This window comes from Balaenoptera musculus, chromosome 18 (genome assembly GCF_009873245.2).
Source record: "Balaenoptera musculus isolate JJ_BM4_2016_0621 chromosome 18, mBalMus1.pri.v3, whole genome shotgun sequence".
Taxonomy (NCBI): Eukaryota; Metazoa; Chordata; class Mammalia; order Artiodactyla; family Balaenopteridae; genus Balaenoptera; species Balaenoptera musculus.
Window position 1 is genome coordinate 8,025,613 of NC_045802.1, and position 994,091 is coordinate 9,019,703.

A 994,091-nucleotide genomic window follows, 5' to 3' on the forward strand; every position below is an offset into this window, starting at 1 on the left:
GTGCACCGACTCTGGGGGTATGGGGCATGGTTAGCAGATGGTTAAATCATGGGTCTGATTATCACAAAGACCCAGTTTTAGACATTCTAGTCCTCTGTCAGACGCCAGGCCGGATTTTAGGTTTGGAAAATAACCCCCAAGGGCACTCATAGTTCATAAGGCCACTTTTCAGTGTGCAAAGAGAATGGCCTTCCTGACGCCGTGTAAGAGGGCCCTGAGAATGGAGAGTTGGACTCTGTCCCTTGGTCTTTGCTGATTCAGGACAGGATGCCCAGTCATGGGACGGGAGCCAGCTGGGCGGGGCTGGGCAAGAAGCCTGTGCCCTTATTGCCACTCCCCAACCCACCAGACAACTTTGAGTTTTGCTTTGTGCATGTGTGCCTCCGCCTGGGATGCCTTTCCTCTTTTTCTCAGCCTGGGAACCTCCTATTTCCCCTTTAAGACCCTGCCCTAAAGTCACTTCTGCTTTTCTGACCAAATCCCAAGGCGCTGATAGATTCTGTTTTCGCCTCTGTATGTTCCAAAGTGCTTCCACCTGTGCTATAGCATAACGTTGCAGCAGGAACATTACTTCTGAACGTTTCTATCTCCCTCACTGGACTGTTGAGTTCTTGTGCCCAGGGCCACGCGTTATGCTTCTCTGTATCTGCCCCAGAGCCTAGCAATGGGCGTGCCAGCTAGAAGGCGTTCAGCGTCAGCTGAATAAATGAATGTAGTCCAGTCTTTTGGGCCTATAGTTATTATGAGATCAGAAACCATCTGTTTGGAACATACTAGATTATTTGGCTATCTATGGTTTTCTGCATATATCTTTATGTTCTCCTTTAGTATTTAGAAAATTCTTTTAAAAATTACCGGTCTGGTTTTTTTTTTTTTTTTTGGCTGCGCTGCGAGGCATGTGGGATCTCAGTTCCCTGACCAGGCATCAAACCCGTGCCCCCCTCAAAATTACCAGTCTGTTTTAATCATGATGCAATAGGGCCCCCCCAAAAGAGGTGACACCCTGTTCTACCCCTGCACAGGGGAAGGGCATACTTTTGAGGGCCAGTGTGGGGACGGCATCTGGAATTCAGGTGAGTGAAACCCAGGAAGGCAGAGCTGTGACCTGCCCTTTTTTCATATCACAGTCTTACAGTGCGTGAGATTAATTGTTCTCTGTTGAAAGGCGTCCCCTTACAGTTGGTGTTTCAGGTGCTGAGGCAGGCCATGCATCACCAGGAATGTTAGTGTCCCCGCGAGCACGTCTGGTTCCAGGAAACTCTCAACCTGTAATCGGGAGGGCGCACTCCCAGCAAGTCCATTTATCACATGATTAGAGTAAGTGAAAGGTAATCCTTTCTAAAATGTGAGTTATGGAGCTTTGTGATGTGCCATTTATCTGTGTCTGCTGTGGGAAGGAAGAACACTGGGTCAAGTTTATGACTTAGACGGTGCTCTCGGCTGTATTTAGGGCTCTTTCCCACACCTTTACTCCACATGATGAATTTGGATGAAAATTTTGATTAAGCACCTAGAGTTGCTTGTTACCAAATATGGAGTAGGTGTGTGAACACGTACCCAGTAAGTAAGCTGCTTAATTTCTAGGCTTCTGTGTCTGTTTAAACACCTTGGTTTAATGTTTAATATCTAATATACGTGAAGAATATTTTCTTGGAAGAAAGCTAAACAGCTTTGGAAATTGGAAAACTTCTAGAACTCTAAACCAGGCAGGTGGGTTTTAAAGAAGGATAGAAGGGATCAATGCAGTCAACCATAAATTTGCAAACCTTCACTAAAAAAGGCACTAAAAAGGAAGGCACTTCACTAAAAAGGAAGCAGTCTTACATTTCTTTTCCCTCCCAGATAAATGGTGTTGACGTGGAGCCACAAACCTTGGCTGAATGGAACAAATGGCACTATTTGCATTCACATAAAATGGAAAACACACAAAATACTCAGTTCCCAGTTTTAAGATGGCAACATAAACCAGAGAGAGAAAACCCTTTGTCTCCAGACTTCCTTTTAAAAAACTTGTAGCAGCTGTTGTAAGGACAGATGACCATACTGGCCTCGTGTATTCAAGGTTAAACCTCCCAGTGAGCATTCATGTTTATTAATCTCAAGACAGCAAACATTCATTCAGCACCTGCTTCTCTATATTCCCCACATCTTACTGGTATCCCTAGGGCCTGGCACTGGTCTTCATGCAATGTTTAGCAAGTGGGTGAACGTTGCATGTTCATGTGGAAGATGCTGGTGTTCACGGGGTGCCTGGCACACTCCCGGCCACAGAGTGGGCATCCAAAAAATATGACAAAGTATGAATGAAAACATTGATGTGACCTTCAGGAGGTCACGGTCTAAACTCAGGTGAGCATGGCCACTTGGTCCTGCCTCCTTCCTGGGAGACAGAAGTGAGTCAAGGCTTGGGGGAGGCAGAGCGGGTGCAGGACCCTCAGAGGGGGCTGCAGTTCTTCCTCTGTAATTGCTTCCTTTTAGGCCACCATCTTCCCGGCTGGGGAGGGACAGTCACCTGGGGACAAGAGGGGCTTTCCAAAGGAGGTTTCTGTGGTCCCTCCACTCTTCTGCATTCTAATGTAATTTATTTTCTATCAGACTTTTGAATAAAAGTCCCTCCCTCTTCCATTATGGTGAACACTTAAAATTACATTTATACAGAATTACGTTTACACAAATTTCTATTAAAAGCCAAATTCCAGGCCTAAGCTATTGGCCAAATTCCATTAAAAAAAGAATATGAAGTAAATTAGTTGAGCTGATTAAAAGCACCTTCATCAAAGTTGAACATTGGTGCCAACGATGTTGAGTTGAATTATTGATTTTTTTTACAGAGCAGATGGTACATTAGCAGGGAAGAAAAGTGATTCTCCTTCCCCTCCTCTGCCGCCCATCCCTCCCCGCTTCACTCTGGGGATAAGAAGGGGCACCAGTGACTTACTGGCGACCAAGGAAAGGGAGGTGATGGAGTAAGAGGGGAGGGCACGAAGGCAAAGGATGGGGTCTAGGTGAGGGAGAGGAAGGAAAAGTAGGGGTGGAGACCGCAGGGAGCAGAGGTCAGATGCCTGGAAGGAGGGCGCTGTCCCCGCGGAGGAGCGGCCACCTCTACCCGCGCCCCGGCCGCGTACCCCATCCCCGGCCGCGAGCCAGGCGGGCGCGGGAAGGGCGCTCCCGATACCGGCCGCCAGAGGGCGCGTCCGGAGCCGGCGCGGAGCTGGGGGAGGGAAGAGGGGAGCCGGCGGAGGAGGGTCAGCCGCGGCGGCAGGGGCGGCGGCGGCAGCGGCGCAGCTCCGTTCCCTGCGCGTCTCCCGTCCCCGCGTCCGGACAGGGCGCGCAGCCCCGCCACCGGGATGCGGCCGCCTGCCCGCCGCGGCCGCCGCCTGGCGCTCCCGGCACTGCTCTCGCTGCTCACCTGCTCCCTGGGTAAGTAGCGGGCGGCCCGGGCGCGCACGGGAGAGGCGCGGGCTCCCCGGGAGCAGCCGCCCGCGCCCCGCGTCCGCGCCGAGGGAGACGCCGGGCGGCCCGGCCCTGCCCCGCGGGCGCCCGCGCCCCGCCGCGCCCGCGGCAGCGCCCTCTCGCGGCGCCCCGGCCGGACTCGGCTCCCCCGGACCCTGGGACCCCGGGGCGCGCCTTCCCGGCCCCTTTCGGCTCGCGGGGTCCCGCCGCCGCCGCGGCCCGACTCGCGTCTTCCCGCTTCCTTCCGCTGCGAGCCGGCGGCCGGCCGGCCCGCGAGGACGCGGCGCCCACCCCCACAGGAAGCGCGGAGTGAACGCAACTGCGAGAAACTTTGGATGGAGGGAAGCGGCGGCCGCGGGCCCGCCCCCTTGCCTTCCGCCCGCGCCCCGCCGGCCCCCCCGCGCCCCGCCGGCCCCCCGCGCGCCCGGCGCTGGCGGCAGAGGCTGGAGGCGGCGGGGCTCCGTGGCCCGGGCCCCCGCGCGCTCCGCTCCGCCCCGCCCGGCCCGCGAGGGCGACCGGCGGTGCCCCCGGGGCTTCCTGAGCGGTCTCGCGGACCTGCCCTGGCTCCCTAGGCTGGAATGCCCACCGGGCACCAGCCTCTTCTACGGATTCCTTGACCAGGAAGGGAGGACCGGTGTCCGGCTGGGCCTCCGTGTATCGGTCGTGCCTCTGGGGAGGCCGTGGGGAAGCCTTCCCGAATCTTGCGTCTTCATGGGGGAAAATTAGAGAACACTTCTGTAAACATCAGAAGTGCTTGTCTGCTGCTGCTGTAATGCCCCTTCCCTTTTTTCTTCCATGCTCCTCACAAGAGCGTGCTCCCCCCTTTATCATAAAATAATGTGATGAAAGTTTTTTAAAAAAATCATTGCAATTGACTTTCATGATGAGATGTGTTCAAGCTTGGAGGAAAAATTATTCCTTTTCAGTGTTCTCAGGGTTGTTGTCTTCTACCCCAGACTTTTGTGTTTCCAGCCTGTTAAGAGGCAGTAATTTCAGATTTTTAGAAATGGCAGACTGGTGCAATTTAGGAAAAGACATAGCGTCATCGTACACTGCTGTTTTGGTAGCCCACCGGACAGCCGTTTTGATTTGGACTTAAATTCTCTGAATAAGGACCTCAATCCGTGTACCCCTGGCATGTCTATAGGAGCTCAGTAAGTGTGGGAAAATCGAGTGAGATTAACTGGTAATTGTTCAGATGCGTGATTAAGTAAGTAACAACGTAATTAAAAATGTTTGGGCACCTTGGGCAGAGAAGGCTATAACTGACGGTGGGGAGCAACTGAACTTGGCGGGGATCTGCTTTAGTGGAAGGAAGAGTGCATTGCTTGGGAGGGGGGCGGGCAGCCCTGGGAGAAGGGGAGGCTGGAGGGGTGGGACCGGGGCTAGGGGACTCCTGGCTGCATCAGTTGGCCTGCTGCCTAGACGTTTTGCAACTCACCAAATGGGGTGGGTGGTAACTGAAATTGGCATTCTATTTATAGCCCTGCACTTTGTAAGATGTACTGGGGATATAATACATGTATATAATATATTCACTATACAGGCTGAAGTGCACACTTGGGTTGCTATGTGTATCTATTTTTCACTGCACGTAAGGGAATATCTGCACTGTCTACACTTGGTGTAAGGGAGTATCTGCACTGTCCACACTTGGTAATACATTAAAGGATGTAAAGAATGAACTAAAATGTCCACATATTTTTAGAGATGTCTATTAGCCTTGTGAAGTTGTCAGATAAGCACGCTAAGTAAAACATAAAACCCATTAAGAGTTCCCCAGGAGACATTTGGCTTTGTGAACTAGCTTTCATGGGTTGGTACAGAGAGGAAGCTGTATTCTTCCAGGTCTGAAGTAAATCTTGAGTTCCTTTTATTGAGCTCTGCTTTGATGTAGTGGAGGGGCACCAAGAAATAAAAAGCTGTGGTACCCAGTCTTTGTATATCTTGAAATCGGGGTTCTTGGACTCTTGCTGAAATAGAGAACATGATGGGAGTTCCAAAGCATGTGAACAATCCAGACAGAGTAAAGATACCTTAAATATTACCTTATAAGGGCGGGGTGGGGGCTGACTGTATATAATTTAGTTTTCCCACAAATTGTAGTATATTCATTTGAGCTTTTAGAGAAAAGTCAATATAGAACATTTATTTTAAACCCATATGGTTATACAGACAAAATCCACTGCAACTTCAGTTCTGAAGTCCAAAGCTAGTATTAGACTCAGATTTATTCATGCCTCTAGGTCAGCCACTGTGTGGCTTCTCGTTGCCTTGAGTCTCAGTTTTCTCATATAAAACAGGAGGCATAGACTAGATAAAGTACTAGAACTTTGCCATCTCTTGCAGTTTTAACTGATTCTGTTGTAGCAGAATCTGCTATCTGCTACTCCAAAACCCCTAGTTCCTTCTTTTCCTGGATGAAAAACCTCTTAGATAATCAGCACTGTTATGGACTGAGTTGTGTCTTTCAAATGCCTATGTTGAAGCCTTGATCCCCAATACGACTGTATTTGGAGAGGTGCCTTTAAGGAGGTAATTAAGGTTAAAAGAGGCCATAAGGGTAGGGCCCTAATCCAATAGGACTGGCGTCCTTATAAGAAGAGGAAGAGATGCCAGACAGGCTCAGAGAGAAAAGGCTGTATGAGGACACAGTGAGAAGACATCCATCTAAAAGCCAAGGAGAGAAGTCTCAGCAGAAACCAACCCTGCTGGCACCTTGATCTTGGACTTCTAGCCTCTAGAACTGTGAGAAATGAATTTCTGTTGTTTAAGCCCCCCAGTCTATGGTTTCTATTATGGCAGCCCTAGCAGACTAATAATACAGGGGTAAGGGGAAGGGTGTAGGAGTGGTAGTGGTGGTGGCAGTGTGTCTAGTGGACAACATTTTTCAGTGGCCCTTGCAAACAGCGGTAGCCAGTGAGCTATCTGTAGAGCTCTTTGGGTGCGTCTCTTGGTAAAGCTTATTAAAGGTGGCTGACCCAGCTGAGATGCAGGTCCTCTACCATTGTTTCCTCCTCCTTCCCATGGCCTATTATGTGACTCTAATGGCTGGAGCTACAGTGGCCATCTTGTGACCACGAGGTGACCTTGAAGACAGAAGCCAGTAGTAAGGATGGTAGAGCAGAAAGGATGGCACCACCTGGGTGCAAGGTGGATGTGGAGTTCTGTGCCAGGCCAGCATTGCCTATTTCCATACTTGTATTGCATGAAAGAAAAAAATCTGCCTTGTTTAAGCCTCAGTTGTTGGTGTGGGGGGGGGGCGTTTATTACATGCAGCCAAACCTAATTCTAATTGATAACATCTGTGAAGAAGCGTATTTGAACCAGTGGTAAAATAATAGATGTTAACGTTTGTCTTTCGAATCCCTGTGTCTACTCTGAGTCGGGATTATATTTCTTAGCGCCTGCCAAAATTAGGGGTGATTTTTCATTCTGAGACAGGTCTTGCTCAGATTCTTTTCATTGCAGTAAGTCAGACATTTTAGGACCCTAAGAGTCACACCTGGCTCCAGGTTGGTTTGTGTTTTTTTTATTTTGGATTTTTAAGCCTTCCGTTTATTTCCTCAGCAGTACTCAGATGTTACTGGCACAGATTTTAACCGTCTGGATGGATTCTCTGTTGTCCAGGTGGTCCAGGACCCCCAAGCTGGCATGGCCCCCTTGCTCATGGACTTGACCCAAGGGAGTTGGCCTGTGGCCAGTAGTCAGGCTGGGGGGTGGGGGGGGCGGGTGGTGGAAGGCGAGGGAGGAAGAGCAGCTGTTTCTCATGGGGGTGGGGGAGGGGAGGAGATGTCCAGACCCTCTTGTTAACTACCTCTGAGGAAAACACTGTGGGCCCAGTACTTGAGCAAGTGGTAATTACTGGTTTCATTTGGACCATTAAGGGCCAGGTGTTTTGCTTTCATTAGAAACATTATACAGCAAGCCTAATTTGCAAATGTTACACGTTTTGCTTCCTTGTAGCATTACAGGTAGTCCATCTTGGTGTTGAGCAGATTCTTGCTGAAGAACAATATACAGGAGTGCTAATTCCATCTTTCCAAATATAAAGGAAAAATGATGGTGGGTGTCAGGGGTTTATCAGACCTCTTAGTGATTGAGAGTCTCTCTTAATGTCACATTTCAACCGTCTGATCACTAAGCTCCTTCCAAAGAAAACAGATTCAGTGTAGGTGCTGATTTGAACTAGGAGAACGTGTTAATAACTTAAATAGTATTAAAAGGAAGAGCTGTACTCACAGTTTCTTCATCTATTCCGGAAGGGTCGAGTACTGTCTACTATGTGTCAAGCCCTGGGGTTGACAGGGCAGGAAGGAGACTGATCTAGTCTGTCCCTACCCTTGTGGAGCTTGCAGTCTTGAAGGGGACATTGAACACGAACTGCACCAGGAGCAGGATTGCAGCCTGCCCGGTGCTGTGGTGACGGCGTCCAGGGCTCTGTGCTAAGTGTTGCAGGGACGGTTGTGGCTTTTTACCTGGAGTCTGGAGCAGTGGTTCCCAGCAGGGGGCCATCTTGCCCCCCAGGGAGCGCTTGTAGATGGCTGTCACAGGGGCTGGTTTGGCAGGAGTGCTGCTGGGTGGTCTGCAGTGCACGGGACACCTCCCACCCCAAAAGAGTCGATCATCCGGTCAAAGCGTCAATAGTGCCGGGCTGAGAAACCCTGGAGTTTTTTTTTCCTTTTTTTTTTTGCCACATCGTGCGGCTTTTGGGAACTGAGATCCCAGACCAGGGATGGAACCCAGAGGGCCCAACATTGAAAGCCCGGACTCCTAACCACTAGGCCACCAGGGAACGCTGGAGTTTCTCAAGGAAGGACATCAGAGCTCAGACCCAAAGGGGAAGCAGAGATCAGGTACCTGGAGGGAGGGAGGGAGGAAGGAGGGAAGCACGCCCGCAGGGGCAGAGCTGTGCTGGAGGAAGCTGGTGGAGAAAGGACAGGGCTGGAGAGGGGAGGGGCTGGACGGTCAGTCAGGGCCGCTTATGCAGGGCTGTGAAGGCTGGGGGAGGAATTCTGGACTTTGTCCTTAGAGTGGTAGGGGGTATTGCAGGGTTGTCTTAGGAGAGTGACAGTGATTTGACTTCCATTTTAAGAAGCTCACGCTCGTTAGAACAGGGATGGGAGGGGCCCGTGTGGACGTGAGGGGCCAGTGAGGAGGCCACGTGAGAGCTGATTAAGAATCTGAGGCGCTGTGGTTGACTGGTCCTGTGGGCTGAGAGGAGGGTCAAGGATGTCATAGGTTCTTGCTCTGAGCTGTAGGTGGAGAGCGCCTCCGTTTACTGATACAGGCACTGATGGAGAGGGACCAGATTTAATAAAAAGAAAAAATTTTTTATTGTAGTTAAATATATACAACATAAAATGAATCATTTGAACCATTTTTAAGTGTACAGTTCTGTGGCATTAAGTACCCAGATGGTTTTCTAAAATTTACTTTTAATTTTAAGGGGAGGTGAGGATGATGAGTTCCATTTGGTCAAGTTGAGTTTGGGGGTGCACATGAGATGCTTAGGTACCATGTCTTGTGGGCAGTTAGATCTGCCGGTCCGGAACTCAGAGGAGAGGTCAGCTCAGGAGAGATTTGGGGGAAATTTGAGTTTTTTTTTTTTTAAAGAAGAGAGCCTTGATTGACAACATAAATTTATTTAAACGTTTACTCAAAATGTATGTGTACTGAAGATTTGGAAGAAGTTGGGGAAGCAAACAGTCTATCTGTAAAGCTGATACGATGTAAAGCTGTAGGTTTAGACAAAACAAATGAGTTAAAGTACCATCAAATAAGATTTGAATGCATCTCAAGTAGAGCAATGCTGGTCTCTCCGAGGGATACGACTTGCTTCCACTCATAAAGGAATATTTTATGATCTGAAAAGGTGATATGTTTTGGTTTACGTCATTGCTTCCCATAAGAAGCTTAAGGCTCTTTGCACATCACGCTGAATTTATCTTCTCCAGATCCTCGAGGGTGGATATGCAGGAGCTTGTTTTTCATTTATGGAATGAAGGAGGTAAAGGAAGATAAATGGCCAGAGCCTGTTTGGGGAAAAGCCTCGTTCCGTTCCCTTGAGTGCCAGTCTCCCTGACCATCCCAGGGCGTGTCAGACTTCAGCACATACGGAAACACCTCAGGGTCTTAAAGAGTCCCCTTGGTTAAGGTCCCCTTTGTTAAAATGCAGATTTCTGGGTCCGAGCCCGAGAATTTTCTGATTCAAGAGAGCCGAAATGAGGCCCCATGGATCTGCATCTTTAATAAGGGGCCAGGTGAGTCGTGTGTGCTGGCAGGTGCAGAGCCCTTCTCAGGCCCCCCTGGCCCAGGTGTAAACTGGGACTGTTACTGGGTGATTTTCCTGCACGTCTGTAGAATGTGAAGGTGATTGCTGGTTGCTTTGTCTTTGAGATGAAGTAAGGAGCTGTTCTGGAGAGAGCAAAGTGTGGAACTGAGGCCTGATATTCGGCAGTCAGGTGTTCTGTCTCTTTGGAAAGGGAACTAGAAACCCCAGAGCTCGAACTAAGAAGTCTTCCTCTGGTTCCGGCATCGTTCGGCAGATTTATAGACGCTACTGGGGGGGGCTGTAGTGCGTGGGGCATGAGTCTCAAAAACAGGAGCAGTACGTTGTTGGAGCAGAGATTTCTGGATAATAGACAGGTGAGTTCCCAGAGGCGCTAGAACACCTCAGGCTGTGGATGCCACGGATTCAGTGGCACCAACGGGGGTGCTTTTTGGGACCGACTTTTTATGTTATAAAATTAAGATACCAAAAGCCAGGCATAAATGAGCCTGACAGTTGACTGCTGAGTAGACTGTAGCTGTGTAAAGGAATTGTACGGAGCGCCCATTTCCTCGTGTTTGTATGTTTGCTCTCCCGGAGCCCTTCTGTGTGTTCTGGAGTGGGCTGTGTGGTCAGGATTCTTCGGCCCCTCACCCATGACTCAGCCTGTGGAACGTGCTTATGACTCTCTCCCCAAGCTCTGTTTGAGTTAGAATTTTCTTGTGTTCAGATCCTGAGTGGCATATGGGTTTTCGTATCATCTGTTTAAATGAGATACGAATCAAAGAAGCCAAAGATCTTTTCCTTCCTAAAATACATGGTTATTTCCTGTTTCTTCTTTTTCCTCCCATTTAGTGTCCTTCCTGCGCGTATGCTTACCCTCTGGCACGTAGAATATATTGGTCCTGGCAAACGTCGTTTCCAAGTGAGGGAAAATCTGTGTTCCAAACTCCACTTTCCCACTGACTTCTGTGAGGAAGCAGGGGACGTGTTTCAGATGGTACGAGAGCAAGTGTGGGCAGCCGTGGGCTCGGGCGAGGAGGAATGTCAGGTCTGTGTGCTCCCTGCCACAAGGGGCTGCGCCTCTCGTTGCTTCTCCCAACTGGCTGCATCCTTTGTAAGTGAACCCGTGGAACACCGCAAAGGGGTTCCCAACACGAAATGCCATCCAGCTCTCCACCTGCTGTGCTGGCAGAATTGCGCTGGCATTGTCCCCAGGGCGGCAGATCTCTTTCCCTGAGAGTTTGCTGTTGGTACCCGGCACCTGAGCAAACGGCTCAGCTGCGGCTCTTCCCGCAGGCCAGGCCCGGCCCTGGACGTGTACGAGCACTGCCTTAGTCCTCCCTGGTTTAAGTTCCCGCTGTACAGGGGGGGAGGCGGACGCGCCCAGAGGCCTCGTTACTGAGCTGCTCAGCGGCGGGTTGGATGGCACGTGGTGTGTGAGTTAGGCTCCACGTGTGACCCGGGGGCTGCGCTCGTCCGCGTGGTCACGGGGTCCCGCGATGCGGCGTCTTCCCGCGTTCTGTGGAGCTTTGAGGAGAGGGCTCCTCCAAAGGACACCTTGGAGGCGCCTTACACGCCTGCCTCCTCCTCTCTGCCTGGCCATGCCTTTTTGTCTCCTTTCCAGTTCTGTCCCTGAGGTATCGGGGCTCCCCTGCTCCCGTCTTCCCCGTCCAGCCTTGCGCCCTCAGTTCCCTTGCGCGTGGACACACTGAGCGCCTCTGCGCCGAGCGGCTCACCGGGGCCCAGGCTGCCGTGGGGTGTGTCCGCTTGAATGCCCGGCAGCACCTCGGGAGACTGGGAACCAGACTGAGTTTTCCCACAATCCGCTCACCGCTCGTTATACTCTAGCGTGTGACGGGCACCCCAGTCTACCCGCCCCTCGGGTCTGAAACCCGGAGTCACCTGCACTCGTCCTCTGCCCGCTCCTTCCCTGCGCTCATCCACCTGCAGCGTCCTTCTTAAGGCCTGGAGGCTCTGCCTCTTCAGTGTCTCCAGCTCCACTCTCGCTCCCCACGCCGCTCTGCCCAGGCGCCGCCTCGTCTTAAGTCAGCCCCTGACCTCCCATTGCCTGGCTCCGTTACCCTCCCAGCTGGCATGCGCGTGTGTCTTTCTTTGTCCCTCCACAGCCCACCCCACACGCTGCCTCTGGAAACTTGTCTAGGGCACACATTTCCACATGGCACTCCCCTCCTTAAAAGCCTCCCAAAGCTTTTAATGGCACTCAGAACAAAACCAGACTCCCTAGCACTAACCCCTTTCCCGTGTGGCCCTGTCATCCCCAGCCTCACCTCTGGCCCCAGCCACACCCTCCCCCCGGGGTGTCCACGCCCGGGTCGCTCCCCTCCCCCTGGCTGTCCACGCCCAGGTCGCTCCCCTCCCCCCGGCTGTCCATGGTCTGGGCACACTGGGCTGTTTAATGTGCTTTGTGTGCAGAAGCCTGTTTCCAGGCCTCCTCCTCTGTACTTGAAGTCTCTGCTGTCTGGAGTTTACTTGCTCAAGCCCCGCGTTGAGCTTGCTGCCCTGCTTGGTGCTTTGCCCTCCCTCTTCAGGGGCTCCCTTGGAGGTGCCACTAGAACAGCTGCCATCAGAGGGTGCCCATCTGCACTTGGTCGTTGGTGAAGGGACTCGTCTGTCACGTGAGACCATTAGCTCCTTGGGGAGCTGCTTATTCATCTTCACCCGGCTCCTGGCATGACGTGTGGCCCATAATACATGCAGCCACTCTTTGATTTTCTGTTGAACAAACAATAGCATAGATTAATAATGATAGTGACGGTAGCTGCTCACGCCCAGAGCCCTCAGCGTGTGCCAGGCCCTGTTCTGGGCCCGTTCCATGGGCTCCACCACTGGATCCCCAGTGGCTGGCTCTGCCTTCTGTCCTCAGCCCTGCGTAGTGACGGGCCCTCCATCCTGTGGTTGGGTGCCCCCTCCTCCCCCCCGACATGTCCACAACCCTGGAGACAGTGGATTTGTCAGAGGAGGATGAGGAAAGCAGGTCCTGCCCCAGTTCCTGGACCAAGCACGTTTGTTTCTGTTCCCTCTGCTGCCAGGGATTATCTTCAAAGCAGGTAGTTGGAACAAAGCAAATTGGCTGCAGGCCTTGCATCCTGGAGCTTCAGGCCCCTTCGGAGGAGCTGCGATTAAACCTGGAAGCCCTGGGGAGCCCGAGCCGCTGGGGCAAGGCTGTGCCACTGAAACCTGTTCAGTGAAGTAGGTCGCAGAGAAGAACGGACCAGGGGGAGCCCCGAGCCAGGGGGCTCCAGCCGCGGGCTCCCGGGGGTGCGGCGAGCTCCGACCTGTCCGGCCCGGCTCAGATCCCTCCCTCCGGGCTTGTGTGGAGGACCCACGACCACCCGGCCCCACGGCGGTCGATCGTTTGTTTCCTCTTCCAGCAGGGCTACCGCCAGCACCTCCTGAGCCTTTAGTCTGTGCTGAGCCCTCGCTGGACACTTTCCGCCTCGTCTCACTTCATCCCCGCAGCTCTCTTCTGAGGGGGTCATTGAACGTCTTACTGCTTTCGGTTTTTGGTGTTTAATTTGGTTTCTCTGATAAATGTTACCGGGAGAGCTTGGGAGGGTAAGTCCGGCACAGGAACGAAACAGTTAGGCGTTAGGAGGCGCAGTCGCCTTCCTGCCTGGGCTGGTCCTGCTGCCTCCCTCCCTCCCTCCCAGGAACAGAAGACAGTAGGTTAGTGTTGCTTAAATCACTGCAATTAATTCCTCTCCCGTTTTCTCGCACTCGAGGGCTAGGCTGGCCTATAAATCTTAGGCCCAGGTTAGCTGTACAATTTGATTTATCTCTCGGGATAGGTGTGCTAATGCACATTAGCTGGCTTGAATCATTTAAAGTTATCGCGAGAAAGGTCTTATTTCTCTTGCCTGCCCTGATTTGCACTTTAAATATAGTTCCCTGTAGCAACTCACAGGAATTCATGTTGAAAATAGAAAAGGGAAAATTACTTTTAAACAGCAGTTTGGCATAGAAGAGCATGATTTACTTTGGATTATTTCTCCAACTGCGCATTAAGGCCAAGCTTTCAAGAATATTTTTTTCCCCCACTGAACCTGGAAATTATGAAGCCAGACAGCAAACACTGAGCCTCAGGGGGCCCCCCCGGCCCCCACCCGCCCCCCCCCCTGCTATGTGAGATACCTACTCTGTGCTCTTGTTAGGGTTGTTGAAGGTGACAGGTCGTTTCTTACCTCACTTGCTAATTTTTCTCACTTTCCTCCTCTATCAGCACCATTTCTCCTTCATTTCCACGAACTGCAAAAGCTGGCATTTTGTTGGTAGGAATTCTGTAAATGATTCATTATTTTAAATTTGGATTTGTTAATGGTGTAGCATATTCTGTGCCTTCAAACTGCATTTGGTTCCTTGATGATTTGTTTTATTTAGATTATGGAAATGCAAAGATAAAACCAGCTAGTATTTTTTTGTAATATTCATCTAATGGGGATTATCTTGCCATATTATGATTTGCTCTTATGCCTGAAAGTAACGGCATTTCTTATGTTATCGCTTTAAATATTGTGTAATTTATTTCTATCGTGGGAAAAAGGAGTTCTTAGTTTCACAGCAGAGTGATAGGGAGAAATATGTTTTGTTTCCTTTTTTTTAGAAGGATATTTTACCATTAGGCCGATGTATTTTTGGGGAGAACTAAAATCTAGTTTACCCTTCCCTCAGTGCAGCCTTGTCTGAATAAAATTATGGTGTCTTTATTCCATAGAGACAGGGAGGATTTGTGGAATTCACTTGACTTACGGGGAACATCTTTCCTCTCTGTAATTCCTACTTTAAACTGTAACACTGTCAACTAATATTAGTTGCTTATTTATGAAAGGTGATGTGTTAGTAGTATTTAGAACCAACACCAACTAGACAGTTTTTCTTCAGTACAGAGTCTGTGTTCTGAAGGGCAGGGGCTTTTGTGTTGACATATTCTTCTTTATCACATAGCTACCTGGTCTGGCAAAAAAGTGAGGTAAGACTAACCCTGGTTATTAGCTGAGGGGTCACTAAACTTGTTAAATTGGGAAGGTTATTTTTCTTGATAAAAGAGGAAATTCTGGGGGCTTCCCTCGTGGCTCAGTGGTTGAGAGTCTGCCTGCCAATGCAGGGGACACAGGTTTGAGCCCTGGTCTGGGAAGATCCCACATGCCGCGGAGCAACTAGGCCAGTGAGCCACAACTACTGAGCCTGCGCGTCTGGAGCCTGTGCTCCGCAACAAGAGAGGCCGCGACAGTGAGAGGCCCGCGCACCGCGATGAAGAGTGGCCCCCGCTCGCCGCAACTGGAGAAAGCCCTCGCACAGAAACAAAGACCCGACACAGCCAAAAATAATTAAAAAAAAAAAAAAAAGCTGATGCAGCCACAGATAAAATAAAAATAAAAATAAATTTAAAAAAAAAAAAAAAAAGAGGAAATTCTTACCCAGAGAGCTTTGACTGTCCATGTTTGGAATAAGGCATCGAAGGGTTTGGGGAAGATGGATTTTTGAGTCTCAGGTCCTGCATTAGATTGACCTCAGTTTTTATATCCCGCAAGTTGCTACAGTGTTCTGTTTTCTGGAATTCTGTGATGCTGGGTGGTGTTGATGTGTTGCAACCTCCCTGTATGATGTTTATTAATAATTCTATTTTTGAGATCTTCTTGAGGGTTTTAAATGTGCATGCTAGTTTAGAGATAAACAAAACCAAAATATTAAATACCCAGAAGCAGAATTTAAATGGTGTTTGAGGTTAAATCTCTCCTCTCTTCTTAGAACTTAATGAATGATTTGGGCTCTGCATTTGCCTTGGCGTGTGTGTGTGCGTGTGTGCGTAAAAAGTGAGAAAGCAGATCATACCCTAGTGAACATAAATTAAATGGGGGCACTAAGCTCCTTTGTTCTGCTGGGTTGGCAATGTTCGTTGTAAGGAGGAGACGGCCCTTAAGTGACGGATTGGGAAGACTTGCATTCATTCGTTCAGTCACTCATGTGGATAAATATTTATTGACCTTCTGTGTGCTGGCTGTGTTCTAGATTTGGGGGCAAACAGTACATAAAACCACATTCCTAAAGAAAAACACCCCATATTCCTGCCTTCATGGAGCTTACATTAAACTAATATATAAGACAAGCAGTAAACAAATAAGTATATATTACGTCAGTGGTGGTAAGTGCTCTGGAGGAGAATAAAGCAGAGGGAAGGGCGGGGGCAGTGGTGGGCTTTACTCACGGGAGCCACATACAACACCTGTTGGCATCTCAGTTCCCCCAGAGAGGTTCATTTGGATTTCACCCTGCCTTCTGAAATGTCATCCTGGAAGTGGGAATGATTAAACCACGTTAGTCGTTTGCTTCTTAGCGTGAATACGTGTTAGATTATTTCCTTTGAGCAAATGTTGGTTGAGAGAGAATTTGAGGTAGCGGATGTCTGGGGATAGATAGGGTGGGAGGGGTCAGAGGTTCGGGATGGGTGGCGTTGTCTCCTGCTTCTGAGTGGGACCTCCTGCTGCCCAGGGACCACCCCCCAACCCCCATGGTCCTGGCACTGCATTACTGCTCCTTGGCATTGCCTGGCCAGCCCTTCAGTACCTTCTTGCTCCGTGGCATGGCTCGTTTTTTTTCCTGGGAATGCTAATTGGAGAAAGCAAACTCTACGAAATGCTTTCCTCTTAGCTTTTCAGGAGAAGTGCACTGTAAAATTAAGGCATTATTCTTTGTCTGGTTAACCTTCCTGACTGTTTGGTTTATCATTTTGCTTTCTATTTTCCACATGTTACTGTCAGGTTACTATTATTATTATTTTTAATGTGGAGCCTGGATGCGTCTCTAGGGATATCCTTGTCTGTTTACGCGCTCCGACTCACAACATTAAATCATTCTAAACGGGGAATGATGCTAATTCCTCTCGCTCCCCTGGCCCCGTGGCTTCAGCAGGGTTCTGGTAACTCTCCCCTGTGTGCAGCGCGCTGCTGACCCAAAACCGCCGAGGCGGAAAGCTTGCCCCAGATTTAGCTCTGCGGCCCGCCAGGCTCTGGCAGGGGTGTGAGAGTAGAAATGTGTACTTCTTCCTGCTCGATTCTCAGCAATTCCCCTTTGCTTCAGGAGGCACCAGAATCCAGGTTTCTAAGAAGTCGTATTCCGTATGCATCTATCTTGTGGTTTATAGCTACAGACACGAATGGTATACTCAGATCCTAACTCCTTTGATGTAGTATTTCCTTAGCTGGTAACCTAAGCATGTTGCCTTCACACCGATGGATAATCTTAAGTCTGGAGAAAGGCGGCCTGTGGTACCAGTTTGTAGCAATTGCAGGTGCTTTTAAAAATGAGCAAAATTGATCATGTTAAAGTATGATTTTTTTCCCCATTTCAAGTAAAACTGTTGAATATGAGAATGAATCCGTATTGCTGATTTTAATGTAAAAATGTTTCTCTTTTTTTCCAGCTTTTGCTTTGGTTTCTAAAGATGTGAAGAAGGAAGTCAAACAGTCTAAGGTACTAATTGTAAAGTCAAATCTATTCCTCCTATCTGAGATTTGTCTGTATTTTCTTTAATAGGAGCTGTAATGATTTCATCTTTCAATGAATTAATGAAATGTTGGTTAACATAGATTTTTGAACCCACAGCAGCAACTTACAGATAGGCTTGCTTGGAAAAAAAAAAATCCTTTATAGTTAAGGCAGATCCACTTGGTTTTAAATTTCATTTTAAGAAAAAAGGTGCTTGGTTATGAAGCTAGACATTTTAGAAGTCTTGCTTGGATACCGTAGTTTTCTCCAGTCTTACTGCGTCTTAACCTTGGCCTTAATTTTCCCAGCCTGTGAAAGGATTATGCTGTGTCAGGGTCACAAGAGCCTGAGTGTCCCTCACTTTGAAGGTGGCACCGTCTGAGAGGGCATCCTGGGGACTGGTCAAGAGACCCCAAAGGTGACTGCCAGGCTCCTTGCACAGTCAGAACCCGAAACCAAGACGTGGGGAACCCATGGAGAGGGGATAGCACTTTTCCAAATCTCAGAGCTGCTCCTTTTCCATCATTGGTCGCATTCAAGAACTGCATCTAAATTTTACCATTTGGGGTTGCGTTAGATCAGTTTAGCATATGAGAAAGAGAATATTTTAAAAATATGAGTTGTTTTTGTCACATTAATTAAGGCTCAGTTGACTATTTTTTTACCTCACAATTTAGTATAAAAGCATTTTAAATAGAATGTTTCTTTTACCAACAGAGTATGATTGTTCTAACTATACCATGGGATCCCTAAATGCAAATAATAATTCCTTACGGTTTTAAGATTCATTGTGATTAATAAAGCATTTTCAGACATTTCATTTAATTTGATTTTCTCAGTGATCATGTTATTGCTAAGCAAAGCAGACATTCCCATGGAGAGCAGAGAAAATTTACCCTTGGAGAAGTTAAGTGATTTGATCAAGGTCACATGGCTATTAAAAGGTGAAGTCAGAATCCAAATTTTCAGACTCCTTGAATTTTTCACACTGCAATTTTGTATTACATTGTCACGTGCATTGTCACGTGTGTGTTTGGCAATAATGAGGCTCGTTTATAATGAATTTAAGGGTTATTAATAGGGAATTAAAATTTTGTGTAATAAATTTAGAAATTATAGCCCATTCTTTCAAATGGAGGTTTTTGCTAATCTTTTCAAAAGAGGAAATATATATATATTTGGCCTTAAATGCATATATAAATAGAGATAGAGATAAGGTGAGTCCTATATCTTAGTGTCATCTTTCATGCAAAAGTATTAAAGCCCTTGACAAAAGGCCGTTAACCCCATCTGTGCTTAGGCTGCAGAGCTGAAAAGCCATTAATCCCATGAGGAGCGGCAGTGATAAAATGTCTACTGTAGGGGCTTCCCTGGTGGCGCAGTGGTTGAGAATCTGCCTGCCAATGCAGGGGACACGGGTTCGAGCCCTGGTCTGGGAGGATCCCACATGCCGTGGAGCAACTGGGCCCGTGAGCCACAACTACTGAGCCTGCGCGTCTGGAGCCTGTGCTCCGCAACAAGAGAGGGCGCGATAGTGAGAGGCCCGCGCACCGCAATGAAGAGTGGCCCCCGCTTGCCGCAACTAGAGAAAGCCCTCGCACAGAAACGAAGACCCAACACAGCCAAAAATAAAAATAATAAATAAATAATAAATAAAAAATTTTAAAAAAATTAAAAAAAAAATGTCTACTGTAGCCCATACCCAAGGCTGGGAGATGGAGGAGAATCAGTTTGTCCAAGGTCATCTGTCGATGAACCTGAGATAGGCGTTAAGGCTGTTACCAATAACCGCGTTAATCCGGGATTATCATTAGTCTGTCACTCTTAGCAGAACCGATCGGGATCTGACACCGCTGCCCAGAAGGCCGCCTTCCGTCCTGCTCACCGCACTGCTCGCTTTGGTCGAGGGCTCTGGTTCCCTAGAACTAGGCCAGCCCTGCTCAGGGCTGGGGTCCTTCCCCAGACTGCTCAGATTCGCTGGTTGGCAGCTGGCGGCTTCCTACCAGAATCCCGAGGCTGCGGGTGCCCTGTCATCCTGCCCGGGGCTTGACCTCTGGCCCAGGCTCCCGTCCTGGGCTCCTGGCCCCTGGCTCTGTCAGATTCTCACCCACCCCAGCTTTCCGCGGAGCCTGCCCTCGCAGGTTCGGGCTCAGGCTGCTACCTCAGCCAAGCCACCAAACTGTCTCCCAGTTGCAGTTTTGCCCGGCCTTACATTCTGTGCTGGCTTGTGATCCTGGACCCTGTGGGACGTAGGCTTAGAGCCGGGCTCTGGAGCCAGACTGCTGTGGTTCACGGCCCTTCTACAACCCTGAACCCCTGCGGGACTCACCAGACCTCACTGTGTCCATCCTCCTCGTCTGTAAGACGGGGTAACGGGACTGCCCTCAAAAAGCGGTTTTGAAGATGAAGTGGGTGTGTGTCCACCACCTAGAGCAGTGCCATTCCCTGTTTACATGCTGACCTGCTGTAACAGCAAGGAATGTCTTATGCAGCCTTTCAACAGGTACCCACACAGATTAAAGTAACAGAGGAACCACAGACCTTACTGCTTTTATCAGTTAAATTTCTTTTATGGCGGTTGTTGACTTCATATGAAGCGGATGATGAGGATGATAAAAAAGAGTAGGAGTTAATAATTATTGAGCATTTGCTTTGGGCAGACATTACGTCATCTGACGAAACCCTCACAACAACCCTGGCAAGTAGGTCTTGTAATTGGGATTCCTATTTCACTGAAACCGAGCCCTGAACTAGTGCATGGTAGAGGCAGAATTAGAGCACGGGCCCAGCTTACAGCTGAGTGTAATGATGACCACATCTGAATCAGATGAATGATTCATTCATGAAATGATTCACTTCATTCATCAAATGAATGATTCATTCATTTTATTCGAGATCTAGGGGGTGGTGATTGTTTGCAACCGTGTAGAAGATGCCAGTTTACGTCTCTTCTTAAAAGATTTCATAACAAATTCTTTGAGGTTGTTTTATTTTCTTTTAATGAAGGATTTATAAACTAAGCATCGCATATATGGATTGCAAGTGTTGAAATCTATTGTGCCTTAAAAATAAAACCTGCACGGAAGGGTGACTTGGATTTGTCTTTTCCTGGCTAGGGTAGGAGCTGTCTGTGGGTTAGATGCCCTGGTAGCAAATGTCGTTCCTGTCTGAGTAGCAATTCCGTTGACTTAGAAAACTTTGACAGTGAGCACATTTTGATGGATATTGATGTCAGTGTCAGAAACATGCGGCAGCAGAGATAATAAAACAAACCATGTGTTTCTTCTTAGGAAGAACTAAGCCTTTTCACGAGGGAAGCTGGAGACAGAATTTTAAATGTTCTGTCAATTCGTTCATTTAGTCTAATTTTCTTTCTCAAAGGGGAAATTACTGAAGACCATTCTGGTTCCGTTTCAGTTCACCTAATTCAAGTATTTCTTGGATATTTTATTTTTACAGTTTACAAATTGAGCCATTTGAAATGGCTAATCATGTCCTAGCTATTGTGTCAGGCAGTCAGAGCTGCAGGGCTTAATAACAAATAGAAAGCTGTGGAATTTTGGTTGATTTTCTTTGGTTTTACCAAGGCATCTGGTAGAAAGTCCAATTCCTGTTCCAGCTTGTTTAGTCTGGAATCACTGAGTTCAGGATATTTCTTGTGTTCTACTTCTGGATAAAGGTGACTTTTGTTGTAGGTATTACTCTTAGTGTACTCTCAAAATATATTTCCATCTAATGACACATATTTTCTGAAGAACGCCTCTGGAGGAGGACCGGACATGTGTTATCAGTGGGTGTAAGGAAGGAATGCTGGAAAGGAGAGAGAGACCTGGATTTTAATCCTGGCTCTGTGGCTGGAATGGCTGTTGGATGTTGGGCAAATCCTGTATCTTTCTGAGCCTCCCTTACTTGCAAAGGGGGAGTGTTGGATTGGATCATCTCCTGTGCTATTTTTAAAAAATTGTGGTAAAATACACATAACATAAAATTTACCATTTTAACCATTTTTAAGTGTACAGTTCAGTAGTGTTAAGTATATTCATACTGTTGCACAAGGAGTCTCCAGAACTCTTTTCATCCTGCAAAACTGAACCTCTGCACCCAGTAAGCCACAATTCTCCATCCCCCTCCCCCAGCCCCCCACCACCCTGCTTTCCATCTCTGTGAATTCAGTGGTCCTAGGTACCTCATGTAAGTGGAGTCATACAGTCTCTGTCTTTTTATAACCGTCCTATTTCACTTAGCATACCGTGCTCGAGGTTCATCCATATCGTAGCAGGTGTCAGAATTCCCTTCCTTTCTAAGGCCGTTGTATGGAGGGACTACATTTTCTTCATCCATTCCAGTGCTATTTTTAAATCTAAAATCTCCAATTTTCCATTATCCTCATCTGGCAGCCAAAGCCGTGGCCTGGCAAGGAGAAGGCAGCCTGGCCCAAGGGGAAGCCGAGGGTTCCCTCCCCGAGCGCAGGCCATGGTCCTGGCCAGAGGGGCAGTGAGTCCACACGCGCTAACCTAGGACGATAGCCTGGCTCTGCTTCAGCACATGTAGGGAAGTGGCTTGAGCTTTCCAGTCTTCTTTAGTGGCTCTTCTGAAAAGAGCTTTATCAGGATTAGGTAAAGTGTCACTTGATCCCGAGGTACAGCGAATCAGTACGTAACTCTGAGGTTCTTCTCGACTCGGTGGTATTTCTGTTCTTGAGACAAAGATAATTTCAGAATACGCTACCAGAGGTGGCTGCTCCCCTGTGTCCCTCTCCCTCTCCTCCATCGGCTGTCACGGTCCCTCCTGCATCCTGAGAGGACACATCTCTGTGGCAGCGTCTTGGCTTTTAAGCTGTTCCAGTTTTGTTGATAAAGGCTCACAACTGCATTTCTTGTTGCAGTCTGTGAAGAAAATGGAGGGGTATTTGCCACCGTCCATTTGTCATAATTATAGCATGTGGCAGTTGCAAATGGAAAGGAGCAGTTAGAAAATTCCTTCTGCCAGAGAAGACAATGAAAGTGGCAGATTTAGCTGCTGGCACTCTGTGCTTTGTCAGAGAAGCCTTTGAAGAGCTCCTCCCCTGATTTACCCATGATCAGGATCAGGTACTTCTGTGCTCATGTGCCCACGTCCAGATTTCTGCGTCTGCAGCTCTGCAGCTCTGAGACGTCCCTTCTGTGCTCATGAAATCTCATGAGCCCGAGGCTGACCCCCTCCACGGTCCTACTCAGGCCCTCAGGGCTGCTTCTCAGGTAGGAGAGAACACAGTGGTGTCATTCTTTTTTCTGTTTTTTTTAGATACACCACGCAAGCACAATATTTATTTATTTATTTTCTGGCTGCGCTGAATCTTCGTTGTGGCGCCTGGGGCTCTCTAGTTGTGGCGCACGGGCTCAGTAGTTGAGGTGTGCAGGCTTAGTTGCCCCGCGGCATGTGGGATCTTAGTTCCCCGACCAGGGATCGAACGCACGTCCCCTGCATTGGAAGGAGGATTCTTAACCACTGGACCACCAGGGAAGTCCTGGTGGTGTCATTCTTGAGGGCAGTACATCTGAGCCCCCAAAATGTTAAATATGATAATTAGTAGAGCTCATTTACCCGAGGAACACACAACTAGAATCGGTACTATCTCTGATATGTTTGTAACGCTTAGCATTTACAGGTTTTTAAAATTAAGCCTCCCAAGAGCATCATGAACCATCTTACTCTGGAAGAGCGAGCCTCACCTCAATTCAGTGACTTGCTCAGGATCACATAAGAGAGGAACGGCCCCATAGGAATCTTCTGCTGTGATGCAGAAGTATTGATACATTGTTGCTGCTTTCCCCACCCCCTTAATTTTGGTCTCTTTCTTTAGGGAAGCATTTCCAAGCTCTCATTTTCAATGTCTACCCCCAAATGTTAATATGTACCATACATATTTATTTGATGTATTGCTAGTTTTGTTATGTGACGAGATTTATCTTTTTCTCTTTTATTTAAAATACAGAATTTGGAGAAAAGTGGTATATCAGAGAAAAATGACATAGGTGAGTAATGATTTCTTTTTTAACTTAAGAGTATGTATCCAGCTGTATTTCTTGTAAATTATATTTCAGTGAAGTGAATTTTCCTTTCTGATTTTATTTATGGGATAAATATTGTTGTCCAAACAGTCCGTCTTTGGCTCAGCCTGGTGTTTACCCTCATGAAGACACAGGGAGAACACTTTTCAGATTGACATATTGGAAGTAACAGCTAATATGTTGGATTTAATTCCCTCGGCCACAGTTTACTGACTTGCCAATAAGGACAGATTCCCATGCCAGGGGGGCCACTGTGAGGGTGCAGAGGCGAACGAGACAGAGGCTGTTCTTCGGGTTGCACACTTCGCGGGATGAAGGGTCAGCCGTGGCCTTCGCTCACGTGCCCTCCGCTTGGAGCCGGTCGCCACTGCTGACCTTCAGGCAGCACGCCCGTCCCCTTCAGGTCAGCTTGGCAGCCGCGTCTTCTGTTGAACCGTGGGGCGAGGCCGCTCCTGGCTGCCTTGCAGACACACCGTACCCGCCTCACAGCCCATCAGCACCCGTGTCCGCACTCCCTTTTACACACATCTCTCTCCCCCCATATATTGTGAGCATCTTCAGGGGTGTGACCATGAGTTCCGATTCGGATTCCGTGGGCAGCGGGCCCCAGGGTGTTGATGGCAGGGCAGGGCCGCGCCTCTGTGTGTTGGGTCTCTTCCCAGAGGGTGTGAACTTGATCATTGTCAGTCATCCCAGGGTGGGCCGTGGAGACCTGGGAGGTGGGCCTTTGGACGGGGGAAAGGGACGCTTTCCTTCCTAGGCCCTCCTTGCCTGGGCCTGGGTTCTGAGGCGTCTAGAAGGCAGGAGAGGCACCCCCCTCCGGGTGGCAGGGTAGGATGGCCTGTGCTGGGCCCGGTGTGCGGGGACCACATGGGGTGGGCTGGGGTCTTCGGATCTGAGAGCAGCCGTGTTTAAGGAGCCACAGGGGTTCATTGCTCTGCCTTCCCTGCATTACAACACCCTGTGTGGCCGAGCCACTCCTCACGGGAGGAGACTTAAAATCCTCAGAGATTTTACCTCTGCGACCAACCCTTGTGCGTTTGGGCATTTGGCTATGTGTTTATTTTGTGGGAGCTGGTGGGCCTCTTCGTAGTAAGTGGTTCTTAAATGAACAATGGCCCTGGTCTGGAATGTGGTCTTGAACGTACCTGGGGAGCTGCCTGAGCAAATGAATCTACAGTCTCCAAGTTGCAAATGGCAGATCCAGTGATACTGAACTTGGTATCAGTTCATCTGAAAAACGACTCAGGGAGCTTACTTGCTCCAGTCTTAACGTCAGTCTACAGGACCGGGGTGGCGATGGGGCTACTAAAGCAGCCATCCCAGCAGAATCAGTGCCTGGATCCTGGTCTCACAGTGCTCAGGGCTGGGTGACCGACTCCAAGCGTGGGGCAGTCTTTTTTCCTCTTTTGACTCATTGCCTAATCAATACATTCACTGGTGACCATTGTTCTCACCAAGTATGACATCACTTGAGTGGCTCTTCCTGTGTGTGAGTGTGTGTGTGTGTGTGTGTGTCCATCCCCCAACCTGAAGTCCCAGGCACCTGTTATGCAGCTTTTGTCAGAAGACCATCACATTGATTTCTCATTGGAAAAACACCAGCGTGAGATAATTTTTGACCGGGAGAGATTAGTACTTAGTGGAATGGTTGGTGCGTGGTATATACTCAGAAACGGGAGAATTAGAGAACCTTTGATTGCTTTTTCTTTTTTTGAATTTTTGAATTGTATTTTATTTATTTTTTTGTACAGCAGGTTCTTATTAGTTATCCATTTTATACATATTAGTGTATATATGTCAATCCCAATCTACCAATTCATCCCACCCCCCCCCCCACTGCTTTCCCCCCTTGGTGTCCATACGTTTCTTCTCTACATCTGTGTCTCAATTTCTGCCCTGAAAACTGGTTTATCTGTACCATTTTTCTAGGTTCCACATATATGCGTTAATATACGATATTTGTTTTTCTCTTTCTGACTTACTTCACTCTGTGTGACAGTCTCTAGATCCATCCACATCTCTACAAATGACTCAATTTCATTCCTTTTTATGGCTGAGTAATATTCCATTGTATATATGTACCACATCTTCTTTATCCATTCATCTGTCGATGGGCATTTAGGTTGCTTCCATGGCCTGGCTATTGTAAATAGTGCTGCAGTGAACATTGGGGTGCATGTGTCTTTTTGAATTACGGTTTTCTCTGGGTATATGCCCAGTAGTGGGATTGCTGGGTTATATGGTACTTCTATTTTTAGTTTTCTAAGGAACTTCCCTACTGTTCTCCATAGTGGCTGTATCAATTTATATTCCCACCAACAGTGCAAGAGGGTTCCCTTTTCTCCACACCCTCTCCAGCATTTGTTGTTCGTAGATTTTCTGATGATGCCCATTCTAACTGGTGTGAGGTGATACCTCATTGTAGTTTTGATCTGCATTTCTCTAATGGTTAGTGATGTTGAGCAGCTTTTCATGTGCTTCTTGGCCATCTGTATGTCTTCTTTGGAGAAATGTCTATTTAAGTCTTCTGCCCATTTTTGGATTGGGTTATTAGTTTTTTTTAATATTGAGCTGCATGAGCTGTTTATATATTTTGGAGATTAATCCCTTGCCCGTTGGTTCGTTTGCAAATATTTTCTTCCATTCTGAGGGTTGTCTTTTCGTCTTGTTTGTAGTTTCCTTTGCTGTGCAAAAGCTTTGAAGTTTCATTAGGTCCCATTTGTTTATTTTTGTTTTTATTTCCATTACTCTAGGAGGTGGATCAAAAAAGATCTTGCTATGATTTATGTCAAAGAGTGTCTTCCTATGTTTTCCTCTAAGAGTTTTATAGTATCCGGTCTTACATTTAGGTCTCTAATCCATTTGGAGTTTATTTTTGTGTATGGTGTTAGGGAGTGTTCTAATTTCATTCTTTGACATGTAGCTGTCCAGTTTCCCCAGCATCACTTATTGAAGAGACTGTCTTTTCTCCATTGTATATCCTTGCCTCTTTTGTCATAGATTAGTTGAGCATAGGTGCGTGGGTTTATCTCTGGGCTTTCTATCCTGTGCCATTGATCTATATTTCTGTTTTTGTGCCAGTACCATACTGTCTTGATTACTGTAGCTTTGTAGTATAGTCTGAAGTCAGGGAGTCTAATTCCTCCACCTCCGTTTTTTTCCCTCAAGATTGCTTTGGCTCTTCAGGGTCTTTTGTGTCTCCATACAAATTTTAAGATTTTTTTTTCTAGTTCTGTAAAAAATGCCATTGGTAATTTGATAGGGATTGCATTGAACCTGGAGATTGCATTGGGTAGTATAGTCATTTTCACAATATTGATTCTTCCAATCCAAGAACATGGTATATCTCTCCGTCTGTTTGTATCATCTCTAATTTCTTTCATCAGTGTCTTATAGTTTTCTGAGTACAGGTCTTTTGTCTCCCTAGGTAGGTTTAGTCCTAGGTATTTTATTCTTTTTGTTGCAGTGGTAAATGGGAGCATTTCCTTAATTTCTCTTTCAGATTTTTCATCATTAGTGTATAGGAATGCAGGAGATTTCTGTGCATTAATGTTGTATCCTGCAACTTTACCAAATTCATTGATTAGCTCTAGTGGTTTTCTGGTGGCATCTTTAGAATTCTTTATGTATAGTATCATGTCATCTGCAAACACTGACAACTTTACTTCTTCTTTTCCGATTTGTATTCCTTTTATTTCCTTTTCTTCTCTGGTTGCCATGGCTAGGACTTCCATAACTGTGTTGAATAATAGTGATGAGAGTGGACATCCTTGTCTTTTTCCTGATCTTAGAGGAAATGCTTTCAGTTTTTCACCATTGAGAATGATGTTTGCTGTGGGTTTGTCATATATGGCCTGTATTATGTTGAGGTAGGTTCCCTCTATGCGCACCCTCTGGAGAGTTTTTATCATAAATGTGTGTTGAATTTTGTCAAAAGCTTTCTCTGCATCTATTGAGATGATCGTATGGTTTTTCTTCTTTAATTTGTTAATATGGTGTATCACATTGATTGATTTGCGTATATTGAAGAATCCTTGCATCCCTGGGATAAATCCCACTTGATCATGGTGTATGATCCCTTTAATGTGTTGTTGGATTCGGTTTGCTAGTATTTTGTTGAGGATTTTTGTATCTATATTCATCAGTGATATTGGTCTGTAATTTTCTTTTTTTGTAGTATCTTTGTCTGGTTTTGGTATCAGGGTGATGGTGGCCTCATAAAATGAGTTTCGGAGTGTTCCTTCCTCTGCAATTTTTTGGAAGAGTTTGAGAAGGATGGGTGTTAGCTCTTCTCTAAATGTTTGATAGAATTCACCTGTGAAGCCATCTGGTCCTGGACTTTTGTTTGTTGGAAGATTTTTAATCATAGTTTCAATTTCATTCCTTGTGATTGGTCTGTTCATATTTTCTGTTTCTTCCTGGTTCAGTCTTGGAAGCTTATACCTTTCTAAGAATTTGTCCATTTCTTCCAGGTTGTCCATTTTATTGGCATAGAGTTGCTTGTAGTAGTCTCTTAGGATGCTTTGTATTTCTGCAGTGTCCGTTGTAACTTCTCCTTTTTCATTTCTAATTTTATTGATTTGTGTTCTCTCCCTCTTTTTCTTGATGAGTCTGGTTAATGGTTTATCAATTTTGTTTATCTTCTCAAAGAACCAGCTTTTAGTTATTGATCTTTGCTATTGTTTTCTTTGTTTCTGTTTCATTTATTTCTGCTCTGATCTTTATGTTCTTTCCTTCTACTAACTTTGGGTTTTGTTTGTTCTTCTTTCTCTAGTTTCTCTAGGTGTAAGGTTAGATTGTTTATTTGAGATGTTTCTTGTTTCTTGAGGTAGGATTGTATTGCTATAAACTTCCCTCTTAGAACTGCTTTTGCTGCATCCTGTAGGTTTTGGATCATCGTGTTTTCATTGTCATTTGTCTCTAGGTATGTTTTGATTTCCTCTTTGATTTCTTCAGTGATCTCTTGGTTTTTTAGTAACGTATTGTTGAGCCCCCATGTGTTTGTCTTTTTTACATTTTTTTCCCTGTAATTGATTTCTGATCTCATAGCGTTGTGGTCAGAAAAGATGCTTGATATGATTTCAATTTTCTTAAATTTACTGAGGCTTGATTTGTGACCCAAGATATGATCTATCCTAGAGAATGTTCCGTGCGCCCTGAGAAGAAGGTGTTAATCTGCTGTTTTTGGGTGGAATGTCCTATAAATATCAATTAAATCTATCTGGTGTGTTGTGTCATTTAAAGCTTGTGTTTCCTTATTAATTTTCTGTTTGGATGATCTGTCCACTGGTGTAAGTGAGGTGTTAAAGTCGCCCACTATTATTGTGTTACTGTCGATTTCCTCTTTTATAGCTGTTAGCAGTTGCCTTATGTATTGAGGTGCTCCTATGTTGGGTGCATATATATTTATAATTGTTCCATCTTCTTCTTGGATTGATCCCTTGATCATTATGTAGTGTCCTTCCTTGTCTCTTGTAACATTCTTTACTTTAAAGTCTATTTTATCTGATATGAGTATTGCTACTCCAGCTTTTTTTTGATTTCCATTTGCATGGAATATCTTTTTCCATCCCCTCACTTTCCGTCTGTATGTGTCCCTAGGTCTGAAATGGGTCTCTTGTAGACAGCATATAGATGGATCTTGTTTTTGTATCCTTTCAGTGAGCCTGTATCTTTTGGTTGGAGCATTTAATCCATTCACGTCTAAGGTAGTTATCGATATGTATGTTCCTATTACCATTTTCTTAATTGTTTTGGGTTTGTTTTTGTAGGTCCTTTTCTTCTCTTGTGTTTCCCACTTAGAGAAGTTCCTTTAGCATTTGTTGTAGAGCTGGTTTGGTGGTGCTGAATTCTCTTAGCTTTTGCTCGTCTGTAAAGCTTTTGATTTCTCCATCGAATCTGAATGAGATCCTTGCTGGGTAGAGTTGGGTAGAGTAATCTTGGTTGTCGGTTCTTCCCTTTCATCACCTTAAGTATATCATGCCACTCCCTTCTGGCTTGTAGAGTTTCTGCTGAGAAATCAGCTGTTAACCTTATGGGAGTTCCCTTGTATGTTATTTGTTGTTTTTCCCTTGCTGCTTTCAATAATTTTTCTTTGTCTTTAATTTTTGCCAATTTGATTACTATGTGTCTCGGTGTGTTTCTACTTGGGTTTATCCTGCCTGGGACTCTCTTCACTTCCTGGACTTGGGTGGCTATTTCCTTTCCCATGTTAGGGAAGTTTTCGACTATAATCTCTTTAAATATTTTCTTGGGTCCTTTCTCTCTCTCTTCTCCTTCTGGGACCCCTATAATGCGAATGTTGTTGCGTTTAATGTTGTCCTAGAGGTCTCTTAGGCTGTCTTCATTTCTTTTAATTCTTTTTTCTTTATTCTGCTCCGCAGCAGTGAATTCCACCATTTTGTCTTCCAGGTCACTTACCTGTTCTTCTGCCTCAATTATTCTGCTGTTGATTCCTTCTAGTGTATTTTTCATTTCAGTTATTGTATTGTTCATCTCTGTTTGTTCATTCTTTAATTCTTCTAGGTCTTTGTTAAACATTTCTTGCATCTTCTCGATCTTTGCCTCCATTCTTTTCCTGAGGTCCTGGATCATCTTCACTATCATTATTCTGAATTCTTTTTCTGGAATGTTGCCTGTCTCCACTTCATTTAGTTGTTTTTCTGGGGTTTTATCTTGTTCCTTCATCTGGTACATAGCCCTCTGCCTTTTCATCTTGTCTATCTTTCTGTGAATGTGGTTTTTGTTCCACAGGCTGCAGGATTGTAGCTCTTCTTGCTTCTGCTGTCTGTCCTCTGGTGGATGAGGCTATCTAAGAGGCTTGTGCAAGTTTTCTGATGGGAGGGACTGGTGGTGGGTAGAGCTGACTGTTGCTCTGGTGGGCACAGCTCAGTAAAACTTTATCCGCTTGTCTGCTGATGGGTGGGGCTGGGTTTCCTCCCTGTTGGTTGTTTGGCCTGAGGCGACCCAACACTGGAACCCAGCCAGGCTCTTTGGTGGGGCTAATGGTGGACTCTGGGAGGGCTCACGCCAAGGAGTGCCTCCCAGAACTTCTGCTGCCAGTGTCCTTGTCCTCACAGTGAGACACAGCCACGCCACACCTCGGCAGGAGACCCTCCAGCACTAGCAGTATGTCTGATTCAGTCTCCTATGGGGTCACTGCTCCTTCTCATGAGTCCCGATGCGCACACTACTTTGTGTGTGCCCTCCAAGAGTGGAGTCTCTGTTTCCCCCAGTCCTGTCGAAATCCTGCAATCAAATTCCGCCAGCCTTCAAAGTCTGATTCTGTAGGAATTCCTCTTCCCATTGCCGGACCCCCAGGTTGGGAAGCCTGACGTGGGGCTCAGAACCTTCACTCCAGTGGGTGGACTTCTGTGGTGTAAGTGTTCTCCAGTTTGTGAGTCACCCACCCAGCAGTTACGGGATTTGATTTTATTGTGATTGTGCCCCTCCTACCATCTCATTGTGGCTTCTCCTTTGTCTTTGGATGTGGGGTATCTTTTTTGGTGAGTTCCAGTGTAATCCTGTCGATGATTGTTCAGCAGTTAGTTGTGATTCCAGTGCTCTCACAAGAAGGAGTGAGAGCACGTCCTTCTACTCTGCCATCTTGAACCAACGACTGGTGGCGCGGTGGTTAAGAATCTGCCTGCCAATGCAGGGCACATGGGTTCGAGCCCTGGCCCCAGAAGATCCCACATGCCGTGGAGCAACTAAGCCTGTGCGCCACAACTACTGAGCCCATGTGCCGCAACTACTGAAGCCTGTGTGCCCAGAGCCTGCGCTGCACAACAAAAGCCACCACAATGAGAAGCCCGCGCACAGCAATGAAGAGAAGCCCCTGCTTGCTGCAACCAGAGATAGCCTATGCACAGAAACGAAGACCCAACACAGCCAAAAATAAATAATTAATAAAAAAGAAAAAAAGAAAAAGAAAAGGATAGCTTTATTGCTTTGCCAGCAAAGGGAGACACACCGGGCTTCTGCCTCAAAGAACTGTGTGTCCCCACCTTTGATTGCTTTCCCCTTCACAGAAGAGTTAATCCTCCTACAGGGCTCCCTCTGTAGACATCTCCGGTCCTGTTTCCTGGAAGTTCTACAGCTACCGTAGGCTTTAGCACCGAGTGGGTCCTCGCTGTATCCTTGACTATCTTCCCTTCTCGCCCGTCACACTCATCATTATTGTCAGGCACTTAGTGCGTGACCCATTTATCACGCATTCCTGGAGGAGAAACAATGACAATCTGTCTTGAGTTGTGACAGTGTTTGCTAAAGGCAAATTGAAGTGGGTTTAGGGAAGTATCAGCAAAGGGATGGGGAAATAGCGGAATCGTCTAATTTGGTTCCACTGACCGGGCAGTGAGAGCTTAAGAGTCAGGTGGTTGAACGGCATGAGCAGAGAAGACAACCCGGATATCTAGACTCGGCCAGAATGCGATGCAGTCCAGGAGGGCTTAGGATGTATGTCAGGAAATATTTCTTGGTGCCGATATAAAGAACAGCAGGAATTTAAGAACCAAACTGTACTATGCTGGTTCTTTTCTGGAATGGGGGTAGGGCTGAATGTGATCGTCGTTCATTGTGTCAGGGTTGTAGGACCTGGGTACACCTTTCCGCTTTTGCCTCATACAGGTAACTCCAGCACGTGCATTCCATTCCTTACCTCACCGTACAGCCTCCCCTAACTGTAATACTTTCAGGGCCCAACACTCCGTTTGCTGTCCCAAACCTTCACTGCTCTCTCTGTTGGAAAAGTCGTCCCTGGGTGTCCCCAGGACTTGGTGTCCTCATCACATCCTCTGGGGAGGCCCTGCTCTCTGGGGTCCCGGAGCGCTCTGGGGCCCTTCCCCAGTTTGAAAGCTGTTCATCTATAGACCCGGCCTCTTTGCGTGGCATGTAAATCCTTCCTGACCTGATCTGGCTAACGTAGCCTTCCTCTCTAACTTGATCACTGACTGTTCCCTTCATCCTTTTCTCAGAAATGCCCAATAAACTCCCTGGTCACCTCTCAGGGCTGCTCCCAAGATAAGGTAGACTGTGGGCTCTGTGATAACTCTCTTCTTTCTGCCACTGACCTGCTACCTTCTGTGCCTGAGTCTGTAGGAAACTGTGTTTTATTTTTTTTTACTTTTTAAATGTTTATTTCATTTTTATTTTTTTATTTTAATTTTTAATTTTAATATTTTTTTGGCCGCACTGTGCGCATGTGGGATCTTAGTTCCCCGACTAGGGATTGAACCCGTGCCCCCTGCAGTGGAAGTGCGGAGTCTTAACCACTGGACCACCAGGGAAGTCCCACTGCTGCGTTTTAGAGGAAACTCAGGAAACACCCCTCCCCAGAAGCTCTCCCTGCACTGGCTCTCCTCCTCTGTGCCCCCAGGGTCCCCGCTTGGCTCTGCAGTGACACCCACGGCCTTGTGCTGTGATGGCATCTTCTGAGCTAGACTCCCGTGCTGGGGTCACGCTTACTCCTTTGTGTATCCTGGATCCTCGTGCTTAGGAGAGGCTTGGAGATGTTTGCTGAATGAGTGCACACAGCATGCGAGATCCAAGCATGTGATAAAGGAAGGGGATGATCTCTCAGGAGCAGAGGAAACAGCACAGGACCCAGATAGGAAAAGGGGAAGAATTCATGTTTTTTCTTCTCCCCAAGCCTCGTCCCCACACCAAAGAGCTGCTTCTGTGCCAACAGTGGGAACTTTGCTGACCTGGTAGAGGAGGTGGTAGGAGTTGATTCCTGCAGGGTTAACCTTTTGACAGATGGAGCTGCTCTTTTTTTTTTTTTTTAACTTAAAAAAAATTATTTATTTATTTATTTAATTTATTTTTTGGCTGCGTTGGGTCTTCATGGCTGCGTGCGGGCTTTCTCTAGTTGTGGCGAGGCGGGGCTACTCTTCGCTGCGGTGCACGGGCTCTAGGTGCACAGGCTTCAGTAGTTGTGGCACACAGGCTCAGTAGTTGTGGCTCGCGGGCTCAGTAGTTGCGGCGCACGGGCTTAGTTGCTCCGCGGCATGTGGGATCTTCCCGGACCAGGGCTCAAACCTGTGTCCCCTGCATTGGCAGGAGGATTCTTAACCACTGCGCCACCAGGGAAGTCGGAGCTGCTCTTTTAAAAAAATTTATTATGAATTATTTTGAACATACAGGAAGCTACAAAGAGTAACATTGTGTGTCTACCACTCAGATTAAGAAATAAAATATTCCTAACACAGCTGTAGCATTTAAACCATTATCTTGATTTGGTGTTCATCATTCTCCTGTGGTCTTTTATGCTTTCCCATCATATTTGATATGTATACATGCATATATATGGTACATATCCATTTTTTATATATTTGTGTTTATATTTTTGTAAACCATTGATTTATACTCTGTGGTTATTCCCTCGTGCCTTGCGTTTTCAGCGTTCTGTCTGTAGGGTTCATCTCCAGTGTCCATCTGGCTTGATCCATGCAGTGTCAGTTGATCTTTATTGCTGTGTAGTAGTCCAATTTGTGTATCCTGTTAGTGGGTATCTGGTTTGCTTCCAATTTTTTCTTTTTACGCAGTGCTGCTGTGAGCACTCTTGTTACATACCCTTGTACACGCATTGAGAGTTTGTCAAGGATGACTAATAAGGGTGGAGTTTCTGGGTCATTGCACATGTGCATCTTCATCTTTATTAAATTTTGCAAAAATTATTCTCTGAGGCTTAATGACTCCAGTCTTAAAAAAATAAATCTTTTTCATTTTGGTAAGTCAGTTACGTTAATGTTTCAGATGTAGTGGATCGAAGGTTACATTTCAGTTGAAGTAGAAGATACCCGTTTGAGCCTTATCCGTGTGTCTGATTTATAGAGCCAAGAAGCTGATTTAAAACAGAGATTAGGGGCTTCCCTGGTGGCGCAGTGGTTGAGAATCTGCCTGCCAATGCAGGGGACACGGGTTCGAGCCCTGGTCTGGGAAGATCCCACATGCCACGGAGCAACTGGGCCCGTGAGCCACAACTACTGAGCCTGCGCGTTTGGAGGCTGTGCTCCGCAACAAGAGAGGCCGCGACGGTGAGAGGCCCGCGCACCGCGATGAAGAGTGGTCCCCACTTGCCGCAACTAGAGAAAGCCCTCGCACAGAAACGAAGACCCAACACAGCCATAAATAAATAAATAAATAAATAAAAGAACGTGAATTTCTTTAAAAAAAAAAAAAAGATTAGTATGTGGAAGGTTCATATTTATATAAAGTCCTACAAAGAAAGAATGAGGTCATATTCAGCAGGTCATTCAGCATTTCCTTTTAAATTTTTTGTTGAGTTTTAACCAGAGAGCATTTTGGATTATTTTTAGGATCTGGACTGCTCACTGTGGAGCTATTTGTTGTATGAATATTTGAGTGAATAAACAAATGGAACTATAGAACTGAACATGAGAATGATAAAATATAATGGAATAAATTAAAACCAAGTTAGCATCCCTGAGTCGAGGGGTTAAAGTGAAAAGCTCCTGGTGGGGGGAGGGTCCTCACATTCATTTACTGTCAGCCTGCTGGATGCTACAGTTTTGAAATTTTAATTTTTTAAAAAAATTTTATTTTATATTGGAGTATAGTTGATTAACGGTGTTGTGTTAGTTTCAGGTGTACAGCAAAGTGACTTAGTTATATGTATACATATGTCTATTCTTTTTCAAATTCTTTTCCCGTTTACAGAGAAAATTCTTTTCTCTGTTTCCCAACAGAGTTCCCTGTGCCGTACAGTACTCCTTGTTGGGTATCCATTTTAAATATAGCAGCATGTACATGTCAACCCCAAACTCCTAGTCTATCCCTCCCCCCGACCCTCCCCCCCGGTAACCAGGGGTTCATTCTCTAAGTCTGCATCTATTTCCGTTTTGTAAATAAGTTCAGTTGTATTTTTTTTTATTAGATTCCACATATAAGTGATATCATATATTTGTCTTTCTCTGTCTGACTTGCTTCACTTAGGATGATCATCTCCAGGTCCATCCATGTTGCTTGGAGGCTAAAAGTTTATGTGACATCTGCCTTCGGCCAACACCCCTGTCTGGTGGCAGGGTCCTGACACAACGGCAGTTTCTTTTCTTTATCACGAGCTCAGAACCTGGGCAGGCCTGATGTGCTTCCCTGGTGCGGGGCCTGAGCAGCCCCCTCTGCGGCGAGACCTCTGTGGTCTCCCCTGGTCTGGACCCTGTCAGGACACCGGCTGCCCCGAAGCCAGTCTTAGCTGGCGGCAAATACGGCCAGTGTTGCTGACAGGCTTTTATGCAGCCCTTCCTGCCACAGCCCTGCTGTGTGGAATCGTGGCTGTTTTCCTGGAGATAACACTGCATCCTGGCCAGGTGCCTTGTGAGGTCATTGCTGAGTGTCACCTTGAAGGGCTGTCCACCCTCCAGAAGATGCTTGAGGTAGAGTGTTAGCTTGCTAGGGCTGCTGAAACAAAGTGCCACAAACCGTGTGGCTTCAACGGAAGTTTGTCTCCCGGTTCTGGAGGCTGGGGTGGTTTCCCCTGAGGCCCCCTTCCTTGGCTTGCAGGTGGCCGTCCTCTCCCTGTGTCTTTTTTTTTTTTTTTAAGATAGTAACATGATAGGTAGCATGATCTTTTTTTTTTTTAAATTATTATTTATTTATTTATTTATGGCTGTGTTGGGTCTTCGTTTCTGTGCGAGGGCTCTCTCCAGTTGCAGCAAGCGGGGGCCACTCTTCATCGCGGTGCGCGGGCCTCTCACTATCGCGGCCTCTCTTGTTGCGGAGCACAGGCTCCAGACGCGCAGGCTCAGTAGTTGTGGCTCACGGGCTTAGTCGCTCCGCGGCATGCGGGATCCTCCCAGACCAGGGCTCGAACCCGTGTCCCCTGCATTAGCAGACAGATTCTCAACCACTGCGCCACCAGGGAAGCCCCTCCCTGTGTCTTCACAGCATCTTCCCTCTGTGTGTCTCTTGCCCAGATTTCCTCTTTTTATAAAGATGCCAAGTATTGTCTATCGGATTAGGACCTATACTAATAACCTCGCTTTAACTTGATCACCTCTGTAAAGACCCAATTCCAAATAAGGTCACATTGTGAGGTACTGGGGGTGAGGACTTCAACACATGAAGTTTGGGGGACACAATGCAGCCCCTAACAGGTAGACACACTGTAGGATTATGTGTGAATTGTTAGAAGGCTTCTTGCAAACATTGGATTTTCAGTGACTAGGGAAGTGAGTGTTCTTTCCCACATTAACATTTGCTTACTTTCTGACAGATGCAGGAGCAAACACAGTTTGCTACCACAGACTTGGTCTAGTACAGCGAGCTTATTTACTTGCTAACTTCTAGGAAGGAAGTTGCAGAGATCAGTTTAAAAAGGGAGATTTTGTTATTAGAATTACATATAAATTGATTTTTTTCCCTAAGAGTTTATTGCCTGAAGGCTTGCCTTGTGGTTGTTTTTTTTTTTTTGACTTGTTTTCAAGTTTATTTCAGTTGTTGTTAAAAAAATACCTGAAAGCTTTTTGTTATTGTTGTTCTAGATTTAAAAGGAATTGCATTTGTCATCCAGAGTCAAAGTAATTCTTTTCATGCAAAGAAAGCAGAACAGTTAAAACAAAGCATCTTAAAGCAAGCTGCAGATCTTACACAGGTATGTGGAGATGACTTGGAGTGTCAGATAATTACTTATTTCTGGATTCATGTATGTTTTCCAAAGCTCTTGGTCCATAGATGATCAATTTTCTTGAGATAAAATACCTCTTTTTCATTTTGCTGGCTTAATATGGACTATACTGTTTAAAATGCTCTAGTTAATTTCTAATGCTCAAAGCATTGTATTCTAAATTATTATATATATATTTTAAGAGAATTATATAAATGTATAGGACTATCATGGTTTCATCATAAAGTATGATAGAAAAAAGTGGAAGAAATAACTTTTTAAAGGCAGAGCTTAAAATAGCAAAGATAATTAATGTTCAAAATTTTGGTAACAAGTTCTAAGGCAATTCTTATGTTGAAATAACACTTTCATTAACCTTAGTGCGGTGCTTCTTCTGTGAGTTTCTTAATCCGTTTTTTAATTGGATCTTATTAATTGAACTTTTGATTTGATTTATAATGTAATATCCAAGAAGGATTATGGAGAGAAGGATTGACACGTCCAGGTACACTTTAATGACGTTTAAAATAGGCGTGAACCGAGTTTAAATCTGTTCTGAATGATGCTGGAGGTTTGGGGCAAAGGAAGATCTACCTTCTTGTGCTGCCATATAGGAGCTTTCTTCTTTAGCCAAGCAAAGAAATCCCTCCCAGCCCGCTCCACTATATGGCTGTGGCCTTCAAGACAGAAGTGCTGTCTGGAGGTAAAAGCCATCAGGAGCTCTCTGACAAGAGACGTGTGTGTTTGACAGACAGCTTCTTTCTGTTGGTGGGAGCTGGGAAATAAAGGGTTGGAAATATCAGTGGAAAAATGAACAGCTGTAATGGTATCCAAGGTTAAGGCACTGCTGACAGAAAGGCTTACTGTGCTTAATCTTTAAATGCTTTACGTATGAAATTCATCCCCCCTCCCCACGTCCCCGCAAGGACAGACCCTTGGCTCCTCTACTTGGAGCATCATACCTTCTCAAGGGAGAGGAAAGTGTTGCAGCCTCTAGACAGGTGGTTGGTTTTTTTTTGTTTTTTTTTTTTTTTTTTTTTGGGTACTTGGGGATAGGAGCAGCTTGATGAGTTTAAAGTTCCCCTTTGTCTGGAAACCCAACTTTGGAGATTTTCTTCTACTAAACCTTTTCAGATTCCATCAGAGAGGAAGTCCTGCAGCAACCCTGACAGGCTGGGATTCCTCCGTGGGCTCTGGTAGAGGCCTCTGCTGGGGTCGGGGAGCAGGGGCCCACATAGTCCCTCAGTGGGGTCCAGGTGAGCATCCATGGAATTTAGCTCAGTTGGGCCTTGGCTGTTACCCAAAACTGTGAATCAGTGATGATGTCAGGACAGAGTTATGTATCGTTTGAATTCATATATGAATTAAGGGCACATATATCTCTGTACCTTGTTCCCAGAAATACCTTCCCTTTTGTAGAGGCAGATTCATGTGTGTTTTATTTATTTATTTTTAAAATAAATTTATTTATTTGTTGGTTGCGTTGGGTCTTTGTTGCTGTGCGCAGGCTTTCTCTAGTTGTGGCGAGCAGGGGCTACTCTTCGTTGCGGTGCGTGGGCTTCTCATTGCGGTGGCTTCTCTTGTTGCGGCGCACAGGCTCCAGGTGCATGGGCTTCAGTAGTTGTGGCACAAGGGCTCAGTAGTTGTGGCTCATGGGCTCTAGAGCGCAGGCTCAGTAGTTGTGGTGCATGGGCTTAGTTGCTCCGCGGCATGTGGGATCTTCCCGGACCAGGGCTCGAACCCGTGTCCCCTGCATTGGCAGGTGGATTCTCAACCACTGCGCCACCAGGGAAGCCCTCACATGTGTTTCAGATTATTTATCTTCCCCATTTAATTCATACTGACAGACCTTGCTGTTAATGTGGGTGACTACATACTTTGCCAGCCAAGGCCAGTTGATTGAGTATACCCCCAGTACTTCCTCTACTATTTGTCAGCTCCTTTTTTGTTGTTTTTTAATTGTGTGGTTTTTTTTTTTTTGGCCTTTTTTGTGCAAATGGGTGCACATCACTGGCTCCCTGCCTGCCTTTCCCCCTTCCCTCTTCTGGAAGAGTAGCTTCCAGGGAACCAGGGGCAGGACAGTGCTCCCAGGACTTGGTTCACAGTGGGGAAAAGGCATGGGGTACCTTTTGGTGGGAAGCAATATAGATTATAAAATGTTCCTCCTTCTTTTCTGCCCTGTAGGCGGAAGGTGCCGCTAGCGGCTGGGAATGCCCGCTTCTTCGGGAGGCCTGGGGCTCTTTAGAGGATCGGGCCTGGGATGCAGGACCACTGGGTACTTAAAACTGGCAGTAGACTCTGGGGAGGATGGTTACAGGGTCCCATCTAAGCTGCGCTTGGTCGTCATATTTAGTGGTGGAGGCCAGGTGGCTGCAGCTGATAGGGTGTGGATCCAGTGGAGCCATGGGAACCTCCTTAGCTTTTGCCAAGACGGTCTCACCAGAGCTTGTAAACTAGAGTCCCCGTCTCTGATCCCAGCTTCATTTCCCACCACTCATCCCCTTGCATTTTTTTGCTAATAGTTTCGAACTCCTCGTGGTTCCTGGGGTCATTTGAGATGCCAAGCCTCTGTTCCCTTGCACAGAATGACCTTCATTTTGACAAGCTCCTGGGTCCCAGTGAAGCCTTTCTGTGCAGCGTCTTGACCTGCAGGGACAAATCACTTCCTCCTTGGTTCCACTTTTATTGTATACTTTTCACTTTGTACTATTTTTATTTGTTACATCTCTGTCTCTTTTATAAATTTCGAGAGCAGAGAGTGTGTCTTACTAGTTTTTGATGCCTCAGAACCAAGCACAGAGCTTTCCATGTACTGAACCTGGTCCTCAGTGAATGTTCATTAAACTGAGTGCCTGAAATTCATTATCTAATTTTTCCTTACTCTCTTTTCTGTTGTAATAGAAGTTTCCTTTTATTTCTCTTATAGTATGGTCACTTTGTTTTTTTAATTGAAGTATAGTTAATTTACAATATTGTGTTAGTTTCAGGTGTACAGCAAAGTGATTCAGTTTTATATGTGTGTGTGTGTGTGTGTGTGTATATATATATATATATACTCTTTTTCAGATTCTTTTCCATTTTAGCTTATTATACAAAAGTAGGTCTTTGTTGTTTATCTATTTTATATATACTAGTGTGTATATGTTAATCCCAAACTCCTGATTTATCCCTCCCTTCTCCTTTCTGCTTTGGTAATCATAAGTTTGTTTTCTCTGTCTGTGAATCTGTTTCTGTTTTGTAAATAAGTTTGTGTGTATCATTTTTTTTACATTCCACATACAAGTGATAGCATATGATATTTGTCTTTCTCTGTTTGACTTCACTTAGTATGATAAATTCTAGGTCCATCCATGTCACTGCAAATGGCAATATTTCATTCTTTTGAGTAGTATTCCATTGTATATATGTACCACGTCTTCTAATCCATTCATCTGTTGATGGACACTTAGGTTGCATCCATATCTTGGCTATTGTAAATAGTGCTGCTATGAACACTTTTGTCTACACACACACAAACACACACATACCCTGTATGAAATCACAGGTTCTTTGAAGGCAGGTGCTGTGGCTTGTTCTGTTTTTGATCCCTCCATAGCACCTTCAGCATAGTGGGTATTCAACATAGGACAGTTGAAATGAATCCAGAATAAATTGAACACATGCAAACTAAACATTATTTTAAGTAAATTATTTTATCTATTAAAAATTTTTTTGTTAATTTTTAAATTGATAAGGGCCAACCCCTCTCATATTAAATGTAACTACTATTTTACTTCTCCCAGGGAAGCCACAGAGTTTAGGGAGAAGAGTAGACTAAAAGACTGAGCATGAGTTGATGCTTGGAAAGTACGATCTCATGATTAAGTGAATGACAGTATGGGAAAGCAGCAGAAAGCTCACTGACTGCTCTCACACAGACAGCATAGCAATGACTGAGGGGAAGCAGGGCAGGCTCTGTCTCCCATCACAGAAGCGAAAATGGCTCATACTCCTTTCTTGGCTTCCCCTGTATCCGGGGAGCAGAAAACCATCAGGCACGCTTGCCCCAGAGTCTGTACTGGGACTGGGAATGGTCCAGGAGGAATGCTCTCTGGGATGTGGCTGTGATAAATGCGGGTTCTCGGGCCTGAAATGACGGGGGTGCTAGTGGCCACGACAGGTGACCAGTGCTGGTGGGGTTGGTGGCAGAAGCCAAGCTGCACTGGCTGTGACAGAACTCCTATCACCCCCCCCACCCCCTCCCCCCCTCCCCCCTCCCCCCTCCCCCCTCCCCCCCTCCCCCCTCCCCCCCTCCCCCGCTGGCTTCTGCATTAGGACTGGGAGTGTTGATCCATTCACACAGTGTAAGTTTCTCCTCCAAATTCTAATTTTGAAACATTTCCAATTAGGAGGAAATTGAAAGAATACATCAAAAACCATGTATCTTTCTTCAGAGTCAACAGTGTTTCAACATTTTCCATCTTTGTGTGCACGAACCCTCTCTCCACACACATAAACAGATTTGTTGAACCATCTGAACCTAAGTTGCCCACATCATGACCCTTCACATCTAAATACTTCAGCACGTGTCCCCTAAGAGGAAGCACATTCTCTAAGTCCATGATTGCCTTGTCACTCTTAAGAAAATTAAAAACAATTCTTTAATATCATCTAATAGCTGCCCCTTATTGAAGAGTCTACAATTCCTAAAAATACTTTATGTCTTTCCGTTTCTTTAATATTACAAGAGTCACTCCCTTTTCCAGCCATTTTCTGTATGTGATGCATTTGAAAAATACTTTGTTTCAGATTCTTTTAAGAAGTTCCTTTTCTGCTCAAACCAGCCCCAGTCTCTTCCTGTTACACATCTGGTCTGGTCCACACAACTCTCCTTCCTGAAGGAGCACATCCACGTGCACAGGAAGGTGACTTTCCCACCTGCTCAGAAAAGAGTAGTGATTCCGAGAATGGGCTATGAAGTCAGAAGGTCTGGGTTGGAATTGAGCCCCATCACTAGCTGGGTCAGGGCAAATGACTTAACCACCGTGAGGGTCAGCTTCCCAAACTATTATTACTAATTTCTGCCCAAATTATTACGTGAAAACACGTAATATTAATAATAGTCTCTACTGAGTAGAGTTGTTGGGAGGATTAAGTGAGTTCATGAGTGTAAAGGGCTTAGAATCATTGTCCGGATACACTGGAAATGCCGTGCAAAGGCTCTCTTTAAAGATGCAGCCTCTTCCTGGTAAGTCCTCCCAATTCCTCCCTCTGTAGCTCATTAGTTTCCTAAGAAAATAGCCCCTGATGGAAGACATTAAAGACATACTTCATTTTATCGTGCTTCACAGATACTGCTTTTTTTTTTTTTTTTTTTTTTTTAACAAATTGAAGGTTTGCGGCAACCTTGCATGGAGCAAGTCTACCGGCATCAATTTTCCAACAGCATTTGTTCACTTCCTGTCTCTGTGTCACGTGTTGGTAATTCTTGAAATATTTCAACTTTTTTTTATTATTATTGTATTTCTTATGGTGATCTGTGATCAATGATTTTTTGATGTTACTATTGTAATTGATTTGGCATTTTTTTTTTAGCAATAAAGTATTTTTAAAATTAAAAAAACAAAGAAACAATGACTAAGGAAGGTGGTGATTGACTTCCCCCGCAAACAGTCCATCTTGGGGGAGGCAGGGGGAGGCAGCTCTGGCCTGGTTTCCTTCTGTCTCGTTACTTTGCCGTAAGCTGAGGAGCCTGGTCTTCATCTACGTTGTTGAAGTGGGCTCACCACCCTCACGGCTGCATGCTGCTGTGTGGAGGACAGGCAGCTTCCTTTTAAGGATATAGCCTTGAAGTTGTACACACGCAATATTAGCAACTGTGTTTTCATGGATGTATGATTCTCAACTCTCAAAACTTAGAAAACAGTTCTATTTCTCTAAAGCGTTGAACTTTTCTAGCAGTTTATTCTGTGCTTCTGTTTAGTTTCAGTATGCTTCTACTTAATTTGTATTGTCCTTTGCATTTACAGTTTGCCATTTAGACCATCTGTTTAGCTGGTGACTTAGATTGCCACTAGGTGGCAATATTGGTTTTACAATTAAAGACACCTAATTAAGCAGTATCATCAAGCAAACCCCTCTCCCACAGCATCTAATCTCCGTGATAATAAATGGAGTCTAGACTAAAGCAATTGGAAACCTCCCTTTAATTATCAGATAGTCTGTTTTTCTTATTCTGAAATTCTTTCCTAGCATGGAAGCCAGCTATGAGTACTGAAGTAGTTATGACAGAACTTCGTTTTAGCACTTGGATTTAATTTGCTCACAAGATCCAGGGTGTACTGTTACGACTTAGGTAATTTCGTATTTGGGTTAACAAGTCTTTTGGTAGTTGAAATGGCTGGAAAGATTTTACAGTCTGCAACTGTACATGATACTGGTTCCTTTTTTTCTCTTTGTAGAGTTCTTTATGTTACGTATGTGATTTAAAGTTGAATTTATTCCATGAATAGCATCTTGGAGATCCACAGATTGTCAAAAGCTCACACCGGGTCTGTAGACAATACCTGGGGCCATGATGAGCTACGCTGACCTAGAACTACATGAAAACAGAGAAAGAAGATTAACTGCAGAGAATTAAGTGCTGAGATGCACAAACTATAGGGCAGCAAAGTCACTTGGAGAGGAAGGTAATGGCTCCCTTGTTGCAAACGTGACTGGAACTTGTCTTAAGAAACTGACATATTCTTGAAAAAGAATTGACAGCCTCGTCATCGGCTGGGGAAGACGAGGACGGCCAAATCCGGGGCAGAGTTGTCAGGGCATCCCCAGCGCTGTGGCAGGAGCGGGCTGGCTCCTCTGAGGGGTCAGCCCCATGGTTTGCCGGGTACGCGCTGTGCCTCTAATGGGACAGGATGTCACCTGCGACCTGAATCATGAAGTCTTCAGGTTGCAGGTTTGGTTTTCTCCACCGATTTGCCCACCGCGAGCATTCACCACAGTTGCTTAGTGAGGGAGGAATCAGCCGTAAGTTTTATCATCTGAATATTTATCTGATAGTCCAAAATATCTCTTCCACACCACCAGATGTCTAGAACTGCTGTTTATTTATTCATTACTCCTGTCGGGTTGCACTTGACTACGAAATCTGCCAAAAATTAAGGTGCAAAAATTTAATGGTTTCTGCACTTAGGCATCTGCTTCTAGCTGTTCTCTTTTGCTTTGGCAAGTCATTGCCTACGCCTGTTTTGCCTCAAGGTGCTAAAATGTGGTCTTATTGAAAACACAAATGTTTTTCATTCTTCACGTGTGAGTATAGAAACAGGAGCCTAAGCGAACTTTCTATCTGAAACATAACACTGTACTCGGAGCTGTTACCAGAGTGGTGAAGCTGTTTCCCTTGTTTTCTGAAACCATCTGGGTCATTGTGAGTTGTCACTCCCATTTCCAGGTTTGATGCTTATAATGCAGTTCGTAATGGTTTTGAAGTCTATAATGATATAGTTCTTCTAGTCAGGAAGCTAGCAGACTTTACCAAGTGCTTCCTATGTACAGAGAACCATTCTGGATTGCTGTGGAGCAGAGTTAGAGAGGAATTAGAAAAGATACTCTAGTTCTTTGAATTACTTATAAGATAGATGATAGTGATCTCATAATAGAAATGACCGTATCGTTAAGTAGAAATTAGAAATCCAAAATAAGCCTATTAAAATGTCTATTCAACAAATATTAATTGCACATCTGTAGCTAATTAGGTACTTTTGAACGTAACAGGACATCTCTAGACAGTCCATGGGGCCCTTGAGAAAGACGATGGTCACGAAGCTGTTTAGGAAGTAGAGCGATGTGTAAACAGCACATGAAGGAAGACTTTTATCAGATCAGATAGGAGAGACAGGAAATTAGCTGGAGGGATGTTGGTTTGGAACAGGGAACCAGATCTGGAAGACGAAGACATGAATCATCAGGAAGGTTTGCTTTTGGGATGCTAGGGGACCTAGGATTTGTTCCGGGGGGATGAGGAAAGCATGTTTTAGCAGGAATAGTGATCTTTTAGATCAAAATGGATGGAAATTAGAGCTGGTAATATGGTTGACCAGTACAGGGTTCCTAAATGTACATCTACAGATAGAAGAATGCAGATTTGGAAGAAGTGCTACCTTTTTTCCGGAGTGTTTTCTCCCTGCATTACAGATGGAAGGGTAATGTGAACTTATAAAGATTGACTATTCAAAGAGATGCATGAACAAAAGCCCGGTGGAGGTAAGGCTAACAGAAACCCATAAGGAGAGTTTGCGTGACAATCTCTGAATTAATCAGGCACTTGAGCGTGTTTTGTTTTAAACACCTATTATGTGCATGGCATCTGTGTGTCAATTGCGATTTGACTTCTGCTTTTTGAACTTGAAAAAAATTCCTTCTTGGGTGAATGTCCGTGTGAAAATTCTTTTTTTTTTTTTTTTTGTTACATGAAATGGGCACAGACAGCTCAGTCTCTGGCGAAGACTCTGTTGGAGAAGCTTGAGTTTATGTTGTGATGGAGAGGCTGTCAAATGAGAGTTTTTTTCCCCTTCTGGGACCTGGGATCCGGTAACCAAGGCTGATCCTAGATTGACATAATTTTTACTGCACCTTCAGAAATGTATCAACACTTGCTTAAAATTATAGAAACCATTAATGTTCGCCAAAGGAATTTCAAAATAAGATTAAATTGGAGGCAATAAAGGAGAGAGGAGAAAGCATCATTGTGTTTTTCTAAAACTAGGTTCTAGTAAAATGAAGACTCATGCACATTTTGAAGACTCTGAAGTATGACCTTAGCACAAGGCACAGGTCATGTATGGTTGGGGAATCACTTTGAATGGGAGACAGGGAATAAGTCCCTGTAGGAGTGACTACTCAGAGAGAGGGGACAGGCTGAAGTTAGAATGAAGGCAGGACCTGAGGGAGGGGCAGAACCACGGATAAGTTATGGATCCTTTTTTTTTTTTTTTTTTAACATCTCTATTGGAGTATAATTGCTTTACAATGGTGTGTTAGTTTCTGTTGTATAACAAAGTGAATCAGCTATATGTATACATATATCCCCATATCCCCTCCCTCTTGTGTCTCCCTCCCACCCTCCCTATCCCACCCCTCTAGGTGGACACAAAGCACCGAGCTGATCTCCCTGTGCTATGCGGCTGCTTCCCACTAGCTATCTATTTTACATTTGGTAGTGTATATATGTCAGTGCTACTCTCTCACTTCGTCCCAGCTTACCCTTCCCCCTTCCCGTGTCCTCAAGTCCATTCTCTACGTCTACGTATGGACCCATTTTTAAGGCATTCTCCAAATACAGAAAAGAAAATTCAGAGGTGGGTTAGGCTTATAAGGTTTTCTTTTTTTGGGGGGGGGGTATGGTGCCCCTGTAAATTTCATTTTATGGCGATACTGGATTACATTTTCTGTTTTAGGCCAAAAGGGGCCAGACTAGCTGCCTAGAAACCTCCATACTCTGCTTTCCCACAGCTAAATAGCTTCTGAAGAGAACAGACACTTCCAATTTTGTTGCCTTCTTTTGTGGTATGAACTTTATTTAAAAGCTGGCAGAATCACAACCTTACAGATAAATGATTCTTTCTGCTTATTCACAGAAAGTTTTGGAAATCACTGTTTTCTCAAGAAGAGTTAGGTCTTGGCTCATTAGTTTAAAAAACCTCATTTCCATGCGATAAGCCAGGAAAGCTGGGAGCAAAGCCTTTCATAGATTAGCATGAAGAAGCTTGAGAAAATGGCCTTGTGTTTTCTAGTTTTAGACTTTTTTTTATTGTCAAGGAGACAACGTGAGGTGCTTCATTAAAACGTTAGCCGTGAGAGTCGAGTCGCTTTCACAAAACTTTCCTTTTTAGGGGAGAGCAATTGGATGCTTAATTACTTAGTGAAAGTTTGTTTTTTGTTGTAATCGGTAGGTGTTAAGTAATCACATTAAGTTGTTTATTAAAGTGGAGTTCTTACTACGTTGCTGTTGAGTAAGAATTTATGCATCCATTTACCAAATCTTTGTGGAATATTTGCTTAGGCAAGGGCCTGGGCAAGATGCTCCAGGAGAAAACAGAGCAGTGAGACCGAGTGCACTTCCTCAGCTGTAATGAATTCTTCACACCATGTGAACGTGGGTCTCTGTTTGGCGCCCAGCATTTGGACACCTTCCCTTACTGGAGATTTCTGCCTGGTGTGAATCTGGTGGGAGTGGGCTTGGCCCACTCAGGACATCAGAGGCCAGGCTCGGGGTCTCCCCAGCTCATGGGGGGTGGCCAGCTGGCTGTTGCCGTGCAGGACTCTGAGTCTGGAGCTAGGGGCCCATACAAGTGGTTTATTTATTTATTTACTTACTTAATTTATTTATTTATACTTGGTTGTACGGGGTCTTAGTTTGTGGCAGCTGGGCTCCTTAGCTGTGGCTTGCCAGCTCCTTAGTTGTGGCATGCAAACTCTTAGTTGCGGCATGCATGTGGGATCTTAGTTCCGTGACCAGGGATCGAACCCGGGCCCCCTGCATGGGGAGCACGGAGTCTTAACCACTGTGCCACCGGGGAAGTCCCAAGTGGTCGCTTTAGCTCTCACTCTCCTGGTGGTGACATCGGTGCCCAGGGGACCAAGTGAGGTGGCCGTGCATGCGTGCACGTGTTGGAGGAGGCCAGTGCTCTGGGGCGGGTGATGCCCTGCAGGGCGACCCTCTCCCGGTGAGTCACGGTGGAGGGGGGCCCTGCCTGTGCCACCCCCTGGGAGGCTCGTGCTGGGGGCGGGGCCCTGCACGTCACTTCCTGCAGCCGCACGAGCACCCACCGTGAGAACCCAGGCCAGGCCGCAGCCCGCCCGCCCTGCCGGGAAAGGTCGGCGGAGGCTTTGTCATGATATTTGAACTGAGCCTTGAAGAAACAGGAAGAGTTTGCCGGGGCGACTGTGAGGGCCCTCACTGATGGAGAGAGTAAATCTTGGGTCTCGCAGGACGTTGGCAAAGGGGTCAGCTACTCTGTGAGCTACTACCATGAGTTCACATTTGGGGAGGTGGGCTTGGAGGCACTAGTGACACACCTAATACGCGGCGCCAGGGTCTGCAGTAGAGACCCCGGAGGAGGGTCGGAAACCATAGCAGTGACCACAGCTGACGTTCACCGAGCGCTCACCGTCACCGGTACTTTACCTCGCGCTCATGTCAGTACGCTGTGCCGCCTTCAGCCGTCAGCTCATCTAAGTCTATGAAGTGGTTTCTGTAATTCTCCCCATTTGCAGAGAGGAAACGGGCTTAGAGGGATTGAGCGACTTGCCCAGGCTCACATCACTAACGAGCAGTGCGGCCAGGCCTGCGTCTCGGTTCTGATCTGCCTGCTGACACACAGGTGGGGCCTTAATCACGGGGCCAGGCGGCAGATCGCTGCGACTGCTGTGTGCACGTAATTCCACGCCAGTTCGTAAACAGTAGTCCGTGCCCTCTCTCACCTTACCCGACTTTTTTTTTTTTTAAATACCATTTATCCTTGGCATTATATTCTAGATATATTTGCTTATTGCCTGTATCCTTCATTAGAACTTGAGATCCAAGAGGTCAGATCCAAGACTCTACCCGGTCTCTTCACAGCTGTTTACTATGTTCCTAGAACAGCACCTGGCACATAGTAGTTGCTCAACAAATATTGTACAATCATAATAATATTAATAACCATCACGTGCAAGCTTGTGCCAAGTGCTTGGCGTGTATTAACTCACTTGATCCCCAGGACTGTTGTGACCCCCATGTTAGAGATAACAGACCACAGGCAGGTCTGGGAACTTGCTCGAGGCTGCAGGGCTCAGAAGAGCTGCAGCGAGCACTTTGGCTCCAGAAATCAGGTCCCTACGTGCTAAGCTTTATTGCCTTTCATGAACGAGTGAATGATGAGTTAAAACAGGGTTATGTGAGCTATAAAAATGTACATAGTAATGCATTTCAAAGTAAATATTTAATAAAAAGAAATTATATCAATGATGAGGTCATATTTTTCTCTTGTTAGGAAATGACAGGTTTCTGGGGAAAAAATATATTTTAACGTAGGCTCAGATTCCTGGAATGTTTGTTATTATGGCATCACTGTAATCTCCTGGTCCACATGTGAATCCTGGGTTTTTAAAGGCTAGTAAATGTGTCTGATACATGTTCCAAACAGGATATTATATCCTCATAAGATAGACCTACTTCTTACGGAAGAAATAACAATAAACAGATGTTAATTTTTGTCATGATTTATTTGTTGGTCTAAAAGCTCAGTTCAGTGCCTAAGAACTATGTAATAGTTGGAATTTGGAAATACAGTTGAACTGGAATCAGTCTTAAAAGCAGGATTCAGTCCTTTAGAACTTTTGCCTAATACTGAACAAATATCTTGGGTTTTGCTTTCTGATTTAGTACTTGGTCTGAATAATGAGACCGAATTAGACCATAAACTTATGTACTTAAGGTATGGACAAGTAACAAATATTGGGAAATAGTCTGTTGACAAGGGAAGAGGCCAGCATCATGGAGTTAAATTAGTTGAACTTTCTCCAGACAGAGGCAGAAAGACTAAAGTGGTTCAAAACCAAATTTGCCTAATAAAGTTATTTATGACATTTAAAATATTAATCTGCCTTGATCCATGTTCAAATGTTGGCTTTTTCATTCATACTATTTCTAGATATAAATTTTTAATGATTTCTGCCTCCATATCAAGAATAATGGGTTTTCTCCATTCTCAAAGCATTTTTAGAATGCTCAGCTATGAAATCAAAACCCTTTCCCAAATGAAGATGATGAATATGTATGAGAACCAGGTAATGAAGTAGAGTGTTGGTTTTGAATTTGTTGGTTCTCAATAATTATTAATGGCATTAAATATGAATATGCCTTGATAAAAAATGTTCAAAGGAAGTACTGCCTGAAGGTCCAGTAGGCTTTCTGACTTCAAAATGCTTATTAGGATAGCAGTAGATGCCAGTGATGGAAATAAAGGTAGATTTTGGTTCAACAAGACAAATAGTGTTAAGGTAAGATGTTTAAATTACTGTGATCAACTTTTTCTTTTTTTTTTTTCCTTTTCTGTCATTTACCCATATTTGATTATTTGTATTTTTAGTCCCTTTATGCTTGCCTCTGTTATGGTGTTATCTCATTTTTGATAGAATTTTACCTTCAACTTTTAGGTTTGAAATAGTTTCATGGTTTGGTGAATAGGCATCATTTAGATTGCTGACAGGCATGACTGCCTTTGTTATAGCTTTTAGCTTTTATTCCAAAGGGCTCTGTTGATAGAACATTTTCTTACTTTTTCCTTGAGTTTTCGTTTGAAAACTCTTCCTTATTCATCCCTGCAATTACATACTAAAAGACTGTCTTTTCATCTAAAAATGCTGTCAGGTGGTGATGTGGCATCTTTAAGGAGGTTTAAGTCTTGTGGATAGAACAGACAGTAGATATAAAGAACATAAATTATTACAATCCCGAGTGGTAAGAACTGATATAAGATCATTTGATGGAAAATTTTATTGTGACCTTTTAAATTATTTTATCTTAGAGGTGCCAATACATACGAGTATGTGTGTATCTAAGTCTGGGTCTGTGTGTGCAGTCACACACAGAATATATACACACAGACACACAAACATACATGCATATATATATATGCACACATATATATAAAACAAGAATAAAAGCTCTTGGTCCTTTTTGAGGATTAGCAGACAAAAGTTTATAAGTAGAATGGCTTTGGCTTAATCAAGAGTTAATCAAGACCAGGTTTCTGAGTATCAGGGGAGGACCTATTTTATATTTTTGAGACAAAGGTATTCACACATACTTGGAGATAGTTATCAACATAGCATACTAGTTTTTGAAATGTTTCTATTTGGAGATACAGGGGTACAGAAAACTTGATTGCCATTTTTGTGTTCACCAACTGAAGCAAATACAAAATCCAGGCATGTGATTTAGTAAACAGAAAGTAATGGAGATAGGAAAGATTGTAACCCACTAGTAATCCAGAGAGTTTATTTTAGTCTAGAATATAACTCCTCCTTTGCGCCGACTAAACCTTTGCCTGCTGCAAATTGTCGTGACAGAAGGTATTTGTAGGCCTGCCTCTGCGCCTCTGCCAGGAAAGTGCCCTCACAGCCTTTCTGCAGAGGTTACCTGTCTGGGTGTAATACTTGTTGACATCACTTGTATAGTTCCTAAAACTCGGAAGGGTGGTTCTTGATTGGTGACCACATTTTCGAATTTATTTTTGCTCAAAACAATTTTTTATTTAAAATATATTTTAAAGCATATATGTAATAATTTCATCCTTCTGACCCAAATATTTTCATTTTTCTGGCTCCTTTGCAGTCTCTATTCATCTGTGATTTTGTTTTACATGGTTGGAATTATGTGTTTTAACATTTGACAGAAAGACATTCCCATTGTCATAATGTCTTCATTATTATAACTTAAGTTGCTATATAATAGCTCATTTGCAACTTATTTTCTTGTAAGACTTCTTTTAGTGTTTGCTGTGTTTCTTTTCTAGCTAGTTCATATTAGCGTGCTCCCATAATTATTTGAAAGTTTTATGCAAATATTAATGTTACTAGTTTTCTTCACACATGATTTTTGCTCTTATATAATCCTCATGAATATGTATGTGTGTGATATATATGTATGTGTATATATGCCATATGTATGTACAAGCATATAGCTATATATGCATGTATATGTATAGACACGTATATATATATATGGCATATATATGTATGTGTATACAGCATATAGCTAATATATGTGTATATATATACACATATACATATAGCAGTTTTTGAAAAGACAATGAAAATTACTTCATTATTCAGAATCAACAGTAGGAAAGCCCAGATTACATTGGGGAGGTGCTAATTCAACCTTTAGGAGTTTGCTTTTTCTCTCTGACGTGCCATATTGTTAGTGTGATTTAACCTTTGATTACTGTTTTTACGTTTCATATTTGTACACGGCAGTTAAAAAAATACTGCATGTGATGAAGAAGTGAGGCTTATTTGATATTCCCGAAGATTTATATTGGAAACCATTCTTTTCTTCTTAAATAATAAACTTATGTGAACTTAAAGAATGGTATGGCATCTACTTTAGTGTGGTAATATTTCATATAGTTAAGCATGTATTCTTAAAGTCTTTTGTAACAATTACCGGGCTGTAGGCACTACAAAACACAGAATATCCTACAGTTTGTTGGGGGGTGTCCAAGCATATTAGGTGTCTGGGTTTTGACTTGTCTCAACTTGAAATAGATTAAATAGTGCTTAACTTCAAAGCTCACATTTATAGCTTTAAAGATATGACTCTCTCTCTCTCTATAGTAGAGCAGGTATGTATATGTAACCGTAGTTGTGTCTATTTCTGGATCTTAGTTCCTCCTAAGTTTATAAATTTTGATATTCCATCATTACGCTATTACTGTTGTTGCCTGAATACTTGAGGATTCTATTTCTAGTGTTTAGACCCAAAGCTCTTCATTATGATGGTGTTTTAGTGTTTTTAGGGCACTCTAAAATTTTTTCTTCGCTTGAGATAAATTGGCTATTATATCTTCTTGTTTAGCCCGAAGTGTTTTATTTTCCACGTGCTTCCTCTGTTGTGTACACAGAGAAAGCTGTCTTTATGCCTCTGAGTTTGCCCTGACTTCCGCTGGGCTCTTGCCTTCCAGTCCCCTTTGCACGTCTGCAAATTCCAGGTCTGCTCCGGGTGTCACTGGAGACCCTTCCTGGAGGGCCTCTGCGCCGTGCGGAGCCTGGGGGCTGAGGAGGTTGTGTGGCTTCAGCTAAAATCCTTCACTTCTAGTAGCTCCCAAAGGGAAGGAAAAAAAGACGAGTAGGAAGAGCAAAGCGTCAGATCTTTAAAAATACCTGGTTTTAAATTTGAGTCTTTTTAAGAAATTGTTGTGGTCATATTGTGTTTTTTATTTGTTTCTCTGCTTTGATGATTGTTTCTTCAGGAAGTCCCCAGAGTCCTCCTCCTTCACCAGCTGGCTCAGCAGGAAGGCGCGTGGACCATACTTCCGTTGTTACCGCAGTACGTTTCACGTGACACGTGCTCATTATTGGCATCTCTACCTGACGCTCGTAGGCTCCCTAGTTTTCTTACTCAGAGGGTGTTTTTTCCTCAGAGTCAGGAAGTAAAGTCAGTTTGGACTCTATGACCGCTACTGTAATCGGATTTCTTGGTGATTGATTCTTTTTTTTTTTTTTTTTTCCTGTTTCACTAGGCAGTGGGTTTTATTTGAATTAATCTACACTGACCGTAATTCCCCAGCTCCTTACTGTTTGTCTTGTATCTAAAACACTTCTTCCCAAGCTATACATCATAAGTACTACTTCAAACTAGTTAGGTATTTCTTGGATTTTTTTACAAAAATGATTCAGTTCTCTGAGTCTCCCGTTTTTATATCTAGTGTACCATGTGTCTTTAGAACTACTTTAACTTAATATTAGAGAAATTAGATATGTTTATAGTCAAACTGCATTATTCATAGTTTAAGCATTGATGATTGATTCTTAATCATGTATTGCTTTTATTTTTAAATATGTTTCTTTCCTAAAAGATATAATGTCAATATATTTGATATTTTATTTGAGAATTATGTCTCTTCTGAATTGGGGTTTGTCATAGAAAGAATTAACTTTAAGAAGTCTAGCTGTTTCATAAACCATTAGTATCTGGCTTTCCTATAAGCTTAAACTATACATGGAAGAAAAATATTATGGGAAAAAAATCCAGATTTCTTGCCATTTTGTATGTCCTTCATCCGTTTCCAGTTTATCAGTTTTAAACCTTATTATAAACTCACTTTATAAAGGTGATTACTATAACCTATTTGTTTTTGTCAGCTTTTCTGTAACATATAGCAGAAATTCATCATGGATTTTCTTCTGTGAAGAAGAGACAAGAATACAAATTCCACAACTCTTAGAAGCACTCAGAAGATATGACCCATCAAAGGTAAATACAATTTCAATACAAGTGTTTTTATTTTGGAGAAAATGCTTAAAAGAAGTTTAATTTTGATTAAGAGGTTTTTCAGTCTAATAAAAACACTTAATTTAAAATTAAGAAGAATGAAATAGGCTGCTCTTGCCTTGTGAAACGGAGCACATTCTGTCTATGCAATGTGTATCTCTCTCAAAAAAACCTACTTTCACTTAAAAAAAAAAGAAGAAGAATGAAACAACAGTTGAATATCTGGAAGCAATGTTAAATATTTCTCTTTGATGTTTGGAGCTTTCAGAAGGATGGAACTTAAAATGAGCCATTTTTAAATGAAAAAAATCTATTTATATGGGTTATCAATTGTAGAGAATTAAAAAACTATTGATATAACCTAGAGTTAAGAAATAAATTTAAATTGGTTATTTCTCTTTATCAACAATGACCACATTATTTTAGACAAATATTTTTTGAGTACCAACTGTGTATCAAGCACTATGATAGCAGAGGCTAGGACAGACAGACAAGGGTCCCGACTGCCTGGATGGTACAGAGTAGCAGAGAGAGGAGGGACCATATACCATATTCTTGGATTGGAAGAATTAACATTGTGAAAATGACTCTACTACCCAAAGCAATCTACAGATTCAATGCAATCTCTATCAAACTACCACTGGCATTTTTCACAGAACTAGAACAAAAAATTTCACAATTTGTATGGAAACACAAAAGACCCCAAATAGCCAAAGCAATTTTGAGAACGAAAAATGGAGCTGGAGGAATCAGGCTCCCTGACTTCAGACTATACTACAAAGCTACAGTAATCAAGACAGTCTGGTACTGGCACAAAAACAGAAATATAGATCAATGGAACAGGATAGAAAGCCCAGAGATAAACGCACGCACCTATGGCCACCTTATCTTTGATAAAGGAGGCAAGAATATACAGTGGAGAAAAGACAGCCTCTTCAATAAGTGGTGCTGGGAAAACTGGACAGGTACATGTAAAAGTATGAAATTAGAACACTCCCTAACACCATACACAAAAATAAACTCAAAATGGATTAAAGACCTAAATGTAAGGCCAGACACTATCAAACTCTTAGAGGAAAACATAGGCAGAACACTCTATGACGTAAATCACAGCAAGATCCTTTTTGACCCACCTGCTAGAGAAATGGAAATAAAAACAAAAATAAACAAATGGGACCTAATGAAACTTAAAAGCTTTTGCACAGCAAAGGAAACCATAAACAAGACCAAAAGACAACCCTCAGAATGGGAGAAAATATTTGCAAATGAAGCAACTGACAAAGGATTAATCTCCAAAATTTACAAGCAGCTCATGCAGCTCAATAACAAAAAAACAAACAACCCAATCCAAAAATGGGCAGAAGACCTAAATAGACATTTCTGCCAAGAAGATATACAGATTGCCAACAGACACATGAAAGAATGCTCAACATCATTAATCATTAGAGAAATGCAAATCAAAACTACAATGAGATATCATCTCACACCGGTCAGAATGGCCATCATCAAAAAATCTACAAACAATAAATGCTGGAGGGCTTCCCTGGTGGTGCAGTGGTTGGGGGTCTGCCTGCCGATGCGGGGGACACGGGTTCGAGCCCTGGTCTGGGAAGATCCCGCATGCCGTGGAGCGACTGGGCCCGTGGGCCACGGTTGCTGAGCCTGCGCGTCTGGAGCCCGTGCTCCGCAGCAAGAGAGGCAGCGATGGTGAGAGGCCCGTGCACCGCGATGAAGAGTGGCCCCCACTTGCTGCAACTGGAGAGAGCCCTCGCACAGAAACGAAGACCCAACACACCCATAAATAAATAAATAAATAAAAATTAAAATATATAACTTATTAAAAAAAAATGCTGGAGAGGGTGTAGAGAAAAGGGAACACTCTTGCACTGTTGGTGGGAATGTAAATTGATACAGCCACTATGGAGAACAGTATGGAGGTTCCTTAAAAAACTAAAAATAGAACTACCATACGACCCAGCAATCCCACTACTGGGCATGTAGCCTGAGAAAACCATAATTCAAAAAGAGTCATGTACCAAAATGTTCATTGCAGCTCTATTTAGAATAGCCAGGACATGGAAGCAACCTAAGTGTCCATCATCGGATGAATGGATAAAGAAGATGTGGCACATATATACAATGGAATATTACTCAGGCATAAAAAGAAACGAAATTGAGATATTTGTAGTGAGGTGGATGGACCTAGAGTCTGTCATACAGAGTGAAGTAAGTCAGAAAGAGAAAAACAAATACCATATGCTAACACATATATATGGAATCTAAGGGGAAAAAAAAGGTCATGAAGAACCTAGGGGTAAGACGGGAATAAAGACACAGACCTACTAGAGAATGGACTTGAGGATATGGGGAGGGGGAAGGGTAAGCTGTGACAAAGTGAGAGAGTGGCATAGACATATATATACACTACCAAACATAAAATAGATAGCTAGCGGGAAGCAGCCGCATAGCACAGGGAGATCAGCTGGGTGGTTTGTGACCACCTAGAGGGGTGGGATAGGGAGGGTGGGAGGGAGGGAGATGCAAGAGGGAAGAGATTTGGGAACATGTGTATGTATAACTGATTCACTTTGTTATAAAGCAGAAACTAACACACCATTGTAAAGCAATTATACTCCAATAAAGATGTTAAAAAAAAAAAGAAAAAAAAAAAAGAAGCAATTACCATCAAAAGGGAGACGTTTAAGGGAAACATCGGGCGCTGTTAGAAGCACACAGCAGGGTATCAGACCGAATCTGGGAAGGTCATGACAGGAAGTGACATCTAATCTGAGCCCGTGGGATGAGTAGGAGTTAATAGGAGAGAGTGCTCTAAGCCGAGGGAACAATATTTGAGAAGGTCTGGAGGTGAGACAGTGTGCATCTTGGGTGAGAAGTTCACCGCTACTTTCATATTTTAACATTTTTATCTTGCACAGATATGATGTTGCAGCTGGATCTTGTTTACCTCTAAGTTCCGTCTGAGCACTGAGCAGTGTTTAACACTTAGTAGGCGGTCAGTAAATATTTGCATACGACTGAATAACTCTGTAACGTCAGCTGTCCTGCTGGGCTTTGTTCAGTGTCTCTGGAGGTTTAGGGTTTAGAGGCAGCCCTGGAGTTACGTGGAGAGGAAATCAGGCTGTTCAGTTCTGTTGGAGCAGCCCAGCCTGCGCCCTGATCAACTTACGGAATTCTTTAAACGTGGAATAAGCAGAACTGGGTCCTTTCTGGGACCACTGGACACCTGGCCCACCCCTCTTCTGACGCCCACTCCAGAAGTGAGTCAGATTTAAGGAGGATGCGGAAAAGGAGCCGTGGCTTCTGGGTGCCCGCTTGGTTTGTTGATGTGGACACACAGAGTTCGGCAACAGCGATCATTAGGTTGATTTCTCAAACGCTGGAAAGTTTGTCACTATAATAAAACCACTGGTCTTGATGTTTTTTTAAATGCTGGAAGGACCCATTCTGATTTCTCTTCATGCATTTGATTTCTGGGAAAGTACAGATATAATTGAATGAGAAGGTTGTTAGGTTAAAAGAATAATTCCTTCAAAGGAGAAAAGAATTATGAACGTGTCTCATCTAGTCTTTTCAGATGATATTGAGCAGCAGCTGTGTACTCGGTGCCGTATTTTATGTAAAACATTTGTTAGGCTTTTACGTTTGCCTTTGACTTGAGAAAAACTCCCAGATCTTTTTTAGGATGTAGGAGTTTTCGTCTCCTCCTAGTGTTCGTTTCACCTGGAGATTATTTTTTCCATTATCCATAGCTCTAATTCTGTACAGAAGATGGTGACTCACTGTACTTTTTAATGAAAATTGGAATGATAAATAAGTTCAAAGCAAGTTCATGAAAAGCAAGTACAGAGCCAGAGGTAAAATGAGATGCTTTCTTCTTCTTTTGTGAGCAATACCACGTGAAAAAAACATCTAGGATGCTTTGTTTCTTTTGAAACTAGCATTAGGGAATAAAAATTACATAATGTTGAAGTTAGCTCAAACCAGTGTGTTTTCTTCCCCCTACCATATGAAATTTTAGGAAAAAAGTATATAAGACAAACCTGGCTTTGATATTGACAGAGATAAATGACATTAAATTCATAATTATGTGTTAGAGTATCAGTTATTTTGTTGGATTCGGATATTTTTTCCCTTCAGTATCATTTTGTCATTCTTACTAATGCAAATTTATGCTATTATACAATATTTTAAATGAAAAACTTTAATCTTTATTAAAGTAATTAATCTGTGTTAAATTGCCTTTCTAGGTGATTTCTATAAATTTCTGTATCTTATTGAAGTCTTTCTGTTTTTTCCCCACAGTATGCTTTTAATATGTGTGTATTTGCTGAAATGTCTTTAATTTTTAATTTTTAATAGAGGTGATAACAGGAGTGCTGGCAAAGAGTAATTCTAACATACTAATAGAATGTTGAGTTATTCTTTTACAGTCTGTCTTGATTGTAATTGTCTTTATTAAGAAGGCATTAAGAAAATTATTAAGAAAGATGGGGGAGTGTCTCTTCACAGAATCTGTATTAATTTCTCCCTTAGAGTAGTTTACAGTATAACCCCCCAAAAAATATTGAAAAACAATCTTATATACTAGATAATAGCTGAACACTGCTATTAGTTGTTGAAACATAAAAACATGTTCTGCATAAATTTATATCTGGAACAGGAGTTTATAATAGTGAAAGATTATTGAGAAAGGTGCTAAAATATACTGAAGTGTTTATTTTCTTTAAACAAGCTATATTTACATGGTGTGTTAAATGTGATGATTTTCATATTGGTTAATGTTTAGTTGTTTGATTTTTTAAAAAGATCGTGAATATTCTATCTCAAGCCAAGGCTATTTGCCTTATAATTACTTCTCTTGCTCAGTGGTGACTTAATATATCCATAAGGTGTCAGGAAGAAATCCTCGGGTGGAACTATGAACCTAGACACACAGTTGTGTTACTGGCTTTCACGTATGTTCATTTATGACTTGTTGCTGAATTGGCCCAAACTAAGACTCTGGGAGGTATTTGGAACACAGCCATGAGCAGAAGAGGGCCCTGAGGAGACAGCACTGTATCCCTCCTACTTTTATTTTCTGATAAGGGATAGGGAGTGAGGGGGTGATGGTTGGGTAAGAGAGAAAATATACAAAACTTTTAGAACTTAGGGTACTTGAGTTAAATTATCTGCTGACATTTCTTTCATAGTTGCCTTTGAAAGCTCTCCCGGGCTTGCTGCATCATTTAACACAAAACTAGGGGCACCTGGGACATTTAGGTATCCTGGGATACAGCAGTGAGCAAAATGGACAACATCCCTGGTCACAAGGAGAGGATAGTCTTTTGCAGGGGAGACAGGCAAACGTGAAACAATGTGTCAGATGGTAATAAGTGTTATGGAGAAAAACAAAGCAAAATAAGAGGGATGAAGGATAGATTGGGATGGGCTTACTTTTCTGTAGAGGGTGTTCAGGAAAAATCTCACAGATCAGGTCACATTTGAGCCAAGCGTGAAGGAACCGAGGGAGGGAGTTACGTGCTTCCTACTCCGATGTCCAGCCGCCTACTTGTCTACCAGGAGCCTCAAACTCAACTTGTTCAGAACTGAACTCTTCATGCCCCTTTTTTAACCTCTTCCATCTTCAGTCTCCTGCATCTCAGAAATGGCATCACTGTCTATTTAGTTGCTCATATGAAAAAACCTGGGGCTGGTGATTGATTCCTCTTCCCCCTCAAGCTCATGCTGGCACATTCAGTGGCGTCTCCCTCCAGGATACACCTCTCATCTATCTTCTCGCTGTGTTGAATACTATTACTCTGGTCCAGGCTACCGTCATCTCTTTCCTTGACCATGATTTAAGCATCCTAGCTGCTCTCCTGGTTTCCATTCTTGCCATCCCAATAATCCAGTATCTCTGTAATTCAGATCTTCTTGCTCACCTGCTCAGGAACTTCCTGTGGTTTCCCACTGCACCTAAGACAGTTTCATGAGGTGTCGCACTCCAGGTCAGCAGTAATTTTCTATCACTGTAAAGATGCTCCGTTCTTTCACTTCTCTTGTTTTTGTTGAAAAGTTAACTGTATGTCTTATTTTTGCTCCTTTGAAAGAAATGTGTACACCTCTCCCCCAAAATTACTTTCAAGATTTTCTCTATCTTTGGTTTTTCAACCAGCATTTGCCTATGTGGTTTTCTTTGTATGTCTCTTGATTAGAGTTTATAAGAGCTTCTTGAATCTATGGCTTGATGACTTCTGTCAGTTTTTTAGAAGATTCTAAGCCTGTGTTTCTTCAAATATTGATTGAGTTCCATTGTCTCTTCCTGTTCTGGGTTTTGAACATCATGTATTTTATTTATTTTTTTATTGAAGTATAGTTGATTTACAATGTTGTATCAATCTCTGCTGTACAGCAAAGTGACTCAGTTTTACACATACATACATTCTTTTTTTAAGTATTCTTTTCCATTATGGTATGCCAGGAGATTGGATATAGTTCCTGTGCTCTGCAGTAAGACCTTGTTGTTTATCCATTCTAAATGTAATAGTTTGCATCTACCAACCCCAAATTCCCAGTCCATCCCTCTCCCTCCCCCCCTCCGCCTTGGCAACCACACGTCTGTTCTCTATGTCTGTGAGTCTGTTTCTGTTTTGTAGATTTGTAGGTTCATTTGTGCCATACTTTAGATTCCACTTACAAGTGATATCATATGGTATTTGTCTTTCTCTTTCTGACTTACTTCGCTTAGTTTGAGCATCATGTATTTTAGACCTTTCACTGTGTCCCATGTTGCACTTAAGCTCTTTACTGTATGTTCCTCTTTGTTTTCTTTTTTGTGCATAAATGTGGATATTTTTTACTGACTTACCTTCCAGGTCACTATTCTCTCTTCTGTTATGTCTAATATTCTCTGGAATTCCTAACTTGAGTTATTGCATTATTCAGTTTTAGAATTTCCATTTGACTCTTGTTTATAGATTCTAGTTCTTTGGTAAAAATCATCATCTTTTCATCTATTTTCTTAAACATATTAATTATGTATTTTTTAAACTGCAAAACCTGGTTTATCTGTGAATCTCTATTTCTCATTTTTCTGTTATTGGTCTGGTCTTGTGCATTTAATATTCTTCTGGGTTGTAGACCTTGTCTGGGTAGGTCTATCTACAGACTGCCCTTACTTCTAGACCCTTTTCGCCCTTTTCTGTCTCCCCACTATTGTGTAAGTTCTGTTCCCACCTGGCGTGGGATAAATGTTAATTGATAACAAATGATAATAAATGTTAATTGAATGAATGAATACATGAACAAAACAGGCACTGATTCTGGAAGGAATTTTTCAAATTCTTCTTTGCAAACCTCAGTGGGACATAAAGGAACACTGTTTTCTTCACATTAATAGTATTTTGATATGGAATATTCTATAAAATACCACTTTTATGTGTTTATAGTATAATGGTGACTAACATTTTGTTCATCCTGATGATCTGATCTTAAATTACTTTCTTTATAGACCAAGATTATGCTATATTCATTATCATATGAGTAATAATTATATTTTTGTTAAAATTCTTTAGAAGTATATAATCTGTGCTTATTCTCTATCACCCAGGATATTTAACTAAAACTCATGATACCAATTTGTTTTTGGTCGTGCATGAAATGGCTTTTTCAAAAAATTTTATATCTTTATTTAACAGGAATGGTTTCTAGGAAAAGCATTACATGATGAAGAATCCACAATAATTCACCATTATGCCTTTTCCGAAAATCCTACAGTTTTTAAATATCCAGACTTTGCTGCTGGCTGGGCCCTTAGTATTCCACTGGTAAACAAGTAAGCATTTATTAGACTTTCTTTTCGTTTCGTTTTGTGTATGAATCAACTTTTATTTCGCCGAGTCTTGCGGTTGATGGATCTGAGTGGCCTTTTCAGCGGAGGCAGCGAGTGGTCGTGCAGGGAGACCCGCGGCGGGAGCTGGACACAGGCTCCATCACTCACTCAGCCCCTCACACTCATGCTCAGCCGCTCTGTCCCTCCTCTTACTCACCTGCAAAATGAGGCGAGTGATCAACCGTGAGGCTGAGGGAGGGCCCACGAGTGCTCAGGACTCTGCAGCCAGAGGTGTGACCGCTGTTGTGAGCTCCAGGCGTGGCTCTGATTGTCAGTAAGGAAGTGAATCAGCAGGACGCCTGGGCTTAGGGTGATGACTGGTTATGTGCGTGGATGTGTAGACGCGTTGAAACACGGGCTGGGCACGAGGCATACCTAGCTCTTGGTGTGATAATCACAGTAATGCTGTTTTCGATGTGAAAGGGGAAGATAAGTCGTAATTCAGGAGAAGCATGGCTGTTGACAGTCCTCTTAACCTAAGTAGTTCCGATTAATTGTGAGTTTTTGTTCTTCAGGGAATGGAAAGTTGATAGTGCAGTTGTGGTTTTTATATCTGCAAAGATGAAAATGTTTCTGTTATTTCTTACAGTAAGTGTCCTGTTTCTAGGGTTTGGAGTCCTGAAAAGCCTTTTAGCCCATTGTAGTAATATAAGGTAGTAGATACTTTGTCATTTGTGGTTGCTGAAACTTCTGGACTGCTCCCTTGACATTTGAAAGTTCCTTACAATGTAACGCGCTCCTTCCCAATGTAGATGCAAGTAGCAGAAAAGTATGCAGAGTGGATGAAGGGAATATTGTTGCTGGAATTGGAAGCGGAGGTGGGTGGTTGGTTGGTGCAGGAGTTCGACAATGTTATTGAGGAGAGGCTGGATCTCTCTGTCTCTCCGGCTTAGTGCACAGCATCATTTCATCCTAAATCTGGTTTGCTTTGTGCTTTCAAGGCAGTAAGGGCTATGAACTTCTTATTTATGTACAGCAGGAGAGAGCCTCTAACCATGGAATGAAAGTGCTTATCCCCAGTCTCTAGGTGGATCCTGTCCAATTAAAGTCAATTGGGACAACTTCAGGCCTATACCAGCCTCTGCACCATTAACAGCTGCCAGCGAACTTCAGTGCATCAGCTGGGATCAAACTAATTCTGACCCTGGAGCCCCTTTATTGGCCTGAATAATTAATCAAAATCAGAATTCTCTTAGAGGAAGGAAGGAGAGGCTCTGTATCATGTGGGTAACCAACAGTGCCCACTACGGGAGTGTTGATTCCCTGTGTCTCCTTTCCTTGACTTTATGGCTCACTTGGTAGGTAGGGCAACGATTTGTAGTTATTCAAGTAAATACTCAAGTATTTCTTCTGCTCAAGTCACCAGAAAAACTGGTTACTTAAAGACACTTTATGACACTCACTTTCTTAGACTTTCTCACCGAAAATATTTTTGCGGCTAGCAACCCTGCATCAGTGAGTGTTGAATAAACACTGCCCAGCATTTCCCAGTGCTCCAGCTATGTGATCTCCTAACAATAGCATGAGTTAAAAAAAAAAAAAAAAAAAAAAAAAGAAAACTTGCATCTTTGGAGAAACGCTCATTGATTTTCAGTAAGATGATTTCTTCGAATAGGTGTTACTACAGGACACTGTTACTGGTTTCCCCTGTTGTTTTTCCATCAGAAAACCTTATCTAGATTTCCTGCAATATCTTGCTCTGTTGACTGTCTCACAAGTGGGACTAGAAAAGTCAGGTAGGAAGTTTTCCTGGTATGGAGTTGAAGGAGCCCTATATTTGTTGCAAGTTTCCAGTCTAGCTGGTTGTGTCATTAGAACTGTGTTATTGGGACATGACTTAGTGCCTTCTAAAAATAGGAAAGCTGAATGTCAAATTCTTATTTGCCAGGAACTGAATATTTAGTGAAGAAATATTTTCGCAAAGTAGTTGGGATTTCTGGCCTTGTTTTTTTTGGCATTCTTGGTTCCTGAAATTAGCATTTGAAAAGCCCTTGGGTATGGCCCTTGCTTGGTGTATAGAAAAATGAAACCTAGTTCCCACCACTAGGACTGGCCTTTTAAGTAGGGTGAATGCCCCCCTGCACACTTTTAGAACTGGGACTTGTTTGCAAGGTGACTGGGTTAGGCCCCGGGTGTCCCATGAAGCTGACTCATCCATGCGAAGTTCGTAAGTAACCATCACTGGTTCTGGCAGATTCCACAGGCTGCTAAACGTAGCCACTTACAGATGTCAGTGTACATACTGATTTGTTTCCAATCAGTCAGTGTTCATCTTAAAGAGATTCTTTCCTCTTAAAGAGATTCTGTCAGTGGCTGTCACATTTTTCTCTGGTTTCCCTCAGAGAAAAATGTACAGGAATTGAATGAGAAAGAAACTTAAAAAGTCAGGAAGAGTAGAGAGCATGTTTAGGGTGACAGTTCAGAGGTGTGTATTGTCTGCTAAGAAGGGGTGAGGGCGGTGTAGCCATCTGACAGTGGGTGTCACATGCCATTGGATCCTGACCACAATTCTGTGTTCCTTGTCTGTGGCGATAAGCCCAGGTATGACTTCTCTTTTTCCTTTTTTTTTGTCTTTGGTGTCTGAATGTGGTCAGCTCAGATTTTGAAGGCACTTGGCATGAGTCCAAATCCCCCAGTTACCTTGAAAGAGTTTATTCATGAAAACTGGCTCCAACCGAGCAGAGTTCAAGGTGGACAAGATTCCACGCCAGGGCAGGTTTTTCTCTTAATATATGTCAGGAATGTTCTGAGAATGCAGTCTCTTTATGCAGTATCCTCACCCACCCCTGCTCATGGGCCGGTGGGCAGGTACTAAGCGGGAATGCGGCACAGGTTCCATTGGGGTTCTTTCAGAGCTGTGTGCCGTCAAGCCACATTCGTATCAACCGTGGGGCCGGTGCTTCATGACTACACGTAAATTATAACCTGTGTCCTGCTTTATCTTTCCTCCGATTAGAGATGAATTTTTAAAGAAATGTCTGTGGCTCAACCAGGCTAAAAACTCAGCGAGGACTTTTGAAACTGATTACTAGTTTTCCTTTTAAAATTACTATTATTTCTTTGTAGTTAAAATATTTATTAGGAGGTTCGTAATTGAAATGAGGGTCCCGTCTGTAGCCCTGTAATAAACGTAAACCCTGTGGCAGTTCAGTGGTCTTGGTAATAAGCACGTCGTTCTACCTCACTCAGCCTGGAATGGAGGAATGTATTGCGATTCGCCCCCATCCCTGCAGACCGCTCACCGAGTGCTCGTTTGGGCCCGGGTGGTGGGCGCTGTTTTGGGGGTTCAGAGCAGGAGGAGTGCGCAGGGGGCTCGCCGTGTGTGATGAACGGGGCTGTGCTTCCCACTCTGGGGGCAAACGAAGTTTCCATTTATTCTCGTGGGCAAGTCTGGACACCCTTGAATTTGGTCTTGGAGAAAAGGCTGCCAGGTAGAGGCTGGGTCGGGGCGAACTGGGCATCCTTGTGGCCAGGAGTGTGCTTCGGGGGCGGCCGGTGCGCGCTGAGGAGCCCGGGCCCAGGGGTCTGGGCCTTTCTTCTGTGTTGAAAAGAGCCGTTATGGCTTTTCTGAAGCAAGAAAATGACTTGAAACTCTTATTCTTTCCCGAAACCACATGATCTCTCCCCCAGGAAACTCCACAAACTGTAATTCATAGGGTCATTAAAAGTAGGAGACTGAAAAGTAGCAACTTCTGTTTCTCTATCAGGCAAGCTTTTTTCTTTTCTTTTTCTTTCTCTGTCATTATTTGGTCAAGGATTATCAGGAGACAGCACACTCCGTGGCTTTTTTTTTTTTTTTTTTTTTTTTTAAAGATTTTAAATTTTTATTTATTTATTTATGGCTGTGTTGGGTCTTCGTTTCTGTGCGAGGGCTTTCTCTAGTTGCGGCAAGTGGGGACCACTCTTCATCGCTGTGCGCGGGCCTCTCACTGTCGCGGCCTCTCTTGTTGCGGAGCACAGGCTCCAGACGCGCAGGCTCAGTAATTGTGGCTCACGGGCCTAGTTGCTCCGCGGCATGTGGGATCTTCCCAGACCAGGGCTCGAACCCGTGTCGCCTGCATTGGCAGGCAGATTCTCAACCACTGCGCCACCAGGGAAGCCCTCCGTGGCTTTTTAAAAGACATTTATTGTATCATATTGTGTTTTATGTTATTTTCCAGATGTTGAATAAAGAACACTACATTTGCAACAAGCCTTGCATTCGTATCCTGGTCCACAAATAATTGTGTTTTCATAGTCCTTTGCCTCAAGGAAATTAAACTCTTACTTTTATCTTAAAATTTATATTTTTATTTGTTTTCAAACATTAGAAAGTCTCAAGAATATGTTATTCTTGTTTGATGCTTTTTTCAAAAAACTCAAATTGTCTCTATTTTCTAGGCTTACCAAGAGATTAAAGAGCGAGTCCCTGAAATCCGACTTTACAATAGATTTAAAACATGAGGTAGGTCATGATTTGTTTGGTTAAAAGTCTTTGTAGTCAAGAATTCGTGTCTTTTGATACAAAAGGTGTCTTGTGTTTCCTGAAAGGTGCATCCCCTCCGCCACTCACATCCATGTTCTCCCAACAGGGAAACTGCACATGCTACAGTCTGTGAGGGCCTTCTTCTTTAAGCCCATTTTGGTCACGTAGGTGGAGAAGGAACAGTGGAGAAAACAGTTGTGTCTGTGATTCTTCATCCTTTGTTTTTAAGCTAGGTGGACGGGTCCAGAGATGGATTTTTAAAAACATGCAAAAATGTCAGTAAAATACCTCTGGTCTTATTTTGTGCTTTGGTTGCACATATGCCTTCGACACGTCTCTGTGCTGGACCCTGTGGACCAGGATTGGGCCAGCTGGTCCCCCAGCACCCTGGCATTTAGTGGATATCTGTGACCAGTCGTCCTGGAGGCAGGTGGCGGGTGTCCCGTCCTTAATCCATTAATCTCTCCTGAATCATCATCAAGAAGGTCTCTTTGTGCATTTCATTCATGGGTACATCTGACTGCCTGAAACAGACCTGCCTTTCCCTCTGTAGGAATCTGTATTTTAGGACATTGGGGCCAATCGTGACTCAGTCCAGCAGTACTGGCAGCCTGCCAGGAGCGAAAAGGGCACTCACAAGATTTTAATTTGGGGAGTATTTTTAAATGATGAAATAGGTTATTTGAGGAGAAATATTCATGTCAAAAATCATTCTTTTCCACAGAAGGGAAAGAATGACTGGTTGAAAGCCAGGGTCTGTCTAGATATTTTTAATGAAAAGTCAGCTCAGGTATAGATACCCAGATTTGGGAATCTATGAAACATTGAATAACATACAAAAAAAACCCTCTAACATACGTGAAAGGTATAAAGATCAGTCAGAATATCTATGCTTAAGAGATTGAACTTGATCAGTTGCTTGGAGGCTACCTGTAAGTATCTCCCCAGGGGGGGTCCCCCTTTGTTCTAACGAGAGTCAACAACTTTCTTGAATTCTCTCCCTCTCCCCCTTTTCTTCATGTTTTATAACATATGAATGTATCTCTGAATAATATGTAGTTTTGCATCCTTCTGGCCTTTATATAAACAGAACTGTACCCTGAATAATGTTCTAATTTGCAAGTCATCCGTGTTGATACGTGTGGCTTTAATGAACTATTGTCACTTTGTATAACTGTCTCTCCCAGGACCATACCACAGGGTATTTGCCCAGTCTGCTGGTAGTCGGCCTCTGGGTTGCTACTGGTTTTTGCTATTGCAGTCACCACTTCTATGAATATTTTTGACATGTGTCATGATGATCATCTACAAGAGTTTCTCTAGGGCAGAAGCTTTTAAACTGTTTTTTGACTGTGACCGACTTTAAAAAATACATTTTTCATTGTGACTCAGTGTATTTGTGGGTTGTTATTGTGTTTTGTTATTGATTTCTAACTTAGTATGATTGGTCTATATAACAGTCATTTGAAATATTTTTAGGCTTGCTTTATGGCCTAGTTCATGTTTACTTTTCATAAATGGAGAAAAGGATGTATGTGCTCTAATTTTGGGGGAGGTATAATATTCTCTTTATGTCTATTAAAGAAGACATAGATTAATCAGTTAATCTATTGTGCTTTTCACATATTTTATTTCCTCCCTCTCTCCCTTCTCCTACTTTCGTTTTGTCTGCTTGATCTGTCGTTTACTAAGGGAGGAATGTGAAAATCTTCCATGATAGTGGTGACAGTGTCTCTTTGTGGAACTGCCAACTCTTGCTATTTATACTCTGAGGCTATGTTAATTAGATGCATACAAGTTTAGAATTGTTACCTCCTCTCGGTAACTTTATCTCTAGTAATGCTCTTTGCCTTAGCATTTATTTTGTTGATAGGAACACTTCTATACTAGCTTTCTTTTGGTGTTTGCTTCATCATTGTTTTTCATTTTTTTCTTTCAATTCTTTTGTGTCCTCTTTTGATGCGTCTCTCTTAAAGAGGACGTGTTTGTTTTTTCTCCGTTTGACAATCTTTATCTTTAAACCATATAGCAAATTTACATTGACATTTTTCATGGTTACCAACACTTTATTTTATCCTTTGTCTCCCATTTTTTTCTTTTGAAAATTTCCTTGCTTTCTTTTAGATTTTTAAAATTTTTATTCCATTTTTTTCCCTCCTCTGTTATTTTTGAAGTTCATTCTCAATGTCTGTTTCTTAATGGTTATTTTAAATACAGTAAGTCCCCTACGTACGAACCTTCAAGTTGCGAACTTTCAAAGATGCGAACGTATTATAAACCTGTTACAGTACTGTATAGCCGATTGTGTTAGTTGAGTACCTAGGCTAACTTTGTTGGACTTACAAACAAATTGGACTTACGAACTCGCTCTTGGAACAGAACTTGTTCGTATGCAGGGGACTTACTGTACTTTAACATGTACAGTAAGTGGCTAATTAATCAATAGCCTAAAAATCTAAGGGCCTGAGCATAACTCTGATTATCCCTCTCCCAGTTTTTATGCTCTTTTGTCCAGTATTTTTGTTCTTTTTTTTCAACCCTGCAACTCAGGTATTGTCCTTACTTTATACAGTTAAATCATTTGTATTAGCTTAACCCTGTATTTGCCGTGTCTGTGCTCACTATTCTGTTTTGCTTCTTGGACCTGCCAACGGGGATCATTTTTATTCTTCCTGAAGTATATCCTTCAGAATTTCCTTTTTAGTGAGGTGGCAAATTCTCTGTTTTGTTTTTTTTTTTTCTTTAAAAATAATTTATTTCAACTTTGTTCTTGAGACATAGTTGCGTTGTGTGTACAGTTCTAGGTTGTGAGACATTTTCTCTCATCACAATACTGTTGTTCCCCTGTGCTCTGGCTTCTGTTACTGCTGTTGTGTTAGGAAATCAACCACCACTCTTACATGGTTCCTTTGTCAGTAATCTGCCGTTTCTCTGGCTGCTTTTAAGATTATTCTTTGTCTTTGATGTTCGGCAGTTCACTATGGTATATATATGTCTAGGTGCAGACTCTTTTTTTCTAATCCTGCTTAGCATTCATTGGGCCTTTCTATAATAGGATTGTTAAGCAATCCTATTTTTTTTAAATCACATTTAAAAAAAATTCTCAGCCATTGTCTTTTCAGCTATTTTCTCATCCCCTCTGTTATCTCCTCCTGGAACTTTAGATATATGCTACAGGTCTGAACTTCTTTTCTATATTCCCCATCTCTGTTTCTTGTTGGGCTACGTTTCAAATAACTTGGAGGACTTCATCTTTTAGTTCCCTAGTTTTTATTCAGCTGTGCCTAATATGCTGTTTATCCTCACCATTAAAATGTTCATTTTAAGCACTATATTTTTCACATCTACAAGTTCTAGATATTTCTTTTTCAAATTTGCTCCCTTGTACAATCTTTCAGAAATTTTGCTCATGTTTTAAAGTTTTTCTTTTCTTTATAAAAATATATGAAACAGTAATTTTCTATTCTGTGCTTGATCATTCCAATCCCTGAAGTCTTTTGGGCCTGAGCAAGCTGTGTCTGCTGGCTCTTGCCCATCATCTCATCTCTTTGTACTACTTTTTGTGATTTTTCTGAGTACTTTTTGCTCCTTGGGAACTGTGGCAGTCCCCCGAGTCGTATATTAAGGTTGTGGGCTCCTCAGGAAGGATTTGCATTCGTTTTTGCCTGCTGCTAGAGGCTCAGGCTGACTTAGGGCCACTTTAAATTACTCTGAGGTGCTTCTGGAACACGTAGGTGACAAATGAGGGAGGCCTGGCTTTTGGTTACAGAGTCTCAGGATATCTGGAGATGATTTTTCCCTCCATCTAGTGCCAGTTGTGGGGCTTTGCTGTTAGACATGCCCCACCTTGGGCGGGTCACGGGCTTTATTCTCTTAACATGCATCAGAACCTTGGCATCCTCAGAGCCCAGCTGATACCTACTGGGGAAAACTACCCTCAATGGCCTTTTTCCCCAGGTTCTCACTTTCCATTTTTGTCCTCATAAGCTCCACAGTTTTGTGCCAAGTTAGCAATACATTTAAAATAGTTTTAAAAATATTTTATCCCAATATTTTTAGGTATTTTCAGCCAGTCGGTTTTTCAGGGTATGTAATTACCATCCTGCAGGAAACCAGAGTCATGATATTTCCTTTTATCTTTCTCTGTGATGTTTTAGAATCCCTAAAATAGCTTCCCTAAAATTGCTTATGACAATTTGGAATTTTTTGGAGGTCAGAGTACTGATTCTTAATTAATTGTTTACAGTTAATAAAAGATTAGATTGCTCCACATGGAATTACTATTTTTGTAAGTAAAAAAAACCCAAAAAATCCTGTTGAATGATGACATATTGATGTGGTTCAATTTAATATTCTCTAGAGAAGGTAAGGTCTGCGTGCCCTTGAGATGTTTCATACCTTTGTGGACCTGTGGTGCTGGTTAAGAGCTTTCATTAATGCCAGTTTCCTGTGTGACAGATCGCTCTCTACATCTGGGACAGAGGTGATGGACCGCCCCTCACTCCTGTGCCTGAGTTTTGTACAGACGGTGTGGACTCTTCCTGTGCCACCACATTTCATTCTTTTCTACCGCTTTGTGTAAGTAATAGAAGGACAACTTCCTCGCGTGTCAAAGGAAAACATACATGCCGTGCACAGTGTTGTCCTAGCACTTTCCATCCTAAAAAACCCCAACATCTGCCATGTGCCAGGTGAGAACTATATATCATGTTTCTAGGGATATTGGCCCCATAAGGTAAGCACTGTAGTTACCCTGTTGTGCACAAGAGAAGAGAGCAGAGTGGCACTGAGAGCTGCGTAGGTGTAGCCCGGAGTCATTTCTTTTGTTGAAGATGTAGCATGTAGCTGTTGGAATTCCTATTCTATTTCCTAGAAAGGCAATCTCAGACATTTCCCGTTATTCTTAAGCCTTCTCCTCGAGCCCACCCCCTTTACTTTCTCAGCCAGTGACCTCGCTTTGATCTCACCTGAGACTGTCCAGAACTTTTAGAATGAACCTACTTGTTAGGGGAGACCCTTGGACCAGTCCCCAGGATGGGCCTGAAGACCCCGGGACTCAGCTGGGTGGTTAACAATCCTTCCTCATAATGAAAAATGTATTCACTACCTCAGCTGTTGTCTGTTATTTGCAAGTCATTGATAGAGAAGTCTGTGCGTTGCATTTTCAAAGAGGAATATATGTACACACACACTGCAACAGTGGGAGAGAACCTGTACTGTTGGCACAGTTCCTGAGGGGGAAAGGTCTTTTTAGACACTATGCTTGCTTGTTCTTTAATGTTCTCCTGGACAATCTGGAGGGGTTGACCTCCTAGTGCCTTGAGTGACATGACAAAACTGCAGTTACATGTCGCTATAAACCAGCCCCAAATGATGCAGAATTAGGATTGAGTATCACTACAGGCTTAAGATGGTGATAAAGGGGCCAGAACACACCGCCCCACCCAGCTCCCTCCGTGAAGCGCCCACGGCCTGGGTGTGGATTGTCCACAAGCCCCTCCGTGAGCCCCTTCATCTGAGTGATCGGCTTGGGTTGGAACCAGGGCAGGGCTCCAGGCTCCTCCAAAGTGTTTGAAGTTATCCTGCCTTTGGCAGAGGACAACATCGCTGTTGCCTAGATTTGGGTAGACGATAAAAGGCCATAAAAATACTTTAACATCAAAGTAAAGCTGGGCCCCCAGAAGGGAGTCATCTCTTATTTTACACTAAAACATCCCCCTACTTCTCTCTCCCTTTGTCAAAATCTTCACCAGCTGGAAAAAGGCAAGGGGAGGTAGCCCACGTTTACTGGGTACCTGTGATGCGCTTAATAAATAGTAGTAATAAAAGCAGCCGCACGGGTGGTCATCATCCCAGTTTCCTAAATGAGCAGACGAAGTTGAGAGAGCTGAGGACACTCGTCCAGGTGACACAGTGGAAATGCAGAGCCGGGATCCTGGTGCCGGTCTGCCTGAGCAAAGGCTTTGTGGTCAGCGGAGCTACAGTTCCTTTTTTCCCGTAAAACTTAATCCTGGAGACAAGTCTGATGTCCCTGACATTGGTGAATTTGAACTTGAGAGCATGTGAGAGCTAATGTGGATGTGCACATGTATGCATATATTTTTCTTTTTTTTCTTTTTTTAGGGAAATCCAGTGAAGAAGAAGGATATTTTTGTTGCAGTAAAGACATGCAAGAAATTTCATGGTGACAGAAGTATGTTTTGGGTTATTCATTTTTATTGAACTTTAAAAATCCAAACTGCCTTTAAAAAAAACAGTACAAACCAGATATAAACTCAACCCTCAAAATAAAAGGGACAATGACAAATATGTCATTGAAGTAGAAGCAGTTTGTTTAATCAGTATTCCTCATCATACCACCTCAATCACCAGATCAATTAGAAAAGACAATTTTGTATTGCAACGTGAGTGGTCACAGCCCGTCTAAGGACTGATCAGAGCAGTATTTTAAATTGGAAATGGAAAAGCTCAGCTGTGGCAATCTAGGAGACAGTAAGTGACTAACAATCCATCTTGCAAAACAATGTCCTGTTGTGTCCAAGTGCAGTCTCGGAGCTGTGTGAAGAGTATGAGAGGGGATTTCAGGGTAACAGAATGCCAAAAGAATGTTTTTCTAACACTGTTCCTTCTTTTTATATTTACTTCAAATGCACACATCAGAACTTTTAAGTAAGGATATGTATTTGCTCACATGTAGATATATAGAGAAAAGGAAAAATGTGCCTTACAAGCAATGGTTCCTTCTTAAGGAAATCCTGCGTGTATTGATAGATGAATGTTGTTTTTATTCAAATTGTTGGTGTCATTACAGAATTCTACTAAATTATTATGATACTATTTTTTTAAAAGCCTATCTTAAATATAAATACATAATTTATCTCTTTTTTCACCTTATTTCAAGCAGCACTTTTCTGATATTGAAGGTTAGACAGTCTTCTGCATTTTCTAATTTTAGCACATATTTTAATGTTTTTCCAGGAACAGACTCAATTTCACCAAGAGTGTGATATTTATAGAGGAGAGATTTCTAAACCAGCTGTCTTTTTTTGTGGGATTAGAGCTATGTGGGGAGTTCATTTATATAATTTATGTGATAATATATTTACAAATTATATTTTAAAGGAGAATATATTTTCCAAATAAAAGAATATTATAATTTGGTATTAAAGTGTTGTTTAAGACACTGACATAAATTCAAATCTTGTTATAGTCAACACTATCTTAAAAGTACATTTACTATAAACCTTCATGGTTACCTAAAATAGTCATGATAAATTCTAAGTCCTATTAAATCAGCATTACATAAACATATGCATTCATTATGAGTCCTAAAATACTATCAAAAATCAATATAGCACTTTAAAATTTCATTTACCATAAATTTAACCTAGATTTAATATTCTTTTGTTTTTTTCATAATCTGTAAGGGCTCTGTAGGATGATTTTTTTTTATAAAGTTTCTTTTATTTATTTATATATTTTTGGCTGCATTTTGGGTCTTCGTTGCTGTGCGTGGGCTTTCTCTAGTTGCTGTGAGGGGGGGCTACTCTTTGTTGCGGCGCGTGGGCTTCTCATTGCAGTGGCTTCTCTTGTGGAGCACGGGCTCTAGGCACGTGGACTTCAGTAGTTGCAGCATGCGGGCTCAGTAGATGCAGCACAGGGGCCCTAGAGTGTGCGGGCATCAGCAGTTGTGGCACGTGGGCTCAGTAGTTGCAGCGTGCAGGCTCATTAGTTGTGGCTCGTGGGCTCTAGAGCACAGGCTCAGTAATTGTGGTGCATGGCTTAGTTGCTCGACAGCGTGTGGGATCTTCCCAGACCAGGGATTGAACCCGTGTCCCCTGCATTGGCAGTGTAGGCTGATTTTTGACAAATACCTTTCATTAAAAAAGTGTGAAGGCACTGCAGAAATACAGAGGATCATGAGAGATTACTACAAGCAACTATATGCCAAAAATGGACAACCTGGAAGAAATGGACAAATTCTTAGAAAAGCACAACCTTCTGAGACTGAACCAGGAAGAAAAAGAAAATATAAACAGACCAATCACAAGCACTGAAATTGAAACTGTGATTAAAAATCTTCCAACAAACAAAAGCCCAGATGGCTTCACAGGCGAATTCTATCAAACATTTAGAGAAGAGCTAACACCTATCCTTCTCAAACTCTTCCAAAATATAGCAGAGGGAGGAACACTCCCAAACTCATTCTACGAGGCCACCATCACCCTGATAACAAAACCAGACAAAGATGTCACAAAAAAAGAAAACTACAGGCCAATATCACTGATGAACATAGATGCAAAAATCCTCAACAAAATACTAGCAAACAGAATCCAACAGCACATTAAAAGGATCACACACCACAATCAAGTGGGGTTTATCCCAGGAATGCAAGGATTCTTCAGTATATGCAAATCAATCAATGTGATACACCATATTAACAAACTGAAGGAGAAAAACCATATGATCATCTCAGTAGATGCAGAAAAAGCTTTTGACAAAATTCAACACCCATTTATGATAAAAACCCTGCAGAAAGTAGGCATAGAGGGAACTTACCTCAACATAATTAAGGCCATATATGACAAGCCCACAGCCAACATCATTCTCAATCGTGAAAAACTGAAACCGTTTCCACTAAGATCAGGAACAAGACAGGTTGCCCCCTCTCACCACTATTATTCAACATAGTTTTGGAAGTTTTAGCCACAGCAATTAGAGAAGAAAAAGAAGTTAAAGGAATCCAAATCAGAAAAGAAGAAGTAAAACTGTCACTGTTTGCAGATGACATGATACTATACGTAGAGAATCCTAAAGATGCTACCAGAAAACTACTAGAGCTAATCAATGAATTTGGTAAAGTAGCAGGATACAAAATTAATGCACAGAAATCTCTTGCATTCCTATACACTAATGATGAAAAATCTGAAAGAGAAATTAAGGAAACACTCCCATTTACCATTGCAACAAAAAGAATAAAATACCTAGGAATAAACCTACCTAGGGAGACAAAAGACCTGTATGCAGAAAACTGTAAGACACTGATGAAAGAAATTAAAGACGATACAGACAGATGGAGAGATATACCATGTTCTTGGATTGGAAGAATCAACATTGTGAAAATGACTATACTACCCAAAGCAATCTACAGATTTAGTGCAATCCCTATCAAACTACCAATGGCATTTTTCACAGAACTAGAACAAAAAATTTCACCAATTGTATGGAAACACAAAAGACCCTGCATAGCCAAAGCAATCTTGAGAAAGAAAAACGGAGCTGCAGGAATCAGGTTCCTGGACTTCAGACTATACTACAAAGCTACAGTAATCAAGACAGTATGGTACTGGCACAAAAACAGAAATATAGATCAATGGAACAGGATAGAAAGCCCAGAGATAAACCCATGCACATATGGTCACCTTATCTTTGATAAAGGAGACAAGCATATACAATGGAGAAAAGACAGCCTCTTCAGTAAGTGGTGTTGGGATAACTGGAGAGCAACATGTAAAAGAATGAAATTAGAACACTCCCTAACACCATACACAAAAATAAACTCAAAATGGATTAAAGACCTAAATGTAAGGCCAGACACTAGAAAACTCTTAAGAGAAAAACATAGGCAGAACACTCTATGACATCAATCACATCAAGATCCTTTTTGACCCACCTCCTAGAGAAATGGAAATAAAAACAAAAATAAACAATTGGGACCTAATGAAACTTTTAAAAGCTTTTTGCACAGCAAAGGAAACCATAAACGAGATGAAAAGACAACCCTCAGAATGGGAGAAAATATTTGCAAATGAAGCAGCTGACAAAGGATTAATCTCTACAGTTTACAAGCAGTTCATGCAGCTCAATACCAAAAAAACAACCCAATCCAAAAATGGGCAGAAGGCCTAAACAGACATTTCTCCAGAGAAGACACACAGATTGCCAACAAACACATGAAAGGATGTTCAACATCACTAATCATTAGAGAAATGCAAATCAAAACTACAATGAGGTATCACCTCAAACCAGTCAGAATGGGCATCATCAAAAAATCTACAAACAATAAATGCTGGAGAGGGTGTGGAGAAAAGGGAACCCTCTTGCACTGTTGGTGGGAATGTAAATTGATACAGCCACTATGGAGAACAGTATGGAGGTTCCTTAAAAAACTAAAAACAGAACTACCATATGACCCAGCAATCCCACTACTGGGAATATTCCCTGAGAAAACCATAATTTAATAAGAGTCATGTACCAAATGTTCATTGCAGCACTATTTACGATAGCCAGGACATGGATGCAACCTAAGTGTCCATCAACAGACGAATGGATAAAGAAGATGTGGCACATATATACAATGGAATATTACTCAGCCATAAAAAGAAACGAAATTGAGTTATTTGTAGTGAGGTGGATGGACCTAGAGACTGTCATACAGAGTGAAGTCAGAAAGAGAAAAACAAATACCGTATGCTAACACATACATATGGAACCTAAAAAAAAAAAAAAGGTTCTGAAGAACCTAGGGGCAGGACAGGAATAAAGACACAGATGTAGAGAATGGACTTGAGGACACGGGGAGGGGGAAGGTAAGCTGGGACGAAGTGAGAGAGTGGCACGGACATATATACACTACCAAATGTAAAATAGCTAGTGGGAAGCAGCTGCATAGCACAGGGAGATCAGCTCGGTGCTTTGTGTCCACCTAGACGGGTGGGATAGGGAGGGTGGGAGGGAGACGCAAGAGGGAGGGGATATGGGGATATATGTATAGGTATAGCTGATTCACTTTGTTATATAGCAGAAACTAACACACCATTGTAAAGCAATTATACTCCAATAAAGATGTTTTAAAAAAAAGGGTTAAGGGAAATGAACTAGCTGCTTTTTTTTTTTTTTTTTTAAAAACAGCAAACAGAAGTGCTCAGATTGATTTATTTGTTCTTGAAGCTGCATTTGGAGTACAATATCAATGTTAGGAATGGGGGTGGTAGTATTTTCTCTTTAGAAACACATTTTTCAAGTTGACAGTTAAGCAGTAAAATTAGGGACCGTCCCTGTTGTAGTTTTCGTGTTCTACAGAAATGAAAAAAAAGTTTGCTAATTTTAATGTAGTCATTTATAATAATCTAGTTTATTGCTTTCTTAACTTTGCATAAGGTTGTGATAATCCTTTCAGATATCTATCAAATGCTTTTATATTTGAATTTTGAGTCAAAGTTCTTTAAAAATGATAAAATCTTCGAAGCCTGTTAGGAGCATTAAAACCAAGCCTCCCAAAACCAGATGCACTGATTTTACTGCTCTTAATTTGGATCTGGGATCACTGCAGCCTGAAGACCTAAGAGGTATTTTGAGGATGTCACAGCCGAGTTGCTGTGACAAGCCATTTTTAAACTTGGACCTGTTTGTTTGAAAAGATAGTCTAGGCAGCAGGATTTTAGGGGCTCTGATGTCCATTTTGCTTGACGGAAGTGAAACCTGCCCAGGGCAGTGGGCTCTGCTCCTCGTTTAGGAAATCTAGTCCAGTCACCAGTTGGCCCAGAGAATTATCCAGTAATCGTTTTAGTTTCAGTGACAACGCCATAGTAGCTGCTTCTGACTGCTAATCTTTTTTTACATTTTCTGGTGTGTTTTTCACATGTATCCTATCATCTGATTTCATGTTGATAGTTCCTTGCGATGTGGTCATTATTTTTATTCGCTTGATATCATAGAGAAAGCTGCCTATGGGTTGAGACACAAATAGCCCGGCATCTTGTAGACTGAGCCAGGGGAGCTGGGGCTCAGGGTTTCTGGCTCCAAATCCCCAGTTCTTTCTGCCACAGAGAGCTGTGCTGCACTCTCTGTGGATGTATTGTAAATCTCATGCTTGATAAATAGTACTTCATAGCTGTGTTGATGCTCTGCTGCGCTCAGGGTCAGTTTTGACGTGGCCAGAAGCCGTGGCAGGAGGGGATCGCCAGGAATTCAAACCCTCAGATGATTTAAAATATACATTGAGCTGGGAATTCAGACTCCCATCTTGTCCTCGCATATTAACTGCTCTAGTCAAGCAGAATACACGAACTGGGGGGTTTTGTTTTCTTTTTCCTTTCTGTATGCGCTCTGGTAGAAACACTTGAAGTTACAAAAACCAAATGACAGTGAAGGAAAAAATGAACACAGACAAGACTGTATTTATCTGTGAGCAGTTGAGAGCCGGCTACACAGTCAGTGACTTCTCCGGAGGCAGGCTCTCACTGTGTGTGCGCTGCCCTGGGTTCCGAGCGTAGGTGGACCCTAGCCACGGCCCCTACTCCTGGCTCCTCCAGGGACGAGGGTGAGGGATGGAACATTCTGTTTAAGGCTGTAGTCAAGGCAAGGGAACATATACATTGAACTCATTTTTCATACTCTTTTGGAAAAATTGATAATAAAGCCAAGTTCCAAAATTAGAAAAAATGATTTTACATCTTGTAATTTTTTTTTTTTTTTGCCCAACAGTGAAACAAGTGTTTAGATAACTGCTTGTATCTTGATTCTGATTTAGATGAAATAAAGCAACTTAGGACACAGCAAAAATATACTCTATCTTTTGGCTTAAGAAAGAAGTACATATTGACAGCATTGGAACACCAGTGCTGGCTGACATGCAAGCAGTTGGTAGGGTTTTAAGGACACTTGGCAGGTATTACGTAAAGTGATGAACTGCCGCAGCATGTGCGGCTATGCTTAAGCAAGGAAAAGATCTCTGGAGTTGAACGTTCCGCCCGATCACTTCCTCTTGGGTTATGTGTTCTTCCGCGTGTGACGTGAGCTGTCAGTGAATGTTACGGATTTTCTCCGTGTCCTTCTGCCACGCGGTTCCCACGCGGGTCTCAAACACCTCGTGGCAGCCACTGTTTCTGTTCGCGGTGGGTCGTGAGGTGTCTCCCTCATTGAAGAGGTTAAATTGCCATTTGCTCAGCCTTTAGTTCCTTTTCACAGCTTCCTGAGCTCCTAAACATAAACACTTTTACTCCTTTCAGAATAAAAAAACCCTGCTTGCTCTCTTCACTGTAGTGATCTTCCCTCTAGGTCTGAACACACTTACTCTGAAGAGGGCGTGGTAGCCGTGTTCCCTCTGGTAGGTACCGTGGCGCAGTCTGCGCATTGAAAACACGAGGGTTTGAATGAAAATGCAGCCAGCCTGCAGGCCACACCCCGTGTTAGATGAAGTGAGTGCATGAATTATTAAGGGGACTTTGGTTCTCCCCTGGCTGCTGCGCAGATGAAGACGGGCCAGACTGCCCTGAACTGCTGTGTTAGGTCAGCCAGGAGGGGGGCTCTTCCGTCTTCCAGACGCCTCATCTCTAAACCCGGGAATCAGAGCACGCGCTGGGTGCTGTCGCTAAGTCTCTCCCTGAGAAGAGAAGAGAAGCCAGGGCTTTACTTTGTGGTCCTACTGAGACAAAAGGTCCGTTTGTTAATTGAAAACAGCAGACTCCTTAAATCAAAATGATCACGCACAATTGATTGTGTGGTAGATTTTGTACAGGGCTCAAGCGTCAGTTCATTTTCACTTGTAGTCACTTTTGCACGTCAGTTCACTGGGAGTAGAAGTGTGTTCTGGGCCTCGTAGGGAGATGCATCTCCTGCTTCCAGGCTTTAAAGCCACGTGGAAGACTTACGCCATCTGGGCAGAGGGTTTTTTTAAATAGTACAGTTTTTACTTTGCCCCAATTTTAAATTATCTTGTGGCAAACATTCTGGAAAGAGGCATTCACTATTGTTTTATTATGTGGGAGAAAGTATGCTTCTCTGTATTGAAAATGAGATAGTAGATCACATAACTATATTGAAGTATTTTCTCCAAGTTTAATATCTTTAGGAATCTAGTGCCTCGATACAATATGAAATATATTATAAATAATAGAATGAATTCAATTTAGGATTCAAACAGTGACAATAAAATAGACCAATATTTTTAAAGTTTTAAGTAATTGTGAATCAACTCTGGTTGCAAATAGTCTTCACCTGCTGTTGTAGGCGACTTAGCCTTACTCTACAAATGCACAGGTGTTACAGTGATAAGGGGACAGATGATACACTGCTGGATGCTTTTGGTGTTAGAGTCTCAGAACACGTTACTGTGTTGAAATGGTTTGTCTATTTTCAAATGATTGGTAATGGTGGTACCAGTCTTGTACCAAAGGATGAATCGTTGATAAGAATAAAACCTTCCTTTAAACTAGTTCCAAAAAGAGCCCTTGGCCTTTTGTTGGAATTCTGACAAAACCCAGTCCTCAGTCTGCTATTTATTGAGCACCTACTATGTCCCCGGCCCTGTGCGGGGTGTTGGGCACTGAGTCTAACAGTAATTCTTAACTTTAGTGACGTTTCTGTTTCATCTGTTTCAAATGAAAACTGGAAGCAAGTAGTTAGGTGTAGTGAAGAGCTAACTCACACTTGATTTTGATTTTAACTTCATTCAAATTAGAGAACTGAGAAGAAATGCCTGTGCTGTTTATTAAAGCTCTTAGAGCAAAGAGAATCTGAAGGCTAAAGGCTGAGGAAAGTGCAAGCAGAATTTGCAGGACCCCGTTGCTGGGACCCAGGGAAATTCTTGGCCTTTCCTCACAGCTTCTTCCTGTTACGCAGTGGAGGACATTTTACCCAAGAGTGCGACCGCTAGCGGCTGCAGGCTGCGGGGAGCCTTGTCTGGGTAAGTCCTGCTTATTATATGCAAAGCAAGCTGCCACTGCAGGGCCAAGGTTGATTTTTGTTGTGCTGGAATTTGGACAGGGTAAGGGTTTCTTTTCTTTTTTCTTTTTTTTCCCCTCAGCGACCTTATGTATTATTTACTGCATCTTTGTCCATTCTGGTATGGAGAAATCTTTATATCTGCCTTTTTATGATTGCAGAAAAATTGCATTTTAATGTATAAAAATAATACTTAGTGGCTTAAAATACGCAATTTGGAGATGACTATAGCAAATGTCCAGAACTCATCGGTCTTTTTCTTTTTTAAAAGCTGGTCAATAATGGTACTATAAAATGGTACACTTTTGTATTTTCTATGTAAGGGCTGTCTGAGTTTCTCTCCCAGTTTGCTGACTGACATAGCTAGACACTTAAATTTGGCATTGCATGGGCAGTTTTTGCATATCACTTATTTTTATTTAGATTGGGAAAAAGGGAAAGATAAATGATCTGATCAAGTCTCAAAATATTAACTGAAGATTTGGTTCATCAGAGTTGAGATTCTTAAATCAACAGAATATAAAATCTAGATATGATGATCTTTTCTATTAAAATAACAACGGAAACCCCTTCTTAAAATTTAGAGATGCAGATAGTAACTTAAAAAAAGTACAGAAGAAAATAATTACTGGGATAGTTGGTCAAGTGAATTAATATCAAACAGTGATCAAGCAGATTTCTGTATGTCAGGTGTGGAGACACGGCTACCTTTGAGCATCTCGCCCTAAAATGCAGAAAACCAGGAGAGTTTTCTGCTCTTCGTGTTCACTGTGTTAAAATAATTTATCTGTTCATGACAGAGTTTTAGAATCTGCAACGTTCTCCATCTTATTTTTCCACATTTTCCGAAAGTGCAGCTCAGTAACATCAGCCATCATATGCAGTGATTCTCAGGGGTAGGGTCATGCCCGTTATAGGGTTGGGTGGTCCTGTTAGAATCTTCGGGCAGAGATATGCGTAGTTTGAAAAGGTCCCCCCTCCACTGTGAGGGAGGCAAGTTTACATCTCAGCTACAACCACATACAATATTCCAATCCTTAGGAGTAATTATATTTCCCCCCCTCAGAAGCATTTAAAAAGTCCAGTTGTGAATTTTAAATGAAGCAGCCTATTGGGAAAAGAGAAAAATTAATTAAAATTAAAATTAATGTAAACACAACAGTATAATCAGATTAGAAAATTTATCCTTATATGGAGGCAGTGTATTTATCACCAGCAATGAGAAGTGCTCGGCTCTAGAGTATATGTGAAAATGCCTCAAGAAGAGGATTTTATTCCCGTGCTGTTGGCATTTCTCAGGGTAGAAAGCAAGCTTAGTCTTGAGACACCTGAAGAAGAACAAGTAATGCTTCCCTTCCTTTATAGGTGGTTATCCTGCCGCTTTGAGATTCCAGGCTTCCTAGATGTCTGTGCCAGTGACGGTCCCCTCTCTCATTTTTTCAGTCCCCATCGTAAAGCAGACTTGGGCGGGGCAGGCAGGTCACATCGAATACTACAGCGATTACGCAGACAGTTCCATTCCAACGGTGGATCTGGGAATTCCTAATACAGAGAGAGGTGAGTCCTTAGTTCTGACGACTCTTATTCAAAATGTCCATTCTGGGGGAATTCCCTGGCGGTCCAGCGGTTAGGACTCTGCGCTTTCACTGCCATGGCCCGGGTTCAATCCCTAGCTGGGGAACTAAGATCCGGCAAGCCGTGCAGCGACCCACCATCCCACCACCAAAAAAAAAAAAAAAAAGCAAAATGTCCACTCTGTAATTATAGTAAATTAGGATAAAAATGAAATATTTTATAAATAATTTTTGCCACGTGTAAGTTTCTTTCTTTCCTTCCCTCACATCTTTACCCATGGATGTGGACGGATTCTTGCAGTTTAAGTGCTGCTTTTAGTGCTAACAAAGGTTACAAGTTTTCAGTCGGTCATACTGATATGATTGACGCACGTGACAATTATGTATATGACAGTTATGATAGAGTTTAATAACAGATTTCTTTGTACCTTCATAGTTCACCTTCATAGTGGCCATAATGGGGTGTCCAGAGTTAATTTATCATCTTCCCATACAAAGCATCTCATTTAATTTTAGCTATTTATCCAGACAGGACTGTTACCCAACTGCTGCACGCCAGCCATTGGTAGATACTAAGGGAAGCAGGAATGAAGCTGACAGTTTCCATCCTCCTGAAGCTTATGGTCTGTTATGGTCTAGGACGCATTTTGCTTGTACTTCTGAGTAGCACTTAACCACATTCTACATGGGCTATATGTAGTATAAGCTCATATATGTATCCATATATATTAATATTTTAATTAGTAAATTGTTGGAAGTATGCCTGCTTTTCTCTTCAGATTGCAGGCTTTCTAATTCAAAACATTTTTTATTTCAAAAAAATGGAAGTAGAAATTCGGCCACCTCACCTGCAGATGCTCTTTGTTCATCTTAATTTTTATCCAGTGTTCCTGCCATGTTTTTTCTTTAGTTTTCTGGTTTCTCCAAACCCTTTTATGAAAAAAAAAAAAGAGTAAGTTGATTATCTTGTTCTATAGAGTAATTTATCTTGATTATTTTATGGTAGCGTTGCTCATAATGCCTTGATTGATAAAAGTACAGTGTAGATCAGATATGTCATTCCTGTAGTTATCGATTATTCTGACAAGGTTAGTAAACATATCACTAAGTCTGTTTTGGAAAAATGATTTTTGTTTGAATTTTCTTTTTCTTTTTTTGTTTCTGCTTATCTTGCTTTTTAGACTTTGACTATAATAATCATTTATTTGTTGATGCATTCCTTACTTGATTTCTTAATTTATTTCTAGTCTGACCTTATTATTGCTCATATTTATATTCTACTTTATCCAAAAGGAATTTGAGGTGGCTTTCAAAAATACATACTATAATGGTTAAAAATAAAGAGATCAAGAATAAGGAAAATAAAGGTTAAATAAAGTGGTTTGTTCTCTATTTTGTCACCAAATACTTTGTTGAAAAGAGGGGCTTATTCTTTTTTATCGTCTTGAGTTCTCTTCCCAAGCATTTCACTGCTACCCTGGCCCCAGCATTTTCCATTAAAGCTTCGATATCTGTTGGCATCTAAGGGACTGTGCCTCTGTCTTACTCAGTATTGTATCTTTAGTGCACATCCGAGAACTGGCCACCATGTCTGGCATATTAGAAACCTTATAGCAAATATTTACAAAATAAATAATTGAAGGTGTAATACTGTACTTTTGCACCATTGTTTCCCAAAGGTTGTGATGCTTGAGGTTCTAATATTTCCCTTCAGAATAAGTAGATCTGAGGAAAGATGCCAGGCTCCTGTAATTTCTTCGAGGCGTACAACTTTCTTGTATGTCTGGCATGAAGATACTAGTCCTACCTGTACTTGACCTTGTGTAATTCCCCTCACCTCTCTAGGTCTTCAGTCCCTTATGTGCGAAATGAATGACTTTGACTTCATGATCTCTAATGTTCTTCCTGGTTCACTATGTCTATGGAAATTCGAAAAGGATAATTTTTAAAATTTCAAATTCTTAAGGTGCATGTCAGTGTTTACACTTTTACTTACAACACTTTAAAACTAAAATAATGTTTCCAAATGAATTATATATATTTTAAGGAAAATAATGCATTGTAAGTTTTCTTCTCACCTTTCCTAGGTCATTGTGGAAAGACATTTGCCATCTTGGAAAGATTTCTGAATCACAGCTATGACAAAATAGCATGGTTAGTCATTGTGGATGATGACACATTAATAAGGTAAGGAGTCATTCCTGTCCTAGGGTGGCTTTAAATTCTACATATATTCATAGTCAGAAACTGTGATGGGTACTTCTGCTGCTGGCCAAGATGGAGTAACAGGGACTGGATTTACCCTCCCATCTGAAACAACCCCCCAAAAAGGACACAACATATGAAATAAGTGTTTTTAAGACACTGATATTAGGCAACAAACGACAGTCATCCATGAGACACATGAAGCAAATGAGGTGAGTCCTGTGACTGCCCCAGCTGACTGTCGTGGAGAGCTTCCACGTCGCTGCCCAGGGAGGGGAACCCAGGTGGAATCCAGCTGAGCCCCTGAGTTGAAGTGATGATGCTGAGAGTCTGGGGAGACCAAGGCCGTTAGAGTTTGCAGGACAGAGCACCGGAAAGGAGAGAGCTGCACAGGAAGAGAACACTGCACATCTGCGGAGGCGCCCCGTAAGTAGGCAGTAGAGTTTAGTCAGTGCATATGTACGAGGAAACTCCTGGAGGCTGGAGAAAGAACCAACCAGAGTGATTAGAGGGAGTGGTGCCCAACACTCTCAGAGGGCTGAGTATGGTACCTCTTCCCACCAGCCAGACTGGAAAACCCTTGATTCACAGGCATTGGGTAGAGTTTGTAGAAGGGTCTTGCTTTAATAGTGGGAAATAGCTAACCCTAGACTAAGCAGTGCTTTGGTCATGCCTAACAAATACTAAAGCAAGACCCCCAAAGACCAAACTGTTTCTAAGTAACTGGCCTGCATCCAAGAACAAAGCTCAAGAATATTTATAGAAACACAAAACATCTAGCACCCAACAAAGTAAAATTCACAATGTCTGTGTTTGAAATGGAGGAAGCAATGAAATCTAACACATGTACAATTGGAGTCTCTGATGGACGAAAATCAAAAGAACAGAAATAATATGTAAATTACCAGAAATAAAAGAAGACCTTAATTTATATCTTGAAAGGGCCTAGTAGGTCCCAGGGAAAACTGACCTGGGATCATCAGCTTCTTCACATATCCTAGTAAAACTGTTAGATTTTGATCATAAAGTCCTCTGAGTCTCTAGGCAAAATGATGAAATAATCTAAAGACCAAGAAGATTATAGACTGGTCTCAGACTTCTCAAAATAACATAAGAAATATGGTAACAGTGGAGAAACATTTTCAACAAAGAAATTGTGACTCACAGATTTTATACGCAGTTAAGATGTCCTTCGGTATTGAGGCTACAGAAAAGGTTCTCAGTGTACATAAACTCAGGGAATAGTGTACACACATGCCCTTCCTAAGGAATATATTGGTATTAGGGAAAGAAGTTCATGCAACTAAGATGAAATCTGGGTAAAACGACTGATGGTGAGCATTTCATGTATTTAACTGTGGAACTAAAATCACAGCAGGGGTGGGGACATGGGTAAATAACAGTGTGTAAATGTTATATGTTCTGACAAAGTAGAAAGTTTGCAACTTAAAAAAAAAAGGAAGGAAAAGGGACAATAGGATAAGATCATGGCCTATTGTACAGGTAATGGATGGAATTCAAAGGATACTGATGTAAAACTGACAGACCAAGTAAGAAAAAAAGCATGGTAAGACATGAAAAGTTAAATAGAAGATAAATACCAGGAAAGAAAACTTTCTAATATCCAGAATGTTAGTAGATAAAGAAACACAGTACATATAGTATAATATGTATAATAATTCAAACCTAAAATAATTTTGGTGTTGAAATCAAACATCAGTCATATCACAAAATGTGAGTGGGTTTAACTCCCCTAATAAAAGAACAAACTTTTCACATTGGCTCATAAAATAAACCCCAACTCTATGCTTTATATGAAAGATACATAATCATTCAAAAAGTCTAACAATAAAGGGATGGATAAGGTTTGCCAAGCCAATGGGAACAATAAAGATAAAAAATTCAATTCCCAACTCAACAAGTTAGGAAAAGAATCACAAAGTCAACCCCCCAAAAACAAGGAAGAAAATAATAATGAAGATAAATGCAGAAATAATGAGGTAGAGGTCAAAAAAAGCAGAGGATCAAACTAATGAACCAAAATTTTGGTTCCTTTAAAAAAAAAAAAAGAAATCAGATTGTATTGAGTGATTTCCAGAAGATAACCATTACATGGAAAAAGTCAAGTGCACAAGAATGTATTTAGTTTGCTACCCTGTACGGAAGAAAGAAGGGGAAATAAAACATACCCAGGTAGACGTACCTGTACAAAAGACAAATGGACAGATAAGCCAGAAAACCATGAAGTAGTTTCCAAACAGGGGTGGATGGGAGGATCGGGTAGTTGGAGTGGGGGGTGTGTGTGACCCTTTGCTGAGTTGATCTCTTAGTTTAGTTTTGACTTTGGGAAGCATGCTAATATTTTACCTATTGAAAAATAAAATAAATCTGTAAGGACGAGAAAAATCAACACGGATGAGGAGAAAGCTGAAACAAATGAACCCAACTGCATTTCAAATGAAAACATAATCACACTAAAGGGAAAGTATAACTAATGCAAATACTGTTGAAGACAGGATTTAGAGACACACCTTCAGTCAGGGGTGGGAGGAGGGGGGGATGTCAGACAACTCCTGAGTTTTCAGTCGCCGTGTGGGTGAAGCAGCTCTGAAGGTATTTTAGGTACACTGTAGGGCTGAGTAGGTGAGTAAGTGGTAACAGCGTTGGTTGGGAACCGTGGTGCTCACTGTGGGAGGAGATGGGACGGGCCAGGTCAAGGAAGAGGCCTAAGGTAGGGCTGGAAGATTGGGAGTGGAGAAATCTGCAAGAATTCATAATTTCTGTGAGACTCATGATTTCTAAAGTGTGTGTGTGTGTGTACGCACACACACATACATCTTCCTAGTTCTTCCCACCAAAGAAGACCAGAAGCAAAGATACCCCAGTAGCCCTGAGCAACTAATGATCAGAACTAATATTGCTACTTTTCTACTAAAAGGAACCAGTCTCAGAGAAATCACTGATTTTAAGGCTGAGGCAAGGAAGATACAAGAAGATATTTGGAACATTCATTCTTTTTTATACCAGAGAGTAAGGAAGTGCTTAGAAAAAAAAGTGCATGTCCAGAGGACACAGAAGTGAGCTTGGAAAGGTTCTCTTTGGCAGAATCTGGGACAAGAGCATCAGTGTGATTAAGGACGATAATGGATTATCAACCATTAAAATTAGGAATCAGGGAGTTCGTGCTTATAATAAAGAAAGAAATAGATAAGTAAGTAAATGAGGCAGATCAGGCACCATAACAAAATATCACAGACTGGGTGGCTTAAACAACACAAATTTATTTCTCACAGTTTTGGAGGCTGGAGAAGTCCAAGATCAAGGTGCTGGCATGGGAGGTTTCTGAGGCATCTTCTCCTGGTGTGTGCTCACGTGACCTCTTCTTTGTGTGCCATGGAGAGAGCGCTCTCTGGTGTATCTTCTTATAAAGACACTAAATCTGTCACAGCAGGGTCCCGTTATGACCTCATTTAACCTTAATTACCTCCTTATAGACCCCATCTCCAAATACAGTCAGATCCCAGATTAAGGCTTCAATATATGAATATTTTGGTTGGGGGCATAATTCAGTCCGTAACAGGCGGGCTCTAGCTAGCAGGATAACGAGGAGTTCTGACTGATAAATGTGGAGTGATGATGGAGCTGGAAAAGTCATCTCTTTGTAACCATCATAGTAAAGATGGATTCAGGCAAGAATCATTAACGGATGCTAAACCCGGGGTGAATTTTGATGAGGACCAGGATATTTGCTGGTTGTTAAAGTGTCTGCCTGGAGACTGAGAAATAGCAAAGGGAAAATTGTTAGCAAAGGGAAAATTGTAAGTGTCCAGGGGAGACACAGGCAGCGCCATGTGATCAAAATAGATGCTCCCATTGGAGGACAGGTGGACACCACATGCCAGACAACATCACTTATATAATACTGCACCTGGGAATGCGTAACCTTGCTTTATTATGAGGAAACATCAGACGAACCCAAGATGATCAATCTATTAAAAAGGGGGGTGTGTGGGCATTTATTATTTTAAAATACCAATGTCATGAAAGACAAAAAGCTGAGAACTGTTCCAGATTAAAGGACAATAAAGTGAATAATAAATAAATGCAGTACAGGATCCTGGGCTCCATCCTGTATTGGAGGGAAAAATTGCTATAAAGAATGTTATTGGGTCAGTCGATAAAATTGGAAAATGGGTGTTAGCTTAGATACAAGCGCTGTCACTGTTCATAGTTCTGGATTATACTTAAGGCTGCTGTGAACCTTTGTGTACATGTGTTTGTATAGTCATCTGCTTTCATTTATCTCGGCGAAATACTGAGGAGCAGAATGGTTGGGACATATAATAGGTGTGTGAACTTTTTAAGAAACTTGTGTCAGCAGTAGAGTTTCTGAGGTGGCTAACTTTCACTGTTCTGAGAATACCACATTGATGTGTTTGGGGGAAGGGTCATAATACAGATATGTGTGTGTGTGTGTATATAGAGAGAGAGAAATTGAGTGAGAATGATAAAACACTAAAATGTATTAATACAATTTTGATTGCACTTGAACATTTCCATACTGTTTCTATTCATTTCTGTGCCTCAGGTTGCCTGAAATGGTAACAGATTGTTAAATGAAGTTCTTTTCCTGGTTCGGTAGCCAATTCCCTTGGATTGAACTTGGAGATCTGCCTGCTTTAGCCACATTTCCAGTTTTTACCAAATATGAAGTTATGTAATAGTTGTCAGGCTCAGTTTATGCTTCTTCAGCTTTAGTATGATCTTGCAAATACGGAAACGGTTAATGTTACTAGGAAAAGAAACCCAGATGAGATGTTAAATCCTAGTTATTTTAACCTCAGAAATTGAGGGTTTATGGTTTAATTGATAATTTTACAATATGCAGGAAGAAGGGAAATACTTCTCATTTCTTCACGCATTTGCTAGAGGGGGCTTTGAGCTTTTAGGGAGCTTTTTACCAAGCAAAGGCTGCGATTTCCCTTAGAGATCTTTGTCTCTCCATGACCGAATGGTGATTTACTAGGTGTCCACACCCTTCCTTGCTTTCCCCTGCAGAGGTATTTATTAGATGACTTCCTGAATACTGATTCCAAACTAGGAGCCTAGAATGTTTAACTTCTGTGTCAAAAATAGGGTAGTTTTCAAACACTTTCTGGCCTCTTAGAAACTGTCACCATTATCAGAGCCCTTGACCTTTAGGCAGATACAAACCTGATCAGTCAACTTGTAGACTCTGAGCACCGCACTTGTAAGAGATTTTTTTTCATACATCAGATTTGTTTTCTCTTTCAGCGTCAGCTTTATTAGCTGGGTGTAAGATGCATAAGCACAGATGGAAAAGACGGCCCTTGCTATACCTCTCACAGACAGGAAAAATGAGACGCTACAGCAGCAGTGTCCTAGATGTGAATGTTGCTCTTGAGAAAAGAGTTCACGATTACTAATTGAGAGAGATGTTTGACAGAGCGAGCTCCTAGAGACGCATGATGCTCACGCGTCACGGGCGTGAGAAACACTGAAATTTACTTCGTGCATAAAAAATATTTAATCCAAAGTCGGCCACGGAAAAACTTTTTTCGAGGCACGCTGATTAATATCATTGAGGGAAGCTAGCATTTGGTGTGTATGACCTGAAAAGCTCTAAATTAGAAGAAACAGTAGAAGGACTTTACAAGGCATTTGTAAGTGACAGAAGTTCTTAAAACATGGGAAAACTAGCCTTTCTTAACATCAACCTTTGTCTCCACTTAAAAAAAAGTATTTATAGATTTTATTTTCCTATGAAATCTTTTTTTCTCATCCTTACAGCAGCCATAGTTGCTGGCATCCTTCTGAGCAGCTCATGGATATTCTCAAGGCCCTTTGCAAGACACACGACAAAGAAGCATAGGGGCCAGAGGTATAAACAAATAGACACAAAAGAGCGTAGATTAGGGAAGCCGCATTTGAGAGCGTAAGCACAGTGGTGCATCGTAACCTGAAGGTTTCCTGGAAAGCTCTGCTGCTCACACATTCTCCTCCCTACCTGCTGGCTGCCTGCCTGACATGGACCTCATCTGTACTTCAAAAGTTCCTTTTTTAGCCGTGAAGAATTTTTTAAAATACCAAGTCCACCTGAAAAGGTGTGTGATGATCAGTTCACGCTCAGTGGGGAGCAGGACCGGTAGAAGTGAGCTAGGACACCTGCCACCCTGCCCACCCGAACGAGGCAGCCACGCCCGCCAGGGGCTTTGCTAAAACCGGAGAGGGGGCCCTTGTTTCTCAGTTTCTCTCCTGCTTCCAGTAATGCACAGTGTCCAGTTTTTTTTTTCTTTTTTAAAAAAATCTTTCTTCTGTCAGTCTCTTGAATTTCATCTCTAAATGACTTCCATGTAGTATTGCATAATATGACCAGTGGGCTGTAAGAACCATGAAATATTTACTGTGAAAACACATTTGAATTAAGTGATTATCGCTTCTGTTCCCTTGGGAATCTTAGCATCTCCAGGCTCCAGCACCTACTGAGCTGTTACGATGCCAGTGAACCCGTGTTTCTGGGAGAGCGTTACGGCTACGGCCTGGGCACCGGCGGCTACAGCTACGTCACAGGAGGAGGAGGGTAACTATGGCTTTCTGCAGATACGCACAACGTTACACTTCCGTTTCCAGGATGCAGAGATGGGTCTGTGGCCGTGGGATCTACGCTGATACGCAGGTGTGCTCTGTCAGTGGGAGCTGCTACTATAATAGGAAAGTGAACCTTCACAAGAACCCGCAGTGAAGAATGTTTTACTCCTGGAAGAGACAGTGTACAAGTGTATGTCAGGACCCGGTAGAAATGTCCCTGTAGTCGTGAGGGCTTCTAGGCAGCCAGTGGTTTTGATAGTCTAAATGCAAAAAGTTTTGGATATAGATTTTAATTTCAGAAAGTAAGTCATTAGACTTTTTAATTACCCGGTGCTTATAAATCACATTTGGGAAAAGAGTGGTATAGAAGTTTAGACTTAAGCAATTAAGTGATATTTGTGTGGGATTTATAGGGTTTAAATAACAGTTAAAAATCAGTGCTTTTAAATAAGCATCTGCCTAATCTCTTATGGGGAAAGATTTTTGATTTGATTTATGTAAGTAAATCAATTGAGCAGTTAGTCTGTTCTATTATTTCTATATAGTCTTTGCTATTGGGGTATTTAGGGAGACTCTTGTTATCCACTATAGTAATTTAAATTTATTCAGCAGGTTTTTGTTGAATGTCCAGTATGTGCTGGGCACCATTCTAGGCACTGGATTATAGACTTCTGAAGGCTAGGACTTCATATTCTTACTCTGGGATCTCCTAGATGAGAACCATTCCTGCTGCAGGACTACTACTGCAGGGTCATATTCCAGGTGTCCTGGTTTGCTCTGGCCCATTCAGTGGTGACTGCAACGTGGTTATGGAGGTGGCCCTTTCCTAGTGAAGACCAGGCCTGGGCAGGAGTACTGGTCTTTGTTGATCCATTGCTAATGTTGACCCTCCATTAGCCATAGGAGACAGAAGTCCACAGAGGCCTTTGAGAAGACACTAAAGTGTAAAGCCAAGGCGTATTGAGCTCATCCTCATTAAAAAAAGGTTCCAGCTCTTTGCAGGCTTATGGTGATGCATTAGTTTCCTGGGTGAGGTGCTGGTGCCCATTAAGCCAGAGCGTCCCCCTTTTGTAAAGGGCCCTGTTCTTGGTAGCGGGGGTTATGTATCTTGTAGCAGGAAGGTGTTAATACTTCGAACCCGGAAGGAACCACCACAGCCTCCTGGTCTGCCTGCCCTTCGTCCTCCTCCGCTCCGTGCTGTCGTCCGCGCTGCAGTCACACAGACTCCCCGAAAGCACCTGGTCCTCTCGCTCCCCTGCTCGGGGACCTGCGCTGCCTTCCCATTGATTGTAGTGCGAACTCTTTCCTACTCTTGTCGTCTGACTAGGAGATAATCGTTCAGATTTCAACCAGAGTCGCGTTGATCTGGATCAGGCCTCAACTTTAACCACCTCTTGTTGGCCTAATTCCCAGCCTCCCGGGTGCTCCTGAGGCCGTGGAGCTAAAGCCTCTAGCGGGTCTCTCCTTCCGCCTTCCCGCCCCCAGACCCGCTTTGCCCGCTTGCCGCTCCCCCGGGAAGGGCTCCTCCCTGGAAGCACCCAGGCTTCACGTCACCCATCTCTTCAACAGTTCCATAGGTTAATGTGAGTTTTATTTTATTTGGATTTTTCTTTGCGTTACCAGGGGAGTGAAAGTCTTTCACATCCTTTTATAACCTCTCGTTGCCGTTAGAATGTAAGTCCAGATTCCTCACTGAGGCTTACCAGGCCTCTTGTGATCTTGGCAGATGCTGTTTTACCTTCTTAGCCTCATTTATCTGCACCCTCATCTTAAAAGAATTTGTGCTGAACCTGTTTCAGTTCCTCAGAGGCACTATTTTTTAACTCCTCCGCTCAGATACGGCGTCTGCTGGTCTGTACACAGCACTGCCCCTCCCCCCAGCCTTCTGCCTGTCACCTGGCCCGTCCTCCTCCTGCGTTTGGACTTGACAGCGCTATCAGCTACTTATTCCTGGAGCCTTCAGCCTAGTCCAGCCCCTGAAATCCGGGTTTGATGCCTTTCTAATATACTTTCATAGCATGTTATACAGACCATTATCATTTAATTGCCTATTTACTTTTCTGTTTTCCACCCAGATTATGAATTATTTGAAGGCAGCACCTGAGTCTCATTTCCCATTCCATTCCCCCTTCCTAGCATGGGGACTCATTTTTTACAGGATACAAAGGATAAATGAATAAATAGATGCATGAACACTGGTACTAATCTTTACATAACTATAACATTGACCAGTGTAATATTCTGTTCTTAGTAGCACTTTACAAAGATGCAGAAACATTCTTCATGTGATTGTCTTATATCTACCATTGATAAAAGCTGCAGACATAATAGTTTCTCTAATATTACAAGAGACTTTTCTGGTGATCTAGCTTAAGAATCAGCTTTTTTTTTTATCAGCAAGTCAGGATCAACTAATGGATGGTAAAACCAATTAACGCATCATACCATCATTTAAAAATAATGAAATACAGAATGGAATAGAATAACAGATATATCATGTACATCACATGTAGTAAGAGTATTATTGTTATGTGATATTTTTCCAGTTTTTATACACATACACATACACAAAACATAATTGGTTGCATATGAACTGTGTTTCTTGTTTTCTCACTGTGTTATAGTCAAATAAGTTTTTGAAAACCATTGCCTTCAATCACCCCTCTTAAGCCCCACTTATCAGAGCTAACCCAGGAGTGTGGACTCCAGGAATTTATGTGTAGGTACTCTGTATTGTTTGGAAAACGAGACCTTTGTACTATTTGAATCCAAGTGTCCGTTTTCCGCTTTGTTGCTTACTTCTTGAAAGTTTGGGTATTTGGAGGCAACTAGTTCAATAACTATTTTCTTTTTTGAAAATACTTCCTTACATGCATTTGGGTAGGAAGCTGTGGTCAGGATGAAGAGGCCCTGGCAGTGTTGCCCAAAAAGACAGCCGTGACCTGTGTTCATCTGCTAGGAGTCTGGGGGCAGGCCCGTTTCTGATGATGCAGTTTATCTTCTGTACATGGTGTGTGTGTGTGTGTGTGTGTTGCTACGCTGCATGGCTATTCTTGATTTGCAGGTGTTCCCTTGGGCAAATCCCTGCCTCTCATTTCAGTTTTTCTTATTTTTAAAATTAGTATATTGTATATTAAAGGAAGTCATATTATTAGTCTTACAGCCTTTCAACATCTGTTTTTTATTAACATTCTTTTAATTTAATTTTTTTTAAACATCTTTATTGGAGTATAATTGCTTTACAATGGTGTTTTAGTTTCTGCTTTATAACAAAGTGAATCAGTTATACATATACATATGTTCCCATATCTCTTTCCTCTTGTATCTCCCTCCCTCCCACCCTCCCTATCCCACCCCTCTAGGTGGTCACAAAGCACCGAGCTAATCTCCCTGTGCTATGCGGTTGCTTCCCACTAGCTATCTATTTTACATTTGGTAGTGTATATATGTGTCTATGCCACTCTCTCACCCTGTCACATCTTACCCCTCCCCCTCCCCATATCCTCAAGTCCATTCTCTAGGAGGTCTGTGTCTTTATTCCCGTCTTGCCACTAAGTTCTTCATGACCTTTATTTTCCCTTAGATTCCATATATATGTGTTAGCATACTATATTTGTTTTTCTCTTTCTGACTTACTTCACTCTGTATGACAGACTCTAATTTTATTTTTTAATTGATGTATAGTTGATTTACAGTGTTGTGCTAATTTCTGCTGTACAGCAAAGTGACTCAGCTATACACATATATACATTCTTGTTTTATATTCGTTTCCATTATGGTTTATCCCAGGAGACTGGATATAGTTCCTGTGCTATACAGCAGGACCTTGTTGTTTAGCCATTCTAAATGCAATAGTTTGCATCTGCTAATCCCAAACTCCCACTCCATCCCTCTCCCGCCCCCCGCCCCCTTGGCAAACACAAGTCTGTTCTCTATGTCTGTTTCTGTTCTGTAGATAGGTTCATTTGTTCCATATTTTAGATTCCACATATAAGTGATATCATACGGTATTTTTCTTTTTCTGACTTCACTTAGTATGATAACCTCTAGTTGCATTCATGTTGCTACAAATGGCATTATTTTGTTTTTTTTATGGCTGAGTAGTATTCCACTGTATATATGTACCACATCTTCTTTATCCATTCATCTGTCGATGGACATTTTAGTTGTTTCCATGTCTTGGCTATTGTGAATAGTGCTGCTATGAACATAGGGGTGCATGCATCTTTTTGAATTATAGTTTTGTCTGGGTATATGCCCAGGAGTGGGACTGCTGGGTCATATGGTAACTCTATTTTTAGGTTTCTGAGGAACCTCCATACTGTTTTCCATAGTGGCTACACCAACTTACATTCATACCAACATTGTAAGAGGGTTCCCTTTTCTCCACACCCTCTCCAGCATTTGTTATTTGTAGACTTTTTAATGATGGCCATTCTGAACGGTGTGAGGTGGTACCTCATTGTAATTTTTTTTTTTTTAATGAATCAACAGTTTAAATTTTACTTATTTATTTATTTTTGGCTGTGTTGGGTCTTCGTTTCTGTGCGAGGGCTTTCTCTAGTTGCAGCAAGTGGGGGCCACTCTTCATCGCGGTGCGCTGGCCTCTCACTGTTGCAGCCTCTCTTGTTGCAGAGCACGGGCTCCAGACGCGCAGGCTCAGTAGTTGTGGCTCACGGGCCCAGTTGCTCTGTGGCATGTGGGATCTTCCCAGACCAGGGCTCGAACCCGTGTCCCCTGCATTGGCAGGTGGATTCTCAACCACTGCGCCACCAGGGAAGCCCCTCATTGTAGTTTTGATTTGCATTTCTCTAATAATTAGTGATGTTGAGCATCTTCTCCTGTGCCTACTGGCCATCTGTATCTTCTTTGGAGAAATGTCTATTAAGGTCTTCTGCCCATTTTTCGATTGGGTTGTTTTTTTTGTTGTTGTGTGATCTGTTTGTATATTTTGGAGATTAAGCCCTTGTTGGTTACGTCATTTGCAAATATTTTCTCCCATTCCATAGGTTGTCTTTTCATTTTTTTTTATACTTTCCTTTGTTGTGCAAAAGCTTGTAAGTTTGATTAGGTCTCATTTGTTTATTTTTGCTTTTATTTCTATTGCCTTTGGAGACCGACCTAAGAAAACACTGGTGCGATTTATGTCAGAAAATATTTTGCCTATGTTTTCTTCTAGGAGTTTTATGGTGTCATGTCTTATGTTTTAAGTCTTTAAGCCATTTTGAGGTTTGTTTTTTTTTTGTGCATGGTGTGAGGGTGTGTTCTAATAACTTCATTGATTTACATGCAACTGTCCAACTTTCCCAGCACCACTTGCTGAAGAGACTGGGAAACACATTTTCATATGTTTTTCCCATTTTATATTCTTGTCTCCTTTGTTGAAGATTAATTGACTGTAGGTGTGTGGGTTTATTTCTGGGCTCTCTATTCTGTTCCATTGATCCGTATGTCTGTTTTTGTACCAATACCACACTGTTTTGATTACTGTAGCTTTGTAGTACTGTCTGAAGCCTGGGAGAGTTATACCTCCTGGTTTGTTTTTATTTTCCCCTCAGGATTGCTTTGGCAATTCTGGTTTTTTTCTTTTTCTTTCTTTTTTTTGGTTTTATGTAAATTTTTGGATTATTTGTTCTAGTTCTGTGAAAAATGTCATGGGTAATTTGATAGGGATTGCATTAAATCTGTTGATTGCTTTGGGTAGTATTGCCATTTTAACAATATTCTTCCAATCCAAGAGCATGGGATATCTTTCCATTTCTTTGAATCCTCTTTATTTATTTATTTTTTTTTTCACACACACACACACACACACACACACACTGTATTTTATTTTTACAAGAGATAAATAGACTGACACCAAGCATTGTACATGGATGACCACAACAAAAGCAACAATGATTGCAATTACCAAACATGAAACACACTCATACTATGTCATAATATTGACATTCAGTCCAGTAATCCTCCACTGTAACAGCTCCTTTACTTTGCAGTGAAAATTGATTTCTATATTCTTTGCCTCTGAGTCCTTGTGGGATTTTTTTTTTTTAATTCAGACAGAAAGTCACAAAAATTATACTCATCCTCATCAGTTCACTCAGTCCCATGTAATTAATTTTTTTTTCATCTTGATCTTTTGTTAGCACTTTTATGAGTTCATCAGTTTTTCATTAGAGTTCTGAAAATGCTTATTCATTCAGTTCAGCAGTACAGTCAGTACCAGAAACCTGTACTTGTCAGAGTCTTTTCCATGAATTTCTTGAAGATGAAAGCCTTTTATAGGAACATATTTGCAAAAGCATCAGAGTACACACAACACCCAGAACTGTCTGTAAATGGACAAAAGACTTAAAAATGACCACGGTTAAAGATTTGATGAAAGTTCATAATAATGCAGTTGACAAGAAAATTAGTTATTTTTGAGATATACATTTTAAAGTAATAACTAGGATTGTTACTTATACATTATACCAGAACATATAAGATTTTTAGAAATTTCATGTATGTCTGAAACATTTATATTAACATATTTCCATACAAATACAATATTAAGATTTTTAGAAATTTCATATAATGTCCTGAAACATTTATATTAACATATTTCCATACATATTTCCATACAAATACAAATATAAGATTTTTAGAAATTTCATGTAATGTCTGAAACATTTATATTAACATATTTCCATACAAATAACCCAATGAAAGTTTAGTATTAGTTGTTTGTTTTTTTATACTGCAGGTTCTTATTAGGCAATCAATTTTATACACATCAGTGTAATACATGTCAATCCCAATCGCCCAGTTCAGCACACCACCATCCCCACCCCACCGCAATTTTCCCCCCCTGGTGTCCATATGTCCATTCTCTACATCTGTATCTCAACTTCTGCCCTGCAAACCGGCTCATCTGTACCATATTTCTAGGTTCCACATACATGCATTAATATACGATATTTGTTTTTCTCTTTATGACTTACTTCACTCTGTATGACAGTCTCTAGATCCATCCACTTCTCAACAAATGACTCAATTTCGTTCCTCTTTATGGCTGAGTAATATTCCATTGTATATATGTACCACAACTTCTTTATCCATTCGTCTGTTGATGGGCATTTAGGTTGCTTCCATGACCTGGCTATTGTAAATACTACTGCAATGAACATTGGGGTGCATGTGTCTTTTTGAATTACGGTTTTCTCTGGGTATATGCCCAGTAGTGGGATTGCTGGGTCATATGGTAATTCTATTTTTAGTTTTTTAAGGAACCTCCATATTGTTCTCCATAGTGGCTGTATCAATTTACATTCCCCACCAACAGTGCAAGAGGGTTCCCTTTTCTCCCACACCCTCTCCAGCATTTGTTGTTTGTAGATTTTCTGATGATGGCCCATTCTAACAGGAGTGAGGTGATACCTCATTGTAGTTTTGATTTGCATTTCTCTAATAATTAGTGATGTTGAGCATCTTTTCATGTGCTTCGTGGCCGTCTGTATGTCTTATTTGGAGAAATGTCTATTTAGGTCTTCTGCCCATTTTTGGATTGGGGTGTTTGTTTCTTTAATATTGAGCTGAATGAGCTGTTTATATATTTTGGAGATTAATCCTTTGTCCGTTGATTCGTTTGCAAATATTTTCTCCCATTCTGAGGGTTGTCTTTTCGTCTTGTTTATGGTTTCCTTTGCTGTGCAAAAGCTTTGAAGTTTCATTAGGTCCCATTTGTTTATTTTTGTTTTTATTTCCATTACTCTAGGAGGTGGATCAAAAAAGATCTTGCTGTGATTTATGTCAAAGAGTGTTCTTCCTATGTTTTCCTCTAAGAGTTTTATACTGTCCAGTCTTATATTTAGGTCTCTAATCCATTTTGAGTTTATTTTTGTGTATGGTGTTAGGGAGTATTCTAATTTTATTCTTTTACATGTAGCTGTCCAGTTTTCCCAGCACCACTTATTGAAGAGACTGTCTTTTCTCCATTGTATATCTTTGCCTCCTTTGTCATAGATTAGTTGACCATAGGTGCATGGGTTAATCTCTGGGCTTTCTATCTTGTTCCATTGATCTATGTTTCTGTTTTTGTGCCAGTACCATATTGTCTTGATTACTGTAGCTTTGTAGTATAGTCTGAAGTCAGGGAGTCTGATTCCTCCAGCTCCACTTTTTTGCCTCAAGACTGCTTTGGCTATTCGGGGTCTTTTGTGTCTCCATACAAATTTTAAGATGATTTGTTCTAGCTCCGTAAAAAATGCCATTGGTAATTTGATAGGGATTGCATTGAATCTGTAGATTGCTTTGGGTAGTATACTCATTTTCACAATGTTGATTCTTCCAATCCAAGAACATGGTATATCTCTCCATCTGTTGGTATCATCTTTAATTTCTTTCATCAGTGTCTTATAGTTTTCTGCATACAGGTCTTTTGTCTCCCTAGGTAGGTTTATTCCTAGGTATTTTATTCTTTTTGTTGCAGTGGTAAGTGGGAGTGTTTCCATAATTTCTCTTTCAGATTTTTCATCATTAGTGTATAGGAATGCAAGAGATTTCTGTGCATTAATTTTGTATCCTGCAACGTTACCATATTCATTAATTAGCTCTAGCAGTTTTCTGGTGGCAGTTTTAGGATTCTCTATGTATAGTATCATGTCATCTGCAAACAGTGACAGTTTTACTTCTTCTTTTCCAATTTGTATTCCTTTTATTCTTTTTCTTCTCTGATTGCCGTGGCTAGGACTTCCAGAACTATGTTGAATAATAGTGGTGAGAGTGGACATCCTTGTCTCGTTCCTGATCTTAGAGGAAATGCTTTCAGTTTTTCACCATTGAGAATGATGTTTGCTGTGGGTTTGTCATATATGGCCTTTATTATGTTGAGGTAGGTTCCCTCTATGCCCACTTTCTGGAGAGTTTTTATCATAAATGGGTGTTGAATTTTGTCAAAAGCTTTTTCTGCATCTATTGAGATGATCATATGGTTTTTCTTCTTCAATTTGTTAATATGGTGTATCACATTGATTGATTTGCGTATATTGAAGAATCCTTGCATCCCTGGGATAAATCCCACTTGATCGTGGTGTATGATCCTTTTAATGTGTTGTTGGATTCTGGTTGCTAGTATTTTGTTGAGGATTTTTGCATCTATATTCATCAGTGATACTGGTCTGTAATTTTCTTTTTTTGTAGTGTCTTTGTCTGGTTTTGGTATCAGGGTGATGGTGGCCTCATAGAATGAGTTTGGGAGTGTTCCTCCCTCTGCTATATTTTGGAAGAGTTTGAGAAGGATAGGTGTTAGCTCTTCTCTAAATGTTTGATAGAATTCACCTGTGAAGCCATCTGGTCCTGGACTTTTGTTTGTTGGAAGATTTTTAATCACAGTTTCAATTTCATTACTTGTGATTGGTCTGTTCATATTTCCTATTTCTTCCTGGTTCAGTCTTGGAAGGTTATACCTTTCTAAGAATTTGTCCATTTCTTCCAGGTTGTCCATTTTATTGGCATAAAGTTGCTTGTAGTAGTCTCTTAGGATGCTTTGTATTTCTGCAGTGTCTGTTGTAACTTCTCCTTTTTCATTTCTGATTTTGTTGATTTGAGTCCTCTCCCTCTTTTTCTTGATGAGTCTGGCTAATGGCTTATCAATTTTGTTTATCTTCTCAAAGAACCAACTTTTAGTTTTATTGACCTTTGCTATTGTTTTCTTTGTTTCTATTTCATTTATTTCTGCTCTGATCTTTATGATTTCTTTCCTTCTGCTAACTTTGGGTTTTGTTTGTTCTTCTTTCTCTAGTTTCTTTAGGTGTAAGGTTAGATTGTTTACTTGAGATTTTTCTTGTTTCTTTAGGTAGGCTTGTATAGCTATAACCTTCTCTCTTAGAACTGCTTTCGCTGCATCCCATAAGTTTTGGGTCATCGTGTTTTCATTGTCATTTGTCTCTAGGTATTTTTTTATTTCCTCTTTGATTTCTTCAGTGATCTCTTGGTTATTTAGTAATGTATTGTTTAGCCTCCATGTGTTTGTCTTTTTTACGTTTTTTTCCCTGTAATTCATTTCTAATCTCATAGCGTTGTGGTCCGAAAAGATGCTTGATATGATTTCAATTTTCTTAAATTTACTGAGGCTTGATTTGTGACCCAAGATGTGATCTATCCTGGAGAATGTTCCGTGCGCACTTGAGAAGAACGTGTAATCTGCTGTTTTTGGATGGAATGTCCTATATATATCAATTAAATCTAACTGGTCTATTGTGTCATTTAAAGCTTCTGTTTCCTTATTCATTTTCATTTTGGATGATCTGTCCATTGGTGTAAGTGAGGTGTTAAAGTCCCCCACTATTATTGTGTTACAGTCGATCTCCTCTTTTATAGCTGTTAGCAGTTGCCTTATGTATTGAGGTGCTCCTATGTTGGGTGCATATATATTTATAATTGTTATATCTTCTTCTTGGATTGATCCCTTGATCATTATGTAGTGTCCTTCCTTGTCTCTTGTAACATTCTTTATTTTAAAGTCTATTTTATCTGATATGAGTATAGCTACTCCAGCTTTCTTTTGATTTCCATTTGCATGGAATATCTTTTTCCATCCCCTCACTTTCAGTCTGTATGTGTCCCTAGGTCTAAAGTGGGTCTCTTGTAGACAGCCTATATATGGGTCTTGTTTTTGTATCCATTCAGCAAGGCTGTGTCTTTTGGTTGGAGCATTTAATCCATTCACATTTAAGGTAATTATCGATATGTATGTTCCTATGACCATTTTCTTAATTGTTTTGGGTTTGTTTTTGTAGGTCCTTTTCTTCTCTTGTGTTTCCCACTTAGAGAAGTTCCTTTAGCATTTGTTGTAGAGCTGGTTTGGTGGTGCTGAATTCTCTTAGCTTTTGCTCGTCTGTAAAGCTTTTTATTTCTTCGTCGAATCTGAATGAGATCCTTGCTGGGTAGAGTTGGGTAGAGTAATCTTGGTTGTAGGTTCTTCCCTTTCATCACTTTAAGTATATCATGCCACTCCCTTCTGGCTTGTAGAGTTTCTGCTGAGAAATCAGCTGTTAACCTTATGGGAGTTCCCTTGTATGTTATTTGTCGTTTTTCCTTGCTGCTTTCAATAATTTTTCTTTGTCTTTAATTTTTGCCACTTAGATTACTATGTGTCTCGGCGTGTTTCTCCTTGGGTTTATCCTGTATGGGACTCTCTGCGCTTCCTGGACTTGGGTGGCTATTTCCTTTCCCATGTTAGGGAAGTTTCGACTATAATCTCTTCAAATATTTTCTCTGGTCCTTTCTCTCTCTCTTCACCTTCTGGGACCCCTATAATGCGAATGTTGTTGCGTTTAATGTTGTCCCAGAGGTCTCTTAGGCTGTCTTCATTTCTTTTCATTCTTTTTTCTTTAGTCTGTTCCGCAGCAGTGAATTCCACCATTCTGTCTTCCAGGTCACTTATCCGTTCTTCTGCCTCAGTTATTCTGCTATTGATTCCTTCTAGTGTAGTTTTCATTTCAGTTATTGTATTTGTTCATCTCTGTTTGTTTGTTCTTTAATTCTTCTAGGTGTTTGTTAATCATTTCTTGCATCTTCTCAATCTTTGCCTCCATTCTTATTCCGAGGTCCTGGATCATCTTCACTATCATTATTCTGAATTCTTTTTCTGGAAGGTTGCCTATCTCCACTTCATTTAGTTGTTTTTCTGGGGGTTTTTCTTGTTCCTTCATCTGGTACATAGCCCTCTGCCTTTTCATCTTGTCTATCTTTCTGTAACTGTGGTTTTTGGTCCACAGGCTGCAGGATTGTAGTTTTTCTTGCTTCTGCTGTCTGCCCTCTGGTGGTTGAGGCTATCTAAGAGGCTTGATGGGAGGCTCTGGTGGTGGGTAGAGCTCTGAATCCTCTTTAATTTCCTTTATTAATGTTTTATAATTCTCAGCATATAAGTCTTTCACCTTCTTGGTCAGGTTTATTCCCAGGTATTTTATTTTTTTGGTGTGATTTTAAAAGGTATTGTTTTTTTTTTTACATTCCCTTCCTGATATTTCATTGTTAGTGTAAAGAATGCAACCAATTTCTGTATATTAATTTTGTATCCTGCTTCATTGTTAAATTCATTTTTAGTTCTAATAGTTTTTGTGTGGAGACTTTAGGATTCTCTATATAAAGTATCATGTCATCTGCAAATAGTGACAATTTTACCTCTTCCCTTCCAATTTGGATACCTTTGTTTCTTTTCCTTGTCTCATAGTTGTGGCTTGGACTTCCAATACTATTTTGAATAGAAGTGGTGAGAGTGGACATCCTTGTCTTGTTCCAGATATATTAGCAGGAAGGCTTTCAGCTTTTCACTGTTGAGTATTATATTGGCTGTGAGTTTGTCATAAATGGCTTTTATTATGTTGAGATATGTTCCCTTTATACCCACTTTGGTAAGAGCTTTTATCATGAATGGATGTTGAATTTTGTCAAATGCTTTTTCTGCATCTAGTGAGATGATCATGTGGTTTTTTACTTTTCTTTTGTTTATGTGGTGTATTACATTGATTAATTTGCATATGTTGAACCATCCTTGTGAACTTGGGATGAATCCCACGTTGGTCGTGGTGTATGATCTTTTTTATGTGTTGTTGGATTCAGTTTGCTAACATTTGTTGAGAATTTTTGCATCTATATTCTCAAAGATACTGGCCTGTAATTTTCTTTTCTGGTGGTGGTCTGTCTGGTTTGGTATCAGGGTGATGGCTTCATAGAATGTCTTTGGGAGTGTTCTCACCTCTGCAGTCTTTTGGAAGAGTTGAGAGGGATCAGTATAAGTTATTTGCGTGTTTGGTAGAATTGCCTGTGACGCTATCTTGTCCTGGACTTTGTTTGTAGGAGTTTTTTAAATTTTTTATTTATTTATTTAATTTTTTTTTTGGTAGAGGAATTTCCTGAACACAGCTTTTTTTTTTAATTAATTAATTTATTTATTTTTGGCTGTGTTGGGTCTTCGTTTCTGTGCGAGGGCTTTCTCTAGTCGCGGCAAGCGGGGGCCACTCGTCATCGCGGTGCGCGGGCCTCTCACTATCGCGGCCTCTCTTGTTGCAGAGCACAGGCTCCAGACGCACAGGCTCAGTAGTTGTGGCTCACGGGCCCAGTTGCTCTGCGGCATGTGGGATCTTCCCAGACCAGGGCTCGAACCCATGTCCCCTGCATTAGCAGGCAGATTCTCAACCACTGTGCCACCAGGGAAGCCCTATTTTTTATTTTTTATTACAGATGCTATTTCACTTTTAGTGATCAGTCTGTTCGAATTATCTATTTCTTCTTGATTCAGTTTTGGTGGGCTGTATGTTTCTAGAAAGTTGTCCATTTTTTCTAGGTTGTCAAATTTGTTGGCATATAATTGTTCATAGTATTCCCTTACGGTTTTTTGTATTTCTGTGGTATCAGTTGAGATTTCTCCTTTTTCATTTCTTTTTATTTAGTTTCTGTCTCTTTTCTTCTTGGTGAGCCTGACCAGAGGTTTGTCAATTTTGTTTATCCTTTCAAAGAACCAGCTCTTGGTTTTATTGATCAACATCTTTTTAATATTTAAAAGTTGGCAGAACAGACATACTGTGCTGTAACTGGTAATTTTCCTTTTTGGCGGGGGTGGGGTAGAGCACGCCAAAATGAAAGGCTTTTCTTTTCTTTTTCATTCTACTGGATGCTGGCAGAAGAGAAGCATTTTTATTCAAATAGGGTTTAAGAGGACGAGATGCGTGCTGTGATTGGGACAATTAGTTACCTATGAAACGTTCCTTGACAGGACATCAGGCAGACACTTTAAGGGAAATGTCTGTTTATGGTGAACACGTGTCCCCTCACACAGGCTCTTTCCTGGGATTGGTCAGTAGAGCAGGAATTTGGCTCAGCACGTAGGTGTGAGGCCCTGAGTCACTGATGGACACTAGATTTTTAAGAGAGAGGCAGTTTACGGTGAGTTTTCAAACTTGCAGTTTTCCCTGTTGTATAGGTCATAAGCACTTTTTTCGTCTTGTACGGTCATATTTCCTCATACCACCTTAAATAAAGAGCTTCTTTTTCCTCCTGTTTGGTCATATTCCATCCAGTCTTCTGACATCTCAGCACGGGCAGGGAGTGTCTTCCGTGTCCCTGCATCACCAGCCGTGGTCACTGGTGTTAGTTACATGGCACTGAACTGAGCCCAGCTGAGCAGGAATCGACATGTTTGCATCAGGGATCGTGCTCAAGTGCTCTGCCCTCTTTCCTTCCCGACTAGACTGATTCATAGAACTCTCCCTCCCTGGGGAAGAGCTTTGCAAAGGCAGCTTTGTTCTCACTTGTTGGATTATTAGACTTTTACTAAGGGCATACTGTATGTGCGACCCTGTATTTGGCTATGGGAATATATGGATAAATTTTAGATAGTTTTGCCTTCAGGAAAGTTATTGCTTATTGGGAATGAACTTGTGAACCATATCAGCCCTATCAGCTATCGGGTTATTCATGATATGAGAAGATCCATTACTACTCTAGGACCAGAAGGGAAAGCAGAAACCAATCTATATTTTTTAAAAGAGGAGAATTTATTGCAGGAACTTGGTACAAATGTATTGGAAAGGGCCAGAGGAATAAGAGGGAGCAAGTGGCTTTACCCAGAGCTCAGTAACTATAGGAAGCGCTGTTGCCTCTGAAGCTGAAGGAGCAAAGGGTGCTGGTTTCTGGGGCCTATCGGTGTGGGTTGCTGTGGCCGCTGCTACTGTCGGGTTAACAGCACTGCATCTGGGGCAGACCTGGGATGGGCTCCAGGTCACTGCTGCTTTGGGACCATCACCGATGCTCTGCCATCCCATGCCGGCTGTGCTGGAGCCTGTGGCTACCCACCCCCCATCACCTGCCTCTGCCACAGAGACCACCAGAGCCAGAAGCAGATGGCCTCCCCCAGTATTGGGCCCCTTGTCGTCAGGACGAAGCCAGGACCCATCTGGCCAGAGAGTCTGGAAAATATTGTAGAGTTTCTAGCCTTCTACAGTGCTGAGGAGAGCACAGAAAGGTGGGGATGGCTGTGAGTTCCACCAGAAAGTACCCAACGTATCTGGTCAAGCAGCGTCTTAGCACTATTTGAGACAAATCAATCTCTTTCTCCCTCTGTCTCTCTTTTTTTCCCTCTTTCTCGAAATTACCTTAAGGAAGCTTCTGTGTTCTGGAATCACTTGGGCCATGCATGGTTTTTTTCAATTAGATTTGATCTCATTGTCAGTCATCACCTGTATAACTGAGGTACCTAGTATTTCTGGGCCCATCTACCTGCTGGGAATGTTGGCGGATTTTGTTACTGATCTCATCGAGAGTGTGTAAACTTAAGAACTATTCTAATTTTCCAGTGACATACTAGAAAAAGAACACTGCCAAGTGTTTAATTATAGATATTTTATATTAAATGCTTTTTTTTTTCATAGCACAGAAACATTTCCCTCAGAATAACAAATATAAAACACTGCTGATGTCAACATCTGTATCAGAAACGTGGCTCTGAACTCCGTTTCCTTATTCAGATTACCGGTTGTGAGGAGCTAACCGCCTTCTCTGTCTGCTCTGGCTTCCCCCAGGATGGTCTTCAGCAGAGAGGCAATCAGGAGACTTCTCGCCAGCAAGTGTCGCTGCTACAGCAATGACGCTCCTGATGATATGGTCCTGGGGATGTGCTTTAGTGGGTTAGGAATCCCTGTGACACACAGCCCTCTCTTCCATCAGGTGAGAAAAACGTTTTTATTCCTACCTCAGAGGGAGAGAGGGGGGTTTTCTTCTCACTTGAAGGTACTACTACTTTCCCTTCACCTGTTCTTCTGGAAACGGTCTTAAGAGCTGTGTGGACAGGCTCCAGGGGGAAATCCTTAACAGACGTCTTTGTCCAGAGGGTTGATGCTGTACCAGGTAACAGCATGAAGATGGAACGCAGAAACATCTAGAAAATGAAATGGTGTTTGACCAGCATCCTTGCATGTAGGCTCAGGTAAAAGCTGTTCTTTTTTTGTTCTTTGAGTTAAAAAAAAATTGGTGGTACTTAAAAATTATCAGATGCTATTTAAAAATATACAGGACTGACTTAATGTTGTTCCGCTAGCCACCAACTGTGTTTGCAGTTCTACACTGTCCTCAGTCCTTACACTGTCTATTGGGCTTTCTCCTCTTCGGTTGCTATTAAACTGACAGGCTAAACTTAATTAAGTTTCAGTATAACGTCTCAATAAGCTTATAGTCTGGGGGTTATAGAAGAGATGAGATGATGTTTACCAGGGGTGGCTGGTGCTAACAGTTTCACCATCCTGCAGTGTGGGGTAAGAAGGGAATCCTTTTGCGATCTTTTTAGTAGTTTCTTTTTTGAAGAATCAGGTTAGTGAATATTCTGATCAGTGACTATTCTGATATTGTAAGAATAATAGCAGATATATTTGCACTAAAAATAACCATAGCCCACATTCACTTAATGTTCTCCTTTAAGAAATCCAAAGCTTTTTGAAAATTGAATGCATAGGTATTTTAAGTGCCCTCCCTTACATCGAAAATATAGTCTTCATGCTTTATTTAGTAACCAGTAGCAAACGCTATTATAGCCATATAGAGAATTGGGCATGACAGAAATAACACTATAGGAGATCACTTGAACAAGGCAAAGAAAGTGCTTGCATTACACCAAGAAAGGCAGAATCCATTTCTGCGTTCTTGAGGACTGCAAGGAAAGATAAAGATAGACTTTCATAATAAGAAATGTATGAGAAACCTCCCTCCTGCTACTAATCAAAAGGTACTTTGCCATCTTTTAAAACCTTGAGCCTATGTGTGGTGTTATAGGACTTAAAAAAGCAAGTTATTCTCTCTTACCCTCTCTCTCACTATCATAATGTTTCACTCACAGAAAGGAAGGGTAATTAAAACTGTTGGTGTATAAGGGAAATAATTTATCACTGTTACTATCATAGTCTTATTTATTATTTATTTATCTATTTATTTCTGGCTGAGTTGGGTCTTCGCTGCTGCGCGTGGGCTTTCTCTAGTTGCGGTGAGCAGGGGCTACTCTTCGTCGCGGTGCGCGGGCTTCTTATCGCGGTGGCTTTTCTTGTTGAGGAGCACGGGCTCTGGGCCTGTGGGCTTCAGCAGTTGTGGTGCATGGGCTTAGTTGCTCCGCAGCATGTGGGGTCTTTCTGGGCCAGGGTTCGAACCCGTGTCCCCTGTGTTGGCAGGCGGATTCTTAACCACTGCACCACCAGGGAAGACCCGGTCTTAGGTTTTTATAGCAGCCTTTTTCACTTAGGGAAGAATACGTTACTAAATGAAATGATAAGGATTATTTTCCTTCTTTCTTTTCTCCTTATGTAAAAGTCCTTTGAAGATAATTTAAAAAATTTTTTTAAATTGTTGTTTCCCATACTTTAAAACTCTTGATTTCTCTAATTCACATAATAAATTTTAAACCTTTCCAAAGTCATAAAGTATGCTCAAAATGTATCCTCCCCAACAGACACTGCTTTATCTTCTAATTCTTAAGCCTCTTTTAAGAGAGTTTGCTCTGATTTGGACATTACTTTCCATTTGTAATGTTTGAATACTGGTCCAAACAGTGTATTTGTTCATATTGAGAAAGAGATAAAATCTAGGATTCCTGGTAAGTTAGAGCAGGCATTTGGAAACAAGCTCAGATACAAAGTTGCCTGGGCCACATTTCTTCTCCTTTTAGTCAGGGAAGGTTATTGTGAGATCACAGGTTCAGAAGGAAGCCTCAAGGAATGTCTAGTATATCCCTCTGTTAAAAACAAAGTATCTAGAGCATGTGTTTTTCTGCTCTTCCAAAATTATATGCTACTAATGGGTATGGCAGTGTGCAATGGTCAGTGAATCCTCTGCACAAAATTGTCAAAATAACTATTTCAGGAATCTGGAAGTCAACCAAAGAGCACTGAGAAGCATTAATTCCTGAAAAACTACTGTAGTTCTGGGTAAGAGCAACAGAGTCTGAGGCCTTTCTGCCTGAAAACCCCCCACCCTACCTGCCTTCCATCCCAGCTTGGTTGGAGAGAGCAGCAGTAGTTTCACCAGTATGGGCCTGGCTGGAAAAAAACAACAGGTTTGCTGTCAGAGGGGGTGGACTTGATTTGTGGGAGAGATGAAAACCCACAGGTATGTCAGCTAAAATTGTCAAATTTGGGTAGGAAACAAACAAGAAAAACCTGCATCTTCACTAGCCTGAGGTTGTAGTCTCAGTTACGGGGAAGGGATTATTGGTCAGAAGTTTAATACCTAATACCCTGGAAATAAGAGAGCACAGTAGGGCTAGAGAAGCTGGCCACAATTCTCTGGCCCACTGGGAAACTACATGCATGCACATGGGACAGTGGATGAAAGTAATTACAAGCCAAGGCATGTTTGAAAACCCACTGAAGCTTTGAATGTCCTTTCCAATCCACACACAGATTGAAGCTTTATGGGCTTGAGACGTTTGAGCACAATCTCTGCCTATATTACAAACTAACTACGAAGTTATTCAGGCACAGGAGTGACTTCTAGAAAGTCATCCTAAAGAATAAAAATAAGAACTAAAACTTGAGAAACTAGCAGCCACACACTCTAGGGAGAAAGATTCCACAGTGTAAGTTCAGGCAAATTAGTTTTTAAAAAAGAGTAGTAAACAAACAGATTTGTGAGTTGCTATAATACATTATTTAAAAATAACCAGTTTCCAGTCAATTACTGTGAAACATGCAAAGAAACACTGAACTCAGGGAAAAAATGTAGTCAACGGAAATGGACTCTGATCAACAGAAACAGAGGCTGAATGGGACCAGATGTTGGGTTTGACAGACAGAGAGTTCAAAGCAGCTAATAAAAAAAAAAACTATATTCACAGAATTAAAGGAAACTGTAGTCAAAGGAAAATGTGATTACGTTAACTCAACAAATGGCAAGTCTTAATAGAAAAATAATAGAAACTATGATAAGGAACCAAATGAAAATTCTATAGTTGTAAAACCCAATAAAAGAAATGAGAAATTATCTAAATGGACATAACAGTAGATTTGAGATGGCAAAAGAAACAATCAGTAAATTTGAAGGCCAATCAATAGAAATTACCTAATCCAAAGAACAGAAAAAAGACTGAAGAAAAATGAACACAGCCTCAAAGACAAGTGGTAAAACAAAGTATACCAACATACAGTTAATGGGGGTCCTTTTTAAAAAGAGAAGGGAAAAAGAATGGGACAAAAACAATTTTTTTTAAGAAATACATTTTCTCAAAAATGTAATGAGAAACAATCTGTTGATCTGAGAAACTCAACAAGGCCCAAGTAGGATAATCAGGAAAAGAATCACACATGAACATGTTAGAGTCAAATCACTGAAAAACAATGACAAAGGGAAAATCTTAAAAGCAACAAAAAACCTAATGAAAATGGAAATTAAAATGTTACTGGCTGATTTCTCATTAGAAATAAGAGGCCTGAAGGCATAAAGAAAAGAAGAAAGTTAACCAGAAGTTCTATATCCAGTAAAACTATCCTTCCAAAATGGAAGTGGAATAAAGACATTCCCAGATAAACAAAAAGTGAGAGAATTCTTTGCTAATGGACCTTCCCTTAAAAAAACTAAAGAAAATTCTTTGGGCTGAAAGAAAATGGCACCATGTGGTACCTGGAATATATAGGAAGGAATTAAGTACACTGGAAAGACTATGTATATACATGTTTGTGTGTATATATACACATATGTGTGTATATAAGAGAGGAAAAAATGTGTATGAACAAAATATATGGATGTGTATATACACATACAGATATTTTTCTCTTAATTTCTTTCACAAGATTGTTTAAAACAATATAACTCTATATTGCTGACTTTATAACATAGATAAATGCAATATATATGATGACAGTAAAACAAAGGCAGGGGAAAGAAGTGGAGCTTTATTGGGGCAAGGTTGATTTTGTTGGAGTTAAGTCAGTATTAACCCGCTAAGTTAAAGATACATGTTATCCCTAGAGAAACCTTTAAGAAAGTAACTTTTTTGATGTTTTAGCTATATTTTTAAAGAGACTTAAATGAACACTAAAAGATTTTAACAAAAAAGGGCAATAAAGGAGAAACAGATGGACAAAAAAAATGTATTAAAAAAATGGCATATACACTACGGGAAAACTGTAGAGGTTGCTCAAAAAATTAAATATAGGACCATATGCTGCAGCAATACCACATCCTGGTATATAGCAAAAGGAAATAAAAACAAGGTATCAAAGAAAAAAATGGCATATAAAATGGCTAATGAAAATACAGCTATATCAAGTATTACATTAAATATGAATGGACTAAATACCCCAGTCAAAGGGCAGAGATTGTCAGACTGGATAGAAAGTATGATTTGTCTATATGTTGTCTATAAGAATCAAGTATACTTTAGATTCATAGACACAAACAGGTTGAATATAAAAGGAAAAGATATACCATGCAAACAGTTGATCATAGAGAGGAATGTAAATTGGTGCAGCCACTATGGAGGACAATATGGAGGTTCCTTAAAAAACTAAAAATAGAGTTATCATATGATCCTGCAATCCCACTCCTGGGCATATATCCAGAGAAAACCATGATTTGAAAAGATACATGCACCCAAATGTTCACTGCACCTGAATGTTCACTGCAGCACTATTTACAATAGCCAAGACAGGGAAGCAACCTAAATGTCCATCAACAGAGGAATGGATAAAGAAGATGTGATATATATACACAATGGAATATTACTCAGCCACAGAAAAGAATGAAATAATGCCATTTGCAGTAACATGGATGGACCTAGAGGTTATCATATTAAGTAAAGTAAGTCCAATAAAGACAAAAATCATATGACACTACTTGTATGTGGAATCTAAAAAAATGATATAAATGAACTTATTTACAAAACAGAAATAGACTCAGACATAGTTATCAAAAGAGATAGTGGGGGTTGGGGGATAAATTAGGAGTTTGGTGTTTATTTTATATATAGTAGCATGTATATGTAAACAACAAGGACCTATTGTATGTAGCTCAGGGAACTATACTCAATATCTTGTAAAAATCTCTAATGGAAAGAATATATATATATATATATATATATATATATATATATATAATCTGAATCACTTTGCTGTACACCTGAAACTAACATAACATTGTAAATTATACTTCAATTTTAAAATAGTTCTAAAAATTTAAATAAAAAAGATATACCATGCAAACAGTTGATCACAGAGAGCTTGAGTGGCTATAGTAATATTAAAAACAATAGATTTTAAGAACAGAAATATTACTAGACAGAAAGTGGGCCATTTTATGACAAAGGTTAATACATCAAGAGAAGAAAACAATTATAAATGTATATATACAGCTAACAACAGATCTTCAAATTACATGAAACATAAATGGACAGAATTGAAAAGCGAAATAGACAAGTATTAACTACGTGACCTGTCACATATAAAGTATTCCACCGTCAACAACAGAATGAACATTCTTTTCAAATGTATATAGAACATTCTCCAGGATAGGCCATATGCTAAGTCATAAAACAAGACTCACCTCCCAGAACAATGGAATGAAATTAGAAATCAAGAAAAAAAATTGGGGAAATTCCCCCAATATTTGGAAATTAAACAACACACTTTGAAATAACCCATAGGTCAAAAAAGAAATCATAAGGAAAATTAGAAAATACCTTCAATGGAATGAAAATGAAAACACAACATATCAAAAACTTTGAGTGCAGCTATATAGTGGTTAGAAGGAAATTTACAGTTTTAAACATGTTAGAAAGGAATAAAGATATTAAATCAATAATCTAAGTTTCTACATTGAGAAGCAAAAGAATAATACCAAATCTGAACTGTGTGGAATAAAAGAAATACTAAAGATCAGAGCACAAATCAATGAAATAGAAAACAGAAAAATAGAGAAAATCAATTAAGCCAAAAATTAGCTCTAATTTGGTAAACCTTTAAGCTAGCTTGACCAAGAGAAAGAGAAGACAAAAATTGCCAAAATCAGAAATGAAGGAGGGGTATCTTTATATACCCTACCACAATTATGCCAACAAATTAGACAATTTAAATGAAATGGAGATAGACGTTTCTCCAAAATAGACATACAGATGGCCAACAAACACATGAAAAGAGGCTCAACATCACTAATCATTAGAGAAATGCAAATCAAAACCACAGTGAGGTATCACCTCACACCCATCAGAATGGCCATCATCAAAAAATTTACAAACAATAAATGCTGGAGAGGGTGTGGAGAAAAGGGAACACTCTTGCACTGTTGGTGGGAATGTAAATTGATACAGCCACTATGGAGAACAGTATGGAGGTTCCTTAAAAAACTGAAACTAGGGGCTTCCCTGGTGGCGCAGTGGTTGGGGGTCCGCCTGCCAATGCAGGGGACACGGGTTCGAGCCCTGGTCCGGGAGGATCCCACATGCCGCGGAGCGACTGGGCCCATGAGCCACAACTGCCGAGCCTGCGTGTCTGGAGCCTGTGCTCCGCAACGGGAGGGGCCGTGACAGTGAGAGGCCCGCGCACTGCGATGAAGAGTGGCCCCCACTCGCCGCAACTGGAGAGAGCCCTCGTGCAGAAGCAAAGACCCAACACAGCCAAAAATAAATAAATAAATTTAAAAAAAACAAAACAAAACTGAAACTAGAACTACCATATGACCCAGCAATACCACTACTGGGCATATACCCTGAGAAAACCATAATTCAAAAAGAGACATGTACCACAATGTTCATTACAGCACTATTTACAATAGCCAGGACATGGAAGCAACCTAAATGTCAATCAACAGACGAATGGATAAAGAAGATGTGGCACATATATACAATGGAATATTACTCAGCCATAAAAAGAAACGAAATTGAGTTACTTGCAGTGAGGTGGATGGACCTAGAGTCTGTCATACAGAGTGAAGTAAGTCAGAAAGAGAAAAATACCGTATGCTAATGCACATATATGGAATCTAAAAAAACGGTACTGATGAACCTAGCGGCAGGACAGGAATAAAGACGCAGATGTAGAGAACAGACTTGAGAACACAGGAGGGTAAGGGGAAGCTGGGACGAAGTGAGAGAGTAGCACTGACATATATACACTACCAAATGTAAAATAGATAGCTAGTAGGAAGCTGCTGCATAGCACAGGGAGATCAGCTCGGTGCTTTGTGACCACCTAGAGGGGTGGGATAAGGAGGGTGAGAGGGAGGCTCAAAAGGGAGGGGGTATGGGGATATATGTATACATATAGCTGATTCACTTTGTTATACAGCAGAAACTAACACAGCATTGTAAAGCAATTATACTCCAATAAAGATACTAAAAAAAACTTTTTAATAATGATGAATTGAAAAATTAAAAAAAATAAATGAAATGGAGAAATTTCTAGATTACACTTTTTAAGTAAGGCTATTTCTCAAGAAGAAATAGAAAATGTATTTAAACTTATATACATTGATGAAGTTGAATTAGAGAAGCAAGAATGCTTCCTAACTCAGTTTATGAGGCCAACATTAACCTAAAATGTGAGAGATGTACATTGTATCCCTAGAGCAAGCACTAAGAAAATCACTAAAAAAAAAAAAATAGCTAAAAAGTTAACAAAGGAATGAAAATGGTACATTACAGAAGTAAAGGACAGGCCAGTGTTACTCTTGAACATAGATGCAAAAATCCTTAATAAAATATTAGCAAACTGAGTCCAGTAATATATTAAAATTGTTGCTTGTTTTTCACACTTAAAAATGAACTGTTGGAGATAAAAACAGATGTAACACAGGAAAAAATAAATCCAAAATATTTTTGCCTTATTAATGCAGATTCCAGAAGTGATTAATTGCCTCTCAGGAGTCATCTCTGCAAGTGAAGAGCTGGATTATTAAGCATTAGAATGTGCTAATCATTTCTGATAAATGAGGTCATGAAAAGACAAGACAAAACTAGAAGAGTAAAATGCATCCAAAGAGGCATCTGTGATGCTGAGAAGTCTGTAATCAACCTCTGCGCCCAAAATGCCAAAAGGAAATCCCAGACAGGCAGGGTCAGTGTGAGCAAGGAGGACTTAGGAGCAGAGGCGGAGCAGGGTGGGAAGCTGTACACGCAGAAAGAGAGCTGGCTTAACCTGCATGAGAGGGACAGAAATTGGGCAAAATGTCAACCTTCTTATCTGTAAAGATTATAGCACACTGAACAGTGTAACAAATGGAGACTGATTGTATTTTAGACACACTTTTTTTTTTTTTACAGCTGTACTGAGGTATGATTTATATACCATACACAATTCACACACAGTAATGGTGTGAATGGTACCTTGAAAATTTTTAGCAAATTTCCAGAGCTAGGCAACCGCAAACCCGGTTTTAAAACACTAGGATCATGCCCCCCAAATTCCCTTGCGTGAATCTGCATTCATTCCCCACCGCCATTCGCAGACCCAGGACACCACTGATTTGCTTTGTCTCCGTAGTGTTTCCTTTTCTAGGCTTTCCCTACTCTGAAAGACATGCCTAATTCCAAGTTACAGCAGCGGACAGGCAGTGGGAATGCCCAAAATTCCTTGCCCCACCTTGCCACACAACCATGTATGGCCAAAGTTTCTTTAGTTTCTTTAGACCTGGGAAATAAGTTTTTCTGCCTCTTTGCAGAAGTCATAATAGTAACTTAAATGACTTACCAAGGAGAACTTTTCATAGTTATTACCACAGTTGAGGAATATCCCAGAGGCATGACTGTGGAACCTAGAAGCAAAAAGCGATGCATTTGGGATACGAAAGTAATTGGGGATGCAGAAGCAAAGAGCCTACACTTAGAGGGAAGATTTTAGTGGAAAAGATTTTCCTTCTTGCTTTTAGATTCCCATAACCAACATCAGATATTGAAGGAGAGCAATCGTTTCATGCATTTAAATGCTATTCTGAAGCAAAATTGTTTTCGATGAGTGAGAGAGCGGGATTCTCTGTTCTTCCTGCAGGCTCGGCCTGTGGATTACCCTAAGGACTACCTATCTCACCAAGTTCCCATATCGTTCCACAAGCACTGGAACATCGATCCCGTGAAGGTCTATTTCACATGGTTGGCACCCAGTGAGGAAGACAGAGCCAGGCAGGAGACACGAAAAGGCTTTAAAGAAGAGTTATAAAGCATGGCGGCCTGTGGGCACAGGTAGGACACAGAAGCAGAGACTGGCATTGTCCTGCTGTGTTGGATCACACTGCTTACGTGCGACATGCAGCATCGGAAGCTTGCTGACTTTAGGTGGACATTATTATATGGTAATTTTTGAGTTGAGGGTGGGGAAGGAGTCATAGGGAAAACAGATTTTGTTTCTGGAAAGATCACTTGCTTTAGCATTATGCAGTTATTGTAATACACAATGATTACTGTGTATTTTTCAAGCTGTGAAACAGCAGCTTTATTTCTGTCATAGAAAAATAAATGGTACCAGAATTTTCCTTCCTGTCCTGTCTCTTCATTATAATGAAAGTTTCAGTTGGGTATGAGTCTGGAGAGACGTGATTGTCTGTTATTATATACATAAAATAAAGAAGAGGGAAGGTCTCTTGATCTGGATATTACAATGGGGTGAACTTTTTAACCGTATTATTGATGATCGAAATTATTTCCTGGTAACTCAGCAGGAAGATTGCTGTATTAAGGATCATTCATAAAACATCATAAAAGTCTAGTGATGAAAAATCCCCTGTAGTCTATAATCCGGGTTGTTATGTTTTATCTATTTTTCTGTTCGTACCTCATAAAAAGAGAATAATAAGTCTTCTGCGAGAGCTTTCTCCTTTAGAGGTTCATCTGTGTTCTATTTCTCCCTGAAGCCCTATCTTTATGACCTACTTGTAACACAAAAGTGTAGTGGCTGTTGCCAGAAGATAATGTTCTCAGTATTTAAAAAAAAAACGTTGTCGTATTTTATTCAAGTCACTGAGCTCTGAGTCTCAGGAAGTGAATTAAATTAATTGTACCTGGTGTTTTACTCTTATTTTTATTTGTATGTTATGTAATGACTCTCTCCAGACTCAGAATAGACGCCCCCAGTGTAAGGGAGGACCGCATGGTGATTTGGCAACTTCCCAGGGTTCTTAAACAATGAAATTTGCAGAGTATTTTGAAACAGCTCTAATTTCCAAATCATATCTTTAATATATAGTAACTTAATACATTAATTTTAAAGCATATTCTGTATTTAACATTTTAACTATATAATTCAGTTTTCTAGAGGTATTTGCATAAAATTTGATTTCGATATGTCTTAAACTAGTTTTGGTATAGTAAAATACTTTCCTCTTTTTTTTTTTTCATAAAAATTGTTATTCATTAATTTTGCCTGTAATGTTTTTATAGCCAAGCACAGGGTTTTAAAGCCATGCCACCAGAAGTACCCATGCGTGTGTTTTTTAACAATACATTTTTCTTGTAGCTTATATGTAACTGATTTCCAAAATAATGCAATAGTATGTACCATTTTTTCCAAACTAGCAAATACCAGGACTGGTGTGTTTTCAGTGGTAACTGAATACACTGGATTCACTTCTGTGAGAGTGGATTTTGTGGTCTGTCCCAGGAATGGATCCGGGATGATCAGCTGGCTGTGAAGCACCCGAAGGATTTACAGATCCGGCCGAGCTGTTGCTGCTGACGTCAGTACTGCTGTCATAGCTGGGATCAGCGTCACTGTGACCATCACAGTCACCTCCATGTCATCTGTAATCGTGCCCCTGGAGGGCCTGGCTGCCTAACCCCGTGGAGAAGAGCCTCCGGTTCCTACTCTTGCCTAACACTGTCACACTCAGAAAAGAGTGTCCTCATTTGACGGGACTGTACTGGCATCCGTACAGGAGGATCCACATCACGCTTTCTCTGTGTGATGACGATCAGTGCCTTCTACTGATACCGGAGCACCTCCTCTGGTACTTTTAGGTGTTAGTTATGTTTACTTTTTGGAACGATGTAAGCCTAACCACAAGTAAAAGACCTTTGCCTAAATTTCTGATTTCTCAGATGTATTTATTAGTCCAAGTGGAGTGGGAGTTGGGAGGGCTGTGAGGAAAAGGAATGAATGAAATCAGAGACAAAAGTTGGCAGCTCAGTAAACACAGTTTTTAAAAAGAAAAATAAAAACCTATCCTTTTAAGAGAAAACCATCAGACATTGAAGATATATTTATACAAAGTCTATAAAACCATTATCTATTTTATTATATAATGAATTGGAGATATTTTGGAACTGGTTCTCATAGAATTCATAACTTAAGAACCAGTTTTGAATCTCTACTTTCCTGGACAGATACTTTCCTATTCATATTTTCTTTGCCTTTTAAATAGAAGTTTGCTTCAAATGGCTGTTTTTATACTGGGATTTCAACATCAAGGAGTTATAGGTGGAATCACTGGAATACCATTTTTGCTTTTAAGCCACTTCTGCTGATATAGCCAAAGCAATTTGTCTGACAATGTGGGATTTTTACATCTTTCAGCCAAATTGGAAATCCAGACACAAACACGGCCTTTATAGACTGTTTGGGAACACAGAACAATAAATAGCATGCTGGGCTGCAAGTGATGCTATGCATGGGTATTTAAATATCAGTGCTCCTGGGTTTCCTGATTTACTGAATACCTTTAGTGCTTCCACATCCATATCATTATAATTGTTTATGTATTTTCCTCAAAAATTAATAATAGAGTAGACATTTGTAAGAATGTTTCAGTTGTCTTCCATTCATAATCAGAGACAGAACTTGCGTGGACTAAAATGAATCAATGATTCATCCAGCAACTGTTTATTAAACCCCTACTATGTGTCAGACCTTCCAGGATGCCCCTTGTCTCTTCTACTCACCACTCTATCCCTGGCATCTCTGAATGCCTGGCACACAGTAGGTGCTACTGTTTTATGTTCCCAAGCTTTCTATAAACATGTCACCTGCAAAATGTGCTTTCCTCCTATCTATAGAAAGTGAAGGCTTTGCTTCTGGCATCAAGTCTTTGAGCACGTGTTTTCACTTTAAAGACACATATTTCTGGAGGGAGTTGGGGTAGGTACAAGGGAAAAGGACATAAACCGGTAACAAATGAACAAGATGATTTCTAATAATACCTAAAGACACTAAGAACAGGGAGACAGAACTGGATGGGGGCTGGGGACTAGTTTGGATAGAGTGGTCAGAGAGGGCTGCTAAGAAAGTGATGGTTGAGTGAAGACCCCACTGAATAGACAGAGTCAGGAATGCAGAGATAAATGTGCAGTAACAACAAACGTGAAGGCTCTAAGGCGGGGACGAATTTGGCATGTCTGAAAAAGCAAGCCTGTGACTCCTTAGCTGTCATCACTGTTATTAGTAAACATCCAGGTGATGTCAAACAGTTGCTACGGAAGTCTGGAGCTCAGTGGAGCAGTCAGGGCTGGAGTTATAATTCTGGAACTCATCAGCATATTTAAAGGTTTTGAAAGCCACAGGACTGGACAAGATCGTGCAGGGAGAGAAGGAAACAGAGTCAGCCTGAGCAGGACGGTCAGCGAGGTGGAAGGGACACCAGGATAGGCAGGGGGAGCTGTATAAGGGAAGCCAAGGAAGGAGTGTTCTGAGAAGCAAATGATCAAGTGTGTCATGTGTTGCCGAGAGGATGGAGAAGTGACAGTGTGACTGAGCAGCATGGAAGTGACCTTGACAAGACTGCTCCCAGTGAGTGGGGCAGGATGGGAGCTGAGATTGTGGAGAGCGATTATAAACATTTGGGCGGGGGGATCTATAGTTAATTCTTTTTATGATTTAAAGACAAGGGAACATGGGGTCTTGGGAGTTTATATTTTAAGATGGAAGATTCTAGGAAACGTCTGTATGAGATGCGAATGGCCTCGTAGAGAGGGAGGATGACGAGTGACTGCATCGACGGTCCTGGCAACATGGGATGGAACCCAGAGCCCAGTGGGGGAATCTGACAGGAGGGGCTACTGTCAAATGGGGGGACAGTGTAGGCACAGAAGACTTTTTAGATTTGCTGATGTGAAGATACACGGGTGTTTACATCTGATCATTTCTATTAAGTGTGAGACAGTGTTATTTGCTGGGAGTGTTTGACTTTTTACATGGGTTTGCTTTATGGGAACCACAACATTAATAATAATAACAACGACAACCACTTATACAATGCTTACTGTACTTGGCACAATTCCAAGTGTTTCACACATTGTTATTTAATCCTCACAGTAACCCTCAGAAGTGAGTACTAGTGCTTTCTCCAGTTCATATTGGAGGTAACTGAGGCGCAGATTAAGTCACCAGCTCAAGGTCACACAGCTAGTCAGTTCTGAACCCAGACATTCCGGCTCTAGAGTTTGTTCGTGTAGTCTCTGTGCTCCTTCACCTCTATCAAGAACAATGTAGCCTCTTCCCCGACTGAATGTATATCTAGTTCTGAAACACTATCATAGGTAAAGATCACTGAGAATCCAAGAGTTAATCATGAAGTAACCCTATATAAGAGAGAGAAAAGGCAAATATGATTATATATCAAATAAATTATAGCAGCAATATGTGCTGGGAGGTTAAAAAAGGAAGACACTGACTAATTGAAACTGAATTTTGAACTTTCGTACTAGAACTTTGGAAAACAATACCTCTGGTAAGGGTTAAGATCCTCATACACTGTGACCCAGAAGTTCTACTCTGAGGCATATACCCTAGTGAGACACTCACATGCTTGCACTAAGAAGCATAAACAAGAATGTTCACAGCAGCATACACAGTTCAGGAGAGCTGAAAGTGGGAAACAGTCTCCATGTCCATTGCTTGAAGGATTACTAAGTTCTGGAATATCTTTACAATATCACATTATGCTGCGGTTAGTACAAATGAAATAAAGCTACATGACACATCTCAATGTTAAGCAAATTTTAAAGTCACAGAACAAAACGTATAATAGGATCTCCTTTATATAATTTAAAACCATGCAAAATTAAAAAATAAACATGTAAAGATACACATCTAAAAAATTAAGAAAAGAGAAGGATAAACACAAAATTCAAGACAGTAGTTACCTCTGCAGGAAAGACAGGAATATGCTCTCCGAGGGAGACACAGGGGACTCAAAGGTAATGGTTATTTCTGTTTCGTAAACAGGTTGGTGGGTACATGGGTGTCTGTTTTATAGGTGTTCTTTATGCCTGATAAATACGTTTTGAATATTCCCTGTTCAACATTTAATTTTGATGTAATTAATGTTAATAATGACTTGCTTTAATTAAAGAGCAAAAATGTCTTGTTTAGCACTGGATGTGTGAGCATTAATTTCCTGTGAGTCTTAACTGTTGTTCCTGCAACAACTTATCACAAACTGGCTGGCTTTCAAAAAACAGAAATAATTATCCTGTGTCCTGCCTGTAGAATCTGGGCAGTCTATCAGCCTTCTTTCATCTTGTCCTGTTTTTGTCCCTTCTGATTCAATCTGGCAACATTTCTGCTTATATAACAAGCTCAAAAACCTTTTGAATCTCCCGTGTATGTTAAGGGGATTCAGGCTATTAGAGGCTCCTCCACAGATCTTTTCTGATGATGTCATCCCTATTCCCGGCTCCTGCTGAGATGATTGAGGGGCTCCACTGGTCACCAGGGAACCCTCTGTGTGATGGGAAACTCTAACCTTTCCATCCTTTCAAGGCACTAGCCAATGACTGTCCAGCTACACCTGTGGCTTTCTTTTCGGAATGTGCTTTTCTAATGGTGAATCTCCTAATTTTAGCATCTTTTACCATGTGGATTTGCTGAAATTTTCCCAGATCAAGTCCAGGTTCATTTTTCCTTAACAGTTACCTCAATTTATCTCTTTCCTCTCAAATTTTCCCATAAACTACAAGAAGAAACCAGGTTGCATATCCAATACGTTGCTTGGAAATCTCAGCAAAATATCCAAGTTCACTGCTTATATGTTCTGCTTTCCGTATAACTATAGGACATAATTCAGACTTCCTGCTAGAAGAATTACTTCCTAGACTTCCTGCTACTGCATAACAAAGGATCCCCTTTCCTCCAGTTTCCAAAAATATTTTCCTCATTTCTTTCTGGGCCCTCACTGGCAGGGCCTTTAAGGTTCAAACACCTACCAGCATTCTTTACGTGTGTTCGCTAAGAAAATACAGGCTTTCTCTCCTTGCTCCTTACCTCCTCCTGAGTCCTCACCAGAAGCACCTTAAACATCCACTTCTACCAAAAGTCTGTCTAAGGCAGTGTAGGCTTTTCCTATCATGCACGTCAAACATTCTACCAGCTTCTACCCACTACCCAGTTCCAAAGCCACTTCCACATTCCTAGGCATCTGTTACAGAAGCGTCTCACTTCCCAGGACCAAAATTTGTCCCTGTGGCTGATGTAACAAGTTACCACACACTTAGTGGCTTTAAACAACCAAAATTGATTATCTTACAGCATCACTGGGCCAAAGCCAGGGTGTTGGCAGGACAGCGTTCCCTCCAGGGGCCCTAGGGGAGAACCCATTCTTTGCCTCTTCCTGCTTCTAGTGGCTGCTGCACCCCTTGGCTGTGGTCACATAACTCCAATTTCCACCCCCGTGGTCACTCTGACTTCTCATCTCATGCCTGTGTGTCAAATACCCCTCTGCCAGCCTCTCATAAGGATACACGTGATTGCATTAGAGCCCACCTGGATAAGCCAGGATAACCTCCCTATCTCTAGACCCTTTAGTTAATCACATCTGCAGAATTCTTTTTTTTTTTTTCCCCATATAAAATGACATTGACAGGCTCCAGGGATTAGGACGTGGATATCTGGATATCTTTTTGGGAGGGAGCACTGTTCAGCCTTCCACGGTGTGAGTGATTTCTCCCATTGGCAGACAAGTGGGTGAATCAGGGGAGTCTGAGCAGGGCCCGCCTGCTCTGTCTTTCATTCACTCATTCATTCACTTGACATACATGTTTTGAGCAACCACCTTGTGCCAGGCATTGTGCTAAACACTGGGCACTCAGTGGTGCCACCTAGATCATCTCATCAGCAAACACACATACACACAAATATCAATTTCTTATTTTAAAAAGCTAGTCATTGTTTAGGCAGAGAAGAAATTAAGCTAAAGACCTGCCTGCTATTATTCTGGGCTTCTCTGCCTACCAGTCTACTGGATATTTTCAGACATTCCTAAATCTAGAATTTCTTTTCACTATTTTACCGTCCTGTTTTATCCCTCCTCCGAGTTTCTACTGATTCCACAACTGGAATTGGGAGTTATTCTGCTCTTTTATATCGAGGTGGGTGGGATGAGCACGGGGTTAAAAGGTCCTGAGCTGGCCTCACTATGCAACCTTGGGCAGGTCATGTCATGTCTCTGGGCTTCAGTTTTGTAATGAAATGCAGTTTGAACTTTAAAATGCTATGATTTTACTGTCTAAATATAGGACCTGCATCACTAAATATTCCTCGTGGGTGCTATTTCCACATCTATGCTCCATCCTGAAAAGACCTTAATCTCAAGACTTCAAGGTTCTCTCATTACAATGAATTATCTGCTCAATCAATCTGGAAAATTTTGTCATATTGAGTTTAATCAATTTGAAATAAATGTGACTTTCATTCATGGATTCAGAAACACAGGACATCTCTGTAATAAAGGTTTTAAGATTATATCATTTTATGGATACAGAAGTTAACTTTGGCTCATTCAGTAAATATTTATTAAGTTCTCTCTTATGTTTTAAGGTTCTGGAGATGCCATGGTGAGTGAAAGCACACCATTCATTGTTCTTGCAGAATTTATCATCTAGGGCACAGACAGTAATCGAAAACAAGTACTACTACTAATAAATCATATAATCATAAACTTAAATGCTGACAGAGAGTTGGGCTTTGATTTGAGATACAGAAATAAAAAACAGTTAACCAGGTAAAGGGGTCAGAAGGAGAGAATTTTAGGAAGAAGAAACAGCAGATGCAAAGGCTCTGTGGCAGAGGGATTACAGCTGCTTTGAGAAACTGAAAAAAGCTAGTGGAGACTGGAATGCTTTAGGACCGCATTTCATGCCCCTCTGTAACTGGCTTTCCTCACTTTATACATCACGGACATCTCACATGCTGTCAATATTCTACAACAAACCCCCCCACCCCCAGAGTATTCACTGTATGTTTATACCGTAATTCATCTAAGGATTTCTCTATTATTATTTTGATCATTTGCCATTTCCATGCTTTTAATTTTTGTAAGAGATTAAATTGAAGCAAGAGAAGTAGGATGACCTGGCTAAGATTAGACTTAAGGTGGTGATTTTGAGTTAGACTGGTTATGTTGGTCCTATCAGGTAGGTGGGTTGTAGAACTTTTAACTGTTTTTCTTATTAAAGGTGTTTGTTTGAAGAAAGTGAAAGGAAAATAATAAAAACCATGTCTACTGCAACTCCCAACTCTCTTCCTATCTCTCCCTCCCTTTTCCCTTCATTCTCCTTTCCCTCTCTCTCTCTCTCTCTCTGTATATATATATATATACACACACACACACACACACACATTTATACATATACATATATATATTGACAGGTTCCAGGGAGAACCTGTCAATATATTTTATATATATAAAATTTTATAAACAGTGCTGTAATGCACATCCTAATAGCTAAATCTTGGTACATGTTCAAGAGTTCAAGATTACTTCTTTAGGCTAAATTCCTACTTACATAAACGTTTGAAGGCATTTACTGCATGTTATCAAGGAGGAGCTCTCCCAATGTACCAAGCTAGACTTCCAGCAACCCATAGGGCTCTTCATATTTCATAATATTTTTGTTCTTTAGGGGAGCCTTCTTTTTTTGGTATGTTTCTTTTCATTTTGATTTAAATCTACTTATTCCTCTGTTACCCTGGAGGAGCCTCAGGTGAAGGACGTCGGCATACTTGTTCTTGTGTCCCTCGTGCTCAATAAATGCGTGTGGAAGAGCATTAACCTGCGGGTCAGTCAGCAATGGTTAATACAGGACTGACCATCCTGGACATTCTGCTCACATGAAACACATCCTTCTCCACCATCTTGAGCCCACATTTCTGAGTGTCTTTAAAGCACAAACGTCCTTAGTGGTCAGGAACCTACCACGCAGTTCTCCTACCTAGATTACAAATCTCTGGACATTTTCTTGGAGTTTGAGAATTCTCTGTGACAAGCTTTTAATTCTGAGCTTACTTTTAGATAACATGATAATCAATTTAAGCATTCTGACCACCAGTTATAGCTGTAATCCTTGTGTCTCTGTGTCGACACCAAGCAATCACCGATGTCAACATGACAACCAACAGCACATTCTCTTTATCAATTACAAAAGTAAACCTTTCCTTTTTCAGATAATCAATCAATGAAAGTCATTTTCACAAAGAGCTACTTAATAAAGGCCTTGACTTGATGTGAAAACAACAATTTGGGGTGAGTAATATGATACTTTGTCATTGTTTAGTTGGAAAAGAACAGGGGCAAACCCGGTTCACAAATGGTGAGTCTGTATACCGCAAAGGCCAAATGATGTCATGGCACCTATGAAAATAGACTTTGCATGTGTGGATATAATTTGCATCGAAGGCAAAGTGGAAGCAATAGCACCAAACCTTGATTTATTGTTGAAAATGGAGTGAATAAACCATTTCCCTTATTACTGGTTTAAGAGTTTGAATTTTTTTCATTATTCGCATGCAAATGAACTTTAGATAGTTTTCAGATCCCAAGTCCAGCAATAATTGGATTAAATATCCATTTAAATTAGATTTCAATAATGCCACAATACTAATCTTGTTTTCAAAAGACCAATTTGTTCTAAGAATGTTGCTATTATAACTATTAGCATTGCTTTTGTTACCTGTTTAATTATCATGAACCAGCAAACAAAGTGTCTGTGGACAGACAAATGAGACTGTCTGCAAAATGACCCCCGAGGCTCTCTCCAGGTGGCCGGGTGTGCTGGATATTTCGTTTGCCCCTTGGATCTATCTCCACCCTTCTTCATGCCCTGGGAGGCTCACTGGCCCTCTGGCTTCCAGTTTGGGTTAGCCAGTGGGAGACACCTGCAGGAGGCTGGGAGGCGGTGGAGAGAGACGCCTTTTCCCTCTGGCTCCCTCCATGCCGGGCACCGTGGGTTGGCGATGCCCTTCTGCTCCTGTTGGACAGCCTCTCCCACACAGCTCCTCTGCATGTGGTCCAGTAACAGCCCCCTCCCGTTGCCCCTTCGGGCTTCTCACAGTTGCTAGGGTTGAGGTACTGCAAGATTCCTGCCGGTGTCCCGCACACCGTGCCCACGCCTTTGCCAACAGTCCCTTTCTCAAACTCTTCTCAATTACCCAATTTGAGTGTGAGATCTGTTTCCTGCCAGGGCTCTGACACCCCTGGCAGGGTTGCCAGTGAGTCAGCTGGGACCAGGTGCTCCCTCCCCTCCGCAGGAGATGCTGCAAGTGTACTCAGGCCTTAACAAGATGCTCTGGGTGCTGTTCCCAGCGTGCAGCTCCCCTGAGCAGCAGGTGCCCCAGCCCAGGCCGCTCCCCGGCTTGTAAGGCAGCTCTCATGCCTGAAAGGGAGAGCGCCTGCTGGGAGGGGGGCAGGGGCAGGTTCCCTCTCCTGGAGCACAGCCTCGAGGCGTTGGTGCCCCCAGCTGTGTCCCGGTCAAGCCGAGGTCCCATGCACGGGTGTGTGCCAGAAGCCAGGGGAAGACTCACGGGTCTGCGACTCTGTGACTTCCAGCTACCATCAGTCATTGGTGTCTGGCTGAGCTCTTTTGATAAGTCTTGAGGTTATTAATAACACTTTGCACTATATGGTTATTGAAGTCAGAATGCAGGTAGCGTCAAAGCAGAACCAGACCCGAGGTTCCATTTTTCTGCTATTAAACATAATACCAGAAATTTACTTTTAGGGAAAAAGAATTCATCACACTAAATTAATGTGATTATGAAAAGATGTTCGTCATCACTAATTTTTAAGAAATGCAAATCAAAACTACAATGAGGTACCACCTCACACCGGTCAGAATGGCCATCATTAAAAAGTCTACAAATAATAAATGCTGGAGAGGGTGTGGAGAAAAGGGAACTCTCTTACGCTGCTGGTGGGAATGTAAACTGGTGCAGCCATTATGGAAAACAGTATGGTGGTTCCTCAAAAAACTAAAAATAGAGTTGCCATGCGACCCAGCAATCCCACTCCTGGACATATACCCAGACAAAACTATCAATATAATTTGAAAAGACAAATGCACCCCTATGTTCATAGCAGCACTATTTACAATAGCCAAGACATGGTAGCAACCTAAACATCCATCGACAGATGAATGGATAGAGATGTAGTATGTATACACAATGGACTATTACTCAGCCATAAAAAAATAATAAAATAATGCCATTTGCAGCAACATGGATGGACCTAGAGATTATCATACTAAGTGAAGTAAGTCAGAAAGACAAATACCATATGATATCACTTATATGTGGAATCTAAAGTACGACACAAATGAACTTATCTATAAAACAGAAACAGACTCACAGACATGGAGAAGAAACATGTTTCCAAGGGGAAGGGGGGTGGGGGAGGGAAGGATTGGAAGTTCGGGGTTAGCAGATGCAAACTAGTATATATAGGATGGATAAACAACAAGGTCCTACTGCATGAACTGTTCAATATCCTGTGATAAACCATAGTGGAAAAGAATATGAAAAAGAATATATATATGTATCACTGAGTCACTTTGCTGTACAGCAGAATTAATACAACATTGTAAATCTACTTAAAAAAATAATGTGATTAGTTTTATTGGTTTGGGAATGTTGTTTGTATTTACTTTATCAATTAGTTGTCCTTTCATAGTTGTATAAGAGCTATAACATAAGAAACTGTCATGGACTGAACCGTATCCCCACCAAATTCATAGGTTGAAGCCCTAACCCCTAATGTGACTGAATTTGGAGGAAGGGTTTTTAGGGAGGTAATGAAGGTCAAATGAGGCCCTAAGGCTGGGATCCTCTCTGATAGGACTGGTGTCTTATAGAGGTCTATAAGAACTAGAGATCTCTTTCACTCCCCACACACGGAAGAAAGGCCACGTGGGGACACGGTGAGAAGGTGGACGTTTACAGGCCAGGAAGAGAGGCCTCATCAGAAACACAATTGTCTGGCGCCTTAGTTATCAGCTTCTAGCCTCCAGACTGTGAGAAAATACATTTCTGTTGTTTAAGCCCCCCAGTCTGTGGTATTTTGTTATGGCAGCCTGGGTAGACAAATACAGAAATGTACAATCAATCATACACGTTTAAGTAACATTACAATGAAAATATTTCAAGCTGACTGCTAGATTCCTTGAGTAGTGTTACCTGGGAAAGGGCCTTATTACTATTTAAATTTGACAAACAGGGCTTTGTAGTTAAAATAGGAGAGTGCTGGGGTCATAATACTTGGATTTTAATCCTGGCTGTACAACTTACTATGTGATGCTGAACAAGTTAATTAACCTCTCTGCACCTCAGTGTTCTCTTTTGTAAAATGGATATGATAATAGTTCCTACCTTTTAGGGTTGCTGTGAGGAATAAATGAATTAAATGATATAAGGAATCAAAATACCTAGCATAGTATATAAAAATCTACATTAAAGCTATGTCTTGTGTTTAAAAATTATTCATGCCATTTTGCTCCTACTCTTCCTAATTCTGATAAATTTCCCTAGTCAAACAAAACATTATTGATAGAACCACATATCTAACTTATAATCCTTGTGTGCTATTTGTAAATAGCTCTTATAATTGAAAAAACTTTAGACAGAAATAAAGGATATAGGACATTCTAAAATTTACAAACAAAGGGGATTTAGTAAAGTGGCCAACAAGAAATCCTGGAAAAAAAAAAAAAAGAGCATGAGCTATCTCAGCAAGATTCAGCTTGGGCTGCTAGTTCTAACAGAGGTACAAATTATTTGCTTATAAAGCTGCATGCATCTTTGGTATAGCAGAGGTGTACTGGGCATCATTTAACATTGTTTTCCAAGGACCCAAAGGATTAGTTAAAAATTTAATTTTCTTTTCTCATTAGGCAGTAGAACTGTTAAAACTCTCTGAAAACATAACATGATAAAACACATACTCGGACTTTTGGGGCGCTTTGTAAAGTATATATCCAAAGTTTCAACTTCCAACTGGGAGGAATATGAGACGGAACGTGGGAACTTTTCACCTAGCCAGGGATTTGCCATCGTTTTAGATTCCTATTGCTGCTGTAACAAATTACCAGAACTGAGTGGCTTAACGTGACATAAATTTATTATCTTATAGTTCTGGAGGTCAAATCCCTGAAACAGATCTCACCAGGCTAATCAAGGTGTTGGCAGGGCTGCTTTCCTTCCGGAGCTTCTAGGGGAGAATCTACTTCCTTCCCTTTAAGCAAGGGATCTGTTTCCCTGCAGCTCCTGGAGGCCACCTGCATTCCTTGGCTCCTGGCTCTTTCTTCCATCTTCAAAGACGGCAGAATATCATCATCTTTAAACCTTTCTCAACCTCTGACCCTCCCACCTCCCTCTTATCAGAACCCTTGTGATTACACTGGACTAACCTGAATAACCCAGGATAATCTCCCCATCTCAAAATCTTTAACTTCAGCACATCTGCATACCTTTTGCCATGGAAGGTAACATATTCACAGGTTCTGAGGATTAGGATGTGGACATTTCTGGAGGCCACTGTTCTGCCCACCATACCTCCGAGGCTCTGCTGTACCTGGCTGGAAGTACCATTTACCTGGGTGTGCTTCTGTTAAGTGCTCCTTTGGGCTGCATGTATGATTACGCTAGATGTGTGACAAGTGCTGTCCCTGCGAAATCAACTCCACACACATTTTGTGCAACTTGAATGCAACTGACATTGTCCTAAAACTCTGCTTTTAGTTTGCAGCTGCACTCATTTCTCCGTCATCACACAGAACATTTGGAACCCACAGACTAGAGGCCCCCTGACATTTCTGTAACAGTTCATCATCGTGTCTGTTTACGTGATCACCACCTCTTGGTGTTCTCACACTTTACCATGGAAGATGGAGAAACTCAGAGAAATGGTGGTGACGTGATGTGAGAAGAGCTTGGTGATGGCTGGAAGCCAGCCTCTTTCATCAGGCTAGTGCTTCCTACTACTTCAAATGGTAAGATGCTCAGCATCTGCTAATTTAGAAAATGTCCACAGTGGCTCTTTAGGAACCAAAGGTAAGGGGAAATAACCATATGGATGAAATCATAGTTAAATTTAGATAGAATTCCAACAAACAGTTTTAGAAGCCTTTGCAAAAACTGAGTTCACTGCTGCTTTCAAGGGGGATTCTATGCCAAGAGATGAATCCAATTGCACTTCCCCCAGAGAGTGAAAAATGGATTATGATTTAAACAGGAATGTTCTGCAAAGCACAAATTAATAAAGTTCTGCTTTTATATTGTGTGCCATGAATGACACAAGCCCTCACTATAAGACTTATGAATATATTTTTCTGGGAGGAAAACCTGGGGGTTCAGAAGAAGAAGATAATGTAATTGTTTTCAAATTATCCCATTTAAGTTCTATTATTCACACTTTGAGGGACCAGAGAATCAAATACATCATTGAAGAAACTGACGCATCTGTGGGCAATATGGCATCTAACTCAGATCAAACAGGCCCACAGAGATGTAGGAAGGCCTGATTCATAACAACCAACAGTTAAGAGGGGGAGTACAGATCAGAAAAACACTGTAACAACTCAGAATGGTTCCCTAAAGGTACCACTTCTATACAAGACGGAGGAGCTGGAATCTCACAATGACTATGCAGAGAGACAGGAGTGGATCAGGGTGGCTAGAACACACAAAATCACCCCTGGATGAGAATTCCATAACAAGTAGGGAAATACTAAGAACAGGCCTGTGGCCTGGTATATCTAAGTACTGAGTGCTAAGGAATAAAAAAATATGCTGGTATTTTTACTGGGATCATGTTATGTATTTTCCACCTTTGGAAAGTGTCACCTCTTGGCCTCTGCCACCCTGGGACCCCATAATCCACACTGCATTTAGAGATCCCAGTTGTGTGGTAGTGGTTCCCACTGTAATTTCTGACCTACAGAGAAGAGCAAGCACAGACCCCGCAAGGATGCTGGGGGCCCCCTACCAAATCTGTCCACAGTCGTGGTAACACGTGTGTTCTCTGGTCCCGCCCAAGATGGGTGAGCAGGATTTCTATGATAAATCCACTTTTAACATTCCAACATCCCTACATCTTGGATACCTTCCTCTGCAGTACACCAAGCCAGTTCTGGCATTTGCCACCTTTAGTCCATATTTCAGACAATCGACTGAACGGAGCTCTTCCTCCTGCTCTGGCTAAAATCCTGAATCCAGAACTGTGCTTAGTGAGCCCATCTCAGCCTCATCCAACTTCATATTCCTCCGCCTTGATCCCCTGCCCTTGAGATCCATCCCCACAAAGATTCTCGTTTCCTACCTATACAGATAGGAAAGATCAGAGAGTTCTTTTGGTACATGTCACACGGCCTCACGTACTGGACCTCAGATAGGGGAAGACAGCCATAAAGGACTTGATTGGGATAAATGATGACATCTGTGGATTTGTGGGTTCGCTCCTAGAATTCTATCTATGTCAAATTTTCTGAGTTTGATCCTTGTGCTATTATTTATGTTCTTGTTCTTAGAAAATACATACAAACCTGGGCAAAAATAGCCTACTAATCCTCTAAATCATAGCTAAACGTGAACTGCATGCTTACACTTACAGCATTATTGTTCGTGTAGCCCTCAAAAGGATTGTGAAAAATTATGTTACTCTTCTTACCTTCTTGAAGTTAACATTTAAAGTGTTTCATCATAGATTTTACTGAGGAGAATTATCCAAAACTTGTAAACAAGATAAAAAGATGATTCTGTGAACTTCTAATGTTTTGCTAAGAGCATTTTCTAACAAGCCAGTTTTAAAACAATCTGTCTCTTTGAGGGAATGGAAGTTTGACTTAGTTTTATACTTGATTGGAGCCCAGTCATTTTATAATTTTACATTTCTGTAAAGTTAGAGGTTAGCTTGTAGAAAAGTAATGTGTGTTGATCTTTCTTCTTTTTGCTAGAGCAGATAACCTTAAGGATTATGATTTTATTGCCCTGTAGGAATTAGCCAGTTTTGTTTCTAATTTAGCAATCTTGTTTCAGCATTCCTTCTCTCACTAACTACATAAAACACCAGTTTCTCATATCCTTTTTAAAATGGCTTCGTCTCATGCTGGTCCCTTCTTTAGTGGGTTAACTAAAATGTTCATTCATCTATCTGTATGATAATTATGTTTTTAACATTTTGTGAGTTATGCTTTGACAGTTCAAATAGTCATAAAACATGTTAACTGTAGTACACTGTAAAAAATTTTAAACCGCTAAATCATCTTTTGATCTAGCCAGATGAATCCAAATACAATGGTGACTTAATACCTACTATCATTCTCTAAAAAATACAGGAATGAGCTCATCTTTAAAAAGCAGAAGCTTAAATCATTGTTTTTCCTCCTTACACTCGTGCCCACAATTCTCAAAAGCCATTTATTAATAATCCTATCATACTTCTTGGCAAAAGAGAGATATATATATATATGAATTATTGTTTTAAAAAATTTCCTCTGAGGATTTAAATGTTAAAAAATTCTCAGTTGATTTATCATAATTACTATGAAAACACAATTGATTAAAACAAGTTATATATTAGATTTTTTGATAGTTATTAAATATAAGAAAGTATTTTATTGGAAATGCAACTCAGTGAGATTAGTGGAGCTTTATATAATTTTTATATATTCATGGATGAATATTATTTATTGCTATTTTAATTTTTATTGATGTAAGCACATCAATAAGTAGATGGGAAATGGAAATATTATTATAGTATTGTCATTTAATTCTTTGAAATCCTGAGTTATATGCCAACAATTACAGTGCAATTTAGTCCTCCAAAACGATGTTTAGTGATCTACCAGCTAATAACTCCATTACATCATCCTTCAATTTTGTTGACAGCAAAGAACTGGAAACCACCTGATTTACATAAGGATTTTCACCTGGTCATTTCCCATCACTGATTCCAAGGTTTTGAATGGATCCTTTGTTTTGCACGTAGGGGTCTGTCTACCCAGAGCAATATATCATAGTGAGGTTAGGGGTGGAAGACCGGTAGGCCTTTCTTTTACAGAGTGAGAAGGAAGATTGTGAAAGGGGAGGTGGGGAAGGAGAACCCGTACCCGCAGTACACAGTACACAGAGCATGGATGCAAGCGTGGGTCTGGAAATGAATTCTGTTAAACATCCAAAACCACTTATAGTTTGAAGGCTGCTGCTCTAGAGAATTTAGCCCATGATTTTGTGATGTTGCAAAACAGGATTCCCTTGGCCACCAATGCTGACCTTTCAATGGATTTAAATGACTTTCCAGCACAGGTGCACTGAATCCCTCATACCAGCTGCGCAATTAGCCCAGACATACCTGCCAATATAATTCCAAAGAGAAACTCACAAAATGAAGAAAATACAACCTAGAAATTTATATCAGCATTTAACAACAATTTTTTGAGGTAAGCACTTTAAGAAAGATGAGAAATATCCTCTATCATCGGAAGCTAATGGTGATATTTTATTCTGACATATTAACACGTAAAGTCGTATTGACTCACTTACTTGGAACTAAGATGCAGACATATCATATCATGTCCCCAGTGATACGAAGAAAGGCAGTCCACCAAAGAAAGTTAGCAGAACACACCAATGTCTGAAGAGTCTAATCAGAGCTATCATCATTCGCTGGATAATCAGCTCAAACCACACAAAAGGGGAAAGATATGTAGTCCCCTCCATCTCTTCTCTTCCAGCAAACTCTCAAGGAACTTATACTTAAATTTCAATAAGTGATCTTCAAAATGTGAAAGAAACAGGCTTTTTATATTCTCTTGTTACAATCCACTTCCAAATCATTTCATTCGAGAACCTCACATGGAAGTCAGGGCTACTTTAATTGGGGAAAAAAGCAAACATACAAAATACATAACAAGCTCCCTAAACTCATCCTAAGGAATGCTCTGTTAACTTGTAAACTAGTCCTTGCTAATGAGGTGATATACATATTCCAATATTCCAGATGAGAATATTTATCTGCCCTCTGGCTTTATGAAGGTAATCCTAAGGCCAGAAGATTAAGATGTTTCCCCAGCATGGAACAGGGGTCACTGCCGGTGTCCGTCTGTGCGGGTGAGCGGTCAGCACACTCTCACTCATCTCCTCTCTCCCCATGACTCCCTCGCCATCACATCGGCCCAGCAGAGAGAGATGAGATGGCTATCCTGCTGCCTCTGGGACGGGGACCAGCCCGCAGGGGCCTCACGGTGGCCTCCTGTGCCCTGTGGCACAGGGGGAGGCGGAGCCGTCGCCCTGGCGGGGGGTCCCCAGCCAAACACCCTACTGGCCCTCACCGCTGACCCAAGGGGCAAGGAAAGGGGAGGGACACAAGTCTGTGTGACTGGGCCCGGGGGCAGGAGGCAGCTTGTTCCCCTAGTTCTTGGCTCCACCATTTCCAGATGGGACTATGAAGGGAAGTGATCCATTATATCCAGCTTTTCATCCTCCCAACTAAGCAAATGGCTTTTGGCCTGGGAAGAGGATGGAGGATAAAAAAAGAAAAAGCCACAACCGAACAGTTCACCCCAAACGTTTTCCCACACGCTTTGGAAATTCAAAATCAAAGTTTAACATGTTTCTAGTGAGGAAAGGGAAGGTTTCTCTTTTCCGCAAATTAATTTTTTTTTGTTTTGTCTCGTGCTCTGCATTACTCGACTGCAGAATCAAAGCACGCCTTCCTCTATTTAGTTAACAGGTTCATTTTTCATGCTTCTTCAATATAGAGCTTTAAGTCCCCAACTCTCAAGGATCATTAGGATTTCCTGAGCGGCTCTGAAACAGTGCAGGCGCTCAGTCTCCATCCCTGGAGACTCTAAGACAATAGGTGTGGCATGGGGGATTCTCTGTAGCACAGCCAGGACTGAACTCTAGAACCGCATTAAGTCCCTTTGGTACTTTTCCTCACATGACTTGGATGGTAGGTGGGGGTAGCTGCTGTCCACTCCTGGAAAGCTGGGCCCGTGGCCTGACATTATGTGGCCTGCCCAATTTGTTATGAGGACTTTTGTCAAACTTAAATGTAAGAACACCTCTCTCCTCTTCTGGAGTAGCTTCCAGTTGTGCTAGGAATAGCAAATTTGGCTCCTCAGTTTATAACTTAGGAAATACTTTGCTTTTTGTTTTATAAATAAGAAACATCTTGTATTTTTTTCTGATTAAAAGGCATATGTTCATTATTAAAAATTCACAGAATGCAGAATATATCAAGAAGAAAAAAATAACTGAAGAAGATAAAAATCACATGTAATACCTGTACCTGGAAAAACTACAATTCATATACATTGTGAAAGGCATTATTTTATGTCTAATCACAAAATTGGGATCATACAGTACGAATTGGTTTGTTACTTGATGCTTTCACCTAATAAAATGTCAGGAAGATGCTTAAGGTCAACAAATAAATACAAAAACACGTGTGTGTGCGTGTGTGTGTGTGTGTGTGTGTGGGTGTGTGGGTGTGTGTACATTTGCTCTAAAGACTGCATAATATTCCACCATAGAGAGACACTGTAATTTATTCAAAGAACCACCTTCCGATTTCACTGATTTTCTCTATTTTCTCTTTATTTTCTATTTCTAGCTTCCCCAGACATGATTTCATTTCCCTCTAGACAGTACCTAGACTAGGGGCAAAAATTGATCCAATCAGGATTTGAGATGATTCAAGGGGAATTTCAGGCTATCTGAGGGCTGGTTTTCCATTCTGTCCTTACATCTAGGGCTTGGCACTTCAGGGATCTCAGCTAAAAGCCTGAAGTTTTCACGAGGGTCCTTCTTCCTTGTCTCATCCTGATCTGCAGTTTTACTTCCTCAGCTCTGTGAGACTGTGTAAACTCTGTTTCATCAGGTAGCCACTTAGCAACTATTTTCTGCACCATTTCTTAGCCTCCTGACCCAGAGTAGTTTTACCATGCGGCAAATTCCTTGAGGACAAACGCAATACGGAATAATGCAGAACGTTGGGCTCACTTCTCTGTAGTTTCCTTTACTTTAGGATCTTGGTACCTCAAGCCCTGGCTGCCTTATTAACCCTGCATTCACTTCTGCCTCCCAACTGGAAAAATCTCCAGGCAGCTATTTTCTGCTCAGTCTCAACCTTTTGCACTGAAAATGAGCCATTTATTTCTTGAGGGAAAGGGGGATAAAGAAGGTTCAGCTCACCTCAGCATATTGCCCTTAACTTTGGGCTCTTAGCTCTTTGTATTAATTTTCTTTTGCTGTGTAACAAATTATCGTGAACTTAGAGGCTTAAAACAACACACATTTATTATTTCACAGGTTCTTAGGGTCGGGAATCCAGACCTGGCTTAGCTGGGTCCTCTGCTTCCAGATCTTTCATGAGGTTGCAGTCAAGGTGTCAGCTGGAGCTAGGATCTCATCTCAAGGTTAGACCAGGGAAGGACCCACTTCCCAGCTCACTCAGGGTTGCTGGAAGGATTCAAATCCTTGTGGGCTGCAGGGCTGAGAGCTCACTTCCCACCATCTTTTGGCTGTAGCCCCTCAGTTCCCTCCACATGGCCTACCCCAACATGGCTGCTGCTTCATCTACACAAATGTCTGCATGCTGAGAAGGCTACAGAGACAGTTTGCTAGCAAGGTGGACGTTACAGTCTCACGTAATGGAATCACAGAAGTGACAGCCCGTCACTTTTGTGATACGCTGGTTAGAGGCAAGTTAGAAGTCACACCTACACTCAAGAGGAAGGGATTACACAAAGGCATGGACACCATGAGGCAAGGATCACTAGGGACCATCTGGGAGTCCACCATCCCTCATGTCCTGCCTGCCTTGGCCAATCTTTGATGACCATCCTCAAACCCTTTTTTTTTTTTTTTTTTTTCCTAAATTTTACTCTGTTTTTAGAGGTCTTGGTGGAAAGTTTGGTCTAATACAAGCTACTCTATCAGTGCTACAAGCAGAAAAGTATACATGTACTTTTTTGTGGGAAAATACACGTAACATAAAATGTACCATTTTAACCATGTTAAAGTGTGCAATTTAGTGGCGTTTAGTTTACTCACAGTGTTGTGCAACCATCATCACGACCTAATTCTAGGATATTTTCATCACCTCACACAAAAACCCTACACCCATTCATCAGTCACTTCCACTCCTTTCTCCCCCAGGCCCTAGAAACCACAAGTCTGCTTCCTGTCTCTATAAATATGCCTATTCTGAATACTTCATATAAATTGAATCCCACAGTATGTGGCCTTTTGTGTCTGGCTTCTTTCATTCAGCATCACTGAAAACAAGGATCACCCATGTTGTAGCATGTGTCCATGCTTCTTTTCTATTTATGGCTGAAATATTTAATTGTATGGATTATGCTGTGGTCACTTTTAATTTACACAAATATAAATTCTGCTATAGATCTCATTATACATTTTACTCTGTTTTGACTCAGGAACTTTAAAAAAAAAAAGTTATTTTCTTTGAGGTATAATGTACCCCATGGTTAAGTGTTACAACTGGATGAGCTTTGATAAAAGTATGAATTTATGAAACTACCACCAAAATCATCATCATATAGAACATTTTCATCTCTCTAAATGTTCTCTCATGTCCCCTTGTAGACAATCCCATTTGCCCACCAGGGCCCTGGGGCAGCCACTGATCTGCTTTTTGTTATGACAGTTTTGTTTTTCCCAGAATTTCATATATATGAAACCATTCAGTACAATATCCAATGATTGGGGTTTCCATGGATAATATAGAAACTGGAGAGGAGAAATTATCACAGAAATAGTTTTCTAAAATTTCCCAGGGAGGTAGAGAGACTTCAATTTTCCAATTAAAAGGTCCTAGTCTATGTCTAGCACGATAAATAAAAAAAACATAAAGCAAAACGTAAGCACCTCTGATGCTTAGACAGCAATGTGAAATTTGACAGAACCACAGATAAAGGGACTATCTAAAATATCCATGAAGAAAACCACAGGACTCCTATAGAAGGGAGAATAAGATGGGCGTTAAGCAATACTATTAATAGATGCTGGAATCAAAAGGATCAATGCCTTTTAAGTGCTGAGAGTAAGTGATTTGGAACTCGGAATGCTATACAAGCCATACTGTCGATCAAGTGTGAAGAGCCAGTAAATACATTATTAAATATGCCAAGATGCAGAAATTTTATTTCTCATGCACTGTGCACTGCTTCTTAGGAAGTTGCTCATGTTCCAGCCAAATGAGACAGTAGACAAAGGAAGGGATCCAGAAAACAAAGGCTCCTCCTCAGTTGAACAGTAAGAGTCCAGAGTGACAGAATGCAGCAGGTCTAGAGAAAAATCTGTCCAGCTTGCAGCAGGAAGACACAACTCCAGGAGGGAGATCTCCTGGGGGAAAAGAGATCCATAAGGCCTTAAGAGTACTATTGAGATGCTGGATGAACTTAAGAATATGACAAAGGGAGGAAATGTTAGAAAGGCAGTTAGATATTTCAGAAAATAAAAGCTGTAAAGGAAAGACACATGATCATAACACACTAGGTCTGCGGTGAACGGTATTTACACAGATATAATAATGTCAGTACCTTATTGATATTTAAAACCTTAAAAATCCACCTACAAAGAACAGAAGAATTAATTATCGTTCCAAATAGCATATAAAGATTGTAAAAGTGCATGTGACAAAGGGGCAAGGAGTGGGGAAGAGTGGGGAGAGGAGGTGATGGAGGGGTAGGAAGGCTATATGCTCATATTATCGATACAATCTGAAGTGTTGAAAGATAATATCTAGAGTTGATGCTGTAAGAAATAGAAATTTAACTATATTATTTGAAGTTAAGAAAGGTAATTAGTAGAGAGATAAACAGGTGCTATAACTATATTGGGGGGAGGTGGAGAATGCAGGTAAGGGGGGTCCCCTAAATTTGCTAAATGAATAATGATAGTAAAAGTATATCATGTAGAAATACACTGGTAAACACTAGAAGAGTTAGAAACGAGTGATGAAAAGTGCCTGCCCTGGGGATCTGAACTGGGGAGGAAAGGACTAGAAAAAGAACTTGTGCTTTTCACTACCTTCCCTCTGTATTACTTGATTTTTAAGACTATGTATATGTATTATTTTTATAAAATGTGAAAAGACAAACACCTCAAAAGCAATGAAATTTAAAAGATGGTGTTGATTTGGGAACTAAGGTCCAGATTTATGAAGGACTTGGTGGACTGTAGAAAGGAGTAGATTTTGTCCTAGGTTAGGGTAAGATCTTGAAGAATTTTTATCAAGGGAAAGGCTTAGTACAATGTGTGTAGCACAGAAAGATTCTGAGGGATTGACTGATGTGGTTTAAGACTAGAGACAGGTCACAGGAAGGACGCTACTGCACTACCACAAGGAAGAGCAGCTGAGGGCCTGAGCCAGAGCAGCGGGCATCAGACGTCAGGAAGGGTGGCTTGGGCAGTGAGGGTGTGTGGAGCCCATCCTAGAGGTAAAGAATAAAGGGAGGCAGGCTGATCTAGCGGGGAAGACAACAGTTTACATGTGGTCACATTGCATTTGAAGTCCCTGACGTGGCCTCTGGAAGGTCCCGGGGCCAGCTGGAAACACGGGTGTATGGCTCTGGAGGGATGTTTGGGCGAAAGCGCACACACCTGCCTAGTGTCCACTGAGGCCATGACTGTGGGCTACGTCACTCAGAGAGAGACCACAGGAGCAGCCATGGGCCAGAAGAGCATCCCGGCGGAACGGCAGCGTCCTGGGGGCTGGATGCCTCAGAGGACACCTGGCCGCTGACTCGCACACACCTCTCTTTATTTCAGAACTCCTGGCACAGACACTGCTTGAAACTCACTTTATGTTCACATTCTCTATCACAATCGTCTAGTTACGTGGCATGAAATTAGCAATTCTTTAGTGGGAAATGGAATACATAGGCTGTGAAAAATAACCAGAAAAACCAAATGAATTTTTCATTTTTCACTTAATTGTTAGGTAGTCACAGGTAGAATTTTAGTTGGATAAGTTAGGGTAGCTGGCTCTCAGTCAGTACATTTACTGGTACTTATTTTCCGTGAAGTGCTGGGTCATACTGTCTTGGTTATCGATTTCAAACCAGGCAAGGTATCTTCTTACCTCTCACAGAGTAACTTTAGGGGCAACTAGACATTTGGAAAAAGTAACAACAGTGAACATGAAATCCACCCAGGGAAAAGATAATCTGAACGATTTATTGATACACTTAAAGGTGAAAACAAGTGGAATTAAAATGTTCAACATGCAAGGAGTGATACTATCTCCATGGTAACCAATTACTGCTTGACTTTCTTGTGACCACAAAGTCAGGGAGCACTGGGAACATAAAAACCAAAGGAAACTGTGAGTTGACAGATGGGTCATAAATATCAAGTGTGTTCTCTCGGTGGAGGCATGAAGTCTCCTGCAAGATAATCTACACCACAAACACTTGGGCACACGGCTTCCATATGTCGCAAACGTTCTGAGATGGCTTTACTCCCCTCCACGCCAGCCCAGCGTCCAGCCTCATTCCTGCAGACTAACAGTGTGATGAGTGATGTTGCCTTCATTATTTCATAGCACTTGATTTCTGTTTTCATCTTAAATGGGTCCACAGAGATAGTGGTTTAAATCATTTTGTTGACCTGAGCTTGAATGGTATGTCATTCGAGTCAACACACACACACACACAAACATAAACGGATAAGAAAACAATGGTAACCTGAAAATCCATAGCCAGCACTACCATCAACAAAGAACCCTGGGAGAAGTTCATTTGGCATTACGTAGGCCAAGTTTTCCTAGACAGGAACAACCATTTTTCAAATCAACATATACAGAAGGAAAGAAACATTCTGACTTTGTGGTTTTAAGTGGCCAAACCAGATGAGAAAGTCCACAGAGGAGGCAACGGGAGGTACAGTCCTGCTGTAGAGTACTGACCTTCTTTAGTGTTCATTCAGGAGTCCCTCTTGGGCTGGCTGGGTTGGCCGATGAATTTGGAAGAATACAGAATTAGGTAGCATGAGGATGCTGCAAGACTGAATTTAAACACTATAATTTTGCAGTTACGAGGTGCCACTGATCTGTGTCACGGCCTGGAATAATGAGTCACACAACTTTGTTTAGACAGTAGATCAACTAGAAATCAAAGAATTCATTTTAGAAACCCACAAATATTGAGTTTATTTCCTCATGAAGCCAGGAACAATTTCATACACATAAAATGATAGATATATATGGAAAAAATGCCATCAGATTTATCAGGACCATCCAACTAGGATTCCCTGTTCATATCTGCTGCTGTCGAGTCATTAGATTTGGCTGTCTTCTAACTTTTACTAACAGATAAGCAGCAGTAGCTTGCATGGGTGTGGGCACTACGGGGGGGGAGGGGGGGGGCGGAAATCTTAAAATCCAGAAAGCATTTCAATTCATCTAGTTTTCCCCAGGCAATCGGGAAAAAACTGTTGTTAAAATCTGAGCACTTGAGCACGATAACCCATCTCCCTGGGAAACTATTCTGTAGGAGTACCTTTCTGAGAATCACTGTTTTAGCCCAAATAGAAAGCAATGCCAAGGTATCAGAAGTGTGGGATTCACATTTGCTCTTCTTTACTGAAGTAAACATTTGCTTAGCTCACTTCAAAAAAGTTACTGAGTCTTCGATTTGCCATGTTGACTCAAAAGCCAGCAAATTCTTCTGTATTAAATGGCTGAATTAATAGAACAATACATTGCCTTAATCTCGAAATTCAAAACCTTTTGAACTACTGCTGCCAATTTAAAGTAAATTAGTAAAACTTGCTGTCACTCTCCCCATGCCTATTTACAATATCTATAATTCAGGTAAGAAAAGACATATTGAGGGACTTCCCTGGTGGCCCAGTGGTTAAGACTTTGCCTTCCAATGCAGGGGCTGTGGGTTCCATCCCTGGTTGGGGAGCTAAGATCCCACATGCCTCGTGGCCAAAAAAAAACCAAACATAAAACAGAAGCAGTATTATAACAAATTCAATAAAGACTTTAAAAATGGTCCACATCAAAAAAAAAAATCTTAAAAAGACATATTGAAAATGTCAACATATACAGGGTAATGAAGTGGATTTCAGGGGAAATCCCAAAGAGAGCTGGTAATGTGGACAGCAGAAGGTGTAAGAGGAGGGGAAGAATACTAAGAGGGCAGGAGGTATGAAAAATAACAGGAGATGCTGAGTTAATGGCAAGTTAGAAAAAATTTTTAAAAAATTTTTATTGAAGTATAGTTGACTTATATTAGTTTTATTTGTACATCATAGTGATTTGATATTTTTATACATTATGTACCACATGAAGTTATTATAACATTGACTATATTCCCTGGGCCATACATTATCACATCCCTGTGACTTACGTATTACATTATATAACTGGTAGCTTGTACCTCTTAAGCCCTTCACCTATTTTTCCCATTCCCCACCCCCTCCCCTCTGGCAACAACTAGTTTGTTCTCTGTATTTGAGTCTTTAGTTTAATAGCACACTAAACACATGAAAAGACACAATTAGTGAACTAAAAATTGGATCAATAGATATCATCCAAACCTAAGCACCCAGAGACAAAGGAATTTAAAATAAAAAATATAAAAAATGTGAAGAAAACTGTCAAATCATGTAACATATGTGGCTGAAACCCTAAAGGAGACAGAAAATGGGGCAAAAGCAGTATTTGAATTTTCTAAACCTGATGAAAGATCTCAATCCACAGACTAAGAATCTCAGTGCCTCCCAAGCAAAAAAAATACAAGAAGTCAAAATTTAGATACATCACAGGCCAAATTCTTAAAACTAATGATACAGGGGGAAAAAATCTTTAAAGCAGCCAGAGGAATTAAAAGACACATTAACTTCAAAGGAAAAACAGATTGATAAACTTTTCAATAGTAACTCTGGAATCCGGATGACAATGGAATATCTTTAAGGTGCTAAAGGACCTAGTATTCCTAATTCTGTGAAGTTATCAACTGGAAATGAAGGTAAAATAGATATCTGAAAACAAATAAAAATCTAGATAAATAATTTCCAGCGGACCTACGATTAAGAAGTACTAAAGAAAATTCTTCTAGCTGAAAGGAATAATCTGTGAAAGAAACAGAACTGCAGAAAGGAATGAAGAGCACTAGAAAGGCTAAATATGTGACTGAATATAAAAGAGTACTGACCATTTAAACGAACAATAATAACAACTAATGCGATTTAGATTCTACATAGAAATACAATATATGACAACCTAAGTACAAAGGGCAGAAGACAGTAAACAGAGTTGTGCTCTTGTTTACTGTACTACTCATGAAGAGGTAAAGTACAAATTTATGACAGATGCAGATAAATCAAGGATGTATACTGTAATTGCTAGTCACTAAAAATAAAATAAAAACTAAAAATCTAGTAGAGGAGATAAAATGGAATGTTAAAATACTTAATTAACCCAAAATAATTCAGAAAAAGGAAGAAAATATGAACAAAGAACAGATGTGACCAACAGAAACTAAGTAAAAACACTTAAATCCAACAATATCAGTGATTACCTTAAAAATATAAATTGGGGGCTTCCCTGGTGGCGCAGTGGTTGAGAATCTGCCTGCTAATGCAGGGGACACGGGTTCGAGCCCTGGTCTGGGAAGATCCCACATGCCACGGAGCAGCTGGGCCCGTGAGCCACAACTACTGAGCCTGCGCGTCTGGAGCCTGTGCCCCGCAACGGGAGGGGCCGCGATAGTGAAAGGCCCGCGCACCGCGATGAAGAGCGGTCCCCGCACCGCGATGAAGAGTGGCCCCCACTTGCCTCAACTAGAGAAAGCCCTCGCATGAACCGAAGACCCAACACAACCAAAAAAAATAAAATAAAATAAAATAAATTAAAAAAAAAATATAAATTGACTAAACACTTTCATTAAAAGACAAAGATTGTTTTACTGGGTTAAAAATTAACACTCAACTTTGTACTGTTTAAAAGAAACACACTTTAAATATAAAAAACCCTTATAACTTTAAAATAAAAGGATGGAAAAAATAGGCAAGGCACACACTGACCAAGAAAACAATGGGAATTACCTGGTGGCCCAGTGGTTAGGACGCTGCGCTTCCACTGCACGGGGCATGGATCCCTGGTCCGGGAGCTAAGATCCCACAAAGCTGTGTGGAGGCTAAAAGAAAACAAAAACAAAAACAAAACCTTGTTTGCTATGTTAATAGCAACAAAGTAAATTTTAAGGCAAAAATATTACTAGAGTAAAGGAAAACATTTCATAACCATAAAAGGGTAAATTTAACAGGAAGATATAACCATTTTTAATTTTTAGTGCATCTAATAATATAGCTTCAAAATATTTATATAAAGCAAAAACTGAATGACCTAAAAGGAGAAACAGACAAATCCATCCTCATGGCTGCAATGTTTTAATAAACGCTTAGTGTTTTATAGTACTAGCAGACAACAACAAAAAAAAATCAGTAAAAACTCTCAGAAAACTAGAAATAGAAGGCAAATTCCTCAGTATAATAAAGGGTATCTACAGAAAATCTACAGCTATCAGAATATTTGATGTCACCATATTGAATTATTTCCCCCCCTAAGTTTGGGGAAAAGACTAGAATTTTAACTATCACTACTTCCTATTCAACCTTGTTTAGGAGATCGTATACAGGGCAAGAAGACAAGGAAAACAGCACTGTATAAAGAAAGGAAATAGGGAAGTAAAATTATATTTGCAGATGAAATGACTGAATGCAGAGAAAATCCAAACAAATTTAATAAGTACCATATCTAATGACTTTACCAAGATCACCAGATATAAGTTTGATATAAAAATTAATTGTGGAGAGAAGATGGCGGAAGAGTAAGACGCGGAGATCACCTTCCTTCCCACAGATACAGTAGAAATACATCTACACGCGGAACTGCTCCTACAGAACACCCACTGAACGCTGGCAGAAAACGTCAGACCTCCCAAAAGGCAAGAAAATCCCCACGTACTTGGGTAGGGCAAAAGAAAAAAGAAACAACAGAGACAAAAGAATAGGGACGGGACCTGCACCAGTGGGAGGGAGCCGTGAAGGAGGAAAGGTTTCCACGCACTAGGAAGCCCCTTTGCGGGCGGAGACTGCGGGTGGCAGAGGCGGGAAGCTTCGGAGCCACGGAGGAGAGCGCAGCCACAGGGGTGCGGAGGGCAAAGCGGAGAGATTTCCGCACAGAGGCTCGGCGCCAAGCAGCACTCACCAGCCTGAGAGGCTTGTCTGCTCACCCGCCGGGGCGGGCGGGGCTGGGAGCTGAGGCTCGGGCTTCAGAGGTCGGATCGCAGGGGACAGGACTGGGGTTGGCAGTGTGAATACAGCCTGAAGGGGTTAGCGCACCACAGCTAGCCGGGAGGGAGTCCGGGAAAAAGTCTGCAGCTGCCGAAGAGGCAAGAGACTTTTTCTTGCCTCTTTGTTTCCTGGTGCGCAAGGAGAGGGGATTCAGAGCGCCACCTAAACGAGCTCCAGAGACGGGCGCGAGCCGCGGCTATCAGTGCGGACCCCAGAGGCGGGCGCGAGCCGCGGCTATCAGTGCAGATCCCACAGCAACAGGGGCGCAGAGGAAAAAACGGAGAGATTCCCGCACAGAGGCTCGGCGCCGAGCAGCACTCACCAGCCCGAGAGGCTTGTCTGCTCACCCGCCGGGGTGGGCGGGGCTGGGAGCTGAGGCTCGGGCTTCGGTCAGATCGCAGGGAGAGGACTGGGGTTGGCGGCATGAACACAGCCTGAAGGGGTTAGTGCACCACAGCTGGCTGAGAGGGAGAAGAGGAAAAAGTCTGCAGCTGCCGAAGAGGCAAGAGACTTTTTCTTGCCTCTTTGTTTCGTGGCGCGCAAGGAGAGGGGATTCAGAGCGCCGCCTAAACGAGCTCCAGAGACGGGCGCGAGCCGCGGCGATCATCGCGGACCACAGAGACGGGCATGAGACGCTGGGGCTGCTGCTGCCGCCTCCAAAAAGCCTGTGTGTGAGCACAGGTCACTCTCCACACCACCCCTCCTGGTAGCCTGTGCAGCCCGCCACTGCCAGGGTCCCGTGATCCGGGGACAACTTCCCCGGGAGAACGCACTGCGCGCCTCAAGCTGGTGCAACGTCACGCCGGCCTCTGACGCTGCAGGTTCGCCCCGCCTCCTCCGTACCCCTCCCTCCCCCCGCCTGAGTGAGCCAGAGCCCCCGAAGCAGCTGCTCCTTTAACCCCGTCCTGTCTGGGCGGGGAATAGACGCCCTCAGGTGACCTACACGCAGAGGCGGGTCCAAATCCAAAGCTGAACCCCAGGAGCTGTGCGAACAGGGAAGAGAAGGGGAAATCTCTCCCAGCAGCCTCAGAAGCAGCGGATTAAAACTCCACAAACAACTTGATGTGCCTGCATCTGTTGAATACCTGAATAGACGACGAATCATCCCAAATTCAGGAGGTGGACTTTGGGAGCAGGATATATTAATTTTTCCCCTTTTCTTTTTTTTTGTGAGTGTATATGTATATGCTTCTGGGTGAGATTTTGTCTGTATAGCTTTGCTTTACAATAGCTTTATTTTACTTCACTATATTATAGCCTCTTTTTTTCTTTCTTTCTATTTTTTCTCCCTTTTACTCTGAGCCGTGTGGACGAAAGGCTCTTGGTGCTCCAGCCAGGCATCAGGGCTGTACCTCTGAGGTGGGAGAGCCAACTTCAGGACACTGGTCCACAAGAGACCTCCCAGCTCCACGTAATACCAAACGGCAAAAATCTCTCAGAGATCTCCATCTCAACATCAAGACCCAGCTTCACTCAACGACCAGCAAGCTACAGTGCTGGACACCCTATGCCAAACAACTAGCAAGACAGGAACACAGCCCCATCCATTAGCAGAGAGGCTGCCTAAAATCATAATAAGGCCACAGACACCCCAAAATACACCACCAGACGTGGACGTGCCCACCAGAAAGACAAGATCCAGCCTCATCCACCAGAGCTCAGGCACTAGTTCCCTCCACCAGGAAGCCTACACAACCCACTGAACCAACCTTAGCCACTGGGGACAGATACCAAAAACAACGGGAACTACAAACCTGCAGCCTGTGAAAAGGAGACTCCAAACACAGTAAGATAAGCAAAATGAGACGACAGAAAAACACACAGCAGATGAAGGAGCAGGGTCAAAACACACCAGACTTAACAAATGAAGAGGAAATAGGTAGTCTACCTGAAAAAGAATTCAGAATAATGATAGTAAGGATGATCCAAAATCTTGGAAATAGAATAGACAAAATGCAAGAAACATTTAACAAGGATGTAGAAGAACTAAAGAGGAACCAAGCAATGATGAAAAACACAATAAATGAAATTAAAAATACTCTAGATGGGATCAATAGCAGAATAACTGAGGCAGAAGAAAGGATAAGTGACCTGGAAGATAAAATGGTGGAAATAACTACTACAGAGCAGAATAAAGAAAAAAGAATGAAAAGAACTGAGGACAGTCTCAGAGACCTCTGGGACAACATTAAACGCACCAACATTCGAATTATAGGGGTCCCAGAAGAAGAGAAAAAGAAAGAGACAGAAAATATTTGAAGAGATTATAGTTGAAAACTTCCCTAATATGGGAAAGGAAATAGTTAATCAAGTCCTGGAAGCACAGAGAGTCCCATACAGGATAAATCCAAGGAGAAACACGCCAAGACACATATTAATCAAACTGTCAAAAATTAAATATAAAGAAAACATATTAAAAGCAGCAAGGGAAAAACAACAAATAACACACAAGGGAATCCCCATAAGGTTAACATCTGATCTTTCAGCAGAAACTCTGCAAGCCAGAAGGGAGTGGCAGGATATACTTAAAGTGACGAAGGAGAAAAACCTACAGCCAAGATTACTCTACCCAGCAAGGATCTCATTCAGATGTGATGGACAAATTAAAACCTTTACAGACAAGCAAAAGCTGAGAGAGTTCAGCACCACCAAACCAGCTTTACAACAAATGCTAAAGGAACTTCTCTAGGCAAGAAACACAAGAGAAGGAAAACACCTACAATAACAAACCCAAAACATTTAAGAAAATGGGAATAGGAACATACATATCGATAATTACCTTGATTGTAAATGGATTAAATGCTCCCACCAAAAGACACAGACTGGCTGAATGGATACAAAAACAAGACCCATATATATGCTGTCTACAAGAGACCCACTTCAGACCTAGAGACACATACAGACTGAAAGTGAGGGGATGGAAAAAGATATTCCATGCAAATGGAAATCAAAAGAAAGCTGGAGTAGCAATTCTCATATCAGACAAAATAGACTTTAAAATAAAGACTATTACAATAGACAAAGAAGGACACTATATAATGATCAAAGGATCGATCCAAGAGGAATGTATAACAATTGTAAATATTTATGCACCCAACATAGGAGCACCTCAATACATAAGGCAAATACTAACAGCCATAAAAGGGGAAATCGACAGCAACACAATCATAGTAGTGGACTTTAACACCCCACTTTCACCAATGGACAGATCATCCAAAATGAAAATAAGTAAGGAAACACAAGCTTTAAATGATACATTAAACAAGATGGACTTAATTGATATTTATAGGACATTCCACCCAAAAACAACAGAATACACATTTTTCTCAAGTGCTCATGGAACATTCTCCAGGATAGATCATATCTTGGGTCACAAATCAAGCCTTGGTAAATTTAAGAAAATTGAAATCATATCAAGTATCTTTTCCGACCACAACGCTATGAGACTAGATATCAATTACAGGAAATGATCTGTAAAAACTACGAACACATGGAGGCTACACAATACACTACTTAATAACGAAGTGATCACTGAAGAAATCAAAGGGAAAATCAAAAAATACCTAGAAACAAATGACAATGGAGACACGACGACCCAAAACCTATGGGACGCAGCAAAAGCAGTGCTAACAGGGAAGTTTATAGCAATAAAAGCCTACCTCAAGAAACAGGAAACATCTCGAATAAACAACCTAACCTTGTACCTAAAGCAATTAGAGAAAGAAGAACAAAAAAACCCCAAAGCTAGCAGAAGGAAAGAAATCATAAAGATCAGGTCAGAAATAAATGAAAAAGAAATGAAGGAAACAATAGCAAAAATCAATGAAACTAAAAGCTGGTTCTTTGAGAAGATAAACAAAATTGATAAACCATTAGCCAGACTCATCAAGAGAAAAAGGGAGAAGACTCAAATCAATAGAATTAGAAATGAAAAAGGAGAAGTAACCACTGACACTGCAGAAATACAAAGGATCATGAGAGATTACTACAAGCAACTCTATGCCAATAAAATGGACAACCTGGAAGAAATGGACAGATTCTTAGAAATGCACAACCTGCTGAGACTGAACCAGGAAGAAATAGAAAATATGAACAGACCAATCACAAGCACTGAAATTGAAACTGTGATTAAAAACCTTCCAACAAACAAAAGCCCAGGACCAGATGGCTTCACAGGTGAATTCTATCAAACATTTAGAGAAGAGCTAACACCTATCCTTCTCAAACTCTTCCAAAATATTGCAGAGGGAGGAACACTCCCAAACTCATTCTACGAGGCCACCATCACCCTGATACCAAAACCAGACAAAGATGTCACAAAGAAAGAAAACTACAGGCCAATATCACTGATGAACATAGATGCAAAAATCCTCAACAAAATACTAGTATACAGAATCCAACAGCACATTAAAAGGATCATACACCATGATCAAGTGGGGTTTATCCCAGGAATGCAAGGATTCTTCAATATACGCAAATCGATCAACGTGATACACCATATTAACAAATTGAAGGAGAAAAACCATATGATCATCTCAATAGATGCAGAGAAAGCTTTCGACAAAATTCAACACCCATTTATGATAAAAGCCCTGCAGAAAGTAGGCATAGAGGGAACTTTCCTCAACATAATAAAGGCCATATATGACAAACCCAGAGCCAACACTGTCCTCAATGGTGAAAAACTGAAACCATTTCCACTAAGATCAGGAACAACACAAGGTTGCCCACTCTCACCACTATTATTCAACATAGTTTTGGAAGTGTTAGCCACAGCAATCAGAGAAGAAAAAGAAATAAAAGGAATACAAATCGGAAAAGAAGAAGTAAAGCTGTCACTGTTTGCAGATGACATGATACTATACATAGAGAATCCTAAAGATGCTACCAGAAAACTCCTAGAGCTAATCAATGAATTTGGTAAAGTAGCAGGATACAAAATTAATGCACAGAAATCTCTTGCATTTCTATACACTAATGATGAAAAATCTGAAAGTGAAATTAAGGAAACACTCCCGTTTACCATTGCAACAAAAAGAATAAAATATCTAGGAATAAATCTACCTGAGGAGACAAAAGACCTGTATGCAGAAAATTATAAGACACTGATGAAAGAAATTAAAGATGATACAAATAGATGGAGAGATATACCATGTTCCTGGATTGGAAGAACCAACATTGTGAAAATGACTCTACTACCCAAAGCAATCTACAGATTCAATGCAATCCCTATCAAACTACCACTGGCATTTTTCACAGAACTAGAACAAAAAATTTCACAATTTGTATGGAAACACAAAAGACCCCGAATAGCCAAAGCAATCTTGAGAACGAAAAATGGAGCTGGGGGAATCAGGCTCCCTGACTTCAGACTATATTACAAAGCTACAGTAATCAAGACAGTTTGGCACTGGCACAAAAACAGAAATATAGATCAATGGAACAGGATAGAAAGCCCAGAGATAAACCCACGCACATATGGTCACCTTATCTTTGATAAAGGAGGCAAGCATATACAGTGGAGAAAAGACAGCCTCTTCAATAAGTGGTGCTGGGAAAATTGGACAGATACATGTAAAAGTATGAAATTAGAACACTCCCTGACACCATGCACAAAAATAAACTCAAAATGGATTAAAGACCTAAGTGTAAGGCCAGACACTATCAAACTCTTAGAGGAAAACATAGGCAGAACACTCTATGACATACATCACAGCAAGATTCTTTTTGACCCAGCTCCTAGAGAAATGGAAATAAGAACACAAATAAACAAATGGGAACTAATGAAACTAAAAAGCTTTTGCAGAGCAAAGGAAACCATAAACAAGACCAAAAGACAACCATCAGAATGGGAGAAAATATTTGCAAATGAAGCAACTGACAAAGGATTAATCTCCAAGATTTACAAGCAGCTCATGCAGCTCAATAACAAAAAAACGAACAACCCAATCCAAAAATGGGCAGAAGACCTAAACAGACATTTCTCCAAAGAAGATATACAGATTGCCAACAGACACATGAAAGAATGCTCAACATCATTAATCATTAGAGAAATGCAAATCAAAACTACAATGAGATATCATCTCACACCAGTCAGAATGGCCATCATCAAAAAATCTAGAAACAATAAATGCTGGAGAGGGTGTGGAGGAAAGGGAACACTCTTGCACTGTTGGTGGGAATGTAAATTGATACAGCCACTATGGAGAACAGTATGGAGGTTCCTTAAAAAACTAAAAATAGAACTACCATACGACCCAGCAATCCCACTACTGGGCATATACCCTGAGAAAACCATAGTTCAAAAAGAGTCATGGAGAGCCTCCCATCAAGCCTCTTAGATAGCCTCAACCACCAGAGGGCAGACAGCAGAAGCAAGAAAAACTACAATCCTGTAGCCTGTGGACCAAAAACCACCGTTACAGAAAGACAGAGAAGATGAAAAGGCAGAGGGCTATGTACCAGATGAAGGAACAAGATAAAACCCCAGAAAAACAACTAAATGAAGTGGAGATAGGCAACCTTCCAGAAAAAGAATTCAGAATAATGATAGTGAAGATGATCCAGGACCTCGGAATAAGAATGGAGGCAAAGATTGAGAAGATGCAAGAAATGATTAACAAAGACCTAGAAGAATTAAAGAACAAACAAACAGAGATGACCAATACAATACCTGAAATGAAAACTACACTAGAAGGAATCAATAGCAGAATAACTGAGGCAGAAGAACGGATAAGTGACCTGGAAGACAGAATGGTGGAATTCACTGCTGCAGAACAGACTAAAGAAAAAAGAATGAAAAGAAATGAAGACAGCCTAAGAGACCTCTGGGACAACATTAAACGCAACAACATTCGCATTATAGGGGTCCCAGAAGGAGAAGAGAGAGAGAAAGGACCAGAGAAAATATTTGAAGAGATTATAGTCAAAAACTTCCCTAACATGGGAAAGGAAATAGCCACCCAAGTCCAGGAAGCGCAGAGAGTCCCATACAGAATAAACCCAAGGAGAAACATGCCGAGACACATAGTAATCAAAGTGGCAAAAATTAAAGACAAAGAAAAATTATTGAAAGCAGCAAGGGAAAAATGACAAATAACATACAAGGGAACTTCCATAAGGTTAACAGCTGATTTCTCAGCAGAAACTCTGCAAGCCAGAAGGGAGTGGCATGATATACTTAAAGTGATGGAAGGGAAGAACCTACAACCAAGATTACTCTACCCGGCAAGGATCTCATTTAGATTTGATGGAGAAATCAAAAGCTTTACAGACAAGCAAAAGCTAAGAGAATTCAGCACCACCAAACCAGCTCTACAACAAATGCTAAAGGAACTTCTCTAAGTGGGAAACACAAGAGAAGAAAAGGACCTACAAAAACAAACCCAAAACAATTAAGAAAATGGTCATAGGAACATACATATCGATAATTACCTTAAATGTGAATGGATTAAATGCCCCAACCAAAAGACATAGACTGGCTGAATGGATACAAAAACAAGACCCATATATATGCTGTCTACAAGAGACCCACTTTAGACCTAGGGACACATACAGACTGAAAGTGAGGGGATGGAAAAAGATATTCCATGCAAATGGAAATCAAAAGAAAGCTGGAGTAGCTATACTCATATCAGATAAAATAGACTTTAAAATAAAGAATGTTACAAGAGACAAGGAAGGACACTACATAATGATCCAGGGATCAATCCAAGAAGAAGATATAACAATTATAAATATATATGCACCCAACATAGGAGCACCTCAATACATAAGGCAACTGCTAACAGCTATAAAAGAGGAGATCGACAGTAACACAATAATAGTGGGGGACTTTAACACCTCACTTACACCAATGGACAGATCATCCAAAATGAAAATAAATAAGGAAACAGAAGCTTTAAATGACACAATAGACCAGATAGATTTAATTGATATATATAGGACATTCCATCCAAAACCAGCAGATTACACGTTCTTCTCAAGTGCGCACGGAACATTCTCCAGGATAGATCACATCTTGGGTCACAAATCAAGGCTCAGTAAATTTAAGAAAATTGAAATCATATCAAGCATCTTTTCGGACCACAACGCTATGAGATTAGAAATGAATTACAGGGATAAAAACGTAAAAAAGACAAACACATGGAGGCTAAACAATACATTACTAAATAACCAAGAGATCACTGAAGAAATCAAAGAGGAAATAAAAAAATACCTAGAGACAAATGACAATGAAAACACGACGACCCAAAATCTATGGGATGCAGCAAAAGCAGTTCTAAGAGGGAAGTTTATAGCTATACAAGCCTACCTAAAGAAACAAGAAAAATCTCAAGTAAACAATCTAACCTTACACCTAAAGAAACTAGAGAAAGAAGAACAAACAAAACCCAAAGTTAGCAGAAGGAAAGAAATCATAAAGATCAGAGCAGAAATAAATGAAATAGAAACAAAGAAAACAATAGCAAAGATCAATAAAACTAAAAGTTGGTTCTTTGAGAAGATAAACAAAATTGATAAGCCATTAACCAGACTCATCAAGAAAAAGAGGGAGAGGACTCAAATCAATAAAATCAGAAATGAAAAAGGAGAAGTTACAACAGACACCACAGAAATACAAAGCATCCTAAGAGACTACTACAAGCAACTTTATGCCAATAAAATGGACAACCTGGAAGAAATGGACAAATTCTTAGAAAGGTATAACCTTCCAAGACTGAACCAGGAAGAAACAGAAAATATAAACAGACCAATCACAAGTAATGAAATTGAAACTGTGATTAAAAATCTTCCAACAAACAAAAGTCCACGACCAGATGGCTTCACAGGTGAATTCTATCAAACATTTAGAGAAGAGCTAACACCCATCCTTCTCAAACTCTTCCAAAAAATTGCAGAGGAAGGAACACTCCCAAATGCATTCTATGAGGCCACCATCACCCTGATAACAAAACCAGACAAAGACACTACAAGAAAAGAAAATTACAGACCAATATCACTGATGAATATAGATGCAAAAATCCTCAACAAAATACTAGCAACCAGAATCCAACAACACATTAAAAGGATCATACACCACGATCAAGTGGGATTTATCCCAGGGATGCAAGGATTCTTCAATATACGCAAATCAATGTGATACCCCATATTAACAAATTGAAGAAGAAAAACCATATGATCATCTCAATAGATGCAGAAAAAGCTTTTGACAAAATTCAACACCCATTTATGATAAAAACTCTCCAGAAAGTGGGCATAGAGGGAACCTACCTCAACATAATAAAGGCCATATATGACAAACCCACAGCAAACATCATTCTCAATGGTGAAAAACTGAAAGCATTTCCTCTAAGATCAGGAACGAGACAAGGATGTCCACTCTCACCACTATTATTCAACATAGTTCTGGAAGTCCTAGCCACGGCAATCAGAGAAGAAAAAGAAATAAAAGGAATACAAATTGGAAAAGAAGAAGTAAAACTGTCACTGTTTGCGGATGACATGATACTATACATAGAGAATCCTAAAACTGCCACCAGAAAACTGCTAGAGCTAATTAATGAATATGGTAAAGTTGCAGGATACAAAATTAATGCACAAAAATCTCTTGCATTCCTATACACTAATGATGAAAAATCTGAAAGAGAAATTATGGAAACACTCCCATTTACCATTGCAACAAAAAGAATAAAATACCAAGAATAAACCTACCTAGGGAGACAAAAGACCTGTATGCAGAAAACTATAAGACACTGATGAAAGAAATTAAAGATGATACCAACAGATGGAGAGATATACCATGTTCTTGGATTGGAAGAATCAACACTGTGAAAATGAGTATACTACCCAAAGCAATCTACAGATTCAATGCAATCCTTATCAAATTACCAATGGCATTTTTTACGGAGCTAGAACAAATCATCTTAAAATTTGTATGGAGACACAAAAGACCCCGAACAGCCAAAGCAGTCTTGAGGGAAAAAAATGGAGCTGGAGGAATCAGACTCCCTGACTTCAGACTATACTACAAAGCTACAGTAATCAAGACAATATGGTACTGGCACAAAAACAGAAACATAGATCAATGGAACAAGATAGAAAGCCCAGAGATTAACCCACGCACCTATGGTCAACTAATCTATGACAAAGGAGGCAAAGATATACAATGGAGAAAAGACAGTCTCTTCAATAAGTGGTGCTGGGAAAACTGGACAGCTACATGTAAAAGAATAAAATTAGAATACTCCCTAACACCATACACAAAAATAAACTCAAAATGGATTAGAGACCTAAATATAAGACTGGACACTATAAACCTCTTAGAGGAAAACATAGGAAGAACACTCTTTGACATAAATCACAGCAAGATCTTTTTTGATCCACCTCCTAGAGTAATGGAAATAAAAACAAAAATAAACAAGTGGAACCTAATGAAACTTCAAAGCTTTTGCACAGCAAAGGAAACCATAAACAAGACGAAAAGACAACCCTCAGAATGGGAGAAAATATTTGCAAATGAATCAACGGACAAAGGATTAATCTCCAAAATATATAAACAGCTCATTCAGCTCAATATCAAAGAAACAAACACCCCAATCCAAAAATGGGCAGAAGACCTAAATAGACATTTCTCCAAAGAAGACATACAGACGGCCACGAAGCACATGAAAAGATGCCCAACATCACTAATTATTAGAGAAATGCAAATCAAAACTACAATGAGGTATCACCTCACTCCTGTTAGAATGGGCATCATCAGAAAATCTACAAAGAACAAATGCTGGAGAGGGTGTGGAGAAAAGGGAAACCTCTTGCACTGTTGGTGGGAATGTAAATTGATACAGCCAGTATGGAGAACAATATGGAGGTTCCTTAAAAAACTAAAAATAGAATTACCATATGACCCAGCAATCCCACTACTGGGCATATACCCAGAGAAAACCGTAATTCAAAAAGACACATGCACCTCAATGTTCATTGCAGCACTATTTACAATAGCCAGGTCATGGAAGCAACCTAAATGGCCATCAACAGACGAATGGATAAAGAAGTTGTGGTACATATATACAATGGAATATTACTCAGCCATAAAAAGGAACGAAACTGAGTCATTTGTTGAGACGTGGATGGATCTAGAGACTGTCATACAGAGTGAAGTAAGTCAGAAAGAGAAAAACAAATATCGTATATTAATGCATGTATGTGGAACCTAGAAAAATGGTACAGATGAGCCAGTTTGCAGGGCAGAAGTTGAGACACAGATGTAGAGAATGGACATATGGACACCAAGGGGGGAAAACTGCGGTGGGGTGGGGATGGTGGTGTGCTGAATTGGGCGATTGGGATTGACATGTATACACTGATGTGTATAAAATTGATGCCTAATAAGAACCTGCAGTATAAAAAAACAAACAAAACAACTAATACTAAACTTTCATTGGGTTATTTGTATGGAAATATGTTAATATAAATGTTTCAGACATTACATGAAATTTCTAAAAATCTTATATTTGTATTTGTATGGAAATATGTTAATATAAATGTTTCAGACATTACATGAAATTTCTAAAAATCTTATATGTTCTGGTATAATGTTATAAGTAATAATCCTAGTTATTACTTTAAAATGTATATCTCAGAAATAACTAATTTTCTTGTCAACTGCATTATTATGAACTTTCATCAAATCTTTAACCGTGGTCATTTTTAAGTCTTTTGTCATTTACAGACAGTTCTGGGTGTACTCTGATGATTTTGCAAATATGTTCCTATAAAAGGGTTTCATCTTCAAGAAATTCATGGAAAAGACTCTGACAAGTACAGGTTTCTGGTAACTGACTGTACTGCTGAACTGAATGAATAAGCATTTTCAGAACTCTAATGAAAAACTGATGAACTCATAAAAGTGCTAACAAAAGATCAAGATGAAAAAAAAAATTACATGTGACTGAGTGAATGATGAGGATGAGTATAATTTTTGTGACTTTCTGTCTGAATTAAAAAAAAAAAATCCCACAAGGACTCAGAGGCAAAGAATATACAAATCAATTTTCACTGCAAAGTAAAGGAGCTGTTACAGTGGAGGATTACTGGACTGAATGTCAATATTATGACATAGTATGAGTGTGTTTCATGTTTGGTAATTGCAATCATTGTTGCTTTTGTTGTGGTCATCCATGTACAATGCTTGGTGTCAGTCTATTTATCTCTTGTAAAAATAAAATACAGTGTGCGTGGAAAAAAAAAAAAAAAAAGGAAAAAGAGTCATGTACCAAAATGTTCATTGCAGCTCTACTTACAATAGCCAGGACATGGAAGCAACCTAAATGTCCATCGACAGATGAATGGATAAAGAAGATGTGGCACATATATACAATGGAATATTACTCAGCCATAAAAAGAAATGAAATGGAGGTATTTGTAGTGAGGTGGATGGAGTTAGAGTCTGTCATACAGAGTGAAGTAAGTCAGAAAGAGAAAAACAAGTACAGTATGCTAACACATACATATGGAATCTAAGGAAAAAAAAAAGGCCATGAAGAACCTAGTGGCAAGATAGGAATAAAGACACAGACCTACTAGAGAATGGACCTGAGGATATGGGGAGGGGGTGGGGTGAGATGTGACAGGGTGAGAGAGTGTCACGGACATATATACACTACCAAACGTAAAATAGATAGCTAGTGGGAAGCAGCCGCATAGCACAGGGAGATCAGCTCGGTGCTTTGTGACCACCTAGAGGGGTGGGATAGGGAGGGTGGGAGGGAGGGAGATGCAAGAGGGAAGAGATATGGGGACATATGTATATGTATAGCTGATTCACTTTGTTATACAGCAGAAACTAACACACCATTGTAAAGCAATTATACTCCAATAAAGATGTTAAAAAAATTAATTGTATTTCTACATACTAGCAACAATTAGAAAATAAAATTAGAAAAATAATGTTCTTTACAAGCATATCAAAAATATCAAATACCTAGACACAAATTTAATGAAACAGTTGCAAGACCTCCACCTTGAAAGCCATAAAATTTTGCTGAGAGATATTTAAAAGGAACTAAATAAATGAGAGATTTATCATTTCAGGTACTGAACTATTCAATATTGCTAGGATTACGGTGATCTCAAATTGATCTACAGATTCAGTTCCCATCAAAATCTCAGTAGATTTTTTTGTGTGTAAAAGTTGACGTGCTGATTCTAAATATATATGCAAATGCAACGAACCTAGCACAGCCAGACCAATCTTGATGACAAGGTTTGAAGGTTTACATTACCAGATTTCAAGACTTAGCAAAAAACTACTAAAAAGTGTTTTATGCCAGAAGGATATAAATTAGACACACTGAACAGAGTTCAAAAATAGATGCATACATATATGGGCACTTTAAGACAAAAGCAGTAAATGCAGTTCATGAGGGAAATTATGTAGAGAAATTAGATATCTCTATGGCACAATATAAAGCAGCCATATAAACTTTGATGGATAATAACATACTATTTAAAGCTTAAACTAAAAGCATATAGAACAGTGGTTCTCAGAGGGGGCTTTGTGGCTCCAGGAGACATTTGGCCAGGTTTCTGGTTGTCACAATGGGGAGGACGTGCTACAGAAATCTCGAGGCCAGGGATGCTGTGAAATATGTCACAAGGCACAGGAGAGTCCCCCACCACAAAGAATTATCCAGCCCCAAACGTCAGTACTGCCAAGGTTGACAACCCCTTGTCTAGAAGAAAAAACAGGAGAAGAGCTTCATGATCTTAGGTAGGCAATGAAGTGTTGAACAGACAATAAGAAACACTATCCATAAAATAAAAAATGGATACGTTTGATTTCGTTAGAAATAAAACCATTTTTTCTATCAAAGAAAAGGAAAAGGTAAGTTACAGACTTGAAGAAGGTACCTGTGACCCATATGTCTGACAAGGACTCTGGCAGGCAGACTCCAAAACGGCCCCTCTAACCCCTGACTCCTGGTCCTCACACCCTGGTGTAACCCTCTCCCCTGGAGTTGTAGGGGGACCTGCGGCTTATTTGTAACCAACAAAATATGGCAAAGGTGATGGGATGTGTGTGATTATGTTCCATAAGCCTGTGAGGAGACACTCTCCCTTGCCGGCTCTAGAAAACGAGCTGTCGTGCTGGGGAAGCCCACACGGCAAGGAAGTAAGGGCAGCCTCCAGGCAACAGCCAACAAGAAGCTGAGGCCCACGGACTGACAGCCCACAAGGAACTGGATGCTGTCGACACCCACGAGCCCGGAAGCAGATCACACCCCACTGGAGCCCAGGAGACCGCAGCCCTGGCCAACACCTTGACTGCAGCCTTGTGAGAGACTCTGAAGGGAAGGGCCCAGCTGAGCCACGCTCAGACTCTTCATCCACAGAAACTGTCAGGTGATGAATGTAGGTTGTTCTGTGTCACCGGGTTTGTGGTAATATTGCTGTGCTGCAATACATGAGGCAGACTCATAGGCAGAATATCTCCTACAAACCTGAGACAAACACAACCCAATCAAAAACGTCCAAAATACTTGAACAAACACTTCACAGAAATTCGAATGACTAATAAATATACATTTTAAGTGCTCAGCATCATTAATATCATGGAATCACAAATTAAAATCACAATGAGATATGCTACACAACTACAACATGGCTAAAACAAAAGAGACCGACAATTCTGAGTGTTGACGAGGATGTGAAACAACTACTGAATTCTTGTGAAGTACTGCTTAGAGTTTTAAAAGAGCAGCCACTTTGGAAAACCATTCAGCAGTTTCTACTAAAGCAAACCAAACATCTGCCTCAGGATTCAGCAAAATTTTGTTTCACAGGAATTATTTGCTCAGGGGTCATCTATGGCAGAGTTGACTAGCTATGACAGAATATATGGCTTGCAAAACCTGAAGTATTTATTATCTGTCCCTTTACAGAAAAAGTGTGCTGATCCCTGGTCTACACTATGTCTCAGCAATTCCTTTCCTAAGTGCATAGTTCTACAAAATGAAATGTTCAAGGGAGTTCATCAAAGTTTTACTTTAATAGCCCCAAACTGGAAAAAAACCTAAATTCCCACCAAAAAGAGAACGGATAAATTCCCATATATTCATACAGTGGAGTACTTTACAGCAATTAAAAGGAGCAAAGTATTGGTAGATATAACATGAATGATTCTCTCATAGGTATATTGAGCAAAAGACACCAGACACAAAAGAGAACGTACTGTGTGGCTCCATTTACATGAAATTCAAGAACTGGTAAAAATAGTTGATAGAAATGGAACAACGGAAAATTCTGGTGGGAGGGCTGGGTATGGGCAAGGAAACCACCTAAGGGAAACTTCTATGGTGTTGGAAAGTCAATGTCATGACCGTACGTACACGAGAAGTCAAGTCAGACAATAAAGTTTGTTCTTTATTATATCCCTCAATTAGAAAATGCAGGTCTACTGTAGAATATCTGAAAAGTACACCAAAATTTAACAAAACATTCAAAAAGCAGGCCTTCAGAGGGCAACTACTCTTAGCATTTTGCTTTATTTTCTTCCCGTCTTTTCTTTTTTTTTTTTTAAATGAATTTATTCATTTTATTTATTTATTTTTGGCTGCGTTGGGTCTTTGTTGCTGTGCGCAGGCTTTCTCTAGTTGTGGCGAGCGGGGGCTACTCTCCCTTGCGTGGGCTTCTCATTGCCGTGGCTTCTCTTGTTGCGGAGCATAGGCTCTAGGTGTGAAGGCTTCAGTAGTTGTGGCACACAGGTTCACTAGTTGTGGCACACCGGGCTTAGTTGCTCCGTGGCATGTGGGATCTTCCCGGACCAGGGCTCGAACCCGTGCTTCCTACATTGGCAGGCGGATTCTTAACCACTGCGCCACCAGGGAAATCCCCCGTCTTTTCTTTTTAATGGTTTCAAACCTACTGAAAAGTTGCAAGAACAAAACAAAGAACTCCCTCATCCCTTTCATCCAGGTCCCCCCTTACCACTAAGTATTCTGGGATGTACTTCCCCAGACAAGAACGTTCTCCTACGTGGCCACTGTGCAACCCTCTGAAAGTCAGGACATCGATGTTGGTACCACATTCCCATCCAGCCCACAGCCCCTGATCCAGTTCCATCACCTGTCCCACCACGGTCTTGTTTTCCTTTCTGGCGCAGCACCCCATCCAGGGACATGTGCTGTGTTTAGTGGGGACATCACAGTCACATCAGTTTCCTTCAGTCTTTTCCTGTCCTCATGTCCCTGCAAATCTTAAAGAATACAGGTGATCTGTAACGTGACTGCCGATCTAGTTTCACTTCAGGGGACACATGATGTTGTTCCACTAAGATGTTCATCGTGATCACCTGGGCAAGTTAGCAACTGCCGGCCTTCTTCTCCCCCTTTCTATTTGATCAGTGTTTTGTGGAGAGATGTTGTGAAATCATCCTATCCTCAAACCTCCATCCACCAAACCTCACATACACTGAAGACTCCTGCCTGTGTCAACTGCTGCTGTGATGGTAGCCAAGTGGTGATTATTTTTATCATGCCTTCGACACATGTTGCTTGGCATTCTCTTTTAAAGAAGAGCTTTCCCTTCTCCACTTTATAATATTTTTATTAATATGGACTCGTAGGTTATTATTTTACTCAATGGGCTATAATCCCACATTGTGTGCATATTTCAAAACAGGGAAGTAATTACGAACTCAACCTATTTGGATTATTTCAAAAGATGCAATAATTTTCTTCATTCAACGATGAAAGAAGTTAGAAAATAACTTCATAAACAGCAAACAAATTTCCCTGAAAGTCACAGTCACATACATGGTACATCCTAGAAAAGATGAGGGGCATGAAATTTTCATTCACTCTCACAAGTTTCATTAAATATTGGATCCAGTCAAGGGTGGAGAAAAAAAGGCAACTTTCAAAAAGGAGTATGTGGCTTATAGAAGACATTTACTCTTACTTCCTAATTGCACCCGATGGGGAATGTGTCTTCCCAGTAGATCGAGGAGTTGGAGCGAGCACTCAATCCATCCTCCTCTGCTGAAGTACTTTCCACAGTCCCCTGGTTAATTAATTAAAAAACAAGACCAAATAAAAACTCCTCCACACATCCCCTCAAAGGACAAAAAACTAACAAACAAAAAAGAAAAATACAGAAAGAAAGCCCACTAAGACATCCCAAGTTACTCTCCAGAGTGTCACCAGGAAGCAAGTCCAACAGTTTGAGCCAAGAATTTATCTATCACCGTCATCACAAGCATGCCTTCCTTTTAAACAAGCAAAACTTTTTGAAATAAACAGAACCAACAGCGGTACTGATCACTTTTCTTGCGATGCACAGTTACTCAACATGAACTGGTATTTAAACTGAGTTAGGAGGGGAAGGAGGCCACACCTCCAGGCCTCGTCTCACAAGGGTACACGTGGGTGGAGGCAGGGCATCTGTCATTACTGCGAAGCCAAATGTTAAGTTGAACCTTTGGTTCGATTTCAGCATTGCTCTTGGTAGCATGCCAGCACCACCGGTACAGACAGGGCTCTGGAGGCTGCTCACGGCGGCACACACCTGTGGCCCTTCTGTTCTGGAGGCTGTAGGGAGGCTAATAAACAGTGTTTTGTCAGACACACTCTTTAGGCCCTTCTGTGTGAGTACAAAATAACCCCCACACGCCACAGCCTTCAGGCTGCATCTGCTTTTCAGGGTGTCTCCAGGGTGACAGACTTTTGTTTGTCCTTAGCTAATGTCTCAGTATTAGGGAGACCATCTGAGGTCAATGTTGGTCCCCACAGGCAAGAAAGGAGTCTTTGGACAGTGGTGTTTCAAGTATCCACTTTTCTTTCCGATTTTCAAATGAAGACAGAGAGGGCACTGAAAAACAGACGAGAGATGCACCTATTTGTGGACTGCTGAGAGGTCGTAATGTGTTATAACCATCTTGCCCTGTGGTATCAAGAAGTCCAAGGGCAAATGGCTCTCTACCAACCCGAGCAGCGCCTGCACAGAGGTCAGGGAAGGCTGGGACACACCTGGGAAGGGGATTTGCTTGTTGGAGAGACTGTCAGGTGACCTTCCCGACCAATGGCTCTTTCACTGACAGCACAATTGTTTGTGTTGCTAAAGCACTTCTGTGCCCACTTTACACACTTCAAATTCGACGCTCGCCTCAAATTCTCCACCAGGGCGCTGGCAGCACTGTGTAGGGTCTCACGGCTGCTAGATAGTGGCTGCCCATTTTGTATTCAGATGCTCAAATATTTCTAGATTTGGCCAGTGGGGCAGCGGGGGGCCCTTCAAGCTGTCCCTTATTCTTTCTGTCCTTACAATTCTTTGAGCCTTTTTGTATTTTCTGGCAAAAAAAAAAAGTTGTACTCTTCCTAACCCAGTGATGAAATCAGCTATTTCTCTGAGGAGCTCTGGTTCCTTTTAGTGAAGGAGGACATTCAGAAACCACGTTTGACTTGGGCACTCAGCGTGCTCATTGCTCCTGGGCTGACATTGCTTCTAGGCCCCTTCAGCAGATGGAGATGAGAATACGTGTATGTATACAGATACAGACACAGATATTAACATCCATATATACACAACATCTGTAACTGTTTCTGTATCTATCTGTGCATATATGTATTAACAATTCCTGAGTTAATACCAATATGTCTAATTCCAATTCAATACTACAGTTATTTCTAGCCTTTTCCCTTTCCACGTTGGTAAATCCCTTCTCAGACCCGATCAGAAGATTTTATTTTTCAACTGAGGTTTAAGTTGGTGGGAGAAAAGTCAAAATTGCAAGCCTGGGTATCATAGATGCAATAAATACCACATGGGAATAGATCATTCCTGGCTTTCTGTAACTAGTTTATGCACAGGTCACCTCCTCTAAGTATAACACTTGCTGAGACCGTAAAGGCTCAGTCACACTGTTGCACAGAGTAAAGTGGGGTATGCTAGAACCCAGCTGTGGGCAGAGTTTGGCAACAGCATGCCAGGACCCAGGAGGTAATGAGAGGTAAAGGTTCCCCGCCCCGCCCAAGGAAGGGATTCTTCACACTCAACCTCCAGCCTAACCTTGGAAGGCTCTAGACTGCACTAACCTAGAAGGGGCATCCTGCTTATGGCACTTCTGGGGGCCTCATCCAGCATCTGGCAGCTTGTCTCAAGGTCAGATTTATCAGAGGTACCCTCTCTCCTTATGATGCTTGTTTTTCAGGCTGCACCAGAGCCTGGGGCTCCTCTGGTCTCTGTGAGGAACATCATGGTGAGGAGGCTGCAGCCCCCAGAGTCACATTACAGAATCTAAGCCAGAAACAGAAACGATTAGCCTGTTGTGAGAGTTTGGCCGCAGATATTTTGTTTGAGCCAATTTTTAAAAATTCTGAGTTTCCAAATAAAAATCAGATTTCTGACTTTTCTAGAAAAATGTGAAGATCTGGCCACAAGGGGCCCATATTCTTATGCACTGCTACTCAGCTCCAAGTTAAGCAGGGGCAAGTATTCTCCACGGGTCCCGCGTTCCCTGCCTGCCCTCCTCACCACCCTTCACCATGTGAGAGCCTTCCCCGAACTGTCAGCACAGGAAGCCTGGGCAGAGGGCATGGGACTTTCTGTTACTTTGTATTTGCTTTGATCCCATAATCATTTACTTCAGGGCCAGCTTGGGGCCACCAGCCTATTGGAAGCAGAAGTCCAGCACCGCAGGTAGAGGCCAACTCTGGGCCAGCTGGGGGAGATGAAGCAGGGAAGAATGCTGGCCTCCACCAAGACTGGACTTCAAGTTCATTTTTGAGACACAAGGGGAAAAGAAACCAGGATCTCTAAGCATCCGAACCTGTCCACTCTCCCATGTACCTAGTGAGCACAGGAAGAACAAAGAGTCACAGCAGAGGGGCTCAGAGAGAGAGGCTCATGTTGTGTTGCTTGCTTTTCTGGGCACACACCTGAACCCCATTTCCCAGACAGCCCTCTGGTCAGAGTCGGGTCATGTGAGAGCCAAACACATGTGGATGGCAGTGATGGACACCAGCTCCTAGCCTCGCCCTTACTCCTCCTCCCTCTCCCCATCTGCCACTCACAATCTCTCCCTTTGCCTAAGGAGTCACAGATTCAGTAGAAGATTCTGAGGTCTTAGGGTGGATGAGCCATCTGCTAGATGGAGCCTAGGTCCCTGCATGACCACATGGCGCAGAGTACTCCTCTTCTACCTCCTCACTGGACTCTAATGAGAGCAAGAAATAAACTTCTATGGTTTTAAGCCACTGAGAGTTTGGGGTTGTTAAAACAACTAGTGTGTCCTGACTAGTACACTGGCCTTGACTAGTACACAGATTAAGGGTTTATTAAGGTACTTCCTTTGAGGTCAAGTTTCTCAAATAAATATTACATATCCAAATACTTCTAATTTTTTTCAGTCTAATCACTGCCTTATTACCAATAATCTGGTTTGTGTTTCTGTGACTCAACTTGTAGTGGGCTTGCCAAAAATTTTAATTGCCAAATCCAAAATACTTCCCAGCTCTCATTTTACTTGTGTTCCTGTGGTACTTGACACTGTTAACCATACTCTTCTTCCCGAAGCTCTTCCTGCAATTCTCCATGCACCTGAGAGGTAGACTGTTTCATCTTCCAACTCCACCACCACTTACTAGCTGTGTGACCTTGGGCAATTCCTGGACTTCACCAGGCTCACTTAGGGGCTCCTGTGAGGATTCCGTAAGATAATGTGGAGCTCACTGAATGAATGCAATGAATAAATGTAAGAGCTCACTGAATGTTAGCTGCTGTTATTATTGTTAATAATACAGTGTCTTGATTTTCTTCTTTCTTCTCTGTCTCCTCCTCTGTAAAATGTTTTGGCTCTTCTTTCTCTCTCTGCTGACTGTTGGCTTTTCCAAAGGTTATTGTCTCAGATCTTTTCACATCTTATTTCTCCTCTGTGACTGATAGACTTCTACATCGGGTTCTTAATGTTCTATCAAGCTTTATTTCCAATTTGTGCCCTCTACACCTCTTCCCTCATGTGTCATCAAAGCAATCACAAGTACACAGAACAGGCTGACGGAGTGCTTTCCTCTGGGGTTCTGGGGCAGACCCAGAGACTGGATCAAAAAGGAAGGACTCCTCATGGACATGAATTGTGTCATGTGTCCTGTTCACTAGAGCTAAGTGACTCAGCCACAGCCCAGCCCAGTGAATTGGAGAGACTTCCTGAAGGGACTGCGACTGCTCACTAACTTCCAAGACCTTCATCCATTTCAGAGTCAGGAAGCACGGTCCATAACTCATGGTCCTTCCAGTCTTCTCTCCTAAACACAGCCCATTCGAGGATTATTTCAGTTGGCTTAGTTTTCTTTAGAATGGGTTTCCCAAGTTATGATCCATAAAATATTTGACTTAAAGATACTTCTCAAAAGGAGACTTCCAGAATTAAGTAATTAAAAAAAAAAAAAAAAACTGTTGGAAATTCCCAGAGCACATTAGTAAACCACAGGCCCTGCGAAGCCCTGCTGTGGAAAGACACGCGACTTGAGTCAGCTCAGTGTCTTTCAAGCTTACGTGGACACAGAACCCTTTTGGGTCGAGCCCAGTGTGCGGAGATCCTTCAGCTGCCACAGGAGCTCCCACAGGCACAGAGAGGGAAGAGCCCCAACTGCCTGGGAGCTCCCTAAGGGGCAACTGAGAACAATCAGGCCAGAGAGGGAGGGGCCGGCACCGTGAGATGCAAGGAGGCACGTGCAGTGTCCCAGGAGTCGAGGCGTCCGAGAGGTTTCGCAAGGATGGGATGGTCAAGTACATAAAGTGATAAAGTGTCAAAGAGGATTTGCTCATGCCTACAGCGAGTCATTCTAAGAGAGTTTTCTGGATTACTGGCACCTACCTAGGGGTTTGTGTTGGACACCTGGCCAACGTTAGTCAGTAGCAGTGAACAAGACAGACATGGTTCCAGCTCTTGTGCCCGAGGGGGCTGGAGGGACTGTAGGTTCCCACAGCAAACTGAGACCTAGGTGGTGCAGCCAGGACTGCCATGTGCCCCCAGACTGAGCTACGCTTGGAGCTCCGGGGACGGAGCAGTGCGGAGCACGAGCTAGCGGGAAATTAGACTGTTCAAGTCTCTTATGACGGCCCTCAGAACAGAAGAAGAATGCCCGAGAAACTGCTAAACAGGGAGCCCCAGGCACTTGAACTAATTAGAGAAACCTCAGAGTAATCCTGCCTCTCAATTACAGGTTCACGGGGGTCGGTGGCGGGGGGGGGGGGGCGGGCGGGGTCTGGGAAAGAGTCATGGAGGGTGCTGTTTCCTCTCAGATTCCACAGGAATAAATAAAGTTGGCACCTTTAAAGAAGTGCTTTCAAAATGTTTTGAAAAGAAATGCCAGAGAGGGAAAAAAAAAATCTCTGTGCCCACTGCAGCTCAGCAGGAGGAAGACTTGCACATGGGTTGGCGCCCTTGATGGGGCTCCAAGTGTCTTACAAGGATATTTCCCACATGGCCATGGGCAAAGGCCGTGGAGCAGAGATGGTACAGTGGATGCCCAAGATCCTGGAGCGACGAGCAGACGTACTTTGTTTAACCTACACAGTGTTTTGAAAAATTGAATAAGTTGCTAACATTTAAAAATAGGGAGATTTAGCATAAAATATGGATTTTTACCTTCTCTTTAGAAAATGGAGAGTCTGAGCAAATTGGCTGGATCTGAGGAGACGTTTGCCCCTTTACACGGGGCAGGCATTGTATTTCTACAGCAGGGTAGATTCATTCACTTACGGTACTTGCACGGCCCTCGCAGAGACCTGAGTTGGTGACCTTTGGCTCTGAAGCATTGTTGGAATTGATACTAAGATATTTTTAATCATGTTTTCAGATGTTATGAACTCTGGGTTTCTTAAATCCCAACAATATAAATGAACGGGCCAATCTAGCCACTTAAAATTCTCCCCAAATATACTCAGGATCCCTTTGGAGGTATGTCTCATGGTTGTATACACCAGCTGCGTTCACTTTTTCTCCCAGTTTTGTTTTGACTTGTAGGGTCCAGTGCCACAGAAGCTTCTAATACCCAATGAAATGGATATTATATAAAATAACTGAAGGTCCTCACCAGAAGTGGAGATTAAGATAGTATTCACTTCATTGAGGCATTAAGGCAGTTAAATGAGTGAATATTTGCAAAGTGCTTCAAACAGGGCCTTGTAAATAGTAAATACTTCATCTGTACTTACTAAATAAAAAAATTTAAATGCTGTTAACATGTAATGATGTTGCCAACTCGTATTAACTTTTTCCTATTTTTCTCTCTCTAGTCCAGGTTCAGGCTGAAAAACGGCCTATTCCTCAGGTCACTGTGTCTATTCTTGGTCCTAGTTAAAAAAGGACCCATCATCCTTGCATGTTTTATTCTCTGTATTCATAAGCTGTATAAGACTACACTCCTGAGTCCTCAAGGCCTTAGAGAGATTCTTAGTGAAAGGTATCTTTTAGTCTTTATTTGCTCTCAACTGTACCCTCCCTGTTTGCCCAGATGCAAGGACATGGTGTCTGGTCAGAAAAAATCTAAATCACAGAGACCAGGTGACATTCAAATTCACATCTCTCCTCCCAAGGTATTAAGCTTCATGCCCCACTTTTCTCTTTCTATAGGAAGGTTTCTATGGCTTTGCAGCTAGAACCTGCAGCCCAGGTCCCAGGGAACCTCAGAAAGCCCAGCTCCTCAGAATCCAGGGAGATGAGCAGAATTTAGGGTCCTGGGCTGGCTCTAGGCCACGGCACTCTTGGTTATCTTTCAAACCAGGAGTCACCTTCTACTGGCTTCTGTGCCCTGGTCATCTTCACAGCCAAAGCTGCACATATTCTTGATTTTCAGGTCAGTAATTCTCTCCAGGGTAGTGGCTAGCTCTACCTCTGAGCACCAGTAATCAGAGTTGGAAGAATCTTCAGCAAGGAAATTTAGTATAATCCCCATTTTCTGTCAAACTTCTCCTTGCCATCCCCACCCCTAAATCTCAACCAACTGATGACCAAATACAAAAATAAACTTTTGTCAGTACTCATCAATAGCTGTTTGAAGACGTGATACTACTGTTGAAAAGGCCATGCAAAATATTAATCACTCAGGTGGGTACACTACTTTCAAGCACTTTTTTTGGGGGGGGGGGGTCGAGAATAAGGAGATTTTCTTGTCTCTTTCCTTTCTCTTTTTCACATTCTTGGTAGAATTTCTTGAGAGATTATGCATTGCTTTCCTTGAAGTATATTTGATTATGACTTTTAGACATCAGCACACAGGATATATATGTACTATATACTAAAAGATTATTTCTGTATAACTTTCTATATAAAGCAATATGTATACATAATGTTTTTAAAGAAATGCAACCTGGTGCACAGGCACATGTGGTGCTCGTGTCCACACCAATCATCATAAACACAGCCACAATGACATGAGTGCTGCCAGGTACTTTATTTAACTGGGCTACTCCCACTGTGAGACAGATAACAATATTTCCCTTTTACAGACAAGAAACTGTTCTTCAGCAGACTTAGTAACTTGCTGAAAGTCCCACTGTTGGTCAACGGCAGAGTTCAGAGCCAATCTCTGGTCTGTCAGGCCCAAGTTCTTGGGCTTCCCAACAGTGTATGGCTAACTCTCTAGCTCTCAACCCTGAAGGGACAAAGGCTCTGAGGCACAAGACAGTGTTTACAAACACTCTTGGGTGGACTCTTCATAAGACCCAGAGGTTTTACAGGCAGTGTCTCTGCCTTACCTCCAGACAATTATGGGTAAACTACACTGTCAGATTATAAGAACTGTGTTGACAGTGATGTAATCCAGCAGTTGATACCAGAGGGAGAAAATAACTTACTAGTTCTTTTGATTTGAGAAATGGATTTTTATAGAATATGACATAGATTAAAGCATTTTCCAAAAGGAGCTGGAACCTGGGCCAGTGATATTCTTTAAAAAATGTAGTTCTAGTAGACTGTTTCAACACTTTGAGTGGTTTGGATGGATGCTCTCTAGTATGGTCAAGAACACAGTTATAGACCCTCTGGGACAGGATGCGCCAAGGGTCCCAGTCATTGATGGAAAGGTGGTAGGGTGGGTCCTGACCAGGGAGGAAACTTAGCCAAATTCAGGGCATTATGGAGACTGTTATGAATAGCTATTATTGTGGGAAAGGACATCGTGGTCTCCAAGACGTCCTAATAACGTGAGAACACACTGTTCTAATTCAAATATCAGAAATCCTCACGAATATGTTTCTGAACCAAAATGGCCCATGAACTTCTTGCTTACTTCAGTCAGTGGTATCTTTGGGCCATTTTGACTTTGGTTTTCTACATAGATCTTACACAGGGAAAAGCAAACTAAATAATGCCCTTGATGTTAGTGATGTACTCTTTCAATAAATATAGCAGTGGTGTTCATACTGTTGTTTCTTCTAATGATTGATAATAAGTCATAACATTAAATGAATTCTTAACAAAGACAGTTTTGGGAGGGAGCCAATGTAAAATGGTCTAAATATATAAATTTCTGGAGGCCTCAATATATAACATTTCAGCACATTCATCACATTACTTTAGATCTCCTTTAGATCAAAATAATTCTAACTTGGTCCTCCTTTCTAGCAGAAAAATTTTAACATTCGTAATTACTGGGCTTCCCCGCAGGATGGTGCAAGTGTTTTCTCACCCCCTTACACAGAATAGAATGTTCAGGGCGGGCCTCCGTCTCTGTCCACACTGGTCCCCTGCCATATCCACAGCCTCTTTTGTTGCTTCCTGCCAGGGCTTGGCTGCGTGCCCACCTGGCTGCGTTGAACTACAGTTCCCAGAATTCCCCTTTCTTCATGCTTCCTGTCGGCTAGCGCTCCGAGGAGATTCTCTCGACAGTTGGAGGCCGGAAGAAAGGGGGCAGCCGTTTTGTAGCACACACATTGTTTCCCATCTCCTGATTCATCTTAGTGGCCTAAAGCAGCAACATGGCCTGCAATGGCTCTCCCTTCCCCCTGGACCTTCTTCCAGTTTCTCTGACTCCTGGGTCAGCTGTGTGTGTGTTCGGGTCCTTGATGAAGGACTGTGGCCTCTGCAGGATACGCCTGTTACCAAGGTCAGAGGCAACCAGAACCGATGTGGGTCAGCCAGGCCTCGTGCCTGCGGGGTTCCAGCCTGCTCATGACCTTCCTTCCTGACCAGCAGCTTGTGAGCTCTGGACTCCAACAACAGATGTGGAGACGACTTTGCCAAGACTGCTTACCGAACCCTCAGAGAGCTTAAGCCATTCCCTGTGGTAAATCCGTATGTATTTATGTCTTACTGGTTCTGCTTCTCTGGGAGAACCCTGACTAATACACCTCCATGCTGCTCTCCCGGGGCACAAGCCTTTGTCAAGGCTGAATCCCAGGGTCTAGGACAGGGCCTGCCGACACATATACCTGTAGCCTCTCCTCGCTAAGGCCCTGTCACCACCCCCAGAGATGTGCCATGCCGTTCTGCACGGTTCTCTGCCATGGGAGGACCTGTGACTTCTGTCCCTTTCTGAGTCTGGGAGGAATCCCACTGCATGACTTGCTCCATCACCTTCACTCTGGAGTATCTGATGACACTTCCTCAGGTGAAATGGGTTGAGGCTTTCACAAAAAACAGGAAGAAGGCTTGACTTCAGGCCACTTCTGCTTTTAACCCCAGGAGAAACTCACAGTGAGGCGAGCCAGTACAACTCCTTACTTCCTTGGAGTTGAGAGGTCCGTGTGTGAGAAAAAAAAATAAAGGGAAACGGCATAAACACTTCAATAATTATCCTGCCATAGGAGGGCAGAGCTAGAGACGTGGATGGAGATGTGTTCCTTCGCCTGTGGTTCCAAAAGCCAGCTAAGTCATTCCCAAATTGTACGCCCACTAGGGTGGGGTACAGGGAATCTGTGTTTTTAATTAAAACTCTCTCAAGTGGTTCTTATGCATAAATGAATTAAAAGTAGCTGTCTTATGCCATCTTTTCTATGTTCAATGCCAATTCTTTGAGTGGAACATTTGATGGTAGTGGATAGCAAATAATAATAATTATCCTATACAAGGATAGGATCTGGTGTGTTGGCTACTCCGTATGGCCAAATATGCGTTTGGGCATTCTGGAAGCCCGAAGAGGCAATATCTTATCCAATATCCTTATGCGATTGGGAGACAACCCCATCTGAGGGAGAACACAGCAGTGGGGATTGTAATAAAATAAAAAGATAAAGTTTAGGGTCAGGACTAGATATCACTGGGTCTGCAGCTCATGCACTGGGTGGAGGCGGGCCAGAGTTGGGTGCAGCCTCCACATGTGCCCGAGTACCTCCTGAGGCACATGGGTTGAAGTGTTCTCGCAGCTGTGGGTCAGGCTGCCCGGAGCTGCCCTGGCAGGACTCTAGAGGCTGGGGGAGTCAGTTCACTGAAGAAAGACACAGCATTATGAAGTGATGATGATGAGGATGGAGTCTGTCCAGTAAGAAAGCAAAGCCTGACTGGAGCGCTGTTCTGAGCTGGGTCCCAGTGGTAGCATTCCTGATGGACACGCGAATGACAGGGCTACGTGCGGTGGTCAACTTTCTGTAGTTGGCGTGAGAGACCTTCTTTGTGAAGCAATAGATCAGGCGATTGAGAGTCGCCAAGAGGAGGTTGTAGGAGACTGAAGACAGAATAACTGATGAAGGTGAAGAAGGTGAAACTGACAGAAGTAAGAATACCCCCCGTTTTGTCCTAAAACAGATTTGAAGAGGGAGTCCAATGAAGTCTTTACAAAGGAAATGATTGAGTCCGTGAGCTGTTTTTCCATGGAGCTTGTATTCTGGGAACTTTTCCCCAAACTCTTTTTTTGATGAGCCAAAGCCATCAACTAGTGCTAAGAACTCCACAGGAGAAAGCCCAACAAAGGCACGGCTGCCGGGACCTCAGCAGAGAGGGATGCCTGCACAGTGGTCTGGAGAGAACTGCTCGCACAGAAGAGATGGAACTCAAGAAACTAGTTTCCAAACTACTGGTGTCCAATTTGAGGAGGCTTCTTGGCCAGAGCCTGCTAGCACGATAGAGGGACCAGAGAGCTTTGTGAAACGGTGTAAGAATAGCCCCGCCTGTGATTTGGGGTGGGGATCTCATTCTGGGTCGACAATTTATTGAATTCAACCTCTTGCCCAGGAAGGTTGTCTCAAAAGAAAAGCCATTTTCTAGGGGCTTATTAAAGGAATGTTACATGATAGCCTCCGTGACGGCAAGGGTAAGAAGCTGTATGTAAAAGACACCTTAAATCACCTGCCACACTGGCTAAACATTAAGACTCACTGACAATGTTCTCTTTAAGATGAAAGAGATGGTTGGAAAGAAGGCTGCTCCTGCTCTAATGGGACCTGGCAGCTGAGTCACTCCTAGTCAGGAGCTCTGTTGACAGAGGTGACTGTGAACATGGATGAGAAGGTGGAAGAAATCAAGAGCTTAATTCTAATGCTAAGAAATATAATGGAGGCCCCGGAGCTTATATACTACTTGTCGATTAATACAGCTCTGTTGATTATATAGCCAGGAGAATCATGGCTGACTTCTGCCTCTGAAAATACTGTGAAAACACACAAAGAAAATTTTCTCCCCCAAGGTTTATTTACCCTCTGCTAGTGCTGTCCCTTGGTTTCCCTTGCATAACTGAGAAGCCTGGCTGTTCAGGATGTTTACAAGTTAGTGACGAGAAGTCAGGACAAAGACTGGGAAGCAAATCAGATGCAGACTGGCTATGGGAGGACAGCCCAGCGGACCCTGCGGAGGCACGGGGCCAGCCAAACAACTTCTGTAGTTCACAACAGTTACACCTCGACGGGCAAGCTGAGTTTTGCTGAGGGCTAATTTTGAAAATGATTATGAATTCTTAACTGAGGATGTATTCTCAAGTGGCATTGAGATTTACTGAAGTAGTCAGCTTGCCCGGTGCTTAAAATATTGTGCAGTAATCCTCAACCTTAGTGGAGGCTAGTTTCCTGCTAGCAGGGAATCATCGTGGGTGCCCAAACCAGACTCTAAGGTTGTCCTCTGGGGGCACACAGGATTGAAGTTTTAACTTCTCAGGAAGAACTCTTCTGTGTGGAAAGAACTTGCAGTGAAAAGTGAAATGATAATTCCTTTACTGCTTCAGAGTCTCCACGACGACTGAAAAGTGTACATAGCTGGTCCTTGTATCACACAACAGAAGACCATCCAAATTTCTTATTCTATTTTTTCCCCTTAGTGAGAATTGAATATTTGTTCAGAAAAAAATGGTTTATGCCAGTAGAGATGAATTTTGAGACAGCAGCTCCCACGCCTTTTTGAAACCCAGGCTGAAATCTCTTCCCTTGCTGCACGTGGCACAGACGAGGCACAAGTCTGCCAATTCGACTTCGCGTCTTGCCTGACATCCCTGCTCTACTTCTGTCTGCAGCGTCAGGAAAACTTTTAATGTTTAATATTTGAATACAACAGTTAATGTCTATACAGTAAAAGTATTCAGACTTCAAACCAGTATTGAAACCAGGTGTAAACCAGCTAACGGTTTCTTAATCTCAGACTTGGAAATGAATGTAAACTGTATTTTTCTTAAGTGTGTTTTAAAACCTCCTGCCTCAAGTTCATTGTTTAATGGGATCAACTTCCAAAGAAATTTATTCTAGTATAAAAAAAAAAAATAGAGACTGTCTAGAGTTAGGGGAGAAGGTGTGACAGCGGCTTTCTAAAACATGACTAAGATTGTCTTCTGTGCTAGACTATATGATACTATTCCTATAGAATCTATAGGAATTGCTGGGCAGGTTTCTAAACAAAGGTGTATACAATGAAAGGCTCTCAAATTGTTGGTAAAGATAGGGGAGAATTAAGATTCTTTCAAGATTCAAACAGAACCTGTTTCAGGAGTCTTAACTGACATAATACTTATTTTCTGCAAAAAAAAAAATATGGATATTAAATGTCCCTTTTTAAAAATTTATTTATTTATTTATATTATTTTTGGCTGTGTTGGGTCTTCGTTTCTGTGCGAGGGCTTTCTCTAGTTGTGGCAAGCGGGGGCCGCTCTTCATCACGGTGCACAGGCCTCTCACTATCACGGCCTCTCTAGTTGCGGAGCACAGGCTCCAGACGCGCAGGCTCAGTAGTTGTGGCTCACGGGCCTAATTGTTCCGCGGCGTGTGGGATCTTCCCAGACCTGGGCTCGAACCCGTGTCCCCTGCATTGGCAGGCAGATTCTAAACCACTGCATCACCAGGGAAGCCCTAAATGTCCCTTTTTGAATTCTATCTTCTTGCATATATTTTTACAAAGATTGTTTCCTTCATCCTTGTGATGTTTTACTGTTTCATTTAGTATGACTTCTGCAGCATGGATTACTATGTTAATGTGTGAAAAGGAAAAAAATTATCTAGATCATGTGAACTTTAATGAACAAATGTATGTTTTCTGTAAGTTCTGGAGTATAATTTTGTTTGGTGTTTTTGGTTGTTGTTGTTCATAAAAAGGAAATTAGTCCAGTTCTCATAAATGTTAAAGAAAAAACTGATACTTGAAATGCTACAGATGCAAACTTTAGAAAAATAAGTGGGAGGGTGGCAGAAGCACAAGAATAATATTTACTAGTAAAGTATATTTGTTAACTGGAATCTGAAACAGATTTTCTTCTTTGATTTTTTTAATAGTGACAAGAATTGTGTAGGACAAGGGAAGTTCTGGAAGATGCTACCAATTTTACTTTAAAATCAGATGTGATGTTTCTGTATATTATCTATTTTGATGAAAGTTAAGTGATTTGGGGTGGGAGGGGGAAATGTCTAGTTTCAGTTCCTATCAGCTTTACCAATTGTTCCAGGTACAGGTGAGGGCTAGCTGGAGTCACGGTCCAAGGTTAAGTCAAGGTCAGAGTGTTCTGATTTGAGGCACAGCTGTGGATCAGACTGAGATCCCAGCCAGAGAAACTGCCTCAGCAGTATCTGAGCCACTCTTGAATTTTAAAGTGACCTAGAATATTTTATTTTTTGAGTATTATGAATGAGTATTGAATATTATAGATTTTTATATTCAGTGTGTTTTAATCAATCCCATTCTTTTTGATGCTCAAAGTGTCCCAATGTGATGACTGGGGGCCCTTAAATTGGCTACTGTTCTTCTGACATTACCCATTAGTATCTGGGTACTTCTGTGCTTTCCAGAAAGGCTCACCTTCTTCATTCCCCATCCCATACTTGGAATCAGTCAAGTTTTGTTTAGTAGCATGAGAGTACAACGGTATTTTGAAACCAAACTCTTGACATTGATGGGAAGCCAAACGAGTGACATGGCATCACCAACGACATATGCTCGTCAAAATGTTAAACTCGAATCTGGTTGCGGCTTTAGAATTTTCTTCTAGTTTACTGGCATTGCAGGGAGCAGAGGAAGGAGTTAAATAACATGGTGATGAAACCAGCAGACAAATGCAACCATGAGGCCTTCTACCAGACGCCTGACCTGGTTTCCTCAACAAGTCAGTGTCATAAAGAACGTGGGGAAGACTGTCGTAGATTTGAGGAGACTTAAAAGACATAACAAAAGAAGCATGGGCTTGTGACTTGAATCCTATTTTTTAAAAACTATAAAATCATTCTGGGAATTGTTAGGGAAATTTTAATATAGATTCACTATTAGATGATACTAGGTAATTATTAATTTTTTGAGGTATAACACTGGTATTTTGATTGTTTAGTTAAATATTTTTTGGTGATACAGGCTAAAGTGTTTAAGGGTAAATGTAATGAAGTCTGTAGTTTATTTATAATTATTTAACAAAAATAAAAATCAAGATAAAGTAGTATGTAACTATATAAATACATATTATGTATTTATGAAGAAGATGTGGTAAATTCAATAATTGTTGGGGAACTGTTGGATCTAGGAGATAGGTGTTTATTGTACTATTTCTTTTCCTTTTCTATATGTTTACTTTTTTTTTTTAATTTACTTTTAAAAACTGAAGTATAGCTGATTTTTTAAAATTAATTAATTAATTAATTTATTTTTGGCTGTGTTGGGTCTTCGTTTCTGTGCGAGGGCTTTCTCTAGTTGTGGCAAGCGGGGGCCACTCTTCATCGCGGTGCGCGGGCCTCTCACTGTCGCGGCCTCTCTTGTTGCGGAGCACAGGCTCCAGACGCGCAGGCTCAGTAGTTGTGGCTCACGGGCTTAGTTGCTCCGCGGCATGTGGGATCTTCCCAGACCAGGGCTCGAACCCGTGTCCCCTGCATTGGCAGGCAGATTCTCAACCACTGCGCCACCAGGGAAGCCCTACTTTTTTTTTTTAATTGTAAAAAAAAGTTTTTAAAAAGGGGATGGGAAACTCCCAGACTTTGGGACACAGGAGGCTTCTTGCTCCTGAGAACTTTAGGCCAATGTTTCTTCCTGCATTTCCTGCCTTTCCTGCCCAGGAGATGGTACCATCCTCCCAGCTTCCAAGTCAGAAGTCTGAGGGTCTTTCTCATCTCCTCTTTCTTCTTCAGCCTTTGCATTCAACAAGTACCACTTTTTTCCAGTTACATCTTCCAAATATGTCATGGCTCTGCCCCTGTCCGTGGCCACTATCCCGGGGGACCCAAGCAGCAGCCTTTGCACTGAAGTCCCTCCTTCACGACCATCTTCCTCACATCCATTCAGCCCCAGAGTAATCTTTCTAAAGTGCAGTTCTGATCACGCTGCCTCTCGGTGACTCCCCACTGCTTAGAGGATAAAGTCCAAGCCCCTGGCACGGTGTGCGATGCCACGCCACCCACCCCCGCTCCGGCGACACGGAGCTGTGCTTGTGTCGTCTCCCCTGTGATGCCCTCTGCGTGCTCTTCCCCTGGCTGACTCCTCGTGGGCATCCCGAAATCCCCAGACGCAGCAGCCCTCCCTCTCCAGGACAGTTCCTCGGCCACACTGCTACCTTACTGGGCTGCAAGTCCCCCGTAATAGCACGTGGACACCGCCGCTACTGCATCTGCTCACACCTCTGCAAGGCAGTGGGTTGTAGTGACTGGAGCCAAAATGCCTGAGTTTGGATCCAGCTCTGCTGCCCACTCACCCCTTGTGTGACCCTGGGCAAGTAACTTAACCCTTCCATGCCCGTCGCCTCGTCTATGGGGTCAGGATCATAATAATAGGACCTTACTTACAAAGTGCTGAGGATGAAGTGAACAGTGCCTGGTACATTATAAGCACTCAGTAAGTGTCAGCTATTAATATTATCTGAACTGCGTTCCTGTTTTCTCACTCAATGGTGAGCTCCTTGAAATGAGGGGCAGTACTTATAGCTATTACCATGTGCCAGACACAGTGTTAAGCGCCTGCGTTTCATTTAATCCTCACAAATGAGGTAAGTGCCAATCCTTCCCCGCTACCCCATCCTCCCTTTTGCTCATCCTTCCTTCCACACATATTTTGGTGCCAAGCATGTGCTATCTTCCCTGTTTTACAGATGAGGAAACTGAGGTACAGGAAGGATAAGTAGTTTCTCCATGTACATGTTAGCCAGTTCAATGCAGCCCCTGGGTTGGCGCTGCCGGCGCCTGACTCTGAAGTTGGTGCGTGCATCACTGGACCAAACATTCTTTGCATCCACAGCATGTAGCACCTTGACTGCTATTTAGTGCTCACTAAGTGTTTGTGAAATGAATGAATGGTAAGTAAACTAAGGTAAAATGAGGGAAAGAGGGACATATGGAACTCAGGTTTAGAGGTGGGCGTGCTATGCTCTGAAGAGCCAGGCGAGTGGCCTGTGTGGGAGATATCTGGGAAGTCCAGGCTCAGTGTCACGCCATGGACGTGCTCAGGAAGGGAACTGTGAGGACACGCATGCTCCGTCCTTCAAAAGTCAGTTTTGCATTTTTCTGAGAATTCACATTAAACTGAACCATCTGGGCCAGATCTTCATTGAGGTGAATAATCTCTTGTGGGGAATGATCATCATCTTATCCTCCATAATTCCTCAAAGATTACTCCAGGATTATGTCTAAAAAGTCCCTCACGATTTTAGCTTTTCTGAGCGAAGATTTAAAATAAGTAATTGCTAGGTGTTCTCTTATCACTTCCATAGTGGAAAGTCTTCTTTACTACTTTCTCTGGGATTTTCCAGTTTGAAATTCCTTCTCCTTGATGGTGCTGCCTTGGGAGGGTCAGTCTCCGCTGGGTGGTGGGCAGAAGGCCAAGTTCCCTTCATCAGAGAAGCCTTCCTTCAGTGTTCTTTCTGAATTAGTCCCCCAGTCTCCATCACTGTCATGTCATCCTACGTTACGGTCTTGATAGCATTTATTTTCTTTGAAATTATCTGAAGCCACAGACACTGTGTGTTTCCAGTCCCTCCCTATCGGCATATAAGCTCTATGAGGGCAGAGTCTGGTATACCCTGCTCACTACTGGTGTGTGGGTTGTAGGTGCCCAGTAAAAACTGTTGAACAAATGAAATGGGGACGCACGCGGCATGGAGAAAAGACGATGCAGAAAGGGGTGAAAGCAAACAGGGAAGAGCCCTGACGTGGCTCCAGCATGCCACACTTACTGCTACTGATGTACCTTCCTGCCGGTGCTTTATCTTCTATTTTAATTGAAAATAGAATACTTTTATACTCTATTATACTACTGTTTTCTACGCTATTCTGTCTCCATCACTGGCCTGTGGGCTCTGAGCGCCTGGCAGCGCTTGCTAACTCTCCTACTCCTGCCATTCATTCATTCATTCTCTGCATTCACTCATACAATGACTGTGACAGGGGACAAGAGTATGACTCCAGGCCAGGGGGTCTGGGAGCTGGAGGTCCCCATGCGGCTGACAAAGGAAGAGGGACCAGATGTTGCAAGACTCTTTTGACTTCGTAATTTTGCTTGCAGCTAAGCCTGCAGCATCAAAGAAACATTTGCCTTCTCTTGTCAGCCCGGAAGGCTCTATTTAGAAGCTGTTAGCGACAGGAGAGCAACCTGCTCCTGTAACCCAAGCGCAAGGCCACGGAGACCTTAATCAATCTGCTTAGGGTTTGACAGGATTAGGATTTTTTTAATTATTTAACCACTTGCAGAAAAAAATCTCACTGTCCAGGATTTTTTTTTTTTTTTTTAAATAAGGCTAGAAGTTTATATTCCTTTGTATTATAAGTGGAGTAATTTATGTGTTTCCAACTTGAAATATTATAGGTTAACAATTCAAATTCAAATATGACAAGATACCATTTTTCATGTTTGTTACTAACAAATATTTAAGTTATCTTTGTTTAAAATATTTGTTATTTTTTGGTATAAAAAGATCTGCCATGCTCAGACCATGTGAAATATGGGGAAAAATTTACTTCTTTTAAGAGAGCAACTGTTAGGATAAAATAATACTCTCACTTACTAGATCCACAAGTATCAGGCGCCTGCTTTAAAGGTGATATTCACACATGTTCACACAGAGAATTCTACGCCTGATGTGTCTAGGCAGGTTAGTCATGTAACTTACCAGGTTCTTTAAAAAAACTCCCCTTATACCTTGGCCGAATTACATTACAGCTTGCAGATCATTTCATGCATACAGAAGAGCCCCAGATCGTACAATTCTTTGTATTTCCTTCAATACCTACCACAAATACCTTGCACATGGCATGTCAGCATATGTCCAAGAAGCATCCTTTATAAGCTATGAACTTTTATCAGCTCAGCTACCCCTTTAGAGCAGGAGTCCCCAACCCCCAGGCTGCAGACCGGTACTGGTCGGCGGCCTGTTAGGAACCGGGTCGCACGGCAGGAGGTGAGTGGTGGGCGAGCGAGTGAAGCTTCATCTGCCGCTCCCCATCGCTCCCCATCACTCACATTACTGCCTAAACCCCCCCACCCCGTCCACGGAAAAATTGTCTTCCACGAAACCGGTCCCTGGTGCCAAAAAGTTGGGTACCGCTGCTTTAGAGCAGCTGCTTGAACTGTTTGCCCTTCTCCACAGGTCATCAACAATGCTGCCCAGCACAAAGGGATTTTACACCTGCTAAAGCTCAGTAGAACAGAGACACAACTTCATTTCACCTGCAAGTCCCACTGCCGCAGGGAAAAGCAAAAACAATGTGTGACCTCTAATGCTTTTCTGACATTCTCACCTCAAACTGTAACTGCTTTCCAGATGCCTGCTGGTTTTCACTCTTAAAACTGACAAACCAATTTCTCTTTTTTCTTTACTTCTAAAATTAAAATGTCTAATCTTTTTCCTCTGAGCTAGGTGGAGTTTCCATAAAATGAAAATGTATTTTCCAGAAAAACCCTGTCTTCCCCGTAATGCATCACGGTGAACACCTTCCAAAAATGTCGCCATTTCCCAAGTCGGTGCCTCCATGAGGGTTGCACTGTGTCTCCCCGCTTCCCAACTACCCCCCCTTCACTGTGCCGAAGTGTTTATCATGGGACCTAAGAACGTTCAGAGTCTGAGGCAAACTTCAAGGAAGACTAACCCGTAATTTTGGGCTGCAACCACAACTTTCCCCTCCCCTTTAGTCCCTCTTTTTCTTACTCTGGTCTGTATTTTAGTTGTTTACTCATCTTGGAAATTGCTGTGTGCTGGGTTGATAATTCACATGTGAGTTCATATCACTTTTCGTCTTAGAGTTCAGAAGGAACGTACGTTTTCCCCCAACCTTTGATATGTCTAATACATTCTCACGCAACTCGAAGAAAACAAAACAAGAACACCTCCCCTCATACCCACCGTCCCTTGCCTCCTCCCACTCCCCCTCCAGCCTCCTCCTCCTCATGGTGCTCCGGCCGCACCCCTCCCTCTCCCATCACTCCCCCCCCCCAACCGCGCACCTCTTTTCCCTCCCACCTCACCCCCTCCGCCTCAGCGGTCACCGTCAGGCACCCCAAGCCCTGCACTTTGCACTTCCTGCCGTGTGGGCATTTCCCCCGGCGGTGACTCAGTGCCACTCAGCCGTCCTGCCCTGTCCGGGAGCTTCCTCGCTTCGCTTCCTACTCTTTGTTGACGGTGTGTGTAACCTTCTAGCTCGCGCCACCCCACGACCTGGCGGTCATCACGAGGCGCACACACATGGGCCGGCTGAGGTAGCTGTCTTAGCTGGCAAAGCTTAGGCTGGTAAATTCCTTCCATGTCATTTGTTTTTATCTTTGCTCTATTCCAAAGGACTGTACTGTCACATCTGATTGCCTCATTAATATCTGAAAATGGTGTTCATTTCTGTAAAAAAAGGGAATCACTGGTTTCTTCCACTTGTTTCATCTATTTTGGATTTAAATAAAATTTTTGCAATTGCTTTTCCAAATAGCATTCCTGGACTTTTGAGAGCTAACTCTTTACCTTTGATTCCATGTGGTTTCAGCATGAGAGGAACGTCAGAAATGAGTGACTCTGGTAAGCCAAAGTTATCACAGGTAGCTGGAATGCTTCATTGCACCTTATTATTTTTGTCAAACTGAGAATTTCTGTTTCTTATTCTATAATATCCACAAGGGTTATCGCTTTGTTCTTAAAAACAATAGCAGTTGGAAACAACAACCCTTTTAAAAACTGGTCGTTAATATTTTCTAATATGAGATCGGAATGTGGACATGCCGTTTCTTTTCAAAAAATCACTGAGCTCAAGCTCAGAGTTTTCTGTATCATTTTCTCAGCTGAAGTGATCCTTCCTTCCACCTCACACAACAGGTTTATTTGGGAGACTAACCAAGTGTGCACGTCAACCTTCAGGGGACAGTCTCTCTGCTGCTCTGACAAGGGCGTGTTCTTTACAGCGGCCCTTACGAGCCGGCACCTCTAGGTGTCCAGCATGACCCTGGCCAGCGTCGGTTCAACACCCAGCTCTGCCATCTCCTCGTCCTTTTGTGGGGACATTTTTCATGAAAAAGGGGTATGGTATGGGTGGCTCAGGGAAAGGAGTTCCATTACCAAATGAGGGTTTCTTCAGACCACCACACACATCCTCACACCTTCTCACTAATGCACACAGCTGGATTCAAGTTGAATTGAGCTTTCTGAATATTCTTCTTGTCCTGGGTACCAGCCCTGCAGCAGTGTAAGATGGGGCTTAAAATTGAGTTAAAAACTGGACAATTTCAAAGTAAGGAATTAATGACCGTTAGATTGCCATAATGAGGATACGCAGAGGGCTTATCAAATGATGCACATAAATGTTTGCAAATGAAGGACCGTGACCATGAAGTGACTGGCAAACATAAATAGAACTCGTACCTTTTCCAACTAGGAGAACGAAACGTTATTTCAATTTCAAGTCTAGACATCCAAAAGCGAATCCCTTCTAAAGACGCAGGTAAATTTCTTTTTTTAAAAACGGTGTCAATGCCATAACAATCCAAACAGATGACTTCTTAGTCCTCCCTGAGAGCTCCTGCATGCCCGTGACCCTGGGTGACAGCCAGTCAGGGCCTTCCAAACGTCTTTTAGAACAAAACCTCATCCTGTTTTTCCACTAGCTAAAATCCTTCCCAAAGATCCTCACTGCCTACTGGATAAAGTCCAAGCTCCTTCTCCCAACAGGCCCCACCTTTCACCATCTGCCCCTCTCACTGCTCAGACTCTGTGACACGTTACAGGACCTAGAACTTGGGTTCTTCTGATGGATCACACTGACTTCCTCCACCAGCCTATTCCTTCTGGAATGCCATTCCCTGCCTCTTCTCCCCCTCCAACTTACTCATTCTTCACTATTCCACTTAAGACGTCCTCCAGGGAACTTCCAGGGCTGGGCTGGGCTGGGCTATGCACCTTTCCCACAGCACTGGAGCATTTGTCACAGCATCAATTTGTCTATTCTCTTGTCTGTCTACACCACAAGGCTGCATGTCCCATGGGGGCAAGGATGGTGTTTTAACTCACCATATCCCAGTATCTGGCATGAAAATATTTGTTGAATGGATAAACCATTAGATGCTATATAGGAATGGCATGCTGGGTTCAGTGCCTCTTGAGGGTCTCTTGAGAATAAAAAGGAATAGGCGATGAATAGGTAAGGCTATGGGACAAAGTGAGTACGAGTTTGCTTGATAACAGTTCCCATCCCACTGCGGCAAACTGTAGCACAATCAGGAAAATAAGAGTGACTAGTCACCATGCTAGGATTAAAGAAAGAGCTGGTGGACCAAGAATGCACTGGAGACACATCCAATACCACGCTTAGGGGGTGGCGTGATCAGGAGTGGCACGCAGCTGGGCTCAAGGCTTGGGGGTCTTCAGTCCCGCATCTGAGTGGGGCTGGAGGAGCCCAGCATTGAGGACGGAGGTCTTGGAGACCTCTCCAAAGACGTGTCCTCTGAGGAGAATAGCACTGCACAGAGGAGAGTCTGATTAACGTACTCTGTTTCCACTTGTAACTGAAAAAGGTGATTGAGCATAACTTCAAGTAGTCCACAAAGTGGGATAAAAAGGGGCCAGAAATTTATACAGGTCTAGAAACCAAAATAAGGTTAGTACTGAGTGCTATCCAACTCCAAGGAGATGAATGGCTGTGGGAAATGTTTGAAAACAATTCAAAGCATGGACCTATCCTGTTTGGGGGCCCTCTATAGCCCTGGCATAACTACTGGGGTACTCAGAAAGTGTACGTGTTGGCCACACTTCTCTAAAGTGTTCTAGAGACTCTTGGAGATTCCAGCAGCTGTGGTTCGGGGGAGGTGCTGAAAAGGTGAAAGTCTCCCAGAAGAGTGGGGCGGGGGTCTGTTCAGAGTATCAGAGTTGCCCCGCCAGAGTTCCTGCCATTCTACTGTCACTATCAGGCTAATTTATTTGTCCTTAGCTAAATCGGGGAGCGGTGGGAGAAAAACAAAATCCCATCTTGGTTGGCGATTCAGTAAGACAGTGTACAGCAACCCTGAGCTTATCTAGAATCATGCAACCATAGAAGAGAAATGCAGAAATGTTATAACTCAGAACCTTTGACTCCAAAGTTACCAGCTTACCAGGCTCCTCTGGAAATCTGACCCAACTACCCACTCACCCTTGAAACCCTCCACTCATTTCCCTGAACCTACTCTCTCTTGGTTCTCGTCCCAACTCTCTGGCGACTCTTCACCAGAGCTCATTATGGGTTCTTCTTACTCTGCCCAATGTCCCTCCTCCCTACATCTCTGCCCCTGGGCCCTTTTCCTCTTTTCACTCTACGCTTGGCCGCTGGGCAATCTCACACACAGCCTGACTTCAGCTTACCATCTGTATGTTGATGACTCCCAAATATTTGTTTCTTTCTATGTCTCTGTTCTAGATTCCTGGCTAACAGAACCATCTAGCTGAATGTTCCTCAGGCACCTCAAATTCAGCATTTCCTTTGTTTCCTCTTACCACCCAAACATATGCCCTCAGCCCTGCCTTTCCTGGGAAAAGCAGTGAATGAAGTCACCTGGAATCCTTCACCTTCCTTTGCCTTCTCAGTCTAGTATCAAACAGCAAGTTCTCTTGCTTTTGCTTCTGAAATCCATCACTCTCAGCCTTTCTACTCCTGGACCAGTAAAAGTCAGCTTCTTTTCTGGCTTCCTACCTCCATCATCACCCTCTTCTGCTCTATCTCTATTGCTACTTTTGTGAATTTTCTAATGTAACATTTGAGAAGTGGCTTTCTAGTTGAAGTGCAATGTTTCCCAGCTATCAGGCCCTCTCACAGGACCACATCTTCTTGCATATGGGCTCCCACGACTGTAACTTCCTGCTGCTTTCCCACTTTTTTTTTCCTACAACACTCCTGCCATACTACTTTTCTTGTACTTCCCTTGGCATGAACTGCAAGCCTACATCAGACCATCGTGAACTTGAAGGTGAGCAAATGTGACTTTTTTTTGAATACTGAACTCAACTTTGCTCTTGAGAACAGATAACTCAATCTTTCCCATTTTGACATATTCAATTTAATCCAGGGACTTTTTTCAGCTACACTCAAATGTTATTTTCTCAGTCACTGTCAAGTTCAAGGCTTATCATGAACTTAAATCTTCTGTTTCCCAGGGTTTCTTTTCTTTCTGCTTTCACCTGCCTTTCTTTTTGGAGGAGACATTAAGTGCCTGGGGGAGAAGAAGGCTAATGTACTGTCTGGCACCCGGAAAGGGGTTTCTTGCCCCCAGAAGCCACGGTTGCCTGTCCCTGCAGTGTCTGCTGAGCACGGCTCAGTGGCCTGGGCGTTAGGTGTCTGAGGCTGGGCTCCATCAGGTTATGGCCATAGTCTTTACCACTGTCCTCTGTACCTTCCTCGTCCTGACCTCGGACCCCCTCCGGGTCACTCGTCCTCGCAGAATTCCAAAGTCTCCTTGAAGGTCTGGGAATGCTAGCCGACCTTCTCCACGCCTGCGGGAAGCAGTGGGCCTGTGAGGCCCCTCGGCCTGGCCCCGAGCCGCGCTGCTTCCCCCTCCTCGACCACTACGAGCAGCGCCACACCAGACCTGCAGTGAGCCCGCAGAAGAACCAGCTCTCAACACGTGGTACTTATTTTCTATGACTTCACAAATCTTTCATTGGAAGAGATGTCTCCGGCAGTGATAATCCAGGCTCAATGGTTCCCACGCCGTGGTGTGTAATTTTAGGACGCATGTGTATCTGAATGGCCACACATCTCAGATATGGATCTTTCCGTTTCAATTTATTGTTGACGCTGTCAGTCTGATGGGAAAAGAATCCCAGTCAAATCTGGGATTCTCCCACTTTTGGCTCAGGGTCTTGGCTAAGTTCCAGGGGCTTTACCAAAGGGTCCAGAAGGCCAGCTGGTCCTCTGCGTCACCTGTCTGGAGAGTGTCCACCGTGATGTCCACTGCTGCACTGGGCCCACAGTTGTTGGACCACACGGGTCCAGGGATGTCCCCGGGTCCCATCTTCTGGTCCCCTTTTCAGTTCCATCGATATGCCATGCCTCAGACAGAAAGGAACCAGGTTTGGATTTTCAGCTAGTCTGGGCTGCGTGGAAGCTTTCGGAGGCTAAGGTGACATCGTTTTGGATACTCCTTTTATCCATCTATATTTTGGAGTCTGGCCACTTCCCGGAGATTCCGCAGGAGACAGGGCACAGGTTCCCTCTTCATATGGTCCCCACAGACCTCCCAGGGCTTGACCTGGACAGTGGGGTCTCTTCCGGAGACCCACAGACATTGGCCCTCACCCCCTCCTCTCTTCCACCCTGGAGAGGAGTCTCCTCGTATCACTGCAGGTGCGGAGGGCAGCAGAGAGTTCTTGCTCTTACCCGGCAGGCCTTCTCCCAAATCTTCCAAAGCCAAAGGTTTTTCTATTCCCTAGGCTTTTGCAACTCCAAAGGCAGAAAGATGCTCTCTTCCCCTCAGCCCTCCGTGGTCACTTCTCTTCGCCGAGCGTTCAGGGCACACCTACTCTCACTGCTGAGGCAGCCGCCTGGCTCCTGAGGTGAGGCCTGGGCCCTTCACTGCTTCCGGAGGGTTACACTACGCCCATGAGGACTGCGCCTGGAAAGGACAGGTAAGATCCTCTCTTGGGAGGGACGCACTGTCTACTCTAGACCTTCAATGTTTTGTTGCACTGTTGAGCCAGGGCTACGTAGCCTGTCCAGCATCTATGGAAACCATCTCAGGATCCAATAAAAGAGCTGGGCTCGTTCTCCATCTCTCTCTCTCTCTCCTTCTCCCTTTTACTATTTGGTATTAAAAGCCTCTGAGGTGAGGAGGGAACATAGAGAATATCATGGAAAATGAGGTCAGGTGGCATCCAGAGGCCAGGTTTTGCCCTCGCAGCTGGATATTTGCTCTGCTCACCCAAGAAAGATGAATATGAAATCATGTGCTTCTAAGAGGAGGAAAAAAGAGAAGTAGGTGTAACATCCCGTGGCCCAGGGGAGCTGCTAAGTATTTCTCTCAAGAAGTGCCTGCAATTGCTCGTGGATTTAAAAACATGAATGAAAATGCTCCAAACCACTGAAAGCAATCAGAGGACTGGTTAGAGAGGAGACCTCGCAGAGAAGCAGGCTGGGATCCCTGCAAAGGGTGCGGTATTTCCTCAAGGGCACTGCCCCTCCTCCTCCTCCCCCTGCTCCTATCCCTCTTGCTAGGCAGCGAGCTAACAACTACAGGGCGCTTGCTTCCTAACAGCCCCACACGAACTAACCCATTTAATCGTCACGACAGCTCTATGAGGTAGGGACTACTATGATCACCTTCATTTTCTCGGAGGAGGAAAATGAGATGCCGAGATGTCACTAGCCCGAGATGGCCCAGCAGGCGGCAGGGCTGGGACGTGAGCCCAGGCAGGAGCAGCCTGTGTCCTGGTCTGACCTCAACGACGCGCCACCGTGCCTTTCCTTCATGTGCGGCACTGTAGTCTGCAAAGAGCTTGCCCCGGTCCCTGCTCCTAAGAGGCAGCGGGCAGCTCGGACTCGGGGAATCAGCTCTTCAAGCTCTTGCACCGCAGTGTTGCTGAGGGCAGAGGAGAATGCATTTATATCACTCAATCATCCCTGCTGCCAACCACACTCTCCCAAACCTGACTCCAGGCCAGCCCAAAGCTGCCCCAAAGCACTGATTCTGTTTTGAAATCTTGTGTTTTTGTCTTAAAATTCAGGCAAGTTTGTAACTTATGACATAGTATGTCCACGTTTATCTTTGTACTCCCCCCAAATTGAAAAATGGCAACAACAGGTTCAGGTGGACAGACTGGGCACAGGCCTAGAAAACAAGATCTACGTCTCTGAAGGATGAAAAGTCTGGGCAAACAGGGTAGACAGCAGAGAGAGCAGCTCCATCCCCCAGTGACAGATGGAGGCCTGAGCTTCCAGGGTCCCAGTGTAGGCTCGACGCACAGCACCCAACACTCTGCCCCTCAAGCCTAGCCTTGGAGACTGGGAGCACGTGCCGGGCCTCCCCCGCCGGGCGCCACGCCAGTGCTCTCTGTGTCACACCAGACACACCGCGGGAGGCTGGCACAGCACACTTGGGCATGAACTTTCTCCTGACTTAATCACCCTCGGCCTCTGCAGGCCGATGCTGCCTGGAACCTTCCCTGCCCTTAGAGGTGTGAACCCAAGCAAGGCTCAGACACCCAGGGGTCCCTTAGCATCAGGCTACAGGAACAATTCTGCAATTCTATCAGTATTTAATTGACTACTTTAGGCAAATTTCCACATTTTATCTAGTGGCTTGTGTGCCCCCAACCTTCTGCCACTTAAATCCAGACGTAAGCACCCTGCTTTTTTGGGAAGCATGGGGATGGCATTATAGTACCGGGGTTACGAGCATAGGGGATCTGGGAAACCAGGTGGGATGCTGCGCAGTAGCAATTTCCACAGCACTGCGGACGTGGCTCAACACACAGTCACTGGCAGCCACCCACATCCCCAAAGCCCTGGACCTCAAGCCCCGCATAGCTGTCTCCCCCGCCGTCTGAGTGGCAAGAGCCAGCAGTTGGAGAAATGGTTCAACAGTTCTCAGTCCCCTTGTGCTGAGCCATGTGTCCAGGCTGGGAGGAGCTATGTTCCGCCAGCTCTCGCTCTCCTGGGTCACCAGACACCAGAGACCTTCCAAGTCACTGCTCCTTAGGGGCAGAGGGACTATAGTATGGGTACCTTGAGGGTTTGACTGGTGCATCACTTAGAGCCAGAGGCCAAACTAGGGACCACAGATGGAGTCAGTGGCATGCCCATATTTTGATATGCCCTTGAACAAAAACAGAAACCACTTGAGGTGCTTTAAACTCTTCCGGCCATAATGTATTTCAGGCCTTTTTTTTAATACGACCCAGCAGAAACATTACTTATGTCGAATCAAAACAGACGCTTACGACATAGTGTGTCGTAAAATCATGACAATTACTCGTATCTTGCTAGCACACTCCTTTAAAGTATGCTGTCGAGACACTACATCTTCGGATTACAATCTCATCTTTCTCTGTACTCTGTACTCATCCCCAGGGGTAGCATGACAGTGTAGCTCTGTCTGAGTAGCTGTGCTAGCAGCGAGCTGGCCTTGGAGGGCATGGTCCCGCATTACTGCAGGGTGGCAGGCTCTGCGTAGGTCAAACCTGGCCCTGCCTTCCAAAGGGTATGTAATTTTGGGCAGATTCCTTCACCTTGCTAAGGCAATTTCTTCATCTGTAGAATGGGCACAATAATATCTCACCTATAGGACTGCTGCATGATGCAAGTTTAGTACCAAGGACACAGCCAGCATTCAATAGCTTTGATTTGTATTTTTACTGCCCGAAGTCCTACAGTTACTAAGATGCAGGGAAGGGGGTTGCTCTTATGCTTTGTTATTTTTTAACTTTTTTTACGTTGTAAAATAAAACATACAGAAAAGTGCATAAATCCATGCAGTTTAACAAATATTTGTAAAACCAGTACTTGTGTACCCACTGCCGAGGTCAAGGAAAGGGTATCAGTGGCATCCACAGAGTAGCCTGTGGGTCCCAGCCCTCCCCTGCCTTCCATCCTGGGCCCTCCCCTGCCGGCCAGGAGCCCTTCCTCCCAGGAGTCGGCCTCCTTCCCATGGCTCCCGAGCAGAGCTGGTGCGGCTCTCTGGAAAGGAAACCTCCACCGGCACAGCACCCGGAGCTTCGGAGGATCCCCGAGGACCTGCTCTCCCATCCCCACACCTGACACAGATGGGGGTGGGTCAGCTCCCCACAGGCAGTGGCTCCTTTTCAACTACACAGAGTGACAAGCTTGCCTAGGAAGTCACCATCCAATTCTTATTTCTGTGTCTTCCGCCCATCTTTCCTGATCAGAGAGCAAGTCCTGTTGGTTCTTTTTCCTCCTAATGTCTCTAGGCTCCTTCCCGTGACCCCAGCACCATGCTTGCAGAGACGCAATGGTAACTTGTTTCTTGGCAGATTGCCTAGTTTTAAATATCATGTCCAGTAAGGATTTTATTTTCTATCAAATCTTAATGCTCTTGTTCGCTCTTGACCCTTAGAATATTAATTCTTAAGTTTCGTTTAATCTTGTTTTTGACTTTGTTCTCAAGAACAAAGTTTATCTCAGGATAAAGCTGTCCATTTTGAAAAGCTTCTCCTTCATTCTCTAATTCAGTATTACCGGAGCACCTCTGCGAACACCAGGGCAGTGGCAGGCACCAGGCCCAGGCCCTGACATTTGGATGTAGGATTTTCTGGGTGGGGCAGGGGCAGTGGATGATCTCTCAAGGCCACCCCAGCCCCTGGTCCAGTGCACAGCCCCCAGCAACCATTCTACTACAGGAGTTCTTGGGCTGCTGGAACTAGGATCCTGGGTAACATCCTACAGCTGGATAATAACCTTGATCATGCAAATCTCGACTTGGGGAATTCTTTAAGAAGTAATCCTGAGAACTCAATATCACAAATCCCTCATTCATGACCCATCTTGGTAGTATTTCTATAAATGCACTGTACTGCAGATGACATCAGCTATCTGGGCACAACTACGCAGCCCTGAGCGGTAAGCACCAGCATTACACCGAGCAGAGGAGGCTTCGGGAAAGCCCAGCCTTTGGAGAGCCTCATCACCCACGGAGTCTGAGAGTCAATATGAGAACATTCACTCCTCTATGTCCTGGGCACACCTAATAATCACTCAAGTAGGTCAATATAAATAAGGGCCTTTTCAAGGAGCAAATCCTTGAAATACAGCAACTGTTTAGTAAAAGCTTACTGAATTAAAGTTGAATTGTATAAGGCTATGCCTTCTTGGCATTAAAACTGATAATTGAAGAATGCAGATCATTAACAAGATATCCTGGCAATAACCAATAACCAGCAAAAATTTTGAATTCTTAGTATCTGATCCTGAATTTCAATAGTTGAAAGCAAAAACTTAGAGGTACAGAGAGGTATTGTGTCCAGATGCAAAACTATTTTCCTATGAAAGTATAAAAAGTACTATGATACTTTTTCTAAAAATCTATGGGAACAGTGAAATTTATTCAAAATTAGTCAGGTGAATTGTATTCATTATTCGCCTAGATTATCTTCCTGTTAATTTAGTAAATGAGAAAATTATCTTTTTGGTGAATTAAACATCTTGTTAAGGTTACTGTATGATCTTTTACATAGTTAAGACCAAGCCAAATCAAACACAGACAGATGGAGCAATCACATCTAATCTCATTAGTGTACAATTAAAGGTACCAAGAGAGATGGCCAGAGCACTCTACATATTAGAGCTGCTTTTTTTTTTTTAAATAATAAGCATAACTTTTTTTTTAATTTATTATTTATTTATGTATTTATTTATGGCTGTGTTGGATCTTCGTTTCTGCACAAGGGCTTTCTCTAGTTGTGGCAAGTGGGGGCCACTCTTCATCACGGTGTGCGGGCCTCTCACTATCGCGGCCTCTCCTGTTGTGGAGCACAGGCTCCAGACGCGCAGGCTCAGTAGTTGTGGCTCACGGGCCTAGTTGCTCCACGGCATGTGGGATCTTCCCAGACCAGGGCTCGAACCCACGTCCCCTGCATTGGCAGGCAGATTCTCAACCACTGCGCCACCAGGGAGGCCCTAGAGCTGCTTTTAACTGGAAACAGAACTTAGTTCATAATATGTCAAACCTTCACACTGACTTGCTGGGGTGGGTGTGTTAAAGAAGACAGAAATACAAGTGTTTAGAACTGTAAGTTACACGTTGGCCTGTAAAATCACTACAGAATTTGTAGTGCGTAGTAGTTGAGTTAAACCTTATTCTCCCTACCACCCAATGCATTCATTCTTATGTGTTCACACAAACGTGCATACGAAGTCAAGTCTAAATTAAAGGAGCAGTAGGATAAGCGCAGGAGTAGGAGGGAACAAAATGCTGGAGACATGGAAGCCAGGGCACAGAGGATTAAGGGGTTTCCGATACAGCCTGGAAAGCAGAGACGTGTGGTGACAGCAGGGGTGAGAGGTGGGAAAAATAAAAAATTGGAGAGAGAAGCCAGGGCCATCCAGCAGGGTCTGTAAGCCAAGATAAGGAATTTGGACTTCATCCTAAGAGCAATGGAGGACCTTTGGGACTTCATCCTAAGAGCAATGGAACACCTCTGAGGGATTTTAAATAGGGAAGTGACACAATCAGATCTGCATTTTAGAGAGAGACTGTGGCCTGCATTGTGGGGAAAGAGATTAGAGTGCCAGAGCCAGGGAGTTAGGGAGAGCAGTTAGGAGGGCATTACAGGTAAAAATGAGGATATATGCTATCCTTCCATGTCTATATTTCTGAAATCATATACTAATAAAGTGAAAAAGTCAGATGGAAATTATAAATTGGAAGTCCTCTTGATAATTTAAATTTTATCCAGTGGAACTTGACTGTAGGATTAAAACAACCTCTCTGTCTTGGGCAATTTCTGTAATGCTGTCCAGTATCTTTCCAGAACAGAAGAGATTTGGGATGTGATTATCATGTGCATGACTACCTCTCAAAGCATTTTTGAATCAGATAGGTTTTAATTATGTTAAGGATAATGGAACTGATGTCTTTTGATACTTTTTTTCTGGGAAATAAGTAACAGCCCCAAATCTAGGAATCTTCATAATCTCCAGATCTTGTTAAGTGGTTGAACTCATGGCTTATTTTTGCTCTGGAAAAATTTGTATTTCTTAGCAGGATGAACTTACCCTAACTAGGCAGTTTGGTTTTTTGTCCTATCCTGAAAGACTGAAGGATGCTGGGAAAGAATACAAGTAAAGGTCACCCCAGGATAGCGTTAATGATTTTGTAGAATTTTGTAGCTTGGGATTGAAGGTTTTTCTTCAGTCAAGAAAAGTACAGCATTCATTTCAAGTCTATTTTTTTTCAAACTTGAGGGCATACAGTGTTTGTGTTCTGATGCACACTATTACCTATGTTGTGTAAATATTTATAATATATGTTCTGGGAATAGTCAGTAAGAATGATTTCAAATGCTATCACTAGCTTCCTTAATACTTTAAAAATCTTTCTGCTTTCAATTTTTCAATTACCATAATAAATCTTTCTCATCTCTTATTCCTGAGGGAAATCACAGAGAGGAAACTCAGTCGGCTTTCTTTTGAAAAGGTAGATAAACCAAGACTTCTAAGACATAATCTGTCACTTAAAAGACATCCAGAAAAATAAAAGCTGTATTGAGTTATCTACTTTGTCAATTTTCTCAAAATCTCCATTTTAAACTTTGAATAAAACAGTTTGTCTACTTAAGATAAGATTAGATAGATTCTAACTAGATAAATTCTCTGCAGGCGTAGCTGCAGGCGACTCCTTTTTTCGTGTCTTAGTCTAATCTCAATATGCCAGACTCAGGGCATCCTGAAAGCCATGTCCGGAAGGTTTCTGCTCTCCTTGGTTACTGTCTGGAAGACTGGCTTCAGTTACCTCCTGCCTCTGGGCCAGACGCGCAATAGCACCATCAATGTTGATCCACCGACCTGAACCCTGAGGGCAGTGAGGACGGACATGGGGGTTTTAGAAAGAAAACTCAGGGCTGGAACACCTTCCAAGGGGTTGGTTTGTTTACTTTCTTTTCCTGTATTTTATTCCAACATTTACTGAACAGCTACATGTGTGTACTGCATCAGGCAACATGGGGAGCATAAAACAAATGTAAGAACCATCCCTACTGCCCGAAAAGTTTTAACAGTTGGCAAGACAAGACACATATGAAAGTTAAATAATAAGACAGTGTGCAAAAATGAGAAGAAGTGAAGGGACTTTTGGAGCATGGAGAGGGGAGGGCCGGTGCCTTTCAAGGAGGAAAGAGGCGGGAGGGGTAACAAGATGATGAAGGGGTTACAGAGGGATGCTTCCGAGGCAGAGGACAGAGAAGCAGCAGCAACCTGAGCAGAAACACAGAGGCCTGAGAGCAGTCGGCACGTTCCAGGCTCTCTGAAGGAGCCAGAGGGACCAGAGTGGGAGCTCGGGACGGGAGATGACACTGGGAAGGAAGGCTTGGGCCAGTTTGTGAAGAATTGTGAGTTCCCTGCCACGGAGCTTGATTTAACGTATTGGCAACAGGACATCATCTAAGGTTTTAAGTGAGGGAGTGCCACTCACCTCATAACATATATATTTTTTAATGAAAAATGATTTTTAAGTTAAAAATGAAAAGGGAAAAGCTGACAGAATGAGGCTGCTCTTGCCTCAGACTTTAATGTCTTTCTTACAGCTGGAAAGCTGTCTATTCAATGCTGTTCAACATGCTAGTAAGGGAAACAGATGGAGAAGTGCCCTGCGCTAGGTAAAGGGATCTCAGGATTCTTCCTGGTGTCCTGAGAGTCTTGGGAGCAAGCAGCTTAATGAGCGACGGAAGTCAGGAGACACAGGAAAACACCAGCATCAAGAGCTTTCACGGGCCACACAGATGTGGCAGGGGTCATAAAACAGCAGCTGAGCCATCTCAGCACCTCCTGAGGTTGCCCATCCCCACCTCTGGATCTCCACACCCACCAAGTTCCAAGGGATCACCCTCTCCAGCTTTTCCCCATCCTCCCTGAAATCTGGATGAAGAGCCAAGATTAGAAAGTCAGTGACCTGCTCAAATTCACTCAACCGGGCAGAGTAAGAACCAGAAGCTGCGTGCTTTCCTTAACAGCATGGGTCTTTGCCAAAGACGCCAACCCCGCACCCCGGGGACTGTATGGCTCCCGAAACCTGAATTTCCAAACTCCAGACGTGTCTACGTGAACCTACGGTGTCTACTTTTTTCCCTCTTCAACCGCCTTCTGGAGTTCAACGTCTCGACTACACCTTCCAGATCCTTCTTCCTGTGAAGCCAGACTTCTGGGTGCCCTCTAAAGGGGACAACAGGGAGGGGAAGCAAGAGTCTAGACCAGGCAGGTAACCTACAGATTAGGTTAGCAGTGTATGGGGTGGGAAGTTAAGAAAGAAGCAAAATAACCAGAGGTGGGCAGTTAAGCCTCAGGACCTGCTCTGTGGAGGTCTGCATTGATTATAGACACAAAATTGGCCAAATATACATGCCATCAGCTACTATGGCAAGGGGATGGGCTGCGAGGCTAGAGAGAGGCCCACGGCCTTTGGTTGCATAGGAAGGAATTGGTGTCCATGCTTTGGGCTAGTGGGGACACTTTTCAGCTCCTATTTCAAGCAGGAACCGACCTTTCATGTTAAAAATGTTAAACTCTACCCCCATTTTTTGTCCAATAGGGATTCTTTTGAACTGATATTCAGCTCCTCAGCTGGATCTGAATCGCCAGTCTGATTACTGTAGCATGTAGGAAGAAGCCAGGTCCCAAAGAGAATGCAATTGTCAAAGAAAACACAGAAACAGGCACAGCAGACTTGGGCTGGAGAGGGAGGCAGCCCCGGTGTCGCCACAGCAAACCTCGCAGGACCCAGTGCGTGTGGGGAAGCGGAGCCTGCCGTGAAATAAAGGGATCGGACGTTACACACAGAGGCTGCCCTGTGAGCAGCTGCCTAAGCCAAGTCCAGCTCTCAGAAATAAGGGCACAAAGCACGGAGGGGACAGCCGGTGAAGAGCTGATCAACGGAGACACGGGGAGGGGATACAGACTGGACCAGGATGACTGCCCCGCCCACCCGGCTAAGGGCTACCATCCATCCCTCGTGGGGAAGAATTCCAGGTTCAGACCCGCGCCCCTTATACATCCTGCTTAGTTTACAGCCAGTTTCACTTGCTGCCGAGGGCATCCACTCCCCATTCGTAGTGACCCTGCCATTCTCCCTGCTCTGGCCCCCGGCTTCTCTTCCCAGCAAAGATCCTATTTCTCCCCCTTCATGATCCTTCTTCCAAATTGTTCCACAGGACTTTAAAGTGTGTTTTCATCTGTATCTGAATATCCCTACTTCTAGGAAGGTAAGTTCACCTTTCTTCCAGAAGTACCTGGAAGGAGGCCTGGGGGCTTGCTTCAGAAAGGCCCGCAGGCTTTTAGAACCCCCTGCTTGGCCTCTATGCTCCCGTCTCCTCTCACACAGGCCACTCCCCACACTGCTGGCTGTCTCCGCTGGGTCACCACTGCATCGATCAACTAGAGTGCAAGGGACCCAGTTTGTTCCTTTGGACCACAGCCCTCTCCTCTCTGGAGTACACTCCCCCCTGGGGAGGGGGCAGGTGGGTAGAGAAGCTGGTCAGGGCACAGGGCATCTCTGCTCTCTGGCAGACGTGCATTGCCCTGCTCTGTCGTTATTCACAAGGATCTCCTCTCAGGACTCTTACGGTTTTTCCCTTCAATCTGATTTCTTTTGGGGACACTCAGTCCAGCAGAAATATATGACTATATATTGGTTTCAAACTCCTACAGAGTTCCTGCTCCGTCAGGTGCGTGAGGAGATGTGGCTGGACACTGCTCTCAGTGACAGTTAAGAACTTTCCCAACGTTCTACGGCGGTTAAGAGGTAAGTCTGCCTGGAGCATCTCAGCCGACCTCTGGGTCAGAAGTCATGAGTTCTAAGGTTCTTCAGCTCTGGCCTTGGATAAAAATGCCCTTTTACATGCATAAAACAAACTCTGTATAATTTTCATTTCCAAGTAGGTGTTCAGGCATATTCAGTATATCGTTTTGCTATTTTCACGTAAAATCCCAAGTTAAAGAATTCCAGGTATTTCTCTCTGCCACACTTGGATTGGGTAGACCTCAAGACTAGCTTCCCAGAGTTTCCATGCCCAAGGGGGCAGCACCCTTGTGCTAACGAGGCTCATTTCTGCAGGGGGTGAGATGCTGACACAGGGCCAGCAGGGAGAGGTCTTGAGCAAAGAGGAAGTTCTGGGCAGGGATCAGGAACTGAGGCAAAGACCATGAAGGAGTCAAAGTTCTGAGATACCTGGATATGGGCAAGAAAAGGATGTGATTTTATTTTTTTATGAGGGACACTGATCTATAGTTTTCTTTTTGTGTTATTTTTGTTTAGTTTGGTATCAGGTTAATACCTGCATCATAAAATGAGCTGGAAAATGTTCCCTTATCTTCTATTTTCTGGAAAAGATTGTGTAGAATTGGTGTTGATTCTTCACGCATTTGGTTGAATTCTGCCGTGAAATCATCAAGACCTGGAGATATCCTTTTTTAGTTTTTTAATATTATGAAGTCAACTTCTTTATTAGTTACAAGGCTATGCAAATTGTCCACTTCATATTGGGTGACACTTGACAGTTTGAGCTTGTATGTGTGTAGGTATGTGTAACTGACATATAACATTATATTAGTTTCAGGTGTGCAACATGATTTGATATTTGTGCACATTGAGGAATTATCACCACAATAAGTCTAGTTAACATCTGTCACTACACAGAGTTACGAATTTCTTTTCTTGTGATGAGAACTTTCAAGATCTACTCTCCTACCAAGTTTCAAGTACGCGATACAGTGTTGTTCACTAGAGTCACCGTGCTGCACATGACGTCCCCAGAACGTACTCATTTTATAACTGGAAATTTGTACCTTTTGACCTCCTTCACATATTTTGCCCACCCCTTGCCTTTGGCAACCACCAATCTGTTCTCTGTTTTTGGGGGGCTTTCTGTTGTTATTTTAGGCACTCCCCATATTTGTCTTTGTCTGATTTATTTCACTTAGCATAATGCCCTCAAGGTCCAGCAATATTGTCACAAATAGCAAGACTTCATTCTTCTTTATGGCTGAGTAATATTCCATTGTGTATATATACCATACTTTCCTTATTCATTCACCTACTAATGGAGACTTAGGTTGTTTCGATTTCTTGGCTATTGTAAATAATGGTGCAATGTACATGGGGTGCATATATCTTTTTGAGCTAGTATTTTTGTTTTCATCAGATAAATACCCGGAAGTGGAACTGCTGGATCATTCTATGTTTCATTTTGTAAGAAACCTCCAAACTGTTTTCCATAGTGGCCGCACCAATTTGCATTCCCACCAATCGTTCACAGGGTTTCCTCTTCTCCACATCCTCTCCAGCACTTGTTATTTCTTGTCCTTTTGAGGATGGCCATTCTAACAGATGTGAGGTGATACCTCATTGCATTTTTGGTTTGCATTTCCTGATGATTAGTGATGCTGAGCACCTTTTCATGTACCTATCAACCATTTGTATGTCTTCTTTGGGAAAATGTCTATTTAGTTCCTCTGCCCATTTTTTTGTTGGATTGTTTCTGTTGTTGTTATTATTGAGTTGTATGAGTTCTTTATGTATTTTGGATATTAACTCCTTATCAGATATATGATTTGCAAATACTTTCTTCCATTTGCTAGGTTATCTTTTCACTTTGTTGATGGCAAATGTAATGTTAAAAAATATTAAAAGTTGGGCTTCCCTGGTGGCACAGTGGTTAAGAATCCACCTGCCAGTGCAGGGGACATGGGTTCGAGCCCTGGTCTGGGAAGATCCCACATGCCGTGCAGCAACTAAGCCCGTGAGCCACAACTACTGAGCCCGTGTGCCACAACTACTGAAGCCTGCGTGCCTAGAGTCCGTGCTCCGCAACAAGAGAAGCCACCGCGATGAGAAGCCCGTGCACCGCAACAAAGAGTAGCCTCTGCTCGCCACAACTGGAGAAAGCCCGAGTGCAGCAACGAAGACCCAACACAGCCACAAATAAATAAATAAAATAAAAAATATTAAAAGTTAATTTGTCTGGCATCCCTCCATAAGAATAAGAACTGTTTCCTAAAACACACAAACTGTGACCAGTATTTTGATTAGTAGAGACTAGAATTTGACAGCATTTACTGATGGCCAGCCAGCTTTCATTGCTTGCTTTGTACTCATTGAGCACCTTCCAGAGAATCAGGCATTGCCTAGTTTTATGTTTTCTCAGTATGGAATTCAAGATTTCAAGGCTTTTGGTGTTAGTTTGTCAGGATTAGAATCCTTGTTCTACCAAGTACTAGAAAGATAACCTCTTTAAACCTCAGTTTTCTTATCTAGAGATAATGTTAGTATCTTTCTCATTGGGTTGTGTAAACTTAATGGATGATATTTGTCAAGTGCTTTAAAAATAATGCCAAACACACATTAGGTACCCACAAAGTATTAGTTTTTGTGATTATTATTATAGTATCAGGAGGCTGGTCAAAAGTTAGGAATGTAGGAAGTGCGGGCTGCCAGTTTTTGCTTCGGACAATAGGGATTCTAATCTGACCGGAGAGGAATGAGACCCTGCGCCAGGTCCCAGGCTATCTTTTGGGTCAGTCTGTGGAGGAGACACAGAAGGGGAAGAAGAGAGAGTCCCCGCAGCTGGATGGAGAGGCCAAGCTTTGCTAAGTCAAGAGTTAAGGTAGGGCAGGCTGAAGCGAGAGAACTAGCTGAATGGGACATTACACTCACTAAATCAAGGCAGCCCAGCAGCTAAAGAGAGGTGAGTGCGTTGGGGAGAGACAGATAAGGAGCGTGAGGCAGTGGATGCAATGAGGTGTGGGTAATGGATAAGGACTCACTGCCATCGATCTCACGGTCCCCAGCTCCGGGGGTGGGGGGAGGAATTTCCTTCCTCTCACGTGGGGTCTGGTACTGCTGCTGTGGGCCTGGAGGCAGATGGCTAAGGTGAAGGAGCTGGTCGGATGCCAGCAGCTACCTGTCCAAGATGTCAGGGGCAGCCTCGGCTTCAAACCCACCTTCTCTTCTACAGTGTAGCTTGGCAATACTTTCTAGGTTGTACCTCCCAACTTTTGTTATTGAAAACAATAGTGTTTTTAATATACCCCTCAGATAATTAGCAAAATTAATGTGAAGAGATTTTGTTTTTAAAGATTCATTTTTTAAAGCATTTTAAAAAATTTATTTTATTTTTGGCTGCGTTGGGTCTTCGGTGCTGCACGCGGTCTTTCTCCAGTTGCGGCGAGTGGGGGCTACTCTTCATTGCAGTACGCTGGCTTCTCATTGTGGTGGCTTCTCTTGTTGCGGAGCACGGGCTCTAGGTGTGCGGGTTTCAGTAGTTGTGGCACATGGGTGCAGTAGCTGTGGCTCGCGGGTTCTAGAGAGCAGGCTCAGTAGTTGTGGCACACGGGCTTAGCTGCTCCGCAGCATGTGGGATCTTCCCGGACCAGGGCTCGAACCCGTGTCCCCTGCATTGGCAGGCGGATTCTTAACCACTGCGCCACCAGGGAAGCCCATGTGAAGAGATTTTAAATCGCCTTCTAGCTAGTCAGGAAGGGTTTCATGGAGAAGTTAAGAGACGAAAAGAATATAAGTAAAGAAAAGGGAGACGGATTGGTTTGTGAAAGAGAACTCTGTTCCAGGTGTGAAGAAAGGCCTCAGAGAGGACTGGGGACGAGAACAGAAGGAAGGGATCAAGATAGAGCCAGGGGTGAAGAGCAGCCCAAAGTCTGTAAAGCTGGGATTAAGGACCACCAAGGAAATACAGGAAGGGGCTGGCATTCCAAAGGGGACATTAAGGACTGAAATGCTAGCGGCTGGATCTGTGGCGAGATGATGGTAGAGAGATCTATGGGCTAGTGCATGTGAGACTTTTAATAAATAGTATCTTTCTTCATCACACGAACAACTGAAGGCAGAGAGGACGGCTTTCCCAGAGGGGCCACCAGGAGTCTGGCTGAGGCCTGAGCCTCAGGATGCAGCCCGGGAGTCTCTCTGACTTGTCTGGCAGGAACAGTGCTCACCTTTCAGAGACACATGCTCAACAGAATGCAGATTTGTAGGGGGCCAAAGAGAATGCCTCTCCTTTATTCTTTTCCTTAACTTTGCATTCTACGATACTTGAAGCATACAAGACAACATAGGTAGGTTATGAAGAAAAATGCAGAAATGAATAATGGTACAGTGGTAACCGGAACACTACCAGCACCACCATTTAAGCTGCCTGGGCTCCTCTGGTTCCATTCCATCCATGCCTCTGGCTGGGGCACTGGCTCTGCTTCTCTCAACGTGGGTCTTCCATCACTGAGTCAAAGCAGCTGTCCCGTTGTTCTGTGTCCCAGCCACCGGGACAGGGGAAAGAGAATCTGGAATCTTTAAAGACATGGCTTGGATGTTGCGTAAATTGCTTCTCACATCCTGTTGCCGGAACTCAGTCTTCTAGCCACACCTATCTGCAGAGACTAGGGAGGCTACTCTCTAGCTGGGTGGCCATACGTTCAGCTAAAACTTGGGGGTGTTCTGTTAGTAAAGGAAGAACAGGCATGCTAACACTGGGGGACAGTTCACAGCCAGCTAGTGACATAAGTATTCAGGTGTTCAGCTTTCCAAGACAATGTCAAATTGTTTTTCAGGATGGTTAAATCAATTTACACCTACCAGCAGAACATAAATTTCCATTAATACACATTCTCAACAGTTGCTGTTGCCAGATGTCTTATATAATTATTTTTTAACCCATTTAACAGGTGTAAAATGGTGTTTCATTATGATCTTAAGTTGCAGTTCCCTGATTACTAATGAAGTTGAATGTGTTTTGATTAATATTTTCTCTTCAGAGTAGCACTGACATATATACACTACCAAATGTAAAATGGATAGCTAGTGGGAAGCAGCCGCATAGCACAGGGAGATCAGCTTGGTGCTTTGTGACCACCTAGAGGGGTGGGAGAGGGAGGGTGCGAGGGAGGGAGACGCAAGAGGGAGGAGATATGGGGATGTGTGTATATGTATAGCTGATTCACTTTGTTATAAAGCAGAAACTAACACACCATTGTAAAGCAATTATACTCCAATAAAGATGTGAAACAATAAATAAAATGGTGAATTTTGTGGCAAAAAAATATATTTTTTTTCTCTTCAGTGAAATAAATACCTTTTGCCAAATCCTTCCCACCTCACCCCACCCCCACTGTGTATGGGTTTTTTTAATTCATTTGTAGGAGGTTTTTAGATTTTTGTATAAAATTTTGAATACTGATCATTTGTCAATTATGTGTTATAAATACCTTCTTGCTCTTATGGCTTCTCCTTTCACTTTATGATGTCTTTTGTTTAACATAAGTCCTTAATTTTAACATCATAATTTTGAATATTTTACAGTTAGAACTTCATTGTCTTTTTGAAGATGAATTTCCCTACTTGAAGGTTGCAAAAATGCTCTTTCATTTCCCTCTAAAAGTTTTAAGTTTTACTTTACATAGTTAAGTTTTAAAAATACCTAGAATCAATTTATGTAGGGTATAAAATAGGGATCCAATTTGGCCTGCCTTTCCTATAGATGTGTAATGCCACTTCTATCACTTAAGTTTCTATGTAGGTGTGAGTCTTTTTATGAGTTCTACTTGGATCCACTGACAATATGTCTATCCTTACATCCAATTAAACAATGTTTTAATTACTACAGACAGAATAAGTTTTGAGATCTGGTAGGTCAAGTCCTCTCATCATCTTCTAGCTACTTTTTTTTTCTTTTGCTATTTTCTTTTCTACATGTATTTTGGAATGAATTGTCAAATTCTCTAACAGAATGCCAGTTTGGATTTTGGCAAGCACTGCAAATAGTGTATAAGTAAATTGGTGGAAATTGGTATCTTTACAAAATGTACAAATTTACAATCTTTACAATAGTACTGATATCTTTACAACATTGAATCTTTCTCCCCATTAAGTATATCTTTTCATTTATTTAAGTAATCTTTAATGTCTTTCAATAACATTTAAGAATATTCTCTGAGACTGTCCTGTATATGGTTTGTAAAATTTATTCCTAGGTACTCTTTTATTGTTGTTATTGTTGTCATTAAATTGGTTTCTCTTTTAAAACTACAATTTCTAACTTGTGTTACAGAAATTGTGTACAGAAATGAAACTGACTTTTCAATATTAATTTTAAACTTGGTTACCTCTATTATTATTATTATAATTTGTAGGTTGTTTTGGGATTTTTATGTACACAACCTGATGTGAATAATGACAGTTTTATTTTCTCCTTTCTAATCCTTATATTCTTTGTTTCTCTTTCTTGTTTTAACTCTCTGTTCAGAATCACCAGAACAATGTGGAATGGATATGGTGGTGGTGGCCACAATTTTCTTACTCTTGATTTTCAAGGGAACGCTTCTAATGTTTTACCATTATGATGTCAGATGTAGGTTGTGAGTAGATAACCTTAATCATACTAAGAGAATTCCGTTCTATTTCTTACCATGACTTTGCCAAGAGTTTTTTTTTTTAAATTGTGAACAGGTGTGGAATTTTATCAACTGTCCTTTGTGTCCCTATTGAAGTGTCTGTACTTTTTTCACCTGTGTTAATGTGATGAATTATGTTTAGAGACTTTTTTACTGGTAACCACTCCTGTATCTGCAGAATAATCCCAACTTGGTCAGAATGTAGTTTTTATTCTTTATATTACTGGATCTACTATGCTCTTATCATGTCTAGGATTTTTTTCATGTAGATTAGTGAGTGATATTGTTCCATAATTTTCCTTTATTATACAATACTTGTCTGACTTTGGTGTCAGAGATAAGTTGGGGAATGTCCTCCTATTTTTTGTTTTCTGGAACAGTTTATATTATATGAAATTGTTGTTCTTGTAAACAATAATGAAAATTCTGCAATTTCTGGAAAAAAGTTTTAGTCAACCCATATGCACCACTAGCATTAAAATTTTCTTATACTAACATATTAAATATTACATTCAATTTTTTAAAATTGGGTAGTTTTAGATAACATAAATTGTCCTAGCTCTCCATACTTCTTTACTGAGGGAGGTTTCTTTATTTGGAGTCCAAATGAGGAATGTGAAGGTAGTCCACTGGAGAAAGTTCCAGTGAGTCTGGTACATGCAAATGATGATGTTGGTAGTCATTTCACATGGGTTTAACAGACCACAATACTGTCAGCAAAAATCTTTTCTAGTTGCAGTGGTGCTTTCTATGCATATCATGTGCTTTAACAACATCCAGACCCTGTCCAGATAGCTTTTTATTGTCATACAATTTCTATTTTGCTTGTCACAGGCATTGATCCTCTCCAAAACAGTTCTCAACTTTTGATCACCTATCAATTACTGTGCCCATCTGTCCAATTTTTTCACCTTCTCTACTGTAGCCAAGTGTTGATATACTATCTTATTGGACACTCCTTAAGTTTGCAACAAATTCTGAACTACTGTTTGTGGGTTAGCTTTCAACTAATTGATTGTTATTTAAAACAAATTTAGATCTCTTTTGAGACTCAGTTTTGAAAATCAGATTCCCAGAATGAAATTTAAAAAAATTTTTTTTTATTGGAGTATAGTTGATTTACAATGTTGTGTTAGTTTCAGGTGTATAGCAAAGTGAATCAGTTATACATATACATATAACCCATTCTTTTTCAGATTCTTTTCCCAAATAGGTTATTACAGAATATTGAGTAGATTTCCCTGTACTATACAGTACGTCCTTATTAGGTATCTATTTCATATATGGTAGTGTATATATGTTAATCCCAATCTCCTAATTCATCACTTACCCCATGTTTCCCCTTTGGTAACCATAAGTTTGATTTTGAGGTCTGTGAGTCTGTTTCTGTTTTGTAAAGTTCATTTGTATCATTTTTTATTAGGTTCCACAGATAAGTGACATCATATGCTATTTGTCTTTCTCTGACTTACTTCACTTAGTATGATAATCTCTAGTTGCATCCATGTTGCTGCAAATGGCATTATTTCATTCTTTTTTATGGCTGAGTAATATTCCATCGTATGTATGTACCACATCTTCTTTATCTAGTCCTCTGTCGATGGACATTTAGGTTGCTTTCATGTCTTGGCTATTGTAAATAGCGCTGCAATGAACATTGGGATGCATGTTATCTTTTTGAATCATGGTTTTCTCTGGATATATGTCCAGGAGTGAGATTGCTGGATCATATGGTAGTTCTATATTTAGTTTTTTAAGGAACCTCCATACTGTTCTCCATAGTGGTTGTTACTAATTTACACTCGAACAATAGCATAGGAGAGTTCCCTTTTCACCACACCCTCTCCAGCATTTATTGTTTGTGGATTTTTTTGATGATGGCCATTCTGACTGGTGTGAGGTGATACCTCACTGTAGTTTTGATTTGCATTTCTCTAATGATTAGTGAGGTTGAGCAGCTTCTCAACTGCTTTTTTGGCCATCTGTATGTCTTCTTTGGAGAAATGTCTATTTAGGTCTTCCACCCATTTTTTGATTGGGTTTTTTTTTGATATTGAGCTGCGTGAGCTATTTGTGTATTTTGGAGATTAATTCCTTGTCAGTTACTTCATTTGCAAATATTTTCTCCCATTCTGTGGGTTGTCTTTTTGTTTTGTTTATGGTTTTCCTTGCTGTGCAAAAGCTTTTAAGTTTTATTAGGCCCCATTTGTTTATTTTTGTTTTTATTTTCATTTTTCTAAGAAGCGGATCAAAAAAGATACTGCTGCAATTTATGTCAGAGTGTTCTGCCTATGTTTTCCTCTAAGAGTTTTACAGTACCAGCCTTACATTTAGGTATTTAATCCTTATTGAGTTAATTTTTGTGCATGGTGTTAGGGAGTGTTCTAATTTCATTCTTTTACATGTAGCTGTCCAGTTTTCCCAGCACCACTTATTGAAGAGACTGTCTTTTCTCCATTGTATATTCTTGTCCCTTTTGGGATAGATTAGTTGACCATAGGTATGTGAGTTTATCTCTGGACCTTCTATCCTATTCCATTGATGTATATTTCTGTTTTTGTGCCAGTACCATACTGTTAAACCCACAGCTAACGTCATTCTCAATGATGAAAAACTGAAAGCACTCCCTTTAAGATCAAGAACAAGACAAGGATGTCCACTCTCACCACTATTATTCAATATAGTTTTGGAAGTCCTAGCCATGGCAATCAGAAGAAAAAGAAATAAAAAGAAATCCAAACTGGAAAAGAAGAAGTAAAACTGTCACTGTTTGCAGATGACATGATACTATACATAGAAAATCCTAAAGATGCTACCAGAAAACTACTAGAGCTCATCAGTGAATCTGATAAAGTTGCAGGATACAAAATTAATGCACAGAAATGTCTTGCATTCCTATACACTAACAATAAGAGATCGAAAGAGAAATTAAGGAAACAATCCCATCTACCATCACATCAAAAAGAATAAAATACCTAGGAATAAACCTACCTAAGGAGGCAAAAGACCTGTACTCAGAAAACTATAAGATGCTGATGAAAGAAATCAAAGATGACACAAACAGATGGAGAGATATACCATGTTCTTGGTTTGGAAGAATCAATATTGTCAAAATGACTATACTACCCAAAGCAATCTACAGATTCAGTGCAATTCCTATCAAATGACCAATGGCAGTTTTCACAGAACTAGAACAAAAATGTTTACAATTTATATGGAAACACAAAAGACCCTGAATTGCCAAAGCAATCCTGAGAAAGAAAAACACAACTGGAGGAATCAGGCTCCCTGACTTCAGACAATACTACAAAGCTACAGAATGAAAGTTTTGAACTATCATTGAATATCCTTTCACTAACAGAGGTTTTCCAGAGGCCAAATGATGCTTCTACCTGCTTCAGCTGTATATGATGTTTCAGTTTAAATAGATATAAAAAAGGATTCTGCATTTCTTTCAAAGACATTATGTTGTTTACTTCTGTGGAAAAATATAAAAATAAAGATAAACTTAAGAACCAAACAAAATAAAGACACACTACTGTTGTAAATTCTCAATAGTAAAAATGGAATTATATTTATATCAAATTTTTAACTCATAGTCAATTTACAACTGACCAAATGTTGACATTTCATGTGGGCTACTCTAATATATGACTGGAATAATCTGTTTCTCAAAAGTGTGGTAGAGCTTGCCCATAAAACCATATAAGTTACACACGCACATGCACACACAATGAGTTCATGTAAAAACTGGTGAAAACTGAATAAGGCCTGTAATCTAGTTAATGGTATAGTGCCAGTGTCAATTTAGTGGGTTTTATAACTACAGTTATAAAAGGTATCACCACTGGGGAAAGAGGGGTGAAGGGTTCACAGAATTCTATTCAATTCTATTTCTGCAACTTCTTGTAAGTGCAGTTATTTCAAAAAATAAAAAGTTAATAAGAAAACACATGGACCTGTTGTTTACTACTTTTATGTATTAAAAATGCTTTTTGGGGGTCAAACATATAGAAAGCATGTAGCATTTACTTGTCAATTCAACTCACTGTTGCTCACGTTAATCAATGCCGCCAGAGGTCTCTGACGTAGAAAGAATGAGTCTTTTAAAAGGCCTGTGTCAAAGAAGTAGTCTTTACATTTATCTTTCTCAAACTTTGCTGTATAGAATTTGATCTCTGGGAAAGCAAGAATCATAGGTATTAAAAAAAAAATCCCAGGGGTTTACCTACAGTTGTCTGTCATCCATCTTAACTCTACATTAGTATAAATAATCTAGGTTTGACTGTAATTAAAGAGGTAGCAATGAAAGGTGTTATCTACGCAAGGGTGTCCACAGAACTTCATAAAGATGATAGTTTAATCCATCAACAAGAAGTAATAATCGGAGAATTACTGTAGCAAATCCTCTAACAAGCTTTACATTCTTAGATTTCTAATACTAATTTAAAATCACTTTGATTCATCTGGCACCAATGTGTCACAATTCCATTTCTGATCCCTGGAGTTTCAAAGATTATTCTGTGCTTTAACTTGAAAGTCCTCCCTCTGGTCCCAGGTGTAGAGGTATCTTTACAACCGACTGGCGGAAACCTTTTTTGCCATCTCTCCCGTCAGTGTTGCACTAAGTGCAGTCAGCCCCGCCATGTGGCCCTTCGCTTGTCATTTTAATGGATGGCTGAGCAGCTGTTAATAAAGGGAGGCTCTACAGAAACACCATGATCAGAGATCACATTCAAAAGAAGCTCAAAAAGGGGTGACTAACGTGAGGCTTTTAGCTCTTATTGAACGTCATCCTTTTCAAAGTGGAGAGTCAAAGGCTTTGAAAAAAGTGACTTTGGGAAATGACAGTTCTATCCACTCTATTTTTTTTTTTTTTTTGAGAGATGAAGGGTCCAGTTTCATTTATGCATTTATTAAGAAAACTAATAGATATTTCAAGCCATTGGCTACTTTCAATTTTAAAAGTCTCTTTCTAACGTTCTAAAATTGAAACGGCAGAAACATTTTTACACACTTGGTAATTTCTTTTTCTGCCATGGGTTTTCATGGATATCTCAGGCTGGTCAACCATATTTATGTGCCTCAAATCTTTGCTCTGAAGAGACCTGCCACAATGATGGGAGAAGAAATCCAAGCACCAGTGGAGTATTCAACGCTGCCAGAGGTCTCTGAGGTAGAAAGAAGGGGCATACTTTCCCGCACCTTTGTGCAGTGGGAAAGTAGTAACAGTAAACATGATCTGGGGACAGTATTCCAAGATAATCCCCGTCTATCTGGCCTCAAGCCCTTCATGTACACAGCAGGGGTCGACTCAATCTTAATTTCTTCCATCTTCCACCAAGCTTTTGTGGATTTTTCCTTTTCTTCACACATGGACCATCTCCTTAGATTCCCAGGAAGCAGGTCATTTGGTGGAAGAAAATTGAGTAACTTCCTCTAAAGGAATTCAAATAAATCATTTTTTAGTGCTGTCATTTACTTCATTAAAAACTGACTCTAAGTTAATATTAGGAAAAAGAATTCTAATGATTTTCAAATATTCCCTCTCTTTATCCTATAAATACATCATCTTATTTCCAGTGACTCATCTTTGAGAAATGGGTTACATTTCATAGACAGATGCTCATAGAAGAGCAGAATCCTGATTTTAAACTGCCAAAGCACTAGTTCCCAGGTCTCACTGCCACACTTGATTTGACCTGCATCATCTCCAGCCTCTCAGCTTTGAGGGTAAAGTGATCACTAATGACCTCTATTCCTGAATCTCTTATTTGAGAGCCCAGTCACCTGAAGCTGACAAAATATAAGGAGTAGAATCCTGGCTGACTTTTAAGAATGATAAGCAAAAATCGACATTGATGGCTCTTATCTTTACTGGATTTCAGTTTAATAAAGTGAAGACATCTTTCTTACCATCTGAAGATCCTCTAACAATGGTGTTTGAATCCCTCATGATTATTACTGTACTTTGATGGTTAGATGCAGAGTAGTGAGTAAGGAGCTGGGCCATAGGGATGGAAATAAGTGTCACCCTGTGGCCATGCCTCCCCTGGTCCCCTGTAGATGACGCTCCATTAAGCCAGGAGCCACATCAGAACTCTTCTATCCATTGTTCCAAGGGAGACACAATTGTCCAGACTTGACCCTCCAGATACAACACACCTGCTGTTGACAACATCTATAACCTGGAGCAGACCCAGCTTTGATTTCAAAGAGCTTACTGAATAAACATGAGTTACAGATTCGTAAAGGCTGAAAGAGTACAATGATTTCAGAAGTATAGAAAATGGTATCTTTAATGAGATAAAGTTAGAGAAAATTTACTGACCTCTTGCAGAATGTCTGAGGGACAATGTAGTAAATGCACGAGGGAAAGGACATTTAGGAAGGGGAACTGCAGACAAAAATCCTCTCCATATTGCTCTAGCATATTAGATATTCACAAGCCAAATGTAAATGACTGGCTATTGCTTGCTCTCTGTGTTTTGTCAGTTTGGCTAACTGAGCATTAATTGTGTGACAAGTCAGCAATCAATATGTGTATCTGCATACTGTGTGCTACAAAATTTGGTAGAGAGTAAAAATCATTAAGCACAGGTATTATTTAATGTTGGATAATGCAAACCGTTGCTTCAGCACAACTGATTGTCCTTTTTAGTAAGGTACGTTACTTTCTTATCCTGTTAAAACTTTACATCTAATCCGAAATATAAGGCAGCATGTGTGTTGGTGAAGAACACAGACTGTGTGGCCAGAATGTGCTCTAGTTCGAACCCCAGCTCTGCCCTTTATGGCTCTGTGACACTGGGTAAGTTACTCCACCTTTAAAAATGAGAAAAATAATACCCGCATCATATTATCATTATTAAAATTAAATGAATTCATGTTTGTATACTGCTAAGAACAATGGCTGGCAAATAGTACCATCAGAGCTTATTAAATCAACAAAAAAATCTCTTCTTAAAGTGTGTTAACGTGGAATAACTGCAGATGTTATCAAGTCTGGTTGAATTGCAATAAATGTAATTATTTCTATCGTTCAGCTAAAGAAACTGAGTAAGATCCAGAAAATAAAATATCTTGCCTAAGGATCCAATACTTGGCAAAACTGATACTTAAATCAATTTACACAGAACACTGCCTAGGAGGAACACACAAGAATCCTTTCTCTTGCTTCCCTAATTTTAAAAAAAAGGGACTCATTAAAAGAACAAAAAAGACAGGGAAATAGGTTAAGATTCCATCATTCATGCCTTGACAATGTGGGTCAGCACCTACCTACAGAGTTGGATCAGAGTATGTGACAGCCCCTCCCTTCTGCTGACTCTCTCTGCCTTATTCATGGCAACTAGCGGTGAAACAGACAAAGGAGGGTTCCCACTATGACAATTAAATTAATACAAGAGCAAAACTGACATGACAGAGACGCTAGCAGGGAGAACTACTGTTTCCTTTGTCCTGGGTAATGGTGCTCAACATTGCCAGTAACTGGATTATTTCTCTGTGTTGTTTCATTCCACTGACTGAACTAGTTTTGTCTCTAGTCATTTTGCCTGCCTGATCACAATTATCACAATAAGAATAGCAAACATATTCACCACCTTGCTTTTGGAGTTCTAGCCTCCAGAACTGTGAGACAATAAATATCTGTTGTTTAAACCACCCATTTTGTTATGGCAGCTCTAAGAAACTAATACATAGGAATATACAAAATGTGTTTGCCCATTCACCTATAGATGGACATTTGGGTTGTTTCCAGTTTTCAGCTATCACAGAAAGTTTCTATGAACATTCACGGCAGCTCTGTATAGACACAGGCTTTCACTGCTCTTTGGTAAACAGCTAGGAGAGGAAGGATGAATCACATAACAAGTGTATGCTTAACTTTTCCAAAAAACCACCAAATTGTTTTCCAAAGTGTTTGTACCATTTAGAATTCTGAGCAGCAGCCTATGAAAGTTCTATTTCCTCCACATCCTTGCCAACGCTTGGTTTGATCAGTCTTTTCAATTTCAGACATTCTTATGGTAAGTAGTGGTACATCGCTGCAGTTTTTATTTGCATTTTTCTAATAACTAATGATACTGAGCATCTTTTCATATGCTTATCTGTATATCATCTTTGGAGAAGCATCTGCTCATTGTTTTTGCTTATTTCACTGGGTTGTATGTTTTCTATTATTGAATTTTGAATATTCTTTATATACTTTGGATACAAATCCTTTATTGATTTATAAATGTTTTTAAACTTTAAAAACCTTTTTGACTTTGATTTATACCTTGCACTATATAATAACTCAAAATGGATTATAGTCCTAAAAGCTAGAACTGTAAAACTTCTAGAAGAAAATACAGGAGGAAACATTTGTGACCTTGGGTTAGGCAAAGATTTCTTCAATGTGACACCAAAAGCATGAACTATAAATGAATAAACTGATAAAATAGATTTTATCAAAATTAAAAATGTCTGTTCTTTAAAGGATTGTTTAAAGAATAAAAAGACAAACAGAAACAGTAAACTGAATGAAAATATTTCCAAAACATACATCTGACACAGAATTTTTTCTATAATACTCTTGAAGTGTAATAATAAGGAAATCAACTCAATATTTAAAATGGGCAAAGTATTTTCTCCCATTCTGTAGCTTGTCTTTTTATATTTTATGTTTTATTCCAGAAGTTTAATACTTCTAGATTTTATATTTAAATGTATGATTCATTTTGAGTTAATTTTTATGTATGGTATGAAGTATGGATTGATGGATTGAAGTTCTCTCTTTTTTTACATATAGACATCCAATTTTTCCAGTACCATTTGCTGAAAAGAATTTTTTTTTCCATTGAACTGCCTTTGTACCTTTGTCAAAAATCAGTTGTCCATATGTGTTGGTCTGCCCATATTTTTTTTGTCAGTCTAAATTTTTTCTTTTTGGCCATATATTTTTTTGAGTCTTTCTTCTGTTCTGTTAATCTATTATCAATCTTTATGCCATTTCCACACTGTCTTGATTACTTTTGTTTTATAACAGCCTTGAAATCAGGCAGAGTTAATTCTCTAACTCTGTTCTTTATAAAGCTGTTTTGGCTAATTTAGATCTTTTGCATTTTAATATAAATTTAGAATTACCTTGTAAATTTCTACCCCCCCCCCCCCCCCGCCGAAAAAACCAACTGGGATTTTAATTAGGATTGAATATACAGGTCAATTTGGAAAGAACTGACATCTTAACTATTGAGTCTTCAGAGCCTTTAACATAGTATATCTCTCCATTTAGATCTTCTTTAATTTCTCTCATTAATGTTTTATAGTTTTCAGTGTACAGATCTTGCATATTTTTTGTCAGGTTTACCCCTAAGTATGTCATATTTTGAGGTGCTACTGTATTTTCTGTAAATTTTGATTTCTATTTGTTGTTAATATAATATATAGAAATACAATTAATTTTTGCATATTTTCCACATACTCAGCCATATCATCAGCAAATAAAGATATACTGGACAGTTGCTATTGCTCTGTCTTCAAGTTCATTCATCTTTATTTCTGCGATGTCTAATTTTCTATTAACCCCATCAGTGTATTTTTCATTTCAGACATTGTTTTCCTTCCTAGAAACTTGATTTGGATCATTTTTATATCTTCTCATGTCTCTACTTAAATTTTTAAAGATATATAATACTGTTATAATGACTTTTAATGTCCTTGACTGCTAATTCTAACATCTATGTCACTTCTGGTTTGGTTTCCATTGATTGAATTTTATTCTCATTATAGGTCATATTTTCCTGCCTATTTGTATGCGTGCCTGGTGATTTTAAATTTTGATTTCAGGTATTGTGAATTTTACCTTGTTAGGTGCTGGACGTTTTTGTGTTTTTGTAAACATTCTTGATTTTTTTTTCTGGGATACAATTAAGATACTTGAAAATAGTTTGATCTTTCTGTGTCTTGCTTTTAAGATTTATTTAGGCAAGATCAGAGCAGCATTTAGCCTAAGGCTGATTATTTCCCACTACTGAAATAAGATACTTCTGAGTACTCTATTAGATGCTTCACTGGTTATGAGGTTTTCCACTATGGCTGGTGGTTAACAGCCCCTATTCCTAGTACTGTGTGAACTCCAAAGAATGTTTCCTCTAATCTTTCAGGATGGCTATTTCCTAGCATCAGGTGGTTTCCTTAGAAACATGCACTGATCAGTCCTCTCCAGAATACTCAGAGAGGGTCATCTGCAGATCTCCAGAGTCCCCTCTTTGGGCAGTTCTCTCATCTCTGTTATTTGCACTATACATTCCAACTACCTTGATCTCTCTGGATGCTCAGCTTAATCTCAATTCAGGGAATCCACTGAGCTCTGCTTTGGCTCCCACTCTCTGCATCATGTCCTGATCACTCTCTCAAGGAATTAAAAGGGGCAACTGTAGGTCTCATCTCATTTGTTTTCTATTCCTCATGGACTGCTGTCCTTCACTGCCTCATATCCAGTGTCTTGCAAACCACTGTTGCATATATTTTATCTCATTGTTTGAAAGGGATGGTGAAACTGGTCTCTGTCACTAAAACTAGAGTGGAACTGCAAGTCCCTCTTCCCAGAGGATTTTAACAGGACCACAGTCTCATAATACTATATTCAAAATATCTAGGATACAATTCAAACTTACTTGATACACAAAGAATAGAGAAAACCTCAACAACTCATAAGGAAAACGATACTCAGCAGCTGCCTACCCTGTGTTGATCTGAGTCTCAGTAATATAAATCTAACAAAACTTTAAAGCAGCTATAATAACTGTGTTCCATGAAGTAAGGCTGCACACTCTTGAGACAAATGGAAAGACAGTAATCCTCAGTAAAGAAAGAGAAGCTGTAAAAATAACCAAATGGACATTTTAAAACTAAAAAATAAAGTAACTAATGATGACAGAGGAAAGAATCTATGAACTTGAATAGAGCAACAGAAATTATCTAATCTGAACAACAGAGAAAAAAAACTTTGGAGATGAAAAGTTAACAGTCTCAGGAACCTGTGGAATAGTATAAAAAGGTATAACATTCATGCCAGATGAGTTGTCGGAGAGGAGAATGTGAGTGTGATTGGTGCAGAATAAATATTTGAAGAAATGATGGCTGAAAACTTTCCAAATTTGATAAAAGACATACATTTACAAATTCAAGAAGCTAAGAGAATCCCTAACTGGATAAACTCAAAGGAAACCATGCCCAGATACATTTTAATCAAACTGCTGAAAACCAATGTTTAAAAAAAAATCTTGAAAGCTACAAGAGAAAAAAATGACACATTACATTTGGATGACTGGATTTCCCATGAGAAACAATGGAGGCCAAATGGAAGTGACACAGCATTTTAAAAGTAATGTAAGAAAAGAACTGTCAACCCAGCCTTCTCTATCTCGTAAAAATATCTTTCAAGAATGAGGGAATAATAACAACAGTCTCAGATGAAATACAATTAAGAGGATTAGTCAAAATCAGGCCTTCTCTAAAAGAAATGTTAAAGAAAGTACTGCAGGAAGAAAGGAAATTACCACAGGGAAACTGGGAAATCTAGGGCATAAAGGAATAGCATCAGAAATGGCAAATAATTAGGTTAATATGACAAATTACTTTCTCCTTTAAAGTTTTTGAAATATGTAAGAAGATAGAAAGTCAAAATTATAACATTGTCTGGTAGGCTTTTAAATGTATGTAGATGTAATGCAAATGACAACTACAAATATTAATACAACATAAAAGGGGGAGGATCAAGTTGCTACATTTTATTTGAAGAGGTAAAACATTAATTTTAATAGACTGTAAAAAGTGACATATATAATACCTAGAACAAGCACTAAAAGATAAAAGAGATAAATACAAAAAGCTGATAAATTTAAATGGGATACAAATATATATTCAAATATTTCAAAAGAATGCACAAAAGGAGAGAAGAAGAATACAAAATAGAGGGACAAAAAGGAAACAAATAAAATAATGGTAGACCAAAATACCACCTTATCAATAATTATATTAAATACAAATGGTCTAAGCATACCAAATAAAAGAGAGTGAACATTAAATTGAACAACAAAATAAACCTAAGACTCAAATATATGTGGTCAAGAAACTCACTTGAAATATCCTGATATAGACAGGTTAAAAGTAAAAGGATGGAAAAATATATACTAAGCAAACACTTATCTAAAGAAAACTAGGTTGTATCTGTTAGTATTAGACAAAGTGGACTTTTGAACAAGGAAAATTACCAGGAACAAAGAGGCATCATTATATAATGATAAGAAGGTCAATGCACTAAGAAGACATATAATCTTCAATATGTATGCACACACAGAAAAAACAAAACCAGAACCAAAAAACGTATTAAAATACAACTGGAAGAACTGCGAGGAGAAATAAATCTACAATTATAGTTGGAAGCTTTCAGTTTCCTCTTCGAGCAATAGAACAAGTAGACAAAAAATCAGCAAGACCACAGAAGAATCAAACAACACCACTCCACCAAAGAACAGTTGAATACACATTCTTTTCAAGTGCACAGGGCACACTTGTCAGGATAGACCATATACCAGGTCATAAAACAACCTTAACATATTTTAAAAAACTAAGTACTGAAATCATACAAAGTATATTCTCTGACCATAATGGAATTAATCTAGAAATCAATGACAAAAATATCTGGAAAATCCCCCAATTCTTAGAAATTAAATATTTCTAAATAATCCATGGGCTAAAGAGCAAGTCTCAAAGGAAATAAGAAAAAATTTTTAACTGAGTGACAATGAAAACACAACATGTCAAATTTGTGAGGTAAAGCTAAAGCAGTGCTTAGAAGAAAACATGTCATTAAATGCATATATTAGGAAAAAAGAGAGGCCTCAAATGAATACTGATTCCACCTTAGGGAACTAGAAAAAGAAGAGCAAAATAAACCAAATTTATCAGAAGAAAGTAAATAAAGAGCAGAAATCCATAAAATTGAAAACAGCAAAACAATAGCAAAATCAATAAAACCAGAAGCTGATTCTTAGAAAAGTTAAACCTCTTAACAGACTGGCCAAGAAAATGAGAGTAGAAACAAATTACTATATCAGAAGTGAGAGAATGATATCATTAGAGACCCAACACACATTAAAATATTATAAGGGGGCTTCCCTGGTGGCGCAGTGGTTGAGAATCTGCCTGCCAATGCAGGGGACACGGGTTCGAGCCCTGGTCTGGGAAGATCCCACATGCCGCGGAGCAACTGGGCCCGTGAGCCACACCTACTGAGCCTGCGCGTCTGGAGCCTGTGCTCCGCAACAAGAGAGGCCGTGATAGTGAGAGGCCCGCGCACTGCGATGAAGAGTGGCCCCCACTCGCTGCAACTAGAGAAAGCCCTCGCACAGAAACTAAGACCCAACACAGCCAAAAATAAATAAATAAATAAATAAATAAAATTTTTTTTAAAAAAAGGAAAAACAAATTGGTTAAAAAATACTGAGGGATTCAGAAATAAAAAATAAAATAAAATAAAATAAAATATTATAAGGGAATACTGTGAAGAACTCTAAGCACATACATTCTAAAGCTTAGATGAAATGGAGCAATTCCTTAGAAGACACAAACTACCAAACCTCATTGAAGAAGAACAGATACAGTTCTGTATCTGTTAAAAATTGAAGTCATGGTTAAATGGCACAAGTCAGTATGGACAGAGAAAAATAACTAAGACTAACTTGGGGAGGTAGAGCTCCTTATTTTCCCTCTAGTGAGGAACCGACTGGTTCCCAAACCTGAGATTTTTGTTGTTAATTTATTTAGTGAAAGGTGCTGAGTAGTAGGCTGAGAACTACAGACTTTGGGCAAATGTCTTGAAACAGGAGACTGATATGATAAATGGCTCTTAAGGTCTTATTCTCCTTAAGTTAAGGAGATTATTTTGCAAATGTGTTTTGGAATAGACAGCATCTAGAGACAAGAATACCAGAAGGATGTTAGCAAAATGTACTGGTAAAGATTTGAGCTAGGCAGGCAGTTTTCAAAAATGAATGTAAGGGATAAATGTAAGATTTGGTATAGTTTATACAAAACCAAATGTTTATTTTTATTTTTCTCCAAGTAAGGTATTTTCGACAAAAGATAATGCATAGCTATGTTTTGGGGTAAAATGCAATACATAGTAAATATTTCTAAAGCACCTGGAAAAAGCTGGCTAGTTTAATACCCCTCTCCCCCATCTGTTTTAGGCAGTTTAACATGCTTTGGACCAGTTGTATTTTCCAGAATTGTTTTCTTGGATATTAAAATGACTGAATTCTCTAAGCAGAAAATGAAAACCCTGAAATAGAGGCAGAATAACAAGTATTACTTCTGCTCAATCAAATATAGAATTTAAATACACAATTAAGCTGCTTCTGTTTATGTGCCTGAACATTAAAATCTTCTCACCCTATACAATAACTGAAATTACATGAAGGAAAATAACCAATTCGAGACTGAATAAAATGAGCCTGGTGGTCTCAGGGACAAGCACATTTAGTCAAAAAGTGTTGGTAAAATCCACTTTTATGTGTAATTTTGAGAGTAAGCCTTTAGGTCAGCACTGAGCTTGTGCTTGTGCCAAGAACTAAAAGAAATGCGACCAAGAGAACAGCTGTAGCATAATATTCTCAGTGTTTCTAACTTCAGCCCCATCTGTTCGAAACTTCTGCAGTGGTGCCCAGAACAGTTTGTTGGTAGCATTGAGGCATTTTCAAGGGGCAAATTTTTCTAAGGACCAAATCATCATTAAAATATTCAAAAGAGAAACAGAATGGTCTTCTAAGCTCTTGCTACTCGAAGCGTGGTTCACAGATCAGCACTGACATATCCTGGGAGTGTGCTAAAAATGCAGAATCTCAGGCCCCATCCCGAACTACTGAATCAGAATGTCACGTCATTTTATCAAGACCTCCAGGTGATTGATATTAAAATTCGAGACACTGTGGGTTAAGCTCTTTGAGCAGGTTTTTTTTAGAGGGTGCGTTGGGGGATGAGAGGGTGGTGGCTGTTTAAAGAGGTAAGTGTTGATTCTTTGCGGAGGGGGTTTGGCATCACACCGTGCGACTGAAGAGCATGCAGGGAAAATACAGAAAAGGAAAAGGTTTCTTTGAGAACAGCCTCTGCTGGCAACGATGCTCAGAGGACTAATCTCTGCTGTGGGACAGCAGAGTTCCTGGAGGCCTCTGGGATGCTTATGAAGTTCAAAGGCAGGAGTTTCAATATCAGGCAGGTGGTGTTAATGCTTTCTTCACATACACACAAATCCACTTGTTTTTATAAGTATGTACTTACGAATTAACAACTCTCTTCAAGGGGCCAGTCCTTCAGCACTTTTACCAGACCAAGATAAAATGATTAGATTTGTAAACGGTCTAACTTATTAATCACACAAAAAACAACTCTTTCCCACAGGAGGGACACAAAGTGAAAAGGTTCACTTCATAATCCACAATCTGGAGAGATGCTGAGTAGTGTAACAGGGTCCAAATTTGGTCCTTTTCCAATTTCCAAAGTGCAATTCTTAGTCCAAATCTCTGGACACACATAGAACTCTGCCAGTAACACTCTGTGCAGGACAAGGGACTCCTTCCCATTTCAGTCTCTGGCAGTCAGGACCCCTCTACTTTGTCTCAAGATGAATTTTCTAGTTCTATCATTGTACACTTTGTTCTCAAAGATCTTTAGGGAGAGGACAGACAAATCTAGATGATCTAGACGAGCTTAGCCCCGTGATTTCAAGCGTGATGGAGCTCTGAGCTGGGCTTGGAGAGGAGCCCTCGTTTCTCCTCCCTGTAGCAGCTACTCTCATGACCTTTAGCTGGTTCATCAATGTGATTCCATTTAGAAATGACTATATAAAGTGATATTTAAAAGTCAAATAATGGTGGTTTAACCATCTGCTTTTATTGATTGCTCACCAGTCGGTCATTTCAGGACTCTCTTATCATGCTCTGCTTGGATATTTAAAATGTTCTTCACTGAATCATCCTCAAAGTTCTGAGAACTCTGCCGATGAATTACCACGCGGAAACTACATAGAATCCCCAGGCCCCACTGTCCTCATACTAGAGACAGTGAGGAGCAGTGGGAGTCATGCTGACTCTGAAGCAAGATACAGTGGCGTGAGCATCTGAGCTCTGCCCTCCTAGCTGTGCCGTCTTGGGTAAGTTACTTAAGCCTCACTGAGCCTCAGTTCCTCTCTCTAATAGGGGAAAATGATATCTACCATACCGTTTTCTTTGAGGATCAAAAGAGAATAAAGGTAAATCATTTAGCAAAGCCACAGGCACTTAGTAGGGAATCAAGAGCACTGTGCTTCTGATGGTTAATCTTTCACCCTGGTTTCCTGAGAAAACTGAGCCTAAGTCAAAACTTAAGTGCTAAAGCTTAGTTGAGGGTGCAATCCAGGGTAGTAAATGTGAAGGAACCAGGTAAATGAGGTAGGAGAAGAGAGAAAGCAGGTACAAAGGCATGCATTCCAAGCTGTCCAGACTTTCCAGCAACCAGGAAACATCCTGGTTGCTCGGACACACAGGACATCCCCAGAGAGGGATATGGAAACACTGGGTCCCAGAACAGTCTCTGGGGGAGGAGTACAGGAGGAGAATCTATCTGTTGGCTCCTTCTGTTTCCTGTCACTTACTGGCCAGAGTCTCCCCCTCTCTCCACCGTTGGGTGTCAGTTCCCCATGTTTCTGGGAAATTTTGTCACCAGAGCAGTGGCATCAAACTCGTGAAAGGGCATGAGGCAGCATCATTTTATGCCTGTCTCTCTGCAGCCTGCAGCCCTGAAGACCCTCCTGAAAAGCCAGTGGGTGGGCTGGAGCGCTCAGTAATGCCCTGGCATTTGTAGGGCAGCAGTGACATGGAAAGCACAAGGGCAGGAGAGGAGGGCCCTGCAGTGTGAGGTCAGAGGTGTGAGAGGAGGCACCGTTTGGTCCTGCCTTCAGCAACATGCGAGATCAGGAGCAGCTGGTTGCTGCAGCAGGACCACCTGCTGGGCAGCCCAGGGCAATGACCAATCAGCCACCAACATGAAGGCAGGGAGACAGCTCAGTGAGCCCCTCCCAGTAAAGATGGACATCACCTCTCTGTTCCCACAAAAATGCCATTGGTTCCAAGTGATCTTCCTGGAGGGCCACCAGTAGCATCAAGCAAAAAAACATGCCCAAGCAAATCTGAGAAGTGCATAAACTGGGCCGGGTATTATGAGAACAGGATGTGTGCTTTCACCAGTTGATGAACGTGGAGGGATGCAAAATTGGCTCATGACAGACACAGTTATGATCTGGGTCAAGTTTACTTTTAGTGCCCCTCTGACTCATGCTCAGGAGAAAGGCTGGTTTCAGAGCCCGTGCTTTGTGAGTTAGCCCATCAACGGACTTCAAAGCCCAGGCTCACCCACAGCGCCGTACCTACTGCCTCAGCACAAAGATGTGCTGAAGCCATGAGACCAAATATCCTCGCGCATCATGAAGAGAGACAGGGCCCCAGCACCCAGTGTGCCTGCAATGCCAGAACAAGAGGCTGTGCAAGACACTGGGAGAAAAAAAAGGTTTTAGCAACAGAAAGAGAACCAAGAGAGAAATCGGTTAAGAAAGAAGAGATTTTCAGGTTGAAGGGAGGGACAACCGGTGTCAGATGTGCCGAGAAGCCAGCCTAGTAGAACGGGAATAAGAAACAAGATAATAGAGTTTTGTGCTTGCTGCCCTGACCAGAACAATTTCCGTGGTAAGACAGCAGCTGGAAATATTGCTAAGAATTCAGCAGTGCAATGGGAGTGAGGAAGTGGAGCGGGTATTTTTTTTCCAAAAATATTTTTACCTAAAATTATCATATAGGAAAAGAAAGAAAAGTTTTGGTAGCTTGAGGGGGAAGCAGAATTGAGGCAAGGTATATTTTTTCAAATTATCACAATTCATTTATTTGATCTGCCTTGATATCATTGGGTTATTTCCGATTTTTGACAATTATAAACAGTGGTGTTATAAGTATTCTTATAAATTTCTTTGGGTATATATGTGTGTCTCTTTTAGTTGAGCATATCTCTAGGAATAGTGATAGTGTATCTATATATTCAGTTAATAACCCAATTTATTAATATGTCAGTTAGATCACCTTGACCAAACCATCTGTAATCTTACTATTTTTGTGTGTGCATGTGTCCACTTGTTCTGTAAGTTACAGATGGAGGTGTATTAAAACCCACAGAACATTATTGATATACATTTCCTCTTTTACTTTTGTTAATTTTTGCTGTCTATATTTAGAAGAGTATATACATTTAGAATTGTATACTATAAACATACAGATGTAGAATTTTCTATAGCTTCCTGGTAGAATGAAATTTTTATCACTAAGAAATTTCTTTTGACCTCTAGTAATATTTCTTATTTCACAGTTTTCTTTACCTGATAGTTACTATCTTTTTCTCAGAGTTTGGAAGGAATTTTTTTTCTATCCTTTTATTTTCAATCTCTCTATATTTTTATATATAAAATGTGTTTCACAGAATCAAAATACAGATGGTCCCTGACTTAAGATGGTTCGACTTATAATTTTTCAACTTTACTGTGGTGTAAAGGTGATAGAAACCATAGTTTGAATTTTGAATTTTGATCTTTTCCCTCTCTAGTAAGATGCGGTATGGTTCTCTCTCACGATGCTGGGCAGTGGTAGTGAGCTGTATCCCGGGGTCAGCCACGGGATTACGAGGGTAAATAATCGATACACTTACAACCATGATGTTTTCACTTTCAGTACAGTATTCAGTAAATTACATGAGATATTCAACACTTTATTATAAAATAGGCTTTGCGTTAGATGATTTTTGCCTAACTATTGGCTAATACAAGTGTTCTGAGCACGTTTAAGGTAGGCAAGGCTAAGCTGTGATGTTTGGTAGGTTAGAGGTATTAAAAGCATTTTTGACTTAGGATATTTTCGACTTATGATGAGTTTATCAGAATGTAACCCCATCGTAAGTCAAGTAAGATCTATATAGTTTGTTTTTTTTTTAATTCCCATCTGCTCTGTAAATTTTCCCATTTATAAAGCATTTTAGTCCATTTATGTTTCTTGCGATTATCTAGAAGCAAGGTATTTTTTAAGACAGTGGAAGCATTTAGTATATTTGTAGGCAGAGGGGAAAGGAAAAACTAAAATGATTGAAAATATAATGAGGGAAAGGAAAGTGACGACTGATGGGGCAAGTTCTAGAGGTGACGGATGCCAACAATAACCAAAGTGCAGAGCACAAGACAAGGGAGACTCTTGCGGAGGAAGCTGCAGAAAACTGGAGCTCATCTACACTTGGCGGTGGTGTGAAGAGACATTTAGGAAGGTTGTCTCTGCTGGCTTGTATTTTTCTTCTAAGGTGGAAACAAAGTCTTCGGCTAAAGTATCTGCAAGCAGAGCTGAGAGCTTTAGGGACATGGAGAAGTTTCGTAAGTGCCACCATGGAGTACGGGATAGGGAGGGTGACAGTGGGAGACACTCATTTGTTTAGGAGGTGAGGGAAAGTTCTCTGGCAACTGTAAAATTCCACTCCAGCTGGCTGTCAATTTGCCTTTCCCTGCAGATCCCAAGTCCCACATTCTTCTATATTCACACTGTCACGGCTCCCAGAGGGCAACTTTCCCAGATACTGCTAATGCTGCTGTTCTGGTTGGAGTGGAACTTTGGAAGGAGTCTATTTGGAATGGTAAAAGAAGGAATTTTTTATTCTTCTCCCCGATGTCTGTCTTGATGTACAATCCAGTTTGATCTGATGTTTTTCACACAAGCTGGTACCTCCATACCTACTATGTTATAACCTTCCCTCTATTTACAGAGTGGTTCATTTAATAAGTACTCAGCTTATGTTTACTGCATGGTAGGATGGCTGTGAAGCCTATGACAATGGAGAGCTAGTGACTCTCTAACGCACAAGAGCTGGCTTTACCTCTTGCTGGCTTTTCCCTACTCAACTCCCACATCCTTAGCAGAAAATCCTTGCTACTTGGTGAGACAGAAGATCCCAGTGGTTAAATTCACTGGCTCTCAAGTCAAATTCCCTGGTTTCAAAGCATGGCTTCGTCCTTTGCAAACTGTGTGATCTTGAACAAGTTCTTGACCTTGAGCCTCCATCTCTTCATCTGTAAAATGGGGATACAATAGTACTATGCTCATAGATTTTTCATGAGGGAAAAATGGCATATATATTGTGACAGTTAGTTTTACCTGTCAACCTGGCTAGACCACAGTACCCATTTATTCGATTAAACCCTAATTTACGTGTTGCTCTGAGGGTATTTTGTAGCTGTGGTCTAACATCCACAATCAGTTGACTTTGAGTAAAGGAGATTATCCTCTATTATCTGAGTCGGCATCATCCATTCAGTTGAAAAGCCTGAAGAGCAAAACTGAGGTTTCCTGAGGAAGAAGAAATTCTGCTTCAACATGACAGCTCTGGCCTGAGACTTTCCAGCCTTCTGGCTGCCCTGCGGATTTTGAACCTGCCAGCCTCACCACCGTGTAAGCAATTCCTTGAAGTAAATCTCAATGTCTGTGTGTCCCACTGCTTCTGCTGCTCTGGAGAAGCCTGACGGATACACACATGCTAAGCAGTTAGCACAGTGCCTTGCCTGTTACAGCCCTCAGGAATTACTGACCTACCATTATGATTTTAGGCATATCGTTTTTTGGGGGTTTTTTTGGGTTTTTTTTGGGTTTTTTTTGTTTTTTTTTTTTTAGGCATATCGTTTTAATATAGAGAATGCTTCCTGAAACACAGGCTTCCCGAGGATGATTCCTATGAAGAGGCAATCCTGACGTCACTTGCTCTCGTTGTGCCTCTGTTTTATCTTATTTTTCCAGGGTAACGAGGATGCTTTGATGCTGTCATAATGTCGCAGGTCTTGCACTGCTCTCTGCTCGGTAGCTGATTTTCACCCTGTGCCTCTTTGACAGTCCCTTGGGAAGGCCACCTGCCACCTATGCACACTTTGTTGATTTTTGTGAGTCAAAACTGAACCTCAAGAACATACAATAATGGGAGAGAGACCACAGAGAGCTGAACCTCATCCTGACTGAGCAAAGGCCCTATGAGAAGGTGGTTCACTGGCTGAGAACTTACGATGGTACTTCCATCGACTGTACCCACTTTATGTAAGAAAACTGGTTTTTGTTGGTCAAACACGTTCAATGTTGGTAATTACATATGCTTCACCCTAATACTCTTCCTCACTATAAAAGATTTATAAATATTTTAAAATAAAAACATTTCTGTGATGAGAGTACTGTAACAAATCAGTGCTGCATAGAGCAGTGCTAAGTAACATATGTATATGATTGTTGTTGTTAATTTCACTAGCCTTCAGTTATAGCGAAAACTAATCCAAGGGCAACCAGAGATGAGCTTGGACTTAATAGGCCACGTCCCCGGTGCTGGTGTCTTGCGGATGGGGGGTGGGCTCCGCGTGGGGGCTCGGGGGGCTCTCTCATTGCTGATGTCACTACAGGCCGGCTGCAGCACAGACCTCCAGTCCAGAGAGCCGCCCCTGGGCAGCAGCAGTAGGTTTGCTCCAGCTGACCCAGGTATTACCCGGCGATAGACGAGACCTGCATGTCTTGTGATCGGCTCTTCTCTGCCAGTGAGCTATTTTCACTGTTTGAGGAATTTTCAGTACAGGTCGCACCAGAGGCTACATGGCGAACTGCTAAGTGTATATGTACACGGGCTTTTAGAAAGTAGAAAAATACTGAATTTACTATAACTTAGAAAAATCCCTATCTCATACTTCACATTATCTACGGAAACAAGCCAAGTGCCACGTCCTTAAAGATGCCCAATAAAAACAGAAGCTGCAGTGTGTGGTGTCATAGCGTAAAGGTCTCGACTTGCAAGCTGGGGTAACTGGCTTTGAATTCTAGTTCTGTCACTGAAGAGTTGTAGAACCTTGGGCAAGTTAACCTCTCTGTGACTCACCTACAAAATGGGGATGGAAACAATCCCCTATCTTAAAGGGTTATGGTGGGATATCATCTGTAAACTACAATGCCTGGTACAGAAAAAGCGTGGTATGTATTGACTATTACTACTAAATGAATGACTTTTAGTATACAGGAGAAGTTTTAAAGTTCAAACTGTGTTACAAAGCAGCAGGAAAATTCTGAAAAACAACAATCTACAAAATGCCCAAACTCCAGAAACACTATAATTTTGTTCTTGCATTAGAATGGCGTGCTAAACGCAGTGGTTGAGAATCTGCCTGCTAATGCAGGGGACATGGGTTCGAGCCCTGGTCTGGGAAGATCCCACATGCCGCGGAGCAACTAGGCCCGTGAGCCACACCTACTGAGCCTGCGCGTCTGGAGCCTGTGCTCCGCAACAAGAGAGGCCACGATAGTGAGAGGCCCTCGCACCGCGAAGAAGAGTGGCCCCCACTCGCCGCAACTAGAGAGAGCCCTCGCACAGAAACGAAGACCCAACACAGCCAAAAAAAAAAAAAAAAAAAAAAAAGAATGGCGTGCTATTGGTTTCTGTGTGCTGTTATGTAGGGCGTGGCCCAGCTTAGGTCTCTTGGTCTCACGAGGACTTTCGTTGTCACTGTTTCTGCTCTTTTCCATTTTTCCTTCTGGCATTTGATATACCTTTGCCAAATCCTTGAAATGGCTGATGCAGTCATTCCCCTCCCTAATAACTGATGGCCATGGCATCGGTGATGATCGTTAAGATCAGTCAACAAAATAACCTGACTGGTGCACCCACATCCACCTCCTTAGCCTCAGATTGGAGACTGCATCTATGCATTTTGTCCACAGTGAGTTAAAAATGAATATATCTTGCTCTTACATTGTTATGTGACATTTTAGAATTCAACAGCATGTAATTATAGAAAAGTGTTCCAAACTACCAGTTTCTCTGAATACCATACTTCACAATAATTCAGAGCCCTAAGCATCTTTACCAGTTACTTTCAAATGATTTCTTGAAGGAAGCTTGGTATCTCAACACTGCATGATTTTTCTCACTGCTCTGAAAGCTGCATTCAGATTCACTCCAAAGCTACTGAACTTGCATCAAAGAATTCGGCCTTAGAGCAAAGAAATGGCCTTTTCAATAAAGGTGATAAAAATAACTTAAATTTCCAGGGTGCCTTCTTCTGAAAAACTCATAAAAGGCTTTACATGATTTGGTGAAAGGATTTTTATCCAGAAGGGATGGCATTTGATTGATAAAGTTTCTCTAAGTTTAAATATATTTCTGAGTATCTTTCTCATCTTTTGCTGCTGTATTTTCAGATGCAACACATTTCAAGTTAACTTATCGTGACACATATTCCTTTTTCAAAAAAAAAAACAAAACAAAACAACAGTGTAAGAGCTGAGTCACTCACTTTTCTTAGTTCTCTATGGTTCAGTTTCTCTGGACAACATTTGGTTCCCAAGTCCTTTCTTGTTCAGCCACTCCTAACTTCATCCTTCCATTTCACTGGGGGTATCCCCAGCTGGGTCTGATGAACTGACACAGTGCTGAAACACCAGGGCTCCAGGCCCCAATTACCAGCCTTATTTTTTAATAGAGTGTCATATTCCACTGCTTAGCATTCAGACCTCTGGGCTTGGCTCTTCCAGGAAGCTGAATCTCTAGTTTCCTCCCATCGTGTGATGGTTAATATTCTTATCTGTACTCTTGTCCCTCTGTGTGCCTTGCACATATATTTATGATGTTTCAGGAATCAGCTTACATTCCTGTACCCCTGAGTTCTCAACTTCTTAATGTTTTTCAAGTTTTCTTTAATCTCATCCACATTATCCAAAATTTCCAACTCTGCTTTAATTGCATACTCTAAAAACAAGTATTTCTATTTTTCAGAATCTTAACTTTTTCCTATTATAAGAGCAATATATGTTCACTGCAAATAAAAGTTAAACATTCCATATATACTTCCATCTCAAGGAGATTAACAATGCCCATATTTTTTTTTTCAGTTTTGTTTTTGCCTTTTTAAAAAGATCAAAATTGGGATCATACCTAACTGGAATGAAGTTTAAGAAAAATCAGAACCGAAAGAACCAGTGCAATGGACATCACGCACCAAGTATTTACAGATTTTTTATTGATTTAGAAATTTTTATATAATTTTGTGAACATTTTCCCAGATGTTATTACTTTAAAAAAAAAATTCTCCAAAAACTGCATGAGTTCATTGTTTGAAAGCATCTGAGGGTTTAGGTTCTCCTAAGTGCTCATAAAACTTTAGCAGTTCAATGATGGCTTGTGTTGCCTGTGACTTCAAAAGAAGGAAAATAATAGCAGACCATGGTCCCTGGAAAGTGAAGGGATAGTTATAAATGTAGCATATATTTTTTTTTTCCTAAGAAATTGGCTGATATAATGGTGGGGGCTGGCACCTCTGCAGACCTGCAGGCTAGAAACTCCAGCAGGGTTTGTGTGTTACAGTCTTGAGGTGAGGGAAATGGAATTCTGTGCCTGAATTAGTCACGCAGCAATCTCTTAAATAATTTTTTTTTTTTTGTATAGTCTGCAACCAGGCAATTCAAGACCAAAGGCCAAGAAGATGCTGTCTTGACCAAAAGTAAACTCACCAAAACTTGTCTTGACCAAGAACTGAAGAACAATCCAGAACTCAGAGAAATGCTTAAAGGCAAGTATTCCTTCCTGGTTCTATTACTGAATCTGTGTTGATTTAAATAACTTCCATTTCTAAATGATTCTCATTTTCAAAGGCCAAAACTCCACATTAAAATCAACACTGATTATTACCACACTCTAAAGGAAAAGGTTAATGCTGTCCTGTTAAACTGTCCAACAGCATAAAAAGATGAGAACTTGCTGACTTATTGCACAGACCTGAAGCCACAGCTCTAGGCTTCAAGAAGTCCACGGCCATGCCAGTATCTTCACTGCTATCATGAGAGGTGGGAGACCCTCCACAAATGCTTAGTGCTTTGAACAATATATTACAGAAAGGGAATTTCAGAATAGTCTATTGATATATTATGAAGTGCATGAAAAAACTCTTGTATAAACACTAGCAAGTTGAGTTCAGGGTTTAGCTGCTCAGGCGCTGGCAGAGAGAAAGCAGAATTGGTACCACTCCAAGAGGAGATTTGTCTGGGCAAGTCATAAAAAACGGAAGATGGACAAGAGAGTTTAGGGTTTGGGCAAGAGTGGGATGGAGATGCTCTGCCATGAAATCTAAATCCCAGAGAAAGAGGGAAGTAAAAAGAAGCAGGGCTGGTAGATGAAGAGAAGACAAAACATCTATGAGCCAGGGGCCCTGCTGACAGTTCGGGTGGAGTCAAGGCTGATGTATGTTCCCTGGGCAGCGTGTACTCCACAGGGCAGGGGTCTTCACCAGAAGGTGAAAGAGAATGCTCTAGAAATGCTTTGGGGGAGTGAAGAGAACAGTGACCTCAGCACATGACCCCAGGAACAACTACAATGATAATCATAAAGATGGACTATTAATAGCTACTGTTTCTGGAGTCCTTATCAGATACCAAGCTGGGGGCTGAGTTTTTTATACAGCCTATCTCATTTAACAAGGGCGCGGGGAAATGAGCAGCTTCTGGGGACTGCAGGAGAACTGGTGCCTTCGGGGAGAGCTAGTGACAGTTTAGTTGGGGAAAGGGGGAGGAGCTTCCAAGAGAGGTCTGAGGACACAGGGAGCGTGTAGATATTGGGGAGTGCAAGGGGCTAGACTGTAAGGGTGTGGAAGGAAGGAAGGGCTGGGTGGGAGTGGAACAAAGCATTACAAGGATGCCGACAGTGGAGAGGAAAAGTAACCAGAGGGACGTATCACACATCCCAGGCCCTGATGGAGGGAACACAGACTTGCGGTGTGAGGGGTTTAGTCTTGATCACTGTTGGAGCCAGTGGATTTTAATGTGGAGCAAAACAAAAGACAGTGAAAGATCAAGTGCTAACTGCTGACCCAAATAAGAAGCCCAGGCGCAGAAAGTGGAAAGAGGGCAGAAGGCAGAGCAGGGGCCTCTTCCAGGTGTGGGTGTGGCCACAGGCCGAGCAAAGAGGAGGGGCTGGAGCCTGCAAATGACACCAGGCCTTGAGGAGAGCTGGATTTATTCTGTTTCTCCAGTGCGTTAGCATCACTGAATATATATATATATATATATATATATTTTAATCAACATTAGAATATATTTGATATTTATATAATAAAATATAGAAGACAATAAAAAGAAGTGAGCATTGCTACAAGCAACAACAGAAATAAAACTCATGAGCAATATTCAGCAAAACAAGGCAGACATAAAATGATATACATTGTATGGTTTCTTTTTAAAAAATTCAAAACTGGGCAAAACAAATTTATGGTGAAGATAGTGGTTACTTTGGGGGCAGAAAGCAGGGGTCATGACCAGGAAATGGTATAAGGAAGGCTTCCGAGGTGCTGGGAAAGTTCTGTTTCTTGATCTGAGTAGGGGTTATACTAGGGGGAGTTCAGATAACTCACATAGGTCATAAGTTTATAGTTAAACTTAAGACTTATGCACTCTTCTCCGTGTTATAACTTATTAAGAAAGCTAAGACAAAAGCCTTATTTAGTTCATTAAGATCAACAGTTGGCAAAGAACCACTGAATATTATTTTAGACACCTACAAAGTTCAAGGAACTGTCTTAGGTGATAAAAGTTTCCAAGTCCATTCCACTATCAAATTTTTTTTTTCCTATTAGTCATCCATTTTATACACATCAGTGTACACATGTCAATCCCAATCTCCCAATTCATCACACCACAACCCTCACCCCCCTCCACTTCCCCCCTTGGTGTCCGTATGTTTTTTCTCTACTTCTGTGTCTCAATTTCTGCTCGGCAAACTGGTTCACCTGTACCATTTTCTAGGTTCCACATATATGCGTTAATATACGATACTTGTTTTCCTCTTTCTGACTTACTTCACTCTGTATGACAGTCTCTAGATCCATCCACGTCTCTACAAATGAGCCAATTTCATTCCTTTTTATGGCTGAGTAATATTCCATCGTATATGTGTACCACAACTTCTTTATCCATTTGTCTGTCGATGGGCATTTAGGTTGCTTCCATGACCTGGCTATTGTAAATAGTGCTGCAATGAACATTGGGGTGCATGTGCCTTTTTGAATTATGGTTTTCTCTGGGTATATGCCCAGTAGTGGGATTGCTGGGTCATATGGTAATTCTATTTTTAGTTTTTTAAGGAACCTCCATACTGTTCTCCATAGTGGCTGTATCAATTTAAATTTCCAACAGTGCAAGAGGGTTCCCTTTTCTCCACACCCTCTCCAGCATTTGTTGTTTGTAGATTTTCTGATGATGCCCATTCTAACTGGTGTGAGGTGATACCTCATTGTAGTTTTGATTTACATTTCTCTAATAATTAGTGAGGTTGAGCAGCTTTTCATGTGCTTCTTGGCCATCTGTACGTCTTCTTTGGAGAAATGTCTATTTAGGTCTTCTGCCCATTTTTGGATTGGGTTGTTTTTTTAATATTGAGCTGCGTGAGGTGTTTATATATTTTGGAGAGTAATCCTTCGTCCGATAACTCATTTGCAAATATTTTCTCCCATTCTGAGGATTGTCTTTTCGTCTTGTTTATGGTTTCCTTTGCTGTGCAAAAGCATTTAAGTTTCATTAGATCCCGTTTATTTTTGTTTTTATTTCCATTACTCTAGGAGGTGGATCAAAAAAGATCTTGCTGTGATCTATGTCAAAGAGTGTTCTTCCTATGTTTTCCTCTAAGAGTTTTATAGTGCCCAGTCTTACATTTAGGTCTCTAATTCATTTTGAGTTTATTTTTGTGTATGGTGTTAGGGACTGTTCTAATTTCATTCTTTCACGTGTAGCTGTCCAGTTTTCCCAGCACCACTTATTGAAGAGACTGTCTTTTCTCAATGGTATATCCTTGCCTCCTTTGTCATAGATTAGTTGAGCATAGGTGCGTGGGTTTATCTCTGGGCTTTCTATCCTGTTCCATTGATCTATATTTCTGTTTTTGTGCCAGTACCATATTGTCTTGATTACTGTAGCTTTTTAGTAGAGTCTGAAGTCAGAGAGTCTGATTCCTCCAGCTCCGTTTCTTTCCCTCAAGACTGCTTTGGCTATTCGGGGTCTTTTGTGTTTCCATACAAATTTTAAGACATTTTGTTCTAGCTCTGTAAAAAATGCCATTGGTAATTTGACAGGGATTGCATTGAATCTGTAGATTGCTTTGGGTAGTATAGTCATTTTCACAATACTGACTCTTCCAATCCAAGAACATGGTATATCTCTCCATCTGTTGGTATCATCTTTAATTTCTTTCATCAGTGTCTTATAGTTTTCTGCATACAGGTCTTTTGTCTCCCTAGGTAAGTTTATTCCTAGGTATTTTATTCTTTTTGTTGCAGTGGTAAATGGGAGAGTTTCCTTAATTTCTCTTTCAGGTTTTTCATTAGTGTATAGGAATGCAAGAGATTTCTATGCATTAATTTTGTATCCTGCAACATTACCAAATTCATTGATTAGCTCTAGTAGTTTTCTGCTGGTATCTTTAGGGTTCTCTCTGTATACTATCATGTCATCTGCAAACAGTGACAGTTTTACTTCTTCTTTTCCAATTTGTATTCCTTTTATTTCTTTTTCTTCTCTGATTGCTGTGGCTAGGACTTCCAAAACTATGTTGAATGATAGTGGTGAGAGTGTACATCCTTGCCTCGTCCCTGATCTTAGAGGAAATGCTTTCATTTCAGTTTTTCACCACTGAGAATGATATTTGTTGTGGGTTTGTCATATATGGCCTTTATTATGTTGAAGTAGGTTCCCTCTATGCCCACTTTCTGGAGAGTTATTATAAATGGGTGTTGAATTTTGTCTAAAAGCTTTTTCTGCATCTATTGAGATGATCATATGGTTTTTATTCTTCAATTTGTTAATATGGTGTATCACATTGATTGATTTGCGTATATTGAAGAATCCCTGCATCTCTGGGATAAATCCCACTTGATCATGGTGTATGATCCCTTTAATGTGTTGTTGGATTCTGTTTGCTAGTATTTTGTTGAGGATTTTTGCATCTATATTCATGAGTGATATTGGTCTGTAATTTTCTTTTTTTGTAGTATCTTTGTCTGGTTTTGGTATCAGGGTGATGGTGGCCTCAAAGAATGAGTTTGGGAGTGTTCTTTCCTCTGCAATTTTTTGGAAGAGTTTGAGAAGGATAGGTGTTAGCTCTTCTCTACATGTTTGATAGAATTCATCTGTGAAGCCATCTGGTCCTGGATTTTTGTTTGTTGGAAGATTTTTAATCACAGTTTCAATTTCAGTGCTTGTGATTGGTCTGCTCATATTTTCTATTTCTTCCTGGTTCAGTCTTGGAAGGTTATACCTTTCTAAGAATTTGTCCATTTCTTCCAGGTTGTCCATTTTATTGGCATAGAGTTGCTTATAGTAGTCTCTTAGGATGCTTTGTATTTCTGTGGTGTCTGTTTTAACTTCTCCTTTCTCATTTCTAACTTTATCGACTTGCATCCTCTCCCTATTTTTCTTGATGAGTCTGGCTAATGGTTTATCAATTTTGTTTATCTTCTCAAAGAACCAGCTTTTACTTTTATTGATCTTTGCTATTGTTTTGTTTCTATTTCATTTATTTCTGCTCTGATCTTTATGATTTCCTTCCTTCTGCTAACTTTGGATTTTGTTTGTTCTTCTTTCTCTAGTTTCTTTAGGTGTAAGGTTAGATTGTTTATTTGAGATTTTTCTTGTTTCTTGAGGTAGGCTTATATAGCTATAAACTTCCCTCTTAGAACTGCTTTTGCTGCATCCCATACATTTTGGATCGTCGTGTTCTCATTGTCATTTGTCTCTAGGTATTTTTTGATTTCCTCTTTAATTTCTTCAGTGATCTCTTGGTTATTAAGTAGTGTATTGTTTAGCCTCCATGTGTTTGTGTATTTTACATTTTTTTCCCTGTAATTGATTTCTAATATCATAGCACTGTGGTCAGAAAAGATGCTTGATATGATTTCAATTTTCTTAAATTTACTGAGGCTTGATTTGTGACCCAAGATGTGATCTATCCTAGAGAATGTTCCATGCGCCCTGAGAAGAAGGTGTTATCTGCTGTTTTGGGATGGAATGGCCTATAAATATCAATTAAATCTGTCTGGTCTATTGTGTCATTTAAAGCTTGTGTTTCCTTATTAATTTTCTGTTTGGATGATGTGTCCACTGGTGTAAGTGAGGTGTTAAAGTCCCCCACTATTACTGTGTTACTGTCGATTTCCTCTTTTAGAGCTGTTAGCAGTTGCCTTATGTATTGAGGTGCTCCTATGTTGGGTGTATATATATTTATAATTGTTATATCTTCTTCTTGGATTGATCCCTTGATCATTATGTAGTGTCCTTCCTTGTCTATTGTAACATTCTTTATTTTAAAGTCTATTTTATCTGATATGAGTATTCCTACTCCATCTTTCTTTTGATTTCCATTTGCATGGAATATCTTTTTCCATCCCCTCACTTTCCGTCTGTATGTGTTCCTAGGTCTGAAGTGGGTCTCTTGTAGACAGCATATAGATGGGTCTTTTTTTTTGTATCCATTCAGCAAGCCTGTGTCTTTTGGTTGGAGCATTTAATCCATTCACGTTTAAGGTAATTATCGATATGTATGTTCCTATGACCATTTTCTTAATTGTTTTGGGTTTGTTTTTGTAGGTCCTTTTCTTCTCTTGTGTTTACCACTTAGAGAAGTTCCTTTAGCATTTGTTGTAGAGCTGGTTTGGTGGTGTTGAATTCTCTTAGCTTTTGCTTGTCTGTAAAGCTTTTGATTTCTCCATCGAATCTGAATGAGATCCTTGCTGGGTAATCTTGGTGGTCGGTTCTTCCCTTTCATCACTTTAAGTATATCATGCCACTCCCTTCTGGCTTGTAGAGTTTCTGCTGAGAAATCAGCTATTAACCTTACGGGAGTTCCCTTGTATGTTACTTGTCATTTTTCCCTTGCTGCTTTCAATAATTTTTCTTTGTCTTTAATTTTTGCCAATTAGATTACTATGTGTCTCAACGTGTTTCTCCTTGGGTTTATACTGTGTGGGACTCTCTGCGCTTCCTGGACTTGGGTGGCTATTTCCTTTCCCATGTTAGGGAAGTTTTCGACTATAATCTCTTCAAATATTTTCTCGGGTCCTTCCTCTCTCTCTTCTCCTTCTGGGACCCCTATAATGCGAATGTTGTTGCGTTTAATGTTATCCCAGAGGTCTCTTAGGCTGTCTTCATTTCTTTTCATTCTTTTTTCTTTATTCTGTTCCGCAGCAGTTAATTCCACCATTCTGTCTTCCAGGTCACTTATCCGTTCTTCTGCCTCAGTTATTCTGCTATTGATTCCTTCTCGTGTAGTTTTCATTTCAGTTATTGTATTGTTCATCTCTGTTTGTTTGTTCTTTAATTCTTCTAGGTCTTTGTTAAACATTTCTTGCATCTTCTCAATCTTTGCCTCCATTCTTTTTCTGAGGTCCTGGATCATCTTCACTTTCATTATTCTGAATTCTTTTTCTGGAAGGTTGCCTATCTCCACTTCATTTAGTTGTTTTTCCGGGGTTTTATCTTGTACCTTCATCTGGTACATAGCCCTTGCCTTTTCATCTTGTCTATCTTTCTGTGAATGTGGTTTTTGTTACACAGGCTGCAGGATTGTAGTTCTTCTTGCTTCTGCTGCCTGCGCTCTGGTGGATGAGTCTGTCTAAGAGGCTTGTGCAAGCTTCCTGATGGGAGGGACTGGTGGTGGGCAGAGCTGGCTGTTGCTCTGGTGGTCAGAGCTCAGTAAAACTTTAATCCGCTTGTCTGCTGATGGCTGAGGTTGGGTTCCCTCCCTGTTGGTTGTTTGGCCTGAGGCGACCCAACCCTGGAGCCTACGGCAGGCTCTTTGGTGGGGCTAATGGCAGACTCTGGGAGGGCTCACGTCAAGGAGTACTTCCCAGAACTTCTGCTGCCAGTGTCCTTGTCCGTTGGTGAGCCACAGCTGCCCACCGCCTCTGCAGGAGACCCTCCAACACTAGCAGGTAGGTCTGGTTCAGTCTCCTATGGGGTCACTACTCCTTCCCCTGGGTCCTGATGTGCACACTAGTACTTTGTGTGTGCCCTCCAAGAGTGGAGTCTCTGTTTCCCCCAGTCCTGCCAAAGTCCTGCAATTAAATCCCGCTAGCCTTCAAAGTCTGATTCTCTAGGAATTCCTCCTCCGGTGCCAGACGCTCAGGTTGGGGAGCCTGATGTGGGGCTCAGAACCTTCACTCCAGTGGGTGGACTTCCGTGGTATAAGTGTTCTCCAGTTTGTGAGTCACCCACCCAGCGGTTATGGGATTTGATTTTATTGTGATAGCACCCCTCCTACTGTCTCATTGTGGCTTCTCCTTTGTCTTTGCATGTGGGGTGTCTTTTTTGGTGAGTTCCAGTGTCTTCCTGTCGATGATTGTTCAGCAGTTAGTTGTGATTCCAGTGTTCTCGAAAGAGGGAGTGAGAGCATGTCCTTCTACTCCGCCATCTTGAAGCAATCTCTAGTTTTTTTTTTTTTTTTTTTGATCTCTTATGAGGATAAGGCTTCTGGACTCTTACATGTTATCAACAAATATGTATTGAGTCCCTACTGTGTGCTATGTTAGGTGGCCTGAGGGATACAAAGATGTAGAAAACAGGACCCGTGCCCTCAAGAAACTTAGGGACAAGTTGAGAATAAAGGTCATGACAAGTCAAATAGTAATATGAGAAGTTAATGATAAGACACAACAGAGTCATAATTAAGTACACGGCACTTGGGAAATAAACAGGATGAATAAAGAGTTGTCTGGATTCAGAGAAGAGAGGAGGACCCAACTGCCATGGGAAGGCTTTAGAGGGACATGGAGGCGCTTTCACAGGGAGTGCAATGATATGTGGACAAGCCAAGAGCAAAGTGCATTCCAGGCCTGGAGCAAGACACGGGCCAAGTCAGGGAGCAGCAGCAAGGGGCTCGTATTGGAGTGGTTGTGCAAAGGGACTAGAGGCAGCAGGGCTTGAGAGAGGAGGGCCTTCAACGCCGGGACAAAGAGCCAAAGAGGCAGGATGTGTCCTGGGGGCAGTGAGAAGCCAGGATGGCATTAAGTCTTCACTCTGTAAGCTGGTTTCTCTTTGGAGAAGGGTTCTTTAAAACAATTCCATGTGGTTAGCTTCAGGATGCTCACAATATCCAATAAATAAAAGTCACTGATTAGAACCAGACACGAGTCTTCTCAAGGCCAGAGTTTGGTAGTTGTTGGCAATTACTGTCTTGAGATTTGGAGCACGAGGACAAAAAAGCCTAACCAAAGGAACGCTTAACTTAGATGTGTCTGCCTTTATGTTAACTGAGGGGTTTTGGAATAGACTTAACATGAAAAAATGCAGTGTGCAAAGCCAGGAGCTTATGGATCCATGAGAAGAGACTGAACGGGGCATATGCTACAGCTGAATGGTTCAAACCAACCCGAGTAAATGGGTATGTTTCAGAGATCTGGTCTTTATGAGCTCTTGTGGCTTGAGGACAGCAGGCCTGGGGTGTCTGGCTTCAAGCTCATCATGAGACCACACAAATATGTTAACCCAAATGGGGAATGATGAAATCCCTCCTATTCTTGCATCCAATTTGCATTTATGGACCCATGGCCATAAAGATAGGGAAGTGTGTTAAAACACATACACTGGACAACGGCTAATGCTTGCCCTTACCTTGGACTACACAAATAAAGACAAACCACTTGAGGAGCAAAGGAATGTTTAGTGAAAATAGAATAAAATGCCCATTTAAGGCATGGACAATTTAGTTTGCAAAGTTAATTGCAGGAAAAAAAATGTATATAAGTCCTCATAGGATACTTCTTCAAATCCCTCCAGTCTTCATACTGTCACCATATTTCTATATCTATGTTTTGGTAATTATCTTCTTATTATTCTGATTTCTAAAGAATGGTGAAAATGATGCATCCAGAGCAAAAGTCTTAGAATCCCACCTTACTTCTACATACCATCAGAATGTTTAGAATCTCTCTTTGTTCTTCTATTACTTTTAGGACCAAAGTCAATGTATCTTTTAATTCATTCTGACATGCTCAGCTAATAATTAGATCAATTAGATGGGAGGAAAAATATATATATAAAATTGGGGAAAATAATTCATAGAGATGGTGGGGGGGGGGAACACACTAATCAAAGTTGCTTACTTAGTAACGTCTTTTTCCCCTCTGCAAATAAACATAAAAGTGCATCTCAGTTCTGTGCCCTCCCAAAGGATTCTGAATTTTAAATCAGAGATTTTTTGAAAATTAATTGATTTTTAATCGATAAAGTTTCCTGGCTATTTCAGACAACTTTATAACACATTTTATGGAAACGGACACACAGATAGGAGGGCCCTGTCTCTTCATCATTCTCACCCTTGCTCTGGGAACGCTGGATGTATCATCAACCTACAGAAAGCTATTTGTAACAGTTGACTGAGTTATCGTCATCCCCTGTGGAAGAGGCATCTAAGGAAGTAGCAAATTCTCATATCACCCAAACTCTTTTGTCACCTGACAAGGACCAGGGAATTAACAGCAAACCACCAATGAATGAATCTATCACTGGGCACCACACCTCAGATCACTCCTGAGCTATTTCTCAAAAGAGTCTGTGAACTGAGGTTTAGATTTCTATCAGCACGTTAGATTTTAACCACAAAAAGCATCTATCATGCACTTCATGGAGTACAAGGCTGGACCCTGGTGTTGCTCCTTGGTTTCCAGCCACACAGCGGCAGTGATTCACGCTATGTGGAAAACCACAGCACGCAGACCTCACCGTCTGAGACAGGCAGCCCCGTGGCAATGGACATGGGCATAACCAATTTTTAACAGCCACAGTTTAACACAAAGAATGAGCAAAATGTCTGATAGGGGGAGAATGAGAGGTCTGAAGGCTTTGGGAAGAGTAGGAGGTGAGCTCTGAAGGACAGCCTGGGATAATATATTTAGTCATTAAAGGTGAAATTACTACCTCTCTTTTAGGAAACGAGTCAAGATTTGCAAGAAGAGATGGAAGTTTTATAACGTGCTGGAGTAGAGGGAAAGAGCTTAATGAACTGTGGAGGGGGCCATGAAGAGGTGTTCCAAACGTTAATGAACTGAATCTCTCAGGACTAAGGAGCTCCACTTAGCACAAGCTTGCCCAGTGGAAATGTTATGATTTAAATATTGCTCAATACTTGATGTGTCAGAACATTTTGTACTCTTCGTCTGAGAAAATCAGTTTCATTTGTCTCCTTCCCGAATCTCAGGAAGCCATGTGGCTGACCCCTGAACCCCAACCCTTTCCAGGATCCCATCTCCCCATCCTCCAGCCACACTGGACCATTCCACAAACCTAGACGTACTTTCAGTGGTTTCTCTGCACGTGCTCCTGAGGGTGTCATTTCCTCTCTTGAAACACCCTTCTCTTTGGACCGTTTTAATGCTTATTAAATGCCAACTCTTTCCAAAGGTTCCCCTAATCCTTCTAATTTGATTGCAATCACTTCCTCCTCTGGACACCTATAGCATTTTCTACTTGTGATGAAATTCAACCCATTTCATCATATATTATTGTTATCTTGCCCTAATCTGTCCCCATTTCCAATAGATTATTAAACACTATGAATATATGGATTTTTATTTCAATTTTCTTTGCATGTACCTTGCACACAGAATGTTCATAATAAATACTTCTTGAATAACACTGAATCAGTATTTGTTGAATGATGCTGAATCAATGCTATGAAAATGGCTCCCTTTCCATGGGAACTCCTTTACTGAAAAGGGGGGCTAGGGTCCCACACAGCAGGGGATTCTGGGCACTGGATTATAAATGGGGCGGGGTGGATTCAGTGGTAGGGTTGCAGAATATGGTGCTAAGGGAATTCACAAGACAGTATCTCAGGGTAAAGCCAGAGTTGAGAATGAAAAAGAGAGTCCAAAAGGAGTATCACCTGAAGAGGCAGCAACCAACAGCTCACCAAGATGGAATAAGCTGGTTGGGCAGAGGAATGGCTAGGAGGGGTGGCTGAGGAATCTTCTCACAGTTACTGGAGTGAAAAGATTGGGATCTGGTTGAAGGATTGAGTGGAGCAAGCTCTTTAGGACACTCTCCTCCTTTACTGTTTCACCCTCTGAGATTTCAAACCAGTGGGTACCATTGTCTTAGTTCAGGTATCTTCAACATAGCTTGGAAGAAGTTCTTACCAGCTAGTCTGTGGTGGGTCATCTTAGTGACCTAGTTAGAGGCACTTTTTCTTAACCTTTCCTTTAATAGTAAGCCTTCAAAGTGTTCTTCCAATGCTCTGTGATCTCTAACTTGCTGCCACCCTGTAAACAGGGCGAGCAGCTTTCTCTAGCCCTTGTCAGACTGAGTGGGCTGGGTATACCGCAGAGGACTCTTCCTGTCAGGGACAGATGGCCTAAACTCACCCAGCCTCCTAGAATCTGTCAGCTTGTGTCTTTGGACTTTGATTTTCTGGGGGGTTCTAGATGTAGTGATTTTGATGAGATATGGTGAAAAGAGTTCTGAAAGTAAATACCTAGTACAAGTCCCACTTTTTTCACTGAAAACCTTTGTACAGTGGTTTAACATTAGTCTCTCTGGGCTTCAGAGACCTTGTTTTTTGGTTTGTTTGGTTTTTCTATTTCAACCTAGCTTTAATTAATGTCTTTTGAAAATTAAATACATCCAATCAAGAAAATATATACTAATTGTTCCATCATAGGCTTTAAAATCTGTGAGCATTTTAATAGCCAACAGATAGCAAACACTTGACCAGTGAAGATGGATAAAGCTGTAACTTAACAGCTGACTCAAAGGGGGAAAGTATTAAGATAATAGATACCTTGCTTTTAAAATGAGATAATAACGTCAAGTAGCCCTATTTGTAAAATCCTAAAAGTTGTGAACTTGATGTGATAGGTTCTTGAGTTTTTTTTCTTTAATTACTTCAGTTAATTAGTATTTCTTGAGCACCTGTTTGTGGGGGACCCTAACCTGAGGTGTCTACACTCCATGTCTTGCTGCTTAGCCCATCGGACCAATCTGTCCTGAGGCACCAGTGCTTTCTATGGTTCTAGCAAGTCTCTGCAATCTAGAAAAATATCGATAGTGAAATCATAGGTACTTGTCTCACTACTTCATAAGTGTTTCTGTAAAATTAAGATGACGAAAAGCGCTACTTGATGAGGCAATGCCCACGATGAAGTGAACCGTGATTCAGGAGGGATCTGTGAACTGTGAAGGGCTGTGGAGATGTAAATGGTAATTGTGACCATTTGTTCTGTAGACCCAGGAAGGCCTCTTCCTGTCCTGGTCTGAATGCGGCCAAGAGAGGACATGGGCAGAAGCTCCCATTAGGCGGGTGACTTTCCAGGCATGTCTGCCCTCTAGTGGCCACGACCCAGGGCTGCTTTCTGGAAGGGGTGCCCTAGGAGGCTGGTCTGGGTGGGTAAAGAAGTGCTCAGCAGGAAAATCAGTCTTGTCCTCGGCCTCCTCCTCTGTAGGAGACACTGCCCACACCCCTTTTCCCGTCTTCAGTCCCAGGTACAGTGGGGGGCACAAGGCTTTGGGGGTGAACAGCCTGACCCTGCCATTTACCACAGATCTGAGCCAATTTACCTAATCTCCCTTAGTCTCAGCACCCCCCAGCCCCGTTTGCATGATGGGAAGAACAGCACTACCTACTTTAAGCTGTTGTGAAGGTTAAATGAACTAATTTATGTAAAACAGTCTGCACAGTATCTGGCAGATATTAAGCACTTTTTAAAAGGCTTTAATTGCCTTCAAACTTGGCTTTGAATGATGCCTATAATTTAATCATCCAACTGGAGCTATTTATTGAGTCCGGTTATATTACAGCGGGACATTACCCTTTGGACATATAATGGTGAGCAAGTTAGACACGACCATTGCCCTCAGGGCACTTGCAGTCTAACAGGGTTACTGAGTAAGAAATTGCAATAAAGGGTAATAAATGCCATGAGAAGGAAAGTGCAGAGTCCTCTTCATCCATTCTTCCAGGGTTCCATCCTAGGTCTTTCCTTTCCTCATTTTACACGTGCTCCTGGATGACCTCATTCATTCTCATGGATTCAAGTAATGACTCTAAATAGAGATCTCCAGCGCAAATCTTTCTAAACAAATCCAAACAATGTCTACTGGATCTCTCCTCTTGAGAGAGGAGTTTGAACACCTTCAAAGTCAATGTGTCAAAAATAGAACCGAGCACCCCTCCCCTTCCCCAGTTCTGAGCCACCGTCACCTGCAGCATCATGGAGTCACCTGTGCGCTGAGACAGCTGAGCACCAGCCTAAGCTCCCTGGTCTACCCCACTTCACCTCAGCAGCCTGTCCCTGGTCCTACTCATTCCTTCTCCTAAATATCTCTTGAATCCCCTCAGTTATCTCAGTTCCTACTGAAATGGCCATTAAATAGCAACTGTTAACTTTTATTGGACCCTTATTATATACCAGGTTCTGTGCTATGCGCTTTAAATGTATTTCCTCATTTAATACTATTGAGCAAGCTCCACTGAGCCCGAGTGTTATTCCCATTTCTACAGCTAAGGGAAATGAAGTACAAAGGGGTGGAGCAGGCTGTAGACGGTCACATGGATGGAGGTGAAGAAGCCTTGTAGGATGAATCAGTGTCATTAACCACTGAACCCTCATTTGGGCAGGTTTATCATCTCTTCTCTGGATTTCTACAACGGCCTCCAGCCATGCCCTTTTCCAAGCTTCACTTCACACCAGAGTGAAATGATATTTCTACCTTAAGTTCTTTAGTTGCTTCCTGTTACCCTTAAAGTCCAAACTCGATAGTATGGGTTTTGACCTTATTCTCCATGATCTGACCTCTGATTATGTTTCAGGGCCTTCTCATTCCTTCCCTCTCCCATCTACCACACGGCCCTAAAGCACCTTCTTTAGTTCCACAAACAAGCTTTCTTTAACTCTGGGTCTTCTCACATTTCTTCTCTTTGGAGAATCTTCCTCTATGACTGATCTGACTCCTTCACTCATCACCCCCCCTCCGCCCCAGAAATATAATTTTTAAAATATTTATTTACTTATTTTTGGCTGCATTGGGTCCCCGTTGCCGCGCGCGGGCTCCCTCCAGTTTCGGCGAGCGGGGGCCACTCCTCGCCGCGGTGCACGGGCTTCTCACCTCGGTGGCTTCTCACGGCAGTGGCCTCTCCCGTTGCGGAGCACGGGCTCCAGGCACGCGGGCTTCAGTAGCTGTGGCACATGGGCTCAGTAGTTGTGGCTCGCGGGCCCAGTTGCTCCGCGGCATGTGGGATCTTCCCAGACCAGGGCTCGAACCCGTGTCCCCTGCATTGGCAGGCGGAATCCCAACCACTGTGCCACCAAGGAAGCCCCTATAATATTTTATCAGTTAAGTTTCAGTTTAGATGTCTCTTCTTCTAGGAACGCTCCCTGAGTCCCCAAGCCTGAGCTAAACGGTGCCATAGGCAGAATAATGGCTCCCCAATGGCGTCCATATCTTAACATCAAAATCTGTGAATATGTCACCTTACGTAGCAAAAGGGGCTTTGCAGATGTGATTACGTTACGGCTACTGAAGCGGGGAGATGTGATTACGTTACGGCTACTGAAGCAGGGAGATTATCTTGGATTATCGAGACGGATCCAATGTAATCACAAGGGTTCTTATAAGAGGGAGTCAGGAGAGTGAGAATCGGAGAAGGAAATGTGCCAACAGAAGCTGAGGTCAGAGTGAGGCAGCCAAGAGCCAGGGCACACAGGGAAAAGGCGAGAACGCAGATTCTTCCCTGGAGGCTCCGAATGAACACAGCTCTGTGGACACCAGGACTTTAGCCTCGTGAGACTCATTTAGACTAAAGTGCAGAGCTGTAAGATAATACATTTGTCTTGTTTTAAACCACTAGGTTTGTGGTAATTTGTTGTAGCAGCAACAGAAAACTAACACAGATGGCCTTCCATGTGCTACCAAGCCTCTCCTATTTCTTAAGACTCTTCAGATTCTACTTTAATAGCCTGATCACGTGTTTATCTGCCTAGCAGCCTAAAAAGATCTGTAAGATAATATAGTGAATCAATATTATTCAACTTACATCCTCAAGGACCAAGATGGCTCTTGGAACATAGCTGGTTGTAAATTAATATTTGTTAAAAGAACGCTGGTGGGAGGGAGATGCAAGAGGGAAGAGATATGGGGACGTAGGTATATATATAACTGATTCACTTTGTTATAAAGCAGAAACTAACAAACCACTGTAAAGCCATTATACACCAATAAAGATGTTAAAAAAAATAAAATAAAATAAAAGAACGCTGGTCAAAAGTATAGAAATTCTATAATTGATTTTCTGTGCTTCTCAGAGAATAAACTGTAATGAGAGAGTAAGCTTAGTGCTTCTTTGTAGGCTTGCCTCAATCATACCCGTATACAGAAGGAGCTACCGTTACTGCTTTTTCTCCATGGGATCATTCTTAGTCTGGGTTGGATTCGCTCGACTTTGCTCGCCTAGAAATCTGCCCTCTCATAAAGCGCCTTCCTGCCTTGGCACTCCTGCAGGCACCATGCCTCTTTTTATAAGAAGCTTAAAATAAAGAACTTTCTCATCCACCAACCTCTCCTCTTTGAATCCTAAAGTTAGTAAGCTCAAACTACCTATGGCTGGCAGGTGAATAAGAATCGCTTTCGGGAGCTCGTAAAACTAGACCTTCCCTGATCTTGGCCCGCACCTGCAGTATCAGGATCTCTGAGAGAGGGATCTGGTTCTCCAGGCGATTGTGATGCAGATCCAAGTTGGGAACTCCTGAGACTCAACCCTACAGCAAGATGAAGTGCAACGGTCACTTCTGCCGCCAAACGTCAGGCTTTTACTCTCCACTCTCTGCTTAAAGCACAGAAAATGCCTAGCTACGCCCCTCCCCCCTCCAGCTCCCACCTCAGGGGAAATTCAGTATGTTTTGGGCCAAGGGTTAGGATAGATGTTCTCATGTGCATTATCCCACTGAGCCTCACAACCACACTGCAAGTCAGGCATTATCCCCAAGTTACAGATGGAGAAACTGAGGCTCAGTGGGATAACCAGTAACTGGCTGAACTGGGATAACTCCAAAGCCCAAAGCCATGTTCTTTCCATTTAACCATGCTGCCTTAAATTGGTTGGTTTGGACAATTACTGTCTTGCATGTAGGAGAAGTTCAGTAAATACTTGTTTAACGCATTAACTAACAAACAGACAAAAAACAAAAAACTTAAGTCTAAGAGCAGATCCAGGTGAAATCTCTAGGTTTCTCTCAAAGCAGTTTTATTACAATAATTTATCTTTATTTTTATTTCTATTTTTATAGAAGGGCAAGGAAAAATAGAAAATGAGTTAAGTGTGGTACCTTTTCAATTTCCTGGTAGTCTTTGGAGATAAGCCAAAGTTTAACGTTGGACATGCAAAAAAAAAAAAAAATAATCCTATTCAGGATAACCAATATGGATACCTATAAAAGTGGGTTATTGTGCGGCTCAAAAGAACGAGGCCCATCTAGAGCTGTGGCTCTGTAATTCTGTCCTTCGGAGGCTTCCATTCCAGGAGGTGTGCTTGGTGAGTGTGTGTGTGTGTGTGTGTGTGTGTGTGTGTGTGTGTGTGTGTGGACAAGGGTCAGGGACAGATCAAAGGGACAGGATATCGAAGGCTTTCAGCCTCCATTTCAACAAGAACACCCACATTTTATTGACTTTATGTGTTGGTACTTCACATAAGATTCAGCTTTGAAACATGGTTCCTACCATCATTAGCAAGTGGAAACTGTTGACTGATAAGCAATTGTAATATTCTGTGTAGAATTCTCACCTGCATTAGCAACATATTAAATAAAATACTTTGCACTTATTAAGATTTTTCAGTTAAGGAAAAAATGTTTAAGGTTCTCAAGAAAAAAAAAAAAAAAAAAATAAGGCACCAAAACAATTACCTTGAAAATTCAAAAACTGTTTAAGAAGAAAGGTCCAGACAGAAGTATTCCCTTACCTATTCCATTATTTGTTTGTTTGTTTGTTTCTGTTAAAAGCAAACAGGACATATTAACACAAATGATGGATGGGACTAAAAATGAGACACCCTCCTTTTTAGCAACTCTGTTCTGAAACCACGGTCGTGACTATGTGACAGAGGACACGCTAGGATCTGTGAAATGCATGTACTGAGGGGAGTCACATGGTGGGCATGTAAGCTGCTTGCTGAGCATTCCCTCAACCTCTCTCCTCCCATCCTGCCCAGATTGTAAAGACCGTTAGGAAGGAGATATGCTGAAGACTGGGACCAGCAGAGTGAGCTTGCATGATTCGTACCATATTCCCCTCTCTGAGCTGCTTAGGATCAAAAAGGGGGGAAAATATTAGAAAAAATATCAATGTCGAGTATAAGTTTGGAAACACTTGGCTGGAATAAATTAGAACCATATTTCCATCATCAAGGTCCGATAACCAAAGGGAACGACCTTTCTCCTCTTTGGGAACTAGACTGTCTCTGGAGTTTGGGGAACATTCAGACCACAGGCTCTAGGCAAGGCTATGACTAGGTCCCACCAAGTTCCTGAAGGCCCTTCTGCCACTTATCTCCCCTTGAACTATACCCCATCTCATTCCTTCACAAGGTACCACGTCTTTTAGGGGTGGAAGGTGACAGCGGCACTTCCTGGCGATTTTGCAAAATCACCAAACCTCCCCTGGTAAGTTTGCAGTGACCTTCTCAGCCTTCAGGGCAAAGGGGCAGAATCAAGGCTCTTATGTTTTAGGGAATGGAGGCCATTGACCACATTGGTTTACAAAACTAAATCGTTCTGTTTAAAACAGTTATTTTGTTTTCCAGCTTCCTTATGTTCTCTAGCGTTTATATATTCCAAGTGTACACACTTGCTTGTTCTTGCATATTTGACTATTCTTTAAAAAAAAAAAAAGTCTTTCATTTCGTCTGACAGGAATGAAGACCTAGTTTCTGAGCTGCAGCATCACAGAGAAAAGGCACCTGACACATAATATCCGGTGGTCTCAGGGGTCTTTCCTGATTGCCCCTTCTGATACCACTGAAGTCACTCCCTTTCAAAACACCTTGTTTTATTTATTTAGTTTTTGGTAGCACTTTACCCTTGAGGTAATGAGATGTTATTCTCTCTCTCCCAATTAGAATGTACATTCCATGAGGGTGGGGACCTAGTATAGTGCCAACACATGACAGCTGCTCAATAAACGTTTGTTGAAAACTGGGGAAGAGGCTTATTTGGACAGTGAGGAGCTGGGATGGGGTGGCAGGCAGGTCTCACCCAGGACGTAGGAGTCCCAACGCAACAGGTTAACATGTGAGTGTGCCGGGAGCACCTGGTAACTGGGTCACCTCTTCCCCTCGTTTCTGTCCAGTGCCCAATCCAGGTCAGTCACTGAAAACACTCAGTTCGTTACAATTGTGGATTAATGAAAACTGCTATCAAACTTTTACGTAAGACTCTGTTAAATCTGTCTTTTTTCTTCCACTCCTTCCCTTTTCTAAGGATTTTGGGAAAAGAAAGAAAAATGTAAGTACATATAGTTAGGATGAAGAGGAGAGGCAAAGATTTGGATCATTTGAAAGTGAAGTGGATTAAAACACGAATGACTGATTTCCGGTTTAAAAGCACTGAGTGCAAGGACAATTAAGCATATAAAAGTCTCACTTTTTGAACTCAGGAAGTGGTAGCTCATGGACTGAATGGATTTTCAACTCAACCAATTGCCTTTTAAAAAACAACTAATGCTGTCTTTCTCATGACAAGTATTTTTTCCCACTTCAGTTTTTTCGTAAGTGCCAAAGTTTCTTTACATTTAGGCCAGCCCCTGTATACGGAGTTGGGTGTGAATGCAAGTTGTTCTTAAATTTCTTTCTATGTCCAAATTGCTACTCAGCATTACTTCCATAAGCATGCTTTAGGCTGGACCACTGATGTTTCTTTGTAACAGTCTCATGAAGCTAAAGCAACTTCACTGACTCTTTAAAACTTGCTTTACAGTAGTGGGAATACTGAAGGTCACCAAGTCACCCAAAGGACAAAGGGCCCAGAATGTGCTAGAAACAACTCTTGCCTAGTCACAATTTTGTCTACAGCTGGCCCGAACTGGCATTACATGTAAACTGCAGGGAGGCTATTACCAAAGTAGGTGTGTCTGTTGTGAGGTATGAAGTGGCTGTGTGAAAATTTCAGAAGGTCTTCTGGACTAAGCTTTACCCAGATATCCCTGGCATTTTCCCAGTAATGTTGTGTTCTTGCCGGGAGGTGGTGAGCCCCTGCGGCCACCAGGGGCACAAAAGGGAGCCTGGCGAAGTGGGGACAGAGCCCTGGAGGTCTGGTTGACTAGGCTGGTGTGCTGGCATCATGGCTTAGAGGACAGGGAGAAGAATAGCCTGTGCACATCTATACGATGGTTTGGATTTGAGGAAAACTCCACAGTAGACATCTGTATACACTTCAGAAAAAGAAATCCTACAGCATTTTGTCTACAGCACTGTTGGAAATGTTCCTGATCATAGCCACAAGGAGACTGAAGGAGAGGTTTAAATTCTGTACCTTGAAAATGATCAGAAGAACCTAGGGGCAAGACGGGAATAAAGATGCAGACCTACTAGAGAATGGACTTGAGGATACGGGGAGGGGGAAGGGTAAGCTGGGACAAACTTAGAGAGTGGCATGGACATAGATACACTACCAAACGTAAAATAGATAGCTAGTGGGAAGCAGCTGCATAGCACAGGGAGATCAGCTCCGTGCTTTGTGACCACCTAGAGGGGTGGGATAGGGAGGGTGGGAGGGAGGGAGATGCCAGAGGGAAGAGATATGGGGACACATGTATATGTATAACTGATTCACTTTGTTATAAAGCAGAAACTAACACACCATTGTAAAGCAATTACATTCCAATAAAGATGTTAAAAAAAAAATTCTGTACCTTGGCAATCTGAGTGTTCAGGAAGGGAAAGAGATTAGTTCTGAAGGCATGTATTTCTGCATTCCACATTCCATATCTGGATGTTAACCATATTACGGTTAAACAAACCATATCTGATTCTTACTAATGCTTTATGTTTATTTGGGGGGGCTTTCTCCTTGAGGAAGTATAATTATTATGTTTGAAATGTTCATGGATCCTCAGACTCTTTTGGAAAACAGACAAGCAGTATCCATCCAGCTCCCCTCCACCACCCACTTCACTCCTCTTTTCCCAAAGAAGCAAACTGAACTTCAACACATATCACCATCAATAAGAAAAGGAAGCAGGGGTGGGGGATTTCTATGCAGTGGGACAAGCACGGGACTGGAGCTCGGGGGGAATGACAAGACCAACTTTACTGCCGCCAGCCAGCAGTGTAATTTTGGAAAAAGTTAGTTCACATCTCGGGGTCCTAATTTCCGCAACCGTAAAATACAAAGAGTAGGCCAGGTGATTTGTAGGGTCTCTTCAAGGTCAGATTTTGGGATTAGAGTTCAGAAGGCAGCAGAAAGCCACAGCAAGAGTGTGGCACAGTGAGGACTCCCCTCTTTTTCTTCTCTGAGAGACCAGCTTCAGGCTGTGATTTGCAATAAAGAACATTCAACAGGTAGACATTTGCCTTCACTGTGACTACAGCTTCCAAAAGGAAAGGGAGAGAGAGAGAGGAGAGAGACTAAAACAAGAAGAAGAGTTTATGATTTAAAAAAAAAAGATAAGGGAAATTTATGCCGAGCTGAAAAACTACTTTTGTGCATCAAAAGAAACACTCATGGTGTGTGGATTAGGAGGTGAAGAGGTGAAAGAAGATAAATGATTTTTAAAAAGGAGTTTGATCCAAATCAACCTACACAGTATTGTATTTGAAGTAGTCCACAATCTAGAGTGCTTAGGAAATGAGAACTTCTGGATGGCCAAGTTTATTCAGCTATCTTTAAACCTTTTAAATTTTATAATTCTTTCTTAATGGGAAACTTTCTAAAATGTACATGTCCTTTTTCTATGAGACAGAGCACACTAACTGGAATACACGATAGAGACGATCCTTGGGCATATAAATATCAGTCATTACTCACTTTGTGCTCCATTTGTTCACTGTAGCTGTAGACTGAGACGTAGACATCGATTGTAGATTGTGGGTTGATGGAGTGCAGACACAATTATGGTCCTGAAATTTGTTTTTTGTTATTACTGCTTTGGAAACTCCCTGGTATCAATCTGCGTAATACTCACTGGCCTCCTTTTCATACAGGTGGCTGAGGCCATGACAGCTAAATGAATTCCTGAGGAGTTTAGCGCGCTTGCCTCTGGGAACAGTAATGATCGAATGAAGACAATCTTTCTGATCATTGCTATTAGTCCCTTTTCCTTGTAAGCACTGCTACACTCTGACCACAGGCTCCTTGTCAGCACAGGTCACCCTCTCTCTCCATGTCACTCGTGGCGCCTCTTTAGAGTCACTTCTGCCAGGACTTTTTGCTTTGGGGTACGAAACTGCACTACCATGACAGCCAATCAGGGTCCTCTTTTCCTTCTGGACAGCACATCAACCCAATGTACTGTGTTAGTATAATCTTTAGGTATTGGACTCAAAAACTGTGTTAACTGACAGCTGGGTGTTCAAGAGCTGGTGTCTTTTTGCTGAAGAGAAAATTAAAATGAGCAACACGACACATCAACATATCAGCCATCACTGCAGTTACCTAAATGCGCTGGATTGGTCGGCTATGACGCACGCACCTCAACCCCCTCCAAGTGTAACAAGTTTTCCCCACATGAGCTCTGATTCCAACAGTCAGGCCAGGCCCCTAAGGTCTGAGGATGGTCAACAACAGTGATATTGCTACTCTTCATGGTGCAACCTGACATCCAGTGGATGTGCTCGTTTGTTTCTCAAGCAAAAAATGACAATCCTGAAGCCACATAACTGATAAGAAGTTACTTCACTAAACTCTGAGTTACTTTACTAAACTTTAGATATAAATTTGTCTCAAAATAACCTGACTTAAAACCAAAAGAATCATTTTAATAATAAGTTCAGGGTAGGATCTATTAGAATTCCTAATGTTCTCCCTTGTTTCCTATTGTTTATTCACAGTCAGGAAGTGTTTAGTTTGTTGCATGCAAGGCATGATATTGGAATTCTTTCCTTCTGTGAAAGACACCCCCGCTTCAAAAGCGTTGCAGTTCAAACCTCTTTCTGGCGCATCTTAAGAACCGACACTCATAGAAATTCACACAACACACGCGTGTGTGCAGTGTTCCAGCCGCACAGGCCTCTCCTCACGTTTTATCGTCAGGGTTTCCACCACGATGTTCTCTTAACCAGACATCTCAGGGCAGGAATGATACGGCTGTAACTTTAACATTTTAACTCAATCCACGTGTGAAACACTATCCAACAAAGTGGAAGAGGATCTTATATCCAGGAAATTTTTGTCACACTTTGATTGGAGTTCTTAAGCAGCTGCAATCTGTGATGATGACTTTCACTTAGAGATTAAAAAAAAAATTCCCAGTTTAAACTTGTTTCCATTTAGCACATTTCGGTGTTTCTTTAAAACCATTTTAACTTCTGGTTCAAATTCAGGCACACACAGAAAGGGGAAAAGTGGTTTGCTTTTATGATGGTGTAACACAGGGCGGAAACATCTTATGTATTTACAACTTGAGATTTATACCACTGTCTAATTTCAAAACAGATCTGAGGTGGTACGTGGAAATGCTGACTTTGCTCTTATCTGGATGTCTTAAGATGTAATTTATGCTGGTTGTTTTATTCCATATATTTGCTGCTCCTTGGCATTTGGTGATTAATGCCTGTAAGTGGAACAAAACTTATACTGTGGGTATAAAACATCCTCTCGTCTGTGAGGTCTTGGCAAGCACTGAGACAACTGCAAGAGGAAATAATTTGAAACTGTACACTAGGTGCAAAAGAGCTGAATGGCCATTTTATTTTAAAGTGGAACTCAGACAGAAAGATAAAATCATTTTTTAAAGGGCATTTCCACCAGGAAACTGTCCACGCCTTCCTCTTTGCCCTCTTTGTGTATATAACACTCAATCCTTGGTGTCCCTTTAGGAGAAGGAAATGCAACCCAAGCCAAGAAGGCAGGGCTGTGCTCTCGCCTCATTCCTGGTAGATTTAGGAACTAGGTGACAACTTTACACATTTTTGTTTGCATGGTGTCATATCTAAGGACTCTTGGAAAATATAAATCAAACAAGTTTGACATCGTGTAAGCAATGGACCTTTTATATTAATCTCTCTTTCCAATGTGGCGTTTCACGTGACACGTAGGGAAGTAAAATACGGAAGAGGAGGAGGAGGAGAACGAGACTGAGGAAGGAAAGGCCACAGCAGACGTGCGTGCTGGGGTCGGCGGGTGAGCGGCTCCGCACCGTTTCACGCGTTGGCCGACGGCCGAATGCTCTTTCTCAACAGCGCTGACCGGATGCCTCGGCCCGGACGAAGCAGTGGCAGCTCTCGTCGCCACTCCTCCACTCCCTTTCTGTGCCACCTGCCCTGGTACCTCTGTGCATCCCCACTTCCTCCAGCTAGTCTTCTGGGACACAGCCCACCTCTTGCCGGGCCAGGGGAAGAGGCACGGACACAAGAGGAGAAGCGGCCTGTGGAGTGCGGAGGTGTCAGGTCCACAGGGCAGCAGCCTGCAGCGCCGGGTGGGGGACCAGCAGGCAGCGGACGCAGTGGGGCTGGCCCTCAGGCTCCTGGTTTGCAGCATCAGGAGGTGTGCCTGTCGAGGGGCTCAAAATCCGAATCACCTGCGCTTTTTACAAACTCACTTTCCTGGGCTCTGCCGTGGGCCACGTCAACCATGACCTCTGTGGGTGAGGCCCAGGAACCTGGATTTTTAATAATCTCCTAAAATGAGTAGGATGACCCTAGATCTGATACCCACCGGGCTCTCATCTAGATTGTCTCTTGCTGACCACTCGGCACTAACGCTTTATGATTCTAAGGCCACTCGAGTTTGACTTGCTTTATTCCCTCTGAAGGGAAGAAGCCCTGAGTCACAGACGTCCAGCAAGAACTCTCCGAGAGCCCCATCCATGCTCATCAGCCCTAACATCTGCGAGCGTCTTCCTCGGCACATCTTGGCAGTCGCGACGTGCAGGTGCAGGTGCAGGTGGGTCGTGTCTCGATGGCTGTGGAGCCGGGAGCAGAGCTCGTCCCAGTGCCGCCTAGCGACTGATCCCTACTCGTGGTCACGAGGCGGCACTCAGGATGGGCAATGAGGCAACCTGCCGCTGGACCCACACAGTGCACAGCAAGGAGATCAATATTAGATGGAGGCGGTGAGATGGAGAATCAGGTCAGGCTGGCGGGAGAACATTCTGGATGACATCAGGATTGTCAGGAAGCTGGGGAAGGAGCATGCGGGGTCAAAATAAGCCATGAGTCCAAAAGGGTCAGAGACAGAGCCAGCCTTCCTGAGGGAGAGATCCTTCCGGAACGCCCTGTCTGTTGGACTTCTGGTACATTCCAGGGGTGTAGAGAGCCTGCCACCCTGAGAAACCACTGACGTAAAGTCCTAGAAACATAGCCAGCTCTCTGAGAGACGCCAACTCCTCTGAGAGTCCTTTCTTCCCACAGCTCACTAAAAACAAAGGGTAACAATCTCTCTGGACCTCAGTTTTCTCATCTGTAAGATGTGAGTGCTCAACTAGAAAATCCCTACAAACCTTCCAGCTCTGTTTCTATGAAAATAAAACAAAATAAATAACTGAGACAGGAAAAAAATGAAAAGAAGTTTTTACACAAGACAGGAAGGGAAGTATAATAGAATTTTCTGCAGAGCTGAAAGTTGCTAAAGGGCGGAAGGAAAGCTTGGCTAAAGGAAATCAGTGCAGCAGACCAGATAATGGGCAAGGATGGGAGGGATGCGTCCAGAGTCCAAGGTCCACACTTTGGATCTGACACTGTATGGGGATGTGGGAAGAGGTGGGGCTCAGCTTGAGACCATCTAAGGTCAAGTTACAAACCAAACTGCTCAGTGCAACCACTGATAATAGCATCCTCCAAATAAAATGACTCAAACTCCTCAACCTACTTTCCAGATAACATTGTTATTTATGTAAAAGATCCCCATGCATTAAAGGCTCCAGGGAATATTCACTCCGCTCAAATCCTCAGCAATGGTGAGCATTAACCTTTCAAACAGTAAGTACACTGTCCATAGTATTTTTAAAAGTCTGAGTAAATTGAAAGAAAATGCAACATATTGAATACATGTTCTACTCTGCAGCCTCAAGTCGCACAGTGGCCCTCAGTTTCCCGGTGCGCTTCCAGTGTCCGGGCAGAGGGTTCCTTTCGGGGGAGCTACTGCCACCCTCAGCCACGAGCCCTCCCGGGCAGGAGGACAGTGGTTTCTTCAGCAGGGGCTACAGATCTAAGGTGTAGGACCGACGAGGTACCCCTTCTGATGCATCTTACCCCCCAGGGACCTACAGCCTCAGCCAGGAGTGAGGCCTCCTCACAGTCACAGACAGAACTCTTCGTTTGGAGCTTGATTCTGCCCCGGACTGGACTGTGCAAAACCTATCAGCACCATCTCTCTCTTCAGACAAGGTAACCAACACCTCTTTTAATCCCCAGCTCCCCCCTCTACAGCTCCTGGCAACAGCGAGAGATGTGCCTTCACTGAGGGGTTTGCCCCTGTCCGTCTCAGGGTCGATGGGACCGGGCTGGGCCCCTTGCACCATGGATTCCATCAAAGCACAGGAGTTTGCTCACTGACAGCAGCCCCCATCCTAGCTGCTCCGTCCCTGTCTCTGTCACAGAAATGGGCTTGAGGAGCGTGGAAGGAGCAAGTCACTTCTCACCGCTTTGGAATCCTTATTCCAGCAAAGTGGGGCTACACACGCTTTTACAGAACTGAATATCCTTAATGGACAGAAACAGGACGCATTTCCTCTTGGAGAGCTTTCCGAGATGGCTGCTGAACTAAGGCTGGTGGAGGTTAGGCAGGTGTGAGACTGCCTTCAGGAAGACAAGGGCGAGACCTAGCAGGTACTTTCTTCCCTGATGTAAACTGAAAGCAGCATTGTCTTCTCTGCTACCGTCCACATTAGTTGTCTTTCTTCAACTCTGCCCTAAGTGGAGTTTATCAGGTTTTTTGATTTTGATGTGACATTTTTCATTTCCAAGTTCACAGTTGGTTCTTTTTCATTGTTACTTGTACCTGTTTCATTTCTCCTTATTTTTACTTTATGGAGTTTTTTTCCTTGTTAAAAAGTTATGCTTTATCTTTTTGAACACATGTAGCATACTTATTTAAAGGTCTGGCCAAAAATATTCTACAAAGTTGAGTCCATAAAATATCCTATAAAAAATGTTTCAACTGCTGATTTTGGCTGTCTTTTGTAATGTTAGACTTCAGAGTGTGTTTGTCTCCCTCATAGTAGATTTGCCATTGCTTCTTCCTGCCCTCGGAGCCTCTGAAATCAGGAGGAGGAAGGGGAGTTCAGACGCCTGCCCTACTGTCAATATCAGCTGGAGAGAGCAGGGCCCCCGCAGAGCCAGCAGGAACTTGGTTTACTGCCTCACGTTCCCTAAACCCACATGCTGCTTTCTTAGATGCCCAGCTCTCTAAGCACCCTAGCTCCAGGAGGAAGCTGCACGTTGCTTTCCCTTTACTGGTGAGTGTCTTTTCATGATGAGGATGGGAAAGCCCCACCTCAGCCCTGCCTTCACACCATGAGCCTGGCTCCTTCCTTGTGTGCTATGGAGAACTTCAAGTCCCTTCACCCTGCAGAACCTGGGTGTCCAGACCCAGAGCCCAGCAGGCTTTTCTTTTCAGCCAGCTCACCCTTCTGCATCTCAATTCCATCTCTGGTCCAGGATGATAGTCCTCTTGTTTTAAATTCTGGCTAAGGTCCTTTGCTTTTATTTTTAAATATGTCCCCCATCATTGCTATATTTTACTTATTTCTGTATGCGTTCACTTTCCAAGAGTGAACACCTGACAATAACTCCAAAAGTGTGGTTATATTCCTGCATTAACCTATGCAAATCCTGCTGTGCCTTCATGCATTTCACGAACATTTGTTAGTTCCTAATATGTACACTGTTCTAAGCTCTATGTGAGTGTGGGTCGGGGTGGGGATGGGGGAGATGGGTGCAAAACGTTTTGACTTCCAGGTCCCTTTAATTTAATATGGGATTAACTCTTATACTCAAATAACTATAACGTGGACCGTGCACATCATCTTCTGAACCAAAATCAGGATGCACGGTCTAACTGTAAGCAAACAATGTAATCTTCCTAATACGTTTCCCTATCGACAAAACTTTAACAATAAAAACACCTACTACTTTGAGTCGTTTTCAGGATTAAATAATATAATCCAAGTAAAGCACTTAGCTCAGTATCCGGCACAAAGAAAGTACTCAGTGATATTAACTATCATCTTTTTTTTTTTTTAACATCTTTATTGGAGTATAATTGCTTTACAATGGTGTGTTAGTTTCTGCTTTATAACAAAGTGAATCAGCTATATGTGTACATATATCCCCATATCCCTTCCCTCTTGCGTCTCCCTCCCACCCTCCCTATCCCACCCCTCTAGGTGGTCACAAAGCACCGAGCTGATCTCCCTGTGCTATGCGGCTGTGTCCCACTAGCTATGTGTTTTATATTTGGTAGTGTATATATGTCAATGCTACTCTCTCACTTTGTCCCAGCTTACCTTTCCCCCTCTCCGTGTCCTCAAGCACATTCACTATGTCTGTGTCTTTATTCCTGTCCTGCCCCTAAGTTCATCAGAACCATTTTTTTTCTTTATTTAGATTCCATATATATGTGTTAGCATACAGTATTTGTTTTTCTCTTTCTGACTTACTTCACTCTGTATGACAGCCTCTAGGTCCATCCAGCTCACTACAAATAACTCAATTTCATTTTTTTTATGGCTGAGTAATATTCCATTGTATATATGTGCCACGTCTTCTTTATCCATTCATCTGTTGATGGACATTTAGGTTGGTTCCATGTCCTGACTATTGTAAATAGTGCTGCAATGAAAATTGGGGTGCATGTGTCTTTTTGAATTATGGTTTCCTCAGGGTATATGCCCAGTAGTGGGATTGCTGGGTCATATGGTAGTTCTACTTTTAGTTTTTTAAGGAACCTCCATATTGTTCTCCATAGTGGCTGTATCAATTTACATTACCACCAACAGTGCAAGAGAGTTCCCTTTTCTCCACACCCTCTCCAGCATTTATTGTTTGTAGATTTTTTTTGATGATGGCCATTCTGACTGGTGTGAGGTGATACCTCATTGTGGTTTTGATTTGCATTTCTCTAATGATTAGTGATGTTGAGCATCCTTTCATGTGTTTGTTGGCAGTCTGTATATCTTCTTTGGAGAAATGTCTATTTCTATTCTATTATAGACCTAAATGTCTATTTAGGTCTTCTGCCCATTTTTGGATTGGGTTGTTTGTTTTTTTGATATGGAGCTGCATGAGCTACTTGTAAATTTTGGAGATTAATCCTTTGCCAATTGCTTCATTGCAAATATTTTCTCCCGTTCTGAGGGTTGCCTTTTCATCGTGTTTATGGTTTCCTTTGCTGTGCAAAAGCTCTTAAGTTTCATTAGGTCCCATTTGTTTATTTTTATTTTTATTTCCATTTCTCTAGGAGGTGTGTCAAAAAGGATCTTGCTGTGATTTATGTCACAGAGTGTTCTTCCTATGTTTTCCTCTAAGAGTTTTATAGTGTCTGGCCTTACATTTAGGTCTTTATTCCATTTTGAGTTTATTTTTGTGTATGGCGTTAGGGAGTGTTCTAATTTCATTCTTTTGCATGTAGCTAAAAATATGGAACGCCTCACAAATTTACGTGTCATCCTTGCGCAGGGGCCATGCTAATCTTCTCTGTATCGTTCCGATTTTAGTATATGTGCTGCCGAAGTGAGCACTAGCTATCATTATCTTGATAGGCAGTATGCCAGCCTCAATCACCATGATTTAAAAAAAGAAAAAAATAATATATATATGGTAGTCTCCCAGGCAAACTATTGTCATTTAGCAAATTTTCTTCTCTAAGTCAGACAGGGAAGGACAAATATCATATGATATCACTTACATGTGGAATCTAAAAAAAATGGTACAAATGAACTTATTTACAGAACAGAAATAGAGTTAACAGATGTAGTAAACAATCTTATGGGTACGAGGAGGGAAAGGGGGGGAGGGATAAATTGGGAGACTTGGATTGACATATACACACTACTATATATAAAACAGATAACTAATAAAGGACCTACTGTATAGCACAGGGAACTCTACTCAATACTCTAATGACCTATATGGGAAAAGAATCTTAAAAAAAGTGGATATATGTATAACTGATTCACTTTGCTGTACAGGAGAAAGTAACACAACATTGTAAATCAACTATACTCCAATAAAAATTTAAAAACAAACAAAAATATAAAAAATTTTCTCGTCTCCCAATTCTTGCTATCCCTGTGTTGTGGAAATCACTTTTTTGTCCCCTTCACCATTTTATTCCTGTGCATCCTCACCTCTGCCCAGGAGGGATTTTTCCAGCACAATCACATATCTGTGTTACGCATGAAAGAGGTTGTTTGTTTTGAAAGGGCTCTGCTCTGAAGAAGGTGAGAACTCACCATTTCCTCTTTGGATGAAACCACGGATGGGTTTCCCGAGGCTCAGAAAAAGGGTCATGTGACAAAGAGGGTCCTGAGGGTGGGCAGAGGGTGGAAAAGGATGAAAACCAGGGAGAAGGGCCCCCTAGAAGGGCTTCACTCTGAGAAGTCCTCTGCATGGTCTGAAAAATGACCAAAGGGAACAGTGAAGAGATATTTTAGACCATCCTCCTGACTCAAAGAGTATTTGTGATTGGCAGGATTCTTGCCGGTAACAGGCTATCCGTGGACCCTGCAGAAACGGCAGAGTTATGCCAGTTCTTACAAAGACAGAACCTTGGTCCCAAGTTCGGTGCCCGGAGACAGCAGACCCTGGATCACTGCAGGCTAACAGGGAAGAAGGCAGTGCCTGTCCGATGGATTTCCGTAACTCATGTGGGATATTTGGGGCCATGAAGTGTCCTGGGAGTGGCCCCTTCACAAATATTTTAAATGGAGGCTCTTCTAGAAAATCTAAGATGAATGGACACCAGAGCGGGGTAGATGCCACGCAAACCACTGGACAGGAGAAAGGCACAAGGGCTGCTCCTCCCTGACCAGAAAGGCCTGTAGGTGTTGTGCGCATGAGGTCTTTCTGAGTGAATTTAGCAACGTAAAAGCAGAACGATGATGTGTCAGCACTAAGAGCGAACTTTTATTTATTTTTTTCCTGTCTTACAACCACAAAGAGAGCTGAAAAGAGAAACATAATGTTGGCTGATGGCCTGTTTTACTGATGAAAATGAGAAGGCTGTAAAGGAGGTAAAAGCCCTGCACACATGGCTAAGGGCCCCTGGGGTCACGCCTAACAAGTCAAGTTCATTTGGGCAAACACAGAAAAACATAGTAAAGCTTGAACTTAGTCCAAGATTTAGAATGGATTTAAAGAAACAAGTCAACCAGCCACACTCATTTTTCATAACCTTGGTGTCACAGCAAGAATATTTTTGAGGTACTGGAGCTTCCATAAATTAAAACAACCCTTTTGAGCAGCCACCTTATTTCAGCAGAAAGCAGGCAGTGTTAAGACTCATTTTTAAACATTCTCTTGGATTTGATGTGGGGTAGATGTAAGTCCCAAGACTTCCCTAGGTGTGCTGTGATTTCCTTGTCCCCAAATGCTAGATGCTGACATGGGACTTCATTAATATGTTCATCTCAGGAGCTGAAGAACATTTTTATTTCCTCCAAAATTTCTCTTCTCCCCAACACTACAAATCAGAAAATACAGAGGGAGTTTACTGCTTTCTAGGATTTTGCAGGAGTAATGCCTCCGTGCCTGGGAAGATCTGGAGCACGCCTTGGCTGCCAGGCTGGGCACAGGCCTGCAAGGCTCCTAGGGATCTGGGGAGCCCTGTGTATGTGGCTTCAATGTTTGGGTGCAATTTTATGTTTTTCTCCAGGAGATTTTCAAATAAGTTAAGACCCAATCAAAATGAAGCATGGCCGTTCCGGTCAGTCTCAAATGAATGAGGGAAAGTGGAGTATCATTACCATCAGTGTTCAGAGATGCAGGTCTGAGCCCACAAAATACCTGGCTCTGCCAAACCCAAAGCTGAAGCAGAGCAACATGGAGATGCTTTTGGCCAAACCCAGGCCCAGAACACCTGCTGGGATGTGTGTGGGATGGCTCAGAATTTATCTTAAAGTTGATCTGTTTCTGTACATTACCTCAAATACAATGTCAAAATAGAAGGAAGACCTTAAGTTGGATGAAGGCTTCCTATTGGAAAGAAGGACATTTTCCACTTAATAATTTTAACTGAATGGTCTTTCACAGCATTTGGTTCAGGTTACAGAATGCGTATGATCAGTATTTAAAAACAGGTTTATTTTTCATGTTGCTTTTTCTCATTTAAGTGTCACAATCCATTAAAAACTGCAATTTATTAATTTTTCTCATTTCTTCACTTTTCACTGCTCCATTTTACATTCACTGTTCTCAATCCTATCTTTTTCAGAGATGCCTTTATTTCTTACTGCTTGCCACTTTTTGAGTATTATGATGGCATTTTGATGATTTTGTTCTCATTGGTTTGATATATTTCTTTGTTCCTGTATCTTATCCCTGTGTTGAAGGCTCCACGTCCTTTCATAATATGTCATTTTGGAAAAATAGGCTTTGATATTTTCCAACTCTTTCTTTTTCTTTAACATTACTTGCTACCTCGTGTTTTTAGAATGATACTTTTGCCAGATCTCAAGTACTGACAAAAGGAATCAATTAACATTTTCTCTAGACTTTATCTTGGAAATAAAAAGATAATAAATAAACTTCCCCACGCTAAAAAATAGAACATAAGATTGTCCTTGTGTTCACCATGGTCAATTCAGATTTGGAATTTGAAAATAACATCTAAATACAAAGTAAATTTATAAACAAGAGAAGGCTATTAAGAAAAAATCCTCAAGAATTACTTTTTATAATTAGTTACAACCATTACTGTCTTGTCTGAAAGGATGAAAGCAGAATATTCTTGATTGCATTAAAACAAACATGAGCTTTTTATGCTTATATTTACATACCCCATGTCTGCTTTCAGATGTCAAAAGAAGTAATTATTAAAATATATATTGAAAGAATGGGGGTCCTGTTACATGAAATTCCCACATCCTCATCTGTGATAACATCTCCTTTGGTTTGGTAACCTTAGAAAAGCCTTTGTAAGGAATCCAGGTCTTAGAATAAATATTGAGGTGAAACCCAGCTAACTACAAAGTAACAACATTAATGAGACGTGGTCTGCTTATTTTTTCCTCTGGAGTGTCATCATTTTAATACCAGAGGTTTCAAGGCAGTTTCTTTTTCCATTATGAGTATCAAGAAGCTATAAAATCAGATATTAACAATGGGGAAGATTTCTTACCAAAGTTATGTACAGAGTTACCCATTCCAAGAGACCTGATAGAGTCAAATACTACAGTGATGCTCTTAGACAATTATCTTCGAAATTTTTTCTTTGTTTTGTATAAAATCAACACTATATCATGTACCCAAATATGTTATAGCCAGACAAAAATAGGCTTAGAAATATTTCCATCATTAATAACTACCTATATTTACTTGAAAGTCCTCAGTGTCTATGAGATCGCCCACTCCAGTCTTTTTATTTAAAAGATAATATTGTCTCCTTTTAAATTGTATTTTTCAAGAAATATAGGAATATATTCTCTCCGAAAACTTCAGACATGAGAATAAGCTAGTGTTCCTCAGCCCTCAATTTCCAATCCTGGTTCCCTTCCTAGAGGTCACCACAGTTATCAATTTACTGTATATAATTCCAGCCCTTTTATTTCTTCTATGCATTGTCATCTAGATCTACAGCCATATGGCCATTTGATCCCCTGGGCACCATAAGCATAATGACAAATGTCTCCCCACTTTTCAGGGGTATTTTGTTTCGCCTCTGAAGAAAACTAAACAATTGAAAAGTAATGTTTAAATCACTACCAAATTTAATGTTGTCAAACTTAGTATTCATTAACAAGTTATTACATTTGAAAAGATTGGATTCTCCTCACTTCACAATTGTTCCCAAATATAAATGACAATTATTGAAAAATCATAGCTAATTGCAAATTAATTATTTGTAACCAAATCTTTTCAAAAGCAAAATTAGAAAAATTCTTCCTATTTTTGCAACAAAAATTTACATTTAATTTGAGAAATACATCCCAAATTAGGTGGAGCAGCATCTTCAAAATTTAAGATTGATTAGGGCCTACAAATTTCTTAAAACAGCCATATACAAATATATAGTATTATTTAGTGTAAGTATTTTTTAACTTGCTTTATTCACTCAAATGGCTTCGAGATTTTCAATACGAGGAGATCTGTATCCACCTGCTTGTTTTGTAACTGACTAGTAATGTTTCAGGATGCCAGCTGGGAAGGGGAGGGTATGGTGGTGTGTAGTTAACAATGGAAATCAGTGGATAAGGGTGGTACTCAAAGACTTATCAAGCATAAGCAAACTAAGAACTGTGTGTGGTTACAAATAAAAGCCCTGAAAAAAGCAGGTATCATAGCACACAACAGGCAGCCTAGAGGGGGAAAAAGAACAGTATGGGATATTAACTCACTTGGTTGGTCACTCTATCGGTAAATGCTGTTGAGATCCTAGCATGTGCTCCTCGTTGTGCCAGACACTGGCTACAGTGCCAGCACACTATATATAGCACTATATATGTATACATATCACCACTATATAAAGTGGATCCCATCCTCATAGCGCTTACAGCCTCACAGGGAGGACAGACATTACACAATAACGCATAATGACGTATTACAGGGAAAGTAGAGGGTGTTCTAACCTATTTTAAGGGCTCAGCAAGGTCCCCTTGAGGAAGTAAAATTTAACCTGGAGCTGAGGGATGAGTAGGATTTTGCCCAGTCACATGCAGGTGTCAATCTGGATTGGGGGAAAAAATGGCATTACAGGCTAAGACTAGCATATGGGAAGGCCTAGAAGCAAGAGAGAAGATGGCTGCATGTATAAGATAGTAAACACGAAAGGAGGCAGGGGAGCTGGGCAGGTGTCAGAGGCTGGAGGGCTTTGGAAGCCTGGTAGGGAGCTGAGTCTTACACCTAACGGCAATGGATGGTCACTGAAGGGTTTTGGCAGGACTGTGGCCTGGTCAAACCTGTCTCCTAGCAAGAGAACCAGAGTGATTGTGTGATGGACGGATTGGAGAGGAGCACCCCTAGAGCAGGGAGACCAGTGTGGAGGTCGCTGCAATAATCCAGATGAGAGACGGAGAAGATGTGCACTAGGGTGATGGAGAGAAGTTCACTGATTCAAGGGGCAACAAGAGGCAGAAGCGCCAGGACTGGTGTTGGGAGGGAGCGGGGGGAGAAGCGGAGAGATGATGCCTAAGTTTCTGACTCCAGAGATGAGAACCAGAGCGGACCACAAATCATCTTTTAGCCCAACTGGTGAAGGTTACCACCCATTCCTTAGTGGGGGTAAACTAGAGAATTATATCAGAACCTGCTTCTTCATATGTATGTATGAATGGTAAAGACTACATCCTTTCATTCCAGAGCACAGTTGGTCATTTTCAAGAACATGTTTTTCGTTATTTTTATCATCTTAAAGAATGCCCTGCTCTATGTAGCTAGACTTCTTACAATTAACAGTTCAGATCTTGGAGTAAGCAAAACCAGGTAAGTACGATATGGAATCTGAGTTAAGGAGGTTTATTTCTATTTGGATACGTTCTCTATTTTGACTTCACATGTGTAAACACCTATGATTCTCATTACAGTCCTCTGAGCCTGAAGGACAGATGTTATCTGCTTTATTTTACAAAAGGGAAAGGTTAACTGACGTGCATGAAGTAACCTGGAACCAGGATATCTGACTGGGGTTTTGAGAATTCTTTCTAGTTTAATGCTGTCGTGTCCCCAGCTAACTCAAAGGCTGGGAAAGGACCGGCTGGGAGAGGAATGGCTGCTGTGGGTGCCCAAAGCAGGGAGGCTGGGAGGAGGGGCGGGAGCACCAGACAGGGTCTGGAGAGAGAAACCGACAGACTGAGTCAAAGTTCCCCGCGTCTGTGCTGAGACTGCACAGGTTTTGTTTGTCAAATGACACCCAAATGGGATCAGAGAAACATGGGTATGTTCGAAACAATGACATTTTCACCCTGAGGAGCAGGGTACCTTAGGCTCCTAATCTTGAAAACGGGTGTCTCTGAGTACCTGGGGGAAGGGCTGGGGGAAGGGCTGGGGTCAGCGAGGAGTCTGGGGGTCCCCTCCGAGCTCCACCTGCTGTATGGTGACATCAGCGAGCTGCACCACCAGCTGAACGTGAGGCTGATCCCAAGCCCCCCTCCAGGGGGCACTAATTCTGACACCAGCTCCCCCCATTTCACACTGGGCTGATCAGCAAACCTGTAACTGAATGAAGGCCCTTTTAAGGCCATGGACACATTGGCAAGGCAGTTTGACAAACTCCTGTTTTTAACAAAACAATTCTATTCACATAGCTCAGGGTGTGTGTGCGTGTGTGTGCACGCGCGCGTGTGCGCATGTGATGCTTGAGATTTTGGATTTTTGTTGTAGCTGTTTTGATTTTTTTTAAAATATGACTGCTCATACAAGAGATCTGACTAACTTTCGCTAGTGGAAAACTGTTTTGGCTAAAATGATTTAGTTTAGAACATGCAATATATCACTTATTTCTTATACCGCACTTATACGCAAGAAATAAGTGATATATTGCATGTTCCAAAGTAAATCATTTTTATGAAAAAGCCTTTTCTTGTGCACATGCTCTTCTGTATTACACACAAAAGATCTCACATTACACACTACTATTTTAAGAACTGTCTCAAATATGTAGGCAAAGTAGAATCTGTAAATTTAAGAAAAGCAGCTTCCCTCATCCTAGTCCTCCCTCTTCCGATTTTTTTGGGAAGACATTTCAGATAGGCTTGTGATAATTTTGCTTGGAGAGCATTCCACGGTCAATTTAGAGTGCATAAATCTTGTTGCCTTTTCTATTTTAAAAATGTCAATTACTGCCGCCTTCTGAAGCTGCAGAGGCTGCCAGCAGGGCACATTTGTGCCATCTCTTCTTGGCCCCTGTAGGTCCCGGAGCAGAATGAAGGGACTGGTCCATCTGGCTGTCATGGTGGCACAAGTCTGCAGGCACAGTGATGCTACATATACCATGGGATTCCCACACAGGAAAGACAGGAAGACGGGGTTCCATTATCTGTACAGAGGTGCTTGATGTGTTCCTTTGATTCTAGACTAGAAGTTTGGGAGCTGGCAGTCTCTGAGCTGCCCACAGTAAGGTCTGTTTTGTCCACACAGTGTTTTTCTTTTAAAATTAATTAATTACCAATATTTTTATATTGTGATATTTTTATATTAAAGTTTGGATTTCAGCCTCTCTAGAAAACTCAGAAGATCTAGTGACATGGGGTTTCCAGGCCTACATGCAGCAAGAAGCCTGTTTAGATGAGGCCTGTGCGCCTTCCTTCGCCACATTCCTCACAGTTATCAGTATCATTTCCTAATCACTGGGCTTGCGCTGTTGTATTTCTCATACCAGACTGGCTTTGCTATTTATGTTCCCTGCTTCCGTCTACAGGCATTTAAATTTGTGACTCCTGTTCTAGTACATTTTACTTTAAAACCCTGATTTGGCTTTAATTTACTTACTTTAAGCTAACAAGAACTAAGTCCCTGTCCTGTAGACTTTACATGTAAGCTGGAAAAAAGGTATAATCGTTCATTCATTCAACATTTCTTGAGTACTTGCTGTGTTCAAGGCATTGTGCTCTAGACCCTGGAATACAATACAAAATAATCCCTGTCCCTGCCTTCATGATTTTACAGTCCAATTACACTATCATTATTTTAATAATATGATAATTACAGTCCAATTCAATGATAAAAATGGTAAATATTTGCTATGAGAAAGTAAGTGGTTGCTATGGGAAAGGGGAAGACAAAACCTTAATACTACATAAAACAATCAAGGAAACTTTTCAAAATATGAGACATGCTCTCTGCTTTTGGAGTGAGTGGATGATGTGATGCTCTCAAGTATACCTGTGCTGCAGAACTGGAAGATGTCATACAAGAATCACCTGGAATACTTATTTTCTGAGATTAGGATTCAACTGTGAAGCTATAATGAACCATCATTTGATGACTGTGAAGTCATCTCATGATATCACTGGGCCTCAAGACTGTCTTCAGGAGTATCAGACTTCACCGTACTGTTTTGTGTCACTGGGAAAGTCCCTTAATCTCTCTGGGCCTCACCATCCCCTTCTGTAAAAGATCTCTAGGGTCTCTTGTAGCTCTCAGGTCCTATGATTTACGTATGAAAGGGCTAAAAACACATGACAAAGGATTTAGAGTATTAACAGGGTACCAAAGAATCTCTGAGGAATTGGTAAGTTTGGCAAGGTGAGCTTTTAAAGTCTGGGTCTTGAAGAAATTTGAGGATTTAGTTTAATAGAGAGAACTTAAGAGAGTATCCTATGTTGGAGATGAGAAACAAAGACAAAGACACAAAATGTGGGTCATGATAATTAAAGGAACAGGCAAACCACAGGGCACCAGCTGAAGAGAGGGTTGGCACCAGGGAAAAGCAAGATAGAAGCTCACAGTGAGGCCTGTAAATTGAAGGTATTGTATCCTAAGGTAGAGAATTTAGTCTCGATACAATAAGAAGGATTAAAGTGGTGTTTTAAAATGATTATTTGGACAATTATGTAGACCAGGCTACTGCTTTCCCGTCACCCCCCCAACATCACTGACTTTTTTCAAAGCCACTTAGCATCTGGGCAAAGCCTCCTGAGTTCTTATGCAACAAAGGCCTACAGCCTTCTGGTCTTAAAAAACTTAGTCAGCCTAAAGTCAATTGAGCAGAGAGAAATAAAACTGTGATTGAAATAAAATTATAATTATAAAGTAGAGCTAATACTTATCCTTCTCAAACTATTCCAGAAAATTGAAGAGGATGGAAACACTCCCAAATTCATTCTATGTGGCCACCATTACCCTGACACCAAACCCAGACAAAGACACTACAAAAAAAGAAAATTATAGGCCAATACGTTTGATGAATATTGATGCAAAAATTCTCAAGTAAATATTAGCAAACCGAATCCAACAATACATAAAAAGGATCATACACCATGATCAAGTGGGATTTATTCCAGGGATGCAAGGATGGTCCAATATTCACAAATCAGTCAATGTGATACACCACACTAACAAAAGGAAGGATATAAATCACATCATCTCAATGGACAGAAAAAGCATTTGATAAGATTCAACATCCATTAATGATAAAAATTCACTCTCATCAAAGTTGGTATAGAGGGAACATATCTCAACATAATAAAGACCATTTATGACAAACCCAAAGCAATGTCATACTCAATGGTGAAAAGATGAAAGCCTTACCTCTAAAATCAGCAACAAGACAAGGATGCCCACTCTTGCAACTTCTATTTAATATAGTACTGGAAGTCCTCGCTACAGCAATCAAACCAGAAAAATTAATAAAAGGCATCCAAATTGGAAGGAAAGAAGTAAAACTGTCACTACTTACAGATGACGTGATGCTACATATAGAAAACCCTAAAGTCTCCACCAAAAAACTATTAGAAGTAACAAATGAATTCAGTAAAGCTTCAGGATACAAGATTAACATACAGAAATCTGTTGCTTTTCTATACAATAATAATGAACTATCTGAGAGAGAAAGCAAGAAAACAATCCCATTTAAAATTGCATTGAAAAGAATAAAATACCTAGGAATAAGATTAACCAAGGAGATGAAAGACCTATACTCTGAAAACTATAAAACACTGATGAAGGTATTTAAAAATGACACAAAGAAATGGAATCAACTATACTCCAATAAAGAAATGGAAAGAGATCCCATGTTCTTGGATTGGAAAAATTAGTATTGTTAAAATGTCCACACTACCCAAAGCAATCTACAGATTTAATGAAATCCCTATCAAAATACCCATGATATTTTTTGCAGAACTAGAATAATCCTAAATTTATATATGGAATCACAAAAGACCTCAAAGTGCCAAAGCGATCTTCAGCAAAAAAAGAACAAAGCTGGAGGTTCATGTGCCCTGACTTCAGACTATGCTACAAAACTATAGTAATCAAAACAGCATGGTACTGGTACAAAAACAAGCACATAGGTCAATGGAACAGAATAGAAAGTCCAGAAATAAACTCACACACCTATGGTCAATTAGTCTATGACAAAGGAGGTGAGAATATACAATGAAGAAAAGACAGTCTCTTCAATAAGTGGTGCTGGGAAAACTACATATAAAAGAATGAGATTAGAACATTTCCCCACACCATATACAAAAATAAACTCAAAATGGATTAAAGGCCTAAATATAAGACCTAAAACCATAAAACTAGAAGAGAACATAGGCAGAACACTCTTTGAATAAATCATAGCAATATTTTGGATGTGTTTCCAAAGGCAAAAGAAAGAAAAGCAAAAAGAAACACATGGGACCTAATTAAACTTAAAAGCTTTTGCACAACAAAGGAAACCATCAACAGACCAAAAAGACAACCTACTGAATGGGAGAAAATATTCTCAAATGATGACCGATAAGGGGTTAATACCCCAAATATAGAAACAGCTCATACAACTCAATATCAAAAAAACAAACAACCCAATTTAAAACTGGGCAGAAAACCTGAATAGACATTTTCCCAAAGAAGATCTACAGATGGCTGACAGGCACATGAAAAGATGCTCAATATCTCTAATCATCAGAGAAATGCAAACCAAAACCACAATGAGATATCACCTCACACACGTCAGAATGGCTATCATCAAAAAGACCACAAACAACAAAGGTTGGTGAGGATACAGAGAAAAGGGAACCCTTCTATACTGTTGGTGGGAATGTAAATTGGTGCAGCCACTACGGAAAACAGTACTGAGGTTCCCCAAAAAACTACAAATTGAACTATCATATGATCCAGCAATTCCACTCCTGGGTATATATCTGAAGAAAACTAAAACACTAATTGGAAAAGATACATGAACTCCAATGTTCATAGGAGCATTATTTATAGTAGCCAAGATATGGAAATGACCTAACATCCATCAACAGATAAATGGATAAAGAAGATGTGAGATATATTTCTCAATATATGATAGAATATTTATATTCTATCAGCCATAAAAAGAATGAAATTCTGCCATTTGCAACAATGTGGATGGACCTAGAGAGCATTATGCATAGTGAAATAAATCAGAGAAAGACAAACACGTTATCACCTATATGTAGAGTCTAAAAAAACCATAAATGAATGTATAACAAAACAGAAACAGACTCACAGATATAGAGAACTAGTCATTGTCAGTGGGCAGAGGGAAGGGGGGGGCAAGATGGGGGTATGGGGTTAAGAGATATAAACTACTATGTATAAAAACATAAGCAACAAAGATATATTGTAAAGCACAGGGAAATATAGCTACTGTTTTGTAATAACTTTAAATGGAGTATAATCTATAAAAATATTGAATCACTATGTTGTACACCTGAAACTAATATAATATTGTAAATCAACTAAACTTCAATAAAAAAATAAATAAAATCATGAATACAAGCAGCCTTACAGATCGATATATATTTTTAAAAGCCAATGGCTGAAACATTTCCAGCAGCCTACAGTCTGTTTCAGTCATAGGTAACTTGCCATTGCCAGACACTCTTCCCCTCCTCCTAGGTTAAGAAAATACAAGAATCTGTCAATAACAGATAAGAGAAGAAAGAAGTAGAGTTTATTGATTTCCAGGCTCTCTGACTTAAAATACAATCTACCTGGTTGTTTGTAAGTGGCAGGTGGGGTGCCATTTTCCTGGATTCGAGAAGTTTGAGATTTGAGTTTTCTAAATTCCCTCACCTCTTTTAAAAGTGAGAAATGAAAAACAGAATAGTACTCTTCTATGCTGGCAGAGTAGAATTGGGGTCATAAAGCACCAAAAGATGATTTCCAAATTAAGATGATTTGAAACACAAAGGATAAAACAGGATCCCTGGCTGTATCAGCAAGCGTTCCAAAGCACAAACCTGAGCAATCATGACTTACTTTCTTCAGTCCTTCAAGGTATCTTCAGAAGCAATTTTGTTTAATTACTTTATGTCTTCTGATTTTGAAAATCATTAACTCAGCAGGATGCCAGCCATCAGAAGCAAACTCTAAACTAAATTTAGAAATTCCTTGGAAGAATACCCAGGGACTATCATACATATTGTTGCTCTCATTTTGAGAAACTTCCTTATAAGCTGTCCTTTGTGTATCTTAAGGGATGAAGTGAATCCCATCCCAGCTGTGTAGACAGCCCAGAAAATTCTTCACTCACAGCAACATCTCAAAGCAAAGGAAAAGGCAAGTCACCTTAAGGTTTCAAGGAACTTACACGATTTTGGTGGGAAAATGGAGGATAAATGACAGGGAATTTCCACATCTGAATTGTCTGGAGCACTGTTTTGATACTTTGAAAATATTTATGGTGTGGGTGGTACAAAACCAATCATTTTATCAGGTTTAAAGTTGGGACAGTTGCTCTAAGCAGAACTGCTTTGTGACACTGAGAAATGGAGCCACGTGGCATTAAAACACTGAGAACGCCTGGGCTTTCTTGGACTTCACCTTCCATATCAGAGGTATGTCTGCTTGCTCCAGAGGACGGGCTAAGGGCTTAGTCTATGCAAGCAGAACTTTGTAAATAAAATCATATTTTAAATGTATTGTAATAAGGGAGCTTCTATTTAAAGAATTCGACTTTTCAATCCATCTTGTATATCATCTCTAAAATGATCTTCTTCAAAAAGTTACAAATCAGAGCATGCCACTCCTGCTCTTGCTAAAAGTGTTCAGTGATTTCCTATTACCGACACCTAATCTCTCTCTAGAAACTTCAATTGCCCTGCTCCAATTATAATCACCACAACAATCTTTTTGTTCCTGTGGCATAAAGTGAGGATTACTCCTAATTTCACATGAGTCCCTCAGTTATGATATCTAAGTGGTCCTCTAGATTGGAACACCATGAATGCAGTGGAAACCATGGCAATACACTGATTTTTTTTTTTTTTCATACCTGCTTACTCTTCTATTTTGTCATCCTTCAGGAAAGCTGTCTCTTTTGGTCTGGTGAACCCACTCATTGCCTCTTGAAGCATCCCCCTCTTTTTGTAAACTTGCTCAGTATCTGCAGTAGTTAACTGTCTTGATCGCTGAATTCCTAGAGTGTCTGAGCCTTTACTATAACACTTGAGAGTGACTGTAATTAGGCCAGAACATCTTGGTTCCTCCAGCTACTCTGAGACCTGTGAGGGCAGCAGATCCTGTTTCATACAGCTTTGTGCCTTCAGTGCCTGAAATATAGTCTGCACTTAACAAATGTCTGTTAAAAAAAGGAATGAATAAAACAATGGTGAATTCTTTCATAAAATGAAGAGCTCTTTTTGTGATGCAAGTAACCACATTTGGTTTATGAGTTTGGATATCTGTCTGCTAGACTTCTGTTCATTGTGGTGCAACAATATGTCATGTAGCTTCAGAAAGCACAACAGGAAATATTTCTCAGCTATTCCTCTACCTGATACAGTGATTTATCCACTGGAATGTCACGATGACTAAGGAAAGTGGTGGAAAACAAAAGAAAGAAAATCCCAGGCTTCAATCTACTTTGTCACTGATTTTCAACCTCTTTTTTTTTTTTTTTTTTTTTTTTTACCAGACTGGGAAAGATGTAATAAAATTGTCTGGTTTGAGTTTCCTCCCTCATCCCTAGAAGGCCTAACAGTATCCAGAGGCTGGCGGGACCCTGGGGCAGGAGATCCTTGCTCAGCCGTCACATCCTCTCCTGTCCTCTTCAATGATTCAGGTTTAGCTGACACCTCCTGAAGAAACACCTCAAAACTGCCCCCCACTCCAGGAGGCCTCCTCTGATCAACCCCTCAGTTCCTAGGTTCCCAGTCTGAACACAACTGTATTATGTTTGTTGTTATTTTGCTTTGTAAACATCCTTAAGCATTTCACATGTCTGCGCAGGATTCCTATTTATAATGAAGTCTTCCTCAAGGACATGTGTACATGTTCTGTTTCTTTGCTATCCTCTTTCCACACCCAAAGGCAACCAGCACAGGAGTCCCCTAATGTAGACAAGTAAATATTTACATCTGTAGGAAATATTTACCATGTCCTCAACTTTCTCTTCACCTCGCTAACCTCCAGAAAAGTGATATTTGGAATATTTAATTCAGATGATTTCTTCCTTTTTCTCATTTAGAAAATGTTGTAGCATCTCTTAAAATTAATTAGAAGTCCCAAATTGCCAAAAATAAATAATCCTATGACACTGTGTCTCAAAATCAGGATAGAACAAATGTTGTGCTAAGTCAGGAAGCCTGAGTAATAACAGTACTCTGCCACTGTCATAGAGCTGGTGGAAAGATTACTTAGATAGGATGCAAACACACTTTGGAAAGAGCAAGCCAGTACCTCTGAAGCATCCTCATTTCCTTCCACGTGTTGTACAGGACACACGTACTCAGTGGTGTGCTAGTAAATTGGTTCTCTGGGGGAAAAAGACCCCAATTTGCAGCATTTACTGATTTCTGTGGTATAAATGCTCCCACCATGGTTGATTTCAAGCTATCAATGGATTAATGATCAGTTTGCAAAATTCTTGACTATTTAAACAACTGGTTCTTGATACAGGCCAGCTTCAGCCCACTACTGCATATATCTTGGCTCTGAGGTCGGATATTAGAATAGGTCATTGTAAAAAATAACACTAACCCCTAAATCAGCCATTTTCAGTGTGAGAAAGGGAAGATGACTCTTAACCCTAACCTAAGTCCTCCTATTGTTATATCTATTTGGTCTTCTAGGTCTGAACACCATGAATACAGGGGAAACGTGACAATAAAAATCAACACATTGATTTTTTAAAAAATACTTGCTCATCTTCCTATTTTGCAGCAGTTAACAAAATAAGATTTGCTGTGGCCACCCAGTTAGAACTCAGTGGCTGCAGCAATCTCTTCCCAGCTAATTATGTTACATCCTAAGTGAAATGCAGAAAAAGTAATACAATTATTATTATATCTAATGTTTAATGAATGCCCATGATGTGCCATGCACTTGATGTTTATTAACTCATCTATTCCTCACAACCATCTCGTGCAGACGTGTAATTATTATGCCCCATGTTACACAGCAGGAAATGGAAGCATACAGCAGGCAAATGGAGTGGGGTGCAATCCTAGGTAGCTTGGTGTCAGCCCAGGCTCTACCACTAAAGGTTAGTAGCTCCAGTCTGTTCAACATCTTCACACCTGTTCTCCCAATGGGAAGAGCTGGCTGCCATTTATCACGATGCAGTCATGTTCCATATCCACACTTGGCCCTACAGCAGGAAGCCGACTTGAAAACTTCTGCTGATTAAGAGAGGAAGCTAATTCGTTTCTATTAATGGCTCAGATATATTCACCTCATCACCTAACCTTGACTTTCACTATTTTTTTCCATATGGTAATTGCAGATTCCCCTGCACTAGATATGTAGCAGGGTAGAGTGTCTTTTTTTCCCCCCCCCAAAACCACTGAAATAAACAGAATAATACAACCCTATTGCATAAAATGAACTCTTCCTGCTTTTTACTCTCTATACGATGCCTCTGTCTCTGGCCCTAAACATAAGTTTTCTTACTTGAACTTTGATTTTCATATTATTTGAATTTCCTGCAAGTAGATTGTTTTTTTTTTTAATTACACCAAGACCATGAGAAGAATAAAGTAAACACTAAGCGCTCAGTAGATTGGGAAGGAGGGTCATGGTGGAGATTTGGGGGAGAAGTTTGATTTTTAACGAATGGTGGTTTACAGAGTAGGGGTTCAGAGGAGTGTGAGTTGGACTTAATTTTTACAGCAGAGCAAAAGTTATGAAAGGCTAAGCTGCAGTTCCATTCTCCCAAGGAAAGAGCTGAGAAAAACTGCTCAAACAGACTATGTAAGAGATACATTAACTTTTATTAACTGCTACTGGAGAAGAATTCTATTGTGCAAAACTGTTTACTGTCCTGGTATCTCATGCCCTGTTTAGAACTTCTCTATATAAAATGGAAGGAGTAGGGAAGGTTGGGGCTCAAGGAGGCCCATGGGAGGACCCAACCCGTCTTTTTCATTGTGGAAGGATTCCTTCCCCAAACTTCTTTTTCAATGCACACCAGTGAAAACGTTTTCCTGGCTATGTATATAAAGAGTGTTGCCCGGAACCGTTCTGCAAATAGTCATAGTTCAAAAAATTTGATTTGACCTGTGACCTAACAGAACTTGCATTGTTACAAGCAAGCCATAGCAGGGTTCTATTCTATTGGTATTTTAACAATTGTCTCTTCTAACATGAAAAGATGCTCAACATTGCTAATCATCAGGTAAATGCAAAGCAAAATCACAGTGAGATACTACCTCACAACTGTCAGAATGGCTACCATCAAAAGAACACAAATAACAAATGTTGGCGGGGATACAGAGAAAAGGGAACCCTCGTACACTGTTGATGGGGGTGTAAATTGGTACAGTCACTATGGAAAACAGTACAAAGGTTTCTGTAAAAACAGAACTACCATATGACCCAGCAATTCCACTCCTGGGTATATATCCAAAAAAACCAAAACCACTAATTTGAAAAGACATGTGCACCCCAATGTTCATAGCACGATTATTTACAATTGCCAAGATATGGAAGCAACCCAAGAATTCATCAACAGATGAATGGATAAAGAAGATGTGGTATGTGTGTGTGTGTATATATATATACATATATACACACACACACATATATATATACACACACACACACAATGGAGTATTATTCAGCCAACTAAAGAATGAAATTTTGCCATTTGTAACAGCATGGACAGACTTGGAAGGTATTATGCTAAGTGAAACAAGTCAGAGAAAGACAAATACTGGTATAGTATCACCTATATGTGGAATCTAAAAAATACAACAAACTAGTGAATATAACAAAAAAGAAGTAAACTCAGAGAACAAACTAGTGGTTCCCAATAGGGAGAGGGGCAAAGAGGGGTAGGGGACTAAGAGGTACAAGCTATTATGTACAAAATAAGCTACAAGGATATATGTACAACACAGGGAATATAGCTGATATTTTAATAATAACTATAAATGGAGTATAACCTTTAAAAACTGTGAATCACTATATTATACACTTGTAACTTATTAATACTGTACATCAATTATACTTCAATAAGAAAATTTAAAATTTTAAAAATTTTAAAAACCAAAATTGCCAGGTCTAGATAATGGTCTCTCTGCTTCCTCCCTCTTTCTTTTAAAAATCTCACTTTAGAGTTACAAAATTCCTAAAACTATTTTTGGAAGAAAATGATTGTATAAATAATCAATAAATAGCCAATTCAGTCTATACCATAAGACTTTTCTCTCTCTATTTAGCCTCTGAGTTTCACAAATACTTGATTAGTAGTTGCAAGTGCTAAAGGAACAATGAAAGAAAGTAGTGAGAAGTACAGGTAAAAATGAATGTTCTAATTCGAGTCTTTTTGGTTCAGTTAGGGACAAAGGCAATTCAAATAGTAATTCAGCTAGAACTACATAAACACGAATGTTTTAAAAACATTTCCAGTCATAGAAGAGGCTTTTATATGGTGAATGCTAAATTATATTTGTAATTTATTTCCATTTTTATTTTATTTAGCTTTTTCCAATTTTTAATGTTTCTTAATGCAATATATGCACAACGTTAAAATAAAACAATAAATGAGGTGTGGCACACAGTTGGTATTCAATAAGGTTCTGTTGAATGAATGCATGGATTAAAGAATTATAAACCCTTTCTTGGCTCTAGCGAGTTCCAGTTCCCAAAGACAAGCACTTTAAAAAAAAAAAACTGTTTTTTTAAGATTTCATTTTTCTTAGAGAAGTTTTAGGTTCACAGCAAAATTGAGATGGGACAAAGATTTCCTTCCCCCTTCCCCCCTGCCGCCACCTATGCACAGCCTCTTCACCAGAATGGTACATTTATTACAACTGATAAACCTACACTGACATATCATAATCACCCAAAAAACACAGTTCACATTATAGTTCACTTAGTATTGTACATTCTATGGGTTTGGACAAACATATAATGGCATGTGTCTATCATTACAGAATATTTTCACTGCCCAAAAAATCCTCTGTGCTCCACCTATTCATCTGTTTCCCTTTCCTCCTCCATCCCCTACCCGAGCAACCACTCATGTTTTTCTTTAATTTTTATTTAAAATTAAAAAAAATTTTTTTTTACGATTTTTAAAGGTTACTTCCCATTCAGTTATTACAAAACATTGGTTATACTCCCTGCGTTGTAAGACATCCCTGACCCTATCTTATACCCAGCAGTTTGTGCCTTCCCCTCCCCGACGTCTTTTTTGCCCCTCCCCCTTCCCTCTCCCCACTGGTAACCACTAGGTTGTTCTCTACATCTGTGAGTCTGCTTCTTTTTTGTTATATTCATTAGTTTGTTGTATTTTTTAGATTCCACATATAAGTGATGTCATACCAGTCTTTCTCTGTCTGACTTATTTAACTTAGCATAATGCCCTCCAAGTCCATCCATGTTGCTGCAAATGACAAAATTTTGTTCTTTTTTATATGCCTGTTGGCCATCTGCATTTCCTTTTTGGAAAAATGTCTATTCAGTTCTTCTGCCCATTTTTTAATTGGGTTGTTTGTTTTGATGTTGAGTTGTATGAGCTGTTTGTAAATGTTGGATATTAATCCCTTAGTGGTCATATCATTTGCAAATATTTTCTCTCATTCAGTAGGTTGTCTTTTCTTTGTGTCAAGGGTTTCCTTTGCTGTGCAAAAGCTTTTAAGTTTAATTAGGTCCCATTTGTTTATTTTTGCTTTAATTTCCATTTCTCTAGGAGATGGATCCAAAAAATATATTGCTGTGATTATGTCAAAGAGTGTTCTCCCTATGTTTTCCTCTAAGAGTTTTATAGTATCTAGTCTTACATTCAGGTCTTTAATCCATTTTGAGTTTATTTTTGTATATAGTGCTAGAGAATGTTCTAATTTCATTCTTTTATATGTAGCTGTCCAGTTTTCCCAGCACCTTTTTTTTTTAAATTAATTAATTAATATATTTATTTTTGGCTGCGTCGGGTCTTCATTGCTGCACACCGGCCTTCTCTAATTGCAGGGAGCGGGGGCCACTCTCTGTTGTGGTGCGCGGGCTTCTCATTGCAGTGGCCTCCCTTGTTGCGGAGCACGGGCTCCAGGCGCACGGGCCTCAGTAGCCGTGGCACACTGGCCCAGTAGCTGTGGTGCACGGGCGGGCCCAGGCGCTCCGTGGCATGTGAGTTCTTCCCGGACCAGGGCTCAAACCCGTGTCCCCTGCATTGGCAGGCGGATTCTTAACCACTGCGTCAAACAGGGAAGTCCCAGCACCACTTACTGAAGAGCCTGTCTTTTCTCCATTGTATATTCTTGCCTCCTTTCTTGTAGATTAATTGACCATAAGTGTGTGGATTTATTTCTGGACTCTCTATCCTGTTCCATTGATCTATGTGTCTGTTTTTGCAGCAGGCACTCATCTTTTTACTCTCTCCATAGTTTTGCCTTTTCCAGAATGTTATATAGTTAGAATCATACAGTTTGTAGCCTTTTCAGATTGGCTTCTTTAATTTAGTAATATGCATTTAAGATCCCTCCATGTCTTTTCATGGCTTGGTAGCTCATTTGTTTTTAGTGTTAGTATTTCATTGTTTGGACGTACCACAGTTTATTTATCAATTCACTTACTGAAGGACATCTTGATTGCTTCCACGTTTTGGCAATTATAATTAAAGCTGCTATAAACATCCATGTGCAGGTTTTTGTGTGGACATAAGTTTTCAACTCCTTTGGGTAAATTCCAAAGAACGTGATTGCAGGATTGTATGGTAAGAGTATTAGCTCTGGAAGGAATCATCAAACTGTCTTCCAAAGTGGCTATACCATTTTGCATTCCCACCAGTGATGAATGAGAGTTCCTCACCAGCATTTGATGGTGTCAATCAACGTTCTGGATTATGGCCATTCTAATAGGCATGTAGTATCTCATTGTTGTTTGAATCTGCATTTCCCTGATGACATATGATGTAGAGCATCTTTTCATATGCTTACCTGCCATATATACATATCTACTTTAGTGAGGTGTCTGTTAAGGCCTTTGGCCTACTTTTTAACTGGGTTGTTTGTTTTCTTACTGTTGAGCTTTAAGGGTTTTTGCATACTTCGGATAACAGTGTTTTATCAGATGTGTCTCCTGCAAATATTTTCTGCCAGCCTGTGGCTTGTATTCTCATTTTCTTGACGTTGTCCTTTGCAGTGCAGAAGTTTTAAATTTTAATGAAGTCCAGCTCATCAATTATTTCTTTCATGGATCATGCCTTTGGTGTTGTATCTAGGAAGTCAATGCCATCCTCAAAATCATATTGGTTTTCTCCTATATTATCTTCTAAGAGTTTTATAGTTTTGCAATTTGTATTTAGGTTTATGATCCACTTTGAGTTAATTTTTGCAAATAGTGTAAGTTCTGTCTAGATTTATATTTTTGCATGTGGGTGTCCAGTTGTTCCAGCACCATTTGTTGAGAAGACTGTGCTTGCTCCACTGTATTGCCCTTGCTTCTTTGTCAAAAATCAACTGAATATATTTCTGTGGGTTTATTTATTTCTGGGCTGTCTATTGTGTTCCATTGACCTACTTGTCTATTCTTTTGCCAAATACCACACTGTCTTGATACTGTAGCTTTATAGTAAGTCTTGATGTCGGGTAGTGTCAGTCTTCCAACTTTGTTCTTCTTAATATTGTGTTGACTCTCCTGGGTTTTTGCCTCTCCACGTGAACTTCAGAATCAGTTTGCTGATATCCACAAAACAACTTGCTGGGATTTTAATTGAGATTGCACCGAATCAAGAAAAACACTTTTAACAGTTTTTATTAAGATAGTTATCTCCTTTGAGTCTACATGATACGTTTATATCACTATTTCTTGATTTTACATTTAACACATAACTACTCACTATGAAAGACAAGGATGTACCTCTGTAACTTATTCAAGCTGTTATCTCCTTGTTCAAATTTCTGAGAGTTCTGTTGCTTGCCTTTGCAACTTTAAATGACACGTTTAAACTTCGATTTGTTTCACTAACTTTAGATATTATATCTCAACTTCCCACTCTGTTAGATGAGGATATTAGTACCTGCTTCCTTCCTCCTTTTCTGCACACTTTCCTTTTACACGGTCAAGGTTAATGGTGTTTATAATGCTTTGTAACCACATTTAAGATGAGGATTTTTTTCAATGAATTATCTCTTAAAGTTGAAAAACAATAAATAATATTTACCAAAGTATAACTATATGTAAAATAGAGCATTAGGATTATATTTCATTCTCCGTGGGTACAATGTCCTAACTGCTATATCACTTGAAGGAGACAATTCAAAGCATCCAAGCTAAGTGGATTTTCTTTCCATTTCCTTCTGTTGTTCAAAATCATGCCATAGTTTACTTTGCAATGTATCTGACATGCCTTTCTTGTACAGTTTTATAGCTTTCTTAGCTGTTTTAATTATTTTATCCTCCTCTTGTTGAGAGTAGAAACATATTTTTGTTCTTATTTTCACCATTTTTTACTAATATAAGAAAGCTCTGAAGTCCTTGCACATTGCTTAGAATCCATCCTATTCCCTTTCCTCCTTAGAGGCCAATGGCTTCCTATTTTAACTTGAACCAGTTGCTTACTAGGCATTCTGTATAACTGACAGGTCAGGAACCATTTTCATCGAGTTCCTAAGGTTCATTATTTATTATATCCCATGATTTCCTTTCTCTTTACCCCATCCTTCACAGAAAGGATGTATGTGAGATAATGTTCTGAGCCCTATAATAGCTAAAAATGCTTTTGTTTGTCTTAAACGTCACTGACAATATGGGTAGGAATAGTAATCAAGGCTTAAAACAATTTTCTCTCAGAATTTCAATGCTATTACTCCACTGTCTTATTGCATTTGGTGTTGTTGATGAGACAGCCAATGTCTGTCTGTCTCTTATTTTCTGTGTTTTGCACTGTGGAAATTTAAGGCCTTTTCCCATAGCACTATGAAATTTAATAGCACTATGTCTACAAAGTTGTTTGTTTTTCATTCTTTCTTCTTGGGTCCTACAGACTCTTAAAATATGAAGGACTCATGTTCCTTTTCAGCCCTGGGAAAACTTTTGCTCTTATTTATTTAAAAATTTCCCCTCTTATTTTTTCCCCCTCTCCTTCTGGAACACCTGTTGGTCAGATGTTATAATTCCTGGATTAGTTTCTTTTGTGATTTTTATGTCTCAATCTTTCAGTTCCATATTATAAGAGATTGCCTTGCCTTTAATTCCAAACTTCTATTATATTTTTAAGAAATTATTTTCAAAATCATGTTTACTTTCTAAGAGTTCTCTCTTGTTCTTATTGTTTCTATTTCATAGTATCTTGTTCTTGTTTAATGAATGTAATATGTTCTTTTTTAAAACAACTTTAGCGAGGTACAATTTACATACTGTAAAATTCACTCAATTTAAGTGTATAATTCAGTGATTTTTAGTAAGTTTATAGAGTTGTACAGCCACCACCATAATCCAGTTTTTGAACATTGCCATCACTCCAAAAAGATCCCCTGACCCCATTTTTAGTCAATCCCTGCTCCCATCCTCATTCCCAGACAAGTAATCTACTTTGCCTCTAAAGATTTGCATTTTATAGATATTTCATATAATTAATTCATACAATATGTAATTTTTGGCATTAGTTTTCTTTTATTAGCATGTTTTTGAAGTTTACTCATGTTGTGGCAAGTATTAGTAGTTGATTCCTTTTTATTGCTAAACAGTATTCCATTGTAGGCATAAATACTATATTTTATTTATTCATCATTGGTGGACATTTGAATTGTTTCCAGTTTTTGGCTGTTATGAATAACAATGCTGTATAAACATCTGTATTCAAGCTTTGAGTGGGCATGGTTTTCATTTGTCTTAAGTAGTAATTAGGGTCATTTGGAAAGTTTATGGTTAACATTTTAAGGAAACTGTTGAACTGTTTTCCCAAGTGACTTCCTGCCCTTCACATTCCCACTAGCAATGTATGAGGGCTCCTGATTCGCCACATTCTTGTCTTTGATTATCATCATCCTAGTGGGAGTAAAGCGCTGTTTCATTTTGATTTTAATTTGTATTTCCCTAATGATTCATGATGTTTAACATATTTTTATGTACTTATTAGCTATTCATGTAGCCTCTTTGGTGAAATGTCTATTCAAATCCTTTGTGCAGTATGGGAAACAGCGGGAGCTTCAGCATAGTTGTGCCAGTTTACCTTGTCCCTAAGTCCCATGGGTGACATGACGGGCCCAGACAGAAGCTCTGCCTGCAGTGTGTTGCACAAAAGCTGAGGAACCCAGGACTTAGGGTCTAGCACCTTTGTAACAAGCAGCAAACAAATCAGTCCCTGACCCTGGGGAGTTTGCCTCCACTTACTGGTTGCAAAAACTGTTGTATTCTATTCCTTCTTTCTACTTAATTTCTTTCTCTTCATACTTTCCTTTTTATTTTTCTATTTTTATTTTCATTTTCCCTTTTTTTCAAGTGTTAAGCTGAGAGGGCCTGCTTGCATTTAATGTCTCAATTATCTTTTAAATCACTTTTGGAAACTTTTTTCCATTTCAGAAACATTCCAGAGACAATAACATTTATGTTTTATTTAGATACTGTGTTACTGTGTTGGATTTCTCCCTCCATCACCAAAGATAAATGGGTAACTCCCATACCTCAGTGACAGCTGATAAAAAGATAGGTGCAAATTTCAGGAAGAGAAAAACAGGGGGAGGGAAAGAGAGAGAGGGAGAGGGAGGAGGGGGAAGAGAAGAGGAGGGAGGGGAAAAAGGAAGGAAGGAAGGAAGGAAGGGAGGGAGGGAGGGAGGGAGGGAGGAAGATATTTCTTTATAGTTTTAGGAATTAAGTTTCTTTATAGATCTTATTCTGGTACTGTATTCAAGAGATTTTAGGAAAACTTTTAGGAAAATTTCCTATGGTAAACAGAGGGAAACATGAGATTTTCCTGAAAGAAAAGATGTCCTGAAGGACAGAAAGGAAAGGGATTATCTCTTGCTAGAGTCCTACCCCTATGAGAGCCTCATAAACAGCAATGTAAGTCTCTCACTCTCCCTCTTGTTTAAGGCCAGCTGCTCTTGAATAATGGAAGGGTAGGTACATGGAATAATTTTGTAACAGCTTCTCAGTCCTGACACAAAAGAAGTTCTTTTTTAATGCACTGAACTGAATTCTAACTTAATAATTCAAATGCCTTTATCTCAACAAACATTTACCGACTGGTGACACAGTTGCATCTCAAGGAGAAGCACACCTTGACCAAGTGAATAGGTTCTGTAGTTTTTAAACATAGGAAAAGAAGCAGACTCACAGATACAGAGAACAAACCAGTGGTTACCAGTGGAGGCAGGGAAGCGGGGAGGGACAATATAGGAGTAGGGAAAAGGGTTATTATGGGAAATTATGGGATTTTATGAAATCATGTGTGTGAAACTTTTGAAAACTGTAGAACGCTACAGAATTTAAAGAATCTTCCGTTCAATAAAAAATCAAAACAGGAGTTTGTACTCTAAAATTCTTTTGTGCTATAATCAAGAGATGTGCCCTTGAATGGACTCTGTGTGCTTCAATAGAGTAGGCATGGATAAACAAAAAAACCGAAAGAAAAGGAATCTGGGTAAGACCGTAGATCCAAGTATCGTAGCCAAGGTGTTGGCAGCCGAAAGTAAATGTAAGTGAATGTAACAGACGGATGTCTGCCGTAGAGGCTATTCTCAGAGTCACCCTATCTTAAGTGACTCAGGCACAGAAGAAATGTAGGATAAATATTCCAACCCCAAGAGTACATGTGTTCTGGCCTCACAACCTTCAGGATCAGTGACACTAATCAGGACGCATGCTTCTTTGAGCCTCAGTTTCCATGTCTCTTAACAAAGTATGACTTGGTTATGAACATGAGCTTTGAGGGCAGACAGTTTAAGTCTGGCTCCATCATATACTAATGCTTTAAACATGGATACATTACTTAACTGAAGCCTTTTTCAATGTTTATTTTTGTTCTTAAGCTGTGAAATGAGAATTACAAAAATACATACTCCATAGTGTTGTGAGATTGAAATAATTTAATCTATTTAAAGCACTCAGCCTCAAATCCTGGACAAATTGCCCATAAATGTTGCTGTTATTATCATTATCTCAAGTTTTTAGTGTATTAGTGTCATAATATCTAAAGATTGGTTGTAATATTATTAATACAAAAAATAAACATTTATTAGAAGTGACCAATAGCAAGAGCCTGGATAATTATTGAGGCTATTTTTCCTTACCTGTTTATAAAATGTTGGAATCAAATGGTCTTAACCAAGCATCCTTGAGGCTACATATGCACTTAAAGAGAAGAGGCAATTTGCGGTGGGCCTTACTGGGGCTCACCAAAACCCAGTTCTTCCCTACTCCTTGGACTATATGTCTTCCTTATGAAGACTTTATTTCCAGCTACCTTGCAAGTTAGGTGGGTGCATGTGACTTGTTCTACTCAGTGACAAGCAGGTAGAAATGTAATGTCACGTGGTTAGAGGCAGATTCTCTGGGCCTCTCTCCCTCATGCTGAATGATGGAACCAGAGGATCTAAGCCACTTGGTGCTGTGAATCACTGCGTGGAGAGCAGCTGATCTGGAGAGTCAGCCACACCCAGGGTGGACTTGTAGGAGTGAAAAACTTTTACTGAGTAAAGCACTGAGATGACGGGGCTGTCTGTTACAGCTGCGTAACCTAGGCGATCCTCATTAATACATCACGAAGCCTGAAGTGACTCTGTATTTTTCATACCTTAAATTCAGAGCATTAAGTAGTTATGTAAGACAGAGATCACCCAAGTAGTGGCAAAGCTCAGACTAAGATCCTGTTTCCAGGTTTCCTTCTACTATATTGTTCTGTCTACTGATATTCTAGACCCCTAATCCTAATTTGTAGAACTACTGTAAAGAATACAGGCAAGGTAAGTAAAGTGCCTAGCACAAGACCTATCCCATGATGCATAATTTAAAAACTGGTAATTAATGTTTACATTCTCTATCTTTAAAAACCTATTTTAGACTGCTCCATGCTTCTGCCTGTGCCAAACATGCTGATTAATGACCTTTAATTCTGAACCACTATTAAACCAGGAGTTGATAATGTAACTCAATTTGGGAGCAATTACATTTTTATAGCTTAGATTGCTGGCACGGAATCTATACTTCACTCCATTTACATCTATCTAACAAGAGAAATACCTATCCATTTTTCAAACAATGACAGAAAATTCATTCACATTTTATGCATCTACAAACTTTGAGAATTTATAAAAGCAGAAGCCAAATTCCTGGGAATTATTTTATCATCATCCCTTCTTGGTTTTAATTCCTCTGTTCATGCATCTCCTCTAATCTTCCTTATCCTTACTGGTGCCTTTTTTGTTGTTCCTCTTGTATTTTGAAAGATGCATTATCACATCAGTGTAAATTCCTTTTGGCACATCTAAGATAACATCTGGCTCTGGCATAATTCAAGGACATCAGAACGCATTCAAACTGTTAATAGAAATATAGTGCCTTCAGTTTAGAAGGGGCCTTGTAGGTCATCCAATTCAGAGTCCTAAATTCTCATCCAAACAAATACCTCAAAATTGCCTGGGGCACTTCTAAAAAATGTCCATTCTTAACACTCCCCAACCCTAGTTTCAGTTCCTACTTGATCCTGCAATCACCTCTACAAACTCCTCTGGAAAATTTTTTCCTACTATTATACATATTGTTCTCAATTTGATACTATTACCCACTATATTAGCTGTCTGTTCCTTTATCTAGAACTTCATATCATCTATAGAGATGATAAATAGGAGTGTTTTTTTTTTTAATTCCTAAAATGTTGAACTGGGGAGAGATCCTAGCCCTGACAAAATCAAGGATAGAGATAGATATTATGCCATAGAGATCTCCCTTCAGATTTTCATTGATAATGAGTAAATAATACTTTTTATATAAATACATTTTCTACTTTTAATAATCACTAAATACTACTTTTAAAATTGATAGTAGCAGTGTTTTAAAATTAAGGTCAATGCTAAGGCATTTTGAAAACTTTTATTACAATTTGTTTTAAGACCGAAGGAATCCTCCAGAGTTGAATTATAGGCAGTTGTTACTCAGAAATTCAACAGAAGCAAGTAAGCTAAAGTGGAAATATTTATTGCAGCCTTATTCATAATGGCCCTAAACTGGTAACAAATCAAATGCCATCAATATGAGAATGAATAAACAAACTGTGGTTTATTCAAGCACTGGAATACTACTCAGCCAGAAAGAGGAACAAACTAATGACACATGCAGTGACATTATAAACCTCAAAAGCATTATGTTGAGTGACATAAGGCTGATTCCATCTGTATGACTTTTAAGAAGAGGTAAAACAATTTCTGGTGATATAAGTAAAAAAATTTTTGCCTTGGCATGAGGAAGATTACATGGAAGGAGGCACAAAGCAATTTTCTTGGATAATGGAAAAATTCTGTACCTTGATTTTGGATGGACTTACATGAGCATGAACATTTCTTAAAACTCATTGAACAGAACTCTAAAGATCTATGTGTTGAATGTAAATTACACCTCAACAACAACAGCAGCAACAAATACAGTGGAACAGACAAATTTGGAAAAGCCTGAATTAGAGATGAAAATCAGAGATATCATCACTGACATATCACAAACTTCATGGAATTTCTATCCTAATATATAATTTGGATAGGACAACATATAGGTTATAAAGACCTTATACACCATCCTCTTCTCCTAGAAAACAGCTTTGCACAGGGTGGGTGGGAGTACTGGTAAGCCTCCACTAGTGCTTGGTTACTACTAGAAATAACTGGTAAGAACAGACTGTGGATTTACCATTTACCTTGCAGCTCTAGGGACATCATAGTTCAATTCAAGTGTGGAAACCACATTGTGCAGATAATCAGGAAGACCGAGTCATGGGTAGGTAGGACAGGAATAAAATAAAATATCTCTACTATTGCTATTTATACCTCCTTTCTCACCACCCACAGGAACTGGTTAGGCCTCAAGTTTCTTCTATGAAGACCTGGATGGGTAACCCTATTAATTTCTTACTGAATTTAGCTCAATTACTACATCAATATGATCCAGTATTTAGCATGCTGATTATATTGATGGTCTCCAATATACATAAACTCTTGTTCTAAAACTGTAGTCCTTTCCCACTCTAATGTTGAACGTAGGCATGTGATTTGCTTTGATTAGTGAAACAGTAGGAAACTTGATACAAGTAGAGATTTGAAAAGGTACTATCCCGTTTCTACTTGCTCTCTTGGACCCCTTATCCTACCATAAGAACAAGCTCAGGCTAACTTGGTGGAAAAGATGGAGTCATTTGAGGATATCAGAAGTACCCTATCTAACAGTCAGTCAGCTTCCAGAATCAAAGCCACCAAGCTGACATGAAGTTGCCTGCAGATGCATGAGGGAGACTAACAGGAACGAGAAAAACTGTTCGAGTTCAGCCTAAATTGTTGTTCCACAGAATTATGAACTATGGCTATTGTTTTAAGTCAAGAGTTTGGTGAGGTTTGTCAGGCAGCTACAGCTAGCTGATACACAATACCAAACAAGCAATCACCTCTCCTTAAATAAAAGAATAGAAAAATCATGGTGTTAGTAAAGAGATGTTATAGTACAAAAGAATTACAAAGTCTATCTTTTTTTGAAATATATTTAACAAAAGGAAGGTGAAAAAATCTCAGAAAACATTTGAGTTATATTTATATTTTTCAACATGATTTGAGAGGATTTTCATCAATGAAGTTGAAACAGTCATAATTAAAGTATTGATATAGTCCACAGTTTGAAAGACCAAGGAAAACACAATTAACAAATTAAAAACTGATTTAGTACATGAATAATAGATTTAATGATGAAAATATTAAACTTCTGAAGGAGAAAGCATTCTCCCAGAAATAAAGTAAAAAATATAAAGAGACATAAAAGGAGGCTCAATTTCCGATATCTAAACTACAGATTAGAGGAATTTCAAAGAGAAGTACAAAACATACAAACATTGATCAAACAGAAACATGCTTTACAGATCTAAATAAATAAAATCTTAACCTAAAAATTGAGACTGTACATCTTTTTATGAGAAAAACAATGATAAAAAGACATTCTGGTAGAATGTTCAAAGATCACAGGAAGATCCTAGAAGCAGCCAGGAGAACATGTCCAGGTCATCCACAAAGAGAAACAAATCAAGTAGCTCTCAGAGCGCTCCTCAAAAACAACAAATGCTAGAAGGCAATGGAGCAACACCCAAAGCTCCCAACAGAACAAGACTGTGACTAAAGTTTACACTGAGGACCGCAGAACACTGTCATCAGATGTTCCATGGTAGAAAACACAAATTTAAAGAACAATTTAAAGATCTTGAGAATGAAAAATAGAAGTCATGGAAAAGTATCAATTTTAGCAGGGAAACCTGAACTTAGCTGAAGATATAGAAATAAGTAAGGCAATTGTTTTACTTAGTCATCCCCTGCAGCTTTATTGAGGTAATTAACAGATATCATTGTGTAAGTTTCTGGCATACAAAGTGGTGATCTGATATATGTATATATTGCAAAATTATCACCACAATAAGATTAGTTAAAACATCCACCATCTCACAAAGTTACCATTCTTTCATGTGTGGTGACAAGTTTTAATAGTTACTCTGATATAGTGTTGTGAACTATACTTGACTTGCTATACATCACATGCCCAGAACTTACAACTAGAAGTTTATAGCCTTTGATCCATTGCCCATGTCTCCCACCCCTACCCACCCGAGCAACCACCCATCTATTCTGTTTCTATGAGTTCAGTGTTTAGGTCCCCATTTAAGTGAAGTCATGCAGACTTTCTGTCCAGTTTATTTCACTTAACATAAAGTTTACCCATTTTGTAGCAAATGGCAGGATTTCCTTCTTTTCTGTGACTGAATAATATTCCATTGTGAGTGTGAGTATTATGTATGTGTATCATATTTTCTTTATGTATCCATCTGTCTACACTTAGGTGGTCTCCATATCTTGGCTATTGTAAATAATGCTTCATTGAAATCACTCTCTTAGAGACAGTGATTTCATTTCCTCTAGATACATACGCAGAGGTGGGATGGCTGGATATATGGTAGTCCTATTTTTAATTTTTTTGAGAAACTTCCATTCTGAATTCCATATTGGCTGCAACAATTTATATTCTCACCAACAGAGAACAGGGTTCCCTTTTCTCCACATCCTCACCAACACTTGTTATCTCTTGTCTTTTTGATAATAGTCATTCTAACAGGAGTGGAGTGATATCTCATTGTGTTTTTGATTTGCATTTCCCTAATGATTAGAAGACGTCAAACACCTTTTTATGTACCTGTTTGCCATTTATATGTCTTCTTTGGAAAAATGTCTATTCAGTTCCTCTGCTCATTTTAAAATAGATTGTGGGGTTTTTTTGTTTGTTTGTTTGTTTGCTATTAAGTTGTATCAGGTCCTTATATATTTTGGATATTAACCCCTTACCAGATATATGATTTGCGAACATTTTCCCCCATTCCAAAGGGTTACCTTTTCATTTTGTTGATGATTTCCTTTGCTGTGCAGAAGTCTTTTAGTTTGATGTAGTCCCACTTGTTTACTTTTGCTTTTGTTTCCTGTCATAGCCAAAAAAGCATTGCCAAGATGAATGTCAAAGCTGTTTACTTGTTTTCTTCTAGAAGTTTTACAGTTTCAGGTCTTACACATTTAAGCCTTTAAACCGCTTTGAGATGGGGAGGGTGGTGCTGCTGGCTGTGTTCCGCAGTCAGGTGGGGTCACCAGCTGGGCTCTGCAATCATCTCTGGTCAGGCAGGGTCACAGGCTGTGTTCCCTGGTAGGCTGGTGCCACTGGTTGGATTCCAAGATTGGACAGGGCTGTGGGCTCTGCTCCATAAGTGCTCCTGGTCGGTTGGGACCTCAGTATATTATGCTCTGCACCAGGTGGGGCTCCAAGCTGTGCCCCAAAGCAGGTGGGGCCACAGGCTGGGTGAGGCCACGTGGTAGGCAACTGGCTGCGCTCTGCTGTCAGGTGAAACTGTTGGTCATGTCTCTGGTTGGGGAGGGCCTCCAGCTATACCCCACAGTGTGGTGGAGCTGGAGAGTGTTCTCTGCTGTTGGGCAGAATCTCTGTTCAGCCTCTTTGGTCAGATGTGGCCACTGGCTATGCTCTGCGATTGGGTAAGGTCACTGGCTGTGCTCCTGCAGGCTCTGTTGAGCAATCTGGCAAGGCCACATGCTGGCCTCCACGGCCACGTGGGATTGTAGGCTGGACTCTGCAGCTAAGTGATATCATCGGTTGGGCTCTGAGGCTGCTCAGGGCCACTGTTCAGGCTCCCTGGGTATCAGGGCCAGGGGATGTGTTCGGCAGTTGGGCAAGGCTGCTGGCTTGGCTCCCTGCCCAGCAGGCCATAGCATGTGCTCCGTGGCTGCCGGATATGAATAATGCTCCAATAAACATGGACGTGCAGATATCTCTTCCAGATACTGATTTCAAGTTCTTAAAATATATACCCAGGAGTGGGACTGCTGGATCACATGGTAGTTCAATTTTTAATTTTTTGAGGAACCACCATACTGCTTTCCATGGTGGCTGTACACTCCCACCAACAGTGTCTAAGGGTACTCTTTTCTCCACATCCTCGCCAACATTTGTTACCTCTTGTCTTTTGATAACAGCGATTCTAACAGGTGTGAACTGATATCTCCTATCTCACTGTGGTTTTTGATTTGCATTTCCCAGATGATTAGTGATAGAGCATCTTTGCCTATACCTATTGGCCATTTGTATGTCTTTTTGTGAAAATATCTATTGAGGTCCTTAGCTCATTTTTAAATTGGATTATTTGCTTTTTTGCCATTGAGTTGTATGAGTTCTTCATATATTTTGGATACTAACCCCTTATCACATATATGGTTTGTGAATATTTTCTCCCATTTGGTAAGCTGCCTTTTCAGTTTATCAATTGTGTCCTTTGCTGTGCAGAAGCTCTTCAGTCTGATATAGTTTCATTTGTTTATTTTAGTTTTCTTGACTGTGCTTTTGGTGTCTTATCCAAGAAATCATTGTCAAGACCAATGTCAACGATCTTTTTCCCTATATTTTATTATAGTTTTTCAAGTCTTACATTTGAGTCTTTAATCCATTTTGAGTTAATTTTTGTGAGCAGTGAAAGATAGGGGTCCAGTCTCATTGTTTTGCAATGTGGATATCCAGTTTATCAACACCATTTATTGAAGAAACTATCCTTTCCCCACTGTGTGTTCTTGCCTCGGCACTGTGGTGAAAAATTAGTTGACTGTACACGTGTGGGTTTATGTTTGAATGCTACTCTGTTCCACTGGTCTATGTGCCTGTTTTTATGCCAGTACAATACTGTTTTATTACTACAGCTTTGTAACATAGTTTGAAATCAGGAGTGTGGCTTCCAGCTTTGTTCTTCCTTCTCATGATTACTTTGGCTATTTGGGGTTTTTTGCAGTTTTGTACAAATTTTAGGATAGTTTTTTTCTATTTCTGTGAAAAACACCATTGGAATTTTGATAGGGGTTGCACTGACTCTATAGACCCCTCGGGTATTATGGACATTTTCACAATATTAATTCTTCTAATTTAAGAACACATTTATTTGTATCTTTCTCAATCACTTTTATCAATGTCTTATAGTTTTCACCATACAGGTCTTTCACTACCTTCATTAAATTTATCCCTAAGTATTTTACTGTTTTTGATGTTATTGTAAATAGGACTGCTTTCTTAATTTCTCTTTTGGATAGTTCATTGTTAGTGTACAGAAACACAGTAGGAATTGACTCAAACAATTATGGAGGGTGAGAAGTCGGCACAAAGATGGTAAAGCAGAGAGAGCAAATTCTCTCTTATTCATCCTGTTTGTTCTATCCAGGCTTTCAATGGATTGGATGAGGCCCATCCAACTGGGGAAGGCAGTTTGCTTTACTCAGTCTGCTGATTCAAATGTTAATTTTATCCAGAAACACCCTCACAGACATATCCAGAATAATGTTTGAGCAATTCCTGGGTACCTCATAACCCAGTCAAGTTGGCACATGAAATTAACCAACACAATATTTTTCTCTTCAAGCTTGTATTCTGGTTCAATAACTTTCTTAATAAAATTTATGCTTAATGATAATAAACTTACAAGCAAGATGTCCATGTTCCAAATGTATGCCAAAAATAATGTTAAGCAAAACATTCTATACAGCAAATCTGGAAAAGATATGCAATATAAAATCTAGGAAAAAGTATTATATCTAATAAGGGTACAGTTGTACACCTGCAAACAAGATAGGTAACCTCAACTCAGTAGATAATCCATTAGCAACTAATTAGAAGCCACATGAAAAATTCCCGCAAAGCAACCCCAAAACACTAAATTTCTGAGACTAACTTAATGAGAACTGCATGGACCTTAATGTTACTGGAAGATATTTAAGAAGTTATAAAGATATACCATATTCTCAAGTGAGGAATTCTCATCACAAACCTAACAAAATCTGGTATCTGAATTCCAAAGTCCATTGCAAAGAATAAACAAAGAAAAGCTATGAAATTTTGAAGGAGTAAGGGGATGGTTTTCCTAAAAGATATCAAACAGTGTAAAGCTACATGTGACATATGCTATATGGTGGCTCACTCAACGCTGATTTCAATTCCTTTTGTCTTGTCTTCTAACTTAAAGAGGCTATAAAAACAAAACAAGCAAACAAAAATAAAAACCATAAAACCCTCTTATAGTTTCTTGGACTCTCTTGCAGTCAAGTGACCCTGTAGCATAGATATTGCCTCTTCCTGTCTTTCCTTCTTCATGCAAATGAGCGTGTAGTGGCTGGAGATGCAGAAGTCATTACGTTTGACGAAGCAAGGAGAGAGAAGAATTCTGAATTTCTGATAGTATCACGAGCAGCTGAATCCTCCCTGGGCTACCAATCCCTTGACTTCTTACTGAGTGAACAAAATAATGCCTTCCCTAGTAGGGATTTCTATTACAGTTGAATACCATTCAAACTGATACATTACAACATTAAAGTTGTCTACCTCTGATATAAGAAAAGACAGAGATCTACTGGGCAGAAGTTAAATCCAGAAAATCCAAAAACAAACCTTACTATATATAATAGGTTAAATAACTTAATGTAATAATAAGCCAAGTATCATATATCACCCAGAGGGGGATGAATTATATAAACGATTTCCTCTGGGGAAAAATATTCAAGCTTTATATAACATACATTAAGTTCCACCTGGATCAAACAGATACACATAAAATACTAAACTATAACAAAAATACAGTTAAAAAGTACAATATACATTAATTTTTTAATCTGATCTCAAACTGGAGAACTTCCCAAGTATAAAATCATTGAAAAAATCCAAACAAAAAACTTGATTTGACTTCTTAAACATATATAAATATGTTGTATGCACACGTAAACCTAAGTTTAAAAGTCAAACAAGATACTGGAAAAATATTTGCTTCAAATGTTATAAGCAAATGCTACTTAATATATACGGAAAAATGCACAGAGGACATTTCAAGGACAATTCATAGAAGGAGAAAAGCAAATGACCAATAAGCACAAAGCATGTTCAGTTTCACTAATAATCAAAGACATCTGAGATAAAGTAATGAGTTGCTTTGGGTTTAGGTTATCAAAGAATATGCAATAAAAAATAATCAGAAATAGGAATCAAAATTTATGCATCTTAGGAGGATGTGGAATTCGTGTCTTCTCACAACCAGGGCACCTACCAGGCACAGGTGGGGGACCACGGACACCTAAGGGGATGGGAGGAACCCCCAGTGACCAGGTAGGATGTGGGGCATGGGGGGAGCGAAGGGGGAGGAGAAGTGGAGGCGGGATGGGACTGGCGCCCCGAGGGGTGGCTGGGGGAGGGGAAGGGATCCCCCACCCGAAGGGGGAAATTGGGGAACCATTGGGAGGGCAGAGGATCAAAAGGGAGCGTGGCCAGGTTTCCCCTGCCCACATGGGCCCCCAGGAACCTGCTGAGATCCCGGGCCTGACCCTCTGCCCACCGAGGCCCCCTCCAGCCACGCGGGTCCTGACGGAGAGGGAGGGAGGGAGCAAAAGTAAAGGCCGGACCTCCGGAAACGGCATCCCTGGGGGCAGCTGGGGGAGGGGAGGAGTTCCTACACCCAGCGGGACCCACCCACGGTTAGGGGCCCAGCAGCAACATGTGAGACTCTGGGGGACACAGTGTGGGGGGGGTGGGGGGGCATGAAAGAACATAAGGGAACGGCCAGTGCTTTCCCTGTCCACTCAGGCACTGGGGAGCCTGCTGGGCTCCTGGGCCTAATCCTCTGCCCGCGGAGCCTCCCTCCTGCAGCGCAGAGCCCAAGCCTCACCCCTGCACCCCCAGCCAGGGCCCCATCTCTACACTCGGAGACCCCCTTTGAGACCCCCTCCAACGCACTGGGCCTAAACCCCCCCCCACCCCCACCTCAGGGCCCTACCTCCAAACTCTGGAACTCCACACTCCAGAGACCCTCCTTTACACCTGCTACCGCTCCCCTTCTGCAAAGGTCCTAAGCAGAGGCCCCGCCCCACACTTGAACTTCAACCCCCCCCAGGTCCCACCCCACCCAAAACCCCGCCCTTACCTAAGTTCCACACCCCCGCCTAAATCCCACCCACATAGCCAAGGTTTTTTTTTTTCTTTTTTCCTCTTTTAGATTGGGGTTCTGTTTTACCTTGTTGATTCACTGCTGTTGATTCTTTCATATTTTTACTTTTCCTAGTAAACCTTTTTTTTCTAATTTTATTTCATGCTTTATACTTTGTTATTGTTCTGTCCTTTAGGCTTGTTTCCCCCCTCCCCCTTTTCTTTCTTTTCTTTCTCTTTTTTCTGTTGTGGTTTTATCTTGCTGCAGTTGTTTCAATTATACTTTTATTTTTCCTAATATATTATTTATCTTTCTAATTTTATTCTGTTTTTTATTCTTTGATATTGTACTGCTCCTTTCTTTCTCTCTATCTTTCTTTATTTTTTTCCCGTGCCAAGAAGCCTGCAGGATCTTGGTTCCCAGGCTGGCGGTCAGGCCCGAGCTCCTGTGGTGGTAGCTCTGAGTCCAACTGACTAGTCCGCTGGACTAACAGAGAACCTCAGACCCTGGGGAATATTAATCGGAGTAAGGCCTCGCAGAGGTCCTCATCTCAGCATCAAGACCTGGCTCTATCCAACTGCCTGCAAACTCCAGTGCTGGACGTCTCAGGCCAAACAACCAGTAAGACAGGAATACAGCACCACCCATCAAAAAACAAAAAAAATGAAACGACAAAAAAATATGTTACAAAGGAGCAAGGTAAAAACCTACAAGACCAAATAAACGAAAACAAACTAGGCAACCTAACTGAAAAAGAATTCAGAGTAATGATAGTAAAGATGATCCAAAATCTTGGAAACACAATGGAGAAAATACAAGAAACATTTAACAAGGATCTAGAAGACCTAAAGAGCAAACAAATAGTGATGAACAACACAATAAATGAAATTAAAAGTACTCTAGAAGGAATCAATAGCAGAAAAACTGAGGCAGAAGAACGGATAAGTGACCTGGAAGATAAAACGGTGGAAATAACTGCTAGGGAGCAGAATAAGAAAAAAAGAAAGAAAAGAATTGAGAACAGTCTCAGAGACCTCTGGGACAACAGTAAATACACCAACATTCGAATTATAGGGGTCCCAGAAGAAGAAAGGGTCTGAAAAAATATTTGAAGAGATTTTAGTTGAAAACTTCCCAAATATGGGAAAGGAAACAGTCAATCAAGTCCAGGAAGCACAGAGAGTCCCATACAGGATAAATCCAAGGAGAAACACGCCAAGACACATATTAATCAAACTATCAAAAATTAAATACAAAGAACAAATATTAAAAGCAGCAAGGGAAAAGCAACAAATAACATACAAGGGAATCCCCATAAGGTTAACAGCTGATCTTTCAGCAGAAACTCTACAAGCCAGAAGGGAGTGGCAGGACATATTTAAAGTGATGAAAGAGAAAAATCTACAACCAAGATTACTCTACAAAGCAAGGATCTCATGGACATATATATACACTACCAAAAATAAAATAGATAGCTAGTGGGAAGCAGCCACATAGCACAGGGAGATCAGCTTGGTGCTTTGTGACCACCTAGAGGAGTGGGATAGGGAGGGTAGGAGGGAGGGAGACGCAAGAGGGAAGAGATATGGGAACATATGTATATGTACAACTGATTCACTTTGTTATAAAGCAGAAACTAACACACCATTGTAAAGCAATTATACTCCAAAAAAGATGTTTAAAAAAAAAAAAAAAAAACCTTTACAGACAAGCAAAAGTTAAGAGAATTCAGCACCACCAAACCAGCTTTACAGCAAATGCTAAAGGAACTTCTCTAGGCAGGAAACACAAGAGAAGGAAAAGACCTACAATAATAAACCCAAAACATTTAAGAAAATGGTAATAGGAACATACATATCAATAATTACCTTAAACGTAAATGGATTAAATGCTCAAACCAAAAGACATAGACTGGCTGAATGGATACAAAAACAAGACCCATACATATGCTGTCTACAAGAGACCCACTTCAGACGTAGGGACACACACAGACTGAAAGTGAGGGGATGGAAAAAGATATTCCATGCAAATGGAAATCAAAAGAAAGCTGGAGTAGCAATTCTCATATCAGACAAAACAGACGTTAAAATAAAGACTATTACAATAGACAAAGAAGTACACTACATAATGATCAAGGGATCGATCCAAGAAGAAGATATAACAATTGTAAATATTTATGCACCCAACATAGGAGCACCTCAATACATAAGGCAAATGCTAACAGCTATAAAAGGGGAAATCGACCGTAACAATAATAGTAGGGGACTTTAACACCACACTTTCACCAAAAGACAGATCATCCAAAATGAAAATAAATAAGGAAACACAAGCTTTAAATGACACATTAAACAAGATGGACTTAATTGATATTTATAGGACATTCCATCCAAAAACAACAGAATCCACTTTCTTCTCAAGTGCTCATGGAACATTCTCCAGGATAGATCATATCTTGCATCACAAATCAAGTCTTGGTAAATTTAAGTAAATTGAAATCGTATCAAGTATCTTTTCTAACCACAACACTATGAGACTAGATACCAACTACAGGAAAAAAAACTGTAAAAAAAATACAAATAGATGGAGGCTAAACAATACACTACTAAATAACCAAGAGATCACTGAAGAAATCATAGAGGAAATCAAAAAATACCTAGAAATAAATGACAAAGAAAACACGATGACCCCAAACCTATGGGATGCAGCAAAAGCAGTTCTAAGATGGAAGTTTACAGCAATACAATCCTACCTCAAGAAACAAGAAAAATCTCAAATAAACAACCTAACCTCACACCTAAAGCAATTAGAGAAAGAAGAACAAAAAAACCCCAAAGTTAGCAGAAGGAAAGCAATCATAAAGATCACATCAGAAATAAATGAAAAAGAAATGAAGGAAACAATCGCAATAAAACTAAAAGCTGGTTCTTTGAGAAGATAAACAAAATTGATAAACCATTAGCCAGACTCATCAAGAAAAAAGGGAGAACACTCAAATCAACAGAATTAGAAATGAAAAAGGAGAAGTACCAACTGACACTGCAGAAATACAAAGGATCATGAGAGATTACTACAAGCAACTGTATGCCAATAAAATGGACAACCTGGAAGAAATGGACAAATTCTTAGAAAAGCACAACCTTACGACACTGCACCAGGAAGAAATAGAAAATATAAACAGACCAATCACAAGCAATGAAATTGAAACTGTGATTTAAAAACTTCCAACAAACAAAAGCCCAGGACCAGATGGCTTCACAGGCGAATTCTATCAAACATTTAGAGAAGAGCTAACACCTATCCTTCTCAAACTCTTCCAAAATACAGCAGAGGGAGGAACACTCCCAAACTCATTCTACAAGGCCACCATAACCCTGATACTAAAACAAGACAAAGATGTCACAAAAAAAGAAAACTACAGGCCAATATCTCTGATGAACACAGATGGAAAATCCTCAACAAGATACTAGCAAACAGAATCCAACAGCACATTAAAAGGATCACACACCATGATCAAGTGGGGTTTACCCCAGGAATGCAAGGATTCTTCAATATATGCAAATCAATCAATGTGATACACCATATTAACAAATTGAAGGATAAAAACCATATGATCATCTCAACAGATGCAGAAAAAGCTTTTTACAAAGTTCAACACCCATTTATGATAAAAACTCTCCAGAAACTAGGCACAGAGGGAACCAACCTCAACATAATAAAGGCCATATATGACAAACCCACAGCCAACATCGTTCTCAATGGTGAAAAACTGAAACCATTTCCTCTAAGATCAGGAACAAGACAAGGTTGCCCACTCTCACCACTATTATTCAACATAGTTTTGGAAGTCTTAGCCACAGCAATCAGAGATGAAAAAGAAAAAAAAGGAATCCAAATCGGAAAAGAAGTAAAACGGTCACTGTTTGCAGATGACATGATACTATACATAAAGAATCCTAAAGATGCTACCCGAAAACTAGTAGAGCTAATCAATGCATTTGGTAAAGTAGAAGGATACAAAATTAATGCACAGAAATCTCTTGTATTCCTATACACTAATGATGAAAAATCTGAAAGAGAAATTAAGGAAACACTTCCATTTACCATTGCAACAAAAAGAATAAAATACCTAGGAATAAACCTGCCTAAGGAGACAAAAGACCTGTATGCAGAAAACTATAACACACTGATGAAAGAAATCAAAGGTGATACAAACAGATGGAAAGATATACCATGTTCTTGGATTGGAAGAATCAACATTGTGAAAATGACTATACTACCCAAAGCAATCTACAGATGCAATGCAATTCCTATCAAACTACCAATGGCATTTTTCACAGAACTAGAACAAAAAATTTCACAATTTGTATGGAAACACAAAAGACCCCGAATAGCCAAAGCGATCTTGAGAAAGAAAAACGGAGCTGGAGGAATCAGGCTCCTGGACTCCAGACTACACTACAAAGCTACAGTAATCAAGACAGTATGGTACTGGCACAAAAACAGAAATATAGATCAATGGAACAGGATAGAAAGCCCAGAGATAAAGCCATGCACATGTGGTCACCTTATTTTTGATAAAGGAGGCAAGAATATACAATGGAGAAAAGACAGCCTCTTCAATAAGTGGTGCTGGGATAACTGGATAGGTACATGTAAAAGAATGAAATTAGAACACTCCCTAACACCATACACAAAAATAAACTCAAAATGGATTAAAGACCTAAATGTAAGGCCAGACACTATAAAACCCTTAGAGGAAAACATAGGTAGGCAGAACACTCTATGACATAAATCACAGCAAGATCCTTTTTGACCCACCTCCTACAGAAATGGAAATAAAAACAAACAAATGGGACCTAATGTAACTTAAAAGCTTTTGCACAGCAAAGGAAACCATAAACAAGACAAAAAGACAACCCTCAGAATGGGAGAAAATATTTGCTAGTGAGTCAATGGAAAAAGGATTAATCTCCAAAGTTTAGAAGCAGCTCCTGCAGCTCAATATCAAAAAAATGAACAACCCAATCCAAAAATGGGCAGAAGACCTAGATAGACATTTCTCCAAAGAAGATATACAGACTGCCAACAAACACATGAAAGGACGCTCAACGTCACTAATCATTAGAGAAATGCAAATGAAAACTACAGTGAGGTATCGCTTCACACCAGTCAGAATGGCCATCATCAAAAATCTACAAACAATAAATGCTGGAGAGGGTGTGGAGAAAAGGGAACCCTCTTGCACTGTTGGTGGGAATGGAAATTGATACAGCCACTATGGAGAACAGTATGGAGGTTTCTTAAAAAACTAAAAATAGAACTACCATATGACCCAGCAATCCACTACTGGGCATATACCCTGAGAAAACCATAATTCATAAAGAGTCATATACCAGAATGTTCACTGCAGCTCTATTTCCAATAGCCAGGACATGGAAGCAACCTAAGTGTCCATCGACAGATGCATGGATAAAGATGTGGCACAATGGAATATTACTCAGGCATAAAAAGAAAGAAAATTGAGTTATTTGTAGTGAGCTGGATGGACCCACAATCTGTCATACAGAGTGAAGTAAGTCAGAAAAACAAACACCTTATGTTAACACATATACATGGAATCTAAAAAAAAAAAAAAAAAAAGGTTCTGATGAACCTATAGGCAGGAAAGGAGTAAAGACACAGACAGAGAGCATGGACTTGAGGACACGGGGAGGGGGAAGGGTAAGCTGGGACGAAGTGAAAGAGTAACATGGACGTATATATACACTACCAAATGTAAAATAGATAGCTAGTGGGAAGCAGCTGCATAGCACAGGGAGATCAGCTCGGTACTTTGCGACCACCTAGAGGGGTCGGATAAGGAGGGTGGGAGGGAGAAGCAAGAGGGAGGCTATATGGGGATATATGTATGCATATAGCTGATTCATTGTGTTGTACAGCAGAGACTAACACAACATTGTAAAGCAATTATACTCAATAAAGATGTTTAAAAAAAAAGTATGTACATCTGACTGCCACCTCTGTTGAATTATTTTTATTAGACTTGTACAGTAGTGTATTTTAACATAAATTTGAATTGCAAATTATTGCTTTTAATTCCTTAAAATTATTCTAGGTGCCTACTTCAAACAAAAATTATTTTGTATGCAGAAGATTGCCTGCCATGCACTTGGTTGGTCATGCACTAGGTGATGGCATTGATGTCTATAGAAATTGATCTTGGTCTTAAAATTTTCAAAGCTAGGAGAGATGGCATGACTAAGTGAGCATTGTGAAGGACTTTTACTCAGGCCGGAATATCTACATTTCAAGAAAAACTATGTAATTTAGTGAAGGAAAAACCTGGACTAACTTTAACCGAATAGGAAATGCAGAAAAATCCTGAAATTTAAAAAATATATCTCAGAATTATATTTTCAGTTCTATACAGGATGAAGTAATGATCACAGGCATGGATTATGAAAAGTAGCATGTCACTCTGCTGCCAGTGATAGCTGCTGACAGCAAGAGTAATTTATAACAATATTCAGATTAAATAAAATAGAAGGTTTAGAAGAATTATGCATTATTTATATATGTATATTTTTTAAATCTTTGTAAAAGAAAAATTTGTACACTTCCTTTTCCCAGTAAAAACGTTATTAAATTAATAATGTGTCTTAAAAACAAAAGCTTCCAAGATCAAGGAAATACGATACACACCCAGAGATAGGTTCCTAGGAGGACATACAATAAAATGTTAATTATAGTTATTTCTGCGTAATAGGATAATGACTACATTATGTTTTCTTTTTTTCTACTTTCTTCTCTTCCCCAATTTTTTATAATGAAATTTTTCCTTTTATAAAATCAGGGTAAAGAAAAATAGTTTTGAAGTGATTGAAATCATTTGTAAACTATTTAACTCGTATTCTGAGTAGAGAAAAATTCCCAGCTGACCTGTAGTGTAGTTTTTTTTTTTTTTTTTTTTTTTTTTTTACCATCTTTATATTTCAAGACTGAGTCTTTATTTCTGGTTTCTGTTTGTTGGTTTATAAATGGTAACTTCACAACTCAGATCAGTTGCTTTACATAATCTCTGTAAATACTCCTTTATTGTAATGTTCTTCTGTTGGCACTGATCTCCAGTGTGCTGTAAAGTATTATTTCTACTTTACCCAAACTTCTTTTTACCCTCTTTATCACAACTCAACTTGTCAGTTTCTCCAGCAGGATTTCCCTCATTAGTGTCATCCCTTCTTTAATTTACTTCTCCTTCTTCATTTATATAAATGGAGATAAATAAGATATATAAAGATACACATACGGTTATATATAGTGTCACCATGTACCACTGGTGTGGTATGTTGACCTGAAACAAATAGACTGCCAGAGATTTCTCTAGAAGAGATGGGTTTGCTTGAGATCAGCAGAGAATTGCAGTTTGGGGTCTACAGCCATGGCAAGGGAGCCACATGCATGTACAAGGGAAGGAGAATGCTTTTATCGGGAGGAAAAGGAAGCTGGGAGGGCTAAAGAATCCATGGTTTTTCATTGGCTGAGTCCTTGCCAGGAAAGAAGAGGTGTCTGTCTTCTTCCTGTTGGCTCTGCCAGTACTGCAGGGTGTGAGAGCTCCCCCTTCTGGTCTCCCAAGTCTATCTAATTAAGGATTCGGTTTATTTTTTATAGGTAGTACCGTCCCCATGCAATGTAGGTAATTCTTACCTAACTCAGTTGCACTGAGTTTAATTTAATTGGTTTGGGGTGGGGCCTGGGAACCAGTATTTTTTACATTCTACAGTATCCAGAATTGAGAACAATTGAACTGATTAACCTCTATCAAAGTAGCCTCCACAGTCTACAGCAATCCTTTTCACATTTTAGTGTACACAGAAATCACCAGTGATGCTGTTAAAATGCAGATTCTGATTCAGTCAAGTCAGGCCTGAGATTTCACCTTTCTAACAATCTTCCAGGTGATGGTAATGATACTGGTCCACAGACCACTCTTTGTAAGGATGTAGACCGTACTATAGAAATGTAAAGAAATTACATGAGACAGAGTGAAAAGGCATTTAAAAGGTTTTGACAATGTGGAAATTATTCCACAATATGGACATTATTTATTCATGTCAAATAGTATTGGATGATAGTTCATTTAGTCACTGGTTGAGTCATTCAAAACTACTGATTGAGAGCCTACCTTGCGATAGACACTGTGCCAACACATGTCTTATATAATTATTTGGAAGATCATCTAAGTGTTTACCATTGAGAGCATACTGATAATGTGCTCTAAGAGTCAAATCATGAATGATGACAGGCATAGATTTACCTTCTACAATACTATTTGTCTTTACTTAGGTTTATTTGGTTGGCAAGACAAAAGGCTCTTCACACTGGCTTCTAAGAGAGTTTAACGTAACAAGTGATAGTGGATATTTCATGTTAATCCACTACCAGAATGTTCTGTTTTGGTCTCAGCCTGTCAATAACCAATGTTCTGGCTGGACCTGCCCTTGCGACTCTTACTATGACTGCAAGATGCCCTCAGCAATAACCATCAGAAAACTCTGAGGAAAAAATTAAAAGGTTTATTACTTACAGGTCCTGAAAATTACACATGGCACCCCTAGGCCCTAATGGTTTTGGGCAGAGAGAGAGAGAGAGAGAGAGAGAGAGAGAGAGAGAGAGAGAGAGAGAGAGAGAGAGAGAGAGAGAGAGAGAGAGGAGAGAGAGAGAGAGAGAGAGAGAAAGAGCAAGCACAAGCAAATGCCTGGGGTTCTGCTTTTACTGGGGTTGAGGGTGGGGACCTAGGGTATCGTGGGCTCACTCCTCTTTACTGGTAAATTTAAAATGTAAGGGGAAAATTCTGAAGCGTGGAAAGAGAGAAAACAAAAGGCCCTCTGGCTGGCAATGTGTTTATTCAAGATAGCCATCTTTGAAGTGGATGCCTCAGCAGTCAAAGCTTAAGTCCAGCACCTGCATTACAAAAAAAAAGAGAAAACTCAACTGTCAGGACTTACACTACACAGAGGTTAATAGGTTTACAGCGCCCAGCGCTGTCATTGATGTATTTCAGCTCCACACTTAGGCTTTCCAATTAGAAACATCCCTCCTTGTCTTTTAGTTCAACTTTCTTAGAGAAAAATGTGGTTGATCCCACTATCTTTCTGGGCCAGGATGCATGTGCCCTAGGTGCTGGTCAGCCTATGGACAGGCTCACTTTGGATGAGATGTCTTCCTCTCCCAATAGCCAATCAGCCATGATCCAGAGAGTGGGGTCAATCTGCTCACTCAGTGGGTCCATGGGTGGGAGTAGAGAAGGGTGGTGAGGTAACCAAATTATTCACAAAACTTAAAAATACTGTATTTTCACAAGGATAAGTTGCTTTAACTTTCAGCTAGACAAAAAAAGCAGAAATAACAAGTTTTATTTATAACTATACTTTATATAAAAATGGGATTTCTCAAAAGGATTTCTCAAGAGACTTTTCAAAAACTCTGGAACTAAGTAAATGATTGCCCAAAGACTTTGGGAATTCCAAAGTTCCTATGATTAGTAGTATTTTAATTTAATTTATTTAATTTATTCCAAAGCTTAGAATGAACACTAAATAACATAATGAGATAATATACTTAATCAGAAAGTCTGTAACATACAAACCTGCTTAAATACAGAAAAGACTAGAAGTCTTATTCTTAATTAAGAAATTCTTCTACGTTCAATTTTAACACACGACACAACTGAGAAATGAACAACTTAAATACCTTCCTCTTAATAAAAAGACTTTAACCAAGACTTACGCTCTAAGCATTTCAAGAAGAAATCAATATAAGTTTAAATTCAATTCAGAAGCCCTTCTAACTTGGGAAGATTTACTTCTTAGCCAAGAGTACCATGTAACAAATTTTGGAGTAAAGAAACTGGAAAAAGTCAGGAAAATAAAGAGAGACTTACATGGAAAAGATGTGTGGTTATAATCACAGGATAATGAAATTTCAGTTTTGGAAGGGATCTCCTTTCTGGATTTTCTTTATGACATCTAAGCCAAATGGTTACACGGCTTTTTCTCAAGGACCTTGGGAGTATAGAAAGTCATTTTGGCAGCAGAGTATGGATTGAGTTGGAAAGTGGAAAGACCAGAAGCCTGGAGGCAAGTTAAGAGTTGAAAGAGGTGAAGGCAGTAGTTCAGGTATCAGGCCAGGGCAGGAGTTGGGCAGTGAGAAAGGAAAAGAAGGAAGAAGTGCACTGTGGCAGCCGTTAAAAAGTGAGAAACAACTGAGTTTGGCAACTGACTGCAGCTAGAGGTCCAGAGAAGAGCTGATTCTGAATTTACAATGTGAATGATTGAGAGAAATAGCCTTATTATGGCTGTTTCTAGTGGGAGAAACAATGAGGTATTTTTGAAACATGCATGAGTCTGAGTTGGTAAGGCGTCCATGGGATAATGTTTACTGGCTATTTTTCTATTTTCAATCTCAGGACCAGCGAGTTTCTTCTGTAATCACAGGTATGACTCACAGAAGTCCTTATTTTTAGAAATGGAGAACATTAAAGTGGTTACTTATAGGATTTAAAGATCTAACATTATATGTTCAGGAATGGTAGAAAAATCACCAAAAACATTGACAAGAGGAAGAATATATCAGAGTCAAAATCATTGTTTTAGCGTCCTTTAATTTTCTACTCAAGTGTCTAATCAGAATTGATTTGCAATTCTGAGTGCAATTTGCAACTGTGTATTTCAGTGGCTCAAAGCAGCTGTACCACTAGCAAACAGACAGAAGCACAAATCTTATTGATGGTGAGTTTACAGTCATCTCTATGGGTAAGAAAGAAAATGACGGTATAAGTAAATAAGTTCTTTTTGTGGCCAAACAGCCTGCAAAAATCAGTTATTTACATAAAGTTAAGGTAAAACTTTAAAAGAAAATAATCTTTAGAATTTAGGCTGAATATTCTTAATTCTTACAGGTATAATTATTAACAAATAATGGGTAACTTTTATGTCAAAGTGAATTATAGTTTACAAAGCAATTTAATATCTATATCTTAGGTGAACTGCACCTCAAGTCTGTGAAGAAGGCAGGGATGATTATATTCCTATGAGAGCTTCAGAGCTAGTTGAAATGTCTAAAGTTGACCAACAAATAAAATAGGATATTCTACTTAGAGTTTCTGGTTTCTGAGTTCAATATTCCTTTCAATATAACTTTCTGCATGGCAAAAACTTTTAAAAATACATATTTGTGGGAGATGACATAGCTTTCCTAACTGCTTTTAACCATTAAGATGAAAAGTCTGGTTTTTGAATGATTTAAATTTTTTGATTCACAATTTTAATGCTGCATCAATCAAAGTCCACTCAGGGAAACAGAAACTGTACAAGTTATTTTGACAAAGACAATTTAATATACAGAATTGAAGAACCAAAAAAGTAATGCAGAAACAGTAACTGCAGGAAGCAACTACCATCCCTGGGGAAGGAGGAATTAAATAAACGCTAGACTGGCATGCATGAAAATGGTAATGACTGCTGCTACGGACTGAATTCCAAGCACCCCCGCCCCCGCCCCGCCGATTTATATGTTGAAGCCCTCACCCCAATGTGATGGACCCTTCTGGAGATAATTAGGGTCAGATGAGGTCATGAGGGTGCGGTGCTCATGAGATTAGTGTCCTTAGGAGAGGCAACAGAGAGCTCTCTTTCTCTCTGCCATCTGAGGATGTGGCGAGAAGTCTGTCTGCAAGCCAGGAAGGGAGCTCTCGCAGAACCTGACCATACTGACACCCTGATCTCAAACTTCCAGCCCCCAAAACAGAGAGAAAATAAATTTATGTTGTTCAAGTTACCTAGTCTATGGTATTTTGCTACGGCAGCTGAGCAGAGTAAAACAATGGCCAAGGGGATATGGGCATGAGAGTGGCAACATCTGCTGGGGGTATTTGCAGAGAACAGTCTACTAGTTTCTTTTAGTTTGTTTTATCAAATACTACTAAAAGTTAACCTTATCCTTCCAGGGATTTGAGCTTTTCTGAAAACCAGTTGTGTAGAATCCAGTGATATTCAGATAAGTCAGTGGCATACAAAGGGTAGGTTACTGGGAGTGGGCTAACTGGCTGTAATGGAGATAATTAACTGTAGAGAATTTTGAAACACTATTAAAACTGATACGTTTGTCTGCTTCTAATTATCAAAATGCATTGGCAATTCTAAATATCGTCAGTTATAAAATATTCTTCCCTCATGGGCCAACCACTCTACTCCAACACCCCACCCTATTCCTTGTGTATGCTGCTAAAACAAGTTGTTAAGAGTTTCTAGAATATATTTAGCGTCAAATTGTTTCAGAAGTCACTTTTTTTTTTTAAAGGCTTTAGATTTTGAAAGTAGTCTGATGAATGAAGAAGAATGGCTGCAACTTAACACTTTTAATCATTCACACAAGTAGCCCTCATATCAGATACAGGAAGCAAACTACTATGGTTACACTCAGGTGATCATTCAGCACCTGGGAGGAGAGTTATAGGTGACCAAGTAAGAGAACACTTTCCACATCTTCTGTGATAGTCACCAGCCCTTGTGCAGGGTGAAGCTCCTTCATACTCTGCTGTATGTATATGGATATGCAAATATCAAACACTAGTATCCATCAAAGACCTTTGTTACTGGGGTGACTATGTTCCACACAGTCATTCAGACACAAAATTGCTGCTTTCATCTTACTGCACCACCATCCCCAAGGGTACTGATCTCATCAGTCTGGGGGAGTTTGGTTACTGCCTTGCTCCTGTCTCAGTCCCTGGGATGTGGAGGGCAAGTGATTTATTTTAAAGGAAGTGACATAGGAGAAGTATACATCATTTTCCCTCATATTCCACAATCTAAAATATTTTCTAGGGGGAACTGATCATAGTGTAATCTCACAACACTAGCTTAGAAGAGACTGCACACACGCTCTGGGATCTATCAAGTAAAAGGACACAGAAATGTCCACTAAGTCCTGCCCACTCTGTACTTCAAGGATGAGAAAACTGCCTACTTAAAGAATTCATCAGTGAGAAACCAGCCCCTGATAACTTATTCACTTGCTACATCCAACAATAAGAGAAGCTGAGAAATGTAGTCTCTAGGTAGGTGGCCATGGGCTCAGCTTAAGACGAGTTACTATGGGAAAAAGGGAGAACAAATCTGGGAAGACAGATAGCAGTCTGTCATAGACAGTATGTAGGCACAGATTTTTATAAAATGCCTTTTCTCTCAGCTAAAAAGACAAGAAAGACTTAGCCCATAGCTAAGATAGCAGGTTTAGTCCCAGCTTCTAGGGATGGTGAAATTGACAGACTAGTAAATATGTATTCACACAGACATAATGAGGTCAAAATGTTCTGATAACATCACAACTCGGTATTTGCATTTTATTTCAACACAACGTTTTTCTTGCCAGATAGGGGAAAGCCGATTTATTCTTCCAGGTGCAAGAACAATGCAAACAATTAACATACAGCAACTTGCTCAACACTTGGAAAAACCTACATTTAAACAACATGAACATAACTCATTTAAACACTTAGGTTTCGTTGGAGACTTTTAACCCAAGGTCTACATGAATCAAGAAAAACTTTTTTAGATGGAACAACGCTGTACAAAAATCAGGGGCAAGTCTTCCTGTCCTAATGCTATTCACTCAAATATACAGTGATTGACAGAATCACTGAGGGAAGCCAGAAGTTCACTCCTAGGCATGATATTCAATATACTGCAAGATGCAAGTTGTCAGAATTTTCTGCAGGATTATAATTTCCTGTCATTTTGGCATTTCCCTATTGTTTACCATATTACTACCCAGAAGTGAAGTTGGCATTACAGTAGTTTATATATGCTGGTTCAGAGAAGAATAAAGGGCCTATTTCTACCTAGTAAAAGTGATTAAGATGGTAAATTTTATGTTATGTGTATTTTACTACAATAAAAAAATTTTTTAAATGCTGTTTTAAGTTACTAAGTTTACTGTAATTTGTTACACAGCAACAGAAAACAAATACAATTACTACATTTTCTTAGATGAATAAACTGCTTAGAGAGTTTAAATAACTTATTCAAGTTTATATGGCTAATTAGTAACAGAGATGGGGTTTGGACCCAGGCAGTCAGAGGAAGAGTCCAAGATTTTAACCTCCAATGTGTATGCCTGTCTTTTAAAAAAATGTTACAAGGTGGAGAAGGTAGTTAATCTTCAAAGAATTAAAAAGGTTATTACTTCTCTAATAATCCATCCTCTTTAGGACATGATATTAAACAGATTTTCTTCTGCCTTCAGTACGTTTTGTATCTATTTATTCATGAGGATGGGCTTTTAGGTTTTATAACATTGAATTTTTTGTTTATTTCGTTTCCATAGGACATTATTCATAATAGGATCCAAGTAGACTAAAAAACTGCATTAAAAAAAAAAATACTGGTAGTGTAACGAAATAAAAGCTGGTCTCAAAGGTAAGTACCAGATGATATAGAACGAAGTATCTCTAATCACACAAGGAATAAAGTTACTATAGTGTTTACATATTTTTTTGAATTTTATTTCTTTTTTTTAATACAGCAGGTTCTTATTAGTTATTTATTTTATACATATTAGTGTATATATGTCAATACCAATCTCCCAATTCATCCCACCACCCCCTACCGCCCTGCTTTCCCCCCTTGGTGTCCATACGTTTGTTCTCTACATTTGTGTCTCTATTTCTGCCTTGAAAACTGGTTCATCTGTATCATTTTTCTAGATTCCACATATATGCGTTAATATACAATATTTGTTTTTCTCTTTCTGACTTACTTCACTCTGTATGACAGTCTCTAGGTCCATCCACGTCTCTACAAATGACCCAATTTCGTTCTTTTTTATGGCTGAGTAATATTCCATTGTATATATATACCACATCTTCTTTATCCATTCGCCTGTCAATGGGCATTTAGGTTGCTTCCATGACCTGGCTATTGTAAATAGTGCAATGAACATTGGGGTGCATGTGTCTTTCTCAATTATGGTTTTCTCTGGGTATATGTCCAGTAGTGGGATTGCTGGGTCACATGGTAATTCTATTTTTCATTTTTTAAGGAACCTCCATACTGTTCTCCATAGTGGCTGTATCAATTTACATTCCCACCAACAGTGCAAGACGGTTCCCTTAGTGCTTACATATTAAAGAAGCATATACTAAAAGCCTACAATGGATCCCTCTTGCACACAGAATAAAATATAACTCCCTAGTCAGCTGCAACTGCAGTTTCAGCTTTATTTTCAACTACTTGTCTTCATAAGCCCTCTATTCCTGACTACTAATGGTTCCAAAATGCCTGGTGCTTTTCTGTGTCTATACCTCCACTCATACTATATCCAAATGAAATTATCTTCTTCTTCACCATTGCCTCTATAACTTTAACTTATTCTTTAAAATTCTTTAAAGCAGAGCTCAAACTCTACCTTGTTGGTAAAACATTTCACCATAAAAACCCCTGCTTGAAATGGTTTCTCTCTCCCCCATCTCTGTTGATGTTTATTGTCTACACGAATTCATCATTTACTTTGTACAATTATTAGTATTCAATTCAATTTCTTAAATGTTTATGGGATTTCCAGGTACTGTGCCAAACTCTGGAGAAAACAGTGAGTAAGACACAGACCCTGGCTTTTGAAGAGTTATTCCTCAGTTGATTAATATCTATTTGAATGACAAACACCTAAGATTCCAAAGTAAAATTTAAAAACCTAAATTAGGCTTTAAAATAGGAAAAGCTTTCATAATTTAATGGGAATAATAAACATTTATTTTAAAAATAAACTTTGAATTTTAAACAAAAATAAACACACTTTCTTACACAACAGAGAAATTGACCCAAGGCTCTAAAGTGATGCTTGCAAAGTCAGTACTCTCCTCAGAGTGAACAAACATTGAAAAGCAAAATATTTGGTACTGGGACACAAAATTTGAACAGATTATGGTTGAGGCAGACAAATGTCAGATGAGGAAATAGATTATGTTAAGAAAACATATTTCTTCATTAAAGGTGCTAAAAAAAAAGTAAGAAGGAAGATTCATCATCAAAATATCTCAAGGCTCCCTAAATTGATGTATGCAAAGGCAGCAACAGGTGTTTTTCTAGAGTTAGTGAGGTTGATTCTAACGTTCATGTAGAAAAGAAATTAAGGAGGTTGTCTCTCTACCAGATGAAAAACATATCATAAACATTGTAATTATCCAATATTTAAAAGAATACTCCTTTAAAGAATAGAAAGCCCAGAAAGTATTCTCTTGATTCAGTGAGGAAAACACAGACTTCTCAAAAATGGATTTTGTATAACTAGATGGCCACCTGGAAAACAATTAAAGTTGAGTACCTATTAACTACTAACAAAGACAAACTCCAAAGGGTCAGTGATTTACGTGTAAAAAATGAGATTATAGCTTCTGCTTTGGGGAAGACAGAATAGATGTACTTTGCCCTATTCCTTCTGCTAAGTGTAACTAAAAACCTTCAACATTATATATAAAACCAAGTATAAGAAGACTCTGAGAGAGGAGACCAGCTAGGGACTTGGGGGCAAATGGAATAAAACAGGCAAATCCCATGAATTTTCTTTTTGCCTCATATATTCCAGACTTGGAGTTAATAAAGCCGGCAACCCAGAAACACCAATGAATTAAGACAAGAAAAATCCCAACAAAAGCCTGCTCTCTCTCACCAAGGAACAGGAAAGGGGCAGCCTAGCAAGACCAAAAACCGTCAGATAACACATGCTCTACTTCAGCCAAACACTACAGAAAATACTGTGGCCCCGCTCCCGCCCAGGCCAGCAAAGGCAGAGTGAGAAATTTAGATTTCCATCTTTGCCATGCTACGACGAAGTGCCCCAAGACTCACCGTGGGGTGCAGTCAGAGAAAACTAAATAGGAGCTGGGACTTCCATCCTCACCAGATGGTAATGAAGGCCCCACAGCCCCATGGTGTCAGTGGGAACCACTGTGGGGAGACTGGAATTCCAACTCTACCCAGAAGTAAGGAACCTCCCCTTCCCCGCCCCACCAGCCAGGGCTAGTGTCAGAGGAACCCTAGTAGAGAATGAGTAGTATGTTCACCAATGCCCATCCCCCTGTGATGCAAGTCGAGCCACGTGGGGAGCAGGAATGAGGCACTCCTACCCTAAGAGGGTCAATTTATCAAGATGATATAGTGATTATAAACATATACACACCAAGCAATAGAGCCCCAAAGCATATACAGCAAACACGGGCAAAGTTGAAGGGAGAGATAGACAGCTTTACAGTAACAGTGATGCATTACCACTTTCAATAATGTATAGAGCCTCTATATAAAAGATCAGTAAGGAAATGGAGGACTTAAAGAACACTACTGAACCAACTGTAACACCCAGTAACAGCAGGATACACATTCTTCTTAAGTTCACATGGGACATACTCCAGCAGAGACCATATGTTAAGTCATAAAACAAGTCTCAATAAACTTAAAAAGACTGAAATCATACACAGTATCTTCTCTAACCACAAAGGAACAAAGCTAGATATCAATAACAGAAAGAAAAACCAGAAAATTCACAAACATGTGGAAATTAAACAACATAATCTTAAACAACCAGCGGGCCAAAGAATAAATCACAAGGGACATTAGAAAATACTTTGAGACAAATATAAACAAAACACACCTTACCAGAATTTACTGGATACAGTGAAAGCAGTGCTCAGAGGGAAATTTGTGGTTGTAAACACCTGTGTTAAAAAAGAAAAAATATCTCAGATCAATAATCTAACTTTACCCCTACGGAACTAGAAGAACAGCAAACTAAATACATGACAGCAATAACATTTGTTGGGAGAGGTGTATCATTTCATACCACCACTCTGGGAAATTTTATCCTCTCTAATGACTACAATTACTGTCTAAACACTCACGTCACCAACATAAAGCCTGATACTCTTCTACCTTTGGTCTCTCATATAAAAATGCTACCTGGGTGTTGCAATCAATCACAATAGGGTAAGTTAGTGGCTGGCAAACTACAAGGAGGCCCACAGTCTGCTTTTGTATGGTCCTTGAGTTAAGACTAGTTTTTACTTTTTTTAATTAATTAATTTATTTATTTAGGCTGCGTTGGGTCTTCGTTGCTGCACATGGGCATTCTCGAGCTGCGGCGAGCAGGGGCTACTCTTCGTTGCGGTGCACGGGCTTCTCATTGTGGTGGCTTCTCTTGTTGAGGAGCATGGGCTCTAGGCACGCGGGCTTCAGTAGTTTTGGCACATGGGCTCCAGAGCACAGGCTCAGGAGTTGCAACACACGGGCTTAGTTACGCCGCGGCATGTGGGATCTTCCCGGACCAGGGATCCAACCTGTGTCCCCTGCATCGGCAGGCGGATTCTTAACTACTGCGCCACCAGGGAAGTCCCGGTTTTTACTTTTTTAAAGAGTTATTAACAACAAACAAACAAAAACAAAGAAGTACACGTGCCAGAGAGTGTATGTGGTCTGAGACACCTAAAATATTTACTATCTGGCCCTTTGCAGAACAAGTTTGCCACCCCCTCGGCTATGTTATGCCTTGATAACAACCTTTGAGTCTTGGTGGTTTATAAAAACAAAGACTTACTTTTCACTTAGGTTATATGTCAGTGATGGGAGAGCTGTGGTTCAGCTCTTCATTCTATGTGTCTTCTTCACTCTGGGACCCAGGGTGTAAGAGCAAAGCCTATCTGGCAAAGGGAATCAAGCAAAGGCTGAACCAAATGGTGGCTCTTACTGCTTCCATACTTAGATGTGGCACAAATTCCCTTCGTCAAAGCAGGTCACATAGCCAAGCCTTACACTTCTCCCCTCTAAGAAGTGTCATCAGGAGGAGGCTTTTACAAATGGGCCCAAGAGAGAGGGGCACTGAATAACTGAAAACTATACAGCCTATTGCAAAAGGTAAGTGGAGATAAAGTATTCTCAAATCATCATATTTTGTGGGAGAAGGGTAAATGCAGTAAGTAACTTGGACATCAGTAAGCTAAATATGCATGTTGTAATTTCTAGGGTAGCAACTAAACAAATAGAAATAGGCAAAACTTCTATACCATCAAATATTTTAATGACAAAAATAAAATAAAAAGCAGTTTAGAAAGAAAGGAAAAAAACAATAAATATGTAGAATGCACAAAGTAAGACAGAAACTTTAGCTCCAAAATCTCAGTGATCACTTTAAATGTAAATGTGCTAAATGTTCCAGTTAAAAGACAACCTCCACCAGTGCTATTCCTCCTTTGGGGTCTGAACAAAGCTACGGTTCAATGGACATTGTGTGGCTGTGAGCAATTTATATTCTTGGAAGTCTGCATTATTATTGTTCACTAGTGAAGATAACAGTTAATATTTATTAATCACTTATATCTGGCACTACAGTTGACATGAATTATCTCACAAAAACCCTATGCGGCTATCATCCTCATTTTATAAATGAAGAAAGTGATACTGATAAGTTTGAGTCCCTTGCCCAGATTCACTCACAGAACCTGAGATGGGTTTTAAGCCCAGGAGTCTGCTCAGGAGCTCACGTGATTGCCACCACGCTTTGCTGCTCACATATCTTCTAAGTTCATGGTTCTCAGAGGAGAGCACACATCAGGATCTCAGGGAAGGCTTTCCCAAACATCCCTACAGCTTCTGATTCAGTAGATTTGGAGCAGGGCCTGAGAATCTGCATTTCTCCCAAGTTTCCAGGGATGCTGATGCTGCTGGTACAGGGACCTCACTTTGAGAACAGCTGCTCAAAGGATACTTCTTTGGGGGAATGGGAGTGAGCTCTAGCTCAGATCAGTGGTTCGCCCTTCAACTCCTAACCCAGGTGTCTGTGTAATCATAACCATTCCAGAAAACCACTAGATGCAAACCTGGACAAAAAAAAAAACAAAACACATTCACTTTCAACGCATGACTGGATGCCATATGGTTCTTATTTTCTCTTCTCAAACATCTTTGATAATTAATGGTTAAATAATGACTTGTTAATATTCCTTAACCGTGTACAGCAGTGGAGCAACTCTTGTTTTCACCTCCTGCTCCCTTTCAGGTTCCTACAGCTCTACTCCCCACCCCATCTTATTACTGAGGCACCCCTAGAGCACAAGCATGTGATGGGTATCAGGTACAAAGAGAAGCTTTTCTGCTTTTCCACTATTCCTTTCCCATGGAGCCTAGCGCTTCTCTTCTTCCTCAGTGGCACGGAACCCTCACAAATATCTCAACAGGGGCCACTGTGTAACTTTCGAAATAATTTATTTCAGACAAGGCAGCAAAAGGCTTTTCTTGTCAGTATACTTTTGCTGACTCCACTGCTCACTCTGACACCCCGTCTTAGTTTTTCCTCTCTTTTCTGAGAAATAAATAAGAAATATCACAAAGATTTATTGACCTAAGCTCTGCTCCTAAGCACTGCTTCTGTTTACTGAATTCTTTGCTTGTATGATGAACAGACTGACTCCAAAGTGACTTCAACGCTCTGTACTTACACTTCTGTGTTGACAATGTCTGCTTTTAAGACTAATGGTGTCTGCGACATACTGCCTGATACAGCACACAAGTAATGTATGTAATGTATACTGAACATCTGCTCTGTGCCAGCATCTGCACTGAGTACTTCAAGCAGTTCACATATTTCATTCTTGTAATTACCTTATCAGGTAGGTACTAACATTATGTCTATTTTACAGATGAAGAAATCAAGGCTTAGAAAGATTAAGTAATAAAAGTCGCACACCTAAACAAACCCAGGGAAAACCTAAATACATTTTACTCCAGAACACTCAACTGCTTCCCATTCATTTGCTGGCCCAGTTAGCAGCAAAGGCACACGACCACTATCTACACACGGGCTCCAAATCCTGGAGTATCTTCAAACTGCCTTCTCTTTCCATTTCCATTTCACTGCCTTTTCCATTCCTATGTTTGGCGAAAGGACTTTCGCATCTACAGACAAAGATGTAGGTGGGGAAAAAAATGCCTCAACATATTATGGCTCTCCTAGGACCACGTAAAATTCTGTCCCCTCCTTATCCCTGATATCCTCTGAAGGCTTAACTTAGCCGGGACAACAGAACTGCTGCTTTCAGTTTCCTGCCTTCACATTTTCTTCTAGCCCCACAGGCCAGCGGCTGTTGATTTTCCACTCTCGGAGGTTTCTGTCTGACAAGCCTGTTTGCTGGTGCATCTCTACCTGGGGAAGACAGGAAATCTATCCTGACTTTCTAGAAGGATCTTTAATTAGTTTCAAATCCAAGTTGACATTATTAGTTTTTCCTTAGCAAAATTACACATTACTGGCAGGCAGGTTCAGGAGGAAGCTGCCGGGGCCTCTCATTGTGGTTGTTTGTTCTGTTTCCCAGAGACCCAGTTTCATGTTTTCAAAACTTAAACAGTAAAATCAGACTTACCAGGAAATACAACACCCTAAAAAGAACTAGGGGAAACCAGATAGCTTCCTTTGCAATGGGGTTTTACCAAGTTCCTTATTATGTTTGATTTCAACTTTTAAAAGCCACCATAGATTGCTGTGTTTATTTGCCATGTTTCCATTTCTAACATATGACCCTCATTTGGGTGAAAAATAAGATTTATTTCTTGTTCCTCTGAGCAAAACTCTTTCTGCTGCTACAAATGACAAGTAAGGAAAAATGGGCTATATTCATAATTGAAACTGAGAACATATATAAAATAATGCTATTTTGTATAAGCTTGTATTCTCCAATTTTTTAACCCTTTATTAAAGTATTACACACATAGAAAATGCACAAAATGTAAACCTACATTTTAATGAACTACCACAAATGGAAAACCTGTGTATTCACCAAGACCTAGAACACAGCCAATCATCCTTATGTTCTTCCCACCTGCCACCCCTCCCCTCCTTCCCAAACGTAATCACTATCCTGACCTCTGGTAATGTAATTTAGTTTTTTTTGTTTTTTGTTTTATTTTTCTTTTACATCTTTATTGGAGTATAATTGTTTTATAATGTTGTGTTAGTTTCTGCTGTATAACAAAGTGAGTCAGATATATGCATACATATATCCCCATATCCCCTCCCTCTTGCGTCTCCCTCCCACCCTCCCTATCCCACCCCTCTAGGTGGTCACAAAGCACCGAGCTGATCTCCCTGTGCTATGCAGCTGCTTCCCACTAGCTACCTGTTTTACATTTGGTAGTGTATATATGTCCATGCCACTCTCTCACTTCGTCCCAGCTTACTCTTCCCCCTCCCCGTGTCCTCAAGTCCATTCTCAACGTCTGCGTCTTTATTCCTGTCCTGCCCCTAGGTTCTTCAGAACCAATTTTTTTTATATTCCATATATGTGTGTTAGCACACGGTATTTGTTTCTCTCTTTCTGACTTACTTCACTCTGTATGACAGTCTCTAGGTCCATCCACGTCTCTGCAAATGACCCCATTTCGTTCTTTTAGATGGCTGAGAAATATTCCATTGTATATAAGTACCACGTCTTCTTTATCCATTCGTCCGTCGATACGCATTTAGGCTGCTTCCATGACCTGGCTACTGTAAATCGTGCCGCAATGAACACTGGGGTGCATGTGTCTTTTGTAAACACTAGAGGTAGTCAGCCTCAGGTTAAGTATCTTCCAGTTGATTTACCTGGAACCTCTGCCTTACACCTTGATGATCAGTTCCTTTGACTCGACTAGGCTTTCCTAGTTCTCCTGGCTGGTGGGCATTTTTCTTGTCAATACTGCCATTAAATTTGGGCAAGAGGGGCCCCAGTCCTGGGCCTGGTACTCCCGCTCTGAGCTTCCTCAGGCTGCGCTCCATCCCATAGGGCAGAGTGCTCAGAGTCAAGGAGACACGACCCCCTTCCACACCACACCCCAGGTACACGGCACCTTGGAATCTCCTGTCCAAACAGCCCCAAGCCCACTTTCAAAGAATGTGTGTGCTTCATCATTGGGTCTCTCATCCTGAGGCAGATATTACCTGTGTGTAGACCCACAGGCCCAGACAGTCGAGGGATGGCTAATTGCGAGGGGTGTGGATGGCGCTTGGAGATGAGAGGTGGGTTGACCCCCGGAATGTGTGCAAGTCCCTCCCCACTTCTGAACTGAGCTGGAGAGAGCGGGCAGCAGTGGGGACCTGGGAGCTGGACCAGCTCTCTGTGCTGCCACGTGGCAGAACTCTGAGCAGCCTGAGAATTTTAAATTCCAAGTCACTAGGAAGGTATGTTTGTCAAGGGAGGAGGAGAGAACATCCTTCATTTAGTAGTTTATTAGCTTGATCTGTTACTGCTTTGAAGTATTTGGACCTATGGAGAGGGCCTACATTTGTATCCCAGTTCTGGGCCCCCTAGATGTTAGTGAGGTCCTGCTTCTTGTTTCAACCTCTGTACCTTGGTTGCCTGCTCCAGCTGCATTCTGGCTTCCAGCTCTGGAATCTTCTTCTTAATATCTGGCTGACATTAATTCATTCCTGGCCGCTTTCCTAAGTCACTCTCCTATCTGATTCTGCTCCCAACTGTGCCTAAGAGTACATGGTGACTGAGACTGCCAGCCTGCACCCCAAGCTTCAAGGGTTCTACCTTGCCTCTTGATTAATACTGAAGAATATGTTTCCCTTCCTTTTCCTCCACCTAACCACCAAGGAAATTCTTATAGGCTTTCTAACTAGTCAAAGGAATATCTTAGATTACAAGATAAAGAACTATCCACTTCTTATTGACTTGGATGCACCAAAGAAAACAAACCCTGTTATCAAGAACCGTTTCCAGATAACATCTCACAATAAATATTTCAAAGTTAAGTTTTCATTACTCAGTGCATTTGAAAGTTGGAGAAAATCCTTGTGTTAACTTCCAGGAAGATTCAAGCTTAAGGGAAAATGCTGAACATTTATATTAATGAAATTTTGAGCCGACACAGTGAAGCAACCTAAATGTCCAACGACACGCAAATGGATAAAGATGTGGTAAATATATATAATGGAATAGTACTCAGCCATAACAAAGAAGAAAATAATGCCATCTGCAGCAACATGGATGCAACTAGAGATTATCATATTAAGTGAAATAAGTCAGAAAGAGAAAAACAAATAACATATGCTATCACTTACATGTGGAATCTAAAATATGGCACAAATGAACCTATCTACAGAACAGAAAGAGGCTCACAGACATAGAGAACAGACTTGTGGTTGCTAAGGGGGAGGAGGGGAGGGAAATGGATGGACTGGGAATTTGGGATTAGCAGATGCAAACTATTACATGTAGAATGGATAAACAACAAGGTCCTAATGTACAGCACAGGAACTATATCCTGGCTCCTGGGATAAACCATAATGGAAAAGAATAAAAGAATACGTGTATAAAACTGAGTCACGGGCTTCCCTGGTGGCGCAGTGGTTGAGAATCTGCCTGCCAATGCAGGGGACACGGGTTCGAGCCCTGGTCTGGGAAGATCCCACATGCCACGGAGCGACTGGGCCCGTGAGCCACAATTGCTGAGCCTGCGCGTCTGGAGCCTGTGCTCCGCAACAAGAGAGGCCACGATGGTGAGAGGCCCGCGCACCGCGATGAAGAGTGGTCCCCACTTGCCGCAACTGGAGAGAGCCCTCGCACAGAAACGAAGACCCAATACAGTCATAAATAGATAAATAAATAAATAAATAAAAGAACGTATAAAAAACAAAAAAAAAACAAAAAAAACTGAGTCACTCTGCTGTACAGCAGAGACTGGCACAGCACTGTATATCAACTACACTTCAATAAAAAAATGAAACTCTGGCTCAACAATCTAATCTAACCCTTCAAATATATAAGTAATTGCCCACTAGCTCCAGGCACCTAAAATAATACAAAATACAGAAGAAAGAATCAGTAAAATGATATAACATGTAGATGAATTTTCCCCTTTAAAATTATGAGGGATTATTTTGTTTTAAGATAAAACAATATTTTCATGCTGGTGGCAGGATTCCTTGTGATGGGAGAACAGTGTTAGCACCTTGATGACTTTCTCCACTGCGGCAGAGGAAAGTGGTCTGGAGACGTTAGGGGAAAAGTGGGGAGGGGAGTGTGGGATTTTAAAGTTCCAGGAGGAGAGGGCCAACACGCTGGTGGGGAGACAGAAGACTGAGCATGAAGGTCAGCCAGCAGGAAATCTTGAGGTGGGAATGGTGAGGACGCTGGGAACGGCTCAGCGGTGCATACGACTGACAGTCAGTCTCAGATTATCTCCTGTGCTTTGGAACGTTGTTCTACTGTCTTCTCTCTACAGACTTTTAAATAAAACATCTCTACACAAAACTCTCTTGTGTAAATAGTATTTGTGTGGGTAAGGGAGGGGAAACCATGCTTGTTTATATTAGTAAAAGAGGAAAAGCAAATATCAATCATAAGACGAAAAACACAAATAAATGGAAAATTCTATAGAAATAAGGTATGACTTCAGAGAAACACTGGTGGTGATGTTCTGTTTCCCACCATTTGTGGACAAGTGCCAAGCGATTTTAATATAAATGTTGAAGGGAAGGTGATTCTGTAAGGGCGTAGGATATGGGGACATCCACATAATTGGTACCTGTGCAATTCTTTACAAATTCAAGCTGTCTTTATTTTGCAGAAAGGTCTTTATAGAATACGGTACATATAGAATAGGTTAGAAACTAATTCTTTATAGAACATGAAGTTTCAAAACAGTCTCACTGACTAAAGGATGTGCTGTATTAGATATGGGCATTTGTCAACAGGCAGCTTGTATTTCCTCTATTCTCAACATCGTGGCTGTGCTGTGAGAGACACAAAAGACATGACAGAAACAGTTTCCGCTCTTCGGGAGACGAGGAATGACCAAGTCATATGAAGCACTAAGAGCACTGGGTGCTTAGGCTTGGGCTGGAAAGGCAACGGGAGTTCAGAGAAAGGAAAATCAGCTGAGATGCAAACATCCAGAGAGGCTGCGCTGCGTGCTGAGGGAGGGCTAGACCTGGACACAGGGCTAGAGGAACACATGGTCTCTTCCAGGTTGAGGGAATAGCACGCACAGTTGCAGGAATTCAATATGACAGGGAGGGGACTTCCCTGGTGGGGCAGGGGTTAAGAAACCGCCTGCCAATGTAGGGCACATGGGTTCGATCCCTGGCCTGGGAAGATCCCACATGCCACGGAGCAACTAAGCCCGTGTGCCACAACTACTGAGCCTGCGCTCTAGAGCCCACGAGCCACAACTACTGAGCCCACGTGCCACAACTACTGAAGCCCACACGCCTAGAGCCCGTGCTCCACAACAAGAGAAGCCACTGCAATGAGAAGCCCACACACCGCAATGAAGAGTAGTTCCCACTCACTGCAATTAGAGAAAGCACGCGAGCAGCAACGAAGACCCAACACAGCCAAAAATAAATAAATTAATTAATTAATTAAAAAAAAATAAGGCAGGGACCACTGTGTGCAGCACAAAATGAATGAGTTGACCTGAGAAGATGACTCTTCCCCAAGAGGGGGAAGTCCTGAGATGCTGCTTGTGGGGGCAGAGAAGATAATGGAGAACTCTAAAAGACCAGGCTGGGGACACTGGATGTTTTTGAGCCACATGAAGGAAATTTAATAAATGGCATTTTTAGGAAGACTGGCCTGACAGCAGGCTGTAGGATGGTCATGTAATGAGAAACTGGAGGCAGGAAGGAAGCAGGGGCCCAAATCAGGAATAAGCAACATGGGACCAGACCAAGCTTGTGGGATCACAGTGTAGTCGAAGGAGCTTAAGAGATTTTTCCACATTTTCAATCCAGATCTATTTAGCATTATACCTTTAAAAGCCTTCCCCAGGTAAAAATATACCATTTAATAGAGATCTGGCTACCACTACCATTCTATACTCAAAATGTATTTTAAACTTCCCTCAGTTTGAGAGACACCTTCACCCAACTTGATAATAGAAACCCCTTTAAAGAAATCTGCTTCCCATTTTTGGTAACCTTCATGTTCATGCATTCTTATAACATTGAGAAGCCAACCAATTTCCTACAGGACTCGGGCATTACAGACCTTCTACAGGGAAGGTGAAGATTAAAATCTGTTATTATTTTATCTTTGTGGTTTCCATAGTTCCAGAGTGAATGAGATAAGGACAACACGTGACATGACGTGCCCTGATGCAAACTGGCTCTGGGGTGACAGAACTGGTGGCAGCCATTGTGGGTTTGCAGGGATATTTAAAGTTTGAGGAATGAATACACAGCGCCTTACTGGCACTGTCTAAGTGATTGTGACATAATTTATGCTCCAACTGTGAAACTCCAATAAAGCCAATAAATCCAGGCCAATGGCAAGGAAACCCCAGATGTTGGGCCATTCTGCACACTAAGTAAACAGGCCTCAGTGAATTTATGATCTATCTCTGACTCCCTTCTCCCATTTTGGAGATTAATTCCTCTCTTTAATTCTATCTTGCAAAACGTGCAGGCTGACACTGCTTCACACCCTTATCCGCCATGAATCCTCAGATTAATTTCAGCATTTGAAAATGCTAAGATGCCAGAACTTAAAAAAAAATATGACCCTGCTGTCCGTTTTATTAATCACTAACATCCTTCTCTCCAGAGATAAGTGCAACATTAATCAGAAGTTCAGGGAAGCATTTTCCATGTTGACTTAAGTGGGTTGCTGGGGTCACTTATAAAAAAGCAGGGAGTACTGGAGACTACCGGGTTCTTTGGTGGGGCTAATGGGGGACTCTGGGAGGGCTCACGCCAAGAAGTAATTCCCAGAACTTCTGCTGCCAGTGTCCTTGTCCCCACGGTGAGCCACAGCCACCCCCACCTCTGCAGGAGACCATCCAACACTAGCAGCCATGTGGCTGACAAGGTCTTGGTGCTCCAGCCGGGTGTCAGGCCAGTGCCTCTGAGGTGGGAGAGCCGAGTTAAGGACACTGGACCATCAGAGACTTCCTGGCCCCACGTAACATCAATTGGCGAGAGCTCTCCCAGAGATCTCCATCTCAAGGCTAAGATCCAGCTCTACTCAATGATCAACAAGCTCCAGTGCTGGACACGCTATGCCAAACAACTAGCAAGACAGGAACACAACCCCACCCATTAGCAGAGAGGCTGCCTAAAATCATAATAAGTTCACAGACACCCCAAAACACACCACCGGATTTGGTGCTGCCCACCAGAAAGACAAGATCCAGCCTCATCCACCAGAGCACAGGCACCAGTCCCCTCCACCAGGAAGCCTACACAGCCCACTGAACCAACCTTAGCCACTGGGGGCAGACACCAAAAACAATGGGAACTATGAACCTGCAGCCTGCAAAATGGAGAACCCAAACACAGTAAGTTAAGCAAAATGAGAAGACAGAGAAATACACAGCAGATGAAGGAGCAAAGTAAAAACCCACCAGACCAAACAGATGAAGAGGAAATAGGCAGTCTACTTGAAAAAGAATTCAGAGTAATGATAGTAAAGATGATTCAAAACCTTGGAAACAGAATGGAGAAAATACAAGAAACGTTTACCAAGGACCTAGAAGAACTAAAGAGCAAACAAACACTGATGAACAACACAATAAATGAAATTAAAAATTCTCTAGATGCACTGTATTTCTGTAAGAAAAACCCTAAAATTTGCTCTTGGTAATTCTATTTGGACAAGTTGGAAATTGATTAAGCTTTTCAACTAACCAAACTTCTGAATTTGAGTTTTAACCATATTTAAATGTTACTATGATTTCAAACAGGCTATTATTGATTTTGAAGTAGTGGACTTTGATCGAGTTGACTTAAAAAACAAAAAACAACACTATTTGGATTTTAACTGTGATATAGACATTATAGTAATAGATCATTGGTGTTCTACTGAAAAAAAATTCTCTAGAAAGAATCAATAGCAGAATAACTGAGGCAGAAGAACGTATATGTGACGTGGAGAAGATAAAATAGTGGAAATAACTACCACAGAGCAGAATAAAGAAAAAAAGAATGAAAAGAATTGAGGACAATCTCAGAGACCTCTGGGACAACATTAAACACACCAACATTCGAATTATAGGGGTCCCAGAAGAAGAAGAGAAAAAGAAAGGGACTGAGAAAATATTTGAAGAGATTATAGTTGAAAACTTCCCTAATATGGGAAATGAAATAGTCAATCAAGTCCAGGAAGCGCAGAGTCCCATACAGGATAAATCAAGGTGAAACATGCTAAGACACATATTAATCAAATGATCAAAAATTAAATACAAAGAAAAAATATTAAGAGCAGCAAGGGAAAAGCAACAAATAACATACAAGGGAATTCCCATAAGGTTAACAGCTGCTCTTTCAGCAGAAACTCTGCAAACCAGAAGGCAGTGGCAGGACATATTTAAAGTGATGAAAGGGAAAAATCCAACCAAGATTACTCTATCTAGCAAGGATCTCATCCAGATTCAACAGAGAAAATAAAACCTTTACAGACAAGCAAAAGCTAAGAGAATTCAGCACCACCAAACCAGCTTTACAACAAATGCTAAAGGAACTTTTCTAGGCAGGAAACACAAGAGAAGGGAAAGAACTACAATAACAAACCCAAGACAACTAAGAAAATGGTAATAGGAACATACATATCGATAATTACCTTAAATGTAAATGGATTAAATGCTCCAACCAAAAGATACAGACTGGCTGAATGGATACAAAAACAAGACCCGTACATATGCTGTCTACAAGAGACCCACTTAAGACCTAGGGACACATACAGACTGAAAGTGAGGGGATGGCAAAAGATATTCCATGCAAATGGACATCAAAAGAAAGCTGGAGTAGCAATTCTCATATCAGACAAAATAGGTTTTAAAACAAAGACTATTACAAGCAACAAAGAAGGACACTACATAATGATCAAAGGATCAATCCAAGAAGAAGATATAACAATTGTAAATATTTATGCACCCAACATAGGAGCACCTCAATACATAAGGCAAATGCTAACAGCCATAAACGGGGAAACTGACAGTAACACAATCATAGGAGGGAACTTTAACACCTCACTTTCACCAATGGACAGATCATCCAAAATGAAAATAAATAAGGAAACACAAGCTTTAAATGACACATTAAACAAGATGAACTTAATTGATATTTATAGGACATTCTATCGAAAAACAACAGAATACACTTTCTTCTCAAGTGCTCATAGAACATTCTCCAGCACAGATCATACCTTGGGTCACAAATCAAGCCGTGGTAAATTTAAGAAAATTGAAATCATATCAAGTATCTTTTCCAACAACAACGCTATGAGACTAGATATCAATTACAGGAAAAAAACTGTAAAAAATACAAATACATGGAGGCTAAACAAGCCACTACTAAATAACCAAGAGATCACTGAAGAAATTAAAGAGGAAATCAAAAAATACCTAGAAACAAATGACAATAAAAACACGACGAGGGCTTCCCTGGTGGCGCAGTGGTTGAGAATCTGCCTGTCAATGCAGGGCACAGGGGTTCGAACCCTGGTCTGGGAAGATCCCACATGCCGCGGAGCGACTAGGCCCGTGAGCCACAATTACTGAGCCTGCGCGTCTGGAGCCTGTGCTCCGCAACAAGAGAGGCTGCGATAGTGAGAGGCCCGCGCACCGCGATGAAGAGTGGCCCCCACTTGCCGCAACTGGAGAAAGCCCTCGCACAGAAACGAAGACCCAACACAGCCATAAATAAATAAATAAATAAAATTAAAAAAAAAACAAACAAACAAACAAAAAAAAAACACGACGACCCAAAACTTACGGGATGCAGCAAAAGCAGTTCTAAGAAGGAAGTTTATAGCAATACAATCCTACCTCAAGAAACAAGAAAAATCTCAAATAAACAACCTAACCTTACACCTAAAGCAATTAGAGAAAGACAAATAAAAGAAACCCAAAGTTAGCAGAAGGAAAGCAATCATAAAGATCAGATTGGAAATAAATGAAAAAGAAATGCAGGAAACAATAGCAAAGATCAATAAAACTAAAAGCTGGTTCTTTGAGAAGATAAAATTGATGAACCATTAGCCAGACTCATCTAGCAAAAAACGGGAAACACTCAGATCAACAGAATTAGAAATGAAAAAGGAGAAGTAACAACTGACACTGCAGAAATACAAACGACCATGAGAGATTACTACAAGCAACTATATGCCAATAAAATGGACAACCTGGAAGAAATGGACAAATTCTTAGAAAAGCACAACCTTCTGAGACTGAAACAAGAAGAAATAGAAAATATAAACAGACCAATCACAAGCAATGAAATTGAAACTGTGATTAAAAACCTTCCAACAAACAAAAGCCCAGGACCAGATGGCTTCACAGGTGAATTCTATCAAACATTTAGAGAAGAGCTGACACCTATCCTTCTCAAACTCTTCCAAAATATAGCAGAGGGAGGAACACTCCCAAACTCATTCTACAAGGCCACCATAACCCTGATACCAAAACCAAAGATGTCACAAAAAAAGAAAACTACAGGCCAATATCTCTGATGAACACAGATGCAAAAATCCTCAACAAGATACTAGCAAACAGAATCCAACAGCACATTAAAAGGATCACACACCGTGCTCAAGTGGGGTTTATCCCAGGAATGCAAGGATTCTTCAATATATGCAAATCAATCAACGTGATACACGATATTAACAAACTGATGGATAAAAACCATATGTGAATCTCAATAGATGCAGAAAAAGCTTTTGACAAAATTCAACACCCATTTATGATATAAACTCTCCAGCAAGTAGGCATAGAGGGAACCAACCTCAACATAATAAAGGCCATATATGACAAACCCACAGCCAACGTCGTTCTCAATGGTGAAAAACTGAAACCATTTCCTCTAAGATCAGAAACAGGACAAAGTTGCCCACTCTCACCACTATTACTCAACATAGTTTTATAAGTTTTAGCCACAGCAATCAGAGAAGAAAAAGAAATAAAAGGAATCCAAATCGGAAAAGAAGAAGTGAAACTGTCACTGTTTGCAGATGACATGATACTACACATAGAGACTAAGATGCTACCAGTAAACTATTAGAGCTAATCAATGAATTTGGTAAAGTAGCAGGATACAAAATTAATGCACAGAAATCTCTTGCATTCCTATACACTAATGATGTAAAATCTGAAAGAGAAATTAAGGAAACACTCCCATTTACCACTGCAACAAAAAGAATAAAATACCTAGGAATAAACCTACCTAAGGAGACAAAAGTCCTGTATGCAGAAAACTATAAGACACTCATGAAAGAAATTAAAGATGATACAAATAGATAGAGAGATATACCACGTTCTTGGATTGGAAGAATCAACATTATGAAAATGACTATACTACCCAAAGCAATCTACAGATGCAATGCAATCCCTATCAAACTACCAATGGCATTTTTCACAGAACTAGAACAAAAAAATTTCACAATTTGTATGGAAACACAAAAGACCTCGAACAGCCAAAGCAATCTTGAGAAAGAAAAATGGAGCTGGAGGAATCAGGCTCCCTGACTTCAGACTATACTACAAAGCTACAGTAATCAAGACAGTATGATACTGGCACAAAAACAGAAATATAGATCAATGGAACAGGATAGAAAGCCCAGAGATAAACCCACGCACCTATGGTCACCTTATTTTTGATAAAGGAGGCAAGAATGTACAATGGAGAAAAGACAGCCCCCTTCAATAAGTGGTGCTGGAATAACTGGATAGCTACATGTAAAAGAATGAAATTAGAACACTCCCTAACACCATACACAAAAATAAACTCAAAATGGATTAAAGACCTAAATGTAAGGCCAGACACTATAAAACTCTTACAGGAAAACATAGGTAGGCAGAACACTCTATGATATAAATCACAGCAAGATCCTTTTTGACCCACCTCCTAGAGAAATGGAAATAAAAACAAAAATAAACAAATGGGACCTGATGAAACTTAAAAGCTTTTGCACAACAAAGGAATCCATAAACAAGACAAAAAGACAACTCTCAGAATGGGAGAAAATATTTGCAAGCAAGTCATCGGACAAAGGATTATCTCCAAAATATACAAGCAGCTCATACAGCTCAATATCGAAAAAACAAACAACCCAATCCAAAAATGGGGAGAAGACCTAAATAGACATTTCTCCAAAGAAGATATACAGATTGCCAACAAACACATGAAAGGATGCTCAATGTCACTAATCATTAGAGAAATGCAAATCAAAACTACAATGAGGTATCACCTCACACCAGTGAGAATGGCCATCATCTAAAAATCTACAAACAATAAATGCTGGAGAGGGTGTGGAAAAGAGGGAACCCTCTTGTACTGTTGCTGGGAATATAAATTGATGCAGTCACTATGGAGAACAGTATGGAGGTTCCTTAAAGAACTAAAAATAGAACTATCATATAACCCAGCAATCCCATTACTGGGCATATACCCTGAGAAAACCATAATTCATAAAGAGTCATATACCACAATGTTCATTGCAGCACTATTTACAATAGCCAGGACATGGAAGCAACCTAAGTGTCCATCGACAGATGAATGGATAAAGAAGATGTGGCACGTATATACAATGGAATATTACTCGGCCATAAAAAGAAATGAAATTGAGTTATTTGTAGTGAGGTGGATGGACGTAGAGTCTGTCATACAGAGTGAAGTAAGTCAGAAAGAGAAAAACAAATACCATATGCTAACACATACATATGGAAAAAAAAAAAAAAAAAAAAGTTTCTGAAGAACCTAGGGGCAGGACAGGAATAAAGATGCAGACGTTGAGAATGGACTTGAGGACACGGGGAGGGGGAAGAGTAAGCTGGGACGAAGTGAGAGAGTGGCATGGACATATATACACTACCAAATGTAAAATAGATAGCTAGTGGGAAGCAGCTGCATAGCACAGGGAGATCAGCTTGTTGCTTTGTGACCACCTAGAGGGGTGGGATAGGGAGGGTGGGAGGGAGATGCAAGAGGGAGGGGACATGGGGATATATGTATACGTACAGCTGATTCACTCTGTTATACAGCAGAAACTAACACACCATTGTAAAGCAATTATACTCCAATAAAGATGTTAAGAAAAAAAGTATGAAGCATTCACTCATTATCCTGCACACAGTAAGTTGCTAAAGGGTTATTTCTCATTTTATGATTTCTCATTTTATGATCTTATAATTCAAGCTATAGTTTTAGTCCTTAATTAAAGAATGATTAAGATACACAGCAGCTTCTCATTTATAGTAAAAATTGGCTTTACTTATATGAAATTGTTTTATAAATGCAAATAGTACTAGGGAAAAGGCAGAAAAAAGGAAAATTTGAAAATGTATTCTGCACACCAAAGTCTCATAAAACAAATATTTAATGAATGAATGAGTGAATGAAAGAAAAATCTCATGGAGATATTGGCTATAGACTTAAGTGTTTTACACTGAGCAAAGCTAAGCCTCAGGATGCCAGTTTTATCTCTTCAGCTATCAAACCTACAACTTGGATATCACTGTCTGATGAATTACCTAAATCAGTAGGGTATCCAGTAGGTATAGCTGCTGGAGTAAAGATAATTTAATAAACCTAACTGTACTAAAATAATTACGTGTAAGCAACTGTTACTAATTACTGGCAGGGTTTCTCATTTCTAATGAAGAGTTCAGAAAAAGGATTGCCGATCTTCAGGCATCAATTAAAAGTTAATGGGAATATATACACACTACTATATATATAAAACAGATAACTAATAAGAACCTACTGGGAACTCTAGTAGAGCACCGGGAACTCTACTCAATACTCTGTAATGGCCTACATGAGAAAAAAAATCTAAAAATAGAATGGATATATGTACATGTATAACTGATTCACTTTGCTGTACACCTGAAACTAACACAACATTGTAAGTCAACTATACTCCAATAAAAATTAAAAATTAAATTGTCTCTGACACATTAAAAACAAAAAGTTAATGAGAATAATTTTAGGTTCTGCCTAAAAGAAATAGGATGAACTATCTTGTTATGCAGTTTCAATTCCAGCACATCTTTCTCACGAGCCTTACTGAGCCCTTCACGAGGAGGGTGCCCTATCCCGTCTCACTGCCCATAAAACCAAGCAGCTCAGCGGACTGTCGTCAATCAGTGATGAGCAGCCCACCACGTGGTTTTCTGCAAGACACTGAGACCACGCTTCTGCAGACTTTGAACTGGTGCTTCAAATCAATCAGGATCTCAGAGCATCGCTGATCAGACATGTTGCCTACATACCTGTGTTCTTGGAGACGCCTAACAAGATGCTTAGCGCAGAGCTAGTGCTAATAACGTTTACAGCACTGAATAAATGTTTACGGGTGAAGAGGTCAATGCAGGTTTTTATGTCTACTTGGGTTTTGATCTTTGTTTTCTCTCTACACACAGGAGGAAGAGACTGTAAATATGTGGTTAGAATAATTTGATACTTAAAAAAAAAATCAATAGTTGAAACGATGGCACGTAAAATTATCTATTGTGTAAACCTTTGCCACCAAAGCCATCTCTGGCCACAGTGAAGGACTGTTAGTTGTGAGGGACTTTCAGCCTCTGCCAAAAGCCCAGGTGACTCACAATTAGATTCCTTCTCTATCTGTAATTTTACTCTTACCTGATTTGTCCACCTATGGGGAAAACAAAAACAAGCCACATTACAGTTTGTTCACAAGTCAGGAAAACTGACATGCTTTAACTCTATCTTCACTAGCGAAGCTATTTATTCTGCTGCATTTGTGCTTTGAAAAAGTTTCAAGAAAGACACAAAATATGGAGCAGGAGAGGTAGAATCAGACACCAGATAAGAGCCAGAAAACTTAGGCTCAAATATGGCTCTGCTGTGTGACCCTGGGTAAATTACTTCACTTCTCTATGGCCTGAGTTCCTCAGTTGAAGATGGGGGTGACAATAATATTAGTTAACTCACAGGATGCTGTGAGGATTGAATATATATAAAGTATAAAGCATATATAAAGTATAAAGTATATATAAAGTGTCTAGACGTGCCTGGTACATAATAAATTGTACAGAAGTACCCACCATTTTGGTACTGAGCTTTTAGAGTAAGTGTAAATGATGGGAAGAATAATTCACTTACCAAAAATTGTAACAATTTCATGAATATGAGCATATTATATACCAAAGAATAATAAAGGAGAGTGTATTCTAACAACATATGTAAAAGAAAAAATATTTTACAAATCTAAAAGTATGGAATTTACTATTCTAAAATCAGAGATATTGGTGGCATGTTGGAGGAAAAAAATTCCAGGGAGAGTTCCAATAGACAATGACTTCGAACGGTGATTTTCATCCTCGGGTCACGTTAGAATCTCTTGGGGGAAGCTGTTAGCCTCATACTGGGGGCCTAGGCCTCTGCAATTTTGTGAAAATCTCTAGGTGATTCTGATATAAAATGAAGATAGAGAGGAGAGTTAGAGAATGAGGGGGAGCCAAGATCCGGATTCTGGGGTGGAAATGGGATTTGGATAAGCTGCCCAGGCAGCTGGATCACAGCGAATTTCACTCAGCATTACTAAGCCATAAATTGGAATAATCCACTCAAGTCAGATCAACCCATCAACTTGTTACTGTTTCTGTTTTGGGTTCACATAAAAAAAGTTGTTTATTTTCAAATCTACTATGACCTTTTGCTCTGACACAGGGTGAGAGGAATTGGTTTCTATAAAGGAAGTTAAAGCCCTACACAGTAAGTCTTTCATCATAGCCAGTCTTACTTTCAACACTGGTAATGTGTCCCACTTTCTTCTGGTTAGATGATCTTTGTATTTGTATACATATTCTGAGTCTTTTGGCAGTAGATGATTCAAAATATTGCAAAAAGAAAGCCTGAAATGTAAAACCTCTCCAGCTCCTACCCTTCTCTCCTGTTAAACCACTTTGGAAGGATAAGGTAGAGACAAAACAAGGAAAAGGTTTAATTTGGTGGGTGAATAAATTCATACTTTGTAGAAGTTTGAAAGGCTGAACTAGGTTTCTGAATCTTTACAAGGGACACTGGTCAGATTAAAATAACTTGTCTCGCTTCCTGAAATCAGACCCTATCTGAAAGTAAAGTGAGTTTTCCTGAAAATTTGGTTAAAATTAAAGCTACCACATACGGAGAAGCTTTGGAAATAGTGGAGAAAACAAGACACCAGGTATATCCACTTTCTATTTATTTGAAAATATGGATCAGAATTTGGGAAGATTTGAAAGTGGAGATGTTGTCTCTTTAGACATTTGGTCTTATCAAACTCCCAGAATGGAGATATTTCATTCGCAGTACTGTGTTCCCTATTTCAGCTCATTTTTTTCCACATCTCTAACCAATTAACCCAGTATTATATTCTTTAAAGGCTTTCATTTCCTCTCCAATTTGTGATGTTATTTTGAATTCTTATATGTATATGTTAAGCTGCACTGAAGATTTAAATTATTATTTTAAATGCATATTTCAGGCTATTCCTGAACTATTTATTTTGTGACATTGATTTATCTCTATTTTTGCATCCATATCAAGCTTGATTTATTTTTTTAACATCTTTATTAAAGTACAATTGTTTTACAATGGTTAGTTTCTGCTTTATAACAAATTGAATGAGCTATACATATACATATATCCCCATATCTCCTCCCTCTTGCATCTCCCTCCCACCCTCCCTATCCCACCCCTCCAGATGGTCACAAAGCACCGAGCTGATCTCCCTGAGTTATGCGGCTGCTTCCCACTAGCTATCTATTTTACATTTGGTAGTGTATATATGTCCGTACCACTCTCACTTCGTCCCAGGTTACCCTTTCCCCATGTCCTCAAGTCCATTCTCAATGTCTGCATCTTTATTCCTGTCCTGCCACTACGTTCTTCATAACCAATGTTTTTTTTTAATTCTATATATGTGGTGTTAGCATATGGTATTTGTTTTTCTCTTTCTGACTTACTTCACTCTGTATGACAGACTCTAGGTCCATCCACCTCACTACAAATAACTCAATTTCGTTTCTTTCTATGGCTGAGTAATATTCCATTGTATGTATGTGCCACATCTTCTTTATCCATTCATCTGTCAATGAACACTTAGGTTGCTTCCATGTCCTGGCTATTGGAAATAGAGCTGCAATGAACATTGTGGTACATGACTCTTTTTGAATTATGGTTTTCTCAGGGTATATGCCCAGTAGTGGGATTGCTGGGTCATATGGTAGTTCTACTTTTAGTTTTTTAAGGAACCTCCATACAGTTCTCCATAGTGGCTGTATCAATTTACATTCCCACCAACAGTGCAAGAGGGTTCCCTTTTCTCCACACCCTCTCCAGCATTTGTTGTTTGTAGATTTTTTGATGATGGCCATTCTGACCGGTGTGAGGTGATACCTCATTGTGGTTTGATTTGCATTTCTCTAATGATTAGTGATGTTGAGCATCCTTTCATGTGTTTGTTGGCAATCTGTATATCTTCTTGGAGAAATGTCTATTTAGGTCTTCTGCCCATTTTTGGATTGGGTTGTTTGTTTTTTTGATATTGAGCTGCAGGAGTCGCTTGTAAATTTTGGAGATTAATCCTTTGTCAGTTGCTTCATTTGCAAATATTTTCTCCCATTCTGAGAGTTGTCTTTTTGTCTTGTTTACAGTTTCCTTTGCTGTGCAAAAGCTTTTAAGTTTCATTAGGTCCCATTTGTTTATTTTTGTTTTTATTTCCATTTCTCTAGGAGGTGGGTCAAAAAGGATCTTGCTGTGATTTATGTCATAGAGTGTTCTGCCTATGTTTTCCTCTAAGAGTTTGATAGTGTCTGGCCTTACATTTAGGTCTTTAATCCATTTTGAGTTTACTTTTATGTATGGCGTTAGGGAGTGTTCTAATTTCATTCTTTTACATGTAGCTGTCCAGTTATCCCAGCACCACTTATTGAAGAGGCTGTCTTTTCTCCATTGTATATTCAAGCTTGATTTCTATGATTTCTAAGATGTGTTTTAGTATCTGGGAAGATGACTTCCCTAGCCTTCCTCTTCCTTTTCAAAATCCACCTAGATATTTTACCTGTTTGTTAACCTAGCATTAAAACAATTTTAAAAAGCCTGTTCGGATACCTATTGAAACAATAAACTTTTAAATTATTTTGGAAACAATTAACGTTTTCATTATTACATCTGCCCATTAGAGAACACGGTGCACCTCTGCAGTTATCAGTTCCTCAGAACTCTCAGTGAAGTGTAGTTTTCTTATGTTTAGGAGATTTCTGGCTGCTTGGTGATTATTGGTGCTATGGTGAAAGGCATTTTCTAACTGGTTATTGTTGGCGTGAGTGAGTTTTCTATTTCCATATGGTTTGCAAATAATTGAAAATGTTCTCTTTCAATAAATTTACTTATTTGTTTTTTGTGTTGCATTAGCTGAAACTTCTATAATATTGACTAATATTACTGACTAGTAAGACTATACCAGGCATCTTGGTTTTATTCTGAGTTTTACTGCAACTTCCTCTAGGATTTCCACTTTGAGGTTGTCTGTGGCTTAAAACAGATGTAATTTATATTACCTTATGAGAAACTATATGGGCTAGCCAGCCTCCCAGGTGCCCCTGATGATTCCTGCCTTCTGGTAGTCACATCTTTGTACAGTCTCCTCCCATAATGAACATGGCTGATCCGTGTAACCAACAGGGATACTACGGTAATGATGTTTTGTGACATCTGGGCTAGCTCATAAAAGACAGTGAGACTTCTGCCTGGTGATTTTTTCCTGCTCACTCACCCTGAGGGAAGCCAGCTGCCATGCTGTGAGGACACTCAGTCAGCGCTACAGTGGTGAGGAATCAAGGCCCCCTGTCCCGCCAGTGTGCTGCCTCGCTGGGCATGTGAGTGAGCCTATGTATGCGTGGAAGCAGATACTCTGGCCCGGCTAGCCTTCGGAAGACTGCAGCCCTGGCCGGGATCTTAGGTGCAACCTCATGAAAGCCCCTGAGCCAGAATCATCCAACTCAGCTGCTCCTGAATTCTTCACCCATAAAAACCTTGTGAGGTAATAAATGCTTATTTTTTTAAATGGCTAATTTGAGGGTAATTTGTTATCCAGAAATAGATAGCTAACACACTTCCAAAATTAAATTTAAAATAATTTATCTAAATCAGTAATGGTAACAACTACACTGAATGCCTTTTCAATATGTATTGACATGGTTAATTTTTTTCCTCATATTTTATCAAAGTGATGTTTTATTTCATTAGCTTGCCTAATATTAATCCATTCTTCCTAGATAAAATCTTCTTGATTATGGCAGATTATTATTCTAATATACAGCACTAATTTTATTTTCTAGTCATTTATTTGGAATTTTATTTATGCATTTTAATAAATGAGATTGGCTATACCTTTCTTTTCATTAAAATAAAGATTATCTTGCTTTTATAAAATTAATTTTTTTTTTCCTATACTGAGTTATTAGTTAAAGGGAATCATCTGTCCTTTGAAAGCTTAAAGGAACTAGACCATGAAAACCTTTGAGCCCAGGGCCTCTGGTTGTACTTTCTTTGGTAACTTTCTCAAATCTCATCAAAGCCATTGGTCTATCCAGGTTCTCTACTTGAATCAATTTTTAAGGTTTATGTGTTACAGAAAATGTTAACTAAACCACTCAGATTATTGGCCTATATATTTGCTTTCAGTATTATTTGTCTTATTATGGTTTTTAAAAATCTGCCTGAAATAAGAAATGAATGTGAAGAAACAATCCATTAGCAGAATTAAACATCCAATCGGAGGGTGTGTCCTCTACAGTAGAAACTAGCCTTGGGGAATGAGTTAGCTATTTTGCCCAAGTGGAAATTCAACAAACAGATGAAAGATGCAGAAGGAACTTATCAGGGGAGTCCTCGGAAAGCTGGGAAGCTAAATTAAGGAAGCATGCTCATATATCTTGCTTGCCACTCACTCCCCCAAAGAAACAAGCTTTTGTAATTGACAGCTGAAGTAACTTATATGGACGCATTAGGCCACTGAGAGGAATTAACTGTACAGAAGGCAGCACACTTACCACTGTAAGGCACCAAATCAGGAGGAAAATGGAAAGTATTTTGGTTGCCTTCCCTTCCAGGATCAGTGATGTTTGCCCTCATTCCTGTCCCGCCAGCATTCTGCTCACGGCTCAGTCTTGGCCACGGCTTTCACCACGTTCATTATTCCCACTAGCATCTCAGTTGATGGGAAATAAAGGTTTCCCCTTGGCCTATGGGGTTTAGAGCTACTCGCTTCCTGAATGGTTTAAATCGACTGAACTCAGACACTTGCTCAGCACTTGCAGCTATACTGAGAAAAGTTTTTGACAGAGTCAGTAGAATTTTCCTCTCTTTTATAACCATCCCGAAAATTCCACCAAAGGAAAACCTCACTTCAAACATAAGTGTCTCTTCCCCCATCATAACTCATTGCATTTGGCAAAGCCATGCTTGGTTTCAAGTTATCATGTCAATGAACTGACACATGGAACACACACTCCAGAATCCTTCTAATCTTGTGGTGCCTTCTCTTTCCTTTTCTGCCATGACTCCTTCCACCAGCAAGAAAAAAAGACATCGCCTCCCACTTCAGCTTCAACAGACTGCCCGTGGATGCTGATGACTGATGTCTCTCTCTTCCCCAGCTCTGCCAGCATTTCCACATCTGGACTTTCCTTGAAGGCTGTCTTGTTTCACTAACTTATCAGTGACATATCCTCCTATGTTTTGGTCACAGCAGCAGTGGAAACGTCACATGGTTCCTCCCCTTGACCAACTATTTTCCCGAGGCCATGAGTGATAAGGTTCTCCTTTGCTCCTGAGGCCCCCATGTCTTAAAAAAGCTGTTGTTTCACCATTCAAGACCAATAAATGGTTTAAAAAATCGGCAATTTAGGGGTATTGTGGTCCACAATACATGTTAATTGGTTTCCTAAGCTCTCCACCACCCGGTAAGAACTTGAAATGCTGACACTTAGCATCAAATCATGGCCACGACTCTTAAGAATTTCCTTAAAGTTTCTGGGCCTAATTATTTCCTCACGGCCTCTTATCAGCAGTTTGATTAGCACTTTTCTGATGAACTATCCATTTTAAAGAGTCCGCCGCTGCAAACCATATCCAATAGTGTCTCTCTAGAAATGACTTTCCTCTTCCTGCAGGTCCAAATAATCTGCCTAGGTTATAGACTATTAACATTCTTTCCTCTTTAATGAACACGTTCTTGTGATGGAGATTGTTAAAGTGTTCCCCAAGTAGCAGTGAAGCCAGTCAGGAGGAATGTGGTATATTCCGACAGAGCCGAGAGCATGGACTTTGCCTCAAGTCCTGTCTCTACCACCACCAGGCAAGTGTCCTTGGGGAGTTTATGTCCTCTCTCTAATCTTGAGTTTCCATGACTGTAAAATGGGACGACGATAATAATACTTATCTCCCAGGGTGGTTGCTGTTGTTGTTGTTGTTTCAATATAAAATGGCATACTACAAAGTGTTTTAGAAAGCGTAAAACATCAGAGGATATTAGTAACTATTCCACAGCTTCTGTTCTTGCAGAGGAGTATGGAAACACAGCATGCCTTTGTTTATTTACCATGTTCACAGATTCTGTTCCTTGGAGAGAGTTCTAGACATGCCTTATGGCAGGCTACCAGCACCACTGGTCTAACAGATCAGCTTTTGCTTTTATTCTCCTTCTTTGATACGGACCTGCAGTCTTGCCCAAGGCACGGATAATTCAGCCACAGAATGTCTGCGTATTAATTCCTCATCTCTGGGGTAGTTATGTTCTCGCTCTCATCTCTAATTTTGTTTGCTTTGTGTTTGCATTTTGCTGTTTTTTTATTAAGTTTGCTAGAAATTTTATTTTAATAAGATTAAAAATAAGCAGCTTTTGGTTCTATGTATTTTACTAATTTCAGTTTTTCTAATTTTCCAGCTTTAAATTTTTTTCTTTGTTTTTAAAATTTGAGTTGAATGTTTAATTATTTTCCCCCCAAAGGCATATGGTCTTTCCTAAACTAATATATAATCTTAAAATCACAATTATACATAAGGATACTTATATTTGCAAATAATTGTTCTTTCCTATTATAATCATAAGACATTACACATATAATAATATCCCTGTTGTCTGATGGGGAATTTATAGGGTTTTAAAAAGTGAGTTCCACAATGATCTCTAGCAAGATCATTGCTTAAATTTGTTCTCTGTGCAGTGCTAAGTTTTTCTGGGGGGGGGGGAAAGGAAAATAAAAGAGTATCTTGATAAATTGCATCTCTCATCCCTTTCCTTTTTTCCTATGTCAAGGTCATTCTTTGCTGTTGAATTTACATTCTCCAGCCCATGAATGACACTTAGAATAGCAAATACAGTTGGCCCTCCATATCTGCAGGTTCTGCATCTGCGGATTCGACTGTGGACTGGAAGTTTTTTTTAATTCTAGAAAGTTCCAAAAGGCAAAACTTGAATTTGCCACACACCAGCAACCATTTACATAGCAGTTACATTGTATTAGGTATTATAAGTAATCAAGAGATGATTTAAAGCATACGGGAGGATGTGTGTAGGTTATATGCAAATACTACACCATGTTATATACGGGACTTGAACACCCATGGATTTTGGTGTCTGTGGAGTTCCTGGAACCAATCCCACATGGATACTGAGGGTCAACTGTGTAGTTCAAATACAAACTGCCATAAAAAAGGAAAAAGGTGCTAATTCTCATTATTAGTAGGAAAATGTGAAGGTAACCTGTTTTGGTTAGTGAATTTGGATTAACTTCCGCTGATTCTGTTACCACCAGATGAGCCAGATGAAAATGTTAATTCATTTGGGTGAATTTGTACCAATACCTCTTAGTTAAAAGGTGTGAGATATTCCTCCTTATATCATCTGTTCCATCATCAAAAAGCTCTGGTCCTCAAGGGGGCAAGAAGTTTAATTTCTGTGTGGTTGCTCTGCCCTCAGCGTGTAATGTACTGACATCACAACTACATGCCTTTTAGTTTCAGCACAAATGGAACGTGCCACATGTCTTACACTCCTGATTCCTTTTTCTAAGACAGCTTCTGGATGTTTAGCTACACACAAACACACACAAGAGATGGAACAGCATTCTGCCCTAGTTTACCCCACATCTGCCACACTAGATATGCTAGAATAATTCCATGCCCAGTGCGTTTTTGAAAATTTTTATGGAATCGGTGGGTTGCCTCCCTCTATTAGCTACTTGAGATCCTGAATCCACAAAGCATTAAGATGCAACATTAAAAGATGTCTGTCTTTTATAAAGGAGAGAAGCTGCAAAGCCGAGGACCTCTCCAATGAGTTCTTTCCATACTGTGGACACCACGACAGTCTCCGCATGCTCCAACAGCTGTTATTTTTAGAACCCAGTACTACTGCAAACACTGTCCCCCTCTGGGCAGCATTCTGCATTTGCATCAGGAGTAGCCAAGGTATCGCTGACTCTTCTCTGCCAAGGAGAACGTTCCGCAGCTGCTGCTTCCCAGGAACCCTACTTCCGGGGTCTTCTGAGGGGTAGAAACAGGCCCTCCCGGCCCAAAATGTTTCTCCCACTGACCTGCAAATACGCCTGGAGGCCTGAACTGAATGAAGACCTTAGGGTATCTGAAAGGAGTAACAAATTAGCTGGCTAGAACATTAGGTGGAATTAATGTATCCCTCCTTTCTCCTTGCAGAGGCAAGGAGACTCAGGTGGAAAGATTTCCAGGGCAGAAGAAGTCAACGAGGTCTGGAGGTCGGAGCAACCTGGGGTCAGGCCTGAAAGCTGTTTAACCATTCAGTTACTAATCAGATGTTGCCCATCTACTGTGTGCCAGGGCTGTGTCAGGTGACAGGGTTACAACATTAAGTGCCATCAGAGGCCACCTCAGTAGCTCTGGGTGACGGAGGCAGACGACAGGGCTAACCAGCCACTCTGAAAAGCACATGGGTCAAGGAGCGCATCCTGCATTTGTGTCTGAGGGCACCTGGCCAGGTTAGGGCAAGACAGGCTCAGAACAATCACCTCTTCCAATCAGCAAGTGATTTCTGGCTGTGGAACCCCCAGCACAATTCCCAGCAGTGCCTCTCTGTACTTTGCTCACTCACTTACCCTTAACCAGAAACATCTATTCTAGCATATCAGGGGTGTAGCTTTTCTTTCTTAGCTCTGGGTTATTCACAAGAATGTCAAATTGAAACAAATCTATGGGAAACACTTTCTACACAGCTCACCAGAGAATGGTGCTAATTCTCCCCTAACCTTCAGAAAGCGAAGCACTATGATATCACCTTAATTAAAAATAATTTCTAATGAAATACCTGATGCAAACGCAGAAGTAGCTATTGGTAAAATTCACTCCATGTTTTGAAATTAATTCCAAAGCCCACTGGCATTTATCTTTGATCTAAAAAGGGGAAAACTGCTTTACCTTTTTCTTCTTTAAAATTTATGTAACTATTACAGAGGGAAAATTAGAGTTCATGAAATCTAGAAATTGAATTATAATCCAGTGCAGCATATTTCCTTTCCCAGAAAGTCAAATGTCATTTGCCTTTGAGCTGATGAACTCCTTTGGGAACCTCAAAAAGACTTTTTTTTCCTTTCTTCCTCTTATATTCTTCGAATTAAAGTTTCACCATTTAAAGAACTCTAGTTGTTTTCCTTTTATGCAGGCTATGCTAAAATGTAATCAGGTTCTCTGAGAAATAAGTAGGTTACATGAACATACTGCAAAATAGGATTTGGTGCTTGCAAAAAAATGGATGGAAATTACTGGGGCAACAAAATTCAGGCATTTAATGATGGTGATGAAAACCCAGTATTGCCTCACGTGGAATATGAGCCATTGGGTTTAGAAATTAGGAGGCCACTGGTGACTTTTCTAAGTATAATAAAAGCATTTCTTTCTTTACAGGATCGTCTGAGCCTTAAGTGCACTTTACACCAATTTTAATTTTTTCTGATTGTAATTGGTATTTTAAAAAAATAAAGACCTAAGTGTAAGGCCAGACACTATCAAACTCTTAGAGGAAAATATAGGCAGAACACTCTATGACATACATCACAGCAAGATTCTTTTTGACCCAGCTCCCAGAGAAATGGAAATAAGAACACAAATAAACAAATGGGACCTAATGAAACTTAAAAGCTTTTGCACAGCAAAGGAAACCATAAACAAGACCAAAAGACAACCATCAGAATGGGAGAAAATATTTGCAAATGAAGCAACTGACAAAGGATTAATCTCCAAGATTTACAAGCAGCTCATGCAGCTCAATAACAAAAAAACCAACAACCCAATCCAAAAATGGGCAGAAGACCCAAATAGACATTTCTCCAAAGAAGATATACAGATGGCCTACAGACATATGAAAGAATGCTCAACATCATTAATCATTAGAGAAATGCAAATCAAAACTACAATGAGATATCATCTCACACCGGTCAGAATGGCCATCATCAAAAAATCTAGAAACAATAAATGCTGGAGAGGGTGTGGAGGAAAGGGAACACTCTTGCACTGTTGGTGGGAATGTAAATTGATACAGCCACTATGGAGAACAGTATGGAGGTTCCTTAAAAAACTACAAATAGAACTACCATACGACCCAGCAATCCCAATACTGGGCATATACCCTGAGAAAACCATAGGTCAAAAAGAGTCATGTACCAAAATGTTCATTGCAGCTCTATTTACAATAGCCAGGACATGGAAGCAACCTAAATGTCCATCGACAGATGAATGGATAAAGAAGATGTGGCACAATATGTATGGAAATATGTTAATATAAATGTTTCAGACATTACATGAAAAAAAAAAAAAAAAAAAAAAAAGAAGATGTGGCACATATATACAATGGAATATTACTCAGCCATAAAAAGAAATGAAATGGAGGTATTTGTAATGAGGTGGATGGAGTTAGAGTCTGTCATACAGAGTGAAGTAAGTCAGAAAGAGAAAAACAAATACAGTATGCTAACACATATATACGGAATCTAAGGGAAGAAAAAAAAAAAAAAAAGACCATGAAGAACCTAGTGGCAAGACGGGAATAAAGACACAGACCTACTAGAGAATGGACTTGAGGATATGGGGAGGGGGTGGGGTGAGATGTGACAGGGCAAGAGAGTGTCATGGACATATATACACTACCAAATGTAAAATAGATAACTAGTGGGAAGCAGCCGCATAGCACAGGGAGATCAGCTCGGTGCTTTGTGACCACCTAGAGGGGTGGGATGGGGAGGGTGGGAGGGAGGGAGATGCAAGAGGGAAGAGAAATGGGAACATATTGTATATGTATAACTGATTCACTTTGTTATAAAGCAGAAGCTAACACACCACTGTAAGGCAATTATACTTCAATAAAGATGTTTAAAAAAAAATACATACAAAAGGGCTTGGCTAACTACATTCTAGGGCTATGAGAGATAAGACTCAGTGAAGTTTGGTTCCTGTCCTCACATTGTTTTAAGTTTACTTTCTAGCTTGGCCTACAAAATTAGATAACAGATGATAACATATGTCTCGTAAGACAGAGTTTTTATTCACTATCAGCTAAGGTGTGTAAAGGAGAAACAGAGCAAGATGCTAGTTAAGGGTGACAGATTTTATTCAGTATTACTGCAACAGGGGAGAGAGACATCAATAAAGCTGAGCTTAACTCCAAATACAGCAAAAACGGCTGGGGATTTATAGCCAAGCAGCGTGAGAGGGGCAGTGAGTAGAAAATTACTAAGAGGGGATGTCAAGAGTAAGGAGATCCTTGCTAAACTGGTCTAACAGGATTCTTGCTGAAGGCAGGCCAAGGACTTAGACATCAATGGTGGGGGATGAGGAATTTAATCAGATATCAAACATGGGGAGACTCTAAGCCAACTTAGCAGGTTTTTTGCTAAAACTGGGCTTGGTAGGCCAAGAACAGAGCCCAAGGAGGAGGCCTAGTTAAAAAGAGAGCTCAGAGAAGCCTACCTAAAAGTTTGGTCAAGGAGAAAGTCTTTGTAGGGTGGCAAATAAGTATCATCCCACTTGCCCCCTGTAATCAACTGACAGTGGTTGCCTGGGAAAGCTTTAGAAGAATACTGGCTTTTTCTCTGGGCTTGGAGTCAATTAGAAGTGCCCAGCCCTCCCTGGTGCAGCAGGGAGGGTGCAGCTCACACACCCCCATGTGGGTGGACTTCTGCTTCAAAAGAATATGAAATCCCCTCATCCTGAAAGTAGCTCCTGCTCAAAGATTGGTTCCCCTAGTCCAGTGGTTCTCAGACCTGAGTGAGAATCAGAATCACCTGGAGGCTTGTTACAACAGAGAAGGCTGGGCCTGCCCCTAGAGTTTCTGCTCCAGGAGGTCGGGGGTGGCGCCCAAGATTCTGCATTTCTAGTAAGTTCCAGGCGATGGTGATGCTGTTACTTTAGGAGACCACTGCCCTGGGGACCTTTCTCCACCTCACCACTTCTCTTTGAAGGAGCTGCTGGAGGCATCCATAGCTCCCCAAATATAACCACCCCAACCCAGTAACTTCCAGATGAGAGAGAACAGGTGTGTGCAGGCACAGGTGTTGGGGAGGTGGTGACTGGCGAGAGTGTATCTTTGCTAACAAACTGCCCACTCCCTTTACTGGACAGGAAACGATCTGTGAAGCAGAAGTGGGTGGAAATCTCCATGGCGTGGAGCGGGCTGTGCGTCAACTCCTCTTCAAGTATTTTGGAGAAATGAGGTAGGTATGTTAACATTAGGAAATAGATAAAATATGTGCCACATCAAAACATGTGTTTTTGTCGCATGTTCTTTGTGCGGAGTCAGCTGGCCCTCCCGCTGTAGGACTGGATTGGTTCCCTCCAGAACATTAGTTCTCTTGAAGAGGAGGTGAGTTTAGAGCTGAGCTCTGTGACAGCTCCAGTGGGAATTCTCCTGACTTTCTCCCTCACATGTGCCCCCTGGGTCATTTATAATGTGGATCATCAGTTATTAGTCACAGAAGTAACATTGGGATAAGGTCAAGCTGTCTCAGTCAACCCCTCTGCCACGTCTGTGGATACTTTAAGCTCATTTTGCTAAGCTGCCTTTTCTATCTTAGGGTAGATATTGAACTTAACGGTCTTAGATTAAAATATTAGTATTGTTCCCATTACGTTTTACTATTAAATATTGTAATTATCCTACAGCAATTTCTACCACATTTATTTAATCACTAGATTTGAATACTGGATTTCACTTCATAACCTAAAAGTCCACTGATTCATCCAACAAGCCTTTCTTATGAGCCATTCTTCAAATATAGCCCCCTTCCCCCATTCTCTCCCTTCAAAACTCTTCCAAGACATAAATTAGAGCATGTGTCTTAATTTCACTTTTGTTTTATCCTCTGTGCTGCATTTTGGTTGACATTCTTATACTTCTCTACAAATTTACTAATTTTCACTTTCTGTACATCTATTTTTCTAATCTTTCAGCTTTTGAGTTCCAACGGCCATGTATTTAGTTTCAAGACTATCTTTTTGGTTCTGTCAAAGGTTTGCTCTTTTTTCATGCTGTCAGCATCTTATCCCATTTCTTTCTTTAAACATTTTAAACACGCTTGTTTTAAATTCTCTTTTATATGGTCTATCACCTTCCAGTCCTGGAAGGCACATCTTCCAGCAATATCTACTTTCCTGATTCTCTTTGTTTTGCTTTCTCATGTCACTTTACAATTTTTATTAGTATTATTTTTTACTGTGAGATTCCCTTCCTTGGGTTGTTTTCTGTGGGGATCCCCTGTGTGCTGGTTGCAACTTCATCCTTACACAGTGGTTTCGTGTTTCCTATGTTGGGAGCACAATGGGCTCACCTGTGCTGGATCTCTCTTGTGTTAAGTTCTTAACCTGGTGTCCCTCCCACGTGAATGCAGACTTCACACTTATGTGCAGTGCAGGACTAGGGTTCAGATTTCTCATGAGTGGTTTTTTTTTCTCCCAACCTCCTCAGGGGAAGGCAAACTCCCACTGACTTTCCCACCGGAGTTGCTCTTGTGCTCTGTCTCGGGGCACGCACACTGGGGTCAGAACTCACTCCCCACTCGGCCCTCAGTCCCCAAGTGTCAGGTCCCACAGATGGAATTAGTTCCCTGGCTTCAGCTTCCACTCACCATTCTGACCTGGAGTTTCCTGTTCATTTCTAGATTTTGAGCTGAGTAATGTATTAAAAACTTTTTTTGGATCATATTCAGCATTTTTATGTTCTAGAGGTTAAAAAGGTGTTTGGGTTTTTTTTTTGTTTTGTTTTGTTTTCATCCCCTGCATCAGTTCGATCCACTTTACTGACCTCAAAGACCTGAAGCACTGGATCATTATCAATGTCATCCCTAATGAGGTTTGCTTCACTTAATATGAGGTGTAAAAATCCTGCCACTGATTTTTCCTACTTTTTGATTCTCTCCTCCTCTTTCTCTCTTTTGTGTTCTGCCCACACCACCCCAACCGGAGGGCCTTTCCTGGTATATTTCTTTTGGTGGGGAGAATGATTTTCATTTTCAGTCTATGCTATAAAGGATTCCCCATTGGGCCAAATCCACTTTCTTCCCTATTTAATATGCACATCTTTCCTGGCGGCAGTAGTTCAGAGTTTTTAACCTTTAGTCCTTCCACATCCAATATTGGGTAGACGAGACTTCCACATACATTATCTCATTTGACCCTCTTAAAATCCAGCATAGCTACTATTATTTTAGTTTCATAGCTGGGAAAACTGGGCTCAGGGGATAATTAACTTATCCAAGGCTAGTAACTAACAAAGCTCCCCTTCCTCCACTGAGGAGGAACGCTGCTTAGAAACACGGCCCACACGGAGCTCACTGGCCCTGCTCCTTTCCTGCCATGGTGATGCGTGAAATCTATAGGGCTCCTCTCAGCCAGAGAACTTATATTTGTAAACCCACTCAGAGAATTCTCTGTATGATTTTGCCCTTTGTTTTTGCATATCTGAGAATTCCTTGGAGATGACTGTGATAAAAAAATGATTCTGAGAAATGCATTCATTTGCTCTCTAAAAAGAAAAAGCTGTGTGTTGCAGTTTTAAACTTCTTGGACTTATTATCTGAAATTCCTAGGCTTTATCTTTGGGCACTAACTGCTACAAAATTACGGAAAATGGCTTTGTAGACTCAATATATTTACATGAAGGTGTATTAGTTTGATAATTCTATATGATGGAATATTACATATTTTAATCCTCAGAAATTCAATTGGTATACTGATGTAAAATTCATAAAATTGAAATTGCTTTGGCTCTGATCTCCATAATGAAAGTTTTGTGATGCCTTTAAAAAACAGCATTAATGTCCTACTTTGAGACCCTCAGTTCTCCTTGTTATCTTTGTCGCTCTCACCCTGCAATAAGTGATCCCCTGAAATGACCCAATATTCTGTGCTTTCTATCTTGTTTGCCTTGTGGAATTAATAACAAAGGAGCTACAGGCAGCCTTGGGGGGCAACTCCCATTTCTTTCTGGTGTCCTCAAGGTGCCTCACGAGGGCACCCCTCTGTCTTCTCCTCCTTACCTTCTACACAGAAAACAGAATTCGAAGGTATTTTCACCCTCCCTGCATTTGTTTTGTGGCTTCAATAATATGAAAATTGATCAAAAGTAGAAACTGCAGTTTTTCGTAACATGTAGCAGTAGGGGTTTTTACTTTAAGGAGACAGAAGAAAAAGGAGCAGAAACACACAAATTGACAGACCCACAGGATCCAGAAACCTTCAAAGTTTTACTTTTAGGGTATTTTCAAAAGAGAAAAGGTGTTCTGAAGGTTTTCACATCTGGGTCTTAATGTACAAAGATGTTTTTGGCACTTCAGAAAGCTTTGATGTTTCATAGTTATGGGCAGATTTTTGCAAATTGTTCTGTTCTAATACTTTGCTCAATATCATTCTTCATTTCACCATTTTCAGTTACAGCTACACTTTAACATCTTTTAGATCTTGAGAACCCTCACTGTTATAGACTGAATGTTTGTGTCGGCACCCCCCCACCCCCGCCAAATTCACATGTTGAAACCTAATCCCTGATGTGATGGTATTTGGAGGTGGAACCTTTGAGAGGTGATTAGGTCATGAGGGTAGAACCCTCCCTAAAGGAATTAGTGCCCTTATAAAAGAAGCCACAGAGAGCTCCCTTGCCCCTTCTGCCATGTGAGAACACAGCAGAAAGACAGTGCCTACGAACCAGGAAGCAGACCCTCACCAGATTCTCAACAGACACCTAATCTGCTAGTACCTTGATTCTGCATTTCCCAGCCTTCAGAACTGTGAGAAATAAATTTCTTTTGTTTGTAAGCCACTCAGTCTATGGTATTTTGGGTACAGTAGCACAAATGGATTAAGACACTCACCCTGCTGCTCTAGGGAATTCTAATCTTACAAAAGCTAAAAATTTCACCTAAATACCACTGACTAGGTAAAGAAAAGAAATAGATGATGGTCTTTAATTATTGCCTTCAGACAGATGCTCAGCAACTTCTGCCCATTCACTGTCCTGTAAAATGTTCTTAGGGGAGAAGGATTATCTGAGAGCTATGCTTATTTTGGTTAGTAAGGATTGATTTATATGTATGTGTGCATGTATTTTGCTATGCTCCCTAACTCCTTCTGTAAGCTTCTATTTCATTTTCTCAGTTCCAGGATATGTGTTCTCAAGAAAGGAAATTTGGGACACCTGATTTTTGCTCTGCATTTATTTTCTTACTGTTAATCTTTGGTGCTTCTCCCTCTAAGTATTTACTGGTAACATCGGGTAAACACATTTGGAAGAAGAATGTCAAAATCTGTATAGTACTATTGAGAGAATAAAAAAGTCCTCCAGAGAAAACATCTGACACACACAAAAATATCTTAAGCCTCATTCACAAAAAAAAAATAACTCCTTGAAAAAAAGTGAGGAAAGCACTGAAAAAGAAATAGGATTTTGAACTCTGCCCAAGACAAACCGAATCAGAGAGATTAACTGTAAAGGCATTTTATGGTTTCTACATTAGAATGGAAGAAATGACCAGGTCAGAAGTGGTGCTTGTTTTTAGTAAATTATGCAGGACATACAGGGAGCAGTGGCTTGTTCTGATTTTCTAGTTGTCTTTCTAAGTACTTTTTTTAATGAATTCTAAATAATTTACATGACTTCTGGCCCTCCCATTCTGCTCACTGAATAGCATACAGGGCAGAATTCAAGCACAGTAAAGATAAATGTCTGGCATCAGGTCAGTAAATCAGTGGTAGGGCCAGGTCCTGAGCCTACAACCTTTAAATCATGCTCTGATTGATCTACAACCAGGGAGTTCAGCTTTGCCATTTCCAAATATAGACTATTGATTTTTTAACAAATACCTCAACAATTAATCAAGAAATAATTATTTATGGAGCACCTTTCATTTGTTTCTCACTACTTAGGCCTGAGTGGGAATAGCCTTTATCTGTTCTCACACGGCTGATGCTAATCTGACTAGAGAGATGCGCTGTTTAATATGTATTAGACATGAAGCAACAAGCAAACTGTGCAAACCGGTATTATCAATACAGTTAATGTTGTAGAGAGGAAACTTTCTTTTGGGTTCACAGACAGGGAAGATCTAGGAGAATAGAAACTATCTAGGAAGGCTTCAATCATGAAGGAGGTTAAATGAGCCAGGGGTGGGGGAAGGAAGATGCATTACTGGCCAGAAAAAAGTACAAATATGCTGCGGCAAGATTTGTGGAATGTGCTGGTAAAGTACAGCCTACTTAGGGAAAATAAGATTGGGAGAGACGTGTAGGGCCATCCTACACCTTTACTCTCACATACCTACACAAATCTCCACACATCTTAAGCTTCAGCCACTTTTGGCCACTTGCCATTATCTCTATTTATTTATTCCTCTTTTCAGTCAATCACGCAGGGAATACTTATGGAATGTTCATCTTATGCTAACAGTGTACCAGTCACTATGAGTGCAAGGGTGAGCAAGGGGTCATTACATCACCTTGGTTACAAACATGGGTTTTGTAGTCAAATAGACTTGATAAAGGTCTGGTTCTGCCAGTTACCACCTGCACAAATTATTTAATCTCTCAAAGCATCAATTTTGTCATCAGCAAGTAAGAATACCTTATGTGGTTTTTATAGTTAGCATGTTTTTGCCTAGCCTTCCTTTCTCCTTATCAAATTTCCTTTAGAACTCCAAGATGGTGATATAGGAGATTCCTGAATTTCCCTCATCCCACAGATACACTGAACATATGGCTAATAAGTTGTAACTCCCTTTGAGAGAAATTCAGAAACTACTTGAGTGACTCCTATACTTTGGACCCTGGCACAGCACCAGACCATCGACAGGGGATTCCCCAGCTTCCAGCTTCTCCCTGAGAAGCAAAGGGTTTGGACCACATATCTATCACTCCCACTTTTAAAGCTCCCACCAAAGGGACAGGACCCCAAAACACCTAGCTCTGAAAGCCAGTAGAGCTTGTGTTCAGGAGACCCACAGAACTGTAGCAATGAAGAAGCAGTTCCTAATGAGGGCATGAGCATTCACTGTGGCTATCCCCACCCGGGCTCAGTGCAGAGGGAGCTGGCAAAAAAGTCCATCTCTCAGTCTTCCCTGGCAGAGTTCGACTGCATGTATCACAAGCTGCTGCCCGAGGGTCCAGCTTCTAATTAGCACTCATCTAGCTGCTAGCTGAGATTCTCCCTGGATCCCAGAAGGGTTGGTGGGCATTTCCATTGTCTTCTCTCTCTGGTTTGGTCCAGCAATAAATCGGGTCACCAGCAACTCTCTGGAAGGAGCTTCCAGATATCCACATATCTGGCACCCCAGCTTTTGCAGCTGCAGCCCAAGGTACATGCCCCCAGAACATCTGACTCTGAAAGCCAATAGGGCTTGCATTCACTAGTCCTACAGAACTGTAACAAACAAAGAAATAGTTATTAACAAGCACACATGTAAGCACTTGCCTCAGCTCTTCCCCCAGGGCGCCGAGAGGAAGCAGGCAAAAACACCTATCTCCTAGTTTCTCCTGGGAAGGAGTTTAACAGCATACTTTCCCAGCTGCAGCCTTGAGTGTCCAGCTTCTAATCAGCCTTCATCTTGATGACCCTCCCCTTTGGGACACTGACAGGTCTTGGCACACCCTCAACCACCGGCAACCACTAGGAACAAAGACAGCAGCTTGGACAATCACAAAGGTTTGAGAAGCAACAAAGGTTGGGCTGGACTGATTTACAAGGTTCATCTTCTACTCAAGACCCGTCTGTGAAGACAAGAAGAAGTGGCTCTTTAATGCACAGAAACCAACACAGAATATCAGAAAAATGAACAAACAAGGAAATACGTTCCAGACAAAATAAGATAAACTCCAGAAACCAATGTTAATGAAATGGAGATAAGTGATTTAACTGATAGAGATTTCAAAATAATAGTCATAAAGAAGCTCACAGAGGTCGGGAGGGCAAGGCATGAGCAAAGTGAGAATTGCAACAAAGAGACAGAAAATATTAAAAAGTACCAAAAACACATCATAGAGCTGAACAATACAATAACTGAACTGAAAAATTCAATAGAGTGGCTCAACAGCTGACTAGACCAAGTGGAAAAAAAGTATCAGCAAACTTGAAGACAGGAGAGTAGAATTCATTCCGTAAAAGGAGCAAAAAGGAAAAAGAATGAAAAAGAGTGAAGATAGCTTAAGGGGCTTAGGGGACACCGTTAAGTGGATCAATATACATATTATAGTCCTTTGTCGCTGATCCTGAAGTTTCGTGTCTTGTACTGGCACCCATGAAACTGCAGCAGCCTAACTTACTGTGCTTCAAGTAGAGTAAAATCTCAGACCCTTCCCAGTTCTTGATTCTCCTCTAATCTGTCCACGTGAGTAGATTAGGGACAGCTGGGATGAGTTCTTCCCTCTGAATGGCTAACATGACTAGGCCAGTGTTGGTGAAACAACGGGTTCCTGTCCATGCATGGAAAAAATCAGGTCGGAACAGAGGGAGACATGAGCCAGACTGCAGAGGAACTGAATGCTCTGCAGAGATCTCTCTGGTAATTACCAGGGAGTCATGGAATGATGGGGGGGTGGGCGGTGAGGGTATATGGGATGATGAGTCAGAAAGATTAAAAAGCTGTATTATTATTTTTTTTAACTTTATTTATTTATCTTTTGTCCATACCACGTGGCATGCAAGATTTCAGTTCCCCAACCAGGGACTGAACCCGTGCCCCCTTCAGTGGAAGCACGGAGTCTCAACCACTGGACCACCAGGGAAATCCCCTGTATTATTTAAGATAGACTACACAGCAAAAAGTTCAAAATACAGGAAGAATGGTTAGGAGAGATTTGTCTAGGCATGAAGTGATGAGAAATTGAACCAGAAAGATGAAAAGGAATGAGGGCATATGAATGAATGTTTATTGAGTCCCTGAGTTCCCACTCTGACCAGGAATGTAAGATATGTGACTTGCTGCTTGACTGGAAGAGGGAGTTGCCCAGTTATAAGCAAGGTAGCAGGGACTGAGGCAGTGAGTCCTGGGGATAAGGCAAGAGATGCTGGCAGGAATGGGACACGGCACAGGCAGCACATAAGCTTCTGTCTGGCTACAGAGACCTTAACTGATTTAAGTCTCTCAATGTGAAGTCACAGACAGAAGCAAAGCCTATGTGACCAATATGGCAGACTGAGGCAATCCAAAGTAAAGAGACAGTGGGAAAGTCAATGACGGAGTACCTATCATGCATGCTATGAGGTAGTATCAGTGATGCAGTCCATTAGGTCTTACTGTTCTCATAGAATATCTTTTTGTTGTTGTTCTCACAGAATCTTATACCATATTTTACTCCATCTTTTATTTAGCTTAGGCCAGCATTTTATTATGGGCAGCTCTGACCCTTTCCAGGTAACTCTGTTGATGGGATAGCTCTTCTTTGACCTCAGTTGGGCCTGCCTAAAACAGTAGGTCCTAAGAAGAACTAGAAAAAGTCGTCTAGACTTTTTGTGAGACATTAAGCCATTCTGAAGCAATAAGCAGGACTGTCAGAAAAGTTCTATGTAGGAAGTTAAAAAACATCAGTTCCACAGATAACAACTGAAAGATCTAGATAAAATCCCTCACTTGATGATGCTTTCTTTTCAGCGTAACTCATCTCTCCCACTGGGAAACTTCATAAAATATATATAAAGCAAAAAGTACACTTCTTGGCAGTGAAATTTTGGCAACTGCTTCTAAACAATCTTGCTGAAGTGATGTGGGACCATTTAGGGCATTTTTCTGAGCCTCCAATATTTTGCCAATACATCAGCATGACACTGAGCTAGAAGTCGGGTCTAGAGAAGCTGCTATTTTCTTTGAAAGAAAAATGTTTAAATTCCAAACTGAAAACTTGGAAGATGATTTTTGGAAAGCAAATGTGTCAATATATGAGACTTTAAAATATTTAAACCTCTCAGCCAGAAATGATAAAAACAGACAAAGACAGGGAGACAAATATAGACAGATGCTCCTCTTAGCATTATTTATAGTAGCAAAAAGAGTAAACAGCCCCAACACGTAACATAAGGAGAAGGCTTCTATAATCATTATATTTGTTCCAGGTTATGTAATACAGCCATTAAAGCCATCTACAAAAATTAAAATAACAGGAAAATGTTCATAATGTCAAGCAGAAAAAAACAGGATCCAAAATCTATAATAAAGTGTCATCTTAGTTGTCAAAGTTTTCCTTCAGTATTGGACCATTTCTACCAGCAAACATACCTGTTCTATTATTGACCAACTTAAAAAAAAATCTCTTAACCCAAATATCTACCTCAAGCTCCTAAATCATTTCTCTGCTCCCCTTCACAGTAAATTTTCTTGAAAGAGCTGTCTATACTTGCTTTCTCTCCTAAACCTATTCCAATCAGGATATTGCTTTCACCATTACACCAAAATGCATGACCTCACTGTTGTCAAATACAGAGATCAATTCTCCTGCCTCATGGGAAACAACCCACCAGCAGTGTCTGATACAAGTGCTAACTCTCTCCTCCTCGACTTGCTTTTTCTTCTTGATTCTAGAACATGCTCTGTCTCAGTCCTCCTACTTTACTGGCTGACCCTTCTCACTCTCCTTTGTTGCATGCTTCCTCTTCACCTTCTTGCCATCTAAACACTGGAGTGCCCTAGGGCTCAGCCGTCAAACTTCTTTTCTAATACACTTACATGCTTTAAATCATCGGGTCTCATGACTTTAAATGTCATCTATGTGATGACTCCCCAATCTACCTGACATCTCTACTTATAGCTTCCACTTTCCTGACTAATCTGATTCTCCCCCAGTTTTCCCCATCTCAATAAATGGTTTCTAGTTGCTCAGGCCAACAAATTTGGATTCATTCTTGTCTTCTCTCTTTCTTATACCCCATACCCACACCATCAGCAGATATGTTTGACTTTACCTTCAGAAAAACTCCAATCTTCCCACTCTCCTCACCTGTACCACTACCTCCCAGGTCCAAGCCCATCCCCTTGCATCTCACCTACTATTTACAATATCCTCCAACTGGGCTGTCCCCCTCAGTTCCTGTCCTCATCCCCTCTTGCTCTCTCCTGTGGTCCTTTCCCAGAGGTGCCACAGTGATCTTTGGAAAGGTTAAGTGAAATCATGTCTTCGTTCCTCTGCTTAAACACTTAGAAATCTTCCCACCTGTGCTTGATACTGTGGATCAATACTCAGCATTAATTCTGAACCTCTCCAGTACGCAGAGCTTGAAACTACCTCGCGGTTGTGTTCTGGACACACATTAGGTTCTGCTGATTAAGATGAGGCTAGCTAGCAGCTGCCTTAACTGCTGCTGGTGGCAAGCACCGTCGTCAACAGTGTGGGTGTTTTTTGTTTTTGTTTTGTTTTCTGTAGCAGCAGCCCAGTGTCCAGGAACCAGTCTGCTAGATATAGTGAGGCAGGTGCAGAAGCAGCAGCTTCTCGATCCCTGATCCCACTGCCAGCCGTGTGCTCCAGAGAAGAGTGGATGCTATGAGAGCCTGATTCCCTTCCTTCCTGATACTGGTAGAAGAGCAGCTTCCATGGCACGCCCTTGTGGGGGAGTTGTTCTGAAAGGTACTCCCAGAGGTCCACTGAGAACCCATTCCTCCAACTTTTCCAAAGATTTTATAAGGACCAAATTCACTGAATTATATCCTTTTCTCCTTCAGTTAGCCAGAGGTTTCCATTCTCTGATACCAACGAATATGCCATCACACCCGAATCAATTCCCAAGTCCTTACTCTCACCCCTGAGACCCTATGTGCTCTGCTGCCCTGTCACCCCCTTGGTCTAAGACCTTCCACTGTCCTCCTTGCTCATTCTACTCCAGAAACACAGGCAGAAAAATAAGCATACTGTTAAAAGAAAATGGAAAAATTGAAGATACAGCTGCTGAGTTGCATTCTCAGTCACTAACAAATATATTCACATTGCCCAGAACAATAAGGTAAAATACTCAATATGACAGCATTCACATGCATTGCTAATCCTAAAGAAGATTTTGAAAGCTGGCCTCTTCTAAGTGATTCTCTGGATTTGTTCTAGCTTTAGAGTTCTTATTTATCTGCTCTAATAAACACGGAATCCAGGATTACCATCTCCCTGATAGGAATACTCTGTTTATAAGGTATCAGGTTTTTTTTTTTATTCCTCTGTGGGATATTCAGATTATTTTCAACAAAAAGTAAAAACAAAAAAAGTGTTTTTTCACATGAATTGCTGTTAAGGCTTGCATCCCTCAGTTTACATTTATGTTGTTGATATTTATATTTAGAGGAATTTTACATTTGAATTTGTACAATTTCAACATACTGGCTGATGCCCTCCAAAGGGCCAATCTATGTGGATTTTATGAATTCTGAATCTGTCATCCTGGGTATTAGCTGTGAAGTTTACCATAGCTCAGCCAATCCAATTATTTTAGCTGCCTACACGCTTAGAGCTGAATTCCACAGTCAAAAATCTGTAAATATGTCCAAACAACTAAAAATCAATAAGCTGAAATCTGACATGATGGGGAATTTAAAAAGCTACATTCATTTATTCTTTTAGCCTCCAAATTAACAGTGAACTCTAGTATCCTGAACTGCAAACTGCATGTACGTATGTATGTATTTTAAAATTTGTGTTTGACCTCCAAGAACAAAAACACATATTTATGCTTTAGTGACCTTTTTGATGATATCTGGATATTATCAAACCTACTGAAAAACACTTTCAAATTGCTCTGAATTAGCAGATGATTTTGATTCATCTTCTCCTCGTTCATATATAAATGGATGGCTTTGTTCATGAAGAAGTTCAGATTTAAGAGTTAGATTTGAAGTAAATGCTAGAAATCTCTCTACTACAGGTATTTGTGTTTTGAGACATGGGATTTCATGGTTAGTAAGAGGACTGAAATGAAAAGCTTGCTGAAAGGCCTCAAGTACCCAGTATCACTGAGCCCATGGATTCTTGGAAGCAGACTACTTCCCTGACGATTTCGGTATGTCTAGTTCGTAACGTGGGAGTGTCCTAGAAAGGGGAAGGTGGAGTAGACCACTTTTAGCTTTGGGGATTCTGCCATAGTGTTGGTGGAGGACCTCGAAAGCAAAACACTTTTTGCAGAAAGCTAAAAAATAAACTCAGTAAATGAATTTTTTTCAAATGATCTAGAAATAATTTCACTAGCCAAAAAGGGCCATATTTCAGCTTTTCAAAAACCTTCAAAATAAGTATAATTGACTATTTTACAATTTTTCCATTAATTTTGAGTTGGCAATATCCCTCACGAACATAGATGCACAAATTGTCAACAAAATATTGGCAAACCAAATTCAAGAATATATTAAAAGGATAACACATCATGACCAAGCACTGTTTATCCTAGGAATATAAGGTTGTATTTGAGGATAAAAATGATAAATCTGTATTGAGTTGCAAGGTTTACATGAGATGACAGACTTCAAGCAGTTAGTACAGTATCTCAGGTTAACAAAACCTCAATGGATGTCAGCTATGACGACTGATGGTCTTTTTTTTTTTTTTTTTTGCGGGGCGGGGGAAGCACTAGAAAATTAGATAATTTTCTGGGCATGAGGAGGTCAATACTTAAGAGAAATAATGAAGGTTTAGATCAGCCATGGAGGGGCATGGACAGAAGAGAAAACTGTGATGTAATGAGAGGATGGGTGGGCAGAGCCAAAGGCCCACCGGACACTTGAATTCAAGGACTGTCACGGCACCAGTATCCATAGTTTTGTCATAACATCCAGGAATGCTAGGCCATTCCTATCTGGAAGGGTAAAAGGCAGATTTCAGATCCAGGGTTAGATCTGGGCCAGTGAGTGCAGTGAAGGCCAGTGGTGGAGGGAGTTGAGGATGCTCAAGGGAAAGTAAACAGGACAGATGATGCAGCTGAGAGCCCTGGCTGGTAGGAGACAGAGGGGGGCACATGGGGCCAGTAGCCTAGAGGCAGATGGAGGGACCAGAACCGCAACCTGCGTGAAAGTGGAAAAGCAGCTGCAGAAGGAGTGACAGAACAAGAGGTGGGAAGACGGAGGCTGTGGTCTTCACGGGAGGCGGCAGGACTTCCTGCACCTTGGAACATCCACGCCCCACCCCCCCTTCAGTAAGCATTCCCTTTCTAGTCTGTAATATCATCGTCACAGACATGAAGTCTACATTTCTCAGACTCCAACTTGGGCTAAATCAGGCCAGCGAGGTATAAGCAGAGGGTTGTGCGGAGCTTCTGGAAAGGGATGAAGTGAACCCTTTCTCTCTTCCAACCTTTTACCTCCTTCCCCGCACAAGAGGCCATCCTGGCCCCTGAGGCAGCTCACTGAAGACGGGTGAGTAGCATGACAGAAGACCCTGCCTTGTCTCCCACCTCTGGAATTTTTGGTTTTGGTTTTGGTTTTGGTTTTGATGTGAGGAAGATATAAAGCCCTATGTGGTTTAAGTTACTGTTACTTTGGGATTTCTTATTTCTCCCAGCAGAACCTAAACCTAACACATACAATGGGACACTGAGCTTAAAGATTTCTGAAGTGAACCGTTGTCAGGATGTCCAGACTCCGGCTGTGAGAAGTACAAGAAGTGTTAAGTTTGTATCTGACTTCGGAAAATTTTCAATTAGATTAAACTCTATGCCCCAGTAGCTTTCATTAGTTTCCTTAATCTTTCCCTAATATGTCATGCCAAATAAAATCAGTTTTACTATTTTCCCTCACGACATCTGAAAGCAGCAGTTGGGGCTCCAAGTCATCTTCTTTATAGGCACATCCCCTGGTTTGTTGAGCTCTCTCAACAACGCAAAGCCCTGTGTTTCTGCACCATCATGCATACTTACCTCTGCACATGGTCTAGTGTGTACATTTCTTTCTTTAAGTGTGAGGTCTGGACCTCAACACAGGGCACAGGCGGGTCCGAGCAGGCTATTATCCTTCACTTCAGATGACATGCTTCTATTATTACTATATTACCTTTTCCAGCAGAGACACCACATTTTGCATTCATATGAAACCTTGTTTTGACTGAAATGTGTGTCTTTTCCACCCAGGTTGCTGGTAAAGACACATCTTCCCCAATCTCAACTTGTGTAGTTTTCATATTTTTCAAATGCAAGTGCACAGCCTTACAAAGCTAGTTCCATTAAATTTCACCTTGTAAGATCTGACTCACTGCTTCAGCCCATGGAGATTTCTGGAACTCTAATTCTGGCACCCACTCCCTCTTGTTAAGCCTTGTACTATTTGCACCTTTGATAAGCCTGTTCTCTGGTTCTTCATCTAAATCTCGAATCAAAAGATTGAACAAGGCACCTGGTTCCTGGACAAGGACCTTCCTCCCAGCTGCCATTCATCAACCAACTCATCAGAGTTTGGAGACTATATTTTGCAGCAAGTGATTGTTCTCCTGATTGTATTCAGGATTTCTTAGCACAAGAAAAGGAAAGCTTGGGGCTTCCCTGCTGGCACAGTGGTTGAGAATCCGCCTGCCAATGCAGGGGACACGGGTTCAAGCCCTGGTCTGGGAAGATCCCACATACTGCGGAGCTACTAAGCCTATGTGCCACAACTACTGAGCCCACGCTCTAAAGCCTGCGAGGCACAACTACTGAAGCCCGTACACCACAACGAAGAGTAGCCCCCGCTCACCGCAACTAGAGAAAGCCCGCACCAGCAATGAAGACCCAACGCAGCCATACGTACATACATACATACATAAAGAAAAGCTTAAGAAAGATTCCTACAGTAGATCATTTGGCCACTCAAGGTTGTTTGGAGTTGGTGGATGTCATGGACTAAATGTTTGAGTGTCCCCAAAATTCATATGTTGAAGCCCTAACCCCAATGTGATGGCATTTCGAGGCAGGGCCTTTAGAAGGTAATCAGGTTTAGATGAGGTCACAAGGGTGAAGACTCCATGATGGGATTAGTGCCCTTATAATAAGAGGAAGAGACACCAGAGCTTCCTTTCTCTGCCATGTGTGACTATAGCAAGAAGGCAACTGACTGTAAGCCAGGAAGAGGCCTCACCAAGAAATCAACTCTCCTGGCACCTTTATCAAGGACTACCAGTCTCCAGAACCGTGAGAAATGTCTGTTGTCTAAACCAGCCAGGCTGTCATAGCAGCCCAAGCTGACTAAGACAGTGGATTTCCAACCAGTGACCTTCTCAAGGTGCCTATAGTTCTCTATTGTCAAAGCTCTGATGTGTCTAGCTCAAGCTGGGTCACTCTTCCTTGTGGCAATGATGTGTGTGTTAAGACAGGGTACTGAATCACTAGCCTGAATCCTGCAAGAGGCCACTGGAAGTGTGCCCATGTGGAGGAGGTAGTCTTAAATGCTTCTCCTATTTTAAGGCCTTGCTTTGGAACTGTGCCAGTGATCACATGAAATTGCCCAGAATTTTTGACTCTTTAGTTTACATGCTGCAAGGATTTGGATTTCTGTTCCTACTTTGTATTTCTGCCAAGCCAGAGAAGCCAACTTAGGCATGTTTTGAAGGGTGTCGAATTTCAGTTTCATTAGGCTTGGTATGGGAAAAGTGTTTGAAATTTACACAAATCACCATAAGCTTTTATAAGACCTTGTCCTTTCTGGTTGGAGAGACCAGATGTTACTTTTTGTCCCCAGATGACATACTCATAAAGAAAAACAGTTGCCTTTTCAAAGACACTTATTCTACTCAAGCATTCTTGTCTTTTAAAATGCTAAAACTGTTAGACTTTCTTATTTTGACATTGGTATAGTAGGGAACAAATTTAGTTTCATACACAGAGAGTTTGAACCCAAGGAGATTCCAAGTTGGTGTATGTGATACTGATGGCAGGGTGATGATCTTAACCTTCTTCACTGGCTCTCAGGGGCATTCAGGCAAAAGAAGGATACGTGGAATGAAAACTAAGAGTCTGATAAGAACATATATTGGTTCTGTGCCCCCAAGAAACAGTTGGGGCCTTTGGGGACCCAGAAACTGATCCTCTGACTGTATCCCTATTCTGGGACCCTCAGAACAGGTGGAAAAGTGGCTCAGGAACAGAAAAGGTGGGCAGGAGATTCTCCAATCTGGGATTCCCTGTGGAGACCCAATCTGGTACCAACTATGATCCAAGCCCAAGGCTAGGCCAGGCGACACTATTAGTTCAGGGATTTCTTTCATGTAACTCTCTCACGTAATCTCACATCAAGAGCTTCTCTGCTCACATGTATCCTATGGTCTCCCAACAAAGACTGGGTATGGCTTACTTCACACTGTGATTCCCAAGCCAATCAGAGGCATGTTCACATTTTTATTTCTTGTTCAACTGCTGGTATGTGTCAGGCACATAGGTTTACATATATCACATTTAACAAAAGCCCTCTGAGGTAGCTATGATGCATTATTATTCACATGCTACAGATGCAGGATGTGAAGGTCATACTGGTTAATCAATCTTAAGGTTACACAACTAGAAGCAGATGAGCCAGGACTTGGACCCAGGTCTACCTGACCCCGATCCTAGTTTCTTTTACTACACATGCTGCTTCCACTTGCTCTGAGCAGCAGGATTCTTCCATTCCAATTCTGCTCATGGAATATGGGGGGTAAGAGCAACTCTGAGAAGCAGACAGACAACGTAAAATATCTGTCTGGTCCTGCTTAGCACTTCTTTCTGACTCACGTATGCTTGCTTCTGAATCTGCTCACATAACTCAACTACTTCAAGGTCTGTAATTTCTGAGCTTCAACTCTGACCTGACATGGGGACTGATCCTGCTAAGGGGGAGACAATTTGCTCCACCTCAAGGGAAATATTATCAAATTCTTTCTGGTTCATATACCATTTGTAGTTATATGTGGCCACTGGCTTGGTCACCAGTGTGCTGGTCACAGGTAAGTGGTCCCACACCCTCAGAGAACGCCAGGACCAAGGGAATCTGGGATCAACATGAACGTGGGTTGAAAGTTCAAATAGAGACATTATATTAATTTACATAGTTTTCATGGCATATCTGTATCTTGTTCTGAAGAACAAGAAATTCCTTCTGAGAACCATACAGACAGGCATTAATTACTGCAGTTGGGCTCTAGGAATAAAAACAGCAAAGCCAAATGTTGAAAGAGGTAGTAGCTCCAAGAGGCTCAGCTGAGCCAAAGGGCTCCACCCGCCAAGGAGACAGCCTCCCATTCAGTCTGAAAGCAGCCTTCCTGCCTTACAGTGATTCTGCTGCTCCTGTCAAATTTCCTTTGACCTAGAAGTGCATTTTTTTCACTGTCCAAACCTATATTAAATACTAACCAAAGAAATAGTGGATTCTCAAAAACCTCTATAATAGATGAATACCAGAAGCTTCATGGAAGGAGATGTTGTTACTGGTCACATTCAGATGGTTTCAAAATACAAAGAAATGTGAAAAGAAAATCTCATATGAGTTTTTAATTTGAAAACTACAAAGCAGATCTAGCACAATAAATCAGATATTACAACATAATTAGCCCACCTTTTCCATATCCTGATTGAAAATATGAATAAATCCAAATTTAGGAACTGTCTCCATTTGCTAGGGCTGCTATAACAAAGTACTACAAATTGAGTCACTTAAACAAACAGAAATGTATTGTCTCACATTTCTGGAGGCTAAAAGACTGAAATCAAAGTGTCAGCTGGGTTGGTTCCTTCAGAGGACTGTGAGGGAGGGGTTTTATTCACCACAGTATTGGAAGTCCTAGCCAGAGCAATCAGACAAGAAAAGAAACAAAAGGAATCAAAATTGGAAAGGAAGAAGTAAAACTGTCAGGGCTTGCAGATGACATGATACTATCAATACAACAGAAAATCCTAAAGATGCCACCAAAAAACGACTACAGCTCAATGAATTCAGTAAAGTTGCAGGATACAAAATTATATACATATATCTGTTGTGTTTCTATACACTTACAACAAACTATCAGAAAGAGAAATTAAGAAAACAATCCCATTCACAATCACATAAAAAAATTAAATACCTGGGAATAAATCTAACTAAGGAGGTAAAAGACCTGTACTTGGAAAACTACAAGACACTGATGAAAGAAAAAGATGACTCAAACAGATGGAAAGCTATATAACGATCATGGATCATAAGAATTAATAGTGTTAAAATGACCATACTACCCAAGGCAATCTACAGATTCAATGCAATCCCTATCAAAATACCAATGGCATTTTTCACAGAACTAGAACAAATAATTCTAAAATTTGTATGGAAACACAAAAGACCCCAAATAGCCACAAAAATCTTAAGAAAGAAGAGCAAAACAGGACGTATCATGCTCCCTAATTTCAAACTATACTATGAAGCTACGGTCACCAAAACAGTATGGTACTGGCACAAAAACAGACACATAGATTAGTGGAACAGAATTGAGAGCCCAAAAATAAACCCACACTTATATGGGCAATTAATCTGTGACAAAAGTGACAAGAATACACAAAGGGAAAGACAGCCTCTTCAATAAATGATGTTGGGAAAACTGGACAGCTACTTGCAAAAGAATTAGATTGGACTACTTTCTCACACCATATACAAAAATAAACTCAAAATGGATTAAAGACTTCAATGTGAGACCTGAACTATAAAAATTCCAGAAGAAAACATAGGCAGTACAGTCTTTGACATCAGTCTTAGCAATACATTTTTGGATATGTCTCCCCAGGCAAGGGAAGCAAAAGCAAAAATAAACAAACGGGACTACAACAAATTAAAACCCTTTTGCACAGCAAAGGAAACTATCAACAAAACAGGCCACATGCTGAATGGGAGAACATATTTGCAAAAAATATATCTAAACAAGGAGTTAATATCTAAAATGTACAAATAACTCATACAACTAATCATCAAGAAAACGAACTACCCAATCAAAAAATGGGCAGAGGACCTGAATAGATATTTTTCCAAGGAAGACAAACAGATGACCAACAGACACATGAGAAGATGCTCAGTATCACTAATCATAAGGGAAATGCAAATTAAAACCACAATGAGGTATCACCTCACACCTGTCAGAATGGCTATAAATAAAAAGACAACAAATAGTAAGTGTTGACAAGGATGTGGAGAAAAGGGCACCCTTGTACACTGCTGGCGGGAATGTAAACTGGCGCAGCCCCTATGTAAAACAGTACCATACTGCTCAAAATATTAAAAATAGAACTACCATACAATCCAGCAATTCCACTTCTGGGTATTTATATGAAGAAAATAAAAACACTAATTCAAAAGGATATATGCACACATATATGTTCACTGCAGCATTAGTTACAATAGCCAAGATATGAAAGCAATCTAAGTACCCATCTATAAATGAACGGATAAAGAATAAGTGGTTATATATATGTGTGTGTATACAGACACACGCACGCGCGCACAATGGAATATTACTCAGCCATAAAAAAGAAATGAGGGCTTCCCTGGTGGCGCAGTGGTTAAGAATCCGCCTGCCAATGCAGGGGACACGGGTTCGAGCCCTGGTCCGGGAAGATCCCACATGCCGTGGAGCAACTAAGCCCATGCGCCACAACTACTGAGCCTGCGCTCTAGAGCCCACGAGCCACAACTACTGAAGCCCATGTGCCACAACTACTGAAGCCCGCGTGCCTAGAGCCTGTGCTCTGCAACAAGAGAAGCCACCACAATGAGAAGCCTGAGCCCCGCAACAAAGAGTAGCCCCCGCTCACTGCAACTAGAGAAAGCCCGCGTGCAGCAGCGAAGACCCAATGCAGCCAAAAATTAAATAAATGAATAAATAAATAAATTTTAAAAAAAAAGAAATGAAATCTTGCTGTTTGCGACAACATGTAAATCAGACAGAGAAAAACATATATTGTATGATTTCACCTATATGTGGAATCTGAAAACAAAACAAATGAACACAACTAAACAGAAACAAAGTCATAGATACAGAGAAAAAACAGGTGGTTGCCAGAGGGGAGAGGGCTGGGGGAAGGAGAGAAATAGGTGAGGGAGATTATGAGGTACAAACTTTCAGTTATAAAATATTAATAAATGAGCCACAGGTAGGAAATGTTCAGTGTGTGAATATAGCAATAATTATGCAATACCTTTGTGTGGTGACAGACGACACCTAGACTTATCATGGTGATCATTCTGAAATGTATAGAAATATCGAATCACTAAGCTGTGTACTAGGAACTAACATAGTGTAGTTAGTTACACTACAATTACACTTCAAAAACAAACAGACTCATAGAAAAAGAGATCAGATTTGTGGCTACCAGAGGTGGGGGGTCCGGGGAGGGGCAATTGGATGAAGGTGATCAAAAGGTACAAACTTCCAGTTAAAAGATAAATAAGTACTAGTGATGTAACGTAATACAACATGTTAAGATAGTTAACACTGCTGTATGTTGCATATGAAAGTTGTTAAGACAGGCAATCCTAAGAGTTCCCGTCACAAGGAAAAAGTATGTATTTTTCTATTTCTTTAACGTGTCTATATGAGATGATGGATGTTCACTAAACCTTTGTGGTAAATATTTCACGATGTATGTAAGTCAAATCATTATGTTGTCCACCTTAAACTTATACAGTGCTGTATGTCAATTATACCTCAATAAAACTGCAAGGAAAAAAAATAAAGTGAAGGTGAAGCCGAAAAAGATTAGAGGGTATGAGGTGCTGGGTGTTGGGTGATGGGGAGTTGTTGTTTAGTGGGTACAGAGTTTCTTTTTGGGCTAATGAAAAAGTTTTGAAAATAGATAGTGGTGGGCTTCCCTGGTGGCACAGTGGTTAAGAATCCGCCTGCCAATGCAGGGGACACGGGTTCGAGCCCTGGTCTGGGAAGATCTCACGTGCCGCGGAGCAGCTGGGCCCGTGAGCCGCAATTACTGAGCCTGCGCGTCTGGAGCCCGTGCTCCTCAACAAGAGAGGCCGCGATAGTGAGGCCCACGCACCGCGATGAAGAGTGGCCCCCGCTTGCCGCAACTAGAGAAAGCCCTCGTACAGAAACAAAGACCCAACACAGCCAAAAATAAATAAATAAATTTAAAAAAAAAAGAATTTGCTTAGCTATGAGGGGAACACAGATTCTAAAAAAAAAAAAAAAAAAAAATAGATAGTGGTGATGGTGTCACAACACTGAATGCAATTAATGCCACTGAATTATACACTTAAAAATGGTTAATATGGCAAATTTTTTGTTATATATATAGTTTACCAAATTTTTTTTAAATTTAAAGATACCTGAAGACACAGTAACCACTGTCTTTGAGGGGTCAAAAAGGAAAGGGAGTGTAACCATTACGTATCTTTAGCTCTCAGTGGAAATAAGTAAGGATATTCAAGTAACAATATTTTATTACTATCATTACAATTACTACCCTCTTACCTGACTTCGGAGCTCATTACTCCTAACATTATGATGCTACACATACAATGGGCACTCCTGAATGTCATTGTGAGAGGCCTTAACCAGGTATGAATCATGGAAAGGAGGCAACAAATTACTGTGAATTCTTTGCACAGTGGAACAGGGGCATATATTAAGGCAGAAAATCTGAGGTTTTATGGTCTGCCTAGGGAGTTGATAATAATGATGAATAAGCAACCTACCTCTATTAACTAGGCCTGCAGCTCCCTGCTTTTCTACGCATGATTACCTCCATGAAATTCTCCTCACTTTTGTATTGATTCAGTCCCCTGCATTGTTGCTAACTCCTTTCTGTTACTTTCTCAAGGGGGAAAAGAAAATCAATTCAGAGTAGCTGGAAAACATTCAGCTTTATCTAAAAGTGATCGATGGCAATAAATTTCATCTTTGTTATTCTCTTGTTCCAAGAGGCTGAGCTTCAAAAAGCTTTGCAGAAAAGAAACAGATGGTGAAGAGAAACACAAGGTAATAGTTTCCTCAGGGGGAGGAGCTCAGGAGAGCTTTGTGGCTCATTCAAGGGCACTTTCGAATGCAAATGGAGAAAATAATACGAGTGTTAGCAAGGACAAAGATTAACAAAGAAGCCAAGGAAAATAGACTTTGACTATTGTTCATTTACTATGCATACTTAAAAACAGACTTAGTCATGAGTCTTCAATGAAAACAATCATGTTTGCTAAATGTTCGCTGGACAGCCTGGTAACTGCCTTGGAATCTGAGGAGATGGGTGCTCTGATTATCATCTTTACATTGCCAAAGGCAGAGAGTAGGATGTCTTGGGAAAGAAGAAAATCACTTTGCTGTACACCTGAAACTAACACAACACTGTGATCAAATATGTTTCAACTATACTTCAATAATTCTGTATCACATGATGAAACAGTGATGTATCTAGGTACTGAAATAAAATCCCTAATTTTCAATCCAAAGGGGGAAAAATAACAATCTTAGGCAAGTTAAACTGAGGATTTCATATTGGGAAATTAGGTCAGCTTTCATACGCCGGTCTCTCATGACACCTGCTTGATTTAAACGCTTCATTAGTGGCAAAGCTGGCACTCACTACCCTTGCTGGTAAGTCAGATATCAGAGAATGTTTGTCTATGCAATGTGGAGTCATTGCACCCTGTTGTGTATTCAGAAATGCACATTTCTCTCCTTGTGTGTGTTACTAATCAGGCCCTGAAACGGGACCAACTAAAATTGTTGGCGTTGAGTACAATTTACCTCTAGATAGAGAGGCTTTGCTACTTCCAAGTCCTGTGACCAGGCACAGATGCACGTGAACAAGGCATGGTTTGCTCTTAGGTGCCTCTGAGAGGTGGGAAACTTGCTTGAGGGGGATATTCTACGTAGCGTCTCCTGAGCGCTGTGTGTGAGCATCCGAGTGTGGTGATACCTTGTCCAACTGCTAGCCCTCCACAGGAGGTTCACAGGTTGTTAAACTAGGAGAACCTGGGTTAAGTAGGGATTAGTGGTGCTCATCAGCTCCACGTGCCATGGAGAACAGGAGTGCTTGCTCTCAGAGAAAGTGAAAAGATACTAAGAATGACTCTGCTAAGCTTGAGGAAGGCAATCCAGTCTCCTTGGACAGGAAGGAGTACCCAACAAGGAAAAGATGATGGAATAAATTTAGAGGGACTAAAGGGAACTCAAACGAAGGTGGAAGAATATGGTACCCAAAAGAAAGAGAAGGCTCTCACTGTCGCATTACACCTCCAGGGCTATGCATCAGGCAAAAGGCTCTGTCCTCCAAGGCGATTAAGACCTCCAAAAAGAAAGCTGTGGTTTAAATAAAACGGCATATTAAGAAGAGGAGGAAAGGAGGACTTCTGTCACAGACGACAGAGAGGAGGAACAGATGAGTCAGGGCTGCCGCTCACTCCAGAGAGATGGCTTAGCGGGTCAAGGGACCTGTGAGAACACTCGGCTCAATTTCCTCCTTTTATATGCGAGTAGCCAAGGGACTCCTGGAGTCACGTGAGCTGAGTGGGCTCAAACCCACAATCCCTGCTTTGGTTTAACCACTGGACTCATGGTGAGCTCTTTTTAAGGTGTATGTAACCGTGGGAAAGAATAACACCTCTATCTGCAAAATATTCCTAGAGCACATAAGAATCATAGGTCACACTGATTGAGCACTTTTGAGTGCCAGGCACTGTTTCAGGCACTTTTACATATGTTATTTCATCCTCACAACAAACCTATGAAAAGGTTACTATTATTATTCTCTTATGAGGAAACTGGAGACATACACCAGGAGCTAGGAATGAAAAGATTAATTTTGTGCCGCATCTTTGAGTATAAAGGGAGATTATTTTTAAAGTATTCTTGCAACATACAGAAATTAACATTTTCTCAAAGCATTCGATCACTCCAAGAAAATCACATATCCAAGTAATCATAAGGCCCAATTACCACAACCATAAAAGTCATTTCATCACAGTAAAGGAGCCATATTCAAACACATTTGGAAATTACACAGCTCCTTCTATAGCTACATTCTTTCCTGTTTTCCTTTTCCCAGCCTGACTTCACTTTCATATTTTAGATTACATACTAATTGTGCCTTGGGGATTTGAAGCCATGAAGTGGAATATCTATCAATTTTTAAGCAAGAGTATCCTTTAAAAAATGTTACTAATTGCTAAATGGTCGCATTTATTTCTTGTAAAATTACTCAATGATAAATTCAAGCCAAATACTTTGAAGAAAAAAGGGGATAGAGTTCTTCCACTTAAATAATATTTTAGTGGTGGCATGCAAGTCTTTCAGGCAGTATAAGCCCACTACCCCTTCCCCATCCACTTCCTGCTCCCATATGAGGAAAGAGGCAAATGCCAGCAGAGCAAATTCTGAGGACCAGACCGGCCCAGCAGCCATGGATCGGGTGGGCACTAGAAGAGGCACTTTCTACTTCTCTCCATCCCTGTGGTAGAAGGTTAATTTGGTGGCTCCCAATGAACCATGCCTCCTGGTATTCACGAACCCCATGTAGCCCCCAAATGGGCTTAACTATGTATCTAGTTTTAGCCAACAGGGCATTAGCAAGTGTGAAGAACATGGAGATGTGATAAGTTCTTGCACTTGGGGCTTATACTCTTGATACACTGCTTTTTGAAACCCAGCCACCATGCTGTAAGGAAAGAAGCTCAAGAAGACACACGGAGGCAAATACGTGGAAAACTGAGACCGCTGGTTGAAAGCCCAGCTGAGGTCCCAATTTGTGGCCCGCACCAACTGCCACTCACATGAGTGAGGTCATTTAGACCTTCCAGCCATTCCCAAGCCACAGTGGGCACTGCATCATGCAAAAGAACCAATCACTCAAACCACAGAATCACAAAAAAATAAACTGTTCTTTTTTGAAGCCAATGAGTTTTGGAGTAGATTTTTACACACCAATAGGCAACTTAAACAAGTCCTCTGCACCCTGTCGTCCAGACCATCATTAATTCCCTTCTGGATTACTGGCATAATTTGGGGAAAAAACTCCCTATACCCAAGCCACTCCAATGTACACTCCAAACTCTAACCAGAACGATCTTTCTAAAAACCATCAACGGCTCCCTAGGGTCTTTAATATAAAGTCTAGCTCATAACACAGAACATGATTATAATATGACCCTTACTTCTCTCTCCAGTTTAGCCTATTACTTCACTCCAGCCCACACTTCATGTTCCAGTAATAGTGGCTATGCTCTGCTCTACCAAGAGTCAGGTTCTCTAGAACCATCTGTCCCACTTTCACCTTACCATGCTGACTCCTCTTTGCTTTTTAGGACCTGGACCATGTGTATCTCCCCAGGATCCTTTAGCACTCTGCTTACATCCATCATAGCACTTACCTGCTGCACTGCAATTGTATCTTTCATTTCTCTCCTTCTTAAACTGTAGACTATTTGAGGACATGGAATAAATATTTCCTTTGGTCTGAATGTTTGCATCCCCCCAGTATTCATATGTTGAAATCTTAATGTTCAATGTGATGTATTAGGAGGTGGGGCCATTGGGAGGTTCTTAGGTCACGAGAATGGAGCCCTCATGAATAGGATTAATGCTTTTATAAAAGAGACCCCCGGAGAGTTCCCTAGCCCACCTCTACATATCAAGAAGGCATTGGCTATGAACCAGGAAGAGGGCTGACACCAGAATGTGACCATGCTGGTGCCCTGATCTTGGACTTTCCAGCCTCTGGAAGCGAGAAATAAATTTCTATCATTTATAAGCTGCCCAGTTTGTGGTATTGTGTTATAGTGGCCTGAAGAGACTAAGACAACATTCACTTCTGTTTCCACTACCAGCCACAGTGCTTCACACATTGTAGGTGTTCAGAATGTGTTTGCTCAATGAATAGTATTTACTCCACTCTGCCATCACTGCAAGATGACATTTGTTTTTCCAGGTTTATCCTTATTCCAAACCAGGGATGAATGGGGAAGCTACTGATTACAGAAGAATGATTTGATCAATGTCACATCTTATATTCTAGAATAATGTCAAACAGGTCCCAGAAATTCAAGCTAAGCCAAACTTCAAAGAGGAAAGCCAAGATGAAAGATGGGACATTGTTAGGGAGAAGGGCTTAGAGCTTGACCAACTCCTGCACATCCTCCAGGACTCATTTCATATCTGACTTCCTCTGAGACTCCATCCCTTAGTCACACAGGTTAGACTGGAATGCTTTTCTCCACATTCTCATGGGACTCTCTTTAGTCTTTGTTTAGCATTGATAGTAAGTGTCTATCTGCCCTTTTCCCGCATTAGACTTGGGTTTCTGAACGAAAAAGCTGTATCTTACTTATATCTCAAGGGTCTAGCACAACACTGACACAGAACATATGCTCAAGAAATATCTGTTGTGTGAATGAATGAATAAATGAATGAATAAGCCAGAGAATGAAACTTAGTGAAAGCAGGCTGAGATCAAATGGGGTTAGGGAGGGAGCAGAGTTACCTTGAACAAGGGCTGATACTTGTGGCTTCCTTTAATGGTTCACTGAGTATGAGCCTAGCTCAATGGCCAGAGGTGAGATGGGCAACTCAGCCCAGGTTTGGTACCTCCCTGGTTCTCCTAGTGGAATTTCCTGATGTGATCTTTTGATTTGCAAGTGTCCTTTAGCTCTAGAATTATTACAGTGAAGCTCAATACGTAAAATAGATGAGAGCAGAGTTCTGGTTGAAGTCGATGAAGCAACCCAGATTCCCACCCACTATTTCTTCCACCACCGCTCAGCGGCCCCCAAAGGTGCTTCACAGAAGCCTAGTTTGAAAACCACTGTTCTATAGCTTTCTTACGATGTGAGTTAAGTTGCCATTACTGCTTTTCTGGTCCACTTTTTCCCTAATGGCAGCAAAGTAACCACCCACACCACAGTTCAGACACATCTGACCTGCCTCCCACTATGCCCACCCAACTGGTGTCACACGCATTGGAGCCGACGGTGGGCATGCAGCACAGGTGGTCTAATGCCTTCCCTGACCAGCTAATATAAAATTGCCTCAAGTCATCCCTATTTTTGCCTCATTTTATATCCTGTCAACCAGGCTTTTTCTCCAGTCATCACTGGGGCCACTAGCTTCATGCACGTGTAGCCAGGCAGCCCCTGCCCAGCTGTGCTGCAGAACTCCTGCTTTCTGCCCCTGGGCTTCTCTCCTGACCCTGCCTGTGGGACACAAGCCCCACCCGGCCACCCCGGCACATGCTCAAACCTGGAACCAAATGGGGGAACCCTTGACCTATGGGAATAGGACCTATGGATAAATACAACCATCTTCTGTGATTTGGGCAGACAATTCTAATGCACGTTCAATGAAGTTCCTCCAAAGATCCCCATGGGGATTGAGTCCCAGTTGCCTGCATCAGTAACACACCCTAAGATGGGCTCTTCTTCCTTTACCATTTTACTCTTCTCAGTCAGTCCTGTACCTTGGGATCTACCAAAGATAAACTACCTACACTTAAGCCACTATCTAAAGCTGATCTGGAAGTCAACCAAGTTAAGATGGTTCCTTGGCTGTTTTATTTTTCTTCTTAGCACTTATCATCCCTGACGTATTTTATATTTATTTGTTTTTCCATTTGTCTCCCTCCTCTAAAATAAAAACTGCACAAGAGCTGGGACTTAGGTTTTCTCACTCGTTTATTACCAATATTTTGAATAATGCTTGCTCCATGGTAAGTACTCAGTAAATATTTTTAAAATTAATCTGTTGAGGGACTTCCCTGGTGATGCAGTGGTTAAGAATCTGCCTGCCAGTGCAGGGGACACGGGTTCAAGCCCTGGTCCGGGAAGATCCCACATGCTGCGGAGCAACTAAGACCGTGCACCACAACTACTGAGCCTGCGCTCTAGAGCCCGCAAGCCACAACTACTGAGCCTGTGTGCTGCAACTACTGAAGCCCGCATGCCTAGAGCCCGTGCTCTGCAACAGGAGAAGCCACCACAATGAGAAGCCCGTGCACCGCAACAAAGAGTAGCCCCTGCTCGCCATAACTAGAGAAAGCCCGCGGACAGCAACGAAGACCCAACTCAGCCCCCAAAAAAAAAATTAATCTGTTGAGTCTCCAGCTATATTTCTGATTCCCTGGTTGCCATGGTGGATGTGAGTTAAACAAGTTCATCAGTAGACACACACACCTTGGCAGGGGACTGGAATTCAGTGTGGATACAATATAGGGCTAGATGGGTTTCCACTCTACCACTGGAATATACAGTCTTCTGTAGACTGGGAAGCTCTCCTCACAGTAGGCAGCACTTGACAAAGTAACCATCCACACTGGAGTTCAGACACAGCTGCCCTGCCTCACATTACAGCCATTCAGATGGTGTCAAAAGAGACTGAACACTTGCAGTCAACTGCTCTGGATCAAATTTGAGCCACTGGGAAGGGATCTCGTGTAGCAGGACCAAGTTGGGCCTCCAGCCCAGGGCAGGGCTCACCATGGCTGGCTATACTGGGGTTGACTTCCACATGCACAAGGTAGAATCAGATTTCTCTCCTGACAATGGGTGATGCCAGGGACCCCAAGGTGATGGGTGATTCGAGGGGACCAGATTGTCTAGAATAATAAGAGATGTTAGGTCTAACTGTCAAGAAGAATAGGAATGGGCTCCAAAACTGGAAGTCCAAAGAGTTAAGAACTAAGATGATGAAACCAAGTGAAAACACATCAGAATCAAACAGGTAGAAATGGTGCATCTGAGCTTTTGCACCAAATTCTGGCTAATGTTGGCTTAGAACCTGGCTTCAAGGACAGGGGTACCAGGTCAGCGGCTACCAGACAGCCTAAATACACAATGAAGAAAATGATTGGGCTCATGATCTAAGAAGTAATAGATCTGGGGATAAACAGGGCAAATTTTTAGAACTGGAGACTCTTTGGTTACTATAATTGTATTAGGTCACTCTTGGTAAAATATTTCCCTAAATGCTGTGAAGGCTTATCTCTGCTAATTGCATCTTAAATGCTCTGTTTAGAGAGACTACTCAGGTTAGTTACAATGCTGACTCTTCAGGATTAGGGGCATTTAAAATGACTTAAAGGGGTGTGTCTCAAAAATTGCCTGGAAAGCTAATTAGGAATGCAAATTCCAGGACCTTATTCAATGAGCTTTGAGCTTCAGAGTGAGTAGGGAATCTTCATTTTAATCCAACACTCCAGGCAATGCTGGTACAGGCCATTCTTGAGAAATAGTGACTTAATACTTAACAGGATTTTCTGACACAGGAGTTTTTGAAATTCACTGGCATTTATGAAGGCATACACTGGTAAACAGTTCTATATTCCTGTATCCCCCAAATTCAATCCTCTTTACCATGCAGCTGGAGTACCATAGTTTTACATTATATTTTTTCTTGCTGAAAATCTCACTTTTGTTCTGTAATACATCATGGAAGAGGGAATTAATTTCATTTCCAGTTTTATCAACTGAGAACGGAACACGTGACACTCCAGCTGCCCCAAACCTTTCTAGAAAAGACATGGATAATACACACACACAGATTTAAAATACAAACATTAAAAGATCTTTCTAGAAGGTTGTTTTACACTTTTAACCCATGAAACTCCATAAAGACAAGGATTACTTCTGTGAGTCAACTCATGTCAACGCGGGCAACTAGATGCAGAGATGTCAGTAAAGAATGCAAAATTAAGGAACTCATGCAGAATCTTATACTTCGTGTGTGAAAGGAAAAGGAGAGGCAGATGCTGAAAGGAGGCAGAGAGGGCTACATCACTGTCACACCGAGAAAGACCTGAGGCCTATGAGCCTCAAGCAATCAGCATTTCAAGGCCAAGGACACAGGATGGTTGCTTGGCAACTGCTGTTCTGCCTTTATACCGCTTAAGTAGCACGTGTTCTTTAGTGAGCTCATTTCCCATCCTTTCTCCTGTCTACAGACCGACCATCTAGAAATCATGCTCTGAAACAACTCTAACAATAGTAGGGCAAAAACCACTTTTATATGATCCTTGAGTCAAGCAGAATAGAGTAGGAGTCTCTGTTCACTTATGTGAGGAATCTATGACAGAATCCATTTTGGAAATGTGTTGTGTTCAGTTCTGGTCACAATAGTTTATGCAAGAGGAATAGTGACAAACTGAAAGAGGAAGGTGAGGAGTTGTTAAAAATATTTTAAATATGAGAAATGTCTGAGAAAGTAGTGTGTGTGTTTGTTTATATATATATATATATATATATATATATACGTGTGTACATGGACACATTTAATCTTTAAAAATGTTATTATGAAATGCAATATGTCAAGAATTCTAAGATGCACATATCTTCACATTTTAACATCTGAGATCATTCAAAGAGCAGTGACTCAGATTAATAAGTAGAAAACCAGTATCACTGCAGCCTCTTGTGTAGCTCATCTGGGTTACATGCCACTCTGACCTCCTGAGATAGCCACTACCTTCATTTTTTTATTTACCATTCCATTTCTTTTTACCATAATCATATTTCATATGTAGGTATCTTTACCAATACAGTCTTTATGATTTATGCTTCTGAGACTTTGTAATTGGTATACTACAAAGTCTTCTGTAAATTGCACTTGACATTGTTTCTGACATTCGTCCATGTTGTTTATGGTTTAATCATTTGAACTATCATTCAGTAGTAATGTACCAAATTTATCCATTTTCTACTGAAGACATCTGGGTTGCTTCTAAATTTTTGGCTACTATAGACAATACTGCAGTAAACATTCTTGTACATGTTAAAACCTATTAATTTATAGATCTTTAATAGGTTCAGGACATAATTCCTTGTATTATGTGTACTACATAGATCTTCCAGTTTATGGGTGTCTTTTTTACTTTATTATACCATTTTTATTAATAGGAGTTTCTTGTTACCCAAATATATATCAATCTTTGTTTTATATTGTATGTATGTATATATTTTGTCTTAAAAAAAAGTTTTGCTACCCCCAAAATCAGAAAGACATTCTCTAATATTTTCTTTGACATTTTTACATACTTTTCAAATTTAAAATTTTAATCCAACTGAAATTACTTTTTGATTTGTGAGATATGGCTCCAATTTCACGTTTTGCCACATGAATAGCCAAGTGTCCGAGCACATCTGTAAACAGTCCATCTTTCCTTCACTGATCTGCCCTGCCACACTGGCAAGTGTCTTTTCCACATCTGCATGAACCTATTTCTGACCCCTCTAATCTCCTCCATTATTCTCTTCACTGATGTTACAATGCCATCATCACTAATGTTTTATAGTAAATCTTCACCTGGTAAGGCAATTTCCTTTAATTTATTATTTGAGAGAGTTTTGGACGTTCTTGGACTTTGCTTTTGCACACATATTTTAGAAATAGCTTGTACAAGTCCTCAAAAAAAACTTTGGTGGGATTTTTGTCGGAACCACTTTGAATTTATAAGTCTATTTAAATGAAAACTGTCACCTTTATGGTAGTGAATCTTCCGATACATGAACACAGTATATTTCTTAATTCAGATCTTTTTACTATCTCTCAGTAAAGTTGCACAAGTATCTGCACAATGGTCCTGCACATTTTTCATGGCATTTATTTTAGGATGACTAGTTTTGGCAGTAATAAATTATACCTTTTGTACAATGAGATTTTCTGTCTCTGCTGTATAAAATGTAATTTTTGCATAATGATATCTAGAAACCTTACTGAAACCTCATATTTTATTTGAAAGTCATTACGGATTTTCTATGTAGACAATTATAACTTCTATAAATGATGACATTGATTTCTTCCTTTCCAATTCTTATAACCTTAATTTCTTTTTCTCATCTTAATGCACTGGATGAGACCATGAATTCAATGTCGAAAAGAAAACAATGAACATCTTTGACCTTTTCCTAATAATGAATGAAAATGTTTCTAAAATCTCAGCAGTAACAATAATGCTAGTGCTATTTTGGGAGGATACATCCCAGATTTGAAAAGTTCTTTTCTATTGCTAGTTTGCTAAGACTTTATGAAGGGTGCTGAATTTTACTGAATGTTTTTATGCCTCTATCAAAATGACTGTATAATTCTTCTCTATTAAATCAATACGCCAAATTAATGAGAAGATTTTCTACTTACAAACCAACACTGCAATTCCTGGGATGAACCTAAAATGAATTGATTTGATTTGTCAATTTGTTTCAGGTTTGTTTTTTCAATCACCATTCATGAGTGAGATTTGTCTTCCATTTTCCTTGTTTGTAATGTATAAAAAACTTATTAGTAGCTTCATAAAATGTATTATGAGGAAGAATCGCATGCATCATATAAAAAGTAAAAGTCACCCCACTATTACGGTACTCTGCACATAGCACTCGTGTTTACCCAAATTCATTGATTAAATAAAGTGGGGTTAGGATCAGTTGCCAAGGATCTCAATGATGCTGAGTGGCATCATTGAAACCTGAGAATCTTAGGAATTGATTCGTTTTTAACAAGCTAGATAAAGTAACTCAGAGACTACTGTATAGGCCCTATGGTTCCCTGATTTGGGTTTTAGAGCTTTATAATTAAAACAAATATAGGGGGAGAGACTTCCAGTAGGAACATGGTTGAGTAAGTCAGTATCTTTTCTCTTCTCCTTCTACAAGTCATATGAAAGCCAACAAGGAGAAGGGGGCGGGGAACACAAACTTTGTTTTCAGTAAAACTAGAAAACAGTTATTACTCATACAATTCAAAATTTGTGTGAGGATACCAAAATGAGCTTAGACTGGACAAAACCAAGAAGAAATGTAGAGAAAAATCATAAGAACGGCTAAGTGTCTGAGAGCCAAGAAAAAATATACTTCCTGAAGATAAGAGGTCTCACTCTGATGTGCAAACCTATATAGATGTTTTTATTAACGGGAGTTAGAACTGGGGTTAGCAGGAATGCTTGAAGTCTCTCTGGACACAGTTTGGCCGAGAAGGAAAGGATAAAAGACCAAATAAAGAATAACATGGAAGAGCCACTCTAGCATAAAACAGTTTGTCTGTGTGGTAGAGAAGGAGAAAAGGTTCAGGATACGAAGTCTACACACACATGCTACCCCTACACAGATGCGCACACACACGTGCATGCACGTACCTACTCATACACACACATGCATATGTGCATGTACCTACACACCCATCAACCTTCAGCAAAATCCAGTCCCAGAAAAATGTATTTGGATGAGTTATAAGAAAAAGTCACTAGAAAAGCACTGAATCAAAGAGTATTTAAAAAGTATATGGGGAAAAACAGGAAACTTAGAACAAAGAATATTTCTCACTAAAAAATGTTGCTATGCAGCAAATAAAAATCATGTCCAAGTATTTCATATGAATTTAAAAGAACTTAATAAGGAGTACCTTCAATGAAGAAATACAGGAAGTCAAACAAGAGACAGTAAGGTAACAGAGGATGAAATTAAAGTAGCAGAACTCAGAAAACAAATAAGAAAAAATGAAAACTATCACAGAAATAAAAATGAAATTTGAATGAGTACATGGGAGAAGTGATACTTCTGAAGAAAGCACAAGTGACACAGATGATATCTGAAAAGTAAACAGTGTAAAGTGGAAATAGATAAGGAAGATTATACACACACACAATGATAGCTAAACAAGATAGACAAAGGTGACCCAATTTACACTTTGAGTCCTACAGAGAACTAAACAAATAAAGGTATATATCATATAAAGGTATACGGACACTTCAAACTATGTAAAGACCAGCTATTTTTATTAAAATATCAAAAGACTTCAAAAAACTAAAAGGTATAATTCTTGAAATAAACAGAAACTTGGTACATTATGTGTTGGAAAAATTGCCTCTCAACATTCAACTCTGAGACATGAAATAAAGCACAGAGACTCCACAGAGTAAAAAGCTCATAAAATAAACTATGAAAGAAAATATAATGTAAAATACATTGACAGAACTAACACAAAATAAAACTCTAATAACAAACAAAAAGGAGTTTACATGTATACAAGATATGGCTCAGAAAGGTTAAAAATAAAAAGGATGAATAAAGGAGAATTGGGCAATGAAAGCATATCAATCAAAAGGCAGAGATTACAATCTTAATAGCAAACAAAGTGGGATTTAGGTTTAAAAAAAGAAGACAAAGAAGAGAACTCTATAATGCTTATGAAGATATGAGATTACGAGTATTCATGTATCAAATAATAAAGCAATAATATTCATAACCAGAAAATCAAGAATAAAACCAATGACCCAATAGAAAAACGGGCAAAGTATATAAAGTGTTAACAGAAAAGGAAATACAAATGGCTCTTAAACATAGGAAAATCTGTACATCCTCATTCATAGTAATATAAATGCAATTTAAAACTGTACAGGGACTTCTCTGGTGGCACAGTGGTTAAGAATCCACCTGCGGGGACACAGGTTCAAGCCCCAGTCTGGGAAGATCCCACATGCTGCAGAGCAACTAAGGCCCTGTGCCACAACTACTGAGCCTGCGCTCTAGGGCCTGCGAGCCACAACTACTGAGCCCGCATGCCGCAACTACTGAAGCCCATGTGCCTAGAGCCCACGCTCAGCAACAGGAGAAGCTGCCTCAATGAGAGGACTGCACACCGCAACGAAGATTAGCCCCCGCTCACCACAACTAAAGAGGGCCCACGCGCAGCAACGGAGTCCCAATGCAGCCAAAAATAAATAAATAATTTTTTTAAAAAACTGTACAGATAAACCATTTTTCACCTATTAGGTTGGTAATAATCCAAAAGATTCACTGTGGAGCTGTCGGAAGATAGGTACTTTCATACATTGCTGGTGTGGGAGTGAAAATCGGTATAACCTTCCTACCTCACTGCTCTACAAAGGACAATCTGTCAACATCATCAAAACTACCTTCACATTTATCCTCAGACCCAGCAATTCAGCTTCAGGGAATTTGTCCTATAGATATAAACTTGCACAAGTGTTAAGTGACAAATACGCCTGGTTATTCACTGCAGCATTGTTTACAGTAGCAGAAGATGGGAAACAGTCCTATATCCATTAATACAAGACTGCTTACATAGTTTATTCCTACTTTGAATTCTATGCTACCATTAAGAAAGAATAGAAGATACTTCTATGTACCGATATAGACAAAAAAAAAAAAAAACCTCTAGTATAATATGTTTATGCGAAAGAGCAAGGGGCAGAGCAGTGAATATTTTGTCTAAAATAGGCTGGGAGAGAGGTAAAAAAATTATATATATACATACACACATATATACACACACACATATATGCATAAAGAATCACAAAAATAGTAAGAAATCATAACAGAAGTAGGTGGGGTTCAAGGGAACCATTTACTTTCTCCTTTTTATTTTTAATTGTTTAACCATGTGAATTTATTACCCATGTAAAAACTAACTTAAAATATGATAAATATGAAGGGGAGATGGTCACAGTCCTGCCAGGTTTATATATTTCCAAGAAATGACATTTAAAAAAACTCCCACCATCCATCATAACTATTACATCATAAAAGAAAAGAAAAGGCCTCTTGAAACAAACGAAAAGCAATAAAGAATATCATTTTTAAGGAAAGTCTTTTAAACTGAGCACATCGTCATCTTTTTCGCAGGTCACCGTAGACCCGTGAACACTTCATCGCTACCCAGCACTGGCCATACAGAAGGAGGCAGAAACCACTAGCAGAGGTGGTGGGAATGAGGGAGCCCATGATCCAGGAACAGATACAAGGCTTCCTCTGGAACCAGCTGGAAAAACTCTCTTGTGATAAGATTCCATGATTCTTATGCATACATATATATAACTATTTGTACCTTACCACCTCCTGAAAATTTTTAAATGATCAAAAAGACTAAAATCATCAAAACAAAAGTAAGAAACTAAGTATCAATAGCAATTACAGTCCAAAAGCTAACCCCGCAAGTGGAGACTGAGGTTCTGGGTGAGCAGGAAAACGGGCCCTCCCAGACCTTTCTCAACCAGGGTAAGCATTCGGGCTGCTGCCTGGCTATAGAGAACCCTGTTGGCCCCAGGCTGTAGAGCAGTGCGTGCGTTCTGGGTGATGACCAGTGAAGGACACTTTCTTAGATCTGTGAGCTGATGCTGGACTCTCCTATCCTATCCCTCGTCTCCATATCTGTTTCTCAGAATGATGGGCCAAAAGGTACGGATTCAGTTTCCCTATCACGTGCAGTTAGGTAGAAATGATTAAGGAGGGTATATTAACATGTAATTAGAGCACAGAATCCCACTCTTAGTTTTTGAAAGGAACACTTACACATGTTATTGTGCAACACCAATGGCTAATATGCCATAAAAGAATATGTAAACTGAGACAGAAATGCTGGATTGGTATCCAATAATAACAATGACAAACAACAATAATAGATAACATTTACAAAGCACTATGTGCCAATCATAGGTTGAGCTCTTTATATGCATTACTGAATCTGCGCATCTCAGTGACATAGGTAATACTACCATCCCCATTTACCTCTGAGAAAACTGAGGCACAGCAAGTTGAGGCCATTTGTTTTAGGTCACATAGCTCATAGAGAATTCATGAGAACAACGCCCGGAGATCATGGTGCAGTGGAAATAGCTCTGGATTGGAAGTCAAGAGACCCAAGTTCTATTTGTAATTCTAGCTCCTTGGTAAATACTTTTATTTCTCCAAGTCTGTTTATTCGTCTATAAAAAGAGAGAAACAGAATTTCTAACAGCTAAACTTTTCCAATTCTAAAATCTGATGGATCCAGTACAATTTTAGGTCATTTGGTGAATTCTACATGAATGTGAAAAACTATGTCTCAGTCCATAACCCAACCGATTTAATTCAAGGAACTATTTCTTCCACAGTACACGGCAATGTAACAGAATGTCCAGAGTTATTTTTCCTGTTGATTTAGTATTTTAGGTGGTGAGGCATCACCCAAGCTAGGGACAAAATCTCCCCTCCCTCTCTTCCGCATTCTAAGGGAGCTGCCGGCAGCTGGAGCCAGCCAACTCCCTGCAGGCCCTACTCAATCAGCCCTCCTATACTGGGTGGGGGGTGCCTACAAGTTGGTGCTTACTGAGCTGTGCTCCCCACGAGCGCACTCTGGTGCCTACAACAAAACACAGTGATGCGGGTTCCTGCAGGCCTAGGAGCGTGTGCCATGTGATGTTGTCAACACCCCTTCCCCAGTAAGGGAGAGACGAGGGCGATGCTTAGCGCACGTCCCCGGAGATGAGGGATGTACTTCAGCAAAGACTGGTATCTACTTCCGGTCCAAATATTTCTAAAGACAGTGGCCCAGTAGAGTACGTCATGACAGCAACACGTGAACAGACAGTGATATGATAAACCTGGAAAGAATGTGGGCTCTAGCTGCCCTGCCACGTTTCCCATGGCCCTCAGATGATGCAGAAATGGTCTCCAGGGGTGCCTGAGGCTCTGTGGAAGGGACACAGACATAAGAGGGATAGGCACTCTGGGGCCACCAGGTGGCTGCAGGGGAGCTGGGCAAGGTTGGCGAAACATGGCTGCTCCCTGATGGGTTGTGTCAGTGACTGAAGGAGTCAGGGTGAAAGCACCCACTAAAAGCACCCCATGAAAAGCACACACACGCCAGAGATCCCCACATTAGCAGAGCCACCAGCATCAGGCTAAACCAGAGTGAGACCCTAGATGCTTCCCTGCAGCCCACATGAGGGCAGTTATATAAGAGGATGTCTAAGAAAACATCTGCGACCCTCTTCCTCCTCTTGCTCTCAGAGCCACAGAAGTTTTAAAAAATATATACAACACTCAGCTGTTACAGCTGGAATGAGCCGGTTCTTATAATCAAATGTAACAAGAAAGTTAAGGAGACACAACATAATAATACAGTTGAAAGCAATGATGAGGAAAAAAAATCCATTTCACATTTACACCCCCAAGAAGTTGAAATCTCTCAGCTTGTACAAAACATCTATGATAAAATAATTAAAAACATGGATAACAGGATGCTGTCAACAGCTCCCAAAGTTGTTTTATCCCTTTCCCACCCTTTTGTCCTTCTTTCCTAAGAACAGCTACCATCAAGCCTTTCTATTTAAAAATAAATATGACAATACTTTTGTTGCAGGACTGCTTTAAGTGTTAAACAGAATAATATAAATGTTCAATAATGGCAGGTGTTATCAGTATTTATAAATATTCGATAATGGCAGGTGTTATCAGTATTATCATCATCTTTCCAGTGGAAGCATGATTTCTACATTGCTTTACCTTTTTCTTACATGCCTTCCATTTTAGGAAAATGCATGCACAATTTATATGTGGGCAATTAAAATCATATTTTTAAGTTCTCTAGGACAGTGGCTTTCAGAATTATTTTAGTCTTGGCATGATTTGCACAAAAGAAGTCTTGGGTGGAAATCCCATAATAAAACAGATGAAAAGCAAATCTGCTCCAGAAACAGAGGTGGCAGGTATCTTCACTATTTTAATTTAAATTTAAGGTGAATAAATCTGCTCTCAGAAAGGGAGCAAAAGTTGGGGGGAAAGGGAATCTACTAGAGATGATCAAAGAATTGTCTAACAAAATTTCTACTTTGTCTGCATTTATCTGACATTTTTTTTCTTTAGGTCCTTTTGAAAATAATAAGAACTTCAAATATACTCAAACAATACCTCAAATACATTTACAAAGTTTTTAAATTTTATAGCCCCCATGTACTATTTTATCTTGCCATCAAAACTGCCCCATGAACCAAACAGAAAAGGTGTTGTTGTTATTATTATTATTAATCCCATATTAAAGATTAGGCAATATAGCCACAATTGAGTTGGGATATTTTTAGAAATATCTGCAGATAATTATCCAAATAGTTGATTGCATTCATATTTGATCTCATAAAACTGTTTTAGGAATGACAATTCACAATAAATTACTGAATTTATTTAGGTTTATGCCAACTGAATAAAAGAGGGAAAAGTAGGCTATTACTTGGATTATAAAAGATTTTTATTACTGTTCCCTTTGCCCATCTCTGAGCTGATTTTGTTTTGCAAAATCACTTACTTGCCTAATATACCCTCAGGAGCTATTCAGTTCTCCTCTTCTGCAACAGGTACTTTATTTTACTTTAGACTCAGATAAAACCAAAATCACCCTTGGGGTTGGATTTACTCTTTGTTTATGCCCCACAGGAAGCCTAGCTAGCAGGAAGTTGAGTGTTGGTTAAGAAGTGTTGATTAAAAATAAGGAGCTAATTACTTCTATGCAAACCACTTAAGTATAGTGATTTGGATACATGCAAGGAGGATCAAGAGAAGCTGAGCCATCTGGAATCCAAGGAACTGAAGGATCTGGGGATCCAGTCCTGCTCTGCACATTCCAAAGGAGCCCATTTCTGGAGTGGCTACGTGATACGCTCTGCAGACCCACCCCCCAGCAAAACAGCCATAACTGGTAAAAAGCTGTGTAAAAAATAACTACTTAGGGTCCCTGAAAATTGTCCTAGTGTCATACAGCAAATGAGGAAACATTTATTCAAGAAGATCCATGATATCTTGCTAAGAAAGTGAGTGTGCAGCACTTGAATCATACCTGCTCCCTTTCTCCCCCGCCAGAGCTCTGTGTGATGGGAATTCCACTCTGGCGGGTGTGGCCAAGAAGACAAGTCGCCCTCTCCCCCAAGAGGAGCAGGCCATCAGCACATCCCATTATGCCCAGTTTCATGTTGCAGAGTCTAAATTCAGAAGCTCCCTTCCTCCACCTAGCCCCTACTCATAAGGTGGAGGTTCTACCTCAGGTGTGTTAGGTTGAGGATATAGGAGGTCCCAATGTCCCTTACCCCAGGCTGCTCACAGTGTGGAGGTTCCATGCCGGGTGAGGAAAGCCAAGACCAGAAGTTATGGCCCCTGCCCAGCATCCTTCTCACAAAGCAGGGTGACACTCAAAGGACAGGGCATTTGAGCCCAGCTCTGGAGATTCTGCCCAGGGGAGAGACACACCATGAGAACACAGAGCTCCAAAGCTCTCCATAATGGAACTGTCTTTATTTGGAAGAGGTGTGGGGAAGTGCAAGCCCAAGGCTGTTTTCAGACACAAGGAAGATTTGATGGATAAGCACTTAAGAGGAGGCTAGTACCTCTCTAAAAACTAGGAGCTAAACCCTAAGGGCTTGCTTGTTTCCCGGAGAGAATCACAGAAAGAGATGGCTAAGAAAATCCCTCCTGGGGTAAGAACAAACTTTAAAGATTGGACCCAAAAATTACCCCTGCAAAGAGGCACAAATTAAATTGGATGAGATGGTGGAACAATTTATGTTGTAGGGCACTGTTGCAGACACTAGAGCAGTCATCTGACAATTAGTGAAGCCTCACATCTGACTGTGATGCTAACAGAGGCAGGCAGCCTCTGGGAAAGGCTTAAAGAAAGTGTCAGTGAAAGAGCCCTGCTAAAGCCATGTTACCCCAGGGTGAGGGTACGTGCCCAAGACTGTGCCTCTGAGGAATGACATTAGCGGCTTTATAACCATCAGTGAATATCACTGAAATAGTCCAATTGAGTTGTTAAACGAATTAACAAGCAAAAAAGAAACCACTGGCAGGGACATCAGTACCCAGAGTTGCTACAATATATTATTTTAAATGCCTAGTTTTTAACCAAAAACAAGACTTGCAAAGAAAGAGACAAGTGTGACCCACGCACAAGAAAAAAAAAAACATAACAGTGAACAGAAACTATCTGTGAGAGAGCACAGATGTTAAATTTAACAAAGACTTCGAAGCAGCCATTATATACATACGTTAGGAGAACTAAAAGAAACTACACTTGAAGAAGAGAAAGGGGTGATGACAAAGTCTCACCAAACACAGAATATCAAAAGGAGACAGAACTTATTTAAAAAATGGAAATTCAAGAATTGAAAAGGACAATAATTGAAATGAAAAAATGTACTAAAGGGATTCAACAAAAGACTGGACTGGCAGGAGAAAGAATCAGCAAACTTGAAGACAGAGATTATGTAATCCAAAGAACAGAAAGAATAAAGAACAAAGAAAAGAAAAATGAACAGAACTTCAGAGAAATGTGCAACACTATTAAGGAAGCCAACACGTGCAATGAGAGTACCAAAAGGAGAGGAACTAGAGAAGGACCAGAAAACATATTCAAAGAACTAATGGCTAAAAACTTCCCAAATGTGATTTATAATACACACACACACACACATACACATACACACACACACACACCCCCCCCCAAGAAGCTCAACGAAAGATAAAGGCAAGGAGAAAATCTTGAAAACAGCAAAAGAAAAACAACTCATTTTGTACTAAGGAGCCCCAACAGATTAATAGCTGACTTATCAGATACAACAGAGGCCAGAAGGCAGCACAATGCCATATTCAAAGTGCTGAAAGGAAAAAAAAAAAAACTATTAAGCGAAAATCTTATTTCCAGAAAGAGTGTCTTTCAAAAATTAAGGTGAAATAAAGATATTCTCAGACAAACAGAAAAAGACAATCTGTTGCTATCAGGCCCTCCTTGCAAGAACATTAAATATCCAGGCTAAAAGTTATCTCAGACAGTAATTTGAATACACACACAAAGAAGTGAAGAGCATCAGTGAATGTAATTACGTAAGACAGTTTAAATTCATATTTCTTCCCCCTTCTTTTAACTGATTTAAATATATATGGTATACAACAATATGGATTGTATTGTTAAGCCTATACAAAGGCAGTATATTTGACAATAATAGCACAAAGAAGTTAGATGAAAACAAAGGTTTATCAGAATAAGAAAAATGACACCATATGGTAACTTGAATCCACAGGAACAAATGAAAAGACCAGCAATGATAAATAAGAAAATTATTATAACAAACTATAAATATATACTTGCTCCCCTAGCCTCTTTCAGCTTCTTTAAAAGACATGAAAATATAAAAAGTAACAATTATAACAATGTATTGTTAGGTTTGTAACATATATAGATGTAGTAGGTATAAAAGTTATAGCACTAGAGGAAAAAAGGGAACTTTACAGAACTATAAAGGAGTAACATTCCTATATCTCACTGGAATTTAGTATATATCTGAAATAGATTCTGATGAGTTAAGATGTATATTGAAAAAATTGGTGACGTAGGAGCCCCAGCCACTGCTTCCCCACAAAGATCAACAATCAGACATCTATCCACAAACAAAAACAGCTCTGGGAGAGCTCTGGAGTCCACTTAAGAAACTTCAGCAACACAGTGGAACAAAAATACCTAAAAATAACTGCAGAAGAGAAGGAAGACAGCTTCATTTTGCCTGCAGCATCCCATCCCCAAGCTGGCATTGCTCAGCACCAGGAGGGAACTCCCCAGCTAGAAAGAGTTCCCCTTGCCAGGAAGGAAGAGTGGAGTGAGTGACCAGTCTCCCTGGCATAATATACATTGTAAAAGTAATCTGATCAACAAATGGTCCTGGGACAAGTGGATATCCACATGCAAAAGAATGAATTTGGACCTCCACCTCACACTATATGCAAAAACTAATTCAAAATGGATTCACACATAAATAAAAGAGCTAAAGCATAAAAATCTTAGAAGAAAGCATAAGGGTAAATCTTCATGACCTAAAATTTCAATGGATTCTTCTATATGAAACCAAAAGATGATATAAAGTCTATCTTGTTTTAAATTAGTATAGGCACTCCCCTTTCTTTTGGTTACTATTTGCATGGAATATCTCTTTCCAACCTTTCATACTCAACCTATCTGTTTCTTGTATACAGCATATAGCTGGACCATGGTTTTTTATCCATTCTGCCAATCTCTGTCTTTTGACTGGAGAATTTAATCCATTTACACTTAAAATAATTACAGATAAGAAGGGACTTGATTCTGTTATTTTGTTATTTGTTTTCTCTATGTCTTATGGCTTTTTGCCCCTCACCTTTTGAATCACGGTCTCCTTTTATGTTTAGTTTTTGCAGTAAAACATTTTAATTCCTTTCTTATTTCCTTTTATGTATGTTCTATAGCTATTTTCTCTGTAGTTACCATGCTGATTACACTTAATATCAAAAAATTTTAACACTCTAATTTGAATTCATACCATCTTAACTTCAATAACGTACAAAACTCTGCTCCTATACAGCACCATCCCCATACTATTTCAATTACTGATGTCACAAAATTGCATCTCTATACATTGTGTGTCCAAGAACATAGACTAGTAACTGTTCTTCTTTATGCATTAGTCTCTTAGATTAAGTAGAAAACAAAATGTGGAGTTACAAACTAAAGTTTCAATAATACTAGCTTTTAGACTATTTTTTAATGTATTAGTCTCTTAAATCATGTAGAAAACAAAAAGTGGAGTTACAAACCATTGTTACAACATTAGCTTTTATAATTGCCTACGCATTTACCTTTACACGGATCTTTATTTCTTTATATAGCATGAGTTACCATCCAGGATCCTTCCATTTCAACCTTCAGGACTCCCTTCAGAATTTCTTCCAGGGAAGATCTAGTGTTAAGAAACTCCCTCAGATTTTTTTTTTTTTTTTTTTTAGATCTTATAAGAGTTGGGATTTTTTTAACACCTTCACTGGAGCACAATTGCTCCACAATGGTGTGCTAGCTTCCGCCCCACAACAAAGCGAATCAGCTACACATACACACACATCCCCACGTCTCCTCCCTCCCGCGCCCCGCCACCCTCCAGGCAGCCACAAAGCACCGAGCAGATCTTCCCGCGCCACGCGGCCGCCTCCCACCTGCCATCCACTTCACACCCGGCAGTATCCTTAAGTCCATGCCACTCTCCTACTTCGTCCCAGGCCACCCTTCCCCTCCCCACGTACCCAAGTCCACCCTCCACATCTGCGTCTCCACTCCTACCCTGCCCCTAGCTTCCTCAGAACCACTCCTTCTGTTTTTTTTTTTAGATTCCATACACACGCGTCAGCATAGGGCACCTGCCCCTCTCTCTCCGACCTACCTCACCCTGCACGACAGACTCTAGGTCCACCACCCCACCACAAACAACTCAACTTCGTTTCCCCTCATGGCTGAGCAATATTCCATTGCACACATGCGCCACATCTTCTTCATCCATTCATCTGTCGATGGACACCCAGGTTGCCTCCATGTCCTGGCCACTGCAAACAGAGCTGCAATGAACACTGTGGCACATGACTCCCCCCAAACCATGGTTCTCTCAGGCTACACGCCCAGCAGTGGGATTGCTGGGTCGCACCCTAGCCCTACTTCCAGTTTTTGAAGGAACCTCCGTCTTGTTCTCCACAGTGGCTGTATCAATTTACATTCCCACCAACAGTGCAAGAGGGTTCACTCTTCTCCACACCCTCTCCAGCATCCACTGCCTGCAGATCCTTTGATGATGGCCACTCTGATCCCTCAGCTTTTATTTATCTGGGAATATCTTAATTTCTTCCTCACTTCTGAAGGTCAGTTTTGCTGAATATGGGATCTTTGATCAATAGGGTTTTGGTTTTTTTGTTGGTTTTTTTTTTTTTTTTCCTTTCAGCACTTTGAATCTGGCAGCCTTCTGGCCTCCACACTTCTCGATGAAGAACCTGCTGATATTCTTATTGTGATTTTAGCTCCATTTGTTACTGTCCAATTTACTGTCTTCATGAAAAAGTTAATCACCAAATAGGTGACAGAAAGAGTAAGTGGTATTTGGCCAACTAGAAGTAAAGTGAGAACTCTGAGCTAAATTCTTATGCTAATTAGTGGTCAAGGAAAATGTTCTCACATAAGAAATAAACCCTGTTAACTGATCATTTACATCACATTTGGCACAGATCACAGCCCCTACAGATGATTATACCTCAGTCTGGGTTGTAAAGACCATGAAAATACACAGGCTGCAGCACTTGGCTCCCCTACATTGATTAGACAAGACCTGCAACTGACCTCCCATGCTCTGATGCCAGACAGGGTATTAAGTAGATGCTCCAAACTACATATGCCAACATCTATCCTAGAAACATCACTCTCCATAGGTCACCACATGTCTCACTCTAAGCCTGGTCCACAATCCTTCCAAGCACAGAATACAGTAACTGCTCAGAAGAACGGGTCTCTGGAGCACGTGGTACTCAGGATTATGAAACAACAGGTGGGCTGGCTGCTGTGAATGTGCCCACATATTTAGAGGAGCAAAGCCAATCAGTCGCAATCTCTGACGGTCACATTTGCCAAACCTCTGATGTGGCATGTACTGCTTCCAGCCAGCACTTGGGGAATAGCTGATATGATTAAAACTAATGGTAAGTACTACTCCCAGTATTTTCTAAATATACTATAAGGCTGGAAACATTGTTCTTTTATTTTTTTCTGTCATCAGCTTTCTTTGTTACCTAAAAGAAGGAGAGGTACCCAGCACAACTTTCAGCTGCTTGTTTCCGATTAGAAGGGAATCATCGCCACTCTCGTATCACAAGCTCCAAAAAGAGGGCCTCTGTGCTCCCCTTCTCTCCACACACAAGGACAGAGGACGTCGATGAGAGAATTAATGCAAATGAAATGGTCTACAGGTAAGGTAGCATCAACGGTCCTGGGGTGAAACTGTCTGACGTTTAGAGACCTGCTCTTCCTCCAAGACCTCTGCATCAGTGCAGTCAGCCCTCTGCAGCTGCACGTTCTGCATGCGTGGATTCAACCAAATGTGGCTCAAAACTATTCTAAAAACAATTCCAAGTATTCAAAGAAGCAAAACTTGAATTTGCCATGCAGGCAACTATTTACGTAGCATTTACATTGTATTAGGTATTATAAGTAATCTAGAGATGATTTAAAGTATACAGGAGGATGTATACTCATCTACTTTATTGCAGAGGCTCCAGACCACTGCCATAAAGTGAATATCGCAACAAAGCAAGTCACACACATTTTTTGGTTTCTCAGTTCTTATAAAAGTTACATGTACAGTATACTGTAGTCTACTAAGTGTGCAACAGCATTATGTCTAAAAACACGAAGTGCATACCTTAATTAAAATTACTACTAAAAAATGCCAATTACAATAGTAACATCAAAGATCACTGATCACAGACCACCATAACAAATACAGTAATAATGTAAGAGTTTGAAATATTTCAAGAATTATCAAAATGTGACACAGAGACATGAAGTGAGCAAATGCTGTTGGAAAAACGGTGCTGATGCAGGGTCGCCACAAACCTTTAACTTGTAAAGAACACAATGTCTGTGAAGCGCAATAAAGCAACAGCACAATAAAATGAGGTATGCCTAAATACGCAGATACTGTGCCGTTTTACACAAGGGACTTGAGCATCACAGGTTTCGGCACCTGTGGAGGGTCCTGGAGCCAATCTCCCACGGACATAGAGGGACAACAGCACAGAAGACTTTCCCCTCTGCACTCTGCAAAGGTAGTGAAGGACACCCTCTGCTAGGCAGGGCAACACTGCCGCTCCCAGCTGCCAGCAGACCTGAACCTTACCGGGCTACAAGGGCAGAATGGATTGAAGACCACTGACTTGACAGCAGCTATGAATACCTCAGGACTGTACTGAAATCAACCTGTAAAGCATCACTGTTATGTTTAAATTTGATACGGAAATAAAACTCTGATGAGGCAGCTCCGAGAAGTTCCCAGTGTCTGTGTTTTTCCCTCACTGAAGCCTTTGACCTGAGTCTTGCTTCAGAACCTGATCCAGATAGAGGGAGGATCTCCCCAGAGTAAGCTTCTTCCCCAGCCCCAGGAAAGATAAGAACTTCTTTCCCTTCTCCCAGAGTTCTTGCTTCATTATAAATTTCCAGGAGTCTTTAGTCACTCATTTTCATCAACACATCAAATAAAATAACTTCTGAGCCAATGGTGAGGACTATACAGCCATATTTGCAGGCAGAGATATTTTGACTGGAAAGAATCAAATTAAGCACCATTAAAATTTCACATATTTTTTAAATATTAAAAATACACCTAAAAGGGAAACACTATGATTCAAAGCACATTAGGCAAATACTATAAATAAAATCCTTAATACCACTGAAAATAGCCAGGCTGGGATGATAAAATGAATGAAGGATGAGGAGAGGTTCCCACGAAAGCCAAAGGTCACCACTGATTTGCAATGAACAACCTAAGATAGCTGAATCTTTTTGCGAATGAAGAAACTGAGATTTAGAAAGATAAAGTGACTGCCTGGTATCAGCTATATCACATAGCTATACAATTTCATCCTAGATAATAATCTAGACAGCCGATGCACGTACACATTTGCCTTCTTGCATATTTCTCTTCTCAAGAGAACCTACTATAGGACAGGTATTTACCAGGTTTTATATTATTCTCTAGTCCAAATCTATTAAGTAGCTACTGGTATTCCCATTACATAGATGATTGTGAGCAAAATTAGGTAATCTGCTTAAAGTAACAAACTTTAAATTTGTTACTTTAAGCAGATTACTTGTTAGTGGGGGAGCTGAGAGTCAGACCCAGGTCTGTCTAACCCAGAGTTTGTGACCTATTTCCTAAACCATATTTCCTTGCTAACCAGCAAGTTCGTGGTTAACTGCTTCATGTCCAAATTGATTAAGAACTCTGGGTTTGAATCAAACATTACCGAGCCATCTCACCTTCAGACAAGGAGGAGAAAACTCCTGACCAAGTGCACTCAAGCTTTCTCCCTGGTTCAATCCACAGGGCACCCCAGAAGCAGAATTTGCTAAGACCACAGACACAGAGCTGTCAATCCTGACTCCCTGAATTTGGAAGAGTATATGGTCTAGTCAATCATTCTACAACTACTTATGGGGGGGAAGTTGGTGCCACAAAAAAGTTCCCTAGGAGAGCCAGAGATGGATTTAGTATTCTAACACTACAGCTGAAAGCGATTGGAGGGATGATTCAGTCATTAGAGTTGTTCTCTGATGGGGCCATGAGGGAGTTTAGCCGCTTCATTCCAGCACACTCCCACTCTGAGATGTTTTTAGTATCTACTCCTAAAGTTAACACGCAGTCCCCAAAGTCATAGTCTTTTGTAAAAGGCACGCTCTTCAGAGAACATTCATTTCCTGGTATCTAAGAGAAATATTTACGTTCCCAACGAGGCACAAACAGATATAATCTCTAGAAGCATTTTCACAAGAATTTAAACACTAGAAACAATACAAATACTCACCAATAGAACTGTTACATGAATTATTAGACAGCCATACTATAGAACATTCTTTTTAAAGTGTCAGGTAAATTTGTATAGTTACCTGAAAATATTTCCAATGTTAAGTGAAAATGTAAGTTACAAAAAAAAATGTATATACCATATGATCCCCTCTACACAAACCACACAAAAATGCAGCCTGTATACTTGTGCACAGATAGCCCTCCATACATGGGTTCCACATCTGCAGATTCAACCAACCACAGATCAAAAGTAATAGGAAAGGGCTTCCCTGGTGGCGCAGTGGTTGAGAATCTGCCTGCCAATGCAGGAGACACGGGTTCGAGCCCTGGTCTGGGAAGATCCCACATGCCGCGGAGCAACTGAGCCCGTGAGCCACAACTACTGAGCCTGCGCATCTGGAGCCTGTGCTCAGCAACAGGAGAGGCCGCGACAGTGAGAGGCCCGTGCACCGCGATGAAGAGTGGCCCCACTCGTCGCAACTAGAGAAAGCCCTTGCACAGAAACGAAGACCCAACACAGCCAAAAATAAATATAAATAAATAAACAAATTTATAAAAAAAAAAAAAAAAAAAAGTAATAGGAAAAACAATTCCAGAAAGTAACAAAAAGCAAACCTTGAACTTGCTGTGCACTGGCAACCATTTACACAGCATTTACATTGTATTTACAACTATTTACAAGCATTTACATGTATAGGTATTATAAGTAATATAGAGATGATTTAAAGTATACAGGAGGCTATGTGTAGGTTATTTGCAAACACTACACCAAAGGGACTTGAGCATCCACAGATTTTGGTATCCATGGGGGGTCCTGGATTGGCAGATGCTCTGTCCTCTACCTTCTCTCTCACACAAAGTTGAGTCAGGCACCACGGGAAAGCCTATTTTTTTCTTGAATAGTTCAGGTAGAACAGGAGCCACAGATGTAACCAAGGCAAGCCTTACTCAATAAACAATCCCAAATCATCATTTAATTGGTCATAAATCTGTAGCTGCCTCAGAGCACACAGCTCATCCACCCTCCCCCCTCCAACTAGTTCTTTCAAGAATAAAATTATTTGTACTTTACATGGTCCTACTTAGGACATGAGGATAAGCTCATTTTTAGTGGTAGGGGAGATAGTTACATGACTGAAGCAGAAGTATGTCTTGCTTCCTTTCCCCCTCCACCCCACAGAAATCTCTGTATTATACTGGGCATCCAAAGAGAATTCTACATGGATATTTAGCACCCACCTTTTGGGGATGTCTAGCACCTGCACTCTCTTCCCACATTTGGGAAATGCCCAGAATTCTCCACTACCTGGAAGAAGGAGCCTGCTTCCTATCATAGAAGGTGGATGCTAAAGTACAATTAGTTAATAAACTTAGCTCCAAATCCTGGAACTCTGGATGATGTCCATTTTCCCACTAACTCTGTCATGTTACCATCTCAATCTTTTACAACCTACGGATTAAAATATGAAGTTGAAATCATCAACACACCCTTTATAAAACAGTAGGAGAAGGGGAGTGGAAATAAGAAGTAATTCAAATACACAAATATGTATGTGCTTCAGCGAGAAATAATTTATGTATATGTTGCAATCCTCATTTCTGCACTTGGTCACAAGGCCATATTGGTTTACTGACTCCTCTATTTTACCAATTCCATTCTCCCCTTGTGTTTAGCCAAACCTCCAGCTAGTTCAGATTCTTTATTATGTATGGTGACCTCTTTAGGTAAGGAATCTGAACCACGAGTATTTTACCTAGATTGGGTTGTTGTCAAAAATCCATTAATTCTTACTACTTGACTTGGTAGGATAGGAACTGGTAGATTACCTGGAGTTCTGTTCAAATTCCTCTCTTCCATTAAGAGTATCAGCCTTTTTTTCTCTTGACAATCAGAATCAGTCAACACCAAAATCCCCATCTCTTTTTTTGGTGCCCATGTGTTAAGTGGCAAGAGGAACCGGAAATGATCGGGGGCATCCTCAAGTTCCAACTCAAGGCAGCTACTGTTATGTTCCCTGGTGGAAATATCTTTATAATCAAAGAGAATAAGGCTATTCAGCTCATGTGAAGCCTCCATCCCTGCCGTCATGTGCTCTTTGTTCAGGATCCCATTAAGAGTATTAGAAAGATTAGGGAATGTACATTCACAAAGCCAGACATTTTGGCTCCCCGATTAGCACTAGAGTGCTTTTGGGAGAACATTCACATGGAACACAAATGCTTACACTCTGGCCCTTTTCAAAACCTTGACCTTCCTAACTCTCCCCCAAGCATCCTTGTCACTCGGCCTCCAATCTTGTTCCATATTCCTATCTCCCAGAACCATTAGTGATAATCAGTGATTGACTGTAGGTCCTTAATTTAAGTAATCTCTCCTTCCAGGCAAAATACTTTAACATACACTGGGAGGATTTTCACTTTTTCCTATGTTTCAGTGTCATCCCAATTGCGTCTGTAATTCTACGGAAGCCAGCTTTTAAGAGTTCACATATCATGCAGGGTCTTTTACAGGTAAGGTTAAATTTTCTTTTCTCTTCAGTCAACTGGTTACAGAGAAGAGTAAACTGCTGAATAACTATCTGTGATGTTATTACAGGGTTTTTTTCCTCAATGGTACCTTGTCTTCCCTTTACTCAAGATATTCTGGGCCTTTGAAATGACTTAGGTTTGGGAATTGCGTGAAGAGCTATAACTATCATGGTGGTTCAAGTCAGCTCTCTGTGCATCAGATCACATTTTGACGTGTGCAAATCCCATTTTTGGTTTGTGAGCTGCCTCATCGCATTGGTTCCAGAGACCTCCAGAGCACTGAAGTGCTGCTAAGACCAATCAACACGCTTGACCCGGCACACTGAATCAAATCAAAATTACATTCTGTTCTAAGTCTGACATCTGCAAATACATTTACAACATATTCCTCATGCTTTACCATATGGCGTATGGATATGTAAGTCTTCTCCTCCTGAGTTAGAGTTTGTCTAACTCTCCTGGCTATGCTACTGTACACCTCTAGTCATTGGTATGCTGGTAAGAGAGCATGCTATAAACTGACCCTGCCTTTCAGCGTAGCATGACTCTTCAAAAAATGTAGATACAGCTAATAGATGGGGAAACTGGATTCTTGGCTGAGAAGGATAAGCAGAGGTTGAGGTAATCCAAGTCTCATGATTCCTCCCTTATTTTCTGTTCCACGTCATGGGTCCTCAGTATTTCTCAATCAATACTTGAACTCCTATATAAATGACCTGGCAAAGCCGATAAATCAACAGCTTTTAATTTTGCAGTCTGGATAAACCCGTATAGGTTTTATTTATTTATTTAACCCCAATGGCCTTAAGAGTTGAGATTTTTTTTGTTGCTCCTGTTTTTTTTTTAAGCACAGTCATAGAAAGTCACTGTTTTTAAGTCAAAGATAGATGCACATTTAGATATAAGTCTACCATTCTCTTTCTGAAGCTGTTGAGAGACTGAATAGAATTCTGAAGCACAATCTGCCACAACCAGTCCAGGAAGTCAAACCATAATCTATGCAGCAACTGGCCCAAAGCAGCCAGCACTTGATTAATAACTGAGAACTTCTCTAATATTTGCCCCGGCCTTCAATTGACACTTTATTCCACATAAATACTGGTGATATTTTAACTAGTTTTTTGGCCACTGAGTGCCATAGCAGTCAGATTCCCATCCCCTAATACTGGCTGGATTTTCACTGCCTTCAGCCCCAAGCAGGTCAGATAATCTCAAATTGCCTGACTGTCCTTAAAGTCTATTTACTGCCTGCAACTATTTCTGTATCTGTCAAGTTTCTGTCTCTAGCTGAGAAGAGAAAAATGAAATGAAATTACAAAAAGAACACAGAACAGCTTTCAACCAACTAAAGAACCAGGCTTAGAAAACTGGTAGAAATGAAGGTTAGGAGCAATCAACATTACACTTCCTACTCCTCCCATTTTCCCTCAAGAAAAAACTGATCACTGAGGACACCACTCCTGCCCACCACTGTCACCACTGGCAATGGATACAGGATGCCACAGCTGTACCACCGCCTCCAGTGACTACAGAAACACACTGTTGTTGTGACTGCTGGTGTTTCCTACACCCAGAAAGGATTCTCTATGGCCCCTCCTTCTATGTACAGCCCTTGATTCAAGAACTAAGGCTGATGCTTCCCACTGGTAAATCAGTACTCTTTACACGCCCATGCTCAGACTACAAGGGAATAGAAAATCCACAGCTGGTCAATAACAAAAAAACAAACAACCCAATCCAAAAATGGGCAGAAGACCTAAATAGACATTTCTCCAAAGAAGATATACAGATGGCCAACAGACACATGAAAGAATGCTCAACATCATTAATCATTAGAGAAATGCAAGTCAAAACTACAATGAGGTATCATCTCACACCCGTCAGAATGGCCATCATCAAAAAATCTAGAAACAATAAATGCTGGAGAGGGTGTGGAGAAAAGGGAACACTCTTGCACTGTTGGTGGGAATGTAAATTGATACAGCCACTATGGAGAACAGTATGGAGGTTCCTTAAAAAACTAAAAATAGAACTACCATACGACCCAGCAATCCCACTACTGGGCATATACCCTGAGAAAACCATAATTCAAAGAGTCATGTACCAAAATGTTCATTGCAGCTCTATTTACAATAGCCAGGACATGGAAGCAACCTAAGTGTCCATCATCGGATGAATGGATAAAGAAGATGTGGCACATATATACAATGGAATATTACTCAGCCATAAAAAGAAATGAAATGGAGGTATTTGTAATGAGGTGGATGGAGTTAGAGTCTGTCATACAGAGTGAAGTAAGTCAGAAAGAGAAAAACAAATACAGTATGCTAACACATATATATGGAATCTAAGAAAAAAAAAAAAAGGTCATGAAGAACCTAGTGGCAAGATAGGAATAAAGACACAGACCTACTAAAGAATGGATGTGAGGATAGGGGGAGGGGGAGGGGCAAGATGTGACAGGGTGAGAGAGTGGCATGGACTTATATACACTACCAAATGTAAAACAGATAGCTAGTGGGAAGCAGCCACATAGCACAGGGAGATCAGCTCGGTGCTTTGTGACCGCCTGGGGGGGTGGGATGGGGAGGGTGGGAGGGAGGAGATATGGGAACGTGTGTATATGTGTAGCTGATTCACTTCGTTATAAAGCAGAAACCAACACACCATTGTGAAGCAATTATACTTCAATAAAGATGTTTAAAAAATTAAAAAAATTAAAAAAAAAAAAAAGAAAATCCACAGCTGGGATTTTCAGCTTTCATTGGGGTAGGCTCTATTTGCTTCCCATACAGACTTATAAGGAAAATTTCTAACTTAAGAGTTTAAATGCCAGATAAACAGAAAAAAATGACAAATGTCAATTACAAGGAATGGGGGAGAGGCAGTCACTTGATTTCTTGTGTTAGGGAAGTCAAGGATCACATGAACCAGAACTAGAACTGAATCCCATCAATATCCAGTAGCATGAGGCTCTGAACACCTGCTAACGTTATCCTCAGGGAAAGAAAGAAATAGATGTATAATTACCGTTATTTTTTAAACAGTATTTTTTTTACTGCACTGTGCTTATGGTTAAAGTTATATAATTAAGAGTTTGATGACATTTGATGACAAAAATAGGGACATTCTGGACTATTTTACTTGGTTTTTATTTCTCAGTCTGAAAGAGAGAAATGCATTTGATTGCAAGTGATTGATCTGGTAGTTCCCTTTTTGTGTCTTTTTGCTCTTTGTTCTTCTATATATTATGTCTGCAAGTAGGGCATATTTTTAAAACTTACTGTTCCCACATTTTTAAAAAACTTTATACCATTTCTTTTTTAGTCATGAGAGAAGTCGATCTTCTCCTAAGGAATTTTCAATTACTGTCGCAGCTGAGTCAGAGAACCTCCCTTTCATTTGTCTCCCTGACAAGCAATGCTCCTTATAAAGAAATCTTTCTCAGATCTTTTCTATTTCAGAACAAAGGGCATTTGGGGAGCAGCTTACTCAAAGTATAGTCTCCATTCACGGAAGAAAAATACACCGTCTTCCTAGTTTTACATCTCTGATATTTCTAGTTTTTCCTTTAGTGCTGTAAGCCTTGCTCTTGCAAATATCTGTGCACACCTCCAATTTCCTCATTATAATACCTTGTATTTATATAATGCTCCACATTACCGCAATTTTACAGACAAAGCAGCAGACATCCAACAGGATTAAATAACTTGCCCTAGCAAACAATAACCTTGCAAACAGCATGGGGCATAATCAGGATTCAAGGGCAGGTTCGCCTACCCCACGTCCCCGTGCTTGCCAGTCTGTTCAGGCCTGACATACATACACGCTCAGTAGATGTTTGTTGGATACAAGAGGAGCTTGATAATTAAATCAAATGCATCAAAATATATTTTATGTTCTCTGGATAATCTCTGGTTAGGTAAGTCTGGGATACTTAAATCCACTGATTAAAATTTGCTATTGATACTTACTAAGTGCTAGTGAAACATCCAGATTCCCTGGAAATTCAAATTCACTGGCAGCCCAGGTAATTTTCATCATTCAAAGTTTCAGAAACACTCTTTCAGCCAACCAGCTATCAGAAAAACAAGAAGCTTCAGTGCAAGGGGAATAGGATTAGATGTCATGAGAGACTCAGTGCATATCCTGAACCATTTCATCTGGGTCTCAATGAAAGGTGAAAACATCAGTCACCTGGCAAGACAGTCTTTTCCTGTTATTGCAATAGTCCCCACCTTTGCTGATTTTTAAACAAAACACCGGATGATTTCATTTCCCTTTTCATCTGTATATGTTGGTGTTCTAGAGACATGACCTCAAGTCATACAGAACTATTATGCTTCTAGCACTTCTAGTGCTTCTATCGCTGTACTATGTACCTCTTAGAGGCTGCAATAACATCCTAGGGCTACCAGAACCAAGTGCCATAAACTGGGTGGCCTATGAAAACAGCTCCTGGCGTTGCCAGCAATCCTGAGCCTTCTTGGCTTGTGGATGCAGCACTCCAGTTCTGCCTCTGTCTTCACCCGGCCTTCTCCCCTGTGTGTCCCAATATCCCTCTTCTTCTAAGGACACCTCATCTTAACTTGATTACATCTGCAAAGGCTCTATTTCCAATTAAGGTCACATTCACAGATTCTGGGGGGACATGAATTTGGGAGGTGGGAAACACTATGCAACCCAGTACAGGAGTTAAGAAATACTAATTGAGAAAAGGAAGAAAATGTCAAAGTCTTGTGCTGCGGTCTGTGCTGAGAAGGAAATGCAAGAATCTCTGTGTGGAATGATCCCTTCCTCTGTCTGAGTTACAAACTGACATCATTTCACTCCAATCAGAGAATATAAGCATCTCTCCCCGTGAATTTCTTTTTGTGTTTCTCCTTCACAGTGTTATCACATTTTCTAATCAACTATTTCTCTGACCAAGTTAACTAGATGCACACTTGCAGTTTTAACAATTTTCCCTACTCCACCCTTCATATTTCTGCATCCTCTTGGAAGGGATGCATTTTTCCAGATAGACAGGCTTTCTAGAAATCCAGTAAGACTTCTCAATTGCCAAGGATTCAGACTGAGTACTATTCCTGGGGAGCCCCTAACCAGGTCTATTGCTGTAAGGATTCAACTTACAGGATGAACTCCCTTCCATAACTTCCTCCCTCAGAGACATGACTTACATGAAATCTGTTTCAAATGAGCTCATAGGTATTGTCACAGGGAGGAAAAGACACAAAATTGTCTGAAGGAGGGTGGGGGGGTGTGTGTGTTTATGTGTGTATAAAACTAGTGTGAGGCCAGGTCATGTCCGCTCCTGAGATTCGGGCATCCTGAGGTTTGTCTAGGCTTACCTGGCAGGACAGGTGAGGAGGCCCCTGCAAATGCTGTTGTCAGAGTGACTGAGGATCCTCCTGAGAAAGGAAGCCAAGCCCAGACAGACTGGCTTTAGTTTTGGAGACAAAGATGATTCAGAGTGCAAGATCCACCCACTGCCACTGGGCTGGGCTCTTCTCTGAATCATGTGATGGAGGCGGAGGGTGGTAAGAGATTAGATATAAAAACATAAATGTTTCCCTAAAGCCCCTGCGTCATCCTTAAACAAGTGTTAACTAATGGGTGCAATTCAAAATATGGGCCGCAAACTAGCGCCAGCTTGTTAACTATCTGTTACAAGTCTGTGATAAAGTGAACACACAAACCAAGATGCTTTGCTTTAGATGCTTTGATTCCAAGTTGACAGTGCTTCAACATCAAAGCACAAGATCCATGGATCTGTCTCACTCAACAGGGGGAAGACTACAAGTCTTAATATCATTCACCACTCATATCATTAGAAGCACTGATATAAACCACGGGGCATAATTGGAGGCAGGTGGATCCAGTGTTCACTTTGTGGTCTAGAGCTCTTTCTAGCCTTCTCCTCTCCTACCTACATATTCTGACTTTGTGTCCTTCTGCTTACCTCCTTAGAGTCACAAAATGATTTCTGCAGCTTGAGACATCACATCCTTCTACCAAAATCCCCATGAAGGAAGGAAGGGACACACAAAGGCTTCTACTTTCTAAGGCCCTCTCTTCTTATTTAGGAAGAAAATCCTCCCTGGAAGCCCCCTGAAAAACTTTTCCTTGCGTTGCTCAGCTAAAGAGGAGACTGGGGTACCAGGTTTCTAGCAAAGAGTAATGGGATTATCATGACTGTCTTAGGCTGATTATAATATAGCCCCCGAAGCTGACACAGGGTCTGCCCTCCCAAGAGATCAGAGGATTTCCTCTTGCTACCCAAACTAATTACGATTCTGTTAGAGAGAAGGAGGAAATGGTAGACAGTAAACAATTCTGGGGACCCTCTGTTAAGATATGGGCTCCATGCGGGTAAACATGGCTAATCCTCACTGGTCAGCATATTCCTGGTATATACTGGGTTCTCATGACAATCAAATGCAATGACGAAACTAATGTATTCAGCCCATCATCTAAATGCTCAGTCTTCACGATATCAAGCATCCAGGTATTTAGGAGCATTCCCCACCCCATCGCCCTCTTTCTCCCATCTCCTTGTCCCAGGTCTTAGCTAATGTAGGCATCACATTCTGTTTCAGTCAAGGTTTTTGGATGCAATGATGTAGACTCTGAATCATGGCTCAGAAGGTGCTTCCACTTCACCTCATTAAAAAATAGAGACACAGATGTAGAGAACAAATGTATGGACACCAAGGTGGGAAAGGGGGTGGGGGCGGGTGGTGGTGGGATGAACTGGGAGATTGGATTGACATATATGCACTAATATGTATAAAATAGATAACTAATAAGAACCTACTGTGGGGGCTTCCCTGGTGGCGCAGTGGTTGAGAATCTGCCTGCCAATGCAGGGGACACGGGTTCGAACCCTGGTCTGGGAGGATCCCACATGCTGTGGAGCAACTAGGCCCGTGAGCCACAACTACTGAGCCTGCGCGTCTGGAGCCTGTGCTCCGCAACAAGAGAGGCCACGATAGTGAGAGGCCCGCGCACCGCGATGAAGACTGGCCCCCGCTTGCCGCAACTGGAGAAAAGCCCTCCCACAGAAACAAAGACCCAACATAGCCAAAAATAAATAAATAAATAATTTTTTAAAAATAAGAACCTACTGTGTTAAAAAAAAAAAAAAAAAACAAACAACAAAAACAGTTCTCCCCAAATTCTAAAACCCTAAAAATGACTTTGTTTCATTAACACTCACTAAAAATCATAGATCTCAACATTTGCAGTTTCAGCTTTGACATGTAAAGAGTTTGCAAGGTGTCACCCCAGTCCTTATAACAAGAAAAGGCTGGACAGAGTAAAAAACTAAAGTCTTTTCTTGGACCACAGGGCAAACGGCCACCCTAAAATCTGGAGACTCAGAGAAATCCAGACAGTCACAGCCAAGAACTGCTTACCCGGAGCAGAAGCTTCTGGCGTCACACTGGTGGGAACATGTAAATGAAAACTTGGATGAACTGCTGGAGGCTGAGTGTGCACCAGCTCGAGAGTGAGAATTTCCTTGGGACTGTGATGGGGGAGGGGCAGCGGCACACATTTTATTGGCTTTATCTCCATGAATCCCAATCCCACCAGCTTCACAGGATGATGAACAGCTGATATAGATACCCTCCCAGCTCTGGCATGGGAGATGAGGAGCAATGCTTGTGAAATTGGCCCAGACCTTTTCTATAACTACAGTCTTCTCTCCAGGGGGAAAGACTTTACCAGAGACTTGTCCTACAGCTGTGTTGGGGGGGTGATCATTCCTCTGATTCCTGCCCCCGTTTAGCCTTCTTGTCTTACCTAAGGAGCACGGGGAGGGCAACTATACAAGAAACACTTGTGGTCATAGGCTACAGACACAGGCCCAATGAAACAGACTTGGAAGATTCTAGAATGCACCTTCGCCCAAGTAGACCACCACACCAACAGAACCCCAGCATAATAAGAGTGAATTATAGCTGAAAGGGCTGCGGGAACATGGACTCCCTCCGAGAAGAACTTAGAGAATCCCAAAGTCAAGAAGGGACACATAATCAAGGATAATAAAAGAATTTGAAGCACCTGGCACCTACAGCAAACATCAGTCACTGCCCAGCCCCCAGCCAGATTAGCATAAAACCTCACACTCAAGGCCTACTGACCTCAGTTCCTAGTACCCCATTCATTGTGTCCAGATTTCAACAAAAAATCACTCCAAAAGGCAAGAAAAAAACAGTCTGAAGAGCCAAAGCAAATAACAGAACCAAACTCAGAAATGACACAGATATTAGAATTGTCCGGTCATTAAAAATAAGTCTAATATTTTAAGGTCTATAATGGAAAAGTCAAACAACATGCAAGGAGAGATGGGTCTCAGACAGAAACTCTAAGAAAGAACCAAAAGAAAATCCTAGAATCGAAAACACTGTAATATAAATGAAGATTACCTTGGACGAGCTCAACCGTAGACTGGTCACAGCTGAGTCAGTGAGCTTGAATACTGGTCAGAAGTTCCCAAACTGGAAATCAAAAATAAAATAAAATATTAATAATAAAAATAACAATGAACAGAACAAGTACAAAAGGCACAACTATGCATAATGTAATTACCAGATAAATAATAAAGAGAAACAAGAGCAAGAATAAATTTTCATAAATAAAAGCTATTTATTTTAAAAAAATAAAATTTAAAAATAAATTTTAAGAAATAAAAGTTCAAAATGTATGACAGCCACTAAACCCCAGATCCAGGAAGCTCAGAGTAACCACAAAACAAACAAATAAACAAACCCACCCCCCAAAAAAACCCCAAGCCCAGAAAAAGCCCATACCTAGATATACCATATTCAAACTGTAGAAAGCCACAGGCAAAGACAAAACCTTGAAAGAGTCCAGGAGGTGGCGGGAGGTGGGCGGCCTTACCTGCAGAGAAGCGACGGTAACAACTCTCCGACATCCAGCCTTCTCCCGGAAACCAGCAAAAGCATTTATTGATTCCTTTTCCGCGGGGTCGCGGGTAGGCCCCGGATGGGCCGTGGCCTGGGCGCGCGGAGCAGGACTTCCCAGGAGGGCAAACAGGGCACGGCTGGAGCTTTGGGGGGTGCTACGTGGCCTCGGGTGCGTGGGGGAGGCGCCGGGAGAGGATGGGCTGGGGTTCCGCAGGCACCGCAGGCAGCTCACGGAACCGTGAACTCACGCCCGAGGCTCTGACGCTGCAACCTCTCTTCCCGGAGGAAGCCTGATCTCGCGGGATCTCGCGGGATCTCAGGGTTCTACGATGCTCAGGTGGGGAGTCCTGGGATGAGAGACACCTGGGTGCTCTGGGTGCTGGAGGGCCCTGGCCCCGGACTTCATTCGCAAGGATTCCGCCCCACGCCACCCATCAAGCAGACCCCAGTCCTCGCCAACGCCTCATCCACCCCTCCCCACGGCCCTCACCTCAGGGGCCAGCCAGGTGCAAGCGAACACCTCTGGCCCAAAGCCTGTGCAGGGGCAGGACTGCCGTGGACCAGACAGAGAGGCGAACTGGGCATGTGCAGGCAGCAAATCCAGAGCCTTCCACAGGACCCTTTGGTGGGAAATCTAGTCCAACCCGCCAAGGTCCAAGGATGCAGCAACCCAAACGTGTGGACACTGAGGCCAGTTGTCCCTCCAGCACCTGCGAGGTGGCCTCGGTTCGTCCCGGGAGACCTGTATCCAGTGAATTATCCTTCAGAAGTGAAAGGGAAATGAAGGCTTTCTCACCTATACAAACACCGAAGGAATTCATTACCAGTAGAGCTTCCCTGAGAGGAATGTAACAGAATTGAAGGAAGAATTATAGATAGCTCTCTAGTAATACTTGGAGACTTTAATAACCAATCTAAATAATGGATAGGACAACCAGACAGAAGGTGAGGAAGGAAATAGAGGGCTTGGACAACACAATAAACCAACTAAAACTAACACACATATACACAACACTAATCAAAAACAGTACAATAACCATTCTTTTCAAGTGAAATGAAACTGGAACATTCACAAGTGTGTGGAATTAAACAACACACTCTTAACCAATGGATTAAAGAAGAAATCACAGGGAAATTAGAAAATACTTAGAGATAAATGAAAATGAGAACACAAGATACCAAAAGTTATAGGATGCAGCAAAAGCAATGCTAAAGGGGAAATCTGTAGTTACATGTGTTACATTTAAAAGGTTAAACAACCCCGGTCTTAAAAAGCTACATAATGTATGATTCTAATTAGATGACATTCTGGAAATGGCAAAACTATAGAGATGGTAATCAGGTCAGTGGTTGCCAGGAACTTGGAGGAGGGGTGGAAAGTTGACTAGGTGAAGCATAGGAAATTTCACAGGGAGTGAAACTATTCTGTATGATACTTTAATGGTGAATATAAGACATTAAGCATTTGTCAAAACCCAGAGAACTTTATAGCACAAAGAGTAAACCTTAATGTATGCAAATTTTTAAAAAGTCATTTGGGAGATAAGGGATCCCAGGATGGAATGCAGAATGTGACCAAAGAATCTAAATACATTATGAATGTATGAAACAATTTCACTGCAGAAAGTGAAGGAAGAAGATGCTGACCTAAATAACTTTGGAAAGAAATAGTTCTTTTAAGACTAAAGGCAAAAGGAATTACACATAAGCACTGTACTCTAGCTGATAAAGTTTTCCCCGTGGGGATATGGGTTAACAGTTCTAAAACCAGTATACTGGAATTGAACAATTAAGTAAATGGATGCGGAATAGTGAGAGCCAGGTTTCTCACTTTTGGAGTGGGAAGTGGCAGGTGAACAAGAGAAGGAGGCTAGAAGGACTGTGGTAATGGACTAGAGATGGAGACATCAGTATGAACTCATGTTTAACTTAATTCAGATACAGCTGATTATGTATAGAATAATTATAGATGTGTGTACATACACAGGTTGGTATGTACATATGTATCTCCATGCCCTGTCAGCTGAGAGGGCCTAGAAGTAATGGCAAACACTCCAGTGGCAACAAACGTACCTACCACCCAGATCTTGGTTTCGAATACAATTATCCAATAAAAGGAACCAGAGCTCCTTGTAGAAATGATTGATTCTGGGACTGGGCCAGAAGATATGCAAGATGAGCCTAGAGCATATTGTAGTTAGTGCCAAAAATTAAGAAAGTTTCAAAATTTTTTTAAAAATGCAATGATAGGAGCATATAAAAAGGACATAGAATCCAACCGAAAGAGCTTCCAATAACCAAAGCTGGAACAGTTTGAGCAACAAAATAAATATATTAGTGTAAAATAAATATACATGACTCTACAATAATAAAATTGCTTAAGTAGGGCTTCCCTGGTGGCGCAGTGGTTGAGAATCTGCCTGCCAATGCAGGGGACACGGGTTTGAGCCCTGGTCTGGGAAGATCCCACATGCTGTGGAGCAACTGGGCCCGTGAGCCACAATTACTGAGCCTGCGCGTCTGGAGCCTGTGCTCCGCAACAAGAGAGGCCGCGATAGTGAGAGGCCCGCGCATGAAGAGTGGCCCGCGCTTGCCACCACTAGAGAAAGCCCTCGCACAGAAACGAAGACCCAACGCAGCCAGATATAAATTTTAAAAATAAATTAATTAATTATTCAATGATATTTAAAAAAATTTTTTTTTAATTGCTTCAGTAAATAAATAAGGGAGAATAGACAAATCTTCCAAACAGAAGAATTCTAAATAATTCATGTGCATAGTCTGCCCTCAGGAAGATCGAACATAACTCACTACCCTTAAGCGTCGACTTCACATAGTGACTTTCTTCCAAAGAGTACAGTATGGAAAGGAAAAAATAATAATTAATTATAGTGGAGAAACCTGACAGACACTACCTCAGTCAGTTGATCAAGGTCAACATCAAGAATAGGTTATATTGATGATATGTACCCTTGACACAACTTGATGAGGATGGCACTTTACTTCTCTGGTTTTCTTCCCCAAAACTCATTTTCAGTCATGAGAAGAACATCAGAAGAATCCCAACTGAGGGACCATCTACAAAATACATGATTGGTAATTCTTAAAACTGTCAAGGTCAGCCAGAACAAGAAAGTACGAGAAACTGTCACAAGCAAGAGGAGCCTGAGGAGACATGATAAATAATCTAATGTGAAATCCTGAATGGGATCCTACAACAGAAAATGACATTAGGGAGAAACTGAGTAGATACTGAATAAACTATGGACTTTAGCTATAATAATGTTTTAATATCGGTTCATTAGTTGTGACAGATGTACCTCACTAATGTAAGATGTTAGTAATAAGGGAAACTGGGTGTGAGGTATATGGGAACTCTCTGTATTATGTTTGCAATCATTCTGTAAATCTAAAACTGGCTTCATTAAAAAAAATTCTTCCTGATATCCGAATGAGTTGCAAAGTAATGGATAACCAAAGATCACTTTAGTAATAAAGGTTACTTATATATGTATCACACATTAAGCATTTTTTAATGATTGACTTTTAGTATAGGTTTCACATGTGCTTTAAATAATATTTTATTTCATTAAAAAAAAGACCTGTATCAGATAACATTTAATTATATATCCATTGACTCACATTGAGCAAAATGAGTGATTGCATGAAACCAGAACTGTTCAAGAAGATTTAGAGCAACATAGAGATGACCACAAAGTCAACAGTTGCACGTGCCCTTCAGGAATGCCAGCAGACAGCCTGCCCAGTCTTCCAGTGATGTGGTTCTTCAGGGCTGTGCCATCCTGTAGCTGTGCCCCACATATCCCAAAAGGAAACTTCTCCGTGGGGACCACCATTAGAACATTCCGTAGCATGCCTGTCCTCCCCTCACAGAGTGTTTCTGGAGGCTTGAATATTGACTGAATTTAACTTTGTGATTCTTTAACTCTTAACTCCTTAAGAAACTTCTAGATTCTCTTAATGAATGATAAACAGTTTGGGTATTGGATGTTAGATATTTTTCTCCTTTTCCTTTTTAAAAAAACTTAGTCGGGAATTCCCTGGCAGTCCAGTGGTTAGGACTCCGTGCTTCCACTGCACGGGGCATAGGTTCAATCCCTGGTCGGGGAAATATTAGATCCTACCTGCCACAAGGCACGGCCAAAAACACAAAACAAAACAAAAAATAACAAATTTAGTCAATAAAGAACAATCTCTGATCTCTTACTTGCTAATAGCAAAATTACAATTTAACCAGCTTTCAGATACAAAGGTATTGCTATATATTTCTGCATTTCTTCCCTCTGCCTCCCATTTTCAGATATTTGGGACAAAAAGGATGCCTACTTAGAGAATGACAATAGAATGGAGTCACTTGAAAAGCACACATGTTAAATGATATATAAATTCTCATTCCAAATCTTCCCGATGAAAATGAAAATATTTGAACAACCTTCAAAACATCCAATTTAAACAAGTTTAGGCAACAAAAGTGGTTTCTGGCACATCACACCTATAGCCCTATCTACAAAGCATCAAGCGATGGGGACTTCTGGATTGTGTAAATCACTCAGAGATAATAGTCACTAGTTCTCAACGTAGAGATCACCATAAATGTAGTTTCATGCCATGGTTACATCTTCTTCTAAAATGACACCAACAAGTGGTCTACTTTGTTTATTCGATTATTGAAATTTCCCAGGTCTCCACTTTATATTCCCTGGCAGTGCCTGAGGTTGCAATATTTTTAATCCTTCCCAGATCAAAACCTTACACCTAGTTAGCCCTTTCAGAGATAATTTAACAAACCTATCTATGATCTTCAAACAAACATATCTATGACATTTTCATTTTAATGGCATTTTCATTTTAATGACAGCTCTTGGAAATTTTATTCCAGAGGTTATCTTCCTTTTTTTCAGAGATTTCATTGCCTTTAACTGAAGAAAGATGAAAATGTGAATTCTTGTGATTACAAAGCCAAGGACAAATGGTCTGGATCAACACTATCCAGTATAAATGTAATAGAAGCTATTATGAAGTTTCAAATTTTCTAGAAGTCACATCAAAAAACGTAAGAGGTAAAATTAATTTTAATAACATACTTTAACCCAACACATCTAAAATATTATTTCAATATATAATAAATACTTTAAAATTCTCATCAAGATATTTTAATTCTTTTTCATACTGTCTGAAATCTTACGTGTTTTACATCTTTATTTGGACTAGCCACATTTCAAGGGCTCAATAACCATGTATGCCTAGTGGCTACCATCTTGGATTGGGCACTTATAGACACAGTGGTAATTAAGAGGAGAGAGCTGAGCTTGGATGGTTTAAGAGTTGGAGACAACATGACATAATGGGGAAAATGCGGGGTTTAATTACCAGCATTCAGATTCCACCTTCCACAATTAATTAAGAACCTTCAGAAAAATTTCCTTAAATGTTTGCACATTTGTCAAGTACAGAGAGTGTTACTTCATGGGGTTATAGATAAGATTAAATGAGATAATGTGCATAAATCTTTGGTTACACTGTAGATATTCATTAAATCTTATCTTGAATCCTTAAGAGGGAATATATCCTGTGAATTTATTAATTCTGCAGCATATATTTATTGAGCAACTACTCAACTGTTACACATCAGTGAACAAAACAATTATACCTAGAAAGTAGAGGAAGACATACAATAAAGAAATAAAATATGTTGTAGTATGTTGGAAGGTAATAAGTGCTAAAGGAAAAACAAAACAAAGCAAAGTAAGGGGACTCAGGTATGAAGAAGATGTGGCATCGTTTTAAATAAAGTGGTCAGGCTTATTGAGGGGGAGACATTTGGGCAAAGACTAAAAGGAGGTGAAGGAGTTGACTATGTAGATTTCTGAAGGACAAGCATGCCAGGAGGGGCTCGGCTGGAGCAAAGACCCTGAGGTTTCCTGGTGTGTTTGAGGAACAACAGGGAGAGCGAAGGGTGGAGTGCAGGGAGTGAGGGGGAAAGAGGTAGGAAAGAAAGTCAGAAAGGTCCTGATCATCTGGGGCTTGGGAGCCATTGTAAGAATTCAGGCTTTCACTCCAAGTGAGATGGGAGCTACTGTAAGATGTTAAGCAGGGACTGACATGCTCTGACTTATAATTGAAATGCATCGCTCTTACAGCTGGGTTGAGAACGGGCTGTGGGTGGTGAGGGCAGGGGGCAAGCAGTGCTGAGAGTAAGGGAAGAAGCATAGAGATTGGGGAGGGGCTACGGCAATCATGGAGGAGAAACTATGGTGGCTTGGACCAGAATGGTAGCAGAGTGGTAATGGAAGGGCTGAGAAGTGGTGAGTCTCTAGATCTATACTGAAGGTACAACCAACAGTATTTCTCATTCATTGCGTTGTGGAGTATGGGAGAGAGAGAAGCATTAAGAACGACACCAGCATTTTTAAATGATACAAGTGAACTTATTTACAAAACAGAAATAGACTCATAGACATAGAAAACAAACTTATGGTTACCAAAGGGGAAAGGGTGAGGAGAGATAAATTAGGAGTTTGGGGATTAACAGATATATACTACTATATATAAAATAGGTAAATAACGAGAACTTACAATATAGCACAGGGAACTATATTCAATATCTTGTAATAAACTGTAACGGAAAAGAACCTGAAAAAGTATATATATATATACATATATATATAACTGATCACTTGCTGTACACCTGAAACATTGTAAATCAACTATATTTCAATAAAATAGATAAATCAATTTTTTAAAAATAGAATGACACCAGCATTTAGAATAAGAGACTATATATTTGTTACTGACAAATGAGAAGACTGAAGGAAGAGCAGTTTTGGGGGGGAAGAGCCAGAATTCAATTTAGGATGAACTAGGTCTGAGATGTGCCTCTAGTCCCCAGAACAACAGCCATGGGTGAGAGTTTAGAAGATTCCCTCTCTGGGGAAACCAATAAGCCATGGAGAGGAAGACACCTAGGGGTCCAAGAGTGGGAAATCTCTCATCAAAATATCCCATCAGATCACTTCACCAAGAAGCTCATCAGTAGATAGGCGTTTGTCAATTCTGAAGCTCATTTTTCCATTTTAAGAACTTTAACAACTTTTTTAGATGCATTTTAGAATAGTAAACATTGTACAATCATCCTTGGCCACGGGACAGTCATGAGGTGGACAGTGCGAAGCTGATTTTTATTCCTGATAACGAGACTAACTCAGCACCGGCAACCCTTCATTGAATATTGATGTAACTAAAAAATATGACCTAAGGATATATGTGGGACCTGAATCCTCTGTTCTATTAAAGTTGGAAGTCAATAGATAATGTTCTACACCAAAAGAATAAAAATAAAAAAGCAATAGAAGCTATTTTTCATTATAAACCATGTGGCATCACATTCTTGTACAGCATTGCTAAAAATAAAAAATAAATGATAACAAATAGGACAGGATATAATGATGCAACACTTTTATGCTTTGAGTCCTTTCAGATATCTGTCCTTCCGGAAGCCACCTTCCACACCACTACTAGAAGAATATTCTAAAACTTGCTTACATTTTGACTATTTCCAGAGATCCGTTTGGAGAATTCTGTCACAGAGTTTTCACATCTTTTAAACAAACAAGAAAAGCAGTGTTCAAAGCATGGGACTGTCATGGGGGCTGGAGCCTTGAAGGAAAAGAGAAACTCCAGGAATCCTGGAAACCCAACAGGAAGTGAATCAATTTGTCGCTAGATTCCCTCGGGGGGGTCAGCTCGGACAGATGCTCCTGTAATCGTTACTGACATGAAGAAAGGTACTCGAGTCTAGCAGCTGAAGGTTCCTTGCCAACTCCACAGCCCACTGACAGCTGGTGATAGACCCACATGTGGCCCACGTGGAATCCTCTGGGGCTGGTGGAGTGAAGCGTCAATCTTAAGTAACTGGAACTGTGTTCGTTGTTCACAGCTCAGCTGGAGCTTGGTCCTGGACAGGGGTTCACACTTTTTGTTGTTCTACTGATCTATAAATCAGAAACCTATAATTTATCAGTATGGCAAACCAAGCAATACAATCTTTTCTAAAGGAGAAATTGGAGGGAAAAAATAGCCTAGGAATGCCTCTGATGCTAAATAAAGGGAAGGATGTACATTTACAGTAAAAGTACAATTTGAGTTTCAATGATGAAAATAAGAAATTCAATCTGCTGAAGTTGTTGAGGCAAACTAAAAACAAACAAACAAAAAAGGAAACAAACAAAAACCAACAGCAAAAAAAGAGAAACGTATGTTTGTTTCATCAAGTATCCAGAAAGATGAGATAATCTGAAAAACAACCTTAAAAAGATGTAATCAGTTGTATGTCCCTCAAGGTAGAATGCACAGAAATGTCTGTTTCCAGCTACACAATGTCTTTTCCATAAGAATAACAATGCAACCACAAATCTTTAGAGTATGCATAAATGAATAAATAAAGTAGGTAAATACAGAACTATTCAAGAGAGCAGAACAAGAAGTTAGAAAAATGAGAAAAAGAGGAAAACCATTAAGTACATAGGGCGTGGATATAGTAATGGGAGAAAACACAAATCCCCTGCTATCAGAAGACTATATTTCAGAGGATCAGGAAAAAGCAAACCCCAGTGCAACAAACCCAAAGCCCAAAGCCCAAGGACAGTGTTAACAGCATAAACAATTCTTTTTTGGTGGCGGGGGGCAGGGGGGATGAGGATTATCACTGCTGGTATCACTCCAGTCAAGAAAACCTCCTAAACGAACATCCTTTTTTTTTTTTCCAACATCTTTATTGGAGTATAATTGCTTTACAATGGTGTGTTAGTTTCTGCTTTATAACAAAGTGAATCAGTTATACATATACGTATGTTCCCATATCTCTTCCCTCTTGCGTCTCCCTTCCTCCCACCCTCCTTACCTCACCCCTCTAGGTGGTCACAGACCACCAAACTGATCTCCTGGTGCTATGTGGCTGCTTCCCACAGAACCAACTAATTTGGAGGTAGCTATATTCTAAGAGTATGACAAAGAAATTCATCCATTAAATAGCAAACTTTTCTAGTGACTTTTCTTTTTTTGAACACAGCTGTTCCACCTAGTGGGAAATAACTGCATTGGGGGAAATGGTTGACAAGCAAGTGGCTTTTCTAAAACTTGGCAGGGGGGGATATAAAGCTGCATTCGTTTTCCAGCCTGAGAAAATACCTGAATGCAATGACTATGTTCCACAGTGTCACCTAGTGGTCTTGAGGGACAGGATCCAGAACTGAGGCAAATACTGGTAATGTACGGTTGGTTTCAGAAGCCTGTCATTTCACACAGCAGCCTTCTCCTTTGATTGGGGGCAGGAGTGGAACAGGATTAATAGCTGACCTCAGGGCTCTTCGGTGAGGCTAAAACTCTCAAGCCTCACCTACACTGTGTTTCACAGCACTGACCTCAATTGCTTTTATAAGCCTAACACCACAGCTTTGAAATTGGGTTTCCACTTATCTGATGTGAAACATCTCCATTGGGTGTTTTTGAGATTTCTATCTGAGAACCAGCTAGCAAAAATATCAGATAAATAGATGCATGATTTTATGCAAGCGTCATTTCTGAGTTGTGTGGAGATGATTTGTACACAAATAGCCTCATCTCAGGTTCCAGTCTCACTGTGTCTCCAGGCTGGTTTGTCATTTGATTACACGATCGTGGGCCTCACTGACACGGAAATGTTTAGTTCAGGACAGTCTCCTTTGTTTCCAGAATCATTGCAACTGACTTGCCTGCCTGCAGCCTGGGCCCTACAGAATTTATCACCGACAGCGTTGCCAGTCCCCTTTCTAAAACATAAACGTGATCGTTGTTCCCGGCCTTAAATCCTTTATGGCTTTCTCTTTGCCCTCCGCAGAAAGTTCAGATTCCTTAAGGGACACGCAAGGCCCCAGGCCTCACCCTGTTTACCTCCCAGGTAGAACCAGCCACTTCCATTCACTCTCCACGCCTGGCCAGACTGAGCCCTCCCGGTGCACACCTGGGACCTGGCCTCTGGTGCCCCCACTGCTACAACACTCTTCCCCATCCTCCTTTACCTGTGTTATTCCTGCTCATCCTTTGTCCTTCTCCAACCTCAAGCCTGGGTTACTGGCCTCCCCACAGTCCCCTAGAGAATTCCACATGTGATACATCCATCATGCGACATATAATACTCTGATAAGTACTCCTCCATCAAACTACTAACTGCTGCAGTGTCTTACAGCTCCATATCTCTAGTGCCTGGAAGAGTGCCAGGGACACAATCACTCTTGATAACTATTGGAATAAAAGAAGGCACAAATGATTGAGTCAATGCCCTGCTTCTCTGTCCCCTAGCATATCCAGCCAATCAACTTAGTTCCAAATATAAATGTGACCTGATGCTTAGTGGGACTAGTCTGTGACTATTAAACCACAGAGTCATAGACAAGAAGGTGTGACACATTCTAAAGAGAGCCCACAATAAGAAAAGCCAGATGTCCATCCCCAACCCCAGGCCCTACTACAACTAACCACCACCTACATTCAGCACCCCCCAAGTCTCCTCTGAGAAGAGGTCCCGGGAGAGGGAGGAAAGTGGCCATCATTAGCCTTATGGGGACTGTGGTATTCCTGTGGGATTTATCCCTCTGCCTCCAATATCAAGTGAAGGAGGAGAGTCCTAGGCACCCATGTGCATCCATGAGGAGTGCCAGCAAGAAAGGAAGCCCAGCTCTTGTTCCCCAACTCGGTGCTGGCTGAGCATGGTGAGAGAGTTCCTGGGAAAGTCTGGGGTGTCCTCAGGAATAAGGATGTAAAAATATGGAAACTGGGGTTTGCTTCTCAGGTGGATATTCCCAAAGGCAGGAGGCTTGATGGTGGAACCTATATCAAGTAAATAGTTTAGTAAGCAAAAAGGGGCTTTATTATAGTAGCCTAGTGTGCCTGGAAAGAACAGGACAGGAGTGGATGCCCTCACGCTAATTCCTCATGTCCTTTGGTCCCATGAAGGAGCTTGGAGTAGAGGACCAGACACAGGAGGTATGGAGTGGCCGAGATGGACACCAGGCCAGGAGGGAGTCCCCTCCTGGGCAGTGTCAGTAAATGTCCCTGCCTGAAGGGATCCTCAGCAACAGAGAGAGCCAGAGAGACACTCAACACCACGTGTCCATCTACAGCGACCACCGTGTCAGCAGAGGACACCCAGGAGCAGGTATAACCTGAATAAGGCCAGTGACACTCCCTGCCACCAGCATCAGCCAGTGGATCTAAGACATTCCTTATCTTCTCTGTGATTCCTTTCTTCCTCCTTCCAAGTTAGGAGGGACTAGTCCTAACTGAGAGAAGCCTTATTGCAGAGGCAGATCATGCACTCCACCACCTCCTTCAATTCCAAGCAGATGGGTTTACAGGTCAAGCCTATGCTGGGATGTAGGAGCCAGAATAGGCTAAGTGCAGAATAGGTTGCAGCATCTCAGAAAAGTCCCATGTCTCAAAAGCTTAACATAGCAGGTTACTTCTCATGCTATTTCCGAAGCACACTGGCAGGGGCCTGTACTCACAGTGGTCACTCACAGACCTGGGCTGAAGGAGCCTTTACCTGGACATGTACATCCTTCACCATCACAGGAAGGAAGAGGATGCAGCAAATCATGCACTAGCTCTTAAAACTTCTGCCCAGATGTGATACATGTCATTTCTGCTCATATTTCATTGGCCAAACCCAAGTCATATGGCCACCCTAAGTTCAAAGGCTGTGGGAGTTCTTTCCTGCCATGTCCTCAGAAGTAGAACTAGAAGATTCTTAAACAGTTCTAATGATGACCACGTTGGGGGTAGGGGAGAAGAGCTTCAGAATGAAATCCAAATCTAGTTTAAGCTTGAGATGTTGAACCAGAGTGGATTATAATATCTGAAAGTGAGCAGAAAGATCTAGAATCTGCTGAAGGGACATTAAGGGACCACGAAGCATGATGCCAAAGAGCACAGTTGGTGGTAATGCTTAGAGAAGAGAAAACTGCTCACGTGTAGACTTACTTACTCAGTAGATGTTTCTTTCAATTCTTCACACATAGTCCCGTCCTCTACAGCTATGGGAACCAAACTCCAAGGAGGCACTGAATAAATCCTCACTCCAAAGCACATCATTTGACAGCCTCTTTCCTCTGTCTAATGTCTATTCCGCTCATACCTAACCATGCTTGTTTGAGCTAAGGAATATGTGACCGTGTGTTGGGGGAGGGTATGTAATTCTTAAATTTCTTGAGAAGAAAAGTATTTTCCAGTAAAAATGTTACATTGGCTTGCAGAGGAATTACTTAAAAATTAACCCTAACTTCCTGGATCCATGCATGAAAATTCTCAAATATCTAAGGAATTATTTCACTTTAGAAAATTCCTGTTTGAATTATTTTCACTATATTGTAAACACAAAAGTCATTTTGATTCCTTTACGTTTACCTAAGTTGAGTAGAACCCTAATTCAAATATGAACTCCTTCTAAATTGCCTTTATGAAGAAATTGGTGGCTTAGATTTTTCACTTTGCCAAGTGGAAAATACCATCAGATGCTTAGAAAGGCTCCCAACAACTTGATAGTGATGATTTCCATTTGTTGAAATGTTTCCAATTTGTTGAAATTGGTTTTTCTTGATTTATTCCCTATCAAATAGTGGTACGAAAAGAATTTTTAGTGTCAAGGATGATCTAAGGAAATAACAATTTAATATATTTGGTGTTGAATAAATGAGAAAATTTTATATTCTTTTCACTTGTATCAAAGTAAAGGAGGAAAGCCATGTAATAAAATGTGATAGAAAGTTTTATTTCAGATCTTATAGAAAAATTTTGGAGGCAATAAATTTTTACATTATGTGTCAAGTATTTTTGTTGAACTAGTAACAACTCTATTAGCAGATGGAAATTTTCTCTCATTGGATGTATCAAGCCTGTCAATCTCCTCCCCAAAGAAATTTATACCGAGTAGTTTTTATACTTATATGAAACAGAGACTTAGTGGGCTTTGTAAATATCTTGAGTGGCCTCTGTAAATATCTTCATAGAAGATAAACTCTGGTTCATACAGGAATGGTCCTTTTGCCATTAATGTTGGAATTTCCTTTCTTGTCCCATTCTAAAACTATTTTATGATATCTGAAAAGGCCTCTCATACGTTGTGCAACTCTCAAGATAACTAACTTCAGAAAGATCTAGAGGGTGGAGTGAAAATATTCCTTCCATTATATCTGCTGAAATGTTGAGCACTAATTACTCACATATATTTGATTTATGAAAGTATATTCCTCATCCTCATATTTTTGTTGGAACCAAATTGAAGTATGGAATTGGGAGTCTTCTTGCTCTCTCTTGCTCACTAGCTGTGTGATTATGAATAGAATCTCTTTTTCTGGGCCTCAGGTTTCACATTTGTGAAATTAGTTGAACTAGATGATTTCCAAGATCTCTTAATTTTCATAGAGGCTGAAAGTGATTAAATGTATTAGCATGTAAAAATTGTACTTCACATCAATAGAATATTTTCTTCTCTTGAACAGCCAAATGATTTTACACTTTAATGATTCAGAATTTGCATGGAGTGCTCTCTGCAATGTTTTTGAGCCTGTGCAAACTCATAAAAATACCTTCATTGAATCTATTGGCAAGAAGTATTAATCATATTTTTCTTTGAGATTAGAACCTGAGGAACTGTCTGTTTGATTAGCACTTGATTATAGTTTCAGTTATACATCCTCTTGCCAACATTTCCCAAAATGTATTTCCAAATTGCCTTTATGAAGAAGTTGATGGCTTAGAAATTATTTCACTTTTCACAGTGAAAACCACCAGCTGATACTTAGAAAGGCTTCAGATGCCATGCTTGATTGATAATGGTAATTTCCATTTGTTGAAATTGGTTTCTTTTACTCTACTTCTAGCTCTACAGTGAGTTAACAGATATTCTGCTTTTTAAAAAGGAGTCTTGTTGGCAACTAATTTGGAGAAATGATGGGCTGACAGAGTTAAACCAGTCTCCTTACCATGTTCAGACTATTAAACTTGCTAATATGGTTTTCTTTCTCCTATACAGGAGTGGAGTGCACTTTAAAGGGAGGGGGCTGCTGCCAGATCAGTAGGTAACCCCCTGCACACCCCACTCCACCCCCCAACACAGCTCTCACAGTGAGTAAGAAGACAACGAGACTTTTGGTCGGAGCAAGTCTTTCTGCACCAGGTATATAGATACTAAGCCAAAGCAGCTTTGTTATGAGAAGTAGGGCAGATCTTGAACCAGTCCAAAAATGTTCGATTCATAGTTCAATTTAAGCCACTTACAGTTCTATCTAAAGAAGGACTCTTTACAAAGCAGAGCTAAGTAAAAATGGAAAGGACTCTTTCTGGAGGCAGTGGGTTTCGGTCCTGGGAAATGTCCACGCAGAGGCAATCTGGAATTACAGGAAACATGTACTCTGAGCATTTCCTGTGGGAAAGGTAGGATGCAATTTTTAGTTCAGGAACTGATTTTTGCTTCAGCTACCTTGTGAAGGGCAGGAGCTTACTCAGTGACAGGCTTCATGGCAGGGCCCTGACACCCAGTCATTTTGCTGGGGGTGTGGGTTGATACCCATGTGGTAGGGGACAGAGCTTATCTGTATGGCCTCTGGTCTAGGCTAAATATAGGCCAGGGAAAGGAGTAGCATCTTCCCTGAGGTCTAGTCCTAATTCAGCAGTGCCCACCTCTAGCACCATGGACACCTGGCCCAGCCTGGCCCCATGTACTGTCCACAGGACAAAGTTTAATAAGCAGGCAGCAGAATTTAGGGGCTAAGAGCATGGCCTCTAAAGTCAGACTCCCTGGGTTGGACCCTTGAACAGGTGTGTACTTTCTGTACCTTAGTTTCCCCATCATAAAATGGACATGACCTTAAGAGCTGCCCCAGAGTGTCGTTTTGAGAGACAAATGAGTTAGTCCATGTAAAACAATTCACAAATGTCATCATAATAAGTAATACTTAGCATTACTACAGAAGATTTAATTTTTGAAGTAGTATTTCCAAACCTATTATCTTACTTGAATCTCATATAACAACCATTTAAATTAGGTAGGGCAGATGTAGAGTATTATGCTTTTTTTCCCTAAGATATGGATATCGAGATACAAAGCAATTGAGTGACTTAGGTAGTTAAGAGCTTTAGAATCAGGGAGAACTCCTTTTGAATCTGAGTCTACCAAACCACTAGTTCTGTGACCTTTAGCAAGTAACATAACCTGTCTGTGCCTTTATTTCCTCATCTCTGAAATGGGCATAATAATAATATTTACCTCACAATGTTGTGGTGAGAAATCAAAGAGTTGTTAGTACATGTAAAAGCACTTATAACAATGTCTGGCAAGTAAGAACTAGTCATTTTAATTGTTGTGTTTACTATTTCTCCCCTGTGATTAGTTATATTATTTTCCTACTGCCCCAATTCTTGGTATACTACTTGATACATAAATGGTGATCAGTAATATTTTGTTGAATGAAAATGCTATAGGATTTCAGAAGAGATCATGAGACCTAGGGAAATTCTAGAAGGTTTTATGAAGGAGATGGGGCTTGGGTTGGTTTCATTTGTGATAGAAAACACTTCAGTATTTTTGAAGGTGACAAAAGAGAGATTATATTTTATACATATACTCCTGGGTTACATATTTTACACTTTCTCTTGGATTTAATGAATTCTACATTATTTAATTTCATCCATTTCTAGTTAATTAATGGCAAAACCTGTACAAACTGCATTATAAAACATAGCTTTATCTTACACATATCTTTTGTGTGTTTGTTGTAAATTCCAGTTAACATAATCAGAAATCAAACTGAATTTATCATTATAAGATATGAAAAAAAAATCACACCAAACAGCCTTAGGGATATTGTTCAGCTGCATTACAAAAAATGACCCACAATAATTTCACAGAGAAGTTTCATTTTATCTAAATTTTATTTTTGCTAGATGAGTCCAATTACAGCTCTGTTTCTCTTAGTAGCTTGGGATTTTTTTTTTTTTTTTTTAATAGTCTCCAGGCAAAACCTCTATGTTTAATCTGCCTGGAGTGAAACTCCTTCTTCCAACGTCAGAAACAGTTGAGTTATTAGTATGTTTTTCACCTACCATTTGCTACCAGCCCTAGAGCATCTTGATTTCTTTGTTCAAATGTCTGCCATTGCCAGTGGGGGTACATTAAGCATATTGTAATGTAATTAACACTGAGCTTTCTTCAGAAAGTAGAGGTTTTCTTCCTCTTTTTAACTCCGTATTTGTAGCCCTTCCCAAACTATGCCACAATATCCAAACAAAAATGAAAAAGCACAGGCAACCAGCTGAACATCTGACCTCTCTGATGTTGGTGTCCAGATCACATGATCATTTCTAACTCTCCAGATGATCAACACCTTGTCACCTGAAATCCACGCCGTCACACTTGACCTCTTGCTGCTCCTCTTTGCTGTTGTCTGTAAACCCCTCCCCACTCCCTCTCATCCTTTGATGATTTTACCAACTGTGCTCTTTCTCACTCCTGTCATCATTCTTAACAACTTCAACATCCACATAGACAACTGATTCAGTATCTCGGTCTCTCAAATCCTTGGGCTGTTTGTTTCCAGCGATGTGTTCATTCTTCCCACCTCAGCAGCCCTTCTGGAATCTTTAAAAAGCCCTCTGCCTGATAACCACATCTTTTCCTTCCAGGTTTCCCACCCTGAGTGTCCACTCCAGAAATTCTCAGACCTACCAAAGCATCGACCTGATCCTTTCCTACTACCACCCCCTTGGGCTTGTGCCCCTTCTTACTCAGCATAGCTTCCATAGATCATTATTAGAAACATAATCCCCTCACGCCTCCCTCCCTAACCTCACTGGCCTTGCAAAGCTGAAACCCTATTTAAGCCCCACTATGCATCTGCTTCCCACCTGCACCCAAGCAACTCAACAATGCTGCGTCAAATATACAATCAAGCAGCCTTGTTTCTCTTTAAGTATATAGTGACAACTCAGATGAGCACACTTTCTATTATGTGTGCTTGTTCACTCTCCAAAAAGATAATTTCCTGTCTTCTCCTTTCTGCTCAGTTCTACTCATCACACACACACACACACACACACACACACCTGTTCTCTCCTCTCTGCAATCTTTGCTTTCACCAGTGAGCTTGCTTCATGTGCTACTAAAAGAAATACACAATCAGATACGCACAGTATTGACTGACTTTACCTGGACAAACCTAGATTAAGCTTTGCTCTTAGGTACAATGACAAATCAAGATAGAGAACGTGTTTAATAAAAGTATAATTACATTGTTTTGTTTATCTGAGTTTGTGAATTGAGAACATTATATCTTCAGTAAAAGCGGGATATGTGACAGTATCTTTTAAACCTTCATTAAAGTATATTTTTTAAATATTGCTACGAGATAGTATAATTAGCTGTGTTCCTATCTGGTTGAATAAAAAGAAATCCAGCATTATCTGAAGGATCAGTGGCAACTAAAGATGATCGGTAGGGCCATAAAGCTATGTTCTTGGATCGATCTCTTTGATATCTTATGGGTAAAGGTACACAGATACTAAAAAGTTGGAGAAAAAACTAATATGCTGGATGAAAAAAAATGTTGAAAAGATTTGATGTGCTAAAAAAATAGGCTGAAACAAATAAGATAAAATTTAATAAGGATAAATATAAAATCCTTCATTTACCTTTAAAAACAAATTTGTGATATAGTGCAGGACGGACAACACTGAATTAACAGAAATAAATGCACAGAGTAGTCTTTCATTAACGAAGAAATAGGTTCATCGCCAAAAAAAAATTTATGTTCATCACAAAGAAAGCAATAGACCAACCATCCTATGCACAGGCCAGACCTCAGCTGAAGGAGGAGATTTAATTTTGGGGACTTTAATTCGAAAGAGTTGTAACATCTACAGCACATCAAATGAAGGGGAGACAGGGCAGTGAAGAATGGAGACCTTGTTATGAAACACAAGCCGAGAGGCTATGGGTAGATCCTGCAGTGACTGAAGGACAAATCCAAGGCTGTCTGGCATAACTGAGTCAGGCGTCCTTCATAAGAAAGTTCGAATCCCAGCTCTGCCAGTGATGCACTTTGTAAACTTGGGGAAGTTATTCCCGTCTACAAGCTTCAGTAGCTTCATTTACAAAAAAATTATGAGATAATCTTATTAACAACTGCCTCATGAGAAATAGTATGAAAACTGAATGAGATAATCTATTTGAAGTACTTTGCCCATTCCTAGAACATAATAAATGTTAAATAAAATTTGTTCTTGGGCAAGGGCAGAGCTGGTAGGAGAAGAACAGATTGTTACCAAAGAGCCCAAAGTTGGTACTTTCAAAGTTCAGTACTTTTTTATGTTCAGAAAATATTGTTCTATTTTATCAGTTAATTTGGGAGGGTTTTTTTGTTACTGCTGTTTTTCTAACCCAGATGATTTTAGTCCTGGTTAGGGAGAAAGTTGAAAAGAACGATATGTTTTTTCCACATATGAGCCTGAGGGCAGAGGGATAGAAGTGTCTGAACGCATCAGGTGTCATGGTGATGAGAACCACGAAGGGGTGACATACACAGGGGCACATTGTCAGGAACTGCTTGCTTTCTGTCCCCCAGAGTCTCTTCTTGAAACCTTTGCTTCTGTCTTGAGGATATGTTTTGTCTTTACGAGGGGGGGGGGGCGTTTCCTTACCTGCTGCATCAAGGGGACTGGATCCTGAGCTTAGGGACATAAAGTGACATCCTGTGGGAGAAAGTCAAAATGGCCATTTGACTTGAGCTCCCGCCACTGTGCAGCGCAGCGCAGCCCAGGCCGAGCTGGGAGCCTTCCTATCACCGCTCAGGAATTAGGCTTCGGTGCCTTACCTCTGCAACAAATACGGAGCTTTTGTCATCGACCCTTCCCAGTTGGGTCCTAACAAGGGTCCTCCTGCCCTGTGTCGCCGGCACCAATGAAACGAGTTCAGAATTTGGTTCAGAAGCAGAGGAACGCTTTCCTCTTTGCTCAGAGAACGGAGAGATGAGAGCTCCCACGCTAGAGCACAGATTCTCCGAACAAACAGTGGGTGGAGCTGCTTTATACGGAAATCGGAAATCGACTGCAGGGAGGGGCGGCGGAGGAGGAGTCTTTGCGAGTGGGCGCAGGCGCAGTTGTGCTGCTCTCGCTCCAGCTCCAGGGCCCGGCACCGCCTCTCTGCGCACCCCGCTGCCGCCATCTTGGATTGAGTCTCGTGGGCAGACGCTGAGCTGAGGTGTCAGTGCAGCCATTTGTTACCGGGAGCTCTGGTCTAAAGTGCCAGGTGTGACGCCTCGGAATGCAGCACCCTGTGAGCCAGTGAAACTAGACTAAGCACAAAGGAAAAGAAAACAAAAGGTTAGACTTTATTTTGTTACCCAGATTCTATTTCTATTTCCCCGGGAATTGTGAATGGGCTTTGCCGGTGACGCTTTGACCTACATCCCTCTCGTCGGTGTTAATCATGCTCTGCCTAGACTTGGCCCATCAGAGGAAGAGAAGTGCTAGGCGCTCCTCCTTCAGGAAGAGCACAGCTGCAGAACTTGCCGGACGCCTGTTTCTTGGTCCCCGGACCTCCTGTGATGGGCCCTGCAAGGCTGCTAAGCGTGTTTCCACTCTCCCCTGTATCTTCAGCTTCCCCGTCTGTCTTTTGAAAAAGTGCTTTTCCTGCCTTCTTCCCGCTCTGGCTTACATCGCTCACTTTATTCTGTCCTTTAGAATCAAACTTCTTGAAAAAGCGGTCCTCAGGGCCCGGTAGATGCAATAGCATTGGCTGTGCTCTGTTCTTCAGGCGGGTGGTGGTGTTCATTTCATCACTGTGTTCCATGACTTACATGCATGTCACATAATGTGCTTTTGAACATATCAAATAAGGCAAAAGAAAAAAAGAGCAGCCCCATGAGTTCCTGTTGCCTCGTTGCCTGGTCATTCCTGACCCCCCTGGACTCTGGAGCCCTCCCGCAGCACTCCACTGAAACTGCTCCGCTAATGTGACCCATGGCCTTATGTGTCTGTGCCCATTTCACAGGAATTCTCTGAGGTGTTTGATGGAATTAGGACTCCATGTCTCTTGGCACCCTTTCTTGTTTTCTGGACAACCCGTCTCCTTCCTAGTTGGTCTCTTAATCTTTTCCCCTAGAGTCTCTTTTTTCCTACTTAACCGCCTGTAGTTGACCTTACCAGCACCCGCTGCAAAGTGTGATCTGTAAATTCTGCTCTTCAGCACACGGCTTGTTGAAGAGGCAAAACGATGGGGACAGGCGAGCTGGGCTTGGGAAGGGGACTGCTGGAGCGGGGCTGGGAATTCTCCTTCTGGAGGCTGTGGCTCCCTCTGGGAGGGCAGGAAGGTGGAAGCAGGGAGTGGATGTACAGTTGACCTTTGAACAGTGCGGGGGTTAGGGGCACTGACCCCTCTGGACAATGGAAAACTCAAGTATAACTTTACAGTCATCCCTCTGTATCCACAGTTCTGCATCCATGGATTCCACCAGCCCTGATCATGTAGCACTGTGGTATTGGGTTGGCCAAAAAGTTCGTGTGGGTTTTTCCATGAGATGTTACGGAAAAACCTGAACGAGCTTTTTGGCCAACCCAATACATATTTGTTGGGGGAAAGAAAAACCTGTCTAAACTGACCATACTGCTGAACTGAGTGAATAAGCATTTTCAGAACTCTAATGGAAAACTGTTGAACTCATAAAAGTGCTAACAAAAGATCAAGATGAAAAAAAAAATTAATTATATGGGACTGAGTGAACTGATGAGGATGATTATAATTTTTGTGACTTTCTGTTTGAATTAAAAAAAAAAAATCCCACAAGGACTCAGAGGCAAAAAATATACAAATCAATTTTCACTGCAAAGTAAAGGAGCTGTTACAGTGGAGGATTACTGGACTGAATGTCAATATTATGACATAGTATGCGTATGTTTCGTGTTTGGTAATTGCAATCATTGTTGCTTTTGTTGTGGTCATCCATTTACAATGCTTGGTGTCAGTCTATTTATCTCTTGTAAAAATAAAATACAGTGTGTGTGTGTGAAAAACAAAACAAAAAAACCTGTCTATATGGGCCCTTGCAGTTCAAATCCATGTTGTTCAAGGGTCAGCTGTATACAGGATTCACAGTCTATGTGGCAGCATTCCCAGCAGAAGGACGTTTTACTCAACTGTGTGAGCGTCAACCTCCATTTGACTGTAGGTCTGAGGCAAGTGGGTGGTTTAGACCTGGCTTAGTCTTAAAAGTGTTTTCATGAGGCTTTTTGATAACTGGATAAAATCTGACACTTACAGATCTCAGAGGGTGTAGTCGGGAAGGCAGAGAAGGGGAAGAAGCTTTACAAATATAAATGTGTGAACCTGGCTTGAGGGAGGCCTCGGCCACACCAGGGTTCTTATCCCCCAAAGCAGGCCAGAATCAGCCTTCTCTGCTCCATGACAAAATGCTCATGTCTTAGTTTATTAAAACGTCAACTGGGTGCCTGTATAGGGGACCCTCACTATTCTCTCCAGGCAACCGACACAATGTAGAATGGAAGCAGAAGATTACCTTTCTCTTTCCTCCCGTTCCCACCTTAAGCTCAGAGCAAGCAATCAGTTTTCAATTTTTCTCTCCTGTCGGGTGCTACCCAACCCCTCAGATCTCCAGGTTGAAATCAGTGGGAGATCGTCCATGCCCCAGGTCAGTCAGCAGGGAGAGAAGCAGGGGGGAGAGAACACTTGGGAAAATGCTTCCTTTAACTTAAAATGTTGATCTAGTCTCTAGCTTTCCTACCAGAGGTCTCTACTCCCGTCTTGTGAGGTCTGAAAAGGACTGAAGATTGAGGGGCAGAGTAGGAGGATAAAGGAATCTAAGTTTGCATGTTTCCAGAAATCCATCCTGAAGGTCACTCAGTCAGTGGCCTATCTCCAGGGCCTGCTTCGCTCTCCCCTTTTCACCAGTCATCCTTCCCCTCTCCAGAGGCTGCCCCAGGCTGTGCTGTGCTGCTCTGCCCAAGTCCAGGGGACTCAGGCACACAGCTGAAGACCCAACTAACACTTGATGGTAGTTCACAGAAGATGTCGGGGAATAACATAACTGCAGATGGAAACAAGATGAATGTCTTAGCCTGCCCAGCTGCTCTAACAGAACACCACAGACCGAGTGGCTTAGAATTTCTCACAGTTCTGGAGGCTGGGAAGTCCAAAATCAGGGTCTCTGGTGAGAGCCCACTGCCTGGTTTGCAGATGGCCATTAGAGGCACACAAACATACATTCTGTAGCTAGGAACCTTTTCTCAGGGTCTGCATGCCCCAAACCCTCCAAATAAGCCCTCGTGGTTCCACCTTTTCTCTGACCCTGGTGTGATGCTAAATCTTGCCCCTCACATGGGCAGTGGGCCTCTCCTTGACAAATGTCCCTCCTGCATAAGGTCTAGTTGCCAATATGAAGAAAATGACAAACTCTCCCAATAGATGTAACAGTTGGATAAATGGAGAGATCCACTGTGTTCTCAGGTGGGAATACTGAATCTTTTAAAGATAATGACCCTATTATCTTAGAGGATTAATATAATTACAATTTAAAAGTCCCAGCAGAGTTCTGGAAATTTGCAAACTGATTGCAAATTACTGAAAAAATAATCAGGCAAACATTGCTTAAAAAAGATGAATTATGAAGTGAACTACTGGGTTTCAAAATCCATCTTAAAGAAAGCTAATGATAGTGATGATGATGATAAACTATCATTTCTTGAGCACTTCTGACGTGCTGGGCATTATGCTAACCACTTTCTGCACATTATCTTTTCTAATCTTCACAATAATGCTGTGAAATAGGCACTATTATTATCCATATTTTACAGAAGAAGTGACAGAATTAAAGTGGTTGTTCAAGATCACTAACTTCTTCAAGATCAAACAGCTAATCAGCTGTGAAGCCAGGGTCTGCCTAATTCCTGGGCTTATCTCTTCACCCCTCTACACTGACATGGAACCCACATGCTACTGATGAAAGAATAGGCAGATGGAGCAATAGAATAGAACAGAATGCTCAGGGTAATTTTCTTAGTTAAAAGTGATGAAATAAGACACCAGGAAAATGTCTGTGAAAGTAACTATGCAGAAATTCAAGCCTATATTGTTACAAACACATAACACCCAATACACATACAAATGAAGGCGAAAAAAACCAAAATGACAGCAAATATAACAAAGAGTTGGAATGGGGTTAAGGTCAGAATTGCAGTCTGCAGCTGGGAAAGGAAAACAAGTGCAAGCAGAAGGGAGTTGAGGATGAAAGAAAACCTGGAAACACTTGGAGTAAATTTCTAGCTCAGTATCAGCTGCCCTTTGGCTTATTTGGCTGAAAGTATCAAGGATAAAGCAGACAATGTGTCAGAAGCCATATTAAAACAATAAGCTACTCACTTTTACCCACCAAATTATCTCCCCTTCTAGGGATCCACAGCCCCAACCCAGGGCAAATGAGTGACCCAGATGGCAAACTGCCATCTTCATGCTGGGGCACAATTGTTACTGGATCAGGGGTGGGTGAGAGGCACCCCCCCCCAACCAGCTGCCCACTGAACATGCTGTGGAAGCGCCAGCAGGAGTGGCCAGGTGCCCAACCGTGACCTTCCTTATATTCGAGTCCAGGAAATGCCCCCACCGGGTTGACGCCCAGGTGGAGGGTAACGGTGGTTGCAGGGACAGAGAGGGCCTGGGGCTTCGTGGGGTGGGGAGCATATAGCAGAGAACCCATCGTAGGGAGGTGGGGGGGGCCACAGGAGCCAAGCTCCAAGCCCTCCGCATGTGCTCCATTGTCCCGATGGACTTCACTTACAAAACACAAATTCAAAGATGAAATTATTAAGAATGTGGAGGCTGCAATCACAGAGCATTAAACCCCAAGCACAGGGTTCTTCTGAGCATGGGCCCTTGTGTGACTGCGCTGGTCCCAGGCCTTGGGAAGAGTTGGCTAGTTAAGAGAGACCTTACAACCCCTAAAATAGCTGTAGAAATATTTTACAAAAACGTTCACAGACCCCTGGTCTAGAGGTTTCTAATAGGTTATTGGATTTGGGGGGGATCTGAGCTTTTCATTGGCTTGACAGTTTTGCAGCTGTATAGAGAGAGAAGTTAATTCTTAGAGGGCCAACAGTCGTGCTAACCACGCCTTTCACAAGGTGAAGACGTGATTGGCTGCTGCTCTGTGCAAGAGGCTAGTTTTGCATCTAATCACAAGTGCACCTCTGCATTCCTGACTGTTTATGTCTGTGTCTACTCTTTGGATTTGTCCTTGCCCCTCCCACCTTTTTTACATCTTACTGGAAAATGAACTAAATGTTCGTTCTATATTTGTAGGGCCAACATGATTCACTTTTTTGAAAAAAGTTATCCTTTAACAGAATATTGTTATTTATCCTTTAACAAAGTATTGTTATTCTTCCTTTGGCAGAATATTGTTATTTATCTGTTGATTTTCCTTTATTCAACTTGAGAAAATGTGTGTTTGTTCAGTATCAGGAGTTGAAGCAGCGTTTTTTTCTTTTGTTTTGTTTTGTTTTTGAGATTGCGTGTTAAACCTTTCAGCGGTTGCCAAATAATGAAAGAGGAAACTTTACATTTTCTAAAGTTTTCTTTTACCACAGTGTGGTCCCCATGGACTGTGAGGTGTGAGGGTAGAAATGATCAGAAGCCTAGCCTGCCGGCTGAACGATTGTTCTGGGCAGTGAGGTAGGCGCACAGGCACGGCTTGGGGGTGGAGACTTCCTGCGCTGCAGGGTCTTCCTCCTGGAGGACAGGTCTGACTTGACCTAATCTCCTGCTGGCGGTGGGGTGAGGCGTGGGGGGTGAGGCGTGGGGGAGAGAAGAGGCTGCCGTGGGCGGAACCATCCCTGCTGGGCGCCAGCGGTTGGATTTTGGTGCTGTTCCCTGTGTGGGTAATGCAGCACGACCACTGTCATCGCGAGCCCACTGCCGACCTGTGTCAGTGAAGACTGGGGCAAAAGTGGGGGAAACTGGTGCCGTTAAGCAGGTATCACCCCTGCAGCCCGTGGACTGATTGATGGCCAGCCTTCTCTTCTGGTGTCTGAGGTTTCCCAGGGCTCACTGGGGTCCCTTTGGGGGATCCTGTGCACTCATTTCCTAGGTGAGGTCTCTCCTGTGCTCATGTTGAAATGTGAGCAGTCTTCTCTGGTTGCTGCTATATAGTCTAAAAATGATTCATTTTTTTCCCCTTGTTTATAGTAATGTCCCTAATTTTTCAGAGCTGATACGGGATTTCCTCTAAAAAATTTCCTCTTAATTCTTTGCCAGTTTCAGTGGAATTAAGGAGATAAACGAGGCAAATCAGTGGACTCAAACAATTGTCAATCTACATCATTTCTACTTTTTAGCTTCTGTAAATAGCGACGATGTCATCTTCATATTTGGATGATTTTCTCAGGATCTAGTCTCACAGTGAGATTACTGATCTATGCATATTGACATATTTATGTCTCTTGATACATAATTACTAAATTGCTTTTCTAAAAGGTCAGTTCCTTTTCCAGTGACTTCAGTGATATATGAAGGTATGAAACGGCAAGACTCTAGCTCATCGTGAATATTTTCCCTCCCTATTTTGATAGCTAAAATAGTGCCTGGTGCTTATTTTAATTTGTCCATCTTTTATTCTTTTGAGGAAGACTCTGTTACCTTCACATAAGCTGCAGGGATGTTAGCAAGCTCTCGTGCTTGCTGGTTTCACCTTGTTCCATTATATTTATTTATTTATTTATTTATATTATTATTATTTTTTAATTTATTTTTGGCTGCATTGGGTCTTCTTTGCTGCACGCGGGCTTTCTCTAGTTGCAGCGAGCAGGGGCTACTCTTCGTTGCAGTGTGCGGGCTTCTTATTGTGGTGGCTTCTCTTGTTGTGGAGCACAGGCTCCAGGCACACGGGCTTCAGTAGTTGTGGCACGTGGGCTCAGCAGTTTGGGCTTGTGGGCTCTAGAGCGCAGGCTCAGTAGTTGTGACGCATGGGCTTAGTTGCTCCGTGGCATGTGGGATCTTCCCAGACCAGGGCTGGAACCCGTGTCCCCCTGCATTGGCAGGCGGATTCTTAACCACTGTCCCACCAGGGAAGCCCCTCCATTATATTTAAATTAAAATATTCAGTAGCTTCAGTTCCCTTGGGTGATGAAAACCTAGTGTCCACTGTGACAGGTCTGGAGACTTGATATTTTTCGTCTAGTCAATTCTTATTCCAATTTTTTGAATCAGTGGAACTCTCAGTCTCTCCCATTTCTTACCTCATGTGACTCTCATCACTCTGTCCCCTTTTCTTCATTCCCCTCAAACACTCTTCATACGAGGGGCTGCAAAAGGAGGGATGCAACTTGCAAGTAAACAAAACCTCTTCGCACGGCAAACAACCTAAAAGTTAAACATGAGACATTTCTATCATAAAAGGGCACAGCGGGGACCTCCCTGACGGTCCAGTTGTTAAGACTCCACGCTTCCACTGCAGGGGGAACAGGTTTGAGCCCTGGTTGTGGAACTAAGATCCCACATGCCACGTGGGCAAAAAAAAAAAATTTTTAATTAAAAAAACACTTATCTCATTTACTTTAATTTACTTATAAAAAATAAAAATAAAAGGGCCCAGCCATTCCTGCTCCTTGGAAATTCTCATTGATCCCTTTCCTTCTTGGATCCTGGTTCCCTGCATTTGGCTGGCCTGCCTCTTCCTGACCACACCTTGTCAAGCTCCCCTCTCTCCCCTGAGTCCTGCGCTCCTTGCCCTGTGCTTCTCAGAGGCCTGTAGTCCCCCTCTCATTTCCACTTGGCCATGTCCTAGGGCTGTCTTTTCACAATCTGAAATGGCCCATTTAGTGTTTTGCTAAACAAATGCAGTTTTCTCCCTGAGTAATTATGCCAATCACTTTTAACCATTATTTTTTCCTCCCTTTTTCTCCAGCCGTATTTCCTCTTTTGTCTGTTTTCTGCTCAGGCTCTTTGCTTGTTTATCTACTGATGTCTTAATGTTTCTCTTATTGGTTAATGCCCTCCTTTCGTTCACTTAAAGATTCCTGAATTAAGAAAAAAAATCATAATTAACAGATGTTCTCTTTACAATAAACAGAAGGTACTATTTCTTAGTTTCTGGAGAAAATTACTTTCTCCTGGAAGAATCAATAAATCTTTCAAAAGATTATTCCATATATGGCTTCAAGCTAAAAAGCAGAAACTCAGATCCCATTTTATATGTATATATATATATATATATATAATCAGAAGAAATTTCCCATAATTGTGTTTGTTTATCTCTGGTTTATCTTGGTAATCAGTATCACATTGTTACCCATAAAAAATACAATAAATAGTCAACATCTGAACTTTACTAGACAAAACAAACATCTTTGCTTTGAATATTAGACATGTGTTCTTTTATTTTGAACCTTATTCTTAATAGTTTGAAAATCATCTAGTTCTAGAAACTTATTCTATCAAACTCAAATCTTTGGCTGTGTCTTTGCAGAAGTTACCTTATCTTGCTGTTTATTATATCTCAGATGAAAAGCGGTAGATTTTTAGAAAATGCAATTCATAGTTGTGTACTTTATATTTTCTTTTAAAATCTGAGCAGCTACATGGCCAGTGCAAATTAATAAAAATACCCAGACCTTTGCCAGCATTTCTCAAGTCTTCCCCAGTATACGTGCAGTGACCCTTTGAGGAAAGGGGAAGTGCTCTTTACAAAAAAAAAAAAGAGTCAAGGATGATGTACAAAGGCAGACTATAAAGAATCAATGGGGAATCAAAATAAATAGAATATAAATGAAATAAATATAAATATTCAAATGTATTTTATAAATTAAAAAATCACATCAAAATAAAGGGGTTGCCAGGCTTTCCTGGTGGCGCAGTGGTTAAGAATCTGCCTGCCAGTGCAGGGGACACGGGTTCGAGCCCTGGTCCAGGAAGATCCCACATGCCACGGAGCAACTAAGCCCATGCGCCACAACTACTGAGCCTGGGCTCTAGAGCCCACGAGCCACAACTACTGAGCCAACGTGCCACACCTACTGAAGCCCGCGTGCCTAGAGCCCGTGCTCCGCAACAAGAGAAGCCACTGCAATGAGAAGCCACCGCAATGAGAAGCCCGCACACCGCAACGAAGAGTAGCCCCCACTCACCACAACTAGAGAAAGCCCGCGTGCAGCAACAAAGACACAGCACAGCCAAAAATAAAACCAAATAAATAAATTAATTTAAAAAAATATATTAATTAAAGGGGTTGCCATGTCAAGAGCTTGAAGGTAAAAGTAATTCTCTGCCACCAAATCTGTGTGACTAGCTTTGGGCTTCTGTCAGAGGGTTAATGTGCATCTCCTGAGCAATTAGCAGGCTGCAGAAAAGCAATGAGACTTCACATGCCTTAGATCGCAGGTGGAACCTCAACCCCATCTCTGAATGGTGGTTAATGAATTCCAGCCTTTTCTGGAGAGGTCCCTCACATCATCCTAGGCACAAGGTTCACCACCTGACTTTGTTCTTTATGAGCTGCTATCCAGCAGAGAGCCTGCCAAAATACAGTAAACCTCTTATCGACACTTCAGCTCCTTGCATCTGCCCATACATATGGGAATAATTCATAGAAACTGAAGAGACCTGCAAAATACCTCCAGTAACTTTCAGGTGCTGGGAAGGAAACTATAGGTCCTAAGAACACAGACAGTATTTTCAGGTTTTCTTTAACTTTGGAGGCCAGGTCGTTGAAAGTGAAGAGAAGATCGATAGGATGGAAGTGAAAACTTGCTTTCATGGATGCTGTCAGGGAATGGGATTTGCTAAACACGCTCTCTACTACTGAGCTACACCCCTGTTGTGTAGGGGTTTGCTTTTCTAGATTATGGCCCAAAGTTCCCAAACAATGGGTCTTTAATAAGGGACAGAATGATTATCCTGAAGTCCAGGGAAAAAAAAGTGTTTTTTCCCTTTCATTCCAATTTACAAAGGCTAATTATCTGAATAAGAATTCTCTTTAATCAATTTGGGTGTAAATTTTTAAACATGCTTCTGTAACCCTTGATATCTGAGGCCATACTAGCTTGTGGGAAGGTAAATAGAAGTGTGATTAGTATTCTTGTTGTCAATGAATATATTCTTTGGTTCTGAGCCTAAAACAAAGGATGCTGAGAGCCCAGCACCTGCTGCATCATCTCCCACATCCTAGCCTTTGCCAGGTAGATGGGTGGCTTTTCCTCTCTTGTTGCGTATGTGATGTTGGTGGGGGGTGTCGGATGTGGAGGTGTGCTGTGCAGAGAGAACAGAACAGGTTTGTCTCCTGCTGTCTGGAGCATCTAGCACAGTTCCTGGAGCATGCTTCCTACGGGTATGGTGAGGATGCGTGGAATAATAGGAAGAATTGTAGCTTTGTACAAAAAACCCTGTTTCAGGAGTCAGATGGTATGGTTTCAAATTCTTTCACTTCCTGACAGCATAACTTGGCAAATCACTTAACCTCTCTAAACCTCCAATTCTTCAGCTGAAAAATAAGGATAATAATAGTGTCTTGTTTTAAAATGTTGATTCCTTACCAAAAATAGGGTAAGTCCAAATTCCTTATCAGTACATATAAGCTTCATATTTTAGCTTTGAACTAACCGTTGCTGGCTCTTATCTCTACCTAATGTACCTTATTCTCCAATCCCACCAAGCATCTGACCTTTTCCTAGTAGGACAGTAGGACACAGAAGGATCCCGTAATAATTGGTGTCTGTTAGACAAGGTAACTATTCTTCTGCCTCGTAAACTCCTTCTCACTCTTAGTATTTCTCTCAAAAATCTCCTGCCCTTTCTGATTTCTCTAATTCGTGGGAAGGAGTTAGATCCTCTCTCTGAGTGCACAATGAACTCTGAGTTTTCTGCTCTCTACCAAATATCTGTTTTACACACTTTATGCTATAACTTCTGAGCATCTTGAGAGCAAAATGTGTTTAATTTATCTTTGTCTACCATCTCTAGCACAGTAATGGTACACAACAGACTATCAATTAGTGTTGAATGAATTAAGTTCTTCCTTATGTGTTTTTTAACATGGTTTTTTAAAAACTAAACTTAATTTGACAAACAGTCTTATATAAGAGTTTATACAATAGCTCAGTTTGATCAGTGAGTGAGGTAAATGAATCTTCTTACTATTGAACATATTCACTGATGTTCAGTTCTGTACCTTGAGGCTGGTTGATTCTAACTTAGCTCATAGAAGAAGAAAAACAAATAGCCAGTAAACATATGAAGAAAAAGGTTCAACTGAACTAATAAACAAAGAAATTAAAGCATAACAACAAGATATGAAAAACAAAACAAAACAAAAACAAACCCAAAGGAATAAGCAAAAAAAAAAAATTTAAAGATACACAATTCTGGTTAGGGTGCTGTGAAACAAACTCTAATACATTGCAGGTGGGAGTAGTGATCTAATACTTTTGTAAAGCAACTTGATAATATGTATAAAGAGTCTTAAAAATCTTCATATCTTTTTTGAGTAGTCAACTTCTAACAGTGTCTCACAAGGAAATAAACAGAAATGTAGACAGAGCTGTGTGCACATAGGTACTCTGCACACCATCATTTATGATAACAAAAATTGGAAACAATCCAACTAGGAAGAGTTAAACAAATTATAGTATATCCATGCAAGAAATATTATGTAGTCACTGAAAATTGTGAGTATCAAGAGTCAGTAATAGTGTTGAGAAACGTTGAGGTTTGAAAGGGCATCATCAACTTTAGCACAAAGATGATGGTACATAAGCAGTCCATAATGGCAACGGCACTTTCATTGGGTACCTTTTATTTATTTATTTTACTACATTTTTCCTGTCTATTTTCAGTTTTCCGTAATGAACATATATCTTATAAAAAATTAAAGCATTAATTTAAAATTAACACACTGAACTTATCAGAGAGCTACAATCGTGGCCTCAAGTGATTTCTTCCATAAATGGATCCTCTAGCCATCTTTCCTTTAAGAGCACTCCTCAGGCAAGGGCTCACTAATATTTAAGCTGAACTTTGAAGAATCAGAAGGGGTTTGTCAGGCAAGAAAGGGGAATAAATGGCCTTGGCGCAGGACATGGGATATCTTGACAATCAATCTTTAGGAATTGCAGAGTGGGATATGAGAGATGGGTCTGAAACAGACTACAGGTTCATGGAATGTAGGGCGCTGGGGTCTGTGCTATGGAGTTTGGACTTAAACCTGCTGCTTGTGAGGAGCCTGTGGCTGAGCAATTCTGCTCCTAGGTATTGATACGTACCCAACTAAGTACACACATGCGCTCACCAAAAGACACATCTGCAGATGTTCATGGAACCACTGTTTGCAGTGGCCACAGACTGGAGCAGTACAGAAGTTCATCTGTGAGGGGTGGTGGATGGATCTACATACAGTCTTTGGTGGAAAACAGTGAGAATGGATGGAGGTTTAGTTGCAAAATTTAGTTGAGTTTTGCAGCTGTGGTGTTGAGTGAGGAAGGCTACTCACGCAGCGGAATGTGTGCGTGATTCCACTCGTGTGGAGTAAAAGAACAGGCCAAAAAACGTATGCTTTTGGAAGTCACAGTGGTGGTTGCCCCGTGGCAGTGGGCAGTGATAGGAGGGAGACGTAGGAGGGGCGGTCTTTGGTGCAGTGCAGTTTCATAATCTGTGTCTGCAGATCACATGAGTGCATTCACTGTGTGAAGATATATTCAGCTGTATGGTTAAGATTTGCACACTTTTTTGCATGTTATACTTCAAAAATATTTACAAAAATAAAATATGTTAAACTAAAACCAACTCTGGAAAAACTTTTCTTTCCTGCTTCTACACTGCAACATACATAGTTGGAAGTCCCGGCTTCCTGACTACAAAGGTCTGGAGGAGTTGAACAGCTCTCTTCTGCCTTCCTAGCTCCCAATCCATCAGAGATCCCCAACCACTCAGGGCTCCAAATTATTGAATCTGGCTTTTACTTAATCAATAGAGTAGCAGGGGAGAAAAGCTCTAAAGGTTACCTTAGACCTGAGATAATGGCTGATCTAATCCAGGAAAATCTGCAGCTGCTTCTCTGTTTTTAGAACTCCTCCTTTGTAAACAGATTCGATTCTGCCCCTAAGGAGTGATAATGTGATGAATCATACCCCTCAGGCAATCCAGATTACAGTGCCTGGCTTTCATCATTAGGCTGGACTTCTATATTGCCAAGTAATCCAGATGTTTTTCCCTATTTTGGTTTAAAAGTTGTTACTATTTGCTACATACTTATAATGGATTTCATTTCAAGCAAAAATTATGGATGAGCCCCTGCAAGGTGGTTGGAGAATTTCTTACCCAGAAAGAAGCTACATTAAAGTCATAAAATCCCTTTGGAGCAGCAAAATCATCTCAGCTCTGTGTTCTGGACTTACTTCTACTTTCCAGAGTCCTTTCTTCAAATCTTTTCTTTAGATAAGGTGACTTTAGCAGACCCTGATGGTTCTTCCTCCAGGTAATATGTTCTCAACACAGAGGAGCCATGTGGTTTATTGAGAGCACATGTTCCCTACTGTCATCACTCAATGTGTTGGCCGCTCCATGCACCAAAGCCATGAGCAATGACAAAGCCGTTAAGCTAGAGAAATTGCTCCCAAATATCAGCATGCCAACTCTCCTCTCTTTACACTATACAGAGGTTTTCATTCGCTCGTGAACTCACTCACTCAGTCCCTCCACATATAATTTATTGAGCATCAGCTATAGCCAGGCATGTTGTAGGTACTTTGGATAGATAATGAAGAAAACAGTCCCAGACCTTGGCCTTGAGGAACTTACATTCTAAAGACAGGAGACTGACAACAAATACATAAATATATAAAATGATTGTGGGTGGAGAAAGGGCTAAGAGGGAAAGCAGAGTGGCGGGAGGTAGCAGGATGGAGTTGGATATTTTGGGTAACCTAGTCAGCGGGGCCTCTCTGAGCCTGGACCTGAGTGAAGTGAGAGCTCTAACTCCACCAAGATCTGGGGAAAGCGCATTCTGTGAAGAGGAACAGCCTGTGGAAAAGTCTGAGGGAAGAGCGAGTTCGGTGGGTTCAGGTTTGCAGATCAGTGTCCAGCAGGTCGGCCACCTCAATTGGTTCCAAGGTTTACTCTCTGAACTAATATCTAGTTAAATGCCCTTTAGCTTCTTCTTGGCAATTTGCTCCCCCAAATGGATTTTTCTTCTGACCATTTCCAGAACCGTGTCGTCCGGGGAGTATTGTCGGGAATGTCAGCCAAGATCCCTTCATCGGTGCCTTCTGGGCCTTCCTTTGATGGCAGGCTAGAACACTTAGCACGGGGGCTGTATAAATCCATCCTTTGAAGAGCCACCAATGATAACAAGCTCCTTCTGGACTGTAGCATTAGGTGCCTAATGGCTGTGCCCCAGTAGCCAGGAATGTGCTCAAGGATTGAACACAGACCCAGGGCTGACTTTGGATGCTGGCTCTGCCTACCTCAAGCAACTTGACCTCTCTGTGCTTCAGTTTCTTCATCTATAAAATGTGGGCAATAATAGTAACCACCTCATAAAGTTACTGTGGAAATCACTTTAAGTAATATAAATATTTAATATCATGCCTGGTACATAACAAGAGCTTCATAAATATTAGTTTCTGTTGGAACCATCATTGCCCTGTCCTAACCATCTTCCACACTGCTGACAGACATATCTTTCTTGAGAAACAGTTCTCTGATTATAAAAGTAATACATGCTAATTGTGAAAAAAATTGAAAAATACAGAAATGTATAATAGAAGAAAATAAAATAATTTATAATTCCATCACCCACTGAGATTATAATTTCAGTTTCCAGTTTTTCTCCTATGCATGTATAATTTTCATTAAAAAAAATTGGGATCATACTATCTAAATTATTTAACTTTCTTTTTCCATTCAGTTTGCTCTGTGAGCATTTTCCATATCCTTAAGTTTCTTTTTTTAACATGCTTTTTAATAGTTGTGTAATATTCTTTGCTACACGTCTGTAGTATTCACTTCATGAGATTGTTGTGAGGATTAATATAGTTAAAAAGTAGTAGTAAAAAGTAGTTTGAACATCATTTTTGTATAGAAAGAGCTTTAAAATATTAGCTAAAAATAATAATGATTGTGGTGTTGAAACCACATTTGGAACAGTTTAATTTATTTCCAGTTATAACCAGACATTTTCTGGCTGAGCAGGACAGACAACCTTCTTTGTTTTACATCCATTTGTGCACATGGTTTTCATTGTGTGACTGGAAAGGAGAGAGAGGTTTAGTGTAAGTAGGGGCTTGAGGGGAGGGTGGAGATGCAGCTCCCTCCCCTGATCTCCCCACCCCATGGTCTTCCTCACCCCATGGGTAGGGGTGGTGAGGTGTCTACTGCTACACGGCCCCATGAACCGAATTTGAACCTCTATAATTAGAAGAAAGAGAACCAGGGACCTTACATAACCATTTCCATGAGTCACGGCATGAGGTTCTCAGTGGTGTGAAATCACAGACTGGTTGTATTGTTTCTACTGTAAGAGTCTCTGAGCAGAGGCCTGGTTACTCTGAAAATAGGTGTCCACAAGTGGCACCTTTTTCTGGGGCGTTTTCTTCTCCTGGCCTCTCTGTGGAGCCCAGCGGTGCTCGGGCTCCCTGAGGCTCAACACCTTTCACAACCATGGAGGGCAGCCTCCCTAGCAAACCACTGGTGTCCTCACAACAGCTGCTTCAGCTGTGGATATGGTGAGATCACAAGTGACTACTCCGGTAATTGAAGTTAAAAACCATGGCAGCCAGAGAAAAAGAAAACAAGAATGTATTTCCTCTGGAGCCAACATGGGCCACTCTGGAGAGAAAGCCAGTCTGGGTCCATTTTAACTATTGCACCAGAAGACAGCCAGGAGGAGTGGCCCCCCGCAAAGTTCTCAGAAGCCAGTGGAGGAACCCCAAGTGACCAGCCAGGAGACTGTCCAGCAACCGTGGCCAAGTGTTGCCAGTCAGGACTTCTGAAAGCCACAGAGCTGCACCCCAAGAAAAAGAATCAGCTTTGCTCATTTGCCACCAAGCCCAGAGAATCAGATTTAAATATCTGCCAAAGAAAGAGCCAAAGCCTGGTTAGAGTGGTACAAACCAAGTAAGTCCTTTCCTGCTTCTCCTGTTTTTTCCGTGGCTTCCACTTAGACCCTGGAAGGGTCAGAGACCACACCAGGGACTAGGTAGCCATGCAAGGAAGAGAAGACATCACTCCTACAAAACACAGCATGGCAGTGTGTGCCTCCTCTCTTTGCTGCTCTTATGGGCTGAATTGCATGCCCCTCCTCCCCAAAATTCGTATATTGAGGTCTTAACCCCCAGTCCCTCAGAATGTGACAGTATTTGGAGATAGGACATTTAAAGAGGCAATTAAGATTAAATGAGGAGGGAGCTTCAAGATGGTGGAAGAGTAAGACGTGGAGATCACCTTCCTCCCCACAAATACATCAGAAATACATCTACATGTGGAACAGCTCCTACAGAGCACCTACTGAATGCTGGCAGAAGACCTCAGACCTCCCAAAAGGCAAGAAACCCCCCACATACCTGGGTAGGGCAAAAGAAAAAAGAAAAAACAGAGACAAAAGAATAGGGACGGGACCTGCACCTCTGGGAGGGAGCTGTGAAGGAGGAAAGGTTTCCACACACTAGGAAGCCCCTTCACTGGTAGAGATAGGGGGTGGGCAGAGGGGAAGCTTCGGAGCCATGGAGGAGAGTGCGGCCACAGGGGTGCAGAGGGCAAAGCAGAGAGATTCCCGCACAGAGGATCGGTGCCGAGGAGCACTCTCCAGCCCAAGAGGCTTGTCTGCTCACCCGCCGGGGCGGGTGGGGGCTGGGAGCTGAGGCTCGGGCTTCGGAGGTAGGATCCCAGGGAGAGGACTGGGGTTGGCTGCGTGGACACAGCCTGAAGGGGCCAGTGCGCCATGGCTAGCTGGGAGGGAGTCCGGGAAAAAGTCTGCAGCTGCCGAACAGGCAAGAGACTTTTTCTTGCCTCTTTGTTTCCTGGTGCGCGAGGAGAGGGGATTCAGAGCACCGCTTAAAGGAGCTCCAGAGACAGGCATGAGCCACGGTGATCAGCGCGGACCCCAGAGACGGGCATAAGACGCTAAGGCTGCTGCTGCCGCCACCAAGAAGCCTGCGTGTGAGCACAGGTCACTCTCCACACCGCCCCTCCCGGGAGCCAGTGCAGCCCGCCACGGCCAGGCTCCCGTGATCCAGGGACAACTTCCCCAGGAGAACGCACGGCGCCTCAGGCTGCTGCAACGTCACGCCGGTCTCTGCCGCCGCAGGCTCGCCCCGCCTCCTCCGTACCGCTCCCTCCCCGCGGCCTGGGTGAGCCAGAGCCCCCGAATCAGCTGCTCCTTTAACCCCGTTCTGTCTGGGCGGGAAACAGACGCCCTCAGGCGACCTACACACAGAGGCGGGGCCAAATCAAAAGCTGAACCCCGGGAGCTGTGTGAACAAAGAAGAGAAGGGGAAATCTCTCCCAACAGCCTCAGGAGCAGCGGATTAAATCTCCACAGTCAACTTGATGTACCCTGCATCTGTGGAACACCTGAATAGACAATGAATCCTTCCAAATTGAAGAGGTGGACTTTAGGAGCAACGTTATATATATATATTTTTCCCTTTTTCTCTTTGTGAGTGTGTATGTGTATTCTTCTGTGTGTGATTTTGTCTGTATAGCTTTGCTTTTAGCATTTGTCCTAGGGTTCTGTCTGTCCGTTTTTGTTTTTGTTTTGTTTTGTTTTGTTTAATATAGTTTTTAGCACTTGTTATCATTGGTGGATTTTTTTTTGGTTTGGTTGCTCTCTTCTTTCTTTCTTCCTTTTTTTTTATTCAAAAAAATTTTTTTTAAATAATTATTTTTTATTTAAAAACTTGATTTTACTTTATTTTATTTTACTTTATCTTCTTTCTTTCTTTCTTTTTTTCCTCCCTTTTATTCTGAGCCGTGTGGATGACAGGTTCTTGGTGCTCCAGCCAGGCGTCAGGGCTGTGCCTCTGAGGTGGGAGAGCCAAATTCAGGACACTGGTCCACAAGAGACCTCCCAGCTCCAGGTAATATCAAACGGCGAAAATCTCCCAGAGATCTCCATCTCAACGCCAAGACCCAGCTTCACTCAACGACCAGGAAGCTACAGTGCTGGACACCCTATGCCAAACAACTAGCAAGACAGGAACACAACCCCACCCATTAGCAGAGAGGCTGTCTAAAATCATAATAAAGCCACAGACCCCCCCGAAACACACCACCGGACGCGGACCTGCCCACCAGAAAGACAAGATCCAGCCTCATCCACCAGAACACAGGCACTAGTCCCCTCCACCAGGAAGCCTACACAACCCACTGAACCAACCTTAGCCACTGGGGACAGACAGCAAAAACAACGGGAACTACGAACCTGCAGCCTGTGAAAAGGAGACCCCAAACACAGTAAGTTAAGCAAAATGAGAAGACAGAGAAACAAACAGCAGATGAAGGAGCAAGGCAGTAACCCACCAGACCTAACAAATGAAGAGGAAATAGGCAGTCTACCTGAAAAAGAATTCAGAATAATGATAGTAAAGATGATCCAAAATCTTGGAAACAGAATGGAGAAAATACAAGAAACGTTTAACAAGGACCTAGAAGAACTAAAGAGCAAACAAACAGTGAGGAACAGCAAGATAAATGAAATTAAAAATTCTCTAGAAGGGATCAATAGCAGAATAACTGAGGCAGAAGAACGGAAAAGTGACCTAGAAGATAAAATAGTAGAAATAACTACTGCAGAGCAGAATAAAGAAAAAAGAATGAAAAGAAATGAGGACAGTCTCAGAGACCTCTGGGACAACATTAAATGCACCAACATTCGAATTATAGGGGTCCCAGAAGAAGAAGAGAAAAAGAAAGGGAGTGAGAAAATATTTGAAGAGATTATAGTTGAAAACTTCCCTAATACGGGAAAGGAAATAGTTAATCAAGTCCAGGAAGCACAGAGAGTCCCATACAGGATAAATCCAAGGAGAAACACGCCAAGACACATATTAATCAAACTATCAAAAATTAAATACAAAGAACAAATATTAAAAGCAGCAAGGGAAAGGCAACAAATAACATACAAGGGAATCCCCATAAGGTTAACAGCTGATCTTTCAGCAGAAACTCTGCAAGCCAGAAGGGAGTGGCAGGACGTATTTAAAGTGATGAAGGAGAAAAACCTACAACCAAGATAACTCTACCCAGCAAGGACCTCATTCAGATTTGACAGAGAAATTAAAACCTTTACAGACAAGCAAAAGGTAAGAAAATTCAGCACCACCAAACCAGCTTTACAACAAATGCTAAAGGAACTTCTCTAGGCAGGAAACACAAGAGAAGGGAAAGACCTACAATAACAAACCCAAACATTTAAGAAAATGGGAATAGGAACATACATATCGATAATTACCTTAAATGTAAATGGATTAAATGCTCCCACCAAAAGACACAGACTGGCTGAATGGATACAAAAACAAGACCCATATATATGCTGTCTACAAGAGACCCACTTCAGACCTAGGGACACATACAGACTGAAAGTGAGGGGTTGGAAAAAGATATTCCATGCAAATGGATATCAAAAGAAAGCTGGAGTAGCAATTCTCATATCAGACAAAATAGACTTTAAAACAAAGACTATTACAAGAGACAAAGAAGGACACTACATAATGATCAAGGGATCAATCCAAGAAGAAGATACAATAATTGTAAATATTTATGCACCCAACATAGGAGCATCTCAATACATCAGGCAAATGCTAACAGCCATAAAAGGGGAAATCGACAGTAACACAATCATAGTAGGGGACTTTAACACCCCACTTTCACCAATGGACAGATCATCCAAAATGAAAATAAATAAGGAAACACAAGCTTTAAATGACACATTAAACAAGATGGAATTAATTGATATTTATAGGACATTCCATCCAAAAACAACAGAATCCACCTTCTTCTCAAGTGCTCATGGAACATTCTCCATGATAGATCATATCTTGGGTCACAAATCAAGCCTTGGTAAATTCAAGAAAATTGAAATCCTTTCAAGTATCTTTTCCAACCACAACGCTATGAGACTAGATATCAATTACAGGAAAAAAATCTGTAAAATATACAAACACATGGAGGCTAAACAATACACTACTTAATAACCAAGAGATCACTGATGAAATCAGAGAGGAAATCAAAAAATACTTAGAAACAAATGACAATGAAAACACGACAACCCAAAACCTATGGGATGCAGCAAAAGCAGTTCTAAGAGGGAAGTTTATAGCAATACAATCCTGCCTTAAGAAACAAGAAACATCTCAAACAACCTAACCTTACACCAAAAGGAATTAGAGAACAAAAAAACCCCAAAGTTAGCAGAAGGAAAGAAATCATAGAGATCAGATCAGAAATAAATGAAAAAGAAATGAAGGAAGTGGTAGCAAAGATCAGTAAAACTAAAAGCTAGTTCTTTGAGAAGATAAACAAAATTGATAAACCATTAGCCAGACTCATCAAGAAAAAAAAAGAGAAGACTCAAATCAACAGAATTAGAAATGAAGAAGGAGATGTAACAACTGACACTGCAGAATTACAAAGGATCATGAGAGATTACTACAAGCAACTCCATGCCAATAAAATGGACAACCTGGAAGAAATGGACAAATTCTTAGAAATGCACAGCCTGCTGAGACTGAACCAGGAAGAAATAGAAAATATGAACAGACCAATCACAAGCACTGAAATTGAAACTGTGATTAAAAATCTTCCAACAAACAAAAGCCCAGGGCCAGATGGCTTCACAAGCGAATTCTATCAAACATTTAGAGAAGAGCTGTCACCTGTCCTTCTGAAACTCTTCCAAAACATAGCAAAGGGAGGAACACTCCCAAACTCATTCTACAAGGCCACCATCACCCTGATACCAAAACCAGACAAAGATGTCACAAAGAAAGAAAACTACAGGCCAATATCACTGATGAACATAGATGCAAAAATCCTCAACAAAATACTAGCAAACAGAATCCAACAACACATTAAAAGGATCATACACGATGATCAAGTGGGGTTTATCCCAGGAATGCAAGGATTCTTCAATATACGCAAATCAATCAATGTGATACACCATATTAACAATTTAAAGGAGAAAAACCATATGATCATCTCAATAGATGCAGAGAAAGCTTTCGACAAAATTCAACACCCATTTATGATAAAAGCCCTGCAGAAAGTAGGCATAGAGGGAACTTTCCTCAACATAATAAAGGCCATATATGACCAACCCACAGCCAACATTGTCCTCAATGGTGAAAAACTGAAACCATTTCCACTAAGATCAGGAACAACACAAGGTTGCCCACTCTCACCACTATTATTCAACATAGTTTTGGAAGTGTTAGCCACAGCAATCAGAGAAGAAAAAGAAATAAAAGGAATCCAAATCAGAAAAGAAGAAGTAAAGCTGTCACTGTTTGCAGATGACATGATACTATATATAGAGAATCCTAAAGATGCTACCAGAAAACTACTAGAGCTAATCAATGAATTTGGTAAAGTAGCAGGATACAACATTAATGCACAGAAATCTCTAGCATCCCTATACACTAATGATGAAAAATCTGAAAGTGAAATTAAGGAAACACTCCCATTTACCATTGCAACAAAAAGAATAAAATATCTAGGAATAAACCTACCTAAGGAGACAAAAGACCTGTATGCAGAAAATTATAAGACACTGATGAAAGAAATTAAAGATGATACAAATAGTTGGAGAGATATACCGTGTTCTTGGATTGGAAGAATCAACATTTGCATATTTGCAAGTATTTGCAAATCCTATATCTAATAAGGGGCTAATATCCAAAATATATAAAGAACTCCTTCAACTCAATAGGAAAAAAAATTCGATTAAGAAATGGGCAGATGGGGTTCCCTGGTGGCACAGTGGTTGAGAGTCTGCCTGCCAATGCAGGGGACACGGGTTCGAGCCCTGGTCTGGGAGGATCCCACGTGCCGCGGAGCAGCTGGGCCCGTGAGCCATAACTGCTGAGCCTGCACGTCTGGAGCCTGTGCTCCGCAACGGGAGAGGCCGCGATGGTGAGAGGCCCGCGCACCGCGATGAGGTGTGGCCCCCGCTTGCTGCAACTGGGGAAAGCCCTCGCACAGAAACGAAGACCCAACACAGCCAAAAATAAATAAATAAATAAAAATTAAAAAAAAAAAAAATGGGCAGAGGATCTGTATAGACATTTTTCCAAAGAGGACATTCAAATGACCAACACGTATGTAAAAAGATGCTCAACATCACTAATCTTCAAGGAAATGCAAATCAAAAACCACAATGAAATATCACCTCACACCTATTAAAATGACTACTATAAAAAAGACAAGAAATGACAAGTGTTAGGGAGAATGTGAAGAAAAAGGAACTTTTGTGCACTGTTGGTGGGAATGTAAATTGGTGCAACCACTATGGAAAACAGCATGGAGTTTCCTCAAAAAATTAAAAATAGAACTACCACGTAATCCAGCAATTCACATCGGGGCATTTATTCAAAGAAAACAATAATTCAAAAAGTTATTTGCACCCCCATGTCCACTGCAGTTTTACTTACAATAGCCAAGACATGGAAAGAACCTAAGTGACCACCAATGGATAAATGAATAAAGAAAATGTGGTATATATGTATATACAAAATGGAATATATTCATCCATAAAAAGAATGAAATCTTGCCAATTTTTACAACATGGATGGATCTTGAAGGTATTATGCTAAATGAAGTAAGTCAGACAGAGGCAAATACCGTATAATCTCACTAATATGTGAAGTTTAAAACAAAAACAAAGAAACCGAGCTCATAGATACAGAAAACAGATTGGTAGTTGCCAGAGACAGGGAGGGAGTAAGGGTTGAAATGGGTAAAGGTGTCAAAAGGTACAAATCTCCAGTTATAAAATAAATAAGTCATGGACATGTACACTGTGATGACTATGGTTAATAATACTGTGTTGTATATTTGCAAGCTGCTGAGACAGTAAACCTTTAAAGTTTTTATCACAGGAAAAAAAAATTTTGTAACTATACATGGTGAGGGATAACTAGACTTATTGTGGTGATAGTTTCACAATATATACAAATATCAAATTGTTATGTTGTACACCTGAAACTAATATTATGTTATACGTCAGTTATACCTCAATTTTAAAATATGTATGAAAAAGAAAGATACTCTCAATGGAGACCAATTACCTGTGAGAATATTTGGGCTAAAATATTTCTATTTTAATTTTTCAATATTAAGAATAAGCTAGAATCAAATATATCCTTAATTTAGCAAAATTTTCTCTGAGCTTGACACTTAGCATGTTTCCTGGGTCCTTGCCATCCCCATTCCTACCCCCAGGTGGTTTGTAAACAAGTCAGCCAATTTTAAAGCCTGAAGCCAAGCTTGCGATCTTGCTTCTAAATGAGCTGTTTGATTTCTGAGAAAGGGGCACAAAGGTGTCTATGAAAAGCACACAGTTTTCCTCAGTTCTCACGTTCATAATACACCAGGTGCGGGCCTTTGTTCCCACACCCACCGATTTTCCCATACCAGCTGGGTGTCCTACAATTCCATTCATTTCTAACACTAAACAGAGTTATCACAGGCCCCACAAGACTGCCCCCTCCTTCAGATGCCCATCACAAGGGTTGAGTCCTCAGGTTGCCCACCATTTATGTCCTTCTTGGCTAAAATTAGAGATTCCCATGACCCTCTCCTCGCGTTCAGTAATATGCTAAAGCAGCTCACAGAACTCAGGAAAACAGTTTACTTACTACTGCTGATTTATTACAAAGGATATTTCAGTGGCTACAAATGAACAGCGGGAGAGAAGTGTTACATAGGGCGAGGTCTGGAAGGGTCCTGAGCACAGGAGCTTCTGTCCCTATAGAGTTGTAGTACATCTTTCCCCAGCTTGTAGATGTGTTCACCAACCTGGAAGTTTCTCTGAACTCTGCACTCTTAGGGATTTTTTTATGAAGGTTTGATCATTTATTTACTCAATTGCCAGCCCCTCTCGCCTCTCCCGAGAATGGGAGGTGGGCCTGAAAGTTCCAAGCTTCTGATCATGGCTTGGTCTTTCTGGTGACCAGCCCCAATCCAGGAATCCATCAAAAGTCACCTCATTAGAACAAAAGACATTCCTATCACGAGGAAATTACAAGGGATCCAGGAGCTTTGTGTCAGGAACCAGCGTCGAGGAACAAACATTATCAGGAACCAGGGGCAGAAGCCAACAGATATTTATCTCCTATTATTTCACAAAAGGTTTGTCCTGATCTCAATTTCAGCAGTGCCTGCCTTACCCATTCATCCTCTTTTTCAAAGAACTCCTTTTTTGTTTCACAATTATTTTACAACTAGTCACAAGGGAAAGTGAAGGGTTTGGGGAAGAACAATAATTAATTACAAGAAAGTCCACAATACGCTTAAGGTTCCCTGCCCTTGTGTGTCCCTTCCCCAGAGCCCCACTGTTGGGTGGTCTTAAGGAAGGTCTGTAGGACTTCTCCCCTCAGGGAGCCTGCCAGCAACCCCATTTCCTGCTATAGAATGAGAAGGGGGATAATCATATCTGTTCTGCTTCACACTGAAGGATGATGGGGGGATCAACTGGGAATAGGTATTTTAAAGTGCTTTGGTAACTATAAAAATCTCTATTCAGATAGAATGGATTGGTATTTGGTTTCCAAAACAGGCTTCACTACTAGGAGAGAAAATGTGCTGATATTCCCTGTCAACATCCTGGCAATCATTTTCCTCATTAAAAATGGCTAAGTTGGCTTTCTGCTTCAACTTGAACTGCTATGGGTTTGGACAGCATCACCCTATTTCCCAGAGTTTTATTGCTCTAGGTTAACTCAGCCACAAAAGAAGCTTGAGATTTCAATTCTACCAAGCTGACAGAGCAAACGGAAGTCATGCGTCTTTTCTCACCACCATTGGGAAATAATCATAAACGTGAATCTTTAAAGTGGGGCAAGTGCATTAGACAAGGAGCTGAGATACATGGGCAGTGCTGAAGTGACCTTGAGGAAGCCATTTGAACTGTCAGCCTGAATTTGTCACCTGATAAAAAAATGGGGTGAAAAATATTAATCCTGCCTATTTCAGAGTTGTTAGGAAGATTAAACAAGGTCTGTAAAGACACTTTGCAAAGTATAAAGTGGCCTATGGAAGTGAAATATTATCAATTATTATATTTATTGTCACATAACTGAATTACTAATTAGAAAAGGGATGAAGTTAAAACCGAATTGAAAAGTCAGGCGTTTCTCATATCATAAAAGCCAGTATTTGAGGAGGTCATAAAATAACAAGGCTAATAAACCATGGTTGAAATGTATTATCTCATTTACTGCTCATAAGAACAAAGCTCCCAGGAGTAGGGGAAAGTCTCCCACTTTTATTCTTCAAACTTGAGATCAGACCTTTTATATTACAGTGAGCAGGTAATTACGGAGGAATTACTATAACCGAGTCACTTTGATGCACCATGGACATCAAGGTCTCTGCCATTGAAGAGCTTAGAACTTAGAAGAGGAATGAGAACATATACCCAAAAGAGCAAATAATGTCACCACACTATATAGGCAGCAATAAATTATATATTGTGAACAAAAACTGCCTCAGAATTTGAGAAGAGGGAGAAGTCTCTGTGAGCTGGGAAATTTGGAAGAGTTTTGATGAGAAGGCAGTGGGACTTTTATCAGGTCTTGAAGGACACATTATATGTATTTGGACAAACATAGACTCCTAGGCAACCACTACAGACAGGGAGAACAGTATGTGAGCAGAGGTTGTAGGTGAAAAATCATGGATGCATTTGAAAAGCATTAAGGTAGACTGAGTGGCTGGAGTCAAGGAAGCAGGAAGTGGCCAAAGGAAAACAGGGTTACAGGCTTTCCCAGCTCTGCTTTGTCTCCATCAGTAATTCAACTCCAGGGATCCTCCATTCCCAGCTTCAGCCCCAGCCCAGTCATCACTCCTACCCCATTTGCAGTGACCTCCCAAGGGAGTCCCAGTCCGCTGTGTGGCACACATGTACCATCTCAAGTTAGGAAATGACCTATAGGGAAGACACCTCAAAGGAGAAATATTCTAAGATAATACTTGTGTCAAAGCATTTTTTCTAATCGTAATTAAGTATCTTTTCATTAGGACATACCTGTTCTTGATTTATGTAACATGGTTAAGCTTAAAAACAATGATCCTGAGTGTTTAAAGTAAACCTTTTAGAGCCTAGTAACTTGGGAAAAGAAGCAAAGCAAAAGTTTTGCTTACTTCAATGCTGCTATCTTAAAATCGTTTTTGGTGCTTTTCTAATAATGATGTTTAGTTAGTTCATCAAGTAGTTAAGAGCAATAAAATAATTTTTTTCTCTCAATAACTTATAATGTCAAAGAGAGAAATCAACCAAGATTTAAAAATAATCTCTTTTTCTATTCTGAGAACTATGAAACAGTCAGTTTATCAATTTACTCATGGAGTACATAAATCCTAAAATTCTTTTCAGCAAATAAATTCTTTTATGGAACTAAAACCATTGGAATCTAAATGTATTTGAGCTCCACGTTGTATTAATTTAAATGAAGGAAACAGTGAAAAAGAAGGCGATGAGAGGTGGTGAGAAACACAGAGATTAAAGAGAAAGATTGAAGGAAATATCCCCCCTTTACACAATCAGCAAATGTTTACTGAGAGTCTCCTCTGCACCTGGACCAATGCTAAAAAGGAAGAGGGGGAGGAAGAAGGAAGGAATAAACAACAACAACAACAGCAGCAGCAAAGGAGAAGCCCTGTGGTTTCTGGACCAGAAGGAGTCCAGGGTGAACTGCTATTCTCTAAAGCTGTGCTGTCTAAGGTGCTGTTACCTGGAAGCTGAACCTTCTGTCCTTCAACATTTTGTTGAGTTAAAATCTGCAGTGCGTTGGTCTCCCAAAGCATCATTAAATCTTCACAGACCCTTCTCAGATTTGAATAATCCCAGCAATAAAATTGCCCTGAGGGCTGCAGAAGCTGCTGTGAGGCCCACACTCACACAGGGGATATTTGTCAAGATTCAGATGAACTAGAGTTGAGGCCAGATTTGGCCATGGGCTGGAGATTTGCCAAATCCAAAGTAATCCAACATGTTTCTCCAACAAATATTATACAATACGTGATCATGTTCTGAGTTCAGAGTTTCATGTAGTGAAAAATCCTAAGCAAAAGTTGATGTATTTATGGAATGTCAACCTGTTTATATTCCTAAAAGACACATTAAATGAAGTGTTCAGTTATTCAATATAATTGAATATATAATTATTCAAATACATAATTGGTGCCTGTTATAAAATCCAACAGATTCAATTTGCTAAAATTAGTACTTAGACAGTTTTTAAGCTACATAACTACTTCAACATATGCTAAAGACAGACTCCGCAGACTTATCAGAGTCTCAGTGTTTGTTTCAGCAAATGAGGTTTTCTGGTTTATTCAATGGCCAGACTTTCTGGATTGTTAACACTATTTTGCTCTTTCAGTTTTTTCAGACTCAGAGGATTTCTCTCTCTCCCCTCCCCCTCCCTTTCACTCTCCTCCTCCTCCTCCTTCTCCTTCTCGCGCTCTCTCTCTCTCTGTCTCTCTATCTCTCTGTCTCTCTCTCTCATACATACACACATACTACATACACATATCCTCCTCTATTTCTGTAGTGTTCTGTTAGCAGCGGCTTCTGAAAGGGACACAAAACATGTCTGAGAATGCAAACCAAGGAGATGAAATATATTCTGCTTTAAAATATTGGAGAAAGAGTTTTACAAAGCTGCAACTTTCTAATTTAGCAAAAGTGTAAACTTCATATTGTTTACCATTTAGAGCTTTAAGCAAAACAAGAAAAAGAATTGTGTATATTTAAAATATATATATTATTAGAGTTTATTTGCATTTATTTATTTTACTGGAACTGCAAAATCTTTCTTTATATAAATTAAAGGATATGCTGTATCATGAAACATGGTTTTCCTGATATTTTAGGGCCAAATGTTTTCTAGAGAAATATATTTTTGGTTTTATAATGAAAATCAATGGGTCTATTGACTCAATGGAAAGACATGTATTTTACAGATACTATTGTTGCGAATGCAACTATTGCAAGATCCTGTTATACATTAAGAATCTGAAGTTTTGGCAAGATTTTTTGACAAGACAGTTCCCATGGAAATTCTATAATGTGGGATCTCTGTAATAAAATAGAACCCAGCTAGTGGCCCCTGATTTGCCTCCTGCCAACCTGTCTTTAAAATAGTCATGAAAACAAGAACAAGGTATAAAACTGATGCACCAGTAGAAGCTAGAAACATGGGTCAACATTTATGGGAAGAATTCACCTATCCAAAGTGCAGATGGGGCCCTCAGGCAGAAGAGTGGGAGTGAGGGAGAACGATATGGCACCTCACATGTCTCTCTGTGAAGTCCCCACTTCACAGTTAATGGAGACTTTACTGGGCAAGCATGGACCGTCAGCCGTTTAGATCACAGAGTCTCTTCTTCAGGTAAATGAGCTCTTTAACAAATACAGTAAACCCTTCCCTCCTTAGAAAAGCTCTTTCTATTTAATTTAGGGACTATAATTTCCAATGATACGATAAAGCCATAGGTAGAAGTGGCAGGAGTTGTTCAAGCAATATAATTCAACATATTATACATATGTATATGACAAGGACTGTGTTAAGAACTCAGGATAAAATGATGATGAAGTAATAGTCTTTGCTATTGAATATAGTGGTAAAGTGAACAGACATGAATTACTATATAAAAAGCATCCTAACACTGTGGTAATCTAAATGGCAGGGAAGTCCAGAAGGGAGGGGATATCTGTATGTGTATGGCTGGTTCATTTTGTTGTGCAGTGGAGGCTAACACAACATTGTAAAGCAACCATACTCCAATAAAAATAAAAAAAATAAAAAAAAAAGCATCCTAAAAGAGGTTTCCTAAGACCTGCAAGCTAAGGAAGGGTGCTTTAGAGATTGCAAGTTGACCATTGCAACATCCCTCTCTCCTTCCTTCTTAGTAACTTAGCCCTGCTTTTTCATTTGCATGTTTCCACCTGGAATGAAAGACTACATCTCCTATTCTCGGTGTGGCATGAGTCCTTGTTGACATAGCGAATCTACCGAGCCAGCCTGGACAACCAACTTTCCAGAATTATTTTATGTGAGAAATGGTTAAATTTTTCTTTTACACCATTATGTAGGGGTCTAACAGGTGAACCCCTAAATATGATACAAGGACTAGTCAGAGGCGGAGAAAAGGAAGAAAGTGCTGCTTGGAAGAAAAAAGCAAGAGATGGAAGACCTCTGAGAGCAGAGCACTCTGCTGTTGTGGTTTTTCATACCCTACTTCTAGTAAAGGAAGACCTGAGATCACAGAGCAACTGCTCCTCATTCTAATAGAGCCACAGGAGATAAATGAAACCCTGGCCCAATAAATTTAACAGAAAGACTAGCACATCAACACATCACCCAGCATTTTAGTAGGAAATGAGCTAACAACAGTGAGGGTTCCCATGAGAAAGCACCAGTAGTAAGCATATACATATATTTTTTTTTCTTTTATCACCTTTGCATTTTGATTCATAGTTAGAAAGTCTTTCCTTACACCTTAAAGAAGAATCCATCCATGTTGTCTTCTAGTGCTTGTGTGCTTTCATCTTTTACCTTTTGAGCTCTAATCCATTTGGAGTTAATTCTTATGTTCAATGTGAGATACACATCTAATTTTATCTTTTTTCCAAATTGCTCTTCTATTTTCTGGTCTCTCCCTCTTAACTCTGTTCCTTCGTTCACACCACTGCTTGACCTGTCTCCCCAAAACATACCTTCCCACATATGCTTCTCCTGCTCAGTGGCCACAGACGACTTCCTGTCACCTGCTGCATCAAGCCCGAAGCCTTCATGCCAAAAAAATTAAAGCCCTCCATAATATTTACCATCCAACATATTCAGTCCATCTCCATAATCCTAGACTGTAACAATTTTCTGGTCTTTTAAACTTAAATGTAAGAGCTAAAATTTATATAAATACATACACAAAATTGGTATGTAGGCTATATTTTTAAAAATTTTTATTGTATATAATCTACAACTCAGTATAGTTTTTAAAATATATAAATATATACCTATTATTGTACACAACATTTTGGTTTACACTGAGTATAATAAAATAATGAGTTAAAAGTGATTTTCCCCTGGGAAGATAGTGTTTTACAAAGTGCTCTGTTCAGACCATGAGCTCATTTAGGATCCGGAGGTCTGTCCTGGGAAAGTCTTAGAAATCAAATATCTCCATTTTATAAGAAACACAGAGTTGCATATTCTGTTTTAATTTTTTAGGGATTTCCTGTATGTATCTGTTATATCCACTGGTGACTTCATTGCTACATTTGGCAATAGTTACAAAATTATAATTTGAGTTTCAGATTTTTTGTGAAAAACTTCAACAGCAAGAAACTGAAGGTAAAAATTGAACAGCATAAAGATAAGGGAATGACAAAAGAACTCTGCTATAAGAAAGTCAAAATTCCTTGGAAAATTTTATAGGAATTTTTTTGGGAAATTTTATAGGAGAGCTAAATATTTCTTGAGCACCAGTTCATGTAAATGTCATAGTAGTCTGTGATGATGTAAGCTTTGGCCTTCCTCAAAAATCAGCATCCAAGCCACTCATGGGAAAACTGCTGTTTATTGCTGAGCCTTGGATTGTTGTTCTATTAACAATTATCTGTATATGATCCTGCCTGGTATGGTTGTGTGACTTCCAGAATAACTGGTTATTAACTGTCTCGAATAGAAAAATAACACTACCAGATGTGAGATGAACAAAAACTGTAATTATTATTAACATATCTTTGGAAGCTTTTTCACTCTCTGAGCTTTCCGGAGCAGAAAAGAAAAAAATGTATATACCGTATACAATTCTGGATTTTCCCTTTTCTTCCATGGGCTTACTCTAAGTATGGCTATGACATTTGGAACCATCTCTTTATTTTAGCCTATTTTTCTTCATTGTTCTCCAGTGTACATGTTCACTTCATAAGTTCTTGTTATCAATTGTTCTACTACTTAGTTCCTTCCTCTTGGCCTATTTGCTTTTCAAATACTGTACTGTGATGAGACATCCCCTCTCTCTACCATCTTCCTACGTCATATGTGTGTCTGTGTGTGTATACACACACACATATATATATGTTAAATATGACTAAAAGAATGGGAGATGTCTTAAGCCTACAGAGGCATGAGGACAGGAAGAAAGTATTGACTCTAGGCAGCCTGCTATGCTGCGTGACTCACGTAAGAACTTTAGGCCACTGTTGGCACTAGCCAGTGAAATCACTTCTCTTTCTCTCTCTCACCTCAGCTCCTATCCAGGCTGCCTTCCAGAGTCTCTTTGAGCTCCCTTGGTTCTCATCGGAGCTCAGGGGACTCCTAAAATACCTAGAGAAGTCATCCTTACATGCATCTGCCTCAGGGACAGCTCTGTGATTTAATAGAGGATTTTAGCCTTTATCTAGCCCTGTGCTTGGCCCTACTTACTTGGATTCATCAACTTGATTCTGAAGTTAGCTGCTGTATCAGATCCCACAACATAAAACTTTTCGATATTTTCACAAAGTTTAGTGTTTACTCCTATTCATTTGTCAGCTTTATGTGCCTTAAGTATGCATTCTAAAATCCAGTACCATTGTATTGACAGGATCTAACGGATTTTCTGCATATGTGCTTGGAATATGCATGTGTACATATAATTACTTCACCTACTCTCTGTGATATTGTCATTTTTTTTTTTGTAGATCTTTTACTTTGGTTCACCCAAATGGAGATCAGCTATGCTGGTCCTATAATGAATGTTCATTAGATAGTAATCTGAAATTAGCTGTGTGTAGCTCTAGTGCCTTAGAATTTTAATGACTTTTAAGTAAAGCTTCTAATGAATATCTTCTTATATATATATATAGCAACTATATGATTAAAATTTTTTCATTGTAGTTTTTCAATCTCTTTATTTTGAAGTATTTTAGGTAATTATTCTATGAATGAAACTCCTTGTTTCCCACACCATACCTCTTTCCTGAATTCTAACTTCTGTTTCCAACTGTTGGCTAGACATTGCTATCTGGATGTGCCTCAGGCCCCTCAAGTTCAGCACATGGAAATATTCAGTCAACATTGTCTCTGATAAAACACTCCTCCTCCTGGGTCTATTACCCAGTGGCTCAGTTTAGAGATCTGAGAATCACCTGAGGCATCTTTCTCTCCCTTCCTTCCATTGCTCACCATATCCCTTCAATTTTACCTCCTAAGTATGTCTTAGATTTGTTTCCTCTTCTTTGTTCCTTCTGCTTTGGTCCGTGCCTTCCTGGGCTACTGCAGTGGATCTAATGGGTCCTCCTGCTTCCAGACTGTGTCCTCTCCAACATACCCTCCACACAGTGGCCAGCCCACTCCCCCTTCTATTTGATTAAAACTTCTCAACAATTCTCCCTTTCCTGCCACATAAAGTCTACATTTCTTCCCATGGCTTAAAAAGCACTTCCTAAGCTTGTCCCTGTTCCACGAGAGCATTGGGCATCCTCCCACCGCCCTGTTCAGTCCACCCTCTGTAAGACCACGCGCCGCCCACTCTTCAGCTCCAACGTAAGTAAACTCAATAAAGGTTTGTTGAATGAATAAGTCCACAAATGAAATGAAAATATCCATCATGAGTTAACAAAGAGTTGCACAAAGGTGAACAGCGTTAACTCTGCTATCCAGAAATTAACCGGTTTATTACTTATTTAGGGTCTTCCGCTCACTCTCCCATCTAAGGCCAACAATTTGGGCACTTTTCTGGATACTGCATCCAGCTGTCAGAATGTAAAATTATAGAATGAAGAAGCAGTGCACAGATCGGTGTTCATACTCAAGCAAAAGACGAAATAAGAGAACAGGATGAGAATAATGGCCGTCACGAGCATTCGGGCTGATTTGAGGGCATTGGTAGGCTGTGCCAGGTTTGTGTTTTTATGATCCTATAAAACGAAGGGCTGGCATAATGAATGCGAGAAGAATTTAGATAAAAATGATTTGTGGCTTTTCACTTCACATCAAAGATCATTACCCAGCAATATACATGATTGTGTTTTATAAATAAAGGTACGTTCATTCAGGGTAAACTCAATACACAGACCTGAAAATTCAAACATTCACCAAATAGTGTTCTAATTTATTTTATGTTACCTGAAGCTTTAAAATGAAGGCAATTAGAGACCACGGTACACATGCACTAGAAAATAGCACCTGTTTGTTTATTTAAGCTCAGTCATATTATACAGAATTTCAGGAAAACAAAAGAACTTAGTAACTTTATGAATGATTTTGTGAATAATGAAGGGAATGCCACCTCTGCAAGTAATACCTGAATAATTTACTCTAAGAAATTTGGAAATAATATATAATGCAAAAGACATTCCAAAAGAAGAAAATTTCTTCAAATAAAAATGGAATTTGTGCACTAATTTACTTAATATACGTAGCACATGCTGCTAACCCAATATCCTCAGTTTTTGTCCTGAAAAACTAAGATCAGGACCAATGACTTCCAGATCCATCTGTCTGAGTCAGGGTTTGTTGTGGCAACCAAAACAGCAGCAATAAAACAGAAATCTCAGTGGCTTACAACAATAAACATGTATGCCTTGCCCACGGGTCTGTGGGTCCTCTGTGGCTCTTCTGGGCTTGGCTGGACTCAGGTTCAAGCATGCTGCACGTGACTCTCGTTCTGGCTAGGGAGTGTGGGGGGGAACCAAGCCACACCACACAAGCACATTTAAAGCCTCTGCTGGAACGTGGCACATGCTACATCTAGTCACATTTAATTGGTCAAAATCAGTCTCACGACAAAGGCAAAAGTCGATGCAGCAGAGAAATATACACTACCTATAAGAGGTACTGCCAAGTCACATGGCAAAAAGTGGGAGTGCATAATCCTTTGGCAGCAAGTGGAATAATCAGCAATGCTAATCTAATGTACCATAATAGCTCTCATATGCTTTTTGAGTAACTACCCTCTTTTTGGTCTGGCCATGTTTGTGTGGGCAGTATTCTCTCAGTCTCACTCAGGTACAAGAATCTGCTTTACTTCCTTCTGCCATCAGCCTGACTTGAGAGTATCTTAATACCTCTGTGAGAATAGCTGACATGACTTCTTAATCTCTCAATCCGTTATGTTCAAGATATGCAGAGCACAGGTTTCATCTAATGGTCTTTGCATCTCAGATTGTTCCCTTCCCTGAAAGGCCATTTAACTTCTTATCTTTATCCTTCATTTGGGTTCTTACTTAACTTTTTAATATATCTTTTGCTCCCTTTAAAATATAGTTTTCCTAGGAACACAGTTTTTAGTTGCCAGTCATTTTCTCCCAGAATTTAAATGCTATTGCACCTATTCTGGCTTCCATCATTGTTGCTGAGAAATCTGCTAGTATTCTAGTTTTACCTTTGTAGCTCACCTGTTTTTTCTCTCTGCTTTCCTTTAAAGCCTTCTCTGTATATTTGATATTACCCAATTTCAACACCAAATGTCCAGATGTGGATTTATTTTTATTTGCACTGCCTACTAGAAATTGTTCTTCCTATATCTGTAAATATTATATTTTATCATTTCTAGAAAATTCTTAGTCATGATCTCCCCCAAATATTCTCTCTTCCTTACTCTCACAGTTCACTCCTTCTGGGACTCTAATTAGCTGTATGTTGAAACTTTTCACTCTTTCCTCCTAACTCTTCTTTAATTTTGTTCATTCCCTGTTTATCTGTACTACATTCTGGATAATTTCTTTACCTCTTTATTCCAATCTACAACTTTTTTTCTCAACTATGTCTTAATGACTACTTTTACCCATCCATTGAGTTCTTAAGTTCCACAAATATGTTGTTCGTGTCTAAAAATTCTCTTTGGTTCTTTTGAATGGTTTCTTATTTCTTACTCACTTTTGTGATTCCATGTGTTTCTTCCTGTAAACATTTTATATTCCATAACTGATAATTTCAATATTTGAAGTTCTTGGGGTTCTAAATCCATTGCTTTTATTTCTGCTAAGTGTCACCCAAGTGTGCTTGGTTGATCTTTGATAATGAGCCTATATTTGGTTGATGTTAATCTGGGTAGACCCTAAGGAACTAAATTAAGGATGTTTTCTACAGAGTTTATGTGTCTATTTCACGGTGCTACAGGGTGCCTCTTTGACATTGCTCAGCTTAATCCTCTGAGGAGGCTGAGGCTGAGCCCTGAGACCTTGCCACCGACACAAGCTTGGTCTGGAAGTTGGTCTAAAAGTTGATATCTGCATTTGTTTGCAGGCACGTCTTGCCTTTTATGTTTGTTTACTGTTTACTTGTTTCTGTTCTGCATTGCTGTTTCAGCATTTTGTTTTTGTTTTGTCTTGTGCTTTTCCTTTAGACTTAATTCTTCTCATTTTTAACACTCCAGAAATGCAGTGAAAATTGTTTTATGCAGGAGCTGTTATTTTCAAGCAAGAAGGCTTTTCAGAGTATCTAATCTACCATCCTGCCAGGAGTGGATGTCTCAGTGATATTTTTTACTCTGGGTTTGTAGCTATACTCCTAATCACTGAGCTTGCCAAGAGTTGAAATTCCCAGATAAATGGAGCATGACTTAAATTATTTTAAATGTAAAATATCAGAGTTAGAACACCTAACTGAGACTTCCCTTCTCAAAATGGACCCTATATCAGGACTGGTTTGCTTAATTGACTGACACTCTATGCTAATGAGATTATGTGATTCAGTTAGGTTTGCTCTGTCTACAGAGTGCAAATAAGTCTGCTACCATTGCTGAAAAAGTTACTCAAAATATCAGTCTTACTGAATGACAAGTTAATGATGTAATCTCATGAAGAAAGGCTAACATAATTATAATCACAAATACTTAGCTGGTATAGCTGAATATCTAATGTTTTACTATAACTTCGTATATGGAGGCTATTCAAGTGAACATTGCCATTGTTGGCCTAATATCATGAGCGTGGGATTCTTATATTTATTATTCTATAATTTATCTTTTTGGGGAAAAATCTTATCTATTAATATAATTCCTTCATTGACTATCCTATGTCCTTTCCCTCAAAACAGAAAGTGATACTAAACAGCTAATGAATAGGTTTTGTGAATGAAAGACTAGAGACTGTGGAAATAAGAGGCATTTAACAAGCCTATACAGTGTGAGTGTTTAGCAAATATCTTGATTGAAAATACTGATTTAGCAAGATAGTAAATTATAGCTTATATGAAAAACAATCACACACTTCTGAAAGTGAGTTAATATCAGGGTTTTCTGACCATATTTAAATTATGTTCTGGATTTCAGAACTTTATATGTAACAATGGCTTCTAAGATGTGAATAAAAGTTACAGTAGAGGCTAAGAAAATGCCCCTACCTCTCTGCCAACCCCACCCCCCAACTATTAAACTAGGTAATTAGTCCTGTCAGTAAATAAATTCCCTTGAATTAGCGAGAATTATATTGAATTATGCTATTTATTAAATACTATATTTATATGAGCTTTTATACTGTTATTGCCAAAAATATGAGTGCTACCCACAGGAGATTGGAATGAAGGAATAAACTGATTCAGGCAAGGATCAATAAAATACATTTGTGCAAATTTGAAGTTAATATCCAGGGATGAATCAGTTTGTACAAGTCTTCCTCTCAGCTCTGCATGAAAACACTCTCTGGAGCTTCCTTGCCAACTGTGTCTCCAAGGAAAGAGTAAATCCATTCACCCTTATTTAAATACATATATTATATCCTTGTGTACATTTCAACCATTTGGGTTTCAGTTCAAAATGCTGGATACTCATACTAAGTAAATCAAAGTTAAAACATATTAAATGAAACACGTTTCAGTACTTGCACTCTCTGTCTTTGGAAACCAATAATGAATGAGCCTAACATGTTCTTAACTATTATTTATAATTATGGAGTTCTGAATTTTTCATGTTAATATTTCAGAGATTAACTTTGAAAAGCTTAACACAAAGGGATGGTGATTCAGCTTTTTAACAATTTAAATCTGTTTCTAAGGCTTAATATTCACGAAGAAGTCGAAATTAAGTTCTTTGAAATCTTGACATTTCTTCTTTCTCCAAAAATTGTGTTTTCATGGAGTATATATTTAAACTTCAAATAGACTTGTGATGGGCAATTCATGGTATTTAATTGCACTTAAAAATTCATGCTCAAAGTTTCAGTACCAGAAACTAGCACCCATCATCTTGTTAGTAGAACACAAAATGTAAGAAAAACTGATCACTCTGAATTTTTTTTACATGAACTAAGGCAAATTTTATCTAAAAAGACCTCGAGGTTAATGAAGAAAAAAAAGTGCTTGAAATATAAGAAAAAACCTTGAAATACTTCTTTTCATTGTTTTTCCTTTATTTTCTTTGTTGCTCTCTCTTTTGGTTTGAAAAAATAAGATGAGAACACATCTAAATGTATCTGGAAAAAGTCTTAGGGAATTTAGCTCACTTCTTAAAAGAGAAAAGAACTAACTACATTATGTGATAAGTAAAGTATTTTCTATTTGAAATTCCCTTTGAATCTTTATCAAAGGCTGGAATGAAAGAAAGAGCAATGAAAACCCCATCTCTTATGATTTGTGATGACAATAGCCATTTGTCACAGGATAGTTTTTCAGTGTTGTTTCAGTGTTATTATGATTAATAACAACATATAAGAGAATCTGTATCATTCCCTTACAAAATCCTATGTCCAAATCAGAACTACAAAATGTTTCATATGTCTACATAGACATTTCTCAGAATTTCATAGACAACGAAATTCTACAATGTCCTTTTGTAGACTATCATTACACTAGGATCAACTGAATCCTACAACCAAAGTCCCTTTCTATACTTTAACTTGCACTAACTATGCTGTTTTAAAAGCTGCTTTCAGGATGTAAGAACTGAATTATAATTAATATTTTCTAATAGGTATGCAACATGGGATTGAAAGCAAGAATAAAATTATCCATTTTAAAAAAAGAATATGAGGGAGGGAGATGCAAGAGGGAAGAGAAATGGGAACATATTGTATATGTATAACTGATTCACTTTGTTATAAAGCAGAAGCTAACACACCATTGTAAGGCAATTATACTTCAATAAAGATGTTTAAAAAAAAAAAAAAGAATATGATTATAGAGGAGGTAAATGAACTTTAAAATATTGTGTGAATGTCTTACAGTAAGTGACTATTAAACACAGGGCTGTATATTTAATTATTACTTTCTGTATGTCATTTGAAAACATTTAAGTGCATTTGAATGGAAGTAGGAGTTCTTCATGTATTTGCCAGTGAGTAGTTTTTTTGTCACTTTTTTATTGCATGAAAAATATGCTTGAAAAGAGTTTCATCACCTTTTCAGTGTAAATCTATATCCCTTTCTATTTGAGAATTTCTGTATACGTTTGGATTTAAATTAAGAGCAAATTGTACTACATGCTCTAAGGGGAACATATTTTTAGAGTGATTTTTAAAAATGTTTCTTACCTAATAATACCAGAGTCTTATATATGTCTCTCTGTACGTACTATAATGAATTAATGACCAAGAATACAACTGTAGATTTAAAATAAAATGAAACCAAAAAAGAAAGAATGAAAAAGATAGGCTGCATAGTGACAAAGACCGTCTCCTCTCGTGCCAGTAAAGTTCTAGCTGTTGAGCATGCTCAGACACAGGGGAGGCACTGAAGTTACTATATCAGAACTCCTTCTGAGGTTAAGGAGCATACATCTAATAACTCAATTGCTGTGAACCCATTGTTATTTTTCTGGTATTAAGCGTCTCTTCAGCCGCAGATTGATTGCAATGTTCCTTCTACTTCATTTCATCGTTCTGATGGATGTCAAAGGTAAGGCTACTGCTTTCTTGCTTGAATGAGTGCAATTCCGAAAGAACAGAATACTTCTACTTGGTTCTATCATATTTATGATACACTCATTGCAGTGTTTGATAAACAGACATCCAGTTTGCATTGTCATTATCACTAGTTGCCTATAGTCCCATCCTAGCAATTTCTAGATGCAACAAATTTTTCATGGAAACTTGCCTTTAAATGTTGTTAAAATTGTAATAAGATAGCTTTAAAAAACAATGTTGAAGAAATCAATTATAATGGAGAAATTTTTTTTAGTATTTGAAAAAATGTATGACAATTAATAACTTAAAATTTTGCCTTATGAAATTTCAACCTGTTGAAATCTGTTCATAAATTTTATATAATTGTTAGTTGCTATGTTTCATTGTTAACATAGTTAAACTGGGAACTGCAAAGCCAAAGACAAATCTAAAAATCAGTATCTCTCCCTAAGAGCAAACCTATGTAAAATAAAATAATTAAAAATGGACAAAAGTTACCTATTCATATAATTCTATTTTCTGTTTTTTATTTTTAAACTTTTCATTTTAGCCAAACTGCTCATTTTCAAGTTGGCAGTATTTTTATTGTAAAGCTGAAAAATAAAATAAAATTTAATCTTCCCCTGGTTTTAAAGAAAAATATAGACTTGTTTTGTTATGAGCATGTACACTTGTAAATAATCTATTCATCATACCCAAGGCACATTGGGTTTATTATTATTATTTTAAAATGTATTTAAGTTCATAGTCTTTCTTAAAAACTTTTGATAAACCTCTGAGACTAAAGTTAGAATTCAAAATTATTTTTCTTTTCTGAGAAATTCGTTTTAGGTTTTTAAAATGTTTAATTTTATTAAATGAAGTCAACTGACTATTTTAAATATTGAAATAAAATGCAGTATTTATGAGCAGTTATTTAAGAACTTCTAACAGATAAAAGATTTTTTAATATTTAAATTTTAGTTTGAATTTGAAATACTAAAACTTTGTTTCAGATTATTTTAAAATATTTTAATACATGTAACATGATTTTTGTCTTATATTTTAATCTTTCTTACATGAAAAGTGTTATCTAAGGAGAAACGATATATGAACTCATTTTGCATGTAATACAGTTGTAGAAAGCAGTCTATTCTTTTTTTTTTAAATCTTTTATTTATTTATTTATTTATTTATTTTTGGCTGTGTTGGGTCTTTGTTTCTGTGCGAGGGCTTTCTCTAGTTGCGGCAAGTGGGGGCCACTCTTCATCGCGGTGCGCGGGCCTCTCACTATCGCGGCCTCACTTGTTGCGGAGCACAGGCTCCAGACGCGCAGGCTCAGTAATTGTGGCTCGCGTGCCCAGTTGCTCCGCGGCATGTGGGATCTTCCCAGACCAGGGCTCGAACCCGTGTGCCCTGCATTAGCAGGCAGATTCTCAACCACTGTGCCACCAGGGAAGCCCGAAAGCAGTCTACTCTTGATATAAGGTCTTCTTCCCTCAGAAGTTCATGCCCTATGCACATTTATAATATTCAATTTTTTTTGATTTTTAAGGACAGACAGTTACAAAATAGGTTCTTGGATTCAACACACTTCATAGAGGTTATCTATGCCCTTAAAAAATTCTTTAATGTACAAGACTGTAACTATAGTTAACCAGTTTTAACTGCTTTTGCTTATGGTAATGCATCTAATTGATTTGCCTTAGAAAAACAAAATCTTTATGAGAAGAAAAATATCTATTACTAAAATAATGTTTTAAGATTTACCACAATGTGTAATGGTGTTCTTTAAAAAAAGAAGGAAAGAAACTTTAAACATGATTTTTTTAATTTCTAAGTAAATGTCATATTTAAAATCCATAGTATCAATCTGATATTTAATTGTAATTCCCTGGAAATTTTTACTTTCTAATTTTATATTATTTTCAATTGATAATTTATATTTAAAATCATTTATTTTCAAAGTTAGATATGTTAACCAATGCTTTGATATCTTATTCCTACTTATAAAAATAATAATAATTTGCTATATATATTAACAAAACTTCTTTCTTTTTCACAATAAAATTAGAGTTAAATTAGTTAAAGCAGTTAAAATTACACAGTTAAAGCAGTAAGGCTCTTTATCATAAACAAAGAAAAGTCATTTAGAATTATGTAAGAGTAAAAATTGCTTCTTAAATTTAAATGAATATTTGTGATAGATTCTTAGACCAGATCTAAACAAAGGGAAAAGTTAACAATTATATGATTGTCTTTTCTCTTCTGGCCATGATCACCCTTGCATGCCTAATGAATAAATGATACAACCATCTTAAGCTACAGACATTAATTGATAAGTAAAGATAACATGTCTTATTATCACTTTTTTCATGTATTTTATCATCCATTTATTCACTGGGTGTCCTTGTCAACCAGCTTCAAACTCCCTCCAAAAAAAAGTTTTTTATGGACTAATTATGAACAATATTGCAAACCAAAAAACATGGGCTTATATGGGAAACTGAAAGCGTGAAGTGTTGAGAATGCTACTGGATAACTACCAGTTGCTACTTATTCAAATAATTTACTAACCTTGAAAAAGGTAGTCATCAAAAGCAGGGCTAGAGCAGCATTTGGACGTGAACAGTATTTGACTGCCCCCTAATGGACTAGTTCAAATCTCATCTTGGTCCTTTCTCAGTAACGTCAGTTCGACTTGGATGCTGTGACTTAAGAAAACGTTTCTGAACTAAATTTTAATTTCACACAATTATATCCATGCTGCCGATAGCTGTGAAAATCAATTATATTGCAAGACAGTCATACCGAGAGGCTAAAGCAGCACCACTAATGAAAAAGAAACTCACCTGCTTCAGGGCTGAATGGAGCCTGCTGTGAGGGAAGAGGAAAAATATCAGAAACCCAGAAGTTAAGGCCATTTGAGATAAGTTATCTTTAAAGGCACTAACTAAATACATCTCACAACAGATGTTTATTCATTTGTTCATCTTACTGTGAATGAATATGACCAGATGCAATAAAAGAGTTTTAAGGACTCTCACTTGAAGTGACAAAATTGGCTGTCACCTGAATTTTAAAGACGAAAATGGGGATGTTGCTTCAAATAAACTGATGTTGAAAAATGGCACATTCGTCCTAAGAAATTGTGGCTTGAATAAAATTCAATTAACTAAGAATAGTTTTTGTGTACATAGTTATATGATGATAAATGCACAGACTTTTTAGGAGTATATATATGTTTGAGAACCCAAAACAGCTTGGTTTCCTTGTTTGGTAAAAATGTAACTTACCATTCATCAGGCAAAATGAATGTGCTTGGTTTATATAAGAAGTCATAGTGGAGGGCTTCCCTGGTGGTGCAGTGGTTAAGAGTCCGCCTGCCAGCGCGGAGGACATGGGTTCGAGCCCTGGTCGGGGAAGAGCCCACATGCTGCAGAGCAACTAAGCCCGTGCGCCACAACTCCTGAGCCTGCGCTCTAGAGCCTGTGTGCCACAAGTACTGAGCCTGCGCGCCACAACTACTGAAGCCTGTGCACCTAGAGCCCATGCTCCGCAACGGGAGAAGCCACTGCAATAAGAAGCCCGCGCACTGCAACGAGGGGTGGCCCCTGCTCGCCACAACTAGAAAAAGCCCATTCACAGCAACGAAGATCCACCACAGCCAAAAATTAATTAATGAATTAAAAAGAAATCATAGTGGAATTAGAGGAAACATTTTAAAGTGCTTTGTTCACATGCATCAATTCTTCATCCCTATAATTCTAGATGTTGTGTATGTATAGAAAAAAACTAAGCTTGCAATAAATATTGTTCTCATCAGTGGTATATCACTTTCTTTTTTGTTTTTTGCCCAGGGAAGTTCTGTGTTAATAGAATATGTTTGATAAGGGGAAGATAATGTTATCTCCCAGTTCCCCAGGTATGAATTCTTTCTTTTTTGGAGGCCTGGACATTTTCATGAAGTTGGAGGGATTTTTCTCCTGCACATGTCTCCCTATGAGTGGTCTCAGAATTGCCTCAACAGAGTCCATTGGAGTGTTCAGTTCTGAGCCGTAGTTTATGAGTATCTCAGGGATTTTACCTTGTGGGTGATCCAGTTCCAAATCTCATGCTCAGTTTGCAGAGATACCACCACTGCTTTCCCTACTGGCCATGGGCAAGGGGCAATATTCAAATCACAACCTTAGGTGGTCAGCAGAGGCATTTCATCCCCCATGCATTGTTAGGGGCTCTGTCCCAGCAGGTAGCTTCATGTAGGTCCCAGCCTGTGCTGGTCAGGCTGCATTCAGCCACTTTCTCAAACAGGCATGGGAGCCAGATCTAACTGCTCATCCAATCTAGGCTCCTGTCAACCAAGTAGGCTTAGCTCCTCTCACAACAGCAGCTTTTTCTCTGTTCATGTTCTGTGGAGATTCTCTCTTCAATAAACTAAATATTTCAGTGAAAAAACATAGTAACAGTCTTCTCTATCTTTGGAAAACTAAATGTTGTGGGAAGCATATTCAGGATTTGCTCACAATAGATCATCTTTGACCCAAAGCTCAGAAAAGAAGGTAGTTTTTAATTCTTCAGATTTTGCTTAATCAGAGATTGGACATGAAAGGGCATACACACCAGAGATTTGAAATCATGAAGTACAGTGTTACACAGCGGAAGGGGTTAGGATAGGAGAGGTAGCAGAGTGGCAAGGATGCTAGATTTAGGGGTGAGCCGACCTGTGTTCAAGTCACAGCCCTGATCCTCTGAAGCCTTTGACCTTCAGCATACCAGAGAACCTCTCAGCCATAGCCAAACATCGGTGCAATTATTGAATTGCTAAGAATCACTTGTGATGATGGTAAAGAAATAGATTCTAGGACTCTAGCCCCCCCATAGATTTGATAAGTCTAGGGTGGGGTGTGGGACTCTGTACATTTAAGAAGCATTCTAGGTGGTCTGATGAATCTGCCCCATAGGTCACACCTCTGGAAACACTGGTATTGCAGTTAGCACATCAAAATATGAGTAGGCTTTTTTTTCTGTAAGGGAGGCTAATTCCTTGTTATACTCTTTGTGCATACCAGGATTGCTAATTGGATTCACTTGGATTATTTGACATGTTAATACTACCTGAAAAGTCTTCTTTTTTCAATTTTGGGGGTTATAAGGACAAATTAAGTATTCGGCAAGGGAATAGCTGATCTAATGATCAATATACTGACTCAATGGACAGTAAAATTCAAAAAAGTATAATTAATACATAAGTTTACCTATAAAGTAGTCTTGATGCTAATTACCACTCCCTCCTTAAGAAATAAGAAATTAGTAAACCAACGACACAATGGTTTTGCTGAGTACACAAGAAATTAAAGATGATACAAACAGAGGGAGAGATATACCATGTTCTTGGATTGGAAGAATCAACATTGTGAAAATGACTACTACCCAAAGCAATCTACAGATTCAATGCAATCTTTGTCAAACTACCACTGGCATTTTTCACAGAACTAGAACCAAAAATTTCACAATTTGTATGGAAACACAAAAGACCACGAATAGCCAAAGCAATCTTGAGAAAGAAAAACGGAGCTGGAGGAATCAGGCTCCCAGACTTCAGACTATATTACAAAACTACCATAATCAAGACAGTATGGTACTGGCACAAAAACAGAAATATAAATCAATGGAACAGGATAGAAAGCCCAGAGATAAACCCATGCACATATGGTCACCTTATTTTTGACAAAGGAGGCAAGAATATACAATGGAGAAAAGACAGCCTCTTCAGTAAGTGGTGCTGGGAAAACTGGACAGCTACATGTAAAAGAATGAAATTAGAACACTCCCTAGCACCATACACAAAAATAAACTCAAAATGGATTAAAGACCTAAATGTAAGGCCAGACACTATAAAACTCTTAGAGGAAAACATAGGCAGAACACTCTGTGACATATATCACAGCAAGATCCTTTTTGACCCACCTCCTAGAGAAATGGAAATAAAAACAAAAATAAACAAATGGGACCTAATGAAACTTAAAAGCTTTTGCACAGCAAAGGAAAACAACACGAAAAGACAATCCTCAGAATGGGAGAAAATATTTGCAAATGAAGCAACTGACAAAGGATTAATCTCCAAAATTTACAAGCAGCTCATGCAGCTCAATATCGAAAAAACAGCCCAGTCCAAAAATGGGCAGAAGACCTAAATAGACATTTCTCCAAGAAGATATACAGATTGCCAACAAACACATGAAAGGATGCTCAACATCACTAATCATTAGAGAAATGCAAATCAAAACTACAATGAGATATCACCTCACACCAGTCTGAATGGCCATCATCAAAAAATCTACAAACAGTAAATGCTAGAGAGGGTGTGGAGAAAAGGGAACCCTCTTGCACTGTTGGTGGGAATGTAAATTGATACAGCCACTATGGAGAAGAGGATGGAGGTTCCTTAAAAAACTAAAAATAGAACTACCATATGACCCAGCAATCCCACTACTGGGTATATACCCTGAGGAAACCATAATTCAAAAAGAGTCATGTACCACAATGTTCATTGCAGCTCTATTTCCAATAGCCAGGACGTGGAAGCAACCTAAGTGTCCATCATTGGATGAATGGATAAAGAAGATGTGGCACATATATACAATGGAATATTACTCAGCCATAAAAGAAACAAAATTGAGTCATATTTAGTGAGGTGGATGGACCTAGGGTCTGTCATATAGAGTGAAGTAAGTCAGAAAGAGAAAAACAAATACCGTATGCTAACACATATATATGGAATCTAAAAAAAAAAAATGTGGTTCTGATGAACCTAGGGACAGGACAGGAATAAAGACGCAGATGTAGAGAATGGACTTGAGGACACAGGGAGTGGGAAGGGTAAGGTGGTACGAAGTGAGAGAGTGGCATGGACATATATACACTACCAAATGTAAAATAGATAGCTAGTGGGAAGCAGCCACATAGCACGGGGAGATCAGCTCGGTGCTTTGTGACCACCTAGAGGGGTGGGATAGGGAGGGTGGGAGGGAGACGCAAGAGGGAGGAGATATGGGGATATATGTATATGTATAGCTGATTCACTTTGTTACAAAGCAGAAACTAACACACCATTGTAAAGCAATTATACTCCAATAAAGATGTTAAAAAAAAAAAAGTAAAGGAGAACTGCTCACTGGCTATGCTTGATCTGAAATCACTTTGAATGACTTTTCATTTTCAATACTATATAGTATACCATTGATAAATATACCACAATTTTTATCCACTTTATTTTTTTCAAGGACGTTTGTTTTGTTTCCAGTTTGGGGCTATTATAAATAATGCTTCTGTGAATATTGCCGTCTGTCTGAGTCTCTTGGTGCACATGTGCATGCATTTCTATGGGCATGTACCGAGAACTAAACCTGCTGACTCATAAGGTTCTCAATCGTCAAGTTTAGTAGATAATGACAAACTGTTTTCCAAAGCAGTTGTTCCAGTTAACACTTCTATCAGTGCAGGAGAGTTTGCATAGCTTGACATTCTCACCAGTGTATTATTGGTAGTTTTTTAAATCATACGTAACCATACTGGTCATTTGTTTTTGCATATGGTGATTTGCATTTCCCTGACTACTAATTAGATTTATTCCTTTTCAGATGTTTTTGGCCATTTGGATGTCCTCTTTTGTTTAGTGTCTGTTCAAGTCTCGCCCATTTTTCTATTTACTGTTTATCTTTTCCTTATTAATTTGTAGGACTGACCTCTCTCTCTCTTTCTCTCTCTCCTAATTACAAAACTTTTTGCAAACATCTTCTACTCTGAGGCTTGCCTCTACATATTCTTAATGGTGACTTTGTTTTATTTTTATTTTTGGGTTAACAGAAGTTCTGAATTTTAATATAGTCTAATTTAGCTATCTTTTATGATTAATGCTTTCATTTTTTGTTTTGTTTTGTTTTTTCCCTTAAAATCCTACCCTAAAGTGATAAGTCTTTTCTCCTATATTATCTTCCAGAAACTATTGTTTCACCTTTAATCTTTAGATCCATAATCTACTTAGAGGTGACTAACCCCCACTACTGCTCTGCAGTGCCACTTGGTCCTAAATCAAATGTCCGTGTGTATCTGTATTTTTCTGAACTTTCTGAATTATTGTATCATTATCATAAGTCCTGATATACAGGTAAACAGTTCTCTCACCTTGTGTTCCTTCTTCAAGACACAGCTAGTTCCTCCCGTCCTTTATCGTCACCATATGCCTTGGAGAAACAGCTTATCCGTTTCTACGCACACATACCTATACATGTACACTCCTGGATTCTTATTGGAATTGCTGTGAACCCATAGATCAATTTGAGAAAAGAATTAACTCCATTTATTTAGGTCTTTTTTTTTAAATGTCAGCTTTTCAATTATATATATATAAAGCTGTTTTTAAAACAATATTTATTTATTTTTATTTATTTATTTTCTTTATTTTTTTGGCCGTGTCGGGTCTTAGTTGCGGCACATGGGATCTTCGTTGTGGTGCTTGGGCTTCTCTCTAGTTGTGGCATGCAGATTTTCTCTCTAGTCGTGGCACGTGGGCTCCAGGGCACATAGGCTCTGTAGTTTGTGGCACACGGCTGTCTCATTGAGGCACGCGAGCTCAGTAGTTGTGGCACTCGGGCTTAGTTGCCCCGGTGGCATGTGGGATCTTAGTTCCCCGACCAGGGATCGAACCCGTGTCCCCTGCATTGGAAGGCGGATTCTTTACCATTGGACCCCCAGGGAATTCCCCAGTTTGAGAGCATTAACTCCATTTATTTAGGTCTTTAATGTCTATCAATAATTTTATATACTTTACATAAATGTCTTGCAGGCTTTTGTTCAATGTATTCCTAAATATGACACAGTTGATGCTATAGTAAAAATATTTTTTAAACATTTCACTTTCTAATTGTTTGTAGATGATATATAGAAATTAAATTGATTTTACAGAAACCTTGATAAACTCTATAGCACTAATAATTTATTATTTTGGATTTTTTATGTTCACCCTCATATCATTCATGAATGATGACAGTTTTATTTCTCACAACTTGTATATGATTGATTTGCTTGCCTTGCCTCACTACATTTGCTAAGTCCTCCGCGACAGCCTTGAAAAGATGAAGTAATGATGGACATCACTGCCCTGATCCCAACCTCAAACTAAACGTCTTCAAAAAGTTACCATTAAGTATATTATATGCTATGGGTTTTTATTATAGAATATTTAAATATTTTATATAGAATATTCTAAAAATAGAATGTTTTCTATTTTTAGTTTGCATAGTTATTTTAAAGTCAGGATCAGATCGTTTCCTCTCTGGAGCCTCTGTTGTAAGCAAAGTTAAAGACAAGTGACAAACTGGGAGAAAATATTTGTGAGTTATAGAACAGAGGGCTAACTGCCCTGAAGAATTCTGGTCAACTTTGCCAGATTTGGTTTTCTCACACATAGTTCCAAACACTGTGTTCCAGGCCACTGCTGTCAGGAATGAAAGTTTCAGCAGTCCGTGAGCAAAAATAAGTTAGTTTTTTTGTAAAGCTAAATGTATTCCTTTCAAAGGATTGTCTTTTCTTCTGTGCATATATTCTCTCAAATTTTTAGCAATAAAATACTGTTTTTTTTATAATCATTATTATAATAGTGGTAATTTAGGTTTTTTTAATGTTCTTGTTTGACAAACTAAAATACTAGTAACTCTTTGCAGGTCCCTCTAAATTCTCTAATTGATTTGATTCTGACCCAATGCATATCAGTGACATTCAGGATGTTGAACAGGGCCTTTAGAGAGCGTGGAGAAGAAGGAAGTAAACCAGGGCAGTGAGACATCACAAAGCCAAGGGAGAAAAGGTTTCAACCTGGTGACTGTGGTTGGCTGTGTCAAATGCTGCAGAGAACTAAGTAAAATGAAGACTATAAAATATGTCTGGTGTTAGTAACAAAGAGGACATGAGTGATTCCAGTGGGAAGAGTTTCAGTGGAGCAGCAAGGCCAAGACTGAATGCTGTGAACTGAAGAAAGAAAGGGTGGTGAGGAAGTGGAAACATTGGCTAGTATGATTTTTCTGAGAAATTTAACTTTGAAGAGAGAAGGGTGTCTCAGTTCCAGTGTGACTATAATAGGATTTGGGTTGGTTAGTTGATTGGTTGGTTGGTTGGTTGCTTGCTTGCTTGCTTGACTGGTTAGTTGGTTGATTGATTTGTTTATTTTGAAGATGGGAGATGATTGAATAAGATTAGTGTGAACAGAAAAACCAGTGGAGAGACAGGAATATTGGAAATACAGGAGAGAAAGGAGATAATGGAGAGAGATTCTGAGAAGAGGCGATGAAGTGGAATATAGAACACAGACGGGAGGCTTTCCCACGGGCAGGAAGGGAGCCCATCAACCTTTGTGCATCATAAAATAAGCATCCAGGGCCTCAGCCTTGTACTGTGTAGCCACAGCTCAGCACTAGCAGCTGTGTGAACAGTGCCCCATACTTGTGCGAGGTACATCCTGCCCAGTCGTATGCAGCAGCCTAGGATACAGGTAAATATGTAAGTTGATTTGACTAGAATTTGAGAGAATTACCACCAAGAAGAACAGCCAGTGAAAGTCCCTCGAGAGAGAGCAGTCAACCACTCAGAGAGGAATTGGAAGAGAGAGACGTGAAAGGAAAAAGCTATCATCTTCTCTCCTCTCCACATTTCCCATGCCAAGTTTCTGTCAGGTTTCACCCTGTCTGTTTCATAATCACCCTTTCCATGTTCTTCTTCCCTTCATCCACCACAGTGTTCATTCTCTGAGTTCATTGTACACAGGCAGATTTTAGGAAGAAGCCAGTCTTTCAAACTCATGGCAGAACAAGATAGGAATTTAAATACTAAAAGACAAGATATGAACCTAAAAGAATGCATCCCTTAAAATGAAGCTTAAGCAGTTTACTGGTCAGTAGAAGAGATGTTTTGGGAAGAGAAATCTTTCTTGTGCCTGCATATACCTTAGAACCCACCAAGAACCATGGTGTTCAGTTTGTGACCCACATAAAAGCACCCAGCCAAGGGGGACATAGGATGGAAATCCATCCCTGGTGAGGATGATGTTGGCAATTTAAAATTCTTTTTTTTTCCGATTTAAATCAACACGTATTGAACCTATACTGTGTCCCACATAGTTAAGCAGCATTTCCCCAAATCTGTCCAAACATTGGGCAGTAGTCTGAAGAGGGAGATGGGGTGATGGTTTCTGCAGAAAATCTGTGAGTAGGATCCTGAAGGGCATTCACCAGTCAGAGGTGGTGGGTTTGTCTCAGAAGAACACTGCAGAAAATAGGGGCTTAGAGAAACTCAGTTAAGGTAGGAATCTTTGAAATGGGAAGAAGTTGGGGTAAATGTGCATGCAACTGGATCTGAATTCTACACATACTGACTGATACGGCCACACAATATTGTCAAAGCTGGGAGGACTGAACAGTAGCATAAAGGGACAAGATTTCTAACTTCAAAAAACAACCACCAAGAGGGTAATTTCCCTCCACTCAACATAACCACTTTTTAAGGCAGACTTTACTAGTTTCCTTCAAACAAATAATAAATTGGGTGCCCTAGAAAGGTGAGGTTTTAGTGGCGCTCAGACTCTTCCCAGAAGGAGGGGGGCGTCCAGTAGGTGGACTCAGTGAATGACCTGGATTCACCTTTGCTTCACTGAGTAGCGCTGCTGCCCCTCTTGGAGATCCTGCCACCTGAGCTCCGGGTGGGAATGGACGTTGTCTGCCTTGTTGAGGTAGCACGTAGTACGCACTCAGCTAAAATTTCCTAGATGTTAAATGAATGTTTCTTCCTGTGCTGCAGTAACTGGCTCTTTAGAGTAAATGGCAGAGGCTCCCCTGCATCCGAACTGGATTGAACTCCACTAGGAGCACTGCACGCTGGGAAATGGCCTCACTGGCTAGGATCCTCTGGGCTCCCTGTGGGTGGTGGGACCTTCATCCCTGGCAGGGCTGTGGAGAGAGTCTCAGCCAGAAAACCAGGCTGAGACGATAAAGGCTTTCTTCAGCTTCATGCAGGACAAGCATTGGCAGAGAATCAGAGAAAGCGGAGAGGGTCTTGCTCACCTCCATAGATTCTCAAACTGAGCACCTGTAAGATCATCCTCACCAGTAGTTTCCCAACAAGGAAAGGGTTTGTGGGCAACAAAGTATGTTCTTAGGCAGCGGTCAGTTGGTTTCCAAAAGCTATCAAGGAGTCATTTTAGAATCCCTTTGCACAGATATGTCCAGAACATTGACCAGAAGAGAGACGAGAAAGACCATGATGGAGAAATTTTCTTTCATATGTTCAGACCTCCTCTCAGCCGTGTGTTTGACACAGGTCCCTTAGAAACTGCTGCAGAAACTACTGGCACAGCTTATATGTAGGCATCCTCCGTTTTTATAATCCCTGAGTTTCAGTAAAACTATCTCCACTTCCACAGATGGCAGGAAGAATAGACAGCATAATATGCTGTCTACAGATGGGTATTGATTCTTTTTCAGTATGCACCAAATACAGCAAGGATTCTTAATCATTTTCTAAATTGTATAATAACCGAATGATAAATGATAAATACCTTAAAGACTAAAAAATACTTTCTCATCAAAATAAAAACATTACCCTGCAACTATGGGAATTCTACATTTTTAAAGGGGCTATTCCTTCAACTCTTCTTTTATTCCTAAATGACCCATTAATTCATTTGTTCATTAAAAAAATTTTATTGAGTACCAAGTAAGTACGAGGCACTAGGTTAGACAACTGGGATTTAGGATACAGAAGGCAAGGGGTAGGTATGGAATAGATTTTATTTATTTATTTTCCTTCCACATAAAATTTATACCTTGAGTTGTTTTCAGGAATATTCCATTCTGGGGTGAAAATGGAGAATTTTGGGAAATACAGTTGGTAGGTGCTGTTTGTACATGGGCAGTCTTTCTCCTCCGCTTCCTTCACCCGTACTTGCTAGGTGAAACCCATTTTTTCCCCAGGGAAAAGGAAATAATCTTGATCCTTCTTGTCTGTGACACTTGACTGTTTGTCTCCCTCGCAATGAGTCTGCATCTGTGAGGATGCACATTTAGTAGAGTCCAGCCCTCAGAGAACTCAAGGTTATCTTCATGATAAGACCCTATAATGGAAGACAATATGCCACCTTCAAAGTATCTTACACAGCCTCAGTGTTCTGTTTCAAAATTGTCTTTAATCAAATGAGTAATCACCTCTTCTAGATCAATAAAAAATATTATTAGGAAGTTGTAAGGACATTTTTGTTGCTTAATCATTTACAACCCCTCTTCAGCTTTCAAAAGAGATTTGAGGCTGCTTAAAATAGAAACCATATATGTCACATGGCTTTTAATTTTTTTTTTTTTAACTTTTTTTGGGGGAGTTTATTTATTTAGTTATTTAGTTATTATTTATGGCTGTGTTGGGTCTTCGTTTCTGCGCGAGGGCTTTCTCCAGCTGCGGCAAGTGGGGGCCACTCCTCATCGCGGTGCACGGGCCTCTCACCATCGCGGCCTCTCCTGTTGCGGAGCACAGGCTCCAGACGCGCAGGCTCAGAAACTGTGGCTCACGGGCCCAGTTGCTCCGCGGCATGTGGGATCATCCCAGACCAGGGCTCGAACCCGTGTCCCCTGCATTGGCAGGCAGACTCTCAACCACTGCGCCACCAGGGAAGCCCCAACATGGCTTTTAAAATAGAATAACATGAAGAAGTTGGAGAAACTTTATTATAGTCCTATTATTTCTTTCATAGAAGTCATATAAAAAGATCATGCAATGCTAAGGCACAGCAACCTTCCATTAAAGTCCTATTTTTTCACTTTGCATTGAAATTGCCTGTATGCCAACATTAACCAAGGGTCTACCGTGGGCCAGGCACTCTTCAGCACTTCACAAGCACTAACTTGTCTGGTTCCTGGGATATTATCATTACCCCTATTTTAAATATGAGAAAACTAAAGTTTAAAGAGGTTAAGCAGCTTGCTCGAAGTCACACAGCTTGGGAGTGGCAGAGAGAGTTACAATCTGGGTCTGATGGTCTCCAGAGGACTTCATTACTAATGAATATTTTAAAATAGCGGGTCCCATGCCATTAGTGGCCCGTGAGATCAACTTAGTGACTTGTGATGACTTTTCAACTGAATAAGATAGAATAGCAATGATCAGAGTTCATCCGCTGTAGTAAAAGGTAAGTAATATTTCAAGAAATTTTGCTTTCTGTGTGTGTGTATGTGTGCGTGAGTTTGTATACCAGACTGTGATGTGATACCAAATTTACTTCTAACTGTGAGTTACTATTTTAAACAATTCTAAAGCTGCTACACTAAGAAATACTGACCCTTATTCATGTTCCAAACACAGGAGGACAGCTAGTTTTTGTAAATCTGCCCTCTGTAGAAATCTTTATAGGAAGTTAAGAGATTTTACAATCTGTGACTCAGCATGCCTCTCCCTGTGTGAATAGGCTTAACAAGCCAAACCCCAGAGCCACACAGCAGAGAGTTTTCCTAAAATAGTCAGACCTGACTGGTCTTACGCCCAATTGCTCATAGTAAATCATTCATCGACCACTGCAGCAGAAGCAGAGAAAATAGTTCTTGCTTTTGTAAAAACAAAAATCCAGTGGGTAGAAAAGAATCCGAGGGCCACACTGGCCGCTCAAGGAAGGCCTAGTGGATGCAGCAGCAGCTTCCATGGGAGAACGGACACTGCTTCATCTGGCTGTTCCCAGGAAAGGGCCAGATGCTGCGCTTTTATGTGTTTGCTGGATCTTGAGGGTCATCATGACTAAAGGACTAAAGCTCAAAAAATCAAATAACCTACTCATCCTCTCTAACAATATCACTAAAAGCTTGGCATGCACCGTAACTCAGACATAGCTTTAGTGCCTGTAGCAAACCCCTGCCCTTTTACAAACGGCATGATTCGTTACACAAGGAAGGCCACCAGCCTTCACCGACTTTAGGAGAGCCTGGTGATCCGTCTGGTGGGAGAACACCTCAGTGCAAGGCAGCATTTGCTTGGAGGGCCCAGACCTCGCCAGGGTGTTTTCCCAAGAACCAGAGTAGAAGTGCCTTCATATTCTCAGCCTTCATTCCTCATCTTTACGTGGGGATAATAACACCAACAACACAAAGTTGCTGTTAGGAGTAAGTGAAATAATTAGGAAACACCCAGCACGCAGTAGAAGATGCTCCTCGAAGGTTGATTCTCTGGTCCTCTGCAGTATTAAAAAGCCCCGTAACCCCCAACCCAAGAAAATTCCTGGCCATGATGCCACCTTCAGTGGTGCGGTTAGGAAAACTTTGCCAACAGCCCTCGTTCCCTTCTATTAGTCATGATGAGTCTATACTGAGTAGACTACTACACTACTCTCTGCCTGAGTCTACGCTCTCCTTAAATCTGTTTCTGTGAAGTTTCATCTTGCACTCCTTTTTCCCCCCCCACCACTCACATTTTATACCCTTGACTCATTTATTTTGCAGCTGGAAGTTTGTACCTCTTAATCTCCCTCACCTATTTCTGTCCAACCCATACTCCCTTTTTTTTAAAAAAATACATGACTTCCAAATTTTTACTAGAGTATTTACAAAAACACCCACATCTCTTTATTTTCTGGAAAGTACTCTCTCAAAATTAAAAGAGTGTCTCTTGCATCTAAAATTCTGGAATTTCTTTGGTCATCCTATCCACAGATACAGTAACTTTGTAAATGTTAATTCTCTTTCCTTTCTGTGCTTTCTCATTCAACCCAGCAGTTGCTCAACTCTCATTCATTTTCTCTTACTTTCCCAGCACAAGAAGACTATTTTTAATTCATCCTCATAGAGGACTTATGCTCCTTGAAATGCGGGTTCCTGATTCCCCTGAGCAAGATGGTTAAAAATGGGCCTCTGGGGTCAGAGGGATGATTCAAATCTACCTGTGTGATTTTGCATTCAACTTCCCTAACCCTGAAATAGGAAGGATACTATCACCCACACATAGACTTGTTGAAGGAATAACTGAGATTAACCACTGTGCAAACTACCTGGCACACAGTAAGCCCAATGAGTGTGAGATGTTATTACTCAGTATTATCTCTTCTTTTTCCAGTGCGGTTCTGGATTTCACTGTCATGCACACTTAAACTCTCCTTTTGCATGTGTATTTTCATTATGTCACCTCAAATCCTCCTTATAAACGATTAATAAGTAAATAAATCCACCTATTTGTCCTGTTAGCTCATGGTTTTACCTTTTTGTTTCCAGGAGTGAACAGGTCTTTAATTTCATACAAAAGTAGGACAATTGCTTTGGTTTTGTTTACCGTTGCCTTCCTGAAGCAAATTCAAAGTGAGCCTTGATTCCACTCTTGGTGTAACTGGTGTTTGGTATGATTGTGATTATTTTAAATGTTATGAACATTAAATATTATTTTAAATATTATGAACATTTTTCAGAGAAACTGTACACTAAGAATAATGCCAGACAAACTCAACTCATAGCATTTTGTGAAAATTAAATGGGATAACACAAAAAGAGTTTGGCCATATTAACAATTTCTTCCCATTACGTAAGACTTCTATCCCCTCTTTCACATAGATTTTGCACTGACCGAAGGAAGTACAATCACTCCTTTGTGCCCAAAAGGATATTTTCCCTGTGGGAACCTGACCCAGTGCTTACCCCGTGCATTTCACTGTGACGGCGTGGACGACTGCGGGAACGGAGCTGACGAGGAGAACTGTGGTGAGTCCTGGGCTCGGCTCCATACGGACACCACCCCTTGTGAACCTCCCAAAACTGGGGGTGGATCAAATGCTAATGGTGATGAAAAAGGGGAAAAGGGGATTTGGTATTCTATAGGGAATCCTGTTGTGACACAACTAATTGCTCCCCAATGGATTTGTGATAATTACCAGAATTCTCATATATAGAGGTTGCTTAAATCAGAAATACAGTATTAGAAAAAGTTGTATTTGATGAAAAAATAAAATTATTTAAAGTTCTACTTGGATACCCATGTTTTAATTTTAAATGGCTTACTGTGACCACTTCCCTATGGCTTGGTAATTTGGCTCAGCTGAAGGAATATCCTTAAAGTGCAAATGGGCCTGCCTAGAGAATTAAGTTATTCAGTAGACCCATATCCAGTGCCCATTGTGTGCTCTCCAAGTCACCAGGACGCAGCAGGCTCAAGGGAGACAAGCGTCTTGCCCTTATGTGGTTCACAGGGACCATGTGAAGAAGGAGGACGGTAAACTTGTACATAAACAAATTAAATAATTTCAGAGAGTGATAAGTGCCATGAAGTATATAGAACAGGATAATGGGATAGAAAGTGAGTTGGGGGAAAGGCTACTTTAAAGATATAGCCAGAAAAACCCTCTCTGAGATGATGACATTTGAATTGAGAATGAAATGAAAAGAAGAAAGAAACCATGAAATATTCTGGCAAAGTTCCAGGCAAAGGAAACAGCAAATGCAAAGGCCCTGAGGCTGAATGAAACAAGACAATGTGTTTGTGGGAAGGAAAAGTCTGATTGGCTTGGGCGGAGTGAGCAAGGATAAAGAGGGTAAAGAGGTAACGGGTCAGATCATGAAAGGTCTTATAGGCCATTTTAGGTCTGTATATCAGGACTGTACATGTCATCTAATCTAACCCGTGTATTTTTCTCTCGAAGAAACTGAAGCCAGGAGAGGTTGACATGTCTAGTTAGTCACAGAGTATACACTAGAACCCAGGTCTCCTGAATCTGAATGAATCCTGTGTGTTTTATACCACACAGAACTGCCACTCCTTGGCACTGCCCAGCTAGCAATCAGAGGCGACAGCAAAGTCCAGGAGTGCCAATGTGCATCTCTAGAATCTGCTCTCCTGCCCCTGGGAACTCATGCATGCTCCCAGCACCGCTGCCTTCACCACCTGTGAATCACTCCTACTTAGCCTGTAGGGTGCAGTTTAGGTGTCCCCTCCTCCCCTGAGAAGCTTGGCTTTCCCAGCCATGCCTCCCCACCCTGAAGCTCTACCCCAGGTCTAGGACAAGCACCCTTTCTCTCTGTTGCCATAGCACCCTGGGCATACCCGGGCGACCGTACTAAGGACTGCCTTGTCTTTACACTGTACTTCTCTCACTAGACATAAACTCCTTGAGGAGAGTTCTTATTTGTTTTGGTGTCACCAGATCCTAGAACAGTAGAGTACAATCAGTGCTCGTGATGGGGCAGCTCTCTGGATGCCAATGGCAAGTCACTCAAATTCTTGGCCTTTCCTCTTCAGTGGAAATCTTAGACCATGCATGTTATCTACCTCATGAGGGTGTTAGGAACGCAAATTAAATAATTCATGTAAAGGCATCAAATAGAATGATTTTAAAAACCACTGAGGTTATCAGCAAGAAATAAAAATAAACTAAAATTTTCAGAGATCAAAGGGACCTGCGGGCAGTTATTTAAATTTACTTTTCTATTTGTATGAACTTCAGTGTCATACATCATATTGTGTGTTTTGCCACTTTAATAGCTTATGCTAAAGTAATGATGCTTCAAAAATCAAGCCTTCTTTTTAAAAGAATACAATTTTATTTCAAAAAACGGAAAACTTGGCAAATAAGCAGATTGTATCATCTGACAAGTTGAGAAAATATTTTTCTCATCAGGACTAGACAGACTTTATTAAAAGGAACTTGGTTTTTTCCTTATTAAAAAGGTCAGGTGACATAAACTTTGTCAGAACTCATTACATATATCAAGTATGTATCTACATACACGTGTGCATATGACAAAATAAAATTCAGATTATATTTTCTTCTGAGGACCTCAAAATTAAGATCAAACATTTAAAATGTCAGCTTTAGAGACAGGTGATATTTTTCAAGATGGACACACGTATGGAAAATAATCATCTATTTTCATTATATATTTTATGATACACACATTTAAACTATTTGTAATTGCAGAAAAAGACAAGACTCCAGATGTTTGCCTACCTTTTTCTCCCTTGTTATCTTTCTATTACTTAAACAAATTTTAAAAATTGATTTCATGATCAAATTTTTATACTTTTGTTTTGTAATTTGATATTTTATTTCTAGAATAACTGACACATGTTCATCGCCGTGTGTTTCACAGGAGACACTAGTGGATGGGCGACTCTGTTTGGCACAGTCCATGGAGATGCTAATAATGTGGCATTAACACAGGAGTGCTGTAAGTAGTATTGGTCTGAAGACTCAGCCTCAGCTTTGCGAGCAACATTATTTATGGGGCATGGATTTATATGGGTAGTGTGATAAATTCCCTTAAGAATTTCAATTTCAGTTCAATGTATTTCAGTGGTCAACTGGTCTATTATCTGTTCTTGGGACTGAAAAGATGGAAAGAAGAAAACAACATGCTCCATTCATGCTCATTCTATGTATTAGCCTGTGAGTGCAAGAATACATAGGTACTGAATACTTGTGACAAATAATAAAGATCTTACTCCCTTTGGTTACTTTCTTTAATAAAGATATTAAGCACCAACTACTTTCCAGGACCTATGTTAGGCACTGAGAGTGCAAGGATGACTGAGGTCCTCAAATACCTCACACTGTTGCAGGAAAGACAGACCCTTATAGAAGCAGGAATGATACAATATTTGTGCGAAACTGAAGGAAGGACGCTTGCACAAGGGAATGTGGAAGCCCTTTGGGAGAAATGATGGCTGTGCCAGGGATGGGGAAAAATCCACAGACAAGGTGACATTGAGATGGACTTGGAAGTCCTTGGATGGAGGGAAGGGGAAGAGGTGACAGGATGAGCAGGGGAGTTTGATCAGCAAAACAGTGGGGTCAGTCAGAGCCTGCTTCACATTCGTTCTAGTACACGAGGTGGAGGAGCAGGAGCTGGACCCAGAAGGGTGGAGCCAGCGCACAGAGGGTTTTGGGTGCACTCTCTGGAGTTTGGCCTCTATCCCAGAGATAGAATTATATCTCTCTATATACACAGATTATATTATATGTTAATCTATTATTATATGACATATAATATGTATATACATAGATATAATTATGTACGTGTATATACAATTACAAGCATACATTAGTATGGATACATAATATATGTATATAAAGTCCATATATTAAATACTACCCTACAGTATATTATGCACTTTATAATACCAGGTTATAATTGCCACTTATTATATACTTTATTATACACAAATATATCATACATAAAATTAGAAATTGAAAAGAGTAAACTAAAAGGATTAAAAATAAATATAACTGAAAATTCTAACATTCTCTTCCGGAACCACAATGGGTCATCTTGTACACATGCCATGGTGGAGATCACTGCTGTATACAAGGGGCAACCACCAAAGTTGCGAGCTTATTTCCATTTAGTGAAGAGGAAGATGAAGTGATAAGAAGTGTATGTGAAAATGATTCTTCTACCAGAATTTTAAAGAATGGGTTAGAACGGTGTTCTCAGCCTGAGACCGTTCTGCCCCTGGAGAGCATTTGGCAATGTCGGGAGACATTCTGGGTTGTCACAGCTGGAGAGGGGTGGGTGACTGCTGGCATCCAGCGGGCGGAGGCCTAGGACACTGCTGAACCTTCTACAGTGCACAGGTCAGCTCCTCACGCCAGGGAATGGTCCTGGTCCGACCCCGATGTCAACTTTGCCGAGGTTGAGGAGAAAGCTTGGTGAAAGAGACACTGGACATTATGTTTCTTGCAATGCTCCAGGCTAATACTAACAACCTGAGCCCAGAAAATACCTCTGGGAAGAGTGAGGTAGGAGAGCTTCAAGAGGCACTTCAGAAGAAGAATCCAGAGGTTGGGGTTTAACTGACCTGCAGGTGAGGGAGTTCCACTCACATTTCTGGTTTAGTCAACTGGCTCAGCTTGGAGTACACGAAATTCTCTTATTGGTAAATAAGAGCTTCCAATCCTAGGCTTTCAATCTAATAATGTAACCGCTATTTTCAATGTCAATTAAACATTGAAGTAAACGATCTGGAGTTATCTTTAGGAAGTTGAGATGATTAGCATAAGCCTACGAACACCACAGAATATTTTCTAAACACTTATACACTAGAATGCATCTTTTGGATTAGGGAGGTACTCAATAAAAGTTTGTTGGATTTACTAAAATTTGGTGAAATTGATTTTAAAAATGAGGTTTGAATAAAAATGATCTAAAAGAAGCAGAGCAATTAGAAAGAACTTATAATCAGATTTAAATAAATAATAAATATAAACATTTGAAAATAACTCTCACTTTTTTTAGCTCCTTCAAAAAAAATACCCACAGGATCAGAGGCAACATCAAATGCTCCATTAATATCATCCCCCAACCCTCTCTCTCTCTCTCTCTCTCTCTCTCTCTCACTCGCTCTCTCACACACACACACACACACAGTCATTGTTCTGCGGACCAACTTGGCCTGGTTTCTCCATAGATTTCTCATATGCCATTATTTTAACAATTAACATAATTAATAACTACATAATATGTAAATAAAAGAATTATGTGATAATGTTTATATATTATTAATATATTATGATAAATCTTACTAATTATGGTAATATGCCATTGTATTAATAATTATGTGAGTTCCTTCAAAGTAAACCCTAAAGTGTTTTTCTTCCTTCGGAATGCTTCAGATAGATCGATCTTTGGTCTTTTTCTGCTTTACAGTTTCTCTACAACTTTTACCTACCATGTTAACTTCATAGTGATGAAAAGCTAAGAGCCGGAATGATAGGGTGTCTGGGTTGGTTGATTTCACTAAGGCACAGTGGTGGCCAGTGCCCAGCCTGCATCTCACTCTTGTCGAAGCTCTAAGAGAAGTTTGAAAGGGGGAAAATAATTGAGTTTAATTTTAACCAACAAGCATTTACTGAGCAACTTCTTTGTGCCATTCAATTAAATGGAACTGACTCAGTTATACCCATTAAAGATTTACTCAATCATACTCATGTTTTTCATTGAGAAGAACTTAATCTTGTTCACCATATGCTTTTATGCTATTTAAACATCTTTGTGGTTTCTTTCTAATCCCTTGTTAAATGCCTCTGAAATGACCACTGGAAGCTAGAACTGAGATGAATACCACATGAATCTATATTTGTTTTTGGTTTTGTTTTTCATACTTTATTTATTTATTTTTGGCTGCGTTGGGTCTTCACTGCTGTGCACAGGCTTTCTCTAGTTGTGGTGAGCGGGGGCTACTCTGTTGCGGTGCGCGGGCTTCTTATCGCGGTGGCTTCTCTTGTTGCGGAGCACAGGCTCTAGGCACGCGGGCTTCAGTAGGTGCAGCACGCAGGCTCACTAGTTGTGGCTCGTGGGCTCTAGAGAGCAGGCTCAGTAGTTGTGGCGCATGGGCTTAGTTGCTCCGCGGCATGTGGGATCTTCCCAGACCAGGGCTCGAACCTGTGTCCCCTGCATTGGCAGGCGGATTGTTAACCACTGCGCCACCAGGGAAGTCCCAAGTCTATATTTGACTGAGAGAAAATTCTTGTTTGCTTTTATTATGGGCCAGAATAAGTTCATTTAACAAGATGTGAATGTTATACATTCAATGGAAAAAGAACAATGCCAGTTACTAGAAATAAAGTCATAATTAAGAGGTTTTTTCTTCCTATTGAATCGTTAACACTTTTTGCCCCCTAGTTTTAAATTGGTACCCACAACGCTGTGACTGCAAAGAAACTGAGTTGGAATGTATAAATGCTGGCTTGAAGTCTGTGCCAACTGTTTCCAGCAATGTGACATTACTGTGAGTAAAATTCAAATCTTGATATTTGCTCCTAAAGTCACATGAAAACCATGTAGTCTAATCTAAACTCTCTTTGTTCTGTTTTATGCTACTTATATATTAGCAAAATCATAGAAAGTCCCTTTAAAACCACCAGCCATCAGAGAACTCTGCACGCTTCTTCTCCAGGGAAAAAATGTTTCAAAACACTGTATGTTAGATTAGCCAGGTTATCGTTTAGCTCACAAACGTCTGTGGCCTGGAGTTATTTTCAATTACTTTCCAATTCATGTATTATTACTAATATGCCAGTACTATACAAGTAAAAATAAAAATTTGAAAAAAAAGGAAAGGTACTCACTTACTCTATCTCATTTTAAGTAGTGGTAATTTGTCCAAGACTTTAAGGTGTAAAAGATCCACAAAGCTAGCTGTGACATAACTGTGCAAGTTTTTCTGAACTCAGCATAGAAGTTTTGAGAGCCTCAGGAATTTGCCTGCAGACATATCATAATTTGGGCATGCATGAGTTGGTTAGGATTTTTGTTGTGTTTTGTTAAATTATCTAGAGAAGAAAAAGTTAAATCACCATAGATGTTCCAGTCTATTATATTGTACTAACTGGCTAACCTTGTCAAATATTTGCAAACTGCTTTAATTTTGCTTTATGGACTTTTCGTTCTCACATGAAAGTTTTTATTTATTATGGGCATTTTCAAATGTGTGTGAAGTGGTATGGAGCATCTTCAAATATTCTCAGGCATGCAGCTTCTAGGGAAGAGTTTGGTTGGTCATAAAATCCATGATAACGTTTTCTTTGCATGTTATTTTAGGTCTCTTAAGAAAAACAGTATTCACAGTCTTTCAGATAAAGTTTTCATCAAATACACAGAACTTAAAAAGATGTAAGTAGCTATTAATAGTGTTTTTATGGGAAAATCTATGGGATGTTTTGTTTAAGATGTTTTTAATCTAAGAGTAAAATGAAATATAAGGTTGATTACCTTTATCATTAAAGTTATTTTTCTAAATGTAATTAAGATTAGACAATAAAGCATTGAAAAGTATGCTTTCTTTCCATTTCATAATTTAAAATAACAACTGGTTTTACTTAAACTTTCCGTAGAGAGTTAAACTGGATTAAGCATCTCAGTAAGAAAATACATAGTTCCACGGTTTTACTCCAGATCATTTGGAAAATGACATTGCAGATTCAGAGGCACTAGATGCACTTTTTAACCTGGAAGAGTGTTAACATAGACAAGAACCATCGTTTAAAACATATAATGATAGGATATGGGCTGTCTCCCAGGACAAAAAGAGCAAAAACACGATCTTGGTGAAATTGGTGATATTAGCATATCTGAGGAAAGAAAATAATAAATAGGACACGGTCAGCCATGAGAAACAAAGTGTCAGGATGCTTCTAGCATCATCAAAAAAAGAAAACCAGGATCTGAGAGTTACAATCCCTAGAGATAGTCTCTGTTGGGGGGCAGGGATGGATTGTGCATCTCCACCGTAACTCCCATGAACTTTATTGTGACACTGTTCATATCAAGATGGAGAATCTCTTTGCTTTGATTCCCTGCTCATCAATCAACCTTATGATGACTACATTAACTTCCTAAATTATTCATACTAAAGTACTTGGGAGGTTACCTTGGATGGGGAATAACATTCCAATTAGTGGAATGGAATACATCCTATTTAAATAAAGCGATTAGGGAATTCCCTGGCAGTCCAGTGGTTAGGGCTCCACACTTCCACTGCAGGAGGCATGGGTTCGATCCCTGGTCGGGGAACTGAAACCCCACGTGCTGCATGACGTGGCCAATAAATAAATAGATAGATAGGTAGAGAGATAGATAGATAGATAAATAAATAAATAAAGCAATTAAATATTCAACCTCTTGAGAGTTTGGTTACTATGTGTCAGTCCCTCTGAGCCTGAGTCACTCTGGGATAATGGAGAGGTCAAGTTTCTGTGCTTGTGAAGATGATCATTAGACTAGATTAGAAAATTAGCAAGACAATGTTGTAAGGTCCCTAGGTAGTACCATCATCTTACAATTTTGCCCTTTAACATTCAGAATAGAAGAGAAAGTTTCTAGAAATGTGATATATATTAAAAATCCAGGATAAAAAATAATCTGATCCTTTGCTGTACTGGACAAACACATTTGGTTTGAAATGCCATCAACAGTTCTGTGCTGCTCATGAATTTAGGTACAGACTCCCTTATACAAGAAAGGAAGTCCCTGAAGGAAGTCCAGTAGTGAGGAAGAATCTTGTGTGAACACAGAGAATCATGCCTGTGTTTGATTGTAGCCTCCGTGATTCAGTGAGCTCCTTCCGCTCCATCCTGGAGAATGTGCTCATGTTGCTGTTGTCCCCAGGAGTAGCTATGCATTGCCTCTGGGGTTCCAGATTCCTCTAGAGAAGAAATCTTAACTATACTGCTTCTGGCCTTACTGGAAATGCTTAGAATCACAGCCTGTTCACTTCTACGAATCAATATTGTCCTTGCACTCCCTGAATGATGCTGAGGGGAAGAAAACTAAAATAGCCTAGCATAAAGGAAGGAAAAATATTCATGTTTTAGAGTAGCTGTTTAAAACTATTATCTAGAGTCATAGAAGTCTTATGAATTCCTAATTAAGTCTTCTCATTATTTACAAGGTAACTAAAGTCTGCAACAGTTAAATGACTTACCTAAGGTCTACAACTAACTAGTAGAAGAGCTAGAATTACAGCCCATATCTTCTGATGCCCAGTGCAGTGTTTATTCTACAATAAACAGAAACCTAGAGATGGAAAGAAATTGCTCTAGCATCTAATTGAATCTTCTACCAACACATACTCTTCTGTCCCACACAGGACTCCCTGCTATATCTTTTGCCCCCGAATTTGGGGAAAGCTGACTTCTGGGAAGGCAGAGGTATCACTAGAAGGTTAAGCAAGGAGATTTAAAATTAGACTTCACAGGCCAAGTCCTTCCCTGGACTGCTGATTCATAGCTTTGTTCTGTGTCAGTACTTCTCTCTCGGTATCTGGTAGCCCACTGAAGGGAAGAATGTGGAAGCACTATTGATAATACAGGCCCCAATTTTCCCTAGTGAAAAAAAGTAGAGATTTTTTTCCCACCAGATTGCCCAGATCAGCTGGAAATTTCTCCAATTAAACATTTAATTTCTCCTAAGTCTGAGAAAACTTAGGTACCACATCATAACCTGAATATCACTCAGCAGGGGTTCTCTTAATGCAAACTGTTATTTGATGCTTTCGAGGCAATTTGATTCTCCCAGAGAATCAGAGAGAAAAAAATTATAAGACTCTTATCAATAAACATTCACCAAGTGTCTCTTACATGCAAGGCACATCAAGGGAGATTAAACACAATTTCTTACATTCATCTATCACTCTTTAAAGTTGACAAAGACTTCCAACATTTGGAATTCTCATCTGGACTTTGATCCTCAAAGTCTGTGAGGTAGGGCAGACAGCATCAGATTCCTTTCAGGAATGAGGAAGTCATCCTTGGAGAAGAAAGGTTGTTTGTCCAAAGTCAGCCAGCTGACAAGTGTTAGAACTTGGCTTCAAAGCCAAACCTCTGACTATAGTCCTCTGGAAGTCCACCCACATGGACCGATCTCAGAATATTGTTACCATCGATGAAAGCGTCCAGAAAACAAACTTTGGTTTCAAAATAACCGAAGTTCTTTATAAACATTATTCAAATATCCTAAAGCAGTTCATAAGCTCAGCAACTCTTCTTTAAATCTCCTTCCCCTCCCCCATCCCCTTTTCATACCACTCAGCTCCTCCTGCCACTCTCCAAAACTCGCAGAAAAATCTCCCCAGTCTCAGGCAAGCCCTTGTCCTGTCCTGTCCCTTTTCTTCCTGATCCTGCATTACAACAGTCCAAACAACCAACGTAGCAAAACACAAACCATCCCCAGGAAAGGGTGTCAGGGGAAGGAAGAAACTAGATGGACAACCCCAGAACTCTTGGTAGAGACAGCAGGAGGGTAAAAGCTGGCCAAGCCCACATGTTCGTTCATTCTTTCAACAAATATTTATTGATACCTATGAGGTGTCAAGGATATAGCGGTAAACGACACATATGAAAAGCCCTCTCCTCAAGGAGCTCAACTTCCAATGCAGAAAGATAAAAATGCGTAGTGTGTTAGATAGTGATTATGGGGAAAAAAAATAAACCAGGAAGGGAATTAGGAGGTGCTGAGGGAGAGGAATTTCAAACAATATGCTAATAAATTGTCCTGTCACATAACTCTACTACTGCCCCAAACATCTCTAAAGCTCCCCATGATTCTGAGCGTTACCCCATGAGACGGATGAGAACACACCCAATAAGTCTTCTGTGTAACTCCTCTGATATTCAAAGCTGGCCATTATCACCATGCCCCCCACCACAGGTTTCTCCCCACGCAGCCTCGAATCCTTAACTTCTTCCCCAAAGGGCCTGGTTTCAAATCTATTTGTCACTCTGTATATGGTCACTTACATATTCCTTACGTGTAGTATCTAGAATAAATGTAATATTATCACTTGTATGACACATACAAGGGCAGAACAGGGGGAAGCTAGCAACCCTTCCTTTCTAAACTCCTTACGCCCTGAGGTTACATTTGTTCTTTTTGTGGCTACTTCATACTCTTAACTCCTAGTGATTGTGTCTCTAAAATCCCTCATCCTGTACCATATGCATAACTGACAAGTGACAGCTTCTCCATCCTGTACTTGTGTGCTTAGCACCTGAGAGCTAGTTGTGGCACTTCAGATTTATCCCTATTCAGTTTCACCCTGTTAGATTCAGCTTTTCTTACCAGACTGGGAAGATCTTTTTGGCTCATCCAACAGATTCACTCTTCATCCCAGCACTCTGTTATCTGAAAATAAGATGAGCCATCTTCACCTAAGTCATGGAGCAGAATATTGAGCAGGACAGTGCCAGTATTCTTTATTTTGTCTGTAAAAGCATCATAAAACCACTTAATCAATGCCCGGGAGACATATAAGCAAAGTCGACCGCACATTTTTATCTGATCAGTCTTTAAATGAAGAAAATCAGGTTGGTCTGACGTGCCCTGTTTTTCGTGAACTTCCCTGTTCCTGTTCTCTTTGAGGTGCTCACAAAGCAGCATCACAATATCCTGTCCTACGATCTCGCCCAGAACCAACTTCAAGCTCATCCAACTATAGCTTGTGAAATCTACTTACCTTTTGGAAAATCAAAACGGCATTTGCCATCTTTAATTTTCCAGCTGCTCTTCCTTTTTCCAGATTCCATTGATCATGACTGAGTGTACGCATTTTCAGTGTTTCTCAGTTTCTAGGAGAAATTGTCCAAACCAGAGGCTTTAACTCATTTTGATTAACTTATTCTACCATTTTGGTCTTTCACTGCCACAACGCTGTATCCTATTTATTCACTTCAGTCCTGAGATCACCTTCATTGACCAAGAAGGCAAGAACAATGTAGGAATTGAGAATTTATATTTTTTTATTATTTCATGATAATATAAAACATGTCCCATACAGCAGGCTTGGGCTTTTCCTTAACATTTTCTTGTTTCCAAAATATAACTAGAAATTCATTTCTACTGCCCATTGTATTCTTCACTCTCTGAGCTTTGAACATGTCTTAGGTCATTCTTTCAATTATGATTCCATTTTGTGAACCCCTCACCTTCGTCCTTGGACTCTGAAGAAACCCCTCATGACCATCCTACCCTCTTCCTGAACTGGATGGTCCTCTGGCTCTCTCCTAGTACCATGTACCGCCACTGCCAGCACCCCTCATTGTCACATATGCTGAAACATATGTGAGGATCAGTGTGTATTTTGTTGAAGGAATGACGTGTAGGACTAACACACAGGGCTAAAGAGAAGGTGGGGAGCATCTTCAGCAAGGAGGACCAAAAAAGCATAAGCAGAAACACTCAAAGGATGTTAGAAAGAGAGTGACCAGGGAAATTTGTCTAAAGGAAACGAGTTCCCACAGGAATGATGGAGTGTATGCTGGAGAGGTCATTGAATCATGATTGTAGGGCCTTTGAATGCTAGGCTAGATCATCTGGGCTTTATTCTGTTTGACCAGGGAAAAGACATGCATGAATATGTGTTTTAGATTGTATTGAGCTTATAAAGTTGATATGCATCTTTAAGTTGTATTGGGATATATCCTAAGGGATCACCCAATTTAACGTCAAGTGCGTCTCCGGTCTTGCATGCTCTAAATATTCACAGTGAAATTAAGGTCATTTAGGCATCCAGAAAAAGAAATTCCTAAGTCAAAATAAAATGTTAATTGCTAGATGAACAAATGTTACTTATCTGATTGCTTTTACTAGCGATCAGTTTATTCTTTTTAATATTCTTTTAAACTTTCTAACATTAGGGGGTAAGAAGCAATTTAAGATGATCTTTGAGAGAAAGAAATAAAATACAATTTATGAGCTTGACCATAATACTTCATCACTGCTACCACGGAAACCAACAGCAGTTCCTCTCCTCACTGTGACATAAATTTTATATAAATTAGGAATTCCTTCTTAAACTGGGTTCTTGTTCAACACAATCATTGGCAACAAAATGTAATTCAAGGAGTCTGCCTGGCTCATGAATACAAAATGTTGCATTAAAAAAATAGTCTATAAACATGCATGCCATTAAAGCATTTATTTGCTTTAGTTTCAGGTACATAAATTCCTGGCGTTTCTGCTTGAAAAGTCCTGACAGCTGAAACAGCAGGAATTCATGAACCAGTAAGTTATTCTTAGAAAAACCATTCAGTGTAAAGTATATCAAACGGGCTCATATCTCAGCTGTGAAGAAAAAGAGGACACCACTTGCCAAATTGTCATGTTTCCAAATTTTCCCTCATATTCACCAAGCTACTATTCTGTAAAGAAGAAAGCAGATACTGAAGGATCAAGTTAAAAAATTCAGCAGCCTAAGTCTGAGACGAGAGACCTGGGACTCTAGTTCTCCATGGGGTGCCAGCAAACTGGCTAAATAGAAGACTAGAGCTTCTTTATTATTTAAGAAGTTGGAGTCTTAACTGGTGTCAGTGAAGGCAGATAGACTGAACATATCAGGTGAGTCGTGCAGATCAAAAGCACAAGGGCAAATTCACAATTTACGACTGCCCCCATCTCTTCAAGATTGACAACGTGTAGGTAAAATGTGCAGTGCACTTTTGACTTAATTATCTTAAATGAAATGTAAATAACACTAGTTAGGTAGTAAATTTTATATTTAAGAGGAACTTCAAATACGTAGATTATGGTGTTATATTCTTTTTCTATTTTCATTTGCTATTGTAATATAATTCACCATATTAACTTTCATTACATCACTCTAAGGGCTCTGAAAATGCTAAAACAGATATTGATCTGTATGGGTTCGTTCTATGCACAGCAGAACTTTAAAGCAAAAGCAGAATTTATGCTACAATGTGAAGCATCTCCTTACAGACATGTTGCAGCAGGGAGAGGGGGATGGAATGGCACAAGTTCTTACAGGGTTTCAAGTTTACTTTGTAGGATTGAAATTGTTGCTTTGTGTGTCACTACAATTGTAATGCATGTGCTCTGTAGTACGCAGCTTTTCCACATGGTGGTACACAGAGAAAATGACAATATTTGTTCAATATTTGGTATAAAAGATGGGTTTGTTAATAACTGGAAGCTAATCTTGGCTTTACTTTGCCACCTTGAGGGCTGAGGACATCAGTATCCCAGCACACCTATAACGCAGTCATGACTCAAAGGCTGGGAAGCTTCACTGGGAGTAAATGTGGTGTAACAAAATTCAGAGTACAGCCAGATGCCGGACAAGCAAAAGATCTACCGATAGTTTTGCAGTGAAGTATCATAACAATGAGAAAGTGTAAAATATTTTAGGAAGCAGGAATTCCCTGGCGGTCCAGTGGTTAGGACTCTGCACTTCCACTGCAGGGGGCATGGGTTCAGTCCCTGGTTGGGGAAACTGAGATCCCACAAGCCACGTGGCCAAAAACAAAACAAATCAAAACAAAACTTTAGGACCCAAATCAAATCAAAATAAGAGATAGGGAAGCCACTCAGAAGATTATGTAGACGTTAGTTACTATTAATAGCGTGAATATTTCCTGCCTAAAGTTCTTTAGAGAATATGAAATCAAGGCTAACCCCCCACTGTATTAATATAATGAGCATAGGAAATGGAAGCTGTTTACTTAGATACTCCTGAAAGTGCTATTATTGAATCCATACACTCTTGCTAGGTTGCTTCAGCGGTTAAGTAGCTCATGGCCCTGTGAGCTGAAGTTGGTACACTGGCCCCAGTTCAGCCACTGATGCCATTTGTGACCTTGAGCCCCTCTCTAACTAGCTGCATCCTCCTCACTCTGCATCTTGAAACAGAACGAGACTTGCCCTCACCTCGTTTCATGGGAATAGAATGAAGAGAAGTGAGGAGTTGAAGGTGGAACCCTGTACTGAAAGAGCAAGAAAGCTCAGCAGTGAGAGCCTGGCTAGTCTCACATGGTGGGCGACTCCTGCATGTCAGAGGAGGAAGGCCACCAGAATGCCAGTTTGCAGAAATACGACTAGTTCTGTCCCCACACACAGCATACTGGACCTCAGTGGTTCAAGTCAGAGATGTCGGGGTCTCATTGCACGGGCGCTATCAGGACAGCAGACACAGCTAGGCGCACAGCCTCCTCTCACTGGCAATGCTTCTACCTCCCAACGTGAGAATAAGACAGGATTTTATGAGCCAGGAGCACAAATTGTCTTTAGGTGAAGAAACAACCTAACAAATACATGAACCATAATCACATGACTCTTCTGTCTTATTCCTACCAGATTCCTTCAGCATAATTGTATTAGACATATATCCAGGAAAGCATTCTTTGGATTACATAATCTGCAAATACTGTGAGTAACTTCTTTATAATTATGAGTACAATTTTAAGTAACAATTAAAAGGGTAGAATGAATGGTACTTTTTTAAAGGCTCGACTTTGGATATAGAGAAATGGGAGAAATAAGTTTTCACAAAGTACAGTGTAATTAGTTATTACACTGAAAGAACTGCTAAAAAATTCCAAGTTTTACCAGAATACAGGTATAAAGGCTCTCTTTAATTTGGTCTCCTCAAGTTTGGGTCATTTCCACAAATAGAAAATATATAACTTACCTAAACACTTTCTTAAAATGTTAGTCTACTAAGGATGTGACCAAAAGGAGAAAAGCAAAAATCACCTCACATATTTATTCTTCTGTTACACTCTAACATAATATAATGTCCCAATACATTATTTTTGGCCACTTTCCTGGTCCTGGCCCTGGTGCTTGTTACACTGGCTTTTGGTTATCTGTATCTCCTGCCTGTTCTTTGATTTTCTGGCCCCTGCTCATCCAGTAGAGTGCTTTCAGAAACAGATGTCCAGTAATTATATGTGACTAAAGTGGAGTATTAAGTTTGCCTAATTTACTCACCCGTGCTATTTGTAGATATCTCAACCACAACTGCATTACAACTCTCAGACCTGGAGTATTCAAAGACTTACATCATCTAACTTGGCTGTAAGTATTCTAGCTTTTCCTTCCCTCGGATGGCAGTCCTAATGATACTCATCAAGGCTCATAGTTTCCATCTATGTATGTATCTTGTTTATTATACTTCTTTTTCTGCTTGTCACATAATCTGGAGCATGTTACCCAAGCACTTCAGATAATGGCATGCCAAATAGTGGTTGTGTGAAGAGAAATCAGTGCTATGTTTTTTCAGGTGGCCTCTGCGCCCAGAAGTCGGCTTGCTAAGTCATCCATCCACCTGGTGTTTACCAATAGCTGGGTGTCTCAGCCCAGCTCTACTGGCATTTTGGCCCAGATAATTCTTTGATTGTGGTGGGGGGGGGCGTGCATTTTAGGATGTTTAGTGCCATCTGTGGCCTCTACCCCACTAGATGCCAACAGTACTCGTTCCCAGAGTTGCGGCAATCAAAAATGTCTCCAGACAATCCCAAATATCCCTTGGGGGAAAGAGTGCCCTCTGTTGAAAACCACAGACCTAGAAAGTAAGCAAGATAAGGCCTTTTTCGATTTCCAGAGAATTCATAGAAAACACTGAAAATATGTGAGCTTGTTGTGTTTCATCACTTATCAAGCTGAGCCACCAGCTCCATCCTAAGGAGTCTCACATCAGAGGTCTTTGTTTTCATCAGGAAAAATGAACAAAGTGCAGTTAGAAGGCTGTGTCAGTTTTCCCATTTTCTGTAGGTCAGCCTGGTCTAGTGGAAAAAGCCAGGACTTCAGCTTCATCCAGATCCTTGTGTATGCCATGGCCCCATGCTTAATGTTCCAGACAATTTTCTTGATCTTCCTAGGCCTCTTTTTCCTCATCTTTAAACTATAATCATAATTCCTTTTTTCTAAGAGGGATGTTGTGAGAATTAAATCATATAACATATATAAAGTGTCACATGCAGAATGCCTGGCATGTAGTAGGTGCTCAGAAGCCCCCTTCTCCAAATCCTACCCTCAGGTACCTCTGAAAGTAAGAGGAAATGGTACCTGGCTTCAAAGGCAACAAGAGAAAAGAAGGCATATTTCCTCTTATCTATTTTTTTCTAGGAAAATACCATATAGAATTAAAAACAGTGATTTGAATTTGTAAATCTTTTCACTCTTTCACCCTCAAAGCTTCTAATAAGTTTATTTGCATAGGCCCCACTAATTACATCATTTAAACACTGTGAGACCAAGGAACCATTTGTGATTTCCTAAGAATTATTTTTCATTCATTTTTCATTCAGTCAATCAGTAAGTCAAAGCATTTATGGAGCCCATAATCAGCCAATAGCTAAGTGCAGCTTGTCTGGACCCAGGAACCCAGAGGTGAAGGTTCTTAAGTCCAAAGGGAGGTGGATACAGGGAGCAAAGACCATCGGGATGGACTTAATAAATCCTGGGATGGGGATTATGGGGGTTTGGAGGAAAGTACTGCTCCAGCCACGGGGTGAAGTAAAAGCTCTCTGGGAAGAGCCCTGAGCCAAGTGTGGACAGACAGGAAGGAGGAGAGCAGGTGTTGGGGGGAGACAGGATTGACACGGCCTTTTATTTCTTCCTGGTTTAATTTCACAAATGTATGTAACATTGGAAATGTTTGTGATACGTTTTGTCAGAATTCTAGATGACAATCCCATAACCAGAATTTCACAGCGGTTGTTTACTGGATTAAATTCCTTGTTTTTCCTGTAAGTATTCATCTACCTTTCAATCCATCTGTCTATAAATTGCAATGACGTCTAAAACTAGCTTACAAAAAGAGCTTTAGGAAAATCAAGCCCCCTACAATGTATATTAGTCAAAACCTTCCCTGTATTTCAAGCCACAGTTACTGTTGCTACTTCCTATCCATGGCTCATGGTATATTTGAAGCCGACTAGTTCAATTCCTTTTGATCTCCTTTAATTCCCTTTAGTCCTAAGGCATGTTCTGTTTTGGTTTTCTAAGGCATGTTTTTATTTGCAGTGGTTCACCAAAGATAGTATTCATTTTCATCTCCTTACTACATTTAAATTTGTTAGAGTCTTCCAGGAGTTCAGCTCCAACTGCATTTTTAACAAAGGAAAATGTGCCTTTGTCCAGCAAGAGTAACTGAAAATTCCAAAATCTTTGTCTTAGCAACTAAGCTTTTCTCATAATTACATTTGCAGTGTTTATTAATATACTGGGATGATTTATCAGCAGGGGATTATTATGTTCCTTTACAGTTGATCATATAGCATCATTAATTTTCCATTTGTGAAAAGGGACCACAATATCATAAATTAATCATGCAGCTTAACATGTTCATAAGTTGTTTTCTTCCCCAAATGCCCCCCACTATCACTTCTTAGATTTAATGCAGTTTCCAGTGTGGCCTTTTAATATTGTAAATGATTAACATTTCTCTTAAAATGAAACTTTGGATGTATGATGCTGGAAATGATTGCAAATTTGAAGTTTACAAGGAAAATTACCATGAACTTCAAAATTATTACCCGGTATATACTTTTGTTTCATCTCATAAAGTCAAACTGTTTCATATTTATTCCTAGGTTATGTATCACACTTATGCATTCATAGTTTCTCTGACATCTGCTCCCTTATCCATGCCACACACATATCTAGAGACCATTTTGAAGAGGTAGTTATGTTTATATTCTTCATCCTAATATATTGATTTTAGCATACAAGTTCCCAAACTGTGGAAATAGTAAAAATACTGTTCTTAAAGTGGCATATCATTTCGTTTCTAATTAATCTCTTCTTTGTGTAAAGGTCTATGGTGAATAACTACTTAGAAGCCCTTCCCAAGCAGATGTGTGCCCAAATGCCTCAACTCAACTGGATGTGAGTATGCACTTAGCAGCTAATTTGTTATTCGCCCAGATTCAGGAAACTAGCCCTGAAGTTAATTAACAATTACACAAAAAGCTCATCTCTGCTTTTCTTTCTAAAACCAAAATCTGGGTCATGTCACTTCCTGGTTTAAACATCTTTTGGGAATCCCCCCGGGTGTGAGGGTAACGTTCAAGCCTCCCAATTTAGCACCAGAGACCCGTTGTCCTCTATCCCTTACTGCACCTGGTCTCTTTGCCAGCCCCTTCTCCTCTTGTGCCTTCCTTTCAGATACACCAAATTACTGCTCCTTCAGTCAGTTCCCTGAACACATGTTGTTCCTTCAACTTGAAAGGTCTTGCTTCTTCATTCTCCGACATTTCCTTCAAAAGTCAATTTAAGTGTCACCTTCAGGAAGCCGTCTCTGACACACCCACCAGTTCAGTGGTTGCCTCTGTGCCCCGATTACGACAGGAGAGCCTCCACCACGCCTCCCCTCCTCCCACTGCACCGCTGTCTCAGGGCACTGTCATCATAGAACCATCTGTTTACTTGTTTATCCCCTACCGTTCAGTAAATTCTGTGATTTTATACCCAGCACAAGGATCAGCACATAATAGTGCTCAAAAAAAACTCTGCAAATGAACGTGCTAAACCATTTCCACTCCTTGGTAGCTTTCGACCAATACACATTTAAACCATTCATTTGGTTTCACCACCACTACCCACCATTCCACCATGTTCATATTCACGGTCTCCTGAGACAGGCAGGATTGGCACAGGAGTGACTTCCTGTCCTGGGAAAATGCCGGTTGTACTGTCCCCCCAGAACTCTCCCCATTGTCAAATCAGGGGACTCAATACCCATAATATGATAAAATTTTAGTACCTCAGCTTTGGATCCTCTCTGAACTCGCCTCACTTGTTACAACACTATTAGGTGACCTTGTGTTTATTTACTGACTTAAAAAAATTATTTACATACCTGTTATCAAAAGGCTTTTAAGGCAATGGGGGTCTCACGTAAGTGCGCTAAATGTTAAAAATGGGAGAGATGGGACTTCCCTGGCAGTCCAGTGGTGTAGACTCCATGCTTCCAATGCAGGGGGCACGGATTTGATCCCTGGTCAGGGAACTAAGATCCCACATGCCGTGCAGAGCTGCCTTAAAAAAACAAAGGGGGGGGGGGAATTGATGATCTGAAAAACATGAGAATAAAACTCATTAAGAATAGGTGGAAAATACTTAGAAACTAAGCAAGTACATCCACACAATGGGAAAGCAACATGAAGGAGTAACGTTAACAGAAAAATATCAGGCCTCCAGCCTGTACCCACCTGGTCCCCAAAATGGGCATCAGCAACAAGCAGGAGACCAGGAAGCAACATCCGAGCCCCGGGTTCTGGGGACACTCATTTTCACTCTAGGCTCCCACAGACACGAGGGAAAAAATAGACACTCAGTGAAAAGATGTCGTTAGCAAGATTGGCTGATCACAAATGAGAGCTGAGAGGCCAGACCCAAATCGCCCCAGTTCAAAGGCAGAAAAAACCCACCTTGGCCATGCCTCTCCTCCCTCACTTGCTATCAGCTAGGACTGTTGCTCACAACTGCAAAGTGTTATGAGATGTAAAAACATTTTCCCTATTCTACTGAACAATATTTGGACTTTCAAGGGACTACACTGTTTATTATTTGCAATTGCTGTATTTTAAGAGTGAAAAAAAAAGTTGAGTTCCTGCAAGACCTCCAAGATGGCTTTAAAATAGGATTTTAAAGGCAATGACAAAGGAACTGGTGATTTTAACGTGAATGTGAGAAAGGTTCAGAGGCAGCAAAACGGCTGTTGTCATGTACGGGAAGCCTGTAGGAAGCCAGCGGTGAACGGAATGAGGAGAGTTGGCAGCAGAGCCGACCCTCTCCTTCCTTGGCGCTGCTGGAAGCGGCCGTGTCGGAGGGTTCCCGGGGTTGTTCCCTGACGGTGCGGGTGCTGCTGTCATAAAAGGTTCACCTTGGCAGAACGTCATCTCTCCACCAGCGCTTCTCCAGCGTCAGCGTATAGCGCAAGCAGCGCGAAGACTCAGGACAGCCCGCTGGACCTCAGGCGTATAGCGCAAGCAGCGCGAAGACTCAGGACAGCCCGCTGGACCTCAGTCCTAGCGTTTCTGATTCAGTGGGTCTGGGGTGGAGCCTGGGAATCTGCATTTTAACAAGTCCCCCGGTGATGCTGGGACCCGGGACCCTCGGAGCAGCACTGCACTCAGCGTCAGCCCCATGGAGGGAGGTAGAAAGAGCAGGCACTTCCCCTCACACAGCTTGGGACTCGCCATCCTGACTCTGGCATCCAGTATTTGGTAGATAGTTCGGCCTAAGTTTCTCCTTCAGCAAAATAGAGACACAAATATCTACCTGACCCTGGGGGAGGGGAGGGGAGAATATAGCGATCTACGATGCCATGACTAAGTGTCTAGGCATTAGATTCAGATGGATAGGAGTTAGAAGGTCAGTTCTACCCCTCAGTAAGCTGTGTGACGAGAAGAAAAGTGAATTTCCAAGATCCTCAGATTCCTCATATGTTCAATGGGAGGTAATAATGCCAACTTTGTAGGAGTGTGTATTATGCACTCAGAACAGTACCTGACACTATAAAAGCCCAATAAATGGGAGTTACTGTTATTACTGTACAAATTTTATGCTAATTAATAGCATGGTGTCCGGCACAGAGACACATTCACTAAATGGCGGGCTGCCCTTTCGCTCAATTTTATTAAGTTCTAACGCTAATTAGAAGGGGAAAAAGATACAAAATATTAATTATACTGACCCTGCAATAAGTAGGAGGAAAGCCTAAAAATTGGAATGAAGTAAAAATAAAGTTCAGAACTGTTATATCACCAAAAACTGCCTTTAGACATATGATTTGTGCAAAAACATTAAAAATATTTTTCCTCCATGCCTTTTAGGGATTTGGAAGGCAATGGAATAAAATACCTTACGAATTCCACCTTTCTGTCGTGCAATTCACTCACAGTGCTGTAAGTATGCAGTGTAATTCAGTAAATGCGGGGAAACCCAGTAGCTTTGGAAATCGAAAGAAAATATTGGCAAGGAATTTTAAAGTATGTTTTGTTTACAGCCTTGGTCTGAAACTGCAGTACTAGAAAATGTACACATGGATCTATTGACTTGGATGGTAGGGCCAAGCCTTATGTTTAGCTGCCAACCATTTAAGCCTCCTTCTTTCTGAGGGCAATCATCATTTCTATGCACTCTCTCTGCTGAACTGGTACCTAACCCCACGGTCAACAAGGAAATGAGATAATGTATGTGAAAGTGGTTACTGCTAATGACACTTATCACTTGATGTCTCTCTCTTTAAAGAAAACAAAATTTTATTCCAAAGAGAAGAACCTCTAATGTATTCTGATTGGCCAAAGATTCTGACTGGTGATTCTGATTGCTGACTGTGTTTTTTATGGGGGCAGGAAGGCAGATGGATCGGTTAATTGGCACATTTGCACTGGTAAGCTTAAAAACACAAGAATGTGCTTTTGTTTTAATCATAGTTCTCCATATATAGTAAGTACTTAGTAATGTTTGTTGCTTGGATGGGTGGTTGGGAAAGAAAAATCAGAGCATATCCATTTGTAGTAATCTAACCACTTTTCTCCAACAGACTAAGAGATAAGGCTGTTGCCAGGTTGCAGATTTATCAATCAGATTGAAGATCAGCATATTTAGTAAGAAAAGAGGCTATCCCACATAGGAGATGCAAAGAGTTTATTCTTTGTCTCATAGATAATGAGAGAGAACACTGGAAGATAAACAAATATCATCCACGCCTCCTATTTTATAACACCATGTAGCTTTTGAATCACCTTCATACTCTTTATCTCATTTGTTTATACCCCTGTAAGGTAGTTAGCTGACGACCCCCTCTTTTTTGCCGCTTGTCCTGGAGGATTCCATTTCTAGACAGAGGAAATGTAAAATCACTGTTCCCCCACCAAATTTAAAATTTGTTTGTGGCCCAAATGGGGTTGGTTCAAGCTTTGCTCTTTTTCTGGACTACTTCTTATAAGGAATGTGCCTTACCCAAAGATCCTCTCAAAGCCTTCACAGAATTATTAACAGGGTCCAAATTTGACATTGCATGTGTGCATGTTGGGAAAGAAACACTTTCTAAAGTAATCAGAATCCAAACGAGGTGCAGCTCCGTAAACCACACCCAGCACCTTAAGTTCCTTACGGGAACATGTCCTGGAGAGAGCATATGGATACATTCTCTGTAAGAAGCTCCTGCCTGTGTTCCACACCAGAATGTGCCTTGCTTTGAGATTTCAATGGCGGCTTATTAAATTACACCCGGATCAATGGCATCTCCCAATGAGAACTGATTACTAGAGCAGACACAAATCAACAATGCTGACTCTTACCATGTCTTACAGATTTCTGCCTAGAAATCAAATTGATTTTGTTCCAGAGAAGACATTTTCGTCATTAAAAAATTTAGGAGAACTGTAAGTAGCATTGTCTACTAGGAAAATATGATTGCTTCTTCAGGATTACAAATCTAAATGACTAGTGAGACTGCTTTTCATTAGTAGCAATCAAAATCCTGTAGACCACTGGATATTCAAAATCAATTAAGAAAACCAACATTATCCTAAAAGCAAATTAAAAATCAGACAGTGGGCTTAATATGGATTTAGCCTACTCTAATTTCTCTGCCTATTTTCTTTGACTGATTTCATACATACGTGTGTTTGGGAGTAAATGAGTTTTCCATGGCTCCTTAAACTCAGGGATTCTCCTCTCTAATGTCTGGAGTACAATTAATTCTCAATACATGCTTGCTGAATGAATAAATGACTGAAATAATATTAATCAATTATAACTAAACAAAAGAATGAACATGCTTATTATCCCTTAAGATATTATAACTTCCAGAGCAGATGACGCAAATAGAAATGTCTAGAAAGAGGCTCATTGAAAAATATTCAGAGAGCTCATGCACATTTTTCTGTTCAAATATATGTTTTGTAGATCTAAACCTTTTGAAAATCATCTGTCTTGCTATTAATTCATCGCTACCCACAAAATGATGTATCATTGGCATTTAAAATTGTCTGTTACATTACACATAGTAGTGATAAGGGTAGAGATCTCCTTCTCCTGATCTGAAGTCTAAAAAATGGAAATTAATTTCTTAATCACCTTCTCCCCCATTCTTTATACCTTGCTTTGAAATCCAGAAAGGACTGTGAAAAGTAGTTCAATAAGAGTAATTTGAAACACAATTCACAGATAATTAAGATAATTTAATCTAATGAATGAGTATCATAAACCAAATCCACAAATATTTAAGTGCCTATAATGTGCAAAGCACCACATTAGAACTAAAATATTATCATTCTATGGCAAAAAATTAAAGACAGCTCACTGCTTTCTCACAGGGGCATTCCTGATCAGACCTTGGAGGATGGATACAGATTTGGGTTACGGGGGTGGAATGGAGGAGTAGAGTAGCCCAGGACAAACAGGAGTGTGTTTTTATACAAACTAAAGGAGACAGTGGTACGGAGTCCACATTCTGAACATTTTCCTAATCCTCGTCTTATACTACACTTAGGCAAAGCCAACCCCCTGCCCCTGCCAAAAACAAGAGCCTAAATAAGAGATGCTAGCTTTCTTCTTTTAGGACCACCAATAATTCATTCCAATCCAGATAGGACCAGTATGATAGAAGAAATTCAGAACTCAATAGAATTAACTCGAACAAGGCATTTACATTTCTTAAGTTTACAAAAATGTTAGATAATTTTACTGTGCCTTCTTGACCACAAACCCCTTCTGGAGAGGAATAAGCACACTTAGATGAGGCCACTCAGATCCTTTCCGCACAGAAGACTGTACTTTATTTTTCAAGGTAACACTTTGCAGGACGTTCTCCAGGTGTACGAGATCATTGTCATCTTGTTTTGCTGTCACTCTCCCTCTGATCTGTGCACACCTGTGGCTTTCTTCTGCGCCGTGACCCACCTGTGCTCCTTGCATCTGGAGCACCAGCTCAGAACACCAGCTGGCAGGCTGTCTACACTTGGATGTCATGACAGTCCCTCAAAGTCTATTTGTTTAAGTTAATTTACAGATGACCCTTACCCCACAGCCAGCTTCTTCCCCTAGGCTTGCCTATCTTAGTGGAACCTGCATTCTTCCTGGCAGCCTGGCTAGAAGACTGTTCCCTTTCCTTCTAACTCTCTTTACACTTGATGTCCTATCAGACCGCAAACCCTGCCAGTGCCTCCTTCTACCCGTATCAGCTCTCACCCGGTCCAGGGTCACAGCCTCCTGCCAGGTCTCCCTCCTCTGAATCTCTGGCATTTCATCCTATCTTTCATTATTCTAACAGAATTATCATCCCATAACCCAGAGCATATTTTCCCACTGTCCTGTTTAACATTCTCCTTCCTTGTTGCCTGCCATAAAGCAAAGTCCTTGACAGAGTTCTCAAATGTTAACGTTCAGAAGAATCACAAGGAATGCTGGCTTTAAATGCATGTTACCAGGCTCCCTTCCAGAGATTCGGGTGTGATAGTTCTGGAGTGGCACCAGGAAAGTGCTCTTTTTATAAGCATCTTCCTTGATTCTGATGCCTGAACTGTACTCTGGGAAATACTGCCTTGGAAGGTATTCATGGCCTTCCCATTTTGTCTCCAGGCTCTTTTCCAGGCTCTCCTCCTCTACATCTCCCCATCCTTTCTATCCTCCACCCACGTTGGACAACTTGCTGACTCCTGGAGATGTCACTGACTTCCAAGCATCTGTTTCTCTGGTCCTGCTTAATCCTCACCTGAAAATCTGCTCTTCTTTGACTCCACCTATAAAAATCATCAAACTTTGCTCAGACGCTTCCTAATTTCCCAGGCCAAGTTTGATGATTCCTTCCTCTGTTTTTCATCTGTACTTGTGTAATAACACTTGTTTCATTCTTTTGTTTCATAATCTAGTTGTTTACTCTAACTGTAAGCTTTTTTTTTTTTTTAATTTATTTTTGGCTGTGTTGGGTCTTCGTTTCTGTGCGAGGGCTTTCTCTAGTTGCGGCAAGCGGGGGCCACTCTTCATCGTGGTGCGCGGGCCTCTCACCATCGCGGCCTCTCTTGCTGCGGAGCACAGGCTCCAGACGCGCAGGCTCAGTAATTGTGGCTCACGGGCCCAGTTGCTCCGCGGCATGTGGGATCTTCCCAGACCAGGGCTCGAACCCGTGTCCCCTGCATTGGCAGGCAGACTCTCAACCACCGCGCCACCAGGGAAGCCCCTAACTGTAAGCTTTTTTAGAGAAAGAACTAAGTCATAGTTATTTGTCACTCCCATATATCCATCAGGAGCACCAAAAAATCAAAAATAGATAAGATCTTTTGTTTGACTCCTAGGCGATTTCACATCTGTTTCACTTTTAACATCTTCTCTGGCTCAGAGGATATTTTGGACCCTTCAAGATTCCTGATTCCTTCTTATCCTGACAAATCTCTTTTTCACATTCTGTAGGGACACTGCCCTGCAATTTTTTCTGGATTGGACAGCCCTATTATATTTAGATCTAAATTCTCAATTTCTTCTAAACAAAAAAAGTACCATATAAAAGTAGACTAAAAATATGTGAACTTATCCATTCAAGATCATCTGGGCAGCTATTATGTGGTCAAAACTCTCTTAGTTGGAATGCAAAATAAGTAGAGACATAGGTCTTGATCTCAGAAAGCTTCTAATGTAGTTGGATAAACAAGATATCACATACATGAACCAAATAGGAATCACAGAAACAATGAATGGTTGAAGGTACAAAGAGTACCTAAAACAGAGGGAATTAATCAAAGTAGACATTGAAGCCATGTTGGGAGTGTGTTGGAGAGGGGCTGAGAGGAAATTCCAGATATGGGAACTGGATGAGCAAAATGTCACCTGTCTGAAGGTGATGGAAAACATATCCATTTGGCTGACTCACATGACTTTGTTGGGTAACAAGCTATCAGGTTGGTTAAATTGGATTGTATTTTCTGTTACATCAAATGGGCTGATGACAGTTGTGAGGAGTAATAACTATGTCATTTATTTCCAATGTAATTGCTTTGGGTTTTCACTGTCACCAACAGGGACCTGTCTAGCAATATGATAATGGAGCTACCACCCCACATTTTCAAAGACCTGAAGCTTCTTCAAAAACTGTAAGTTCTTCTTCCCCCTGTCATCAGATTTAAATGGCAACATCTTGAGTTTCCAAAATAATAATATCCTCATGCTTCCTTCCTCCTCCCTTCTAATCGTACAAAAGGAACCTGTCGTCCAATCCTCTTTTGTATCTCCACAAGAACCAGTTTGAAAGTCTTAAACAACTTCAGTCTCTGTAAGTCAAATGTAACAGTATGTTGATTATAATTTTAGTGTGTGTGCTTTACTTAGGACCACATTTATTTTTAAACAGGTATTTGACACACAGGAGGGCTTTTAATTTGAGCATGCATCCTCAGACAGTTGTTAATATCATGATTACCATCAAGTATGTACTGAATGACAACAGAATCTCATTTTTTACCATTCAGTGTGTGTAAAGACCATTTCTGTGTTTGAAGCTATATATAGCTCCTTCCTGAAAACAGGATTCATATGGAAAAATCTCTTACAGTTTTCACAAAGAATTAAATTTGCAATAGTTGTGTTACTAAGCAGTCGGTAAAAAAAAATAGCAAATTATATAAGACTTCTCTACTTCTTCCCTTTCTTCTTTCCTACAACAGTCTACTTGATATCGATCCTCAGAGCATGCTTTTTACTTTTCAATCAGTAAAGAAAAAATTATCCCATAAATATGAACATTCAGACAATTAATATTGTTTAGTATTTTAAAATTTCAAACATACTAGATGTTAAATGGTACCAAGAACTCTGCCAGCTGTTCTGTGAGCCTCTTCAGTTCCTTTCCCATGAATAGCCATTGTTGGTTAAAGTCTGGGTTTTTTTTTCCCCCACAGAGTGCATATTACTTTACCTCATCCCAGCCCAAAGCCTTTCTTCATTTAATTCCAAAGACCAATCCTTAATATCACTTTTTATTCTTGCTAAATAGTTTTCTGTTGGAAATTAATACAAGATTTAGATTCTCAATAGATATTAGTGAACATCCAGTGATGAAAAAGACTTGGTTCCTGCTCTCAAGAAGCCAGAAGATATGGACAAAATGATCTTCCCTTCACTCACTATGTACTGAATTCCGAAAGGCAAAGTATCAAGTTACACATCACGCCTTTCTGAAAAGTCAAAGTAGTAACTATTTACCCCATACTTCCCTTTCTTCATTTCTTTTCTTTCTTTATTGTCTCATTTTCTTTTCTCTAAATATTCATTTACACATTTATTTTACAAACATTTATTAGCCACCAACTTAATCATAGCACTGTCTTGGGCACTCAGTATATAGTAGCCTCTGCTCTCTTGAAAACCACAGGCTATTCATCAAATAATCACATAATCCATGTAATGGTAAAACTGTGATAAGTTCAGCAGAAGCTAGAGAGCAGAAGAAAGAAGGGGGGGGGCAGAATCCTTTAAAAAGGACTCCAGAGTTTCCTGCAGGAGGGGCCCTGTGATGATTCAGTGGTAGAATTGTTTCGTAAGTCTCATTTCTGACCACCAAGGTCCTCTATAAAGGACTCAATATGCAAAGGAAAACTCAGAACCTTATCCAGAAATCCTTATTCAGATTTGCCCAAAAGAAGCTGAGTGAGAATCAAACATCTTTCAAAATAAGCCTTTAAAAAGCAAAAGGTTTCTGTCTTTTTAGACTATCCTCTTTCCATCTATGTTTCCTGAGAACATGGCAGACTCCCTTAATTCATGCCATCCTAAAGTGTCTTCTAATAATCCGTATTTGAAGAAGCTTCTGGATAAATGAGGAGTGTTAGAGGTTATCACTGGAGTCCTGTGTGGACATTTTATGGGGTTGGAGGAATTACAGGAATTATGCTTCCCACTGTTGTCTTAGAAAATGACTGTCCTGAATCGGAGCTCCTTTTATTATTGCTTCCATGGTTTTCTACCTTAAAGATACATAGGCCAGGAAGAAATGACTGTATTTAAATCCAGATTCTGACAAAACTCAGGTTGAAAATATCAAGTCCTGTCTGAAACCCTCTAACTCATATTTCGTGATTTATAAAATCAAACTACAGAGCCAGTTTCACAATCATATAAATCACAACTGTCATTTTTAAATCAAAGAAATGAATGAACGTGTTTTATTAGAAGGTTGTTCTGCATATGAAAGTGACAAATCAGCTCCAAGTTACAGGAGGCATAAATAGAAATGGCAGTTTTCTAAGACAGTTTATTGTAAAATTTTCATCCTAATTTGAATTTATAACAAGATTTTGAAGCATGGTTTTTAAGATTGACAAAGAATACAATGATTTAAAAGTTAAATCTTAAAAACATGAAACCTATTGTGCATATTTTCCAGAGACCTGGAAAGGATAGAGATTCCAAGTATAAACACACAAATGTTTCAGCCCATGAAGAATCTTTCTCACATGTATGTATGTATGAAAGAATGGGGAAAAAAGTATGGTGAAATGTTGCCGATGGGGAAGAAAGTATGGTGAAATGTTGCTGATATTCTCTTTTAAACTGTCTGATGTATCACTGCAATGTGTTTTATTTTTAGTTAATTAATTAATTTATTTATTTATTTTTGGCTGCGTTGGGTCTTCATCGCTGTGCGTGGGCTTTCTTTAGTCGCAGTGAGCGGGGGCTACTCATCGTTGCGGTGGCTTCTCTTGTTGCGGAGCACGGGCTCTAGGCGTGCAGGCTTCAGTAGTTATAGCACGCGGGCTCAGTAGTTGTGGCTCGCGGGCTCTAGAGCGCAGGCTCAGTAGTTGTGGCGCACGGGCTTAGTTGCTCTGTGGCATGTGGGATCTTCCCGGACCAGGGCTCGAACCTGTGTCCCCTGCCTGGGCAGGTGGATTCTTAACCACTGTGCCACCAGGGAAGCCCCTGCAATGTGTTTTTATGCAAGAAAAGTCTTTTTATTGAGAACTTTTTAATTTTGTCACCTTTGGTCCCTGTTCAAATAGAGCTCAATATTATGATGTGCTGACATGAATGACACTTCTCTCTCGAAACATGCTGTTTATCCAGTTGAGGCCCAATAAGAGATTAGGGTACCAGAATGCCACATATGACACAAGATGAAGTCACTGGCTAATGGTACTCAGGAGACCTGGAAACATTAATTCACCTCACATGAGTGAGCAGTCAGCTACTCTAAGATTTGAGCCCTTAAGAGGAAAGGTGCTATATAAATTCCAGGTGTTGTTTCTGTTACTGAGTGCACTGCAAAACAGAGGTAATTAATCTTTATAGTAGTTCTGATAAGTCACGTTAATATATTTGGCTAAAGTGCACTGTGTAAGTTGTCTTAATATAGGAGTTTATGACATGATCATTTCTTTATCAACTGTGTAATCTAATGTGTTCATGACTTCAAAAATCAACCATTGTTATCCACAACAATAGGGAGGATTCGATGTAAGATATCAAGTTGGGATCAGCAAGGGGCTGAAATGGTTGGTGTGAAGGTGACCTTTTGGGAGAATATTTTGTTTATGTCTGTGCAGTAGGTGTGATTACCCAAAGACAAGTATTTGATGTATATCCATATGGTTTTCATAAATTCTCTTTCTGTGGCTCTAGTAGATAAATATTTCATGAGGCTATCATTTCCTTGCTGCAGGCAGAATGTGAAGTCTCCTTAGAACAAAGAAATTCAACCTTTATAGAACTTGATGGAGAAGCTGCTGCTTTAAATATGAACCGCAGGTTGAGGTCAAGAAGGACCCAACAATTAACAGAAAACATGTGAACTTAGTTACTTCCCTACTAAGTGACCTAGTGGTTCTTCTTTCATCTTCCTTGCCCATCGTTTATTGAAACACGTCCACCTGCCAACCAGTGCCCTGGTCCCAGTGGGAGGAGAGGTTGGACCACCGTAAGCTACTTGAGGGCAGGGATAGCCTTCAATATCTCTATGTGACATACCCAGCACTAAACCATGCATCATTCATTTGCCATCTAACAAGTATTTGTTGAGTACTTCCCCCATGCCAGGGAGAACACAGGGATGAATGAGAGAGAGAAGTGTCTGCCTCACGAAGCTTCCATTTAGCTTTGGGAACCAGAAAGTAAACTAGTTAACAAATAAATCATTAAGAAATGCTGGGAAGAAAAGTATAGCAAGATAAAGGCAAGGAAGGAGGATGTAGGTAGTTCACCTAGAAGTCAGAGCTGTGACAGTCAAGCAGCCCTGAGTGGAAGGAGACAATTCTTCCTGGAAGATTCTTCCAGGAAGAGAGAAAAGCAAAAGCACTGCACTGAGAAGGGGGTGAGCCTGGCTTGTTCGAGGATTAGAAGGGAGCCGACGTGTCTGGGTGGAGTGAGCACGGACGGGAAGCGCTGAGGCAGATCAGGGTAGCCAGGGGTCCAATCATGGGAGGCCTGCAAGCCGGGGCAAAGTAAAGCTTTTTTTTTTTTTTTTCCCTGCCTCTCTTTTTTTCAAATTTTCTTCTACTTTTTTTTTTTTTTTTTTTTATAGGTACTTTATTTATTTATTTATTTATTTTTGGCTGTGTTGGGTCTTCGGTTCGTGCGAGGGCTTTCTCTAGTTGCGGCAAGTGGGGACCACTGTTCATCGCGGTGCGGGGACCGCTCTTCATCGCGGTGCGCGGGCCTTTCACTATCGCGGCCCCTCCCGTTGCGGGGCACAGGCTCCAGATGCGCATGCTCAGTAGTTGTGGCTCACGGGCCCAGCTGCTCTGTGGCATGTGGGATCTTCCCAGACCAGGGCTCGAACCCGTGTCCCCTGCATTAGCAGGCAGATTCTCAACCACTGCGCCACTAGGGAAGCCCGCTTCTACTTTATTTTTATTTTCTCTTTTTTACTGAGATATAATTGACATACAGCATTATAGTTTCCTGTGTACAACATAATGATGCAATATTTGTCTATATTGCAAAATGATCACCACGAGTCTAGGTAACATCCATCACCACACATTGTTGCAAATTTTTTTTTCTTGTGATGAGAACTTTTTAAAAAAATTAATTAATTAATTAATTAATTTTTGGCTGTGTTGGGTCTTCGTTTCTGTGTGAGGGCTTTCTGTAGTTGCGGCGAGCGGGGGCCACTCTTCATCGTGGTGCGCGGGCCTCTCACTATCGTGGCCTCTCTTGTTGCGGAGCACAGGCTCCAGATGCACAGGCTCAGTAGTTGTGGCTCACGGGCCCAGTTGCTCCGTGGCATGTGGGATCTTCCCCGACCAGGGCTTGAACCCGTGTACCCTGCATTGGCAGGCAGATTCTCAACCACTGCGCCACCAAGGAAGCCCGATGAGAACTTTTAAAATCTACTCTCTTAGCTACTTTCAAATATACAAGACAGTATTATTAACTATAATCACCATGCTGTACCTTATCTTTCAAATGTTTTTAAATTGTTGTATTATATTGAACGTCAGAAGCTTTTAAAAAGTGCAGAGGATATAGTACTCATATGTTGAGAACATTGGCTTTTTAAAATAAAACAGTTAATTGCTCTTTTAATTGTATCCAATGGAATTTTTTTTACCAAAGCAATTTTATCTACACATATAAATGTAAAAATATATAAACAAACTTTCTTTAACTTGCTAGTTTAGCAATTGAATGGGCAGATGACAAAAAAAGATTAGATGAAGAGAAAAGAACTAAAAGAGGTGGTGAACGAATATAAAAATAAAATGAGTTTTATGGGAGAAAATCCTAAACATAACAGGTTTGGAGAATGGCAGTAAACCAAATGATCTCCCCAATTCCAGCCCTTCAAGATTCCACACACTTAGACCATAAACCCATTGATCACAGACAGGCCTGTATTTTTCTCTAGAAATGGTTTAAGTCCTTCCAGGCCCTATTAAGGAATCTGTGTTTAAGGCAGCTGCTTCTCCTCCTCACTTCAATGAGACTGAATTTTCCTAGTCTCAGGGACCTTCCCTTCCTGCCTGTACCAGGGAAAAGAAGGCTAGTTTAAGTGAATATACTTAAAACTAAGTACAAGACAGGAATGTTTTTAGTGAGCTACTCCGTGGGTCCCTTATATCCCAAACCGAAGCCCCTGAATGTTTGCTAAAAGATCAATTTAACAATGACAATCTACTTTTTTGTAATACCCTAGAGAATCACCCAATGTGATGGGGAAAAGTAGAGTCCTGGAGATTTCCCATTCTCATGTCCTCCCCTGACTTACCTCAGACAAGCCACAGCAGATACCTATGTTCTTTAGGTTCTTCACCTTTAAAGAAAGAACACTGCCTAGAGTAATGTAATATTTAATGAAGAACTCTACAATTACGTAATCACTACTAAACAAAAATAACCAAGCCTAGTGAAGCCACACACCTAACACAGCTGCAGCCCCAATAGGACTGCAACTGTCGTTTCTGTGTCATTGCTGTAAAGTGACTCTTTTTTCCCTTTGACTTTAGTTATTTCAAAAACTTTCGATACTGCTCCTATGCTTCCCATGTCCGAATATGTATGCCCTTGACTGACGGCATTTCTTCATTTGAGGACCTCTTGGCTAACAGTATCCTCAGAATATTTGTCTGGGTTATAGCTTTCATAACCTGCTTTGGAAATCTTTTTGTCATTGGCATGAGATCTTTCATTAAAGCTGAAAACACGACCCATGCTACGTCCATCAAAATCCTTTGTTGTAAGTATGTTTCCTATATAAATGGATTAAGGATATCTTTGGAGAGCTGTGCTCTAGATTATATTGGCATTCAACAGATGGCGTTTAATATGAATTATATATGCTGGGCAATTTTTTTTAAAGTATGAAGGTACTATTGTTCTCTTTGGCTGCTCTTTTCTGGATTGCATGAATCTGCAGTGACTTATGTCTTCGAAATGGGGTAACAGGGAGCCGATGAGTTAAGGGATGGATTATAGAGGACAGGTTGTGGGTCACAGAACTATGTTTTGTTTAACCTTCAATCGCAATAGCATCCATGCTCCTCAAGCCCAGAAAATGATTCCTTTAATAACTATGTTAGTAATATTTTTTACTGTTTAAAACCTAGACCCCCCCCATACCCCCGCAAATTATCTCCCCACCACCATTTTTTTCAAAATTATAAAACAAAGATGCAGTGTAGTACTTTAGAAATAGTACACCTTTTGAAGTCCATTGGCTTCTAGGCACTATTGTAGGTTTTACGTTAGTTCACTTAATACAGGAAGAAGGAAGCAGACCTAAATCAGAAAACTAAGACGGAGATGCTGGAACTACCAACATACATTCTATGACTCTTCAATAGGTGCGGACTGCCTGATGGGTGTTTATTTGTTCTTCGTTGGCGTTTTTGATCTAAAATACCGCGGGCAGTATCAGAAGTACGCGTTGCTGTGGATGGAGAGCTTAGAGTGCCGCCTCCTGGGCTTCCTGGCCGTGCTGTCCACCGAGGTCTCCGTCCTCCTGCTGACATACTTGACTTTGGAGAAGTTCCTGGCCGTTGTCTTTCCCTTCAGTAACATCCGTCCTGGAAAATGGCAGACCTTGGTCATCCTCATTTGCATCTGGATTGTGGGATTTTTAATAGCTGTGATTCCATTTTGGAAGGAGGATTATTTTGGAAACTTTTATGGAAAAAATGGAGTATGCTTCCCACTTTACTATGACCAAACAGAAGATATTGGAAGCAAAGGGTATTCTCTTGGAATTTTCCTAGGTAAATTATATTTTTCATTTCTTGCACAAACGTTATTCTTGTAGCAATACCATAGATTTCAGTAAAGCCATATTTCTCCGTTTCAGAAAGTAAACAAATATAGTCAAGACTGTTTTCCTTTTTTAAAGAAAAGTCCTTGCTGTGTATATATAGGAGGTTTTATTAAATTTTTTATTATAGAGATTTAGTATGGAAAACAAAAACATACTGTCAGGATCTCTGAATGATCTTTTTATTATCTGTAAGACCCTTTGATTTCGTGTTCATACAAAGTGACAATGAGCTGGAGGAATTCTAGTTCACTGCCTTGTCCTGTGACGCTACCAAGTTATTTGAACTCATTTTTTTACAGTCTAGATATGAGCTAAATAAATAATAATAAAATTCTTGAAACTGACTAGCAGGAGATTATCTGAATGGAAATACCAGGAAGGTTTATTACCTTCTGTAAATGCAGTTCCAAAGTCCGCAATGGAAGGGTGCTTAATAAAACTCTTTGCTTTTTAGTTTTCTTAATTCTCCCTAATTAAAGAGGGAGAATTCAGGGTTTTAGAAAAGAAAACGCTACCTTCTCTATTACAAATGAATGAGAAGTTTAGCCCTTAAAGATTAAAAAGACTTTTAAAATTGTCTAGTAGGTAGCTCTCTTGCTTAAAACTAAGGCCATTCCCATGTCCCCTCTTTAACTAGGGCAGTATTATCATTTCGATTCCCCCTTCTCATCTTGTCCCCCTCATCTAAGAAGTCAATAAGCTCCATCATCCTTTCATTTTTTTTAATACTCGTTATCTTTTTTTTAAATTAATTAATTTATTTTTGGCTGCTTTGGGTCTTCATTGCTGCACGCGGGCTTTCTCTCGTTGTGGTGAGCAGGGGCTACTCTTTGTTGCGGTGCGCAGGCTTCTCATTGAGGTGGCTTCTCTTGTTGCAGAGCACGGGCTCAATAGTTGTGGCTCGCGGGCTCTGGCGCGCAGGCTCAGTAGTTGTGGTGCACGGGCTTAGTTGCTCTGTGGCATGTGGGATCTTCCCAGACCAGGGATTGAACCTATGTCCCCTGCATTGGCAGGCAGATTCTACACCATTGCGCCACCAAAGAAGTCCTCATCCTTTCTTTTTCATCAAATATTTTTCCCTCGAAATACACCTTTGTCTTCTCTTTCTTCCAGTCTCTACCTACTGCTGTCACCTTTGTTTAAAGCCTTATGACCTCTGCCCTGAATTATTACATTAGCCCTCACTGGTCTTTTGGCTTCTGGGGTCTTCTCTTTCCTGTTTATCTGTTCACTACCTGAGTACCGAAAGGACTGAGTATCCTCTGCTCAGAGACCTTCAGGAACTCCCTGCAACCAAGGTCAAGTTTAAATTAGTCACTTAAAGCCCATCACAAAATGGCCCTAACCGCCACTCCCAGCTATTCTCCATCTATTCCTTCTCTTCTTCCTCTGAAAAAGAAAACACTTTATATGTACCATTTTAATAATACTCCTCACATAAACCCTGTCTGATAGCCATTTTTTCATGGCTATGGCACTCCTACAATGTTGTAAGCCGTTCCCGGCATAGGTGCACTTCATGGAAGCCCTCTCTCCCTCACACACACATATACACACACACTACTGTACATTCATTGGTTCAAACAGGATTTATTAAGCACCTCCTATAGGCCAGGCACTATTTTGGGAACTGGAGATAAAACAGATTGGCCCCACGGATCTGCAGCCAGAAAGAAGGATGAAGACAAGGAAACACGTCCTCACGTCACAGGCTGACAGATGCCACGAAGGAGGAGTACAGGATGTTCCAGGAGCCCCAGATCTGAGGACCAGGGAAGACATCCCAGTAGAAATGAACCCAAACGGAGGCCCAGAGGATGAGGACACATTAGCCAAGTGAAGGCAGAGGTCGTGTTCCAGGAGCTGGAGACCCACAGCCAGGGAACAGGCCCAGATAAAGGGCAAAAGAACTATGGTGTGGAAAAAGAAAAAAAAAGAAGAACTATGGCATGGCTGGATCTTACAGTTAAGGTGTGGGTGTCACTACAAGGGTTTAGCACACACACATAAACATCATCTACATACACATAGCTTATCTGTGAGAGATGGAGTCCTAGAGCCCGTTCTTTTGCTTAAAAAATATAAGACTATATAGTTTTTAAATAATTTTTTAAATTTAGAATATATTTAGATATAGAGAAAATTCGCCAGGACAGTACAGTTTCCTTATACCCCTCACCCAGGTTCCCCGACTGTTAACATCTCACATTCCTATGGTGCTTTCAGAACATACACTTCTGAACCTTTCTATAAGTCTGTTTTCAGGATTTGTACCAGAGGAACATCTTTAACAGTCATTTTATTTTATTCTTTTTTTTTTAACAGCTTTATTGGAGTATAATTGCTTTACAGTGGTGTGTTAGTTTCTGCTTTATAACAAAGTGAATCAGCTATATGTATACATATGTTCCCATATCTCCTCCCTCTTGCATCTCCCTCCCTCCCACCCTCCCTATCCCACCCCTCTAGGTGGTCACAAAGCACCGAGCTGATCTCCCTGTGCTATGCGGCTGCTTCCCACTAGCTATCTGTTTTACGTTTGGTAGTGTATATATGTCCATGCCACTCTCTCACTTTGTCACAGCTTACCCTTCCCCCTACCCATGTCCTCAAGTCCATTCTCTAGTAGGTCTGTGTCTTTATTCCTGTCTTGCCCCTAGGTTCTTCATGACCTTTTTTTTTTTCTTAGATTCCATATATGTGTGTTAGCATACGGTATTTGTTTTTCTCTTTCTGACTTACTTCACTCTGTATGACAGACTCTAGGTCCATCCACCTCACTACAAATGACTCAATTTCGTTTCTTTTTATGGCTGAGTAATATTCCATCGTATATATGTGCCTCATCTTCTTTATCCATTCATCTGTTGATGGACACTTAGGTTGCTTCCATGTCCTGCCTATTGTAAATAGAGCTGCAATGAACATTTTGGTACATGACTCTTTTTGAATTATGGTTTTCTCAGGGTATATGCCCAGTAGTGGGATTGCTGGGTCGTATGGTAGTTCTGTTTTTAGTTTTTTAAGGAATCTCCATACTGTTGTCTGTAGTGGCTGTATCAATTTACGTTCCCACCAACAGTGCAAGAGGGTTCCCTTTTCTTCACACCCTCTCCAGCATTTATTCTTTGTAGATTTTTTGATGATGGCCATTCTGACCGGTGTGAGGTGATACCTCATTGTAGTTTTGATTTGCATTTCTCTAATGATAAATGATGTTGAGCATCCTTTCATGTGTTTGTTGGCGATCTGTATATCTTCTTTGGAGAAATGTCTGTTTAGGTCTTCTGCCCATTTTTGGATTGGGTTTTTTGTTTTTTTGATATTGAGCTGCAGGACCTGCTTGTAAATTTTGGAGATTAATCCTTTGTCAGTTGCTTCATTTGCAAATATTTTCTCCCATTCTGAGGGTTGTCTTTTCGTCTTGTTTATGGTTTCCTTTGCTATGCAAAAGCTTTTAAGTTTCATTAGGTCCCATTTGTTTATTTGTGTTTTTATTTCCATTTCTCTAGGAGGTGGGTCAAAAAGAATCTTGGTGTGATTTATGTCATAGAGTGTTCTGCCTATGTTTTCCTCTAAGAGTTTGATGATGTCTGGCCTTACATTTAGGTCTTTAATCCATTTTGAGTTTATTTTTGTGTATGGTTTTAGGAAGTGTTCTAATTTCATACTTTTACATGTAGCTGTCCAGTTTTCCCAACACCACTTATTGAAGAGGCTGTCTTTTCTCTACTGTGTATTCTTGCCTCCTTTATCAAAGATAAGGTGAACATATGTGCGTGGGTTTATCTCTGGGCTTTCTATCCTGTTCCATTGATTTATATTTCTGTTTTTGTGCCAGTACCATACTGTTTTGATTATGGTAGCTTTGTAATATAGTCTGAAGTCAGGGAGCCTGATTCCTCCAGCTCCGTTTTTCTTTCTCAAGATTGCTTTGGCTATTCACGGTCTTTTGTGTTTCCATACAAATTGTGAAATTTTTGGTTTTGGTTCTGTGAAAAATGCCATTGGTAGTTTGATAGGGATTGCATTGAATCTGTAGATTGCTTTGGGTAGTATAGTCATTTTCACAATGTTGATTCTTCCAATCCAAGAACATGGTATATCTCTCCATCTGTTTGTATCTTCTTTTTTTTTTTTTAATTAATTAATTAATTTATATTTATTTTTAGCTGTGTTGGGTCTTCGTTTCTGTGCGAGGGCTTTCTCTAGTTGCGGCAAGTGGAGGCCACTCTTCATCGCGGTGTGCGGGCCTCTCACTATCGTGGCCTCTCTTGTTGCGGGGCACAGGCTCCAGACGCGCAGGCTCAGTAGTTGTGGCTCACGGGCCCAGTTACTCCGCGGCATGTGGGATCTTCCCAGACCAGGGCTCAAACCCGTGTCCCCTGCATTGGCAGGCGGATTCTCAACCACTGCGCCACCAGGGAAGCCCTATTTGTATCATCTTTAATTTCTTTCATCAGTGTCTCATAATTTTCTGCATACAGGTCTTTTGTCTCCTTAGGTAGGTTTATTCCTAGATATTTTATTCTTTTTGTTGCAATGGTAAATGGGAGTGTTTCCTTAATTTCACTTTCAGATTTTCATCATTAGGGTATAGGAATGCTAGAGATTTCTGTGCATTAATGTTGTATCCTGCTACTTTACCAAATTCATTGATTAGCTCTAGTAGTTTTCTGGTAGCATCTTTAGGATTCTCTATGTATAGTATCATGTCATCTGCAAACAGTGACAGCTTTACTTCTTCTTTTCCGATTTGGATTCCTTTTATTTCTTTTTCTTCTCTGATTGCTGTGGCTAAAACTTCCAAAACTATGTTGAATAATAGTGGTGAGAATGGGCAACCTTGTCTTGTTCCTGATCTTAGTGGAAATGGTTTCAGTTTTTCACCATTGAGGACAATGTTGGCTGTGGGTTTGTCATATATGGCCTTTATTATGTTGAGGAAAGTTCCCTCTGTGCCTACTTTCTGGAGGGTTTTTATCATAAATGGTGTTGAATTTTGTCGAAAGCTTTTTCTGCATCTGTTGAAATGATCATATGGTTTTTCTTCTTCAATTTGTTAATATGGTGTGTCACATTGATTGATTTGTGTATACTGAAGAATCCTTGCATTCCTGGAATAAACCCCACTTGATCATGGTGTACAATCCGTTTAATGTGCTGTTGGATTCTGTTTGCTAGTATTTTGTTGAGGATTTTTGCATCTATGTTCATCAGTGATATTGGCCTGTAGTTTTCTTTCTTTGTGACATCTTTGTCTGGTTTCGGTATCAGGGTGATGGTGGCCTTGTAGAATGAGTTTGGGAATGTACCTCCCTCTGCTATATTTTGGAAGAGTTTGAGAAAGATAGGTGACAGCTCTTCTCTAAATGTTTGATAGAATTCACCTGTGAATCCATCCGGTCTGGGCTTTTGTTTGTTGGAAGATTTTTAATTACAGTTTCAATTTCAGTGCTTCTGATTGGACTGTTCATATTTTCTATTTCTTCCTCGTTCAGTCTCAGAACGTTGTGCATTTCTAAGAATTTGTCCATTTCGTCCATGTTTTCCATTTTATTGGCATAGAGTTGCTTGTAGTAGTCTCTCATGATCCTTTGTATTTCTGCAGTGTTGTTACTTCTCCTTTTTCATTTCTAATTCTGTTGATTTGAGTCTTCTCTTTTTTTTTTTTCTTGATGAGTCTGGCTAATGGTTTCTCAATTTTGTTTATCTTCTGAAAGAACCAGCTTTTAGTTTTACTGATCCTTGCTATCGTTTCCTTCATTTCTTTTTCATTTTTTTCTGATCTGATATTTATGATTTCTTTCCTTCTGCTAACTTTGGGGTTTTTTTGTTCTTCTTTCTCTAATTGCTTTAGGTGTAAGGTTAGGTTGTTTATTTGAGATGTTTCTTGTTTCTTAAGGTAGGATTGTATTGCTATAAACTTCCCTCTTAGAACTGCTTTTGCTGCATCCCAAAGGTTTTGGGTCGTCGTGTTTTCATTGTCATTTGTTTCTAGGTATTTTTTGATTTCCTCTTTGATTTCTTCAGTGATCTCTTGGTTATTAAGCAGTGTATTGTTTAGCCTCCATGTGTTTGTATTTTTTACAGATTTTTTTCCTGTAGTTGATATCTAGTCTCATAGCATTGTGGTCGGAAAAGATACTTGATGCGATTTCAATTTTCTTAAATTTACCAAGGCTTGATTTGTGACCCAAGATATGATCTATCCTGGAGAATGTTCCATGAGCACTTGAGAAGAAGGTGTATTCTGTAGTTTTTGGATGGAATGTCCTATAAATATCAATTAAGTCCGTCTTAAGCTTGTGTTTCCTTATTTATTTTCATTTTGGATGATCTGTCCATTGGTGAAAGTGGGGTGTTAAAGTTCCCTACTATGATTGTGTTACTGTCGATTTCCCCTTTTATGGCTGTTAGTATTTGCCTGATGTATTGAGGTGCCCCTATGTTGGGTGCATAAACATTTACAACTGTTATATCTTCTTCTTGGATCGATCCCTTGATCATTATGTAGTGTCCTTCTTTGTCTCTTGTAATAGTCTTTATTTTAAAGTCTATTTTTGTGTGATATGAGAATTGCTACTCCAGCTTTCTTCTGATTTCCATTTGCATGGAATATCTTTTTCCATCCCCTCACTTTCAGTCTGTATGTGTCCCTAGGTCTGAAGTGGGTCTCTTGTAGACAGCATATATACGGGTCTTGTTTTTGTATCCATTCAGCCAGTCTATGTCTTTTGGTTGGAGCATTTAATCCATTTACATTTAAGGTAATTATCGATATGTATGTTCCTATTACCATTTTCTTAATTGTTCTGGGTTTGTTATTGTAGTTCTTTTCCTTCTCTTGTGTTTCCTGCCTAGAGAAGTTCCTTTAGCATTTGTTCTAAAGGTGCTTTGGTGGTGCTGAATTCTCTTAGCTTTTGCTTGTCTATAAATATTTTAATTTCTCTGTCAAATCTGAATGAGATCCTTGCTGGGTAAAGTAATCTTGGTTGTACGTTTTTCTCCTTCATGACTTTAAATATGTCCTGCCACTCCCTTCTGGCTTGCAGAGTTTCTGCTGAGAAATCAGCTGTTAAGCTTATGGGGATTCCCTTGTGTGTTATTTGTTGTTTTTCCCTTGCTGCTTTTAATATTTTTTCTTTGTATTTAATTTTTGATAGTTTGATTAATATGTGTCTTGGCGTGTTTCTCCTTGGATTTATCCTGTATGGTACTCTCTGTGCTTCCTGGGCTTGATTAACTATTTCCTTTCCCATATTAGGGAAATTTTCAACTATAATCTCTTCAAATATTTTCTCAGTCCCTTTCTTTTTCTCTTCTTCTTCTGAGACCCCTATAATTCGAACGTTGGTGCATTTAATGTTGTCCCAGAGGTCTCTGAGACTGTCCTCAATTCTTTTCATTCTTTTTTCTTTATTCTACTCTGCAGTAGTTATTTCCACTATTTTATCTTCCAGGTCACTTATCCGTTCTTCTGCCTCAGTTATTATGCTATTGATCCCTTCTAGAGAATTTTTAATTTCATTTATTGTGTTGTTCATCACTGTTTATTTGCTCTCTAGTTCTTCTAGGTCCTTGTTAAACGTTTGTATTTTGTCTATTCTATTTCCAAGATTTTGGATCATCTTTACTATCATTATTCTGAATTCTTTTTCAGGTAGACTGCCTATTTCCTCTTCATTTGTTAGGTCTGGTGGGTTTTTGCCTTGCTCCTTCATCTGCTGTTTGTTTCTCTGTCTTCTCATTTTGCTTAACTTACTGTGTTTGGGGTCTCCTTTTCACAGGCTGCAGGTTCGTAGTTCCCATTGTTTTTGGTGTCTGTCCCCAGTGGCTAAGGTTGATTCAGTGGGTTGTGTGGGCTTCCTGGTGGAGGGGACTAGTGCCTGTGTTCTGGTGGATGAGGCTGGATCTTGTCTTTGCGGTGGGCAGGTACGTGTCTGATGATGTGTTTTGGGGTGTCTGTGGCCTTATTATGATTTTAGGCAGCCTCTCTGCTAATGGGTGGGTTTGTGTTCCTGTCTTGCTTGTTGTTTGACATCGGGTGTCCAGCCCTGTAGCTTGCTGGTCGTTGAGTGAAGCTGGGTCTTGGCATTGTGATGGAGATCTCTTGGAGATTTTCGCCGTTTGATATTACCTGGAGCTGGGAGGTCTCTTGTGGACCAGTGTCGTGAACTTGGCTCTCCCACCTCAGAGGCACAGCCCTGACGCCTGGCTGGAGCACCAAGAGCCTTTCATCTACACGGCTCAGAATAAAAGGGAGAAAAAATAGAAAGCAAGAGACAAAGAAGATATAATAAAATAAAATAAAGTAAAATAATATAAAATAAAGTTATTAGAATAAAAAAGAAAAAATAATTATTAAGAAAAAAATTTTTTAAAGTAATAAAAAAAAAAAACAGAAAAAACGGACAGACAGAACCCTAGGACAAATGGTAAAAGGAAAGCTATAAAGAGAAAATCACACAGAAGCATACACATACACACTCACCAAAAGAGAAAAAGGGAAAAATATATATATATCTTTGCTCCCAAAGTCCACCTTCTCAACTTGGGATGATTCGTTGTCTATTCAGGTATTCCGCAGACGCAGGGTACATCAAGTTGATTTTGGAGCTTTAATCCGCTGTTCCTGAGGCTGCTGGGAGAGATTTCCCTTTCTCTTCTTTGTTCACACAGCTCCCGGGGTTCAGCTTTGGATTTGGACCCGCTTCTTTGTGTAGGTCACCTGAGGGCATCTGTTCTTCACTCAGACAGGACGGGGTTAAAGGAGCAGCTGCTTCGGGGGCTCTGGCTCGCTCAGGCCGTGGGGAGGGAGCGGTACGGAGGAGGCGGGGCGAGCCTGCGGCGGCAGCAGCCAGCACAACTTTGCACCAGCCTGAGGCGCGCCGTGCGTTCTCCCGGGGAAGTTGTCCCTGGATCACGGGACCCTGGCAGTGGCGGGCTGCACAGACTCCCGGGAGGGGAGGTGTGGAGAGTGACCTGTGCTCGCACACAGGCTTCTTGGTGGCGGCAGCAGCAGCCTTAGCATCCCATGCCCATCTCTGGGGTCCGCGCTGATAGGCGCAGCTCGCGCCCGTCTCTGGAGCTCCTTTAAGCGGCGCTATTAATCCCCTCTCCTCGCACACCAGGAAACAAAGAGGCAAGAAAAAGTCTCTTGCCTCTTCGGCAGCTCCAGACTTTTTCCCGGACTCCCTCCCAGCTAGCCGTGGCACACTAGCCCCCTTCAGGCTGTGTTCACACCACCAACCCCAGTTCTCTCCCTGGGATCCGACCTCCGAAGCCGGAGCCTCAGCTCCCAGCCCCGCCCACCCGGGCGGGCGAGCAGACAAGCCTCTCGGGCTGGTGAGTGCTGGTCGGCACCGATCCTCTGTGCGGGGATCTCTCCGCTTTGTCCTCCGCACCCCTGTGGCTGCGCTCTCCTCCGTGGCTCCGAAGCTTCCTCTCCGCCACCCGCAGTCTCCGCCCGCGAAGGGGCTTCCTGTGTGTGGGAACCTTTCCTCCTTGACAGCTCCTTCCCACTGGTGCAGGTCCCATCCGTATTCTTTTGTCTCTGTTTTTTCTTTTTTCTTTTGCCGTACGTGGGGAGTTTCTTGCCTTTTGGGAGGTCTGATATCTTCTGCCAGTGTTCAGTAGGTGTTCTGTAGGAGTTGTCCCACATGTAGATGTATTTCTGATGTATTTGTGGAGAGGAAGATGATCTCCGCATCTTACTCTTCAGCCATCTTGACGCTCCTCCCTTATTTTATTCTTAAACTTTCTGACAATAGGCCTGAGATAAATTAATTTTATGAAATTCTATTTGTATGAATTTATAATGAGATTCCATGGAATATGAAATCTTTTGGATAAAAACAATGGAACACCTTGAATTTATAGAATTTTTCCCTAGACTTCACCAGTCTTACATACAGTCTAATCAGATGAACATTTTTTAAACAACTTTGAAATTATATGGAAATTTTATGTTCACTATAAGGAATAAGATAATCACTTTTAGGATTTTTATGATAGCAAGAATATAACAGAGTGACAAAGAAGTCAGCATTATACGATAATGATAAGTGAGAATCTTCTGAACATATTTGACCCTAAAAGAGTAATTTATATAGTTGAATTTTTAATTTTTCTCTTATTCCTTGTTTTCCTAAAACAAGTCTAAAAGGTTCGAATTTTAGTTTAGATTACTGTGAGCAATCTGAAGAAAAAATAAAAATGTATTTTAGTCCTATGTATTATTTTTTTAAGACCAAAAAACGTAAGAAATAATGTTTCTGAGGCTATTGTCTTCTTGATAGTCCAAGGATATCTTATTCATATTTATAAGTTAAAGGAATAGGGGCATATTGATTTCTTGAGCTGTACATGTGATTATAATCCCTTAAGGTTTGAATTTGCAGAGAACTAAAAATGAAATAGCTTTTTTCCTGCTTTAAAAAAGCTAAAATTTACCTCATGATATACATAGATCTGAATTTCAAAGTCTACAGTTCTTGGAAAAGTGTTTATGTATTTAAAATACATTTTTGATCTGGCAAACCCAATTTTTTAAACTTGTTCCAGTTTATAGCCTTGGATTCAGGGTTTTAGCTGATTTACCTCTGGGCTTATACCAAGAATGCTTCCTGGAAGTACAGGGAAGGGGGGGAGAGACACCATATTGAACATCTACGTAACACAATATTTCTACTGTTGATTTATACACCTGAGATGTTAAGAGGTGTGCTTTTCCCAACAGGTATGAATTTGCTGGCTTTTCTCATCATTGTGTTTTCCTATACTATTATGTTCTGTTCCATTCAAAAAACTGCCTTGCAGACTTCAGAAGTGAGGAATAACACCGGAAGAGAGGCGGCCGTCGCAAACCGTTTCTTTTTTATAGTGTTCTCTGATGCCATCTGCTGGATTCCTGTATTTGTAATTAAAATCCTTTCCCTCTTCCGGGTGGAAATACCAGGTCAGTCCCTTCTGTAATTCCCAAGTATGTTGTGCTTTCTTATGCCCTTTGTTTGACGAGGCGAGAATACAGTCCGTCACATATAGTAAGTTCTCCATAAATACCTACAACTTGAATACAAAGGTTTAGGATTTCCTAAGTGTTTTATAATCAGTATTCTAAGATAGGAACCGGGTAATGGTGCAACCCAGACAAGAATAACAAAAACACAGGAGACAAGAAAAACTAAGTCTTAGTGTCTTGCTTCCACTTGAGCTAGATAGTGGTGCTTCACCAAGAGTACCTAAAACAAAACAAAATATACATGCTCAGGTTTCACCCTGGGCCTTTGAATTTAGTCTATAGGGGCCAAGGCCTCTACATGGGTGTTTTGTGATTCTAAGGTGCACAACCCTGGTTAAGAACCACCAGTCTATTTCATGGCCCTAGCCATGTGGTTGTCACACTGTGCCCTGTGGAGGTCTAATGTTCCATGAAAGTGCCTATCTAAAAGGCCACACCCCTACTTCAGCCAGAGAAAATCACCTTTCATTAGTTAGGATTTTGCTTAAAGGCCTTTCTGGGACCTAGAAATTGTAGCCATCCTAGGGTCCACCCAGGGCTTTTGCCCAACCCTCAGGGAAACAAACTTTGGGATCATCTTCAACTCACTTTTTCAGCCTATTGCGAATCTATTTGGAGTGTTCCTCCAGGGCAGGAATTGTCTTATTCATCTTGGTAGAAGATGTTTTCAGGATTTGTACCAGAGGAACATCTTTAACAGTCATTTTATTTTATTCTTAACTAAACTTTCTGACAATAGGCCTAAGATAAATCAATTTTGTGGAATTCTATTTGTATGACTTTATAATGAGATTCCATGGAATATGAAATCTTTTGGATAAAAACAAAAGAAGTGTCAAGCATGGGGTTGACACATCAGAAGCCCTTATAAAAGAGTGATGAATGTACAAGTAACAAACACCTGCAACTATTTATGTCCCTCTGCCTTGCCAAATGCCTCACTGCAAAATGACATACAACATTTGCAGCATCCCCTTAACCTATGAGCTTAGTCTCACAACAAGGTTTTCTGATAGCAGGGGTAGTAATCATTATTCTTAGAGAGAGTCTAAGACATTGCAGATCATGATATGGAACTAGAACAGGAAAAAAAATCATGAAAATGTTATTGGGCCACACATTGGTCTTTCTCTACATTTTATAGTTCAGTCCTTTGAGGTTTGTCTTGAATACCTCGGTGCACATAGGAGAGAAGTCTTTACCACATTTGACTAAGCCCCTCCTCGCTTGCCCAACTTCCCATGGTGTTGTAGAAATTGCTACATTCATGGACCTAAATGCCCCCTGTCCCCACCCTCCAAGAACTCTGGGGTCTGCTCCATCATGGTAGGTCACTGAGAGTACATGGGGTCAGCCCCAAAGATAAGCTGGCTTCAGCCCTCCCGTCTCAGGACTTACCTGCTAACCTTACATCAGTGAGTCATCCTGAGACGAACAGGAAGTCTCATTCCTGATCACAACCTCCTTTGGGGACACAACAGACAAAAAACAACTGACTGTTTTTCTTCAGTCACAAACTGTTCATATCTAATTTTTTTTTAAATTAAGGACAGATAATCTAGTAATATAAAACTTCATTTAATAAATCTAAGGTATACTAAATAGAAACATATTTCTTTCGTATTCTTTCCAGTTAAAAAGAAATAAGGAAAAGAAAGAGAAGACGGGATGGAAAAGAGGAAAGGCAAACATAGAAAAAGGAGAAGGGGGAGATCAAAGGGAAGGAGGAAAGGGCAGATAAAGTCAGAGAAGAAATGGAAAAGTAAACTGGAGGAAGAACAGACAGGATGTAGGGAACAGAGCAGGGCTAAGAGAAGAACAAGTAACAGTGTCTGAAGGATAAGAAATTTACAGGATGGGTAGGGAAGGAGGGGGTCACAAAGGAGAGGGGGAGAGGAAGGATGCTAGGCTTATGTCCAGCTCTCACCTGAGCTGGCAGTTCTCAGACTTTTGAAGATGGGGGAGGAGACAGCGGAGTGTGGTGGGACTGGAGAACCCCAGGTTCTGAAAATGTGCTGAAAATGGTTGTCCGCAGAGCCGGCCCAGCTCACTGACTTCAGTCATGTAAGTTATCGTCAGCCCCTTTCACAGATAAGGCAGTTGAGGTCTGGCGAGCTTAGGGGATTTGCCCACAGTCACACAGCTAAGAAGTGTGTAACCCTGGGAGCAGGCTCTGTTTAAGGGAGAAAATAGATTTCATCCTAACCAAGCAACTGATGTACCATCGGCCCTCCGTAGCCCTGCATTCCAAATCCATGCATTCAACCAACTGCATATGGAAAATATTGGAAAAAAATTTCCAGAAAGTTCCAAAAAGCAAAACTTTAATTTGCCTTGTGCTGGCAAATATTTACATAGCATTTACATTGTATTTACAACTCTTTACATGGCTGTACCTTGTATTAGGTGAAGTAATCTAGAGATGATGTAAAGTATACGGGGGGATGTGCATAGGTTATATGCAAATACTATGCCATTTTATTTAACGGACTTGAGAACCTGTTGATTTCAGTGTCTGTGGAGCTCCTGGAACCACTTCCATGGTGGATACTTAGGGACAACTGAATTCAGAAATGACACTGCTATCCAAAGTTTCTTCTCACTTTTTCTGGCATATTTCCCTTAATATTCTATTAGCCTTTGTAAGCCTTCACACAGAAGGAATTCATTGAGTTTGGAGATATATTCTTTTTTGCTCTTCAAATCTTCTGACTGCACTCTGAATATAGCAGTGGGGATATGAGGGCAGGGCAGGAAGACCTTCAGGACTGAAATTCAGACTAAGGTCAGAGCTGACTCTGGACCAGAACCTTCTAGTTCTGGACACTGTCCTATTGATTATGAATTATTTCCTCATTTTCTTATTTTTCTATAAGGAAGGGCAATAAAAACAAGAAAAATACATTATATATCAATTTATAGTTTGTGAAGTGTTTTCACATATTTCCTCCCATGTTGTTTCGTAACAACCTGCAAAGTACTTTCTGAAACTCAGAAAAGTTGGTGGTAGGACCTTGAATTCGTGGCTCCTATGCTCTTGCAGCAAAGAGATTTTCCATGAGATGAGAGAGAACGTAAATGAACCAGGTAGCCGTCTCAAAAATAGCATTGACTATAAAGTGTTATGTGTCTTGTGTCTATGAAAACCTCAACTTTCTTTCACACTTCTTTTCCTTCTCAGAAACAGTCACTTCCTGGGTGGTCATTTTTTTCCTCCCAGTAAACAGTGCCTTGAACCCAATCCTCTACACTCTCACAACCAGCTTTTTCAAAGACAAGTTGAAACAGCTGCTGCACAAACATCAGAGGAAATCGATTTTCAAAACTAAAAAAAAAAGTTTGTCTACATCCATCGTGTGGGCCGATGACTCCTCGTCACTGAAACTTGGGGTTTTGAACAAAATAAACCTCGAGGAGAATATAGTGAAACCAGTTTCCTAGTAATGGTTTTGGAGCACTGGACTTTCAATGGACTACCTAAAAAAGCACAGCATTTGGAAGATGACATCTGCGGTGCTTTTCATCTTTACCAACGGCGAACCTTTCTGCACAGAGAGCACGGCAGGATGACGTCAGGCACTGCATTCCGATGGCAGCTGTACTGTTTACCAGCTGGGCTGAGAACTGTACCTGAGAGTTCTCCTCACCGACGTGCCTGAAGTGCACAAGTGAACCCATAAATAGCAGGCTGATAAGCAATTGTTCTCTAGCTCGCCAACGCGGCCAACCTACCAGCGGAGGCCCACACGTTGGCACTGCATGGTCTGTTTTTAAATTGAATTGTGCTGTCCGTAAAATAAAAAGAGTCACGACATCTAACTCTAGCGTGGCGGTAATAGCATAAGCCTAACATCTCTCTCCTTGCTTTTTCAACGTCAAATGAAATCATCAGCATCCTGCTGAACTGATAGCGAAGGATTTCCAAGATGTCTACCCACCTCAAGTCCTGCCCTATGGAGGGCCGTGGATTAGCGGCTTTGAAAGCAGAACTTCGTACAAGGTTCGAAGTCTAACATGTGACCAGAGAGGCACGCTGACCATTCGCCTAGTACCATGCACCTTTTCAGCTTGTATTTAATGTGAGAAGAACTGAGCTCTCAAAATATTTGTCTTAAGGTTGCCCATGCCATAAAGGAAAATTGGGCACTCCAACTGCCAAAAACTACATTTTAATATGTTTTAAAGTATAATTTCTTAAGAGCAGTATCCCTATTGCTGGCAAGTTCTGCCATCATAGAACACACAGATAAGAAGTGTTAAGGGGGATTTAAGAATACGGGACTCAGATAAATTCCTATTGTTTTTAACAAAAAGGCTGGTAAGTTTGGATTTGTTTTTTGAAAATGAAAAGTAGTTGTGAAGTCCTGGACATGTTTTTATATGGAAAGTTTATATGTGAAAAAAAAAAAAAAGAATCAGGTAAATAAAATTATATTTTGCATTTGTCTATACATTATTTTAAATTCAGTAAAGACCACAGATAGGGCTTATTGACTGTTACCCATGTTTTTCTTGGTAGAGAATATAACTAGCAAACAAACACAGCACCGCAGTTAACAAGACACCTCTTTACATTTTTCTTTCTCTTCTCCCCTTTTCCAAAGCATGGAGCAGTAACTTAATTTCTCTACTCTTCACTTCATTCTGAGTTCCTTTAATGAGATGAAATGTAAGCAGCTGACTCAGAACTCCACATCACCTCCTACTGCATATTAAATGAGATGCCCTTTTATCCAGTAGCATCCAGGAAAGAAAGAATCCCAGAGTTTATGCATCACAGCTGTGTCGGTAACTTACCTGTTGTTATCTAATATTGACTAAAACCTTCATGGGAGTTCCTTTATTTTGATCTAGTGAGATATTCCTTACATCAGTGAAATCTTTTCACTCTTATTCTAGAAATAATGTCCCTACCCATTGACTAGGCCACTCTTTTTCCTTATAGTTTCAAATTTTCTCTGTTCTATCTCCTCACTATGATTAGTTGCTTCCCAACTTGTCTATTTTTTTAAATGTCCTTTGCCAGTCCTTGAACATCACATGATTTATTTCTAATATATTTCCCAACATCAAAAGCATAAATAAGGAATAGACCCTGAGTGTAGGGCGTCTCAATCTTAGCACAGATGTGTCTCCCAGTTTCCCATTCTCGAGCCTCAGGCATGGGCCGGGAAGCAAGGATCTGGGAACTGTGTTTGTGAATGTCTACACTCTTACTGTTGAGCTTTGGACATGAGGAGAAGCACAAGGTCAGATGCACCAGGGAATTTGGCAGCATATTTCATGGAAAAATGGAAGCTCTATATTGGTCAGCAGCATGACAAATAGTATAAAATTGAATTCTAATAGCTTAGTGATTTACAATCTTACTCTGTACTGCTATATAAATAGAAAACCATCAGAAATATGTTTAATTTTAGCAAATGATAGTGTTTTATCTGGGCTGAGTGAAACCTTTTGTGTTGGGTCAAACTTGTTTTCTAAACCCAGTATTTCTATGTGGTTGTGAAAATACCACCTCTGTTCATGAGCCATTTTCCCTGACAAGATAAACATCAATTAAATGTCACTCCAGAATTAAAGAGGCCACAGACTGTGCCATCTCTGAGTAGGAGAGGGTGAGGGCAAATTACCTGATCCACATCCTATTATGCCTTTGTGTATAACGTATCTTGTCTTGAAAAGAAAAAGATATTCTAAAAAATCAATATGGAACCTCAGACATCAGTACAAAGAGAGGCTTTGTGGTTTATCTGTACTAGACATAGCCAAGCTTTTCTACATCACTTTGTTTTATTCTTAAGTTTCATATCTAATTAAAGTTAAACTAGTTTATGCCAATCACAGTTGCTGAAATAGCTTCTTGATGGTCAGGTGCTTTAAGTGAAATTAGGCATATCTGAGCTTTTGTATAAATAGTAGTATCACCTTCCCCCAATCCCATCTTACACCCCAATTCTGCGGCTTCATCTACCTGGTCTCTATAAAATCAAGGAGCCATAAAAGCAGACCCATCTCCCCAGTGTTTGCCTCCTAAGGATGACTCGGTTGCCAGATCAAATTAGCATTTGGTGATTTGCTACCTATCTACTCATGCCACATTTTCAAGATTTTATCTCACCCCAGGTGATTCTTCACTCTGCTTTACCATCCTCAAGTTCATAAGCAGTGCAGAAATCCAGAGAATGCACATGTTAGAGATGAGAAGTGGTAAAGACTTCACATCAATCATATCCACCCTATCGTTTGATAAATCCTCCAAGGGAGTCTGAAGGAAATGTATCTTCCAAAATTAACAAGGAATACATGTAAGACATATTTCTTTTTAGTTTTTGCAGTATAATGTAAATGGGCATATCGTTCTATTTAATACATAGACTTGGGCAACTTAAGAAACAAAACATTGAAGATAAGTATTTGTGTTTTATTTCCTTATTCTGGTAGATAAGAGAATGATTACAAAGATCTCTATGTATCTATTTATATATTTATCTGTTTATGTATGTTTCTGTTTATATGTCAGTTGTCTGACATCTTGTTTATGAAAGACAGAAGGTGTATATTTAATAATGTTTATTATCTCTGACCAGGAAAATGAAATGAAATTAGATGATTCTCCTTTTACATGGCTTTTCAGTGGGAGATCTCAAAGTCCTTGAGAAATACTTCCCAAAGCCCTGAAAGCTAGTTGAAACCTATTACTCCCTGTATTTCATTACACTAGTCTTCAGGAGATTTCTCCACATGACACATACGGAAGGAACAAATTACAAATGAAGAAATAGAGAACAAAAAGGCCAAGTGACAAAGTTGCAGATCGGGAGTGGGGATCGTCTGCTGTCTGAACAGCCTGGTCCGAGTCCATAGTGGCACCTCCTACCCCCAGGACCTGAAGAAACTCATAACAATTTTGGGTTATAAGCTCATAACCACTTTATACAGAAGAAATTATTTCTGGACTACCTGGGAGCTAGTAAAACGTTCACTTGTTTAGTGATTCTCTGACTTCATGGTGCGAGGGTGTCTGATTCATATAGGTTTTGTAATGAAAGCTGTCTAGTTTCTTGCTAAGACAACACACATTTAATACAAGGAAATACACTGTCAAAAGTAAGGGGGCTGGTGACATAGTTCAAGGTCAGCCATCAACTACTTCCAAGACCCCAGACAAATATCTTTAAATCTCTATCATTCTCTATAACTGACTTTCCTTAAGATTATATCACATAAACTGACGTCTTGGCCCATTTCTGGGAAGATCTATTATGTGGATTAAAACACTTGCTGAAGGTTGATATGGATTAAAAATCCAAAAGTTTACATAAAGTTCAAAGATCATTCAATTCTCAATTTCCCTTTTCTCAGGAAGAATGAATGCGCAGAGCCACCAATGTTCAGAAATCCACTCCTTTCAGTGGATTTCCTTCCAGGAAGCTTCTATTCTGGAAAAAATACTGAAGCAAAGCCTCAGACATTGAAGCTGTTCTAGGACACGGGCACTTACAACAATACAGCAGTAAGTACAACTTAAAAATTAGATGGTCTATTGCTAAGCAAAATCCAGGAATGCAGAGATCAGGATAATTAACAAGCAAACATCTTAACTACAAATCAGACTGATCTCTTCACATAAGTGTATAAATAGGTCTACTATCACCTGCATTATCCTCTTAAACAGACAGAGATGCACAGGGATGTCCAGCTCTTATGACTGGGTATACTCCTGGGAAAAATGTTGTTAGGATAAGGAGACAATGACATACCTGATTTCCCTGTGGAACCAGCATAGAACATGTGGTTCTTGACCCAGGGTTCAGCTCCACCTCCAACTTTGCACCATCATCTGTAAACTCCCTCCCCGTGTCACCAGCCTCTCCCTCCCTCTGCCAGCTCTTTCTCCTCAGCTCGCAATGCTCAGAATTCTCACCGCAAAGAAGACAATCCCACCATCCTGCACCCTCCTTTAGCATCTGTCTTATTCTCACCTTCTCTTTATAGCTAAACATTTTGAAAGAATAGTACATTCTTGGTCATCAGCATCTCACCTCCCATGACTTCTCAACCACTGACCTCCACCCTCACCACTCCACTGAGCTGCCCTCATGAAGATCGAATCACTATGTTGTACACATGAAACTAATGTAATGTTATGTCAATTACACTTCAATATAAATAAATAAATAAATTACTTTTTTTCATTGAAGTATAGTTGATTTACAGTGTTTCAGGTGTACAGGAGTCTCTGGCTCTTCCATCACTTCCTGTTCAGGAAGACGCATCAGGCCACAGGAGGGTGAGAGTGGAGGAGGGGTAGTAGAATCTGGCTCCTCCAGCAGCTACTGAAGAGGCCAGGGCATGTAATCTGAAAGTGCAGGGTGATTTACTCCCCTCTGAATGAACTTTGTCCATAGGAGAGGGAAGAGAAAAGGGGGCCAGCAGATCCATTTCCACTTGTCCTGCTCCAAGGAACTGTTCCTAGGAATACGTTCCCCTAAAGCCTATCCAGAGACACCTCATGTGACCTGCCCAGCTGCTCGTCTTGCCTTGTTCTGAAGCTGTGGCATTTGCACAAACCTTGCATTTGCTCCTTATCCTTCTCTGCCTCACATTCTGCTTCTCTCAGCCTCACTGCTCTAGGGTTGGCTTCCTAATAAAGCACTAGCTCTTAAACCTTGCCTCAGGCTCTGATTTTTCTAGGGGATCCAGGCTAAGACATCCCACAGACCAGCAATTCAACTTGCAGGTGTTCACCCTAGAGAAATCGAAGCACATGGGCACAAAGAGATGAATACAGAGATGTTCGGTGCTACAATGTTTGTTCAGTATTTGTATTAGCACAAAAGCAGAGGCAGTCTAACTGTCCTGCAGTAGGAGAATGGGTAAACTATGGCTTATTAATTAAAACAATCCATTATCATTCAACAGTTAAAGTGATCTCATGTATCAAAATAGAGAAATGTCAAGAACGTAATATTGACTGAAAACAGTTATAAAAGATGGAGTACACTATATCATTTACACAAAATTTTAAAACACAAAACAATATATCCCTTATATATCTTATACATGGGAATGATATTCTGCAATTTTAAGAAAGGATTTACCTCTGGAAAAGAGAGAAAAAAATTTTAATCTGTCTTTAACAATTGTTCTAAAAAAAAAAAAAAAAAGACCTAAAGCAAATATCACTAATGTGATTATCTGTTTAACTTTGCCAGTGTATATATTGTTATCAGTTATATTGGGTTGGCCAAAAAGTTTGTTCAGGTTTTCCATAGCATTTTACAGAAAACCCGAACGAACTTTTTGGCCACCCCAATATTAGTTCATAAACTTTTTTGTGGTTCCACCATCTTTTAGAATTAAAATTTAAATGACTCAAGCCCTCATCTTGCATATCATAACGTTAGAATGTCCAAAAGTCTCTTGAAGCGAGGTTTCTTTGAATTTTCAGGGGATTTACAATTGGCTAAATCGGTTCCTGTTCTGTGAGCACTTTCCTTCTCCCCTGATCCCCAGCTCTGGGCCTCCTCTAGCCTCAACTGTCTGGACCATGGGCCTCAGTCCTCCCTCGATATGGTGCCAACACACTCACAGAGCAGAGGGATACTGTAGGGAGGGCTGTGTTATCCCTCAACTCCGTGTACCATTAACAGACTTATAGTTGAGGGTAATGAAGACAGATTACAGTTCAGCTAAAAAAAAAAAAAAGAACACAAAACTTAAATGAAGTGTGTTCTAAAAGCTCATTCAGTCATTTCCCTCTCTACATTTAGGCCCACACTGTCTCCATCTTCTGGGGCTTTTCTGTTACACACACACACACACACACACACACACACACACACACACACACACACCCCTTCTCCCTACCCTGACTGCCAGCCGTTTTATCCCACAAATTCTCTTAATCCCTTCTTCAGAATAGTTTTGTTTTTCACCCCTGCCCCAAACTGACTTTCAAGCCTACCCTGGCTTATCCAAAATATGAATCCACATTGTTAAACAAAGGGCCTTCTATTTAGGATCTCTGCCCTTTGGCTACACGAAACAGAAGGAAAAGCTTTGAAATTACAGGCTTTCCTTTAGCATGAACAAATTTTATGAAAGATAGCTTCCCCCTACAAGTCTTTCTCAAAACAGAAGGAAAACAGTATGAAAATTCACTTTACGTCTGTCCAGAATAAATCTGCAAGGGTGGTGAATCTCCCCCAACGCCCCACCACAGTTTACCCAACTCAGCACCCCTACACATATATACAAGTGCTAAAAGCCCTGAAATCTAGGGCCATTTAGTATAGGGGCAAATAATTCCGTACACCTTAGTTGATACTGAAGAAATATATGCATTATGATCCAGTATTAGAATTACTGTCCATAAGGATGATGCCTTAGATGTGCATAGCCTTCCACAGTTTACAAGGAACTTTTATATAGAACACAATCTGTAAAGAAATACATAAGGAGACGCAAATAATTTTTAGCAGAACTGAAACTAAAATCCAATTCTCTCGACACAATAAAATTCTTTCCACTCTACCAAGCTGTATCTAAACTTATGTCACCTAGAAAATATTAGATTAGTATGAGTACTATAGAAAGGATAAGGTGAAAAGAAATCTAAAAGATTTCAGAAGAATTCATTTCAAAGTTTAAGCTTTGGTGGACAAATGGTTGTCTAGAACAGTGCCTAATACATAGTAGGTGCTCAAGAATTTGTTGAATGAATGAATGAAATGTGTATGTCCCTGGCTGCCTGAAATCACTGTTTAGTTATCCAGAATAACCCAAGGGTTTTAGATGGTTGAAATGGTGTTATCCAGGATGGAGGGAGATGTGTTTATATGTATGGAGATATATATATATCTCCAGAAATTCCCCATCTCTATTACTCTCTTCCTTGCCTACATCCTTTGTCTTCAAAGCCACATTAGAAAGTATAGATCATTAATATATAAGAAGACATACCCAGGGGTATAAAAACCATACCTAGAAGAGGACACTGAGATTCAGATAAGATTTTTTCACAACTTTATTACCTACTGAATAGAGTACCCTTTGTGTAATCTTTGGTGAAATCAGACTTTCTTAAAGGAGAGAGCATATGTGACTTCCTTCCTTCTTCCTGGTGCTGAGGGTGAATGTGGCCGTGCAGAGCACAGAGGTAATATAAACTGAAGTAAAACCCTTGACTTTGATTCACAAGAGGGGGAAAATTTGCTCAGAGAATGGGACGCATCAGAGAACAGACCTCGGTCCCACTCTCAGGAGAGACTGCCCAGTGGCTGAGCAAACAGCAGAGTTTTATTTGGCAGAATTTGCTTCAGAGAGTTGAGAGAAGAGAGAAGGGATTCAGAGAGGAAGAGTGAAGATCAGGGTTTAAACCCCTGTGCAAGTAGTGCAGTCAGGTTGAAGCACACTGGAGAATTTAGAACACTAGCCAAAACAGAATCAATATCTATCTAGCAAAAATGCCAGAATGTTATTAAGTCACCTGCAAAGCATATGGAGGAGAGAAAAGGGGTCTCTTCCTGCACCAAAAGACAGCAATCCCTGAATAGGTTCGTGGTCTATCACCATGAGGAGCTTAAAGAACACTGCCAAATAATGAACTTGTATGATTGTATTGAATAAAAAATTTGCTAAAGGATTCAAACATCTTGTGATAAGTGAACGTGAATCAAAAGAAACGAAACTCCATTAACTCAATGCAATTTTGAATCAGCAGATATTGAGGATTCAATTTAAGAGTTGAAAAGATTTGGGAAGAGCCTCTAGCCAAGGAGATAACGTCTTCCCTGAGGGTGGATTAAGGAAGTAAAATATAGCATTCCCCGACCTCCAGAGTGGCTGAATGGCTTCAAACGCCAGATCTCCTCCCCATCTCAACAAACCCCAACTCACTGCTGGGGCTCAACAGCCTCACTCCCAGGCCGACAGTGGTGCTGGAAAAGCCACAGACTGGTGATTTGTTTTCTCTTCTTTTTAACAATGTAATTAGTATTGCACAAACTAAACTATGGCAACACTGAAAGAAACAAATAAAAAAATGAAAATCACCCATAATCCCCTCACTTTAATATAATATGATTTTCATTTATTTATTTTCTATTATGTTAATAGATATGTTTTCCCTCATTGCAAACCCAGCATATATACAATTAACATGGTGCTGTTTTTCTTTTGCGAGAGTGTAAAATTTTTTCATGTTCCCCAGTTTTCATAGTTGTTATTTTTTCTATATTGAGATTCAGTGATTTTCCATTGAAGTATTAATCCTAATTGATGTAACCACTTCCCTGCTGTGAAGCATTTTGGTTCTTTCCAACTTTGTTCATTCATTCAGAAAGCATGAAGTGTCTTTTATGTGCCAAACACTATACTAAACATTAGAGACATAAATAGTCCCTGCTCTTGACAAATTCAGGGGAAAAGAGATGTGGTCACTGAAGGGGGGACCTGGAACCAGACTGCCTGGATCCAGAGCTCCCCGTGGCGTTGGTCTTGCATCCGAGCTCACTTCTACCTCTGCCTAGTCTTCTTCCTCCCTCTCCTTTCCACAGGGGTTGATCCCGTGAGTACACCCTAATAAACCCCCTGAACACTAGACTGTCTCAGAGTCTGCTTTCTGAATACACCAACCTGTGAAACACCATAAAAGAAAGGTGAGCTTTTCAAACCCTTGGGTAGAAATGGAACATAAATCTCACACCGGGGATCAAAAGACCTAGTTCAAGTCCCAGATCAGCCACAGAGAGGCAGTGTGATCTCGAACAAGCCTCTTACTGTCTTGAACCTCAAATGTTTCTAAGAGAAGAATAATTCCTCCCCATCTATCTTACAGGGTTATGGCATGAGGATTTAATGATAAGATGTGTCTTGGGAAAACACTACATAGTGTAAGTTGCTAGATAATTTGTTATTCAGTAGATTCTGGAGTTGTTCTTTTCTTTGTTAAGTTCATCCTTCTCAGCATTAAACCATTCAGATTGCTCTAGAAAAATATTTCCCTGGGTTATTTTCATAGGTGGCTGGAACTAACTCTCTAAGGCTCATAAAGAGATGTAAAAGATCAAGAACACTGAGAGAATATCAAAGGACTCTGCATATTTACAACAAACATTTCTACATAAAATATTTTATGACTATACATCCAGATCCCAGGCTACATGAAGCCCTGTAGTCTTGGGTATAAATGAACTAAGACATAAGAGAGTCTGAGGTAGACACAGGACCAGATATAAAGGAGATTATGTGGCCCCAGTCCTGTTAATGATAGGAAGTTATAGTATAATGATTTTATGGGGAGGGGGGTCTATTGCTAATATTTCAGCCCATCCTGGCTAGAGAACTTTGTAAGCACGCCTTGGTTCATTTTTCTTTCTGTTGTTGAAATTTCTTCATAATAATTAGGAGTCTTATCAGAGAGATGGTAGCTCAGCTGGAAATCAGAAGAATGATGGACATTTCGATTTGCAATGGAAGGAGAGACTGGTAATGCAGAGACTGGACATAGTGGGGACGGCAGCTCTTCAGTGCACAGCGTCACTGGGAGCCTCTCCCATTGAGAAGGTGTGACCACCGTGTCACAACTTCTCTTCCTCTAACCACCGTGTCCCATGCCAAGTCGGTAAGACATAGCATCCAGTGAACCGCAGCCACTGCAAACACTCTGTCTATCTATCTAGCTATCTATCTACCATCTATCTATCTATCTAATCTGTCAATTGTCTATCTATATCTTATTTATCTATCTATGTATCATCTATCTATCATCTCTATCTCCTTTTTTGAGAGAGAAAGTCTCAGATTAGTGTGACAATTCACTGACCTGTAAATTGTTATAAAAGAAAAATTAGGGGTTATAATGAGGGTCTTAGCCTCTCTCCACCTTCAGCAACCTTCAGAGATCTTTGATTTCCTCATCTCGATTCAATGAAAAACACAATATTAATTAAAAGTTAAAGCATTTTCCCTTTGCTAAGGGCAGCAATCTTTCTCTTAGCCCTTTTCCAGCACTGATGAGGAGAAAGCAGATCCCATTCAAAAAGCCCACTGTAGAAAGTGGAGCTGCTCTGTCAACACCAGCGAACAAGAGTGAACAAATTATCCTTAATTTCCCCCCAAAAATATTAGTAAATAATTAATAGAGAAAGTGGGAGTTCATTTGACAGTAAACAGAACAAGATCCAGGCTAAACAAAGAAAAACGAAAAAAGCGAAGTTGGTTTAAGTGTCTCTTCTCTTCCCCTCTCTGTTTATGTCACTTTTCTCTCTCCCTTAGGGTCTACCAACCTTTGTACAGGTTGTCTCCCCTTGCAATCCCTTGGCCTCCCAAATTCCTCACCCTAATTTGGCTGTCCATGACTCAGTATCTTTATTTACTTCCACTCCCCAACCCAAGGCATGCACTCCTTCCCCACTCATAACCCCATTAGTCAATGGGTCTTATGCCCTCAGGTTTTAAGGGCTAACTAGCTAGTCCGGAGGCTAACATAGATTACAGAAAGAGGCTGGGTAGGGAGGGGCTGCTCCCAGATAACATATAGCAAATACATGTTAATAAGAACTTCCTAAAGACAAGTGGTCCGTGGGAACCATTTTCTCCATTAGAGATTCCAGTGGTGGACATTTCAGACTTGACAGCTAAGGAGGGCCAGGCTCCGGCTGGCTGGGGGGAGCGAAGAGAACTGCAGCTGGAATGACCACTTTCACCCCTATCTGAGGAGGTTCCTCCCAGCCCTTATCTCTTGATGTAGAGGCTCTCTACCTGCTAGTTTCGTCCTTCAAAGTTTTGGGAACGTCGATACCATCTTGCCAAAAGCCTTTTTGATTCCCTTGATTCCCTTCAGTCTGGTAGTATACCTTGGCTTCAGAACAGAGAGCTGTCAATGATGATCTCCTCTGATCTGGCAATTCTGAAGCATAAACGTGCCAAAATGAGACAATTAGAGGAGCGGTGCCTTATGCGTGAGTACTATTATGTATTAACGTACTGAGTGCCACCCAAAAGAGAAGTAGTAGGTACCCAGACACACTCGCGGTATTTTAACCTACATGTTTTAAAAACTCGTGAAGCTTTAAAACTCCCCCAGCATATGCAACAGAATCATTCTGCGTTTCCTGAGGTAGAAGCTGGGTGAACAGAGTGATATTGCCAAGGGGGTTTGGGGAGGTTGATCAGCGGTGACATTAAACAGCAGTTCCCTGTGAGAAGCACAGCTGCCATTTAGACGAGGCGGGGAAGAGCGGAAGTCAAGCAAAGAGAACGCTAGGGAGGAGATGACGGGGGACAAGTGGAGAAGCTGTACGGTAAGCAGTAAAGCCCCGCAGAGGGATGAGGAGCCCAGCGAATGCCTCCTACTAACACGTACCCACTGCTCATCTCCTGAAGAGAGAAAACCAACATGGCAAACCTTTCCTTTTGTTCTCATGAATTGGCAAATATAAGGCCCACATCACTAATGTTGCCCCAAAGTCCTGACTATCCAGAATGACTAAAAACAAGTCATTCACTCATTCACTGAAATGAATGGAGTGGAAAAATGGGGGATAGGGACGGGGGGAGACAGATTTCACCAACTTCCACATATTCCAGAATTATTTTTATGTCTGCCTTCCAGACACTTGGATGTAACACATGTATGCAGTTGAAAGAGATATTTTTTCCTCTTAACATATAGGGTAGCTGTGCTTCACATGATTCATGTATAGGTTTAAGATTTAAATATGGTCAGTTTTGCTTATTTTTTTTTGTTTGTGGCTTTTTAGCAGCCTCTCTCTATTTTCCCCACCCTCCCCACCCCAAGGCAACCACTTTTCTACTCTTTGTTTCTATGAGTTTGACATTTTAAAAATTTATTTATTTATTTATTTATTTGTGTGTTTGTTTATTTACTTATTTATTTATTTCAGAGTCCACATATAAGTGATACCATACGGCATTTGTCTTTGTTTGGCTTATTTCACGTAGCATAATGCCCTCCAGGTTCACCCATGTTGTCACAAATGGCACCATTTCCTTTTTTGTTGTGTCTGAATAATATTTGATTGTATATACAGATCTTCCTTGACTTATGATAGGGTTATGCCCCATAAACCCATCATATGTTGAAAATATCATAAATTGAAAATGTATTTAATACCCATAACCTACTGAACAACGTAGCTTAGCCCAGCCTACCTTCAACATGCTCAGAACACAACATTAGCCTACCGTTGGGCAAAATCATCTAACACAAAGCCTATTTTATAGAATAGGCGACAATATAACAAAGTGTTGAATATCTCATGCCATGTATTGGATTCTGTATTGAAAGTGAAAAACAGAATGGTTGTTATGGGTACGGAATGGTTGTAGGTGTATCAGCTGCTCACCTTTGTGAGCCTCTGGTTGACTGGGAGCTGCAGCTCGCTGTCGCTGCCCAGAATCACACAAGAGAGTATCGTACCACCTATCACTAGCCCAGGAAAAGATCTAAATTCAAAATTCAAAGTACAGGGACTTCCCTGGTGGAACAGTGGTTAAGAATCTGCCTGCCAATGCAGGGGACATGGGTTTGATCCCTTGTCCAGGAAGATCCCACATGCTGCAGAGCAACTAAGCCCATGCACCACAACTACTGAGCCTGCGCTCTAGAGCCCACGAGCCACAACTATTGAGCCTGCGCCACAACTACTGAAGCCCGTGTGCCTAGAGGCCGTGCTCTGCAGCGAGAGAAGCCACCGCAATGAGAAGCCTGCGCATCGCAATGAAGAGTAGCTCCCACTCGCCGCAACTAGAGGAAGCCCGCGTGCAGCAATGAAGACCCAACACAGCCAAAAAAAAAAATTCAAAGTACAGTCTCTACAGAATGCATATCACTTTTGCACCATCATAAAGTCAAAAAATCATAAGTCAAACCATCGTAAGTTGGGGATCATCTGTACATATACCACACCTTCTTTATCCATTCATCTGTTGATGAACACTTAATGTTGTTTCCGTATCTTGGCTATTGTGAATAATGCTGCTATGAACATGAAAGTGCAGATATCTCTCTGATATTCTATTTTCATTTACTCTGGATATATATCCAGAAGTGGGATTGCTGCATCATATGGTAATTCTATTTTTAGTTTTTTGAGGAACCTCCAAACTGCTTTCCTTAGAGGCTAAACCAATTTCCACTCCCACCAACGGTGCACCAGGGTTCCCTTTTCTCCACATCCTCACCAACACTTGTTATCTCTTTTTGATAATAGCCATTCTAACAGGTGTGAGGTGATATCTCATCGTAGTTTTGATTTGTATTTCCCTGATGATTAAGGGTGTGAGTACCTTTCCATGTACCTATTGATCATTTATATGTCTTCTTTGGAAAAATGTGTATTCAGTTCCTCTGCCCATTTTTAAATTGAATTGTTTGATTTTTTGCTATTGAGTTGTGTGAGTTCTTTATATATTTTAGATATTAACCCCTTAGCAGATGTATGAGTTGCAAATATTTTCTTCCATTCTGTAGGTTGTATTTTCTTTCATTTTGTTGATGGTGTCTTTTGCTGTGTAGATGCTTTTTAGTTTGATGTAGTCCCACTTGTTTTTTTTTTGCTTTTGGTGCTTTTGCTTTTGGTGTCAAATCTAAAAAACATCATTGCCAAGACCAGTGTCAAGGAGCTTACTCCCTATGTTTTTTTGTAGGTCAATTCTGTCAACTTTGGACAATTTTGTTGTAATGAAACTTTATTCCTGAAGGATTTGTTCATTGAGTTGTCACTGTATAAGGAAAACCACATTAAAATGCAAGACTTAGAAAAACAAAAACTTAAGTCTTTGCAAGATCAGAGTGCTCCTCACTTTTGCTTAATATCAGATTGTCAAAATTAATAATCATCAGCTGCAAGAAAGAAATAATTTATTTTTTCATAGTCTTGACTAAAGATTTAGTTTTTATAAGGTGGAGAACAAATTGTATGATTTTGGGGGTGGGGATTGAAGAGTTTATTCAGTTTATGTTTCAAGGCAATTACATAACTGTTTATTTTGGTTAGCATAATATTTTGTTGCACAATTAGTGCTATTAATTTATACCATCAAATTGTATGATTTTTAGTAATTTTTTTCCCTTAGGATCTGAGTAATTTTTTTCCAATTAAGGAACAACATTTGAAAAAAAAGAACCTTTGAGAGAAAAATTCAACTGTGTCAGTGTACCTAATGGATACTATAAAATAAACCAGATTGTTGACTCGGTCTTTCTCTCCTAATAACTGACCCAGAAAAGAAGTTTAATTTCTTAGAATGTAAAGTAGGACTATTTCCTTTGATATTTCTATTAATCAAATATCTTAAATCCAAATTTATAATGGGCATATACATCTGGCATTAAATTGTTTTTAAAATGAAGTACATTATTTCTCTGACCCAACAGCTGTTACTGAATACTATAGAGATGTCTGAGATTGTGTTTGTAAGCACAACTATAATGGTTTCTGAAATATGATTTAAAAATCAATATCTAAAAGTATTTTAAATGCATACTTGGGCATTATTCATCCTAGAGGCATGCACATCTCATTTTCTAGAAAAATCAAAGGCATACTCTGTAAAAATAAAAACAACATTTTCAATACTGTCTGTAGGATTTGATTGTGCAGGGCCAATACTTATATTTAACCAACTTGGGGGGATGAACTAAATGATGAAAGAATATTAAACTTGAACAGCTTAGACATAGATTTTCTACAGCTAAAACTCTGTGTCTTAGTCATAGAGAGCTACCACAACCACTGATAAAGAAATGAATAAAGTAAAAATTAACTATAAGTTTCTTTTATCTTAATATTTCTTTTAAAATATAGGGAAAAGAGCAGTTATATTATTTGTGAGTTCAATATTATTATCCACTGATTATATAATGCTTAATTCATTTTCCTAAGGTATGTTTGGAGAAACAAGTAACAACAGTATTATAGGGATTACATCAATGAAGAGCAATCACTAAATAATAAAGCAACAACATTTATAACAAATATAATAGTTTTGTTAGGGTTTTAAAGTCCCTAGGAATTTTTGAATATTGAAAGAGCAAATAGATATAAATATATTTTGCTTTAGATGAGGTTTGCAATTTTTCTTTCCATGATTAATTTTAGGGAAATTAAGACACATTTTTATGGAAAAAAAATTTACTCTGTAATTACATATTACTTCAAGATTTTTAAATTCATGCTCTGATATATAAATAGACTATAATCAAACTAATTAATACTACATTAATCTGGTTCATAACAAATCAGGTTACAGTTGATTCAACACTCATTACAGTTCATCTTTATTTTCTAGTTGAATTTAAAAATGATTATTTTTCTGAGCAAAGAGAGGTATTAAGAATTTCATTTTTATTTATAATAATTAATTGTTCAACATTTCTAACTTTATCAAAATTATATATTTTGTTGATTCTTTGGCACTTCAAACTCTATAATTTGGGTAAATTTTCAGCACATGCCTGAAAATTACACATTTGCAATTTATTGTGGTTTTAGTCAGCAGTGGTTAGTGAACTCAAATTGGAATCTTTAACTATAAAATACTTAGAGCCTCTTACTTTAGACCATGGTAGGTACTGGTTTGAAAAGATAATTATAGAAATACATCTGTTAGAAACATATAGTCTTGGGGGAAAAATTAATGAAATACATAAATATTTCACAAGAAATTCACAAGGTTTGATATCTGTAGGCAAACCCAATGATGCCACCACCGAACCGTACCTGGCCCAAGGAGTGGCAGAGAATGGGCTGTGTGCAAGAGAGAGCCTGAGAACAATTCTGCAGATGGTGCTGAAAAAAACCTGGATGCACGTATGTACAATCTTTCAACCTCCACATCCCAGCTCAGGTGGGAATCTCCCTCCCCTTGTCCATGCACATCCCTCAAGCTGCAATTTACCCTTCTGTCTTCAAGGTGGCTGTGAGTTTAGTTTAACCTGATTTCACTTCAATAAATTGTTAAGGGAGACGAATGCTATTGGAGCTTTTCACACTCCGCACACGGGTAGAGGTGGAACTGCCCAGATTTTCACTTCTCCAGGCCCTTGCTGATGGCCAATTTCCATATAAGCCCCCCAGGCTTCCTAGTCCACAAGCATCCATCTGAATTTTGAATCATGCTGAGGGCTGTGGGTGCAGAGCACAAGGCCTCAGGAACCAACCTAAAGCTGAAAACATTGCAGTTGCTACTTGTAGAGAATATAATATATACATGGTTCTTCCAGTAGTCACGTGTCTTTTAACCTGATAAAAGCACAAAAGTGCTAGCTGGAAATGAGAACGGAATCTGCAAAACTAGCTTAGATCATTCAAATCTGCCTGACTCCAAACCAGTCCTGGGACAGCCCTGCATCTATTCCACCCACCACCAATGTTGGAGGTCCTCTAGTTTCATTTCATAACTAGAATGACATCCTTCAAAAGAAGTAAAGTAATTGTTATCATGTTAAGTGGTCAAGACAACCTGGCAATAGTAGTTTTTAAAAGTAATCAAAAAGAGAGAGTTAAGAAATAAAAAAGGATCATTTGAGTTCATTTTTGAGAGAAGTTTAGCTACATCAAAAAAATGCTTCAAGTCAATTATTTAAAAGATAGAAATGATTTCAGTGTCAATCTCCTTTAAACACATGCATCTGTTGGGTTTTGTTTTATTTTATTATCATTTGAAGGTAACTAGAACTGCAAACATCAGCTTCTCTGAATAATCACTATGACGTCTTCCAAAAGAAAGGCAAGGGCTATAACCCTAGTCTAAATTTTTGGATGTCTTCCCAGTTAAATGTCAAAACAGTAGCTTCCTTTGGGATAACTCTTCTTCTTTATTGTACTGAAGAGCCTTTTAAGTGGTTTACTCTGAATAATTGCATATCATGCTCGACTTTACTTTCACATACTATGAAAATTTTTATTTTCTCATTCTCTAGGAAACAGCCAAGTTACTTCAAGCCTGTTTCTTTTCTCTCTTAAATACAAAGCTATTTTTCTGGAAGTGGAGGTGGGGGACCTGTAATATGCAAAGGCAGAGAACGTATAATCAGTGTAGATAAACAGAAACATGTATCCCCTCCCCCCTTCATCCACATCAAGTCAGCTTGCTTTCTTCTGAAACCATAAACACATTCACACCCTGGGACTTTCCAGGTGCTGTTTACTCCTGCTCTTCCCTCCCCCTCATTCTCAGACTCCTGTTCCTCACTCATCTTTAATTGTCAGCTCAGAATCCATCTCCATCATGATGCCTTTTCCCCTGATCACCCAGACAGGATGATGTGTTCTTTTCTCAGCTAGGGAATGGGTCCCCACTGTTAACTTTTTAGAGTATACAATTTTAGCATTAGTTTTGATTTAAAAAAAAAAAATCACAATTTTCACATTTACACTACTTGCAAAATTGTTCTTTTTCATGGGGCTACCAACGTTTGCAGTCACTGTCTGCTGGTATCCTTCCTTTCCTGAAATTCTGTCATAAGGTACGTTGATTCTCCTAGAACGGCAAGGGACCCCAGGCTAGCTGGCTGGAAACACCAGGATCTGGCAGGTGGCTCAGCAGGGGAACGTTCTGGTTCTTCCTCTCTACCTTTGATTGTCTTTTCATCTATAGAAGCAGGTCCCGTAAATATCCCAAGGGGCAGTAGCGGATCACTGTCCCAATAGCTCTCTGCCAAGTGACCTGGAAAGGAGGAAGCCTGCTTGAGAAGGCTGTGGAGCCACGGCTGGGAGCAGTGGACGGCTGACAGGGGCTGAACCCCTCCAATGACGCCACTTTCCTCTTCCCGAGGACTGTTTCCCACACGCTGTTACGTGTGGTCCAATTAAGTTGGTCCTTTCGCACAAATCATTTTTTCCCACATATATTAGGAAAACTGTCATGTTCATCTGCTTTTACTTTGATCAGTAAAGAATACTTATTTAGGGATCGATCTGGCTGGGGCTGATGATATTTGATAACATTCACAGAGTAGCTTGCTTATTTTCATTATCTCATTTCTTCCAGTACATCATAATTCCTCGGGGAGGGACAACATCTGATCCTGCAAGAGGAATAGCTCCAGCCTTCTCATTGGTTCTCCTCTGCCTAAAGACTCCAGGGAGATCAGCACTCCCCCATTCTTCTGGATTCCCTAGATTTTTGCACAGAAATTTAGGGAAAAGAGCATTGTAATGCTGCGGTGTTAATTAGATATTACAATCTTGTGAAGGATAAAAATGAGACTAAAAGGGTGACCTGAAAAAGAAAAAGAAAAGAAGCAAGGAAGATTTAGAAAAGATTTCGAAGATCTTTAAAACTACTAGGAAATTATCTCCTCAGAGCGAAAAAAATTCTATAATAAGTATTAAAATTAGTCTGCTGTCAAGTACTTAGCTTATTTACTGTTAAAATATTAAAATTGTGCTTCCGTAGATTGAGACTAACTTTTAAATTTCAGGCATTTAGATTTAGGGTTCAACTCACAGCTTATTAAAGTGTGGGATGTGATTCTCTAATGTTCTTACAACTATGTCCCAAAACTCCAAAGTGTTCACACTATATGGGCCAATTAATTTCCAAGCTTCATAATGTATGTCAGCACTATAAACAATTAGTAACAACAACAAAAAGATGATACCCTTTTTGATGGTAAAATGATACTGAACATTTAACAGACATTCATTGAGGGCCTATTGGGTCCCAGGCACTCTCAGTGCCCGGATGGGGATGGGGAAGGGGGTGAGGAAGTGCACAGGGTAAGGATAGATGGGGGATGCAGGTGGGGGGGAGGGGAAATAAGGAAATTAACAAAGCACAGTACCCGCTTTCAAAGGTGTTCATGATCCCACGAGAGTTGAGAGAAAAGGTGGAGGAAAAGAAAAATGCTGTTGGGGACTTCCCTGGTGGCACAGTGGTTAAGAATCTACCTGCCAATTCAGGGGACACGGGTTCGAGCCCTGGTCCGGGAAGATCCCACATGCCACGTAGCAACTAAGCCCGTGCGCCACACTACTGAGCCTGCGTTCTAGAGCCCGCGAGCCACAGCTACTGAGCCCACGTGCCACAACTACTGAAGCCCGCACGCCTAGAGTCCGTGCTCTGCAACAAGAGAAGCCACCGCAATGAGAAGCCCGCGCACCGCAAGGAAGAGTAGCCCCTGCTCGCCGCAACTAAAGAAAGACCACGCGCAGCAACGAGGAACCAACGCAGCCAAAAATAAATAAATACATAAAATCAAAAAAAAAAAAAAGCTTTCTCAGAGCCAGGAAATGAGTTCTGTCTCAGCTCCATCACTTAGAAACCATACGGCCTTAAGTGCATCCCCTCACCTCTCCACTTTCAGGAGAGAATGCAAGAAAGCCCTTCGTGAACTAAAAAGGTAGAAACAAAGGCCAGCTAATGATACTACTATGCCCCTCAGAGACGACGGAACTGGGCTTAGATTAAGACCACCAAAATCACACACTACAGGAGGGATAAGAAAGACCCAGAGGAATTCAAATTTTCACTTCCTGATTAGGCTGCCCCTTTTGAACTGAGCTCTAATCCACGGCGATAGTTTGTCCTGTGAGGAACAGTCCAGCTTCACTTCCTGCCACACCTCCCACACAGGGCCACATCAGACATTGCTAAAAGACAGCACAACACCAGCCCCTCCACGCCTGTGCCAAGGTCCTGCCTTCGGTCTTAGTACCCTAAACCTGGCACTGTCTTACCTCCTTGGAGTAACACCTTATTGTATTATAACGACTGTCCCCTTAACAGTCTGGCAAGTCTTTGAAGACAGAGATCATGTATTATCAATCTTTGTACCCCTGTCAGAGTACCTGATAAAGATACATGGTTTATTGAATGAGTGGATGGGTGCGTGCATATAAACCATTTCTGCCCACAAAGAACAGAATTGTGACATACTCCAACTATGTGCTTATGTGTGTCTCCCTAAAGCACTATAACTCTCAATATGGTTTTATAACAGCTTTACTGAGATGTAATTCACATACAGGTAGCCTCGATTTTTTCAGAAGTTTGCCATATACCACTTTGCTTTTACGACAAACCTACATTAGTAACCATTTTCGCTAACTGAAGGAAATCCAAAGAGGGTTTTTGCTTTTATGTAAAAGGCCAAAAGCAAACATAGCGTTTGTCATTTGATTTGCAACAAGCCGTTATGGAGGCAGCGCCAACCTGGGCAAGGAGAGTGGCCCTGCCAAGGTCCTCCTCCGGGAACTACACTCAGCATCGCAGCAACAATCTGCCATAGTTTTGAACTGTGTCTGTGAGCATCTGTGCTTTATCTCCATTTATTTTGTGTATGCGTTAGCAAGACGTGCCCCAAGGTAATTGCTTCTGTGCTTTATGCCGTTTTGGCTTACGAAAGGCTTCATAGGAACACTCTACTTTGGGTAGCAGGGGAAACCTGTACCACAATTTCACTTAAAGTGTACAGCGCAGTGGTTTTTAGTATATTCAGAATTGTGCATCCATCGCCACTAACAAATTGAGGAACAGTCACATTACCCCCAAAGAAACCCCAACCTATTAGCAGTCACTCCCCATCCCCCCTTCCCAGCCCCCTAGCAACCGCTAGTCTACTTTCTGTCTCTATGGATTCTTAATTTCTTGTTACACTGTGTACCTAGCTCAGTTATTAGAACGCATTTCTGCATGACTGAGAAATAAAAACTGAAGCAGCTTCGATTTAATACAGAAGTACAAAATCAGTCTCCTTGCTCTGTGACCTTGGATAAGTTGTTGAACTGGATTTAGTTTCTACATAAAATGAAGAAGTTTGCACGGTGTGTGAGGGCACCTTCAGGTTAAAAACAAAAAAGCAAAAACAAAACAAAAAAACCCTCTGTCTATAATTCCGAGACTCCACCCTAGGTAGCCTTTTCTGGGCTTCCCTAATAAATAAATGTCTTTATATAATTAAGACTTCACACCAGAATTGCTGCAGCCCCTGCCTTCCCCGCGAAGGGCCCTAGAGAAAATGTTTTCTCTTTTCCTGTCCTTCTTGGTCGTCTATTTCTGCGCGGGCCAAGGAGAAACTGCAGAGCCCAGTAGCGGAGTCTTCGCGCGCGCTACACGCAGGAAGTCTCGCCCAGCCCGGGACCCCACCCTCCGCGGCGCCCCTGGAAAGAGCCGGCCGCCGCGCGCGCCCCCAGCGCGGGAGGGGCGCGGCGATGGGGGAGGAGCCAGCGACTCCGCAGCCAATCCGGGAGGCGGCGCGTCCCGGGGGCCGCGGCTCGCCCGGCGCACAGGGGGCGGGGCTCCGCTTGACAGTGGCGGTCGCCGGGCAGCTCAGCCAGGGCGCAGTGAGCGCGGCGCGGCGCAGGGAGCTCGAGCGGCGCAGGCGGCAGCGGCGGCGGCGGCGGCGGCGCCGGGTCCCCTCCCGCTCCGGCTCTTGGCGCAGCGGAGTAGCCTCCCGCGGCGGCGGCGGCGGCGGCGGCGTCCGGGCGATGCTGCGGGTCTCCTTGGCCGCCGGTGTCCTGACCTCTTCCTAAAGGTACTTGGCTGGGCTCGCCCCGTCGCCCCGGGCGTCGCAGCGCCGGGAAGTGGCTTTGCAAAGCCCTGGGCTGCAGCGGGCGGGCGGTGGGCTGGGGCGCGGGCTGGGCGCGGGCTGGGCGGGGCTGGGCGGGGCTGCGCTGTCTGGGCCGCTTTCCCTGCGAGGAAGAGGGTGGCGGCTGAGGGAAGCGGGCTGGGGGAGGAGGGCTGTCTCCGGGCAGCAGCTGGTGGCTTTGCCATCCTCTATCCTCCTGCCCCCATGTGGTTTGAAAGAGGTTTTGTTCTAGGAGAAAGTTTGATGCTGAGACGAGAGGAGCCGGACTCGGGGGTCCCTGAGGCGCAACCCCATTAGAGGGAGACAGGTCACCCTGGCCAGGGACGCCCGTGACCTGAATGTGGGCATGCGGGAACGCAGGCCACTTTCTGGCCCGAGCAGCATTCCTGACGCAGGCTCTTCCCTGAGGACATTCCTCTGCGGGAATCCCCCTGGGGGGAGGGGACTTTTCGGAGACAGGGCACTCAGAGCCCCCCCCGTACTGTGGCTTTTGCAGCAGGTAGTTAAGTCTCCCTTACCTTCTAATTAAAGGTCCCTAAACAATGTGTCCAAGGTGCCGATGATTCTTCTGTCAAATCTTGAATATTTTCTTAATGCTACATGTTTTCCCTGAGTGCTGGGGTGGAGCACGTGAAAGAGAGTAGAAGTTGTGGCCCAGCTCTTAGGGTGAGAGGTGGGAAGAAAGAATACAGAACCCACGTACCCACTTGAAGATGGGAGAAAGTTTCGACCTTCAGAAAAAGATGGATTAGGTGTGGATGATTTGCTTTACAAAACTTCCTCGAATGCAGAGAAATAAAGTTAGTGTTGAGTTTCACACGATTGTAGGAACACATCTGTCATAAAGTAGCTAAGAGTAGAGGTAGTCATGTGGATGTCCTATGGACTTGAAATGAGCAGATCTCAACAAGTGTATGTTGAATTCTGTTTAATTCTAATCAGTCTGATACCTTTCTGATCACATGTGTGGATTCTCACAGGTACTTTATTTTTTTTATATAAATTTATTTATTTTATTTATTTTTAGTTTTGGCCACGATGGGTCTTCGTTGCTGCGTGCGGGCTTTCTCTAGTTGCGGCGAGCGGGGGCTACTCTTCGTTGCGGTGCGCGGGCTTCTCATTGCGGTGGCTTCTCTTTTTGCGGAGCATGGGCTCTAGGCGTGCGGGCTTCAGTAGTTGTGGCTCGCGGGCTCTAGACCGCAGGCTCAGTAGTTGTGACACACGGGCTTAGTTGCTCCGCGGCATGTGGGATCTTCCCGGACCAGGGCTCGAACCCGTGTCCCCTGAATTGGCAGGCAGATTCTTAACCACTGCACCACCAGGGAAGCCCAAGTTACTTTATTTCTTATCAAAAATCTTCATACCATAAGACAACTTGATAATGCCAACTTTTGTACCCTGGGGACACCCTTAGCCAAGGATGTCAACCCCTTGCTCTGGTCCATATGATTTATCCCCACACCAGGTCCCACCACTTCTGTGAGAACATTTACATATTAAAGAGAAGGAAACCTCCTTGGTCAATGGTAACACAGTACGTTGAGCACATACTACGTGCCAGATATAGTACTAAGTATTTTATATATAACTTTTAATTCTCACAGTCACCCTGACGAGTTATTATTACTTCCCCTGTTTTAAGGTTTAAAGAGTTTTGCAATTTTCCCAAGATTACTTGTCAAATGATAGAGGTGGGATTTGACCCCGGATGTGTGTGACTCCCTGCCCATGCTCTTTTCCACTGTCTTATGCTGTCTCCCAGCCCCTCTTGAGAGAGAGTTGCCCATGTTATGATATAGCAGGAAATCCAGATATGGCAACCTGTACTGCATCTCCCAGCCTCCTAGATCAGACCCCTTTGTAGAGTATCTTCTCCCTCTGGGAACCCACCACTGTGTGCCTGTGCCCCGCAGGTGTTCCCTCCACCCAAGGGTGACATCAGGGACTCCGTAGAGCCCTCCCTCCCACACCCCCAATCCCCAGGATGTAAATCAGATGGAAATCTCCAGACATATAAACTCCTTGCCCTTCCAGATAACTTGGTTCCAGAAGACAGGTAACCAAGTGTTTCCCTCACTGGCACTTAAGGAGCAGTCTCTCCCCTCTCAGCCGTTCAAGTCTATTTTAAGTGTGCACGTGTAAGTGCCCCCCACCAGCTGGCAGCAGCATATCCCCTGCAGCGCTCCCACTGGCACAGTCATCCTCCTGTACCAACTGTCAGAGAATTCCTGACACAGCCCTGTCTACTTACAACGAAAGACTGAAACAAGGTCACTGGGGAAGGTGGTGTTATTCCAGGGAATCCCTGGATTCTCCTCTACTGACCAGAAAGGAAATTCGCTAAGGACCTTAGGAGCAGGAAGCAGGCCTTCTCTAGAGTGCAAAGTGCCATTTGTGTGGTGTAGCCTGTTGTCAACACTGCTGAAGATATGTATTCACCATATAGAAATGCTTTTACCGGTTATATTGGTGATGGATGTGGCCACACACCTATTTCTGATTTGATTACTCCCTTTTACACTGAGGCAGTTGTCACTTGGCTGAAGGGTATGGAAACCTTGTGTCACAGTTGTGACAGTAAGCTTGAAGCTGTGCCTAAAAAAAATTTATTATTACAATCTACAACCACTGTTTTATCATTTCTCTTCCCTAGGGGGGTGTGTATGTGTGTGTATTCTCTCCCTTTGTATAGTCTTCAACTCTCTCTGGTTCCAAAATGATGCAGTACTAAGGCTAAAAAGAAATAAATGCCTTTTTGAGCTGTGACCATATGCTGCCTGGAAGTTGGCATTTTACTCATGTTAATCTAGTGCTAAGCATCGCAAGGTCCCGTGTGCATGCTTTGGGATTTCAGATGGGCTCTCCTGTCTAATTATTTCACTCCATCCCCTGCAGCGTGGTGAGGTTTTAGTTTAGAAGACAGCCCTGGCACCTCCCCTCTGATATCTCTAAATGGCCAAGAACTGGAGCAGCACTAATTAAAGTTGGGAAAGTAGAACATGAGGTTTACTCATTGTCACTCTTGCGCCAGAATGGAAAATGTACCAAAAACATACAAAACGATACCAGATTATTGACATGGTACAGTTTGCCTGAAGTTGGGTGCATGCAAATGCCTCACTAACCTAAAAGTGTCCAGTATCAACAGACTTCCACTCTGCATTCTATTCTAGTTTTAAAACTTCTCATTAACTAGCAATCCATCTTTATTTCTGTATTTCATCAGATTGAAAATGTCAGCTGTAAGACATAGCATGATTTTTGTTATACAGGAAGAAAGAGAAAATACTGCCAATTATATTATGACATGCCACTTTAACAGTGGTCTTCCATGACACTGCATGAATCTGTCACACTAGCATCTCATTGCTTTCAAGATTCCTTCATCTCTTCCATGGCTTTTGGTACTTTTTCCTGCTGGTACCTTCAGTAGCATTGCTTATGGTGTGATAGGCAGTCGGTTTGGATGTCTCACTTACAAACTGTAACACAGATTCCTCTTTTGTGTTTTTCTTCAGTCTGGTAAAGCATTTGGATTTTGCTTTGCAAGGTAATGTGGAAACGCCAAACAAAGACAAATGTTTCCTCCAGTAATATAACATTCAGGCCCCACTGCTCTGTTTGTTTGCCTTGGTGCGTACACAGTAACATCTTTAAGTGCCAAATCGTAGTGTAATCTTTTTGAAAACCATTTAAATGGCAGTTTAACAGAACACGTGCAGTGCTAAGGATGCCCCTAACTTAGTGGAAGTGATGACAAAGTGAATAGCGATGACCAAGTTTATGCAAATGCAGGGAAATGACAATTGTGCTGTGACTGAGGCCAAGTTGTCAGCCGTTTTAAGACACCATCAGTATTAAGACACATCCTGATTTCAGAGATATTAAAGTGTGAGGAAAAAGCGAACCTTATCAATGAAATATGTTAATCTGTGCCCACTCAGTTTTCTGAACTCTAACCTGCCTACCACCTTGCATGTATTCATTCATTCATGGAGTCATGCATTTTGTTAAACTCCAAGCTCCAAGAGGGCAAAGACTTTTTCTGCCTTGTTCTCTGCCATATGCCAGCCACTTAGGATATTCCTGACACATAGTTAAGCTGCTCAATAAATATCCACAGAACGAGTGAATGAATATCCCCTTTGGAAGACATGGAGACACGTCAGGCAGCTCACTACTCTCCTGCTGGTTAGAAAACATACTCTTAAAATGAAGACATTGACAGGAATGCCAAACATAGAGAAAGAATACAGGCCAGCATTAAGTCCTTTTTTTCTATTTACAAAGCCCAATACAAAATATTTCATGCCATTGCAGAACTAGTTTCTGGTAGAAGAAATTCCAGTGTAGCTTTTATTGATCTTTGACCACTGAAGGAATTTATAACAACTTATATCTTGGTTCTTTTGTATGATCCAGAATCATTAATTGCTTGAATTTTATGCTTAGTTCATTTTCATGTACTTGTCTTGTTGTAGATGTAACACGTACCAGATGACAGGTAAATACCTTTTCCTTCAGTAGGCTCCTCTGAAACAGAAAATCAGTGCTGGTGACCTTGTCTGGATGTACATCCCCAAGAAAATATATGTCTACTTAAAGGCTGTGCCTTATGGTCTGCTTTTAACCCCCCAAAGAGGCCGTCTTTATATTTTGACATTTGGCAAAGAAAAACACAAAAGAAAAAAAAGAAAGGGAAAGAAAAGAGAGAGAGAGAAAGGAAGGAAGGAAGGAAGGAAAGAAAGAAAGAAAGGAAAGAAAGGAAGAAAGGAAGGAAGAGAGAGAAAGAAAGCGGGAGAGAGGGAGGAAGAAAGGAAAGAAGGAAGGGAGAAAGAAAAGAGATAAAGAGAAAGAGAGAAGCAAAGAAAGAGAGGGAGGGAGGAAGGAAGGAAGGAAAGAGAAAACCCTGATGGGCAAGGCAGACCTGCATCTGCCGGTGCCTCTGCTTCCTTATTGCTCCTGGTCAAGCAGAATGCACGTCTAGGCCAGGGCCAGGGAGCTGGATGAAGATGCCAGCAGAAGGAATGGCAGAGAAGTTGATGTAGCAGCAAGCTCTGGAGCTGTCCTGAGGATTGAAGTGAATTTGCACTGCCCAGATCACCCCAGGGTCTATGAACGTAATAGCTGGACCTGCAGAGACACACCCAGATTCCAGTCCAGGGAAATGTGGGACCTTTGAAACACATCTAACAAACCAAGGTCACCCCTGAGTTCCTAAGATTCATTTAGTCTGCTTGTTTGGGGAGAGGGTAAGCGCTGTGAGCGGAGGCTGGTTATCCCTTCCCCACAGGCAGGTGTGGCAATGTGGCGTGGCAGTGGAGGCTGTGAAGGGACTTGGCACATAGGCCAGAGCTGGCTCTTTCACACAGCAAAAAATAATAATTAATTAAATCTTTTTGGTTACATACTTAAAGAGCTTACATACAATTACTTTTATTAAGTATTGTTAACATGGGCCAGACAAATGACAAAAGACCAAAAAAAAAAAAAAGGCTTAACACTTGTTTTTACTGAGCAAAGAAGGTCGAATGAAACAAACAAACAAAACCAAAATAATCTTAGCTGCCAATTCTATGATTCTGTGATTCTGTGGGATGTTTTAGCGGGACCCAGGATTTGTTTTAATCAGGTGTGGTGAGACATGCAGACATGGAAATGACCGTCATAGTGGAAGAATTTTATTATACTCACAGTCTGCTGGAAGCAGGAGCCTTGCTATATCATGCAGTGGGGGCAGAGGGAGGAAGGGAGGAGGGAAAATGTGGACAAGAGTCTTTATTGTGGTTCCACTGGAAGGAACGGGAAAGGCAAGGGAAGCAGGTTTGGGATTAGCTCGTTTGAAGAATTTCAGAGGCTCTGCCACAGAGGGGCTGTTCCCAGTAGGCTGATGCCTGGCCCTGAGGAGACAAGGGCAGGTGGAGAGTGGCCCGAGGTGTGAGAGCCAATAACGAGGCGGTTAGGAGTGTGGACTCGGCTTGGTCGGTGTGCATATGGAAAGGCTTGCAGGAAGGCAAGTTGATTATCTCTAGGCATTGGCTCACCCTGGGAGGAGCAGTCCCTCCAGGGTTCTCAAGGCTCCAAGATGTCAAAAGATCAGGATACAGAAAATAAAAGGCATGATTAGTACAAGGGGATTTTTTTAAATAGTCAGTTAATGAATTAGGCCCAGGTGCAGCCACATGTGCAGAAGCGCCTTGCTCAGGATCTGACACTTGGTACTCATCCAGTAAACATTCATTAAATCTGAGTCCTGGTGCCAGATGGTCGGATCACGCTCACAGTCAGTCTTTGCTGGATACCGCGGTCAGGTGTGCACTGTTCATCTTCAGAAAAAGAAAAAAAATGAGAAGCTGTACACTGCGTAGAGGATCCCCAGAGGAAAGATGAACCACCCAGGGCGAAGAGGAGGAAAAACAGTGAAGTCTCTAAAAACATAAATGAACCCTTAAGCAAATACATCTTCAGCTTTAAGATCTTAAAATTTATCAGATAATTGAATGTTTGGGGTAATTCCTTATCCACTGTGGATGTGGAATATCAATAAAAGTCAGGAAGCATGAAAGTTACAGGCAATTTTGTAAAAGGTTGTTTCTCAGAGTAAAATCGGAGTTGGGAAGTGAATTGTGCGCTGCAAATGGTGTGCTCAGGGGTACGCTTCTAAAGGTGAGGTACTCAAAATAGCACGAAACATACTTTTCTTCTCAACCGCACGTCAGCGTTGATCAGACGAGCGGATGATTTACATACGCATGAAAGCACGGTACTGGAGAGGGTTACTCGAAGGCAATTAACAGGACGTGTGGGGAAACAAGTCTAGGCATAGAATGTTTAAAACCACCTGTTTAACAAGTGTCTGCTTTGAGGACACTGATGAAGGATGGCCACGTGTGGGCTGGGCCCGGGGTTAGACTCAAGGCATTACTCTTAATGATGGATGGCAGGGGTGCTTGAGGGTGGGCGTGTCTGGACTCCCAGTGAAGTAAAGTAATTGAGTTGTTCCTCTGTTCAGCCTCGGGACTTTTCTTCATGTGGTTGGTTAATGGTTATAACGTCTTCAAAGTCCTATGACTTTTCCTTCAAATCTTGACCATGCACGTTAAGAGACAATAATGAAAACATAGACAGGAGGGCAATCTAATCATCTAAGAAGGGTAATTCCTTCTCCGTGAAAACTCTGAGGGCGTGCGTACAATTCCTCCTAGTTTGTGACCTTGCACACATCTCTTTTGTGTTCGTGTAGGAGCTTATCTGTGTTGATGGAAATTGCAGAAATGTTTTCGCTGGAACACAGCTGCTCTCCCTTTGTGTTTCCACACTGATGTCATAACTCTTTAATTAAACTAGCAATGGTAGCCTAAACTGGCCAGTGAAAGCATTTCTGCCTGGCTTATGTTGCTGACCTAGATCTGATGTTGGTCAGGATGGTCTTTGAATTTATCCACACCAGTGACGCATTATCTCTTAACCTCACGTACATTTTATAATCCAGGCTTTTATGGCCTTTTCACCTCTGATTCCCTACATGAATTAGGCCCATGTAAAAATGGAGTATTCAGTCAAATGAGATAATACGCAGAAACATTTGAATTGTCCAAGAAATGTAACGAACAGTTACATCAACCTGTATCTTGCTTTCAGGTATTTCTCACTCATCAGTGAGTCCTTTGCTTCCTGGAGCTCTTTCTTTGTGTTGATACTTATAAGTGAAATCCCATATGGGAGGGTGAGGGGAGAGCGGACAGCCTTCCTGGAGCTGTTCTAGGTATTTGCGTTCTTATTTGACTTTAACCTTTATGAATTTGAATTGTTCTCTTTTGGGGGTGGAGTGGAAAGAGGCATACCGTTGCTTATCTCTTCAGCCCTGGAGCCTAGAAAACTGCCTGCAAATGGCAGGGGCTTAATAACTACTTGCTGAATTTAAAAATATCCTTTGACTGGTTGACACAGGAATTCCCATCCTTCTTTGGCTCAAAGATTTATGAATAAAAGCCTCACCAAATACCTTATAATTTGATAGTTAAATCATCTGGAATAAGGAATCAAGAACATCAAAACTGAAATTTTAACAAATAGAGGTCATGACGATCACCTTGTTTTAAATTTAAAAATCTATTACAAATGATCATTGTTAAAATTCTCTGATGTTGGATTGAAAGCTAGGCAGATTAAAAATGATAGTATAGAAATTACAGATTTTGATTTAGATTAGTGAACTTAATTTAACACACACAAATAAGCAATACAGCTTTTGAAGAAAGGATCAATTACTTAATCAAGCTTGCTAGAACAATAGAATAACAGTTGGAAGAGAAAACAGTAAGAAAAAGAATAACTTATATTTTGGTCATAACCAAATATTGCGATAAATTTCCTATAAGCCATAGTAGTACATGTTGGAAAAAAAAAAAAGAAATACCATAATGATGGATACATGTCACTATAAATTTGTCCGAACCCACAGAATGTACAACACTGTGAGGGAACCGTAATATAAACAATGGACTTTGGGTGATGATGATGTGTCAATGTAGGTTCATCAGTTGTAACAAATGTACCACCTGGTGGAGGATGTTGGTAATGACGGAGGCTGTGCATGTGTGGGGCTGGGGGTATATGGGACATTTCTGTACCTTCCCCTCAATTTTGCTGTGAACCTAAAATTGCTCTAAAAAATAAAGTCTTAATAAAAAAGAAAAAGAGGGGAAGGGATGGAGGGAGGGAGGGAAAGAAATCAGAGTAATGTTTTTAGCCTAAGTCTGAAGTCAGTGAAGATTTTTCTGAATAGTCTTGTCATCTTACAAAAGAAGATGCATTGGAATACAGAAAACTGATCATCATTTCAATAATGGAATATAATAAGACAATTCTAAAAGGCAGAATGGCAGAATGAGAAAGAACATAGCTAATGAAAACTTATCTAAAATACATAAGGGGTTGATATGAATATGGGATGTGTGGCATGATCTCATATTCCAGGGATTGAGGGAGAGGAGCAGACATTTTGGACATTGAGGTACAAATGTTAGATCATCACATGATAGGCCCAGAGCATGAAACACACACATTGATTACCACCATTTAAAGGTGTAGTCTGTGCTTTGACAAAGATCAAAAGTAATTTGGGAAGTTGGAATTCTATAGCCACTGACTGCTTGTTCACTTGTTGCACTAATAAAACAAAAATAACAGTAACCATCCTTGAAACACCACTGGAGAAGATAAAGCATAAGGGCTTTATTCAGAAACCACTTGAGACAGAATTACATATCAGAATTTTCTTCTCTTGTTTTTCCAGATGATAGAAACAAATTTGACAAAAGACTACAGTTTGGACACTTGGAGATACTAGTAGCGCATTAAACAGTGTCTCTCTCTTAGTTGCATCTCTTAAAAACACACTTATCTGAAACAGTAGTTCAGGTTTTGAAACCTGGTCTCGAGCCTCATAAAATGTTCACTTCAGCGTTGTTTTCCTTATTTCCCTGGGAAGTGGAGGTGGAAACTCTGTCTCTGTGAGTATTGCATGTGGCTGGAGAATGACCTTCTGGACCATGGAAAGGATCAAAATAGAGGTTGGGAGGCCCCTTGAGCTGTGGCTACATTATATCGGGTGTGTTTGGGGGATGGAAAGAGCTTTGACTCAGACTGGCCTGGGCTTGCCATCCCCCCGTCATGGAATGAGAAGTGCATCAGTGCCAGGTGAAGGTGGCTGCGTGGCTGGTACCGAGCTAAAGGCTCTCCGTCCTCTCCTTATGCCATTTGATCCCCATACAGCCCCCGGGCAGTCAACCCTGTTACTATCTCTGTTTTACAGATGAGGAAACTGAACAACAGAGAAGTTAGGTATTTTTCCCTGTGTCACCCTGATAGCAAGTGAAGAAGCTGAGAGAAGAACCCAGAGTGTCTGACCCCAGAATTATGCATTTAAGCACCGACATTATGCTCCCATGGGGTGTGCTGAACATCCCTCAGATTTAGCTTCCTCCTCTGTAAGATGGGGCCGTTCATTTCTACTGGGCAGGTTTGTTGTGGGTTTGCAAGAGAGTATGTATGTATAAAGTATCAGGCGCCCTAATCGCCCAACCCGAGCGGTTGCCTGTTGTTACTGCCGTCTTTGTTGCTGTGGAAAATGGCCGAATAACAGTCTCAGCAAAGTCCCAGGTATTTTTTTTCGTCTCTCAGATTTAGCCCAGTCACGCCCATTGCCATGGCAACCACTCTATCCTAGCCATTCACCATTGCACATCTACAGGAGCCTCTTTACTGACCTCGGTTAAGTCCAGTCTAGAAGCCTCTCTTCTCCACCGGGACCGATCTTGTCTTCCTTGCACAGAGTGACTGGATGAGTCGGAAGCAGAAGTGGAAGAGGAAGCGCTTTAAAAGGGAGGGGGCAGAGCGGCACTATTCCTTGTGGGAACCTCCACCTCCTCAGCAAGACGGTAGAATTAAATCCACCAAAAGTAAAACAGGAGGAAAGTTTTCGCTCAACACTCTGGTGCCCAGAACTGGGGAATTATCATCTTGATTTGCTATCCTTTGAACCCTGGATCAGTTATCTTCTCAAGTGAGAAGGAAACTTCTGCTGCTTCCCACACAACCAGTCACTCTGTGTAAGGAAGAAAAGATCGGTCCTGGGGGAGAAGAGAGTGTCCTAGACATGAGCAATGGGGTAGCCAAAATTTGGTTGCCACTAGCACCTCTAGTGTCCTCTTGAAGCCATAACTATATAGAAAGAGTACATTTAATTACCAGTTCCATAAGGTCCTAAGTAGTTAGCGACCTTAAACATTCTTGTAAATATATTGTAGCCAGTGAAACCTACATTGTATTCCTCCAGACCTTTCCTTAAGGAGACCCTGGGGCATCCACTTAGAAGTGTTTAGAAATCAGTTGTGAAATTACTTTTTTATTCTCACGGGTTCAATACCATGGGTACGTGATACCTCATTAATACATTTTTAATACATTTTAACGTGTTTAAAATACATTAAATACATTTTAATATTAATGTGTGTTAAAATATGTTTTATTAGGCAAGTAATATATGTTCAACGTTGAAGACTTTAAAGATTTAATTAAGCAAATAGAAGAAAATAAAAACCATCCATAATCCCACCTCCAAAATATAATCAGTTTGCATTTTTGCATGTTTCCTCCCAGATTTCTTTTTTTCATGTATAGATGTATTGTATACAAGATGGAATCATTTAATATACTGTTTTATAAGCTGCTTTTTCACATAGCACAATTTATCCCAAATATCTCTCCATGGCAGTAAACCATTACATAGATTTTTAGACAAAAAGTCATCAGACCTTGGTCCTTGTGTTTCGAGACACTAGAGAAGCCTCCACTTAGCCCCAAGGCTGAGGACTTTGTCCATCTCTATACAAAACACACTCTCTGCCTTGTGGAGTTTTTAAGTCCCCAAGCTGGGTTTCACTTGCAAAGCGGGAGGCGAGGTCTGCATCTGGACTCCTACCTCTGCCCGGTACTCTTGTCATCATGAGCCTCCTACTGTTTATCTACTGAGGGGTCTGTGTCATCCTGGTGGCTCTGACACAGAATTGCAAATGAGCTTTTTCTGCCTTGCATCTTCTGATGGATAAACGTCAGGAGACACACAACACTGCCAACTGGCCTCTTAAAACCAAGACCATCTGCCATTCAGAATGCTGACATCCTCCCCATCTTATAATTTCCATTTCTATAGCTGGCTCTCAATTACTGCTTCCCCTGGGAGCCAAGATCCAAAGATAATTAAAACCCACAGATAAGAACCAAACTTCATGATAGTTTAAATCTCCTTCTCGTCTATCTTTCAACTAGAGCTGCTCACAAATGGACTGATTTGAGTTTCTCTTCCTTCTATTTACCCTGATGAGCCCCTCCCTGATTCAGAGCCTAATGAGCAATGGCACAGCCAAAATTTGGTTGCCAGACAGACAAGCAACCAGCCTGTCTTTATGATCCTGCAGTTTGAGCGTATCAGTCTCTGAAACCTCCCGTGACTTCACTGTGAAGAGTACTAAGCAAGATGTTTCATACCAGTAGAATCAGACACTTACGATGCCTTCGTGGTTCTTTATCCAGACGGTTTACCCAGGAACGTATAAATTGCCTTTTGCTACCTAGATTTTCCAAAAGCCCATCAGAGCTCTTCAAATAAGTTCTAAGTAATTGATATTCCTTTTTTTAAACACTATCTTGATCTCCTCTTTCCTCAGTCTGCCATCTTACCTCCACCCTCCTGCAAAAAATATATATATATACACACACACACACACATCTGTGTGTATTTATATATGTATTTATATACAGACATAATACACACAAATGCACATTTAAAAAAATGAATCAGAGTCACCATTCTCTAGCCGCAAATATTTTTGTTCTTTTACCTTCTCCACCGAGGAACACGGAGCCTCGAAATCACTGGGCACCCAGTGCGCCCCCATGCATGCGGCGTCCTTTCCTCCCTGGCCAGTGTGGGCAGCTGCTTCAACTGTCTGGTCCTCTCTCCCCCGACTTCAAGCCTTCTTTCAGCACTGCCAGGTCTCTTCTCCCGCTTCTTTCCTTCTGGACAATGCCCTGACATTTTTGTCCTCTCAGGGAGGACGTATGATGTATCTGAAAGAACAAACTGAGACCACGGTATTTTCTGCAACCATCACAACTGTTAAGGTTTCCTGAAGCAGCACTACCTACTTAAAAGATTTTTGGTTTTTGGTCTTTGTTTTTTCTTAAAGGAAGCCATTCCATGCTTTGGCTTTCATGGCACTCTCGCGGCTAGTTGGTTGTAACTGGAAGAAAGGGTTACGGCCTTCTGGTTACGTCATAGGTGCTGAGAAGGGCGATTTTGATTGAGGCACGGCCCAGCACTTAGTTCTGAGATTTCTCCCCATCTTGTTGTATAAGTGGCTTATTCCTCAGCCATAGTAGTGGTTCAGGCCCTGTGGGACCACTCCAACCTATTTGAATAAGCTGTCAATAACATTAAAAGCCTTCCCAGACACTGACGTTTGCCAGCACCTACAGGCCAGTGCAAATGGGATGAGTGGCTTTTGGATGTTTTCAGTTTCTCCTCAGTGTTTGTTAAACAGTTAAGGTATTTATCAGACATGGCCATTGGACACAAACACATTCTAGTATGTGCTTTTAATTGTATTTTTGCTGAAACTGTTGGACTCGATTTCTTGTTGGATCATGTCCTTAGCCCCAGAAAGGAATCCTGGAAGTGTTGAAAAGACATTCTATGTGAATTACCCCTATTTAGTAGAAGACCAGTCAGAGCTGGCACAGCCTCCTAAGCTTTCAGCCAGAACTGAGTGTGAGGAATGCCAATTAGGAGGCGGGGAGAGGGGCCCAGATCTGTGCCCCCCTCCACACCTCTCCCCTCCTATCCCACCCGACACAGCGCCCCGGGCTCACCGACCAGCGAGGTGCCAAGCCAGCTGGACCCCAGACTAGAAAACAAGGAACACGATTCAAAGCTGTCAAGGGACCTGGGGAGATGGCCATGGCAGGATTGATTTCATTTGCATCCTGGATGAGATTCAGGACGTTGATTACTTCTCCCTTGAAATTTGTGTTTCACACAAATCGTGAATTATGTAGGTATTCTTTCCTTTCTTTCCTTTTATTATTATTATTATTATTATTATTATTATTATTATTATTTTGGAGTCTATAGCTTTGATCAAGTTCTTAGATCTTAGAGGAACCCATGGCTAGAAAGTGTTTAAGAACCATGGTTCTAATTTTCCCCTCCAGTTTAAAATAGCCTCTCCTTTGCTGACTCTAAGTTTTATTCAAGTTGTCCTAAAAGGGAAGAAGTTTGAGGTGTTCTAAACCTCCAAGTTCAAAGTTTGAGGTGTTCTAAAGCTCCAAGTTCAGCTACTGGGGTTATGGGGCCTTTTAAACCCAAACCCTCACCTTCCTGAGCACCCAGTTAGTCCAAGAAATCACAGAACCAGAGAGAGGCTGCTCAGAACAGAGGGAGGCTTAAGAGTGTGTGTGTGGGAGGTGATACTGTCCACTCCCAACACGGTCTGAGGGCTGTGGGAAGATGCTGGACTGTGTAGCAGAACTGGGCAAAGTGGCTGCCAATTTGGCTCTGTGAACGAACCTTTATTATTTTGGCTCAAGTGGGCATAAATTCCCACAACTTTGGCTATAGCCCCAAACGGCTGAAAGTCCAAATACACCTGCAGAATTCTAAATTCTAAAACACAACCTACTAACAGTAATTTAAAAGTATATGGGGGCTTCCCTGGTGGCACAGTGGTTAAGAATCCTCCTGCCAATGCAGGGGACACGGGTTCGATCCCTGGTCTGGGAAGATCCCAGGTGCCACGGAGCAACTAAGCCCGCGAGCCACAACTACTGAGCCTGCGCACCGCAACTACTGAAGCCCGCGCGCCTAGAGCCCGTGCTCCGCAACAAGAGAAGCCACCGCAATGAGAAGCCTGCGCACTGCAACGAAGAGTAGCCCCCGCTCACCGCAACTAGAGAAAGCCCGTGCACAGCAATGAAGACCCAATGCAGCCAAAAAAAAAAAAGTTTTCTATTAATGTCTTCATATCAACATTATTATCAGTATTGTAGACAAGGCTCAACCTTATTTTAAAGGGGAGAGTCTAAGTAACTTTTATTTTGTACTATCTGATTGGCTAAATTCCCTCCTGCTAATCTTTTTTTTTTTTTTTTAAGATTTAATTTTATTTTATTTTTGACTGCTTTGGGTCTTTGTTGCTGCGTGCGGGCTTTCTCTAGTTGTGGCGAGCAGATGCTACTCTTCGTTGCGGTGCAAGGGCTTCTCATTGCGGTGGCTTCTCTTGTAGCAGAGCATGGGCTCTAGGTGCACGGGCTTCAGTAGTTGTGGCACACAGGCTCAGTAGTTGTGGCTCGTGGGCTCTAGAGTGCAGGCTCAGTGTTTGTGGCACATGGGCATGTGGCATGTGGGATCTTCCTGGAGCAGGGATCGAACCTGTGTCCCCTGCATTGGCAGGCAGATTCTTAACCACTGTGCCATCAGGGAAGTACCTCTCCTGCTAATCTTTTGAATTATCGGGTCTGCTTATGAGTTTTATCTGTGAACTTAAGTGAAGTTTCTGGACTTTTGTGCATGGGTTTACTTATTTGCAAAACTTGGCAAGGTGGTCTCTATTTTACTTGAACACCCATTAAATAAGAGGATATGCTTGACTGAAAGGAGACCTTGAGGATTAACCAACCAAAGCAGAAGAAAGTGATGACTGCCTGAAGTTAATCTGATTATGCCATAGTTGATCCTAAACCATTACTGCCTAAGTGCCCAGTCTATCCCTCTGTTTACAGATAGGGCAGAGCTTAGTGTGCTGTTTGGAGGGCTTATGCAAAGTCGGCCACTTCAGATTTCACAAGCACAACAGGGAGATTGGGATTGACGTATATACACTAATATGTATGAAACAGATAACTAATAAGAACCTGCTGTATAAGAAAATAAGTAAAATAAAATTCAAAAATAAATTTAAAAAGAACAGGCAAAACTAAAACAAAAAAAAACCCCAAAAAAAACGATTTCACAAGCACAACAAAACCTCGTTCATCTGCCGTTACAGAGTAATGTGTTCCAAATATGTTGGTTTTTCAGATAACTTAAGCTCACTTTTTTGGGAATCTTTCTAAAAGGAAGATACTCTGTCTTCTGAAACAGTGCTGAAGTTAACTTTCCCTTTTCTGGATATCTTGGGCCTTCTGTGTGAACTTGGGAACATATGTACCTCCTGGGCCTGTAAAACTATAAATGTGGGATCATTTGTCCATTAAGCTCAGCTACCCCAGATGTCTGTGCTTTCTTACTTATTCACTCTGATTTTTGTGGACCTTTTCCCTCCACAGATCATTATGGTTACTTTCCATACCTGTTGGAGTATTTAATGTACACCTGTTTCCTACAGTTACCTGGATGGCTCCACACCTTTCTTATGCTACAAAGAGCACTTTAAAAGTTCTAGTCTTTTTTAAATGGTAAGAGAGTTAGGATTGACAACATTTATTTTGTTTTATTTTTTTAATTAATTAATTAAATTTATTTTTTGGCTGCATTGGGTCTTTGTTGCTGCGCGTGGGCTTTCTCTAGTTGCAGCGAGCAGGGTCTACTCTTCGTTGCGGTGCGCGGGCTTCTTATTGCAGTGGCTTCTCTTGTTGCGGAGCATGGGCTTTAGGCGCGCAGGCTTCGGTAGTTGCAGCACGCAGGCTCAGTAGTTGTGGCTCGAGGGCTCAGTAGTTGTGGCTCGTGTGCTCTAGAGCGCAGGCTCAGTAGTTGTGGTGCATGGGCTTAGTTGCTCTGCGGCATGTGGGTTCTTCCCGGACCAGGGCTCGAATCTGTGTCCCCTGCATTGGCAGGCAGATTCTCAACCACTGCGCCACCAGGGAAGTCCCAGGATTGACAACATTTAGTTCAGGGGAATGATGCTTATTGGTTTTAATTATTCTCAAAATGGATTTGGGTTAAAGAATAGCTTCTAGTTCATTATTATAACATTGGTAAAATTATAAAATATATCTTGCAATTTAAAACTTTTGAGCTCTTTAGAAACTGCAAGTGTAAAGCCCCTCATCCAGCTTCATCTGAAGTCAGTCTACCAACTGTACCTTGACTGAACGTTTTGGCTTAATTTATGTTGTACATGTTGTAGTGTAAATAACATGAATGATAAAATAATGCAAATAATAAGGACCTAAGGGAAAATAAAATGGGAGTTTTGAAGAGCTCACATCACTATGCGTGTCAGTGTAACTTTTTAGTAAGTACAGAGAGATTTAAATATATTTAGAGTTGTGTTTCTCCCATATTTAAGTTATTGGCCACACACTAAATGGCTTGATGAATTGGTTTCTGTGTATATATCCCTACAAAAAGAATCTTTTCTAGTACATGCTTAACAATCAAAAAGATTAATTTTTATTTATTTTCAATTCTTTCATGGAATGGAGACAGTATCTCCATATTTCATATACCTCTTCCAGTATATATTTATTTCACGATGCTTTTTTCAGCATTGCAAGTGGACACCTTTAGACCGTAGATGTACACATCTACAGGTTGCTTGCTTTAAACTTCTGTATAGTTGTTCTGGCAGGGGATGTAAATAGCATAATTAGATGCTGTGTAATTAGATGGAAACATATTTCAGTTAGATAGAAAAATCTGGTTACCACAGCAGCTTCTCCTTTTGTCCTAGAGCAACACTTAATTTTTTTTTTTCCCTTTTCAGTTCCCGACTAGAGTTGTTTACAGTTTTTTTTTCTTCACAAATGCCAGTCACCTGGAGATATGGCAGTTGATCAACAAAACTGATTACTGTGCAGATGTAAACCAGATAGTTTAGGTCCCCAAACCATCCTGGACCAGAAGAAGTATTTCATTTTCTCCACTAATGAACTTCACAGGATAGTTCTAAACCGTCCCTTTACATCTTAGGTTTGAAAATTAGAGCCTCATCATAATGCCATTTAGCTGGTCCAGGTGGGAGCCTGCGTAATCTAGGTAAGCTACTTAGATGAAGTGAAAACTCAGTAGGTCAGAGCAAGAACATGAGTTATGTGACTGCCCCAGCATCATCATTATTGATCAGGGAAAGGCACTTAGGCACCTGAGTTCGCTTTATCTGCTCTACTGATGGGGGATGATAATTTCATCGCATATGACTTTTGATGAGAATGCCTTAATGAGATCGGCAGCGAGGGGGAGATGAATCTCAGAGAACGATTTTGGAGTGTGTGTATGTATGTTTAAGTAGCATCTGAGTGATTCTGAAAATCACCTAAGGAAGATGTAATCAGCTAGACCATACTGGCTTATCAACATCGGGCCATGTTTCTGCATTTCTAATTTGATTACCTGGAAACTAGTATCATTAAACTAAAAGACATTGCATTGTATGTCTTGAGAGAGAGAGAAAAAAAAAGACAGATTAATGATACTTCAGGAAATGCTCTGACTCTACCCAGGAAATGATCTCTTCTCACTAATTTTGCATTCCAGCCTAAAACAGCCCTGTCCATGCTCTATAATTAGAAATATAATAAATAGTCAGATCGAGGCACTAGGAAAAATGTCAGATTTATTTTCTCCACTCCCACATGTACTATATTTGTTTGGTTTATTGTCTTCTTGGTCAAGGAAGAAATTTTATTTACATATTAGTGTCAGAAAATATAAAAGTTAAGTGATTCACCAGATTTACCATTTGGGGTATACTCTATTTTTATATAATACTAATTAACCATGTTTTGAAACATAAGGTGCAGGAAAGGCTTCCCTGTAGTATTTATATTGTAACTTTTCAGCCCACAGAAGTGTGTTGCATTCCGAACCCATATGACCAGTAAATACCTCTATCCTAAATGTCTGGAAGGAAGGTGCCCGGTGTGATTTTCTGTGCACGAAAATGTGTCTCAAGACACCAACATGAGGATTACAGGGCTTTAGAGTGCTGTAAAGTTAGTTTTCTGTTTAGACCTACATCATGTCGTAAGGTATTTAGAAATTAACTGGTGCAAAATAATATACCGTTTACTAGAAATAATTTTAAAGGCCCATAGCCTTATAACCCCTTCTAAATAATCTTTATTAGGCACATTCCCACAAGCATACTGTGGCCTGGTGTATGAATTTGACATTACAGTGTTGCAGACAACCGCTTTCTCAGATTTTACAATGGATCAAAGACAATGTTTATGCTGATAGGTAATTCTGGAAGAGTGTCGGTTTCCCTGGATCTCAAGGGCCCCACTCTAAGAACCTGCTCCCATCCTAGACTCCACTCACCTCCCCACTAGCACCCACCAGGTAGGCCCGGAAATCGTACGATTAGACCAGAGATGTAAGGTGGGTGCCGCTCGTTGCTTGAGGGAGGTGGAGATGATACAAGAAAACTGCAAGACCACGGAATAGAGGAGATGAACATAAGAGAAACAAGGAACCAACTAAACTATGGAAAATTGAGTACTCAGTTGTGTGAAGTTCAAAAAGTTGTTTTCTTAGAGAACCAATCAAGAGGAAATAGACTTAAGTAGGGTTGATTTGTTAGACATAAGGAAGGCCAAGCTTCCCTGGTGGGTTTGATATGACGTAGGACCAGAGCTTGGTACCTTTTAGTAATGACTCATGGTTTTAAGGGCTGCAGCGTATGGGTTGACATCCCTGAGCACCCGGATCATATACTTGACCCTGTGGCAATTTAGAAAAGGCTGTTTGGCATCAGTGGAGAAGCTGTACTTCATCCGAGGTGAAGATGAGTCACCTATATATAATGGGTGACCTCTTGACAAAAAACTACATGATAAGCAAAAAGTTTGGTCTGTAGTCTCCTAGGGGTGTTATGGGGAAGGGAGAGAGAGAGACTAGCTCATTTGCATGTCATCCTGCCCAGAAAAACTTTTGCTGATTGAAGCTCTATTTTTTTTTTTTTTTTAACTGTGGGTAGAGCACTTAACCTGAGAGCTACCCTTTTAATGAAAATTTAAGTGTACAGCCCAGTATTGTTAACTATAGGTACAGGGTTGTACAGAAGATCTCTAGAACTTATTTATCTTTCTTAACTGAACCTTTATGTCAGTTGACTAGTAACTTCCCATTTCTTCCACCTCCAGCTCCTGGTAACCACCATTCCACTCTTTGATTCTAGGAATTTGACTATTTTAGATATCTCATGTATGTGGAATCATGCAGTATTTATTCTTCTGTGATTGGCTTATTTCATTTAGCATGATTCAACAAGGTTCAACCATGTTGTCACATATTACAGAATTCCTTTCTTTTTTTAAAGGTTAATAGTATTCCATTGTCTGTATCTACCGCATTTTCTTTATTCATTCATCTGTCAAGGGACACTTAGGTTGTTTCCACATTTGGCTATTGTGAGTAGTGATGCAATGAACAAGGGAATGCTAATATCTCTTCAAGATTCTGATTTCAGTTATTTTGGATAAATACCCAGAAATGGGATTGCCGGATCATATGGTAGTTTTACGTTTAATTTTCTGAGAAAGCTCCATACTGTTCTCCATAGCAGTTGTACCATTTTGCATTCCTACCAACAGAATGCAAGGGTTCCAATTTCTCCACATTCTTGCCAACACTTGTTGTCTCTTGTTTTGTTTTGTTTTTAATATAATAACCATCCTGACAGGCGTGAAGTGATGTCTCATTGTGGTTTTGATCTGCATTTCCCTGATGATTAGTGACATTGAACATTTTTCATATATCTCTGGGCCATCAGTATTTCTTCTTTGGAAAAATGTCTGTTTAAGTCTTTAGCCCATTTTTAAAGAGTTGTAGGAGTTCCTAATATATTTTGAAGATTAACTCCTTGTCAGATGTATGGTTTGCAAATATTTTCTCCCATTCCATAAGTTGCCTTTTTATTCTGTTGATTGTTTCCTTTGCTGTGAAGAAGATTTTTGGTTTGATCTTAGGGGAAAAGCTTTCAGTTTTTCACCATTAAGTATAATGTTTCCTGTGGGCTTTTCATAATTAGTCTTTATTATGTTGAAGTACTTTCCTTCTATTTCTAGTTTGTTTAGAATTTTTATCATGAAAAGCTGTTAGATTTTGTCAGAGGCTTTTTCTGTATTTATTGAGATGATCTATGATTTTTATTCTTTATTCTGGTAATATGGTATATCACATTGATTGATTTTCATATACTGAAACATCCTTCCATCCTAAGGATAAATCTCACTTGGTTGTGGTGTACAATCCTTCCAACGTGCTGTTGCCTTCAGTTTGCGAGTATTTTGATGAGGAACTTTGCATCTATATTCATCAGAGATATTGGCTATAGTTTTCTTTTCTTGTGGTGTCTTTATCTGGTTTTGGTATCAGGTTAATGCTGGCCTCATGAAATGTTTGGAAGTGTTCACTCCTCTTCCATTTTTTGAAAGAGTTTGAGAAGGATTGGCACTAATTCTTCTTTAATTGTTTGGTGTGATTCACCATGAAGCCATGTGTTTTTCTGGTTTTCTTTTTTGGGAGATTTTGATTACTGATTCAATTCCTATACTAATTATAGGTCTGTTCAGACTTTCTATTTCTTCATGATTTAGTCTTGGTAGGCTGTATGTTTCTAGGAATTTATCCATTTCTTCTAGGTTATCCAGTTTGTTGGTGTATAATTGTTCATAGTGGTCTCTTACGATCCTTTTTATTTCTGTAGTGTCAGTTGTAATGACTCCTCTTTCATTTCTGATTTTATTTGAGTCTTCTTTTTTTCTTAGCCTAGGTGTTTGTCTGTTTTGCTTATCTTTGAAAAAACTAACTGGAAAATTCACAAGTATGTGGAAATTAAACAGCATGCTCTTGAACAACCATTAGGTCAAACAAGAAATCAAAAAGGACATTAGAAGATACCTCAAGGACTTCCCTGGTGGCGCAGTGGTTAAGAATCCATCTGCCAATGCAAGGTACACGGGTTCGAGCCCTGGTCCAGGAAGATCCCACATGCCGTGGAGCAACTAAGCCCGTGCACCACAACTACTGAGCCTGCACTCTAGAGCCCGCAAGCCACAACCACTGAGCCCACGTGCCCCAACTACTGAAGCCTGTGTGCTCTAGGGCCCGTGCTCCACAACAAGAGAAGCCACTGCAATGAGAAGCCCGCTCGCTGCAACTAGAGAAAGCCAATGCACAGCAATGAAGACCCAACACAGCCAAAAATTAATATATTACTTAATTTTTTTAAAAACAGATGTTACCTCAAGACAAATGAAAATGAAAACAAAAATTACCAAAACTTATGGGATGCAGCAAAAATAGAAGAGGGAAGTACACTGCAATAAATGTTTACATTAAAAAAAGGAGAAAGATCTCAAATAATCTAACTTTACACCTCAAGGAGCTAGAAAAAGAACAAACTAAGCCCAAATTTAGCAGAAGGAAGGAAATAAATATTAGAGCAGAAATAAATGAGATAGAAAACAGAAAAGCAATAGGAAAATGTCAAAACTAAGAGTTGGCTTTTTTTATTGTAACTTTTCTTAACTCTAAAATTAAGAAGGTAAGTGTGCCTGCAGTAGGCAGTTTAATTGAAGCAGCATCTATAGCCACATGATTTGGGGCAGAATGCTTTACCATGCCTCTTAGTTTAGGAATATAGAAAATGTTCACTGTGAAACCTCTCTAAGAGATATTTGAAGTTACTGCTGGGCTGTGCTGTCAGTGACTGCCAGGAGAAAGCAGTGCATCATCACATTGTATCAAACCTTTTGGACCATTTGCTATAGAATTATCTTGGTCAGCTCACGTCTGCAGCAGGCTCCAAGACTCACCTACAGTTATTTAGTGTTCACTCATTCTTTGCCAGGGTGCACCATGAAATGATGCTGGGAGTCTGGCTTCTTGCTTTGATTCACTCTTTTTCCTTGTCTAAAGCACTTCCCAGTGGGGACAATAAGCTAATACACAGAGCTCAGTGTAAACAGGAAATCTGGCAGCAATAACTGGACCAAGGGCTAACTTTGCAAAGCCAAGTGTTAATGAGTAATTTGCAAAATAATTAGTCAGGAGGCCACTGTCGCTAGAAAATGGGCTAAGTGCACCCCACACTGACTTGCTGCCTTTCCTGGCTTCCTGAGGTGACGGTCATAAGGAGAAGGTATTTTAAGGCCCATAAAAATACCTTAAAATACCTTCTCCTATGAAAAGTAAGCTTCTCTAAGTAACCTGCTGTTACCAGGATCGAAGGGAGAAGTTGTGAACTCCAGAATCCACTTCTTTAGTCTTAAAAAACTGCAGATCATGAGCTATTAATGACCCATTAATGGATGAGAAAATCGATTTAGTGATTCAAAACCAACTATCAAAAAAAAATTAAGTGAAATAAACTAGAAATATCAAAGTGTGTCATGTATTATAAGGTTAAATATTTTGTAAAACAAATTTTTTATACACATATAAATATGTGTACACTTATGTTGGTACTGAGTTATAATATAATATGTATCTCTTAATCTTGGTCAGAGAAGTTTGTCATTACTTTATTTAAAACTTTTTTGAAATATGGAAAATTTTTTTTCAATTACATTTTAGATATAATGATCAAGAGAGATAGTTTATTTCTTTATGCTTAGGAAAAATAACTTCTCTAGGAAAATAATGAATGCACTTAAAGTTGCTATAATTAGACAAAAGAAATGAATATGCTTATATGATCCTCCAAAAAATTTTGACATTAGATGTAAACTGATATCTCATGCTATTAATTTAAGTATCCTAAATATTTCAAAGCTATATTTATAACTATATTTTTGTAAATGCCATTGAAGTATGCAAATCAATGATGATAATGCAAATAATTTAAGTATTTAAACATTTTAAATAGCATTTCAAAATTTAGAGTCTTGACCCTAAAAATAAAACATAAAATCTAACTTAAAAAAGCACAAACAGCAAACCTATAGGTTTTTCCAAGGAGTAGAGTACACAAGTGGGCTATTTCAAGGCTGTCACCAATATATTTCTTTCATGTATTGTCATAAAAATTCTATAAAGCCCTATTACTTTTCGTATTTAAGTAGTTTTATTCATCATTCACAGTGGCACATTTCTTTTTTTGGGTGGGGGGATCATTTTGTTTTAAAGAATTATTATTTTTACTTAAAATACGTAAAACAGAGAAGCAACATAGGAACATACACTCCAGAGCCAGATTGCTTGGGTTATGTGACCGAGAGCTGGTTCTTTAACCTGTCTATGCTTCACTTTCTTCATCCATAAGATGGAAGAAAGAGCAGTGTCTGTATTAAGAAGGATTAAATGAGTTAATATTTATAAATCTGGCAAGTTAGGAAGTGCTAAGTGTCTGCTGTTATTATGGCACCTACTCAACCTTCATTAATTCAACAAGCACTCACATCACACCTAGAAGATCAAATGCTGAACTGTAGATAAAAGGGCAGCCTCCAGCATCTAAAGAGTACAACTGGGCAGGTCAAATTCCTGGAAGGCTAAATAGGAGACAGTGATGGAGGAAGCAAAGTGCCAATTTGGTGATGGGGGGAGGGTGAGCTGGGGCGAGCAGTGAGGGTGAAAACTCACTTTTCTTAAATAACTGCTAGTTGCTCACAGTCGAAACAAAGTCCAGATGTTGACACTTATTTTGGATTTTCCCCTTGGCCAAACAGCCTAGTTCCTGGCTTTTTCTTTTCTTACCATCTCGTGTAAGCTTCTCGTTGCCATTTCTCTAGTCTGGCTTTCTCTAAGCGTTCAGTCTCAATGAAGCTGTTGAAGGGCTGCAGTCGTGATGCAGGTGTAACTGATCACACAGGACTCCAGATGCAGGTGTGGTTCTCTCAGAGCTGATTCATATCCTGGAGTTGGTTGGCCCACCTATCATTGGTAGAAAAAGGAATTACTGCTTTAGTTTATAGACTTTCTTACCTCCCCTTCCCAAGCCAACTGCCATACTTGCAAAATGCTTCAAATATTCTCTAATCATACTAGGTATGTAGCACAAATCTTCTAAAGTACATTTCACCTGTGAACATGTAAGCCCTGGACGGTTCTGATTTCTCTAATAATTTGTCACGCTGTGTCTTTACTCATAAAGTCAGTATTACAAAATGAAAATTGTGCATCGAGGCCCAGTGTTGCGAGTCAAGGAGTTGTTTCAGGGGTGTAGAAGTCATATTTGTTAAGCACTTGTGAATCGCAACTATGAGGATCCAAATAGGAATCAGACGCTGAAGGAGCTTGGACCTGGATGGGGAAACAGATGCAGTTCCAAGTATTAGGAGCATGCTAGTAAATTACACACGTGTTTCCATGGTGGCTCAGAGGAGGAAGCGGTCAGTTATGCTCTGGGTGTGGAGGTGGTGTTAGGGACCTCACACTAGCATTCTGCCATGGAGAGCAGCAGCACATGTTAACTGAGGACCTTCTGCAGCTGGGACACAGTGCCCAGGAGCTGGGCTGCACACCAAGACGGGGCAGTGAGAAGGTAGACCAGGAAGCTGCCCATGTAGCCATATCTCACCCAGCCCTGTACACACACGGCTGCATCTGAGCTGAGGTCATGTCCTAGCCCCCTGCATACCTATATGCCCCCCATGCCTGTTACTACAGGGATGGCTTAGAAGCTATGTCTCTGTCTACGGAAGCTGAGAATATGTTTATCTTATATAAAATATGCAGGAGATGCTGAAGCAAGCAAGTGAAAGATAAACCTCTACCCAAATGGTCAACGTCATCAGCAAGACAGAAACTTGATCCAAATATAACTGCAGAAAGTTAACAATGGGAAGGAAAAGGAAGAGAAGCTTTGGGAAGGAGTCTGACTTTGAATTAAATAACAGATGATTCACAAGCGAAGAATAAAGGCTAAGCCTTGAAACTAAAAATGAGAAAGTCAATTTGATGCAAAAGGAGAAACATTATGATGAAGAATTCAAGTGACTGAATGAAATTAAATCTATTAGGTGATGGAGATACAGCTGGAAGCTCAGCATTCCATCTGGAGGAAGAAGGGAGGAAATTAACCTTCTATGTGACTCTCCTGGGCTCAATAATAATGTTGAAGGAGAAGGGAAGGGAGCCTTGGTGAGAAAAATAAGGAGGGTCAGTTATGCACAGAAGAGAAGTTTCCAGGTTGGGATCAAGAAACCAAGATGATTAAATCAACACAGAATATCATGTGTAATAACATAATGAAAGTGATGAGAAGACCATCTTCTCAAACTGTATCCTGAGCAAGGGAAATCCCGGGATGGGGACAGCAGGGATACATGCAGATGATAGAAAATGGTTTCAGGAGTCCAGGAACCAAGAAATAAAACAATAACAACAACAACAACAACAACAGCACCCCTAACCTGTAGAGCCTCAACATAAGCAAGACCTAAGATAAACTAAACGGCATCCCATTGCTCTTCCCGAGCCACACCAGGTATCTGTGTTTGCCCAGCCACCTGTCTCCTGAGTCAGGAAAATTGCCAGATCTAAAAAAACAAAACAAACAAGACTGAAAAAAAACCCTAAAGATTCAAAGACAAGGGCTTGATGGTTCAAATCTGAAATGGAAAGAGCAGAAATGTCGTAACTGAGAGAGGAAAAGGAGGTGGTTACCAGAACATGGACAGGTCTTGCAGAGGAGGCAGGTTCCCTGAATTCTGAGCTCACTGCTGAGCTCACTGCTTCTCCCACCTGGCTTTGTGCTTCTAGTGAGGGGGTTGCCCAGCGTGTTTCTTTTTCCTTGCTTATAAAACAAGAGGATTGGAATAAATGAATTCTAAGATCCTCACCACACTTAAAGATTTCCATAAGGATATAGAGAATATAAACTGAATTCAGTTCTCATGACAAGTTCAAAGTGAATTCACTACTCAGGATGTAAGAATGAGGTTTCTATCTATTGGTCATTTACTTATTTCCCTTCTTTTTTTAGATTGCCAACCTACTCCTGATCTGTCTAGGTTCACAAAAAAATCTGTTACATCTGGTTCCTCAAAACCTTTCTAGAATGTCATATTGTCGTCATAACTTCTCTCCCAATTTCAATAAGAATGGGCATATTTTGAATCATTAAAGGCCATAATGCCCAAAGTTTGTACATATTCTGCCTGTTTTGCTCCTGTCTAGCTGCATCTTGAGATGCCAGGGCCCTTGGTTTCCTTGACTCTGTGGGTGCTACCTTTTGGGAAATATAGTATCCAAGGGATTTAAACAGTGTCTGTTTAAAGTTGCATTGGGCAGGGTGGGGGAAATAGGTGAAGGTGGCTCAAAGGTACAAACTTCCAGTTATAAGAAAAACAAGTCCTCGGAATGTAATGTACAGCATGGGGACTATAGCTAACAACACTGTATTGTATATTTGCTAAGAGAGCTTGAAAGTTCTCATCACAAGGAAAAAAAAATGTGTTAACTATGTGTGGTGATGGATGGTAACTAAACCAACTGTGGTGATCATTTTGTAATATACTTAAATCATTCCACTATACACCCTAAACTTATACAGTGTTATATGTCAATTATATCTCGGTAAAACTGAGGGAAAATCAAGTTGCATTGTGCAATAGAATGTTGCTTGATAACTTCAGTTATAGTGATAAACATCAAATGAAAAGTGTGAGGCATACACTGCCTCGTGTCTACTACAGGGTCAAGTGCTTCTTCTCTTGTTCAGTGTAATTGGGCAGCAACACAGCTAATAAACCAAAGGATAGAAAAGTCATTTCAGCCTGCCAATTAAACGTGGTACTGCACTGACTTTGTATACCTAGGGTGCTAATGTGATCCTAAGGAATCAGAAAAGTGGGACCCCTCTTTTTTGTACAGGTTCCAAAAGAAAGACAAGTTATTTAAGAATATTGTCAAACCTTCCATGAAAATACACCCTTAAGAAGATTGAAGAAGAGGCTCTGCGTCCAGAAGGGGCAAATCAACGAGAGTGGAGTTAGAGAAAGATGCTAGAAGGCGAGAGTCAGATGACAAGACTGAGAAGCACAGGGGAAAGTCCTGCTAAGTTTTAGACAACAATCTTGGTCAAGTTACATTTGAATTGCTGCTGAGCTGCCACGTAGAAGATGCTGCAGAGATAACCGACAGTTAAGATTCCACAGGATGAAGAGATCTGGGGTGGGCAGTCGGATGGGGGACCTACAAACAGAGGGCAGATGATAGAATTTGCGTACAGGTGATCAATAAAAAACGTGGGCAGTAGACCACAGTAGAATCTATTTTTTAAAAAAATTAACACGAGCAAGAAAGCAAAGTCTTCAAGGCTATGTCTACACTAAACTCACAAGTGAGGTTGAACAGTCCAGAACATCTTTTAGTGTTCACCGCCATCCTGAAACCTGGAGCTCCCCAAGAAGTTTTTGAAACGGACGCTCCATCTGCATTCCAGGTAGGGTATTTTTGTGATGGGTCCTGTTTACTTTGTGTTTTGATTCTTTTCTAGTATATCCACTAGAGTGGGTCCTGGTACTCCATTTGATCTTTGGCTTCTGAAATATGAGCTTTCTAATAAGTTTAAGCTTGTACATGACCTGTCTTGAACTTGGAAAGATTGTGAGGAAACCCTGGGAAGGGCAGTGTCATTAAGAAAATTCCAGGAGAGAGACTCAAGGGCAAGGAGAGTCTCAGCTAGAAAAATCTACCCCTAGTTGGATGAGGATAAAGGGAGAATAGAGGCAGTTAGCATTATTCATAAGAAGCCAAACACAAACTTTAATTAAGACCAAAAAAAGACAAAGAAAAATCTTTAATTTAAAAATTCAGTGAAACACCAGGGAAGAAAATAATGATTATCACAGAGTATATCAGAGGTTTCTGTTAAAGGGGAGGGAAAAAAAGAGCGTATTAGGCAGGAGTAGCCATTTGGTTCAAAAGAGGCTTTTTTGAAAATTAGCTTGAGAAAGTGATATTCATAATTGATGACATGGAGGTAGTAAAACATTTCCTGCACTTTTTTTTTAATTTAATTACTTGTATCCTCTGAGATATGTCAGGGCATTGGTAACTTTGCAACAGTAGTTATCTGTCCAAGTCGAATATTATAGATGTACGTATGTGCCTTACATAAGAGGGCAAGACTGTGAGTCTGTAACTTCTAGTTCAGTTTTGAGATTCTTCACCTGGGTTGCTACTCATTAATAGAATTTAAGATATATTAAATGACAACCAACTGATTCTGTTCTAATCCTTGGCATTCAAATGAGGATATGTTTTCTTTTTTCCTCTTACTCCACAAATAAGTTGTTACATGAGTTTTCAAAATTTCTACTTCACTGGCATACTAGGAAAAATCAGAATGGGGACAGAATGAAAGCTCACTTGAAATTTTAACCCCGAGATAGACTCATTTTTCCCTTGCCAATAGCGGGAATCTACAGGGACCTTTTGCTTCGACAGATGGAAAATTCCTATTTTGGGAATCAACCCCAACTGTTTTTAAATAGTATTCAGCCATTACTTAATCTAAGGCATGGCTTTTGATCCACTGCTCAGAGGATTACAAAAAATTCTGGGTTTCAAGTTAAAGGTCAACACATGCTACATAGGCCTGTGTGGAGAAGGCAGAGTCACGTGGTTCGTTAGTGCTCACGCGTCTGAGATTCAGCCGTGTGGGACTAGCCATTTGTTTTAAGTTTCTTGGTAAAGTTTTTTAAAAATACGTTTTAACAGTTGTTTGATTTATTAAGATATTGTAAGGGAGACCCACATTCAGTTTGATAGCTTGTTTGCACTGAGGTCTCTATCTTTGCTAAGTGAAGGGTGGATAGGACTAAGACAGTTTTCAAAGTACACTGTGTCAATTCATGACCATGATTGGTGCCTGGACATACTTCCCAATAGACCTGTACCTTTAGCTTCAGTGTGGTCTAACTGACTGCAGATTAAGTAACAGAGGGAATTGAGACACAGTGGAAACGTGAAGCTAAGTCAGATAAAGAGCACTAGCATTACCCTCGGATGTGGATCAGAGTGGAAGGGGAATCTGGGATCCTGATGTTGTGATAGCTGCCCCTGAAATGTGATGCTGTCAGCCTGTGGAGAGACCTGTTCATGTGTATGAACAATACTTCGGTGTATATCTATTTAGAAAGGACCGTCTGTGATATATATATATATGTATATATGTAAATGTACATGTACACATATATATCATAGATCATAAATACGTTAGATAATCCTCTCAAATATAAATATATATATATAGAGAGAGAGACAGAGACAGAGACAGAGACAGGCAGAGCATGCACCCAAGTGTGTGTGTGAGTGTGTATGTGTGTGTGTGTGTGTATTCTGTGGAAAGATGTATGCATACACATGTATTTATGTACACTTATATTTAAAGATATATCCCAGATGGCTGGAAATCTTTCTCAGATTGTTTCCCTGCTTTTCAAGTACATTCCTGAACAAGAGGGAAGTTGTAAATAGTTGTAAATGCCCCTAGACTTATAAAGCATTATCTACCAATTTTGGGTAGATAATGTGTGAGCTTATTGATTAAAATATATTTCTGCTTTTTCTTTAACAGTTTTTCTGTTTTTTTAAAAAATAAAGGCAATGGGAAGCTTTTCCAGTGATTTGTGTGTGTGTGTGTGTGTGTGTGTGTGTGGAATTAATTGTTGACCTCAGACCCAAGAACCTTAGCGGGGAGACATCATCATAGAACCCCAGGAGCAAGCCACTGTCCTGATGTTAGGTCTAACTTTGAAATGTAATTTCCATAGGAGCCCATGGTTCAAATGTGAGGTGTTCTGAACTAAATCTGGAATTTTCAGATTACCATGGAACCAAAATTTATTTGATGAGAAAAACCCCTGTACCTAGTGGGAACATAAGCTCTGAGACACCAGTATTCACATGCATCCGAGTTTATCTTTAATATTGTAATGGCTATTTCTGATTCTGTACCTGTTCACCAGGAAAGCCTAGAGATTTGCTTCCAACTTAAAGGTATATATGGTATAATATCTATACTATGTAATTATAATATGATAGTAAAGAGACATAGTTTGGTGTAGTAAGTTATTTCTAAATATTGCCTTAAAACATGCTGTAAATATACTAGAAGAAAAAAATTAAGTGATTTAGATAATATAATTAGACTTTGGGTTATTACTATTATTAATGCACTGAAATCTCATTAATTCACACACAACTTGGAGTTGATTATTTAAGTGAAATCTTGGTATAAGTCTCCAGTTTCTGTACTTATAAGTAAAGAAAGTATTTATAATAGTCTCCAATTTCTATATTTATAAGAAAGTATAGTACGTAAAGTTTATAATAAAATAAATAAAAGAATTTATAATTCTGTATTGATAATAAAAAATAAGTAGTATGGACAAAATAGACCTGTGAGAGGAACAACGTGATGAGTGCCTCTAAGTGCTAAGCGCTACAGGTGTTACCTAACTGAATGTCACAAGTAGCCTCTGGGGTAGGTGATGTCATCTGTATTTTACCAGTGAGAAATCTGAGGTTTATGGCTTAGATGACTAACCAGAGTCACGTATCTAAGAAAGTGGAATGAGGGTTTGAACTCGAGTCCTATGCTTTTTTGAGTACCAAGCCTCTTTCTAAGTTCCTTAGGAATTTTCATTCTTTCATTCAACAGGTATTTTCTGAGCAACACCGTGGGCTTAACAGTATGCTAAGCATTATTCTTGCAAGCAATCTGCTTATTATCATATTTAGCAATCATTCTCATCCGGGCACTCCAGCAGTGCTGTAGGGCTTCAGTGTGCTGGGACTCTCCTGGACTGTCAGAGACTCCTCTGCATACATTCGAAATACTCGTATCCTAGTAATTTATATTCTTCTGGACCTCATGCCTATCCCCAACTAGTCTAGTGAGTACTGTATTGCTCCACTTAATTTTGTGTGTTCATGGAACTTCTTACTGCTCAAAGTCAGCATTCACTATAGGGCAGGACTCATAAAGCCCAACCTAAGTCAACAGTAGCCACTTCCTGATAGCATTGTGGACGAAGGCTCTTACTGAACCTACACTCTGAAAATGTTCTCACCTATCGTGCTGACGATAGCACAAATGAAAACTTTAAGATGGAAAACCTTAGAATCTATTCTGAGTGTCAGGTGGAAGGAGGCAGCTGTGAATATGTCTTATTTTTAAAACCAAGAGCAAAGGTACTCTTGTGTTTGTGCTGCCAGCTTCATGTTTCGAAAATAGTTGGCTCTTCTGATGGTTGAGTTCATAAAGAAATGGAATGCTTCCTTCTCAGCTTCAAATTCAGTTCGCTTTTAGGTTCTTAGAGGTGTCTACAGTATTTCTGTCTCCTGTTTAGCGAGACACAAACATTATTCTTACTGAAATGCAGAGGAAGACCCAGCATAGTTCCTGCCATGTGCAAGGCACTTGTCTTGCTATTTTCATCACTACTAATGTTAACATGATTTCTTTAAAGCCTTCCTTTAATCTCTGAGATACAGTGAATTCTAAGCGCTCCTGTGAAATGTCAGTGAATGGAATTACGCGGGCAGTTAAGCAGAGACAGAAGCTACATTGGCATAACTACATTTTAGCATATATATTTTAGGAAAAAAATACCTCAAGAGATGGAAAAGTTGAAGTATTTTTAAAGGTGTCAAGGGACTTGTTAGTCATGGATATCCTGACACACCATTTTTATTACATACTTTTATCTTAGAAGAGTCTGGAGTTTTATGACAACAGAGTTTTCCCCAGCTTGTGATAAACTAACGGGTTGTATTTTCTCTCTCATGACTGGCTGAGACTTCTGCTCACAGCCAGGCCTCACTGGCTCTGTGCCAGGATGTCATCTGTCCTCTTATCCACTTTATAAAGCATGTCCTTTCATGTCCCATGACCCAAATGGAAATAACTCCAGTGATTGCTTCACACATATTGGAAATGAAGCATTGGGTGAGCACATTGGGAGTCTGCTATTTTGTCATCTACTTCCTTGAGAGTCAGACCTGTACAGGGTGATCCTTCGGCAGAAATAATTTATGGAGAAAAAGGAGGGAGAGCAAAACAAAGAAGACAAAAAAGGATAAACTTCTATAGTGCTCCACGGAAGTGGCTAGGACCCCCAGGAATTTCTCTAGTAGTTACATTCATTGGTGAAGAAGAGTGGGAGGTTGTGCAGTTACCAGATGAATTATATCAGTGTATGTATGCAAACTGGAAAGTGCAGTCCAAAGTACAGTTTTGCTTCAGAATTGTGTTTTCCTTGTTCAGTTGTACCTGAATTGATCCATAATTTCTTCAACGTTCACTTTCCTCTGTGTGTCGAATGAGTGTCATCTGGAAGCATATGTTTCACCTTATATATCTATGTATTCTACACATCTAAAATCAGACTCTCACTTAATTTTTTTTTTAATTAATTAATTAATTTATTTTATTTATTTTTGGCTGTGTTGGGTCTTCGTTTCTGTGTGAGGGCTTTCTCTAGTTGCGGTGAGCAGGGGCCACTCTTCATCGCGGTGCGCGGGCCTCTCACTATCGCGGCCTCTCCCGTTGTGGCGCACAGGCTCCAGACGCGCAGGCTCAGAAGTTGTGGTTCTCGGGCCTAGTTGCTCCGCGGCATGTGGGATCTTCCCAGACCAGGGCTCGAACCCGTGTCCCCTGCACTGGCAGGCAGACTCTCAACCACTGCGCCACCAGGGAAGTCCCTCACTTAGTTTTAATACATCTTATTTGCTAAGAAAATAGTAATTTAAGTGGTATCTTTGCCAAAAAAAAAGACCAATTAGAATGATTCCCTTGGTCTTGGCTCATGGTCCTTTTGTCCCATACCTGCTGGAAATTAATTTTAAGTCCACTAATTTAATTAAATTAAAAGATTTTTAAAATGTAATTTATCCAATAAAGCCATAAACTAATGACCTTTATGAAATGCTAAGTATGCCAGCAGTCTTCAGCCTTTTGCAAAAAGAGCTGTGGAAAGGGTTTACATGAATGGATTAGATTTCATTTTAAAGTGAATTAAGTGACATAAACAAATATGAACAATTTACCTTGTAAGTTACTGTAAGTACCTTAGGTAAAGGAAAATAGGAGCCAAATATTGGAGTGGTTATAAAGTCTCAGAGCAATGGTTAGGTATGGAGAGGAATAAATGTGCTTTAAAATGGTAGAAGAGCCATGATTTCAGATTTTTAATGTGAACTGTACTTTATATAAACAATCAATTATTTCCACCTTGGGATTGTTTTCTTGCTAATAAATGGAATGTGCAGTTATGCATTATAAGAAGGAGTTAATATGACACAATTCAAATGGTAATTCCCCATGGGGGGGAAGAGTTGCAGAGATATTTTATACTGGAAAAGGCATATAATGTGAGCCATATATGTCATTTTAAATTTCCAGCGGACACATAAAAACAAGTAAAAAAAAAGCAGGTGAATTAATTTTAATAATACATTTTAACCCAATCCATCCAAAACATCATTCCAAAATGTAATCAATATAAAAAATATTAATGGGATGTGTTCCATTGTTTTCCTCCTGCCTTTTGAAAGCTGGTGTGTATTTCATACCTGCAGCACATCTCAAATTCAGACTAGCTTCATTTCCTGTGCTCATTAGCCACATGCAGCTTGTGGCTACCGCATTGGACAGCACAGCTTTAGACCCAAGACTTACAGGGGCTAAAATGTAAGAAAAATGGAGCAAGAGACCAATGGGGCCTGTGACAGGCTGTGACTTTTCTAGAACAGGCTGAGCTGCTCTCAACCCAGGGTGTCCCTGCCATAGCCCTAGGGCTGCCAGGTTTCCTGATTTTTCAGGGAAACCAGACATTCAGAGTCCTGTGGGAAACTTCTTGATTTTTAAGTGCTGGCAATGAATTCAAAACTTTTAAAACATCATGTGGGTCTGGCCCTTAGGTTGCCAGTTTGTGGCCTCTGTTCTCAGCATTTCATATATATATATATTTTTTTTTTTTTAAAAATTATTTATTTATTTATTTATTTATTTTTGGTTGTGTTGGGTCTTCGTTTCTGTGCGAGGGCTTTCTCTAGTTGTGGCAAGCGGGGGCCTCTTCATCGCGGTGCGCGGGCCTCTCACTATCGCGGCCTCTCTTGTTGCGGAGCACAGGCTCCAGACGCGCAGGCTCAGTAATTGTGGCTCACGGGCCCAGTTGCTCCGCGGCATGTGGGATCTTCCCAGACCAGGGCTCGAATCCGTGTCCCCTGCATTGGCGGGCAGATTCTCAACCACTGCGCCACCAGGGAAGCCCAGCATTTCATATTTTAAATCAGGTTCTCTGGCTCATCCAACATGCAGTATTAAGTTTGGTTAAGGATAATAAAGGATCCTTGGTTTTCACCAGTGCAAATGTGTGAGAACATATTTTTAAATGTGTGGACTCTATCCCACATTAAAATCTATTCAGTGATTTCCCAAGTAACTCAGGTGCCTTTAGGAAAGAAAATTTCATGTATTCACAGAACCTGGAGCTGGAAACACTCTGGGATAAGCCCCCCATTGCTCCAGCTGACTGCACTCCCCCTTTTTATAAAACATCCATCCCACCTGTAAGTGCTTGTTCAGCGTCCCTATACTGTGTCAGGTTGCAGGCTTCTCGAGGGCAGGCAGAATCTGTCTTGTTCCTCACTGTATCCCCAGCATCTGGTGTGTGGCAGGCTTTGTGCACGTGTTCACTGAATGAATGGGTAAATACATAAATAATTAAAAACCCAAGGAGGAGATGTTGGTGAGGGTGTGGAAAAATTGGAACTCTTGTGCACTGCTGGTGGGGATATAAAATGATGCATACTAGAAAGCAGTATCGCAGTTCCTCAAAAAATTAAAAATAAAATTTACTATATCATCCAACAATTCCATTTCTGGATATATACCCCCCAAAATTGAAAGCAGGGACACAGATATCTGTACACCCATGTTCATAGCAGCATTATTCATGCTAGCCAAAAGGTGGAAGCAACCCAACTGTCCATTGATATGAATAAACAAAATATCATACATACATACAGTGGCATATTATTCTGCCTTGAGAAAGAAAATCCTGTCACATGCTACAACATGGGTGAAACTTGAAGACATTATGCTGAGTGAAATAAGCCAATCACAAAAGAACAAATACTGTACAATTCCACTTGTATGAAGTATCTAGAGTGGTCAAAGACGAATGGATAAAGAAGATGTGGTACATATATACAATGGAATATTACTCAGCCATAAAAAGGAACGAAATTGGGTCATTTGTAGAGATGTGGATGGACCTAGAGACTGTCATACAGAGTGAAGTAAGTCAGAAAGAGAAGAACAAATATCGTATATTAACGCATATATGTGGAATCTAGAAAAATTGTACAGATGAACCGGTTTGCAAGGCAGAAATGGAGACACAGATGTAGAGAACAAATGAGTGGACACCAAGGGGGGAAAGCAGGGGGCGGGTGGTGGTGATGGGATGAATTGGGAGATTGGGATTGACATATATACACTAATATATATAAAATAGATAACTAATAAAAACCTGCTGCATAAAAAAAAAGGAGTGGTCAAACTCATAGAGACAGAAAGTTGGAATAGTGGTTACCAGGGGCTGGGAGGAGGAGACAGTTGGGGAGTTACTGTTTAATGGGTACAGAGTTTGCAAGATGAAAAGAGTTCTGTGGATGGGTGGTGGTGATGGTTGCTCAACAGTATGAATATACTTAATGCCACTGAATTGTGTGCTTAAAATTGGTTAAAATGGTAAATTTTATGTTATATATATTTTGCTACAATTAAAAACATAATTTTTTTAAAAATCAGGGAGGTCAAATGACTTATCCAAGGTCACAGTATTCTACTCTGGAGCTTTTAAAACTATCCCAGACTATTTGTAATATTTTTTTGAGGTAGCATATTAGTAAAAGAAAGGACTTAAAGGTGGGAACCAGGAGACTTAGATCTTGAGAAGTCATTTGATGTCTTGGTGCCTCTTTTCCCAGACCTGTGTAGTGCTCTGTCCCTCGAAACGACTTACCAGTGAGGTTAAGATGATGAAATAAGGGCTTCCCGGGTGGCGCTGTGGTTAAGAATCTGCCTGCCAATGCAGGGGACACGGGTACGAGCCCTGGTCTGGGAAGATCCCACATGCCACGGAGCAGCTAAGCCCGTGTGCCACAACAACTGAGCCTGTGCTCTAGAGCCTGCGAGCCACAACTACTGAGCCCACATACCACAACTGCTGAAGCCCGCGCCTGGGGCCCGTGCTCCGCAACAAGAGAAGCCGCCTCCATGAGAAGCCCGAGCTCTGCAACGAAGAGTAGCCCCTGCTCACTGCAACTAGAGAAAAGCCCGCATGCAGCAACTAAGACCCAACGCAGCCAAAAATTTAAAAAATAAATAAAATAAATTTAAAAAGAATGATGATGAAATAAAATATGTATGAGAAAAGTATATATGCTGGATTAATCTGGGCTGAATTCTTTATACTCTAGGGAATTAATGTATTATTGAGATAGAAACTTCCTGGTCAGGTAACAAATATGTAAGATCCTTGTTGAACTGATGCCCCAGCATGACCTTTCCCTAGTTATGTTAAATGGTTGACTGAATGTAAAAGTTTGCCTGTCTTTATGATGATGATAATTTTATTTCAAAGCAGTCTTCCGTGTGTGCTGAAATGCCCTTGGAATCAGATTCATCTTCTCTTGCTCTCAGAGTAAAGTGAGGTGGGAAGAGAATCTGATACCACAAGAGGGTATCTAGTCTCAAGATGCAGCGCCCCACCCTGAGGTGCAGCATCTCCAGGTGACCTTGACTGGCTCAGGAACTGTGTGAATATCTGTTGTTAAAGCAACCAGATTTCAGTGATTAGAGGGGAAAGCATGAGCATTTTAATATTTCCATTCTCTAGAGATTTGCTTTATTAGGAAAGCAAGCTCTCCCCTTTCTGTAACATGCTGTATCGAGTCTCATTGTTGAAGAGGACATTATCTTGAAGCTGAGAAAGTAAACAAGATTCTATACTAGTTCTGAATCGCAGATGGCCCTGTTTATCCACCCTTATATTTTGAAAATAAACACAGATAAATGCCTTGCATGTTGTTGGGAGAGCTTTCAGTCACATCATGCACTAAAATAAATTCAGGATTAATTAAAAGAGTTGAATGCAGAAAATGAAACCATGAAAATCAAGAAGAAAATATAGATGGAAAGTTAGGCTGTTGAGATATAAATGCAATGAAAAAAATTGCAAAAGAAAAATTGATAAATTTAACTGCAAATAATTTCTACACATCAAAAATATAAAAGTTAAGCAATATGTTAGGAAAATATTTGAAGCAAATATGATAGGCAAAGGGTAATATATAAATAAATCTCTAATCAATTATAAAAACCTTTACCATCCCAAGAAAGTGATGGACACAGGACATGATTAGGGACATGATTTTTCTTTATAAAAGAAGAAATGTAAGTGGCTAATTAGTGTGAAAAAGTCATTATCTCTAGATATTAAAGAGATGCAAGCAAGTAAGATGAGGACTATTTCTACTATTAAGTTGGCATTTTTTTTTTTTTTTTTACAAGATAGGCTTCAATACTGGCATTCATATACTGCTGGAAGAAGTGTAAGTTGAAGTTGATATAGCCTTTCTGGAAAGCTATTTAGCAACAGATACTAAGAGCTTTAAATGTGATCATACACATTGACTCAGAATCTTTTCTAAGGAAATAATTAGAAATACTGGTAAAGATGTTCACTGCAGCATTATTTGTAGCAGTGAAAAATTGAAGATAACCCAGATGAACAACAATAGGGAATCATTTATATAAATTATGGTTCATCGATGACGATGTTAAAAATCAAGAGTCCAAAGAATATTTTTTAAAGTGTTCAGTGTGAATTGTGCACAATTATATAATGTGTAATTGTGTGAATGTATACAATTGTATACCAAGATGTAACATGGCAAATATGTACGTATGGGTTGAAAAGGGATTACATGGGAATCAGCAGTATGTTAGAAACAGTTATCCCTGGATGGCCAGATTACAAATACTTTCAATTTTCTTTATACTTTTCTGACTGTTCCAGATTTTCTACAGTAAAAAATATATTATTTTTATAAATAGGAAAAAAAGTTTTTAAAAACTGAATTGAAGGGACTTCCCTGGCTGTCCAGTGGTTAAGAATTTGCCTTCCAATGCAGGGGGTGCGGGTTCAATCCCTGGTCCGGGAGCTAAGATCCCAAATGCCTTGGGGCCAAAAAACCAAAAACATTAAAACAGAAGTAATATTGTAACAAATTCAATAAAGACTTTAAAAATGGTCCACGTTAAAAAAAAAAAAAAATTCTTTAAAAATACAAACAAACTGAATTGCAACCAAAACAGATTTATTGTGAAAAAGACGCTACATCTTTTACATAAACTTTTTCCTGGCACCATCTCCATCGTTAATGACTCCACCTTGTTCCCCAAATCCATCAAATTACCAGGTCCTATAAAGTCTTCCACCTCAATGCTTCCTAGACCTGGCCTTTCATTTCCCCTTCTGTGGTCAGCCCTATAGTTTGGGTTAAGTTCTCATTACTTATGGCCTGGTCAAAACTTCCATTGTCTCTCCATTGCCCTGGGTTTTGAATCCTGATCCCAACATCCACCACTCTTGGTGACGTGCCTCTGACCTGGCGTTCACGTGTTAGTCCTCAAACTCCCCTATCCCATCATCCAGACTGTCCCTCGTGCAACTGTGCTTTCACATCTCTATGATGTTCCTTCCAGTAGCAATAAACTGTATATTTATTCATTTAGCAGACATTTACTTGAGCAAATGTCACGTGCCAGGCAATCCGGGGCACAAAAGTGAATTAAACACAAGTCTCTGCCTTACTGTAGCTCACAGTCAACTTGGTGAGCAAGTTATAAACAGCTAGTTGTATTTTGTAGGACAAGTGGTAGTTATGTTAAATATGTTCTCCAGTGGCAGAACCGGGATTTGAACTCAGGTCCACTTGCCCCTAAGGTCATTTTGCTTGAAGGTGAAGAAGACAAAAGCAATGGCGGTGTCTGATATGGCTGGTGCCTCAGTATGTGTTGGGGAGGAGCAGGAGCTAAGGCTGCAGAATGGCCCGTATGCCATGCTGAGGGGTTGAAACTTAAACATCTTTGTAGCTGGAATAACAGTAGTTAATAACTAACAGTCTATGCCACACTCTGTTCTAAATGCTTAGCATACTGACTCAGTTCATCCTCACAACCACTTGATGAGGGAGGTAAAACAACTGTACATTTTTAGAGATAAAGAAACTGAGACACAGGGACTTCCCTGGTGGCACAGTGTTTAAGAATCCGCTTGCCAATGCAGGGGACTTGGGTTCGATCCCTGGTCTGGGAAGATCCCACATGCCGCCGGGGCAACTAAGCCCGTGCGCCACAACTACTGAAGCCCACATGCTCTATAGCCCGCAGGCCACAACTACTGAGCCCACGTGCTGCAGCTACTGAAACCTGCACGCCTAGAGCCGGAGCTCCGCAACAAGAGAAGCCACCGAAGCCCGTGCACCGCAACGAAGAGTAGCCCCCGCTCGTTGCAACTAGGGAAAGCCCGCACGCAGCAACGAAGACCCAACGCAGCCAATAAAGAAAGAAAGAAACTGAGACAGAAAAGTCAAGTCATTTGCGCAATGTCACGTAGGAACTCTCTGGCTCTGGTCAGAGACTGTCGTAGGCACTGCCGCGTCCCTAGCCCAACTCTATGCGTTGACACCAGTAAACATGAATTGAATGGGATTGAGCAGAGAGCTCTTGTGAAATATTCCTACTGGTTTTGTTAATTATCCAGACCTGGGTTGTGGGGGAAAGTGGAGAAAAAGAAAGGGACTGTTGAACCCACCATCTTAATCCAACACTGTATGTCCTTCAGAAGCAGGTAACCCGTCTGCATGGGCTGAATTCACACTACGTGGTTCCTGCGTGGCAGAGTCAGGGTCTCTTTGAGTCAGAAGCAGTCGTGGCAGTGACCTTGCCGAACCTCCCACTGGTTTGAAACTGTAACTTGACTGAAAGTCTCTTAGAACACGATTCCGGAATGTGAGAGGCTCTTGCTTTTTTAAACTTACTCGTTCTAAGCCCATAGCTTTGTAGAGGAGAAAATTAGCCCTGCCGGGTCGGCTTCCAGCGTAATAGAGTCCTAATGTGTAAGCTTCTAGGGGATGCTATGCAAATGAACACTTGTTTCCTGCTTGAGGCCGCGGTAGCGCAGTGCGTGCATCGGGACCCTTCTGTTTCACATCCTGGGGACGAGTGACTGACCCGCGCGGCCACGATAGGAACGTCACCGGAGACTTGCAGCCCGTGTGCACAGAGGGTGGATCACGCTAATCCTTCCTCTCCCCAGCCCTCACCCTCACTCACACATGTGGGAGGAGCAAGCTGCCACGAGGTCGTGCAAGGACGCACAGCGCTTCTCGTTCCAACCATAGCACTGCGTTTGCTTTAAGAGAGCGGCAGGGCAGAGGGGAGAGACGGGGGGAGAGTGAGGACCTCTCACCCCACCCTCTCCTGCCACGGCTTTGTCACAGCTTCCCTGTCACGGCCCGACCTCCATGCCCACAGATCAAACTCGGCTTTAGCCTGTGAGGCCAGGCTCAGCCAAGGCCTCGTTAATAACAGTAAACGCAGCTAACACTGATTGAGCACGTCTAACAAGTGACAGACTCTGTGTCCTGTTGGGAGGTCAGTGCCTGTAACCCTGGCGGGCTTCATTCATTGTTCTTGTCTGCATTTACCAACTGCAGGAGCTGAGGCTCAGAGGAGTTTTGTGAATTTCCCGGGAGGGAGGAGCCAGGACCCAGATCTGAGCTATGTTACTCCAAAGCCCAGGCTTTGAGCCTTTGTGCCACACTTTCTTGGCCACAGAACTTCTGGCCTCCAAATGCTCCCTGCTTCCACCTCCAGCCAGAAGTCATCTATCCTCCTTACAAATTCTCAGAGTGCTTGATCTGCATTTCTTTCATGGGGCTTCCCAGTTTAACATCCTATTACCGTTATTTATATAAAGTGTTCACTTCTCCTGTTAAACTGGGGGCGTGGAGGCAGAGTCCATTTCTTATTCCATGGCATATTTTCCACGGCCCCCAGTGTAATGTGTAGGCCCCTCAGACAAGACTAGAGAAGGTTGTTTCTGATCAGATCTGCCCCTTCTGAGCACCTGTACCTTGATGGGAATTTGGGAATCTAGAAAACTATCTGTAGGAATTCTTCGGCTCAGATTTCCTAAAGAAAAGTGAAGATTTACCTGAGAATAGTTGAATCGTGGTTTTCCCAACAGAAGCAGGTGACTCATATACCGTAGTCCGCCTTACCGTGCCTTTCCTGTAACACCCCCATTCCTTGCTGCCCTAGCACCGCTCAGAGACCACTAGCATCCCAGTCTGCTCGGAACCTCTTCTTGTGCGTGGTTCAGATTGCTTATCCTTTCCTGTGCATCACATCTGTTTAGTGTCAGGGTTGAGGTTCCCTCAGATCCCCTGTGACAGGTTGCAGAGACACTTCTATCTCATGTTGCTTCAGTTCAGACCTTAAAGTATCTAGTTGTCGTTACCTGTACTTGGAGTTTCTACTATTGCCTAAGTTTACCCACATGGATTTCAGAACATTCTGGGAAATACATGCTCAACCGTTTTTTTACACCAGAATGCACACTCATCTCTCTTTGTGTTTCTCTGTCTCCCTTTCTGTCTCTCTCTGCAAGACTGCTTCTCTCTAATCTTGCTTCTTGGACTGTGACAAATGAGAAGGGTTTTAGGTTCATATCCTGATCCATTTTTTGGCAGAAGAGAGCTGTTTTAAGGATGAACCCAACTCTATAATACCTCCCATGTTCCACCCTTAAACATCTTTCTGGATGCATCGCTCAAGATTTTTTTTTTTTTAACATCTTTATTGGAGTATAATTGCTTTACAATGGTGTGTTAGTTTCTGCTTTATAACAAAGTGAATCAGTTATACATACACATATATCCCCATATCTCTTCCTTCTTGTGTCTCCCTCCCTCCCACCCTCCCTATCCCAGCCCTCTAGCTGGTCACAAAGCACCGAGCTGATCTCCCTGTGCTATGCGACTGCTTCCCACTAGCTATCTATTTTACATTTGGTAGTGTATATATGTCCATATATACACTACCACTCTCTCACTTTGTCTCAGCTTACCCTTCCCCCTCCCCGTGTCCTCAAGGGCATTCTCTAGTAGGTCTGCGTCTTTATTCCCGTCTTGCCCCTAGGTTCTTCATGTCCTTTTTTTTTTTTTTAGATTCCATATATATGTGTTAGCATACAGTATTTGTTTTTCTCTTTCTGACTTACTTCACTCTGTATGACAGACTCTAGGTCCATCCACCTCACTACAAATAACTCAATTTCGTTTCTTTTTATGGCTGAATAATATTCCATTGTATATATGTGCCACATCTTCTTTATCCATTCATCTGTCGATGGACACTTAGGTTGCTTCCATGTCCTGGCTATTGTAAATAGAGCTGCAATGAACATTGTGGTACATGACTCTTTTTGAATTATGGTTTTCTCAGGGTATATGCCCAGTAGTGGGATGGCTGGGTCGTATGGTAGTTCTATTTTTAGTCTTTTAAGGAACCTCCATACTGTTCTCCATAGTGGCTGTATCAATTTACATTCCCACCAACAGTGCAAGAGTGTTCCCTTTTCTCCACGCCCTCTCCAGCATTATGTTTTCCTCTTTAACCATTTCATAATCACTGATTTCTAAGCTATCCTAGCACAGTATTTTGTTCGTAATTATGCACAAATATTTGTCAGTGAATGAACCAGTCGGGGGGGAAGGGAAGAAAGGAAAGTGGTGTGTCCAGTTTCCTGAGTACAAGCAATGCCACCCCTTCTCCTCAAGTACAGCCCTAAACAGGACGTCCAGATGGGGCACCTCCTACCCCTCCACCCTTGCTGACTTCAGTACATCAGAAGGTGCTTATGTTTGCCCTGAGGTCAGTCTTGGCATCTGTGCTGCTGGGGAGTCCACAGCTGGCCCAGACGTTGCTGTATGTTTATATAAGTCTCTGTGTGTGCATGTGCCTGTGTGTGTACGCAGGTCACCCATTTACGTGTGTCCTGTGTGTCTTCCCTGTAAAAACCATGCACGTCTCATCGTGGGCTGTTGTCCAGCAGAGGTGGAAAGTCGCAGCTCAGGAGGCCCCCTTCCTGCTGAGACACCCCTTCCCTGCAGCCTCAGCCGCTGTGAATTCCACCACCCTTTCTGCAACCTACAAATGCTTTTTTCTTTCCTCAAAGCCAAATCACACTTTCCTGACTGGTTGGCCACATTTGAGCCCTTAGTTTTTAATTCTTGCAAGATGACCCAAGGGAAAACCAGGAATGGTGATAAGCAGGCAGTAGAGAAATGGCATTTCATCACTGCCACTTGAATAATTCCTGTTGCTATTTTTAAATGTTGCTCTGTTTAATGTAGCATTTCTGCTGTTTGGAATGCATGCTTATACCAGTGCATAACACATGCTTGCGCTTTGGTACCTGGTCCTGCCTGAGTAAGATTTGCAAGGCTGAATCTTTGGCAGGTATCCATCTGCCTACGTATTAATTGAGGCAAGTCAATAGGGAGAACCCTCTAAACTGCTCAGGAATGTTGCAGAATGGCTGAATTCCTCAGGTGCAGGCTCCGTGCGCTACAGCGGCAGTCCTGTGGCATCAGTGAACAAAGCATCAAGCAAACAATGACGCTCCTACTAAGCACCAGGCACTCAAGCATCAGACTCTGCTGCCAGCTGCTGCCTGCACACTCCCATAAAAGGCTACCGAGGCTGCCTCCTAGATGCCAACCCTCATTTCAGTGCCCGGAGCATTTGAAAAACATCACTAGCAGATACGGTAATTCATTTCCTTAAGACAGAACTTGGAGTTGAAAGGAGGTTAAATGAAAAGGAACACAACAGGGCCAGGTTTCCAGCCCTTTCTTTTGTGCATAAATATTAATAGATACTTGACGTAAGAGTTCTGCAGCTTTGTAATCTCTCATGATAGTGGCAGGACTTCAGGTTGGATGTGCATCGTTAATTCTCCATTCGCTTGTCTTTGGTAATCAGCGTACTTCTATGCCCCTGGATGAGGGTGTGACAAACCAGTGCAGTCCAACAGGTAGAAGCAGGTGAAGATGAATCTCCTTGTGACCTGGACTTCTTGTCACGTCTCCTGACCTGCTTAAACTATAAAAGGAAGACAGTACATATTTAATGACACTTTCCATACCTTTGCTCGTGGAATTGAACAGAACTCTGTTTAGCTGGGGGTGGAAGGAGGTGCTGACTTTATGTTTTTAATGCATCAAAAGTACCGTCTGTTTATCTGAAACTAAGGGTTGGCACGAAAACATCCCCAAAGCATATTAACAAGAGGGACTTACTTTCTAGAGGAAGATGAGTCCTTTGGGTCCTTTGCTCTGTCCCAGCCAGGCAGCCTCAGCCCAGGCACTCGCCCCTCTGAGACGCGATTTCTGCATGTGGTGTAAAGGATCCTCAAAGCAGCTGAGTATGCAGTGAGGTACATATATGAAGATGTTCTAAACCCAGAGCACCACTCTTTCTAGTGTCTTTTTTATTGTCCTTTTATTGCATAGCTAACAATATCATATAACCGGCATAATTTAACATAAAGCCATCTGCTTTTTCAGTCTCTGGAACATGCTTCTCTGTGGTGAAGAGCATAGAACCGAGCATATAGAATTGCACAGGATGCTGTCAGGCCCATCACTTGCTCATTTGAGACTTCCTAGTGCCTGTCACATGGGAACAGCCTGTAAAGCAGCTTTTCTAATCTTAGACACATATCAATTATTCACCAGCCTGGCTCCTCTTGTGCATTATCTTATAGAATTCACCGTGGCGACAGTGCACCTTGCTTCTAAATCTTAATCTGAAACTGATACATAAATATTAGGTTTCTTCTGCTTTAGGTTATTCTAAATGTCAGCTGATTCTGAAATGGCTTTAAAACTTTTTCTCTCCTTCCCTTACGTTACATGAAGGTTACTTATTTTATATGAAACTTGATACGAAGTTTAAGAAACTAAGAGCCGGCTATCCTTTTCTACTTTTTAGTATCAGTTATGAGATCATGCTCCTGGTATAACCGTCATTTAGCTTTTGAGAGAAAATATATAAGCAAGAATTTCTGCTTACATCGATTTTATGTACTGTGTTGCTTGCAGTGTTGAATGCAGGAGTATAAAATGCGTTTTCACTTTTCAAATAAGTGTAATTCAAAATTACACATACTACAGTTATTCCTTTTCACTACATATGGAGAAAACTGTGTACGATATCAGGTTTCTGATATTTTCATATGTAAAACATAATCTATAAATCCATGATAGAAAAATGCTATGGACATAAATAGTTCATTCTTTTTATAATGTTTTTATTTTCTTTTTTACTATGGGTACAAGCAAAACCATGTTGAGGGAGGGACCACATAATGTCATTAGTTGGCTCTCCTGACAGGATGGATAATTATCCTCTTGAGCGCCTCACATAAAAGAACTAATGGTTCCTGGAGAGAGTCTAGACAGCTCAGGAAAGAAACAGAGACTACAGTTATAATGTTAATAGTCTTAATGAGGATGTGCTCCTTACCTTTGGGGTGGAATAGTGCCCCTTGGTCCACATTCGGCCGACAGTCTGTGCTGAATGACTGACTTCCACTTTGTAGTCATGAAAATTAGATGGTGGATGATTTCTCATGAGAGAAGTCACATTCTTAAAGAGATGTCAGAACGACACGATTGGACACGCTCCACATGTATCCTTGTGTCCAAAGATGGGCCCAGGAGTGCTACCCGTCAGTAATATTGCTGCTACATCACAAAACAGGCACTTGGGAACTGATTCAGCCCAGGTCAGAGGATAGCAAGTGAGCGACAGGAGGGAGTTTTCACAGTCTGAAGAGTCAGGTGTTGAAATGAGTGGCATTTTAGGACACGAGTTAAGGTTTAAGTAAATCGAGGCTCCAGTGAAGGAAATTAACACCACAGTTAAACAGCAAAAATATTCTAAAGCATCTTCGGTGTCCTGGTACAATATCACAGAACATTTTCACTCCCCCCTTGGAGAGTTTAGATTATTGTATTAAGTAGAATATTCTGAAATATTTCTACGTATTTTTTAAATAAGAGTTTGTTTTTTTAGAGCAGTTTTAAGTTTACAGCAAAATTTGAGAAGGTAAAGAGATTTCCCATGTACTCCCCCTGCCCTCACACATGAACGGTCTGACCCATTATCAACACATCCACGTCTACTTATTTTCATGAATGACTGGGTATTATTTTTGACAATATTTATCTATCCAATTTTTGTGAAGTTCCCCCCACCCTCCCGTGGACTCTTATCTATTTATTTTTTTAAAATTTTTATTGGAGCATAGTTGATTTCCAATTTTGTTAGTTTCTGCTGTACAGCAAAGTGAATTAGTTATACATATACCCACTCTTTTTTAGATTCTTTTCCTATAGAGGTCATTACAGAGTTTTGAGAAGAGTTCCCTGTGCTCTACAGTAGGTCCTTATTAGGTCTGTTTTATATATAGTAGTGTGTATATGTCAATCCCAGTCTCCCAATTTATCCTTCTCCCCTCCCCCAGTAACCACAAGTTTGTTTTCTACATCTGTGATTCTATTTCTGTTTTGTAAATAAGTTCATTTGTACCATTTTTTTAGATTCCACATATAAGTGATATCATATATTTGTCTTTCTCTGTCTGACTTACTTCACTCAGTATGACAATCTCTAGGTCCATCCATGTTGCTGCAAATGACATTATTTTGTTCTTTTTTATGACTGAGTAACATTCCATTATATATATGTACCACATCTTCTTTATCCATTCTTCTGTCAATGGATATTTAAGTTGCTTCCATGTCCTGGCTATTGTAAATAGTGCTGCAATGAACATTAGGGTACATGTATCTTTTCAAAGTATGGTTTTCTCCAGATATATGCCCAGGAGTGGGGTTGCAGGATCATATGGTAGCTCTATTTTTATTTTTATTTTTTTAATTTTTTAAAAAACTTTGGGTTTATTTATTTATTTATTTATGGCTGTGTTGGGTCTTCGTTTCTGTGCGAGGGCTTTCTCTAGTTGCAGCAGGTGGGGGCCACTCTTCATCACGGTGTGCGGGCCTCTCACCATCGCGGCCTCTCTTGTTGCGGAGCACAGACTCCAGACGCGCAGGCTCAGTAGTTGTGGCTCACGGGCCTAGTTGCTCCGCGGCATGTGGGATCCTCCCAGACCAGGGCTCGAACCCGTGTCCCGTGCACTGGCAGGTGGACTCCCAACCACTGCGCCACCAGGGAAGCCCCCTCTATTTTTATTTTTGAAGGAACCGCCATACTGTTCTCCATAGTGGTTATACCAATCAATTTACATTCCCACCAACAGTGTCGGAGGGTTCCCTTTTCTCCACACCCTCTCTTATTGTCTGTATAGATTTTTTGATGATGGCCATTCTGACCAGTGTGAGGTGATATCTCATTGTCATTTCGATTTGCATGTCTCTAATAATTAGTGATGTTGAGCATCTTTTCATGTGCTTTTTGGCCATCTGTATGTCTTGTTAAGTTTTTTTATGTTAAAAAAATATCCATTTGTTCAGTAAACTTTTTTAGCCTCTATTGTAAGCTAAGCACTGTGTTAGGGCTGGGAATGTTGGTCTCAGAATTCAGCATAGTGCTCTTTACATAAAAGACTCAATATTTAGTGAATAATTGCGTAGAAGATGAATAAAATACATCCTTGAGAAATTGACAAACTCGTGGGTCAGGAGATGGAGGAAAAAGACATACGAAGTTAGTATCACAATGAAGTGGAGTTAATGGTTATAACAGACATAAAAAAGTCAGTGGTAAATGAAATCATCTCCAGAAGATATTAAAGTCAAGAGATACTACATTTTATTGGTATTTACATCTATAAAAGTTCACTTCCAGGGGCACTCAAAGTTACAGCAAATTATATTTGTAGGAAAAAAATGAAAATGAGGTGTGTTCAATATGATTTTCCCAGAAATAACAATAGAAAAAGAATTTTCATTTCTAAGCAAGGTCTTAATACCCAGTATTTTTAAAATAATGGACACAGCACCATGTTTAATCAACTATTTAGCCACTATAAATTATATACCTTTTTACTGTACATATTAAGCTTCCTACCATGTGAAATTACATTTACTATGACATGGTATTATGCATAGTTCTCACCTTTATCATTCTTGCTGTATTTTACTACAACTATTCAAAAGGTCAAATAATTTATGGGGTGGTAGAATTGAGATTTAAGTCCTGATATGCATCTTTAAGGGAGGGGTTGGAAATACTTAAGACTTCTTGATGGCTTTTTTGAGAAACTCATATAGAGTGCATTTTATTTTTTGCCATCATTCTCATTTTAATTGTTCTGAGGCAGGCATACAGATTAGAACCTCAGTATCAATCTTTCACTATTTGAAGACAAATCCTTTCTATGGAGGCATCTCATCTATACCCGTTGTTTTACCTTGAACTCCAACAAAATGAATAACCAACCAACATGAATTTTTATTATTTATGCTTGACAGTTTTACTATTTTTGCTTTATTTGCAACAGCATTACTTCCTAGTGTGTTGCTGTTTTTGGTACAAATATAGGTGTACCAACTGTACCTCAGTATCCTCGGGGTCTGTTTCCAGGACCCCCCCTGCCAAAATTCAGAGATACTCAAGTCCCTTATATTAAACAGAATAATATTTGCTTTTAACCTAAGCACATCCTCTCATATACTTTAAAGCATTTCTAGATTACTTATAATACCTAACACAAGGTAAGTGCTGTGTAAATAGTTGCCGGTTTAGCTTTTGGGGACTTTGTGGAATTTTTTTGTTCTAATATTTTTGATCAGTGGTTGGTTGAATCCCTGGATGTGGAACCCATGGATACAGAGGGCTGAGTGTGTCTAATATATTAATTGAGACAGGTCTGGGTTTGAGTTGCATCCCAGCTTACAGACTATGTAATTTTGCACAATTTACCTCTCAAAACTCCAGTATCCCATCTATAAAATGAAAATAATAATGTTTTGTGGAAAATAAAGGAATGGCTTGATCCTCGCGGTATGCATGGCACTGTGTTTTACACGTGGTGTGCACTTAGTAGGTGTTGGTGACAGGACTTCACAGAGCGAGTGCATGGCCTGCTCAGCTCTCTGTTGTTGGTTGTTATTGTTGATGTTATAGCTACGGGAAAAGCGTTCTGAGTTCAAAACACTAGACGTATCTATAGACTCAGATTGTGATTGGTTTAAGTTGGAACTTTCAGTTAATAGAAAATTAGAAAAACAAAACAAAACAAATTTAGAGATGTTCAGGGTGGGAGAGATCCGAGCTGGGGCAATCAGAAACATTCTCAAAGATTTGGTGCTTGAAGAATGGGCAGGAGGAGGGTGTGTGCAAGTTTGGAGAATGTTCGGTGCTTGCTCGCATAACGGTTTAAATGGGGTTCAGTGCCAAGCTTGAAGAAAAAGTTCCTTCATGTCATTTTGCCTGGAAGAAAATCAGAAGATAGCCAGCCTCTTAGAATTACGAGTTACAGGCAGGCCTGTTGTGAGGAGGGTGCGGGGATCCTCAGTTCTGAGAATCTATTTATTCAGAGGGCACACATCTGAAACGACACTGTCAACCAGAGGAGGCCTCCCTGCAGCCCCTAGTCCTTGACTGCAGCCCCCTGAGGGGCTGTGGAGGCTCGTTCTGTGACTGTGGCCTCGCAGGAAGAGGCAGGGCCTCCCGCTGGCTCACTGAATAGCCCTGAAAGGGCTGCTTTCCCACCCTCAGAACAGGACTCCACCCTCAGAATAAAGCAGGCTCCATCCACAGCTGCCTAACTAAGTAATCTCATGGGGCTTCTGGGGGCTGAAAACCACAGCATAGCTTCCTCCTGACTGGGCATGACTCTAAGACAAGAAAAAGATAATTTTAGACCATAAACTTTGACCTTGTGAATAGAAGGAGAATGGTATAAAGAAAGAAAAATAAAGTGTAAGAAACGAGCAGAAAAATGATAGGATTTAAACCACTGGGTCCTAAGATCAGACCCAATTTTTTAAATGCCCTAAAACCTCATACTGGAGAGTTTACATCTTAACCTAGCTATCATTTCTTTTGTTTATTTTAGGTGTAATGCAGATGATTAGGAGCTGCTTAATACTATATGCTCTTCGGACATCTATTGTTTATTTACACTTTGCTTTGTACAGATTGTACAGAACGCCCTGCATAACCTACTCTGAGGGTATTAGTTTCCTTTGGCTGCTGTAACAAGTTACCACAAATTTAGTGGCTTAGAGTGACACGGATCTATCCTCTTAGTTTCTGGAGATTGGAAGTCCGAAATGGGTCAACAGAGCTGCGTTCCTTCTGGAGACTCTAGGGGAATATCCTTTTCTTGCCTTTTCCTGCATTTCTTGGCTCCTGGTCCTGCCGACTCTGACCTCTGCTTCCGTAGTCATGGCTCCCTCTCTGGCTCTGATCCTACCCTCTCCGTCTTTTTTTTTTTTTTTTTAAATTTATTTATTTATTCATTTATTTAATTTTTGGTTGCATTGGGTCTTTGCTGCTGCACGTGGGCTTTCTCTACTTGCAGTGAGTGGGGGCTACTCTTTGTTGTGGGGCGCAGGCTTCTCATTGCGGTGGCTTCTCTTGCTGTGGAGCACGGGCTCTAGGCTCACGGGCTCAGTAGTTGTGGCTCGCGGGCTCTAGAGCGCAGGCTCAGTAGTTGTGGCGCACGGGCTTAGTTGCTCCGCGGCATGTGGGATCTTCCCAGACCAGGGCTCGAACCCGTGTCCCCTGCATTGGCAGGCGGATTCTTAACCACTGCGCCACCAGGGAAGCCCCCCCTCTCCGTCTTATAAGGACCCTTGTGATTGTACATAGGGCCCGCCCAAATGATTCAAGATAATCTCCCCATCTCGAGATCTTTAACTTCATCCCATCTGCAAAGCCCATTTTGCCACGCAAGGTAACATATTCACAGGTTCCTGGGAGTAGGTGGACCTCTGGGGGTCTGTTATTCAGCTACCACACTGAGGCTTCGAGTGTGTTAGACCATCAGCCTAGATGGAAATCCATCAGTGGAGAAAACAGCAAAATGTTGGAAGTGGAAGGTTGTGCAAGATCATTTTTTCCCTGTACAGAATTCTATAGGTTAATATATTTTATATGTGAAAAATGAAAATGTATTCAAGTACATTCAGAAAAAGGGAGTTTTTCCCTTAACATTCTGTAAATATTTTAATATGTGGTCCAGAGCATCTTCTCACTCATTCTGCTGCCTGGGTAACTGTGGGCCCACCAGCCGTGAGGTGCTGCCTTAAACTCCAGGCAAACTACACTCAAGGCAGCTCATTTCTTCTCAGTTACATTTTGTCTTCGCTTTATGTTTAGCGTATAAATTGGTTGCTAGCCCTGTCCCAGAGCAGGGCCCTGGATTTGCAGTCTAGCACAGCACATCCTCTAAAGTACAACAGTGTTTTTCTGGCTGCTTCTTGTGTTCTTGTGGCTCGGGGTGGCGAGAAGCAGCAGGAAGACAGTTCAGGGTAGATTGCCGCCCTGGAATGGGGGGCAGGGTTCGCAGGTGGCACCCTTGCAGTAGAGGAGGTGGTTGGGGTGTGTATGGGTGACAGTATTATGTGATGGCAGTGCCTGAGGAGCTGCCTGCAGAGGGGAGGTCAGAATTCAATTCCCAAGGCAGGCGGAAAAACTCACTGTAGAAGCTTCCATGCTGGGGTGTGAAGCTGAGGGCTTGGAGGGGGGGGCACCTGCTCAGTTTGGAAGCTGGAAGGTTGGGGATCGCTTAGTGATGCGCGGCACTGTCTCATGTGCGGCTCCTCGGAGGCTGCTGGGGGCTCACGTTCTCCTCCCGCTGGAAGAGCGAGCGCCAGGCCAAGGCCCCAGGACTGACCTCTGCGTCCCTACCTCTACACAACCACGTGAGCAGAGGAGAGAGCTGAGGTGCCTGTGGCCTCCTCTCTCAGTGGGCGGTAGAAAACCCCTCACGTGTTGTGTCATGTGCTGCCTAATGCATAAAGGGGATTTGTTGATGCCTAATTAAAATTCATATTTGTGAGTATTTACTAATGTGCCAGGCGCTGTTAGCTCTTTACATAAGTTATGCCATTTAATCCTCAGAACTATAGACTGAAGATGCTTTTACAGAAAATGAGCCCAGAGTGATTAAGTAACCTACCCAAGGCCACACAGCTAGGGAGAAGTGAAGTTGGCATTAAACGCAGGCAGCCGGACACAGAAGCCCGTGCTCTGTCCTCTGCTGCTTCCCAAGGAGACGAGATGCTGAATGCTCTGGAGTAAAGATCTTTAAGAAACTTGAGTGATAATGCAGACACTTAGGAGGGCTTTACATATAGTAATTCATTGAATCCTCTGAAAACCCCCGAGGTAGGTGGTGTTATCATCGTGTGGGAGGGGTTACGTAGTTTGTCCAGCTCACACAGATAGTAGGTCGCACAACCAGGATTTGCAGCCAGGTAGATTGCCTCTGTTCCTCTAAAAAGAAAATATGTTGTCATATACAATACGAGGATAACACCCAGTTTATAGATGATGGAACTAAATGATGTAATTGATACAGTACAGAAATGAATCCAAGAAAGATAAAGTCGCTTTCCTTTCCCCAAGGAGTTTGCAGCCCAAGGTAGATGACTTAGATGTAGCCAGTGATAAGCTCAATGCGTTTGGGGACAGAAGGTGCTGTGACAAGAGGAAAAGGAGGCTCGGGGTGCTGGCATGCCTCGTACAGGGACAGGACGATGCCACACCACACCTCACAACCTCACCTCTTCAGATTTCACTGAGTGTGTAATAGTGCCTCTGCTCAGTATGCTGGGTTACACCACTTCCTGCAGGAAACAGAAGTCTAAGGAAATGTTGAAGGTGAGGAGGGTACCGGCTGAAACTATGAATGAGACAAAGTAGTCGGCAGGAGCAGGGAAGTGCCCCAGCCACAGGGACCCGTGAATAACAATGCAGGGAGGCAGGCAGGAGGTGACAAACCTGATCAGAGGGGCTGGATCTGAAAAGCAGTGACGTGAAGGATGTGAAATAAATTTTGGATGGATAGAATAGTAAGTTCCTTAGAGGCCTTTAACAAAGGGAGTAAGAAATAATTACTAACTAGAGAAAGTTAATTTATTATAATAAAGATTCTCTACAACCCTGACCTTGGGGGTTTGTGTTTTTGTTTAGAAGAGGCTCATGTTTAATTCAACTCTATAATGAATAGATTATGGTGAGATTTGGTTGTATTTTTAATTTACGGTGACCAGACACAGGACTGTAAGCCAGAAAGGTATTCATCTCAGAGAGGAGAGATGTATTGGTTTCCTACTGGTGCTCTAACAAAGAACCACAAACTTAGTGGCTTAAAGCAATATAAGTTGGTTTTCTTACAGTTCTGTCCATCTGAAGTCCAACATGTGTCTCACTGAGCCAAGATCAAGGGTATAATTCCTTTCTGGAGACTGGAGATTCTGGAGAATCTCTTTTCTTGCCTCTTCCACCTTCTCGAGGCTGCCCACCTTCCTTGGCTCATGGCCCCTTCCACCATCTTCAAAGCCAAGCAGAATCCTTCTTATATTCCCATCTCACTGATTCTCTTTTTCATAATCACATCTTCCTCTTCCTTCCTCTTTTGATATCTGGATTCTGAACATCTTGGGATTATGCCGTTCTCTTCCAAAATTATGTTACCAGTGTTGTGGCTGCATTTCAGCTGGAGAGTTATGAGTGAGGAAATAGTGATAAAGGTGAAAAGAGAGAGAGTCGGAAAGTCTGTACCCAGGCGTCAGAAGCATAGGCAGATGTGAGCAATAGAGAAAGGAAAGAGGATGCGGCACCAAGAAGTGTGTCCTGGTGAGCCTGAGCTTTGTATGTCAGTAAAAATTGTGCTTGTCAAACAAAGGAAGTGTAAATGCTTCTAGAAAACATACATTGTTTTTGTTATTCAGAGGAGAAATTCATGATAAATTGTAAAGAAGTTGACGGATATTTATTCACCTAGATGGTGTTGATACCATAGTATTGCAAGGACTTTTCAGAAAAATAAGAATTCTGTTTGACTTGTAGAAATTATAATTCCCATATTTATTTCTCATCTATCAATTGCGTTCTACATCACAACTCTGGGAGAATATAAAAATTGACCTGTATCAAACAGAAACATGATTCTGGCAGCAAAACAGGCTTCCATAAAAATCAGGCAAAGTGGACAAAAAAAAGAGGTAGGCAGATTTTATTACATTTATTTTTGTCCATTTCCTCAGTTTTTCCTGATTTATTTTAAAACCCTGGTCACATGGGGCCAGAATCTATATTTATTGCTAAATAAACATATCAGTTAGACCTGAGCCATATAAGGAAAATATTGCTAATCTTGGTTCCAGTGGTATTTTAAAATCTTAATATTCTGTGTTGGTTTAGTAGCCTTAGGCTGTTTTTTTTTTTTTTTCAGGCTTTGCACTCAAATATAATTGCCAGCTCTTCTCCACTTTTCTCACTTCCTGTGTCCTATTAAAGCTTAAAAGGATACCATTCCTTTCATGACATTATTCTCATCCCTCCATTATTCTTTTTTATTTCTATTCTTGCCTTTCTGCCTTAGCTGTATGTTAATCTCATACTTCTTCTGATGAGTAACTCCTTTTGGCTCAATGGACAAGAGAAACCAAGCAAAACTTCACTCTTAAAGTAAATTATTAAACTAATTTTTACACGATTTCTTTTAAAATTCCATAATTGCTTTTTAATCAGACACATTCGTTAAATTCGAAATGTCAGCAAGCAGAATCAAAGGCCCATAGTTATACGCTTTGCAGAATAAAGTGCTGCTATTGCCTATAGTTTTGCACATTCTGATAAAAAGCATTAGTATTTCCTTTGTTTCTGCCTCAATCATCAAGTGGTATAATGGTAAAAAATCTCAGGATGATGACTGGGATTTGGTTAGTGGTTAAAGAAGGCAAGTCTTCCCAGAACCACAAAGACCTACAGACTGTGTTTGAACTGTACTTACTACAGACAGGTCCTGACTCAGGTGCCAATCTGACATGACAGAATTGCTGTGCGAAGAATTCTGGATCTGTGATCAATTAGTAATGTCTGCATGGGTGCAGAATGTGAGTATAAATATATATACCACATATTTACCATTCTTAAAATCTTGATGAAGGCTGCATAACAGCGTTTTTTTTTCTTTTAAAGGTACCATGACTTAATGGAAAGAACTTGGGTGGGTTCTGCAATCAGATCCATCTGGGTCCAAATCTCTCCTGTACTTCTATCTAATTGTTTGATCCTAGGAAAGCCAGTTGACACTTGTGCAATCTATGAGATGGGATTGATAATACCTGTATCACATGGTTGTTGGAATAATTAATCAGAATAATATATGTCAAGCCCCTGGGGCCTAGTAGAGTCTCCATCAGTGATAGCTGTAGTTATTTCCTGTGTTATATTCTCACATTGTTACCCACCGATCTTCCAAGACAGTCTTCACCAGACCATGTACCTCTAGCGGGAGGGAGGGATTTCTCAACAAAACCAGTCACATTATGCTCCTCCCAACTCAAATCAGACCAAAACGAGTTCTTCCTTGGGGAATTTGCAGACTTGAGCTGGCGAAGGAGAGATGTTTTCTCTCTGTTGACTTGTGCTCCCAGAGCCGAGGATTCTCATCCACATGACAAAGTCTGTCTATGATGGAGAGAATGGACTGATGGGGCAGTGTCTGAGTGTTTAGTTTCAGTGACTGGACCCCTGGAGCAGCCCCGGATCCTCTCCTCCCAAAGCCTGGGTGTTTGGTCATCTTTTCCTTTGATTCATTAATCTCCATCCCCCACTCCCACCCCAAACACATAGACTTCTAATCCCATTTAACTTTAAACTAGACCCAGACTCAAAACAGTTCTGACTGATAGGCTAATTATTATTATGCCTACCTTTTAAGAAGTTTGATTTCTACAGATTAGCACTTAATTCCATCATTGCTCCTCTCTTGACATTTTTTCATCTTTTCGTTGTACAAGGAAGCCTTAAAATCCAAACAAAGTGGCTTTCAAAGGTTTTGCTTATAAGCATGTCATATTAAGTAACTGAACTATGAACATTTACAGTTGATGACATATTGGGAAAATTTGTTTCTTGCAGTGGCATAAGTAGATAACATTTATATCCTAAAATGAGCACTACTGAGTGGTCTGTTAGAAGTTTGGTGCCACGTGGTGCAAATAAAGCCACAATCATTGTTCTAGAACGTGTTCAGGCAAGTTAGCTCTCTACAAAGAAAGTTTCACTCCACCTCACAGACTGTGTCTACTGGGCTCCGATTATGGAGGGATCTGGGAGGACCTCACGCAAACATGTCATCCTGGTGGAAACTGGGCACAGAAGGCATTTCATCTCTGTCACCCTCTCCCCCCGACTCCAGTGTCTGGCCATGGTTGGTCTTCCAGAAATGTTTGTTTGATTAGAACCACAAGCAGAGAGAAAACGTATGAAACTAGTGCATCTTTTCCCTAAATCTCACCCCAACAATTGTCCCACCCTATCTTCAGGCTTTTTCTGTCTAAAAGCACCTTCCGTTCTACACTCAAAAATCCCCTTCTCAGCTCTTTTAAGAAGACATTTCATTTTCAATGAAAATTCTAAATTCAGGAGAATGATTTTTCCATAAGGTATATAGAAAAATCAGATCCACTGCTTTCAACTTACTACTTACACACTTACAAATTACCCTTGCCCGTAAGAAATAGCTGGAAAAATCACAAATTCACAAACTCTCATAATCAGGAAAACTGAAAAAGAGGCAGCCATTTTCCCCATCACAGTGCTAAGCATGAATAGAGCAAACATTTGCTATTAATTTGCACTTCAACTAAAAGCCTATATAATCCTTACAGTCTGTTATACCAGTTTAGCTTTTTGTTGACTTTTAGTTGTTTCACCATGATTGGGCATTATAAACTCTTCATGAACCAAATTTGAATTATGTTTTTATAATTATCTCTTGGTTCCTAGATATACATCAAATACTTAGTTGATACTTGATAACTGAATAGGGAATAATAGAGAAAATAATGTCTTTCAGAAGCTGATAGTCTAGTGGGAAACACAGGATCAACATAAAGATGACTGTAATTTCCCAAAGAGCATTCAAATGAATAATTTAACAAGCTTTCACTTTAAAGCTGACCTAAGACGGCATTACTCAGTGGGACTGAAATTGCTGTGCCCAAAAACACATGGAGAGGGTGTAAGCTGGAGAGAGAAACAGCCATGTGGCTGACAGGGTCTTGGTGCTCTGGCCGGGTGTCAGGCCTGTGCCTCTGAGGTGGGAGAGCTGAGTTCAGGACATTGGTCCACCAGAGACCTCCCAGCTCCACGTAATATCAATCGGCGAGAGCTCTCCCAGAGATCTCCATCTCAATGCTAAGACACAGCTCTACTGAACGACCAGCAAGCTACAGTGCTGGACACCCTATGCCAAACAACTAGCAAGACAGGAACACAACCCCACGCATTAGCAGAGAGGCTGCCTAAAATCATAAGGTCTCAGACACCCCAAAACACACCACCGGACGTGGTCCTGCCCACCAGAAAGACAAGATCCAGCCTCATCCATCAGAATCCCCTCCACCAGGAAGCCTACACAACCCACTGAACCAACCTTAGCCACTGGGGGCAGACACCAAAAACAGTGGGAACTAGGAGCCTGCAGCCTGCGAAAAGGAGACCCCCAAACACAGTAAGTTAAGCAAAATGAGAAGACAGAGAAACACACAGCAGATAAAAACCCACCAGACCAAACAAATGAAGAGGAAATAGGCAGTCTACCTGAAAAAGAATTCAGAGTAATGATGTAAAAATGATCCAAAATCTTGGAAATAGAATGGAGAAAATACAAGAAATGTTTAACAAGGACCTAGAAGAACTAAATAGCAAACAAACAATGATGAACAACACAATAAATGAAATTAAAAATTCTCTAGAAGGAATCAATAGCAGAATAACTGAGGCAGAAGAACGGATACATGACCTGGAAGATAAAACAGTGGAGATAACTACCGCAGAGCAGAATAAAGAAAAAAGAATGAAAAGAATCGAGGACAGCCTCAGAGACCTCTGGGACAACATTAAACGCACCAACATTCAAATTATAGGGGTCCCAGAAGAAGAAGAGAAAAAGAAAGGGACTGAGAAACTATTTAAAGAGATTATAGTTGAAAACTTCTCTAATACGGGAAAGGAAATAGTCAATCAAGTCCAGGAAGCGCAGAGAGTCCCATACAGGATAAATCCAAGGAGAAACATGCCAAGACACATATTAATCAAACTATCAAAAATTAAATACAAAGAAAATATATTAAAAGCAGCAAGGGAAAAACAACAAATAACATACAAGGGAATCCCCATAAGGTTAACAGCTGATCTTTCAGCAGAAACTCTGCAAGCCAGAAGGGAGTGGCAGGACATATTTAAAGTGAGGAAAGGGAGAAACCTGAAAAAATTTTCAGATTTCAGAAAAATCTGAAAATCTCATTCAGATTCGACGGAGAAATTAAAACCTTTACAGACAAGCAAAAGCTAAGAGGATTCAGCACCACCAGACCAGCTTTACAACAAATGCTAAAGGAACTTCTCTAGGCAGGAAACACAAGGGAAGGAAAAGACCTACAATAACAAACCCAAAACAATTAAGAAAATGGTAATAGGAACGTACATAATGATAACTACCTTAAATGTAAATGGATTAAATGCTCCAGACAAAAGACATAGACTGGCTGAATGGAAACAAAAGTAAGGCCTGTATATATGCTGTCTACAAGAGACCCACTTCAGACCTAGGGACACATACAGACTGAAAGTGAGGGGATGGAAAAAGATATTCCATGCAAATGGAAATGAAAAGAAAGCTGGAGTAGCAATTCTCATATCAGACAAAATAGACTTTAAAATAAAGACTATTACAAGAGACAAAGAAGGACACTACATAATGATCAAGGGATCAATCCAAGGAGAAGATACAACGACTGTAAATATTTATGCACCCAACACAGGAGCACCTCAATACATAAGGCAAATACTAACAGCCATAAAAGGGGAAATCAACAGTAACACAATCATAGTAGGGGACTTTAACACCCCACTTTCACCAATGGAAAGATCATCCAAAATGAAAATAAATAAGGAAACACAAGCTTTAAATGACACATTAAAGAAGATGGACTTAATTGATATTTATAGGACATTCCATCCAAAAACAACAGAATCACTTTCTTCTCAAGTGCTCATGGAACATTCTCCAGAATAGATCATATCTTGGGTCACAAATCAAGCCTTATTGAAATCATAGCAAGTGTCTTTTCTGACCACAATGCTATGAGAGTAGATATCAATTACAGGAAAAAATCTGTAAAAAATGCAAACACATGGAGGCTAAACAATACACTACTAAATAACCAAGAGATCACTGAAGAAATCAAAGAAGAAATCAAAAAATACCTAGAAACAAATGACCATGAAAACACGACGACCCAAAACCTGTGGGTTGCAGCAAAAGCAGTTCTAAGAGGGAGGGAATTTTATAGTATAGCAATACAATCCTACCTCAAGAAACATCTCAAATAAACAACCTTACCTTACACCTAAAGCAATTAGAGAAAGAAGAACAAAAAAACCCCAAAGTTAGCAGAAGGAAAGAAATCACAAAGATCAGATCAGAAATAAATGAAAAAGAAATAAAGGAAATGATAGCAAAGATCAATAAAACTAAAAACTGGTCCTTTGAGAAGATAAACAAAATTGATAAACCATTAGCCAGACTCATCAAGAAAAAAACGGAGAAGACTCAAATCAATAGAATTAGAAATGGAAAAGGAGAAGTAACAACTGACACTGCAGAAATACAAAGGATCATGAGAGATTACTACAAGCAACTATACGCCAATAAAATGGACAACCTGGAAGAAATGGACAAATTCTTAGAAAAGCACAACCTTCTGAGACTGAACGAGGAAGAAATAGAAAATATAAATAGACCAATCACAAGCTTGGAGGAATCTAGGGGCAGGACAGGAATAAAGACGCAGACGTAGAGAATGGACTTGAGGACACGGGGAGTGGGAAGGGTAAGCTGGGACGAAGTGAGAGAGTGGCATGGACATATATACACTACCAAATGGAAAATAGATAGCTAGTGGGAAGCAGCCACGTAGCACCGGGAGATCAGCTCGTGCTTTGTGACCACCTAGAAGGGTGGGATAGGGAGGGTGGGAGGGGAGACGCAAGAGGGAGGAGATATGGGGATATATGTATATGTGTAGCTGATTCACCTTGTTATACATACAGCAGATGTATATATTACTGCTGTTATATATACAGCAGAAACTAACACAACAATGTAAAGCGATTATACTCCAATAAAGATGTTTTAAAAAAACACACATGGAGAAATATAATATGTAGTACAAGCCTGGTAGGCAAGTGGAATATTCTGGTCAGTCATATGTTCTGATTAATATAATTTCAGAGTTTGGGAAGTCATAAGGGTCTTTAATCCAAGTCCTACCTTTTGTAGAGAGGAATGGTCTCCCCAGGATCACACAGTTAACTAGCAGAGAGCTCTATCTCAAATCCTCATACCCCGATTGCTGCTTTTTCGAACAAATAGGATAAGATGAAATAAACCTATCATGAAACTTTTTGCACAGTTTATCTTCCTGTTGCAACAGAGCTAAGTAAGCCATGGTGGGAAAAAAAAACAGAGCCAGAAATTCTGGTGTTGAGTGCCAGCATTCTTTCCTAATGATGGTGCGACCCCAGGCATGTCATTCAGGCTCTCTGAGCCTCAGTTTTCTCACCTGTGGGATGAGAGTGACAGTATCTGATACTGGATTTCAGTATCTATTGAAACAGTGCGTGTGCAGATACTTTGTTAATTGTAAAGCTCCATGTAGATGTGAGGTATTATTGCTTATGTTGTTGGGATCCTGTATTACCTCAAGACACTTGTGATGAACATCATATATGGAATTTCTGGTACTAGAGAATGCCAGTTGGGGAAATGCAGGAAACACCTGGTTTTTTACTCTATGCTTATTTACCCCGTGATGTGACTTGAAAACATTAATAAAAGTAAAGGCTGCTTTTAGATGAAGCTTTCAAAAGAAGTGGGTTTTTTTGTTTGTTTTTTGGGTTGTTTTTTAGTGGTTCTCCACGTAGAGCAGTAGAGAAAAACATTGTTCTGATTAATGTCTTAGCCAGCTGTCACTTTTTTTTTTATTATTTCCTTTAAGAACAGGTCTATTAACTAACTTTTATTATTCCATCTCACACTGAATTTTCATCTCTTTATTATGTTCTTGCTCAAGTTGAGGAAGCTCTGCATGAATATCAATTAAAGTAAATGGAAATTTTGTTCTCCTCTCTCACCGCTGAAAAAATGGTGAATAGCTGTTTTAACTGCTGTTTGCAGAGTACTAGATTAGGCACTTGGGAGTGTAGCTGCGGTGGGGAAATCTAAATTGTCACCAACACAATGACAACAACTCCTGACTGGGCTATGTCAGAGGAAAGTGTGCTGGTTAGCCCTTGAGTTCAGAGGACAGAACGGGAGCTCCCACTAGCAACTCAATTCAGTGGCTCCACAAATGGACATTTCCCAGGCTTTGAATGTGGAGATTGTCCAACATATAAAGACAATTGTCTAAATAAAAATAGAAAGAATAAAAATCCTTGGGTGGAACACACAAGTCCCTTTTCCATCACTAAGATTCAGTTGCAAGTCTGCACAAAGTTGACCCTGTTATTCTGTAGTAAACTGGGGATAAAATATCAGTTGAATCATTGAAACCCGAAGAGGATCACCAAATGTTATTTTAGCCAATGGTTTCAATTTTCTTTTCAGAAAAAAAATGTTTTCTACGAAGGGCAGCCATTAATTGATTTTAATTTTACCTCTTTTCCTGTACTGAATACCCTTGATTTTGAATAAAGTAAGATAAAGTAGGAAAGAAATTGAAAGGTAACTAATATTGACAAAGCCTGTTTTCAGTGTATGTATTACAACGTGTATTTATAAGGTTAGAGATATTTAAATACATACTTCGGTGGTTTGGTTATAGAAATGAGAAAAGATATGAGCTGTACGAGGTGGAAAGATGCTTCGTATAACTTAGGGAAGAGATATGTTTATAAAGACTGTAGGATATTCACAATGTTTGACTATAATTTCAGTTGCTCTATTTTTGTGCAGACACCCTCTTGCATTCAATCTGGTGATGTTGCCAGATTCCCTGTTCATCCTTGTCTTCCTGTCTTACTAAGACCCCTGGTGGTAGCTAACATGTTGATCTACCCACGTTGCTCACTTGCTCTCTGGACCGCACACTCTGCTGACTTCCTCGTGCATCACTAGCTGCTCCTTTTCCATCTTCTTTGCTGGTCCTCCCCCTTTGCCCAGCAGAGTGCAGAGTGCAGAGTGTCCCAGGACACTGGGTCCCAAGCCTCGTCTTCATTATCTGCCCACTCTCTGAGGTCACCTCCTCCCATCCCATCTGCGGATAACACCCCAAATCTCTGGTCCTAGCATCTCCCCGAAGTATTCAACTCATATTCTAAATGCCTTCACTTGGAGGTCCTGGAGGCATTTCAGACTTAATGTGGTCAAAACCAAAGTTGATTTTCCATCACATACCTGTTCTTCCCCCAGTGTCCCCATTTCAGTACATAACACCATCATCCCAACATCAAGACAAAAAATCTAGGGCTCATCCTTGATTATTTTCTTACCTTCGCCCTCCACATTCAGCCCGTCCTATCAACCCTGCCTCCCAAACAGACCCAAATCCATCTACTCCTTTCCATTTCCGTTACCAACACCCCAGTCCAAATCACCATTGTTTCGGACCCTTGCCTGTTGCAGTAGCTGCCCAGTTGTCTCCCCGATTCCGTGCCTGTCTCCCTGCAGTCACTTCTCTACACAGCAGCCCCAGTGATCTTTTAGAAACATTAATATTTATCACACCTTCCTTCCCCCGTTTATAATTCTCCAGTGGCATCCCCTCTATCTGCTATAACATCCAGACTCTGCCCTGGTTTACACAGCCCCTGTATCATCGGGGCTCTGCCTAGGTCTCCAACATTGTTTTCTATCACTCTGCCTTTTTTCACACCCCAACTATACTGTTTACTTGTTCTCTAACACATCCAATACGCTCCTGCCATAGAGCTTTTGCATAAGCTGCCTCTGGTCTAGAAGCTCTTACTTCTCATCTCTGAGTGGCTGTATCCTTCTTAACTTTCAGATCTCAGTTTAATTCACCTCCTCGGAGATGCCTCCCATGACACCCCATCTAAAGCGGTCACCCCCTGTCCTGTCACTCTGCTTTAATTCTCTCCCATGTATTCATTACTATCTGATACTGTCTTGCTTATCTGTTTATTCATTTTTACTTTTTAGTCTGCGTGTGGGCATATGCCCTTGTACTGTAAGCTCTGAGAGCGGGGCCCTGAAGGTCTTATTTGCCATGATAACCTCCATGCTTGGAACAGTGCATGTAGAAGATGCTCAAAAAACATATTTTGAACAAATAAATGAATGCATTCAAGCAACAGGGAAATCTGTTAAGGGGGAAATTGATGACATTTTCTGTTTTATTTCATAGTGAGGTCTTGGCTAATCCAACTAAATTCCTAAGGACTAATCAAAAAAATAAAATCAAACTTCCTGTTATTTGGCCAGTTCAGTTCATTGAACCCTCTTTCTTCTGCATTTGTGATCAAGGCTGCCATAAAGGAGAAGCATGATGTATTGTACATTTCTAGTTAGATCCATGGAAGAAGAAGGCAGGATCCTTAGGACCTATGATATCTAGATTCTCATTTATTTGATGAGATTGTGGCCGTAAACTTCAAATAGTTTGGCAGAAACGGAAAATCTGTACTACTAAGAACTACTCTAGTAGATGCCCCAATTCTCTCCCCAGTCTTCCCTCCTTCTTTTTCTGCTACAAAATGAAATAAAAAGTATAGCAGGCATGGGCCTGGGATGTTCTCAGTCACAATTAACTGTATTTCAGGTTCTCACCTGTGGGGCTAAGGCGCCTGTGTGAACCTAAGTCTGTCTCTCAGCTAAAGTACACCCGTTCCCTAAGGAGATTTCTGAGGCCAAGCCCATTGACCCATTTAGAGATTCAGGGGTAAGGAACTCTCTATTTATTTCCGTTGAAGCACTATTTATGGCATTCTAGTCACATGGCACTCTTAAGACTATAATTATAGAGTTTTATATGAGAAGAGTACGGAACACTTCTTGTTGGATTTGTCCTTTGGGGATTTAGTATTGAAAGCATTGAAAATTGTTTTATTTAGTATTGAAAATCGTTTTATGTGGCCTCTAGCCAGTTCCGCATTCCTCCTTTCTCTTTTCACAATTGCAGAATGCTACTGGTGTGGTTTTCCTCTGTTTTGAGCCCCACCCTTCCTGTTGCGAAGCAGATGAACTGGATTGCATAAATTGTCAGTTACTCAGCTGTGACAATGAGAAAGGACAGCAATAGCCAGAAAGGAGGACAGCTACTTCTATTACTTGGATTTCAGGTTAGACGATGAAGAGAAGGTCAAAAGGCAATAGGTGAAGTTATCATAAGTAAAAGTTTTATTTATAGTTACCAACTGGGACAGTTTGGAAACAGGACAAAATACCCCGTCCCCTGGCACTAATTTTCTTTACATATATTCTCAGAAAGACCTGAGCAAGCTCATTCTCCTTTCAGAATATTTACTTATTGAAGTGAGTTTTTTCCCCCATTGTAAAAGTAATTTCCTATCACGACCAAAAGAAAAAAAAAGAAGAAGAAAGGATATTATAGAAGGAAAAAGATGAAACATAATTCTACTACTTTAGTACAAACCCTATTACCATTTGTGCCTATTTCCTTCAGAGATTTATATTCATTATATTAGAGTCAATTGATTAGATTTGTTTGGGTATTTATTTCTTTGTCTATGCCTAGTGATAATTTACATACTTTTAGCCTTAGTTTTAGAATATTTATTGAGTAGCAGTTATTCATCATTTTAATATTTCAGGTTAGGTTGACTCCCAATCTGGAGTCAGTTCTAAATCTGTATGTATTAAGGAGCATACTTGCATTTCTGACCCCCCCCCAAAAAAAGAAAGGAGCTAACATTGCTTTGGGTGATAAATCTTCACTCATCTCATTTACTCAACTTCTTTTTAATAAAGCGGGTTTAATGTGGTAGGTGTCTACCAAACATTTGGCTCTCATCAGGTCACCTGTGGCTTCCCATGGAAATTTTCTACAAAACAAGCATTGAATAGGATTATAAGATTTCTTTCTGGAGCCCTGTGTTTACTGATTCCACTCACCTGTAAGAGGCTAATAAGCACAATGCTGGCTCTAGCTCCCCATAGAGAGGTAAACAGTGTGTGTGGGCATAATTAGCATAGCCTCAGGTTGTAAGATCCAGGTATCTGGTTTTCTTTGATGAGATGTTCCCCTCCAGTGGCTCCCCAAAGAGCTGCTTCGCAAATAGCTCTACAAACTACAGCAAATAATGAACTCAAAAAGGCGTGCTGCAAATAACACCAGAGGGCGCTAGAGTAACATTGTGATGTGCCTCTGCTTTTCCCTTAGCTCTGCCATCAAAAAAATAAATAAAAGTTTTATTTATTTATTTTTATTGAAGTATAGTTGATTTACAATGTTGTTAATTTCTGTTGTACCGCAAAGTGATTCGGTAATACATATATATACATTCTTTTTTAATATTATTTTCCATTATGGTTTATCATAGGGTATTGAATATAGTTCTCTGTGCTATGCAGTAGAACCTTGTTGTTTATCCATTCTAAATATAATAGCTTACATCTGCTAACTCCATCCTCCCACTCCATCCCTCCCCCAACCCACTCCCCCTATTAAAAGCTTTTAAAATAATGCACTACCTTGTCTTGAACACATTTGCTGGAATTTACATAACATAGCTTTCTGATGTGAATCAAACATTTGTTGTTATCTAGCATTCTAATCAACATTTTCTCAAAAGCGGGTCTTTCTTCCTATGCTGAACCTAAGAAAAGAACCTTTAGTAATCTCTTCTTAGACAGTTTTTTTTTTTTAAGGAAAGCACGTTCTTATTCTTCCAAGATTGACTTTGTCCTCTCCCAAGAGATAGTCATATGTGTTAAAATGTTTAATAGTTCTAATCTGCAAGATATTAAAGAAGTGAATTATTTCCAAACATGCTTTTATAATCACAGAGTGTGGTCATTCGATCAGTATGTGCCTACTGTTGAATTTAAAATAAAGCATATGAATGCGTTAGGATAACTTAGCAGTGCTAAAAAATATATATGTATGGGTAGTTAGAAGATTATACTGGCATTTATTCCTAAACAACCAATTTAGTTTAACCAGAAGATTTTCTTTTTCAATGGTAAGCTATTTTAAAATTCTAAATAAAGTATTTTTGTTCAACATAACTTATTTTAAAAGTGGGAATTTAGTGCCTAGTGTTTATATGTCTATGTGCCTAGAATTGTCTTTTAAACCATTCCTGCCCTCAAGACCTGGCAGTCTACTTGAAGAAACAAGATACTTTCTCTTTAAGAAGTTGTCACATGACAACTTAAATAATGCAAGAGATAAATAATACCTACCAAACATATAAAATTTTGCAAATGTGTGTCACGTAAAATGCTGTGTGTTTAAAGGATGGAGATGCTGCAGGACTGGAGGGGTGGGGGAGACTTGTAGACTGGGCTTGAAGGCTGGGTAGGATTTGGTTGAGCAGAGAACAGGTGATTCAGAATAATAGCCTGGTGGGAAGGGAAAACCAGCAAGAATTCACATGCAGCAACATACCTGGCATCTCCTGGTCCCTCCACAGAGAGGTCCCAATCCAAAGTTATAACACATTTGTTTTTCTTTTTATTTTTATAAATTTATTTACTTATTTTTGGCTGCGTTGTGTCTTCGTTGCTGCGCGTGGGCTTTCTCTAGTTGCCGCGAGCGGGGGCTACTCTTCATTGCGATGCGCAGGCTTCTCATTGCAGTGGCTTCTCCCTAGCACGGCCTCTAGGCACATGGGCTCAGTAGCTGTGGCTCGTGAGCTCCAGAGTGCAGGCTCAGTAGTTGTGGTGCAGGGACTTAGTTACTCCGCGCATGTGGGATCTTCCCGGACCAGGGCTCAAACCCGTGTCCCCTGCATTGGCAGGCGGATTCTTAACCACTGCGCCACCAAGGAAGCCCATTTTGTCTTTCTTTTAATCTATCTATCTATCTATCTATCTATCTATCTATCTATCTATCTATCTATCTATCTATCTATGTTTATCTATGTATTTCAAAATGAGATTATATTGTAATACACAGTTTCATAACACACTATTTTATAGTCGGTTTTTTTCATTTAATAATCTCCACATTTCCACATAAATAAGTCTGATCTTCATATGATGATTCCTATCAACAAACTTGCTGCATAAAAGTCTTCCAGGACATATATACACTACCAAACGTAAAATAGATAGCTAGTGGGAAGCAGCCACATAGGACAGGGAGATCAGCTCAGTGCTTTGTGACCACCTAGAGGGGTGGGAGGGAGGGAGGCGCAAGAGGGAAGAGATATGGGAACATACGTATATGTATAACTGATTCACTTTGTTATAAAGCAGAAACTAACACACCATTGTAAAGCAATTATACTCCAATAAAGATGTTAAAAAAAAAAAAAGTCTTCCAGGAAAATACTTGTTAAATGCTTCAGAATCTCCAGGGTTATGGCTCTGGGATTTGTATTTTAGCAAGTGTCTAAACGCCCGAATCCTAGTCGCTGACCTACAGCATCGTTAGGGGGGCGGGGGGGTGTGGGATAGATTTCCACTGTATAAATACACTGCAATTTATTTAACCAAACCATATTAGCTTAATTTTTCCTCATCTTGAGCCAGGTGATAAACATCATTTAGTGTTGAGCATGACAAGTCGAGAGGGTAAACATTTTAAATCTCTGTGAATGTCAACATCGCTTGATCTATTAAGTGCTAGTAATAAAAAATTTTAAATCTGTGCTTAATATTGATAGAGGGGGATCTTTGGTGTGATCCCAAAGCCACAGGATGGATCACCATAAAATGGGCTGAACTAAAACTACTGCAGCGGCCTTTCCTTCTTTCTTCTTTCACTCATGGGCCACGGGGATATAAATCTGTGCGTCTGTGTGGGAAGCCAGATGACTCAGGTCCCCACGTCTAGTGCTCTCTCCACTGGGTTACGTGGACACATTGACCCATTTTGCCTCTGAATCCTTTTGCTGTCTGCTGACAGAGTCTTTCTTACTGCTTAACACCAGTGATTAAGTTATAATCAGACAACTCTCCCCAACCCATATTATTTCATCATAATATGTGTTGATAAAATTGGTCCAGTACTCCCAAGTTCTTGGCTGCCCTAGGGAAAGAGTCTGCCCAGGATTTTTTCTTATCTATTTTTTTTTCCTTTCAATTACATTCTGTAGTTCCCCTGGTTTCATGAAATAATGTCAGTAGAATTAAACTTGAGCAGCTTAGAATTAAGTAATTAATTGCATGGCGCTTCAATTATCATCACTAATTGATCCCCCCCTACCTGGGTGACACCTGGTGGCAGTGAGTTTCACAGTGCTGTGACGGACAGATGGTAAGGCTATGTTTGACCTGTAATGTATGAGATCCAGGTAATTAGGTTAAAAAATATTTTTCAGAGGTCTCAGACAGGCCACATTTGTTAAAATGCTGTGTAAGGACACCTGGACACCGTTAAGCTGATATTTTCTAATCTGTTAAGTATAAAATTACTGATTCTGTTTCAACACAATAGATAAGGCTTAGAAATCCATTTATTTGTTCACTAAATAGTTACTGAGCCCCTCCTGAGGGCAGGTACCATGCTAGGCACTGAGACCCAGTTGGTAAACAGATTGACATAGTTCCTGACCTCATGAAGTCTATAGTCTAAGGGATCAAAGACAAAAAAAACAGGCAATTCCTACAAACACAGTTGGAACAATTTAACCCAGACTCAGAGTGTTAGGAAGGGCTTCTGTAAGTTCTGTCTAAACAAATCAAATAGGAACTGATGAAAGAGGGCAGGAGATGTCTAAGGCAAAGGAACAGGATCTACAAAAGCCCGTGAGGCACCGTGCCACATTCAGGGAGCTGAATGCAGCCCACTATGGCTAGACCCTGAGCTGGACTGAAATGGGTAAACCAGGCCAGGTTACCCAGTGCCTTGGAAGCCCTGGCCAGGAGTTTGGGCTTATTATAAGAAGAGTAGGGAGCCACTGACGGTTTTTAAGAAGAGGGTTATAATCAGATTTATGTTTTAAAGAGAACACTCTTGCAGAAGTAGGCAGAATGGATGGAAAAGTAGCGAGACAAGAGGCCAGACAGTTCCCTCTTGCAGTCACCCCGCTAAGAGCTGCTGCTGACCCAGGAGAGAAAGGAGTCATTTATTTTATATTCATTTAGTATGACTATTTAGTTTATTATGTTACACTCAGCTGATAATGTTGCACTCGGCTTAGACTCTTCATACCAGAAGCCAGGCACTGTTCTAGTTAAACAGTCTGTGTTTTTTTGGAGGTTACATTCAGGTGAGGAGAAACAGACAATAAACACATTTTTAAAACTAATACGGCAGTTCCCTGGTGACCCAGTGTTATGACTCGGTGCTCTCACTGCCGGGCTCCAGGTTTGATCCCTGGTCAGGGAAGTAAAATCCGATAAACTGTGTGGCATGGCCAAAAAAATTTTAAAAATTTAAAAAATAAAAAATTAATAAATAGCAGCATTAGTCACAATGACCAAAAGGTGGAAACAACCTAAATGTCCATTGGTAGATGAATGGATAAACCAAATATGGTGTATACATATATACAATGGAATATCATCCTACCTTAAAAAGGGATGAAATTCAGATACATGCTAAAACATGGATGAACCTTGAAAACATTATGCTGAGTGAAATAAGCCAGACACGAAAGGACAAATATTGTCTGATTACACTTGTGTGAGGTACCTAGAGTGGTCAAATTCATAGGCATGGAAAGATTAAAGGTTACCAGGGACTGAGGTTAGGGGCATATGGGGAGTTACTATTTAATGGGTGCAGAATTTTTGTTTGAGAAGATGAAGAAGTTCTTGAAATGGATAGTGGTGGTGATTGCACAGCATCGTGATTATACTTAATGCCACAGAATGACACATGTAAGATGGTTAAAATGGTAAATTTTATGTTATGTATATTATACCACAATTAAAAAAAAAAACCCAAAACCTCATTCCCCCACAGCCAAACATTCTATGAGACTGTGGGGTAACGAAATGCAAGAAAGAGTGGCCAAAACTATGTTTCAGGTAGATTTTTTTTCTGGGCAGAAAAATTAATACATGGGACTTCTCTGGTGGTCCAGTGGTTAAGACTCTGCGTTCCCAGTGCAGTGGGCCCGGCTTTGATCCCTGGTCAGGGAACTGAGATCTCGCAAGCCACATGGTGCAGCCAATAATAATAATAATAATAATAATACAGATGGTGGTAAATTAAATGAAGCAATAAAGCAGGTGACGCTGGGGAGAGCAGCTTGGAGGAGCGGGTGGGGACTGGGCTGTTTCTTCAGGTGACGTGGTTACAGAAGGACTCGGAAGAGGTGACAGTTAAGCTGAAACCTGACAGACTCAGCCCTGCAGGGACCTGAGGGAGGAGCATTCTGGGCAGAGAGACGAGCAGGGACAAAGGCACTGGGGTCACGAAATGCTTGGCAGAGAGAATAAAGCGCAGTGGGGCTGGAGGGCGGTGAATAGAGCAGGACTGGTAGGAAATAGCCAGGGAAGAGGTAGGAATCAGATTCCAAAGGCCTCGCAGGTCATGGGAAGGAGGTGAGTTTTATTCTAGTTGCTGAGGGAGGCACTGGCGGATTTTAAACACAGCAGAGATATGATCAGGTTTATGTAACAAAAAGACTGCCCAGCTTTGAGGTGAGAGCCTGTGGAGGAGACGTGGGGAGGCTCTTGGCAGTAATCCGGGTGAAATGATGCCGGGACACAGAGCAGGGAGTGGATTTGGAAGCTGCTAGAAGGCAGAGTCCCGGCGCTCCGCGCTTGAACGACCGCGGACGGTGAAATCTGTGATGCCCTGTTTCCACCCTGTGTTTCTGGATGAACGTGGAGCCACCATGGGGTCAGGTTGTTAGAGGCCTGGGTCCACACTGTTGAGGCCTGTGTCCGGTTTCCTCCAGGGAGGCCGTATGTGGAAGGAGATGTACGGTAAAGAGTAAGAGCTTTGGCTTTGGGATCGGGAGGCTTGGGTTCGAGTGAGCACGACTTACCAACATTGGGAAAAATAAATTTCTTTAAGCCTCTGAAAATGAGGCTAAGGATAGGAAATCTGGGTGCAGTGGGACCCCTAAAAATCATTGATGCCCGTCCTTTCTGTGAGCCCCTCACCAGCCTCACTGGAGGAAGATCACAGGCTCCCAAGTCAGTAGTAATGCAAGGTCTGGTCTGAAAGATCAGTCAGTCAGAGCTCAGAAGACACCCCTAAAGTAGCTGAAAATGGACAAAAGTAAATATTAACCTGCTGCCTACGCCTAAGCCTCAGGGAAGCCGTGAACCCAGACAGCCAGACACAAGCAAGGTCAGCCTGCAAACATCTAAAGCCTTCTGGCACCAACAAAAAACACTGTTAAGTAATGGGGGGAGGGTTGGTTCTCATTCACAATAATAACAAAAGCTAAAAGGCAGGAATAAATCTAAAAGATATTCAAGTCCTTACGGATAGAATTACAAAGCATTACTGAAGAGTGTAAAATAAGATGCAAATCAAAGGAGAGATAGGCCACATTCCTAGATGGTGGGATTCAATATCAAAGCCAGTTTTTACCAAATTGATTTTAAAACTTAATAAAATTTCAACCAAACTCTTAGTAGGTTGTGTGTGGGTGAGTGGGAGTGGGGAATTTTACAAGCCAAATTCACATAGAAAGCACAAAAAACAAAAATATCTAGGATGAGTTAGATATTTTTGTCAGATATCAGATACCAAAATTTATTTGAAAGCCATACTGTTTAGTTAAAGGAGCATTGGTACAGGGGTAGAAACAGACCAAACGAAGTCGAGATCCCAGAGAAAAATTCATGCAAATAAAGAGACTTGATTTATGGCACTAGATATTGGCATTGCAGATCAAGTAGGGGTAATGATTGATATTTAAGTCATGACACATATGTACAGAAATAAATTCCAGGGGCTTCCCTGGTGGCGCAGTGGCTAAGCATCTGCCTGCCAATGCAGGGGACACGGGTTTGAACCCTTGTCCAGGAAGATCCCACATGCCACGGAACAACTAAGCCCGTGCGCCACAACTACTGAGCCTGCGCTCTAGAACCCGCAAGCCACACGACTGAGCCCTAGTGCCACAACTACTGAAGCCCGCGCGCCTAGAGCCCATGCTCTGCAACAGGAGAAGCCACCACAATGAGATGCCTGCGCACCACAACGAAGAGTAGCCCCTGCTCGCCGCAACTAGAGAAAGCCCTCGCAGCAACGAAGACCCAATGCAGCCAAAAATAAATAAATTAAATAAATAAATTTAAAAATAAATAAATAAATAAAACTTCACCTGAAAATATTAAAAAGAAAGAAAGAAATTCCAGATGGATTGAAGACCTCAATGTTAGCAACAAACACATAAGAAAAATATCTTCAAAAATCTCATATTACAGAAGGATTTCACAGACAGGATACAGAAAGCACAATCACATTTGATAAGTCTGCCTACATTAAAATTAAAGTCGTCTGTTCAGCAGAAAATACTATAAATGATAAGCTACATAATGGAAGAAAGATATTTGCATTGGCTGTGATTAAAAATTAGTATCCAAAATATTTTTAAACTATAAATCAATAAGATATAGAAACATGGTGTAATATAAAACTGGACAAAGAAAATGAACTTAAAATACACAGAAGAAATTTAATTGGTGTGAAACGACACCAAGCCTCCCTAGTTATGAGGATGTAATGTCGAGGCCTTACAGATACCCATGCAATTTCTCAGCCACCTGGGAACATTTGTGGCAGGTTGAAGGCTCACAATCCTTAGAAGTTCACAGGGTGACACTGTGGCTTTTGGAGCTAGATGCCAAGTTGATACCTAACTCTTTCAACTTTGCGAGAGCTTGGAAGGTCAACAGCCAGGGTGATGTGGAATTCAGGTCTTAAGCCAAACCATGCAGGATTTTTGGAGAAAGCAGAATTCAGATGAAGACTTGGTGAGATGGGGAATCCCAAAGCTATAGGGATGAACACCCCAGGGAGCTTCACAGCCAGTGGACAGCAAAAGTCACAGGAAGCCGGATCACGAGCTGAAATTTATGCTAAGTCAACCCCCATTTAGTGTGGGGCAAGTGAAGGCAGGTGCTCTAGGCATGGTGAACCCCACGTGGAAGACGGTGACTCTGAAAATGACGTGGCACAAACCTGTGGCCACCTGGTCGTCTATGTCCTTGTTGCACAGCTATCTCAGTCTTGACAAGTAAACAGTGACTCTTGAGCAAGACTAATCCCCCGAAGTCAGAATCAGTGTCCTCACCCATTAGCGGGGGTTTGTAGGTAATGCCATTCGCTCATCCAGTACGTGATAATCGAGTGCCTCACGGGCGCCAGACGATGTTCTAGGTGCTTAGGACACACCGATGAGCAAAATAAACAGACCGCTGTCCTCCTGGAATTTACATTTTAGAGGGAAGGGGGACATTATAAATAATCAAAATGAATAAGTAAATTATATACCTCAGACTCCACCCCAGCCCTACTAAAAAAAAAAGGAATCTGTATTTTAACCAGCTCCTCCAGTGATTTTTATGCATATAAAAGTTTGAGAAACACTGTGAGTCTAGGAATCACTGGCTTTTCCATTCACAATTCTGCATCCAATTAATCACGGTTGGATTGGCCTTCTGCCATATCAACACCCAGCCTGTTCTTGGTAACAGGCAGTTAGGACATCTCTTGGCAATGGGAAATAGTACTTGTGAGCAGATATTATAGGCAACACTTACCAAGTCATTTTGAATTTTGGACTCCTTCCTTGGCTATAAATGTGCCTATTTCTTATACTGAGCAACTACTGGCTATAATTAAGGCAACTTGAATGGCAGCAAGTGGTTTTGTTATTTTATGCCCCTTGCTATTCTGGACCAATTTATTTTAGTTCTGGTACATCTGGTTATACCAAGAAATATGAATTCCTTTGCTACATAAAGGCATTTTCACTCTTTTCTTCATTTTAGCACAAAGAGGTGGGCAGGTAGTAAGAGCCAAAGACAGTGGTCAGAATTGCCTGAAGTGCTGTCTCATCTGCACACATCCACCGTTGCCGCTTCCAGAAGGTTCTCTTCCTGTTCCTCTGCCAGAACAAAACCTTCATTTTGGTACCCAGTTCCTAGTTAGTCTATTCCATTAATATTTTCCTGCTCATCCCCAAATGAAGTCATTATTTTTAACTTTCAACTCATATAGCACCTACTGTTTCTGTCTCTGTGATTCATTTCGAAATGAATCATATACTGACTTATGCCAGCTCTTCCACACTTGCTTTGAACTGTCATTTATGTCTCGTGAACTGTCATTGAAGTCTCAGATTATTTTTTACATTCTCATACTTTTAAATTGTATTTTCCAGGATAGAGTTTAGATTCCTTACAGACAAGAACTCTGTCTCACATATCTTGATGCACTTCACGCATTGCCTTGTACACAGTAGTCATTGGATACATACTCGTTGATTTTAGTGTGTATTTGCTCTATGGGTAAAGGTTTTTCCTTTGAAAAGCCAAGAATCCAGTACATAAATTATAAAATTTGGGGCTGACATCACACAGACATTTCCATTTGCTATTGGGGTAAAGCTTTAAGTAATATTTTAAGGAACTGAATCATATTTAGCTTGGAATGACATTTCTCAGGCAGCTGGTTTGTTCCCAGCATGTGAGATGATAGAAACTGGATTCCTGTTTGAAGAGCAAGATAATTGGCCTCCACCGTTAGAAAACAAGCTCAAAGGGAATTTAGAATTCAAATTGAAAGCTATTAGTTTTTAGTATGGTGTTCTTTGTGCAATGTCTTCACCAGACATTTGACAGAAAGCTATGACTCAATTGTAAATAGAATTGTCATAAAAGCAGAAAGAATATGAAAAGCATAGAGAATTTTTTTCACATAACACTGTGGAAAAGCACAGTTCCCAAAGAAATGGTGTAGATCACTACACTACAATGTTTAATCCATTTATTCTTTTTTTTTTTTTTGGCTGCGTTGGGTTGTTGAGGCATGCAGGATCTTTCATTGCAGTCTCTTCGTTGTGGCGCTTGGGCTCTCCTCTAGTTGTGGTGTGTGGATTTTCTCTCTCTAGTTGTGGCGCACGGGCTTCAGGCGCATGGGCTCTGTAGTTTGCGGCACGTGGGCTCTCTCTTTGAGGTGCGCAAGCTCAGTAGTTGTGGCGCCTGGGCTTAGTTGCTCCGAGGCATGTGGGATCTTAGTTCCCCGACCAGGAATGGAACCTTCCTGCATTGGAAGGCAGATTCTTTTTTTTTTTTTTAAACATCTTTATTGAAGTATAATTGCTTTACAATGGTGTGTTAGTTTCTGCTTTATAACAAAGTGAATCAGTTATACATATACATATGTTCCCATATCTCTTTCCTCTTGTATCTCCCTCCCTCCCACCCTCCCTATCCCACCCCTCTAGGTGGTCACAAAGCACCGAGCTGATCTCCCTGTGCTATGCGGCTGCTTCCCACTAGCTATCTATTTTACATTTGGTAGTGTATATATGTCCATGACACTCTCTCACCCTGTCACATCTCACCCCTCCCCCTCCCCATATTCTTTACCACTGGACCACCAGGGAAGTCCCTAATCTGTTTATTCTTAACTATGCAGTTTACCCAATAAGAGGAGATTAGCAGGAACTCCGAAATTGAGAGATTATTCTAGAGCTAGGATAAAAGATTACTTTTCCCATGCAGTCTTTTTGTCTTCAAAAGATGCACATTCTTACTGTATCCTCTTTCCTCTTTCCAAAGACCTTCCCTTTATATTGATGAAAGGAAGAAATGGGCTATCCCATTCTTCAATTTATTTTTAATAGCTTAGCACGTCATTCTATGCTACATTGGGCCAACTGGGATCTTGCTAGAAACCAAACTGCCAGACTTCTAAGTGGGATGAGCTGAAGTTGCCTACAGAATTGAATCTTTGGAAGGTGGGGAAAACAAAATAATAATAATATTAAACATTATTTATTATTAATATTAATTAATAGTTAATTATATAATTATTAATGCTGATTATTATTATGCTAAACACTGAAAGCTTATTTTGGAAAACACACAGCCTCCTTCTATTTCATGACTTTTCCAGAACTTTTACATTAACTGTAAAATTTCATATTCTAAAAGTAAATCTGCTTATTTAACCCAGAGTAAACAGCAACCAGTGTTTTAGTTTGAACTGTAGCACCCATACTCAAATTTTCAAAAACCTGGTTGACTCTATTTCCCAGACTCAGATGTATCTAAAGATAGGGAATGGACTTGGAGGTCCCAGTGTCCAAGAAGGATCCTGTTGCACCAAAACCCATCTTTGTGGTTAAACATTTCCTTTTTAGAATGAATTTGGTCTTCCTTTCATTTACCTATTTGGTTCTTCAAACTGTAGATGTATTTGTCCACATATAAATACTGGGTAAAAGATGAAAAAGATGACTCTTGGTACTTTTTTGTGAGGTGTTTACTGTGACCTTAACATGAGTAGAAAAAGTAATGGCCATGTTAAAGATGGTTTCATACAGTCAGTGTAAATAAACTCTTACATAAACCAAATTTTTAAATGATCGAAATCATTGATTATTTGACTTAGGTAGCATCAGCTCTCTCTGAAATATCAAATCCGTGGCTCACATATTCTTTGAGGGAGTTTTGCAAAAATTGAACTAGATTTAGAGAAGATTGTCATTAAGCCACAAGGTATTTAAGCCACTTGTTATATGACAGAAGTTAAAAAAAAAGAAAGAAAGAAAGAGAAAAAAAGAAAGGAAAAAAAGCCTGCTTAGAAGAGAGAGGGGACTCATTAGAGACGGAAAGAAAGAATTTTAAATAACTTCAGGGTTAACATCTTCCCACATTAAATTATTTAAAAATATTTTCATTGTACTTTCATCTCCCTGGAATTTAAAGAATCAAACAATTTTACTTTCTTAACAATATGAGCCAACACTAACTTGGGTACTCTGAATCACAGCCATTTGGGTGGAAAAACATCTTTCCTCTGAACATAACTAAAGTAGTAAAGTAGGATGAAGAAAACAGGGTTAGGAGGCATTATTTGAAAGACCATTTCAAACAACAAGAATCAGTCATCTCTGCATACTCTCTATTATTAAATGAAGGGACCAAAGAAGGGAATTGATTTCAACCAGCTGACATGTTTTGGGTTCAGGTTCTGGCATTATTCCTAGCCAGCTCACGTGATTGTCTTCAGTTACTAAAGACTTACTGACCAAGCGATGTGCTGTCCTGCGATGGATAAGACAGACACAGTTCTTGCCTTTGTGCAGCTTACAGTTAGTGGAAAGTTCTTTTGGAGGCCCTCTTTGTTCAAAGGGCAGGGTCACCCCAATGCCCAGTGATTCTACATAGTATTTACTTTTTTGACTCTTTGAAATTCCCCACCTTAAGAAGCTCTTCTCCCTTGAATTCCAAAATATTATTGTCTTCATGTCTTCTCTAATTTTAGTTCTGATCTTTTTCTTTCTTTTTCATGTAAGCATTGTTGTTGTTACTGGCTTCACGCTGGCCTTGCTTACTATTCTAAAGTCTCTTTTGGGGGCAATCTTCTATTTCTTTGGATTCAATGATCACCCAGATACAGTACACCGATGACTGCTCCGTCAGCCCCAGCTCTGACTCTCCTGAGCTCCAAACGCCACGTCCATAGTCCCTGGATATTTCCACGGCCTGTCTCTCAGGTAACTCAAGCTGAACTCATCCTGTATTTTCCCAACCGCCTCCTGTCTTATGTATCTTAAGAGCATTATCCATCTCTCAAGCTAGGAATCTTGGGGTCATCTTTGACCCCTCCCTTTCTCACAGTGTGGGTTCTCCCAAGTCTGCCGTTTAGTCCTATATTGTAGGAATATTTGTAGGACTTGTAATATTCTAATTACAGAATCCCTTTCTATCTGTTTAGTTCTCCACATCTGTATTGTCTCTGTTCCCGTCTCAGGTTCACCTGCTCCACATTGCCTTGAACTGGTCTCCCTGCATCCAGACTTTCTCAGCTGCCTTCCCTGCTGCTCTGGGGTGGGACGGACACATCGACAGATCGTGGGTGTGCAAGCAGGGGGATCCGCCTTAGAATCCTGCAACAGGACTGTTGTAAGAATTCAATACACAGCACAGTGCCTGGCCCATAAGTAGTTCCTCCTCCTCCTAACACTTATTTCTCTATGTTTTCTTTTTCAATCCCCCCATCTTTATTTTGTACTCAAAAACGTTTACCTAAACTCTTCTAACAGTTTAACTACTCTAAGTTTTCTTAATATGTTATCTGAACCCATTCATTAGAATGTGAGCTCAACAAAGGCAGTGGTTTTTCTCTTTTCTTTACTAGCGATCCTCAGATCCTAGAAGTCTGGCACATAGCAGGCCTTATGTGTTTGAATGAATGAATCGATCAAGGAATGGCCAAAACTGTGGAGAGAATAGCTACTACGGAGCAGTTAGGAGGTAGTGGGGAAGAACCTGTAATCTCAAATGTAGGCAGTTTGCTTCAGAAGGAAAAGGGAGGCGGCTGGGGAGAGAGGGGCACAGACAGTTACAGACACAATTAAATTGTGATGAGTGAGTAGAAGGGTGAGTGCAAGATGCCAGGGGAAGGTCTGGAGAAGGGTATTTATATTGAGAACGAATGGATGACTGTGAGTTGGCCAAAGGAAAGGGGGACTCTGTGAGCATCTTTCCATAATAATAAATGTGTGTCTGTATCATTATAGCTGTGTAGTCTCCTATTGTATGTGTGTTCAACAAGGAAAATACCATTCTTTTTATTCTTTGGTAATTCGATCAGTGAAAAATCTTATTGTTGCTTGCATTTCTTTGATCATTACTAAGATTGAACACTTTTCCCATACATTTATTGGCTATTATTCACTCACCTCTGAGGAATTACTTGTTCATGACCTTAGCTTACTTTTCTGTGGGAGTTTTTACATAATTTTTAAAAATGTACATAGTCAAATCTACCAATCTTTTTCTTTATAATTCCTGTCCTCATAGCCATACTTTGAAAATCTCTCTGTACCCCAAGATTGACTTTGCTTAATAGTTTGAGATTTCAGCTTTATCCTATTCCGAATTCTTACTGATACTTGTATTTGCTGCTGGACTTTCTACTCTGTTTTGTTACTCTTTCTGATTACTTATGTTACCACGTTGTTTTAATTATTATGGTTTTAAAACATATTTTCATGCCTAGGAGTATAAGCCACTCATAATATATATTATACATAATGCATATTATACATGTATACATAACACACATATGTAGTTGTAACTTTTCATATTGATATGATTACAAACATACAAGGGTTGCAAGAATGTTACAAGGAACTCTCCTATACCCTTTACCCAGATTTACCAATTATTTACATTTTGCTCTACTTACTTTACCATTTATATTACCATTACCTCTTTCTTTCCCTCCCTCCCTCCCTCCGTCCCTATTTCCCTGTGTACACACACACACACACACACACACACACACACACACACACACACACATTTTTAGCTGTTTAAGAATCAGTTGCAGACACAACTGCAGTGCAGATACCCTAAATCCTTCAATGTATATTTTCTAAGATCAAGGATATTCTCTTATATTTCTACAGTACATTTATCTAATTAGGAAAAATTGGACAAAGTCCATATGCAAAATTTGTCAATTGCCCCAATAATGCCCTTTATAGATATTTATACCATGACCACCACCACCTTCCCCTCCTTCCCACCTCCCCACCCCCATGCCTCACCCCCCCCACCCCAAGTCCAGGATTCAATCCAGGATCACACATCACATTGAGTTGTTTTGTCTCTTCCGTCTCTTTTGTTTTGGACCAAGAGGTCCTCATTCTTTGTCTTTCTTGACCTTTTAAGACTACAGGTCAGTTGTAGAATGTTCCTCATTTGAGGTTTGTCTGACGCTTCTTCATGATTAAATTCAAGTTAGGCATGTTTTTGGCAGGGATATCATAGTAGCAATGCTGTGTCCTTCTTGTCATAGTATATCAGACATGCTGTCAGTTTGTGCCAGGACAGGGGTGTTAGCTCTGATCACTGGTTAAGCTAGAGTCATCCAGATTTCTCTGATTATTTTAGAATTATTTTGTCACATTCCCAGAAAAATATATTTTTAAATTGTAAATCCACCTGATTTATAGATTAATTTGGAAAGAATTCGATGTTTTCTCTATTTTTAACTCCACTTTTCTGTCTCTCATCAACATTTTGGATTATTTTTTCTTCTTATGAGTTCTACAAATTTCTTATTCAGTCTTAGGTTTTAAATATTTCTGACTGTAGTTGGAAACAGCATTTCTCTTTTCTTCATGTTTTCTTTCTTTGTGTGGCTGCTAGATAAAATTCAACGTATCTTTGTAGATTTGTATAACTACCCATCTCTGACAGTTTTTATAGTTTTTCATGATTCTCTTACATTTTTTAGGTAAATAATCTTATTACCTGCAAATAATGATATTTGTCTCCTGGGTTTGAATTCAGAGTCTACCATTTTTTAGTTTGAGTATTAACACTTTCTAGCCACAGTTTCTTCATCTGTAAAATGGGTATAGAAGTACTTTATATCACTGCTATGAAGAATAAATGCTAAAATGCATATAAAACTCTCAGGACAGTATTAGCAAGAGATCAAGCTCTCAATATATGTAAGCTAGTTTTAGAAATTATAGTAAACTAATCTCAGAATTCATGGCATAGATCCTGTACTTATCTTAAGTTTTTTTTTTTTTTTTTTAATGGACTGGATCTTTGTGGCAAATTTATATCCCAACCAATTATTGCTAATACATAGGAAAGCAATAAATTTTTCTATATTATTGTAATGAGCTTTTTTACTAAAATTACTAATTCTAATGCTTTTTACAGGTTTTACAGGTTTAAATTCATATAATCTGCAAATGATGCAACTAGTTCTTTCTCTTGTTTGATTACATTAGTCAGAATTCCTAGATCAAACTGTTCAATACTATCAGTTTCTGATTTTGCTGAGACTATCTAGAGTGTTTCACCATTTTAAGATATTGACTGGTTTGGGATTATAATTCTATTATATTAACAATTTATTCTTCTAATCCTAGCAAACTATAATTTTTTAATCAGGAAGTGAATTTTTTTTAAAATTTAATTTATTTATTTATGGCTGTTTTGGGTCTTTGCTGCTGCGCATGGGCTTTCTCTAGTTGCGGCGAGCGAAGGCTACTCTTTGTTGCGGTGTGCAGGCTTCTCATTGCGGGGGCTTCTCTTGTTGCGGAGCACGGGCTCCAGGTGCGTGGGCTTCAGTAGTTGCAGCACCCGGGCTCAGTAGTTGTGGCGCACGGGCTTAGTTGCTCTGCGGCATGTGGGATCTTCCCGGACCAGGGCTCGAACCCGTTTCCCCTGCATTGGCAGGTGGATTCTTAACCACTGCGCCACCAGGGAAGTCCAGGAAGTGAATTTTATTAAGTGCTTTTCAGCATCTACTGAAATGAGAATCTGTTTTCCACTTTTTTCTGAGATTAATTATAATAGATTGAAGTAATTAATTCTTAACAAATATTCTAACGTTGAACTGTCTTTGCATTGTGGAATATCTATTTTGTTATAATTTTTTTTACACTCGCTTGCTTTACTAACAGTTTATTAAGATTTCTGCATCTATATTCCTAAGAGATATCAGACTATAGATTTTTGTTTTGCTTGCTTTTTGTTTGGGGGCACTGTATTTTTCTGTTCTTTGCAGCAAGGATCTGTGAGTTTTATTAAATGAATTGGAAATCTTCCCATCTTTTTCTGTTCTCCAGAATGACTTGAATAACATAGAAGTTCTGTTCCTTAACATTTGCTTATAAAATAATTTGGTACTAGTGGCTTTTGGAAAACTGGGTTTTATTTTCTAATCATTGCTACAATTTCTTTCATAATTATCAGCATTTTGGGATGTCAAAATTGTTTCATGGGTCACTTTGGTAACAGCTTCCTCTGAGATCATCTATTTCTTACAGATTTTGGAATTTGCTAACATAGTGTGTATACTGTTCTTCATCGTATATTTTATGTTTTATTCCTAAAGTAGTGTATTTATACTTTCTCCCAGGTTCAATCTACCTTTGGCAGAAGCTTTGATCTTTTATTGTCATTTTAAAGAGCCAATTCTTAGGTTCATCAATTCTACAGTTTTCTAATTGATTACTTTCTGGTTTTATATGTTTCAGATCTTTCCCTTCCACATTCTTTAGATTTATGTACGTCTCTGTCATCTTAGGTACTATATTTAATTCACTTTGATTTGTTCCGATTTAATAACAGTAATCTTAGTTGCATTGTGTCCCATAGAGTCACAAGAGTTTTGGAACTGGAGAAAAGTGTCAAAACCATATCATTCAAACCCTTTGTTTTCCATATTAGGAAAGCAAACAGGTTAAAGACTTGTTCACAGCCAGCCACCTACAGAACCAAAGTATCAAACAATTTTCCTGATCCTCTTTTCCTACTCCACCACTCTTCCTGGATGCTTAACCAAGAAAAGACACGAGAATAAAGCAAAGAGGGATAGTTTCTGGTGGGAAAGTGACTTGTTTACAGCTTGGGAAACCCCTCAAAAGGCCAGGACTTAAAGTAGCCAGCTAAGGGCTTTCTGAGCACTGTTTTTTCTGTCTCTGGGACAGAGGTTAGTTTATGTTGACACAGGCTGACTAAATAAACCTGTTGATTCAGGAAGGGTGCAGGGCCTGTAGAGGGCGGCTTTGGAACTAGACTTCAGGCCAGTGGAGCCACACCTGTCGTAAAGGAGTTCACGTTGCTTCAGCTGCTCAGCTCTGAGCCAGACCTCCCAGGTGAGAGAACCTCCCTCTTCCCACTCGGAGCTCCAGTCTGACCACTCCTCCCACCCCTGCCCATTGTCCCTGCATCCTGACCTGATTGCGTTTCCACCCCAGAGCCACCTGGAAGGAGGATTGCCATCCGCTTGAATTATAGCTCCCAGGGCAGGGCCAGGAAGCTCAGCAGTGGGGGCGGGGAGAGGAGAAGAGCAAATGGAATAAGAGCAGCTCAAGTGATCAACAGGCTGGCCTGTGTGTAACTGTGCTCCCTCCGTTTTTCTCCTTTCTTGCCCTGACTTGTATTAGTGAAGGTGGTGGAGTGGGGCAGGAAACAAAGTGGTGTAGACACGGATTCCAAAATGAGTTTTTCTTCCTTTTTACTTACAAAAGCTTATGAAAGTTCATTACTTTCATTTAGCATTGGATATTGGTGACCTTTTGAGAATGAAGGTGTAAAAAGATGGATGTGTGTGTACAGACATGTATTTCTACCTACATATGTATATATACGCACACACATTTTACACACATAGAAGAGTCTGAAACCCAAGGGAGTCTTGTGATGGAACATCTTTATGTAAAGTGATGAATGTTTTTGCTTTGGGAATAATTTTACTCCTTCTTTAAGTGTCTGTTTTGTCTGGGTGTTTTACGTTTTATATAGAATAATGCTCAGTATATTTTTTTATTCCTATTTTTTGCCCTGCATGAAGATAAGAGATGTTTTACTGTTGTTACCTGGAATTACCTGTAAAAGTCAATGCAGCTCACAAAAATTCCGAGTCAACCGATGTTTAGTAAGCACTAACTCTGTGCCCAGGGGCTTTCACAAGAATTATCTTGTTTACTATCCCTTAGCCACTTCCTGCATAGTGAATGCTGTCATTCTTGCTTTACAGATGAAGATGCAGAAGCTCAGAGAGGTTAACTCACTTACCCTAGATCACACAGCTAATAAATGCCAGAATCTAAAATCAAACCCAGATCTTCTGATTTCAAGTTGGATATTCTGTCATCTGCCTGCCAGACCAAAGCCATTTCATACTACATGGTCAATTCCTCAAGGTCTAGGATAATGCCTCATTTATCTTCATACAGTGCATTGTCAGCTGTTTCCCAGGGGATTATATACTTTGTGGATTATTACCTTTTATTGATTTTTATTTTTTCAAGGTATTACATGAGCATTCTTTGAGAGGTCAGGTAACAAAGCTATAAGACCTTTCAAAACTAGCCATCTCCTGACCCACCACCCTACATAATAAGTTTTTTGTTCCAGAATTATTCCATGCAATTTGATTTAGAATTTGAAAGAGAAAGGAATAAGAAATTGCTGTTACTTAGCAAATACTATATCCCAGGCAGAATGAGTTACATTCCCCCAAAGGTATCTTATTTCATCCTCAGAAGGACTCTCACTTATCCTGGGACTCCAGCCCCTGTGCTATTTCCACCTCACTGGACTGCCCCCAGTGCCATGAGAAATGCATCTATTATCAAGTGTCAAGATCATCACCACGATGGTTAATATACCATGTGGAAGTTCAGCTGGTTTCGGAAGTTCTTCCCTCTAGTCAGAAATTGATTGGTTACTAATAAGTTAAAAACAAAGTTCAGGCAATCTGCACCAGAACTTATTTTAAATGAAATCCAAGTATTCATCCCTATTCTCTTCCTTCTGAAAACCGATGTACATCTTATAACTTTATTTGAATTTTTGTAGTTAGAAGCTACACAAATCAGAAGTAGTATGTAATTTTAAGTAAATGTTCTCCTAAAATATTGCATTTTACCCTGCCCGCAGAATGGCACATAGATAACCCTTTGAACTAGTGAACAGACAGCATGGTTTGCTGCATTTGTGAAGTTCGGCGCAAACACTGGACCATTTGTTGGCACAAATTAAGTTTACTATTTTTTGTGTGTGCTTATGTTCGTTTTTCTATTTCAATTGTTCATTCAATACCTATGATGAAAATTTCATCTCTCCTCCTCCCCCCGACCCCCCACTGCTTTTTATTATTCAAGGTTTACCCTGGCTCTTCTTTATAGTAGCCAGACAATTCATCTGGTCAGGTAGCGCTGTTCTCCTTGGTTCATTACATTGTAGATTCCTCCAGCTCAGGAATTGTTTTCTTCTTTTATTCCCACCTCCCTTCCCTGGACTTACATTGCTGATACATAAGAGAGCTCAGTAAATGTGTGGTGCATTGAATGGAATGGAACTGTAGCATCCGTCAGCCCTTGGTGGGTGTCCTGGTTGTACGTCCACCAGCCCTGTGGTGTGTTCAGAGACCAGTGTTTCCGGAAGCGGACTGAGGTCCCTTGGAATGGAGCTGCTGTCATTGCCCAAATCTATTATGTATCATTTAGAATCGAAACTAAATGTCAATTAAATGGATTAGCACTAGAATTCTCTTCCCTTCTTTCTCTTTACTTGGTATAACTTAAAAAAAAAAAAAAAGACTTTTTTTGTGATTATTTGCACTCCTTTTGAAACTCAACCAAAGCAGTTGTTTATAGTCATGTTTGAGCCATTTGTGAATCAAGAAAATCAGCCTTAGAAGGTTAGAGTCAAGTGTTCAGGCCTTATCTTGCCATATCAGCCTTTTACCTACATATTTCAGTGGGTATTGAACTCATTTTTCTTTTTCTAACTTCCTCTCTTCTGCTGATGTCCACTAGTTAGGTATTTGTGTTTAAGTGTATGAAAATATAACTCCTGCAGCCCCAAACTGCTTCTAGAAGCTGCAAGGACTCAGAAGACACGGTTCTCCTGGCATCCACCTCTGCTCCCCGATCTTAGCCCCGGGAGCCTGGCATGGGTGACCCCAATAAGTAAGGAGAGTGAACCTCCAGTTCCACAGCCGAGCAAGCAAAGGTGTGTAAGACATGAGTTACATGCCAGCAAGGGAGGCGGATGCGTGGGCAGATCAACTATACAACAGTGTAGGAAAGGCGATGGTAAACAGTTGAGCAAGGGAGTTAGGAGCTCAGAGGGGCAACTAAGGCAGCTGGGAAAAGCCAGAAACAGTTTCTTAATGGAGCCTGGGGAATTGGGGTTGGGGGAGGAGAGAGGGGTGGTGCAGGGAGCGAGCGAAGGGAATTAAGGTTGAGGAGAGGGTAAGAAAAGGACTCCAGGAGGAGGTGGCCACGTGAACTAGGGCAGTCACTGAGCGATGGCTGGGAGTGGGGAGTGTTCAGGGCACCAACCGCGTGCAGCTGAGCATTGCTGAACAGGCAAGTGCAAAGAAGGCAGTTGTAAGAGGTGAGAGTACGGAAGCGAACTGGCGCAGGTCATGGAGGAGAGGCTTGGTGGTGCCAAGGTGCAGAATGGAGCCATCATTGCCTTTCCACCTACAGACCCAGGGAGCCTTGAAGACAATTTAAGCAGAAGGACCTGCCATTTGTCTTTTCAGTGGAGCCATTTGGCACCAACAGTTAGGACACGTTTGAGGGGCAGAGGCAGACAGAAAGCCATCGCAGAGTCTAGGCAAGAGTTAATGGAGACCTGCCTTAGGACAAGGGTGACAGGAATAGAGGAAGCGATGAATTCAAGGTGGTAAAATTGGCAGCACTGGGTAAGCGGTATGTGTGGTGGCAGGGAGAGGACGGAATTTAGAATGATTCCCAAGTTAGAGACTCAAGTGGTCAAGAAAATTCAAGAGGGGTAGCAATTTAGAGCCCATGATGATTTCAGTTCTGGACCTGCCGAGCCTTGGGTGATCTTGAGTATCCAGATGGAAATATCCATCATGTAGTTGGATGTGAGCCCAACGATGACGTGGTAGCATAGATGTGAGGATTTTATGTATCTGAAGAACACACAGCCACTACTTGAGAATGCGAGCACAGGGTGATTAGATTTTATCCCTTGGTTAATAGTGCCTGTCTAAAAATTCCAGGCTGCTTAGACATACGGGATAAAGATATGGACATGTGTACACACACACACATATATATATATATATATATATGTTCCCCCTGCTCCCCTCCCCCACTGAGGATTAATAAAATAGTAAATATTCTGTGAAGCATTGCATCAGAAGAAGCGTTTGCAAGGAATGTAGACAAAACAACATAAACCAAAACCACATACCTCCTCCAAAAAAAGAGCAGTGCATGTAGAAAATTACAGCTTTGTATCCACGTCAAGGAAGAGTGTTTGACAGCTACAGGATGTGAGAAGATTCAAATGACCAGCTTGTTTGGTTTGGGGAAAAAGAATGTTCACATGAAGTCACAAGAGAACCCCTTATGTCCTCTGTATCGCATTAAAGTCACCATTAATACATCCCTGGCCCACTCACCCTAACAATGTGTTCACCCAGCCATTTTTCCCCCCACCCTGGCCCCCATAAGTATGAAACTGTACAAAATACTACTGATTTTTTAGATCTGGGCATTCACTAAAGTCATTTTGATATTTCAAAGTGGAACTTAAACTGTAGATGTTTTCTAGGGAAAAGAAGCTTCGTATGGATATCTGTATAGCACGATATATACAGCTGGCCCTCCATTATCTGCTGGTTCTGCATTCTCAGATTCAGCGAACTGCGGCATTTTACAAAGGGACTTGAGCATCTGTTGATTTTGGTATCAGCTTTTGGGGGTCCTGGAACCAGTGCCCCTTGGATACTGAGGACGATTGTGTTACCTTACTAAACAACAACTCAATACAGGGAACTCTTGTATTAAGTGATTTAAAGAATTTTATTTCTTATGGCTCCTCTCCTGGAATGGCAAAGAAATGAAACATTTGTAACAGTTGATGAATATTATATCATTTTTTCAAGTCTGAATTACACTGAGAATCCTATGCTAGTTTCTCCAAGACTCTAAAATTTTCCACAATTCTTAAACATTTCATTACTGTAAGAATTCTCTCTCAGTGTAGGAAAGGGGAATTAGAGAAACTACAGTTATAAATACCTGGCCTTTCAGGTCAACAGTAAATAAAAATAAAGGCCTGATAGATATAAAGACATACAAATGCTGGAGCTGAGGTAGTGGTTCATCGTTTGAGAATTTCAGAAGAATTACTGTGGGAAAATGGAAAACCACAAAACAGCATTTATTAAATTACTAGTCAAACTTCTACATCTCTGTAAAGACCAAAATGAAACCACAAGCGATCATAGATGGAAAAAAACTGACTTCCCTAATAGGGTAGCATTTCATCAAGGTGGTGTGATAGCTGATCTTGGTGGAGAAACTTGTTCAACAACAAGAAGAATACAGGTTTGTGTATAATAGAGTAACTGCTGATTGAGTGAGAACACTTGAGTTTCAGTTATTTTCTGTCTACTTTGAAGACAATCTGTAGAAAAATATAATTATATTTTGACTTCCCTTGCCCCCTTCCAACCGTTGGCATGTGTTGCAAGAGTAGAAACTCACTTCTTCAGTTGCCTGGATAACTTATAAAGACAGTTTCTGTGGCTTGTATTGGACTCCTGAGCCTGATATAAATTGTTTGAAGTTACTTTCTCTGGTCCATTTTCTTTAGCACAGGCAAAAGTAGTTGATTTTGTATTGATTGCATAGCACCGAGGTCTGTTCTCCTTGTAGGGGTGGGGGGACCTGGCAGACAATGTGCAGGGATTTAAAGCTTGTTCGTTTCTTCTACATGGGCAGTCAGGATGCCCAAGAGGCCATTAACAAATGGCTTTTTGTTTTGCAGAACATTAGGGTCAAAAGATACTAATAGTTGTTTGTTATGTAGAAAACAGGAGGAAAGAAAGTTCTCTATTCAGCCAAGTTTGGAAAATGCCAGTTAAACGGAGTTAAGTAGGATTGGTTCTTTGCTGCAAGATTCAAGAGTCTTCAACATGGACCCCTGCATGGTGACTCTCCAAAAGAGATTTGTTCGCAGAATTTCCTAGACGTTTCTCACCTGGGCACAGCTTTGTCACGAGGGCTTTCACAGACCCACCGTTTGAAAATGGTGGGTTAAGGCACGGACTCCAGAAGTTCTGTGAACATTTGACCGTGTGGCCTGGGGAAGGGGGTTAAACCAGAGGCCTCAACTGATACACAACTTTGGTTTCTTCGGCCTATACACTGTCTTTAAAAACATGAAGCCAACATTTACAAATCAGGATATTTCAATACAAAAATCAGGGTTGCAAGCTTCTCTTGAAAAATCAGAGGATGAGGCAAACTGGGCCTTCAGTCCTCCACAAGCACAGTCCACTGGACCTTGGGAAGCCACTGCCCTTCAGGGGAGAGATGTTCACCCCTTTCATCACTGTCTCCCCACCCCGTTTCCGTACACACGACAGCCTCACTCATTGATCTCCCTTGGGTGGCTCCAGACATACTGGCCCCTCCCAGCCACATGGTACCCTTCACACGGATGAGAGGGGGCTCTGAGGTTGAATCTGGGCGCGTGGTGGATGGCAGGACAAAGCCTGGAATCTGGAACCAAATATGCCAAAATGTTGACAGTGGTTGTCATGATTCATGAGGTTATAAAATGTTTTCTGCTTCCTTTTATTTACTTTTCTGTGCTTTCCAAATATTCTGCAACAAACATATTTCCTTTGTAATAAAAAATAGAATTAAAAAAAAAACAAACAGAAAGAATCTGAAATAGGGATTTTTTTTTTTTGAGATTTAGCTACTATGAAAATATCTCCCTTCCTTTAAATCCTGATTACTAATAGAACTTATAAAACCAGTAAGAGAAGCATGAATTTATGCAAGAAACCAAAAATAGGTCTGCTTCAAGAGTTGTCTTAAGATCCTGTCTCTTAGCTATTCATCATGAGTTAATGATATAAATTTGTAGTTATATTTTATGGAGGTGGGGTTGAAAGATGTTGGTTTGGCTTATATGAAGTTTGGTTTCTGATACTTGGACCTTTCCTAGCTTCTAGAATATGATAAAAAAATAAATCCCCTTTTATATGGAAAACGATAAAAATAAATAAGTAGAAGGATAGTTAGATCTTTCTGAGATGATAGAGGAAGCTGGGAGAATTGAAGTGGAAAATTAAGGCCCACCTTACTTACTGGTGAAGATAGTTCCAACTTTTGATAAAATTTCCTCCAAGCTGGCTAGGACTCAACAGTGAGTAAACAAACATGACACAATCTTAAATCTTGCGTGAAACAGACATTTGGAATCCTGAGTTGGAATTTAATTCCTGGACAAAGGAAATAAAAGGGTGGCTCCTTTCAGCACCTGAGGGAGAGATACTGGAAGGACACCATTTGAAATTTCTCGTTTGATTCAGTTGCTCTTTCCTGGTCATAAAAGAAGGCCCAGAAATCAGGGTGGGGCAAAGGAGATGCTTTGTGGATAAGGATAAGGAACCAGGGAGAGGGAAGACAAAATCAAAAGGGAAAAGCCTGGAGGTAGCTGGGAAACGAAGAATCAGAGGGGAAATGTATATGTTAGAGAGTTTGGTATTAAAGGAAGACTGGGCTTGGTTGTGATCAGTTACTGCTGCGGTTTCTTGGCCTCTCTTAACGAGTTTCCTCCTCTATCAAGTAGAGAAAATGGTAGTACTGCATGAGAAATATCAATACTTAGCATAGTACGTGACTAGAGGGAATACACAATAAATACTATTACCAGCATTGGATTAAAAGAAAATGTTTGTTGCTATGTTTTATATTGACTCCCAGTTTTGGGGTAGTGATAAGAGAATGTCTCATAGGGTATGACAACAAAAAACAAATTGGTATTTTGAGATTTGTTTCATGGCCTTGTACATGGTCCATCATTTTTTTAGATGTCCTACATAAATTTAAGACATTGTTTTTGGGTACAGAGTTCTCGGCCCACTGGATCAGGCTTTTTAATTGTGATATTTAAATCTGTATTCTTACAGTTGCTTTTTTTTTTTGGCTGCTTAATATCAGTTTCTGAAAAACTTTACTTTTGTTTGCATAAGAAGCAATACGATGTTTGTAAAAATGCTAACCATATAAAGCTAAACTGGGGTTTAAATGGCCGTGAGTTATAAAGTTTTTCTATTGCTCACACCTGAATTTGCACAGAATAGCGCTAGCTCAATGACTAGGACATTTCACATTTTTTCATTAAATGGGTGGTGTCACCTGAATAATCAGTGCAGTGTTTGATCCAGCTCCAAAGCTATTGAAGGCATTCATGCTGCCAGTTACCTCTGGAAAGTTCAAATCCTAGAATCTAAAGAACATCAGCAGTGTCGGAAATTGTGGGAAGAATCTTCAGACTAGCTCATTTCATCCAGTGCTTGGGTGTTTAGCAAGGCTGCACCTAAGTCACCTAAGATGACCGACGTTTATCCTGATCTTGAAGTTCTTTGCCCTAAAAGATTGCACACTTTTTCTTGGTAGCTTGTGAGGAAACTTCCTGTTAAGAAGTGCCTTCTTTTTTTTTTTCATTGTAGTTTTTTACTCTTTTACTTCTCCGTTCATTCTGTAATATTTATTGAGCACCTTCTCTAGGCAACTCACTGTAACAGTGAATGTGTTACCTGGGAGTATCATGTAGACATCTTTCAGGCATTCTTGGAGTTCTACAGTGTGTAAATTAAACACTAAAGGCATAGTTCAGGATAAGAAAATTCTTAAGTGAAAATGACTCACATAACACTTGAGTCCATGTATATTTTTCTCTCACTCTTGATGTAGATGATGGAATCAGAAGATTGTTTTCACTTTTATTTATTAATTTTATTAGCTGAAACCCGGAACATGTCTGAATCCTGGCCGAATGCACTGGGGGAAGGTATAACGTTGCCTTTTTAAAAAAAGTTTTATTGAGGTATAATTGACATATAATAAATTGCTTATTTTTGAAGTATAGAAGTTGATTAGTTTTGACATATGTGTACACCTATGAATCCATCACCCCCCAACATTTTAAATCTAGAACACTACGGAGAAGTCTGGGTTGGGGCTTTGGACTTCACGTCATCGGCACCCAGATGAAAGTTGCAGTCGTGGTTGAGAACGTCCGCTGAGCGCCACTAATACTGCTGCCATCTGAGTGACAGCAGTCACTTGCCAACCTGGTTTTAGCTACCGCATTTCTGAGGTTACACCATCTAGTATTTGGACAAAATATTTTAAAAGCTTTGATTCTCTTATGAATGCAAATTTCAGTTTAGTTCCTTTAGCTGAAGAATAACTATCCATCCTTCCTCTCAGAGACCATGTGGGTGTGTCAGGGACGTAGTACAGGGAGGGAGATTTGTTTATGCTGTACCTTCTCACCAGAGAACTCCACAACAAGCCCAGAAAAATGTGTCCTTAAGCCCTGCCTTAATTTGAGAAAAGGCCCGGCAGTTATGCTGGCATTTTGCTGAGACTTGCAAAATTGAACAAAGAGGAATGCAAGTGCAAATGAAGTAGGATTTCAAGCCAGTAAGACCTGGTTCTAAAGATTTTTTTAAAAGGTACAGTCTGCATGACATTAAAAACTTGCATAAGAGTCTGCTTCAGCAAATCTCTGTATCATAGATTCTGGAATAAATAAAGATGATTCAGGAGAAGGGTTATTTACTGGAGCCAGATTTTTTTTAATGTCTTTTTACATTTTGTTAGGAATTACCAAATTGTTTGCACAGGTTGGAACCAGGTTTTTAATACTGATTTTTTTAAAGGAGGTGTCTTCTGTATGTCTCATTTGTGGTGGTGTTTGAACAAATATGTAATAATGCCAACTTATGGTTTTAACTTCTGTTCCCTATTTGCTAGGATTGCTCAATCTCACTTTTTCAATGTCTGTAGTTTTGCATGATATAATGCCCCAGGGTAGGTACAGGATTGCTGTGCTTGCCATTTTGTGGGCATTTGGTGTGATGTCACGTCTTAGTGCCTTTGCACTGGTTCCCTTCATCTGCCTTGTGAACTCTCCTCTTCTCCCCTGAAAACGCTTCACTTCCCATTCCCCTCCCCATCAGGAAGAGCTGACCAAGTAGCTTTTTTTATGTCACCTCTGCACAGAGTGATCTCTGTGTTCCAGTAACTCGTTTGTTATAGGTCGTCTCCCTTCCTAGATGAAGAGGTTCTTGAGAGCAGAGACCTTGGACTTTGCATGGTGTCAGACACATAGTAGATGTGTCCACTCAGAGGGCTTGCCAAAGAGAAGGAACGAGGGAAGGAGAGAAGAAAATACCCTTCTAAGGAGCCCCTGAAGAATCTGAGCAGAAGGGACCTGAGACATAGGAGGAAAACAAGAGATAATAGTGTCATGGACACCAAGGGAGCAGAGAATTTGAAGAGGGAAAGGCTGGTCATTAGTGCTAATTGCCAGGGAGAACCAATGAGATAAGTACTGAAAATCTCCATTGTATTGTTAGGAACTGAGAAAAGATTTCCTCAGCCATGGTCACACCCTAGGTAATACTGCAGGTGTGTTAACAACACCAAGCAAAGACATGTTGGCAGTAAGAGGTGGCAGGTGACCTCTCGGAGGGATGCATCAGTGGAGTTGCTTGGCTTGGTGATATCCTTCATTCTGACATTCTACACGATGATTTTTTTTTTTTCCTGGTGGCAAACCCACTGAATAATTGGTCCTCTCAGTTTACAAACTGAATAAAGAGTTCAAAAATCAGAAATATTTGCAGGATATACAGTACAGCAGAGTCAGACTGAGATTTGGAAGCTAATCGGTTGAATCTTAACAGGCCTAAAATCTTGGTGGATCATTTCTCAAAAGGTGATAATGAGCAAGGTGGTTACAGTTGTAAAATTGTACAGTTCTCAACTTGCAGCCTTCTCAAAAAATCCAAATAATTTAGTAGTGCTATTTAAAAGCTATCAAAATTCACAAGGAAATTATAGCTGCAAATGAGGAAATAAATGTCTTTCTATGGAATATTTGAACATTCTAAGAGAAAGAAGACAGTGTCTTATTAGCAGGAGGAATAAAATGTTCATGAGATGGTAACAGCATTTAATAAAAAATACACAAGTTCTTAACAGAATAGAGTCACAGATGTAGAAAATAAACTTATGGTTACCAAGGGGGAAAACAGGGGAGGGATAAATTGGGAGACTGGGATTGACACATACACACTACTGTATGTAAAATAGATAACTAATTAGGACCTACTGTACTCAATACTCAGTAATGACCTATATGGGAAAAGAATCTAAAAAAGAGTGGATATATGTTTATGTATAACTGATTCACTTTGCTGTAGAGCAGAAACTAACACAACATTGTAAGTCAACTATACTCCAATAAAAATTAATTAAAAAAACAAAGAAAGCTCTAAGGCTTTTGGTACCACACAGATTAAATTTAATCCATTTTGGTAAAAAAAAACAAAACAAAACACAAGTTCTTGAAGAATAAATTAAAATAATTCAAAAGAGATTAATATATTGGATTTTTAGGAGAATGGAAACTTTTAAAACGTAATGGTTATTAAAGGTATAGGAATAGAAAATGTCCGGTTATATATTTTAAATTACTTAACTATGCTATAAGTTTCAAGATTTCTTTCAGCTCAGAGCCTAGTATATCATCATTCCTTTGACTACCTGAAAAAAAATGAAATTCCACTTTTGGCTGGTAGTATGAAGAGGGAGGAATGGACTTAACATTACAGTTTGTGAATATTCTCGTTTAGCCCAAACCAAGCTAAATTATTTGTGGCTGATTATCACTCATGTTGTCAGCCAATGTAAATATTTTGAAAAGAAAGTTTACTTTTTTTTATGTTCACAAATTTAATACTATTTTAAAATAAATAAAAATTGTCCTTTTTTTCATTACCCTAAAATTTGAATAATAGCAAATTCAAGCTGTTCTCACTTTTCTCTTTGAGAAAATATATTAAATGAGCTAGATTCATATCTGTTTATATTCCCAATGAGTGGAGAATAGTTGGGCAGGAGAGGAATTAAATTGCGCATATCAGGAACCCTGAGCCCTCTCTTACATCGTTTTATTTTTAGAGGATCAGGAGATTAGGGGCACCTTCACAAGTAGGGTAGGATTTTTTTCCCTAATTATGATTTAAATCTCAGGAAAATGGAATACGTTTATCTAAAATGCATTTTAATATGCAAAGTCTCAACATGAATACTTTATTATTAAAGCATAAATCGGAATTCTCCTTCTGTTTTTTCGTACTTTCATTCCATGAATCTTAAAGATGTCCTGACAGCTGGGTTACACGGGGGAGGCCCAGTTAGGTCAGCCAGACCATTCCTCCCTCACTCAGTGATGCAATGGAAATCTGCCTAAAACCAAGAATTGTGTTAGGAAAATAGAGAAAGACTTCAGAGTTCTTTCAGATTTCATGTATACATTTAATAATGCAACATGGTGTTCTTTTGTTTTGTTTTGAGTATGGTGTAGTTTTTTGTTTTTGTTTTTTTTTTCAGTGTGGTGTAGTTCAAAGCATGGCCTTGGGCATAATCGTTGGAGTCAGGTCAAAGCTGTGTTCAGATCTCTCCCCCAGTTCCCCGGGCATTTGGCAGTCTCAGTGTGCTCATCTGTAGAACAGGGGGATTAGGAAGAATCAATGAGATGATGCATGTCCAAAGCTTAGCACAGAACCTGGCTGGTATTAAGCGTGCAATAAACCACAGCTATTGTTACAATGCCTTCCAGATGCATACACTCTTAACCCTGTGTTTGCAGCCAGCCTCTCCAAGGTGCAGCCGTACCTGTTCCACACTCTGTGTGATAATAACACCTTTCCTCTAAGACTCCATTTCATCTCATACACACTCTTATTTAGCCCCGTGGGGATACCGTGAATTGGGAAAGAAAGTCACTAAATAGCTCGACTTTCAGCTTGTCTTTTGCTAGATTTCTCGCTGTTAGCATCCAGTATTTTGTACCCTAGGGCTCTACCCTGTTAGGTATTCAAAACTTAAACAACATTCTTGAGATTTACATTATGGAAATGCATTCTTTCTCCTATTAAATCGTTATCTCAAACTTTAAGTAATGCTTTACTTTTTATTTCTTTACTAGAAAAAAAAATGTATCTTCATTAAGCTAAGGGAGATTCAAGAAGTCTCATGGGCTTTTCAGAATAGTTTTGTACAAGCCACTCATTGTTTTGAAGTTCGTGATACGTTCCAACTTGACAAAATAGTTTTAAGTCCTGCAAGGGAAATGGTGTAGATGTTTCTCAGAATTAGTAAAATAATTTAATAATCTAATATGCAAATAGCTTGCTGGATTATAATTATAATTTATGGGTTATAATGCAACCCTAATCTGGACACACTTGTTAAAAAAATACTTTTCTCTTCAGAAAATCTGTTGTAGTTTGAAGACCTATTTGCTAAAAGGAGAAACGAGAATGAAACTTATACTTGTGTTGAAGTGTATCCTCAGTTAGGTGAAAAGACCCAGCTCCTAAATTCTACCAAGTAATACAACCTACTTGGCAGCCAGGAAACCTAAGCAAACAGTGATTTCTGAAACAACCCCTAAATCCTTTATAATGCTATGTATCTACTGATTCCAGGCGCTGGGAAGAGAAAAGGCAGATTTTATCTTCTTTATCTTCTGACTCACACTGCAACCAGACAGAACATAAGAGGGGTGTGTGTGTGTGTGTGTGTGTGTGTGAGACCGAGACAGAGGAGGGGGTTGGGGAGAGGAGACCCAGCCCTGGGACATGAGGGAATAAATGATCGAGTTATGATTTCTGCACAGTCAATTAAAGAAAAAAGGGCAGAACATTTCCACATAAATAGAGCAAGGGGGAAGGGAACAAAGGACACAAAATGCAAACTCCGGAAGAGAAAGAAAGAAAGTATGGGACGGGTCAAGCAGGAATCTAGTAAATGCTGCTTTTTCTCGGACCACCAAACCAGTTGACCACGTTAGTTGAGAGCAAGGCAGAATCCCCGCAAAGATCACAGAGTTTCCTTTCCCTTTGCTGAGTGGAGGCTGCCATCACTTATAGGTCACAGCTCATTTGCTAGACCTCTGACTTCGCCGCCAGACAGCTGACCTTTTCAAGAAGCCGTCTGCCAGGTAGAGCGCAGGATGGAAGGGGTGGGTGGGGAGCTGCGCTGGGTTCCCGGCACTGCTGCTAGGTACACGCCCACTGCGGGTTCCTTCCTCATCTCCCCAACCATCTCTCATCTCCTTCGTCCAGCCAACTTCCAGTCGGCTGCCTGCCAGATAAGGAATTTAATAAAGACAGATGTTTGTTCTGCGTGTGTAGTTTGAAACAAAAAGGTAGGAGGAAATGTAAAATGTTTCCCAAAAGCTTGTAAAAAATCTTGAATAGTTTGGAAAGTAATAATAATTAGGCTTGCGATTTGCATAGGTATTCATTCTTAAAGAATAAGTTGTGTTTGCTTTATGACATCGCACTAATAAATAATACAGGTAATTTAGGGTAATGAATAAAACAGAAATTTCACACAGTAACCATCACTTTTATTACCCGTGTGCCACATCTGTTCAAATTCTTCAGTCTTCTGAACCTAATGATATTTTGGATCTCTCCTCCCTTGTGCTATTAGCTGTGGATAGGAGGGGCTCCTTCGTAATTCTACACCTGTTCAAGTACACGCCTATCAACTTGCTAAGCTTCCCAAACAAGTGCGGCGTAAAGCATGAGAACATCTGAATCTGGGGTGGAGACGCAGATGGCTGAGGCTGGGTTTGGCTTTTCAGATTTTGTTGAGAAAATCTAATGTATTTCCTACCATGGCAGTTGATGACGGCAATTTATATTCCAGGACGAAGAACAAACTAAATTCATCTCAAAATGATTGTAAATCATCAAGACGGAGTAGCCTGCCACCTGAACTACTCATAGGAAATGACATTAAAGGAAGACTTCAAAGAAACATTAAAAACTTGGAACCCATTCACCTGAGGCGCCCGAAAAAGAGACCATCCATATTTCCAGGTAGGATTTGTTTCAGTTGATGCCTGCCAGTTAAAAAAACAAACCAAAAGCAACAAGGACTGTATTTTGTTTGTAATGATCAGATGTGTTACATTTAAAATTAACTTGGGACATGTTTGAGAGCTTGAAGCAGCCAACTAAACATGTTTGAGTATAAAATATAGAATGATTCTTTCATCTGAAAACACCCCCATCTTTTTTCTTTCTTTATTTTCATATCTTTAAGGGTCTAAATAGGCGGCCGTTTTATTATCAGGCAGCAGGATCAGGGAACTGCTTTGCTTGCAGTCCTGGAGAATTCCATGCTGCATTTCATTCTCTGGTGTATTTTCTTTATTTTGCAAGATTATTGGATTGTTGAGTGAAGCTGATATTTGTGTGCCCCAGAAATTAACACCATTAAATACTCCAATGCATGCTTCAAATTCCTGTCTTGCATCAGAGCCTAAAACATTTGTAGTAAAGGGCTCAATTAAACAATGTGGATGGTGAAATGTATTGGAGCACAGAAGACTCAGGGATTTCAATCTCGATAAAGAGACTCTGATGGCAGCTTTAGATGTCCATGCCTGGTATTAGAGGTGTGTAGCTTGTATAAGACACCTGTGATTGTGAACTCTCACTGAGGTGTCACTGGTGGGTGCGTGGTCACTGGAGAGGATGAATTATGTAGTCAACTTATTTCAATACTGTTTGCATTGGAATTTCCTAGAGAAACTGAAAGTGGCCTCTTTGTTGTGATTGATTGATTGGAGTCTTTAAGGAGGATAGATTAGACCCAACTGCTGAGGGCTAACTCTGTGAGGATAGAAAATAAACAAGAATAATTCATTCAAGCTTTACTTCATCATGAAAATGAAATGAACCCCCCTAACAGTTGAGTCTTTTTAAAAAATATTTATTTATTTATTTATTTGGTTGTGCCAGGTCTTAGTTGTGGCATGCGAACTCTTAGTTGCGGCATGCACGTGGGATCTAGTTCCCTGACCAGGGATCGAACCTGGGCCCCCTGCATTGGGAGCGCAGAGTCTTATCCACTGCACCACCAGGGAAGTCCCACAGCTGAGTCTTTATATTGAGGTGGGAGCTCAATGGATTCTCGTCTAGACTGTGTCCCTAAATGGTCTCCAAGCCACCTCACCGACCCCTGTGGCCTTCAGGTACATTATTTTTTCTGCCTATTTCTGCTGCCATTCCCCTCCTTGGGGACAGCAACAGGAGATGAACTCTTAACATCCTCCCTATCTGCTAGGGTCTCCAGTTGACAAGGTAGAGAGTTGCCTGCCCAAAGTTTGAACAATAGTGGCTACTTTTTTTTCTAAATTCCCTTTCACATGAACCACAACTTCATTGTCATGTAGGTCTCACTAACTTCTTTTTACAGTGGTTGACTTAGAAATGCCACCAGGCTGCAAATCCCACCACAGCTCCTAAACATCAGCTGAAAACAGAAACGTACGTAGGTTGTGATAACCATTCCTGTTATATGCTGTGTGGTTACACATAAAGAGCGGATATAATGTGGGACCTGAGCGTCAGAGAAATTAAGACGCAACTCAAAATTAATAACTGGCAAAACTACGGGTCAAACATGGGTCTTTTAACTCCAGTGTTGAAGCTGTTTCCCTCTATTACCCTGCGCTGCGTTGTCAACTGTTGTTCTCATTTGTCTGATGAGATGCAAGATTGAAGACATGTCAGCGTTCCGATGTGCATTCACTCTGACCCTTATGTACACACAGACAACTTTATCCTCTCTCTCAAGTCTCCTGTTTTCAGTCCTGCACTGAATGATTGACTGATGGGTTGATCAGCTCATTCATTCACTCATGAAATATTCATTTAGTTCTTGAGCTGGTCTAGGGTGGACCTTGAAGAACCGAGCTACATGTTACTCTTGTGTTCTTATCTCCTGTTTCTCCTCTAAGGGCCGTCTCACACTGCAGATAGTTATCTACCCAAAATGCAAATATGTTTGGTTCATTCCCTTACAATTCTTCAGTGGCTACCCTCGCTCTTCGGATAAAGTCCAGACTCTTTAAAGTGAAGTACACGAGACTGCCTACCTGGCCACTGCTTCCGTCCCCGGCGCATCTCTTTGCTGTCGTCCCCTTGCAGTCCTGCAAACTCAGCCAACTTCAGATCCCTGTGGTCCATCATGCTTGCTCTTCTAGGGTAGGTGCTATACAAGCTACCTGCGTAGTTTCACTCAACTAATTCCTACCTTGGCTTCAGGTGTCAGCTTGACAGCCTTTGTAGGGAATGTCTAGGAAGTTTTCCTGACCCTCCCATCTGGGTGGGGTCCATTCTCCGTCCTTCTCATAACACCTGGACTTTGCCCTATCACAGCACTTATCACGTTGTATTGTAATTATCTGTTTACTTGTCTGTATCTTCCACTAGCCAGTGAGCCAGGGACCATATCAGTCTTGTTAACCATTGTGTCCTTTGTACCTATCACAATGCTTGGCACATAGCATGAACTAATAAATATTTATTCAGTTGACTCAAATCGTGCTGGACAGAATGAACTCTTGGCATGCCTTGTATGCTCTGCTTTCTTCCACTTTCGCATCCTCCCTCACCTCCCAACACACCCACAGGTGCACACACACACACGCCTGTGTTCCTGTTATGCCCTTTCTTCCATTCTCCACCTGGGCTCCGAGGCCTAATTCAAGACTTCTGCCTTCTGTAATCACCCAGTCTTCTGATCTCTTTGAGTTCTCCTTTAATGCCTACCACCCACCTCCTTGGCCTCAATACTGCATAAAGAGCCCTTCCCTTTCTTCCTGGGATGGTGTTCAATTGTCTTAGTTTGTGAATGGGTTCAGTGGTCACTTTGTCACTTTGTGGCAACTAAGTTTCTATGTGTATAGAAACTCTTTGAAAACAGGGGCAATATCTTATATGGCCCAATTGTATCGGAGAGGGAATTGCACATAGTAGGTGGTCAGTTAACATCTGGTGGTGAATTAACTAATTTGCTGTGAGGCTGTGTCCATCCTGTGGGGCCTATCTGATTCTAGCTCCAGGAAAGAACTAGTTGGCAGTAGAGACTATCAAAGGGGAAGGTCTTTATACTGATTTTCATCACCATAGGAACTCCTGGTGGGGGAAATGCAGGTACCCCTTGTCTCAGTGTGTAATTCATTTGTTAAAGCATGTGTTAGGATTCTGCTATATGCCAGGATCTATTCTAGACCTTGGGAAGAGAGCAGAAAATAAGACAGTTTCTTATGTAGCTGATGGGAAAGAATTTTCCTAGCAGGATGCCTTGCATATTGTGCAACCCAATAAATACCTCTTGAGAAAAGGAGTGAAGGGGGTACCATACTCACAGCAGTGAATCTTAAAAAACAAAACCAATACATTTAAAAATCATATTTTTATGATTTTTACAAAAACATCAAAAACTAACCGTTTTTCTTCCCTTGAAGAAGCCTCAACCGTAGAACTAGCTTGAGTTGTTCAGTTGAAGTTCTTCCATCTCGGCTTCACCAGACCAGGCATTAAGAGTGTAGGTAGGTCTCTAGCGGGCGGCTAGCCTTGCTTCCTCGTCCTCCTGAAAGAACTCCAGCAGCTCCAGAGCAGAGGGCTCAGCTCTGTGAAAGAAAGCAAAGGAGGAGAGAGATGTGGTCCTTACACATACCCCATCCATAGGCGCGTCAGATTGAAATGAGCATCTCATCCTGCACCTAGGAGAAAGCGGGGCTCAGGTGCCAGGTGTCATGGGTTGTTCACTCAGCACTCGTAAGCAGGCAAGTTGGTGTGTTTGATCAGCTCATTCTTAAAATAGCCTACTGATTTTACGATCATCTGTTTGAAAAGCAGGGAACCATCTGCTTGGAGGAAACAGGCAGTTCCATGTACTTCCTTGTTGCTTAGTCAGAGGATGAGTGTGGGACCTCGAGGAGGAGGGCCCTCTGGTCAGGACTCACACGGCAGATAGGCCAGCACGTAAGCTAACCTCCATTCTCATTTTTCAGTCAGTTCTGTTCCAAAGGGATTTTTTTAAAAAAATCCTAAACACTCTAAAAAAAGTTATTTAAAATCATTTTAATAAAAAAAACAGATTTTGAACATTTTCTAAAGTAGAACTGCTTTTTTTTTTTTTTCTTGCTGTATGTAGGAGTTTATTGGAAACACAGGGAAGTAGTAAGAACACTGGCAGCTAGATGGTTCTCGCCTCTCTGAGGGTGGCCAGAAGGAGACAGCGCAGCTGGGCAGTTGGGTTCGGGCTCCCTCCTGGGCGCCTGCTTATCCCAGGCACAGGGAAAGACACTCTGTAATTAAACCCGCCTCCTCCAGTTTTGTGCTCGATGTTAGGATTCTGTCACTCTGGGGACTTTCCTGGCTTCGCCTTCCAATGCAGGGGGGGTCGGTTCGATCCCCGGTTGGGGAACTAAGATCCCACATGCCTCGTGGCCAAAAACCAAAACATAAAACAGAAGCAATATTGTAACAAATTCAATAAAGACTTTAAAAATGGTCCACATCCCCCCAAAAAAAAAATCTTTAAAGAATAAAAAAAAAAAAGAATTCTGTCACTCAGGATCCCTGCTGAGTAGTGATTTGATGACGTTTGAGCAGGGCCTTCCAGGGACAAGGAGGACGGGGGAGGACCTCCTTAAAGTCGCACTGTAAACAGTGCTTCCCGGGATTGTGTGCAGTTGGATTCGGAGGCTCCTCCTGGTGATGACAGGACCCATGTTTCGTACACCTGGGTGTCTTTGATGTGGGAGGTGCCCTGGAGGTGGTGAGGTGTGCAGGCAGGGTGGAGGCGCGTGAGAAGGACCATGTCACGACCTCTCCGGAGCTGCACCCCCGTCCATCTGGTGGTGTGACTTCTTACCACGGCTGCTTCCAGAGGTGGCTGTGCTCAGGGCCTAAGACAAGGGAGCCTCAAAGGCACGAGTCTGAACTTGTGCTCTCATGAAAGGATTTCAGACAAAGGATTTCACCAAGGAAGTATCTACCTCACAACTGGGTTCACGTTCTGATCCCCCATCTTACTAAACGTGTATTGGACGAGTCACTTGATCCCTGTGAACCTGTTTATTTCTTCATCTGTGAAATGGGAGTGAAAACACCAGTGTCACAGGGTTACATGAAATGCACATGAGATAGTACCTGAGGATGAAATGATACACAGCTGGAATTGACTGTGTTCGCTTATTCTTTGTTGATATCAAAGGTTTCGTTTCACATAATTTGTACTTTACACGGGTGGGTGGTAAGTGTAATTGGAACACTTTTGCAAATCTTCATGGATGGAAAGTTATCCTAAGTCATCAATCAAACCCTCTGCTAAGGTAAATTCTATATGAGACACCACTAAAAGACCTATTAATTTTCCATGAAAAGAGGGTAACATGGAAGCTCTTCTTAATAATAAAAATATCCGTATATTTTCTCAACATGAACCCATTAAACTTGAGAGTGTTGTCATGTCAGGCCTCTGAAAATTGTTCTGTATTAGAAACAACACTATCTGTGATTTCAAAACTTACTTGTGGCCTTGTGTTTAATGATTTTGCCTAACTTTGTCTAACACCTTGCTTTTGGAAATTCAGCTTAGGCTTTTTTTTTTTTTTTTTTTTTTTCGGTTGCACCACGTGGCATGTGGGATCTTAGTTCCCCGACCAGCGATCTAACCTGTGCTCCCTGCAATGGAAGCACGGAGCCCTAATGACTGGACCACCAGGGAAGTCCCAGCTTAGGCTTTTCTTTGAACTAAAAGTTGGAATAGGATGGTAGTTCATTCACAATTACATATAATATATAATAGCTTATATATAAGATTATAAATGAATTCACCACTTGAAATTAATCTTTTTAAATATTAGGAGTATTTAGACTTCCAAAAGTTTTGCAAGTCAATGTTTGACATTTTGATTTAAAATATTTAAAATATTTATAGCATTTCTTACTCAAAAATACTAATGCAACAAAAACTGAGGTATCCTGTTTCCTTAAATAATCGTATTTGTTTTTTGGACAGGTTTATTCAGGGAGGTGAAATTTCTGTTCTTGTTTTGCTTTGTTTTTTTTTCTAAAAAGAAACAAAACCAAAAACTTTTAATGAGGATATTAGTGGTAACCCAGTTACTTTTAAGGAAAACAAAAATGCTAATACTAGTCACATGTGTGATAAACAAAGGGAAATATGTTTTACCTTTATGCAGGGACACAGAATAAGCAGAAAGCATTAGATTTACGGCTTGACTTCAGGCTTTTTCTCCTTGTCATAAAAAAATAAATAAATACAAATATGCGGTTCTGAATACAGGACTTACAATATAAGTATATTGAGAAGTGGCTTAAATGCTCCTGTTCTGAAAGCAGTTCATTTCCATTTGCTGATCTACAGCAAATGTATAACTTTTCAGATTTGAGAGCTCCCACACACTTTAAATCTAACACTCTAAGGTCTAGTAGTCACATCTAGACTATGAAAAGATTGTGTTTTTACATCCACATAACTTTATATTTACTCAAGATACTTCAGTGATAATTTTAAGCATTTTAATTGTTTTCATAAATAATGTACTTTTAACAAATATTTAGCAGGGTGTATGGCCATCCAGTTACTCAGTTATGCAGAGAAATGACCATACCCCAACATTCTTTTGCTTCAAATACTTTGGGACTCTGTACAGAATGTTTACCTTCAAATTTTAATTAGAATATCTCTAGCATTTCTTTAAAATCTGGGAACTTAAACAGGTAGTCATTTTTGGATGACATGCATGTAAAAACTCTCATTACAAGATGGTCAGAGTGTTTTAGGTCATGATTTCCAAACCTTTCCATCCTAAGTGGGGCATGAGTTAATTTTTTTGTGCCAAACAACAGATTATCAGATTTACCTTTGAACATCCTGGGAGTTCAGAGCACAGAGATGGAGGAACCACAAAGGTGGTGTGTACTTTTGTCAGTAGATCAGATTTCTCCATGGTGCTCCCTCAGCTGTCAAATCATGCTCTTCTCTCCTACCCTGATACTTAAGAAAGACTAAGTCATCTCGATGGATAATCAATACTGGATGGCGTTTTGGAGTAATTATGGGCCAGAGAGATTCAATTCAAAGAAACATTCTTTAATTTTAAGTATCAAAATAGTGCCCAAGGATAAATGGAAGATATGCACACGAGAAAGACTGCAACATCTATTCAACAAAAATCTAAGCTATCTTGCTGAATGACTACTAGATGCAAAATGCTGCGAAGGACGGGTTGATGGGTAAGACATTGATACACAGCAATTTTTTCTCCTTTCTAATTTTTTACTAGGAGAGCAGGGTGCACTAATTTGGGTGTTCATGCTTCTCTGGCACAAGTGTTTAAGCTCTGTGTTGCACCAGCTAATGGCAATACTGATACCGTGTCATCCGGCACAGAAGCCCTAATTGGCAGTGAAGCATCGCCCTACAGGAAAGTCCCAGGGGATCTTAATTGTCCTCTGCATCAGGGTTTCTTTGCTGGGAGATTGTTTACCTTTTGTAAATTGTGACTCTTCTGCACCCTCTAAAACACTTCTGGCCTGATCAGTCGCCTGGACTTGAGTTTTTTCAGCTCAGGAACCTGAGGACAATGAGGAAAGAATACCAGGGCCTGAGTTCAGATCCAACTCTGGGAAGGACAGGTGGAAGAAAGCCACACCCCTCCCTAAGCTCTGGGCCTCTGGGCAGGGCAGGCAGATCCTGGGGCACTGCTGGCATCTCTGTGCTCCCCTTCAGGCCACACTCCGCTGATCTCCCTCATCCGGGCTGGAAACAAAATAAAGATCAAGCCTCCTGGATGCCAAAAAAAAAAACAAAAACAAAACTCAGTGGGAAAGAGTTATAAGTTGAGTGTTCCTCCCCAGGGCCCAGCTCAGGAAGGGTTTCCAGTCTTCTGAGATTTTCAAATGCTTGTACAACTAAGGGAATATTAACTGAGCAACTTAGGGCATTCATTTTCAATTAACTGCGCAAATGCAAATTACTGGAGAAGGTTTTTCAGAATCCACAGGCACCAGCCCTGGAGATTTGATTGAGGAAGTCTAGGCTGGGGCTGGGCTTCTAACTGCTTTGTGAAAATTATCCACAGGTACATGGGACGTTTGTCCCATTCCCCTAGTTGAGAACTGCAGACTTAAAGGAAGTGGAAAAGATCCTCAAAGATCAAAGTCATTCTTAAACTGTCCCCTGCTTCACATGTAGGAAACAGTAGGCATCTATTCATGGCAGGCCCCCGGCCCTGCCCCTTGTCATTCAGTCCCCTCTCCCACACAGCCAGCCATCACCACCCTCAAAGGTCAGTGTGTTCTTGGGCAGGAAGAGAACCTGTATTTTCTCTCCTAATAGTACCTGGATTTGAGTTCCATTATATACAGGCTTCCTCCTGGTTCCCCCTCATAATCTTACACACTACCCATCTAGGTCTTTGTTCTAACCTCTGCTCACATCAGAGGGTAAAACACTAGGACTGTTTCTGCCACCTCTTGATCAATTTTTAGAATGTTAACGATGTGCTGAATGTTTGTGTACCCCCCCAGAATCCATATGTTGAATAATCCCCAATGGGATGGCATTTGGAGATGGGGCCTTTGGGAGGCTGTTAGATCATGTGGGTGGAGCCCTCATTAATGAGACTAGTACCCTTGTGAAAAAAGACAGGAGAGAGATGATCTCTCTCGATTTCTCTCTCTCTGTCTGCCATATGAGGACACAGCGAGAAGTCAGGAAGAGGGTTCTCACTAGACACCAAATCAGCCAGCACCTTGATCGTGGACTTCCCAGCCTCCAGAACTGTGAGATGTAAATGTTTGTTGTCAAAGCCACCCGGTCTATGGTAATTGGCTATAGCAGCCTGAACTGACTAAGCCAATTGGATGAATGAGAAATAATTGAGTCCGTAAGAGAAGAAAAACTCTTAATACAACAAACAAGTAATATAATAAAATATAGAAATGTTCAATGAATGAAAGTTGATGAATATCATGCACGATACTTAGTGCTGCACAGAAGTTGCATTATTCAGAAATAAACTATAGCGACTTATTTTCTTTTGTTATTGAATCACATCCATCCAAAATAAATAGCAGTTGGGCAACTTCTCAAAAGAAATATTGCCAAAATGTAATTACTTTTAATAAAGATGCCACAAATTACTACATAATTATTTCAACAAAAGGCAATGCAGTTTTGGAAGACTGTAAACATCCCGATGTTGTGACCTTGTACTTTGTCTTAATTTCTGCTGAATTAGAAAGGACTTTGCTGTTTGAAATATACCCATGCTATTGTTCAGTCCTTCAGCAAAAAAGTAGGTGACTAAAGTCTGTGTGCGTAACCATGCTTGACGAATATTTATAATGATAGAAGCCATTTTACTGGTGGTAAATCAGCTTCTGATTTCCACACCAAACACTCCCACAAGCACAAACATGGTTGGGCAGGAGGCAGGGAAGTGGTCTAGAATCATATCCTTCATGGACAACCTGAAATGAAACTGCAAAATCTCCATCAATGGGGTGATAGTTGGGGGTAAGGGGGTACAGAGTGAAGCCCAGAAGGAATTTATCTAACATGCTCAGCGGAGGAAACTTAAGAAGAAAAAAAGCAAGCAAAAAGAAAATAATGTTACACTTACATCTGTCCCCCACAGCAGGGAATTTGCGGGGTGGTTTTTATTTTGAAAATTTTACTGCTATGGATGGGGCAAAATGACTTGCAGAAATGAAAATGTGTTTGGTGCTTGCCTCTGCGGAGTGGGGAAGCTCCCTGAATGTCACCGAGATGGTGAAGAGGGAGGGTGGTGGCAGGAGTGTAATCCTTGTTTATTTGATAAGTAATGGTTCTCTCTTTAAAAGGCTCTTTTAAAGTTTCCCGACCTTGAAAATAACGATGAGTGGACACAAGACTGGATAGAGTGAGATAGAAAGAGTGGAAAGTTTCTGTTCTATCCTCTCCCCCAGACAACAAAGATTCTATATCTCTATCCAACCGCTGCCTCGGGGGATTGACTTATAGGAAACTGAAGCCGTGGGAGGGAGACAGAGCAGCCGGGAAGAGTCCACTGGCTTCTCCTCATTGTCACACTGCTCCTTGAAAGGCTCCCCAGCTCAGCCTGCACATTATTGCTTTAAAACAATGTTAGGATCTAGCTCAGTCGTATTTGCGCAGCAGAGATAGAAATGACCAACGTATGAGCTGCTGATGTTTAGACAGCAGCCCAGCATTGCACGTTGCTTTCATCAAGTTGGAAAATACCATGCGTAGACGTTGATGAAAAATTTACTCAAAAATCCACCACACTCTTTCAGGGGCTACAGTACAGGGGTACATATATGGTTCTGCTTCTTTAAAGTGTGGACATTTGAGATTAACACTGTAAAATAGATTAATATGTAATTGTTGTACACAAAATACAGGTTAATCAGCCAACTGGAATTCTGTCCCTGCTCTGGGCCAGAGTGTTTACAAGCCTGGGATCTTGCTTACTGTCCAGTACAGTTATCATATTAACATCCCACATTGCTGTATGCGACTCATTGCTACATGGAATGGCTCATAACATCTGTTTAAAAGCAGCATAAGAAACTATTGCATAGTTTAGGATGTTAAGTTTTAAAAGTTATAAAATGTTGTGAATTTCATCCCAAGTGGCAATATTTCTCCAATCAATTTTTTTAAAACCATACTTCAACATTAGTAATAAAGAGATTATTTTTGAATTTTATTTTTTTTTATACAGCAGGTTCTTATTATTTATTTATTTTTTTAAAGAGCTCCTGACTTATTTATTTATTTATTTTATTTTTTTGGCTGTGTTGGGTCTTCGTTTCTATGCGAGGGCTTTCTCTAGTTGTGGCAAGCGGGGGGCCACTCTTCATCGCGGTGCGCGAGCCTTTCACTGTCACGGCCTCTCTCGTTGCGGGGCACAGGCTCCAACCGCGCAGGCTCAGTAGTTGTGGCTCACGGGCCCAGTTGCTCCGCGGCATGAGGGATCCTCCCATACCAGGGCTCGAACCCGTGTCCCCTGCGTTGGCAGGCAGATTCTCAACCACTGCGCCACCAGGGAAGCCCTCCAATCAGTTTTTAAGGAATATGATTAGATGAGAAGTATACCTCACTTTCAAAATATTTTAATTTCATCATTGGGAAAATTGGAAGGACACCCATTTTAAAGTCGTGGGAATTCTTCAAGCTTCGATCGTGCCAATTCTGGGCATTAATGAGCTAATTCAGCTTTTTGGTCATCATTGCTATTGTTTTATTCAATGAGAGGGCATCTTAGAAGACTTATGGTGTTTCTCCAAAAGTTGAATTCTTAATTCCTTGCTAATTATTCATCTTATAGATATGTCTTTGAGTCCTGGGATTTACTGTTTTTTCAGAGCTCAAACTGCAAAAAGTGCTTGGTGGTTGTGTTGTTGAAGAACTTAGACAAGCATATAACTCACTTGACAGGGAGCACAGTGGAAAATCAGAGCATCGTTGAATTATGGATCTGAAAGAAATCTTAGAGAGCATCTAATTCAATGCACTCATTTTACAGATGAAGAAATGCAGACCTACACAAACAGCTTACATTGAGGGTCTCCTGCTTCCCAGCATAATCTTTATGAGATCATCACCAAAACCTAGTTTTAAGAACCTCTGGGGTCATTTTTTGTGAACAAGAAAGTGAGGAGAAAATGATGCCCACAGCTTTCCTTGTGGGTCCCAGAGGCAAGCAATCCACGCACCAGCCTGTGTTTATCCAGCCTCCACACACCCACCCTTCTGCACAGGACACTGCAGTGGAGAGGCAGGGCAGGGGGAGGTTGAAGCTTTAAAAGGTACATGTCAGTCACAGGTGGTGACACACCCAGCTGAAGGGCGAGCCCGGTCCCGTGCACGGCATCAAGATCTCAGCTGGCTTTATTTTTCATTCTGTCCTTAAGAGATGAAAAGTCTGTTTCTTTGATGAAAGGAATCAAGCGAGAGAGGGGGAATTTTAGTTTTGGGAAACTTTTGTTCAAGGAAATGCACAGGAAACATGATTGCCCTCAGCGATGTGATCCAGAGGAAAACCTAGACCCTATATAAACATTTCTTTTGTGGGGGGAAAGCTGTAGGAATATCTTCCTCTTGAACGGTGAAAAGGTCTGCTAAATTGTCATTGTCCTCACAGACTAAGATCACCATTCCCGTGTCACAGTGGGGAAGCTAAAGCATATGGAAATACTCTGTTCAATGTTAGGAGAGCAAATTTGAGACCAGATAAGATTTCACAACTTTTCAGTTTCAAGTTCTCCTTCACCAAATATTCTCTGAGGTTTATTCCATTCTCATGTTCAAAAAGTTATAACCCAAAGCAGCTTTAAAACCCTGTGTCTTAGTGATTGAACAAAAAATGTATATATCTCTTTTTTCCACACAGGGTATAACCAAATCCCTAATTAAAAATCAGTTAATAAGACCCCTGATTAAAGGGGCATCGAAGGTGAACAGGAGACTTAGCCTGACTGAGCTTGTGGAGCAGCTGTGCGCCTGCATCTATCATTGAGAAGTAAATACTTTGCTCAGTTGAGGGAAATGTATTACTTTTTAAGGTTGTCAGGGCTCAATTTAACCTTTGAGAAATAGGTCACCCTGTTGTTTTGTGTGGTCCTCAGTTTAAAAAATTATCTAACAGCAGGTTCTATACCTCTGAAGGAGTATGTAATAAATAATCATTACTTTGGGAAAAGGATTCTAGAAGAGCTCAAAATAAAGCAAAAAAAGGTTTTTTTTTTTAAAGCTAATTTCTTCTAAGCACTAGGGTTTGAAAATACAGAAGATTTTTTTTTTTTTTTCTGTTTTAAAGTTTTAAAGTAATAGAAGGAGAAGATCATATAACCTCACATAACCTAAAAGTCAGCTGGGAGCAATCTGCTCTTAAAATTTAAGTAAAGATTGATCAAGCTTCCATGCCAATACCTACAGAAAGTCCCAGGCCCAGCCCCCAGATCTCTGTAACTTCAGAGACACTGTCCTTCTGCTTAAGTTCCTGCTTCTGCTAACGTTTTGTTTGTTTGTTCTTTTTTGCCATTTATGGATTTTCCCATTATCTTCTTATGCTGTGTGGATTCAGAAGGGAAGTTCAGCGTCTTTCCTTGATTTCCACAAACAAAAACTCAACCATAAAAGCCTGTGTGTATAGCAGATTCTGTGGATGTCCAGAGAGACAAAGAGGATGTAGGTTTTAGATATTCATTCAGCACAGACAATGCTGATTTAATATTAGATGTCCCTGTTCTTGAAAAGCCCTTTCAGCCACCCTGACATTTGAGATTTCTCAGTGCCTACTCTACCAGTATTCTTAACCCCTGGACATCTTGGTGACTTCTTTCTTCTTTTCTTTTCCCATCGATTCTTTCAAATTCCTTTCTACCACACCATCCCCAGAATTTCATGTTCTTCTCCCTCTGTCATATAGAGCAACTCTGATCTTACCAGCTCCTACCCCCAGCTCTTCCTTTGGCCTATCACAGCACATCCAAAACCAATCTAGGTGCTCATGAAAATCAAAGGGCCATCTGAGATTACTTCCTTTAAGCCCATGGTCATCATAAGGCTACATAAGAACCATCTCAAATTTTGTTAAAATTAAATTCAGATGCTGGCTCATCTGGTTTGGGGTTGGCCTGGGAGTACTTACTATTAATAGTCATGATTTGATTCTGATTGAGGGATCTTCCACTCATTCTTTGAGAAACTCTGTAGTCTAATAAGAGTCATCCTCTATAGGAGGCAGCTGGATTCTAGATAACAGGGTTTTTCCTCCTTTACATATAGAGTGTACCTACAAAATCCTGCAAAGACCCCACTGTGGTTGGGGTTAAACATCTCCCTATCATCCTATTGCTCGACCATCCTATGGTGTAAGATGTAAGCCCAAGATCACTCTGCTTAGAAGCTCTGTCAGTTAAAACTTTGTTAGACTCATTAGTAGAGGATAAGACTCATATTTCCTGTCTTAATAGGATTTATCTTGTCAAACATGTTTGTATTCACTTGAACAGGGCCAGTGACCCATGTAGCTAAGTTACATAGAGGACACAGCTTGCTCTGGGACAACCCAGGGAACTTTGCTTTCCATCTTCCAATGATGTAGAACAGAAGACAGTCTTAAGGGATCAGGAATTAAGACCATTTTGGGTTAGCAGGTGTTCACGTTATTTTATATTTTTAATACCCACACTAGTTGTGGTAATTTCACATTGATTTGGGCAGCATTATTCAATGAGATTAGCTTTGTTTTCCACTCAGTTTACAGGATAGCTATGTCCCTTTTAAAAGATAATTTAATTACAAACCAGAAACTGATCAGAGGGTTATTATAAAGTGTATAAATTATCCATACTATGAATTAATAAATTCTCTTACCTAATATAATGCATTTTAAATAATTTGTTTTACAAAAATGTGGTGCACTTTTCAGGAAGCTGTCAACTGTGTTGTGTAAAGAAATACGTACATATCTATCCTATCCTTCCTAATACATTTACTGTCTTTTGTCTAGTTTCTGTCATCCTTCTACCTCAATTCTTAGCTCTTTGATTAAAAGAGCTAAATTTTCTATTTTTTTAATGTCCCTGAAACACTTATCTAATGATTTCTGCCCTCAATGGATGTTCAGGAAAATGCTTACGCCCCACCCAGAGCTGTGTCATACTCTTCCCTCTTCCAGTAACAGTGTGTGGACCTAGATACGTAATTTAACCACCCTGTACACCCTAGAATATTCCCTGAAAAGTGGGATAAAAATAGTATCTAATCTCTAAAATCTCTACTATTTTAAGGACCCCTCTGGAGTCTAGAACTGCATCCCTGAAGTAGTTCTCTCATCCACTGGTAGCTTTAATTCCCTTAAACGCTGAGATATTCTGTAACACCCCGCACCTTCTTTCTGATAGTGCCTCTATTGTGTTTTAGCCCCTTTACTTTCAGGATCAAGCCTACGCTCTTGAGCATGGCTTTGAAGACCCAGGAGCCCTCCCAGGCTGACCCCGTGCTCAGATGGAAGGCTTCGTCCCTGCCCCTGACCTTCCTGCACACATTCCAGCCACATGGAACCACTGATGCCCTCTGGCCCTGCTCCCCTCTCATTGGGGCGGGTCTTCACACAGGCTTACTTGTAAATCTGCCCACCTTGCTTTTCTCTGTCATATTCTTTTTCAAGGCTGAGCTCAAATGTCACCTTATCTCTCAAACTGTCCCTTAACACTCCCAACCTCAGATGGTTTTGTTGTATCTTACCTTTTGTTTCAAACGTCTTCACACACTGTTATGGTGTTTAATGCTGTTTGTATCGTTAGTACCACCCGCTCTGTTCCAAGCCTTTTTTTAAAAAATAAATTTATTTATTTATTTATTTATTTTTGGCTGTGTTGAGTCTTCGTTGCTGCGCGCAGGCTTTCTCTAGTTGCAGCTAGCAGGGGCTACTCTTTGTTGCGGTGTGTGGGCTTCTCATTGCGGTGGCTTCTCTTGTTGCAGAGCACGGGCTCTAGGCGCATGAGCTTCAGTAGTTGTGGCACACGGGCTCAGTAGTTGTGGCACACGGGCTTAGTTGCTCCACGGCATGTGGGATCTTCCCAGACCAGGCCTCGAACCCATGTCCCCTGCATTGGCAGGTGGATTCTCAACCACTGCACCTGAAGGCAGATACTGTGTATCCCGTGCATGAATGAATGAGTGAGTAAATGAATGAATGGATGCTTTTCCTATCTGTCTATGTATTAACTGCCTGGTCTGTCTTAGTGATCAGTAACATGCACAAAGCTAAACTATTTCCCAAGAATTGATAGTCATCCTTAGTATTAGTTTTCCAGTGAAAGTGGTTTATTTTCCTCTCTCCAAATCCCTCATCACCTGGACTCCTGTTATTTTACTCTTACCTTAATATATCCCATTTCGAGAAGATTTTTTGCTTATAGTATTAGTTACTTCAAATCCTTTGCAGATTTAAGTAAGTGAGAAGTATAATGCAGCATCTTCTGAGCCTCATGTGAGCTGCATAAAATCTTTTTCCATCAAAGGCTGCATCATTTTTTCCACTTCCCTTCCCCACTTACTGTATCCTGGTTAAAACCGATGTCAGCTCTGTATGTGTCCATCAAGTTGCCTGATGTTTTGAGTCAGTACCCTTTATTAACTTATTTTGCTCCTGCATCCATGATTGGCTAGAATTATTTGACAATTTCTTTTTGGCTAACATAGATTTACAAAACAAAACTTTCTAATGTACTTCGCTTTTGCTGGTACCATTATGCATGCTGCAATAGCAGAGAATATAATTGTGTTTTGTGCAACAGTGTGGAAGAGTTAAGTAGAAAGAAGGAAAAGAGACTCAATGAAAAGAGATAAATGTAAGCTTGTCAGAGAATCAAAGTGAATTTCCTAAAATTATTAATATGGTGACAAGTATCTGCAACTTCTGTATTAAATCATCGGATATAAAGTCTTATTCCTAAGATACCTCATCAGAATGATGGTTCTTTGATGTATGGAATGGATTGTTTACCTGATGAAGCAACACAACAGATATGTCAGGAATAACCAGCTTTACAGCTGACAGCAAAAGCCTTCGGGCAAGGACTTTATACGTTTGGCACAATTATACTTATTGTGTATCAGTGCTGTATAAATATTTAATAACAGTTCCTCCCACACCTATTCCTGGCAGGTCAAGCCTTCCTGACTTGTCATGACCGTAATCAAATATATTTTTCCACATTAATCTTTTGAGGTGTGGTGCCACTCTTAGGCTGGTTTCTCTGGGACCACCCATCTTCTCTAGGCTTGGGGTGTGCTCTGGATGACTGGAATATAGATAAATAGCTGTGAAAAAAATCTCTTCATTTTTAGAGTTCAGTGACTTACAGAGTGAGCTATATTTTCTCCTAAAGCTGAAACAATCACCTTTGTTGAGGTTACACCAATACCTGGGCTTCTCCATCCAGGCTCTGTAACTCACAGCTAGACTCTGGGGAGCTCACTTTACCTCTCCTGAGGTCAGTTTGCTCAGCTGAAAAAGATCTAATCGCAAATATTGATTCTGGCCCCAAAGTTTTAGCGTACTGCCTATTTCCAGATATACTGTTGGTGCTTCTTTACTCAGAAGACATAAATTAGCTCATTCTTAAGTCTGTCTTTCTAGTGAATGTGAGAAATGTGCTACTACTTAAATATTTCATCTGTTGTCAGACTTTTTTCTTTAAGAGGAATTTACCTAATATTCACTATATAGAAGAAGAGAATCATTATGGGAACAGATTGGAATTCCAAAGGACATACATATAGAATACCATAGCTATTTAATTATGTGAATTTTAAAAGAATAACACCTTTAAAGTGATCGGAAAGAACAAAATCTACTGGCTCTGGGAGACAAAAGTCTGCTAATCGTGTGAACTCTGTCCCTTGGTTTCTTCATCAGTAAAATGAGATAAAGACGTAAAGGGGGACTTCCCTGGTGGTACAGTGCGTAAGACTCCACGCTCCCAGTGCAGTGGGCCCAGGTTCAGTCCCTGGTCGGGGAATTAGATCCCTCATGCATGCCGCAACTAAAGATCCTGTGCACCACAACTAAGACCCAGCACAGCCTAAATAAATAAATAAATAAATATTTAAAAAAAAAAAAAAGACGTAAAGGGCCATTATGGGCAGTTATAGGAGTTTCAACTGGAAACTTTCTTGTAAAAAGATACTTCCAAGGCTGGTGTTTCGAGTTTTCTGACGGTGCTAGTGTCTTCATCTTCGTCCCTCACACTTTCTGTCCCGATCCCTCTCATGACTTTTGCCACAATTCCTTTATGTCTGGCTCCCTTTGGAGCTACCATCTTTGCTCATGCAAAGCGATATTTGTTATTGGTGGTGCAGCAACACTAATCAGCCCACAGAAGGATTTAATCTGTCTTTTGGTTCCATCAACAACTTCCTCCAAAGCCCCAAGTTTATTTGCCAAAAGTGAAGTAGTTAAGGCCCCATAAAAAAGCTGTGCAAATCCTTTTGGTTTTATTCACCTTGTCTTCCTCTCCTATCTGGGAACTCCCAGTCTGCAGAAGTTTAGTTTGTGCACACTGAGGTTTCCAAGGGTGACTCGGGTAAACCTGAAAAGTTCTTTGGTCCAGGCCAACATCAGGATTATTTCTACCTGTAGTCACTTTCACTTTCACAGAGTTAAACAATCATTCAGGAAAGTGAACCCCAGGTAGGTTTTCCTGCAGGAACACAGAGAGCTCTGTCTATTGCACTGAATCTTCACAGTCAGGTGACCAACACCTAACAGTAACTATTGTGCTTCCCATTACAATGATTTACACCTATGTTACTCTCAAGTTTAAATTATTAATATAATCTATTAATAGTTAATACATGGATATATTATCATATAAGCCACTGACACTGTTTCTAAGTGTGTTATGTCTTATTTATTCCTCTGTATGCCTTTAAAAATGTATACTTCTAAAAAAAAAAAAGTATACTTCTTCCAAGTCCCCAAATACTGATTTTTGACCTCTCCATCACACTAGGATCACCTTGCTTAATCCGATCTTCATTTCTATATTAGTAAATCTTGTAATTTGTATTGTTACGATAATTTTTCCACATTGATTCCCCTACCAATAGCTGTGATTCATAGAAGAATCACGTACCAGTTCATCCATTCATTCATTCTGTAAATTCTTTTTGAGTACCTACTACATGCCAGGCAGTGCACTAGAACTTGTTCATAAGTATTAAAGTGTCCTATACAGGTATACCTCATTTTATCATGCTTCGATTTATTGTGCTTCACGGATACTGCAGTTTTTACAAATTGAAGGTTTGTAGCAATCCTGCATTGTCAGACAAAGCTTAGCATTTTTAGCAATAAAGTATTTTTTAATGAAGATAAGCATGTAAACATAATGCTGTTGCACATGACAGACTACAGTATAGTGTAAACATAACTTTTATATGCACTGGGAAACCAAAAAATTTGTGGGACTTGCTTTATTGCGATATTCGCTTTACTGTGGTGGTCTGGAACTGAACCTGCAATATCTGAGGTACGCATACCTCAGCTGAGCCTTCAGTGACCCATATTAGTGACATCAAAGATCACTGATCACAGATCACCATAACAAATATAATAATAATAAAAAGTTTTAAATATTGCAAGAATTTCCAAAATGTGACACAGAGACACAAAGTGAGCAAATGCTGTTGGGAAAATGGTATTAATAGACTTGCTTGAGCAGGGTTGCCACAGACCTTCAGTTTGTAAAGTAGCCAATATCTACAAAGTGCAATAAAGTCAAGTGCAATAAAGCAAGGTATGCCTGTATTTCTCCCTTCCATTCTGTCAATTTGCTTCATATTTTGGGGAGCTCTGACGTTTGGTGCATACATAATTGTTATATCTTCTTGGTAAATTGACCTTTTTATCATTATATAAAGTTCTTTGTCTCTTGTAACAGTTTTTGGCTTAAAGTTTATTTCTTGTTATTACTATGCCACCCCCACTCTCTTTTGATTATATTAGGATGGATTCTCTTTCTCCATACTTTCACTTTCAACTATTTGTGTCCTTCAATCCTTAGATCTAAAGTAAGTCTCTTGTAGAAAGCATATAGGTGGATCCTGTTTTGTTTTGTTTAATCTATTAAGCCAATCTACATCTTTTGATTTGGGGAGTTTAATCCATTTACATTTAAAGCAATTACTTATAGAGAAGGACTTACTATTGCCATTTTGTTATTTGTTTTCTGTAAGTTTTATAGCTTTTTGTCTCTCATTTCCTTCCTTGCCTTCCTTTGTGTTTAGTTGATTTTTTTGCAGTGACATGTTTTGATTTCCTTCTCATTTCCTTTTGTGTATATTCTATAGATATTTTCTTTGTGGTTACCATGAGATTACAAAACATCCTAGGGTTATAACAATCTATTTTAAACTGATAACAACTTAACTTCAATTGCATACAAAAACTCTACTCATTTACATCTCTGCCCCACCCCTAGTTTACATTATTGATGTCACAAATTACATCTTTATATATTGTGTACCTGTTAACATAGATTTATAATCATTGTTTATGCTTTTGTCTTTTAAATCCTATTTTAAAATGAATGGTGGAGTTACAAACCAAAATTACAAGAATTCAAGTTTTTATATTTGTCTATATATTGACTTTTACCAGAGGACTTTTACAGTCATATGGTTTCAAGTTACTGTCTATTAATCAAATCCTTTTGTCTCAACTTTAAGGACTCCCTTTAGCATTTCTTGTAGGGCAGGTCTAGTGTTAACTCCCTCAGCTTTTGTTTACCTGGGAATGTCTCAATTTCTCTCTCCTTTTTGAACAACAGTTTTGCCTGATATAGCATTCTCAGTTGATGGGTTTTTCTTTCAGTACTTTAAATATATCACCCCATTCCTTTCTAGCCTGCAAGATTTCTGCTGAGAAATCCACTGATGATATTATTGAAGATTCCTTGTATATGACAAGCCACTTTTCTCTTGCTGCTTTCAAGATTCTCTCTTTGTCTTTGACTTTCTACAGTTTGATAATAATATGTCTCAGTGTGGGTCTCTTTGGGTTTATCCTACTTAGAGTTTATTAAGATTTTTGTATGTGTATATCCATGTCCTTCCTCAAATTTGGGAGATTTTCACCATTTTTTCTTCAAATAAATTCTCTGCCCCTTTCTCTCTCTCTTCTCCTTCTGGCACTCCCATAATGCCTATATTAATCTGCTTAGTGGTATCTCGTAAGTCCTGTAGGCTCTCTTCACTTTTCTTCATTCTTTTTTCTTTTTGTTCCTCAGATTCAATAATTTCAAATGACCCATCTTCAAGTTTTCTGATTCTTTTTTTCTGCTTGTTTGAATTCATTGTTGAACCCCTCTAGTGAATTTTTCAATCAAGCTATTTTCTTTTCATCTCCGTAATTTCTGTTTGGTTCTTTTTTAATAATTTTGATCTCTTTGTTGATAGTCTCATTTTGTTCATGAATTTTTTTCCTAAATTTGTTTAATTGTCTTTCTGTGTTCTCCTTTATCTCATTGAGCACACTTAAGAAAATTGTTTTAAAATCTTCGTTAAGCAAGTCCGAGACTTGTGTTTCTTTAGGGCTGGTTTCTGCAGATTTATTTTGTTCCTTTGAATGGACCTCTTTCTCTGTATGTTTTCCTCTTTCTCTGTATGTCTTGTGATCTTCTGTTGAAAATTGGGCATTTGAAAAACCATTTTCTCAGTCAGTCTTTGTGGACTGGCTCTGCACAGAGGAGGATCTTCACTAATCAGCCTGGAATGAAGGCTTAAGTTTCTCTCAGACTTTTTCTGGGGATATGTCTTCCCTGCTTTTTTCCCCCTCCAATTCTCTTATACATGGCTGTTTTTAAATCTCTTAATTTTTTCTGAGTCTTATCGCTGCTCATTCTCAGGACCTTAGATGTTCTGTTGTATTCCTCTGCCTGTAATCTCTTGCCCCCAGGTGCCCATGGGTCTGCAGTTACCTGAAGTTGTCACAGGCCACTTCACCCACCACTGCTTTCAGCAGCCTCCAACCTGATATACAGAATATGTCACCATTCCCATCAATGCTCTGAGTCAGGCCAGAAAGAAACCAGTTCCCCAGACAAACCAGAATGTTGCAAGCAAGTTCTACTCTTTCCTTCTGTCTTGAAGGAGGGACCAGAAATTGGATGGCATCCTCCTGACCACATCATGCTACACTGGGAAGGGGGTGGGGTAAAAGTGAGCAAAAAAGTCACAAATGTCCTGTTGTTTTGAGTGTGGCTTTTTCTTGGTTAGGCATTCACTTGGTTGCCGTGGATGCTTAACTTGTTCTAGAGTTCCCACAAAGCTACTTTGGTCCATATGTTGTTGTTCATTTGGTATTTCCATGGGAGAACAAGGGCCTGGAGCTTCCTATTCTGTTATCTTGCTGATGTCACCCTTATTAATAAGTAACTCATGATCCAGGGAGAAAGAGAGACATACAATAAGAATGACATAAACAGATTTGTGTTCTTGAAAAAAATAACTCTTAAGATTACACATACTTGTACAAGAGAAAATAAACTTCAGAGCCAGAGAAACCATTGGAAACCTGTGTATTAGACTAGGTGAGAAATGATAAGAGCCTGAACTAAGACAGAGGCATGCGTTCAAGAGATATTGAGGAGGTACAGTTCTAAGGCTCAGTGGCCTATTGGAAGCATGCTCCAGGGATGTGAAGACAGAGGAAATATGGAATCAAGAAACAGACAAGTAGATCCCAGTAATTCTGATTTTAAGCATGTTTCTTAGGCATTCTAAGCTCATTTTCTCATGTATTAAGTAGGATGGTTGTGAAGATTAGAAGAGATAACACATGTAAGTGTAGTATATTGTAGGCAACTAATAAGAGTTAGTTTCTTTTTTTCCCGTCCCCCTACCTCTAACCAACATTACTAGATTTTGCAGTTTTGTGGATGGTGGCGCTGCTAACTAAAATGTAGAATAGGAAAAGTGCAAGCCAATCTTTTAAATCTCTGGGTTTGTTGGGGTTTTTTTAAACTCCTACTCTTCAGCAGTAATACACATTAGACAGATTCTGTATAAGGACATGTTTGCATTAATGTTTATCTTTCTCAAATAAGCTGTCCTAAGTGTCCTAAAATTATTTTCTGATTCCCAGAATATTCCCGTAAAATCAGGCAGGAAGCAAGGTCACTTTTAGCACACTTGTTGGTTCCAGGTATTTCAGTAAGTTTGGAGCAAAGTGATAAAAATAACTTCTGTCTCCTGGCTCTTGAGCCAATACTTTGTTATCAACTCTGAGGCTTTTAAAAAATTCTGTGAGAATCTCTCCAAATGGCTCTAGTTTGACAGATTTACAGCCATGTAAATAGATGTGTGCATTCATGATGACAGTTTAAATGTTATGTTTAGAGATTATGAAAGGAAAATAGAAAAAGGAATTTCAACTAGCCCTTTTTTTCCCCCTCAGGGTACTGACCTTTTTATAAATTATGTTTCTATAGGCCAAGATTCAAAGTTCTATCACTACTAGAGAATGTTGGTTTTCATGCAACTATTATTTTGTATGGACTATGTCTAGCTTAACAAATCATAATGTAGTAGCTTATAAAAGATAAAAAAAGGACAATTTAAAAACCTCCTTTTGAAATATTGTAGAATAATCAAAATAGTGTGTTTAACCCTTGGGAAATAATGCTGTAGTTAAGATCTATGTGTCAAATTTTAAAAGATGATCACTATATATCCAGATATCCCATTCTGATAGGAGAAAAATCTATTGGCTTGTAAAATACGAAATCTGAGAAATTGGGATGATCCAGGCTTCTAGCTGGGGAATGATGTAAGCAGTTATTGCAACTGTACCCCTGGGTTCTTTCCTCTAAGTCATACTCCCCTTTCCCACACCACCAAGAAATGGAATTTTCCAGAATCCTGCATTTTATTAATCATATGTTTTGAAGTATTTTCAAGAAAAATAAAAGCTATAAAAATATCAAGTAGCAGCAGCTAATTCGTTTCTGCTCATCCAATAGCTGTGGTACATTTCCTGCATCTCATTTCTTATCTAGTGAAATAGCCAAATATGTCATCAAATGTCACTTCCCATAGAGAAAATAATGACCACATTTTTTGGGTGCTGAAACTGATGAAACACTGATGGAATTCTTATCATAACTCATTGTTATGCACTTAGAGATATTTTTCTTTAGCAAAGTCCTGATGGCTGGAAAGTCACGATTGTTCAGTGAGTGATGTCTTTATCTATTTTCACATGTGATTGTTATTCAGAGATTTGACTCCAGCAGATCATAGGGCTGCATTTCTCAGAGATGATACATGGACACTCACAGACACAGAGAATAGTTTTGCCTCTTAAAGCCTTATCTCTTGAAAGGCCTGGCTCAGGTGATAAGGTTGCCTCACAAAGGCCTGATGTCATGAGGCAGGTGCCCATCTGGATAACTGCCAACTTTCCAGACTCACCTCTGCACTCCAGGCACACTGAACCCAAAGCAGTTACACCATTTTCCTCACCATGTGCACCTCCGACCCAGCATTCATGCACCATCCCTCACCCTCACGCTGTCCCTCCCCACTGGCTGAAATAGACTCCACCAATGCCCTCCTTGCCCTATAATTTCCAGGCTCCTTCAGAACTCTGCTTGGGCATGAGCCCTTCTGGGAAGCTTAATATCCATGCTAGGTTGGGTCCCTTTCTAAGCACTCCCAAGAGCCCTCTGCAAACCTTGGTTTTAACATTCTAGTCACTTGCTTCTCTTCCCCATTTGATAGTGAGCTTCTTGAAGATAAAAACTATGAACCTTGTCTTTTTATTAAGAATACCTAGAATACTGCCTGGCATCTGGGGGGACTCAACAAACATGTGTTGAATGAATAAGTGGACAAATGAATGATTGATTTCATCCTGGTCTGTAAATGAAATATTGACAAGAATTATAAATAACTCTTACCAAGTTTCTTCTATGTGCCCAGCATGGTGTTGGGCTTTTTAGAGGCATTCTCTCATCTAATCCTTTTAACAACTCTATGAGTCACATATCTTATTGTCCCCATTCTATGAATGAGAAAATCGAGACACAGGAGAGTTAAATGACCAAGATCCCACCTGCAGACAGATTTCAACTTTAGATTTGTTGAGCCCTTTACACTCAGTCTGCCCTGGTGGGGAAGTGCCCCGGATCCAACAACTCAGAGTACAGTCTGTGGAAGAACCCAGAGTCTGTGCCATATTATTGATACAATACAGAATAAAATCTGGTGAAAACTGGCATCCATCATGGCTGCAAATGAAGGTCGGGGGAAATTGTCAAAAAGGGGCCATGTACACATGAGATGTCTGTGTGGAAGAGAGGGGTAGCCCAGACTGCAAAATATGCCTGCATCTTTTTGGTGGTCCCTGGGGACTTTATGCTGAAAATCTCAGAAATTTAAAACAAAAAACAAATCCCTGCCAGCTAGTGTCACTGATGTCGGCCTCCTGGCCCAGGTGGCTCCAGAGCCACTGTAGAGCTAGATTTCTTGAAACATTTCAGAGAGAAGAGTGTTGTCTGTATGAAGATAGGGGTCATTTCTGTTTTTGTAGTTTGTGTGCAACACCGTATATCAAGCATTTAGCACAATACTTGGCACGGAAGAGGTGCTAATTAAATATTTGTTTAAATGAAGCCATGGGTGGGGTAGAGAGCAAATGCTTTAGAATCAGAAAGAGTGGGGTTTGAGACTTGTATCTATCACTGATGAACTAACCGGCCTTGGACAAGTGACTTAACCTCTCAGAGCTTCCATTTCCTCATGTAAAATGAGGACAATGTGATTTACCTGGCCTGGTGATTTACATGGCTGCGTGGGTGTGTAATGATTATAGTAAGCAGGAGGTAACCACAGGGAGAGGGGGAGATCCAAAGATTGCCTATAGCAGAACAGTGTCTCAAGTAAGAGGTAAATAGGTGGGAGAGAAGTATGCAGGAAACATAACTTCACCTAAAAGTAAGAAAGCTGCAGAAAAATAGGTATAATGTGTGGCAGGAACTCGCCAGAAATGTAATAGAAAGGGAAAGAACCAGCGTTTCCATTTATATATTTATTTAGGCCTCGCCGCACAGCATACAGGATCTCAGTTTCCCAACCAGGGATCGCACCTGTGCCCCCTACTGTGGAAGCAGGGAGTCTTAACCACCGGACCTCCAGGGAAGTCCCAGAATCAGCATTTCTGATCCTTACAAAACTGATTAGTTATTTCCCACTTGTTGACATTTTAGCCCCTTCTATGGGTAATCTCATTATTTTCATACTGGTTTCTTTTTTACCCCAAGTATGTTATAATTATAACTCACATAAATAGGAAACAGATTTTATAATATAGGGATTTTGAAGGATTGTCTTTAAGTAGATCTTGCCATTTTTTAGAACACATGAAGTTTATTTTGAAACTCTTATTTGGCCTCCAGCGTGCTTCCTAGAAATCTTTTTAGAAGACTAATTTGGCATAAAATAGAAATTACAATTTGGTAAGAAGCCCAGAATCCTCATTTGTCCCTTTTTTTTAGGTATAGTGTACTCCATTTAGGTGTGTGTGTGTGTGTGTGCACGTGCACGCGCACACTTCAGTAATATAGTGTTACATATTGCAGATGCTGGTTGAGGACTCTTAAAAACAAAAAAAAACTAAGTAAACAACAGTAACAACAACACTGTCTGCAATTCCTGTGCTGATCTGCTCAAAGACTCCTCCTTATTCTCCTGTCCTTTCATACTCATGGATTGCTGTCTGCACCGACCCCGCCAAGCATTTCTTTCTGATTTTCCAAGCACTCCTCCATCATTTAAAGAGCACCTCCAACCTTATAAAGTCTGAAGGTTGATTATGAAAATACCTGCCGACTGGCAAGTGGACCCCTAAGCTCTTCATCATCAGATCAGGACACCAGCTTCCTTGACTCTCCCAAGAATGGATGTGCTTTTCCTTTAACTCATAACATATCTTTCCTTTATTTTATTTGTGGTTTATATAGCTTTAGAGCTTTTTCTTTAAATTGAAAAAATAATTATGAAGTGCTTCAAAAAAAAAGAATAAAAAAATACAATGTCAAATACCTATGCACCCACCCTCAAAATAAAACAGATGCTGATAATGTAAGAAATTAAACTTTGCAGATACAGCTAAATCTCCATCTCTGTCTCTTCCCCATTTCTCCCTCCAAAGAAATAACCATTGTTTCCTGACATTGGTAAACTTCATTTCTATGAAATGTCTTAGTAGTGCTACTATATATTTATATATCTGCTCAAAATTATGTCTTGCCATGAGCCCCAACTCTGATTTCCTGACTCCACACTGACCAAGCTCCTAGGTTCCCAAGACCAGCCACTGCTCCCTGCTACTGTGTCCCAGGGTCACCGTCATGTCACCTCATGTCTCACTGGTTGTCAGTTCCTGGGGCATTTTAGGAACCCTGAAATTGCCCCTTCTCTCTTACAGACTTAGCCACGCGTGTTAACAGTTGCATATTGTACTTTAGCAAGCACATCTGAATGATTTTAACAGGAGTGTTTTCTGGTGATGTTCTCCACAACACTGCAGAAAGCAGAAGTTCTAACTTCATTTTCATGGCCCAGTCATTCTGTAATAATTCTTTCATGTCTCGTGTTAATATTTTGACGAGACTATGAATAATTATGTACCATGTTTTGCATCAGTGTGTATTAGGACCCTTATCTAGAACCCTCATCTAGAAGAGCGAGTCTCCCAGGCCTGTTTCCTCAGTTACCTTCTAACTGTAAGATTCTGTGATTGTTATGAACTGTATGTAACATGAGATGATAAGAATTTAGGACTTGACAGAAGTTGTTTTTCAATAAGATGAACTAATAAATGTCAGCATAATACGGCATAAAATATTTTATAGCAATTTTATTGTAAAAACAAATTTCATTTCCATTGTTAAGAGTACCTTCTAGAAGTGACCATAGATATTTTCTTAAAGAGACATGTATGGTCATGAAGTGAAATGATTTGTTTAATAAATGAATATGTTGGTTTGAGCAAATTACCTCAAAAGTTTGCATTCTTTTCCTTAACAATGGGTATTTTATAATCTTTTCCTTTAACAAAGCTTCTTTTGCCCTTATCCACTCCTTAGTCAAGACCACCGCCAAGTTTTTAATTATAAAGTAGCTTACTTCATAGGTTGAAGGAGATGAATCCTGGCTGATTCCTGGAAGGATAAAACTAGAAATCCCAGTTAAGTAAAGTTTCACCCGAAACATTCTGTTCCGACAGAGTCATTTTTCCTTTGAGAAAACCTGGCATAGGACTCCCTCCCCTAGGCCGAGTTAACACCTATGTTTTCCAAGGTCTCTAATGCTTTCTACAATCTCCATTTGTTCTCTTAAAGGCCAGTAAACTTAAGGTACACAGTGGGTTCTCAGGCAAGCTGAGAACTAACACTGAGTAATTTAATATCCTTCCTGATTAAATGTGTCCTTGTGAGATGGGTGGAGATAACGCATTCCTTGGGCTTCACTGCCCGGAACCACGCACCGAGGCCCAGTCCCAGGCTGTCAGCATCAGCTCCATACCACCCCATCCCACCCAGCACGGGAGTTGCATAGGGTACCATTTACATGTATGGAGCTTCAGGACCACCGGCCACACCTCAGCCAGCTCCCTGTTCCCAGCACAAGATGTGCACTCAGTGTCAAACCATGACTGGAAGCCTTTTTAATGCTGTAACAGGATAGTTATAGTACCCCGTTATAAAATGGTTTGAAATACATATTATATCACTTGGAGGGATGAACATAAGCTTAGGAAACCTGATTATGATGGAAAACGAAGGGCCTGTTAAAGGGGCAGTGTGGTGGGAGAACCCTGGCAAATGATTCTGGGAGTTTTAAAGAAATCTTGAGGTAGAAGTCTTATCAGTTCTGAGAGCCTGGGGGGAAGGTGAGCTCTTTAAGGTCCCTTGTCACGCGGGAGTTGTAAATGGGGTTCTCTTTTGGAGTATGGGGAAAAGAATTGAAGTGACATCCAGACCGAGGGACAGGAAATCTGGATTCCAATCCCAGTTCTGCCTCAAAGTGCCATCTTAGGATACAGGGCAAGACACAGACCCCGTGGTCCACGGTTGCCTCTGTCTGGAGTTCTGCTGAGGTCGGAGTGATGACCTTGGGAGTTCTTTTCCATCTCCAAGGAGCATGTACACAGCAGATCCTTTCCAAATATAGCTGATTTTAACTGTTTCCTTTAGTACCAGTGAGCCAGCTGTGGAAGTCTGGCACACATCTGCTGCCTTGATTTCATAGACGCACTCTCTTCACCTCGTTGACTTACACAGGATTGAGTGGCCTGCCTCACTGTTCCCTGGAAACCATTCTGTTCCCTTGAGATTCATTCCTCCAGGTCTTTGCATTTGTTCAGTGCTGACATTAACTTTTTCACTCCTCTAGTCTAGTTTAACTACCAGGGCATCTATTGCTGATATTTCAACCTTCCCACCATGCTACTGCCCTGCATCTAGGTCCATTTATTCATCCATGTATTCATTCAACAAACATTAAGCATCTCCAATGTTCCAAGCCCTACAAAGGCTCAGACTGAGGTTGCAAAGTGGACGGAGAATGCATTCCTTAGTAATGATCACAGTATTGTGAACACTTCTCCAGTAAAGGTCAACACGGTGTCATGAGATCCACACAGGAGGCAGCTCTTTGCTCTGTTATGTTCCTCAAACACTATCAGCCAGTAAATGATATTCCAATCATAACTCTTTACTTGTTTCCATATTATTGAACAATTTCTTCTACTTTGTACTCTAGTTATTCACTGAAGTATATCTAGTCACTTACTTCTCTATCCCCCATCCAGTTTCTTCATAAAATGGTACTTACATTTATTTCTCTTTTCTCAAATGGACATTGTATGGAAAATATTGAGAAGTAAGCTACATTTGGAAACCGCTCCACAAAGAAAAGTTCTCTCTAAGACATTGTACTTACTAGAAAAGACATAACAAAAATTAGAGATAAAAATGTAACAGTCAACCAATTATATTTACAGTTGGTTTATTCAAATGTTTATTTATATTCTTAATGGCTTACTCTAGAGGTATTTGAATGCCTAATTTTGAGGCATACTCTGGAGATGTGAGATTTGTTTAGAGTGTAGCTAGAAATCAAGGATGTGAGTTTGTGAAGAGAAAAAGCAGAAAAAGAAATCTGGATGAAGGTGTGATGAAAGATGGCAATTAAATACCATTTTTTTCTGAAAAGAAGACAACCACTTTACCTATGTAGTTTAACTGGAAAAAGGGGGAGCACTTACATTTAAGAAAACCAGTATCTACTGATGAAAGGAAGTAATGGTTAACATGTTTATTGATAGTTCCACAGTATAGAAGTAGTTAGATTCAAACAGCTTAACCAAAGTAAAAGTGGGAAAGAATTTTAAGATAGAAAACACGGTGCCTATAATGAAAATTATACAGAAATGTGAGGTATATAAACTGAAGATAATAATAGAATCATGCATTAGAAGGAAGCTGGGCGGAGGCCTCAGCTGTTTTTTCTTCCAACCCGAGAATACCCCATGTAATACCCCCGATATTTAACAACCTGTTGGATTGTTAAATGGTTCTTTGACGTCTTCTGGAAATTTTCAGTTACAAGGATTTTCATACTTTTAAAAAATCAGTCTATTGCATTAATGAACAACTCTAATTGCTAGAATCTGGTCCTCATGACATAACCAAATTCACCCTCCTGTACCGTCTACCTGGTTCTGGGCTCTGAAGACACATGAAGTAAATCCAGTCTTTCTTCGTTGTGACAGCTCCTTTGTAAATACTTGAAGAAACTGGTCATGTTTCTTTTGAGTTTCTCTTCTCAACCTAAATATCTCCCAGTTTTCAAGTAATTCTTTTTTCTTTGGCTGCATTGGGTCTTCGTTGCTGCGTGCGGGCTTTCTCTAGTTGCAGCAAGCGGGGGCTACTCTTCATTGCGGTGTGCGGGCCTCTCATTGCGGCGGCTTCTCTTGTTGCAGAGCACAGGCTCCAGGCGCACGGGCTTCAGTAGTTGTGGCTCGTGGGCTCCAGAGCACAGGCTCAGCAGTTGTGGCGCATGGGCTTAGTTGCTCCGTAGCATGTGGGATCCTCCCGGACCAAGGCTCGAACCCGTGTCCCCTGCACTGGCAGGCAGACTCTTAACCACTGCGCCACCAGGGAAGTCCCTCAAGTCATTCTTCATAGGAGCTTGTTTTGATACTTTTCAATATTGTGAGCCTCAGTTTATCAAGTTTCCTTTTAAAATATGGTGCCGACACCTCTGATGTGGTCTGAGCGCTGCTGGAATGACAGATGGGCTCCTTATTCATCCAGCTCAAGATTATATTTCCTTTTGAAGGGTAGTCCTATCATGTTATTGTTTATAAAGAGAGTTTAGTACTTTCATTCCCAACCTTTCTGAGCTTTGGGTATGTCTATTCGAGGTTTTTTCTTTGTTTTGTTTACAAACACTAATTATGTTTGCTAATTATGCTATTTCAGGCATAATTCTGGGCCCTGCGGACAAAAGATGAATAAGATTCTGGCTGGAGGATTTTATGATGTGCTAGTGGGAGTGACAGACACATAAAAAATAATTACAATATGACGTGTGACATATCTGTGAACTCAGTGCTCTAAGAACATAGGAAAGGGAATGAACTGCCTTGGGGAGGGGCAACTAGTAAAGACTAATCATTCATACATTCATTCAATAAGTCAGTGTTTACCGAGAATCTTCTATGTGTGAGGCGCATAAAAAGACACTCATTTGTATGATTATGAATCCCCTAAGTACGGTATCAGGCCTATATTTTTCTGGATTATCTATGAAAGTTTAATGAAAGATTTTGCAAACTTCCTTGCTACATTTCTGTGATCTTTTAATCTACCAATATGAGAAGAGGTTAATTTCATGAACAACTATTAGTTCGTAATGATTACTGATTTTTTTTCAAAGTACTGAAAAACTACTTGTGTTATAATTTGCTCTTGGATTTGAACATAAAATCCATGTTATAGCTTTGCAGTTTCTGGACTATGCTTCTCCCCTTTCTTTGGAATTTACCACTTCTTCCTTTTGTTGTAATTTTTCCAAGACTAATAACAGCAGTTTCATGATCACATCTACAGTTTTTTCAGGATGCTCATTTATGATTTATTTGGGTTTGAGGGCTGGAACTCAGAGTGGCTGGGCCCTCTCTTACTATCTCTTACTTATACTAGGCTTTTATTCCCTCTAACTCATGTAATTTAAAAATAAGGCTGACTGATTAAGAAGATAGACACAAAATACTTGAGTAATTCAGTACTCTGACCCCAGTCCTGAATCCACCCCTCCTTCATTCAGTGCATATTCATAAGTTGCGACCCAGACGCTGGCTTTGGATATATCTGAAAACAGACATCTTTAGCTCAACACATTGTTCCTTTATACCCTTAACTTTCATTCATTCTGGGCTTCTAGCCTTCCTACCATAGAATGCACAGATTTGAGCTGCTTCTGTATATCTGCTTCTGAAATTCTTGCTCCCCAAAGAGGTCACTTTGCAATTACATGAGTATCTTTATCTGTCTCTGTTTTTATTTTTCATTAGTATCATTTGGGATGTGGGTTCAGAATATTTTTTAAGCTGTATTCCTTTTAAACTTCTTGGCCAAAAAAAAAAAAAAGAAATTATCTTTTCTTTGAAATAGTAATAAATGATAAGAAAATAATATAGGGAATTCCCTGGCAGTTTAGTGGTTAGGACTTGGCGCTTTCACTGCCGAGGGCCCGTGTTCAGTCCCTGGTTAGGGAACTAAGATCCCACAAGCCACGTGGTGCGGCAAAAAAAAGAAAAGACTATAGAACACCTTTACGCAAATTTAGGGAGTGGGGGGAACGTTACAAGGTTAATGTGCAAAAGAATAAACAGGGCTTCCCTGGTGGCGCAGTGGTTGAGAATCTGCCTGCCAATGCAGGGGACACGGGTTCGAGCCCTGGTCTAGGAAGATCCCACATGCCGCGGAGCAACTGGGCCCGTGAGCCACAATTACTGAGCCTGCGCATCTGGAGCCTGTGCTCCGCAACAAGAGAGGCCGCGATAGTGAGAGGCCCGCGCACCGCGATGAAGAGTGGCCCCCACTTGCCGCAACTGGAGAAAGTCCTCGCACAGAAATAAAAGACCCAACACAGCCATAAATAAATAAATAAATAAATAAATAAATAAAAAAAAAAAAAAAAAAAAAAAAAGAATAAACAATGGTCTACGCACAGCGTTAGGTTGAAGCTAGCCTATGTATGACCAAGAGTTGTGAGGGTAGCTCCCTATCTTAAATATGCTTGATTTTTTTCTTTTAGTGCTTAAGTTATTTTTTGAGTATATAGTTTTTAATATAATAGATATTCACATGATATAAAACATAAGAAGTGTAAAAACTATACAGTGAAAGCCTTCCTCCTTTCCCTATACCCTATCCATCCAGTTTCCCATCCTCCCCTACCCCCTCAAGTTACCACAATTATTGTTTTCTTTATCCATATGTAAATAAATATGAATATAGATTACCTCTCTTTTACGCAAAAGGTAGCATATGATAAAAATGGTTTTGCAACTCGCTTTTTTACACTTAATATATCTTAGAGATTTTTCCATGTCAGTAATAGAGAAGGTCTTTGCTCTTTCTTAAAGATACATGTATTCCCTTGATACATGTACTATTTTTAAAAATTTATTAATTTATTTATTTTTGGCTGCATTGGATCTTCGTTGCTGCGTGCGGGTAGCGAGCGGGGCTACTCTTCGTTGCGGTGCGCAGGCTTTTCATTGCAGTGGCTTCTCTTGTTGCGGAGCATGGGCTCTAGGCCTGTGGGCTTCAGTAGTTGTGGCTTAGTTCCTCCGCGGCATGGCATGTGGGATCTTCCCAGACCAGGGACTGAACCCATGTCCTCTGCACTGGCAGGGGGATTCTTAACCACTGCGCCACCAGGGAAGTCCCTATACATGTTCTATTGTTTACTTACCTACTACCCTATGATGGACATGTATGTTGTTTCCAACATTTTGTTATGACAGACAGTGCTGCAGTGAATAACCTGGTATATATATTATTCCAAATATAAGCCAGTATATCTGCAGAACCAATTTCCAAAAGTGGAATTACATGTATTTGTAATTTGGATTGAAGTTGTCAGTAGCATGGATCCGCCAATAACATGAGAGTACCTATTTTCCCATAATCTCACCAGCAGATGTATTGTCCAGCTTAATTTATTATTAAAGCTTATTATAAACTCATTTATAACCAACAAAAATTTTAAATTTCCCTGATTCCTATAGCTATGACATTTCTTCACGCCCTTTGTGGGGAGCACACCTTTGCTTACCTAATTTTCCCTAATTTCAGAGCATAAGGTGCCCCTTGTCATGTTCTGGGTTTCAACCTTGTTCCCCTACATCTGTCAGGACTCAGCTTCTCATCATCCTCTTGCTCTTCTGAATCTCCTGATGTCGCTTTCTGTTTCTTCCCAGCACCCATGAGTGTGCTCCCACTCCCCTTATTTAAAATAAGTAAATGAGAAAACCCTCCCTCGGCCCCCTGTTTCCCTGAAGCATCCGTTTTCAAGGTATGGTCTATTGATAGACCTTAAGAGGTCTTCTGTTGTGAAGAGATCCGATCCAGAGGCTCTGTAGAGAATTGTGTTGTGATGTAACATAATGTATGTGAATTCTTACTCTTCTCTTGTAAATAATAAGCAAGTCACATCTGCTCCTGTCCTATTCTATGTCACAGATGAATCCCCAAAGGAGAGCCCAGCACAGCCGTCTTTACAATCCCAATACTGTTTATCTGATTGCCTGCGAGGCACAGATTCCCGGAGTCTTATCATCTCAAAGGCAACAAGCTCAAAATTGAACCCAGCTTCCCATCTACACCGGTTTATCTCCTGGCACCCTCTCTCAGTTGGTGACCTCACTCTTCACCTGATCGCCCAAACTAGAACTCAGGGAGTAGTCCTTAGTCATCTCTCTCCCTCACCCCAAATCTAATCAGTGGCTTTCTGTTACCTCGTAACTATTCATCGACTCTGCACCCCGACTACTACTGGCCTGGTTCAAGTCCTCAGCATTCCTTACCTGATCTTTTGCAACAGTCTTTTAACTCATCTCCCGGTCTACCTTCTTGTCCCCGTTACTCCATCATTCACGAGCTGTGTTCCCTGATGTGAAAATCTTACCATCTTTAAACCCTTCACATATATCTACCACCTACAGAATGAAACCTAAACTCCCTAACTCTTGGTGAAGAGCCACTTATGGTCTGGGTCCTCCACCTCTCCAGTCTCCTTTTGCCACGTCTTGCCCCCTCATTTTTATTCCAGTGACTCCAGTTGATTTCAGTTCCCTTCATTCTCCATGTCACATCTCCTGTCCGTGTCTGTAAAAGCTTTCATTGATTGAAAACCTATTACACGCCAAGTCCTGAGCCATGGAAATCATATGCACTGCCCTAACTGAATGGCCTTCTTTGTCCTCATTCCCTTCACACAGTTAGCTCCTAGTCATCCCTCCAGACTTAGCTCACGTGTAACCCCCTCTAGCGGGTGTTTATTAAGCAACACACCACCCACCGCATCCCTGCCCCACACAGGCTGAGATGGGAACTCCTCCCTCTCCTCCCACGTGGCTCCCAGTGGCTGCCTCTATGCCTGCACTTACCACATTATCCAAATCACATATACAATTTTCAGCTTTCTAATAGTCATAATAAAAAAGGAAAAGGAAGAGGGCAAATTGATTTTAATAACATTTTCTATTTAACCCAGTATGTCCAGTATGTTACCATGGGAACATGTGGTCAATATAAAAATTACTCTTGAGATATTTTACATTCTTTTTTTCTCCTAAGTCTTTGATATCTGATGTGTGTTTTACACAGCACATCTCAAGTGCTCAGTAGCCACGTGGGACTATTGGGTGCCATATTGGATAATACAGGTCTAGTCTGTAACTCAGTGAGGACACAAACCAGGTCTTGTGTCCCTGGCACAAAGCCCAGGACCTGGCATGTAGTAGATACTCAATAAATGTGGAAGTAGAAGAGCGGAAGGGAGCAATCTGCAAATCACCTGCATGTGTAACAAGTATTTATTCAGGTGTTTTTGTCTTTTACATTTCCTTATGTTCAAAACTGCCCTATTGTGCAAGGGATGTGCTTAGAGAGGGTTGCAGCAGAAATACGAAGTGAAAGAAGGAATTGTTATTTAGCTTTCTGACATCCAAAGCCAAGTTTATTTATTAGTTTAAGAAAGAAAAACGATTTTTAATATTTTTTAGCTCTCATTGACATATCAAAATTTAGATCTTACAGACTATCAGATATACTAAAATCTGCTTATAATTCAACACGTCCAAGAAATACCTACCTGTCCTCAGTGATAATAAAAGGAATTTTGTATGTAGTATACAGAACTATGTGTTAATATATTTAGGCTATAATAAGAAATTAACAAAAGAAATATCACTATGCAAGGTGGCCAAACGATTTTAATGAAACTGAGACCTGGTTATGGAGTGTTTAGATAAAAGATATTGTACTGCAGGGTAAGGAACAAAGGTCCTAATTTAAAAATTAAGAATGATAAAATTCACGAATCATTTTCCAGGTTTTTGGCCATCTACACAAGAGGTTCTTTAACATGTGGATTCTTGCTCCACCTTTGACCCATTCAAAATGTTCTAACACTCTGAAAAAATGTTGTAAGATAATAAACGTAGGAGAATGCTAGGGAGGAAGGATAGGGAGAGTGAAGACAAAGGGCTGATCTGTTGCTCTTTGAGTTACTAGAAAAGATCATTAAGGCCAGGTAGGATACACACGGTAAAAGAGGGCACCTGAACAAACAGGTATTGAATTTAGAGAATGCCTACGAGACTATTCTGGGCTACGTTCCCAGAGCAGACTCAGAAGTTACCTGCCCTGCCAGGTACCTACTAATCTATCCCCCTCAGAAGGGAACATTTTCTCCATGACTGTATGAGGTGCCTCTTGAAAGCTCCAAGTCTGATTTTTTTTTTTCCAATTACATGCTTAATTGGTAAAGTGCTAAGTTTTAAATAATTATATCAAGTAATTTTTGATGGTGGAATGAATCCAGTATTCCCTGAAACTGCCCTAATGATCCCACTTGAAGGAAAGACTTCACAGACATTTCAGTGTACCTACAACTGAGAAATTGATGTCAGCCTCTAGATTGAGGCTGATGGTTCCCCGGGGAGCATGCTAATTCAAGGTGAACTAGAAGACAATGTGAGATGCCATCTGTGAAATAAGAAACTGAACACTTTATTTAAATTCTTGGTTTTCTCTTAGCTTTCTAATCAGAAATGTAAAAAAGAGGTGCTTGGTATAACCTCCTGGAATAAACCACTGAGGTTTCTTTTGCCTTTCCATGTGATCTTATTATTTCGTATTTATGGAATGTATAAAATACACTGAGGGCTACATCCTCCATTTTTTACCTCAGGCGTTCAACAGCTTTCGATGTACATGGACCCGCCAGTTGCACACACTCGGTACCTACCAAGTGGCTAGTTGGGGTCACCATCTTCCCCACTGTGTACCCTTCTCTAATGAAGCTTTCATTATCCCACACAAATACCCGTGTTCTCCATATCCTATCCCTACCAAAATGCCCTCAAGAAATGATCTGAAACTTTTACAGGAAACTGATAGAACAAAGCCTCATCAGAGGCTTGAACAATGGAGGCTCCTGTGTATGTCTGTGTGTCTGTTTCTAATATGACAAGGAGTCTTGCTGTCTGCTCTTTTCATGGGTTGAGGACGATGAATTAATTCACAAGGAAGGTTAAGATTTATCAAGAGCAATTGGCTGCTCTTTCTCAGAACTAAAGATGGGGTGTTTTTTGAGGGGTGGGGGTCCTAAAGGCTGGGCCTTCTTCCTGATAAGCTGTCAAAAAGGGATGGAATTAATTTTTTGGTTTGGGTGGAAGGTGGGATGGGACTCAGTGGAAAGTGGCTCTGTTGATCCCCTTGGGCAGGAAGGGGACAGAGTTGCAGGTTCTGGGAGAGGTGGATGCCCGTGTGCTTGGATCCATCCTGTGAGGTAGAACCTCAGAGGGAGTGGGGTTTGGGTCCATGGAGCTTTGACCTTGGGAGACTGAGCGGGGGGAATCTGAGGTGAGCTTCAGGCAAAGGGAATGGAGTTCCTGTGGGGCACTTCACTTCAAAATTCAACCCCATTTGGGGCAGAAAGGGGAGCGGATGAGGCTTGACCTCCACATGGAGGAGCAGCTTCAGGCAGCAAAGAGGCTCTGAGTGCAAAAGCAGCATGTGGGACGGGGATGGGGTCAGAGGACTTAATGCGACTTGTTCACTTTCAAACGGTTGATTTTATACATGTGAATTTCACTTCACTTAAGAAAAATAAGGCTTAGTGGTGAGGACTTAACCCTGCTCAGCTCAAGAACTAGAAGTCTGGCAGACCTTGTTGGAGCTGTCAAAGCCACCAGGAGTTCTCGAATGAGCTGGTACCAGCTCTGATTTATTGGAGAAAATTAAAAAGTGTGGTATTACTTGACCGTCACGTGTTGTGGAGCAATGCCTAATATCCTATAAAAAAATATCGATGGTTTTTCATTGCCCACAGAAATAAAAAAAATCTATAACTGTTTTTCTGGCATTGCAGGCTCTCTTTGTGAAGCTCCAAATCTTGGAGTTTCATTTCCTGCCATCTTCCAGACACCCTGGTTCCATTGCCGTTCCCTGATGTGATTTTTGCTTGGCTATCTCTCTGCCTTTACTCTGTGGTGACAATGGGCAGATGCCAGTTTGGGATTTTTAATGGGTTCCATGTGTGGGGACCCATTAAAGAACCTAAAGAGCCTTTGACTCTTTGAGTTCCAGCAGACCTGCTGTCCATCCCTCTCCTTCCTAGCTCCCTATTTCTCCTCCACTTGCTGCCTCTTGAGCCAGTATCTTCCTGAACCACATAAATATCTGATATCTCAGTAAAAAGAAATTCCAGGGGCTTCCCTGGTGGCGCAGTGGTTGAGAATCCGCCTGCCAATGCAGGGGACATGGGTTCAAGCCCTGGTCTGGGAAGATCCCACATGCCGCGGAGCAGCTAGGCCCGTGAGCCACAATTACTGAGCCTGCGCGTCTGGAGCCTGTGCCCCGCAACAAGAGAGGCTGCGACAGTGAGAGGCCCGCGCACCGCGATGAAGAGTGACCCCCGCTTGCCACAACTAGAGAAAGCCCTCGCACAGAAACGAAGACCCAACACAGCCAAAAAAATAAAATAAATAAATAAATAAATAAATAAATAAATAAGTCAGGAGCTCTTTTAAAACAAAACAAAACAAAACAAAACAAACTGCTGCTCCTCTATTTAAAAAAGAAAAAAGAAAAAAGAAATTCCGTTTTGCATCTAATCAAACAATTAAATACCTTGTCATTTCTTGATCTGATATATTCATTTGTTCACCCAACAAATACTCACCAAACATGCCAAGTATGATGTTCGGTCCTAGGAATCCAAAGATGAATAGGTCATGGATCCAAAAAAGGCCTGTAATTCTGAAAGAAACTAAGAGAACTAGTTTTCCAAGAAGAAAGGCTCATCTTCAGTTGTGAAAGTTATTTGATTTTATGGATGCTTCTTTACATCTGTTTGGAAGGATTCCAGAGTACAAGTGATTGAAAGATGTTTTGAAGACTTTTTTGTGTTTGCCTCATTGACACGATCTTTGTTTGCTTAAAATATGAAACAATTAATAACAATCCCTTATCATCCATTGTGGTACCTCACACCTTTTTTAGTAAAAACAATTGCTAAAAGGCCACATACTCTGATGCAGGATCTCTCAAAGCCCCTTTTTCCAGTCCATTGCATCTTTGAGTATGAAGCATGAAAAGCTTGAAACGGCATGTCATGGGAGAGCTAATTTAGCCAAAATAGGGCATTAAACAGCATATGGGTCATAGCTTAAGAAAACCTAGATGTAGGCATGTGAACATGACGTTTTTTCTCTTCCAACATAGGTGCCAAAGGAGGGAAGAACAATACACTGGACTGTATCCAGTTAGAACAAAAACTATATAAGAAAAACAAAGGCCAGAATTTTCATTTTCCCAAGAGATTAAATCTGGATGGGCAAAGATGATGTTGTCCCAAAGGACAGAAACATCTCTGGGGAGATGCTGAATGCGTCTCAAGTTAATATCTCCAGTCGTACATGAGTACTCTTCTCTTGGCTGGAGTATTTTAATAGATATTTATTTTGAAAAAGAGAGGCATAACAAAATGTATCAATTTAAATTCTATGATTTCTGTGACATGACTTCAACTAATTTCCCACAGGTTTTACTCTCTTCTATAATGATGTTTCATAAACTTGTCACAAGAAGGAAATACTTTCTTTTAAGTACATTACTTGGACAATGGTGAATAGATGATGTGGAAACTTACCTGAAATAATGAAGTACATTCTGGAATGTAAATTACCCTCTCTCCATCCATAACATTCTGTTTGTGGCTTAACTATTGCCTGTTCATACTGATTTTTCCAGCCCCTAGAGTTTATGGGGAAGAATGTTTAGCTCTGACAAAAAAAAAAAAGTGTTCCACATATTATATTGTTTAGCTAAAAGTTTTTGCCTTGAATTTTCTGTGTCTGTTTTATACATGAATGGTTCAGCTGTTACTTTTGGAATATTTGGAATATGATTGGTTATATTAAATGGATCTACCACTGGAACATGCCCAAGTTATAGAAGATCATAGTGAGGAATAACATCTTCTATTTATAGAGCATATTATGTATTCGTATGTAGCCTGATATTTAATTATCAAGCTAATCATAGGAATCAAATAATACTATTATTCCCAATTTGCAAATGAAAAAACTGAGACTCTGAGTGTTATGTAACTTACTAAGAAACACACCTATAAATGGCAGAGCTGAGTTCAAATCAAATTGTTTTGACTCCAAATCCAGCATTGATTCTATTTTTTCCTTAAAAATTATTACTTTTTAATGTTTCTCTGAAGCAGTATGGCTCTGGAATCAGGAGGCCTGAATTTAAATCCCAGTCCCACCAATAACTAAACATGTGGCCTGGACAAGGTACTTGACCTCTCAAAGCCTCACACCCTAAGACCATAACATCCAAATGATGATTGACCTACCTCTTGGGATTGTGAAGATTCAATCAGATCATACTTGTAAAGTTCAAGCATGCAGTAATCCACTCAATAAATGTTAGCTATTTTAATTTTTTTTCTCAGAACAATTCTTAAGGAAATGTTTTGAGTTGACATGAGATTTCAACTCTTTTAACCCTCAAGTTCTGAATGTCTGTCTGGTCTTTCTTCTCGTTTTTCCCACCACTAACTCTCTTTGGCAAAGATATCTAACCATGCATGAGCCCCCCATACTCAATATTTCTGTTTGGTACTCTCTTACCGCACCTAGCAATAATCTTGGAATCCCATTTTTACCACACTGAGAGTCAGTCTCCTTCTTCCATTTCTTTCATAGTATGAATTTCCCCTGCTTATAATTCAATTTAATTGACACAGTTGGGGAATTCTCAAGTAATAAGTCAAAAAATGTCAATCCTGTTCTTCAGGAACTGTAATTAGATGTATATTAGAATTTCTCATTCTATTCTACTGGTGTCTTAAGCTCTTTCATATTTCCTGTCTGTTCCTCTGTCTGTGCTGTATTCTAGATAATGTCTTCAGATACATTCACAATTCTTTCTTCTAGCTGTGTTGAATTTGTTGTTAAATCTGTCCATTTCTAACTTCAATTATTATATTTTTATTTCTAGAAGTTTGTTTTCTTGCCTAAACCATTTGGATATCCTTTAATATTTCTGGTTCCCTGAACATATCTTCAATCTTGTCTTGTACGTATTTAAACATAGTAAATATGGTTATTTATCTGAAATCCTTGGGGGTCTATTTTTGCTGTCTGTTGTTTCTGCTAATTGTTTCTAATGGTGCCTTATTTCCTTGTGTATTTAGCTAGTTAGCTAGTTAATTTTTTTTACTGTGAACTACTTATTTTCCTTGGAATTTTATGTGTGACAATTCTTTGAATCCAAGGCAGAGATGCATTCCTTCAGAGGGGTTTGGAATCTGTTTCTACCAGGACACTACCTGAGGGCACTACCCATCAAGGATCACTCAAAATCAGATTTTTGGCCTGAAATACTTTGGACTACCTAAGTAGTGTGAATTTGACCGCCAAAGTAACATAAGGACTGGTTTGTGAGCCCAAATTTTCAGCAATGATTATTCTCAGCTTATTGCCTAAATTTGAAAATATACTATTTATTTGGCATTCCCCTGGGTGTGGCGGAGTGGGTGTCATTTTCCATTCACTTACACTAAGGGTGTAACCTTTTGCAGTCTCAACTTTATGTTGGAGAGGAACTCAAACTACCACCCCCCACCCCAATCTAGGAGCAATCCCTAGACTTTTTACCCACACCCTATGTGGTCCTAAAGATCAAAGTTAAAGTTCATGCACTTTAGCAAGTGCCCTCAGAGAGAGAAAGTCAGCTGCAGTGCTGCACTTAACTCTGAGTTCCTTCACTTAGGTTTTAGGTCCAAGAAATTTAAATATTTTATGCAGAATATTTAAGCTGTTTCCAGAAGGAGGGTCAGTCCATGTACCTATTCTCCATATTGCTCAAAGCAGAAGTCCCTACCCATATTTTTACCAATTCCATCTTTGTTTCAAATTTGGTACAAATTTGGTAAAATTGGCAACCAGTAGGGAAAAAAAACTGATTCAATAACATCAGAAAAATATGGTTAAGCAATCAACTCATTTATTCCTTTTAGAAGATTATAGTGTTTATGCACCTGAGCTAACTCTACAATCACTACATGATAACTGTCCAACAGGGGTGGCAATCACACCGGTCCTCGCCCAGAGGGCAACCTCAGACTGATCCATCCAGGCTCACATTGTTCAAGCCACCGTCACTCCGTAAGATATATAGGGCCCTCAGCCTCTGGCTTGTAGGGTCCAGAACTGCTGAGTATCAGAGTGAGAGTTGTCCACACTAGAAGGGCAGGCAGACAGTGGGCAGGGGTGGGAGTGTTAAGTAGACTCTTCGGGATACAGTGGAGCATATCCAAGAAGTTCAAAGAGCAAAGGGCTAATAGACCAGCAGGTGTTTTCCCCAGAAAACAACAAGAAAGTTAGATCTGGGTTAACTAAGCTTCTCAGCAGCTCTCTAGGCTCTTGACAGAAGATCCTTTCACCTTGACCCTACTGCCCCCAACCACAACTTCCACCCCCTTGGGCGGCAGCTTTCTCCCTCAGCCCTCTGCTATTCTTAGGCTGATGTCATTTATTAAGCAGATAAATATCTATATAAGTAGGCATCGAAATCTTTCTCTATGGAGCAATTTTCATAGCCTTTTGAGCAAGACAAAGACATGTTTGGAGCTGTGAGTTAAGGCAATAGTTTTAAGGTTTCTTAAAAAAAAAATTTCCTGAACCAGTTAAATACTTAGAAAATTAAAAGTGCTGGGCTTCCCTGGTGGTCCAGTGGTTAAGAATCCGCCTGCCAGTGCAGGGGACACAGGTTCGGGCCCTGGTCCAGGAAGATCCCACGTGCTGCGGAGGAACTAAGTCCATGTGCCACAACTACTGAGCCTGCACTCTAGAGCCCACGAGCCACAACTGCTGAGCCCGCGTGCTACAACTACTGAAGCCCGAGCACCTAGAGCCCGTGCTCCGCAACAAGAGAAGCCACGGTAATGAGAAGCCCGTGCACCGCAACGAAGAGTAGCCCCCGCTCGCGGCAACTGGTGAAAGCCCGTGTGCAGTAATGAAGACCCAACACAGCCAAAAATAAATTAATTAAAGAAATAAATTTTTTTAAAAGACCCTAAAAAAAAAAGTGCTTACAAAGAGTATTCACTATTTTGTTTTCTAAGTATGAATGTATATTTTTAAACAACTGCAGCCTAGTTTCTGCTGTTTTATCAATTTGCTGCATAAGAAACCACCCCAAATGCAGCGGCTTAAAACAGCGACATTTATTCTCATCGTGCCTCGGAGGCTTTTCTTGTCTGGACCTGCTGGCCTGGGGCTGAGCAGTCCAAGATGCCCTCATCCATATGTTTGGGCCCTCAGGGTGGGCAGCTTGGATGGATGGACAGGGCCTTTCTTCACTTGGCCTGTAATCCCAGGAGGCCAGCCCAGGCTTGTTCCCATGGGGTCACAGGGTCTCAGCAGCAAGAGAGGAAGTCCCACTGCCCAAAACAACGCACATGGCGAGCTCAGATTCGAGGGCTAGAGAGATGCAGTCCTCCTCTTTCTGGAAGGAGCTGCCGGTCACACTGCAAAGGGATGAACAAACAGGTGAGAATTGTGACCATTTCTGCCGCGGTCTACTACAATTATAATTATCATTTCATACAAAAAAAGCATCTTACCAAAAAAAGTTAGAATAAAAGTTCCTCAAATGTAAAATATTTAGCTTTATGAAAAAAAAACTCACCACATTGTCCTTTATTATTCCTCTACCTATTATTATTACTGATACCATGGACTGTTGAAAACTTCATTCCTGTCCCCGTTATTCTAGAGAACAGTGTTGGGAACTATGATGTTATGAAACTGAATCAGGCACCATTACCTCGGATTAGAGAAAAGGGTGGGAAGACTAGGTGGAGGGAAGCCAGGTAAGAATCCAGATAAAAGATAATGAGAGAACATGAAGTGACTACTGAAATAGTGAGGGAGCAGGGAAATATGATAACTAACTCAGAGTAGCATTTTAGTACCAGGATAGGATAGGCTGTGTGTGTGTATGTGTGTGTGTAAGTGTAGGGAAAGGATGGAGTCCTAATTCTGAGGCTTCTGCTTTGGTATTATCCAAAAATTTGATAATCATCTGTATTAGTTTTCTATTATTGAGTGGCAAGTTGCCACTAACTTAGCAATTTAAAACAACACCCACTTGTTATCTCACAGTTTCCTTGGGTGAGGAGTCAGGCATGGGTCAAACCTTGATCTCTGCTCGAGGCTCCGTAGGCCAGAATCAAGGTTTTGACTGAGCTGGGCTCTGACCTGGAGGCTCGAGGGATGAATCCCTCTTCAGGCTTATTCAGGCTGTTGGTGGAACCCAGGTCCTTGTTACTGTAGAACTGAAGACCTGTTTCCTTGTTGGCTGTGAGCTGGGGTGCTTTGCATCTTCAAGCCAGCAGTGGCATGTTGAAACCCCCGTTTGCTTCCAATCTTCTGCTCTCTTCTTCTGCCACCAGCCCGAGAAAGCTCTCTGCTTTGAAGGGCTCCTGTGATCAGATCAGGCCCACTTGGATAATCTCCCTGTTTTAAGGTCATTTCTGCTGTGTGACATACCATTACATAACATGATCCTGGAAGTGATATCCCATCAAATTCATGGGTTCTGGAGATTAGAGCAGGGAAGCTTTGCGGGACTATTATAGAAATTTTGCCTGCTACGTCATCTCTTGGAAAAAACAGTGATATAATTAAGGAGACTTTTTTTCATGAAGGTATAATTTTATTGTGAAATCACCATCACCTCCCAGGATTATTGCTAGACACTCATGGTATTCAGAATAAGGAAATGTGTTGTAAATATAAAGAGCTGGAATGAGCACAGATTCACCCATTTGGACATTGAAATCCACTGCCACTGCTCACAAGCCGGATCATCTTAGGCAGGTCAGTGACATCCAACAAACATCTCTCCTCCTGAGGGTTTTATTACTTGCTGCCACTAGGTGTCACTTACACAGCTTGGGAGAAGATCAGTTCCTGGTGGCTGTTTCCTCTGTCTCGCGGCTGATTTGGACGGATATCTGTGCTACCCCCCCTGTTGTGGAGTCCAGAATTCGAGCTCCTGGTCCCTGGGGATTCGGAAGCTTGGAGGGACCTTGAGGAGTCCAGCTCTCCCAAAGGTGCGAGCCACACATTTGCTCTGGGAAGGGGCTTCTCATCAGTGCAGTAGGGGGTGGGGGGTGCTGAGGAGAGGGGGTGGGATGCATTTGTCATGCCTTTGGCCTCCTTCACCAAGATCCGGTGGCCCGGCTGGTTTTGGCCGGGAGGTGAAGTCTCCTTTTGCTCTGCCAGCCTCAGCACGTGGCTTGGCACCATCGAGACAGGAGTGGATGGTATGGGCCAAAACGAAAACCAAAGTGCCGACGTTCAGGGTCCCAGGTAGAGTGGTGGAATTCTTTGTTACAAAGGCCCCTGTGAAACTTGGCTCTCGGGGCCAGACAAGGTTCACTGTTGTTCTTTACTGGGTCAAACAAATGAACTTTAGCTACACCTCGGAGCCCCCAGGTTTCTAGGTCAGGAAGCTGGCGTGAGGGGGCAGAGCCGCTGTGGACTTGAGCCCAGGACTATTGCAGGTGCCTGATAGAACATAACTGCCTTGCAAAAGAGAACTTTTGCCATGAAGAGCTTCTCCTGCAGGATGTAGGGTGCAGGCTTAAAAAGAGACAACAGCTCTAAATCGATGCTGATTGTCTGTTGTTATCTGTTGTGGTGAACGAGCTGTGATGTTCATATATGCTTTTTTATCACTAGACCCTTATCATCAAACTCCTCTAGCAGTAACTGCCCGTGTCTTTACAAACCAATGCCACCGAGGAAAATACAGACTTCACAGGTTAAACAGTGTATTTTATTAATTCATATCATCTCTGTACAGAGATCACTGATGTTTCAACAGCTTAGTGGTATACGGAAGGCTTCAGTATTTAAAAAAACACACAGAAAAATGTAGAAAGTGAATTATAAGTGAAGTGCTTTTTTTTCTTACCATGTATTATGAGAAAATCAGTCTTGAGAATTATCCCCAGAAGCTGAAGTCTGCAACCTTTTATGACTTTCTCAAAAGGGCATTAGAATATGAAGAAATTACAGGAAAACAAATTAGTTGTGTTTTTTACAAAAAAACATTTACCCAAGCAGATAATGCAATACAAAAATTAAGTAGTGAAGGAATGCAGAAGATGTAAAGGTAATGCAGGCTTGTCCCCGTAATCTAAGGGGAGACCGGGATCTGGGAACACCCCATGGGCCCCAGGCCCTTCCCTCGGCTGGCAGGGACCTGTTGCTTAGTCAAAGACCTGTTTCCTTGCTAGTGAGTCTTGGCTTATGTCTAGAGCATAAATTCATGTAGTAGAGAAAACCCTGTGATCTGTGCAGATGCCCATAACTTTTTTGAACATCATTTATAATCAGATCCTGTTTCCTGTTTCACCTCTGCCATGACAGTTCTGAGTAGGTTTATTTTTTTATATTAGAAGTGTATTTGGTGATGAGAGAGCTCTCCAGTATTTGCAAAAGGAATAATAGTGATGAGTGGCATTTTCGAGTTTTCACTGTGTACTAATATAATCCTCATAATGACCCTTAGAGATAGAGATTATTATTATTAGTATCTCATTCTATGGAACAGTGAGGCACGGGAGGGTTTAGGAATTTTCCCAGTGACATGGCTACGGTGTGACGGAGGAGGACTGTCAGTGGGGCCGGAGGACCCCAGACTCTCATCTAGGGCATCTCACCACCGTGCTTCTCAGGAAGCATATGCTCGCCTGAGTCTGTGCCTGGAGCCCGTCATGTCCCCAGAGACAGTGTGGCGGGAGCGTGTCACAGGCTAGCAGTCCTAAAGGGAGGTCCCTGACCCTGTAAATACATGAAGTGGGCTTTCACCTTTGAGTCTTCTTTCTACCACCCATTTCAAAGGAGGAATTGGTTTTTCAGAGCCCCAGTCTCCTAATTTGTAAAACGGGTTTAATTTCTTTCTCTACTTAAAATCTATACGGTATAAGAATCTCCATAATGTATAGTCCTGTGCTCATGAAACTATAATGCATTATCTCATACCAGATGTTATTGTAATTATCTCTTATAATTCAGCTTTAATAAATAGATAAGGCCTGAATTATATTTTTACTTGAAATTACCACGCCACTTTCTGATAATTACTTTTATATTCTTTCAAAAATATCTAGATTGTATTTTGCTTCCTGACAGATATTTTGTGAGTTTTGTGTTTCCTCTGGAAAGAAAGGGGTGGGGGGAGTACACCATTGAAAAGCAAGTTTCGAGCGCTTCCTTGCTTGTCTCTAAGATCGCATTTAATTGAGCATCTCTCCTCCCAAGGCTGTGCTGATATCCTCATTCAGCCTAGTGTAAGAGAGCATTTTGAGATGAATTCTTAATCATGTAGAATTCTTTTAAGAGCAGAGGCCAAGGGGAAGTATGCTTCCAGGCCTTAATGATTACCTTATTTGTCCATGACAAAAGCTGTCTCCTGGAGGTCACTTTTTCTCCCAGAATATTCTAGAATGTGAGTTACATGGCTGAGTCAGAAGAACATAGTAAATCAGATCTCATCTCCTGCACATTAGTGAGTGTCGCAGCAGGGCCAGGACAGAGTCGCCTCCTTACATAGATTAAGCAGCTGAGAGACTCCACCCAGCAGCCACGGGAGGAATCAAGTGTCACCTCAGAAATGGACAGCAGGCCAGGATGCTCTCGATCTTAGAAGCAGCAAATTTGTGCAATAAAAAGATTAAAAATGACAACCAATTAGGATGGATCACCTTTCTTAAACTCAGTCAAACCTTTATTAAAAAAAAAAAAAAAAAAGGAGAAATTGTTTCAGTCTCTCAAAAAATGAGACATCATCTTCTACTCCAAAAACAGTCAGGGTTAGATTTGTGTTTAGCTGGTGACATATTAAAGAACCATTTTGTGAATTAGCATTTTCCTTTTCTTCCCAATAATTTTTTGAGCTGTAACTTTTTGTTCAAATTATTGTGTTGTAACCTAAGCAATGTGATTTTGTTTAGCCTTATACAAGTGCCATGACTGTCAATGTGGCTCAATTCCTGTTTTAACTTTCCTACGCTACCATCATCTATTAATCCAAAATTCCGAAATCATGTACCTCAAAATAATCAACATGCAGATCCTTTATTTAAAACAGAGTTTCCTCTTCCGAATGCTTAAAAGATCATATTTATGCTTATGGTAAAATTGCTTAAAAAACAGACTTGTGTAACTGCCCCAAATGAATCTCTATTATAGTTATTTACTGAATATATATAAATATGACTTTAATTTTGACATTGATATAAGATCAGTCAGTTCAGTTGTAGCCTTCTCGTGAATATTCCCCGTCTTGCCTTTCCCTCTCGGTGAGACAGTCCCTTGGCTGTTTACGGTCCTTTTCTCCCTCCATCCCCAAGTTTTAGCCTACGTCACTTCTCTCATCGAGCCATCTTCCTGGTAGCCCACCAGCAGGTGCACCCGTGGGAACTAGGTGAAATATGCATCCCTTCTCTATTGAATTCAAGGTACTTAGTGTCAGGGTCCTCCTAGTGTGAAGGAAACTGCACATAGTATTGCATGTTGAGCTATGTTGCAAGCATATGAGGGCAGGGATTTATTTTACACTTCTCTGGATTCCCATTTTTAATAAATAGGTCTTAATGGTTTAAATTATTATATCTTCTTACTTTCTGACTCCTCTTTTGTTTTTTTTATAAATTTATTTATTTATTTATTTATTTTTGGCTGTGTTGGGTCTTCGTTTCTGTGCGTGGGCTTCCTCTAGTTGCGGCGAGCGGGGGCCACTCTTCATCGCGGTGCGCGGGCCTCTCACTATCACGGCCTCTCTTGTTGCGGAGCACAGGCTCCAGACGCGCAGGCTCAGTAGTTGTGGCTCACGGGCCCAGTTGCTCCGCGGCATGTGGGATCTTCCCAGACCAGGGCTTGAACCCGTGTCCCCTGCATTGGCAGGCGGATTCTCAACCACTGCGCCACCAGGGAAGCCCCCTGACTCCTCTTTTGAATGAATTTTTTCATTCCTCTTAGGTGGATGGCAATGGCTTGTTCAATGCAGCAGCTGATGGTAAAAATTTTCTCTTTATATATGTCTGCCTTTCTTCTCTTTTCCCAAATCCACACCAATGCCACTCACTGCAGGAAGAACACAGAGATCAAATGGGGCCTGCTAAAAATACCCATGATGCAGAAACATAGAAGACTGTAGGAAGCCCTGTCATGGCATGCAAAGATAAAAGAGGAAAAACTAAAAAAAAAGGAATTTGACCTCAGTGTTAGGAACTTTGTCTTTACATTTCTTTAGGAGCCTAGAACTAGTGATTCTCAACCTATTAGGTCCACTCCCCGTTTTATCACAAATATTTTGTCACATCTCCTTTACTATCCTGAAATGAAATTGAAAGGTAATACAACCCACCTATCCATATAATTTCTTTTAAAAAATCTGTATTTAAATATATGTATCTGTATCTCATATCCGTAATATAAAAAGAGAAAGGTAAGGAAAGTAATTCATGATAAACTACCCTGACCGTCAACACATTCCGTCTTCTGACACTGTCACATGGAGAGATATGCTGAAACAGTCAGATGCACACACCTGTCCCAGAGCCGCCGTGGATGCACAGCCCTCCACGCACACTGACCCAGGCATGGCATTGCCTTGGGCGTTATGATTTTCCAGATTGATGACCAATTCTCGTTAAAGCTCCAACACAATAAAGTACAGTCTCTCCTCCACTTACGTTAAGTAGTTGCATTCCTTGAAAATTTAGAAGATATTTAACTTGTGCGAAAACACTTTGTTCACATGTACAACAGCTTCCAGACTTAGATCATTATAAGTGAGTTTTTCATGTACAAGGATGTCAAGGGGAGCGTTTGAATGTCAGTGGGATGGGAGAAAATTCTTTGTGGGCAGGAAAGCTCCAGGCATTGCAGAACATTGAGCAGTTCTGCCCCCGCCCATGTAATGTCAGCAACCCCTCCCCCATCACTGGTACGACCAAAAGCATCTCCACACATTTTGAAAAACCCCCCTAAAGAGTGGTTTCACATCCTTTAAGAACCACTGCTATCGAACATTAAGGATGCCTGGTAATAAATTTGATTCTATTTTATTAAAGAGTATAATTATTATAGAAACTTACATTATAGCCACCATTGTATTGAATGATCACCATTTGTCTTGCTACTAGACTGTAAGCCTATGGAGGGTTAAGACCATATCTTACTGTATGCAGAGTGTCCAGCAGGGTCTCAGGCAAGTAACTGGTGCTCAGTAGCTACCCGTTCAAAAAATAAAGACATGAACATCTACCCTATTTTCAAAGGAACTTTCCTAAGTAATACATGCCGCATTTATCAAACTGCATTGTTAAGATATTACTATTAAGCTATTAAATGCTAGACTGTGCAAACCTAGAAAATAGTCACTGATCTGTGCCTAGCTGGAGAAGGTTATCTTTCTTTCTTTGTTGAATTTTTTAAACATAACATGTAAGAAAAAAGATGCTAGCAGCCACAGACCCTGCAGTGTTTTCCCTTAAGAAAATACTATCCCATTGTTATAAAACAATTAAGAGCTTTTTGAATACAATAGGGCAGAGAAAAACAACAAAGATAGTCTATCTGCAAGGACATTATTATCCATTTGGAGAGATGGGCTACACATCTAGAAGCATTAAAGCTAATAAGCAAGTGCCATGAGGAATAGGGATGTCATTAAATACAGTGAGAGACTAGGAAGAGATGATCATTCCTCCCTGGAATGGGAGGGCTTGAACACCAACAAAAGTGATGGAGAGAATTTGGACTGGTAAACAGGACCACATCCTAGGCAAAGGGAGGTGAGTGTAACAAAGGTTTGGAGGTGGCAACGAACATGATAGGTTGGAAGAGAGGCATCAGGGGAGTGGTCCAGGTGACAGTGGGGAGAAGATCGTGGTGGTGGTAATGGTTAGTAGAAGGAGAAGTTTGCCTGATGGGAAAAATGTAGAGAAAGTTGTTTGGCAGAGTGGGGACCAGACTGATTATATACTTTTGACCAGAATTACTTTAAAAGACCTGATGTTAACTGTAAGTTCCATTTAAAAAAAATATTCTTAGAGATTTGTTTTTTCATCTTACTTCTTTGTGTCATTGAAAAAACAATGTTCATGGTCTGATTTTGGATTGAATGCTTAGTAATCACGTTAAGCAAGTTAAAAACAAGAATTAGAAAAGAGAAAATGTTATCTTTTGTTTTTATTTTATTTTATTATTATTTTAGATTATTATTTTTTTATTACCTTCATTCAGATAACTAATATTAGAATAGCTGAGCACACAAAGTTAAAGGAAGGCTGTGTTCCGAGCTATGCTTGGGTTTGGGATCAGAAATCACTTGAAGCTGTGCCACCTTAGGCAATAACTTAACACTGATGAACCTCAGTTTTCCCATCTTTAAAATGGGGGTAATACTTGATTCATAAACACACACAGGTCTTTGGATTAAGTGCAATAACCTGTCAAATAGCCCATTATGTGGCACATAGAAGACACTTAATAAATATTAGGTCTCTTATCAGATTAAAATAAGATATTTAACCCCTTTAAGGTTAGGTGAAATTTGTGTTCAGTCATGGAACAAGCAAAGCTTATAAAAATTACATCTCATCAGCTAAGCAAGTGTTTATTATCTGAGTGACCTTGGATTCTCCGAACTTCAGTTTTCTCATCTTTAAGATAGGGATAATATACCAAGCTCAGAGAGTTATTCTGAGAATTAAGTGAGGTGATGCATGAAAAATGCTTAGCATAGTCATGGGCACAAAGCAATCTCTTAATAAATGTTATCATTGGTGCCATTATGTTACTAGTATCACAATGATGCCTACTATATGCTATGTACATGTCCTATCTCTATCTTTATTACAGTCCTAAGTGGTGTGTGTTTTTTAAATTTCATCTTTACTGAGGTGTAACTGACATATAAAATTGTAAGGTATTTAAATTTCACATTATGGTGATTTGACATACATACACACTGTGAAAATATTCCACTCATCTGGTTAATTAACACATCCCATGGTATGTATTATTAATGTTCCTAATTTTATATGGGCAGGAGCTGAAGAATGGGGAAATTAAATGGCCTGCTCAGGGTCACCAATTGGTTAACTGGCGAAGTTGGACTTGAACACAGATCTTCCAATTCCAAGTCTGGAGTGTTTTCCATCATGCCTGTGCTGCCTCGAGCCATTGTAATGTGCCAGGATAACCCTTTCCTTCAAAGCCCACTGAGAAAAATGATTCATAGGACAGGTTGGAAACCACTGGACAGAATAACAAATGTTTCTTGAGACCCCAGAGCCTCAAGTGACATTTTATATATAGTACCAGTCCTGCCTAGTACAAGCCCTGCTTTTCCAATGATGAAGATAAAGATGGAACAGATAACCCTATTCTTGGCAACTCCTCTTTGTCGTCAGTGCACGTCTCCCAATGCCTTCATGCTGGCGTCATGGGCTCTGGGAGTTGGGTGGGAAATTTGACTGCTGGGAATAATTCAACACAGTTTACCTTGCAGTACTGAGCACTGCTACCTGGGGTTGTAAACACGTTTGACTCATCGCCATCTATGTCATAGCAGAGTTTTTTAAGCTGGTTGCCAGTCAGTGTTGATCATTTCTTTGGTTCCATCTAGAGTGGTGATATTCCTTATGAAAATAAATATTTTGGAGGTACAGCTAGAATATAAAGAAACTTGCAAGTGGAGGCACTACAGACCTCGACATACGTTGGGTTGCAGAAGTTGCCATCTTGGCTGCATACGTGGTGCTGCTCTGGGCACATGGCAGAATTTCAGCAAATTGGAAATTAAGTTTCTGGGAGCCAACCAGTGTTAAACATCTGCCAAAGTGAATTATGAAACAAAAATTTTCTTTATTGAAAATGTTGGTGATTTTCAATTACCTGAACATTGTAATGCTCAGTATTTCTGAGCTATGCGAAGGGCCTGAAATCGTGACATTGGGACTCAGCATCTTCCATGGGATGGAAGAAGGAGGGTGGCCCGTCCCCCTTACTCTTTTGTATTCAAGGACAGACCTACTTTTCAAAATCTCTGTAAGGTCATCTGGTGATTATTTTTTAACTGAATGGCCGTGATTGAAAGTATATAGGCTCATCTGCTAGAGCAGAGTCTGTGCCAGAAGAATCTTTGGAACAACAGCAACAAAATTCATGAGATTCTTGTGAGTTTCACTATGTTCTATGAATGCTGGCTTCTTGAAAGATCTATGGGCAGCCACAGGCACAGCAAGAATTAGGCACAGCCAGAATTCACCATCTGCCACTACGCTTGGGAGTATAAGAAGAAGATGATGATTGTTAATATTATTAATTATTCATCATGAGACATTTATTAAGATACCACAGTCTTCTACTGTTGGAGCTCGTGCATTAAATTAAACAGACATAAGAAACAGAAATGTCTATCTTCCTCAAAAAAAAAAAAAAAAAACCTGAAAAGAGCTGACTTTAAGCAAACAATATATAGTAAACTATACTTAAAATTTTTTTTTCTCTGTGTTAGGAGATAATACATTCAGGCTGAAGAAATGCAAAATATAAGTGTGTGGGCCTGAAACTTTCACTAAAATCCACACATGAAGACAGCAGTTTAAATGTGGACCTTTACCTGTATTTCATTCATCAGTAGTAGAATCAGATTAATAAAATTTCAACTTTGAAAAAGGACCCTGAAGTAGCCTAACCCTGTGCCCTCTGACAGAAGCTTCTCAATAATATTCTCATAGACAGCATGTTTGGCTTCTGTTCACATACCTCCAGTGACAGGAAACTCATTATCTCCAGAGGAAATGCATTCACTCAGCATATTTACTGAGCACTTACTAAGTAACTGTCTTTGTGGAGCTTATCTCTAGCCAGAGGAGTCAGCCATAGATGATAAATCAGTACTTAAGTAAATTATATGTTAGGGTGTTCATTCATTCCATTTTCAGATGTCTCTTTTTGCTGGAAAGTTTTCCCTTATAGTTCCTTTCCTATAATGATGTTTAGGTATTTGAAGAAAGTGCTCATTGCCCTCTTAATTCACCTCATTTTCAAATTATACACTCTTAGTTGGTTAAGCAGCTACTTAATACCTACCAGTTTGCTACAGCAGTCATAACAAAGGACCACAGACTAGGTGGGGTAAACAACAGAAGCTGGCTCAGAGTTCTGGAGGCTGGAAGTCCAAGATCAAGGTGTTGGCAGGGTTGGTTTCTTTAAGGCCTGTCTTCTTGGCTTGCAGATGGCCATCTTCTCCCTGTGTCTTCACGTGATCTTTTCTCTGTGTATGTCTGTGTCCTAATCTCTTCTTATCAGGACACCAGTCAGATTGGATTAGGACACTAGTGACCTCATTTTAACCTAATTACCTCTTTAAAGACCCTACTCCAACTACAGTCACATTCTGTAGTCCTGGGGGTTAGGACTTCAACATATGAATTTAATGGGGGACACAATTCAGCTCATAACATATATTCTTAAACTGGAACACCCACAAGCAGGCAGAGTACTCCACAGAGAGAATCAGGCAGGATGGTCACATCCCATGTGCTAGACATCTAGATTACCTTTGAAAGCCCCAGCCTATTGACTGACATTGAACTTGCAGTCAACAAGAAGTGCCAAGTCTTTAAATCAGGGGTCCCCAACCCACGGTACTGGTCCGTGGCATGTTAGGAACCGGGCCACACAGCAGGAGGTGAGCGGTGGGCAAGCTAACGAAGGTTCATCTGTATTTACAGCTGCTGCCCATCGCTTGCATTCAACATTAGATTCTCACAGGAGTGCGAACCCTACTGTGAACTGTTCATGAGAGAGATCTAGGTTGTGCGCTCCTTCTGAGAATCTAGTGCCTGATGACCTGAGGTGGAGCTGAGGCAGGGATGCTAGCGCTGGGGAGCGGCTGCTGATACAGATTATCATTAGCAGAGAGGTGTGACTGCGCAGAGACCATCATAAACAATTGCTTGCAGACTCATATCAAAACCCTATCAGTGAGCGGCAAGTGAAAACAAGCTCAGGGCTCCCACTCATTCTGCATTATGGTGAGTTGTATAATTATTTCATTATATGTTACAATGTAATAATAATAAAGTGCACAATAAATGTAATGTGCTCGAATCATCTTGAAACCGTCCCCCTCCTTCCCCCCACCCCCGTCTGTGGAAAAATTGTCTCCCGCGAAACCGGTCCCTGGTGCCAACAATGTTGGGGGTCTTCCCTGGTGGCGCAGTGGTTAAGAATCCAGCTGCCAATACAGGGGACACGGGTTTGAGCCCTGGGCCGGGAAGATCCCACACGCCGCAGAGCAACTAAGCCCGTGCACCACAACTACTGAGCCTGTGCTCTAGAGCCTGCGAGCCACAACTACTGAACCCGTGTGCCTAGAGCCCGTGCTCCACAACAAGAGAGGCCACCGGAATGAGAAGTCTGCGCACCGCAACGAAGAGTAGCTCCCGCTCAGCACAACTAGGGAAAGCCCGCACGCATTGGGAAGACCCAATGCAGCCAAAAATAAATAAATAAATTTATTTTAAAAAAATAGGTTGGGAACCGCTGCTTTAAATGACTTGGTTTTTTTTTTTTTTACATCTTTATTAGAGTATAATTGCTTTACAATGTTGTGTTAGTTTCTGCTGTATAACAAAGTGAATCAGCTATATGTGTACATATATCCCCATATCCCACCCCTCTAGGTGGTCACAAAGCACTGAGCTGATCTCCCTGTCCTATGCAGCAGCTTCCCAATAGCTATCTATTTTACATTTGGTAGTGTGTAATTAAATGACTTGGTTTTAAGTCACATCTTCTTCCATCCTTTGCACAGATTATTCATTCGTTCAGTTATTCATTCAGTGAATCTGTCCTGAGCACCTGCTACTTTGGAGGTACTGCACACACTGTGTATGCAGCAGGGAAACAGGCAATGTCCCTGCCTTCTTTGGAGCTTAAATTATGTCCGTGAAGCCTTTCAGTAAACAAGTGAACACACAAATATGTATTATAAGTTGATACGTGCTACGAAGCAAATGAACATATAAGAGAGGCAGCCTACTTCTGATAGTTTTTTGGGGGCGTGGCCAAAGTACAGAGTTTGAAATAAAATATTATATTTTAGGTTTGGCCCATATTCCGTCCTGTCCCAGTCGTTTACAGGAGAGATCCTGGCTGTCATTTATTGTGTACAGTGCCTCCCCGTCTCCCAGATCAGAACAATACCACTGGAAAATGTCATAGAACTAACAGTAATATCCATGAGCTATACGTAACTAAAGGTCTAGCCATCATATATAAAGTGGGACTCTAATTAGAAATATTAACAAGAATCAAGCTGCCCACTGCTAGCTTTTCTGTATCACTAGCCTGAGCCTTAAATGTTCCTCTGGTTGTGTCACATTTATCCCAGAAGGCCTTTGAAGTTGTCTGTTTGATGATTCTTAAAAGGTCAAGTCCATTTAAAGTGTTTCACTCATAATGTGGGGAAATGAAAGTTGTTTTCAATTTAAACAGAAAGAACACCATTTGCAAAACAGAATGCCCATGTTTATGGTATCAAGGCTCAAAGGTGATGTCCATCAACTTCTTTCAAATGGACCTGACCTGCCCATGTGGGGCTACTCCAGAAATCTGGGTCCAAGGCAGTGTGGGTCCAAGGCCAGCCCTCACCCAGACCAGCTCCATGGTGCCCTCTCTCTTCTTACCTTGGGCATCCTTGGCATTTTTTAAAAAATTTATTTACTTATTTTATTTATTTTTGGCTGCGTTGGGTCTTCATTGCTGTGCGTGGACATTCTCTAGTTGTGGCGAGCGGGGGCTACTCTTCGTTGTGGTGCACGGGCTTCTCATTGCAGTGGCTTCTCTTGTTGCGGAGCACGGGCTCTAGGTGCGCGGGCTTCAGTAGTTGTGGCTCACGGGCTCTAGAGCGCAGGCTCAGTAGTTGTGGCGCACGGGCTTCGTTGCTCCGCGGCATGTGGGAACTTCCCGGCCCAGGGCTTGAACCCGTGTCCCCTGCATTGGCAGGCGGATTCTTAACCACTGAGCCACCAGGGAAGCCCATCCTTGGCATTTTAACAACCAGTTCTGCACGTGCTGCTCTGGTTCATCCTGGTTTCCCCCACAGACACAGCCTCTGTCTTTGTCCTCAGGCAGCACACCCAACATTGGGGTAAAAGGTACCCCAGATTGCTCGGCTGCCACTCCCCTGGACTGACTGACTCTCTTTCTGGTTGGGGTAGGGAGAGTGCAATCAAATTCAGAGAACTGGGGACTGAGCAGTTCATCCAACAGGTGCGTCAACCTAGACCATCACCGGGCTACCGACCCCAAGGTGATGTTGCCTTCACATCTGTGGTAGCATACTGAGAGCAGTAGAGAAAAATGAAATGTTTTCATACACAGTCAAACCTCACCTTTAATTTAGCATGGACTACGGCTTGTCAAGCTTCCTGAGCAGAGAGGTACTGTGGTAATAAGCATTTGTTCACGTAGGTATTATTTGACATTAGTTTGCTTATTGAATCGGCACATTATAATCCACGATATACACAGAGTAAGTTAAATTGCAACAAAATTCATTCATTCATTTATTCATTCTTTCAGTATTCCTTGAGCACCTATCTTGTCCCTGTATTCTTCTGGGTTACTAGGATTACAGCCAGGAATAAAACAGGCATAACCCCTGCCCTCACAGATCTTATATTCTAGTGAGGATGGGAGACAGACTATGAATGTGGACATATGTATTCTTTAGAAAGTGAAACATGCTTTGAATAAAATAAATGAAGGAAAGGAGGATACAGTGACAGGGGGAATGAAATCTTACCTTATAGATGGTGGTGGTCAGGGCAGATTTTGCTGATAGGCAGAGACTTGAAGAAAGAGAAGCAGTAAGACATGTGGACATCTGGATAGAGAGAGTTCAGGTAGAGGAAAGAGCAAGTGCAAAGGCCCTGGGCTTGACCTGTTTGAGGAGCAGCAAGGAGGCCACTGTGGCCGGAGTGGACCTAGTGCTTCTTCATTGCTGGTGTTTCAGAAAGTGTAACAGAAAATTAGATCAATTCTTCACTAGACTTGCTCTGTTTTGTTACTGCTGTTGTTCTTGTTGCTAACTAAAAGTATGTGAGAAAAGGGTGTTTTAGTTCTACTAAGTCTATGTTATTAACTGGCTGAGTAGGTAATCCCAGGTGGGTGTGTGTGTGTGTGTGTGTGTACAGACATGTATGTCTGTATATCTACATATATACAAGTTTAATGAAATTAGGAGAGCAGTTGAGACATACATTTTTATGTTTAAATGTGAGAGTGAGGCTCATCTACCTGATTTTTAAAAAAGCCCTTTGTGGCCTGTGATGCAGTCTGCCCTTAGCAATCACTCCTGCCGGTGCTATCCTTTTCATCCTCCAAATAAGGCACAGGAGTTGGGTAAGAGCCAAAGTAGTTAGAAATGTAAATAAGAGCTCTGATTCTTGGCAGGATTCCGCACACCTGTGTTAAACTACCAGAGGCGCAATCCCATTGGTGCAGACAATTTTATAAGCAAAACCTGAGGGCGGGGGGAGGTTACTTCCTGAGGCCAGTCTTCTTTTCACGCACAGTCAACCTTCCCTGACCTCCTGCTGGCCCGCTTCTGGGTACTATGCATCCTGAGAAATGTTGGGAATGGTTTTTTTCAGTTACAAAGATAACAGTTCTCAAGCTTCCAAGTGTTTCCATGTGTCAGATTCTGAGGGGTGACCTGTGTTGGGAGCAGAGCGCATGCAGGTGATACTGTGCTGGTGAGCCTAGCTCAGCTCGTCTAGCGGGAGTGGTTCTGACAGCCCAACGGGGCCATGGCTGTGACCTCAGAGGACGCCAGAACACGTGAGGTACCAGAAGAGCAAATGAATAAAACTTTACCTGCTTCAAAATTAGACTCTGAAATGCACCAATGTAGCTTCAATTGGTCCTGAGAGCAAAGTTTGCAAATTTAAGAACAGTGTTTGGACTCATTCTTTGGCCATAACCAATATTTAAATATTTAATATTTTATTAAATATTTTAATGCTTCAGTCTCTCCATTGGTGAAATTCAGTGATGTGGTGGACCTTCACGTGATGTGAAGGTACGCTAATTAATTGGTATCTTCTCAGGAAAAAAAAACGTCACAGTGAGCCGTGGTGGTCCTTCTTGGTTGGAGCTGCTTCTCTGTGAATGACCGGCTGGGTAAGTGTGTCCCAGTAAAATTAAGTCTTGTCCTTGACAAGTGTTTTCAGAGCATTATAAGATTTCATGGATCACATCCTGTATCAGCCTGGTTGTTTCTAAGGGCTGAACAAATGCACTTAAAGAAATTTTGTGGTAATGGCAGAATATATCAGAATTAATCTCTAGAATTACATCTCTCTGCTTGGATATTTTAGTAAAAACAGGCATGTGATTTTTAGTCTTTGGTTTGTATGAAACAATTAGTTGTTCTCCGTTTTATTGTGTCTGTGGATTTTTACAGAAAACCACTTGACAGATGCACAACCGAAGAGTACATTTTGTATATTTAATGTATTGAGAGGGATGTTATAGCCGTTGCTTGTGGGCTCACCCACACAAATAAACTTCAGCAAGCGTTTTATAGAATCTGTGATGTTCCAGGCACCATGCTAGAGGCTGGTAATTCAGAGATGAGGGGCACGATCTTCCACTTCTTTGAAGGAGCTCTCAGTTTAGTGGGAGGCAGACAAATAAACTAATAATCTCAAGACTGTGTAACAAGTGCAACTGGAGCCCAATGAGGAGCATGGGGGAGGGTTAGAGTTGAGAAAGAGGGAAAGAGGAGAATATACAGTGCAGAGCATAGCCGTATGGTGAAGTGATGTTTGGAGGAGCTGTGGACAGTTCCCTTTGGCTGAAGCACAGGGTTGCATGAAGTTAGAGAAGTAGGAAAGGGTCTAGGATGACAACCAAAGGTTGAGCTTTATCCCCAAAGTGATAGAGGACCATTGAACAATCTGCAGCTGTAGGCAGGACTACAAGACCAATGAGAAGACTGTTGGCATTGAGCCCGGCAAGGAATCATCAGGACCTGAGTTAAGACAATGGTGGTGGTAATGAAGATGGGAAGACAGATACAAGAGATATTTAAGAGGGAGAATTGACAGGGCTTGCTGAGTCTTTGGATGTGAGGGATGAGAAAGAATGGAGTTCTTGGCTTTCTAACTTGAGTGACTTAGTAAATGGCGGTGCCATTCAGGCAGTAAAGGAGACAGTGGGAACTGGGGAAGGGAAGTGGTGAGTTCAGATTTAAAGCTGTTGAATTTCAGGCACTTGCATGGTATCTAGGTGGAGACAGACAACAAAATGTAAAAAGGTACACATGGATGGAGACCTCAGCGGAAGATCAGAAGCGTAGAAATAATTCAGGAAATGTAAATTGGAGAGCGAGAGGGATTAGGAAGGGTATTCAGAAAGGGTGTGTGTGTTTAAGAAACTCGGCTGTAAGGAGGAGAGGGTGGTGCGTTGTTTCATCAGGTGCTGCTGAATCCATAAAATTGACTTTTCCCAGCCTAACTGGCCACGCGTCAGGGCATTCTCTATCATCATCAAATCAACAGGTTTCTCGCAGCACTGTTTGAGAGGATAAGGGTTGAAGTTGTTACATTAAAAGTCAATCAAGGTCAGACAACTGTCTGGGACTTTCTAACACCTCCTGCTATTCCTGAGTAGAAAAAGAGTTTCAAAATCTCATTAGAGATGTTCTGGTCTTGATGCTTTGAATAGGATGGGTGTGGGACAGCTCCACAGAGAAATCTCTCCTTATCATGTCAGAAGGAACACCTGGCCTCCTACCTTAACAGGCACTTGGTGGTTTGTAAAAGAGCACTGGATTTCAGTTCTTCCACCACTGGAGACCTGGGGTGAGTCCCTTCCAGCTTAGGCTTGGGTTTTCCCTCCATATAATAAGTGGATTTGACTATATGACTTACAAGACCCACTCCTCCAGGTTCACCAGACTTTGATTCTGTCGTCAGAGTTTCTGTTTGTTTTCCCTTCCCCATCCCTCCCATGCTTTGCTTCTTCTACATGATGGTTTCTGCAGTTTTCGGTTTACAATACACTGCTAGGAAAGAGCCCCATCTACAACTGACACGGTTGGAAATTGTGGCAGGGAAATGAGAAATCAAACACCAAGAAAATTGAGACTACTTTCTTCCAGCTTACTTTCTCCTTGGCTTTTCGCCTCTTTGGGCTGCCACCTTACTCCTCCTCTTGGCCAAAATGGGAGTTTGTTCAAACAGATATCTGGGAGCCTGAAAAATTATGGACAGCTTCTCCATGGGGGAGATTCAAGGCCTAGAGCCGCCAGGATAAAGTCACTAATGTGCTTTGACCCCCTGCCATTGGTTAATTCTAATCATTCATTTACCCCAGTAGCTGTTCATTCAGTGATTACTTACCGAGGGCCTCCTGTGTGCTGTTTATTGGGCTCACCTGGGGTCCCAGGGTGCCGGCCTGAAAAGGTGAACACAATGAACATGGAATCTACCCTAGTGGAGTTAATAGTCCAAAGAGGGAGGAAAGAATATTGGAAAAAGTTACACAATAAAAGCATAACTACAAATTGTGACAAGGGCTATTAAAAAAAAAAAAGTAAAAGTAGCAATGAGGAATTTTAAAAGTAGGTCTGGATTTAGACCAGTATGTCAAGGGAAGGCTTCTCTGAAGAAATGATGCTTAGACAGAAAGACAAACAGGATTTAGCCAAACAAAGAGAACAGAGAAAGCATGTAGGCAGCGGAGCAGCGCTGCTTAGACCCTGAGGTGGCCAGAGAGTCGGGGGTGGGAGAGAAGGGGCGACGGGAGACACAGGTGTGGCCAACCGGGCAGGAGCTGCAAAACCAGGAAAGTTTGAGAAGAAGAGTGGAGGTCAGGGCAGCAAATGCTGCTGAGATGCCACTTCAGTTAAAGACTGAGCAATGTCTGCTGGCTCACTGGAGGCTACTGGTTACCTTAGCGGGAGTGTGGCCACAGGAGACTGAAGAGGAAATGGGGGGACAGGTGTAAAAGCAGCCGCGCTAAGACACTAAGCTATGATGGGGAAGTCGGGAAGAGAAGGTAGAAATTGGAAGGAAATGTGGAATAAAAGGAAGGGTTTTGTATTGTCTGTTGCTGGCTTTTCAGATGAGAGGTTTATTCAGCGTTTTCATAAAGACAGGAGAGATCTCATAGAAAGAGGAAGGTTAAGATACAAGAGACTGAAGGAGTGAGGTCCCAGCAAGGCGGCAGAGACGGGTCAGAAGCTGCGTTTCCTCCATCCTAACAGGAGACGCGGGACGGTGCTTTTGGGGATTTGGTGGCAGAAAAATGGGGGCCTTCACATCCGATGCCACCTGTGAGGCAAAGTCGTCCCTGCGAATGGGATGGCAGGAGGGGAAAATGCAAGACATGACAGCCGCAGAGGAGGGGGCCCTGCTTACCCCACGACCCCTGGCGGGGCAGCCTGGTCCCCTGTACCTGCTGGCAGGGCTCTTTTCTCCTCACCATCTGTCCCACTGATCCTGTCAGCGTTCTTAGAAGTGTATGAGGAAGGTGTTTTGAGTTTGTTTCCTGTGGTTTTCCAATGCCAAATTACACCACTTTATGTAATTTCCTTATGAATCCAGAATATTCTCCCATGGGAGCAGTGCATTTTGCTCTGGTAATTTTTCTTCCCTGTTTTATTTCTAATTAATTTCATGATCCTCCCCCCTCCATGTTCTTGCTTTTACCCTTTAAGTTGCTTATACCCTTTGGCCTTGTAATCTGAAAAGCACATGATTTTGTGTCTGTCTTTTCTGGTTGTTTTTTGTAACTACATCTCACAGTTCAGTCTGCCTTCCATCCCATTTTTATAGAACACGTTATGAAGTTGGAATCTTTCATGCAAGCCCACTTGCAAAAATATTCAAATACTTTGCCTTGTGTATTTTTTGGCCTTTCTCTCCCCCGACACCCCCTCTCTCTTATGATGAGGAACTTTCAGGCAACATTTATGGCAATAACTAGAATGTCTGCTAGATCTTTCCTTTCCTTCCCTCTTCCCATTTCTGTTAGCCACCTGGCACTCACCAGGCCCTGCTGCTTTCACCTCTGGGCTTTGTATTTGTTGTTTCCACTCTGTGTCCTGTGCTTGCACTCTCCAGATCCCTGTCTCTTTGCTCCAAGCACCCAGAGTCTCTGTTTTTCTTCTGGATGACAGTCTGAAGCAGGGGAGCCCCCTTGGAGGTATGAGTGCTCTTGTTTGGGGTTCACAAGTCCATACCAAGTAGCTTTAGAAATAATGACGGATGAGGAAGGGAACTAACACTTGGTGAGCATTTACCTGCTAGGTGCATTCCTTATGCTGTATGAACCCTTATGGTAATCCTGCTGTAGGGAATGTGGGCCCCAGTTTATAGACAGATAAACAAATCCCAGAGACATTCCTGACTTCTTGAGAAATATTTCAGGGCCAGGACTGGAAACTGTCCTTCTTCCCTGCCTGAAGCTCAAGGGGACCGGAGGTTATCACTGTACATCCTCTGGACACTTATGAAGGAGAGGCCCGGGTAAGGACCTTGACTTGCTTCAGACACTGCACTCCCTCTGATGTGAGGGTGGCTTGCCTGGCAATCAGGAGTCTTCAGCCCTCGAGTCCAGACAGGAATCTCCTTCACCACTAGGTGGAGATGTAGCAGCACCGCAAGTGGTCCCCAGGCAAATGGAAAAGTAGACCTGGGGACAAGCCTTCTAGGGCTAGGGCATTCGAACTTTTTTTTTCCTCTTTAAATAATTTCCTGACATAAAACTAACCATTTTGAAGTGACAGTTCAGTGGCATTTAGTACATTCACAATGGTGTGCAACCACTGCCTCTATCTATGGCTCCAAAGCAAAACCCCTTAACCATTAAGCAGATTCTCCCCAATTCCCCCATCTCTGCTCCCTTGGCAACAGCCAATCTGCATTCTGTCTTTATGGATTTACCTATTCTGGGTGTTTTTAATAAATAGAATCATACGATATGTGACCTTTTGTGTCTGGCCTCGTTCTCTTAGCATAATGTTCTCAAGGCTTATCCACGTAGCATGTGTCAGTACTTCGTTCCTTTTTATGGCTGAATAATATTCCATTATATGGATATACGACAATTTGTTTATTCATTCATCCATTGATGGACATTTGGGCTGTTTCCCCCTTTTGGCAATTGTGAATAGTGTTTCTATGAACATGGGTGTACTATTTGTTTGGGTCCCTGTTTTCAATTCTTTGAGATATATACCAAGAATGGAATTGTGGGGTCATTTGGTAATTCTACGTTTAACTTTCTGAGGAACTCCTAAACTTTTCCACAGCAGCTGAACCATTTTGCATTCTCGCCAGCAGTGTATAAAATTTTTTAAACTTTTTTGACTAAGACGCACGATGAGAAATATATTTTACATTGCAACCCAGCATTCACATGTGTGTATGTATTTATATAACATATGTATATATCATACATATTTATATGTCATACATATATATATAAAAACAGAAGTTTTATGAAATAGGGCTCACCCTTATTACTACATGATGCACTCTGATGTGTCCTTCCTATTCTATTTTAATAGAAAAATAGGCTGGTTTTGATCCACCAAATTAGTTCCACAACTCAAAGCAAAATGAAATCTTAGCTGTTAAGATAAGAGTACTATTCTAAATGTAAGTAATAACATATCTCCTTTCCATTTGGATAGTCAAAGAATTTAGGCTATCATTCATCAGTTTAGCAATGCACAGATTTGGGGGGGAGCTTATTTACCTTATGAAAATGACATTTTAATATAGTATATTCTCAAACATGGACAATTTAGATCATATACAAATATAAGTTGTACTGCATGTACTTGACAATGTGAGGATTGTAATTAGATGTTATTCTATAGTCAAGCAATGAATTTTTGGGTGGGTATTGTACCTATGGTTTCTAGGGAAAGTCCTGTGGTACATGTTATTTTCATTTATTGAATGGTTCAGTTCTTTATATATCACTTGAATATTTCATAGTAGAGTAAGATACTGCAGCGTGCCATGGGATGACAAAGAGCAAGTGGTAAAAGAAGAGAAAGAAATAGAATCAAGAGAATTGGAAGAGGGACTTCCCTGGCAGTCCAGTGGTTAAGACTCTGTGCTTCCAATGCAAGGGGCATGGGTTCCATCCCTGGTGGGGGAACTAAGATCCCACATGCTGTGTGGTGTGACCAAAAAAGTATTAGAAAAAAAAAAAAGAATTGGGAGAAAAGCATTAGAAGCTTCTCAAATCTGCAGTGATAATTTATGACCATCTTCGAGAACCTGAAACTGTGAGCTTTCCTGGAAGGCGAGGTGTTTGGGAGCAGTAGAGACTAGGGGTTAGAGGAAATTCTTTTAGAAAGAATGAAGGACTGATACAAACAGGTCCACTCCTTGGGCAGATGGGGAAAAAATTACATTTTACTTCTCATTAACCTCTAACTGAAATTTTGTATTTTCTTCATTTATGAATATAGGCAAAAAACCTAGTATTAGCAATACCTACGACTTCACTACTAATTGAAATCAGAGATAAGTTTCATCCCATTACAGTTACTTTAGGTAGATTTCAATATTGTTTATGTTCATTATTTCATTTAAAAATTATAACTCTTAGGCTTGTCTCTAGATTATGTTTAGTGCATTGTTAAAGAAATGCATACATACAATACCATAATTTAAAATAATTAGATTTTTTTAATCTGATTTTTAAAATAATTTGATAACTGTATTTCAGAATAACTGGTTCCCCCTCCTCATACACTGCTGGTGGGAATGTAAATTGATACAGCCACTGTGGAAAACAGTATGGAAGTTCCTTAAAAAATTAAAAATAGAGCTACCATATGATCAATCAATTCCACTCCTGGGTATATATTTAGAAAAAATGGAAACACTAATTCAAAATAACTGGTTCCCTTATAATCCCACGTCTTTGGTCTCAGTCATGTAAACACATTCTGAGAAGGAGCCATTGGCTTTGCCAAAGGGGTTCATGCCCTGAAATAGTTAAGAAGCCCCTAGAGCTGTCCTCCCAGTAAGAGCCAGTGGCCGCATGCAGCTCCTGAGCGCGTGGACTGTCGTGGCTGGTCCAAACTGAGACGCACTGTAAAATACACAACACGTCTCAAATATTTAGTGCAAAAAAAATTCCACTAATTTATACTTATTGCATGTTGAAATGGTAATATTGGGGGTATATTGGGTTAAATAAAAGATATTAAATTGAATCTAACCTGTTTATTTTTAGTTATTATAAATGTAGGTACTAGAAAATTTTAAATTGCATATGTGGACATCACTGGCCTAGTGTCAGACCTGAGCTCCAATCCTGGGTTGACCACATAACCAGCAATTATCTTCATTGTTGTTATTATCATTATTCCACCATGTCCTAGCTGTCAGATCCCCATCAATTGCCGTTTCCTCATCTCTAAGGGTAGATAGAGAGCGGAGGAAGAGTATTGCTATGTTCATTCCAGACTGAGCCTTCTTCCTAATACATTTCTTACTCTCAGAAATGCCCTGCCACCGTATCTTACCCAGAAGTCCAGCAGAAGCCCCACAACCATATCCCTTTTCCTTATTCTTCTGCTACTTGTTGTCTTAATGAACAAAAAAATTTAATTATATACGTGAGAGTGATATACAAAGGTGAGGATATAAGAATTCATAGACAAAGTGAACTTTTTTTAATTTAAAGAATAAGAGAAAAAGAAATTCCAAGGGATAGTCCCTTGGAGAGTGAAGAAGATGGAAATAAGTTTTGAGGTCGGGTGGAGTCCTAGGCAGACTACAGATGCCACTCACTCATGCTGTATTTATCCAGAGAGACTCAAGTGGCATTTGGATAAGACCCAAGCAAACCACCAGCAGATGCCTGGAGTTTGGAAATGGCCGCTCAAATAGCGGGACAACCCTGGTGTGTTCCTAAACTAAAAGTCCAGCAGGCTACGTTCAATAGCTGGGAAGGTGACAGTGTGTTTCTTTAAGAGGAAAGGGCTGAGGAGGGACATCCCACCCTTTTGTTTGTCTGATCCTTAAACTGATGGAGCCCTGAGCATCTTAACACTAGTGCCCTGGGAATCCAAAGCCCTTTCATCTACAGAATCTCCTCTGAGATCATGAAATAACTTTCTGTAGACAGCAGATAGTAGCGTATCGCGTGCATCTTATGGATGAGAAGGGAATAGCTCAAGCACAGATGTGGATCACTGTGGCAGTACCTGGTGGGAGAGGGGCTGACTGAGCTTGGGTTTCTCCATAGGTAACACCACGAGGGTCAGAAGCATGACCTTCCACCTCTGTTTCCCTAGGCTTCTCAGAGTGACCTCACCCACCCCAACCGTCTGCAGAGATCATTGTTCTCCCTTCTGGCTCCTAAGCATTGGAGCTGCTCTCCCCACCAGCCTGTTAAGCTGCTCCCTTCCATCATTCAGCCGGTTTCTAACAGCCGCACCCTCCTACACAAAGCACTGCCTGTCTGGTCGAAGCAGGGTGGTGATTTCCCCACCCTTTCTGAAAACATGCCTTGCAAAAGATTTTCTCTATCCTCTAAAATATACTTGCCCCTTCACAGTTACATTTTCTACTACATTTGAACTGTGTCTGTTGGAAGAAGCATACGATGTAGGTGTTTCTCTGATTCACTGTTGCTGGGCTCAGACCACAGTCTTCTAAAGGTAGGAATCAGAGGGTCCGAACCACACGACCCCAAGAACAGATGGTCACTTTGAAGATTTTGAAGGTTTAGTCAGTGATGCCCAGTGAGGCAGACACTTGTTTTTAAAGCATTATTTCCGAACAAAGGGATATTCAATATGGCTTTAATTCCTTAGCTCAACTTATTCTTAATCTCAGTGGTGATGATCTGGCTTCAGCTATGGTTTATCCCTGGTTTACAGGATGCGTCCAGTTGTATAGTTCCTATACAATTGTATAGTTGTACAGTTCCTAGTTGTCCTCTAACCTTAGTAAAGCACTTTGACGTTGGCTCATTAATTTCCCAGTAGACAACTCCCATTATTTTCATATCAATTTATCTCTTTCTAATTCCCAATTATCTTTTGGTCCTGTGTCAACTTCTCCTACTAGTCAGCCAGTGTGTGCTTTATATTGGATATCTTCGATACTAGCTTTATCAAAACATAATTGAGAAGGTGACTCTGTTGCCAAAAAATTCAAATAATAAATGCCAAAGACTTACATAAAATAATTTATTGCCCAGTGTTCTGCTTTCATCATTCCATGGTTCCTCCCAATAGTATGAAGAATCCAAGGCTGGCCTGCCCAAGAGATGAGGCAGTTTGGTGATAAGAAGCAGCATCCTTCGTTCAGTAGAAAAGTAACTTGTCCAGGGTCATAGTATCAAGGTCAAAATTAGGAGCACAATAGTTTCCTGATTCCCAGTCCTTCAACTTTTGTTCGTAGGTAACTATAAACATGTGATCATACCTAGAAGAAGGAAAAAAATTTTAGTGTATGTAAAATTTAACTAGTAAGTATATAAAAAACGAATCAAAACTTCTAATTTTGTCCAGTTTCATTGATTTTATAGATTTCAATAACTATACACATTAAATGGTACCTTTGAGCAAAAGTTGATCTGACCCTTATGACTTAAACTCTCATGTTTATTTTTATGCATGAAATTAGGACCATTAGTGGGAATATTAGCGCTAGCCCTAAAAAGTACTTAATTTTTATCACTCAATAATGGAAATAGCCTACCACATCTCAAAAATTTTAATGTAACTATGAAAACGCTCCTTTTGGGCTTGTTAAATTATCATTCCTATGGAGAAGAACCAACATTTTCTTAGTTCTCATTTAGATGGCAAATAGTGTTTGGGGAAGAGTGATGATTAAGATAAATAGAATTGTTTTTTACTTTAAGTATTATCTGTGCATTTTTGGTAAATAATATGCGAAGCAAATGCCATTTTTTACTTCTTCAGAAAGGACTTAATATTTTATAATCATATATTAATTGTTAGCTGTTGTAGCTAGTTATATTGGAGCTGTTTGTATGTCAGTGTAAACAATTTTTCAGGTTGCTGGTGGTATATGAAAATAGGGTAGGAAAGTAGTACCTTTGTGATAAAGGTAAGTGGAAGAAACCTTTCCACATTTTCTCTTTACATGCACGTCTGTCAGAACAGTATTAAATACTACGTGTGCCTTGCATTTACTCTGCAGAAATTGAGGTCAAATCTTTATATTTATACGTGCAAAATATATATGAGCCACAGCATCTCCTGGGTTGGGCTCTAGGTTAATAATATCCAAACATGCAGGCCCTGCCTTGAGAGGTTAATGGGAAGAATAAATTAGGTAAATATTGAGCTGATACTAAGCCAACCAGAACCCTGCTAACTTTACCCTGGGCACCAGAAGTTAGAAGCACTAAAATATTAAATAATACTTTTTTTTTTTGTACGTGCACGTTTAGGTTTTTATCTTTGCAAACTTCAGCCTTCCCCTGGTAGCCAGCTGGGGTGGGTGGCTGGACCGGGAGGACCCTCTGTGATGAGCAGGGTTCCTCTCTCCCCCTTTCCCTAATCTGGCCCTGGAGTGAAGGGAGCATTTTGCGCTGGGTATTCTGGGTTCATTGCTAGCTGTATATCTGCTACTGAACAGTTGTCTTCTTCCTGTGCGTTCATTTAATTCTTATAAAAGAACCTGTGAGATAAGCGCTATTTTTCAGACAAGGAAACTGAGACCACGAGGTGTTCAAGACTCTGGTCTCCTATATTGCTTCCCTTCTAATTAACATCCCTTGAATATTTGCTCTCAAAGTCTCCATTCATTTGTCTGGAACAGTGTTGAGGGAGAAGCCCAGTTTTCAGTTCGCCAGTTAGGAAGGTGCTGGGGTGGAGACCTGAGTTAAGGGACACTTTAGTCCCAATTCCTTGTCCTGGTGTCTCAGTGCCCGTTGCAGAAAGGCACCCCACAGGTGACCAGCAGACCTACCCCTTTGTTCAGCTTTGTCCGTACAGGTCCTCTAGTTACAGCGCATTTACATCGAGGGCTCAGTAAGTGTCCATCCTTCTACTTGACTCTGAACTTGTCAAACACCCTGGGTGACACGAGCTCATGAGGGAAGGAGGCCTTCCCTGTGAGAGCGGCAAGGGGACGGACTTCAGGCTTGTCCTCTCCTCTTCTCCTGCTTAAATCTTTTAGGGCTTCCCATTGCCCTAGACCAACGTTCAGTTCCTTTGTCATGGCCAGGAGAGATGAGTGGGGAAGAAAAATGGGTTCTGCTGCTGTTTTTTAATGAAAACAATTTTAGGAGACATGATTTTCCTTGTTTATGTCTGAATCTGTGCAGCAACAAGCTGTGCTTTAATGAAGTTCTGTCACATTCAAAAAATTTAAATGTCTTTCAATTCATTTCAAAGAATTATTTGTACTGGATAGTAATGGAGTAAATGTTTTCAAAACTTGCGGAATCTATTTTTGTGAAGATTTGTATACGTGGGTTGGATTTTTTTAAGGGAATGATGATTGCATTCCGTGTTTATGAAATGAACGTTGTGTGCCGTCACTTCCTATTTTTTTCTCTAATTTCTTAGCATAGGATAGATCAGCCCAAATTATGCATAGACCAAAATAGCAGCTTGTAATTTATGTCAATCATTTGTTCTTTAGGTTATCTCTAAAAGGCCTCTTATTCTACTGCTTAAAGAAAAACAAAACCCTTTCTCCACAATTGTCTCCATTGATCTCAACTGCTGTCTTTCTAACTCAATCCAGGCGATACTTAATTTGACTTGGAACTGTTCTTATTAAGAAACAATATATACTAGTAGGGATATAATATATTTAGTGCTGTTTTGGAATTTGAAAGTTCAGATCAAAAATTGATACAGGAATTTTTTTCTTACATTAAGCAATTTTCCTTTGTTTCCTCAGGATGCTGGTAAAACATTTCTCCTCTGCCTCATACATTCTGTGCATGAATGTACATGTCACTCTGTGACAATAATTACATGTGTGTAGCCACGTGCAGCCATCCACAGGGAAAGGGGGCGGATTCCAGTCCTAACCCAATCAACTCACTCAGATGCTTTAAAATCATTAGATAATGGCTCTCCATGTTGGCAAGCAACCAGATAGTTTGCCTCGCTTTGTTTTCACATTTGTTTTTAATACCACACATTACGGTCTCCAAAAAAATTGTCAAAAATGCTAAGAAAGGGAAAATTGAATATGAATTAGAGCACAAACTGATTGCACTTCTGTTGCACGTTTTTGTCACAGGCAACAGCCAGCACTAGGCACGCATGACAAGTCAGTTCATTCACTCACTCACTCAGTGTGTGTATTTTGCATGAGGTCTTACCATGTGCTAAGAGGTGGGGGGAGATACACAACAGAGTGACACACAGCTCTTCTGGGGGGACATGGGACAGATGGTTATAATAGGAATCCAGGTAGGATGTGGGTAAATGCCATGGATTGTAAGATACAATCCATGAGCCCTTTACCACCCTCATCCCACTGCCATTCAGCAACCTGGGACCTGGGTGACCACTTGGCCTCTGCCTTCCTGAAACACTCTTGTTTTCTTAGTTCCTGCTGCACCACCCAGGCTATCCCCAGCCCATTAGGTATCTTGATCACAAATAGGCACCCCTTCCTGTGGGTTGAGTATTGGGTAGATGCAGTCCCACACCAGGGTGGACACAGCCCATCACCACCCGTTGACAGCTTGGAGAGTGGAGTTCGGACTAGATGTCCACCCTTAATCGCCCCACTCCCACCCCAGGTCAGGCGTCCCTTATACAGAACACAACCTGTGGGATGAATCAAATTAATGTGAAAAATCATGGCATTCTTCTCTGGGTTCCTTTTAGGTAGGGCTACAGCCCCTCAGGGGACAATTCCTCCTCCAGACTAAAGCCAGACAGGAAGGCAGTGAGTAGTCCTGGAGAGCCAGTGGGGCCTGCAGCACTCCTTTTAGTGATAACAAGGGTTTTAGCACCTCTTCCTGGACTTTCGCTAAAGAGGTTGGTAAGCATGATTCTGGCCTTGCTTGTGGTTAAAGTAAATAAATAAAATTTAGAATAAATGACTCAGGCTCTAAAATCTGCTGGACCTCAATTTTACCAGCCATATGACTTTGACCTTTGGTCTTACTTTATGCCTCTTTAAACCTCCATTTTCTCATCTGTAAAATGGGGCTATTAATAGTACTTCATAGGGTTGGGGTAAGAATGGGCACCTTTAAATGTGATAAAGTAGGGATTTTCAGGACGATATTACTTTTCAACAAATGTAGATGGTGTCATTAATTGTTATCACTGTCTCAGGTCACTTTCCAACTCCCGCCCACCCCTACCTTGATACCATTTCCTGAGGCCTCCCACTTTTTCTGTATTACTGCTACTTTTCTCTCAGCCTCCAACATCTCTGCCTAATCCCTTGCCTAAAGATTCATGTTCTCCTAAGATTCTTAAGGAAGGGTCCCTCTTTTTTACAGATATGAAAGCTGAAATAGTTTTAGTTCATCTTAAATGACAACTGAAGTCTCATAACAAGCCAGGGACGAATTCAGATTTTATTTTGTATTTTAAATACCTCCGTCCAGGTGCCCATTCTGACTACATTTTTCATAAGCCTCCCACACCCACCTAGAGAGAGAGGAAACCAAAGGGTAAATATGTCTTATCCCAGCTTGCAGCAGGTGTCATGCTATTTGGTTTGCAGGGCTTTCAACAAAACAAAAGGCCTTTTCTGTCCTTTTACAATATATGCTCTCTTTAAAGGTACTCGAATGAGAAGAGAAAAAAAAAAAAGCCTACACTGGACAAGATTTCGGCTTCTAACAGACAGAAACTGGGCTTAGTTGCTGATTCACTCTTCACAGGGAAAACTAGATGCCATTAAACACGTTCTTTTCTAAATAGCATTTAAAATTTTATGAGAGCGTCCTCTTGAAATAACATATATGAGTGACATTCTCAGCAAATTAATATGTTTATAGTAGGATTGAAAACTTTTAAAAGCCAGTTAAGATCTCTTTTATAAAATCAACAGAGAAAATTCTGTCTGCTTGAGTAACAGTATACAATAGCATTTGGTTATTGAGCTGTTTTAAATGTCTCCACCTTGTAGTCCCCATAGTTACCACTGGTGTTCAAAGGTGATAGAGCTTAAATGGTACAAAAATGTATTTAACCTAAATTTAAAAGTTCTAGAGTCCCTAAGGGTTCATAATAAATATCAAGATAGCTAAAATTTAATTAAGCATTTACTGTACGCAAGACAGTATGCTGAACACTTTCATTCAGAATGTCATTTAAACTTTCCAACAACTCAATGAGGTCAGTACCACTATGGATCCCCATTTTACAGATGAGCAAACTAAGGCTTAGCAAGGTTAATAGCTTGCCCTAGGTCTCAAAGCTAGGAAATTCTAATGAGTTTTGAGAGGCTTTGTGCTCATTAACTCCAAGGCACCCTGCAGCCTCCCTGTTCATTCATTGCCAACCACAGTGAGGGAGGCACCAGAAAGGTGGGCGTGGATATTTTTGTTTTCAGATGTAACAGCCATTTTGGTAAATCCTTTGGGTCCTGTTTCACCTGGAATCCATATATTCAAAGTACAGGTGATAGAACTAAATTAGCTCGTGAAACAGAAGTCAATCTGAGGAGACTTCATGAGAAGCAAGTGCTGTGAGTGGAGTTGGAAATCTTGGTGGTGGAGTGCTTACCTTTTCTATAAGGAGTCTGAAAAGCTCATTGTATTGATAGGGTCTTAGGGCATTTCAGGACATAGTCCTAAAAGTTCTCTTTAGTGTTGAATTTTTAAAAATTCTTAGTCTTAGAAAAAGTGTACTCTTTCCCTACTATTTCTCAAATGAACTGTTAGTCTGGAAAGTCCTATTTGTGTGTTGATTTTGAGTGGGGGAGGGGTGCTCACTTTTTTGGTGAAATAATTATTAATATAGTTTATTAACGCCTTTGGAAAATGTTAGTCGTAAATGTACTGGGGAGGGGGAAGGACTCATGGTTGATGAGATGCTTAGCCAAATCCCACCTACTCAAACGTAGCCTGTCAAGATTGAAGTTCTAGTTTAATCTTCTAGTCCAGCTAAATAATAACATGAAACAAAGCTAACTGAAATCAGGACACCTGATATCAAGATTTCATGGAGTAAAAAGCCATTGTGCCGCAAGGAATATAACGCTTTGCTTCTTATCTTTTGATAACAAATAAAAATAAGCTTTCCTGGGCTCGGTGGCTCGTAGAAAAGACAGGCTTGAAGGTCCATTGTGGAGCCTGGCATTCGGTAAACAAGCCTGAGCGGTTCGTACCGTCCCCTTCGGACGCACACGTGGGGGCGGGGGAGCGGGTGCCCCTCAAAATGACAGCATTTCTGGGAGCGAGCAGCACAAAGTGCAGCTTCCACTGCGCCCGTGAAAGGAGGGGAGGAAAAAGCCCAGGCCGATATCCTGTTATCAAGCTTTCCTGCTGCAGCGGGGCGGGCGGAGGGGGCTTTTCAGAAAACGTCGCTGCAAACCAGATCCAGGGGTGCCGCTCGGCTTCCTGCGGCGACGCGGGTGTGTGGATTTCGGGGGGCGGACGCCGGGGGAGCCGCGGCGATGCAGCCGCGGGCGGCTCACCGGCGGCCGTTCTGAAGCCGGGAGGTCCCTCCCGCAGCCGAGCCGGGGCTGAGGAGTGGCTCAGGTTGAGCCCGGGGGGCGGAGGCTGCCCTCCCAGCCCATCCCTCAGCCCTGCGGCGGCCCGGAGGAGCCGTGGGAGCCGGAGCCTGTCTGCGCCGCGTCCGGCAGGCCGGCCGAGAGACCCTCCCTCCCGGGGCAGGTGGGGGACTTCCTCGGTGGGTCCCGTACCTGCCGGGCCGAACCTGTGGGCGGCAGGCAGCGGGCGTGGCTGGTTATAGCAGCTCAGAAATGAAAGCAGTGGCCGCCGCCGCCGCCTCTCAGGGCTCGGGATCAGCCCCCAGCAAATAAGGAGCCAGTTCTGGACCCGAAGGAGGAGGAGCGGCCGAGCATCTCTTTCTCCCCGGCTGCTCCGTGTCCTTTAAATGAGGACTCGCTGCCGGCGCTGGAGGTAGATCTGCAGAGCCTCCCTCCCGGCTGCTGACCCCGCTTACATCACTAACCTGTGACAAGCGCATCTCCACGCCCGGTACCTGCTCCCCCGGCGGCTCCGGTCCAGTCCGAGGAGCAGCCTCTTTGTACGCCGCCGACATGGCCAGCCAGCAGGATTCCGGCTTCTTTGAGATCAGTATCAAATATTTACTGAAATCCTGGAGTAATAGTGAGTAATAGAAAATAACCTTTTGTTTGTTTGTTTGTTTGTTTGCTGGATGTTGCCTAAGGTCCGAGAAATGAAATCTCAACTGGACGCATAGGCTTGTGAGCCGAGGAAGTTATTTTTTTTGTTTTTTTGGGGTTTTTTTTGCTTCCATCTGCTATGAAAATCAAAATGTCAGAGACTGAACTAGCTTTCCTGAAGTGCAAAGGCTGCGGTGGAATGACAGTAGCTTTGGTTTGATTAAATTTTCAAGTGAGATGGCCCTTCAGACTCTGGCCAGCGCAGGATGGGGCATTCCAGGCTGCATCTCCTGCCTTGGTGTTTGTTTAATGTGTTCAGGTTTTATCGAAATATTTTGTGAAGTGTGGTTTAATCAAAGGGGTGTGGCAGGGTTTCAGAGTACTTCATAATTGTTTTATTAGGGTATTGTCTAAAGAAAAAAAAGTACTTAATAGTCCAAAACCTGACTCATCTTTTTTTTTGACTGTAGAGGCATTTGCAGATTTATTTGATCTCTCCCTGTCCATGTGGATGTTGTTCAGAATGCTATTACAGTATTTGACTTTTTGAAAAATCCTGACGTTTGTGATCGTCCCAATAATGTGCTTTTCTGAAACATAAACAAGTGAGGTGCTGACCATAGAATCATTTATTAGGATATCAGAATGTTATGGCTTCTGAAGTTCCATTTCTGACCTACTTAAAGGTTTTTGCAGTCAGATATTTCCAAAAGACAACCTCTAAGGCATCATGGATCTGGAATCAAATTAAAATGAGGCCTTCAGGTGATCAGTGATGCCTTGTATTTTCTGAACAGTTTAAAAACAAAGTCTTCTTTATTTCACCAACCAGCCTTTGTACTTGTTTTGGATAAAAGACCGGCTGGTGTTACAGATCCCTAATTGTTTGAAATTTTTAAAAATTTTCCAAGAAAAAAATTTATGTTGTATTCTGTGCATACTAATGAACCTACCTGAGCTCAAAGAGCTGGTGATTAATTATCTCCTACACAAATGACCTGTGGCCAAGATTGTTCTTATGTAAACAACCCGGGCAGGAGAACCTGTGCCATAATTGCTTTGAGAAAAGAGCCAAAGTACCTTCAGCCTGAAGGTATTCAGGGATATTCATCTCTAAATGCTATCCATAGAAACCTTCTTTTCCAGATCATTTTGCACCACTGTATACACTATGGGGCTTGTCTGAAGCTGTTTTTCTACAAGTGGGAAGCCATTTGGGAGTAATACTGTCACCCTAACACAGCATTCCTTTGTTATAGTCATAATTCATTTATCTTGGATTCATTACTTGTGTAATACTTCACACTCAGAGGGTGAATATTCCTTTGTCTGTTTATCCTTTGATTAATGAAAAGAATTTGACATACAAGGTTCTTTATGGAGCAGTTTTCCGATATCTGGAGAGACTTAACTGTTGGACATCAGTGTGTGGTTTTGAATTATTATTTTGAGTACTTTAAGGCCAGATTATTTTCTTCCATCCATTTCTGTCATTGCCTCATTAGATAGAAAATTATGTTGTGACAATCCTGAGGCCAATGGGATTTCTTTTAAAATCTTTCTCCCCTTTTGTCTATTTTCAAATTACTCTAGACAAAGTCTATATTCTCTCCACCCTTCCTAAACTCTCCATGCCCCCCCCCCAAAGCCCCCTTCACATCAGGAGATGGTTCAAAATGACTGTTCATTTCTACTTTGAGAGTGTCTGGGACACAATTTTGAATTCTTTCAATTCATTCAGCAAATATTTATTCCACACCTACTACATGCCAGGCTGTGGAGCTACAAAGGTGACTAAGACACAGCACCTGCCCTCTATCTTAATTTCTTTATCGCAGAAGAGTGAACTTGGTGATTCTCTAGCATGCCTTTGGGGGTCAGAATGTTTTTCAGTCCTTTCTTAAAAGAGGAAGAGGAAATACACCTTATGCTTAGGCTTCCTTAAGCTTGTTGCAACACTAGCATAGCTCTCAGTTTTACATATTTTCAGTGGCAAAAAAGAGAAAGGAATTTGTCTGTGTGGAAGACAAAGTAAAAAACAGGAGCCTTAGGACGCTCAGCCTACGCAGGGCACCAGGGCTGAGAGGATGCACCATGGGGTCGGCAGCTTGTGGGCCCAGCATCACAAGTTTGACAGGTGAGGAAGCCCCCCTCTGCCACATACCCGAATGGAGAATCAGGCCTCTGATTATGTAGTGGTGCTTATTTATAAAAGTACAACAATTAAAAAGCAATAAAACAAACTCTATAACCATGGCTGACTGCTTTGCAAGGTGGTAGTAAGAGGAAAGATGATTCTGTGAGTATTTCCAGGTTAAGATTTCTATCTTTTTTTTTTAAATGGCACATTGTAATTTTGTATATATTTGTCTCCTCTGAAGAATTAACAGGTCAATTATATCAGTTATTGCCTGGTGAGATGTATTAGCTTTTCGCTCACTGTTCATTTTGACACTCCCTTCTTCCCTGGCCTGCCCTCTCTGTCAGGCTGCCCTTTCATTTTAATGGAGTTGGGAATTCAAATGGCCTTGATGTCTGGAAATAAAATGTCCTTTGTAGACTTCACTGCTTTCCTTATCCGCTTGGACACCTGTCCTGTTGCTTCTTCCCCACTCTTATCCAGGCCTTCCCCAGCTGGTCAGTGATTCTCACAGCTGCACCCCCTTGATGTTCATGGCCATGGCCACCATGGGCCCTCTTCAATTTAACCTGGAATATTGCAGTGGTCTCCTCATGGTTCACCTGACATAGAGCAGCCTGGAGAGGCTTCTGCCAGCTTTTCAAAGACTGTATCACAGCCTCCTCTGCCCCCAAGTGTCGGGGACCACCATACAGGACCCTCTTTGAATTCCTTGTTCGTATTCTCTCATGTTTCTCTGTTCCAGCCATAGTTAATCTGCTTCCCCCTCTGCATTTCACTAACTTGCTCTCCAGTCTGTGCCTGTACACATGTCAGCCCCCTAACCTGGCACGCCCTCACCTAGAACACACAAGCTGCAGAACCAAATAGGCCTGGTTCAGATCTCTGATTCCTGCATTTGTGAGGCCTTGGAAAATCAATTAACTACTCTCTGCCTCAATTTTCTCATCTGTAAAATGGAGGCAACAATAATGAATACCTCACAGGAGTAAATGAGGCATTAAGATGTCAAGTACTTAGCACAATATCTGGCACATGGTGAATCTCAATAAATTTTAAAATAATATTAATGTATTCCAGTGCTTCCCTTTCTTCTAAACCCACTTAAAACCAAACTTCGACCATTTTTCACCTTAGCATTGACAGCCTCTCTGGAGTATTCCATGAATAGTCAGCATTCACTACAGCCCCTGCTTTGGGCCATTCTTTTTTCTAGATTTACTTTTTATCTTTACCCCTTTTTCCACCTCAGCTTCTAGTGGACTATGCCTACCTTCCCTAAGTACATACCTTCCAGCAGTGTGGGAGATGGCCTGGGAGTATTCTTGGTGGCAGAAAGTCACCTTGGCCTTTCAGGTTTACTACAGAAAATGTTTAGAGCAGATAGTTCCAAGCTATTTCATGGGAGAGGAGGGCTTGCTTTGTATTGATGCACAGAGCTGCTGGGTAGGCTCTCCTGCTGATCTGAAACTTCTAACCGGCGTTCCTTGGGTTTCTATCCACCCCATAATGACCAGTGAACACGGGGCCCAGTGGATGAAGGGGCATTCGGGGTCCATTCAACATCTCCATCTTTCCAGGGCAGGATAGTTTGTATCTTTCCTACGATGCTGACAAACCTTGCTACCCCATAGAGAGAAATCTTTGAATGCCTGTTAACGCTTCCAGGGAATGAGAATTCCATTGACAAACTGCTCTGGGGAACTGAACAAGCCCCTGGCCTGTTTTGGAAGGGACTGCTGTACATTATAAAATGACTCATGGTGCTGTAGAAAAACTTGCTTTAGTGGAAGAATTGAGTGTGGCATTTTTCAGATACGCTGTAGTGAGGTAAGTCATGGTGGTAAGGACAGTAATTCTGTCCAACATAGAAATGCTGGTTAGTATATGGTAAGCTCTGGGGACGAAGAGAAACCACGTTCAAGTAAGGATTGAAAACATGTCCGATTCACTGCAGAACACTACTCATTGATCCCTATTTATGTCACCAGGATACTGCAAAGATGCTATGAGAAAGCCTTAAGAAAAATCTCAAGATGTTAGCTCAGTTAGTTTTGTAGAGTTGGTTTAAAGAAGTAGAAAACTAAAGAGGTTAACCAAGTTGCCTAAGTCCAGCAGAGCAGTACAGCTCAAGTGCAAGCACACGCACCTCATTCTTCTAACAGTGGGGAGCACCCAGCACTGTCCCAGGCACTTAGAGGAGAGTTACTCCCGTGTTCCTGTAGCCATGGTCACCTCTGCTGAAGTTGTGAGAAACGGAACCCCAGATCAATACCCGCTCTCTCTAAGTAGAAAAAGTTGATGTATCCTGGGTTTATGATGGAGGAAAATATGAGGTTTTTATTTGCTTTTGTTTTTTGGGGTTTTTTTGGGGTTTTGTTTTGGCTTTTTTTTTTTGGTTGAAATGCATGAACAATCCTAGAATCTAGAAGAGCAGTAGCTGCCACAGTGCCTGAGGGCCCACCCTGTGTCAAATGTTATGCTTGGTAAATTATATGTAGGGCAAACCACATCACTATTTGTCCAAACTGAGACACCTTTAAGAGTGAAAGTTAATAATTATGCTGGGACACTAGGCATAAACGGGGACTGCCCTGGGCAAAGGAGGCCATATGACCACTCTGTTTATTATCTTTACTCTTTCCAGTAACCCTGCAAGGTTACGTATTATCTACATCTTACAGATGAAAATGAGAAAAATGAAAAAATGAGAGTTGAATAAGTGGTTTGCTCAAAGCCAGGATGGTAGTAAGTGCCATAAACCCCTCCCCCAATCCAGTTGATAATCTCATTTTTTAAAAATTACCCATAGAATGAGCAAAGGGTCAAGAACACTTTGGGGACTTTAGTGCTTTACAGGTACTTTCATTCTTGTTGGCTGATGACACTCCCAATTCTTTGCCTCCTCCTTCCCTGTCTACCTCTGAAACCGCCCCCTGCCCCGCCATCTCTCTCAAGACGCAGTGCTGGAGAATACCATCCCCTTAGCACAGACCTGTCTGAAAGCCCTAAGTATTAACAGCTCTTTACTCTCATTATTAAATATAATACGCAGCCAGTTCTGTGCCCTATGGTCATTTGATTTCACACACACACACACACACACACACAAAGGATTATAGTAAAAAGGTACATTTCTTCTGGTAGAATATTTTATGTTGATTACCCCCATTTTTAAAAGTACATGTAAATACTTAATTAAATAGCTCAAATAAATAAGAATATATTAATGGTCTTCTTTTAGAATTGTCCTTTGCTTATCTTGTTGGGGTTTCTCTGCTCTGTTGTGTTCTTTTTGGGAAGCAGTAGCAAACCCCTAATTATCTTCAGCAGTGAGAACAGGGAGACTATTTCCAGGGATGCTGGAAATCTGTCTATAATTCGGGTATCTCATTTTACCTGATAGCTCTGGTTTCCACCACCATAAAACCCCCCACGAGACTGGCCACACAAAATGATTCAGTTTCAACTTCTTTGCCTACTTTTGCATGCTGCTTGCAGAAGTTGCCAACAAGAACCGAAGTAGTCAGAAAGGCAAACAGCAGTAGGCAAGAAGGAGAAATGACCTGGATATTTTTACAATGCGGGAACAGCCCAGGATATTTGAGAAAGTTGCCAGTATTTAGATGTTTCAACTGATATAACATGCAAATATGCCCTTTATTTAAAAGACATCTGTTTCAAAACAGTTTAGTACCCATGACTCATTAGTTCACTTTTGGGTACAGTTCAAGGAATTGAATAGATTCCATGTGTCCTGATCATCTTATTAGTTACATCTATATTTTTGAGCCCGGTGAGATATTCAGAATGTGCCGGGCTCAGAAGTAAGTTTGGGCTGATGAGAAATGACATTTTCCTTGTGTTGGAGGTGTTCTATAGATTGACAGCCCTGAATATAAGCCTTTTGTGCAGGTTCTTTGTTAGTACTAAACCTTAAATGTATTTAGTGCCTTGTAGTTTGCTCAGCGCCTTCAGACACCACATTACCTCATTTGATGAATGAGATGCATTGATTCTGAATAAACTAGCTTCTTCTTAAATGTTCCTGGTTTGGGATGAAAAGGCTTAATTCTCCCAAAGTTCAGCTTCTGTGGTATGAGATACCCATACAGCATCACATAGGTATATTTTGTGAGGTTTCAGATCAAATGAACAAATAATGATGTTAGTCCATGGTCTTGACCTTTGAATGGGACTTTTTAAGTGCAGTATACCTTGGCATTTATCTCATAAGATATACAGAGGTGAGTCTGTCCAAAAAACATATGTATTAAAAATTCCCAAATTTATTTGTACCCTAGCATTTCTTAGTCCTCTTTTTTTTAAACACTTAAACATTTCTACTTTTTCGCAACATGGTGCCTTTTGGGAATCACCCACTATTTGCAGATGACCCCAGTGCGGAAGGTTTAGCAGGCACCGACTTCCTGGAGAGTGGCATTTATGGAAAAGATAGTACACAGCTTTATCTCTTTTTTTTTTCTTACTAATCTCTCTCATTTGATAGATCCCATTCATCATATTCATTTCAGTATTGTTCCATTGTAGAACTGTTGGCTATATGAATAAAAGAATCCTCTTTCTTTGAGCTGAAATGTATCTCCCAGTTTTGGAGGAGCAGTGGGAATAGCCTTTTCCATTAGAACATCTTTACTTACTTTTCAATGCTGCCTTATACTCAAAAACTTACTATCTTAGCATCAGCTTTTCTTGGTTATTACTCCAAAATGTCTTGCTGCTTGACAGTGTCAAAGACGCAACACAAATGCTATGCATTACTTCTTTCTTGAGCATCTTCTGTGCACTAGACACTCTGCTTTGAGAGCTTCGTAGCTGAATCAGACCTGGATCCCACCATCAAGGGTCTCAGAGCTTCCCTTCTTCCTTCCTTATTAGAGTCAGAATTCAGGACTATTAGTGCAGAAGTTCCCAGGACTAGGAGAGGATCCAGTGATATTTCAGAGACACTGTATGCCCCGGAGAATTTTATTTGGGAGGATGTGTTTGATAGATTCTGTTGACTTTAACTTTCTGGATTTGTACTTTCACTGCATCAGAGAACTATTGGAAGCCTGGTGTTTGCAGGCAGAGTCCTGTGAGGACATTTTCCAATATTCCTCCTAGCAGGATGGCTGAAGGAGAAAAGGAAATGTAAATTATTTACTCAGGAACGCTTGACCAGATGTCAGTATTTGGGAGAGCAAGGGTTTCAGATAGGCATTCTTTACCTTAGAAAAATGTGAAGAAGAGTTACGATGTTTATCAGAATTTTGGCGTGGGACTAATTTAAAGCCATTATACTTCATTTGGAGTGGTCCTCTCACTCTTCAGCATATTTGGGGGATTAGAGAGAAGGACTGTGTATGTATGTGTATATGTGAATTATATATTTCTATACGTTGTTTAATGATCATATATCTCACCTATGTTCTTACAAACACTTCTTTTTACAGAACATACAAGCACAAGCATTTAAATGTTAGTCATCCAAAACTCCAGATGCTAAGTAGTGAAAGTTTATATTCTGCCAGCATATCAGGCTCTGTAATGAGTCTGATTTTGGTTTAATTCCTTTCTACTGTTTAGTCATTTGATGAGCTGCAGATGGAAATTTAAGCCAAAGCCATAATATTTCAGCCAGTACTTTTTATGCTACTGTAAGGACTTGTTGTCATGTCAATTAAAGGGAGTTGAAATCTTTTTCAAGAAGACATTCAAATCTACATTAAGGGCTTTTATCAACTCTAATTTGATATACAACTCTAATTTGATATACAACTCTAACTGCCTCTGCTGTTCTAAATCAATTGCAAAGTGCAAAGTAGTTTAGCAGTGGAAGACAGCTTTGAAATGTCTAGTATTTCTCACTAATGCCACAAGCATAACATTATGGAACTATACAATTAAATCTCCATTAAATTTTTTTGTCCTAAGCTTAAGAAACACTAGGCTGACTTCTTTGAGTCTGGATTTAAACAGGTAAATATATATTTTGGCAGCCATGAAAAGGAGAGGGTATTAGATTAACTAGGGCAATACTTTAGTAAAATTCCATTTGAATGCTATATTTATGTAGGAAGGATTCAGCAAATCAGTAAAATGATTTATTATGTAACCGTCAAATCAATAAAATGCTTCAATTGTGCAAATACAAGATTAGGTTTTCCTTCCCTGTTTTTGTTAATTTTCTGTGTGTGACCTTGATCGTCTCCTTCCCTTACTTCCTTGTGTGAAAGGAGCAAAGCTGACACTGTCTCTAGCTGTTTTGTATGAAGGGTTTTGAATGCCTCCACTGAAAAAAGAGGTTTCTGTAAACATTGTAATACTTGTCGGTTATTTCTCCTGCCCCATTAAAGCCAGACCAAAGGAGGGTGAGCTGTACATTCTTGAACTTGACTGATAAGTAGAGACCAGTCTCTGACTTTCTAAGCTTGGTCAGTTTCTTGGACTAGCTCGCTCTTCAGTATTCCGAATAAGAAAAAGTTGTCACACTACACAGCCTATCGGGTTCTTTCTATTGTTATTTTTACAGCAAAGTGACTGTGTGTCTAACTCAGTGAATTTGAACAGGGTTGCCTCCAATCTGAAGTGTGGCATTCTTGATCCAGAGACGGGCATTTCTTTCTGCACAGTAAGATATGGTGTTTTTGGAGACTGCTGGCATTCTGGAGGTTTTATAACATAGGATCGTACAGCCAGAGGATACGCTCCTAGGTTTTGGTAGATATCGTGTTTCAGTTAAGCTATGTTGAAATAAAGTAGTTCGTAAGGATGCAAGATGCTATTAAAAAATCTGTCTGAAACATCGTTTGGTTTATTATACTGTTCACCTTTACTTAATGCCTGCAGCTAGGTAGAAAGCTCTGTGACAGCTTTAAAGAATTGTTAAAACTAGAAAAGTTGCTCAAGATAAGCATACTGCCTATGACTTTAGCAAATTATGAGCAGTTAGTTTAAAGTTTGCAGGTTGGAGCACCAATGAGAAGATAAAAAAAAAAAGACACCTGCTTTTTCTTAAAAAAAAAAAAACACCTGCTTTTCAACTTTTAGTTTTTGAAAACCACATTTTAAACAAATCTTCACTAAAAATGAGGCCTTGCAGTTGAATGACAACATGAACTTAGCCTTAGTATCACTTGTACTATTTCAGCGCCCCAGAATTAATCTTTTACTTTTCTTTTTTTTTAATTGAAGTATAGTTGATGTACAATATTATATGTTGCAGGTGTATAATATAGCGATTCACAGTTTTTAAAGGCTATACTCCATTTGTAGTTATTGTAAAGAATTGACTATATTCTCTGGGTTATACAATATATCCTTGTAGCTTTTTTTATGCATAATAGTTTGTACCTCTTCATCCCCTACCTCTATATTGAGCTTCTGTTTTTCTAATGAGAATCGTAGCTTCCTTGAGGAGTTTATAGAGAAGCCCACCCCCTGTTGGGCCACACTGGGTGTTTGGTCTCCCTTCCCTCATGATGTGAAAGTGGCCCTGAGGCCTGCCCTCGTCTTTTTTTCTAAGACAACCTGTCCTCTTTCTGTTTTACTTGACTGAATACAGTTGCAAGCAAATAGGAAAATGAGACATTTTAGTCTTCTCATTGTGCATTCCATTTACTAAACAAACCCCCAGTCCTTATCATTATGGGAAAGTTAATCCTAGTTTATGCCAACTGAGGTATCAGGTTTTGAAGGTGTTTTAAAACGTGGCCCATTTTCAACTGAGAAAAACTATTTTTTTAACTAACAGTTTAAATGTTTGAACTTTAAGAAAGGTCACAATTATGAATGAGAATGAAGATTCTATCACAGTTTAAATATCCAAAAATCTGTTTTACCTTAGCTTCTTTTCTTTCTCTTGTTAACTGTTCTATTTGCCATTTCAATGATTAGTACCATTTTCTTAGGGGGGCAAAGGAGTTGAAATTCAAATTATTATCATTGTAATTAGTCAACCGCTTTACTTATTTAAGAAAAAAGGAAAATATATATATATAAATTGGAGACTACTGAGTAGGATTCTGAAGATCAGTGACTTTCATTTCTAAATCCTAAATCCTTCTTGTCACAACTCAAAATACAGTAACATACCTGCCATAATGGTATGGTTAGTCATAGAACTAACTTTGCCATCTAGTAATTTGAAATGTGTCATTTTAGGATGCTTTTGCTATACGTAATAGGATAACTTTATAATGGCTGAAAGAATAAAGACTTAATTAGCTTGCCTAACCACAGCCTGGATGGAGCTGGGAGGTTCTGAATGGCTTTAGAAGCTGGAGGACCCAGACCATTCAGTCTTTAGACTTGTCACTGCATGATTACAAAATGGCCACCTTAGTTCCAAATATCTTTGCTTTACTTAAGAGGAAGGAATGAGGCCCAGTTTAGGTCTGTCTTCTGGCAGGAAGGAGAAGATTTTGCTGAAAACCCCGGCAAACTTCCTCTTGCAGTCCTGACTGGAATTGGGTCACATGCCAATTACTGGCAAAGTTGAATGGAATTACCATGTTGGCTTCGACAAATCATGATGCATTCCCTGCACTGGGGTGGGTCCACCTTCTGTTAGACAAGACTTCTACCTGGTACCTGAACAGAATACTCTTTTACCAAGAGAAAAGGGTAGCAACCAATAACAACCCCCATAAAATATAAACTGTACAATGGTAGATGACTATTAATCACCACCTGTTGTTATATAACATCGCATTAAACGCAATAATAGTAGCTGATATTTATAAGCCCTTATGACGTATCAGCGCTGTATTAAATGCTTTACCTGCATCATTTCCTCGAATCTTCACCGTGACCCAACTTGGCGTATACCATTTGTAAGTGACAGAGCCGGGAATCAAACCTAGACTCTAGGATAAACACTAAATTATGCTACCTCTCATCATTATTTGTAAGATAAAGATATGGATTAACAGTAGGTGAAATTGATGAACCTCAGGTAGGAGCAGAAGTATATTGACATGTAAGTCTTAATAAGTTACCTCAGTGGTATTTGTCAAGAAGCAGTGGCAAAGAGTTCGAGAGCACTCAGAATAAAAATTCTCTATCTCTTTGCCTCCAGTTTCAGGAAGAGGAGAATTTTCTGATGTTTTCTTTCTTATGCCCATTCAATAAGAACTTGCGTCTGCTTTTCTTTTTTTTTTTTAAAGCAAATTGTAAGGAAGAATATTACTAGATCAGAAACTTGAGCCCTTGAAGATTGTACCCAGTTCTCAGCTGAAAGAGAAAAAAACCAAAGGAATGTAATAGGTTTATTAAAATCTGTTGTTAGATTAAAATGAACAAATACAGTATTAATTTGAGGGCCATCCGACAGTAGTGGATGAAATACCCTTAATCTTGTCATTACCCAAGAATGACAAAATGTTTTCCTGTTTTCAGATATTTCCACTTATGTAGAAATGTCAGTATTTTCCAATGAGGTTTAGATTTCAATCTCATTGTTCAGATTCAGCTACTAATTTGAAAGGGCCTTAGCTTGACTCACTTCACCTATCCACGGCCCCCATAAGATAATCTTGCAATGGTCCAATAAGAAGAATTGGCTGTGTTTCAGCCAATGTGCTAAGCACTATCTCATTTAAACTTAAATCAAATCCTACTGAGGCAAATCTCATCTCATAGATGAAGAAACCTAAAGCAAATAACTAAATAAATCATACACACATACACACATAGAGACTTGCCCAAGGGAAGTGCGTGAATAAGTACTGGCACCTGGATTCGATTTGCTTCTGGCTCTCGAGCCTCTATTCCTGTTGACAGCCCGGCAGGAGTCATGCCCAGCCCCCTTCTCCTGTGATGATTTCCCACCAGAATGTTTGAAAGAGGCAGGTCCTCGCTTGTTCAGCCCTCGGTGCAAGCTTGCAACTGTGATTCAGTTGCTGGGGGAACTTCTGGAATGCATGTTTCTTCCTGAAAATAGGAAAAATTCATTCTTTGCCACTCTGATTGACCTGTTGCATCCAGCCTTTGGACACAATCTGTGTAGACAGCAGAAAAAAAACCCAACAAAACCCTACTAAATTCTAATACCCAGAGATGACTTTAAGCTGGACATGGATCAAGTTCCCGCTCTTAAGGAGAGGATTGTCTAGTGAAGGAGACCTACATAAATCAATAATTACAATCAGATATGACCAGGAACCAACCCCGTGAAAGATGAAATGCATCTCTGAGTAAGAGTGACTATAGTTTGTACATAAATATAGCCCCCTGACCCCAAAGGCCAGCTTTTCTCTGTTATTTCCCTGCTTTGCTGATAGTCATCTCCAAAGCTGAATCTTTTCTCAGCAGCCTGGAGAAGCTGTGACTCCATCTCTCTCCTCCAGGTCCCTCACTGTGCTCATTTTCCTCATCACAGATGCTGCAATTTCTCTACTGGTCAGGACCAGGCAAGAAACTGAGTCCTTTTCAACCCTTCTTTGTCGTTCGTTCAAAACATGGCTGAAACTTCTTGTGCTTCCCTTTCCACATCTGGATCTCTGTCACCATCACCTCTGCCACAGCCTTGTTCCAGGTCTTCATCACCTCCCATCTGGAGCATCAAAACTCTTCCTCTCCAGACTTTCTGCTGCCACCACCTGGCTGCCTTTCCAGGACGCTCTGGTCCTTGCCACATTCTTAAGTGATGACCTTCACCTTTGTTCTTTTAACTGTGTGCCGGCACTGAGGGTGAGGTTTCCACAGGCAGGGTTGGCACGATGTCTATGGTAGCAAGCGCCCCGAATAATTAAAGTGTCATTATGAGCTCAAAGTCATCATCTGAATTCATTGTCTTGACCATGTATATCCAAAGCGTTTGTTTTGGTAGGTTTAAGAGTTCTGTAGAATGCAGAAATGGACTCCATCTCTGACCCACACTCTGTAATCCCAGTCATGGCCCAGGGGTGGGATGGAGGGTTATTGTAGTGCTGGGACTGCACTTTAAGGTAAAAGGAGTAACACATACTACTACTCTGTGCATTTTCATGCTGCTGAGATTTGAAGAGTCTGGATTTGACGGGCATGATGCAGAAATTAAGGAAAAGCTGGCCTAAAGTTAAGTAAAAGACCACGATCTAAGTGTAATTATCTGCTAATAAAATAAATGAACTAAGGCAGAGTATCTAACTACTCATGGAGTGTCCACACTCCGATGATGGAAGGCCCACTCAACAATTCTCAAGTGTCCCTTATACACAAAATAACAGTCATCAAACTGGCCCAATGAGCTCATTAAATATCATATTGTTCTGCCAGATAAGGCTCTTGTTTTAGGGATTGACTCAGAGACTGTCACTTCTTGGGCCAGGAGAATGAAAGTACTCTTCAGGCTCTGGGAAAAAGATAGAGAGAAGTTGTGGATAGAGGATACTGTTCCTAGGCCATCCCTCCCATCTCAGTCTGTCTGACTGGACTGTGTGTTATATTGAAAGATGACTACTCGGCTGATTTATTCAGCAGTGTTTCCATGAAGTTTCTGCTATAGACCCACACAATGGAGAGGAGGTTAGAATGTTCTTTCTGGACAGGGTTCAACTAACGCCAAAGAACAACCCAGGCTTGATGGTGCTGGGCTGGCAAAGTCATGCGTGCTCAGAGCTTGAGTCCAAGCCTCCATCTCCTTCCTTGTAAGTGGAAAGTAAGCCACATCCAGAAGAGTCAGCCAGGAGTGTCATCCCATTTTATTTGCTTTTATTTTTTTCTTGCTAAAAACAGAAGTGAATCACACTCTTCACGGAGCCCTGCTGCCGAAGGAAATGATGCAATGCTGGTCACGTGGCACAAAGGAAAAAGGCCCATTATGCAAACCTAGTTCTTCATTGTGTTCTCGTGTAAGGAGAGGTTCAATCCCCACGCAGGGAAGCAACATAGAACTGGGATTCTTTTTTTTTTTTTTTTATTTTTTTATAGATTGAGAAACTGATTGGAAATTGAATGCAAACTAAGACCACTTGACTGTTACTGAAATGAATAGCCCAGTTTGCTTTTTTTTTTTTAAAGAAATTCATGTTCTTTTATTTATTTATTTATTTATTTATTTATGACTGTGTTGAGTCTTTGTTTCTGTGCGAGGGCTTTCTCTAGTTGCGGCAAGTGGGGACCACTCTTCATCGCGGTGCGCGGGCCTCTCACCATCACGGCCTCTCTTGTTGCGGAGCACAGGCTCCAGACGCGCAGGCTCAGTAATTGTGGCTCACGGGCCCAGTTGCTCCGTGGCATGTGGGATCTTCCCAGACCAGGGCTCGAACGCGTGTCCCCTGCATTGGCAGGCAGATTCTCAACCACTGCGCCACCAGGGAAGCCCAGAACTGGGATTCTTAAACGTGGATCCTTTTTCTACACGGAGGAACCATGTTTTACTTCATTTTTGTCTCCTTTTTATTCTTCTGCCTTTTCCCATTGGATTCATTAATTTTGATTGTAATACAAAGTATGGAAAGAATTGATTTAAGCTTGTTTGATTTACTTTTTCTGTATGATTTGGGATAATTATGAACATGTGCTTTGCCTCAGCCCCTAACTTGCTTTGTGACCTTGAGCCTAAGGTGCTTCAACTCTGATTCTGTAGAAAGGTTTTAATATACATCATATATATCTTCATAAATAAAAGGTATACATGTATATTTAATATGCCTACCATAAAGCCTTCCTAATTAAATGAGTTAATGTTTATGAAATGTTTAGTATACAGCCTCACTATTGTAATTGCTTGATAAATGGTAGCCATTATTATTATGAATTTATCTAATGAATGCTTGTCTAAATTCCTCTGTGAGTTAATGGTTTTATCATGTTTGCTCATTGCCAAGACAATAGGACAGGGACCCAAGAGTCCTGGAGTCTCTTTGTGCCATCTTCTTGGCTTGGATATCTGGTCTTTACCACTCCCTATAGCAGACATTTTGGTAAAGAAGTATGTTTGTGGAACGTCAGAAAATAAACCATCTGAAGAGGTCCAAGTTGAAATACCTTCCTTTCAAATTCAGAATTGTGTGGAGTGACTGCTAATACAGCAAGGTATTACTATGTGCTACAGTTGCAGCCTTTCCTGTAAGTGTCACATGAATTAAACCCTAAGCACATGTTTTTTTGGACCTGAGCCAAAGTCCTCTCCCAAGTGTGAGTTCAGTTGTCACCTTCAGGGTGAAGTCTTCTTTGATTGCCCCACTTCCCCTGCCCTTTCTACATACCCCCATTGTAGCAATGGTCACATTGTTGTGTAAGCATGCTTTGTGGTCTAGGTCCCTCCTGGGATAAGAATCCTCTGTCTGTTCATCATTATATTCCCCAGACCTTTCGGGGCACACTGGCTCTTGTTAATAAACTGTCAAATGTTGACAGAGTGAATAAAATTACCTGAATGGGTGTGGGAGGCTTATGGCCAAACTTAACTAAGCATTTATCCCATCTTGGATCAACCCCCAGCAAGCAGTAACAATGTTTTGTATTTGGAGGTTCTTTCTTTTACTCCAAGCAGTAACTCATCATCCACTCTCAGCTATAAAGTCTCTTTCCTTCTGTGACCCTCACCTGTTTTCTTGGAGTGGATTTAACCTGTTAAATTGCACCTTTGTGGTCACAGAACTCAGGGCCGATGTGTCCATGAAACTCATAATGAAGTGACAGTGAAATAATTATGTAGTAATCAGCCAACTTCAGAGAATATTTCTGTGGTGGAGTTTTTTGTTTTTGTTTTAAATCAGTGAACACTGTCAAAGATTGTTCTCTATAAAAAAGTATTAACTTATTCCTACATTCGTCGAATTTAACTTTACTTTTAAACCTTCCAGCCACTTTTGCCAAATTGGAAGAAAAACATTCTCAGTGAAATTACTGAGCTAATTTAATTCTTTACTGATCAGGGTCTTTTTCCATGAGAGGGATGTCGCTGTTTCACATTTGGAGAAATTGATTGCCTTAGTAGAGAAAAAGTTCTGAACCCAAAGATTTCATCATGATGCTTATGGTGGATGTACTTGGAGCATCGCCCCAATTGGTCATGCCTGAATGGGCTTCAGGAAGTACCTGCAAGTGAATCAACAGTCTTCCCCTTCTCTTCTTCTTTTTTTTTTTTTTTTAAATTACTAGCTACTTTATTTATTTATTTATTTATTTATTTATTTTTAGCTGTGTTGGGTCTTCGTTTCTTGCGAGGGCTTTCTCTAGTTGCGGCGAGCGGGGGCCACTCTTCATCGCGGTGCGCGGGCCTCTCACTATCGCGGCCCCTCCCGTTGCGGGGCACAGGCTCCAGACGCGCAGGCTCAGCAGTTGTGGCTCACGGGCCTAGTTGCTCCGCGGCATGTGGGACCTTCCCAGACCAGGGCTCGAACCCGTGTCCCCTGCATTGGCAGGCAGATTCTCAACCACTGCGCCACCAGGGAAGCCCCCCTTCTCTTCTTATAAATTATTAGATGCCTACTTGAGTAGGGCACCGGGCTGGATAGAGCTCACTCGGAAGGCCTACCTCCTGCCTTCTATGGGCTTTACAGTCAAAGACAGCTGGCTTTGATGAAAGGAGAGATATAAGGAAGTCACAGAGAACAAAAATGCTGATTAGATAAATGTTCTATCTGTGCCAGGCCTTTTGCTTGGACTCAGGGATACTGACATAAATAATCATCCAGAGGATAAAGTGATTCATCTTTTTATGTGGAAGAAGGCAGAGCCTGTGACATTTGAACTTGAAGAATGCCACAGAAAAGAAGGGAGAGGGCAGAGGGAAGATCACGATCAGATGCTGGGAGGTATGAAATTCGTGGGTTCAGGGAGCGACAGCTGGATCACAGGGTCCCAGAAGGAGAGTGATAGATGGTAGCCATAGGCAAACGGGGTCAGATCATAAGGAGCATTCATGAGCTGCTGAAGGGTCTGGGCTTTACCCTGAAAGCATCGGGCGAGCCCCACAGCTTTGTAAAGCCAGGAGCAACATGGTCAGATCCCAGCTAATTCTGGGAGTCTTGGCTGAAAATGGAGGTAGAGAGGATCTCTGTGAGGAAAACCCAGGAAAGAGATGACAAAGACTCAAAGCCAGGTAGAAGGAGAGGTGTTGGAGGGGAGGGAACGGTTTCAAGCCACTTGCCTGGGATAGAGTTGCCAGGGCTTGGTGTCCTCCCTAAATCTAGCCTGTGCTTGATTTTAATGCACGATATGAACATGTACGATGATGTAGCTCATGCAAGCTGCTTAAAAGAGAGAGCAAGAGACGGAAGCAGTTACCTGAGGAACAGTGTTTTGGAATTATACGTGGAACAGAAGTTGTGCTCTTAAAGTAGAGTATTTGTGTTGAAGCTAAAAGGTGATGGTGGAGTTAGCTCTTGACAAAACTCATTTGATTTACTGCACCAGAATAACAGGCATTTTGCTGCTAATGTATATAGCCTCTGTTGAATTTGCTTCATGGTTATTCCCAGGTTATAGATTGACAGAGGTTTTATTTTGTTTTATTTTTCAATAAAATGTAAAGTTTAGATGAGCAAGTGACGTTGAATCATTTAAATGTACAAATAGGGCTCTAACGAATGCCGCATAGCCCACTGGAATACACTGGGATGGTTTGAGGGTATCAATTCATCTAAATTGTCTAACCAAATTTTGTATGTGGAAGTCTCCCGGGAAAGTGTAGTGTAATTTTCACAGGAAGGCCATGCATCAGGAACAGTCCCAAACAGAACAGTTCTTAAGAAACAAGGTTCAAGATGATCTCTGTTAGCTGCTTTTTGTTGCATGCGTAGCCATACATGGTTTGGTCCTGCTCAGATAGACAGGACCTGCTCTCACTTTCCTTTCTACCTTCTAGGAAGAGCAGTGTGCTTTCCAGGCCCATGTGTACTTCTATAAATTGCTCTAGGAGAAAATCTCTCCTAGTCTTAGGCAACTTGATGATGACATATCTTTCTGTGTTTTTGTGCCAGTTCAAACTAGGCTAGTTGAATCAGATTCTCCCAATGCCTCCTCCGTGCCCTTACATGAGGAAACTTCTGGAAGTTGTATTAACTTTTGTGGTCTGCCAGGCATGGCAGTCACTACTTCAGAATGCCGCAGAGTGCTCTGTAACAATTAATAAGTCATGGCAGGTGGTTCGTCATCACATAAGAAAGTAAGGCAGACATGCACCTAATTTGTCATAAAACAATACTGTAAACCTTACGCCTATAACTGTCTTGCACACTCAATTCTCTGAATTATAACTTAAAGTTATAATTGTGTATCCACCACATACAGTATTCAGGAAGACGCATCAGCATGTGAACAAGCTCTTGAAAAGCTCCTTAATAATGAGGATTATTTAAGTAGATGAACCTATAGCAATAAAGTTGGGACAGAAATAATATCGATACTTTAAATGGAGAAGTTATACAGTAACAAAACTCCACTCATATAGATACATATTTAAATATTTCCATCCCTTTCCAGTCTGAGAGCTCAAAGTTATTGCATCCCAGGATGTAACTGGGTGAGGAAAAGAACTGTTTCCCTTTTATTTGGTTAAGGGAGGTTTTGTGGTACAAGTCGGATTTGTAAAACGTCTTTGAAAGAGAAGATGTGTTGGCAGGATTGGGAGGAAAAGGTATGTCAAGCAAAAAGTGTGTAGTTGGAGTGAAGAAGCAAAGGAGAGGAGTGGTGGGGTGGCTGGCCAGAGCAGCTGAAGGGAATTCCAGAACTACCTCCTGGAATGAAATAGAAGCCCACCAAAGCTTCAGATGCACATTTGCCAGTTTAGCTTTCTGCTTGAATAGGATCCCATTTTCCCCAGCACTCAAAGTACTTCCGAGGTTTCAGGTGGGGATTAACTGATGAAATGATTCTGCTGTGGGAACAGTGTGAATCGAGATTGTGGTGTGCCTGTATTGCTAATGCAAGTCTGCATGAGGAATTGACATATAGTCAGACCGTTTTACCAGTTTTTCTTCCCACGTTGATGTGGCTTAAAAATTAAAGACATAAACAAATGAATAAAATATTCGTTGAGAATACACTGTGTGCAAAACACTGCAGTAGGAGCCAGGTGAATTGCAAAGAAGTGTGAGGTGCTGACCCCAAAGAGGCAGGCAAGGTGGAAATGTATATTTAGTAAGAATGATGGTGGTAATACAGTGGCTATCACAAATCCGTGTGTACTCAACTGTAATGTGGGCAATATAGTGAGACAGGGCTAAGGGAGTATTAAGATGTTTAAAAATCAGTTTCCTAGTCAGTTTTATGTTTTTGGTTTTATATGGATTTGGCTGCCACGTGGAAGCATTTAATATCCGAGATATCTTTTATGGTGTTTTTGCGTCTCAGCATCTAGGAGGCAATCTGGTAGAGCGGGAAGAGTACAGACTTCTGAGTCAGGAGAGCTGTATTTGACTCCTTTTTTTCTGGCATCAATTGAGTGTGCGATCTTGGACAAGTTACTTTAATTTTCTCAGCGGGGATAAAAGTAACCACCCCTCAGTCCTGAAACCAAGTTCCCAGTCTTACCCGGCCTGATGGTTTTTTGGGTTTTTTGTTTTGTTTTGTTTTGTATTTTTTTTGTTCTTTCTTTTTTTGGCCACACCAGGCGGCATGTGAGACCTTAGTTCCCCAACCAGGGATCGAACCCGCGCCCCCTGTAGTAAAAGCTCGGAGTCTTAACCACTGGACCGCCAGGGAAGTCCCCCTAGCCTGACAGATTTTCAAGTGATTAATAAATGTTTGCTTATTGAGTCAATAAATCAATATTTTTATCACCTATTTGTGAATATTTATGACTACAGATATTTACTAATTCATAGATATGCAACACTGGCTTTTCTTAATGGCTTTCCGTGTTTATTCACAAAAATTGTTTCCAATATGTTTTAAGTTTTATCAAGTGGTAATTGGTCTAGAGAACAGCATGTACAATAGAAATACAATGCGAAGGCTTTATGCAATTTAAAGTTTTCTTGAGGCCACATTAAACAGAGTTTAGAAGCATCTGAAATTAATTTTAGTATTTTACCTAGTCCAGTATATCTAAAATATTATCACTTTGACATGTAATCAGCATAAAAATTATTAATGAAATATGTTATATTCTCTTTTGGGGGAATAATTCAGTGTGTATTTATCTCGTACCACCAGCACATCTAAATTTGAATACCAAATTGGTCAAAGATACTTGATCTCTATTTAGAGTTCATAAAACTTACAGTTTAAAAAAAAAATAGTTTTACGTATGCAAATTATTTACAAATGTACCTAAAATTTTTCCAGTAACTGAATCAAGCATCAGGTTTTCAATTTTAAACTGATTAAAATTCAGTAACTCAGTTGCACTCACCACATTTCAAGTGCTTAATAGCTATATTTGGCTGGTAGTGAACAGCACAGGTAAAATTATCTTGAATTATTTTTCAGTAGGTCCCCAGACTTTTAGGCAGCAGAATCATTTCATAAAAAAATAAAGATGTTCTAAACCTGGATTTCATTTTGGGAGTTACCTTATACTGACTATGCTTAGTGGTGACTTCTGGCACTCAGCTTGTTCTGCCTGCTAGATTTATGACATCTCCTTTGAATGAAGCTCTCTAGATTAGCCTAAGGAATGTTTAGTTGCTTTTAAAATGCTGCAGAAAGATCGGTGTTTTTTCATAGTAAGCATCTGAATCCATTATCTTTGCAGATGAATAGTCTGGGTCTCAAGCTGCTTGACTTGCCCAAGATCCCATGGCTAGTTGTGGGGCAGGTATCCCTTAAACTTGGACTTACGGGTCCTTGCTGCTCCTTATTTTGCCTCATTTAGGTGCAGGTGGATCCCTGATGCCCTTGCTTTGGACACTTAACATCTTACCTGAAGGAGGACCCTTTCTCAGGCCATATTTTTTGATTCTCAAAAATATCATCAACCCCAAATCCAAAGTGGAGTGTGGAGACCATATTGTAGACTGAATTGTCTCAAAGAATCCTTGGGCAGAGCAAGGTTGTCGAGATGAAGGTCGTGGAGAAAGAGGCTTCCTTAGTAGTAAGAATGTATGCGGCTAAGTGCCTTCTTCCTGCTCCTTCACTGACGTGTAAAGGCAAAGTTTAACTTAATAGAAAAATAACCATTACAGTCCTCAAAATAGTGGTGCTCTTACTATGTACGTTTCTGTTGTATAAAGTTCTCTTTTGGAAATGTCTCTTTTTTGCTGCTAAATAAAACCAGTAAAGATGATTCATAAGCATTGGGTGGAAATGGATATGGGATACTTAGCTGAATGATTCCTCAACGTTCAATGTGACTGGTTTTTAGACACTGTTGGCTCCTATATGCTTTCTTAATGAATAGTCAAAAGGGATATGAGCTAATTCCTTGAGCTCCTGCCATTAACTATTTCACCAGAATTTACATACTTTATAGAAAAGGTTAATGTTTTCAGGACTGGCCAAAACTTCAAGTTCAGAAATCTTTGTTTAAATGATGCTTTCTTAGATGCAAGTAGTTGTTTACTCTCGTTTTAAATGTACCTATCTGAGCTCCTATTGTCAAGTTTATTGTATTAAGTATTTAGATGTTTTGGATAAAAATATGAAAATCCTCGAAGTTTTCACCCTCTACTATTGACACACTAGTACATCGTGAAGACGCCCCCTTTTCTGTTCTGGGCCGCTAGTCAGAAATGTCCTTACAGACTATTAAGGGTTTCCAGGAGGCTTACTCTGAACTAAAGGCAGGTATTGCCCTGCCTTTGGCATTGTCATTAATTGTGCGAATGCTTTTAAGAATTTTTGCAGCTGTGAAGCGATCATTTGTTACACATCTTACCTTTTGATTTTCTGCATCCAGTTTGCTGAGGGTTTAAAAACTGAACAAAAACCTGCTTGATTTGTGTGTAAACAAAAGTTAGACTTGGAGTAGGAACTTGCATTAGACTCTGTATAAAGTACTTGGATTTTGTGACATCTATTTGGGCAAAGAAGCTGTGAGGCTGTTTTAAGATGAAAATCACGTTCAGGACAAGGTAAGTAAACCCCAAGTTTTGGGGGGTTACTTCCTGATTCTTCATTATGTTTTGAGTTGTAAGTATGAGGCTACCAACTTGATAGCTCTGTTCAAGATGGTAACTATTTTAAACTCTCCTATGCATTCCCCTGCCTGGGGAGACAGTTTACAGGATACTCAATTATCATTTATTATTAAATATTCCCAGAGGCCACCAGTAGCTTCCAAACCTGGCTGTACATCAGAATCACTTGTGGAGCCTTTAAAAAAGACAGATTCCAGCCTCACCAGAAGTCGGTGAAATTTGTACTGGAATTTGTACTTTTTAAGAGCTCCCCAGCTTTGGGTAAATGGGCTTTTGTCAGGCCCCTCCCCCCAAAATAAATGAGTTAAATGCAAGAAACAGGATCAATGCAATGTTCCTCCAATATAGAGTAATAAAAAGACTGTAGGCCAGGGAAAGATCCAGTTAGGGATTGCACTTAATAGCTGTGGGACTGGGGAATGTCACTAAGCTGATTCATCATCAGAGAAAAGTTTCTGGAGAGAAAGCATTTAGAGTATTGCTAACACACGTTAAGTTCTTTCCCTTCTCAGTAGCATAGAACCCCTTCTGATTTTCCTCTCTAAGGTTGGGCTTAAGTGCACCTGGTAATTTACAAAAGCATGGGTGATACACAGGTTTAAAGAGAGCCCCTGTATAGGTTCAGACAATCTGTATATAATAAGTATTGCACACCTGCTGGTAGAATACTGCTTTAACAGTGGCTGGGTTCCAGAGGCTCCCTGTGCCAAAACAAACCAGTATTTTCCTAGAGTCCTTCCTGGAAAACATTTTGGGATTGCATTTGTTTGCTGCATATGTCTTCAGGTAATGACATGCTTGGCAGTGTTTACCTACAACTAGAAGCCTGTTTGATAGCCATTACCTCCAAGCATAATGACACATTGTCTTTTAAAGGTTCTCTGCCCTTACGGTTTCCACAGGGAAGGGGCAAGGTTGCACGTGATGTTTGCTTATGTTGTACTTAATTTGGTTCCTACCCTATGACAGCCTCAGAGGTTCTTTGTCTCTGAAAGATTTGTTAATCCAAGTGAATGAATATATTCTGTGCTATGTTATCTCATGGAAAAATAGTGAAAAGAAATGATCCTCTTGACACTGGCATCTATCATTAACGGCCACATTTCTGTGGTAATATTTTAACACTTGCATTTACTAAATTTCTAGAAAGACTAGTGTGCACGTGATTATGCAAATAAAATGTAACATCTCATTACTGAAATATTTCATTAAATATATCCCAAATTGGTTCTAAAGCCTCAGTGAGAAATGTTGAGTTTTTAAGACCAATGATGGGGAAAAAAAAGAATTATCAGCTTGAGTTTCTTATGACTTTAGGGTTTTGATTGATATAGGTTGTGTTCAGTGTCACCATTTTAAATGCTGACTTTTTCTTCAAGCTGGAAAAATTTCTTGAGTTGGTGTCTGAAGGATATTTTTTGCTTCCCATAATATAATAGACTAGATTGTACATTAAGGAAGGTGAATACAGTCTAATAGGCTACATTTGATGAGAGTGGTTATATAATCTAACCTTCATGCCAGTAAAGTAGCATGAAGTAGTATCAGTCGGTCAGTAGCCTAGAAACAGTCTGCCAAAGCAATAAGGTTAACTAGACACACTGAGGAACGTCCTTGCAACTTGTAAGCTTGTGAAGATAGAAGCAACCAGTTTGGACTTTCACTTGCCCTTAAAAATATTTGCAGTCAAGCCACCATGCCACACAGAAACAGAAAGGAAATTTTTATGAATATTAGATTAACTTTTTTTTAACATCTTTATTGGAGTATAATTGCTTTACAATGGTGTGTTAGTTTCTGCTTTATAACAAAGTGAATCAGTTATACATATACATATGTCCCTATATCTCTTCCCTCTTGCGTCTCCCTCCCTCCCACCCTCCCTATGCCACCCCTCTAGGTGGTCACAAAGCACTGAGCTGATCTCCCTGTGCTATGCGGCTGCTTCCCACTAGCTATCTATTTTACATTTGGTAGTGTATATATGTCCATGCCACTGTCTCACTTTGTCCCAGCTTACCCTTCCCCCTCCCCATATCCTCAAGTCCATTCTCTAGTAGGTCTGTGTCTTTATTCCTGTCTTGCCCCTAGGTTCTTTGTGACCTTTTTTTTTTTTTTTTTTAGATTCCATATATATGTGTTAGCATACGGTATTTTTCTCTTTCTGACTTACTTCACTCTGTATGACAGACTCTAGGTCCATCCATCTCACTACAAATAACTCCATTTCGTTTCTTTTCATGGCTGAGTAATATTCCATTGTATATATGTGCCTCATCTTCTTTATCCATTCATCTGTTGATGGACACTTAGGTTGCTTCCATGCCCTGGCTATTGTAAATAGAGCTGCAGTGAACATTTTGGTACATGACTTTTTTTGAATTATGGTTTTCTCAGGGCATATGCCCAGTAGTGGGATTGCTGGGTCATATGGTAGTTCTATTTTTAGTTTTTTAAGGAACCTCCATACTGTTTTCCATAGTGGCTGTATCAATTTACATTCCTACCAACAGTGCAAGAGGGTTCCCTTTTCTCCACACCCTCTTCAGCATTTATTGTTTTCAGATTTTTTGATGATGGCCATTCTGACCGGTGTGAGATGATTAGATTAACTTTTAAAGTAATAAAAAGCATCAACTTTTAAAGTCATCATTCAATTAATATTTGAGGGTTATTATGGAACTATCAGTTAAGCATGCCAGCAGTCCAGTGTATGTTATTGATTAAACTTAGATTACATTAATATCGTTTAAAATGCCTAACATTTATGTAACATCATCGGGGAACAAATGATCTCTGAGTAAATTTCTCCAAGTCATGAAGCTTAACCCTTGAAGTGTCAAAACATTTCAATTTAATAATTTTGAATAGAATTCTTTGTAAAGCGTACTTTATTATTCTCTGTACTGTATCTGTGCTGTTGTATGCTATCATAATTTAACCATGTCCAAATGAATTCAGATCATCAGCACATGTATTAATTATTAAAGATTCATCATATATGGCTACCTTTAGGGCTCTTGAAATGTTAAGGGCTCTCTCTTGTTATACTAAAATATCCTAAGGCTGCTATCCTTCCCAAGTTTTATGTCTGCTTTTTGTCGTTGTTTTCTGATTTTTCTATCAATATCAGCCATGAGCTGACAGCTGTCACTTACTCAACTGTTAGTGTGCCATAGGAGCCTTCACCCATCCATGATCTGATGTTTTCAGTCTAACATAGATTGAGGCAAGGGCAAGATGGTTAAAATGATGTGTACCGTAGGAGAAATAAGCTCTGAGTGGAGATGGGTGAGGTGAGGTGGGAATTCTTAGTAACAAAGACTCTGAGCTTTAATGGATGGACTTTGCGTCATCTGTTTTGACTCTAAAAGACACCTTCTATTACTCATTAATTCAACTCTACTAGGCATCCAAAGATGAGAACAATGTGGTTTATGCCCTAAGGATGTTCCCCAAACTGGTAAGGGCCAGGGTACCACAGAAGCACGAACAAACCATGGAGGGCATCAAAGGAGACTAGACTCTCTGGCATTCAGCTGGGTTTGGGATATGTGAAATTTCTGGATTAAAAAGTAGATTACTTGGGGGCTCCTCCTAAATGTATACAAAAACAAATACTCTAAGGTTACCATTGTTTAGAAGTTCCAATTCATAGTAAGGAATGTACTAGAATAAAAATAAGTATAGTGACTCTGGAGTCTGACAACCCTGTATTTGAATGACCTTGAGCAATCTTATTTTTAATCCTTTTCATCAACTGTAAAATGGAGTTGGTAATGCCTACCTTATAAGGTTGCTGTGAGGACTGAATGAAGTAATACATGAAAAGTGCCTGGCAGAGTACCTGAATCCAGTTCCATGTCTCACTAATGTTAATTCTTTTTTCTACCTCTTTCTCTCTTGCACTTCCCTTAAATACTGTTTGGTAATTGGTATCTGTAAAAAGAGTGAAAAAATAAAATGATAGATACTTTTTTTCTTATTGGTATGAGGCTCTTTTAAGTAACTTTTTTTAATTGAATGACAGTCACATCATTTGAAAGGTTGATCTAATAATAGCACTAGAGACTTGAAGCTGACAAAGTGCAAATTTTCAGTTGAGTCTTGATTCCAATTTAGATCCAGAAAGAGGAGAATTGAAGAAGAATTCTTATTACTCAAAACTCAGATACCTCCCTAGGCACACTTGTAATTGTTTTGGCCCCTTTTAGCAAAACATAAACCAAATGCCACATAGGCACCTCAGTCAACTCTTTAAAAAAGGCGTTATAAACCCTGGATGTGTAAGACACAGTGGTACCATGGGGGCATCTTTGCTGGCGTTTAGCTTGCCTGAAACACTTGGAGTGTTCATTTTGGTAATGTGGACATTTTTCTCCTTCCTGTGAAATGTTTCCGTTCATCAGTCAATTCCCCATACCATGCTGTTTTGTAATTCCAACCTATATTGCTAGAGCAAACCTTCAATTACCCTGAGCAAATCAAAAATAGAAAATGACTTGGGTTTTGTGCTCTTCACAGCTGTGTTAGTGAAGAAATAGATTTTCACTGACCCTCATAAAATTCTTCTGCCGGAAATAATGCCCACTGAAAGATCAGTTAGTTACACTTCTATTTTGTTTTTAAGTAACTTTGCATTTTCCTTCCCAATCTCCTCATTGGCCTAAACCTGTTTTCTTTTGAAGATAGAACATTCAACGCTCACCAATGTTGGCTCCTTCTTGGTGTTATAAATTAAGTTTTTAACAAGTCGATTTCGGCTGTGCCTTTTAAAATAATATAACTATAGATTTAAACCCAATCACTTTCCTTTACTCGTTATGTTAACAGATGTTCAGTGTTTCGTTTTCCTTAAGGGTGTATAGTTTCTCACTGACTCTTGGCTTCAAATAGGGATTCTCTGCTGTTGGTTTTGTCTGTAAGAACTTAAGCTGTTTAAAGCTGTTCACACTTGTGGCCAAGAGATCCTGGTTCCCAAAGCAACGGTTTATCACCCACCCTGTGTTATCTTTGCTCTTGTATTTCTTTGGTCCCAGGAACACTCCTGCGGCCCGGTGGGTCAGCTCCATGGGTCGTGCGTGGAATCGGAATGCGTGAACTGTTTGTGGTGCGCTGTGGAGGTCAGGCTCATGTTCCTGGAGTGCTGTAAGCGGCTTGACTAATCTGGCAGCATAGTATGTTCTTGCGGTTAAATATAGACATACAGGCACTTTGCTAGTTGCGGGTCACTGTCTTACTGTGCAGCTAAAAATTGTCCCATTGGTATGAACAGCGTGCCCTGGACAGAAGGCCTGTTTTAGTTTGTCTTCTACTGTAGGTCTTTAGCACCTGACTAAAAATACACCTTGAACCAGAAATAAAAGAGCCCTACCTTGTGGCCGAGACACTTACGGTGGCAGAGAGCAGGAGGACCATGGACTTGGTCATTCTCTTTTTCTGCTTTGGAACGTAGTCTGTGTTAACGGTTCCAGACTGTGAGTTCGGGCTCCTTTTCAGGCTCATGGAGATTACGACAGCTTGTTGGAGACGATCCTGTGTGATCAGCTTCATAAAAGGGCTTGGTAGGTATGAAAGGCTGTGAATTGTGCAGAGTGGGTAACTGGTTATGAAGCGCTGGGTGTAGGGAGGATTTTCCTAAAGCTTACCATGGATGGGGGTGGGAGGAGCACCTGCATCTCCATGCAGGGAATTACTTATAATGTCACTGTTCAGAGACAAGAATGATACCCTTTCGGGTTTCTGTTTGGGATTGCAATGTTTCTGAGGTAAGATTTGGTCAGTTTTATACATGAGTCTATGGAACAACAAAGCCATGATGTCATGGAATTTTTCTGTGCACTGAAGTTTCACTAAAAGATTCGATATGACTATCTGTTCTATAAAATTGCTAATCTGTAAAAATTGCTAACATGTATTTGGAAAATAGTCAATACCATCACATTTAATATTACAGCAGAGGTAGGGTTTATGCTTGATCTCTTCTAAATACTGTTGTAAATATCCTTATTTGTTTTCTTTCAAACATTGAAATGGGCCTAAAGCAGTTTTTCCTTTGCTTTTGGCCTAGCCTTCTCCAACATTTAAAAAATGTTTTTTCTTTTTTATGAACTAAAAAACAGGATACCATATGTTAACCAACATTAACTGGGTCCAAATTGCATGCTGCTGCTTTTTCTTTGTGCAAGTAATAGCCTGGTTACATTAGCTCTAGCATAACCTTGTAAGCAATATTGTACAAGAGTTCCAAAAATTTAATGAGAGGAAACTTCCATGACACAGAGTTAATTACATGCATCTTGGATATCCACCATTTAACTTTCTATTTAATGAAGGTGGAGGAAAAGTTAATTTGTAAGTGGTAAAGGCACAACATACTGCTCTAATAGAGAAGAAACATTTTGTTTATTAATGATTTGGGAGATTCAATTACTTGTCAATTATTCTGCACTATCTCTAAGGAGACTATTAGATATTTACATATAATACCGTCTATTTCTAGGAATAAAATCTCTATTAGTCATTAATTTACCCCTTATAGTTTATAAAAGTGGAGTGTATGTTAGGAAACTTTTTTTCTCTCAGGAGATTTTTTTTCATGTATAACAAGCGTACAAGTTAAAAGACAAAACGTATGGATGCATTTGGAAAAAATGCTGCATTGTAATAGGACTTATGTGAAATGCTTAATACTTTTGTTGTTTGATGTCTCTTGGAAATGTTACTGACCCTTGCTGTGTTACCCCTGGACAGACCACTCCCATGCTCTGGTAGCCATCTCAACTTCTCTTTAACTCATTGTCTTTCTTGCTCACAATATATAAACTTAACTGCTAAGAGATCAGTAACAACTAATATGTTTTCTGTGAATTGGTAGATTTATCATTGCCTTAGATGATAAACTTATGGTAGGCATGTATCAAGTGAATTTTACAGTCATTGTACAGTTCCATAACTACTTAAGAATTTAATAAGACCTAAAATATTTTTTATTAAATGAGTTGACATCTAAATAAATAAGCACATATGAACCAGGAATTTAATAAGTATTTTGATCTTGACAAAATCAAAAACTAACCAGACTATAAAGGATTTCAGTTATTCAGTTAGTTCATGGACAAATTATAGAGTTTCTACTGTATACCCTGCACTGGAAGTCCTTCTCTCACTCTAGATGTTGCAAGCATATCTTGTGTTATCATATGTATTAATAATGTATATGCATAACATCTATATTATACATATGTATATGTAGATTATTGCATACATATATATGTGTATATATTTTATAGTAGAATGCATATTGTAATGTATATTATACTGATGTGTATGTATTTTTTTTTGCACAGTAGCATGCTTTATTTAATTTAATTAATTAATTTATTTATTAATTGGGGGTATAGTTGTTTTACAATGCTGTGTTAGTTACTACTGTACAGCAAAGTGATGTAGAGTTCCCTGTGCTATATAGCAGGTTCTCATTAGTTATCTATTTTATACATATTGGTGTATGTATGTCAATCCCAACCTCCCAATTCATCCCACCCCCCGTATGTATATTGTTATAGGATAAATATTATATTAACAAAGACATATGTAGGAATATTAACAAAGACATATGTAGGATCGGACTCCTTTTCAAGTCCCCTCACCTCCCACCCTGCATCATGAAGTCTCCAAGGGTATCCTGAAGGGGAACAGCTAAAACTTTGGTTCGTGACCTTTAATGTCAAAAAAGGGCAGTGCCTGGCCCTGCTTTCTGGTGGTCGTCCCTGCACATCCAGCCTGCCCTGTCTTCATTGTCTCTTCAGGTTGGGTCCCTGTGTCATGCGCCCAGTAATGCAGCTGCAGAAACTTCTGTTCTCTTACCCTTGATTCTGGCTTAAATATGGTTCTAATAAAATAGTTCAAGAAGCTGGGTCTGTCCTTTTGGGTGGACCTGAATCTAACGCCTAGACAGCAGCCTACAAATGACTGCTGTTCCTGCAGCCTCTAGAGCCTTCTTGGCCATGACCCACAGTGAGAAACACATTTTGCATTATGGCCCAGAGCACACACACACATACATATCTGTGGGCACAGACAGAGACTGGAAACAAAAGTGTCACGAAGCAGTGCTTTGCCTCACTATGCAGGGTGTCCTCGCTCTGCTGTTTTTTCTTCCACAGTTTTCTATTCTATTTCATTGCAGTCATGCTGGTCAGCACCCACTCGGTTGGTTTCATGATTGAGTAATGGGTCACAACCAGCGCTTGACAAACTCTGCCGTAAAGATTTCATAAGCCAGCCATCCTCAACACACCATTAGTCAACTTCTCTACTGAAATGACGTGCTATCGTCCTTGATATAATACTCTCCTCCTGGGCATCTTGGTGCTTTGTTTGTCAGCGTCCTGTTAGGTGGCAGAAAGAGCTCTCCCAGTAGACTTGATGTGAGTCTTGGGTTGAATATAGAGATGCTAGGCTGGAGACAGTTCGTGACCTTATATATCTTAATGCTTCCTTCCTCCTTAATGCAAAAAATATTTACTGAGTACTGGCTATTAAGCTGGAAGTGAGGATACAAGAGGAATTACACAAATTCTTTGCCCTTGTTGTACTTAAGTGTAGTAGAGGAGACAGATAGAAAACAAATACAAAATATATCACTATATATCAAGAGGTGGCCGGCACTCTGCAGGAGGGCAAAGCTGGGTAAAGGGGATGGGAGGCTGTCAGCAAAAGGAAGTGCCAAGGAGTGTCTGGCCAGAAGAGCCTCTCATAAAACCAGAAGGAAGTGAGCTAGAGCCACCGTGAGGCGTCCTTTTCCCCCACTTTGCCCTCATTCTCTTCTGCCTTGAAGCCTTCTCTGACTGTATCTATCATCAGTAATTTCTAGGTCTCAGTGTCAATGTCACCACCCCAGACGGTCCTGCCCTGACCCCATAGTCACAGATATGTCCACCCTGTCTGTCTGTCTCTCTAGTAGGATTTTTTTTCATTGGAGTATAGTTGATTTACAGTGTTTCAGGTATACAGCAAAATGATTCCGTTATATATATGTATGTTCTTTTTCAGAGTCTTTTCCATTATAGGTTATTACAAGATATTGAATATAGTTCCCTTTGCTATACAGTAAGTCCTTGTTGTTTATCTATTTTACGTACAGTAGTGTGTATCTGTTAATCCCAAGTTTTTAATTTATCCCTCCCCCAGCCCCCTTTCCCCTTTGGTAACCATAAGTTTGTTTTCTATGTCTCTGAGTCTTTTCCCCTGTGTCTTTCCCCCTGTTTCTCTTCAGCAGCCCTCATAGCACTTCGATTTGTGATTCTTTTTCTGGGTGTGTTTATTATGTAATGCCCATCTCCCCCACATACCCCACGTACCATCAGCTGTATGAGGACAGGAGTCATACCTGCCTTCCCCCCCTGCAGCTGGCACACTGCTTGGAGCAGAGTGGGCCTTTAATAAATAGTTGATGACCGAATCAATGAACAAATTAATGAATGCTCTCCTAAATTCATGTGCTCGTCCATTGGCTCATCAACCTGACACTGCCTTGTGGCACCTTGTGACTGAATGTACTAAATTTTTAAAATCTTTCCAATTGTCACTTTAAATTTATCTTTGTATTCTCCACTGAACTTTGCAGAGCACCGTATCCATATTAAGGACTCATTTGTAGCAAATTGATTAACTGATCACATTCATAGTATTTTCAGACAAAAATATTTCTGAAATATCATAACATAAGTATGAAAAAGGACACCTAGGGAAATGACATCCCACCTGTATTCACCCTTGCTGTGTGTTGTAAGTGTAAATGCTCCAAGATACACACCATTCGGTGCAACACAGTTAATGTGAAAGGATGTAGCTGGACTTGAAATCTTAGTGAACATTCTAACTTACGTGATCAAACCTAGATTATAGATGGTGTTCAGTTTTCTTATATAATAATTTATTTTTTGAATTGAGGTTCTAAGATAGCATTCCTTCATTATTGCCTGCTATGAGGCAATAATGGAAACTTTTTACAAATGAGCCTTATCTTTTAAAAATGTTTTATTATGAAAAATTTTCAAACAAACACAAAAGGAGAAAGAATAGTACAATATACAACACATCTCCATCACTCAGATTTAACAGTTATCAAGATTTAATCATGTTTACTTCATGTATACCTTTTTTCTCTTAAGTATTTTGAATCAAATATGGGCATCATTTCATTGAACTCCATATAATCAGTATACAGTCTAGAAAATATAGGTATTTTCTAACCTGCCCACAATGCTGTTATCATTCCTAACAAAGTTAACCATGATTCTTTGATATTACCTAATAGCCAGTTCATATTCAAATTGCTTTGTCATTTTTTAAAATTTCTTCTAACAGTTGGTTTGCTCAAGTCACGATTCAAAGAAGATTTGCACGTTATATTCGGTTGTTCTGTCTCCTAAGTCTCCTTTAATCATACTATTTTTATCTCTTCCATTGATTGGTAGACATTAGTGCACTTTTCTTATAAAATGGACCCAATTCTGGATTATTTCTTTTGCTTCCTTAGGGTGACATTTAACTTGTCCCTACATCCCCATTGTTTCTTGTAAATGGATATTAGCTCTGCTGTTTTGAAAACTTGATGAGCTTGGACATAGGGCAAGATACAATTCCCTCTCTGCCCTGCTGCTCTGTTCTAGTGCTAGGAGACTGGGAACCCCTCTGCTATTCCCAGGAATACCTAGCCAACAGTTTTCAGTGCTTGGGGACAAGAACCCTGACCAGTATCCTGCCACAGGGGGGGAATTTTGAGAAAGCTTCTAGAGTCAGTATTCTAAAAAAGTTTCTCCAACGCCTTAATCATTATAACATCTCACCAGGGAAACATATCTTGCATGTTTTTCTTATTGGAAAATCGTGATGTGACAAGATTTCAGATCATCTCTGTAAGATGCAGGACCTTCCTTTCTGCTCTGATGGGCCCCATACAGGTTCCCACCTTCATTGTTTTTCTCAGAGTTGGTACAGTGGTCTTTAGTTTGTGTTGTCCCTCAAACAGCCCTTTTTTAGCCCATCCTACACAACAATATCGATCAACATTCCTCCCAGAAACCTGCTAGCTCCAAATAGAATCCAAACTCGTTGACTTGTCATCCAAGACCTTAATTCTAATAATAAGAATTAAAAACCTACATTTTTTTCAAGAATCAAAGGTATTTATTAGGATGATGAAAAAACTAAAGTACTGAATACTTTTAAATGATATAAAAAGTGGGTAAGGCACTGAATATTTATTATTGACATGATATAATGGCAAAGGAGAAAGACTAGGGAAGAGGAAGTTGTCATTTGGATAGAAAATTCCCCTTATTGCCTCCCCATTAAAAAATTATGCACAGGGGCTTCCCTGGTGGCACAGTGGTTAAGAATCTGCCTGCCAATGCAGGGGACACGGGTTCGAGCCCTGGGCCAGGAAGATCCCACATGCCACGGAGCAACTAAGCCCGTGCACCACAACTACTGAGCCTGCGCTCTAGAGCCCGCGAGCCACAACTACTGAAGCCTGTGTGCCTGGAGCCCGTGCTCCGCAACAAGAGAAGCCACCGCAATGAGAAGCCCGTGCACCGCAACGAAGACTAGACCCCGCTCGCCGCAACTAGAGAAAGCCTGCGCACAGCAACGAAGACCCAACGCAGCCAAAAATAAATAAAATAAATTAATTAAAAAAAAATTATGCACAGGAGGAGGTCAAGATGGTGGAGTAGGAGGTCGAGGAACTCACCTCCCTCAGTGATCTCATCAACAATACATCTACATGTGGAACAGCTCCCACTGCAAACCAACTGGAGACTTGGAGAAAGACAAAAACCTACATTTTTATAGGACTTAGGAGTTTAAGTTTTTCATATATATACTTGTTCAGTGATTTCATTCGCACAAAGACTGTGTACTGTGGAATCAGATGGGTGTAGTTCCATTAAGTAAGCACAATGGTTTAATTAATTACGCCAGGCATTGTGCTCAGTGCTTGAGATAAAGACAAGATGTGGTCCTGTTCTTGAGAATTTCTCAGTTCCTTGGTGAAGACAGAGTGCGTGTGTGCTGTGATGGGGATGTGTGGTAGGAGGGTGAGGGAGGAGAGGACAAGAGACCCTCAGCAGATGCCTCCAGGCACCTGCCATGCTGAGCCCTCGCCTGGGTCGCGCCTTTCTCATCTCTACCTGTCAGGGTCCTACCTGTCCTTGAAGCCTTGGGGCAGATGCCATCTATTCCACAAAGCCTGGCAAATCGGTGGCCGGGAACAGAGTTGATGCCTCTGTCCTTCTAGGTCTACTACAGGGATTTGTGAAAGGCAGACTCTCAGCACCTAATGTTTTTGAAAACATGTTGACACGAGTCCTGAATTTACCGCTAGGCATGAAGTCAGGTTTCCTCTTGTGTCTACCTGGAGTGTAGGGAGTTGCCAGTCTCAGAAGGGTGGGTGGGAACCAGAGCAGAAATGGAGGTAGACCTGGAAGGGTCAGGAGTATTTGTCAAGCTTTCCTCTAGAGAGAAGACAGACAATGGAATCTCACTGATTTATATTAATTCCAGGGAAGGCAAGTGTTGATTACTAAGTGTTTGAGTAAGTGATGTTTTATGCGGCGTCAGTGCATATTTTTATACAGTCATAGAATACTGGAGCTAGAAAGGACAACGAGGCCTGGCCTCTTTAAGAAGGACAGGTAAGGAGAGCAAAGACCAGTTGTTGCAGCTTCCTCTCCCAGGGACACACACAGCTGTGCTGGGACTCAGACCTTGGACTCTCCATTCAGTGCTCTTCCTCTGTTTTGCCTACAAACCATTAACTTAGTTGGAGTTCATGAAGCATATGTTTTGCTATAGGCAAAAGGAATGAAAAACACAATGTAGAAACAAAGTGAAAAAAAATAGTAATGATAATAAAAACTTGCATTTTCCAAAAAAAAAAAAACAAACACTTCTATCAACTGGATTAATTGGTCCTCTTTGCTTTCCTCAGAGATCTCAGAATATGGTCCTCAGGCCAGCAGCATTGGCATAACCTGGGAACTGGTTAGAAATGCAAATGATCGAGCCCCACCCCAGAGCCCCTGAATCAGGTAGGGCCCAGCCTTCCAGGAGAATCTCATGTGCAGAGTTTCTGAGCACCCCTGATTCACATGAAAAGGCAGCAAATCTTTTTCAAAGCTAACATAAAAGAATGCAAAGCCTTGTCCAATGTATCATCAATTTTAAATTAAGGAATTTCAAATTAATGAGACTTTACTGCATAAAATGAGCCATAAGAGGAAGACAATAAAAAGGAGAAAATACAAGAAAGAGGAGGAGAGGATGGCCAGCGAGGGCCCCATGAATGAGAGCCCCTTGTCAGTTCTGTTCGGGAGAAGACGGAGGTTGAAATTGAGGATTATCCCGCCTCTAGCAGGTTATTCTATCTCCTTTTGGTGAGAAAGGACCTTGAAATGTCAATGTAACCTCATCTTCCTTAGCTCACAGATCTTGGCAAACATTCTTTCAGGCTCTGATGACAGTACTTACTTTGAAGATCAGGGGAAAGTCCATGTAATTGCATCTTAGCAGATGACAGACGTTTATAAAGGAAATCACTGAAGTGTTACTGTCATTTCTCTAAGATAAAATACTGGAAGGTAAAGGAAGAGAGAAAGAAAACAGGGCAGTGACTTGATGCTTACTCTCTCTTTACTGAACTTTTTCACTCTCTCCGAGGTATTCAGTCTTTGGGAGACCAAAGACAAAAACTGTTTTGAGAGGCAGCAGATTGAAGTAAACACAGAGAACTGTGCCTTCAAGTTCACTTGCTTCTTCTTAGGATAACAACCAGTTAAAGGTTATATCATCAGGAAAGAATAGTCTCTAGACCTTTCTAAGGTGTGTCATTAATCAGATTTCATATATTTATATGGGTCCTCAATTCTTTTTTTTTTTTAAGATTTTTTTTTGATGTGGACCATTTTTTAAAGTCTTTATTGAATTGTTACAATATTGCTTCTGTTTTATGTTTTGGTGTTTTGGCCGCGAGGCACGTGAGATCTTAGCTTCCCGACCAGGGATCGAACCCGCACCCCCTGCGTTGGAAGGCGAAGTCTTAACCATTGGACAGCCAGAGAAGTCCCGGGTCTTCAATTCTTGATTCTTTTTTGTACTCCTAGCCTTTCTCAGCCTCCTCTAATGGCTAAAAGATGCATTCAAGGTCAAGAAGACATACAACTTGGCAGGGGACCCATGGCTGGAGGTTGTATGAGTCTTTCTAGAAAATAATCATCTATACTAATCCATAAGAAGCCTCATTCTCCAAATTACAACATTTATATTTTATCTTGTCATCCCTTGAAGTCCCCAAACTAGTTAATGCCAGGGGGAAAACCTTGTGGGTGGGTAAAGGGACTTATATTATTTAGTTTTCATCACAAGCAACTGCTTTGTTTTAAGACAGGGTGATACGGGAAGCTCACAAGATATGCTGTCAGGTGAACATGGGTTCAGATCCTGAGTCAACCACTCTGTGACCTTGGGAAAATCATGTAAGCTCTCTGAACCTACATGGTCTTATCTGTAAAAGGGAGATTGTTTGACCTTCTAGGATTATTTTTGAGGATTAAAGATATTAATTGTCCTAGAGGTATCTTGTGAACCCTGAAACTTGAAGGAACACAATTTGAGAACTATAGAATAGAGAGCTAAATAGTGTAAGAGAAAGCAGGAATGTATTTAATCAACAAAAATGGGAGGAATATTTCACATTATTAGAACTTTATGGAAATTAATTAAGCAGAACTTAACATGTCATTGAATATATTTCTCTTCCAAGGCAAAAATTATTTCTGAATATTTTTGCCTAGTAGTCTTTTCTTGACCTACTTTGAAATATATAATATTATTTAGGAATCTTCTATCCCTTAAATATTTTTCTGTTGCTCAAGCTAATTGTTTCTTCTTATCCCAATATCTTCCACTTCTCCTTTTTATTTATTTATTTATTTGTTTATTTTTGGCTGCATTGGGTCTTCGTTGCTGCGCGCAGGCTTTCTCCAGTTGCGGCGAGTGGGAGCTACTCTTCGTTGTGGTGCACGGGCTTCTCATTGCAGTGGCTTCTCTTGTTGTGGAGCACAGACTCTAGGCACGCGAGCTTCAGTAGTTGTGGCGCACGGGCTCAGCAGTTGTGGCTCGCGGGCTGTAGAGTGCAGGCTCAGTAGTTGTGGTGCACGGGCTTAGTTGCTCCGCGGCATGTGGGATCTTCCCGGCCCAGGGCTCGAACCCATGTTCCCTGCATTGGCAAGCGGATTCTTAACCACTGTGCCACCAGGGAGGCCCTCCACTTCTTAATAATACTCTTCAGAGGAAAATAATTCATCTGATCATAGTTGGAGGGTTTTTTCTTTTCGTCCTAATTTACTTTTCATGACCCTCAGGGTTTCTGGTCATTTTGAGTACTTGCAGTCCCTTTAAAATGCCATTTCTTAAGCACCCTCATAAATGCATTAGTGGACAATTTATTATTGGTCTATACACAGTGTGACACGTTCTCACAGTAGCTGCGTCATCCTTGGTTTATGTTTTATGAAATGTTCCTGTAATCCCAGTAAACAAAATGATTCTTACAGGAAAGGAGGGATTGAGGGGGGGACGTATGGCCCTAAAGAAGGACCCAGTTCTTGGTTACAAAAGGGGTTTGCTCTCCACACCTCCAAAATGAACGAGGCACCGAGAACCAGCAGAAAGAATAACGTATATCCAACTGTGAACAAAAAAATCTAATCAGTTTACTCCTATTTTGAAAGATAAGGTTACTTAGATCTCTAGAAAGTAAAGTTGTTTAAATAGACCTCCATTTCTAGGAGGAGTACCTACTTTGAACAGTTACTACATACTATCTCAGGATACTTAAAAAAAAAAAAAAGTAAACCATTTTCTTTTTCAAATGCTCAGGGTATGGTTCCAGTAATGGAAACATCAGAAAAAGCATTGAGTGTTTTGAAAAGCTGGCTCTTTGCTTGTCTGTCTTTGTAAGCTGCTGAAGAGGCGGCAGAGATGGCCCCTTTCCTGAGTCCCGTACTTTGTGAAGGAGGTGAAGAAGCCGTGTGTCTGGTCAGCATTTTGATTCATGCCCTTCACAAGCTGGTTAAAATTCTCATTTCCAATCCAACTGACACAGATACAGGCAGGCCATAGGGATGGATCAGAAAAGCAGACCCTGCCTGAGCCAAGTGCTCTGGGTTTTTTGGACACCAAGAATGCACGTGTCTTTCATCCCTCTCCACAACAGTTGTAGACTGTAACATCTAAGCACCTTTGGGCAGATAGACAAGAGCAGGTTCCTCTATTTGCTCCCTCAGTTTAATTTTCCCTTTGTCTTTTAGAACGTATTGCAATCTAACACATTTTGTGTGTGTGTGTGTGTGTGTGTGTGTATATACACACACATGAAATTGCTGATTATATGACCCTGCCTCAGTAAAGTGTAAACTCCATGAGGGCAGGACCCATCTGTTCACTGCTATCTTCCCAGTGCCTAGAACAGAATCTGAAGCCTCAGCCCTCATTCATTAAATATTGGTTGAAGTGAATGGGTGAAAGAGTGAATGGATGGTAGGCTATAATGAGCGATGGTATTAACGTGTCTGAAAACCTAACAGAAAACCAGTTGCTCTCCTGTAACATAGATCGCCACTTCTAGCCTCTGGGGCACTTACACGAGGAAACTCGTTACAGCCTTTCCTTTCCTTAGTGTCACAATAAAAATGTAGCTGCACCATGCGTTTTGGGGCTGTTTGTGCTGGTGTTGCAGTTAGGAGGTTAGGAATTCGTGGAAATGTGGGTAACTCAGGGAAATTGTACTGAAGACCGTAGCCAGCTAAGAGCAGTCAGGCTAAAAATTAAGGTATTAGTCGATGAAATGAGGGGAAAAGCGAGTCACCTTCAAAAGATCATCACTTGTGGTCAGAAATAGATCTAATAAAGAGGTAACAAATGGGCTGCAAAAACCTAAAACAGACTTCTAACAGATTAAGGAATGGAGCCTGCTGGATAGAAGTAGACACCCAGTAAAGGGGGGAAAACACCTCCTGAAACCATCCAGCAGAACCAACTGAAACAGAATTTAGAATGAAAGTAATAAAATAACCTCAACAAAACCCATTTAAGACAAAAGAAGAATTAGAACATGTTTCATCCGAGATTAAAATGTAACTGGGAAAATAAAAGCAAAGCAAATTTCCAAAGATTCAGTAGTTAGAGGCCTGATTAATATCTGAAAGTGATGCTCTTCTTTTCAACCCCGCCTCAGCTCCCCACCCGCCCCTAGGAACACTGGTTTCAGTGACTTTCTAGGGACATTGAGCTGTTGTGTGAATATAGGAAGATGAGATGAAGAAGAAAAGGAGAGAGGATAAAGGCAGATGGAATTGAAGCTTAAAAATCCATCACATACAAGAAATTTAAATGAGAAAAGTGTTTACTCCAAGTTAAATTGTTCCTTCCACTTGTATTTAGGTGGGGAAGAGGAGATAATGACCTGTCAGGATGCTTTTATCCTAAGGGATAAGAATGAATGGATGGTAGGTCCCATGTTAAGAGGATGGTCCCATATTTCCAGAGGTCCCATGTTAAAAGGATGCTGACCATCTGGAGAAGCTGGGTGGACTGCGGCAGAGCCCAGTGGCGGGCAGGGCCTAGACCCAGCCAGTGGAGGAGAGGGTAGTGACCAGACCCTAAAGTGTAGACGGGCTTGCTTGCCCGGCTGGATAGAAAGCAGGGAAAGCAGTGGAGAGAAATAGACTCAAACTGTAGGGTCATCCCTCAGTGTCCACGGGGGATTGCTTCCAGGAGCCCTGCAGATTCCAAAATCCATGGATGCTCAAGTCCCTTATATAAAATGGTGTAGTATTTACATATAACCCATGCACATCCTCTCCCGTATATTTTAGTTCATCTTTAGATTACTTATAATACCTAATACAATGTAAATGCTATGTAAGTAGTTGTAAGTACAATCAATGTAAATACTATGTAAATAGTTGCCAGCCCGTGGCAAATTCAAGTTTCGCTCTTTGGAACTTTCTGGAATTTTATTTTTTTTTTATTTTTATTTTTTTTAACATTTTCCAGCCAGGGTTGGTTGAATCCACAAATGCGGAAGCAGAGGAGACAGAGGGCAGACTGTAACTGCCTGCATTTGCAGAGCTGGAAAATGGGGCCTTAGTGTGGCAATTACTGAATTAGTGGTTGGTTTATATGTTTCAATGAAAAAGTAGTTTTAGTTAAAAATCAGACCTGTGAAGAAATAGATGTAATTTTTGAGAGCAAAGTTTACCCCTTAATATACCAAAACTTTTTTAGTGTTTTCCTTTTGAAATAGAAACCTTTTTGCAAATTTATATCGTTCTTTTTCCTCACCTTCTCAAATACAGGACTAGATGTTGAACTTGTTCTAACCTTTCCACGGGACTCAGGCTTATCATCATGAACGCTAATCATGACGACCTGCAGGATGGAGATATCCTTGCCCCCAGTGTTATGTTCTGTGGCCCTGTGCTAAATGGCTTCAGGCAACTGCATTTTAAAGTTCTGGCGGCTTTGGAGAGTTGTGCCTTTTTTCTTGTTTTGCTGTTGGTGCATCTACCCATAGATGTTGTACCTTTCCCTTGTAATTTTCAGCTTCCAGTCGATTATGAACTCAGAAACTAGACAATTGATCTTAATTATGTGTAGATTAAGGGCAAGCAAGTGCTGAGGGGAGGATATAACGATTTTTTTCCAATGGTAGTGGTCTAATGTTTAGTGTGAACTATGTGACTAAATTTCGAGTACCAGGAACATGTATTTTCTGCTTCTCAACTATATTTGGTAACAATATATAATTTGAGTCACTGAAAGGTGCCATGAAAATTATCCTAACAAAAAGCTAGAATTTGCTATGAATTATGGTGGGATGAAGAGGGGTTTCTAAAACTTGGGAGTGGATCTAGTTCAAGGACACTTACCCATTAACTCTCACGGCATCTCCATCTGCCCAGCTGGTCTGTTTGCAGCCAGAATGATGGGCACCCTCTCCTTGAGTCGCTTTCAGCTCTGACACTGGGCTCTGCTGGGCTTGGATAGTTCCAGCTCACTAAGGCTGTGCACACAGACTTTTGTACACACAGGGATGTCTGGGCTTTGAAGTATAGGCAGATACCATTTTTTATGATAGCAGTGAATTGGTACTTTGGCCTTTTAAATGGAAGAGTTGTCTGGGAGACATTCTGGTATCTGCATTTCAGCTCTTCTGGTTGAAAATGCAGCTTTGCAGGAGGACTGCTACAGGTCACTGTTAGGAAAATTCTCTCACTATAGTTAGGACGTTTAAGCCCCAGAGCCTTATGATTATGGATCTGGTCTTGCAGTTGTATCCCATCCACCTGATTATTGCTGTCTTCTAGAAATAGATTAAATCCTGTGGAAAACTAAAGGGAATAAAAAGTCCTCCACTTAGACTTCTTCAGTTTCTGTTTCAGTCTCAGTCCTATGGCACAGTGCCCTTGATACATTAGAATGATATCTCGTGGAGATCCCACGTCCTTCTGTAGGTTGGACCTGGGAGGCTTCCTACTTCCACCAGGTTCTTGCACTTAGGGTAGGAGGTAAGGCAGAGGAATGGACTTCATTTGCATCACCTGATTTTGAATATGCTCTTTAGAATTAATAGTACCTTTCAGTAAGCTGCAAGGAGTGCCATTTACTAATGACTCTTCACTGCAAATGTTTCACCCTGTTCCTTTAAAACTGTGACCACTGATTCTTCTCATAGTGTACCCTCCTTATGAATCACTTCAAGGCATACAGAAATAAAGTTAGGTGTCATTTATTTATTTAAAGAGATTTATTAAGTATTACCTGTGCGAAGAACTCTGTGTGAGATCTGGGAGGCTACAGTCTTGTGAGGGGACACAGAAAAGTATATGGTTCAGTTACAGAGCCAACCCTCAGCAGAACTGCGTGACTGATTGATAATGATTCCACTTGTCAGCTCTCTCTGAAGCCTTCCTTAGGTCATGCAGGATGTGCAAGGCCAAAGCGCGAGAGTTAAACGTTTAAACCTTGTCATACAAACTGACCGGTGCGGATTGGCCTGGTGGAGTAGGTTTCATGGAGATGAGAGTCAGAGTGGTTCTGAGAGGCCAGGAGGATTAGATGAGCAGAGGAAAGTGGAAAGCAGCAGCTGAGGGACAGCAGGAAGTTGCAGGTGAGGGCGGTGTACCCCTGGGCCAGCCGGGGCCGTCAGCGTGACTGGGGTGTATTCAGAACCAGGCCATGTGCTTGAGGCTTGATGATGAGAATTGAGAGCCGTTGCACATTTTGAGCAGAAGTGTGTTAGAATTCAGCTGAAGGAAGATTCGTTTGGTATGTGAAACGAGCGAAGTTAAGCCAGCAATGGGGCTGCCATAATAATCTAGCCGTAGGTTTCCAAAGGCCTAGACTAGGATGGAGCTAGTGAGAATGGAGAAATGAGAAAATGGAATCATATACAACCGATTTTATTTTATTTTTATAACTTGAGCGGCCATATTCTTAAAGTTTAGTGGTAGTTGAGATATGGGAAGACCCTCCAGATGTAAGGGAGTCCCCACCTGTATGGCAGGTTAAATGAAGTGGAGAGGAGGGGACGTTAGGAAAGAGTAAGAAAGATGACAGAGAATCTACATGACGTGAGGACAGGCTGGTAATTCCATAAAATTAATAAAATTTTTGCCTGGCTTCCTCAGAATTTGGCTTGAGATAGAAAGAAGTTTAAGAGAAGCCTTGAATTTATTTGTAGTTTTGAGAAAAGAGTGTTCAGCTTTCATGGAGAACTTTTCCCCTCCTTTATTATCGATGACATACCCCCATTCTCTTGACAGCCAAACCGGTGTCCAAACTGGAAATCTGCTTTTGTTTTTCTTGACTCCTCTCCTTAATCTCTGTATCCAGTCACCCAAACTATCTAGTTTTCCTTCTAAAAGTCTACTTTATCATCGTCCTCTCCTCAGTATACCTAATGTCTGTCACCTAAGCTCACCTACTCTCATATTTCTTCCATTGAATATTGATAACTGACCATCTTACAGGTACTTAGATGGAAGGGGCTAGTCCTTGTTAGAATTCAACATGTCAAAGGATAGTCAAAAGTAGAGAGACATGAAATTTTCATTTATGAATAAAAAATTTTTTTCTGTAACTGTCAAATTAAAGCAGTGGTCTGTCTGTTGCATCCTGAAAGGAGGCCACTCACTGGAGATTCTGATAATGGCCTCTGTTCAAGATCTAATCCAAGTAGGGAATCTGCACATTTTATAAATGATGAGGAGGGGCATCCCAACTTGAACCAAAGGAAGGTGAGAGGGAAAAGAACCCACACCTTGGATGGCATAGATGGCACTGCTTGAGCCTTTTATCTTTCAAGAGGGGCATCCCTTTCAGGAGCAAGAGCCAGCTGGGCTTCTGAAAATTGCTGCTTGGAAACTTCTGGAAGGGACGACCCCAGAGTCTTTTCCATTATTAGAATGAATCACAGAAGACAGAATGCTCCTGGTTATCAGGAAAACCAGGACAAGGAATCACTTGTTTTCCCCTATGCATTTTCTTAGTCCATTTCCCTGGAACATAAAAAAGAAGCTAAAAACATCCTAAATGTTTTAGGATTTATCAGCTGTATTATGTCTTTGCAACACGATTTACCTAAAGCAATGTGGTAACCAGAAGTATTTCAAGATAAATATGGCATCACACACACTTACCTAATCAAAATAGTTAAATCCTAACACCATAAGGCCAGGCTATGATATTGAGTACAGCATTCTTCATGTGATTCATATCCTTATATTTATGGTTTAACACAGCCAATCTGAATATTGATGATGTTATTTTCAGCCAGTAAGAATATCCATTCTCTTTTTTCAGCTTCTCCAGTTGGCAACGGTTATATCAAGCCTCCAGTTCCACCTGTATCTGGCACACAAAAGGAGAAGGGGCCACCAACCATGTTACCCATCAGTGTGGACCCAGACAGCAAACCTGGAGAATATGTCCTCAAGAGTTTATTTGTCAACTTCACCACTCAGGCTGAGCGCAAGATTCGAATCATTATGGCAGAACCCCTGGTGAGTATGCACAGGAGACTCGCGTCTTTTTACATTCATCTTGACACTGAATATAGATTTTACAGCTCTAAGAAAGGATGGATGGCTTTCCCCCTAGTTTCCAAATGTTTGATACCATAGGTAATTTTTAAAAGATAATAGTTCAGTTTGCTGATTTAAGAAAAAAATTGTGGATCCAGGACTTCAAAACAATCCTTAGCCAATACAGTTCAGCAGCACGCTTCACCACTGCATTTCAGGACAAAAAAGCATAATTTAACGTTAAGCATAATTTAACGTTATTAATCATAGAAAAATTGTGTTCATAGCCTCTGCTGTGTCATATACTTTAGTCAAAAATCTTTTGTCCTATTTTTAAAGTAAAAGAAAAAAAAAACATCATTCTTCAAGGGCTGGCCTGAGCTCCTAGTTTGAGAACATATGGTCTCAGTGACATCTTATCCGAGGAAATTTTTTGGTGAGTCGTTCAGAAATACCACTCTGTTATCTGAAAATTGGAAGACCGGAAATTCTTGACTCAGTTACCTTTAGGTCCTTTCTTAGATAGATAATGCCCTTCAACGTCAGTAGTCAGTATCTTTCTTTGCAAATGATTCTGCTGCAAAATAAGGCTTGTGGCTTCAGCCTTATGTTCATTACTTCAGCAAGGGCTCTAAGGACAGTGTGCTAAATCTCCAAAGGACAGTCAGAAAGGAAGAAAGTCCAAATGGAAGATTCAGATTACATGTTTTCTGACCTTGGTAGGCCACACACAATAAGAGAAAGGAAAGGAATTCAGAGTGACGCAGCTCTTTGTATGAAGCTTGGCTTTGTACCTCCTGTGAGGAGACTGGAACAGGAGAAGAGGTCTGGGGTTGGCTTTAAGGCAGGGGTCCCCAACCCCCAGGCCGCTGAGCTGTCTTGTTAGAAACAAGGCCGCACAGCAGGGGGTGAGCAGCAGGTGAGCCAGTGAAGCTTCATCTGCCGCTCACTCCCCACCGCTCCCCACCGCTCCCCACCGCTCCCCGTCCCTCCCCGTCGCTCCCCATCCCTCCCCGTCCCTCCCCGTCCCTCCCCACCGCTCCCCGTCGCTCCCCATCCCCCCCATCGCTCCCCGTCGCTCCCCATCATTCCCCATCGCTCCCCACCGCTCCTCATCGTTCCCATCGCTCCCCACCGCTCCCCATCGCTCGCATTACCGCCTGAACCATCCCCTGCCCCCCCTTACCATGGAAAACCTGTCTTCTATGAAACCAGTCCCTGGTGCCAAAAAGGTTGGGGACTGCTGCTTTAAGGCATCATAGCTTAAAATAATTAAATGTAATATTGAGCCCACTGCCCAAGTCTCAAAAAAATACGTAACGGATGATATTCAACATCATCTGTTAAAAAATAACCTTTATGAGAATCACAATTTAAGGTTTGGGAATCAAAATTCAAGAATATTTAAGTGTATGGTTGCCCAAAAGTTACAAACTTTGCATTTTAACGTTATTAGAGCAGTGAATTCTAACTTCCTATTAAGGAAAATGTTTTCTTGGTTTTACAGTTTAAATCATTTATAATAAATGAAACCTTAGTACTGTACCTTTTCCCCATTCACCCATGTTTTTGTGTTTTTAGTACTCTTACTACTAATAATAGCTAATATTTCTGGAGCACTTACTATGTGCCAAGCACTGTGCTTAATGTATTATGTCCTTTAATCTTCACAATGACTTTAGGTAGGTAGTATTTATATCCCTGTTTATAGATGGGAAAAGCTGGCACAGAGAAGGGAAAGTAATTGCCCAAGGTCACACAGCATTGATTTGAATTCAAGCTCGTTCTCTTCAGAGCCCACCTCTGAACCATTCTACACTCTACTGCCAGTCATTGTCACGTAAAGATACCTTCTTTCACTTTTTTGAACAAGCCAATACAGGGCTCCCCATAACTTGAGTCCAAAGATCATGTGCCCACATTCCCATTGCTCCAAACGGTGCTGATCCCTGGAACCCTCTGAGCTCCTTGAGAGGTGCTGAGGCAGCCCAGGCCCCCTCCCCCTGCCACCTGGGTTCCAGAGATCATGGGGGAGTTAAGGAGGAGAGAGTGGGAAGGCACAGAAAAGAATCGTTTCACTCCTTGACAGTGGAACAGTGCCAAAGTAGCAGGCCAGGGCTCTCTGAAATTGTGTATCATGTTGGATTTTCCCAAGAAACTGGGAAGTTGTACAGTAGTTGAAAGAGGTGCTTAGAAGGCTAGATCCTGAGCCATCCCTGTTTCCAAAATAATTGTTTAGATACTGTTACTTAAGAATTTATGAAGTAAAATAGTTTGGGTGTAACTTTTTCATCTTTAGTTTACTCAGTTTGGCATGTGTCTGCATGACATTTTTCTTCCTGGAGTAAACATTATGTCTGAAAAAGTAACATGTACCACAGCATTCTTTTAATTAGAGGTAGCCATTTTTGTTCCTTCCTATGAGACAACTTAAAGGTCCCCAAACAAGAAAAATGGAAAAGAAAAAGTGCAAGTCCTCTTCATCAGCAAATTTTCATTGTGTGCCCAGGGTGAGAGAGTTTATGAGATGCTGATGGCCAAGTAGATGGACATTGTGTTTTTAGCTGAAGAAATGTATTCAATCAATTTTCATATCGTTGCTTTTTATAAAAAGTGACTATTTACTCCCCTTGTGTTTTTTGGCAGAGATGTAAGCTTCTGTGCCATTTCCATTTCTTGTCTGCTGAAAAGTGCTTAGTAATTTTTGCCCTTGTATTTGCTTACTTATGGGACAATAAATGTGAGTAGATTCTGTGGCTTGTTACCTGATTCTAATGTAAATGTGCATTTGGCATTTTGTTCTGTAGCCATAGCAAGAAGAAGTGTTATTTTTGATGTATGTGTAGTACATTTAAAGCGAACTCCAAGTAAATGTGCCCTACTATTTCTTTTGCTGAGGTTGGCTTTATTTAGAAAGAAGTTGAGTCCTTTAAAAACCTGGATTTATGTGGGCTTGTATCATTTCACAAAGTTGTATTCTGTTATCTCTAATATAATTAAAACTTGTATGGAATAGCAAAGGTAATTTTTTAAAATTTTGAAGTATAGATTTATTATCTATGGGGCTACTCAGGAATCTGTATTTTTCAGTTTTATTTAGAAAACTTAGTCCTTCGGAATTCCACATCAGTTAGACTGTGTGGGATCAATTATATACAATACTAAATTAAAGTTGTATTTACGAATTACCAGTATCCAAATAGGTAACTTAAATGGGGAAGAAAGGACAGGAAACAAAAATGTTCTACCAAAATAAAATATTAGATATTTTTCTTGTTAAACATCTTTCACTGGTTCAGCAGTATTGTTCTTTGTATCCAAAAGATGCTCAGATCATATTCATTAATATTTATGGATAAGTCGATAATTTTATTCTATTTTTGTTGCTTCATGGGGTCATTTGATAGCATTTGCTCTTGGCTAGTCTTACCATTATTTCACCTTTCCCAAGCGAAGTGTTCTAAACAAGGTAAATTGGGTCATCTGTATCTTTTTAATATTTTTATTTCAAAACAGAAGAAGTACAGAAAACAATGTAACAGATGGTTTCCCTCTTGCCTCCTGCTCCTTTCTTCTGGTTTAAATTTTCTTTTTCCCAAAGTATATCTTTTTGTAGTTCTTTAAGTAACAGTCAGTGGGTGGTAAATCACTGTCTTGTTTATCTTGGATGCCCATATTTTCCCCTCAATTATCAGTGATAGTTCAGCTAGGAATAGAATTCTAGTTTGACATTTATTCTCCTTCTAGACTTTTGACAATATATTTCACCATGTTGCCTCAAGCATTGCTGTTGAAGAGTCTGTGGTTGATTTGCTGTTTGTTTGTGGATTATTTACTTTTTTCTCTGTTTGCTTTTATGGTTTTTTGCTTTGTGTATAGTGTTCTGCAGTTTCACTACATTGTGTGTTTAGATGTGGATTTATTTTTTTTTAATTTTATTTTTTTTTAATTTTATTTTTTTTTAATTTTATTTTTGGCTGCACGCAGGCTTTTCTCTAGTTGAGGCGAGTCGGGGCTACCCTTTGTTGCAATGAGCAGGCTTCTCATTGCAGTGGCTTCTCTTGTTGCAGAGCACAGGCTCTAGGCGCACGGGCTCAGTCGTTGTGGCACACAGGCTTAGTTGCTCCGCGGCATGTGAGATCTTCCCGGACCAGGGCTCGAACCCATGTCCCCTGCATTGGCAGGCGGATTCTTAACCACTGCACCACCAGGGAAGCCCCTGGATTTATTTTTATTTTCTTGTTTGAGACTCATGTTTCTTGAATTGAGGGTTCATATCTTTCATCAGTTCTGGAAAATTCTTAGCCATTAATTATTTGAATATTGCCATTTCTCCACTTTTCCTCTTCTCTTTTTCTGACATTCATATTAGATGTACATTGGACCTTCTTGGGATATATTACATATCTTTTTACCCTTCTTTAATTATTTCTACCTCACTGTCTCTGGCTACTGCATCCTGAGTAATTTTCTCAGGTCTATCTTCAATTTATTAATCTTATCTTGGGCTATGTCTAATCTGTTGTTTAATGTGCCCAGTGAGAATTATAATTTTGGTGATAGAATTTTTTATTTCTAGAAGTACTGTTTTAAAATCTATTTAGGTGGGTTTTATTTTTTTAGGTTTTTTAGGGGTTTTTTCCTTATGTTTAGCATTTCTTTTTTCTGTCTTTGATCACCTTAAACCTACATTTTTGTGTGTGTCCTCTTTTAGGTTAGCCCCAGAGTCTTCACCATCTGGGCCAAATATTACATTAATTTCTTGGTTTGCAAGTTTCTGCACCTAGAAGGTGATATAAATGTAAGCTCCAAACTCTTGTAAGACTTGAGACTGTGGTTTCGAATTCTTGGGGAGGATTTTGTTGTTGTTGTTTTTACCTAGAACCCAGGCAGGGATCGTTGGAATATCTTTTCATCTTCCTGTGCCAGTGCATAGATTTGTCCCTAGTCCACTGTTTCATTGTTTAGGACCAGGGTTTATATAGGTGTCTTATTTCCAGTGTCCCACCTCTCAAGGCTCACAGCTTTGTTTCCTGTCCCCAAGTAGACAACAACAAAAAGCCTCCAGCATAACGAGACCAGTAGTCCTCTCCCTGTGTAGCCACTACGTCACCTCGTATCTTTCTGCCTTTCGTTTCCCTTTTCCTTTCTTGTGAACTCATTTCTGCCTTAAAAAAAAAATCTTATACTCCATTCAACATTTCCAAGTGTCTGTAGCATGTGAGTTTTTGCATTATCTTTGTCCATTATCCTGCCAAAGCCCTCTGCAGAGCTCTTGGTTTGCTTTTCATGCAGATAAGGGCAGGGTGGGTCTTTGCACGGTGAGGTTCCTGTGCAAGCAGACGTTCCCATGGCGAGGTGGGGGTGTCCCCAAGATGCATAAAAGGGAGAGTGAGGGGATTGTCACCAGGTCTTCCTCTTCTGATCCTGAGTGATGAGTTTCCCCTAAATACAACCTGTCCCTTTCACTCTCTTATTCAGATCCTTCATATCACACCCGTCTGCTCCTTGATTTAACTCCAGCCTACCTTTCTTCCTCCATGGATTTTTATGAGCCATGTTTCAATTCTGTGCTTGCCTGCCAACGTGTGTATAGCACACTGTCCCCTCTTCCTGGAATCCCCCTCATCTCTCCATCCTGCCTATCTTTCAAGGCCCAACTCAAACACCTTTGAAAAGGTTTACTTGATTTCTTCCCTGCTGACTCCACACAATTATGCAGTTGTGGATATACACACTTGTAAATCTCTACTTTATCTGAACCGCCATATCATTATCTCAAGCAAACTGCCTTCATTAAATAAGAGTATTAGAGTAGACTAGAAGAGAAAATATCAGAGAACATTATAGATTTTAAGGGTAGATGTTGTTTTATGGAACTTTCAGTTGTGTGTATATATATCAGACCTTGGTATAAAATTTATATTTTTATGGTATAAAATTTATATTTTAGGGGTGGAGGATACAGACTTTTTGTAAGTTAAAGAAGCATGTTACTAGTCTTTAAGTTCCTACAGGCATTAACTGTGTCTTATCTACACACACACACACACACACACACACACACACACACGTCCCTGTGTCTAGAAAAATCTCCTTTATATACAGTAGACTGTTTTTTGAATGAATGAGTATATGAATGAATGAATGGATAGATGAATGAATGGATGAAAAAAATACTAATAGGGACTTCCCTGGTGGCGCAGTGGTTAAGAATCCGCCTGCTAATGCAGGGGACACGGGTTCAAGCCCTGGTCCAGGAAGATCCCACATGCTGCAGAGCATCTAAGCCCATGAGCCACAACTACTGAGCCCACGTGCTGCAACTACTGAAGCCCGCATGCCTAGAGCCTGTGCTCCACAACAAGAGAAGCCACCGCAATGAGAAGGCTGCACATTGCAACGAAGAGTAGCCCCTGCTCGCCGTAACTAGAGAAAGCCTGCGCACAGTAATGAAGACCCAATGCAGCCAAAAAAGAAAAAAAACTATAAAAAAAATATTAATATAGTAGCTTAAAAGGAATGTAGGATCCTGTGTGTTTCTGAGGGTCGTCTTGCCAACCTCTAAACAGATAATAATGGATTTTGTTCTGTCCTTTGTACCCTTCGGCAGATGAATGCCCTACGATCTGCAGAGTACAAGGGACGTTAATTCTCAGGCTTCTGCCTTGGGGCATCTAAGGATACCTCATTATTCATTGATACGGTCACCTGCTCCCATTTCACCGGAGCAGTGTGTGAAGAGGAGAGTCAGGCTGACTCTTAGCGGTCGGACTCAGCCTCAGAATATACGCTCTCATTATCTGAGTCTCTCCGGTTATATACCATCTGTCACTGGAGTCACAGGCAATTACCTTCTCAATAAACTCTCTTCCAAAAAACAAGGCTCTCCAGCTTTTCGAAATTCAAGAGCTCGCATAATCTTGACTTTGCAGATTTAATGGAAAAGAAAAGATGAACAACTTTTCATTCAGCTTGATCTGGATCTGAATCCTGATTGTGCCTCTTTAGTGTTGTGAGGCCTTGGGTCAGCCAGTCAGTCTCCCTTGTTTCTCATTTGCAAGAGCCTCGCTCATGGGGTGGGTGAGAGAATTCGAGGTAATGTGTGGAGCTGTGGCGCAATTCTTAGCACGTTCTAGGTGCTCAGTTTTCACCACCATCATCATCCTCATTGTCATCGAGGAATTGGTATCAATAACCTCATCTTCTGGTATGTTTCTCTGGTGGTCAGCCTGGTGCTTCCTCTCTTTGTGCTCATTCAGAAGGAGTGGAAGCTTGAACAGGGTGGTTGGATGCCTGCTGTTGCCATGCCCTGTTATTGTCAGATGGTTGTTCTGATCTCTGCCTTGGCAATGAGAAAGGTACAGCCAAAGCTGGTTTAAGCAGACCTGGTCTGGATCCTTTAGGGATTTACGCTCTGGGAGGTGACAGAGGCAAACAAAAGTCTACAAGAGAAGGCAGCAGCCCCACTGGCTCACTGTTATCTCCCGCAAAATACTTATGCGGGTATAAGTTGTGAGGACCTAGGAAGTGAAACCAGGGATTTGAGGCGAGTCCACATAGAATGGTTTTCCAAGGCTTTCCAAGAGGAAATTTCACAGGACCCTGAGGATCGGGGTCTCGGAGACAAGTAGGAACATTGTCGTGCTGGGTCGTGCTGGGAAGCCAATGGCCCAAAATGTGAGAAGCTGGATTATTCAACTAAGTAAAGCAAGTTCAGAAAATTTCAGAACTTTCTTTTTTCTCATGCATATGTTTAAATTTATTGAAAACGTCAGAGGGAGAAATACCTAATTTTCTTAAAGTTAGTCATCAAATCAAACTGATTTTTCCTTTTTTCCTGTTTTATTGAGCTATAACTGACGTGTAACATTGTATTAGTTTCAGGCATACAACATAATGATTTGATGTATTGTGAAGTGATCCCCGCAATAAGTTTAGTTAACATCCATCACCACACATGGTTACAAATTTTTCTTCTTGTGATGAGAACTTTTAAGATCTACGATCTTAGCAACTTTCAAATATACAACATGGTATTGTCAGCTGTTGTCACCATGCTATATGTTACATTCTCAGAACTTATGTTTGTAATAACTGGAAGTGTGTACCTTCAAGAATTTTCAACCACACTACTCAGGCTGCCTGTTTTGTCCACCCTCCTTCCTATAATTTGACCAACACACAAAAAACTTGGTTTTTCATCACAGCCCTGCTACTAGCCTCTGCTTCCAACAAAGTCACTTACGTGTGATCCATCATTGTTTTTTCTTCTATGAAATGTTCACAGTCAAGCCCAGTTTTAGCTCTAATGTGTATAACAAATGAAATATAAGCATTAACTCTCCACGTCTCTGAGTAAATAAGTCACATCCCACTGAATCCACCCAGGTTAAAGCTTCCATTGTCCTTGCGAGGAGCTGCAGTGAAGCTAATCTGCATACTGGACCAGGGGTTTCATCTGGATCTGCAGCCTAACAGCATAAAATGTCAACAGGAAGAAGAAGAAATTCTAACTCACCTAACACTTAGAAAGCAAGTAATGTATTCTCTACTTTAATTGAAACCTGGAGAGAGGAAAAGATCTGCATAACCTCAAAAGAAGAACACACACCTTTCATCTTGTCCTTTAGCAGAGCCTGTGACTGAGCAGGAGAGCAGAGCTCGCCTTCCTGTAAATGTTCCCGCATTTAAAAACATATTTAGGATGAAAGGTGATGTGACAGTGGGAAGATTTTATTATTGGGATTGCTTGAGCCTTGATAGCCTCTGCTCACAAAATAGCTAATGGATGAGATACAGGCAGGAGCTTTCAGGTATTATCCCTGTGTTGAGCTTGGAGCAGAGGTGAGGGAGGGGTGACAGATACTCACTCATAGAGATGCTAACTGGGGGATGCTGGGATGGAGCCTTAACAGTCATGTAACATGATCTAGCTGGTTTGCTGACATAAGAGACACAAGTCAGGGAATTTCTGCTTTAATATAAGACTAAAAATAAACTAGAAGTAACACAAAATAGTTTCTTGGTGTGCACATGTTTAAAGAATCCAGGATGCCAATGTCTGTTGCACTCACACCACCAACCTGTAGTGAACGTGTCATGCCTTGAGACCAAGCCTGTAGGGACAGCGGTCACGGCCAGCTGGCACAAACATGGAAAGGCTGAGCAATTAGCTCATGGCCACATTAACCACAAGCTAATGTGGTTCTAGGTTCACGAAGTACTACTGCCTGTTGACGAACACTTGTTTCTTGGCCCTGCGTCTCAGGCTTTCAGCTCCTCCTCCACCTGATGTCGCAGGGCTGGCATCAGGACAGCACTCCAGTTAACCCCAAACTTAAGCTGGACATTGTGCTATAATAATGACACAGGTGATCCACCACCAACAAAATATGTATGGTGAGTGGTTCTAGTTGTTTTAATGAATCTGACTGTGGCTCTAAGTAAGCCAAGCCTTTAGTAAGTGAAATACATGCTCACTCCAGCCTCCTCTTAGGATTTTAGACCAGATCTAATGAGAGGTTAAGAGACTATGGTTGGGATACAGTCTACTTGTAGTTATAAAAGAGCTCTTTTTTTTTTTTTTTTTGCCTCTGGCCCATATACAGATTGAACATTCTGCTGTAGTCTTGTGTTTCACCTCTGCAGGTACCTGAATAGTCTGCTGATGTCTAGATACCAGAAACTATCAGATTCTTTAATCAGGAACTTTTTTAATATTTAAGGAATTTGTGAATTAGGGAATCCTGCTGCACTAATTGAAAGGCAGAATTACTACCTCTAATTAAATTTGAATCTTTATATGGTGAATTTCATGAAAACTGTTATAATTAGTCATGCTTATAGCCTGATAGCCATTCACTAACCTCAGTGTTGATATTTCAAGATAGTATTTCATCATACTGAGATTTGCACGTTGGTGGGTTTTTTGTACTGTTGTATATGCAAGTCTTCCTATACCACCCAACTGTTACATGTCTGTCATCTAAGGATGTAAATAGCAGAAACAGCAGCTTTAATATCTCTCTGCACTATGGATTCAAGTCAGCTTCCCAAAAGGACAACCAGCTAGTGTTTTTAGCCAAACTTCTCTTTAAATAGAGGCTCCTCTTACTTCAACAAACCTAGTAAGGGAAATATAAAGAGAATAAAAATAATTTCTAGATTTAGCTGCCTAAGTATAGTGATACAATCAAAGTAATGCTGTCCTTAAAGGAGACTCAGAAACAGTTCAGGTCAGATAAGGAATATTTATGTTACACTTAACAAAGTACTAGCTTATTTTCCAAATTATAAATAAAAAAATAACTTTAAAAATAGCTATTTCTTAGCAGAGCAGCTCAGCCTGGCACCCCTTACTTAATCTAGTAAGACTTTCACCAGAAATCTGAAAACTCACCCTAACCCAGAAAGAAAATAGTATTAATAGCTAAAACCAGACATAATTGTTGAAAGGTTGCATTTAGCCGCCGAATGAGGTGATCTTTCCAATGAGCTCACAGACTCACTTTTTTCTGTGTACTGTTCAACTTGAAGTTTGTTTTCCTTGTTATGAATATTCTTGGATTCACACAGATGAAAAGTTGTTCTTTTGTGACTGTTAAATGGAACTTTTTTGGCCATGAAATGAAATTTAATGCACCGTGAGAGTAAAAGTTTCACTGAACCTTATAGCAAATAAACCATATGGAAAGTATCATGAAGTAATACAAAAAAAAAAAAAAAAAAAACCCAAAGGGGTTTTTACTTCAACTTAATAGTATCCAATTCAATTCATCCATGGGTGAGGCCATAATTTTTATGTCCAGTGACTATGAGAAGATTATCAAAGTTTCTTCTTTTTGAGAGTACAAAATCAGGTGAAGATTATTCCTCAAGTTATTTTCAGTCTAGCCTTTTCTGATTATATGCTTCTTCTTACTATTTATAGAGACATCATTTTTAACACAAAAGATCATTTGAAAATACATCATCATTTTTTAAGTCACAGAAAATACCAATAAAAGTAAGTTCAGGGACTTCCCTCGTGGTCCAGTGGTTAAGACTTCACCTTCCAATGCAGGGGGTGCAGGTTCGATGCCTGGTCGATCAGGACCTGCCTGGTTCGATGCCAGGAAGCTAAGATCCCACATGCCTCGTGGCCAAAAAACCAAAAGACATAAAACAGAAGCAATATTGTAACAAATTCAATAAAGACTAAAAAAAAATGGTCCACATTAAAAAGTAAGTTCATTAATATGACATAATAAGCATGGAAGGCCCATTCCTACAATCACTATGATATAATATCACTATATTTCCACACAGCATTTTGCATTTTGACTTTCCTGAAAGTCATCGATACAGTTTTAGGCAGCAGCAATCTTTAGCACTGTAGTCATTTTAACTGGTTAAAATTCCACAGGTCATGCTAACAATAAGAAGACATATTTTATTAGGTAATTTTAATTGTCACTTACGTATATATCTAGTATTTCCGACTTAAATGATTCTTAAAATTCAGCATTCCATATGATGGTATTTCCTGATGCCTTTAGGGGTTTCTACTCAATTCATAAGTTGTAATCACAGAAGTTTGGTCGAGGTTAGGTACTATAATCTTAAAATATTTTTGATTGACCTAAAATGTAGGTATTGCTTTTTTTTTTTTTTTTTAATTAATTAATTTATTTATTTTTGGCTGTGTTGGGTCTTCATTTCTGTGCGAGGGCTTTCTCTAGCTGCGGCAAGCAGGGACCACTCTTCATAGCGGTGCGCGGGCCTCTCACTATCGCGGCCTCTCTTGTTGCGGAGCACCAGCTCCAGACGCGCAGGCTCAGTAGTAGTGGCTCACGGGCCCAGTTGCTCCGCGGCATGTGGGATCCTCCCAGACCAGGGCTCGAACCCGTGTCCCCTGCATTAGCAGGTGGATTCTCAACCACTGCGCCACCAGGGAAGCCCCGGTATTGCTTTTTTTTAATTGAGGTATGTTCACATACCATGAAATTCATCCTTTAAAATTGTGCAATTCAGTGAGTATTCACAAAGCTGTACCACTAATTCCAGAATGTTGCCTTTTAATAACACTTCAAAAGAGAGAGTAGGTAAGTAGATTTTCATCTATTTTTTTTTTTCAACTCTTTACCCCCTGGAGTTTTCCTTTTATTTTTACCAGAAAACCAAACCTTTTTTTTCTTAGTTAAAGTAATTGGGTCATTTCAGTTTTAACTGGGATATTTTGATTGGCTGCATGAATTTGGGTACGTAATGAATACTATATGATGCTTATCATGAAGAGGATGCTGCCTTTGAAATTGCCTTTTTTATCTCATGTGTAAAACAAACATTCAAGATACTTAGGGGCTGTGGAACTTCAACAGGAATGAAAATGCTCACCCGTGAGTCAAGCCAAATTCCAATTCAGAAATGGCAGCAAGGGCGGCATTCCCCCTTCACTCGCTTTCTAGCTGTTGGTTCAGATAACGGCACTGTGTCACCAAATCCCACCTGAAAAGAGGCTTCTCTGTGGTGCTGAGTGAAGTGGTTTCCATTCTCTCGTGTTGGCTACTGACCTGTCAGTAACACTCTGAGAGGCACTTGGCTGGAAAGGCTTGTAGAGTGTGTGTCACATTCCTTTCCATCTAAACAATGCCCCGTACGTACCAGATTGGTCAGTCAGGATGTTCTAATTCCAGAGATTTCCAGCCATCACATTGGGATCAATGTCTTACCCCATAAATATCAGCTCTGTGGCTTCATGCATACCCACTTCCCAAGGTTTTCTGGGATTCCCAGTGGGTAGCATAATAAATTGTGAACTTCTCGAAGGCAAAAACTATCATGCTTATGCTCAGGATGGAGATTGGGAACGAGACAGTGGTTCCCCCTCCTAAAGGTAGGTCGTTACTATCAGAATTGCCTCCCCTCCTCCCTTTGGTGTCCAAGAAAATAAAATGCCTTTCAGACAGATTAGGGATTCTTCTTCCCATACATTCCGTGAAAATTTTTACTTTAATCAGTATTCTTAAAGTATACAATACAATAAGCTACAGGGGTTTAAAATCTATGATTTGATGAATTTTGATAAATTTGTACCCTGGTGTCAGCATCACCTCAGTCCAGATACAGAACATTTCCGTCATCCCCAGGAGTTTCCTGTGCCCCTGTGCAGACAGCCCAGACCACCACCCAGGCCCTCAGGCAACTATTGATCTATATATAGATTAATTCCCATTTTCTAGAATTTTGTATAAATGGAAGCTCTAGTTTGTTTCATTCACCGTAATGTATTTGAGGCGCTTCCATTTATAATTTATCAGTAATTCATTCATCTTTATTGCTGAGTAGAATTCCATTTAATGTATATACCACAATGTGTTTCTTTAGTTACCTTTGAATGGCCTTTGGGTCAAAAAACAGTGTTTGAGTACAGTTTTAACCAGCACAAGTCTTTTTTTTTCCTATTCTTTTTCAGATTCTTTTCCGTTATAGGTTATTATAAGGTATTGAATACAGTTCCCTGTGCTATACAGTAGGTCCTTGTTGTTTATCTCTTATATATATAGTAGTTTGTATCTGCTAATCCCAAACTCTTATTATCCCTCCCCACCCCCTTCCCCCTTTGGTAACCATAAGTTTACTTTCTGTGTCTTTGATTAGCCAGCACAAGTCTTGATTTCCATAGATCATGCTAATAATTATAACAATGTATATTTTATAAGGTGTGTTTTTAAGTTTTATTGAAGTATAGTTGATTTACAATATTGTGTTCATTTCTTCTGTACGGCAAAGTGACTCAGTTATACATATATTTAAGTTATTTTTGATAGTAGCTTATAGATAGGTAGGTAGGTAGATAGATACTACTTTCTATAGTAACTTCCAAGTGTGATTGTACTTGAGGTTATGCATTATACAAAGAGGAATAAGACAGATTTTTATAAGAACAACTGCCATTTTTTGGCTTACCTGTCATGTTTCACATGTACTAATTTTCACATTAACCCTAGCAGATAGGTAATAATAATAATAATAGTTCATGTTTCTCTAGTGCCTACTGAGTGCCAGGCACTGTTCTTAATACTTGAATAACATCAACTCACCTAATTTTTCACATCAACATCATGAGATATGTACTCTTATACCCCACTTCACAGACAAGGAAAAAACTTGTCAAAAGTCACACAGTTAGTAAGTGGTGGGGCTGGCATTCAGTGTAGACCACCCATCTCCTGGATCCTTGCTCTTAACCACTACACTCGTGGCCCCCTTCATGTTTAGTCGGAGATGCTGAACCTGGGAGATTTAATAAAACCTTACCAAAGGTGGTGGAGCTAGGGTTAATGTCCTGATTCAAATCCTGGTTTGATTGACTCCAAAGTCCAAGCTCTAATCTACTCGGGAAAGGATGTGTATGTGAATAACCAGGATGACTTTGGTTAGGTACACAAGAACTAGAGAATACCAAAAGAGCTACTAAGAGTGAAATCTCTGTCACTTCTTGTAGGAGTGACCAGGGAAAGTGTGGTGGAGTGAATGAACCTTAAGGGACAAGTACGATTTTTTGATGAGAGGTGGTTTGGTTGGGTCTGAGAAGAGTGTGAGTGTGAGTGTGAGTGAGTGTGTGTGTGTGTGTGTGTTAGTGGTGCCAGAAGATAAATCAGAACATGATTGATTTCAAGTCCCCAAGAACATCCCTGGGGAATGTAAACATTTGAGGAGAAAGACCAGCCTATGAAGGACACAGAAAAGGGATGTCTAAAGAAGTAGGAGGAGAAAAAGTGGGGGATGGCATGAGTCAAGTGGAAAGAAGGGAATCATCGATAGTGTTTCATTGCAGCTGAAAGACCAGAAAGAAAAGTACTGAAAGATGTCCACCAGATTTATTGTTTGGAAAGTCACTGGGGCTTCTAGGGGGACTATTTTTAGTGGTGACAGAAAAGTCAGATTGCAGGTGGTTGAAAAAGGAGTAGGGGAGGAAGGGAAGACAGGAAATGTAGACCGCTCATTGGCGAACTAAGAATGAGAAGGAGTAGGGGAGGAAGGGAAGACAGGAAGTGTAGACTGCTCATTGGCGAACTAAGGATGAGAAGGAGTAGGGGAGGAAGGGAAGACAGGAAGTGTAGACCGCTCATTGGCGAACTAAGGATGAGAAGGGGGTGGAAAGAAAACAGTAGCCAGAGGTGGAAGTGTGGTGAAGGCAGATGCTAAGATGAAAAGCTCTAAGCATGTTGATAGCTGAGAAAAAGAGCCAGGAGTGTGGGGGAGGCTTGCATCTGGGGAGTGGGGAGCTGGGTGACTGTGCAGAGTCCCAGAGGAGGCAGGGAAAGATCCATCCACGTGTAAATGTCCACTCAGTGGACGTAACGTGCACAACTGGCGTATATACTGGGACAAAAAAATCCAAAATACAAACAAAGCCAGAAACAGATGAGTGAAGGTGGCATCTTGCATTTCTCAGTAGCTGCTGTAGTTTTTACAGAAATGCCTGTGGGAGATGCTCTTTTGTTCAATTAAAATGAAGATTAACTTTGTATCCAAATTTAATTGAAGTTTCCCCTCCAATGTTCAAATAATGGATTTGTCCTTGGGACTGTTAGATTTGGCAGAGAATTGGCTTCTCTGAAATGTGCAAAGCCAGCTGCAAATAGGACAGGTTCTCTCAAGAGTTTTTAGTTCTTAGAAAAAGTGCCAAAATATTCCTCCAGATTTGAATCTGCCTTCTCATTTCATATCACAGGGTAACAGGCAGCATCTTACTTGCTAATACCTGAACTGATTGGAGATACTCTCATTCTCTTGATCTGGGGATTTTTCCCCAATATTCTGGGTAAGAATCAGCATATATTGTCTTGTTTAAAGAAATCCGTTTGTAACTGAAGAGAATAAAAGGGAAACACAGTTTCATCCATTTCTATTAGCCCCCTTCTTCCATAGATCTCCAGTGGTTTTAACTAGTGCTCGTGAATTCTTGCTAGAAACCTAGCCAGGTCAGTGTGAAGTGATGCTCATTTTTACCTGTGGACAAACTGAGGCACCATCAAGGAGGCTGAGTCTTCCGCCAGAAGTTCAGTGATCCCTGCAGGCAAACAAAATGACCGGAGTGTATCTTCAAGATGATTCCAACCCCCAGGTCCCTGATTGACCCTCGTCATGTAGGGAGAGACTTTTGGGGAGAAATGGTCAGTATTCAGAACTGTGAATTCTCAGGCTTATTCTTTAGATCTGTTTCCAAGGTTGAATCACAGTTGGCACAAATAAGATCTGAAGAAAAAAAATATGTGTCAGACATGAAGATACTTTGAACCTCATTTTTCTTTGGTTCAGCCTGAGAAAGGTGCCGGCCGCTGTGTGCTGATTGTTCTGGATGAAATGCCTTAGCGGCATCTCAACAGTCGAGCCCACGGCTGCTCTGAAGGGGGCAGCTCACTACACATCCTCCCTGTGTTCTGGTGAAGAAGAGGGATCCCAGTTGCGGAAGCTCAGATCTGAAATTTTTTTGTTGACTACTCAGAACAGACATGTGTATTATAAAATTTCACTGCTGATGGTATCAAAATCCTGAGTCAGTGATGCATAAACAAGTTCTTATAATCAAAAACACTAGTTTCAAGACTTGAGAAGTTTGGTGTTTTTTTTTTTTTTAACTTGGTTGCTTTTGTAGCATCCCACCATTAAATTAAAAGGTTTCCTCTAAATTACATATTAAGAATTAAAGTCACTGTAGTCATGTTAGATTTTTTTTTAAGAGAGAGGGACAATTACCCTTTATAATGTTTCTTTCCTACTTTCTGTAATACAGCTTTCTAGTTACACTTGGAAGCTTCCAGGAAGGTAAAATTAAAGCTTTAATTAACGTTAGTGGGAGTATGCGTTGCCCCAGGAAAAGAGGTGGAACTTAGTTTCAGCTCCTGAACATTATGAAAGAGGTTACACATTTTAATGTTTCTAGTTCCAATAATAATGGTATTAAAAAGAATTTTAATAGTAGTAATGACTCTCAATTATTGAGTACTCTGTGTCATTCATCTTCTAGTTCTATGAGATAGGTTGGCATTATGTATCCTTATGTTACCTAAAAGTTAACTGAAGCTTAGAGAGGTTAAGTAAGATCCAGTAAGGGACCTAGGGGTCAAAGTCAAATCTCTCAGGTTCCAAAGTCCATGCACTGAACTGCTATATAATAATTAAAAGATGTTAAAATAGTACCTCATAAGCAAGGCTGGTGACATAGTTAACAAATTGAATAAGCTCATATTAACTCTAGTGACATTGCTGGGTGACGTGTTTATTGAAATATCTCTGAGGACAAAAATACTGGGATCATTTGAGATTAGTGAAGTCCTACCTGTGTGGGGCACATTGTGGATTTTTTTAGGCCACTCAAACTTCGGAGGTAGAAAATGATTTATTAAATAAGGCCCTTGTATTCCCCAAATAAAACACCTTTTGATACAGAAGAGTCTCTCTAGACTTGTCTCACTGCCAGGTCCTGCCGTGCTATGGCCATCTTTTCTCTTACAGATTACAGAGAAACCCAGTGTGAAACAATTATAAAGTGAAAATGTAGCTAGTAGGCACTGAAAGTGTTCGAAAATTGAGGTAGAAGTCAATGGCCTTTTTAGGTAGGTATGGGCACAAAGAGCTTTTAGAGTTTGTGTTTTCTTAAGGGAGGGAGAGGTTGGAACGTCCCAAGGTTTGAGAAGCACAAACAGGGACCTTTCTCTTTTCCTGTGGAAATGCTTGAAACCCCTACAGGTTTCTTCGTGACAGGAGAAAATTCCTCTTGGATGGGTTGGGACAGCAGTGCTCTTTGATTCAGGGGAAGCAAACTCGAAGAAAAGCGCACAGTGCAGACTGAGAAGGGCAGCTTGCTCCTCACACAGCAGGCGAGATGCTCGCCACCCAGATCCTGCCTGGAAATATGAACAAATGGGGTGGGGTGGGGTTCCTTCTGCAGCTCCAGCAGGAAAAGATAAAGAGTTGTGTAAGTACTATAGAAATCAGTTTTAAGTGACTTAGGCCACCTTGGAAAGTGAGACATTATAAAAAAATTTTTTCATGGTGACAGAAGTGATACATCATGTTCCCCTGTTTTTAGTTGTTGTTTGTTTGTTTTTTTATGGAGAATTTCAAACATGTGCTAAAGTGGGAAGACGGTGTAATGAACACAGTGACCATCAGCAGCAGTTATCAACTCATGGCTAATTTGTTACACTCCCAGCTCCTCTCCCCAGTAGTATTTGAAGCAAATGCTAGAAACCATATCATTTAATCTGTAAGTATTTCAGCATGTATCTCCAAAAGATAAACATTCTTTTTTAAACAAAGACCATTATCACACCTAAAAAATTAAAATAATCCCGTAACATCATCAAATATCTAATGTGTTCAAATCACCAATGGTTTCATGAATGCCATACTTTCTCTTAACAGATTATTTGAATCCGGCCCCAGATCTGATTCACATAGTGCAATAGCCTTTAAAAAGAAAATCAATAGGCTCCACCTCCATTTCTTTTTTTCTTACTCTTTGCAACTTTTTATTGAAAAAATATCTTTTTTTACTTCAGTTTCCTTCAGTCTGAGTCTTGCTGATTGCATCCCTGTGGCTTAGTGTAACATATTTCTCTTACTGCTTCCTAACTCTTGTATTTCCTGAAAATTGGAAATGATATCTAAAGGCTTGGTTAGTTTCAGGGTATTTTTTTTTTTCTGTTTGTTTTTGTCAAAACGATTTCATAGTGTTTGCTTCCATCAGGAGGGGCTTAATGTCTATTTTGTTCTCTTTGTGCTGTTAGCAGCCCCTGATGTTCAATGCCAAGTCTCAGGATGTTTTTGGTTCGCCCATCTCTTCTGTTCACTGTCACCCGGTGAGCCGGGGCTTCTGGGCAAGGTCGAGTCACACACTGAGATCTTCTAGCTTTGGACCACTAAGAATTTTCAGGGATCCATGACCCCAAAGTTTTGTTTTTTTAGAATGATTTTTGAAAAACAAACATATCATTCAATAACCTTTAGTAAATAAGTAAATCTGTACTAAAATACAGAACAAAGACAAATTTTAAAAGCATACAACGCACACTGTTCTTATTGGACAAGTGAGGCCATTATTTTGAGCCTCCTCTGTCATAGTCTGTTTCTACTTGTTCTTTAATTATCCATTGTTTACTCTGTGTTAATTTCATTTTACTACTTATTTAATGCTCTTTGAGACCCATGACGTCTTGAATGTGCAGACCTTGGATTCCTGCAGACCTTAGATTCGGTGGGCTGATCTCCTGCAGGAGAAACTCAAGCAGAACCGGGCCTCTTCAGATCTCTCTTCTCAAGTGGGCATGAGCCTTATTGCTCCGCCTTGTTTTCAGATGCCTCTCTCCTGAGCTTGAGCAAGTTTGCTTCTCTCCTCTTTTCCATTCTTCCCTTCCTTCCTTCCTCTCTTCCTTCCTTCCTTCTTCCTTTTCTCTTTACTTTTTAGCCAGCGTGATACTGTCTTCCCCAGGTCTAGTTTTTAACCTCTTGACACTGATAAAATCTATGTTGATGCACAGAAAATCTTGGGAATGTTAAAATGTGAACTTGATTCTCTGTGCCCAAAGCTATCTTTCCAAATGCATAGGGATATATTCATTTAATAAACCCTAATAATAAGTTTCAACTCTGTACTAGGAGTGTAGGGAGACAGTCAAGTTACAGCACAGTGGAAATGCTGACAAGAATAGATGCAAAGTGCCGTGTGACAAGGAACAGATGACTCTGCCTGGGAATAGTGGGGAATGGCTTAATCTTGGAAGTGACGTTTAAACTAAGTCTTCAAGGAATATGATTAAGACAGCATATTTGTGTAAGAACCGTTCAGGAGAACTTAGTGTAAAAGTATATTGTTTTACTGGGACATGGAATTCAAGTAATTGGCTAATGGACTTGACTTTTGAGTATAGCAACAACTTACCATATTAACTTTGCTTGCTAGACATAGTAAGACTTGCCATAGGCTATTTCCTTCATATGTATGCAAACATGGGAGCATAAAATATCATGTTTATCACCATTCCCACCCAGATAGTAGTGGGAAAAAATGACTTTTAGGCATGGGACGTTCCAGGATGTGGGTGGACAGAGTCACCTTCCATCCCCCACTGTGATAGGATCTCATCTTTTAGGATGAAAGGATGGCAGACTCCCAAGGTATGGACTGCTGAGTTATTGCAGGGGTCTACAGATGCACATGTGTATCAGCCACTTAGGGTTGTTTGTTTGTTTGTTTGTTTGTTTATAAGCCCACACCATGCAGCATGTGGGATCTTAGTTCCCTGACCAGGGATCAAACCCATGCCCCCTGCATTGGGAGCACAGAGTCTTAACCACTGGACCTCCAGGGAAGTCCCAGCCATTAGCGTTTGACTGAGTACGTTACAGTTTCCCATGTAGATGTATCCCCACTTTCCTGATGTATATAAAATAAGTATTGTTGCAAGATAGCACAAAACCATTTAAAAGTATCATTGAAATCATAGTATTAGCTCTGTCATTATGTATGGTCTTAAACAAGAAGATAGAATTACTATCTTGTATGTTTGGGGTATAAGGCTATGCTTGGTGGTTGAGAATTCCTTGAAAATTTTTGACATTAAAAGGGGTCCTCATAATAGAGTGGTGAAGGTTAGACAACATTGTAAATGCACTTAGTGTCGCAGAATTGTACACATAAAAATCGTAAAAATGGTAAATCTTGCATCATATGTATTTTGCCACAATGAAAAAGTATATTAAAAAATTCCTTTAACTTACAGCAAAACACACACATGCCAATAAGAGGATCTCATAGTTGAAGAAACTGGATATCATTAGCCTACAGCTTTGATTAATTTGGCAAATGTTTAACCGTTACCAAGCAGAGCCCTGTCCTGTAACTTTAAGTGCCGGGGAGAAATAGAGGGGACTGCGTTCTGCAGCTTATAGTCTACCGGGGGTGTCAGTCAGCTCATCACTCTTGGTAAGTGCTATAAAAGGAAAAGTATAATATACTTTGAAGAGGCAATGTTTATTAGCCCTGAAGAAGGCTGCATTCTTTTTATTTTAGGTGAATATGCATTTTGAAGCTGTGTATTTTGCAAATGAGACAGAGCAGTTAATTCATATGGTTCCTGGTAAAGCTTTAGATACCCAGACTGAGCCAATCTCTTCAAGAACAGAGACTCTATGGGGTGGGGTGGGGCTCGCATCCACCTGAGGGTATATGTCACCTTTTCAGTGGAGGAGAATGGAAAACCGAGGCAGGGAACGGTCTATGCGATCAGCAAAATGTAAATGGAATCTTTCTGGGACATCATCATTAGCTAAAGTAAAACACTATTTTTTTTTAAACAACTTTATTGGAGTATAATTGCTTTACAATGTTGTGTTAGTTTCTGCTGTATAACAAAGTGAATCAGCTATATGTATACATATATCCTGATATCCCCTCCCTCTTGCATCTCCCTCCCAGCATCCCTATCCCACCCCTCTAGGTGGTCACAAAGCACCGAGCTGATCTCCCTGTGCTATGCGGCTGCTTCCCACTAGCTATCTATTTTACATTTGGTAGTGTATATATGTCCATGACACTCTCTCACTTCGTCTCAGCTTACCCTTCCCCCTCCCCGTGTCCTCAAGTCCATTCTCTATGTCTGCGTCTTTATTCCTGTCCTGCCCCTAGGTTCATCAGAACCTTTTTTTTTTTTTTACATTCCATATATATGTGTTAGCATACGGTATTTGTTTTTCTCTTTCTGACTTACATCATTCTGTATGACAGTTTCTAGGTCCATCCACCTCACTACAAATAACTCAATTTCATTTCTTTTTATGGCTGAGTAATATTCCGTTGTACATATGTGCCACATCTTCTTTACCCATTCATCTGTCAGTGGACACTTAGGTTGCCTCCATGACCTGGCTATTGTAAATAGTGCTGCAATGAACATAGTGGTACATGTCTCTTTTTGAATTATGGTTTTCTCAGGGTATATGCCCAGTAGTGGTATTGCTGGGTTGCATGCTAGTTCTATTTTTTAGTTTTTTAAGGAACCTCCATACTGTTCTCCATAGTAGCTGTATTAATTTACATTCCCACCAACAGTGCAAGAGGGTTCCCTTTTCTCCACACCCTCTACAGCATTTATTGTTGGTAGATTTTTTGATGATGGCCATTCTGACTGGTGGGAGGGGATACCTCATTGTAGTTCTGATTTGCATTTCTCTAATGATTAGTGATGTTGAGCATCCTTTCATGTGTTTCTTGGCAATCTGTATATCTTCTTGGCAGAAATGTCTATTTAGGTCTTCTGCCCATTTTGGGATTGGGTTGTTTGTTTTTTTGATATTGAGCTGCCTGAGCTGCCTGTATATTTTGGAGATTAATCCTTTGTCAGTTGCTTCATTTGCAAATATTTTCTCCCATTCTGAGGGTTGTCTTTTGGTCTTGTTTATGGTTTCCTTTGCTGTGCAAAAGCTTTTAAGTTTCATTAGGTCCCATTTGTTTATTTTTGTTTTTATTTCCATTTCTCTAGGAGGTGGGTCAAAAAGGATGTTGCTGTGATGTATGTCATAGAGTGTTCTGCCTATGTTTTCCTCTAAGAGTTTGATAGTGTCTGGCCTTACATTTAGGTCTTTAATTAATTTTGAGTTTATTATTGTGTATGGTGTTAGGGAGTGTTCTAATTTCATTCTTTTACATGTAGCTGTCCAGTTTTCCCAGCACCACTTACTGAAGAGACTGTCTTTTCTCCATTGTATATTCTTGCCTCCTTTATCAAAGATAAGGTGACCATATGTGCATGGTTTATCTCTGGGCTTTCTATCCTATTCCATTGATCTATATTTTTGTTTTTGTGCCAGTACCATACTGTCTTGATTACTGTAGCTTTGTAGTATAGTCTGAAGTCTGGGAGCCTGAATCCTCCAGCTCCGTTTTTCTTTCTCAAGATTGCTTTGGCTAATCAGGGTCTTTTGTGTTTCCATACACATTGTGAACTTTTGTGTTGTACTTCTGTGAAAAATGCCATTGGTAGTTTGATAGGGATTGCATTGAATCTGTAAATTGCTTTGGGTAGTATAGTCATTTTCACAATGTTGATTCTTCCAATCCAAGAACATGGTATATCTCTCCATCTGTTTGTATCATTTTTAATTTCTTTCATCAGTGTCTTATAGTTTTCTGCATACAGGTCTTTTGTCTCCTTAGGTAGGTTTATTCCTAGGTATTTTATTCTTTTTGTTGCAGTGATAAATAAGAGTGTTTCCTTAATTTCTCTTTCATATTTTTCATCATTAGTGTATAGGAATGCTAGAGATTTCTGTGCATTAATTTTGTATCCTTCTACTTTACCAAATTCATTGATTAGCCCTAGTAGTTTTCTGGTAGCATCTTTAGGATTCCCTATGTATAGTATCATGTCATCAACAAACAGTGACAGTTTTACCTCTTTTCCGATTTGGATTCCTTTTATTTCTTCTTCTTCCCTGGTTGCTGGGGCTAAAACCTCCAAAACTATGTTGAATAATAGTGGTGAGAGTGGGCAACCTTGTCTTTTCCTGATCTTAGTGGAAATGGTTTCAGTTTTCACCGTTGAGAATGATGTTGGCTGTGGGTTTGTCATATATGGACTATTATGTTGAGGTAAGTTCCCTCTATGCCCACTTTCTGGAGGGTTTTTATCATAAATGAGTGTTGAATTTTGTCAAAAGCTTTTTCTGCATCTATTGAGATGATCGTATGATTTTTCTCCTTCAACTTGTTAATATAGTTTATCACATTGATTGATTTGCGTATACTGAAGAATCCTTGCATTCCTGGGGTAAACCCCACTTGATCATGGTGTACGATCCTTTTAATGTGCTGTTAGATTCTGTTTGCTAGTATTTTGTTGACGATTTTTGCATCTATGTTCATCAGTGATATTGGCCTGTAGTTTTCTTTCTTTGTGACATCTTTGTCTGGTTTTGGTATCAGGGTGATGGTGGCCTCTTAGAATGAGTTTGGGAGTGTTCCTCCCTCTGCTGTATTTTGGAAGAGTTTGAGAAGGATAGGTGTTAGCTCTTCTGTGAATGTTCGATAGAATTCACCTGTGAAGCCATCTGGTCCTGGGCTTTTGTTTGCTGGAAGATTTTTAATCACAGTTTCAATTTCAGTGCTTGTGATTGGTCTGTTTATATTTTCTATTTCTTCCTTGTTCAGTCTTAGAAGGTTGTGCTTTTCTAAGAATTTGTCCATTTCTTCCAGGTTGTCCATTTTATTGGCATATAATTGCTTGTAGTAATCTCTCATGATCCTTTCTTTGTATTTCTGCAGTGTCAGTTGTTACGTCTCCTTTTTTCATGTCTAATTCTATTGATTTGAGTCTTCTCCCTTTTTTTCTTGATGAGTCTGGCTAATGGTTTATCAATTTTGTTTATCTTCTCAAAGAACCAGCTTTTAGTTTTATTGATCTTTGCTATCGTTTCCTTCATTTCTTTTTCATTTATTTCTAATCTGATCTTTATGATTTCTTTCCTTCTGCTAACTTTGGGGGTTTTTTTGTTCTTCTTTCTCTAATTGCTTTAGGTGTAAGGTTAGGTTGTTTATTTGAATTGTTTCTTGTTTCTTGAGGTAGGATTTTATTGCTTTAAACTTCCCTCTTAGAACTGCTCTTGCTGCATCCCATAGGTTTTGGTTTGCTGTGTTTTCATTGTCATTTGTTTCTAGGTGTTTTTTGATTTCCTCTTTGATTTCTTCAGTGATCTCTTGGTTACTTAGTAGCATATTGTTTAGCCTCCATGTGTTTGTATTTTTTACAGATTTTTTCGTATAATTGATATCTAATCTCATAGCACTGTGGTCAGAAAAGATAGTTGATATGATTTCAGTTTTCTTAAATTTACCAAGGCTTGATTTGTGACCCAAGATATGATCTGTCCTGGAGAATGTTCCATGAGCACTTGAGAAGAAAGTGTATTCTGTTGTTTTGGGATGGAATGTCCTATAAATGTCCTATAAATATCAATTAAGTCCATCTTGTTTAATGTATCGTTTAAAGCTTGTGTTTCCTTATTTATTTTCATTTTGGATGATCTGTCCATTGGTGAAAGTAGGGTGTTAAAGCCCCCTACTATGATTGTGTTACAGTCGATTTCCCCTCTTATGGCTGTTAGCATTTGCCTTATGTATTGAGGTGCTCTTATGTTGGGTGCATAAATATTTACAGTTGTCATATCTTCTTCTTGGATTGATCCCGTGATCATTATGTAGTGTCCTTCTTTGTCTCTTGTAATAGTCTTTATTTTAAAGTCTATTTTGTCTGATATGAGAATTGCTACTCCAGCTTTCTTTTGATTTCCATTTGCATGGAATATCTTTTCCCATCCCCTCACTTTCAGTCTGTATGTGTCCCTAGGTCTGAAGTGGGTCTCTTGTAGATAGCATATATATGGGTCTTGTTTTTGTATCCATTCAGCCAGTCTATGTATTTTGGTTGGGGCATTTAATCCATTTACATTTAAGGTAATTATCGATATGTATATTCCTATTACCATTGTCTTAATTTGGGGGGGTTTGATATTGTAGGTCTTTTCCTTCTTTTGTGTTTCCTGCCTAGAGAAATTCCTTTAGCATTTGTTGTAAAGCTGGTTTGGTGGTGCTGAATTCTCTTAGCTTTTGCTTGTCTGTAAAGGTTTTAATTTCTCTGTCGAATCTGAATGAGATCCTTGCTGGGTAGAGTAATCTTGGTTGTAGGTTTTTTCCCTTTCATCACTTTAAATATGTCCTGCCACTCCCTTCTGGCTTGCAGAGTTTCTGCTGAAAGATCAGCTGTTAACCTTATGGGGATTCCCTTGTATGTTATTTGTTGCTTTTCCCTTGCTGCTTTTAATATTTTTTCTTTGTATCTAATTTTTGATAGCTTGATTAATATGTGTCTTGGCATGTTTCTCCTTGGATTTATCCTGTATGGGACTCTTTGCGCTTCCTGGACTTGATAGACTATTTCCTTTCCCATATTAGGGAAGTTTTCAACTATAATCTCTTCAAATATTTTCTCAGTCCCTTTCTTTTTCTCTTCTTCTGGGGCCCCTATAATTCGAATGTTGATGCGTTTAATGTTGTCCCAGAGGTCTCTGAGACTGTCCTCAATTCTTTTAATTCTTTTTTTTTTTTTTTCTGCTCTGCAGTAGTTATTTCCACTGTTATCTTCCAGATCACTTATCCATTCTTCAGCCTCAGTTATTCTGCTATTGATTCATTCTAGAGAATTTTTAATTTCATTTATTGTGTTGTTCATCATTGTTTGTTTGCTCTTTAGTTCTTCTAGGTCCTTGTTAAACGTTTCTCGTATTTTCTCCATTCTATTTCCAAGGTTTTGGATCATCTTTATTATCATTACTCTGAATTCTTTTTCAAGTAGACTGCCTATTTCCTATTCATTTGTTTGGTCTGGTGGGTTTTTCCCTTGCTCCTTCATCTTCTGTGTATTTCTCTGTCTTCTCATTTTGCTTAACTTATTGCATTTGGGGTCTCCCTTTTGCAGGCTGCAGGTTTGTAGTTCCCGTTGTTTTTGGTGTCTGCCCCCAGTGGCTAAGGTTGTTTCAGTGTGTTGTGTAGGCTTCCTGCTGGAGGGGACTGGTGCCTGTGTTCTGGTGGATGAGACTGGAACTTTTCTTTCTGGTGGGCAGGACGGCATCCGATGGTATGTTTTGGGGTGTCTGTGAACTTATTATGGTTTTAGGCAGCCTCTGTGCTAATGTGTGGGGTTGTGTTCCTGTCTTGCTAATTATTTGGCATGGGGTGTCTGGCACTATAGCTTTCTGGTCGTTGCGTGGAACTGGGTCTTAGCGTTGAGATGGACATCTCTGGGAGAGTTTTCACCATTTGATATTATGTGGGGCCAGGAGGTCTCTGGTGGACCGATGTCCTTAACTTGGCCTGACACCCAGCCAGAGCACCAAGACCCTGTCAGCCACACGGCTCCAAACTCCGGAACTCCACACTCCAGAGGCCCTTCTCTGGACGTGCTTCCTCTCCCCTTCCGCGCAGGTCCAAAACACTATTTTTTGATGTATAACTTTTTGCATGGTTTCTAAGCCTAAATCAAATTTGGGTCAATATTAACTTCCAAAAAAAGAGAAAGATACAGGTAAGGCTAAATAGTTATAAAATGCCCTCCTGAAAGGTCAGTTAAGGCTTCCTAATGTAAATGAAGAAATAATCATTAGGAAAATTTATTTCTGTAGATCTTTGTCACTTCCCAGATTAGTTTTGCAGTGATTTGGATGTCGCAAGTCAAAATATCATGCTCAAAAATCACCGATTACGCCTAGTAAGTGTGTGATTGATAGGCTGTCCATCCTTCAGACTAATAATTATACCTTATTTTGTTTTTAAATCTTAGGACCTGGAATAGTGTATCACTTTCAACTTTTTATTATCTGTCAAGTCCCAAGATAGGTAATAAAATTTCAAACGAATTCCCTAGTTTTTCTTATGTGGTTTCCATTGAAAACACAGGACCACTTATAGCATCAGATTTGAATGTCTTCGTCAAATGTGTGAAGATGAATAGTAAAAATCCTGGTGGTGATGATCAAACATTATACTTTAAGGTTTGAATAGTAAGGAAGAGTTTCTCACATATTTGAAAACCGGTGTCTCTTCATCCCATAAAGGGAGAAATAGATGAGAAAAATTTTAATAATAATGACATTTCTTTTGTAATATTTAAAAGCCTCTAGTAATTTTTCTTGCCTATGTTTCTTTCTAGGAAAAGCCATTGACAAAATCTCTACAACGTGGAGAAGACCCGCAGTTTGATCAAGTATGTAATATATGTTATATACTGGTTTTTATTTGTTTGAAGATGTACAAAGGCAAGGGCTCAATGCTCACTATGGTGTATTGATGAACTTCCTCAAAGAGGATACAGGAGTGTGATCTTAGGAACTGTATCCTGCAGCTTTTACAGTGACGGCTTGTAGTAGATGTTTAGTAAATGTCTATTGGTTTGAATTGGAAAGAACTGAAGTGTTGAAATAATATGAGGACGTCATCAATTAATATGAGGAGGTCATCAGTCTTTGGTTACCAGAAAAGATAAAGGAATTTCCATTCAAAAACTTATTGAGATTCTTCTGAATAAATGGTACCATATGACGATCAGATCTCTGCCCTAGAGCTTTCTTATATTTTATCCAGCGTTTTGTAGAATGCCAGCTATATGCTTGACACAGCACTAGGCTCTGGTGATACAAAATCTAGGACAAATTTTAGCAATCCTGTGAGAGAGAGAGACCACCTAAGCAATAATTATAAAACAGTATAGTAACTTAGATTCTAATAAAGTGATGCATGAACAAAACAGTTTAAGACAGAATAAATACAAAAAAGGTCCTTTGAAAATAGATCAGGACTAGTAAAAGGACTTCCAACTCTAAACAGCAGGTAATAAACATAGGAAACTAGGATCTTATCAATCCTGGTTGAGTCACTTCAGGAGGGCTTTAGGTGTGTTTAGAATGATGGATAACAGGACATCAGAGGAGGTCGGAAATGTGTTTGTGGTGTTTCCTAAATGCCTGCATTTAATGACAAAGAGGACAGCATGTTCTTCTTTATAAACCTCATTTGGTGCCAGTAGCAGAGGCAAAATCCTGCTGGATGCACCATGGCCTGATCTAATACAGTGGGATTTTTATATTGTCTTATGGAGAACACACAGAGAGTACGCTTTCTGCAGTGCTTTGAAATTGCCTTTAATGTGGAATCAAGAGGAAATGCTTTGGCTGTTAAAGTTCAGACTTGTTCTATCCAAAAATGTTAAGGCCTGACTATAGAGACAGAATCCTCCATTCTCTATTTTATAAACTGTTGGCTGAGGGAGACCTCACAAGTTTGCAGTCACGGCGGGTCTTGGAAGGCTGGTGCGGCCCTGGCTTTGCGCTCTGTTGCTGGCAGAGCTGGCTGTTCTCTGGAATGCTGGTGGAATGGAGTATGGGCTTCGTCTCTCTGTGCCATGGAGCTGTCTTCTCTCCTCATATTATCCTTAGTTGCTGTCACCTGGTCCTGCTTGGGAGGTCAGGGACCTGGGGTGAATGTTTGGGGTCATTATTTTCGAAATGTGGCAAGTGTGGCTCTTTCTTTTCTCCTTAAGAACGTAACTATTATCTGTCTTCCATAATTTTTCACTCTTATTTTCTTTGTCTCTATCCTCTTAGATTATCACTGTCCTTTCCTCAAAAAAATTGTGTTTTCTTTTTCTCCAGTTTAGTGTACTTCTTTCTTTTTCCTCTGGGAGAATAGTACTTTAGCATTTTAACATTACATGTAATAGTTATCCCAAATAATTTGGCTTAGACACAATGTCTCATTTATTATTCAGCACTCTATTTCTGCATTTCAGCATTGTGGGAAAGAGATAGACTTTGGGGTTTAAATCCCAACTTTGCCACTTAATTAGCTATAATACTTTTAACCTTGCTGCTCAAAATGTTGAAATGCAGAATCACTGCCCTGCCCTGATCTACTGAGTCAGATTCTGCAGCTTAACGAGATCTCCAGGTGACCCCCACCCACACTGATGCTTGACAACCACTGCTTGTAACACATCTCTGTGTATTAAAGACACTTTAGGGGTGAACCAGTAGTGAGGTGGTCACTGAGGACTTTCAAATAAGGCACATGAAATTATCCTCTGATTGTAAAATCATAAATTTACACATGAACCATGAGAGAAGACAACCTACGAAGTTGGTCTCATTTTAAAGAGATAGCAAGATCCCCAGGCCAGAAGGAAATGTGATTGAAGTTGGTCCCTCTGTGGATTCAATGAAAAAGAAAGTCAGCCAAGTCACCTTTGAAAGTGCCCGTCCACTGTTTCAACAGCAAATTATAAGAATTGTGGTTCTATTGGCAAGGCCGTGAATGTATCAAGCTCTCTTAGGGTTTTGATATCAAAGGTCCAATTTCTGTAATTCCCCTTATTCTGATTCCAAGCAGGAGGATGTTAGTCTGGAGTCACACAGGTCCACCTACGGGAGAAGAACACGCTGGTGACACCTCCTTGGAGCTATAGACTCCATTGCTATACTCCCGGGAGCAGTGGTACCCACAGAAGTGACATTTATTTAGTACTTACCATAGGGGAGGCGATATGCTAAGTGCATCCTTTGGACAACGGACAACTGGTCCCTGTTTGGAGAATATTTTTATCAATTTCTCCCTTTTAAATGTCCCTGGCATGAGTGATAGGCTAAAGAGAGCTGGGCTTCTGCACTTTCAGTGCCTGATGCTGGGTGGCCCTGTTTAATCCTCCACTTGCCAAGCCCAGGATTCATTTTTCTCCTGTTAGAAACAGAAGCAAAAACAAAATAACAAGAATCATGTAATACTTTATAATTTACCAAGCCTCTTCTAAATTTTTTTATATTATTATTTTTATTATTTTGGTCACACTGTGCGGCATGCGGGATCTTAGTTCCCTGAGCAGGGATCGAACCTGTGCCCCCTGCAGTGGAAGCGCAGAGTCTTAACCACTGGACCGCCAGGGAAGTGTCTTACCAAACCCCTTCTCACGTATCGTGTCACCTGACATTACTCAACCCTTCCAACAAGCCCAAGAAGAAGGTCTCATCGTCATCTCTATGTTACAGCTAATGGAAATGAGTCCTGGAGAGGTTGCCCTATATTATATGACTAAAGCCTGAAGGGACCGAGACTGGAATCCATATGTTCTAACTATAAAGCCTGTGCTTTTTACTCTGTAACATGCTTAGGTTATATTTTTAAAAACTAAGTTGGTGAGAATATAGAGGGGAGTTTTCAACAGGTAATGGATCTAAGATCCCATATCAGTTAAGATTAGGTTTGGTGGCAAATGGCACATAAAATAACAGTGGCTTAAACAAGATAAAAGTTTATTTCTCTCTCACATTGAAGAAGTACAAAGAAAATCAGTCCCGTCTCTTTGTATTTTTGTTCTCCTGTGTATGGCTTACATTCCCAAGGTCATCTCATGGTCCACTTTGGCTTCTGGAGCTCAGCCGTTACATCTGTGCTCCAGGCAGCAGGAAGGTGAAATGGAAAAAGAATCACAGAAAAAAAAAAACAAATAAAAAACAGAACATCCTTACACTGCACACCCTACTTCTGCTTATGTCCAGTTGACCAGATCTTAATCACACAGCCACGTATACCTATAAGAAAGATTAGGAAATTTTATTTTGGGCAACCATGTGTCCATCTAAAAATGAGGTATTTTATAACTAAGGAAGAAGAGAAGAGTGGATATTGGGTATTACCTGTCTCTACTAGATATTATATAGCCTATTTTTTGTCAAAATTCCCAGTAAAGAGTATTATGTACAATTCTCTACCTCTTTTTTTTTTCACCGTGGAAATCTCCGAGAATTTGTCAGCTTTCCAGTTTGAATTTTTTTTCATTATTATTTATTTATTTATGGCTGTGTTGGGTCTTCATTTTCTATGAGAGGGCTTCCTCTAGTTGTGGGGGCCACTCTTCATCACAGTGCACAGGCCTCTCACTGTCGTGGCCTCTCTTGTGGCGGAGCACAAGCTCCATACACGCAGGCTCAGTAGTTGTGGCTCACGGGCCCAGTTGCTCCGTGGCATGTGGGATCTTCCCAGACCGGGACTTGAACCCGTGTCCCCTGCATTGGCAGGCAGACTCTCACCCACTGCACCACCAGGGAAGCCCTCCAGTTTGAATTTTAAAATGTATATTTAGAGGTTAAAGCTTTGTGTTTCCTTAAGTTTTCTTTTCTGTTGCTTTTCTATTTAATTAACTATTGGTTTAATATCTCTTATTTAACCTAATTACAATCTAAACATGTATAGGATAGACTTGGTTAAAAAAAAAAAAAGCCCTATTGTTTCATAAATGACAAGTTGTCTAAACAAGATTAATTTTTTGAAGCTCACTATTAGTGGGAGAAGAACTGTACCAGTGACTACTTTGTATATTGGAGAGCTAGGAATTTGTACCCTAATTCCCAGAATTTCACTTTTACAAATGTTATGAATGTGAACTTGACCCGTTCTTACACAGTACCTACCTTGTGGCAGCCATGTGCCAAACATTATGCCAGCTTGTGGAAATAAACAGGAAGGAAACATAGTGCCTGCCCTGGAGAGGCCCCCAGTCTAGTGTGAGAGACAAAGAAGAAAGATGTACATCAGATAAATTATAACCTCAGTCTAGTAAGGAAGCTCGCAGTGGAAGAGGCAGGCGTGGTATGAACCCGAGAGCAAGCTTTGCCCTATACTAGGGAGTCAGGGAGGGCTCCCATTTCCTGCTGGTGAGAAAGTCATACGGTAACGAGAAGTAATAAAGGTGATGAGATTTCCAACAGCATTTTGAAAATGTACACTGCCACTAATTTATTTTAAATGCCTAAATTAACCCTCAGCGCTTAGAAAGCAAAATAAATGAAAAATTGTCCTGGTAATCAAGTTATTTTAGCAAACATTGATTAGGTGAGTGAGAGCGTGTGTGTATGTGTGTGTGTGTGTGTACATATACAACAAAGCCCTGTGTGGGACAAAGAGATGTAAGAATGTGGTCCCTGCATTCCAGGTAGGAAGGGTCAGACTGTGGAAGACCTTGATGCCAGCGGGTGGGGCCTTATCCTCTACATGCCAGTATCAAAGAGATCAAAGTGCAGCCTTGATGTTAAACGCGGACTGGAGAGATCCTTAAAGTTTGGAGGCATTTTGGGAGTTGGGGCATCGATAAAGATTTGAGGCTAAAATGGAGACGGTGGAACTACAAAGAAAGAATGACTATAAGCAACATTATATGAGAAGAATCAATATTGGTTGAGAGAAGGAGAAACAAAAGGTAACTTCAGTTTTCAGCCATGATTTGGAGCCATTTCCATTCAATTTAACAAACATTGAGCACCTGAATCATGCCAAGGTCTGTGCAAGGTGCTGGGGTTACAAAGCAGTAGGAAAGAGTTTCTTCTCTCCAGAAATTCTCAGTCCCAGGAGGAAGACAGATACCTAAACAAATAGTACTGTGATGTAAATATAATAAGAAGGTCCAGTTCAAGTGCTGTGGGATCTCAGGTAAGGGAGTAGTTAAGGATGCTAGAAAGGTGGGGGGGGGGGGGGATGTCATAGGAAGCAGTTAAGGGGCAGTGACATACTAAAGATATCTGCTATCCAGACAGGTAGAGCCGAGTGGACAAAGGAGTTGAAGGAGAGAAGAGCAGAGTTCTGGGGAGTGGCCGGGAGGAAGCTGGGAAGGCCGACCGGAGCCCATTGCTCCCGTGACCATGGGAGCCATACTGAGGAGTCTGGACTGTTTTCTATGGATAAGGAGTTCTTCAGAGGAATGCTGTGCTTGGGGAGAGGGGATAAATTAGTTTTACATGTACTGAATTTTCAGTGCGGGTAAAATACCTCGGGAGAAATAACCGGGGCTCGTTCATTTATATGGTCACCCAACAAACACTGAAAGATTAGGGTAGAGAAAGTGGGTGAGGCATATCATAGGGAAACATAGTTCGTTTAGGACCAGAAAGTGGGATCCACAAAAGAAAGCCCAGAAAAGGAGTGCCCAAAAAAGTGAGAGAAGCCTAAGAAGATGCATCTTCCCAGGGCAGGGGTGGCCCAAGATGGCAGCTGTGCAGGGACCCTGACGGAAGAATGAGAGGTTAGCAGTTAGGAGCGCATGGGAAGCCCGCTTTGAGAAAGCCTTTTGCTGCAGTGGCTATTCATTGCCATGTAGAATACATTTTCATACTGCTGGATTAATGTTCAATAGTTTAAGAGACTTACTTTCACAGCCAAGTTATAGTGGCTGGTCATGATTGGCAACGTTTAAATTAAGAAGCATTATACCAGGACACGGTCATGGTACCAGTGATGAGTTCCCTATCTGTGATCTGTGCAGAGCACCCTGAGAGTGAAGGGCATGGTGAGCTCCCCATTTTAACTCCAAGTGACTTTCCTCTGTTATCAAAGTTTACAGATAGTCTTTTAAAATATAAAGGCCAAGGCATTTTATTTTGGATTTTCCAATGAAACAACTAACCTGTGATGTGTGTGGACCTGAGTAGATGGTGATCAAATACAGCTCACATATCAAGTTAACCCATTTTAAAAAGTGAAAAACACCTCTCCAAAATAACCCTCACCTGAGGGAGTACGTAACCCTTACCTGGTACAGTATGTACTAATGACAGTCACTAGATACATTTACAGACAGATGAAAAGTCTTGCTTGAGTAAAGTAACAACTGAATCTTTATTATTTCACATACCTTCCAGCTACATATGCTTCTTGCCTATTTTCTCTGCCCCTTGGCTTTTAGACCTTTGCTTATATCTAATGGTGGCATAAACATGCAGTAAATTAAATGATACAATTGTACACTGCACGATGTGCTTCTATTTGAAGTATTGCTCCAACTTTGTTTCTTAAAACAGTCTCATAGAATAAGTGGAAGTTACTTCCTCTTTGCTTAGGAAAGTATGATTACTCCCCAAAGGGGCTTGTGCCGAACAACCAGGATTAGAATCCAGCCCCTTCTTTTCACAGGTGCGTTGTCTTTCTGTGCTTTGGTGGTGTTTAAATAACCATACGGGAGATGGCAGAAAGTGCAGTCTAGTGACTGCCTGGCAGCGTCGCAGAATCCCGAGGAGGAAAGTGTTTCCGGCAGAATCTGATAAATGTTGTCATGTGCTCAGGAGACTTCAAGGGAAATGATTGCAGAAAGGCCATTGGCTGGTCGTGGGTTTGTCCTTTCTGATCTTCCATAGAAAAGTGTCGGTACTGTAGCAAGAGTAGAAATCAGGTCTCAGGAATGAAGAAGTGTGGCAGGAGGAGGAAGCATCACCAGTCCATGGCTGATTGAGCAGTCGGCCAGAAGAGGGACCCGTCAGTGGGTCAGAGAGGGGAGAGCGGAGTCAAAGAGGGCTGGGTGCGTTTACTGAAATGCGAGAAATCCGAGAGCTGCATGAAATACGAGAGCTTAATGCCGTGCCTTTCTGCCAAGGGTTGTATCCATTCTTCTTTTTTTTTAATAAACTGGCTTATAACAGTATATGTTTCCTGTGTTCAATATTATAATTCGACTTCTGTATTCACTACACCATGCTCACCACCAAAGTTTAGTTTCCATCTGTCACCATACAGCTAACTCCCTGTACCCATTTCACCCTCCCCGTTGCCTCTTCAGTATCTATGTGTTCATTTTTGTTTGGTTTGGTTTGCTCATTTATTTGTGTGTGTGTGTGTGTGTTCGTTCTTCACTTACATTTGGGCTCAACACCTTTTTCAGGATGCTGGAGTTTCCTGAGAGTCAGACTTGTAGATGAGTCAGGACTTACAGTTATTGGTTTTTCTTCAACAGATTGATTGTGGTTCCAGAATAGTTACTTTCTCGGTGTCCTTTCCCATTTGCTTTAGAGCCAGGTGTGCATGCAGCAAACTCGGGGAGCCCAGTGCTGCTGCCTTTCTCTTAAGGAGCTGATGTAGGACAGGCATTGCTCAGAGGTCTCTACAGTAAGCATCTGGAAGGCACTGTGTTTACATCTGCTGGGGCCAGAAAAGTTGGCTTATTTTGGGAATACAGACTAAGCAGAAAGGTTCTAATGGAGGCCTTGGTAGTTTGTGCTTGGATAAGAGATAGGTGGGTCTTAATTTTTTCCCACTACGGTTGTCCAGGGTATCCACGGGGCATTGTTTCCAGGGCCTCTGACCTACATGGATGCCAAAATCCACAGATGCTCAAGTCCCTCCTATAAAACGGTGTAGCATTTGCATATAACCCACACACATCCTCCCATATACTTTAAATCATCTCTAGACTACCTATAATACCTATTACAATGTAAATGATATGTAAATAGTTACAGATACAATGTAATGGTGTGTAAGTCATTGCCGGAGAGCGGCAAATTCAAGTTTTTCTTTTTGGAACTTGTGGCATTTTAATTTTCTGAATATTTTTGATTTGTGATCGGTTGAATCTGCGGATACAGAGGGCTGACTCTGTACCTAAAAGCAACATTTATCAGCTCTGATAACATCTGTCATCAACTTCTGTCATTCGTTCCGTCATTAACTTAGCCTGTGATCTTATCAAAGTCAAAATATTTTGTGTCTGTGCTTCAGTTTCAATATTTGGAAATGGAAGAGGGAAAAAAGAAACAGACACTTTTGAAGGTCTGTTATATGTCCCACACTTCAGAGTTTCTCCTTTAGTCTCCATAAAAGCCCAGTGAGGGAAGTATTCTTAAGTCCTGTTTTACAGCTGAAAACAGAGCTTCAAAGAAACAGCAGCATGGCCAAGCTCATACAGCCAATAAAGGGCAGAGTTGTAACTTGAACCCCAAACCCGCCGGATCTTCCCAGTATGCTGATGAAATTATGAAAATGTGGCTTTTGGAGATCAGGCTTCAGATATGTTGTTCTGAGAACATTAAGTTGCAGCTATTTGCAATTCAGTGTGACCTATTCTTTACTTTACTCTAAATTCCAGATAATTTGCTTATACATTCTAAGTAACTTCTTTTGGGATTTTCTTCTAGATGGTATATGTTTATGTCCTTTTGTGGCACCTTAGTTTCTTAATGTGTTAAAAATGCTATCTATAAACAGGAAACACATGGTAAAATAAATCTATTATAAATCTATAATAGAACTAAAATAACTTTTTATCATCTTGGGTAGTAATATTTTCCTACAAAAGGAGGCAGGTGAAATTCTAATGCTTTAACATTGATTCTAATGCTTCAATTCAATGAAAATCTATTTAAAATATATAAGTGAAAAATATAAGCAATTAAGAGAGTAAAAACAAATTAGGTAGCATTGGATTCACATTAGTGTTATTCAGTGTTTCTTATTCTCCAGTGGAACAGTGAGTTCCATAAAATGGACCAAGATGGTAAAATCAAATAATGAAGATCTTTTCCTAATTTGCAAGAAAAACATATTTAACATATAGGTTTTTATAATAAATTATTCTTAAGCCTGCAGTGTCTATCATCACTCATCGAATACTGTAAGCTAGCAATAGTATGAAATGTGATCGAGTAAAAAAAAAAATTGCCTCTGAATTGCTATAATAGATCAGGTACACAGAGAAGTACCCTGCCCCCAGGTGCCTGGCCACCTGAACTAGTTTGAGAAATTAAGCCATCAGTGAAGTTACTTTAAAATTTTTCGTTAAATGCACCACTCATGACAAGTCAGCCTTATTACTGTAAAATATGGAACGACTCCACTGAGTAATTATTCAAATATTTATGTGTGAAGTTTCCTTCTTTGCATTCAGCCAGTATAATAAAATGCTTATGAAAAATTAATGTCTTAGATACAGCATAATGGACAGTTTCTTTTAGCCTATTTATATATAAAACGCCAAAATAAACGTTAAGAAAACATTTGCAAAGTACATTTAGTATTCCCCTCTGTCACCCCTCCAAAAGAAAACACCAGCATGAAATAGTTCTGTGATTCTGTGCACTTCGTCTCCTCAAGCTGCACAGTACCTAGCTCATCTGTGATGGAAGAATATGATCATTTAAATGCAACAAGAACATCTTTGTAAATGGGCCTCTCCTTGCACAGCAGCACAGAGCTAGAATTCATCTCACCATTGGCTCTGCTTCCCATAAATGAAGGAGCTGAGTAACCAAGAAGCCAGCTAGACCTTCCTCCCTTCCTGAGCTTTGAGGGCCAGGTCTTTGCAAATTCCACCCTTCCTTCCTGAAAGTCTGAACTCAAAAGGGCAGTAACAGAGAGATGGAAAAAACACACACATCCACCCCCTGCTGACCTTTCATCTCTTCTAAGATGGTCTCAGTGTATTTGCCATGGAAAGCATGCCCAATAGATATAATACCAAGAATGGCTTCAGGATGACTTTTTAACGGGTAGAAAAAAATGATTACAGCTGAGGTTTGAAGAACACTCCTGACGTTCTCTATGGAGAATGTGGGTTACACCTAAGTGAAGTAGCTGAATGCTCTGTTAGAGAATGCTCTACCCAGAGAGGTTTATAGGAGTCAAACACAGGTTTATATCACCTTTATGGGTCTGAAGTAAATAAAGGAGCTTGTAAATGTCACACAGAAATTTTTTTTAATTTTTATTTTATATTGGAGTATAGTTGATTAACAATGTATTAGTTTCAGGTGTACAGCAAAGTAATTCAGTTATACATATGCATGTATCTATTCAAATATTTTTCAAATTCTTTTCCCATTTAGGTTATTATAGAATATTGGGAACTCTACTCAATATTCTGTAATGTTTTTTAAATAAACATTTTATTTTAGAATAGTTTTGGATTTACGGAAAAGTTGCAAAGATAGTACAGACAGTTATCATATACCCCATACCCAGTTTTTCCTATTAACATCTTACATTACCAGGGTACATTTGTCATAACTAAGAAACCAATATCAGTGCATTATTATGAACTAAATTCTATACTTCATTTGTATTTCATTTGTTTTTCCCTGATATCTGTCTTCCGTTCCAGGATACCATTGAGGATGCCACAGTACATTTAGTCATCATGTCTCCTTAAGTCTCATCCAGACTTGCACAAGTATTTTTAAATTGCTGAAATATAATCGTAGTGGCTTTGGGATTGTATTACCTATTCAGTAATTAAGACAGAATTAACCCTTGGTCAGGGACTCTGAATTCTGATCCCCTTTCCCATGTGGGAGGAACCCTCTTTGTTTCCCAATTCAAAATATTCTAGATGATGACAACTTGAAGAAATATCCTTTCTGGTGCTGGGGTAACTTTAGAGAGAACTAGGAAATTACCCCCTTGGCACACCATAGTCGGCTTTCCTCCAAAAATTTACTGCTGTTATAGCCAAAGGAAGAGCAGGAAAATTTGTTGTGCCTGTGGATGTTACAGCCTGGCGGGGAGGGCTCTTTTTTTAAAGAAAATAATTAGATATTTTAAAATTACAGAACCCTATAACGGTGACTAGGTTCACCAGGCAGGCTAAATGCAATAGCCTGTTTATTTTTTTTTAACTTAACCCATAACTAAAGATAATGCACAATTTTGTATTATGTACCTAAAACCATAATTATAAGAGAGAGAGCATGAAATAAACTATCAAGAAATAGAATCTGAGAAAGAAAGCAATCATTGCTTTGCTCAATCTTAGGGCTTGTTTTAAAGGTGACAGTGGAAAGTCCTGTTGACATGAAGCACTTGCGCTTTCATTGCTCTAGTTTCCTGCTTTTGTAAAAGGAAGTTAAGCCTAGGCTGCTTAACTACAGAAATATTTTAAGTTAACTAACGTTTTCCGTTTCTTCTGCCACCTCCCCAGCTCAGGCTCTGAGCCCTGCACTCCTGGAACTGTTGCAGTAATAACCTCATTAGATTGAAGCATGTGTTGTGTATTCTCTTAACTGCCTCTGTTTGCAAACCACTTCGGTCCAGCCTACACGTCACTGCTAGATTAAACCTCCCCAAACATCATTTTTATGGACTGAGTATCCTACTCAGAAATCTTTAGGGGCTTCTCATTTTCTAGAGAAGAAAACTGAAATTGTTTAGACCGTCATTAAGTACCTTTTATGATTTAGTTCCAACTTAAAATTTTCAACATTATTTCCCTCCACTCTGGTGAACCAAAGTCCCTACATCAGTCAGATATTTCTTCTTTCAGTTCCTTCAAAACCTTCATTAATCACATAATCATTATCAACAAACAGTTATTTTACAGCTTCATGATGGTAGGATTTCCTGCTTAGGCTCCTTACTTAGTTTCTTTCTTGACTCTCATTTCAAACTTCTACCCTTTCTTTTAAAAAGGCCCAGGTAAAATCCTACCTTCATTTTTTTAAAACTCCCACTTACCCTCTCCCTCTGGTGATCTCTCTCCTGACATCTCTCCTGATTGTAATATGTACTCTTAATATGTTGGTATATTTCCTCCTGGTCTTATTTTCTATATATGCATACTTATATGGGTCTCTATCAAATTGGGATCATACCAATTAAATGATTTTTCACTCTTTTTTCGCTTAACATATCATGAACATTTTCATAGCATTAAATATTTTTGAAATGAGATTTTTAATGGTTTCATAGATAATCTACATCAAATTCCACATTGGATTCAGGCATTTACCTATAGCAGGACATTTGTTTCCATTTTTTTGCTATAATAAGTAATGCTGTCCTGAACATTCTTACTCATCTCTAATTATGTACTTGAGATAAATTCCTGTCTCATCAGTGCTGGGTGTTATGATTTGCCTATACTGTTTGTTAATTAAATAATTAAAACCTATCTCACTGTACTTTGACACATTCTGGTTATAAGACCTTTATCAGAGACGTGTTCTGCAAATATTTTCTCCCAGTCTGTGGCTGGTCCTTTCATCACTTAACAGCATCCTTCTAAAAGCTTAAACTTTTAATTTTGATGATTTTCAAAATATCGAATTTTCATGGAATTTGCTTTTGGTTTGATCCCTAAGAAATCCTCACCTACCCCAAAGTCACAAGGATTTTCCCCTATGTTTTCTTCAGAAGTTTTATAGTTTTAGGTGTTATACTTAGGTCTATGACCCATTCTGAGTTCATTTTTGCATGTATTATAATATGAGATATTGACTGAAGTTCAGTTGAGGAGTGATACTTAATAAAAGATCAGGAATCTTTCCAAAATAAGGAAAGTAGAATAACTCATCTATCAAAGGTATGTTTGTTGTTTAAAGAGGGGAGATGTTTGCCTTTGATGTAATAAAGAGTAAATTACTGCTACTGATTCATTGAGTCTAATTTGGGGCACACCTCAGATTAGTTTATGAATGATTATTGGCAGAAAACCATACATTGCATTACCACTTAGGTTATTTGTTTGGGGGATAGAATTGCTTATTTCACCTAAGCCATTAAGGTAATCATATTAATTAATGTATTTATTTATATAACAAGCATTTTTGAGGACCTAAGAAGTACCAGTCACTGTACTTCTTAGATGCTGTGGGAAAATAATTTCTTTGCAGTTCATGAATAACCTGTATGCAATTAACATCTGATTTCTAGAATGAAAGGGAGTCAAAGTAATTATCTTTCTTAAACCACAAAGTTATTATATTAGGAACATCTGTCAACAGTAAGAAACGGGTTCTTGGGAATGTACTACTAAAGATTATTAAGGAGAGGACCGTGATAAATAAGAAAATTTTGTAATGACTATGGTTTGGAGTTATTTGTGAAATAAAAAGTTTCTCAGTAATTGGCAGTGCCACCAAAGCTTTTTAATCGCCTGCTTTTCTCTGTAGGTCATCAGTTCAATGAGCTCCCTTTCTGAGTACTGCCTGCCTTCCATTCTACGTACATTATTTGACTGGTATAAAAGGCAAAATGGCATTGAGGATGAATCACATGAATACAGACCAAGAACCAGCAATAAATCCAAAAGGTACGCTTCTCTATGTAAGGATTATGAGGATTATAGTTTTTTCTGTCTTTCTTTCTCTTTCTTTCTTTTTCTTTCTTTCCTTTCTTTCTCTTTTCTTTCCTTTTTTTCTTTCTTTTACTTTCTTTTTCTTTCTTTCTCTTTCTTTCTCTTTCTTTCCTTTCTTTCTCTTTCTTTCCTTTCTCTTTCTTTCTTTTCTTCTCTTTTCTTTTCTTTCTTGAAACAAATCAAAGTGGGAGTTGGGTGGCTTCTAGATCTTCCTGCCTCTTTACACATGAGCACCACCTTGTCTAGCAGGTGGCACATTTGGAGTATTTGTCACTGCCAGCTGTCACAGGTTGAAAATTCTTACATGGCCTTATTTTGACAGTGGTGGGGGCAGGGTGTCAAGGACCCTAGGTAACCCTCTTGCCTGCTTCTCTCCTGGGCCCTCTCTCCTCCAGTCTGCACCTGAAGGCAGAAAGCCTGCAGCAGGCCCTGCCCGACATTGCGTAGATATTTGGATCTGCGTTCGTAACCTTGAGTGCCCAGGGTACTGTAGTGCAAAGGACACTGGGTTGGACCTTAGAGGTAGTCATGGAGCTGCCACTAATTAGCCGTGTGACTTTGGCCAGCTCCCCAACAGCTCCCCAGCTCCCAGCCTTTTCGTGAGCAAAGGGGGAAGTCAGATCACCCCATCTCTAACTTCCCTTCTAGCTGAGAATTTTGTTTATTGGATTTGAAAAGTGGAACTTGCTGCTACATGAGTTCTTCAGCCATAAAACTTAAGATTCTCGTTCTGTCCAATGAATGTAAGTCCCCCAGAATTTTAGGTAAATATGTATAATTTCATATGTTTGAAATCAACCTATTATAGCAAGGTAGCAAATATAAGAAAGTTTAATACATTTACCTTTCTTTAAAAAAAACAAGAGATTTTTCAAAGCACTTAGATTTCTCCACATGGGTTATACATTTTTTAATGCTTTTAAAGACAATATAACTGAAATTAATCACTCAGAAAATCAGATATTAACTACTACTTGTGAGTGATTTATCCCTCTCATTTTTCTTGACACTCCTAGTAAAAAATATGTAAACTTCTCTTGAAATTGAAGACCTGTTATTTTACCAAATTACATTTCATCTGAACTTGTAATTTCATTTTGTAATATGCTTGAGTTTATTCAAGATTCATTTACTTATCATTTTGTTTGGGGGAGAAATTAATAACTTTTGCATATTGAATAATTATTTTAGTTGAAGAAGAATTTTTTTAAATGGAGGTATAATTCACATACCATAAACTGCGTCCTCTTAAAGTATGTAATTCAGTGTTTTTAGTATATTCACAAGGTTGTGCAGCCATCGCCACTGCCTAATTCAAGAATATTTTTATCGCCCCAAAAAGAAACCCCGTACCAATTGGCAATCTCTCATAAATATTTTTAATGTATCAAATTTAAAGGTAAAATTTCAATCCTGTGTCTGAAAATGGTTCAGCCTGTATGATTAATAAATTAATGGTGTCATTTTAGTATTTCCCCCTATTTCATGTTAGCTTATGAATAGATACTAAAACTTTCTAGGGGTGGAGAGTGGGGCAGTTTTAGTGAGTTGAATTAAGTGAGTTTTAGTTTTGTCCTGTTTTGTCAGAATTTAGTTACTAAAACTAGATTTTTCATGAATTGATTTCTTTATGGATTGAAAAGAATAGCTCTTTAGGTTGTATTACTGATTATTTCCAGGAGATCAGTCATTGCCGAGATCAAACAGAGAATCGGGACAATGAAATTCAACTCAATTGCATTTTAGTTAGCACTTGAAAGTTTAAAATAAGAGAGAGAGAATGTGTGTTTGGGACAAAGCCAAAAGAATGAGGGTCTCTAGAGCATGATGTAGCTAATAATAGGGGTTTCTCTTAATAGAAACAAGAAAAGAGGAACTTAAGGAAGAAGCATAAGCAACTGAAAACAGTCAAATGTGATGGATGTGTATTTGGGTTATGATTTCTAAGATTAGTATAGTATCAACATTTTGACTGCCAAATAAATTTGTCAGATGCCTCTGGCTCCTGGCAGTTGGACCTCAAACTAGCAATAAAGTTGAATTCATTATTGGAAAGATATATGTCTTCCTTTTATTTGAAAGCATAAATTGGCTTATTAAATAAAACAGAATCAGGGTTTAAAATTTTGTTTCTACCAAGATTTTTTTGCTACTTGAATTCAAGTTCCTCTGGCCCCTTTTGGAGACCCCTTACTATAGCCCTCTTCTCTCTACTGCTGCTGGCCATCTTTGAGAGTTTTCCCTCCCTGTGGTCTTCAGACTTCCTGTTTCTCTTCTCCATGATGTAATTTCTGGGTCAGACTTGTGGACGCCCTCTTTTTAATGCAGCTCCATATGTTTTCCTCTCCTCCCTTCATCTGGCAGCAGCACTTTCTAGTTCTAGTGGGTCTTGAAGGGCTCCAGATGGATGGTTTGGTCCATTGCTCTTTCTCCTGGCAGGACTGTTTGTAAATGATCCTGAATGAATGAGTTCCTGCCCGGTCCATACATTTCCCCTTGAAAGTTAAAGCCGCAGCTTCCCTTGTTGACCTGCTCTGTCACCTATCAGGCTTAACTGGACTTGCTCAAGGAGGCAGAGCTCCTCCAGAGTTCTTTTTTATATCTTTTATATGCTTTCCTCTCATTCTCTCTTGACTGAAGAGAAAAGCATTCCATATTTAAAATAGTCTTGATTTATTTTGAAAATATTTGCCTGACAAATCCAAATTCTGTCATCCTTTCTCATTGCTTTTATTTAATATGCAAGTACTGAGCAGTTGTATGTTTGGGAGACTCTACTAAATACACGTTTTTCTCTTAATACTCAAGCAAACCTTACTATAATTACTATTATTATTTCCATTTTGTAGATGGAAAAATTACTGGTAAGTAGAAGAGGCGTAATTTTCACCCAGGACTGTTCTACACCAAAACCAACACTCTTTTTTTTTTTAATTTATTTTTTTATACAGCAGGTTCTTATTAGTCATCAATTTTATACACACCAGTGTATACATGTCAATCCCAATCGCCCAATTCATCACACCGCCACCCCAAAACCAACACTCTTAACCACTATTCTGTGCTAAGGAACTTTGCAGTCACCTCAGTTGCTCAATTCCAAATTAGTCCTTAGTACATTAGAGAAGCAGGAAATATGAAGGGAAGGGGGTATGAACTCACATTTCTGTCCTCCTGACGGTGATAATTCTGCTCCCTCACTTTGGAATGAGTTCAAATGGCTCCACTTTGTCCCTCCTACCTCTTCTTCCATCTGCTTTTTAATCTTTCTCTCTTCCACCACCCCCTCACATCTTCTTTCTTCCTCTCATAAATCTCAAGTGGCAAAAGGTCAAGAGGAAAGGGACGGGGGGAAAGAAACGAAACGTAATGCTGATCCTTTCTCCTCCCACTGCAGTCCTGATTCCATAGGTAATCATATTATTTCTTTCTGTTGTTTAACTCTTTTCACAAGATCCTCTCAGGGTCTACCTCTGGCACCGGGGCCCTGTATCATGTTTGTTTCCATTTTACAGATGATAGAATTCCTGTGCTGAAAGGTACCTTAGAAAAGTCCACAAGATGAAATTGTAGACTCACAGATAGCTACCCAAGTTGACATGGTTGGATATTTAAAACCTGAAGTCAAATATTCAAATCCGGTGTTTGTCCACTGCATCAGACTGATCATAGGAATAACTTCAGTGTGTATTTACCACTGCAGTTTCTTCATAACAAAATTGGTTTGCAGTCCACTGGGGATGAGTCCTAGATTTTTGGGTGAATTACATCACTCTGAGGATATTTTCAGTGCCCATTTAATGTGAATATTTTAAATTTTACAGTGATGAACAGCAGCGAGATTATTTAATGGAAAGACGGGACCTCGCCATTGATTTTATTTTTTCTTTAGTATTAATAGAAGTTTTGAAACAGGTATGTCATTAATTTAATGTTACTTTAGATAAGATTTATTTATCTAAAAACTACTTATGTTTTTAAGGTCAAGTTTATTAAATTGTTCTTGAATTTCAAATACTATGTCATATGAATTATATTTATTGATTGTTAAAGACCATATATAGTTCATTGTAAGTACTCTTACTAATTTGATCTTTAATATTCCCTTCCAAGTTAAGAGCCATCTTTTTTTTTTTTTCCAGATTCCACTTCATCCTGTAATAGACAGTTTAATACATGATGTTATTAACTTGGCTTTCAAGCACTTTAAGTACAAAGAAGGGTAAAGTAATTTGTCATCTTCGAACTTGAAGAAGTTGGGTACTTAAAACTAAATCAAGTTTGCTCTTTTCAGATGACCTGGGGGTATTCCTAACTTGTCTAATTGTATGTTATTTAGGTACCTTGGTCCTAACACTGCCAATATGCACATTGTGGCAGACCTGTATGCAGAAGTCATTGGAGTGTTGGCACAAGCTAAGTAAGTGAACCTCAGAATCCTTCACCATAAGAACATGAGTGCCTCTTCTGTGCCAACCCAGCCCTACTCTCAGGAAGGGGGAGGGTGTGAGCTTACCAGAAACTAGGGTTTATTTATGCTGTGTGTGCCCTGTCTCTGAACCTCACAAGAAGCTCCCCAGGGCAAGTACCAAGTCTTTTTCCAATTTGTTTTCTCCTTTAGCTTTTTCACTTGGCAATTGATCCAGATCCTACCAAGGGTCCATGAGTTTCAGACTATTGCATCCGAGAAAGAAATGAACTAACCAAAGTACTTTTCTTCCTGCTTAATTTTCCAAAGAAGTTTATCAGTTTTAAAAGTTTTGTTTTCTATATTCCATGAGTGGGTGGTTATGATATAGCATCCATGAGTGGGAAAATTCCATTCTAGACTGTCCCTTTACTATAGACCTTACTTAATTCAGCTGAGCTAAAAATGTCCAAGACACTGTCATGGAAACAAGTCAGAAAATTCTCATTGCTAAATATATCTGGCCCCATAACACTACTTAGCAGGCTAGAACAAAGTGGTATTAGACTATTAGCAATAATATACTTCTTCCAAAAGTGATGTCACACCCTATTCACCCATCTTCATCTTATTCAACCCTGAGGCAAATCGGGCAAGATCCTGAATTTCTAGGTTAGGCAAAGTGAGCCAGAGACATAATGTGAATCCAAGCCAAGAGGCCAGCTTGGAGCAACAGTGATGCCCTGATCTTTGTGAAATTGCAACCCTCAGAGAGATTTGTATCTTCAAGAGATGGAATTTCCTAACTTAGCAGTGTGGAAACACTCAATTTATCACAAAACAAAATTTTTAAAAAGTACTTACTCAGCACCTTTAGCTAGCCAAAACATAGTCAAGAACTCAGGAAACAGACCCCAAAAACTCCTTGAGGTGACTTATTTAATCTAACCCTGTTTGTCTATTCATCTTGACTACCTATTTTTTTTCTAACACATAAAACATCAGTACTAGATGAAAGAGACTTAGATACACTGACGCCCTGAGAAATATCAAGCTCAAAAACTGACAGCAACAGAGAGGAAAGAGAAACTGGCCAAAGCATACATGAGAACTAAACATTAGAGTTACCTGGACCATTTTGCATGAAAATATATATTGTACTTTTATTATAGCCCATTGTAATAATTGTAGTTCATGAAAAAAAAAGTGTAATGCGTTTTGGAGAGATTTCCATTGCAATTAAATAATAAGAGTATTGGCTTTTTGAAGGAATAAGCTGCAGTTATCTGGCAAATTAACTCATGTGTCTCTACCTCATTCCTAGAAAAGATCAGAAAAATGAGTTGTTAATATGTATTTTGGCTGCTTTGTCAAACCCTGGAAATCTCATCATATTCCTTTGTAATTACCCCAGCCTAACTCTGTTATACAATCATTTGGAAAGTTTAATATGCCAGAAATGACTTCTTGTGTTTTTCTTAGTTTTGTGAAATGTACATAACAATATCGGTTACTATAGAATGACTTGCCTTAGCTACACCGATTTTCAGTTGGTTGAGAATGAATTGCGAGACAACGTCATAATTAAAGCAACATTCTAAGGTTGTAAGAATTTCCGTATTAGGTCTGATTGATGATCCACTGAGCCAGTGTTTTCTTGCCAACAGGGACTTTTTTAAATTTTCATGTCAGTATTTGTCTCAATTCTGCAATAGTAGGCTATAACAAATGCCTCAATTTGGATAATGCTCTATTACTTTTTAGTCACAAGAAAACGCTTTCACCAGTGGCTTCTTGCAGTAATTGCAGTAATATATAGTAATCCCATTGATAAATTCTTAACCAGCCAGTATAGAGTTAACCTTTATTGATAGACAGTACAGTCTTAAACTGGTATCATACTACAAATTATCACATTACATTCTTCTCATAAGTACACCAGGACCATTACTTTATTGTCGCCTTAGAAAATTATTGCTTCCTTTGTTCTCAGTGGGGGAAAAAAAGGATGTATGCCTATTTGGTATAGGATGGTTATCTTTTTTTAAAAATAAACTTGAGTAATGTAACAATTCTAATTTTAGATTTTATATCTAGATCACAGTGGTAATGCACATAAAATATCTTCTTCATTATGACTTTAGATATTAATATTTAGTTTGGTCTTTAAGTTTTAGCAGAATCACTATTTTTAATCTTACTAGTGATAATGTGCTCAATTCCTGTCATTAAGGGAAATTTTTTTTTTTTTTTTGCTATTAAGTGATATTCACCCAGGGTCTTGACTTTTTCAAAGTCAATTAAGTTAAAATTAGATTTTTTAAGGTAAGTTTTTTGGATTAAAATCTGACATATTCATTTAAATAGTGATGATTGCTTATAAGATTCATTCCAAAACTGCTCTCTCTTTATGTGATATAATTTCAATATATATATTCTTATACTCTCACTTTAATAATATATACTATACATTTTAAAGCAGAAGACTGAGTAATCGTTTAGTTACTGTATTTACTAAAGAATACTAAACACTCTAGGCGTGCTCATTGAAAAGAAATTTATTTTTCCCTAAAATTATTTTAAGAGAAAATAGATTTTAAGTGCAAATAGATTTTTGGATTATTTTTATTTTAAAATAACATGTTTATGTCATGTGGGACTTTTTAAAGTAAAAGATAGCTATATTTATTTTTAAATGAGAAATAAATGGACTTTTAGCCACTAACTTGTGAGAATACTGAAATGGTGAGGTGTACAAATACCCTGCCTTTTCCTCCCTCTCCTTGTTTTAGTCACGGATTAGAAAAGGAAAACACACTTTCTAAGTATCATGTGATCTTTAAAACAATATAACTCTAACCTGTAAAGTTACTTTTTTCTTTTAAAGTCTCACATTTCAAAATTAAAACGATAGATTTTTTTTTTTAGTGTTTGGAAATAATTTGAAATAAAATATAATTTTAAAAAATCTAGTTTTTATAGATTTTATAAATTTTTATAATCTTGATTGAAAGTGTCACTTCCGTCACTTTGCTATACCACTTCTGCTTCCCGTCCTTCATCTGTCTCTGCCTAAAACCTCTGTTCACCCTTTACCCTAACATAAATCACCTCTGAAATCTTTGATTATCCAGCTGGAAAGAGCCCCTTCATTCTCCAGTGCCCCCGGAGCCTCTTCAGGTGTATTATTCACATAAAGGACAGTGTGAAATATGAGAAAGTGATCTGGCCTGGGGCATTTAACCTCCCTGAAGGACCAGAGAGATCCAGGCAAAGCCCCAGGCCCATGCTAACATACCTCATAAATAATAATACTGGTTATTATTAAAATTATTACTATTATTCACATGGCTCATGGTCAGTGCTACATTGTCTTATCTTTCCAGTTAAACTGTATACTGTTCTAAATAGACAGGGACTGCATTTCACAGGTCATGACTGTCTAAGGCAGCTACAAAATAGTGGAAATTCCTGGAATTCACATCAGAAGATCACAGTCTCATCTTTTTCACTTTGACCTTCCAATCTGTTTCTTCATTCATAAAATGGAAACACATTCACTACCTATTTTCTGCTCCATTGCCTTCTTAAAATCTTTTTTTTTGTATGCAGCAAACGTAAAGAAAAATCCATAAGTTGTTTAGAAAATACAAACAATTTTAACAAATTGTTACCAAATGAACACCATGTAACCTCCTGCATTCCAGCCGAGAACGAGAAAATTGCCAGCTCTCATGAAGCCCGTAAACAGCCAACTTGCCAATCATACACCTGTTGCACTGCCTTTTGGTGACACCATATCTGTATGTTTACCACCTCCCTTATATGTCCTAAAATTTCTGCTTTGAGGTGTCAAGAGTTGCGATTCCAAACTTCTGGGATTCTATTAATTGGCCTTTAACTTTTATAGTCGTAATTACCCTCTGTGATCATGCCTTGCTCCTAATTGATCCTTTGCAGAAACTCAGGCTGATAGTTTCAGGAAACAAAATACAATGAGTCTTAGAATGCTTTCCTTGTTTTTCCTTTTTTTAACCAATAGTCAAACCAGCCATCTCAGAAATAGTTTGGATAACTTGTTTGTATGTGTTCCTTTACCCTTAGGCACTTTGACAATCTGCTACTTTCCATCCTCTTAGGATCTATTCTCTTTTTAAACTTTTTATGATAATGTTGTTGTTGTAATTAATGTTATTAATTATTAATATTATTTTACTTTCAAACAATACAAATACCTTAAGTTCCTTGGGGACTGTGTCTTTTTATTTGTAAAATCCCATACATGGTTAGAGAGCTTATTCATCTTCTAGAGATGATTTGAATTTTCCCATTACTAGATTTTCCTTCAACCTGAAAATATTTTTTTCAATAATCATTAACCTAAAACTATAAAAGAAGCAACAACAGAAAACTGTGGAAATGGATGTAGGAATATTACTTGGCGTTATTTGCTGTCATTGTCAGAAATACCTGGCCTCCTACGTTATTGCTCGTCTTCTCACAGTTGGATACTTCAGGCCCTTGGGATCTGTAAGTATCTGGGAAACTGCTAAGCCTGAGGAAATGGAGCTTTTCATCATGCTCAGTTTAAGAGCTGAACCATTCTGAGAGGCTCTAAATAACCTTGGATCTTCTCCCTAGCCTGAAGGAGACGTTGAGCATCTGATAGAATAAGAGAAGAAAGGAGAAGATGGGACTCTTTACTAAATCCTCAATATCAAAACCTTTACAAGATGACAGCCATTGTAATTCAGCTGATTCGAAGGTCCCCGCCACTGTGCCCTGTCACTCTTAGATGCTGGGGACCCGCATTACAGTTACTTTCCTACCCATCATTTGATAAATCACTCACGTTCTCTTCTTAGATTCCCTGCTGTAAAGAAGAAATTTATGGCAGAGCTCAAAGAATTACGGCACAAAGAGCAGAGCCCATATGTTGTTCAAAGCATTATCAGCTTGATAATGGGGATGAAGTTCTTTCGAATTAAGATGTATCCGGTGGAGGACTTCGAGGCCTCTCTCCAGTTTATGCAGGTACTGTCTTGGGCAGGAGAACTAAGGGGCTGTCAGCTTGAAGCGTCTGCCTTCCTCAGAGTGACTGACCTGGACTCTGAGAACCCATTCACTCGCCCATATGGAAAAAATCCTACACATTTTCCTCAATAATTCATAAAGGGCTTCGTAACCAAGTAATAGAGTTTCAGGCACTTAATTTCATTTTTAAACTCATGTCACCTTTGGAGTAGGGTGTACAGTGGAATCTTATTTGTAGACTTTTTTTTTTCCTCGTTTTTACCCATTGGCTGCATATTGTTCTGTCAATAAAATATAGCTGATTTTTTACTTTTTGAGATCGATAGCATTGAGTTGGCGATGTTAACATTTCCAGGCATCAGAACTTTAAGTAATGATATCTTTTTTATTCATACTATAAAAAGGAATCCATTTTTAAAATCTCAACTAAACCACACAGGTTTAGGTGTCTGTGACACAGTGTTCACCATTATGTACTAAAAAAGAGAATTATTGCTAATGAGGATTTCCCAGAATACACAGCTCTATTAGTTTTTCTGTGTGTGTTTGTGTGTGTGTGTTTTGCTTTGTCTTGTTTTGTTTTTTTGGCCACGAGGCAGGCATGTGGGATCTTAGTTCCCCGACCAGGCATCCAACTTGCACCCCCTGTATTGGAAGCGCAGAGTCTTAACCACTGGAATGCCAAGGAAGTCCGCACAGCTCTATTAGATCTTATAAAACTTTAGTATCGGAAGGGATTTTTTTTCTAATGCTGCTGTGAATTAGATTTAGTGAGGATCTTAATAAAGAGTTTAGATAGAGGGGTTATGAGTGTAGGTTGTACCACTTCATACCCACTAAGATGGCTGTGAGCAAAAAGACAGACAACAGCAAGTTATCTGTTGGTGCGGATGCAGAGAAATTGGAACCCTCATACACTGCTGGTGGGAATGTAAAATAGCACAGCAGCTTCTGAAACACTTTGGCAGTTCCTCAAATGTTTAAATCTAGAATTACTATATAATCCAGTAATTCCAATTCTAGGTATATAGCCAAGAGAAATGAAAATATATGTCCACACAATAACGTGAATGCAAACGTTCATAGGAGCATTATTCATAATAGCAAATGTCCAGGATAGGCAAATCTGTAGAGACAGAAAGTAGATTAGTTGTGTAGGGCTGGAGGAGGAGCTGTGGATACAGAGGTTAGGGATGCCTGCTAACAGGTACAAAGTTTCTTTCTGGGATAATGAAAAGGTTCTAAATTTGATTGTGGTGAAAGATGTACAATTGTGAATATACTAAAAGCTATCAAGTTGTATACTTTATAAGGGTGAATTGCAGGGTATGTGAACTGTATCTCAAAAAAGCAGTTTAAAAAAAAAAAAAGAATATAGGCCCTGTATCAAATTTCTTGGGTTTGAATTCAAGCTTCAGCACTTACCAGCTCTGTGACCTTGGACAAGTCACACTTAACCCCTCCCAGCTTCACTTACCTTGTCTGCAGAGTGGTAATAATGACACTAACTTTGGAAGGTGGTTCTGAGCATTCTTGGCACGTGGTAAAGGACTCCCTAAATACTAACTATTTTTATCTCTCTCTCATGCTAATGATTTGTGTATCTATGTACTTGAATTAAGATTTGAGACAGTATTTACATATGTATGCAAAATAATGTAGGAAAAGGGCCACAATTCTGGGGACCATAAAGCTCCATTCTGTACTGGGAAACTCTCAAAGACTTCCCATGCTGGCAGTGCCTGTCTTGGACTGATGTCTTAGTATGATATTGATGTACTGGGAACCTGAGCAGCTGTTGTTGGTGACAGTCCCAATGTGGACTGAAAATAAGAGGTAATAGCTGATACAGATATCAAAGTGTCATCACAAATACATGCAGCCTTGGACCTTTCCATGAAAACAACATCTAAAAAAGACCACAGTAAGTTACTACCCAAAAGGCCAGGAAGGGGAAAGGGGCTGGCAGAATTCTGGACAGGCCAACTCTTCTAATATATTATTCCCTGGGCAACCAAAAATACCCTTTTGTAGACAGGAGTCCACAAGCAGAGACATCCTTGCTTAAGAAACTATTCCAAAGGTTTCTTGTCTGAGGTGGGGAAGGGAAGCATTCCAGACTTGCTCATGAAACTATCTGAATAATAAATGCCTAAAATGTCAGGGCCCAACAAGTAAACGGCTCTGTGCCCGGGGCTGTCAGGGCCTAAAATAAGGTTAATGTCTTCTGCCTCTCTTCCCGTGGTTACCTTCTCTGGGGATCTGTGCTTGTGGGTTAATCAAGGCCCCAGGGCCCCCCACACAGTAGGTAGTCAATAGAAACTTCTTGCAAATGAGTCACTGAATGAACCAACCAGTAAGTCAGTGGATGAATGTCTGCTTGCTGGTTATAGATGCTTTGTCCTTTCAGCAAAGGACAAAGTGATTTTCAGTGATTTGGGGATAGAAGTTAGGGGGAGAGTGAGAAGACCAGCCTTGTAAAATGTCATTGTAAGATATTGTGAACTTAAATATAAATGCTTGAATTAAGTGATTTTTTTAATAGATTATGGAATATGCTGTGTTATTGGGTGTGATTAAATTAAGATCTGTTTGCTTAAATTTGCTTACATACATTTTCTGTGCACATTTCAATCTTTCTCCCTCCCTTTACTCTGTTTCTACTTCTTAGGAATGTGCACATTACTTCCTCGAGGTCAAAGACAAAGATATCAAGCATGCCTTGGCTGGGCTTTTTGTTGAAATTCTTGTCCCAGTTGCTGCTGTGAGTTACATTTTCATTTTTAAGAACTTCTTCAAATTGGATTAGAGAAGCAACAATTTCATTAATATAATATAAACATGCATCTCTATTTCAGGCTGTTAAAAATGAAGTAAATGTTCCCTGCCTCAGAAACTTTGTTGAAAGCCTATATGATACCACGCTGGAACTTTCTTCTCGAAAGAAGCATTCCTTGGTTAGTAACTCTGAGAAAATTCAAAAGACAAAACTGCAGAGACTAAAATTCCTAGGCTGAAATCTATTTGAGAAGTCATAAGGGTTCCACAGATGGGAGAATTACCTACAGCTTCCTCAAAGAGAGGTAGCATTTCAAATTTTGGAACTTCCACCTATTATTGACCATGACTGAATCATGGTAACATAAGGGGATTAGACCATGTCACCTCAAGGACCCTTCTAGTCCTAAAGATTCTGCTGTTTATTTTCAAGATGGGTTTAACTTAATTTTTATTTTAATTTCTGAGTATTTTTTCAATCTGAAGGCTAAAGTTTATAACAACAGTTTCTCTTCTCAATCCCCAGGAATCTTCACTGGGTAATTCCCATCCTGATATTCAGAATCAAAATGGAACCAGGCAGGAAAGGGAGTTGGGACACAGATAGTTGGCCATTGGAAAGATTCTCTGAAGGCTGAGAAAACAGTTTTGGGGAATGCTTTTGTACTGAAGAGCAGCATAGAAAAGTCTTTTAAATTACCACAACTTTTTTCCTCCATGGTAAATAAAGCTCTGGTTTATGAATCAGCAGGTGGTAGACCAGCTGTAATTGTGATAGTATGGAGGAAGCAGGTTGCTTAGGTAGCTGGTTTCTGGCATTGTTTATGCTAATCTTTAAAGTATGAACATTACCACCATTATTTGAGCAAATACTCAGTTGCTTTGCGGGCAGTGGTGACAGATTTGCTCATTTGTCTGCATTCTGTGGTCGTTGTGACTGCTTGTATTTTTGTTTTTAAATTACTGGCTGGAATTAGAGTTGCACTCAATGGCAGTAATAGTTCAAAGTCAGTTTAAAACTAAGTTAACAACAACAACAACAACAACAAAATAAGTGTATGGATTGTTAAGCACTGAATCTCATCGTGGCAATAGATTTTTGCTAATTCAAGTTAATGGATGAGCGAGTTATATTTTTGTTTAAATCTTCACTAGCCCTGATTTTGGGGAGCGCCATAATCTGGTTCGGCAAAATGGTGGTGGGTTCTGCGTGTATATTGTTTGGGTGGCCACCCACAAGCTTTTCTGACTTCTCCAGTTGCTGCGGGAAACCTGCCCAGTTAGGCAGGAAAAGCACAGTAGCACCTCTGTTTATTCGCTCGTAAGCAGATTCCTCCTGCGGTTAAATTTGTCTGGGTGGAGTTTACCAATGCAGTAACATTTCTTTTAGGAATCTTCCTTAATTACAGGAAGATTGCATGCAAAGGAAAACACATACACCTACCTCTAAGACAGGGACAAACTGGTAGATGTTTATGAGCAAAAAAGCCAGTAACATTTTCAAGATCAGTGTGCCTTTCTGCTTTTTTTCCTGAGGATTGAGAGTGATCTACGATAGTTTGTTTTTAAAATTTATGAGTGAAGACTAAATCAGTGAATCAGATTTCCACTTATGATCCATGAAACTCACTCTCTACCCTCTACATAACTCTAGAGTATTCCATCCCCATCGTCCTCAGAAAGCATTTGCAAAATATCCACCTCTGCAGGGCACTTGTTGGGCCTGGGTGTGTTACAAAGTGTCCTGTTTATTCTGGCCCACACAGCACACAGGGGGAGATGTATGGGTGGTGGTTCCAGAGAGCGTGTGTTACCTGGTTGGTTGAAATAGACATCATCCTGTGACCTCATCTTCTTTCTCCTCAGGCCTTGTACCCGCTGGTGACCTGTCTGCTCTGCGTCAGCCAGAAGCAGCTATTCCTGAACAGGTGGCACATTTTCCTCAACAACTGCTTATCCAACCTTAAAGTTAGTATTTGTCGGCTCAGAAAAGTCTTTTATAAAAACATGTATGAGTCCAAGGCTGGTATGTGTGTTTCTGAGAGTGACTCCTGATGTCTGCAGGGGAAATGATCCTGTACTATTTTGGAATAATGAAAAAAATATTAAGAAGAGTTTTCCTTATTTTTTTTTTTTAAATAATTCTTTATTTTTTATTTATTTATTTTTGGCTGTGTTGGGTCTTCGTTTCTGTGCGAGGGCTTTCTCTAGTTGTGGCAAGTGGGGGCCACCCTTCATCGCGGTGCGCGGGCCGCTCACTATCGCGGCCTCTCTTGTTGTGGAGCACAGGCTCCAGACACGCAGGCTCAGTAATTGTGGCTCACGGGCCTAGTTGCTCCGCGGCATGTGGGATCTTCCCAGACCAGGGCTCGAACCCGTGTCCCCTGCATTGGCAGGCAGATTCTCAACCACTGCGCCACCAGGGAAGCCCCGAGTTTTCCTTATTAAATGTAGTCAGTTTTAGAAGGTGACTGGGGTTAAGAGAAATCATGTCAAATTGGGGGGGAAAATCTTTGCTTTTAAAATTTTTTTTAAATTTTAATTTTCTTATTGAAGTATAGTCAATTTACAAAGTTGTAAAATCTCGTCTAAGAAGGATCACTTTAGAAGCTTTTTTTTTTTTTTTTTTTTTTTTTAAATATTTATTTGGCTGTACCGGGTCTTAGTTGCAGCACGTGGGATCTAGTTCCCTGATCAGGGAGTGAACCCGGGCCCCCTGCATTGGGAGTGTGGAGTCTTAGCCACTGGACCGCCAGGGAGGTCCTTAAGAAGGATCATTTTAAAGGTAGAATTAAATGCCCCTCTATATGCATCTATGGTCACACTCATTCTAAATGATTAAAAAAAGGGAGGCCACACTTCACTGGCAGAAGCTCACCTAAACCTCCTGCAGCCTTTCTCTAACCTCCTCCAGGCTAGGGAAATATCTGGGGGGGAAAACGTTCCATTCTGTGGGAGGATTGACCTAGTAGCAGAGAACACTTATTTCCTGTCCCTGTTATTTGTGATTGAAGATGTTCTGTTAAAGCCACGTGCCAGTCAGTCCTAAGCATTCACTGAACAACAGCTGTTCAGATGCTGGGTGACGTGAGGAACCACGTCATGGTGCCTGAAACCGAGGAACCTACAGTTAAAACAACTGCAATGGTTAGCTTTAAAATTGGCTTTATAACTTTTAATGTTGTGAACATATTTTAAGTTTTAGTGACCTATTGATAAAAGACAACTAAATGAACACTGTTTCTAATATGTGCAAATAGCACATATTTTTCACAGTTCTCAGTTGTATCCAAAGAGTTGAATTCCTTTTACAAGGTTAATACTTGCTTCTTTAGAATTTTGGAAATGCACTTAGTTATAAAATGCTGTATGTGCTTATACATATTGCCTTGTCTTTTTTGTTCTAAGACCCTTTAATTTGGTGAAATGGTCAAGATTAATTATATTATTTTGGCATTTACCATATAATGACACAATAGTCTGCATTGGGGCTGTTTTAAGCACCAGCTATGTACTGGCTCTAAAAGCTGATTGTGAAATCCAAGATTAGAATCGTTTATTTTCTTCAAATTGGCAGGGAAATATAATAGCAGTGGATATAGAATTAGCTTTTAAGAATTCTAGAAAACACAGTGTTTTTCAGGGTATCAGCTATTATATAATGGCCACTTTCAGATGTTTGATTCAGGGATTTATCCATCTGTCAAACGCCTCCAACACATAACCCAATGTCATTTTTTTGTTATATTGGTCCATTTTTAAGTTATTCAGCTATTCCATTTAAATATTTTTTCTTCTACATTTTACACAAAGAGGAAAAGTTCATTTTGTTCAAAACGAAACAAAAAGAGAAATGATTAAGAATGTTCATTTTTCTGTATATATTATGCTAAATGTGTTTGTGATGAATTTTAGTTAGAATCAAAATAGTGTTTTGCCTGACAATTTACTGTTGTGGCCAAAAAGACCAAAATTCTTGGTGTTCGGAGTTGCTTTTGAAATACAGCAGCATAATCTTACTTTGAACTTAATTGCTTTAAAGTTAAAATGTTTGAAGGTCTGGTCGAAGCCCACCAAAAAGACTTAATAACAGGGTTACACACAGCCCTACAGAGAAGGGCTGCACGCTGATGGTGTTTCCCTGTGCAAACATTTCAAGCATCAGGATTTCTTAAAGGGAAAGGCAATAGGATCAGAAAGAGTAGAGGTGCTAGGGAAGGTGCCGGAAATGGGAAAGATAGGGATGTCAGTTATATAAAAATTAGATCTAGGGTCCCTGTTCTCAAGGAACTTGGCATTTCATTGGGGGATATGTAATGAAGTTTCAAAATGCGTGATGCAGACAAGGAGGGATGTAAAAGTTGGGAGTAGGGAGTTACCTGTGCCATTTCTGGAGGTCTGGTAATCCATGAAGCATGAAAGAGGTAGTTATTAGGCAACGGAAAGGCAATGATATTTCACTTCATGGGTAATAAATTGTTGGAATTCACCTCCTCAAGGGTAAAAGATACAGAAAGATTCTTGATGAATTACAATCGGAATAAAATTGTATCACACGTATTTAGAACTAAACCCAGTAGGGATTAAATGGGACCATTTAAAAATATATAGAAAACCCTCCAAACCTCCTCAAATGTCCTCAACAGGGAAGAAATACCTGAGGAAAGACTAACATGGCTTTAGGAGTACACTTCGTCTTGAATGGCTTCAGTATTTTGTGGGACTTAGAGCCAAACATATCATTTCAGAAAGGACCACCAATCCAGCTCTTTCCTCTGGTCACCATCCCTTTTTCCCTGCACCCCCTCCCCTACTTGTCTCCCCATCCCCTATATGTACTCAAGTATAATGAACCCAGTGTTTGAACCTTACATGTTGAACTTGGTAGCCACCTTTGATGTGTTCTGCAGGGGAGAACCATCAAGGTGGCAGCATGACATAGAGCAGAATAGAAATGTGTGTGAGTGTGAAAAATCTGCTTTCAAAGTAAACAAGCTCTCAGATTCAATACTCATTTAACGTCAGTGCCCTGGTTTATCCTCAGCATCAGTCTGTCAGAAGCAGGCTGCTTTGGTAACACAAACGTGAAGTCTTTATTTACACTTGTTAACTCGGTCAACCACGTATTAGCAATAGACCCTTGTAAAGTGGCGAGAAGTTTACAACACCTTCTCACCACGACCTTGACATCTTTCAGGAACCCCTGGTAAGTAGTGACCAATACTTTTTTCTTCTGTGTGTTTTATGTCAGAATCTGAACATATTGAGCTATTTTTAAATGTTACATTCCCTTCACATCTGCCATAATATATCTCATTCTGAAAAAGGGAAATATGTTTTGAAAAATTGACTTAATAGTACTTTTTTTGGTCACGAATCCCCATTTATTAATAGTTCTTTTAAAATGTCATAATTATTGTGCTCATAATAACTATGTACAAGTTTCTTATCCTCGAAAATGGATAATATAATTGGGAGAATCTTTAAATTTCCTTTTTCTTACAATAATGAATGTAATATACCAGTGAGATCTTGATCACAGAAACAAACAAAAAAAGAAACCTCAAAAGTTAAGAAATCTATTTACTGTATAATTAATAACAACAATAGGTCTCATTAATTGGAGATCTGTTATGAGCCAGGCCAGCAGTAGGGCCTTTACATACATGTCATGGATTATCATGACAATGTCACAGGCTGCATTGACCTCCCCCTGTGCTTTCATGATATTAGTTATGTTTTTCTAAAAATTTTGCTCAGATAGCAATATTGAAGGTATATCATCTGAAGGTTAGACATTAGTCAGCTTAGCTTCATAGTACTAGAAACCAAAGTACAGAATTAAAAAGGATTCTTCTTTTGTCTCAGTCACTATTTGCACTGGGACTTGAATGCATTCGCTTAGTCAATTGGTCAACAATTCTTCACTAGCAATGTACCAGGCACTGTTCCAGGTGCTGGGAATAAGTGATGAATGAGATAGTAACACTCTGGTCTCTTAGACCTTGTAATTTAGTGGAGGAAACAGACAGGAAACAAGTAAACAAATAGATGAGGAAAAAAACTTCAGATAGTGATAACTGCTATGAAGAAAATCAAATAGGATATGATGATAGAGAATTACAGATTCAGGAGGGGCAGGGAGGAGGAGGGGACAAGGAAGGTCTTTTGCTTTCCACTAAGAGTCTCAAAGTTTCGTTGCCATAAATTTTTTTGATGAAACTTGTGTTTGGCACTTAATATATCTTTGTGTGTAATAATCACTATGAAGTTAAAGGAGTGCTTTTTCTTAACTTTTCACATAAAAGTAAGGGTATTAATGATATCTTTATTTTATGAGGGGAAGGATTGAGTAATATATTAAGGATTCCACAGTCATTGCCTGAATGCATTAAAATGTATGGTACCATTTAAAACAACTACTATCCTCTTTGCAAATATCAAATGTAGGCGATGCAGTATTAGCTATTTAAATATTAATTTTCAAGAAATAGTTATACTGCTTTAATATTAACTTTATTTCTATAAATTTGAGAAAATCTCTTATCTATGTTTCAGATCTGTCAAAGGCACATTTCAAAGTGGAATTTATAAATTCTAATAGTGCACACAAATTGAGTCCGAAAATTAGTGATCAGATGACAGGTGTGTTACTTTCTGTGAATGCCTTATTTATTCAGCCAATGAATAGAAAAGTAATCTCTGTAAATTTTTGGTACAGGAATTTTAGAGATTATCCTAAACTATAGCATGTATATTATTTGGATAATACAATCATCAAAAAGATTGAATTGTGATCAGGGTAGATTGATTCAGGTATCAAAAGGAAGGAAGGTGTTGACTGTGATATGCAAGGAAATATGAGAAAGAAATAGGTTTACTTCAATTGCTTTAGTTGCAATGGAAAAGAAATCTAGAGGAGTTTTGAGTATAACAAGATCAAAAGACTAAAATTATTTATTGATCTGTAATCAATGGATCTTTACCTCTGTGTGCATAAGGATCTCTAAGGAAGCCTGTTATAAATGCAACTTGTTGAAACCTACCTCCGGAGATTCTGGTTTAGAATGTCTGGGTGCCGCTGAGGAATTTGCATATTCATGAGCAGCCTGGGTGACTGGGTGCAAGTGGTCAGCTGATGGATCATGGGAAACATGGGTCTGTCCAATGACCCTGTCACTAGCCAAGTTATCAGTGAATTCAGTGCTCCCTACTTGTTACTGTTAACACTGAATTGCTTTAACTAACTCAAAAGCACAATTTAAAGAAGGTGGGCATGGTGTTGGGCAGGTTGACATGTCACATGAAGTCTGTCTGTGACCAGCACTGAGATTAGATGCCAGGAGACCAGGGAAGATCCACTCTGAAACCTCCTAGATTCTTGAACAGTTTTATCACTGTAACCTCAGAGCTGGTATAAATAAGTTGTTGGTTAATTAATTAATTGAGAAGCGTATTCCAGTGGAAGAATAGAATAGTCTTTCCATCTTGGAGTGGAGACTTTTGACACAGAAGTCGGTGGTTTGAGACATAGGTTAAAAGTATCAAAATCCTGAAACTGTATATCAAGGCCTTGTTATGTTAGCTGCCGTTGACATACAAAGACAATGAGGAAAAAGTCCTGTTTTCAAGTAGAGTACAGTCTAGTAGGTGCCAGCAGCGTATTTGATCAGCCTCCATATAATACTTCCACTGAAGTGGGAAAATTCATGTTTGGAAGACACCGGGGCCAGATTGCTTAGGTTCAGATGCTGGCTCTGCCACTTTTTAGCCCCTCTGGGCCTTGATTTCCTCATCTGTGAAAGGATACAATAAGAGTATCAACTTTATGGTTCTGAGAATTAAAAAGAGTTAATATGTGGACAACTTTGATTAAAATGCCTGATATAGTAAGCATCCTGTAATATACACATTCCAGTTTCTGAGAAAACAGTCCTTACTGGACCAGAAGTCAGTTCCTATCCCACCTGTTATTTACTGGCTTGAAGACTTGAGCCAGTGATTTGGCTTCTGTCAATGACAGAATCCCCCAATTGATGTCATGGTCTATGAAAGTACTTTTGAAATATCCAAATGCTGTACAAGTGTAAGATGTGTAGTAATATCATGTCCATTAGCTTCAGCTACATACTAAGGGTTGCCTTTTGTACAGTTTCTATATAAAGACATTTTGCTTATGCATCACGTTGTTCAGCTACTACTCACAGTTTGCTTTTTTAAAAAAAATTTGATATTTACTGATAACCTGCTGTATGGCAGTCACTGAGGGCACAGAGATGAACAACCCAAAATTCCTGGAGCTCACAGTCTGGTAGGAAACATATCAATACAAGTAAAGGCATAGAACAACATTCTAGAAGACAGAGAACAGGAACACTTGGTAATCTCTCTGGGATGGCGGAAGGAGTGGAGGGGCAGGGGAACGTAACAGAGGAGTGACACCTAATGAATCTTGCTGGGGAGTAGGAATTTTCCAAGTAAAACAAGGGTAGGAAGGCGTTCCAGGCATTCGATGAATTGCAGAAGGGATGTTATGGCACAGAGCACAGTGGGGGTGGAGGCGGAGGGTGGTGATGTGGGAGCCAGGTCACCAAAGGCCCCTCATGCACCACATCATGGAATTTGGACGTCGTCCAGGAGGTGATTAGAAGCCACTTAAGTGCTTTAAATACAGGGAAGTAAACAATCCTAGTTGCAGTTTAAGAATATCATATGATAATGGCGAGAATGGAAGAGAAACAAGGGAAATCATTTTAGAAGAGAATTGCAGTGATCAGTGATATCACCTTGAAATGCTACAAAGCAATTACCCGGTACAGGATCCACGGTTAAAACAAAATAAAAACTTAAGTCAGCCACTTTGCTCTTCAGTCTCTATGGGAGCAAAAATAGACAATCTCAAACATATTCTTAAGAGTAAAAGCACATCAGTCACAACAACATGCCCCCAAAAGATAATTGTGGGTAGGAGGACAGGAAAAAAGTGTAAAAGAAGTTGAAGATAAACAGAAGACAGTAATATGAATCATTTAAACTAGAGATCTTAGTTAAGCTCCTAAATGAAAGTTAGATGTTACTTGCCCTACCTGGCCATGATTCACAGTGTGAGATAAGGCACAAGAGAGAATTTTGAATGACACACTATGCAAATATGAATATAAAATACTTATATATACACCAATAAAGGGAAATTCACAAAGGAGGAGACATTCTCCCTAGAAAGGAAGCTCCCTGAAGTCAGAGACTAATCTCCTTTGTTTGCTGCTGAATCTGCACCTTGTACGTAGTAATAGTTACTATGGGCAGGAACAGTGCTAAATTCCCTCTATGCGCTAACTCTCAGTTCTCCTAACACTCCTAGGAGGGAGGGAGGATTAGCATCTGCGTTTCACAGTCAGGGAAAATCAGGCCCGGAGAGATTACAGAGGTTCCCTGAGGTTGGCCACACAGCTAATGAATTGCAGAGCAAGGATGGGTTTAAACCCAGGCAGTGTGTGTCTAGAGTCTGCTTTTAACCACTGTGTTAACATCATAGACATTTGCTGATCTGGAGTGATTAGAGGACAGATAATTAGAATTCCTGAAATTTTTAAATGATGGAATATTTTAAATGCAACTTTACTATTTTAGTAGTTTATTAAAATTCCTATATGTAACCAAGACATTCAACAAGTTATAAGGTGTATCACTTGTTTTACTAACAGACAAAAAAAAAATCTTTTATGTATAAATGTATGCTTCTAAAAAGTTGGGGCTTTTTTTTTTTCCTGGAGCTAGAAAAGTAGTTATAAAGTTTATTTGGAAGAATAAGTATACAGGAATATCTGGGGAAACCCTAAAAATAGAAAGAAAAGAAAAAGAGCAGTGGATGGTGGAAGGTAGGCCATACCAGATAGGAAAACACATCATAAAGCCTCAAAAATTAAAATGATGTGTTTTATCATTTTATTTATTTACTTATTTAGATTAATAGAAGAAAAAAATCCAGAATGAGACCAAAATGCATGTAGAAATTTAGAACTTTATAATAATGATCACGCCAAGAAGTTATTTTAAAACTGTTTAGACATAAGAAATCTTTCCTAAATCTAAAAAACTACTCCCTACAATCTTTTCCATAGAATTTATTTATGTGACTCATCTTTATTCAGCAAGTAGCTTAAAGGTAAACTTATCCTAGATTATATCTAAACCGTTAAGAATTCTTAACAAATCAGGACCCGAATTATCTACACTAAGAATAGAACAGCAGAAACGGTTGTGACGAGATTAATAAATGAGTAGGGAAGAGACGTAATGTAAAAGCAAAAGACCTATAGGAAAGTTGAGTGACGTTTGAAGACTGTTTAGCAAACATGTATTGATGCCCTGCAGAGTGGCAGGAATTCTAATAGATGTTGGGTAAATAATGCCCCTCACTTTCAGAGAACCCACCTTCACGTGGGAGCTGATGTCTATGCAAGACCACAAGTAAAGAGCTGAAAGGCTATGTTACGTGTTTGTATGAGGGTCAGGGGACACTCAGGAGGGAATAATTCGTTTTAATGGGGTGGGATTCAGGATATTGAGGAGGAACAGGGAAAGCCTGCACGGAGTTGGGAACTTTCAGGTAGGCTGTGAAAGAGTGGGGTTCACCTGGTAGAAAAGAAGGACGCAGGCGAGGGTAGGAGACCCACTCCTGATGCAGAGATGGAATGAACGTGGCCTCGCTAGAGTTTGGGGAGCTTGTGGGAGAAAAACAGGATGGGTGGCATCCTTCACTGGTAGGTTAGAGCCAGATACTGTCTGGTCAGGTATGCCGTGCCAGAAATGTTAACTTGATCCCATAGGCATCAGGAAAACCACCCAATCTGTGATTTTTAAATAGAAAGGATTATAATCAGTGTAAAATAGGACAGCAGTGAGGGAATCAATTTAGAGAGACTGTTTAGGAGGTTACTGCAGCATCCCAGGAGAAGGTGCTGGAAGCCTGAACTGTAACAGAGGAAGTGGGAATGGAGAAGATGCCAAATTCAAAACATATTTTGTAGATAAAACCTATAAAATCAGTTGAAAGGGTGGAGTGAGAGTCAGAAAGGGAGGAATGAAGGTGATGTCCATTCAGTGACGAACCATTCCCTCCCCCTGGCCTATTTGTTAGACCCTGGAAGCTGGCAGCTGCGCTCTGGCTGGCCTCCCTGCCCCTGCTCCATGCCCCACGCTGCAGACTTCTCACATGGTCTCCTTGAGCTTCATGGCTTCCTGTCACCATCATGAGAACCCTGGTCCCGTTATTTAGCATGGCACGTAGGGTTCTTCGTGTGACCCCTGCCTTCCTCTCAAGCCTCGTCAGCCGCTGCTTCTTCACCTGGCCCTATGTCCTGCTGTACAAACCATCCCCAGTTTCCGAAACATGACCCCTCTTCACCTGCTCTCTTAGCTGCTTTGTGCTGTTGCCTCTCCGTAAAACGCTCTTCACTCCGCATCATCTTGGTTTCTAGTGTCAAGCATAGTACCTGGCCCAGTGTAGCCACTCGAATGTTTGCTTAATGAACAAATGAGTGAATGGATTTAAGTTCGTCTGAGTTTTCGTCTGCCCCTGGAAACCTTTCCTGACCCCAGTCCTTGTGTTTGCCATAGGTTGCCCTTCTTCCCATCCTCTAGCTCCTGTCCCCGCCAGTTTTTCACTGTGTCTTTGAGTTGACTGTGTATTATTTGTCTCCCAGCTGCCACCACCCCCCCCCCATAGACTGTGAACATCTTAGGGAAAAAGGATACACTTTTATCTCTATGTCCCAGTGCTTATTATATATTAGTCTCCATAGATGTCGGAGGGTAAAGAGATGGGAGGTGAAGGTGGGTGGTGTTTACAAGGGCATAATCAACAGTAGGACGGATTGATTCTCCTCTTGGTGCCAGGGGATGCGGTTCCCTAGGACCTGGAGGAAGAAGGCAATCGCCAGTATTCACCTTAGAAAGGAGAGAAAGACATGACTTCCCCCAGAACTACTCAGTCCTGCCCTCTTGGCTATTTGGATCCATCATCATAGATTATTTACCCAATGGGCACCAGGAGGCAAATACCCCATAAGTCCCAGGTGGTGCAGTGTACCTCATAGGCACCCTGCCACCCACCTGTGGCCCTCCATTACCAGGCATTCAGAAAAGAATAACCTGTGTACAGTACCATTTAATCTGCAGTCTTTTATCTTGGTTTCTGTTGTAGAATAAGGACCCCAAGATGGCTCGAGTTGCACTGGAATCTCTGTACAGATTACTTTGGGTTTACATGATTCGAATTAAATGTGAAAGCAACACAGCCACTCAGAGGTAAGGAGCTGGCCTGGGTTAATTGTAACCCCATCATTGAGTTACCGGTAACCACGTCACTCAGCCAATGAAAAGGGTGTTTTGTTTCATTGCCACCTACGCTAACCAAACTAGAAGCTGTTTAAAGCTGACAGTTTGTAAAAGCTCTAAGTCCTCTGGACATTTTCAGGCTTTCCTTAGACATTGGCTTCAACAGCCATTACAGAAACTCCAACCTCTACCAGGATTGCCAAGTTCTGTGTCAGGACTACATTCACCACTTTAACAAAGGAAATGGCTATAATTTTCCAACTGCCCTTAGTTTTCCAGAAAACCTTTTCAGAGGGTAATTATGCTAATGGAAAAGAGATGAAGTGGTTTGTTTTTTTTCTCTGAATTCTCTCTGATACTTAGATAAGATGAAGCATCTGCCATTTTCCCTTAATATACAGGAGCTCAGCCAATCTTGCTTGTTTTCTCTTTTTCTCCCTTATCTTTCAGCCGTCTTATAACCATCATCACAACACTTTTCCCCAAAGGGTCCCGTGGTGTGGTGCCGAGGGACATGCCTCTGAACATCTTTGTGAAAATCATCCAGTTCATTGCCCAGGTAATGGAGGTGCTTCTGGCAGTGAGAGTCTTCTAATTGCCTTTAAGTAGCCACCTCCTTCTTATGAAGTGCTAACGGATGAAGAGTCTAAAATAATCTCACGTGTGTAGGCTTTTCAGGATGGTTTTGCAAGTGTTTGCACGCATAGCTTTTTTTTTTTTTTTTTTGCTTCAAAACAAATTGTGACACGGTGTGCCAAGTGTTTTCAGCATTTGACAAATGAAAGAACTGAGAGGCGGGGTTTAAGTGACTGATCTGAGGTCAACAGAGCCTATTTGTAAGAGGGTTGCTTGACTCCTAGTCCCTGTTTTTTCCTGCTTCTCCGCTCTAGATTCTTCAAGTCAGGAGGAAATTGAGTCTGATGTTTGGAGGAAATAAGAAGACGATAATTTAGTGAACCTGGAGGAGTAAATAAATCATAATGCTCTTTCACCCTGTGAAAAAGAAGAATGTAACGGGAATATTAGCTTTTATCAAGCACTTATTCTTTGCCAAGAACCGTTCTAAGCACTTCATACATACTATTTTACTTAAGAACTGGGTCCAGTGATATTAAACATTTAGTGTTTACTATTTAGACCCAAGACTTTTAATTTTTAAAACACTTTGTGTATAAATGGTTTTTATCCCAACTTTGGCTTCCTTGTGATTTAGAGAGAAGCATGAAAAGCCGGTTATTCCAATCCAGCCTCTGCCGTGAGCCAGCTCCATACCCTAAAGAAGTCATAGAACATCTTTATTCTCAGTGTCTTTATCTATAAAATGTGGATGAAAGTGCTTACCCAGTATCCCTCAGAACGTTGTGTGGATAAAGGGAAATAATAGGCATGAAAGTACTGTTGAAGTGTAATTGATATTGCTATAAAGACATAAGGTTCAATGGCTACTTCACAGACCATTTAATATATAATATCTCTCTGTGTGTTTAATGCAAGGAAGTGTCTCTCTAATATTTATACTTAGGGAAAGGACAGTGCTTGCTTTGCAGGTGGATGAATTAGCAGAACTTTTCTATGTGTAGTTATCATGTGGCTGAGAATGGGCTTTGATTATTCTGGAATATATTGTATAAAATGAACGTGACATATCTTAGTAGTCACCGTCTCAAATTATTAGAATCTGGCTTAAACGTTCTCATTTAAGTAACCTTAATAGTTCTTATTTGTTGATTATTCATTTCACTTGCAGGACTGTCTGTTGTAATATGAGCCAAGGGATTGGAAATGTTAGAGAATAGAAGAAAATGGTCATTTTGCAGTGGTATTTTTAAAAATATATTTTAAACTGAGTTTCAAGAAGGTGTCAGCATTTGCAGGACAAGCAGGAAGAGTTTATACTGTGTAGAAGCCCAGATACTCAGAGTGTTTTGGTTTTTCATTTTTTGGTTTTTAGTTATTAGTCATTCTGTGCTTTAGGGCTTAATTACATATATTATATAAAGCATCTCCACATGCCACATGGAAATAGGAGCAGCTCCACCGAAGGTTCGGATGGACATGGTTTTCCTTCAGGGATTCTCTGTGACGCATCGAACTAAGCGATACCCCTCTTCTTTCAGAAGCCACCTGTTTGGTGCATATGACAAAAACAGACATTTTCATGTTGAATTAACGCTTTGTTTTGATTTCCCTTTTTCACTATAGGAACGTTTAGATTTTGCAATGAAAGAAATCATTTTTGATTTTCTTTGTGTGGGAAAACCAGCAAAAGCTTTCAGTCTCAATCCAGAGGTAAGAATGACCCTTTTGCATTTATCGACAGAAGCCTACCTTTGCTTTGCAACCTTGGGGGATGGGGTGAAGGCCATCTTCTCCAAAAAAGTCTTCTGTTTGTTTCTCTCCATGTTATTTGACTAAAATAGTAGAGAAGTAAGATTTTGGGGTGAATAGACTTAGAATGATGAAAAGTTGATGTCCTACCACATTCTGTTCTTGTAGAAGGGAGTAAACCTTGCCCCGAAAGGTAATCTGTCTCTGTATGTCTGGTTGTTTATTATAGAAAAGTCAATACTTGTAACTATTTTGATGCAGATTAGCAAGTTGAGGAGTACTGAAAGTGATGAAACAGAGAAGAATAAATAGATGCAATGATAAAATACTAAAATCTAGTGAAATTAAATAAGTAATGTATGCATCTTTGATTCTGTGACAGCATCACAATTCAAGGACCAGGCAGATCATGGAAATGAGTGTATAATGGGTATGATGTACCTCATGGTGGGGGAGGGGGCCGGCTTAGGCAAATGAAAAGCACATGCAATTTTAAACTTCTAAAAAGACTGTTGGTGGGAATTCCCACCAACAAAGTGCAGAGTCCTAACCACTAGCTATAAGACATTGACCTCTCTGAGCTTCAGCTTTTTTACTAGTAAAAGGGACAAACTACTTTTCTAGATCACCTCACAGAATCATCGTGATATTACAAATTCATAAGCAAAAACAGAAAGAAATTGAACACCAGAAAAAAATTTTTAAACGTTGTTCCTGTCGTCACTATGATATTGTCTGGCTCCTTCATTCTGTCAGTGAGGAAGGAGACCCAGAGCCCAGAGGCTCAGAATAGGCAGCTGGTTAGCAGCAAGGGGAACCCAGGTCTCCCTGCCTCCTCATGCTTCCTCCCACCACACCCTGAATTCTCTTCTTGGCGCTAAGGTTGCCATGTGTGTAGGGACAGCCCAACAAGCCCAAAAATGGGAGTTTCTGTCTGGTGTTTAATGACATCACAGGCTTCTGGAATGGCTGCAGCCAGGGTCAGTGGGCCAATGGGAGGGGGACAAAGCCAGTGCAAATTCAGGGCATTTTGGCTGGAAGGAGGCCCATGGCCCAAGTACTAAAGAGTCTTCTCTTGCTTGAGAACAGTGGTTCCATGCTTTTCAATGGATGAAGGATAGTCTTTTTTTTTCTTTTTTTTTTGTCTGTGCCATGTGACTTATGGGATCTTAGTTCCCCGACCTGGGATTGAACCCTGGCCCCTGGCAGTGAAAGCACAGAGTCCTAACCACTGCACCGCTAGGGAATTCCCAGGATAGTTTTTCTAGTAAATGGTACTAAACAGTTGGACATCCACTTGCAAAATAATCAACTTCAACCCATAATTTGCCCTGTCAGGAAAAATTAACTCAAAATGAATCATAAGCCTAAATGTGAAATCCGACATCATAAATCTTCCAGAAGAAAACAGAAGATAAAAATCTTTGTGACCTTTGGGTAGGCAAAAATTTCTTAGATAAGATACAAAAAGCATAAATTACAAAAGAAAAAGTTGATAAAATAAAATACAAAAGTATGCGCTTTAAAAGTTAATGTTAATAAAGTGTAGAGCCACAGACTGGGAGAAAATATTTGCAAAACACGTATTGAGAAACTCTTCTATCCAGAATATATAAAGAACTCCCAACTCAATAACCCAATTTTTTAAATGGACAAAATGAAGAGCCTCTTTACCAAAGAAGAGATACAAATGGCCAATAAACCTATGAAAAGATGTTCAACATCCTTAGTCATTAGGGAAATGCAAGTTAAAACCACAGTGAGATGTGCTGAGAAGGATACAGAGCAATTGGAACTTTATACTATTGATATTTTAGTGAGAATGCAAAATGGTACAACCACTTTAGAAAAAAGTTTGGAAATTTCTTATAAGGTTAAACATACACTTGGCATATGATCCAGCAGTTCTACCCCAAGGTGTTTATCCAAGAGAAATTAAAACATTTGTCCACAAAGATTTGTATCAACATTTATAGCACCTTTATTCATGATCACTAAAAACAGGAAAGCAACTCATGTTCAAACAGCTGGTGAATGTCGAAACAACTTGAGGATCATCAACACAATGGAATACTATTCAGCCATGAAAAGGAGCAGACTCCTGATACTACAACAACACCTCAGAAGCATTAAGCTGAGTGAAAGAAGCAAGACACAAAAGGTTGTGTCTGTTTGCTTCCCTTTACATCACATTCTGGAAAAGGCAAAATTATAGGCAGAAATTAGACACTGATTGTCAGGTGCTGAGGTTGGAGGAGAGGACTGACTGACTGTAAAGAGGCACAAAGGAACTTTGGGGATGATGGAAATATTTTATATCTTGACTGTGATGATAGTTACCTGACTATATATGTTTCTCAAAATTCAAAGAACTGTACAACTAAAAGGAGTGTATTTTACTACATGTGAATTATATCTCAATAAACTTGACTTCAGTAGAAAACAGTGGAGATTCTAGCCTACAATATATATTTGCCAGCGGGAACTTTTCAGGTATTAATCCTCACCGTAGCCTTATATGATCAATAGGTGTTATTATTCTCATTCTACAGAAAGGAAGCTGAGAATTGGACTTGGAAAAGTTAAGTAATTTCTCAAGACCAGACAGGTAATAGAAGGAGAGGTATGATGCAGAGCTATATAAAACATAAGAAGAAATTGTTTTTGAAATTAAGTTAAAAATATATTTCCCAAACTATCCCAACTTACTTCTGCCCTTAGAATTATTCAGAGAAAAGGAAAACTAAGAGAACTGGCAAGGATGGCTCATAAATTGGATAATCCACTTGAAAATAATTGAAGCTTGATCACTTAAGTCAATTCACAGTCATCCTATTGATACTGCATCTCCAGAATTGAACACTGTATTTCCTCACCCGAAACAGTGCTGTGTCTTGAAAAATATCCACGAATCTAGAAAACATTTCATGAAAGAACTACTAAAATAAATGAGGAAACTAATGGACTTTAATATACATTTCAACTTTTTAAAATGAATACTCTTTCATTTTAGAAAATAGAGAAAGAATATTACTGAAGACCATAAAATCATAAAATACACATTGGATTGGGTATGAATGGGCCAGAGAAATGTTTACCACACCCTGGTTGAAATACCCCTACTCCTTGAAGCTTGAATATATAGTTTAGAAGTCGATATTACTTCATGTTTTAAGATATCATCATGTACTACAGAATAGATGATTCGGGCAAACCCAACTTGAATGTATAGCTTCCCACCTACTAGTTATGTGGCCCTCGGTTTCCTCACCTGAAAAATAGGAATAATCATACCTTCCTTGCATGGCTATTTTAAAGATGAGAGTTAATGAGCAGTTCTGGATATATTTTAAGAACTCAATAAATTGTAATTAGATTATCATTGTTAGTAATGGTAATTATTTTCTGTATTAGGTAGCGGTCTACTTAGGGAACTTATTACTTGATGTGGTTTGAAAATATGAGTGTAAATGTTTACACATGGCTGCTTAAGGAAGTACAGATGTTTTACTACCTTCTGACTTTTAAGATTATTGCTGCTGGGAGCAACTATCCTACTGAGTCATCTTTCAGAGCCAATATTATGCCTTATCTGAGCCTGGGGAAGAAAATGGTCTGGCCCAGAATGACATTTCTTCTTACGAGTTTATGTGTTTTTATCAGTAACAGGTTCTGTGGCTTCGAATTCTTTAAATTTATTTTCAAACTTGCCAGTCTTTGTGAATCAAAAGTCAACAACCTGCAATTCAGAGCAGACGACTTACATTTTTATGATTCACATTTGGAACTCCCGTTTGTTTTCATTCAGTCTTTGTGAGTTAACACATGTCTCCTCCCAGGAGACAAAGAGATTTTTGCTGACCTCGGTTTACCTTAGTTGCAGCTGCTCCAGAGGGTGACTGCCTATCCCTTGGAGGTGCACCCAGGATCCCCCCAAACAGAATGAGTCTGACCATCTCAAACATACCCTCCAAGTTTGGTGAAAATCTTCCCAGTTGTTTTCTTGTGATGCAGCAACAAAGAGTGTCAGAAACTTAATTTCATTTTCTTAGGTTTGGCCTAAACCCTTTTAAATGATTTTCCCACACTAATCTAGAAGGCAAACCATGCTTAACTTCTTTGAAAGACTGATGGCTTAATTTCACAACAATAATTGGGTCTTTCGCTTTATCATGAACATATTGTCTCTTACAGAGGATGAACATTGGTCTACGGGCATTCTTGGTCATAGCTGATAGCTTGCAGCAGAAAGATGGGGAACCTCCCATGCCGGTTACTGGAGCCGTTCTCCCTTCAGGAAACACACTGAGGGTGAAGAAGACATATCTGAGTAAAACACTAACTGAAGAGGAAGCCAAAATGATAGGTGGGTTTCAAAGATGTGTTTGCACTGGGCCTTATTAAGCCTTTAAAATGACCAATAGACACTTACCCTTAGTGAGATATATTTTAAAAATCTTCATAAAAGTAGCTGATGAGACATTTCAACATTAATTGTTTTGATTCATGCTGTGGTTTGTTTTACTGCCCTTTAAACTCTTTGGAACTTCCTGGTAAACATTTTGCCATTTAAATGTTAGATTTTTATCTGTGGTCTTTTCAAACTTCTAATATTGATTATTTGCAGTTTACAGTAAATTTCTAAGACATCTGTGTGCTTTGGTAGATAGTCCTGTTTATAAAGCAAACATATAAATATATTCATTCATTTATTCATTCCCTCATTCATTTTTATAGTTCCTTTTCTTCATTTTTTTTTCAGTAAAATTAGTTTAACCTGTGTTTTAAACATGCCAAGTCCCATACATGCCAGGGTATATTGTGGGTTTAGCCTACGTGAGATTATTTTCTTTTTAATTTAACTGTCTTAACCCAAAGAGATGATTTTTTGCATTTGTTTCTCTTTTACTGAGTTCCTGAATTTAGAAACCTACTGCAAACTTGTTAAGTTAGTTCCTGGATTCCAAAGACCTAGAGGAAACATATGAGGAAAATTTTTCCTTTAAAATATTTATCTTTAGTTATGCAATGCTTAAATGAGTTCAAAAATATCAATATTTAATACATGACAAATAACTATTAATAATTATTTCATTAAAGTACAAATTTTAAACACAAAGCAATTTACATTTGTATTATATACATAAATATATAAAATGCATATACATATATGAAATACATATACTGTACACATTTTCTTCCACTGAGAGCGGTAAAAATAATATACCTGAGGTAAATTTTCCTTCATTTAAAAATTTATGATGTGAAGTCATTTGTTGCCTTTACTAAAAAAACCCACACATATATTTCAGAGAATAATATAAAGTTATTAAAATTCTAACCCCAAATGAGAATTATCTTTTATTCACATAACCACTCATTATAGTGAATTTTTTTATACTAACCAGAAACATAAAAATTCTAGTGTGGAACTTTCTGTTTCCTTGTTTATTTTTACTCTTCTGGAAAATATTTCCCTTTGAAGTATTAGAATTCCTATGTGTTAAATTTAAATGATTCTTTCGGGAATACCCACTACACGTGGGCACTATGCTAAGAGTCCTGCAGATAAGAGATTAAATTAGACTCTGCTCAGAGAATTCACTGACCCACAGAAGGTCTTCAGTAAAAATATATCACAGAGGATGAATAAAATGGGATTTCACTCTTTGATAGATTTAGTCAAAGATGTAACTGTAATGCATATTTTTCAGGCATGTCATTATATTACTCTCAAGTACGAAAAGCTGTGGACAACATTTTAAGGCACCTTGATAAAGAAGTAGGAAGATGTATGATGCTGACTAACGTCCAGATGTTAAACAAAGAACCCGAAGACATGATCACGTGAGTATAGTGAGGACTAAGTTTTCAGTGAAGGGTTAATGAACCAAAAGACACCAGCAGAGGTTCTTCCCCTTTATTCTGTATTTTGTTCTCATGTTATTAGAGTCCGAGTTCTAAGAAGTGTTAGGGATAGTAAAAACATCGTTTGATAATATTTGACTAACTGTAAAAATAAAGTCAAACCTGAGATTGATCTGTTTTGATAATATTTCAAGTATCATTAGGACAGTAAGTTAGAAAATGGGCTCAAGGCACTTTTACTGGTCCACATTTTTCAGAAGTAATGTTTTGCTCTCAAGCCCACGTGATATAGCGTCATCACCAGTTTAGAGACATTCCATCTTTATGAATCTCAAGTTTACTTGTTTCTAGTGAGCGTTCCTGAACAGTGAGAGTTAAACCTGCTTAATATTCTCTATGTAACTGTGTCATAGAAATACTGGATTTTAAGAATGCATTTGTAGCTTAGAATGTAGAAATCAGATGTTCTTACCCAAAATCCAAGATCTAGATTTGTAATTAGAGCTCCTCATTAGAAACTCACACAAGTTGTATTTGCTACTTGTAATTAATTATGGCAGGAACGCAGGTTAGGTTATGACTGTTTTAAGACAGTTTGGACTTTGTTGTTGAACTATGAATTAAATTATATTTGGCACCTGTGGCATACATTTCTAAACATATAATTAGGAAAATTTTCTTTGTTACTCAGTGTGTCCAATTCCAAATATCACAGTTAGTTGGAAGGTTGTTACCTATATAGGGAAGTTCATATTATGGGTGTGTATTTTCATTACAATGGTAGTATGTCAAAAACAAACTACAGTGAAACACAACATGATAAAAAAGTTTAAAATACAGAATTATTTTAAATACATATTTAGCAGTATGGCAAGTTAAAATGAAAGCCTCCTCCACAGAGCTCCACTTGAAATCTGCATCCTTTCCTTGGTTCAGTGTGATTTCTTCCAGACCTTTCCCAATGTCAGCACAAATGCATATATACATTTTCTTTTTTACAAAAATGGAGTCATACAGTGTATATTGTCCTGCAGCTTGCCAGTCACTTATTTAAATGACATGGAGAGCATGTTGCTTTAGATTTTTCAACCAAAATGATAGCAGAATTGAAATTGACCAAAGTTAATAACATTAAATATCTTGTCTACAGTTCTGGTACTTACCTCACAAATTGCCAGATTGTCCATAAACCTTTAACCTCCTTACTGCATACTCTCTGAATATATTAAAGCAATTTTCAATTTACAATGTAGAAGATGTAAGAAATGCTTTGAAAACTTCTGCCATATAGTTCTTTCCTCTAAAATAGTAAGGAAATGAAAGACCTTGAAAGGAAAACTATGTTTATAATCCAGAGATCATAAGACAGGGTCAGGACCAAAACAATACATTTAAAACCATAAAAGGTACAGGTTTAAATGTAAATGTTAACATTTCATTTGTATTTTCACAATACCTTAAACTTTTTCTAAGGTGATTCTTTACTTTTTCCTATTCAACCGTCTTAAGACGCCCCACCCCAAATAGGGCTAGAAATAGTTTTCATGCTAGACTTTAAAGCAGATCCCTGAGTGGAAAATGGCTTATGGCTACATTTCTAAAAAACAAAGAGATAGGGAGACCTTCAAGATGGCAGAGGAGTAAGACGTGGAGATCACCTTCCTCCCCACAAATACATCAGAAATACATCTACACGGTGAACAACTCCTACAGAGCACCTACTGAACGCTGGCAGAAGACCTCAGACTTCCCAAAAGGCAAGAAACTCCCCACGTACCTGGGTAGAGCAAAAGAAAAAAGAAAAAACAGAGACAAAAGAATAGGGATGGGACCTGCACCTCTGGGAGGGAGCTGTGAAGGAGGAAAGGTTTCCACACACTAGGAAGCCCCTTCACTGATAGAGATGGGGGATGGGCGGGGGGGAGGCTTCGGAGCCACAGAGGAGAGCGCAGCAACAAGGATGCAGAGGGCAAAGCGGAGAGATTCCTGCACAGAGGATCAGTGCCGACCAGCACTCACCAGCCCGAGAGGCTTGTCTGCTCACCTACCAGGGCGGGCGGGGTCTGGGAGCTAAGGCTCGGACTTCAGAGGTCAGACCCCAGGGAGAGGACTGGGGTTGGCTGTGTGAGCACAGCCTGAAGGGGGCTAGTGAGCCACAGCTAATCGGGAGGGAGTCCGGGAAAAAGTCTGGACCTACCGAAGAGGCAAGAGACCATTGTTTTGGGGTGCGCGAGGAGAGGGGATTCAGAGCACCGCCTAAATGAGCTCCAGAGACAGGCGCGAGCCGTGGCTGTCAGCACAGACCCCAGAGACGGGCATGAGACGCTAAGGCTGCTGCTGCCACCAAGAAGCCTGTGTGCGAGCACAGGGCACTCTCCACACCTCCCCTCCCAGGAGCCTGTGCAGCCCGCCACTGCCAGGGTCCCGTGATCCAGGGACAACTTCCGCGGGAGAACGCACAATGCGCCTCAGGCTGGTACAACATCACGTTGGCCTCTGCTGCCGCAGGCTTGCCCCACATCCGTACCCCTCCCTCCCCCCGGCCTGAGTGAGCCAGAGCCCCCTAATCAGCGCTCCTTTAACCCCATCCTGTCTGAGCGGGGAACAGATGCCCTCAGGCAACCTATACACAGAGGTGGGTCCAAATCCAAGCTGAACCCCAGGAGCTGTGCGAACAAAGAAGAGAAAGGAAAATCTCTCCCAGCAGCCTCAGGAGCAGTGGATTAAATCTCCACAATCAACTTGATGTACCCTGCATCTGTGGAATACCTAAGTAGACAACGAATCATCCCAATATTGAGGTGGTGGACTTTTGGAGCAACTGCAGACTTGGGGTTTGCTTTCTGCATCTAATTTGTTTCTGGTTTTATGTTTACCTTAGTTTAGTATTTAGAGTTTATTATCATTGGTATATTTGTTTATTGATTTGGTTGCACTCTTCCCTTTTTTTTTATATACAGATATATATATATTTTTTCCTTGTTCTCTTTTTGTGAGTGTGTATGTGTATGCTTCTTTGTGTGATTTTGTTTGTATAGCTTTCCTTTTACCATTTGTCCTAGGGTTCTGTCTGTCATTTTTTTTTAGTACAGTTTTAAGCGCTTGTTATCATTGGTGGATTTGTTTTTTGGTTTGCTTGCTCTATTCTTTCTTTTTTTCTTTTTTTTATTACTTTTTAATGTTTAATTATTTTTGATTTTTTTATTTTAATAACTTTATTTTATTTTATATTTTTCTTTCTTTCTTTCTTTCTTTTTTGTCTCCCTTTTCTTCTGAGCCATGTGGCTGACAGGGTCTCAGTGCTCTGTCAGGGTGTCAGAGGTGCCTCAGAGGTGGGAGAGCCGAGTTCAGGAGATTGGTCCACCAGAGACCTCCCGGCTCCACGTAACATCAAACAGCAAATACTCTCCCAGAGAACTCCATCTCAACGCTAAGACCCAGCTCCACTCAACGACCAGCAAGATACAGTGCTGGACACCCTATGCCAAACAACTAGCAAGACAGGAACCAACCCCACCCATTAGCAGAGAGGCTGCCTAAAATCATAATAAGGTCACAGACACTCCAAAACACACCACTGGATGCGGTCCTGCCCACCAGAAAGACAAGATCCAGCCTCATCCACCAGAACACAGGCACCAGTCCCTTCCACCAGGAAGCCTACACAACCCACTGAACCAACATTACCCACTGGGGGCAGACACCAAAAACGTTGGGAACTACAAACCTGCAGCCTGCGAAAAGGAGACCCCAAACACAGTAAGTGAAGCAAAATAAGAAGACAGAGAAACACACAGCAGATGAACGAGCAAGGTAAAAACTCACCAGACCAAACAAATGAAGAGGAAATAGTCAGTCTGCCTGGAAAAGAATTCAGAGTAATGATAGTAAAGATGATCCAAAATCTTGGAACTAGAATGGAGAAAATAAAAGAAACGTGTAACAAAGACCTAGAAGAACTAAAGAGCAAAGAAACAATGATTAACAACACAATAAATGAAATTAAAAATTCTCTAGAAGGGATCAATAGCAGAATAACTGAGGCAGAAGAACGAATAAGTGACCTGGAAGATAAAATAGTGGAAATAACTACTGCAGAGCAGAATAAAGACAAAAGAATGCAAAGAATTGAGAACAGTCTTTGAGACCTCTGGGACAATATTAAATGCACCAACATTCAAATTATAGGGGTCCCAGAAGAAGAAGAGGAAAAGAAAGGGGCTGAGAAAATATTTGAAGAGATTATAGGCGAAAACTTCCGTACCATGGGAAAGGAAATAGTCAGTCAAGTCCAGGAAATGCAGAGAGTCCCATACAGGATAAATCCAAGGAGAAACACGCCAAGACACATATTAATCAAACTATCAAAAATTAAGTACAAAGAAAAAATATTAAAAGCAGCAAGGGAAAAACAACAAATAACATACAAGGGAATCCCCATAAGGTTAACAGCTGATCTTTCAGCAGAAACTCTGCAAGCCAGAAGGGAGTGGTAGGACATATTTAACATGAAGAGAGGGAAAAACCTGAAAAAATTTTCAGATTTCAGAAAAATCTGAAAATCTCATTCAGATTCGATGGAGAAATAAAAACGTTTACAGACAAGCAAAAGCTAAGAGAATTCAGTGCCACCAAACCATCTTTACAACAAATGCTAAAGGAACTTCTCTAGGCAGGAAACACACGAGAAGGAAAAGACCTACAATAACAAACCCAAAACAATTAAGAAAATGGTAATAAGAACATACATATCGATAAATACCTTAAATGTAAATGGATTAAATGCTCAAACCAAAAGACATAGACTGGCTGAATGGATACAAAAACAAGACCCATATATATGCTGTCTACAAGAGACCCACTTCAGACCTAGGGACACATACAGACTGAAAGTGAGGGGATGGAAAAAGATATTCCATGCAAATGGAAGTCAAAAGAAAGCTGGAGTAGCAATTCTCATATCAGACAAAATAGACCTTAAAATAAAGACTATTACAAGAGACAAAGAAGGACACTACATAATGATCAAGGGGTCAATCCAAGAAGGGGATATAACAATTGTAAATATTTATGCACCCAACATAGGAGCACCTCAATACATAAGGCAAATGCTAACAGCCATAAAAGGGGAAATCGACAGTAACAGAATCATAATAGGGGACTTTAACACCCCACTTTCACCAATGGACAGATCATCCAAACTGAAAATAAATAAGGAAACACAAGCTTTAAATGATACATTAAACAAGATGGACTTAATTGATATTTATAGGACATTCTGTCCAAAAAAACAACAGAATCCACTTTCTTCTCAAGTGCTCATGGACCATTCTCCAGGATATATCATATCTTGGGTCACAAATCAAACCTTGGTAAATTTAAGAAAATGGAAACCATGTCAAGTATCTTTTCTGACAACAACGCTATGAGACTAGATATCAATTACAGAAAAAAATCTGTAAAAAATACAAACACATGGAGCCTAAACAGTACACTACTAAATAACCAAGAGATCACTGAGGAAATCAAAACATACCTAGAAACAAATGGCAATGAAAACACAATGACCCAAAACCTATGGGATGCAGCAAAAGCAGTTTTAAGAGGGAACTTTATAGCAATACAATCGTACCTCAAGAAAAAAGAAACATCTCAAATAACCTAACCTTACACCTAAAGCAATTAGAGAAAGAACAAAAAAACCTCAAAATTAGCAGAAGGAAAGAAATCATAAAGATCAGAACAGAAACAAATGAAAAAGAAAAGAAGGAAAGGATAGCTAAGATCAAAAAAACTAAAAGCTGGTTCTTCGAGAAGGTAAACAAAACTGATAAACCATTAGCCAGACTCATCAAGAAAAAAAGGGAGAAGACTCAAATCAATAGAATTAGAAATGAAAAAGGAGAAGTAGCAACTGACACTGCAGAAATACAAAGAAAGGATCATGAGAGATTACTACAAGCAACTATATGCCAATAAAATGGACAGCCTGGAAGAAATGGACAAATTCTTAGAAAAGCACAACCTTCTGAGACTGAACCAGGAAGAAATAGAAAAAAGAACATACCAATCACAAGCACTGAAATTGAAACTGTGATTAAAAATCTTCCAACAAACAAAAGCCCAGGACCAGATGGCTTCACAGGCGAATTCTATCAAACATTTACAGAAGAGCTAACACCTATCCTTCTCAAACTCTTCCAAAATATAGCAGAGGGAGGAACACTCCCAAACTCATTCTATGAGGCCACCACCACCCTGATACCAAAACCAGACAAAGATGTCCTAAAGAAAGAAAATTACAGGCCAATATCACTGATGAACATAGATGCAAAAATCTTTAACAAAATACTAGCAAACAGAATCCATCAGCACATTAAAAGGATCATACACTATGATCAAGTGGGATTTTTCCCAGGAATGCAAGGATTCTTCAATATACACAAATCAGTCAATGTGATACAGCAGAGTAACAAATTAAAGGATTAAAACCATATGATCATCTCAATAGGTGAAGAAAAAGCTTTCGATAAAATTCAACACCCATTTATGATAAAACCCCCCCAGAAAGTAGGCATAGAGGGAACTTACCTCAACATAATAAAGACCATATATGACAAACCCACAGCCAACATCGTTCTCAATGGTGCAAAACTGAAACCATTTCCACTAAGATCAGGAACAAGACAAGGTTGCCCACTCTCAGCACTGTTATTCAACATAGTTTTGGAAGTTTTAGCCACAGCAATCAGAGAAGAAAAAGAAATAAAAGGAATCCAAATCAGAAAAGAAGAAGTGAAACTGTCACTGTTTGCAGATGACATGATACTATACATAGAGAATCCTAAAGATGCCACCAGAAAACTACTAGAGGTAATCAATGAATCTGGTAAAGTTGCAGGATACAAAATTAATGCACAGAAATGTCTTGCATTCCTATACACTAATGATGAAAAATCTGAAAGAGAAATTAAGGAAACACTCCCATTTACCATTGCAACAAAAAGAATAAAATACCTAGCAATAAACCTACCTAAGGAGACAAAAGACTTGCATGCAGAAAACTGTAAGACACTGATGAAAGAAATTAAAGATGATAGAAACAGATAGAGAGATATACCATGTTCTTGGATTGGAAGAATCAACATTGTGAAAATGCCTATACTACCCAAAGCAATCTACACATTCATTGCAATCCCTATCAAACTATCAACGGCATTTTTCACAGAAGTAGAACAAAAATTGCACAATTTGAATGGAAACACAAAAGACCCCGAATAGCCAAAGTGATCTTGAGAAAGAAAAATGGAGCTGGAGGAATCAGACTCCTGGACTTCAGACTATACTACAAAGCTACAGTAATCAAGACAGTATGGTACTGGCACAAAAACAGAAATATAGATCAATGGAACAGGATAGAAAGCCCAGAGATAAACCCACACACACCTATGGTCACCTTATTTTTGATAAAGGAGGCAAGAATATACAATGGAGAAAAGACAGCATCTTCAATAAGTGGTGCTGGGAAAACTGGACAGCTACATGTAAAAGAATGAAATTAGAACACTCCCTAACACCATACACAAAAATAAACTCAAAGTCAATTAAAGACCTAAATGTAAGGCCAGACACTATCAAACTCTTAGAGGAAAACATAGGCAGAACACTCTATAACATAAATCACAGCAAGGTCCTTTTTGACCCACATCCTAGAGAAATGGAAATAAAAACAAAAATAAACAAATGGGACCTAATGAAACTTCAAAGGTTTTGCACAGCAAGGGAAACCATAAACAAGACAAAAAGACAACCCTCAGAATGGGAGAAAATATTTGCAAATGAAGCAACTGACAAAGGATTAATCTCCAAACTTTACAAGCAGCTTAAGCAGCTCAATATCAAAAAAACAAAGAACCCAGTTCAAAAATGGGCAGAAGACCTAAATACACATTTCTACAAAGAAGATATACAGATTGCCAAGAAACACATGAAAAGGATGCTCAACATCACTGATCATTAGAGAAATGCAAATCAAAAGTACAATGAGTTATCACCTCAAACCGGTCAGAATGGCCATCATCAAAAAATCTACAAACAATAAATGCTGTAGAGGGTGTGGAGAAAAGGAAACCCTCTTGCACTGTTGGTGGGAATGTAAATTGATACAGCCACTATGGAGAACATTATGGAGGTTCCTTAAAAAACTAAAAATAGAACTACCATATGTCCCAGCAATCCCACTATTGGGCATATATCCAGAGAAAACCATAATTCAAAAAGCGTCATGGGGGCTTCCCTGGTTGGCACAGTGGTTTAGAATCTGCCTGCCAATGTAGGGGACACGGGTTCGAGCCCTGGTCTGGGAAGATCCCTCATGCCATGGAGCAACTAGGCCCGTGAGCCACAACTACTGAGCCTGTGCGTCTGGAGCCTGTGCTCCGCAACAAGAGAGGCCATGGTAGTCAGAGGCCTGCACACCGCGATGAAGAGTGGCCCCCGCTTGCCGCAACTAGAGAAAGCCCTCGCACAGAAACGAAGACCCAACACAGCCGTAAATTAATTAATTAATTAATTAATTTTAAAAAAAGAAAACAAGAGTCATGTACCACAGTGTTCATTGCAGCTCTATTTACAATAGCCAGGACGTGGAAGCAATCTAAGTGTCCACCGACAGATGAATGGATAAAGAAGATGTGGCACATATATGCAATGGAATATTACTCAGCCATAGAAAGAAACAAAATTGAGTTCTTTGTAGAGAGGTGGATGGACCTAGAGACTGTCATACAGAGTGACGTAAGTCAGAAAGAGACAAAGAAATACCATATGCTAACACATATATGGAATCTAAAAAAAATAGTTGTGAAGAACCTAGGGGCAGGACAGGAATAAAGACACAAATGTAGAGAATGGACTTGAGGACACGGGGAGGGGGAAGGGTAATCTGGGACGAAGTGAGAGAGTGCCATGGATTTATATATACTATCAAATGTAAAATAGATAGCTAGTGAGAAGCAGCTGCATAGCACAGGGAGATCAGCTCCATGCTCAAGACCACCTAGAGGGGTGGGATAGGGAGGGTGGGAAGGGAGACTTAAGAGAGAGGAGATATGGGAGTATATGTATATGTATAGCTGATTCACTTTGTTAGAAAGCAGAAGCTAACACACCATTGTAAAGCAATTATACTCCAATAAAGATGTTAAAAAAAAAGAAAAAAGAAAAAACAAAGAGAAACATTAGAGAATCATGTAAGCATTTAGGAAAAGAGAGTTGAGGTCCACGCTACACTAATGGAAATAGTTATTGGAGTTGATATTTGAGGCTGGTCCACCATTTTTCCAGGCTTTGCTTAGGGTATTAACTTGAAAATGAAGCATTCTGTGTTGCTGTGTTTCCATTACTCATCCCTTTTGTGCTTTATGCTGGCAAATAATAATAATAATAATAATAGTAGTAGTAAGTATAATAATATAATGACTGTAACTAATAATTATATAATACCTGTTAATAAAAATTTTGTTGTTTGGGGGACTCAGATGCTTCCTATAAAATCCCAGGCACAGGACTGCAGTAAAAGGAAACCATGCACCAATTAGAGTTTCTAATCTAGGCTTGCCTTATCAGCTGGGAAGTCTGCCAGTCTATCAGCTGGCAGAATTTGCCTTACACTTCAGGCCAGGCAGGGTCATCTGTTTTCCAACAGATATGAAAATAATCCCAGCTGTTTAAAACATCTGGTGAGCATGTTAGGAGAACTATTTAAAAGACTCTGTGCCACACGTGAACAATCAGATCACTAGGCTTTAACTCTGTCTAGCCATCAAGGATGTCATTTGAAGACTTCTCTTTCCTTCAGCTGATTGGAAACCACTATACAGTGAAGTCCTCTCTGGAGTCCTCGTACGTCCCGTGCAAAAGGACTGTGGAAAAGGAGAGAAAATAATCTTACGACTTCCCACAAGAACAGAGTATTTTAGAAATTAACATATATGTGTTTTGTTTTTCACAAAATACAAAAAAGTTTTGTATTTATTCCTAACAAACTTAAAATCACATGCTAAAAAGTGATGTCACAGAGCAAAATTGCTGTCTGATTATTGTCTTGAGTTTATAGAGAGCATGGATTCTGCCTGTTACATTTCTATTCTGACACAGTTACTGTTCCAAGAAGGAATTACTTCTACGCTTCTTTGCATTTTCCTTGTTGTGTTTGTGTCCTACGATTGCGTTAATTTGGTACCAATTTTAAATTTATTCTCAGAGGACTAAATCATCAAAATTTAAATATGCTGTTATATTATATCACAAGTTATTTGAACGATTTGATGTGTAGTTTAGTTTTTCCATAAAGGTTATTGATAAATATGTGATTAAGAATCAGTTATCTATTTAAATAAGTAAAAATTGAAATAGTTTGTCACTGAATTTATATTTTTCCTTCAGATTTTACAACAGGATATAGAAGGTATTAATTACCTTTAAAACATTCATATTCTCAAGAAAGTAAAAAGAAGAAATCTCCACAGAGGTCAGGACCATCAGAGTAATTTTAAAAATCAGAAATGGGTACACAGTTATATACATTTCAGGATTTTACTTGACATTATGAAAGACTTATTTATTTTTTTTTTTTTTATTCACACACACACACACTGTATTTTATTTTTACAAGACATAAATAGACTGACACCAAGCATTGTACATGGATGACCACAACAAAAGCAACAATGATTGCAATTACCAAACATGAAACACACTCATACTATGGAAAGACTTATTTTTGGAAGCATTTAATTAAAAAAAAAAATCAGAGGTGGGCACTCTTGAGAGGAGAAGCATAACTCATCAGAGAGAGAAACTTCCAGATGTCATGTTTGTTAATGGCACCATTAGTTGTATACATTAAAATCCCATTTTTAAATGCTGAATGTACTAATGACTGCAGTGTATTTCTTACATACTAATGTGTCTGGGCAATTCAGTGAATTCAGTGTCTTAAATGCAGCCCACAGGGACCAAACCCCATGGAACCCAGCTGAATAGCAAGACATATGATAGCAATAGAATGCTATTGCTATCGACATTTGTCTTTTCAGATATATACCTCTAACTAACATTTAAATCTTCATAAGTTCTCTTAGAACTGGCCAAGCTATAAAAGGCATAAACCTTTAAGAATAATAGGGAGCAATCACCAGGCAGTGATTCAGAAGGCATTGATTTTAGTCCTTGTTCACATATTTGACCAATTTTTAAAAATTTTTTCATAACCTTTGACTTACGTTTAAACTTTGTCTTCAAATTCCAGGGGTGAGAGAAAGCCAAAAATAGATCTTTTCAGGACCTGTGTTGCTGCTATTCCCCGACTGCTTCCTGATGGGATGTCAAAACTTGAACTTATTGACTTGCTGGCGAGGTAGGTGAGAGCTGTAGTGGGCATTATTTGATCAAAATTGATTTTAATCCTTTGTCATGATTCCTCAAAAAATAGAATGATTATTAAAAATGGACAGATATTTACTAATTCTAGGTACTATTTGGAGTGCCCAGGAGGAATAAAGAGATGGTTTTGATTTGGGGCTTTTTTTTTTTTCCCTGTGCTCAAGGGGTTTAAAATTCAATGTAGAAGCAAATCCATAAGGACATAAGGTAACTAGCAATCCAAGGCTTGAAACTGTGCAAATTAATGGCACCAAAAAAATGTGATACGTAAAATCAGAGGGTAGAAGGATTACTGTGGACTGAGGACGTCAGCAGACGACTCCTGGGAGATGGTGGAACTTGAATGGCCCTTTGAAGGAAAGATAGGATATAGAAATGTAAAGAGCCCTTTGAAGGAAAGATAGGATATAGAAATGTAAAGGGAGTGCCATGAGGACAAGCACAGAGGTGGGACCAGGAAATGAGGAGATGAGCCTGGCTGGGAAAAAGTTCATTCAGGATGTGATTCCCAATCTGAGACCAACACACCCCCGGGGAGGCACGAAGGTGGGTAACAGGGATCCTAAGCGGATTTTTGTACTTCAGAAAGCTTCCGTAGATCCTACGTTTATCCCCCTCCCCATCCTCCGTAAGAATGCACCGTCCAGCTAGAACCTAAAGGTAACTTGCTTTGAATGACATTACATTATTGTAGTTAAATAAGCTTGATTTTTCTCATGCTGATCTGAAGGTCTAGCTGACAGTTATGCATGTCTTTAATTTAAAAATCGAAAGTGACTTATTATCTAAGTGCATTTAGAAGGCAAAATCATTAGAAACGGGGTCCTTGGAGGGAATGGAATGAGGAGGAAGACAAGTCAGCCTTGCTTTGAAAAAAAAGAAAGAAAAAGGATTTTAGAAAGCCCAATGATAAAAATAAATAGAAGTAAGACTTTAGAGGTAGATATTTAATTAATCTTTACTATTACCTGAGGCGTTTGGACTAATGGAGTTTCTAAGCAGGAGAATAACATGATTAAAAAAATGTCATTTTGGCTGGTTAATCTGATAATGGTGGAATAGAGGAAAGGCCGGAGAAGGATAACAAATATTGATGGTGATTGGATGAAAGATGCTTTATACATAATCTTTTTACCCACATCCTCTAGCCTTCGGAGAGCACCCTTCCCATCAGTATCCAAAAAATAGCCCACGCCCCGGTCCCCCATGACTGCAGATCACCCGGTGGCCTGCCCAAGGCGCTGAGTGTCCCCATGGTGTGCAGTGCACCCTGGTGATCGTGGTCGTCATGCTGTCTGCTCTGCATAGCTGTTTGGACTCCTGTGCAGAGGGGACCAAATCCCGTGGTTGATCACTTCCTGCTATCAGTTAATAGCTTTCGTAGCCTGCTGTCCTTCCCCATTCTCTTCACTCCGAGTGTGGACAAAGGCACTCCTTTCCCTCTTCTGGTCACACTAGCTCAGGATGGTGCTGGCTCCTGAGCTTTACTGAAGATCCATTGCTTTGGTAACCACTGTGTCAAGCTTTGGTGTTCTCTGGCCACAGCCATCTACGCTTCTAGCTGACTTTTATCACCTATGACCTATATAACCGGTTCTTTGCTACAGTCAGCCATCTCCAGGCCATGGGTTCTTCTTTCTTCCATTCCATGTGTAGGATGCATTTTAAGAAGAATATGAACTTAAAACAAACTACAGTCTAGGCTTTTGCTGAAGCCTGCCAACCAGAATGTGAGCCTAGAGCACCTTATCCGAAGTAGGGGAGCAGTGGGGAAAGAGGGAAAAACAAGCCTGGATCACAAAGGGGCTTCCGGTTCTGGGGGAGGACAAGATCTAAGGAGGAGCGAAGGGTGGATTCCTAGTGAATGACAGACATGGTGATTTGGGGGTTGGGGAGCTGAGGAACAGAGAGACCCAGATACCATAAAGGGCCATCCACGCTACTGTAGAGTCTCCCAGGGTGATGGTGAAGTGCTGAAAATAAAGAAAAGCTGTGAGACAAGTGCCAGAATTACCCAGAAATGTACAGGAGCAGCCTGTCCACTTGCCGTGGACAACAGTGGGGAGGATGGTGTGACTAGGAGACAAGTGTTTCCACAGAGGAGGGGCGCTGAGTGAAACGGCTGCAGGTGGCCTTGAGGAACGAGGGAACAGAGAACGGGGGGCTGCCATCTGAGAGATGTGGAGGAGGCGCCCCCCCAAATGGGAATAATACTGACTCCTTTGGAAATCCTGAGTTTTGCTTCCCTGCTTTGCCGTTTTACTAGCCGTGTGATCCTGACAAATTATTGGGTTGGCCACAAAGTTTGTTCGGGGTTTTCCACAAGATGGTACCGGAAATCCCGAACGAACTTTGTGGCCAACCCCATATTTAACCCCTCAGCCTGTCTTTTTTCCTTGGTAGAATTGGAATAATGCTGCCTATCTCATAAGACTGTTGAAAGGGCAAAATGACATGGCACTTTGGTTAATCGGAGAGAAAATGTGTCAGCAGGGAAAAGACAGTTATCAGTTAAGCTGAAGTAAAAGGGAAGTTCACTTATTTCATTGAAGTTCTAATTGGTGGTGATTATATAACTAAGCCCTTTGAGATGCTACGTGTTTTAAAGGTCGTGCAGCCTTCTGGTACCGTCTCTAATGCTGTTTTGCTGTAAATCTGTGTGGGAGACTCTTACCTCTGGAATCACCTTGGTGGCCTCATGCAGTGACGCTTGGATCTCCAGACACGGTGCCAGGCGTGTCAGGAGGGAATTCTGTGAGACACGGTTGGAATGGCAGTGCTATTTATAGTGCCTTGTGTTTATTATTATGTACATTCTTACAAAGCCCAAAGCCATGGGTAATGTTTTTATGAGAGGAAAGAACAAATAAATATACTTGAGAGTTCAAGTCTTCGGGCAAAGTCAAGAAAATGACGGGACTTATATGGGAAGCCTGTGAAGAGGCGTTTTTCATAAGCTTCAAAAGAAGCCAGAGGCCGTTCTCCTCAGGGGAAGGATAACTTGGAGAGCTGGCCCTCACACTGGGTCCATTAACCTATGAGAAAACGAGCCCCTTCTAGATCTCAAGAGGGTCAGAGGACAGAAGTGAAGAAATTGAAGAGCAGTAAATGTGGGTTTCAAGTCTTTAGTCACTTTGTCCCCCTATAGTCCAGTCACGTTTGGATTCATTTGACTCCTGACACGGTCTAGTCGGAGAGGTGTGAGACCTTTTATTTCAGACACTTCCTGGTTGCATCCATGGTGCTTTTTTTACTGGAGAAAATCTTGGTTTTCTTCATACTTGGCAAAATAAGACCAAATTCCATGCAGGCTCACCTGCCCCTCACAGCTTGGTTCCCCGAATAAGGAGTGTCAACTGAAAACAAATGCACAACATGAGAGTTGTGAGTTAAGTTTTATTTGGGGCAAAATGAGGACTATAGCCCGGGAGACAGCATTTCAGATAGCTCTGAGGAACTGCTCCAAAGAGGTGGGGGATGTTCAGGATATATGTGATTTTGGTGAAGGGGGAGTACGTGCAGTCAAGCACTTTTTTTTTTTAATTTATTTATTATTCTTTTATTTTTGGCTGTGTTGGGTCTTCGTTTCTGTGCGAGGGCTTTCTCTAGTTGCGGCAAGTGGGGGCCACTCTTCATCGCGGTGCACAGGCCTCTCACTATTGCGGCCTCTCTTGTTGCAGAGCACGGGCTCCAGACGCGCAGGCTCAGTAGTTGTGGCTCCCGGGCCCAGCTGCTCCGCGGCATGTGGGATCTTCCCAGACCAGGGCTCGAACCCGTGTCCCCTGCATTGGCAGGCGGATTCTCAACCACTGTGCCACCAGGGAAGCCGCAAACACATATTTTTTGCAGAAGGTTGCTGCTAGTCACGAGGAGCAGACATCACCATGAAGGGTTTTAGTGTTTTTCTAGATACGAGGAGATGCAAGAATTGGGCTCATAAAATCTTTTCCTGAAAATATCTAATTATCTGAAGACCCGTTCTGCCAGTTTTTCCCAGAGCACAGAGCACCCCATTCCTGATCTCCACCCTGAACTCCTTTCAAGGGGTGTCGAAGGTCAGCAGCTGCAGCAGCTCATGATTTAATCCTTGTAGAGGTAGACAGCAAGTGCCAGTGGCAAGTGCCAGTTTGTAGGTGACAGGAGTTTCAAGGATATGTCCCCCATAACTGCCCCCAGGCTCCCTTCCCAGCTGTTCACATATTGGCTAAATACCACAGACACTCGAATCTCAGACTTGTATTAGTATGTTTAGCATAACAATGGTTTACAGAATGAAACAGACAAAGAAGGTGGAGCTCACTTTTCTCCTTGGCAGTTGCTGTCTTTTTTCTCTGTCTCCTCCCAGGTGTTTCCTGCTCTACCCTTGACCACAGGAAGGACCTTTTCCCCCAACAGTCTACAGGCTCCTGTCCTCTGTCCCTTCCTGCAGCACTATAGATGCACTAAGGGTTTGCTGTTCCATGTTTGCCCTCCTTTCAAAAATCTGAAATAGGGTTGTGAGAATTAAACAATGCATATAAATCACTTAACATCGTGCCTAGAACACAGTAAGCTCTCAGCAAATGTTAGTTATTATTTTTAGGCATCTTTAAATATGAATAACGTATTATGCCACGATGTACAATGCACTTTCATATACTTTATGTTAGGAAAGCTGGGTACATATTCATTCCTATTTTCGGACAAAGAGATTGAACTTCAGAAGAGGAAAGTTGGTTGCCCAAATGTACAGAATTTTCCAGAAGCCAAATAGAAGTGACAAATGTCGTTGGTTTTATACAAAATGACAAACATTTTGTGCAGTGTTTCTTTACAACTTGTGGAACTTTCTGAGGTAATGCATATACAATTTCATGATCTTTAGTGGTATCTGAAAACTATTTATCATTTACTGTTTATCATTCAGTCTTCAGCCTGTGTCTGTGTAGCGGAGGGCGGCTAGCTGTTTTGAGTAGCTGGGTGAGAACTGTAGACTCAATCGCATATACTGCCTCGATAAACCACTTAATCTTATTACTTTATTTTAATTGAGATGCAGTTCAAAGCCCTGTAGATAGGTGGGAGCTCATTCTTCTTCTTTTTTTTTAATAAAGTTCCCATTTTATTTTATTTATTTATTTCTTCGGGAGGGGCCACGCCATGCGGCATGTGGGATCTTAGTTCCCCGACCAGGAATTAAACCTGCACCCCCTAAATTGGAAGCACGGAGTCTTTTTTTTTTTTTTTTAACATCTTTATTGGAGTATAATTGCTTTACAATGGTGTGTTAGTTTCTGCTGTATAACAAAGTGAATCAACTATACGTATACATACATCCCCATATCCCCTCCCTCTAGCGTCTCCCTCCCACCCTCCCTATCCCACCCCTCTAGGTGGTCACAAGGAGCACGGAGCCTTAACCACTGGACCACCAGGGAAGTCCCGGGAGCTCATTCTTTAATACCTTAGAGAAGAAGTTTCCGGCCACTTCTGGTGAACATGCCAGAGGTTAACAGTCCACTGGTCAGCAAGTCCCTCCTTTCGGAAACCTTTGTCTCCAGGCCTTCACTTCTAAACCATTTCTTCCGCTGCTGCCCTTGGTGACGTTATGGGGCAGCAGGTCCCTCACCGCTGCCTGATAACCTTGTGTCAGTCCTGCCAGAGCTGAGAGGAGGCTATTCCTCCTAATGGATCTTTTCTTCTGGGTATAGTTTGTGAATTTGAAGTCACTCCCTTTTCCTTCATGCACCTCTAGCAACAAAATTCTTCAAAGCGACTGAGCTGATTCCATCTGAACCTGAGCTCACCTTTACGAAAGTGTTTCTGTTCAGTCGTTTGTCTGATCTGACCAACCAAGAAGGCGGCCTTGCTCAAGTTCTGGGTTTTCCCCCTTTTACCCACATCCTTACTTAGTGTAAGTGCCCCTCACACCACACCGCCGTCCTAGATCACTCCAAGCAGGGCCTCGGGACTGTTGCCTCATGCAGAATGTCGCCGCCTGGTTAATCAGGCCAGTCTGGTCCATGCGCCTCATGCCAGCTGCTGGGGAAGGACAGATGCAGTTGGTGTTGGCAATAACGGTTTCTTTCGGTGTGCGTCACTGCTGTGTCACGGTGGAGTCCCTTCAGGCCCCCTTGGTGGCTTTGTGTGTAACCACATACCCGTGACCCCATTTTAGGCTCCTGGAAACCAGGTCAGCGTCTTAGAAATTTTTCCTCGGGTCCCCCAACCTAGTCAGACTTCCTGAGCTGGCTTCTCTGAACGTCTCTCTTCTCTTTCCATTGCTGCCACCAGACTCTCACAGGACTGTTGTTTATTGTCCTCACAGTCGTTCGCAGGCAAGAACCTGTCCTTTCTTTTCTGGCTTCTCAATGGGATGGCCCTGCAGGAGTTTGGGGGATGCCCTCTCCTCAGCCACTCCTTGCTCGCTGGACCAGCAGGCATCGTGAGACTGTAAATAGGTCGGCTGGCATCATGCAGCTTCCCTGCACGTCCTGCATCCTCAGGGTGGCTGAGCATCTTGCTCCTTGAACTGAATCTTCTTTTCCTTTCTCGTTAACTAAAATTTTTTTTCCTGTTTTCTGTTTTATAATATTAAATCCCATGCGCTTCACAAGATGATCTGTGATTATCTGGTTAAAATCTAACAAAAGTAAAAACGAGGAAGATCTGGGTGGAAGAAACGGCGGCTGTATCTGATAGGCAGCTCCCTACTTAGACTCTCCAAGGAATGACACGGGGGCGGGGCTCTGGCTCTTTTCGCAAATTCTTCTCCTTCTCCCTCGCCTGCTGCCACTCAGACTTGCCTTGATACGTTATTTTCACTCCATCTCAGTTCTGTGACACTGGACCTTTTTCTTCCACAAATATTCCACTTTTATTATCAACTGGGCCTTTTATTCCCAAAGCTCCCTCCCCTCCCTGGTCCTGTCTCTTCGTACTCCAGGAATATTTTTGAGTGTTCTCACTGGTGAGGCATGTGAATACCATGATTTCAAGAGGAGTGGTCACCAAAAATAGCAAGAGCTGCACCACCTTGGGGTCTCAGAGTCCTTAAAATGATCCTGCACTGTTGGTTTAAAGTTAAGACAGCTTCCAGATTGCAAATTGCGAATGATGCCAAAGTTAGACGAAGAGTAGAATTAATCTCATTGGAAATCTGAAAGTATTGGCCCTTCTTTAAAAGCTTCATCTAAATAGACCATGGCATGGTTTTTATTTTGACTTTTGACCCTAAAGATATGTGCTTGCCTAGTTTCATGTGTGTAATAAAATAGCACACACTGGGTGGCTTAAATAACAGAAATTTATTGTCTCACAGTTCCACAGGCTAGAAGTCATCAGGGTTGCTTCCTTCTGAGGCTGTGAGAGAGAATCTATTTTGTGCCTCTCTCCTAGCTTCTGGGGGTTTCTGGCATTGTTTGGCCTTCCTTGGTTCATAGAAGCGTCACCCTGATCTCTGCCTTTATCTTTACATGGTGTTCTCCCTGTGTGTGTCTGTCTCCAAATCTCCCCTTCTTATAAGGACACCAGCCATATGGATTTTACCCTACTCCAGCATGACCTCATCCTAATTTAGCTAATTCCATCTGCAATGACCCTATTTCCAAATAATGTCATATTCTCAGGCGCTGAGTGTTTGGATTTCAACATGTGAATTTGGGAGCAGACACAACCTGTAACAATGAACAATATCATTACCATCAGTTAACATTTACTGAGTGCCTCTTGTTCCTGTCCTTAAAAGGTGGTTCGTCAGCTGCAGAAGCTTATTCTCTAAGACATTCAGGACTATAGACAGGTATAAATGTAATAACTTGGAACAATAAACTTAAGATGGAAACATGACCTCAAGTGTTTTCCATAAATTAGTGTTTTCAAACCATGGGCTGCAAAGGTGACTGGAAGCTGCCTGTAGATTGAAGGAATGTTTCCTCTCACAGGGGGGCTTCAGGTCCTTTACCCAGCTTCAACCAGAACAACTCGTTTCTTTCTTTTTAATAAATAAATAAATTAATTAATTAACTAATTTGTTTATTTATTTATTTATGGCTGCGTTGGGTCTTTGTTGCTGTGAGCAGGCTTTCTCTAGTTGCGGCGAGCGGGGGCTACTCTTTGTTGCAGTGTGCGGGCTTCTCATTGCGGTGGCTTCTCTTGCTGCGGAGCACGGGCTCTAGGCGCATGGGCTCAGTTGCTCCGCGGCATGTGGGATCTTCCAGGACCAGGGCTCGAACCCGTGTCCCCTGCCTTGGCAGGCGGATTCTTAACCACTGCGCCACCAGGGAAGTCCCACAACTCGGTTGTACTATATACTAGAGTTCTACATAAAATTTTTTGAAAAAAATATGGAGCTGCTGATTAAAATACAAAGAAAATTTGTAAATTCCTGCCTTAGTCCTTAACTAGAAGCCCCGGTTAAAGACCTCTGTGTGTTATTTCAGCAACTATGACCTACTTAATAGCTATAGACTTAATAGCAAGTCTGCCCTGAAGAATTAGCTCAGCTCTTCCTTCTCAGCAGTTTTGTAGAACTTAACTTGCTTTTGGAACAGAAGATATATCTTCCCTGACTTGGTATATATCTGCTCATTAATGAGCTTTTGCCTGGTTTATATTGTCAAATTTGGACCAATTAGTGTACTTTATACTCTAGAGAATAAGAAGGGTATTCAGTATCAAGTTTTTGAAATACTATCTATTCAAAAATATGTAACTGTATCAGGCCTGTTTTATGTAGAAAACTTTGGATTAAAGATGAGAAGTCCTGGGTTGGAATCCTGGACTTTGAGGAAATTCCTTAACCACTCTGGTTCACAGTTTCTTTTTCTGTTGGTTGAAGATATTATGTCCTATTTAATGGGGGCCCCTGTTGACTTGGCCAGCTTCTTCTTTGACACTGAACAATTCCAGGCTGCTGAGTCCTTGAAATTCTATCTCCTGGGTATCTTTGCTCTCCATCTCTCCCTTCCTTACTACTTCTCTGCCTTGGGTCAGGCCCCCGCCACTTGGTGCCTGAGTCACTGCAATGACCTCCCAGCCAGTCTCTGCCCTCCGTCTTGTGACTTCTCCAAGGCATCCTGCATATTCCTGCCTAACTTTTTTTTCTCAGATGTGAATCTAATCATGTTACTTCCCCTGTAACTTTCTGAATACAGTTCATTTTCTTCTCATAGTAAGAGCTAACCTGTACTGAGTGCTTACTGCATGCTCAGTGTGGTACTAAACACTGTTCATAGATCATCTCAATGAACCTCACAACAGGTTATGAGATACAAGTACAGCTATTATCCCCATGTTCCAAATGAGGCTCTGAGGCTTAGAGAGGTGAAGTAACTGGCATGAGGTCACATAGCTAATGCATGACAGAGGCAAGGCAGTGATCAGGCATTCTGGTTCCAGAGCACTCACACTTAACCTCTTCCTGCTGTGTTGCCTCCTTGGGTGGCCCACAGACCCTCCACCGGACCACCCCTGCTCCCTCTCCAGGACTGTCTCATACCTTGCTCTTGCTAACACCCTACCCAGTAAACACAGCCATACTGTACTCCATATCCTAAGGGCTGAATCTTAGGAGGGCCTGAATCTTAGGAGGACCTCAAAAACATTTGTTTATTAAATAAGTGAATGAATGAATCTATAAGGCATGATGTTAATTATAACGCTCCATACCAATGTTGAGATTTATTTAATAATATTATTATGATGTTCTGGTTTAAACCACAAATACACTGATATTATTTCAGTTGACAAACTCAGGATTTCCCAACTTTGCCACTGTCAGCATTTTAGGTCAGATAATTCTTTGTCATAGGAGTTGTCATGTGCATTGTAGGATGTTTAACAGCATCCCTGGCTTCTACCTACTACATAGATACCAGGAGCACACTCCACGTTGTGACAACCGGTAATGTCTATAGACGTTACCAAAAATCCCTTCGTGGGGACAAAACCAATTGAGGACAACTGGCCTAACTTTTAATTACTCATTTTCACTGAACTTCTGGATGAGTCCCTTAGTTTCTCCAGGACCATCCTTAAAAGTGGTAAAGTTTGACACTAATTTATTCTGTAGTCAGTAATGTATTAAAAAGACTTCATGGTATCTCGGATTGCAACATGGTATCTCGGATTGCATTCCGAAACAGAAAGGACATTGATGGAAAACTGGTGAAATCTGAATAAAATCTGTACTTTAGTTAATAGCATTGTACCAATGTTAACTTGTCAGTTTTGATCACGTACCATGGTTATATAAGATGTTAACATTAGGGGAGCTGAGTGAAAATTATAATAATATATTAGGGGAGAGTGACCCATTTTTCAGATACAGTAAAAGGCTCTGGCCTTATATATGTTCCTTTACAGATATAGAAGAAAAACTAATAAAGTAAATGACTTCATTGTCTTTATTCATCTCACAGGCTCTCTATTCATATGGACGATGAACTGCGACATATTGCGCAAAATTCTCTTCAGGGTTTACTTGTTGACTTCTCAGACTGGAGGGAAGATGTCCTGTTTGGCTTTACCAACTTCCTGCTCCGGGAGGTGAATGACATGCATCACACGCTCCTCGATTCATCCCTCAAGTTACTGCTTCAGCTGCTCACCCAGTGGAAACTGGTCATACAAACTCAAGGAAAAGTCTACGAACAAGCCAACAAAATCAGAAATTCAGAGGTGATTTTCACCCTTTTCCCTCTAATTTATATTCTTGATGTCACATATATATAAATAAGTTGCAGCCCAGAGAACCTTGTGGTTCTTACTTTCAGCTACCTAGGAACTTTCTTCCTAGTGATGGCCCTAAGTTTTTCCATCTGCTTAAATTGTGACCAAGAAATTCAGGGCATTTTATAAAGGACAAATTTTGTGTTATGTTTTTATTTTCATTACATTGTATAATACTGTAAGATTATGTATGTCCTAATTTGCATTATAAATGTTTTTTTCCTACGTAAAGGCATAAATATAGCAACTTTGTATAAAGGTAGCTTATTAGATTTTTAATTTTGTCTTTTATAAAAAATTGTCTAACAGTGGGACTACCATTGCCAAATTGTATACGAAATATGAATTTTACCCCCTATAGTTAATTTCATTTATAAGCATTCCATATTTCTCTAATAAAAGACATAAGTGATACTGTTAAAAAAAAAAAAAAAAGAAAGAAATTCTGGGCATCATATGCCACACCAGGTTAGATTTATTAACATTAGCAAGGCCATTTACGGAGTAGAAAATGATTTTTTTTTCAGAGAATTATGATTATAAATCTGTTTGTAAGAGCAAATGACCGTAGGGAAGAGATGCAGAGCTGGGTATGAATATGGATCTAGATATGGATGTGGATATAAAGCTGGAAATGGATATGGATCTAGAGTTGGATATGGATGTGTATCTAGATTTGGATATGAATATGGATTTGGATTTAGATCTGGATATGAATATGGATATGGATCTAGATCTGGATATGACTTAGAGCAGATATGGATATAGAGTTGGATACGGATATAGAGTTGGATATGGATATAGAAAAGTTAGCTGCCCACCAGTTTTTTCCCCCTAGTCACCAACAAATTGGTTGCTTTCTCCAATATCCAGAGAAGAAAGTAGTCTTGTGGTTTCTTTATTCTTTCCTGCCTCAGTCATGAATGGTAAAAATTAATGATAACATTTTGAAGAGCAGGTTGAGGAGGAGTGTTGTCAGATGGGAACCAGGGCTGTGTGACTTGGTGTTGGCAATGAGCAGACGGAGAGGGGTCTGGACGGAGAAGAGCTTAGCTGAGGATCTGAGGAATGTCGAGCCTTGGGAAGTGTGATAGCGTTTAGGATCCCAGATGGGCTAACCTCAGAGATGAGCTTCAGGGCGTTACTCCTTCCTTGTGTCCTGCACTTGCCAAAAGATGACAGGGAGGAAAACGAGGATTACCTGTGCTTGAAAAAGGGAGACTGAAATGGAGATGGAATCTGCCCTGTTGTCTGGCTTGCTTTTGTTTGAGACTCACTTGGTTTGGGAACTTTCAGAACCCATCTCATTAACATGCAAAACCCAGATTAAAATCTAACATGAAAAGAAGTCTGATTAGAAAATCAACGTTTGAAAATTCAATTTAGTAGTAACTAAAATAGAGAATTTAAAATAGAGAATTCTCTATAGAGAATTTAAGTAAAGCCAAATTAGGACACTTTAATTAAATATACAGTGTCATCTCAAATGGTTTGGATGGAAGCAGTTTTGTTTTTATTCCTGCTAATAATAACCTTTGAAAAGTTATTCCTTATCAGAGGTAACAGAGGGCTGATGGTATTCCAAAGTGACAGTTGGTCTGAAAATAAAAAGGGATCTATGATATTTCATGAATAATAATGAATTCATAGACATGTCTGGTTCTAAGCTGGTATAATTTATTTTAGTATTACAAGGTCAAACATGCCAGAAGATGTACATAGAAGAGTGGCTTCTTCTTCCACTGTTGTTTTTCTGAACATAGAATGTTGTTCTTATTGCACAATAGCTCATTGCCAATGGCTCCAGCCACCGAATGCATTCGGAGCGAGGTCCCCACTGCAGTGTGCTCCATGCCGTGGAAGGCTTTGCTCTGGTTTTACTCTGCAGTTTCCAGGTGGCCACACGCAAACTGTCTGTTTTAATACTCAAGGAAATTCGAGCTTTATTCATCGCCCTGGGTCAGCCTGAGGTATGGATTATTTTTCTGAATTTTCCAATTCATATCTTTCAACAGTTTCAAAGTTTAGGTTAAAAACCGTAAAGAATGCATTACTATTTTATGTACTTTCATGTCCCATGATGTCAACAAATAATTTTTGATTCAGGGTGGGTTTTTAATTATGAAATCGTACTGTTGATCTACAAGAGCTAAGTCATATATTCTGAGGGCAAGAGAATAGACCATTCCTGATTCTCTAAGAGGTGGTGCTTTGTGAAGAAGTGAATCTTAAGCTTCAGTTATAGATCATTTTCTTTCATAATGTTCAACGTACATAGAATTAAGAAGATATTACATTTATATTAGAGAATGAACTTGAGAAAACCATGCATCCCATTTAAAATGAGCAAGGTACCAAACAGTCTGGCTCACTGAAAATTGTTTAATCTCAATAGTGGTAGAAAAATGGCATCACAAGAAAATATGTCCACTTGAGACGGGAGAAGTAAGCTGACTAATAACCATGATTGACTCCAGTTATTCTCCTGCACTCAGTCAAGGGCTGTACACCCTTGTTTAGATGTTAAGTTTCATTGCCTGTCAGCACAGATGGCCAAACTCTATCCACAAGTTGATGAAAGAAGGACCAGCTTTTTACGTCACATACTTCTTTAGAAAAATACTACTTTCTGTTTTCTTGTTTTAAATCACTAATCTTGGTTTCATGATCCTTAAAATGATCAATGTTTTCACAAAATATTTTCGAATGTGTCTCAATCCTTTCTGTTCACATTTCCGCAGCAAGCTTTCTGATGTATTTTAGGACATCTCTGGGATCTGGTAAATGGATCTCTAGGACATGCTGTATTTTGATAAACCTCCATTAAGTCTCTAATTATGATAATAACGATAATAATTACCATGTATGTGTCAGGCAGTGAGCTGTGCTTTATACATATTATCTCACTGAACCCTCACAATAACTTAAGAATTGGTACTGTTATTTTCCCCATAGTGCAGTTTCTGAGACTGAGGTTTAGGGGGGTTAAATGTCTTACCCAAAATCAACAACTAGGATGTGGCAGAGCTAGAATTGAAAGCCATATATACATGCCTCTACAGCCCAGGTTCTTAACTGCTATTCCAGCAGACTGTGTTAAGAATATTTCTCATACGGTGCTTTCTTTGACCAGCAACAGCTTTTTTTTTTTGTATAATTTTTTTATTGAGGTATAATTGACATACAACATTAGTTTCAAGTGTACAGTATAATGATTCCATAGTTGTACATATTGTGAAATGTTCACCACAATAAGTAGTTAATATCCATCAGCATTCATAGCTACAGGATTTTTTTTCTTGTGATGAGAGCTTTTAAGATCTACTCTCTTAGCAGCTTTCCAATCAATGTGCGATACGGTCTTGTTCACTCTAGTCGCCATGCTGTGCATTACATCTGTATGACGTATTTATTTTATACCTGGAAATTTATACCTTTTGATTCCTTTACCCATTTTGCCACCCCTCCCCCCACCTCTGGGAACCAACCAATCCGGTCTCTGTATCTACAAGCTTGGTTTTTTGTTGTTTGTTTTTTTTTCAGCCACAATCTTTTTGAAACCATTCTCATTCATACGTGAATAAGGACATTCCAAAGCTTTCCTATAAGGCTTCTAAGTAAATAATTTCATACTTCTGAGCCTTTCTATGATAAAGGATGGCAAACACACATGTTCATGTATATACGCACTATCATGTAGGAGAATTTCCTGTAAGATACTCTCTCCTGTGCTTTTTTCCAATTTGCTTCTTTTACCAAATAGCTGTGCACAACATAGATACTACAGAGAGTGTGTGGTCAGTCTCCTGTGCAGTTTCTTTGGGACTGAAATTCAATCACAGTCAACAATTTACCAGTTATTTTAGCAGATCAGTGACTTAAGTAAGTAGCATTTTCGTGGCTTTTCCATTTTTTAAAATTAATGACAACATGAACACTTCAGTGAATAATGTGTGATACTGAGATTCAGATTCCAGTCTAAATAAGTGTATGTGCATGAGTTTTTGACATTCAAGTACATGTCTTTTCAGTACAATGTCAAATTGGAGCTCTAATTATCTTCCACTGAAACTTGTAAGACTAAACTCAGAATTATAGGGAGTTTTACCCACTACCTTTCACCACCTTGGCACTCACTCTTCTGTGAGAAAACCCTTATCACTACCTTGCAAGCTGTTATGCTTCACATGCTGGACAAAGGCGGTGGAGAGGGTGGAAGGATTCATTTTCCCATGGAGAGTAATCGTCTCCTTTATGTACAGGACGATGACAGGCCTATGATTGATGTCATGGATCAGCTAAGTTCTTCCATTCTCGAAAGTTTTATTCACGTAGCAGCTTCGGATTCAGTAAGTACATGTTTGATCTTGATTACTGATAATTCTTAAGTATAAGCTCTGGGCCTGGCTGGAAAAGAGACACAAAGAAAAATGATATGGAAGAATTCTGGGATTTTATGTCAGGTTAATAAACCAAAACAAAAGTACTTAGGGAAACAAGACTAGCTTTTCAAATACTAGCTCAGGAGACCTTCAGATAAACTTAAATCAAAATTTGAGTCTGAGGAAGATAGATGAAGTTTTGCAAATTGCAATTTCAAGAATTGCTCAGGATTCTTTCAGAAAATTAACTTGCTTTATTTATCACACTTAATGCTATATAACCTATATTTATGTGTTGCTTTACAGTTTACAAGGTGCTTTCACATTTATTATCTATTTTGACCCTCATAGGTATTGAAACTCAACAACATTAAGGGGCAGGGCTGTAGTCACACAGAGTCTCAGGGCCTGGACTTGACCCTCTCTGGACTCTGAATCTAGTAGAGGTTTATCTGCTACACAAATACATTCTTTGTTTTAAAGAGCATATTGGCAGCTTTCAATTTCTGATGAAGTAGAAGGAAAATTGGAACTGATTTTAATTACCTGATTTTTAAAAAAATTAGTAAAGCACAGTTATGGGACTTGGATTGATTTTAGCTAAATAGCTGAAGAGAGGCAGGACACATCTGCAGAATCCACATTGCTGATGCCCCTTGTATATTCTGATCAAATAACTATAAATGAATATAAACATATTTGACAAAGAGCTATAAATAAATATAAAACCTAAAGGCACCTGTGAGCTTTTTAATGAACTTTTCTGACCGAGAGTGAACACAGATCCCTATTTTTAGCAACCCTGTTCTTGCTTATGGTTGGAATATTCATGGTAATTACTAAAACTATTAGCCAAGCAGTACAGACCTTAACAGTGATAGTGAATACCTCTACCTCTTCTTTTAGAAATTCAGATTGTTTTGACACTGAATGGAAGAGTCAGGTGTAATTGTTTTATATACATATCTTGTTTCCCTACAGATTATATTCTGTTCCTGTGATTTTGTTCTGTGTTTATCAGAATCTGAATCTTGAGCCTGGGTAACCAGATCAGCAGTACTGCACGTAGGAAGATGCACTGAAAGGGGAGAAGAGGCGTGGGGGGAAGTAGTGCCTGCTTTGTGCCAGGTTTTGACATCCCTTATCTCATGTCATCCACTTAAAGATTAAGTGAGATGAGCATTATAATTTCCAAGTCATAAATTAAGCAGGCAGAGACTCTGGGGTGTTCAGAAATGTTCCCAGGTCAGGGGCTTTGGGCAGAGCCAGTGTTGGAGCCTTAAGTCTCTGGCTCTGAAGCTGAAGCTGCGCCTCTTCAGCCCATTAACCATGGAGGCCACAGGTGCAGCACGCTGGCGCATGGGAACTCGGAGACCCAACAGATAAAACGGGTCACTTTAAATGCCTGACAAACGTAACGGCGATTTTCTCTCCACGTACAACAGCTAGATTATTTGAAACTTGGTCTTCCCTCAACTTTGATACTCTGGACTTAAAAGAGAATGAAATATAAGACATTATGTGGTATCAATATATAAATATATATCTCTATATAATATAGATTAAATGTGGATACAGATATCTTTCCAAATGTTTTAGAATGTATTATTTTGGCTTGATATCATAGGACAAGAATAAGTAGGTATCTTACCTCAAAAATCATTAGTAAAATGCCCTTCATAAAAGAGATTGCACTTAGCCATCTCCCTAAGCCAGGGAGAATGTATTTTGGTCCAAGTAAAGGTAAACAAGATCATGGCTTAAAAAAAAAATACTAATTACAGGGATAATAACACACTTATGAATCTCAGAGATTAATAACTTTTCAGAATTTTAAGTTGGCAAATCCATGGTCAAGTTCAAATTAGCTCATGTTGTATATTTGTTCCACAAGTATTTAGTGGGCAGCTCCTGGGTACTAGTGTGTGGGGCTCTGCGACATTGACCCCTGCCCTTGAACTCTGCACTTCCGCTGCCTGCAGTCTCCCATAGGAATGGCCGTGACCACAAACCCAGGTCCGGCGTGGGAGGTGTGGGAAGGGTGCTTCAGGTTCCGAGCTGGACCCATTGCAGAGGTGGACGGGAAAAGCATCGTGGAGGAAGGGGCGTTGGGCTGAGGCAGGACGAGGACGTGGAGCTGGCCGTTCAGCACTGGTTCATCGCCTGCTTCTTGCACCTGCAGGCGACCTTACCCCTGACCCACAGCGTGGACCTGCAGTGGCTGGTAGAGTGGAACGCCGTCCTGGTCAACAGCCATTACGATGTGAAGAGCCCTTCCCATGTCTGGATTTTCGCTCAGTCTGTCAAAGACCCCTGGGTCCTCTGCCTCTTCAGCTTTCTCCGGCAGGAGAACTTGCCCAAGCACTGCCCCACTGCCCTCAGCTACGCCTGGCCCTACGCCTTCACGCGGCTGCAGTCCGTGATGCCTCTGGTGGACCCGAAGTAAGGGACCCCTACGCTTCCCTCTGTTTTGTTTGTCTCACCATTTGCCCTCTTACATTTTCGTTTTATATATGAGATCAGGATATAATTCTCTAGTTTCTGACCATCTTACTACAGAAGTCTTCACATTGAGTAAACACAGGTTAAAAGTTCTTGTCTAGAGCTAATTTTTTTTCCTCCCTTAATAATCATTATGATTGTCTGAGTATAGAATCTCAGCCCCTTCCTGGTGAAAAGTTCTATTCAACTTTCCATCCAATAGAGACATTCCCTGTCCAGACAGACAGTCCTTGACAGACAATTGTTCAACTCAGTTGGAGCGCTTCCCAGGATCTTTATTTAATAAGTGATACCTAAAATCCGGAACTGAGTTTCACTCTTGTTTTTGACTTCGTATTTCTAGCAGCCCAATTAATGCCAAGAAAACCAGCACTGCCGGCAGTGGAGACAACTACGTTACATTGTGGAGAAATTACCTTATTCTTTGTTTTGGAGTCGCAAAACCCAGTATTATGAGCCCGGGACACTTAAGGGCTTCCACTCCAGAAATAATGGCGACTACACCTGATGGTACCGTGAGCTACGATAACAAGGTGACATGACATGCTTCAGAAGAATTATTCTGTAAGGTTTTTTTTTAGCTTGTTTGTCTAGATTTCACAGTGCGAATTGCACTGTGCCTGCCATCTGGAATATATGGGATCAGATTTTCATCCTACACATTTCTAAATTCCATTGAGCGTTTGTGTGAATAATTTATTATTCCTCCCTGACAAGTGGGGAACTGAAAATAAAGGGAAGTTAAGAAACTTGCCTAAGGTCGTAGAGTGACTTGTATTTATTAGCACCCTGAGGTTTGGTTCATGTCCTACATACCACATTTCTCTCACTCCTCACCGAGTGTTCACCTTTAAACCATGTCTTGATTAACTTATCTTGTTAAAGATGGTTTTGTGGATTTAAGTATTTAAAAAAAAAAAGAAGACTATTATAATACGAATGTTCTTTAGAATTTGTGTCCCAGGTAAAAAATGCATTCATTGTGCTATTTTAAAATTTATGTGTGTTTTTTTTTTTCCTGAAATGATGGCAGTGCCTTGGGATGCGGTTCAGTACTAATTTAAAACTGTTATAATGGAATCATCGTTTGATTAAAAGAAGCATCAGTTATCATGTTACCTCTTTTTCACTTTTAACAACTTGTTTCAGGCCATAGGCACCCCATCGGTGGGAGTTCTGTTAAAGCAGTTGGTGCCTTTGATGAGACTAGAGGGCATTGAGATCACAGAGTCCTTAGTTTTAGGATTTGGAAGGACAAATTCCCTTGTTTTCAGGTACGGTAGTCTTCATGAGTTGTTCTAAACTCCTGTGTACTGCTGCTATCGTAGTTCCTGCTTCTAACTCAAGTTTGAGTTCGTGTCTGGCATGTGTCTGGAGGTCTGCAGGCTTTGCACAATTCCTTTTATGTCCTCGTTGGTTGACATGCATGTGACAAGCATTCCCTGCAACTGCTTCGAATTTCACTTTTAGACGTTGCAACTTTGATTTTACGTCTCAGATTTTCTCTCACTTGCAAGCTTTGTTTTAGATAACCGTAAATGAAGATAATTCCGTGTCGATCCCCAGTTAGCCAGACTGTTCAGAGGCTATAAAGTCAAAATAATGAGTGTCTGCTCATCAGCCGCTTACACAACAGACTCTCAAAGGTTAAACATTGACAGAACACTTTCAGGGGTGTCTGTTGTGTGTCACGCTTGCTGGTCTTTCTATAAGATGCTGTATCTGCCTTAAGAGAACCATTATGTCTCACTTTCTGGATTCCTTACTCATTTCACACCTTTAATCAAATAACCATTCCATCCGAGGCAGTGTCAAAGCCTTTTCAAAGAGTCATCATAAAATTTTATTTCAGGCTGCCTCTGATGATTTTATCGAGCAACGAAAACCTATAAAGACAAAGAAAATCTTAGTTTTTCCTATACACAGAAAAGGGAAAGCTCCAAGCATCTGTGAGAAACCCTATCTGAAAAATAAAGATTAACGAGACGTTTTAGAAGCAACTGAAAAAGATCTGTTACAGTATAGAGTCAAATTTTATCCTTAAAGAAAGCAATTGTGAGTTCTGACTACTGGAGTGCCAGTTAACCGGTGTTTTCACTGATTAATTAGTTAAGACAAAGCGTCATACAGAAATACTACAAGAAGATAATAAAAACAATTCCTGGAATTACCTAATGTCTTTCCCAAAGAACCTAAGGCTCTTTTGCATATCTTACCGTCTGAGTACTCCTAGGAGCAACTAAGATTACGCAATTTACTGGCCACATGGGTCTGGAAAACACTGTCCCTGGGACTCAGTTCCTTCACCTGTAAAATTGTTATAATAAATAAAAATAAAGTGTATCTCTCTAATTTTAAAAAAAATGGTATAATTATAAAATCTATCTTATAGATGTATCAAGAGGATTGAATGTAAAAATGCACGTAAATATTTGATAAATGATTGCTATTAGATGAAGGAGACCATTAGTGTTATTTCCATTTTTTGAAGAAATTCTAGCATCTGTGTTGGAGAAATCTGGAATGGAATACAGGATTTCTGTTCTTCAGTACAGAATGCCATAGAGTTTTTACCTTCGTGTCCTTGGATTTCCCTGGAGGGTGATATCTAATAGCACAAAATATTCTACCAGAAAATACAAGATTTTCAGACATGGAGCAGACTATAGACAAAATACCTAGCCACAGGCTAGATCTCCTAATTTTGTCTGTTTTGACAAAGCAATTCAGAAGTCAGTTCCTAAAGATGACAGCTGGTTAGATTACCACGTATAAAGCTGAGAATTGGAGAAAATGGGGACAGATGAATTATATACATGTAATATCAGACATGTATTAATATGATAAAATTTTTTAGTTTTACTACACAAGGGAAAAGATTTTGATGAGAACCTCACTATTAAAGTAGTTGCCATAATTTACATTTATCATGTAGCTCAAATAAAGGAATTCATCTCTGAAATTCCAAAAAGACTTTATTTTAAAATCAACAGTCCTCTGAGCACAGATCCCAAAGGTAGTGCCATAGTTATTACACCTGTTTCTTTTGCTCTAATTAGACTGAAAATTTCTTCTGTTTAGGGAATCAATTTTATTTCTCTTCAGTCCCTCAGCCTGTGGGAAAATGCTTTGAATTTAGTAAGCACTTACAAAATATTGTTGGTTTAGTTGTTCAGGTAGGGATTTTTGCCATAGACTCTCCAGAACATTAAATCAAAATCAAGTCAACAAATATGTATTGAGCCCAAATTATATACGTAGCACTGGAGTTAAGACTGATAATACAAAGTACAAGCCAATGGCAATTTCCATTTCACCACATGATACAGAAATGGAAAGGCCAGAGGAGATTTTGATGTCAGAAGCAAAGTTTAAAAAGCAGATGATTTGGGATTGAATGGCTGTATTTTGCGACAAATTTGGTGTCAACAATAATGAATTCTAAATGCTCACCTTTTTCATTCATAGAGAATTGGTGGAAGAACTTCATCCATTAATGAAAGAGGCTCTGGAACGAAGACCAGAGGTAAGATTTTGAATTTATATAATTAATGCCTTGGCAGGAATAAAGAGGTAGACATAGAAAATGGATTTGAGGACATGGGGTGGGAGGGCGAAGCTGGGGCGAAGTGAGAGTAGCATCGACATATATACACTACTGAATGTAAAATAGTTGGCTGGTAGGAAGCAGCAGCATAGCACAGGGAGATCGGCTCGGTGCTTTGCGATGACCTAGAGGGGTGGGATAGGGAGGATGGGAGGGAGGCTCAAGACGGAGGGAATATGGGGATATGTGTTTGCATATAGCTGATTCACTTTGTTGTGCAACAGAAACTAACACAGTATTGTGAAGCAATTATACTCCAATAAAGATATATTAAAAAATAATAATTAATGCCTTGGTTTATTTGGACAGTAGTGTGAATTTAAACCATACCCAATGGTTTCCCCTAAAGAATACAAACATACCAACATGCTTTTAACAATGAATCTTACTATTTTAACTTTTGTTATTTTCATTAATTTTTGATATTTGAGTATTTAGTATAATCTGGTTCTGATTTTAAAAGATTTTAAGTCCTAAACTTATGAAAGAAAAGCAACCTAAATAGTCATATGTATGTTAAGATATTATATTCTTTTGTAAGAGGCTTGAGTTAAGATTGAATCTGGGGTTTTAGTTAGTTTGCTTTTTTTATAAGGGGTTGAATAGCCAACAACATTATTTGTTTCGTCTGGTGTATAAAGTACTTTCCTCAACATTATCTTCCCTGAAGTGAACTCTGAAAAGGATAAACTTAGAATGTAGCCGGATAAAAAATTAAATAAAATAGAATAAGACTAAAAAAGAGGCTTCCCATGTAGTAGATAAGATACAAGAAGTAGCAGAAGTAAGAACAGTGTTTCCTCTGTGACCAGAGCTGGTGGGACTGTTAGTGTCCACTGTCCTTTGCCACTTCTTTCCGATGCTTTAGTTTTTCAGCAGCTGCTGGAGGCCTCTAGGAAATGAGGCTTGTTGACTCTCAGCATTTCCAACTTACAGATATTTATTGGCCTACTTGTGATCTGTTTCTCTTATAGCCTATGATAGCAAGCATTTCCTCTAAGGATTAGGAAGAAAGAAAAATACTTTTTGTCCTTTGTGTTTAGAAAATTGAAAATGACTAGATTACATCTTCCTTTAAAGCATAGTTAACATTATTGTGCCCATGTTTATAAGTGGTATTACCTCTTTCTGCACAGAACAAAAAACGCCGAGAACGGCGAGACTTGTTAAGGCTACAGCTACTTCGAATTTTTGAACTTCTGGCTGATGCTGGTGTAATAAGTGACAGGTAAGGTGGAAATTCTACTGAGTTGATCTCTCCTCACCAAACTGATGTTTTTGCCTCTCTTTTTTTCATTCTTTCTTTTTTTTTATAAAAAAATATATTACCTTTAACTTTTACTTAGAAAAGTCCAAAAAACCTTGTTTTTTTCATATTCTGTTTACACTGCATATTCGTCAAGGACAAATTTAGTGTGCAAGTTCTGACAGTGAATCTTATTTTCCATGAAGCATGTACTACTTTGACATCAAGACTAATCATCTAAAAGTTTAATTTCCTTTTATTCCAGCACCAATGGAGCCTTAGAACGGGATACTTTAGCCCTTGGAGCTTTGTTCTTAGAATACGTGGACCTGACCCGCATGCTCCTAGAAGCTGAAAATGATAAAGAAGTGGAAATTCTTAAAGATATCCGGGCACATTTTAGTGCCATGGTTGCCAACTTGATTCAGCGCGTTCCAGGTACAGTGATACATCACTGCAAATTACCTTTCGTGCTTGAAATATCATCTGTGTTCCTCATTACTGTGCTTTCCTCTTTAAACCTACTGACCTGTTTGCAGGTCTGGGATGGGATCGTTTATTTGTTTGGAAATCCTTGGAACAGATCGTGGGCATGCGGCACAGAGTTGGAAGGGCAACAATAGAAATTAACTTTGGCTTTGTGCTCGTCATTATTTCTGTTCTTTGTTTTGGTTCCCATCTGAAAATGAACCTGTATGATTTCCATAGAAAGGAAGTAATTCAGGGGAAAGTTCGCAGAGGCTCTAGTTTTTCATTCTCACTGTGCTAATCTCTGAACATATAATCTCAGCAATATTCCTGCTCTTGTCTCTATCCAGTCAACACATTATATAGAATTCTATATAGACTAAGAAATTATATTATTGGTATTTTTTTCATAGAACAAATGGGTCTGAAACCTTTTCATATATTAGAAGCACAGAGAATAAAAATAGCTGGTCAGTTTGGTATAAAAATTAATTGCTGGAATTAAAATTTTTTGACATAATTACAAAAAGCTGCAGCTCATCTGTTTCTACTTTTTCATTATGATTTAACATTATGATGTTGTAAAACATTCTTACCAATCCTCCTCATTTTTGATGACCCTAAATTAAGATTTAGCTTCTTCAGTTAAAGAATGTTTGTTTGAAATAGACAGTCTATCCGTTGTATTTCACACTTCTTCCTAAAAACGCAGCAGCAGTCAAGAGAACGTTTTATATGTAATCAGCAGCCGAGTGGAAGGTGTTGCAGTTTTTCTAGATAATGCTTAGAAAACAGTGTCTGTGAGTCCATTTTCTATCTCTGCTTTCTGCTCTGAGACAAGGTGCTGTTGACTGAAACACGAGGAGAGGAAAGAAAATTAAGCTTGACTTTTTAAATACATATTTCATTACATAAAGAAAACTTGAGTTAGAAAACGAAATTACTCCTTTCCCCAAAACTTAAGAATCATGCATAATAGCAACGTAAACTGTATTCACTGTATTTTTCAGTCTGGTAGACTCTTAGCTCTGTTTTCTCTCTAGTTCACCACCGAAGATTTCTCTTCCCCCAGCAAAGCCTGAGGCACCATCTTTTCATCTTATTTAGCCAGTGGGCAGGACCCTTCAGCATTATGTTCACTCCTCTGGATCGTTATAGTGATAGAAATCATCAGATTACAAGATACCAGTATTGTGCATTAAAGGTAGGTCACCTTTGCCTCATGAATGACTTTTGTCAGATTCATGGTCTCTTTCCTTAAACAACCATGCCTTAAATAAGATTAAAATAAATAATATAATATGACATGATAAAATATAAGCACACATGCAAAAAAAAACCAAACATATACATGTATATAAATACATAAGCTTACTTTATAAATTCTAAAATATCCGTACATAAACAAAATAGATAGCTATGTATAAACATGTAAATATTCCGATTGTGTTCACAGTTTCAAAATGCGAACCTTTCCAAGATCCCACTTTTATCTAAGGTTTCTACTATATGAAAACCATAGTTTTTGCTTATTTACCCTTTAAGTAACTGCCTTGCCAATTAACTTCCAACTTAAAATATATATATTCCCTTTTTAGTCTCCTCCTATCCTAGAAGACTTCCAGAAATAAGTTTCTGCGCTACTAGGACTGTTCAAAATTTTCAGAACCATTATTCCTTACAGCTTAATTTCCTTTATAAAACTAACTGTATATTGTCTCAGTCATATATACCAGGAGTTGCTAACTGTCAAGTTGACTTTTGACTTTATGGAGCTAATATAAGCCATGGCCCTGATAATCATTTGGACCTACGGATTACAAAGTGAATCAAGATCTTCCCTTCTCTTCCCTTCTCTTGCTTTCTCCCCACCTCAAAGGAACTAAAGTTCATATTCTTCATTTTCTTTATCTTTAAGAATCACAATTATTTATTTCTACATTTTTCATAGTTTGCAAATTTAGTGCATCAGTCAAATATTTGTCAAGTTTGTCGGTTCAGTATATTAGTTAAATATTTGTCATCAAAACAAAATTTGAAAAGCTATATTTATCATAAGCAGAATTCATTCACTTGAAGTCACTGATGGTAAGTTTATTTTAAGTCTTGTGAAATGGTCATTTTGTTTTGAATATCTCAGCCTTTAATTATAAAGATTTATTATAAAATTACATGTCTACAAAATTCAATTTATGGATTTTTAACTCTTATAAAAAGAGACAAAATTGGGAATCTGGTATTTTTTATTGAATCTACTAAGGAATACTTTAAAATCTTGTGGAAATAACTGCTTTAAAAGACCCTCATCGGGACTTCCCTGGTGGCGCAGTGGTTGAGAGTCCGCCTGCAATGCAGGGGCAAGGGTTCAAGCCCTGGTCCGGGAAGATCCCACATGCCGTGGAGCAACTAAGCCCCTGTGCCACAGCTGCTGAGCCTGCGCTCTAGAGCCCGCAAGCCACAACTACCGAGCCCGCGTGCCACAACTGCTGAGGCCCACGTGCCTGGAGCTCATCCTCCGCAGGAGGAGAGGCCACTGCAGTGTGAGGCCAGTGCACCGCAGCAAAGGGCGGCCCCCGCTTGCCACGGCTAGAGAGGCCCTGTGTGCAGCAGCAAGGACCCAACACAGCCAAAAATAAAAATAAATAAATAAATTAATTAATTAAAAAAAAAAAAGACCCTCATCATTTATAAATCTAGTAGTATGTGTTTTAAAGTCAGTTGTGTACCATTCAGTCATCCCAGGTTGTGTTCTGTTTTATCATCAGGCAATGTCAGCAGTGTTGTGCTGTGGCCCAGTGTTTGACAATGTGGGCCTTTCCCCAGATGGCTACCTGTATAAGTGGCTTGACAACATTCTGGCTTGTCAAGATTTACGAGTAAGTACTAGCCAAAAATACATTGTTTTTAAATGTCTTGGTTATCCTGCCGCAGTTGGGTTACTGACCTGTCTAAGCATTGTTCACAGCACAGTCTCTTCACACATCAGCCTCAGAACTGTAGGCTTATGTGTTGTTCACATTACACTATGATGCATCAGGATAAAAAGCACAGTAACATTTACCAAAATTGACTATAAACTAGGCCATAAGGCAAGTCTCCACAAAGTTCAGATGATTGAAAGATACAGACTCTGTTCTCTGATCACAGTGGCATTAAGCTACTAATCAATAATAGAAAAGAATTAAGAAATGCTCTTCCAGTTAACCAATGAGTCAAAGAATAAATAAAAATAGAAAGTGAAAAATATTTTTAACTGAAGAATAATGAAACCACTACATACTAAACTTGTGGGTTATAAATAAAACCTTGCTTAGAATATGGCCTTAAGTGCATATATTGGAAAGAAAAAAGGCTGATGACCTATGCATCCATTTCAAGAAGTTAGAAAAAGAATAGCATATCAAACTCAAAAAACGTGCATTGAAGAAATAATAGAGATAAGAGCAGAAACTAATTAAAGAGAAAAAATTACTGGAAATGATCATTTAAACCAAAAGTTGAATTTGTTAAAAGACTAATAAAATTAGTATATCCATGGCAAGTCTGATTAAGAGAGAGAAGGTGTATGTCACCAACCTCAGAAATGTAAAAGGACATCACTACAGAGGCTACAGATATTAAAAATAAGAGAACATATGAACATCTTTGTGCCAATAAACTTCAAAATTTAGATAAAATAGACAAATTCCTAGAAAAACACAGCACAGGAAGAAAAGAAAATCTGAATAGTCATATAAGTAACAAAGAAAGTTAATGTATAATTGAAAGTCTTCCCACAAAGAAAACTTTAGGACCAGATGGCTTTATGGATTAATTCAACATTTAAGGAACAGATTGCATTGATTTAATGCAAATCCTCAAAGAGAAAACAGATCAAGAGGAAACATATCTCAACATGTTTTATGAGACCCAAATAACTTTCATACTAAAACCTGACAAGAATTTAACAAGAAAGACAGTTAAAAGGCAAATTCATTCATGAACATAGATACAGAAATTTTAAACAAAATATTAGAAAATTGAATTCAGTGATATATTAAAAAGATGATTCCTTATGATCAAGTTGGGATTATTCAAGAACTACAAGATTGGTTTAATATTCAAATGTCCTTCAATTCATTTGTATATTAATTATATTAAAGTCTCAAGAAGGAAATATCATCTGATCATTTCAATAGATGCAGAAAAAGCATTTAATAAAATTCTACATTCATTCATGAGAGAAACTAATGAAACTAAGAATAAAAAAGAACTTCCTTAGTTTGATAAAGGGTGTCTTCCTTAGTTTGATAAAGGGTGTCTTTGATAAAGGGTGTCTTTAAAAAAAAAATGGGCTTCCTTGGTCTTTAGAATGACCAAGGAAGCCCATTTTCATTACTTCTATCAACATTATACTAAAGATTCTAGCCAATGTTTTAGAAAAGAAAAAATAAGATATCACAAGTGAAAAAGAAGAAATAGTTTATACAGAAACAGACTCACAGACTTAGAGAACGAATTTATGGTTATGGGGGGAGAGGGATAGATTGGGAGTTTGGGATTGACATGTACATACTGCTAATATTTAAAATAGATAACCAACAGGGACCTACGGTATAGCACAGGGAACTCTGCTCAATGCTCTGTAATAACCTACATGGGAAAAGAATTTGAAAAAGAACAGATACATGAATATGTATAACTGAATCACCCTGCTGTACACCTGAAACTAACACAACATTGTTAATCAACTATACTCCAATATAAAATAAAAATTGAAAAAAAAAAAGAAATAGTTTGTAGATCTAAATGTGAAAGCTGAAAAACTGAAGTTTCTAGAAAATAAAACAGGAGGCTATTTTAATCCCTGGGGTTAGGGAAAGATTTATTAAACAGGATGCAAAAATTACTAACCATAAGGGGAGACTAATTAATAACTTCTGTTCACCAAAAGACACAACTAAGAGTGTAAACAGGCTAGCTGTAGAGTAAAAAAAGATATTTGCAACATAAAGCCAACAGAGTTCTTATCTAGATTATATAAAGGACCTCTACAAATAAATAAGGTAAAGACACTCAGAGAAAAATGAGCAAGAGACTTAAACAAGCAATTTACAAAAGAGGTTATCCAGTATGTGCAATGTAAGAAATGTATAGAAATATTCAAAGCAGTATTATGCAGTCAAAAGCTGGAAACAACCCAGATGTTCATCAGTAGTAGAATGAATAAATTGTGGAGCAATCATAAATTAGAATACTATACAACAATGAAAACGAATAAATGTTGATGACTTTTAAACATAAGTTGAGTGAAAGAAAGACACAAAATTATATACTATATAATTCTATTTACACAGAGTTCAAAACAGCTCAAACTAACCAATGGTGGTAGAAATCCAGATAGTGGTTACTTTTGAGGAAGAGAGAGGCTAGTAATGAAGAGAATACACAAAGCAGGCTTCAGTGGTGCTGGTGATCTGGTTTCTTCTGGTATTCACACTAGTGTGTTTAGTTAACATAACTCACCATTTACTTGTGAATTATGTACTATCTACATTTTATAAAGTTTCTGAAGCACAGTAAAAACTTGCTGATTTTCTTTCAAGTTGAACTAAGTTTTTAATGAGATGTTATTTTTAAGTCCTTTGCAATAGTATCACCAGCTTTTATCTGCTTCTAAGTACTTAAGCCCGTGGGGAACTAGGTTGATGATATTTGACCATCCAATTAGAATATAGCTCCCCAACTATACTCCAATAAAAATTAATTTTAAAAAACGGTAATTTTGGTACACAATAAAGTTTTTTAGTTTAAAAAAAAGCAAAAAAAAAGAAATGAAAAGAATATAGCTCCCATCTGGGCCCGTACCCTATAATATAAGAACAAACAAGGCATAATCTTTCCTTCTCCACCTTGTTGCTACTGGCAGGAGAATGGACAACTTCAGGAAGAGGCAGGAAAATGATCCTTTCTGAGGGGAATATAGCCTCCAGACACCAGGCTTGTCCTGGACAAATGTGACCATCCAGCATTTAACAGTAGCTTCAAGAATCATCAGTTAATGATCCTATTAATTCTATCTAGTATGATGATCTTTTCATATGAAAGTCTCTGATTAAAAAGAGCTTATTGATATTGTATTTCTTTTTAAAAGATTGCCAGCTAAGCTGTACACCGTATATTTAGTGATCAAGCCTCATAAACATATTCCCTCTGATCTTCTTCATTAAAAGACTTTGCATTCATGAAGGCTATCCTTTTATATATTTAAATTTTTTAAACCAAATACATGTATTTTTCAAAACTATTTTAAATACAAAAAAGAAACATTGCCAATGAAGTCTTTATCACCTTTTCAGAGTTAAAAATTGAGAATGAGTGGACCCTATATGACAGATTTACACTGAGTCAAATTTAGTTTATACATTTCAGTTTTCAGTTGCAACATTGCATCCTCTTAAAGAGGAACTCCTAGAATAAAAACTAATCAAGATAAATGTTTAGTGTTCACTTTCCTTTTACACAATTTGTATTCACTAAGCTTGATTTTGTGTCTTTCCCTTGAATAATCTTTCATTAAGCGTGAATGATTGCTTTCCTCCATGTGTTCAGGTTCATCAACTTGGCTGCGAAGTTGTTGTCTTGCTATTGGAACTAAATCCTGACCAAATAAATCTTTTCAATTGGGCAATTGACCGATGCTACACTGGTTCCTACCAACTCGCATCCGGCTGCTTCAAAGCCATAGCAACTGTGTGTGGAAGCAGGTATGAATTCTTTAAGTGGAAGGTACTGGTCACTGGCAAATGCAATTAAGGTTACTCTTCATGTATGAATAATTGAGAGCTGCCTGTTTTTGCAAATATTTGAACAGAGTAAATTCTAAGGAAATACAAAATGGCCTATCTTTCCCCAGCAGATAGCCTATTCCCTCTAAGTTTACAGCTACGTTGATTTTTCATTCTACTAGGAGAATGGTTTGTAGTTATAGCCTGGAAATTTTTTTTTAATTGCCTGGAAATTTATAACGAAGTATTAGAGCAGGATTTGAAAATAATAAAGATACATTAAAGGAATTTCTAGAAATGTTTGTGACAGGTATGAACTGTGAGCACTTCAGCCATTTTGAGACCAAACTAAACACAGGAAGCAATGTAAAAATGTTACATTTCTCTTGCCCAAACCTTGAGAAAAGAAAAAAAGAAAGGGAAATGTGTCTCCTGGGATTCCATGGATTACACTTTTAAAACCACTGCCCTAGCTATGTAAATTAGTCATTCAGTGGAGTCATTCAGTTCTATAATTTATTGAAAGAAATGTTTTCATGACTAAGATGAAAGGGTTAATGAAGGCTCCCCATATTGCAAAAGCTATTCCCAAGAAAGAGCTTATTATGTATTAGAAATCGAGAGAAGGCGGCTCAAGTTTATTTTATTTTATTTTTTTTAACATCTTTATTGGAGTATAATTGCTTTACAATGGTGTGTTAGTTTCTGCTTTATAACAAAGTGAATCAACTATACGTATACATACATCCCCATATCTCCTCCCTCTTGTGTCTCCCTCCCACCCTCCCTATCCCACCCCTCTAGGTGGTCACAAAGCACCGAGCTGATCTCCCTGTGCTTTGTGGCTGCTTCCCACTAGCTATCTATTTTACATTTGGTAGTGTATATAAGTCCATGCCACTCTCTTACTTCGTCCCAGCTTACCCTTCCCCCTCCCCGTCTCCTCAAGTCCATTCTCTACGTCTGCATCTTTATTCCTGTCCTGCCCCTAGGTTCTTCAGAAACTTTTTTTTTTTTTTTTTTAGATTTCATATGTATGTGTTAGCATACGGTATTTGTTTTTCTCTTTCTGACTTACTTCACTCTGTATGACAGACTCTACGTCCATCCACCTCACTACAAATAACTCAATTTCGTTTCTTTTTATGGCCGAGTAATATTCCATTGTATATATGTGCCACATCTTTATCCATTCATCTGTCGATGGACACTTAGGTTGCTTCCATGTCCTGCTATTGTAAATAGAGCTGCAATGAACATTGTGGTACATGACTCTTTTTGAATTATGGTTTTCTCTGGATATATGCCCAGTGGTGGGATTGCTGGGTCGTATGGTAGTTCTATTTTCAGTTTTTTAAGGAACCTTCATACTGTTCTCTATAGTGGCTGTATCAATTTACATTCCCACCAACAGTGCAAGAGGGTTCCCTTTTCTCCACACCCTCTCCAGCATTTATTCTTTGTAGATTTTTTGATGATGGCCATTCTGACTGGTGTGAGGTGATACCTCATTTGTAGTTTTGATTTGCATTTCTCTAATGATTAGTGATGTTGAGCATCCTTTCATGTGTTTGTTAGCAATCTGTATATCTTCTTTGGAGAAATGTCTATTTAGGTCTTCTGCCCATTTTTGGACTGGGTTTTTTTATATTGAGCTGCATGAGCTGCTTGTAAATTTTGGAGATTAATCCTTTGTCAGTTGCTTCATTTGCAAATATTTTCTCCCATTCTGAGGGTTGTCTTTTCCTCTTGTTTATGGTTTCCTTTGCTGTGCAAAAGCTTTTAAGTTTCATTAGGTCCCATTTGTTTATTTTTGTTTTTATTTCCATTTCTCTAGGAGGTGGGTCAAAAAGGATCTTGCTGTTATTTATGTCACAAGTTTATTTTTGAAAGGACTGATATAGGCTGTTGATTGTCCCTTTTAATTAAATATTGCATTTTAAATAGCTATCTTGAGCTACAGGGTGAAGGGAATAAATGTAAATTAGTTGTAAATTCCAACCTGTTATGGTTCTAAATTAATAGGAACAGTATTTTAGAAGACATCTACTTTCAATCAACCTAAAATGAACATGCTTTTTAAAGAGGCAAGTTTCTCTTTAATATTTTTCTTTCTTTTATAAAGATAGTAGATAACATTTCATGTCTAAAGCTTTCGTTTTCCATAATCTTAGTAGTAAAATTTTTCTTCTATATATACGTTAATTTCCATAAAAGTCATATCAGATGAACATAATCTAAACTGTCTGATTTTCCATTGGTTTATTTCTTGATGTTAGCAATACTAAGTAATATTTATTTATCCTATTGGATATTACCAAAATAACATTTTTTATAAGAGTCTCTTTCTCTGGAGTGTTGTTTTATTTTCAGGTATTTCAACATTCTAAAAATAAATTTCTGTTCTTTGATTTTTAAAAATGTATTTAGAATCTATGACTTAGACCATAGATTCATTTGACAGAAATGAGAGTAATAAAAGTTTGCTCTCTTCACTGCCCTTCTCCCAGTGAACTTGGTTTGAACTATCCTAGTCACATTTATTTCATTGCATGGCCCTCTCCTAAAATATCACACTGCATTCCTCTGGATAAATCTAGGTATTTTTTTTTAGGGAGCACAAATAAATATTTTATGACTTTAGCAATATAGTCTCAATTCCAGTAATATCTCAGTCACAAAAATATTAGGATATAAAGCCCTCTATGTTTAGAGTAGATTTTTTTAAGATAGCATCCTAAAATATTTTGGTTTCTTAAACAAATATCGCCTATCAGCTTATTTCACAACACTCATCTGTTCAGAGGGAAGGTCAGAGGGCCAGGCAATGCCATGGCTGCAACCTCACTGCCAAGGCAGTAGCCAACATGTGACCACAAATGGTGGTCGTTTCTCACCACAGGGCACGTTCAGAATTTAACATTTCAGCTGTGGCTTAAATTTGCCCTCTTTTCCCATAAGTTCTCCGTCTGTAGAGTCTGGGTAAGCCTCCAGACTTGTTTGCGCAATCCTCACACCTCAGTTTTCAGTACTTTTTTCAAAAGCAATTCTGGTGTTTTAGACTTTGTTTTCTGCAAGTTTGCTTCTAAAAAACACCTAAATAACTTATGAAATAATCTGTTCCTAAAAAAATCATACATAAACTGGATCATATTTTAAATTCCTCAAACAAGGTGTCTGTGCAGTAACTCCTGCAACAAGACATACCCTAAAGTGAAGAAGTCTTCCTGTAAAGAAAAGAATTACCTCTTCCTTGTCCAATGAGAATGATCATACACTGTATTTATTTTTGTAGGAATATGACAGTTTATAAGCAGACTCATTTATTAAGGAACCACTTATAACTGACCTTAAAATACCTAAAAGATTTAACATTTTAAAAATGCTCTTGTGGATTAAAATTTTCTACCTTTAGTTTTAGAACTAAAGCAATTTTTACGTAGTTAATATATCAATCCTTATATTCAGCAGCTGTGATAATGGGAAAAAATGGTTCTCTGCATTCTTCTTTTTAGTTTATTTCTATAAATGACTCTCTGTGTGTGTGCGTACGTGCGTGTGTTGTGAACTTGCTGGTCTCCAGTCAAAACTATAAGTTAACTGTAACTATAACTACGATCTGACTGGTGACGTTGAGAGATTTGGAAGTCAGAGTGGAACATGAATAGGACCAGGGGAAGCGAGGATAAAAGTAGAAAGTGATGGTAGAACTAATAATATTAGTTTTGAAGCATTTTTCATAATGTATGTTTCATATTTGATTAAAATCTATTAAATGCAGCTCAGTACTATAATTTAGCCCAAAAGAAAATAGCTCACCTGTCAGGCAGCATTAGTTCAAATAACTGTTTGGTTTCTGTGTGTGTTCTTATTAATTTTTCCCTCAACTCCAAGTTATATCAGTTTGGAAGAGATAGGGAAATTGAGAAAGAGATTAAATGGCTTTCCAAGGTTATAAATCAAGGTAAATAATATGCTCTATATTAAAAGTATAGACCGCTTCCAATCACTAGCTTAACTCAACAGAATTCTCTTCACATTTAATTAAATACTTAAGAATGCCATTGTTTTTACTCTTACTCTGTAACATACTACTAGAATATAGTTAATAGATGTCTTAGAATTATATGCAAGATCAAAGTTTTAATTTTTAAAGAATTTTGTTGGGTTTATTTTTGGAGGTGGTTTTTGTTGTCATTGTTCTTTGCATGTCTGCCTTGCCTTAACTGTCTATAAATCTTTTCTAATTTAAATCAGGCAATGCAAACTTGAATCCTTAAAAGTAAATGCCCCACATTTCTTAAGGGAATAGCATCCATCTGTTGCCAAGGAAGACAAGGGAAGCTTATGATTCATGAATCTCAGTCATACGCCCTAACTGGTGATGTAGAGCCTCATTTGGTTGTGTCACTCAGCTGGAGAATTTCAGGAGAGTATACAGAGTTTGGGAATTTGGGCTCTGGAAACGTACTGTCTTGAGTTTGAATTCTAGCTCTGCCTCTCATTAAGCTGTGTGCTCTTGAACAAGTTACTACAAATGCTTACTCATTTGTGAAATGGGAGTGATAATAGGGTTAGGGTAAGAATTAAATAAAACCAATCTATTGACCTAAGGTCTAGCACATAGTAAGCACCCTGTAAACACAAAGCTGTTATTATTCAACAGCTGTTGGAGGCAAAGAGCTATGATGTAATCATATCAGCTGGTAAAATCTGCTTCTCTTTTTTTTTTTTTAAGTATTTGTGTTTTTTTTGTTTTTTTTTTAATTTTTTTTTTAACTTATTTATTATTTATTTATTATTTATTTTTGGCTGTGTTGGGTCTTCGTTTCTGTGCGAGGGCTTTCTCTAGTTGCGGCGAGCGGGGGCCACTCTTCATCGCGGTGCGCGGGCCTCTCACTATCGCGGCCTCTCTTGTTGCGGAGCACAGGCTCCAGACGTGCAGGCTCAGTAGTTGTGGCTCACGGGCCCAGTTGCTCCGCGGCATGTGGGATCTTCCCAGACCAGGGCTCGAACCCGTGTCCCCTGCATTGGCAGGCAGACTCTCAACCACTGCGCCACCAGGGAAGCCCTCTGCTTCTCTTTAGAATAAAATTATCCTGAGCTTCGTCCTTTAGTTCTAAGTAAGCCAGAGCTAGTGGGTATGTCTCAAATTCTTCAAAATCTCCTCTCTTTCAGATTGAAAAAACAGTTTTATTTCTTGTTTACTTTCTGACCCATATTTACCTTTCATATTTGTTTCACCATTTTATTTTTATTCTGTATGAGCACAGCTGTCTTTGTTTCTTTTACCCTTCCACTGCCTATGTTGAATAATTAAATACTGAAAAATGTGAGATTTGGTTTCTAAGCCTATTTTAAACAGCTAAGTACAGATGTTTTATTTATGCTCTTGTACTCATTTGAGAGCTTTCTAATTTTTTCCTTCTCTGGGTTTCTTTCATTTTCTCTATCTGTGTTATTTCTTTCAATGTTGTTCCCCTGAAACTCCGTAGCTCAGTCTTAAGCAGCTAATTGAATTCCCTAATTACTTGGTCAAGTGCATAGCCCTGCATAAGAGGGAGGCTTTGTCTACCCTTCTACTGCCTTTAAATCCCCAGTGATCCTTAGTAGTTTCCAGTGTTTATTTATTTTAAAAAACATATGTATTAAATCCCAGTGTCAGAGACAGCAATGTAGGTAAGACATCTCTGCTACTATGGGGCTCAGAAGAAAGTTACCTTTCTATTTTCACAGTCAGAAAGGTCTGTTTCCAGATACTGCAGTTTGTAAGAATTCCAAATTAGACTGGCCATGAAATGATCTATTGTGAGGTGTCCAAGAGGCTGATAGCACTGTGGATAAGTGTTTGAATTCTTTGGAGTCATACAAATCCAGGATGGAATCTAGGCTCCACTACTTCTCCCTAACCTTTGGCAAGTACTTAACTTCTTTAAGCCTCACAAGCTTGTTGTGAAGATTAAATAACAAATCTAGATAAAGGACTTGGTACAATAACTAGCACAAAGTAAGCACATCGTAACATAAATGTTACCCATTGTTTATCGTCATCCTCACCACCATTATTTGGGAGCTTTGCCCAATTTCGCACCTAACACATCAACCTCGTGCATTTTTGCTCCCTTAAAATTAAAGTTCTAGAAAAGCAATCATTTGGGAGTGCTAACTGGTAAAGCCACTTTGGAGGGCAATATAGCAGTATCTACCAGAATTTTAATGTGCCCTTTAACCCTGCATGACCTCTTCTAGAAATCTGTTCTTCTAAAGAAATACTTGCACATTTGGTGTTTGTGATATTATCATAGTGAAAAAAATGAAAATAACCTTTAAATGTCTGTCAACACATGTCAAAGTTCGGCTTCGCCAGGAAGCAAGACTCTGAGGTGGAGATTTGAGTCCAGGAAATTTATTAGGGAATGCCCTTGAGATCAACGTCTGTGGGGAAGTGAGGGAAACAGAACAGAGGGCAGAGGAAAGAAGCCTCAGCCAATCCCACAGGGGTGCTGCGGGGGAGTAGGCGTGACGTTGACCTAGGCAATTCCCAGAGAGGTATTCAGCCAAAGGTATCAGCCTGCAGCACTGTGGTGGGAGATTGAGTGCCTCAGTCCTGGAGGGGGACCAGGGTGGCACACCACAGCATCCACTACGACAGTGGTTAGTTGCGGTACGTCCGTACTATGGAGCACAGTCCGGCTACTAGAAAGACTGAGCCTCACTGTTTGGTGAAAAAGCGAATCCCCCAACAATACACGTAGGTAGTATAACCACATTTATGTTTAAAATTCTGTGTAACGGGGGAGAGGTATTTTCATATATAACCTTTCAAGATGCTGTTCTCTCTGCCCCATGCTACCCCTTCCATGACCTTGCTAACAATTACCATGTCTCTTGGCGCTTCAGGGCTTAGTTTACTTGTTTCCTCCTTCAAAAAGCATCCTCTAACCCCAAGTCTGATGTAGGTGTCCCTTGTCGGGATTCTGTATCATGCTGTGGATAATCCCACCATAGCTCATCATAACTAGACTGTATAGTTTGTCTCCCTAACTAAACTGTAAGCCTTCCTTAGGGGAGGGCACCAGCCTTACTAACTTAGTATCATCCGTACTTTGCAGTTGTTTCTGATAGATGTTTGGTGTCTAATAAATTTAGATAGATTGAATGAAAATAGTACGTCAGTGAGCTGTTGAGAAATTTAGACATATTGTCTTCTTCTTTTCCTCTTGTATTTGGTTTTCATTGAAATCTATTTGCAGTAGATAGACTTTTGTGTTCATTTATCCTGGTGTGACTATATTCAATTTTAACCCAAAATGGAGCTATTTCCCTTCACCTGCTAATAAACAGCAAAAGAATGAGGGGGTGGGGGAATGGCCACATGGGCTTGGGAATGTCATTAGTAAGTGTGACCGAGGTCAGTGTGCCATCTAGAATTTTGAGAGGTAATGATTTATCAAGATTACTAGCCAGGCTGTCTCTTAAACTATGCTGTTTATTTTTTTTTAGGAACTATCCCTTTGACATAGTGACATTGTTAAACCTTGTTCTATTCAAGGCTTCTGACACCAACAGAGAGATTTATGAAATCTCCATGCAGCTCATGCAGGCACGTATCATTGACTACGTTGAAATTTCCATCCTCGAGCACAGAAAATAGAAATGGTAGTTGATCTACTGGATTGCTATTTATTGATACGTATTTATTTATTTCTGCATATCACCGGTGGATATGATGAGTGAGAAAACAATTACATAATCTCCTGTAAACATAGGAAGCAGCTGATGCTTTGCCTTTAATACAATATTAAAATATTCATTCATTAGTTTTTATTACAAAACTTTATTCAATATAAATACTCCTGAGATAGCCAGCCAATGTTTTTTCATACTGTTTATTACTTTCCTACTACTTCTTTATAGATCCTTGAAGCAAAGCTTTTTGTGTACTCGAAGAAAGTAGCTGAACAAAGACCTGGAAGTATTCTCTATGGAACACACGGCCCGTTGCCGCCCCTGTACAGTGTGTCACTAACCCTCTTGTCGTGTGAACTGGCCAGGATGTACCCCGAGCTCACTCTCCCTCTCTTCTCAGGTACCATGTGATAGTCAGTCATGACATGTGTGATCATTTCTGCTTTAAGTGTTCTTACTTTTTAAATTCTAGTGTAATTTAGAATCAAAATTATTGATGCTAAATTTGTAGCTCAAAATTACTCTGGGCTAAGTTCAGTTACATATAAAAGTAAATTCTAGAATATCTTTAAAACAGTGTATTTATCTAAAATAGTGTAGGTATAAATAAACATAGGATAAATGTGAAGATGCTTAGATGAATCATAATACTTTACATACACTGTGTATGTAAAATTTCCCAAAGAAATTAAATACGGGTGGTATAACTTCTAATACAAATAATTGCTGTAAGTTGTTTTTTGGTGGTGGTGATGATGGTATTTTGTAGCTTGAATGTTGCTACATGTATCAGTTGTTGAGAGTTTGAATCAGGGCACATCTTTACGAGTAGTCTTTGTGAAACATGTTTTGGAAAATCCATTTATCTGAGACAGACTTAGTCACATCCTTGCATTGTGCCTGAAACAGTGGAAGGTCTCAAGGAAAACCTTTTTGATAAATTAATTTTCTTCTTGGAAAAGTAAAATTTATTTTTACTCACTTCAACCAAGATTTGAGTGCCACCTGTATGCCAGGCACTGTGATTGGATCCTAGGAATACCGCGGTGAATTAAACAGCCTCTCCCATCAAAGTTTCATTGTCTAGTAATAAAGAAAGCTGTGCAATCATATGATTATGATACAATTTTTAAAAAGCACATTCTCTGTATGAGATGGAAGATCAGGGAGTAATCAGTTACTGGGCCAGGAATATCAGAAAAGACTTCCCAGAGAAGTTGATGTCTGAGCTGCAATTTGAAAGAAGAGTAGAAATTTGCAAAGCAGATAAATAGTTGACATTGCAGTTGGCAAGCAGACAGGCATTACAGGCCAAGGAAATATCATATGCATTGGCTTAGAGGTATAAAATAGAATGATGCATTTGAGAGATTATATAGTAGTCAGTTTGGCTAATACAACATGCAGGGAAGGGGGAAAGTTTGAGATGGTCACAGACAGGCAGAGAGGCAGAAGTCAATCTTGGAAGGCCTTGTATTGTACCCTAAGGAGTTTGTAGGCCAGTGACCACATACGTTCTCCTTAAAACCCCTCAGAAGCCTGTGAACAGGAAGGGCATCCAAGCAAGCTGCTTGGTTTTTGAAAGCCACTCATCAGTTTCAAACAAGAAGAGAGGGGACGAGATCAGAGTGCATTTTAGAAAGACTGACTGCAGTGTGGTGAATGGATTAGAGAACATCCAATCTAGAGAGAAGAGACCAGTTGAGAAATGATGACAGTAGTCCACGGAGGAAATGAAGAGGACCTGAACTCAGACAGCCCAGTGAGAGCAGAGGGAAGAGACCAGAGTCAAGAGCTACTGGGCGGAGTGCACAAAAGGGAGTGCCTAGTGCCGTATCTGGGAAATGGGTGGTGATAACCCCACCTGGAGAGCCGATTCGGGGAGAAGAGGAGGGTCAGGCCAAGGAAGAGATCATGAGCTCGGTTTGGGTTATTGAGTGTAGGCATCTGTTGGACATCCTGAGTACAGACAGACCAGGGTCAAGGGAAGGCCGGTGGTAGTGACTCATGGAAGACCAGAGGGGTCAGAACCATGGGAATAAATGAGGTCCTGAATGGAGAGCGTACAGAGTGAAAGAAAGAACCTGGACCCCCAACTTTTAAGGACCAGGCCAAGGAAGGGCGAGGGAGCAGAGAGGGAAGGGAGGCATGTTTATAGAAGGAGAGCACCTGGAAGGTGTGTTTTATGGAAACCTAGAGAAGACAGGACTTAGGAAGACGGAGTGGAGCAGTCCACAGTCCTATAGGTCCCAGGAGATAAGGTCTAAAGATTACCCTATGGATTTCACGATTCATTGGTAACTGTCAGTAGTTTCCATGGAGAAGTAGCAGCAGAAGCCAGATCTCAGGGGCTTGGCTGAAAAGAAGCAGAAAAGGAGGGGATGGGGCTGTAGTAGGGCGCAGAGTCAGGGGACGAGCGAGACTCGAGCTTGTTTCTTGGCTGAGAGGGAGAAGCCAGTAAAGAGGGAGAGGCTGACTATTTGGGAGAGAGGAGATAAACAGTCCAGCAAATTTAATAAGAAAAGAGGCTCATGTATTGAGTTGCAAGTTCAAGCTAAATCTCTGTCAAGAACTGACCTTTTGGGGCTTCCCTGGTGGCGCAGTGGTTGAGAATCTGCCTGCCAATGCAGGGGACACGGGTTCGAGCCCTGGTCTGGGAAGATCCCACATGCCACGGAGCAACTAGGCCCGTGAGCCACAACTACTGAGCCTGCGCGTCTGGAGCCTGTGCTCCGCAACAAGAGAGGCCGCGATAGTGAGAGGCCCGCGCACCGCGATGAAGAGTGGCCCCCGCTCGCCGCAACTAGAGGAAGCCCTCGCACAGAAACGAAGACCCAACACAGCCAAAAATAAATAAATTAATTAATTAATTAATTAATTTAAAAAAAAAAAAAAAAAAAAAGAACTGACCTTTTGGCTATTTTGATTTATGAGGAATAAGTTGTGAAAAATAACATGGAAAACTAAGGAGGTTTTAATAGATTCCTCACATTTGTTTATACTGCCTTCACCATTAAAAACCCTGTGGTGGGATTTTTACTGCCTGTAATTTCAGATGCCTTAATTCCTTGTACGTAGCCAGGCCAGTTGTTCAGGTCTCTCCCAAAAGCCAGCAAATGTATACGGGATCCCACTGACATTGTCTCACAGTTCATTTAATTTGTTTCTAAAGAGGTGAAGGAGGGGTTGTCCGTGTGCCATGGCATTTTTTTTCTCTTTTCCCTTTAAAACACCTCTAAAAATCCAGGCCCTGATCTAGGTGCCTGGGGTACCACAGACAGACATCCCCACCCCCTCAGACCTTATGTCTGACAAGATAAAATAAACATAAATAAGCAAATTATTTATAAATTTTATAAATATAAAGCTATAAATGCAAACTTATTTTACACAAATGAGTAATATGATAGAAGGTGATTATTGCTACGTAGATTTTTATACCACTGTTGAAAGATGACAGGTATTCTTAAAGCAGTTGTCCCTCTGATTGGAAAGGTTTATTTCTCTCCAAAGTCCCAATAAATTTTTTGTGTCATAAAAATCCATGATATCAGTCATCACATTCATGTAAGTTTAGAAATTAAGTAAATTTTGAAATTTTGACCTGTGTGAAATATAACAGCATAACATGTCTGATTATTGTGCACAGCATTAAGTATATTCTTATTCTTCAAAATAAAAAATTGTCATTTTAATTTCAGGACAAGTGCCAAATCAATTAAAGCTACTGTTTCAGGGATGCGGTGGATTATCTCGGTATAATTCCTGGCATCCGTGTTGTTCTATTGTGTAGCAGGCATGGGCTCTCTAAATGAGATTACATGCCTCGCTGGATGATAAAAAATGCATCAGGCCAAGCTTTCTAATTTCCCTTAGGATAAAACAGTTTCTTCCATAAATATTAGAAATAGGAGATGACTTCAGAACTTGCAGCATATACATAAAGCTGTGCTTTTATTTCTATAGAAAGCTTATTCAGATTGTAAAATTAAATGCTGCTGGCAGTGAAACAATGTAAGAATGCTATCAGAGGAAGTAATGGTGAGATGACGGGGCTGGTCATATAGTTTTACCCTTTTGACTCCTTATTTCGTAAAACAAAGCGTGGCATTGAAAGCACACTTTCCACATAGTTGGCAGTTTTCAAGTAGACACCACGGACATGAGTCCACACACTGGGTTTGTTCTTCCTGGAAGTTTGCATTTCACTTTTTAACAGCTAATGGTTCATGCAAGGCACTCTGTAAAATATAGGCATAGTTGAAAGGTAAGTCATTGTTATAACAATCGTAACTGCTGTTTATTAAGAGCCTGCTGGATGGCAGGCCCTGTGCTGAGTATATTATACACGTTATGATTGTATCTTTTAATCCTCACAATCGCCCAATGCAGGACCCGATGGGCCCCATTTTACAGATGAGGAAATTGAGGAACAGAGAGGTTAAATAACTATCCCAGAGTCTCATGCAGCTAATAGGTGGAAGAACTGGGATCTGGTCACATGTCCTTCTGACTCCAAGTCCCCTGTTTTGTCCACCCTAACGTACCTCTTCCACTAGCAGTGGATCTGAATCCAGGAGGTCTTGCATCCCATCCCACCAAGCCTGTGCTCTCCCCGCTGTGCTCTCACTTTCCTCCACGGAGCACCTGCTGAGAAGTGAGAGGCTGGAGGACAAGCCTCAGTTGTAAGATTGTATGGCCTTGGGGAGCTGCTGTATATGAAAATGCTCTGTAAACGGAGGGCTCTGTTGGATCTGTCACTTGCTGTTCATCTTTCGGTTTAGTCTGATGAGATGACGTGGCTCTCGGTCCCTGCCCTTCCCTCTAGAGGTCAGCCAGCGGTTCCCCACGACGCACCCGAATGGCCGTCAGATCATGCTCACCTACCTGCTGCCCTGGCTGCACAACATCGAGCTGGTGGACAGCAGGCTGCTCCTCCCAGGGTCGAGTCCCAGCAGCCCAGAGGACGACGTCAAGGACCGGGAAGGAGAGGCGACGGCTTCTCACGGGCTGAAAGGCAATGGCTGGGGCTCCCCGGAAGCTACGTCCCTGGTGCTGAATAACCTCATGTACATGACAGCCAAGGTAAACTCCAAGGAATCATGCCTCCATCCCGTGCTCCCACATCCCGGGAAACCTGGGATTATACCTGGGGGAAGTGTCATCTACCATTAAAAGTCACAAAAATAGGGTGTGGTTGGTGGTGACGGTTGCATAACAGTGTGAATGTGCTTCATGCCACTGAACTGTACACGGAAAAATGGTTAAGATGGGAAACTTTATGTTTATTTCACCACAATTTTAGTCGTGATCCTAATCATCATCATCATCATCCTAACATTTGAAAAATCATATGAATAAATATTGTGCATTAGTGATCTGTGCATTATAAATTCCTAAAAAGTGGCATCTTTCTGATGAATGGCCATTTTCCCCCTTCTTATGATTTTGAGATGACCGTGACCCTTAAAATGACTTTTGATCGGACATTTTGCATCCTCACGTTTTTCCTATGTGTCTCCCGAGCCGGTTTTTATTTTGTTGGTTACAGTATGGAGATGAAGTTCCTGGACCAGAAATGGAAAATGCCTGGAATGCTTTAGCCAACAACGAGAAATGGAGCAACAACCTGAGGGTCTCCTTGCAGTTCCTGATCAGCCTGTGTGGGGTTAGCAGTGACACGCTTCTCCTGCCCTACGTGAGTGCCCCTCTGACCTTCAGTGGTCGTTACTCCGTCAGTGGTTCCATCAGCGGTTTGCAAGTCGGAATGTGCTCTTTGCTCCAAGTAGAACAGAGATGTCAGATTTCATCAGTCACGCTAATCTCCTGTGAGCTTTCTAGCTATTATATAAAAGTTCCCTTCTGCCCCTCTGAGATGCGGACTAGTGTCCTAGTGACACCTCTGTCATCCCCTTTCTAAGACTTTGGACACAGAAACCTATGAATTTAGGCATAGACATTTTTCTAACAATTACCTATAAATCTGTCTTCTAGAAACATTAGACCCACCCGTTACGTAAGAGAAACTAGGTGTCCCGTTATATTTTTACTAATAAAGTGTTTCATGTTTACATCCTGATGCTCTTCAAACAATAAAAATGCAGAATATCCCAGTTTGTCTCTTCAAAGGCAGGTGGTAAGAGAGAGAAAGAAGCAAAGAGAAATCCTACTGAGATTCCCACCACTTAGTGTTTGTATTTAAAGGTGAGGTGATCAACAAAACCACTACACGTTTAAAGCCCTGACTCAGTTGGCCTCTGTGCGCTGGTTGCTTTTCTGAGAGATTCTGTGCCTGCCGGCTGTTCTGGGTCACATCAGCCGCGTTACAGCTTCCGTGCCTCAGGTTTGGGGGCTATGGTGATGCAGACCTTTAGTCCAGAGTTATTTTTGCAACTTAAAACTCTGCAGACAGCTCAGACTCATTTGTTTCTTGGGTAGAAGAAAGTAGCAGGAGACTGAGGTTTTTGTTTTTTTTTTTTTTAACAGAAACAGCTAGCAGTTTTTTCCCCATGGTTTTGTATAAATAAAATACTTTCTCAAGATAAGACCTTACATGGCAAGTTTTTAGTTTAGATAGAATCATGTTTAGCCCACAAGTTATCCCCAAAGTAACTTTCGTAAACTCAGCCATTAGGGAAGGTAAGACCTTTAACCACACACTCCTATCAGGTGTGCATGTGAAAAGGGGTGAATTTTAACCCAGACACTTGACTCCTCCTGGGAGAGGAGGAGGATGAGCTATAGGGTGAGCGCTCCTGGGGGATGATGTGGTCATCAAAATGAACGGGTTACCATCTCTGCTGTCGACAGCCTAACATTCTTGCGGGCGTGCTCTGGAAGATATCCCTTGTGTTCTGTTTTTCGTCTCAGATTAAAAAGGTGGCCATATACTTGTGCCGTAATAACACCATTCAAACCATGGAGGAGCTTCTGTTTGAGCTACAGCAGACGGAGCCGGTGAACCCCATCGTCCAGCACTGTGACAACCCGCCCTTCTACCGCTTCGCGGCCAGCAGCAAGGCCTCGGCAGCAGCCTCCGGTAGGGCACAGGCGGCTGGGTAGACACCTTGTCGTGGAGCTCTGGATTTACCTTTATGTAGAGCATTGAAAGCTTATGAGCATGTGTTTGTTACTTTCTCTTATTCCTACATATACACTCATTTAAAAGACGGCTTAAGGATAGCTGAGACTCTCAGGGCCTTGGCTGATGAATGAAATGATTTTGTAAGGATAACCAGTAGTCGGGATCCAGGGACTCACATGCCACAGAGCTTTTTGCTTTAGGCTGAGCTTAGAGTGGACACTAGTCATTTAGGTATCTCATTTCTGGACCTTCCTTCTTGTATCGATGGAATTCTCTTGGCTATTATTCTCCCAGGGTTTACTAAAATGCCCCCTGACCAGTGTTATCACTTTCAATAAATTGGTCTCTCAGCATCATTTTATGAAATATATACCACCCTCCTCAAATTCCTTGATGCTATCTTCCTTTCAATTCACCTAACACTGTAACTACCTTCAAACCTCTCTCCTCCCCTGGTCTCTTATGCCCTCTGTGTGCCCCACATCCTGCTGCCAGAGCAGTGTTCTTGAGAAGAAGCAGTGGCCTAGGGATCAGAAGCTCTAGGTACTTGGAAATGCTTCACTAACATTCGTTTAATAACTCCTGGACCCAGAAATGCTAAAGCAGCTAACAGCAGGGCTGGCCACTATAAATAAGCTTGTTACCTAAGTAGCCAGGAAGAAAGGGTTTCAAGAATGTTTGCAGCCTCGCTTTATAAGAGAGTTGAGGAATTTGCTTTGACCATAACAGATGTCTGGGATTCTCCATTTCAGTGGGGCAGGCTTGGAAGGTTGTTTAGAATGTCTGAGATTGTGCAGAAGATGTAAGGAATCTCACAAACAGATTTTACAGGAAATCCTTTCCTGGAATTACTTGAGACTTGAGCTTGACCCCATCGCAGGAATTTCTTTCTAAGTGTTGTTCTTTAATCCCATCTACAGGAACCACCTCCAGCAGCAATACAGTGGTGGCTGGCCAGGACAGTTTCCCAGACGCTGAGGAGAGCAAGATATTGAAAGAATCTGATGAGAGGTTGGTGCACAAATTTGGTTTAATATCCAGCTTAACTTTCAGCAATTGTCTATACAAAGCATTAGCAAAATTTGTGGGGCTTCATAAATTTCACACACACACACACACACACACACACACACACACACATCCTTCTTTGTTTTTTAGAAACAGAGATTGACTTTCAGACTCTGCTCTGTATATCCCTAAAGATAACAATTTCCTGCTGAGCAAAGCCAGAGGAGAGAAAGATTAAGAGAGATGTTGTTCTGGTGGCTGAAGCCTACTTACCCCAGGGCTTAATAAAAACCACAGGTTGTTCTGCTAGTGGGCACAGACCATCTGGAGTTAGAGGGAATTTCCACGTGAAATGTTCAAATCTGGGTCTTGAATAATTTCTTAGAGATAGAGTAGTTATCTTGAGGTGAATTCTATGAAACATCATCATTCTTCTTTTACCTTTACTCTGTCACCTCTGGGTTAACGAAGAACACTGTCTAAAAGAAGTCTCAATCCCCTTCCCATTAGCTCTTTAATGGTAATATTTCTCTTGTTCGTATTTCTGCCCTCACGTTGTCTAGGAGCTACCCATAAGTAAGCAAAATCTGGATCACTATTTCCTGCAGTTGGTTATGAAGAGCAGAGAGACAAACCAAAAGAGATAACAGGACTCAAATTTGAAAATTAAAATTAGAATGATTCTCATGGTGTTGAAAACTCCTTAGGTTGAATATTTTCTAGTGAAAAGTAATGGGGAGCCCTGTCCCATAAGAAATTAATAACAAGGGTGAGATATTCAGAAATTCATACTGGAGAAAATTTAGTGGATCAAATAATGAAAATAATTCATTTAGCCTAAAAAGCCCCTAGATGCTTCATGACCATCCTCAGGATTTCATCCTGTACACAAGAATACGTCAGGGGCTACAGGTGGAAGATTATCTGACATGGGGCTGGAGTTCTGAAAGTTCATTCTCTAATTTAGGCACTTATCAAATTCCTCAACATGTTGATTACTGGCTGGCTGCACTGCCTTTAGGCAGATGCTCATCCTGTGAGCTTGCCTTCAGATCAAAAGCTCTAACTCAGTAGGTCATGAATTATAGACCTTTTCCTTTATAGTTCTCTAATAAAGGCCTTTCTTTCTCAGAAATAGATAATTTTCATACTCTATACATCAATGACAGTACAAGATTATTAATTAATGTGTTATTTTTTCATCTATATTTGCCAGTACCTTCTTTGGAAAACTCCCTCATGGTTAAAAAAAAAAAAAAAAATCACATATTTCTCTAAAGATATTTCTACTTTCTGGTGGGAGTGTAACATTCTTTATCATTTAATATGTAGTCTGAATTTTTCATGTCAATTGTATTAAGGGTAGAAAGGTGATACATTTCCATACATTAATATCTCATTACAAAGGCCCCTTTAGGACCAAAGTTCTGAGTGTCCTGCCTAAATTTTTAGTGGTAGCCTTTAAAATAAAGAAGCCAGAGAATATCTGTACTAGGCTTTCTTGTTTATCTCTTGCTTTCCTGCTCTATCGTCACATCTCTGTTGGCCATTACAAAGCCTGGTGCTACCCACATTTTTACATATTTGTGCACATCTATTATTTCATACTGACTCTATCTGTTTATCTACCTATAGGTAGATTAATTGGTCATATTTATATGTATGATCATACCTATATGAATATTCTATCACAAAGGATAGTGTTATTCCATTGACCCTATATTCCACCTATGCTATTTCTCTAATATAGTCTGTCTTTTCTTTGAAGGTAGACTGTGCCCTCAGCCTAAAGTATCTTTTTTCTCTGCAATCTACTTATCACGTTCCTCCCTGTCATGTTGATTTATAGATACTTGTAAACATGCTTGTGTCTCAACCACTAGATTTTCATTCTTAGAAAACAGATTATGTAGCTCTTATACATATTTCTATCCTTAGTGATTACCCTACTATGCTGCACATAGTAATCATTTTTTAAAATGTTTATTCAGTATGTGAATGAAAATTGGAGAAACATCACAGCCCCAGAGGTGGTTAAGCTGTCCAGACACCCTCCAGCCCCCCTTTCTCCCTCCCTCTTACTAACCCCATTACACAAGACAGTTATTTATGCTGTTCTTTACAATCCTTCTAGACAAAGAGCCTACAGAGATAATCTTGGTCACAAATACTGATGACCTGGCTGCTGTGTGACACAACTCCTGGGGGTACCAGTCACCAGAATGCATTGTTGGGCTCCAGGGGGCACCATGGAGTTGTGCAAAGCGGCAGCCCTGATGCCATGTTCTTTACAACTAGTTAATGGTTCTTAGATATAATTCAGAAATATTTAATAATACCGTACCTACTGACATAAAATTTAGATAACTTATAGTAAAACCAGGGTAAAAGAAAAAGAGTCAAGCTAAAAGGAAAGTAAGATAGTTATGTCAAAAGTCCTAAAGAGAACTACTAAAAGTTAATATTAACCTAACATTGAGTTCCTCAATAGTCAAAGTAAGAAAAGAAAAATAGAGCAAATTTTGTAACTTTCAGTACATCAAAAAATAAACAAACAAAAGCAATTCATTGGAAGCTACTAAATAAGTATTCCTAAGCTCTAAGAAGTATTTATCATGTAGTTTTAAAAATTAAACAATAAAGTGAACACATATTTTTAATTAAAATAACAGTTCATAAAATATGCAGAAACAAACCGTTTAAGTAATTTTAATACATCAACCATTAATAAAAGCCATGAAAGGATTGTTCATAAGGAACTAAAAGCAATAAACTTTAGCTATGTAAGTTTCTGGTGATCTGTGTTGATACAGGGATAGAGATTAGTAATCCACAGAAAGTTGTGTAAGTATTAATTTGAGCAAAATCATCAAGAGAAAGTTTAGGGAAACACTTCGTGCTTCTCGTTATTCTCTTAGCAGAGCTATTTTTATGATACATTTCTAAGACATGTACCTTTATATTAAAAGACTGTTCAGTCTACTTAGTCCTTGAAATTCCTCTAGGAACTAGACCCAAAATTATTTTCTTCAACCCAGGAAAGCAAATGAACACAGCAGATTTTACTCTTGGGGATCAGTTTTTTACTTTTTCTTTTTGCCAAGTGTACACTTCCCTGCTCTGTGGTTTCAGCCTTCTCCAGAATAAAGAGAACAGTCTGGAAGGGGCTTGCCCCTCCCCTTCATCTTGGCCTCATAAACTCCTCCTAGCAATCATTTAGATCTATCTCAAAAGGAAAAGAGAAGAATTGCCATCCATTCTATAATTCTTCCCTGCCTGGCCTTCCCGAGCACGATTGTAAAACCGACGTATATCACAATTCTTGAATAGCTAGGAAGGCTGCAAAGCTCTCTGTCCTGTGGAAATCTCCAGATGTGGAATTCTTTCATCACTCTGTTTTTATTCCCTGTTGAATGATGTCTGGGCTCTGCATATGCTGTTTATATCTTTGCATTTATCAGCATAAATATGATTGTAGAACTTCTTCAGAAGGTAATAGGTTTGTCACTTTTCCAATTTCATAAGTACAAGCCTGATTTAGACAATTACGTGGCCTGATTTATATGAAACTAAGCAGATGTCCTCCATCTTCTGTTTTATGGATTCACAAATTAATAGCCCAAAAGATAAGAGAATGAAGAATGTTTGAAATACAAAGTTACCGGGAGAAAGATGGCTTGTCAGGACCAAAAAAAAAAAAAGCTGCTGCAGATATCTACAGAGTGAATAAAACCAAAGGCTTTGTACTCAATACATTTCTATATTCAGAAAATCCAAATCATCGTTGCAGTGTTCTGATGTTATACCCTGGGACAAGGTAGCATCTTAATGGTACATCCAGTACATTTTCCTGAAATATCACTCCTTCTCCATACATTGATGAGGACAGCTACAGCCGTGTATTTTCTAGTGTTCCAGAGGGAAATAGAGTGTTGATCTGCTATCAATTAGGATGGAACACCCAGTCAGTAATGTAGATAAAACCCACTTTGTATCATTTTATGTAAAGTAAATATAGACGTACCATTTCACCCACCCTTCCCCTCATCCACACCCTTGCCTGACCTTATAGCTCTTTAGATGGTAAAAATGCTATTGATTTGTAAGTCTTTGGTGCCCTGAAAAGGCATTCTAGAAATCCAAGGTAGAGGTATAATAATTAATACCTTATGGTTGGAGGGCGACTTGCAGTTTGGGAAATTCTCACATCATTTCTTTTGATTCCCACAGCAGTCCCAACAAAAGATTGGGTGAAATAAATGGTGAAGTGTTATTATTATTCCTTTTTGGCAGGTGTGGAAACAGGGTCCCCAAGGAGGTAAAGGACTTGCCCAGGGTCACCAAGCTAGTGAGCGAGAGCTCAGCCTGAGATCACATGTCCCCCCTTCTCGGAGGCAACACGGCAATAAAAGCGTCCCTGTACTGCCACCTTCCTCAGCCTGACACTGGACAAGTTGCTTAGCCTCACTTGGCCTGTTTCCTCATTTGCAAAGTAAATGATGCTTATCTCAAAGTTGAGTGAGTGAGATTAAATGAGTTAATGTATGTGAAGTTATTATACTTCGACCTTTTTTTCTCTTTTTTTTTTTTTTTTTTTGATTACTTCTTAAGCCACAAGAGAGACCAGACAGAAAGAGTCCCTCTGGTCCTCCTTTTCCGGTCAGCGGCCTGAGAGGGTAAAAGGAATGATGTCCGTGTCACTAGTCTAGTGTCAACACTGCTGTAGTCACTGGTAGTTGCACACGGGAAGAAACAGTGGGTAGAAGGATGGCTGCGGTGATGGCGTTTCTTAGGACACCTTTGGATTAATCATGAAAACAACTACCCTCTGAGCAGCTGCGGGCAGCGTTTAGTACATAAGCTGTCACGCAAGTCGAGAGGTTCAAATCTTCGTGTTCACTTTAAGAACACTCGTGAATCAGCCCAGGCCATTAAGGGTATGCATATCCGAAAAGCCACCAAGTATCTGAAGGATGTCACTTTAAAGAAGCAGTGTGTGCCGTTCTGTCGTTACAATGGTGGAGTTGGCAGGTGTGCCCAGGCCAAACAGTGGGGCTGGACGCAGGTTCGGCGGCCCAAGAAGAGTGCTGAATTTTTACTGCACATGCTCAAAAATGCAGAGAGTAATGCTGAACTTAAGGGCTTAGATGTAGATTCTCTGGTCATTGAGCATATCCAGGTGAACAAAGCCCCCAAGATGCGGCGCAGGACATACAGAGCTCGTGGTCGGATCAGCCCATACATGAGCTCTCCCTGCCACATTGAGATGATCCTTACTGAAAAAGAACAGATTGTTCCTAAACCAGAAGAGGAGGTTGCCCAGAAGAAAAAGATATCCCAGAAGAAATTGAAGAAACAAAAACTTATGGCCCGGGAATAAATGCTGCAAAAAATAAATGCAAATAAAAGTAAAAAAATAAAAAAAAAAGAGTCCCTCTGGTTATATTACACCTCCACTAGTACCTTTTCCTAAAAACATTTTAAGGAAAACTTTAAAGCTGGTTAAGTCCAAAATTTGTTATGAAACTATTTTTGTTTCCAACTATTTCCAATTCTATCTCCTTTCACTTATTCAATCATTCAGCAATTATTTCTTGACCACCTCCCATATGCCAGGTTACCATGTGAATAAAGGATTCATGTTATTCAGTAGCATGCCCATTTTATTTCCAAACAATTGTTATAATTTTCTAGTTTAATTCAAATATTAGTCTTAAAATGTTTCTTTTCAAAGTTTGAACTTGTGCTCCCGAGCAAGAGTGACCACTGGCCCTCTCGAGGACAAAAGGAATGTTTGGTGTACACTTTTTACAGTATTCTTTTAGGAAAAGGATCATGAGAACTAGCTGCCCAAAAATAGTGTGTTTTTTTGTGTCACAGCACATACACACATGTCAGTATCTCATGATGGTTGTTCTTGTATTTGAAGGTTCAGTAATGTCATTAGAGCCCATACTCGTCTGGAGTCGAGATACAGCAATAGCTCTGGAGGATCGTACGATGAGGATAAAAGTAAGTACCAACAGGCTGGGGGGGTTCCGATGGAAAGCAAAGGATTGGAGAATAGAAAATGAGTATTTTGATTATTCTTGTTCTAATCGCTAAAAAGGGGCCCATAAGTATTAAGTAGCCATTTAATCCAACTATGTAGATGGGCAAGTCAGCCTCTTAAAAGTAAAAAGAAGCCAAGCAGTGCATGAATCAAAACTGTTAAAACTTCAAGCTGGGCTTCCCTGGTGGCGCAGTGGTTGAGAATCTGCCTGCCAATGCAGGGGACACGGGTTCGAGCCCTGGTCTGGGAAGATCCCACATGCCGCGGAGCGGCTGGGCCCCGTGAGCCACAATTACTGAGCTTGCGCGTCTGGAGCCTGTGCTCCGCAACGGGAGAGGCCGCGATAGTGAGAGGCCCGCGCACCGCGATGAGGAGTGGCCCCCGCTTGCCACAACTAGAGAAAGCCCTAGCACAGAAACGAAGACCCAACACAGCCATAAATAAATAAATAAATATTAAAAAAAAAAAAAAAAAAAACTTCAAGCTACTACCTAAAACCATGTTTTTGTATTCTTGGCCCTTTTCCTTGGTAATGCAGTTGGGGAAAGGCTAGTAAGAAATTGTCTCATGAGAAAACAAAGGTTTCCATTCAATTTTTTGACCGGTCTTGGGAGTGGATTTAACCTTTAAGCTTTGTGAGTCAGCTCACCCAGGATAGATTTGTTTTCACATTGAATATCTCAATGGCACAGTCTCAGTGGCCAAGTGAAAACCTTGCCAGACTGGGAGATAAAATTATCACAAAAATTTCATTGTACCTTGGGAAGTTGGAAAAACCAAAAAGGTCAGTGCATTCATTAATTTTGTTTAAGCCCTGGACAGGTTGTGTAGATACTCAGAAGGTGATGTTATTACTTGTTCACAAGTTACAGAAATCCTGGAACCAAAGAACACTCCCAGTGACATTTAGGTATGCTAAGGAAATCAGTAAACTATCTGGTAGAACTTATTTGTCTATTTTGGTGGAAATCGTAATATGATACCTCATGAGTTAGGTTCATTTTGTAAGTCAGTGCATTGGGCCTTTCTAGTGGTTGTTTCGAGTTGTTTTGTTCTTACAGGAAATGTGCAGAGTGGGGTAAGAGCTTAGCAGTTCTAATGACACCACATTTCAGTTGCCCTTACTTTACTTCTTAATGCAAATATAGATAGGCAATTCTCCGCCATTCAAAATACCAATGGGAGGAATGTCTAAAATCCATATATATTGCCATACTTGGGTTAAGTTTTAACTATGTCCCTATAAAACCTTTTTCTAGAAAGGTCAGTATGAGATTAGGGGGAAGAAAAAAAAGCTATTTGCATTTTCCCTCCTTTCTGTGCCCCATCAAGGGGCTCTGCCATTCAGACACCAAACAGTTGAATCTAGGCAGGACCAGATTTTATAGATGAGGAGAGCAGTACCTGAGGAATGGAGTTGTTGGTTCAAGAAAAGTCATTGCTATGCAATATTTGGTAACACAGAATTTGAGGACAGAAAAACTGAATCATGAAAAAGTTAGGCAGTCAAATCCTGACTCCCCCAGAATGTGACAGGCATGATATAACAAAGCAAAGCTCTCTGTGACTGTGGCTTTTACATTAGGAATATTGTTGCACTTTGGCCAGTTGACGCCTTCAAAGTGTATCTCTTTGTTCAGGGTACACAACCCAGAATTTGGTAGAAAATGCCGTAACAAAGTAACAATCATTTTGAAAATACATCTTCAGAGCCCTCTGGTATTAAAACTTCATATTCCTTATATATTTTAAAATAGTGAATTTCAGGGGATAATTATAACAAAATAAGCTAATAGTTGTGTCGTTATATAAACTCAGATCACTGACTTTAGGGACAAAAAGAAAAAGTAATAGAAGTATTTATAAAGGGAAAGAAAGACTATTGTGAATGCAGATAAGGCATAAAGAGTAGTCTAGTATTATCATTATGGCCTATATTTTACCCAGAAATGTTTATAAATTTGTCATACCAGCATAAACAGCGTTTTAATGGGAAATTTTGGGTACAGAACTTGAATTGAGTCAGGTGTCAGTAATATTCTTCACAAGGTTACTAATATTAACTAGGGAAATTGGAGTTCACAGAAAAGTAGTTTGGGTGCTGAAGCTCAAATCTTAAATTACTCATTGAAAGAGAAAAATGGAATCAAGCTTCTCAAACAGATCCTCATCACAGAAAGTCCATAAACTATATGCTAAGATCCTTTCCCAGGCATTCAAGTACTAGAACTTGACTTTGGCTGTCTTGGATGAAGCAGTGTGTCTAATAAGGCACGAATACCCTCAGGACTTTGGTAACTGGGTCCTCCCAGATGCATGTTTGGTTCCAGTTACCCAATGATGGATACAGAGTACGCCAAAAGAGAAGCAAAGGTTAGCAGGCTCAATTCCGAAACCGTATGGCCAGGCGTCTGGTATATGTTAAGGGCAGTTATTTCCTCCTGAATTCCTGAGGGTATCAGCAGGGGTAAGAAGAGTGAGAAGGGATCAGGAGAGACCTCGTGGCCCGGGGCTTCATGGTCTGGGTTACCCAAAAATAAGGATGATGTGTACCTCCTAAATGTATTTTTTATTAAAAAACCATACCACCTTGAGTAAAATGGACAAGCAAACTGATTTAGACCTGGTCTATAAAGCAGTTTTCTACCAACGCTATGTAAGCTTTTTTTTTTTTTAGAACTACTTAACATATCTGGATTATTTTCCAAGGCCATATGCTAATGTATGTAACCCCACAATATGGATACAACTAGTTAAGCTGGATAGCAGCTGAGTCATAGCAGTTTAGGCCTAACTGTAGAAAATCAGTTTTAGGTCAACTTAATCCCTAGCAGCACATTTTTGCTGACTGGATATACATCTGAGAACATCAGAAACAAAAAATAGCATGTCCTTTCCTAACAGAGATCTCACAAGTTTTTTTTGGTTTTTTTTTTTAATTCTTCAGTGTTCTCCCATTTTTGCTCCCCTTTCTAGTTTTGTAGAGTAACTAATTATTTAGAAGTGCATTTTGCAACTAACTCACCTTGGACAGTTATTCAAGAAGGTAATTTGCTGAAAGTGATGCATCCTGTAGGTAGTTTACTGAGTGGACTAAGTTGAGTGACTGTTATACCTGCTTTAAATTTTTTCTGGGCTAAAAATGTGGCCAAGCTTCATGGCATAGAGTGACAGGTTTCTAGTTGCTCGTTTGCTTGTGTGTTAGAAAGAGTCAAGAGTCACTTTCTGAGGTGACTCCTGATCTTAACCCCCGGAGACTCCCTTAGCTCACATCCCAGGAGAAGTGGGCTGTGCTTGGCTCCAGTCCCTGTCTGGGTTTGGAGCCTCAGTTTTCGCCATAGGAAGGCATCCCCTCCATCAGCTCTGCTAACTGTTAAGGCCAGCGTCCTACACTGGACCAGCAGCATCGAACCAGCTACCTCTCACTACCTTCAAAAGTGCAACCAAGAAGAATTGGAGAAATTGCCTAAGGATGTTATAAAAACATCCTGCCTCTTCATACACTAAAGCCTATCCCAGGATTAAGCCAGCTTGTCTGAAGCCATATGCATGGCTCGTATCATGTGGCCCCAAGTGCAGTGGCTTGTCTTGAATGCCACTGGCCTATGTTGAGAGCGTTATAAAAAATAACTCCATGAAATTTGTTGCTGTGCTTACTTTAAAAATATTTTGTTGAGGAAGTTCATTAATGCATTCAAAATACATATGTACTGATCTCCTACGACGTGCCAGATACCGCTCTACGTACTAGGAACAAAATAGAGAAAGTCCCGCTCTTGGGGAGCTTGTGTTAGAGGCAGAGGAGGGGGGAGCCGTCAGTGCTGGGGAATCTGTGCCGCGGGAGAACTAAAGCAGAGAGAGGGAGAGAAAGTGATTGGGGATGGGGGGGATTTTAAATGGAGTGGTCACAGAAATCCTCTGCGATAAAGTGATACTTGGGCAGAGACTTGCATGAAGTAAAGGAGTGAGCCACGCAGCCATCTGGGGAAGAACACTGCAGCTCTGGGGTGGACGTAGGTGGACGGCACCTGGCGTGGTCACGGAACAGCAAGAGAGCCAGGGTGACTGGCGTGCAGTGAGCCAAGGGGACAGCAGTAGGAGAGAAGCCAAGAAACAGGAGAAAGATCTTATCAGGCCTTAAAGGCCCTGGTGTGGGTGCTGCATTTCATTTTGAGTGTTGAAGGGAGCAGAGAAAGGGCCAGTGGTAAGCAGAGAAAGGGACTCTGAATGAACTTCTGTTTTAAAAAAATGACTCTGCCCGCTCTGCAGAGAATAGACTGTAGAGGGGCAAGGAGGGAAGCAGGGAGAGACGGTGGGAGCTTAGCCTAGGATAGTAGTGATGGAGGTGGTCGTAGCCTAGATTTGTTATGAGGTAGAGCTCACTGAATATGTGGATGGTAACAAGTTACTTAACTTTAGTGTCCCCTTTATGAAATAGGGATAATAGGTACCCATCATTGGGTTATTAATATGTGAGATGCATAGACCAGTGCCTGGCATAAAGTAAGCACTCGCTATGCTAGTTTGAATGTTGTTATTTTAATTATTACTGTCACCACCATCATGATCATCATGATTAGAAGTTGGATATGAGATGTAAGGGAGAAGTCAGGGAGGACTCCAAGGCTCCTGTCCTGAGCGAACTGGAAAGAAGGAATCGCATTTTACTGAGACGGAGGAGATCAGAGAAAGAGCGAGTCGTCACAGTGATGGGAATTCACGTGATTTAATGTTTTTCTTTTTGTGTATCTATATTTTCATATATCTAATCACTCTATAATGAATAACCATAAATTAGATATCCAAGAAATAAAGGAATGAAAGAAACTTAATCAAGTAATTCCAACCCATTTGATCATATAATTTCATACTCACCAAATGGAATGGTTAGAAAGTTATTTTTACAAGCCTGAATTTGTACGTTTCTAAAAAGTCAAGTAGGGAAAACAAAAACCTGCTCTCCCTGAAACTAAAGCACGCTTGTCTTTCTCACGCTGTAGATGACCCAATTTCTCCCTATACTGGCTGGCTGTTGACTATTACAGAGACCAAACAGCCACAGCCCTTACCCATGCCTTGTACTGGAGGATGCTGGGCCCCCCTGGTGGACTACCTTCCAGAGACCATCACTCCCCGGGGGCCACTCCATAGGTGAGTAGCATGTACAGGTAGAAGGAAATGATCACTTAACTTTGACTGGACTTTTCTTCCTGTGAAAAGAGGGAAAGGTATTCCAGGTCCCATCAAGTGAAATGACCTTCGAAATCAGAGGGAACATGCTAACCTGATCTGCAGCTATCAGCATATTGGCAGAGTCTGGTCAGCCATTAACCAGGGTGCAAAGCTGCCTTGCAGCCCTTTGAATTTTTCCTTGATGTCATCTTGGTAGGGGTACTCATTCTGTTATGCTTTTTAGATTGTGAGCAGCTTGAAGAGAGAGTCCTTGTCTTCTGTTTCTCTTCATTCCTCAGCTCTTATTGCCTAGTAACTAGTAGAATCCCCATTATGTGAATTAGCTCAACTGAAGTTTCTTCTCCTCATAGAGCTCTGTGCTGTGTCAGAAGTTAAACTCCATTTCCCTGGAATAAGGGCCTTACGTAATTCTTCAACAAGGTTTACAAGTTGGATGTAATTGTGACTTAATGATCTATCAGTATATTTTCATCCTCTTCAGAAGTTGCATTAATTTCATCATTTCATTGATTAGGTGCAATATTGCTGTCATTTTCATGACTGAGATGGTGGTGGATCACAGTGTAAGAGAAGATTGGGCCCTTCATCTCCCATTGCTACTCCATGCTGTCTTCTTAGGTAAGACTGGAACCAAGAGGAATTCTAGCCAGTAGGGTCAAAAACCTACAGAAGTCACCCATAGAGCTTTCCTTTTACATGGACATCCTGCTTTTCCTCATTTCCAAAATATCTAGTCTCTTCCGTTTTTCACGGTCTTTCTGTGACATCTCTAAAATTCTAGTTGATCAGTCATTGTTTAAAATTGTACTATCACTACAATATAGAGTGGTACCTTGCCAGTGCTATTTCTATAAAGATATCCAAAACAAGTTGGGCCTCTTTGTGGGTCTTTGGTTCGACGTGATAAATTTAAAGCCATGAGACACAGTCGATGCACAGAGAGAAAGAATGTAGTGCATGGTGGGCCAAGGACTGAGATTTTAAAATACTCAAGTTGTAGAGCAAAAAAATGGGAAGAGGAGCCAGCCAGGCAGGGAGACTCAAAAGTTCAGTTAGAGAGAGAGAGAGAGAGAAAATTAGAATCTTTCAGTAACAGGGAGATCCAGGGGAGAGAACATCTCAGGAAAGAGGAATGCTAAGCAGAGGTCAAGAAAAGTCTGTCTATCAGTGCTTTATGAGAACACGTGATTTAAGGAATAAAACATTTTATTTTGCCTAAACCCAACTTCTTTACGTCGGTAACACAAACAATAACAAAGAAAACTAAACATTCTTTTAACATGTTCCTCCTGGGTATCTTGGAATCTTTACTATCCCTGGAATCTAAAGGTGCTGAAGATTTGTTTATACTAAGAGATTCCACCGTTTTCTTCCAGGTTTGGACCATTACCGGCCTGAAGTCTTTGAACACAGCAAAAAATTGCTTCTTCACCTCTTGATCGCCCTCTCTTGCAACAGCAATTTCCATGCAATTGCTTCCGTGCTCCTGCAGACTCGAGAGATGGGTGAAGCCAAGACTCTAACAGTGCAGCCAGCTTATCAACCCGAGTATCTCTACACAGGTAACAAAAGAAGGAGTGGCAGGGAACCTGAGACAGAGTCACAAGTATGAGGATAACTCGAGGTGTCACTGGAGCCCACATTAACTTCTCGGGTGCTATTACCCGCCCCCCAGCTTTCTAAGTGGTAAATGACGGGACTATAAGTATGCACCATTTCACTTGATGTGAACTTACCTCTCAAAATCTTTCTTCATTAGTAAATATTTTCAAATATACTTTTTAAATTATTATGATGACTGCTGTTTTCATTAAATATGTTCCTATTGGTACATTGAAAATTAAAATGTCCATTGACCAAGAGCGTGAGTCTAGAACACCCGTAACCAGTGACCATCTCCATCACCTCAAGAGCAGACGTCACCAAGGTGCCAGATGTTTCACTGTGTACCCTCTAGTTCCCTTGAAGGAATCTATTAAATGACTGACTTTTTCTGGAAGGCACCATTAGTGGAAGTCTATTAAAAATCATTGCTGTTTTGAAACCAAAAATTTCTTCTTAGAAATGAGGACAGAAGGCATTAGCTGAGTCAAAGAAATGACCCTGTTGTGTCCAAGCTACTCATGAAAACTTTCCCAAAAGGGTTGACCAGCGGTTCTCATTGAGAACCAGAACATTTAAAATATCTTAAAATGGTGATGAACTGACAGAGTTCTGGGGCCACTTTTCTTTACCTCGTTATTTTGTACATCACATTGGCACTGGATATGGGCTGGCATTTCACAAGTCACCACGTACTTCTCTCATTACCTTGAAAAAGAAGGACCTTTTATGCACTCTTGTCCTGGGCCCTGTCTTGTCTTCTGACAGACGTTGCATATTTCTCTGGAAAACAAATCTGAAGTCATTAACTCTGAAATGTAAGGACTACTGACCTCAGTTTAAGCTCTTTATTTTGAACCAAGCTACACCTAATTGAAAGTAATCCATCAATAGCCTCTCAGAGACACAAAACTCTCTTTACTATAGACGATGCTTAATTAAAAGATTCTGAAGACTCTGGCTGTTCTAGCTCCCCAAGGTAGGGATGTATTCCGTTAAGCACATGGCCTTAGAATGAGAAAATTGTAATCTCTGTTAAGTTGTGTATCTCTGAATGCATCAGTTTTGTATTCACTATACCACTGATGTGGCATAAAATGGTCTAGAGTGGGGATTTACAAAACCAAACCAAACACAGTATACCGTAGGCAAGACCTGGTAAAATGATTGAATCTCTATATAGTACACATGGCCTAGGTGTACAAAAGCTTTGAGAAGTATCTTCTTTTTATAAACATTTGTTAAATGTTTATTGAACACCCAGTTTCAACTATAGTTGCTTTCAAATCCATACTAAAAACCTATGTGATAAAAATTATTGTCTTCATCTTATTGTAATAGGAAACTGAGGTACAGGGAAGTTACATGACTCCCTGAGATTACACATTAAATGGCAGAGATGATACTCAGACCCAGGGCTTCTTACTCCTAATTTAATATATCTGTCAGACACACCAGAACTATGTACTTTTTATAATTATTAAGTAGGAGAAAAGGAACGGTCATGTGTATACATTTTCAAACCCACAACCTACCCAGAGATGTAGAATGCTAACTGTAGTATTTACTTATACCATATTTATTTTGCCTACCTTGAGACATATTTTATTAAAATATATTAATATACACACAGTATTCACAATTCTGGGTACATTTACTCAAAACATTATGTATAACCTACTTATCGCTGGTTGGTGTTGATATCTTCAAAAATGGTATCATTTCACATATTTAAGTCGTCTATTACCCAAGAATAATTTACTAACAGCACAGTTAGGTGCACGTGCATAGCAGAACTATTCATCAGCCTGTGCACGTGTGTGAGAATGCACACGCAGACACACACACACGCTTCTTTTGTAGAAAGCATCAATTAAAACATCAGAGTAGAAAATAGCAGATCGCCCTCTATTACCAAATGCACTCTCGTTTACACAGCAGTGCAACTAATCCGTAGGCAGGGAAAGAGTGTCAGTCTTATTTAATCATAGCCGTAGCCAAAATGAAGCATTTTTCCCCCCCCAAAATTAAATAACTACACACTTCTTTATGCGCACCTCCTGACCTCATTAAGTGCCCGGCCTGCAAATTCCACCTTGACCTTGTCTTCCACCAGGTGGCTTTGACTTCCTGAGAGAGGACCAGTCCTCCCCGGTGCCAGACTCGGGGCTGAGCTCCAGCTCCACCTCCTCCAGCATCAGTCTGGGAGACAGCAGTGGGAACCTCCCGCAGATGACCCAAGAGGTTGAAGATGTGGACGCAGCTGCTGAAATAGACGAGAAGGCAAACAAGCTCATTGAGTTTCTGACCACCAGGTAATGAGGGGTCAGGAGATGGGCTGCTGTTTTCAGGTCAGTCTTTTGGAAAAGGGACATCACTTTAAAACCACAGATGGAAAAGCATGCCTGGAGTTCTAGCAAAGTCTTCTCTCTTCTAAATCGTGTCTGCTGGAGTCTGTGTACAAGGCAGACACTGGTAGGCATTGTCACAGTTGAGGGGCAAGGAGATTTTGTGCATAAAGACCCTGCAGCAGACGGAGGCGGGAGAAGTAGCTCCCGGAGGTGAGCGTGACTTTCACCATCTATTGGAGCTGCCAGGATCTGGGAGTTGAGACTTGGCAAAGAACATCACTCTGGAAACCAAAGATACTAGCCACGGTCAACCCGGTGGCAGCTGCAGAGAGGACAGCTGTCTGCTCCTGTAGTCCAAAGAGGCATTTCTAAATGGAATTCAGAAACCAGAAACAATAAGGACGCGTGATAGGAAAGGGATAGGAAAGGAATTCAGAAACCAGAAACAATAAGGACGCGTGATAGGAAAGGGATCAAACTAATAATAAATCAAAATCGAGGAAAACCGCGAGCGATCCTGTTTTTTGCAGGTCTTCTGGCTCTTCTAAGGAACAGTATAACTTGGAAGGCTTCCAAATCTCTAGTCCCCTGAGGTCCAGTATTTGTATAAACGCATGCTTACCTGTGACCTGGGGCGTGCTGACCTTCCTCAGTGAGTTAAGTCCTGGAAGTCTAGTCTATATAAATATTTGTTATCTAGTATCTCACATGATTTTTCTTTATTCAACTAATGCATCAAGTAATGCAAAAAATGAAGAGAGAGCATCTTTTTTTCAATTAATGGTTTAGAGTATTCTGTGCACTCAACTCAATATAGAATTTAACGTACAGGAAGCTCAGGGAGGGGCTGGTGGTGCCTCCATGCTGGGTACCTCAGAGACCTGACTGGTTTGTGGAGAAGAAAGGTATTGTCACCACTCACTGCTGTCAGTGCTGGGAAGGGTGTTCTCTAAAATTCTCACCCCTGGATCCATCCCATTCTTACTGCAGAAAACCAAAGAAGCAACAGAGGTTGTATCTTCAAGTTGGTGCTACAGTATTTGGCAACCTAATGATGTGATCCTGATTAAAAGCATTATCTCTGCAAATTCTAAGACATAGAAATTGAGTCTGTGTCTAAATCTATATTTTATTTAACATATTATATCATTTTGTTTAACAAACACTTACATAGCACCTACTATGTGCTAAATAAACACTGTCCTGGTGAATTGAGAGGTTTTAATTTTGTGGGTAAAACATAAGAAAAAGTGTGTCTCCATCAATTAGCTAGATCTGTTTTGAGTATGCTCTTAAGCTTTAGAAGACTGAAATTTACCACCAAATTAATATGTAAAATTTTAAAAAATGTATGTTGTACCTTTGGAGTTAGAACTGTGTATATGGTTTTAAAAATGCAAAATGATAGTTACATTTTTGACATTTTGTGTGTTTTGTTGAAGGGCATTTGGTCCACTTTGGTGCCATGAGGACATCACACCCAAAAATCAGAATTCAAAGAGTGCTGAACAACTCACTAATTTTCTACGTCATGTTGTATCCGTGTTTAGAGATTCCAAATCAGGTACTTCATCCTGTTTCTCCACATCCCACTTCAGTATTTTTCTATAATGGAGCTCATTCTCCCCATATAGCCACACATTGTGTATGTATTTGTGTGTGTGTGTGTGTGTGTGTGTGTGTGTAAAATCCTGCATTCAGAAGCAATAGCAAAGGAATATTCATAGGGGATATTGACGCTTTTTCAGATGTGCCTGAGTGATAGTTAATGTCACATATACTGATACTTGCATTATGCTCTATCAAATAATTTCCCCAATGTCTCTGTTCTCCTTGCTTCATTTACCTTACTAGAATTAAACTGTGCCTATATTAATTTTATTTAAAGAAGGCCGTGAGAAAGAAGTCGTAGTCACTGACTGTCAGACTCAACTGTGAAAACTGTCAGCCTTGCAAACTGTTTTTTTTTTTAAAAAAGAATTTTGTGATAAAATGTTTTTGGCTTTAAAAGTATTGCTGGCAAGTCCTGTGCCAGTGACCACTCAATATTCTGAACACAGTCTGATTCTAATTTAGACAGTAGTACCATCACAACATTTAAGCCCTTAGCTGCATTCCATTCAGATTCAGCTTGGCCTGGGCTGATATGTGTGTGAAATTTAAATTTGCTTCCTCAGCACGATACAACATCTGTCCCTGCCTTTCTTCACACAGCAGGCTGGCCATAGTAAATAGGGCTCACCACCTCTCCTGGCTGCTCTGATAATTAGCACATTTCACAGTTGAAACATTCCAGATTAGCCACATCTCTTTTCATTATCAGAGGATACTTACTAAAAAACAAAAAATACTGTTAAACTGAAATGGGAAAGTTGTTCTAGGAATAGGATTGCCATTTCTTGTTTTGAGTTTCCCCTTTGGAATTTCTTTGAAATATTAAGACTGCTTTTATTGGTATTTCCCCCACTTAAAAGTCACTTAATAGCCTAAAGGAAGAAATTTATGATGCATGTGAACTCTTCATTTGTGTAACACTCTTGATTGTATGAAGATACTAAAAATGAGAAAACGTATGAATACCTTATATAGCGTATTCTCAGAGGGTATTTCAGGCTGCTTAGAATATTGTATGTCTTTTCACATCTTGCACGAGATACTTTTACCCACCTCAGTTTCCTTGTACATCGCTACTTTCTGCCTGTTTCCAATCCAGCACAATAAAATGTGTTCCTGGAAACACTTGTATTAGTCAGGGTAGCATAGCTGCTACAACAAATAACCCCCAAAGCTCAGAGATCTAACACAAGAGGCTATTTCTGGATCACATAACAGTTCAATGTGGACATTTGGGAGACAGCCTTCCACCTGGTGCTTCAGGGACCCTCTGCCCTGTGGCCCCGTCATCCCCTAGGCTCGGAGGTCTCTACTCAGCCCTCTGTGTCCATGGGGCAGGTGAAGGAAGAGAGTGCGTGGAGGATTGCTCGGGAGGAGTTTACGTGCTAGCTTTGCGTGTGACATCCAGTGCTTCTTCCCACATTCCACTGGCCAGAACCCAGGCACAAGGTCACGCCTGATTGCAAGGAAGGCTGGGAAATGTACATTCAGTGTGTAACAGGGAGTAAAGGAAACCTTTTTCTTTTCTCTGCCACCCATTAAATAGCTTTTCCCAAAGGACGTCGTCTTAGTGGTGGTGGGACGGGGGAGGATTCTGCAATCCTACTAGTACAGTTCCAGCAGTATGATTTAAATAAGCTTTTGTTCATTGCCAGGGGACCTAACCCCCATATATTAAATGGCTTAAGTAGAAAAATATGTTTTGAAAAGCAAAATAAAGATGTAAAAAACTATTTTGAAACATCCATTCATAGGTTGTGAACTGCCTATATGGGTTTAATCCTATATTTACTACCCTGAATGTCTCTAAGTCCATTTTCCAGGACCCTTTGTTGACTCTGCAGGAACATTTTCTTATATGGTCTACGTGTCCCTGGGGTGAGACAGCCAAGCAGCAGCTAACAGCAATAACACTGAATTATCCCTCCTGGTCCTCATGCATGAGACAATCAAATGTGCCCCAGAGCCTCTAGACCACGGAGACAGCTCAAGTCGATGTTTTCATCATGTCCTGTGACTCTCGTAGCCTGATTTTCTCCCTGTAAAGAGGCACAGCAAGTGTAGGGTTTAGTGGCCCAGAATTCAGTCATGGACTTTTCCCCTTTGCTTTCATTTCTGTCTGATCACATGATTTTCTGAGGACTGAGATTACCTTCATGCTGGTGGAAGAACAAATATTCAAGTGAAAGTTTAAATGATGCCTGCCTTCTTTGCAGTGCCTACACCTCCATATCTGCATGTTTATGGACTATTCTGAAGAGCAAAGACTTTGGCCCAGGCCTTGGTTATGCTTCGCTTTCCTCTGCATACACAAGTCCTCCAAAAACTTGTTTCTAACAAATTCTCTTATGAAAACAGGAGTGAAAGTATTCTATGTAAAAAGTACAGAAGAACAATGTCAAACAATAGCAGCGTAATAAATAATAATACACTTGTGAGCACATATTATGTGTCAGAGACAGTACTAAGCCCTTTTTAAGTTGTTTGATTTTTCACAACCCCTCTGAGGTAAATGCTACTATTCACAAGGTAAAGACAAGGAAGCAGGCTCACAGAGAATTAGCTTCTTTCCCAGAGTCCCAAATCCCCCATTCAAAACTAGGACCACCTTGCTCCAAAGCTTCTGACTGTACTCTACTATGCCTCCTTAAGACTGATTCAGATTTGGGTTTCATTTTAAAAAGGTTAACTTTTAAATAAGTACCACCAGGAGGTAGCGCTGTGCAGCTAGCCTGTTGTAAACATGCGGATAGCTGGTGCCCGAGGTTTGCAGAGGAGCGGCTGACCTGCTCCCACCCCTGTGCCCTAGGTTTCCATCTGGAGCAGCACCTGAGTGAAGTTGCTCTGCAGACAGCGCTCGCCAGCTCTTCCAGACACTATGCTGGCCGGTCCTTCCAGATATTCCGGGCCCTCAAACAGCCACTGTCAGCACACGCCTTGTCGGACCTTCTCTCGAGGCTGGTGGAGGTGATTGGAGAGCATGGAGATGAGATTCAGGTACGGAAGGAAAGTCCAGGAACTCACCCTTCTCTCAGCTCAAAGATGAGGAGTTAATAACTTTCTTTGAGCTTTCTTCCTCTCGCCAAGTATCCCAGCCATTTGGACGTGTAAAATTTATTTTAAAATTCTAGAGGTTGACTTTTATTTTTACAAAAATCACTCCAGGGGGCATTGTCCTAGAAATTCAGTGGACACTTTTATTGAGCCAACAGGTGAAATCCTGTGGTGACTCTTTGTGTTGTTTTGTCTTTATTGATTTTATTTGGTGGGGGCTGAGGGAGTTGTCTTGTTTTGTCTTTTCTACTAACAACCTAAGATGCAGTTGTGCAACCTGCCCACCCAGAGAAGGGATCGCTATTGTATCTGTGCAAAGCACCACACCTGTCTGTGTGGTTAGCCTTCCATAAACTGAGAAAAGCGAAAGAAGTAGTGGGGAGAGTAGATGCCACAGGAAGACCCTGTGGACTGGGGACCCCAGAGACCAGGGAGCTGGAAAGCCAGGGGCATTACAAGCTCTGCAGCTTGGGCCAAGCCCTCATTTTCCACCGGAAGTGTTCTGCACATCAGAGGACCTGCACGCCTGTAGACTTAAGCTTCTTCTCCTCCTCCTGGCCACTGGCAGTACACTATAAAATGCCCCTGGGACACAGCCCTTCTCATACTTCATCTCTTAATCTCTGGCTTTCAGACGTTGCCACTCTGTATTTCAGATGCCCACCATCCCCCTCAACAAGGGGCCATGCTTGTCCCTTGCCCCTCCCTGTTGGATTTCAAATGAGATTGATCTGTGGAAGACCTCACAGCTAGGGAAATAAATCTTCATGATGATCTGCTAACTCCTAAGCCATCTGAATTTCCTAAGTGGCCCTTAAAATTTGTTTGTAGCCTTTGTACATTAAAGTAACCATGACTGTCTAGCTTTCAATATTACCATTATTTGAATAGTTTGCTTTGATTAAATTTATCTTCAGGAAGTTACTAATAGTTAAAGCAGTACAGAATGTTGTCTTTGCCTGTTTGGCAGGGTTACGTAATGGAAGCACTCCTTACCTTGGAAGCTGCTGTGGGTAACTTGTCTGACTGCCTGAAGAACAGTGATCTCTTAACTGTATTATCTCGGTGAGAATCAGTTTAACGACGTTTTGAAAATCAAATACGCGGTACTGAATATTTGGGAGATGCCTGGACTTTGGGCAATGTCTAAAGAACAAATCCAGTTTTGGAAGTCTGTGTATGATCCAAGAAAGTATGTATGACATTTCCTTAAGTTAAAAAAAAGGAAGTTACAACACACACACACACACACACACACACACACACACACACAGTAGATAAGTATTTTAAAACATCAGCAGGATAGACAATAAATGTTATTTCTAAATAATACAAATATTAATGATTTTTCATTTCCTATTTCTTTGAGTATTTTTTCAAATTTTATGAAATTATCCTATTTATTATGTTCTATAGAAACAAAGTATTTTATTTTTAAATTTTTTTAAATTTTTTTATTTTGGCCGGCTTCTCATCATGGTGGCTTCTCTGGTTGTGGAGCATGGGCTCTAAGTGCATGGGCTTCAGTAGTTGTGGCATATGGGCTCAGTAGTTGTGGCACACAGGCTCAGTAGTTGTGGCGCATGGGCTTAGTTGCTCCGCGGCATGTGGGATCTTCCTGGACCAGGGCTCGAACCCATGTTCCCTGCATTGACAGGAGGATTCTTAACCACTGCACCACCAGGGAAGTCCTATTATTTATTTTTGGCTGCATTGGGCCTTCGCTGCTGCGTGCGGGCTTTCTCTAATTGCAGAGAGTGGGGGCTACTTTTCCTTGTGGTGCACGGGCTTCTCATTGCAGTGGCCTCTCCTGTTGTAGAGCATGGGCTCTAGGTGCATGAGCTTCAGTAGTTGTGGCACGTGGGCTTAGTAGTTGTGGCTCATGGGCTCAGTCACTCTGCAGCATGTGGGATCTTCCCAGGCCATGGATCAAACCCATGTCCCCTGCATTGGCAGGCAGATTCTTAACCACTGTGCCGCCAGGGAAGCCCCAGAGTATTATTTTTTAAATGAATATATACGAAACACAACTGATCGATCACTATAAAAACAGTTGGAATAAATGTTGATTTTACTTGAAGAAATTTCTACCTTAGGATCTTTCTTTTTTTTAATTTTTCAATTCCTTTTGCTCCTGGCAATGTTTAATAGCCCATTTCAAATCATTCACAATTTTGCATTCTGTCTGTGTAGTTAAGCTCATCTTGCTTGAAATTCAGTCGGCAATGTTATATCACGTTGAGCTTTGTTTCATTTTTAAGTTGAACATTTTTATGCATACGTAATTTTAGTGTGATTACTACCATCATACATACTTATCTATAGAAACCTACAGATTAATCTAAATCAGTAAAAATTTAGCAAGAATGTTCATAAAGAGTTCTATCTTTTCAGCCTGAAATAGATTTAGAAATCATTTTTCATAAACGTTTATAAGTGCAAAAATTTTCCTTTGACACAAACATTTACTTTTTTTCCTAGATATTTCTTTATCTGTTCTTTTTATCAGTCAGTTAATAGAATATTAACATTTGTACCTATCAGGTACATTTTATTTTGTAATCACTCTTACCCAAATTCAAACAAAAAATAAATGAAAGATCAGTGAACTTTACAGACAACTGCTTATTTCTTTAACTTTTTGATAAGTGGAAATCAGTATTCGGTTTTGTTGGTGAAGGTTGTTCTGATTAAGTTTTGTTTTTCATAGCTTTATGTTTAAGAATAAGGAAACATATTCTTTCAGTTTAAGAATATGGAAAAATGAATGGAAAGTAATATTTCCAAAGAATGATTTCCCTCGCTCATTGTTTGTTGATGGATCTTGAGAGGACTAGCCTTTCACTGAAATGTGTTGGCTTCCTATTGAACTTTTTAACTTTTATACCCAGCTCTTCATCACCAGACTTAAGCTCTAGCGCTAAACTAACAGCAAGCAGAAAGAGCACAGGACAACTCAATGTGAACCCTGGAACAGCCAGCGGCAGCACAGCAACTGCAGAGCGCAGCCGGCATCAAAGGAGCTTCTCTGTGCCCAAGAAGTTTGGTGTTGTCGACCGGTCCTCAGACCCACCTCGGAGTGCCACCCTGGATAGAATTCAGGCCTGTACCCAACAAGGCCTCTCCTCAAAAACCAGAAGCTCATCTTCCTTGAAGGACAGCCTCACAGACCCATCGCACATAAACCATCCAACCAACCTGTTGGCCACCATCTTTTGGGTCACGGTGGCCTTGATGGAATCCGATTTTGAGTTTGAATACCTAATGGCCTTAAGGCTGTTGAACAGACTGCTGGCTCACATGCCACTCGATAAAGCTGAGAACCGAGAAAAACTGGAGAAACTCCAGGCACAGCTCAAGTGGGCGGACTTCTCAGGGTTGCAGCAGCTGCTCCTGAAGGGATTCACCTCCGTCACCACCACCGACCTTACCCTGCAGCTGTTCAGCTTGCTGACACCGGTGTCTAGAGTATCCATGGTGGACTCATCCCAAGCCATTGGTAAAGCCCACATCACTCACGCTCTTACAGTTCTGGTCATGGTGGGACTCATGTTTAGTGTCATAAGATAATGTGGGCTTAGTACTTCTAGCGATTCTGCTTAAAAATGGGTCTTTGGGAATACTTTGTTCTTTCTTTTAAAATTCTATATAAGTCTTAAAATTCTATATAAGTCTTAATTATGTATATTGTAAGAGATATTTTTAAGGCAATAGCATAAAAGGAGCAGGAGTAATACATAAGACAGTAATCATTTCTTTCTGCTTTCCAGATCAAATTGCAGACAGTGTTGGTTTATTCCATTGCTCTTGTACAGACTTTTTTCCCTTTTTTCTTAACTCCTAAATCTTTTATTTTTCTAAGCCTTTCTTTTCCTCTTGAAAATTCCCTTGGTTCCCTATCATTTTGAATTAAGCCAACAACAAACCAGATTTTTAATACCATGGCATGTGGCCCAGAATTCTTTCCAGGAAGCCAAAGCTTAATACAGTGGAACTAAGCTACTCCTCATCATTTTAAAGAGTCTTTCTGATTACATGAGTAAGACTTAAATTGATTGGCCTGTGTCTTCTCAAGCAGGTTTTCCTTAAAATACATTTTTTGATAAAAATTCAAACTAGTGCTTCAGTTCATTTTAATCTGCTTTTAAAAATCTGTGCCAATCATTCTTATTTGTAACAGTCCGTAGCAAAACAGCTGCTGAACCTGCAAATTACAAATGTACTTCAGTGCCTCCTTTGAAATGGTGCCATTGCAGTGGTACATTTTTCCTGGATTTATGTTAGTTCAGATCAAAGCTGCTTCAAAAGGCTGCTTTTACATCACCTCAGAATAAAATCTGTAATATGCCTTCCCGCTATTAATGGTTCAAATGCACTGTATTCACTTGTCTCCATTGTATCTTCTCTAATCCAGGGTTTCCACTGAATGTCTTGTGTCTCCTGCCCCAGCTGATACAGCATTTTGAAAACCCCAGCCAGTTCTGTAAGGATATAGCCGAAAGGATTGCTCAGGTATGCCTTATGGTTTCACCCTCAGGCAGATCCAAGGCCTAATGGTGGACAGAGTTTACCAGGCTCAGACAGGGCGATGAGTTTCATAAACCTGAAAATAATAACTGATATCACTAGTAATTCACATCTCTGGGTGGCTGATTTGCATTGTCATTTCATTATTGAGAAAACAAGTGGAAAAAATTGTGAAAATTAAATTACTAAGCGCCTCTGCAGCTACCCAAAAAATGTATCGATCAATTTTCCAGGCTGCTGGGGCTTATAGCAAAATTGCTGACATTTCTTCCTATTCATCAGGCTGTTTTATCCCTAACTGATTTTCTTCTTGTAAAAGGTTTGTTTGGAAGAGAAGAACCCCAAACTTTCCAATCTTGCACATGTCATGACTCTTTATAAAACACACAGCTACACGAGGGACTGTACCACGTGGGTCAACGTGGTCTGTCGATACCTTCATGAAGCATATGCTGACATTACCTTGAACATGGTTACCTACCTGGCAGAGGTAAGCTCTTCAATTAAGGATAAAATCTGTTATAGTTTCTATGGGTAAAATATGTATGTAAAACTGATAACAATAGCCTTAACTTATTGATCGCCTATTATCTACTGGCATAGATGCTGTATGGAATCATTTAAAATCCTCACAACAACCCAGTGATGTAGGATTCTTTATTTTAACAAAGAATCCGAGGCTCAGCCGGGTTAAGTAGTCTGCCACAAGTTTAAGGTGAAATGAGGTATAGCTGCCTCTGAAGCTTAAACTCCTTTTTACTACACTAATACCTGTCAGAAATGGCAGAGGTGAGGAGATTTTATCTGCATTATTCTGGGTGTTCAAATCTTATTTAGGGAGTTATTGTGTGGCTTGTGTGTTTAATGGTTGTTTGCTCTGAACTCATTAACAAAGCATATATTTTTGAAAAAAACTTCTTATCTTCATCTTTTGTGTTTGTTTTTAAAACTGGGATGGGATTTTTGTCCTCATACCATGTGTTCCTAGCACATTCATGGCAAACCCCTACTCTGACTTCCGTGTACGCTGACGCTAGAAATACACGCCACTCTCGGCAAGTGAAGAAATGTATTCTCTAGCACCCCCAGACCCCAACTAGTTTACTATACAAGGTCATGAAATCTGTGAGGCAAGTGACTGATAGTATCACCTTGTTTCAGCATTGTCAGCATTTGCTCTTCCTTTCTGGATCTGCGTTCATGCCTCTTGCTGGGGCCTTTTCAGAAGTGATGAGGACAGTCCATTCTAATTTTTCTTGTATTATATCACCAATCCAGAGTGCAGATAGGTTAAGAATCAATCAGTCATTTTCGGAAAGGCTCCGTAAGACTGAAAGCCTCTACCTAGAAAAAGGTAGCTGCTTCATCCACCAGCATATATAGTTGACCCTGCAGGATTTTGATTTGCAACACAGATCAGCAATATTGGGCTGTATTCGCACTGTCAACAGCCGAGGATTATTTTGCTCTTTTCACACCCCCATCCCTGGCATTTAAAGAACCTCTCTTAAGTGCCACCCTACTGCTTTTGACAATCACCTTGGTCACATCTGTCCCTGCAAGAGTTACTAATCCAGCACACACATACCTTAGCACACAAGAAGTACCGGGATAAACAATGCAAACACCCTGCTTACCAAGGCAGCCAATGCCTGTTTTAAAACAAGGTGAACTGGGAGAGAGCAAGGAGGCAAAATTTGTTTGGTTCACTAGACATAAAAGTTTCAAAAATACAAATGGGCTGTGGTCTGTACATACGATGGAATATTATTCAGGCTTAAAAAGGAATGAAGTATTGACACATGCTACAACATAGATGAACCTTGAAAATATTATGCTAAGTGAAATCAGCCAGGCACAAGAGGACAAATACATGATTCCACTATATGAGGAGCATAGAAGAGGCAAATCTATAGCCATTGTTTTACAGTTACAGAGTTTAAGTTTGGGATGATGAACAAGTCCTGGAAATAAATAGTGGTCATGGTTGTGCAACAATGTGGGTGTACTTAATGCCGCTAAAGTGTACACCTAGAAATAGTTAAAATGGTAAATTTTATATTATATGTATTTTACCACAATAAAAAAATAAATTAAAATGGATATCCTAATTTGTTCTGTGCTGCCCTTATCAACAATTGTCACCACAAATTTTATTAAAAACTTACCTACTCACTACATATGATATAAATTAACTGCTATTTCAGTTAGTCCCATGTTCTTTCAGCTGTTGGCCAGGTACCTACATATAATTTTAGGCGGCTGTGGTCACTGTTTCCACTGAACCTGCTGTGCTCACTTCACACTAACTTTGTATGTGTGTATGTGTTGACAGAGCTCACATCTTGTCACTTTCAATAACTGTGGAATTATATCGTTAACCATCTCCCTTTTGTTGCTTGTATTCATAATTTTTTTTTAAATAGTCCTTTGATGCAGACTTTTTATCAGATTATATTTAGCTCATTTTTCCTGGTGGCATTTCCCAAAAAATCTATCCAGGTAAAGCTCATGGATACATTTGGGAAAATGTATGCATTTGGGAAATTAGTCTTCACAGAGACTTTCCCAATTTACAATACTACAAACAATGTATAAATATTCAGGTTATCCCATATCCCCACTAAATTCTATCATTCCATTTATACATGTTTTCAGTTGAATATTTTTATTGGTACTTTAAAAATCTCTTTATGTATTTCCTTTCTAGTGAAGATATTCCTTTTTTCATACAATAGATTTGTAGAATTGTATATTTCCTCATCTGTTAACTCTTCAGTTATTTCTTTGGGCCACTTTTTTTTTTAAATTCATTTATTGTATTTTTGGCTGCGTTGGGTCTTCGTTGCTGCGTGCAGGCTTCCTCTAGTTGTGGCGAGCGGGGGCTACTCTTCGTTGCGACGCACAGACTTATCATTGCGGTGGCTTCTCTCGTTGCAGAGCACGGGCTCTAGGCGCGCGGGCTTCAGTAGTTGTGGCTCTCAGACTTCAGTAGTTGTGGCTCACGGGCTCTAGAGCGCAGGCTCAGTAGTTGTGGTGCACGGGCTTAGTTGCTCCGTGGCATGTGAGATCTTCCCGGACCAGGGCTCGAACCCATGTCCCCTGCATTGGCAGGCGGATTCTTAACCATTGCACCACCAGGGAAGCCCCGGGCCACTTTTGATGTGGAATTTCAGCATTTATTTGAATCATTTCTATTAATTTTTAATTTTGAACAGTAACCTTTTTCATTATGTCTGTCACATCAGTTTTCTCATTATTTTGCTTTCCTTTTTGAAAATGTCATTGATTTTTTCCCCAGGATTATAAAAGCAGTATGTTCAAAAATAATTATATTATCTAGGGAGAAACTCTATCAACATTTTGTTGGGTTTACTTCCAGCATTATTTCTATATAACACACACCCATTCACATCAATGTTGGCATCATCTATTATATAGAAATTATATATCCTTCCTCTTTCACTTAATATTATCTGATATCCTTTACGATCTTTAAAAATGTCATTCTTTTGACTACATGATATTTCATCATATAATTTACCATAATTTATGTATCCATTTCCCTAGTGTTTGACATTTAAATTGCTTACAGAGCTTTCTTGTTTTGTGTGGGTTTTTTGGTTGTTTTTTTTTTTACCCTTATAAATAATGCCTTGGTGAAATCTCTTACTTAAATCTTAGTATTTATCTCTAGGTTTGGAAAAGTTCCTAAAAGTGTAATTAGTATTTCAAAAGATATGAACCCTTTTAGTACTATTGATCTCAATTGCCAAATTATCCAATTTACATTTCCACTGATGTGTAAGAATACTCTTCTTATATCCTCACCAATACTATCATCAATTTCTAATCTTTGCCAATTCGGTAACTGATAAATGTATCTTTCATTTTCATTGATATTTTTCAGTCATTAGTGGTGTTTGATGCTTTCCTTTTGAGGTTTATTTTGTTGCATTCCATTGTGTAATATTATATTTATATACTCAGACTTACCTGTGTTGCCTTTGATAATACCTCCATTTCTTCAGTAGTTAGGATTTTCTTTTCCCTCCTAAGGAAATGTGCAATCATAAAGGTACTAGGAAACCCTGGTGCTTCTGTGTGAAAATCTGGTGTCAAACTGACTCACTCTGTGCTTTTCCCCGCAGCTGCTGGAGAAGGGCCTGCCCAGCATGCAGCAGCCCCTCCTGCAGGTGATCTACAGTCTGCTCAGCTACATGGACCTTTCCGTCGTTCCGGTAAAGCAGTTCAATGTGGAAGTTCTGAAAACCATTGAAAAATACGTGCAAGTGAGTATTTGAACCAGGATGTTTCCCGAAAGTCATTCCAGAAAGACTGAGGCTTTGCATGGAGCTTTCTCTGTACTTGGCCACAGAGCTGTATGGGTGCCAGGCTGCATGTTCATTCATTGGTATCCATAACGTGCTGAGAGCGGCTGAGACGGTGGCCGACCACACCCCGAGTGGTGTCCTGAGGAAGAAGGCAGGACCAGGCCGCAGTGCGTTCCTGAGCCTTCGGAGGACACCTCTCTGCCTCTTGGGCTTCTAGGCTGGGTATTGAAAGCACACTCCTGGCTGGGAGGGCAGGGGCAGGGTCTCATTTGAGCGGTCCTATTTCAGTGGAGAAGGAAGAAGCCACTTGCTTGTGCCTGGTTCTAGGCCAGGCGTTTCAAATGCGAACAGTTAATTCAGAGGTTCACATTGTCCCTTTAGAACTGAAGGAATTAAGGTTAAGAAAGTGGCATAAAGGTACTTGAAAATACTCCAACAAACAAACGTAGTGTACTTGGTAAGTTTCAGAGTTCAAGGGCAAATGCTAGGTTTTTCTCTGGTTAAGCTCATTGACTAAGCCATACAATTTTCGACTTTTTTTTCCATCCTCACTTCACCAGTCACATTACTTGCAGAAAATTACTTAATGCTAAAAACGATTTTCAAGCTTTTCTTTTTTTCGAGTGGCGTTGCTCCAGTAATAGTTGTACCATGTGGTAGGCATTCATTACCACTTTCTCACTTTACACTCATGAGAGACAGAGGGTCAGTTCACATCTTTCTACGAATCATGTGCCCCTAATTTAAAAAAAAAGTGATTGTTTTATTAGGCTACCTATTCTTAGGCCTGAGGGCCATCCCTGGTACTCAAGATCTTATCTTGAATGGTGGCTAATTTCATACTCAAACCATGACCTCCCGTGTGCAGAATTTAACAGTGAAGGAAATGTGTTTTATTTCATGCACTTTATTCCAAGGCCTAGGCAGATAATAACTTTTATCATGCTAGTTTATCTGTGTTCAATATTTTTGTGGGAGAAGTACCTCAGTCGGCCTGGGGTTGTCAGGGATACAAAGAGGGTGAAACAAATGAGACTTACAGGAAGAGTAGGAGTTTGATAAGGCAATAAGGAGAGGAAGGGCATTCCAGGGTGAGAGAATAGCATGAGGAAAGGCACAGAGGCTAGGAGACCTTGGCTGGTTTGTGCAACTCCAGGAGTTGCCTGCGGGAGATTACCCCTGCAGGCCTCGCTCAAGGAGTGTGGACTCCACCTTGTCCACCAGAGGGAGCCCTTGAAGGAGTTTAAGGGAATTGGCTTGAGCTGAAGATTCTAGAAAGATCACTGTAGCTGGAGTGGGTTTGATGACGGACCCAAGGAGAGGCTGCACCTGGGGAAACCAGTTAAGAGGCCATTGAAATAGTCCAGGCAGAGGCCAGAGAGGATTCAGCTGAGCCAGTGCCAACAAGAATGGAGAGGGAGTGGATCAAGTTCTCAGGAGGGAGGGAAAGAGGGGAGGTAAGAATGGCTCCCAGATTCCTGGGTTAGGTCATGAGGAAGATGTGGAGAAGAAGAGAAGAGGGCTGAGGGCAGGGATCAGATGCCCGGGAGCAGGTGCAGCAGAGAAGTAGGAGAAGGACCAAGGGAGCTTGGAAACTGGAGGTGGGGCGAATCTTGAGAAAGAGTGAGTAGACAGTAGCATAAAATGCAATGAGGGTTGCTGCAGGGGAGGGGGGCAGTTGTTTGTCTTCTGTTTTGTTTTGTTTTTCAAACTGAAGAAATACCTCATCAGCAAAAATGGTACCTTGTTATTTTAAACTTTTACTTATTTGAATGTGGACAACACGTGTCTTTTTTTATTCTTGTTTCCTAAATGTAGCTCATCTTATGCATAAATTATCTTTTTATGTCATTTGCCTTTTACTTATCACAGAATTTCCTGCACTGTTTTAAATCAATGAGCTCTGACCGGTCATTAGAAGTTTCGGTAGCTAGCGGCATATTAGTGTTTTTTTTTTTTTTTTAATTATTTTTATCCGTTGACTGTTTTATTTCCTTCAGAGCATCCACTGGAGAGAAGCTTTGAATATCTTGAAGCTAGTAGTTTCTCGATCTGCCAGCCTAGTTTTACCTTCCTACCAACACAGTGACCTTTCAAAGATAGAAATACATCGAGTATGGACCAGTGCATCTAAGGAATTACCTGGGAAAACCCTGGACTTTCACTTTGATATTTCAGAGGTATGTTAACTGTTTCTGTAAACTTTAGCATGAATACATAGTGGCAAAGGTCAGAACTAGTTGCCTGGAGAAGGGGAGACTTATTTTACAGTTATGTCAAGTGAAAGCTCCTAAGGCCTAAATTAGGTTCAACGCATTGTCCTATACACTGGGGCTCTTCTCTGGCAGCTTTTAAAAATAGAAGCTAGCCTCAGTTATATAAAAATGATTTCCCCAAAAAAGATAACTTTAAAATGGAATGATCTTAAGCATTTTAAACCATGACCTTCACTCATTCTTTATCTGACAGCTGTCACGTCCTATCTTGTATCCGCAACCTTGTTTCCTGAACTGCAGCCAAACCAGCGGATGCCTGAGATTTACAGGAATACAGAATCTGCCTTTATGGTCACTTCCCCAAGCCACACTGCTTTTTAAACCAGTATAACTATCTAAATTCTTGCCTTGAGGGAGATGGGTGTGCGGAGGGAAGAGACTTATGAACTCAGGAGTTAGGAAGAGAAGAAGACAGAAAATAGGTTTACCTGCTGGTCCATGAACAAACTTTTGGGAGGCCTGTACTTAACTATTTTAGTCTAAGATGTAAAAATACATTTGCTTTCCTGTCTCCTTTACCCCATGACCCATAAACCCCCCAAAGCAGAAACAATGGCCTGTCCACTTTGTAAGCACGGTCTGTACAGTGTCTGATGCATGTTAGGTACTTCATAAATATTCTTCAACATGGCTGAATGGATTCATTCACTAAAGGAATAAACTAGATCAGCTTACATGGGACTTACTCTATTAATTAGGTTGTGGCTAGATTGGGTTTTTTCACACAGTAGTCTTATTGACCGTTCATCATTTCAATACTCAGGTAGAGGTGCTGTTGTGCCACCATTGTGATATTTAGTATCTATATGATATTAAGGTATCAACTCAGTATTTTTCAATTTTTAACATTTCTTTTACATTGCTGGAGGTGGGGGAAGCTTACTCTTTGACTTGTTTACTCTGTCCCAAAGAGGTACAGAAAACCTGTAGCCAGTCAGCTGCATGCCCCGGAGACCCAGCTGCTCCAGAAAGATGTGCCTTGAGAGGCAGGTGGAGAGTTACCAGCCAGCGTCTGCCGTCTCTGAATGTAGGCCTACGAACAGGTTTCTGCAGAGACCTCCCTGGGGCTAAGGTTTGGGAGGTGCTGCCTGCCCAGCCACCACACTACGGGACTCTCAGGAAGTGACATTTCTGAAGTGTTGTCAAGAACCTGGCCCTGACCTCATTCATTAAAATAATTGAAAAGATATAAATAATTTAAATAAATTTTTAAATAATTGAGAGTGTATCAAGATTGGTGATTACAGGTTGGGACGAGGGGAAGGAATTTTGGTCTTGTTTTAACTATAAAGAAAGTCTTTCAAGCTTAAACATCTGAAAACTATTTTGCTTTCCTGCATGTCTTCCTTCTTATCTTTACAATCATTTCTAAAGTGTGTTTAAGAACAAGCAATTGGATTTGTTTTCAGCTGCTAAAGAGGGTGGGAAAGGGTTGAAGATGCAAAACGATCTGGAATATGTATTTGAACGTAAGGAAAATGAGCCTCCTTGTAACACTGAACTTCTCTAATCTAAGTTTTAATCAGATAAGCAGTTCTTGGTTGCTGCTGGGACAGAGCGATCCGTATACCCCAGAAGTATGAATGAGGTAGAAGAACGTGTGCTTCTCTGTTCTTTTTTCTCAAGACGCCCATCATCGGGAGGCGATATGATGAACTGCAGAGCTCTTCCGGGCGTGATGGGAAGCCCAGGGCCATGGCCGTCACCCGGAGTGCGTCTTCCACCTCATCAGGCTCCAACTCCAATGTCCTTGTTCCTGTAAGCTGGAAAAGGCCCCAGTATTCTCAGGTAAAGAGTCCTCGACTCCCAGGATTGGAAGGGAGCTTAGGGGACCTATTGAACCCAACTGTGATATGGGATTCCTGCCTCCACCATCCCAATATTTCCCATCTGGGCATCGACACTTCAGTGATGAGGATCTTACGGTGTTCTGTATCCCGAGGGAACCCATTTTATCTTTGAACAGTTCATTACATTGAGTTGAAGTCTGACACTCTGTTGCTTCTACTCATGGGTCCTAGTTCTCTTAAGGCTTAGAAAATGCAATTGCATCTGTCTTTCACATGGCAGCCCTTCAAACACTTAAAGAAACCCTCCCCCCTCTGCCACTCACCCAAATCAGTCCTCTTTTCTCCAAGTAATACATGCTTAGTTCTCCTAACCAATCCTGCGTAACAGGGCCACACCCCAGTGACCATTCTGGCTGCAGTCCCGCGAGCCTGCCCTCCAGTCAGTGGGCTCCATGCACACCTGACCCTGCAGAGCAGGCTGGGCGGCCAGATTTCTCTGCGGTTCTGTTATCTGTATGCACTTTCTGGGTGACTGAGTCACAGCGTTGATGTCATTGGACTTACTGTCAAGTGAAACCCATGCATTATTTGGGGCTCTTTTGGTGACATGTGCCAGCAGCCCAGTGAAAAACTGCCTTAAGTGGAAAGGGAACGTGTTAACTCCTATATCATAACTTCAAGCAGAACTGGATTCTAGCACACACAATCCTTAGACCCTCTCTGTCCTTCTCACCGTCCCCACCTTGTCTTCCCAAAGTCTTAGGCCTGCTTTCCTCCCTGCTGACCTCATTCTCAGGCAGACTGTTCCAACGTGAGGCCCAACAACCTCTGGCAGCTCCAGATTTACATGGTCTTTGGCTCTGACGATTTCAGGACAGAGGCCTCCCCTCCCCAGCGTCGTAGCAATTCTGGAGAAAGGGCTCTGTGCAAGAGAGGCAGAGCCCCATTTGGCGGGAGAAGAGCCGTCCCAAGATAAAAAGAGGGACTGCATTACCAGAGGGAGGCGAAGTGGGTGCTGCGCAGAGAAAAGCCCTTTGTTTGCACGCCCAGCAGGACTCATCCCACCCTCAAAGGTTAGGGAAATGGAGCTTAGAGCCCAGCGCCTGCTGGAGCAGAGCTGGTTCTCAGTGAGCGCTCACTGCGTGCTTGAATAGAGAGCCCGCTCTACTTTCTTGGGAATTTGGAAAAGAGAAGAGAAATGTACAGCCCAATTCCATGCTCCTCTACATTCATTCCTTCCCAGAATTGTAAAATGCCCACTAAAACTTAGGGAAATAGGTTAGTGAATCTCTTGCCATTCTTCAACATCAAGGTCCTCCTGTCTTTGACCTTGAAATGACACCATATTGAGTGTCCCGTCTATAATTTGAAAAGAAGGATGCAGGGAACTGAGTTCCATTAAGTAGGAAAATGTATGAGTGATATTGGCCTCCTTGCAGTCTCCATATTAAATCAGATTAAAAGGGAAAAAAATCATTTTCAGGAGAGGAGGACGATTGCTTTAAGAGCAATTCTGAGGCACATTAATGTTTTTTAGGCTCTGGTTACTCATCCTTTTCATTCTCAACTCACCAGTCCTTCTGAGACCTAGTTTGTCTATGTCATTGGGAAATGTGATGGTTTGTAGAAGAATCCCCATGCTTAAGGAACTGAAAAGTAAGGTTTACGAAGAAAAGCAAAAGGAATTCTATCCGTTTAACTATAGGAAGAATAAATTGAGAAAGATTTAATATGCCTTGCAAATAATCGAATTTAATTTTGCAGAAAGCAAATTTATCCTCCCATTTGAGGAAAAGAGAATTGTGTTGTAATATAATAGATTTAATTAAGGTGTAAGGAAAGGCTTGCTAATGATTGAAAGTTGTAGCACACAAGAAAGATTATCAAGGAGAGTAATGAATATCTGCTAAAGAGCCAAGGGGTTGACTTTCACATCCCCTCCCTTGGGAAAACTTAGATCAGCACTGTCCAGTAGAAACATAATGTGAACCTCATTTTAAATTTTCTAATAGTCACCTTCTGAAAAAAAGAAAAAAAAACAGGTAAAATTAATTTTAATAACACATTTTAGTTAACCTAATAAATCTAAAATATTATTTTTTCAACATATAATCAATATTTTACAATTATTGGTGAGATATTTTACATTCTCTTTTCATACCAACTCTTCATGTATTTTATATCTCCATTCTCACTGGCCACATTTCAGGTGGGTTAGCCCTTTGTGGCTGATGACTACAGTATTGGAGTAGATTTGATCACAGGACCCCATGATTAAAACCTGCCTGTGTGTTTCTTTTCCAGAAGAGGACGAAAGAGAAGTTGGTACACGTCCTTTCTCTGTGTGGCCAAGAAGTAGGATTAAGCAAAAATCCATCGGTAAGTTCTGTCCTATATCACATTTTTTTTGGTGTCATAACCTTTTTACCTTTGGTCATGTAGTTTGGAGGTTTCAACTATGAATTACAAGTATGATATCCATCATCTAGATCAAACCCTTAGATTATTTCTCTCCATAGTATGATTTTTAATCTCAGTTCAGAAACAATGAAAGATGTTATTGGCTATTTGCTCCAGTTGGTAAATAAAAACTCAGTTATTTTAATTTTTTTAGTATCTTGGATCTTTTTAATAAATATGCCCACACTTTCTTAAAATATGTATATGTGACTGTCTTCTGCACCACCATATATGATACACATTTCTTTTGGGTGTAATTTTACTCTCTGTACACACATCTCTTACCGTGATGTCACTATTTTACTCATGTACAATAAAGGTGAAAATAGTGATATATTAGCATGTTTTTTCTCATATAAACTTCCACTGAGGGACTTCCCTGGTGGTCCAGTGGTTAAGACTCCATGCTTCCACTTCAGGGGGCATGGGTTCGAGCCCTGGTCAGGGAAGTAAGATCCCACGTGAAGCGCAGCCAAAAAAAAAAAAACACAAACCAACAAACAGAAACTTCTACTGATGTTACAGTTGCACAAAAATGCCATTGAGCTTTGAAATAAATGAATAATTTAAGTATTAGAAGTTAGCTTCTGAAGCTTTTATAAAATTTAGAAAATTCAAATTGTGTGTGTGAGAATACTGTAGCAAAAGCAATAAAAATCTCAGGGTTTGGTTTTACCGGGTATTTTTATTTCATCTATATCACAGCATCTTTATTAGTAACCAGAAAAGAAAATAGCAAACTAAGTGATTTCCCAAGTAAGAAGTAGCAAACAGTGTCTCTGTGGAACTACTTTTAAAATTCCAAAATGTATACACTAATGTAGTTCATGAGCAGGTGAAATATGAGACTCATAGATTCGTGCTAAAGTGCAAGTTGATACTTGTAATCGTCTGGGAATGTGCCCCAGCCAGAAGGGTGGCCTCCGTTGAAGTCACCTTCTGAGTTATTGATCGGTGGGTTTGCTGCTGCTCCTGTGACATCATTGAGGGCAGAGGGACGAGGAGATAGTGTGGGGCAGATTGAGCCCCCCAGCCTGAAAGGGAGAGGAATGAGAGCCCTTTACCTCTGCAGTGGCACAGCCAGAGAGGTCCGTTTCTTACCACCCCTGTGGTTACACTGTCTCCTTCAGATCCAAACCGCCTGCTTTGGTGCCAGGCCTTTCTAGCTAGAAATGTTTACTATGTTACAAATAAGAAAAGTGGCACTAACAAGGAAAGGGAGGCCTCGGCTGAGGAAATCAGAATTTTAGTCTCTCATCTCTCACTGACTAGTTGGCTGGTCTTCAGTGCTATTTATCTCATATACCCATTTGCAATCCCTGTACAGACTGTGTGTCTTGTACCATTTTATGAAAACCTAGTGCAAATCCTATGACTGCTCTTAAACACTGGAGAAAAAAAAAGAATGTTTAAAATCCATTCCCGGGCTTCCCTGGTGGCACAGTGGTTGAGAATCCACCTGCCAATGCAGAGGACACGGGTTCGAGCCCTGGTCCGGGAAGATCCCACGTGCCGCAGAGCAACTAAGCCTGTGCGCCACAACTACTGAGCCTGCGCTCTGGAGCCCACGAGCCACAACTACTGAAGCCTGCGCGCCTAGAGCCCGTGCTCCGCAACAAGAGAAGCCACTGCAATGAGAAGCCCGCGCACCGCAACGAAGAGTAGCCCCCGCTCGCCGCAACTAGAGAAGAAGCCCGCGCGCAGCAACAAAGACCCAACGCAGCCAAAAATAAAAAAAGAAAGAAATTTTTTTAAAATAATTTAAAAAAATAAAATCCATTCCCCTTTTTTTTTTCCTTTTGAGAGATATTTGTGATATTTAAATTCTTATAAATGACTTGCTTACTTTCAAGGAAGACCAAGACGTTATGTCGGTTAAATAAAGAATACTGTTCATTTTATTTAATATCAGTCTATGTTCAGGAGAGGCTGGCGAGCAAAACATTTAGATTTATTTGAAGTCTGTTATTTCTACAAAGTTATATTAAAATGGCCCAAGTGAAATGAACCTAAACATAGAAGTTAATTTTAAAATACTAACATACTAAAATTTTAATAGAAAAAAAAGTTTTGTTTGAATCGACAGGACAGGACTTTTAAGTATGAATTATGAGCACGGCTGCTCAGCTTCTCCTCCTCTGTAATTCACATGAACAAGTACTGTACTTCCTGACTTACGTTTCTTTTTCCCTACCAGTTCCTGGTTTATCTCTAAGAGGGTTAAATCCTTTGCTCTCACAGTTCGTTCTACAATAACATATCTTGGCATCAGTAGTCCTTAAAATCTTACGTGATAATATGTATGTGACGTGTATGTGTGTGTGAATCTACAGTTTCTAACCTCGGTCAGTGCAGAAACAGTGGAAAATTTCTTGGCTGCTGTAGACTGTCTGTGAACACACACTCGGTTGTCACACACACACACACGCACGTAGGATACACTTTTCATTAAGAAGCAGCGATCTGACTCTTGAACACTCTCCTAGTGGGTGAACTTGCATCTTTGCAATGAGTTGAATCTGAAGGCACCTGTCCAACATAAATAATAAAAGAACATTCTAAAAATACCCACTTAAGGAATTAGGTGTGTACTGGAAATACAGTGCTCTGAGGAGCCAGTTACACTTTTTGTAGCACAGACACAGAAGGGAGAGCGGTTTCTCAGGAGAGGACTCTTGGTTCGTAGGTGATTTTCTCGTCGTGTGGGGACTTGGATCTGCTGGAGCACCAGACGAGCCTCGTGTCCTCCGAGGACGGAACCCGGGAGCAGGAGAACATAGATGACACCAACAGTGAGCAGCAGTTCCGGGTGTTTAGAGACTTCGATTTCCTAGATGTGGAGCTGGAGGATGGAGAGGTACGGCCCGGGCTCGGTGAAAACCATCCGCTCAGCCTTTTCCTTGACTAACAGCACAGTTTCTTTCTATCTGCTAAATAATGAGTTCTTTAATTAGAAAGCTGTAAACTTTATTTTTAATCAATTTATTCAAAGTACAGCAGCTTAACTTTGGCAAAAGGCACCACACCCTTCCTGTCTAAGCTACCAAGTTCTTTCTAAATGGCAAAGATCTGACTTTGACCACACAGAGACTCTGTGTGTGTGTAGTCCAAAGGTGAACTTTCAAAAAAAATCACAGAAACATGCAAGGTCTGAGCCTGTTCTCTGGTACCTGGGTAAAACAGGCTAAGCATTTTATTATTTTCAATGTGAAATTGCTCTCATGGGTTGACGTCAAAGCTTGCCTGCCGCAACCTGCGATCAGAGCCTGAGGGCCCCGGCATCTTTGTGCTGTTTGATGAAATCCTCAGAACTTGAAACTAGATTTAACATACAAGAGCTCTTGGCTCTGCTTTCAGTTGGTTCTTGACACCTGGAGTAGCTGAATTCAAGTATCAACAGGCAGATGCAGATCTGTTTATCTGAATGATAATCATGGTAATAAGATGCTTTCCATTATGAGTCATGCTTTTGAAAACCTGGGATTGCAAGGAGGAGCATCATTTCGGTAGCTCAGGGGCACGTTCCAGCTGAGAGGCAGGCTTTTCCCTCCTGGGATGGACACTGTGTTCCCTGAAGTGGGGCTGGCATCTGTAATAAAGCCTGGTACCCAGCCTGGCATGTGGTGGGATCCACATACTTCAGCTCACATTTAACCAAGCACACTCTATTTCCCAGACAAAGAAAGGGCTTTCTGCTAGTCGTACAGTTAGAATGGAGGCTCAGATTCAAAGTTTATCATATCCTATGGTAGGTAGGCTCCTCCTAAGTTAACGATAGACTTGTGGGAAATGAAGCTTCAAGTAACTGCTTACCTTCCCTAAAAGGATATGATTGCTGACCAATCCACTTAGGTCAAGGCAAGGCCACGGAGCTGGACAAGCGCTATTGAGCTCTATTTTTGTCCTTACTGGCCACTGACTACCCTGGCTGTCTGTACCAGCAAGGAAGAATCATGTCCTCAGAATGAAGAGTGTTTTCTTTACCAATTCTTTCCCTGGAAACGAGTTTAGCAGATCCAGTCCTTTAAGAGTATAAAGGCACCAACGGCAAGGCATCTTTAAAATGTGTAAGCTTTCATCTTGAATTGTTCTCAAACCAGTCACAAGCATTGCAGTTTTCTGACTGTTAACCATAATTCGTGATAAATCAATTGCTAAATGCGGTGAGGATTGTTTTAAAAGTCTAATGCAAAATACAGCTGTTTTGAATACTTTCGAAATGATCCAGAGGTATATGGAATGTCAAAAGTTTAGCTTCCTGGTCTGAGCAACTGACCCAATCTTTGCTCTTAGGCTAGAATTCAAGCTTGGGCACCCTCTTCAAGGGTTAAACTACGGAGAGAAAAATTGATGAAACAAGAGAGGCATCATTTTTCAGTGTCAGCCAAAGAAAAATGTGTTACGTGAAGGGACCTAGGAGGAATGGTGTCAGATAGAGAAATCAGAAACAATTTCAGAACAACTAACAAATTTAATTTCTATCAAAATAAAGTAAGGAAAACCATAGATGCCCATCACTTGAAAATAAATATTATACTAATATTTTTCAAGGACAATAAATAATGATTACTATGCCTTCCTTCTAGTGTTCTCGCTACTGTCCTAGCCAACAAGAACTAAAAAATCATAGTGATTATTTTATCTTGTATGATTAAGATTTTATAAGAAGTTCAAGAATGTGAAAGTATATATTTTATCCAAATAAACCGTTTGAGAATATTTTGCTACTTCTCAATAAGGTTATAATAAGGGATTCTAGCAAGCTTACAGAGTGGTAGAGTGAAAATGCAAGGGTTTTGGAGTCAGGCAGGTCCAACTCTGACTTTCAGCTCTGCCACTGACCCAGCTCAAGCCTGGATGCAGTTTCTCTTGGCGTCTTCATCTATCGAATGGGAGTGATAATACCTGCCTATAGAGTTGATGTAAGGATCAAGTAAGATGACCTATGTAAAGCTTTTAGCATAATTTCAGGCAGTACGCATTCTAAATATCTGTTCCTTTGTACTGTCTTTGGTGAATAATTTCAGTATTTCCTCATCTGCGAAAGGTAAGCATATTTGGCTTCTAGATCAACACACATTTACTAAAAAAAAAAAAAGACAAGGTTTTTGTCATGTCTATTCCTTTTCATTAAATAGTCTCAGAATTTATTGACTAATATCTTTAAGGGTTTGCCTTTGAACTTCTCAGAATCTTTAAAGGGTGCTGTGTCTTTGCTATTAATTGCACCTCAGCAGTGAAACAGATCATGATCACAAACACTTCTGCTTTTGTGAGCAGGATCAGGTGATGCCACCTTTTTTTCCCAGCTGATGACCCTCATTTAGTCTTTCCATGACATTTCACGATTTTCTCACAAATAAAAATTTAGGCATTCCAAAAAAAAAAGTGTTGAGGAGACCAAAGTTGTCACTGAAGTGAAAAGCTATTTCAGAAATTGTATTTATGATTTATTACCAACTACATCATCCACCGCTAAGAGGTTTGGAATTTCCGGTGTTTCGTACTAATTTTTCTTTATGGGGTTTGTGTATCTTTGCCTGTTTTCTTTAAGTTGCATCTACTGACGTATATACTGTTAGCACTGTTGCTGTTGTGTTACAACTAAGACAAATGCACTTGAGTATCTAATATAATCATTTTAAATAGACCTCTTATTTGTTTTTCTGTCCATTCAATCTGCTACACAGGAACTTCAGGTAAGATGATGCTATTTTCAATTCAGATGCACTAGTAGATGTTTTGCATCATTGCAGATTTATAACTGCATAACTGCTTTTTCCCCCCTTCGAGAGTATGTATGCCTATTTGCACATTTACATTGAGATGTGTGTGATAGAAGTATTTTTCTTGGTTGCTGTAGAAGGGAAATACTTTCTGAAGTATAAATATGAGACAGTCTTAAAATCTTTATATGTTTAGTTCTGGAAGTTGCATGATTATATCTCTTGAGAGAGAGTGAGTTTTTAAATATGATCCATGGAAATCCTATAATTTCTCATTAGGCAGTTGTACAGCTGGATTGGTTTTGCTGTTAAATTCTTTTATTAAAAGTGAAATCAACAAGCTGTATCTAACAATATACCACATATACTGCCAATCAATTCCTTTTATTTTCCAGGAGTTAGGAGCTATCTTTGGATGGTGACTATATAAAATTTCATCCAAATGAGGACCCTTTTCAAGTAAAAGGGGTCCGGTAATAATTACACCCAGACAACAGGCATAATAAGCTGGGATTATCCTGGGCAAACTGACCTATGATCACCCTGTATCTATGTCATATAGACTTACTCTAAGTAGGTACATTTGGGGGAACATATTTTGACCATCCAAGTTCCTTCAACAATAATTCTTATTTTTTGGAACTCCAATATCAAAGAATACGATTTCCAACATTTCTGGAACATTCAATCGTGAATACTTTCTCATCTCAGTATAAATCCTGAGTGGTTATTTAAGTTTGATAACTGACATATGCAAATTGTCCATCAGGAATAGTTAGCCATCTTCTAAATTTTCTCACACATAGAAAATCTCACTTAATCAGTGAAACACTCTTTTGGCTTTTGACCTTGTAGGTAACATAAAATGCAAATCTGACATTTGGGTGTGGGGAAGTTGGAAGGTGGCTCTCCCAATAGGGGTATTCCTGTGCTATGAGAAGGCCCAGTTGACTTTTAATCACCACCGACTTTAACGTAGGCTAGGCTACTGTTCCATCTCAACCCCTCAGCTACCACCAGGGAAACAGTTTCAACATCTTTGCCTCTAATGGAGTTATTGCATCCTCTAGCAAGACACCCAGATATTATTCCTGCAAGAACAACTTCCCTGACTCCCAGTTCCCATGCCTGATTGATTCAGATCTTCACCTGAGCTGCAATCAAATTAACAGCAATGGCTATCTATACCCAGTGTAGCATTCTCTGGCCCTAGGTGTCTGTATTTCTCTGCAAGCTCAGTGCCACCCAGGTTCAGTGTGGGAGACTTCCAGAACTGCTACCTGAGATAGTTCATCTAACCCATCCATTGATTTGGTACAAGAGAATCAGTTTTGTGAATTATGTTTTACAGTTGTACGTTTTTCCCAGTAACTTTTACATTCTTTTTTCTCTGTATTGTAATCTCATTTTTCTTTACCCTCTTTATTTCTTCACACATTGAGTTTTCTTTTTCTTCCCAGAACTCTTGCCTCTTCCACATTTTTTTTCATTTTTTCACTGAAACAGCTATTTTAAAGTACCAGCACAACAGTCAGCCTTTTCTACCAGGAAAAAAAATAATTTGGTGGTAATTTATCACAGCACTTACAGATAAAAGGTACAAATACAGCTATAAACTATGGAAAGCATATTCTGAGTCTTATAATCAAACAGTCCTAAGAACAATCATAAATATCATAAATGGGGTGAATAATGATAATTTCCATATCATATCCATAATGTGTTCAGGATTCTTACCTGTTGCCTTCCACCATGAATAGCCAAAACAGACTTTGGAAAAGCTAAGCATCTATTATATGAGAGATCTGTGAGAATGGTAAGATTCATTTCATTAGGAGCTGGAAAAAATAGACCCTTAAAACCAGAGGAAAATTAATAAATTTAATGCTCATTAATTTTAATAGTAATTTACATCTCTCACTGAAATTATATTATTATGCTATTTACTGAGCTCTCATCAGAAAGTTATGTATGGGAGTTCCCTGGTGGCATAGTGGTTAGGATTCGGTGCTTTCACTGCAGAGGCCCAGGTTCAATCCCTGGTCGGGGAACCATCCCACATGCCATGCGGTATGGCCAGAATACAAAAAAATAAAATAAAATAAAAATAAATAAAACATCACATTTAAAAAAAGGTTATTTATGTCAGTGAACCATCAGTGTTTCAAATGACTAATATAAATAAGATTCTGTGCTAGATTTTATTCAGATTACCTATTTGTTTAGGTTAAAATTTGCTCACCAATGAGCTAGTAATACTTCTCTAGCTTTATTCCTATCTTAACAGAGAGAAAAATAAAACCCAGATTGGTTTTCAGAAAAAAAATTTATGTTCATCAAATAAGCTTATTTAATATCTGATGGTTTGTAGAGAAAGTCTGAGCTATATCTAAAATCTTTATTTAACACTTTACAGTGCCACTTAGCCCGGTTCTCAGTGCAAATGTACAATTCAGCAATAATCCTTGGTACCGAGTCAGTCCATTCAGGTATAGGGAAGGAACTGTTTTCTATGTTGGGACAATTATTTAAAGATGAGCCTAAAGCAAAACTGAAGCCTTGCTGCTCTGGCCTCTGCGTAGTGCATGATTGTCCGACTGTGCCCAGCTGCTCTCTGATACCCTTTAACTCTGCATTTTATCTGTGAAAACTGCTGCGGCAGAAACAGCCTGGAATGTTTACCTAATGCTCTTCTACTTAATACCCAGAGGGTGTGGAACGTGCCACAAGCGTAGCTCCTACTTTTTCTCCTTCTGAAAAGAGTACTAAACAGGGGCGGGGTTTGGGGAGGGAACATCTCTTTTGAAGTTGTTTTAATATTAACAGTCTCTTTCTGACAGATTTTTGTTAACACGGATCATTTATAGAGTATCCCAAAATCAACTTGTTAAAAAACAAGATGTTACCCACTGTGCCAGAGTAGAGTGTATAATCATGTCTACCTATGATTTAATACGCATTTTGGTGAAAACAGTGTGCTTCTTACTACTCTTCACATCACGTAAGCAAAATGTTTGGTGCCCAAGGCCATGAGGGCTTGAGAGTTCATAATGAAAATTTTTATTACTAAGCTATGGCTAATCGACTGTGTAAAGGCGTGAGTGCAGGAGGATTTTGGCCTTAAAAAAGCAGCTGATGGTGTGATTTCAGGGCGAGAGTATGGACAATTTCAACTGGGGAGTCCGCAGGCGTTCTCTGGATAGTCTGGACAAGTGCGACATGCAGCTTCTGGAGGAGCGCCAACTCTCAGGAAGTTCTCCCAGCCTAAATAAAATGAACCACGAGGACTCCGACGAATCCTCCGAAGAGGAGGATCTCACCACCAGCCAGATCCTGGAGCACTCTGACCTAGTAAGTAGGAACTCTCCACCTACTCTTCCCAGGACATTGGGAGACTTCTTTTTGTGATTCAAGCAGTAGTGCAGTTTCCAGTTGCAGCTAAAGAAACTTGCTACAGCTGCTAAACTCAACTCTGAAACATCAGGTGGTGTCTGCTTCTCACCGGTCTCTTTTCTGTAGGTTGCAAATGGAAACAAACACTGGGGTTTTTATAAGCCCTGAATGCCATCAAATCTGCTCAGGCCTAGATTTTCCCCAAATAACTTTTATTATGCTGAAATCTTTTTTTTTTTAATTCCTCAGACATCTGAAGTTTGAGGAAATATGACACGGACATTTTGATGGGGTTATCTGGAAATAGGGGTGTTTGTATTTTTCAGTGCTGGGCCTTGCCAGCTACCGTGCTTAAGTTCTAATGACAGTGACGTATGTATGTTAAACAGTTATTACCTGTCCACCAAAAACTAGCTTGTACACTGGTTTGTACTCTTATGTAGAGAATAATTAGAGCTTTTAAAGAATGGGAATGTCACACTCTGTTTTGTTTCCTATGCTTTCTCAACAGATCATGAATCTCTCCCCTTCTGAGGAGACTCATCCCATGGAACTCACGACCACCTGCGATATGACCCCCGCTGACCCTCATGCCTTTAACACCAGAATGGCTAGCTTTGACGCTTCTCTGCCTGATATGAATAATCTTCAGATTTCTGAGGGTTCAAAGGTGAAGAGATTTTGGCAATCGTTGATTGTAGTTTTCTTTAACAAAAAAAATGTACTTCCAATTTTCTGAGCATTCTTAGCAGGTTATAAGTGGAGGGACTATATTTTCTTTCTTTCTTTTTTGAAGTAGTTGAGTTTGTGCCCCTAAACCTAGGTTTTGAAGTTGCTTTACTCTCACAGACCTGAGTGGCCATCTTCCTGTTGGTTGAAGGAGATTTGATTTGAGGTCCTTTTAAAATGAAACATTTTGCATTTTCCATAGAGCACGAACACTGCTCGTGTTTTGCCATTTGATTAATGGCAAAACAAATTGGTGTATGTCGGAGATTGCTGAGACTGGGAAACTGCTGTTCTTTGTCATGACTTTTATAAAACAATCTGCTAAGTGAGGTGTGGGTGTATGCACGTATCGGGGGGAAATTTTTTCCTATGTAGGAACCAATTTTACAATCTGTACATTGATTCTGTTCTCGCCTTTGGCGGCCTATCAGAATTTTCAATATCAATCACAGTATTATGCATAAAACTGTCCTAGCCAGGCTCTCTGAGGAGAAAAGTAAGTAATGGATACAATTTCCTTATTTAAAAGGTCAGCTTTAAAAAAAAAAAAATCTAAAAATGTGTATTTCATTTAAGGTTTATTTTATCAATATTTCCATAAACTACCTTGTCCATAAAACTATCAACTCCCACACTGTGTTCACATATGTGCCCACATAAATGCCCATTAGTACAGAATTTTATTTTCTTATATTAGAAATACCAAAATAACCTATTGCTGTTAGGATAAGGTTTTCTTTATCTTTAGTTTGGTTATGGTGGTATAAGTTTAAGGAGAAAATGAAATAGAAAAAAATTTACAAAAGTATATTCTTTCTGATGCTTCTACTAGAAAAATATAATACTGGCTATTCTGTATTCTTTTACAGTGTGCTAAAAGATATGTCTGCGATCTAGCAAAATCTAATCTACTTTAAACCAAGGGCAACCAATGAAACTGCAATCACCTAAAAATATTGAAGCTTAAAAAATAATTATTTCTAAGGCTTCCCCATTGCAAAAGGACGGTGATCAGGGTTCTTAGAATTAGCAGAGTCCTTTTTTAGCCAAAAAAGGGGCCAGAAAGAAAACTGTCTGAGATTAAAATGCCAGAATCTTAATATCAAGAAATGAACTTCATGGAAAGGACACCACAAAATAAATGTGAAGTTATTAGCATTTATTACTGCTCAGTCTTGCAATAGTCATTTTCTCAACTTTTCTATTTTGAATGTTAAGTTGTATAATTCCTCATACAAAGCATTGCCTAAGGAGTAATATTTTCATGGACTCATACAGAAATCTATCAAGGAATTCTGTCAAGGAAAGGCTGAGTCTAATTTCTGAAAAGCTATCTCTGTTTTTCACATCAGCTGGGCTTCTGCAATGTTTGATGATGTATCTGTGATGTTAGAAAGAGAAAATAGAAAATATTTTTGTAAGAACTCAGCCCGCCCCTAATAGATTAAGTCTATATACATTAATAACCCAGGCCAGTCAGCAGTCTCGTTGGAACCACTCTAGTTTTAAAACGCAGGAAGATGTAAATCAACTATACTCCAATAAAAATTAATTAAAAAAATAAAAAAATAATAAAATAAAATACAGTGCTCTGCCCACTCATCAGACACAAGAAAGCAGTGAATCTTTCATCTTCTAGCCAAAATTAAGCTGCTTAACTGCGCGGCTGTCAACCTTGACAGTTACTGTTTACATTCAAAATTTGGGGTAAAGGATAAATGAGTTTTTAACAACAACAACAAAAATTATATGAAGTGGACCATTAATGAAATTCTAACTGGACAAGAAACTAAATATTTTTTTAATGGCAATAGTAAATGTTTTAAAGATAAAAAAATAAAAATAAAATAAATAAAAAGCAAGAAGCAGCAGATATGGATACACCTCTGAAATGCAGTATTTATGAGCAATTCCTTCAAAGACATGAGATAACCTATTTCCCTAACATATCTGTAAACATTTCTAATTTCCCTCTTTAATCCTAGACTCAAAATACTAAATGGGCAGCCAGATGTCAACCCACGATAACTCTCTAATTCATATATACATCTATTTCGCCTTGATTTTGTTTTTGTTTTAAGAAAATGACTCACTGAACCACGTACGTGTGATTTCTTCCTCTCCTCTTCTGCTCTGTGATCCAGTTGCCTTCCTTCCTCTCCCGAAGAACAATCAGTTCTCCAGATGATTTCCCCCTGGCCCAGGTTCAAGCCCAGCCTCTTTTTCCATTTGACTTGCTACGTCTTTTTCCTGCCCCTCAGTGATCCCAGCTCTGCCTGCCCTAGAGCCCTTTCATCTCGCAGATCATTCTACATTTTATAGCAACGTGAGAGCAGCCTCTCATATCTGTTATCTTCAAGGGATATTCCCAAGAGTAAAGCATATGTGTATATGGATCTTGGAGGATTTTCAGCATGGAAAGGCCTGTCAACGTGGCAGGCTTGGTGAATAACTCTGGATCACTTGTGAGCACTGCAGACACTTCCGGAGCCTTTACTATGCCAGGCACTGACAATTCTAAATTCTAGTTTCCATAGGTAATATTGGACATGTTATATAATATATTGGAGAGTTAACTCCAGATAACTTGCTTTAGAAGACTGGGGTTGTACAATGAAAAGAGTTCTGAATCAGAGATGGTGTCTCTAGTCCCAGCTCTGGCTCTGATTATATACCTGATATTAGGCAAGTCCTTTTCCCACGTGGAGCAACTGTTTCCTCGTCTATAAAATATGGAGATTGGACCAGGGGGTCTCTACGGTCTCTTCCAAGTTTAGCATTTTATACTTCATAAGCATGGGTCAAATATGGTAATCTACTGAGAGCCTCTTTGGGAACTCTCCCGGAAAAGACTGAAAAGAAGATAGAGAAAGAACAGTACTTCAGAGAATTCTTGAGTTCGGTTATAGAAATTGACTCTACCGTAGCTAGAAGACAAATGCCCCCAATTTCTATTACTCTCCGGGTTGCAGATTTTCCTATGGATAGTCTTACATATTGGGGGGATTCTTTTCTCCTTTTATGCTCCCAGGTCAGTGCTGTCCAGGAGGAGGAGGACACCCCCGTGCATGAGGATGATCTTTCCAGCTCCATCAATGAGCTCCCGGCAACTTTCGAATGCAGCGATAGCTTTAGCCTGGATATGACCGAGGCAGAAGAAAAAGGCAGTCGAGCGCTGGACCAGTTTACTCTTGCCAGGTGAAGAGTGTACAGGGCACATCGTACTGGCTTCGCTCTAACTCCAGTTAAATGTCAGGCTTGTGCTGCTGGGACTTCCTAACAAAGGAGTCCAAGCGGACATATAACTTGGAGGGCTCTCGGCGGGTGGGAATCATCCAACCCCAGAGCAGGGCCTTATGCGGAACCCGTAAAGCCCTAGAGTTAACGTAAAAAGCCAGAGGGGAGCCTGGGGACATGGTCCAGGCCTTGTAAGCTTTGAAAATAAACAGGCTTGGCAAGGCTTGGAAATAGGGAGTTCTTTTCATTTTGAGTTAAAAGACCAGAACAAGAGGCCCCTTATAAGCCAAATACCTACTCTTTTTTTAAGTGGGTGGCTTTCAGCCTCGTGGCTGACATTTCTGAGACAATTGAGATCTAGTCAGAGAATACAAATAGGAAAAAATATAACAAGGATAGATTTTTAAAAACTCCACTAATGTGGCATCTAGAATAAATCACAAATAATAATGCTACAGATTTACTTTAGGAGAAGAAAGTCAGAATCCTAAAATCACTCCTCTGAACGTTGAAAATAAGAATTAAGTAAAAGCTTCTGATGTGGCTGGACAGAGGCCTTCTGTTACGGTGACGCATATCCGCCCATCAGAGAACCGGCTTACGGTGATACCTAGAGAAGAACTTTGACTTTTCACAGTTCGTTCATTTTTCTCTCCTTTCTTCGTTCTTCTCTGTCTCCCCCTGCATTTCTCTTCTTTCATTTCCTTTCCTCTCTCTGCCCTTTTCTTCTGGGCATTTATGTATCTGCACCCACTAATACTGTCCCTCCACAAAGGAAAAGTGAAAAGATGCAGAAATTTTCTCATCACTTACTGTATTGAAAAATGAAAAGGACTGCAATGGGCCACAGCACAGGAATGAATGTATCCTGTGTCCGGGGAAAGGCTGTCCAGGAAAGTGAGGGGCAGTTACTGAAGGCTAAAAGAGGTACCGAGTCTATAAAGGAAATCCGAGTGGGAGGAATCCCAGAAATTCTACAGGTGAAAATTCTCTTTTCTAGAGTCAGAAAAGAATCTTGGAGACCTCTGAATGGGAGCCAGGCCCCCAAAGCGACCCCAGCGGGAGGAGTGGGCAGAATGGGTGCCTCGGGGTGAGAGGACGCCACTTCCTGACGCTGCCGTTTGCCTTTGTTCCAGCTTTGGAGAAGGCGAGAGGGGAGCCTCGCCGCCGCCCTCGCCCTTCTTCTCGGCCATCCTCGCTGCGTTTCAGCCCGCGGCCTGTGACGACGCGGAGGAGGCGTGGCTGCGCCACGTCAACCAGCTGCTGTGCGACTCGGACGGCTCCTGCGCCGTGTACACGTTCCACGTGTTCTCCTCCTTGTTCAAGGTACGGCGCCCACGGAGGGGCCCACAGACGCGCCGGGGCTGCGGTCTCTTCGGGGAGCCAGCTGGCCTCCAACTGAAGGGGTTAAGTGCTGGGTTTACACTACTTTGTCCTCCTGAGATCCTTCAGTGTCCTCTGACTTCATCCTTTCTTCTCCTCAACCTTCATCTACTCAGGCTGGCACTGTGGAGACGCTGCGCTGGGGGATTCAGGCCGCCGTGCTGTGCCCCTCGCTCCCCCACTCTGGTTTTCACTGGCATCATCAGTGCCAGGCAGGCAGCCAGGACTTAAGGACCACAGGGTGGCACCTTCTGCCAAGCCCAGCCTCCATCTCTTCTTTCCGCTTAGACCTCTCCTCTATCCTTTTAATTCACTGTGTTTTTCCTTGCCTTTTATCTTTCCCCACCATGGAGTCCTTCAGCGTGCCGGCCTGTGAAGCTTTTCTAGAGGTTGAGTTCTGCTGAGTATATCACGAGAGAGGCCCAGGAACTTAGCTGGACTGAGGGATGGAGCCCTCTGACCACCTTCAGGAAGAGCCATGGGAAAGGCAGAAGGGAAATGAGGAATTATAGAAAAAGTGGAAAATGAAAAAACTGGGATCATCTGCTTTAAATGATTTCAAATTCAGGAAGCCATAATTTAGTTAACATAAAAGTCAACTTGGTTTTTGAGCCTGGGGGCCCTTCCATTTTTGGAGAAGTATATACCAATAGTACTCAGAGCTAGTTTCCCAGTATTCTGAGTGTTATCTATGCTGCTCTCTCTCAAGTTTTTCAATTTACTTTTCATGAGACCTGTTAGAAAACTGAATGGACAAACACTAAGGTTGCGTCTGAGATGCACTGGGGGCTGGAGGGACTGTTAGCCTTAAGACAGAAAACAATGGGCTGCTGAGAGATAAGAATCCAGAAACACCCTAGCATTAAGCCAGACTGAAATTTAAAAACAACAACTATCCACAAGCTACCATTTGAGGTAAATTTAATTGTTAAGGATTCAGGAGCAAAGTAATTTATTATATTGTTCTAACGTCAGTGTTTAAATAATGGTTAATAATGTATATTTAAGTTTGGCTGTTGTAGTAATTTTTTCTTATTACGGTTACTAGACTCTTCATGCTCGATTTTATAGTCCTGAGCAGTACTTTTCCCTCTGCCGAGAACTGTCATCTCCTCTTTTCCCACGGCTGTGCTCCCAATGACATGCAAATCCCTGATTGGCTGTCACTTCAGTGAATGACACCTTCCTTTACCTCTTTCTACCTGCCCCCCCACACACACTTGGGATCCCGAGACAGTTGTAGTTGTATCTGTTATACTTGTCACACTTGTTTAGGTGTCTGTCTCCCGGGAGACGGCAGGTAATGGTGTCTTGCTTTGATTCCCCAGCAGCTGGCACAGTGGCTCACACACAGTAGCTGCTCAGTAAATGCAGAAAGAATGAATGGGAAAAAAAAAAAACCTTTTTAATGTAAATCTTAAACGTACAGTTTCTGACTTAATGCCAGTATGACAACAGATTGTCATGTGAGCTGGGACGTGGGGCTGGGCCCTGGGAGGTACACTGGGGTTTGGATTTTTTTCATCAGTGTATTGGACCAATTTCTAAGGAGCTTATCCGCAATAATAATAATACAAATGTGTACCTCCTATTTCAGTTTTTAATATTACATTTAGCTTTAAGAACTTTCTCAGCTACCATCAAATGCTCTGTGATTGAGAGCAACACGGGTAGCAAAATCGGTATTAATCAAATATGCTGGAAATGAAACACATTTCAGACATGCAGTCTATTAATCTTTTGTCATGTCCTCACCATGGCTGTTTACTGTTTTCTAACATTTTTCCTGTGAGTCTGGACACCACGTTTTCCTGTATTTGGTTGGATTTTGGACGGGGTAGAGAGGAGGTAATTGCAAAAATAATTTGGTTTTAAAAACAAGGAAATGGTTTCTAAAGGTCCAGCATGGGTAGCTTTCCGAGTGTCTCAGTCAGTGTATTTCCTTCCTGCTGCTCCTGTGTTAGAATATTGTCATTTGATCACACAGTGTCACCAAATTATATATTTTTATATGGAAGTCATGTGTGGCTCTGAAGTTCCCTGAAAGATCTAGCTTCTCAGTACAATAAAAAACAAACCCAGGGACTTCCCTGGTGGTCCAGTGGTTAGGACTCCACGCTGCCACTGCAGGGGGCATAGGTTCGATCCCTGGTCAGGGAAGTAAGATCCTGCAAGCTGCTCAGAACGGCCAAAAAACAAAATTAAAAATACAGAAATGAACCCAGATCTCACCATATCCTCGGGTAAGATGGAAAGAAACCAAACTATCTGCAGGACCTGGATCCTACTCCCGGCTTTGCCACTCCACTAGCTGGTGACACGTGGCATTTCCTGTTCCTTTCAGCAGCATCCTGTCGAGTTTTTTTTTTTTAATTGCACGTAAAACTAAAAACACCATAAAGACATATGTATGTTATGCATTATAGCAAGATTCTCAGAGGTATTAAATAAAAAATAAATAATATGCAACATGGTAGGCATTTTTCTAGTATAACTTGTAAGGAACCAAGAGCCTGCTGCTGTTTTGGGGACCTGCTAATTTCCCCATAACAGGGCAGAGAGGATTTCTCGTGGGTTAGATTCTCCAACTCAAAAGGTACGACATCTCTTTGGGGAAGGCCAGTGCCTAGAACTGGAATTATTTTTTGGTTAAATATTTTGTTCTTTTTGTTAAAGATGTTGTGTGTTGGAAGTTGGGGCTAAAAATATTCTCATTTTGGCACTGACACCGGCCCAGTGAGTCAGATTCTTCCTAATTATGGTTTTTCTTCAGGCAGTATGGGGGGAATAGTAACATTTAGGAAGCACTATAGGTTTACAGAAGGGATGTGAACTTAGAAGTCAAGCTCATCCTTAACTCTTTCACTTACTAGTTGCATGACCTTGAGTCCTTTAACCTCTTTTAACCTCAGTTCCTTCACCTGGTTGTGAGGATTGATGAGTTGATGTGTGCAAAGCTATCAGACAGAGTTACAGACTCCTAATCAGAGGCGCTCTCACAGGGAGACAGGTCCCGTGAATTTACCCTTTCATTCTTCAGAGGCTTTATGGCCCATTTTAGTGCTCTATCTCAGGGAGCTGTGATCTTGGGAAACAGATTATATCTCATGACCTTTTTCCTCTCACCCACATTGAAGTAATCTCAGAAATTCTCACTCATCTGACAAACACGCTAGGCAGACTCAAGCTGCTGACCGGCACTGACAATCAGCAAAAAGCAAAAGCAGCATTTATTTAAAAGATTATATGAGCACCCATGCATTGGGAAATGACATTTTAGGAAGAAACTTTGTTCACACTGGTTGATTACTCACTTGACTTAAGACATTCACTCTGCCCCTATCACCGCCCCCCCTCCCACCACTTCATGGAGGACCTGTGCTCATCTGATATTTTTATGAAGATTAAAAAATAGTTTTTTCTGGTACAAAAGTTAAAACGTGGCCATTTACAAATAGTAATTATGTTGCCTTTCAGAATATTCAGAAAAGGTTCTGCTTCCTAACCTGTGATGCGGCCAGTTACCTTGGAGACAACCTCCGGGGCATCGGATCCAAGTTCGTCAGCTCTTCCCAGATGCTCACCTCCTGCTCCGAGTGCCCCACGCTTTTCGTGGACGCCGAGACAGTGAGTATCTCAGGCCTGCTCCCGCGGCAAATGGCCCGCCCAGCTGATGGTGCGGAACTTGAGGGAAGCACACGTGTGTTGTGGTTTGTTTGAAAGACACTCTCAGTGTTTGCGAGCAGCGCTGTGCTGTGCTATGAGTCCCAGAGGCCTGGGCCTGCACAGGAATGACTGCATGGCCAGCCCAAGCCGAGGCAGTCACTGCAGGGAATCCGGAGGAGATCCCCCTCTGTGCTCCCTTCGCGGCCTTGTCGCTTCTCTCTGATGACTCTTGACTTTGAAGGCTGTGAATGTGGTGAGCTAACCTCCCAGAGCAGACCTAGCCAGTCCCCACGATGCCAGGTTGGCTAAGCAGATGGGTCCCCAGAGGCAACGATGTTATCACTTTCCCTACTTCCAAGAGACGATTGCCCTCTGGATGGATTCGTCCAGCCCAACTGCAAATGATGAGTTTAAAAGCAGGAGTCCCCAACCCCCAGGCCATGGACCGGTACCAGTCCGCAGCCTGTTAGGAACCAGGCCATAGAGCCAGAGGTAGGCGGCGCGCGGGCGGGCGAGCGAAGCTCCATCTGCCGCTCCCCACCGCTCGCATTACCGCCTGGACCACCCCCCCACCCCCCCACCCCGTCTGCGGAAAAATCGTCTTCCATGAAACCGGTCCCTGGTGCCTAAAAGGTTGGGGACCGCTGGTTTAAAGGATGATTAAAACAGTCCCTGGCTGACTGCTGAATCGTGACTGTATAAATGTAATACTAATGATTTAAAGTACAGATTAAATACAAAATCAGTTTGAAAACCTATTTGGCGGTCTGTCTTCACATTGCTGGATGAAGACACTAGAGTCCATGCATAAAATGGATGCTGTATCTTAATGTGGGCTTCTGTGGAATACTTGTTAAGATTTGTCCGTCTATCCCGATATGGGGAAGATGGATACTTTCACAGGAGACTTTGATTAGCAGTATCCAATGCAATTGCCGCTGATAGTGGAGCTAAATTACAAACTGCACAGCTTATTAAAATGGATGCTACCAGCCCCCCCGCCCCACACTTTACATCTAAATATACTTCTCTTTTCTCTCTGCGTAGCCATGCCTTTGTCTAGGTGTCTCTCTGGAAGTTGTTTTAATACAAATTATTTTCCTGTCTTTAGCTCCTTTCTTGTGGACTTTTGGACAAGCTCAAGTTCAGTGTTTTGGAACTGCAAGAATATTTGGACACCTACAACAACAGAAAAGAGGCCACCCTCTCAGTAAGCTTCTATGTTTCTGTGCCTATACATTTACTTAAAACCAAATGAACCCAACCACTGTGAACTCTTGGGAGGCGATGTGATTTACCCAAGAGAGGCTCTTTTGGGAGAAGACAGATTTCATCTATTCTTCTGTGAAGGATTACAGTTCCAACTTAATGGTGGCAGAACTGTCAGTACTATGGATTATATAAAAATGATACCTACAAAAGAGAAAATTTTCAGCTTTCGATTTTAGCCCTATAATTTCCCTACCAAGAAACTGGGGAAAGTGGGTATCTGCTTAATATGTCAGTTTATCAACATTATAACTTTTCTTTTCTCAGAAATTTAAAATTGTTAATTACTTCCTTCCAGTGTCCGCCTCCCCCAAAACTGGTTGGGACGGACCTCCTCTCTCTTCTCCTTTTAACCAACCTCGGTAGCTGCTTCTCCATCTCCGTGGTTTCTCGTGGCCTCGGCTCCTGCTCTTTGCTTTTTTCTTCCTTCCAAGATGTAAATTGTAAAATGTTAGAGACAGAAGTGATTCAGAAACCATCCATGCAAACCCCCTGATTTCCAGCAACTTCCATGTGTAATTTCCATGGAGCACTTCCTATCATATACCAGGCACTATAAAAAGAGCGTGGATTTTTAAGTCAGATGGACTTGAGTTCAAATTGCAGCTCAGTTACTTCAGGGTTAGTGACCTTGGGTAAGTTACCTCCTCTCATCTCAGATTCATCATCTCTAAGACAGTGATAATAGTAATTAATTTGCAGAACTGTTGTAAGAACATAACGATTATAACAGTCATAGCAGCTGTCGTTTCCTGAGTCCTTTCTATGTATCCAACAACCTGATAAGAGTTACATCTCTTAACTTAAATCATGTCATGCTTACAACTACCCTGGGAGTTGCTATTATTATTCTCATTAGCTAGGAGGTAGCATAGTGGTATTGAAACCCAGGTCTGTGGGATTCAAAGGTCCATGCTCTTAACCACTACACAATATTGCCTTTAAAATAGAAATAATATATGTAAACTGCCCAGCACAAGTGCGTCGTACATAGAAGATATTCATTCTAAAGCTACTGGGTTTTTTTTCTTGTTGTTGTTATCTCATGACCTGTCAAAGAGAGTTCTGACATTCTACTGCAACAATTCCCTTTGTCTTCTATTTCTGTGGCTCTTTCGCTGTCACTGATTTCCAGCTTCTCAGTCATCAGTTAATAAAAGTAATCCTTTCATTCTGGTTGGTGAACGAGCCAGTCTTTTGATGTCAAGTGTGAGTTTCAGTTCTTCAGTGCTTATTGTTTTCTGCCCAAAGGTTCCTTTCACATCTATACTAGTTACTATTCCAGATACTAAGGACCGGCAGAATCTTTAAATAGCTGGGCTATTACTATAATAGCCTTTCTTACAGTGAAATAGACCTGCCTCAAAGAAGCCACCTCAAAATAACAGAGAAGAAGGTGTGCCGTGAGTCAGGGTGCATTGTCCAAGATGACCCAGCCTGCGAGGAAGTGTTGGGACCTGTCTCCTAACCTCAGTCGTATGAAAAGTTTCTAACCATATGTGAATTTAATCTATACATAAATTTGGAATGCTCTGGTGAAACCATTCTTCAGGGTGATACATCACAACACTGAAATGATAAATGTTGAAATTTTTAAATGACCATCACTGAACCCATCTAAGCAGATATTTTAATTTCAAATTATTAATCTTTAACCAAAAAGTTTTCAAAAAGTCGTTATATAAAAATTTTATTTTACTGTGATTAGAAGCTTAATCTATTTTTCCTGACAGAATTGATTGTAAAAACATTCTTAGGACATCACTGAATTTATCTATGTCTGTATCTCTTTCTGACAACAGTGGCTTGCAAACTGTAAGGCAACATTTGCAGGAGGATCAAGAGATGGAGTAATTACCTGTCAACCAGGGGACTCAGAAGAAAAGGTAATAAAAGCCTGTTAGAGTTTATCTTTTCTGTGCTCTGACTTTGTGTGTTGGTGTTGATCTACCCAAGAAGTGTGGAACTTGAAAAAGGAAGAGGCAGAATGAGTTCATCCCATACATTCACATGACACCTCTAGAGTAAGAAAGAATGACATTCGCGCCAAGCATGACTGTGTTGATGGGATTTGGGGCGGGGCGGTCTTCTTTTTGGAAACGTAGAAGTATAAAAATAACCTTTCTGCTGACGCTAACTATACTAACCGTTTCCTAATAAATCTGTTCTTCGTTCAGAATATAAAACCAGATGTCATTAATTCTTCACTGATCCACTTAGCTCCTTCAATGAAGAAAGTCTTTGTTGACCTTTCAGCAATCACTCAGACTTTTTTTTTCCTCATTTAGAATTGCTTTAAGTACACACCTCAGACCAGCTGGCTTATAAACGTATGTCATATTGTAAAGGAAACTGGGCAGAAAAGTGTGAACAGATTAAGATCATTCAATTCTGCAGTTACTCCTGTGACCCCCATGGTGGGTACAACAGTGAATTCTGCCCCAGGTGGAGCTTCTGATCTGTTCAGGGAGATGGACGTTAACCAACAGTCATACACGTGTAAACCGTGACAAGTGCCATTAAGGAAAGGAAGGAACAGTAAAGCTATGAAAGAATACAGCAAGAGAACCTGGGCTACCAGGAGGGCAGTTCTGGGATGGCTTCTCCACGAAGTGCCATCTAAGTGGAGATCTCGGCTCTGAGCTAGAGTGCAGAGGGGTGGGTGGAGAGCCTGTGTGAAGGCCCCGAGGCAGGAGGGAACCTGGCCCTTTCCAAGGACTGACGAGAGCCTGTGGGGCTGGGCGTGTAGACAGTGACAGGGAGAAAAGTTTGAGTCTGAAGAAGCTGCACAAGCCAGACCGTGCAGGGCTTTGGGTGCTTATCTTAACAGCAATGGCGGGCAATTAAAAGTTGTAACAGGTGGGTGTGATCAGAGTGGGGCTCGCCCGCTCTCCTGTGGAAACGGACCGAAGTGGGCAAGCGTGGACTTGGGAAGACAAGTTAGGGGGCTGCTGATGGGTCTAGGCAGAGAGGTCACCTTGTAATTACATTGTCACACCTAGAAAAGCATGTTGGAGTGTGCATCCTTCAGAGGGTGAGAAATCGTCTTCAGGGTGGGCCTTGAGGAGAAATGACAGTGTCAATGCATCTCAGTATTGATCTTATATCCAGAGTGGGGAGAGAGATTATTTTTCTGATTAGAGCTATCATTTGGCTTCCATCCCAAGGCAAAACCCAACAAGTGTTTGACCTCAGAGCACTGCTTACCCTCCATTGATTGATTCACTCCAGCTCTCTTTTTTAAGTCAGATTCTCTATCTTCTGGAATAGTTTGATGTTGCCAGTTATTCTGAGTACCCTTTGCATGGGGACAAGTGAAGGGGGAGATAGGAAGTGAGCTTTAACTTGAAGAATCTATGTCTGGATATAAATTGCGAAGTCAACATGCCAAAACTTATTCCACGTGTGTATTCTGTTTCAGAGAAGCGTGGACTTTATGGAAGGATTAGTACTTACCTTACTAAACCTAGCAAACTCTTGAGCAGTTAGAGATGTCAGTCGGCCAGAGATGGTGACCAAGTACAGATAGGCATGTGAAGTCTTCCCACCCCAAGCCCTACCCCAACCGGTCTGGTCTTGGCCAGTAGCTGATTTCTAGTCATTCTTAACTGGTAACATAAGTGATAAATTGCTGTGGAATTGTTTGTGGAACAGAATATAACTCTTTGTTGGATGCTGAATATTTATTTTCTGATTTTTCTTCTATTCTCAACATGAAGTTGTAGACATCAAGGTAATGAGGAAAGGTTACACACTGGTAGCCTGTAAGCTGTAACCAATTCAGACATGTTTTATTCAGCTTGTACAATTTAAATTTGACCCAACAGTTTAAACTTAAAATTGTTCACACGTACACTCAAAACAACATTCCTGGCATCTCTTAAAAAAAGAGAAAAAAGAGGGAGCAACACCAGGCCTGCCTTCCTAAAGTGGCAGCAGTGACCTTGAGCTGGTTGGCTCTCCACCGTCCGCTGTGCACACTGAGTTCCCGACCCTGCCGGCAAGAGCCAGGTGCCAGTCATCACGATGTTCTTTTCTTTATAATAGAAACATGTGCCTCTGCACCTAAGGCCCCACAATGGGGAAGTGAAAGCTAAATAGAATTGTGCCTTTCAAGAAAAACAGGAGTGTTCCTCTTTGCCGCAGTGAGAACAATCTCTGCGTATATAAGATGCTAGTGCCCGTGTGCTGGCCTCACTCCCTGAGGGGACCTTGGAGGAGTCGTTGTAGCGTGTGTACAAAACAACAGAACAGTGTTCCTGAGAAAAGTGCTTCTAATACATGGGAAGTATTTTGGAGGGAAGGCTTTTGTTAAGACAGGTGTGATTAGTCAGTAATTTAGGCTACTTGGTGACTACAATACCCGTTCTCCTAGAATGAGGCACGGCGCACAGCAAATAAGATGTAGAACAAGGCGGGCGTGTAAGTCGCGCCTGTCGTGAGGGCAGCTCCTTGGCAGACGCTGCTGTACCAGTGTCTTCTCCGCCTGCACACACCCAGCGAGACGGGTCTCTTCACGACTTAAAGCCAGCACCTCTAAATAAGGATTGTGGTTTGCGGTGACCTCTCCTGTCGCCCGCGAAATTCATCCTGGAGCGGCTGCTGCTGGGGAGTTTAAGTTCACGGAAACGTAGGATGCGGTGAAGCATCTCGGCTCTGGGCTCTCCAGGCAGTGGCATTGGCCTCGACCCTACAGCGAATTAGCACAGCTCACCTCCCCGGTTCTGCAGGGCTGGCCCTGGGCAAGCTGGAGAGATTGCCACTTCATTTGCCATAAGTGATTTTAGTTGACGCACTCTTAATTCCACAGCCATTTCTGAGCACTAATTGAACATTCGACTCTTTGGACTCAAGTACAAGAGTTTACATGTAGCTGCACTACATTTTATCTTATTACATTCAGACCATCCTAGAGTCTTCATGGACACTAACCCTCTTAGCTGTGTATTTCCTATCCCTGTCTAATCCAAGAACGAGAGAAGCCTGCAACCTCTGTTCTTCTACAAATTGAACAAAAAGCTAAATGTTGAACAAGACGAGATGTTTCTCCAGCTAAACTGTAACCCATTAAACATTATCCTTCGGATACAGTCAGTCAGTCCTTTGCTATAAGGAATCTCTTCTCTAGACTGAGTAAGGAAATGTCTGTTGAAATGAAAGTTTTCTTGAAAACAGTAAATACGTCAGGCTGTGTAATCTGTATTAGAGGCTTAAAGGTATTTATCTTTCAAATCTTTGAAAGATAGTCATGACCAAGGTCCAAAAAACTACTCAACAAATATAATGCAATAGTCATGAATGTGCCAGAGCCAAGTGATTTTAGCAACAGCTGAGTACATATTGTACCCACCTGCTTAGGAGATTACATGCATCTATGTAATATTGAGTAGGAAAGCTTCAACATGTGGCTGGATTTCCTAAATTTTATCCAATTTAGTTTAAACCAGTGACTTTCAGAGGTTAAACATGATGAAAATTATAGGTAATATAGTATACTGTGACTTATCTTCTGACATGTCGAAAATTTCTCAGATTTTTACCTAACTGGCTACATCATAAGCAAAGAACTGGCTTCAGAGCAGAATACAGAGAAACAAGAATGGCTATGCTACTTTTTTTTTTTTAACATCTTTATTGGAGTATTAGTGCTTTACAATGGTGTGTCAGCCTCTGCTTTATTACAGAGTGAATCAGCCACACATATACATATGTCCCCATATCTCTTCCCTCTTGAATCTCCCTCCCTCCCACCCTCCCTATCCCACCCCTCTAGGTGGTCACAAAGCACAGAGCTGATCTCCCTGTGCTATGCGGCTGCCTCCCACTAGCTATCGGTTTTACGTTTGGTAGCGTATATATGTCTATGCCACTCTCTCACTTTGTCCTAGCTTACCCTTCCCCCTCCCTGTATCCTGAAGTCCATTCTCTAGTAGGTCTGCATCTTTATTCCTGTCTTGCCCCGAGGTTCTTGTGACCATTTTTTCTTTTTTAGATTCCATATATATGTGTTAGCATACGGTATTTGTTCTTCTCTTTCTGACTTACTTCACTCTGTATGACAGTCTCTAGGTCCATCCACCTCACTACAAATAACTCAGTTTCGTTCCTTTTTATGGCTGAGTAACATTCCATTGTGTATATGTGCCACATCTTTATCCATTCATCTGTCGATGGACACTTACGTTGCTTCCATGTCCTGGCTATTGTAAATAGAGCTGCAATGAACATTTTGGTACATGACTCTTTTTGAATTATGGTTTTCTCAGGGTATATGCCCAGTAGTGGGATTGCTGGGTCATATGGTAGTTCTATTTTTAGTTTTTTAAGGAACCTCCATACTGTTCTCCATAGTGGCTGTATCAATTTACATTCCCACCAACAGTGCAAGAGGGTTCCCTTTTCTCCACACCCTCTCCAGCATTTATTCTTTGTAGATTTTTTGATGATGGCCATTCTGACTGATGTGAAATGATATCTCATTGTAGTTTTGATTTGCATTTCTCTAATGATTAATGATGTTGAGCATTCTTTCATGTGTTTGTTGGCAATCTGTATATCTTCTTTGGAGGAGTGTCTATTTAGGTCTTCTGCCCATTTTTGGATTGGGTTGTTTGTTTTTTGAATATTGAGCTGCATGAGTTGCTTGTATGTTTTGGAGATTAATCCTTTGTCAGTTGCTTCATTTGCAAATATTTTCTCCAATTCTGAGGGTTGTCTTTTCCTCTTGTTTATGGTTTCCTTTGCTGTGCAAAAGCTTTTAAGTTTCATTAGGTCCCATTTGTTTATTTTTGTTTTTATTTCCATATCTCTAGGAGGTGGGTCAAAAAGGATCTTGCTGTGATTTATGTCATAGAGTGTTCTGCCTATGTTTTCTTCTAAGAGTTTGATGGTGTCTGGCCTTACATTTAGGTCTTTAATCCATTTTGAGTTTTTTTTGTGTATGGTGTTTGTTAGAGAATGTTCTAATTTCATTCTTTTACATGTAGCTGTCCAGTTTTCCCAGCACCACTTATTGAAGAGGCTGTCTTTTTCTCCACTGTATATGCTTGCCTCCTTTATCAAAGATAAGGTGACCACATGTGCATGGGTTTATCTCTGGGCTTTCTTTCCTGTTCCATTGATCTATATTTCTGGTTTTGAGCCAGTACCATACTGTCTTGATTACTGTAACTTTGCAGTATAGTCTGAAGTCAGGGAGCCTGATTCCTCCAGCTCCGTTTTTCTTTCTCAAGATTGCTTTGGCTATTCGGGGTCTTTTGTGTTCCCATACAAATTGTGAAATTTTTTGTTCTAGTTCTGTGAAAAATGCCAGTGGTAGTTTGATAGGGATTGCATTGAATCTGTAGATTGCTTTGGGTAGTAGAGTCATTTTCACAATGTTAATTCTTCCAATCCAAGAACATGGTATATCTCTCCATCTATTTGTATCATCTTTAATTTCTTTCATCAGTGTCTCATAATTTTCTGCATACAGGTCTTTTGTCTCCTTAGGTTTATTCCTAGATATTTTTTTTTGTTGTTGCAATGGTAAATGGGAGTGTTTTCTTAATTTCACTTTCAGATTTTTCATCATTACTGTATAGGAATTCAAGAGATTTCTGGGCATTAATTTTGTATCGTGCTACTTTACCAAATTCATTCATTAGCCCTAGTAGTTTTCTGGTAGCATCTTTAGGATTCTCTATGTACAGTATCATGTCATCTGCAAACAGTGACAGCTTTACTTCTTCTTATCTGATTTGTATTCCTTTCACTTCTGCCTCTTCTCTGATTGCTGTGGCTAAAACTTCCAAAGCAATATTGAATAATAGTGGTGAGAGTGGGCAACCTTGTCTTGTTCCTGATCTTAGTGGAAATGGTTTCAGTTTTTCACCATTGAGGACAATGTTGGCTGTGGGTTTGTCATATATGGCCTTATCATGTTGAGGAAAGTTCCCTCTATGCCTACTTTCTGGAAGGTTTTTATCATAAATGGGTGTTGAATTTTGTCGAAAGCTTTCTCTGCATCTATTGAGATGATCATATGGTTTTTCTCCTTCAATTTGTTAATATGGTGTATCACATTGATTGATTTGCGTATATTGAAGAATCCTTGCTTTCCTGGGATAAACCCCACTTGATCATAGTGTATGATCCTTTTAATGTGCTGTTGGATTCTGTTTGCTAGTATTTTGTTGAGGATTTTTGCATCTATGTTCATCAGTGATATTGGCCTGTAGTTTTCTTTCTTTGTGACATCTTTGTCTGGTTTTGGTATCAGAGTGATGGTGGCCTTGTAGAATGAGTTTGGGAGTGTTCCTCCCTCTGCTATAATTTGGAAGAGTTTGAGAAGGATGGGTGTTAGCTCTTCTCTAAATGTTTGATAGAATTCTCCTGTGAAGCCATCTGGTCCTGGGCTTTTGTTTGTTGGAAGATTTTTAATCACAGTTTCAATTTCAGTGCTTGGTGATTGGTCTGTTCATATTTTCTATTTCTTCCTGGTTCAGTCTCGGAAGGTTGTGCTTTTCTAAGAATTTGTCCATTTCTTCCAGGTTGTCCATTTTATTGGCATATAGTTGCTTGTAGTAATCTCTCATGATCCTTTGTATTTCTGCAGTGTCAGTTGTTACTTCTCCTTTTTCATTTCTAATTCTATTGATTTGAGTCTTCTCCCTTTTTTTCTTGAGTCTGGCTAATGGTTTATCCATTTTGTTTATCTTCTCAAAGAACCAGCTTTTAGTTTTATTGATCTTTGCTATTGTTTCCTTCATTTCTTTTTCATTTATTTCTGATCTGATCTTTATGATTTCTTTCCTTCTGCTAACTTTGGGGGTTTTTTGTTCTTCTTTCTCTAATTGCTTTAGGTGTAAGGTTAGGTTGTTTATTTGAGATGTTTCTTGTTTCTTAAGGTAGGATTGTATTGCTATAAACTTCCCTCTTAGAATTGCTTTTGCTGCATCCCATAGGTTTTGGGTCGTTGTGTTTTCATTGTCATTTGTTTCTAGGTATTTTTTGATTTCCTCTTTGATTTCTTCAGTGATCTCTTGGTTATTAAGTAGTGTGTTGTTTAGCCTCCATGTGTTTGTATTTCTTACAGATTTTTTCCTATAATTGATATCTAGTCTCATAGAGTTGTGGTAGAAAAAGATACTTGATACGATTTCATTTTCTTAAATTTACCAAGGCTTGATTTGTGACCCAAGATATGATCTATCCTGGAGAATGTTCCATGAGCACTTGAGAAGAAAGTGGATTCTGTTGTTTTTGAATGGAATGTCCTATAAATATCAATTAAGTCCATCTTGTTTAATGTATCATTTAAAGCTTGTGTTTCCTTATTTATTTTCATTTTGGATGATCTGACCATTGGTGAAAGTGGGTTGTTAAAGTCCCCTCCTATGATTGTGTTACTGTCAATTTCCCCTTTTATGGCTGTTAGTATTTGCCTTATGTATTGAGGTGCTCCTATGTTGGGTGCATAAATATTTACAATTGTTATATCTTCTTGGATTGATCCCTTGATCATTATGTAGTGTCCTTCTTTGTGTCTTGTAATAGGCTTTATTTTAAAGTCTATTTTGTCTGATATGAGAATTGCTACTCCAGCTTTCTTTTGATTTCCATTTGCATGGAATATCTTTTTCCATCCCCTCATTTTCAGTCTGTATGTGTCCCTAGGTCTGAAGTGGGTCTCTTGTAGACAGCATATATATGGGTCTTGTTTTTGTATCCATTCAGCCAGTCTATGTCTTTTGGCTGGAGCATTTAATCCTTTTACATTTAAGGTAATTATCAATATGTATGTTCCTATTACCATTTTCTTAATTGTTTTGGGTTTATTATTGTAGATCTTTTCCTTCTCTTGTTCTTCCTGCCTAGAGAAGTTCCTTTAGCATTTGTTGTAAAGCTGGTTTGGTGGTGCTAAATTCTCTTAGCCTTTGCTTGTCTGTAAAGCTTTTAATTTCTCCATCAATTCTGAATGAGATCCTTGCTGGGTAGAGTAATCTTGGTTGTAGATTTTTCTCCTTCATCACTTTAAATATGTCCTGCCACTCCCTTCTGGCTTGCAGGGTTTCTGCTGAAAGATCAGAAGCGTACACATACACACTCACGAAAAGAGAAAAAGGGAAAAAAATAAATATATGTATCGTTACTCCCAAAGTCCACCTCCTCAATTTGGGATGATTCGTTGTCTATTCAGGTACTCCACAGATGCAGGTACATCAAGTTGATTGTGGAGATTTAATCCGCTGCTCCTGAGGCTGCTGGGAGAGATTTCCCTTTCTCTTCTTTGTTCGCACAGCTCCCGGGGTTCAGCTTTGGATCTGGCCCTGCCTCTGAGTGTAGGTTGCCTGAGGGCGTCTGTTCCCGCCCAGACAGGATGGGGTTAAAGGAGCAGCTGATTCGGAGGCTCTGGCTCACTCAGGCCGGGCGGAGGGAGGGGTACGGAGGAGGCGGGGCGAGCCTGCAGCTGAGAGGCCGGCGTGACGTTGCAGCAGCCTGAGGCGCACCGTGCGTTCTCCCGGGGAAGTTGTCCCTGGATCACGGGACCCTGGCAGTGGCGGGCTGCACAGGCTCCCGGGAGGAGCGGTGTGGAGAGTGACCTGTGCTTCCACTCAGGTTTCTTGGTGGCGGCAGCAGCAGCCTTAGCGTCTCATGCCCGTCTCTGGGGTCCGTGCTGATCGCCGCGGCTCGCGCCCGTCTCTGGAGCTCCTTTAAGCGGCGCTCTGAATCCCCTCTCCTCGCGCACCAGGAAACAAAGAAGCACGAAAAAGTCTCTTGCCTGTTTGGCAGCTCCAGACCTTTTCCCGGACTCCCTCCCGGCTAGCCGTGGCGCACTAACCCCTTCAGGCTGTGTTCACACCGCCAACCCCAGTCCTCTCCCTGCGATCCAACTGAAGCCCAAGCCTCGGCTCCCAGCCCCCGCCCGCCCCGGCGGGTGAGCAGACAAGCCTCTCGGGCTGGTGAGTGCTGCTCGGCACCGCTCCTCTGTGCGGGAATCTCTCCGCTTTGCCCTCCGCACCCCTGTGGCTGCGCTCTCCTCCGTGGCTCCGAAGCTCCCCGCTCCGCCCCCCGCAGTCTCCGCCTGGGAAGGGGCTTCCTAGTGTGTGGAAACCTTTCCTCCTTCACAGCTCCCTCCCAGAGGTGCAGGTCCCGTCCCTATTCTTTTGTCTCTGTTTTTTCTTTTTTCTTTTGCCCTACCCAGGTATGTGGGGAGTTTCTTTCCTTTTGGGAGGTCTGAGGTCTTCTGCCAGCGTTCAGTAGGTGTTCTGTAGGAGCTGTTCCATATGTAAATGTATTTCTGATGTATTTGTGGGGAGGAAGGTGATCTCCGCATCTTACTCTTCTGCCATCTTGAAGCTCCTCCTATGATACTGTTAATGAATAAGAACTAGATGATTCTAGGCTTTTAAGCTACCTTGTCTATGATCAATTCTTAACATCTTGACTTCTTGACATTTTTTTTCTCATTTTGAGAAAACATACCTCTAAATCCAATTTATATATAAATCAAGCCATATAAGGAGTACAGGAACCGGGCTTGAAGAAAATCCTTGTGACCAAATAAAACAAATTCCCACATTTTCAAAAGAATCTTGAATCACCAAAACATAGATATATCTATAAAGACTTCTAAAGGGATTATTTTTAAAACCTGGATACCAGAAAATATTTGTGCGGGGGGGGGGGGGTAGTTTTAACATTTTCCTTGAAAGGCTTTTTTCACTATCTTTTTGGAGCTCTAAATGCAAACTACATCCAAGCCTGTGGCCTAGGAAAAGATTCTGGGGTAATAAATATCAATGCAGCTTGGACTAGCCTACCTAGAAAGGAGAGTGTAAGGAGGACACTGAGAACTGGTGTTCGTCAAGCTGGCCATCTCCCCAGAAACACAAGTGTGTGCCCTGAGTGTGGAGTGGAAGGAATTCGTTGACAATGAAATTCCTCGGTACCAGGCTGAAGTCAAAAAGCCTCATTTGCCTTCACTGAACAGAGAAAATTTTTCTTTAGCTGACTTGATGACCTGGGATTACAACACTGTTTTGGAAAACAGTAAAAAAGATAGCAGTTTTCTTCACATAAGACCATGTAATTTACTCAGCACTTGCTTCATTCCATGCTTCTGAAAAGTAAATTCCATGGTAGAAGCAGTTATGTACTAAGGTGCATACTAAACGTTTCAATCAGATTTGACGTTTTCTAAAAAGTCTTCACAGTGGCAACTCTGTATATGTAGACTTAAAACTCTGGCCCTGTACTCCTTTCTTGTGTGACATTGTCTTTCAGTACATAAGGTTTGGTTATAAAAACTTCTAGCACAGTTAAAGTTTTCTTGAAAATAGTAAATACCTCAGGTTGTGTAATCTGTAACATGGCCCAGTTAACAAATTTATAATCTTGTAGACTAACATCCGTTCTAGATTACTTTTAGAAATTGTCTGCTGGGGAAAAATATTATAAAAACTAAAATGCAAGATTACTTGTCATATCTCACACTTGTTTGGGAGTATAAAGACAATGTTCAGTCCTTTGAAATAATATCTAGCAGTCCTGTAAAATATTCTCAATGTGGAAGGCAATCTGACTCTAAAGAAAATGCCACTCAGATTGTTAATTATATTCTATGCTAACTGGATAGTCATAGTGTAGTAGATATGAAGCCAAACATATTAAAGACTCTGCCTTAACTTAGCAATAGTATAATTTGTTTGGGGCTGTAGTTCTTTCAGATTAATCAGTTGGTCTCCTCACAGTTTTACTATGTTTACTATGTTACTATTCACATTTAAACACTAAAATCTTCAAGCAATATAAGTTTTCACTTATGGTCTCTCCAAGACTGACAAAGTCTAAATGAACTAATCAGAGAATCTAAAAGATCACAAATTATGTTTTCTCAATGACATGTTTCCCATTAGAGCTTGTTTTTAACTGGACTGCTGTGCATGTTGAATGGGTACAACATTTGCAACCATTTATCACGTTGGGGCAAGCGATGCTAATACGGCTGACGGCTGATGGTTCTGCTCTTGGAAGAGGGCCGTGCTTTCTGTTGCATGCATTACACTGACCCTGTACTTTCTTTCCTTTCCTTTGTTTCCTGTGCCATGCTTGCTGTGTAGCAAATGGAATCTCTTGCAGTAAGTTAACTTTCTTTCATACTCTTTGTCCATTTAGGCATGGACCCATAACAATCTTATTTTTACTGTTACTATTATATCTCTTAGCATGTTTTCCCTTTTTTGTTTCATTTTCTTTTATTTGGTAGACTGAGACATGTAGTTGATTAGCATTCTGGGCTGCTTTCCTCACAAAGTAGAAACCTATGTTGCTATGAACTCTCATGTTATCACTAGAATATTTTTAGAAATAACTACCATTATCTGACACTTAGAAAAGTCAGAGTTTTCATAGCTAGGTTTCACCCTAAATTGTGAAAGGTAACATTTTGTTTTTAAACAATACTTTTTTTGTCTGAGAGTCTCTGGCAGTTGTCTTTTATACCAGATTTTGAAAAGGTTTCCACAAAGTCAAGTTTAAATTATCATAAAATGTGTTACTAAAACAACCAAACATCTAGTTTGGGTTAGCAAATGAGTGTAGCTACTTCTTTACACTTAGGCTGGTTACCAGCATTGAGAGATCAAATCAATCTAAGTAGAACTGCTTTTTCCCCCCTAAGGGCCAGGGAGAGAGGAGAAAGAAAACTCCATCCAGCATGGTCTTAGCATGAACTTTCGTCACTTTAAAAATTAGGGTCCAGAGTATGTTAATAATACTATTAATGGAATATGCTTCCTAAAAACCTAAATTTAAATTCTTGTCATTTCTCTCCTTAAACTGACTTGGGGGGAACAATTTGAAGTCACTTCAATGGCTCTCAATTCTTACTGAGTTCTTTATAGTCCATTAGTGAAAGAAAGGCCCTATTTATTCTTACTTAACCACACTTGGAAACTGAACAGTGAAGTGTTTGGTTTAAGCCACATATCTCACCCACTTTCAGTGGTGACTGCTGAGCCATTAAATTCTATCTAGTGAAGGCTGTCCTTTTCCTCTCGCAGAATCCCATCTGCTACCTAGGAGCTAACCCTTTCTTGGGATAAAACAGGCAAAGTTTAGAGGCCATTAAGCAGATAACAGCTCAAAGAGTACTATGATCATTGGTGTTGGAATTACTCATGGTTTATTCTTCCCTTACAGTACATGTAAGCTGTATAATGAAAACATTTTCAATTCCAGAGGTGTCTATAGAGCTCCAGGGCCATTTTGTATGCATATTTTTTTAACGTTCTTTCTTTCCACAGAAAGTTTTGCATGCTTTCATGATTTCTCCTTTTTGTAAGCATTTTGGGCCCTTTTTATCTCTCTTTAATTCAACAAATTTGTTGAGCACTGAGTAGAAGCATCATTAAACCTGATGCAGCACCTTAGAGAGTCACGTGACTCTTGTGTTTACACAGACTTTAGGATGAGTGCCTACACCCTAAATGGCAGCCAGAGTTGTCACAAGGAATAATCTCCCAAGTGTCTGCTGAATTTATGAATTTAACACCTAGAACCACTTAATGTGCCTTTCAAATATACTTTTAATAAAAAGAAATTGTGTTCAAAGATGTATAGCTTGTAAAAATTAAGACAACTACAGCTATAATTTGTAGATATTAAACCTGTAATTTAATTGGCAAATATAATGGAAATTTGGCAGTTCACTAAGTCCCTTTATAGCTAGCTACTACTTCTTTCTAATTAGTCATCCTCCAGGAGCTGTTTTATTCTATATGACACAGTGAATTTCTCACTGATAGTCATTGATTGGATTTATTGTTCTGTTTTATTTAGAATGGTAACAGCTAGTTATGGTTCCTTGATTTTTAAAAAAAAGGTGCATTAGTCTCCACTAAGATTTCACTTACTATACAAGAATGATCCTTAATAACTCTTTCTTCCCATGCAAATTCTCTCTTTAGCAACTGGAACTGTGTCAGAGGTTGTATAAGCTACACTTCCAGCTGCTGCTGCTTTTTCAGTCATACTGTAAGCTCATCGGCCAGGTGCACGAAGTCAGCTCCACGCCAGAGGTGAGCCTGCCCACTCCCGACCCCAGGTCCTGCCCTGAGTATCACTGCTTTCCTTTTGTTCTCCCTCCTGCCAGTTTATCAACGTCCAAGTGATTTTATTCCCACATAAGCCTTTCACTCAAGCACAGGTCTTAAATACCAGTGTCTTATGTTTATTTCCGTGCTCACGTGACAGTGCCAGGACTAGGGTGAGGCAAGCGACATACCTGGACACAAAATACAAGGACGACCTTGAGGGTGAGCCCCTCCCTGAATGCTGTGCCGAGGGCCTCACTTGCCTCCCCCTGGCCCTGTGTCTGGGGATCCTTATTTGAAAAAGTTCCTTGTGTTACGGTTTTCCTTACCTCTAGCTGTTCACACTTGATCCTACGTTGAGGTAAGAAGGAAATAACTACATGATATTCGATTCTCTTCCGCTTCCCTGCTCTGCTTATCATCCGGATGCATTAATATTTTTAATGTAAAAGGTAAAATAACTTGAGCATACAGCTTCTGAGTGAGCCAAATTTTTCCTAGACTTGAAAAACTACTACTGCAGTGTAGTAGGCGAAATAATGGTGGTGTACACTGGATATTGTGGACGCTCAGAGGGTGAGTGCCTAGTTCACCTGGAGACAAGGAGGTTGAAAGAGGAAACTTTCTGGAGGAGATCACACCTGAGCTGATTCTTAAAGGATGAGTTAGAATTCGATGAAGTGGGGGGTAAGGAGGAATGTTCCAGTAAGAAACAACAGCGTGGGCACAAACATGGTAGTGAGAAAGAGAAAGGAACTACAAGTACAGGCAATTGAGGATTGCTAGACTATAAAATGCAAACCAAGAGGAACGATGGACTAAGGCGGAAGAGATAAGTAAGGTGAGATCATGCAAGATGCTGCACCTGTGAGTATTTTAGTTCGATCTTCACGGCAGGGATGTGGAGGGTGGATTTGATGACAACTAGACTGGAGACAGACCAGTCAGTTATGAGGCCGCTGAAATAGCTCAGATGAGAGGTGAGAGTTTGAACTAGGACAGAAGTGCTAGGTAAGGAGAGGGAGGAAACGTGGGAGATATTTTAGGACAAAAGGTCACTGAAACTGATTGGGTTGTTGCGGGGGGGAGAGGGAGGAGTCGAGGACGATGCTCAGGTCCCCTCTCAGATGAACTACGTAACCACAGTGCCACCGCTAAGACAGGGATGTCAGAGGAGGACTGAGACAATGGTACATCCACAGCTCCTGCCTGCTCGTCAGTGACCGACTCTGCCTGCTAGATCCCATCTTGCTTGTAGTTAAATACAAGGATCTGCTGCTAAAGGTGCAGATGTGCTAACTGTCAGGGAACAGTCATGAGTCTATGAAACAATCCCCTTGCAAGCAGCGGCGTGTGGATGGAGCCCAGAAACCTCATGTCTGAGTTGGGGGTAGGGGAGGAGGAGACAGAATGACAGCCATTTAACCATAGTTATTACTCAGTGTGGAAAAAAGTGACTATAGTTTTTAAATATACAGTTCGCCCTTGAACAACATGAGTTTGAACTGTGAGTCCACTTACCTATGTGGATTTTTTCAATAAATATATTGGAAATTCTGTTGGAAATTCGAAAAATCTCGCAAACATACCTAGAAATACATATGTCGTGACTGCATAAAATATACGTAGACATACATATAACATACAAAATATGTATTAATGGACTGTGTGTTATCAGTAAGGCTTCCTTCCGGTCAACAGGAGGCTGTTAGTAGTTAAGTTCTAGGGGCGGGGGGGGCAGACCAGAAGTTAGACCGTGCCCCTAACCCCGAGTTGTTCAAGGGTCAACTGTCCTTTCACAGATCCCAATTTCAAGGGAGACAGGAGTCAGACATCTTTGTTTATGAAGAGCTCTTCACAAACGAGTTTTCCTCCACAGAATCACAAATTATCAGATAAAAGAAAAGACAGTTGATGACTGGGATTTGCCCATTGTCAAGAGAAGCTTTTCTCTTCTGGAAAGTAGGAACCGAACTCTCAGAGTCCATTCTTTGCTCGAAAAATAGAGGACAATGCACATGCAATTCACATGTCATTTTCCATATTAAAAAAGTAATTCACGTTTCACTTAAGAGTAGTAAATTACATGTTTCATACCGTGTGTGTGTATATAATTATTTTAAATCTAATAAATTTAAAGTGAATTTTTCCTTAATTATTTTAAATCTAGGTAAGTTTTAAATACTTTACACACACATACAGTATTTAAAACTTACCTAGATTTAAAATAAGAAATTCACTTTCACACTTAAAAACTATATGTCTAAGACACTCTTAACAACTTATGTAAAAGGATTACCTCCTTGAATTTTGAACCTGGGGCTGGAGTACAGAGTTGTATTTAATCGGCGTCTGTGTGAAGACAGTCCTTGAGGGCTTCAGTTCTATAGCTTGTGCAGTGAGCAAGCTGGGAATGAAGACAGGTAAAGATGCTGGGTAAATCAACTTTTCTGAGAAACTGGGCATCCTCAGCTTACATGACAAAGGGAAACAAAAAACCTTTAAATTCATCTCAGTTTCTTTTAAATGCTCTTGAGGTCAAACTGCAAGAGAGCTGTCTTCCACTGTACACTTTGGAGGCACTAAGAAGTGACATAGTTTCTCTTTATGATTTACTTTTTAACAACTCAGAATCTTTTGGTTCCAGTAATTCTGAGGGAAAATATCTCTTACCTGTAACATGAATACTAACATGACATTGAGAATTTTCCTCCTTCCTCTTAAAATTATGTCTTTCATCTTTTCCCGTGGCATAGGAGTAGTGAGAAAAGTTTATTCTTCAAACAGCATCCATGTTCATAATTACATTTATTGGGCATAATTACATTTATTGGGCACTTTTGTGCCAAGCTGTTTGTTTAATCTTTAAAATAACCTGAGAGGTGGGTAATATCTTCAGTCTCACAGATGAAAAAACTAAGGCACGTAAAAGTTTGTTTACTTGACTATGCAGTAGTCAAGAATGCAGAACTGGCATCTAATAAACCCAGCTTTATCCAACTCCCGAGCCTGTTCTCTTGTGCATTTTACTTCTGTGTATGCCCTTCTGCTTAAATAGACGAGATTTTTAAAAGGAGTCAATCTTTTCTATAAGGAGAGCATCCCAGCTGTTGATACATGGTTGAATACAACGCATTCAGCCCCATAACCCTACATATACCACGCAGTACGGTTTCATCTGTCCTATTTTAGTTTACCGAGATATTAAGCTTCTGCTTCACCAGACCTCATACGAATTTTTTTTTAACTTTGGGGATGAAAAATACAGCCTGCAACTAAATACAGTAAAAGTACATTTTTTTTAAACAGCTGCTAAATATGTCCAGGGAACTGAGCGACCTAAAGAAAAACCTGAAGGAGGCTACTGCAGCCGTCACAGCCGACCCTCTCTACGTAGAGGGGGCGTGGTCTGAGCCGACCTTCACGTCCACTGAAGCAGCCATCCACTCCATGCTCGAGTGCTTGAAGAACAACGAACTTGGCAAGGCTCTACGGCAAATCCGGGAGTGCAGGTGACGCTGCTATTTCTGTTTAGAGACGGTTAAAGGAAATGCATGCCTAATAGTTGCTTTGTCATGGTTGGGGACTAAATCGCTACGGAAGGAACACCGAGATGTTTATATAAACCCTTCTCAGATCCTTCCCATTACCATGCCAGAAACATCAGATTTCAGAACTTATTGTTTAAAGTGCTGGTTTCGGTTCTGGTCATCTGTCATCTCTAAAGTGTTCAAACACTTCAAAGTATACGCCAACATAATTTTAAAACTAATTATTTGAATGTAGCCTCTTTGGGTTTTTTCTCCCTATATTTTGATAGTATATTCACATTCATTGTAACCAGAATGCTATAGCAAATAAATATTTTAAGATTATGGGATTCCATTCTGATATTTTTTTACTTTAGATATTTTATCAAAACCAATAATATTTAATATTCTAAAACTGATCATGTGATGTCTGCACAACTCTGAATATTACTAAAAAAGCCACAGAACTGTGTATTTTAGATAGTGAATTGTATACTTTGTGAATTATATCTCAACAAAAGCTTTTGTATTAAAAGAGCAATTTTCTTATACTAATAAAGACTCATAACCTCATAACCTTGTGAATAATGGTGCCTCTAATTTGCTCTTCTTTTCTGACTGCAGAAGTCTGTGGCCCAATGACATCTTTGGAAGCAGTTCTGACGATGAGGTCCAGACACTACTGAATATTTATTTCCGTCATCAAACTCTGGGACAAACAGGTACTTACGCACTGGTGGGGTCTAACCAGAGCCTGACCGAGATCTGCACCAAGCTGATGGAGCTGAACATGGAGATCCGGGACATGATCCGCAGGGCCCAGAGCTACCGGGTCCTCACCGCTTTCCTTCCAGACTCCAGTGTTTCCGGCACTAGTCTCTGACAGGAGCCTTCCGTCCCCCATGGGTGCCAAGCTGGGGGTGCTGCCATGCTGGGGTGACGTCATTCAGTGTCTTCTCAGCCTTCAAAAGGCTTGGTCAGACTGTTCTCCCTCTTGTTACCTGTAGGACTTTTTCTAAAGAGGATGGCAGAACTTCCCACGTGTAGCAATACTATAAGAACCAAGGTAGCATAGGACATTCTGGAACAGCCTCCATCCGTCATGCTGTGTGGCACAAATGTGTTATTTTACTGAGCAAATGCAACTCACTACTGAAGATGTGACTTCCATTGCATACCAAAGCCGACTACTCTGAACAGTACCTTCCTTTCTAGAAACAATTTTAGATTGGCAAAAGTGCAATGTTTTCTTCGCTAAAAATATTTTATATTCTAAAACTTGTACATTCTTTCCTTTTCTTTTTTTTTTTTTTCTTTTTTTGGTGGGCTGAGGAAGGGACAGGCAGAATGAAGCTGGCCACTGAAAACTGTAAGACGGTCAAAAGCTGACAGCCTGTATATGTGAAAAGGGAATTGTAAATGGACAATTTAATGTACACTGAAATTTGAATACAATTACTGTATCTAAAAGGAGCTGCTATGAAGTACCTTTCTTATGTTGCTAGGCTACTGTTTCGAAAGCCCTGGATCTCTTTGCAGGGGTCTGTGATTAGGACCCTCGCACCAAAAATGGTCCAGAGAGACCTTTTTCTAAAGGATCTTGGCTGCTTTTTACTATAAGGTTGCTTTTATGAGCATATTTATACTACAGAAGGATGAGTGTTAATTTTAACCAACTTCGCCATTTTGTAGAAAAAAGTTAAAGACATTCAACATTATAAATTCCAAGTCTTTCCACCTGTTACGCATGCATATTTTAATATCCGTTTGGATAGCTGGAAGTAGAATCATAACGGTAAAATATGAGTTGTCACTTCGTTTCTTAAGAAATGTCATTTTATTTGTAATATATATGTAAAGGGCCATTCTTAAGTTTTCTCCTTAAACTTAATGCTGTCAAGTGTTAGCTGTGTGCATGTAAACCTGTTGCACATTCGAAACATATTCAAAGTTTATCTGTGTAACTTATTCACTCTGTAAATACATTTAAAGTTTTTGTGATGTAATCTCGGTTAATACTCTGTTCAGAACTTCCTTTAGACTAAAAGAAAAAAATACATATTGACCACAGGTTTTATTTCTGCTTAATGAAGATTTTTGCCGTTGACACATTTATAGTTTTGTGTGTGGGTTGCCACGGTGACAACCCCAAGGGGTGCCACACTCCTATGTGTTCCATGAATGGCAGCCAGTGGGGTTGTGAGGCAAGTACAGTGACCCTGGGGAGCAGGAGGTCTCTGGAACCTCTTGAAGTGGACACCAAAGACTGTGACCCTCAACCAGTGCTCACTGGGATCAAAGAGAGAAATCAGAGAAGAACAAGAGCTCTCATTGTCCATAACCTATCATTAGGTTGTCATCCTTAACATTCTGAAATAGACCCATAATGATCAGGAAAAAGTAGTAAGAGTTTTGTTCTTTCACCAAAACCCATCTATTCTTCACCCCACTCAAAAAACAGGGTCATGGAGACACATAACAATCTAATCTCTATGGTCTTCCTACTCATACTTCTTAGATTAACAAATATAACTTGCTTTCGTAACATGCACCAACTAAATCATAAGTAGTAATTTTCTAGAAGTACCCTGCAACAGAGCCTGACCCAAGATTTTTTTAATGTTACCATAGGTACAACTATTCACTCATTTTAAAGACTTTCTGGACATTGCTGTCAACATACTCTTCTGATGATTTTCACCTTACCTTAAAGATGATTCTCCATGATTTGTAGAAAAGAAACTGAATCACAATCTCTCTGAAAAAAAGTCTTACATAATGCAGGTCTCTGTGGTTAACAACACTAGCCAACTCTCAGAGTTCTGCTGGGACCCACAGTAGAAAGGACTGACCAGTCGTGACTGAATTTTCCACCATGGCCTCTTACCCAGCAAAGAACCACCATGATGGGTTACTCTTTTAAAAAATGGAGATTTCAGTAATATAATCTGTAGTCATGGGAAGTAATGGGTTTTTTTCTGTTTATTTAAAAAAAAAAACAGATTTGTTAATGTGAAAGATTTCTTCTACTTTTCCACTATTTCTTAACCTTCTCTCCCTTGAGTATAAGAGGAAGGCCCTTTGAAGCTGCAGACCTGCCCCATTTGAGCCCAACAATCAGTGACTTCAGAGCTGCAGTCAAATCTCCTTGGGTATTGTGTTGTGCCTCTGTTACTGAAGTGTTAATTTTCACTTCCCAAGGAACAGGGATGGAGAGGAGGGGAGAGGAGAGGTAGAGATATCCACCCAAAGGAGAGGGCAGATATCTAACAGATGCTTCTGGGATAAGAGAAATACCTCCTCATACCTCCATGCTTTCTAGTCCCAAAACATGATACGCTTTACCCACGGGCATAAAACAATTCAGACAGGTGCACTGCAACTTAGACATAACTTGATTAAAATTGTAATGTCCAAATCGAGTATTTTAGAAAAAGCACCATACATTTTAGAGGCATGCGAATGTCTTATTCTCACCAATAGGTGAGACTGTTAATATGTTAGTACAGCTCTGAAATAAAGATGCTTGTAACGTAGCATTGCACCTGCACACGTGTCCACAGACATGCACAGAGTTAGGTCTTAAGGCTCTTCAGGTTCCAAATCCTAATTCTGTTCTTTTCAGTGAATTGCAAATTACAGAAACAAGGGGGGAGCATCTAGGGAGGGGAACAAGCAGGGGTGCCCAGAGAGGTCATGGAAGCTCTGCACGCTTTCCCCAAGCCCTGCCCTACACATCTGTTCCATATGGATGTTCATCTGTATCTTATCATATCCTTTAAGAACAAACCAGTAACAGTATTATCATTTAAGACAAATTCGTTTCAGAAGCTTGGTGTTATTCTCACTACGGTCTTGCTGCTCAAAGCACACAGATCAATATTAGCTACCTTTTCTGGGAGCCTGGAAGAAACACAGACTCTCAGGTCCTACTGCAGACCTACAGATTCAGAATCTGCATTTTGACAGAACCCTCAGAGAGATCCCCAGAAAGATGGCAGAGTAGAAGGACCTGAGCTCACCCACCTCACGAAAACACCAAAATCAAAACTAACAGCTGAATGACCATCGACAAAAAATGACTGGAACCTACCAAAAAGATAATCTACTTCCAAAGACAAAAAAGAAGCCACAGTGAGATGGTAGGAGGGTTCCATTCGCGATATAATCAAATCCCATACCCACCAGGTGGGCGACCCACAAACTAAAATAATTATATCGCAGAGGTTCTCCCACAGAAGTGAGAGTTCTGAGCCCCAGGTCAGGCTCCCCAGTATGGGGATCTGGAATTGGGAGGAGGAGCCCCCAGAGCATTTGGCTTTGAAGGTCAGAGGGGCTTCATCGCAGAAACTCCACAGAACTGGGGGAAACAGAAATGCCACTCTTGGAGGGCGCACACAAGATTTCATGTGCACTGGGACCCAGTGGAAAAAGCAGTGACTTCATAAGAGCCTGGGCAAGACCTACCTGCTGATCTTGGAGAGTGTCCTGGAGAGGTAAGGTGGCTGTGGCTCACTGTGTGGACAAGGACACTGGTGGCAGAGGTACTGGGGAGTACTCATTGGTGTAAGCTGTCCTGGAGGCCGCCATTTTGATGCCAAGACCTGGCCCTACCCAACAGCCCAAAGGCTACCCATAATGTTGGGATGCCTCAGGCCAAACAACCAACAGGGTAGGAATGCAGCCCCACCCTTCAGCAGACGTTAAGGCTGCTTAAAGTCTTCCTGAGCCCACAGCTGCCTATAAACACACCATTTGACATGGCCCTACCCACCAGAGGGACAAGACCCACCACCCACCAGTGGGCAGGCATGAGTCCCTCCCAACAGGAAGCCTGTACAAGGCTCTTAGACCAGCCTCATCTACCAGGGGGCAGACACCAGGAGCAAGAGGAACTATAATCCTGCAGACTGTAGGACAGCAAACACATAAAGTTAGACAAAATGAGACAGCAGAGGAATATGTTCCAGATAAAACCCTAGAACAACTAAGTGAAGTGAAGATAGGCAATCTACCCAAAAAAGAACTCAGCGTAATTAAAGATGATCCAAGGTCTCAGAAAAAGAATGGAAGCACAGACCAAGAAGATACAAGATATGTTTAACAAAGAGCTAGAAAATTTAAAGAACAAACAGATGAACAATAAAACAACTGAAAGGAAAAATACACTAGAAGGAATCAATAGCAGAACTAATGAGGCAGAGGAATGTATAAGTGAGGTGGAAGACAGAATGGTGGAAATCATTGCCACAGAACAGGATAAAGAAAAAACAATGAAAAGAAATGAGGACAGTCTACAAGACCTCTGGGACAACATTAAACACACCAACATCACATTATAGGGGTCCCAGAAGGACAGGAGAAAGAGAAAGGACCTGAGAAAATATTTGAAGAGATAATAGCCAAAAACTTCCCTAACATGGGAAAGGAAACAGTCACCCAAGTCCAGGAAGCACAGAGAGTCCCATACAGGATAAACCCAAGGAGGAACCTCCCGAGACACATATTAATCATATTGACAAAAATTAAAGACAAATAGAAAATATTAAAAACAACAAGGGGAAAGCAACAAATAACATACAAGGGAATCCTCATAAGGTTATCAGCTGATTTTTCAGCCCGGAAGGGAGTGTCATGATATATTTAAAGTGATGAAAGGGAAAAACCTACAACCAAGAATACTCTAACCAGCAATGCTCTCATTCACAGTCGATGGAGCAATCAAAAGCTTTACAGACAAGCAAAAGCTAAGAGAATTCAGCACCACCAAACCAGCTTTACAACAAATGCTAAAAGAACTTCTCTAGGTAGAAAAGAAAAGCCCACAAATAGAAACAAGTAAATTACAAATGGGAAAGCTCACTGGTAAAGGCAAACATACAGTAAATATAGGAAATCATCCACACACAAATATGATATCAAAAGCAGCAATCATGAGAAGAGGACAGTACAAATGCAGGATATTGAAAATGCATTTGAAATTAAGAGACCAGCAACTTCCTGTATATATATAGACTGCTATATCAAAACCTCATGGTAGCTGCAAACCAAAAATCAACAATAGATATACACACAAAAAAGAAAAAGTAATCCAAATACAACACTAAAGACAGTCATCAAATCACAAGAGAAGACAACAAAAGAGGAAGAGAAGAAAAAAGACCTATGAAAACAATCCCAAAACAATTAACAAAATAGAAATAAGAACATACATACTGGGGGACTTCCCTGGCAGTCCAGTGGTTAAGACTCTGCACTTCCAATGCAGTGGGCATGGGCTTGATCCCTATTCAGGGAACTAAGATCCCACATGTTGCAAAGTGTGGCCAAAAAAAAAAAAAAAAAAGAACATACATATTGGTAATCACCTTAAATGTAAGTGGATTAAATGCTCCAACCAAAAGACACTAACTGCTGAATGGATACAAAAACAATACCCATATATATGCTGTCTACAAGAGACCCACTTCAGACCTAGGGACACATACAGACTGAAAATGAGAGGAGGGAAGAAGGTATTCCACGCAAATGTAAATCAAAAGAAAGCTGGAATAGCAATACTCATATCAGACGAAATACACTTTAAACTAAAGACTGTTATAAGAGACAAAGAAGGACACTACATAATGATCAGAGATCAACCCAAGAAGAAGATATAACTATCGTGAATAGTTATATGCACTCATTATAGGAGCACCTCAATATATAAAGCAAATACTAACAGCCATAAAGAGAGAAATCGACAGTAACACAATAAGAGTGGGGGACTTTAACACCCCACTTTCATCAATGGACAGATCATCCAGACAGAAAATCAATAAGGAAACACAGGCCATAATGACATTAGACCAGATGGACTTAATTGATATTTATAGACTATTCCATCCAAAAGCAGCAAAATACACATTCTTCTCAAGTGCATATGGAACATTCCCAAGGATAGATCACATGCTGGGCCATTAAGCAAGCCTCAATATTTAAGAAAATTGAAATCATATCAAGCATCTTTTCTGACCACAATGCTATGAGGTTAGAAATGAATTACAAGAAAAAAAAAAACTGTAAAAAACACAAACAGGTGGAGGCTAAAAAATATGCTACTAAACAGTCAATGGATCACTGAGAAAAGCAAAGAAAAAATCAAAAAAATACCTAGAGAAAAAGGAAAATGAAAACACAGTGATCTAAAACCTATGAGACACAGAAAAAGCAGTCCTAAGAGGGAAGTTTACAACAATACAATCTTACCTCAGGAAACAAGAAAAATCCCAAATAAGCAACCTAACTTTACACCAAAAGCAACTAGACAAAGAAGAACAAACAAAACCCAAAGTTAGTAGAAGGAAAGAAATCATAAAGATCAGAGCAGAAATAAATGAAATAGAGATGAAGAAAACAATAGAAAAGACCAATGAAACTAAAAGCTGGTTCTTGGAAAAGATAAACAAAATTGATAAACCTTTAGCCAGACTCATCAAGAAAAAAAGGGAGAGGGCTTAAATCAGTAAAATTAGAAATGAAGAAGGAGAAGTTACAACTGACACCACAGAAATACAAAGGATCATAAGAGACTACTGTACAAGCAACTATATGCCAGTAAAATGGACAACCTAGAAGAAATAGACAAATTCTTAGAAAGGTACAATCTTCCAGAACTGAACCAGGAAGAGAAAATATGAACAGACCAATCACAAGCACTGAAATTGAAACAGTGATTTTAGAACTCCTACAAACAAAAATCCAGGACTAGATGGCATCACAGGTGAATTCTATCAAACGTTTAGAGAAGAGCTAACACCTATCCTTCTGAAACTATTTTTAAAAAGAGGGAGGAGGGAACACTCCCAAACTCATTCTATGATCCTCTATCACCCTGATACCAAAATCAGACAAAGACACCACAAAAAAAGAAAATTACAGGCCAATATCACTGATGAACATAGAAGCAAGAATCCTCAACAAAACACTAGCAAACCAAGTCCAACAATACATTAAAGGATCATACACCACGATCAAGTGGGATTTATCCCAGGGATGCAAGGATTTTTCAATATCCACAAATCAATCAGTGTGATATACCAGATTAACAACCTGAAGAATAAAAACCCTATGATCACCTCAATGGATGCAGAAAAAGCTTTTGACAAAATCCAACACCCATTTATGATAAAAACTCTCCAGAAAGTGGGCATGGCAGGAACATACCTCAACATAATAAAGGTCATATATAACAAACCTACAGCTAACATCATGCTCAATGATGAAAAGCTGAAAGATCAGAAACGAGACAAGGATGTCCACTCTCCTCACTTTCATTCAATCTACTTTTGTAAATCCTAGCCATGGCAATCAGAGAAAAAAAAGAAATAAAAGGAATCCAAATTGGAAAAGAAGAAGTAAAACTGTCACTGTTTGCAGATGACATGATACTATACACAGAAAATCCTAAAGACGCTATCAGAAAATTACTAGAGCTCATCAATGAATTCGGTAAAGTTGCAGGATACAAAATAAATGCACAGAAATCTGTTGCATTTCTATACATTAATAATGAAAGATCAGAAAGAGAAATTAAAGAAACAATCCCAACCAGTCCCTCCCATCAACCCTCTTAGATAGCCTCATCCACCAGAGGGCAGACAGCAGAAGCAAGAAGAACTACAATCCTGCAGCCTGTGGAACAAAAACCACATTCACAGAAAAATAGACAAGATGAAAAGGCAGAGGGCTATATAGCAGATGAAGGAACAAGTTAAAACCCCAGAAAAACAACTAAATGAAGTGGAGATAGGCAACCTTCCAGAAAAAGAATTCAGAATAATGATAGTGAAGATGATCCAGGACTTCGGAAAAAGAATGGAGGCAAAGATCGAGAAGATGTAAGAAATGTTTAACAAAGACCTAGAAGAATTAAAGAACAAACAAACAGAGATGAACAATACAATAACTGAAATGAAAACTACACTAGAAGGAATCAATAGCAGAATAACTGAGGCAGAAGAACGGTTAAGTGGCCTGGAAGACAGAATGGTGGAATTCACTGCTGTGGAACAGACTAAAGAAAAAAGAATGAAAAGAAATGAAGACAGCCTAAGAGACCTCTGGGACAACATTAAACGCAACAACACTCGCATTATAGGGGTCCCGGAAGGAGAAGAGAGAGAGAAAGGACCAGAGAAAATATTTGAAGACATTATAGTCGAAAACTTCCCTAACATGGGAAAGAAAATAGCCACCCAAGTCCAGGAAGCACAGTGAGTCCCATATAGGATAAACCCAAGGAAAAACATGCCGAGACACATAGTAATCAAAGTGGCAAAAATTAAAGACAAACAAAAATTATTGAAAGCAGCAAGGGAAAAACGACAAATAACATACAAGGGCACTCCCATAAGGTTAACAGCTGACTTCTCAGCAGAAACTCTACAAGCCAGAAGGGAGTGGCATGATATACTTAAAGTGATGAAAGGGAAGAACCTACAACCAAGATTACTCTACCCAGCAAGGATCTCATTCAAATTCGATGGAGAAATCAAAAGCTTTACAGACAAGCAAAAGCTAAGAGAATTCAGCACCACCAAGCCAGCTCTACAACAAATGCTAAAGGAACTTCTCTAAATGGGAAACACAAGAGAAGAAAAGGACCTAAAAAAACAAACCTAAAACAATTAAGAAAATGGTAATAGGAACATACATATCGATAATGACCTTAAACGTAAATGGATTAAAAATGCTCCAACCAAAAGACACAGGCTTGCTGAATGGATACAAAAACAAGACCCATATATATGCTGTCTACAAGAGACCCACTTCAGACCTAGGGACACATACAGACTGAAAGTGAGGGGATGGAAAAAGATATTCCATGCAAATGGAAATCAAAAGAAGGCTGGAGTAGCAATACTCATATCAGATAAAATAGACTTTAAAATAAAGAATGTTACAAGAGACAAGGAAGGACACTACATAATGATCCAGGGATCAATCCAAGAAGAAGATATAACAATTATAAATATATATGCACCCAACATAGGAGCACCTCAATACATAAGGCAACGGCTAACAGCTATAAAAGAGGAAATCGACAGTAACACAATAATAGTGGGGGACTTTAACACCTCACTTACACCAATGGACAGATCATGCAAAATGAAAATAAATAAGGAAATACAAGCTTTAAATGACACAATAGACCAGATAGATTTAATTGATATTTATAGGACATTCCATCCAAAAACAGCAGATTACACTTTCTTCTCAAGTGCGCATGGAACATTCTCCAGGATACATCACATCTTGGGTCACAAATCAAGCCTCAGTAAATTTAAGAAAATTGAAATCATATCAAGCATCTTTTCTGACCACAATGCTATGAGATTAGAAATGAATTACAGGGAAAAAAACATAAAAAACACAAACACATGGAGGCTAAGCAATACGTTACTAAATAACCAAGAGATCACTGAAGAAATCAAAGAGGAAATCAAAAAATACCGACAGACAAATGACAATGAAAACATGACAATCCAAAACCTATGGGATGCAGCAAAAGCAGTTCTAAGAGGGAAGTTTATAGCTATACAAGCCTACCTCAAGAAACAAGAAAAATCTCAAGTAAACAATCTAACCTTACACCTAAAGGAACTAGAGAAAGAAGAACAAACAAAACCCAACGTTAGCAGAAGGAAAGAAATCATAAAGATCAGAGCAGAAATAAATGAAATAGAAAAAAAGAAAACAATAGCAAAGATCAATAAAACTAAAAGCTGGTTCTTTGAGAAGATAAACAAAATGGATAAACCATTAGCCAAACTCATCAAGAAAAAGAGGGAGAGGACTCAAATCAGTAAAGTTAGAAATGAAAAAGGAGAAGGTACAAAAGGCAGCACAGAACTACAAAGCATCCTAAAAGAATACTACAAGCAACTCTATGCCAATAAAATGGACAATCTGGAAGAAATGGATAAATCCTTAGAAAGGTATAACCTTCCAAGACTGAACCAGGAAGAAATAGAAAATATGAACAGACCATAACAAAAAATGAAATTGAAACTGTGATTAAAAATCTTCCAACAAACAAAAGTCCAGGACCAGATGGCTTCACAGGTGAATTCTGTCAAACATTTACAGAAGAGCTAACACCCATCCTTCTCAAACTCTTCCAAAAAATTGCAGAGGAAGGAACACTCCCAAACTCATTCTATGAGGCCACCATCACCCTGATACCAAAACCAGACGAAGATACTACAAAAAAAGAAAATTACAGACCAATATCACTGATGAACATAGATGCAAAAATCCTCAACCAAATACTACCAAACAGAATCCAACAACACATTAAAAGGATCATACACCACGATCAAGTGGGATTTATCCCAGGGATGCAAGGATTCTTCAATATATGCAAATCAATCAATGTGATACACCATATTAACAAATTGAAGAATAAAAACCATATGATCATCTCAACAGATGCAGAAAAAGCTTTTGACAAAATTCAACACTCATTTATGATAAAAACTCTCCAGAAAGTGGGCATAGAGGGAACCTACCTCAACATAATAAAGGCCATATATGACAAACCCACAGCAAGCATCATTCTCAATGGTGAAAAACTGAAAGCATTTCCTCTAAGATCAGGAATAAGACAAGGATGTCCACTCTCACCACTATTATTCAACATAGTTTTGGAAGTCCTAGCCACGGAAATCAGAGAAGAAAAAGAAATAAAAGGAATGCAAATTGGAAACGAAAAAGTAAAACTGTCACTGTTTGCAGATGATATGATACTATACATAGAGAATCCTAAAAATGCCACCAGAAAACTTCTAGAGCTAATCAATGAATTTGGTAAAGTTGCAGGATACAAAATTAATGCACAGAAATCTCTTGCATTCCTATACACTAATGATGAAAAATCTGAAAGAGAAATTATGGAAACACTCCCATGTACCACTGCAACAAAAAGAATAAAATACCTAGGAAGAAACCTACCTAGGGAGAACAAAAGACCTGTATGCAGAAAACTATAAGACACTGATGAGAGAAATTAAAGATGATACCAACAGATGGAGAGATATACCATGTTCTTGAATTGGAAGAATCAATATTGTGAAAATGACTATATTACTCAAAGCAATCTACAGATTCAATGCAATCCTTATCAAATTACCAATGGTATTTTTTATGGAACTAGAACAAATAATCATCTTAAAATTTGTATGGAGACACAAAAGACCCCGAATAGCCAAAGCAGTCTTGAGGGAAAAAAACGGAGCTAGAGGAATCAGACTCCCTGACTTCAGACTATACTACAAAGCTACAGTAATAAAGACAATATGGTACTGGCACAAAAACAGAAACATAGACCAATGGAACAATATAGAAAGCCCAGAGATAAAGCCACGCACCTATGGTCAACTAATCTATGAAAGAGGAGGCAAAGATATACAATGGAGAAAAGACAGTCTCTTCAATAAGTGGTGCTGGGAAAACTGGACAGCTACATGTAAAAGAATGAAATTAGAACACTCCCTAACACTATACACAAAAATAAACTCAAAATGGATTCGAGAACTATATGTAAGACCGGACACTATAAAACTCTTAGAGGAAAACATAGGAAGAACACTCTTTGACATAAATCACAGCAAGATCTTTTTTGAACCACCTCCTAGAGTAATGGAAATAAAAACAAAAATAAACAAATGAGACCTAATGAAACTTGAAAGCTTTTGCACAGCAAAGGAAACCATAAACAAGACCAAAAGACAACCCTCAGAATGGGAGAAAATATTTGCAAACGAATCAATGGACAAAGGATTAATCTCCAAAATATATAAACATCTCATGCAGCTAAATATTAAAGAAACAAACAACCCAATCCAAAAATGAGCAGAAGACCTAAATAGACATTTCTCCAAGGAAGACATACAGATGGCCAAGGAGCACATGAAAAGCTGCTCAACATCACTAATTATTAGAGAAATGCAAATCAAAACTACAATGAGGTATCACCTCACACCTGTTAGAATGGGCATCATCAGAAAATCTACAAACAACAAATGCTGGAGAGGGTGTGGAGAAAAGGGAACCCTCTTGCACTGTTGGTGGGAATGTAAATTGATACAGCCACTATGGAGAACAGTATGGAGGTTCCTTAAAAAACTAAAAAGAGAATTACCATATGATCCAGCAATCCCACTACTGGGCATATACCCAGAGAAAACCATAATTCAAAAAGATACATGCACCCCAATGTTCATTGCAGCACTATTCACAATAGCCAGGTCACGGAAGCAACCAAAATGCCCGTCGACAGATAAATAGATAAAGAAGTTGTGGTACATATATACAATGGAATATTACTCAGCCATAAAAAGGAACGAAATTGAGTCATTTTTTGAGACGTGGATGGATCTAGAGACTGTCATACAGAGTGAAGTAAGTCAGAAAGAGAAAAACAAATATCGTATATTAACGCATGTGTGTGGAACCTAGAAAAATGGTGCAGATGAACCGGTTTGCAGGGCAGAAGTTGAGACACAGATGTAGACAACAAATGTATGGACACCAAGGGGGGGAAAGCACGGTGGGGTGGGGATGGTGGTGTGCTGAATTGGGAGATTGGGATTGACATGTATACACTGATATGTATAAAATTGATGACTAATAAGAATCTGCAGTATAAGAAAAGAAATAAACAAATAAAAAGCACAACTAATACTAAACTTTCTTTGCTTATCTGTATGGAAATATGTTAATATAAATGTTTCAGACATTACATGAAATTTCTAAAAATCTTATATGTTCTGATATAATAAGTCATAATTCTAGTTATTACTTTAAAATGTATATCTCAGAAATAACAGAAAAAAATAAAATAAAAATCTAACTTTCTCTTTTGAAAATAAAAGAGTAATTCCCATAGTCCTACAATAATGGGATAATTAGTTCTGAAACCTGTCAAGTTTCATGTTTCATACGGAAAGAAAATCATATTAAATAATTTTTAAAAATTAAACATGGACTTTGTAGCACAAAGATAAGGTCTCCCCCCACCAAAAAAAGAAACAATCCCATTAACTATCACAATAAAAAGAATTAAATACCTAGGAATAAACCTACCTAAGGAGGCAAAAAACCTGTACTCTGAAAACTATAAGATGCTGATGAAAGAAATCAAAGACACAAACAAATGGAAAAATATACCATGTTCTTGGATTGGAAGAATCAATATCGTCAAAATGACTATACTACCCAAGGCAATCTACAGATTCAATGCAATCCCTATCAAATGACCTATGGGATTTTTTGCAGATTTAGAACAAAAAAATCTTAAAATTTGTATGGAAACACAAAAGATCCTGAATATCCAAATCAATCTTGAGAAAGAAAAACAGAGAGGGAGGAATCAGGCTCCCTGACTTCAGACTATACTATAAAGCTACAGTAATCAAAGCAGTGTAGTACTGGCACAGAGACAGAAATATAGATCAGTGGTACAGGATAGAAAGCCCAGAAGTAAACCCACGCACTTATGGTCAATTAATCTACAACAAAAGAGGCAAGAATATATAATAGAGAAAAGACAGTCTCTTCAGTAAGTGGTGCTGGGAAAACTGGGCACCTACATGTAAAAGAATGAAATTAGAATATTCTCTAACACCATACACACACAAAAAAACTCAAAATGGATTAAAGACCTAAATGTAAGACTGGATACTATAAAACTCTTAGAGGAAAACAGAAAGAACACTCTGTGACATAAATCACAGCAATATCTTTTTGGATCCACCTCCCAGAGTAATGAAAATAAAAGCAAAAACAAATGGGACATAATTAAACTTAAAAGCTTTTGCACAGCAAAGGAAACCATAAACAAAATGAAAAGACAACCCACAGAATGGGAGAAAATACTTGCAAACGATGCAACCGACAAGGGATTAATCTTCAAAATATATAAACAGCTCATGCAGCTCTATATGAAAAAAACAAACAACGCAATCAAAAAATGGGCAGAAGATCTAAATAGACATTTCTCCAAAGAAGACATACAGATGGCCAAGAGGCACATGAAAAGCTCCTCAACATCACTAATTATTAGAGAAATGCAAATCAAAACTACAATGAAGTATCACCTCCCACTGGTCAGAATGGCCATCATCAAAAAATCTACAAACAATAAATGCTGGAGAGGGTGTGGAGAAAAGAGAACCCTCTTACACTGTTGGTGGGAATGCAAATTGGTGCAGCCACTATGGAAAACTGTATGGAGGTTCTTAAAAAACTAAAACTAGAGCTACCATATGATGCAGCAATCACACTCCTGGGTATATATCTGGAGAAAACCATACTTCAAAAAGATACATGGACCCCAATGTTCACTGCAGCACTATTTACAGTAGCCAAGATATGAAAGCAACCTAAGTGTCCATCGACAGATGACTGGATAAAGAAGATGTGGTGTATATATAGACAATTGAATACTACTCAGCCATTAAAAAGAACAAAATAATGCCATTTGCAGCAACATGGATGGACCTAGAGATTATCATACTAAGTGAAGTAAGCTGGACAGAGAAAAGACAAATATCATATGATATCACTTATATGTAGAATCTTAAAAAATGATACAAATGAACTTATTTACAAAACAGAAACAGACTCACAGACTTAGAAAACAATCTTATGGTTACCACAGTGGAAAGGTGGAGGGCAGGGATAAGTTAGGAGTTTGGGATTAACATACACACACTACTGTATATAAAATAATCAACAAGGACCTACTGTATAGCACAGGGAACTCTATTTGATACTCTATAATAACCTACATGGGGAAAGAATCTGAAAAAGAATAGAGACACGTATATGTATAACTAAATCAGGTTGCTGTACACCTGAAACACAACATTGTAAATCAAATATAGCCCAATATAAAATTTAAAAAACAAATTTTAAAAAAAAAAGAAATAAGGGGACCTCCAGGCTGCTTACATCAATAGCTTACACCTGCTTCCAAATACCTGCCTGAAGAACATAGACGTTAGTGTCCGTGGGTGGTTTTACAGTATCTTAATTATATCTCACTAAAGCTGGGGTTTTTTTAAGCTTTTTTATACACTTACTCACAATTAATTGATATTTGAATGCCCATCATGAGCTGAGTTTTTTCCTTCATCCAGCAAGTATTTATTATGTACCCACTCTGGGCTAGGCACTGTTTCAGGGGATACTGCAGTTATTAAAACAGATATATCCCTGTTCTCAAAGATTTTATATTTTCATGGAGAGGAGATGTGCTTGTTTGTCTATGCCAGGACATGAAGAACAAGAAAACAGGACAGAGGGGATATCTCATTGTAGTTTTGATTTGCATTTCTTTAATGATTAATGATGTTGAGCATTCTTTCATGTGTTTGTTGGCAATCTGTATATCTTCTTTGGAGAAATGTCTATTTAGATCTTCTGCCCATTTTTGAATTGAGTTGTTTTTTTTTTTTTTGATATTGATTTGCATGAGCTGCTTGTAAATTTTGGATATTAACCCTTTGTCAGTTGCTTCATTTGCAAATATTTTCTCCCATTCTGAGGGTTGTCTTTTTGTCTTGTTTATGGCTTCCTTTGATGTGCAAAAGCTTTTAAGTTTCATTAGGTCCTATTTGTTTATTTTTGTTTTTATTTCCATTTCTCCAGGAGGTGGGTCAAAAAGGATCTTGCTGTGATTTATGTCAGAGTGTTCTGCCTATGTTTTCCTCTAAGAGTTTGATAGTGTCTGGCCTTACACTTAGGTTTTTAATCCATTTTGAGTTTATTTTTGTGTATGGTGTTAGAGAGTGTTCTAATTTCATTCTTTTACATGTAGCTGTCCAGTTTTCCCAGCACCACTTATTGAAGATGCTGTCTTTTCTCCATTGTATATTCTTACCTCTTTTATCAAAGATAAGTTGACCATATGTGCGTGGGTTTATCTCTGGGCTTTCTATCCTGTTCCATTGATCTATATGATGAAAAAATTCTGGAAATAGAGAGTGGTATGGTTACACTACATGGTGAATGTACTTAATGTCGCTTAACTGTGTACTTAGATGGTAAATTTCAGGTTATACATATTTTACCACAATAAAAGTAAATTTTTAAAAAAGGATCACTCTGCCTGCTATGTTGCAGAACAGACTATAGGACGGCAGAAGCAGGAAGACCAGTTAGAAGGCTATTGCAACAGTGCACTCACGAGTTATGTTGGCTTGGGATAGGGGCGTAGCAACGGAGGTTATTAGAAGTGGGCCTATTCTGGAAACATTTCAGAGATAGAGCTGACAGGACTTGATGATGACACATGGAAATGTGAGAGACTCCAAAATTTGGCCCAAATAACTAGAAGAATAGAGTTGCTATTTACCAAGACAAGGAGGTACACATATGGAAAGTGGAAAACAAGATTTAATTTTAGACATGTTAACTTTGATTTGCCTAATTAGACACCCAAGACAAATGGCGAGCAAATGGTTGGATGTGTGAGTCTGCTACTGAGAAGTCTAAAAACATAGAGGTGGTATGCAAAGTCTCTGAGGAAAAAACAGGATACACACCTGTCTCTCCTGTAAGAATCAGAGTGTAGTGCAGTGAGTTTGAAACCTTAGTTGCACATTAAATCATGTCGGGAACTACGAACTCCAATACCCACTCCACTCCTCCAGAGATTGATTTAACTGGTCTGAAGCGTGCAACTCCAGGGCTGTTTAAAGTTCCCCAGGTGATTCTAATCCACTCCAAGATTGTAACACTGCTCTGGTGGTTCTTGAACCTAAGAATCACTGGAGGAGGCTAGTCAAAAGTAAGTGCTCACTCAGGTAAATCCAGAGCAGGGTCCACCAAACCAGCATCTTAATAGCCAACTCACTTTGAAAGTTGTTGAATTAGGAGAAATTTATTCTCCAGCGAGGTTCACACCCTCAATCATTTTTCCATGGAGGGTGTTTGTGTAGTGATTCAACTCCAAATCTGTCATTGATTTGTTACTTTGTTTTGTATTTGAGGTCACAGGAAGTGAGTGACTAGAATTCATGCAGACCATTACAAAGCAGTTTCCTGTCAGGCACTTCCTTCTCTGTCACCATCTCCTCTAGCCCAGACTTTGTTTTTAACAGCAAACTCTTTCTCTAACATTGTAAGCTAACTTTGGGTTCCAAGAACTTTGGCCACCTGCCAACAACTTCCAGGAGTTCCTGGGCCAGCAGGATGACAAAACTCCCCCCTGCTCCGCTCTACGGATTTCCAACCCTTCTTTCTTTATTTCTCTTTCAACCAGCCCAGAGACTTGATATTCACGCTGCCCAGGTGCACTAACCATCCTCCTTCCTCAAGCCCATCCCCATCTCCATCACCCGCAGCAGTAGTTGTGAACCTTGGAGTATATTTGAGTCATTGGGTAAGCTTTTAAGATACTCTGGGACACAGGTCCCACACCAGATCCCTTAAATCAAACCCTCAGGACAGCGGCCCGCCATAGTTACTTATAACGTCCCTCATATGATTTTAAGGTGCAGCTGTGGCTGAGAACCGCCGACCTAAAGCCCTCCCTGCTCACACTGCCTTATTCATTGAATAAACAATAGCTTATTCCTCACTGTCTTCCTATCCATCCCAACGTCTGATGTCATTCTCAGGGACTGCAACATCCTCGTGGCTAACCCAAACAGTACCTTTTTCCTCTCAGTTTTAACATTCTTACCTCCAGGGAATCTCTGCTCCCCTCCATCCCACCTTGGCCACCCAATTTCATGGCTATACCAAAACTCCATCCATAGCAATAAGTGTATCAGCTCCAGAATCTCATGCTTAAGCATCCCACTCAGATATGCTTTCAGGCTCCTTTTGCTCTAGCCCCTGACCCTTTCCAAAAATTCTTCTCCCATCATCAATAACAATCTGTAGACCTCGCTACTTTTTCCACTACCCACCACCTATCTTCACTCCTCTTCCGAACAAGTTTAAATTCCATGGATTATAATCACTCCCTTGCTGACAATCAAAAATATTAACTAGTTAAAACCTTCCCACCTAATGAAACTTAAAAGCTTTTGCACAGCAAAGGAAACCATAAACAAGACCCAAAGACAACCCTCAGAATGGGAGAAAATATTTGCAAATGAAGCAACTGACAAAGGATTAATCTCCAAGATTTACAAGCAGCTCATGCAGCTCAATAATAAAAAAACAAACAACCCAATCCAAAAATGGGCAGAAGACCTAAATAGACATTTCTCCAAAGAAGATATACAGATTGCCAACAGACACATGAAAGAATGCTCAACATCATTAATCATTAGAGAAATGCAAATCAAAACTACAATGAGGTATCATCTCACACCGGTCAGAATGGCCATCATCAAAAAATCTACAAACAATAAATGCTGGAGAGGGTGTGGAGAAAAGGGAACCCTCTTGCACTGTTGGTGGGAATGTAAATTGATACAGCCACTATGGAGAACAGTATGGAGGTTCCTTATAAAACTAAAAATAGAACTACCATACGACCCAGCAATCCCACTACTGGGCATATACCCTGAGAAAACCATAATTCAAAAAGAGTCATGTACCAAAATGTTCATTGCAGCTCTATTTACAATAGCCAGGACATGGAAGCAACCTAAGTGTCCATCATCGGATGAATGGATAAAGAAGATGTGGCACATATATACAATGGAATATTACTCAGCCATAAAAAGAAATGAAATGGAGGTATTTGTAGTGAGGTGGATGGAGTTAGAGTCTGTCATACAGAGTGAAGTAAGTCAGAAAGAGAAAAACAAATACAGTATGCTAACACATATATATGGAATCTAAGGGAAAATAAAGGTCATGAAGAACCTAGTGGCAAGACAGGAATAAAGACACAGACCTACTAGAGAATGGACTTGAGGATACGGGGAGGGGGAGGGGTAAGATGTGACAGGGTGAGAGAGTGGCATAGACATATATACACTACCAAATGTAAAATAGATAGCTAGTGGGAAGCAGTCGCATAGCACAGGGAGATCAGCTCGGTGCTTTGTGACCACCTAGAGGGGTGGGATAGGGAGGGTGGGAGGGAGGGAGATGCAAGAGGGAAGAGATATGGGAACATATGTATATGTATAACTGATTCACGTTGTTATAAAGCAGAAACTAACACACCACTGTAAAGCAATTATACTCCAATAAAGATGTTTAAAAAAAAAAACAAAAAACCTTCCCACGTCTGCACATGTTGAAATGTGACATTACTAGACCACAACTGCAACCAAGCATATCTTAAAGAGTGCCAAATCTCACAATGAGCCCTCAATGCTATCAGACAATCCTATAATACAATTATGCTCCCTGATAATTTCAAATTCCTATTATGAGATAATTATTTCATATCTTGCTCTCCCTCCACAGTTTTCCTGCCCGTGTTTTTTATTATTAAGGTATAATTGACACACAACATTAGTTTCAGGTATAGAACATGATTTGACATCTGTGTGCGCTGAAAAATGATCACTCCAATAAGTCTATTTACCATCTGTCACCATACAAAGTTACAAAAAAAATTATTTTCAGGATTTCCCTGGTGGCACAGTGGTTAAGAATCTGCCTGCCAACGCAGGGGACATGGGTTCAAGCCCTGGTCTGGGAAGATCCCACATGCCGCGGAGCAACTAAGCCCATGCGCCGCAACTTCTGAGCCTGCGCTCTAGGGCCCGTGAGCCACAACTACTGAGCCCATGTGCCTAGAGCCCGTGCTCCACAACAAGAGAAGCCACTGCAATGAGAAGCCCACACACCGCAACAAAGAGTAACTCCCGCTTGCTGCAACTATAGAAAGCCTGCGTGCAGCAACAAAGACCTAATGCAGCCAAAAATAAAAAATAAAAATTAAATCTTAAAAAAAAATTTTTTTGCTTGTGATGAGAACTTTTCAGATTTAATTTCTTAGCATCTTTCAAATTTGCAATATAATATTATAGACCATGCAGTATATTACATCCCAACGACTTATTTATATTATGACTAGAAGTTATATTTCTTGATCTCCTTCACCCATTTTGCTCACCCTCCAACCACCTCCCCCAACTCTGGCAACCACCAATCTTTTCTCTGTGTCTATGAGTTTTGCTCAGTTTTGTCTGCTTGCTTTGTTTTTTATATTCTACAGGTAAGTGAAATCATATAGTCCTTGACTCTCTTATTTCACTTAGCATAATACTCTCAAGGGCTATCCATGTTGTCTCAATTGGCAAGATTTCATTCTTTTTTATGGCTGAGTAGTACTCCATTGTGTATATATGTACTACATCTTCTCTATCCATTCATCCATCAGTGGACACTTAGGTTGTTTACATATATTAGCTATTGTAAATAATGCTGCTATAAACATTGGGGTACATTTATCTTTTCAAGTTAGTGTTTTAATTTTCTTTGAATAAGTAACAGAGGTCGTACTGCTGGATCATATGGTAGTTCTATTTTTAATTTTCTGAGGAACCTCCATACTGTTTTCCATAGTGGCTGCACCAATTTACATTCTCATCAACAATGCATGAGAGTTTCCATTTCTCCACATCCTTGCCAACACTTGTTATTTCTTACCTTTTAATAGTAGCCATTCTGAAACATGCGGTGATATCTCATGTGGTTTTGATTTACATTTCCCTGATGGTTAGTGATGTTGAGCATCGTTTCATGTGCCTGTCAGACGTCTCTATGTCATCTCTGAAAAAATGTCTATTTAGATCCTCTGCTCATTTTTTAATTGGATTGGTTTATTTTTTTATTATTGAGTTGTATAACTTCTTTATATATTTTGGATATTAACCCTTATCAGATATATGATTTGCAAATATCTTCTTCCATTCAGTAAGCTGGCTTTTTTTTTTTTGGCTGCATTGGGTCTTCATTGCTGTACACGGGCTACCTCGAGCTGCGGTGAG

At 40.4% G+C, this 994,091-nt stretch overlaps 4 protein-coding genes and 2 non-coding genes across 21 annotated transcripts; 5 read left to right on the forward strand and 1 right to left on the reverse strand.

The window, feature by feature from the left end:
• Positions 1-3,239: 3,239 nt before the first annotated feature.
• B3GLCT (beta 3-glucosyltransferase) lies at positions 3,240-118,404 on the forward strand. Of its 8 annotated transcripts, none has more exons than XM_036831874.1 (16): positions 3,240-3,420; positions 17,166-17,215; positions 23,205-23,244; positions 36,786-36,895; positions 52,903-52,979; positions 53,795-53,906; positions 61,625-61,761; positions 66,199-66,262; positions 70,742-70,861; positions 72,407-72,476; positions 82,451-82,564; positions 84,669-84,768; positions 91,268-91,387; positions 106,956-107,100; positions 116,388-116,578; positions 117,908-118,404. In XM_036831874.1, the coding sequence occupies exons 1-15, from the start codon at positions 3,348-3,350 to the stop codon at positions 116,553-116,555; spliced, it is 1,500 nt and encodes a 499-aa protein (XP_036687769.1). In that variant the 5' UTR covers positions 3,240-3,347; the 3' UTR covers positions 116,556-116,578; positions 117,908-118,404. The 8 variants fall into 8 exon arrangements, with proteins under 8 accessions (XP_036687769.1, XP_036687770.1, XP_036687773.1 ...); XM_036831875.1 differs by having other exon boundaries at positions 117,993-118,404; XM_036831878.1 differs by lacking the exon at positions 117,908-118,404 and adding an exon at positions 107,262-107,359 and having other exon boundaries at positions 116,388-116,519.
• A 140,363-nt stretch (positions 118,405-258,767) lies between these two features.
• On the reverse strand, positions 258,768-258,874 carry LOC118884460. Its single transcript, XR_005017293.1, has one exon. It is a non-coding gene; the product is annotated as a U6 spliceosomal RNA (small nuclear RNA).
• A 202,369-nt stretch (positions 258,875-461,243) lies between these two features.
• RXFP2 (relaxin family peptide receptor 2) lies at positions 461,244-527,766 on the forward strand. The gene is made up of 18 exons (XM_036831676.1): positions 461,244-461,286; positions 477,893-478,039; positions 480,422-480,499; positions 483,953-484,058; positions 484,871-484,942; positions 492,914-492,985; positions 493,565-493,636; positions 495,238-495,309; positions 496,379-496,450; positions 499,402-499,473; positions 500,887-500,958; positions 504,592-504,663; positions 504,771-504,842; positions 506,952-507,023; positions 511,009-511,238; positions 511,846-512,256; positions 523,051-523,269; positions 526,514-527,766. Exons 1-18 carry the CDS (start codon positions 461,244-461,246, stop codon positions 526,771-526,773), a joined length of 2,214 nt encoding a protein of 737 aa, XP_036687571.1. The 3' UTR covers positions 526,774-527,766.
• Positions 527,767-548,638: 20,872 nt separating this feature from the next.
• Positions 548,639-974,151, forward strand: FRY (FRY microtubule binding protein). 9 transcript variants are annotated; one of them, XM_036831330.1, is made up of 64 exons: positions 548,639-548,845; positions 647,386-647,558; positions 767,515-767,714; positions 795,488-795,541; positions 809,025-809,164; positions 813,034-813,124; positions 813,352-813,431; positions 813,549-813,629; positions 818,483-818,651; positions 821,323-821,415; positions 821,510-821,608; positions 823,296-823,397; positions 833,635-833,738; positions 834,219-834,327; positions 835,971-836,057; positions 840,291-840,462; positions 841,811-841,943; positions 853,276-853,383; positions 863,810-864,068; positions 865,907-866,089; positions 868,382-868,468; positions 870,684-870,943; positions 871,347-871,536; positions 872,153-872,277; positions 874,472-874,529; positions 875,747-875,838; positions 876,122-876,294; positions 877,368-877,528; positions 879,090-879,200; positions 882,916-883,070; positions 890,595-890,694; positions 891,009-891,180; positions 895,609-895,865; positions 896,332-896,478; positions 897,651-897,819; positions 898,785-898,875; positions 904,802-904,884; positions 909,925-910,075; positions 910,632-910,735; positions 911,494-911,679; positions 913,836-914,034; positions 915,513-915,634; positions 918,494-918,681; positions 919,709-919,803; positions 921,630-922,237; positions 923,153-923,250; positions 923,585-923,755; positions 927,417-927,557; positions 929,600-929,779; positions 931,502-931,663; positions 933,970-934,044; positions 936,812-936,982; positions 939,816-939,824; positions 943,002-943,202; positions 943,756-943,914; positions 947,005-947,171; positions 948,347-948,536; positions 952,071-952,220; positions 953,371-953,469; positions 955,331-955,414; positions 966,632-966,649; positions 968,480-968,590; positions 971,915-972,117; positions 972,760-974,151. In XM_036831330.1, exons 3-64 carry the CDS (start codon positions 767,595-767,597, stop codon positions 973,016-973,018), a joined length of 8,916 nt encoding a protein of 2,971 aa, XP_036687225.1. In that variant the 5' UTR covers positions 548,639-548,845; positions 647,386-647,558; positions 767,515-767,594; the 3' UTR covers positions 973,019-974,151. The 9 variants fall into 9 exon arrangements, with proteins under 9 accessions (XP_036687225.1, XP_036687220.1, XP_036687226.1 ...); XM_036831325.1 differs by lacking the exon at positions 548,639-548,845 and adding an exon at positions 647,268-647,306; XM_036831323.1 differs by lacking the exon at positions 548,639-548,845 and having other exon boundaries at positions 647,294-647,558.
• LOC118884481 lies at positions 903,644-903,709 on the forward strand. Its single transcript, XR_005017313.1, has one exon. It is a non-coding gene; the product is annotated as a small nucleolar RNA SNORD58 (small nucleolar RNA).
• LOC118884023 (60S ribosomal protein L17-like) lies at positions 903,765-904,271 on the forward strand. Its single transcript, XM_036831332.1, has one exon. The coding sequence runs from the start codon at positions 903,812-903,814 to the stop codon at positions 904,250-904,252; it is 441 nt and encodes a 146-aa protein (XP_036687227.1). The 5' UTR covers positions 903,765-903,811; the 3' UTR covers positions 904,253-904,271.
• Positions 974,152-994,091: the final 19,940 nt, after the last annotated feature.

What these genes read in the sequence shown, in the direction of transcription:
- B3GLCT (XM_036831874.1), top strand. Translation starts at nt 3,348, where the DNA reads ATGCGGCCGCCTGCCCGCCGCGGCCGCCGCCTGGCGCTCCCGGCACTG. An exon ending in GCTGCTCACCTGCTCCCTGG is followed by an intron (nt 3,421 to 17,165) that starts GTAAGTAGCGGG and finishes CTTTTTTTCCAG; the next exon opens with CTTTTGCTTTGGTTTCTAAA. An exon ending in GAAATTTCATGGTGACAGAA is followed by an intron (nt 72,477 to 82,450) that starts GTATGTTTTGGG and finishes TCATTTTTTCAG; the next exon opens with TCCCCATCGTAAAGCAGACT.
- RXFP2 (XM_036831676.1), top strand. Translation starts at nt 461,244, where the DNA reads ATGTTCCTTCTACTTCATTTCATCGTTCTGATGGATGTCAAAG. An exon ending in GTCCATCAAAATCCTTTGTT is followed by an intron (nt 511,239 to 511,845) that starts GTAAGTATGTTT and finishes ACTCTTCAATAG; the next exon opens with GTGCGGACTGCCTGATGGGT. An exon ending in CTTCCGGGTGGAAATACCAG is followed by an intron (nt 523,270 to 526,513) that starts GTCAGTCCCTTC and finishes TTTCCTTCTCAG; the next exon opens with AAACAGTCACTTCCTGGGTG.
- FRY (XM_036831323.1), top strand. Translation starts at nt 647,354, where the DNA reads ATGGCAGTTGATGACGGCAATTTATATTCCAGGACGAAGAACAAACTA. An exon ending in TCATTATGGCAGAACCCCTG is followed by an intron (nt 767,715 to 795,487) that starts GTGAGTATGCAC and finishes GTTTCTTTCTAG; the next exon opens with GAAAAGCCATTGACAAAATC. An exon ending in ACCAGCAATAAATCCAAAAG is followed by an intron (nt 809,165 to 813,033) that starts GTACGCTTCTCT and finishes TAAATTTTACAG; the next exon opens with TGATGAACAGCAGCGAGATT.
- LOC118884023 (XM_036831332.1), top strand. Translation starts at nt 903,812, where the DNA reads ATGCATATCCGAAAAGCCACCAAGTATCTGAAGGATGTCACTTTAAAG.